This window comes from Panthera tigris, chromosome B2 (assembly GCF_018350195.1).
Source record: "Panthera tigris isolate Pti1 chromosome B2, P.tigris_Pti1_mat1.1, whole genome shotgun sequence".
NCBI lineage: Eukaryota > Metazoa > Chordata > Mammalia > Carnivora > Felidae > Panthera > Panthera tigris.
The window spans coordinates 114,136,771-115,290,203 of record NC_056664.1 but is presented as its reverse complement, the minus strand read 5'-3'; the positions used below and the strand labels follow the sequence as shown (position 1 = coordinate 115,290,203).

The 1,153,433-nt window shown below is 36.6% G+C and overlaps 4 protein-coding genes, 2 non-coding genes and 2 pseudogenes across 8 annotated transcripts; 4 read left to right on the top strand and 4 right to left on the bottom strand.

Annotated features, from left to right (window-relative positions):
- Positions 1 to 94,386: 94,386 nt before the first annotated feature.
- Positions 94,387 to 94,497, top strand: LOC122238907. Its single transcript, XR_006218055.1, has one exon. It is a non-coding gene; the product is annotated as a U6 spliceosomal RNA (small nuclear RNA).
- An 89,884-nt stretch (positions 94,498 to 184,381) lies between these two features.
- On the top strand, positions 184,382 to 743,173 carry PTPRK (protein tyrosine phosphatase receptor type K). Of its 3 annotated transcripts, XM_042987143.1 has the most exons (32): positions 184,382 to 184,718; positions 318,026 to 318,148; positions 391,530 to 391,801; positions 464,030 to 464,111; positions 466,456 to 466,571; positions 487,499 to 487,673; positions 516,339 to 516,632; positions 616,675 to 616,977; positions 622,897 to 623,006; positions 624,102 to 624,303; positions 627,855 to 627,960; positions 645,963 to 646,236; positions 649,210 to 649,246; positions 700,430 to 700,568; positions 708,454 to 708,614; positions 709,721 to 709,756; positions 711,711 to 711,722; positions 714,035 to 714,219; positions 715,907 to 715,994; positions 717,105 to 717,181; positions 719,991 to 720,027; positions 721,607 to 721,704; positions 722,117 to 722,233; positions 726,600 to 726,754; positions 728,862 to 728,997; positions 729,450 to 729,599; positions 730,493 to 730,666; positions 733,632 to 733,763; positions 733,913 to 734,038; positions 736,652 to 736,815; positions 737,584 to 737,719; positions 741,679 to 743,173. In XM_042987143.1, the coding sequence occupies exons 1-32, from the start codon at positions 184,622 to 184,624 to the stop codon at positions 741,730 to 741,732; spliced, it is 4,368 nt and encodes a 1,455-aa protein (XP_042843077.1). In that variant the 5' UTR covers positions 184,382 to 184,621; the 3' UTR covers positions 741,733 to 743,173. The 3 variants fall into 3 exon arrangements, with proteins under 3 accessions (XP_042843077.1, XP_042843076.1, XP_042843075.1); XM_042987142.1 differs by lacking the exons at positions 709,721 to 709,756; positions 711,711 to 711,722 and having other exon boundaries at positions 700,433 to 700,568; XM_042987141.1 differs by lacking the exons at positions 709,721 to 709,756; positions 711,711 to 711,722.
- Positions 743,174 to 802,421: 59,248 nt separating this feature from the next.
- On the top strand, positions 802,422 to 992,836 carry THEMIS (thymocyte selection associated). The gene is made up of 7 exons (XM_042987140.1): positions 802,422 to 802,688; positions 807,381 to 807,633; positions 849,898 to 850,056; positions 884,025 to 884,483; positions 902,686 to 903,734; positions 979,346 to 979,493; positions 991,166 to 992,836. The coding sequence occupies exons 2-7, from the start codon at positions 807,543 to 807,545 to the stop codon at positions 991,195 to 991,197; spliced, it is 1,938 nt and encodes a 645-aa protein (XP_042843074.1). The 5' UTR covers positions 802,422 to 802,688; positions 807,381 to 807,542; the 3' UTR covers positions 991,198 to 992,836.
- Positions 920,072 to 920,178, bottom strand: LOC122238874. Its single transcript, XR_006218026.1, has one exon. It is a non-coding gene; the product is annotated as a U6 spliceosomal RNA (small nuclear RNA).
- Positions 992,837 to 1,024,792: 31,956 nt separating the features above from the next.
- On the top strand, positions 1,024,793 to 1,037,062 carry LOC102950746 (protein LEG1 homolog). Its single transcript, XM_042985350.1, has 6 exons — positions 1,024,793 to 1,025,093; positions 1,029,334 to 1,029,420; positions 1,030,612 to 1,030,796; positions 1,031,710 to 1,031,810; positions 1,033,489 to 1,033,727; positions 1,036,962 to 1,037,062. Exons 1-6 carry the CDS (start codon positions 1,024,793 to 1,024,795, stop codon positions 1,037,060 to 1,037,062), a joined length of 1,014 nt encoding a protein of 337 aa, XP_042841284.1.
- Positions 1,037,063 to 1,065,710: 28,648 nt separating this feature from the next.
- On the bottom strand, positions 1,065,711 to 1,075,697 carry LOC102951059 (annotated as a pseudogene).
- Positions 1,075,698 to 1,076,286: 589 nt separating this feature from the next.
- On the bottom strand, positions 1,076,287 to 1,076,748 carry LOC102957653 (annotated as a pseudogene).
- Positions 1,076,749 to 1,079,002: 2,254 nt separating this feature from the next.
- On the bottom strand, positions 1,079,003 to 1,093,352 carry CB2H6orf58 (chromosome B2 C6orf58 homolog). Its single transcript, XM_007078771.1, has 6 exons — positions 1,093,055 to 1,093,352; positions 1,090,986 to 1,091,072; positions 1,089,287 to 1,089,471; positions 1,088,263 to 1,088,363; positions 1,081,893 to 1,082,131; positions 1,079,003 to 1,079,130 (listed from the first exon to the last, which is right to left on the bottom strand). The coding sequence occupies exons 1-6, from the start codon at positions 1,093,350 to 1,093,352 to the stop codon at positions 1,079,003 to 1,079,005; spliced, it is 1,038 nt and encodes a 345-aa protein (XP_007078833.1).
- Between the last annotated feature and the right edge of the window lie 60,081 nt (positions 1,093,353 to 1,153,433).

The window sequence follows — 1,153,433 nt, the reverse complement described above, 5'->3', positions numbered from 1 at the left end:
GGAGCCTACTTTTTAAAAAGGAAAAAAAGGGGGGGGGGAGTATGAGATTTGTAGGGTTATTTGTTTCAACAATAAGCATTAATTACATTAATACAAACAGATATCAATAATTTTAGGAATCATTATACTCTCTAGTGAGTCAAATGTATTTCATACCAGATTAGTTTTGTAAAGAGAACAAATCATGTTTGGATTTACCAGTTTTCTTTATATGAGCCAGATTAACACCCAATGTCAATCAAATTAAGAAAGAGAAAGGAATTATATATAATAGTATAAAGGGGAAAATCACAATTAGGGCAAATTCTCAGCATTCTTTCAGTATCTAATGATTTTGATTAGCATTCCTTCATTGCTATGTATATCCTCTGTCTCTACTCCTGGATTATATCATCCTTGTGAACAGAACTATTACCTAATCTCTGGTCACGGCCCAAACACAGAACATCTTACTTTGTATGAAGTGGCTGTGCTGTGATAATAATGCTGATGAAGAAGGTAATGATAGTATTGAGAGAGTTGGGGTAAAAAGTACATTGGTGTTATTTATCAAAATTAGTAAATATATAATCAATAGTACTTTCAAATAAGGAGCTTAGGGTTGGAATAGTTATTTCATTTTCATTCACTTTTCCCATTCCCAGTGCAGAATTTATAGTGCTAACTTCAGCTTTCATTCTTTCTTCCTTTTTTTTTCCTTTTTCTTTTCTTCTCTTCTTCTTCTTCTTCTTCTTCTTCTTCTTCTTCTTCTTCTTCTTCTTCTTCTTTTGGCTGCCTCACCTCTTATGTCAATACCATGTTTTATCATCTGATCACTTTTTCAAAAACTTTCATTTTGGGCTTTCCTCTAAATTTTTATTTGTGAAATGAATCAACAATGTATAAAACCACACTTGGCACCATCATCTTTCCATAAAAATAAAGTGTCTTCTCCAGAAATCCAAATGTCAGCACTTGCCTCCTCATTTTTTTCCACCTGACACATGAATAGTCTTTTAATGTCTCTATGCCCTGAAAGAAGTCAATAGAAGGATTCCCTACTCAAATAGGAATTAAAATAAGTAAGTGATACAGCTGAAATAAGGCTCTATGCACACTTTTTAAGCACTTAAAGATGAACTGCAATATGTAGAAGTGTTTTTATTTTTTATTTATTTTTTTAATGTTTATTTATTTTTGAGACAGAGAGAGAGCATGAGCAGGGAAGGGGCAGAGAGAGAGGGAGACACTGAATGTGAAGCAGGCTCCAGGCTCTGAGCTGTCAGCACAGAGCCCGACGTGGGGCTCGAACTCACAAACTGTGAGATCATGACCTGAGCCGAAGTCGGATGCTTAACCGACTGAGCCACCCAGGCGCCCCCCGTAGAAGTGTTTTTAGACGGGGAATACAAGGACAGAGTCTTTTTCAGCCTATGCATGTGTGGAGAAATAATAGGATATTTATTCTTGTTTGGGCAGAGAGCACATTCACGTCATATAGAAGATGCGATGGTGGGGGAATGTGGAGAAATTTTATACAAGCATAATAAGACATCTTCGAAAAATAGTTTCAGAAAACCTCAGAAGACTTTTCCTGGTAACTAAGACAAGGACAAAGGAGAAGAAAGAAAAGGGGGGGGGGGGAAGGTATTCAGAAGAGAAGGAAAAACATGGACAATGGATTTTTTTTTTATTTTTAGCGCAGAAAAGAGACCAAAAAAAAAAAAAATGAGATCTAGCACAAAATAATACAGATTTATCCTCTTCTACTTCCTCCCAATTTTCCCTGAAAAGAAAAAATGGTCATGAACAAAGAAAAAAGACAGGGTTATCCCAGGTGTGAAGCTGCTGGGAAGGAGCATGTGACGCTCAGGGACAATATCAACTAAGGAAGAAGATTGTTCCAAGTACAAAGGAGAAAATAACCCACATTACTTGGCAACAGACCACACCCCACAAAGAAAGATTGGAGAAAGAAATTCTTCCCAGTTCAATAGAAATACAGCCAGCTTATCCGGAATTTAAAAGGCCCCAACGTGCCTCCTGTGTGTGTGTGTGTGTGTGTGTGTGTGTGTGTGTGTCTGCACCTGTGTTCCCTTTCACGCTCCACCCCCAGTCTCCAGCCCAAGTGGCCACCTTACAGAGAACACCGGGCATAAAGTAAACTGTCACTAAATGCTCATGAATTTTAGGTGCTGGTTTATAGAGGGGTACAAAAAGCTCTCCTTAGGCCCGATGGTGTTTTCTATTTGGAAACTGCACTGCACTGACTGTCACATTTACATAATTAACTCTCATAACTCTGATGAAAACCTTTCTTTTTCTGAGAAAGTATCTTTAAACTGTCCAAGATTTTAACCTGGTAAAGAAGAGAAATGGAACAGTAGAGGAGAAAAGGGATAATCAGCAAAACGAATCAATTCAGCCAAATCTTCCTTAGTGATTAATGGGACGATAAGAGGTCGGTGCCGAATCACCCTTGTTTACACAGAATCTGAGCATTGCTTTTCAGGAGATGTGTTGCTGCTGATATAAATATATTAAAGAATCAAATTAGGTGTTCATAATACAATCATTTTTGACCTGCTGAGAATTATGTGTAGGCGTGAAATAAGAATCGCAGTTGGGAATTCTATCAAAAAAAAAAAAATCCCAAAACCCAAAACTATCAATTCTACGTGATATGTTCCTTAAAAACCTAGAATGTCAGAGTACTTGCTTATCTGACATAAAGGAAGATAACAGGGAGCTTTATGAACGTTTTTTTTTTCCTTCCTGAAATAGATTATAGTTTTGAGTGACTTGAGAATGACAGAAAGCCATAGGCTACCTCCTCTACTGATTTGTTATGCTTTTGATATCAGGTACTTGTAATGACTACCAGATGTCAGAAACATGCAATATCAAATCTGGTTATAGGTGCCGTGCAGTCAAGTTAAAGGAAGCACAAGATCTACAGTATTTAATCTTTAAAAATTCATCTTTAGAAGAACAATGTGAGGATAATATAAATCAGGAAAATATGAAGAAAAACATGAAGGAATTGATATCAACATAGAGTACTCTGTTTAAAAAAGGAAGAGGGAGCAAAACCTAAAGCTCCAAAGACCTGAGACATAGGTCCTCAGGGGCTCTTCCACCGACTGAGCCCCCAAAGAAGTCCTAACTCCCCACTCGAGACATGACATCACTGGCCAAAAAGCAGGGGGAACTCGGGCAAGAGAGTTGAAAGGGAAGAATTTCTCCCCGAGGAAACAGATCAGAACTTAAAAGAGGGATATTTTCACTGACTTCTGCCTCTACAAAACAAGTTGAATCAGGACTTTCACTTCCAGCCCCACTTTGTATCTCTTCCCCACTAAATTTTTCTGAAACCCTTACAATCTATTTCTATGTCTAGTATTCTACTGACTCTTTTTCCCAAAAATCACTACCTACTATAAAATGTTTCTGTGAAATATTTGCACCAACAACAAAAGAAGGCATCTATTGACCTTTACCATAATTAATTTTCTATAACAATCTTGTTCTGCAAAAAAATATTCTTGGCCTTAGCACTTTTAACTATTATTCTGTAAAAGAATATACAACTTAAGTCTGTGCAAGGTTTTTTTAATTTTTCAAGGCTGCTTCATTTGTGTTCATATGCTCCATGAGATAAGATAAATATAACTTCTGGTTTTGAAGAAGTTGAAGAAAATGTAGCTCCAAAGTGTCACACGGCTAAATCTTAGAACACTTCTCATGGTTCCCAGCTCATTAAACAATATAGAAGTTAAATGCTCTGCTGTTTATGCCCCAATCTCTACCCAGCAGTACATTTTAGCTAGATACTCAGCCTAGTTTGTAATTAAACATTAGTGAGGTGTTTTAATTAATCTCTTGTCATCTAAGAAAGATCTCCACACCTTTTTTGTTTACATCTTCACTCTCCATAAAGCATGGTCCCTGGCACATCAGAGATACCCAATATGTACTTATTGTGTGAATGGATGGATAATTTTCTTTTCATCAAATGGTATCTAATCTTTGTCCCTTCACCTAATTGTACTTCAAATATATCACCTGCAGTTCTTTGTTAAGCTTAGATAAGGCTGCATGTACATATCTTTTTCTTTTAAAATTTTTTAATGTTTATTTATTGAGAGAGGGAGAGAGTGAGTGAGCGAGAAGGGGAGGGGCAGAGAGAGAGGGAGCCACAGAATCCAAAGCAGGCTCCAGGCTCTGAGCTGTCAGCACAGAGCCCGATGCGGCGCTCGAACACAGGAACCGTCAGATCATGACCTGAGCCGAAGTCAGATGCTTAACTGACTGAGGCACCCAGGCACCCCTGTTTCTTTCTATAGTGTGTATATTCTTAGTATCTATAGCAGTCAAGAACCTAGTACAAGCTTCTGCCCTGTGGTAGTATCCAATGAATTGTTGAGAAAGTGAAATTTGTCTCTATGTAGTCTAGGAAGCTGCTAGAACAATTTTTAAAAAAAAATTTTTTGTTAACGTTTTTTATTCATTCTTGAGACACAGAGAGACAGAGCATGAACGGGGGAGGGTCAGAGAGAGAGGGAGACACAGAATCCGAAACAGGCTCCAGACTCCGAGCTGTCAGCCCAGAGCCCGACGCGGGGCTCGAACTCACGGACCGCGAGATCATGACCTGAGCCGAAGTCGGACGCTCAACCGACTGAGCCACCCAGGCGCCCCTAGAACAATTTTTAAAGTGCTATGATCATTTATTAGACAGGCCAAACACACAGTAAAGATTTGATGAAATTCAGGACATCAAATCCTACACTTAGGACATTTTTCGAGTGAGTGAATAATGTTCTCTTAGTCTGGAGCCATGATACATATTATAGGAGCCATAACTGCTGCCTGTCAATCTATGTGAGATCACAATCTTCCTTAAAAAGGGTCTTTCCTTAAGCCAGTATCACAAAGCAAGTAAATTAAAAAGTGAACATTCAGAATGTCCATTTGAACCCTGACATTTCTTGCCAATATGTTAATATTGCCTCAAATTGCTCTCAGTTGGATACTGAATGCCCTAAAACAGATGGAGATTTGAGTGTGTATGTGTGAGTTCTACTTCTTGTTTTTATGTGCCCATCAAGTGCTTATACTTGAATATGAAAAACGCCAATAAGTACAAAAGTTTGACCTAACATTCCATACAAGTATAAGTTGCACTTGGTGAAACTAGAAAACTGAACATTTCAAAAAGATTTCCTCCCCACCTCACACCTCAAAGGGAGAACTGACATTTTCAGTTCTTGCTTCTCAATCAGAAATAAAGTTCTCTCAATTTAAGAAGGGAAAACAGCAGTAATTCAGAGATATTTTAAAGGTCAGTAATATATGACATAGAAGTGAAGTCTGTGAAGAAAATCACTACTTTGAAAGGATAAAACTATCCACTCAACCTTCGAATACACTAATTACAATGATATCTTCCTAAAGAAAAAAATGCTAAGTCAGATACTTCTCAAAATAACAGCCTAGTTTCACTGAGATTCAATTTCACATAACCAGGAGGTTCTTAAATGTCATTCAAACCCCTACAGAAATGTATCAATAGTGATATAAAAAGAGACATTTCATTGATGATATGATTCAAATCTGAATTTCCTTATACCCAGGCTTTATTAAGGGTTAAATTTTGTCTCATGTATATATCTGTTTTAATGGACCTTTGAATTGTTGTAAATATGTCTGTTTTAAGAGACAATTGGGGGTCATCCACTTCCTTTAATTTCTCTATGGATTGCATTTATTTTTACACCTGAAAAATAGCTGTCTGCCCCTTCCTTCACTAGTTTTTGATCACTTGCTTTTGATCTGTTTTTACTCTTAGTAGTCATAAAAATAAGAAAAGTGCCTTAATAGTAAACTTTTATTGAAGACTTGGTTTAAGACCTGCCTGTAAATCATTACGATTTTGTTTTTTGATTTTTCACTTATCACCTCCAGCTTCACTCTAATTAAAAATTGTTTTACTATAGACATAAAAATTATAAATATGTCTAATATGAAAACTAACCACCCCCCTCCAATCTGCTTTAGCTCCTAAGGAAGTACTAAATGTATCCACCAGCCTAAACAAGAGGTTCAACCCACAAGAGTGGGTGTCTTAGTTCAGGTTGCTATGACAGAATACCATAAAGCGAGGTGGCTTATAAATGACAGAAATCTATTTCTTACAGTTCTGGACACTGGAAGTCCAAGAAGAGGGTGCCAACATGGTTGAGTTCTGGTAAGAGCCCCTCCTGGGTTGCAGACTTATTGCTGTATCCACACAAGGTACAAAGCAGAGAGGAAAGTGGGCTCTCTTTTGACTATTTTAAGGGCACTAATCTCACTTATAAGGGCTCCACCTTCATGACTTCTCTGAATTCTAATCACTTTACAAAGTCCCCACCTCTAATGCATCACTTTGGGGGTGGGATTTCAACATATGAAATTTAGGGGCATATAACATTCAATCATAACATGAAATAATTGCTATATCAGGGAGGTCATTGAAAGGGATCAGAATACACCACCCCAAATATGTTACTTGGCATAAGGATTATCTTGAGCTGAAGGCAATTGAGAAGTAGCAGATACAGAAAGAATATTCTGCTCTCTCCCTTTCTGCCTAAAAGCAGAGCATATATTTCCTTTTATAAAGGTGTCATAACCTCCTACTTGGAGATGTGTTCCCCTTTCCAGGAAGAGGAAAACAACTCTTATCTGCATATCAAACCATATCAACAACCCTTATCTACCATACATTTCCTAGGCATCCTTCCCACAGGTTACTGCCCCTAGTAGGCCCATATCCCTTTTCCTTAGTCTAGTCACTTCTCTGCAATTTATCACTTTTTGTTAAAATGGTATATATGGTCCAGATCTAACTGTCTCTTTGTGTTTTCACTACTTTTTTTGTGGGGCTGCATACACAGAAAATATTAATGTCCACAAAGAGACATATGCCTTTTCTCCTGTTAATCTGTTGTCATTTTAATTCACAGGCACCTCAAATCTGATCCTAAAAGGGTAGAGGAAAGTTTTTCCATCCGAGCCATGTTTTTGACTTGTAAGAAAGAAACAAGCACTAAAACAAAATGGACTTCAGTAAAGACATATATGTCATATGAGAACTCATAGCTATGGCAGGGCAATGGTTAGTTGATTAATTCAAGAGTCCATTATACCATGAAGAATTTGGATTCTTTATCTCTCCCATACTGCCATCACCAGAATGTAGACACTGTCCTTAGGCTTGTCCTTTTAGAGTAGCAAGATGTCTGCAGTAGCTTCAAACATTACATCCTCACACAACAATATCCAAAAAGAGAGAATGAAGAGAGAACACATTCTCTTCCTTATATCCTTAAATAAGTAGGGTTAAAACTATCCCAGAAGCTATCCAACTGATTTCCCTTCACATTTCACTTGCCAAAATTCTGCCACATGCCCGTGCCAGAATGAATCACTTGGCAGGGGTATGGAATTACCATAATTGGCTTGGACTAATCACACTTCACCCCTGGAGCTGGGGAGGAAGCCAAATTCTCCTGATGCTCAACCTCCCTGGACAGAGCATGAACAAAACCAGTGAATGTTTGCCTGTAGACCACCAACCAGCACTGTCTGTCATGGTTTCTAATATTACCTTTTTTGTTCTACTCATGCATTCTTTTCTCTCTTACTTTCGTTATATACTTAAAATACTTATTTATTTTTCACAACCCCAAGTTTGCAGCACCAGCTTCAAGAGTTCCCACTAGACCACTTTGTGGCAAGTCTTATAAATAGGCTAACATTCAGTTCACAAAAGAAGCACTTACAAGCACATTAAGAAATGCAATTGTCCATTAACCTTCCTAATCTTTGAAGATCAGCAACATAATTCACTCAAGATACCTGGGGTGGGAGCGGGGGAGGGTGCAGGAAGTAGCCACAAAATCACTCAGCAGATTCTATTACTTTAGTTCTTCAGACTCAAAGATTGGGATGTTTGTGGTACCTTATAAACTCCTCAAGAGCAAAACTCTCTTCTCCCACAGTGATACATTATAGGCAGTTAATAAATAACTATTGGACAAATTAATAAATTAGTGTTATTCTTTTTGTGATTCTCTTTTATACTTTGACTAGATGAAAATTGCCTTGTGGAAGCTCATTAAATGTCCTATATCTATTTATGGTGTGACTTTCCTTCACTCCAGAGAATCTAGATTGATCCTGAAAATATGACCACTGACTGTATATTAGACTATACCACCCTATTTCACAAGACTTTGCAGATTTCTGTCATTGCTTGAAATATTTTGTTTGGAGATTATAATGATAACATTAGTTCTTCTAACATCACAGGGTTCAAAGGACTCTACTTCAGAATGTTCTCTAACATGCGCTGGTGTGGAAGGTCTTTCATGAGGTGGCCTTTGCCACACTCTAGGGTCATGTCATGGCAGTTGACAATTCTGCCAGCGTTGTGCCATTTAGTTTGCAATTTCCTTAGCATTCTCTACTTTATATATCTTTGATTCATTTGCCTGTACAGTTTCCTCTACCTGAAATGCCCTTTCCTACCTGGCCTACCTTTGGGACTTACCTTGAGATTCTGAAATGTTTAATATAAATACTCTCGAGTTATTTTATTCTTTAATTCAAATGGAATATTAATGGCAAATAATATATGTCTTTCAAATTCCAATGAACAAATTTCTTGCCTACGGTTTTGGCACAAAATTTTAAAATTGCTCTGCCACCATAACCTTTCCATTCACGAAGAATTTCTTATTCCCTAGAATGTGAACACCTCAGGAGCAGTAACCTTGCTCTGTCCACTGATGTATTTCAAGTCCCTAGAACAGTGCCTGGCTCATAACACAGACACTCTATCATTTTCTTTATTTGGTAAATGAATGTATTTATAGCTCCTATATCCATGCACATCTACATGAAAAGACCTTGCAGTCTTTTTCTTATCATTTTCTCTCATCCTGTTTCTTCTTTTTCTTCTTCATATTAAATTTTTCGTGCACTTATATATGCTGTGTTAAAAAAAATCAACTTCATCTCTTTTCACTTCCCAATCTGTTTTATATACCACAATTTCTACTTGCAAAAATATTTTAAGTTCCCATTCTACCAGTATGTCTTAATTGGAAACCAAAGACTTCTATAATTTGGCCCAGTTTAATTCAGCTCTAATTCAACTTGGCTGCCTACTCATCATTTCTAAACAAATTTACTTTACACTTCCCTGCCTTATATCATCCATTCATACTCTTGACCTCCCACAGAATGCTCACCTTTTCCTCTGTATATGTCCTCACCCACGGGCCCATAGGCATCTTACACAATTTTTATGTCCCACATTTATCTTACTTCTTCCAGGAGACTATCCCTGATTATTCCAATAGCTCCCCAAACAATAAGAGCAATTATGGTTTTAAAGCAAAGGAAAAAATAAAAGAATGTATGAATCCTTTCTACAGAGAGCTGTGCGTATATACATCTGCTCAATATCCTAAGGAGTCAAAAATGCTTTTAGTCTTCTGTGCCACTCACAAACCAGCTTACATCTTCATGATATCAACCTATTTTCTCTGTAACTAAATTATAAATCCTTGGAGAGTATGAACCATGTTGTGAACATGTGTACATTTCCATATAAGTGCCATAATATCTTAATTAAAGCTCAAAATTTGTAGCTTATTGAAGTTCTTATAAACGATTTTCAATAAGATTAATGACAATTAAGCTTGTACATATTTTCTATTCATGCCATCTACTGCACAATTACTTATATATGTGTTCACAAATACACTTTAAAGAATCTCCAAATGATATTTAATTCCATTCTAATTTGGGAAGTTCCAAAAACTTAAATATATTTTTTGATAACACTTTGATTAGAAAGGAAGGAAAAAAAAATGAAGAAATCCTCTGGAGAATTCTTTGCCTTAAGTGGTCCCTTATTCTTTCTTCTCCACGATTAGCCATATGTGTATGTCTGTGTCTGTGCATGTGTGTGTGCACATGCTCAGTATGAAAACAAATGGACACATCTTTGAAGTCAAAATTGCAGTCAAATGCTTAAGTGCCAAAGTACAAAAATGTGATGAGGGCTAGAGAAGGGAATCAGAAAGAGAGAAAGGAGCTCTAAGAAGGAGAAAAGTAATTTCATGTCTTTAAGACTTTCACAGTAACATGTAAAGAAAATAGTATTTTTAAATCCCTAAATGGATTTAGTTTGTGTTATGAAATATTCCTCTCTAAAATAAACTAAAATCCTTTCTCTATTATAACTTGTTTCTACAATCTTGTCTTTGCTATTAAAAATACAAAGTATTGTAGCTTTTTAATATACAACATCCAATTTGTAGAGAACTCATAGAATCAAAGATAAAGCGAATTTCAAAGGAATAGGTAACCATATTAGGTTTCTTCTGCAAGAATATACTTGTTTCACTCAGACTCTCCAGAGGAAATAAACACATTTAGAATATACAAAGAACCATTCATCATTTTGTTAAAAGTATAAATAATCCACTAGGGGGAAATGTGGGGAGAGAAACCCAAAAGCAATATGTGACTCTGGAATACAAAATTAGTTTGGACAAATTATTTGAAAACCTACTGTAAAAAAAATAATCCTTTGCTCTCCATAGACTGAACAAAGTGGCACAGAGAGAAATGCACATTTTTGTCATCCAATAGAACTCTCCCCCTAGAATAACAGAATATATGAACTAACCTTTCAACAGGACAATTAATCATTTCTCAATCTGCATCATTCTCCAGCTTCTACAAAATACCTTCACATTTTTAAGCCTCTCTAAATGGATATATCATGGACTCAAAGATAAAACGAGACTTTCAAATGTCAAAAAGTCTCAGGTGCTACCCACAGAAACCATATAAATCACAAGAGTCAGCTATTTATTAATGGGCCACACACACATATCAGCCACCGAAACAGCTTTAAAATCCTTTCAGCTGTTGGGTTTGGCCTGTTTGTCTAGTCTGTGGAGCCATGTGGACTATATGGTATGGTATTTTTATCAGAAGCCCCAAAGTTTCTACACCTGAGGATCATCAAGTCTCTTGGAAACAGAAGTTTGATCCAAATTTAGCTAACTCAAGAGTAGATTGGGGGCTGCAACAGTTCTTGTGCCTTCAAATAAGAATTTGAAATCTTGATTCTTTCAGTATTTATACAACTGAGCTTACCATATATCCAGGCTAATTTGGCATGCCTGGACAAGAACTGGATTGGCCTCATAAAACTCGAGAAAATAAATTCTAGACCCTCTCCTTCCCTTACATACCACAAGCCATACTTCTAATCCAAACCCCAATTACCTAACATTTGCTTTTTTATATAATGGCAGTTCGTAGTGTTTCTGTGATGAGCTATTTATGCAGATAGCCTTTAATTTTTTTTAACACATCTAACAACCAGTTACTATTGGCCAGGCATAACTCTAATTCACTTTACAGGTATTATTTCAACTGATCCTTATTACAATTCTGTGAAGTGTGTGTCATTATTTTCCTCACGTTGAAGATAAGAATACTGGGACACAACAAAGTTTAATTAATAAGTTGCCCAGAGTTACATACTTTGTAAACAGGAAAGCTGAGGTTTGAATCCAGGCAGGCTGACTCCAAAGTGCATCACAACTAGTCAACTGATTTAAATGAACATTCTTGACAAGGGTCCACCCTGTTCAGCCAACTCCACTATGGTCCAGCTAATGTTCACTGATGAAGATGAGGGAGTTTGGTGTCTTATAATGAATGTCTTCTTTGGAGACCCATGTCACTACTTGTACCTTCCTTCTTTTGGCCATCCGTGCTCTTTTCTGCACCATGGGTTTGTTAAAAGGCCATATAAAACTGTAATTTGTTTGTAATTTCCTGACCTGACTCATTGTCTAATAGATCCTCCCTCTGCTAGCTGGAACATGACTTCCTGCCTGGTCCTACAGTGCCTGCAGGACTCCTTCTACCTAACGGAATTTCTGAACTTGGTCCTATATAGCCAATTTTGTCCTGAGTTAGTCACTGCCCATTCATGATACTGTCCCTCCAAAAATATGGTTCTTTCCTTCTTCAAATATTGCTCACGAGTAATCTTAACAGTACTTTTTAAAAAAATTTTCTTTAACGTTTATTTAGTTTTGAGACAGAGAAGAGTATGAGGAGGGAACAGAGAGAGAGAGAGAGCAAGAGAGAGGGAGACACAAAATCCTTAGCAGGCTCCAGGCTCTGAGCTGTCAGCACAGAGCCTGACACAAGACTCAAACTCATGAACCACGAAATCATGACCTACACCGGAAGTTGGACACTCAACAGACTGAGCCACCCAGGTGCCCCTAAACAGTGCTTTTAATCTAAGAAATCTTTGCATTTGTTTGCATGGCAATATATTTGTCATTACACTGATACATTTTATACTCAGTAAGCTCTCAATAAATATGTGTGGATGCAAAAGAAGGGAGGGGGAAGTAATAGGAATGAGAAGAGGCAGAGGGCAAGAGAGGAAAAAAGACATAGAGTCACCCATTTAAGGTCTTATTTAACAGGATAATCTTACAGGAAATTTCTACTGCTCTTACATTTTTAATGTAAATTTTAACCCCCCTAAAAGACAATTATGACCATTAACTCTTTAATTATATCTATGGCCAGCAGACAAAAATCCCAATATAAACTAGGGTAATACATGCACCACTACTACCACCCATAAAAACTTTTATCTAATAACTGAATCCTATTTTAAAGCCCAATCTTTTAAGTAGTGATTTATTTTTTATCATTTCTAGAAATGTTACTCCAGGGGGAAAATGAGACCCAAAAAGATAAATGTTAGCAATTAAATTAGAATCTTCTCTCTTATGCTAGATGGTGCATTTATAAAGCCACATAGAAAAATATGAATCATCTTTATGACAATTGTTACAAGAATCATTAGTACCAGTCTCGCATTAAGTAAGGAAATAAATTGCTTTGCTAAAAATTTAATCCAAGTATTCCTTTACATATTTGCTAAAGTGAACAACATTTTGCATGCTAGAAGGGCAGCTAAGGATCCTAAACTTCTTGCAGCAAACAATTAATATGCTTTACTATTACAAAACATCTATGTGTTGACAGTATAATTAGACTGGATGTAGTGTAGAGGCTTGTTTCATTGTTTTGATTGATCTGACCTGTCAAATCAAGTCAAAACCATCAAATAATACTTGACATAGACAAACAGTCTCGGGCATGTGAATCCTGTTTCATAATCCATTACAATAGGGATTTTGAACAGTGTAAATAAGAGTAGAATAAAAGATAAAGACATTGTATATAGCAATAATAATAATTATAACAGGAGTTCCTCCTTTCCAAGCCCCATGACTTCTTGTCTTTGCAACTTTCAATTATACAAGAATTAAATTATCTTTGACATGTTCCTTATTCACATACTTTATTTTTCTTTTCTCTACAGCCAGCTGCTTTTTGGATATTTATCTAATAATTTCCATTGTGTCTGCTTTTGAAGAACAGTCAAATAAAAGAGACACAACACAAGCCAATCGGTTGTGCTCTTAGATATTTTCAAAATATTGACAAAGGAAACACATACTTTAAAACTAGTTTTGGGGGGCTATAATGGAATTAATTCATCAACCTGATGGACCGCTCTTGCACCATGTATAATAGTAACTTCTATACACAAAAACATTTCTAAGTCTTGAAAAAAGTGTAAAGATGAACAAAAATTCATCATAGGATGATAAACTTTAAAAAAATTAAGTGTGCACAGTAATCTTTAATCTTCATATATTTTATGATAATCTAGTAATAAAATCAATGTTTGTATATAACACATATAAGAGAGAAATAGCAACTTTCTTCCAATTCTTCCTAGAAAAAAACATGATTTTATTTCCTGCTGGAAAATATTCTCACCTCACTACCATTTCTGTATAACTGGCTCTTCAACCAGTCTGTTCCTGTTTAGTACAACCTCCACACTATCACTTTACAATCTCTTTACTAACATCTATCAATTCATGTCAGTCCTTTGTTTTAAAATATTAGCTAGCCCTCCATGCCTACAGAATAATTCATCATGGCAATAATATCCTTCATGATTCGACCTTAGATGAATTCTAAGCCCTTTATTCTACTTCTGCACTGTCTTGTTCCCTTATCCAATTCCATGGGCTTCAACTTCCCAGCCTTCTCTTAATTCATTATACTCTTTCCTATCAGTTTTTCATTTGTTTGTTTTTTGTTTTTCTGCTGGAATGTTCTTCGTTGCCTGGTAAACTTTTATGCATCCTACAAGGCCCAATATAAATGTTAATTCCTCTGTGAAATCATTATCTACTATTCAAAGAAGAGTGCGTTGCTTCCTCTGTTTTCAAAACAGACATTTATTCCTAAGTATTATACCATGCAAGTTGCGTCATGAATGATTGTTTACATACGAGGTCCTGTGGTACACTGACAAGAGCCAGCCATGTAGAGTCAGCCTTGTTAGTTCACAGGATTTTCACACCAGATGATGTATGTTAAGTACCCAGCCCGTTATATGTGCTTTGTTAAATGTGTAAATGATTTTTAAAACTTTTGCTTCTATTTTTGAGGTGAAAATCTAAGGAGATACTTCAAATACAAAAAAAAATATTTTACTTTTAAGTAAAATGGAAAAAAGAATGCATAAAAGTGGTCATATGAGGCTTGGTTTATTTACACGATCAAAGTTAATCTCTTTAGGGGCTCCTGGTGGCTCAGTCGGTTAAGCGTCCGCCTTCAGCTCAGGTCACGATCTCGCGGTCCGTGAGTTCGAGCCCCGTCGGGCTCTGGGCTGATGGCTCAGAGCCTGGAGCCTGCTTCCGATTCTGTGTCTCCCTCTCTCTCTGCCCCTGCCCCGTTCATGCTCTGTCTCTCTCTGTCTCAAAAATAAATAAAACGTTAAAAAAAAATTAAAAAAAAAAAGTTAATCTCTTCAAAGTAGGGACTCTATGCCCCATATATTGACTATAATGCCACAGAAATTAAAAGTAAATCGTGTCATCCCTAATGACTTTAAAATAGTTTTTTTTTCAATGCTAATCATGAGTCTTTCATCGGCAATCCCAAGACTTTTTAAAACATACTTTTGTTCAGATCCTACATTTTTAATTTGCTCTCTCATCTTTCTCAAGGCCTATGATTTTGAATAAAAGGCAGGATAAGCCATAAAGCTAATGAAATATGTTCATAGTTGGAGAAATACTAGTTATTTTAAGGAGAAACCCCCACAGGTGGCACATTTAAATGAGTAATAAAAAGAGTATAAAAAGAGGGATGAAACAGAGGATAGGAAAACCAACCCCCACCTTCCCCTCCACTAGTGATGAATAAATCACTAAACCCAAAATAAGCCTAAGATAAGAAACTCTAAAATAAATCATGTCCCTGAAATAAGTGGATTGAGGGGTTACATGCAGACATTACTACTAATTTAAATATTCAATATCTTTGGTTTCACAGATCCAGATTGTAAGATAATCTTTATGCAAATTCTTTGAATGCTTCTTTCCTGAACAATTTGGGAAGTTTCTAGTATAGAGAAAGGGAGTTGGGAGTGCAAATCTAACTTGCATGTGCAGGACAAATACAATATTTTTCCTATAAATTATATTTGGATTGGGGCCACATTATTAAGGCAACATCACTCAAAGTAAATACCACAAAGCAGATTTTGTGTTTTGCAATGATTTTACACTGACTGAAAAGCTACAGATATTGGATCATAATCACTGAAACCCTTGGGAGAGCAGATGGATTCGTTATCTAAGCACACAAGCTAGACCAGCAGAACCTAAGAATCTTTCTGCTCATGGCTGTTAACAGGCCCTTGTTAAGTAGGTAAATTTTCTGTATTATTCACAATAAAATGTCCTAAGAGACAGCATTATAAACAGGGACAAAACAGAAGCACACTTATATGTGTACATTCTCTCTATATACAACATTTCAAATCCATGCCTTGCAAATCATTTTGAAAAAAAAAAACCCGGCATTATAATTCCAGATGGCTGCTTAATTTTACCATGAAATTTATTTCAAAATCTTCAGACATTTTACCACTGATAAACTATATTGGCAAAGATATATGTGATTGATTAAAATTGATGTTTATAGCAGGTGGCCAAATTACACAAATCTGCTTTGCTGTGAAGCTGTATTAAAAACATGACTAGTGAAACTAATCTGCCATTTTAAGGAACCAGTTCAAGCCAATCCAGTAGTGGTTGCTTTTTTAAAAATTTTGACCATGCCCTACCAATATGCTAATACCCATCTGGGACACAATCCATTAAAATAATCCAGAGATGCCAAATGCAATGATGACCAGACTCTTTCACTTGTCCCCCCCCCCCCCGCCAAGAAAGGCTCAAAACACTCTGAAAGAAGTTTCATTTTCCTTACCTATTTTCAGCACTGTATTATGTTGGAAACTTGTGAGCAAAATCTCATGCTGATCTCAGAAACTTCCAAGTCTTCTTATACTAGTATCTGTTACATTTTTGCCTAAGACAGGTGAATGTTTCCCCATATGTCATTTGCCACTCTAGTTTTCAGAACCCAACACTATTTAAAAAGATTGTATTATTGTAGACAATTATGGCCAGAAAATAATTGGCTCATGTTGCCCATCTCATATTTAGTAACAATGTTGATGGAGGTAAGACCGGAGACTGAGATATGTCACCTATATCTGGCTAATAATATGCTGACATCAGCTTTGTATGAGCACAACCGAGTGGATCACTGTTAGAACTCATTACTAGAAATAAAATCATAATAAAATCAGAGCAAACAAAATAAATCAGTTTATATTTAAATTTTTTTAATGTTTATTTTTGAGAGAGAGTAAGAGGGGAGGAGCAGAGAAAGAAGGAGACACATAACCTGAAGCAGAATCTGAGCTGTCAGCACAGAGCCCGATGTCGTGCTCAAACAGGTGAACCCCGAGAATACGACCTGAACTGAAGGTGAATGCTTAACCCACTGAGTCACCTAGGCACCCCTAAATCAGTTTATATTTTAAAAGTCATAGATTAAACTTCGAGGAAATACTTACAAAATTTATATTTCTATCAGAAACCCTAATGAATTAACATTTTTGAAAGTTTTCAAAATCTTGTCTCATGGAATTTTTAAAAACCTAATTAACAGGTGTATGAAGTGTGTATAACATTAACGTATGTTAACTATATATATGTTAGTATATATGTGTTAGTGTATATATGTGTATGTGTATATATATACATATGTACACACACATATACACATGTACATACACACACACATATATATATACACACATACATACATACATAATATGGCATTTTGGTTTTATCATTCTAGCCACCCTTGATATTGTCACAACTCTTGCTGGTATGATTTAAAGGTTTTTAATGTCACAGAGAAAAGGTGCTATTAGGCCTGAGAAAGATGGATTGGTTATAGCTCATAGGATACTGAACCACCACATTTATATCCGAGTACAAGATGTTTTGAAGTTTCTTTATCATTTATTTGACTAACTCCTTCCAATGTCTGTAGGCATAACTTCACATAAATTTAAATATGTACAATGTTGGGAAGGATTCTCTCTATAAAGCTGAAAAGTTGTTTCAGTTCCCATCCGTCTTACTTGTAACATGGCTTGGTCTATCAAAAGAACGCTAACATTTCTGGTCACAAAGAGGGAAACACTTTATAGTCATGATTTCTCCCTAGTATCTACAGGGTGAAGACTCAGATCTTCCATTGGGTATTGAAGGCTCTTCCTCATCCATTCATTCAATACTTAGAGTACAACTGGGTCTGCCACTATGCAAGACTATAATACGTCCAGTTTTGTGACTTTATTTTACACTTGGTTCATAAATACCCACCCTTCCCCCACACACACACATGCACAGGATTCAGATGGACTGACCTGTCCACTCCTCCTTTAATACACTCTATTCATTCCCATATTGCTGTCTTCCACATACTACTTCTGGCAGGAATAACACTGAGCCAAAGCAGAGACTCAGAATCCTCATTTTCAAGATGACTACAAGCTTCTAAGAGTAGAGACTGTCTTTGTTAAACTCTTAAAATCACCCTCTCAACAGTTCTCATTAATTCTCAATAACTACTCATGCAAGAATATGAATAATACACAGGGTTATAAGAAGTTAATGTAATATGTTGCATGTGTGTCTTTAAATGAGCTCTATGTAATAAACTATGGCATTACTACATGAAAATATTTTGAGGGTTTTATCCCTTCGAAATCTAATTAAAATAACTGCTCTGAAAAATTGCTAAATCCATAGATTATCACTGTCTATGTTACTGAGATTATTGTTTAATGAAAAGAATAAAATATTATTTAAGGAACATTTTTTTAACTCTGAATTTGCTTAATGCTACGAGTAACTGTGTAATCTAGTGTCTCTAGTTTTAAACCAAATCATGTTTCTATGCAACATTCAGTATTCTCATTGTCCAGTGGCCAAGAGATTAGTTTAGCTCAATATAGAATATCACACTTTGAAACCCAGAACAGCCAGCAGAATGTTGGGATGACCATTATTCTGCCAAACGAAGTCACCTTCTCACTTCACTTAACCCAGCCTCAGAGGGCACACACTGGCCAGCGGCTCCGGGACTATTTCTCCACCTGTTAGCTTGTGTTCAATTTTGGTGCCTCAGAAGGAAAGTAGAGTGAGCCAAGAGATTCGTTCTCTTTAAAGTAAAAACCAGGAAAGATTAAGTGGATTGTAGGAATGAAGCAAAATATTTAAACTTAAACTCTTTAAATGACACTTGAATTTCTTTTCCTTTTCCTTTTATTTGAAGAGTAAACCATGATAGTTATGGAACAGGGCAAGAAGGAGGAAGAAAGGACAGGACCGCCTTCTCCTCGGCCTTTTCTCCTAACAACTATTACAGGTACTTACTTAATGCAGACAGTCCCCATGGCAACCTTATTCAGTGGTGTATAGCTCTTTATGACAAAGCCTCTTACATCATCCAACTGCAAGATTTAAAACTTGATATAAAATATGCTCCAGAGGCAATGTGGAGTGGGTTTGAGGAAAATAGGTTCCATTGTAAAAAGGATCCATACGGTTTTAGGTTTAAGCCATCAATAGAATTCTTCTCACATTTCAGTAAGACTTTCTGCCTTTCCAAATTTCTGCCAAAAACTAACCTACAGTGTTAGAAGTCAGGATGGCACTTACCCTTACCCTTACCCTCAATAGAGAAGTGGGTAGACAGTAACTGAATAGAGGGTTTGAGGGTGCTACATTTCTTGATTTGGGTGTTACACTGGTATATTCACTTTGTTTGAATTCATCAACCTTTCCACTATTCATTTGTACAATCATATATATATATATATATATATATATATATATATATACACACACACACACACACATATATATGTAAATATATATATACATATATATATATGTTTTCTAAAAATAATAAGATAAAATCTTCTGATAAGTTAAAAACTCAACACTTTCCTTACTGTCACATGACTTAGAGCCTTCTTCTCATTTTATCTGCAATATAGAAATGGCCATTAGTCCCGAGAAGAAAAAAAAAATGTTTCAACAACTTGAAAATTAATAAGGAAAATAAGGTGGGGTGCCTGGGTGGCTCAGCTGGTTGAGTGTGGGACATTGCCTCAGGTCATGATCTCACGGTTTGTGAGTCTGAGCTCCACGTCGGGGTCTGTGCTGACAGCTGGGAGCCTGGAGCCTGCTTCAGATTCCATGTCTCCCTCTCTCTGACCTTCCCCCACTTGCACTGTCTCCCTCTCTCTTGAGAATAAATATTTAAAAAAATACAAAATAAGGACTTTCTCTATCCTCGTATTACAAATGAAGCGTATCATCTAATATAATAAATATTGTGTTGTGAATCTATTTTTCTTTAAACTACCAGAATAGAATTATAACATCCCAGCATCTAACACTCTTCTCCAAGGAAAGAACTCAGCTGCAGATATTATAGACCATTTCAGTGGGGACGATTTCATTCTCTCATCCACCTCCTTGAAAGTTAGCAAGAACAAGTGATTAGCATCCATGATCCCCTGCAACACTAGCCTTGCCGGATTGGAAGAAGGTTATAAGGCAACAATTTCAACAGTAGGATTCCAGCTGAGCAGCCTAGAGAATAGAAGTGTCATTCACATCTCCTTGCAGACTCCTGAGCACTACCAAAGTGTGTTGACAGTGTTCTCTTTAAAATTATCAGCTTTCACTGCTATTTTCTACAGAAAAAAATTCTAGTTGAAGATAAATCTACCTTGTCCACAACAAGGGAGGGAAATATTTATTATTAGGCTATCAACATAAGAGAAATGACCCATGGCAGCCATTTGTGGAGCTGTGCCTGGTGGGCTGACGACTCACACTGCCCTCACTCTCCTCTCTCCAAATGGTAAAGCAAGACAGAAGGAAAGCAGATTCTGTGTAGTATTCTCAGCATTTGAAATATAGAAGCACCCAAGCTGCTTTACGGGGGTAGAAATAAAACACATTTTGTTACCTAGGACTGTTGTAGTTGCGAGTAACATAAACATGCAAGTCATGGTGTCTTGTGAAGAATGAAGGGGGGTAATATGTAGGCTCAAGAGACTGAACATTCAGAAGACCCCAGATTCAGTGGCTCAAATCACATCAATAAAGACGATCTCTCTTCTTATATCAGGTCTGCTTTTCTCTGGTTTTATGCAGTCAAAACTGTCTTAGGGAGTAGCAAGGGGGCTGCTTGTAGTTCCAGCCTGTTTTCCACCTTCAATAACAACAGTGGAAAGAGCTCCTCCTTTGAATAATTGAATAGTTCTGAAAAGTGCGAATCACCCCCTTCCCTTTCCTGTCCCTACCGTGCACTGTAGGCACGGGAATTAAATAAATCCATTGCCTATGCTTGGATCACAGCCATATCTGGATCTAGGTTCGTGGTCATCCCTTTCAAAATATAAAGGCACGGGAATTGAATAAATCCATTGCCTATGCTTGGATCACAGCCATATCTGGATCTAGGTTCGTGGTCATCCCTTTCAAAATATAAAGGGGTGACCTAAAAAGTCCCCCTAAAAGGGGGAGCAGGATAGTTTTCAAAAGGGAGGGGTGTGGTAAAAACAATGCAAGAGAATAAAGGTGATGGGTTCTAGGTAAGCAAAAGCAGCAGATATCCAGTAGCAGACATATTCAGATAAGCATTTTAAAATACAATGTCAACTTCCTTGGACACTGGAAAAAACACAGGTATGCCAATTGACAAATTAGGTCATCACACCTATGTTTAAAGTCCTGTACCAGTCTGAATTGATGTTCCTGGTTCACCTGGTCCAGAATATTCTCTGACAAAGACACTAGTCTGCTTCTCCAAGAAGCTTCCTCTGAAGACAAAGTCCCATCCTACCTACTCAAGAACCTTCAACTCACCCCCAAATCTCTCATTCAACTTTTTATTCTACTACCCTTCTACTACCATTTTAAATATTCTTCCTCATTACTTTTTTCTAAACTCTGTCTAAAGCCAAAAAGAGTGTTGTGTAGAATACAAAAGAAAAGACATGATCCGGGTATATAAGTTTACACTCTAGATAAAACTAAGAAAGGAAATCTATATATCATTTCAAAGGGATAAACTCATTTCCCTCCTCCCAGGGGTCTATTCATTAAAGGGCTAGAATGACAGGATACTAGCATGGGCTATTGACAACGTGCTCTAGTACTACATTACAAAGAGCCTTGGAAAAAGCACAATCTTTGAAAGTGTATCTAAAAATAGCCTACCAATTAGATGCTTTCCATAGAGCCTATAAAAGGAAGACTGTGGTCTCCCTTTCACAAGAGATTTTTAAGAACCAAGAGTGATGTTTTTAGGTTAGAATGCTATTGAGCTTGGAGTCAGGAAAATAGACTGTCTAAGCCTTCCAGCCTATGATTCAGAAACAGTCAAACTACTCAATGATGGGATAATCTACAAACCAATTGTTGTATGAGACACTCAGGAACAGACTAAGTAAGAAACTTAAAGACAAATTACAGGGTAAAGTCCTGGACTGCTGGAAGATGGAGTCTTTTATGCAATTTTACCTGTTGTTCTTGCTGTTTTACTAGTGCTATATGGTAGACTCTCTTTGGGAAAAAAAATAACATTCAGTACCAACTATTGTGAAAATAAAATGCCCCATAAAATCTGTATGATGGTGTCCTTATTTCTTTAGAGATCGGAACAGTTTAAGCTTTTAGGCTTTTGTGTGGTTTTCTAACATTAACTTTTCCCCTTTAAGGCTTCGTTTCATGAAGATCTAGGCTTTTTTCTTTCTCTTAAAGGTTACGTTTTTTGTATTTGTCTTTCTGCCAAACTTCTGTTGATTTCCACATTTCCACTGTTACTTGTCAATGTTATAAGGTAATTTTTAGACTTAATCTTAACTGATTTTCTGTTTCTCAGACTGTTGTTAGACTTGGTTTCCCTTTTTTTAGAGAACAAAACCTAAATTAAGTTTTTTTTTCTCCTTACATTCAAAAAGACGTGGCAAAATTTCCAGCCCAGCAAACGTCATTAGAAGATTTAAACTATTTAATTCTTTTACTATTAGCTAATATTTTAATTTCCTACTTCATCGATTTGGGTCACTTTGTAAGTTTTGTTCAAATTACATTGTCACTAAATTTTACAGTGTAAAAAACTACTATATTTATGCATCATTGCTCCCATAAGAACTTATTACTTCCTCTGTGTTATCTCTTACCAGCAGTGTTGTGATTATTGCTCACTTGATTTCCCAACTGTTCTGTAAACACTTTGAGGGTAGACACTGTGTCCAACGTCTACACTGTGGAATACTAAACTTTTAACATAATTCCCAATATATAGTAGTACATGCTCAATGAATGCAGTATGCTTTAAAGGAATAAATTAGTGCATTGACAAATGGTTTTAGTGTTTGCCGTAAAGTAGAACCTCAATCATGTGTATAGCAAATGGACATAGAATGGTGTTTTCTATACATGGAATCCATATTCAGTTACTAGTGTATAATATATTGTGGATGACATAAAGGAATAGTAATGATGTACCCCATCAAGAATTGTAGAAGTAAGAGGAAAAGAATGCCACCTGAGAATAACTATAAGCTAACACATAACTGATTTAAGCAAAGTGATGAAAGTTAACCAAAGAGAGAATAACTCCAAAGTTGACCGTCTTTGGACTCCAAAGTTGACCAGTTCTGAGAGTCACTTTATTGAAGGTGTTACTACATATAGCAAAAAAAAAAAACAATGGGTCCATCAGATATGAGGATTGTTAGGACTCTAATCCTAGAAAAATAAAATGTCTCAGAGATAAATACTGGAAGTGCTCATCTAGGCATTGTTTAGGAAGGGATTTAGGGCCCAAAGATGTGACCTATACAGTTTTCGTAACAGGTATATCCATATTGTGCTGATGGGTATACCAGGTTCTGTTTGCCAGATGCCATTAAACATTACATTACATAACTAACTCTCCAGTCAGTCAAGTAGGTGCTTAAGTCTCTGGTTGTGTACTAGGATATGGTATCCAGAGAGCCCAACATGGGTACAGGAATTGAACTGCAGTGTTTGAAAACAAAATTAGTCACTTGAGAGGCAACATCCAAGGGAAAGGTCGATAAGAATGTCGAGACATTTGACTGAAACATCAATACAAAGTGATTCACCAGAAAGGGGGAGCTGGAAAGAGGCATAGGATGGAAAGAGTAGAACAAGATGAGAGAAAACAGGTTCAAAGAGGAATTCAGGAAGAGAGCTGAGAGCAGCGTATCTAAAAGAACATCTTTAGCTGGAGAATGTTGGGACTTTCCAACAGATGTCTGCAGTTTCACATGGCAGGGAAAGCTTCCATCTTTCCAGAGTCTTCAATAATGAATAATGAACACTCTGTAAAATGTGGCCTTAAGGAATCTAATTTTATACGCATTCCCTGTGTTTGGTCAAAGTGAGTTCGCTCCTTGAGACTAATCTCCTGATGTGTGATGGATCAAGAATTCTGCCTGAAAGGCTGCAGGACAGACCTGATGATGGTGATGAATGCACGAAGGGAACTGCTGCCCTCTGGGTCAATAGCCTGTTGAACAGCCGTCTCCAAGCTCAAGTCTCGGGGTCGTCTTCTTTTTACCATGAGAATGTAGTCTAATTTTCGAAGCTGGTAATGAAGGTTGTATTGTTAACATACCAAATATGTATTTCACATTGACTCTTCAGTCAAGCCTCTCAATATTCTTTTTTTCATCATCTCTACTTCTTTCTTCTCTCCTCCACCTTAAAATGATCAGGGGTCTGCCTAAAACAGAGACAGTATTGACTGAAGCAAGTGTAGACACATCTTGAGGGACTATTGGCTATGTGTCTTATTGCTCTGTTCTTATTTCTGCACTAGTTTCTTCTCCCATTGAAACTTCTGTTCAGTGCTAGCTGCACATGTCACCATGCTTCCACATAGAAGGCACTGGGAAAAAAATTGGATGTATTGTAATATGCCCACTGCCACTTTAAATCTTGAACACAAAGGGCTGACATGAGGAACGCAGTGAGAGATCTAGGGTTTCTGTCACAAGAAAGGCAAGGACTTGTTAGAAAAAGAATAAATTCAATTGCTATACCTATAGGCTTTCCTAATCTGGAACTGATGCCCTAGGAATGCCCCAATGTGAAATAAAATCTAGATCAGAAGTATTTTTTGCCAGTGTAGAGAATATTTCCTAAACTTTGGTTAGGTGATACAGCCTTGAAGTTCCAGCTGATAAATGAGTTAGGCTACAAGTGGGAATTTTCCTCCTTGGTTTTTCTCACCTTAGAAAACAGAAGCTAAAAATAAACTACAGTGCTGTGTTCAAAGAGTAACTATGGTTTGGTTCTAAATTAGGATGATTCAAAGATAACTTTGGTGAATAGAATTCAGCGTAGTGTTCTGATTTCTTAATATTGTTTCCCAAAGAAGTAGGTAAACAGCTAAGACAATACCACCATATACACACTTTCACTGAATTATGAGGAAATAAGCCACAAAGAATTATGCACCCCATCTGAATGCACACAAAACTCACCCAAATTCCTCCATGCTCTTCCTGGATGTAGCGGTATTGGGGAAGGAGAATTAGTCATCAGGAGCAGCCACACTGACAAGTCTTATTAGAGGAAGTTCCTTTTACAAGTTCTGAGCCCCTATCATATAACTGCATTAGTGTCAGTGGTAGTACATCCACATCTTCTCTTCCAAGACACTTTGAAAGCTAACCTTCTTCTTACTCAGTCAAGAAATACTGTGACCTAGAAGACTGAACCATGGTCCAGAAGGAGCCTTTATATACCAACACAATGTATCAAGAGGAAAGGGTTGTCTCAAGTAGGAGGGTATTCCTGAGAAAGGGTAAGAATGAATAAGTAGGCATTCAGTAGACACTTTTTTTTTCCTTTTTTAATAATTTGTGTAAGGAATGTTTAATTGGGTTGATGCCTGCAGTTAGGCCAGGGAACACTTGGTTAAGTGTTTACAAATTCGTTAGCAATCCAAGAAGTCCTTCTGTAGGAAAAAGTATCTGTCAGTTAAACTCCAGTAACCCACTCAGGTCCAACTCAACCAGTCCAAAGGAGAAAAACATCCAAGTGTGATTTCCTGCACTTGAAGTATTTGTAAGAACTTTTGATTGGGAGGGGGGGGGGGGGACAAAAACAAGATCAATGTAAACTATTCAGTAACTAAGCTTCTTGCTTTGGAATCTTAAACTCTTCAAACAAAATATGGTGAAAAAACAAAACAAAACAGTGTTTCAAATGATTAACAAAAGATAAATAGATATTCTTATTTGTACAAATGACATGCAAGAAGAGAAGGCATAAAAGCTAAGATAAAACAGATAGCTTATCTTTCCTCTAAAAAAAAAAAACAAAACATTTTTTATTCCCCTGCTTAATGGGAAAGAAGCTTCAGAGGAGACATCATATTTACATGTTCATGTAGATGAATATTTTTTCAATGTTCTTTATGCAATATAGGTCTCATGTAAACATTTTTCAGAAATGTGGTATAATTTTTCTGATTTTTATAACGTAAGCTCTATTTCTAAAAATACTACCTAAAAGTGGAATACAATCTTGGAATTCTAGAAAATTACTTGTTGCTGACTTGATAGAGAAAAAAAATCCTCAATTTCAATGCAATTATACATTCACAAACTCTTCAAACATGAGATTATAATATATAGGAATGTCACTCTAATCTTTCAATTTAGAAGATCGTTTCCACAACATAGAAGCTTAAAAATCCCACCTCTGCCATCAATCCCCTTAGCTTATTTCTTCTGTTCTATTAATGCCTACTAACAGACATATACATTTAATCAGAATTGTGGACATCAGTCAAAACCTTTAAAATAATTGGGGTGCCTGGGGGACTCAGTCAGTGAAGCACCACACTCTTAATCCTGGCTTAGGTCATGATCTGGTGCTTGGTGCGATTGTGCACCACAACAGGCTTACACGGAGCCTGCTTGGGATTCTCTCTCCCTCTCTCTGCCCCTCCCCCAGCACACACACACTGCACACTCTCTTTCTCAAAATAAACAAACATTAAAAAAAAGTCTTTAAGGGGCGCCTGGGTGGCGCAGTCCGTTAAGCATCCAACTTCAGCCAGGTCACGATCTCGCGGTCCGTGAGTTCGAGCCCCGCGTCAGGCTCTGGGCTGATGGCTCGGAGCCTGGAGCCTGTTTCCGATTCTGTGTCTCCCTCTCTCTCTGCCCCTTCCCCGTTCATGCTCTGTCTCTCTCTGTCCCAAAAATAAATAAAAAAACGTTGAAAAAAATTTTTTTTAAAAAGTCTTTAAAATCTGTCTCTTGGGGCGCCTGGGTGGCTCAGTCGGTTAAGCATCCGGCTTTGGCTCAGGTCACGATCTCACAGTTCGTGAGAATGAGCCCCGTGTTGGGCTCTGTGCTGACAGCTAGGAGCCTGGAGCCTGCTTTGGATTCTGTGTCTCCCTCTCTCTCTCTGCCTCTCCCCCACCCAAGCTCTGTCTCTCTGCCTCTCAAAAATAAAGAAACGTAATAAAAAAAAATTTTAATCTCTCAAAATAAACACTAAAAAAACCTTAAAAATTAAAAGAAATTAAGACACATGTGCTTTTCTGCTTGATCATTTCAATCCTTTGTATTTATGGTCAGTCTTTTCTGTCACATTTATTGTTTATTTCAATCTGCTTCAATATCAATATGAATCTCGGTTATTTCTATTACTTTTTTAAAAATATAAAAGTTTCACAGACACTTTTCTAGTGGAAAAGTCATTCAATAACTCTGAGTTAATATTTATTGCCATATTACAGATGATATAACTGAAACTAATTAAGCATTTTGCCCAACATATGGCTCCATCTCCTTGATTTCAAAGTATTGCTAATGTGTTTGGGATTCGCAAGCAAAACGATAAACATTTGAATGCTTTTAAAATGTAAAAGGCATTATTCATCTTTTTAAGTTAAAATAACTGTTAAGGGGCGCCTGGGTGGCTCAGTCGGTTAAGCATTCAACTTCAGGTCAGGTCATGATCTCACGGTTTGTGAGTTCAAGCCCCGCATCGGGCTCTGTGCTGACAGCTCAAAGCTTGGAGCCTGTTTCAGATTCTGTGTCTCCCTCTGTCTCTGCTCCTCCCCTACTCATGCTGTCTCTCTCTCTGTCTCTCTTTCCTTCAAAAATAAATAAAAATATTAAAAAATAAAATAAAATAACTGTTAAAATTTCCCTTGTCTCAAAAACTATGTTCCCCTTTAAGTATTATCTCCATTTGCTATGTATTTCTTCTTTACCACTCCCCCTCACTTTTCTCATCTTTTTGTACCTTTCTTTTCATCATGATTTATACTTTCCTTCACCTTCTGTAATGCTATATTTTCAAAAACTCATCTTTATCTATTCCGATCTGTCCTTTTTACATGAGCATCCTTTATCCCACATGCCAAATTTCTTCCCACTACAATTTATAGACATCATCACTTGGTTAGATTTGACCCTACTTGTCACAACTGCCTTTAAATGCATTCTTTAAAAGAGGCCACACACAATATTCATGGGGTAGTGCTCTGTCACCAAGATAAAACAGTTACAGTGCAGAACATCTTTAAGTCTGGTGTTTGCAGTTTATGTTCGTGCAGTGCTGTGTACACATAACCGAAAATCAATAGGAAGTTAATGGAAAGCAAATACCATAGGGAGAATCAGGCACCACACATAATATACTTACAGGGCAAGAGAGAAAACATTTCAAGCAAATGGATAAAAGCAAGTTTGGAAAGTTGAAGAAAAAAATGCATCCGTTGTTTTATACGAGGCTTACCTTTAGGGAATCTATAACTTGGCGTGAGGTTCAATATGCTTTCACTTTCTCATACTATACAAAATGTCTGGGGGCGCCTGGGTGGCTCGGTCGCTTAAGCGTCCGACTCCGGCTCAGGTCATGATCTCACGGTCCGTGGGTTCGAGCCCCGCGTCGGGCTCTGTGCTGACAGCTCAGAGCCTGGAGCCTGTTTCGGATTCTGTGTCTCCCTCTCTCTGTGACCCTCCCCCGTTCATGCTCTGTCTCTGTCTCAAAAATAAATAAACGTTAAAAAAAAAACCAAAATGTCTGTTTGGAACACCTTGAGGGAAACACCCAGACTAAGATGATTCACCAGGGTGTGCTTAGGAGATTTATGTACCTTCTTATTTTCAAAATTACAAGAAATGAACTCTCAAAACTTTGAGTATCTCTCAAATGATAGATGGAATGAGCAGCTAAAATAGAAAGCGTCACGTTCAAAGCTGCTCCAGCCACTGATACCTCTGTCCAGAGAGGTAGACTAATTCCAGCCTTCAGAATATTCTGCTGACCAAAGTACTTCTCTTTAGAACATTAAGATTTGGGTCTAATAGAAAAATTCAGTTTATAATTATAACACAAATTATTCTTGAGCATTTTCTGAGCACTTCGTATATACACGAAGCATTACATATGGCATTACACGTGTCGTATGGCATTACATATTTCAATCATTCATTCGGTGATTTATAAAAAGAAGATTGTGTAGCATGGTGGTTAAGCTCTGGAGTCAGAGCTTGATTCGTAACTTACTTTTGCCCTCTGCTATAAAAGTCTGGTGGTGTGAGAACTTAAAAACAATATGTGAAGTATTGAATCAATTATTCTCTGTATAATATAGAGACAATAACTTAATCTAATGTTGTTATTCCTACTAGACAGTGTATATCAAGCTTCCTGTTGTTGCTCTAACAAATTATCACTGGTTTCATCACTTAAAACCATACACATTTGTTATCTTACAGTTCTGGAGGTCAGAAGTTGGAAATGGGTTTCACTGGGCTAAAATCAAGGTGTCAGTAGGGCTGCATTCCATCTGGAGGCTCTATAAGACAGTCCATTTTCACAAGTCCTTTGCCAACTTTTAGAGGCCACCTGGAGTCCTTGGCTCATGGCCCCTCTCCATCTTCATAGCCAATGACAGACTAGCAAATTTTTCACATCAAAGCACTCTGACTCCGATCCTTCTGCCTTCTTCCTCCACGTTTAAGAACCTTTGTGATTACACAGCACCCACCTTGAAAATTTCAAATAATTTCCGTATTCTAAAGTTAGTTGATTAGTAGGCTTAATTCTAGATGCAACCTCTTTCTCTCTTGCCATGAAATTATGCCAACATAATTTATTCACAGATTTGAGGATTAGCAGGTGAATATCACTGGTGGGGGGGGGGCTATTATTCTGCTTACCATATACTGAGAAACAATATTATTTATTCTACTAACTATACCATTTTTTTAAAGTTAGAAATAATAAGAAAAGATTGACATTTATAAGATCCCTTTTCAAAATAACCCAATGATATTAGGTAATACAAAGTCAACTATCTGTATGTGTATTTTTCATTAAACCAAACATATTTGATCAATATATTTATAAACAAAAATTCCTGCAAACAATAACTGAATCCAATTTTAAATTACAGAAATGTAGAAATTTATGATAGTAGATAAATTTTCGCTAAAAAAATCAATTTTTTAATAATTTTAAGAAGCAAGGTGTTAAGTTATTTGTTTATAAGAATTTTTAATCACCCTTTAAGATTAAAACCCAGTGCTAGAAGCTAAAGGAGATACAAAAGGCATGAAAGACCTACACCTCTGGGAACTCTCTGATCTGTAAGAAAAGACATTTGTTTCTCAAACCAGTAAGTAATATGTACATCAGTTCATGTTTAAGTTCATGAAGTCTTTCAGAACTGCTTCCAGAATGAGATCAATGTGTGGTAGAGTTTTCAGAGATAAGGTACAATTTTTGAGCAGGGTTACCCAACAATTTTGACTCACTGTTTTCTCTTAAAACTGGTAAATATTATGGACTCCTTTTTCTTGCCCAATCCCCACCTCCAAAATACACTTGCAATTATGTATACAATTTCTAAGTTCTCACGACTCCTCGAAGCCTATACAAAAACTCCGAAGGTCCTTGGCTTTGGCAAAAGAAAGTTCTACTCTGCTGGAGAAGTAAGCAGGACTAGATATGATTCAACAGGACTAGATTGGTTGAAAACAAGAATGGATTTCTAAGGATAAGGAAAGAGCCAAAAATGGCCAAGCACCTCCTCTTGCAATATGGCACATAATTCATGCTTAAAATCTGGTTAGTTGTCCCACCTTCTTTCTTCTTCCAATGCATGATGTTTAGGAGAGAAGTCTGAGCTATGTCAGTTGTGCACAAGAAAAAAGTCTTACTTATAACAGTGTAAGGAAATAGAGATAACCAGCATTATGTCTATTTGATAGTCAAGGCCTTTCCATTTAAAATGGTAGATTTCTAAGGCAGGATAAGTCTTTGCATTCATAACTTGCTTCTGACAAAGCTAGATAATGTGTATTATTTCTGCATTTTAAGTCACAAGACTAACGCTTATTTCAAGAAGAAAATTAATGTCAAAGGCATAAAAAAATTCAGAGATTTATGCCCATACACTTTAAGATTTCTGCCACTTCTATGTTATAAGTAATTATAAAGTGATTTTTTTTGTAATCCACAGGCCCATTGGAACATGTCTGGCACTTTAGCATCTGGCTTAGAAAATATATACAAGAACACTTTATTTTAGTTCCTCAAAAAATCATTTCGTGTCATGCAGACCTAGTCAAGTTCCTTCTCTCAATGTTTCTCCTGAATAGCACTCATCTCAATAACAATGAATAAATATTGAGTCATTAATTATGTAAGATCTTCCTTTTTTCATCCCCACAGGAATATGAGCTCCACGAGGAAAGAGCAGTGTCTGCCTTTGTTTCTGCTATGCATTCAGTGCCTTATGCACTTATACTGCTCAATGAGAAAAATAAGTGATGAGCGTAACTCTCTGTCCTTGAGATTCATTCTAGATTGATTCTGCATGGATTACCTCATTTTACTAAAAGCTACTTCCAGTCTTCTCTAATTTTTTGCTTTTCTTGTATTTTACTTCTGTCCCCTCTCCAGCTCTACGTACTGGTACTTCTTTTTTTTTTTTTTTTTTAATGTTTATTTATTTATTTTTGAGACAGAGAGAGACAGAGCATGAACGAGGGAGGGTCAGAGAGAGGGAGACACAGAATCCGAAACAGTCTCCAGGCTCTGAGCCGTCAGCACAGAGCCCGACGCGGGGCTTGAACTCATGGACCGCGAGATCATGACCTGAGCCGAAGTCGGCCGCCCAACAAACTGAGCCACCCAGGTGCCCCCGTACTGGTACTTCTTAAACTTCCTACACAGAAGTTTTTTGTTTGTTTGTTTTTTGGTTTTGGGTGTTTTTTTTTTGTTTGTTTTGTTTTTTTTTTTGGAGAGGGGTTTGTATTTTTTTTTTAAACTTGGCTCAAATATAATCCTCTTTTTCTCAGAAATTATAGAATCTGTGGCACCTGGGTGGCTCAGTCAGTTAATTATCTGACTCTTGATTTGGGCTCAGGTCATGATCTCCTGGGCTCTGTGCTGACAGCACAGAGCCTGCTCAGGATTCTCTCTCTCCCTCTCTCTCTGCCCTTCTTCCACTCATACTCGCTCTCAGTCTGTATCTCAAAATAAATAAACTTTAAAAAAAGAAATTATAGAATCTGATAGATTCCTGCACAATCAGGTTCTGACTGGAACTTAGCTTCCTTCTTCTGCAAACTGCCCAGAAGATGGCATATCATTTACGCAACTTCTACTCTTAGGGTGGATGTGAGATAACACATCTGACAGCTTATACCAAAATTATTACTGAAAAAAAGTTGAATATTTTATTAGTTGGAACTCCTGTGTTATTAGCACTATAAACTAAATTTAGCTAGAGTAAGCAAGGGAGAGAAAAAGAGAGAGAATTTATTATAAAGATATAGCCACATTTCATTAATGCCTAAGGACAGAAATGTAGGTTGACTTTAGAAAAGTGGAAGACATCAAAAAAACAGAAAATTCCCTCTCTTCTCCCCTCTGTTTCTTACTAAGCACCAACTTCATCTATTCATTTTTCACTGAAGGCCTCAGAGATACAGTGAACGAAGAGGTCCATCCTACAGCATCCTAAGAATACATTATATCCCTTCAAGTGGTTTCTTTGTTTCCAACTTGAGTTTTTAGAGCCCAGATTTAAAATCCCAGGAAAATAATGCCAGTTTGGTCCTCTTGATTCAGATGGCCACGGTGTTACAGTAAACCATCATCAAAAAGAAAGAATCATATTGTGCCAACATGGTTGTCATGGACCCATTGGTGGAGGCAGTCAGATAGGAAGGAACAGGCTTCATTATAAGGAGGTAAATATGTGAGATGAGACAGCACTCTAAAATGTCTGCAAATATATGGGCTCTGCACACTGACTGGGTGGAGCCTGCTTGGAATTTTCCCTCTCACTCTCACTGCCCCTCCCCTGCTCACACTCCGTCTCTCTCAAAATAAATAAATATACTTAAAAAAACAGTATCTGCAAATATAAAATAAATATTCACCAATCTAGCAGAATATAGAATTTAATAATTATCAGGTCTCTGGCTTAGAGATTAATTCATTCATGTACATCAAAGTGAGAGAAAAAACACTAAATGTAAAGATTAGTAACTTTTACTATATAAGACTGTAAGTTTTATAAACAAGGAAATATAACTGAAACAAAAAGGGCAAGAGCAAACTAGGAAGTATTAACAAATAAATGATACTCTCCCCGCCCCGAGGAAAAAAAAAGACTATATTATGAAGGAACTCCTACAAATTAGATAGAAGGCCTGCACCTGGCTGGCTCAGTGGGTAGAGCACAGGAGTCTTGATCTTGGGATTGTGAGTTTGAGCCTAATGTTGGGTGTGAAACCTACTTAAAAATTTTTTCGAAAAATAGCAGGTCCTAGCAAAGACTTTTTTTTTTTTTAATCAAGAATATGTTCCAAGATTCTTAATTCACAGTAATTATCATCACAATTTTTACAATGGAATTGATCTCTGAAAGTAAAACTGATCAAAATCAACACATTATTCATGGGGGTGATCCATGTGACTATCAGTACTCGTCAGTAAAGTTTTGGAAACCCCAAGTCGGATGACTACTCAGCAAGACTGCGATGTGACTAAGACAAAGAGAGCTATACAATTATCAGTAAAGAAAAAGGATTCATCAAGCACAGTATGTCAGCATGCAGCAAAGGAAAAGGAGACTGAGGGCCAGGGTCACAGGGAGTCCCCAGCATTGTCCAGGGAAGAGGATTCCTAGTCAGCTGACATGAACTTTCTCACCTGCATAAGAATTGGTGCCCTAAGATTGACTGGGTAGCCACAATAGCATTTCATCTTCATAGCAGTTAACATCATTTCAGAACAAGCATACTCTAATCCTTGACAAACTGCTCAGGTCTCTTTGGAGAAGGCTACATTTTGCTGGTCAGAGTTTCAGGGTAGAGAAAGTTGCACCCAGAGAGATATTCAGTAATCTTTACAGGATCCCCCTTCCCTCAAGTCTTGTGCAGAGTCTTGGTGAGTCCTTACCCGTGAGGAAACGGTACAACCCAAAGGGATTTGAGGGGAAAAGTCTCTAAGTTCTCACAGGGCTAGGAATAGTTCTTCCCTCCCAAGCCACAGTGGAAAATAGGACATTGGATAGAATACGCATACTGGGTTTTCCATTCTAGTGTGACAAAATTAGCTGCTCTGATCCCACCTACCAAAAATTAAACTTTGTTGCCAAGTAACAAAGTTCAGAAACATTTATGGTAATACAAAAATGTCCAGCACTCAACAAAGTAAAATCCACAAAATCGTTTCTCCAAAAGTAAAAGGAACAGAAAAATACTCAAATGAGGAGAAAACTTGATCAAAACCAACCCCAAATTATGAAGATGACAGAATTTGTAAACAAGGACATTACAACAGTTATTACAACTGTGATAGGTCCCACATGTTCAAGAAATTACAGGAAATACTGAGCATTTTAAACAGAGACATGAGTAATATGAACAACTAAACCAAACTGGAGATGAAGACTATAGTGTACAAATAATCCTCAACCCTTACCTCAAATGATACATAAAAATTAACTTGAAATAAAACAACCCAAAGTGTGAAAGTTAAGACTATAAAACTTCTAGGATAAAACAAAAGAAAGTCTTTGTGAATTTGTAGCACTATTTTTAGGTAGTACACAAAAAACTAGAACATAAAAAAATTGACATTTGTACTTCATCAAGATTAAAAATGACTGCCCTTTGGGAGACCTTTACAAAAACTAAAAGGTAAGCCACAGACTAGGAGGAAACATTCAGAATACACATATCTAACAAAGAACTTGCTTCCAGAATATATAAAGACATCTTACAACTCAATAATAAGAAAAATAACAAAATTATAGATGGGCAAAATATTTGAATTGATACTTTACAAGTATATAAATATATATATATATATATGTATATAAATATATATATATACACACACACACACACATATATTTATATATTCAAATGCCAATATATTCAATGCATTTGAAAAATTACTGATCAACAGGAAATGAAACTTAAAACCAGCAGGAATGGAAAATTCTACACCATTTGGAAAATATTTGGGGAGTTTCTTAAAAGGTGAAATATGCACTTGACATTTGACTCATTCATTCCTTTGTAAGTATTTACCCCTGAGAATGAATAACAAACATTTCTAAAACCCACCATGGTGACAGGTAAACAAATTATGGCATATTCATGGATTATTACTCAGCAGTGAAACAGAACCAACTACTGATACATGTACCGCATGTATGCTTTCAGAAATACTACCTAGTGAAATTAAACCAGACACTAACAAGTTGACTGATAGGAAATTCTAGAATAGTCAAAACTAATTTATACTGATGGAAAGCAAATCAGTGTTTGGGGAAAAAGGGTAAGTGGATGTATTGATTGCAAAAAGGCACAATGTTAGTTTTTGGATGAAGGAAATATTCTATATTTGGGGTTTTGTGGAGGTTACAATATACACATTTGCTAAAATTCATCATAATACATACCAAATTATTGAAAAATGGATGCATTTGTGTATATAAATTAATACATTCAATTTTTTTTTCTTTTTCTTGAAAGAGATGACATCTGTACCATAGAAATGGATAACAGTTTTCCCACTGCTCAAGATTTCGAAAGAAAAAAAAAAGTGGATAGCAAGGTCAGAATAAGAAGTGGTAAACTTCTGGGAATGGGTAAGAGTGAAATTATTTGTATCCCAAGTAAGTGGACCAAAAAAGGCAACAACTGTGAAGAGTTTTCTCAACAATTCTTCTTCACTTCACTGACGGTGAAGATGATAACACTTTCTGTGGGTATTAGCCACCTTTTCCCCCTGTCATTCAAGCTTGATCAATGTACTCAGGAGCAAAGTAGTCAAGCATCAGGGATAGAAGGCTATGCATGGGTTTAAAAACATGGTCTTACCTTCAACAAGACTATTCTGGCTACCATTATTGCTAACTACCTAGCACGCCATGTGACTTCCTTGCATGCTGTGACTTCCTTTTGTGAGCTCATACCCAAGGGGATCAACCAGACAGGATGACCACCCCACTCCTTCATGGAAGAGGAAGCAACATGTTTCACAAGAATAAACACAGTAGATACAGACATGCCTTTGCTGTTTGTGCTGCTTTGTGAGCGCCACTACCCAAAGGTTAATGGAATTTCTCATTCTCTATCATGATATCTACAAAACTTTGCTTCTGACCAAAGAACACATTTACCAGCAAAGAATGGGGGAAATGTTTACACCCATGGAACTTATTGATCTTATCCCTTCAAGTTTCTTTGCCTGCTTCAACAGTGAAACACCCTATTAAACACCCAGTTAGGGTGCATGCTAATAACACCTTGACCAGCTAAGTGCTGTCCTATAAGAGTTTGCGTATGTTTTCAACCACCAACCAATATTATACTATTTTTCTCATAACTAGAAGACATGGATCAAAGAACCAAGAAATGGGCATGGGAGTGACTCTTCTCACTCTTATCTGTAGGGACCCAGTCACAAAACCCTTTCTTCCCATTTCCTATCATTGGCTCTAGCGGACCTAACACAGATTCCACTGAACTTTAAGTTTAAACTATCCTCTGTTACTTTGAACTCTTCACGCCACTAAGCCAATAGGCAAAGAAGAGTTTGCTGTACTAACTGGAGTGATTTATCCTGATTATCAAGGTTAAATAAAGTTGCTGTTATAAATGAAGGCAAAGAGGATTCAAGTAATCCTTTCGGTTGCATCTTACTACTCATGGGTCCAGTGGAAAAGGTTAAGAAAAGAACAGAGCAACCCAAATAAACAGGGCAACTAATAACTTCAGCCCTTTGAAAATGAAATTTTGCATCCAGCCATCAGGTAAAGAACCATGACCAGCTAAGATGCTTACTGAGGGCAAATGGAATGGGTAGTGAGAGAAGGAAATTATAAACACCAGCTATGGCTTCTTATTCACTTGCAGAAATAAGGCATGTAGAAACTAAGCCTAGTTCCTTTTCTGCTCTATGACACAATATATTTGCATATATTAATCAGTTTGTTTTCCAACCTTCTTCTTCTAACATAAGGTGCAACAGTAGAGATTAACCGTGAAGTTCACACTATAAATTGTAAGAGGTCAAAGGAGAATTCAAACCAAGTTTGAAAAAACAGACATGACTCAGGGATACAGTGATTCAGGGAATTTTGTTTACTCTTTTGAGGAAAGGGTGAGCTGTGCTGGGGTTGAGTGGCTATTATTTTTGAAGGTAAAATATGGGTAGAAGGGCATAAGTGGATGCAGAGGTGAACTAAGCCAGATTTGTGTTCAGTTTGGCATCACTCCTTCTCCCATTTGCTATGGACTGAACATTTATGTCTACCCAAAATTTATACCTTGAAATCCTAATCTGCAATATGATAGTATTTAAAGATAGGACCTTTGGTAAAGAATTGAGATTAGATTAGGTTATGAGAGTGGGGCTCTTATAAAAAAGTTCAGAGACATAGATCTGTCTCTTTTTCGTGTAAGGGTGGAGCATGGAGATGGCCATCTGTAAACCAGGAAAATCTCACTCACCAGGACTTTCCAGCCTCGAAAACTGTGAGAAATCAGTGTTTGTTGTTTGAATCACCAGTCTATGGTATTTTTTGTTATAGCAGCCCTAACTAAGACAACATTTTATCTTCCAGTCTGCTTCAAGGAAGAACCTAAATGTCCATTTCCCAGACCCCTTTTAACTGGATGGTTCTAGGTCAGTCTGCAAATGGCAAACAAGCATTAAAGTAGCAGAGAAGAAAGTAGCACTCCTTTCTGGTAGCAATTAAAGAAACATGAGCAGATAGACATGAGATTCTGTGGGTGACGACTTCCACACCATCCACTTTGGGTGCCTGAGGAAACAGAAACATTAGTAGCCATGTTTTGGAGAATCTTAAGATTCACAGTAACATCCAGATGAACTCTTGAGACTCCTCTCTACATCTACTGGCCCCTGCAACCAGCAGGTTGGCTTCCTTTACCTTCTCTCCTCAGCCCTAACAATGGTTATGCCTGGAATTCCTGGGTCAAACTTCTATCTGTTTGAAAACCTAGAGAATTCTGATCTTCTGACTGAAATCTACCAATACAGGAAAATACCACAGGTTTGAGAAGTACAAAAAAATGTCTGAGAAACAATCCTTTAGAAAATTAAAACACAAAGAAACAAACAACAAATACTATCCTCTGATGAGGACATAGATCAAGGTTTTTGCTATGTAAGGATCTACTAAAAGGGCTACTTATAGGGGAAAGAGAAGGGCTATTACTTTTTTTTAATGTTTATTTTTCCCCCTTTCTCTTTATTTATTTATTTTTTAATTTACATCCCAGTTAGTTAGCATGTAGTACAACAATGATTTCAGGAGTAGATTCCTTAAAGCTCCTTACCCATTTAGTTCATCCCCCCTCCCTCAATCCCTCCAGTAACCCTCTGTTTGTTCTCCATATTTAAGAGTCTCTTATGTTTTGTCCTCCTCCCTGTTTTATATTATTTTTATATATGTTTTATATTATTTATATTTATTATATAATTATTATTTTTATATTATAAAATTATTATTTTATAATTTATATATTTATATATTTTATAATATTTTATATATATAATATATATATTATATTTTTATATTATATATATACTATATAATTATATATAGTATATATATAATATATATAAATTTATATATATTTTATATTTTATAAATTTATAAATTTATAAATATTTTATATTATATATATATATCTCACATATATATATAATATATATTATATATATTATATATATTATATATATAAATATATATATTTTATATAATTTATATATATATAATTATTATTATATAATAATTATATAATTATATAATATATATAATATTATTATAATATATTATATTATTTATAATATATTATATATTATATATATGTTTTATATTATTTGCTTTCCTTACCTTATGTTCATCTGTTTTATATCTTGAAGTCCTCATATGAGTGAAGTCATGATATTTGTCTCTGACTAATTTTGCTTAGCATAATACCTTCTAGTTTCATCCACATTGTTGCAAATGGCAAGATTTCATTCTTTTTGACTGCTGAGTAATACTCCATTGTATGTATGTGTGTGTGTGTGTGTGTGTGTGTGTGTGTGTGTGTATATATATATATATATATATATATATATACACACCACATCTTCTTCATCCATTCATCTGCTGATGGACATTTGCGTTCTTTCCATACTTTGCCTATTGTCAATAGTGCTGCTATAAACATTGGGATGCATGTGTCCCTTCAAAACAGCATACCTGTATCCCTTGGATAAATACCTAGTAGTGCAGTTGCTGGGTCATAGGGTAGTTCTATTTTTAATTTTTTTTGAGGAAACTCCATACTGTTTCCCAGAGTGGCTGTACCAGTTTGCATTCCCACCAGCAGTGCAAAAGAGATCCTCTTTGTCCGCATCCTCGAGAAGATATTTGCAAACAACATATCAGATAAAGGGTTAGTATCCAAAATCTATAGAGAACTTATCAAACTCAACACCCAAAAAACAAATAATCCAGTGAAGAAATGGGCAAAAGACATGAATAGACACTCCTCCAAAGAAGACGTCCAGATGGCCAACTGACAGATGAAAAAGTGCTCCACATCACTCATCATCAGGGAAATAGAAGGGCTATTCTTTTTTTTTTTTTTTAATTTTTTTTTTCAACGTTTTTTTTTTTTTTTTAATTTATTTTTGGGACAGAGAGAGACAGAGCATGAACGGGGGAGGGGCAGAGAGAGAGGGAGACACAGAATCGGAAACAGGCTCCAGGCTCCGAGCCATCAGCCCAGAGCCCAACGCGGGGCTCGAACTCACGGACCGCGAGATCGTGACCTGGCTGAAGTCGGACGCTTAACCGACTGCGCCACCCAGGCGCCCCTAGAAGGGCTATTCTTATCTCAATTTACCATAAGAAATTATTCAAAAACACATTACCTGGTTATAGGAATTGGAGGAAAAGTAGTTCACTACATGAGCATGAACTCAATGCTTTAATCAAATGAGTAAACCATCATTTTGGTTCTTACTCTCAAAGCAGGACAATCTCCACAGGCAGATCTCTCACTCAGATTTTAGTTCATCTCAGCAAATCCATTACCAGTATGCTCATGTTATTACATAGAGCCTACCACACTTAATAACAATAGAACCGAAATATTTTGTAAATTATGCGTCATTTTAGATGATTGGAAATATGACATTGGGGCACCTGGGTGGCCCAGCCGGTTAAGTGTTCAATTCTTGGTTTTGCTCAGGTCATGATCTCATGGTTCGTGGGTTCAAGCCCTGTGTTGGGCTCTGTGCTGGCAGTGGGGAGCCTGCTTGGGGTTCTCTCTCTCCCTTTCTCACACCCGTCCCCTCCTTGTGCTCTCTTTCTCTCTCAAAATAAATAAATAAACTTAAAAAAAAAGAAAATATGACATTAAATATCAGTGGGCATTAAATGATGAACGAGTTAGTGCTAGAGGAAAACAAATTCCCGTTTCCTGCTCCAAGAAACATTTCATGCCCATGACTAAAATTTAGGGTTTTGTTTCCAAGTTAATCACAAAACTTATGCTGATTTAGAGATCTTTATGCATTCAACAGTTAAGGAAAACACCTATGTGAGCAACCTGAATAAAATCTCTCTTCTAAGTATGAAAAAGTTCAAAATGAAGCTATGTTTGTGATTTTATGTTCAGCTTTAAAAAGATTACTCTCAGTGAATAGAAAATACTTGTTGTTGTCAAAAGAAACGTTATGGTCCATTAATGCTCCTGGTGAGAGCATTTAAATATTTCATTGTTATAGAGAACCCATCATTCAAATCACTGAATATTTATTCCCCTTTCATGTGTTAAAAACAAGGTTAAATTACAGAAGTTATTCATTAAAGATCTATTTAGCCTATAAGAAGCAAATGAAGCTTTTCCAACTACAAATAATCCTGGCCTCTTGCTCCATTTTTAGCATGCTAGCAAATGACAGACTGCTATGTGACGAGCTCGACAGCTATAGTGAACCCAATGTGCTTTTGGCACCAAGTCAAACAGTGTTCTATCAGGCAACGCTACTGCCTACTCTCTAATGTGACACCTAATTCTATCCATAACATCACATTCAGGTTCCAGATAAGTTTCACTATTGACATGTTCCTCTTAGCATCAAGTGACAAGAGAATGTGTCCAGTAAAAAGTTTTGAACTTCAGACACACCGGAAGCATGACAACCTAATCTGTGTTCAACTGAGCATTATGGTCAACTGATAAAAATGTAACAAGTGACAACCAGTTGTAGAAGTTGATTCTAAGGCAAGTGCAAAGGGCGGACTACCTCAAATGGCTCTAGAACATATTACAATCCATCTGAAACAATGCATCAACAAGTAGGAGAGCCAGAGAGTGACAATAGCACAGCAGCTATTTTTGATCCTGATAGAGCAGAGGAGAAGAGGCAAGTATGAGAATGACTGAATAAGCTATAACCCACAAATGATCTCTAAAGTAGCAGCATTTTCTAAAGGAAAGACATTGGTACAGAAATTTTACCTGGACGTTTTCAGGCAATATTGTTTCATTTCATGAAAATGTAACGTGACTTATGAGAAAAAATGCTAATCTCCATTTGCTGACACCTACCAGATACCAGACCTTGTATCACGGCCTTTATTTCTTTAACATATTTAATTCCGGTGACAAAAACCTCAAGATAGTCATTATCTTCATGTTTTAGGAAAAGTTAGTGTCAGGAACTAAGCGACTTGCCCAAGATCACAGAGCTAGCAAGTGGAGGAGACAACATTTAATCCCAAATTTATGTCTCAAAGTCCAAGCTTCTTTCCTATTAACGAAATGTTTGAATTCTATATCAAATGCTTTTGTACATATACAAAGAAACATGTATATAGACCGATGAATACAAATATCTTTAGAGTATTGTCATATACAATTTCTTGGGCATCTTGAAAACTGTAATAGGCACTATAAGGGGCAAAAGCTATATTGACCATATTTCTGCTTATCCTACTCACTATTTTGAAAGAGTGAAAAATCATAGAATCATGAAAAAAATGGAAATACATTTAAGAGAAAAAGCGTTGTTAGTATAGGCTAAGAATACGTAAATGATTTTATTTAATTTTCTGAGATTGATTTTCCTAATACTGAAAACAATCTTCCTAGGGAAGGTTAAGCATTAAATATTTTTTATAAGCTATAGAAATAAATCATGAGGATTCTTTTTGAGGAGAAAGCATCAGCACTCAGTGAAATTTTGGATATCTCAGAGAAAATTCAAAAATGCTCTCATATTATTTGCCATAAAATAAGCAGCTTTGGGGATGCTGCAGAAGGTAGATTAGCAGGATGTACAAACTAGCCAAAATGATGCAGACACTAGAGGCTGATTTCCTAGAGAAAAAAGCTAAAAATACACTTATGCATCAAAGAAAGTTCTGGAGATTGGCATTTACTCTATTATGGTTTTCCTCTAGTTTGAAAATAAGAATGGAATCCTCTTCAACTTATTGAGACTGATGATTCAATCACAACACACCATCTGATTACCCTCAGAAGTTCTCTTCAGCTGTCCTCAGTTATGTTTTGGTATTATTTCCTTCTTTGCTTTGAGTCAACTTAGTAGGAGGTTTAGAATGTCTAGAATGTGTGTCCCTGGTAGCTCGAGAGAAAAGCCAGGTGAATAAAAGCATTTGTATCTTTAGGTGACAAAAGAGCAAAGAAAGATCTTTTTCTAATTAGCTGTGCAAACTTCAACTCAGTGCTTTGTTTGTGCCTCACTTCCCTCCACTATAAAATAAGGGCATAGGCTGGATGGCATTTTCAAATGTATCAGTTCTAACTTCTACAGTCTTGTATATGAAGCTGTTAACTGTGGCTAACTCCAAGGAGTGGACCCTGGAACTATCACCTTCCTTGTTCTATGCCTTTATTACAATTCTTGTTGCCTTATTTTTAAATAATGATATGTATTACTTTCATTAACATCAATATTGATTTTTTAATCCGTTATTTTGTGATAACTGACACAATCATTCTATTACCCTCAGGGCATACCATGGCAAATATCCACTAAGGGTCCTCTAGAAATAATCCTGAGCCCACACACTTGAATCCCTAGCCGAGCAGCCTCCTGTCCTCCTTTTACGCTCAGAGGGGATTGATTTCATTGGTGCTTTCAGTAAATAAATACCCCATTCTTTTCCATCTTTTCCTTTCTCTCCCAACTTATTTTACATATTCCAACAACCGACTTCACTGGGCCCCTCACACTATCTGACCAAACTCAGTGTGATTTGGCCCTCTGAAAAGAAAGCCTTTGCATTTCCCTTTTGATCGCTTTAAGAGTATGTCAACCTCTCAATATCACTCTCGTTCTAGCAAGAATAAGTCTGGTCACCACTGCCAGGGAGTTATCAAATTTCTCTGGCTTTTGTGATAAGCGTTTGGGATTTCAACTAACTGAGGGAGGCTCTCTGAGACTGTCGCTGCAGGTGGATTCCCTGAGTTATCTGCATCTGCCCCACATCTCCCTGCATCAGTGGAGTGAAGGCCCCGACAGCTAGATTATAATGTTGCCTTTGTGTCACAGGGAAAACTTGTCTATTTCTCTGTCAAATGTAAATTTACTAGGTCTGGCATCCACCAGGTAGTTTTGAGGAAAGAATGCTTTGGAGTGGATCAGGTTCGAGTTTCGAAGCCAGTTCTTTTTGTTTTCTTTTGTTCTTAAACAAGTAATTTAAACCATTTCCTTAAAAAAAAAAAAAAAAGGATCGCTTTCCAAGTCCAAAAAGATGAGTTCGGCAAATTTCCTTCCATTGGTTTCCATGTTGATAACTGACAGTATAGATTCTGTTTACCCAGCTATGAAATTTTGAAGAATAATTCAGGATTTGGGTACATGACCCACAGAGTATCAGGCTCCAGTTCCCTCCCAGTGTTGTAAGTAGAATAATTTCATCTCACTTAGCTGGTGAGATTTAACGTTTCAAATAAAAGAGCAACTAGGGCACTGGAAAAGGAGACCCGTTACCTCTTATTTTCCCTCCGTTCACTCTCCAGTTCTCTTCCAAGAGCTAATGTTACTGTTTTGCTCCCAGGTACCTACCACCTCTGCCTACCTGCTCTTCAAAATTGACTTCACTTTGCACAGTATCACAAGTGCAACATTTAGAATCACATTTCTCACCAACCAACTATAAGAGGTTGTTCTCCAAAGTAAGAGTTGTTTTATGTATTCAGTTCCTGAGGATGTAGGAACAAATTACCGTACACTTAGTGGCCTAAAACAACGGAATATCTTCTCTCACAGCGCTGAAGGCCACAAGTCTGAAATCAAGGTGTCAGCGGGCAGCATTCTCTCCAAAGCCCTCAGGGGAGTATCCACCCTTGCCTCTTCCACCGGCTGGTGGCTCTAAACATTTTCTTGGATCCTGATGGCACCACTCTAATCGTTACCTCCATGATCATATTATCTCCTCTTTTGTATGTCTTTTCAGTGTGTCTGTATAAAGTCTCCTTCTGCCTCTAGCTTATACAGTGATTAGGACTTTTGTGATGGTATTTAGGCCCCACTAGATAATCCAGGGAAATCTCTTCATCTCAAGATCCTTAATTTAGGATCCTCCACAAAGACCCCTAATTTAGGATCCTCCACAAAGACCCCTTTTGTCAAATAAAGTAACATTGACAAATTCCGGGGATTAGGAATTGAGATCTTTCAGTGACCATTATCCAATGTGCTACACTCAGCCATAGAAGGTCTGGGTCATAAGTAATCTTACTTCTTTGAATCTTTAGAAGAAGGAGTTTATGATTTCTCTCAATGAAGAGTTGATGTCAAACATCTCTGTGTCCATTTATAGAATATCAGCCTACATTGTCCCTTATCAATTCTGAGTATTTGTCCCAAGACAGGGCACTGTCCCTAAACTTTCCCTACTTTAGACTGATTTCTCTACCTCCTTCCTATGTCTTCTACACATCCTATCCTCTGAAAAGCAATACTTTTTCATTAATAAAAATATTTATTATAGTGAATGCTACCTTTATCTCCCCATGTCCCTTCCTTCATCATGTACTTCTTTAGTCCCCATAATGCTCCAAGATCTGTAACAGCCACTGACTTTTAATCTCAAAGTCTCTTATCCTTAATTTACTTAGGAATCCTAGAGACTTGTATGAAAACATTTTTGTAGGCTGTTTTGCCAGTCAAGTCTTCAAAATAGATCATAGGTGTGGAGAGGTATAACCAAGCCTCTGAGAGTAAAGGACTACCAGACTTCCCCTGTTGACATCCCAAAATTTCAAGCACCTTTTTGAGACACTCACTACATCCCCAGAGGTAATGTCAGTAAAATTCAAAGCTAGCCAGGACGTCAGTGAGTAACTAAAGGTAGAATGGAATAGTTTACCTGAAGGGTCTCTTCACCAAAGGAAGGTGCCACTATCAACAATCTACCATGGGGAATGGTTTCTTAAGGAAACTAAGTACTCACAGTCCAGAAGAAAATCTATCTAACATGGAGATCCAAAAATCAGCTCAAAGTAATTACCAGATGAGCAGGAGGTCCCATTGACAAGGTAGTTAGGCAGGGAGATAGGTGAAGGGAATCTTACTATAGAGAAGCCAGTATGTTGTCAGAAATTTTCCTGAGCTTATTTTTCTAATTATAAACTTAAGGTATATGTGTGGAAAATTTGGAAATTGCAGTGATGTGTTTCAGAAGACTTACTAAAGTCATTCATAGTTTCTATCACCCAGACAAAACCATAATTAATGTTTTACTGTGTCTTCCCCATTAAGTCCTTTTATAAAATGCATGTTTATTATAACATAGAAGATACTTTATTATTTTGCACCCAACTTTATTTTTGTTCATTGTTGCATGGAGACCATTTCCCAATTTTATTAGGTATTCTTTGCAAACGTGATTTCAATGAGTGCATAATTATCCCATCATGTAACTTTACCTGAGCATTCTTTATTGTTGGATATTTGTTTCAGATTCTATGCTATATAAATAATGTTGTAGCAAATGTCTTAGTGCATAATCCTTTATATGGATCATTGATTATTACTATAGCAGAAGTTCCTAGATATAAAAATACTAGGTCAAGAAAATTAACACTTTAAGACTCCTGACACATAGTAATAAAATATTTCGTATAGTTTCTGGCATATAGAAAGTACTGATTAATGCTAGTGAGTGTTTAATAATAACTTCTCGTTCAAAAATATTACAGCAATTTATATTCTTGTTGCCATTCCCCCTTTAACTACAATTTTGTTAGAAACACATTTCTGAATCTCCTTTGAAATTTGGAGATGAATTCCAAGTTCTGGCCACCCACCAATACCAACTACCTACTCCCAGATTTGGTATTGGTTTCAGGTGTAACACGTGGTATGTTTCAATCTCTCTAAACAAGTTTCAGAAATATTCAGGCAACCCCTGTGTAAAACTGATCCATTAGAGCCATGCTGTATAGAGTATACATTTTCTGAACTCTGGGTTTCAAGAAAAGAACTAAACACCTAGAACTCAACAGATGGCACAGATATCTACACCCAAATGGGAAGTGTTCTGTGTGGTTTGATATCCCCTAAGGAATAACTTTCTATGTTATCCAAGCCTTGTCCACTGAGAAACTACCAAAGTAAATTTTCTATTTCATAATGCACTTAGCATATTGTCACTATGAACATTTGCTCCTCTCTCCCCGATTTTGAAAGGTACTTTTGGTTTAATACATGGAGTTGTGTTATAGTTCCTTGCTTTTGAACATGGGAATGATTTATAAGGGTTTCTTACAAGTGTGTGCTGTGCAATCTGAAAGGGTTGACCTTTCATCAGTCTTAAAATTGGGAAGGAATTAGCTCATTAAAAGGCAATCTCATATCCCTTATTCAGCTGTCATGAAGTTCAACTTGAAATACAATGCATTTTAAGCCTAAGCATGTATTCTATCCAAGTATGGATTTGTTATTATACCATGCTATTATAATGGTAGTTAAATGTGTTTTGTGTAATTCTATGAAATGTCATCCTAATGTTTCTTATAGTAGCAAGGATTCAGCTATACTGTAAGAAAATAACATCCTCTTATGAATTTCTCTCATTTGATCACTAAATCTACATGTGGCCATTATCCAAGTCTCTCAGCTCCACTATTACAAGTGAATTCTACTGTATAACATCATGATATACACACATTACATCAGTTGGAACAATCATTTCAGTTTAAAGGTCAGGGGTGGAGTTTCTGCCCATAAGCACATAATTCTTCACAGCACAAACCACGTGTTCAGCATTAGATTCAAGAACTAAGAACTCTGTTTAGGCAGGAAACACATCTTATTCAACTTTATAAGTGCTTAGCATGGCGCACATAATAGAGGTTATTTTTCTAAAAGGAAGGGAAAGAGGGCAGGAAGTTAAAGAAAAAGGGAGGGAAGGTAGGAAGGGAGAGAGAGAAGAAGGAAGTCAGGGAGGGAAGAAGAAAAGGAAAAAGGAAGGACAGAGATTGAAGTAAAACACAAAACGCAACAATTTACTTGAGTCTCCCGCTCACCTGTTTCTGGCCACCTTTGGTGTTACAATTATTTATGCTGATTCATGAGCATTGTCATACATGATCTTGATTTACTCACTTGACTTAGATGTCTTTCATTGCTGATTTTGCCTTTGTAATACAACCTTATGCGTTTTTTAGGCTGTGATTTCTGGGCCCAATTACTACCCCTAGTCTGTGTTCAAATGGCTTTCTTTCTTTATTCCAGGATCTTCCCTGTGCACCATTTGTTTGGTTTGAAATTTTCTAACCCAGACCTTGGTAAAATTCCCTTGAGCTGAATATTAATGTCATAAAAATTCGGGCTGGTCCAGCTATTCTAAGAGAATCTATATCTAAATTTTCCTAGAACTCTAAGTTTTTAAATGCTCTGAAAGTAAGTATAAATATCTTCAAGACTTTGCAGCAGCAGCCAACAGACCTCAAAAAGTATCCTTATGAGCAGTTTGGGAAGGACGTTTAGATCTCCACAAAGAATAATTAACGTGAAGGTAATTGAATATGGACACCCAAACATAAGCTCAAGCCTCTCGGTGTTTCTCTCCTCCTCCCTCCGCCCTCCCTCTCTCTCTCACACACAAGCACACATCAACAAGTGTTTGAGTATTATTCCTTAGACTTAGGTACTCCATCTGTGATGATGGTAGAAAGAATATAAACTTATATTTCAAATATGAGCTCTAATATTTACAATTGTGTGACACTAGGGTGCCATTTTTTTTTATTTTTTATTTTTTTTAATTTACATCCAAATTAGTTAGTATCTAGTGCAACAATGATTTCAGGAGTAGATTCCTTAGTGCCCCTTACCCATTTAGCCCATCCTCCCTCCCACTACCCCTCCAGTAACCCTCAGTTTGTTCTCCATACTTATGAGTCTCTTCTGTTTTGTCCCCCTCCCTGTTTTTATATTATTTTTGCTTCCCTTCCCTTATGTTCATCTGTTTTGTATCTTAAAGTCCTCATATGAGTGAATTCATACAATTTTTGTCTTTCTCTAATTTCACTTAGCATAATACCCTCCAGTTCCATCCACATAGTTGCAAATGGCAAGATTTCATTCTATTTGTTGCTGAGTAATACTCCATTGTATATATATGTGTGTGTGTGTGTATGTATATATATATATATATATATATATATACATACACACACATACCACATCTTCTTTATCCATTCATCCATCGATGGACATTTGGGCTCTTCCCATACTTTGGCTATTGTTGATAGTGCTGCTATAAACATGGGGGTGCATGTGCCCCTTCGAAACAGCACACCTGTATCCTTTGGATTAATGCCTAGTAGTGCAACTGCTAGGTCATAGGGTAGTTCTATTTTTAGTTTTTTGAGGAACCTCCATATTGTTTTCCAGAGTGGCTGCACCAGCTTGCATTCCCATAGGGTGCCATTTTTAAATGAAAGATTTATTGTAAAGAAATTTACTTGGGTGCCTGGGCGGCCCAGTTGGTTAAGTGTTCAACTCTCAGTTTTGGCTCAGGTCATGATCTCATGGATTGTAAGTCTGAGCCCTGCACCTGACTCTGCATTGGCAGTGCAGAGCCTCTCTCTCTCTCTCTCTCTCTCTCTCTCTCTCTCTCTCTCTCTCTCACACACACACACACACACACACACACAAAATAAACACTAAAAAACAGAAATTTACTTTATAGGGTATAATTAATTTTATAATTTGCTTTAGAAGTTATAAAAGTAGAATTATTTCAAAAATATTTTGTTTATTCAAATAAATTAATGTTAAGGACATCATTTTTATCATCCATATTTAGGGGTTTAAATATTTAATTTACCTTCTTACTAATTTATTTTTACTCAGGTCTTTATTTCCTAAAGGCTATTATCACAGAATATCCCATTTCTTATACCTTTAAGAACTTATAAAAATCAGAGGATTTGAGGGTTAAAATACTGCTTTCTGAAATTTTATCTCCTTTGATTTTGAAATTCCATGGAAATAAATTCTCATGTCCTTCAAATTGCATCAATTGCTTATAAGTTGACTGCAATTTTTTTCTTATGAATATTACAAAGTATAGTCAATTAATAATCAAGAAGATAGAAACCCAAGCTTGATTATTTTGGACTGCATGTGATCTATGGAGATCATTACAGATGCAAAAGGGGCACTAAGATTTCAGAACCACCTGGCACAGCAAAGACTATCAGGAAAAATTAAGGGCAAAGACAGCAGCAAGAGTTACATGATAATAATCACATAAGTTTATTTTTTTAAGTAATCTCTACACCCAATGTGTGGCTCAAACTCACAGCCCCAAGATCAAGAGTCACATGCTCCACCTACTGAGACAGACAGTTGCCCCAGTTGGTCACATAAATTTAGGTAACACTTAAAGGCAGTCAAATTTACTTTCTTTTGTACTATTCTCCTACCTAACTTTCTCTTTAATCTAATAAAATACCTAAGAAGAACCTTACAAAGGTCATGCCAGGGTTATGAGTTACTGAGAGAGCCAAGAGGGATTTGGGACTCAAAACTCACAGAATTGAAGGTCCTAAAATGGGATCCAAAGCAAGAAGCAACATTACTTCCAGGATTTGAAAGTATACAAAGGCCAAAGATCAGAATGAACTGAATAGTTGATTAAAAGTTCAGGGATAATGGCACAAAACAGACACTCAGATTATTGGAACAGAATAGAGAACCCAGAAATGGACCCACAAACACATGGCCACCTAATCTTTGACAAAGCAGGAAAGAATATCCAATGGAATAAAGACAGTCTCTTCAGCAAGTGGTGCTGTGAAAACTGGACAGAATGAACCTGGACCACTTTCTTACACCATACACAAAAATAAACTCAAAATGGATGAAAAACCTAAATGTAAGACAGGAAGCCATCAAAAACCACGAAGAGAAAGCTTTGATCTTGGCCACAGCAACTTCTTACTCAACAAGTCTCCAGAGGCAAGGGAAACAAAAGCAAAAATGAACTACTGAGACCTCATCAAAATAAAAAGTTTCTGTACAATAAAGGAAACAATCAGCAAAACTAAAAAGCAAGCAAGGGAATGGGAGAAGATATTTGCAAATAACATATCAGATAAAGGGTTAGTATCCAAAATCTATAAAGAACTTATCCAACTCAACACCCAAAAAACAAATAATCCAGTGAAGAAATGAGCAAAAGATACGAATAGACACTTCTCCAAAGAAGACTTCCAGATGGCCACCTGACACACAAAAAAATGCTCCATATCACTCATCATCAGGGAAATACAGATCAAAACCACAGTGAGATATCACTTCACACCTGTCAGAACGGCTAACATTAACAACTCAGGCAACAACAGATGTTGGCGAGGATGCGGAGAAAGAGGATCTCTTTTGCACTGCTAGTGGGAATGCAAGCTGTTGCAGCCACTCTGAAAAACAGTATGGAAGTTACTCAAAAAATTAAAAATAGAACTACCTTACAACCCAGAAATTGCACTACTAGGTATTTATCCAAGTGATACAAGTATGCTGTTTCGAAGGGGTACATGCACCCCCATGTTTATAGCAGCACTATCAACAATAGCCAAAGTATGGAAAGAGCCCATGGATGAATGGATAAAGAAAGTGTGGTATGTATACACACACACACACACACACACACACACACACACACACACACACACTGGAGTATTACTTGGCAATCAAAAGGAATGAAGTCTTACCATTTACAACTACGTGGATGGAACTGGAGGGTATTATACTAAGTGAAATTAGTCAGAGAAAGACAAATATCATATGACTTCACTCATATGAGGACTTTAAGATACAAAACAGATGAACATAAGGGAAGGGAAGCAAAAATAATATAAAAACAGGGAGGGGGACAAAACAGAAGAGACTCATAAATATGGAGAACAAACTGAGGGTTACTGGAGGGGTAGTGGGAGGGGGGATGGGCTAAATGGGTAAGGGGCACTAAGGAATCTACTCCTGAAATCATTGTTGCACTAGATGCTAACTAATTTGGATGTAAGTTAAAAATAAATAAACAAATAATAAAATGAAAAATTCAGGGATAAGATGATCATGAAATTAAAACAAGTTGGATTCCATAAGTAAACTCCTAAACATTTCCTGCTCTGGCATGCCTGAGACAAACCCAGCAGTATGAGGCAAGTGAATCAAGACCAAAATATAATAAACAAGCTATTATGACAAGAGTAAAAAGCATGTGCTAACCAAAAATGACCTATTTCCCACATGGATTGGCATAATACTTCCATTTATATACCATTAGTATGCTGCAGATGATCTTTTGGGCTCAATTGCTTTTTCTCTCTGTCTTTCAAAAATTTTATGTGTGTCTGCTTTTATGTCTTTTATGTCTGTCTGCTTCTCCTCTATGTAATTTTGATTGAAAATAATATTCAAACATTGTCTGTCTGTCTGTCTGTCTGAAATTGAGCTAAGGATACAGAATACAAAGCTGAAAAAGAAATTCTATGCCTTGAAGGAAATTTGTCAAAAATAGTGTGGAAAATGAACAGATTAAACAAATAAATGTAACAAAGTGAAGAGTAAGGTAACTGGTAGAGTCAAGTCAGAGGAAGGAGAGATTACACTCAGTTGAAAAGATTCAGAAAAGGCTTCATGAAGAAGGGACATTTCAGAAAGAACCTTAAAATGATTAAGACTTTTGTCAAGTAAAACCAGGGCAAGGGTTATTTGCTAGCAAATATGCAATCACTGAATATTTTGAAAAAGAATAGTAGACATTGGGCATCAGAAAGATGTCATCCTCTGTAACCAGAGCTTGACAAACAAGAGCTAAGGAATTGCCTCAACATTTTTAGTGGCAATTTTATTCTTTCCAAGGGGAGATTTTTATACTCTAAGACTTTTTAATTTCAACAACCCTCACATATTCAAAGCTGATAATAAATTGGAGTGCCTGGTGTCTCAGTCAAGTTAAGTATCTGACTTCGGCTCAGGTCATGATCTCACAGTTCATGAGTTCAAGCCCCACATTGGGCTCTGTGCTGACAGCTCAGAGCCTGGAGCCTGCTTCAGATTCTGTGTCTCCCTCACTCTCTCTGCCCCTCCCTTGCTCACACTGTCTCTTCCTCTCTTTCAAAAAATAAGTATTTAAAAAATTACCAAAAAAACTGGTAACAAATGTTATGGAATGAAATTTGAACAATTGTCTGTTCCTTGTTGATAACCAATCTTTGGTTATCTTTTGGTTGATAATCATTCTAAGGAAGTGTGTGTTTTCTCTAACTTTGCATAGCTCTCATAAAATTTTTCAACTCAAATGTAGCAAGAAGGAAATTATGCTATAACTTTAAATATCAGGAACCAAAATTTTCCACCAGAGTATAATTGTTTATTTCCTTGAGTCACACCCTGAAAATCTTATGTTCATGTGTATATGATCCATGTGCTTATATAGACATAAATAGTGATTTTCCAGGCTATCTTAAGTCAAATACACAGTGCTAGATTATTGAAATATTTAGGTAAAACTTCTAATTGGTTTCTTCATGAAACATTTTTTAAAATCAATTAGAACTAAAAAGGAAATGATTACTTCCAAACATAGTTTCATGAGGAATTTCTGGAACGTTTTTGTGCATCTAACCATCACGTAAAGCCTAGGATGCCTCTCTGATCTAGGAGAGACAAGAGCTCTTCCATCCTTCACAAGTTGGATTAGAGGACATCAGAGCCCTGAAGATGTTCTAAAGGCCGAGAGTTTCAACCAGCTCTGCTAGATTCATTGAGAGAATAGAAATTGTTCTCATTAGCCTTGTCTCTGCCCATTGGGTGAACAAGAGATCACAGAAGTAGGAATACATCTAGTCATTTACCTAAAAGACCTTGGTTTAGGAAGTGCTACATTTTCTGAAACTTTCCTTTGTTAATGGTAGAGATGTTCTTCTATTTTTTGGGAAATATTTGCACTGGCCTGGAATGAAGTAAGTAATCAATTTAACTTCTCCAACATTTCTAACCATCTATAATACAGGTGCTGTATATCTAGGAAACACAAATCACACAGTCTTGGTTCAGGAAGTGAGTCGCCTCTTGGAAACATCCCAGCCATTCCGAGGCCCTAAACATTGCTCCTGCTGCCACTTTTTCACCTGTTCTCCTCATGAAATTTCATCTTTGGCATAGAGATCAGTGCTTTCTCTGCTCTCCTGTACTTCCCATAGCTATTTTGAGTTTTTGTAATTGTTTTACTTTGAAATCGAAATTCTGCTGTTGTTTACAACAATACTGTTAAGTAACACAGGTAAGTCTTTATATTTTCTTCCCCTTTCCTGTCTTTATTGGCAACAGATTCAAACTTGACGTACAGTTATTTCCACATAAGAGTTAAACTGAAAAACTTAAATCAGCTGGAGGAAAGACCAGCTCTGGGCACAAATTTTCCTTGATGCTTTTAATTTATTGTTTAACTTAGGAAAGTCCCTCTTTCTGAGAGATTCTGGGGGGTTTAAAAAATTGAATTCTCTTAATTTCATCCAAAGTTAGTGTTACATTTCACACTATATATATCATCTCACATCTGTTAGAATGGGTCAAAAAGACAAAAGATAACAAATGCTGGCAAGGATGTGGAGAAAAGTGAACCCTTCTACACCTTTGGTAGAAATGCAAATTGGTACAACCACTATAGAAAACAGTAGGAAGGTTCCTGAAAAAATTAAAAATAGAACTACCATATGATCCAGCAATCTCACCTCTGAGAAATGAAATCGCTATTTCAAAAAGATATCTGCACCTTGTATTCATTGCAGCATTATTTACAATAGCCAAGACATAGAAACAACCTAAGTGTCCATTAATAAATGGATAAAGAAAATGTGGTATATATACAATGGAATATTATTCAACCATAAGAAGGAAGGAAATCCTACCATTTGTCACAACATGAATGGACCATACCATTGTGCTAAGTAAAATGAGTCAGACAGAGAAAAATATTGTGTAATCTCACTTATATGTGGAATCTAAAAAACAAAAACAGAAATGAATTCATAGAAACAAAGAGTAGATTGGTGGCTATGAGGAAAGAGTGTGTGGGGAAAATGGGTGCAGGTGTCAAAGGGTACAAATTTCTGGTCATAACATGAGCCAGTTCTGCGGATCTAACATACAGCATGGTGCCTATAGTTAAGAATACTGTATAGTATATTTGGAAGTTGCTCCGAGAGTATATTCTAAAATTTCTCATCATAGGGGCACCTAGGTAGATCAGTCGGTGAAGCGTCAGACTCTTGATTTCCACTAAAGTCATGATCTAATGGTTCATGAGTTCGAGAGCACCCACAAGCCCCAACACTCCATGGAGCCCTTCACTGACAGTGAGGAGTCTGCTAGGTTTCTCTCTCCCTCTCTCTCTGCCCCTCCTCCACTCACACACATGCACACGCTCTCTCTCAAATGAATAAATGAATAAGTAAACAAACTTAAAAAGACAAGTTCTCACCACAAAAAAAGGGGGTAACCATGTGAGGTGATAGATTAACTTTATTGTGGTAATCATTTCACAATATATTTGTATGCCAAATCATCACATTGTATACCCTAAACCTACATGGTATTGTATTTGAATTATATCTCAAAAAAGCTGGGAAAAAAATTCACAAAATACCTACATTACAAATTTAGAACAATTGATGCTATTCTAGAAAATGACATTCAGAATTATTTAAATTAAGAAAAGAAACACAAGGGGTGTCTGGGTGGCTCAGTTGGTTAAGCGTCAACTTCAGCTCAGGTCATAATCTTACTGCTTGTGAGTTGTGCCCCCCGACGCACTCTGTGCCCACAGCACAGACCCTGAAGACTGCTTTGGATTCTGTGTCTCCTTTTCTCTCTGCCCTACCCCCGCTCATGCTCTTTATCTCTCTCTCAAAAATGAATAAACATTAAAAAAAAATTAAGGAAGGAAATACAAATAATATCACGAAAAGAAATAGAATCAGAGAGGACAATTTTGTCATTTTGATTCTATGGATTAACTACAATCAACAACTGACTGAATAAGGATATCAATGCAGCAAATAGAACTCTTTCCATTTTTTTTTAAACCAAATAACCAAAGAGTCTGATACCATTTAGAAAAATAAGTACAGGAAAATAATTTTATGTTATCAGAGTGTTTTTCATTTTGTTTGGTTCATTTTATCCTTTCAAGAGCAATCCTTTTCCTTAAATATCCTTAAAACGTCACCTGAATTTTCACAAATGAGGCAAACTGGCCAACAATGACTTTATTTTATTTTTTTAGTTTAGTTGACACACAATGTTACATTCATTTCAGATGTACAGCATAGCAGTTTAACAACTCTATACATTATGCTATACTCACAAGTGTGGTTACTATCACCATAAAATACTATTACAACATCATTGACCATATTTCTTATGATATGCCTTTTATTCCCCTGATTTACTCATTTCATAACTGGAAGCCTGTATCTCCCACTCTCCTTCACCCATTTTGCCCATCCCCCTCACTTCCCAGTGCCACCCTGGCCCACCCCTGGGAAACATCAGTTTGTTCTCTGTATTTATAAGTCTGATTCTGCTTTCCCAATGATGTTTTTTCATTTGTTTATTTTGAAAGAGAGAAAGAAACACAAGTGGAGGAGAGGCAGGGAAAGTAGGAGAGAGAGAGAGAGAGAGAGAGAGAGAGAGAGAGAGAGAGAGAGAGAATCCGAAGCAGACTCCATGCCACCAGTACAGAGCCCAAAGCAGAGTTCAAACTCATGAGATCATGACCTGAGCAAAAACCAAGAGTCAGATGCTTAGTCAACTGAGCCTCCCAGGCACTCCTCCAACAATGACTTTTTAATTCGCAAATTGAAAACACACTTGCAGGTCCTCATCTTACTTGACCTCTCAGTCATTTTTGACACTGTGATTATTCTACTTTGAATTCCTTCCTCCATCATGTTCCATGGTTCTGCATGTCTTGGTTTAATTCCTGCTTCAATGGTACTCTTTCTCAGTCTCTTTTAAGTTTCATCATCCTCTCTTGCCTGTAAATGTGTGTTTTCCCAAAGTTCCTTCACTTGTACTCTTCTGATTCCAGTAAACCCTTTGTCCTGGAGCATCTTAACCAAACCTGTAATTTCAACTTCCATTTGCTCAGCAGTGAGTCTCAAATCTACATTTGCCTCTCAGATATCTCTCCTGAGCTCCAACCCATATATCCATATGCCCATTAAACATCATCTGTCTTTAAATCAATAGATCCCCAGTTGAACTCACCATTTTTCCTACTTGTTTTCCATACCCACTCCTTCAAAACTGTTTGACAAGGGTCACCATCTAACTATTAGGGTAAGCCAGTAACTGAGCAATCAACTTTAACCATTTTATCTTTTCCATTTTGCACTCCCTCTCTCACCCAGTCCTATTGATCTAACCTTCTTAGGATCTCTTAAATCAACCCATTCCTCTCAGTTCCTACCACTGCTCCTTTGGCTCAGGCACTTAATCACTTCTTCCCTGCATTGCCCAATAGTCTCCAAGTAGATCTCCCCAGTTTGTTCTGAAATTTCTCTATCCACATTCCACACAGATCCTAAAGCTATTATTCTTAACGGAGTGATTGGAAGGAAATCAGATAATCCCATCCAAATGTTGGGGAAGAAGGGTGAAAATAGAGAGACTTCTCTAATTAAACAAACCATATTTATGATAATTTGGAGAATCTCATTGGAGATTATAATTTCTTTGTTTGAAGTACAATTTTTATTTTGAACTTCAAAATATTTTAAGGAAGGCCATGTGTTTATGTATATTGAAAGATGGCCTGCGTTTTGTTTTGTTTTGTTTTGTTTTTTTAAAGAGAGAAGAAAGAAACTACGCTGTATAAAATTCTTCAGTGGGTCCATGTTAACCTAGAATAGAGTCCTTTGTTTAGCATGTTGTATAAGGTTCTCAATGATCTGGCTCCTATTTATCTCCCTGCCCCCCACCTCTCATCAATGATTTCTAAACATAAACACTATATAAAGCTAGAAGTGATAAAGAGCTATTTGATGCTTTAATGTCTTTGCACATGCTATTTTCTCTATTTGCCACAGTAAAGGCAAGCGCCCACACTCACACACATAATTTCCTCCTAGCTGGTATCTTCTTTTCCTTCAAGAAACTCATCAAGTATAACTGCCTTTAGAAAATCTTCTTTGACAACAAAATAAATTATTTTCAGGGTAAAACAACATGCCTCTAACTCCGCTCTCATCTTTAAATATCATGTGAATTCCTCTATTGTATTACTCATCACACTGGAATGAAATGCTTGGTTTCCTTATCTATATTCCCTACTAGACAGTGAGCCTCTTCAGAACAAAGATTACATTTTTCATCTCTATATCCCCAATATCTAGCCTGGATTTGAATAAACGTTTTCTGAAACCATGTACACATTTTTAAATGTTTAAATAAATAATAAGTAGTAAACAAATTCCTTAATACAACTTTGTTTTGAGCATTTCATGCCTGATATTCTTTGGCTTATAAGATAACCTCTCCATAATCAGAGATAATCTGTAGAATGGGGTTAGTTATTTAAAGGTTATGTTTCAAAGGCACTGAAGTCTAAAGTACGATGAAAGTCATCAAAAACAAAGATTAGACCTAAAATTCATATTTAAAATAAGTTTTTTCATAAGGAAAAGCTAGTCAGCTAAATAAATTAGGCTTAGTTCATTTGGTGATTTTCTCTTTAATTGGCTTTAAAACTCAAATTTATAAGCCTATTAGCAAAAGAAGACAAATTGCTTCCAATAGACAGTAAATAAAGAAATTTGGTGAATGCAAACTAGCCCAAATAAATTATATTGCAAATTGTTTTTAAAAAAAAATAGCCCATTTAAGGAAGATAAACTTGCTATTAGCTCAGATGGTCTCTTAATGTCTTTATTACATGTATTAATTATTATACAACCAACCAGTTAGGTCAGCATGGATTTGCTCCTATTGAACATACAATTAAATTCCACAAAATTTGAGGAATCACAATAATAATGTATTCATGACCACCCTGAAAATATGTTTAAAACATTTGACTGCCAAAATTGTTTATCATCTCTTACACTAAAGAATTGCACAGGGAGTTTAAGAAATGAAAACAGCTTTTGTTTACTGCTCACCTGGCTTATTGAACAATTACTGTATGTAATCAGAATCCAGGGTGAGATAACAGCTTTGTTGCGACCATCACAATCAGAGGGAGAAGGGAGACTCACCTCCAGGTGCCACAATGCTCCCTGGCCATGGTCAACACCTGGGCATTCAAGCCACTGTTACCCAACAGGCTATAAATCATAGCACAGAACCTTTAGTCTATTATTCAAGGTCAACTCTGCTGACTCTCTGTGGTATCCTTAGACTTAACTTCCTTCATTGTCTAAACCTCTATTTATGTATGAGGCTCATCTATTCTTCCACTCATTCATTTATTCTTTCACAAAAATGTGTTGAGCACTCACATTGCACAGTCCCAGTGCATCATGCACAATACATGGAGAATTCTAGATGAGGAAAATAAGCAATGTTCCTGCCCTTGCAGATTTTATAGTGTATTTGGAAAATAGACATTACTCACTTAAATATATAGAATTCTAAACTAAGTGTCCTAAAAGAAAAACATATAGAATAACTAAGATATCCGATGGGGAAGTGAGGGAAAGATCTCCTTCCCCACTGTATTACATTCTTTTAATTCCTGTCAGTCTTATTTCCCTGCTCATAAATTTTCTAGTAGCTAACCATTGACCACAGTCTTATTCCTCGAACATCTTCATGGCTCCAGGTATAGAGGTTGGCTCTGACCATTCACCTGTCATTAACACCTGTTATAAAAATAATTGTCTTCCATAATATTTAAGTGATAGAGACATTCCTTAGACATACCTAAATGCTTTAAAATTTTTTAAGTATATATCTTTCAATTCTGCACATATTCTCAGCTTGTGCAATTTCTTGGAGTGATGATGCCATAAGCTTATTGTCCATATTGTAAATGTAGAGAAGAGATATTTTGGTTAGTGAAAAGCCCTAAAGGAAGGTTTGGGGCTTGTTCCAAATTCTGAAGCCTTGATGGAGTTGTACAAAAGTGGTAGGGAAAATGAACATTTAGTTAAGCCTCCTTTCTCAGAGAGTTTGTGACTGCAGTTAGACAAGAGAGAAAAAGAATAGTTTTGAAAGTCTCATGGTTATCTTGAAGGATAATAAAGTTATCTTGCAGGAGACATGTAATTACTGAGCACTCAAGTGGCCCAGCACTCACTCATACTACCACACTTCTATGCCAGGTGAATATTCAGTCACAGCTGAATAATATTTAAAGCATCCCAAACTGTAAAACCAGTGTCCATTGTCTAAAAACTCAAGCCTGACTCGTTTTGCATATGGAACAAATTCTGTATAAATATTAATTTGACAACTGTCAGCTACACACATTCAGAGTTAGTGTTACATAACCTGTCAACCCACAGACAGGTTGAAGGGGGGTAGATATACCCTGGGGATCCCATCTTATCGGTCTGCCGCTCTTTGTAAGGGAGCTGACAGAGTCAAGGGCGAAGTAAGGAGAACTGCAGATTTTGTGGATCATCTCAGATTAGAATTTTACCATTTAAGCACAGATTCACCCTTGGCTTTAAAATTCTCTTTTCACTAGCACCATGATTTTACTGCTGAGGCCAAAGATCAGTAACGAGTTCTAACTCAGGACACTAAGACTCTTCCTTGGAATAAGGATATGATCCTACTAGATAACAAGGCTTTTCCCAACATTCTGACCCTTTTAGACTTGAGAATTCCACCGCATGGGGGAGCAGGTAAAACAAAGAACAAACAGAGCAGCCCTTAACCAAAAATATCTTAGAGGTCAAATACCCCTCTCGAAGCCACAGGTTCAAGGAGCTCTTGCCAAGCCTGCCTCTGCCCCACCTGTCTGACCTACTTGCCTTCGTGCCAGTTCAAATGTTTCAAATCAAACCACCTGCTTTGTCCCTCCCTAGGACCTTGATCTAGGCTGACTGCAGCTTCTCAGCCTCAGGCAAGAGGCTAGGCCAGCTCTTTAGCTAAAACTTAGGAGCCGCTGGCCAGTCAACTCTCCCTCCCGGCTCTGACTCCTGCTGCTTCCCATCCACTCCAAGCCATCAAAGCCGTGGGCACATGAACTACTCCCAACTTTGAAAATCGTAAACAGGTACACAGACAATTCTTTCTACAGAGCCATACCCTGGGCATGAAGCTCTACTTTATACTCAGTTGGATCAGCTCAAAACTTTTCTTGCAAAGAGCTCCCAGTTTGTATTTTGTGACTGTTCTTCTTTCTTTCAAGGTTATTTTGTTTTGTTTTGTTTTTAGCTGCATCTTACCACACCACATCATTTTTGTTTCTTGTCAGCAGCTCCTGGTGAAGGTTTTCTACCTCAACCCCCCAGAATAGGTATTTAGATATCCTAAAATGGTTAATTACCCACATACATTCTGCCGACCAGAGAGGTGCCGCAACAGCACCGTTTCTTTGCCCCAGAGGTTTTGAGACTGTCACCACTCCTCAGTTAATATTAATTGTGGTTTGGAGATGACAATGATAAAAAATATGGTATATTTAGCAAAGATAGCTTACTAAACCATATACAAGATTAGAAAGTGCGCTACTCTGCAGCCTGAAGTGTAACTTCCCTGCATGAGTGGCTATTTGCAAAGCTGATTTACAGTGTGGCAAATAAAAAAAATGGGATGATATACAGCAGGAGAGATGCTGTAAGAATTGCCATGCAGGCACTGTTCTCAAGTACCACCTACCATAAATTCTCACAAGATAAAGTGTATACCAGAGGAAGCAGTGAACCATTTTCTTTATACTTCTTCCATTCTGCCAGAACTCGAAAATTAAAATAGGAAAAAGTGAAAAAGAGCCTCTGCTTTGAAATCAGAGTGGACAGCATCAGACAAAGAGCAGATCTGTGACTGGTTCCAACTCTGCATGAGCTTATGTGACCTTGGGCAAGACTGAATCTTCATCTTCTCTGCTGCTTTCTATTGTTTGTTTGTTTTAAGAGACAACAAATATCTTCTGTGTTAATGTAGAGATAATAGAAAATGGTCATTGTGTCACTGAAAAATGTCATATAAAAGGTGTGAGATAAAACTATAGAATTTGACATGTGATATTAAAAGAACACACATGAAATGATATCATAAAAGAAATACAGCGGTTGCATTGCGCTGGTTACTAGACATCCACTCTAGGTCCTGACATTATGAGCTCCCCAATTATGTGAGAATTCTAAAATTGTGGGTAAGTTAATTTGTCATCTTTATTTACTTGAAAGAAGGAAAAAAATCTTTAAATCATATTTTCCATTGGCAATATAGAGCGGAATTGAGAAGCCAACAATTTGAAAATAGGTCTGAAACCAATAGAAACACAAAAAACTAGAAATAGGTATCTGATAGCTGGTAAGTTGTCCCTCAGCTGTCCCTGATATATCCTTGAGATGATCTTGATAGAGGGAACCAAATGATATCTTCCAAATCCAAACCAGTAAATTTAGAGTACATAGAAGTTATTAATACTAAAAGGTGTTGATGAACCTTGATGACCACTTATATTCTAAATTTTTTATATAAAGATAAAATAATCCCAAATATTAGGTGGAATTTGGTTTGTTTTTTTAATTCCTAGGCAATAAGAAGTCATCATTCTTAGAGCAACATTCTCAAAAACAAATCTTTCAAAAGCTGTTCAGGATGTTATGCTATTAAAAAATAGTGGATAAGACAATATTGTAAAAAGCACAGTGAAACTAAAAAATCACTTTAGGCTTTCTTCAAGGTCAGTGAAGCTTGACGTGTAAAAAGTAAATTTAAGAGTAAATTATTTGGGATTGTCCTACACTGCAATCATTCAACAAACTACATGTCTGATATATACCAGGCAAAATGGTAAGTGTGGGAGACGCAATAGTTAAAAAGACAGACAAAATTTCTACCCTCCTGGAGCTTATACCAGCAGGGAATATACAAATTAAGCAGATAATTACAAGAGTTGAATAATTACAAGGGTTCAAAGTGCTGCAAACTGAGTGGTTGAAATACATATATGATCACTACATAGCAAATGGAGTTTTAATTGGATGAAGAGAGTTAATAATAGGGACTAAGAGTCACTTGAGATTCTTGATTCACGAGATGAGAATTATACCATTAGGAGTAAAGATCATTATCAGTGAGACTGGCCAGTCTCGTAACAGTTCAGGTAACATCTGAGAGTCTCTTTCAGCAAGATTTATCAAAACATAGTGAGAAAGGATCCATTGCCATTCATATCCCCTCCCCAGATTTATGTTGGTATGAAATCCTGAAATTTAGTGATCGCAAGACAGAGCAGAACAATTTCCCAGATAGTGAAATTTGTGTGTACAGTCAGTTGTCTTTAGCTTAGCACGATTTTCTGAAATTGATAAATTTGATGCAATTGTCCCCATTCAAGCAGAAGCGTAAGATTATTTTTTCCTTATGTGTCAGTTACACTCAAAAAAAAAGTTTTAAAGATTTTTTTTTCCTAATATTATGTTAAACATAATTTTTATGTTAACTAGCATATAGGGGATAAAATAAAAATTCAAATGAATATTTAAAATATATGAAAAAACTTCAAGGAAACTACCTTTCCAGACACCCCCCTAAGTGCACACTTACAATTTCCAATGGAAACATAATTTTACTCTTCTCTGACTTTAGAGATACTGTAATTGAAAGTTCTTTGAGAAGAACTTTGCGGTTTATAACCTACATTTGCAAATAGGTGGCTTTTTTACCTTGAACAAGTTACTTACTTTTTGAGTTTCAGTATCTTCATTTGTACGATGGAGTTAAAAATTCCTCCCCAGATATGTGGGATTCCAAATGTGAAATGCTAACCCTTGCCTAACAGGAACCAGGTACTCAGTAGAAGTTTCCTCCTCTTTTCCAATCTCTGTCCTGCTCACTTTGCTAAGACCAAACAAGAGAAAGGTGAAAGAGAGAGAGAAAGGAGAGAAGAGAATAGGAAATTTATTTCTCTTTCCAACAGAGCCAGAGTCAGAGAGACGCCTTCCAGGCACAGGAGGGATTAATGAAAACATATTTGCATTTTAGCTATCACGTGGCTATTCAGTGACAGATCTCTGCCCTTAATTTAGTGCCAAATACAAAGTAGGTGCTTCATATTGAATTAATTGAATGTAATGAAAGGAATAACTAAATTGAGTGCCTGAACTGCAGGAATAAATCAATGAATGGCATGACATCCATCTCAAAGTGTCTTTGCACCCCTACACAATTATTGGGGGGGGTGCTATTTTTCTCTTAGATCAGTGGTTTTCACTCTGGCTACCTAATAGAATCAACTGGGCAATTTTTCAAATTGCCCAGACCAATTGCATCAGAATCTTGGGGGAGGGGGAGCATCACTAGTTGTTGATGTTCCCCAGGTGATTCCAATGTAATGTAAAAGTTGACCACAGTAAAAGATTCTTCTCTTCTATACTAATCTGATTCTGACTTAATCATCCTAACTTGATGATAAACATCCCTACTCCCTTTTAACCCATCTTTAACCCTTTGAGTTAATAATTAGTTAATTACTCTGTTCTACCCTAGTTTACTGATAAGTAAGCATTGAATGATGCAGCCCTTCTTGGATCTTTGTCATTCTAGAAACGAAGCCAGAAGTAGAATGGTAAAAAATAACAGAAATATTAGACAGAGCTGAAATTGATTACAATTCTACAATTCTAGTTGAGCAGTAGAATGACCTGGGGAGTAAACTGTCCCTCTCTCTACCTATGTATTTCTCTATCATTTTATCTCAAAAACCCAGCCCCAATCCCCAGATGAATTGAATCAGAACCTCCGCATTTGGGACCTAGACATCAGAATGATTTTTCAAACCTAGGGAAGTTTTCTACAAAGTAGGAATTTGTTTATTTTCCTGTACCTAGGTGGCCACCTGCCATAGCCTTCCATACAATTGGCTCCAGCTATCGATGGAGAAGCAAAGCAGAATAATGAGACCCTCGTGTAAATATAATTCTGCTGGTTCCTTTGGACATGTGTAGGGTTTCTCCCTACGGAGAAACCCAAGCTCTGAAGCCACCGCTACTGTTCTGGAAGCAAGGTAAGGATTGCATCTTGCCTGTGCCCAACCTGCTCTGCAGGATACAAATATAGCCTAGACATACCATATCCTTCTTAAACCCAAATTTTCCATGTAATTTCACATTTTTGGAGCCTGATATTCTGATAGAGGAAGGCTGCCCATTTTGGGGGCTGTCACTGCATTTACAATTAAGCCTATTAATGGTTAAGTACCACTAATACTATCTCTTCTTTTAGAAAGCAGAATAGCAGAATATTAATCAATTAACCAATTAATAACTAATTAATACATAGATGCATAAACATGATCGTATCTTGGACATTTTGGTTTCTTATAGGCTGTTCTTGCCTTTTGTTTTTCCTTTTCTTTATTCTTGATACCACATTTCCCTCCCTCCCTTTTTTACAACATTTGTTCTACCTTTCCTCTCCAAGAAAATCATGTTAAAAATGTTTTTATATTTTTCCAACATATTTTTCAATATACACATGCATACATATAGAGAGATTATTTTCATGATTTGCTACAAGAAAGTCTTATTACATATGCTTTTCTGATTCTTTTCCTTTTCACCCAATAATACCTCATGGAAATTTCTGCAAAGTACCTTGATATAGTTCTAATTCATTTTTAATATCTGTGAAATAATTCATTATATGCAACTACAATAATTCAACCATTATAGTGGATATTCACTTTTTCCCCATTTTTATGGTATTATGAATAATGTTTAATCAGTCAGTCTTATATATTTATACTTACATATTGGTGCTTTTAATTCTATGGCCTAAATAGCCAGCAATTCCATGGTGGGTAAAAGAGACGATGAGATATTTTTTCTTATTTAATTATAATAGCTGTTACTAGATATCCTATTCCTCCCAAAAGTAAGAATTCACATATGCACCAGAAATTTCTGATACTCTTTTCCACCACAAGCAGTAGGAAGATATCAGTGTTTTGTTTTGTTTTGTTTTGTTTTGTTTTGTTTTGTTTTGTTTTAATTTTGGCCAATCTAACCCGGTTATAATTCCATCTCAGTCAATTTAATTTGCATCTCTGAGTCCTAGTGAGTTTGATCATCATTTGGTTCATCAACATTTTGGATTTGCTATCCTATGAATTGTCCCTTCATGTCTTTTGTCCATTTTTTTCATTCAGAAATACATACCTGCAGTGATTTCTTACGGATTTTTTAACATTTTATTTTATTTTTAAGTAAGCTCTACTCCCAACGTAGGGTTTAACTCACGACTCTGAGATAAAGAGTCCCATGCTCTACCAAATGAGCCAGCCAGGTGCCCCTTTTTTAGTCTTTCACCATTTAGGAAAGAAATAAACTTCAGCTGTGTTTTGGTAAGAAGTCTTTTTAATTGTAATGTGTTTTTTTCTTCCCTGTTTTTTATGAACGTTTTACTGGAAATCCCTGATAAATGTTTTAAACACTGTTTTTAACATCTATTTTATGAACTTATGTTTATTCTTTTTAAGTTTGTTTTATATTAAATCATGGATTAAATTCTGATGGCAGATTTGCTGATAACAAATCACCATCCATTGCTAAAACAAAACTTTTATCATAGTATATTAATAGATATTTTATAAAATTCTTTTTCTCATATTTAATTCTTTTACCTATCTGTTAAAATATAAGATTGACCTATAATATTTTTTTTACTTAAGGGATAGAAAGATGTTATATTTATGTTTCTATACATGCATATGTGTATACACATATAAACAATAACATTTTATTCAAAACAATGTTTGTCCTATCAGACCTATTCAAGATTGAAAAGGGTGTCCTAAGATTTTGTTATAAATTCTGCTGGATTTCATTTAGTTTCTAATAGATTTCAGTTTATTTACTTGCAATGATGGGTACATAAAAGTTATAATTAGTATATCTGCTTTAAAAATAGTAGCTTTATTATATAATGTCTTTATTCTGATTGGTGCCATTATCCTTAAATTTCAAGTTCTCTGATATTTATAATACCACTCCCACTTTTTTTTGTTTGAATTTACCTCATATCTCTCTGCCCATCTTTATTGTAATGTGTTTCCTGTAAAGTCAGTACATAACTGTGCTTTTTTTACTTCCAATTTGATGATCTCTTTCTTGTAAAAAGAGATTTCAATCTATTAACATTTAATGTAATGACAGATACGACATTCTATTCCCTGTGTTGCTTATTTATCATATACAGCCAGTTCTGCTATAATGATTATTTTAAAATATGAATTTGTTCCAACATGATTGATACATTAGGGAAAATTTTAGAAATAAATTTCATGTTTCTTATGAATCATTTCATGAATATCCTTAAAATAAAGGCAGAAAACTACTTACTGACCTAAACCAACTTGTAATTAATATAAAAAACATGGGTGCCTGGGTGGCTCAGTTGTTGAGCATCCGACTCTTGATTTTGGCTGGGGTCATGATTTCCCCGTTCATGAGTTTGAGCCGCACACGGGGCTCTGTGCTGATAGTGCATAGCCTGCTTGGGATTCTCTCTCTTGCTCTCTATCTGCTCTCCCTCACTTGTGCTCTCTCTCTTCCTTTCAAAATAAATAAAACTTTTCAAAAATTAAAAAATATATAAAACACACACATGCTTACACCTGACATTTACAGGCCACCTCAGTCCATTGCATGTGTTATCTTACATGGTTCTGTTTTCCTATTCTCTTGAATTTATGAACTTTTCTATATGGAAAATAAATATCTCAAACTAAATATATTTTAAAGATCTTTCAATATATTTTTTTTAGTTTTTTTTTTCACTTCATTTATTTTTGAGAGAGAGAGAGACAGAGTGCGAGCAGGGGAGGAACAGAAAGAGGGAGACACAGAATCTGAAGCAGGCTCCAGGCTCCGAGCTGTCAGCACAGAGCCTGATTCAGGGCTCGAACCCACGAACCATGAGATATGACGTGAGCCGAAGTCAGACACTTAACCGACTGAGCCACCCAGGCACCCCTATATATTTATTTATTTTTGAGAGAGAGAGTGCAAACAGGGAGGGGCAGAGAGAGGGGGGACAAAGGGTCTGAAGCGGGCTGTACGCTGACAGCAGTAAGTCTGAAGCAGGGCTCGAATTCACTAACCAAGAGATCATGACTTGAGCCAAAGTCGGATGCTCAACCTACTGAGCCACTCAGGTGCCCCATTTCAAACTAAATATCTTTTAATGTCTCAAACATGTGTAAGCATCCAGATTCAAAAACCAAAAGTGATGCATATAAAAGAGAGCTTTCAGGGTTGAGGAAAATCTTGGAATAGAATGTTTGGAAGGAAATAAGAGAACATATGACATCTCCCAAGCAAGAAGTACTTTACATTGTGGACAATCAGTGACGACACTGCAAAAATAAAGGTTTGTGCCTGGAATGACTCCAAGTGCTGTGAAAGTCAATAAGAACAAGACCTAGAAATAAAATAGAAGAAATTGAAAGATTGTTGAGCTCATGAACTAGAGACCAGATAGTGCCACAATGAGTTCTCACAATCAAAGAGAAAGCACTCTTATATACACAAAGACCTCAATCACCAAACCCTGCAGAATGGGCTCCTTTTTAGTGCCACTGACAACTGGCTGGGTGATTTCAAACATCGCTACAATTACCTTTTGGTGAAGCGGTGAGTGCCCATGAGAAGACCACAGAGGGCGTCCAGCAGTGATACCCAAGTCAGTCAAAGAGAAGGCCAGACATTGGACCAAATTTTCAATACTGATGCAACAAGTATCTATTGTAAACATGTGCCTTGAAGGACCTACATCTTAAAGGCGGAAAACAAATGATTCCAGATTTAATGCTACAAAACACTGCAAATTTTGATAACACTCCTACCCCTTCGCAGAATCTCAACCTACAACCATTCCAGCATGGACTTTCACAAGCAAACTGCAGCCTTTTTCAAGGTAATTTGACATATCTATTGTAGGATTTGTGTTATTTTAACAACTTAGCATGTATAAAGGTGTCTTCCCCATTTTTATTAGGTTCCAATCTTATTGTTGCTGATAAAAGTTTGGAGTATTGCCCTCCTCACCCCACTTTCCCATAAGTCTTGTGTTTTTTTAATTCCATGATTTTGCAGAAGACAGTCATTTTAGAAATGAGTATGTTGAGTTACACAATTGACGCATTTTTGAGGGGCGCCTGGGTGGCTCAGTTGGTTGAGTGACCACCGACTTGGGCTCAGGTCATGATCTCACGGTTTGTGAGTTCGAGCCCCGTGTCGGGCTCTGTGCTGACAGCTCAGAGCCTGGAGCCTGCTTCGGATTCTAGGTCTCCTTCTCTCTCTGCCCCTCCCCCATTCGTGCTCTGTCTCTCTCTGTCTCAGAAATAAACATAAAAAAAAATTAAAAAACAATTGACTGCATTTTTATATTGCCTTTCCTTCTTTCTCATTTTCTTATTTTTGCTGGTTAGATTATGGATTCATTTCTGCCTTTATTCATGTTAACTGGTATTTTTCTACTTTGTAATGGTTATATTAATGAGACTCTTAATCAGACCCATATCTATCTATTTCCTATCTTTCTATTATTATTATTATTAAAAGCATATGGCTAGGGGAGCCTGGCTGGCTCACATGAGCAGAGCATGTGACTCTTGATCTCAAGGTTGTCAGTTTTAAGCCCCACTTTGGGTATAGAGATTACTTAAAAATAAAATCTTAGAAAAAAACCAGATGGCTAGATTTAGTCTTTGTGTACTTGCCATATTTGTATCTCTTTATAACCTAAAATAAAGGATAAATATTTAATAATAAGACTGAAAAATTCAGATGGCAAGTCTTTTTTTTTAACCAAGATGCAGTAATTCTATCCTAGCTCCTGCTTTTCTATCCTTACTCATAAACACACACACACACACACACACACACACACACACACACACACACACTCTGACCCCAATGAGCTGGGCTTAGTTTTTCCTCTCTTCTGCATGCCCCAGATAAAGCTATTTAAATGCCTTTAACTCCTGTCCCACCCTTGCAAATTCTTGGGTTTGGCTCAAATAATGTAGTGCTTTGGGTGGTAGGCTAATATTCAGTCCCCATATTCCCTTTAATTTCAAGACACCATAATTAACACTTACATTAACAATAGGATACTGTTATCCATACAGAGGTAGCTATATGGCTACATATCTTCTTCTCCTCTGTTGTGGGGCCTCTCTTCTATTTTACCTATGGCTCGAATACATTATTTTCTCAATTATTTTCTTCTAGAGCAGCCTATATGCCACAGTTTGCATAATCATAAATATCTTTCTCATACCCTGCAATATGAATATCTTTTATGAGTACACTGGGATTCCTGGCTTGAAGCCTTTCTCCCTTCAAGATGTTATTCTATCTCTTCTGTATTTACCTCCTACAGATGAGGAGTCCATTAACAGTCAAACCCTCTTTCCTTTCTAAGAATTATTTTTATTTTTTTTGGACAGAGACTTATAAGGATATTTTGGTAAACATTTCACCATGAAACCTTTATGGGCATGTCTTTTCTCATCAATTCTACTTGGAAATCATTAAGTTCTCTTGAATCTCTTCATTTCAGAGAAGAATTTCTATTAGTTTAATCATTGCTGTCCTCTATTTGGTTTTTTGTTGTTGTTTTTATCGCCTTCTGGAACTCCATTTGTTTATATTTTATGGTTATCTTCCAAATGCTGTACAATTAACATAAATCTACTTTTATAAAGTATACATTGTGATATTTCTGTTCTTTGATGTTTCAGGTCACTATTTTCCACCTCAGTGTATTCATTAAGGTATACTTGAAACATAACAGATAAACTCAGTTTTCTTAATACAATTAAGCATTGTATTTCTTATTCATATAAAGTGTAAATGTTAACAGTAGGGGCAGTCTGCTTTGCTCAGTCAACCTGGTCTGATGGAGACTTCTCACCTTCAACATAGGGCTTCTTAAGTCACTTTAGGCACCTACCTCCAGCTAACACATAGGGAGAGTGGGGGATCACCATTAACTTTGCATGTCAGTTCTATAATTGATGCACATTACTTCCATTTACCTTCCAGAATTTGACTACATGGGCATTTGTAAGTGCAAAAGTGGCTGGGGAATAATATCTATTATAGGGACCAAGGTCAGGCTGCCCCAAGATGGGCCACTTTGGCATGAACATTATTTCTAGTTAAAGGCAATCAGAACCCAGCAGATTCATGAAAAGCTATTTACCTTCCCCTCAATCGCCTACTTATTGCCAGGAAGAAAGCTTTTAACAAATTCCTTTTTATCTAAGAAAGTTATCTATATAATAGGGCAGCCTTTGTTTTCTAAATATTTCCTCTCACCTTCCCACTCATGATCTTTCTCCCCTTTGTTTTTCTCAGATCCCTACCCCTCTCCTTAGCTCATAAAAGTGTCATGTTGCCTCATTGTCTTTAGAATCTCCATGTCTGAGGAGCACCTGGGTAGCTCAGTTGGTTAAGCATCGACTTCAGCTCAGGTCATGATCTCGTGGTCGGTGATTTCAAGCCCCGCGTTGGGCTCTGTGCTGACAGCTCCAGCAGGCCTGGAGCCTGCTTTGGATTCTGTGTCTCCCTCTCTCTCTGCCCCTCCCCCACTCACACTCTGTCTCTCTCTGTCTCTCAAAAATAAGCAAACGTTAAAAAAAATTAGAAAGAAAGAAAGAAGAATCTCCATGTCTGAGTCTCTTCAGAAATGGTGTTGGGAAAACTGGACAGTGACATGCAGAAGAATGAACCTGGACCACTTTCTTACACCATTCACAAAAATAAACTCAAAATGAATGAAAGACATAAATGTAAGACAGGAAGCTATCAAAATCCTAGAGGAGAAAACAGGCAACAACACCTTTGACCTCAGCCGCAGCAACTTCTTACTAGACATGGCTCTGGAGTCAAGGGAAACGAAAGCAAAAATGAACTATTGGGACCTCATCAAGATAAAAATCTTCTGCACAGTAAAGGAAACAGTCAACAAAACTAAAAGGCAACCTATGGAATGGGAAAAGATATTTTCAAACAACATATCAGATAAAGGGTTAGTCTCTGAAATCTATAAAGAACTTATCAAACTTAACACACAAAAACAAGTAATCTAGTGAAGAAATAGGTAAAGGACATAAGCAGACACTTTTCAAAAGAAGACATCCATATGGCTAACAGACGCATGAAAAGATGCTAAACATCACTCATCATTAGAGAAATACAAATCAAAACCACAATGAGATGCCATCTTACAACTGTCAGAATGGCTAAAATTAACAACTCAGGCAACAACAGATGTTGGCGAAGATGTGGAGAAAGAACACTCTTGCACTAATCGTGGGAATGCAAACTGGTGCAGCTACTCTAGAGAACAGTATGGAGGTTCCTTAAAAAATTAAAAATAGAGATGCCCTACAACCCAGCAACTGCACTACTAGTATTTATCCAAATGATACCAAAATGCTGATTTGAAGGGGCACACGCCTCCTAATGTTTATAGCAGTCCTATCAACAACAGCCAAACCGGAGCATCTGGGTGGCTCAGTCAGTTAAGCATCCATCTTTGGCTCAGGTCACGATCTTGCAGTTCATGAGTTGGAGCCCCGTACAGGGCTCTGTGCTGACAGCCCAGAGCCTGGAGTCTGCTTCAGATTCTGTGTCTCCCTCTCTCTCTCTCTGCCCCTCTCCCACTCACAATCTGCCCCTCTCTCTCCCTCAAAATATAGAAATATTTTTTTTAATATTTTTAATTAAAAAATAAAAAGAAACAATAGCCAAATTATAGAAAGAGCCCATATAGAAATGTCCATCAACTGATGAATGGATAAAGATGTGGTGCATACATGCGCACACACACACACACACACACACACACACAATGGAATATTACTCAGGGATCAAAAAGAATGAAATCTTAGCATATGCAACAACGTGAATGGAACTAGAGTATATTATGCTAAGCAAATAAGTCAGTCAAAGAAAGATAAATATCATATGATTTCACTCATATGAGGAATTTGAAAACAAAATAGATGAACATAGGGGGAGGGAAGGAAAAATAAGATAAAAACAGAATGGGAGGCAAACTTTATGAGACTCTTAAATACAGAGAACAAACTGAAGGATGCTGGAGGGGTATCGGGTGGGGTGACGGGCTAAATGGGTGATGGACATTAAGAAGGGCACATGTTCAGGGCGCCTGGGTGGCTCAGTAGGTTGAGCGTCCTACTTTGGATCAGGTCACGATCTCACAGTCCGTGTGTTCGAGCCCCGTATCAGGCTCTGTGCTGACAGCTTGGAGCCTGGAGCCTGCATCAGATTCTGTGTCTCCCTCTCTCTCTCTGCCCCTCCCCGACTCATGCTCTGTCTCAAAAATAAATAAACATTTAAAAAAAGGGGGGCACATGTTGAGATGGGCACTGGGTGTTATATGTAATGATAAATCACTAAATTCTATTTCTGAAACCATTATTACACTATATGTTAACTAACTTGGATTTAAATAAAAATTTAAAAAAGTAGAATTTCCATGTCTGGGGTACTGGAGTGGTCACTCAATTGGATAAGTCTCCATTCTTTGGCTCAGGTCATGGTTTCATGGTTCATGAGTTTGATCCCCACATCGGGCTCTCTGCTGTCAGCAGGGAGCCTGCCTTGGATCCTGTATCCCCCTCTCTCTCTGCCCGTCCCCTGCTCATGCTCTCTCTCTCTCACTCTCTCTTTCTCTCTCTCTCCTCTCTCTCTCTCAAAAATAAGTAAACATTCAAAAACATTTTTTCATGTCTATGTGGATTCCCATGTTTTCAAACTTGATTTTTCTCCTGTTAATTTGTATCATGTCAGTTTGATTCTTAGTCCAGCTAGAAGGAACTTGAAGGGCAGATAATTCTTCCTCTCTGACACTATTTTACATGCCCAGAATAAAGAGACACCAGATTTTGTGGAACCGATAGCAGTCTCCTTCAATTTTTCTGATAAATTCTTTGGTTAGGAAATCTTTTTTTGTGGGAAGGGAGTGGATTTGGTTTTTGTTTGTTTATTTGTTTGTTGCAGCTCCAAAAAAAGACTTGAGAAGTACTTCAATCTCCTTGATTATTCTATATTTCAGTTCAAATTACTGTCCACATCTTCCAGGAGCTCACTTTCATTTGACATGTTTTGCTTGTTCTCCTTGATCTCCCTCTCTGGCTCCCAGGACCTTTTAGATGTTTTTGGCTTATTTCATTTCTTCTGCTCAGTGGAACTCAGGGCTGATTGTAGTGTACCAAAATGATAAAAATGGCACAAATATCAGAGGTCTCTCTGGTGGCGTACCAGCCATTAAGTCCTTGCTAAAACACTTGTCACTTTCCTCCAGGCTTGAGTACCTGGAAGAAGTCTGAGGATAGCTCAATTCTGTTTTCATTATTAAAAAAAGGAAAGAAAAGAAAAAGAAAAGTTATTTCCTCCTTAGAAGCCAATGAAACCCAGGCCCACAAACATGTTAATCTTCAGGGTGCCTGGGTGCCTCAGTCAGTTTAGCTCAGCTCAGGTCATTATCTCACAGTTCATGGGTTCAAGCCCCACATCAGGCTCTTGTGCTGACAGCTCAGAGCCTGGAGCCTGCTTCAGATTCTGTGTCTACCTCTCTCTCTCTCTCTCTCCCTCTCCCCTGTTCATGCTCTGTCTCTCTCTCTTTCAAAAATAAATAAATGTTAAATAAATGTTTAATAAAATTTTAAAAATTTTTAATAAAAAATAAAATATTGATCTTCTACTGGGTTTCTACTAATCTCCAAGGGCAAAGCTCTCTACAGATTCCAGTGATTTCAGCAATTTAGCTCAAGGCTCCTTCAATAGTGTTGGGTAATTGCCCCACCAGAAGGGAAGAGATAAAAAACCTTTCTACCCATTCATTCCATGGGTTCCAGTAGCCATTTGAATCAAGAGGTACAGACAATTTAGATAGGGTAGGTGGTAGAAGCGAGGAACATCCACCTCAGGTCACTGTCTTCCTAGAACCTCCCTGTTTTGAATCTCTGAGTATTAACCTGCAGAGATATTTTTCCCAGGGGCAAAGATATAATGATAATCTTTTAAATGCTAGCTGCTTGTCCCTTGTTGTTTAATGAAGAAATATATGAACAAATTACAGAAAACTAAGATTCTCTGATATTTTTAAAGAAATGTAATTGCACCCACACCAAGTATGTATAATAACAGAAACTCAATTATTGATGTATCAAGTACTATTATATTTACTTTGGTAAATAGCTATGAATCGATGGCAACTGGCATTCATTTCATAAAAAAGACTATGCATTTTTACTTTTTAAACACTGCAAGTAAATTAAACAAAGGTTCTGAAATTTCATCTTTAACATCAACATCTTAAAACAAACTTCAGACTAAAATGTTTGACTTATCATTAAGTCTAAATAATTATCAATTTAAATGAATGAGCTTTTACTCTGAAGCCAAAACATAAAATGACATTTGATATAACAGTAAAATTCATGTATTCTTGTATTAAATTTTAGTAACTAGCACTTCCTAGCCTTACTTGTACTAATTACTTTCTAGAGTAATTGTGAATAACAAAGGAATTTCCTGTTCTCTATTATTTTAACCATCATTTACTATAATTAAAATGGCTTGAAAATATCTTATTTGCCCTGGAATGAAGGGAAAAGCTTAGAACTAAAAGAGCTATTATTTTGACTTGAACAACAATTACCCTTTTGCTCCCTTCACAACTCACTCTTACTTCCAATCCTGGGTTTGATAATTTGGACAAAAGAAGAAACAGGTAATAAAAAGAACTGGACAGAACTACCTCTTTTTACCAACAATTCAAAACTCCACTTTTAAAGGACAAATGACTACTGCATTTATTATACAGTAAACTTGTAATTTCTAACAGTGACCCCAAATTTTATTAATGGTCAGGCCACTTGCTTTTCCCAGGAAGCTTGCCATAATGGAATTACCTTTCAAATTGCATACTGTTATTATTCACTAGCACTAACACACTCCTACCGCGAGCATTAATTTCCAGCATCAAAAAACTACCATCACGAGCAACTAATGAAAATACAAATAACAAATTATACATTTTAAAACTACATTTGAGTTTGAAAATCCTAATAGAAGGAACTGTCTGTGGTAACTGGGTAAAAATATGACTCCTTACATCTGATATTTTGTTTGTTTGTTTGTTTGTTTGTTTATAAGCAAGCTCTACATCCGTAGGGCTTGGATTCCCAACCCCAAGATCAAGAGTTGCATGCCCTACCAACTGAGGCAGCCAGGCATCCCCTGATGTTTTCTAGTAAGAGAATTACTAGAAAAAAAAAAATCTAGTTTCTTATGAGAACTATTTTGAGTGTGTGAAACCTACCCCCAAAAAATAATTTGAGAAAAAGTCAGTAGAGCAAATCATGGTGCTCACATAAAAATCAATCGTGTATTTTTAAAACAGAGTCTGTTTTGTACCTGATATTGGGAAACATTAATAGAGACTATGTCTACAGGATAGACACAGTCAAGACGGAAAATAAACATATCCACATTGTATTATAATCTAACATAATGAGTTATAATGGAGGTACAAGATGCAGTAAGAGCTGTATTAGTTAAGATTGTATTAGTAGTGTAGGGGTGGAAAAGTTTCCCTTCTTGCCTTCTAGGTTCTTTGGCTGGTTTAATAATTAAATTGATATTAGACAGATTAACAAGAGAAAAAAACAAAAGGTTAGTAACATGTATATATGGGAGAGACCCAGAAAAACTGAATAACTCTCCCCAATGGCCAAAGCCATCACCTTAAGTACCATCTTCAGCTTAAGACAAAAAAAAAAGGTGTTGGGAGTGAATGGCCAGTTATAGGAGGTTACCAGGAAAAGCACAATAAGCAAGGGTAAGGTTGTTATGCAGATTTAAGTTGCCACCTTCTCCACTGACAGGAGTTTCTAGAGATTGAGGCCTACCCCACCCCCTTCCTCATACAGCCCAGTGACACACCCTTAGAAAGAGACATGTCCCTTATGTAACTCCTACTGAAGGATAACTTGGTTTTCAGACCTTCTCCAGTGTTTACAGACTCTTAAAGAGAAAAGAAAAAAAAAAAAAAAACACCTATCATAATCCTTATGCCAAAGGAATCCGCCCCACTATAGTCCTGCCTTTGAAATTTCCCCAGAGGCTAAATTGATAGATTGAACCACATGTCACTGAACCAGTCTCTCATTCCTAAGAATAGATCAGTTTAGTTTAACGGTTGTGTCTCTGATGTGGTTTGAAGTGTTGGGGTTCAGAGCCAACGGCCAAGTAGGAATTTTTGAAACGTCTTGGGCACCAAAAGACGGTTTTATTAAAGCACTGGGACAGGACTCCTGGGAAGAAGGAGCTGCACTGTGGTTGTGAAGAGTGGCCCATTATATTCTTTCAAGTTGGGAAGGATTTAGGGATAGAACAAACCTCCAAGGAATTTTGGAAACAAGGTTTCCAGGACCCTGAGGGGGCTAGCTATTGTTAGGAAAAGGTCACTTATTACTATTGAGTAAAAACTCAGTCATGAGGCCCTTTAGATGTATATCAGGGGGCCATATGCTTGGAGGATGATTGCTAACATATATTTGGGAGGTAGAGATAAAAGAAGTTTCCAAAGGAATTTTTATATGTTAAAGTAGACTTACAGGATCCTGGGGGGGGGGGGGGGGTGCATTGAGCTAAGATTTAAGATTGCCTTTTGCCCTTAGCAAAGTGTCAACATGAAGGCAGTGGGGCTCTCAGAGGAAGGTCACTCTGCATGTTTCAAGAACTTGTCAATGGGCTGTTGGCAATAAGGAAACTGAATTCTTATTTCTTCTGCCTCTGTTTCCTACATCATTTCATTTCAGGAGGCTGGTCTTGCAGGTGTTCCCTTGCAAGAGCACCCAAAGTTAGGCCTGTATTATATGAGAAATTGGGTAGTTAATACATTTCTACGGAAGTGAAAGAAAACCAAAAATTAATGATTGGAGCAGACTACAAACCCAGTCTGAGTCTTGAGGGAAGTCAAGAGATGAGAAGATTGCCAGATGTGACAGAGTAGGCAGTTAGCTAGATACAAGCAGGGAACAAATGTTGTCCAAACGATACAAGGGTGAAGGCCAAGTTCCAAACATCCTGGACAGCCCCCAGGGGATATACAGGCATTTTTCCCTGTAATCGCTGCCTTACTGTAACCTATAGCTTCATTATAATACATTTACATTGTGGTTTTAACTCACCAATCCCCCACTCCTCTCCCCCCACAGTAAATGGCTGCTGTGACGGTTCCAACAGGGACCCTGCTAGGGTATAGGCCCTGTAAAGGGCCTAAAACTCCCCCTCCCAACCAGTAGGAGGAGGCTCTTAGATGATTGGCTGAAACTTTAGTCAGGAATAGGCCCTGGCTATGACCCATACAAACCTAAAAAGAAAAGACAACATTGACCCTCCCCCTCCCCTCTTGTAGCCACCACCACTGTGCCTGCCGGCTCTCCCATCTGGAGAAGTTACTTTCACTTAAACTGCCATTAAACCCTTGCTTGACTAAGAGTTTGGCTCTGAATTCTTTCTTGGCCAAACTTAAGAACGAAGTCAGGAAGGGGACATGCCATTGACATATGTAGGAGTCAAAGCATCATTTGCAGTTTGAATGTTTCTGATGATGTCATTGGGCGGTAAGCTCTCAGTGGCCCACACCGCAACAAGCACTAAGACTGTCTAAATCGAGCTCTTGTGAAGATTTCTCTGAAGTTCATACCAAGTCATCTAGCTTCATTTTGTAGAGCTGCAGGAACAGGTTTAGTTCTCAATGATTCCTAATCAAAAGGTTGAGAAAAAATTGGAAACATCAGTTTGAAGAAGCATAGGTATTTGAGGAAACCAGAATTCAGGAGCCATTTTGGTTTATAGACAAATAACAAATGCGTGAAGATAATTAATCAGAACTAGAATCTAATATCTACAAAGATATGTTACTAAAATAGTTTCTCTCTAAAAACACTCTCATTTCCAACAAAGATAAGCAAATAAGACTAATTTGCTTGCCAGATACATTTAAATTTCAATAAACTTGGCCTGATTATAGAAGTGCAGCAAGAATAGCAATTGTCTCTATAGACCTTTTTTTTAATTTTTAAAATTAATTTTTTTTTTATTTTAGAAAGAGAGCAGGGGAAAGGGGCAGAGGGGGATTGAGAGAGAGAGAGAGAGACTGTGTCATAAGCAGGCTCCTCACTGAGAACATAGCCTGACACAGAGCTTGTGTCATGACCTGAGCCGAAACTAAGAGTTGAACACTCAACTGACTGAGCCACCCAGGCACCCCCTATATAGGCCCTTTTTAAATCTCCTTTGCTGGAACTTTTCATAAGGAGTCTCAGATTGAACTTTTAAAGCCCCTGGAGGCCAGGAAGTCAAGCCAAAGATTGGCTATTAGACTCACATGCAGTATATATAGACTGGGTGAGTTCCAATCTTTTCAGGGTCCCCAGAATACCCTCAAGTTTTCTACACCTGCCAGGAAGTGACTGTTTTCTCATCTGGTAAGTGAGCTAGAAACCTTGTAAGCAAGGTACTAGGCTGTTTTTCCAAGGGGATTTATTGGCTCCTTAAAGCTATCTGTCTCATTCCTTGAAGAATCTATGCATGTCTCTCTCAAATACAACATTCCATAAAGCCTTGGTAATATAAACGATGTTTCCAATTGTGTCCTCTTACAGGGAGAACAGATGCTTACTGCACTTATGCAAATAAAAAGATAACCATGAAAATACCAGGGTGCTCACTGAGAGTTTCCAAATTCTGGAGGGTTAAGGCAGGGAGAAAAAGATAACTGTTTTGATTACTCACCAAGGTGTATTTTACCAAACTTCTTCTGTAAGTTATGCTTAGCTTAAGAGAAAATTTTTCCTTAAATTGGGAAAAACAAAACATTTTTAAAAAATCAACAAAAAGTCACGAAAATTACAATCATCTTCATCAGTTCATTCAGGCCCATGCTAATTTTTGTCCTGCCTAGATCCAGTTTGCCCATTGGCTCTGGAAATTCTTACCCAGTTCAGTTTTATAATCTTAAGGTTGTCAGAAACCTGTATTCTAGAGTACTTTCCATGAGTTTCCTTGAAGATGAAGTACTTTGCAAACACTTTTGGAAAAGCATCCGAGTGAAATACTTACTCTCTGTAAAGGCTGAAGACTTAAAAATGGCCATGGTTAGAGATCTAATGAGAGTTCATTACCATGCAGTTGACAAGGAAATTTGGTTATTTCTGTGACAAACAACACTTCAAGATAACTAGAGTTACAAGTGATAACATTACACCAGGACATAGCAGATTTTTAGGAATTTCATACAATTTCTAGAACACTTATAAATATATATCTATACAATTATAATCTAAGAAAGTTTAGTATTTGGGGAAGCTTATCAAAAATATCAGAGTTCTGGACACTTGAATAAATAGGATCACAGGCCACTGTGAAACAATACCTACTTAACCAAAGTGACAAAGACTTCACAGGTCTTTGTAATATACAAGGTTACATTATTCTGAACAAAGCTTAGCTCTTTTAGTATCAAGAGAATTAGGTTTACTTACATAATTAAATCCCTGATGATAAAGATAACATGAAGTTTAGGGGATTATTTTGATAAAACACAAAATCTTTGCTTTTTAGGCAGATTACTTTAAAAGTTAAAACAAATAAACAAAAAAAACAACCTTTTACAATCTCTTACCAAAAGCAGACCAATAGTACAAGACATTGCTGTTGTTTAACAGAAAGAAAACCAAATTCTAATTTTGTACCAGTTCACTCTTGATATTAAGGTTCTTTTACTCACTTAAATTCATTCCAGTCTTAGCCACTCCTGAGCATGCATAAAATTTATTTCTAAGGATTTCTTTCCACAAACCTTCTACAACTTTCAGATTTTGTTCTGTTGTTCTTCTTTCCCATTTTGAAATAACCAGTTTTACTATTAGACAAATTTACTTTTTTCCCCTTCAACAAAAATGCATTTTTATTTCTCATACATTCTTTTACTAAAAACACATATCCTAATTTCCTTGTATATGAAGATGTTTCCCTTATTATGTCTGGTAAATTTAGTTACATATATATTTTTTAACTGTTTTTAATGTTTATTTATTTTTGAGAGAGAGAGACAGACAGAGTGCGACCAGGGGAGGGGAGGAGAGAGAGGGAGACACAGAATCAGAAGCAGGCTCCAGGCTCTGAGCTGTCAGCACAGAACCTGATGCAGTGTTCACACTCACTAACCATGAGATCATGACCTGAGCCAAAGTCAGATGCCCAACCAAGCCACCCAGATACCCCTAGTTACGTATATTAATTAACATTTTTAACTCTTAGAAATCTTAATCTCTAGTAAAAACTAAGAAGTAAGCAACTATAAGCTGTTATACCATTATTCTCTACATTAGCAAATTTATGAATACATTTTATAATTTCTAGAAGCATGTGCTACTTCGTAGTATAATCTTTCATCAAAGCACAAAGCATGTTTAACTTTAGTTTCTCTTTAATTAGGCCAAAAGTAGATAAACGTTTGTTTAGTAATTAGTGTTTCACTATTTTATTTTATTTGGAAATGATCTAGATATTCAATGAATTTCTATTATTTAACTTAACTGAGCAAAATTCTAAAGTTTCAAGTTATCAAAAAGATTTGGAAGTGTGAAAATTAATGAAGAGAAACCTCACTAAAATTGAGTCAGGAGGTTTGGCAGTGGGAGCTACCATGACTTACCACTCATCTTCAATTACAAATCCAGCTGGAAGAGAGGGACCTTGTACATGGATCCTACTTTTCTTTTTTTAAGTTATTTATTTATTTTGAGAGAGAGAGAGAGAGAGAGAGAGAGAGAGAGAGAGAGAGAGAATGAGCAGGGGGAGGGGCAGAGAGATTGAATCCTAAGAAGGCCCTGTGCTGTGAGTGCCCCACATGGGGCTCAACCTCACAAACCATGAGATCATGACCTGAGCCAAAAATCAAGTTGGACACTTAACCCACTGAGCCACGCAGGTGCCCCATACATGGATGCTATTTTAGATATTATTTTACTATCCCAGAAGGAGGAAGAAAGGCTTTCAGCATCCCAGCAAGAGCCCAGCCACTGAAAGATGGTCACAATTCAGCTAATGAAAAGCCACCATACCTTCAGTTCCCACTTTACTCCAATGAACATTTAGTTGATAACCCCCTTCCCAACTTCCTGCTTTCCTCTATGTAAAATCATCCATTTGTTTGTTTGTTTTTTTAGCAGACTTGCCTATGGTTTTACCACAGCTTACTTGTCTGGATTGCAATCCTCTGCTATTCCTGAATAAACCCATCTTTTGCTAGTGAAATAACTAGCAGTTTGGTTTTTAACATTAGCTATTAGTTAGTGGCCCATATGGGGATCCAGAAAAGACCCCCAACAGCTCTGAGGCTGGTGAGCAAACAGGTTACGGTACCCATAGGGCCAGCTGGGCTTACTGCTTTCTCGCCGATGACGGGGTTTGAGGTAAATTTTTTTCCAGATTTTGAGCTTCACGCTTTGTGTTTGAGCTCTCCAGGCTTTGCTTGGTATCTGTTTTAAGGCCTTGGTTTTGTTTTTATCTCTAAGATTACTCATTTGGCTTTCAGTACAACTCTTTTTTGGACTCATAATATTCCTGATGGAACTGTGGAACTGTGCTAGCTTTTGGTCTGAGTCCTTTTTAGGATTGGACTACTCCAGGTGGAAGTGAGCTGGCCTTCAGTCCAATTCCTGCTTGGAATGGGATTGGACTGCCCCTTACTGTGCTGGTCTTGGTCTGATTCCTTTTGGAATCAGGTTGTTTCTGAAAACCTCTAAAAAATGGGATCCCAGTCATCAATCATAATGCCTTGATTGTTCTCCCCCCCCCACCTCCACTCCCATACACCCTTACTCTGACTCTGACCAGTTTTATGTTTAAAAACTATGTTCTCTCTGCATGCACACTTATAACTAAGTGGACTTACTTAACCAAAAGTAATTTGAAACTTCAATGGCTATTATGACGAATTTTTGATCTCCCCACACTGCTTTTGCTCAAAATTAAGTTAGAAAGCCATGGTTCCTTAAAAGAATAGAAAAGGGGGGCGCCTGGGTGGCGCAGTCGATTAAGCATCCAACTTCTGCTCAGGTCATGATATCACAGTTCATGCGTTTGAGCCCCGCATCAGGCTCTGTGCTGACAGCTCAGAGCCTGGAGCCTGCTTCGGATTCTGTGTCTCCCTTGCTCTCTGCCCCTCCCCCGCTCATGCTCTGTCTCTCTCTCTCTGTCAAAAATAAATAAACATTAAAAAAAAAAAAACTTAAAAAAAAAAAAAGAATAGAAAAGGAAAAAAAAAAAAACACAAAAAACCTAACAGGATTCCTATTTTAAGTGGTACCTCAAGACTTCCAGATATTTTTAGGATTCTAAGTTTGCCTTTTTGCAAAATACTATTTCTAAATTGACTGAGGCAAACAATCGAAAGAGGAAATGGCTTCTGAGGCATCTTTTTCCCCCTTTTCCATCTTTTTTGTCTGTAGACACATGGTGGCCATCTTGTGCTCAGGCCCCACCTCCAATGCCATTTTGCTCTATTCTGTCTGCTGAACTTACTTTTTCCTCTGAATCTCTCCCCATTCACTCCTCTCCTGAGCCTATTGAAACTGCCTTTAAAAAAAAAAATAATGTTTATTTCTTTTTGAGAGAGAAAGAGACAGAGAGTGAGCAGGGGAGGGGCAGAGAGAGGGAGACACAGAAAATCCGAAGCAGGCTCCAGGCTCCGAGCTGTCCGCACAGAGCCCAACGTGGAGTTTGAACTCATAAACTGCAAGATCATGACCTGAGCCAAAGTTGGACCAACCAACTGAGCCACCCAGGCGCCCCAATAAATAAATAAACTTTAAAAAATGTTATGATCCTCCTTTATTTTTTTAATGTTTTAAAAACATTTGTTAATTTTTGATAGAGAGCATGAACAGTGGAGGGGCAAAGAGAGAGGGGGATGGAGGACCTGAAGTGGGCTCTGTGCTGACAGTAGCGAGCCTGAGGTGAGGCTTCGACCAAGAGATCATGACCTGAACAAAAGTTGGATGCTCAACCAACTGAACCACCCGGGTGACCCACTGATTCTCCTTTAAATGTTGGATCCACCCAGGTAGCATTTAACTCTATATTTATTAATGACCTTAACTGAGATCTTTCTCTTTTAGTTAAAAGGAACAGGATGGAATGGGAAATTTCCTGCTCCAAATTTAGTTAATAAGGCAAACTAGCTTGCTCACATCCTAAATGAGTTGCCTAAAAGAAAGACCACTAAAATTCTCAATTTTCAATTCTGGCAAATGAAGGTCCCTAAACAAAACAAAAAACCTTCTAGTTTTTGCTACTATTGCAAAGGGTCAGGGCACTAGAAAAATATTGTTACAAATTTAAGCACTCTGGTGTCTTCAGCCCTCTAGCCAACCTTTCCAATGTCCTCCCAATTCCAGGAAGAGGGTTCTGAGGAACTACATAGGTTCTTCCCAGTCTTTTCCCTTAATCAGCTTGAGAAACCATTCTCCAGACTGGGAATGAATCTATGTAGTGAAACCAGAGCTATGCTCCCAGTATACAACTCCACTGCTATAAAGTAGCTCCTGCCTCAGGGCACTAAAACAGTTCAGGGGGTCTCTAACAAACCTCAACAGGTTCCTGTCTCTGAACCTCTTCCTTTTGTTTCAGGTTTTTGAGAGATGCTCATCGTTTTCCCTCTTAATTCTTCCATTCCGATTAATTTATTGAGCTGAGATTCCATAGAAAACTATCATGCCAGAATTTCTCCCAAAAGGGAGAATAATTCTAGAATCCGAAGGGAGAAATAATTCTAGAAGCTGACAGTAGTAATCAAAATAACCAACCAGGAGGATGAAATGACTCTCAGCCTCTTTTCTATGCTCCGTCCCTGATGGCACTATAGCTGAGTCTGGGGACACTGAGCATTTGTTCCTATTGGATCAGCTACCACTCTCTTTATAGGCAAAATCTTCAACTGATATCAGTAGAATCCACAGTGCGACTCCCATCAAGATTCAAATAGATCCCTCAAAACCTCTCCCCGTAATTAATCAAGGCCCTATGGTAAAGAAGCCCTTCAGGGCATCAAGCCTATAACAGAAGATTACAAGGCTCAGGGCCTCATTATCCCCTTCATTAGTCCCTGTAATACTCTTATTTTACCTGTGAGAAAATCCAGTGTCTGGGGATGGAGGTTTGCCCACAACCTCTGAGCCATGAACAATACTGTTATCCTTTGGCATTCTCTTGTTCCTAACCCCCATGTGCTACTAACATCCATCCCCACTGAAAGCAAAATTTGTCACTGTAATTGATCTCTGCCATACATTTTTAGTATTCCAGTTGATAAAGACAGCCGGCATCATTTTGTTTTCACTTGGGAAGACAGTAATACACCTCCTGGACAGTAATGTCCCCGGGTTCCAGAAAGTCCTTATTTTTCACAAAACATAGAAGCTGATTTGGAGAATATAAAGCTTTCTGCAGCATCTACCTTGTTGTAATACATAGGTGATTTGCTTCTCTGTTCTTCTTCTCAAACCTATTCACAGGAGGCAACATCCACCTGTTAAAACTTTTAGCCTTAAAGGGAAGTAAAGTCTCAAAAACAAAAAATCCCAGTTTGTTCAAACTCAGATTAGATACTTAGAACATCTGATCCCAGAATAGGGGTACATTTGGACCTGGATGAAACCCCTCATAACTGCTTAACACTGACAGATTACCTTCTGACTCCCCATGATAATTTATAGAAAATTTTCTAACCAATGCAGATTTTTCATGGTTTAGTGACAATTCTTATTTAAAAGTTAAAAGTGGTAAACATCATGCTGAGTATGCTATTACAACTCCCTTTGAAGTCACTGAGGCCACACCTTTCCCCTTGACTACTTCAGCCCAGCAGGCTGGGTTATATGCCCTTAGCCAGGCTTGCACTACTGAGAGTGTGGATGCCTTTGGGATAGCTCATGATTTTGGAATGTTATGGAAATGAGATTTCCTTATCTCCAATGGGAATAAGATTAAAAATGGCTGTCATGTCCAAAATTTATTAGATGCCATGCATTTGCCAGTGGCTGTAGCTATTATTAAGTTTCATGGGTGTTCCAGACTCAATCCCTAGACCCAGAGTAATCCAACTCAGTGATATTTCCACTAAAAATGCTGCTTTCATGGAAATCAATAGCCAGGTCTTTGTCACGGTACAAGAGGATGTTCTCCTAAATGGCAATTTGGACAAATTGACCGCAGATGCCCAACAATTGGCCCCAGTAAGGAGAAATAATATTGGAAATCTAATAATTGTCAGTTCACTAAAAATAAAGAACAATCCAAATAATGATCTGGCCTTTCCAGAAATCCTTAAATTCCCAATACTTACAACCATACATGCATTAAACCATTGGTCTGCTGACAAAATTATAATACTCATGAATCAATGTTGGTTGGAAAAGTTAATAAGACCACAAAAAGTGCCTACTCTTGCTTGTTTCACCTGTCCAAAGTACAATCCTGGGAAACCTGTCCATACCACCTCTGGGTATTTTAAATTGCCCAATGGACCATTTGAGTTTTGGCATGTGGATTTCATGCAGCTCCCCCAATCTCATGGATATAAATATGTTTTAGTTATGGTTTGTATGTTTTCTCCCTGGACTAAGGATTTTCCTTTTAGACAGTCCAATACCTCTTCTGTGGCTAGAATTCCATTAGAAAGGATTATCCCTACCTGGGTAACCCTTCTCAAACAACATAGTGATCAGGGAACCTATTTACTGGTCAGGTCAACAAGTCTGTGCTACTTTTACAACACTTACATTGTACATACCATCCTCTATCCTCAGAGGTAGTCAAATGCACCAACGGTATTATTAAGACTCAATTTGCAAAAATTGCAGAAACTCTCCAAAAACCTTGGACTAAAGCATTGCTGTTTGTCCTCTAAATCTCAAATCTACCCCATTTGGGATGCAGACTCTCAGCCTTTGAGACAGTCACAGGACATCCAATATACATGGCCCCTGCCTCCTTTTATCCATAGTTGATAAAAGGATATATACTTCAATAGCATGAAGACCTAATTGATTCTATTAAAAATAACCACCCTTGAGGAGTGCCAGGCTGGCTCAGTTGGTTAAGCATCTGACTCTTGATTTTGGCTCAGGTCATGATCTCAGGGTCATGATCTCATGACCTCAGGGCTCTGTGCTGACAATGTGGAGCCTACTTGGGATTCTCCCTCTCCCTCTCTCTCTCTCTCTGCCCCTCCCCTCTCATGTATGTGCTCTCTCTCTTTCTCTCTCCCTCAAAATAAATAAATAAACTTAAAAATAAATAAACTTTTAAAAATAATAAATAACCATGCTTTAGTAATCTTTTTACAATGTACCCTTGGGAGATGATGACAAGCATCACACCTTGCAACCTAGAAATTTTGTCTCTTGAAAAAAAATCTCCAGAACGATTCTTCAATGTCACTGGAAAGGCCCTTACTAGGTACTATTAACCAAACTTTGTGCTACCAAACTCCAAAGGATAGATTCTGGATTCACGCGACACATGTAAAGAAAGCACCAAACCCTGAAGGAAACTGCACACCACTGGTGACCTGAAAGTGAAGATTTCCTGGAATTGAAGCAGACAATACCTGATGAGACAGTTTTCCCAAGATGGTCATACCAGTCCTTTTTCTCACTGTTGCTTCTGCTGTCTCTCTTGTTTGTATCTCCCAAGCCCTTGCAAAAGGGGGAAGCTCTTCTTTTCTTTTCTTTTCTTTTTTTTTTTTTTCCTTAAAATAAGTTCTGTGCCCAACATGGGGCTTGAACTCACAATCACAAGATGAAGATTTGCATGTTATACCAACTGAGCCAGCCAGGCACCTGAAGAAAGCTTTTTTGGTTTTTTTGTTTTTTTAATTATGGGCTTTTGGAAATGGCTTGCTCATGATATCAAAACAAGTTAATTATCAAACAAGTTAATTTTTCATTTGCTTTTTCTGAAAGGTTAGAAGGTTCTGAATTCACAAAAGTCTCCTTTCGTCTGAACTATTAACTGCCTTTGGATTCTTTTCTTTTTTTTTTTTTTTAGAGAGAGAGAGCACATGCATGCACGTACACACACACACACACACACACACACACAGCACAGGGGAGGAGCAGAGAGAGAGAGGGAGAGAGAGAGAGAGAGAGAGAGAGAGAATCTTAAGCAAGCTCCATGCTCAGTATGGAGCCCAGTCTCATGACAGTGATCATGACTTGAGCCAAAATCAAGAGTTTGATGCTTAACTTACTGAGCCACCCAGATGCCCCTGACTTTGGATTCTCATCCAAATTTATGGCCTCTGATTTTGCAACCTTACAGTTTGTATTATCAATAGCACATTTTTTTCCAAATTGTTCTTATGAAATAACAATACTGTTTTAAAACATCTTTGAAGTTTTGCTCTTTTACAATGCACATCAGCTATTGTTTCATGTTTATACCTACACTGTAGCTTCCCAAATGCACTCAGTTAATTCTTCCAGTGTGCTCTTGCACTGTTCACTATCATGCTTTCTTGGTTGCTTTAAGCAGAGACTTCAGGAGGCATACCTGACTCCAGGTTGACCATTTGGGGAGAACTTTCCTCCCCTATGACAGAATAAGTGCCCATAAATATCTCAGTTGGCTATTTTCAGACCTACAGTCCTGGTTTAGAACCATCTATAATTTTGAATTGTTATGTTACTTCTTCTGTTTGGCAAATTTATTTTAAGTCATATATTTTGTTGTTTGTTGATTTTTTTAAAAGATGTACCCAGTAGGGTGCTGTTAGCTCAATGTTTCCAGATGATCCCCAATACTTATGACCTTGAGAAAGAAACTTTAGATGAGAAGTACCTGAAGGTTCTCCCTACCTAACCTTCCTTGTTACTCACATGTGGGCTGAAGTATTTTCCAACTGCTAAGCACTTTCCCTCTGACATAGGACATGACAACCAGCAAAGGTTCTTCCTTGCACTGAGGCACAAAACCACTAATATAAAGAACCTGACTACTGGTCACCAATGCTTTCAAAAAAAGATCTCAATCAAAAGGAAAAAATGTGAAAATTAATTAGGTGTAACCTCACTAAAATTGAGTCTGGAAGTTCAGCAGAGGGAGCTGTCATGTTTCAACACTTATCCTCAATTGCGAATCCAACCATAAGGGACAGACCTTGCGCATGGATGCTGTTTTAGATATATTTTACTATCCCAGCAGGAGGAAGAAAGACTTTCCTCATCCCCCCCAGCAACAGTCTAGCCAATGAGAGAAGGTCACAACTCAGCCAATGAAAAGCTAGTATACCTCCAGATCCCAATTTCCTCCAATTTTATTGATAACAACCTTCCCAAGCTCCCACTTGCCTCTAAAAAATCATTCCTTCCTTTTTGGGGACAAACTTGCCTATGTTTTGCCACAGTTTGCTCCAGATTTCAATTCTCTGCTATTCTTGACTAAACCCATCTTTTCCTAGTAAAATAACGAGAAATTTAATTTTTTTTAATTTTTTTTTTAACGTTTATTTATTTTTGAGACAGAGAGAAACAGAGCATGAACAGGGGAGGAGCAGAGAGAGAGGGAGACACAGAATCCGAAACAGGCACCAGGCTCTGAGCTGTCAGCACAGAGCCCGACGCGGGGCTCGAACTCACAGACCATGAGATCATGACCTGAGCCGAAGTCGGACGCTTAACCAACGAGCCACCCAGGCGCCCCGAGAAATTTAATTTTTAAGGTTAACAAAAGTTACTTTTATGTACACATACCACACAATATAAATATTGCTAGCAAGTCTCCCTAAAGTCTTATCCCACAAGGTATCTAACTCACTTGCTCCCAAAAATTACATTGAGACTTCCCATGAAAACTTCATGAGACATTAGACAAAGTCTGCCATCATCCCAAGCTATGTTTCTTCCTGACAAATTTTGTAACAGAGATATAATATAAACTTATTTGACTAGTAAACCCAGGTAGAATAAAAGTTGTATGTCTGCATTATATTTAACTATGATAACTCTAAAGACATGTCTAATTTAATTAAACCAATCAACGTAAACTAACTCTAATACCAAATATATTTCCAGATCACATAAACCTGAAAAGCATTTGGATCAGTTTGTTATATTACTGTGAACTTTAGGAATACTTAATTGATAAGTACTTAATTCTAAGCCAATTAAATACAGCTCTTTACAAATCACTTTGACAACACAATCTGGAGGTAGAAAAATATAACACATCATATATATATATATACCCCCCACACACATATATATGTATGTGTATATATGTATATATCTAATATATACACACACTATATATACACTAGAGAGAGAGACATATAACCATTCAGACTGACATAGAGACCCTCCACAGTTATGGCCTTAAAATTTTAGCCATGAGTCAGGTCTATTTCAATTTTCCCCTTCCTTAAGTGGAAGACAATTCTGTTTCCAATCTGATATTTTACAATATCTACAAGCATTTTAATATGATGGAGGGAGGTTTGGAATTGGTAAAGATCAGTGAGGCACATTTCTGGTTTTTGTAGAGACCTGCAAGACAAAATAGTCGTTGCCCATTCCCCAAAAACCCGGATTACAGCCAGAATATCAAGGAACTGGCCCATCTTTCCAACTAAATTTATTTATTTTTGTATCAAGGAGATTTCTACCTGAAAGGCTATATAATTTAGACCTATTGATATTGGGAGACATGAATTCTTTGTGATGGGGATCCAGCATACTCCCACCAAGGACACTGCATTGCAAGGCCTGAAGCAGGCAGAGGCTGGTTACAGAGCCCCAGAAAGTAGGAGGGATTGGAAGGGACGGCTAAGCAAACTCAGTCACCAGTCTCAGGAGCTTCTGCTAAATTCACTTCCTGGTCTTAGTACTTACATGAATAACCTGTATCCTTGGAACTGGAAATAAGGTTGGAGTGCTCTCTGTAAATCTTTTAGGGGAAGAAAAGTTAAAATAGACAGATGGAACTAAGACAAGGAAACCAAAGGGAACCCATGAAAAAATAGGTGTGTGTGTGTGTGTGTGTGTTTTCTTTGCTCTTTTCCTGCTTCTATTCTTGCTAGGACTTGCATCTCAACCTTACACGTGCTTTAATATATGTCCTCTTTGTAAAGGTCAAGTTAATGATTTCTTTGGAGTCTTCCAGCACAATAGATAACATCTAAGGAGTGACCAGGCTAGGTCCAAATGTTTATTTTCCAAGACCACTGACTCACCAAGACCTCTAGCTCCAGGGCATAAGCAACTTGTGGAGGACACCTGAGCATTTGTCCTTATTTGACCGGTTCTTGGATGCCTGACAGGACACGTACATCAGACTGTTGTCCTCAGTAAAAACCTGGATCCCAAGCAAAGATGAGACTCATTCTTCTTCTCCTTTCTGAATCATCCAGATGCTCTATCTGTATCTGCTCTATCTCTGCAATAAACTCTGCTCTCACTTCCTACTGGCTTATGTTTAACTTCTCTCCTGGGCATAGCCAAGGACCCTTTTGGATGGTCCTGCGGGACCCCTCTGGGTCCTTGGACCTGACCTGCCTGCATCAGAGCCAAATTTTGAGAAGGGCAATTTACATTGGATATGAATGTTAATTTTTGTTCGAAAATTGTCTAATTTCTGTTCTTTCATCCTGTTAAGAGAGTCCCTAAGGTTAGCCATTATAATTATATCTTTTTTATTTGGCCTTTCCATAAGTACCAATAAGATATTTATTTAGGATGAGAGCACTCTAAAGAGGTTTTTTCAATATAGAAGTTTCTCCAAATGTTCCATCATCTGGCCATTGATGACGAGGATCTACTAATCTTAATAGGGACTCAAACCAATAAGCCTTTTTATGGGTTAATCATGGATGCAAGAAGCATCCTCAAGGAGAATTCAAGAGGTGCAGGCCTCACAACATCCAGACAGGTCACTTCCAGAGTCAGCCTTGAAAGCACAGGCACTAATTATAAGGGGTCGAGTTTTAAAGGACTTTTCCAAACAAAGGGAATCACGTTCCCCCTTTCCCCCACTTTTTTTACTTCCTAAGTTTGGATCCATAGCCTATTCAGCTGCCTGTCAGACAAATAGGCATCCTCCAACTGGTAAAGACCAAGGAGAACATTCTCATTAGTCAGAAAATAGAAAATAGAAAACAGTGACCATCTCTGGGAAGACAAAGAAAGGCTAGAAAACAAGAATACTTATCACCAAATCTTTACCAGTGTTGCTATACCCAAGGAATGAATTCTGCAAATATTTTCTCCAGCTTATCTTAAGTTAGAAAAGAAACATATATTCTCACTTCCCCTGAATCCTGCAAGCAGAGATCCTGGAGACTGATATGGTATTAATCTTACCTTCTGCCAGCTTTTTGTCAAAGGTCCCAAGATCTGCAGCAGCCCCAGAGCCAGCAGTGTCCAGTGAAAAATCCCAACCAGGTTGCCAAAACTTCAGGGGCAGAAGATTTTTTGTCTTCCTTTCTAGCTTTCTTGGCTAGTCTACTAATTACATTGATATTACATTAACAGAAGAAAACCAAACAAATGTTTGGTAATGTGTATACATGGGAGAGACCCAGAAAAACTGAGTAACTCTCTGAAATTGCCAAAGCCATCACCTTAAAACCATCTTCAGATAAAGACAAAACGAGATATTGGGGGTGGACAGTCAGTTATGAGAGATTATCTGGACATGCACTGGAAACAAGGGTAAGGTTATTCAGACCTAAGTCATTGCCTTCTCCACTGATAATAGTTTCTAAAGATTGAGTCATCCTTCTCTTCCTGGTACAGCAAGGGAGACACCCTTACAAATAAAGATTTTCCTTATACATGTACACGTCTCTTTAAAAAAGGTAACTTCTGTTTGGTTTTTAGAGCTCCTATGTTTGCAGTTTCTTAAAAATTAATCAGCCTAAAATAATCCTTATACCAAAAAGACATATTTTGGGGTGGCAAATGGTGCCTCTACAGTGGCTCTAATGGATAAATTCCCAAATCTCCGTGGTTTAACACAATAAAAGTTTATTTTTCATTCTCACAGTTGTCCTATGCAGGAGTTGCTGGTTGGACAGTTCACCAACCAACGACTTGGGGGCCTGGGCTCCCTTCTTATAATAGCTCCCAAGATCCACTTGAGGGGATCTTTAAAGCAACCACCTGAAAGTGAAAAACAGCATGGAGGATGACAACAGGAAAGCAATTACGGGCTAAGCTTAAACGTGTACACAATTTTCCCACCCACGTTCTATGGCTGTGTCAAACAAGTGAAGCTGAGAAAGATTTTGTCATGTGCCAGATAGAAAAAGAAATGTATTTGATATTCTGCAGCAAGGTCTGCACAAAAGTAGAGTAATAAAGGGCAATTTCACAGAGGCATTAATTCCTCCACTAACTTTTCAGAAATATGGTCCACTTTCCAGGTGGACAATACATTGTGAAGAGCATCCCAGGCAGAAGTAAAACAAGGATAAGTAATAATACAGGGTATTGGAGGAAGAGTAGGTTGTATGGTGTGACTGGAGTGTAAGAAACAAGGGTGCAGGGAAACTGGGAGAACACTTAGCTCATCTCTACAAAACTTACCAAATATTTATAATATGTTTCATATATACTTTTAGGAGCTGAAATGAGGAAAAACATAAAGAACAAGTCTCATCCTCAAAGAGTTTCCAGTTCAGTGGATTCCACAAAATAGAGAACTGTGATTAAAATACAAGATAGACTTGAAAGAAAGAAAGAAAGAAAGAAAGAAAGAAAGAAAGAAAGAAAGAAAGAAAGAAAGGAAGGAAGGAAGAGGGCTTCTTCCTAGATAGCTCAGTCAGTTAAGCATCTGACTTCAGCTTAGGTCATGATCTCGTGGTTCGTGGGTTCAAGCCTCACAGCAGGTTCTGTGCTGACAGCTCACAGCCTGGATCCTGCTTCGGAATCTGTGTGTCTCTCTCTCTGTCCCTCCTCTGCTCTGCTCTGTCTCTCTCCGTCTCTGAAAAATGAATAAATGTTAAATTTTTTTTTAAATAAATAAAATAAAATACAAGATAGACTCCAGACAAACTTAAGAGAAGAATCAATAGGACTTTGTGTGTGATTGGATAGGAGGTGGTAAGAAAGGTGAGAACAATAGATGGGGGGTAACAAAAGAAATACAAAATAATTTCCAGACTTTAATTTGGGAGACTATGTAATTAGGAGAGAGAATATAGGAACAGAAATATGTTTGGGATGGGTAGAATCAATTGATGAAATTAATTTTAAACTTTTGAGCTCCAGGAACTTATGGAGCATTCACGTCAAGACTAGCAAGTCTTTAAAATCACATACCTAAGTGCGATTAAAATAAGCACCACATATACTAAAATTGGGACAATACAAAGAAGAAGAATAGCATGGCCCCTGTGCAAGGATGACACACAGATTTGTTAAACACTCCATAGTTTTCAAAAAAATGTTGTTGTCCCTTGGTCTCAGCTGGCTAGAACTGGGCTCTATAAGTTGTCTCTTTCTTTGCTCTATTTGCTGCATCTCCTACTTGAACTACTTTTCAGTTGGCCAATAAATAGTTTTTTATTGTATAATAAAAAAAAAATAGCCTTCCGTAAAACCTCATGTAGGTATCACTCCATTAGATGAAAGATTTTTAAAAAGAAAGGACTTCCTCACTTCCTCTGTCCCTTGAAGATTTCTACCCATTCATAAGAATGAAACTACTTCCTTTATTATATGCCATTAGTAATCTTCTAATTGACAAAATTAGTAGATTCTTTTCATTCTGCCTACCAGAAGTCTTTGGGAATATGACACTGTTTGATCATCCCCGCTCTAATTAACACTACCTGACACTTTAAGTGTGATGACAGTGCTCTTTTCTGATGTTCTGACTAACTGACTAACTTATTAACATCTTACTGACTCGTTAGACATTCTTACTAACTGCTGAGCTTCTTGGATGACTCCCCTGCCTCTCCCTCTTTCCATATTTGGTCCCCTTTCCTTTCTTCTTCCATATGTCAACCTCCCCTACATCTCTGTCCTCAGCTACCAATCGCATCAAGGGTCTTACTCACAGGCCTCCAGAGAGGAGGGAGGTGGCCCAAATGAATGGGGAATATATGCATATGCACACCCTGAGTGAAGAGTTGGATTCATGATGAAAAAAGGCAGCTACTCCTCAGTTCCCTTTTATATTTGACTTATGAAAAAGCCAAGCACTATGCCCAGATCACTGTTTTATTAAGAAAAGCCACCCAATCTGCTTTTTTTCAAATATTATAGAACAGTAAATGGTAACCCATTTGTTTATTTATTTAGTTATGTATGTATGTATATATGCATTTATTTATTTAATATAGGATGATAACGTTAGGGACTCAGGGCAGGCTGCCCCAAGAAGGGTCAGTTTGGCATAAAGTTTATTTTGAGTTAAAAGTAATAAAAACCCAGCAGATGCAGGGAAAGCTCTCTGCCTCTGCCATAGCTGCCTACGTTTACATAGGAAAGGAGAGCCTGTACTAGGAGGAGAGCTATTTACAGAGACTCCCCGTTACCTAAGGAACTTATCTGCATAATAGGACAACCTTGTTTTTCCAAACATCTCCTTTCACCTTCCTGCTAATGAGCTTTCTCCCTTGTATCCTCAGTCCTTGCCCCCTCTCCTTAGCTCATATATGCTCCTGGTTGCCTCATTGTCTTCAGAATTTCATGCCTCTGTAGGTTCCCTGTATGTATGCCTATTAAATTTGATTTTCTCCTGTTAATCTGTCTCATTCAACTGGATTCTAAGTCCAGCTAGAAGGACCATAGGGCTGAGGAAGGTCTTTCTCCCTGACAATATTATGTGGTAGCCCATTTATTTGTTAAAATCTACTTAGGAGAAAAAAAAATGCATTCCTCAAGGTTGCTAATTTGTCATCTCTGACATAATTGTTACAAATGACTCCTGAATTAATATCAACTGTCCTGACCTCTGTCCTTAGGTACAGTATCAGGGCTCCAGCTGTGAACTGGGTATCTCCATCTTGTTATCACCCAGGTACCTCAAATTCAAGATACTCCACAATGAGATGTGTGGAAATTGGCAAGTGTAATTTCTATTATCTTCACAAAATATGCTTCAGGACAAGCTCTGAACGTTCTATATCCATCACCTTCATTTACATGTCAATGCTAAAGTTAAGCTAAAATTCAGAACTCTGAATGACTCATATGCAATTAGGCCACTTTAGTGTGTTGAACAATCTATATATAACAAGAATAACAACAATGGTAGATATAATACAAACAATAGTAGTCAGTATCCACTGTTTCTATTATTGTATTAGGCATTATGTTAAGTATTTTACATGCATTAACTTAAAGAATCTTCACAACAACTGTAAGAGAAAAGTACCATCATTATTTCCCTTTTATATGTGATGAAACATAGGCTCAAATAAGTTCCCCAAATAATCTTAGTACTAAATATATGGTTTCAGTATCTAAATCGAGGCATGACCGATCTAAAAGCCTTCTAAACACCACACTCTATTGCCCATTCCAACCTATACCAAATTGTGGTGGTTGAAAATGAAGTTCACAATTTTTTGAACACTTCTGATGAGAAATCTATCATAAAGAATAAATTCTTTTTCCAGAACGGTGCTGTGCAATTAGGACCTTTGGGTCAAGGCAGATTGGTTACCCTCTATCCGTGGGAACATTGGCAATTATGGTGGGTCCAGCATCATTCTCTTCTTTGAGTCTTAGAACTTCTTCTTTCCCCATGGGGACTGCCTGTTTCCCCTTCTGGAGGTTGGGTTGGCAATGTAAGAGCCATGCCTATCCTATCACACTGCAGGATTAGGAATGTGTATTAGTTTGCCAGGGCTGCCACAACAAAGTACCAAAGACTGGGTGGCTTAAACAATAGAAATTTATTTTCTCTTAGTTCTAAAGGCTGGTCGTCTGAGATCCATGTATCAGCAGGGTTGATTTTTTTGAGACCTCACTCCTAGGGTTGCAGATGGCCTTCTCCACGTGTCTTCACATGGTCTTCCCCTCTGTACATGTCTGTGTCTAAATTTCCTCTTCTTATAAAAATGTCAGTCATACTGGATTTGAGCCCAACCTAAATGACTTTATTTTAACTTAATTACCTCCCTAAAGAAACTATCTCAAGAAGTATAGTCACATTCTGAGGTACTAGGAGTTAGAACTTTGATCTATGAATTTTGGAAGAACACAACTTGGCCTATAACAGGATGTAACCAAAGCTAGCCAATCAGTACATCCCAGGCTCCTAAAGAGAGAGGTTGGTCCTATGGGTATATTTTTCAAGCAAGTTTAAGCATTGCCTTTTTAAGTATTGATAGGAATGTAGAAAAAGGAAGATCTTTTCCTATTCTCTGAGATTCCTAGTTCCAAGGATGATACAGGTTTGAAAGCTTATCCATAAGCTGCAAAGTTTCTCTTTGCAGCCATGTAGAGAAAACCTGTAAGGATCAACATAAGAAAAGCAAACATAGGAGATGGAAAGAAGAGAGAATTCTGATGATGTCATTTGTCCAAAAATATCCAGCCATGCCTAAACCTAGTGAACCCCCATAATTCTTACTTGAAGCCATACATTTTTGTTTCATTAAACCAGTCTGAATTAGAATTCTGTCACTTTCAGGGAGGCTGGGTGACTCAGTCAGTTAAGCATCTAACTCTTGATCTCAGCACAGGTCTTGATTTCAGAATTGTGAGTTCAAGCCCCGTGTTGAGCTCCATGCTGGGTGTGCAAACTAATTAAAAAAAAAAAAAAAAAAGTTTAGAATTCTGTCACTTTCAACTGAAAGAGGCCTGATAAACATACCTTGGAAAAAATAGTACCTTTGGCAGAGTAAGTTACATAGAACAACTAATGTTGTATTGGTGTAAATATAAATCTTAGTTTACCAAACACTATTAATAGTCATTGCCTCTATTGAAATAATTCTAAGATGTGTTGCTTACAGTATGTTGCAGATCAAGTGATGACTATCCTCCAGAATATTTCCCTATATGGAATTTCTTGGTGAAGGTGGGGTAATGGCAAATTCTTGATGTTAACGTGGGAACAACCAACTTTTTTACTGGGCTCCACCAACACACTCAGTTTAATGGATAGGACAAAAAGGTACGAACAATAAATTCACAGACAAAGACTTCTCCACCTCTCTTGTAATATAAATGTAAAACAAAGAAATTTGTCTTTTTTTTCAGCTGTAAAACTTGTGAAAATTTATAACAATCCTAGTGCCGATTATGAAGTATTTTCTAGCTCTCTTCCTAATAAGGAAATCCATGGTAGATTTGCATTTCCTGGGCAAACTGTGATTAACTTCACTCATTAGTTATGGCTAAACAGGTTGTAATCATAAATGATAACTTTCACTTCTAGGCCAAAACATTTAATCGCTAATGCAAAACTCTCCAGACCTCTCCTGGGTAAGATTCCAGAAAGGAGGACACAGAGCAAAGTGCCCATTTAGCCCACAAAATGTATATAGTTTGAGCAAGATAAACACTTAAGTTGTAAATCGCTGAGGTTTGGGCTTGCTTGTTATTGTGGATTACATAGCTTATTCTGACTGAGATGAAATGTAAAATGTGGTAACAGCCTATTTTGACAAAGTGTGTTAAAATTGCACATTTTACATACTGTTATTGGCAGGTAAAATTGAGCAAACTTTTTGGAATAAACTTTGGCAGGATGTCCTAGGAGATTAAGAAATTATTCATTTTGTCTCCTGTACTCTACCCTAATATAAAAAGGAAAAAGGGAAGACGTGCTAGTCCTGGTCACAATAGTTTTATTTTCCGGGAAGTTCAAAGCTAAATTTATTTTAATAAAGTTCCAGTGTATTGTAAGTTAAAAGTACCCACTCTCTCTGAGTTCAGGCCATGTGTTAGGGTTCTCCAGAGAAACAGAACAAGTAGGATACATACAGATATTTATTTAGAAATTTATTGCAGGAGATTTATTATAGGAATTGGCTCATGTGGTTTTAGAGGCTGAGAGGTACCACAATCTGCTGTCTGCAAGTGGGAGAACCAGGGAAGTTGGTGGTATAATTCAGTCCAAGTTCAAAGGCCTGACAGTCTTGAGGCCAATGGCATAACTCCAGGTCTGAGTTCAAAAGCCTGAGAACCAGGAACACTGATGTCAGAGCACAGGAGAAAATGGATGTCTCAGCTCAAGCAGAGAGGTGAATTCACTCTTTTTCCATTTTTTTTTTTTTTTGGTTTTATTTATTTATTTTGAATGATGCTCACCCACACTGATTAGGGTTATCTTCTTTATTCAAGTCTACTGATTCAAATGCTAATCTCCTCCAAAGACCCCCCCCCCCCCATGGACAAACCCAGAAATAATATTTTACCAGCTCACTGGCACCGCTTAGTGCAGTCAGGTTAACATCTAAACTTAACCACCTCAGGACATTTAATTATGAATTCAGGCTTTACCTCTCTTTGGCTGTTGTCATTTGCCCTTACTATGCTTTGGTTTCTTCATCTTAAAAATGAGATTTCCAATATCACCAAAATTAATTGGATAGAATAAACATTCAGCAAATGTTAGCTATTAATAGAATCATTATATAAGACCTTATATTCTGTTCCCCACCTTGTCCAAGTCTATATTCTCTGTCCTAATTTATATATTCATACTACTGATGCTTTATTTCTGTATGTTAGGATATTGTTGTAAAGTTATTTTAGTTCTATTCAGTCATTTATGGAGTAAAGTAGAATATTACTGAAGGTGTTGTCAAATAGCATCGTCTCTCCATGTTGAGGTTCAGGACCAAATAATATCAAAATATCACTATTACTGGGTCACCTGGGTGACTCAGTCGGTTAAGTGCCCGACTTCAGCTCAGGTCATGATCTCATGGTTCATGAGTGCAAGCCCTGCGTGGGGCTCTGTGCTGATAGCCTGGAGCCTGCTTTGTATTTTGTGTGTCTCTCTCTCTGTCCCTCCTCCCCTCGATCTCTCTCTCTCTCTCAAAGTAAACATTAAAAAAATTTAAAAATATCACCATTGTTGTTACTTGCAGAGGTGATTGGAGACTGTGGGCAGAGTGAACTTAAGACCTTATCCTGAAATGAACAAATGTAAGCCCTTCCTCCACTAATCCCTGGGAGGACCAGGAAGCTGCAGACTCACCACACTGGGGCAGGGTCCTCATCAAATGGCAAAGAGTTAACAACAATACACCCCTTCTCCTGGCATAACAATTCAAGTAAAAGAGAGGGGAAGAAGTTCCATTGATTATATTTAACTACTTTTCCCAAACTCACCAATCAGGTAAGTTTCTCCTTTTCCCAAGAGTAGGTAAACATGAGAGATGGATAGTCTTCAGTCTCTACTGAAGGAATAACCCTGGCATAGGAAAACATGTGGCCAGGAAAACAGACATCTGTCCTCTGCCATTTAACAGCTTTTATTCACTGATTTCACTATTCTTAAACAGATCAGCCAGAGATGGCAATCACCTTGTGAAAGGACCAAAATCTATGTGCATAATCTTACTCTTCTCTTCTTAAGGACTTTCCCTAACAGCAACCATAGCTCATTTAGATATTCTCCCTTACTTTATACCCAAGAAGGGTCTACAACAGGTCAGATGCCTTGAATAAATAAGCTCCAAACCACACCATACCCTACTCATTTCTCATGTTATCTCCTATTTCAAGTTCTTTTTGGCTAAATTGTTCAACATAGACCTTCAGAAGTTATGCAATAAAACCCAAAGATGTTCCAATAATCATAAATATTAGAAATATACAAATTTTAATATACTTCTCTTAGAAAGTATCCTGGAAGACACTAAAATAAAAAAAATTAAATTTCTTTATAAGTACAGTCCAAAGAGTTAAATTGTAAAATCCAATTATCTTCCCCTTGCAAGTTTCAAAGAAAGTAAAGTCCATATTTCTTTCTCTACTATTACTGCTGTGTCTTAGCAGAAGCATCTTATTCAGACACTAGGATGGGTTTTAAGTTTCTTCAGCAGCTGTGGCCTGAGATGCTTTTATTATTGAAATACATGTGGTCTCTCACTCACATGGATAAATCCCAGAGTTAACAGATTATTGCATGAGACAATCAAAACCTGTGCCCTTTAACAGTGTAACCTGTTTCTTAAATTGGTCTCTTTTCTTCTCTATTTTATGTAAAGCTCTTATCATTTGCAGGCTTTCAGGAACTAATTTCTTCTCCATTTTCATGATCTCTCAATTTCTGTCTCTTTCCAGGCCTTGCCATTTGATTTTCAAACATATTTTTTAGATCTCTGCAGTAATTACACAGTCACTAGGTTCTTTATGTTCAAAATCATCCACAGTTTACCTTCACAACCCTAGAATGGATAATCCCACCAAAACAATAACAAACCCTGCCCTGAATGTAATCTTCTGCCTGGCTTACCTTTAATATGATTCAATTTGTCTGTCTTCCCTTACAGTCCCAATTTTCAGTTTTTGAGTATATTCCCTCAGGACGCAGGACTCTTCATGCTGACTGTTCACCAGCAATAGCTTTGTCACCTCTAAACTCATTCAGCAATTCTTTGAAGAGTTTATGCCGTTCATCCCCTCTCAAATCTATTCAGACTTTCTGTAACCACTTAGAATAGCTGCCCCATCTTCAAGGGGAGGATTACAACTTGCACCTCCTATATGTATCACTGGAGTGACAGTAAATGGATCCCAAGAACATTTCCTGCCTGGGGCTGGGAATTGAGACAGAAGACATTAGTCATGCAGGCCAGTCCCAAATATACCTAAACTCCCAGTTGCCCCCACTGTTTCTTTCATCAGAGGTCTAATCCAAATCAAGATGAGATCCTCAATCACATTTCAAAGGAAGTGAGAAGTTTTAAAGTTTACCAATTTGAGCCTTGAGGCATTTAATTAGATTAACAGATGATATGCAACATGATAGGGAATATATCAGATAAAAATGGGATCGGCTGGGCTCCTAGGTGGCTCAGTCACTTAAGGTTAAGCTTTAAGGTTAAGCGTCCCACTCTTGATTTCGGCTAAGTTCATGATCTCATGGGTTTATCAGATGGAACCGCATGTTGGGTTCTGCGCTGACAGTACGAGCCTGTTTGGGATTCTCTCTCCCTTTCTCTCTGTCTCTTTCCCACTCAAGCTCGCACACTCTTTTTTTTTTTTTTTTTTTAATTATTTATTTTGAGAGAGACAGAGAGCATGAGTGGGCAAGGGTCAGGGAGAGAGGGAGAGAGAGAGAATCCCAAGCAGGCTCTGCAATGTCAGTACAGAGCCCAATGTGGGGCTAAAACTCATGAACTGTGAGATCATGAACTGAGCCAAAAACAAGAGTCGGAAGCTCAACCAAGCCACCAACGTGCCCCCACCTCTCTTTCTCAATGAATAAATAAACTTTAAAAAATGGGATTGGCAATTATGGGGGTTTTGTGTTGTATTTTTTATTTTATTCATTAGAAGTGCTCTTTATTTGTTTGCAAGACTCAGAGACTTGAGACTTCAAACATAATAGAAGAAACTGTGATTTACTCTAGTAGTTTTAATTAAAATTTTTTTCAGAGATAGGGCACTTGGGTGGTTCATTCGGTTAAGCAACCCACTCTTGATTTCATCTCGATCTTGCAAGGTCACGATCTTGCCGTCTCGGGACAGAGACTGGGATCAAGCCCCACACTGGGCTCTGTGCTGACAGTAGAGCCTGCTTGGAATTCTCTTTCTCTCCCTTTCCCTCTCTCAGAATAAGTTAATAAACTGAAAACAAATTTTTTTCAGAGGTAAATATAGTAAGTTGTCTCAATTTATTGAAATCAGGCGGTAGTTTCATTATATTAGTACCTATAAGTTTTCAAATGTTAGAAATATTTCGTGATAAGGTATTTTTTTTAATTTCAAATTTGAGCCCAGCCAAGCACCAAGATGTTAGGTTTTTAGCTGCCAATAGTACCCTTTTCCCTCTCCAATTCAGAAACAGTTGAGAATACAGAAAGAAATCAGATGATTATAACATCATCTTTATCATTTGTGCAACAGCTTAGAGAATGTTGCTTTAGATCTTGAGCCAAGTGCCTTGCTAAACCTGATCCCTGGAATCGAATCATTGATCCAGCAGGGTAGCAGCCTGCAGACATGCAGCCCCACCACATCGCAGAGGATATGCATAAGCACATGCTCTTTGCAGGCAGGCAGATCTGAAAATACTGGCACAAGTCGCTACAGTGAACCGGAAGGGGCAAGAGAGAGTTCCCCTAGGTACTTAAAATATTCCATTTCTTGGTCTAAAGTCATTTCATGAGTATATAAATATGCAAACATCTGTCAAGCCGTACCCTGAAGATTTCCGTATTTCTCCATTGGTAATAATCAGCCAGGGCTGCCATAACATAATACCAGAGATAGAGTGGCTAAAACAATTGGGGATTATTTTCTCGCAGTTCTAGAAGCTGGAAGTCCAAACTCCAGGTACCGACAATGTTCTCCTGAGGTCTGCCTCCTTGGCTTGCACAGTGCTGACATACTCCTACATCCTCACATGGCCTTTTCTCTGTGCATACACATCCCTGGTGTCTCTTGATCTTCTTACAAGGACAACAGTCCTATTGGAATAAGGCCGCACCTTTGTGACCTTGTTTAACCTTAATTACCTTTTTAAAGGCCCTATTTCCAAATAAAGTCACATTGGGGGTAAAGGCTTCAACATCTTAATTTGGGCGAAGGAGGTACACATTTCAGTCCATAGCACCATATATGGTATATTCAATAACAATATTTAAGTTTAAAAATAAATACAAGAAGGAAAGGCTTATAAAATTGGAATACTTCAATAAAAACAGAGATTGAATTCACTGTATGAGTTTAAGATATCCAATCCTTTCTGAGAAAAATATTGACAGGGAAAAGAGTACAAGAGACTGGAAGCCTATGGAAAAGAAAAGGTAATAGAGGGACCAAGGTCGGTTGGGATGGATCTGGAAGCAAAGATTAGGTGTTATTGCTTTACAGGTAGAAGTTAGTTTGGGAGAGACTGAGCTCCCTTGTCCTGGTACCGGTTGATGTACCCAGGTGAGGCCCTCAGTTGTCCACTTTGTGATGCAGAGGTGGGAACACAAAGGGGGTGTGGGACTGGCCCTAAGGAAGGCAGTTGTGGGAGAGCAGCAGGAAAGAAATGACAGAGAGGGTAGGAAAGGAGAGAGGGAGAAAGGGAGGGGGGAAAGAGAGGCGGTAGACAGGAAGAAGGGTTGAATCAATACAACTCCACAAGAGACAAATATAGTATGCTTAATGTTTAAGTAAATAAACTCTGGAGGCTGACTGCCTAGGTTTATCTGCCAGCTCAGTCCCTTAAGTGTTATGTGCCACGAGGAAATCACTAAGTTGCTTTATGCCTCACTTTCTCTTCTTTTCTTTTTTTTAGTGTATTTATTTATTTTTGAGCAGGGCAGGTGGGGGCGGGGGGACAAGGGACAGAGAGGGAGGGAGAGAATCCCAAGCAGGCTCCATGTTGACTGATAGTGGGGCTCCATCCCATGAACTGTGAGATCATGACCTGAGCCAAAATCAAGAGTCGGATGCCCAACTGACTGAGCCACCCAGGTGCCCCAGTTTTGTTATCTGTCGAAGGAAGTAAAAAATACTATCTACTTCATATGATAATTTGTAGAATCAAATGAGGTAATACATGTGCAGCTTGGCATATTTGGCATATGTTTAAGCACGTACTATATAAACGTCTACTGTTCCATCTGGGATCCAAGGTATGAACAAGAGATGAAAACCTTCCTGTCTCTGAAGATCAAGTGAACAGGCACGATGGGAAATAGTCTGTTCCTGTTTCCACCCCCATGCTTGCTTCTCCTGCTGGGCCTAGATTTGTATAATTACAGCGGAACATAGCAAGCCTGGACAGATTGCTCTGTTTAGCCGTGCTGAGGTGGCTGGGAAGTGCACTGTAGTTCTCATGTGATTTGATTTAAGCCTTATATCTCCCAGCGTAGACCTAATTTCCCATCTAGGAAATAATGATATCCTGCCTTCCCATGATAAGGCTAAGTGAGAAAGGCTGCAGTCCTCAAATGTGATTTTTCTACATGGGTTATCTTGCTTGCTTTTTTCACTGAAACAGCCGAAGAAATTCCAGCAAAGACCATTTTATTTCCCTCCAATGTGCTACAGATTGATAGATCACACTAACCCCTGAGGGGGATCCTTTCTGAAATGTGAGAGTACAGGTGTTTTGCTTATTTTCTAGGTGGGCATTTTTTCTTCCTTGCCAATGCATGTCTCCAGAGACCACAAGACTGTGCAGTAACCAGGAGCTGAAAAACCACAGGTTATGTTTACTGTGTGTTTATTAAAAGGTGTTAACAGCCAATTGTATAGCCTCACCCACTTAAACATAATCTCAGATGGTATTATTACCTTGAGTCTGAGGAATGTTTCTTTGGCATAGATTTTTAATAGCTCTTATGAAGAATATGGTCCTGTAGGAGATGCCAAATTTGTGGTTTCATCCAGTACAATTCAGATGGCAGACAGGATGTGGTTCAGCAGTTATGGGGGCTGCAGTGAGTCAGCTATGGAGACAAATGTTTCCATGGCGACCTTCCCCATTCATTCAGTGTGAGGCCTCCATATACCCATGAGGATTAATGACATGGCATTAACACTGATAATCATAATGAAGAGAGCTGTCTGAGAGTGGGGCAACCCAACCCTGACATTTGTGAGGAAATAGGATGGAGGGATTTAGCCAATGTGTAGAGGAAGAAAATATTGAACTACAGGGAAAGGAAATCCATTTCTTTTCTCTTTTATAGAATAGTTTTCCTGCCAGAATAGACCCTGCTGCTGACAGACTTCTATCATCTCCCCTCTGGGAATTCTGTCAGTATTACAACAAAATGGGAGGTGGAAATAAATAACCCAAAAAGTGATTCACTAAAGGTCACTAGAACCAAGAGGAGAGAATATGGAAGGGACACAGGCTTACACTCCACTCACTTTTTTACCATATTTTATTTGCTTAGTTTTTTTTTTAAATACTTTTAAATGTTTCTTAGGAAGTCTTTTTAGGAAGTCTTTTTACTGGGAGACTTCTCTTTTTTGATAGCTTCAGTGCACCATTTTTGTTCCTTTCAGGGAAAAAATATTCTTTTCATATTGTGCTAATATAGCAACATGTTATTTTGGTATACAGAGATATAGGACATTGTACTAACTGATAAAGTGAAACATTAGGAGCTTACAGTCTAACTCAGATGCCAGCCTGGGTAAAATTATACACATAGAGATTATACTTTCCCAGAGCAGGAGGCAGATATTCACAGGCTCTCAGAGGACTAGGCTTTGTGATTTAGTTAGATGTTTGCATGGTTATCTCCATTATTAAATTTCAAGATTCCACAGAGCAGAAACTTCATCTTATTCATCTCTGGCATTGCCAGCTCCACTCCCAAAACACACACAAATACACACAGGCACACACACGCACACACACACACACACGCACGCACACACACGTTAATCTAGCATCCTTTTTGACATACCACACACCACATGACCACATTTCTATGAAATAAATGCATTTGATCAGCGATGTAAAACCTCAGATGAGGCAATTAGGCACTTTGTATATGAAGTTCTAGAAATCCATAAAGTCAAATTATAATGGTTTTTAAAACTATGTAGCACTGTTTTGCTTCTTTAAATGTTTAGACAAGTGGATTTGACACAAATACAATAATGCCTAAGAGGCAGTAAATGAAAAACATGTGTGAAAAAAAATCAAGGGGTTCTCAAGGCAGCCGGAATTATTCAGATTGATTAAATGACGTCTGTAGAATGCTGATGACTGGACCTACTGTGGCGTTTATTAATCCATCAAATATTTATTGAGCACCTACTTTAACAGCTATTTTCTCTGTGCCAAGCATTATCCTAAGTGCTTTATGCATAATAACTTATTTAATCTTCCCTAAGAGGTAAACACTATTATTAAAATACCTATTTTTTAGGCAAGTAAACTGAATTTAAACAAGTAATTTAACTAACTTGTCTGAATTCACACAGACCGTAGAGGTGGACTCATAAATTGAAACCTGGCTCCAGATCACAGGCTCTTAACCACTGTTCAGGACTGCCGACCCCTGGGCTAGGACCTGGGAATACAAAAACAATCAAGAAGTGTGTACATTTTCTGTGCTTTCATAAAGCTTAGCATCTTTCAAGAAAGACATACTGAAGACAGCCAATTACAATCTCAAGTGGCAAGTACTTTTAAGAGTCAAGGAAGAACTCTAGGGACAGGGCACTGTAAGTCCTTTTAACCTAAGGAGTATGAAGCTCATCATAATGAGAAAAAGATAAAAATAGTAAAAGAGGTGAGTGCCATTTCACTAATGACCTTGTTTCCTAATAGTCTTTGGTGATGAGGTATGAATGGCTCAGCCAGAGTGCTGTCATGTTCAGAAGGGAACCTTTCCAAATGGTTCCGAAGATCAGGAGATGAACTTTACAAGTCATCTAGTAGATGTGCCAAAGAAAGAAAGCATCTGATGGACAGGGACTGTCATACCAAGTAGAACCTGTTGGCAGAGACTGTTGGAAGGGACAGTATTTCCATGAAACTGGAAGTGTAGAGACAGAAACTCTAGAGAACAGCACAGTCAACAAAGGATATTGATAAGTTTTTCTAGGGTTAGCGAGAATGCCATAGACATGAGAAACTGAGGAGCCCAGGCATCTGCTAAAGAAGATCCCTCTAAAAGTCAGTCTAAATGTCGGCAACTTATTACACATTTGTACTCATCATCATAATAGCGATACATACTGAGCATTTTGTAGGTGCCAAGCTCTTTGATAAGGGGAGGGGAAAAAAGTATTATTATTGTTTTCCTGATCAGAGTTATAGCAGAGCTAGTATATAAGCCTAGTTTATTCCAAAGCTGTATCTTGTGGTAACTATGGTTTGTCTCCAAATTCTTGCTGATGTTAGCAAATGAGGCAAAATTAACAGCAGTTCACAAGTAGGAACCAGCGACTCACTGGATCTGAATGGAGGACTTGACCCATGATCATTGTACAACCCCAGAAGTAATGTCACTTAATGCCACTGATGCCCCTGTATAAAGGGGGACACAATCTATGGGGACACATTGAAAAAAAATGCAAGATTTTTCTCACTTCAAAATTTTTATGAATTTCAAGTGTTGGTTGATTAGCTTCTTTCATACAACTGTTAATTACAACAGGATATCCAGGGGCAGGGCAAAGTACAGGTCAGGAGAACCACTAAAATTGGGGAGAAATACATTTTAAAACATCAAGGAAATGGGTTAACAAAGAAGAATCAAGAGGACAGATGTAAATACAGGAAGTCAGAGCAAGAGAGGAGAGGAGTTTTAGAGGACTCAGCAAATAGCTCTTGGATGATCAGCAGAAATGGAAAGGGAAAAAGCAAAATGTGTGACCAATGAGCAGTCTATCAGAAATTGTCAGGGGGCACCCAGGTGGTTCAGTCAGTTAAGCTTCTGATTTCAGCTCAGGTCATGAACTCACAGTTTGTGGGTTCAAACCCCGCATCGGGTTCTGTGCTGACAGCTCAGAGCCTGGAGTCTGCTTCGGATTCTGTGTCTCCCTCTCTCTCTGCCCCACCCCACTTGCACTCTGTTTCCCTCTCTTTCTCAAAAATAAATACATATTTTTTAAAATTTTAAGAAAAAGATTATTTCACCCAAATAATGTATTTACCCCTTTGACAATCTATACCTGAATGAGTTTCTTTTTTTAAAAAAATTTTAAGTTTATTTATTTATTTTGAGAGAGAGAGAGAGAGAGAGAGAGAGAGAGAGAGAGAATGGGAATAGGGGAGGGACAGAGAGAGAAGGAGAGAAAGAATCCCAAGCAGACTCTGCTGTCAGCACACTGCCCAATGGGAGGTTCAAATCCACAAACTGGATTTGAGCCAAAATCAAGAGTTGAAGGCTTAACCAACTGAACTACTCAGGTGCCCCAATACCTGAATGAGTTCCAAGAAAAATCCTCAAAACTAACCAGTTCACTAATATTGTGGACCAGAAAATAGCTTCCTTATTTTAACAACAGGAAGCATTTTTATGACCTGTAGTACCCTGGGTGGTACTTTTGGGAATTATGAAGCAAGAATTTCCTTCCCTGTTTGCAAACCTTTAGCTATAAGTCATTGCCCTTGGTCTTGGTGCTTCTGGCTGGCTTATTAAGGATTTGATGTATTGTCTTTTGTCCTTTTGGCTCCTGTCACTGTCTTTACTTCCTTGTCCTTTTTCTGGTATCTACTTGGTTCTGGAATCTCTTTTTGGTTGCTTTTTCTCTTTTGTGCAAAATGTTGTCTTGTCTTTTCAGCATTTCAAAAGCCCTCCCCAGTGACTTGAATTTGAAGAAAGCTGCAGGGTCGCAGCTCAGTGGTAAGCTTAGAATGACAGTGAAGTCCCTAAACAGGGACTACTCTTTCAGAACAGGGAAACCTAAAAATAAAAGCTGTCTGCAGCTGGGACTGTGTGCGAAGACAACTATCACTGAAATGCAGAGGAAATCGAAAATATAAATAAAAAATAACCTTGCTATAAAGGTCTAAGGTGTTAAATTGGTTCCAAGGTAGAAACCTGGAAAAGGCCAACTTCATAGTAAGTGGTTTATCGCCCACAGATAGTTTAATGTGGTACAAGTTTGATTCATCCAAGAAATGTCACCCCCAAGATCGTAAGGAAACAGCAGAGGCTCTAAGTCAGCCTAACTTCCCCTAAAACAACCGGAGAGTTCCACGCTCCCCTAAACACTTCTCTTTGCTTTATTTTCCTTCTACAGGAGCAGCCCTGGTTATTTGTTGGCAGTCTTTTCCACCAGCACAAGCTTCCTTTGAAGAGCAATTCTTTTGAATTGTCAGTCCCCATGCGGAGTGTTCCCCTCCCCCACTCTGTTCTTCCTTGCACTCCAATTTTCACATCATCCTTTCAACCCATCATCTTCAACCCCTCCCTCTTAATCCTGTCTATCATTCTTACATGGTTTCACTTCCTTTTCTCTTCACTTTGGACCACTCCCCTGCCTTATCACTTGTTTGTACCTTTTGGGCAAATCCCAAATCTAAATTTAGTACCTCCACCCAGGCTGTGATAACATGTGAGGAAAAATAACCATGCATAGGTGTGGCTAGTGCTACTAAAAATGTACGTTCATCTCTTCAGTTGGGCTATCCATATTTCTTAGCAATCTTATGTGTCTCTCTTTCAGCTCTCTCAACTATGAGCCACCAATGTTGTTTCAGATACTCACCAGGGTTTACAATCCTCTTTATTCTAGATGTCCTATTTTGTTCTTAATGTTGCAGGATTTATCTCCATACCCAGGGTTCGTTGTCTCCCCCCTTCAAAGAATGAAGAGGTGGACACAAAATGAGCAACAGGCAAAAGTTCATTAGATTATAAGCTCAGAAAGGAAGAATAGTATGAAAGCTCTCTTTAAAGAGAAGGGGACATTCGAAAGTGAATGCCTGTGACAATAGACGAGGGTCTTTGTTTTATAAGATTCTGGTTAGCATTCCCTTCCTTTCCACCTCATTCCTTCTCAGGTTCTACCCTAACTGGCTGGATAACTCTAGGTGCTGGGTTGTCCATTCCTGATTGGCTCGACTCCATTGTATGAGGAGTGTTCTATGGCCACACCGTTCCTTGTGGGCTATACATTTCATGGTCTACTACTGAATTTTAGTTCAATCTTTTGTCAACTTCCTGAGGGAAACCTGAGGGGGAGTAGGTGGTGTCTGTTACATTCTTAAGAGGAAACCTACAACCTAAGGAGTGTGCTGTGGTCAGACACTCCCAGCATTGTTCCAAAATATGTATTTTTCCCTACCCAGGGACCTCAGTTCCTATCCTTCCCTCTCTGCCTATTTTATCCTAGCTTTTCCCTATCATATTAGCATGCACTTATGCAAAGAAAAGTGGGACCCTCTGTAACATACAAGACTAAATAATCATTTCTACTACCTGGTACACCATGTTGTTTCTAGGAGCACCCCTAGTACTTTTTTTTTTTTTTTTGATCATCTACTCTTCTGGCTTTCCCTCAGATTATAGCACCAATGTTTATTTGTCTTAAATTAGCTGCAAAAAAAAAAAAAATTCTCAAAGCTAAGTTCTTCTCTAACTACTTTTCCTGTTTTCTCCTTCTTTTACGGTTAAGAAATACAGTCTTCACTTACCATCTTTGCTTATTCATTCACTTCTCATTCATTTTAAGTGTAATTGCTTGACATCATCATTAAAGTAATGCATGTACCTATTTTAAAAGACTTATACTATACACCTGAAACCAAAGTAACATTGTGTGTCAACTATACTTCAATTAAATAATAATTAAAATTTATTTAAAAGGTAAAAAATAAACATTAAAATAAAAAAAGACTGGGGCACCTGGGTGGCTCAGTAGGTTGAGCATCCGACCTTGGCTCAGCTCAAGATGTCATCGTTCTTAAGTTCAAGCCCTGCATTAAGCTCACTGCTGTTAGTGTGGAGCCTGCTTCGGGTCCTCTGACCCCCAATCTCTGTCTCTGCTCCCTCTCCTCCCCACCCCCACCATATGTGCATGCACACGAGCACACTCTCTCTCTGTCTAAAATAAATAAAACATTTAATAATAATAATAATAATAATTTTTTAAAGATTTAAAATTAAAAATTTAGAATAAAAATAAAAAATAAATAGGGGCACCTGGGTGGCTCAGTCAGTTAAGGGTCTGACTCTTGGTTTCTGCTCAGGTCATGATCTGACAGTTGGTAGGTTCGAGCCCCACATTGGACTCAGCACTGCTGGTGCACGGCCTGTTTGGGATTGTCTCTCTCTCCCTCTCTCTCTGCCTCTACCATGCTTTCTCTGTCTTTCAAAACAAATAAATAAACTTAAAAAAAATAAACAAATAAATAAGATTTACAATAATGAATAGTAATTTCCAGATATATCTCTGGCCATCTCCCAATTTGGCTACACTTGGCCAAATCTTCTTTAAATAAATCCTCAGGCTAACTGAACACTGTCATTTTAACATGTTTCTTCATCAAAGGGATATTTTTAAATTTCCTCATTTTGACAGTGTAGCTTCTCCAGTGTCTGATAGAGGGGATAAGCTTTCTGGATTCTTGTGTATCTGAAAATATTGCTGTTCTTTCCTCATACATGAGGACATGGGTATGGGTGACACTATGAGGGGTGGTCTGGGTATTGAATTCTGTGCTGAACAGTGATTTCCCTCCGATTTTGAAGGCACTACTCTAGTATTTCCAGCATTGTGTTACAACTGAGAAATTCAATGTTACTCATTACAATTATTGTTCATTTTTACTGTCAATTTTACAGAGTAAAAGACTTTTCACAATTCTCAAACAGGAAAGTCGCACAAATAGCACAAAGAATTTTTTTCTTGAACCATTTGAGAAAAAGTTTCACTTCGAAGCCTCAACGTCCTGATTACTTTAGTGGATATTTCTTACAAAGACATTTGATATGCTTCTACACAGAAAAAAATGCAGGCGTCAAAATCAGAAAAGTAACACAGATGCACTACTGTCACTTAACTCGTTCAGTTTAACTCTTTAGGCCACCTCTTTGGACCCTATTCAAGTTTCACCCGCTGTCCACTAATTCTTATAAAAGATCTGGTTCAGAATCACCTCTTGCAGGGTCTCTTTACCCTCCCTCAGTCCGGAACAATTCTTCAGTTTTTCCTTGCCTTTTACAACCTTGAGAATTTTGGAGAGGACAGGTCCGTTATTTTGTGGGATGTCCCTCAGTTTGGGTTTGTCCAATTATTTCTTCATAATTAGATTCAGGATACGTATTTTTTGCAGGACTGCCACAGAAGTGGTGTTATATTCTTCTCAGTGTATCGTAACTGCTTTCTAATGCCTGGTCCGTCTTTTTCCATTCTTCTACTCTTAAACCTTTAAAATTGAGTCATTATATTAAAATTGTATCTCATGTAGATAGCATGTAGTTGGGTCCTCCATTTTTTATCTAATCTGCCAGACTTTGCTCCTTAAATGGAGTACTTCAATCATTTAGATTAATGCAGTTATTGATAAGGTTGCATTTAGGTCTTTATTCTTGCTATTGGCTTCTATTTGTCTCTTTTGTTCTTTGTTCATTTTTTTGCTATTTTGGTTCTTATGAGTACTATGAGTATTCTTTAGTATTCCATTTCATCTCCACTGTTGGTGTATGAGATATATCCATTTTATATTTTTAGTAGTTTCTGTATGGTTTACAATATGCATCTTTAACTTTCAGAGTATGATTTTCAAGTTATTGATTTAAATGATTTATTCAACAACAAATAATATACTTCTTTATGTTGTAAAGACATTGCAACTGTCTTTTAATAAGACTTTAACAAATAACAAAATTGTTTTGTTATTCCTTAACTTTATTCCTTAACTTTAACAAATAACAAAATTGATAATCATATTAGATATAAATTAATTACTTCTTATCAAAAGACAGAGATTCTTAGCCTAAATTTAAAAATAGTCTCTCTTCAGCTGGTGCTATTGTTGTCATATACTTTACTTCCACATGTATGTTACAAATCACAAAACACAGGGCGCCTGAGTGGCTCAGTCGGTTAAGCGTCTGACTTTTGATTTCAGTTTAAGTCATGATCTCACAGTTCGTGAGTTTGAGCCCCACATTGGGCTCCATGCTGACGGTGTGGAATCTACTTGGGAATCTCTCTTTCTCCCTTTCTCTCTGACCCCACCCTGCTCTCACTTTCTCTTTCTCTCTCTCTCTAAATAAACTTTTTTTTTAAAAAATCACAGACTACATTGTCATTAGTTTTATTTAAATAGTTTATTTTCAAAAAGTGAAAAATAAAAATGAAACAAAAAATGAATTTTGCAGAAAATGAAAACTTCTGGAGACAGATGATGTTAATGGTTGCACAAAAATGTGAACGTGCTTAATACCAATAAACTGCGCACTTAAAAATAGTTAAAATGGTAAATTTTATATTATGTATATTTTACCACAGGAAGGAAAAAAAAGGATTTTTTATTTCCTGCATATTTACCATTTCTGGCACTCTTTATTCCTTTGCATACATACAGGTTTCCACTTGGTATCATTTTCTTCAACCCAAAGAATTTTGTTTACTATTTCTTGGAGTTAAAAGTCTGCTGGCAACAAATTCTTCTAGTTCTTGTTTGTCTAAAGAAGTTTTAATTTGCCTGCCTTTTTTGAAAATAGTTTGCTGGATGTAAAATTCTTTAAGCATTTTAAAAATATTATTTCATTACTTCTTGACTTGCACTGTTTTTGAAGGGAAGTCTTTGATCATTCTCATGTGCCTTTTTTTCCCTCTAGCTGGTAGGGATTAACTCAATTTTTAAGGAAAGGCAGTCCTGTGCTATCTGTTTGCCAGTGTTTGAAAACCATTGTTTCATATATTTGGTCCAGTTTTCCAGTTATTTACAAAAAAAGGATAAGTCCTATATCAGTTACTCCCTCATGTAAGAAAACAAAATTTGTCATCCTAACCCACAAATTTTTATGCATTGTACTAAAATTATCATTCATTTTAAAATATTTTCTTATAATCTTCCGATTTCACCTTTAATCCACCTATTATTTAAAATCTTTTAACTTCCAGGGCTACCTGGATGCCTCAGGTGGTTAATCATCTGACTCTTGATCTCAGCTCAGGTCTTGATTTCAGGGTCGTGAGTTCAAGCCCCACATTGGGCCTCGTGCTGGGCATGAAAAAGAAATCTGTTAATTTCTGAGTATTTCAGACATTTTTGGACATCTTGTTACTTATTTCCTATTTACATTCATTGTGGTCAGAGAATATACTCAGGAATATTGCAATCTTTTGAGGTTTATTCAGACTTATTTTAGGATCTAACACATCAACTATATTAGTAAATGTTTCACGTGCACTTAAGGATGTATATTCTGCACTTGCTAGGAGTCAGTTAGCTCAAGGTATTTGGTGTTATTCTGATCTTCTATATCCTTACTGATTTTTTTTTGTTTTGTTTTTGTCTAGTTGTTCTATCTTAATGAGTGAAATATCATGAGCAAATGTCTATTGCTCTTATTGGTTCTGTCAGGTGCTTTTTCAAGAATTTTAAAGGTCTGTTATTGGGCACATATGCATATATGGCTGTTATATTTCCTTAATGAATTAATAGTTTATCATTATAAAATGTTCCTCTTTATATCTGATAATACACTTCATCTCAGAGTGTATTTTGTCTGTCATTACTGTGCTACTCCGTATTTCCTATGCTTACTGACTCCATGGTATAATTTTTTTTTCATTGTTTTGCTTCAATTGATCTGAATTTTTTTAATGAAAAGTTTTTCTCTTATGGGGAAGATATAATTGGGCCTTACATTTTTATCCAGGGTAAGAATCTCTGTCTTTTAATAAACTTTACACTAACAAAATTGATAATCATATTAGATATAAATTAATTACTTCTTATTAAAAGACAGAGATTCTTAGCCTAAATTTAAAAATAAATAAATAAGATTATTAAAGTATAAGTTTTTATTTTATTTTATTTTTTCTATTTGTCTCATTGGGTTTTTTCTTGTGGTGGTGGTGGTTTTTCTTGTCTTCCTTCTTTCTTGTCTTCTTTTAGGTTAACTGCATTTTTTTTCCCTTTGAATTCCTTGGTTGGCTTTTTAAATATATATCTTTGCATTATTTTTAGTGGATGTTTATGGGATTACACCACGCATCATTAACTTACCATGATCTACTCAGACTTAATTTTATAATGCTTCAAACAAAATGTAAGAACTTTGCAAAGTAAGATTTCCATTTATCCACTCCTGTCCTTTTTGCTATTGTTGTCATGTCTATTATTTCTACAAACATATAGTTTCAATTATGTAGTTTATTTTCCTGTTCTTAGGTTTATAGTTTTTGTTTTTGTCATATGACTTTTTTTTTCAATTAAATTTTTTAATGCTTACTTATTTCTGAGAAAGAGAGAGACAGTACGAGCAGGGAAGAGGCAGAGAGAGAGCGAGGGAGACACAGAATCCGAAGCAGGCTCCAGGCTGTTAGGACAGAGCCTGACACGGGGCTGAAACTCATGGACTGTGAGATCATGACCTGAGCTGAAGTTGAACGCTTCCCTGGCTAAGCTACCCAGGCGCCCTGTCATATGACTTTTAAAGAAACGACTTGAATATAATTTTGTATTTTCTCACATATGGCTCAAGCACTGGTGAAAAAGACAGATGTAAGGACCTGTGCTTGGGACCTCACATTCCCAGAATTCTATAGTCTACCCTTGTCACTCCATGAAGGAAAGCAACATCTCTCCCTGTCTTCCATACTTCTGGTTTTATTCCACCTTAGTGAAGACTTTGTTAACAGGAAGCAAAAGCTAGATTCTGCAGTGTTTTACTTCCGTATCTTTCAGTATCTAGTGTGTTCTCTTCAAAAGAAAAAAATACATATATCATATTATTTTTCTTGCTTCACTTGGCTGATTCTTCCCCTGACTTATATTTTGCCATTTGAAATCTATACTCTCAGTCTCGGTAGCGTCCATGTAATTGGGCCCTGCCTCACTCTTCTGTCTTCTTTCTCATTCTGCGTTTACCTGCTGAGATACTTGTTTCCTGAAGTCACCCTGCCATCCCATGGCTTTTTCTTTTCCTCAGATTCGCCTCCTATAGGGGGAACCCTTTCATACAATTGACCATCTGGCCCAACACTCAGGTCAAGAATCATCTGCACCCAAGGGTTTCTGTTTCCGTCTCCCCCTCACAGGTGGTAAAAACCATACCTTCCTCTGGGTCCCAAGCATGACCTGTATATTCTGCTGGCTTTGTTCTCTTAATATTTAAATGCATTTGCTTGTCTACCTGGCTTTTATAAGCACTTTGAAATCATAGAACATATCCCTTTCCTCTTCTTCCACGTTGCTAGCACAGTGTCAGCACTGGATGCCGTTGGATGAACAAATTACTAACTGAACACATGAAGGAAGGGATTTAAAAATTTGTATATAATAAGTGGTAGTGGGCAATTTTAAGGTGGTAAATCTGTTCATAAGGAAGCACTATCTTAAACTGAAGAAGTTAAACTGCGATGGAAATGTAATGATTATATTAGGAAGAAACAGTTAAGAATTAACAAGAAGAGGGGCACCTGGGTGGCTCAGTTGGTTAAGCATCTGACTCTTGGTTTTGGCTCAGGTCATGAACTCACAGTTTGTGAGTTCAAGCCCAGAGTCTGAGACCCACGTCCTGCTCTGCACTAAGCCTACTTAGGATTCTTTCTCCCTTTCTCTCTGCCCCTCCCCTTCTCTCTCTGCCTCTCTCTATCTCTCAAAATAAAAAAAAATAAATGTAAAAAAAAAAAAAAAAGAATTAACAAAAAGATCGTACCAAGATTTCTAAATATAAATTGGATCCCTGTTACAAAATTATCCCTTTTTTTTCTGAGGAAATATAGATTGTCATGCAATCTCTAGCTGATTGGCCAGGATGCTCACTGACATCTGACCCAGCAGAAGAGGCCAGCGTGAGACAATGTCTTTGCTGGACAAATAAAATGCAAATGCAAACATGCTTGATCATTTCAGAGTAATGGATTTAAAATTCTAACAAAAAGTGTAAGTCCAAGGCAGAAAAAAAAAAAGTCTCTTAAAAATCAGTGTTTTAATGATGAACAATTTTGTTCAATTAAAGTTTAGACTAATTGCTATGGTGATTTTGGAAAAGAATGAAGTTAATGAGTTTCTGAATGTCAACTGCAATTTTTGAGTACTTTTAATTTGCAGTCTCTTTATTTAATGGAGAAAGCATTGAAGACTCACTGAATGTATTCAAACTGCATTTTAGATTTTACAGCTGTACTTTAGCATAGGAATTCTATTTTACTATAATATCCACTCGGTTTTAGAAGTAAAGTCTTGAAAGTCTCCTTTAGGAGTGTCAAATCATACACCCTGTCAGATTCCAAAAATAACTTTGCTCTACGTTATACAGGATAAGAATCTGGCCTGATATACTAATCCTCTGATCTAGAGGAAAATAGTTGACAGATTGCTTGACCTAGCAAATCATTCAGATAACTCTGCTAGGAGCAATGGCCCTGCCATTTTTTTTTTAATATAAATTTTTGATTCATATCAATTTTCACTGAAGGAAACTTTAAGAAAAATGCCTAAGGATTTTTGAATTCACTATATTTTAAATGTCTTATTTCAGGTAGATAGAAAGCAATCCCCTCTCTTTCCTGCTTTTGTAGAGGCAAATGGGGATAATAGTAAGAGTGACAATTTGTCTTTTCCTTCCTGCTTGGATATTAATTATGATAAATGTAAAAATACAGCACAGCTACCTACACATTTAAATCTACTGCAGCCTAGACACCTACCTGCAGATCAATAGTTAGGAATCGTCAGAAACTATGTGCATACATAAATAATTGGTGCTTTTCCTCACACTTTAGAATTTTGCTTTTCATTCCTCAGTATTGATGTCTGCAGAGAAAGGAGTGAAATGGCAGTACAAAGTCTAACGCACCAATCACATGAGCCCAATCACACACGGGAAAGAAGTAATGAGCTGATTTTTCTCATTTTTCTGCCTGCATTTTCCCCTTTTGATTATACCACCAAGGTAATATTTGAAATATCAGAAAAAATGCACCAAAATAAAAACATGAAAAGCAAAAAAAAAAAGGCATCAAATCAAAGGTGACTTTCTGTGTCTGCATTTCAGATTCATGCTGCCAATTATTTCAGGCCCAGGAAACTCAGAGACACAAGGTTTATCTGCTGCTACAAATCCATTATTTTCCCCTTAGTTATCAGGGTGGCAGACAACACAAACACAGAAATATGTATACGCCACGATTTTGTATTCAATTAATGGTTTACTAGTGCTACAATCACTAAATCGAGCTACTCTAGAAAAATACCCACCCCATGGTTCCTCTCTTTCCACCTTGCGGTTGAAAGGCCCTAATGAGAAATGCCACTAGTTCTGAGGCTTTTAGTGGAGTACATCAGACTGATTTAAGAGCTTTGACCTTTTCCTGACTAACTCAGGGGCACTGATCTTTGAAATAAACTTTACTCAAGATAAACACACATACACAAATGAGAGGTTCAATACAATTACTTGAGCGCTAGAGGGCATTAAATTTAACAAGTAATATATAGGTAATGGCCCATGTTATCTACAGATCTATTATGATAAATTATATCTAATTATCTGTGTTTCTATAATAGACATCCATGTACTCTTTCCTCCATCAGTATTTGAGGCAAATAAACAACTTTTAAGAGAGAAATTTCACTCCTCTCCAGTAGTGGTTGGTTCAGAGCAACCACTTTAAGTGGTGCCTCTGGAATTGTTTTAGATTCTTTCAACACACCAGCTCAGTATATAGTGTGCATTCAAAATATTTTCCTGTAAACATTTAATTAATTTTTTAATTTTTTAGTGTTTATTTATTTTTGAGAGAGAGAGACAGACAGAGACAGAGTGAGAGTGGGGCAGGGGTGGAGAGAGAGGGAGACACAGAATCGGAACTAGGCTCCAGGCTCTGAGCTGTCAGCGCAGAACCGGACGTGGGGCTCGAACTCACAAACTGTGAGATCATGACCTGAGCTGAAGTCAGATGCCTAACTGACAGAGCCACCCAGGCACCCCAACATTTAATTAATTTTAAAAAATCGTATCATGGTGCTTGAACAATAATTTTATAATATTTTAGAAACAGAAGGACTTTAAGATTTTGCAGACAAACGTCTTCTTTTGACATGAGAGAAACAAGGACCTGAGAAATAAAATGATCCACCAGCGGTCAAACCTTCAGTTCATGAACAGGTCAGGACCAGAAAACAATGACTTCGAGTACAGCATATTTTCATCAAGGCTACATCATGGTGAGATGTCAGAATGTTTTTGTTGTCTTTTGAAATTATTATCCACTCCCCGCCCCCCGCAGCTTTTATTTATTTATTTATTTATTTATTTATTTATTTATTTATTTTTAAAGTTTATTTATTTATTTTTAAGTAATCTCTGCTTCTAACATGGGGCTCAAACCCATAACCCTCCTGATCAAGAGACTCTTCTGACTAAATCAGCCAGGTTCCCCTCCATCAGCTTGTATTTATAAAAGCAGCCTTTCATGACTCAACAACTCTCTAAAGTGTAAGCTTTTATTTTCAAACTTCAGGGTTTTTGTTTTTGTATTTTTTTTTTTTTAATTAAAACAAGTACTTTCTGTTGAAGACTTAACGGTTTTTCACATTATGGAAGAATAACTTAGATCTTGGAAATCGGCTTTGAAACTTTAGTAATGCTTGTCCATGTATACGTCCCCTGAAAATCCATTGGGCATTCAAGATGTTTATTCATCAAAGATTTAAGGGTACTTCATTATACAACATCAAAAGTTTACATGCATGATTGACATTTGTGTCTAGGGTTTTGTTTTGTTTTGTTTTGTTTTGTTTCCTTTTTAAAGCCGAGTTGGTATTTGGTGACAAGTAGAAGACTACAAACTCAGCGAGGAAAAAAATCTTTCAAAAATAAAGAAGTTAATGACTTGATATTTCCCCAGAGGTTTTTATAGACTGTTTAAGGAATGAGTCACAAATTTGTATTTCTGGAATCTGACTCTGGCCCATTGACCTATTTTATGTAACTGTGTCCAATTTACTTTTTAAATGTGAACATCTTTAGGGCAGCTGGGTGGCTCAGTCAGTTGAGTGTCTGACTCTTGATTTCAGCTCAGGTCGTAATCCTCGGGTCATGGGATTGAACCTGCATGCGCTGAGCCTGGAGCCTTCTTAGAATTCTCTCTTTCTCTCTGCCCCTCCGCCCATCATGCATTTTGTGTGCGTGTGTGTGCGCGCGTGCCCACTCTATCTAAAATTCTTTAAAAATGTGACCATCTTTGTATATACCGTTAGTTTTATTTTAGAAAAGAGTATTTTGTTGCTTATGATGGACTCTATGTCTAATGATTTATTACTGGAAGTTATTTGAGACTACCGCAGGGGATTTTTTTCATTGTACAAAGTATAAAGTCTGATATTCTAAAATATATTTATAGATGAAAATGCCTCAAAACTTACTGTGCATTATTAGGGAGAATAAAGACTACAAATTTAAGAGATCAAACCATAGGAGATCAACAAAGCCATCAAAATTTCCCCAATTAACAAATTTATTAATTGACCATCCTACATAACATAATTTAATTGTTATTCCCCTGCTATAAATTAAGAAGTGAATTACATGCCAATGCACACCCAAGCCTGGTGTTCTGTATTGAAAGATATGCGTGAGTTACTGTTCTATACTGAGTAACCGTCAGTCTTGCCCTTATATGGAGGATACACAGCCATTGCTCCGTGGTGGAAGCTGTGGTCCATGGAATGCAGCTTTGTTTGTAGTCCTCTATTCTAACAGTTAGAGTGATGCATTTTATCATAATCACAACGCATTTAATTGAACAGAGCAATTTAAGAAACAGAGTCTAGTTCAAGGCAGATTGTAATCTGAGAGAGTCAATACTGATCTAGAAAATATAGAGGCCATGCAAACAACAAAATAAGAAGCAATGAATAATTACCAAGATAAAGCTTAGCAGTTTCACTTTATTTCTGTTCAAGGTAAATGCATTTTGGACAACCCACCTTTGATTGCTAAATGCTTTAAAGGGCCATCAGGTGCTATTATTTCCTCACTGAGCTTTCACTACTCCAGAAATCATGTTTTTCTAGAACTGCATTCCTGGATAGGGGGCAAGAGAGCATGGGGCATAAACTGAAAAATAAATAAATCCAAAGAGTCATTTTTGTACAACATTTAAGCTAATTGTTTTAACAGTACATAACATATACACAGCAAATTACCAAAGAACTTTCCTCTTCAATACACTAAGAGATGACTATAATTGACAAACATTATTTTTGCATTCCTTAAAGAATTGATTAAAATATAAGAATGAGAAAAAGAAATATATATTTAAAGAAATAATCGCAAAAATGATAGTAAGCCTTCCTAATTAAACCTTCCTAATGTTATGTTAAACTCCTAATTTTCTTTAAAAATCTTCTGGCTCTTATCAACAAATCTTTATTCCAAAAAGATATGAATAATTTGAGGATTGTCAGGTGTGTGTATGTTACGATGATAACTGGTTATCAAAAAGAGACAAAACTCAGGAGAAATCCAATGGTTTTACATTGTTTTCTAATATAGACTAATATATTTTAGTATCTAAAACCTGCACTTTTATTTTATTTTATTTTTTTTAAAAAAACTTGTTATTTTAGACTCAAAATATATCAATATAAAAAGTGGTAAATATTTTTCAGGCTGCTACTCTCTGGTGGTGGAAACCTTAAACTTCCATTTTTGTGCCTGCTAACAAGGAAACAAAATAATTATGATTACAAAACAAAAAGTTCATCCTGAAATAAGGATTGGAACAGTTTTAAGTTGGTAAGTTTTGTTCAAATTACAGTCAGTTCTGCTTTAATGCAACATATGTGTTTCTAAAAATCTCCACACTATGGAAAAGAATGCAATTGGGGCATGATACTCAAAAGATTTGTCAAGTAGAACATAAAAAAAAAAAAAAAAAAAAAAAAGGACAGAAGAGAACCTAGTAAAAATGGTGGCAAAGTCATACTTGTTAAATAGATAAGAAATACATATATACTGCAATAAATATGGCACTTAACCTAGAAAATGCCCTAAGGTTTGTTTTATGGAAGGGTTGCAGTTTCTGAGTTACAGTGAAGAGGTGGAAGGAAGGTTTCGTGATACAACAGGAAGTTGTAACACCAGATGTGGATTAGGGGAGGCTGCTGATGTATGTACATGTTTTTGTGTTCTCTGAGACTCAGCTGAGCTGTGTGCTGTTTCCTATGTCAATCTTAAAAATAAAATGGCCAGTTATTTCACTAGAAAGACAGATTTATTGGGGAATAGCAGTCATTACAATCCAGGACAAGCAAGCTACAGCAAAAACCATGGATGTCCACCAAGCAAAGGAGAGGAAAGCTCTTTCATAGAAGAAAGCAGGTAAATTGGGATGGCTGTGATCAACCAAAAGTTCCTTGGGGTAAACTGGGTATTGAAGCACAAGGGCTTCTCATTGGCTGAACTGTGACTGTTTATCATTGGCTGAGTTATTGCCAGGGGAGGAAGAAAGCATACCCACATCTCAAACAGCAATTAAATGAAAGTAAATGATCCTGTCAATATATACATTGAAACTAGAGGACAGTGACCGTTGACGTAATTGTTAGGCCAATGGTTCTAATTGTTAGGCCAATGGTTCTCAAACTTTAACTTGATCGGAATCAACTGCAGTATTTGTTAAAACTCAGATTTCCCCCAGGGGTGCCTGGGTGGCTCAGGTCATGATCCCACAGTTTGTGGCTTCCAGTCCCCCGTGAGATTCTGTGCTGACAGCTCAGAGCCTGGATCTTGCTTCCGATGCTGTATCTCCAGAGCTCTCTTTCTGCCCCTCCCCTCTTTGCGCTCTGTTTCTCTCTCTCTCAAAAATAAATAAACACTTGGGGCGCCTGGGTGGCTCAGTCGGTTAAGCGTCCGACTTTGGTTCAGGTCATGATCTCACGGTCTGTGAGTTTGAGCCCCGCGTGGGGCTGTGTGCTGACAGCTCGGAGCCTGGAGCCTGCTTCGGATTCTGTGTCTCCCTCTCTCTCTGACCCTCCCCCATTCATGCTCTGTCTCAAAAATAAATAAACATTAAAAAGAAATTTAAAAAAAAAATAAACACTTAAAAAAAAGTCAGATTTGCCCTAATCCCAGAGTTTTTATTTTAGTATTGGCATTTCTGATCATTCCCAGGAGATGCTTGCCACTGCTGGAGAGGGGATGTGTGCATACTTTGGGAATCATCTGGTTACACCATACCAACTACTGCAGAAAGCAGTTGACAACACTGTGTCTCAGTACTTATATAAAGGAGAAAATCTGTTTTCATCATGGTTACCGTTAAGAATGTGACTTTCTCATCAAAAAGATCCCAACAACCTCCCTCTAACTTTCTTTGCTCCAGTGTTAGTAGCAAAACAAAGAAAATAAAAACAAATTTAATGGTTAGGCTCATGCAGTATGTTGGGCATCTGGATCACCTCCTAACAAGTATCTGTCATTCTCCATTACCCAGAAACCATGCATTTGTGGTGCAACTGACTTCCTCCAAGGATGAGACCTGATTAGACTAAATCAGTTAAACTCATTCCCTCTGAGCATCCATGGTTTATTCAGAGGAAAATTTCAATGATTTGCAAAGCAATGGTTTCATTCTTTTCTATAAACCTGAATAGAGAAACAGGTCATTCCAGAAGCTGCTGGCAACCATTTATAATCATAAGACAAGCCAGAAGGAGGGCAAATCTAAAATAGCAGGAGACCAGAGCCAAGAAAATAATAGAAAAATAGAGCTGGATTCTTCATTGGACAGAACCTGAAAGCCCACACTACTACTAAACCTTTCAGTTACATGACTGGATTAACCACTTTTAATTTTTAAGTCAGTTTGAGTTGGGCTCCTTGTAACTTTAACCAAACCAAACAAACAAGAAGTCAAAAGAAGAAAACAAAAAACAAAAAAAAGAAAAAAACAAAAACCCCTCATACCTAAATATGTATAGACGAAGGCAAGAAAAGACAAGAGCTAATAAGTAAATGAAACAAGTGTATTGAAGGAATGTAGTCTCCATAGAAATCTACTGATACCTAAAGTGAACTTTGGCTGTTTTTACAAGCAGGGACCAAGATCTTGTTAGTAAGGTTCTGAAACAAAGTATCAATTTCAGGTAGTACAGACTGGATAAATCACCAAGAGGGTGAAAAGATACACAGCATCCAGAACGATTAAAGGTAAAGGTTATTTCCCTTGTCTCCTGGTTAGACTTCAGTTATCTATATAGAAAATAAATGTAGTCCCCATTCTACAGTGTAGCAAGTCATCCTTATCATTCTTTGATCAACATCATAAAATCTCATTCTAACCTATTCTCACATACAGATATCTGGACTGTGTAGAATTTTTACCTATTATAACAAAGTTTTGGGCAAAGAGTGAGAAGATCTAGTTAAGCAGTCTTACTCCCACCCCACGTAACAAAATTGCATCTTAACCAAACTTACTACTGTCTGGATATGCTCTATTTTTACCAATAGAAAACAAAACATAAAGACATGAAAAGTAAAAGAGAAATGCATTCAAGAAAAATATATATGGAGCGCCTGGGTGGCTCAGTGGGTTGAGCATCTGACTCTTGATTTCTGCTCAGGTCATGATCCCCAGGTGGTGGGCTCGAGCCCCAAATCGGACTCTGCACAGAGTGTGGAGCCTGCTTAAGATTCTCTCTCTCTCTCTCTCTCTCTCTCTCTCTCTCTCTCTCTCCCTCTCTCTCTCCCTTTGCCCCTCTCCCTCACTTGCATGCACACACTCTCTCTTAAATAAAATTTAAAAGAAAAGAAAAATATACTTAATTTGCCAGGTTGCCTGCTATAAGAGAAATTACTTCACTTTTATTTAGTCTAAGAGCAAATTAAGCCCAGTAAACCAAATGACAAGTAGAAGAGCATTATTTTAGGAGTAACAAAAATCTGAGTTTGAAATCCCACTTCTGTTATTTAACTTTACACAAGCTATTTAACTTTCTTGAGTCCCATCTGTAAGATGGGGATTGTGTGTAATTTATGGAGGATGTTTTTGTCTGTGTGACAAATAAGACAGCATATGAAAAACACCTCACAGTGCCTGATAGACATTAGGTGCCTAATATATGATGATTTATTATCTTACCCTAAATACCTCAACGGCTTCTTAGAACAGAATATAAGGTAGTTATATTTCATCAGATTGTTTAGGCTATTCATGGAGGAGGACAATCTGAGTCCTACTGACAATAGAAGTCTCCAGAGCACTACTATATTAGATGGTTATATTGTATTATATTATATTTTGAGGTTATTCCCAAACAGTATTGGACAAGGGGCCCTTCACTGGGATATCTACTGACAAAGGAAACCATAATAATATCCAGGGCAACCAGGGCAACATTCAGGTATATACGAGGCGGATAACAAATAGTTGCATAGAAACCAGATCACTATACAAAGTGTTTCCTATTAACAAAAAGGCAGAAGCTCTGTATGTTCCTCTGGACAAGCAGTTTTCACTTTTGGCAATGGGGCAAGAAACCTAAGGACTGAGTGTGTCCATGGAAAGTAAGTCATCAAACAATGAAGCGGCAGGAAAATTATGTAGCATTTTAGAACTTGTTTATGAACACAGTCTTCTGGAATATTTCCACAAAGTTGATGAAATTGTGATCCCATTTACTCCTGCTTGCCAGACGGTAATGATCTCAAACCACCGAGTTTAAGGAAAAGGAGAATACCTTAACAGCTTTTGCACAGATCAATTCTGTCTTTTATGTAATAAAAGCTACACTATTGGAAATCCTGTCCATTGAAAAGAATGTACATTTGGGATAAAAAGTACAGCACAGCAAATATATTAAATAATATGGTAATAACTTTGCAGGGTGATAGATGGCTGCTACATTTATAATGGTGAGCATTTAATAATACATATAATTGTCAAATCACTATGTTGTACACTTGAAACTAACACAATATTGTATGTTGACTATACTTCAATTAAAAATATATACATGTCTAGCTCTATATTTATAGGCATGTATTAATGGATAGGTGGCTAGAGTTTTGTTTTGTTTTTCTGATTGTTTTAACCTTATTTTGGCATCTGCAATGTACTTTTTAAAAAGCCGTGTCAGAATGAAAGGTTCACCTGAGAAAATTATAGAATATACACTGAAAAGCAGAATGCATTGCATAATATTTTTGTGATTTTCTGCCCACCCCTGTCACCTCACTATTCAAACTGCATACTTGGGTGTTACTCAGAATATGAAATGTTATTCCAAAATCGATTTAATGGAATATTAATTCCTAAAGAATTCAAATATTTCTGTCATATTTGTGATGAACTTTTCTTTTGTTGAAAAGAATATAAAGAGGTTAAAGAAAATATTTTTCTGGTGCTTAACGTACGGAGATTATTTTTTCAATAAACATGGTTGGATTCCTAGTTCTACCATGACCAGATAGATGACCTTGGACAAATAACACAATTCCACACCAGTAGGTACCAAAAGTAGCAAGGAATCAACAAGTACTACATAGATCCTTGTGAAGAACACATTAAATAATTAATATAAAATATCTTCTACAGAGGCAGTTTTATATTTAAGTATTCTAGATGCAATCAGCTCAGTTACTTACACCTATGTGACTTAAGTAATTTACTTTGGGGGCCCCTGGATGGCTTAGTCAGTTAAGTGTACGACTCTTGATTTCAGCTCAGGTCATGATCTCGGTACATGGGTTCTAGCCCCACATCAGGCTTGCTGCTGTCAGCCAAGAGCCCACCTCAGATCATCTGTTCCCCTCTCTCTCTGCCCCTTCCTCATTTCTGCTCTCTGTCTCTCTCAAAAATAGAAAAACATAAAAAAAAAAGAAGTAATTTACTTTGTTTAAGCCCAAGTTCTGCATTTGCACATTGCAAAAAAATAGAAATGATACCTAACTACTTATCTATAGGATTCTAATGAAATTATATTCTCTAAAAGAGCATTACCAAAGGTAAAATATTATAAAATCTTTAAATAATAGGTGTTCTGGTCCCAATTACACCAAGATAAATCCTTAAAACACAGAGATTCTTCAGTTACATATATTAGATTATAAACTCCATGAAGTTAGGGATTCTGACTCATTTGTTTCTTGATATATTTTGAACTCCTAGGAGAATGCTTGATATATAGTGGGTGTTCAATGAATATTATCATAAATATATGGAAAAACAAATTAGTCTATATGTTGATAGTGACAGGTTGAGGAAAAAAAAAGATAATGATTTGTGTGCCACTGAGAAATCAGCTGGCAATGAGAGTGAAGGATTTTCTGGAGGGTAAGGAAATCATTTGAGAGAAGGTGGTGTATTTTTATTCCATAATTTACATTGGAAAGGAAATAGCCATATGATATTTCCCTTGGGGCTAAACAATACATTGGTTTTCTCCCACACATGTGAGAAAGAAAACAAATCAATGAGAATAAACTAGAAGCAATCATTCTGCAATCTAGGGATCTTTTCAAGAAATAAAATGTGATGTACTTCCTCAAATTGATACCCATTTGTCCCTACAGCCTGTATCTCTATCTGCATGTACACCTAAAATTCTATTAAATAACTTTTATTCATGATAGTGACTCAGGATCCTCAAAGAAATGATAAATCATATTCAGTATTATCCTTACTAACACAGAGAACTATGTAACATGCTTCATAAATACTTTTTCTTCATAAAAAGTATCACTAGTTTTTAAAGTTGTGGTATCTGCTTTTCTCCAAACATTTTAAATTTTTATTAATGCTTATTTATTTTTGAGAGAGAGACAGAGCATGAGCAGGGGAAAGGACAGAGAGAGAGGGAGAGAGACAAAACCGAGGCAATCTCCAGGCTCTGGGCTGTCAGCACAGAGCCCAACACAGGGATTGAATCCAAAGACCATGAGATCATGATCTAAGCCAAAGTTGGACACTTAGCTGACTGAGCCACCCAGGCACCCTTCCTCCAAACATTTAACTAAGCCTCTATATGTGTCATGAAATGTAGAGAATGCAAAGAAATAAATATGTCCCAAACTATAATGGAGTTTAAATTCAATTCAATTCAATGAAAGAGAGATTAAACTTCTTTTATCTGCTCAATCTATTTTCCTAGACCACCAATAATTATATATCAGGTTTATTTCCTGTAAAACTAAAAACAATTAAATCATATTAATATGTATCTACGTTGATATTCTGGATTTTCCTTTGTGGGAAGTTTTCCTATTAACTATTAGTTTTTTATTTGTTTTTGTTTGTTTTTGTGTATTTTCTCTGTGCATGAGTGTATTATTCAGAATACTATAATGTTATCATGTATTATTTTCCAGCAGCTCCCAATGTATATTTCTATCCAAATATTCATCCACAGTTTATTACAATTCTTAATTTACTTGTCTGTCTCCCCAACAATTGTAGTCTGAGTTTACTAAGATATGGATTATGGCTTGACTTTGTTCCTCTAACATGTAACACAGTACCTGGAATATTATATATATTAATTGTGGAAAGAAGAAAAAAAAGAAGAAAGTAAGGGGATAAAAATCCACAGTTCACTGCAAATGATCACGTGATCTGAAACTGGAGAATTTTTTTTTGATTAATTCATTCATTTGTTTTTTTTCAATATATGAAATTTATTGTCAAATTGGTTTCCATACAACATCCAGTGCTCATCCCAACAGGTGCCCTCCTCAATACCCATCACCCACCCTCCTCTCCCTCCCACCCCCCATCAACCCTCAGTTTGTTCTCCGTTTTTAAGAGTCTCTTAGGCTTTGCCTCTCTCCCACTCTAACCTCTTTTTCTTTTTTTTTCCTTCCCCTCCCCCATGGGTTTCTGTTAAGTTTCTCAGGATCCACCTAAGAGTGAAAACATATGGTATCTGTCTTTCTCTGTATGGCTTATTTCACTTAACATCACACTCTCCAGTTCCATCCACGTTGCTATAAAAGGGCTATATTTCATTCTTTCTCATTGCCACGTAGTACTCCATTGTGTATATAAACCACAATTTCTTTATCCATTCATCAGTTGATGGACATTTAGGCTTTTTCCACAATTTGGCTATTGTTGAGAGTGCTGCTATAAACACTGGGATACAAGTGCCCCTATGCATCAGTACTCCTGTATCCCTTGGGTAAATTCCTAGCAGTGCTATTGCTGGGTCATAGGGTAGGTCTATTTTTAATTTTCTGAGGAACCTCCACACTGTTTTTCAGAGTGGCTGCACCAGTTTGCATTCCCACCAACAGTGCAAGAGGGTTCCCGTTTCTCCACATCCTCGCCAGCATCTATTGTCTCCTGATTTGTTCATTTTGGCCACTCTGACTGGCGTGAGGTGATATCTGTGTGTGGTTTTGATTTGTATTTCCCTGATGAGGAGCGACGTTGAGCATCTTTTCATGTGCCTGTTGGCCATCCGGATGTCTTCTTTAGAGAAGTGTGTATTCATGTTTTCTGCCCATTTCTTCACTGGATTATTTGTTTTTCAGGTGTGGAGTTTGGTGAGCTCTTTATAGATTTTGGATACTAGCCCTTTGTCCGATATGTCATTTGCAAATATCTTTTCCCATTCCGTTGGTTGCCTTTTAGTTTTGTTGGTTGTTTCCCTTGCTGTGCAGAAGCTTTTTATCTTCATAAGGGCCCAGTAGTTCATTTTTGCTTTTAATTCCCTTGCCTTTGGGGATGTGTCAAGTAAGAGATTGCTACGGCTGAGGTCAGAGAGGTCTTTTCCTGCTTTCTCCTCTACGGTTTTGATGGTTTCCTGTCTCACATTCAGGTCCTCTATCCATTTTGAGTTTATTTTTGTGAATGGTGTGAGAAAGTGGTCTAGTTTCAACCTTCTGCATGTTGCTGTCCAGTTCTCCCAGCACCATTTGTTAAAGAGACTGTCTTTTCTCCATTGGATGTTCTTTCCTGCTTTGTCAAAGATGAGTTGGCCATACGTTTGTGGGTCTAGTTCTGGGGTTTCTATTCTATTCCATTGGTCTATGTGTCTGTTTTTATGCCAATACCATGCTGTCTTGATGATGACAGCTTTGTAGTAGAGGCTAAAGTCTGGGATTGTGATGCCTCCTGCTTTGGTCTTCTTCTTCAAAATTACTTTGGCTATTCGGGGCCTTTTGTGGTTCCATATGAATTTTAGGATTGCTTGTTCTAGTTTCGAGAAGAATGCTGGTGCAATTTTGCTTGGGATTGCATTGAATGTATAGATAGCTTTGGGTAGTATTGACATTTTGACAATATTTATTCTTCCAATCCATGAGCATGGCATGTTTTTCCATTTCTTTATATTTTCTTCAATTTCCTTCATAAGCTTTCTATAGCTTTCAGCATACAGATCTTTTACATCTTCGGTTAGATTTATTCCTAGGTATTTTATGCTTCTTGGTGCAATTGTGAATGGGATCGGTTTCTTTATTTTTCTTTCTGTTGCTTCATTATTAGTGTATAAGAATGCAACTGATTTCTGTACATTGATTTTGTAACATTTATTTGTTTTTTTAATTTACATCCAAGTTAGCATATAGTGCAACAATGATTTCAGGGTAGATTCCTTAATGCCCCTTACCCATTTAGCCCATCCCCCCTTCCACAACCCATCCAGTAACCCTCTGTTTGTTCTCCATATTTAAGAGTCTCTTCTGCTTTGTCCCCCTCCCTGTTTTCATATTATTTTTGTTTCCCTTCCCTATGTTCATCTGTTTTGTATCTTAAATTCCTCATATGACTGAAGTCATATGATATTTGTCTTTCTCTGACTAATAATACCCTCTAGTTCCATCCATGTAGTTGCAAATGGCAAGATTTTATTCTTCTTGATAGCCAAGTAATACTCCATTATATATATATATATATATATATATATATATATGCACACACCACATCTTCTTTATCCATTCATCTGTCAATGGACATTTGGGTAAGAATTTTTAAAGAACTAAATATATTGATGCCAAATTATGCTGGAGATTTAAGAAAATAAAAAAGCAAAAGAAACAATACTATAGAGGTAAGTTTATACCAGGAATTAGATCATGTCTATCTACATACACGAGGAAACATCTTTTTGTTTACTTTTCTTTTCTTTTTTTTTTTTTTTTTTTTTTTTGCCACATAAAGGAAAATCAGACCCTACTGAGCTGGACAGTCTAGTCCTGCCATATTAGTCACCTTGGACCATGAAAGGTTCAGATTTCCATAGCCAGACTAAAGCAGAACATTGTGGCTGTTACCTGAAAGACACAAGTAGGAGGGGGAGGAAGCACTTAGTCATCCTCTATACCTTTTTGCTTCAACTACCTGAGTAATTGGCTTACCGCTCCAGTTTTCCTAGAATGTGGAAAATTGGCAGACCCTGCAAACGGAAATTTGCCCAGTCTTAACCTAGGGTACTGGTCTCTTCATTATGAATCACCCCCACACTCTAAATAAACAATAAACAACTAGAAACTCACCAAGAAGGTTTCTACCAAAATTACATGCCTGCTGCTTTCAGACTTGAAAAATAGAAACTCAAAAGTGAGTTAAAGAAAAATGAAAGCACAAATAAAACTCGAGCCTGGTATAGTCCTACAGACAGGTTTTACTGGTATAGCAGCGATCGCACTAGTACTCTGTGCAGGGTTCTGGGATCACACCCCAAGGGCACACCCTTGGGGATCTCAGATGACTTCCCACCACCATTCTGTCCACAGCCGGCATTTCTCATTGGTATCTGTTAGGACAGCTGGGAAGATATTATCTTACCAAAATAAACTTTTTTTTTTTTAATTGAAAGTTATGATTGCACCTTCAATACAACCCAGAATATGGTGTGTCAGCTTCGCTGTACATTATTTTCCCATTACTATTCCGGAAAGATCTCTATCTGTGACTGCCTGCAGAGAAGAGAAAAAAAAAAATCCAAAATGGAGCATTATAACTTATAGCCCAGAGGGTTGAAAAAGAAAAGAACAAACAGCAACAACAACCTGGGATCCCATATCATCCTTAACCTGAGGAAAGGAAAAGATTTACTTGATTGCAAAGTAGCTTAGTTCACAAATGCAAGAATATTTTTATAAGCCTACCACAAAAGAAAGTGCAGCATCTAAGCAAATTTAAAATGTATTTTAAATGTGTATGTATATTGTCAAATTATATTCCCAAAAAAATGTTTTACTTATATGAACTATCCAGTCTTAAAACTACATGGGATCCATCCTCCACATTGGCTTGTATGAAGGCCTGGGAGGCCATGGGTGCCCCTAAACTCTCTCCCTGCCCCAATCTTTGTCTTCCTAAAGACATAGTTTAAGTGGTGTCTACTCAGAGACACTTTCTCTCAACATTCTTCTATCTTTTTTTTTTAAGATTTTATTTTTAAGTAATCTCTACACCCAACGTGAGGCTCGAACTTGCAACCCAGAGACCAATAGTCGCCTGCTCCTCCGACTGAGCCAGCTGGGCACCTCTATTTCTCTGAACTTTCTACTTAGAATACCTTTCTTCCTTACTGAGTTTCCTTGTGTTCTTTTATCAGAATTTTTATAAATTTTAACTACTTTATCTACTTCCTTGCTTGTATCTATTTCCTTCAGTAGAATTTATGTCTCCAAAGGGCAAGTACCTTCTCTGTCTTATTGATCACTGCATTCTGAACACCCATCTCTGCACTTGACATATATTAAGTACTCAGATATTTTGTTGACTGAATAAATGAATTGGACAAACTAGTATTAAACAACCATGGTTTATTTCCTGGCCTTGCTATTTATGTACCACATAATCTTGACAGTTATTTACCTCCCTAAGTGTCTTTTGATTTCCTTCCTTTGTAAAGCGATAATAGTTCTAAACACATGGAAATGTTGTGAGCATTAAATGAAATAATGTGAGTAAAGAGCATCATGTCTAAAAAGAAGTTATCTGTTAGTACCTGGACCAAAAAGAGGAGGCAGAGAGATAGGGAGTGAATGAACTCAACCAGGCACTCTTTGGGAATTGAATAAACACTCGTGGCAAGTGGAGGCAATTTGAGTTGTTGGTTGGCAGCTTCTTGGAGGCAGAAGACCATCATCTACTTGGCCACAGTTTGCTTAGAAGGTGCACATGTGTCTCTAGAAGGAGGAGATCATTAAAATTCCTTCTCCCTGAAGACATTCTAAGGATAGATTCCCACAAACCATCTCTATTCAATGCCCAGATTCTTTGTTGTTGTTTTCTTGTAGTTTCCTTGAAGGAACCAGCTGTCAAACAGTCATGATAGAGATAGGATTTTCCGGACTTTATGCTCAACCCTATCTTACTATCACTCCCATCACTACATAGCCAGAGAAAGGAAAAGGTTGAGAGAAAAAAATGTGGAGCAGAACACTGGGTCCTTCTATTGTCTTTATGAAGGAAGCCAAAGAAATCTGTTAAAGGCTATTTTTAATTTTTTTAATGTTTATTTATTCTTGAGAGAGAGAGAGACAGAGACAGAGAGTGAGTGGGGGAGGGGCAGAGAGAGAGAGAGAGAGAGACATAGAATCTGAAGCAGGCTCCAGGCTCTGAGCTGTCAGCACAGAGATGGACATGGGGTTCGAACTCATGAACAATGAGATTATGACCTGAGCCAAAGCCTGATGCTTAACTGACAGAACCACCCAGGAGACCCTAAAGGCTCATTTTTGACTTGTAACATCAAAGATGGGATTTACAGCACTGGAAAATGTAGAGAATTGAAACAAAAACTTTTTAGTATAATATAATTCTATAATTGTGTGTGTGTGTGTGTGTGTGTGTGTATTACATATGCATATAACTGGATGTAAACTATCCCCATAAAATTAAAAATATTTTGGTTATGAATTTCATTATAAATCATTTATGTTAAAATAAAAATGTTGCAAAGAATACCATATTTTATTTTGAAAATGAATGCACATTATCATTTGGTAGTCAACATAAAATTAAGATATATTTTAAGTTTCCATCTAAAACTTTTTTTAAAGTAGCCCATTTTGGGTTTGAACTGTTCAGTTAATTTGTTTAGTCTTCTGCTTTGTTTTGTGAAGGCTTTAACAAATATATTAGGTAAGCTCTACCCAAGGCACAGATCTGCAAGCAGAGATTCTTTATAAATCTAAAATAAATGACATACCAAGGTCAATATTTTCACTGACAGTAGCTCTAGAGCTGCCTAAATATCCAAAGTATTTGGAGGTGTGTATTGGGGATGGGTGATATTTTTATGTTGGTTTTTTGTTTGTTTTTTGTTTTTTGTGTTTTGGTTTTCAGTTTTTGGGTTTTTTGGAAAAAACACTTCAATGAGCCTTGAACAAATCTTGAAGATGTTCAGAGTGAACTTCCTACTTCCAATACGGTGACTCTCAATCTTATGATAACCAACCCTCCTGCTTATTGTAATTATTTTGTTACACTCTCATTGTGATCCTCACATAAAATTCATACATAATGCAACCTACTAATATGCATAATTTCAAAAAAGTAAGGAAGGAGGGAAAAAAGAAAAGATAGAAGAAAAGAAGGAAGGAAGGAAGGAGAGGGTGGAAGGAAAGAAGAAAGGAAGGAAGGTAGGAAGGAAGGACGGATGGAATGTAGGAAGGAAGGCAGGCTGGAAGAAAGGAAGGAAGGATGGAATGTAGGAAGGAAGGCAAGCTGGAAGAAAGGAAGGAATTCCTAACTATACAATTTTAGAGTCATAATAGGAAAATAAAATAATTTCCATTCCAATATGTAAGGACTCAGGCACAAGTACACCAGAAGACATATTAAAATTGCCAGATGCTGGGGCGCCTGGGTGGCTCAGTCGGTTAAGGGGCCGACTTCGGCTCAGGTCATGATTTCGCAGTCCGTGAGTTCGAGCCCCGCGTCGGGCTCTGTGCTGACAGCTTAGAGCCTGGAGCCTGTTTCAGATTCTGTGTCTCCCTCTCTCTCTGACCCTCCCCTGTTCATGCTCTGTCTCTCTCTGTCTCAAAAATAAATAAACGTTAAAAAAAAAATTTAAAAAAAATTACCGGATGCTTGCACATACATGAAATGAATAAGATGATTTTTGACACATAGGGTAAGGTGAACTCATTTTGTATAAATATAGGAAAACGAAAATAAGAAAATATGTATGGACACTAGAACAAAAAGTGGTGTTACGAAAAAATGTAGTAGTCAGAATAATTCCCCCTTCGTCTCCCAAGATGTCCACATCCTAATCCTTGGAACATGTGAATATATATATTAAGCTACATGGCAAAGAAAAAATAAGATGGATTGGTGAACCTAAAAATGGGATTATCCTGGATCATCTGGGTATCGTGAGGGCCATTAAGAACATTAAAAGTGAAAGAGATGGTCAGAGAAAGAGATGTGAAGACAGAAGCAAGGCCAGAATGGTATGATGTGAAAAAGAGGCAGCTTACCTGTGCTCGCCTGTGCTAGCTGTGAAGATGGAGACAGACGAAAGGAAGGCTGGCATCCTAGAAAAGGAAAGGATTCACCCCTACAGCCTCCGGAAAGAAACACTGTCCTGTCAAAACCATGATTTTAGCCTCGTGCAAACCAAGTCAGGCTTCTAACGCGTAGGGCAGAAAGATAAGAAATTTGTATTGTTTGAAGCCACTAAGTTTGTGGTGGTTTATCACAACGGTATTATACAAAATAAACACGCCAATCTCACCTATATGATAAGAGAGAGCTATAACCTTATTGAAATAAGGATGAGGGCAGCTGGGTGGCTCAGTTGGCTGAGCTTCCAGCTCTTGGTTTTGGTTCAGGTCATGATTTCATGGTTCTTGAGTTTGAGCTTCATGAAGAGCCTGCTTGGAATTCTCTCTCTCTCTTTCTGCCTCTCCCCCACCAAATAAATAAATAAATAAATAAATAAATAAACCGATGACAAGTCAAGACAAATTATAAACTTTCATAGGGGAGGGAAAAAAGGAAAATATGCTACCCTCACAAATGGCCTGAGTTTTATAAATATGGATTCAAAATAAGGCCTTATTTTATGGCAAGGAATGAGACAGTGACAGGTTAGTCACAGAAAATCCATCTCATTTCCTGGTAGCCTGCTACCTGCCAAGACATGTTTTAGACACTTGTACTTAGAATTTGAAGTACATCCTTCTATTGGTTTTATGAAATAAATGATGGATTGAGATGAAATAAGCAGACAACTACAAAACAAAAGTTTATAAAGAAGTTGTAAAATTATCTCCCAGGGACAGTATAAAAATTTGGAAAACCTAAATGGACAATCTAAAATTTTATAAATAATTTCACCGTGCTTTTTCACAACAGATTTCTTACTGACTATTGACAGGTTACAGAATAAATGAAATATATGTAGGTTGAAAAGTGTTGGGAACTAAATTGTGTTCCCCCAAACTTTTTTGGTCTGCAGGTTTATAGCCTTCATCAATTTTTTAAAAAAAATTTTTTAATGTCTATTCATCTTTCGAGAGAGAGAGACTGTGAGCAGGGAAGAGGAAGAGAGAGAGAGACACACACACAGAATCTGAAGCAGGCTTCAGGCTCTGAGCTGTTAGCACAGAGCCTGATGCGGGGCTCGAACTCATGAACTGTGAGCATGACCTGAGCTTAAGTTGGACACTTAAATGACTCAGCCACTGAGGCATCCCATAGCCTTCACCAAATTTGGGAGGTTTTTGACCATTATAATTTCTTCCTTCAAATATTTCTTCCTTCCCCTTTTGGAAATTCCAATCGCATGTACAGTAGGCCACATGAAATTGTCCCAGAACTGATACGCTATTCATTTTCTTTTAAAGTCTTTTTCCCCCTATTTCATTTGAATAATTTTTATTGTTCTATCTATAAATTCACAAAATTTTTTTCTGCAGTGCTTAGTATCCACTTAATACTGTTTAGTATTTTTTTCATCCTTGATGTTGTATTTTTCACCTGCAGAAATTCTATTTGGTTCTCTGTTACATCTTCCAACTTTCTTACTATTATATTCCATCTTTCTTCTAGCTACTTTAACATGTAGAATGGAGTTATAAGTATTTTAATGTCCTTGTCTGCTGATTATAACATCTTTGCCAGTTCTCATTGATTGATTGATTGATTGATTACTTTTGATCAGGTAATTTGTCTCCTAACTATGGGTTGCATTTTTCCCACTCCTTTTATATCTCATAATTTCTTATTAAATATCACGCAAGATTAATTTTACCTCGTGAACTGTTGGATATTTTGCATTCTAAAAATATTTTAAGCTTTTTCTTAGAAACAATTTGATCTTTTGGTGTCCTGCTTTTAAGATTTGTTATGCAAGACTTGAGCCATGTGTGGTCTAAATATTCCCAATGCCAAGACTAGACCCTATACCCAAAGCTGTGTGAATTCTGTAGTTTTTAATTGTGGCTGGTAGTAATAAACACTATTCCCCATCCATTATGAATGTTTGGTCCTGTACTTTTATTTGGGGTGGTCCTCAATTACTGTTGAGGGAGGTAGTTTTTTCAAATCCATGCACTGATTGGTACCTTGATGAATATTAGAGGATGGTTCTCTGTAGTTGTCCAGAGTTTTATCTTTGTGTGGCTATCTCCTCTCTGGTACTCTAGTTTCCATGTGAAGTATTTTTGTTGTTTTGTTTTAAGTAAACTCTATCCCTAATGTGGGGCTCAAACTCACGACCCCGTGATCAAGAGTCCCCCAAGATCAAGAGTGGTATGCTCTACTGACTGAGCTCACCAGGTGCCCCTAGCTGCCATGTGAACTTAAACTGCATTCTTTTCCTTGAATTCTTAGCCCAATCTCCTCAAATCAAGGAGTCCATTGATCTCTTACCCTCCTTATGATCTGGAAATTCTCTCAAGGTAGGAGCAATCACAGGGCTCACATTTGTTTCCTATCTGCCAGAAATCATTGTCCTTTGTCGTTTAAGGCCAATGTCTTAAAAACCATTATTTTCTATATGTGTCATTTTTTAGTTGTTTCAGATAGAATTGTAAATTTGGTTCTTATTGTTTTCTCTTGGCCACAAATAAAGTTGATGTGCCTTAGAAATGTTATATATGTGGATTATTTTTAATATTTTAGTTTTAAATATTGGAATTTAAATTCATAAGTCTAATCTATTTATATTCATCATTATTACTGATATACCTGGGCACATTTCTCCAACCTTCATTTACTTTTGCTTACCATTTCTGTTTCTTTTTAATGCTTTCTGCTTTTAAAAAGAAAAAAACCAATCCTCCCCTTCAGACAAAAAATTAGCAAATCCTTAAGTTTAAAAAATTTTCTTCCACAATGGTGCCCATCATGTAATTTTTTTCTAGGCTTTTAATTCTGGAGTATTGTGGGTATATTTCTTCTTTTTAATTGTTCTTAAATAAATGGCTACAATAAAAACAAACTTCAGTAAGCTATTTAATCACCTTCAATTCAGGTATCTTTTGCAGCATTTCTTGGATTTTTCTCTCCTTCTACTTTATCTAAAACTATTGTCTATATGAGTCTTCGTATAAGGTTTTGTATAAGTCTTTTTTAAGGCTTTCCATGACTGAGAATATTTTTTTATTATGCTGACATAGCTGAAAACAGTTTGGCTTAAAAATTCTATATATCAAATTACCGTTAAACCTTGGTTTACGAGCATAATTTGTTCCAGAAACACACTTGTAATCCAAAGCGCTTGTATGTCAAAGCAAATTTCCTCATAAAAAATAATGGAAACTCAGGTGTTTCATTCCACAACTCAAAAATATTCACATAAAAATGATTACAATACTGTAATATAATACAAAATAATAAAGATAATACAAAATATAAAGAAAAAATATATTTTTCATATCACATAGGAGCATACTCAGGTTTATAATAAAACTTCAACAAATGACTGTTGAATTTATGTAAATAAGCAAGGCTTTATCTTATTCACATAATCAAGCTACTCAAATCCCCCAAAAAAGTATGGTGGATTATAGACAGCTTGAAAAAGAAAGACAACCAAGAGTGAGCAAAATCCTGGCCACTAATTGACTTTGAACATCTTACAAAGGCATTAGTATCTCTTAAAATTCCATAGATAATTCCATTGTGTGGCTAAGATTAAGTACCACACTCAAAAATTTGGAAAATGAGGGGTGGAGACACAACTGCCTGAAGTCAGATTGTCTCCACCTGTCTTGTTTTTGTCTTTGTTCTTGTTTTACTTCCTCAGAAAGAAAGAGGTGTTTTACTGTCCAAAATTCACTCTTAAGGGTATTGGGGCAAGGGGCACCTGACTGGCTCAGTTGGTAGAGCATGTATGTGACTCTTATCTTGGGTCATGAGTTCAAACCCCATGTTGGGCATAGAGTTTGCTTAAACACACGCAGACATACACACACACACACACACACACACACACACAAAAGGATACTGGGACAAGAGTTCTGGGCAGGGATTTGGAGCCAGCACTGCTTGTCCCAAGATAATGGGGGGCAGGGAGAGAGAACAGTACTCCAGCTCTTCCTTTTCTATTTCATCTATTTTATCTTTTTCTATTTTATCCAGCTGCTTTGTTGGGCTGCATCCTATCCAAGGCTAAAACCATCTGCACATGCACATGCACATGCACACACACACACTTCAACCAATTGCCAAGAAGGCAGCAGAGGCAATACCCCAGAGTTCTCTCACAGTGTTGTTCAGTTTCTTGTTCTGGTTCCTGGAGGTTGAAAATAGGAGAGGCTTCTAGCAGTTGAGCCAGTGTAGTATCTTGGTTGAAATTAGCATCAAAACAGTGTGTATTAAAACTATTCCCAAAAAAATGACACAAAATAAAAGTTTTGCATATAGGGGCACATGGATGGCTCAGTCAATTAAGCATCCAACTCTTGATTTCGGCTCAGGTCATGATCTCACAGTTCATGAGTTCAAGCCCCATGCATGGGGCTCTGCATGGACAGTGTGGAGCCTGCTTGGGATTCTCTTTCTCTCTCTCTGTCTCTGTCTCTCTCTCTCCTCTGTCCTTCCTTCACTTGTGTTTTCTATCTCAAAAAACAAAAAACAAAAAAAAAAAAAACAAGCTTTGCATATAATGGAAAACAGAGTTAAACTCTGGGTTCAGATGAAGTTTTGAATACCTTGTGGGTGTTTGAATGTCATGCAAGATTCTTTGTTATATAATTCCTTGTTTTTTTTTAGAACTGCCCTGCATATTGCAGGACATCAATCACTCCTGGCTCTTGCCTTTCCCTCTAAATCATAATATATTGTGCCAAAATGTGAAGGGTCTTGCAAGCCCTGATAAATTTGAACCTTATACTAAAAGTCAGTGGAAGATGCTAAAGGTTTTTAGTGAAGAAAAATACAAGGTTCAATTCAACAGTAGTGAACTAGACTGGGCAATGCTGTCAGTTGCTTAAAGAAGGCACCACCTTGGTGTCTCCATAGTATCAACAGAAATTAGTCAAGAGCGTGGCAAATAGCAGACAATAAATAAATGGGTAAACAGACATGAATGGAAAGAAAGAAAAGAGAGAAAGACAGAAAGAAAAGAACATAGAAGGCAGGAAGACCAGGAAGCAGGGCTAATACAACTATCTAATTAATTATTAAAGAAGACTCAAACTAAAGTAGTAATAGTGGAATAGTGAAAACTGGACAGATGAAAAATATTTAGAAGAAATAATCAATAGGTCCTATGAAATAGTATAATGTAGTAACCAGAACATGAATTCTGTAGCCCAGCTAATCCCTGACTTACGCAATAATTCCTTTTAAGCACAGAGAAGGCATAATAATATAGGAAGTTCAAAGATAAGGCTATTAAATTGTTCATTTCTGTAAGATATTCATAGTTTCTCAAACACATACATATTTTTCATACCACATAGGAACATATTCAGATATATAATAAAACTTCTATAAATCCCTGTTGAATTTATGTAAATAAGCAAGGCTTTATCTTATTTACATAATCAAGCTACTCAAATCCCCCAGAAAAGTATGGTGGATTATAAAGAGCTTGAAAAAGAAAGACAACCAAGAATGAGCAAAGGCCTAGTCACTAATTAATTGACTTTGAACATCTTACAAAGGTTATAAATAATAGGGCTTTCATGATATAAAGAAAAAAAATTAAACACACAAAATATTTCTTGCAGCACTATTCACAATAGCCACTATACAGAAACAACCTAAGTGTTTGTCTACAGATGAATGGGTAAAGATGTGATACACACACACACACACACACACACACTCACACTGGAATATTATTCAGCTATGAGAAAGGAGAAAATCCTGCCATTTGCAGCAATATGGATGGAACTTGAGGACATTATGCTAAGTCAGATAAGTCAGACAGAGAAATAGTACTGTATGACATCACTTATAGATAGAATCTAAGAAAGACAAAGTTATAGAAACAGAGAGTAGACCGGTGGTTACCATGGGCTGGGGAGTGGGGACACTGGGGACACATTGGTCAAAGGTGACAAAAGAAAACAACAAGCAAAAAAAACAAGAAAAGAATAACCAAAAACCACATTTATAAGATTAAAGTTATTGCAACTGAGGGTTGTGCTAGGGAAATGGTAACTAAACTCAGAAAGAGAAAAATCTTCTATTTTATTTATTTATTTTTGATGTTTATTTATTTTTGAGAGAGCATAAGCTGTGGAGGGGCAGAGAGAGAAGGACAGAGGATCTAAGTGGGCTCAGCACTGACAGCCAAGAGCCCAATGTAAGGCTTAAACTCACGAACCGCAAGATCGTGACCTGAACCAAAGTCAGATGCTCAACCAACTGACTGAGCCATCCAGATGCCCCGAGAAAAATCTTTTCGAGAAGTGAAACTATGATAAAACCCAAAAGGAAAACACAAGTATTCATGACAGGTTTTTCATGTCACATTTCCAGTTAGAAAATGTGTTTAATACATCTGGGCACAGAGCAAACAAATACAGGCTTTCAGTCGTATCAGAGAAAAACTGATATTGAGGATATTGAACAGGGAAACCTACTGTGTTATCAGATCTAACATACAGAAACAGCAACAGATGAGAATTAAATATGGAATGTTCAAGAACTTGTGGCAAAGTTTTCGACAATGGGGCAGTCATAGCACTTTCAGTCGGCAAGGCTATCAAAATGATAAAGCAGTTTGTCTTAAGTTCCTTCCACGTCATCCTCCTTCCCTTGGAGTCCTAATCTCTCAGGTTCTCTGCCTTCTTGGGGCCCTTTCACCTCCTCCCTCCCATCCCCACTCCAGGGCCACCATTGGATAATCATGGATGATCTCCACTAAAATGTTACTTGATGATAGATTAATGTGTTTTCCATTTAAACAGAAAACACTTGTACAAATCCTTCTATACAGCTAGACAAAGGCAGCTCGTACTGGGTGTTCAGCAAAAGGACTGGGAAGAGGTAGAGGTGGCAAGGAGGCTGGTCTCCAGGGGCCCTGAGAGACATACCTTGGGTGTTTTTGCTTCTTTTTTTGCTTTGCATGTATTCTGTAAAGAAGCATACACATGCCCTGCCATCCCCACGGAATATTTTATATCCTCATAGTCTAAAGGAAATTTAAGAGATTTGAATTAAACCTAGTATCCATCAACCCTCATCCCCATCATGATGGCATTATAAGTAGTGGAGAGAATTTTGACATCATGGATGGTTCTCTAGGTAATGGAAGACTAGAATGAAGGAAAAAAATGTTTAAAAGAGAGAGATGAGGGGCGCCTGAGTGGCTCAGTCGGTTGAGCGTCCGACTTCGGCTCAGGTCACGATCTCGCGGTCCGTGAGTTCGAGCCCCGGGTCGGGCTCTGGTCTGATGGCCCAGAGCCTGGAGCCTGCTTCCGATTCTGTGTCTCCCTCTCTCTCTGCCCCTCCCCCGTTCATGCTTTGTCTCTCTCTGTCTCAAAAATAAACGTTAAAAAAAAATTTAAAAAAAAAATAAATAAATAAATAAAAGAGATGAGATTAATGGAATAATAGATTAATATCGATGGTGAGAAGGTACATCTTTCAGTCTAACAGTACTTTAGAAATAATGATTTTGAAGGCTAAAGTAACATAGTGTAGAAAACAGAAAATACTTGGGGAAAGGTGGGAAATAACATAGATGGAGAAAAGCAAACAGAATGGAATAACCTTAAAATACGAGTATTTATGTTTTTTAATAACTTACTGACAGCAGATCTTGATAAATGATGAAATGTTTCTTCCACTCCATTGTCTTCTCCCATACTTTGTGCCTCTTATCTATTCATAGGAGCGGAGCAGATGACTTTGTTCTCATCATATGAGTAATTGAGTGTGACTATTATTTGAGCAGATAAAGCTTTCTGGAATAAAAAGTTATATTGTTTATTTGTAGATACTGCCACACGCAAGATGTATACACAAAACTCTGATAATATTTTACATCACATTTTGTAAAAATGATTAAAGTAATTTATAAATATGAATTAAACATCACAGAAGCTCCTATTAGCAATACGGCTTTATTATTAATATATAGACACCAACCATTGGTTATGACCTCTAAAGATCTCTTCTATAGTTCTCACAAATCTATTATAAACCTCTTCAATCACATGCATGACCAAAATATGTATTTACATAATTATTTGATAGTTGTTTTGAATCAAATTATCATTTCATAAAGATATCTGGGAAGTTATAAACCTATACAGTATTCTAAAATATTGCTCTCAAGTGCAATTTAGGATATATTTTTTTCTGCCTCTAATATTGTTTTAGTCTTCCTTGTTCTTCCAGAGCGCTGTTTCTGATTCTTCCTTTCCCCTGCCTCCTTTCCAGTGTTTATTTCCTCCCTTGATGTAATGTGCCGTCTTTTAATTATTTTGTATCAAGTCCATCTGTAAAAGTTCTGTTCCTTTTTTTTTTTTTTTTTCTATTCTTTCAATCTAATACATTATCCTCTCTGGATCATCTATGTTTTGCTCTTTCGGTATTAGAGGATTACTAGTATTTGCAAATAATATCAGAAGCTGATGTTTGATTGTATTAAGCCAGGACCAAAACACGGAAGAGCAAGGGCCAGGGAAAGAGGCAAATAGGGTAATAAGTTCACAAGATTTCTGCTCTAAAATTATTTGAAACTTTCTTTCATTATATTTGATAATTTCCTACCTTACTAATTGCTCAAAAAATGTTTTTAAAAGAGAACATCACCTGTGTTAAGTGGTTGATAAAGTAAGGATACATATATTACGTTTTCCCTTGTCAGAATTTCAGTATTCAAAGAGCATCAGGATGTGTTCTATTATTGCTGTATAGCTTATTGGCTTTACCAGTTAAGTGTAGGTAATTGTCCTCTTCTAATTGTGCACAAAAGCAGTTAATACGTCTTCATCTCTTACAAACTTTTCTCTCAGCACTGCCTACACTTCCAGTCAAATTGTGTGTTTTGTAGGGCTTTAAGGGTCTTACTATATAACAGAATCTCCTTGATTAGAAAGAATCTCACTTAGCCAGAGGATACCGTGTTCATTTCCTAGGGCTACCATAAGAAAGTACCACAAACTCTGTGGCTTAAAACAGCAGAAATATATTGTCTCACAATTCTGAAGACTAAAAGTCTGAAATCAAGGTGACAGCAATGCCATAATCTCTCTGGAGGCTGTAGGAAAGGATTCTTCCATGCCTCTTTCTAGATTTTGGTAGAAGCTAGCAATCCTTGGCATTCCTTCATTTATGGCAGAATCGCTCCAATATCTGATTGACTTCTCATGGCCTTCTTCCTGTGTGTGTCTGTTTTCTCTTCTTATAAGCATTAGGGTCCATTTTAATCCAGTATGATCTCATCTTAATTTGATTACATTCTGCGAAGATCCTATTTCCAAGTAAGGTTACATTTATAGCTGCCAGGGTTAAGACTTTGTTGACACAATTCAACCCAAAACAGATACCTTCTCATTCTTTTCTCATTTGAAACCACAGTGATGAAATACCTAATATGATGTTATATATACTGTAGATGTTTAATTCACATTAGTTGATTTTGATTTCTACACTTATTAGTTATTTCGGTGGTAATGGTAGTAATAAGAAAAGCATCAGCGAAAAAGGATTTTTTGCTTTCACCTATAAAAAAACAGGTTGAAATACAAGTTTTAATAATGATGTGTTACTCAATATTTTATGTGTTGTTCAAATCATATTCTTGCTTTTATTTTTTAATATATTTCTGGAAACGCAGAAACCCATATAAAGTAAATTGAACCAGACTAAAATATCTACGAATAAGTTGAGATACTGTCTTTATATGAAGTAAAATTAAGCCTATTTTAAAACAAAGTAATGCAACTCGGGCTTTGCTTGAATGGAGAGCAGATGTAAGATCTGAATATTCAATAACTGCTGAGCAGAAAGAGTAAACCTCTGGGTTTTGTGGGGGGGGGGGGTTCCCAGTTAATTATACTAATTAAAATTAGAACTTCCACCATTAAAATTACCTGCAGCTGTATGGTTCTTGCCGCTATTGTTATTGTACAGTGAAAACACTCCAACAGAGGACACCAAGAATTTCTCGTGATCTACACACCCACACAGTCTTGTCACTTTGGAAAGATTGTAGACAGCATAACTAATAAAGTTATTGTGCTCTTGTGAAAGAATAATAGCATGTTTGAAGAGAGTGTATTAACCCTGTTGTAAAGTGTTGATTGCACTCTATAGTAAAGGAAATGAAAGAACAAAGATAAAGTGTTTTTAATTCTTACCCTGTTTGCTCTTGCTTGTTTTATTTCATTTCAATTTACACCTATATTCCAGAACACTAAAAATGTATCACCCAGCCTCAAAAGCAGTTTTATTTTTTCTACATGCTTTTGTAACAATTTGATGCTTTTAAGAACAGATATGTAAGCTAACTTAGGAAGTGATGAATAAGAAATATCGTCCAATCTCAAATAACTGTGAGCTCAATTTGCTATGTTTACTATAGTAAAACAAGAAGAAAGGGAGAAGAAAGATGGAAAAGAGAGAAAGAAAAGAGAATCAGAGAGAGAGAGAGAGAGAAAACAGTTATTTTGATTTACTTTTTTGTTGTACCTTCTAAGATTTCTATTTACTGGGCCATAACAGTATCAAGTTGTAATACGGATTGTAAACTTTTGGAGAATATAGCAATAAACAGTCAATATTTTTGAAACCTCAAATATGACATTAGAAATTTTTAATGATCTGCCAATCCTCATTAATGACTCTTAATGCAAATAATATGTGCATAAATATGAGTATTCATCCAAATCCCCTAATATCCCCTATACACAAGGAGCAAGCTCTTTGGAAGGTGGATAGCATGAGAAGCAGAAGTAATGGAAATTATTTGGATATTGGGGTTTTTAAATTGAAAACAGTAAAGGAAATTTTTGAAATTTTAGTTTCAGAACTGTAGAGTTTATATTTACGCACTAATGCTACCTTTCTTAGATCATTTACATAAAAACAAGATATGCATGAAATAAGTAATATTTCCATATTGATTGCCTTTATACTCATTGTGGTATAACAAGTCTTTAGCGTATAACTCATGAGTATTGATGTATAAACATAAATTGGATTCCAGGTAAATGAAAAAAATATTCAAAGTTTACATTTGAAAGACTTTTTTAAACCAAAAATTATGGCAGGATGAAACTCCATGGTTTTGAGTAGCAACTGATGAACATTTCATACATTATTTATTAGACATAAGTCAATATTTAAAAATCAGATAAAATTATATTTTATTGTTAATGAACATCATTTGAAATCATCCTTGTGTGGTGATCTAGTAAGTATAAAAACCACTTACCTTTTCTGAACTACTACTCTTAAGAACAGAGTTCCTGTAATTGCATTCCTATTTCTCTCTCTCTCTCTCTCTCTCTCTCTCTCTTTTTTAGATATATCTGTAAAGACATTTGGCATCTCATCAGCAAAAACAGCAGCTGGAGAAAGGCCTTCCTACGTGCTCTGTCAAGGGAATTGCAAGTTTAGGTGGGGTTTTAATACACATCAAGGATTTACTGACATAACGTAGATTGCATGCTTTCATTCTATTATTTGTGCCTTTCTCTTTTAATGGAAATGAAAACAATTATAGAGCAGAAAAGATAAAGCTACTCTTTGAGAGTACTGTATTATAGTCTATGAAGAGGTATAAACTGACAAATACATGCATAAGGTAGGTATTTACACATCACATGACACTAGTTAAACATAATTTCTATGTTCAAGTTTTGTGGGAAACATCTGTGAAAGTCGACCCAAGCCAACAAATCAATAACATTCTATGTAAGCAAAGGAAGTTTTTATTATCTTTTTTTTTTAATTCCAATTAACATTTTCCTGGAACTGCTAGTGATTATCTGGCATTTTTACATTTCTTTTTTTTTTAATGTTTATTTATTTTTGAGAGAGAGAGAGAGAGAGAGACCCATGAGTGGGTGAGGGGCAGAGAGAGGGAGACACAGAATCCAAAGCAGGCTCCAGGCTCTGAGCTGTCAGCACAGAGCCCAACATGGGGCTCGAACCCACGAACTGTGAGATCATGACCTGAGCAAAGTTGGGCGCTTAACCAACTGATCCATTCAGATGCCCCTTGCCTTTTTACATTTCTAACATCATTAATAAATTGCTTATTTCATAAATTCCACACAATTTGGACTTTAAGAAAATTCAAATATTTTTAGACAAATATTCCCTGATTCTAATCCTGGAAGTTTCCTTCATAGTGTGCTGACCATTCTTCAATGTGGCAAATCCCATTCTGGTTGCTGTAGTCCTACATCAAACAGAAGCAATGATTCAACAAATTGAGAAACAAATCTCAATCTAAAAAGGAAAAGGGAGCTGTAAAAATATAGTTGATAGAGTTCTGGCAAATATATGGGATGTGAACATTATCAAAGAGTCAAATTCCTCTGTGTTTGATTCATGCTTAAAGAATCATAGAAATATAGAGATGGAAGTGGCCTCATCTGTCAAATCAACATTCATTTTATTTTAATATTTATTTATTTATTTATTTATTTTGAGAGAGAGCGAGAGATAGAGCACGCATGCGTTTACAGGCATGAGTGGGCCAGAGGGAAAGAGAGTGAGAGAGAATCTTGGGCATGGAGCCAGACATGGGGCTTGATCTCACAACTGTGAGATCATGACCAGAACTGAGATCAACAGTAAGACACTTAACCAACTGATCCACCCAGGTGCTCCTCAACACTAATTTTAAAGTAACCTTACATTAAAAATTTTTTTATTGTTTATTTATTTTTGAGAGACAGAGAGAGTGCGCAAACAGGGAAGAGGCAGAGAGAGAGGGAGACATAGAATCCAAAGCAGGCTTCAGGCTCTGAGCCCAGCCTGACACAGGGCTCAAACCCATGAACTGCAAGATCATGACCTGAACCGAAGTTGGACGCATAACCAACTGAGCCACCCAGGTGCCTCTAAAGTACTACATTTTGAAATTAAGTCAAAATTTGGGGTGCCTGGCTGGCTCAGTCAGTAGAACATGCAGCTCTTGATCTCAAGGTTGTAAATTCAAGCCCCACAGTGGGTATAGAGATTACTTAAAATAAAATCTTTAATTGGTGGGAAACCAAACTCATGCAGCCACTCCGGAAAACGGTATGGAGGCTTCTCAATAAGTTAAAAATAGAACTACTTTGTAGCCTAGCAATTGCACTACTAAATATTTAACCAAAGGATACAAAAATACTGATCTGAAGGGGCATGTGCACCCCAATGTTTACAGCAGCACTATCAACAATAGCTGCACTGATGAAAGGATAAAGTTGTGATATATATACACAATGGAATATTACTCAGCCATCAAGAAGAATGAAATCTTGCCATTTGCCACAACATGGATGGAACTAGAATTTATTCTGCTAAGTGAAATAAGTCAGAGAAAGACAAATACCATATAGTTTCACTTGTGTGGAATTTAAGAAACAAAACAGATAAAAATAGGGGAGGGGAGAAAAATAAAATAAGATAAAAACAGAGAGGGAGGCAAGCCATAAGAGACTCTTAACTATAGAGAACAAACTGAGGGTTCCTGGAAGGGAGTTGGGTGGGGGATGGGCTAAATGGATGATGGGTACTAAGAAGGTCACTTGCTGAGATGAGCACTGGATGTTATACGTAAGTGATGAATCACTAAATTCTACTCCTGAAATCAATATTACACTATATCTTAACAGACTTAAACTTAAATAAAAACAGGGGCACCTGGGTGGCTCAGTCAGTTAAGCAACCAGTTTTGGCTCAGGTCACAATCTCACGGTTCATGAGTTCTAGCCCCACGTTGGGATATGTGCTGATAGCATGGAGCCTATTTGAGATTCTCCCTCTCTATCTGCCTCTCCCCTGCTCTCACACTCTCTGCCTTTCTCAAAAATAAATAATAAATTAAAAACTTAGTAAATAAATAAATACATGGAAGAGGAAATAAAATTCTAAAGAATATACCTCCCCAAAATAAATAATAAATAACATCTTTAATTAATTTATTTATTAAAATTAAGTCTTATATCCTGTGTTATTTTAAGGAAACAGATTTTATTTTAACTCAATCATAGATTGAACTCTTGTGTTCATTTCCACACCGTAATAAAAGAATAAATCTGCAAAGACAAAGAGAATGAGAGAGAAGACAATGGCAGGTAAGAGATGTGAACAAGTTTTTAGAACATGAAAGCAGATGGAGAGTAATCAAAGTGGTGGAGCAAAATTAAGACGCAATCTAAGCCCCACAAAGGAGAATATCAAAATATTAGCAGATTCACCCCTTAGAATCTCAGAAAGGCTTGGCCAACGGAGGCTCCCAATACTGGCCCAGGCAGAGGTGTGCCCTGGAGCCCATAGGCCCTCAGATCAGTTTCCCCCATTTCCCAGAAGGCCCTGGGTTCATTGTCAATCTCCAAAGCCACCAGCAATGAGTTGCAAATCCAAACACATTTGAGGAAAACCTCCAACATTTAACACAGAGAACAAAACAAAGTCTGATAATTTACCCTCTCTTCAGCAGTATATAGGAATGCTTATTTTTCTCATGTCTTCTTCAGTCTTGGATATTTGTAATCTGTTAAAATAAAATAATCTCATGTTAAGTGTCTTACCACAATAAATTAATTAGTAGATAGATAGATGATAGATAGATAGATAATAGATGATGATAGATAGATAGATAGATAGATAGATAGATAAGTTGAGGCAGAATGTTTGTATAAATTGCCTAAAGTCTAGTAAGTAATAAAATAGGTATAGGTGGGATCTGAACCTAGCTTGTTAGATTCCAGAGTTTATACTTTTAGCAACTTATATATTCTTTAAAATGTGAATTCCAAAATTATTCTCCAATTTATGGTTTGTTCTCTGAACTCCAATATTGGTAAATATGTTGGTTTATTGCTGTTTATTTTTATTTTTTAAAAAAGATCTTATTTTTAAGTAATCTCTCCATCCAACATGGGGTTCAAACTTTCAACCTCAAGATCAAGAGTCATGTGCTCAACCAACTGAGCAAGTCAGGCACCATGGTTTAATGCTATTTTAGATGACTTATTTTTGAAATTCAAATGCGTCTATCTTTTTTTAATTGTTAACAATTAATTTTATTCTTTTTTGCCCAGCTTTTTGAAAAAACAAGCTTTCCACATCAAGACTATATCAAATACTCTCTCATAGTTCTTCCCAATAATGTTATAACTTGATGCATTTGAAATTTACTTTTATTGATAGGCCATTTTCTAATAATATCTATTAAATAATTTAGTCTTTCCACACTGGATTTAAAATGTTTCTCTCTTTCTTTTGTTTTCTGTATTCTATATAAATATTCATTTATATATTCATGTTAGGTCTCAGTAAAAACAATTTTTAAAACCTAAACTATCAGAAGAAAATTTAACAACATCGCTTGCCAAATGACAAATAATTCATTATCTTTAGTTTTAAAAAAGTTTGTATTTTCAAATAATTGTGGAGTCACAGGAAGTTGCAAAGGTAGTACAATGAGATTTCATGTCCCATTAATCTAATTTCTTCAGTGGTTACATCTTACCTAACTATAGTACAATAGAAAACCAGGAAACTGACATTGGTACATTGTTTGGGTATAGTTCTTTGTCACTTTATCATGCATAAAATTTCACATAACCATCAGAACTATTTCATCACCTCTAAGATCTCCCTCTGGCTACCCCTTTATTAATCACATTTATCCCATATTCCTTACCATCTCTAACCCTAAAAGAAGACTAATCTAGTTTCCATTTCTATAATTTTTTATTTGCAAATGTTATATAAATGGAATCATACAATATGCAACCTTTGAATTTGGCTCTTTAAACACAGCATAATGCTTTTGAGATCCATCCACATTGTCACATATGGCAATAATTCATGCCTTTTTATTGCTGAATCGTATTCCACGTAAAACCTTGGATTGTGAGTAACTTGTTCTGAGAGTGTTCCACAAGACGAGCAAACATTTCTTATAAATTAACTTGATAAATGAGCAATGTCTTGCAATACGACTAGTACATGATGCTGAATGTTACATGATCACAACTGAGCCAATGGTTCTCTCTCTCTCTCACTGCAGGATTGTGGGTGATCGTCTCCTATGCTCAGATGCTCAGTTTCAGGCTGCAGTGTTCGACAGAAATCCGTGATTTTTCAGACTATTGGAAGGTGCCCACAACTGGCACTCGTGTATTTTTTGTCACTTCAAAGCACCCGTGGACAGTCCTCACTTTTCCATACAAGAGTAAGCTTAGGAATGCTTTGCTCCATTCTAGGTCAGGCTGCCTGCAGATATAGACCCTCTCCTGTGCTGCCTTATTGCCAGTTACATTAATTACAGTATATAGCAGGAGTTTCTTAATACTGTGCTGTAGTCAATATCCACGCGAGCATATACAATGGCCCCCATGCAGAAAAATGTTGAAAAGAAAGGTGGTAAGAAGAAGGAGATGATTACGATAGAAGTTAAGAAGAAAATCTTTGAGAAGTACGAATGATGTACACGAGTGGCCAAATTGTAAGATTTTATAGAAGTCTATGTCTGCATCTCATCTGCAGAGGAGGAGGAGAAAAAGGCAGAGATATCCCTCACTTCAAATGAGTTTAGAGAGATGTGTAAAATATGGGAAACAGTGTAAAAGTTTTTAGAAAATCACCACCTGAATAAGGCTGTAGCAGTGTAAGCAATGTTATCTGTTTAATGACAATGGAACGTCATATTTCTGTGAAATCCTCCAAAAGGAGGCAAAAGCAAGTGTTACTAGAAGGTTCTTTGTTAAAGTTGCACAAAAAGAAAAAAGATTACACTGAGCCAATAGATAGCAGTGATTCTGTTAGTGTCAGTGAAAATCAACCTACACAATAATCCTCCTCTCTCTTGTCTCCCTCACACCAGCCACAAAGGTTTTCAAAGGTAAGTGCAGGTTAATTTGTTTATTCGAAGACAAATTCTGTTTTCCTTTATCTGGACATTTCTTTTATTTTTTCTTTTTTATCTTTTCTTTCTTTCTTTCTTTCTTTCTTTCTCTCTTCTTTCTTTTCTTTTCTTTTCTTTTCTTTTCTTTTCTTTTCTTTTTTTTTAATTAGGCTCTACACCCAACATGGGGCTTGAACTCACAACCCTGAGACAAAGAGTCTACTCTACCAACTGAGCCAGCCATGTGCTTCTGCACATTTCCTGATTTCCACTTTATTCTTGAAGCATATATCTGCTGGATGTAGACTTATGAGTTAATAGTCCTTTTCTTTAACTACTTGGAAAAGTACTGTGCCACATTCTTGTGGTCTTTATGGTTTCTGATGAGAAATCTGTGAAAAGTCATTTCTCTTTTTTCTTTCAAGAGGTTTTCTTTGTCTTTTTCTTCAGAAGTTTGACACTGATGTGGCTTTGTGTGGTTTTTCTTTGTGTTTGTCCAATTCACATTTCACTCACCCCCTTGAATCACTCTACATTTACATTAAGAATTGAATTCGCAGTTAGTAACGTTCTCAGAAAGAAAATTCTAGTCCTAAGTAGCTTCACTGGTGAATTCCACCAAACATTTATTGAATATCTACTACCAATTCTCCACATAATGTTTCAGAGAATTAAAGGGGAAAAAAATACTCCCTATGTCATTCTGTGACATTAGCACTATTATGCTAACACCAAAAACAGACAAATATTTATGAAGGACATAGATGAAATCTTAAAATAGTTGCAAATTTTTAATCAATCATACATAAATCAATCATATATTTCACCATATTAACAGACTAAGAAAAAAAAAACTGTGAACATCTCAATTAATTCAGAAAAAAAAATCCCCTTGGCAAAATCTAATGTTCATTCCTAGTAAAACTTAACTGACTAGGAATAGAAGGAAAATCTTCGACCTAATAAAGGTTATAATCTACAGTTAACCTGAAGCTACTTTAAATAAAATATTGAATGCTTTCTGATTAAGATATGGAATAGGTAACATTGTATTAAACGGAGAAAGAATTCTTCCACCTTCGTATCAGGAACAAAGCTGGGCTGACTGCCTCACCACTGCTATATAACACAGAACTAGAGGTTCTATGTAGGGCAAGACAAGAAAATAAAATAAAAGGAATTCTGAGTGGAAAGGAAAAAGTACAATTATATACACTCTCAATTTACACGGTGATATGAAGAAAATCTTTTAGAATTTGCAAAAAAGCTAGTAGAATCAATAAGTTAGTTAAGCAATTTGAAGTATATAAGATCAAGATATAAATTCGATTGTATATCTCTATGCTAGTAATGAATAGTCAGAAGTTTGAAGCTTAAAATAGCATTTACAATTGCATAAAATATATAAAATCATTAGGAATAAATCTGACCGAGGTTGTGCAAGACATGAACACTAAAAATTTCAAAACAATGCTAAGAGAAATAAAAGATCTAAACAAATGGAGAGACATATTATGTTCATGAATCAGAAGTTCAATATTGTTAAGATGTCAATTCTCCCCAGATTCAATGTGGTTTCAATGAAAAATTCCAGCTTTGTTTTGTAGAAAGTGAGAAGTTGATTCTAAAATTTATCTGGAAATTTAAGGAACTTGGAATAATCAAAACAACTTTTGAGAAAGAGGAATAAAGCTGGAAGAATTAAATCACATATTCTCCAGATAATCTACAGGTATGGTAATCAAGACAGTTTGCTAATGGTATAAAAATAGAAATATTTTTGGGTGGCTCATTTGGTTGTGTCCAGCTTTGGCTCAGGTCATGATCTCACAGTTCGTGAGTTCAAGCCCCGCATCAGGCTCTGTGCTGACAGCTCAGAGCTTGGAGCCTGCTTCGGATTCTGTGTCTCCCTCTTTCTCTACCCCTCCCCTGCTTGTTCTCTCTCTCTGTCTCTCTCTGTCTCTCTCATTCTCTCTCAAAATCAATAAATAAACATTAAAAAAAAAAAAAGAAATATAGACCAAAGGAAGAAAATACAGAGTATAAAGATAGATACACATATATATGGCCAATTGTGTTTTGACAAAGGTGCAAAGGGAATTCAGTGGAGAAAGTATACTCTCTTCATCAAATGATAGTCGAATAATTATATACCCATATTCTGTAAAAAGGGTACCTCAATCCAAACTGCACATCATATACACAAAACAAATCAAAATGCATCACAGACCTAAATGCAAAACATAAAATTTTAAAGATTTTAGAGGAATCATAGAAAATTTATGACATTGGGTTAGGCAAAGTCTTATTAGATAAAATACTGAAAGCATCAAACATAAAACAAAACCCCCAAAAATTGTAAATTAGAGTTAATCAAATTAAAAATTTCTGCTTTTCAAAAGATACTGATAAGATGATGAAAAGAGGAGACTAAGGAAGAGGAAGATGGTGGCGTAGGAGGACGCTGGGCTCACTGCGCGTCCTGCTGATCACTTAGATTAACCTACACCTGCCTAAATAATCCAGAAAACCGTCAGAAGACTAGCAGAACGGAGTCTCCGGAGCCAAGCGCAGACGAGAGGCCCAAGGAGGAGGGTAGGAAGGACGGAGAGGCGGTGCGCCCTCCACGGACTGGTGGGAGGGAGCGAGGGCGGAGGGGCGGCCCGCTGGCCAAGCAGAGCCCCCGAGTTTGGCTTGCAAAAGTGGAGGGGCTGGACGGAGTGTGTTCTGACAGCAAGAGGGACTTGACATCTGGAAGGTTATAAGCTAACAGCTCTGCTAGGAGAACCAGAGGGCTGGAGGACAACGGGAAGGAGAGTTGCTGAGCCCCGGATGACAGAGCTCAGTTTGGCAGGGAACAAAGGCGCTCACCAGCACCATCTCCCTTGCCCATCCCCCAGCCAAAATCCCAAAGGGAACTGGTTCCTGCCAGGGAACTTGCTTGCACCACACAAACACCCAAAGCTGTGCTTCCCTTTGGCGGGTCTGACTCACTCCTGGTGCTGCAGGGCCCCTCCCGAAGTGGATCTCTGAAGGAAAAGCGAGCTGAGCCTACCCCTCCCACCCCTGTGCACCTTGCCGATCCACCCCAGCTAATATGCCAGATCCCCAGCACCACAAGCCTGGCAGTGTGCAAGTAGCCCAGATGGGCCACGCCACCCCACAGTGAATCCCGCCCCTAGGAGAGGGGAAGAGAAGGCACACACCAGTCTGACTGTGGCCCCAGCGGTGGGCTGGGGGCAGACATCAGGTCTGACTGTGGCCCCGCCCACCAATGCAAGTTATTCAAGACAGCACAGGGAAGTGCCCTGCAGTTCTATCCAAAATGACAAAACGGAAGAATTCCCCTCAAAAGAATCTCCAGGAAATAACAACAGCTAACGAACTGATCAAAAAGGATTTAAACAATATAACAGAAAGTGAATTTAGAATAATAGTCATAAAATTAATCGCTGGGCTTGAAAACAGTATAGAGGACAGCAGAGTATCTATTGCTACAGAGATCAAGGGACTAAGGAACAGTCAGGAGGAGCTAAAAAATGCTATAAATGAACTGCAAAATAAAATGGAGATGACCACGGCTTGGATTGAAGAGACAGAGGAGAGAATAGGTGAACTAGAAGATAAAATTATGGAAAAAGAGGAAGCTGAGAAAAAGAGAGATAAAAAAATCCAGGAGTATGAGGGGAAAATTGGAGAACTAAGTGATGCACTAAAGAGAAATAATCTATGCATAATTGGTATTCCAGAGGAGGAAGAGAGAGGGAAAGGTGCTGAAGGTGTACTTGAAGAAATCATAGCTGAGAACTTCCCTGATCTGGGGAAGGAAAAAGGCATTGAAATCCAAGAGGCACAGAGAACTCACTTCAGAAGTAACTTGAATCGATCCTCTGCACGATGTATCATAGTGAAACTGGCAAAATACAAGGATAAAGAGAAAATTCTGAAAGCAGCTAGGGATAAACATGCTCTAACATATGGAGGGAGACCTATAAGACTCGTGACCAATCTCTCTACTGAAACTTGGCAGGCCAGAAGGGAATGGCAGGAGATCTTCAATGTGATGAAGAGAAAAAATATGCAGCTGAGAATCCTTTATCCAGCAAGTCTATCATTTAGAATAGAAGGAGAGATAAAGGTCTTCCCAAAAAACAAAAACTGAAGGAATTCGTCACCACTAAACCAGCCCTACAAGAGATCCTAAGGGGGATCCTGTGAGACAAAGTACCAGAGACATCACTACAAGCATGAAAGCTACAGACATCAAAATGACTCTAAACCCGTATCTTTCTATAATAACACTGAATGTAAATAGACTAAATGCACCAACCAAAAGACATATGGTATCAGAATGGATAAAAAAACAAGACTCATCTGTTTGCTGTCTACAAAAGACTCATTTTAGACCTGAGGACACCTTCAGATTGAGAGTGAGAGGATGGAGAAATATTTATCATGCTACTGGGAGTCAAAAGAAAGCTGGAGTAGCCATACTTATATCAGACAAACTAGACTTTATTTTTTTCAACGTTTTTTTTTTTTATTTATTTTTGGGACAGAGAGAGACAGAGCATGAACGGGGGAGGGGCAGAGAGAGAGGGAGACACAGAATCGGAAACATGCTCCAGGCTCCGAGCCATCAGCCCAGAGCCTGACGCGGGGCTCGAACTCACGGACCGCGAGATCGTGACCTGGCTGAAGTCGGACGCTTAACCGACTGCGCCACCCAGGCGCCCCCAAACTAGACTTTAAATTAAAGGCTGTAACAAGAGATGAAGAAGGGCATTATATAATAATTACAGGGTCTATCCATCAGGAAGAGCTAACAATTATAAATGTCTATGCACCAAATATGGAAGCCCCCAAATATATAAAACAATTACTCACAAACATAAGCAGCCTTATTGATAAGAATGTGGTAATTGCAGGGGAATTTAACACTCCACTTGCAGAAATGGATAGATCATCTAGACACACGGCCAATAAAGAAACAAGGGCCCTGAATGATACATTGGATCAGATGGACTTGATAGATATATTTAGAACTCTGCATCCCAAAGCAACAGAATATACTTTCTTCTCGAATGCACATGGAACACTCTCCAAGATAGATCACATACTGGGTCACAAAACAGCCCTTCATAAGTTTACAAGAATTGAGATCATACCATTCATACTTTCAGGCCACAACGCTATGAAGCTTGAAATCAATCACAGGAAAAAGTCTGGAAAACCTCCAAAAGCATGGAGGTTAAAGAACACCCTACTAACGAATGAGTGGGTCAGCCAGGCAATTAGAGAAGAAATTAAAAAATATATGGAAACAAACGAAAATGAAAATACAACAATCCAAATGCTTTGGGATGCAGAGAAGGCAGTCCTGAGAGGAAAATACATTGCAATCCAGGCCTATCTCAAGAAACAAGAAAAACCCCAAATACAAAATCTAACAGCACACCTAAAGGAAATAGAAGCAGAACAGCAAAGGCAGCCTAAACCCAGCAGAAGAAGAGAAATAATAAAGATCAGAGCAGAAATAAACAATATAGAATCTAAAAAAACTGTAGAGCAGATCAAGGAAACCAAGAGTTGGTTTTTTGAAAAAAATAAACAAAATTGATAAACCTCTAGCCAGGCTTCTCAAAAAGAAAAGGGAGATGACCCAAATAGATAAAATCATGAATGAAAATGGAATTATTACAACCAATCCCTCAGAGATACAAACAATTATCAGGGAATACTATGAAAAATTATATGCCAACAAATCGGACAACCTGGAAGAAATGGACAAATTCCTAAGCACCCACACACTTCCAAAACTCAATCAGGAGGAAATAGAAAGCTTCAACAGACCCATAACCAGCAAAGAAATTGAATCATTTATCAAAAATCTCCCAACAAATAAGAGTCCAGGACGAGATGGCTTCCAGGGGACTTCTACCAGACATTTAAAGCAGAGATAATACCTATCCTTCTCAAGCTATTCCAAGAAATAGAAAGGGAAGGAACACTTCCAGACTCATTCTATGAAGCCAGTATTACTTTGATTCCTAAACCAGACAGAGACCCATTAAAAAAAGAGAACTGCAGGTCAATATCCCTGATGAATATGGATACAAAAATTCTCAATAAGATACTAGCAAATCGAATTCAACAGCATATAAAAAGAATTATTCATCATGATCAAATGGGATTCATTCCTGGGATGCAGGGCTGGTTCAACATTCGCAAATCAATCAACGTGATACATCACATTAATACAAGAAAAGATAAGAACCATATGATCCTGTCAATCGATGCAGAAAAGGCATTTGACAAAATTCAGCAACATTTCTTAATAAAAACCCTTGAGAAAGTCGGGATAGAAGGAACAAACTTAAAGATCATAAAAGCCATTTATGAAAAGCCCACAGCTAACATCATCCTCAATGGGGAAAAACTGAGAGCTTTTTCCCTGAGATCAGGAACACAACTAGGATGTCCACTCTCACCGCTGTTGTTTAACATAGTGTTGGAAGTTCTAGCATCAGCAATCAGACAACAAAAGGAAATCAAAGGCATCAAAATTGGCAAAGATGAAGTTAAGCTTTCACTTTTGCAGATGGCATGATATTATACATGGAAAATCCGATAGACTCCACCAAAATTCTGCTAGAACTGATACATGAATTCAGCAAAGTTGCAGGATACAAAATCAATGTACAGAAATCAGTTGAGTTCTTATACATTAAGAATGAAGCAACAGAAAGAAAAATAAAGAAACCGATCCCATTCACAATTGCACCAAGAAGCATAAAATACCTAGGAATAAATCTAACTAAAGATGTAAAAGATCTGTATGCTGAAAACTATAGAAAGCTTATGAAGGAAATTGAAGAAGATATAAAGAAATGGAAAGACATGCCATGCTCATGGATTGGAAGAATAAATATTGTCAAAATGTCGATACTACCCAAAGCTATCTATACATTCAATGCAATCCCAAGCAAAATTGCACCAGCATTCTTCTCGAAACTAGAACAAGCAATCCTAAAATTCATATGGAACCACAAAAGGCCCCGAATAGCCAAAGTAATTTTGAAGAAGAAGACCAAAGCAGGAGGCATCACAATCCCAGACTTTAGCCTCTACTACAAAGCTGTCATCATCAAGACAGCATGGTATTGGCACAAAAACAGACACATAGACCAATGGAATAGAATAGAAACCCCAGAACTAGACCCACAAACGTATGGCCAACTCATCTTTGACAAAGCAGGAAAGAACATCCAATGGAGAAAAGACAGTCTCTTTAACAAATGGTGCTGGGAGAACTGGACAGCAACATGCAGAAGGTTCAAACTAGACCACTTTCTCACACCATTCACAAAAATAAACTCAAAATGGATAAAGGACCTGAATGTGAGACAGGAAACCATCAAAACCCTAGAGGAGAAAGCAGGAAAAGACCTCTCTGACCTCAGCCGTAGCAATCTCTTACTTGACACATCCCCAAAGGCAAGGGAATTAAAAGCAAAAATGAACTACTGGGCCCTTACGAAGATAAAAAGCTTCTGCACAGCAAGGGAAACAACCAACAAAACTCAAAGGCAACCAACGGAATGGGAAAAGATATTTGCAAATGACATATCGGACAAAGGGCTAGTATCCAAAATCTATAAAGAGCTCACCAAACTCCACACCCGAAAAACAAATAACCCAGTGAAGAAATGGGCAGAAAACATGAATAGACACTTCTCTAAAGAAGACATCCGGATGGCCAACAGGCACATGAAAAGATGCTCAACGTCGCTTCTTATCAGGGAAATACAAATCAAAACCACACTCAGATGTCACCTCACGCCAGTCAGAGTGGCCAAAATGAATAAATCAGGAGACTATAGATGCTGGCGAGGATGTGGAGAAACGGGAACCCTCTTGCACTGTTGGTGGGAATGCAAATCGGTGCAGCCATTCTGGAAAACAGTGTGGAGCTTCCTCAAAAAATTAAAAGTAGACCTACCCTACGACCCAGCAATAGCACTGCTAGGAATTTACCCAAGGGATACAGGAGTACTGATGCATAGGGGCACTTGTACCCCAATGTTTATAGCAGCACTCTCAACAATAGCCAAATTGTGGAAAGAGCCTAAATGTCCACCAACTGATGAATGGATAAAGAAATTGTGGTTTATATACACAATGGAATACTACATGGCAATGAGAAAGAATGAAATATGGCCCTTTGTAGCAACGTGGATGGAACTGGAGAGTGTTATGCTAAGTGAAATAAGCCATACAGAGAAAGACAGATACCATATGGTTTCACTCTTATGTGGATCCTGAGAAACATAACAGAAACCCATGGGGGAGGGGAAGGAAAAAAAAGAGGTTAGAGTGGGAGAGAGCCAAAGCATAAGAGACTCTTAAAAGCTGAGAACAAACTGAGGGTTGATGGGGGGTGGGAGGGAGAGGAGGGTGGTGATGGGTATTGAGGAGGCACCTTTTGGGATGAGTACTGGGTGTTGTATGGAAACCAATGTGACAATAAATTTAAAAAAAAAAGATGATGAAAAGATAAGCCAGAGACTTAGAGAAAATATGTACTTGTTCTGTATTTGGTAGACTTCTATCCAAAGTATATTTAAAAACACTAAAATCTCATTGATAAAACAACAAACAAATTGAAAATGGGTATAAGAAAAATTAAGCTGGAGCATCCTTTATGTATAACCAGAAAGTGAAGAGGTGCTCAGAACACTGATGAAGGCATGTCAAAATGATGCATAAAACAAGCTGAAAGAGCTCCCAATATCCAATTTGAGCAATATCACAATTTGAGCAATAACAACAAAAAAGAAATACGGCTTTATAACCCAAAGTGTAACATAAATTTTCATGAGTCAGTCCATGTTAATATAAACAAATGATTAAATAACTAAATGAAAGAAAAAAGGCAAGTTGTCTATGCAGAACTTCAAGTAATGTATATAAATACTTCACCCTCTAGAGAGAGTGTAACTTCCCACTTATTAAGTGTGGTCTGCACATAGTGACTTCTTTGCAAGGAGTACAGTATGGAAAGAAGGCAGGAGGAGAGTAAACCTACAGTGAAGAACTCTATCAAACACTACCTTTGTTAGGTGATCAAGGTTAACATCAATAGTGATAAATCAAGTTTATAGTATGTATTGTTGATATGATATGATGAAAATGGTACTTTACCTTTTGTCATCTTTTCTAAAAAAAACTACAATCCTAGTCTAACCATGAGAAAAATACCAGACAAATTCAATTAGAGGAGCATTCTATGAAATGCCTGGTCCATACTCTCAAAATCATCCATTGAGGGATGCCTGGCTGGCTCAGTCGGTAGAGGATGCAACTCTTGATCTTGGAGTTGTGAGTTCAAGCCCCAGATTGGGTGTAGAGGTTACTTTAAAAAATCTTTAAAAATGTTTTCCCATTGAAAACAAGGAAAATCTTAGTAATGATTATTAATTATGATATGATATCCTAGATGGGATCCTTGAATAAATATAGGACATTGGGTAAAAACTAAGGAAATCCAAAAAGAGTATGGATTTTAATTAATGACATTGAATCAATATTGGTTCATTACAAAAAAGGTACCATACTACTCTAAAATGTTAAAAGAAACTGGCACAGAGGATGTGTATACCATTTTCTTAATTTTCCTATATATCTAAAACTGTTCTGAAAAATGAAGTCTATGTTTAAAGGACGGATATAAATTTTGAAAAAAACACTTCACTAGATAAGATATACGGATGGAAAATAGTTCCATGAAAAGATTCTTGACATTACTAGTCAGTAGAAAAATGCAAATTAAAATCACACTTGGATTTTGTTGGAGACCACAACACACGTATTTGAAAGTCCCAGACCAAAAGTCTGACCGTACCAAATGAGGAAGATGAAAACTAACTAGAATTCCCCGACACTGCTGACGGAAATGTGAAATGGTACCAACTGCTTTGAAAAACACTGTGGCAGTTCCTTGAAAAGTTAAATATACACATGCCAGATGATCCATCTATTCCACTTCTGGATATTTACTAAAAAAATGAAAGCATATGTCTCTACAAAAACTTATACAAATATGTTCACAGCAGTTTTATTTGTAATATCCAAAACCGCAATGGAGCCAAACTGATTCATGAACAAGTAAATTGATAAAGAAATTGTGGCTATCCATGCTGTCAGTCTAGTCAACATTAAAAGGAATAAACTATTAATGCACAGAACAGCGTGGATGGATTTCAAAATAATTAGACCTAGTGAAATAAGTCAATCAAAAAAGGAGTACACATTGTATGATTCTGTTTTATATAAAATCATAGAAAATGCAAACTAATCTACAGTGACAGAAAGCGGATTAGTGGTTGTCTGATGAACAAGAGTGAAGAGAAGGCCAGGAGGAGTAAGAGGAAGGGGTGACAAAGAATCTCAAAGAAACTTCTGGGGGTGATGGATATGTTCATTATCTTGATTGTGTTGATGTTTTCACAAGTGTATACATAATGTCAAAATTTATTGGATTGTGTACTTTAAATATATGCAGTTTATTATATGATATTTTCATCCATCTGAGGTGATTTGGAAATTTTACTAAGTTAGAGAAGCTTACTTTCAAATTCCTATTTTTCTAGCCAGACCAAATGTCATTAATATACGAACTATGTTTGCTTAATTAATGTCATCCTATTACCACTTGATCAAGTGCTAATAGCACTTTTAGAATTGAAGACAAAAGTTCATTACAATAGTTTTAAATAGAGCAGTATTTATGTGTTTACCTTCCACATGAAAAAAAAAAGCATTACACTACAAGAAAAGAGCTCCACATGCATCAGTGTTCCTTAAAGATAATATTCATTTGAAGGAAGGAAGAGCGAATGAGAGGGAAGAAAGGAAGAAGTAAGTGAGGGAGGGGGGAGGAAAAGGAGAGAGACAGGGAGGGAGGGGAGAAGGGAAGAAAGGACCTATATAGATCCCCCCCCCCCAAAATTATCTTTTTGCATTAATAACTTGACTCCTGCAATCCCACATATAGAACATAAAATGTTTTCTTTTATCACCAAAGAAAGGAAATATAAATATTCTGGGTATGTATGAGATATGGTACTAAATGGGAGTTAAATGGACCAGTACAGTAAACAATTACATGATTCACAGAGCAGGGTGGCAAAACACTAAGAGCCATCTATCAAAAACTTTGCAAACAGCTGGATCATAAGAGAAACTCATAGGACTGATAGCAGAACACAGCGCTGGGCATCTGCTTTTGGCAATGAGTTGATAAAATGAAACTAGGTTTACCTAGTTGCATTTAAATAAGATCGCCTAGATTGAGTATTCTATTTCCCTCCCTGACAAGAAACCATTTATGTTTGTTTGTTTGTTTTAAACGAATGATCCTGTTTGAAATCTAGTGTTCTCTGCTGCTCTCTAATAAAAGCCACTCTAATTCCACTTTTAATAGTTCACAAAGGGGCCTTGGATTATTAACCTTTGATCAATTTCTAAACATAACTGACCTTTAATATAATCCAATTTTATTGAATTTTTAAAAATAGAAATAAGGAAGAAAAATTGAGAACCAATACAACAAAGCAATTCTGAAGGAAGGTCTACTGTCTTTTTCCTGAAAACCATGGGGCAAGATGTGTATCAAAGTTAAAAACTTTTAGAATTCTAGAACAGTGATGTGTTACATATACCATATATTACGTACTTCCACAGTGGGGTCTGGGGAAGCACTGAAATCAAAGATATAGCTATTTTTGGAGGGAAATGTGTTAATATCCATGAATGTGTCAAATAGAGATTATAAATAACCTCATGTTTAACTAGGTTTTGCCGCCATATGAGTTTCAAAACACCTTTTGGTATTCAGATCATTTTGGATTTCCAATTTGCAGATAAGACATTATGGATTCAATTTTATAATTTCAATATGTTGAAGAGAAGAAAATTGTTACATAAAACTGGAGAAGATGGGCTGAAGTATGAAAAAATATATGCACACATTTAATAGATTCCCATTAACTTTTAAAGTGCTGATAATATAGATAGATGGCTGTTAGATTTCAACTATTGTACTTCAGTTTTATTTTTCCAGAGTTTAACAGAATGGCCATGTAGTTTCTGAAAGTGTGGCTGTGGATCATGAAACCAATGTTATTTTTAGAGGAAAAAGCTCAAGAATTACAAATAGGGGTGTGGTAGGTAGAATTATCAAAATTGTAATATATCATATTTAAGATAGTATACTTAAAATATACTTTATAATACAGACTTCTTATATTTAAGATAGTAAATTATATTCCCCTTACATTGGCACCTCATTACAATAGTATCATCAGGTTCTATGTAGAACAACCTTTAGGTCATCATAGTGAGATGTTTTTTGTTTTTTTTTTAAATTTTTTTTAAACATTCTATTTATTTTTGAGACAGAGAGAGACAGAGCATGAACAGGGAAGGGTCAGCGAGAGGGAGACACAGAATCTGAAACAGGCTCCAGGCTCTGAGCTGTCAGCACAGAGCCCGACGCGGGGCTCGAACTCACAGACCGCGAGATCATGACCTGAGTCGAAATCGGCCGCTTAACCGACTGAGCCACCCAGGCGCCCCATGAAATATTTTAGGTCTAAATTTAGTATATTGAACACTGAAGTCCAACTGACTTCTGTTTTATCTGAAACTTTTGAATGAATGAATGAATAATGAATAAATAAATAAATAAATAAATGAAAGGAAGGAAGGAAAAATAGATTTCATTCTGGGAATAATATATTAGACATCCCATGTATTATGGTAGGACTTGTTAGCTCAACCTTCCTGCTTAAATATGCACTTACTTAATTTCAGCATAGCTTATATATGTAATATTATTTTTCAGAAACTTGAATTTTGCTCAGGTTCGATTGGACTTATGTAACAAATTGAAAAGAAATTCTGAGTACATAAAGTAGTCTGAGTATATATGAAGGTAAAATACCAGCAAGTATGAATTGTGTTATTCTGTGAATCATCTAATGAGTAAGTCTTTCTCTTCATTTGTTAACATTTCATCCCTCAAATTTAAAAATGTTTACCCATATAAACAAAATCATTATGATTAATTTCAAAATGTAGTAGACAAACAGCTTTCTGTTAAACATGACCACGTAAGTGTAGCTGAGGTTAAGTAAAGAAAGAGAAAAATAGATTAAAACACCACCACCACCACTCTGTGCCTGACTTATGTGAAGTTACTGCACATACATAATTATTATTTACTTTTCAGCACAATAACCTCAGATTTGTACTATTATATATTTTATAGATAAAGTGAAGAAATTTCCCCAGGTCACAGATATGTAGTTTCTCTGTCTCTAGATGGCTAGCCTTTTCTTTCTTTTGGACTACTCCCTTTTTCCTGATCCAGCAAAAGATTAAGTGAACAGAACCACATGGGTGTATATATATATATATATATACACACACACACACACACACATATATATGTGTGTGTATATATATATATATACACACACATATATATGTGTGTATATATATATATATATATTTTTTTTTTAATGCCATGAGCTGGATAGAATTCTCAGCCATTAAAGTATTCTGCTAAAACATCAAAGTATATAGATTCTCCCCCAAAAGTTTCTGGCAACAAGCCTATCTGATCACTCCAGAGTGACACCAAGTAGAGTATGAGAAGTTGAACCAGGAACTCAAATGCTTGATTTGTGCTATTATCCCCACACATTCAGCCAACTAATTATTTTTAGCTTCTTGTATTCCCTAATCCACAATCTAGGGCTCTTGATGCCCATCATCTTTGTGTCTCTCTATCAATCTGGAGCATTTTAAGACTGAATGATATTAGAAAGGCTTCAAAAACAGCATCTCTGAAATATTATTATGCCCTCCTGCAACTTACATTTCTGTCTCTTTGGCCAGAATGTTCAAGGAACTTCAAGTAGTGCCCAGATGTTTTGAGACATTTGATTAGCAGGAGTTATTCCTCTGAAAGTGTGAGAGATTTATTTTGAGATGTGTGCTGTTACCCTGACTGCTGCTATAAAGCTGTGGGTTGTTCTTTCCTTTTTACCATAGGAGTACTTTATAATTTCAGTAAGATTCTCTCTGCATGAAATAATGTACTTTAATGTAGATTTCCTGCAGCAATCCACAAATACTTCTCTGTGGGATTTTACGTTTCAACCAATTCAATGTACTCATATCACTTTTAAATTCATTTTTACTTACATTTTTATAATGTTCACCCTGACTAGTAATTTTAGCCTCACCATAGATATTTTTTGTCACATCCCCTATAAATCTTAAAGCCCTAGAACTCTGAGCCATAAGCAAAAGATTCTTTTTTTTTTCTTGGATCCTCATTCTAATATGGAATGACAAGTATTAGATCATAAAATATTAAATAAAAATGAAAATTTTCCTCAATGTTAACATGATTAGTTTGGATTAAAAAATAAAACAGAGTGGCTTTTGCTAACTTGCATTACAGTCTGGCTGAAGGTAGAGAAATGTTCTTATTTGGATATAGCCTACAGATATATATATATATATATATATATATATATATACATATATATATATATATATATATATATATATTCCTGACCCCTGGAGTGGGTTTTTTGGTTTAAGCTTTTTAATTCCAATTCCAATTTCAATAAACTTTATTGGCATGGCAAGGAATACAAGCATGGCTAGAATCCATAAATTATGTTTGTGACTCGAAGGCAGTAGTTTTCACAGAGGAAATGGAATTTTTTTTCTTGCATCTTCATTTTTCCATTAAGTAAAGGAAATGGAAGAGAATATTTCAGTCCTGGTAAGACAGAGCAGAAGAAGGAAAAATGGACTTCTCCATGGGGCTGCTTTAATGCAATGAGCCATGAATAGGAAGCAAACACTGTCTTTAAAGAAATAAAAGAAATACCAATTCAGTATTTTGTATCACAATAAAATGGGCATACAGGAGACTATCTTGGCTCTGCAGGGCCTGAAGTTTAATGCAACTTTGTGGACCCCTTTGAGGAAAGAAATTAAAATTAAAAATTAGATTCCAAAGTGAATATTTAAAATGATAAAAGAAATTATACCCAGTTATATATTAAAAAGCTGACAACTAAAATAAAGCACAAAAATCCAAGGAAAATATAACCTTATTATTAATTACTGCCTAACTTTAACTCTCCCCCCAAGCACCTCTTTATATGACAATTCCTGTATTTTCTTTATTTTTTCCTATATGTTCTATAAGTGTAATGAAAAGATAACCTAATCTGTCTTCTAGCCTGGTAGATCAAGTGAGTTTTAAATTAATGTTGATTTAGAAAACTTTATTTCCACCTCATAATTCATGGTTGATAATGTCATGCCAAGATGCCCCCTATGTTGGCATGCATTAAAAATAGGTGACTTTAAAACAGACATACATAGGGGTGCCTGCCTGGGTGGCTCAGTCAGTTGGGTGTCCGACTTCGGCTTGGGTCATGATCTTGCAGTCTGTGAGTTCGAGCTCCGTATCAGGCTCTGTGCTGACAGCTCAGAGCCGGGAGCCTGCTTCGGATTCTTTGTTTCCCTCTCTTTGGACCTTCCCCTCTCAAGCTCTGTGTCTCCCTCTCTCTCTCAAAAATAATAAACATTAAAAAAAAAGTTTTAAAAAGACATACAGAATGTTTTTAATACTTCTTTAAGCATGTGCCCTATGATCTGAGGAGTTCTATAAATTCCATTGTGCATAATTGTCACCAAAAAGAAAAAATGTATGCTGCATCTATAATTACACATGTTGCATTATTGTGTATATTCCTAACAGAAGAGGACTTCTGTTTTGAGTGGAGATCCTCCTCTTACCTTTAAGTGTTAAATATATGAAAAAAATTATCTCAGACTAGCATCTGGATCCATAAATTTCCAACTCTCTTTTCTCCTCCACCACTGATATACTTGTAGTATCCATTACTGTAGAGCCAGTTCATATACAATCTCTATCTTCTATTTCCATGTTATGACCCCATGTGAATCAGCACAAATATTCATGAAAGCCACTTCTATAGCAGGACAACCAGGAATAACTTAACTATACATGGAAGTAATTGCAAACCACAAAAATTTATTCCACTAAACCAGGATTTCTCAGTGTTGGCACTATTGACATTTTGAGCCCAATCAATTTTTGTTGGTGGGAGGGAGGTCATTCTGTGAATTCCAGGTGTTTGGCAGCCTCCCTGGCCTCTGTCCCACTCCCCACCCCGGCTGTGATACCCAAAAATGTTCCCAGACATTGCTGAATGTCCCTGACAGGGGACACTTCTGAACTTATCCAGTTAACTGAATACCAAAAAGTCTACCACTCCTCCAATATCACTCAGCAGGGCAAAACATGGCACAAGACAAGCTGAAAAGAAAAGAGATACATTTTTTTAATGTTTATTTATTTATTTTGAGACAGAGAATGTGAGCAGGGGAGAAACAGTGAGAATCCCAAGCAGGCTCTGCTCTGTCAGTGCAGAGCCAGACACGGGGCTTGATCCCACGAACCCTGAGATCATAACTTGAGCCAAAATCAAGAGTCGGACGTTTGACCCACTAAGCCACCCAGGCACCCCAAAAGAGACAATGTCTTAACCAATAGCAGATATGATATCTTTTTTCTGCAAATTTCACAAAAAGCTCATGATTACATGAACATATTGTTAGGGACTTCCCAGGGTTTTGGAAGGGGTCCATGCAAAGGGCTTTAGAGAGTAAGCTTTATTAATGTTATGATAAATCATTTTCTGTTTGTACTTGAGATTATAGAGGAAATAATGACTTTTGGTATTTGTATACTCTATTGGTCAAGGGTTCTCTGAACTTAGATGAACTGTTCCTAATGGGCAAAAGTTGTTTAAATTGTACTAAATAGGGAAAAACCTAGATGGCCCAAATAAGATTAAGAAACTTAGAGTTAAGGGGCACCTCGGTGGCACAGCCAGTCAAGCATCTGACTTTGGCTCAGGTCATGATGTTGTGGTTCATGAGTTTGAGCCCCACATCAGGCCCTCTGCTCTCAGCACAGAGCCTGCTTCAGAACCTCTGTACCCCCACCCCCCACCTCTCTCTCTCATTCTCTCTCTCTCTTTCTTTCCCTCAAAAATAAATAAAAATGTTAAAAAAAAAAGAAACTAAGAGTTAAGTTAAATATGTTTCTTTCCTATAGTGTGACGTTTTCCAAACATAGTTGACAATAAGACCTTTTTTCATGCAACACTCTTATTATCTCACTGGACGCTAGTATAATTTGAATGACAACCTGGTGAATGTTGGTATTGTGGTCAGAAGATGACATTTGCACCAGGAAGTTTTGAGTCTAAATCTTGGGTCAGTTCTTTACCAGCAATGTGGCCATAATGAAGTCAATGAACCTATTCAGGGTTCTCTAATCTTATCTGTAAAACTGGGATCAAAATAGCTGCCCTAGAGTATTATTATGAGGTTGAAAAGTAGCACATAGTACTTTGTATAGTCCCTGACACATGGTATGTGCACCATAAATCCCACCTGTTTGTGTTTGAGTGTATTCCCGGAAAGGACTTTAAAGGAGCATCATTAATCCGTAATCACAGGGAAGACATTTGTATTGAGTTGTAATTCTTTTAGCTTTTACTTAATGTATGTTGAGTGACTTTTTAGGGAGAACAAAATCTGCCTGGATTTGTCGAGCCCCATGAAATGCTCAATAGTTTTTTTGTGTCAAAATCTCTTGGCTCTGGAAGAAGCAAACCCACAGCTTTTTCTAGTAGAGAATAATTCACTACTATTAATTTGATATGGAAATAATAGTATTCTTAGGAAGGCTATATACTAAGTATTAACCATGGTTGTGCCCAAATGGGTAGGAGTTGTAATGTTTTATAAAGTTCTTCTTTTGAATTTTTCTGTGTTATTTTTGTAATGAGGAAACAGTTATTTTTAAAACTTAAAATAATAAAACCCTGAGTTCTTTGGTGCCAAAGTTCTGGTAACGCTCATGCTCCTGGTAGGAGGAGATTGTGTCTATTTAGATAGTGCTATACACAGCACAATAATTCCAAGACCTAAAAATAACGATAGCCTTTAGGACTAAAAAAGAGATCTTAAGGATCATCTTTTTCCCATACTTTCCTGTGAAATATGAAGAAATGGATTCCTGGGAGTTTAGGGTACTTGCAAGCAGTTAGTTGATGATAGAACCAGGTGCTTTTCAACATATTTCTGTGTAATAAACAATGCAGATCTTAGGTGACTAGGAGAAGGGTGATTACAAGGAGTGTTGATGATTCATGTACTGTCAGTTCCATTATTCATATTCGAATTCCTTCCAAATTATCCTACTAATGTAATCCCAGCTGCCTTGTTTCTTTGCCTCTTAAAACAAACTCTCAATGGTAAAAGTCTAAAATAGTCACAGACTGTCTTATAATCTTCCCCTATTCCCTTCTCCCTTCTGGCATTTTCTCCAAGATTCTGAATCTCTTCTCCCCTACCCACAGTGTCGTGTGCTATTCCTGGCTGCTTCAAGTCTCTATCCTGGCCTTCACCCAAAGCCTCCCCATTTCAAAGTATTCATAATTCCAATGTTTCCCCCTCCTTCCCTAGCTCTGGCCAACTCCAACTTAAACTTCAAGATTTACCTCAAATCTGTGGTCCTCTCTCTGAAGCTTTTACCCAAATCCCAAGGTGGTGTCAATGGTTCCTCTTCCTAATAACTATCACTTATTAAAATCAAGGTGGTTTCTTTCCCCAACCAGCATGTGACACTGACAGGCCTTACTCATTTTTGTAACCAGTTAACCTGTAAGAAGATGCTAAATAGATAGTATCTGAATGAATGAGTTCAGGTCTGAAAGTAGCTCAGCTCTACTAGATGTTTGAAATAATTCCAACGGATGTACAAATGACGCATAGACCTTCTGCTCCACCCTCACAAAAATATTTGAGTATTTGATAAGACACATGGAATGATGGAATTTTACACAAAGTGACTCTAAAGAGTACCCTGAGTGCCCTGAAATTCATAACATATAGGCAATCAAGGTCATCCTGGTATAAAGCCTACTCTGTACTCGAAGGGTACAGCAGCTAGAATAGTCTGGTACAAGGAACTAGTGAGAAAGCAAAAGCAAAACACTGGATAATCCTAGGAAGGCATTGAGAGGTTGGGGGAGACAGGGAGAGATGAGAAAACATGACTGAAAGCAACTGGCATTGGGGGTCCTAAAGCAGACACTGGCAACAGGGACCTCAGACTGTCGTCGCTCGTAGAGATTTGGCCACCAAACTACTCTTTCACTATATTAAGTTAAATACAGCTTCTTCGGTGGTTGACATCAGAATAAATTTCATCCTCCAGTTTCACATTTCAGTAGCAGAAACTGACAACTCAGATCCCAAATTGTCCCCATTAGAAGTGAGAGAGACAGATGGGAGGGGAGTACACAGAGTAAAGATATTTGTCACCCATCCTTGCTAGAAAAATGACAGAAATTAATTGCTTCTTCATCTGTTTTTTTCCAGCAGGTTGTTTGTACCTTAATTGTGCCTATCATATTTGCCTTTATTTCTATTTTGTTTTTCCCATGTCGTTCTCCCTACCCCCATGCTCAACATTAGATGGTAACTTAAGCTGTTAGATGTATGGACCTTGTGTCCCATCTCTGTTCCCCTAAATGCCCAGTACAGAGCATTAAAAATAGGAAGGAAGGGAGAGGGAAGGAGAGAGGGCAAGATGCAGTGAGGAATGGCCATATCAGGAAGGTATTGGTTAACAAGAAGTGGGCATGTGGATTAAAGGAGTGGAGGTAATTGGACGGGCTGTAGTGGGGGAAATGGAGGCTGAGGGTTCAAGGGGAAGAAAAAGGAGATGGTGATGATAGAACAATTGCAAAACCTAGTTTCAAATTCACTTGCATTTTCTGTGATTATTGCTGAGAGTTTTGCAGAGTCTGGTGTTTCAATTTTGATTGAAGTAGTTAGGGCCAACTTTTCAATTTATTCCACTGCTAAATAATTAATCTGCCCTTGGGCTCCTTAGTAAACTGATCAGCAGCTGTATTACTACTGGACAAAATAGCTCTGTGACGGGTCTTGTCACTTCCTAACTCAGGTGTCATTTTTCTTCTTGAGAAACCATACCTTTAGATCTGAATCACATAATTTTTTTTAATGCAGGAATAGGTTGCAATAATTTAAAGGCACTTCTAATGTCTTACCTAGTCTCCTCAAACATGTCCATTTGCTAAGATTTATAGATTCTGTACCAAGATTTATTTTTCTTGACAGTTTTGTTAAGAATTTGGAGGACCTGGTGGGCCATCTTAATCTCTTTCTCTCTCCAAAATTCAAGGATAACTGGCAGAATGTCACATAGAGGAGATAGAAACTTAAAAGCTAGTAGCATTCTTTGATTTAAAGATGCACAACCATAAATTACATTTTAACCATAGCCTTTCATAAGGCAGAAGCCATCCTTATTCCCATTTCACCCTGACAAGTGGTTAATTAGCACATGCTTTAAGGACGCACTACAAATCTTAGATAAGACACCCTACCTCTCTGTGACTTGGCATTTTTTATCTAAAAGGATTTAAGAAGCAGGAAGGTAGAACCTCTTGATCTATTCTGTGAATCCACAAAATTTAAGTAGTCATTCTCCTGGGATAGATTGATCGATTGATTGATCGATGATTTGCCTATTTAGTCGTAGACTTAGCTCTTAGTTTACAAAAATGAAACCAGTACATTAAAATATAAATGAGTAAAGAAGTCAAGGTGAAAGGAAAACAGGGAAGACTCGTAAAATAAGACAAGCAGAATTTAGTATACAGAGAGGTAGACCAGCAAACTGTACACAATTACTAAACGTAACTGCAAATTTAGTTCTGTGTTTCCTAGCAGCCAAAGTAAAAAAAGAAAACCGCTATAGCTACACAATTTTTCTTTTCTTTTCTTTTTTTACATTTTGTAATGTTTATTTATTTTTGAGTGAGGGAGAGACAGAGTGTGAGTGTGGGAGGGGCAGAGAGAGAGACACACACAGAATCTGAAGCAGACTCCAGGCTCTGAGCTGTCAGCCCAGAGCCCAACGCAGGGTCCGAACCCACCAGCTGTGAGATCATGACCTGAGCTGAAGTCGGACCCCCAACCTACTGAGCCACCCAGGTGGCCTACAATTTGTTACGAAATACAAGTACACGTGGTTTAGAAAAAACTTTTTTCTTGTCTATTAACCATACATTCTTTTCCTGTGTTCAGCCAAAATTCGGTTTCAAAAGCAAAATAAAATAAAAGTCTCTTTTTTCTGATATTTTTCAGATATTGCAATATTAATTATAACAATATGTTTTATTTATTTGTCTATTTAATCTTTCTCAGCTAGAGTGTAAACATGGGGCAGAGATTTTTTTTTGCATATTTTGTACCTTGCTGTATAGGCAGCACGTGGAATGGTACCCGGTACTGTGAAGTACACAGTGAGTATTTATTAAGTAAATAAAGAAAAAAATTAGGTTGTGTGGGGCAGGCCAGCAGAAGAGATGTCTCAGCCAAACCACTGAATGAAGGATTTATAACCAGTAATTGGATCCTAGGCTATCAACCTGATCACTATTTATTTACTAAAGTATCCTATGATTAAAAGACAACATTTCAAATAAGAGGGATGGACTTAGCTTCCCTTTCTTCAACCTATCTAGGAAGGATAAACCCCCAAACTCTCAGATCTGTGATGATGTAAGCAGCCCTAAACTGGGGGTTCATGGCTGGCTGGCTTGTTCAGTGGAGCATACAACTCTTGATATCAGGGTGGTGAGTTCAAACTCCAGTTTGGGTGTGGAGTCTACATAAAAAAATATAGTCTTAAAGTGTTTCAGGGTGCAATCTCATTTTATCCAAGATACCCTGGATTAGACTCACAGATTTCACTGCTGCAATAGAAATTGAATTCTACGTATCAAAAAATGAGTTGTGAATATAAACCTTCAGTATCTCTGCGTGCACATAAGTGATGCTGACAGCTATTTGTTATGCCTAAAATAAAATATTTCATCAGCAGAAAGAACATAAAAGTTTAAACTAAGTTGGCATTCTTGATCAATATTGCAGCTATAAACAAAAAAATAGAAATGTAATAAAGGAAAAAATGGTCTTCAATATCTTGTATCAGAATGATACTTTTAACTTCAAATGCCATAGAAGTTAAGATTTTCTTACTTTATTCTGTGTCTGTGTTTTTTTTTAAGCTATCTCTCCTGGGACTTGTTCTATCATTGTCTCAAAATTCTGTACCTTCTCCCTTCTCCTCCCAGACTATTTAACCACTTGACTATCCATGAAAAGACCATCCATCTTTTCATCCATCTATCCATCCACCCATCCATCTCTGAACTGTCATTAGTTGAACAACTATATAACATTATTTTATGGGCAGGGATACAATGACAAACAATACATAATCCTTAACTTTCAGGGAATTAGAATGACAACCTGTGCACCAATTTAAGTTTGATTCCTAAGGAGGCAATGATCCCCAGAAGTAATGACCAGCAGATTCACATGTAAAAGATTTAAGCAAATGCGTGGGGGGACACGAGCATGAGCCTTGTAGAAGATAGAGGAATATAGTTTCAGCCCTTCAATGGCATATGATCTATAGAAGACAACATAATAATCGTTATGACAGGAAATATACCAAATGTAAATGATGGTTAATCTTCTAAATAACTACTGACAAAGGCTATCTCCCAGTTTATGTGTTTCTCTGATTAAATAGTATGATTATATCAGAATAGAATGTGATTGCTAGCATTTATAGCAAAGGAATTGTAGCAGAATGCTAAGAAATGTATTCATTGCAAATATAGAAGAGAGAAATTTTCAAATACATTTAAAAATTTTATAAATTTTCTACCACAATTTGCTTTTGTGTGGTAATTCAATATATGCTTGTCATTCAAAATAAGTGTTTTGAAATAGCATACTTCTCATCACTGCAGACTCTGGAGGCAGAGGGGCTGAATTTGCTCTTTAGTTTCACCTCTTACTTAAGCAGATTGCTTAATCTATTCAAGTATCAGTTTTTTCATTTTCCACTTGAGCATGTTAGATGAGTATAATCGCTTTAAGGATCAAATGAAGATAACCCATGTGTATCAGCTTCCTATTGCTGCTGTAACAAATGATTGCAAACTTAGTGGCTTCAAACTACTCATATTTATCATCTTACAGTCTAGAGGTCATAAGTCTGAATGTTTTTCACTGGACTAAAATCAAGGTGGAGAATCTATTCACTCTACTTTTCAAGCTTCTAGAAACCACTTGCTCATGGCCCCCCTCCTCTATCTCCAAAGCTAGCAGTGTAGCATTTTCTCTGCGTTCTGATTTCTGCTTCCACCCTTACATCTCTCTTACTCTTTTGCCTTTCTCTTAAAAGGACCCTGTGGATGACATTGAGCCCACCTAGATATTCCAGGATAAATTTACCTGACAACATCCTTAACTTCATCATAGCCTCAGGTCTTTTTAGCCACACAAGAGAACATATTCACATATTCATAGGTTCCAGGGACATGGATATTTTTGTGGAGAATAGGACGTTGCCATTTTTCTTCCTACTACCCCATGTAAAGTGTTTTTTTAATTATCTAATATTATTTCTTATGTACACTCTCCTTGTCCAACAAGCTTCTCTAAAGTTTATACAAAATAGTTATTTATGACCATTTCACATGCAGAAACAGAAATAAAACTAGGTTTAGATGTGGGGGCATGTGGGTGCCTCAGTTAAGTGTCTGACTTCAGCCAGGGTCATGATCTCATAGTTCCTGGGTTTGAGCCCCATCAGGCTCTGTGCTGACAGCTCAGAGCCTGGAGCCTGCTTCAGATTCTGTGTCTCCCTCTCCCTCTCTCTGCCCCTCCGCTGCTCATGCTCTGTCTCTCTCTCTCCCTCTCTCTCTCTCTCAATAATACAAAAAAACATTAAAAAATTAAAAAAAAAAACCAGCAACAACTAGGTTTAGACCTATCTCAGCCTCTGATTCTTTCCCCAGATAATCGTTGCTTGTCATTTTTTGACTTTTTGCTGAGATCAATGGACCATTAGTTTATATCAGCTGTAGTTGTCAACAAGTAAAAGAGCTAATTGACTATTTCATTATGGCTCCAAAGAAACTGCATGTAATTTTAATACTCTACTGGGCTTGTAAGTCTATTTCTTAATGATCTCTTTTGTGGGCCTATGCAGTTTAGACAGTTAGGAAGCTTTAAAAACATATAAACTGATGTTATAAGAAATCTGTATTTTAGGTATCTTCCAACAAGACTTCTTAGGTGATTTGAAAGCATTCAACAATAAAATAAGAACTCATCTCAAGGACAGACAGGTACAACAGCCAATGAGAGACACATTTTGGTCAGTTTTCAAGAGCACCCTACTTCACAGAAAGCCAGTTTGAGTAAGTTCAAGGTCCAAAAAGTGGTTTATGCATCAGGAACTTTTTTGCCAGTCACAACCATCACTTTTTTTTTTTTCACAGTCTCTACCCTCAATGTGGGGCTAGAATTCACAACCCTAAGATCAAGAGTTGCATGCTCCACTGACTGAGTCCTCCAGGGGCCCCACAACCATCACTTTCTTCAAGGTGTAGCTCCAAACTAGTCATCTCCAAAAAGCTATTCCCTCCAACTGTACTTCATTCACCGTGAACTAAAACTTTGTTTTCTTTTCTTTCACATTTAGGAAATGTGTGTGTGTGTGTGTGTGTGTGTGTGCATGTGTATTATTACACACACAATTGTACATATATATTACACACACATGCTACATATGGTGTGTTGTCTCTTATTTTTTTGTCTGTTAAATTCAAATGTAAACTACTAATTCCCCTATATCCCCCATCGAGTAACTAGTACTGTATTGTACACTTAATAAATGCTTGCAAATGACAAAATGAATTCTTTGCTTTGCTTTAAAGAGGACGTCAGCCCTGAAATGAGCCCCTATGTTTGTGTGTAGGTTTTAATGGTTCATTTTCTTGTCAGACTTCCTCTGGTTATGAATGCTGTGGCAGCACCAACAGTGTAAAGGGAAGATTTTATTGGAGAACATTTGGAGGATTAGAAAAATCTCCAGAGTCTTGGAAGTACCACATTGTGTGTTCAGAATTCTATTTCATTCTGTCTCAAGATCAGAATAAGCAGAGAAGAAAGATGGCAAGATCCACAGGGTTCCATATGTGAAGCCAGCCCCCAACCCCCTTCAGAAATAAGTGGGAGGAAGGAAGGAGCATAATCATTAGAGAATTTCTCATTCAGCCGTGTTAATTCTCCTCAGGCTGCAGCTTTGCATATGAGCTCTTAACCCTGCAAAATGTATTATTGAATACATGATGAATTTAATTAGTTGTAAGAGTTATCCCCTTTCCTGGTTTTGCTAAAATAACAAATAAACAAAAAAAAAATACCTCAGGATAATTGGTCCATTCAGACCAGAAGAATTCAAATAGTATTCAATGGGATGCTATATTACTTGTACCTTTATACCTTTTTTCCCTCTAGTGAGCCAGGAAAAAAAACGCAACTTTTTCCTTCCTTTTCTTTTCTTTTTTTTTTTTGTTCAGCATGGAAATTACTTGCTAGTATAAAGGGTGGCTAAGGCACCCTATAGTGTTCCAGAAAAGCTAATTTATCAAACACACACTAGGGTACTATGAAGACCCTAATTTTTTCCCTCTGAGTTCAATCTTTTATTAACATCATTAGACTAGGCTTTTTGAAAATGAGGAGAGACTCTGAAGTCAGAATACACCAGTTCTGGAAGTTGACTGTCACTGTCCCCATCCCTCCACCTCAATCCAATTCACACTTTTATGATTGGCTTCCTTTTTGACCCATGCTTGTTAATTATATCCAGCTGTAGGCAAATTGCTCTTCCAAATTGGCAACACCGAGCTCTCAAGCTACTCAAAAAAAATTTTTTTTTCTTCCCTGGATAAAACCTTTGGAGCATGCATTTTCTTGACTAGTGTTTCTGAACTAATCCCCCGTTATGGATATTTTAAAGGGTTCAAGGGACTCACAAAATAACTCTGGTTTTGAATACAGTGCATTTGTTTCCATTTGATCCAAAATTACCTAAGAACATATAGAGAGAAGAATTTCCTTAGAGACTTAGGCACACAGCCATCACTATTCAATTTGTTCCTGGATGTTCTGATGTCAAGACCTAAGTAGTAACTGGCCAGGTCCCAGCACTACTCCAGGGAGCAATTGGGCTTTGCCCTACAGTGGAAGACCCAACACCCACTCAGAACAACAGTTTTCAAAGACATAATACTTTTTTTTCCTTTTCTGGAAGGCTCTGCTCTGCTCAAGGGCTTTATTGTCAGAAATTCCCTGCCCCTCCCTTCCTGGATATATACATACCCAGGCAAGAATATTATATTAAGAAAATGTTTTATTTTCTTTTTCTTTTTCTTTTTACTCTTTGCAAAGAGAAAATAGAGCCTCACTGCCACCTGCTAGCCCAAGAGTTTTGGTCTGGTGACTTGGCATTGAGGATTTTTCTCCTAACTCAGATGAATCTTTTTAGAGATGAGAGTTAAGTACATAGGCATTGGCGGGAGGGTGGGAATGAGATTTGCAGTCAGAATATCCAGGTCAAAGAGAGCTCTGCTATTGATCATTGCCAAACCTTGGCCAAGTATTTTAATCCCTCTAAACTTTGGTTTTCTCTGTCAGGTAATTATCCTACCTGCCCTGGCTACTTCATAGGTTGGATAGATTGAGGATAGATTGAGATCATGTGGGTGGATAGGCATTGCAAAATGAAAAGCATATGTAAGCAATTAGTTATTATTAACAAGCTGATAATGTTATCTAATTGCTTATAAACATAGGCTTTGGGTACTCTTGGTCTGTCACTGGGTAAATAAAAACTTTGCTTCTGCTGGGTACAGATTTGTGCATAATCCTTCATTGGAACAAGAGAAAGAAAACAATGTTTACTCAGCAACTATTATCATCCAGACTGTTTCATGTTTATGCCTACTGCATCTATATTAAAAATCTATATTAAAAACATATACAGTTGAGCCTTGAACAACACGGATTCGAACCACATGGGTCCACTTATATGCAGATATTTTTCAATAAATACAGTGCAGTTTACTGTAAATGTATTTCCTCTTATGATTTTCTCAACATTTTTTCTCTAGCTTTTCTGTAAGAATACAGTATATAATACATATAACATACAGAATATATGTTAACCAACCGTTTATGTTATCCAGGGGTTTCTGGCCAACAATATGCTATTGTTAGTTAAGTTTTGTGAGAGTCAAAGTAACATGAGGCTTTTTGATTGTGCTGGGGTCAGTGACCCTAACCCTCACATTGTTTGAGTCAAGTGTATTTCATTTAGTCATCTGAAAATCTGAATGATTAGCCTCATTTTCATATGAAGGAAATGGAGACATAGAGATATAGCAGTGCTTCCCCAACTCTGTCCCCTGAAATGCTAATTATGAGTAATACTTCTTTAAAAATTTTTTTTAATGTTTATTTATTTTTGAGAGAGAGAGAGAGCGTGAGAGCAAGCAGGGGAGGGGCAGAGATAGAGGGAGACAGAATCTGAAGCAGGCTCCAGGCTCTGAGCTGTCAGCACAGAGCCCCATGCAGGGCTTGAACTCATGAACCTCAAAATCATGACCTGAGCTGAAGTCAGATGCTTAACTGACTGAGCCACCCTGGAACCCCAGAAATACTTCTTTATTAAAGAGTTCTGTGGTCCAAAACTTTGAGAACCATTGCATTCTTGTCCCCCTGCCCCCACTCCAGATTCATAGTGCATAGTACCATATTGATAACCATGGAAAAAAGAGTTATATAGTAAAGAAGACTGTTATAGGAAAGGAACCTACTTACCTTTCTCAATTCAGTGTTCTCCTAGCTTATTTGATTTGCAGAACTTATTTTCCAGTCATACTCATGAAATTTTGGTAAAACTGGGATTCCACAGAAAATATTTTCTCCAACACAGATCTAAATTCATGAGTGGAGTTACTACGTGGTAAATCTGCAATCAGAATACAAATCTCTTTAAAAGATACGCTCTCATATATACCTCAAATGGTAGGAAAGGGCAATTATAATTTTTTTTCTATATCTACTAATTATATCAATATTATGGTGTATGGTTTTTTTTAAGTCTTTGTTATTTCTTAGTTTTCCCATGTTGCAACTTGCTCTTATTTTTATAAGTTTCAGTTTCTGGTGGCCATGAGATAATTGTATTTAGATAATGCTCATGAATCTGCCTATTGTTGGACATTTATATTTTTTCCACTTTTCCCCTTTGAAAATGACAAATATCTTTGTGTATATAACATTTTCCATATTTTGGGTTATTTCCTTAGAATAGCTAGTAGATTGAGGAATAAGAACATTTTAGTGATTTTTAATGTATGTTGACTATTATTTTGTAAGTTATACCAGATTTATACTTCTATGGATTGATACATTCATTCATTTTTCTAAATAAATGGAGATCTACTAAGTTCCAAATACTTGCTAAATACTATGTGGAAGACAAACATACTCTACTCAAAGGATTTCAATGCACTCTGGCCAGCATTAGTTATTATGGCCAGCATCCATGACAACTGACAAAAGGACTTATTTTCTTGTCTAAAAGTTTTGTTTTACGCCTTTGACTTTTAGTGAGAAGTCATTCTTGCTGGTTTGCTGATTCCTTTTGAGAATTTTCTTGCATTTCTTTGTTTCCCCTTACCCACTTTTCACTCACATTTGTGCTGATGACCAAATTACTTAATCTCTAATCCTGTTCCCTGATTTGTCAAATGGGAGTGATAATTGTACTGACGTCAAAGGATTGTTGTCTGACCTCAGCGAGATGTTGCATATCTTACTTAAGTCAGGGCCTAGCACATTGTAAGTGCTCTGTAAATATTACTGTTATTACTTCCAGCATTGTTAAAGTGAAATGAATCTTCTATCAGTTGACCCAAGGAATACCCAAGGTAAGAACAGTGTGGATAACCCTCACCCCTCACACCATATGTTAATTTTTTAAACAAGCATTTTGTGTGTTTATGTTTTTTAACGTGTATTTATTTTTGAGACAGAGAGACAGAGCATGAACGGGGGAGGGTCAGAGAGAGGGAGACACAGAATCTGAAACAGGCTCCAGGCTCTGAGCTGTCAACACAGAGCCTGACGCAGGGCTCAAACTCACGGACCGAGAGATCATGACCTGAGCCGAAGTCGGCTGCTTAACCCACTGAGCCACCCAGGCACCCCACATTTTGTGTGTTTAAACCAATCTACCAAGTCATGAACTTCCTTCATCTTTCTTTCTTTATAGAAGAATAGATGAATTAGTATATGGGTGGTGGGTTTTTGTTTGGTTTTCCTGAAGCATATTCCTGCTAAATTTTACAAAGTTCTCCTTAGTCCTTCAAAAAGAAAATGTATGTCTTTCAGTTTTTTGTTACCTAGGATTTAGGAATGTTCCTCAAAGAAATAGGAACAGTGATGTGAGAGCACTTATAGGTTAGTGAGTTGAAAAAAAAAAAAAAAAAAAGGTTCTTTGCACCCTAAGGAAGAATGAATTTTATTGTGCTGAATTGAATTGACAGGTGTTGGGATAGTCAGTGTGCTAATCAGCCAGTCAGAAAACTCCAAATTCTGTTTAATCAAGCTTCTATTCTAAGCAAAAATTTTAAAAAGTCTTTTTCTTCCTGATTTTATATGTGTATATATGTGTATGTATTTCCAGTTGTATCATAAACTTGGTCACTAATAGCACTAATAGCATATATTTCATTTGTAGAAAGGAGGAATATATGACTTGGTAAATAAATTATATGAATGTTAAGTTGAATTTCACAATGTCTTATTTACAAAGGCTAAAGATATCTGAGTACCTGACAGATGTCAATCAATAGATCCTATTGTTCCAAGAATTGTATCTACCACATTAAAATTCTTAATAAAAATGTGTATTCAATTGTGACTGCATCTATTTTACTTGATATTTCACAAAAAGGAATAAAGTGTGCACTATATAGTCTTTTCGCAGAAGCAAGTTAAGTGTGGCATATGGTGAAACCACTTCAAGCTGTTGAAGAACCAGCAAACTGTAAAATACTTTACTGTCATAATATAGCATCATTTTCCTCCGGATGAAATCATCCGTTGCTGTTTTCATTGTCGGTGTAAAGTCCTTTTGTTAAATACTTATGTCTTAAGTACCTATTAGATATTAAAAACAAAGCTGAAGCTCTTTTCTACTCCAGCAGACCTATGCGAAAGGAAGGGATAATGAGCGCTGATGCAGTTCTTAGGCTCTTCCTGAGGGAAGACGTGGAAAGAGGCCGGAAGGTTTCAGAACCACAAGCAAAGTCAGCGAAGCAGAGAGTAAATCCAAACATTCGGAAAATGACAAATAAACCAGAAAGGAGACACGCCAGCTGTTCACACTGGAAAGTTACCGAACGTTTATTGGCTTCAAGTTTTATTTTTACATAATAAGGGACAACAAGTTTCCTGGGGGTGGGGTCAGGTGTCTTATTCCTTATTACAAGAATAAGGAACAGGGAGTTTTCAATGCAGGTGGGTGTTTCCTTAGGGCGCTTCTCCACTCCCGCTTCTTCCTACCGGCAACCGCTCCGGTGGAACCTGCACCGCAGGGACAGAAGCCCAAGACGCCCCTGTCCGGGCGGCCGGGCTTTCTCTGCGCCCGTCCTCTGTGGTCCGGCCACACTGCTTACCAAACAGTCGCCTCGCAAACTCCGATTTCTGGAACTGGGCAGCCAACGGCGCAGATCCCCTTTCCCGCCCGCTCCCTCGAGCGGCGGCGGGCGGCGAACAAAGGCGGCGAGAGGCGCGGGGCGCGCGGCCGGGGCTGGCGCGCGACTCTCCGGCAGGAGGCGGCGGCGCCGCGCCCGAGCCTGCATTCCACCGAAGCTCCCGGAGCCCGCGGGGCGACGTCACCCCCGGCTCCGCCCCCGTCCCTCCCCGAGCAAAGTAACTCTTGACTAACAGGAGCAGCCTCCGCCGAGCATGGAGAGCTGCCGCCGCGGCCGGCAGGCGACGCGGGCGACGCTTGCGCCCCAGCGGTAGTTTGGGCACCGCGAAGAAGGCAAAAGTGCCGGCGGGCTGCCGTGGACTTCCCGCCCTCACCGCGCGAGGCCCGGCCGGCACCTCGGCCGTGGGTTTCGCTGCGATCCCCCCCGGCAGCTCTTTGCAAAGCTGCTTGAAACTTCTCCCAAAGTCGACATGGATACGGCGGCGGCGGCGCTGCCTGTTTTTGTGCCGCTCTTGCTCCTCTCCCCTTGGTCTCCCCTGGGGTCGGCCCAAGGCCAGTTCTCCGCAGGTGAGTGGCTCGGGCGGCTGGGGGAGGGGCTGGGGGCTGTCCGGAGTCCCGACGAACGCCTCCGGCCCGGGGCTCGCGGGGGCTGGAGCCGGCTCCTTGCCGGGGCCGGGGGCAAGGATTCGCGGGAAGCTTACGCGGCCGGGGAGTCGGGTGGGGGGGGGGAGCGGCACAGGGCAGAGGGAAAGATGTCCCCAGAGTTTGTGCTAGGTAGGACGCGGGGCACCGGGCTGGGCGCCACTTGGCGCAGGTAACTTTCATCTCCGCACCCCATTGTTCCTCTCGGAGGCTCGCTCCGGCCCGGGGCTGGCAGGGCTGTCCGGGAGCGCGGGGAGACCTTGATTTTAAACTGGTAGCCTCGGCGCCCAGCGCACGCTTACCGCGCTGGGGAAGAGAGAAGGAAAAAGTAGTTACGACTCTGGGGACGGCTACTCTGTTGCTCGTGGTGCGGGCTTGTTGCTGTCTGCCTCTGGAGCATTTAAAAAAAAAAAAAAAAAATGTCCCCGGGAAGCCATTGTCAGAAATGTGGAGACTGGAAGGGACTGACCTCGGCGCGCTTTGCCAGGTGCTTTTTGTCCTGGGAATAACCTCCCTTGACTATTGTCTAACTACTTCCCTGTCCCTCCCCCAGTCGCTTTCTCCTCCCCCGGTGTTGGCTGCTCCCGGTTTTGCCCTGTGGGTTAGGGCACTGCGTGGAGTAGGTTCCGTGTGTGTGTTGGCGGAGCCTGTTAAGATGTTTTGAAATATGATTCTAAGGATCCACACCGAGCCGTCCTGCGCAGCGAGGTCTGGGCGCCGAGCCGGGGAAGCTTGACCCCGGGCGGTGGCAGTCCGCTCCTCCGGCGGAGCACCGCGAAGCTGGCGCGGTGACCCCCGGAGCCCGCCTGAATGATGGGGGCTATCAACGACCGCCGCCAGCTGGGAGAGCCCAAAGGGAGGGATGTGGTGCGGTCTTGCAGGTTGGCTCTTGGGGTTCTTGGTAAAGCCACTTAGAGAAGTCCGCGAAACCCCGTCTCTCCCAGCCCTGTACTCTGTACCCTTCCAGTTTTATTATCTTTCCTTGGTTGCTTCTTTCGGTTTCTCCTCTGGGGGCTCTGAAGTTTCACCAGGTGCATACTCGGGAGCGGGCTCCCGGGCGCTTGTCTGCCTCTCGCCGGTCCTGACAACTTTTCTCGCCAGTCCGCCCAGCTCGGCTCGGCTGGTAAGCCCAAGTGCTGCCCTGGTTCGCGGTGCAGATGGAGATGCACTGGTGGCCGAGGGGTGATGGAGAAGACCGGGGAAGTGACAGCCGCGCTCTTGGCTGAGGCCGCAGGACGCGGAGAACGAGAACGAACTTACTTTGCACTTGTCGGTTGTTGTGGCTGTCCTGTTTCCCGGAAATAAACTCAGAGTGTTTTCATCCGGAGGGATGTTGATTTCCCTCCCATCCCCTCTCCCCTTCTGTGGAACTCTGTAAAAGGAGTTGGACAACAGCACTGAGGCAGATTATGAAATGCAGCGTGTAGAGGAAAAGCTATGTATATCGGTGATGTATGCAGTGCAACAGATCTATGCAATGAATGATCCGATGGCTTAATTTAATTCTTTCTGGAGTAAGCATTTCTACTGCATGCGTCTCTGACATACAATGCCGGTTGGTATCGGAACCGTGCTTGATGTAAGTCATTATATGCAGGCAAGTTAGAGTGGGTATTGATTTCTGCACAGTGTTTGTCACTGCACTGAGAGCCTACGCTTCAAAAGGCATGTAGTTTGTTAATTGAAAGTTTGAATCCTACCAGTTGCATGATTAAACTTACATGTATTCAAGAGTTGCAACCATTAATGTCTCAACAGCTGATGGACAAATTTTCAGCAATAAAGAAACTTTTATTTTTGCCTTTTCCAATGTTATTTACCCTTTAGTAAATATTAAATTTCCTCTTAACAGAATGTGTAGATGAGCTTTTCTGATCCCTGGAGTTTAGCTATCTCTAATGAACAATTGCATTTGTTGGCATCCAGTTCTAAGTAATTTAACTAAATATGCCTGACTTTGCTTTAGTGACAACGTAAAACATTTGACTTTATGTTTTACATGTAAAAAACAGAATGTGCAGTCCTGATAAATGCAATTCTTGCAGGACTGCGCCTTAAAAATTTTGTCATTCAGGATTTACATAGATGCCCAGAAATGAATGCTTTTTATTCCCCCTGCTTAAAGTCAGATTGTGAATATGCCTTTTTCTCCATGAATTAAAAGTTTGTCTTGTAAAGATTTTCATGTTTTGGCTTTCCTAAGCCATGTGGTATTCTGCTGCCCTCAGATTTTATGGTAGTCAGATTTGTTGCAAATACATAGATTCAGACATTGGAGCTGTATTCTTTCTTGCTGTTTTTTTCCCCTTATATTCTACTTTAAATAATGCACTTTTATTTCTTTTAAGGAATTTCAACAAAATGCTTTAAAAGTCTAAAACATATGTTAAGAATTTTTAAATAACCTTTTAAATAAATCTTTTAAATCACATCCATTAAGGCCAATTTACCACTTTTAGATATTATCCTGTGGCTCCTAATGTAGTAAGTGTCAAAAGCAAATTTTGAAAGAATAAGGATTATTGGATATGTCATATACTCATCCAGTGTGCTTTGTTTAAACCGCAAATTTAAGAATATTTTTTCATGACTGTGATTTTTTTCTTAGTTTTTGGAATTAAAGTGTAAAAATGCTGCATGGTGAACCTCTTTAAAACCAGAACAGCCTATGAATATCAACTTACGTTACTTTCACTTAAAATGATACGAGCGGCATAGCTGGGGAAACTGAGGCATAGAAGCACAAAGATGCACTGACGTTTATTCACTGGGTTGTGTCACTGTTATCTCTTGATATTATAATAGGAGAAAGTTTTCTGTACTAGGACTCAGATAACTGACAAAACAAGTCACAGATGAAGTCACCTGGAAGCTCAGCTTTCTCATCTATAAAATGGGGATAATAATACCTGTCCTAACCTTTCCACCTGGTTTTTATGAGGATGGTATGAAATAATTTATGTGAACGGACACCGTAAGTTGTAAAGCATTATGCAGTTCTCTGGGGGTGTAGTCATCATACATTAAGGTGGGTGAGTACCTTGACATGAGTCACCTTTGCTCGCTCCCACACTCGCCGTGTGAGGACAGCATGTGTGTGTCCTTGCCACACTGTGTGTGACAATTTAGGAGCATGTGTATGTGTTTCCCTCGCCGGTCATTCATTTTAATCTTTATTAAACATAAACATGCTAGTTTGGCCAGACTATAATTTTATCAGCACAGTGAGACAAATTATCCTTTTTTTTTTTTTTTTTTTTTTTTTTTTTTTTTTTTTGCTTACCTCTTGTAAATTGTTACTTGAGCTTCTTGTGGAAGGGTCATTAACATTTCTAGTATTCTACCAACAGAAGAACTATATTTTTAGTCCATTCATTTAGCTGTTTGTTCAACTCTTGGTTATTCAGCTTTTTCATCTCAGTAAGGAGAAAAAATATGCATGGTTTTAGATGCAGTCTTATCAGTGACCTAGAGAGGGACTATTGTGTCTCTAGTATGATGTGAGCCTGGAAATGCAGCTCAAGATCCTGACTTCACCTAGCATACAGTTCCTGACATGTCACACTGTAAGCGCACACTCACTTGATCCCATAGGACCTTGCAACTCATCTAAACAATGACACTTTCCTGTTGTCTGACTCCTTGATGTCTCTGTATGTAGAGTTAATGTCTTTTGTACTTACTACCTACTATGAAAATACATCAGAAACAGTTTGTCTTAAGGTTCGCTTGTTGATTTCCTTGTCCCTCAATTCATTGAAACTTTAAATTCTAATGCTAGTAATGATACGTAACTGGACAGTTCCAGGACTGGTTTTTCTCTTACTGTTGTCCATATATCTGACTCTGCTGATTTTCCTAGATTGCAAGATGTCGTTTTGTGTCTGGCCTACCCAGACAGGAAGAGGCAGGTCTGGCTGCTATTCGGGCTTTGGCGCGTGTGCTGCTGACAGCTCTTCTCTTTGTATTCATAAATGCGAATTTGAAAACTATGTCAACCCCTCTGCCACTCTTCCCCTCTCCCACCCTCCTTCCCACTCCTCTTTAGCAATAACAAAGCCCACATGCGCACACACAAAATCACAGCCTTTTTGTTCTCACTGAATATCTTGTGGTGCTGGACCTGTTCTTAAAAACTGGAAATGTGACTCAACCAGTACCCAGAGCAAACGCCAATTTTCCCACCAAATCTCACGTTTCTACCAATGATGGTTTACAACACATTTTTGTGGCCTTCAAAAAAAAACATTTGATTCACGTGATATGGTCCTATAGAGAGAAACTGTGTTGTTGCCTGCTAATACTTTTGAAGTGCAGTGATCTAGGTCTGCTCAAGGTGGTATTAAAGACAGTGTAAATCATGCTAAATATGGATGTACTTCTCAGAGGCATGGAAAATGCTGTCCTCATCTGCCCTGTGCTGTTCCCATTTCCTCTGCTTGCTCTTCATGGAGAGCAGGAAGAGGAATACTGCACGACTCAGAGCAGGAAACATCAAGAGAGTTTACAGATTGTTCTTAAAGACAAAACAAAGAACACTAGGATTGTGTGTGTGTGTGTGTGTGTGTGTGTGTGTGTGTGTGTGTGTTTGATCTTTAATTTTCTAAAGAGAGGGGGGGAAGCCTTATTTTTGATTTGTTTATTGGAATCAGCCTTTGCCTTTGTCCAAACACATTCATTTCTTATTCTGTGGATGTAAAAATTTCCCTCTGTGTATTCCTCTCAGACTTTACCCTTTGATCATATGTATTTGTTTTGTGTTCCTTTATCAAGTGTGTTTCTCTTTGCCTAAAAAGGTTATACTTGCTTTTGAACATGACTTGTGTTTTCACCAAAACTCCTGCTGTTTGTCATAGTTACTGAACAGTGGTATCTTGACAATGATATCTTACCAGTTCATGATGTGTTAAACTGGGATTTGACAACGAGGTAAGTCAGTCTGTCCATCAGGATAATTTTAATTTTAACTGAAGCCAGAAATAAACTTGTATGTACATCCATGAAATGATATTTTATTTTTTCATGAAATGGTATTTTAATGTCACAGTGTTTGTGCTTATATATCTCTGAATGGAAGAGAGACTTTAAGTTCCTTTTTGTAAATGGGGATAGAGCACACTTGAGGACCTTATTGCCTGTTATTTTGACATACGTGAGATAAGTTACATACAGCTATGCTGTGGAAAATGAAGAAAATATGTTTGAATGTTTGATATCAGAATTCTGGAGGTAGATAGTTTACAGACTTCAAACTCCATCTTACTAGAAATGTGTTCTTATGAACAGTGTTCTTAAAGAAACTTAGTTCCACATAAAAGTTTTTATTAGTTCCGTGAAGATTGTGTTGTGAGAAGTATGTTTATTTTCCTGAAGTATTCTTATGGAAATTCTTTTGTAGTTAATATTTTAGTAATAAAAACTTGAACAGGGGCACCTGGGTGGCTCAGTCGGTTAAGCTCAGGTCATGATCTCAAGCCTGGAGCCTGCTTTGGATTCTGTGTCTCCCTCTCTCTGCTCCTCCTCTGCTTGTGCTCTGTCTCTGTCTCTCTCTCTTTCAAAAATAAATAAACATTAAAAAAAAGCTTGAACATACATAATTCAACTTGGTTTTGTGAGGTTTTGCAGAGTGTCGAGGTTCTGGGAAAACACTGGGCCTGGGATGGAAGGACCGCATTGATCCAGTCGGGGAACATTGCCATATCACCACTTAACTCTGCTTGGGGTTTTTGGCTTTCTCCTCTGTGTGTTGATAATCCATTAAAAATTACAAGTGGCTTATTTTGTCACTTACAATTGTTTTAGGAGCAAATTAAGTAGTCCTGAGTGAAATAATCTGTGTTTCCACTTTATATGATTGTAGAGCTCTGTTGCTAAACACGATGAACAAGGCAGTGCTGGCTGAATTTTTCTGCAGGTAGTCATTCTAGGAATTACCTTTGTAAGAGGAACTCAGAATTAAGGCCAAATAAAAGAGTGTCTAGGTGAGTGACTGCATTAATTTGTTGGGAAGGCTGAAAGATAGAAGTACGTGTTTTGTGTATGTCACACACACACACACACACACACACACACACACATCTTAACAATGATAGAATTTCATCGTCCAAAGGTTCAGGTGAGAAGGAAGCTAAGGACATCTACAGATGGAATCCAACTCCTGTAGTTCTATTTTGGAAAGAGTATTGCAAATAGATAATTATTTTGCCTATTTCATAGATGAAAACACTGACATGGACACGTGAACTATGGAGTATATAATATATATACTTGTACTATACTTTTAATGAAGAAATAATAAATCTTCCTTCAGATTGGTATCTATTTATATAAACCCTTCCCAGTCAGCCTGTTCCTTAACCAGCTGCTTTTAGGCTGATTCTCCAAACCCCATCCAGAGTAGCAGCTGACCAGCTACAGAGATTCCCCTAATCTTTGTTGGGGGGTGGGGTGACCACGCAGCTGCTTAAGTGACATACTGGCCACAGCTCCTTGATATGATTCTCCTTGGATCATTCAGCAAATTCAAGAGTAGAGAGGAAGTCTTTCTGGTGGCTTCACAGCCTACCCAGGGGTTGATGACTGAATGCTTCATGGTCATTGGATTCATCAGCTCCAAGGTGCCCTAGAATTTTGCTGCTTGAATTGTGGTCCAGGGACCAGCGACATCAGCCTTGGAGTCACTTATTAGAGCCCTTCTCAGAACAACTGACTCAGAATCTGCATTTTAATGAAACCCCCAGGTGATTTGCTTGAACATTGAATTTTGAGAAATACTGCTTTAGGCCAAAGAAAGCTCATCTTGAAAAGATTTGTCACATGCACTTTCCTGTAGAATACTAAGAGTATTGTGAAGGGATTAATTACAATGTGAAACACATTTCCCTATTTCCCTGGAATTATATTTCTGATCAGTATTTACTTAATTTAACGCCGCAGACACATCAAAACAGCAGTAGTATTCACTTTTTAAAAAGAATACTCAAACAGTTTTGAAAGAAATATTTTCATAAGAGAATAAAACAAGGCTAAATATAAATAGTTTTGGCTATGAACATATTTAAAGATAAGGATATTATCGAGGGACCAAATGTGATATCTGCCAATAATTAAAAAAAAATTTTTTTTCATGTTTATTTATGTTTGAGAGACAGAGACAGAGTGTGAGCGGGTGAGGGGCAGAGAGAGATGGAGACACAGAATCCGAAGCAGGCTCCAGGTTGCAAGCTGTCAGCACAGAGCCCGACGCAGGGCTCGAACTCACGGACTGTGAGATCATGACCTGAGCGAAGTTGGACGCTTAAACAACTGAGCCACCCAGGCACCCCTATGCCAATAATTTTTATTTAGCACACTGATATGTTGATACAGGAAATGATATTCCCTCTGATATTACTAGCAGCAGTTTCTTGTTTTATATTTATCTTTTGCTTCTACGTGTAATTTAAAGATCTTTGTAATAAGGAGCTCATTTAAGGACAGTCAAATGTAATGAATGAGAATTAGATAGAATGCATTAAATATAACTGGTGTTCTTTTTACTGTCTTTTGTGCTCATATTTAAGAACAGATTCTTGTCAGTTTTCTCAAGAGAAAAATTATGATGTAATAGTGTATAGTATTCATGTCAAAACACAATTTTACTTGCATTTTATAGCTTGCTTTAGCATTCTTTTAGAAAATGAATTTTCCCAGAAGACCTAATTGCCTTCTTATTAATGAGCCTGTAAGTGTGTTTTGTTATCCGTTTGCTATTCTAAACGTGTCTACTTTGGCTGGCTGTTTTAACAGTGAAGTCTCTGATTAAATCACCACTGCTGTATTTGTTTTTGCCATTCACTAGTGATTTAGACAATACTGGCATAATGACATGGTTATGGCAGAGACTAATGAAAACCAAGAAATATAAATTAATATTAACCCATAATAGTTGGTTGTGTTATGATATTGGGAGCTGGAGTTTGGGGCAACACACAACAGAATTCTCTGCATGTTTGATACTGTAAGTGAAAGTCTCTTAACCTGTGTTGTTCGAAATACAAAGAATATGGTTGCTGAATTAATAAATAAACTACAAATCAATGATTTCCACATGTACTTATTCTAGACACTGGTGTTTAACGGAAGAGGCTTAATTCCAGATAGATCAGTGCTAGAGTGCAGCTTAGTGATGGAGAGAAACTCTGAAAGGTACTTCTAGACACCTTACAGAGCTTTAGAGTCTGCAGATTTTGACTTGTTATATTTTCTAAATTTACTACACATTCTAGAGCTTTCCTTTTGTGCTACTTCTACTTTGATTCTTGTCAGCAGTAATTAGGTTAATTTATTCTCGCACACATGGGAGAGGAGCTCTTGCAAAAACAATAAAAGCAGCCATGTACTGAGTGCCTACGACCTGCCAGGCCTTATGATCAATGTTTCCCATGAATTTAAATCCTCATGATAATCCTTTAAGATAGGAATCCTCTCCGCTTTGTGAACTGAGGACTAGAGAGGTTACGTCATAACTTGCCTCAGGTGTGTGAGGAACTTGTAGAACCCAAATTCATTATTGAATATTTACATGTCTGTAGCAGGTAAACATTTTTTTGGTTGCTTGTTGGCAGAAAAGGCGACCGAGACCGGATACAAGCAGAATTTATTTTCTCTCCTAACTGACGATTCAGCTGAAGCTTGATGTAGAGTTCACATAACTCCACTGGGGTATGATCCCTTTCTGCCTGCTCTGCTTAGCTCTGGGGCACTCCAGGAGCTTCATTCTTAAGCTCCATTTAGAGGCACGGTAGCTTTGGCGGCTCCCATACTGCAAGATTTTTGGTTCACGTGTGTTTGGAAAATGTGTGCTTTATGTGGTGGTTGCACCTGCAAAGGCCCTGAGGTTCACTCTGATCAGATTCAGCAATCACGTATCCAGCCCCCTGATTTAAGGCTCCAACTGAGGGGAGGCAAGTACACTGATTGGCTTAATCCACTAGGATTCTGGGTTCAGCTCTAGATCCCCACTCAGGTCACATGGACTGATGGGGGCACGGTGGATCAAACCATTATTTATCAGCAGATAGAAGGATGGGTTCTGGAAAGACAACCAAACTACAGTATGGTTACTCAAGATAGAATTTAGTACAGCATGAGAAGTAAAAGCAAAGAAAGTGTGGTAGACCTGTGTGTGTATTTATAATCCTTTGAGGGGAAAGAAAGTATATGGTGAGGAAAAGGCAGTTGCATTAGTTGGTTCCCAGCTATGGACCACTAATGGTAACATCAAGAAGGCATGGTGGCCTAGCCTTGTCAGAATCTAAGGGGAAGAGGGCGGGGGAGGAAGAGAGGACCGAGGCACTTTGCACATGGCAGTTTTGCATGCATTGCAGACCAGCAGTTCATAATTTTGGAAGTGTTTCTTTTGGGGACTGCTTAAAACATGGGTTTTATTATTTTCATTATCTTATTGTCTTTGCCTCATGATTGAGTAAGTCCAACGCTAAAAATTCACAGAATTTTAAGTGGTGAAAAGGACTTTACTGGTCCAAAGTCATACAGCTCTGAAGAACTTAGCTCAAATTCAAGATTTTTAATTTTTAGGTCACTTTTGTCACCAACATATACATTGTTTTGCTTAATGGTAATTTATACAGGTAGTTATTATTTAAACTTTTGTTTACTTATTCTGGTTTGTATTTTAAAGTTCTAAAGCAATGTTTCCAAAAGCAAGCCTGACCTAAGGATTGGCTTTCATTAAAATTATAATCCAGGGGCTACTGGGTGGCTCAGTGGGTTGGGTGTCTGACTTTTTTTTTATGTTTATTTATTTATTTTGAAAGAGAGAGAGAGAGAGTGAGTGAGCCTGAGTGGAAGAGGGGCAGAAAGAGAGGGAGAGAGAATCCCAGGCAGGTTCTGTGCTGTCAGCTCAGAGCCCTGTGGGGTGCTTGATCTCACAAACTGAGATCATGACCTGAGTCAAAATTAAGAGTTGGCTGCTTCACAGTGTAGTGTCTGACTCTTGATTTCAGCTGAGATCATGATCTCAGGGTTCTGGCATCGAGCCCCGCATCAGGCTCCACGCTGAGAGTGGAGCCTGCTTGGGATTCTCTCTTCCTCTTCTTCTGCCCCTCTCCCCCACTCATGCACTCCATCTCTCTCTCTCTCTCTCTCTCTCTCTCTCTCAAAAAAAAAATAATAAAAATTTAAAATTAAAAAATGTTGGAATCCAGATATGAGGTGATAGTAATTAATATGTCTGTGAATAGAAGAGACCATCTTAGGAAACTGCTTGATTTTCATTTATCCTCCATATGTACATGTATAGGTGTGTGCATGCATGCCTTTGTTTATTTTTAGAAGTCAAGGGATAAGCGAAGCTGTGATAAATGATGCTAATTGACCCAGAGAAATTGAGCCTAGAAACTCTTCACTTCGGAAACTAATTTTGAAAAACTCAAGAGATGAAGGTGAACTTGCTTATAATTTTGATCTTCTCAGCTCTTGTGCCTAACTTTATAATGCATTTCTGAACAACATGGGATATTCAAAAGAGTTGCTATAAGAAATAGCTTGGGGTACTGAATACTGAATGAAATGTAGGAAACTAGCTGTTTGCCCAGCCCCCCCCCCCCCCCCCCCACCCCTTATAATGAGAGATTTACCTGGCCTGTGTTAGATGCATACTTGTGCTGGTGGCCTAAAGCTGGGTGTGTCTGAGGACCAGGGGCTCAAATGTGGCTGTGCCAGTTTAGACCAGAGTCTCATCCCCAGGAACTTCCATGGCTGCTATGGCCCTTTTCTAGCCAGAGCAGCTGGCCTGGCAACATAGGGGTGAAGACAGTGGTTGTGGAAGAAGGTTTATTGACTGGAGCACGCTTCTTTTTGTCACTGGAGATTTCTTTCAACACATCTTTGTTATCTTAAAAAAGTTACTGAATTACTATTTTCTTCCCTATGTATTTCCTGCTTCCTCCATGACTCTTTTTTATCCCTTATTTATATCCTTATCAGGTGTGATTCCTGAATAAAGTTTGCAGTAATTTGCCTAACAACCTGGCCGGTTGAGTCAGAGTGCTATCTAGTATTGACCCATTTTTGCCACTTTAGCTAAACTGACATTTAAATACTTAGGTAATGTATGAGGTCATGAGGTTGGCAGTGATCTGCTTCAGAGAGAGAAAAAGGTTTCTTTCAAGATCTATATGAGTCCATTTTTTTAAGTTTATTTATTTTGAGATAGAGAGAGAGAGAGAGAGAGAGAGAGAGAGAGAGCGCAAGTGGAGGAGGGGCAGAGAGAGAGGCAGAGAGCAAAACCCAAGCAGGCTCCAGGCTCTGAGCTGCCAGTGCAGTGTGGGGCTTGAACTCACGAAACCCGGAGATCATGACCTGAGCTGAAAGCAAGAGAGCGATGCTTAACCTAACCGACTGAGCCACCCAGGCGCCCCTGTGAGTCCATTAAGCGCATGGAGCACCGGGCATGCTATGACTGTGTGCCAGTCTTAGTTTTGTTACTTTCCAGCTCTGAGATTTGGAGTTAATACCTTTCTGCTTAATCCTTAATTTCCTTCTCATTAAAATGGGAATATTACAATGAAGAGTGATTGTAATATCTTCTTTAGTTACTTAGTAAGACAGTTTTTAAAAGTACAATTAGGGATGCCTGGGTGGCTCAGTCAGTTAAGCGTCCGACTTCGGCTCAGGTCATGATCTCACGGCTTGTAGTTCGAGCCCCATTTCGGGCTCTGTGCCAACAGCTCAGAGCCTGGAGCCTGCTTCGGATTCTGTATCTCCCTCTCTCTTTGCTCCTCCCCCACTCACACAGTCTCTCAAAAAATCAATAAACATTAAAAAAAGAAGAAGAAAGGTAAAATTAATAATGTGTATGAAAGTATTTTTTATAATTGTAAACTACCATAAAATATAATTTATTTTTGTTGGGAATATGAAGTTTGATAATAAATTATTGTTGAAGGCAAAAATAATATGCTGAACAATGGAAATGAAACCAATAGATGCTTTGCACATTTGCAGTTATACATTGTATATCTGTTTGCATATCTAAGCTTTGGGGAAAGTGGTATGAGAAAGAAGCCAGTACATTTCTTGTGAACAGTGAGTAAATTTCGTATCGTGAATCATAAAATGTACCCTCTCGGATTCATTTTCACCTATATACTTATTTTCTCTCTGTATAAGTAAACTCTACTCTGTAATGCTCCCAAACAATATTTGTGTTTTCTCCAGATATGCCAGTAAAGATTGCATGATTATGAACCACTTTTACTGAAAAATTGTAAGCAAATGTTTTAAGGACTGCAATCCTATAGAGCAAGTTTATGGAAAGTATAGTTTTTCCTTTGAGTATTTTCATGAAGAAACAAAAAATGCTCTCGTTATCTGAACTGGTGGGCCTGGCTGGCCAGAGCGTGATTCTGATAAGGTTTATATGTCTTTATTTATTCTTCCACTCTACATATCGTTCAACATCTGCTAAGTGTCAATGCTGTGACAGGTCTTGGATAGCTGGCAAGCAAGCCAGGCATTGTCCTTGCCCTTTGGGAGCAGATGTGACTTTTATGATTATTAAAGGAGTGGTTAAAGATTACTTTTGCAGAGCTTCACATCTAGTGATTCATGGGTAAAGCCTGGAGCTATTTTGTAACTGACCGTACCCCTGCCTGTGGCTTGGCAAATCTGAGTTCAGACTGTCTCCAACAATTTGCCGGTCCACTTTAGAAGCTGCCTGGGAGAATCCATTGTGTCAGCAATCTTTCCATATCCTTGAGTCTACACACAAAAAACTAGAAGCCTACCAAAAAAGCATTATGCAAAAATTTGCTGCAATGATAATAGAATTCTATCAAGTGGAATTTCCCAGAAGTTGAGTAATCGGAAGTGTAAGCAGGTGTAAACAGGTTGGACAGAGAAGCGAGCACAGTTGTCTTTCTAGAGGCTCACCATCACTTATTCTCCCTCTGGGAACATGAGCAGGAAGATTGGGGGGCGGCCTCCCGGAGGCTGTGTGTAAATGCACATTCACAGTGTGAACATTCCGATGCAGAGGTCCTGGCTGTTTGGCTGCAGATTCATAGTTGCTGTGACCTACAGCTGTTTATCGACTGCCTCTGTTTTCTCTGATCAGCCTTCTGTCTGCTGCGGCTTCAGTGAAGCTCATTGTCGCAAGTGGTGGGCGACCCGTAGGAAGAGAGGCCAGAGGCTGGCCACGAGTCCTGGCAACCCAGAGTGGGCTAGATAATCCCTAGACTGCCCCCGCACCTGCCTCCCGGAAGCAGCAAATTCAATACCCGGTGCTTTAGTCTTTCATTTTGGAGGGGGCAACAGTATTGTCATTTAAATACACCTATTGCCCTACAGGAAATGGGGATTTTAAACCTCTGTATTAAAAGAGGCCTAAACGACCTGCAATGTATGAATGAAGGAGAGAAGCAAATTTGGAGATGTGTACATTGTTCTAAGAAAAGAAAAAAAATCCCTGAATTCCATAGACTGGAGCTTCAGAAATTGAAATGTAGAAAACTTATGTTATTTTTTACTTTTTAGGACTTTATTTTATTTTATTTTATTTTATTATTTTTTTTAATGTTTATTTATTTTTGAGAGAGAGACACACACAGTGTGAATGGGGGAGGGATAGAGAGAGGGAGACACAGAATCTGAAGCAGGCTCCATGCCCCGAGCTGTCAACATAGAGCCCGATGCGGGGGCCTCAACCCACGAGACATGAGGCCATGACCTGAGCCGAAGTTGGCCACTTAACTGACTGAGCCACCCAGGCGCCCCAAGACTTTATTTTTTGAAGTAATCTCTACACTTATCATGGGGCTCAAACTCACAACCTCTAGATCAAGAGTCCCATGCTCCACTGTCTGAACCAGCCAGGTGCCCCCACATTTGGAAAAATTAATTTAGTTGAGTCACTAACATTTTGTGCCCATTTTATATTTAAGCAAGGGACACTGAAATGCTGATCTCCAGTCATAAATAATGTATAGCATAATGCATATAGCATATAGCATAATGTTTAATAGCATATAGCATAATGTTTAAGATCACAGACTTTGGAACCTGACTGTACTTGAGTATGAATAATGGTTCCAATGTTTTCTTGCTACTGGACCTAACCATGTTCCTTCAGGTTTCCACACTGTGTCTGTGAAATAGGGTAATACAAGTACCTACCTATCCTGGATTTTTTTTTTCAATATTGAGTTAAAGTGCTTCAAAGAGTGTGTGACACATTAATAAAATTCATTCTCTTTAGCTTTTGTTATCATGTCCTTATGTTTGGGCTAAATGAATCCAAGTTTGCATAATATCCTATCCCAAGCTGATATCTTTAAAAATCTCTGACTCCATTATCTTCTCCTTTAAAATAAAACCAGCAAACGGTAGATGTCTGAAATAATTCCGTATGCTGATTAACAGAGGCCACAGCAAACATTATAAGGAACATCATTCAATGTTTATGAAAACAAGTGGGAAATTTATACTGATTCCTAAGGAATCAGACTCTTAGGATGAATGACTAAAAACAAATAACCCCCCAAAACTACATCTGTACAGTGAGAGTATCAGAAGCTGTACATTTTAGGTTGGTATACCTCAGACATCTTTAGAAAATGCATTTAACATTTCTTATCCAGGTTGGAGAAGGTGGGAAATTTGGGGCACTCATAAAACTGCTTCCAGCCTGGACAGATTCAATCACAGATAAAATACAAAAGCTCTAATTTGGGAAAAAGATTGAGATGGGCATTGACCAGAAAGTTGAGGAGTGAAATCTCTATCACTTCCAGAAGCGTCCATCCCAGTGACACTGTTGTCCAATCTAGAAGGAGTATTCAGGTTTAGGAATGAGATAATAAGAATTTGCAGAAGATAAAGAGATACCTCCTCAGTTCCTAAAGAATGTTGTTTCTCCGAAGTCTGTAGAAGGAGAAAAGGGTATGCCATTTGCATTTGACACATGCTGAGTAAATGAATTACTGGCATTTAGAACTTCTGTTTCCCTATGAATTCTAGATGACTGTTTTGTTTTCCTTTTGAAGGTTGCTGTGGATATTTAATCTTACTTAGCTCAGGTAGTTTCAAATCCATTTAATCCCCAAGACTTTTTCAAGCCACTGTCAACAGGGAAAAGCCATTTTAGAATCCTGGCATATGGCTCAGGGTCTGGCTAAACTTTTAACGATTGTTAGCTTGCTTACAGAATTGCTCTGTGGCCATTGTGGTCATTGTGGAGGAAAGCATCTCTCAACTTCAACAAGGATTTTATGTGCCACTCAAGCTTCAGATCTTTTGTACTCTCACTTTCTTACTATATATACTCCCTCTAGCTTTAATTGAAATAAGTCTCCCTTTTCCTTGAGTTCTACTAATGAAAATGTTTGCTCTCCAGATACAATTAAAAATTCCTGTCAACTTTCTTATCAGAGAAGCTCTTTGCACTGCAGGTTTGAATCTCGCAGATATAATACTTTTATAATATTCAATTTATCATAATAATGCAATTTTGTACCCTGACTGGATGTTCCTACTAACATAGGTTTTTGTGATTGTGGTGGCAGAAAGTGTTTTCATAAGCTCCTCTCCATTTAAAATGTAGGTTTCTTAAGATGTCATTTTGATGGAACATTTGCCCAAATTCATAGTCTTAATAAAAAGGAGCACAAAAACAACAAAACAAACTCTTATAGCATATATAAACTGAAATATGGAACTATTCCAAAAAGGGGATGCACACTGGACTGTTTGTTCTGTGCTCTAGAATCATGACCCAGTTATTATTTGGAAAGCAGACCGGTTCTTATATATGTCACAACAAATACCCAAAGGATATCAAGTTGGAACAAGATTGAGAATGATGGACCTATGTGTGGATTGAAAATACTATGTAACAGACAGTATACTTAAGTATAATATACATAGGAACAGGAGTGCCTGGCTGGCTCATTCAGTAGAGCATGTGACTGTTGATCTCAGGGTCCTGAGTTCAAGTCCCGTGTTGGATGTAGAGCCTACTTGAAAAAACAAAATGTATTTATTTATTTTGACCCAGAGAGAAAGTGCAAGCGGGGGAAGGTGAGAGAAGAGGAGAAAGCAAGAATCCCAAGCAGGCTCCTCACTGACAGCACCGATCTTGTTATGGAGCTTGAACCCACAAACCGTGAGATCATGACCTAATCCAAAGTCAGACGCTCAAGCGATTGAACCACCCAGGTGTCCTATATGAACTATACATTCTAACCAGTGTGGTTCAGACTGACTTCTAGTCTTTTTGGATGAGGAAATTGAGGAAATGAATAAACCAGGGAATTTTAGGGCAGAAATATCCAGAAGGACCGAGGTGCTCTGACTCCTTGCACTCAAGGCTTGGTTTCTTAGATTCTGTAAAGGAGATTTCTGGCTCATTCTTATCAGGAATGCAGATCCCAGGTGAGGACTGGGAATTCTTTCTAGGGCTGTTGTTCACTCCTTTAGCTTGGGTACAGGAATCTATAGGCTAGTGCTCTGTATTTCCCACAGTTCCCATGCTGTTCACCTAAGTATCCATTTAAGATCTATCTTTCCAGGTCTCTCAGTTTGCTTACAGTTTGGAATCAGGATACCAGTAGTTGGACGGCACTTTATCGACCTCCATCACTCATTCATAATTGTATCACAAACTTACCCAGTTGCCAGCACATTTTAGAAAAGCATAGGGGAGCCCTGGTTGGCTCAGTCAGAGAATGTGACTCTTGATCTCGGGGTTGTGAGTTTGAGCCCCACGAGATAAAGGTAGAGATAGCTCTAAAAACAAAGATTTGTAGAGACAACTAAAAAACAAAAAACAAAACAAAACAAAAACCTTAAAAAGGGAAGAAAAGCATGTAATCTTAAGAGTATCTCATGTTGCTTCAAATGTGGTCAGATAAAGGGTAGAGGAGAAAGGAAGGCAGGATCTCCTACCAGCAGTTACTTATTCAGATGCCATGCCTTGAAAACAGTTAGGAGGTTTCCTTTGAGGTGGAGACTTGTTGTTGACACCCCCATTAATTGTTGGAATTAGAGCTACATCAGGCATTGTCTTTTTTTTTAAGTTTATTTTTTATAAAGAGCCACATACTCTTTATACATATTTTTTATAAAAAGCCAACCAGATGCCCCTCAAGCATTGTCTTTTATGTGAACAATGAGAAAAAGGATATATCTATTCTGTCCATTATGGCAATAGACTTGAACTTTATATGACAGCTTGTTGAATATAACATCCTTATGAGCTTGTTAAGTAGTGATACCAGTCTAAATTATTAGCACATTCTCTTTGGCAATATCTTATTGGGACAGACAGCACTGATTTGTGCATTCATATGATTGACTATGATCTCTGTTAGAGGTGCTGGGGAGCTAGTGGCTTTTTCATTCAATACGATGTGTATGGCAGAGCTTGTCTCGTTTCAGATAAGTTCACACAATATTTAATGATTGTCCATTTTTGTGCCAGGCGGTGTGTTTAGCACAGAGAGTAAAGAGATGAAAAAGTCGACCAAGTCCCTGCACTCAAGGACTTCACAGACTAGTTGGAGGATCTAGAAATAACTAAGTTATAATGCAGAGTGGGAGGTACAGCGAGAGAGTACTATCTGGATGTGGGGAAAAGACAGTCACTCACTGCTGGGGTGATTAGTTAGGCTTTTCTGGATCAGAAGGCCATCAATGAATGGCAAATGCTCAAGCATGGCCACACAATGCTCATGGAAAACTGAGGAAATAATGGTGATGATGGTAAATGCTTTAAGTGAACTCCCAAAAACAACAACAACAACAACAACAACAAAACCCAAGTTCAGGTTTTAGCATTTGCCAAATCCCCTTGGTAAATGCTACCACTGTGAATGGTTTCAAATTACCAGTGTCACATCACTGAACAGAGTCGGGAATGATGAGTGGTGGCACACCATTATATAGCCATACAAACACAAGAGAAGTTTCTGCCATACAAATACAAGAGAAGTAAATAGCTTCGAGAACGTAGAGGTAACATAGCAATTGTATAATGTAGTAAAATATTTAGGAAGTAAGGAGTTTTGAGTTAGTACCTCTGTTTTAAATGTAATTTATTCAGCTCTAAGTTTCTATAATTTAGTTTTTAAAAATGGCTGTTGATTAACAACTGGCTCACAAAATTGTTGGAGATGTTAACAGTTGATGGTTAGCAGCTGGTATGGGTTGGCTCTGGCATACCACTCAATGCTATTTATAATCTTGGATATGGGTGTGATGGGTACAGTGAGTGAATCCTCTTAAATTATGAGGCTTTTCTATAACACTCTCCCAATAAAGCAGAATTTAGTGTGAGAAATACAAGTTCATATTGAAACCCATTATTGAGGATTTAGTTTCCAACAGTTTAGGTTCATAGATAGTCAGTGCTCAGCCTAGAAGGCTTTGGGAGCATCCACTATGGAGTTCACAGGAAAAGTTCTAAGAACTATGTCCCCCTGCTCAATTGAAGTTTTCTCACCGCACAGGGTGAACATCTTTGGTCGTAAATGTCGGTGTGAGTAGTCACTCTCCTTAGAGCCCTGCTCAAGTATACTTAAAGAGTAAGTTTTTAAATGCCTTTGAATTATGTACATTTTCATGCTAAGCACTATCTTTTCCAGAATATGACACAGTAGGTAGTGGGTTTCCAACCAATATAGCTTTAAAATTATTTTATAATCCTTATAATGGCATATCACTGTGGCCCACAAGAGCACCCAACATTTATTTAAAAATGTTTGAAGAGTAAACATGCTAGTGAAAGTGAATGGATTTACATCCTGGTGTGCTATACATTGCTGCTTTGATGGAGTATTTTGGATGTCTATGAAATTAAGATCTACAAAATATACATTTTTTTTATACACGGCATATAGTTCTTTATTTCAGTTCTTGATTTAATGATCTTTTATTATTTTCCACTGAATTATCAATTGTTTGCCAAAGTTACTTCTGATTATTTTACTTATCTAAAATTCTTTATTTTTAAATCTCTCTCAGTGTCACAAAAAAGTGGAATGTTGTTTTAACACATGCTCTTACAGTATTTATTTCCATAAGACAAGAATATTTCATGTTCTAAAAAATGTCATGTAAGTTAATACTGCAGTGCTAAATGAAAATTCTTGTGTCTTGTATGCTTTTGTTAGGCTCTGCCCACTGAAAAGATAGTGTCTAAAAGTAAGATATTCACACTTTCGAGTATATTGTAAGATATTTTGTGAAATTGGCAGATTGTGTATATGTTGTATATGCATGTTTTGTTTTGTTCCTTTTGGTAGGAAGGTGTGTGTGTGTGTGTGTGTGTGTGTGTGTGTGTGTGAATTTAGTAATATAATGACAGAGTGCTGAAAGGATCCAAGCGTTATTTTGGCAAAATGGATTTCTCTCTGTATGACTTTTCTCTGCATATCTTACATAAAAATTTTCATCTCATATTTGGAAAAAACTTTCCTCCCTCACATAAGAACAATTTCAAGAATTTGGGAACATTCCAAACCTTATGATTTAAAACTAGATTTCATAAAAATGTTTCCTTGTTTGTTCAAAACAAAATACAGATTTTAATCCTTCTTAGTTAGTGGTCTCTTCTTAGTGGTCTCTCTTCCTGGAAGAAACCAAGTGGGAGAAAACATAGAGACAAATATTACTTAGTATTAATAAAGGTGTAGTACTAAATTGGCTAGAAGTTTTGTTTTTCTGCACTTAAACGTGGTTATAGGAAAGAGGCATATGTTAATATAAACTCTTAGGGATTTACTTTATACATCAATTTCTACTATGTGTCGGGGATCAGTAGATGTTAAACTCAGTCTCTTACTTTTATGCCTATAATACTATAGCAATTAGTTGATATTCAAGAATGATGGCTGAATTAGCTAAGCACATTCAAAGATTTAATTGTTAGTATACTGTAGTAATTCATAAGGCTGGAAAGCTTACCAGTATTGGACACAGTGATTGAAACGAAAGAACCTCCCTTAATGCCCCATTGCTAAGGTAATTAAATGATTGTATTTTCCAGGACAAACCATTTTAGAGCATTTGTTTTTAACAGACAACTTCTGCATAGTGTTATTTTCTGTCACAACACTGTTGCTCATCAGGGTCTGATAAAGATCGGTAATTCATTTCTCACTGTCTTAGCCACTTTGTTGAAGCCTAATGATGTAACACAACAATGTGTGAGCATTAGAACTTTACCTGATACTGGTGTCAGACACTGAAGCCATTTGTGTTATTTCACTGGAGTGTTTACATGTTTTTTTTTAAACAAAAATTTTTTAATGTTTATTTATTTTTGAGAGAGAGCAGGAGACAGAGTGTGAGCAGGGGAGGGGCAGAGAGAGAGGGAGACACAGACTCTGAAGCAGGCTCCAGGCTCTGAGCTGTCAGCACAGAACCCAATGCAAGCAAGGCTTGAATTCCTGAGCCGTGAGATCATGACCTGAGACGAAGTCAGATGCTTAACCAACTGAGCCACCCAGGTGCCCCTACATGTCTTTTCTAGACTGTCATTTCAAGGACAAAAAAAAAGAATCCTTCTTTAATGTTTTAGGGTTCCTTAGCCTATTGTGACATTAACTTTCAAAAATATTATTTTACTGAGTCTAGCACTGGACCAGGTACTTTGTAAGCATCAATTCAGTATTTTCAAACTGCATGCAACCACCCATTTAGTGGGTATGGAATTCAGTTCAGTAGGTAGCAGCCAACTTAAAAAAAAAATGAAATAGAGAATATAACAACGATAATAAAAATAGGTACGCATACCACAGAGGAGGTATTATTTCATGAAATTTTGGTTTTAATTAAATAGATTTATATATTTTTGTCTATGTGTATTCAGTCACAGCATGAAATGAATTTCTCACTTGGGTTTGACCAAACCAGCAGAAAAGCACCCCAGTTTTTCATATAATGCTCACAGCCATCATGTGAGGTAGCGTAAGGTCTGTGGTGTGCACAAAGTCACACAGTTTGTAAACTCCAAGATTAATCTTTGACCATTATGTTGTGGCACATTGGTGTGCTTTACAGAATATAGGGTTTGCCTAATTTGGTGAATGAGTGATTTAATTTAGCTGAGTCTATTTCCTTATCCTCAGTTTGGAGGTAATGCCATTACTACTCTAACTATTTAGAGAGTTATAAGGATCAAATAAGGTAATTTATGTGAATGTGCTTTTCCACCTTGAAAGATCTACACAAATGAAAGTTATAATGACTTACTTTTGCCTCTTAAAATATGAATTGGCTACAAGATTTGACTAAATATGATTGTATTAAGTACCTTTTAAAGTATATTTCAGGGGGTGCCTGGCTGGCTCAGTTGGAAGATCATGCGACTCTTAATCTTGGGGTTGTGAGTTCGAACCCCATGTTGGATGTAATTATTAAAAAAAAGTATTTTTCAAACTCAAAGGTTTATAATTCAGTGTTTCAGGAGTACCAACTCCGGTTGGGTACTTTTATAGCTTTTGTGGTGAATGAAGGAGCTATAATTTTTATTTATATTTATTTTTCCTAGTTTGATGTTACACTTGACAAAACAACAGAAGGCAAATGTACTTTGGACAAGCCTATACAAACTCATTATTCACATTTGTCTTCAAGTAAACCTGCATCTTGATTTTATTTTTATTTATTTATCTATCTATCTATTTATTTATTTAAATGTTGATTTATGTTTGAGAGGGAGACACACACACACACACACACACACATGAGTGTGAGCAGGAGAGGGGTAGAGAGAGAGAGAGAAAGGGACACACAGAATTCGAAGCAGGCTTCAGGCTCTGAGCTGTCAGCACAGAGCCCGACGCTGGGCTCCAACTCACGAACTGTGAGCTCATGACCTGAGCTGAAGTCAGACACTTGACCACCTGAGCCACCCAGGCGCCCCACCTGCATCTTGATTTTAAAAGAAAACACTACGTTAAGTAAAATTTAATTAAAAAGAAATACCAATGGTGATACTCAATGGAACATCTAAAAAGTTCTGAATAAAAAGATACCCAAGACTTAAAAACAACAACTAAGGAACAAAAAAGCAAACTCAAAACCTTTGATGGTAAAATTTGTGAGCGGAGGTATTTCATCAAATAAAAGCTAGTAAAATAGCTTGCTGTCTGTCTTTTGTCTCTCTGTCATTCTTTCTTTCTCTCAGTTCTCTGTCTTTCTATGTGGCCATCTAGCCAAACTTCTTGTTAAGATAGATGTTTTTATTCCGTATTTATTCTCTGGCCTAATTCCAGGATATAATGATAAGAATATATGCATTTTGCATTTTGTATGTCAGAATGGCATAACCTCATAATTCGGCATACATCCTGAAACCTTTGAGTTATGAACATTACCATAATTAAACATTTAGAGGAATAGGCAGTTATCTGGACAGAGGAGCATTGATGCCTCTGCTCTCCAGCAGCCCTTTAATATAGTCCTAGTAAAAGCAGAGGAGGATATTGGGATGCAAATTAGGTAGAGGAAGGCTCTTTGCCAAGTGTTGTTTATTGAACAGAGTAAATGTCTCCCCCGTGGGGTGGGGGAGCTGGTTAGTTTAAGTGGGCAGGGAGAGCAACGATTCTTCCAAGGGCTGAGGTTTCTCAAGGAAGTGCCCCAAATGTAGATTCCCTGGACCCTGCTGGGAGGAGCAGGCAAGGCCTACCCCATCCAGGAGCCCAGGTGGAGAAAATGACCTGTTTCGAAATCGAGAACTGACCACAGATTATAAATTAGGCTCCTTGAAATGAAAGTGAAGCTGTGATTTATTTTTTTTTAACAATTTGACAGAAAGCGAGTTTTAAGGAAATAAGATGACTGTAGTTTCAGGGGATTTATTTAGGGTTCCTAAGAGAACTAATTGTTGGCCTTTTTCACACTTCAGCAATGAACAGGATGCTAATAGCAAAGCATCCCTGCCTATTCATGAGAAAAATTCTCTAGGGGAGTTATGTTAGTCAACATGTTAAAAACACTTACTATTAGAAAAAATACTTTAGAGTATAAAAACATATTCTTTTAAAGTGTTCTGCAGTTCAGATTTTAAAATAATTCACAGTATGACCTTACCCTACCTTCAGTTAATGAGATTTTACTGTTTATGTGTTAGCTACATCTAATAGGGAAAAAGAAATTCTAATAAGTGATAATCACATAAACTTTAGATCTAAACTAAGAGAACGGGGATCATCAAAATTTGGATGAATAAAAACTGGGAGAGAATCTGTAAGGGTGTTGGAGTAAGAAATAAAGGAGGGGAAATGGGAAGAATTCAATCAAAACCAAAATGAGAAAGCTGAGGTATTTAAATATGTAACTCATTTTGATGTTTATTTGATTAAGTGTAAAATTTTACATGTACTCGTTTCAAAGCAAGATAAAAATCTCAAGTATTTAGGGGAGCCTGGGTGGCATAGTCAGTTAAGTGTCTGACTTAGGCTCAGGTCACGATCTTCTCCGTCAGGCTCTGTGTTGATAGCACAGAATCTGCTTGGGATTCTCTCTCTCTCTCTCTCTCTCTCTCTCTTTCTGCCTCTCTCTCTCTCTGTCCCTTCGCCACTTGCGCTTTCTCTCTCTCAAAATAAATAGTAAACTTAAAGTAAAAAAACAACAAATCCTAAGTATTTAGAGCAGTTTTACTTCTGTCTAGTTAGTGCTAAAAGTATTATTATTTTTATTTTTGGTATATAGCCAGGGATAATTAAATAAAAAAATATTTAGAGTGGTGTGTATTTTAATGTTACTTATTTCCTTCATTACCTGGAATCTTGAAACTATTAATATTAAGATTAGTTTTCTGCTACTGACTGACTGGCATGTTTATTTTGTCCCTCTGAAAATTTACTTAACTGCTGGGAGTATAGAGCAAAGCCTTCTCCAATTTTGACAATTGATACAAGGCAATTTTATAAGTGATTAATCACATGCTATTTATATGTGGGAGAGTTATGGCATAGAGTTATATTGTTATCCTTTTTGGCTCTTACCCCTTTTAGCTTATAAATAACCTAATGTTTGTTACCCATGGTGTTTTACTGATTCCACAGCCACCTTGGCCTTCCTTAGTTTACTACGATGCCAAGCACTACAAACATACTTTGAGTAAAATTTTTCCAAGGGAAACTGTGGTCTTCTTCGTTTATAAAGAATTTTATGATAAAATAAGAACAATTCCACAAAGAGAGAGAGAGAGAGAAACCAAAAAACCAGACTCTTAATTGTAGAGAAGGAACTGATGGTTGCCAGAGGGGAGGTGGTTGGGGGATTAAAGAGTACACTTATCATGATGAAAAAAAGAACAATTCCACAAGTCACACCTGAAAATGTCACATTATATCATATAGAAGCAGTTAAGGTTGGTTTATACATTATTTGTCTATTTAGAAGATAATGAATTTTAAAGGATAGCAATAATTTTAAGGGCCGTATATATTATTATTAATGGTCAAGCTGAAGGAAGTTCTGTTATTTCCAGGTTTGCTGTCTTTCTGATCCTCTAATACCAGACCATGTAAGCATTAAATCTGGATCTGGTCTTACATCCTAAGATCCAAAAGTAAAGTTCTAGCACGTCATTCTGCTTTAATATTTTACATTAAAAAACAATTATTTACTAAATACTAACTATATGTACAACATTTAGCTAGAAACTGTAAGGATGTAAAATATATGATAAATTCTTTAATAAATAACAATCATAGGTAGAATTTCCTAATTAATATCCTCTGTTTTCAACTTTACTCCCAGATAAGGTTTTTTAGGACCAGAACCCTCTCTGTCTGTCCTACTTTTCTACCTCAAGGTTTAGGAAAATGTTTTTTTCCAACTGTCCCATTGCTGGACTGTAAGGTGAGGCTTCTTCATTAGGTCTGCTTCTTCTTCCAAGGTTTTGGACGACATTTTCTTTTCTTTTTTTTTTTTTTTGGAGGACATTTTCAATGAATCTTTAAAAATATGTTGAGCACATTTACTATGGCATGCTTTAGGGACTGAGGACATGATCCTTTTCAACATGAACCTTCTATTATGGTCCTTACAGTCTAGGGAAGACAGATGTTAAACAGATACTTATAAAGAAGTAATCCTAAATTTGTAAAGTACCCTAAAGGAGTTAGTAGAATGTCTTTCAGGAAGATTGTCTTTGCCTTGCAGTTACTGAGAATGAAAGAGTGAACTTTTTTTGTTCACCTACGTTTGTTTATTTATTTATTTATTTAGAGCATGAATGGGGGAGGGGCAGAGAGAGAGGGAAAGAGAGAGAGTCCCAAGCAGACCCCTCACTCAATGCAGAGCCCCATGTGGGGCTCCGCACCACAAACTGCGAGATCATGACCTGAGCGGAAACCCAAGAGTCCGACGCCCAACTGACTGCACCACCCAGGTGTCCCAGGAATTTTTGATGTGAAGGAAGATGAGCAGAAGAGTCTAGGCGAAAAGCACAGCTTGCGTGGGGACAGGAGAGAATGTGGTGTATTTTAGCAACTAACAGTAGCCCACCATTCTTGGAGAGGGCACTGTGAAGAGGAGCTTGACTATAAATGATTGTGGGGAGTTTTTTGTAGAGAAAGAGTGGAATAAAAGTCTGAAAAGGTCATGATCAAATTTTCATTTTATAAGGATCACTCTCAGCATCGTGCAAACAGTGGTTTGGAGGGAGTCATCTGGATTTTGCTGAGAGTAGTTAGACATCTTGTTTTTTTTTTTTTAATATTTATTTTTTGGGGGAGTGGGAGAGAGAGAGCAGGAGCAGGGGAGGGGCAGAGAGAGGGAGATGGGGGTCCAAAGTGGGCTCCGTGCTGATAACAGATGCGGGCTCGAACCCACAAACGGTGAGGTCATGACCTGAGCTGAATGAAGTTGGATGCTTAACCGACTGAGCCACCCAGGCGCCCCAAGGAGGACATCTTTCTAATCTAAGTGAGGGATGATAGCCTGTGGAAGGTAAGGTGGGAGAGAAGTGGACGGAGATGTAGGAGATGTAGTTTAAAAGTAGACGTGATGGGGCTTGCTGATGGAGTAGTGAGAGGTGCTGCTTGAGCACCCAGTTTGAACTGTAACGTTTACCAAGCTGGAGAATGTTCCAGTTGGGTCTTTTGGGCCTTTGCCGCCCTGAAAATTTAAAAACAAATCTGCATGTTACCTTTCCCCTGCATAATTCTGTTGTACGCATAATGACTGAATATTCTTATTTTTCAGTTATGGTTGAAGGTACCTGTGTAAGGATTTGTACGTGTGTATCTGTTGAAAATTTTGTTAATTCCCCATTTCAGTTCCAAACAACAGGGTCCTTACCCTCCGGCACCTTTCCATATTGGCTCTTTCTCTCCTTTATGCCTTAGCTTCCTTGAGTGATAAGCTTTATTATCTTTGAAGTTCTTTTCCTGTTAACTTTCTCTTCTTCAGAATATATAAAAATACATGTATATTATATGTGTTCATCCACACATCCCCTCATGCAGTTTTAGATTGCACTGAACTGGTATGTAATAAAATATGGAAGAAGAAGGGAAGTTAAAAAAAAATTTTTTTAGTGGGTTGCCTTAGAAAATGGACATACAGAAAGTTGAGAACTGAGAATCTTTTTTTTTTTTGTGGCGAGGGGCGGGGGGGGGGGAGGCGATTCAGGATAGCAAGGATTCTACCATTGTGCGGCTTACTAAAGTCAGAAAAATAGGAACTCTACTATTATTTTTCCCCACATACTTTTGGGGCATTATGACACTTTTAATGTGAATTGTAAAATGTAGGAGGTATACTCTAATTCCCTTTCACACACATAAATCAAGTCGCAGGCTCTTTGGGAAATGTTTACTAGAAATCGTCGTGGGCAGATTTTAAAATGCTTTTGGATTGCATGACGGCATGGTGCCACTTCGATTGAAGGCTTGTAATATTTTATTTTCTTTCCCAAAGAGTCAAGATAAATCCTGTAAACCTTTTTTCTCGTTTTGTTGTTTCTGTTGTACCATTGTGTTTGGCTCTAACCTTTTACCCTGGGGAAACAAAAGTGTTTTCTTACTCTGGGGCTCCCACTGAGTGCTCAGCTGTTGGGCACCAGTTTCAAAGTTGTTTCTTATTTACACACTGTAATTCTGGCTGATCAGAAAACTTCCTAAGTCCTATCTGAACTATCTGAAATATAATATACCAGTTTTAAGGGATATATTTTGACAGGAAATCTTTGTCAAAACTTACCATATTGTAGCTTATTTTTTTAATATAAAATCTAATTTAATTACACTATTACGTCCTTTTTAAAAAATGGTTACAATGAACTTCAACATAAAGCCTCAAGCAAATTCATCAAATAGCAGGTTCCAGTAACCACTCTCTATTCCTTCACCATTGATAGTATCAACAAATGTGTTAAGCCACTAATGTATGCTGTATGCTGGGCACCGTGTTAGGTACTGTATAGACTTTGACCTCCAGCAGCTTCAGTCTGTTGATAAATGTTACAACTCACTTAGGCATGAAGAGCTAAAAGACAGGTGGGGGCGGGCGGTGGGGGGGGTGACTGGCTGTACCTGGAAAAGTTGGGAAAAGCATCATAGATGAAGTTAAGTCTTACCTTTGGAGTTTCCAGATGAAGAGCATTGGAGTGGCTTAAATATTTACAGTGTAACGGTGTGATAAATTCGATCATAATGTTAGGTTTTGGCATTGTGGGAACACACTGAAGAGGTATATTATTCATTCATTTAGAGGTGGGTGGATGGAGTTTAACTAGGATGGAATTCACCTAGGAAGGGTTGGTTGCTCTAAGGATGTGCAGGAATTAGGGCAAAGGGAGAGCCAAAGGGGTTATTTATTTAAAAGAATTATTATTAAATTTTTTGTAATGTTTAGTTTTGAGAGAGCAAGTGAGAGAGAGAGAGAGCGCGCGAGAGAGAACGCGCGCGAGAGAGAGTGCATGGGAGCAGGGAGGGGGGTAGAGAGAGGGAGACAGAGGATCCAAAGTGAGCTCCACACTGACAGCGGAGAGCCTGATGTGGGGCTTGAACTCACTAACCACGAGATCATGACCTTAACTGAAGTCAGGCACTTAACCAATGAGCCACCCAGGTGGATCGACTATGAAACCCTTGAGTCCTGGGCCAGGGAGCATTGACTTTATCCTGGGGGCAACCTGAAGACATCAAAGGATTTGAGGTAGGGGAGTGATCTGATTTTCACAGTTAGAAGATTATGTTAAATTCATTAAAAAAAATGAGGAACATTGGTGAATCAATTTCCAGGGGAGGCTTCACCACCTAGCTCTCTTCCTGCTTTAATGCTTGGGCTATTAAGTTACCGTGCAGCCTTTGCCTTTAGCGTCCTGTGCTTGCTGTAATTTTTGCTACCCTTGTCCTTGCTGCTACCCACCATTCTCTTTTGCATCCATCATGTTCGTGGTACATAGTGGTCCAGGCAGGATCGTGCAGGGTGACTGAAAAAGTAACAAGGGAAAAAAAAAATCATGTATTAATGTAAGTCTAATGTTTATTTTGGTGGTAGATTTTGGTGTTCACAGGAGTACTTGAGTCTGTTTCAATTGACCTGACGTTCTCATCACACTTTTCCTGCTTGGGAAATTACCACAGGTAAAATAATTGGAAATTATTGGTATAACCCAAGCTACATTACACCTGCCAAGTGTGGATACACGGGAGCCAGGCTGCTTTTGTATGCTTCCTCATAAACATTCTTTCCCCATTCTTTATCAGCACATAATCTTGAGACACAAAAAGCCTTTGTGTCCCACTGGGAATGTGAGAAAATCAAACCTATATATTGGTTTTGTTCCTGGTTAGGAGCCACTAACATTTCTATATTAACCACCCAGGTTTTGAATGGAGATAAATGTTTTCAGCAAGATGTGTCCTACATTTATTTTCCTCAAGATATCACCATTCCAGTACAAGATATCTTAAAGACAGACTATAAATGTCTGTTTTTAATCCACCTGATGCTGTGATTTGTGGGTACTTGTTAGAAATGGAAATTTAGGGGCGCCTGGGTGGCTTGGTCGGTTAAGCATCCGACTTCGGCTCAGGTCATGATCTCACGGTCCGTGAGTTCGAGCCCCGCGTCGGGCTCTGTGCTGACAGCTCAGAGCCTGGGGCCTGTTTCAGATTCTGTGTCTCCCTCTCTCTCTGCCCCTCCCCTGTTCATGCTCTGTCTCTCTCTGTCTCAAAAATAAATAAACATTAAAAAAAAAAACAAGAAAGAAATGGAAATTTAATGGAGCTTAGTCTAATAGTTAAGCACTTATATAGCACTTCCCATGCGCCAGTCTCTTTACGCAAATGAACACATTTAATTTTCACAATCAACCAAGGTATGTGTTCTTGTTATGCACTTTCACAGACTGAATTGTGTGCCTCCCCACCAGATTCCTATGTTGAAGCCCTAATCCTCAATGTGACTGTATTTGGAGACAGAACCTTTAAAGAGGCAATTAAGTTTAAATGTGATCTTCCGGGTGGGGCCCTAATCCAACAGTACCAGCGTCCTTATAAGAAGAGGAAGACACTGCCAGGATGCATGCACACACACAAAAGGCCCTGGGAGGACATAGGGGAGGCGTCAGCCCTCTGCCATTTGAGGAGAGAAGCCTCAGGAGAACCTTGCCATCACCTTGATCTTGGACTTCAAGTGTTTGGAATTGCAAGAAAATAAGTTTGTTCTTTAAGCTACCTAGTCTGTGTGTAAGGCAGCCCTAATAGACTAATACATGCAAATTTTGCACACAGAGGGTTGGAGGCACGGAGAGTTTAAGCCCCTGGCTCAAGGTCACACAACAACAAAAAAATGACACAGTCAAGGTTCATACTTGGGAAGTGTGATTATGTAATCATTGTGGTTAACCACTAGGCTATACTGGATCTCATGAAGATAGAGCATCTCAATACCTGGGCCTAGGTAGTGTGACTGCATACCGCCTGTGCCATTTTCCCTTCCCTCCTGTCCTGCACCCACCCCTCTTCCTTCTGGTGCACAGCATTCAAGGACTGTTCACTTTGGGCTGTACGGTGTAGGAACGATACATCTGCAGAATCCCTTACACTTACCACGGCTGGTAATTTGCTGTGTGTGGCTCCAGCAATTTCATGGTTCAGGATGAACAGGGTCAGCAAACACTGTTAAGATTTTTCTTGTCATGCATTAACTTTTCAAATAATAGCAAAACTCACCTTTGTTCTTTTCCCAGCATTAGTCCCATTATTTCTGTTAAAGGCTGCTTTTGTAGTATTTCCCTGACTGGTGTCTTTTGGTGAGGAATTTCTGGGGAAGGAAAGGAACAGGGAAATGGAGAGAAAAAAAAAAGAAAAGGTTTTAGAATGAAAGTGACTGTTAATGCCCAAGACTTTGCTAACTGGTGAATTGAGCAACCCCCCATTTTTTTGTGAGTTGAGCACTTTTTAACTATCTAAAGATATGTTAATATCCTACATGTTTATAAATAATCTTTAAAATATGGTAGATACGATCTTACGCCTCCGCAAACCTAAAAAATCCACGCAGTTGTAAAAATGAAATACAGTGATCATTGAGGGTAAGTTGTAGGATATTTCCTGAAAATACATGTATATTGGTCTGGGAAATAATAGAAAGTTTTCCTCTGAGCTTATTAATCACTTCCCATGAATTTGTAATTATGTAGGTTGTATAAAAAAATAAAACTTACAGTGAATACTTGGACTCCATTCCTAATCCTCCATTTAGGATGTAATTAAATGAAGACTAGTTGTATGCATTGTCAACTGCCTTTTACATAATAGTGCACTTTGATGCAAATACTGACACATTAAAATAATAAAATTATATTTTATTGATAAATTTTTATATTTTATATCTTAATTTTATATGATTGAGAGCTACTAAGCATGGTTTAGTTTCTGAAGCTATTTTAATATTATCTCACTCATTGGTATGATAGAGGCTTGAGAATGTGCATTGTTTCCTAGTGAAGTTTGCTCCCAGCTCAGGGACTGACCCATCACCTGCTCTGTGGGCAAGACTCTTAGCAGGATGAGAAGAAACAGGAGTTTGCATCCGTCGCACTTTCCTCTAAACAAACTGCCTTTGGAATGATTTATGAAATTTTTTTTCCAATCATGGAACCACTTTGTTATGTCTGCGTTTCTGTATGTCCATTTCAGTAGGAAATGTATTCCATTTTCAGAGTGAGACATTTTTCTTTATAAGTTACATTTGTCTTTATAAGTTTATTTAATACCTGAAGGTATACTCTTCAATTTACAGCACTGAAATTCGTTGCTGTGGAAATATTTTCAAAACCCTAAGCCTCTATGATTTGTGGAGAGTGTATCCGAGAATCACATGAACTGTTCTTTTTTTTTTAAGCATGCTCTTTTCTCATGCCTACTTACAATAAAATAAGGAATGTAACTTATGAGAAAGAGATTTTTTTTCATATAGAGTAGTTTTTCTTTTCGATTAGAGATCAATGGCTTTATGTGTTAGTGTAAATTTTTTTTGTCAGTAACTAGTTCTAGTTTTAAAACATTCTATTTGCCAGTGAAAAGTGAAAGAAAGTAATTACTGCATTTTATTATAGCTGAATATTCACTTTTATTTTAAGAATTTTCATCAGATTTTAAATAATTAAATGACATTTATTTTATTTATTTATTTATTTTAATGTTTATTTTTAAGAGAGAGACAGAGACAGAGTGTGAGTGAGGGAGGAGCAGAGAGAGAGGGAGATACAGAACCCAAGGCAGGATCCAGGCTCTGAGCTGTCAGCACAGCACCTGATGTGGGGCTCAAACCCACAAACCGTGAGATCATGATGTGAGCTGAAGTCAGATGCTTAACCGACTGAGCCACCCAGGCATTTCGATAATTAAATGACATTTAAATTTATTGAAAAACATCAATACCACTACTCTAATACAGGTATAATGATTTCCTTCTTGAACCTCATCCTCTCAATACTAACTCCCAGAAATGCGAAATCTGGGTTACCTGTTGTTGAAACTAACTGTAATAGGGTTTTCTCTGTATTTAAGTAGGTTTTTGGTTGGAATTATCTAGCATGCTTTTTATTCTGACACCAGTTTGCATGTATGTCTCTTTCAACAGCACCAAGCAATTAACTTGATTCTGACACTTTCTACTTGGAGGTAACATGAGATCCCATAGGTGAAGGGCTTGTTCCTATAAGACTGCCTCCACTTCTCCTTCAGATGCCAGTCGCAAGTCTAGGTTGTCACCTTTGCTTCTGACCAACCACCTGTAGAGGGGAGGTTCCCTCAGCCTCCTCCTTGTATTTGATTAATTTGCTAGAGTGACTCTCAGAACTCAGAGAAATATTTGACTAACTAGATTACCAATGTATTATAAAAAGGATATAATTTACGAACAGCAAGATGGATAAGGTATGGAGCAAGGGGCAAGGAGCCCTCATGTTTGGGCTTGCCATTCTCCCCACATCTTCACATGCTCACTAACCTGGAAGCTTTCTGAACATAGTCCTTCTGGGTTTTTATGGAGGTTCCATTACAGAGGCATGGTTGATTGGATCATTGACATTGGGTGATTGGTTCAACCTCCAGCCCTTCTCCCCTTCCTGGAGTTGATGAGGTGTGGGACTGAAAGTTCCAACCCTCCAAACACAAGGTTGGTTCGCCAGGCAACCAGCCCCCATCTTTAGAAACTTTCTAAAGGTGAGCTCATTAATATCAACTCAGGTGCTGTTGAAAGGGGATTTGTATAAACATCAAGACACCTTTATTACTGTTATCACTTAGGAAATTCCAAGGGTTTTTTTTAGAAGTTCTGTGCCTGAAACAAGGATGAAGACCAAGATTATATTTCTTATAAATCACAATATCAAAATACTCAACATGTTTCAAAGATAATTATCTGCTTTTGTTTAGGTTACAAATATATTATCTTGGATCCTAGAGTAGTGGCTGTGGTTTGTGGATGCCCAGCATCTATTCCCCATTCTGATAATAGCATCCAGATTTTGCATTGGCAAGTCGACTGCACACACCTCACTGTATTTATCTTGGAGGAACTTTCAACCAAGTGTCCTGCCTTCCTTTATCAAGGTGTTGGGTAGATGAGCTAACTAGGAAAATAAAAGCCCTACCCTAGGATTTTTTTCCCTAAGAGATGTGTTTTATTTTATTTTATTATTATTTTTTTAAATTTAAGTTTCTTTTTATTTTATTTTGAGATTGACAGAGACAGAGCAAGTGGGGGAAGGGGAGAGAGAGAAGGAGAGAGAATCCCAAGCAGGCTCTCCTCTGCCAGCACAGAGTCCGATGCAGGTCTTGAACTCATGAACTGTGAGATCATGGCCTGAGTTGAAACCAAGAGTCTGACGCTTAACCGACTGAGCCACCCAGGTGCCCCTAAGTGTTTTATTTTTTTTTTTATCATTTTATTTTATTTTTATTTTTTTCACCCCCTAAGTGTACTCTTTAATTCCCATCACCTGTTTCCCCCATCGCCCTACCCACCTCCTTTCTGGTAACCATCAGTTTGTTCTCTATAGTGAAGAGTCGGTTTCTTGATTTCTCTCTCTCTCTCTCTCTCTTTCCTTTGCTCATTTGTTTTGTTTCTTAAATTCCACATGTGAGTGAGATCATATGGTGTTTCTCTTTCTTTGACTGACTTACTTTGCTTAGTATTATATTCTCTAGCTCTATCCCTGCTGTTGCAAATTGCAAGATCTCACTCTTTTTTATGGTTGATTAATATTCCAGTGTGTGTGTGTGTGTGTGTGTGTGTGTGTGTGTGTGTGTGCGTGCCATACATTCTTCATTCATCTGTCTGTAGACACTTGGGCTGCTTCCATAATTTGGCTATTGTAAATAATACTGTAATAAACATAGGGGTGCATATATCCCTTTGAATTAACTGTTTTTGTATTTTTTTGGGGGTAAATAACCCAGTAGTGTGGTTTCTGGATCATAGGGCAGTTCTATTTTTCATTTTTTGAGAAACCCGCATACTGTTTTTCATAGTGGCTGCCTCAATTAGCATTCTCGGCAACGGTGCAAGAGGGTTCCTTTTTCTCCATATCGTCCCCAACACTTGTTTCTTGTTACCCTAGGATTACTTCAACAGACCTAGGAAGTTATTTGCTAACAGGTAGAGAAAATTTTAAGATTTAAAATGAGAAAGCTTGTGGCATTCATCTTTTCTGCCATGTGGAGAAAGCAGTTAAAGTGTATTTGCAAGAAGACCTGGAGATTCCCTGCCATGTTAAAAATCCCTGGTTCCAACAAGACACCAGGCCTAAATTGAAGCTGCTTATTATACCAAACTGTGTCACCCGAACAAATCATGTCATCAGACCAAGACTTAATTACAGTTTCTGGCTGTACCAGAAATTGAATCTTAAACCAGTCAACCAGGAATCCTCTGATCAGCATTAGTTAGGTAATCTGCCTCATAGACGTTGGCATCCCCTCAAGAAAAGTAACCTTGCAATAACCAATCCACTTTTTTGCTTACTAGATAATTTCCTTGTTCTTGCTTCCTTCTGTCTATACAAGTCTTTGATTTTGTACAGGTCCTTGGAGCTCCTTTCTGTCTGCTAGATTGGATGCTGCCTGATTCATGAATTGTTGAATAAAGCTAATAAGAGCTTTTAAATTTGCTCAGTTGAATTTCATTTTTTAACTCAACTGTTTATGAGAACGAGCTTTTTCCTTGCATATTTATGGTTTAATTATTCAACATTTCTGATTCTGCAAGTCAAAGTGTTTCTCCTTTTGCCTAAGCTAGTTTGGGTTCAATTTCAGTCACTTACAACCAAACTGGTAATCATCTCATATTATTTTTTTGTGTGTATTCATATTTCTTCTCTCTTATGCATAAATTATTCCCAGTAGTTATAATCACAGAACAGATACAATATTGTTTTCTGCTTTTTGCCCAATTAATACATCTAATAAATGCATGCTTTTTTCCCTAAATATTTGTATTTGTTATACAGACCTGCATAATATATGAATTTGTACTGTGGTTTAGGTTTACCATTGAGCTTACGTTAAATATTTAGGTTTCCTTTCATACCTTTGAGATTTTTTTTTAAAAACAGTTTAAAATAACAAGGGTCCCTGGGTCTAAAAGCTTGATTATCAAGAAAAAGATGAGGGGTGGGGCGCCTGGGTGGCTCTGTCGGTTGAGCGTCCGACTTCAGCTCAGGTCATGATCTCACAGTCTGTGAGTTTGAGCCCCGCATCGGGCTCTGTGCTGACAGCTCAGAGCCCAGAGCCTGTTTCAGATTCTGTGTCTCCTCTCTCTCTGACCCTCCTCCGTTCATGCTCTGTCTCTCTCTGTCTCAAAAATAAATAAACGTTAAAAAATTAAAAAAAAAAAAGAAAAAAGAAAAAGATGAGGGGCACCTGGGTGGCTCAGTTGACTTAGTGACTGACTTTGGCTCAGTCGATTTCGTGCCTGACTTTTGATCTCATGGTTCATGGGTTCGAGCCCTGCATCCGGCTCTGTGCTGACAGCTGAGAGCCTGAAACCTGCTTCAGATTCTGTGTTTTCCTTTCTCTCTGCCCCTCCCCTGCTCACATTCCCTCTCTCTCTCAAAAATAAATAAACATTAACAAAATTAAAAAAAAAAGAAAAGAATATTTTAATATTTTTTAATGTAATTTCATATTTGTTTCCTAAATGGATATTCCACATTTATGTTGATAGTATCAATATGTTTCACCATTTACAACTGTACCAGCTTTGCTTATTATAATTTTAAAAATTAATACATTTTAATAACACTTTCTGTATTTAATTACTTAAATCCTTTAATTACCAAGTTTTTGTTTAGACCCTTCTTTTAATTTTTTTTTACTTTCACTCTATTTCAACCCATTGTCAATTTACTCCGTGTATTATTGGAATAAATTCCTAGCTATTATTGGGTCTCTCCCATTGCCACTTGTATTTCGTCTCCATCACATACTAAGTGTGCAACCTTGAAGAAGATATTAAATATTCAAGTAACTCATCTCAATGGAGCTGATAATAGTACCTACATTAGAGTGGTATAATGCACATAGAATGCTTAGCGTGGTATCTGGCACATAGGATGTGAGATAGTAAGAAATTTATACACTGGGTTATATTCTTCCCCTGAAACCAGTGCAAGTTGCCTACGTTAGGGGATGTGTCTTTGTTGGCTTACAACTAGTTTTAGCACTCCTGGGAATATCTTTTCTCTTTATAGGCAGAATTCTCACATCATCCCCTTCCCTTTTTAGGGTACACTTGGTTCACAGTTACTCTGAGGATAAAGATTCATGGACAAAGACAATATAGATACAAGACAAGTACTAAATTTCTAGAATACTTAAGAATTCTAATAGTCTGACAGAGTCCTCATTCACATTAGGTGTGCCCTGTCCCCAAACAAATACTGACTTTAGTGACAAAAATGACTGTGTGGCAGGCACAGTATTTTTGGGGTTGGGTCAGGCACTTGTTGATCTTGTCAAAGAATTCAAAATAATGGAACAGGCATGGATGTGGGAGCCTGATTAAACTTACTGCAAATGCCAACTCTGCCAGTTGCTCTCTAAGTTAGTCTACTTTAAGCCATTGTTTAACTTCTTTGTCCAAAATAGGGATAAGACCTGTCTTCTGGCTCTTATAAAGATGAAATGATAAAGAAATGGTACATATATTTTTAAAAAGTAGGTTCATGGCTCAAGAAAAACTGCTGGTTATTCTTCATCCCTAGAAGGTATTTTCCATTATTGCTTGTCTGATCATTGTTAATTTATTCTTTGATAACATGTTTTCAGGAGGAGTAACATTCTATTTTTTCTGGGACCCAGTCAACTTCCCCCCTCTGCTTCCGATGTCTTTCGGTAGAGATTACCTCCAGCTTGGTCCACGTGAAGAGCTCCTCTCACTTGCCCTACAGGCTCTCCCTCGGTTTACTAACATCCCTCACTGGTGAGGCTATTTGTACGAGCCCAAATAGTCCTTTCTTCTTTTGTTTTACTTCATTTTATTCACTGTAGCAACACATGTAAGTTAGTTCTGTGTCTCCTCTCCATGAATGGGATCTTGTTTTTGTAATGTTTGCCGTGGAGGAGGTATTATTTATGTGTGTGTATACGTGTGTATTTTCCTTTATCAATATATTTTTAAATAGAATTCTATATACTTAAGTTGTACGACATGATTCGATAGACATATACATAGTGAAATGATTCCTACAGCCAAGCTAATTAACCTATCGCCACCTCCTGTAATTACCATTTGTGTGTATGACGAGTGCACTTGAAGTCTATTTTAGCATATTTTCAGTGTTCAGTACAGTATTAAGTAGAGTCATCTGTATGTGTTTCCAGTGAGTGATTTATTAGATATAACATTTTAATTATATGGATCTTTATGAGATGATGTCATATTAGATGCCAGGCAAGTTTTCTCTTTTCCACTCTTATTTTTCCCCCAGTGAAGGGAATTGTTAGAAATTTGATGGCAGCAGAACTGAATGAAGACTAAATAGCATGAGCACTGGTTATTTCCTTAGAACCAGACGATAAATGTGTGATGTGTGCTATTGTAAACAATGGTTTTGTATTTAGAATGTCATTACTTAAGTTATTTAAAAAAAAATCATTATGGATTGATTGCAACAAAACCATAGGTTAACATTTTTATAGACTACTAGGTATTTCTGATAATTTTTGTAATCATGTAGTAGTTGAATTGTAATTATATATCTTTATTTGTGGGTAGCACTAAAACTTCACATAATTGGCATTGTTATATGTAGATCATTCTTCCTTTTTATTGTGCGTTCAGAGATACCACTCTAATGCTTTTGATCCTGTGAGCATCCTGTGGAGATTGTCTGCTTGTTAAAGTGGAAATTTAATTTTTATGAGGTTTGTATGTATTTTGAAGCAAATTAAAATTACAGCAGATAGGGTTGTGAATTTGATTTGTATTTTCTGAAAGGAAGGAAAGTATTGAGTTTAAAAATATGATTTGATTTGAACAAACTATACTAATTAAATTTATTTTTGAGGACAGTATTAGTAGAAAAAATATAAATGGCGATAATTTTCCATTTCCTCTTTTTACATTTGAGAAGTATAACTCAATATTTTCTTAATACTTTGTTTTTATTTATTTATTTTTAATTTTTTTTAACATTTATTTATTTTTGAGACAGAGAGAGAGACAGAGTGCAGAGGAGGGGCAGAGAAAGAGGGAGACACAGAATCTGAGACAGGCTCCAGGCCCTGAGCTGTCAGCATGGAGCCTGACGTGGGGCTCGAACTCACGAACTGCAAGATCACGACCTGAGCCAAAGTCAGACGCTTGACCCACTGAGCCACCCAGGCACCCCAATGCTTTGTTTCTTAAATAGGGCAATAACAAAAAGTCATTTACAAGTGCCTTATTACCTTGCAGAGGATTACTCAGAAATATTTTCTTTCCTCGGTTTACTGAACATGGGAGCATAGAGGTACTGATACTATCATTTGATAACTGGCTCAATAACAATGAAATTGGCAGCACAGACTCAGTCTTATTGAAATTTGTTATAGCTAGTATTCTAGCTTGTTAAAACTTGGAAACAGATGTTTATTGAAGGTTAATTATTCACTTGAAAATTAAAAAAAAATTTTAATGTTTATTCACAGAGAGACAAAGTGTGAGCTGGGGAGGTGCAGAAAGAGAGAGGGAGACACAGAACCCAAAGCAGGCTCCAGGCTCTGAGCTGTCAGCACAGAGCCTGATGCGGGACTCAAATTCACGAACTGGGAGATGATGACCTGAGCCAAAGTCGGACACTCAACCGATTGAGCCACCCAAGGGCCCCTCACTTGAAAATTAACCAATAAACAGGAATGAGACTAAACCTCTAGAAAGTATTACTTTTCCAAAAAAACCAAAATCTTAATTTTACATTAATTTTACTGTTAGGAGTTTAAAATGTTGCTAAGCATTTACTGTTAGGGCTTCTATAGAATGAACTAGAAAGAAAGGCGAGTGGAACTGAAACCCACTTTGGGGAAAATACAGGTTTGCTGAAAGATTATTGCTTGTTAAACCTCCTTTATATTGCCTTGGAAATAATTTAAGACCAAAAGTGATGGATAAGCCCTCTGATACCAAATGTTTGTTTTCTTTGATAAACATGGCAATTGTAACGTGTACATCTGGGATTCACCAGTTACTGTATTTGAAGGACACTTCGGTCAGTAGTTAAGATATGTTCTGAGGAATCAAGGGACACTGGGGATATATAACAGAGTCATGAAGAGGGGAAATAAATTGAAAAGGAAATGACTGACCCTGGAAATTACCGGGACATCCTGCCCAGGATGTCATTACCAAATCTGTGCTCCATTATTTTTATAAAAAGATAAAATTTATACATATTAGAGGACAATGGCAAACTGAGACATAATTGCCCTGTGATAATAAAGGACGTTTCATATCACATTAGCCTAGTACTTTTAATTAGAGTTTCAGTTTAATTACACTATAATTCTAAAGTAGTTGCAGGCGCTGTGTGATTATAGAGTACAGAGATTTTATTTAGGACTGACTCTTCAAGTCATGGTAGCCATGACTGTGTGCAAAATGACATTGAATGCACAGCCTAGTGTCTAGTCACTTTTAGGAAAAAGTGTGAGTTCCCTTAGTCCATTAGATTTTCATTACTATTTGTGTGTGTTTGTGTGTGTTTCCTTGTTCATCTTGATGAAAAAATGGTTACTCAGAAATAGAGTCAGCCTCAGGGTGCCTGGATGGCTCAGTCGGTTAAGTGTCGGACTTAGGCTCAGGTCATGATCTCATGGTTCGTGAGTTCAAGCCCCACATGGGGCTCTGTGCTGACAGCTCAGAGCCTGGATCCTGCTTCACATTCTGTGTTTCCTTCTCTATCTGACCCTCCTCCACTCACACTCTGCGTCTCTCAAAAATAAACATTGAAAAAATTAAAAAAAAAAAGAAAAGAAATAGTCTCAATATTCCTATACTTAAACTGTGCTAATTCATGGGGCTACTGGCTGTCTCAGTCAGAAGAGCATGTGACTTTTGATCTTGGGGTTGTGAGTTCAAGCCCCACATTGGGTGTAAAGATTACTTAAATAAAAACCTTAAAAAAACTGTGCTGGGAGGTTTGGGTGACTCAGTCAGTTAAGTGTCTGACTCTTGATCTGGACTCAGGTCATGATATTGGCTCAGGTCATGATCTTGTGGTTCGTGAGGTCAAGCCGCTGTGTTGTCAGCCTGGATCCTGCTTAGGATTCTCTCTCTCTCTCCCTCTCTCTTTTCCTTCCCTGCTCACTCATGCACACACGTGTACTCACTCTGTCTCAAAATAAATAAACCTAAAAAAAAAGAGGAGGTTAAAAAAAAAGCACAATGCTAATTCATAGTGTCAAAGGAAGAGAAGATGAGAACAAAACAAAGGTGAAAAATCAGAATTATATTACTTTTGAATTATACTATTTTTTTGAAAGACATGCTGCTTTTTTACCTTTAAACACTCTAAGTGGTGGAAAAAACAATATAAATGAGTCAATAGAATAAAAATATAATGGCAGAAAAAATATTGCTCTTGTAGGCCTTGATAATGTAATACACTGCTAAAGCATTTAAAAGTGAAAAGACTGTTTCGGATTCTGTGTCTCCCTCTCTCTATGACCCTTCCCCCGTTCATGCTCTGTCTCTCTCTGTCTCAAAAATAAATAAACGTTAAAAAAAAAAAAAGGGGGCGCCTGGGTGGCTCAGTCAGTTAAGCGGCAGGCTTCGGCTCAGGTCATGATCTCGCAGTCCGTGAGTTCAAGCCCCGCGTCGGGCTCTGTGCTGACGGCTCAGAGCCTGGAGCCTGTTTTGGATTCTGTGTCTCCCTCTCTCTCTGACCCTTCCCCCGGTCATGCTCTGTCTCTCTCTGTCTCAAAAATAAATAAACGTTAAAAAAAAAAAATTAAAAAAAAAAAAGTGAAAAGAGACATTGCTGGACTCAGTGTTGATGGCATTACTATACTATTGAGGGGCCTATATCTAAATACTTACTAATTAGACTTCAGATTAGTAAAGTTTTGTTTTGATTAAGAATCCTGTATCTAAGGAGTTAGCCATAAATTGGCTTAGCTCGGAATAAAGCATGGTGTGGATACATCAAGTGGTTTTATGGGTAGGATATACTACCTGGTTCCTCCTTGCTCTGACTTCATTTGTTGTTGTCTGGGATAATGAGAACTGTTCATTGGCTTAATGCCTTTGCTTGTAAGAGACAGATGCTATCTGATCTCTCCTGTCAGAAGAATTCCCAGAATAAGCCATTCAACCAAGAACAATTAGTGTCTTGTTGATTGCAAACACTAGGGATTCTCTGTATTCTCCCCTACCCGTTTTTTGTTGTTGTTGTTCATGGGTGTCCGTCAGTAGCAAAAACTTCACTAACTGAAGTGGCACATTGGTGGCTTTTGAAGAGAGACTGCTTTTCTGTGATTTGGCTGTTTTTTATTCCTTTGATGTAAGCACACAGTATCTAAAAATGCCCACATTGCCAGTTGATCGGTAGCATTTCTGTTGAGCCTGTCTCCCACGGTGTGTTTCTCTTTGTGGCTTCTGATGTATACACTTCATGTTAAACTGGTCTCTGATTCCGATCTTCATTCTCCACCTCCTTCTCCCCTTATTTCTCATCTAATGACCAAACATCATTCACAATCAGGATTTTCTTTATCTTTGTTCCCATTTTAGAGCAGCTTAAGCAATACATTGGGGCTGAAAACAAATACATATACTACTGTGCAGTTTGAATGATGAAGGAAGGGAGATAGAGCTGGGCCACAAGGAGTATATTGTCAGTTTTACTTAAAGGCTGAGGTACATGGCATTTCACTCGGTATTTCACGTCTTCCTAAGGCTGAGGTATACAGCTGGCCCTTGAACAACACATCAGTTGGGGTGCTGACCCTCAGTGCCATTGAAAATCCACGTATAACTTTTGACCCCCTGCAAAAAACTTCACTAATATACTGTTGACTAGAAGCCTTATCAGTAACATAAACAATTGATTAACATATATTTTATATATTATTATATACCCTATTTTACAATAAAGTAAGCCAAAAGCCTATGAAGACAATCATAAGGAAGAGAAGATACAGAACTGTACTGCAGAAAATCCATATGTAAGCTGACTTATATAGCTGAAACCTGTGCTGTTCAAGGGTCAGTTGTATTATCTAACATCATCCAGCACAGGTCTTATTGGGGCTCTTGAGTCCATCTTCTCGCTTGAAGAAAGGAAGAATGTGCTTTCTGCCGCTAAAGGTGAGCATTAAAAGCAAGCAAACGACATAAAAGAGACCTGGTAAAGTGCTAGTTTGTGCTGATGCCTAAAACCCATATAAGCAGGATTTATTTATTCATTTTTTTTACGCATTTTATTTTTTTGAGAACAATTTGATGAGAATAGAATTAAATTTTGAGAACAAAATACACAGCAGCCAGATGGTCCAGTTTAGAACCCCTCTTGAGTTGAGTGCTTGACTTCTGGAAAATAGGATGCTATATAGTACTGGAAGAGATAAAATACCCAGTTCCTGTAAGTATGTAAATCTTGTTGGAGACTCTTGAAATGTATATTTATAAAAATTCTTGGTAAAAGTTGAGGACTAGCTCTCACTAAGTTAATAATATTATAGTTCAAAACAAATGAACTGAAATGATGTAATGTGATCAGAGTATCTCTAAGGCAACTGAGGCATAATTATTGAATCAGGTCAAGGAAGAGGGAGAGATTTAGAATTGGAGGAGAAAAAGACATGAAATGTTTTCTTCATAAAGGGGACCTTGATACCACAATCCCTGCAATACAGTATTGTAAATGGTGCATGAGGAAATAGAAGAATCGTGACTTAATCTATCATGCAGAAAGTGTGTCTCCATTCTTTCATCTTTTCTCAGCCCACTGTCTCAAGATCTGGATTGGTTAGTCTCTTGAGGATTGTTGTGTGTTGTAAGTATCCAACACTATAAAGCAATAAAAATGCAAAGCATTTGGTATGTGCTTTTTGCAAATTTGTAAAATGCTAAAGGGTCTCATAGTCTAAATCTTGGCAAAACCATTGGTAAATGAGGTGTAAGGTAAGTGGCCAGTGAACAGGTGAGCTTACATAATTGGCTAGATATTTAGTTTTAATGCTAGGAAAGTAAAGAATATGTGTGAGATGATGGAAGTACATTTTCAAAATTACTTCAAAAGTAAGATGTAATTAGGGCTCTTAAATTTTTGCTCTCTGAAATTGGAATTAGAAATGTAAGCTTATTTGCCTCCCATATTTTTCTTAAAATTGTTGTCAGGACTTAACTATGTATCACAATTAGAAGACTGTGCTTACAGGGTGTTTTATGTACACTGAACCAGCAGTGGGGTTCAAAGTTATGTTGGTGTGGATATGATAAAGAGAGTGACCTAGGGAAGAGGGGTGTAATGATGAGAAATAAGAAGTGAATTTGAGGGCGCCTGGGTTCCTCAGTTGGTTAAGTGTCTGACTTCGGCTCAGGTCGTGATGTCATGTGTTGGGCTCTGCGCTGACAGTGTGGAGCCTGCTTGGGATTCTCTCTCTGTCTCTCTCTGTCTCTCTCTCTCTCTCCCTCTCCCCCCCGCCCCCGTCTCTCTGCCTCTCCCCCCTCAAAATAAGTGAATAGACATTTAAAAAAAAGAAGTGAATTTGGGGGCTCTTGGGTTGCTTTAGTTGGTTGGGCATCCAACTCTTACTTTCGGCTTAGGTCATGATCTCAGGGTTGTGGGATCAAGCCACAAGTCAGGCTCTGCAGTGAGTATAGAGCCTGCTTTAGATTCTCTCTCTCTCTCTCTCTCTCTCTCTCTCTCTCTCTGTCTCTCTGTCTCCTGTGCCTCTCCCTGGCTTACACACACTCTCTTTCTCCAAGGGAAAAAAAAAGGGGAATTTGGAAAAGTGGCAGAAGTATTTTTCAGGGCTTGAATGATACAGTATTACATTTTAGACCTTGTACAGTATGATTCATGAAGACCTTGGAGTGGGCATTTGTCATGGGAGGTTGATGTGACATTGGAAAGCACCCTGATTCTGTGGATAGAATACTGGACTAGATGCCATGAGCCCTGTGTTGTATAGCCTTGTCTCCTTCTCCAACTAGATATGGAAGCCTCTTCAAACCTTTGTTTTCATGAGGAAAATATAGAGGTTAGACTGATCTGTAAGGTACCTCCTGTATTTTCTGCAGGTTATTCTGACAATTCAGTATAGTAGAGGACACTGAGGTGGGTGGATGGGCCAGGGACTTACTTTAATTCATGTGTGAGGAATGAGGGTTGTGCTTCATTTAAGAATGAAGCGAAGAGGATAGATCCAGGAGGTATGGTAGAGGTGGAAATGGCTGACTTTGTAGACAGGTTGAATGTTGAGGATGAGGAAGAGGGAGGAGTCAAACATAATATGAAATTTCTGAGTCTAGGGGATTTGGGGAGACAGAGGCAACACGGAAAGTTACAAGAAACTTGCAAACACTTGCTTATAACTAGGGGGAGAAGATGAGCTCAGGTTTTCACATGTCAGGTTTTAGCTGACATCTGAGTGAGATGTCCTGCAGGCATCTGAAAGTACAAGAGTGGAAAGGGAATGAGGGAGGCTAGGCGATGGCTCCTGGGTGTCAGCCACAGACTGTAGAATTGAAAGTGAACCAGCTCATTGAGGGAGGGATGGGAAGAAGGAAAGAACACAGGCCTGAGGTTGGAGGGAGGATAGGGGGAAAAGGCTTCATGTAATTCATAGCCAGTGGTGTGGAAGGTAAGAACAGAGAGAATTTAGAGGGGGAGAGGGCCAAGGGGAGCTGAAAGCTTGAGAAAGCCACTGGATTGGGTTTTGATAGTAGTGGCCTCGGGTAGTTTCCTTGGACTATTTCCAGAATACTGAAGTGTATTTTAACCACAAGACAGAATGTAAGAGCTCTAATAAGTAGGAAAATAGATAGTATATGTCTATATTTTTTAATGTTTATTTTTGAGCGGGGGGAGGGAGGGAGAGAAGGGCAGAGAGAGAGGGAGACACAGAATCTGAAGTAGGCTCCAGGCTCAGAGCTGTCAGCACAGAGCCTAACACAGGGCTGGAACTCATGAACTGTGAGATCATGACCTGAACTGAAGTTGGACGCTCAACTGACTGAGGCACCCCCATAAATAGTATTTTTTTAAATGTGTATTTATTTTGAGAGAGAGAGAGAGCAAGCGAGCGTGCACACGCATGCACATGCATGCCCACATGGGGGAGGGGCGGAGAGAGAGGGAGACAGAATCTCAAGCAGGCTTCACGCTGTCAGCATGGAGCCCAGTGTGGAGCTCCATCGTAAGAACCATGAGATCATTCCTGAGCCTAAATCAAGAGGCAGACACTTAATCAACCAAGCCATCCAGGCACCCTGAAAATAAATAGTATTAAGCAAAATTAAGGCAATTAATTTAGTAGAATGCCAAGAGAAAACAAAAACTTTCTCCCCCTTTAGTTCTGTCTTCATTGGACAATTAACAGTTGCGTATCATTTCCTTTTTAAATCCGACCTAAACTGCCCTACTGTCTACCCAAACACAGCATATCCTTTACAGGAAAACAGAGAGAAAACCTGTGTATGACACCTACTCTTTCACAACTACTCAACTGGGGTCAAAAATTACCCCACCCTCCACTCTGTTTACTATAGAGAGGCCCTGGGCCAGCTTGGTTTGACCACCCGTATGTGTCAACACTGTGTGTGAGTTTGGATGCATTTTGTTGCAGTGGAGTTTGGACAGCGGGATTGAGTCAATACAGGACTTTATGACCTTGTGTAGTTTGTAACTAGGAACTTGAAGGAAGATGGATCTAGTGACAAACGTCTACCTGAGGATGGCCGAGATGACTGTTTTCCCCAATAATATTTAATTAACTATCGTCATCCTCTCAGAAGTAAAGTGTGGATTTTTTAATCCATCGGAGACATCTGATTAGTTGCAGTGACTTATCACCAGCGCCGTACAGTTTTACCGAGGCAGGGGAGGTAAGGCACTAGCGAGCGTCTGAACCGTTGAGCACGCCCCTAATGCTGTGCAGCACCGGGAGTCTTCTGGATCTTAGAGCGTGGGCAAGTCACCCAACAACCAACTTCAACGATCCCAGGTCCACTCTGGTATAGTCCCTGTTTGCTGAGGTTTTGCCCCAGGCTCTGACCCACCTCTGTTTACCCCTTGAGAATATCTAGCTTTTTCTGTAGCTTCTCAGGAAGGAGTGAGAACCCGGGTGCCTCGGGTGAGGGAGATGAGCCGTAAGGAAGCCGCAGCGAGGCTGGTGTGGAGCTCAGTGCTCCACTCACCTGTTCGTCCAGGCAAAGGAAGTGCCGGGGAACAGCTGCGGCATTCATATCCTAGGAATTTTATTTTGTAGCAGTATAAAGAAGCCTATAACTGAAAGCACTTCTTACTTTGTCAGCAGGTTAGCAAGACTTTTTAAAAATACTGCTTTTTGAAAAAAGTTTTTTTCTAGCTATAATAGTACTTTTCTTTGAGGTGGGCAGGTGAAAAACAAAGCAACTATGAAAATGTTTTAAGTAACAGAAATCCAAGGCACAGTTAGTTATCTTTCTTTTTTCTAAAAAACAAACCATCCAAACCGCACACATATTTAAGATCCTTTCTCTCCTGGAGTGACAAAAATATCATAAGAATGCAAAATGGTCTGTTATCTACACTCTTGTTTTGTAGCATTATTTTGTTTACCTTTAGCATAATAAAGGTCATGTTAGGGTTCATTGAATACCTGTATTCCACTTTCCAGAGTAGATAGATGACTAGAGGCCCATGTGAGCAACCCTAGCACAAGTATATTAAAGTACCCAGCAGAACTCCAGGTACTAGGCAGTTCAAGTGCAGGACAAATAAGCCACTGCAAGCGTCTCCCGCTGGTGGGTGGATGTGTCCCGTTATAGCTACCAACGCTCAGATCCAGTGATGGCTCCGGATTGGATCCAGTGAGGACGGATATGTGAAAGTGTTCTGTATACGCCGGTATTGCTATCAGAAAACAACAGTGTGGGGAGGAGAGATGTGGGAAGGAGTCCGTGAACCACAAGCAGAATGTGCGGGTCTTAAACTCTTTAATCTTTGTTTTACCCTTTTCCCATGGAACGTCGATATCAAAACATTGTCTCCAAATGTTGGCTGCATTCCTTAATTCCAAGTAGTGAGGAGTGCCACGCCCCCTCTTTCATTTGTTTTAAAAAGTGTTAGCACATATGCTCCAAGTAAGGTGATGGTCAAACATGCCTTTATAGGGAGTGCATAGTGATTTTTCCAGGCTCTTTGTTTACTGGTAGGGCAATGGCATTTGGAGAAAGATGGCAAGAAGAGATATTGTAATGCCTCGAAATTGAGCTGTGCCTGTTCTCACAGACCTGTGGAAAGATGGTGTTTTTAAGTAGGAACTTTATTATCATCAATTTGCTTTATTCTTAATGGAAAAAAAATTGTCAATGTCTAACTTGTGTATTTGAATACATTCTGTGTATGTCAAGCTTACATCACAAATATCTGCTGTTTTTTACACAAAAGGGTTTTTCATTTCTGAGTGTTTTAGAAAGGACTAGGTGAGTGCAGTCTTTTCTTTAGTGCTTTTAAATAATATTAGTTGATTTGTGGTGATTACTTCTCTTGAAGTTTAGCTTTTAGACTTTAATTTATAGCTTATAGAAAAGAGATTGCAACTTTTGGTAAATGTTGAATGTAACTATGAAAATAATGTTATTAACTTCTCTCTCTCTCTCTTTCTGCTACATCTGCTAGAGATTCCTAAGTGTAACTGTGTGTATTTTCTCTAATAGAATTGGTTAGCTTCTTTCCTGAAATAAAATGGGCTTGTTTATTTGTCATAAGTGTGTTACTTTTCCTAAAATTTAGGTTAGGGTAATTTCACACAAAAATGGGTAAACATGTTTATTCTTCATGGCTTTCTTGATTGCTCTGACTTCTTCATAAAATTTGGAAATCACATTTTAACTTTTCATTGCCTTTTTATTAAGTTTGGAAAACTAAACACATGGAAGCATCTTGATTTTACCTACTGGTGCTAACAATCTAGCAAAATTTGATTTTTTTTCAATCTCAAGACTGATTTTTTTAAAAAAGCAGTTTAGGAAGAACCTATGTTTATTGGCAACATTTATCATCATCTGGACCTTAAGTAATTATTGGCAGGTTTTTAGGACCTAAATAAGTAATAAACATAAACTTGAAAAATATACAGTAATTTGTGGAATCAAACCAAAATGAAATTATACTTTGCTTACTCATGAATGAAAGCTAAATTATTTAAAGACTACCAAATTATAGTAAAAAAGAGTGTTGAAATAAAACTAAATATACATCTTTTAGGCCTTATTAAAATAAACCTGCTTTATTAAAATAATTTGAAGATTTTCCAGTGAATTATTTATACATATTTTATCCAAAGAGTCATACCTAGCTGACAATACTGCTGACATTGTTTTGGGTGACTTGACCTCAGACAAAAATAATGTTTCCCAGTGCATAGGACATGCTGAACACATTCATGGCCAAGATGGTATATGAGATGTTTTTCTTTCCTCTTTTTTTTTTTCTTAAAGTTTATTTATTTTGAGAGAGAAAGCGAGCATGAGTGGGGAGGGGCAGAAAGAGGGAGAGTCAAAATCCCAAGCAGCCTCCACACTGTCAGCACAGAGCCAGATTAGGGGCTAGAACTCTCGAACTGTGAGATCGTGACCTCAGCCAAGATCAATAGTTGGACGCTTGGGGCACCTGGGTGGCTCAGTCAGTTAAGCATCTGATTCTGGATTTCAGCTCAGGTCATGATCTCACAGTTCACGAGTTTGAGCCCCACATCGGGCTCTGCGCTGAGGGCGGAGCCTGCTTGGGATTCTCTCTCTCCTTCTCTCTCTGCCCTTTTCCTGCTTGTGCTCATGCTATCTCAAAATAAATAAACTTAAAAAAAAAAAAAGTCAGATGCTTAACCGACTGAGCCACCAGTTGCCCCTGTGTGAGATGTTTTTGAGGGTCTGTTTATATGATCCCAGTAAAAATTAGATCACTTCTCGGTATGAAAGGAAAAGGTGTTGGTGAACAAGGATTGCCATGGGGAGGTGTAGTTCTTGGGCCACAGAAGTAGATCAGTACCAAGGTTGTCCTCTTTGGGGAATTACGGAATGAAATAATGACCAAAATATAATGGAAAACTTGTGTTTGTAGAATACCCTTTGTACATTTTTTAAGAAAAGGACTTGGTATGTCAAAACCAGTGCTAATTTTGAAAAATTAATACAATGTTGATGGAATGACCTTATGTAATTACAAAATACCGTACAAAAGTACTTGACACTGAACTATATACTAGGATGTGGCTGTAAACCTTCTCTTTTATTAGGAAGTGCCATCTGTTTCTTCTCTAAAAGAATTTTAAAATGTGTTTCTCATCAGTAAAATACAGTTGCTTCTCAATCAAAATGATATTCCAGCTCAGTCCTCTCCTTTATGTTTTAGATCTTTTTTTTTCTTTTTTTCTTTTTTTCTTTTTTTTTTTTTGAGAGAGAGAAAGAGAGTGAGCATGCGAGGGGCAGAGGGAGAGGGAAAGAGAATCTTAAGCAGGCTCCATGCTCAATGCAGAGCCATGGGTTTGATCGCGTGACCCTGAGATCATGACCTGAGCTGAAATGAAGAGTTGTCTGCTTAATCAACTAACCTTTTTAAGATAATCTCCCAGGCACCCCTAGATCTTTTTGAGACAGTATCCCACAAAGATGCCCAGGCATGCCGTTCAAACTCAACACATTTAAAAGCAATTGTATTATTTGCTCTCAAGCATGCTTCATTATAATCCTTCCCAGTTCCAGTTACCCAACTGATTCTTCCTCTTTTCTTCCTTACACCAAATCTCATACTGTCTCTTTAAAATCTCCCATGCCTTATCTATACCTCTTGCCTGTTCCCATACTGCTTTCGTAAAGATCCTTAAAACATCTTTCCTGGACTATTGCAGTGGTTTCTTTATCTTGTCTCCTGCCTTGGCTGCACAAATGACCTCTAATCAGTCCCTCTTTCACAGTGCTCTCAAAGTGATTTATCTGAAACAAAAATCTGATCATGTGAGCCCATCTGAAATGTTCACTGCCTCCCTATTGCCAACAGAATATAGCTTTACCTCTTAAACGGCTTCTCTGTATAAGGCACTCTTTAAATATATTATCCTGTATAATCCTCACAGCAAGTAAATGAGGTACTTACTAACTCTTATTATCTCCATTTTTCAAATGAGGAAAGAGACACAGAGAGATTAAGTGCCTGGCCCAGGCTCAAGCAGCTGATAAATGACAGGGCCGGGATTTGGCCAGACGGCCTGATGCTGGATCCCCTGTTCGCAAACACTGTGCTTTGGTGCTTCTAACTTCGCTTCCCATAAAGGAAGGGTTTGAAATTCAAAGTAAACAGAGAGGATGTACTCGTTTTATATCATCACATGCCCGTGTTTGTGGTCTGCCTTGATACTTTCTGTAAAGAAGACTGTTTTAAATTTTACGGTATAAAATTAGGTTGAAAGGCAACGGGCAGATCTTGGCCTGAGAGCTGATGTGTCATAAGTACTAATGGCTCTTAAGCTATTAAGTACATTGTGTGGCTTCAGTTGTAGTTGAGCCATTTTCACATGTTTTTGCAACACTCGGACATGATCTCCTTTCAGTAATGGACTTTCCCACCAATGTGTCCTTGACAGTTTGGGGCATACATTTTGCTCCAGAGAAAAATATAATGACACTGAGCCTTTGGTATGAAGATATTTCACTACTTGCTTCTGCCTGAGGCAATCATGAATTTTTAGTTGTTGCAGAGGTTGGGAAAACTTTAAAATTTTTATGGATGGAACTATCGAATGCTTTCTGTCCTAGAGTTCGGTTTCATTTGAGAAAAGGAATATACAAATTTAAATACACAGCCTCACTTTGCCAATTCTTTGCTGTTTTTTCAATCCATAGTCTATTCTATGCATTTTTTTTCCACTTTCTAAAGGTTATTCATTTTTCCTTCAGGTCAGTGTCAGTGTCAGTGTCAGATAAGTTAGAAAGATCTTTTTTTTTTTTTTTCCATTGAAAAATGTATTGTTTCTTGGTCATAGTTCAAACTTTTGTGGATGACTTAGAACAGGTAAATTTCTAAATGCATCTTCTGCATGAGAACCCTTCATCAATTTGATGATGGCCATCATGTCCTCCTATCCCACCTCTCCTTTGAATAAATATTCAAGTTCCACCCTAACATGACTTTCAGGTTTTTTATTATTATCCCACTCTGAGTTAGAAGACCCATGTGTATATGTAGGTATGGTTTTGTGTCACCTAGAAAATCAGTGGCGGTTATCTTAAATAGAACCTAAATATGGGTCCCTGTTAGGGGCTGAATTGTGTCCCCTTAAATTCACGTGTTGAAGTCCTAACTCCCAGGACATCAGAATGCGACTATATTTGGAGACAGGGCCTTTGAAGAGGTACTTAAAGAAAATGAGGTCATATGGTGGGCCCTAATCCCATATGACTGGTGTCCTTGTAGGAAGAGATTAGCATAGACAGGTATGCTGAAAAGGTAGCCCTCTGTAAGTGAAGGAGCAAGGCCTCAGAAGAAACCAAATGTGCTGATACCTTGATCTTGGACTTCTCCTTTCCAGAACTGTGAGAAAATAAATTTCAGTTATTTCAGCCACCTAGTATGTGGCATTTGGTTATGACAGCCTTAGTAAACAATGTAGTCTGTACAGTTTGTGCCTTAATTCCTCAAGCCCATGACAGTGATTACTGAACCATGATTTGCGGCCCTGGTAGATTCAGTAGAAAGGGATGATTTATGGGCACACTCAAAACTGATATTATCCAAAACAGTTTAGTTTTTTGTGTGTATTATTTTGTCTAGGATGCTTCTTTGATACTTTGTGCTACAGAAATGAATGTTCATTCTGAAGTAAAAAACAATGGAAGTTTAAATAAAAAATGCAGCCTTTGAGCAGAAGCGGTAGTTTTACAAAATAGGGTTCATATGCTGATGAGCAAGAAATTCTGATTATTTTAGTCTTGAGACCACTTGCCAGAATTCATATTCTGCAGCCTCAGAGACTGCAGAAGGAGCATGAAGTCCAAGAGTTTTAAAAGTTCTATAAAGTTCTCTGGGATCACTTCTCAGCCTTTTGGCTAAGATCAAGTGTAAAGTTCTCTGGGGCACCTGGGTGGCTCAGTCAGTTGAGTATCTGGCTCTTGGTTTCCTCTCAGGTCATGATCTCATGGTTTGTGGGTTTGAGCCCTGAGCTGGGCTGTGCGCTGACATTGCAAAGGTTACTCAGGATTCTCTTTTTCTGCCCCCGCCCCCCGCCCTTTCTCTCTCTCTCTCTCTCTCTCTCTTCCTCTCTCTCTTTCTTTCTTGTGCAAAATAAATAAATAAACTTAAAAAAATTTAAAGTTCTCTAGGAGATACTTGAAAAATAGGTAGTGATAGACGAGCCATTTAATATTCCTAAACATCTGATTTCTGATCACAAACTGATACCATCTTGGATTCTGTGACATTACAAAAAAATTAGGAAAATTATCAATTGCCATTAATAATAGTAAACATTGATTTGGGAAAGAATCCCGCATTGATGTTAAACTGGGGGCAGGAGAAGCTTGATGGAGAACAGAATATTTACATGCTCTTAAAGCATCTCCCTATAGATATGTTGATTTCAAAGACAAAAAAATGGTACCTTATATAATAGTGGAGAAACAGAACATCAAAATTACCATCATTAAAGGGGGGAGACAGATATCATGTGATCTGGGTATGATACCATGAGAAGAACATAAAATCACTTTCATAGTGTTCTGACAACAAATGCATTACCTGAATCTAATCATGAGGAAACATCAGATAAACCCCACTAGAGGATTCTAAAAAGTACCTGGCTTTCCTTCCTCAGAATGACAACAGGTGTTGGCCTACAGATGTGCTGAGCTCTGTGTTACATAAGCATATTGTGTCAATGGTAAAGTTTCTGAATTTGCTAACAGTATTGTGGTTTGTAAGAGAATATTCTTGTGGTTGGAAGACATGTACCATGGAAACATGGAAGAATTAAGGGCATGCTGTATGCAACCTACTATCAAATTGTTTAGGAAATATAAAAAAGTTGTATAGAATTATATCGAATAAATGTTAAGCATATGGAAAGAGAAAGAGAAAATCAGTGGACAACATGTTGGAATTGATTAATTTGGTTAGTAAAGCATATGCAGGAGTTCTTTGTATTATTCTTGCTACTTTTCTGTAAGTTTGGGATTATTTTGAAACAAAAAGATAAAAGCAAATTAAAAGAACTCCCTACGACTAAAAGTGGGGAGAGGAGCAAAAAACAAAACTAACAATCAACATACATGTGCACACACGCCCACTCACTGCATTTGGTGGTGTTGCACCATCTGTGACATACTGAACCATGTGAATAAACAGAAGCTACAAAAACAGGCTTCTGGGGGACTATTCAAATAAAAGGCAGGATTCATGAGGGAGATGAAGACAAAGAATGGAATTAGGAACCAAGGCTCAGCAGAACCTCATTTGGCTTTTGAACTCTCTTGAAGGATGAAGACTTGGGGAGAAAGTAAGATGTGGAGGTGTTGCTGATGCTTTTTTTTTTTAAGTTTTATCTTATTTATTTGAGAGAGACTGAGTGTGAGGGAGGGAGGGGCAGACAGAGGGAGAGGGAATCCCAGGCAGGTTTCACACTGCCAGCACAGAGCCCAACTCGGGGCTCGAACCCACGAAACTGTGAGCCAAAACCAAGAGTGGGTGCTTAACTGACTGAACCACCCAGGCACGCCTGATGCTTTTGCTCTGCTCTCCTTACCCACCTCCCAATTCCTCCCTCTCTCAATATTCCTCCCCCCTTTTACTCTCTCTCTCCCTCTCCCCCCATTTCTTTTGGTTTTGTTGTTGGCCTTGTTTTTACTTTTTTCTCTCTCTTCCTCTGCCCTTCTCTCTCATAAGTTGGTACATGGATTTGCTTTTGATATGTTCCTATTAAACATCCACTGAGTTAAATCATTGTAGACAAACCATAATCAGCACAACAATGTTCAAATCATTTGAAACTTAGCTTCAGTTAGGTTAACTTCACACATACTCATATATACCTGGTAGACTTCTAGCTCATGATAAAAAATAGGAAAGAATGTGGTTACCTGTCTATTAACTTGGTCCATTTCATGGCCAGGCCACTTTCTCCTTATTGATTGGTCTGCTTTTGGAGTGTGTGTGTGTGTGTGTGCACGTACACACACGTGTGTGTGCCTGTCTGTGTGTTTTTGTGGTTTGGGAGGATTTTTCTCCCCTATTAAATGCACTTCTCGTTTCTGTTTTTCACTTACTTGCATTTGTCTCCCTTTAAGACATCCCTTTCCCCCAGTAATATAGCCCTCATCACAGCTCCATGTGGGTAAGGTGCCTCCTTTGCACCTTACCCCAAACTTCCTGGCAGCTTTCTTTTATTGCATGTCAAACAGTATCATTTTATTTTGTAAAGGTATGCAGTGTGATGATTTCATATACATATACACTGTAAAATGATTACCATGATCAAACTAATTGTCACATCTATCATCTCACATAGTTAGCATTTTTTTGTGTGTGTGGTGTTAAGATCTACTCTCTTAGCACATTTCAAGTATACACTGCAATATTATTAACTATAGTTACCATGTCAGTAGAACTTCTTCATCTTATAATTGAAAGTTTGTCAATAACCAGCAAAGAAATTGAATCAGTAATCAAAAAACTCCCAACAAGCAAAAGTCCACGACTAGATGGCTTCACAGATGAATTCTACTGTACATTAAAAGAAGAGTTAATACCTATTCTTCTCAAACTACTTCAAAAAATAGAAAAGGAAGGAAAACTTCCAAATTTATTCTTTGAGGCTCACATTACCCTGATACCAAAACCAGATAAAGACATTAGTGGAAAAGGGAACTACAGGCCAATATCCCTGATGAACATATATGCAAAAATCCTCAACAAAATACTAGCAAACTGAATTCAACAATGCATTAAAAGAATAATCCACCACAATCAAGGGGGATTTATTCCCAGGTTGAAAGATTGTTCAATATTTGCCAGTCAGTCATTGTGATACATCACATCAGTAAGAGAAAGGATAAGAGTGAGAGTGATATGATCATATCAATAGATGCAGAAAAAGCATTTGACAAAGTGCAACATCCATTCATGATATAAACCCTCAACAAAGTAGGTTTAGAGGCAATATACCTCAACTTAATATAGGACATATATGAAAATCCCACAGCTAACATCATACTTAATGGTGAAAAATTGAGACCTTTCCCCCTGAGATCAGGAACAAGACAAAGATAACTACTCTCATCACTTTTATTCAGCATAGTACTGGAAGTACTAGCTACAGCATTCAGACAACAAAAAGAAGTAGAAGGCATGCAAATTGATGAGGAAGAAGCAAAACTTGTCACTATTTGCAGTTGACATGGTGTGCTATATATGGAAAACTTGAAACACTCCGTCAAAAAACTGTTAGAACTGATAAATGAGTTCAGTCAAGTCACAGGAAACAAAATCAGTGTACAGAAATCAGTGGCATTTCTGTACACCAGTAATTAAGCAGCAGAAAGAGAAATTAAGGCATCAGTCCCATTTACAATTGTACCAAAAGTAAAAGATACATAGGAATAAACCTAACCAAAGAGTTGAAAGACCTGTACTCTGAAAACTAGTAGACACTGATGAAGAAAACTGAAGGTAACACAAAGAAATGGAAAGACATACCATGCTCATGGATTGGAAGAGCAAATATTGTTAAAATGTCTATGCTACTCGAAATACTATACACATTTAATGTAATCCCTATCAAAATACCAATAGCATTTTGCACAGAGCTAGAACAAACAATTCTAAAATTTGAATAGAGCTGCAAAAGACCCCAAATAGCCAAAGCAATCTTGAAAAAGAAAACAGACATCACAGTTGTGGATTTCAAGTTCTTTTACAAAGCTGTGTAATCAAAACAGTGTCGTGGGCATGGGTGGAGGGGGATGGGGGATGGTGGGGGTGGGGCGGGGGGGGTTGCCTGGGTGGCTCTGTCCGTTAAGAGTCTGACTTCAGCTCAGGTCATGATTTCATCGTTCATGAGTTCGAGCCCTGCATCGAGTTCTGTGTTGACAGCTCAGAGCCTGGAGCCTGTTTCAGATTCTGTGTCTTCCTCTCTTTCTGCCCTTCCTCTGCTCATGCTCTGTCTCTCTCTCTCACACACAAAATAAAACAACAACAACAAAACAACAATATGGTCCTGGCACAAAAATAAACACATAGATTAATGGAACAGGATAGAAAACCCAGAAATAAACCCACCACCATATGGTCATTTAGTCTTTGACAAAGTAGGAAAGAATGTCCTATGAAAAAAAGGACAGTCTATTCAGCAAATGTTGTTGGGAAAACTGGAGAGCAACATGCAGAAGAATAAAACTGGACCACTTTATTATACCATTAAAAAAAATAAATTCAAAATGGATTAAAGACCTAAATGTGAGACCTGAAACCATAAGAATCCTATAAGCGAACATAGGCAGTAACCCCTTTGACATTAGCCATAGCAGCTTCTTACTAGACACATCTCTTGGGGCAAGGGAAACAAAAAAGGCAAAAATAAACTATTGAGATGAAATCAAAATAAAAAGCTTATGCACAGCAAAGGAAACAGTCCATAAAAATAAAACACAGCCTGCTGGATGAGAGAAGATGTTTGCAAATGACCTAGCTGTTAAAAGAGTTAGTATCCAATATATATAAAGAACTTATAAAAAAAAAAAAAAAACTTCTAAAACTCAACACCCAAAAAGCAAATACTCCAATTTAATGGGAAGAAGACATGAGCAGACATTTCTCCAAAGAAGACATATAGATGGCCAACAGACACATGAAAACATGTTCATCATTACTTATCATCAGGGAAATGCAAATCAAAACTACGGTGAGATAGTACCTCACACCTGTCAGAATGGCTCAAGTCAACAATACAGGAAACAACAGGTGTTGGCAAGGATGTGGAGAAAGGAGAACCCTCTTGCACTTTTGCTGGGAATGCACACTAGTGCAACCACTGTGGAAAACAGTGTGGGAGTTCCTCAGAAAGGTAAAAATAGAACTGCCCCATGATCCAGGAATCACACTATTGGGTCTTTACCCAAAAAATACAAAATCACTAATTCAAAGGAATACATGCACCTCCATGTTTATAGCACCATTATTTACAATAGCCAAATAGTGGAAACAGCCCAAGTGTCCATCATTAGATGAATGGATAAAGATGTGGTTATATATACAGTGGAATATTATTCAACCATAAAAAAAGAAATTTTGTCATTTGCAATGACATGGATGGAGCTAGAGAGTATAATGCTAAGTAAGCCAGTCAGCAAAAGACAAATACCATATGATTCCACTCATATGTGGAGTTTAAAAATCAAAACAAATAAAGGAAAAGAGAGAGGCAAACCAAGAAATGACATTTATTTATTTATTTATTTATTTATAAGCTTATTTATTTAAATATTAAAAATTTTTTTTAATGTTTTTATTTTATTTTTGAGATAGAGACGGAGCATGAGTGGGGAAGGGGCAGAGAGAGAGGGAGACACAGAATCTGAAGCAGGCTCCAGGCTCTGAGCTGTCAGCACAGAGCCCGACACGGGACTTGAACTCATGGACCGTGAGGTCATGACCTGAGCTGAAGTTGGACGCTTACCCGACTGAGCCACCCAAGCGCCCCATAAGTTTATTTATTTATTTTGAGAGAGAGAGAAGGAGTGGGAGAAAGAGAATATGAGCACAGGAAAGGCAGAGAGTGAGGGGGAGAGAGAATCCCAAGCAGGCCCTGTGCTGTCAGCATGGAGACCTGTGTGGGGCTTGAACTCACAAACCGTGAGATCATGATCTGAGCTGACACCAAGAGTTGGACACTTAACCGACTGAGCCACCCAGGCGCCCCCATACTCTTAATTATAGAGAACAAACGGATCATTACTAGACAGCGGGTGGGTGGGGGGATGGGTGAAATAGATGATAGGGATTAAGGAGGGCACTTGTGATGAGCACCGGGTGATGTGTGGAATTTTTGAATCACTACATTGTACACCTGAAACTAATGTAACACTGCATGCTAACTGAAATTGAAATAAAAACTTAAAAATGAAAAGTAAATGAAACTTAGAAAGTTTCTATGCTTTGATCTCCATTTCCCCATTTCCTCTACCCCCTCTGCCTCTGGAAACCATTGTCCTATTCTCTGGTTCGATGGGTTTGACTTCTTTCGTCATCATTGCTTTTCTTTGGCAAGAGGTTTGTTCCAACCTGTTCTGCTCATTTTCCATAATATCTAGAATCCTCTGCCCAATTTATTTGTTTTTAATTTTTTTTAAGTTTTATTTATTTATTTTGAGAGAGAGAGAAAGAGCATGCACAAGTAGGGGAGGAGCAGAGAAAGAGGGAGAGAGAGAATCCCACGCAGGGTCTGCAGTGTCATATTGTGAAGCCCCATACGGGCCTCAAACCCACGAACTCTGAGATCATGACCTGAGGCGAAGTCAGGCACCTAACCAACTGAGCCACCCAGGTGCCTCCCAATTTATTTTTTGTCTATTCATTTTCTGTTGTCAAATGTTTTAAAAATCAAACATTTTATTATGTTCAATAAAATTTTACGTACCAAGTATCTGATAGTTATCAGAAAACTGGATATCCTCCGACTACCTTTACTATTTGGCATATTTATGACACGGATGAGAAAATGTTGCATATATGTACCCTGTGAGTTTTTTCAACTACCTGTCTTAACAGCTACTCACACAAAATTCATTTAGTGCCAAGAAAACATTGCTGCATAAAATTTATTGCCCTTCAATATTGTCAGTATTGTCAATATTGTCCTTCAATATTGTCCTTCAATAGTATTTATTGAAGGCGCTATCATGTATTCGAGTGATATTTTGACTGTCCAACTTGAAGAACACTTGACTTAGCCCTTTAATGTAATGTGACTTAATTTTTCTTGTTTTGATTTCTTTTTAGTTTGGTGACATATGCTCTCTTTAAAAAAATTTTTTTAATGTTTATTTATGTTTGAGAGAGAGAGGGAGAGAGAGAGAGAGAGCTGGGAAGGGGCAGAAAAAGAGGGAGATACAGAATTCGAAGCAGGCTCCAGGCTCTGAGCTGTCAGCACAGAGCCTGTTGTGGGGCTTGAACTCACAGACTGCAAGATCATAGCCTGAGCCAAAGTTGAATGCTTAACCGACTTAGCCACCTAGGTGCTCCATACTCTCTCTTTTTTTAATAGAAAGAAATGCACTATGGTTAAATGCAGTGAAAATGAGTACTTTTTTTTAAACTGATAGGTTTTTTTAACTGATCTATATCAAGTGAGATAAGCAGGACTTGTACTAGTTTACAGGGAAGGCTTTTTAGTCATTTAAAAGGAAATATATTGTTTCATCTCTAGATAATGCTTTAAAAATCTGTATGTTAAGAATTATTGAAAAGCAAAATTCTGCACTGTGTTGTTGTTGTCGTCGTTGTTGTTTTTGTCCACCTTGCCTCTTCTGAGGTAACAACAAAAAAGCTGTATGCAATTCCTAACTGAAGCATTCCTTCACTTGAATTGGTCTTTTTGAACAATGAGAGAAGTGCCGTAGTAATGCAAAGAGATTGTTAGAGACCTAAAGTGAAAGGCAGTAGGTTATTATGAATAATTTTGTGAACTTACATCAGATTTATTTTAACATGACTACTTTTGCTAAAAAGCTCATTAGAGGTTAACAAAATGATTTCATAGAAAAAGCCAAAGCTCAGACAAGTCTCCATAATTAACATTTATGCAATGAGGACACAAAGAACTTTATAGCTCAAAGGAACCTTACAACATTCCAACAAACTCTCTTACATTAAAAAGAGGGAAACTGTGACCCAAGGAGAAATAACTAATTGTTTTTTTAATGTTTTTCTTTTCAATTTGTATTTATTTTTTTAAATGTTTATTTATTTCTGAGAGGGGTGGGAGGGGCAGAGAGAGAGATGGAGACACAGAATCTGAAGTAGGCTTCAGGCTCTGAGCTGTCAGTACAGAGCCCAATGCGGGGTTTGAACCCATGAATTGTGAGATCGTGACCCGAGTTAGTTGAAGTTGGACACTTAACCAACTGAGCCACCAGGCACCCCTTGATTAATTGTTTAAATGAAGTTTGAAGTAGACTGTGAATGTTTTTTTAACTACAAGCTATATAGAATAAAATATATACAAGGTATTAATTTATTATTATTATATTAGAAATAACAGGCTATACAAAATTTTGTTCATTGCAAAGTGTTTATTAGTGGCTGCTAGATGGGTCTCAGTGGGCTGAAATAAAATTTGGGCTCCTTCTGGAGGCTCTAGGGAAGGATTCATTTGTTTGTCTTTTGCAGTTCTAGAAGTCACCTACCTTGCTTGGCTCATGGTTCCTTTCTTGATATTTAAAGCCTACAAGGTGAGGCATTGCTGCTTCCTCCTAACATATCAGGACACTTATGATTACATTGGATTTACCCTAGCAATCCAGGGTAATCTCCACATCTCAAAGTCAGCTGATTAGCAGCCTCAACTTCATCTGCAACCTTAATTCCTCTTTGTTATGTAATTTACCATATTCATAGACTCCAAGGATTAGGATATGGACACTTTGGGGAGGCTTTGGTCTGTAACAAGTAGTAACATAAATACCTATATTAAAATGAAAGGACAGCTAGAAGCACCTAAGTGCTTATTTGTTTGGAGGCACAGATACGGATTTATTTGATTGTTTAATGTTCCTGTTTCTTCTCCCGTCCTCAACCCTTGTATTAGAACATTTCCTTAAGTTTACTGTAGGGTGTTCATATAGGAAATGGCCAGCATTTTATTTTTATTTTTTGTATTTGAAGTGACTTTCCAGATCTGGATATAAATTATTTGGAGGTGTTTTCACGTTATTAGAAGATGAGCAGGTCAGGCATGTTCTCCTTGTGCGCATTCTTACCTTACTCATGTGTAATGGCAACTTCCCTTGGCTTACACCTATAGCTAGGTATACAAGATAACCTTTTGTTTCTTGGCAGATGGCTTAAAATATACTTTTTAGCTAGATAAAATAAATGGAGGAAAGCAGTCATTTATAGTGGTCATTTCTGTTTTTTACAGGTATAGATACCGGTCTGGTTTTGTTAATCTTACCATGGGTATTGTGATCTTATTTTTCTGTAGATATGAAAAGTACATTTATCACTTCTATCAACAAACTACCTTGTTTCAAAGTTGTGAGATTTATCAAAGGGAACTTCTGTGGGAAAGGAATTTGCACAGTATTGGTTGAGTCAGATATAGATAGACTTTTTTGTTTTGTGAAGGTGTTTACTGCGTATATTGAATTCCCCCAGCCTGAGGCAGTGTTTCTGTTTGGTACAGCTATTTTAGAAAGTTTTTTTCTGATTGCAATAGAAACATTGCAAATTTTCAAAGGGCTGGAGGAATCTTTGGTTAAAGGAAAGTTCCAACTAATTGGTAGGTAAAAGATAAGTGAAAGAAAATAGAACAGAACTAGTAGCAATCTGTTTCTCGGGGTGGGAAGGGAGTGGGCATGTCTATAAATGAATGGCCAGTGAGGAGGTTTGGATGCTGTCCATGGAAGTCATGGAATTACTGATGAGTTTGTTGGGAAATCTGTAAATCTGTTAGAGAACAATTTTGTACTCCTGAAACTTTATATCAAAGATAATAGGTTCAACAGGATTATAAACTTGAGCACTGAAAAGAAAAAGGAATCAGTCTAAATAGAGACAAATTACACTCTTTGAAAATAAACTTTACATGGTAAGAAGTGTCAAGTTGTGATATTGACAGGCAGTTAAATTAAGGTCCTAATAAACTTCTCCTGGAGACTATAGTGAACTAAAAGCTTGAAATTCAAGATTTGTGTCATGCTGCCAGACTGAAATTTTGTCCAAAATGGCGTGTGTGTGTGTGTGTGTGTGTGTGTTGCATATATATTTAGTAAACATAGAAATATCAACCTGTTAATATTCCTAGAAACTGTGACTCCCAACTTAGTTTGTCTCAATGACTCAATCAGTAGCAAAAAAGTCTGGTCCTTTCCATTGTCAAGTAGGATTTCTCAAATTAAGAACAGCCTTTATTCATTTGACAAGAACTTGAGTGTCTTCTAATTGCCTGGCATTATGTTAGATGGTAGATGTAGGATATTGAATACAAGCAAATTCAGTCCCTGACCTGATGGTGTTTATAGTCTAATGGGGGAAGCTAGCATTTTAATTAGTTAATCATACAGCGTTAAGGTACATACTGCTATGAGAGTCTGGAAAAGCTTCCCCCAAAAGGTGAGTTGTGATCAGAGGGATAAATAGAAAACAATAAAGTGAAGAGAGATGAATTGGGGGGAGGGCAAAGCAGTCAAGTTTGAGGAAACATTTACAAAGACTATGTGGCTGGAAGAGGTTAGAGTTCACAGGGTACAGAATGGAAGAAAGCATTGAGTGATAAGGATAGACAATAGGAAACCATTAAAGGATTGTAACAAGTTGGGTGGTGGTGATAAAATTGGATTTCTGTTTCAAAAGATCATTTTGGCTACAATGTATAAGACGGAATAGAAGTAGGCAGGAGTGACTGTAGGGGGGTGAGTTGAGACTCTGCAATTATCTGAGAGAAGTTGGTTGCTTGGTTAGTATTGGAGTATATATAGAGAAGGTGATGGGTTTAGGGCAAGTTACAAGGTTAAGATCTCAAGATCTGGTGATGAATTGAGGATGACAAGGTAGGGTCAAAAATGTATCTGGGGTTTTTCTGGCTTTCATATCTGGTTGAGAGGAGATATTTTACTGAGAGAGGGAGGCGTAGAATGGGACCACATTTGAGGGGTAGGATGGGGCTACAGATCATAAGCACAGATATGGATGTGTTTGAAATCCCTTTGTGACATACAGGTGGAGAGATCAATTTAGGCAGTGAGATATATAGGTCTAGAGTATAAAGGAGATTTTTGGCTAGAGAACTTATGGCATATCTGCATTGGGTTGTAATTGAAGCTATTGATACTGATGAGAAATTCACACATTGAATGGCCAATAAGAGGACAATAAATCTGCAAACCTAGGAGAGTTTGGAAGAAACTAGTAGGTTTAGGTCAGTTTAACCAAAAGTGTGAAGAGGGAATCATCATCAGTGTTGAATTCTGATGAAGCATGAAGAATAGGGAGGCTCTGAGGGGCGCCTGGCTGGCTCAGTCTGTAGAGCACTCAGCGCTTGATCTCTGGGTTGTGAGTTCAAGCCCTACATTAGGCATGGGGCCTACTTAACAGTGAAGGCAAAAAAATGTCTGTTGTACGAGTGATGTGAAAGTCAGCAGTGACTTTCGGCAAAGTGATTTCAGTGGGATCAACCAATAAGTTTTCTTATGGTAGGTGTGATTCTTCTGGGAGTGGTCATTTGCTATTTTATGGAATCTTCGTCTAAATGCAGGATTTCTTTTTTCTCTTTTCTTTTCTCATTCATTCATTCTTTGTGATATTTGTCTTACTCTCTAAAAATTGAGATTTGCAAAATAGGATTTGCCATTGTGAACAATATATTATCTGCCCTGATATGAACATCTTTTCTTTGTTTCTCATATCTCAAATACAATAATAAAAGCTTCTTTTGTTATTTTTAGTATCTTTTAGGAATCTTAGTTTATTCTCAACTATAGTCTCCCTGACATTATTTGGGTGTAGATTTCATTTGTATTATTTTGTTCTTAAGTTTTATATAAATTCTCTGTGTATTAAATACCTTAGGGAAAGAATGAACTGTGAGCATTGCTTCTAAGTGTATCCTACAATTTCTGTTGATTCATTTTAGTTGCATGTTCAGTTGTTTTGTTAAAATGAGCCATATTCTCTTGCTTTTGTACTCATAAAATCATTATTAGTTTTTTCCCACCCTCAATTACAAATAGTTTATTTTTTAAATGGCTATATATCTGACTGTATTACTGTTCCTCTCCCTAGGTAATTAGGAAGAAACCTACTCTCCTTCTGGTCACTTTACACCTCAAGGATTTTCAAAAATTTATGGTTGTTTTATGCTTTTCCAAGGCCTGAAATGCATCTCTTGCCTGTTACCCTGGGGTCAGTAGGAGCCCCTTGTATATTACACATAGGAAGTACTTCAAAACTATTACTGTTTTATTATCTAGATTAAAAAAACCCAAAACTATTTATTGGTATATTCATCTTTGCCATTCCTGTTCATACTATGGTCTTCTTAAATTTTAGGATTCATTTGCTTTGTAGTTCATGGATTATCTCACACATGAATTAACAGATGACATATTGTATATGCAGTGTATTAGTTTTTCTCATCAGATTACTCCTATTTGTAATTGTAGCATTGTAGATACTATGAAGACAGATTCAACCAAGGAAACTGGCGGTGGGTGCTACAAAAAAAAAAAAAAAAGTAATTTTTTCCTTTAGTCTGAATAACAGTTTTCAGGCCTTGTTTCATGGGCAAGCAACTAGAGTAGTCACATAGGGTCTCAAATTCAGAAAAGGGCCCACACGTAGGGTTTAATGCCCCATGCTTGATGTCTTGAAATTCTTACTAATTTCTTCTTTGATTTGGTTTGTGTGAATGAATTCCCCTGGGACAACTGGGTAAGAGATTGAGGCTTGGAAACCCACCTCGCAGGGGTCCATCTCCCATCACCTCCCATCCCCCTTTGGGGTCGGTTCTTGGCCACACAGTCTCCTGTCCCTTCCCAGTTCAGTGAGTCCTCTCCCCCTGGAGGGAGCTTGAGTGCAGGTGTGGGGATGGTTGAATCTAGCATGTATCTTCTGCTCCCTGAGTTTATAGAACCAGGACCTGAGGCACTTGTCAGGGCCTGGAATCACCTTATGAATATTCCCACACCTGAGAGCTTGACATTAACTAGCAAATTAAAAAAAAAAAAAAAAAATAGAACAACAGGTTGAGACGCTCGTTTGTGTAAACAAGGGGCATGCATTTTTATTTTGCTTTGGTCAAATTATGTAGTTGGTTCAGGGGTGCCTGGGTGGCTCAGTCGGTTGAGCGCCTGACTTTGGCTCAGGTCATGGTCTTGCAGTTTGTGAGTTCAGGCCCCACATCGGGCTCTGTGCTAACAAACAGCTCAGAGCCTGAAGCCTCCTTCGGATTCTGTATCTCTCTCCCTTTCCCTCTCCCCCTCCCCTGCTCATGCTCTGCTTCTCTCTGTCTCTCAAAAATAAATAAATGTTAAAAAAAAAATTAAAAAAAAATTATGTAGTTGGCCCTGACACTTGTTAACAGTGAAGTAATGGCTTAGAAACTAACTTCACCTTTGCAACTTATTTTTTAATTTTTTTTTGTAGTTTCAAGATTTTATTTAAATTTCAGCTAGTTAACATACAGTGTCATATTAGTTTCAGGTGTAGAATTTAGTGATTTATCACTTACCTACAACACCCAATGTTTGTCACAAGTGCCCTCCTTAATACCCATCACCCATTTAACCCAACTTTTGCAGCTTATTGATTACATTATTAGAAATAAGGTAAAAAGTTTTCAAAATTTTTAGTTTTTTTCAAACATGGGATATAAATGGGTTTACCTGTAATTAGAACCAAATATTTCATAACAGTAATTGTTTTTCCACAGAGCATGCTGTTAGTCTTTAAATTTATTTTTCACTAAAAAAACATTTTTGAAATTGAGCTATTTATACCCTCCCAGCAGTAACAAGTAGAATTTGAATTTACAGTATGAATTTAGAGGTGTGCCTGGGTGGCTCAGTTGGTTGAGCATATGACTCTTGATTTCAGTTCAGGTCATGATCTCATGGTTTGTGAGATTGAGCCCCTGTGGCTCTAACAGCACAGAGCCTGCTTGGGATTCTCTCTCTCCTCTCTCTCTCTCTCTCTCTCTCTCTCTCTCTCTCTCTCCCTCTCTCTCTCCCTCTGCCCCCAAGTAAATAAATAAACTTAAAAAAATAAAATTATGATTTCATTTCATCACATCACTGCCTCTTCCTGGCCCCCAGGGCACATTTCAGCTGTTCTGTTACCCTCAATGGACTTAAGTTACCAATCTGCTTTTGTTGGAAAACATGTTTTATTTGATTGTTTTTCTGAAGGCCTTATTTGCTTTGCACAGGTCTTTTTAATACATAAAAGTAGCATAGCGCTGCCTGTGGCAAATTCTAAAATCTTTTTTTTTTAGTGTAAAAATTGAACCCAAGAGATGGAGGGAACAAATTAGATTTAACCTTTCCATCCATAGCTTTTGTGACCTCTCTTGTTCCCACTCATATGAACTGGCAATATTCTTGTTGTTGTTGTTGTCTTTTTTTTTTTTTTCCAAAACACCTCATGACCTTATTCTCTTCTAAATTAAAAAAAAATATTGGCATCACTGTTTGAATTATCTTCTTTGTCATAAGTTGGAAGAGTTGATCATGCTGGTGTTACAGGTACTCATTGCAGAATATGCTAGAGCCATCTGTTGTATTTTTTTTAAAACTAAAATAAAGCTTCTGAAGGGCTTTTTGTGAAATACATAATAATGAGGTGTTCACAGATTGCTAATTTATTACTTTTGATTTACAGTTCTTTCCGTAGAGCATCTTTCTAAAAATTCTTTGAGATTTCAGAGATCTGCTTTGTTGGTTTTACCCAAATTAACTTATAGCTTTCTCTAATGTCTACTAAGGCAGATCCCACAAAGGGACATTTTCTGCACTCCTTTCTTTCTTAAAAGTCCTAGACAGCTTGAGGAATTAACTTTGTTTTCCATGTCAGTATTTATATAGTTTATGAGCTAACATTTTCTTTCCATCTAGAGCTTAGACTGCCTCTCCAACTTAATAGTTGAATATGTGACTTTTAAAATGATTTCACAGTTGAAACAACTGTTATAAAGTGATATAAACCTTTTGTGTTTCTTGTAATTTGACCTTTTGCCTAAAATATTATACAATAATGAATACATGTTTGCATTCCAGGAATACTTTAATCTCTAAGTTTGTCATGGAATTCAAGGTTGAAATCATTTATTCAAAAGTAAAGTTAGACTTTTAAAGACCGAATTATTTTGCAGAAACTATAATAAAATTTGAATTAAAATGTTTCAATTTTCTTGCTTTCTAATCACAACCTTAATTTTATATTGCCCTTAACTAGAAGGTTATTTAACTTCAAAGTGTCAATTTGTTTTACATAAATAAGCCACTTAAGATAGCATACAGAAGATGTAGAAAGGCATACTAATAGGAAGTCTAGAGTGGTCCCATGGTGTGGAGATGAAATTCACAGACAAACTGAGGCTTCAGTAGTTTCAAGAAGGGAAGTTACATCACAGACGTACAGCATACGTAAATGTTTCAGAGCTCCTAAAATGCTTATTAATCCTGGGGATATAGTATGCTAGAGGCTACCAGGTGCTGAGAACACTGGCATCAAGCCAACTTTTCATTTTAACTGTTCTAATAGAGGCAGTTCAGATATAAACAAGCATAGAATATAGGGCAAACTTGGAAGGGCAGTGCTGGATTTTCCTAGTTGTGAATGAATTCCTTCACCTTGAAACCCTTTCTGTATCACTTTATCTGCATTTGTCATTTGGAGGGCATCATTTTCTTAGAGTTTGTTTGTTTGTTTTTTAAGTCTATTTATTTACTTTGAGAAACAGAAAGCCAGTGAGGAGAGGGAGAGAATCCCAAGCAGGCTCCACACTATCAGTGTGGAGCCCGATGTGGGGCTTGAACTCACAAGCTGTGAGATCATGACCTGAGCCAAAACCAAGAGTCAGACGCTTAACCGACTGAGCCACCAGCACCCTTACTTACAGAGTTTTAAAAAACTTTTTAACTCCCTTTCTTGATGATATTTTATTGAGGATAGGCATATATTGCACCTTTCTTTATATCTCCTCATTAACCCATTTGGTCAATTAATTTTGCCTATTTTTAGCCTTTGGTATTCTTCCATTTTCCACTTTGTTTTTACATCTGGGGCCTCATTCCTCATCCTTTCTAACCATTCTCTTTTTTCTCTGATGTCTCTTTCCTGTTACTCCACCTGGTAAATCTATGCTAATTGGGAACAACTAGCCACATGTGTGTTTTGAGCCCTTAAAATGTGGACACTCTAAATTGAGATCTGTGATAAATGTAAGTTTCATGGTGGATATGAGATGAAGAAAATAATGTAAAATATCTCAATTTTTTTTATTGATTGCATATTGACGTGATCACATTTTGGGGTATATTGGACTAAATAAAATTAATGCCATTTGCTTTTACTTTTCAAAATGTAGCTAACTAGAAAATTTAGAATTATATGCATAGATCTAATTATATTTCTATTGGAGAGGACTTGCTCTAGATTCTTTTATTATTATTATTATTATTATTTTTTTTTTTTTACTAAATCTCTTAGGATACCTTTCTTCATGTTCTATCCTCACATCCCTAGCCCCCTAAAATTTTCACAGAGGCCAGAAATTAGAAAATGGCAAATGTTTTGCAACTGTCTTTACAAATGAATGTTAGATGGAATAATCAGCAACCATGAAGCACTGATCATGTGAACACGTGGAGTTACTAATAGGTTTTTTAAGGAAGAATGAAATGTGTAAAATCAGTGGTGATTGTGACACGACTCTGAATACAGTAAAAACCACTGAATTGTGTGCTTTTAAAGGGTGTATTTTATGGTTATGAGAATTACATGTCAATAAAGCTGTTAATAAATGTTAGATTATTCTCTTCACATTAACGTGTCATGGGTTGGTTTTGTTTGGTGTTCTGTTACCCTTTTTCTGCTTATTAGGTCAAATCTGCCTTATCTTTATTAATCAAGTTAGCCTTCCTAGAAATTAAGTGTGTGTTCTTGTTAATGTTAGCCATGCTTTGATCTTAAAGAAATGAAAAACGTCAGTCAATGTGTGTTGAGACTTTTGTAAGCAGTTGCAGTCCCTTTTTAAAATTGGTGTATGTGCAGAACAGATATTTTAATGCAGTTTTCCCCCTACGGGGACTTGTTAGGCTAATGTATTTCAGTGTCATTTTAATGCATTTTTATAATTTTTATTTGTTCCTTCAAACCTCTATGATGTTCCAGCATCTGATTAATTGTGGCTCCTTATTAGGACTTCTGGATTTTGTATACATACATATTACACGTAAGAGAAAACATCTTTTTTTTTCAAATGGTACACGTATCTTTTATATTACAAGTGCATAAATATGTATTTTTTTCCTAATGCCTGGACAATACATGGATCTGGGTGCTGAAGAGAAACATTTTGATTAATTTTTTTAACATTTATTCATTTTTTAAGACACAGAGAGAGACAGAGTGTGAGAGAGAGGGGGAGACACAGATCTGAAGCAGGCTCCAGGCTCTGAGCTCTAAGCCCAGAGCCCGACGCGGGGCTCAAACCTTACAAAGCATGAGATCATAACCTGAGTCGAAGTCAGATGCTCAGCTGACTGAGCCACCCAGGAGCCCCATAGAGAAACATTTTGGTTAAATTGGTCTATTATAAAAAATGAAAAAAAGGTTAGTGTGAAAGAGTATTTTTTGAATAATTTTTCAAGCTGCATTTTTTTCCTTTCAGTATTTGAAAGATGGCTGCAAATTGCAATATCTTAAGAAAATATTAATCTTACATCCGTGCTTCTAAGTGTTCATTTATTTTAGATTTGGCCACCATTTTGAGGTGCTTACTTTTCTAACCTTGGAAATAAATATATAAGTAAACAGTTATAAAACTAATATAAATGTTGACAGGTGCTGTTTGCCCCTTTCACCCATTTGACCTTAAGTAAGTAAAATTTGGAGAAATTAAAGTTTGATAGTTATATTGTTCATTACAGAAGGCCAGCATCTTCAAGCCAGAAGCTTCAGTGAGGAAGCATTTTTTCTTGCATCTTTTCCATCAGCTTTACTTGTGGCTGTATTAAATTAGGAGTGCTTTGTTTCTTGTAAAGAATTTCATAATCTGTTTCTCCTGAGTATTTTTGTAATCTCTTGAATTGTGCCAGTGACTTAATGGGCAAGGAAACCCCAAATTTACAACTGCATTCATCCGTGATGATTACTCCTTTTGGAAGAAGGACATTCTTCATGATTGTCAACCTACAGTTGTGCCTTATAACAAATATATCATCAATTATATATTATGACCCCTGCCTCTTTGTATCTGTTCCCGTTAGAGACTATTTACTGTGGATTGAATGTTGATGTCCCCACAAAATTTGTATGTTAAAACCTAATCCTTAGTGCAGTAGTATTTGGTGGTAAGGTCTTTGGGAGGTAATGGGTCATGAGAGTAGAACTCTCATGAATGGGATTAGTGCCCTCATAAAGAGGTCCTAGAAATAAATGTGAGAAATAAGTTTCTGTTGTTTATAAGCCACCCAGCCTATGGTACTTTATAGCAACTCGAATGGACTCAGACTTTACGATTATCTTCAATGTAATGCTGTTAATTTGATAGATAAGCACCATTATTTCCTTATTTATTTGAAATGGCATCCCATGAAGGCTTACTACTTGTGGAATCTTAAAGAATAAGACTAACAGACTACTAACAGCTTCTTGTAAGTAGCTTCTGTCTTTTATGATGGAACCTCCCGGAGGACCTGTGTTTCTTTATTGGTCCGAATGACTCCATTTGTTGTTTCTTTGGGTGTCAGTTTATTTTTTTTAATTTAAAAAAAATTTTTTTTTTCAACGTTTTTTTTAAATTTTATTTTATTTTTTTTTTATTTTTGGGACAGAGAGAGACAGAGCATGAACGGGGGAGGGGCAGAGAGAGAGGGAGACACAGAATCGGAAACAGGCTCCAGGCTCCGAGCCATCAGCCCAGAGCCTGACACGGGGCTCGAACTCACGGACCGCAAGATCGTGACCTGGCTGAAGCCGGACGCTTAACCAACTGCGCCACCCAGGCGCCCCAAAGGTGTCAGTTTATTTTTTAATAGCACCTCTGGATACAAAAGTTTCAAAGTCCTTAGAAAAATCTTTTCAGAGTTGGTAGAAAAGCCCTGGGTTGTGGGAGTTTGCCCTGTATCATTCGCCTCCAGAGTGGATCTTGGTGATGTGGGACCCTGGTGGCTGTGGGTTTCCTGCCTTCTTCCTTTTCCTTTTGTCCCATTCTAGCAGTGGGCTTAAAAACTACAGGATACGATGAACTTTGCCAAGTTGTGGTACCATGTCCTGACCTTTGTAGAAACTAGGTGTGTTAATTAGTGTGACAATCTATAAGAAGTTGTTTTGATTTATTGGATATTATAGTTTAAGGAACACAGAGTTACTGTAATTCCCTCCTCGTTTTCCAGACGAGGATTCGACCAAAGATCCCTGCACACTTAGTATTAATACCCTTTCTTCCTTCATAATACACTTCTGATAATTTTAACTCGTAGTACCCATCTTTAAATGTTCCAGTTTTTAAGCTATGAGGATAGCTTTTTATGTGCATAGAATTTTAAGGTAAATGCATGTATTTCCAAAGTTTGTGAGCTTTAATAATCAAAAGAATGTATTTATTTTTAAATGGTCATGAGATAAGTTATAGATCATTCTGTGTGTGCCTTTTTATTGATGATAGAGATAGGTATAGAGCACAGGAGAAGGTGAGCATATTGGATTTCTTTCAAAAGTTTAACAAAATTACATTTTAAAGTGCTCTGGTTCTTACAAATTGTATGGTTTTGTATTGTGAACAATTTAATTTTTATTCAATGTTTATTTATTTTTGAGAGAGAGAGGGAGACATAGTGTGAGCAGGGGAGGAGTCCAGAGAGAGAATCTGAAGCAGGCTTCAGGCTCTGAGCTGTCAGCACAGAGCCTGACTCGGGGTTTGAACTCACAAACCACGAGATCATGACCTGAGCCGAAGTAGGACCCTTAACTGACTGAGCCACCCAGGCACCCCTGTATTGTAAACAGTTTAAATGAAGTAGCCATTTATTTCTACTCAACATTCAGATATCTAGTTTATGATCTTTTCTGAGATTATATTTTTAATTTCTTGGTGTAGAATTATCCATTTAATGTATAACAGGTATATGGCCATATACCCCTAATCTGTGAGGATATTTGCATCTTCTTATTAACTTCATTTTGTCTTTATAATACAGAAAACAAACTGATTGGCTCAATTTCGAGGCTCAGCAATGACTGTCAGAGGATTTACTCTTCATTTTCCTCCCTTTCCTCGCTTTGATCCCACTTGTTTCCCAAAACATTTATATCTTTTCCAAGTTTTCATTTTGGTGGAGGGAAGGGGATTGAGTTTTGTTGCTGTTGTTATTGTTAATCGTTACATCTACCACCATTAAACTAAGGGGAGATGGAGGGGAATTGTGCAAATGCTCCGGTCTCTGATGCTGACGATAGTGTTGCCCAGGTACAGAAAATTGTGAATACAAATCAGGACACTGATTTCCTTGCCTTGTCTCCTGCTTACACATTTGGCAGTAAAAGGTGTTTGAGGGCAGTGCATGTGGGAATGTTAAGGAGTTAACATTAATAATACTTTGGCTAAACAGATGGTATAATTAGCCCACAATGGGGAAGAACAACGTTTTTATGTTTGGATAAAAAGGGCTCACTGTGGGTGGCAGAGTGAGAGTTGGTTCCAAACGACAATACCTTGTAAAGATTAGGAGAGTGACAGTTTCATACCTCAGGATTTAGGCATTTATGGTGCATACATGCACATATACATGATTGCCCAGCCTGTTTTATTTAAGTATGCTGTTACTTGTTACTTTTAGGAAAAAGTCCTCTGCAAGGGAATGCACAAATGATTGTTCATTCAGCTTAGCCCAGGAGACGTGGCTAAGTACTGTGGAGGATTCAGAAAGGAACTTGGTCTTTGTATTCAAATAGCTAATTTTCTGGAACAAATTCATTGGATATTGGCAAACAGAGAACCAGACAAACATTTTTGTAGTAAAATTATATTGTAAATGGTTGGCTCTATGAGTTACTTGGTTACGTGTATTTTGGGGCACCACAAAAGTAATACGATGAGCAGGAAAACACAATCAGATAGATAAAAGAATATACAAGCGCTTCTGCTTGTATAATTAAAAAATGGCTTCCTTAGTGAAAATTCACAAGTTGAAATTGGTTGTATTTTGTACTGTTCAAATTGATCTTTCTCAAGTTTTTATAATAACATAAATTTAAAATAATACCTGACACTTTGGTTAATTATTAGAGAGATATTTGCAAAGATTTTCCCCCTTGTCAGCCCATCTGCTCCTATAGTACAGTCATAATGCACAAACATTGACATCTCAATTATTTCCATGGCAACAAATTGATGTCAGGATCTCACATTTGACTTCACTGCAGGACCAAATAGAATTTGGATTACAGGGTGGTTGGGAGTTCTTACTGAAGCACAGGTCTTTAAGAAATAGAAATATCTTTGGGAAGTAATTTTAAGCTTTTAAAAAGAACTGTTTACTTCTAAAGATGAAAATATAAAACTATACATAAAGTATACGAATGCTACTCTTCTATCTTTATGTGTGTATACGCACACACACACAGACATATATACTTTTTGTGACAGTTGGAAGTAAGCGTTTGAATCCGATTTAATGTTTACTCAGAAGAGTAAAGATTCAGGCAGTAATCAGTAGTACAGAATAACTTACTTTTAGTTAAGTTTATGTATATGAACTATCAATGTGTTGTACCTCAGCTTTCAATTATGTAATCTCTCTGTGTTTGCTTTGGAATATTATACTTACAATTGCTCAGCACTGTGTGTGGCTGGCATAGTGTCAAAGGTTTTGCCATACTTTGCCTTCCTTCTTGTTTTATTTTGTGCTCCAGTGAGAAGTATTTAGTATTCCATTGCCTATTCCAAATGTGATTCTACCCATTCTTTGTTGCTGACTCTCAGGGGAAACAATTAGATTTGATTGCCATGAACAAACTTCTTTATTAAATTTAAAGTTATTCTCATCCTTCTCTGTTTCATAGCCCTTTGTATGTAACCTGTCATAAGGCTGGTCTCATTATTTTTAAATTTGTTTGGGCTTCTGCCTCTCAGACTAGATCGTGAAGATGGGATGGTCTTCATACTCTCAGTGTCAGGCACATACTGGGTACCTTACATCTGTTGAAAAGTGATCTCATGGGTTGTTGGGGCATTATGGATTCTCAGAACATTGACGGTATCCGTTCTAATGCTAGATTTTGAGTTTCATGGGCTTAACGTTTTGGTTTTATCTGTTTTTCGGAGACTGATGCATCATAAAACAAACTGAAAAAAAGAATGACTTACACTCTGTAATTGGAGGTAATTCCTTTATTCTTTCTATTAACTTCTTTGGATGAGCAAGTCCATGTAAGGGATTATGTGATATATTAGATGCCTCCTGGGTGAACAAATTCTGAAACTCGGTGAATTAGGTGTTCAAAGGAATATTGGTTGCTGTATAAATTGTCTCAACATTTCTGTCTAGGTATCTGGTAGCCATCTCTAGGATGAAAAAGTTCTGCCACTCTGAACTGTGTTGGACAAACATGACTGTGATGGTTAATTTTATGTGTCAACCTGACTGAGCTAAGGGTATGTCCAGACAGCTGGTAAAACATTTCTGGGTGTGTCTGTGAGTCTGTTTCCAGCGGAGATTAGCATTTGAATTAGTAGCCTGAGTAGAGAAGTTTGTCCTCACCCATGATGGTGTGCATCATTCAGTCTTTTGACAGTTACTGGGTGGTGGGTTGTGGAATTCCTTGGTTCTTGTCTTCTTGAAGGCAAGAATTCAGTGAGAGACCTGATAGAGAGTTAAAGCAGCAAAGGGTTTTATGTAGCAAAGGGTAAGTACACTCCAGAGACAGAGGAGAGTCTGATCCGAGGATGGGAGGCAGCCTGCCGAGTTCCTCATTGTATTCTTTTATGGAGGTTTATTGGGTCTCCTCCCTTCCATCTTGTTTTTATCGCTTCACCCTTGGATCTGCCTTGGTTTTCTCCCCTCCAACCCTTTGTGCAAGTTTGTGTTAGTCATCTTACCGTGAGTGCCTAAGCACAACCCACGAAGGGCCCAAACCACAATGCAAATGGCATTATAATGAGATTATTACTATTTTGTTTATCCCCTAGGAATTTTAAGCTCTCCAGCTTCAAATTGTTCAGGAAGAAGGATGCAATTCTAGTTGCAGCTTCAGAAAGGCAACTCAAAGTGCATTTGTTCCCTACTTGCACACTCCCCAACCCCTCAGCCCCGCGCCCGCCCACACACAGTGTTTTGGATTGCTTTCTGATCTTGCAGCTTGGCCCAAAGCCCAACATGTGTTTCAAAATATAAACTTTGGGTTATATATTGTTGATCCACCGCGTCCAGTACGTAGGATCATAAATCAAATTTTCCCTCTCTGAAAATGATAATAGCCTCAGGGTCTCTAGCAGACACAGTTTTTCTTAAGTTTGCATGCTCCAAAGTTGGGGCAGTCTTTGTAGCCTATATCTTCTGTTTATCAGTCTGTGCTAAACCACAAAATGGGTTGGTCTAAGGGAGAAGGAGTGGTGCCTGGGCAGAGAAGGGGTAGTCCCTGGCAATTTTCCATCTGTTGTCTTTTCTCCCCTTCTGCTCGTGTGTATTTAACTGCTTATTCTAACATGGCTAGAACAGAAAGGCACAGGAAGGACGAATTTGCTATCTACTTGAACTGAGACACCCATCTTCTCCTCCTCTTGGACTTTCAACTCAGACCAGGACTTCCACCGTTGGCCTCCAGGTCTTGGGTCTTAAAATGTAGATTGGGACTTAAATCATTGGCTCCCCTGGTTCTCAGGCCTTTGAAATTCGGACTGAATTATATCACTGGGTTTCCAGGTTCTCCAGCCTGCAGAGAGCAGACTGTGGGACCTCTCAGCCTTGTAAGTGTATAAGCCAATTCCTATAGTAAGTTCCCTCATAAATATATACGTGCATAGATGTATCATATTATCCGATTGGTTACATAAAGATATATATGTATATTATATTGTATATCCCCATTGGTTCTGTGTCTTTGGAGAACCCTGACTCCTACAACCATCAATAATTATGTTTTTCTCTTCTCCTAAGAGGACTTGCATATCTTTGCCCTTCCTTTAATTATTATTATTATAGACAATAGAGTGTCAGTAAACTTGTAAAAACCTTTGCTAACCTCCCTGCGAATCCACCCTGGGACTATGTGATGATGACTGCCAGTGTATGTCAGAGGTTTATTCTGTGCCTGACATTGTGCTAAGTACTTTATGCGTATCATCACATTTAAATGGTTTTAATACCTTAGGAGATAGCTACTCTTGCTCTCCTTATGTAATAGAGAGGGCAGGAAAGGTAGAGAAATGTGCAGTAATTTGCATCAAATCACATCCTGGAATAAGTGGAGGAGCTGGGATCTGAATTTGATTCTGCTCATTCTGGAGTCAGGGCACTTAGAGTGATAGACATTTTTTTTTTTTTTTTAAGGTGGGATATGTTGCTTATGTTTTCAATTTTGGAAGGTGAACTTGTTTCCAAATTCTGAGAATGTCTCACTGTAGCACCTAAGTGGGAATGGTAGTTTCCTACCAGTAGCATTCCTGCTTTCAAGGTCACAGAAGCAGAGAATTGCCACAAAGCTAGAAGGAAATGAGTATATATAATGATAAGAACTTATAATGAGATTTCAAATGAGCAAATATACCCATTTTGGGTTCATTTAATTTTTTCCCATTCACCTTAATAGCATTGCAGTAAAAACTTGCTAATTTAGATCAATTGTGGGCAACACCTGTCTTGAATTAACAAAATCTAAATCGCAACAATAATTTTATAGAAATTAAGTTTTATTATTTTTCTGATATATATATATATATAATTAGCCTATCATTTAGGGGCTGAAAAAACTAAGCTTCTGAGTTACTTACTAGAATAGTTTATTTTACATTAGCACCCTGTCTTCAATCTTGTTTATGCTGTTAATTGGCTTTTGAAATACTTTAACATTTTCTACATAGGGATCAGTTCTTTGCAAAAGGCTTTCATATACAGCACCACATTTAAGCCTCAGAAAAACCCTTGATTTTCTGACTAATCAATTTGATGTGAAAGGAGAACAGTAAAATGATTTCTTCAAGATAACACAGTTGGTTAGCCAGAACCTGGTCTAGAACTTGTGTCTTTTGGAGCATTTTATTATCATTACCCAAATTACTGTTAGGCATTCCTTTCTGAATATCCTTAAAAGTTTTTAAGTAGCATCTGAACTTGTGTTTTCCCTACCCTCCTTCCCCCACCCCTTCCTTCCTTCCTTCCTTCCTTCCTTCCTTCCTTCCTTCCTTCCTTCCATTAATCCAGATTTATGTTTCTGAAATATTCAAACAATGTGTTTTTCATAAGTAGATTTTTGGCTTTTTAATTTATTTGGTGGTTATTTCATTAGGTTCTCATTATAGTTCAAATTTAGACTCACTGGATTGAATCATTTCACAATGTGGAGAAATTATTGATTGCATTCAGTTACTGTTTTGTCATTTGAGATATCTATCAATAATCAACCTGAAATAGTCCCTGTATTTGCTGTGTTTTAAGTTAGGAATAAAGTAGATTCCACTTCTGGTGTTCAATTTTACTTGTATCCAGAACTTGAAAGACTTTAAGTAACATAGCTGGCTTTGGCTATCTTAAGCAAACAGAAAAATTGATCATAAGGAAGTTGAGGTGCCTAGTTACCAAAGGATGAAAACATGGTGAGTTTTCTGCTTCTTTATGCCTCTTCTCTTCCTTTTCCTCTCTTCTTCTTTCTGTACCTCTTTCTCTCCTTTCTCCTTCCCCCCTTCTTTTTCTATTGTCCCTCTCCTTTCCCCAAGCCCCTCCTCCCATCCTCCCGCCTCCCTCTCCCTCAGGTACTACTGTTGCATCATATCTGAAAAAGTATAGAACTCATCTCATATTTAGTTGTGGGAAGATTGACTAGTGGCTGCGAATGGTAAAAGCCCAGTTGTTTCAACCTTACACCTAATGATTTTGTCATTCACTGATGACTATTGCCTTATTTTTTTAAGGGTTGCAAAATGGAGATTTCCTTGTATTGTTCCTTCTTCATATATCATCTAGAGTTGTTTTATACAGAAGAACTCTTATCTGCTCGGGCGGTTTGGTTACCTTGAAATATAGCTCATTATGGGAAAGTGGGACAATTCTTTGTGTGTATCAGTTTTCAGCATACTAAGTGAGGTCCTCAGTATGTATTATTATTATTTTTTTGTTCTGTTTTGTTTTTTTCTCGTAGAAATCTCTCCAGATGATTCTTACATGCAGCCAGCGTAGAGAAGCATCAGTCTAGAGCTTGGATATATCCCAAATCACAAAGTTTTATTACTTATAATAAAATCAAGTTTACAAGATAGCTACATGATATATTCTTTTGCCAAACGATCACGGTATATGGATTTAATTCAAAGCAACTTGTGTAGGAGTGTTTTGGAAGGTGCTTGCTTATTTTTGTTAAATTATAAACTAAAGTAAATGAACCATGGAAAAAACTCCGAAGGCAACCTGAGAATAATAATACAATAGCTAACATTTATTCAGGGCTCGTTCTGTGTTCAGCTTTGTGCTTAGCCCTTTACGGTCATTGGCTCATTTGAGCCAGTAACACCTAGGAAGTAGATAATCTAATTCTTCAGGCAACAGAGGAGGAACTGGAAGCTGAAATTTACCTACTTGTCTATGATTATGGGATTAGCAAAAGATGTGGCTGGGGCTGAACGGTGCAGACAGTTGGGAGACCCAGATCCTGTGCAGTGGATCCCAATACTCTTCTTCTCTCCCAGAATGGGGCATGGAATGTTTAATTCCAAACCTTTGTGTGGACTTTTTCTACTTTCATTCCGAGGCAAAGAAATGGAATGACTATTTTTAATCTTCAGATTCTGCCGTAGGAAAAGGGACAGATGTGTAGTTGCATGTAATGGTTGGAATTTTGATTAGACCATTATAACTAGCATTTTCCACATGGTTAAAATGCGGTTACTCACTTTTGTGATGTCATTCAGTCATAAAATCTGCAGGTTAGTTATTAGCTCTTTCTTTGTGTCTTAGGAAATAGGTTTCAGGAAGTTAAGTGCTCATTGTCACATGGTGAACTTTGAACCAGGGCCTCTCTGCAGTCTTTATTCTTACCCACATTATGCTGACTAGGTGGAGGATGAGTTAATAGGAGTTAAGAGTGGTTTGGAGAGTAGCACAATAATCTTCTCCAGAAGCCATTTAAGGTGCTTTCTGAGCCTATACAGGAGACCTACATAGTAATGAACAGCATGAATTTTAGAGAATATGGTCCAATTAACTTTTCCACAGTTAGGTCTTGGTCATATCTTTGTAGTTTGTTTTCACTTTTTAGTTGCTCTCTGGTGTTGAACAGCGGAGGAATAAGCTGTTGACTAATTATGATCAGCTTAGAATTTTGCTCTGAGTTTTCAGTAGGTGTTACATGTTATTTGGAAATGATTTCAGTAAGAGATCTTGCTGTATCTTATTCTTGTGTGGTTTGCCTCATCGTGGATGTAGAATTTTAACTTAAGAAAAGGAAGCTTGTATTTTCTCCAGTAATTAAAACTTGGGTTTTGTAGGTTCAGAATTTTACCTTATCCAAAGTTTTTAAAATCTAAAAGCTCGTACTCATACAGCGAATCCATACAACATTCTTTGGTAGTGAAGACATAATCAATAGCCAGCAACACATTAACTCAGGGAATAAAAAGTGATCTGAAAGTTATACCAAACACACTTGTGTATACTTTAAGTGGAAAGAAATGAGGTCACAGATGGATAGCTTTGTTTATTTAAAGGGTCCTCCCCTTTATAAAGGGACCTTTTATGTGAGATTTAGAAAGTCCAGAAAAATGGAAAGAAGGCCGAGAGAAACAAAAGACACAGGAAATATAATCAGGAGAGATTAATGGTGGCACTTGAACTTGTAACAAACATTCTGAACTAGAACAGTGGTGCAGGCTTTGAGAGTGGGTTCAAGCTGCCACATGGCCTGTCCCCAAATAGTCCAGAGATGACTAGGACATTTCCTTGTGAGAGTATAAGCAACTTGAAGGCAAGAATTAAGCATTTTCATCATGTATCATGAGGAATAATTTACATGATGCTTGGTATTTTATAGGTTCTCTTTAAGTGTACATAGGGAAAGCATATTTTAATTTTATTAGGGGTTTGGCCAAAATTCTATTGAGAATCATGCTAGAAAGCAGGTAATGAGTCCTTGCTTAAGTTTAGGCCATTGGCTCTCAAACTTTTTTTGGACCGAGGACCCATTTATGATCTGAAAAATTATTGAGAACCTAAAAGAACTTTATGTGGAGTATGTCTATTGATACTTACCATATAAGAAATTAAAACTGATAAGTTTAAAAAACAGTAACTAACAAATTCATTACATGTAATATAAAACCTATTTTTGTGAGAACCCTCTCCACCCATTGTATTTCCAAAACAAAATATTAAGTGATAAGACTGGCATTTCTCTACATATTTTATAATTCCCTTTAATTTCTAGTTTAATAGAAGACAGCCAAGTTTCTGCATCAGCTTCTGAAATCAATTTCCTGTGATATGTTTTTATGGTAAGGAATATGAAAGACGGGAGATGTATTTTAATAGACTTTCCTTTCCAAGTAAGTGTGGATATTCTTCTTTGGTCCTGCACTAAAAATCTACAGATTTTAATTTCCTAGAAGTTAGGAAAAGTTTTCAATGAGGAATTAAAAACTTTATCAAGGAACATTTTGTAGTGGTATTTTTGTACTTTGTGTAGATCTTTTACCCATGCGTGATATTATATAACACCATGCATTGGTTAATTGGAAAATACTGGTTCACTAAGTTATGCATATCTTCTAGATGTTGACACATTTCATTATATAATATAATCAAACAATCATGTTTGTTAATATTAGAAAAAGTTTAAGTACTGGAAAACTGCCAAGGTCAGGATGGTGGCTAAAATTTTCAAGATACTAATTTTCACTTAAAAGTTCAAGTGTTTAAAATTTCAGGAATAGAATTTATTGATTCATCACTTACATATAACACCCAGTCCTCATTCCAACAAGTGTCTTCCTTATTGTCCCTCACCCCGTTAGCCCTTCCCCCCACTCAACCCCCCTTCAGAAACCCTCAGTTTGTTCTCTGTATTTAAGAGTCTCTTATGGTTTGTCTCACTCTCTGTTTTTATATTATTTTTGCTTCCCTATGTTCATCTGTTTTGTATCTTAAATTCTATGTATGAATGAAATCATACAATATTTGTCTTTCTCTGACTTATTTTGCTTATAATACAGTCTAGTTCCATCCACATTGTTGCAAATGGCAACAACATTTCATTCTTTTTGATCGCTGAGTAATATTACACACACACACACACACACACACACACACACACACACACCACATCTTCTTTATTCAGTCCAAAAGCTAAAGTTTTATTATTGGCAACAGATACTGTCAGTTATTTTCCTTGAAATGACAGGATCACTTGTTCTTTTTCCCACAAATGTCAGTCATCCGATTTTGAGAAGTTTGTCTTTAGTCATTCATTCAAATAAAAATAGTAGTTCATGAAAAGAGTGGCTAGTTCACCTCATATCTCAGTCACATAAGTTTCTTGAGATGACTATCCCATTTTATTTTGATTTGCAGCAGAAAAGCCTTATGCATGCCTCCCTTCTTTATCACAGACTTGTAAAATGGCATGTACTCAAGGATTGTGATTTTTAAAATTAGCTAATTATACAGGTTTATCAAAAACGTTTTTTTTTATTTAAAAAAAATTTTTTTTAACGTTTTATTTATTTTTGAGACAGAGAGAGACAGAGCATGAATGGGGGAGGGGCAGAGAGAGAGGGAGACACAGAATCGGAAGCAGGCACCAGGCTCTGAGCCATCAGCCCAGAGCCCGACGTGGGGCTCGAACTCACGGACCGCGAGATTGTGACCTGAGCTGAAGTTGGGCGTTTAACCGACTGAGCCACCCAGGCGCCCCAAAAAACGTTTTTTTTTTTTTTCTTGAGAGTGTGCACACGCATGCACGCATGGGAGGGAGAGGGGAAGGAAGGGAGAGAGTCTTAACCAGTCTCCACGCCCAGCAGGGAGTCGGACATGGGGCTAGAGATCATGGCCCAGGCTCCAACCAAGAATTCGTCGCTCAATTGACTGAGTCACCCAGGAGCCCCACAGACATTTTTAAGTGAAACTGAATTTTATTTACTATGATTGCATGCCAATAAAGAGTAAAATGACTACTAGTAAAATTTTGTGTCCCTGCTTTGATTCATGCTAATGGCATCAACAGCTTGACCTACCATTACTTTTGAACCATTAGTGAAAAACATAATACTGTCTTAGTTTGTTATGAAAATAGTTTTAATCTCATGATTCCTAGAAGGGTCTTGTAGAACTCATACTTTGAGTATCATTGGTTTAGGGCAGTGGTTGTCATATACATGTAAAGCAATTGTTCTATGCAAAAAAAAAAAAAAAAATCTCTTGGTAAATACTTCTAACAGTATAATTTCTTCCATGTATTAGAATAAATGGTTTTGTTTAATTGGTTCATTAACAGCTTGAAAAAATTAAATTGCTTTTATAGAGAAGAGGATAATTTGTTTTTAATTTTCAAATAAATTAAGTACAATCATGCCTCACAGTGAATTTCTTAATAGTGATCTCGCTCATTATTATAACTTTGTATGTATCCTTAGAAGCAAGTATGGTTTGAGCAGGTGATATACTTCTCCACTGTCAAAGTAATAATAATTTCTTAGTTTATAGAGTTCTTGGTTTGATTTTTATGCTTCTGCAGTTCACTATCACACAGTAGGTATATGGGCAAAAATAAGTTAAATGTGAATGTGTTTGACCCTTAAGTTGTTGAATTCACATAGGGTCTCTTCTACATATAAGTATTAAATATTGATTCCTAATTTGGTTAACAGTTCATTTAAAAATTACACATTGGGAAAAATAACATTTTTTATCCTGGGAAACAGATTAAATTATAACTTTTTCTAGTATTTCCTGGGTTTCCCCTTTTCTTTCTAGTTTCCCCTGTGGGGGAAAAAAAGCAACACTAAACTATTAAATGGAACCATAAGAGAAATGTCCTTCTACTGATAATAATGCCTATAGTACATTTTCCCTTGAAGTTCTACAGGTGTGGTAAGAACTTAAAATGGCTGTGTAGCTTGATACCAAGTACTAAGAGTGATTCAAATAATAAATTCTAATGAAATAATAAAGTTTAGGTATTATTGTTTTAAATAGTGCAAAGTTAAGTAGAAAAAGGAATAAATTGTAAAAGGGGTTTTAAAGGAGTCCATTTCAACCATGTACAGTATAAGGTTTTGTGAAGACTGCATGTACATGTTTATTTATTTTTAAAAAATATTTTGAGAGAGTGAAAGGGACAGAGAGAGGGGGTGAGAGAGGCAGAGAGAGAGGGAGATACAAGATCCCAAGCAGGCTCTGTGGTGTCAGCACAGAGCCCGACACGGGGCTCAAACTCAAGAACCTTGAGATCATGACCTGAGCCAAAATCAAAAGTCGGATGCTCAACTGACTGAGCCACCCCAGGCACCCCTGCATGTTTATGTTTAAAAATTACCTTGCAAAACACATTTTGTAAAACTGAGATGGCCTAAGAAATATGCAAGAGATGAATGTGATCTTTGCCGCTTAGACAAGGCAAAATATTTTGTTAGGGGGCCACTTTTAAAGGTTGTGCTTGGGGTGCCTGGGTGGCTCAGTCGGTTGAGTGACCGACTTTGGCTCAGGTCATGATCTCATGGTTTGTGTGTTTGCGCCCCGCGTCAGGCTCTGTGCTGACAGCTCAGCCTGGAGCCTGCTTCTGATTCTGTGTCTCCCTCTCTCTCTGCCCCTCCCCCACTCATGCTCTGTCTCTGTCTGTCTCAGAAATAAATAAACATTAAGAAAAAAATTTAAAAAAATAAATAAAGGTTGTGCTGGTTAATATGTTCTGCACTAGGTTTTTGATTAAAGTTTAGTTTGTAAATGATATTTGTAATTTTTGGCCCCATCCCATTCCAGACATAAAAGGTAAACAAACAAACAAAAAAAGTTCTGATTCCCGATGACAAAGAGCTAGCATCATAAAGAACTGCATATGTAAATAATTACTTCTAATACTTGTTTAGTGCCTCATATATACCATGCCCTGTGCTGGGTACTAAAGATAAAGGAGGAATCAGATAAGATCTTTATAGTTTAACAGAGGGAGACAGTGGAGAATGTAAGTGAGGAAAAAGTGTTATGAGATCTATAATAGGAATATGCACAGGGGACTCCATAAGAATTTAATTTTATGGAGAAAGGAATATGTGAAACGAAAAGACCAGAAGAGTCTCTGTAGAACACGTGGCCAACTGGAATTAGATATACTCCGATAACTTAATAATTACAAGTAGCAGTCATTTATTGATTCTGTAGGACTCTAGAACTAAGGTTATAAAAAAGTTAATAGTTCTTCATTTAGCCCACATGTTATCATTTTATTTTTCTTTTTTTAAATATAATTTATTGTCAAATTGGCTTACATACAACACCCAGTGCTCATCCCAACAAGTGCCCTCCTCAATGCCCATCACCTATTTTCCCCTCTTCCCCCCACCATCCACCCTCAGTTTGTTCTCTGTATTTAAGAGTCTCTTGTGGTTTGCCTCCCTTCCTCTCTGTTTCTAACTACTTTTTCCCCCTTTCTTTCCCCCATAGACGTCTGTTAAGTTTCTCAAGATCCACATATGAGTGAAAACATTTGATATCTGTCCTTCTCTGACTTATTTCACTCAGCATAATACCTTCCACTTCCATCCACGTTGCTGCAAATGGAATGATTTCATTCTTTCTCATTGCCGGGTAGTATTCCATTGTATATATCAACCACATCTTCTTTATCCATTCATCAGCTGATGGATGTTTACAGGCCACACATTTTTATAAAGCATCTATAGCACCTATTATGTGGCAGGCCCTGGTGATGCTGTCATGAATGGATGGTCCTTATCACTGACTGGGCTACAGTCTAGTGGGAGAGTCACATAATTTCACTCTAATTTAGTACATGCCCCAAAAGTGAAACACACAAAGGAGCATCTAACATGGCCAGTGGCCGGTCCCTTCACCAAGACATTTATGTTTGTCACAGTGTGAAGAAGGATGCTTTCTGAGTCATGGAGTATTTTTTGATGTACTTGGTACCAATGTTTTTAAATAAAAAGAGGCCTTTGTTTTTGTGCTGTATGTATTTCTTATCATTAAGGAGCATGGTCTTGATTCTACATGCTTGAAAGTGGTCAAGGTTTTCCCATTACTGTCAAGCACCCGTAACAGGTTAAGTGTAGTTCACACCCTTGTCCCATCACTAATTAGCTGTTAGTCTCTTGAATCAGTTATGTAAGTCCTCTAAACTGTACTTTCTTAAAATAGTGGCTAATTCCTGGGGTGTTGGTGAGCATTTAATGAGATAATCTATGTAAGGTGCTTCCTATGGTGACTGCCACTTGGTAGATGCTTGTTATATGTTAGTTATTATTATTTTGTCTTAAACAAAGTGCTTTAATAAACCATATAGCAGTCCTCAAAATAATTCCAAAGTAGGATTCTTTCTTATTTCATAGGTTAGGTGGAAATCTTGGCATTCTTGCCTGGCCTTACACTGCCAACCAAGAGAAGCATGCCTGCTCAAACCAGTGTTGGTAATGATTTCATAGAGAGTAATGCTCTCCAACTCTTTCCTATTAAAGTGGGATAATAAATATTTTCTAATCCCTCACTGTGTACAAAGCAGTCTGCTAAGTATTCTAGAGATAAGAAATTTGAAACTGAAAATATTTTTGTCCTAAAGTAGCTTACAGTTGATCATGATGAATAAGATAAATATTTAAATAGCCATGCATAGAACATATAGTAAAACAAAAACAAAAACAAAAAAACAAAAACAACAACAACAACAAAAAAGGATCAAGTATTACTTAGCTTTGACTCCATTAAGCTTTAGATTTTCTGAAGGGTAAAAAACATAAGATTGCAGTTGTTAGAAAGGCCTTTGTTAAAAAGATGTTTTGAGCATTTCCCCCTACTGTTTTCCTTAGTTTTATTTGCAAGCTGGAGCAGGTATTAAAGATGAAGTGTTCTGGTGGGAGCGGTAGCCCGGAGCGCTTGAAGCATTGCTAATTTCAAACCTTGTAATTTAGTTAAATTGAAACATAACTGCATTTAGATGAATGGGCCGCCAGTTTTCCTTCCCAGAGCAAACATGCCAACCTTTCATTACTTCTTGTCTGTGCTACGGCTTCTGTGCTATTCAGATCAGCTTGTTTACACATAATTGACTTGTTACGCTGGTGCAGATTTTTTATTTTGAAAAAGGAACTTCAAAAAAAAAAAAATTAGGGAGGCTTTGCATGGCGTACTGCATCAATCATTTTACATTTTGAAGTGAGAATGAGGAAGTGATTCCAGGTAACTTGGTGTTCCCGTGGAAGGTGGTTTGCACTTGGCTCACGCTTTTACAAACCTGCGAGTAAGTGACACAGTAGGTCTGATTACAAATACAGTTTATCTTCATTTGGAATCCGTGACTTCTATTAAATTTAATTACTTCCCCCGTGGCTTCTATTAAATTTAATTAATTTCCCCTGCAGCTGGCATAGTGGAGGTGCTGCTGCTAAATGAAGGTGATTGCTAATTGAGGGAGTTTTCTGAAAGAGGTTTTACCCTTTCTGTTGTTTATCTGGAAATCGCTTATCCAGCCAGACATCTCAAAACATTACTGAGAAGTTGTAGGTTGCAAAGTCATACGTGAGTTCATCACCATTACTTCTAGAAATTTGCAGGTTTTTTTGTTTTTTTGTTTTTTCCTTTTAGGTCTGATCCTTCAGTTAGCTGGTCTTTTTGGTGGGAGGCCAGCCTAGGATTGTCAGCAAAGAAAACTGGCCCAGTCTTAACCTAGACAAGATGGAACGTGTTAAGCCTGTCTACACATGGAGGTTTCTGGCAACTGTACCAAGGTTAATTGGTGCTCAGTTTCAGAAACACAGAGAAGGAGAGGCAAAGAATTGGCATTGTGAATGAGCAATGTATTATTCATCCAACAATCATTATCTGGGGTTGGGGGGGGGCCCTCTCAAATTAGAATTAGCAATCTTATTGTTAATGTAGTTTTTCTTACTGGGGCCATACAACTGTAGTGATAATATAAATGTCAGTATACATTCCCAAGACAAAACTAAAACTTTCAAAGCACTTTAAAAAATCAAGATATAAAAACGTTGTATACCTATTGCCAGTGTTTTGTTTTTTCATCTTGGTCACACGTTAATGTAGGGGAAAGCAAAACTTTTCCTTTTTTCCCTTCTAGGTTCTTGGCTAGTTTAATGATTCAGTTGACACAACACAGATTAACAGGAGAAAAGCAATTTAATTAGTACAAACGAGAGTTCAGAGAAATAGGAGTCTCAAAGAAATGACCAAAGCAGTCAGCTTTTATATCTTTGCAAACAAAGAAATAATAAATTTGTGAAGAATTGTCAAGCAAAGTGATTTAGGCTTGGGGTACTAAATTAGTAAAGAAGTAACAAGGTTTGGGGGCGCCTGGGTGGCTTAAGTGTCCGACTCTTGGTTTTGGCTCGGGTCATGCTATCACGGTTCATGAGTTCGAGCCCCATATCGGACTGTGCACTGACCACTGCGGAGCCTGCTTGGGATTCTGTGTCTCCCTCTCTCTCTGCCTCTTCCCTGCTGTCTGTCTCTCTGTCTCTCAAAAATAAGTAAATGAATATTTTAAAAAAAGAAGAAGAAGAAGAAGTAACAAGGGTTGTTTATATAGCCTTCCTGGCCTTAAATTCCTGATCTCTGGCAATAAGGATGCCTTTTACTCTCCAGGTACAGGGAGGGTACTTTAACATGAGGAATTTATTTTCTGCTTTAAAGGGGGATAGAGGTGGGTCTGATGTTCTTGCAGTGGCTGTTTCTTTAGTAACATTAATTCAAAATAATCAGTATGCCACAGTGGCATATTTTGGTGTGACCTTTCCATCATTAGGAAGAAAAAAAGTGTATACCATAAGTAGATATACATTCAATGCATTTTTATTTTCAGCCTTTCCATTTATAATAGAAAAGAATTCTCATTTTTGAGCCTCAGTACGTACCAGGTATTATGTACACACTATGCACACACACATCATATTTATACATTTTCCTAGCAGTCCAGTGATGTATTCTTTACGCAGAAATAACTGAAGCTCAAGCTCTTGTCTTTTCTCTCAGTAATTATTTACCTATTTAAGTCATACGTGAAAATCCTGGTTTTGGGGAAAATTGTTTTTCTTTGAATGGACTATATATACTCTTTTGATAGCACATTCCTTAAAAAGCCACTTCCCGGGGCGCCTGGGTGGCGCAGTCGGTTAAGCGTCCGACTTCAGCCAGGTCACGATCTCATGGTCCGTGAGTTCGAGCCCCGCGTCAGGCTCTGGGCTGATGGCTCGGAGCCTGGAGCCTGTTTCCGATTCTGTGTCTCCCTCTCTAGACTCTGTCCCTCCCCCGTTCATGCTCTGTCTCTCTCTGTCCCAAAAAATCAATAAACGTTGAAAAAAAAAAAAAATTAAAAAAAAAAAAAAAAGCCACTTCCCTTGTTTTTCCCAATACCATTCTGTTTTTTCTCCTACCTTTCTGGCCACCTCTGCTTAGATCAAACCTGAAAGTCGTTATGTTTTCAACTTTTCATTTTTGGTTTCAAGTCCTTGGTGCTTTTTTGTGGTCCTCTTCTCTTTTTTATACTATACTCTCTCCTTGATTGTTTTATCTAATCTCATAGCTGCCAGTACCACCTATAAACCTTTTAATACTTCTAAATTTATAACTCAAGTCCTGATCTCTCTTCTGAGCTGTTAAAGAAAACCAGAGCTGGACAGCATTTAAAGCGGTAACAACAGATTTTATTCAGCAACTACTGTAGAAGGGAAAGCCAGACCTCAGTATAGAACTGGTCTCAATTCCTAATTAAGTGTGGACAAGTGGTTATTCGTAGCCAAGGAAGAGCTTGGGTGTTAGTGGATAGAAGATCCCTAAGAGGAAATCTCTGGAGGTAAGGGGGGATTCTGGTTGAACCTACTTGACAGGATTCTTGTTGAAGGCAGGTAGGGGGCTGAGATATCACCAAGGAGGGTAATGGGAGATGAGGGGTTTGATCAGATATTGAGGGTGATGAGATTTTGAGGGTGAGAATTCTGGCTAAACTGACTAAGCAGGGTTTTTGCTAAAATTGGGCTACGCAGGTCTGGTAAACTCGTGGCTGAGTGGAGACGAGGGCTTAGAGCAGCCTGTCTAAAGTTTGGGCAAGGAGGTAATCTTTCTCAAGACCCTGGGTCTTCCTTTCACTCCTTCCATATCTCCATTTGGTTATTTACTAGGCAAACTGAAATAGTCAAATTCTTGTACAAGTCTGTGTTTTCCTCCTCCAGCTCTCCCTGCTAGTCTTTCCTCCCTGGCTACCCTCACAAGCCTGGGAGTCCTTCTTATTCCAACCCTCTCCTTTTTAAGCTCCCTTTACTCCGTTATCAGATTTTTCTCCTTTCTTACGTTTACCCAACTTCACCATTTTAGTCTATGCCTCCTGGACTACTGGATTTGCTCTGTAATTCACTTAGAGTTCCCTCAAGTCCATTCTTCATTGAGCATATGTCTGAATTGTAATTATGATCATATTATTTTTCTCTTCCCCTACTTCTCTGCCTCCCTTCCCTCCTCCTTTATCCCTCTATTCTCTCTGGTCCCCCTGCCCCTCCTCCCATCCCCTTCTCCAGGTGGTTGTCACATGCAATGAGGAAGACTTACATGTTTTAGTATACTGTGGTGCTTAATGATGGTGGTAGGGCTAGAAGGCTTAATGACTGAACTTATTTAAAGACCATGTACAGATTACCTGTTTTTTTGTTGTTGTTGTTAAGAATGACCAGAATGTTTCTGCTGCCACCATTTTAAAGAAATTAATCTCTTCCCTTTTTTTCTTCTTTGTGAAATGTAGCTTCTCTTGCTATTACTATATTATTATAACTTAATTTGCCAGCTTCCTTTTAAACTTGCAACTTCTGAAGTTCTTGGCTTTATAATTCTGCTAAAAATATGCATATATGTGTTATTTACCATTGCTCTCAGAATTTGAATTGCTTTTACAATGCATCTTGATTTTTTTTCTTAATTAGTCATTAAGTTTCCTGGTCATTACTTAACTAATACTGTATTAATGTACTGGCTACACTGATTAGAGCCATGAAAAAGCAAGAGTCAATTAATGAATAAATTAGAGCTGTTTCCTTAACCCTTTATGTGCCTGTGACTGTCCTCAGTTGTTTTACTCAGGACATAGTGGAGACTGCCTCACCATTTTTGTACACTTTCAGTTTGAATATATTTTCCCCCATGTATAGAGACATACTCTTAATTCTTTAGAATCTTATCACCGTGTGGGAGAAATGACACAGGTAATTGGTAGGGTACAAGTATCTGGGTTTAGAAACAAACCCAATTTTATGGACACTGGTGGCTTCGTTTCCTGCAAAGGAGAGGCTTATGGGTAACTATGAGGTTGTGGGTGGGAGGCCAAGGGGCTTGTTTTGAAGCTGCATTCGATAGAAAGCAAATGGTTATTTACTTGGAATGTAGTTTACTTGAGGTGATTTTGGGGACCTGAGAAAAGCAGGGGTGGGCTGTGAGACCATATATCCTCAGTGCATTTTGGCCCCACCTAATGCTGGAAGAAAGGAAGAGAATACAGACAGAGGTAAAATAATGAAAGCGCGAACTCCGAAGAGGCTGTCGTACAAAAGGGAGTAGGCAACATGCAGAAAAATGAGATGACTATGGTGGTAGGGCTAGAAGGATTTTTTCTGGCAGAGTAAAAGATAATTCAGTAAGGATTGTCCACCTGCTTAGTTTATTTATGGCTCCAGAACTAACTTTTGCATATTTAAACTTTATAAAGCTGCATCTCTATTCAGAATTGTAAATAGTATTATGAATTATTTTAAGGACACATCCACCCAGTACTCATCTTTGCCGATTGTTTTTGATACTTATTCAGATATTGATTCAGTACTTGATATCAATCTTTGATGACTTGTTGGTCGGTCTGGGTTTGGAAATCTGATTACTCTGAAGGGTTATGCTTATTCTTTAGCAGTGAGACTTACTGCAGCTACTGAATGTTGGTGCTGGGCTGACGTTTCTTCTGAACTGTGTTTCTTAGGCTCTCTCTTCTGATGGGTTCTCTTTAGGGTGATGGTGCAGACTATTTGTGCTTTCCTAACCTTTCTTATTACTGTAATAGTGAATAACACCAACTGCCTAGCTTGCCTGTGTAACCTCCCTGGACATATCTGCTTAAATTACTAATTTTATGATTAACCTCTCGGGAGATCAGTTTTAGTGAATCTATGTTTTTTAATCCTTTTTTTGAAACTGTGTTATACCTTTACTGTTATGTCTTTATTTATGGAAGATAGACGTGTTTGATTCTCAGCTTACACTAATTAATACTTTACTCGGTTGCCGAGAGGAGAAACATAGGCCTTAATTGAAGGGAACGAGGGCTGGTCTTTGGGAGAGGAGCCTTGAGTGAGAGCTGCGGTCCTCACCGGCATGAGAACAAATGCTTTTTTTCTGAGTCGCGTAATTTTCTAATCTTTGGTTTTCTTATTCATAAAAGAGCACTTCACAACACTTACACCAGGCTGACCTAGGTCTCTGTTGCCAAAATCTGCCCAATAATATGTTCTACTGGCACTGCCTAAAGTTTTCATTTCACATTTTCATATTTTCCTGAAATAGTACCACTTAGGGACTCATTTCAGTGATTAATTCTCCTTAAAAAAACATCAAATACCTTTCAGGGTCTTAAGTGCCTACCCCAAATTCATAATGTAGGTAGTATGTGAACAAACTATTTAGTGAAAAGGAAACACAAACCTTTAAACAGATGAAGAGATGCTCAATTACTTATAATACAGAAATGCAAATTAAAATTGCAGAGAAATGCCATTTGCTCACCTATCTGATTGGCAAATATCCAGAAATTTGACAACACTCTCTGTTAGCAAATGTTTTGGAAGCAGGCATTTTCTTACATGCTGTTGCTTGGTGTGTAAAATAAAATCACACCATAGAGGGTAATTCAGCAGTGGCCATCAAATATAGACGGGTAATATCCAATAACACCTCTCCTGGGAGTTTATTCAAAATATCTATATACAATGTGTTCATTGCATTTTTTGTTTTCAATAGCAAAAGATTGAAAAGCCACAAAATGTCCACCAATAGGGAGCTACTTAAATCAATTTTAGTCCATTTATATAGTGGAATACTCTCCAGCAGTTGGAAAAAAAAAAAAAAAAGAATCCTTTATGTACTAGGATAAAAAGATCTTCAAGAGATTTCATTAAAGATAGAAAAAAAGGTGCCCAATAGTGTACACAGTGTGCTAGCTTTTCTAATAAATAGGAGAGAAAATAAAGTATATTCCTACTTGTCTGTATTCATGTATACATACATCTTAAGAAATTTAGGAAGGATCCACAAAATGTAGTTATCGGTAGAAGGGGGAATTTTTACTGTGTTCCTTTTATTTATTTATTTTTTAATTTGTGAAACATGCAAATACATTATCTATTGAAAATTAAATTTAAAAACTATACTTAGTGGGAGATAATGACATTGTTTCCTTCTTAATAGTCATCTGAAATCTGTTTCCCTGGGCTGGGGTTGGGGTTGGGGTGGGGTTGATTGGAAAGGAAGGAGGATCTGAACAATTGTAGGGCATTAAATCCTCAGGTGAGGCAGGATGCATCAACACCCAACAACATAGACATCTTGAAGCCCTTCAGAGATTTCAAAATTTGGTAGTAGGAGCTTGGCAAAAAATTTGGAGGTAAAAGGATGCCAAAGGCTAATTTAGACTACTATGAAATTTTGCCTACAGCCAACTAACTCCAAGCAAAGCAAATAGCTAGGATGGGGACATTCCTCCAGTTCCATTTTCCTGCTTCTTATTTGAATCAGAATTTAAATCAGATTCCGAAGCAGAATTTAAAGTAATGCTTTGTATGAACGTTCAGGGTTGAGGTATATTACAGGCCAAATATATTTAATTATCCACTCTGGGAACCTTACTAATGTTTAGAAGTCTGTATCTGATTGCAACTGAGTTTTCATTTTCAACAAACTAATTCTCAAACATTTGGAAGACTAATTAGGAACAGCATGTAATCATTTGCAGGGTTATAGACCCTGTCATTCATTGTGGACTTTACTCCTTGGTATTTGGCCTGTTTTCTCAGTACTTTCTCTTTACCCTAGAGGATAGATTTTAGAATTTTGAAATTAGAGCAGAAATCATGAATATAGTATGTTAAAGGAGGTTCTATTATCATAAACCTACTGTGATTATTTCACAGTTGAATTAGCCTTTGTACTAATGCTGATTGTTTCACATTGTATCAGTGTGAATAGTTTTCACTTTTCTTAATTAAGTCTTTTAATAAAAAATATATTGACCACTTGACACACACCAAAATTTAATGTCTCTGGGAATTCACTGGTGAATTACACAAAATTTCTGCCTTCGTTTAATTTGTGGTCTTATAGATAAAGGTATTACTTATTTTGTTTATTCATAGCCCCACCCCCCACACCCTTTGATGCTTTCAATGTAAAATATTTCAAAGAAGGAGAAAGATGTATAATTGTTCAAGTTTTGTTTCTCTCCTAAGCATTCAATTCCCATTTAGTAAGTAACTTTATTATAATTTATTAGAATCTTGATCTCTTAAGAAAGTTATTCATTTTTTAAAGTAATTCTTGATTGCTATGCAGTATTTTGTAAGCAAAACTCAGTGTGCCCCTAGTATTAGAAATATACCATGGTATAATGGAAACAACATAGGATTTGGAAATCTGATTGGAATACTAATTCCTTACAATAATTAAATGGCCATATTTAAGTTACTTTTTCTTTGAACTTCATTTTCAATGGAAAAGCCCAGAGTTGATGTAAAAGTTGGAGATACACCTCTAACGTGTCAGGCATACAGTAGGAGCTCTGTGAATGCTAGCCAGTATTGGGTGATGTGCTCTAGTTTCAGTCTCGGAGCATTAACTCCTTTTTAAGGCTTTTCTCAGGCTAACTTAGCCTGAGACTTAGGACACTTTTTAGCCTTCTCTCAGTATAACTTGGCACTTGGGGCAGGCATGGTTAACTCTTCTTATCTCTTTGTAAGTTGATAAAGCGTTGCAACCGAGGTGGGCAACAGCTCTTTGATTTGATCCCCAAATCAAAGGAGGTAAGATGAAGGCAGATGAAGAGCTAGAAGTAGTTAGTTGGACAGAAGTAGAGATAAATGCTGAATGGCTCTCTCTCTCCATTCCCCCTGCCTGTGGCAAGCAGCCAGCTGTTTCCTTAATTCAAACTTCTCTGTGTCCTGGTAGTGATAAAACACATCCTTCTTAGAGAAATCCCCACTGGCAATTGCCATTTCAAAGAAAGTTCGAGTAGAAGAATTATTATGGTTTAGAGTGTTAATGTGTAAGAGTAGGTAGAGTGAAGAGCCAGGAATTGGCATCCATTTAAAAGTGGCATGCCAAATCTTCATTTACTTTTTCACTCCCGAGCAGAGTGGAAGTGTTAGTGAGGGTCACCCACAGACAAGACTCTCTTTCGAAATCCCTGTAATGTGAAGTGGCAATAAAGCAATCAGGGGACCCTAACATCTACTCCACTGAACCCTGCGTTTCTAGGAATAGCGCCACCTTCTGGCCAATAGTGAGAGCTGTCTGTTTCAAGTTCAGCTCCTTTGCTCTCATGTCACCCGTGCTATATATATCCTTGTGGCCCTATTCCCTACCCAAGAAGGATCTGAACTGCCTATACTGTTACTTTTGGATGTGCCTTCATTATTTCTCCACCTGCTGCTCACTTAATTTTATCTCATTACATTTCTTTCTAGCAAGAATTCATTTCCATTTTTTCTCCTCACTTTTGGCTAGCTAAATTTTGGGAAAATGTTTCACAGAAGCAATAAAGCATGATGTTAAGGCTATGGAGTCTTACTAATGGGCATTAATTCACTTCCTACCCAGCGATCTTGGGCAAGTCAGCTTGTACTCTGTGCTTTTGCTTTCTATAAAATGGGGGAAATAATACCTACCTTTCAAAAGGGTTGTTTTGAGGCTAAACTAAAAGAATGTATGTGAAGCTCTCAGCATATCATTTTATGTGAAAAAGTTAACTCAGTGATGTTAGCTTTTATTATTTAGCTGCCACTGTGCCCTTTCATTTATGTTCCATAAATAATCTCAATTGATGAAATTAGTGTCAGTATATACTCAAAGCATGGGAAAGAAAAGGTGTTTTAGAGAAAGTAGCTTTACATCAATTTCTAAAGTGAACATAAAATGTCAAAAGTTGTCTTCAGAAACTTCATATATCTCTAAATATTCCTCCTCCACAAACTTTCAGGTTTGCTTTTCTTTAAACTCCGGCAGGTGAGATATATTTTAAAGGATTCCTTCAGTTGGGTTTTGGTGTTTTAATTGCTGATGCTGCTACTTTGTCATTTTCCAGTGTAAATGCAGAATTTTAAAACTGTCTTTTAAAACTGGATTTAAACTACCTGCCAAGTTTTAGAGGGCTATCTTGAGAAACAAATCATTGTTTTAAATACTATTTTGGAAAAATGTTGGTTGAGAGTCCAACAACCCAAGAAAATTCAACAACTCACAAATTATCTTTTTGTTTACCTTATTTGTTCATTTACCTGTGATTCTCCAAAACTTCTAGGAAGTGTAAATTTTGCCTTTTATATTGTCTTTTCTCCCCTCCCCCCACTTTGGCAAGCCAATTAGTTGGATTCTTTTCCTAAATTACAGTCTGAATGCCAAAATGTTTCTGGTGTGGTTTCTTCGAGAGCTCAGTTTTTACTAGAAGACTTTTGATGACTAGAAAATAGGTTGTTTTCACTATAATTTCTGAGCACTGGCTCTTCTGAAAATTTTTGTCCAGCTTCACATAGTGGCCAAGCTATTGTGATACTAGAGGGGTTTACTTCTTCACAAGCAATCGTGATTGCTGTCCTGACCTTTTTCCGTCAGGTCTTTGTGATGTGTCTCTTAAGAGTAGGCTCTAATGATTGTTTGGATCAGCATTTCTCTTCACATAACAGTTGAGGAACTACTTTAAAACCACCCACTAGCAAGATAGGAAACTATCATTTTCTTCTACTTTCATCAGCTGACCCAGGTTGTGCTGTGTAACTATTGGTCTTTGCCCAACTTCTCCTAGTTGTGGTAGTAAATGCAGATCTAAATCATTGGCTAGTTATGTTGAGATCAATTCCACATAAAAAAAAAAAAAAGTTAAAACTTAAAAAAAAAATTCCCACACTATTAGTGTTAGTTGTACAATATCCCTCCAGTCAAATCCTTTCAGCCTCAAAAGACCGACTAATTTGGGGCGCCTGGGTGGCTCAGTCGGTTAATCGTCCGACTTCGGCTCAGGTCATGATCTCGCGGTCCGTGAGTTCGAGCCCCGCGTCGGGCTCTGTGCTGACTGCTCAGAGCCTGGATCCCGTTTCAGATTCTGTGTCTCCCTCTCTCTCTGACCCTCCCCCGTTCATGCTCTGTCTCTCTCTGTCTCAAAAATAAATAAATGTTAAAAAAAAAAATTAAAAAAAATAAATAAATAAAAAAAAAAGACCGACTAATTTAGGAGAAGCTATTTGCGGCTCGTAATATTAACACTATCAAGATGACCATTGTAAACCAAGCTTTTAGAAATTTTAAGCTTTGAAATGGTTTAAGCAACTATAGAACCTGTTTGGGAGAATCCCCACCCTAGGCATTTTCTTGATTTTTATGATAAAGACAGAGAAGACTCACAAGGTTTTGCCCATGAGGAATATTTAAATTCCTTTCTTGAAGTGAAATCATACTATTTTTTTCAAGGTCATTTTGGAATGGCCAGCATAAGAGAGATTCCAGCACTTTGGATTTAGTGTTTTTGTTCTTGTTTTAAATTAGTTTACATTTGTTGAGTCTTGAAGTGCCAGTCATGTTCCCTATGCACGATCTCATTTAAACTTTTATATATTTATGGCAAGTTCTCTGCCTGACTCCTACAGCAGGTAATAAACTGAGATCTCAGGAGGTTAAGAATAAACTGAGATCTCAGGATGTTAAGAAGTTCGCTCAGGGTCACAGAGCTAGCAGGTAGTGGATCTCCTCTGCTATGGCTCACAACTATGTCCTGCCACCCTCTGTATTGTGCATCTCTCCAAAAAAGATGGAAGGGCACTAAGAAGTATTTAGTTATGCTTTAGTATGTGTTGTTTTGAAACTGAGTAAAAAGGCTTATTAAGGGAAGCCCTATATGCCTTCTTCTCTATCCACAGCTGGCTTCCTCAGGAGAAAAAGCCACAATCGTGCTCAGAGACTTGTGGTTTTTAGTATATCCACCAGCCTCCTTAGAGGGGTTGTGAGTTGTCCCAAAGACAAGATAATATTGCTGCTCTAATTTATAAGTCGGTTGTTTTATAGGCTAGTTTGTCATCTTCCTGTAGGAGTAATTTTACCCACGTAAAATTCCAAGTTCCCAGACTGTTGTTGTCTACATGGATAAAAAGGAGGTCTATCAGTCATGACTGGCTAATGATGCTTAGGGTCAAGTATCTCATCTAAGATTGCCTAGCAGATCTCTGACTTGGGACCTGGGTGGCTCTATAGAAAACCTCTTAGAAGAAAGATCTCCTTCTGTCTTCTTTGGTATGGGTTTTGCATTGTGTTCCTATGACTTTTATCTGCTGTGCTCAAGTGATTTCTTTATATTTACTTAAAAGAGGATAAAAGTTACTTAGAAATATCTAAAAAAAAAAAAGCTATTAAAATGCTGTGGAAATAAGACGTAAAAGAAGATATTTAAAATAATATTAAAACCAGGGTGAAATACAGTTACAAAGCCAGAAAACAATGAAATGGATACACTGGGATTTGGAAAGAAAACTTAAAATAACAAGATAAATAACAAGAGTTTATAGTAAAAATATGAAAGTTAAAATTGAATGGTTACATTGGGTCACGTGCATGTGTGTAATTGTGAGCACAACATTGGTTTAGACTAATCTCATGCTTTATGCTTTTGGTTAAATGACTCAGTTGAGCTCTTTGTGAAAATATCAATTAGAAGATCTTGAATTGATGGCCTACTTGACATAGTTTGATTTTGGGAGTAACATTGGGAAATAGACATATTTTTGTATGGTTCAGATGAGAGCTGATAATCTTAGCAATTTGTAATGGGGTGTGAATGGTTCTACAGTGTTATATAGTATGCATGTTAAATTGTTAGGGCCCATTGCTCAAGAACAATAAATGGACAGAGTTCTAGAGTAAGAACCTGCATTTGTTTAGCTGTATCTCGAAGAATTGCTCTCGGTCGTATTATTGAATTTGTGAGTGTACCAAAGATGCGCTTTGATTTTATATATTATAGTAGGTAATAGGTAAAGGTGTATTTATATCAGATTATCTTTTAATAAATGAAATCCTGTTTAAATCCAGAGTATTCATACAATAACAAGTTATCACAATGTATTAATTCGGAAGTGAGGAAGAATGTTTATTTTTCTGTGGGATTTTTGAATTTCTGTTTGAGGTTTTAAAACCAAAATCCTTTCAAAACGGTAGTTATATAGGTGGTGATCTGTGGTGGTTTATGACAATTCTAATAAATTGTATTAAATGAAACTGTAAGGAGCTATGTTGTCAATAGCCTTTCTCTCCTCTCCCTTCCCACCCCTCCCCTTCCCTCCCCTCCCTCCTCTCCCCTCCCCTCACCTTCCCTCCCGTTCCCTTCCCTTCCCTTCCCTTCCCTTCCCTTCCCTTCCCTTCCCTTCCCTTCCCTTCCCTTCCCTTCCCTTCCCTTCCCTTCCCTTCCCTTCCCTTTCCACCTTACCTGCTTTACCCACCTTCCTTCTGGCCCTCCTTCCTTCCTTGCAGTATCAGAGGTAAGGAAGTAAATATCTTTCTACAAGGGGTAGGAGTGGAGAATAGTCAATTTTTTTTCATGAAAATGTCAGGGTACCATGATAGCTACACCCCATCCTTAGGCCAAGTCTTACTCATTTGGGCATTTCTCCTGGCTTTAGAAGGAAATAGTTTACTGTTAGAGGTGTGTGATTTAAAAGAAGATCTCCTGTTAAGCTTTAGTTTGTTCTATGTTCTTAAATGAGGTTTTATAAGAGACTGTTGCTTCATTAAAAAAGAAAGAAAAACAAGCAATTAGATCCACTAGAGTGCTAGACTGTTTGATGGTTTAACATGAACATGTCTTGAGCTTCGTAATGAGGATGTCCTAAATGAAATGGCATTTCATTTCGGTTGATACACTCTTGGCATTATTTGTAGCATCTGATAAATTTTAAAGCGTATTTAAGAAACTGATTTCATTCTAACATCAGCTATGACCTAGTTGAGCTGGAGGGATTGGAATCTGGTGTCATCATTATTTAATAAATAAAACATTTTTCAGAATGCTTAGCTTACCAAGATAGTTTGTATGATTTTTCAAAATATATTTTAGAGATAATAGACACTTGTGTTTTAGGATTGCATGTTTATTTAGCATTTATAAAGAACTTTGGAGAGCATTACCAACAATATAAGGTATGTCCATTTGCACAGTAATTAAGAATATTTAAAAGGTTACTGTGCTGATTGATATTTTTATGTGGTATTGTGGGAAAGGCATTCTGGAAGGAGTTCATAGTATATACTTGCTCTTCCCGGAAAATACCATGTATATTTCCATCTCCAGACTTTTGTTTAGGCATATGTGGTACTAGGCTGGCACTAAGCACACACTAGTCTGCTTAATCAATATTTATTGATTTTATATCTCCTTTTCCCTGATGTGGCCTTTCTTGTCTTTTTGCCATGACAGTTTCTTACTTCTATTTCAAGGTCAAATCTAAAAGTCACTTCTTTGTGGTTTTCTTTCTTTTTTGTTTTCAGCAGAATTATTATTGTTATTTTTTTTTTGCATTTTCTTAGAATGCCACATTAGTTATTGTGTCCTTTCTATCTTTTTGGAGGTTCACAAGAGGATGACTTAGAAAGGGAACTCACATGTATTGATTACCTAATTTATGTTCGGCTCCTCACTAGTTTTTTTTTTAAGTCTATTTATTTATTTTGGTGGGGGTGGGGGCAGAGGAACAAAGAGAGGGAGCAAGAGAGAATCCCAAGCAGGTTCCACACTATCAGTGTAGAGCCTAACACGGGGCTCAGTCTTACAAACTGTGAGATCATGACCTGAGCCAAAACTGAGTTAGACATTTAACCGACTGAGCCACCCAGGCACCCCTTTACTAGTTTCCTTAGAATTCTGTGCCCATCTACTATTTTAAGTAATACTGGGAGAGAGGAGGTTCTATCACTATTTTACCTATTTTACCGTAACCGAGGAAACTGTGAAGCTAACAAGGGCAGAGCTAGGCTCTCTCCTCTAATGTCTTCTATCAAACTGCATTAAACTGTCTCCTGAGAGACTTTTTTTTTTTTTTTTTTGGGCAGATTTTTTTTCCTTTTCCTCTCTTAAATCATTGCTAAGCTATGATGGTAGAGTCTACAATTTTTCAAATCTAAGTTTCTTTGCTTAAATTGCACTTGTTACAAACATATACCCAATTTTGCACTCATTTATCAAGGTGATTCCATTATACCTACAGGTAACCTTTTGATCATCACAGTCACATGTAAAATCTTGCAAACATTGGGGTTTGAATTGTGCTTCTTTATGACTAAAAGGTCATGCTTACGAAGTGAATTAGAAAATGAAAACTACACCTACAATGTAAAACACATTTTACGTAGCAGTGAATATTATGCATACACTATAGTGGATGTTCTCAGTTGTATTTGATCGTTACTATTGTAAGTCTTTCAAGGCTGAAGTCATCCAATTAATAATGCACACCTCATTGAGCAGAGTACGTTTGCATTCTGAATCATTAAGGCAAACTTCTAGAAAGGACTTTGCAATTTTTATTTTTATTATTAACAGATATGCTCTTTCTTTAAAACACTTCTGTATCCATATATCACCACTAGAATGACTGGAATGCATTATAAGGGGATATATTTTATAGAAGAGTTGGACGGGATATGTTTCTGGTTGTCAAGATTAATTTTGCTATTACTTCAGTAGTGGTCTTTTTACCTTGGTTTTATCACAGTCTAGCCCTTTCTGTTAAAAAGGTAAATTTTAGTGCCTTATTACCAGTTATTGTTATTTTTTAATTAGTAAGACAGGATCATGGAATATGAATGTTTATTTTTATTAAGAATGCCTTGGAGATTTTGATAGTGGTAACTAGCTCGTTTGTTTGGAATAATGTAGTAGTCAGTTTGAAGTCCTAGGTTAATACCCAGTGGACCACCTCATGAGTCCTGAAAGGTTACTACTCCTACCTCAGGCACTTGGTCCTTGATGTTTGCTTGGCCTGGAATGAGTCCGTCACAGATCTTCACACTGCTATCCTTCATCTGGTCATTCCAGCTCCTTCTTTGGGAGACATCCCCTCTACTGCCTGGCATAACATTCACAGATCTACCTGCCATGTTCTACCTGAACATTTCATTGTCTTGTTGATCATGGTATGCTCAGAACAGTGCCTAGCATTTAATAAATATTTACAGAACAAACTGAAAGTTCGTACAGATAGTGGTAGGCTTACAGCCTTTTTAGTAGTCTACTTATGACAGGCATTTTTTAGATTGGTTGAATTGCTTTCCCCTAGGCTCGTGGTACAATGCATAGTGATAGGGCAGTCCTGCTCTAGAATTGCAAGCAGCTAATTCTTTGGTAGAATAGACTCACGGTTGTCCCTGACTAAGTGAATCCATTAAATCCTTCTGAAAAGGATTCATTAATCCACAGTGTCTACAGATTCTCTTATGGTTTATTTGTATATGGCAGGGGCAGTACTAGAAGTTTTGTATGTTGTTAGCTGATGGTGCTGGTTGGTCCCAGAAGTGGGGAGGCTGGTGGACGGAGAAGTTAAGAGAAAGGACTGATTCTGGTGTGGTAGTCATCCAGGAATTGACAAAGATTTCCACTTTTACTTTGAGGAGTACAGAGGTAATTAATACATTAATTACATCTCCCTAGTTAACCTATAAATAAACCTATAAATCTATAAACCTATAAAGTTTAGAAAATCATATTCATAGTTTACACTGTGTCTTCTTGCTAGCAGCCATACCTCAATGGTCTAGGAAGGAACTCGGACATCATTGCTTTCTGTTATCTTGACATGTCTTCAGACTGTCGGTAATGCCGAGAAGAAGTGTGCTGGTTGAGAGGGGTAGCTCTCCAACCGTGAATGTAATTGCATGGTGTTTCTTGTACGCCTTACTAGAAGGCAGACAGAAGAGGGTGGTGGCTAAGAGTTTGGGCTCTGGAGTCAGATATGTGGGTTAAAATCCCGGAGCTGTCATTGCTAGCTGTGTGGATTGGGTAAGTTCTATAAAATCTCCCATAAGTTTTCTTTTTTGTGGAAGTAATCATAGCACTTACTTTATAGAGTTGTTGTGAATGTTAAATAAGATCATGTATAGAAAGCACATAAGTGACTGTAAGTTTTAGCTGTCATTGCTGTTATTAATACAATCAGTGCTAACTCTTCACCCTTAACATGTGCCTGTCCAGCACTAATGCACATGAGAACGCATGATGTATACAGGAAAATCATAATCTTTCCAACTTACTGGTGTTTCATGTTTCTAAAGGAGAACTTGTGTGTCATCCTTTACCATGCTGGCTAGTTGGAGAGCCCCCTATGGAAGGTTGAAATTGATGAATACCAGGAAAAGTAAAGGCTCTCAAATCTTCAGAGTGTACCAGTTTATTTCAAAAAGGAACAAAAAATGTTTCCTTGACAGTTCTAACTTGGAATAGGAGCATTGTGTATTAATTTCAGGTAAATCAAGAAAAAAAATGACTTTATATGGTTGTCTAATGCAGGAACAGATGAGTTTCTTTTTCATTGTTTTCACTGCCTCCCCCAAAACATGGGTTATAAAGCCTTTTTAGTTACAAATGACAAGCTGAAGTGACAAAATGTTGAGCATAATCTTCTCTTTTGAAAATGTTAGATTTTGTTCCTCTATGATTTTAAAGATGTGGTAAGTACTGGAAATGCTGACTCTTTTTTATTCATTTTTCTCAAAGCAAAGAGCACTGGAAGGAGCATGGTGTTTGATCGGGGTCATAGGGAGTTACAAAAAGTTATAAGGATTAGGCTACATTTGAATTTATCACTTAAGAAATAATTAAAACCCACTGTTGGGTGCTGAGAAGAATAAAAAGATGAATAAGGCCCAGATGCTGCTTTCAAAGGGATTACAGGGATTGACTAAAATACTGGAAAAATAGCTTTAATAGAAAGTAGAAAGCTGTAGATACTGAAAGTAAAATAGAATAGTGTTCTTTGGGAGGTATTACTTCTTGCTGGAGACCTCAAGGCGAGCTTAAAAAATGAACCGGTGTTTGCCCTGGGTCTTGAATAGATAAACAGCCATACACATTGGGGTCATCAGGGGGAAATGCGTCTTTGTCAAAGGGACTAGAATTGCAAGGACTAGAGGTATAAATCAGAGAACTAATTACAGGGAATAGTAAGTCACAGTTTATTTCTCAAGAACGCTCATCTCAAGAAGTAATGTGCTCAAAGACGTTTCTATGGTGAAATTCGTTTGGGAAACTTTGGATACTATATATGCCTCCTACAGATGGCCCAGGATTAAAGATTCTGAGAAGTCTTCTATTAAAACAAATATTTAATGTTATTTATAGTAGCTTATTTAATCATGAAACTCGTTTTTAGTGAGTTGCATGAAAATATTAGGAAACAATTTCTTGCAGACCTTTACTGGGAAATGTTGGTCCGTAAAGGTAGGTTGGGGCAAGATGGTAAAAGGTCGGAACAAAAGAGTCAAGCTTTCTGATGTGGGTGAGCCATGATGTGGTGTACTCTTTAGGAGAGTTAATCTGGGGATCTGTGTATGAGATGGGTGGATTGGAGACTGGGAAAAGATTGATGGAGGGTCATTCAGTAATAAGTCTTGTTCAGCAGACAAGGTATGAGGCAATGTAGGTCTAACCTGGGAGGGTTGTGGCAGTAATAGGAGGAAAGGTTTGAAAGAGAAGGATCTTTTGGAAGAAGAGCCAGAAGTTCTTTGATGTTAGTGGGCTGTGGTGAATATGGGAGAGACAATCACTTGGTTTTTTTTTAAGCTCCCCCCCACCCCCCATTTTAACATCTTTGAAATCAGGAAGTATCTTAGCATTTTAGTCATGGTTTAGTTGCCAGCTCCTTTCTGATTGTTAGTAGAAGTTAGATTTGTTAAAATGCTGTTGTTGTCAAGGATGATTTCAAGGTAAAAGAGTAAGGTAGCCTGAGAGTAGCTTGGGACTTAGTTTCTAACAGTATGATGTTTGCGACTCCTTTTTGGAAGAGAAGGGACACTGGAAAAGTGTTCTCCTGTCACTGGGGCCAAAGGAAATGTGATGTGTTTCAGAGAAAAAGAGTGACCGAGTTATTAGAACCAGGATTCTCTCATGACTTTTGCCATGGGCTTTTTGGAGCTGTCAATAAAAGGGAGGGAATCCTTCTGAACTTTCACTTATTTATTTACTTAGTCCTATTTTATCCAGCTGTGAATAGGGTGACATTAGGTAAAATGCAGCTTTGATGAAAGGTACGGACCTTACCCTCAGTCTTCCAAATATTAACTTGACAAGGTTTAAGCAAGCCTCAACTTGCTGTCGAAAAGTGATTTTTCAGTGGCTTCCATTCTTTCTCCTCAGTAGACTTTTACATTTTAGCTGTAAAAATAAAACATTTTGTACCAAAACATTTTATTTGCCATAGTTCTTTTGAATAGTTTAGTCTGTTATTTTTTTCTTAAAGATTAAAATACATTGAAATACGTGTTCCCTTACCTATTCTATTCCTATAGTCTGTAAAACTCCAGAAATATTTATTAGAAAACACCAACTCCCTCCATCCAGAAACAGTGATCCAGCAAATTATTATGAAAGGGCATAAGGTTTATTATTCAGTTGCTCTTCTTTTTTCCTTTTTTAAAATTTTAGGTTGATAATGTTCCTGGGTCTTAAGAAGTGTCTGAGAGTAGTTTTTGTTCATTGTTAGTTACAGCTGTTATTACTAACCAATGGCCAGATCCTTCATTGAGAGAGACAGACAGACTGACAAAGGAGAGAGGGAGGGAGAGAGAGAGCATTTACAATTTAAAGTCAGATTTTTTTAAATTTTTTAAAATTTAAAAATTTTAAATAAAATTTGAAATTAAAAAATTTAAAATTTTTCAGATTAAAAATTTTAAATCAGAAAAGCTGGGGGCGCCTGGGTGGCTCAGTCGGTTAAGCTGCCGACTTCGGCTCAGGTCATGATCTCGCGGTCCGTGAGTTCGAGCCCCACGTCGGGCTCTGTGCTGACAGCTCAGAGCCCGGAGCCTGTTTCAGATTCTGTGTCTCCCTCTCTCTGACCCTCCCCCGTTCATGCTCTGTCTCTGTCTCAAAAATAAATAAATGTTTAAAAAAAAAAAAAAAAAAGAAAAGCTGGACTTCCCAAGGTTTTCCAGCCAGACATTTTAATTTGATCTTAGGTGCTCAGAAAAGACCACACCCAACTTGACTCATCAAGGGGTTTTTAATTGACACGGAAGAGCTGAACCTGTTTTAAGGTGACTGTGTGCTAGTGTTGAGTTTGAACCACGTAGGTTAGGGAACAAAGAAGAATAATTTTGAAAATTTTTATTTTAGCACAATATGTATAACCACCGATTGCCTACGTTATTATGTGAGTCACTTCGACCTCTTAACCTCTGTTTTTCAACATTTCTAAAGAGCAGCAATGCTCAGTTTATTTTTTAAAAAGACATCTGTGATACTTTTTATTTTGAGTTCTTTGGGAAAAAAGCATTCTCCCATGCTATAACGAATGGGACCAATGTGTTAGTTAAGATCTTTTGATTATAGACAAAGGCTAACTGTTTGGAGGGGAAAAGGAATATATGAGAAAGCTACATGGGAATCTAATGAAGTCCAGGGATGAACTGAATAATAAACAACAAACCATGGGGGAGTCAGGCATTCAGTCTGACCTCTGGGACAAGTAGAACTGGGACACAGAACCCCTCAGGGCGCATCTTCATTTTACGTCTCTATTCTCCTTTGTGTGTTGGCTTCATTTTTCTTTCTTTGAGGTACACCCTTTTTCTCACACAATAGTATGATCAAATTTTATATTGTGATTTTTGTCAGTGGAGTGAGACTTAACTTGGTTCCAAAATTCCAGGCAAAGAATCCTGGTGTATTGGGTTTGGTCCCACCCTTGTGCCAATTCACGGTGGTAGGAGAATGTGGTCTGTGGACCCGAGAGTGCAGCTCCCTGAATAACAAGGTTGATTAGGGGTGAGGATTCAGTAGAACCACCCAGAGATAGGTGTTGGGCAAAAAGTCCATGTGTGTGGCCACTGCAAAAATAATGACTTGCATGTGTTACTTCGTTTGAAATTTTCTGAATAAATTATCAGTAATTGTATCTGGATGGATTTGCATAGTGGCACATGTTTGTTTTTCAGAGCAAGTATAAGAAAATTTTGTGGCGCTTCGGATCTTTCACAGTTATGTTTGTTGCAAGGCAGTGGAGAAGAAGGGATTTTTATTTTAGAGCGATTCTAGGGTAATAAAATCAATGTGTACACATACACATGCTTGCACACGCACAAGAACGACAAAATTAAATCCATAGCTTAAATAACAGATTATCAACGTGTGCATGGGGAAAAATAATGCATCATGAAAAATCAAACGTAACGTTTTATCAACACACTTAGAAAATCTACAACATTAAAAAGGGGTTGTAGGCTGGCGCAACTCTGAGTAGAAGTACAAAGCAGCTCTGTTGGCTCCTGGTGGCTGGCCTGGGCTCGGAGGTGGGTAAGCCTTTGTATGTTGCTTAGCAATGTGTGTGTGTGTGTGTGTGTGTGTGTGTGTGTGTGTGTGAATGGATCCAGCCTCATGAATCATGAATTGTTCGTTTATAAGTGTAAGGTGTTCTTACAAGCCTGCCAGAATGGTAACCAAACCCAGACCCTTTTTATACCAGAAGGATTTTAAGAATAGAAGTCTAGCTTCTCAGATTTATTGTGGAGCTTGAAGAAATATTATGTGATGATAATTCTGTCATTATAATCAACCTCGAACTCTGCTTTTTGTACGCAGATCTTTGTGATCCCAGCTAAAAGGAACAACATTACTGACTAATTCTACTATTTAGCAATTCATTTGGGCTTTATTGTGTGCGGTGGGAAGCAGAGAGGTGCTTTCTTGTGTGGTTACTGAGTCCTTCCTTCATGAAATAGATTGTAACTCTGGAAGGGTGAGTACTCGTGTAGATAGCCTTGAAAGCTTTGTAAAAAATCCTGTTCTTACTATTCAACAAGTTTCGAATCTTTATCAGAATACTATTTCTGTTAGATTAAAAAAGAAAAAAGGAAAGGAAAACACCCAACCACACAATAAATGATTTTCTTTATTGTGTGGTTGGGTGTTTTCCTTTCCTTTCTTATTTCCCACTCTTATCTTATTTCCACATTTTTGGTTAAAAGACCGACCAATGTATTCTGCCACAATCACCAATGGGGGAAAAATACTTATGAGATGTTTCTGACAACTAGTCCCCCCTTCTGTTTTCATCCCCCTTTGCTCCATCTTTCCAAGCTCATAAGCTGAAAAATTATGGTTTCCAATTTTGTTCTATGTGGTGAGATTTTTTCCATCTTAAACTTTGTTGCTTTATCATTTTTAAGGCAAAATATTTTAATGGTTTTCTTTACCAGTTAATGTACTAAAAATACAGTAATCTTTTGTTTAAGAATGACAGTAAGGAAAAATAAACCTGCCTAATTTGATAAATATTGATTTTAAAGAATCTGAACATGAATGGCTGTATTGTATACCAACAACCAGAAACTGATGTAGGAAAAGTGATGAAATTTGAGAGACGCAGATGAGCCACCAAGGTAGGAAGTTAGGGTATCTCATTTGGGGCATAGAAATCTCTTCCAAATGCCAAAATTGGATTCTGTCATTTTGCCCAGAGTTGAAGATGATTATTCTAAGAGCAGCCATCTAATTTCTATCTTTATCTACCACTGTTTTTCTGATTCAAATAGAAGCTACACAACAAGCTACACAACACCCGGTTCCCCAGCACCCTGTGGCTTTCTGTCCTATCCTGTTCCCACAATTTGAATGCTCTCCTTCAGCTGTAGTTGGCAAAAATGTTTACGCTGTAATCTTAGTGCTGCCATTTCCATAAAATCTTCCTGACCATAAGTAACAAATGTACAATTGCATCCCTGCTTTCTTCTGAGTGCTTACATAATTTTGCTTGTACTTTCTGTTGTAATTACCACAGATTGCTCTGTGTGGTTGTGTTTTGTATTCTTGCCCAGACTCCTCCATGGAGTTCTATACTCTCTGAGGGTATCAACAAGGTCTCATTCATCAAAGCATGTTCCATGCATCTACTGTAGAGTCTTGGATTTAGTAGGTGGTAATTAAACATTTATTGATTTAAAACAACAGCTGATTCTCAGATCAAAGAAGGAAAACTACACCTTTTAGCTTTTTAGCTTTTTACTAGGAAGACTTTCAGGCATAATTGTGCAAATCAGTTGAGAGACTTGTGTTTATATTAAATGATTAATTTCACCGTGTATAGGACAAAAAGACTATTCCCAGAATTTCAACCTCATTGGGTCAGTTCACATATTCTCTCAACTTGTTACAGTTGTGTAAGTTGACTCTTCTCTCTCTGTAAATTTTATAGCCAATGACATGTTCCCTTTGCTCTTTTAGGGGAACAGGCAGCAATATTTTAAGCAATGTGCAAGGTACACGAACTAAGATTAGAAATGTAATGGCAAAAACTCACAACAAAATAAGTCTAACACGTGTTCAATGTTTGCATGATTATTCTTTTGCTATGTACCTAACTAAACCAACCTTGTGGGTTTCCACGAGGATAAAAGGTTGATCTTGGGAAGGATGGAAACAGTTTTTGGAATAGCTCTTGATGCTTTCTTTTCCAGAGGGAAGGCTTTGGAGGAACACATGTTTCTCTCACCATTTTTGCTTAACAGCTTTTTTGGGAGGAACACAGTGAGTGATCCTTTCCACCCCAGAATTGGTCTTGCTCTGGCTCCTCAGCACTGCCAGTGATGGGTGTCCAGGGCAGCAATCTTACTAGAAATTGAATTCTTCTGCAGGTTCTCTGGTTGGTTTCCCACTGAATTTTAGTTCTCTGTTTTTTCATTTTTCATTATTTGAAAGAGTCAGCTAAAGGTCACATCTGCTCCTTTCAGCCTCCATTTTCTTCCTTCATTGATCTATAATACACAAATTGAATAGAGTGGGTCTCATGTTTCAAATAACGACCCCCCAGGCCCCCCATTTTTTTTTTATCCCCAGGTGTTTTCTGAGCTTCATGTAGTAAGATCAAAGAAGAACCCTGGTGCTACCATTTATCCTTTATTTGGGATTATTGGGTCCTAGTTATTTATAGGCATTTGGAAATTTCTTCATAAAATTTTGATAAGAATTTCATTAGGAAAGAGGGTAAAGTCTTTATGTAATTGATTGCATGTATTGAAGGAATGGTGTCGATTGGTAACAGTGCCATACAGAGCTAGAGGGAACCATTAGAGTGAGCACGAGAAGACATTAAAAATACGGAAAAGGAAAGAGAATGGTGTAGGAAAGAAGGTGGTTTTATGAAAAAGTCAGAGACACACTGTGCAACATTCAAAATTTGGCAAGCTAGTATATGTCCTGGGTATGGGCTTGTTGCTTCTTTTTAGTGGTGTTCTTGTCCTGAGGAGGACACAGGCTGATTCCCAAGGACACCTTTCCAAGACAGAGTGGCAAAAACATACATTTACGGTGCATACTTTAGGACACGCAAAAAGGTCTTTAATAAGGACTGTGGTCTCTGGTTCAAACCACATTTTTTCCTAAAGGAAAAATTGTATTTGGGGTATTTGGAATTTTGAGGAGGGAGAGTTGAAGGAACTACGACCATGTTAAGGAAATACTACCAAATGGATTTTAAATGATTGTAACTTTATAATCAATAGAATTCATAAAATGTAGTATTGGTAAAATGCATTAACATTTTTGGTGAGAAGATATAGTAGCTTATGAAATGATACCATCTATCCTTTATATATATTTAAAAAAAAATCTTGGGGCGCCTGGGTGGCTCAGTCGGTTAAGTGGCCGACTTCGGCTCAGGTCATGATCTCGCGGTCCGTGAGTTCGAGCCCCGCGTCGGGCTCTGTGCTGACAGCTCAGAGTCTGGAGCCTGTTTCAGATTCTGTGTCTCCCTCTCTCTGACCCTCCCCCGTTCATGCTCTGTCTCCCTCTGTCTCAAAAATAAATAAACGTTAAAAAAATTAAAAAAAAAAAAAAAGAAATCTTAATTAAAAAACACACCCCCCCGCACGTGAACCACTTTTACTTTCCTTTTCATCTTGTGGGTATGGGTTGGAAGTAGAGCAGTCCATTACCCCAGACTGTGAAGAATGGGAATGCAGTTGCTTAGGGGGTCTCTGGGAATTAGCGATGAAAAGGGCCATATTCTTTCTGGTTTTTTTCTCATCCACTTCAGGTGAATGAGATTCACTGTAGAATGCTGTTTGTTCCTCAGGGAGGAAAAGTAAACTCTGAGTCATGGTGGTATTATTGGGAATGAGAAAATTAAGGAAGAGGGACTAAGTGACAAAAATATTGCTACAATTAAAGAAATTTTTCTTGTCATTAAGTAAATCAAGATGGAAGGGTCTGCATTATGGCCTGATTATTAAATATTTGCTAATGAAGCTGGAGTGATTTATAATAGTGATAGATTCAGAAAGAACCTCTAATGCCAACAAATTAGTTTTCTTGTATTAACGTGATCTGTGCCTGTTAGTGTTATTAAATGACTCCCATGCTTTCCATTGTAACATTATTGTTTTTTGAATTTTCATTATTAACCATTATATTTTTTCCGTGTATAAATAGTATATAAACTTTTCATTGGAGGTGCTGATATTTAATGGCCTATTGCTGTATATGGTTCAAGGAGAATTATGTTATCCATAAAGCAATTTTGAAATCAGAGTTAACTTTTCTATTGTTTTCCAATGTATGACCATAATGGCTTAATTGTCTTACCGTTTTAACTCTTACGCTCTTTTACCCCTTACACATATTACAAATCTTTAATCCTGGACCATTTCTTAAACTTACCTAGCTCATATTCTGCAAATGTAAACATTAACCCAAGGGAAAAAAAAGGGTTATTTTTTCTTTGCATGCAGAGTACTATTAAGAAAAGAGGAAAATATGAATTTTAGATAATATTTTCTGCTTCACAGGATATATAAATATATATGATTTGTCTTTACTTAGTAAATATCTACTGAATGATGTGAAATTCACATTTGCTTCAAAATGTTTTTCTCCTCCTAGTTTAGAAAGTGGAAAGAATAAATAACATCTTTATTTTAAGAAAAATAATTCATAATAAGGAATTGGAAAATATAAAGAAGCTTGTAGTTCCACTATTCTGAAAGAAATACTGATACATTTTTTACCTATTCTTTTTTTATGCATGTCTGTATGCATGCGTATGTATGTGTTTGTGTGTCAGTGCATTCTTGTCTAATTTTTTAAAAAATTTTTTCTTTTTTACATTTATTCATTTTTGAGAGACAGTGTGAGCCAGGGAGGGGCAGAGAGAGAGAGAGAGAGAGGGAGACACAGAATCTGAAGCAGGCTCCAGGCTCTGAGCTGTCAGCACAGAGCCCAACATGGGGCTGAAACTCTCACAGATGGTGAGATCATGACCTGAGTTGAAGTCGGACGCTTAACCGACTGAGCCACCCAGCACCCCTCTAATTTTAATTCTAAAAGATAGCCAAGACATATTGAATATATAAACTGATTTTTATTTTCTTTAAAAAAATGAGTCTCAGTAATTTATAGTTTTGTGTGATTTTCCCCTAACACTTGCAAAAAAGGAAATGTCTCTATACCACTGTACTAATTAATAGCAGACCTGGTTTTAAACCTCAGTTACCTTCACCAGTTCTCACTCAGATTATTGCATTCACTTCTTTAAATATTGTCTTTCTTCCTTGTGTGGGGCCCTCTACAGTGTGTTCATTATACTACTGCCAATGTCATCTTTTTAAAATAAATTTCACTTGTGTCCCTAACTTATAAATGAAGTCCACAATACTCGACAAGACATGCAATGCAGTTGTTACTGAGTATTGTATATCTCTCTGGCTCTTCTCTCAGCATCCCTCTCTTAAACCTAATACCGGCACCCCTCCCCCAAACAAAGTCAATCCAATCTTGGTCATCTCTGCTTTAGTACTAGCTGTTTTCTTTGGTCTTCATTCTTCCATCAGAACTTAGTTCATATGTCAATTTTCTGTGAAGTCTTTCTTGACCACCACCTACCTGAGTATAGTGTTTATTAATCGTTTATCCTGCTGCTGTACATGTGATGTATATTTTTCGTATTACAATTTACTTATATTTCTCTAACCCCCTTTACGTCAGGCACTTTTTTGTCTGTGTATTTCCAGTATCTAGTGCATTACCTACTGGTACTACCAGTACTTTAATAAATGCTTGTTGAATTGAATTCTTTACTGGTCACCAGATTCATTGAGCTCTGAGGTCACCTGTAAAGATATTATTAGCTCCAAATATTTAGACCTAACCATCAGAAATGTAGTACAATGAAGTTACAAAAAAAATCATATATGAGAATGAAGTTTTTCATCTTATATTTTCAATTATTTGCAATAGTTTTTATTAAAACCTTCCAATGTGCCATGAATCTTGCTATATTCACACAAGCCACTGTAATCGAGCAAATAAGCATCCAGAGTCTTTTATAGATGGGGACATAACATAACTGTAATTGTGACCATTACGGGATTAAGGTTTGTTTTTTCCATGGCATTCTCTTCTGCCAGACTTGTCTGTGGCCTCTTGGTTTCAGATACTCCTCTTTAGCTCAAGTCTGTCCTTTCAGAAGAGAAGAGAAGTTGACAAATGGAAATTATCCTCAAGAGTCATCTCTGCCAGAGTGGTTTGTGAGAGTGATTTGTGAAAATTTTTTTTTTCTTCTCAATATATGTCTCAAATGGCACCTTTTCCACTGCTGAAATACGAATACAGTTCTTTTGTACTTATTAAAATACTAAGCCATTGTTATTTAAGAGGAAAAGCTTTCTTTAATTGTGGCAATTTTCTTGCAGCCTTGCACATTAAGCACATTTTTTTTAATCTTTATTTATTTTTGAGAGAGAGAGACAAAGTGTGAATGGAGTAGGGGTAGAGAGAGAGGGAGACACAGAATCTGAAGCAGGCTCCAGGGTCTGTCTGAGCTGTCAGCACAGAGCCTGACGCAGGGCTTGAACTCATGAACCCTGGGATCATGATCTGAGCCAAAGTGGGACACTTAACCAACTGAGCCATCCAGGGACTCCATAAGCACAAGTCTTTATATGATGCCTCATCCAGATTTTTCTTTTCTCTTTTCTTTTCTTTTCTTTTCTTTTCTTTTCTTTTCTTTTCTTTTTTTCTTTTTTCTTTTCTTTTCTTTTCTTTTCTTTTCTTTTCTTTTCTTTTCTCTTCTCTTCTCTTCTCTTCTCTTCTCTTCTCTTCTCTCTTTTCTTGTCTTCTCTTCTCTCTTTTTCTTTTCTCTTTTTTTTAAGTTTACCTATTTACTTTTGAGAGAGGCAGAGAGAGAGGGAGTCAGAGAATCCCAAACAGGCTCCACACTGTCAGCGCAGAGCCTGATGTGGGGGTTCAAACTCATGAACCATGAGATCATGACCGAAGCTGAAATCTAAGAGTTGGACACTTAACCGACTGAGCTACCAAGGTGCTCCCGCCCCCAGATTTTTCTTAAGAATAAATACATTATTTCCTGGGGTGCCTGGGTGGCTCAGTCGGTTAAGTGTCTGACTTTGGCTCAGGTCACGATCTCATGGTTCGTGAGTTTGAGCCCCGCGTCGGGCTCTGTGCCGACAGCTCAGAGCCTGCAGCCTGCTTCAGATTCTGTGTCTGCCTCTCTGTCTCTGCCCTTCCCCTGCTCACAGTCTGTCTGTCTCTCCCCAGATTAAATAAACCTTTAAGAAAAAAAAAGATTAAATACAATATTTCTTAAAGGAAAGTCCTCCTCCCGCCCCCAGACACACACATGGAAGCCTTGGCATTCGAGAATCCTGGGATTGCTGGGATGGAGGTTTGGGAAGTGACATGCTGAGAATAGCTCTGCCATGTCGTGCTGACTCTTGAATCATGTGAGCAAGTGCGCAGAAAGGAAACATTTTATCAGAGAAACAGTGAGATTAGGTTAGTCCCACTTACCTCATCTAGACTGTGTGCTTTCGAAGAGCCCCTGCCATGTCCTCATTCCGCCGTATGACATCGGGAACCTGGCTGCTTTTGTTTTTCAGGGGGATTGAAAAGTGCACAAGCTCTGTTATCAGACAGATACAGGTTTCAGTTTTCCAATTAACAGCCGTGTGTCCTGAGCAAAATCGATGAATCCTTTGCCTCTTGGGTTTTCTGAACTGTAAAATGAGAACAGGTTCACTTACAGTATTTGTAAATATTAAATGAAATTAAATATTCACGTTAAATGAAAAAGGATAGGCATTAACATTTGTAAATATTAAGTTCAATAATATAAAATGAAATGAAGTGATTGTAAATAGTAGATGAAAGTACCCCCTACGTTGTCTGACATATAATATGGGATTTACAAAAAATACTTAGGTTTCCTTCTTTTTAAAAAAATATGATCTTTTCTTGAAGTGTTTGGTTTCTAATATTCTAAACTGCATTTTGAAAAGCTTAGAAATGGCTCTGTTGCATTAGATCAACTGGGCAGAGCCATAAAGGAACTAATTTCCCTCAGAAGATGAGGTTTTGAAAATAAGTAGTGGCAAAGCAATCCAATCTCTCGTGTGCTTGATTCATTTTTTTAAAAATTAGGTGAATAGGGCACCTCGGGTAGCTCAGTCTGTTGAGTATCCAACTTGAGCTCAGGTCATGGTCTCACTGCTGTGAGTTCAAGCCCCGCATCAGCGGGGACAGCTGATGACAGCTCGGAGCCTGGAGCCTGCTTCTGATTCTGTCTCTCCCTCTCTCTCTGCCCCTCCCCCGCTGGTTCACTGGCATGCTTGTGCTCTCTCTGTCCCAAAAGTAAATAAATAAAATAGAAAAAAACTGGGTTAATAACATACAGAATCTGCTGTCTTTAAAAAATCTTCCACTCTCAGGAAATTTCATTTGTACACACACACACACACACACACACACACACACACAAACAAAACAAAACAAAACAAAACAAAACAACAGCAACTAAATTGGCTGGTGGAGGCAAGGGTGGTGTGCAAATCAGGAACCAAAAACACTCCAGGAGGGAGGGCCCTGGGATAGAGGCTCTCTTTCTTCATATGCTGAGTCTGGGAAAGTCCATTAACTTTAGAGAGTCCCTAGTGTAAATGGAAGCTAAGATACTTGTTTTACCTGGAGAAAAGGAGCTGATTTGGGTAAAATCTTGATGTCCCTCGTCGTTCTGATACTTAATATAGTAAAGGTTGGAGAAAATGTGGCCTTTTCCTGTGAGCATTTGTTTTGCTTAATATTACAAATATATTTAGTATGAATAGGCTTGTGCTTTAGAGTTTGGGGAATATCACATGGAATGTTTCTCTATGCTGTCCCTCTTAAAGGCTAATCCAAGCTGTTTTGAGAAGCTGGCTCAGAATGGAAGGATAATCCTTTTACAGGGATTGTTATAGGTTAAGCATCACATATGTGCACCTATAGACCTCCTTCCTACTTAACTGAACCTAGACTATGGTCTAGATTAAACAAAAAGCTACATTTGCTTAAAGGATCCTTAAAGTCCTTTCCAGTTCTCAAGTCTAATGGTTGCATTGCACTCAGAAGAGTGTAGCCTTTGAAAAGATTAAATTTTTCAGAAGCGTCCTGCCACTGCAATCCCTTTGGCCAAGTGATTTCAAAGCCATCATGGTTGAATACCATTGATACCACAGCGGTCCTGCCTTAAGATAAAGGGTGTGAAAATATCCAAACAGATGCAAAGAGACCATCTGTCCTGAGACCCTAGAGGACATTCCTATACTGGGTGGAGAACTGTACTCAATGCCTTCAGGATCTTTTGCAACCCTTCACATTTTCAGATTTCTTCATTTTTAAATAAATGAGCATTTAGAACAAATGGAGCCCTGCATTTTCCTAAAACCAAGCAAACAAACAAACAAAAGAAACAATACTAAGGTAGACTTCCTTGAGGTACAAATGAATGTTCTTTTTATACTCAGTGAGCAGCACTCCATGCAGATAGACACTTGACAGATACCCTTGATATTGTGTTTCTCTTTCTTTATGGGATTGCTTTGAACTCTATCTGGAGTCAGGTTAGAATGTCCCTGCCTTGTCCTGCTTTAGGGATACGTAGGCGGGCTTAAATATAGTCACCATCTTCAAATAACTAGTTCTAGTAAATTAAATGCAGTCTACTACTGAAGAAATGTAGGGGTTGTACATGTTGAAATAAACTGCGTTAAAAATATTTATTACATGAAATAGATGCTAACAGAGAGAGGCATGGATCCTTGCTCTCCCAACAATTTCATGTAAATGGCATCTCTGAAAGGATGTCCAAATTCCTGGTGTGGGCATGTAGAGTAGACAGCTGAGTCACAGCTGCTAAAATGAGACTATGCCTCCTTCCCCTCTCCCAGAGAAGGAACGGGGACAAGGGAGTGAAAGACGGCTAATGCCAATCGGTTCCTTAAAATTCACTGGCTTGAGAAGTTTGTGAGATTCTTGAACCAAGAGGAAGCCATTACTTGACTACATGGGAGCGTTTGGAGCATGAAATCTGCTTTTCCTAAGGGAACTCTTGTGATTTTCCATCGTTTGCAAAAATGTGTTGTTTCAGTCCAGTGTTTGTAGGGCACCGTGGTATCTGGCCTACAGTTTGCGGCTGCTTGTTTAGTCTGTATTTTTATTTGGTAATACCTGGTGGCGTGCTTGTCGGCTTTCTCCTCAAGTTTGATGCTACTCGTCCCTTTGAAGTGCTTATTTCCATCCATTGGAAGGAAGTTCCAGAAATACCAACTTTGCTTGGATTTGGATCCTGGATCGGTGCCTTACTAGCAGTGTGACTTGAAGTAATCACTTAACCTCAGGTACACTAAGCTTACCTCAGTTTCTTCATCTGTAAAATGAACATAATACTAGTACCACCGTTTTGGGTTGCTGTGGTTGTGAGGGTTACATGAATTACTTCACATAAAGTTCTTGAAGCATGCCTGGAACCTCGTGGCCACTTGAGGATCATCAGCCGTTATGGTTGCTGTAGCTTCCGGCTGCTGTAGTTGCCCTGTGCTGACGTGACAGCAATTTCTCTTCCTCCTCTGACCCTGTTACCACTTTTATCACTACTCTCCTGCCTTGTGCCTCAAGAATATCCCTTTTCAAGTAGCTTTGAAGAGGAGTGGAAAGACTTACGAACCTAGCCAATGAGGAACACTCCAGCTAATAGGAAGAGCATTAATAAATTAGCATCTGTTACTGCTAGTATTGTTTAAGGAATTCCTAGGGATTTAAATAATTACATACGCAGAGGAGGACAAACTTAGCATTATTTAGAGATTACTTTATACTTAGAAGTTCCAGGAACATCAACTGTAACATTATTAGAGCATTAGCAGAATGGTTGGGTACTGTAAATTTTAAAAAAGTGAATGCCTTGGGGTGCCTGGGTGGCTCAGTCGGTTGAGCGTCCGACTTTGGCTCAGGTCATGATCTCGCGGTTGGTGAGTTCGAGCCCCGCATCGGGCTCTGTGCTGACAGCTCTGAGCCTGGAGCCTATTTCCGATTTTGTGTCTCCCTCTCCCTGCCCCTCCCCGACTCATGCTCACTCTCTCTCTGTCTCTCTCTCTCTCTCTCTCTCTCTCTCTCTCTCTCTCTCAAAAATAAACAAACATTAAAAAAAAAAGTGAATGGCTTTCCTAAATATTATCAATAAGCATTTAGAAAATACAACAGTTGGGAAGCGTAGTAAGAAAAGCACACCAAAATGTTAGCAGCAGTGGTTATCTTTGTTTGGTAAGAATATATGTGATTTTTTAATTAAAAAATACTAATGTTTATGTAGTATGATATGCTGTGAACTCTGTTAAATATTTTTTGCATGTTCATAATAACTGTTGGCATTGCACTTTGTTTGTATTCTGACTAAATATTTTCATTAATCCCCTTTGAGATTCATAAAGCCTTTCTGAGTTTTGTTTGTGAATTCTAATGCATCTAAAGATTGTAACAGAACTGCATACCAAATGACACATATTGTAAAATGCTGTTACTTAGATCTAGTTGAAGCTTCAGATGTAAAGAATAGATTTGATTGTAGGATTGAAATAAAACTGCTTTCACTTTAGGGGTGGAAAATTTAAAAATCTCCTTTCCTTGCTCTGAAAACACATATTTGTATGTTCTGGTGTATAGTGTATACAATAATGTTGACTGCTTTAGATCTAATGTTTCTCTATGGTAAAGTTGAGATTTGGAAAAGGTATGGTATGCTTGGCACCCCAGGATTTGGAGAGATTTACTTTGTATCTTAAATGTTTAAGAAGAAGAGTGTGTTCATTTGCTTTTCTTTGGAGGCTGTAGTTGTTACTGTGATAATAAATTTAAGGCTGGGAAGAAAGTTTTACCACTATGGGCTCAGCCAAGTTAGTGATTGGGCAGGAAGTCAACTCTCCTGCCTTCAATTACTTACCCCGCAGTTCCCTTCCCTTGCGACTTCTAGACTAGTGTTTTATAGTACTATAAAATTTTATTCTTCAACTCCTACAATTCTCGCTTCACCCTTGGAGGTGTAATTAATGCCACTGAGTCAGATTTGATAGCCTTTCACTCACTGAGCTTTTGTGGTCTTAAAGAAGTCACAGATAGCCCAGTTCAAGACTATTTTGTAGACATTGCTGCAGCTTGGTGCAAAGCCATGTGACCAGTCACTAACTTTTAATGCTTCTCGATGTTTTGGTAGAAATAATTTTTCTTGAAAACATGACCATGTTATTGCTAATATTTCCACAGCAAAAAGTCTGTTTTACAAGATACCTCAATACATGAAAAACAAATCCTAATATGAAACACAGCAATTCGTTTTCATGGATTATTAAGGGGAAGGGTGGAGGTGGACTGTGGCATCCCATAAACGGATGAATGATTCTCATTTTGGGGAGGGATATTTACTTGTTGACCTGATCACAGCAGGAAGAGGGTTCCTAACTTCACACATGTCCTTTTAGATGTGGTAGTCCTCAACAGGCTGTAAGTTAAAACCTGTTGAGCAAGAATCTGAATGCCTCCTGCTGATCTGAAAACCTGCTGTGTATATACAGGCAGTTCTAGAAATTCTTAACTTTACACAATTCATGGTATTATGAGTGGTCTGCCAATTATGCTCGAATTAGGACTTTGCCATTTAGATTGAGGAGGTCACAAACTCCACTATCCACTATTTCGTCCATCTGGGCCTCATTCCCCCTCCCCTCCCCCCTTCCAACCTCTGGACTGTTCAGTCTCTTGGTCTTCAGCACAACCCCCTCTCTCCTTCTGTTCTTTCCCCCAAGGGATGCTTTCATTGCTTCAGGTCTCTATCACCTAAGTTATCTAACCCAACAGCCCTTTCTCCTGTTGTTACCTGTTTTATAGAGTATCTCCTGAAAGAGTCTTAGTCAAATGCAACTACTAGGAATATCAGCTGGTTGCTTGCTTTATACCATGATTTTCATGCCCTAGTTCCTCCAGCCCTGTTTCCTTTGTGTGTTGTATTGATCTAAGTGAAAGTTAGGTTAACATCTCAATTGTAGACTAAAAGTAAAATTGAAATTGAGCGATAAGAGGACTTAGGAAGGTACTTGAAGTCGGAGGATCCTTTTCTATTTCCTCAAATAAGTTTATCATGTGATATCTCTAGTTGATGGCATTATATTCCACAAAGTGAAAATGCTGTTTCCAGGAATAGATTTTATTTTATCTGATTACTCTATTTATTTTATTAGATTTAATAGATTATTAGAAAATGTTTGAATTAAATACAGTTATGAGTAGTAGCTAGATACTCCCAATCATGGTTCAAGCATCTCACGTGGAAACATGTACATAAATGCATTCTCTGATACAGTCAGAAACCTGTCCTTCGCAGATGAAGTATCAGAAATGCTTTTGACATGTTTAGCTTTCTATTATACCTTAGTCTATTTTGCATTGTGGTTGTACTTTCAGATGAGGTCTGAAGTTGCTGAAGTGATAAGTGAAAAGGAGCTAAGTTATGTTATTAAATGTCAGGAAAATACTAGGAAGTTATACTCAAAGCCATTCTTCTAGATAATTTTATTTTTGGCCGACTTACAATGCTATTGCTATAATCACTCTTATCTTGAATGGTTTATCATAAAATGTTACTTCTCATAAGTGGTTTCCCTGTGTTTGTTTTCCCAATCTGCTTAAATAGCTAGCTCAAAGAGCTAGTAGCTAGGAACGGATACTTTTATATCCTTGAATGTCCTATGACACTTTCTTCTTACCGTTTGTGCTGTTGATTCAACATTTCCTTACCTCTGTAATGTCTTTTGGTTATTTTTATTGTCTAAACATTTGCCAAATAATTGCTAAATTCTATATTGCTTGTGAAAGTTGGCTTTTATCTTCACCAGTTGATAATGTTCAGCATTAGGTTCCTCATGTGAATTAATTACGACAATACCTTACTAGCGTTCATTAGTCCAAAGTTTGTGATTTTATCTGCGTGCGCGATTGCTGTAAGGGCCCTGTGGGCTTGGAGATAGTCTTGTTGTCTTTGGGTGTCGTTGAAAAGCCCATAGGTAATTTGTTTTTCATTTTGGGGGGTGTTGGTAGTCCTGGGTTGTATTTGTAGGACTCCAGACTGCGCATATGTGAACAGTTATGTAGGGTAAATTTAATTGCTGAATTAAAGGGCAAGTGATTAAAAACTTTGATAAATAAAACCAAATTGTCCCCTTAAAAGAAAGTACCTTTTGTCCTCCTTTGTTATCCCATGTACTGTCAATACTACATATTATCAATCCGTTGACATTTTGCAAATGATGTGGACAAAAAAAATGCACACTTTTGTTGTAATTCATCTTTACTTGGATAGTGAGCATGACAGGCTTATCTTAAGTTTATTGAAACATTAATTAAGGGCAATTTGTTTGTACTCATTATTTGCTAGGATGTCCATGATGTAATAATGCCTTTTATTTGATCTATTTTTAGAGATTTGAAAATTCCAAAATAAAAGCTATGACTTGAACTGAGAAGTGAGGCAGGAAAGCTGTCCTACTGAACAGCAGATTCTAGACTTTAAATGCTCATCACACTGCTACTGCTTTTAATCTATTATTCAAATCTTATTTGCCAGCTTCTCACCCCCTCATATTTGAAATTAGAAATTTCCAGGTTTTTATGTTTCATTCTGAAGAAATGTGTTTGCCTTTATCAGTAAGCTGTGCAGTTAGATAGATTTAAAGTCAGTCATTATGTTTTAGAGCAAGAACTAGAGGGACAATTAAAGTAAGAATGTTAAATAAATGGATATAATGCTTCCGCCAATCTAAATTTGATGAGACAAGGCTATTTCCCGTCTGTAGATGTCATACTTACTATTCACAGGCACCAGGAGCCCCTGATCTGTGTTGAGTTTGCAGCGAAAGAAAGTTAACTTCTTATGTCTGTTAAATTATTCTTCCAGGCCCAGACCTCTTTTTTTGCACTGAAGCACTTTTTAATATTTTTGAATTTCATCTGAAATTCTAATATAGGCAGAGTCAACATCTGTAAAATATTTTTATTACGTAAGAGTAGTTGGATTGTGGTAGTTTACATTTTAGGAGTTCTACTGGGGAGTAGAGTCAGTGGTAGCATGAATTTCTGACATACAACCGAATTTATTACCACAGAGCTACTTTATTTTTTCACAAAAGCCCACGAATGATGTGATATTATTGTATTCTCACCTTCCCTTTTTTAATCCTCCAAATTATTGGTCAAATTACCTGAAAAATTTCATGTAAGTGTAAAACAAAAATAAGGATCTCACCTAGATGTTTTCCCAACTAAAACTCTAGCTTAATCCTACCTTAGTGTGTACAGCTCTTAGCTTTAATGTCGTAGGATCTTGTGGAGAGATTTTTAAGATTAATTGGCACAGCATTCCTATGCAGTAGGTGGAAGTAGAGAGGGGAGAGCAAAACCAAGTTGTCTTTTTGTTGGCATAGAGATGAGCAAACAAAGATACAGGCAGGCCTAAATCTTGGTGAGGCCCTGTGTAAAACCTCACACAACATTCTCCCAATGAAGACTCTCGCCATTAGGTCGGAATGACCAGTGTCTTACGTATCACTTAAGTGTCTGTGAGTAGCAGTGTTTTTTGTTGCCTGAGAAATCGTTATTGTATGTGGTGGTTCCGCTAAATGGTGACCATGTGCACTCTCTTGAGAAAGGAAATTTGAGAAGAGGAAATTATTGTGATTCAGGCTGCAGCCGCTGATTCGGTCAGAAGTTGGTGCTGGTAAAGACTTTGGTAGCATTCTTATCACAATTCTGGTTGAAGCCCAGAGAATGCTTACTTTATGAGGGAAGGGGCAGAGAGTCCTGACAACATGGTTTCTGACATCACTCAGTATTCATGGAGTGATTTACTTGTGGTTTGTTGTTTGAGTGGCTTGTTTTCTGTGGTCCTGGTGAGAGGCCAAACTGACTGTAGAAATGATGCTTTGAATGAGAGAAATCGGTTAATACATTCCAGTATCAGTAGTTTATGGACTGATTGAAATGCTGATATCCAAATTCCTTTTTCTAAATACAGATAATGGTGGGAAGGACCATAATTTGTTGCTCTTAAGAATGTGTTTTAAAACTGAAAAACCTGAACACTGGCCTGTATGCCTTATACATACATTACACCAAATCTAAAAAGATTTTGATAGGAAAGGAGCTTCATATTAATGAGCAACATAATGTTTTTTACTTTATTTATTTATTTATTTATTTATTTTTTTTATTTTTTTCAACGTTTTTTATTTATTTTTGGGACAGAGAGAGACAGAGCATGAACGGGGGAGGGGCAGAGAGAGAGGGAGACACAGAATCGGAAACAGGCTCCAGGCTCCGAGCCATCAGCCCAGAGCCTGACGCGGGGCTCGAACTCACGGACCGCGAGATCGTGACCTGGCTGAAGTCGGATGCTTAACCGACTGCGCCGCCCAGGCGCCCCTGTTTTTTACTTTTGAGATGCATTTTAATTACTTACCTGAATTAGTTGGTTATCATTTCCTTGAAGTATATTTGAAAGTCTTATGAAACTGAATTGTTGACCTTCTTAAAAATGTGCTTGAGTATAGTTAAGATTCCTTTGCCAATCTGATGTAAATCTTTACATTCAAAGCCTCAGAGCCGATCTTTACCCTTCCTTGGGGAGGCTGGGTTACAGAATTCTGTTTTACATGGCTTCTGCATTTCACAGAACTCCCTTCATAAATGAAAAATGATCTATTCCCCATCATGCTTGAGCGGAGTCTGGAGCAATGGCTGAAGTAAACCAGGATGTGTCTGACATGGGTGAGGTGGAGCCCACCAGGAGTCCCTCTGTGAGAAACAAAACAAAGCAAAGAAATGTTTAAATGTGAGCTTGGGTGGTTTTCCAATTTTACCGAAATGTAAATATGGCTGCAGTTGGGAATTTTATTTTTCAGTACATTTACTCTCCATTACTTTGTTCAGTGGGTTTGTCTAGATTGTGTATCTAACACTAAGCAAAAAAGATGAGGCTTTACTGGGATAGATAAAAGGATAAAAAATAGGAAAAGAAACTTGGGTAAATACATTAATGATCTGGGGAAAAACACCGTGTTTTCTAAACTAAGATTAATGTGAAGGCTACTGTAAAAATTGCCAGAACAAATTGCTTTTAATTTCTTTGCATGTTTTCAAAGATAGAAATCCTACTTGTTTTTACATGCTTTGGGGGAGATCAGGTGAAAAGTAAAGGTTGTCAAGCAAGCAAGGATGATAGGAGTGTTACGAACATACAAATTCTAAGCCTTAAATCACGCTATTTGAATACGTTCTTTGCCAAAGTTGCTAGTTAATCAGCTAGGCTTTTGCAGGTCGGTGCAATAGCGACCCTTTCCTATCTGTGACCTCAAACCTGAGAGACTGATGTGTGATGTGGTTCAAAGTTTACTATAGTTTATTCTCTAACAACGGAGTACTACCACGCCATCATATGGGTGGGATAGATAATGTGCTCTCTGTTGAGTAATGTCATGAAGATTTGACCATTGGGAGGGAGCTGTATTAGATAATTCTGAAAATAGCTAATCTCACCTGATTTTGAGGAGCCATTTAGTGTAGGGGTTAAGAGTAAAGAACCCACAGTGCCCAGGTTCAGATCTTAGCTCTGATAGTTTCTTGCTCTGTGACTGGGCAATTTTATTTTTTTCTACTGTGCGGTGCCTTTCATTAATATATTCCATTTGTATTTAAATAAACCTCTTTTCATGTGTGAAATCATATATATGGCCGTTTGGCATGTAATCATCCATTAGCTCCATAATGAAGTTTGATAAAGTCACATCCATATTGTCAGGACTGCCTATGTCACAGAGGCTTATCTTTGAGACTTGGAAATTAGGTATAGAAAACTTGGATTGCTTGCAACTGTCTTCTGAGTCTCCTCCCACAGTGGACATGTACTCACATGTATTTGAGACAAAGGACTGTTAGCCTTTTTTTTCCAAAGCTACTTCCCTGATTCATGCAACTACTCTTCATTTTATTTCACTTCTAGAAAGAGCACTGGATTAGAGATCCATAGAAAAAGATAATAAATGTTTGAAAAAGTGTGTTTTTTTACACATACTCTGTATGTAAATATTTGCATGCATGTGTGCATGTATATACTGAGTCACAATGTAAAATATATTTCCCTTTGTGTCTTAAAAGTTTGGAAACAAGACTTAGAGGACCTTGAAAGTGTCTTTAGCCTTTTCATATTCTTTTTTTTTTTAAATAATTATTTATTTTTGAGAGAGAGAGAGAGAAAGAGAGCAGGGGAGGGGCAAAGAGAGAAAGGGAGACACAGAATCTGAAGCAGGCTCCAGAGTCTGAGCCATCAGCACAGAGCCATAAACCCAGAGCCTGATTCAGGGCTTGAACTCACAAACCGTGAGATCATGACCTGAACCAAAGTTGGATGCTTAACTGACTATGCCACCCAGGAGCCCCAGCTTTTCCATATTCTAACTTTCTGAAAGGAATCTCTGCCCCAGCAGGTAATCTAATTTGATTTCAGATGTAGTTAATGTTATTCAATCTCCATTCAGTTTAGTTTCCTGGCTGTGGACCTCATCTTGATATATGGGGAAAAAATTGAGCCATATGGAGGTGGTGCCGAAATCAAAGATCCTTGGGTGTAAGCTTTGAATCAGACTATATACTACCTATAATTTTCAAGAGTGCTTATGATGGAGTGATCTAAAACCAGGGATTGGTGACTGTGGCCCACAGCTCAAATCCAGTCTGCTATAGCCATTTTTGTAAATAAAATTTAATTTGAATACAGCCATATGCATTTGTTAGGTATTGTCCATGGCTGCTTTCTTGCTCTAATGACAGAGTTATATAGTTGGGACAGAAATGGTACAGCCTGCAAAACCTAAAATATTTATTCACTTGTTTTTACAGATAGAATTTACTGACCTCTGATCTAAAGGAAGGTACTTCCTAACTGTAAGCATATGTGATGATGGTAATATGGTAATACTGCTTTTATGGAAACGCTTTAGACTTTTTGGGTAAATTACATGGAAACTATAAGTTCCTTTCTCATTTAGGTTTAGCACTTAGATATGTGCATAAGTGTGCATCTGTATGGCATATATAGATAATAAAGTGTCAAGAATGGGACATGAGAAAATAAGGGCTCTGTGAAGAAAACTTGTTACATGCTAGGGGCTTTTTATGCATTGCCATTAATTTTCGTACAACTGTACTATGGCTCTTATTGTCCTGATTTTATTAGGGTAGAAACTGAAGCTCAAAGAACTAAAATAGCAAAGCTGTGCATGTGCTTAGCCTTTATTTCTTGCCATATCTAGAAACCATCTCTCCTACCACGTGAGTGGTGGTGTTTGCCAGTTCCTTGAAATTACTGAAGTTTTACCAGTTGAAGTTTAGAGATTTTAATATTGCCTCTGGAAAGATGGAGGGGAGTGAGTTTGGGTTATTATTGTATTCTGGTTAAGTCACTCTTATTAAAGGAAGATTAGTCAGATGGAGTATAGCATTGCTTTGAATCATAGACAATTTGAATAGAAGTCTTACAAGCTAAATAATGTTGGATTATATATATTAAACATATATTCTTGGCTGGAAATGGAACTTTAGGGATGAACAATCAGATAATTTATGGGTGTGTTTGAAATGAGCTCTTCTCTCATCATTAAGAGTCATTTGTATCTATCAATAAATGATGGGTTTGGATTTCCACAAATGTGTTTCATGTTCTTTTCTTTTATAAAGGAGCTAGGCTCAAATATTTTCACATACTAATTAGTTACCAGTAATTACCAGCAGGACAAAAGATTTTTTTTTATCTGAAGTGATGGTCTTTTAAGGAATTCTAATTCATAAATTTTCTAATTTTTCTTCAGTAGATCATTTTAAGTATTGAACCAGAGCAATGTATTATGACCCATGACTCATACTTATGTCCTCAGAGACATTCGTACTTTGCATCTATTTGGATTTTTTTTTCTTATTTGAATTTCAGTACTTAAATTGAGAAGAAACATTGCTTATTTTGTAGATGTAAGATATCTGAACATTGATCATGGCATTGTCAATCCTTAGTAATTCCCAGAAGTGTAAAGTTGAGAGAAAGGAAAAAAAGACCTATTAAGATATCCCAGTAGATTTCAGAGGAAATATGAACTTTATATAAAGGCATCAATTTTTGCCCTTTTTCTAATAATCTGTTTTTCTGGGAATAGGCTTATTGACTCAGATTATAAATGGCATTACATTTAAGATATTTAGTAATAAGTTCCTTTTTTATGCTTTTGAATTTTTTTGTGTAAAAATGTGTTGGCTTCTTTGTAATGAGTTCTGGGGATTATACCAGTTAACTTGTATTATGGTTTCTGATTAGCATAGGTAGAGATGATCTATTTAGAGTTTAATTCAGTATTGTATGTGTCCTCAGGTAACATGAATTAATCCTTATTTGTGTTCTTAACAGAAGAAAGATCATTCCAAAGTTGATGATCGCTTACATGAGCAAATTTGTGAACACAGCTTAATTCACAATTGGAAAAAATTAGTTTGTCCATTTTTGAAGATCATAAAACAACTGTACTAAGGATGTTGTATTTGGCAACATATTTTGTCCAGGACTTTCCTCTTTTAAAAATCTTATATATTCTGGGGGGCCTGGGTGGCTCAGTTGGTTAAGCATCCAACTCTTGTTTTCAGCTCAGGTCATGATCTCATCATGAGATCGAGCCCTGTATGGGGCTCAGCTTGGAGCCTGCTTAAGCTTCTCTCTCTCTCTCTCTCTCTCTCTCTCTCTCTCTCCCTCTCCCTCTCCCTCTCCCTCTCCCTCTCCCTCTCCCTCTCCCTCTCCCTCTCCCTCTCCCCCTCTCCCCCCTCCCTCTCTCCCCCTGCCCCTACCCCTGCTCATGCTCTCTCTGTAAACAAAACAAAACAACCTTGTATATTCCAAACTATTTAAGAAAATAAAAAGAACAATATTCTGTGCCTTTAACTAAATGAAGCTTGTTCTTTATATATATAGTAAAGAGCCATGAAAGAAAATCCTCTATGTTTCTTGCTGTTATACTCTGTGAGAAAATTATGACTGCATGGGTGCCCTGGAGGACAGAATGTGGGAGATCCTAGTGCAATATCTTTTAAAATAATGCCCTTAAATACAGAGAACAAACTGAGAGTTGCTGGAAGGGAGGTGGGTGGGGGGATGGGCTAAATGAGTAATGGGTATTAAGGAGGGCACTTTTTGGGATGAGCACTGGGTGTTATATGTAAGTGATAAATCACTACATTTTACTCCTGAAACCATTATTACACTATATGTTAACTAACTTGGATTTAAATAAAATTAAAAATAATAAAACAATGTCTTTCACAAAATGTTCAGAGCTGTCCAGGGCTCTACTGACTTTTTATTTTTCACCTATTTAACTTTGTTCTTTTTTTAAAAATATTTTTTAACATTTTTATTTATCTTTGAGAGACAGAGATAGAGAGCGAGCAGGGGAGGAGCAGAGAGAGACAGAGACCCAGAATCCGAAGCAGACTCCAGGCTCTGAGCTGTCAGCACAGAGCCTGATGTGGGGCTCGAAACCACAAACCATGAGATCATGACCTGAGCTGAAGTCTGACGCTCAACCGACTGAGCCACCCAGGCGCCCCTTAACTTTGTTTTAAATGAACCCAACAGTGGCTTTTATGGAAAAGTTTGACGTCAGAAAGGATTCGAGTTCAGCATTCCACAGAGAGGGTCTCTATTTCCATGCTCTCTCATAGAGTTTGCCACCATCTATTTAAATAAACACTCAAGAATCTAAATACTGGATGTTGAGGCAGTAGAGTTTTGGGGTTGGGATATTAATGTTTCTCAGTACCAGTTCTTTCAGTGAGCAGCTTCGGAATGGAAAGAAATTCAGGCAAATTCAAATGAGCTTGATTTTTCTCTTCAGGTGAACAGTTTGCAAAGCCCCATCAGTGGGTTGCTGTCGTGGAAGCAGACCATTGCGGTGATAGATCTGTCTGTCCCTTAGCTAACTGATGGCTATAGAGGAATTGGCAATCTGTGAAATGACACTAAAGAAGTAGTTTTACTCCAAGGGTCAAGAAACTTGTGGCTGCTGTTTCTCTGACATGATTTGCGGATACTCATTGTAGTTACTTGTGGCAAATACAACAACTGAAACATAAGCTGTTTCCTTACTCATTTCTCATTCCCTCTGCCTAACTAAAGTTCTTGAACATCACTTAAGGATTTCCTCCTTTTGTTCTGCCATCTAGTTTCAGAGAAACTTTAAATTCGTGAGTTATGTTTTTATGAATTAGAAACTTACCGAGATACTTGTCATTTAAGTAGGTATTAATGCTATGTATAAAAATCTCTTAAACTCAGGAACATGTGTATTTAAGACCATGTATTAGAAGACTTTGTGAGACTTTCTAGTGAGCCTTAAATGGTAAACAGGATTGTTATGTAATGGGATTATCTCAAGATATATTATGTCCTATCTGTTGGAAGGCTGAACCAAACATCTACCTCCCTTTTCCTCCATTCCTCTTTAAACTCTGCATGGCTACTAGAGTTATTATTTCTTTTCTTTTCTTTTTTTTTTAATTTTTTTTAATGTTTATTTATTTCTGAGACAGAGTGAGACAGAGCATAAGTGGGGGAGGGACAGAGAGAGAGAGGGAGACACAGAATCTGAAGCAGGCTCCAGGCTCTGAGCTGTCCGCACAGAGCCTGACACGGGGCTCGAACTCACAAACCATGAGATCATGACCTGAACCGAAGTCAGTCACTCAACCGACTGAGCCACCCAGGCGCCCCTAGAGTTATTATTTCTATTGTTATTGTTGTTGTTATTTATAGCATGGCTTGAATTTTGCCTTACTCCTGAATAAAATCATTTAATGGCTTCAATACAACTACAGAATAAAATCTAAAAATTTTATATCTAAAATCTTTCATATTTAGTTTTCTAATATTTGTTTCATTATTTTTAAAAAGTATTTATTTATTTATTTATTTTAAATAAAGTTAACATATAGTGTAATAATGGTTTCAGGAGTAGAATTTAGTGATTCCTTACTTACATATAACACCCAGTGCTTATCCCAACTTAGCCCATCCCCCCATCTAACACCCCTCCAGCAACCCTCTGTTTGCTCGGTATGTAAGTTTCTCTTACGGTTTGTTTCTTCCTTGTCCCCCTACATGTTCATAACAAAGAAATTGTTGAGAATAGTTGAGATCCCCCAACATCCCATGTTTCTTTAGAATTGCATGCCTTTGCTCTTTCTTTTTCTCTAGTTTTAGTCCCATCTCCATTTTGGCCCAGCATTGTCTTTACTCATCTTTATAGGCCTAGATCCATGAAGCCTTCCCTAACCAACCTTGGTATAGGTAGCCAATTCATTTGTTTTTGTGTTCTTTGTGACCTTGGTCATACTGTTACCATCCCTCATAAGACAACAAACACACTGTGTGTGTGTGTGTGTGTGTGTGTGTGTGTGTGTGTGTGTGTGTAGATATATACATATATCTACAATATATATATTTATTATATATATATCCCCCTTCCTTCACTCCATGTCTGCCTATGCCACTATACCATTCATCAGGTTAGGAACAGTTTTTATTTGTTTGCTTGCTTTTTTAAATTTCCTATCTAGTTCAATATATTACATTAGTACTTACCCTTGAAATACAAAATACAAAAAGATTTAAAAATCTTTCACAAACAATTTATTGATATGTCCTATGTGCGGTAAATAGATATATGGTACCTCTTAGATTAGAATTTACTGTAAGCTGTAAAATAAAAAATCATCTTTTAAGAATTTTCTTATCAATCAAGTCAAGTGGATCAGTAACTATTTCCAAAGCTCTTGAATGATATGGCAGTAATATGCAACAACAAATAGTAGGGGTTGACCCAGTTCTTTTGTACAGATAGTTGCAGTGGTTATTGCTAATCAGAATCCTGGAGTCTAAAATTAACAATGGCTATGAAGGGCAGCAATTAAGGTCATTTGTCTTCCAAATGAGGCAACGTAGGTTCCACTGGTAGTTTAAATTTACATACAGAGGGCATTCACACTATTATAAAGGGCAGTGGGGGCCCTGAAGGCATGTGTTCCAAAGCGGCAAGTCATTTTGAGTTTGTGATAGCAAATTATATTTTGAGAAAAACTTTCCCCTTGCTATGTGAAGATGCATTTCCTAGCAACCTTTCTTCATTGATTAATTTTAAATTAAGAAGTACATCATCTTCCATGAAAGCATGGATAAAGAGGCTATTTTGGGCATATTTAAAAGACATTATTAAGCTTTCAAGCTGCTGAAGTTTGGTTATTTTAAAGGATTGATGTAGTCATAAGAATGATTCATGATGCCCACAGACATGTTCTGCTTTTGAAAAAAGGTTATTAGGGCCATAATGTCATCTGAACATCTCTGATGTTGCCTTCTTTGCCGGTGATTCTGGCTTGTCTCTGTCATTGGCAAGTACTTGTATTCATATATACACTGACAAACTTTTGATGAAAAAAAGTGAATTCCTTGTTTGCAGAGAAGCATTTATAGTCCTGAAGTTTACTACTCTGTAGTTTGCTGTTTGGTCAGAGAATTCACTGATTTTCTTCACAAAGATCCCCATGGAAACTAAACAAATAACTTACTTGAAAGGAGATAGGTTATTGGTTTTTCTCATTAAACCCACTGCTGAATTTTCATTAGTTCTAATCCATTTTCTTTCAAGATTAGACATTCAGGCCAGTTCTTATTTTCATGAGTTGAATAAACTAAGTATGTTGAATTTTGTGTGCCTGTATATGTAGGTTGAGAAGCAGAAGTAAGTAATCATTCCACTTATACCAAAAAATTACCCCTGAGAATAAACCCAGGAAAATGACTGATGTAAAGGGGAAAGGGTACCTCCATTAAAAAAAAAACAAAAACAAAAGTTATTAAATAAAGTGGCAGAGGTGATAGTGATGATCGACTAATCTGATCAGGTTTATGTTTTAGTTTTTTCCCTTTTAAGTTCTATGAAAGTAATCTAGATAAAGTATGGAAGAATGTATCACTGACCCCAAACACTTTTAGACACCATAAAGTTTTGTATGTTTTATTTGCTATTTCAAATGTTCTTTCAAAGTGTTCTTTTAAAGCAAAGAATTTGGTAAGTCTTAAGTATTAACTTCACCTTTTTTGAACTTGCATTATGAAAGAAGATGATTTTCACTCATTCCCTTTCTCCCCTTCTCCTCACTGAAGTTGTTACAATCTATTTAGATTTTAGGTGGTTTGTATATTTCAGGGAAGCTTTACTTACAAGTGTCCTCTACTATTTTAAAAAAAATTTTTAAGTTTATTTATTTTTGACAGAGACAGAGTGTGAACATGAGCTGGGGAGGGGCAGAGAGAATCTGAAGCAGGCTCCAGGCTCCAAGCTGTCAGCACAGAGCCCGACATGGGGCTCGAACCCACCAACCGTGAGATCGTGACCTGAGCCGAAGTCAGATGCTTAACCGACTGAGCCACCCAGGCGCCCCCCTCTACTATTTTTTATTCTTCAAAATCTGCGCCTCAGCCTTCCTTCTGAGGCTCAAACTTATTTCTTATTCAAACAGCAACTACTGATAGAAATTCATTTTATATGAAAATTTAATGAGGATAGTCAAAAACAGGAGTACCATTTATTATTAAGAGTGCCATTTTACATATTTCAATATAATCTTTCCTTCTCCAGCACATTCTCAATTTTTAGCAAATCTGTAGAATGTAATGGTAATCTTTCTCTTCTTCTTTCAGGTGGCTGTACTTTTGATGATGGTCCAGGGGCCTGTGATTACCACCAGGATCTATATGATGACTTCGAATGGGTACATGTTAGTGCCCAAGAACCTCATTATCTGCCACCTGAGATGCCTCAAGGTGAGAATCATTCTGTGTTCCCAATGTTGGGCGAATGGCTTTGGAATATGCAGCATTTTCTTGCTTTGGGTGTAACACAGTTATTTGTTATAGTAAACTACTGTGGTCAGGCTACTTCACCACATCTCAGAGCCTTATTTTTGACTTTGACTTTTCCTCGATAACTTTCTATAATCTTGTGTTCAAGAATGCTCACTGTATCTTTGTTATTATCTCTGATTGGAAAAATAGAAGTATTTGTGTGTTGTTTTTTTTTTTCAATTTAATAAAGAAGCAAAATGGAAACAAAATCAAGGGGGGGGGGACCTATAAAAGCAGAACAAACAAAATACTTTAAAAATAATCTAAGATGAAGATCAGCTCACTTCATACTACTCAGTTGAATTATATAGGTTTAGTCCAATCAGACTGAAAGGAAGGATTTCTTTTCCATGTTGGGGAGAAAACTTATCTCATCGTCACTCTGCTCTTGAGCATGGCAGTGGCTCTGGGGAGAGGCAGCCAGGAGACAAAAATATGTCCCTTGATTTCTGGTTTCGTGAAATAATACATCTTCTTATTGGTTAAGCCAGTTTGAATTGTGTTTTCTCTTACTTGTGAAAAACACATTAGCATAGGGTATAATATGTACATATCATTTTATAGTACTATCATTTATTAGTACTACCAGACTAGAATATGTGCCTTCAATTCTACATATTAACTTGGGACTAATTCCAAGCTCTGTGTATATATGTTTAGCAGTAACTTATTAAATTGTAAAAATTGAAAATGTAAACAGGGATAAGAAAATACAATTGTGAAAAGCATGAACTATTTTACTTTCAATATTTAGAAATAAGTACAATTTATAAATATATATTTTATATAATCATGTGTATATAGTAGCATACAATCTAATGTTTAAAAATGTAATATATTAATATGCTGTGTAGTAAGATATAATCATATGTAATTGATAGGCCAATTATCTATTACTAATACCTTAAGTTTTAACACAGGTTTTCAGTACCCTTATTATGTTATTTTAAAAATACTTTATAAATAATTTTCTACAAGTTGAGAAAGACCTTCCTATAGTGAGTGAATTTTAGATATGACCGTTTTAGACATAGATATTGCAGATGAAAATGTCAATACAAGTGAACCAAAGAAGCATATTTTACCAATAGCATTTCTGCATTTACTAACCAATATGATTTAAAAAGCCAAAAAGTTAAATACATCAAGAATAAACAACAACACACAGCAAGTATACAAAGTAAACCGAACCAAACCTAAAAATTACATTCCCACATTATGGTTTGGAATATAGTAATTATATCCACTGAAAAGTTATTTTATTGGTCCACACTGTAATGCATGTATTGAGAGTAAGGTGAATTAAATCTGCTTTCTGTTTAAATTGTCACCTTGCATGGCTGAGTAGGCAAATAAATGGTTATCTCTGAAGCTGACCTGAGCCATAATTTTCTTGCCAGAAGAAGAAATTGGTAGTAGGTGGCTGAAACCCTTTGCTTCTTATGTCTGACCCCTATGTGGTCAGCAGGCTACTTTAGTTTTGTATGTAGGTTTATGTTTTTCTTTGAAAGATACATAGCCTTATTTTCTTCGTACATTTTAATTAAAGAAACTTCTGTAATATTTCACTTGAGCTTTCTCTGTGGTATATTTAGAATTTTTTCAATATAAAATTAAAAGGGGTGGGCTGAGATGCACACATTTTGACTGTTTATCATCAGAGAATAATCAGAAAGATGTTGATTTATGGAAATGTTACCATTGTTAATTATCATTGAAGATGGATAATGAATAGCTGAAGAGATACTGCTCAGATGACCTTGTTGGCTCACCTTTGATGAACAGCTTAATCGGTGGTTACAGTACAGGATGATATGCACCGAAAATGAAAGTGTTTGAAATTCAGCCACATCTTCCAATTAATAGGACATTAAGTAATTAATCATGCAGAAGAGGGAAAAGGTCATGACTACTTTGTTTTTGCCGAATGTGACTTGTATTTGGTCTTTAGGGAAAGTGAAATAAAGCACCCTTGTGTATATTCTTCTTTTATTGTTCTCTTTTTACAAGAGAATCTGTTTTTTTTTCCATTTTCCTTCTGATATTTCTTTAAAATACTCTTTGAACATTGTTCATAAGTTATAAAAAAAGGAGATATTTATATTTATCCTATTACGATTTGGTGAATGATCCATTTATTTTCAAATATATAGTCAAGCATGCTGACTTGTTTCATTTATAAAAAAAATAAACAAAGCTCCTCAAAAATTGGACAACCCTCAAGTAAGAAATCTAAGTGTCAGATACAAACTTGTTAGTGATCTACTGAACTCTCTAGACAGTACTTGCACACTTTTTATTGGCTTTTGTTTATTGACCTTTTTGGACCGGAAACACAGAAGGGAAGAAGAAAGATAGGGTGGGCACGTAGATTAGAATAAGAGAAGAATCAAGATGAATAGAAGACAAGAAAAGAGGAAGGAAGAAAATTATTTCCTGGAGACATACTGCTATCAGTAATTGCTTCGAATGTTCTTCAGCAGTTGCTAGCCTCCACACTCCCTTTGTCAGTTGACAGTGATGGTGGCTGGAAGCCCTGTTAAGTTCATTAACAATAGTATGCAAAAGAGTGAATTTAGGCCATTTGGTATTAGGATAATGGCCAAAAATCATATGAAAATATGAGCATCTTCCCAACCGAGTCACCAAGAATATGTGAATTAAAACCACAATGAGAAACTGCTACATACTCAGCATAAAGATGATAATCAAAATTTCAAGTGGTTGTAAGAGTATGGAGCAAGTGAAACTCTCATGTACTACTGGTTGGAGTATAAATCAGCACAAGTACTTTATACAACCTATTGATCCAGTAAATCCAATTTTGGGTATAAGCCCCGCAGAATTGAGTACACATGTTCTACAAATGGCATGTGCAGAAATGCACCAGTATTTATAATAGTCCCAAATTGAAACAGTGCAAAGATGTCTGTCAACACTACAATGGATAAATAAGCTTTTATGATGATGCATTCATAAAAGGGAACATTACACAACAATGTGCATGAATGAACTATGGCAATATATGATATAGGTGAATTTCACAAACATAATCTTGAGGGAAAGAAAGTAGGCGTGAAAGAATATGTACTGCATTTCATTTATATAAATTTCAAAAACAGGTAAAACTATTGATGATGTTGGAAGCCAGGGTTTTATTTACTTGCAGGAGGGGTCAGCAGGGGTGAGGGATTATTGGTGCCTGGACAGTGGCATGAAGGGGCTTCTGGGTGGGTGGTACTGTAGTTCTTGATCTGGGTGATGTTTTCACAGTTGTGCTCAAACTGAAAAACCATAAACTTGTACAGTTGTGAACTCTGTACTTTTCTCTGTCTTATTTATTAATGAGAGTTGGCAAAACAATAAAGCGAAATAATGAGAGTTGCAGCAAAGTGTTCACAGGGATGCTATGGGAAAACTGAACTAATAATTAAAAATGTTATAGATTAAGAGAAAAGATATGTCAGAGGAGATCTCAAATGGGCTCAAACTCTCTCCCCCCATTCTGGATCCCCGCCCCAACATTCAAAGATAGTATGGTCTTTGAGCATCTGTGAGCCGTCGAAGTTCTCTTCCCTCTGCATAGACAGTTCTCTGTCTACTTATCCACTCACCAAACTCTTATGCATTCTCACTGTCTACTCAGGTTCCGGCTGCACTGGGAAGATTTTTTCTGATTGGCTTGGAACTCTTCTATTTCTTCTATCCTCACATCCAAATATGTTTCCCACTGTACTTTTTACGTATTTCACTTGTAGCTATTACTATTCTAGTATCATCTTTGTATGTGTTATTCTGTCCACTATGCTGTAAGTCCTTCATAAACATAAACTGTTGTCATCTTTGATTTCCCAAGACGCCATTTCATTTTCCTTAGGCAAAAGCATTAACGGACATAATGTGGTTTTAAATACTTTGATCAAGTATTAAACAAAAAAAGATTTTTCTTTCCCCTGCTAAAGATTTAATTGAATAAAAAATACCCCATGTCTTGAACATTACATTCAGTTCACATTTTAATGTAATTAGAAGACTTTACATAATGATTAATATTTGGCTTTTGCCTTTATAATCTTACCTGTTTATTTAAGATATAATTTTAAATGTTATTAATACTACCAAGAAGGAATTCCCTTTAGGATTTGTCTCTCCCTCTCTCTTTTGTCTTTTGCACATCAAATTAATCCGAATCTTTACTCCTCAGAAGCCTGGAATGAGAATGAGAGATGTTGCACAGAACTAGAAATTATTCTTTGATCTCAAATTACATCTGTGTCTGTGACTTTGTTTGTCAGATATTCTTTTATGCTTATGACCTCATGAAACAAACTCATTTCACCATTTTACTGTATGTTCTGTCCTAGATCTAAGAATAGGTATCATGATTGACATCTCAGTACTTTTATTGTGTTTATAACTGCTTTTTAAAAATTTAACAGCTTTTTGTAAAGTGACTAATTAAATTTTAGTGTAGAGTCTTTAGAGAACCCATACGATAGTATTTCAAATTATGACTACATCATATCCCACCTCCAATTTGGTACTTTTCACTAACAATAATGTAAATCACTAAACTTCCTTCTATAAAATGTATGTGCACTATGTGTATGGCAGAAAATAAAAGCCCTCTGTCATTAAATTAATCTGAAGACTGATGTAGGAAACCAATTCTCTTTTGTTATAATACGTAGTGAGGTGTGTTATTCAGCAGTTTAAGAACCTACTGGATCTCAATTTTACCCCTTTGTCAAGACCCCCAAACTAAAATGTAGAGAACAAATACATTCCACAGAGAAGGATGAGGAATGAACAATGCTATTAATAAATATGTCTTTATATTAACTTATTACATTTAGAACTGTATATCCTTTTATTTTTTGAATCTCAGCATTTAAACTTGAATTATTAGCCACATTGTGAAAATGAAGCTTGCCTTCTCCAAATATTTATTTGGAGAGACAAAGTGTGTTTGTGTATTCAGTAGGGAATGTGCATGGGTCACATGATTTTGTGCCTGGCTTTCTTCTGATAGTGTGATGTAGTTAAAAATCAAATAAAACATTGGGTTCCACAATTTGATTCATATGATAGCATTTTATAGGTAATACAATTTCAGCTATGTTAAGATGATAGTCTCTTAGTTTTATAACAGAAGACTTATAGTCATAATTTACTAAACAGTATTATGTATGCAGTGTATCACATTTTAATACACCTGAGGAGAAATTTCAAGGGAGTTTTTTGCATTGACTTTACTATTTCTAACCTATAGTCTATCTCTCTGGGAACGTTAATCACTCATTAAAATGAGTGGATCACCTTGCCTAATATTTTGACCACTCTATTATAGACAGTTGATAACAAGACACATGTTTCTACAAGGTCATAACTGCCAAAATCTCACACATCTGAATGAACAGAAGTAGTTGACAGCAAATTTACCAGAGTCAGAACATGATGGAGATGGTGGAATAATGTTATGTGTATGTGTAGAGATATTAAGTTGTAGTATTATGACTGGTTTTGTTTGTGTTAGAGGAATAGAGCAAATCAGGCCAAAATATTGGTTTGTTTTCTTTTTGTCATCTACTCATCATTGTCTCTTAATGTGACTAAAGGTAGTGTGTATATGTGTGTGTGTGAAGCTGTGTGGTGGTCCTAAGGAGAACTGAGAGATGGGTGTTAGAGGGGAGATGAAGGGCAGAGAGACATGGAGGAGAGAGAGGGAAAGGGTAAGAGAATATAGCTTAGCATAAGTCCATTAACACAGACGGGGAAACTTCTAAGTATCGGATATAGGCATTAGATTCTAAGAAGGTGACAGAGCCTGAAAACCCTACAAGTTCAAAACTGTAAGGTCATGCATCATTCTATGATTTTCAGTTTTTTTAAATAATAGAACTCTTATTTTGAAAATAATATTTCGCAGTGCTCAGATATGTAGAATCAACCACAATGAGCTAATGGTCCCAGAATCTGTTTGCTTTGTACTCCTACATCCCTACCCGTATCCCTTTCTTCACCACTCCAGCTCTGTCAAGATGGCTTCTGTGAAAAACACTTAGAGATAGAACTCTCCAAGAGACACTTGGAAAACAACAGGTTGGTGCACATTCAACACTTTTTCAGATAAGCATCTCTGAGATGAAGGTATTTACTACCATTAGCTATGGCTTATTGGGGGCTTAAGGGTTTTTACTTTACCAGGGACATGATATATTTTCTTAATCCTCACATGAACCTTACAAAATTAGTGACATTTTAGAGATCAGTGGAGTGAATAAATCCCAGGGATGGTTTGTCTGTCTAATAACAAAATTACTCTTGTCACAGAACCACCCTCCTTCACAATTCTAGCTGATACATTTCCTTCAGTTGTCTGTGGACATGTAGATCCACTATATAATGAGGTGTCTATTTTTATTTTCTACTGCTTCATCTAAAATACTATTTCTTTCCAAAACTTAAAAGTTTTAAGTGACTGTCTCTTAATCTTTGTCTGGAATGGGATCTGAGACTTGTTTGGAATGGCTGCTGGGCTTCAGAGTTTCCTACAAGATACTCTCATCCCCTAGGGAGATACTTTGTCCTTTCTTTGGTTTACTTGGATGTTATTTTTAGTTATTTGATGAACAGTTGCCTCATGTCTGTCTAAAGCAGCCTTTAGAAACACATATATTATCTGCTGTCTCATTAGAGCAGGTATGGCAGAAGAACAATTCATAGACTGAAGGAACCAGACTAAAGTTTAGGGTTTGAAAATAATTTGAAGACTTGGTTTGCAATGGGGTATTTTAGGACTAGAATTATGGGCTTATTTCAGTGTGTTCTTCCAAACCATGTTATCATGTATCTGTTGGTGTTTTTGCCCTCAGCACAGAGAAGATCGTTCACCACATTTGAGTTGCTTATTAAAAACAGTGGGAGTTAGAGGTAGTGCAGGGTCAGAGAGGGAAAGGCAGTAATGGACTACATCAAGGGTGAAACACTTCTGGAGGGCTGGTTTTTAATGTAAGGACTATTACCCTTGTGGACATAAATGCAGCATGAAGAATGTCTAAATTACTGGGGACAGGAATGGCATGCTGGGATGGGAATATTTTCCTGATATTTCAGGTGCATAATGTGTCTAAGTTAGATATCTCCCAATATATCTCAGTGGAAGAAAAACAGGCTAGTATTAAAAAAAAAAAAGAAAAATTAATACTGGTACCAGTGCTAGAGAATGTTCAACCTCCTAAATGAATTAGGGATAAGAATACAGAGTAATTTCTAAGACTATACAGGTACCTTTAATGTGTATCTTAAAATCAATACATAGTCCAAAGAAATAAAATTACTTTTCCTTGGGAGGAGTGTGACCCAAAGTATAGTTATGACCTTATACTCTCTGTCACCAAAAATAAACTTGCCTCATGAGGGCTAAGGAATTCTCGTTGGCAATCTCAGTTTAAAAGCTTATTATCGTTCAAACACGAGAATAATGCCAGGGGAAAAATATACAAAAAAAAAAAAAAGATAAGTGATTAGAGATTATTTAAAAATTTGTGATGTTAATTATCTCATATAGTGGATATTATGAAAAATACAGACCTATGCTTATATACTTAATTGTCATTACATAAAAAGATGCTTTTAAAATCTTGGAAGGTTTTCAGCTTTCAAACCTAACTTCTGCTGAGAGTCCTGTATGTTGACAGACGTCTCAGCCCTCCCTCAAAGAGGAAATTATTGATTGGGAAATATCTCTCAACAAAAGTGAATGTTTTATATATTCAGAGTACATGACACTTATAAATGCCAGGATCATCATGAACTCCTCACCCAAGGACATAGATTAAAGAGATATGCTGACTTATTTCTTGCAGTTGATGAGGTTAAATCAAATAAACAATTCCACAAATTTCATCAGGTTAACTATATATTTCTGTACCTTCTCCCTTCCCCCTGTTCTTAAATATATAGTGAATTAAGTAGGAAAGTGGAATGTCACATCTGACTATTCACAAGTTATGTTTTGAGAGTATGATTTTTATCCAAGCCAGGTTAGATGCTTTTCTGACCGCTTTTATCTAATCTCAGGTATTTTTTGAAATATGGCATTTCACTTAATTTTTATAAAAGCCCTTTGAGTATGTATTAACCTCACTCTATAGAAGAGGGAACTGAGGTTCAGAGAGGTTAAGTAAATGCCAGAGGTTTCAGGTCTTAGGAAAGCCAAGGTTAGGAATCCAAGTATGTAGACATAGAGGAGAAGAAGATCCAGCTTCTGAAATCTATATAAACAAGTATAAGTAGAGATCCTTCTTTAGAGACTGCAGAAAAAAAGCTGCAGGGCTGACTTGGAAGTAGGGCCAAAGTTGTATCTTTTCTGCTTTCTCCAGCTCCAAGTAAGTAATGAAAAGCCCAAATTAAAACGTCTGTAAACAATAAGGAAAGCTACATTCACATAACAAATGGTCCAGGATTGGCTTTGTTGGATTTCTCTCTGCTCTTCCATTTTGATGGGTGATCTTCCTTTTTTTTTTTTTTTGAAATTTTTTTAAAAGTTGAGAGAGAGAGAATGCACACAAGCGGAGGAGGGGCAGAGAGAGAGAGAGAGAGAGGGAGAGAAAGAATCCAAAGCAGACTCTGCGCTGTCAGAGCAGAGCACAACACAGCTTTCAAACCCATGAACCTGAGATCATGACCTGAGCTGAAACTAAGGGCTGGACGCCCAACCGATTGAGCCACCCAGGCCCCCCAGTAGGTCATCTTTTTACCTCAGGCTAGCTCCTCTCAGGAGTGTCAGATCTGCAACTCTTCTAGATATTAACTTCAGAAATGAAGAAAAAGAGGTTGTCTCTTCATTATGTCTGGTTTTTTTTAAGCATAAAAAACTTTTTGGAGGTGCCCATTAACAGATTTATCATTTTGTCTCATTGGCCAAAATTATGGCACCTATCCATGCCTAAACTAATGAGTGAAGGGGGACAGTAAGGTGTGATTAGCTTCTACTTTCAGACCCATACTCCTCTCCCAGTTGGAACTGAGGTTGGAGTTAGTGCCAGCTTCCCCTGAGGTGCATGGCTGGCCAGATTATAGTGGAATACCGATGGGGTGGATATTGGGTAGGTAAGCCACAGTGCCTGTTGCAGAACTATTTAATGCAGACATGGCAAATGGATATGTAGGTAGTGGAATTTTGAAGCTATGGAATTTGGAAGAGTGGACAAATAAAGCATTTATTAGAGCAACATGATAGTAGTCTCTAATGCACTGTCAGCCTGGTGTGTCAGTTTTTCCTTGATTTCAAAGCGTTTATTGGATCTGAAACTTGAGAACTGGGAAATCTTCCTGCCGTCAGTAAATTTTTTTAAGCTTTCTCACCTGCAACTGTTACTACTGAGAATTTTTTTTTAACTCTCTCTTGTTTTGCCCTCCACTTTTATGACATGGAAGAAATAAAGTAACATACTTTATAAAAAACTCAAAACCTGAAAATGGGTCGAGTGTTATATAAATTGGATGAATGCATGCTAAAGACTGATTTAAAATATTAATGTAGGAACCAGCAGTATAGTAAAGCTGGTTCAAAAGACTATAGATAGGAACAAAGGAAGCATTTATAATTCACTGAAAGAAAGAATGCTGGGATAAGTTTCCTAGTTTTATACTAAAGAGATTAATGTCCAAAAGGGCAATAAATCTGAAACCTTTTAAGGTTATCTTTACTGTAAACAGAATTCATTTGCCTCTCTACATGAAATTTATTTGCATAATTATTATAAGTATCATTTGTGTTGCCATGAACTTTCTACCAATTAACATGTCTCACAGATTTATAAAATATCTTCATCAATAGTGAATAGTGACTCAGACAAAGGTACATGCTCTTAAAGAGAATGAAGGGCCTGTAGTTTTTTTTTTTTTTGTCCACTTCCAAGGTTTGTGCATTTTTATTGTCAACAGTTTCCTCTTATGATCATAAATACTCTTCAATGATAAATTCTTGTTAAAAACAATGACAAAAAAGATTTTTCTTTCCTTTCTTCTTCCTTTTTTTTTTGTCTGATTCATTCACATAGGTACAGCAAGAAGTGTTTATTAACAAATATAAGCCTTGTATAATAAAATCAAAATATCTAATATCTAGTGCCATAGAGTGTTAAATAGTAAGGACAGAAAATTACCTAATGTTTGGGGATGTTAGAATCTAGGATATTTTTAATAACTTATATTACTTGAAAGTATTTTTCGAAATCTCTTATTTACTCCCTTCTATTCAGAAACTGAGAAACCAAACTCACATTATTCATCTCCATCAGATATCACCTGAAGTACCTGTAAATCTGGATGAATTTCTGTCTCTTTATGTCTCTCAAATCTGCTGAGATTCCTAGCCTGCCACAAATTGACCTTCCTTTCAAGTGAGAAACTATAGACTTAGACCAAATAATAGACCTGATTACCAGAAGGTTTTGTTAGGTATTAGTTCCACATAATGTCACTTTGGAGGGTTATTATATATGTTTTAATAAAAGTTACTCTTAAATATAACACTCTATAAAATTTAAACGTTTTGGTTACTCAGTTGATTTGTCAAATTATATTCTGGGAAAAAAGAAGAGCATATTCTTCTTGTATTTACCATGTTAACTTCTTTGCCATGAAAAAAAAAAAAAAAAAAAAAAAAAACCTTAGAAAAAGAGTGTATTCCTGAATATGAAGGGTCAGTAGGAACAAAATACCATTTCAGGTTCCATGAAAATATGGCTTAGAGATTAAGACCATTAAAAATATACCAATTATCTTCCAAACAAATCATTCCAATTAGAGTTCCCTTATCAGGTCCTTAAGTTATGCTTGACTAATTTGTTGTTTCTTGAATTTCGGGACTGCAATCTGTTTCAGGAAGTCATTCATCCTAGAAACTCTGGCTCTGGGTCTTGGTACATACAGTCTGGCTAATGTGTGTTGTCAGCACTGAAGCTTATACCCCATGAGGCTAGTCCTTGAAGGCATTATAGTTAGAAGCATCTCCTGTAGTCCATTCATTCCATTGAGGACGTTAGTTGAGGGCCCAGTTTCTAGAGCCTATAGCTTATAGCAGTCTTCAGGCAAAGTATAGGAGGAAAGCAGAAACCACTTACTAGTAAGACTGAATGGCTGTGATTAACTTATTACATTGAACTTATTAAGATCGATTCATTATTTTAACAGGAAGAAAACAGAATTCCAGTCTGGCATTACTGTAATATTTGGCAGTAAAGCTTTAAAAAAAATGTTACAAAAAAGCCTGTCAAAACTTTGTCAACCCTAACAAAACTTTTAACACAGTTGGTTGCTTCTTGTTAGGACTCATTACTTGCAAGTATTATGCTCCAAGTTAAGTAAATTTCTTTCTGCAAACTTGTTATAATTTGTTATATCCACTGAAGATTTGCTTTTGACAAATTTGTTTCTCATTCTGAAACAATGATACTTTTTTTCTAAGACAAAAGAACTGTCTTTTGCCTGGCGCATAATAAAACATTTTTTTAATGCTTTATTTATTTTTGAGAGAGAGAGAGAGGGAGAGAGAGCTGAAGAGGGACAGAAGATCTGAAGCAGGCTCCAGGCTGACAGCAGCAAGCCTGGTGTGGGGCTCAAACCCACAAACTGCAAGACCATGACCTGAGCCAGTCAGATGCTCAACCAGCTGAGCCACCCAGGCGTCCGTTCCCTAGTGCGTAAGAGATCGTCAGTTAGTTAATAAGGTTCTCCCACTTAATATCAAAGTCTGTTTCTGAAAATCAGGTATTCTGGGTGAAAATGCTAACAAGGAATCAATTTCTTATTATTTTAAATGGGAAAAATTGTAACCTGTGAGATGCTAGCCAAAATTCCTGGCCAGTTAATTAAAATGTAGCTAACAGACAGCATACAAAGTACATTTTCAAAGTAGGTGCTAAAGTTCATGCTTGATACATTGTTTCATGGTCCAAACAATTAGTATGATCCAAATAATTAAACTCACTATAGAGTTACTTCAAATGGAATACATTGCTTTGTGTTTACTGTATCTGCACACATGACACTTAAAGTGCTCTGAGCTTTCCAATATTTATGCAGTTTTCATGTTTTACTAACTGTATTTGAATTCACAATTCTCTCTCTGCATAGTTTAATTAATTTACTATGTAAGGTTTTTGAGTCATAAGTAAAAATATTTTTTCAGACAAAAAAATGTTCATCAAAAATGTTTGTATTGAGAGATGCCTCTATTAAGTTGGGTATTAGCCCAGAATCATTATATTGATAACAAATGTTCACCCTGTTGTGGGATACACCTGTGTGTGTGGTTGTCAAGACAAAGTTACTCTTCAATGAGAAAGGAATACATCTTAGGAGCGCCTGGGTGGCTCAGTCGGTTAAGCGTCAGACCTCAGCTAAGGTCATGATCTCACAGTGGGGTTGGGCTCCGTGCTGACAGCCCAGAGCCGGAAGCCTGCTTCAGATTGTGTGTCTCCCTCTCTCTCTGCCCCTTCCCCATTTGCACTGTCCCTCTCTCTCTCTTCCTCAAAAATAAATAAATATTAAAAAAAGAAAGGAGTAAGTTTTAAAAAAGGAAAAAAAGTTCATTTGAAATGTTTGATCTATTTGTTGGTAATGGCCTATTAGGGTAGCAACATACTTCCTAAGTTCATAGTTACCGAAACGAATACATAATCCTTCTCTGAAATTGTTAAGAAATAAATTCAGTATTAATTGTAGATGGCATTTGGGTATTTAATTTGTTTCAAGGTTCTATTATTTACTCTGTACGGGGCTCAAAAATAACTAGGAATTACATAGAAAATAAAACTTTGTTTATTTGTTTTGAGCACATCCCTGGCTGTGATTTCTTCTTGACCTCTCTTTTGGGGAGAATTCCTCTGTCTTGTGATTTTGGCTGAGTTTCTATCTTTTGTGTGTTTTGAAAGCTTGTTATGTTTCCTGCACCTAAGAATACTGCTGTATTAAAAAGGGGTCCCTCTCTGCCCTTCCCCCACTCGTGCTCTGTCTCTCTCCAAAATAAATGAACATAAAAAAATAAAAAGTACAGTAAAAAATACAAAAATAAAAAAAATTGAAAGGGGTCATACACTGTCTAGGGCCTGGTGCTTCAGGAAGTCTTTCTGGTGTATGCTGTGTGCACACCTGCTGTTGAGTTTTTGCTGCTCTTTCCCACTGGTCAGTCCTCTGCAGAGCTCCTCCTTGTTTGCAGTGAGGAGTGTTTGGACCTTTCATTAAGTGTGCTTTGATGTATTTGTTAAAATAAGCCTCAGGGACTCCTTGGTGGCTCAGTCGATTAAGCATCGGACTTTTGATTTCGGCTCAGGTCATGAGTCATGATCATGGTTCGTGAGTTCAAGTCCTCTTTTGGGCTCTGCGCTGACAGAGAGGAGCCTGCTTGGGATTCTGTCTTCCTCTGTCTCTGCCCCTTCCCCCCCCCCCCCCCCCCCCGCCTCTGTCTCTCTTTCAAAATAAATAAATAAACATTAAAAAAATAATAAGCCTCGCACCTGCCACGCTGTCTCCCTGCAGGTGGAGATCCTCTGCCAGTCCTATCAATTTACTGGATGTTCCAGGTGATCTGAGCTCAATACAAGCTGTGTTTGAAGGATGGGCAAAGCCCACGGTCCCCCTAATTCTCTGCCATCTTAACTCTCCCTGCAAATAAAAATTTGTTTAAACTGTAAAAGACTTTTGAATGTAATCCTGCTACTGATTGTGACTTAACGGTTTTGTGGCTTAAAGAAATGATATCTAAAACAATGCTAAAGGATATGCTAGCACTAATAAAATGACATAGTTCTTGAAAATAGAGTTAAGAGACTGATACTTAAAATTAAGAATGACATGGAATAATACCCCAGTTCACTTTTGTGCAGTTTAGTGCTGTGTTTGGCACTTGGATCAGCAGTAAATAATTGAGTGAATGACTCAAAATCTTTTTTCCTCCCAAGAATGCTTGTTTTTACTTTGTTTTTATGTTTGAATTCCTCAAAACTGAAGCCCTGGAATGCTTCTCAATTTAGCTGAGCTTAATGGCATTGCTGTATTCACATAGCTAATGATATACGTAAAAATAAAAAGTAGTCTGTTTCTGTGTGTTAATTCAAAAGAAACCTAAAATACCCCTAAGAAGTCCTGTTAGAGCAAAAATACAGTTGAGAATATGAACAGCAGATACTTTTCCTTGCTTTTTGTGCAAGAGCCGTTGCCTATCATGAATATGTCACATGACAAGTTATGTTCCTGTTAAGAACACTGCCATCAACATAGAATGACTCGAAATCTTTTAAAAATCTGAAATTTCCTCAACTTATTTTCTTGAGAGCATGTATCAATTACCTTGAAGTTCAGATTATTTTTGAATGCATAAATAGAAGGAATGAGAATATTGATGGAAAAGAAAAAAGGGGATGTTTTATGACACGATTTGAATTGACTATTGTTAATGTATTCTGCTGTTTCTAAATTGGCCTTTTTAAGCATTTCCATGAAGAGGAATGGGGTGGCTCTAGTTTGTCTGATGGATGGTCTGAGTGAGTTGAACTCCAGCCCTGTTTTATTCCCTCCTCTTTCCGTATGTAGAAATGATTTCTGGTGCTTTTTCTTCTCACCTTTTTCACTACACATTTTTTAATGGTTAACACTGTAATACTATTTCATTGTTCCTGTTTATGTTTTCTCTGTGTGCTATGTGAAATCTTTGGGATTGTAGATTTTTGTGGCTGTATTGGAAGATAAGATTTCATGTTCATGTTTTATAGATTAACTTGGCTATTGAGAGTATAATTGTGCCAGTGAAATTTTGCTCTGTGTGATAGACATTGAGTTTGTTTGTTTGTTTGTTTGTTTGTTTTAACTGGATTTCACAGGTAGATTCATTACCAGTGAAATCAAGAAACAAGAGTCTTCTTAGCTTGGTAGAGGTGACTGTTGCTTCTGTTCTTTTACTCAAAACTAAAATCAATGAAGACAATAAGCCAGTGGGAAGAGCTGACTGTTGCTATTATAGGTCACATTCCTCAAACTAAGTCCAGACTTCTCTGGTCTCACTGTTTATGTAAACCCTTTGTACCGGACTCCATTTAAAAAAATAAGACAAGCTTTCATGTTAATTCTCTTATTTATGCAGGCTGAGCAATTTTTTACTGGACTAATTACAGTGGTCCAAAAGTTATTTGGAATTTCAAATGCTCTATATCTGTGTTTAGAAAGTAGACACATACATGCCCCAGGAAATCATTCAAGTGGAATGAATGAGGAAAAATGAGTTGTCAACAAAAACAATTTATAATTTTCATATAGATTTCCTTCATGCTGCGTTTAAGTATTTACTACCTTTTTTTTTTTAATGGACTCTTGGCTGCACATGGTTATACTATAATACTGTAATAATAATGGGATGCCATAATATAAGACATGTTCCTTTGTGTTCAGATTTCCTTGTATTTTGATACATGAAGTCACCAAATTCAGTGTGTTGTGTAAACTGTTCGAGTGGTAGCAGCAGAACTCAAAATGAGTTTCCATTGTATCTAAAACAGACCTTAGAGATTATCTCTAATTTAACCTCTCATTTTACAAATAAAATGGTATAAAAATAAATAAACTGACACAGGAACCAGAGTAACCTGAATTCAAATCCAGGTTCTACGGCTTGCTGTTTGGTTATGACATATAATCTTCTTGAGCTTGCATTTCATGTCAATAAATTAGAAATAATGTCTCTCTTTCAATTTTGTTGTACCAGGAAAGGAAATAATATTTGTTCAGTATCTGCTGTTATCTAGCATGTAGTTGATACTGAATAAATATGATTTCTTTCTCCTGGCCCAAGGTGACATGGCTGGTTAGTAATCTCATTAATCTGTAAGAAATTGATTTGAATTCCTTTCACTTACTTTTTTTAGCAGAAATAAATTGCATTCCCAATTATAATTTTTCAGGAGCTCATTAGGAATTATTTTATGTCCAATTCAGAAAATTACCTTTCCTACATAACTGTTCACTGAATGCAGGTGCTTTGTACTATGACACATAATGATGTCTGGGAATGATTTCCATAGAACACTATTGTAGGTAACTTAAACTTTCAAATATTATTCTTAACAAAGATAGGATATTTAAGACATGGAATCACTTGGGAAATGGTTTATTATTTCTCAACTCTTTAAGGCCTTTTACACATTATTATTCTTTTTCATTTGGCTTACTGAATTGCTGTGAGATCATTATTACTGCAACATTTTAAAAATGAAATACATCATTTTAATTTGTATTTTATTTAATGTTGAAAGTAGCTTCAGCCTATAATGTCATAAAAGCATAGAAGAAGACATGCGACAATATTTGAAACATGGAGAAATGGGAAAAATGGTAAAAGTACCTCATGCTCCAAAAACCGAGTGTCTGTTACTATACAAATATCTTCAAGCAAGCACCAGCAAATATCTAGATTTGAAAAATTGAATATGAATCTAAATCTGACACAGGAACCAGACAAGCTATGGCTCCTTGTAATTTTTAAATCTGGATTTTTCTATCATGCAGACTGATTTTAGTTTCACAGAACTTGTATGCGTACCCATATCTACATATTTGGGAAAATATTTAACCTTTTTTCACAGACTAGATATGCCTAGCTTGTCAATTGTGAGTTCTTGTTCTCATGAAAAAAATAGCTTATGTTGGTTCTTTTGCCTTCATTTGCTCTTTAAAGAGTGAGAAAGGGTAAGTTCAATTTTCTCTGCCCTTTATATATCTCATCTACATATTATGTTAGTGAATTTTTAGAGGTTTTCAAACGCTTGAAAAGTGTTATGTGTTTTTGCTTGTCTCTATCTGTGTCTAGGTATGTATCTGTGTATGTGGTTTTATCTGTGCATCAGTATATATGTGATTTTCTGGAAAATATTCTACACTGAATATTAGATAAATCACACAGAATAGTGCAGAATTCTTTAGAGTCCAGCATTGGAGAGTTCTCCAAGGCACAGTCCTTAGAGGAAGGTTGAGTTCTAGCGGGGAACAAAACTTGTACTTCGTTCACCTCTTAGTCTGGTGTCTTGTACTGACTCAAAGATCATGTCTTTCTACAGAGCTCTCTCCTTTTTCCCTTGAATTTCATCTCCACTGCTTCAAAGAGAGTCATATCCAGAGTTAAAAGGTTTTAAAATCTTTTATTTTCAAAGGATTTGTCTCTGAATATTTTCCCTCCCAAGAATATAATATGTGTAGGTTATTTCTATTACTAGATTAACTCATTTTTTGATATTCTTCTTGCCTCGCAGTGTTGGGATTGAAGTCCCATCTGCAGGGCTTTACATACAGTATGAACAGGAGTTAGGACATCCCTTTCCTACTTTTTCTTCCATGCACTTACCGTTGTCTGTTGGAAAGCTTAGATAAATTACTTTGAGCCTCATTGTGTTCTCCATTTCCTATAACTCACTGGAAAAGCCACAGTACAAACAAAATAACAAGCATTAAAGTATCATTAAGCAACAAAATGTTAAAGAGCAAATATTATTAAATGACAAAATGAGCCCCAGGAAGTTTTCTCTCCACTCCGTGAAGTGAATTCCCTGGAATTCCAAAGCTTTTCCTCCCTGATCTAGCCAACTAGTTAGTGTTAGAGAAGAACATATGACTTATGAAACATTTTCCAAGAGTCTGAGAATATCTGCAACCTGTAATGGGTTTGATATTTTGGGGAGATCTACCCAATGCCTTATGGAGAAAGGAAGGAAGAAAATATGGTTGAAGCATATTTTACCAAAAGATTATTTTAGGACTCAGGCTCTAGATTCTAACACTTATGACTTGGATATACATCCACATGATTTGGAGAATGGTTCTCTTTTTGAAGATAAAATCAAGAAGTTAATAGTTGCCTTTCCTTTCCCAGAGGGTACTTGTGAGGACCAAAGTAATCTATGGTAGTGAACATAGTGAACATACTTTGAAAACAGTGAACGTAGATTTTAATAAGCCAACAAATAAGGAGTGTATCGGGTTGGTTATGTAAATGGATTGGACCTTGTATCTTTAATTATTCCATGTCATGTTGCTAGTCAGTGCTTCAAAAAATGAGAGTGAATTACATGGTCACAGCATGCATTGTCTATCTTTAATTGATTGATAGTATTGTATTCCATGACAACAGGTAGCAATGGCAGAGTGTAGAGAGACAGTAACAAGCAACAGCCAGGTATACTGGAGTATGTGGAAATAAAGTGGCTGGAATAGGGAGTGGAATAGCTGAGTTCCAAAAAGAACAGAGGTGAGCTTTTAGTCAGAAACTAGACAGACTAATAGAAGAATGTCAGGGAGGGGTGCTTTGGTAGCTCAGTTGATTAAGCCTCTGACTCTGGATTTCAGCTCAAGTCATGATCTCATGATTCATGGGTTCAAGCCCCTATTGGGCTCTGTGCTGATAGTGAAGAGCCTGGTTGGGATATTCTCTCTCTCTCTCTCTCTCTCTCTCTCTCTCTCTCTCTCTCTCTCTCTCTCTCTCTCTCCACGTCTCTCCCCCCCCCCCCAATAAATAAATAAACTTAAAAAGAAAAAGAATATCAGAGAGATGAGGAAAGTGGCCAATAAGTAGGTACTGTGTTTTGACACTTTCTTGCCCTAATAGTGCCAACAATAGTACTTTACTGTGATAAATATTCAATAATTAAAATAGCCTCTTAAAGCTTAGTCTTTAAGGTCATTTTAGCCGTAACAAGTAACTCATCATTTCATTCTGTTGTTTTAATCTTATTTGAACTTAGTGTAACAGTTCTACTGGAATGGAGGTAAAGGTAGAAGATAATTATATATAGACAAAAATAGCATTTGAAAAGAGAAAATAGATGACACCAGAAAGTGACAAAATTCCACTCTAAAATTTCTCCCAAAGTGAAATATATATAATTTCTAGTTACATAGTGTAGTTCACATGAAATTCTTTGGGCTTCTTTGAAAAAGAGATTCTACATATACATTAATAGTAATTATTTTGGAGTCGAGGCTTTGTGTTCAGATCCTTGAAAGATATATTTTTTTCAAGATTTCTTCTCTATTTCTATTTGTAGAAATTTGTCATGCTCATTTTTCTCTAATTTTAAAGCTAGTACATGCATAGTGTACAAATATTCAAATAATTCAGAAAACCATTTAAAAATCACCCATAAGTCCAAAACCAAGAGAAAACTACTCTTCATATTTCAATGTTCTTTTTATCCACCCCCACCATGAGAGTCTGTATTTGTGTGTATATGGTGTTTGTGTGTACATCTCTGTATATGTGTATGTATGTTTATGTAATGAAATCATGACCATATAGCATATGAGTCTTTTCCTTTTTTGTTATGTAATATATTATTTCCTCATCTTTTGAGATAATTTTGATATGGATGACATATAAAGACTCTTTATCATATAAAGGTGGCACACATTATTTAAAATTTCCATAGTGCTAGGCATATATTGTATCTTCTTTCTTCTGTCATAATTAACACTGCAGTAAATATCCAAAACTTTTATGGTGTTCAATTGTTACCTTTGAGAAGGTTGTTTCAATAGGAGCTATGTAGTTTTGTTCAGAGTCAAATGATAACTTACATCTATTTATCTTACTTTACTATATTTACTCTCTACTACATAAATGCAATAATTTCTTAATATATATAAATGAAAGTAATTTATAATCCATATTTATTGAAATAAATTTCACTTTAACATGTGTAGTCAATTTGATATATTTCTGTAAAGATTTGTGCATTCTCAAAGGCACACCGCGTCCACAGATTACATCTGCGGCATGATTCCTGACTGTATTGGGGTTAAACGGAGCTAGAAATAAGACTTCTTTTTCACGTTAAGAAAGGAAGAGTTTTCATGTGTTTAAAATACAACCTAATTTATATGCTTATAACAGTTCTGAAGTTGATTAAAGTCTGTAGAGTGAATGAAAATTGCATGTAGTTCTCATTTTAGTTGACCTTCCATGTTAATTAGGACATTTTTTCATTTATTTTGGAGCTAAGTACGTTTTCTTTGTCTAGTAAACTTTGATTCTGCGTCTTTGGCTTCTTCTTCCTTTAATGAAGTTGGTCACTTTTCGATTTCTTTTAGCTTTCCTCAAGATTTTGAATAACAAATCAAAGTACTGTGATGGAGATAATTTAGTCAGTTTTAGTAACCTATACTTGCCAATTCATTTATTCACTTAAATATCTATTTAATAGTATATGTGCCAGCCATTCTTACAGGCACTTGGGAAATTCATGAGTAAAACAGATGAAGTTCCTTGCCATCGAGGAGCTTATATTTTGATGGGAAGAAAGATAATAAAAAGTTGGAAGTAAAATATACAAATATGGAGAAAACTAAAGACTTATAAGATTGTGACAGGGCAAGCCATGCCAAAGTCTAGGGCAAAAGCATTCCAGGCAGAGGGGTTAGCGAGTGGGAGATCTCTGAAGGAGGAGCATATCAGTGTGTGAAAGCAGTAACGTGGCCAGTTTGGCTGAAGGACAATGAGTGTGAGGGTTGAGTAGGAGATAAGGTTAGGGTAGTAACAGTGATCCTGTAGGCTCATTGGCAGGACTTTGCAAGGTTTTTTCTTTTTGTTTGTTTGTTTGTTTTATAATGTTTTTATTTATTTTTGAAGGAGAGAGAGACAGAGCATGAGCTGGGGAGGAGCAGAGAGAGAGGGAGACATAGAATTTGAAGCAGGCTCCAGGCCCTAAGCTGTCAGCACAGAGCCCGATGCGGGGCTTGAACTCACGAACTGTGAGATAATGACCTAAGCCGAAGTTGGACGCTTAACTGACTGAGCCACCCAGGCGCCCCAGGACTTTGCAAGGTTTTAAGTGGAGTGATGTGATTTAACTTCTGCCTTGGCAGGGTCAAAGTGACTATGGGACGTGAAGAATAGATATGGTGATGTAGCAAGAGTAGTAATGGGGAGACCAGTGGGAAGCTGATGTGATAATACAGGTGACTTGGGACTTGGTAATTCTGACTTGGAACCAGGCTGTAATCAAAAGAGATGTTTCAGCATTAAGGTTAATGGGATTAAGTGACAGATTGGATTCATGGTGTTGAGTCTGAATAAAAAAAGTTTCTGGCCTGAGCACTTAGAAGGATGGATTAGATATAAACTAGAATGGGCGTGAATGTAGGAGGAGTTGGGTTTTAGAGATGTTAAATTTGAAATACTTATTTGATATCCAAGTCTGATATTCAGGGAGAAGACTATTTGGGAGTCTTTGGTATATAGATGATATGTGAAACCATGAAACTAGATGAGATCACAATGGTAGATATGAATAGAGTGCAGAAGAGTCCCAAGGACGGAACTAAGCATTATTCCAATGTCTAGAGTCAAATATGAGGAGAAATATACAATGGAAACTAACCAGTAGTGGTCTGTTTCATAAGAGGAATATGTACCATATTGACAAATATAGCAACGGATATTGAGAATGATGGTGAACTTAGTGTAGAATAGAATTAAATATCTGTCTACTTTTCTGTCTTTATCAATAAAAGAAGGAAAATGATAGGAAATAAGATGTGAGATTAATATTTAGATATACACTGGAGAGGTCCTGGAAAATTGAAAGATGGGGACTATATATTTGTTTCTGAGGGTTTTTTTTTATATAGCAAGAGAAAAAAATGAAATACAATTAATTGCAACATATGATAAATGACAAACATGCAATAGAAAGACATTTGTTACTCAAAAGAATGATAAATGTTTCAAATACTGAGATTCAGGGATATCCATAGGCAGGCAAAAGATTTGTCTCACACATAAATTTGGATTTACCACTAACATAAGGATGAACGCATGGTGGAGAAGCCCATATTCTAGACTACTATACATGGACACATACATAAAGTTGCCTGTAATAATTTGTAATGTTTTATTACTAGCATGGAGAAGAATTAGGATACTAGGTCTAGAAGGGAAGATAATTTTAAGTAGCATTTAGGGAATATTTTAAGGCAGTTATGGAATGCTGGTTCTCAGAGCTGACTGCATTTTAGAATAATGGAGTTCTTTATAAAGGACCAGTGCCACACTCCCAGAAATTTTTGTTTAATTGGTTTGAATTAGGGTCAAGGCATAGATATTTATTTTAAGTCCCCCAGGTGATTCTAAGAGCAACACCAAAGGAATAAAAATCAAAGTAATGGAAGCAAAGGAATTGCTTATGTGTGTGTTTTGTGTAAACCATTTCTAGCACTTTGTAATATGATGAGTCATTCTGTTTTTGTTTATAGAGGTATTGCATATGCATTAGTGCCTGATTGATGTATATATACTGCACATCAAAATATGAATTAACATAACTGTGTAGGGATAAAGTCTAAGGCTTAAACCTTGAAATTATATTTAAGCATATGATCATTTGGTGAAAGATTTAAAAAATTAGATGTGCCTCCCTGGCTCAGTCGGTTAAACGTCTGACTTCGGCTCAGGTCATGATCTTGCTGTTTGTGGTTTTGAGCCCCGCATCGGGTTTTGTGCTGACAGCTCAGAGCCTGGAGCCTGCTTCAGATTCTGTCTGTCTCTCTGTTTCTCTGTCTCTCTTTCCCTGTCTCCTTCCCCACCTCTCCCCATGCTCTCTCTCTCTCTCTCTCAAAAATAAACATTAAAATTTTTTTAAATAAAAAAATAAAAATTGTACATGAATAAATCAAGTTGGTTGGTTGACTAGCAGCCTTAGTACAAAAATTTTGGTAAGTGTGTTACTTTATCAATGGTGATAAAGCCATGGTGTACCATGTACTTCTTATTGGACTCGGAAGTACTAACCAAAAATATATTACAGTGTTTTCAGTCTTGAGTCACCATTTCCTGTCTTGAAATTATTTCTCTCATTATTTTTCATCATATTAAGTGTATGGTGTATCCATATGATATTATATATACACCCAAATCTATATATACATATATACCAGTATTTTATGTTCATTTCCCATTCTACGTTTCTATTGAAAATGTAGCAAGATAGAGGGAAGAAATTCAGGACACTGATTTACCAGAAATGTCTTTGTGACATACCAGGAAGCTAGACATACTCTTCTGAGAGCAGGGTAGGGGCCTATTCTATGTCCCATGGAGTGTCGTTCATATCAGCCATTTATGCTCATCAGAGCGTCATGTGTGAGCACTGATATATACAACCTAATTAAAATTGTCTATCCTCATTATCATTATCTGTCGTCAGTAACTTAAAACCCAGTAGGAAAACCCAGCTCCTGATAGCCTTATCTGGTAACTTTTTAGCTCTTTGGAAATTCTCTTCAGGAGTTAAATGAACAATGTATACAGTGTGCCTACTGTACCCCTGTCAATTTTCATTTGTTTTTCCCAGATACATTGAATGTTGGAGTGGGCTGAAGCCTCACATTTGACTCGATTCTTTTGTTCTTGGATGATCTCGTGGGTGAACATAGTTCTAACCATCACATCCGAAGCTAACTGGATAGGACTGAGATAACAGGGACGAGCCTAGGACAACCGGGCCAATGTTCATTCCATGTAGCTGTGTTTCCCCCAGAGTTTTTAATCCCTAAGCATTTTTCCTTGCACTAAAATGCCAGTGAACTCACACGTTAGACGGGTTCATTAAAGAGCTGAGAATTTGGGATGAAAAATGAAATCTGGAATGGATGGTCTTTTGGGCGATTAAGTACACATTTACTTGTTATTTGGGGAAGCAAAGGTTGTTGCTTGGTTGGGTGAGTTAGTGATTAGGGTGCTCCCAGTATCCCAGTTTGACCTTTTGGAAGGAAGAAGGCTGTTTAGGCAGGAGAAGAAGGATAGTGATAGGTTGTAGTAGGTTTTGAAGTGTTCCAAGTTGTTTGATTAACTACCAGTTTAGATCTGTAAGAGTAATGACAGTGTTACAGCTGAAGTAAAAATCTGAATAGATTCCATTAAAATACCATTTTTTATGAGAATGTATAAAATTAGCATATGCTCACAAGCTATCCCATTTGGGTTAGACATGCTTTGTAATAAAAGTGTTATTTCACGTGATTGATCATGAAGTAGCCATTTACTTTTACTAACTCCACAATATAGTACAAATAGAGGCCAAAATGATTAAACAGATGTAACTAATAAAATGAATTGGCAGGATAATAATTGCGAGGGGGAGAATCAAAGACAAAGCATGTGTTTTCTGGGTTTCTTGCTGATGGGGGCAGTGGGAGTGCTAGTGCATGCAAGAGTGTGGTGCAGGGCAGGCACATCCCAGTATTTCTGTTTATTCATTTCAATTCACCGAGTTGTCTGATTATAATTGAGTTGTTCATATTGTGCTCTTGAAATGTTTTGAGGCAAATGAAATCTTCTAAGAATTCAATTATACTGAAACAATAGCCACAAGACATGGTAAAGTTATCGCCATGTTAGCAAAGGGCAAAATGGGAAAGCATGCTTTGTATTTAAGTGTCGGTGCTGTTTCTTGGAACTAAATGCTTAAAATCATTTCCCAGACAAACGGACTTTAATTTAATGGTGAATGTTTTTCTAACAAATCACGAAGGTAATCGTTTTACCTTTAAAGTATAAGTTAGACATTTTTTCATGAGGTCAGTTGATTCATTTTTTAAAGAAATGTAGTAATAAACGTCTAAGGTTACAAAATGATGATTTTTGGAGGAGGGGGTGGGATTTTTAGATAAAAATTTGGAATTTTAGATGATAATTTTTGAATTTAAAAGAGTTTTCATGGGTGGAAAATTTTCATCAACAAATAATGTTCATTGGAGTAGGTTTGAAAATAGGAAAGTGCAAACTTGTTATGAATTATCTTGATGTTCAAAAGACACTGCTTCATGAATAATATTACTATGAAAAACTACCTAAGACCCCTAAAGACCTGTAAAACAGAAATATTTTCTTTAGGAGGTAAAAAAAAATCTGGAGCAATAGCTTAGGGAACTCTGAATTCTATTCCCTATTTTACCGTTAATTCTGTAGCTATGAGCAACTAATTTAACCTTCCAAAACCTTTTCCTCATTTGGATAAAGAATGAATAATACTTTCCAGCTACATCAATAACAGGGATGCCCTGGTGGATGATGATGTTTATTTAGTGCATTAAGCTCCGTAGGTGGGAAGGCAAGGGCTACAATATGAGCACAAGCTGTTATCATTGAAATGCTTGTGCTTTTTTTTAAAAATGTTTATATGGAAAGAGGTTTATTTTGGGTCTGTTATGAGCAAGGGAACAAATGATACGTCCTTCCTGGTAGATTCTAAGCGCCTGAAATGCAGCTTCCATTTCTTACTCATTATTGTATCCTGTCTGTTCAAGACCTTACTTTGAATCTTCTACATGGGAATAATCAGCGAATAGTTATTTAGATCATAAATATGAAGGATGGGGTCTTATAAGGATGCTGTAAGACATGAAGTACATATATGTGTGCGTGCATGGGGGGGACAAACTGAATTAGGAGGGACTCTTATTTTGAACAAGAGCTCTAAGCTTTATTTGCCTTCACTATTATTTCCTTCACGAATGAACTGTTCACTTTCCCCTCAAATTTTTCTCCCTTCTGTTTTATTCTGAGGAAAGGGACACATGATTCCTGCTTTGTACTTCTCTTCCAGCATCAGAACACAGTGCTCAGAGCTAGAATAGATTTCTTCACAGGAGTAGCCATTGAATAATCTTCAAAAACTTGACATCCACATCTGTGTGGTATATGCCGAAATCTAAGAGAAGAGATATAAACTAAATACATTTTTAAGAATTTCTAAAGTTTTTTTTTCATTAAATGTTCGTAATCCACCCAACTTCTCAGTAAATGAATATACTTCGAGTTTGAAAGGAAGTAATTTCCATAGGTTTATTACAATTTATTGTACTAAATGTCGTTCTTTGGCTATGGAATACACGTAAGTTTCTTTTAAATATCCACCTCTGTGTCAAGCGTTTCAGGATGAAGAATCTTCAGTTTTCACTGGTAAAAGACAAAATTAGATTTATCAGACTGGACCCGATATATTTTGAAGGTCTCACAAAACGCCTGTCTATACTGTGGTTATCTACTGAGGTTTTATTTAAACTACTCAGTTGTTGAACCATATTTACATATGGAACCTTTTCATTTTCTACTTTGGAGAAGAGCCTACTTTTCTAAAATCATTACTGTTGCACTTCTGAAAACTTCATCTCTTCTCCAGGAATATGAAAGTAGGAAATGATTCAGTGAAACTTTGGTTAAAAGTGGTGAGACAGTGAGGAGACAAAATCAGTATATAGATATATTTTTAGGATAACTTTTTTTCCCCCTTTGGTGAAATGCCTACTCTATCATCAAGGCAGAAAGGTTGACTTGTGAAGAGATGGTGCAATTTAAATTGCATCCAAAGCCAAGGCTCTTTAAAAGAAAGTGAATTAAGTCAGCTGTGCAGTTTAGTTCTTTGGTGACTTTTGTTCTTTTGGAAAGAAGCGAAGAGTTTTATTCTCACATATTCTCTGAATGATGGAAGGATTTTTCTGGGACCTGAATTTTAAAAACCATTATTGTAGTCTACAATCTCTCTTGAAGTACTTTGGAACTGGGCAGTTCCTTTAGAAAACTAGCCCCACTTCCTTCCTTTACAGATTTGAAAACTCAGTCCCAGAGAATTAGCAGTAATTGCTTGGTGAAGATCACAGAATTACCTAGAGTTAGGTTATAATTGGGGTGGCTGGTCCCTCACTCTGGTCCGAGGAGCTTAAAGAGTTAAGCAAAATGACTTCTGATTCATACATTCCTCATTCCAGTTAGTAGCAATCTTGGGTTAGTAGCACTTACTTTGTGTTAAAAATAAATTGGAAGTAACTTGAAAAGGATGAGAAAGCTTTATTGGGGGAAAATTGGGATTACTCAAAGGAAGCTGTAGCTAGTCAGAGGAAGCAACCAGTAAAGACAGGATCTTGCTCATTGGCCTTGTCACAGATCTGCCTGCATTTTGTTTTGTTTGTTTCGTTTTTAACCAGAATACTTAATTGTTCAGGCACCTCTCCCTTTATTGGAATTGCTCTTACATTAATTGATTTTGTTGTTTGTTTAAATAGAGTAAGTGCAGATCATGGCCTTGTCCATTTTATTTTTTCATTCCAGATCTTTCCTCAATTTACTTTCTCTGCTCTCTGTCATCCTAAATTCAGTTATTTTTCTTCTTCAGTCCTTGCTTTTTGTTTTCCCTGCCTACCCCCTACACCCTTCCTTTTCCACATCTAAATTCAGTGAAATCAATTTCATCATTTCCTGACATCTCTAGATTTAAGCCCAGTGACTTATAAAATATGCTCAGCAATTCTGGAATGAGATGACATCTATGCATTTTGCATTAGTTTTGATTGTGGAGGTGGGGACAGCTATATGTGTGCACATTAGAGAGTCAAATCTCAAAAATTAGGTCCTGGATTTGCTTCATTTAATTGCTTTATAAAATTGAACTAACATTGTAACTCAGTAAAGTGAGAGTTTTTTTTTTTTTTTTTCCTGAAGGTTCTCTCAAACTCTCAAAGAGGGCATTACTTTGTATTTTTTATAATAGTTAATGGTTTCCATTTTATCACTGCTATTATGTGCTAAGACATCCATGTTTGGTTATAGGGACTTAGTGTTAATGAGACCCAAGTTAGGGGTTTGGTTTGTATATGAAACAACTTGGAAGCAGAGACATTCTCTATTGCTATATTTCGTACTATCATTTTTAAAATATGGGCCTTGCATCAGTGTCACTCAGAGATTCAGCAAAGGGCAGTGGTGATCAAACCTGACTTCCTAGATGCTATGGGGATTTTAAATAATTACCAGTTTTGGTACCACCTGAGACCACTTAAATTCAGATCCCTGGGGATAGGACCAGCATACAGGTATTTTTAAAAGTACTCCAAGACATGTCAGGATGGAGACTATTGGATACACCAAGGGAATCCCTAAATTCAAGCTTTAGACTCAAGAACTCCACTGTTTTGGGCCCAATGGGTATTCTGATGAGTGATTTTACGTATCTCTAAAATTTCAAAATCTGTGATATTGGTAAGTAAATGTTACCACATTGGATAAATTAGTGGTGGAGGAAAACTGGATAATTCAGTATTGCCTTTTGCCAGTGTTGGCAAACCAGCATGAAGAATAGCACATACAGTAAAATGCATTTCGTTTAGCCATATGTCAACAGATGTTTATTGTGGCCCTACTCGGTGCCAGGCACAGGGGTTAGAAAAGCGAACAAAATAGTAAAATATTCTTCCCTTACAGAGTTTAGGTCCTTGAGGAAGATGCCGTGTAAGGCCCAAGGTACTATCATACGGTAGGTCTAACCCAGCTCCCATCCCCTCAGTGTTGAGACAGTTGAACGTCAGATGATAGTGCGCTTGGAGGTGCAAGTCTCCTTCTATAAAGACACATGTTTTCTAACACCAGAGTCATCCTCTGCATCTAACAAACCTGGTAATGTGAGAGGTAGGAAGGACATGATGAGAGGAAGGGAAGAGCAGACCTATGTTTGTTGTCTCACGTGCATGCTCATTAAATCTAAAAGCAGGGAAACTGCTGCCATGATTGTAATTCACTTTCTTTTCTGTTTCTTTAACTCACATGGTTAATATGATATAACTTGAGGTGTCTCCACATCCTTGTTATGTATCATTATTGCTGTAAAGCTACAAGGCATTGTGGACATAAAGGCTATGGAGTCAGCAAGACCTGGGCTGTGCGTTCATTTCTCAACCTGTCTCCTATAATGGAGAAGTTACCTTCAATTTCTTTAAGCCATACAGTTGATAAAATGATACCCACTTTTTAAGGATATTATGCAGATTTGATGTATGTAAAACTCTTAGCCCTATTTGCTATATTTAGATGCTTTGTGAACAGAAACACTTGTGTTATTATGCAAAGGAGCAGCATTTTTTAAAGTTGATTTATTTATTTTGAGAGAGAGAGAGAGAAAGAGAGAGAGAGTGCGCATACACGTTTGTGCATGCACGAGCAGGGGAGAGGGAGAGAGAATCCAAACAGGCTCTGCACTATTAGCACGGAGCCCGACACGGGCTGGAACCCATGAACTGTGGGGGATTGTGACCTGAGCCGAAATCAAGAGTCAGATGCTTAACCAACTGAGCAACGCAGGAATCCCAGCAGTTTTTACCTGATACTTAAAATAGAGACATAGAGAAGTTATAAGAATTTTAATGTATCACAACAGAAGAGGTATGAGACATAATTTGTATAAATCCTTTAGTCCAGAGTTTAAGCATTTTGGCTAAATTTGTTGTGCAGTTTAAAACTGCTTTGGATAGCTACAGTGCTTTTGCCTAAGTGATTCAGGTTTTCTTTTTTTGCAGACTTTTCCAAAAGTATGTCCTAACATCAACAATTTGACAGTGAGAGAGCTGGTCTGGGTGATAAACTACTTCCAGAAGCATCTGGGGTCCATTTCATTTCTGTGCTTACCTTGGGCTTTTCTGTTTGACCCCTGTGCTGACAAGTTTTTCTAATAGTAAGGGCTAGTCCATCGGGTGTGCTCTATGGAAAGGCTTATCTGTCTTGTACTCAAATAACTCATTTCTTGTGGCTGACTTGAACACAGAAGAAATCTCCTGTCTCAGTTCTTACACAATGTTTGCAAAAGATTGGGAGAATAGGAAAACACTACTCTCTGTGACTTGAGGTTTGGGTGGCAGGTATAGTTAGAACCCTACTGATAGTTTCTTTGAGAGTAGTCAGGAATGGCTTAGCATTTGGATATCAAACCTGGTGTGGTTTTAAACCAGTCTTATCAAGGTTTCCTTGTTCTTGATTTAACTTAAACATTATGTAAGTCCGTTCATTATCTTGGAAAACACCCAACCCTTGAACTAGAACGGGGACCTGTTCTCTCTTTTAGTATTGACAAATTATATAACAAACCCATAAATACAGTTTCAGAGTGCCCAACTGCTATCAGTAGGTGAAGGTAGGGACACCATGGCTGGTGCTTATGTACCATTGAGACACTTGAGGCAAGTGAGTGTGAACGGCCACCGGCTGGATGAAATGCCAGTTCTACTTCAGATTAGTTGCAAAAGACTTTGGAAAGACTTCTGTAATCTAATTTTTGATCCTCTACAAATACTTTCATTTTTCAATAAATCTGTCCATAGTTAAATATGACCTCAATTTTCCTTTGACCTCTACCCATATTCAAATGAAAGAAAGTCTGAAATGACACATTAGGGCCCTTAAACTTTAAACCCAGAAATGACTTTAAGTATTTTTGACCGTTCATGGCTATGGAGATGTTGATAAGATTGTTAAGAGAAAGAAAATAGAGTGCGCGTATTATGACCCTGATTAGAGCTTGAATTTGGCCTATGATGCTTACAAGTTTTTATTCATTTCTGTATTTCATGTGGCATCTTGTGCTGGGTTCTGTAGGACACCTTTAAGGAATTAGTGATAGGCTTGAATCACAGTGTTTATTAGACATTCTTTTTTTCCATTTCCCAAATACATCCAATGCAGATCTATGTAGAGACAGGTTTATTATAAGCTCACCTCGAATTTGCCATGACCAATACCGAAATATAGTTCATTATAATCACACCATGACTAGTTACAGATGAAGTCGTTGATTCTACCACGGTAGTCCTAGTTTAATAAACTCAGACTTGGATATGTGAGCTGGCAGGAAAAGGAAATGTTTTCTTTTCTTTATCTTTCTTTTTTTTTTTAATGGATTCAGAATATTAAAGACTTTGTAGGACTGTGGGTCACCGTAATAGGAAAATCCAAATACAGTAGAAAGGGTATGACTGTTCATTACTCACTCAATTTAAGCTAATATGTGCACGTTTAACCTGTGTTTACATAGTGAAATGAATAAGTGAGATAACTATTATCCATATACTTTAAAATACCTAAGCATTGCTGCTTAGGAGAAGGTTATTTGTTTGTTTAATTTGTTTTGAAGCAATCAATGATCATTATTGACTATTGATAAAGTTTAATGCCTTCACTTTCCTTTTCGGATATTGCCAATAGCTTATCAAGATTTGGGAGATTTTCATGACAATAAACGGAACCTGTTTTTGTGCAGGTGACAAATCAGTGATGTGTTTCTAATGATACGTTTTTATAGTTATCCTGTCTTGACACAAAATATGTATTGAATTCAGTAAAAGTAATGCAAACTTCTGTAACAATTTGGCGGGTTTATGCATGGATCACTTGCCCCCCATAATAGCACAAGAAATAAAATGCAGTTGTTTGAATGCCATTTGCTTCTAAGAAATATATCAAAATTTGCTACTTAAAATTGAGAACATTTAAGAAAAATTAAGTCTGGAACAAATCTATCATGACTCAGAATCCCAATATGTTAGACTTTTATTATATAACATAGTATAAGTTTTCAAATTAGACTAGTATCATTATATAATAATTGAGACAATAAAATTTGAATATGGTTTCTTTACTGGATAAATCGCTAGCTGTCTAATTTGGAGGTTATAATAACACCATAAAGTTCAGGTTTTTGCTCTGCTAATTTTTACCTCTGGGGGCTTCGTTTTCCTCATCCATACAATGGGAAGGGGGCTGGTTAAATAATCTGCTCTTCCTACTCATGAAATGCTGTAACTTTGATGAGATAATTAACCATGAAAGTGAGCATGGGAATGTCATTTGGAAAGGTGTTGACTATCAAAAAGCAACATGCAAACAGACTGGGTTAGGAACTTAAATTTTGGGCCTGAAAGAAGCACACAGGGAATTCTCCAATGAGATTTACAAACGCCCTTTCTCCGTGATGGGCGTTTTGGGCACTGTTTGAGTTTTGTGAGTATTTTTACTTTGCCATAATTTGCTCGGCCATTAGTAACGAAAGTGACAGAAATGAGTGATCAGGAAATGATTTCAGATAATTGCGATGTAGGGTTTATACCTATTTTTGGTAATTTATGAGATAAAATATAGGGGCATGAGTGAGGCTTCCAGATGGGCAGATAGGAATGGAAGTAGATACGCTATTTTACCAAATAGTTTAGAATAGACCATTGTTGTGACCATCTCTTTAATTTCAGAAGGTCTTTTAGTTGAGCGAGACTAGATTACATTGTAGTTCCTAATTAACTGTGGTATTGAAGGATGATAAAAATTTATTTCTGACCTATGTTACATGTCCATGGCAGGTCGCTGGGGTCTTTGTATCCTGTAGTCTCTCACAGACCCATGTGGACTGAGACTCTGTGCCATTTGGAACACAAAACTTTATCTCAGTGTTAAGAGAAGACAGTGGCTAGAAAATTTTCATGGGCATTCTGCAGCGTTTTGCAGGAAGTGACATGTCACACCTTATTGGTCACAAAAAGTCACATTACACCTTTTACTACAAGCAGGATGGGAAATGTGGGCAGCAGATGGGATACTTGATGTTCCTAACGGCCTGTGGTACAAGGAAATGCTACAGAAGAATGTTTTCTACCTCTTTCTACCTTTTTAGCGTTTAGACTTGTAAAACACATTTGATTTTTATTACTGTATTTGCAGTAATTATTTTTCATCCGATCTTGACTTTGGTACCAGTTTTCTTCGGTTTATGATGACCTAATTCATAACAGCCAAATTTTGATTCATACTGTGTCATTAGCGCACAGACATCTCTTTGAGGAGAGAGTATATACCTATTTGAAACTTACATTTAAATTTATTGTCTCAACTTATATATTGTGGTCTCTTTGTAGACTATCACACATATGTTTATATTCATGCTTTGCACTTGTTCTCTTTGCAATTTTGGCATTAAATGTGGTCTTTACTTCCTTTGGGAATGCTATTTAATTGATACTAGCCCTTTTAAAGTTTTAATTCAACATTTAACATTCATTTCAGTAAAATTAGATATTTAGGGCTTCTCAATCTGTCATTTTAAATGTAGAAACCAGGATTTCTATTTTGTTTTAGCAAAAAGTTACACAGCCATTCTTACTCTTAATTTTTTGGCTAACAAGGAATCAAAAGATTGACCTTGATAAATCATCTTTAGAGTGTTTATAAATCCTCTCCAGAAAAGTTTCTGCTTAAAATGACCTGATTATATCTTGGACTCATCATAGACTTGAAGACAAATCAAGTACATGAAAGGTTCCCTTCTGTGTTCTAAGATATGAAAGATTTATTTCAACAGGTGTCTGGTTTACATTATACTCTATTAGGATGCCGATATATTGTATGAGTGTATGGGAATAAGCTGGAAACTATGAAATTTGCTATTTGTAAGGCATTTGTTTGACTGATAAAAATATCTTTATTTAGATGAATTAAACAACCTCCTTAACATATTACTTAAATATATAAAATGTTCCATATTAATTGAAAATTATACGTTTTATAAGATAAAGAATCATCCAGTATGCTTAATGATCCACAGAGTCCCATGTGTAGTATAAAAGAATAAAAGAACAAAGTAACAAAAAGTAGCTAGATACTGGTTTTAATTTTTATTATTTATTTATTTATTTATTTATTTAATTTTTTAAAATGTTTATTTATTTTTGCAACATCATGACCTGAGCTGAAGTTGGACACTCAACCAACTCAGCCACCCAGGAGCTCCTTAAGTTTTATTTTTGAGAGAAAGAGAGAGAGAGAGAGAAAGAAAGAAAGAAAAGAGAAGAGAAGAAGAGAAAGAAAGGAAAGAAAGAGAGAAAGAGAGAGAGAGAATCTTAAGCAGGCTCCGCACCCACTATGGAGCCCAATTTGGGGCTTGTTCTCACGACTGTGAGATCATGACATAAGCTGAAGTGAAGAGTTGGATGCTTAACTGACTGAGCCACCCAGCTGCCCTTAATTGTTTTAACGGAGAAACAAAAGTTTAGTTTAAACACAGGAAAACAGATAACCATTCATGGGCACAAAATGGGAGAGCAGATTTTTTTATGGATTTTTTTTCTTGAGATAGTCATTTTATGTGCGTGGCTTTGTCCAGGTACTACCTATATGTAGAGTTTATAAACTGAGCAGTTCAAATAAATTCTAGAATCCCTATAAACTGTGCTAATCATAAAAAATCCTAAATAACTGAAAAACTAGTCCTAATAGATCTGGATACTTGACACTTGGTGTTATTTATTTCCAGTAGTTAATGCTTCTCATTTTGTTTTGAACGCTTAAGTGTAAGAAAACGATAATAGGGACAGTGGGTATCCAAAGTCCCATGTCAATATTTTTTAAAAATCTAAAAGCTAGGAGTGCCTGGGTGCCTCAGTCAGTTAAGCATTCAACTCTTGATTCCAGCTCAGGTCATGATCTCACAGCAGTGAGGTAGAACCCTGCATTGGGCTCTGTGCTGGGCATAGAGCCTGCTTGGGATTCTCTCTCCCTCTCCCTCTGCCCCTCCCACTTGCACTTGCTCTCTCTAAAAAATAAAGAAATAAAAAAACACCTAAAAGCTATTGTATATTTACATTGTAAATTTATTTCATGTAATGCATCAAAATTCTCTGATTTTTATTGAAATTATATTATTTCAAAATTGTGACATAAGTTACATGTTACTCAGAAACTCTGGATTAGCAGTATTTATATATCTGACACTACAAAACCTTTTAGTGCAGTGCTCTTATGTTGAAAACAAGCTTGGGCTAATTTTGGTTGTAGGGGTGTGGAATAACATTGCCATCCAACCCATCTTGGTTTCCTAGCTATTAGTTTTATCAGTGTTTATCTAAAAGCATATTAAAAGCACATTACAGTTTTTTATCAATGGACAAATCAACGTGAAAGGAGTCGCTTGGGGTCCTCTGGATTACGAACATTTTGGAGAATTAGTCTAGGAGTTCTTCCAATGGTAATAGAAGACATAGAAGAAAGGGTTTGGAGGTGAATTGGCTTCACACTCACCATACATATTAGGTTAATACTCAGGATGTGTTTCTCAAGTGGTAATTAGTGATTCACCTTGACATTAAGTCATAGCAGCTGTCATCAGATCTCAGTGCTGTCTGACTACTTCTTTGACACTGCTTGATGAAATTTCAAGAAGATGATCTTGAATGGAGCAAAGTTTTGGAATCCAGCTAGTGCCGCTTACAGGCCTGTGACTTTGAGACAATCACTTCCTCATCTGAAATAGAAGATTAAGTGAAGATTAAATGGAATAATACATGACAAGGTTTAGTAGTCTGGTCTTATACATATTAGGAGAAAAATTATTGCTTGTTTTCCTGATAGTAAAATGATCAAGCTTTGGGAAATAAGAGGAGTTGAAGTTTCTTAAACTTTCTCATATTTGCATCACAGTGGAATTTTCTGAGCTGTACTCTTTGAGCTGTGTTGTTCTCCAAAGATCATGCATTGTCTCACATGGCTTTTCTATTGTAAAAACTTGGTTGGATCTAATTTTGAGCAGCAGTGAATGCAATAATACTTATATTTGGAGGGAAATAAAAAATCCTCTTTTATTTTAGATAAATGTGTATTAACGAAGAAAGCCTCCTATCTTGCATTACTCAGGAAGCAGTGAATAGAACTGTAACAGTGGACGATATCTGTGAAAAAGACCAACCTTCCTTTGATTCAAGACTTAAGGATAAAGTCAGCTGAGCAATCTATTGAGATACTGTGTAGTCTGTGACTAATTCCTCACTTACCAATTGAGCTAACTAGGCAAACACTCACAGATGTGTTGTAAACTTTTTGTTGAATTGCAAACACAAAAGAAAAATATTTTTTACTTTTGGGTTATTATTGAATCTTATAAAAATTTTATTGAAGTATTCCAGTATACAGAGAGTAATATTAGATGTACTCAAAGGTGGAAAATAAATTGAATAGAATGAAAATATTAGTAAACTTATAGACTGTGAGTACTATTGCAAATTTATAACAAGAATTTTTGCAAGCAATTGAAATGTATGATTCTTAAATATTTAATCATGTCTATAAAAATACAATATAATATAGTCATTCAGGAGGTATAAAATGCAAGCAGAAAATAAATGAAAAAATGTCATGTGGCTATCAAACTGGAAAATGGAAATCATTTCTAAAATTAACTGTTTCTTGATAGAACTCTTTGAAGTTCAGCAAGGTAGTGATTTTTCTAGTGTTATATAAGCCAATTTCCCCAAAACTTTCTTAAAATTGTATACCATTTGTTTTCTTAGGCTGCCAGTGATAGACGGGGAACAGAGTACTAAGAAATCATGTTCATGTTTCTCAAAGTGTGACCTCAGCACTTCCTGCATCAGGATTTCTTTGCATGCTTATTTTATTTTATTTTATTTTATTTTATTTTATTTTATTTTATTTTATTTTATTTTATTTTATTTTATTTTATTTTATTTTATTTTATTTTTTAATGTTTATTTTTGAGAGAGAGACAGAGACAGAGACACAGCACCAGCAGGGGAGGGGCAGAGAGGGAGGGAGACACAGAATCTGAAACAGGCTCCAGGCTCTGAGCTGTCAGCACAGAGTCCGACGCGGGGCTCGATCTCACAAACTGCGAGATCATGACCTGAGCTGAAGTCAGACTCTCAACCGACTGAGCCACCCAGGCGCCCCTGGATGCTTATTTTAAAAGGGAGACTCTTGGGTCCCCAAATTAGGATGTAGTATTTGGAAATTGTATTTCTTAACCATTAGGCTGTGTGGTTGCCTTCCAGTGGACTCCTATGCCACATTTGAGTCCCAGTATCCCGGAGGAGTCTCTATCTTAGTTAAAAACAAAGCTAAATAGGATACCGTCTGCATTGCACATCCTTTCTAAGTAGCTCACATGATGGAAACCATGGTTTACCTTTCCATAAGTGAAGACTTTCATTCATATGTATGTCAGTCTCCTCACTCTTCTTCTGCCTTCAAATCTGACCAGTCTATGATAATTTCAGAACTACTTCTTCCCAGTGGAAATATATTACTGCTTTCCAGCTGCTGCCGGTAGATATTTAAAAATTGAAATAAGCCCCTCATTTTGCATTATCTTTCTGCCTACCCATGTGCTGAGATAATGCACTGGATATTTTGTCATTCAGCTGAGCAAGAGTTCTATTTGCATGATTTATCAGGATAATTGTCTGCTTTGAAACAGCAGATGTAGAAAGACATCTCACTTTCAGGTATTCTGCTACCGATAACAGCAGTGTATCATTGAGCTATCCCATTGTCCAGTGAGAAGTTTTGGCAGATTAAACCTCCCAGTCTCTCAGAAATGCTCCAGAGCTGTGCTGGCGGTTCCCTCTTTCACCTTTTTCTTGTTCTTCTACTCTGTCTGAAATTAAAGGAGGTGTAGTCCCCTTTAATAAAATTTTGTTGTGGTTGGAGCAGTGTTTTCCTTCAGCTGCACGCTGCTGGATTGTTCTGAATAGGTAGCAGGTACTGAACTCCTCAAGCTCTGCCAAAGCCATGGTCTGTGGTGCATGGAGAGGAAAGGTCAGCTTGCGCACAAAGTTGTGAGGGAGCACCGGCGGCACCCTCCACTGATGGTGTCTGAATAGGACTATGGCCTGAGTATGCTCCCTCTTGCAGGGCTGAGGACCAGTAGAGTAAACAGTGATTATTATGGATGAAATAGAATTTGGTCTCCTCTCTATCACAATTGCTTAGAATTTCATTGGGCTGCACTTAACTCTTAACATTTGAATAAGTTATACCTGTTTTGATGTATCTGAGGATTAAAGGTTATAAAAATACATTGAATTTAACTTTCAAATAAATTTGCAAATCTAAAATAAAATTATAGTTGATATAGGCTCTTTGAATGGTCCTATTCTATATAGTTATTCATGTATTTCACAGAAAATTGATAAGAGTGTAGGCATGGCAAACAGAATAGAATAATGGCTATATAACATCACTATGAGTTATTGTTAAATCATATTAATACTTCAGTTATTCATAAATGTGATGCTGTATCTTACACTTCTAGAAAAGAATACACTGATGAAAGAAATGTTTGCAGTCCAGGTAAACAGACATAAACAATAGTTGCAATTTAATAAGACATAGTACCAGTATAATATGATCAATGATAAGATAATTATAGTAAAGTGTTTGGAATGGAAATATTGTATCATTTTTCTATCATTTTGAAAAATAAAGACAGTTGCTCTTGAATATTTATATTTAGTTATGATTATGAATACTAAGTATGAATATTTATAATTATTTGGGTGGTGTTGATCTTCTGGCTACAGAGAGCTAGCTATTTTATAAATATAAATAGACAGTCTGGGAACAGTGTGTACTGTGAAAATGGCCAGAAATACTTAATTCTTAACACTCACGATGAAACTAGGTATCTGGGAGCCGGGGCTCCCCACCAATCCAGTCCCTGAAAGTTAGATCTCTCCATACATCTTTCCTACTCATGCCTTTGTTGCCCTGTGAAGGGAAATGACTACTTCCTAGATCATGTTATATAACTTGCAAAAGGCAGCTAGTAATCAGAGGTCCATGATCTCTATCTTTGCCTCTTTTCTGCTGCTTAATATTGTGATATCAAATGAGACTATTAAAATGTGATCTCTGATCCATAGCCGATTAAATAGTTCCTAAGTTACAACTACAGAATGAGTGTTCCTAACGCTCAGATTGAAGAGGCTGATAGGAGCTACCTTGCATTGCTTTAGTCTGTAATTGAAAACAGAGCAAAAAGAAAAATGTGGAAGATGAAAAACTGTCCCCGTTTCTTGATTCACGAAAGATGGATTCTTGTGCTCTGTCTCGTTTCCCAAGATTTCTGGGAAAGTTTAAACCTTCCTAATTTCTAAGCCCCCACGTCACTGTGAAGTACTACCCTTATGTAAAGTCCTGAGTTACTGCTTCTTTGAAATTCAGCATTTCCTCCCTGTGGAACTAGAGAAGCTATGCACCATAGTAGAAAAACCTGGACCCAAGTGGAGTCAGGAGGCATTCAGTTCCAACTGATCGCGGTTGCCTGTGTGATGTAGAACGAACAACTGAAGGGTTTCCAGACCTCCACTGTGCATACTAGCTTGGGGAAAGCAATCAGAACTATGGATGTATGCATCATCTGCACCAATAGGTGGCCCAACCATGGGTGTGGAAGATTGTCCTCAAAACATTGCACTTTATGATGTGAAGAAAGAAGAAAAACTCCTATAAAAATTTTTAACTGATGGGTCAGCAGAGAAAGAAAGTCCATAAGAAAATTGTGGAGGCATTTAGAGATGTAGCAGGAAAAATAGCACTACTTGTGAGTGGAAGTGCATGGGGGTGAGAGTTTCAAGAAGGCAGAAGAATTGTAAATTGTTCTTGTTATATGGAAAGATGTAGCTAAGGTGAGAAATGAAAAATGCCTAACAGATTAATTAATTAAGGACTCATTCGTGACCTTCATGGGATTTGTTTCACCCACAGGAGAGGATAAAGGTTGCAATGAGGCAAGCTTGCTGTGCAAGTAAGGAACCCCATTAATTATGCCTTCAGTCATCTTGGGTGGAGGAAAGGAGAAAGGCAGTAAATTGAGAAGAACCTGGACTTAAATGGGGGGCTATTGTTGTTGCTGTTAAGATGGAGAAGATTATTTGCAGGGTCTAGTTTAGTCAAAAGGGATAAGACTAAATAACAGGAGAGAAAGGATGTAACTGAGCGGGGGTAGAACCCAGACAGGATAAAAACCTATACTTAGAGAGAAGGCAGAGCCTTGAACAGAATGAGTAACACCTGTGACTTAGACATTTCTCTGTTTGGCTAAGTTATGTATGTTGTGTGGACTGATTTTCCCTTTACTTACTTATCTCAAAGCTACGTACCTTTTTGTTGGCTCATTGACTTTCACAACTTCAGAGAAGGATGGTTTGAGAATGACTAGGGGAAAATTGACGTCAACAGCATTCTCAAATTATGAAATTCTAGTAGAAAAAATTGGCAACTGGTGAAAATATTTTTCAAAATTTGCCTGCATCTTTTTCTTTGCTCTGCAGTTGCTTTACAATATGATATATTTATACACTCATTAGTATCATTAGTAAAGAGAGACTGCTCTACGCACGCTGGCCTTTCTATGAAAATATCTCCATTGTACCTTGTTAAAAGCATTTAAAAACCTTTTTACTCTAGATAAGAAAGGGAGGAGAAAGTAAAGGACCAACTTAGTATTCAATCTTAAGTATTTCAATTCTGCTATTTTAAATTTCAAATAATTTAGGCATCATGGAAAGAAACATTTTCTATAATCTTTGGTAAAATGGTTGGCTAATAAGTACTTCGGCCTATACTCTACCACTTTTGAATATGGTGTAATTCACTGACCTCAATTGTTCTGCATGTAGGTGTAGGAAAACACTTTGATCTTTACAACATAATATTCAGACTGTCAACACTAATAAAGAGAGAATGTTTAAATGCTGTGCAACAATGAAGGCAATATACCTTTGAGAACCTCAGGGTTAGCTTTTGCCATAAGGAAAAAACAGTCTTTTATTCCTGTAAAAATAATCTTAATCCTCCAGTAAGTAAAGCGTTAAATTCATTAAGATGTCTACTATGTTTAGTTTCTTAATTTTGATGAAATATTTTCCAGTGAAATGGCTATATATATATATATATATATATATATATTTAAAACATGCTATAGTTTGGACCTAATTTAGTTGGACCTAAAAAAAAAAAGGGCAGTCTAGATGGGTGGACATGGCCCCAGGCTTGAATCAACATCCCATCATATATTTGCTGTGTGATCTTGAGCAAGTTAGTTTAAACTCTCTAGGCCTCATATTCCATATAAAATAGGAATAATGATAGTACTCTTCCACTGTCATAAGAATTGAATCATTTAATACTTATAAGCCTCTTAGCACATTGCCCTACTCTTTCTAATGATGTTAGCCATTCTTATTGCCATTTATATTGATTCCTATGTTAGGTAGTAAAAGAAAATTGAATAAAAGATATAACACATTCAGAATATATTATCTAAAGAAATGCAATTTATAAGAATGAGTATCCTAGGAATCTAATTTTGTTTGGGGACAATTTTTTTTCCATGAACAGAAAAAAAAAACCAACAAATGTTAAAATGTAAACAGTGATTATCTATGGGTGATATGATTATGAGTGTTTTTAATTTTCTTTTGGCTCTTTTGCATTTTTCATATTTTCTTCAAGGAATATGTATTACTTTTATAAAAGTACATAGCAAATGTTATGAAATCATACAGATCATTCTAAATATGAAATATTTGGAAATTAAATGCAAAGTTAACAAGAGTATAAAAGGAGTCTTTTTGTAGTTGGGATGCAATTCTCTTCTAAAAAATGGAAGCACTGTCTGGATTTCATCAATGAGCATAGTAATTAAGTGGACAGTTTTAGCCAATTTTATATCCTGGGATAAGATTCTTTCCTCATACTGCAGCACACTTTTCAGAAGGCTCATCCTAATGTCAGTGGGCGTCTGTTCAAGAAGTGAAAAACAGCATTTTAGCATGGAAATGGCTGGGTAAAGAGGAGTAAAATTAAAATAACACAAAACAAAACAAAGCCAAAACCCACCATACATGTATATAAATTATTTCTGGAGAGATTTTTATTTCTTAGTTTATTAACAGTAGATAGTCATGAGATGATTTTAGACCTCAAAATTTATATAGTGTTCTTTCACTAGAGTTCAGTCGTAACATGGTTATTAATACCAATGTGACTGTGTATGTATTATTTTCAGGCAAACGTGTTCATAATAGTTACGAGAGTTCACCTTGATTGGGTACACTCATCAAAATAAATCTAGATATTTACTTCTCGACAGTTTACATATTAATATAAATCTAGCTATTTACATAATAAGAAAATAAAGGTTAGGTTAAGGAATTTTTTGGTAAGGATCATATAGTAGTATATGGAACCAATGCAAACAGTCCTCACTTGTACTGCTACTGTTTACCCGTCCCCCAGCAAAATGTTTCAAATTTCAGTTACTGTAATCTATTAATTGTGAGTAATTGCATAAAGCACAAACCTTACTGCTGGGTCTTTAGCCCACAAATCACTACCTATGTAACAGATATGCATGATGATTAGTGACCAATCACGTCAGTTCTTTCAAAGTCTGTTGGTGAGTGGTGCTTGCTCATCTGTTGGCCAGTTCAAGCAGTCAGCAAACATGTAGTTGTGTTGTCTCTATATCTCCCTACATGACTGTTTGTAAAAATGGGTAATCTGTGGCCGACAAAGATGAAAAGTGAAGAAACAAAGTGATAATGCTGGAAATACAATCTGAATCAAACCTAAATGGAGTTGTAGGAGAAATTTTTGACTGTGGGAATGTTGGCCTTCCCACTATTTTTTTTTTTTTTTTTAACGTTTATTTACTTTTGAGACAGAGACAGAGGATGAACGGGGGAGGGTCAGAGAGAGGGAGACACAGAATCTGAAGCAGGCTCCAGGCTCTGAGCTGTCAGCACAGATCCCGACGCGGGGCTCGAACTCAGGAGCCGTGAGATCATGACCTGAGCTGAAGTCGGACGCTTAACCGACTGAGCCACCCAGGCGCCCCATGCCTTCTCACTATTTAAGAGACTCTAGATCTGTGGCCAGAGAAACTCAGTGAAGTGGATTTATTGGCGTCAATGAGGGAAGTGGTTGTGATAAAACGGAAAAGTTGTCCCAGAAAAGTGACACTGACCAAATATTCACCGTAAAGGCGTTCTCAGAGTTATTTCATGACAATGAAAATGCAAAGGATGGAAAGATGGAAGGTAACCCAGATTTAAAGAGCAATACGGCAATTTATGAAGGCATTAGAAAGATGCTAGTTCTGAGTCATAAGTTTTATGAAGGAAAGAAGGCAAGCACTGTTCAAACTGCTTTTGATAATTTCTTAATTCAATTTTTGAGATAATCGTAAATTCACAAGCAGTTTTGAAAACTAATCCAGAGAGCTTTCATGTGCCTTTCAGTTTTCCCCCATGATACTCTCTTAGGTTTTGCATGCTTACAGTACAGTTCTACAACCTGGAAATTGATATGGATACAACCTGACTCCATGGCAGATTTTTACCAGTTTACACATACCAGTGTGTATGTGTTTGTGCGTATATGTGTATATATGTATTAAGCTCTGTGCAGCTTTTATCACATGTATGGGCTCATGTAGCCAGCACCATGATCAAGATATTAAAGTCTGTAACCACAAGGATCCCTCAGGCTACCCTTTTATAGTCATGTTGACATCTCGCTGCTCTTTCCTTATTACCCACAGGGGACCACTCATTGCTTCTTCTTAGTAATTTTGTGATTTGTATATAGTTTGTTCTTTTTGATTTAATTTTTTTCACTATGCATTATATCTTTGGGAGACATGCAGGTTGCTGAGTGTATTGGTGGCTTCTTCCTTTCTTTGTATTGCTGAGTAGTATACACTCACACATTCCATAGAATGTGTATATACCAGTTTCTGCCTCTTTTCTTTCTTTCTTTTTTTTCCACCTCTTTTCTTTCTTTCTTTTAAAAAAATTTTTAAGTTTACTTTTTCTTTCTTTCTTTCTTTCTTTCTTTCTTTCTTTCTTTCTTTCTTTCTTTCTTTCTTGCCAGTATAGTTAATATTCAGTATTTTATTAGTTACAGGTGTACAATATAGCGATTCAACAATTGTTTTTTTTAATTTTAATTGCAGTGTCATATTAGACAAGTAGTCAGCAGACATTAGTTTCAAGTACACAATCAATATAGGGTTCAATAATTCCATATATGACTCAGTGCTCATCATGGTAAGTGTACTCTTAATCTCCTTCACCTATTTCACCCATCCCCTCTCTTACCTCCTCTCTGGTAACCATCTGTGTGTTCTCTACAGTTGAGTCTGTGTTTTGGTTTATTTCCCCCCTCCCCCCGACCCCGCGCCGCGCTTTGTTCATTTGTTTTGTTTCTTAAATTCCACATTTGTGTGAGATCATATGGTATTTGTCTTTCTCTGACTGACATATTTCACTTAGCATTATACCCTCTAGCTCCATGCATGTTGTTGCAAATGACAAGATTTAATTCTCTTTTTTTATGGCTAAATAATATTTATGCATAGATATGCATAAATAGTGTATATGCATAGATACCACTTCCTTATCCACTCATCTATTGATGGACCCTTGGTTTACTTCCATATTCAGTTATTGTAAATAATGCTGCAGTAAACACAGGGTGGCATATATGTTTTCAAATTAGCATTTCTGTCTTCTTTGGGTAAATACCTACTAGTGGAATTACTAGATAATATGGTAATTTTATTTTTAACTTTTTGAGGAACCGCCATACTGTTTTCCACAGTGGCTGCCACCGTTTGCATTCCCAGTAATAGTACTTAGTCTACATCCTCACCAACATGTACCTCTGTTTCTTTAACCATTTTCTCACTGAGGGACATTTTTCTTGTTTGCTTTCGGGCTGTTATGAATAAAACTGCTATGAACACCTGTCTACATGTTTTTGTGCCTGCCTTTCTTTCTTTCTTTCTTTCTTTCTTTCTTTCTTTCTTTCTTTCTTTCTTTCTTTCTATCTAAATGCCCAAGAGTGTAGTTGCTGTATAAAATGGTAAATGCATGTTTAATTTTATTAAAAATTGTCAATCTGTTTTACAAAGTGGCTGAACTATTTTATTTTCCCATCAGTGAGGTATGAGTGAGCATTTTTTGTCAGCATCCTCTCCAGCATTGGGTGTTGCACCATTCTTTATTTTAGCCATTCTGACAATTGTTTGGTGATCTCATTATGGTTTTAATTTGCTTTCCTCTAATGGTTAATAGTATTAAATATCTTTTCATGTACTTATTTGCCATTTGTGAATTGTCTTTAGTGAAGAATTTATGTCTTTTGCCCATTTTCTTACTGGATTGTTTGTGTTTTTAAGTGCTGAGTTTTGGGTGTCCTCAATAAGTTTCCTCAACATTTTTAATATTTTATATGTCAGTGTACTAAACAATCATAATTTTCACTTTTTTCATTTTCCTATAAATTCATGACTGAAAAAAGAGCTTTTTTAATTTTCAGAGTTTTGACAAAACTTTTTAAAGGACATTGAACAATCATAAATTTTCTCATTGATTATAAAGATTTATTTGCATCATTTCAGCTTGCGTGTTCATCTTTCCAGCCCCACACCACTGACCAACAAGAGCACTGGAGTCACTATAAAATGTGATATGTGCTTTGTTATGGGGCACATGGGAGGCTGGGGAGGCACGCAGCCTTTGAGAATGATATCTCAGTTGGAGTCCATACATGAATAGGAGCTAGCGAGGCAGAGACATGTGGGAGTATTACATATGCAGAGACTTGGAGCTATGAGAGGGCACTGGTACTTTAGTGAAAATAAAAGAAGTTCGGTATGGCTGGAACATAGAGTGTAAGAAAGGCAGTAGAGAAGCTACAAAGATAAGAGGAGGCAGGGTCATAAAGATATCAGAATCTATAGTGAAACACAGGGTCTTTATACTAAGGCCAAGAGAGAGACCCAATTAAATCTCAATTCACACAGATCCCTCTGGCTATAGTATGGAGAATGAATGATAGGAAAATGCAACTAAAACATTTACTACTTTATAGAAATGTTTTACATTCAAAGACGTTTTAGTGTTTGCCTTGGTGTTTATGAGTAGTATATAATTTTTATTTTATGTTTTATGTTTTTTTATGTTTTAACTTTATTTTATGTTTTAATTGATTATTTACTAACCTACAGGCTTCATATCAAAATGTAAAACTGCTGAGAGCTGAGTTACTGTGCTTAAAATGGATGGTCCAGATGCCAGAGCACCACCTTATTGCCCCTTCCTACTTCCAACCCAATCTTGACTCCCTTTTTTCTAAACCCTGAGTCTGCTGTTGGCTGGAGTGCATTGCAAGGAGACCTCTTTACCATTTTAACCATGACAGTGTAGCTTTTATTTTATGTAAGTTTCATTGTGTGATTTCATTTTTTAATAATTCTCAATGAAAAAAAATTTGAAAGTCTTTATTACCCTTAAGGTTTTTGTGGGGTTTTTTTTTTTGTTTGTTTGTTTTTGAATTCAGGTTGGTAAATTCTAATTTAGAGAGGGGAAATTTCAAACTCTGGGGCACATTTTTAGTAAGAACTAGGTGAGAAAATGAACTATCAGGAACTTTAATCAATTTGACTTGTGAAAATTATGTGAGAAGCTGATGATCTATCCTTAGAGATATCTTTTTTTTTTTTTAATTTTGAAGTTTAAGTTCCCATGTCCTTGACAGTTATCTATCAAATGTGTCTTCAGGTCTTTAAGGAATTACAGTGATGACTTCACTCTGTTCTACCTGTCTAAACATGTGTTTAAATTTGCACTTCATTTTGTACCACATAACGCACATGAGTCTCCTTGCCTGTATAAAATAGGACTACTGCTGTTTTTGGATTTGCAGATGTTTTGTTTTATATTCATATCAAGTCACTGCTAATTTGACACAATGATGCTATGTTTTATTTCCTTGAAGTGCTAGGAATCCACACTCCTGATCAAATTCCTCACTCTTCAGGTCCTTAGGCTTCAAGGAGAAGGATGTGGTACAAGTTACAACTTAGGGATTAAATGAGTCCTGTTTCAACCATAGACTTGATGCTGTCTTTTAGAGATTCCTGGCTCATTTCAGGATGTGTGTGCCTCACTGTTACGATTCAACACCTAGCAAAGCATCACATGTGTTTGTATGTAGAGGTGCTTAGAACTGAAGAAGTAAGCAGAGCAGAAATTATCTTTTCTGTAGCTTTTTTCTTTTCCTTTTTAAACTTCTCCTGGGTTAGAGGGTTAGGGGCAAGACAGTACCACATTAAACTGGAGATGAAAGGGTAGCTTTCTGGCTCCAAAGGAGTTAATGCAGTTTGCACTTTCAAAGGTCTGCTAGGCCAATAGGTAATAAAAGCTGGCCTAGTGATACTTTTTTTCATTTGAAGTTTCAATGTTAAAGAGTACTCCAATCTCGTACTTTTTTGCTACACAGAAGTGTAGGCTTAATGTATCTGTTACTTTGCGTTATTCTAGAGAAGCTAGAAATCTTGATTTTTATGTTAAAATTTCCATTTGAAAGTGTTGGCTTAAATACTTATAAAACACTGTGCAGGCCAAACAAAATATTTCTGTGGAAGGGTTGTACTCTTCCCCTATCAGTTTGAAAACCTTGACCTGGCATATTGGATTGTTATCAAGGTTAGCTTAATTGATGATACCTCTTTGGATGCTCATCCTTATACTGTATCTCTTTTCCTTTGAGGAGTTTTGATAGTTTTGATGACTCTACTTGTTCTTGAACTTTAACAAAGTTAGCTTCCTTTCCGTCCTCTACCTTTGCACCTCCAACACATATATCCGATGACTTACTTTTTACAACATACTGAATGAAGTTTAAGAAGATTTTAATATCTGACCCTGATTGGTACCTTTGCTACCTTCTACCTTGGCTACGAAATAATCCATAGGTACCCTACAAAAAATTGTGTCTTTTTTTCAAGATTTTTAAAAGTAATCTCCATACCCAACATGGTGCTTGAACCCACAATTCCAAGATCAATTGTTGCATGCTTCACCGACTGAGCCAACCAGGCACTGCTGAAAAATTAAGTGTCTTTGGTCATCTAATAACTCCTCCTTCTGGTCTGTTATTTCTGGCTCCTATCCTATTGCCTGAAGTTTTTATTTCTTCCTTTCTGCCATCTGCATTACACAGGTGCATAGGTAGGTCCATCTACATGGATTTGGTACATGGTTTTCTTTCGGTACTAGCCACAGGGAAAATGCTACTTCATGTTTTGAAACTGGTGGGTACATGACATATGTGTCCTGATTTTCTTGGGATAGTCCTGGTTTGTACCTGTTACCTGGCATAGTTATTTGTAGTGCTCTGTTTCACTCTTTCACTGTTTCTGTTTTTGGAAACCTAACCAAAACCCCAATGCTTGAGGAGATTTCAAAAGCAGAAAATTTTCTTATTACACAAGTGAAACAAAACAGAAGGAATATAATACCTGTGTCTATTCAACAGCACTTCTTTTCATCAGAGTTCCATATGTATTTTCCACATAAAGCCTGTGATGCACATGGATCTTTGTTGAGTAATGTGAATATACTGTGTTACCTCTCATTCTCGCTTAGCAGCATCAGCTTCTGAAGATATGCACATTTGTTGTTAACTAAGGCAGTGAAACAGCCAAAGCTCCTTACCTAAATTGTCCCAGTGGACAATTCACCGCACGTTTCATTTATTCATTTATTTACATTTGGTACAATAAAAAGAAGATAAGAAGGCAAGGATCATGAAAGTATAAAGCAGGAATGGATTTTTGTGTTTTCCTGTTGATAAAATCTCTCATTCATCTGCAATTGTACATTCAATTATAAACCACTGTCCAAGGTATTTAATTCTTGAAAAAAAAATCCGCTAGGGAATAGTTATGGGCAAATTGATTTCTGCATTTTGTTTCATGCTTACATTTGATTAAGTGCATGAGCCTAAGGGGTGTGAGGAACAGTCACATCACATGTTTTTAGATTTGCTATAGTACTTCCCATTGTCCTTGGTTGGCTGTGAAAATTTTTTCCTCTGAACTTCACACTTGAGTTCTTTGGTAGTCTCATGAGAATTTTTCTTATGCCTATTCGTACCTCTTTTCATGCTTTCTCATTTACCTTCATTTCTTTCTTTACCCATAATTGCCTTCTTGTGTAGTATAAGGCAGGTTGGGTGTGGTATAGAAATCTCTGTTTGCAAAAGCCCATAGCAATTACTAGCATTCTTAGATAGGTGGGTTTTCATTTACTTTCTTATTTAGTAAGGACACAGTCATTCGTATGCTGTGGTGCGCACATGTTTTTATTCATCAGTAGCCAAATTAGTGATTATTTTTCTTATCAGTGTTCAACAGGATGTTTGATTTGCTCCACCTTCAATTTAGAAGTTAAACAAATTGTTATAGAGCTTCCAAGTTTTCATACATGACTTATTAAAGGCATTGCTAAAAATACTTAATAACTAACTGAAAAGTACTTCTCTTCAATTTGACTGTTAGGATTATATTTCCCGTAAAACTTCCCATACAATGAAAGTAGGAAAAATTGGAATTGATTGTATACTTTGTTAAAATAAACTGAAATATTTCAATTTCCAAAGGGATATTGGATTATAATTTCCACTGAATTTTTTAATAATTTGTTGTGGCTTTAATATTCACTATAAATCAAATGCAATAACCATAGGTTTTCATTGCAGTCATGTTGTAAAGATTTGGGAGTTTTGTTATGTTTATGTAAATAAGAAATTATTTTAATATATCCAACAACCATTTTATTTGCAAGTGGAAGATACTTTTTCATAGACCTAGGTGTGGTAGCTATTGAATTAGAAACTTTCTCTAAGGCTTGCATTGACATTTGACTAAAATAACTTACTTTTGGCACAATTTTTGGCACTGTTTAATCACTTGTTTTAGTTTATGTTACATTTCTTTTTGATATACAATGAGTTAATTAGAATTTTTTTTGCAAATTATAAAAGCAAATACATGTTTGGAAATAATACAGCTTCGTTTCCTATTTCCAAACTAATAATGCTGTAGTCATTTTTGAATATTATCATTCTTCACAGCTTTGATCAGAGCATCTGTGTTTGTATTAGATCTACAATAGCTGACTTATATATTGAGAGCTATGTCTTAATATTTTTTGTCATAATCTCTGGACTATTGACATAATCTGATTTCTGTAGGTACTGTATTTCTGACAAAGCAAGATTTTAAGAGCTTAGCGTAAACTCTCTGAGCAAAAATGAAAACAGCTAATTCATGTTGCTAATTCATGGAATATGACATTTTCATGTTCAAGTTTTAACTACAATGTAGAGATTGAAGTGTTATAAGTATGTAAAATACAGCAGACTTTTAAATTTCTTTAAGAGCTTATTTCCAAATAATGGAATTCACTAGCTGAATTTGTAATGGTTACGTGTCATATATGTGTATTTTAACTGTATTTTACATGAATATAAGGACAGTAATTATGCTTAGAAACCTATGAATTAAGAGATTGCTTTCCCTTTGCATGCACCTGCTGCCCTCTTCCATTTTCCACACATACTCCTGTATATGCCGTCACAGATGAAGTGAAAAACGGAAAGGTCTCTGCTGCAGGGTTGACTTTTGTGCTTCTTAAAAACACATAAGCAAATAAATGAAAAGTAATCTCGACATCTTATGTTGACTTCTCTTCACTATGGATTTATCTCCAGCTTCTACAAGTTTAGAGGTACTTCAGAAGGCTAGATATCGACTCTGTAATGAATTTAGTTCATCTTTCAGTTGCCTGCATCAGCAACATTTTTTTATGGTATCATTTTAGCAAGGCAGAAGGTAAAAATGGTCATTTGATGATATTTTCATTGTTTTGAGAGGCGAAATCAGACTTCCAGGTCACGAGACAATGCTGCCGTGATTTCAATGATCTCTCTTCTCTTCCCATTGCTGCCAGTGTCCCACCAAGCTTACTGGCATGTAACTAAGATTTCTTTCACAGAGAACAAAGATTAAAGTACTGTTTGTGTTGTTGCTAGTTTGATAACACTGTAATAGTCACTTGTTAGGAGCCTCATCTACTGGTTTTAGTGTACTTGAGAGTTAAAGTATTATCAGTTAAGGTCAGACATTTGATGCATGCAAATTAGTAGTTTGTTATTTCGTTCCAGTTTTTTATAGGGATTCTATAGCATGGGGTTATCATTTATTAAAGATTTACTGTATGCCAAGCCTCATGCTGAATGTTTTGCTGATGCTCTCCGCTATATGCTTCACGCCGGACCTATGAAGGAAGCTGTATTAGTCCTATTTAATAGGTGAAGGACCTGTGTTTTAGCAAGGAGCAATGATGCAGTCAAATCGGACACTTCACATGCATTAAATTGGGTTGTTCTGACCCCGTCCATATTGTTGGGAATAACTATAAGCTTTATAAGTCTTTTATCTTTCTCTAAGATCTGTCCATTTCTTGTGAGAAATAGAATCTGTACTGGATTAATTTGTCAGGCAGCTGAAAAGGAAAATAATTCTGTTTCATATAATTTATGAAATTTTTGGATTGGGACTTTACAACAGACTATCTATTAATAAGATCATTGTACTCAGGAAATTAATTAATTGAAGGTTTATTATACTATGGGATGTATCAGAAGATTGGCTAGGAACTTCAGCTCTTTTATGACAGGATTATGACTATCAGGCAAAAATAAAAGACTGCTTCTCAATTTTCATCCTTGTCTTTTCTTTTGCTTCCTTGCATATTTAAAATATTTGTCATTTAGGCATGTCATTTAAGTTCAGTATTTTTCAGACTTTTAATCTCTAAAACATATGGCAAATGGAGTGATTTCTAAGGTCTCTAAAACCCACATATTTTGTGGGCTTGCAGCCACTCAGAGCATAACCGGGAAATGCAGCCGAATAACATCCTTCCATCTCTCTTTTCTTTTCTGCTTCTGATTGTTATTCATTGGAACGTTTTGCGACAGTTGATGTGTACTAAGGTGAAAACACATTCTTTTTTGCTTTTCACTAAGGAGAAAGTAGATAAGTTAGGCATTTATTACCTGAAATATATATTCTTTGAAAATATAAGTTTAAAAAATGGATACAGTGGGTATTAAAAGGAAAAAAAAAAAACCTAACACTTTCTTTGGTAATTAAAATCGAGTGCTGCTATCTTGAGATATATATTTGAGATACGCACACACATATATATTTCTACTAGAAGTAAGAGTTACACACTTAGATTCATTATCTCAGGGCATTTGGTATATAGGCAGGGTTGATACCATGAAGGTATCAAGATGCATCAGTGAGATGGGATACAAATTCAAGTAGTGTGGGCTTCCCTTGTATGGGGATTAGCACATCCATTATCTCTCCAGTCCGAATTGTATGCAGAAGAGGAAACTTAGATGCTTTTGGAGGAGAAATAAATTGGAAAACATTTCTGTTTCTCCTGAAGCTGAGCTTCACATCATAGCTTCATTATCTGTGTCTCAGATGTTGGATTTTCTCAAATGTCAGTGATTCAATTATCCAATACTTATTGATTCCTGACCCCTTCTTTAGTACAATGCTGGATGCTGTGGCTTGTAGTAGTGTAAGGTATTGTCATCCACAAAATGACTTGTCTTCTTGAGGATATGGGGAACACACAGAGAATAAATAAAGAAGAAAAAATAGGATGAGAGCAGCTACCATTCACCAGATGCGTTGTGCCAATCTCAGAGTTAGGTGTTTTATGTATATGTAATGGGGACCAAAATGCATCTTCTTGCCCATACCTGAAGGCTTAATTCCTCTTGGTGTCGCATCAAAGAGAAACATATATTCAGTATCAAAAAGTGTTTCTAATAGCAGGCATTCATGGAAGACTTCTGAAGATTTATGTGTGATATATATATATATATATATATATATATATATAATATGCATATATATAAACATATGTATATATATATATAAACATATGTATATATATATATAAATGTATTTGTATGAAATATATCATAGTAAGTGGAAAATAGCTTACTTTAAAAAATTTATTTATTTATTTTATTTTTTTAACATTTATTTGTTTTTTTGAGAGAGAGAGAGAGAGCGAGAGAGAGCGAGCATGGACTTCTCAGTGTTCCACATCACATAATGGTTGTTCCTATTTTCTGCAACTCTGTGAAAAATAATCATGTGACTTTATATTTAGAGACCTACCACTCCCCACCCCCATTCTTCTACATTCAGGATATCTTTCCTATCCCATTCTGCCCTTTATTAAATAAACAAATTTATAGTTTCTTTAGATTAATTTAAAAATTTCCCCTTTTATTCTCTCTGGACATGAGGAGTATGACAAATCTGAGGAGTATAAACAGAAACCCTTCTTGGAAACAAAAGGTGATTGGAGAGATTGGAAGAAAGACTGTGAAGAATCTTAATTTCATTGTCTGGCTATATGTGTATTACATTGTGGGTTATCACCTTATGTATTGTGGCAAACATAGGTCTCCAGGTGTTAGCAAATTCAAGATGTAGGGTCCTTATGTAACTGGAGTTGGTTTTTGAAAGATGAGTGTGTTCTTTGATGAAGTGGTAATGGAAGGGTTTCTCAGAGAGGGAGCACCATAGGTGAATGAAGAGAGGGTGGCATAAGAAAGACATTCCCCTTGGGATTGTTTATCAAGATACAGTTGTTGGCTTGTTTGCAACAGAGGATCCATGAGGGGGAGTTGGGCTTCCTTTTGGGTGAGAAGAGTGAGGACATATTTTTGACATAGGAAACCAAAGCACAGAAATTTGTCATTGTTTTTCTATGCGATATTTGAAACATTTAAAGGGATAAATGCAGTCCATGTATGCCTCTCAAAATTTCTATAAGGTAGATGTTGTTACCTTTCTTTTGCAAATAAGGAGCCCAATTCTATAAAAGGGGAAGTGAGTTGTGAAAATCACTTAAAGTGATAGAGCTAAGATTTGAATGAACCAAGTTTGATCTGACTCTAGAGGTCATTCTCTTAACTATATGCTTAGAAAAATAGACAAAATTGCAGATTTTTCTTAGCTTAAGATCTGTCCTGTTTATTTCAGCTGGACTTGGGAGAAATAAGAACTTTGCCCTTGTATATTTTATCAAGCAGCTAAAAATGCAAACAACTGTGTTTCACATAATTTATAAAATGTTTTTGGACAAAGCATTTAACAGCTGAATTTCTATTTAAAAGTTTTTATTCTAAAGGGACTTGTTAATAGAAGTTTTACGGTACTATAGTTAACCTATATGAATAACCTTTTTTAAAATGTAAATCCAGTCATCTTCTAGTTTCTTATTTTTATTCTTTAAATGTTAGAAAACCTCATATTGCTTTTATTAAAGAAAACAAACTATCTACTGATATAAAAATATGTATAGAAATTTATATCATCTATCTTACTGCACTGTCCTGAATATCCAGAACAGTGTTCAATGGAAAGATAAGGGACATCTTGCTTCCATTTCTGATTTTAAAAGGAATATTTGTAGGGCACCTGGGTGGCTCATTTGGTTAAGCTTCTGACTGGCTCAGGTCATGATCTGCGCTTCGTGAATTCAAACCCCGTGTCAAGCTCTCTGCTGACAGCTCAGAGCCTGGAGCCTGCTTCAGATTCTGTGTTTCCCTCTCTGTCTGCCCCTCCCCTACTCACTCTCTCTTTCTCTCTTTCTCTCCCTCTCCAAAAAAAAAAAATAAATAAAATAAACATTAAAAAAAATTTAAATTAAATTTTTTTTAATGTTTGTTTGTTTGTAAGGGAGAAACACAGAGCATGAGCAGGGGAGGGTCAGAGAGGGAGAGAGAGGGAGACACAGAATCTGAAGTAGGCTTCAGGCTCTGAGTTGTCAGCACAGCGCCTGACGCAGGGCTTGAACTCAAAAACTGTGAGATCATGACCTGAGTTGAAGTCAGCCACCTAACTGACTGAGCCACCCAGGCGCCCCAACATTAAAAAACATCTGAAAGGAATATTTGTGAATTTTCACCAGCGAAAAGATGATCGAGGTAGATTTTGGTAAATTAAAAAAATTCAAAATGAGAAGATTTCGAATCAAAAGGTTTCTTTTTTGAAAATTTGCTAGAATCAACTTGTTAAAATAAAAAGGTGATTTTAAAAGTTTCCTTTGAATTTATAACACAGTTTTTTCTTACGGTTGTACTATTTTAAATGTATTCACTCTATGGATTTCCTACTTTCTTTTAAAAGTGGGGATCAAATTAGAATTTTTAATACATTTTAATGTACCTTATTCTTTTTTTAAAAGTTTATTTATTTATTTTGAGAAAGAGAGGGAAAGCGAGCGAGCATGAGCATAAGTAGGTGAGGGACAGAGAGAAGGAGAGACAGAATCCTAATCAGGCTGTACGCCATCAGCAGGGAACCTGATCCAGGGCTCCAGCTCACAGACTGTGAGATCATGCCCTGCGCTGAGATCAAGAGCAGGATGCTTAACCGATTGTGCCACCCAGGCCCCCCAATATACCCTATTCTACAGCCAGCACAAACTATTCACAAAGGATGAGCTGGTGTGGGAACAGAGGTGTCACTACATAATGGGCCTTTTTTTTCCTGACATAACTATGTTTAGTTTTAAATATTGAGATAAATCGCCAGTAGATGGTCTTAACTTTTTCTTAGATATAGCGTAGCGGTCAATCACCGTTGCCTAACCTGTCCATTCACAATTTTATGTGGAATTGGCTTTTGGGCTTTTGGCAAGGGGAGGTAGACACTTAGGGAGAACTTGGTCTTAGTAACCAGTGGGGGCTGCCTCCATTTACTAATCAAGTATTACTTAATTTATGTACTTTCTTTTCCCTTTTATTGTTACACAAATAATTTGAGGTGACTTACCTCAAAGATAGTTATCCAGATTGCCAAGATAAATAAGGGAAAAGACTTCTGGTAAGTAAGAATTCAAATATGATTATAAAATCCAATTCGTGGCAAATAAGTCTAAATTTTTCAGCCACTGAGGCCTACGTTGTTCTGGTTGAACCTCAAATTAGATGCTAAGCTTCCTGGCACCAGCTTGAAAAAGAAACACATAAATTAGTTACTTACTGCATACTTTACTACCTTATGTGGAAGCAAAGCCTTTCCTAGTAAGTATTAAATTCTAAAGCTGGGGTCAAAGAGGATGGCACAGAATATAAAGCAGTGGTTATTTTAAGAGGATTAATCCTTCTGAGTATCCTTTTTTAAAAATATGTTTTTCTTTGGAAAAATTAAAGACAGTTATGGATTTTCTTCCAGGAAAACACATTTAGGGTTGTGTCTACATGATTTTGTTCCAGTGTGCCTTTAGGTACTTGTCTACAGTTACCTGTATTGTAAATGATAGGTTTTCTTTGAGGCTGAGTTCAGTATTATTAAGTCTGTAGGCATATTCTCAGAATTCTGTGAACATCTGTAGGCATATTCTCAGAGTTCTGTGAACATTTTAAAAATTGGATGTTTTTATTTTCACGAGTCCAAAAGTTATATACACATTTAAGATGATCTGGATGATTGGGGATAATTCAGAGACATTGTTTACATTTGTGTTGATGTTATATTTTTGCTAAATGAAAGTATGAATTGCATCATATTTAGGGTACTAACGAAAGTTTAATGGTAGTTCATACAGATGAAAGCAATGGGAGAATTTAGGTACTCTGTGGCAGATAATATATGTCATAAGCATAGGAAACTTATAGTAAGCAAACTGACATTTATATTAGCTGATCGCTTTTTTTTTTTTACTGTATATAGTGCAGCTCCTGAACTTATGTGTATGAGCTTGAAAAACCTTGTTAACAATAAATAATCAGTAAAAATTTTTAATAAGTGGCTTTAAAGTTTTCCTATTGTAATTTGCAATGCGTTATTACATTTTTTGGCCCATCAAAAGTATGGATCAGTGGCTGAAAATCACCATCAAAGAAAAGTAACAAAGATTATAGTAACAATAACTCACATGATGTTTCATTGTGATCAAAATGAAAAGAATCCAACCCAAAAGCAAAATATAAAGTATAAAACAAGTAAGTATATATTTTTCACTATTAAATGTTATATGTGCAACAATGATTCCACAAAACAATTTATTAGGCTAAATAAATGTTAATTAAATTTTATTGATTTTTTTTTTACATTTGTATTAATAAACTCTTATCATAATAAGTTAATACTCAGAGATTATCTGTGTGTACTTTAAACTAACACTGAGGTCTGTGAGAAAGTATTCCTTTTTCAGGATTGGTATTTTACTCATGTTTGAGAAACACTGAATCAGGAGTTTTACTCTTAAACAGTTTCATGCCCATAGGGATTTAACAGAGCATGCTTTCTTGCACATTTAGAGTTTTTAAGGTAAAAGTAATAATGCTTACCCAGTTGCTTGGTCTGTTAGAATGAGCACTCCTTAAGGAAACCGGCATAGTGAGACTGGTGTTTGAAAGAAATGTTCATCAACAATGAAAGTCTGGAAACCCTATCTGGTCGCCATGTTTATGTTACAAGACATATGGGTTTACTCTGACACTTCAGACCCATGGACTCTCAGCTATTTTTACTGATTTGAAAGAGAACCAAGAAATAGTTTATACTTAGACAAAGTGACTTATTTTAGGAGGAAATTCTAACCACTGGAGAAATCTTATCCTTCTTGTAGGTCATCTGAACAAATCTATTAAGTTTGTTGAATTAGATTTCTCAGCCTCCTGCATCTTTCTTCTGCTGAGCTCCTCTGCCTGCCTCTCTCCTACAACCACCCTCCTTGTCTGGTTTTGCTTAGGAGGGCGGTTATAGTAGTCATTGGGACCTTTGCATTTCATCCCAGATAAATGGTTAGACTAGAAAAGTGGGTGAAACCACTCTTTCCATCACTATCCTAAGGAAATTGATCATGAGGACATTTCTACCTGTAAAAGAGGAATCAGATGCCATGTGGTATGACGGGTGTCCCACGTAGGACCTTTCAAAGCCTAAGGAAGTCCTTAGCCCCCAGTCCTTCCTGGAAGCTCAGGGCTGATAACCAGGGTGAATTTCTTCATGTGGCAGATGTCACTGCAGCTATCTTGTCACCGTGGACTTATCATTAGATTCTCATTTATTTATTTTCATTTTTCTGTTGTAGAAGGATATTTATGTGCTTTTCTGTGTTCCAGAAAGCATTTTTAGGCCAAAACTACTGTGAAGAGGATAATCACAATGATGTTTCAGTTTTGCCCCTCCAGATGCACATGTCTGTTTTAGCATCTTGTCAATTTTTAAAAATTTTCCGGAACACATTGTCTTTTAAATTGAATGCTGATCGGAATAAATATACACATACTCAACAGAGAATTTTGGTTTTGTATTTGGAAAAAAATAAATCAGGAACTGGCTGTTCAGATTCAAAGATAGGTTTAGTGAGGGTCAAGAGGTGAATATACTCCAGATACCCAAACTAGTTATGTGCACTTGTGGGTGCAAGATTAAGTGGCTTTCATCCAGCTGCGGGCAGAGTCTGTGTGGGTTCTTGGAAATCACCCAAAGTGTTAATTGCTATTGAAATAATATTTTAGTATAAGATGGTAAGAACATTCTTAGTTATCAGAGCTAGCCATATAAGAGGTTTAGAATCAATTTCTCCCTTGCTTCCTGTAGTATTTCTATCCCTATTAGTGATAAAAAGATTTGCAACCAGATTATTGTATTTTGTGTTCCATAGTAATGTGCGGTGTGACATTAATTTGATTAATTACATTTACTGTTATATTATGTTTATGAAGTATTTAAGATTTTGTTGAACTGTTTATAAAAACCAAAAAAACCTCATGCAGATGATTCATAAGTGTTTATAGCCACAATCTTTCCTCTGAGATATAGAATCATATATCCAACTGCCTACTTGACATCTTCTCTGGTATGTCTCAACAAAATTAATGCCCCTTCTTTCTCGGATGATAGTTATTCTTTTTTGGCAGCCTTTCCTATATTTTGTGAATTTCTTGCCTTATTTCTCATGGCCTCAGAAGCAAGTCAGGTACCTTTCCAACCATCCTTATAGTTATAATATTAACAGGTGACCAAATCTGCACCATTCAGAAAACCCAAAGGAACTTTGACTGGAATCTATTAACTACAGAAAGGAGGCACCCTGAAGATTTCCTTCTGCAGAAAGTGGAAGCATAAATATCTAGAGGCAGCAAAATATGGAACCCAGCCTGGATGCTGGGAGCAATGTTGTCTGTGTCCAGCAATGGGTGTCCACTAGAGTATATCTTCGTCATTCATTATTTGGGCTTCCTGATATCTTTTAATAACATTCTTTTTTTCCCTGAAAATGGTACAGTAGATTCAATTGTTTACAATAAAGAACTTGAGCTGATCTTTCCCCCCAAATTGATCTTTATCCACTGTGCCAAGGAATACCACCACTATCTATTTGGGTGTATGAGCAAGAAGAATAGTTGTATGTTCTGGGCACCTGTCTCTTCTTTACTTCTGTATCTCATGCAACACCAATTCTGGCTGATTTTTTAAATCTTATATAGGTTTCAGATGGTTGCTTCGCATCATCTCCTTCATCTACTACCATACTTTTAGATACATACATATACATACTGGAATGCTGCAGGTGTTTCGTAACTGATCTCCCTTATCCATTCTGCACATACCCCATCACCCATCTATTCTGTGTGGATGTAGCCAGAGTGATTTTCCAAAATCTGACTTAACACAGCAACCTCCACCTCCCTCACTTGAAATCTTTTTTATATCTCTCTGTAACATGTAATGCAAAGACAAACTCCTCTTTGCTCATAAGACCTTCTTGGGTTTTTTTTTGTTTTTTTTTTTTTTTTTTTTTTTGCTTTCTGCATTTCTGTTCTCATCTCCCTCATTGTCTCCACACTAGCCAGACTTTCAGTCCTTCTTATTTAATTATAATCTGCCACACTCCAGGTCCTTTGCCTACAGGTTTCCACTGCCTGTTTCTTCTCATCAGCCTAGTACCTGTCATTCTTCAGATCACAGCTCAAAGCTCATTTTCCTAGAAAGATCTTCAGGCCTTTTGGATGAGGTCATATCTTTATATTATATGATCACATTGCCAACCTCTCTTTTATAAAGGTTACCACAGTTTTATCTTGACATATATTTGTTGATGCTCTGCTTGTTTGTGTAATGTCTTATCCATGTGGAAGAAACCCCATGAAGGAAAAGTACTAAAATGGTATTTACTAGAGATTTTTAAATTCTTGCTTACTGTGTTTTCCATGCAATTTGAAAATATTTGAATTATATTATTTCTTGGTAAACTAAACTTCTTATTCATCTTATAGTCGGTATAATATAGGAGCAGAAGTTTTTTTTAATTTTTTTTTAATGTTTATTTATTTTTGAGACAGAGAGAGATAGAGCATGAATGGGGGAGGGTCAGAGAGAGAGGGAGACACAGAATCTGAAGCAGGCTCCAGGCTCTGAGCTGTCAGCACAGAGCCCGATGCGGGGCTTGAACTCACGGACCGTGAGATCATGACCTGAGCCGAAGTCGGCCCCTTAACAGACTGAGCCACCCAGGCGCCCCGAAGCAGAAGGTTTTAGTATTAGATATGGATTGAGTTTTGAGCAAGTTACTTAACTTTCCTAAACCTGGCATTCTTCTGTACTATAATAATTTACATGTTCAGTATCTTTCTCACTGTAAGGTTGGGTAATATTCAATATTTTTTACAGTTTTAAACAGTTCTATTAATTAGCATATTCCAGTTAGACTCCAGCATCCTTTCCATTAACGGAATACCTGCCATGTGCAGACCACTATGTAGAAAGGCGTGAGGAGAGGCAATAGACCTTAAGAAGTTTACTATTGAGTTTGGAAAATTCTACACATTATAACACTATAAGGTAGGATATGTGAAATTTGTGAATGGCCTACAAAGTTGTATGGCCAATTATAGGAATTCATGGAGACGGTAGAAATTGAACTCCCTGGAGAAGAAAAAGAGACTACAGGCCTTCAAGCAAAAAAGAAGGGGTAAAACAAGTAAAGAATGCATATTATAGCATTATGAATTGTGAGTTCATGCTTATAAGCATTTCAAGATTTCTGTGGATTACATGTAAGGATTTTGAGTCCCAGATGGGATATATTGCCTTATCTGTGTCTGGGTATGAAATTGTGTCTGGGCATGAAATTGATTCTTCAACCAATAGAACTCTGCTGCATCTAGTGGATTGTACATCACCATGATTAGAGTAAGCACTGACAATTCATGGTCCTCGCAGAGTTTACTCACTACTTGCAGGTCTGTTTTTAAAAAATCACTTTCTTTTTTGAAATCATGTAAAGAGTTCTTAGGGAAATACATGGTATTACTATGGTTAGAAGAAAAAACATGTTGGAAACATATTCTTACTTCTGGTTATTCTCAAAGTAGAGAAATTTGATCTTATCCTGAGTACTTAAGGTGTTTCCAGTTATTTAAACTTGCTCAAAGTGCATTTCAATAGTAATTGAATGATCTGAAAATCAAAATTTTGGAATTATTAAAATTCTCTCTTTTCCATAAAAGAAAGACACTCCCTCTTTGGGGGGATGCTGGGAAACACCTGTGCTTGATTGTTGGTCAGAGTTCCCACTGTTGTTGTGGCTGAAATTATTTTCTATTTTAGCTTCTACAGTACACCCTAGAGAGAAGCTTTAAAAAGTTAGTGTGGGAACTGTAACTCTACATAGTTTCTCAATGTTTGTGTTCATGCACTGAGCCTTAAGTTAGCATTTATGGAAACATTCAAGTACAATCCTAAGTTGCTCTGAGGGCAAAAAGAGCACTTTTGGAATGGAGGTCACTTGCATGATGCAGCTTTTCTGCTTGTGTGTAAAAGGAATGTTTTGTTGGAAGAATATCCTTGGGTGATTATATTTGCCAAGAGGAAGTTGAATTAATTGTGTGGCAACAGTCAGAGAAGAATTTGTATGCTGTTTCCCCTCACCATTAGCTAATATGGTATTTCACAACCAGTCAGGTGTGTTTGCTTGTTTGTTTGTTTGTTTGTTTTTGATAACAGCTGGATCAGAGACAGAATAGGTTATCCTAAAGTACAGTGATAGGATCCAGTATTATACTTTGCTCTAGTGTTGGGAACCCCTAATTCCACTAAAGCTACCTTAAATTAATGCAGGCTCAGGAGAGCCAATAATTAATTAATGGGTCTCGTGTTATTTTATTTTAGTTTTTATTAAATTCTTGAATTATAGATGATAAACCATCTTGTGACCAAAACCACCAATCTCTACATTTGAGGTGATGAAACCATTCTCTTTTACCTTTTTAGTTCCTAGGCCTCAGTTGATTTTCATCATATTTGGATAGTTTACAAAGCTACTTGGGGAGATAGAAAATAAATATAAACCTTACCACCCTGCTCTTCCCTCTTTTTTTCTTATCTTTCCATATCTTATATTTTAAAGTGTAAACACTTTGTCTTTCTGTTCTTCCCTCTTTTTTCTTATCTTTCCATATCTTAGATTTTAAAGTGTAAACAGTTTGTCTTTTTCTCCTCTCACTTGGACTCTCTTCTTCATTTCTGTGTACTCAGTTTCTTACTTTTTCTCAGATTTTATCCTCTCATTCTCTTTTGGTTTTCTTTTCCTTTGTCTTGGGTTCTAAGACAGGCACTATTTTCAAAAACAAGTGGACAGATTTTTGGTTCAGATAATACTTTGTAAACAACAAAAAAGTAAAAACATGTTTTTACTTTGCTATTTCCCATTTCTATAATCCCCACAACAATCTTCTCAAACAGTATTTTTGTTATATCTAAAATACTCATCTCTTCTGGGCCTCAGATTCTCATCAGTAAAATGATAGAGGAGAGGTGGATGGTTGGGGTGGGGAATGTCAGAGCCAGGCTGTGGAATCAGGTCTCTGACTTCAGAGCCTGAATTCTTAACCATTTCGCAGCTAGGAATATGCTTTTTTATGGATGACAGTGGAATATATGTTATTCTTTACTTTTGGGCTTTTTACAAAGCATCTTTAATTATAGTTAGGAACTTTAGTGGTCCTTGTAGTTTGATAAAGGAAGCAACTCCTTGGTTTGCCAGTTAAGCTGCTCTTATAGCTTGATTCTCCTTGAACCTGAAAACTCAGTTGAGAAACTTTGCTCAACCTTAGTTCTTCTGTAATTGACCATTACTTGCCAATTGTTTATTCAATAGTAGTTGTTATCTCTTATTAATGTTGAGGGAAAATAAAGCCGATTCTTCCAATATATTAAAATAAAGTTTTGGTACCTTCACACATACTGAGATTATGGAGTAGAGTATATTGACCTTGGAAATATCTATTTATATGGAAATATAGAGCACTGTACACTCATTCTGTACTGACCTTGAGTTCTAGCCTTCTATTACTAACAGGGTTATAGTATAGCCAGACAAAAACTTGGAATTGATAGTATGATATTTAATCTTTAGACAGTTTCCAGAGACAGCAGGCTATACAACCTTCTCTTACCTTTCACTGTTCTTTCCAATTTGGGTTCCCTTGAAAAGGCAAGTGATGGTTACAAAATTGGATACAGGACAAAGACTTCCTTACTTTTTGGGGTAATGTAACTCTGATTATTCTTTCTGAAGTTGCTTTTCATTTTAGCAACTGCTTCTTAAAACATCTCATTACCACATAACATAAAAGCTATGTAGGGTGAGAGCCATGGGAGGAGTGCCAGGATTTCAGAAATTGGACAAATCTTAGAACAGGAGATCTTAAACTTAGCTCTATGGTCCTTTTCAGTTGTCAGTTAAAGGGGTATGTGTGTTTCTGGGGACAATGTTCTAGATTTACATGAGATTTCAGGAAAAAAAAAAAAGGAAAGTTAGAAAGGAAGGTTAGAGAGGCATAGAAGGAAAGAGCTGGAAGGGAAGAGTTGACCCACTGGGACAAAAGGGATTAGTAGGTGGTAAATTTACAGAAGGGTTGAGAGAGGTTAAGTGCCTCTGAATTAGAAGATTTTGAGTATACTACTCCTTAACATTCTTACCTCATTTTTTACCTTTGAAAATGTTCTTTACCTACATTTTCCAGTTTGGTTTTGTCTACTGTCTGATGGAGAAAGGAATGAATATCTCCAAAGGAACAAATATTAAGGACCTGCTTAATCAGCGTTCTTTGGCATGTCTTGGAGACAATCTCATTTAGTCCTGAGAGTGGAGCTCCGGGATTGAAGGATTTCAAGATAAGGAAACTAAGACAGAGAAAAGTTAAAGCTAGGCAGTTCAATAGATGGGCTGGAGGTAGGGAAAACTGGAGTCTTGAAAGACCCTGGAGAGAAAAGCACAGCGGATTGTAAAATCAGCCTTTTCTAAAGCTGAGGCAGATGATATAAATTAACACTTCTAATAATCATACTGCACAGGTTTTCTGTGTCATACAGAGGAAAATGAAAATTTTGGTGGTCAAAGTAGGGGCCAGGTAGATTCACGCTTCTACCTTATAAGATGTAGGGGGTGGAGGTTCAACTATAGCACAGTGTTTAGTCCAGTCTGTAACTCCTGACCATGTAGCTGATAAACTCCCTGAGGAGGCTAGTCTCCCAAGAAGGATAACTGTTGTGCTAATTTTATGTGAAACCTTTTTAGTGTTTTGTGGTGTCTGAAAGTTTTAGAAGCTGTTCTAGATTCGAATCTCAGTTGGATACCTAGAACAAATACAAAGCCGTTACTCTCAGGGATTAGAAGAAATTTTATTCCTGCACAATGTGAATGAAGCAGTTTTATATTTTGCCAAGACAATGGAAGGCACATTTTAGGGAAAGAAAAGTTGTTGGAAAAAGAATTCTGCTAAGATGCAAGTTCAGTCCTGTGTATTGGAATCTGAGGGACAAGTTTACTTTTCCCACACTGACATTTTATAATGGGTGTCTCAGTCTGTCTTTTAGAAACAAACTATATGATATAGGGAGTGAGCTCCATTAGAAGAGAGGCATAATCTTAAGGCAGAATGTAGAAGTTTGTGGAATTAATAATAGACCATGCAAAAAAGTGAGGGCACCTATCTCAACCTTACCAAAATGGTGGAATCTTTTCAGGAATTAAGATTGAGAACACTGTTGGTTTTTTTTTTAATGTTTATTTATTTATTTTGAGAGAGAGAGAGAAAGCAGGGGAAGGGCAGTGGGCGGGGGGGGGGGGTGGGGTGGGCAGAGAATCCTAAGCATGCTTCATGCCATCGGCGCTGAGCCCCACATGGGGCTCCATCTCATGAACCATGAAATCATGACCCAAGGTGAAATCCAGAGCCAGCTGCTTAAGCGACTGAGCAACCCAGTTGTCCCTGAGAATATTGTTTAAAGTCATTTCAGTTTCCACGATTTTTTTTCCTTTTGTTTAATATTTGAAATAAAACCAATACAGTTACCATTTTTGAGATTCTTTATTTATTGTTTGCTTTCAGTTGAATTCACCAAAAGTTTACAGGTGCAAAAAATCCCTCTTTTAGGTCCTAGGTGGAAAAAAAAGTTTCTGATCTTTAGAAGTTTACACTAGGGCTGAGGAGATGCACAGGTAGATATTGTGTATTTGATAGATAGGAGAGCATTATTGAAGGGCTATGGATATGCAGAACAGGAAACACTAATAAATAGTGGTCGGATTTTGTCATAAAAATCTTTCAGCTTCACACTGAATGCTCCAGATACTGTTCTAGATTCTTAGATGAACAAGATACATGAAAACTGATTTTTTTGTGCCGTTTTTCACTCAAGTAAACAAATAAACAGTAAGTTGCAAGTGCTGTGAAGGAAATAACAAAGAATACACATTAGAAAGAATCTTAGAAGGAACTACTTTGGTTAACAGACAAAGGAGTGCTTCACCAATAAATGTTGTTAGAAATAAGACCTGAACAATGAAAATAATCCAGTGGAGTAGAGAGTATTCCAACGCGAGACAGTCATAAGATTGTATTTTTGATGGGCAGAAGGAAGCCCACTGTATCTGGAGCATGTTGAGTTAGGGAAGAAGGGGGTAGGAGATAATGTGAGAGAGGAAGGCAGAGGCCAGATTATATTGAAGCTGATAGGCTTGCGTACAGAGTTTGGATTTGCTTCTCATTGCAATGTAGAGATGAAAAAGATCAATTGTATGTTTTGAAAAAAATTAAGCAGGTTGTCTGTAGAAATCTATTGTAGGGCTGCTAGTGTGGAAATCTATTAGGAGTGGTTCTAGTCATCCTCCTGAGAGATGATAGGAGTTTGATAAACTACTGAAGATGAAGGGAAATGGATGGATTGAGGAAATAGATTGGAAGTAGAGAGGGTAGAAATTGCTAATGGGTTACAAGAGGCAAGTAAAGGAAGGGGAAAAAATCAAACTGATTCCTAGGTTCTTAGTTTTAGTCACTTGGTATATTATGTTGCCACCTAATCAGATGAAGAAACACGGGGTGGGAAGAAGCTTGAAAAAAGGTAACGAGAAGCTGAAACATCGAAAAATAGGGCAATGGCACTGTCGTTAGCACAATGGGAATAGCAACAGAAATGCGTAAGAGACATTAATTTTACCACAAAGAAAACCATCATCCTGGATGGGCTGGAACCCCCAAAACACAGTTTCAGTTGTCACTCTTCTCTCTTCCCAGATATCCTGATTACTGCTTCTTAAACTGGCTGGGCATAGAACTATATTACCGTATAGTGTCTCTGGTTTTTCCACACCAACAGTTTCTGGCCTGTTGTTTGTTTCTACTAGGAAAATCTCACTCAGTGCCAAGAAAGAACTTTTGCACATTGTGTTGGTGCTTTGGTAGCTATTCAGAATGGTCTTCAGAACACACAACAATTCTTATTAGGGTAGAATATTAAGCCTTTGGACTTCAACTGGAACTATGTCCTTGGTTATCCTTGGTCTGGATCACTTAGCCTGCATAATCATGTGAACCAATTCCATGTAATCTGTGTGTGTGTGTGTGTGTGTGTGTGTGCGCGCGCGCGCGTGTGCGCGTGTCCTGTTGGTTGTGTTTCTCTGATGACACCTGACTAATACACCCTATATATTGGTGTACAAAAATTCAGCATTTTTGATTTTCATTCTCCAGCCATCTATCATTCCAGGAAAAACTTTCATTTCATTTAATACATCTTTATACCCTGAAGAGACTGGATGAGTGAAGTAGACTCAATATAAATAAAAGCACTGATAATATTCTCTTTAGAGCATAAAGATAAAAAGAATTGTGTATATTAATATATATTGTCTCTCTGCATGGGTCCAGGGTCCCTAAGACCCTTTTATGGATCAACATGCTCAAAACTATTGGCATAATAGCACTAAGATATTGTTTTCCCTTTTTTTGTCTCTCGTTTTCTCATGAGTGTATGGTAGAATTTCCCAGAAGCTACATGATAGCTGATATTACAACAGATTGAATGGAGAATTAAAAACAAGAATGAAGCTGTCTTCTATTAAGTCAGACAGGAAGGAGATTTGCAAAAATGTAAAACAGCGCTCCCTACATACTATTTTTTGTTTTGAAAAATACAGTAATTTTCATAAAAACATGTTATTTAGGTTAACATATAATGGATTTGTTATTGTTAATCCTAAAAGAATTAGTAATCTTTTTTGAGACTTCGTAATTTGAATTTCTCATATGGTCAATATTGACAGGTAGAGCTCACAGAAACAAAAGCTTTTTGATGTCCTGAATAATTTTTAAGAGTGTAAAAGGGGTCCCGATACTAAAACATTTGAGGACCTTTGTTTTATTTGAGAGTTTTTCATATACACAAGAGTGGTTCTCATAAAAATGTTAAGTGCGTCCTTCCAAAACATTATACTCTTTCATCAAATGATTCTGTCTGGAAACAGCATAAACCAGTTTCAATTGTTTGTTTCATTTTTGCTGCTGTTTTGACATCTTCTGATAATTTCTCTCACATAAAGGTAAAACTGGTACTGTCTCAGCAGTTATATGTTGTTATATTTTGAGAGCTAGTCTGTGTCTCCCTCCCCTTTATTCATTCATCCAAATAACCTACTAGCAAGTATTTATTGAACTTCTACTACATATAAGGCCCTTGTTCAATGCTGTGCCCATTTGCAATTTGTTGCTTTTGCAGCTCTGAATCCACCCTTTAATATCTGCGCTGTGATAGTGGAGCTTGACCACTTAAGCATTTCTCCTTAATAGCTAGTGCAGTGTTGCTCTATGTAGTTTGTCACACAGTGTTTGGTAGTTTGTTGGTAGCCGGTCCCGAAGGGATTTTAGCAGGAAGGTGTTTTAACTCTTGTTTGAATTGTGCTTCTATTTTCATTTTTTTCATGCTAATACTGAACAGCTGGCAGTTTCCCTGTGATGTGCACAGGGCACGCAGTCTCTGTGTGCTTGTGGCCCCAGCCCTGGCCTGGTGACCTTGCTGTGGCCCTCTCAACATGCACACAACACAACCCCGACCTCATGCCACCCTGATGCATGGGAGTGTGTCCTGCTTGGGTACTAGCTCTGGCCTGAGTGACCCGGCAAACTTCTTCGCCATCCATTATGCTGCAAAACTAGGTCTTCTTTAAGGGGATCTGATTCTGAGTAAACTCCCTCCCTTTTCCACATTTTTTTCCTTCCTTGGGTATTGTGGTTACTCTTTAGGCTTCTCTTTACACCTTTAGGGTTTCTGCATCTCATAGTTTATACTTGTTATCGTATACTTTTGCTGTTTACATTTTCTGTGTGGCTTCTCTCTTCTGATGGGACTCTGAATAAATTAGCTTTCTATCCCTCATCTGAGGGAGATAAACAATACCCATATAAATTATTTAAAATTTGTACAAACGCAGTCCATAATTAAGGGCCACAACTAGAAAGGCAGACCGTGTATCAGAAAGCTTCAAGACAGGAAGAGCTAAACATGCACTGGGGGCTGAGGAAGGTCAATGGGTCAGAATTGGCAAGGGGTTGGGAGGAGGGGACGCTTTCTTACAGAGGCATGAGCCTTCTTCTTCTGGAGAAGAAAACTGGCATGGTATGGGGAGAAAATAGTGAGAGCTCTGTCAGATTGGAGAAGGTACCTGGTGAGAAGTTGTAGGAGGTGAATTGGCAAAGGTGCTTGGGGGCAAGTTCATGGAAGGTTGTCAGTACCAACCAGAGAAGTGGACATTTCTCTCTCAGTTTAAAACTCTTTAAAAAAAATTTTTTTAACATTTTATTTATTTTTGAGAGACAGAGACAGAGCGTGAGCAGGAGAGGGGCAGAGAGAGAGAGAGAGGGAGATAGAGAATCTGAAGCAGGATCCAGGCTCTGAGCTGTCAGCACAGAGCCCGATGCAGGGCTCAAATTCATGAACTGTGAGGTCATGACCCGAGCCGAAGTCAGATGCTCAACCAACTGAGCCACCCAGGCACCCCTCTCTCAATTTAATTAATAGGGCACATTCACTGGATTTTGAATAAGAATTGACTTAATAAAATATTATGTTAGTCTACTAAAGGATATAATGGAGTTCTGGATGAAGTATGGAAACCTATTTATCATTTATTATATTTTTTTCAGTTAATGCTATTCCTGGACGTGTATCTCAAAGATAAAATTTTCATTAATATATAAAATTCATAGCGCATTATTTATTCATCTAGATATTAGACTATGGCATTTAGGAAAATGGGACTTTTTTTTTGGTTATTCTTTTAAGTAAAGACTGCATTTAGTGTAAGTACTCACTGCCCTCCTTTAATGAATTGAGGTAAGAAGTTTCTGATATTTGTATTGTGTTTTCTTGAAAGCCAAGGTGCTGTTAATCTGTAGGATGCAAATAGGATTTATTTTTGAAAGGCAAATAGCTATGTTTGTTTCCTAAATATTTCTCATTGTTTATTTGATGTTACTTAGGTAAGATAGTATTCACATAGTCTCTCTTTCTTTTTGTAAAGTACAAGTCTAATGCATGTTCATTATAGAACATTCAGTGAACGTACATAAAAACAAGAAAACAGAAGACATTTATAGCTCCCCTTGATAATATAGTTAACTACTTGCTATATTTTCTTTTGTTCCAGTCATATGTGCATGTTTATGTGTACATAAATGAACACATACACAATTGTATTTATTTTACATATATATATTTTAAATTATTTTAATATTTTATAATTGCCTATTTTACTTAGCATATTGTGAACATCTTCCATCCAGTGGTTTTAGTAATTTGTTTTTAATTACTGCATAATTATTCATCAAACTGATTTACCATAATTTTACAAATTGCCTGTTATTGGATGTTTAAAATACTTTTGTTTTCTCTATTGTATTTATTTTAAGTTTTGAAAAGATTTTTTCAAGTAATGTCCACACCCAACGGGCATCAAGAGTCGTGTGCTCTATTGACTGAGCCAGTGAGGTCCCCTGTTTTTCTCTTTTTTAAATAATATAATGATGAGATGGATATCTTTTTTTAAAAACTATATTTTTGTACAGAAACAAATTGTTTATCTAATTTACATTCTTCTATTTGTCATCACCAGCAGAGGGGATCTATCGCTTTTAAGGTTTTTGATTCTCATTGTCGAAATGCTCTCCAAAAAAGTTACACATAAAAAGAATATTATTATAAGCTTAGTTTTTCTTTTATGTCTTAAATGATATATTTGAGAATTCCGTTGCTCAAGAGAATGTAAGGAATATTTGTAAGGCCATGTTAAAGAAATTACATCAATTAAAATTTAGTACATAATATATGTATGACACAGATGTTTCATTATTAAGTCTGGAGATAGTTAAATCACAACTAAATAGAACTGAATGCTTATTAGAAACCTGAGGGATTAGTTAGCTGGTGACAGAACTATAGTAAATAAGCTTAAATTAGGACATAAAGAATGAGGAAAATGCATGTTATAGAATATTCTGAAGCTAAGTGTTGCAGCCAGTTATTCTGGGAGACTGTAGAAGTAATTTTTAGGAGTTGATAAGAATAGCATTGTGTTCTATATGTTTGGGATGATGGAAGTAACTCTTATGTCAAATAGGCAGTTACCTCCATGGTACCTGCTGGGTAAATTGCCACTGTATGAAATCACTTGGCAGAAGTATTTGATTGGCTTTTTGGTGTTATTGCTTGCTTCTTCCTTTCTGGAACTGTGCAATAAACGCATATTATTTCATAACACTCGGAAAATGTAGCAGTAGTCAGGTAGCATTGTAAGAAGCCTATTTAGCAAGAACATTCTATGGAAATGAAATATCGGCACTGAAAAAAAAAATTAACTTGTCTTGAAATGCTTGAATAGTTTGAACAAACTTTTATTTTGTGACTTTTGTCTTTTCTAATGATCAATTGGTAATTCCTATAAATTAATATACTGTGCTCATCCCATTTCCTTAATAAGAACATTATCATAGCTTAAAAGTGCAGCTGGGTAAAAATTGCTAAATGGTCTTAATGGTAAATATCACACTATGTAATTAAGATGTATGACAAAGCATATTTTATGCCAAAGCTTATTTTATAATGGAAGGAAATAATGATTTGAAAGCCTGTAAGTCATTTAGAGAGTGCTACTTTGAAATTGACAATCAGGGGTGCCTGGGTGGCTCAGTTGGTTAAGCGTCCAACTTGGGCCCAGGTCATGATCTCACAGTTGGTGAGTTAGAGCCCCGCATCAGGCTCTGTGCTGACAGCTCGGAGCCTGGAGCCTGCTTCGGATTCTGTGTCTCCCTCTCTCTCTATCTGCACCTCCTCAGCTCATGCTCGTACTCTGTCAAAAATAAATAAACTTAAAAAAATTTTTTTTAAATAAAAAAAGAAATTGACAATCAGGAGGCATAATTGATGAAGACTTGTAAAATAATTTAAATCTACTACTGCCATCATATGTCACTGGGGAAAAAAAAAACAAAACTGATCTAGCATTGGAGAAGTAGGTCACATGTTTGTGAAGAAGCTGAAGCCCCAAAACATTAAATAACTTATCTAAGATCTCATGCCTGGTTTTAGTTAAAAGTGATTAGTAGTCTGCTCTGCTTATGGTGAGTCTGAAAGACATCTTGGCAGATCAGGCATGGACCTCAGAATGTGAGTATAACCAAGAATAGAAACATCCTGCTTATATAAATTGGGTTGGGATCCAGGATATCCTGTTCAAAAAAAAAAAAAAAAAAAAAAAGACATAATTTCTCCAAAAATATACATGACCAATTTATTCTGTTAATGTGCATGCAATCTGTGAGAATCAGGAAGAAAAATTAAAAGGATTTCCAGGTTATGAAAGAAAATGAAAACTGACAAAAATGTAGTGAAAGTAATGTCAGTTACTGTCACTAGCGTAAGCTTATTCCATACTTTGCCTGATAACTGATAGTGTCATCATGTGAAATCTTTACAAGAGTTCTGAACTCTAGAATGGCAATTGGTCAGATTTGAAATTTTGGTTTCTTAGATAGTAAAAAGTCCTCTTACCTACCATGATTTGAACTTGCTTTTGGAGTTAATTGAACTAGTTAGACTGGTAGTCAATGAGTATTTGGTGTGTTATGTAAAAATTACTGTATTTTAGGACAGGAAACAGGGTTGATTGGTCAGGAAGAAAGGTCCAAGTGTCTTCCTTTTAATACTGGATTCTGTAACACTACACCTAATATGTTCTGGTTAAAATGAAATCCTAGGGGAAAAATTATAATAACATTTGTGTTCTACCTGAAGTGTGACAAATAGGTATATTTCCATTTTGGTGATAGGTATAATTGTTAAAATCCACAGTGACATGAAAAAAAAAACTGGTGTTTTTTCTGCAGAGGTCCTTGGACTACTAGTAGTAGCAGCTGATGTATAAGACCCATTTTTATACTTAGTGCTAAGACTGTTTTTGAGGGGGGAACTGTGATGTTGGGGCTCCTTATGCCCTGTACCTCCCTGCTACAGACAACCAATAAACATTTATTAAATTAAAGGGAATGGACTTAGACTAGTATTTTCAAGCCAGGTTTCTTTCTGCTCTAGGGAGCATATGCAGGGACTATGGCAGAATTGGGGCCAAGAGCAATGGTGATTAGCTGAACGCTTGGTGGGCAAGGCTCCAAGTAGGCAAATCCACTATGTGTCGGATTCTCAGATCTAAACATTTGACATTTTCAACTTCTGTCCTCAGATTTACACTGCAAAGTATCCTTATTCCCTGAACTTAAGTTCAATGCGGTTAGTACGTTGCAAAAACCCCACTTTTATAAATGATGATCTGGGAATCTGCAATCAGAAGTGATTTTGTCTGCACTCTAAGTTAACCCATCTCTTTGCAATGGTGTTATGATAGGGAGAAGGAAGCCTGTACCCCCTATGTAAACCAGGCCAGTAAGGTATTCCTCTTGTTCGTTTGCTTGTTTAGTAATAAAAGATCTTTTTTAGTAAGACTGGAGACTTTTACGGTGGGATCTGGATTTGAATCAGGCTCTACCTAGTCTATTTGACTTTGATAAGCTACTAAATGTACCTCAGTTTAGTAATTTATGAACAGGCTGTTTCAAAGAGTAATGAACTAATGCATATTATGTACTTTGAACAATATCTGTTACTAAAAATTGAATTCACCTACTTACTTGTTTGATATCTTTCTATGGATCCATTCTGGAAGCCAGTCTTTCTGAATTAAATTTAATGCTCAAAATAGATTGGTATTATTTTTAGTATTTCTTCTGTTATTAGATATTCCCTTTTGCTTACATGTCTATTTAGCTTTATTATATGTAATGTCATTTCAGGTTCCTATATGATAGTGGACTCTTCAGATCATGACCCTGGAGAAAAAGCCCGACTTCAGCTGCCTACAATGAAGGAGAACGACACTCACTGTATTGATTTCAGTTACCTGTTATATAGCCAGAAGGGGTTGAATCCTGGCACTTTGAACATATTAGTTAGGGTGAATAAAGGACCTCTTGCCAATCCAATTTGGAATGTGACTGGATTCACGGGTAGAGATTGGCTTCGGGCTGAACTAGCAGTGAGCACCTTTTGGCCCAATGAATATCAGGTAATCATCTGACCTTTCCTGGTTTATGCTTTAATGTCATTGGCTCTCACTGTGTATGTAATACTTAGAGAAAAGCACTAGCTCATTGGAATAAGAGATGATCTCTTTCGCCCTCCTCTAGCCCTATTCTTGAGGAAATGTTGAAATACATTGGCACAAAACCTTCAAAGTAGAGAGAGCATTTCCACATACAGAAAAAAACGTAGTTTTAGTGTCAAAACGTGTTGGTTGTTTGGCAGTGAACTACTTATTAACGCATACTTCCATGTGTCTGTTCAGGAAGAAAAAGTCTTTTTGATTTGAGTGCACTTTTCAAACTGGATTGGTTTGCTGACTTCCTGACAACAACATTTAAGAAAATACATAAAATAGTGTTTCATGAATTATGTCATCTAAGGGGGAGGCGTTTTGAATAATTGTTTACATTTTTGTCAGTTACATGGAGTTTAAAAATAAGCAAACACAAAAAAGAAAAGTCCACATGTCTTTTTTTTTTCTGCCAGAAATACTTAATTTAATTATGATTAAACCAGGTAACAAATGATATCAATATCTACTTCATGTGTTGTGAGGCTGATTTTATATGGTTTAACAAAAAAAAAAGATCATTTACCAGTTTGGAGAGTTGTTCGGTAATCTTCTCCATTAGGTTCAGTAGATTTCCCCTACTTTTTGAAACATTGCCTTATGCCACCTTGTTTTTACTAAAGTAGAGTTTTAGTAAACCATTATGATAACCAAAAGAAATCCAAAGAGGATTTCTGCCTTTAAAAAAAAAAAAAAAAAAGAACAGGAGTGGCTTATTTTTATTTTTTTATTATTTTTACTTTTTAAAGTTTATTTTATTTTTGAGAGAGAGAAGGAGAAAGTGTGAGTGGGGGAGGGGCAGAGAGCAAGAGGGAGAGAGAGAATCCCAAGCAAGCTCCACAGGGTCATCATGGAGGCTGATGCGGGGCTCCTTCTCATCAATGGTGAGATCATAACCTGAAATCAAGAGTCAGACACTTAACCAACTAAACCACCCAGACGCCCTATTTTTATTAAACATTTTTTGTTTATTTTTATTTATTTTTTTGAGAGGTAGAGTGCGGGCACACACATGAGCAAGGAAGGGGCAGAGGGAAAAAGAGAGAATTGTAATCAGGCTCTACGCTTAGTGTGGAGCCCCATATAGAGCTCAGTCTCTCAATCTCAGGACTAGGAGATCATGACCTGAGCTGAAATCAGTAGTTAGACACTTAACTGACTGAGCAACCCAGGTGCCCTAGATTTCTGTTTTTATGAAAAAAGATGAAAAATTAAAATAGCACTCAGACTTCATTTTTGCAGCTAGCCATTATGGAAGCAGCACACCACCCAGCTGCGTGAGGGGCCCCACCAAGCTCCTTCCTAGCATCTTAGCATCAAGCCACCATATCTTTGAACTGTGTCTCTGAGCATCTGTTATTTATCTGAATTTATTTAGTGCATCTGTTAGCAAGATGTGTCCGAAGGTATCTGAAAAGGCTAAGAGATTATTTTTGGGTCTGGGAACACTCAAAATTTTTTCCATATAAATTAGTGGTAATGGCTTCTTCACTTTATCCTGTTTAGGTTTATGAAAAATTTCATGAGAACCCTATATTTTCAATAGCTGGGGAACCTGCCCCTGGATACAGAAAACCAACTCTTGAAAGTTTACTTTTATGTTAGGTCTTTAGATTTAAACTTCTAAACTTATAAGTTTAGATTTAAACTTATCTACATATAGATATACATATATACATATAGATAGATAGTATATTTTATTTTGATCCATGAGTCATTTATAAGCTAAGAACAGTTTCATTTCTGCTTTTTAAAAATGAACATTTTTGGGGCGCCTGGGTGGCGCAGTCGGTTAAGTGTCCGACTTCAGCCAGGTCACGATCTCGCGGTCCGTGAGTTCGAGCCCCACGTCGGGCTCTGGGCTGATGGCTCGGAGCCTGGAGCCTGTTTCCGATTCTGTGTCTCCCTCTCTCTCTGCCCCTCCCCCGTTCATGCTCTGTCTCTCTCTGTCCCAAAAATAAATAAAAAATGTTGAAAAAAAATTTTAAAATGAACATTTTTAAATTCAGGTTAAACATTCAGGTTAAACTTGTCTTTATTCTTGGGGGAGGGAACACAATACCTTGTTTTAATTGCTTTGTCGTGTGTTGATTTTTCTATTTTATTAAAAAGCCTCTTACTTCCTAGGTATGGTTCCACAGGTAAGGTTCTTTGTTCAAATTTATGTGTCAATTGGAATTTCAATGGATTTTCATCAGGTATTAGTTGATTCCATTATTCCTGAACTGAAGGATGTTGTTCTTTGGTCTAGGAGAGCTCTCTGCTTTTCCAGGGCCCATAGCTCTAGGAGGGCTGCATGTGGGAGGTGCATGGCTGAAAGTGTATGAAATTGATGCTAACTCACTAGCAGCAAGATCAGTGGGCTCATCTCTGATAACAGTGGGTCGTCATTGGCTGGGTCACCTTCACAACGCATTGTCATTACACTGACTTCACTAGAAACTGTCATTGGAGCTTAACACTGAAAAGAAAAAGCTGATTTAGCCAAATAGAACTGTCAACGGATTCAGCCTTCTTAAAATAAATTTAAGCCCAAATAACAAATTAGTGAAATTGTCAAAAATTTGGTTTCTGGAGTCAGCCAGCCTGTATTCAACAGTGTTTGCTATTTGCTATCTATATAGATTGTTCTCTAAGGAATCAAATTGTTAGTTATATCTTTAAAGGAAAACATAAAAGTGGATTTTGATAAATCCAACAAATAATATATCTAGGTATCATGCTAATGTTCCTTCACAACTGAGAAATAGTATACATATAATTACCTTTTCTTATTTTTTGCAAGATCTGCCTTTGAGTCATTGATACTGGTAACATTTTCTTATGGCACCATTTCTGCAAGGTTAATTTTAATGTGGAGTTACACAATCGAGAACTGGATGCTTCTTTTGTTCAGTCTTCTTTGCATGACAAAGCTCCTTAGGTTATTTTAAGCAAGCTATGCAAAAAGTGCCTGTGGAAGTTCCAGCCTGGCCAGTGAGATCTTTCTGGAGAGCTCTTGTCAGAGAAAAAGATTACTACATAACTTGGAACTTATAGGTAAACGCTTCTTTCTTGCAGATTGAAATTTGAGCAATAGATCACTACTTAAGTGATTATGTTTCTTCCACATCTGTTTTCCTTAACCTGCAAAACTTCACAATCAATGACAGCAAAAAACAGAGTAGAATAATTTTTATTCATGTGCTTAGTGCTCAATAAATTACTTGATTGATGATTTCATTGATTCTGTCATTTAGATACCTAGTTGTACCTGTACACTAGGTTATTAGAAACAACCAGCACAACGTAAACTCTTTATGTAGCATTTTTGCTATTAGGAAATAGCATGAAAAACTTTTGATTATTGCTTAACGTAGAATCTTTTTGGATTTTTAAAAATTAAAATGTAGCCATTGCATTGTGCTATGTTGCAAGCCTACCTACTTTTTAATTCTTAAAGAAACACTGCATATATATATTTTTTTCCCTAGACTCTAGATTGAGTAGAGTTATGATATGCATAGAAACTGTTCTTCCTCATTCCACAGTTTATTAAACTTCAATTTTACACTTTCCAGAACTTCTTAAAGAGGAAGTTTTTAACCTTCTGATTTTTAAAATTCCCTTTTCTTTTGTATTTCTAGTGGAGAATCCTATCTCTTATTGGCCTAATCCATCGCTATCTGATTATCCCTCCAATATACTCCTTATCATCAACTTCATCAATGACAATCAAAAAGAAAATTGCTCCAGAATGCTACTACCTTAATTAGTATAGGATAATATTTATATAAAAATCATACTCCTGGAAGTGAGGTAAAACAAACAAACAAAAAAACCTCTTTACAAGCTGGCCCTTCTCTTTTCCTTTTTTCTGTTGAAGTAAAAATCTGAAACAGACGTAGTATGTCTTCAGTGTGGTTTCCCCTTCCTAGAAATTCCATATTGCCAGACGCCTACATAGAAGATGCCTGAACAGGAGATTGATTATGCTGTGGGCTATTTAATAATGAGAAGATACCAGGTTTTAACCCTAAGAAACACGAACTCTTATTTGAGAAAGGAAAAATAAATTATACATATGAAATTATGAAATAAAGGTGAAATTATGAATTTTGGTTACCTCAAAGATCAGTATAGGCTCATAGACTTTGGAGCCAGTTCTTCCTGGGTGAATCTTGACTCTGTGCCTTAGCAGTTGTACAGCCTTAAATCTATTCCTTAATTTCTTTGGCTATGTTTCTTCTCTGAAACATGAGGATGACAACAATACCTATCTATTTATTGGGTTGCTGTATTAGGTGAGTGAATATATACAATATATATTATATATATAGGAAAGTGTCTGACACAGAGTATGTGTTTGCCAAAAGATAGATAAACATGATGGGTAAATGAAACATTTGTGAGCTCTACATTGGATTTCATATGTGCCCAGCATTTTCTTCTGTTTTGAAAGCATGCTCTTTTTCTTTTTCTTTTCCTTTTTCTTTTTCCTTTTCTTCTTTTTCTTTTTCTTTTTCTTTTCTCAAGACTTAATTTTTTTAAGAGAGGAAAGTACAGATATTTCTCCTATACCCCTTGTCCCCACACATGCCATAGCTTCCCCCATTCTCACCATCCCCCACCAGAATGGTACACTTACTTCAGTGGCTAAACCCATACTGACACGAAGTAATCACTCAAAGTCCATTGTTAATTTTATTTTAGGGTTCACTCCTGGTGCCATACATTCTAGGGGTTTAGACAAGTGTATAATGACATGTATCTGTCACTGTAGCATCATGCAGAGGATTTTCACTGCCCTAAGAATTCTCTGTGCTCTGCCGATTCATTCCTCCTCCTTAGTGTTATTCTTTTCATGTTTTGTTTTTATTAAAATGTCTACTTATTTGACAGCTTATTAACATGAGGTCACACCATGCTAACCCCTGGGGACATACAGGCAAAGTCCCTTTTCTCCGGAAGCTTACATTCTAGCTGGGGACTAGAGGAAATAAAAATGTAAATCAGATGTGGGGTCTGTCCTTAAGGGGCCTAGTCCAGATGGGAAATGTGAAATACACAGAGATAAAACTTGAGACAATATAGTATTTGCTAAATGACTTAAGAGAGATAAATGTAAAATATAGTGGGGAAAATGAAAACAACAGATAGGTTTGTTTCCAAAGTAATTTGAGACATAAATGGGACTTTAATCCAGACTTGTCTCTTGATTCCTGTATTTTTAGATTAGTATGCTTTTCACTGTACCACATTGTTTTTCTTAAACTGCAGTTATTTGGAGCCAACACTTTATATAGTGAAAGCGAACGGGCAAACATAATTTTGCTTATGATATAAGCATTGCAGTGATATACTCATATATAAGGAACTTTTTCTTACCTGTGTCTTCAGAGCAATAAATGTCTTTTCGGCTCAGTAAACTAATTATACAAAGTTTCATATTATATATTTTTTTAATTTGCTGTGGTTACAAGTTGCTAATTCTACCTATGTTTATAGGCCTCAACTGAGTGCTGTAAGATTTCAAATTGATCACTAAATAGAAGTGAAAAGAAGGAAAAAACACCCAAAACATTATGAGGCATTATCTCAGTGTTAAATTTCAACTGAAGATCAGCACACCTCTAAAAGTGTTATTTTTTCCAGTCTGGAAATCTGACCTGTCTTGTATGCATAAAATTCAGTTCTGCTCTGGGATTACATCCATTAGTTTCTTACTGAACAGTGAGGTTGTTACCAAATGAAGCAGACAGACATAACTTCCAACACTATTAGTGGAAACCTAATCTGCTGTTTTCCATTAACTGGGTGCACATCATTAATCACAAAAATGATGCGTGATGAAAACTACAGGGTTTGGTCAGAAATTGGAAAGTGATAATATAGCAGAATGTGTCTTTTTTTCTTCTTTTTCCTCCCTAATTCTCTGAGAAACAAACACTGAACTTTTGTATTGTAACCCATTTTCTTCTTAACATTTTCTGTTGGCTTGAAAAAAATGTAAGAACTGGACAGGCATGGGATTTTCTGTTTTTTTGCCTCCTTTTTAAAGCTTTATGTTAACATGTATTGTGCTGATATTTTGGCAATAGAATGATTGTTACACTCCAGAGATACTGCTGACTTTGGATCTAAGAAGATTAGGATTTAAACCAAGTGACTGTTTACTTAAATAAAAAGTCTCTAAAAGATTGATCTTTGGGGATGGGGCTGAAGTAGGAGCATGCTCATGAACCATCCATTCAAAGAGTGAGGAAAAGAGCTCTTGGAATGTTTCCAGTTTATACTAGTACTCATTCAACCATGTACAGTCCCACTGAAGAAAGAAGGGTGGCAAGATTTTTCTTTCCTAGATGTATTAGTTTGCTTGGCTGTCATCACAAAGTACTACAGACTGGGCGGCTTAAGCAACAGAAATTTATTTCTCTTATTCTGGGAAGTCTAAATATCAAGGTGCTGGCTTCTTTGGCTCTTGGTGAGAGCTCCCCTCCCGGCTTGTAGATGGCCACCTTCTCACTATGTCCTCACATGTTGGAAAGAGATAGATAGCTTTTCTTTCCCTTCCTGTAAAGGCACCAGTCCTATCAGATTAGGGTCCCTTATGACCTTATTTAACCTTAATTACCTCCCAAAAGCCCTATCTGTACAAATACAGTGACATTAAGGATTTGGGCTTCAACATGAAAGGGGGTTGGGGGAATGACACAATTAAGTCCATAGCATTAGATATGTATTACATCTAGAACCTCTTTATTTACAAGCATTATAAATGACCTGGCTTATCATCTTGTATAACAATATTGCTGATATTATCTAGTCAGTATTCACTCTCCTCTCTTTTTTTGCACATTGACAGGACTCTCTCCCACCTTACTTACTCTTCTATCTTCCTTTGCGGGAAGGAGTGGCCATATGACCCAGCTCTGACCAATGAGTTATGAGGCCAGTCTGCTGGGGATTTCTGGGAAAGAGGTCTGTTCCTGATTAAAAAAAAAGAAAAAGAGACATGTTATTGCATGAGAGTAGGCTGCATGGCCCTGCGTGTATCCTGCAACTGCGAGGAAGGAGATAAACTGAGGGTAACAGAACGAAGTATGGAAGGAGTCTGGATCCTACCTCAGGCAAAAATTAATGACAACAATAATACTAAAAATATAAACTATTTTTAAGCAACTTTTAGATGAATATTCTATGCAGCCAGAGTATCCTAATGTATCTTTCTTGAGCTTTATGTCAGTCCCACCTACAAAAATACCCTTTGTAGATAGCACATGTGAGACACATGGTAGAATGAAAAGTAACTGTGTCTATCTGTGAATGAAACAATTACTGTTTCTCAGTCCAGTTGTACAGAGAAGGCAAACCTATATACTTGACAATGTAAATAGGGCTGTAAGGCAATGAATCAATGACTGGAGGGAGTAGAAAGAAAGACAAGATCATTGTTGGGTGTGTACCATGTTTAAGACAGTAGGCTAGATAATTGTCATCTTTAAGTTTGACTTAATATTTGATCCAGTGCTAAACAAATGGTTCCTTACTTCATGCATGGACTAAGTTGCTGGTTACTTAGTGGTCAAAATTATTCCTCCTTTTCCTCTTTAGTAATTTAATCTTGCTATTAAAAGTTTGGACCTTAGCCATATCAGTGACTTCTGAATTTAGTCACAACTAGATAGGCTTATTCTAGTTATGGCAACAGTAATTGCCTGACACAGGCACTTTGGCTCATTTTTACACTGTCTGAATACCTTCTGTTTGATAGGCTATTAACAAAGAGGCCTTTTGCTGCTGATGTTTAATCTTAATGATTTCCTATTTGTTTCATTTAAAGTACTCCAAATGGGTTTGGAAAAAAAACCTCCCACGTTATTATAGTCATTGTTTTCATAAAACTTATAAGCCTGTGAGGATGATTTCTCCCTGTGTCCTGGTGGTGATTTGCTTTTATTATAAAATGTCTGCTTTACTTTTCCTTTAGATCCTGTATTGATTCATTGATGAAACTTACAGTTTGTAAATAAATGTAAACAAATGAAGAGAGTCCTGAATGTTTACACAATAATTACCACAAATACATGACAGAAGTCTCTTGTTGTTCTACTAAATCATACGTGTTTTTTTTGTTTTTGTTTGTTTGTTTGTTTGAGTAGCACGAGCTGTCAAGTGCCCCTTCACTAATTCTTTTGAGAACGATTTCCATGAAATTAATTCACTTCTCTTTTAATAGAGGATTGAAAACATAATGAGCAGTAAGGAGAGTTGGGCAGTGTTTGTTCAATTTATGACTTTTTGTTTTTTTAGGAGTTTGTTTTATCCAAGGGGACTGGGGAGGACAGATGCTTTGAAGAGCAGAAGGGATGCCAGCTCTTTGCTGGCTCGTTCACCTGCGTTCAGCCCAGATTGTTGAGTCTGAATTAACGTGTTTCTGCTTCCTTGTTTTCCGTACCTCTTTATTAATTATTTAGCCTACATTTAATGGGCTCATCTTCATGTACCAAGATTAAAGAAAATCCTGCCCCTGTAGTGGGGCAGGATTCCTACCTAAACACAGAAAATGCAAGTTTTTCCTTCTAATCCGTTTAATGATGTTTCTGACAGTGCTGTACCATTTATTAACACACATCATGTATAAGAAAAGTATACACAACAATTTAAATTCCATTCTTTCTTCATTTATTTGGTCTGCTGACTTTGATAGTTAATTGGATTTTTTTTTTTTTTTTTGGGCTTTCAAGTTCCTGTACAACTTGAATTTTTGTGTGACCTCTTTGTCCATTTCCATTTCCATTTCAAAGACAGTTTTTTTTTTTTTTGAACTTCGTGGAGTATGTGAACAAAATAATGGCTCTTCACAGGAAAAACAAAACGGAGTGACATTATTTTTTTTAATGTTTATTTATTTTTGAGAGACAGAGAGACAGAATGTGAACAGAGGAGGGGCAGAGAGAGAGGGAGACACAGAAACCAAAGCAGGCTCCAGGCTCTGATCTGTCAGCACAGAGCCCAACGTGGGGCTCAAACTCACAAACTGTGAAATCATGACTTAAGCTGAAGTCTGACACTTAACCGACTGAGCCACTGAGGAGCCCGATGCCATTGTTTTTATTTAAAATTTAACTTTTATGCTGTGGAGATTTGTTTCAATTTTTTGAACATAATGGAACAATAAAAAGATATAATTATCTATTTTATCTTATTTTATTTTGAGAGAGAGAGCACAAACAGTGGAGGGGCAGAGAGAGAGAGAGAGAGAGAGAGAGAGAGAGAGAGAGAGAATATCCCAAGCAGGCTCCATGCTCTCAACGCAAAGCTGGGTACAGGGCTCAATCCTACCAATGCAAGATCATGACCTGAGCTGAAATCAAGAGTCAGATGCTTAACTGACTGTGCCACCCAGGTGCTCCTGATTATCTATTTTAGTATAAGTTTTTCAATCGAGAAGTGTGGTAGGAAGGAAAGATAGGGGAAATGTCAGGCATCGTTATAGTTTGTATCTATCTTACTATTCTTTTAGATAATTTTTTTTCAAAGTTAATACTTAGTTTATTTAAAAGAAAATTTATAAACTTTTTTTTTACAACTCTTGCATATATAAGCCAGTGTTTTTTTTTTTCTAAACTTATCATTTTGATTAAACCAGTTCCAGGCTCTTTCTAGCCTCATTCAACAACAAAACTACCATTCCTCAAATTATAAAACCCAGACTACATTATTAATTCAGTTTGCTGCCCCTGTTGTAGTCTCCACTAAGTGAGATTTTGCTGTTGTTTTCTCATAAATTTGCTTTGTCTTGCAGACCAGTTTCCTAACTCATCATTTAGATAATATTATATAAAATCTATTCCAGTGTTACTAATACAGGTTGAAATGTAAAGGGAAACAAACTTTGGGTACTGTAAATTAAAATATCCACTTACGTAATCTGGTAGAAAATTTATGATTAATTTTAGTTGTTTTCATTTTCAAAAGGTGTTTTTAAAACTGTCATTATCAAACTAGCTGCTACATGTTATCTCTGCATTTAGTTATATAAATAACCATTGCATACTATACTGGGATTCCCTGATGAGATTTAGATTCTTATAATACTTTGAATGATCTTTTAAAAAAATCATTCCGCTCAGCAGTAAATTCTTCTGGAAGCAGTAAATCAATTCTCATTTTGTGTTTAAAAATAAGGTCTAAAGTAATAAATTTATACTAGGTAATAATTCAATAAAATAATAAAGAATGGAAAATTTCTAGCACCTAGAGATGAAAGTTTAGTTCAACTTACACCATCTTTATATCCTGATGTTTTGCAACAATAGCACAAATATAATATTTGGAAATAGATACAGTGATTCTTTGGGTTAATATTTATTAAGAAACACTTTTGGTTTGGTTGTGAATTTTGGTGACATAAAGCTTACAAAGGGATGAAGTCCATTTAGCTCCAGAAATTCCAGGGTGAATTTCTTTGTTGTTGTTGTTGCTTATTTTTTGATTGCTCTTCATCTTCTTTTTCTTTCCTGCTTTCCCCCCTTTCTTGTGGTGGAGGGGGGATTGTCAGAACAATAAACACATAATCAAATAATTTTGTTTATTGAATATATCGATTACATTAGGTACTGTGACTTGCTGCATGAGAATTAAGTCTTATTTTTTTATGTTCCTATAATATAGAGTGCAGGCCATTTGATATATTGGATAAGGGTTTAAATTAGATGTCATTTGGCCTTTGTTCAGTTCCACATCCCATAGTCAGCACCTCCATGCTTCTTGAATGACTGTTTTGTGTGACTATTTCCCTGCAATAGGGGAAAATAACTAGTCTACTCCTTATACATGTGTTTGATGAGGTTCAAAGGGTGTAATGAAAGCTGCAAAGTGGTCTATTGAAAGCTCATATTTACAAGTGAAAGATACCAACTAAAGCTGGCAAAATAAAAAAGACACAGTATTGAAAAGATTTGGGATTCTCTCACAGCATAAGGGAAGTGGACTATCGAAGGCTGAAGAAGATTAGAACTCAGAGTAACCCTGGGGACAACAACTTTGACTTTCTCTGTGAAGGTCAGCTGTGAACAACTCACTTATCTATCAGTTTGACAAGTATTTACTAAGTAACCTAATCTGTGCCAGGCACTATTCTGGCTGCTGAGCACATACAGTGCTGAACTCTCAAATTTCCTGTTCTCCAAGAATTCCAGTCTTGGGATGAGAGGAGGGTGGGGAGAATACATAAATAAATAAATGAGAAATAGACTAGAATGCAAGAAGCACTATGCAGATAATTAGAATAATATGAGAGTTACCATCTTGGAAACCACCTTGGATCAGGTGGTTCAGGAAGAACTAGTTGTTTGAGAAGGTGACCTTTACCTGGAGATCGGAATGGCAAAAAGGACCTAGGTGCACAAAGATCAGGAAAAAAAAAAATGTGTTAGAGACAGAGAAAACAGCTAAACAAAGCCTCTAAATCTAGAAGGAGATTGGCATGGTGGAGGGACAGAGACCAGCATAGGGGTCAAAGGTGTTCTTTTTATTAATTTTTAATTATTTTTAAACATTTTTTTAAAGTTTATGTATTTATTTTGAGAGAGAGAGAGACAGACAGACAGTGTGAGTGAGCGAGGGGCAGAAAGAGAGGGAGACAATGAGAATCCCAAGCAGGCTCACAGAGCCCCACGTGGGGCTTGAACTCATGAAACTCTGAGATCATGACCTGAGCTGAAATCAAGAATTGGACATGCAGTCGACTGAGCCACCCTGGCGCCCCCAAAGGGGTCTTTTTTTTTTTTTCAATGTTTTTTATTTATTTTTGGGACAGAGAGAGAGACAGACCATGAACGGGGGAGGGGCAGAGAGAGAGGGAGACACAGAATCGGAAACAGGCTCCAGGCTCCGAGCCATCAGCCCAGAGCCTGACGCGGGGCTCGAACTCACGGACTGCGAGATCGTGACCTGGCTGAAGTCGGACGCTTAACCGACTGCGCCATCCAGGCGCCCCCAAAGGGGTCTTTTTTAAAGATGAGATGGAGAGTTTCTTCTAGTTATGTGAAGGTTTGTAATCCAAGGGAAAGGGTCTGAACACTTTTTGAAGATTGTCATCAAGGGATCCTACTTACTCATTTTGAGTGTCATGTTATCCATGTTCCAAATGTACATTCCTCTTTCGTGTTTTCAGCGTTTACTCTCCAGTCACAGCTCTGGTTGTTTTCCCTCTTGATCATGGTAACATTTTCCTGACTCTTTTATAAATCAGTTACTTTTCTTGGGATACTAATTTGCGGGTACTGCATTCCTCAGACTTTGAAAGTCAAAATCATTAGCCTTCATTTGAGGTCCTTCATAATTTAGCTTCAGTCAACTGCTTCATTCTCTCTACCATTATATATATATGTTTGGCACCATCTGCTTCAGTGAACTGCAAACTGCTTTAGCTGTGCTTTGGACGATTTGGGTGCACGCACATGTGCATGCAGGTGTGTGTGTGTGTGTGTGTGTGTGTGTGAATTTGCACACAATTTATCTACCTTCTGAAAAGCCTTTGTTTCTTCCTTTCCCTTGCTACCTTGAAGCCTTTGCTAGATACTTCAGTTCTCCTCAGATCTGTGTTACTTCCCTTGCTAATTAGACATTTAGCCTGTAATATTTCAGATAGTTTTGTGTCCTGTGCCTCCAAGTCGACTACAGATCCTCTCTAAAAGGAAACTGGGTATACCATAAGGACAGTATAATATTTACATGGTGCTTTGTACTTCATAAAGCAGTTTGACAAATTAAAAAAAAATCAGCCTCACAATAACATGAGGTCCCTAGGAAAAGTATAACGATTTTTATTTTAGTGATAAGACTGAGGGATAATGTAAGTGGCTTGTTTAAGGTCACGTTGCTAGCTAGAATTGACTTAGGTCGCTTAAAGATAAATTCTAGTGTCTCTCTAGTGTGCCAGGCTATTTGTTTATTGATACTGACTTTCCAATCTTGGTGTCAAAAGAAAATTAGATTTGGTGATGAAATACTAAGTGATGGGATAAGAGTAGGTTTGTAATTTTTTCACTTTCATGCAGTTTTTCAGCATTTTCTTAATATTATTTGCTAATATGTTTTTTGTAAGTTTTTTTTTAAGTTTATTTATTTTGAGAGAGAGAGAGAGCAAGCATTGGAGGGGCAGAGAGAGAGGGATACAGGGAATCCCAAGCAGGCTCCACACTGTCAGTGCAGAGACCAGAGTTCAAACTTAGGAACCGCCAGATCATGACCTGAGCCAAAACCAAGAGTTGGATGCTTAACTGACTGTGAGCCCTCGTTCTCTGATATTGCTTTTACAAAATAAATGTTTCTATGGTTTGTCTGTCTAAGAATTGATTGGATGAAGTAAGCTTCATGCTTAAGGGGCAACTCAGAACTTTGGTGGACTGGATTTCAATTCATTTTCACAACCAACTAAGTATTTATTGAGTTGTTACTACATGCTTCGCACAAGTCTAAATTTGGGGAGAAAACAAATAAGTAGGAAAACAATTTCATACTTTTGTTTAGGGAATATAAAGTTCACCAAGGAGATTGTCCATGGGTGTATAAGTTTTTGTGGTAGGTGATGATTAAATGAGAATTTGTTACACAATTATTTCTAAATTTATATATGTTTGGAAATACTGTAATATAATAATAGGAAAAATCAAGTCTTCTGAAGGAGATGAAACATCCATATCAGCTGTCTTGTCTTGTTATTTAGTTAAATGTCCAATGGAGTGACAAAAACGATACCATTAATGGAACTCTAAGAAAGAAGCAACACATGTGGCCTGTGGTCAGATAGAAACGGGGCTGGATCTGGGGAAACAAAGGCAGGAGTAAAAGGGGGTTTAGGTTTCCCAGTTATAAGGCATAGGTAGGGCCCTCAGCTTTTTAGAAATGAGAATGATCCTACTGTGTGAGAGGACAGCCACACTGGTCTGGCTGAAGTCAGGGTTTTGAAATTGGGAAGGTTGATAGATTACGTTGACTAGGCTGGATCCTAATATTGAGGGGTTTTCAAATCCAGGTCAAGGGATTTGTTTGTTTATTTTGATTCCTAACTGCATGTGGCCTACTCTGAAGAGTCTAATTAAGAGAACAGTGTGAGGGCCGTCATGATTTTTTAAAGTCATTCTTTTAAGACTGACCTGAGCAGGTGAAAGGTGGGCCTTGATTTTGCATTTGCCGACCCTCCTCATACTCCACTATCCAAGCCCCATCTGTCCAAACTAGAGACACTTGAAGTTGTGACGTTCGACAAGTTGGATGATGACCTGTGGGGGGCAAGGCATACTTTCGTTACTTAGTTCCCTTTCTGGTAGGGAGAGATTTATTTGTTATGAAAGGTATTCAGGTTTTGGCAGACAGACTCGCATGAGAAAAAAAAAAAGTCTATTCAAGGATTCTGCCTTTGTCAACAGAATTGCTAAATTTTATTCATTTAAGCTTATTCTTTCTGCTGGGATCGCTGGGGAGCTTTCCCTTATTATAAAGGATGAAGGATGTCCAGATGATGCTCTTCTCCTCCATCTGCCTGTTAAGTCCTTAATCTCCTACACCTGGGTGGCTTCTAATCCTTTATTTGCTCTATGTACCAGTGGTTCCAAGTTCTGTGTCACGTGCGCCAAGTAAGTTTCCTCTGCCATAAAAGGGCACACTGTGCCCCAACATCTGGAAAATAAAGTGACTTGTTCACAAATGGACTTGCCAGTTTTAATGCATCCCAGTTAGTGAATGGCATTCACTCACTATACAGCCAGCAGTGCCCTATTGGTTGGCAGCGGGAAGCTCCTTGTTCATGTTGAGAGTTCCTTTTGCTGGGTTCCTAGCCTCTCAGAATTGTCAGCGTGCTGCCTTTGTGATGCTGCAAAGGGTCCTTTCTTCTTTTCTCATTGCCATTTACTTCTCAGTTTGGAGCCAGTTGAGTTTAGTCATGGGCCTGTCTTGTAAGGTGCAAAGGCTTGAAATGAGTTGGGTTTTGATCTTTCTTAGGGTTCTTTTTGGGAAAGAGTCAAGCAAAGAATGCAGGAGGCAAAGTTATCCATGGTTTCTTAGTTATCACTGTCCTAGCTACAATTCAGTGAGATGCCTTGTGAAGAGGTTATGCCCTGCATTGAATTTCAGCCTTGAACCTCACGTAGTTCAGAGAGTGTTCAGTCATGTAAATCTTTCTAGCAAATCATCTCTATACTCAGTGGGATCATGTGTATCTATCAGCTACCTTAAGGAATAATTGGGAATCAGAAAGAAAGGCACAATCCACTTCCTGTGTTCTCCAAGTCAAAGCTTGGAGAGGTTATCAATAACTACTAACTTAGTAAAGCATGGTGTCTGTTAGGCCAAGACAGGTCATAGCTCACTAAGCTTAAAAAAAGAAAGAAAGGAAAGAAAAAGGCTGTTCATTTTTTTTCTTTTAGTACCTTTGTATCTCTGATTAGCCCTCATATAAATGGATGACTTTGGTTTGTAGAAGCAGAGACTGGAACTTTTTATTTTATTATTTTTTTTAATCCTATAACCACTACTAGAAAGACAGAGGATAAAGGAGATTACATAAACTTAAGTGTGTAATCAGATTGCCTGGAGGGAGTGAACTGGTATTACTCTGAGAATGGGAAACTGTCTCTTAAAATGGTGTTTATTAACTTTGAGAAGAAGAAGAAATAAAAAAAAATGTGAATATTTTAATTTGGAGGGAATCATTTGGAAAATATGCATTAGAAAGACATTAGTGCTTTTTATCGAAATCAGACCACATAAAAATGCTTTAGTTCCTAAGTATTATTACTACAGTTCTCTTCTTCAGCAATACAAAGTAGTTAGGCCTATAAAAAATTAACCACAGCTTCTGATGTAACAGATTTTGGAGGTAGTAATTCTACTGAGAGGAAATCCAAGCTGTTTTATGGAGCAGCCCCCATATCCTGATATGGCCGTTGCTTTGCATAGGGTCCAAACCTTGCTTATACTTCAGGACTGGGACACCTGGTCTCAGTCCCATGCTGTCTGGTTGGTTCCCAAAATCTTCTGACTCCTCCTAGAATCTGGATTCCTCTATCCGTCTCTGCCTCTGCCTTGCCCAAGGAGGCCCCATTTACACCTACCATCCCTTCCCCAAGGGGAACAATGCTCCTTCTTAGGAGAGTTTTGTCCTTGGACTAGGGGCTAGGAGAATTGGGGAGTGGGAGGGGCGATGCCTCTGGCATACCCTTAAAGACCTTTTAAAAAAGTCTAGTGAGTGCTCAGTTGGATTAGACTTCATGGGGAGTTAAAATGGAATGAAAGAAATGAACTCCTGTAACTAATAAGCAGTTCTGCAGCAGAGTTAGGATATATACCCTAGTGACTATTTTCTGACTGTTGAGTGAGCCATTTAACAGGCAATGGCAACCTTATGATTTTTAATGTCTAAGACTATACTATTATCTGTATACAAGTGGCGTATATTCTCTACAGTTATCTCCTTTCTCCTGCGCCTTTGATTTCCATCTTCCAGCCCAACTCAACATATACAATGTGCTCATCATTCTTGCCTACCTCTCTTCCTGCAAATGTAAAGTTTTATCCAGCAGAAAAAAATTGTTCTGTGTTTCCATGCACATCTGTTCTTCATAGCCAAACTTCATGAGAGGGCAGTTTTTACTTACTGCCTCTAGTTTCTCTCACAGTTGTTCTCTTCTGCCCAATAGCCTGATACCCCACAGATTGATTGTTATCCCTTTCATGCATCTGAGAATTACTGTCTCAGGGTAATGAGACTCCTCTAACTTTTTCCAAGTCCTTATTCTCTTTGACTTCTGTGTAACATTGACATTACCAGACCCTCTCTTTCTTTCTTAGATCTACAAACCTGTATCGTACTTTTATTAAAACAAACAAGCAAACAAAAAAAAACCCACTTCTCTGACCATTTTTTTTCTTTTTTTCTGGTCTTTCTCATTCGGAGTATTAGTATTATAAATATTTATTTTTGTATGAAATAAAGGAAATTTTTAATAAATAATGAATACAAAATAAAACTATAAAGATAGATTGGGGCCGCCTGGGTGGCTCAGTTGATTAAGCGTCCAACTCTTGGTTTTTGGCTCAGGTCATGGTCTCATGATTCATGAGATGGAGCCTCCATGTTGGGCTCTGTGCTGACAGTGTGCAGGCTGCTTGGGAATCTCTCTCCCTCTCTCTCCGCCCTTCCCCTGCTTTCTCTCTCTCTCTCTCTCTCTCTCTCTCTCTCTCTCTCTCTCTCAAAATAAATAAACTTTAATAAATATATAAAGATGTATAAAATTGTATATAAAATATACATAATAGGAAATGTTTCTATCAATGTATCACTATTCACAACATGTAAAGAACAATGAAAATAAACATACATGTACCAGTGCAACAACTAAACTAATATCACCAGGATTCCCTGAGAGTCCCTTTTTATTAAAACCTTCCTCCTATCGCAAGGAAAACATTATTCTGATTTTTGTAGTCATCACTTTCTTACTTTTCCCATACCTTACTTAAATATTTTGTCAACTTTTACATGTTTTTGAAATACACAAATGCTAGTTATCACGTTTTGTGCATTTTTTGGCCCCTTGGTCCATCCCCACCCACACCCACTGACTAATTCTTTTTCACTGCTGTATGATAGGTTGGAACACGCTGAAACTAATGATGCAGTCTTCTGCCTATGGATGTTTGTGTTGTTCCTGGGTTTTCTAACCGTTATATTGAAAAACGATATTGTACAGGGGCACCTGGGTGGCTCAGTCGGTATAGCATCTCACTTTGGCTCAGGTCATGAACTCGTGGTTTGTGGATTCGAGCCCCACATCAGGCTCTGTGCTGACATCTTAGAGCCTGGAGCCTGCTTCGGGTTCTGTGTCTCCCTCTCTCTCTGCCCCTCCCCTGCTCATACTCTGTCACTCTGTCTCAAAAATAAACAAACATTAAAAATAAATAAATAAATAAATGGGTTTCCCTGGTGGCTCAGTCGGTTGAGCGGCCGACTTCGGCTCAGGTCGTGATCTCGCGGTCTGTGAGTTCGAGCCCCACGTCGGGCTCTGTACTGACAGCTCAGAGCCTGGAGCCTGTTTCGGATTCTGTGTCTCCCTCTCTCTGACCCTCCCCCGTTCATGCTCTGTCTCTCTCTGTCTCAAAAATGAATAAACGTTAATTTTTTTTTTTTTTTTTTAAAGAAACCCTTCCTACTCTGAGGTTATTTTGTTCTATAATTCTTCTCTAAAAGTATATGGGGCACGTGGCTGGCTCAGTCGGGAGAGCACTCGACTCTTGATCTTGGGGTTGTAAGTTAGAGCCCCATGTTGGGTGTAGAGATTACTTAAAAATAAAATCTTTAAAACAAAGTATAATGATCTACCTTTCAAATTTAAGTAAATAGTTTCGGAAATGATTTTATGTATGATGTGAAATAGGGCTTTTTATAATAATCTTTTTTAGCACTAGGCTCATGCACGTGGTTTTCCCTCCCTCCCACTCTGACCCCTTCTCTCTCTGTTATGTATGTGTGTGTGTATTTAAAATGCATTTGCATTTTGTGTTTCTATATGTATTTTTTTCTTCGGAGCTCTGAGCCCTCTAGTTTCTAACTGCCTGCTAGAAATCTTCATGTTGATGTATATCACCTTAACCTCACCTCTAAAATAGAATTCCCACCCTTTTCCAGTGCTCACCCCCATATCTAACTAGTTGCTGAGTCTTTTAAATACTTCATTTGAACTGAGTTTTTGACTGTTTCTGTTACTGCTAAAACCCCTTTCATACCGTGTGACCTAGTCCTCAGACCTCTATTTTTCGCACACTGACACCATATGACTATTCATCTTTCTAGAGTATAACTTTGATTCTCTCATAGTAAAATACATTTATTAATTCCTCATTATTCTCATGCTAAACTGTCTCCTCTCTGATGCTGACCAGTTCTTATGTCTGTCCTCAACTCTGTGTTCCTTTATCTTTTACTGGAAAATCTCTCTTCTAAATTGGTTTCTCTTTAAATTGACTTGTGCTTTTTGTTTCTATTTATTCATTCCATTGTACCTATTGTACTACTTTCTGGCAAATCTAAGTCAAACCCTTTCTATTGCTCTTTTAGCATTCATGATTAACTGAGTTATAACTTCCCTGACTATTTTTGTTGAACTAAGGTATCAGTTCTCATATTTTTTTGTATACCACGTAGCACCTATCACAATACCTAACACATAAGAGATAATATTGGTGGGTTCATTAATAGAGGAATACTAATATTATGTAATGCAATTGTATTTGGATTGTCCTGGGTGAATTTTTCAAATTTTCTTTAATTTAGGGAGTTGGATTTTAAACATTTCTATATGAAAAGTTATATTTAGGATAATTGATGGATTCTGTATTTTTCTGAGATCCAAGTTTTCAGTCTCCATGGAGAGTCTTTTCTTCCTAAATTGCATGTATTTTTTTATGCTAACTGTATGTAAGTAGTTAATTTCAGTTTTTCTTTTCTTGATTTTTTTTTTTTTGTTTCTTTGTTGACTTTCTCGCTGTCTCTATAGAAATAATACTTCCAGATTCTTGCAGACTCATTTTCTTCCCTTTCCATTTTCTATAAACAGGCCAGGTAATAGTGAAACTGCCTATACTAACTATTCAAGTCAGAAAGTAGACAGGAAACTTTAAATTCTTCAAGCTACCAATAATATGGAAGGTGAATCTAGTGTTCTTTGGTTATTCATGTAAGGTAGGAAAAAAAGAAAAGGGAAAATCTGACTCAAGCCTTTCCATCAGTCAACTTTATTTCAGCTATTAATTGGTCTATACTAAAATGATGGTGATAAATCACTGAAATGCTGGCTTTGAAAAGGGACTTCTTTAAAAATCTACTAAAAGACATATCAACTTCTCTTTTATTTCTCAAACTTACTGTTTAAGTTTTCTCTATAGCAATCACGAAGAGAATACTCAGAAGGCAAGTAGAATAAAGACCTATTTTTATATTCGGAAACAATTTTATTTGCAAAAAGAAATACAGAAATAGCAAAACAGACATAGAGGTGTGTCATCTAATCTGTTCCTTAAACTGCTGTGGTGAATTCTGTGTAAGATAGTCCAAGTGTTTTTATTTTTTTAAGTTTATTTTGGGGGGAGGGAGAATGAGAACATGCATGCAAACAGTTGGAGGGGCAGAGAGAGGACAAAGAGAGAATCCTAAGTAGGCTCTTTGTTGTCAGCACAGAGCCCAACACGGGGCTTGGTCACAGGGCCTGATCTCATGACCAACCATGGGATCATGACCTGAGCGAAAATCAAGAGTCGGGTGCTTAACCACCTGAGCCACCCAGGTGCCCCAGTCCAAGTGTTTAAAAAAAAAAAAGTGTCCATTTTAGAAAGAAGTTTGCTTTAACACTTTATTTTTAATGGAATAAAATTGAGCAACGTATCTTCATGCCACAGCTTTAACTTCAGTCTTCTAGCTTAAGAAAATCACTTATAGAAGAGATTAGGTTAACCTCTTGTGGTAGCAAAGAGTCACTTCTACTTAGAGAATACATGATTTATAACAACGTAATACAAGTGAACATTGAATGGTATCCAGTCCATACTTAAATCACTTTATTATAAAAATAACCCCAGGCACCTGGGTGGCTCAGTCAGTGACTGTCCACCTTCGGCTCAGGTCATCGCCTTGCAGTTTGTGGGTTCGAGCCCCATGTCGGGCTTGCTGCCCTCAGCACATAGCCTGCCTCTGTCAGATCTTCTGTCCCCTTCTCTCTCTGCCCCTTTCCCGCTTGCGCTTTCTCTCTTAAAACTAAATTTAAAAAAATAAAAATAAATTAAAAAAAGAAACCCAGGAAGTGGCATATATGTGTCTCATATATGAGAAATATAACAGGACAAATACATTATTGGGTGTGATCTCTAAGCACTTATTCTCTGTCCCACTTTTTAGGCATTGGGACACCTTTGCACATACCCCTTCCATCCAACAGGGGGGTGTCTCCTATAGGCTGACAGAGACCACTACTCCTTAAAAGAATGGCAGTGTTAGGGACCAATAGTAAAAAGTTCCAGTATATCTAGAGGTAAGTACAACGGACCAAGAAAAGGGGGCTAACTTTGGAAGATCTAGTTGGGAATGAAGAGCTGATAGGCAGTCCTGGAATTAGTCTGCTGACTTAGGAGATTCTTTTTGTAGTTCAGGTCAGGTAGTGTGGATTTGATTTCAGAAATCATTTGGAGATGGAATTGATAGGAATTGAGGGTTGATTTGGCATGTGGGATTAGAGGAAGAAGGCAGAGGTGATGTCTTATTTTCTAATTGTGCAAGTGTAGTGGAATGTGGTACTATTTATTGAGATATGGGTTATTTTAGAGGAGGCAGGCCGTGTGTGTGTGTGTGTGTGTGTGTGTGTGTGTGTGTGTGTGTAGGCGATTATGGATGATGCTGATTTAGGAGAGTGTGGATCATCCATGTGGACTTGACTCATAATATCCTAAAGGTCAGGAGAAAGATCTTAACTCCAAAAACAGATTTGGTAAGTCGTCAACATGAAGATGCTGATACAAGTCAGAGGAAGCTGGTATTTCCCAGGGGAAATAAAGGGAGTAAAAATAGGGTCTCATGAACACCTGCACTTATGGTAGTCTGTAAAAGATTCTAGCAAGTCACATCTGGAAAGGAGACAGAAAGGACACACAGAGAATTAAGAGAAAATCATGAAACTGAGCATCAGAAAATTTAAGGGGAGGAGATATCTTAAGGCAGAAAGTGATAATAACCTCAGATCCTGAAGAAATTTCAAAGAAGATCAAGTAAAAGGGGTTTATTGACTTTAGCATGGAAAACTTTAGTTTTGACTTCTTCCAAGTACATACTTTGAGTAAGTAGAATAGAGCAAAAGGAGGGTAGATAGTTCGGGGGCAGAGGATATTCAGGTAATTTTTCCCTTTGGCTTCTTTAAAAATGAGGCGTTTTTTTGGTGTGTTTTTGTTTGTTTTTTAATTTAGTAGTACGAACTTAGAATGAATATTCCATCTGCATTGCCTGCTCTTAATAGATATTTTTGAATGTGCTAGAAAATAATCTACCTGTGTCAGGCAAGACAATAAATGTAGACCATTTTATTTTAGCTTAGGTAGATCTAGAACATAAATCATTGAGATAATATGCTTATCTTAACAGAAGAATGTAATAATGTAGCTTTCTAGCAGCAAAAACAAGACAGTCTAGTTATCAAAGCAATGATAACTCTATAACTCTAAAGTGGACTTGAAGACTATGTATATTAATACAAAATTTTACAAACTGTATAATAGATGCATGTTTATAGCATTGTGGTTTTTTTTCTAAAAAGAATAAAAAAGATTTTGCTTTTACAATTTACACTGGGAGTAAAAACATTGTTATTTTGGGAAAGATAGAATTATATTTTAAAAGATGCAATTTTTTTAACAATGGCACAGTTATATTTTTATGCCTATATTTTATTTTTAGTTTTATTTTTTTTAATGTTTATTTTTGAGAGAGACAGACAGAGCTCAAGCAGGGGGCAGACAGACAGAGAGGGAGACACGGACTCTGATGCAGGCTCTGGGCTCCGAACTGTCAGCACAGAGCCCGACGTAGGGCTCAAACTCAGGGATTGTGAGATCACGACCTGAGCCAAAGTCAGACACTTCACCGACTGAGCCACCCACGTGCCACATTTATGCCTGTATTTTAAAAAGTAGTGATATTTGCCTTCTTTGAAGACAAACGTTGATTCATTTGTTCAATAAGTATTTTTCAAGCACCTCTTTCATGCCACGCACTGTTCTGGATACTTACAGTGTACCAGTGAATAAAAGGAGCCAATTAATCAGTACTCTGAGGAAACTTTTGGGGGGTCATGGGAGACAATAAACAGCTCCCATTATAAATAAGACTAGAAAATAGTAACACTTTATGGAAAAGAAAATAGAGCAAGATGGTGGGGGTATGTTGAAAGTTTAGGGGTGGTAATTTTACACTGAGTAGTCTGGGTGGGTTTTGCTGAATATACTCTTGGGCAAAGATGTAAAGGTATAAGCCACCGGGGGTATCTGCCAGAAGAGCATTTCACATAAGGGAAGAGCCAAAGCAAAGGCCATATGGTCGAAGTATACCTAGTGTGTCCAAGAATAGCCACTGTGGAGGCCACTGTAGCTGGAGGGCAATGAGCAGGCGGATAATTGAAGGAGATGTGGTTGAGGGGGTAGCTGGGTCAAGCTATCTGAAAACTCGTAGTGCCTGAGAACTTGACTTTTGCTGAGAGGACATGGAGATTAATTGTAAGCTTCTGAGTAGAGGAGACACTTGATTTTGATAAATTTAATTGTTTTCCATGTTCTTTATCACACACTGTACAAGGATGTAATTTGAAACTTGACATTATTTCCACATTACTTATTAATGTTTATAACAGTATGCTATAAATAATTGTTTCAGTGGTGTCTACTGCCCATGTATGGAATGTGACTTCATAGGGTCCTGAAGTTTAAGGCATATTGGCTTTGCATATGTCTTGTTTTCAGAATTCTAAAAGTTCATTTTGGAGAATTAAGATTTATTTTAAACAATCACCTTAATTTGTAATGTGTAAACAAACTTGCCTAAGATTACTGAATTAGATTTGCTAGAGGTAGGAATAGGGTTCCTGAGTATAAATGAGAATGAGAAGCAGGAATGGAAAACTACCTATTGTGATCAGATTTGTACTCAGTGCCTTACTCAGTGTTCTAACCCGGCCCATTTTCCCCACTTACATTACAGTGCTACATCTTTTACACAGCTACCTGCCCTGATCTGCGTATATCACTGCTTTTCCTTCTGGGTCTTTGCTGTTAATTACTATATCATAATCAATCCTTTCTTCCCTCCTCAGGACCAATTTTTAAACATTCTTGTCTTTTTTTTTAACGTATTATTTTATTTCATTTTTTGAGAGACAGAGAGAGACAGCGTGAGCGGGGAGGGGCAGAGAGAGAGGGAGACATGGAATCCAAAGCAGGCTCCAGGCTCTGAACTGTCAGCATGGAACCTGATACAGGGTTCAAACCCACAAACCTCAAGATCATGACCTGAGCTGATGTCGGACTCTTAACTGACTGAGTCACCCAGGTACCCCTACAGTGGTCCTTCTTGAACTTAATGTCTGTCTTACCTTATCTTTCCCTATCTTTTATGACAATTAACCAATTTTGGAGGAAGGAGGTGGAAAGGGTTGTCTTTGAATGAACCTTGAATCAGTCTCATCTAAGTTGCAGACCTAGACAAGCATACAGAATGTTAGAAAATTATGCAGAATGTGTATTGTACTCTCAAAATATATCTGAATGTATTTTCATATGAAAATACCCATTTCCCCTTTTCTACTCTGTTCTTCCTACCTAAAATCTTCTATATGCTCTTGTATGTTAATGACTAGTCTAAACAGAATAGTTAATCACATTAATCATATTCTGCATTTCATTTTTCTGAATAATCTCATTCTTCTTGGACTAGTCAAGGTTTCTTTTATCTTTTAAAGCAGTAAATGCAATATGGTGCTATAAAGTTTTTATTAAATTATTTTAAATTTGAAGAATAGTTAGTTGAAAATATTCATATGGTGACACACACATAGTTTATTATATAACCTATTCCTCAAATGCAGATTAATCACATGGTTAGCTTGTGGAAAAAAATCCAATATTAATAACTTAAGGATTTCCATACAGTATAATGAAATCACATATGTGATTTTATACCTGTTTATGTAGGATATTTTATATATATTCCTGTTTCTTACTGTAATTCTGCACAAATATATTTTTTTATGACTCTGGCTTTGTTCCCAAAGGCCTGTGATTTCTTTTTTGAGTTGGTCAGCCCTCTGTCATTTATTCATATTTGCAAAGTTATAATAATTTTTATGTCATCAATAATTTAATAAAGCTTAATTGAATTTAGGATAAAACAGAGGAAGAATATATGTTATATAAATATTATGTAAATTCTACACTTAGTGTGTCTTAAGCTATCATACTGGATAAGCAAAAATTGGGCTCCTAGCCAATGTATTACTTAGCTAAATCTTACAATTTTATTGGTTGTTAAAAGGTATATTTAAGGTTATTTTTAAATATACTCTCTGTCTACCAAAATGAGAGAGGTGAAAAGCAATAGACTTTATTTCATGCTCTAAAACTTTAGTGAACTGACTTAATAAAAAAAAAACCCGGTATGCAAAATGCAGGCTCGTATTGGCAAAATTCAGTAATAATGGGCAGAAACAAGAAACTAGAGTTTTTGAAACCCCAAAGAAGATCCACTTGGTAATTTAAGTGACAGAAGACAAATTAGACATCAAACAGCATTTTAACTTCAGGGTACACTGCATAAAGAAAGAAAAGAGAAAGATTTCTTTACATATCGTACCAATAGATGTAGGGAGAAAACTGTCTTGAGGGAAGGGTCACTTAAACAGTATTAGTCACTCTAGAAAGATTGATTATTAGTACCAGGGTCAGGAATAACAAAATGCTCTGCTCACGAAGCATACACAGCAAACATTTATTGGTTGTCCTTTTAAAAGAATATTTGTTTACATATAATTAAATTTAGTAAAATTGCAAAAATAAATTTAAGGAATGTGCTTCCTATACCAGTGTGTCAAGTAGAAATATTTTTAATTGTCCTTATGGAAAATATGTAATATGATGGAGACTGAGAAACCTTTATTGGTATCTTTATTTGCATTATCTGCTTTGACTTTCACAACAATGGATGAAGTGAAATATTATGTCAAATCTCTGAAGAAGGAAACTGAAGACTTGGTGAGATTTACTTAACCAGGGTCACAAAGCTAGTAAAAGTTAGTTATGCATTGAGCCCCAAACTGTTTCCTTACAGGGGGTATTCTTTGACCCCCCAAGACATTTTTGTTTCTTTAACAAAGGTTTTTGGAATTATTTCTGCCTCATAGGCATTCTTTTAGATGGGATAGAAATATGGATTACCCACTGATGTTGTTCTAGGGTAGCTGCTTGTTTTGTGGTGGGATGCAAAGGAGTCAACAAATAATGACATTAAAATTCAAGTGCTATAATGGATGTATGTCAGTATACTAGGGAACACAGAGGGGGATTACCTATTGCCTGAGATTGGCACAAGAATTCATAGGGCAAATGCACTATATCCTAAAAGGACATTGCATTCTTTTTGGGGACAAAGGGGGAGCTCATGACAGACAGAGAATATAACACATATAAATCTAGAGTTGTGAAAGAGATTGTTGGGAATTGAATTTCATTGTGTTGGAGCCTGGAAAAAATAAATGTAGAAGACTTCCTGACATGAAGTCAGTGTTTCACAGAGAAAAGATAATTTAAGTTCTCATTTATACACATAGCAAATGTAAGATGTTTTGTTTTGTTTTCCAAATTTTACTTTTGATAAAACTGCAGTTAGAATATCAACAGGAATGCCATTTACTAAGTTTTAAAAAAGTCTTTTTAAAAAAGCGTATCTGGATTTTTTTTCAAGTATTGTATTACAAGATTTATGTTTAAAATATATGTCATAATTCCCATGAGAAATGTATGGATTGCAATCATGAAAGCAACAATATAATTATACAAAATATATATGTATATATATATGTAAAACTAATATTTGCGTTAGTGTATTTTAGTGTAAATATCAGTGTATTTATAATGTAGTATATATTAGTGCATTTCTTTGTGTATCCTTAACTACTTTTTGCCAGCTAATAAAATATATAGTGATTTTTCTTATAGACCAATTTATTTAATCCAAAAAAATTTAAAGTGCTTTGTTGGTAGCCAGTGATATCTTCTGCAAAGAATGCCATATAGAGCTTTTCCTTTCTAACAGTAATATATTTTCTCTTTCATGCTATAGTACGTTGGCATGAACTTCTAAAACCATAGGTTTTTCTCAAGTAGTAAAGGGAGGTGAAAGTTGTGATAAGAGAACTTCACCTTTTATCTACAACTAGAATAGTAAAAACAAATGCCAACTAGGCCAAGCTGGTAGCATAAATGTGTGAACTGGGCCAACTGTAAGAGAATTGTAAATGGCAGAACCAGAGAACTAGGGAGTATATTCTTCTAAAACACTGTGTCCGTCAATCACAAAACCTCTGCAAGCCTGGTAGAGTACTGCTGATAGGTGATCCCAACTGGGAAAGGGTCTAGTACTCCTGAAGAGATTGTTAATGGTAACCAGAGTAGCATTAGAAATATCAGTATGCTGTAAGAGCTGTTAAGTGCTGGATATCAATGGGTATTGACAGGAAAGCAACGGGATCCAATGGAAAGAATTTGAGTTCAAATTATATAGCTCAGTGCCTTCCTAATGTTGTGGCTTTGAACACATTGCTTACTGTGTTAGTTTTCTATTGCTTCCATAACAAATCAACCACAAATTGAGTGGCTTAAAACTACCAAGTTCATGATCTTACTGTTCTAGTAGCTTAGAAGTCTGACATGGTCTTACTGTGATAAAATCAGATTCTGTTCAGGGTTGTGTTCCTTTGCAGAGCCTATAGGAAGGAATTTTTTATTACCTTTTCAGCCTCAAGAGGCTACTCACATCCATTCTTAGCTCATGGTTCTTTCCATCATCAAAACCAGCAATAGCAGGTAAAACTCTTCCCACATTGCATCCCTGGGATCTCTTCTGTAGTTCCATGTGTCAGATTCTCCTCTCCTTTTTCCATTTTTAAGGGCTCTTTATCATTATATTGGATCCAGCTGAGTGATACAGGTTAATCTCTCCATCTTTTTTTTTTTTTTCAACGTTTTTTTTTTTTTTTTTTTTTTTTTTAAATTTATTTTTGGGACAGAGAGAGACAGAGCATGAACGGGGGAGGGGCAGAGAGAGAGGGAGACACAGAATCAGAAACAGGCTCCAGGCTCCGAGCCATCAGCCCAGAGCCTGACGCGGGGCTCGAACTCACGGACCGCGAGATCGTGACCTGGCTGAAGTCGGACGCTTAACCGACTGCGCCACCCAGGCGCCCCTAATCTCTCCATCTTAAAGCCAGTTGATTAGCAATTTTAATCCCCTCTTACAATTTAATTCCATATACAACCTTAATTTTCCTTTGCCATGTAACAACATCACCACAATTCCTGGAGATTAGTAGACAGGTCTTTTCTGGAGACCATTATTCTGCCTACTACATTTTTATTTTCAGTATCCTCATTTGTAAAATAAGCCTGTTGTGAAGCTTAACAACAAAAAAGGTAAAGCATTTTAAATGCCTTGTCTAGTTCCTGGTATATGGTAGGAATTCAATAAATGGTATCTGTTGTTATTTCTTGTTACTGAATTTTGCTCTATTTCCAAGATCAATCTTCAGAGGTTTTTTTCTGGTGATTAGGAGTTTCAGATGTTTTGCTTTTATACCAATAAGCATACAGAGGGGCTTAACCACGTTACAAATTTTGAGAGCTTAAATTGCTTATATGTAGAATCCTTTATCGCATCCTTTAATTTTCTGTCCTGCATTCTGAGCTCCTGTCCCACTAAGCTCCATACCAGTGTTCTCATACCTGAGCAAGAATTAGAATGCCTGGAGGGGTTGGTAAACTTGGACTGCTGGGCCCCATCCCAAGAGTTTCTGACTCATTAAGACTAGAGAAGAACCCGCAAATTCAACTGGGTCCCATGGGATCGGTCTGTAACCACACTTCGGAAACCACTGCCCTAGAAATAACCATGAAGAAAATGGGGTTAAGTTGGCTTTGTTCCCATGTGTCCTTAAGTAAAGCTCTATGATTGTTATTTTTGTTATTATTACTTTTGGATTGCAAACTCCCCAAATACTGAAAAGATCTGGTGGTGGTCCAAAGTGTTCATTGTTAATGGAAACGCAGAACAGTTTTCTTTATCCCAGAATGCACATCTGCCATCTAAAACATTGTTATTTGAAATAAAGCACATTTTAACTATAAAGTAGATGTCAAAAATCTGTTCCTTTCTAGCCAAGGAAGAATATCTGATGAGGATTCATATGGATATTTTGGTTATTCCCCATCTTTTTGTTATAGTCAGTTTAGCAGGCTGTTTTTCACTTGTGAATCATAAAATGGAATGGTTATCTATCTGATTGTGTTACGGCTTCACAAATCAAGTGTCTTTTAATAATTCTGTCTTGAAGTTACTAAACATAGTGCTAGTATTTTGTAACATGATGTTTATGCGTGAAAAATAAAATGTTCAATTAATAATGTTGCTTGACACATCCTTGAAATTGCCCTTGAGATATAGTACTATAAAATACCTAACAATTTATGCCAGTTTAAAACTCAGATTTACTTTGATGTAGAACCCTACAATAAGTTTCCAAGAGTTATTTTATCTCTATAAAATATATTAAGGTGGCATAGGTCAAAATTTCTGTATTTGTCTATGTGGTAAGAGACTGATATTTTAAAGGGAGGAAAAAGAACTCAGAGAAGTCTTATTAAAACCTTCAAGTATGTTGTTAAAAATGTATAGCCTTACAAAGTCAATTGCTCTTTAAAAACTAGGTAATTTTTTAAAGAAGTTTAAGGTCATTGCATTGATTGGACAATAGAGAATCCAATGCATTGTTGAAGCACTTAGAACTTTTGGGTGATTTATTAAGTCAGACATTCTATTTCAATTCCTTTGGACTTACAGTGAGCTTGGATTTTATAAATTTGATTTGTGCCTCACTTCCTAGAAGGGTATCACTTAAAACAGACAATGAATTAATGAGCTGTATTTGGTATGATGTTCATGTTGATTGAAATATCCTAGTAAGCCAATATAATTGTATATTTCTGTACCATGAAATAGACATAGCTCCTAGAAGTCAGATAGGAACAAGAATCTCTAGAATTTAGGGTCTACACCAGTGGTTTGTAAATGTCAGAGTGCCTAAAAATCACTTGGTTTGCTTCTTAACAATGCAAGTCCAAAAGGGACCCTAACACTCAGAGGTGATGACTCATGAGATCTTCAGTAGAACCCACAAGTGTTCACTTATATCATTTATTTTAGATGGCTTTGATACAAATGACTCAGGGACCCTACTGTGAGAAGCACTGATCTTGGTTACAGTGATGTTGGGGCATAGATTTGACAGGAGAAAGAATGGATCACTGAAGATGGTATTCAGAAGGAAAATGCACAAAGGTCAACATAATAATGATAAGAAAGCACAAAGATCAGGGCCGTGACCTAAAAGGTGCATGTAAGTGAATGTGAGGGGGTGTGTGTAGGGGAATGGGGAAGGCAAGGAAATGATTCTTGAGTGACATCCATATTTGCTCCAGTTTATAGCCCAGAAGTAGTATCCACACCGGGCATAGGGAGGGGAACTGAAACAGAATCCAGCAACTTTTTTTTTAGGTAGTTAGTTAATTTATTTAGAATGAGTGTGTGGGGGGCAGGGGTGGGGAGCAAGAAAGGGAAAGAGAGAATCCCAAGCAGACTTGGTGCTATAAACATAGAGCCTGAGGCTGACATGGGGCTCAATCGCACAAACTGTGAGATGATGACCTGAGTCGAAATAAAAAGTCAGACGCTTAACCAACTGAGCCACTCAGGCACACCAGTCCAGTACTTTGAGTAGAGGATTTGAGATCAGAGCTGGGGAGGCTAAGGTGAGGAGAATTTGTGGGGCAGAAAATGTAGAGAAACATGTATAGAAAGAGTTCAAGACATTTGCATAGGGGGTCCTTGTAAACTGGCAGATACACAAATGGAACTCTAAGAGGCAGGATGAAGAACCGCTGGAAAGCTGTAGAACAAATAATTCTCAGAATTCACCCAGAGTTTGGACTAACTTACATTCTCAACAGCCAGGGTGGAGAGTCTTCATTATATACAGAGCATTGGGTAGAGTCCTCAGAATGATACTGCCTTATTGAAGTGAGTAAATAGGCCTTATTTTAAAGACTGCTCTGGATCCACCATAACAAGGCTTAAAACCAGTCCACCAGAGGATCATAAGGATTTACACATGAGTGATGAAAAATGGTCAATACTTTTTAAAGGGATTCAACAAAATCCAGCACCAAACAATGTAAAATCCACAATATTTAGTATCCAATTAAAAAATTACCTTGCATGCAAAGAAGCAGGAAAATATGAACCATAAGTAGTACATATCCAGGAAAGAAAGAGGTGATGAAATTTGCAAACAAAGATGTTAAACAGGTATTGTATGCATATGTGCTATATGCTCAAGAGATAGAGGAAAATATGAGCATGATAAGGGGAGAAATGGAATATATAAAAATGGACCAAATGGCACCTCTAGGGGGATATTCTTATTGTTATGAAGTCATAGCAATAGAAACTATCAAAAAGGAAACAAGAAGAGAAAAAGTGCAAAAGAAAAAGATAGAATCTCAGTGGGAGATGGGTCAGTATCAAGTCATCTAACCTGTAAATGCAGTCCCACAAGACAGAGAAAAAAAGAACAGAATATTTGGAAAAATAATGTTCAAATATTTTCCAAATTTGATGGATACTATAAACCCACAGATCCAAGAATACAGTGAATTCCAAACAGATTAAAGGTAAATGAAACCATACCAAGGTACATCATGCTAAAGTGGCTGAATACCAGAGATAAAAAGAAAGTTTAAAAGCAGTGGGAAGAAAAAGGCATAATCGCAGCCCTCTGCTGTGGGAGGAGGGGGGGGGTGTGGATAATAGAGGCTGGACCCTGGTTTTTCCCCTGGGGTGTGCTGAGGCAGCAGCATTCCAAGGTAGGTGGTTCAAACCCACACAGAGAAGAGTGTAACAATGGCAGTGATCCTTTCAGAGGGCACCTGGAACAGGGATTATTGGAAGGAGGAGAGAGAGGGAAGGGAATCATTGAGGTTGAATAGTACTGGTACCTGTGGATTATCAGCCCTGTAACAGTGGCAATGTTCTTATTTTTGATCTACAATGTTTTGATGTGAGAACTGGCTGAGATTCCCAGATAGTGACCAGTGTGGCCTCAGGACTGTGGATGTGAGCTGCTATATTTGCACAGAGAAGACAAAAATCCATTCTTAGCTGTTTTTGTAAGATTCTGGTTGGGATGAACTATCCTCCTCTTAGTATTATGTATATATAATAGAGTATTGATATGTAAACTTAGAAAGAATAAGGGATAATCTTTGTTTTTTATTCAACTTTATATTTTCAATGCATAGCACAATGCCTGGCCCATAATATAGGATTTAATACCAGAAATAAGCTGAGATTTAAAAAAATGCCCAACCAATCCCACATATTTTTGAGCGAAACACAATAACAATGGCCTGAAGTTCTGTTAAGTAATTGTATAGTAGGGCATATGGAAATATTGTTTGCACTCTACTTTCCTTAGTTTAAAAGGGGAGATGATGCTTTTGACCTACTTTGTATGTATTATGAACAATAATTTTAAAACGCCATGTACTTTATAAAATGTTCTGTAAATGTGCCTTTTCTATAAATATCACGCAGTTTTAAAAAACTAGGCCATTGGGTTTTTGTCCTTCCAAACTCCAGTGAAATTGAGAATGACCTTTAGAACTTTTGGTGAAAAGTAGAAACATTCATTATTGCATTTGATGCCATTCATTGAGTCAACATTTTAATCAGGGACCACATGAGGCCCAGAGTTGTAGAAGGCAGACTTTGTAGAACAAACACACGTAGGTGAGTATCTACAGTCAAATCAGTGCATGAAAAGTATCATGTGCTGATTGCAGGATATGTGCTCTGACTAGAAGGGAAGGGAGGCTGGATATAGAAGTACACCTCTGATCACCATAATGTGGAAAGACAGTAAAAGATGAGGAGGTGTTTGAACTGTTAGGATTTACTCCTAGGAAGAGGAAATCAGATTTAAAAAGATGCTTTGGGAGTTGAGCGATGGGCTTGTTCAGTGAATTATAGAAACCCAAACAAAATATAATTAGGATTCGTTTTGGAACAGAGAACGAGAACATAGCAGGTTGAATGAGGCCAGATTGTAAAGAGATGTGGATGTCAGGCTAACAAGTTTGAGCTGTATCCAGTTGAAAAAAACCCAAAAAATAGAGGACCACTCTGCAGATTTACTGGTAATGAATATCTTCAGAGCTTTGCTTTAGGGAAATTTAATTTTTACCATATCTAGGCCACAGGGAGTCATGTGGCTTTGTTAGCGGGCTGCTGTAGTTGTCTAGGTATAGTGTGCTAATGGCCTAAAAACTGAAATACAGGAAAGGCAAGTGAAGGGTGGATACCAGAGCTGTTGTTACGAACTGCTTCTACTATACAACAAAGTGTGTGAATCCTGGGATGACTTTTTGGAGTTTCTGCTTTGTTGCTTTCTTTAAGGACAGTTTAATTCTTCCTGTAGCTATTTAGTCTACTTACCTAGTAAGTACTATTGATTTTAATTTTAGTGTAAATTTGCCAATTGCTTCTACTTATATTGCTTTTCAGTCTATTTTTCTGTATCTGAAGATGGCCATTTAGGAAGGATTAAATTATGGAATAGAACATTGAAAATTATTTAACCGACCAGGCAATGTTTGTGAATTTATAATCGGAAAGCAATGCTTTGTACATAAAGTTCCGTGCTCTTAAAAATCCCTCCCAAAGCAAATATTACTGATATGAGAAAGAACTATGTTATATGTGGCTTACATAACGATGAAACTCTTCTCGTAGATCAAAAATGTACTAATTGTATTTTTAGCTCTCCCACATAACTTTTACTCCTAGGTTAATACAGATTTCTGACTCCTGTTTGTTGACTAGATGGGGCCTTACTACAGAGTTCTCCTTTCTTTGGTCCCCTGTCACCCTTGTCATTTTCTAAATTGATTGGGGCCCCCCTGCAGGAAATGATCTGTGAAGGATGTTTGCACATTCAGGGCTCTGGTAGCCAGGGCAGATAGGGAGTGAGTCTAGGGGTGAATGCAGGTCAAAGACAAGCTGGGTTCTGGTTGTGCTTGCCTTCCAGGAGGAGGGAAAGCCAGGCCTGTTTTAACCCCTTGTGGTGGGCTGGTTTGTTGCAATATCCTTGTGGGAAGTACCCGCTTTTGTTGTGTTGCTAGGACTAGTACACCATATTTCTGGTATGTAGTGTCCCCTCTAATCTCGTTCAACAGTTAATCTGATTCATTTTTATCCCAACTGCCATTTTTTTTTTTTTTACTCTCATAGCTGTATTATTGCCTCTTTTTTTTTTCTTTCTGGTATAATAAATGCATGGTGTTTGTAAGGTATTTTGCGGGGGGGAACCTCATAGTGCTTTCTGGAGGTATCTACTAATTAATCTTTACAGAATTCCTATGAGGTAGATAGGGCTGGATAGATAGAGTATTCAGCACACAATGCGCTAGACCATGTGGTCTCTATTATGATAGAGGATTATTATTATGTTAAAATGTTTATACACTGAGAACATAAATTTGTAGAGATTGATGTAAACCGAATCCCTTGGCAAGAATGTGAACATGCCTGTAGCATAAAATTGCAACTGTAAAGCATGCTTTACCAACTTCTGGTGTTGAAAGAATTATTCCAGGTCTGCATACTAAACCTCTCTTGGGCAGATTGTTTCCTTTATTTTGACTCGGGAGGGGCTGTGAGGAGGAGGTTCAGTAAGCTACTAACTGGGATTTCGGCAAATGACAAACTCGGATTCTTGAAAGCATTATTTAAAAATTACAGCAAGCTGCCTCTGGCATGTGTGTGGCTTATATATATGTATACAATAGCTTCATTAACTGATATAATTAGCATTTTAAAAAAATTTTTTAACATTCTTTTTTTTTTAATATTTTTATATTGCTATACTGATACTATTTATTGAAACAGAGGCAGTTGATTTTTACAAAGTTTGATTTGGCTCATCTAGGTTACCCTTTCTTCACAACAAAACAAAACACCCTAAAGATTTTTCCCCTTAAGGGAGGAGCTCCACTCTATTTGTAAATTGAAAGCAAGATATGGTCCTAAGGTGCCTTAGTGTTTTCTCCACTCTGTCATATGGATTCACTGGGAAAATAACAAATAAGCCAGAGAGTGGAAAAGGAAGGCTAGAGAGGAACGTCTTTCCTATTGTTTCTCTTCTCTCTTTGCTCAATTTTATGCGTGTCGCCTTTCTCTCCCCTTTCCCTTCCATTTCTTGCAGATAGTGAACAAGAAGGAAAGTACTGTTCTTAGATTCCCATTCTCTCTAAACAGAAAAAGAGAGCAAATCATGGTAGGGATTCTTTTGTATACCAGGGAAGCTTGGGAGTTACAAGAAAATTAAGTTTGTGTATAAGTATCTGACTGCTGCTTGGCACCTATGTATCTTCTACTAGGATTGCAATAGAGAGGGATGTGTGGTAAGATGGTAAGTGCAGAGACAAGGAGTTTTAATTTGTAGGCACATGGGCTGTAGGTTGATGGGAAGCAGGTGTTCTCTTATCACTCAGATAAAGTGCTCCTTCCTGGAAGGAACTTACAGAAAATTGGATTCCAATATTCTGGAACCCTTGATTCTGGAGTACTCAAGTTCCAGGCATAGGGGAGATCCTAGAGGTTGTTAAAGGTGATAAAGGTGAGGTGATAAAAGTGAAATGAAGGGAAAACAAATTATTACCAACTTAGCCTCACAGGACCTTCTTGTTGGGATTCTAAACTCCCTTTCAACATGCATGTGGAATATGTCGACCTGGGGGTAGAAAAGTTATATTCTTTATTAAATGTGCTTAAGATGCTGATTATTTTTGAATAGAAAAAAAACTAAAGATTGGTCTTTTTTTTAAGGCTCAGTCCTCCTCTCCCACCTTTTTCTTGTTCAGAGAGGTCCCATCTGGGCATGCCCTGTTCTCTCTTCACTCCTCTCAGTGGGCGTGGCTTTGGAGACCTATCCCTAACCAGCTCAGCAAAGTTACACAGAGTGGATCACATTGGTGGGGTCAGCTCTATGTCAAACTGTCTTTCCGTATTGATGTAGAGAAATAATTGCTGCTTTGTGATGTAATGTGGCTGAATGTTTGCAAATATAGGTTTATTTTACCACCCTCTAATCCTCTGAAAGGATCGAATAGGAAATCACTATTACCAATCTAACCTCTTTTTTTTTTTTTCCTTCCCCTCCCCCATGGGTTTCTGTTAAGTTTCTCAGGATCCACATAAGAGTGAAACCATATGGTATCTGTCTTTCTCTGTATGGCTTATTTCACTTAGCATAACACTCTCCAGTTCCATCCATGTTGCTACAAAGGGCCATATTTCATTCTTTCTCATTGCCACGTAGTACTCCATTGTGTGAATCACTATTACCTAGATATTTTCTGGAAAGTTTTAAGTAGCAAAGTTATTTTTTTTGAAAAGAATTATTCAAGTAATTTGGCACAAAAATATTAAAATTAGTTTTTAAGACTATTTTAAGTTCTAAACATCTACCATAACTGCAATTAATAGATGAGCATTTTCTGAATTTTTCTAAGTATGCTTTGCATATAATTGTAACCATAGTATAAGTATACAATCACGCCCTGTTTAAAAATTTAAATGTTTGAGAATTTTGACATTTTTGTGTGTGTGGTCATAATTTTCAGACTAGAAAACATACTTAAGAAAATTTTATAGTTGACTTAGTTATTGATTCCATGTTTTTTTCTTTTAAACTTCACATTTGTGTTTCTTTTTTTATTTTATCATTTACTATATTATTTCCTTAGACCCTCATTCCCCAAGGATGCATATGAACTCGGAAAGAATGTCTTATAAACTATGATGTTAAATTTCTTTTTTTTTAATTTTTTTTTTAATTTTTTTTAATGTTTATTTATTTTTGATAGAGAGACAGAGCGTGAACGGGGGAGGGTCAGAGAGAGAGGGAGACACAGAATATGAAACAGGCTCCAGGCTCTGAGCTGTCAGCACAGAGCCGGACGCGGGGCTCGAACCCACGGACCGTGAGATCATGACCTGAGCTGAAGTCGGCCGGTTAACTGACTGAGCCACCCAGGCGCCCCTAAATTTCTTTATAAAAGTGCAACCACAAGGTATTTGCTAAACTTCTATTTTATTAGATTGTATTATTTTCTTCTTTGATGAAATTTCCTGATGGGATATTCAGAGAGAGAAGGAGAGTGATAATTTTATGGCTACTAAGGTCATATAAAAGCAATGTTGTAATGTTTTCACTGACTTTGAGGAGCTACACTGTCCTGGATGCCAGGTGCCCAGTGATGAGTCCGCAGAGCTCCAGCCCCTAATCCTGCAAGCCCAGCAGACACTGAGGAGAGGAGATGACATTGATTCTTTAGAAATCTTTGACATTTGACTTGTCTTTTAAAAAGTTATTGCTGCTAATAGAGGAAAATATCAAATGTTTTCCCCTCCATCTCTCTGTCTTTGTCTCTGTCCCTGTGTTTCTCTCTCTCTCTCTCTCACTCTTTCTCTCTGGGTCTTTTCTAACCCAGTAATTAATACAGCCTTTCTGCCTGATCATGGGCTTTTCAGGATGCTGGTAACTATTATTTACAAATATGCTGGCAGCTAGATGCTTGGATATGGCTTGGGATGGAATATGACAAGAGGTTAATAAAAAAGGATTTAGCTTTTATCCATGAATTCTTTCCTCCACCCACGAACTACAATTTGGTCAGGAAATGTGTAGCAGAGATCATACATAACTATTCTTGTCAAAATTACAATAAAGAATATTTTAATAGTTGCTTTGGGGATGCATTTTTGCATTCTTCTTTATGCCTAACTATCTGAAATGTTTCAAAAGAAACTTGGTAAGAGTACTTTCCTCCAATGGTTTCAATTAAAGAAAAGGGAAACAACAGCAAAAAAACACCCAAAAAACAAAAAAACCCAAATAACTCTTTGGTTTACTACTGGAGTATATATCTACTTGGCTTCCAACTGCATTGATCCCTATCGAAATGGCTGTTGCTGTAACAGATTTAACTGATAAGCAATTCTGTTGTCTGCTAAGGAAAGCCATTCACTGGGGAATGAGTCCATTTACTTTGTGTTTTTAATTAAAGGTGTCTAATGTTGGAGTGCCTGTTGCTTTCCTATTTTCTCAAACATCACAAATCAATTCCTTTGTATTTTTCTTAATCTAGGGTCTGATTTATATTAATTTTTTGTTGTCATTAATTACAATCAGGTTGTTACGCATTCAAAAACAGATTTAAGCACTAAGCAATTTTTCCAGGCATCTTTTAAAAATCTGCCCTCAGTAGAAATTTGGGAGAATTGTTCCTCCAGGGATTGCTATGATTTCCAGCTCTGAATTCTATTATATTCAACTTATAATGGTTCCACTTCTAGCCTAAATAAGTGCTTAGGCCATATCTCAGGGTGATTAATGACTGAGTGGGAAAGGTAAACACAGCACTTTGTAGACTGGAGACCAGAACAAACCAGGCTGATTCTATTCCCATCCCTGGCCTCTTGGCACAGGTGCCCTTCCTGGGTTATTCTTATTACTGATTAAAATTCTCCACTCTTTTTTAGTTATGAATGTGTTAGGGTTTAATAAGAGCACTGACCTGAGAAATAAGGAGGTTTGTGTTGAAACCAAGGATTGCACATTGTCCCCAATATCTTTTATCTTGTTAGATGTATCTCATTATGACAGCCTATTAAATCTTTTATCCTAATATTCTCAGTTAGTTCTTTAGACATGTATCTAGTCTTGTATGTGTTTGATAAGTATTAGCTAGTTATGTTCTCTTTCAAAAGTTTGATAATAATAACAAATAGACTAAGGCTAAAGACTGAGCTGTGTGGCCTTATGTATGATGGCTTCTTCTTGGATGATAACAATGTATTAGTCAACTCTTTTTCTAGTATAGAAGTTAGACTAGTCAGGAAGTAACACTACTGTGTTATTATTCATCTCTCATTTCTGCATCTTGCCCATAAGGGGAGAGCCAGAGATTTTGCCAAATGCTTTATTGAAATATGGACAAATTAAGAACTGCATCATTTCTTTTATCTATTATTCTGGTATTTTAAGCTTTTCTTTGGAAATACTCAAAAAATTATTTAAAATATTAATAGAGTTTCACTGAGAACTTCGAAATACCAGTCTGTAGAATTTTTTTTAACTCAATTCTTATTCAGTTTTTAAAATAGTGGGACTGTATTTGTCCCCATGTTCACACATCATGCTCATTTTTATGATTCTCAGTATTAGGAAATAACACATTGGACCAATCATTCTTCCATTCATTCAAATAACTTTAAGCACTAAAGAGAGGATTAAGTACCTCTGCAAGTTTTCTCTGTAACTTAGGATATAAGTTGTTTGGACTAGGAGGCTGGAATTAATTCATGATGGCTATTAACTTAAGCCTAAATGATTGGCTGAAGCAGTTTTATAAATCATACAAGAATGTTATTCTAACCGCACAGAAAATGTCAGTCCTTTCCCCAACCTTTACTTCATTGGTCAGGAGTCTGTTATGAGCTAGTCTGCCCACGCTCAACATAGATTCCCCACCCCAGTTATTGATCTCATTTCAGAATGTGTCTCTATATTACTATTTCTAGAATCATGGTCAGCAGGAATATTGTTTTGAGAGAGCAGGTCACATATTTCATTTGGGTAAAATATGATTGTATTCTGTGACCTCTCTTCTCTTTAAATTGAATCTCAGTGTTTTGACAGAGCTCTCACACTCCTGTTCTCTAATAGAGGACAAGAGATAAAACCTTTCTTTTTTTTATAGACAGTTTCATACTTTTGTTATCTCAGTCTCTGAATACGGCTCCTCAGTTTCTGACAACGGCTCCTACTACTAATGTGTTATTTTCTTTTCTCAATGTGCTGTGTCTGACTTTTATTGAAAAACCCAATTGCATTGGTCTATACTTCACAGATAGCATTTCTTAAGCTTAGCTCAGAGCTACACTTTCGGTGTGTGTTTTATGGAATTACTTCTTTTTTAATAATTAATTGAATCAGACAGCTGTTTTCACATTAGTGGAACTTTGTTTTTGGATTCACACTATTGCACTAGGCCGTAGAGAGTAGACTTTCCAGGCAACGGGTCATGCACTGTTTTTCATTTGGAGACGATTTAGAAAAACTTTTCTGAAGAAATCTGTTCCTGTGCTATTGCATTCAGCAAAGCAGGGATACCCTTTTGGACACGATAAAGTATTTTTAAGACTGGATTCCTTAATTCTCATAAGAGTATATGAACTCTATATACATAATTAAAATTTAGAGTTTATTGAAATGAGTGTCTGCGTTTATATGGCATTGTTGAATAGTTTTATGCCACAGAACTTTCTGGACTTGAACTCATTGGAGCCTGTAGTTTTGAGAACCAATTTTTGAGGAAGATTGCTGGAAAGATATGCAATCCTTTCTTCCTCTAGTTTTCCCATATTATCTAAAAGGCATCCCCAAATCAAGCCATATCTGTGGAGACTGGCACAAGGAACCTATCAATTTGCCTCCCAGTGGAATTGTTCTATGGAATCAAATTACTCTGGGAGCTGCATGCTGCATTTATTGCTAGAAAGCTTAGAGACAACGTAAGACTCTCTAATATGAAGTATATAAATGTTTATACTAAACATATTTGAGCTCTATTCTTGGCTTTCACTGATGTCTTCATTTTCTTTTTCTCCTTCTCTCCCTCTGATTTTACACTTATAGCATTTTCTTGTGGCTAATTTATTCTTTGATTTGCCTTCAGTCTTTTTCTACAAAGGAGGTGGGATCTAAATAAATGAATGCAAAACATCTGTAAGCAGAAAAGAATAATTAGGAAAGAAATAAATTTGTTTTCTTTTCTGAATTTCTTTTGAACTTCTGTACTTAAACACAATATTTTTGCTGTCTTAAATGAGATGTCCTGGTAAATGCTATTAATAGACATAAATACAGAAATTCATGTTTAAATTCCTTAATGGATATCATAAAACTTTACATATATTGCTTTGAGCAAATCTTATGCTCTTGTTTATTCAGTAATTTAGTACATTGGCATTTCTAATTAAGACGTGCTATCTTATATTAACAAATGATTTTCACACTTAACCATTTAATATTTAATTAAACACTTAGGGTTATCTTATGCGCATATTTAAAATTTTTGAAAAGGTTTACATATACCATCATGTTGATTAAATTCTACAGAATAGATCCTGTATATCTGTATCTACCTATCTCTACATATATGTGTTTATATACACACAGGTACACACTCAATATTCACATTTTAGAGCCTTAGTTGCATTTCAATTTGCCAAAAAAAGAAACAATAATATATCATGTAACAAAGGAAAATAAGATCCTTAATCTTGAAATAATCTTAGAAGTTACCTATAATTCATCAACTATAACAAGGTATCTTTTAGCCTCATGAAATATTAATACTGAAAGGGGCCTTAGAAAGCAATTTGGCCAGCCTCATTTTACAGATGAAAATAGTCAGGGTCCTGAATTTGCCACTTATGTGATTTTATACAATTAGTTAATAGTGAGATTTGAATCCTATCTCTGGATGACAAGTCCAGTTCTCTTTGTGTTATACCATATCTCCTATAGTCATAGTCCATTCTAAGTCCAGAACATTCAAATAAATGTTAAATCCCCATGTAAAGTCTACTCATTGAGACCATGCCTACCCTCTGCAAAACTTCAAATAGAATCAAATAGTTTAATCCTAATTCCCAATGATTACCATCTGGGACTTCAACTCCTGGTTCACTTCTCCTTTCATTCCCTCATCACTGTAACCATTCTTAATATTAAATTGCACTGCCCTCACTTGTCAATATATTAGCTCTTTTCTCTTTACAGACAAATTCACCCAGAGGGCACCATAGGTCCTTGAACTCTTTCTTTACTCTTTTCTGGGTAACATTATGTAATTTGTTTATTGGTTATATATAAATAAACAACAAAATCATTTTGTAAACACATAAGTAAATAGAGCATTAACCACCTCACAGGTCTGAACACTCAGCTTCACACTGACAAACCTAAACAGACACATAGAAATAATACTTGCAGCATTGCATCCACACAGGAGCACAGGCTTTGCGATCCTTTGAGTTCCATTTACTGTGAGTTTGGTCAAGTTAGGCAACATGAAGCTTAGTGTCTCATCTTCAAAACAGGGATAATACCTACATGGTAAGTGTGTTGTGGTGAATAAAATGAAACAGTATTGTGTGTTGTGCATTGCTATTGATGCACAAGGTAACAGGCACGGCAGGTGGTATATTGCAATCTGAATTGATAGTATTGCAAGATGCTTTCATATCTGAGTCTGTGGAATAATTTTAGTTATCAGACTTCACCGGCAACAAAAAGGCCACGTTCATTCGTATTGCTTTTGTTAGTTAGCTTACACCAGAAATTTGCCTTTTCACAGACATTCACTCATTTGGGCTAAATCGGGCTATTTTACTTTATACTCTTCCATGAGCTGACCTACAAATTTAATAGTGAGACACCCTATTTGTAACTTTTAGGTATTTCTGAATCATTTGTCTGGACCCAGGATAAAAATGCTTTCAGGTCTATTTCTGTGGTGACCAGTGGAACAACCTGGGCACTTTTTATCTGGGTGTGAATGTCAGTAATTGCCTCTGCAGATTGATCTGCCCATGGGACTGTGATACAATGTTAAGTTTATTTAGGGGAATTGTAAATTACAGGAAACAGTTTATTATAACATGGATAGTAAATTTTAAAATGCTCTCAAAAGTATTTTCAAATCATGTTTTTTAGTAATTACTAAGTTATCGTTATAGGCCCAAGGTAATAATTTACTTAGCCCAACACATGATGAGAGTTGTAGTTTTCTGATTTTTACAGAATACAAATTTCTTTAAGAGCTGGAAAATCTAATTTAGTTGATCAGAGACAGAATATAGGCAGGAAGAAAGAACCCTATGTCCTATGTCCTAGGAATGCTATTCTTTCAAGAAATTAAAAACCATAGCCACATAAATAATAATATTTTGATGTTGTAATTTATTGGAAATAGGTCATTATTTAGACTTGTTATTCTTTTTTAAAAAAATGTTTATTTTTGAGAGAGGGGGAGAGAGAGAGAGAGAGAGAGAGAGAGAGAGAGGGCACTCACATGGGGTAAGGGCAGAAAGAATGGGATAGAGAGAGATAATCTCAAACAGGCTCTGCACTGTCAGTGCAGAGCCCAATGTAGAGCTTGATCCCACAAACTGTGAGATCATGATCTGAGCCAAAATCAAGGCTTAACTGACTGAGCCAGTGAGGCATCCCAATTTACATTTGTTATTCTCTTGGCTAACTTTTAAAATTGTCTTTATATTGTAATGGTAGGATTTAAACATTTTGAAGAGGAAAATGTGCGCCTTGCACAATGGGATCTTGATCTTTTAGTGATGCTGGTCGATTGGTTTCTGTTGTTTTCACTCTTACTATAAATGAATGTAATAAACTGTATTCACTAATAACAGTTAATAAGGAGCCTTGGTTTAACTGTAGTTTTGTTTTATTTGCTGAACAATTTATTTTTATCATGAGAGGAGAGCTTGTAAAGTTCATACTATCATAGACCTTTTGAGAAATTACAGTAATAAATTTCTACTTCTGCATTGACCAGTATTCATGTGTCCTTTACTAGAAAGCTTTTTAATTGGAAATTTCATGATTATATTAAAGTCCCATGACCCTAGAGATGGACATCTATCCAAAATAGAAGGATTGTTGACCTATTACCCTTAGACGTGCCTTGGTCTAGAGTTCAATCTGTTTTTGTTTGTTTATTTTTAATGTTTATTTACTTTTGATAGAGACCATGTATGAGTGGCGAGGGGCAGAGACAGAGAGGGGGAGACACAGAATCTGAAGCAGGCTCCAGGCTCTGAGCTATCAGCACAGAGCCTGATGTGTGGCTTGAGCTTGTGAACCATAAGATCATGACCTGAGCTGAAGTCGGACGCTCAACCGACTAAGCCATCCAGGTGCCCCATTTGTCTGTCGTTTTTAATGTATGTTTTAATGGCAAATTCATTTGTGAATAAATCCATCATAATCAACACATGCCATATATTATAGTCGATATCAGGGTTCTTGTTTCAGGAAATGGAATTATTAATATAATGAGTGCTATTACTATGATAATCCTTATTTTCCTGATAAACTCCACATTAAACCTTTCAGTTTGGTATTAATTTTAAGTGCATTTGTTCCAGCTCTTCCAAATAAAGTGAATAAACCAGTCAAATTGGCTAAGGACACACAGCATTGGCCAGAGATTATGTATTGGTGTCTTAGAAGAGAACCGGAGATATTATAATCACAGTTTGCAAAATTTGAGTAATGATTTCTTCAAAGTTGAGGACACCAGTGTGCTAGTGTTTTATGAACGCTTTAAACTTTGATCAAGGAGGGGAGCTTCTGAGCTTAGGCCAGGGTGCCAATAGAGATTTGCACCTGATCAGACCTTTCTTTTTTTGAGTAGATAATAGCTGCTTCTGCCAGAAAACCGGATCAAAGCATAGCAGGAGAGATTACTACATTGGTTTTATCAGCCATTTTCCAGCTACAGCTCTTGTAAAGCTGATAACAGGGTGGGGGTGAATAAAATCATCTGCTTTCAACCTCCCTGTGGTGCTTTCATCTTGATTTGTTTAAGAGCCAGGGAGGACCATGTCTACAGTGTGGACACCTGGTCAGTCCCCTCTCTATCCCTGTCAGAGTTTAAAGCACTTAACTAGTAATCACTGCTCTGACTCTGGGGCAGTAGGGTACCATGTTTCCTTTGCTTTTAACTTGGCAACTGCTGTGGCTCCTTCGGCACCTGGTCTTCCGCCAGCCATCTCAGTCCCCTGGATTGACTACAGAAGACTTTTTTTTTTAAGGTTTAGGTTTCTCCTACTATTATCAAGGCAAAGGGTTGCAGCTTCTATTCCCTCCCTCCATAGACCACAGTTCTCAGGCAGCCTTTTGTCTGTCCCTTTTTATTCCTTCAAGCTTCTCTTGATGTTAAAGACCTGAATAAAGCAAGTCTTGCTTGCCAAAAGTTGACAATGGAAGGTAGAATCACAGCTATTTCAGATTAAAAAAAAAAAAGGAAAAGACCTTGGCTACCAAGTGGTCTCCTCTTTGTTTTATATAGCATAAATGCAGGGGGGAAAATATATATATATATATATATATATATATATATATATATACACACACACACATATATATATGTGTATATGTGTGTATGTATATATATACACATATATATATGTGTATATGTGTGTATGTATATATATATGTGTGTGTGTGTGTATATATATATATATACATATATATATATATATATATATGGTGTTTCTAAGATTCCCAGCATCTGCACTGCTGCACTGTAGGTGGAAAATGCTCAAGTTAATATGGTGGCATTGCCATTGGCTCTCCTCTTATAGTCAGTGTTAATTACTTGTGGTCGTTGTATGTGACTTTGTAAAGTTGGGAGGTGAGGTGTATGTCTGTACTGAAACCTTTTGGAATCCTTAAGGTACGTGTCTCTTTTTCTTATCTGAAAAAAATACAGTGTTTCCATTTAGAAATTTTCTAAGGTTTCTTCAGTACTGGAATTCCAGGAGATGACCTGGGACATGATTTTACTGTTTAAAATGATTACATTTGTGTATGAATGAAATTCACATTAGTCTTTTGTTTTAATAATACATGATTGACATCATCATAACTTATTGATGTCAAAAAAAAAAATCTACTCAGATTGTGGCATCTCTATGGGGAAGCATAATCCCCTTTACGGTTATCTATAAGACGTTTCCAGGAAATCATCATGGCCCCAAAGTAAGGACCGTCTGCTATGGGTTAAGGATAATCGACTAGCAAGTACCATCAGCAGAAGGGAAAGTTAATTTAATTGGTTTAAAGACTTTTCTTGCAGCCACAGAGAATGCTAAATTGATTTTTTCTTATTACATAGAAAAAGTGCAGCACATTCATTATACAGGATGAGTTGCTTTGGAGAATGTATTACCTTATACATGCTACACCAATGATTTTAAGAAACTTGGAAACAACTATCCTAAATTTAACATCTGTCTGTTCTTATCCTTAGAGTTTAGGCAGGTAGTCAAAGGAATGCTATAAATAAAGGAAGATTTTGCATAAGTATAGCCTGCTATTTTATGTTTTTAGCTATCAGTAATTTAGACATTAATTGTTAATATTTACCTGTGTTTATGTTAATCGTTTATATTTACCTGAATTTATATTCAACCGTGGCCCAGTTTCTGTATTTTTTGTCAATGACAGTGGTGCTCAGAATGTCTCTGCCTGGAAAGTTTGTAGTTGGAACTGACTCAACGTTCATCAGAGGCCAGAGCTTCTCCTCATTTTTCCATACCAAAGCCAGTTAATGAATTAAATTGTCTTTGCAATGTGGTTCATATTTGTTTAAAGTTCACTATTCCCACCATTTAGATTTCTATGTGCCATTCTCTGGATAAACCAGCCTCCCTGGCATCATCATCCAAAGTTAGGGTCTCCTGCAAATACTGTGGGGAATCAAAATGTTTGCCTGCTTTTCAGGCCTCTAATCATACTTTTTTTTTTTCTTTTTTGCTTTTGTGTGAGTTAAAATGTAACCTTCTTTTGAGCCTCCCAGGTTTCACCTGACATTTAGTGTTTCTTCTGCATTTCAGCAGACTTATGTAGCTACATCAATCATAGCTCCAATAATGTCATTTTGTAACTACCCTCATTTTACCTGGTCTCAGGCTTTTTGACTGTTGGGCTTGTCTTTATCGTAGCTTTTGTAACCCAATGCCCAGATGTACTGGCTGACACATTGTAGATAGATGCTTTTTAAAGTAAATTTTCTGCTGATTATAGGGTCTCTGGGTTTTCCTTTAACCTCCCTTCTCCACCTTGTCCTGCACAGTGATGGGTGCAAAGTTAGATGCTGAAATTAAGATTTGCCCCTTGAGTCCTTATTGTGAGTCCTTATTGAGTCCTTATTTTAAGTATTTATTCATTCTTGATTTATGCTCTGTAATGATTTTTGTTTCCCAGATATTTACCTGTTCAGAACACTGTTATTTTTTTACTTAAAATATCACTTAATGCTTTTTATTATGTAATTGTGAAAATTTAGCTTTTCTTCATGTATTTGCAATGAAAGATTCACAGCATTTACTTGTAGTTAGTTGTTGGCTTACAAATAGGCAATTTAATTCTTACTCTAATATTGGAGGAATTAATAAATTCAGTGAATGAGGCAGTTACATTTTTGCAGGACAATTTGATTCCAGTTTCCTTTTCTTCTAAGATTGATAAACTCTGGAACTTTAGAGCTGAGTTTTAGAGGGCATTTCATTAAACTGTCTATTTTATTGAAGAAAATAAATTCCTGCCCTCTGGGACTTTTCTTGAACTAATTAGCCCTTACCATGTGAGATATGAGCCACTTATTGGTATGTTTTCTCCTGTCTGATTCTAACTTGACAAGGATATTACTGATTGATGTGATCTCTCTTTCTGTGTCTGACATCAGAGTGATAGCTTTCTGCTTCTGATTTCACCTGATTTGTTTCTTTTGATGAACGTAATGGGACAGGAAATGACTGAAGAAGATCACACAATAGATTGACAGTCACAAGTCATATTGATTAAGAGTTCATACTTACCTTTCTTTGGTGGAAAGCAAGTGATAAGACATAATTATCCCCTTCAGGAATGTTCAAAATCTACTTCTTTCCTACCAAGATAAGGAAAGAAACTTGAAAAGTATCTCTCAAGGCAATATATTAAATCTTTTGCTTTTGTTAATAGACTCATTGCTGAACACTTTAATTATCTTATTTTGTTTTAAGAGAATACGTAGCCAGCAAAGAATAAAATAGTAAGGATGAGTTCAATGTATTGAAAATATGTTACTTTAGATGACATTTGTTATCTAAAGAGGGTTTAGTACTATGCATAACGTGCTGATTTAAAAATAAATGATCAGGTTATTGTACAGTAATTTCACTAGAGCCATTGTGTTTTAGAGATTGTAAAGCAAATGAATTGTTAAAAATAATTTTACTGTTCACTGGGGCACAGTGATTATTGCAGAATAATGATTTCCTGTTGGTAATACAGTCAGCAAATATAAGTAAACTACTTTACTTTTTTGACTGCCATTGATGCTTTGTCTTTCTGAATGTGGACCCTGTTCCCCAAAAAAGGCTAAAATCATAGGTATCTCTAGTAGTATTCTGTCTTCTTTTAGATAAGTTTTAATTAATGGTTCTCTCACTTTCTTTGCACTTAATGTTTCCCCTCATGTAGAAAATATGACTTTTTGTGTTCAATAATGGATGACCCTTGAAATTTAGTGACAAATGTAGGTTAATTTAAGTCATCATCATCGATTTAACATGCACCTCTGGTAATACATTTTTCACTTTTAAAAATTTGTATCATGAAGCAAAATGTGTTTCTCTGGGAAACAGCAATGATTATAAGATAATCACACATCCCTAGGGCATACGCATGGGAAAGGTACAGACAAATGTATCTATTCCTTTGACATAATGATTATTTCATAATAAGTGAGTACTTCCATCCCAGTCTTCTTTGCCAACTCTGTCCTATTTTTCCCCTACTCTACTAGGCTGAAAGAGGAATAATAGAATTTTTCTCGTGTGCTAAAATATGATGCTGGTAGTTTTGTGATGGTTCCATATATGTTTCAGCTGAACTGTGCATTTCCTTATAATCATGAGGAAATCAGAATGGTCCATTAGCCCAAGCAGTTGATAGAATAGAGACAATAGATGTTCCTGAAGCTTTTTTGTTCATGCCTTTCCAATAAGACTCACCAAATCTTTTTCCAGAAATCTCCAATGTGAACTTATATTCTCTTGCTACTGACAGTTTTGAAATACACTCTTGTGTGTCTGGATTCATACTATTCTTGGAATATCCAAACTAGAAATGTATATTGTTCAGTGTTTCAAGGACTGTAGATAGCGACAATCCCAAGACTACAGACAAGGGAGTTTACGTGTTGTTGTTAACTGTAGAGTTTTGTGGGTTTGCTGAATTACTTAATATAAACTTTCCTGGGAGGCTGGTTTGTGCATTATTGGTAGTAGTTAAATATTGGAGGAAGAGTTACACAGCTTTAAGAAACATGGGCTGTAGGATCAAATCCAGTTATAATAAAATCCCAGCTGCATCCCTTGCTGTCTCCTTCCTTGTACAACTTATTTATTGTGTCTAGGCTGCAAATTTGTTCAAAAGTGCCTACGGCACTGTCTGGCAGATAAGTGTTCAGGATAGAAGTTGTTTGTTTTTTTGTATCTCGCATTTGCCATCCTGTCCATAAGTTTGGTTGGAGTATTGGGGTTGGGTGGGTGGGGGGGTTCGAGGTGGTGGTTGACAGCTTTGTGTAACAAACAGCAATCAGGACATCTAGTCATTGTTGTATTCCTGAGGATTACTTGAGTGACTCCAGAGGTTCCTGAACTAGATCAGTATGACTCTTTTTTGTCAACAGCCTGAAGGCCTTTGCTGAAAGTTGTAGTGTGAAGGAAGCCTTACTGAAGCCGTGGCCTTTCTTAGCTGGACTTTGATAGGAATTGCATGTATTGAGTGTCAACTCCACATTAGAGCGGATCACATGTTATCACAGGACACCCTCAGATCAACCCTGTATTTTACAGAATGAGGAAGGGGTGTGGGAGGCGTATGTAATTTTTGCAGAGTCACACAGTAAATGATGACCCGGGATCCCAGCCCAAGTGGGTCAAGACTGAATCATAACTGTAGTAGAAAAGCCAGGCTCCGTTTACAAGGTCAATTTTAAAGATTTTCTTTTGGTTAGACTATTTTGATCACTTGAGAAAATAATATCTTGTTCATGTTTGCTGAATTAGCTAACTGTGGCTATTTTTGGTTTGTATGTTACATATCTATGTGCCCACATGTTTTTGTTCTGATTTTGTTATAGATGTGAAGAACAAATATAAATAAGAAAGAGATTCCTCCCTCACACCTCCCCCATAGAATACATGACTTTTAAATAACAGAGCATTTAATGGGTTTTGGTGAAATAATAAATGAGAGAGAAATATAGGAGAGAACATAAAATAATTCATATTTTATGGACTCATCTAGTAATTTTTATTCTTGGTAAATTGGTTGAAGAAATGCATTACATTTTTACCTGTTCAAAGATGCATTTATGGCATGTGGTTAAATTAGAGACTTTCTTCTTATTTCCATTTACTTTGTACTGACTCATCATTGATAATGATTTGTTATTTTCTGGGTATGCATTCATATGAGGATATTTTGTTTCTGCTTGTTCCTGAAAACATAAATATTGAAATTAACATTTAATTAGCTATACTTTTATAAAATTAATAACATAATAGTGAATATCATAACAAATAATAACATGTTTCATAATAATACTTATTGTCAACTTCCAGAGCAGAGTGAGATAATTTTCACATGAATTGATTTGCAGCTTTTTTTCCCCCCAGAAATTACTCTCTTCTATATTCTTTCATATTCTACTTCAATTATATGTTTTCACTTACTTCTGCATGTAAATCTTGCTGGTTTGGCAAACTTGGAAATGCTTGGAAGCATTGTTTTCAGGAAGCATGTAAGAGGTTGAATTGAGAGCTGGTTTAGCACAAGTTTGTTTTATTTCTGGCACCCTGTAAGCCTTGCCTGGATTCTTCCCTTTGGCATCGTTGTGCACTTAGTTGTGTAATCTAACCTGGCCTCCTGGACATGTTGCCTTTCCTGTTGATGAAATAGTATCATGATTCTGGAAGAGACCTTACGGATATTATGGTCCAGTGATTTAATTTCATAGAAAGACTCATGGCCTAGAGAGCATGTTTGACCCAGTATCCCATAAGTATAAATGGCATAACCGGGATTAGAACCTGGGCCTGACTTCTAAAGCCAGTGTTCCTTAGCTAATACCTAACTTTGTAGGTCTTGGAGTGTATTCAGTTTTTCAGCTATTAAGTGAGCATGTCATTTAATTTCTCTCACCTTCATTTTTAGTATCCACAACACCTGAGTGGCTATCAATAACTGTCTTATCTACTTCACAACTCTTTTGTGGAGATCAAATAAAAGAATATACGTTAAGATTCTAGACTGCCACTATCCTGATAATCATGACTTGCATTTGTAGAGCACTTCACAACTCTTCTCATTTGATGCCATTCTGCAGTGCAGAAATGATGGCCACGTCGAAATTGGGCACCTGGGTGGCTCTGTTGGTTAAGCGTCCAACTTCATCTCAGGTCATGATCTCACAGTCCGTGAGTTTGAGCCCCACGTAGGGCTCTGTGCTGACAGCTCAGAGCCTGTAGCCTGCTTCAGATTCTGTGTCTCCCTCTCTCTCTGCCCCTTCCCTGGTCATGCTCTGTCTCTCTCTCTCTCAAAAATAAATAAATAAATAAACAAACAAACATTGAAAAAAATTTTAAAAAAAGAAATAGGACTACTTATATCACCATTTGCATAATACCAATATTTAAAATAGCAGGCTGTTTTTCTTTAAAGGAAAAGTTGTTTATTTTAATTTTGTTCTTTGTGGTGGATACCTAGCCCAGTATTCTAGATAGTAACACCTTAAGCTTGTATGCAACCAGTTTGTTGAATGTTTTCAACTCAGGGAAGATTTAGCCTGTTTTCTTTCCACTGGCCATTTTATTCAGTTATACTTTGTCAATTCACTCTTACCTGATTCTTAATGACATGCTGGACAAATTTCATAGCTTTTGCTCATTTTCAGTTATGAAAATCCAGTTCAGTCCAGTTCAGTCCATGCTCCGCTCTTAATTTGTCTTCCATCCACCCAACATCACCTACATTTGCAACTTGTCTTTCGAAAGAGAGGAGTCAGTATGTAGTCAACAGTTCCTTTGTCCCTTCCTTGCAAGGACTAGGTTTAGAATCAGACATATAGGAGGCAGAGGTCTTCTTCCTTAACTGGACCTACGTCAGATACAAGGAGGAACCCCTGCTTTTACTCTGACTTTTCGTTTTTTTATACCTTTATAGCTTTGCTGATGAGTGTGGTCTTTCCTCATAGCTGCTGTGAAAGTGGTTGACTTGGCATGATTTCTACTCCACACCAGCCCCCTCTAGTCTCAAAGTACTCCTTGGAAAGAGACTGCTATGTCCCTCCTGGACTTCTGGTAGTCACCCACTAGTCCGAGCTCTCCAACAGGGGTGGCCCCTCACTTAGCTGTTGTCTGGAAAGGGCTTAGAGCCCCAGTTCCACCTTTACAAGGTACCTTCCCATATAGAGAGAGGCGAACCTCCTCTGTGTCCTCAGGGAAACTTCCATTCACCTTCTAGGCACACTAGTGTCCAGTAAATGGCTTATACTGGCTTAGAAGAACCAATTGTTAAATTTTCAGGAATTTTGTGATCTTGTTAACATAGGCACTGCTTATTATATTATGTAGAGAATAATCAGATACATTATACTAAAACCAAGGTACTCAAAACTTAATACTTCCTAACCATTTTACTTCATTTTATTATCTGTGCGCTTGATGTTGTTTGCATCTGTTGTCTTATGAAGCATTTGTCTGGAAGCCATTTACTAGCCTTCCTTTCTCATAGGTACTCTTAATCTTGAGTGATTCTTCTAGAATCTTCTTCTGTTTGGCCCTGGGAAGGTTCCCATGGGGTAGGAACCTGCTTTTCCTCTCTCCCAGAGGTAGGGATGCCCATGATTGTCAATAATGTACTTCTTTCCCTTGTCCTCAGCATTCTGCTCTGATCAGCTAGGTGTTGGAGGCGGTGGGCAGTGGTAGGCAGGGTCTGCCACTGTTCAGCAAACACTAAAGGAAGACAGGTTCCAGTTGTTCATCAATTCGCAAGAATTTAAAGTACCTACAACATTTTTTGCCCTTGTTTTTGGACTGCAGCTGCAAATTCTTAGGAAAAAAAAAAGAGTGCCAGTTAACCTTCTATTATTAAAAAAACAAAAAAGAGCCATATTTTTTGGTTATTTCACAAAATAGACTTTTCATGTCAGTGTTTTGTGTTGACATGTAAACTAAAGTATAAAAGGTAGATATTCCTATTACGTAAGGCTGTAGTCTTGAGTGGATTTTCTACGAGCAACTGAGAGTCTAAGTAATTATGGGTAAAGTGTCTGTTATTTTCCCTCTCTCCTTTGCCCTGCATCCCTGCATAGCCCCACGATTGGGGTTAGTTTAGGGTTTAGTTTTATAAATATAACTTAAATAAATAAACACCAATTTATTTTTCTGAGGAAGTTAGTATTCTCTATGCATGTGGAGAGCTTAACATCAAAAGGATTCAAAAGAATTCACTCCTGCAATTTAAAAAACAAAAGGCCAATCATTTGGATTATAAAATACAATATTGATGATCAATATTGACATTTTAATTTAAGCCAATCTTGGCATTAAGATTCTTAATCTGATTCCTTGGGAGAAAAATCCCTGTGCATGGGGTCGCTGGGTGGCTTAGTCGGTTCAGCACCTGACTCTTGATTTCCACACAGGTCTTGATCTCAAAACTGTGAGATCAAACCCCATGTCTGGCTCGACAGTGAGTATGGAGCCTGCTTAAGATTGTCTGTCTTCCTCTGCCCTTTTCCCACTTGCTCTCTCTCTCTCTTCCTCAAAAAGATCCCATTCAAGAAAGTATTGTTTCTAATGTTTTCACTGCATATACTTACTTGGCTTTAATAATTTAATGTTGAGTTCGTCTCACATTGTTTGAAACTAGGGAGAAAATATGTCGGAAACAAAATAAAGTTGGTGTATCAACAATTTTGCACTGTAGTATAATTTCCACCATTCTTCTTAGCTTTTTATCCATAAAGTTGGTATGAAATCCAAACTTGGAAGTAATATTTGACTGTGATGGGAAACCACACAGCATTGCACGATCCAGATAAAGCACCCCTGATCAGTTGTCATTTGTACACATTGGAGAGACTTTTCTCAGGCTGAGTAAATACGGGTATTAGATTCATTTAGTCATGACACTCTTGCTTGTTGGGGCCATGAAATAATTAGTCCACCATGTTAAGGGACCAATCCAAACTTTCCTTAGTAGTAGAGCCTACGTTTGTGATACCTAGGGGATTCATATGACTCTTACATGAAAATTTACTGCAACATTCCAGTTGCTTCTTTTCACTTTTGATTTCACTATCATTAATAGATCTTATCAATGTTTTGCTCCAAATTGTTGAAGTTCATATTTCAGAGCTCCATTGTCGAATGAGGTAGCCTCTATCCAGATGTGATACTCTAAATTAATTAAAATTAAGTAAAATTAGAAATTTGTTTCCTTATTCACACTAATCACATTTCGAGTGCTCAGGTCTCACATGCTGCTGGGGGTGATATACGATATATGATATATCACTTATATGGTGATATAGGATGGAACACAAGAACACTTGGATTGTGGCACACAGTTCTGTTGGACAGGTTTTTTTTTAAGTTTATTTATTGAGAGAGAGAGAGAGAGAGAGAGCACCCGTGTGTGAGTCAGGGAGGGCAGAGAGAGAGAGAGAGAGAGAGAGAGAGAGAGAGAATGAATCCCAAGCAGGTTCTGCCCTGTTACTGCAGGTACCCAAAGTGAGGCTTGATCCCACAAGCCATTAGATCAGTGATATCATGGCCTGAGCTGAAATCAAGAGTCAGACACTCAACCTGCTGAGCCACCAAGGTGTCCCAGACAGTTTTGATCTAGACTCTGAAGCTCTCCATATAGTACCTGCCCTTGAATAATTGTAGACATGTGGCTAGATTCTATTGTTTTGTAAGCATTTTGCTAATTCAAAGTTGGAGACATGATGTATTTTATAAAGAAAGTATAATAAAAATAAACCTGTTACAAATATATAGTGTTTCATCTATACTATGGACTAAAACATCTTAAGGGCTAGCATGGAAAATTAACCGTCATTTTTTATTTGTAACATTTTTTTTTCCTCTCTAGAAACATTATTCTCAAATTTCAAATCCATACAACCTATTGAAAAATCCATATGGATATTGATTTCTGCTTTTACATCTTTAATCATAAGAGCCAAAGAAATCAAACAATGAATCATGTAATGTGTTGAAACAAAAATGGAAGGGCTTTTTTGAGATTTTTATTTTAATCATTAGGTTTGATATATAGAAAAAGTAATGACAAGATAGGCTTTATATTTGTGCAGGTAAAATAGAAAATCATGTTCAGAGCTGGACAGAGTGACAGATCAAATGATATAAAATAGAAATTACTGCTGACCAGACTCAGGTTAAAGAACTGTTTGGTGATGCCAGCCTATAACTTAGTGAAGCTAAGAGAATGCAAATCAGTTTTGTAATTTAGGTTAATTTTGTTTCAGATTTTAGAGAGGAACTATACCATTAAATGTAAAACTTTAAAAATACTATTTCTTAGGTGCCTTTAGAGTAGCTCATTATGACCTCATATTCTTATAATATCTTTTCATATATTTGAAACTTCAGTGACAGCATATTTTAATACTGGAGCTGAACTGAGAAAGAAGTTTGTTTTAAAATAATCTTTGACTCACTTTCTTCCAAAATTAATTTGTTGTAATAGTGGTTATCACATCTTTAGTTACATAGGGGATTGGTGAAGTGCTCTTACCAATGGACATTATGCAAGTATCTTTAAGAAAAAGGTTTCACCTCAAATTAGAAAAGCAGTATACTACAGCCCTCTGACCAGCTGGCCTCCCTTTTGCTCTTAACTTCCTTCCTTCTTACCTAAAGACCTGTGTGTGGAAGGCATGCTGCATGCCACTTGCTGCGCTAGATATTAGGGGTGACAAAGAGAAGGTCGTTTTCTCCATTTCCTAGGTCATCTCATAGTTAATACCATCATCTTTTCCTTAAACACCTTCAGTGGTCTCCTTAATATTGTCTTTGCCTCTGGCTCTTGCTCTGCCACAAACCACTTCTCTCCACAGTCATCACAATAAGCTGCTTTAGATCAAAATTCAGATTATGTCACTCCTCTGCCGTAAGCCTGTTCCATTACACTTAGAGTAAAACCCAGTCTTTTTTTTAACGGAATTTAAAACATGTTTTTGAGAAAGGCATTCCATCAAAAGTGTAGTTCAGAGAATAATAACATAAGATATAGTCCTAAAAAGATTTTCTGCATTACACAAATAATACATTGATTAAATACTTACAAAAATTAAAATGCATAGGTTAAAAAGTACAAAGTGAAATTCCTTGATATTATTCCACCCGCTTCCATCCAAACCCTCCCTCAAGGTAACTACCTTTATTTGGGTCTGTATTCTGTAAGACCCTTTTCTATGAAATTACAGTCATAGTGTACATTTGCTGTGTGTGTGTGTGTGTGTGTGTGTGTGTGTGTGTGTGTGTATCATAGATGTATAGAAGTATAAAGATAGATGTATAGAAATGTAAAGAATAGTTGTTATTGGCACAACTTAGCCTATAGTCTGGACACTTGAGCTATGAATAGCCTTGTCCATTTACTCCCAAGATGCCTGACAGATGACTATTTTTTTTCCCTCTATAATGTGAAAATGTTAGCAAAGCGCTACTAATGTCCAGGGTTCCTTCCTCTCTCACCTCAAACATCTCCTCCCAACAGTTCTCCCAGCGTATTACCTTTAGGTCTCCAGTAGGCTATTCTTACAGCATACTGGTCTTTCAAAACACATAAGAGATATTAAGGATTCTACCCCAAATCTTCCCATGGCTTCTCAACACATTTAGAATAAAATCCAAATCCCTACCATGTATTCAGCTCCTGTTGAAGTTGTCTTCATGAAGTTCGCACGAAGTTGACTACTGCTCTCTGCCTCCTTCACTTCGCCCTATGCTTCTGGAATGTTCCAAGATTGTTCCTATTTCAGTGTCTTTTTGCTTGTTACTTCCTTTGCTTGGAATGGTATCCCTTCCTTCTTTACATTTAGGTCTCTGCTCATATTTTATCTTCTGAGAGAGTTCCCTGATCAGCAGTGTCCCTACTGCTTTGTTCTTTAGTTCCTTGCCTCCATAAAACTTTGTTACTATATTATGTTGGCTTATTGTCTTTCTTCTCTATTCGAATGTGGTTCATCTCTTGTACATATTAAGTATTCAGTGAATAGTTATATAATGAACAAATGCATTTGCTATGCTAAAAGGGTCAGTAGGCAATCAGAATTGAAGCTGATCTTTTTATTCCATGTTTGTTTCATTTATTTCCTTTTTCCCATTGCCTTGAATTTCTCTAGTATTAAGATGGGCATTTCAGGGAGACCCAAAGAAAAATATAAACTCAAGACTTAGTTAAGCTATAAAAGAATTAAGCCATGAATGATTAGCTCTTGGTATCCCTGAGTATGTAAAATATTTTGATCTTTTAACATAATCCAATGGAAGTTTTAATTATTACCTTGCTTGATTTAACATTATCTAATGGTCTTATAGATATTTTAAGGGATTTCTCATGGCCTCCATTTTTCTACAGAAGAAAATAGGTATAAAGAGTATAGACAGAGCTAAACTAGTGTTATTTAAAAAATAATTATAGTTTAAGTAAAAAAATGGTTTTATTTCTCACTGTGTCTTTCTTTAAAATCATATTTAAATAATTTTCAGTGATCCTAATTTTCAGTGGTTTCTGAACAAACTACATTCTGGGTGATTTTCTTAATGCCAAGATTTGTGATGAGTTTATCACCAGTAAAGTTGAGGTCTATTTATATATCAGACCTCTCCAATTTTTGAGAGTTGGAGCTTTGAATCAGGTTAGTTCAGTAAATCGTTGTTGGTTTCAGTGACATGTAGTCTACAGAAAATGAAAGATGAATTTCCCCTACTCTTCTTAAATCCTGAACACAGGATTTAACATCAGGTAAAAGGAATACCAAGTTTTATTTTACTGCACCAACTTCACTTACTATTATATAAGTCTTTACAATGGTTATGACATTATTTTCAGTCTCACATTAAAGTAACATCTCTAAGATTGTTTATATTAAACACTGTTCTTTTGTTAGTAAAATTTTGGGTTTAAGAGATGAAACTGCATACACACACACACACACACGCACACACATGTTTTCCTGGAGATACAATAATACATAATTGGTGTTCTTTATTCATAATATGTATATGAATGTAGGGATAAAATTTTGCATCATTGTATATAGTCAGTGTGCAAGAAATATTTCATGACTGGATGGACAATACCCAAGCGTGTTTAGGTGTAATGTTAGATGTTTAGATCTTTCTATGAGATTGCAGTCCCTCAGTCTACTTGTTGCTTCCACAGTGTCCTTCTTTTAGGCATAAATCCATCACATCCTCTCGTTTGTAAAACCCTTCAAAGTACATTATAGTACTTTTGGGATAAAGGGCAGACTCTTCTTGCAGTGTCTGCAAGATAATGTCTCAGCCTCCTACCACCCAGGCCTTATCTCCACAGTTTCGTTCCTCCTAACTATCCCTAAAAGTTTAATAAATTGCTATGCCAGTAGGTCAAGAAATTTCCTCCTGTCATGCCTTTTGCAAATGCACCTCATTGGCTCTCTGATAGCTTTTTGTCTGTTTGCTCTGTTTTCAAACTCTACTCTGGAATCATTTCCTTTTTGAATCATTGTTTGCTTTCCCAGGTAAAAAATGATTTATAGACCCTTTGCCGTGTTGTATGTTAGTGCTCTACATAAGTTGTAGGTCTTTCCCTCCTAGAAGTTATGACTCCGTCTTTTTTCAGTCTTTGTATCACTACTGGCAAAGGTATTTAGTGTGTGCTCATTAAGTGCTTGGGGAAAGAGGATGAGTCCCTTGACCACAGAATCATTCAGAGGTCATTTCTCCAAAGTCTTTTGCTCTTCGCCCTGAAGAAGCAAGTCTGCCTCTGAACCCTCTCCTATCTCTCTAACTCAGCTTTATCACCTATAATTGCACTATAGTTATTTCCTAACACACTACTCTCTTCTGCCACACTGTGACTTTGTTGAGGGCAGGGATTAAAAATTCGGTATTTCTCTTTTTCTAGTGTCTATCAAATATTAGGCACTGCATATATGTGTGTGTGTGTGTGTGTGTGTGTGTGTGTGTGTGTGTGTGTGTATGAATGAGTGGCCAACTGTTCAAATTTTTTAAAATTAGTATTTTATACAGCTTGGATTTTTTTTAATGTTTACTTATTTTTGAGAGAGACAGAGAGAGAGAGAGACAGAACATGAACAGGGAGGAGTAGAGAGAGAGGGAGGCACAGAATCAGAAGCAGGCTCCAGGCTCCTAGCTGTCAGCACAGAGCCCGATGCAGGGCTTGAACTCACAAGTGGTGAGATTGTGACCTGAGTTGAAGTCGGACACTTAACCGACTGAGCTCTCTAGGCACCCCAGGCTTGGATATGTTTTAATTTTAGCTGAGTATCTGAAAAAGCAAACCTGCGAATCCAGCCATGAAGTGATTTGCCATGCAAACGAAAAGATACTGAAGCAACACTGGTTCTTAGAACCAACTCTTCATTACTAACTAAAGGACTAAGACAAAGACTTCTGGTTCAGTTTATTTCTAAACTAAGGGAGATCAGCTTAGATGAGTGGTTCTCAGACATTGGCCTGCGTCAGAATCACCTGGAGGGGCTATGGATCGCTCCCCCCATCTACAGAAACTCTGTGGCTGGGTCCCAAGTATTTTCTTTCCCAGCTACTCCCTTGGTGGTTCTGCTGTTGCCAGGACCACCTGTTGAGAATCATGGCCTGGTCTCTTGAATTTGTTGATTCTTTAATGCCAGCTTGTAGAAGCAGTGCAAATTTTAAATTGGTTAAATATCTCCTGAAGGCTCTGGAAAGGTCTTTGATTTTCATAAGCTACTTGTGGATTCATTACAGTGACTCTTTGAGGTCACCTAAGTCACTTGAAGTTGGTTTCTATTCTTTTCGGTCTTTATTTAAAGAAGGCACTTAGTCATGGCAGTATCTGTCACTTTCCCTCACCTATAACTCAATCCTGCCAATTGAATTAAGGCTCTCCCTCCTTTTCTATCTCCTGTTCTCAAGGGTGATAGACTTTATCTCCTCATCTGTCTTTTTTTTTTTTTTTTTAAACTGGGCTTTATGCCCAGTACAGAGCTTGAACTCATGACCCTGAGATCAAGATCTGAGCTGAGATCAAGAGTTGGATGCTTAACCCACTGAGCCACCCAGGGGCCCCTCCCCATCTATCTTTAAAGCCTATTTTTATTCCATTCCTTTTGTCTTCTATGGATAACAAAAATAGTTTGTGAATCAGTCGTTTTTTAATATAGTTTCAGGCTTTTGTAATTGTACAAAAAGTTCCCAGGATATCTTTTCATCGGTATTATAATTTCTAAGGTTCTCTGCCCCAGATAAATCATTCTTATTGATTGCCAGACACCCAGAGGATAAGGTTATGGGTATTCTTCTAAAATGATGTTGACTTTATGATATGGAAAGGGATGTCATTTTCCCTCTTTTTTGACTGAAATTTTAGGCTTCAGTACTAGCTAGCTTCAGATCTCTGAGTATCCTACAAAACCATTTTTTGTCTTAAAAGTTTTAGCAAGAAAGATTCTTAAAGGAAGACCATCTCCTTTGCTGATTTATAACATATGATTGTTTTATTAATATATTGCCAAATATTTAAGTTGATATTCTGCAAAAAATTAAATGAAATGTATACTTTTAGTTAATTGATCTTAAATAAGATTTTTTAAAGTCAAGGTAAATATGTGTGTGCAGTTTTATGTGTATGGGACCCCCCCACCTTGTTTTTTGGCAATGCTAGGATGGCTGGCCCTATTGAATCCTCTCTAAAGTTTCCCATTATTATCTTCTGCAGAAACTGTGAAATATATTGTTCATTACTTCCCCTAGTAAATATTTTTGAGTGCCTGCTAGGCTTTTTACTAGCTAAAAACACTGACATCTTAAATTATACACTAATACCTCATTATATTTGCTATTTAGTCCTTATAGTCAAAGATGTCACTGTACTTGCCCATTTACTTATAAAATAGGGAACAGATCATGGAGGTTTTTTTGTTTTTGTTTTTGTTTTTGTTTTTTGAAATCCCTAAATTCAAATAGGAGTACACAAACTGGTTATTCTAATGAACTTTGTGTCACCGTCTCTCCCCATGCTAATCCTAACCTATTTTTTCAGGAGGGAAAATTTACAGTACTTTTGGAATTACTTAATTCTCAAACCAGGACCATGAAAGCAAAGGGTTTCTCTTTTCGTCCATCGTCTGAAGAAAATAATTACTTATTAATATGTTTGCATTTGTGGTGTGAGAGCTCAAATTTAGCCTCCAGTTGAACTTTGGGTTATACTACCAGCGGAGTAGCATTTAATCACTTGGTTCACTTAAAGATTGCTTTCTCTCTCATATAGTATGCACGACCAACAGATTTCATATGTAATAGATATTTAGCGTTATGGTACATATAGGTTGCACTATGAGTTTTAATTTTTTTTAATTGAGCCCCATAATTATAAATTAAACCTCTTGAGAGTCCCCAGCTTGGTGAGGAACAGACTTACTGTTTAGTTTGAAGGCATTTTTTTTTTCGGATATAGCTGTGTAAGTGAAGTGATCTACTTCTGCTGTGTGTAAGATTGGACTGTGCTAAAATTTAAAAGGTTCTGCCTGTGGATTGTAGGAAGACAAATGGCTCATCTCTAGAAGTGAGGAAAAATAGTACTGTAATTCAGTGTCATGTTGATAGAAATAGCAACCTTAACCAGTCATCTTTTATTTTTGGCTCAGACAACTAACTATAAAATATAACCCAGATGGTGGAGCTATGATAGTAAAGATACAGAAATGACATTTTGCTGATGAATTTTCTGCTACCCTTTGCTTCTCTACTTTCAGTTTTATACCAGATCTTTTATGGTGTAAGTTGCTTGCTTATGTATCTGAGGACAGACCCATAGGATGAAAAACGTGTTTTGTGGCATTTTTAGATCTTGGATTATTTCACTTAACTTTTGTTCATTTCCCTCTTTTAGTTGCCTTTTTGATTTTCTCTCTTTTGCTAAACTCATACTCTAACATAAATTAGGCTGTGCCATGAAATCGTGGGCCCTATTTCAATTTATTTTTGAACACATTACAAGCATTTGGAATGTAGACTCTGTCTGCCTGTCTGCCCTGGAATTGGCAATGCCTCTAGAGAGAGCAGGGTGGTGGGCACATTATACTGCAATCCGTAGTCTCAACCTTCTTACCGTACTGGGCCTTGAATTGAAATGAAGAAGGAGTCATGTAAGGGTAGTTTAGTGAGATGGGTATAGGATTGTTCAAAATGTTTTGTGGTAGAGATTAGGAATGGAGAAGGTAGTCTGTGCACTGAGTTTGTTGTAGTACCGAAGAGTTGAGAGGTGTTTCTCATGGTCTCTGGCATCATGCCACCTGGGACTGCCCTCTTGCCCCTTTACTTCTCCCTGGTGTGGATGTTAAGGCTCTACCTATGATAGTCAGTCCCTGGAGGAGGAAAGGGAGGAAAGGATTAATAGCTATGGAGAATCTTCTGGATTCTTTTAATCCTCACAATGACTCCGCGAGGTCTGCACAGGGATTTGAGTTGAGGGCTTTCATTTAGAATGGAGGCTCTGCCTAGCATGTCTGTGCTCTTGTCTCTGTGTATACATCTTCATTATCATGAAGGACTTATACCAGAACCTTTTTGAGAAAACAGTATATACTGCTTTCCCCTAAAGGCGTCTGAGTGATCTAGAAAACACACAGAGAGCACAAAAACTCCTCCTGTTTTTATGTTGTGAATATTATTTATTTTTGTTTCATGCTTTGAGTTTGTTTTCAGAGATGAAAACTCTGTCTGGGTCTCTCTTAGCCACATTATGAACATTATGTGTTGTTGATACATATTAACCTGCATCAATATATATTCAAATTAAAAAGACCATTGACAATTTGCAAGTGTAAGATTTTAGGAATGAAAATTAATTTAGATAACTAATAGACTTATTACCAACTTAAATTTTCTAGCATAAGTTCTAAAAATGATTATTGTTAGTTCCTTTATTTAGATCTTCTAGATACGTTGGTGGTTACGTTAGGGAGAGCCAACTCCCTGGGCTAATTTGAAGCACAGGAATGTACCAGCCTGTCATATTCATTTCATTGTGGAGCCCTCTGAAAATCACCTTCTATGGGCTTTTCTTTTTACATGGTCTACTTTGGCATGAAATCTCTTAGGTTTTATTTTCTCCTTTTGATTTTGCTTCTGCATTTCTGCTGGTTTCTGGACACTGGTGTGTGCTTTGACTGATGTCTGTTGTTGATCAGGCAAATACAGCATCCCTCTGAAAAGGGCTGCAGTTGAATGCAACTGCTTTTCATGCGAGTGTGGTCTTGTTATACCTAATGTGGTCATCCACGTAAGATAATGTAGCGGGCCCTCTCATCACTTAGACCTTGGTAATGCTAAACCTCAGGGATATTTTTGTAACACTGACATTTTATTCAAGAATACTTGGCTACAGTATACACAGAATTTACATCATAAAATCAACTCAAGTCTGTATTATATTATTATAATCATGTGTGGATAGATAGATAGGAGTCTGTGTGTGTGCGAAAGAAAGAGAATATCTAAACCCATGCGGCAGCTTCTGTTGAGCGGCAGACCCTGAAACTATACAAGAAGCCTGTATATATTCAGGTAAGTGAGTATAGGTTTTAGAATCTCTGGAACGCTTATTACTCTGTGCAGACTGTGAAGTCTTGATGGGAAGAGTCCTCCTAGGAAGTTGGCCGTATTTAATCTCGGGACATTTTAAGGACAAAGAACTGGTTTTGAATTCTTATGCACTTAGAAATCATGGAGGTGCTAAGGGTAGCTAGAATCAGAAATATGAAAGAGATTCAGATGAAGAATCAATTAGGGCTTGATTATATGTCTTAGTTGTCTCCCACATCTAGTTAACATGTAATTAGAATCCCCTGATTACTCTTGGAAGCAGCTTTAAAGCCAGAGTATGTAGAAATATTTCCCTTGCTTCCATGTTTTATCTGTGTGCTTTTTGCGATTGCACATATTTATCTCCTTCAAAGGAACTAAATAAGCAAGGAAGAAACCAATAGAGAAGGACTGTGAAGAATTCATTAGCTTTCGAGAGCTCCACGACCTTTTACTGAAGGCAGTTTTGTATATTGGACTCTTAGAGATAAACTATTACGTGAATCAATAGGCAAACCAGCCTGCCCGTCACAGGTCTGACGTGGAGAACCTCTTTTTTTTCAACACTCTGAGTGAACCTTTAGTTTAGAAAGCAGAATTCCAGACTGACAGTACCTGTACGAGGAGCTGCAGTGGGGGAGAGCAAATGATAAAGATTTCAGACATTCTGAAACCTACACTCTGTTACTTGAATACACACAGTCTTTTTGCATAGTTATAGGGTCTGCCATTCAACGGAAGCTGCTGTATGGGCTTAGATATGCTTTCTTTCACACACACACACACACACATACACACACACACACACACACGGTCCTATCTGTTATCTCTCCACACACCATTATAATATGCATTGGACTTGGGTATCACCTGCCATTTATGTGTATATTAATCTTTAAGTATGAACAGAAATAGAGTATCTCTACATTTGAAAAGAAACTAGATTCAAGATTTTGAAGTTGCCACATAGATATTTGACTTACTCAGTGTAAGATTTTCTGGGACCTATAACCAGAAATTTATTCCTTACAGCATTATTTAACTATTCAAAGGAAGTAATTATGTTTTCATGATTTACAAATTAGCTTAGGAAAATTGTCTGGAACTTTCTCAAGGGAGAGTCATTTTATTATGCCAACAAAATTTTATGAGTTAGGTAAAAGTGAACTAAGTGCCTTATTCCATACTTCCCCATGAGACAAACTATTGACTAAAATCCACTTATATTAACTTAGTTGTTTTGTAGCACATTGGAACTCTTTCCAGCCTCAGTTCTCAGTAGGATTCTTGTGGTAGGTTCACTGATGCGGTGGAGAAAAGAAAAATCACTGTCTTCAATGACTTTATATTTTAGTAGGGGAGATGAATCTCAAAAACTTATTTGTATAGTAAATTATGTAATTATAATTTTGCTCCATTCGTAGCTCTGGCCTGAGGACACTTCTTCCCAGTCTCCTACAGAGCAGATATTAATCTGCATGTAATTTAGGATTAGTTCAAAGCATGTAAATTAGGATTAGGTTAGGAAACACTTCTACACCTTTGAGTTTCTTTTCCTGCAAACATGCCATCATGCTCATTATTTTCTTCCATTAGACCTTGAGTCATGCTCTGTTCATCATAAACTTTAGCATTGACATCTTTAAGAGTTGCTTTCTCTCTACTGCCTTAGCCCACCTTCATCCTGATGACTTTGCTTTCTTTATGGAAAGTCCATTGACAGATTCTTCGCTTCTTCATCTCCACATTCGCCTACCTTATCTTAACCTGCTGCTCTGGTTAAATGGATCGTGTAATATCTCACAAGCATTCTAACTTTGCATGTAAGCATCTCACTTTCTGACCATAACATAAGCTCATCCCTGTTTCCTTCATTCATTTTACAGAGCTTATCCATCAACCTCATGGTGAGCTCCAGATCATCAAGCCATCTTTCGTTTGCCAATTCATCAACTTGCTTATCATATCAAAATTTGATCTCATCATAATCTTTTTGATCACATTTGCCATTTTCATAAACTCTTTGCTTGCTTGTTTTTCAATCTATTTTTTATAAGCTTAGAACAAACATTCTGTTTAAAAATCATACCCCATATTAGCTCGGGATCACTAGAAATTTGTGGTCACCAACTGCAAATGAGCCCGCAGGATTCCTGGAATTCCTACTATGTTTTTCTGTTCCATTCCCTTTCTAGCCCTCCTTTCCCTTCCACTCCACTTGATACTCTCCAGTCTGTAACTAGTCTTCTTTTTACCAGCCCATCCCGTATAGCTGAGAAAATTGAGGCCATGTAATAGAAAATCCCTTAATTACCAATCCTACAATTTTATTCATATTTTAATTCATCTCCCCTCTCCTCATATTGTAAAAAACTCGAGTCCCTTCCTACGATCTATGATTTGGATCCTGTCCTATCCTATCTCACACTGACAGTTATCATTTCTTTCTCACATACACTCAAAAATTTCATCCCAAATTGAATCACCCTTACCGATTTCTAAGCATTTGTTTCCCATCTTAAAAAGCAATAATAATTAAAAAAATAAAACACTTCTCTTGATCCCATATCTTCTTCCATTTTTAATTTTTTTTAATTTTTTAAGTTTTTTATTTTTCTAAAATAAGCTCTAGGCCAAATGTAGATCTCACAATCCTGAGATCAAGAGTCACATGCTCTACCAACTGAGCCAGCCAGGCATCCCTCTTCTTCCATTTTTTAGTTAAATTTCTCCCCACCAATTCAGGCACACTTCTTATGGAAATTTTTTATATTCATCTCTACTCCTCTATTGTCTTCATCATTGTCCAATATGGTTTCCATTTCTGTTGTTTCATACAGATGGCTTTTCCTTTGGTCATTTCTAATCTCAGTGGCACATATAAAGAGTATTTTTTCTCAGCTTTATTAAGATACAATTGACATATAATACTGTGTAAGTTTCAGGCAGACAATGTGTTGATTTGATATACTTATATTTTGTAAAAGGATTACCACCAGAGCCTTAGCTAACACCTCCATCACATCACATAATACCATTTTATTTTTGTGGTGAGAACATTTAAGATTTATTCTCCTAGCAACATTCAAGTCTGTGATACAACATTGCTAACTATAATCACCATGCTGTAAATTAGATCTCCAGAATGTATTCATCTAATGACTGGAAGTTTGTACTCTTAGTATGATACCATTTATATATGGGATCTAAAAAAGCCAAACTCATAGAAGCAGAGACTAGAATCATGGTTACCAGGGTCTGAAGGGTTTTGGAAATGACGAGATTTCAGTCAAAGAGTGCTAACTTCCAGTTACAAAATGTATGAGGGGGTATTTTTTTTAATTTACTTATTTATTTTGAGAGAGACAGATACAGCACGAGTGGGGAAGGAACAGAGAGAAAGAGGGAGAGAAAGAGTCCCAAGCGGCCTCCCAGCTGTCAGTGCAGATCCTGATGCAGGGCTCGATCTCACAAACCATGAGGTCCTGACATCTCTTCCACTTAAGACATTTTTTTACTGGCTTTTGTGACATTTTGTGTCCGTCTCACTTTTATTTTTCTACACAATTTTGTTTTTCTTTCTACAGTCTCCTCCTCCTTTTGCAGGCTCATCATTCTCAATCCTGTCATGGTAGAAAGTATCAATTAGGGGCTCCTGGGTGGCTCAGTCAGTTGAGCGTCTAGCTCTAGATTGTGGCTCAGGTCATGATCCAAGGGTCATGGGATTGAGGCCCACATTGGGCTCCATGCTGAGCATGGAGCCTGCTTGGGATTCTCTCTCTCTCTCTCTCTCTCTCTCTCTCTCTCTCTCTCTCTCTCTCCCTCCCTCCCTCCCTCCCTCCCTCCCTCCCCCCCCCCTTTGCCCTTCCTCCACTTGTGCACCTGCTCTCTAGAAAGAGAGAAAGAATGAAAAGGAAGGAAGGAAGGAAGGAAGGAAGGCAGGCAGGCAGGCATCTTAAAAATTCAAAAAGAATTATCAGTTAGGAGTTTTCTGGTAACTTTTGACAGACAGTTTTACTAAAGGAAGGGGACAGAAGCTTGGCTGACTGAGCTGATAATAATTAACCTTTATTGGTGCACCTGGGTGACTCAGTTGGTTAAGCTTCTGACTTCGGCTCAGGTCGTGATCTCGTGGCTTGGCTCATGAGTTCGAGCCCCCGTGTCAGGCTCTGTACTGACAACTCAGAGCCTGGAGCCTGCTTTGGATTCTGTCTCTCTCTCTTCTGCCCCTCCCCCCTCCCTTGCTCGCACCCTCTGTCTCTGTCTCTCTCTCAAAAATAAACATTTAAAAAAACAATACTTACTGAACACTTACTATATACAAGAGACTATCCTAAGCTAGCATACGCATCATCATGCTCCTATTTGTGTCCCCCACCCACCAACTGAGACACACACACACACACACACACACACACACACACACTTCACCATAATCATACAAGGTTGGTATTTTTTTTATCCTCAATTTAAAGAAAAGTTAAGTAACTGGACCAAAGTCATAACAGTTAACAAGTGGCGGAGCCAGGAAAGGACCTGAGTCAATCTGCCTCCAGCCTCTATTCTTCCATCAAGTTCACTACACTGTGTCTCAAGATAAAGAACCAAATGAAAAGAGAGCATGTCCTTTAAACGGGCTTCAAATTTCCTTTAAGATGCTAAGATGTTAGAGTTTTAAAGGTTAACATCATTTTAAATAGTACGTTGATTAGATATTACATTGACTAGGTAGCAGTTCCATCAGCATTACACTCTGCCTATTTTCATACTATACTCACTCCTATGGTCCCAAAGCCATTGGCAATGGGATACAGGAGGCTGGGTGGTTGTTTTGTCTCCCATCCACCCATTCCTAGTGTAGACCTTGTCCTTTGTTACGTCTTTCCTACTTTGTCCTCATAATTACTGACTTCACTGGAATAAAGTGAAGCTGAGAAGTAGAACAGGGGTCTTTGCAGGAAGAGAAATACTTCATAATGAAAAGATGGCTAATCTATGAACACAGAAATGTGTGTGTGTGCGTGCACACCTGTGTGTGTGCGCAAGTGTTTTACATTTCATAGAAGTGTATCTGATATGAAAACAATTGTCATGTCACTTTCCAAGCATTGGAACAAAGGCTTAGCAAGAAATAAAAGGGAGAATCAGAGACATTAACTGACGTATAACTTGGAGCAGCTGTGGTAGAGGCCCCTTTCCTGGGGGGTGAGAAAACTTGTACTTGACTCCCAACTTTCCTGTTTACAAATTCTTGAGCAAATCACATAACCTTTTAGAGCCAAATCCCAAATCCTTAACATGGATATAATGCAGCTTTCATTATAAGGTTTTATAAGGATTAAATAGTCACAGGTGTAAAAGTGCTATATAAACCAAACAGTAAGCTCATCAATGTTGTTAATATGTGAGATTTATGTAAGTGTATCACAGGAAAATAAGTTTTATTTGCTTTAATGGTAGTCCAAGAAAAGAGAAGATACAGAAAGAAAAAGTGAGAAAGCCATTTTTGAAGAACTACATTTTTATAAATAGACCACATATCTGTAATTAATTGTTGTTGGTTATTTCACTTTTGTTGTAGCCAACATTAAATTATTTTAATTTCCTGTTTATCTTTGTTTTACTTTCTCCAATTGTTTTACTTCCTTTGCTTCATGTAGGTGATAAGCTTGTGCATGTTTACTACACTCCCCGAGAAAAAGTTTCTAATTCGTTGAAATTGAGCTTTTATTCTGGACAATAGATTCGGGCCTTGATTTAAAAGGGAACAAAAGAATCAGTTCTTTATTATAGCAAAAAAAAAAAAAGTTTCTCTTTTTAGTGACCTCATTTTCCCTGCTAAGTGTGTCTTTGCCTCATTAACAAGAGCTGGAGGAAATTTCTAAGATCAGATTCCTTTACTACTAAGGATCTAATCAGCTTTATCACTTCAACAGAGCCCTCACCTTGTAAGGCTCCTGTGTCCAGTCAGGGGAAACAAATCTCAGTAGCTTAATTATGGAAAGCTTGCTTGAGCAAATGCTCAGGCCAGATCTAATGTTTGGTGTCAGGTAGACAACCAGGGCTTCCCAGAAGAAGGGAGCGATGGAAGCCATACCAGATGTCACCTTTCACCCATCTAAGAGGCTAGCCTGGGAACAGAATGAACAGGCTGTTTTTGCATGCTGTTTTCACTCCACTCCATTACCTGAAATACTGAAGGTAATGATTCCAATCAATTTTTTTGCTACTCTAGCAACATTCTTGGATTATTAGCTAAATAAGTGAAGTAAGGTTGAATTAAAATGGGGAGGGGGGAAAGGCAAACCCTAAAGAACAAGGACTTTATCCTTTGGCAGACTGAATTAATACAGAGAATGTACCTCATATAACAGAAAGTTGAACTCAGAACGCCTGTGATAGAATTGTCATCACATGTAACCCAAGCAATTTATTTAACTGGGTCTTCCTAGCCTCATCTTGGCAATACTTTTTAATTCAGTTTTTCTTGACCTCTCTCTTACCTTTCATTTTTTTTTTGCCACTTCCTACATCTTTTTTTATCTAGACTTCCCAGAATGCTGCACAACAGGCTTCACTGTTTTCATCTTCGCCCAGCAGAGGCCCTAAGTTCGTGCTGAGCTAGAACCGTACCCTGATCCCTGAATTGGCAAATAATGCCCATGGGAAAGGAGATATGGCTGCAAATCATGGAATCACATTGGAGAGACTCTCTCCTAAAATTTGTGTTCATCTAGATGCCATTGTTTGTACAGATATCTGATATTTTAAAATTATGGTTATTATAGCTTCTCTGGCCCTTTCTAATTTTGTTTTTCTTTTTGATGGGAGTGTTCACCTGCCTGAAACCTCCTGATACTTCTCTTCTTTCCTTGATCATTATGTCTGAATCACACTTTGTTGGCTTTCCTGCTGCTGCTGTATTGTTGCCTTCTATTTCAGTGGTTTTCTCCTCTTCATCTTCCTGTGCCATCTTATTCACCCATCATGTTCACTTTCAAATCTGTAACTTACTTCCATGATCACATCTAAATCTAAAGGTTAATGGGCATTGAGGAGGGCACCTGTTGGGATGAGCACTGGGCGTCGTATGGAAACCAATTTGACAATAAATTGTATTTAATATAAAAAATAAAAAATAAAGGTTTATTGTGAACCTATTTCTTACATTTGAGATATGTTTGTCCTGTTATCCCATAAGCCTGTACCCTATGTGCACCCTAGGCAAATCAGATTTGAAATGTACTTAGTCATTTCTCCCTCAACTTTGTACATTTTCTGCATCACTAGTCCTGGCTAGGGATTCCAATAGCATCATTCACCTAGTGGTGCAATCCTGGAGCCTGAATTGACCTATATTTCACCACAACTAACAAGTCAATAAGTTTTATTTTGTCTGTTTCCTTAGTTTTATTTTTATCTCTCCTTTTTCTTTGCATCTGTCTATTTACATGACTAGTAGCATACAACCTGAGCATTTCCAGCCTCAGTTTATTTTAGTCCATCCTTTACCTTATAGGCATATATATGTTTCTAATAGATCAACTTGTTTACATATATTCCTACTTTAAACATCAGCTTCCATTACATTTCCTAAAATGTTTTGCAGAATACTCCAAAAATAATCTATGTATCTCCATGAATAAGGGAGGCCATAGTCAAATGTAATATTGAAATGTGGCATGCGAAATATGGTTTCTCTTGAAAAGTCACACTATATGAAGTTTCTCTATTGGTTGTAACAACACAACTCTATAACACAAGCTTATATTTGAACATGGAAATGTTTTTGTTTAATATTTATTAATATGGGATTAGTGACAGGATGTACTCCTGATTTTAGTCCCATGGTATTCAAGGTGTTCCATGCCTAGCTCTCTAATCTCACCTCTTCCCTTTTGAACCTTTGTAACTAGTCAGATGACATTCATTTCGTTTCCCAAACACACAGCTCTATTCTATTCCATTGTATATTGTTTCTTTTGCCTGGAATACTTCTACTCTATCGAATGGCCTCTGGTTTTGAAAATTTAGCACTTAAAAGCTTAGATCATTTGATTGGTTAGCATACTGCTTGGTACATTTTAGGTGCTCAACGTATTTTAAATAAATAACAAAAACAGAGAAAATTAATAAGAGAAACTGTAGCTATTTATTCATTCTATCTAGATATAGCCCATTCAGGAGTTCTAATGGATAATAGCACTTGCTTAAAAAAAAATTTTTTTTTTGCTGCTTGACCTCAGTAATTTTTTTTGTTTACTCGGACAAGATTTGGAAAGACTTATATTATAAGATATCTTTAATTCTTATAGGATAAAACTCAAAATTAATTTTTGTAAGTGTGCTATAGCTATTCTTCTTTTACTGTGAAAATTCCTTAAAAATGATTGTTGCCAATGGTTTCTGTTTCTTTCTGACAGGTAATATTTGAAGCTGAAGTCTCAGGAGGGAGGAGTGGTTATATTGCCATTGATGACATCCAAGTACTGAGTTATCCTTGTGGTAGGTTGTGATTAAGAATTGTATTTTTCTATGTCCTTTCAAGACTTGTCTTATATTGGAAGTGACCGTTGACTGTTCATCATTTGGCCATACCTGTCTCTTTTGTTTTTACTCCTAACCTTCTGTTCACTTTTAAAAGAACACTGAAGCATTTCTAGAATTTTCAAATCAAATATTTTTCAGAATTATAATTAATTCTACACAGATTAAAGGATTCTTTTAGCTATTGAGTTACTGAGAACAAAATGCAGATGTAAATGAAACTCTAGATAAGACATGCTCCATCTTTTGGTTTTATTTATTTATTTATTTATTATTTATTTATTTATGAGAGAGAGAGAGAGAGAGAGAGAGAGAGAGAGAGAGAGAGAGAGAGATTCCCAAACAGGCTTGATGCTTAGCACGCAGCCCATCGCAGGGCGCAATCCCATGACCCTGGGATCTTGACCTCAGCCAAAATCAAGAGAGACGCTCAACCCACTGAGCCACTCAGGCACCCCATCTTTTGATTTTATTAAACAATCTAGGAAAGTAAAGAAGAATGACAAATCAGAGCTCAACGGAAAGGAAACTAAAAGAAACCTTACTAACTTATGTGATCTGCTCAGTTGAAAGTTGGAGTGAAGGAAAGAGAATGAATTAGTTCACCTATTCCAAACTTCAGACTAAAGTTTTGGTAATAAATATCTGGTTAATCCATATGAAACAACAAAATAATAGACAGCAAACAAAAAAGTGACTCGGTTTAGTAATACATTGTTTTGTTATGTCTCTAGATGCACATTGGTTGATCTAGATGCACATTGGTTGATCTCAGATGCACATTGGTGGTATAACTAAATTTATGTGTACATCACATTCAGTGGAGCCAGGTATAAAACCACTGGCATAAATTCAGAGCTTACCTATATCTCCCAACAACGGCATTTTAAAGGACCCATGACTTCTAGATGATCTGTTCAGTGATCCTCTTGGTGGAAATTTTCTCGCCATTGTAGGCACCATGCACAGGGTGGGGGTGGAGGGACACCGTGCCAGGGGCCAAGGCTGTGTGCCTGGTGAGTGCTTGGTAAATGCCAGTGTGCATCTGCTTCACTACCGGGGGTGGCACATCACAGATTGTGTGACCCTCCTTGGTTCTGATTCAGTAGGTCTGGGGGGTGGTGCTGAAAATTTTCATCTCTAATAATTTCCCAGGTGATGCTGCTGCTGCTGGCCTGGAGTTCACAATTTGAGAACCACAGTTCCAGGTCACATTTAGCTCAAGTATTTCGGTTTTTTGATGCCTATACAAAAATGAGGTGCTTAAGACAGAGGTAGCAAGCAGGCAAGGGTCTAATGATTTATTCCATGTAGTATGTTCTAAGAAAAAGAGGACAAAACCATCTCACTTACAGTTCAAGTTGGTTTGCTAAATTCTTTCAGCCCATTAGTACATGAGAATGATGTTTTCATCCACTGTTCATTTATAATTATTGAAAGAGAAATGTGAAAGAAAGGCTCTCAGGAGTAACAAGTAGAAATATAAATTGACAACAACAGTTTTATTGTGCTTTGGGCCTCTAGGAACTTGCTTTTAGTCACCGTGTGTTAGCTTTTCCTGTGTATATTTACTTTCAGTGGAAAACATGAATAAGCTTCATTTCTAAAAGGTAATCATAGAGAACACTAATTTGACAGTCATATAACTCATGTAGGTTTTGACTAAAGTTACCACTGTTTGTTGGTCTGCTATGTCTTTGGGTAACTTTCTTATAACTCTGAATGGATAGGAAGTGGATTTAGCAACAGTTATGCTGTTCTATTTGAGAGAAACAAAAATATTTCCTTGGTCTTTGAAGTACTAGAGAATCATAGCTTTTGAAATGAAAAAAAAATAAAATAAAAAGAGAGAGATCTAACTGCTTAATTGTAAATTAATAGTTCAATGGCCACGTCTTCATCAGTATGTTAGATATCACTGTATGTTTTCATTATACTTTTCCATTATGCTCTGGCTTATGCCTATTTGATCTCTTTTGCTTTCTTTGACTTGTAACTGTTTTATTATCACCCATATGTAACACGCTGTGACCGACCTTCAGCAGTAATTGTTGAGTGCTCTCGCTGTATACAACAGTGCTCCTGCAATTATGGGCAATAAGTAATAGGGCTATTGAGGGGAAAAAAAAGAGAATTGTGGGAAGGATTGTGTATGTAAGCACAAAGAAAACTTAATTTTCTTCCATACGATATTAGTTTTGGCCAAAGGTTAAAAGTGTTAACCACATTATTCTCTTGGGAAAAAGTAACATGGCACGTTTTCTTCATGTGAAAACAGTAAAATTTTTTTCTGCCTTCACAGATAAATCTCCTCATTTCCTCCGTCTGGGGGACGTGGAGGTCAATGCAGGGCAGAACGCTACATTTCAGTGTATTGCTACAGGGAGAGATGCTGTGCATAACAAGTTATGGCTGCAGGTAAGGCCAAGTTGGCAGTTGAGCTACAGGGTACACTTGATTTTTAAAAAATCACAAATATACTGCCTGTGGTATCATTCGTGTGTGTGTGTGTGTGACAGAGAGAGAGAGAGAAAGAGAAAGAGAGAGAGAGAGAATGGGAGAGAGAAAGAAACAAGTTCTCTTGTTCATCTTTTGATGTGGGAAACAAAGGCAGAAAAAGAAATTAAATATCCTTACAACTTACGTCCCATTTATGAATCCTTGAGACAGGCAGAGTGGCATTCTTCTGAGAGCCCCAGCTACCTCCATGTTGATACTTTGCTAAAGGCAAAAGGCAATCTCAGCCCAACCCCCCAGGATCCTGTAAGTCTACTTTAACATACAAAAATTCCTTTGGAAGCTTCCTTCATCTCTACCGCCCAAGATATATATTGGCAATCATACTCCAAGCTTATGGCCCACTGATATACATCTGAAGGGTCTCATGGCTGAGGGTTTACTAGACAGTAGTAAATGAACCATTCCTAAGGATAGCTAACAATAGCTAGCCCCCTCAAGGTCCTGGAAACCTTGTTTCCAAGATACCTTAGAGACTCTCTATCCCTAACCCCCTCCCAACCTGAAGGCATATAATCAGTCACCTGTCACAACCCCAGTGCAGCTCTTTCTGCCCAGGGTTCCTATCCCCATGCTTTAATAAAATTACCTTTATGCACTGAAGACGTCTCCTCCAAATCCAAACGCTTCAGACCACATCAGGTTTGATTTAATTGATTGCAGACTCATTTCAGGTATTTCCATTATTGGAATATGAATAAACATGTAACAGTATATCCTTAATAAGTATTTGGGTTTGTTTCTAGTGGAAAGTAATGTTTCTCTAATGTTATGTATAACTTGTAAAAACAATTTTTTCTAAATCCATTCAAAGTAGGAAAAAAATGAAAATTTCCTCATTTAATATTTTGAGAAATTAACATACAAGAGCATAGTACTTAAGTAGAAACGGTCATATTCTGATAAATTTCTTTAAAATATTTTGACTAAACTTTGGGAAACTTCTGGAAATGTGAATTGGAAAAGAGCCAGTTAAATTTTTCCAGAACTTTTGTGTGTAAGGGTTAATCAGAGAACTGAGGTCAAGACGTTTGCTTTGCATACATTAAATCCTCAGTAAATATTTAATGAATTACAATTTGGCATATTGTTGGAGAAATGTAAATGGTACATGCAAAGAGCTTTGAAAAAATCAGAAAACAATAGAGTAAGGAATGGGACTTGCTTTCAGAGAGTATCTACCAATCCTAGAGCAGTGATGGGGTGAGGGGAGGCGGTGGGGGGGAGGTGGGTAAGGGCTAAGAGCAGCTCTAAAGTCCGGAGCCTGGTCCTGTAGGAAAGATGACTGTTGAGCTAAATATTTGAAGCTAGAAATATAAGTAATAATATCCTCTGAGCCCTTGTATTATTATTTCTTGTTCTGTTTGCATCAGAATGAAGGAAGGGGCTTAAGTAGTCAGAATTTTAAATTCCTGAGAATGACTTGAACATAGATATCAGCACTTATTTTACCACACTTACCATATTCTCAGAGAGGTAAAATTAGTATTGAGAATAATCATGAAGTTGCCGGAGGTTGGGGTCATGATTATAATAAATGAATATTGAAATCATATCTGGTATAAGGCCTAAAACTGTGCTAGATGTTATAAATTTGTTATTTCATCCAATTCTCATACCCACTTGGATGTTAAACAGATGTACTCATATAAATCTAATGATTACTACTTTTATAATTCACGTGACTTGCTGGTATCAGCCTATCATCCTGAATATGTGGAAAGGAAATGATGCCCCTACTTTTTTTTTTTCTGTGATTATGCTGATTTCCCCTATAGATTCTGAATTATGAGATCATTCTTTCTGGAGAGGGTATTGTATAATGTGCAGTCTGTTTTGTCAGCTGAACATCAAGTCAGAATCCCTCTTTCTCTCAGCCTAAACAATTAATTTAAAAAATGTTTTTAGACATTTTTTCTAATCAATTTGTTATTTATTTATTTTTTTTTTTCATTTCGGTGGGAACATTAGTTGGCATTTAGCTGTGATCCATGTTGTCTTGTCTTGGAGAACCAAACTCTGCAGCCTGCCCCTGGTTTTATGCCCCAGGATTTATTGTGACATTGAAATAAAAGGGTTTTGTGTGCTCAGACACCAGCTGCCTTGTGGCAACAAAGACATTCTGGCTCTGCTGGTCTGAGTGGGTTGCAATCAAAATACTGCTCGTTTATTGTTTGGTTCCTACTTTCTGGATTGGCCCATTTCATTACAGTTTTTAAAAATATTCCCTCTGCCATTTTATAAAGAAAGATGTGAGGTAAAAATATTCTGTGAGACCTCTATTCTACTTTCCGTTTTCTCCACTTCTCTTTACATGTCCTAAGGTGAATGTTTGCATTTCTCTTCTGTTTTGATATTGACATTACCCAATTCCTCAGTGATGTACCTATTTACCTTATTCTTTTAAAAAGCTTTTCTACTTTTTCAGTAACACCACTTAAATTACCTTAAGGTATTGTTGTAAATCATTCTTCACGTTTAAGAAACATTGAAACTATCAACTCCTTAGTCGGGGGATGTTTTCAAACAAACTAGACTAGTTATTGTATATAAATATATGGTGAGTCAACCAGAATGTGGCCAGTAACTTTAAAAAATTTCGTTTGCTTCAAGTAGTAGAAATATAATAAGCAGAAAGAATCTTGATTCCATAAGGAATCTGCAAGCCAACCCATACAAATAAATGTCAAGTCATGTTTGCTTGATGCAGAACAACTTCGAGAAATCAGGAGGCCCAACTCTTAATTTGAACCTTAATTCGAACCCTTTAGCCCTTCCAACCCAGTTAATTGTATGGGCGTAGAGAATTCATTGAATTATTCTGGACTTCAAGTTCCTTAATTATAAAAGGAGATGTGGATAGAAACTAAGATCCCTTCCAGCTATAAAATGCTAAACTAGGTCTTTACATTTTTTTTTTGATGGCCTAAGACATAGCCTTCATTACCTTTTTTGTTTGATGGAAGAATGTGAAATTGTTTATTAGTTGTGTATGGGTAAAAATGGTCCCTTAAAATTAAGTATCATTATGAGAACAACTGCTTAACCTATCTGCTGACAGTACTGAGACCCAATTGAAAGTAACTCCAGATGAAAAGTCATTGCATCCTGTCACAAAAGTAATGGAATAATTGAGTAGCTGTTACGCTTGCGATGTAGGTGTAATTAAAAAATGGCAATTGACCCTTTATGTTTTCCAAATCACTTACATTATACAGTATTAAGCTTCACTTGTTAAATGTTTAAGTATGGGGTAAAAAACAAAAACAAAAACAAAAAAAAACCCAAACAAAGAAAAGCAGCCAACTTTCTATCTTAAAGGAAAAACAAAACACTGCTTTAACCATAATAACCTGATAGATAGTGTTTGACATTTAAAATAATTTATGTGTGGAAATACATTAAAAAAATAAATCTCTCACTTGTTTATTGTCTTTAGCTTACAATTGATATGTCAATCATTTTTATTGTTTAAAATGACACACAAATTAGGTAAATTAAAAAACAGAGCACGAAAAGCAAGCATCTGAGTTACCTGAGCTAATGTAGGATAATTCATAAGGTATATCATAGTGGTTCTGGATGTATCTTTAGGGAGTGTTCTTTTCTGTAAGATCTCAGATTGTATAATTACAGGGTCTTAGAATTAGGTCATTTACTCTAGACATTTAGAAAACAATGACAAAATCCCCAAATTAACCTCCTTGTACAAGCTCAGTGAACTACCGATGCATAGAACAATATGGATGACTGTTTTTAGAAGTCTATTTAGTGTCAACAGGCTACTGGTATGGTGAAATTATGAGCTTTTCTGGGCCATAGCTTAAAATAGTGTGTTATGAAGTTCATTTATGTTGGAAAAGGGACTTAGAGTACTAAGACTTTAGTCGCTTGTAGAGAATTTCCAAATTCCTTTTTGATCGTAAAACTCAATGAAGTAGCATGCATTCGAGATACAAGCACAACATTTGTTGTCAGGTTACGATTTGCAATTTTTCCCCACTTGAACAGATGTTTTTCAGTGCTTCCAACAAGTTTTAGAACTATGCTATTTTTTGTTTTCAAGGAACCCCTAGTGGTAGAGAATTTGTGGATCGTAACTTAAGGCTTATGGGAAAACATACGTTATAGGAAATAAGATCACTAATGAAATTTTAATGGACAATTTTATACTGAAATAAAATAGTAAAAACAACTGGTTATGTTTTTGAGAAGTGTCAGATACTTTCCTTATAGGAAAGAGAAAAATTAACCTACATTTTTGTAGGTTAAAAGTTTTAGTCCTTTTATTGCAGTGCCCTTTTATTGCAGTGCTTCCTGATATGAATAGTAAAGTGATGGTGGCAAAAAGTGACTATGACACAACAGTTCCACTCCTGAGTATTTACACAAGAGATATAAAGGCATGTGTTCACAAACTGACCTGTAAAAGAATGTTTATAACAGCTTTATTCATAATAACCAAGAACAGTAAAGAACCCCAATGCCCATTAACAGGAGAATGGGTAAACACTGCGTGGTTCATTCAGGCAATGGAATGCCACTGAGCATTAACAAAGAATGAGGTACTGATACATGTACCAATATGGATAAATCTCAGCAATATTATGTTTTCAGAAAGGGGACAGACAGAAGAGAGTGCAAACTGTGTGATTACATTTATATTAAGTGCCAGAAGAAACACAACTAATTTATGGTGATAGAAATCAGAAGAGTATTTGACTGTGGGGGATAAGAATAGACTGGATGTGGCTGGGGGGTAATGTTAATTTCATATATGTTTATTGGTGTGTTGGGTCTTTGGGTACATATACATTTGTTAGATGTTAAGAACCATCCAATTCTCTGAATATACAGTTTACCTCAATAAACCATTCATGAGGAAAAGTATGCGATACATCTTATCAAATAACCTCAGTCCTGGCAGTACTAATCAAGCCATAGGTGGCAATAGCCTGCGAACCTTAACCTGGATTTTTGTCCATCTTGTCCATTTGAAGTTATTTGATTAGGTTCGGGGGTAATTTTTAATCATTAATCTATGCCGAAATATAGAATAAAGCATGTTCTGAGTGTTCTGTCTTCAGAACATGTTATAAATTCTGAGGATGTAAAGGAATTGGAAACAGGGTTGGACTGTAACTTATGACTTAGTATTCTTCTCTGAAGGTCCAGTATAAGTGGACACCTACATGGCAAATCAAATAGAGCCCACTGCTGGAACATCTGTCTGACCATATGCTTTGGCCTCAGGTTCAATGTAGAAACTAAAATGCTAATGACTCCATCCATCATTACAGAGCTTGGCGGGCATGCTTCATTGGATTGGACAGAGAAATTCAACAGTGGAGTTACTGAAAGTAGAGAATTGTGTGGGTAGATTTGGTGACACCATTTGTTTTGGTGAATTGAAATGAGAGGCTGTTTGATGTATGACTGATAATCCTATGCAGATTGCCATCAAAGCTGTGGCAATTGGGCCAATCTGTCAGTAATTGCCGCAGGTGCTGGCACTGTGCCTCCTCAGTGGGCCTGCCAAAGCAGGCAAGTCAGCCATCACTTTGCACTTGGTGAGGTTCATCAGCACTAATGTAGTAGGATACAGCTAGTTTCTCAGCCAAAGGAAATGTCATTCCTTATGGAGCAATAGATAATTCAAGCAATGGATTGAGAGTAATAATTGGAGAGTAAAATTAGTAAAATGAGATGCAAATTGTTCTAAAAAAAAACCAGCCAGAGAGAGGCTGACCTCTTGTAGTACCAATTGTTGTCAGCTGAGGATCAAGGAAAGTGGTTGGTCTAAAACTTCTGGACACAGTGTTTTGTCTAGCCAGGGAAATGTCATGGTCTTATTCCTATACTGCATGTGAATATCATCATGCAAGCAATGGAAATCAGAAGGATGATTTTTTTTTTAAATTTTTTTTTTCAACGTTTTTTATTTATTTTTGGGACAGAGAGAGACAGAGCATGAACGGGGGAGGGGCAGTGAGAGAGGGAGACACAGAATCGGAAACAGGCTCCAGGCTCCCAGCCATCAGCCCAGAGCCTGACGCGGGGCTCGAACTCACGGACCGCGAGATCGTGACCTGGCTGAAGTCGGACGTTTAACCGACTGCGCCACCCAGGCGCCCCTCAGAAGGATGATTTTTTTAAAAATGACTTAATTTGAAAGTATGAAAATTTTTGCTCGTGAAACATATCACTACACAATTTCAAAGCCACACAGTCATTGTTCACAAGGCTCCCTCTGATGCCTCCATGTTGTGGTATTTTTCCATGCCTATGCCTGGATATTTGTAGCATATTTGACCTCCACAAGAGATTGTACTATCCCTGATACTATTTCTTTTTGAGAAAAAAAGTCTGATAATTTTGCATTTATTATAATGAAGGAAAATTCTTGGAAGGAACTGGTCCATGCCTAGAAAGATGGAGTTCATGGTGGGCAATTCATTGAAAAATAATTTGAGAGGAATATTTCAAAGCCTAATTGACTAAACATGTAATTTGTGACTAGCTTACATTGAGTACCGTGGGAAAAAAAAGAAAAATAAATAAAAGGGATGAGGTATAGTGAAAATTGCCCTACTCTCTGGGCTTGATGGAAGTCCTGACATTGTCTGGTCATTGGCCCTAAGAGGGCTGGCACATATCTAAAATATTAGAATAACAAAAGGCAGTATATAATTAGTAGGACAGTGAATAAAGTTGAAGAAACGATATCAGAATGGCTGAAGGGACATGGTATAAATATATCTTGAGAGTCATGGGAGACTGGAGAAACAAACTTCTTAAAGTCTTAGATTATTGGGACTATTCAAGAGGGATTTAATTGGTTCTGTATAGGTACTAAAGTACAATGCTAACTAACAGTTTGAAGTTATATGGTGAGAGATATAAGCTGATTATAAGGGAGAACTTTGTAATTGTAGGGCTGTTGAAACCTAGAATGAGCTATTCCAGGAGGTAGTAAAACTACAATTAGTGGAAGTATCCAAGCATAATCTGGATAAGCACTTGCTAGAGCTGTAGAGGATGTTTAAGCATGAAGCTGGATACTTTTTAAGATCCTTTCAGCCCAGAGAAATGTCTTTGAAACCGAGGAAGAAAAGACTGTATAGAATCAATGCATGATACTATTTCAGAGTTGAGCGAGAACTACGTAGACTGAAATGTTTGGTGAAATCATTAAGAGAGATTTGATGGAGTCTTTGAAGGGCATATAAGACTTGAATAGCAAAGTCTGAGTGGGCATGGTTATCACTGCAGATTAGGGTGTGTGTGTGGGATGGGCTAGCAACATCAGGAGAAGGATCTTATTGAAGTGGAAAGTTCGCAATGAGAAGCGGAAGTAAATATAGTTTTTGTCAGGGTTGGGACTAGGCCATGATGAAAACATAAGCCAGAAAGAAGTCACTGTTAGCAGTGCAGATATGAAGTCTTGAGAGCCCAGATTGGATGCCAGTGCAGTTGGAATACATGTTAGTAGAGGAGAGGGACAGATGAAAGAAGACAGTAGTTTTGGATCATGCCAGGTGACAGAATTAGGGAGGATGTGAGTGAAATGATCGAGACAGCTTTCTAAATTTCCTCAAAAGTTTATTTTTTAAAGCCAGTGAGTTTGTTTCCACATTTTCTGTTTTGGAACTGATTTGTCTCTTAGACCCATTTGTTTATTGTTTTTCTTTCTACCTTCATAACTGCATATAAGTTATCCTAGATAGGAGTGAAAGGTGAGGAGAAATTCCCATTCCTTTTGGCTCTCTTTAGCTTTAATAAAAGTTTGTGAAGACAGTTTGAAGCTTGCCACCAAATTAAACCTCTGGGTGGTCCTGGGATCCACGGAAGGCTGTTGGTGTTTTCAGCCTTGGCTTCTTCTGTACCTTATGGCAAACAGAGCAGGAGTAGTGTCTGAGAGGAGTGTTAACCATGTCTGTTGTGCTTCCCTCTATTTTTTATAAACTGATAAACACTAGCTTCCTATTTAATTCTAATTGTCTCCTTTTATTCTTAATTTAAGCAGTAGTGCCTTTTTTTTTTCTCCTGTATATATGCTCATTTACAATTATTTCTATTCTACTTAAGAGACTACGGATCAAGGGGCGCCTGGGTGGCTCAGTCGGTTAAGCGTCCGACTTCGGCTCAGGTCATGATCTCACAGTCTGTGAGTTCGAGCCCCGCATCGGGCTCTGTGCTGACAGCTCAGAGCCTGGAGCCTGCTTCGGATTCTGTGTCTCCCTCTCTCTCTGCCCCTCCCCTGTTCATGCTCTGTCTCTCTCTGTCTCAAAAATAAATAAATATTTAAAAAATAAATTAAAAAAAAAAAGAGAGAGTACGGACCATTTGGTAGCTAAGCTATCACTCCGGTCAGTCTGCTTTTCTTCAGCACATTGGTTTGAGTTCAGGGCATCATATTCTTACTTCATGGCTTTATACAAAGAATGATGGCTATTGGTCTTGAAGTGAAATCAATGACCATGTATCATGGAGTATAATGTTTATCTTTTATCTTTGGCATTTTGTGTGTGTATGTATGTAAATGATGAGCTCAGAACATTTAATCATATGTAATTTGGAGGATTATTAAATATCCATGAGGTCATTTTGGTTGGCTTTGTGGCTTCCTACCATAAAGAGTTCAATCCCTTGAAGATATAGTGCACTCTTTCCCTTCCTCAATAATTTATAAACTCTTGAGTTTGTTGTCTACAGATTACATAATTGATTAAAAATGAATAATGTGTGGAATGTACTCTATCTTTCTTATCTATCCCTGGAGCATGACTGTAAAAGCCTGACAGTCATAGAAGCTCAAGGATTTCTTCTTATCGATACCTATAAATAACAATTTACTGCTTTTTCTGCGCAAGAATAATATACTCTTCTGTTGTTCTTAGAGCTGCCCTTTCAGAGTATTTTCTAAGTGTGTCACATCAAGCACTTTACAACTTTCCATTGACTTCTTGTGATCAGTATTACAACACGAAAGCTCTGGTAGCAGGCTGGGTTTCTTCTTTATGAAAAGTATCTGATATAAAGACTTAATATTTATAAAGTGATTTTATTGTAACACAAAACATAGAAACTGTACAAAAATAAAAACTATGACTGAATGAATTTTTATAAGGCACAAACCACAAAGGATAAGAAAGGGACTTTGCTAGCCATTCTAGGGGTTCTTTACAAAGGCTCAATCCCAGACACAGCTGAGCCAGCCGTCACTTCTACAAGTAACGGTTTTCATTGCTTTTAGCCCTCATAGGTTTCTTCATAGTGTTTTTTTTCACTTCTGTATACATTCTTAGATTAGTATTCTGTATTAGTATTCTGTATACATTCTGTATACATTCTTAGACTCTAGATTAGTCTCGTCTAATTTTTAAAGTAAGTTTTTTAAAGTCTCTTTTAATCTGTGGTTTTGTCCTCTGTCCCTTTTCTTCACATTTTGTCTATTGAGGCACCCAGGCCATTTGACTTGTAGTTTCTCAGTCTGCATTTTACTGATTGCACAGAAATGTCCTCCTTAGTTCAACATGTTCTTCTGAATTTTTTTGCAAATCCAGATCCAGAGTCAAGTTTGATTCTTTGGCAACAGTAGAAGTTGTGCTTCATATGATTATAGGAGGTACAAAATCTCTCTCTCTCTCTCTCTCTCTCTTTATCTTCATAGCCATCTGTACTTAATGCCTATATTCATTCCTAGAGGCTATAAATTCTGATCTTCTAATAATATTATTTATTTTGTATTAGTTTAATGATGAGATCCTTCTCCTCTACCTTTTGCTTCCCAGTGACATAGTTCATTAAGGAAAAGGAGGATAAATGCTCAAATCTTTGCTTTAGTTATTGGTTTTCAATATAATGAATTGATTCCTTATCATTCTCTGGTGACAGATTCTTCTGTTTATTATTGTTCTTATTGTTGTTGTTATTATGAACTCATGGTTTTACCTATTTGATTTCAGTTCATTGTAATTATTACTATTATTATTAGTATTAAGACCCAAAGTATCCCATCTTTGGCCAGTGAGAACCTCTTCAAGTTGGCTCCAGAGTCCTTCTGATATGACTCAGCAATTTTTAGGAGCTTCCTGCTGTCTGATATTATGAGATGGTCCATTGTGATCTTGTACATTTTCTTCTCTAGACTTAGTGCCCTGGTTTGGTTTAGTGAGAAATTGAATTTCAGGACCATGATGTGGATGTGCAAGGATACTCATTTTGTTAGACCTTTTCAGTGAACAGAACTAAGGGAAGATATGTATTTAAAGATAACATACCTATGAGTCTTTTGGATATTTCAAATTTAAGCCTAAAGATTTCCACTTAATGTTGTGTCTATTACAATTTGTCAGTTACAGCTTCTTTTTTCCATGCGAATATTCTCTGTTCTCAATGACACAGGGGAAAAGAGAATTAAAATATTTCACAGTTACTCATTTTATAAAATCTGATGGCATTTTGTATACTTGTATTATATCTCTATTGTTAGCATACAAGTGCATGCTATACTGTCTCTCATATAGCCCTTATTAACTTAGTTCTACAGGTAACTATGTTTTTAATCACCATCAGTCTATATGTCATGTCTTCCCGGTAACTTTGGTTGTTTGAAAGTCATTTTCTAGTAGGTTCCTCAAGAATAGGTCATGGAATTAATATTCCTTCAGTCCTTGGATATTGATCATATTTTATATGTGCCCTTGATTCCTGTTTTGTTTTGTTTTTTGTTTGTTTGTTTGTTTTATGCCCCTGATTTTTAAGTCAGTTTTGCAGGATATGAAATTCTTTGTTCACATTTTCTTTCCTTGAGTAACTTTAATATGTTACTTCATTTTGTTCAGGCATAAAGCCTTGCTATCAAAGTCTGATAATTTATGTTTCCTTATAAATCATCTATCTGCTTTTTCTAGGTATTCAAAGGATTCTTTTTCCTATTTTTTTAAAGATTCTAATTTGATCAGAATACATATCACTGTGAGTCATTCTGAGTTACTATTCTCAAGTAGATGGTGTGTTTTTCCATTGTATATTTTAAAAACTTTTTTCTTTTAATTTTCAGAAGGTGCTTTTAAATATTATTTTCGTAGTTTTTTTCCCCTTGCTTCTGTGTGGACTTGTGTTATCTGTATGTTTGATCTTTGCATATCATCAATAGTCACTTTCTCTGAAATATTTTTTATTCTCTTTATTTTAAATGAAAATCTCCTTTTTTCCCACATTCTGTTTTGCTTAAAACATCATCTGTGTTGATTTTATTTACTCTAGTTAATCTTATTTCTAAAATGACTTTTTTCTTTCATTTCTAATTTTTCTTGAGTTCTGTCATCTCATTTATGAGTTTTATTAATTTAAATTTATGTTACTCTTTCATATTATAAATAATTTTCTTAATGTTTTAGCATCTTGAAATATTAGGTTGCAGTTGTGATCTGTTTGGGGGCATATTTTTCTGCCTTACTTTCTGAGATTCTGGGGGTAATATTCTTCTCCTTACTCTGTTTTAAATTTATAATAACTTTATGTTGGATTTGACCTTGATGCTTTTATGTTGTTCACTTTTATGTGAAATATGTTTTCCTGAAATTTTAAAATGAGATGTGGAGTTCAGGAAAACTTTCCTGATTTCAAGAATCCCTCTTAGGTTCCTGTGAGTTATGTTTAAAAATATGGCCACTTGCTTTCTGAGATTTCTTGATTTTGCTCTCCTCTCCACTTTGTCTGGATCTTTTCTTTTCTTCCTCTCTCTTGTTGTTTTGTGTTTTTATGTGGCAGATTCAGAAAGAGTGAAAAATTATCCTGCTTCTACCAACATGCCAGAGTCACTCAGATGTAATAGTTTAATCATATGGATCTCTTTGCTTTACTCCACTTCCCTCTTCCTGTGATTGAGATAGTTTTATAACTGTAAACTTGCATGCTTTATATTCTGCGTTCTGTCCAGTGCAATTTGAAGCAACCAGCCAATCCCATTATTTATATTTAGTAGTTTGTCTAAAATGTTCTAAGGTCACAAATACATGGTCATCCAGAACTTTACCTTCTATTTGGTTAGGAATTAGGTATTTGATTAGGAATATCTAATGGTAATATTTTACATCTCTTTACTACATCATGCCATGGACTAACAGTGACTTCCTTACTACTGGCAGTAGAGTTATTTTCTTTCTTTTTTAAATGTTATTTATTTATTTTTTAATTTACATCCAAGTTAGTTAGCATATGGTGCTATAATGATTACAGGAGTAGATTCCAGTGATTCATCCCCTAGGTATAACACCGAGTGCTCATCCCAACAAGTGTCTTCCCTAATCCCCCTTATCCATTTAGCCCATCCCCCCACCCACAACCCCTCCAGCAACCTTCAGTTTGTTCTCTGTATTTAAGAGTCTCTTATGTTTTGTCCCCCTTCTTGTTTTTATATTATTTTTGCTTCCCTTCCCTTCTGTTTATCTGTTTTGTGTCTTAAATTCCTCATATGAGTGAAGTCGTATGATATTTGTCTTTTTCTGACTAGTTAATTTCACCCAGCATAATACCCTCTAGTTCCATCCATGTGGTTATAAATGGCAAGATTTCATTCTTCTTGATTGCCGAGTAATACTCTATTGTGTGTGTGTGTGTGTGTGTGTGTGTGTGTGTGTGTGCACGCGCGTGCACGCACACATTCTCTTTATCTAGAGCCCAAAAGATTCCACCAAACACCTGGAACTGATCCATGAATTCAGCAAAGTTGCAGGATATAAAATAAATGTACAGAAATCGGTTGCATTCCTATACACCAATAATGAAACAACAGAAAGAGAAATCAAGGAATTGATCCCATTTACAATTGCACCAAAAATCATAAAATACCGAAGAATAAACCTAACCAAAGTGGTGAAAAATCTGTACACTGAAAACTATAGAAAGCTTATGAAAGAAAGTGAAGAAGACACACATACGCACACAAAAAGGAAAAACAGCCCATGTTCCTGGATAGGAAGAACAAATATTGTCAAAATGTCAGTACTCCCTGTGGACACCTGGGTGGCTCAGTCAGTTAAGCATCCGACTTCAGCTCAGGTCATGATCTCACAGTTTGTAAGTTTAAGCCCTGCATCAGGCTCCATGCTGACAGCTCAGAGCCTGGAACCTGCTTCAGATTCTATGTCTCCCTCTGTCTCTGTTCCTCCCCTGCTTGCACTCTGTCTCTCTCTGTCTCTCTGTCTCTCTGTCTCTCAAAAAGAAATAAACATTTAACAAAGTGTCAATACTACCCAAAGCAATCTACGTATTCAATGCAATCCCTATCAAAATAATACCAGCATTCTTCACAGAACTAGAATAAACAATCCTAAAATTTGTATGGAACCAGAAGAGACCCTGAATAGCCAAAGCAATCCTGAAAAAGAAAACCAAAGCTGGAGGCATCATGATCGTGAACTTCAAGATGTATTACAAAGCTGTAATCATCAAGACAGTATGGTACAGACAAAAAAACAGACATTCAGATCAATGGAACAGAATAGTGAACCCAGAAATGGACCCACAAACGTATGGCCAACTAATCTTTGGCAGTAGAGTTATTAATGCCTCTAAACCTAACCAGATTTAGGAAAGTAATTCTAGAAAACCAGAACCAAGCCAGATGAGAAAACTCATCCTTAAAAATCTGTTCCTCCAGAAGCATTTCTGGTAACAAATCATCTGTATCAGTCAGCGTCCAAGCATGAAAAGCACACATATATGTGTATACACACACATACACTTTTAAAAAAATTCTAAAAAGACTTATTGCAGGGAATCGGTTTGTGTGACTGTGGGGCTGACTAGGCAAGTCAGAAGTCTGCAGGTCAAACCCTTAGGAAGGGCAGGCTGGACTGTGCTACAGGTGCAAACTGACGTTGGTATTTACAGGTGGAATTTCTTCTACTTCAGGGAAATCTCAGCTCTGCTTTTAAAACATTTCAACTAATTTAATTTAATAATCACCCAGATTATTTGGATAAATCTCCCTTACTCAATGTCTATTGTTTATAGACTTCAATTCCATCTACAAAATACCTTCACAGGGACACCTCAGTTAGTGTTTGACTGAATAACTTGGGACTATAACCTAGACAAGCTGACATATCGAAAGACCATCACAGTTACTAAATGTGTTACTCGCTTAGGTATTGTTTTGATTATTATGTTCATAATATTGCTGTTGTCAGGATTTGCAGTTAGAACTTTTGCACAATTATTTCATTAATATTCTCGACATCTGTGTTGAATAGCAGGTATAAATAGATACCCCCATTTTTAGTTAAAAAGGTAGAGATGTGAGAAAGAAATTGTGGAGCTAATAAATGGTTGTTTCAGATTTAGAACCTGGGTGTCATCCTCCACCAGGCATGGTTCAGTCCACTTACTGATTCTCCCTTCTTGTGGTTCCTCATATTGGTCACCTTCTCTCATTGCTGCAAAAATACCTATGCTTTGTAGGTTAAAATTTCCATTTTCTTGTTTAATAATGGAATTTACATTTTATTAAACTTGGCTAATGATTGATTCTTGGCTAATGATGTGTTAGCCCCAGCACATTTTACCCTGCATTTTATCAGAATTATATTTACTTCCTCTCTCTTTTTTTCTGTGTCCAGTGTCATTCACCTTGTTCAGCCCTTTCATTGCCCAATAATAAATACTTTGCTAAACTTAGTATTGTCATTTTAGTGTAATTTTCCTAGAAGAACACTATGTTCTTATTAAATGCTTAAGCTATTGAAACTATAATAATTTCTAGTGGCTATAAGGCAGTGCTTTTCTTAAGACAATAACATGATTCTAATTTTAGAAACATCTAGACTTTTAAACCCTTAATTTTGTATAAAAATTTTTTGTGTTTCTAAAATTCTTGGTTAAATTGTTCAATCATCATCATCATCATCATCATCATCATCATCATCATCATGGCTTATGAGAGAGAAAAAACATTCATATGGTAAACAAGCCTGGTGAGGAACCCTCAGTTCCTTGGAATTAATTTGGCTGGATTGTTGTATGATTCGCTTTAACCTTACTTAATTACATTGTGCAGATTTACTTTGGGATTAGTTTGGGACAAAAGGCATGTACTGACAAATCATATGCAGTCTGCTTAATATATTCAACAGGAACCTCAATACCAAATGTAGGGAAATAGTCTCTTCCTGGTTTCTTCTATTCTAGAAGATGGACGGCATGTATATGATCATGTGCCCAAGAAAGGCAGTGAAAAATAAGTGAAACCATAAATGTAGTCTCATATTTTCTTCTAATCAATAGAATGAAATAATCCCTGTAAGTAGTTTAAGAGACACATTATTTAATTTAAAATTAAGTTGGATTAATTTTATTCCTAAAGCTTTGAAAAGAAAAGCTGAGACAAACTATATCATATTTTAACTGTACCGTACTAACTTTTAGCAGTTCAAGCTGAAAGTAATATGAAACCAAGTGCATTATGTCCCTTAACAGGAAGTCCAGAAAGAAGGGGGCTCTAGGAGTTGTTCTTTCCATTTCAGGAACTTGATCAAGAACTTGATTCTGTCTTTCTCCTTGATGTGCCATTCTCCATGTGTCAGCTTTAACCCTCATGTTGGGTTCTCTCACATGGGCAAGTCCACTCTTCTAGTTTTAAGCATAACATGGAGAATAAGAAAAGAGGACCCACTGTGTCTTCTCTAGAAGTATGAGAACCTTCCTGGAAGTGACTTGGCCTGTTTCTGGCATATCTCATTGGCCAGTATGAGTACACAGCCATTTTTAGACCTTTCCCTATTCATAGGAATAGGGCGCCCATGATTGTTTTCTACCAGTGTGTCTTAAGCTGTAGTATCTTGATGCATAACCCAGAGATCTTATGAAAATGCAGATTGATTCAGTAGGTCTGGAGTTATCTTTAGACTTCACACTTGTAACAATTTGACAGGTGATTCTGATGTTACTAGTCTATAGATCACATTTTGAATAGCAAGAAATTTGATTAATAGCTGGCTGTTATAAGGGGTGATGGTAAGGCTCGGTTGGTTAAGAAGCCAACACTTAACTTCCACTTAGGTCATGATCTCATAGTTTGTGAGATCGAGCCCCGTGTCAGGCTCTGCACTGACAGTGTGGAGCCTGTTTGGGATTTTCTCTCCCCCCTCTCTCTTTCCCTCTCCCACCCCCTTTCTCAAAATAAATAGGTAAACATTAAAAAGTAACCTGGCTATTGTAGATGTTGAGAATTAACCAATATTATCACTATACTACTTCATGCCAGGAACTGAATTTGTCAAACACTGCATGCGGCCTGCATGATGAAGCTTACTTAGTTAAATAGAGGAGTAATGGTACTCGGGGACTGTAATGCCTAAGGTTATTTGGTAAGTGACAGGTCTCAGCAACCTGTACTGGAGACACTGCGAATAAGGCATGACAAGGACAAGAGGAGTGGGGGAGAGAAAAAGGCAAAGTGCTAACTTATAATTCTTGGCTCATATAATTTTGTGGTTCATTTCTCAGTAGAGTTGGGGATATTTGCAATGGCAAAATCACATAAAAAACTCAAAGCAGGATAAAGAATCTGGAACTGAAGAATATAAAAGCAGAAAACTATGTGCAAACACTGCCGCATAAGAAAGAGAATTAACATTACTTCTTATTTCTTCCTTCATAGTGCTGCCCACCCTGCTAAATTGATAGCTTGTACTTGGGCAAAGACCTATTAGTCTGGATTATAAGAGAAAAGTTATCGTTACTTTTGACTTCTGAAATGTACATGTCATCACTTGCCACTTTTAACTGTAACGCATTACTGGAAGCTGAGTAAATAACGCAATGTTTAGTATAGTAGGTTATATTTCTCATGGTACAAAGGATTGATCAAGGCTTTACAACAAATAATCAATTCATTCGACTGGACCTATAATGTAAATGAAAAAAAAAAAAAAGCAGCTTTGGTGTAGTTTAGAGGAAATACTTCTGGATTTTGTGTCATCAAACCTGGTTTTGAGTTTTAAGCCTGCTACTAACAGGCTACGTATCACATTTCTAATCTTTCTGAATCCTAATTTTATGATCTTTAAATGGAAATAACCATCACGTAGGTGGTTTTGAGATAGCAATGACAGAACCAAGGCAATAACATACATAGCATCAGGTACATGGAGGCATTTATTAAATGATTATTGAAGACAAGCCTGAATATTATGATAGTATAATGGTATAATGAATAGTTATAGTTATTTTAAGAGTAAATAGCATGTATGTCTACTGTAGTCATTAATTAAAAAAATAATATGTATCCTATATAAGCATATATATTTTGTAGTTAGTTTAGTATATTAATAAACACAAATAGAAACATAATGTAATAAGCTTTTCGTACTCTTGGATCTCCTAAAGCAGGGCCATCAACATCTCTAAGTTGAGGGTTGTTTTTTTTTTTTTTTAATATTTATTTTTGACAGAGATAGAGTGTGAGTGGGGGAGGGGCAAAGAGGGAGGGAGACACAGAATCCAGAGCAGACTCCGGCTCTGAGCTGTCAGCACAGAGCCTGATGCAGGGCTCGAACCCATGAACTGTGAGATCACGACCTGAGCCGGAGTCAGATGCTTAACTGACTGAGCCACCCAGGTGCCCCATGTAAGTTGAGGTATTGTTCAGAAATAGTTTGGCATAACTGATCTCTAGATATCCTTGAGGTTCTGTATTTATGTAACTTCCCTTTATCATTACTTTAAGTCAATGTTTAGTATATTTTGGTTATGATAATATATAAAAGCCTCAGGAGGGTTTACATGATTTTTGTCTTTAAAAATATCAGTAAATTTAATTCATTTTAACCAAGAACTCAATCACCTATTAAATAAGATAATATATATGATGGCATAGAAGAAAAAAATATATACATAGTAAGAGTTAAAGCCCTACCTTTAACATGATTTCAGTATACAAAGAAGTAAAAGGGTATATATAGAGAGGGGGGGCATATATTAGAAGAGATTCAATTTGAGGCTTTGATGACTGGTTGTAAAGTAAAGGGTCAAATGAGGTCACATTGAAAATGCAGACAATTTAAGGAATGGGAGAACACATGGTCAGTTGTGCTTGTGGAGGAAACTGTTACAGCACAGGAATGTTTTCAGGTAGTAAAAGCGGCTGTTGGGCATCACTGAGACCCAGGTGAGTTTGGGGATCGCTGAGAATGTTCACAGGACTATGGTTGAGAGGACAATTTTGCCTGGTAGGTAACTGTGATGGGAATGATACGTGGGCATGCTGGGAATGCCAGAAGTTGAGAGGTTGGTGAGTGGGATCGTGGAGGAGTGGTCTGTAAGGGAGGAACTGGATAATGATGGCCTTCCCTGAAGGAGAGTAAAGCCATAGGAGAAAAGATGCCCCCCTTTAAGAAAAGTTTGGAGGAAGGTGGTATCCTGAGATGAATGACAATTAAGATGGAAAGATGAAATAATGATTATTGAGAGGGAAACATTACATGGACTTAGAACATCTTCACAAGAGAAGATGGGCTTTTGAAAGCCATGACATTAAAAGACATGGGTGTGTGTGTGCCCGCACAAGATAATTCAGAGGGCAGAGTGGCCACAGGAATTGGCTGGCCTTGCACAAGAACTGAGAAGTATAAATGGCAGAGAAGAAGGTGGTGGAAGGTTGAGGGCAGTACTGGAGGGTAAGTTAGAGGAAGAAGACTGAGAGTGTATGCAGGTAGAATGAGTGTTAAGCACCTTCCAGTTGGAAAGATCATATCAAGTGATGTGATAGTTGAAAAAGGCAGCCTGAGATTTGCATATGTAATGGATATTTTTTTACATGGTTTGTAGGGAAAGAGAATTTAGACTTGATTTTACGGATTTATATCTTAGGGCTTCTGAATATAAGCTGCATTTTCTCTTCCTTATTATCCAGGGGGATGGTCAGAGATCTTGGTGCAAAAATCATGGAGTAGGTGGGTCTCTCTCTCTCACCAAAAAAAAAAAAACAAAAAAAAAAACTGAAGTATTATAATGATCCCTTTACTATTTACTCCTTTAAAAAAATACAAAGTATTTTAATTATGAAAATTATAGAAAACAGTAAGATGGCCACTAATGTATCCACCACTGAATTTAAAAGAAATTGACATTTTGCATTTTCATTTCATATAATTAATTTTTGTTAAGGATTTTTTTTTTTTTTTGAGATTTAAACATGTATACATGTACCTTGAATCAGTGGAATCAGGGAGCTGGTTGTGATTGCCAATTGCTAATTTTTCAGTAATTTTAGGAGCCAAGTGACATTATATTGGTAATTTGAAAGTGACCATAGTGGGAGTGTTTACACTACAGAAATTGAGACACAGTACAAATCAACACTTTATATTTTTGGTTAAGAACTAGCTATTCAGCATTTTACCAGGATACTGCTGGTCTGAGTTTGCAGAGTTAAACTTCTATATTGTATTTTATTGGATGGATATGAAAATTTGGATCTTTCCCATGTTGAAGTATTCCCATATTGAAACAATTCTGAGTTCAACATTCTTATCATATGCAAAAAGATTCAGATGTAGAAATGCAGATGGGGAATTGCTGGGTGCCAAGGTATATACATCCTCAAATTTACTGGATAGTAACATATTATCCTATAAAATGACTGTAGCATTTATATTTCCACTAGTAATTTTAAGGGCTTTATTTCCTGTATCTAGTAGTATGAAATGATGTTTTATTAGTATGAAAGGATACCAGGGATACTTAGCATTTGACCAACAACACATGAAGTTAAGGATCATGACCCTTTCTCTTAGTTACGGCTTTTCTTTGTCCTTTGTGTTATCTTTGACATATAGATATTTTAAAATTTGGGTTGAGGATCTCTTTTCATGGTTATTAGACATATACATTTTCTCTTTTTATAGCCTGTCCATGTCTTGATGGGGTTGTTTGTCTTTTTTCTTATTGAATTTTGGAAGATCTTTACATAACCTGGCTATTTATCTTTTGATGGATTATTTCCATGACAAATATCTTATCACAGTTTGTGGTGTGCTTTTTTCCCCCACTTTATTTATGATGTCTTTCAACATATAGAAGTTATAAATTTTATTATAGTTGAATTTTTCAACCATTTCCTTTATAGTTTACACTTACTGGTCTTGTGTGAGACACCCTGATATCGTAAATATGCTTTTCAGTATTTCATTTTGAAAGTTGACAGATATGCTATTAGCGTTTAGGTTCTTTTGATTACTTCTCTTAAACGGTATAAATGGGCTGTCATTAATGCCAAAGAGATAAAGTTTGCAAAGAGTACAGATTTTGGTTTGACTCTAAATTATTCTTCAGTATTTTTATTGTCATTCTGTGGTCGATTATACGCTACACTTTTAGCATACTAAGATGCATTGGTCGTGGTCTTGATTTTCTCATGGAGACAAACCTATTATAGCACATGCAATGGAGTGTAAGGGCTAAAAGAAGCTCCCATTGAGCTCCTCCAGAAAAGGAGAGCAGTGAATTATATGCCGTGGGGCTATTAACTGTTCTGTTCATTCATACACTCTGAGCTAATAACAATTTTATGGAAAAGAGTTGTAATCTATAATGTCAGTGCTATACTCTTAAAGGATGCCAATATTTATTTCCATGTTTGTTTTTGTTTTGTTTTGTTTTGGATTGGATTACAATGGTAAAAATTTGTTGGGGCTACATAGACCTTTTCCTCCTAATTTAGGAACAAGAATAACTTATCACATATACTGGTTGCTAAGATGTTTTAGATTTATGGAAATGTTAAGAAACTGTTTTTAAAGCTTGGTTTCTGCTTGCAGAGACGAAATGGAGAAGATATACCAGTAGCCCAGACCAAGAACATCAATCACAGAAGATTTGCTGCTTCCTTTAGATTGCAGGAAGTGACCAAAACTGACCAGGATTTGTATCGCTGTGTAACTCAGTCAGAACGAGGCTCTGGTGTGTCCAATTTTGCTCAACTTATCGTAAGAGGTAAAGTTGCTTTTATTTCATGAAACAGCTTGTCTTTGTTAGAACAAAGGCAACCTTGTAGGTATTTTGATTGATTTTTAAACCTGGCGCTCCTTGTCTCAAGTCACCAAAAAGTTATAACATATAAAAATTCTGCTAATGTCTTAAGGGAAAATAAGACTGTTGTATATTTGTTGCACACGGTTTTAAGCAGTGTTTTCTGTAGAAAGGGATCTGTTTTTAAAAGCTCTCATAGGGCTAGCCATATAAAACACTTTATTCCCTATTGTCACCATCTAGTTTGCATTTTAATTTTAGACTTGCTTTCCCTGCTTAAAATAGTTGCACAGATACTACTTTTGCTCTTCCACAGAGCATTGTGGCCATGAGGTCTAGGTTGAGTTCCTATCTCCATGTGGACCTGTAAATTTTAACAGTATCAAAACCCAGTGGTAGATGTTCACCAATTCTGCCCCCCTAGAGAATCTTAGGAAGTTAGACTTCCTAAGAGGTCCTCCTTAATATCCTTGAATACTAAAGTTACTAGAGGAATTGTAAGGAATATGATGTGTCAGTACGTACCTGTGGTGAATACTGGAGAAACGATACAGTGCAAAATGTGTATTAAGTTTGTTCAAAATTTATTGGGTCTCTGATATATTCCATACATTGTTCCAGGTTGTGCAGATAAAATTGTAAATAAAATACAAAATCCCTGACCCTGTGGAGTTCAACACTGAGGTATGTTAGGTATACTCTATAGGAAAATACTGGAGATATAGTATCAAGTTATGGTATGTGTTATGAAGAAAAACAAACACTCAAAATGATGGAGATGAATATTTTAGCGAGGGTGATCTGGAAGACCTCTTTAATAGGTGGCAGTTGAGCTGAACCCTTAAAAATGGGTAATCTATTTTCCTATGTGAAAATGCTGATGAAATGCAGCTCTGTTGAATAGACTCCAGCATCAATCAATAATGACACAAATGTAAATAGTTATAAACCACCTAAGTCTCCTTAAGAAGTTTAGGAGATCCTAACAAGAAAGTCTAACCTTGACTGAGATTTGTCCAAGGCATCAAGCAAGGTCTTTGTGAGCGAGTCTTCTTTGATGGGATCTAAAGGTTGAGAAAAGTTGTCCAGGTGAGGGATGTGGACGTGGGGGCAGGGACAAGAGAAAGCAGTGCCAACAGAAGTGCCAGGCAGAGAACAAGGCACATGTCAAGGCCCAGAGGCTGGAGCAGAACATGAGATATATCCATATTCAAGTTAATCTATGTTCAATCCTTGACATCGAATGTCTTTACCTACTTTATTTCAAGATTTACTTGATTTTAATACTTTAACCTTTAATACTTGAGAGAGAAGAAAATTGAAACTCAGACTATTTGATAACTGCCCAGAGCCACAAAAATCTAATAATTGACTAAACCAAAATTTAACCCTGCATTTCTTGACTCCTGATGCTGGGCTCATTCTTTTCCACTACAGCTTTATCTTATAATGTTACTAGCCCTTCATAATGCTTTTGTCTTGAGACATCTTACAGCTCATTAAAAAAGTTTACCTTTGTAGATTCGATACGTCTTATTTTATTTTATTTTTTTTTTAATTTTTTTTTTAACATTTATTTATTTTTGACACAGAGAGAGAGAGTGAACGGGGGAGGGTCAGAGAGAGGGGGAGACACAGAATCGGAAGCAGGCTCCAGGCTCTGAGCTGTCAGCACAGAGCCCGACGCGGGGCTCGAACCCACAGACCGTGAGATCATGACCTGAGCCGAAGTCAGCTGCTTAACCGACTGAGCCACCCAGGCGCCCCGATACGACTTATTTTAAATAAAACTTCTCTCGTGTCTCCAGAGTCAGCTGATAGGCTGTGCTTCAGTTCATGAAGTCACAGCCCCAGCTAACTGAATAATAAGGAAATACGATAATGTTTCAGTGTTCAGTGCTCAGGCAGTGTTCAGGCGGACAGTTTTTATGCTCGTAGATGCTTGTGTGCTCCTCTCCGTTGAGCCTGCTGCAACATCTTTGTCACCTGAGCCTACTCTGGCAAGCCTGAAGGTGTCCTAGGGTAGCCTCCAGAGTGGTTAGCATGCTATGACTACAGGAAGGTGGGCGTGCCCTGGAGTCATGCTCACTGTGACTGCATGGTAGCCTGTGTGCATTGGATACAGCCACTGAAGGAGCTGGTGGCTTTTAATAGTGCAGTTAGTGTCCTTCTGAATACCTTCGAGTTATTTGTGTATGTGTGGTGTTGTGTGTATTTTTATATAAGCATATATCATTTTGTGAAGAAGTGGTCTTATGGTGTATGCAACAGTTTATAGAAGGCAGAGTTGAAGCTTTTATCCAGGTGCTCCCTTTTGGAGCTAGATTTCCTTTTTTTCATAGAGCTGTTTTATGTCTGTGTATTTTAGAAGAGATTTGTTTTGGCATTACTGGATCTCTCTTGTTTATCTGAATCAAAGAGTAGATTTTATCATTTTATCAAAGCTGGGTTTTCTTTACCTGGCGACAAATGTATTATGGCTGTCCTAGGAGCGTTACTTGTGGAATAAGTATTTCGATATGATTCATAAAAGGAGGATCCTTGGACTTCATAGAAAACTTTGGCTGTTTTTTTTTCTCTTTTAAAGAAAGTTCTGCCATTTAATCTATAATTTTGTTTTAGACTTTACATGGGACCTGTTGGATTAAAATACTTTGAATTTTGCTATCCCGAGTCTGCTAACATTTTAGAAACATTTTGATAGTTTTAGCAGTTTTATTTTCTTTTCAACGTATTTTCAGTTGTCACGTATCTAATACTTACAAGTGATACTTTGCTTGCTGTTTTATTTGAAAACTAATGTATAGCAATAAGTTTTCTTGTTTGTGCAGATAACCACCGAATAAATATTGTTAACCAAAACACCCACCCTTTGGGGTCAGCTGTCCTGGTGTTAAAACAGTGCTGAGAATTAACTATGGTGACAGGTCCTGTCTCTCAATGGCAGTTTTAAAACTGACATCCTGTTACTTCGATACAAAAGATGGTAATTTTAAAGGAAATTTTGGGGGCAGTGATATGAATCGTCTTTAATAAGACCTGGCATAGTATTGCCTGTTGTCAAAAATGACCCAAGGGTAAGAGTTTATTAGTGCATTTTCTCCTAAACTGAAAGTGACAGGGCATGCTTAAGGCTCTTTTGCTAGGTACAAATGAAAATTTCACTGCAAAATTCTGGCGTTGAAGAGTATTGATCTCTGTTTTCCCACAGCCAGAAGAAGAAAGAAAAGAAAAGTAAAGAAAAAAAGTATGCTGGAGCAGAATTTACTTTGTCATGACTTTAGCATTGCTTCCAGATCATTTTGAGTAATGATAATGTCTTTAGCTTGTGGAAGCCAGTCTTTATTGACAAAAAGTTTTTACAGAAATGAGATAAAGAGCAGATGTTTTTGCTCAATGTTTCTACAAAATTGAAGTGTAAAAAATGTGAACTACAGGTTGAAATGGTGTTTACAAGCTTCAAACTAAAAACACTGACTTTGTAGCCTAAGTTATGTTACAGATTTTCATCCTTTACCTCATTTACCATCTTCTTTCTTCCCCACCTCTCTAAATCAGGGGTCCATTTACATTTCTAAGCAACTGACCCACAAGAAACTTCTGTAAAATTCTCTGTCTGCTACAACTGATGCTCGATTTCTATTCCTATTTGTTACCCTTTTCTTGTGTTTTTATCTGTGAAACTCATTACCTTTTAAGTTATTTAATGTGAAAAATACAAGGTTTTTGTTTGTCTCTGTTGTTGGTTTGAGTTTTAAAGTTTAGTGCCAACTATCAGCCATCATCAAAATGCTCTGGACTTAATTCACTTAATAATTTTATCTATTCCTACTGAATACTGGTGACCTCTAGCTGTAGCGTAAGTAGGGTGGGTGTCGGAACCCAATCTTACTCAGTGAGGTGGACCTGTCAAACAGATTTTGGTGTTTAAAATGATAGGGATCTGGATTGTTGTTGATGCTTCCCTTTGTAAGACAATACAAGCTAGCTTAAAAATAATGATAGTTACTGACTTTTGTACCTGGAGGGTATGGATGTAGGTTTTAGGATTGGTTCATTTAGTCATGAAAGATCAAAGTTCTTTCCAGTCCTTCCCTCTGCAATCCATAGTTTTGTGTTCTATCCTAAACTAGGGTCTCTCCTCGGGGCCGCAGGATACCAGTACAGCTACACACTTCTTTGATCTCCTCCACTTGGGGATAGAGAGGTTACTACCTCCCATAAGTGTCCCAAGTTGTATGGTTGCGTGTGGAGAGAAAACTGGAATGTCCAGTAGAGAACATTTGTACACGGGCTTCCAGAGTACAAGCAGTTCAGAGAGAGAGTTATTAACTCTATGCAGGTAAGATAGGAACTGAGGAAATATGTACAAAGGATGTGCAACTTAATTTTCAAGGACATACAGTTTGGAATTTTGTCATGTGGAAGAAAGCTGTTCTCATAATATGTGGGACAAGTATGGAGTGGGATCATAGCTTATTTGGTGAATGCCAAGCTGTTAATGGAATCACTTGCTTGGTGCCAGTTACTCATCACACAGGTGAAGAAGGAAAGAAGTCCAATCTAATTGCATGTCCATTTGGACTTTCCTTTTTCTCTTTTCTTTAATAAGTTTATTTTTGGGGCGCCTGGGTGGCTCAGTCGGTTACGCGCCGACTTCGGCTCATGTCACGATCTCGCGGTCCGTGAGTTCGAGCCCCGCGTCGGGCTCTGTGCTGACAGCTCAGAGCCTGGAGCCTGCTTCCGATTCTGTGTCTCCCTCTCTCTGACCCTCCCCCGTTCATGCTCTGTCCCTCTCTGTCTCAAAAATAAATAAACGTTAAAAAAAAAAAAAACTTTATTTTTGTAAGTATTTTTTAAAATGTTTATTTTTGAGAGAGAGAGTGTGCGCACATGCGCGTACAAGCAATGGAGGGGCAGAGAGAGGGGGACACAGAATGCAAAGCAGGCTCCAGGCTTTGAGCTGGCAGCTCAGAGCAGGACATGGGGGCTGGAATCCGGGAAACGTGAGATCGTGACCTGAGCCGAAGTACAATGCTCTACTGACTAAGCCACCCAGGTGCCCTTCCATTTGGACTTTTCTTTCAAGTTCTGTTCTTACTGAAATCATTTGTAGTTTTTGTTCCATCAGAGCCCATCTAGTTTATCTTTGTTTGCTACAGCATCTACCACACTATTTTTGTGAAGATGATCGGTACTTCTCTAACAAGTAATAAATGCAATTATTTAGTCAAAGTCACAGGGGTGGGACTGACCCTAAACTAGAAGACAAAGGGGATGGATGAGGAGACATGTGCCGCCTCCCCTACACTTGGTGTGGAGATCTCTGGTATCCACCAAAGGATGATAGCACCTGTTTTTTTGTAGTGTCTAAATCTGTCTCTCTTCTTCTATGAACTAGTAAGGATGACTTTAAGTTTAGCATGAATTTCTTTCACTTAAACCTAAGTTTCACTTGACCAGTATGTTGTATTCTAGTCTTTTTTGTATAGAATATTAAAAATCAGGTCTGAATATTTCATTTTAATATTTGAAGCAAGGACATTTGGGAAGTGGAAAACATGACATACTCATACTTTTGTTCGTTGGTAGTTAAAGGAATTTCTGGCTTGAGTCCTTCATCATGCTGCTTAATACCCCACACTATTGATTTTTAACTAGTTTTGATAGCACAACTGTCAGACTTAATGCATTCATAAAAAGATCCTTTTTCTTTATGGTGACTTGAAGATCTCTTTTCTTCGCTTCTGTTGTGAAAACTAGTCACCTTGACAGGAAATTTGGAGTTATCCTGGAGAATTCAGTTTAAACGTCTATATTTTATGAAATCTGAACTATAATGAAAGTCTAAGAGCACATGAATTAACAACATACTGCCCCTATACAGTTAGGAAAGCACATACAGTCAGTCAGGGGGTACCAAAATGTCTCAAATTCGGAGTAGGCTCCAAATGTTGCGTGCTTAAAAATGTTACTTTGCTACCCTTGAGTATGATAAAAGAAACATTTGGAGTCTCCTCTCATTCATTGTAACTACTTGTAATTCAGGTGATTCAGTATACAAGACGTCTGGTACATTTTTAAATTCTAAATGAGCAAAAGGATACTAGATGTCCTCATTTTAGACAGTATGTTAGTACAGAAACTCTGTTCCATCCATTTTTGTACACCATTATTTCAAATACCTTTTCCTGTTAATTTCCTCCTCCCCCGGGTTTTCTTAGGCTACTTGATGAAAATGGCAGAGTGCAGCACTGCTTTTCCCCATGCGGTTATTTTCATGTTATTTGTTTTGTTTGTTTTAAAAATAAAAATGCAATCAGAGTTCTTTCCCAGAGGATTTTTGAGTGTATTTTCATAGGTGATTCATGTACAGAGCTCTACATAATGTTTAGCAGCTGAGGTGCTGGTCACTGACTTTTCTAGTGAATCTCTGGGGAGTTTGCTTTTGTTGGAGCTACTTCTTAAGAATTTGAGAAGGATCAAAGAGGAAGTAGAGTAATTTGCATGCCGAATAATTCTCTCTGTGAACTCTAGGGAATTTGATTTCAGAGCACTGTTCCTAGGCCTGTACTTTCCTTGAGAATTTGTGATAAATGTAATTTGGGTCCATTTCTTCCAGAGGACTTCTATTAACTTCAGGAACTAACAGTGTCTTTGTAATTTATATTCCCCTCCCTGCTGACTATTTTTCTTTCCCTTACCCCAAACTAAGAAGGAAGCAATGAAGTCAGTTTGCAACTTCATTGGAAAATCAGCCAGCAGCCTTTATTGAGCATTTAAAATGGTTAAGTAATAAGCACCAAGAAATTGGGAAGAAACAGCAGACATGGTCCAGCTCTCTAAAAGCAATTTATAATTTAATTAATTTTATAGGAAAACGTAGAAGTATTGAATATGTTGGCACAGATTTTTGACTTTGATTTTGGTCACATCTCTAATTCTATAGGAAAAAGTAAGATCCTCTAACAAAAAGGAAATACCATATCTAAGGAGCTATTCCATTCAAACCCTCTGTTAAGCACTATTTTGGTAAATAATGTTGTACTGTGAGAGTCTTATAGAATGTTAACTAAACAGAAGTTCTATAGGTGACAGATTGAAATCGATTAATGAGGCAGAGAGCTAATTCATAGTATTTTTAGCAGTACAGTGAGTAAAGATGGCAATGTAAGGGTTGTGGAGGTATGTGGGACATTACTTCAGGAGTTATAATTCTCGAGTCCTTTCTCCTCTCCGACCACTTCATCTTCTAGAGAGTCCGTAGTAGTTGGCTTCCATTGCCAGCGTACGACTGACATGTGAGTTTTGGTTGGCTTTTACAGTTAACATAAACTGTTTACTGCTGAGATGTTTGCATCCTTTTAAAAGCTAGCAAAAACACATTCTGCTTATGAGTAAAATGTCATCAGGGACTGAGTTACTAATAATGCAAACTAAGAAATACACAGAAAACAGAAAACATTCACAAAATGTTAGGTAGTAGTCAAATATTTAGTAAATCGGTCAAAACCAACTTGTTTAACAAAGTTTATCATATACTGAAGAAAGCACTTTTCTTTCATCTGGGTGAATATAAATCATGTTATTTCCTTTTCTAAGGAACATTTAGTCTAGAAAGAATTAAAAACAATCATCAAGCCAACACAAATAAGAACAGGTAAACATTTATATTTTGCTAGCCCTCAGCATGGATTGTGTTTACTTCATAGTTATCAGTTTTTATAAAATAGAAAAAGTTGTACCATTTAGGCGTTAAAAGTGAGGGCTGGGGAATAAGAATTGAACAGAGACTAAATGATTGTGGCAGAATGCAGGCAGCTTTTCTTGACTTGTAAATCCACAACAGCTTCTCTTTATACAGCTTTGTCTTAGTTTCGATGTTTGCTTTTGGAAAAATCGTGGCTTACAGATGTGTTCTCATCTCTTACCGGGTAAACGACAAGGCTACTTCTAAATTTAGGATATACTTTGGAAGTTAACTTTGTTTTGCTCTCATTTTCTGCTTTCTGAGCCTTAAACTAAGAAAATATTTTGTTGTCTTTCTGTAGTACCGCACAATTTGGAATCAGATTTAGTGGTTATGGCACAGAATCTGTCATTGTGTTAAAACAAACAACAACTGAATAGTTACCTGTTCCCTTGTTAGGAAGAAACTTTACCCACATGGTTATTTACATCTTCCTAATTTCCATTGGCATTTTCTTTCATCTTCCAATACATATGGAGGAAACCATTGCTACTCTCATGTTACCTGTTACCCCTCCAACAGCTTCCCTTTCACATTAAGGGGGGGAAAGAAATCACAGCTCTTTCCTGGGACAAAAGGCCTTAAATGAAATCACCCCTGGGCATCAATCAAAATTCATTTCCTATCACTTACCTCCTTCCTCAATCCACCACAGACATATTGACTCCTCCAAACTTACTCCTACCTCAGGGCCTTTGCTTTTGTTGTTCCCTCCACCTGCACTTCTTTTCTCAAATACATGCCTTCTTTCATATTCTTATTTTATATTATTTCATATCCTCATTTCTTATTCATTCTGATTTCTTTTCAGTTTTTTTTTTTTTTGGAATACCTGAAGGCCAAATGATAGTTATTTTCTAGAACAAGAGAATGATTAATTTCTTCTCCAAAATTATGTAACTGTACAGTTTCAAAAGGTCTTTTATTAGCATGTGCAGAACAAATATTTGCACAAGACAATAGCCTCAAATAGGTTTGCAGCGTTGAGATACACTAAACAGAAATGTGTATATTAATTGGCTATTTCCTTTATTTGTCTGAATTTTATTACATATCCTCTGGGTGCTCAGTACTTTGTTTACCTTCACTGCCATCACTTCCACTGAGTCACCTGCTTTTATAAAAGGCCTCCTCAGTGCTCTCCCCACATCAGCACCTGCCTCTTCCAAGTCAGTATTCCCATGGCAGTCAGACTGCTCAGACTACACAAAGTCAGTCAGACTGTGCTCCCCAGGTTCTGATGGGTTTTTGTTCATGAAGAAGGAAAAAATGGGTGTAAGTGAGAGATTTATTTTAAAAGGCAGTTTTCACATATATTATTGCATCTCATCATAGTGTCCAAGCCCACCTTCACCTGGTTCTGCCCTCTTCAGTCCTTCATGAGACTCTCCTTGCTCACCAACATTGGCTTGGTTTCATTTGCTTTAATACAGCATGCTGTCTTCCACCTTAGGGCCTCAGCTTTTTCTGCCTGTAGCATTTCTTTATGAGTCTTCAAAATATAAATGTGTTCCTAACATCTGCCTCCATCACTGGACTGACAAAGTCAAGGACTATCCTCTTTGCTCATTCATTACTGTGTCTCTATAGACAGCACCTTGGCCAATACCCAGCAGATATAATCAAATAATTGTTGCCGAAGAAACACAAAGAACGTGGGTTGTGGAACGCCTTATGAAAGGCATGGACTTAATCTGTAGAGCAGAGGAGGACAGCCTCAGTACTGCTGTTGGTGGGCAGGGAATGTACTGGGGAGATGAAGTTTCATCATACCACTGATGGAGGGCAGGCTCTTGATAGCTGAAGGTAAGGAAAAGGAATCCCAAGCAGAAGGTGTGGGGAAATACATGGTCTTGTGAAAAGTATTAAATATTGACTATGGCATAGTATTTTCCAGGGGAAAAGTCTGAGATGAACCAAAAGTGCACTTTGAGCCCTAATTGTGGAGGAATTTGAATCCAGACTAAGAAATAGAAATATGTTTTGTAATCTGATTTGATTTGGGGACTTTGGGGAGTTTTGAAGTAGGTTACACGTGTTCATAATTGTTTCAGAAAACCAGGATGGGGGGTGATTTGGAGAATGGTGACTTTGCATGGAGTTAGTTTAGGGGGGCTCTAACATTCATAAAAGCTTGAGATGGTGAGGTGTCCTCAAGGGAGTATTTGTTGGAAAGAACAAGTCAAGGCTAAGGGATGATGACAGGGGAAGGAGCAGTGAGCTTGGCATACGAGGTGAAGTATATGGTACTATATACAGAAATCAGAAGTCTTGTAGAAAAGCTTATTGAATAGCATGGATCATAATTTCAGTTGTAAGCTTTTGCTTGTGTTACTAAGAGAGACAGTTTTAAAATCTATAGGCATGCGGGGAAAAGTTTTGACTAATTCTAGGATGTTGAATAAGGATTCATCACAAGACAAATTAAACAATAAGTACTCAGTGCATAGAAACACTTTTGTATTTCGTAACTTCCCATTTCATAGACTTTAGCCAATATTATCGTAATGTTTCATGTTGTTAAACTTAGGATAAAAGCAGATGTATTCAATTAAATGGAAAATTTAGAAAGAACCCTGTTTATAGATATCTTTTTTTCTTTCTTCCTGACATTATCCACATATAAAAACACATGGAAAACATATCATGTGTGAATATTCTTTTCCCTGCTAGTTCAGTGTGGGTTTCTGATTGGATTTGAGGCTAAGTGAAATGCTTTTTTCCTGTTGCATGTAAAAACTATACTTCATAGAAATAAGGCAAGCTCTCTAAAGACTTCACTTTCTCTGCTCTTCAGTATTTGATTGCCCCTGATTATAATGCTCCTAGACACACCTTTTTCTTACATCAGTTTTTTACAACGTTGGAAGGAGGGGGATTTTCTAAGACTTTTGTCCAGCAGCATTTCTCAATCCTGAAAGAATGCCATTCACTGCAGCAGGTGGCTTAAAAATATTTACTTAAGGGTAGATAAGTGTTCTCATCTGCGGTAATTTTCCTATCTTAAAACCCCCACCAGGTTTGGCATTTCTCTGTATTGTGCAGGATTGTTTGAAAGTAGTTACCACGACCAGACTGGTGGATGCATGGTAATGATGAAAAGCAGGGTGTTTGAGATTCAACGTAGATGGCAGAAATGCAAGATGTCAGAGAAGCCATATATTAAAGAGAATTTGAATTGGAAACCGAATCCCAATCTGCCACTGGGAACATTTTGATCATTTTGATTTATTAAACATTTATAATAGCATTCAGATGGAGCGGAATTAAAACCCTTTAGTTTGGGATAGTTTATTGTATGCCAACCACTATGTAACGGGTATCATTTTTGAAGGTTCTCTTAGCAGTTGGTGAAGAAGGGGGGAAAGGGGGGTAAGTGAGAGATTTATTTTAAAAGGCAGTTTTCGCGAGTATTATTGTATCTAACTTTGAATCCTTCTCTTTTGTTTGTATTGTGTTTAGGATAAACACATGTTTTGCAGTTTTGACATACTAAGTACCTTAAAGTTCTTGTTTTTACTTCAGACATATTTGAAACTGATTAATAAATTTTAGGCTGAAATATTGCCTTGGTATACATGTTGTAACTATCTTTTCTTTTCAGTGGGTATACCCTTTGTATGCAGAGGCATCTATGTCTGTTATTATCTGAGTTTGTATTTCTGAGTTTTATGGATAAATATTAACAAATATTAATCAAACTAAAATTGTAATGCAAGGCTGAAGCCTAACTTACAGAACAAAACATTTCCCCCCAACTACTAGAATTCTGTAACTCGGGTCTTTTAAAAATGGTCTTTCGGCATCAGCAAGCATGAGTAGTGTTTTCTGAACAGTGGCTCCATAATGAAGAGAAATCAATTACTATTAGAGAAGCACTGTAGGTTAAAGGTGTTACAAGTTCACACTTGGTTTTGCAGGCGGCAGAGGGTACTTAGTTGTGAATCAGGAATGATACAAAAGATGGATGAGACAGAGTTCAAGGAGCAGTAATGTGAAGGTCCGGGACTCTCGTTTCCTGCTGTCTCTGCAGTAATGATGGATGGTTTGGTGGCGAGTAATAATACCAGATGATGAAAGATGTGCACCTAGCGTCTTGAGGTACTGCATACTGGCTACCTGTTGGAGTTCTGGGGCATAATGATTCCTGATTTGCAACCAAACGGGTTTGCCACATTTAGCAACCGAGATTTTTGGCAGCTGCGAAGGAAGCAAGTGGCGTATCAAACACTCCTGCACATTGTAAATTTAATTACCTCATATTTATGCATAGTAGTTGTTGGCGGGATCTTGTAAGCTATGCTAATATGGTAGGTAATTTGTTACCTCCAGAAATCACTTTCCATGTGTCTTCTGATCATGATCATGAAACATGATAAATGATCCAGCCCATGAGGTATAAATGAAAATGAAATGGGTAATTGGATTCAATGTCTAAATTGTGGCTGGAATAGTCACAACAATTATAGTTGAATTTATCTCATAAAAATGTGTCTGGTAATATTTTAGTGCCCTTTCACCATCCTGAGCCTAAGGTGTTAAATGAAATTACTCTTAAGATGATTGTAAAATGTTTACAACAATTATTTTTTTTTTAAATATCCAACACTGTAAAATTTCTCTTTACTTGCTTCAGTTTTTAAAGTTATCTTGTTTATCCACAATGGGTTGAGGCAATTGATACTGATAATCTTCTTTTGATACTGAAAACATAAAATTTCGTTGCTACCCATGATTGAATATAATGGAAGTTGTTTTTATGAATATCTTTTATTATTAGCAGCACATGTCTTCCTGCTGGGTGATGGAAGTGTATCCTATTGCTGTATGTGTATGTTTTCTTTGATTCTTATAAGGAAATGTATCTGAAATACCAAAATAAAATAGTTTGTTTTAAATATCATCAGTTTTACCCTTTCCCTCTTGCTTCTCTTCAATTCACTTTGAATAACAAAAATTATTTTATTATAAACATAAGAGTATTCTTAATTTATTCATTGATTTGATTAACATTTTTCTGCAGTTATGATAGGTTAATCCTTATATTTGTTGCTAATAACAATGAGTAAGACACATAATCATTGGGATCTTATAATTTTCATATATAGCTATGGGAATATCTACTCTTGAGGTTATAACATTCTATAATGTCTTCTTCGTACGTGATGCTAATTCCTTCCTCTCCTCCACTTTCTTTCCATGAGAGAGCTAAGAAAACTTCTGTTTTCTTAGAAGAAAAACTTCTTCCTTCGATTTCCAACTAAAAAGGAACTCTTCCACATCAGTTAATAGCAAGATGGAAACTGAAAAGTTATCTGAAGGGGTGGGGGTGGGGTGGTTCAGTTGGTAAAGCAGCTGACTCTTGATCTCAGCTCAGATCTCCATCTTAGCATTGTTGAGTTCTAGCCCCGCATTACACTCCACACTAAGTTATCTAGAAATACGGCTTTTCTTTTAAATGAAATATGTCAATAAGCAAGTCATGTCCCTAGAGACCTGGTTTTCCACTCAAATTTTATGCTTAAAATTTTTGCACTTTCCATGTACATTAGTGATGAAGGTAGTTGAGCACCAACTCATAAGCTAATTTTGGTAACTGACTGATGTAACATGACATAATGAACACGATTAAGACATTCCTTTCTAGTAAATATAAATTAAATAAAACAATATAAATGTTCAGTATAAGTTGTAGTAAAAAAGCACCCATTATAATACATTTGCAGCATGCTAGGTGCTATTATAGAAGGTTAACATACATTATTTCTCTAGTTTCATGGCAACTCTTAATATCCCCATTTTACCCCCAGGAAGCCTGAGGCTGGGAGGTAGAGTTGCTCAGACCATGTGACTCTAAGGGGCTGGCCTCACATCTTAACCCAAGCCTGACTCTAGAGCTCACAACTCTTTTCTTTCACCACACCAAGGTAACATTATGCAGTACATAAACTAACTGCATCTACATAGTGGTATTTAGAAAAATACTACTTGAAGCAAGATTTAGATAAACATCAATAAGAAACAGATTTGTGAGGTTTCACAATGTTTCAGTCATTCCAACTACTTTGTAACTGTGATCATTCAATTGTCATTTTAGAAACAATGCATTTACTTGCTTTGGCTGTTGTTTTTAACTCCATCTTGTCCTGGAAAGTAATGGTATAGCTATAACCTACCATTTTATTTTTATTTATTTATTTAACCTACAATTTTATAGCCATGGTTTTCAATAGAGGAGCAGAAGATGCATATAACCCTCTTTAAATCAAATGCAGGGTCTTTACAAATCTGTGATTCCCTCACATTCCTTTCCCAGATTCTGTTGTACTAACAGAAACATACACGTGCAAGCAAACCTATGTGCTCTCTCAACCTAGATTCCAGCAAGCCCGGTGAGGTTTTGTTAGAATCTAGGCAGAAGCCAGTACATGTGTGGTTTTGAAAAGTAAAGAAACTATTGTGATATTCCTCCCACATTTTTCTTCTCCTCTTTCCTGAGCATTTTTAGATTTTATACCAAGAATTATGAATTGCTTCTGTAGCTCTACAAAAGCTTTGGGAATATGTTACATGCCTTTAATAATATCATATGGTTGTTTTGATTTCAAAGCATCTCTGTAGAAGAAAAATACCAATCAGAATTCAATAGCCTACCCTCTCTCTGGTGTCACAGTGTTTGGTAATCAAAAAAGGTCCATCAGCACTTATTGTTAATTTCACATGAATGTTAACAACTTCAGACCATCTCCTGGACCATGCTTGCCAAGCTGGGCTTTTCTGTGGTCCAGCCATGGAAATGAAAATCTCAGACTCCCTAGCTTCTTTTTATTTTTTTCTCTTTCTTTACAGATTACCTCCATTATCTTATTATTTTCAGCTTTGTTGTAATAAGGTTAGAAAAGTCTTTTTTTTTCCTTTTTTTTTTTAATTTTAGAGAGAGAGTGCGTGGTGTGTGAGCAGGGGAGAGGGACAGATGGAGGTGGGGGGTGGGGGGGGGAGAGAGAGAAAGAGAGAGAGAGAGAGAGAGAGAGAGAGAGAGAGAGAGAGAGAGAGAGAGAGAGAGAAACCCAAGCAGGCTCCATGCTCAGCATAGGAACTTGATTTAGGGCTCAGTCTTAGGACCGGGAGATCATGACTGCAGCTGAAATCAAGAGTCAGACGCACAACTGACTGAGCCACCCAGGCGCCCCTAGAAAACTTAATGTATGCTATGGAGGAAGTTTTCTCCTCCACTTACTCTATTTTTATATTCAAGGTAGGGATGGGCTTGGACTCTTTATGTTGAAAATCAAATCATGGGTCAAGTTCCCTTCTTTTTCAAACAACTCACTTGCAGAGTAGCTCCATTTCTGTGTTTGCTACACGAGTTAAAATCTAGACAGATGTTTATTAGATGAACTCACAGAGTTTTTCTGTGAATTAACAGTGGCAGTGCAATCAAAATTTAAATAATGTCAGAACATTAATGATGACCTAAAACTGGCATGATTCCAAAATAATGTTAAATACAAGGAAATTATAATAGAGAGATGCTATGGGAAATGTATGAACTGTGCAAAAATAGCATTCATATATAAATGAATTCAAATAAATATTTCTCAAGAACTTATTGTTACAAAGCAGAAAGTAAGTTTACTTGATGCCCTTATATGACGGGATGACCTCAAAATATACAAAGGTGACTAGGACTCAACTATTCTATCCAAGATGAATTTGACCCATCTTAAAGGCAGGAAGATTTTAATGCCTAAACTTCTGCAGATAGATATTCTCATTTCTTTTAAAGGAAGATATTCTAAAATTTTAGAAGTCAAAGAGCTGATGCAAGAAAGTGTAGAAAGAAAAACATATAAAGTAGTCTTTTTCAGTGATTTAGGAATTTTCAAGAGAAATTTTTACTAAATTATATTTTTGCCATAAATGCAGACTTAAAAAATTTAAATCTCACTTAGGATGAGATTCACACTGTATTAATGGTCCTTGACTTCTGTGTGGAAGTGTGTTTCTGGATAGGAGATTTGGCCCAATGAGATACACAGTTACCTTTCTCCTTATCCATATTTTAATTTCTTATTTAAGTACAGTGTAGACATACAGAAAATTGTACATTAAAAAACGTAGTTTGATAGGGGCGCCTGGATGGCTTGGTCGGTTAAGCGTCCGACTTCGGCTCAGGTCATGATCTCACGGTCTGTGAGTTCGAGCCCCGCGTCGGGCTCTGTGTTGACAGCTCAGAGCCTGGAGCCTGTTTCAGATTCTGTGTCTCCCTCTCTCTCTGCTCCTCCCCTGTTCATGCTCTGTCTCTCTCTGTCTCAAAAATAAATAAACGTTAAAAAAAAAATTAAAAAAAAAACATAGTTTGATAAATGCATAGCTTGATGAATTTTCACACACTAAATATACCCACAATCCACATAAAAAGGTAGAATATTACCATCACCCAAGAAGCCCACCTCAGTCCCTTCCAATCTCCACCCAAGGTGACCACTGTCCCTGACTTCTAACAGTAATGGTTAATTTAGGCCAGAGGAATTCTGTACTTTACTGGTTTCCATCTCCAACATGAAGTTTATGAAACCCATTCTCATTTGACGTCAGTGTTGTAAAATATTATATCTCGTTACAGTGCCACAATTTATTCATTTTATTGATATTAGGCATGTAATTTGTTTTCTCTTTGAGCTCTTTATAATAGTGGTATGTGAATATTCTAGTACTAGGCTTTGGTGGAACAGATGTACTCATTTGGCGGGGTGGGGGGGGAGCCTATACTAGGAAGTAGAATTTCCACATAATAAGATATGCTAATGTTCAGCTTTCGTAGGTAGTAGTAAACAGGTTTGTTGTGTCAATATATTGTGCAACTTGAAGCATGAAAGTTCTAATTGTCCCATATCCTCCCCAGCACTAGGTATTATCCTACCTTCCATTTTTAATTATCTTATGTTCATTCTCTCATTTGTTTATAAATGCATTTATTCAACCATCATTAATTGATTGCTTAATATGCCAAGCAGTAAAGACACAAACTCAAAGACAAATAAAATTCTTACCTTCTAGGTGCTCAGCAATGAAAGAGAGAGAGAAAAAATATATATAGATAAATCTCTTTCAGGAAAAGTTGCTGGCCCCATGGCTTAGAGAATGCAGGCTTGACCAGTTTCCTTTTCCTCACCAAGTAATTGTCATTTGAGTTTATAAAGAGAATATAAATTTACAGTCAGTAAAGTATTTAAGATGATGTTTATTTATGTATTAAAATAAACTAACTTTTGAAGTAATATTAAAACTATCCAGTCCCAAGTTAGTGCTTTTACATTTAAAACACATCATTATGCCTTACAAAGTGTATGGCTTTGGAACAAGAAATGGTGCCCTTCAGGTACAATAGGGAGATCTCTCAGTTAACAACTTTTACAAGTGTGTCATTTTATAAAAATTTATGCCAAAGAAACATGATACATTTTTCTCCTCTTTATAACACTTAAAATAATAGATTTCCTTACCTAATTCTTATTTCTCTTTAGTCCACTGATGAAAGTACTGTTTACAAGATTCTTCAGTGCCCGTGAAAATATTTGCGTATTTCATGCATTATTTTCTCCCCTAGCAAATTTTCAGTTGATCTGGCTAATGTTGCAGAAGGATGGCAGGTTTTAAGTTCACAGAAAGAATCTATGAACAGGAACAGTCTAGGTCAGTAGCCATTCCATGTCCTTATTTTTAAAAGGCATGATATTTAGCCAAAGTAGAAGAGGGAGGTTTCTTGTCATTTAGTAGCAGTAGCTGGGAAAGAAGGGCCCAACCCTTTAGCTGTATAATTGCATTACTTATGGTCTTGACACACTTTATTTTACTCTTCTGGAAACTTTCTCTTTCTGTGTGCTGATGGTTCACAACTTGGGCTGCCTTCCAATAGTTTATGTTTTATATACTATAATTTGATATTCTGGATGTCTAGATACCCCCCCCCCACTATAGTGTGGGATATAGGGGTGGTCGAAGGGAATGAAAATAAAATGTCTCTTTCTGATTGAGCTGTCACACCAGTGTAAAATGTCCTTTGGCTGGTAACCATTTACATGGTTAAATATCTTTAAAATGTCAGTATCTTGTTATTTTATCAGATAGGTCTATAATTATTCTTGTCTATCTATTTCCATTTGATTATAAAACTGGGTGTGGTGATTTTATTTTTGATGGTACTTTAACTGTTGGAGACAGGCATTTTGTTCCCTGAAGAAAGGCTAATAGAACCATATGATTAAAATAGGTATTTAGAAGTCCTTGTAATTATAGTGACCAGATTGATGGCTCTATTTTTATGGCATTGCCTTTTTTTCATCATTATGCCTGTACATTCTCAAGTTACCCATAGGAACCTGCTTTTCTTAGTTCAGAGACTTAAGTACAGATGTACAGAAATCTGTCCTTTAATCCCCTGTTCAGATTGCTTGACTCTGACCTCGTTACCATCAGGGAAAGTTGATCTGGAGACACTGACTGCATCTGCGAACTCATTTCATGTTAAAAGTTCTCTATCTCCTGACTTAATCAATGACATCTCACTCAATAGACACATAATTGTTTTTGTTTTGTTTTGTTTTGTCTCAAAATTGAGGAAATGTTCTAGAGTTGCTAACTTATGTCATTTTTCTTTTGGAATAAATCTATATTGGAAATCTTTACATTACAAAGTTGAGTTGTATCTGTTTAAGCTAATGACACAGTTTCTTTGCTATGAAGATCCTTAAAAGTCTCTGAAGATTTATGCCTTTTGAACTGAAAAGAATCCCAAAATTATGACTGTTCTGCAGGTAGTAGTACATATACACAGCCTATTCTCTAGAGGAATTATTTATATGAGTGAAATCTTATTCAGTTGTTTTTATTGTGTCACCACATATTATTTTTTCATTAAAAAAAAACAAGTAAATATATCACTTGTGTATTAGGGGAATATGTCTAGGTAAATGATAGCCATTCTGTACACTCCAGAGTCATGTAGAAATGTCAGGTAAATAATAGTTCTTCTGATTAATTGGGGGTAAATAAAGTCTTGGATTTTACATGCCTGGGAACCAGGGTCATTGAGTGGAGGGAGTGAATAGTACCTCCTAATTTCATTACTGGACTGTCATTGCACTAAAAGGCCATCTGTTGCTGGCTACATATACATAAAAGCTCCATGCATCATTTTGAATTGACTTGGAATAATTACAAAGTACATATTCATAGTGAACATGTGCTTATTATGTGTTATAATGAATCAATGCAACAGAATATTTAGACCCAGGGATCAAGTTGGCAAACTCAGATTGTGTTTGGTTACAATTAAATGTTGGAAGATTTTTCTAGTTGCATAGTGTTAAAATACCTTAAAATCTGGAATTTAGACTCAGGAGATTTTTCAATGTTTTTTATATCCCAGCTGTGGAAGAGTCAGGATATTTTTAAATAATACTTTTTTTCTTGATTATGTCGCACAGATTACAAATACACGTACATATACATGTATACGTGTATATATGTGTGTGTGTTGATAAAGAGAAGTATCATAATCTCATTATAGTAATTATGAAGTGGGTTTTTTTTCTTTTAATTGCTAACTCTTGGTTTACTGGAGTCAGCCATTGTATCTTAATACATATTAATATAAAATGAATATAAATGGCATTACTCCAAATCCTTTGGCCTATCACCTAGAATGGGATAATCATCTGTATAACATAGGCATATTTACCATGTTATTGTCATTTACAAATGTAGTTTCTCCTCCTTTCTCCTAAAAATATGTATGTATGTATGTATGTATGTATGTATGTGTGTATGTATGTGTGTATGTATGTATGTGCATTATTCTGCCTTGTAAAGGTGACTGATGGGATGGTAATATGATTACCTATTTACGACCCTAGACTGGAGGGAACCAAAGAGAGTTGAGGGCTTTTCCAGTTTTACTACTTACCTGATTGTTATTCTTAGAGTCAACTGGATGTTCTTCTGTCTAAATGCATGAACAGTTTTAGCTCTGACAAAGCTGAAATGAGGGATTAAATGGCCATAAGAGAAATCTTCTATATTAGCTTCTGACTCAATCAAAGGGATCCATAATTTTTATCATAACATATGTGGTTTCCTGCCATATGGATTGTGGTACTGAAGGAAGCTTGTGTAAATTTGTTCAATTATGGCAATAATTCATCATTCTGAACCAATTGATTGCATAGATATTAATGAGGCAGAATCTAGTTTTGGGACAAAATTAGATAAAAATTCATAGGTATCTCGCAGTTAGATTATGTGGGCTAAAAAGCAAATAAACCACACTTTTCAAAATCCCTTCACCTTTTCATATCCCCTAAATATGAGCTTTACCTTATTTTTACTTTCTGCTGGCAGATCTAAAATAGTGTGCTGCTTCTGTGCCTTTTTATTTCAAGCAGGTAATAAAGTTATTGCAGCAATGTTTTCAAATCAAGATGAATAAAATGCCATGGTAATGCATAGGAGATAAAATTCAGTATGCAAAATTTGTAGCTTCGTTGCTGAAATGATTCTTCGTATTTCAGCACTTTAGGTAGCAGGAAAGAGCCATGTCAGTGAGATTAAATACTGTAATTCTACAGATCTTGCAGCTAAAAAAAATGAATACGTATCACACAGGGATTGAAAGACAAAATTGCTGTTTAATATGATGAGTGGCGTATTTAGTATTAGAATTTTTCCTACCCTAGATTAAATTTTGTTCAAGAAACTCAGGTTGTCGGTGTATTCTGATATTAGTGCAATTGTATATTTTGATAACATTTCTAAATATATCAGGACTTGATCTTAGGGTCATGAGTTTAAGCCCTGTGTAGGGCTCCATGCTGAGCAATGGAGCCTACTTAAAAAAAAAAAAAAAAAAAAAAAAAAAAAAAAAGACTGAGAATTATATGTTTGTGTCTGTGTCTTTTTACTTTTTTTTTTTTACAAGCTGGATAAATCATTTCATGCCATTTGGTTACTAAGCAATTGCTTAGAAAATGTTCTTTTGTTCCAGTCAACTAACTCCTTTAATTAAATAGTAACATTTTGTAGGTGCTGTGTATCAATGTCAGAGCAATCCACTACCTATGTGGTTTAAAGCTCAAGGTGGTAAATCTTACATTTTGAGGACTTAATTTCATCTCCTGAAAACAAATTACACAACTTAATAAACAAATAACAAAGTTTTACTGTTGCCATCTCCAAATGATGGCTCTCATGCTGAAGTTGTCGTCTACATTTTGTTGTATGGAATAGATAGGAATTTTTCTTACAGTGGCATAGGCAACTTTGTTTTTCAAGGTGTTATTGAACCAGCCACTCATTCTATAATTACTGAACTTAGACATTGATAGATACTGAGAATGTAATGATGGGGAAGTTTTATGAGCACATTACACATTTTACTGGAAAACAGAGATAAAAGAAAAAGTAAAACCACTCGTGGTCTCAGAGTTCCCCAGTCACTGCTAGTAGCTTTTTGATGTACGTCCTTCTGGTGGTGATGGCTGGTGGTTTTCATTTTTTTCTCCCCTAGGAGCACACTTTTTACTTTTTAAAATGAAAGCTCTAATAGACTTAAAGTGCCCCCTGACATTTGTTATATAATCTTAACACCTTGAGTTCTTGATGTTTGTCTGAAATTCTGTTGAACTGATCGACCATAAATTGTGTCTCTGTTTTCCTCTTGTTGAATATTTTGATTGTTTCCTTTTTTGCTCTTCTAAACAAAGATTTAAATTATCCCCTTACACTAAATTACCAGAAGTGAAATTACTTTACTCTTTAAACACGTTTTTATTTCTTGATATTATATTGGTAGATTATTTTCCAAAAACATGATCAGTTCACTTGCCTATAAGCAAGCCGTATACTCAAATGCCGTTTAACTATGCGTCATTAACCGTGGTCAAGCCTGTGTGAATCCATGATCACCTATTCAGCGTTTGCAACCTCTTCTTCAAAATTCTGCTCCACTGCTCTTTTGAGAAATGGAAATGTAAGCGGTGTAATTTTAGTTAAGTGTAAGCCATGGAGTGCTGAAGTGAAGTGATTTTTAACATTGTTGTAGTGTTTCTCCAGAAGAGGCTATTGGTGTTTTGGACTGGAGAGTTCTTCATTTTGTGAGGCTACCCTGTGCATTTCTTGGTTTTAAGTCACTTTCAGCCCACTCAAAGCCATTAGCACTCTTAAGTCATTTGAACAACTACCCATAGGGAAGAGGCACTGGGAGGAGAGGAAGAAACTCTTGTTTAGCTCTACAGAATTATTAGTGACAAAAAATACATAGTATAAACAAACATATATCACTAAAGCAGAGCTTTGCTATTCAGTTGAAAAGTTTCTCACTTTATTTAAAGTATTTCTACATACTTAACAGAAATCGTGTGTATTTATTTCATGGTTCTCAGAAGTTTTTCGTAAGTGTGGGCAGTGGCCATGGTACACGCTTTCGGTAGTCTACCATAACTACATGCTAACACTCGTCTAATTTTCATGGAGATGAGAAGGGATGGCACTAGCTCCTTTTGACTGACGCTTGGTCTAGGTGCTGGCATAGGAGCCTCAGGCTTAACAATATCCCAACTTTGTGATGTTTTAGTATTAACTTTATTTGACCAGGTCACGTTTCGGAGCCACCTGAATGATAGGATTTGAAAAAAGTGTCTCTCAATTTGATTGTTGAATTTTTTAAAAAAAGGATTTCAATATATTAAATTTTAAAGTTATTTTGCTTAAAAATCCATTAATGCACAAATTGTAAACATAATTGAAATAGCAATTTATCTGAGGGATAATTTATAGAATTTGCTAATTACGTCATTGATAGGAGCAAAAAATTTGAGATAGTAGCCGGAAGAGTGAATGGAGAGGTATTTGGCTGCCTAAGGAATTTATTACGACTGAAAATCTGAAGTGTCAAAGAAGTCACAGAGTGAAAATTATAGAAGAACTATCGCTCTTTTCATAAATATATCTGCATGACAGTTCATAAAATGTGAATGCAGGAGAAACCTTGTTACATAAACCTGAAAATTTTCAAATGTGTACTTCATGTCAACATCTAAGGAAAAATTAACCAAATTATGTTATCTGTGTGATATTGAATGTCCAAAGAAAATGCTTTTAATTATCTATACCTTGCTTTTCATTTCTTATGGGAAGAAAGGCATCTTATTCATCAGTGCTACTCTTTCAGATTTCTTGAAGCCCTCAAGTACCATTAAATTATATTGTTATCTTTCGGGGGGGCATAATTTAAACTCATTTGAAATTATTATAGGGTAGCTGATAAATAAATGCTTGAATTATTTGTTGCATTGATATCATTCTTCCTGCTCTCACACTTCCTGTTCACAGTCTCTACTGTCTGTCCCCCTTTACTTCAGCATTTGATAGGTGATGAGGAAGAAAAATTAAACAACATGAAGCATGAACTAGTGAATTTTCTTTTTTAACTGGAACTGGATCAGAATTTTGAAGAGGGGAATGATAAAGAAATAGAATAACATTGATTTTGAAGTGATCCATTCACTTAAGAAAATAAATGATAGTAAATAAAATATCTCCCAGGCTAACAGTTGAATATTGATTTTTACAGGAATTTAGATGTGGTAAGGGAACATCGACTCCTATAGCCACTTGAAGTAATAATGTTCATCTTTATTTTTTATTTCCTTAAAAATATAAATAGCAAAAAAAGGCACTATAGATAAATTATTTGTTATTTATATTTTCCACTGCTCTGAACCTAACTATAAAACTTTCCTAGAAGTATTTTCTGCTCACAGGCTTCTTAACAAATGGAGAAAAGGTAGAGCTAAGATATTTCCCAGGAAGAAGGATGAGATTGTAGTACACATCTGTGGTAGGGTGAAAAATGCTCCTAAAGATAGCAGGTCCTAATCCTTGGAACCCATGACTATTTCCTTATCTGGAAAATGGCCTTTGAGGATATGACTAAGTTAGGGGTCTTGATGTAGGGAGATCTTGGATTATCATTGTGGATCCTAAATGCAGTCACAAGTGTCCTTAATTTAAGTAGGAGGTAGAGGAAGATTTGACAACAGGGAGAAGAGGAGAAGGCACTGTAACAGGTGAGAGATTGGAATGATGTGGCCACAAGCCAAGGAATGAATACCAACAGCCAGCAGATGTTGGAAAAGGAAAGGAACCGATTCTTTCCTAGTCACTTGGAGGAAGTATGGCCTGGTGCCACCTTGACTTCAACCCAGGTATACTGATTTTGAGAATCTGGACTCCAGAACCATGAGAGAATACATTTCTGTTGTTTTAAGCCATGAAGGTAGTGGTAATTTGTTAGAGCAGCCATAGAGGACAAGTGTAGTGCCATTGCCTGCTTTTAAGTGACAGGACTAATCTTGAGATACTTTTTAGTCAAGGCTTCTTTGGCAATAAATAAAACAGTTTGGAAGATGTTAGGATTGAGAGATAATTTGATTTGCTTATTTGGATGGATGACTATCGAAGTGTCATTTGCCTTGATGTTTACTTCGCTGACTTTTTTTCTGGCTTTGTGGCTTCTATTTCTCATTCTGCATTTTATTATTTAACCGAATGTTAGTAAGTGACACATGTGTTTGTAAAATAGCATTGTAATAGGAATAATTGGATGAGGATATTGTTTCATAATGATTTATCTTGATTTTGAGACAGTTTTTGAAATTATCTGAAATAAATAAAGCAATTTGAATGTACAATTACGATTGTATAATAGGTTTAGATCTAGAATAATGAATGTAAGTCATTAATTGGAAGTTAATTGTTACATTGGCAAAGTTTATCCTGTATTTTGGGGATTGCATGCTTCAGTTGATACCTAGTGTACAATTGGGATTTATTCGCACCACACCTCTGGGTCTGATAGTGTATTAAGTTATGAAGAATATTAATATTTCTGCAGAACAATTACTTGTTCATTTGCTAGCTGATTAAAATTCATGCATAATTTATTGAAATGAATAGAGATTTTATAAATAAGCCTTCCTGTTCTCAAGGGCCTAACAACAAAATACATATGCTAATATGAGGCTACTTTTTACTTCCAACATAAAAAATTTAATATGTAGTGGTATATTAGCCTCATTAATGCTAGATTTCAGTTCTAGTCGTGCTGTTAATCAATGTATATGCTTCTAAGCCTCTCTGAGCATTGTCACAGTTCCCAAACTGAGCAACTGCTTTGATGACTGGACTGAACCTTTTGTTTGCTTGACCATAGCAAGTGAAATGTAAAACTGATCGGAGTGATTTATTACCCTTCTTCAGGCTAAGCACCTGATTATATCAAACTCATTTCTTCATGTACACAAAACACTAGTTATGAATATTAATTTTTGGTTTTAAATTTATATGCTCTCTGGCAAAACGAAGAAAAATAGCAGCAAATATGGGGCTTGTTGACAGGTTTAGAAACGTAAAGTCTTTAAAAACCCTTATAATAATAATCCCTAGTTTACCAATGAAGATATTGTAATGTCAAGAAGTTAAATAACATATTCACACTGACCCAGCTATTCATGTGTACATTTTCCGAAACTAGAATGTCCAGATGTCAAATTTCATTTTCTTTATTATTATTATTTTAATTTTTTAAGTAACTTCTTTTTTTAAGTTTATTTATTTATTTGAGACAGAGAGAGAGTGAGAGTAAGTGGGGGGAGTGGGGACAGAGAGAGAGAAAATCCCAAGCAGGCTCTGCACTGTCAGTGTGGAGCCTGTTGCGGGACTTGAACTCACAAACCGTGAGATCATGACATGAGCTGAAGTCAAGAGTCAGATGTGCAACTGACTGAGCCACCCAGGTGCCCTGAAATTTCATTTCCTTTTACATGTCATTTGCTTAAAGATAGAAATGATAGAAGAAATATCATGCTTTATTTTTTCACTTGTTTCTAATAACATGTTTTAGCTTTTTCTCTCTTCTTCTCTCCCTTCTGCTCTCCTCCTTTGTTTGCTTCTTATTTTCCACAGCAGTGATGTGCAGGGTTTTGCAGGGTGAGATTTATCATTCAGTATACACTTATTAGTTCAGGTTTCAGAATACTTATAAATTGAGAGATTAACCAAGGTTTGTTATTCATAATTCATTTGACAAATCGCTCCATCATGTTAATATGAGACCTCTTCAGGTTGTTTTTCAGCTGTGATGTGAGTGAAGCATTGAGGGTTTGGGTTAGACCCCCAGTAAGCTGTGAATTTAGCTGCATTTACTACTTAACTTAAATTAGTCAGTATACGAGCCATCTGGAGTGAAAATAAACCTTGCACATGTGAGGCAACTCAGTTTATTCGCAAAAATACAGACTGCTTCTTAAAATGTGTGCAACATTTAGATAGTCTGAGAAGATATTTGCATTTCTTCTATTATGCTCATTTCTCTATTCAGTTTCATTTCAGCTTAAGGTTTAGAAAATATGTCAACTTTATCTTTCTCTCTGTCTACTAAGACTTTTGTAAACTCAAAATGTAAAAGTCATTTAGTTGGTAAAAGTTTATGATATGAAATGTCTAGCTCTTTCTTTAGCAGATAAATGAAAATCCTGAACTATTTTGGTTTTATTTAAACTTTTTATTTTATGAGTGACTTCTCAAGGGAAGTCAGTTGTGAAAATTGGAAGAGTTCGCCCTCTACCCAATTTTGACTCTATATTGTGGGAGCAATTTTTAAACCATGAAGAACAGATGGTGTTAAGAACTACTTTCTCCTAGAAATAGAAATAATTCTACATGTGAAGTTTATGTGCCACATACATTATCTTATTTAATTTAGTTTTATTTTCACTTGAAACATGAGCATAGTGAAACACGGCTCATGCGTTTCTACTAGTTTGAAAGCTATTGCCATAAAGAGCCATGGTACTGATGGGACTAACTTCATATGCTTCAAGTGATATGGGATAGAAAAAAAGGAAGTTGGTGTTACTCTGTAGACATCTCCACCCCATGTTATTATTATTATTATTATTTTTTGCTTTTAAATTTTATCTGAGTATAGCTGACACACAATAGGACCTTAGTTTCAGGTGCACGATGTAGTGATTCAAGAAGCCTATACTATGTCTTCTGCTATGCTCACCGCAAGTGTAGCTGCCCTCTCTTACCACACAACATTATTACACTATGTATCTGTTTGTTTTCTACATCACTCTCATTTTAAAATAATGAATTCATTGACTTATTGTTATTGTGCCTCCCTTGCCATATTATCTGAAAAAGCAGTGTATAGAACAGCCTAATAATTACTAGTCATTCAGTAAACATTTGTCATATGAATTTTGGAAGAAAATTACTGACAATGACTTTAGTTTGCATAGAGATCTAGGCCAGCTAGTCCTATTCCTTATGTTAGCGGTGTTTGTGACTCAGGGGTTCATAAAGTGAAAACTATACTTTTATACTGTTAGGGCTTAAAAGCAGATCTTGGGCTACAGCTGAAAACCCTTGCTTCATTTAAACCTACATCAGAAGGTAAAAACTGAGGTTTGGTTTTGTTTTGTTTTGCATTATGTATTATTCCGAGTATGTGTTGCCATTATAATAGAAAATCTACTTTGAAATTGTCTTTTTAAGTCCCTACTATCTACATCTTCTCCAGTCCACCCTTTCTGAGGGAGAAGACGAACCATTGTGTGGTGGCAGTTAAGCGTTTTCCTTCAGGGCACCTGGCTGGCTTCAGGTTGTGAGTCTTGGCCCCACATTGGGTTTAGAGATTACTTAAAAATAAAATTAAAAAAAAAGTTTTCCTTCATATAATTTACTTTAACTCTTAAAACACACACACATGCACTTTTAAAACAATATTTGGGCAGTTGTTACCACTTGGCTAAGATTAACACTTTCCTTTAAAGTCTTTTGGCTTCCCTGAGAAGTGGTATTCAAGAGATTCAAAGAAGTCCCACCTGATCACAATGTACTAATTAGAACATCTTCATGACATAGGAGTCCCTGTGGAGAGACCACATGGACAAAGTTAGAGCTGTGGAGTCCTTCATAAAGTCCAGTATCAAATATCAGCTACATGATTGTTAAAGGAACGGGGGGGAGCCCAAATTCATCTTTGATCATTTCTATAAGTTCAAACATTTCAGTAATGTTTCCCAAAGTTTCTTTGAAGCAAATATCTTAGCTGTCCAAAAAATTAAATTGTAGTGTACCTTTGACATTTGAGTTTAATGCATGATGCATTGCTTTATCACATGCTACTCCCAAAGGCTAGCGATATGTAGTGACTTGTGATTTGGCCTCGGTGTAAATTTCAATTTCTTACCTTCTGTGGTGGGTGTGTAGAAACAAGTCAGCACTTGGCATCAGCTTCTACTTTCAGCTTTGCTGTTCCTTCCTCTTTATCTCATCTGCAGGAACTCGGCTTTGGTTGAAAAGCAAAGCAAAACCAAAAACACTACTTTGCCATATTTCATGAATGAAATAAGGAGTTAGAGCAGTTTTCATTAATTTGGAGATTTGTAGAGGTCTTAGGACCTCAAGAATGTCAAAGATCAACTGTGCTCAGTAGCTAATCAGAGCTATCCATCTTTAAATATTTTCCTTTTATTTCCCTTGGTTACTGTGCCTGTACAAGTTTATCTCCTGGGGAGACATGTTTTTAATAAAAAAAAATTTGTGGTAAAAAGGGTCATATCCCATCTGTGAAAGTATTTGCTCTTTAAAAGTACAGTTTCCAAATCACTCATGTTCTGGTTTTCCGTAAGTATTTGTTATGTACTCCTAAGTAAATTATTCATTGAGCTTTGAAAGACATTAACATACCCATGTAGTGCATTCTTTTGGATTTTTAGCTAATTAGATTGCACATTCATCTCTCCTAGAACCACCAAGACCCATTGCTCCACCCCAGCTGCTCGGTGTTGGGCCTACATACTTGCTGATTCAGCTGAATGCCAACTCCATCATTGGGGATGGTCCCATTATCCTGAAAGAAGTGGAGTACCGAATGACGTCAGGATCCTGGACAGAGACGCATGCTGTCAATGCTCCAACTTACAAATTATGGCATTTGGATCCAGATACTGAATATGAGATCCGTGTTCTGCTTACAAGACCTGGTGAAGGTGGAACGGGGCTCCCAGGACCTCCTCTAATCACGAGAACCAAATGTGCAGGTAAGACTAAATAGCAGGCCAGCCTGCCCAGTGAAGGAATCTAGCATTAGACATATACTATATGTACAATATTAAACATTCTAATTATTTGCTGCATGATGTAGTCACACTGTTCTAAAAGTTCAATGAATTTGGTAAAGTGTAGCTTCATATCATAATTGGACTGATTTAGAGCCACGTGTTTCTCTACTATTATTCAGTATTATTGTGAATTCATAATCTTTTTTATGTGGCAATTTTGCTCAGCTTGCTTGTATTCAGTCCGACATTTCTGATAGATACAGGTGTAGGCACTGTTACTACTGAGAGACAGATTTTGCAATTCAAATAAATGCTGAATACCTCTTGGCTATGTAGAAATTGTCTCCCTTGATAATTTTGCTATGGTCATTGCAGAGGACATTTCTGATAATATAGATTAAAAAGTTACTTTGAACCAGGTCTCGGTGAGATCAATTCTTCTATTCAGCGTGACACACAGTTGTAGAATATACAGAGGCTTGTAATTGCCCTCCCCATGTCTGAAACAAAGTGGTGGAAATAATAGCATATGGACAAAACACAAAAATGAAAAGTGAAGTAAAAAGTAATATATAAATATACATTCTAATTGTACCATGTTGTTATGATGGGAGAAATTGTTAGCTGTTTATTAAAAGCCACTGAAAAGTTTGTCTAAGTTATTAGAGTGCGTTTTTAGTGTACTGTTTATTATTGCAAGTACTTTAATTTTTAGTTCAGTTGAAAGAGACATTTTTTATCCATCAAACATCATGTTGAAACACCTGCAGAGTTAGCACATGGATCTATGCATCTTGAACATTTAATGATTTAGGTTTTGAAAATTGAAAACTAATACTGTAGAGATCTATGAAAATGTAAATGCCTATAAATGTCTTTTGTTTTCTTGAACATCTGTTTGGCATTATAGTATTTTTAATTTTAGAATATTTTGGGGCAACTCACCAAGAGAAGTGACCTAAAAATCAAAAGCCAAACCCATGAAATCACCTGATACACTGCCATCTTTAAATATTTTAAAATCCAGCTCAATTTTTATATATTAATGTTTACATATACATTTTTATATATTAATATTGAAAGATGCTCACTAACAGGGTGTTTAACTGCTCAATTCTTAGTCTGAGATTTAGACAACAGAGTTTACTCATTTGCGGTTTGGTATTGTACATCGATTCTGTGGTTGAAAAACCACTTGACCTAGAAGACATCGGTTAAGTCTCTATGGCTCAGCCTGAATCACACAATTTGCTTTTTAGATTTTCTGTACAGCTCAGTCTTTTCATTGTAGGCATGTGGCAAATTATTCTCATTATAGTAGGTGGCCTTTCTGAGGCAGAGGCAAGCGGACACTACAACCTCAAGTAGTTAGAGAAATAATTTGAAGAGGAGACATTGCGGACACTAAGGAAGTAGCTCACTCTGTCTTCCAAAATGAAATAGCCCATGCTAACATAAAAAGATGGACAATGGAGTTCATTTTACTAAGGATATTGCTTCCATATGTTTTCTAGTAAAATTACCTTTCTTTCTACATTTAATCTTTATAAGGTACATACAAATTAAAATAATGAATGGCAATTTACTGTTCTAGTGGTCTTATTTTTGACTTTTTGCTCCCCCAAGTTTTTATTTCAATTTCAGCTAATTAGCATACAGCGTAATATTAGTTTCAAGTGTGGAAGTTGGTGATTCATCACGACAAGTGCTCTCCTTAATCCCCATCACCCTTTTAGCCCATCCCTGCATTTACCTCCCCTCTAGTAACCATCAGTTTGTTGTCTAGAGTTAAGTCTGTTTCTTGGTTTGCCTCTCTTCCCCACCACCCCCCCCAACCATGTTCACTTGTTTTGTTTCCTAAATTCCACATATGAATGAAATCCTATGGTATTTGTCTTTCTCTGATTGACCTATTTCGCTTAGCATAATACTCTGTAGCTCCATCCACGTTGTTATAGATGGCAAGATTTCATTCTTTTTTATGGCTGAGTAATATTCCATTATATATACATAATGGATAGATATCTATCTATATCTATATCTAATCTATATATCAATATCTCTCTATCTCTATCTATATATCTCGTATCTTTTTTATCCATTCGTAGGTCGATAGACATTTGGGATCTTTCCATAATTTGGCTACTGTTCATAACTTCTTTCTGACTTATGTGCTCAACCTTCTTTCTTTTAAATATCTCATCTGTTTTAATTTTTAAAAGTTTTCATCAAAGTAGACCATTAAAATTTAGCAGTACCATACAATATATTGCTAATATAACATGATTTTTGTTTAACTAGGAATTATTTGAAATCAGTCATTGATGTGTGAGCCAATGGAGACTGCAAGTATATGAGATTGTGTTTTAAAGCTAATTATGCTATATTAAGTAGATGAAAACAGCATGTTAATGTGTTTGATTTATCCTTATTGAATGCTTATGTTGAGAGTGAATATTGACTACTATAAGTAAAAATATGACTATAAAGTGCTTTGAGGTATTTTATTTGGAGAATACCTTATCTGTGTGGGAGGGGATAGAGTAAAAATAACTTACACTCATAGCTGCTTTCCAATTTATAAATGCCTTGACATTTTGGAATTATATTGCTCTTTTTTCCAAATTCTTTATTTGAAAAACATTTAATTTGTGGGCTCTCTGGCATAAAATGGTGTCAGACTCACTGACACTTGCAGTTTTTCTTCCAACTGTAGAAAGTTTATTTGTTTTTAAAACTATCTTTCACATGTTTTGAGTCCTTGTCACATGTATTTATTCATTTATTAATGTCCTCAGAAGATGTGTTTGGTGCAGATTTTTATGGTTAAAAAAAAGCACTTAGTTTTCAAGTACATTTGGATTTGAGAGAAACTGTGGTGACTGTTTTATCAGGAATGTCTACTAATCTTGCTCTTTTATTAGAAAAGGAGGCAAATATGTACTGTGTTAATTTTTAAACAATGCCTGAAAAGCAGAAGTTGGATATAATTGATAAATGTTGTGTATCTAAATATGGGGTCAGTATTGATTGAATGTATGATGTCTGTCTACATCTCTTCTTCAAGATCCAAAGTCCTTTCTCCAAGTTTAACATCTCTGAGCCTTAACCAGCACCTCCACTGGCCTCAGCCTGGTATCCTGTAACACAAAATAGAACACAGCTTATGCTAACTGTGATATTAGCTGGTATTTAGTAATGATTTCAGAAGCCTACACTTTTCCATAATCTGGGGATATAATTCCTTGGAAACTGCAAAAATAACCTTTGGAAACGTTCCCATTTCATTCTGTTAATTTGTGTAAGCTCTGAATACTGATTCTACTTCCCATTTTAGTAAAGACTGGGAGAGTGCCACACTGTAGTTGTAGCGTTAATATCGTATGGTTGAATCAATGCTAATTACTATGATATAGCTATTTTAATACACCTTGCATATTGGCAACCAGGAAGCCTTAAAAATAAGTATAAAAACTTCTCCACTCTGTATTTGTGTCTGATATAAATTTCATATGAAATTCTTACAAATAACAAAGGAATGATGATTATTTTCTGCCTCTTAGAAATTCTTAGTTTGTTTTGGTGTATCATAGAGGAACAATTTTTGACCACTAAGTACCCAAAGAGTAAATTGGTTACTATTTACTATGTTAAATATACCATTTTAATATATTTAAGCCATTGAAATTTTATTTCTGGCAGTAGTCAATTTTATTTTCTTGGCAGAAATCTGTCAATAAATAATTTTACAAGTTAATTGGGTGGTTTTATTTGTGTGTATTAATGAGTAAATTTTATATTTTAAAATGCAAATTTAGATTTTCATAGTTAAATATTGGTTATTATTGCTTTATAATCAGCATACAGAGTGACTGTATCATGATACTTTATTTTCAGACTTGTGAGTTAGATACATTATTTTCCCAAGTTTTTAGCTGGTGAATCTAAGACTCAGGAAAAAGAAAACAAAACAATGACTGGTCCAGTGTCAGACAGCTGGGCACCTCAGACTCAAAACACATTTTCTGGTGCTTGAAAAGCCTGAATTCCTTTCCCTTTCTCTTAGTATGGGTGATTTCTTTCCCCTTTCAGAGGATGATGGCATGAAAGTCTAACAGGCAAAATCTGAAAGGGATGTAGATTTTTAAAAATAGTATATGCATGGCTAACTTACTCCCTGAGAAGCATGGCTTAATGTTTGCAACTTCACTTTTATTGAAAGCACACTTGATGAGTGTGCTTAACACTGAAATTTATGCTGCGTTTTAAATGTTTTAAGCAGTTAAAGAAGTGTAAAACAATGTTTTAATTTTTCCTTTTCTGAATATGTCCTGCCTAGTTGCCAAAGCTGTTTTTTGTTTTCTTCCTAAAGTGCATTTAAATCATTTGGTAAGTGCAGTTACCTGCTTCAGGGTCTCTCATGTTAGGAGAGGTGATAATTACAGCCTCTGGTGACTATAGCCACCCACGCCTGTCTCATGCTTCTCTGTGCACCTGAGGGGTATGGTTATTTCACTGTTAGCTTACATCCTGACCCATGTTGTTGTTCACATAATGCTTCTTCAGGCATTTTATGAATTTTTAAAAAAAAGGTATAAATGTGAACTTGCTTTAAATGGGAAGTAATTCAAAACTCCATTGAACAATCAAAGAAAGTATGCTTGTTTTTTCTGTGTGTCAATTTCCTCTGGGTATACCATCTGGTAGAGAAGCTAAGAAAATACAGTTTCTTTTTCTCTTATTAAATGGAAATAAAATACACCATCATCAGAAATTGTCTTCATCGCATGCCTTGGCAAGTGCATGTTAAAATTGCTCTTTTAAATTGCCTTCTGCTTCTGGGTAACCCATTGTAGCACTGTTTTATGATTAACTGACATTTTAGCAGTATCTCCCTTATAGGGAAGGTCAAGAGTTCAGAGTGTCCAGAGTGTAATAAATTTACGCAGTTGGGAAAACTACTCTTTATTCTTACATTCTAGTTCAATGCTCTTGACAATTTTTAGTGAAACGTGTAGATCTATGAAGCTTTGACAAAGAGAGTGTGTTATTTTAAATATAACATTTACTAAAAATGCATTTTTTCTCTCATATATCCAAAATGGGAGACAAAACAATACAAAATGAAATAATGCTCAGGCATATACCAGAAACCACAAGGTGAGGAATTAAATTTTGGCCTTTTGGCTATACCTTCATCAGCAAAATGGAACCATATATTGATTTTTACTGTGGTCTAAGATAGTTATCAATCACAAAGACTAGTTATCATTGAAACTCAGCCTTGAGGTTAAAACAAAATAAACAACTCTGTAAGAATTGGTGTGGTTTGACAGTGTAAGGATACTATTTGATTCAATTTGAAGGCTTGTTTTAAATTTTTTAAAAGTGCATTAATTTCTAAAATATATTTATGCAGCTTTGTTTTTGAGCAAGAATTTTAAAAGGCAATGGTATTAATATTGAGGTAAAAACACTAAAGATAAAAAGCCAAAGGAAAGGATTAGAGAGCAATTTTTCAATTTTCTGAAAAATCCAGGAGTAATTTTTTTTAAAAAATTGAAGTATAATTGATATATTATAACATTGTATTAATTTCAGTAGTACAATATAAAGACATTTCTATATATTGTAAAATGGTAACCACAGGAAGTCTAGTTACCACACATCAATGTACAGTTACAATTTTTTTTCTTATGATGAGAACTTTCAAGATCTACTCTCTTAAGCAACTTTCAAATATGTAGTACAATATTATGTACTATAGTCACGAAGGTAAACATTACATCCTCATGATTTATTTACATCATACCTATATAAGTTTGTACCTCTTGGTCTCCTTCACCCATACCCACCCTACTATCTACCTCCCCTCTGGCAACCATCAGTCTGTTCTCTATATTTAAGAGTTTTGCTTTGTTTTGTTTTGTTCATTTGACTTACTTTTTAGATTCCACATATAAGTGAAATCATATGGTATTTGTTTTTGCCTGTTTGACATATTTCACTTAGCATAATGCCCTCAAGTTCTGTCCTTGTTGTGAATGGCAAAATTTCATTCTTTTTATGGCTGAGTGGTATCTGTATGTGTGTGTGTGTGTGTGTGTGTGTGTGTGTGTGTGTGTGTGTGTACACCACGATTTCTTTATCCATTCATCCATCAGTGGACACGGGTTGTTTCCATATCCTGGCTACTGTAAATAATGTTGTGTGAACATAAGGGTTCCTGCATAGTTTTGAACTAGTGGTTTTTCTTTTCTTTGGATAAATACCCAGAAGTGGAATTGCTGGATCGTATGATAGTTCGATGTTTAACATTTTGATGAACTTTCATACGGTTTCCTGCAGTGACTGCATCAATTTACATTCCCTTCAAGGGCATACAAGTGCTCCCTTTTCTCCACATCTTCACCAACACTTGTTATTTCTTGCCTAAAATACTTTTTTTTTAGATTTCTTTCTTTTCAGTGCATAACAACTTGATTTCCTTTTCAGATTTTGTAGAGGATATTTCAGTTGGAAAGACATGTATTTATTCAGACAAACGTTTATTGGCTTCTTTCTTTGTTAACAGCACTGGGTTAAGTACTAGGTCTTTACAAGCAGTGTCTTGCACTTAAGTCCCTAGTAGTCTCGAGGAACAGACCTACAAACAAAGAGTAAAATGCAAAGTGATAGGAATTCAGAAACTTTTTTTTTTTCCAAAGGAGTGCTTAAGAGAAGCTGTTGCCAGGAAAAGAAGGCTTTAAAACTGGATCTTAATAATTGGCTTTGCATTTTTAAGGCAGAAAAAAATGTAAAAAAAATAGAATTAAAGACAGAGGAAACCTATGTTTAACCAAGTTGTAAACATTGTTGATGTTTCTTGGGTTCTGAAAATAAGATAGAGCATTGGCTAACTCTGGACTGTGCTAGAACCCAGGCTGCCGGTGGCATGTGGCCAGGTCTGAGATGATCCAGACTGCTATCCTGTTGTTTTTAAGAAGAAGACTGGCATTCTTAGATTTGGTTTCAGAAGGATTATTCCATTTCTGTGGAAAATAAGTTAGAGCTAAGGAAAGACTGGAGGCAGAGAGACCACGAAAACATGCTTATAATAATAAAAAAAAATAACCTTGGCTATAATTTTCTGTACATCATGTCTCTCTCATCTTAGATCAGAAAGAGGAAATCTATAAATTTGTGGATAATATTGTCATTCTTGATAATCAAGGAAGTTCCTTTTATTAAAGGGATTTTAATGACATTTTATAGGTGATGTAACTTCATTATTAGATTCACTTTTCTTTTTCAAATAAGTGGGTTGTGCAATGTTATTAAAATGCGTGCAAATTCCATGGCATAACACATTATTTTAGAGGACAAAATTATAAAAGATTACAAAAAAGTTCAAGAGCTACAGTGTATTTGATGGAGTATTGATTTATTTCATAAATCTCATTAGGGTCAAATTTGTATACATTGCCACACTTAAGACTGCAGAAGATACAACATTAATAAGACAGGATTCCTACTCCTACGGAACTGAAAATCTAGTATTAGACCCATAGTAATGACAAGAATGTAGTAAGTGATATAATAGAAATATAAAGTACTTTGGAAATCCAGGGTCGAGAGGGATAACTTCTGACCAAAAAATATTTTTTTTTCCAAGCAATATGTTTGAAAACAATATCAACTTACCTTTTCTAAACTGAGCCAGATTAATACTTGTGATGAATGAACCTGTAACCGTACTTATCCCTAATTCTGTAACTGTGGAATGACATAAAACAAGATGCAGCCAATAGCCATCATATGGCTGATTGGTCTTCTCTTTCCCCTCTACCAACACATAGGGAAACTATATGCACAGATGGAAGTATTAAATGGGAAATAGAAGTCACACCCTGATTAAATCATCAAAGTAATTTGTTTGGTTCTTTTGAATTATCTGGGACCCATGGATTATAGAAATGTGATTATAAATTTCTATGAAGCATATATACTACAAATTTCCAAGAGAGAAGGAGGGAGAGAAAGAGAGATTTATAATGTAATCAACTTCTGTTAACTCTTCCAATGGTCTATAATGCTAGGAACTCCCAACATAAGGGTCATAGAACTTGAACAACTATGAAATCATCTTTTTTACTACCTCTCTTATTTTTTACCTCAGGCACTGGATGTACAGTTAACCATACGTACATGTCCTTATAGGGCACGTCATTCGTAGCTGTATAATTAACCAAATAGAGTTGCATTGCTTTCAGTTTAAAATTGCCTTCTTTTGACTTGCTTTGTTGCTAGAAAGCATTTGGTAACCAGTGAAAATGACACTTTTTATTTATCCATAGTACTTTACCACATGCTGAGTCTGTTAACTGTATCATTAAGTACTCTTTTTATTGGCTTCATTTGTTTTTATTGAATTTTGCATAGTACAATAAAGCTGACAGGTGGAAATGATTTAAATAACAGCGTCAATCCCATTAAGTGTCCTGGATTTCCTCTCCAGCCCCAGGTCTTTTATTTGATATCAGGAAGTAGAAATAAAAATAAAATGATATATTAATAATGTCTTAAATGATAATAACACAAGAGGGTCTGGAGAGGAATATGACCTAGGTAGAATTAAAAAAAAAACTATGGATCCAGATAAACACTAAGGGATCTGTTAATTATGAAGATGAGTACCAGAACTCAGCCTGTGGAGCCTCAGATCTCTCTTGGATGGTTCGACTGGTGCATTGACTTGTCCTTGATATTCTTCATTTTTACACAGAGAATCTCCCTCCACCTTCATTTATCACTTCCTGTTTACTTCCTTATTTGAATAATCATTTATTTTCTTTGCTTTGGAATAAGGAAGAAAACTCTTAAATCAGGCTCTGGCCCAAAAAAAAAAAAATGCAGTCACATTTCCTAGGGCAGGGTTGGGGAGTAGTATGGGCTTCGTGATTATTTTGGAACTCACTTATCCAGACTCACCCTAGTTATAATTAGTGTTTTTGGAGAGTGTTGGTCACTCTGTACAATTTCTTGTATAAAAAAGTGACTTTATAAAGATGTACCTCGTTATTTTCATCATTTAACTTGACTCTTAACTAAATCTGAAGATGGGGTCATCATCTTAGGATCTCATTTCCTGGTCTTCACGGTCTTCCTACCAGATGTGGCCTTATTATAGCAAATAATTGCTGTAGTGATGCTCCTCCATGCTCTTTCCTCTCCAGCAGCCTGTATATAAACAGCAGAGGGGAAAAAGCATATTCAAAGGAAAGAGATAATGAGTGAATTCTAATCTCAAGTGTTGTAAGTTACATTATACTTTGGGAACCCAGTAAAAAACGAACTTCAAAGGGTCAAAATTCATGCCTTTCATGTCACCCTAAGCAAGATCTGTGCAAATTCAGCTGTCACTCCATATGATATGGCCTAGAAATCATTGAGTGATGTCCCTTTTAATTGTCTTAGCCAAATCATATGGGTAAAGTTTGAGTTTAAATGACTCATCTGTCATTCCTTGGCTTTGTTACTATTTCCCACCACTACATAGTCCTTCACAATAAAGAATAATAATCATTCATAAAAACGTTTATTTTTACCTGTTACTTTACTTCTAAGTAGGTACTGTATTCTGTCATGTTATATCCAACCCTCAAAATTTGCATACATCATATATTAATGTATATTTTATTATCAAAACAATATATATAGTAGTTTCCCCTTTTAACAGTAATTAATTTTTTACCAATTATTAGGTATTTCTTTAAGTCAAGAGCATCTGAAATACTTGCTCAAGACTCAGGGTAACATCTATTGGAAATCATAATATACAGATTTTCTAGAAGTTTTTCTTCTCTATGATAGAGCTTACAGGTGAATAAAGGAATAGGTATCTGGTATTGAAATATAAATGGCAGTAGTCTTTGAAAAGTTTTAATTAGGTACTTTATTAAATTTAACTCCTTTTTCCCATTCAGTAAATTATAAGAATATAGGAAATTTAAGAAAATGTTTAAGTTTCAATTTCCCCAATACTAAACAATATTACCTTAAGCTGTCATTCATCTTGCCACCTTTATATATTGGTATTTTATATTTTATTTTTTATTATTATTTTAAGTAGGATCCATGCCCACCATGGAGCCCAACGTGGGTCTTGAACTCACGACCCTGTGGTCAATACCCTGAGATTAAGACCTGAGCTTAACCGACTGAACCACCCAGGCGCCCCTATATGATGGCATTTTAAAGCACAATGCTTTGGGGAAAAGGCTAATGTAACTGAAAAAAGAAGCTGGTATATTGATGCATTTTTGTGAATTTGGACAAGTATATCGGAGCTTGCTCTGTAATTTAAGAACTGCAAAATGAAGAAGACAGTAGCTATTCTCTCGCCAGGTATGCCATCATGAAGCACAATAGTGCTGTAGAGTATGAAGCTTTGTCCTTTTTAAACCAAGGCAATCTATCTAAATCAGATTATTAACATAGACTCTCTGATGGGTTGGGCCAGTGGTTTTGTTTTTCTTGATGATTTAGTGAATGAGCTTTGAACCCCTACCAGGCACTATGGGAGAGCTAGACATAAGGTAGTGAAGAGAAGACAACCTTTCCCATTTGTCTTGTTTTTAGAAGCAAAATTACCAGGTAATTTGCTGAACATGTAGATCTCCTTCTAACAAATGACAGGATGTGGAAACCGACTCTTTCTATTCAGGTTCACTTCAGTGGGGTCCTTTGTTTTCCCCCTATGTTTCCACCTCACATTAAATCCATCAATACAGAGTTCTCCTTGTTGCTGGAAAAAACTGTGAGCAAAGGATTTCTCAGAATCCTCCTTCCAGCTGGATCAGATAATCCTTTAACTTCTGTCCTCTCTTCACTACTGGCTTACTCTCCACCGAGGGAAAAACTCATTTTTAATAAAGGCTAAGTTCTGTCAGTGAACCGGTTACTTTTGGAAAAGGTCGGCTCATTGAATCAAATTAGCATTTGATTTTCCAGCTTACCTGAACTAATTTAGGTTTTCTTTTAAAATTTTGCGATCAATTTTAGCAATTTGGACACTACGTTAAAAATTACATTTCTGAGGAATACTGAAAAGCAGAATCATTGTTCCAGATTCCCCATTTTCTTCTCTGCTGAATTCTGCAGCGTGCGTGTGTGTGTGTGTGTGTGTGTGTGTGTGTGTGTGTGTGTGATGAATGTGTCTGCTTTCTTCAAAACAACCAGCTCCACCCTACTTAGAGGGAAAAAATGTGTCAGGGGTGCACTAACTATCCCTAAGCTTATGTTTTTGGAGGTCCCTTGCTGGAAGTCCCAGATTTTGTAAAGACTTCATTAGAATTCATACGCCCAAATTGTTTTTATAAATTATACATAACAAAGCATTACACGAAATTTTGCAAATAGAATTTTTTTCAAAAAACACTTATAATACTACAATGTTTATACAACTATTGTCATTTTTGTTAGTGCCGTATTATTTTTCTCTATGCCTGAGTTTTTTCTTTAAGTTGTAAGTCGAAGATATATAGTTTTACATTCTGCTTATTTTACTTGTCATCAGTTAACTCATTGCTTGTCATTCTGTAGGACATTCTATCTTTAATGATTGCTTAATATCCTATTGGATCTACGTACTAGAATATATTTAACCACTCTTATTCCTGAAAATTTTGACTTCAACAATTGGCTATTGTAAATGCTGCAATAAGAATTTTTATACATAGCTTTCTTCTACATGGCTGAAAAAGTTTTGACCCATACTTTCCAATTACTCTGCAAGTATTGTATCAATGCACTTCACTGGCAGCTGCAGAGGCGCACAGGCAGCCATGAAATTTTAGAGTGAGAAAGAATTTTATAGGAGGTGTCTGGGTGGTTAAGTCGGTTAAGAGGCTCATTGTTGATTTCGGCTCAGGTCATGATCTCACAGTTAATGGGATTGAGCCTTGCATCAGGCTCCATGCTGATCATGGAGGCTGCTTGAGATTCTCTCCCTCTCTCTCAGCCTCTCTCTCTCTCTCTCTTTCTCTCTCTCTCTCTCTCTCTCTCTCTCTCTCTCTTTCAAAAAAAAATAATAAAGAAGAAAGTATTAAGAAAGTACTTTAGACTTAATCAAGTCCAATGTCCCGTTTAATACCATTCTGTATGCTTGCATACAGTAGTGAAGTGATTTCATCAAGTTCAAAAAGCTGTTTGATGAGAAAACCAAGACTATCATTCACATTGCACTTGTTTGCTTTTATATGATTATCTCCTATATCCCAGGCACTGCCTTAAGTGTTGGATAGTCTAAGACAAAGACTTCACTATGTAACCTTTCAAAGTCTAAGGAATCATGGTCATAATATTTCAGATTGAGAACTTACTAGGCATCAGGCACTAGTACAAACTCATGGCTACAAATCCAGACTGCCTGAGTGAATTTCTGTGTGATGCTGCCTGGAGAGGTTAGAAGATGAGAATGTAGGTACATAATTAGACCGATAAGTAGTATAATAGATGTGCTTTTAGGCTCTCTGGGAGCACAAGAGATCCTTGAAGTATAAGTAGAATTTCATCAGGCAGCAGATTATGAGAATTAGCAGTTATGAGTTAAAGTTTGTGAGTCAGGAAAATGTAGATTGAAAGCTGGCTCTAATAATTACTACTGGGCAAGTAACTTAAATCTCTCTAATGTTTCATACTGTCATCCGTAAAATCATGACCAATAATTGAACTTGCCCAATTTGATATTTGTGAGATAATCAGTGATGTGCTAAGGCAGAGGATTGATTGTTACATTTTTAGGAATTTTACCAGACAGTTGTTAAAATGATTATTGAAAATTAAATTACATAAACTTCAAATTATACCAATTATATTTTGAGTGAAAATAGTGTATACTCAAAGCTTCCTAATTATTTTTACATATTGCACCATTATCTATGTTTTTCTAGCTATTTATGTCTATTTTATCTGTATGTTGGAGATAAATACGATGATGCACTAATGTTTATTTCCTCCAATTTGGTCTTGGGAAGCTTAAAACTGTAGTCAGAGTATTACAGCATATTTGCAAATGCAACAAATCAGGTGTTTTGGTTTTGTTTTTTTTCCCCTCATCACCTTCTCTAATTTTGGAGAGCCAAAAACATGCCAAAAATGTTAAATAGTTTTGCACACCACTAGAAATAATGCATGGAAAATGCTTATCTAGCACACAAGAAGATCACAATAAATATTAACCATTACTACGTTACAAGCCATTTCACTGAAAATAGCTCTTCTGTGATATTTTAAAAATTATAATTTGCATAAAATCTGCAGGAATTATGTGGTGAGTACCCATATATCTACCACTATAATTTACCTTTTGCTATATTTACTATACCACATATCAATCCACCTATTTTTTTATTTGTCCATCAATCCATTTTAATTTTTTAAACTAATACATTAAAATATTTTGTTGTAGGGAGTGATTTTTAAAAGAACACTTAATTTTAATTTTTTTTTTTTTATTAACCTGTTTAGGATGATTCGGGTTTTTTTTAGAAATATTTCTCTAGTGGTGGTTTAGGAAAAGGACTGAAAGGAGATTTCAGGGAGATTAAAAGGCTGTTACATCAGTGTAAGGAAAAATTGATCAGTGCCTAAACTGAAGCAGTGGAGATAAGATTTCCAATGAGGAGGCACAGTTGAAAGAGATTTGAGATGTTGCAATCAGTCACATTTTGTGATACACTGGAAGTGAATTCTGGCTTGGAAAATAAAGTATAGTAACAGGTCTTAACTTGAAAATGTTAAACCTTCGGGAGAGTTTTAGAAGAAAAGTCACTATGTTTAGTTTTCACAATGAGATATTGGGTAGGCAGTTACATTCATGGGTCTAGAGATGAGTAGAGAAGGTAGAGAGCACGATACATAGATTTGGGTGTCCTTCCCCTTTCATTGATGGTGTTGGGAGTCATGGGTATGCTTTTCTTGAATTAGAAACTCAAGTATATTTTATTCAATCACATTTAACAAATTATACTTTTTGGGGGGTGCAGAACATATTATATACATTAGTATCTTATTGCATGAACTGTCCAGATTACTCAAACTGTTAATGCTTTTACAAAGAACCAGTTTTAAAGTATACAGCGTTTTATATTTGCAAATAATTAAGCTTGTGCAGTGTATGCTTTTTAAAGACCGATTAGTTTGTCTAATTGTGACATCCATAGGTGCATTTTAAGTATTCCCCATAACAGGCAGCTCAGTTTATTATTAATTATTATGCCAAGGCAGAATCAAAATGTGGTTTAGTGTTGGTTTTCACTGGCTGATTGTGGGCAAACTTGCAAATAAACAAATGTCTGTCTTCTTTCTGACTTCTTGTGGTGCCTCAACTCAAAGATTATGGTACTCTTCTGCAGAATGTATGCTCTTCAGGTGCCCCTATACCATGACAGGAGAGGGTCATGTGTCCCAGGGATTAATAGCAGTGCTAGCCTGCACATTCTTTGTGATGCTAGTATGGGACAGTGTTGTAGAGATCTTTTACTGGCATTTTCAGTGATAACAACTTATTGTTTTCAGCGTTGTATCAAATTCTACACTTGATTTTAAAAATGAGCTAAAGTAATTAATCTGTTTGCTTAAACCTTTTAAATCAGCAGCCTCTGTAGGACAAACTTAAATATCAAGACTTTCCAGGGATTTTCACCAGAGTGGGGGAATCAAGCACTTGTTTCAGCGAAGAACAGAAAATAAGTATCTCTACTCTGTCAGATTTTAGTGGAATGTTCTTATAAACTAAAAAGTAGGTCAGCAAGATGGAGTCTGTATTATAAAACGGCAGTACAAATATCATCTTAAGGAAATGAGTCCACAATTGCCTATTATTTAAATAAAAACAGAGAATCTTTAGTGATTCATTCCTTAAATGATTCGTTAGTCTTTGAGTATAATGCTAGTTGTATGGTCTAGTGAAGTTGGATTTCTACTTTTTTAGCTCACCACTTTTTTTTTTTTTAGTTCACTTTGAGAGAGACAGAGACAGAGTGAGGGAGGGAGGGGCAGAGAGCAAGGGAGAGAGAGAGAATTTCAAGCGAGCTCTGCACTGCCAGCACAGAGCCCTATGCGGGGCTCGAACTCACGAAAATTGTGAGATCATGACCTGAGCCAAAACCGAGCCGGATGCTTAACTGACTGAGCCGCCCAGGTGCCCCAGCTCACCACTTTTTCTTTCAGTTATAATATTTTTATAATTATAATTTTGTAAATAATCAGCAAGCCCTTTTTAAAGACATGTTTAGTCTAATCAGTTATTTAGTTGTGTGCAAGTTTAGCAAAAAGATTTTCAAACTACATTCTAAATTGGTTGATCAATTCCTTTATTATATTTTAACAAGATGAATTAGTATCGCCTCTAATATGAAATTGGCTATGAGAGAAAGTGTCAGATTTGGAAGTCTGCTAAGCTCCTGGAAATATGTTTTGACAGAAATATGTATGCATATATTTGTGATAGTAAAGTTAAAACTGGATAATATTACTCTTAAATTAAAAATCAAAAATTGATCCGATGAAGAAATTTTTAGAGTTAGAAATATTCTTTCATATCTATTGTTACAGGCCTTTAATTTACCAGTCATCAAAATTCTGAAAAATAGAGAAAAAAAATGTGTGCCTCTTTTAGCAGAACATTGGAATGGTGCTACTCCTATATTACAGATAGTACATGATATTTTAATCTTCATGGGGCTAATAAAGCATTTGTTATATTGTGTTTTTTAGCAAGAAATAGTGCATAGGTCTTCAGTTAAAAAAATGTATTTCAGCTTGGACAGGTGGTATTTAAGGAGTTTAGAGTGAGAAATGGCTTGGCAGTATAACAAGGCACATTACAAGTGCCTACCTTCAAAGGAAAGAAAAAGAGATAGACATTTTCCATTACTACCTACTGTTAAGGTGCTTGAATTATCCCCTAAACAACCTCATGCTTGTGGCAATAATCATGCACTGTCGGTTTTTTTTTTTTTTTTTTTTTTTTTTATTTGTACTAATACGAAAGTGCAATTCAGTCTTCCTGACAAATACTGCATCACTTTTGGCTTGGCAAATTTTTGTCACTCAAACCAGTTGATGTGTAAGTAGGATGTGACATGCTGGCTAAAATGACTTTGGATTAACTGTACTGAGGAAAGTAAAATTTTACTTATGGTGTTATTTTTCTATTCCCCTTTCCTTCTCTCCCGAACCCACTCTGCCCTCACTCTTGACCAGAATTTAGATTCATCCTACTTCCTTGTTCTTTTATAAGCTATGTCATTATGCCAAGGAAATGTCTTATAGTGAGACTGAAGGAAAGTTTTCTTACAAGTGTGTATGTCGTTTGCTTCTTTATTTTCTCAATTATGTGTGTACCTGTGTCCATCACACCGATGTACAGTCTAAAGGATTTGCAAAATTTTTGCTTTCTTTATGAGGGCTCTTTTCCCAAAAAGGCCTAGGATACAGTTTCTATAACCCTAGCCTCTTTAAACTCATTCAGAATCTGTCAGTTGGGGTGAAATACGAACATTATGCCTTTTTGCTTTTATAATTTTATAGTTATAAGCTTTATTCTTCTGAAATGTCCTTTACAGTCATGGGTAATGCAGATGTATTTTTAATTTTTTCTTCTTTAATTGTTACATCTATATATTCTCATGGAGTGAAGGTTTATTACATTGAAATAAACTTCTCATGAAAGGCTTATTAAATTATTTCTTTAAAAGATGACACATGAATTCTCAGAGCTAACTCCCAATGAGGTACTCCTGAGAAAGAGGTCATTTCTCTGGTAACCTAATATGTCGTGTAAGGTCTGTTTGTGTTTTAATTTTTTTAATTTATTTTTTTATTTATTTTGAGAGAGGGGGGCGGGGAGGCAGAGAAATAGAGGGACACACAGAATCCCAAGTGCCATCAGCACAGAGCCCGACACAGAGCTTGAAATGACAAACCGTGAGATCATGACCCGAGTCGAAATCTAGAGTTGGATGCTTACCCAACTGAGCCACCCAAGTCCCCCTGTTTATGTTTTAAATAAGGTCATCGAATTTGGAAACATTGTCTTTAGAAAATACCCACTAAAATTAATAATTTTCCCACCTTCCCAAATAGTTTGGCCAGGAATTACCTGAGTCTTCAGTCTCTTTATCATTCTTTCCCAGTGGAGTAGGCTATACTGAGTAAAAGCGTAGAAGTAGTTATAGATATTGATATAGATATGGATGGATATAAATTAAATGTGAACAGAGATATGAAGATGTGGATATTTTCCCACTGACTTGTTTGTGGCTGGCAGGGCAGTTCTGCCCTCCCCCCGATGCTCTGTGCTCCTGCAGGTGGCACTTGGGAGGTTGGTCAACTTGATAGCAGTCATGGCATGGAGATTCTAATTATGTTTAAAACTTTGTGTTATTCAAAATGTAAATTATCATATCTAAACTAATGCTTCAAGAAATCCATATGCCATTTAAAAAATTTGTTCACAGTTGAAATAACTTTGAGTAATAAAGCAATTATTAAAATAGAAGAAATCTCTTAATATCACTTGAAAATATTCATTCAATAGAATGAATATTCATTCAATAGGATTCATTCAATAGGATTTCAGCATTTTGTCACTACTAATTTAGTTACAAATGTAAATAATTTTCTCCTATGTTCTGGATAGTGCATGGCATTTGTTATAAAAATGTTCAGGCCATCTCAGTTGGTAATTCATCTTACACACACACACACACACACACACACACACACACACACTTTTAAAACTAACGTGGTACATAGTAGTGAAAATTGGAAAGAAACTAAATGCTCAACAGTAAGGGAATGATTTTATGAATTATGCCATCTCTATTAAATATTGCATACCCATTGAAATTATGTATATAAAGTCTTAACTTGAATATAATATAATGGTAGGTGAGAAAATCAAGCTATGTTGAAATATGAAAATAAGGTAATAATTTTACAGGCAATTTTGTTACTTCTCAACATTATTTAAAGTCATTTATAAAAATAAATGTTAAAAAGAAAATTTACAGTTGAAAAAAAAATTTAAAAAAAAAAAAAAAAAGAAAATTTACCATAAACAAAGAAGAGATTGGTGTTTAGTAATGGACATGAATTGAACTAATTCAGAGTTCATGTAAACTTTCTGACCTTGCTTTCCATATCTTTAAAATTGGGATGATTATATTAACATAAAGGGTCCATTTAAGGACTAAATGTGCTAGTGATGTTGCAAGTAAATATTGAAAACTTAGTTCTGGTTGCTCACACACACATTTTTCTATGAATAGATATAATTGAGGGTTTTGTAAAGTCGTGCACTTTGAACTCCACAATTAATTTAGGTTGGGGCTGTTTTATATCAAGTAATAGCCTTTTTACTTTTTCATCAAAATGCATGAGAAAATGAAATAACTGCTCCATTGGGGAAGGTGTCACAAGGTTTCCAGCTAAGATTGTGCCTGTGTGAGGACATATTTTCTGGCACTCACAGATCACTCAGCAGCATTTTCCTTCCAGTAACTTCATTTGGAGGGGATTTCAACTTCTGAGTGTCATTTTCTGTTTACAGGCTTAAAAAATCTCACTTTGCTCTGCTTCTTTAGAATGTTTTAAATTAGATTCTTAAAAATTTCACAACTGAAAATATTTGGCCTTGGACTATAGAACTCAGTTAAGTTTTCATTTAAAGATAGGTTGTTTGTGACAATAACTGCACTGAGAATTTTTATTTAGGACTTCATTCAGTAAAATGCTAGGTCAGGTGCAGTGAATAAAATCAGCCCTTGAATTATATTTGGGGAAGGCATAGAAGTAGAAATACTATAAAAATTAGTAAATGCATCAGTCGTGTAATAGCAATATTGTTAATAACTATAGCGTGTGATTATAGCAAGAATCAAGTTCATGAAATGTCCATTCTACTTTTAAATTTTGCCCTACTAGAATATCACCTAGTTGAGAATCTTACTATAGTTGGTGGACTGCTTGATAATGCAATCTCCGAAAATTATCCAGGAATAATTCCTTTATGGGACATTTTTCTATAACTCACCTAGTTTATGACTTGTTTGCCTTTGGTTAGTAACCAGGTATTGTAAAAATGTAACTAAACCCTACCGGAGAGGTGAGAGGAAAACAAAGTGAATGTCAAAATATCTCAGATGACAAAGGCTAGAATAACAAATAGGAACATAATTTTATATATGGTTTTGTTCAATATAAACTTGTATGGTTAAGATTTACTCCATTTGTTAGGGTGCTTGCCAGCAAACAATATGTTAATGTAATCTTTACTATTAAAATAGATTTTTTTTCCCCTGGCTGTGTACATATTGCTGGGCCATTTTGGTTTTCTCACCAATCAAGTCGTAATATTATTTTTTGTTGTGGTAAGTTTTTCATATATATTTACATATAAGGCATGAGCACAGGCTTTGTCTCAGTTAAAAACACTGGGCTGATTCCAAAGAAGTTTTTTGTCATCATCATCGATTAATTTGGGCAAATTGAATATTTTATTCTGAAGTGGTAATCCCTTATTCCTAGTTGTTTCCTGATGATACTGATAACTCAGGTGAACCTAGGAAACAGAAAACATAATGCCAATGTTAATTTTACAGGATATAAAATATTATTCAAATAATCTTTATGGGGTGTCTGACTGGCAAAGTTGGTAGAGCACGTGAATCTTGATTGGGATCATGAGTTCGAGCCCCACGTTGGGGGTAGAGTTTACCTAATAAAAAAAACTCCAAATTGTCTTTATTTTATGATTTATATATTTACGAAAGAATATATGTATTTGCTAAATGCTTCTTAATTTCAAGAATAAGTACTAGAATATGCAAAACTGAATAGAATACTAAAGTGAAAAATAATAGGGAAAAAGGACACCGGGGGTGGGGAAACATAGAGAAATTCAGAGGGTAATAGGTAAACATTTATGTCATAGGATCTGGTATTAATAAAGAAGACCATAGATTGTGTTCTGAGTTTATTAGTAGTAAAAGCAAGATCTGTATCAATTTGTAACTATGATATCATTTATAATAATAAAAGAACTAGTGTTTATCAGTCACATAGTATTCTAAGAATTGTGCTCAGTATTTGCAATGTGATTAACTATTGCAATGAACCTGCAAAGTGGTGATGTTGTTCTACTTTATATATACAGAAAGGAAATCTCAGAGAAGTCAAGAGTTCTGTCTGAAGTCACACAACTATTAACTGGTTGAGCAGGGATGTGAATCCACTTTTGTCTCCAAAATCTATAATGTTATCCACAGAAGCCAGTTTTCATAAGATAAATCAGTTGCTTCAGGAAAATATACTTTGTTTTTTAATTGTGAAGAAAAGAGAAAAAATTTTTCCGTGGGGCTCAGGCTTGATTCAGGGATACAGTGGCATCTGACTAGAGGAATGTCTGTAATGCATATCCTTTAAGCAATCCTTGTGAATATCTCTTTGCTCTTTGTTGTTACCAAATTATTTTGTCCTGAGCCTATGAGCAAATTGATTTTCTAAAAACTATGTCTCCTGTGAACAGTTAATATTAAAGCCAAACGGAAGACTCGTTGGTCAGAATTTTAGTAACTTTGTCCTTATCTTATTGAGATCTGGAAGAAATACGCTTATAACCAAGAACTAAATCTAGAAATTCATTTATCTTGCAGAATTTTGATAAATATTCAATGATGTTTTAAATAGCTTAAATTTTTTGCATAATCTATTTTACTTTTCTATCATCTTTTATCTAAACATTGAACTACAGTTATTCTATGATATAAACTTTTACAAAGAAAATAGATTTGGTTTTAGTTTATTAATTTTTAATCAATACTTGAACATTCATGGTACCATATGAATTTATAATAAATTTTATTATGGATTTTATTAAGGCAAAGATATTTTTAAGCATTTGTCTTAGTGAAAACAATGAAAAAAATTTAAATTATTTTATTATTAGTTATGAAAAGCTTGGTTATTTTATTTTCTAGCTATGTATACATTTTGGATCTGCTTTGTATTACTTAATGTATGTAACATTTTTAAAAATAAAGTTTAAATGTCCTTATTGTTTTCAGTTCCCAAAGTTAATTTGATTTTTTCTTGCATTTCTATTATAGTTTTAAATTTTGAAACAAGTGCTCAAAGAAAAAGAAACAAAAACAAATCACCTAAAAGTTCTATCATGCAGAAAAAATAATCATTAGCTTTTGGTGAACTTCATTTTATATATCTCTTTCTATGTGCATGTGTGTGTGTGTATGTGTGTAAAGAGGTAAAAGAGAGGGGAAGGGTAAATAGTCTGATAAAATAATTTGCAAAATGTATTCCATGTGTACTATTTCTTAACAGTAAATATTTAGTGTTTTTTATATAACAAAATAGGAAACCAAGGTAAAACTAAAATGAAGGCTATCAGCTAGGTAAAATTTTCCCATCATAAGTGTTTCTTCCGTTCCTTCTTTCGTTTCCTTCCTTTAAGTTTTTTTAATGCAATGTGCCAAAAAGTCTTGGGTGACTTTATGGCAATTCTAAACATAACCTTGCATGCATAGAATTTACAGGATATATATATATATATATATATATATATATATATATATATATATCCATGCAAACATATGTGGAGTTGCATCTGTGAGATCTGTATGAAGGAATGTTGTATTTGTTATAATGTGGGAAAACTAGTAATGAGGTCAACGTATTTTAAAGATTACATGAGTTAAGGAATGGCGTATGAAAAACATTAAGAACTTAGCATGATTATTTTTTGAAATTTAGTTCTTATTTTGGAAAGTAACTCAACTTTTTGCTATAAACATGAACATCTTAGCTCACTACTACTTAATTATTAGTAATGTATTAGAAATATTGTTATTTTATATTATGATATTATATAACCTTTGTCTTCCATTTTGTAGCCATAATTCTCAAAGCTGTGTCATCTTAGTTCCAGATTTAAGTGTTTATAACTAGTCCTTTTACCATGAATTACCGACCCATATGTGTCTTTATTTCATATGTCTCTTTTGACTGGGTTTTTTCCAGTAAGTAGGTTGCTTTGGAGAATGCAGTGGTTTGATGGTATTTTAGAAAAATGTGTTAAATATATAAATGAATATAACAAATAACATTTTCTCTTGATTTTAGGTTTTGATATTTATCCATGTATAAATATATTAATCTGTTTATTAGTTTCATGACTGAAAAGTTATCCCACTCTGTGACTTGTAATTGTATCATTCCTCTCTAGATGGTCATTTAAATCATTTCCAGTTTTATTTCAACTTATAAGCAATGCTGCTATGAACGTTGTTTGTTCTGTATGTGTCTTCTTGTAAACATGTGCATGTTTATCTCTGGTATATAACTAAAATTGAAATGGCAGTGTCATATGGTATATCCATACTCACTTTTACCAGAAATTATCAAATTGCATTGCAAAGTCTCATATTTGTTAATACCCTTCCCATCAAAATTGTTGAAGTCCCAGTTTCTGTACTTCTTTACTAATATTCAGTAATGTTAGATGTTAACTTTTGGCAGCCTGAATGTAAAACTGAATTTTGTTTTCCTATTCCTATTTATTTTGGTTATTTATCTAACTACCCAAACTTAAGCATCTCATCTGGTCACTGGCCACTTGGATTTTCGTCTTAGTAAATTGTGGCAACTTAGATTTTCTCTCCTTTTTGTTTGATGCTCCCTTCTTTGAACTTTAATCCTTTACAGTTACAACATTTTTATTATCTGAGATATATTTGAAAATATGCAAACACTTGACTGTTTTCCTGTTTTTCTTCAGCTAATTTCATTTTTATGTATATTATCTGCCTTTTTACACATTCCTCTAACCTTCCTCCCACCTTCGGTGATTTTTATGTTTTTTTTTTTTTTTTTATTTTCCACAATCCCCAATTGTGTTTTCATTTTATGCTTTTTTGAAGCAGTATTTATTATATACACATCAGCAAACCAGTTCATCTCAACTAATGATTAAAATGCAGAAATTAATTTAAGTGGAGATATTAATGGTGTCGAAGCAGACTCATATATATATATATATGTATATATATACACATATATATACATATATATACACACATATATATACATATATATACACATATATATACATATATATACACATATATATACGTATATATAAACACATATATATATATATATATATTTTTTTTTTTTAATCACAAGTTAGAGGGGTTGGAGAGTTGTAGTTTTACCAGAATACGCCATAATACACCGGACAGCCAATTTCATAGTGATGTTACACACAAAACCCAATTAAAATATAAAGCAATGAGTAATCCAGTATAACCAATGGGTGAAGATTTCCTTTTATGGAGGAAGCAGCTAAGAGACAAACATGGGGTCACAACTTGTGATAACTAAGAATAAGATCATTCTTCATTCAAAAATGGTAACCATGTCTCCATGATGAGAGTTACACCTCTGAATTTGAACTATTGGCTCAGAGTATTGCCTGTATCTCTGATTCATTATTAATGTTCCCTTTCAGATAGCTTTATTTATATATGGATGTTTATATATGTGTATAAGAGTTTCCATATAGTAACTTCAGCACTGTCCATTACCGGGAGGAAGATAACTACCGTTGTTTATGGGGTGTCCTCCAGAAGATAATGGGCAGTGAGGTATTGGTGTATGTGTTGGGAGTGAGCTATGTAAGAAACGATGATGGAGGAGACTCGAAAATATTCCTCTGAAATGGGTTCTTTACATGGGTATTCGTTGAATTGAACTTGGGTATTCTTTGAATTTGAATTGAACTCAGGCCATTGGAAAATTTGTACATAAAAAAAAATTACATCTTATTTTCATGAATTCCAACTTTAATTTAGTGTTTCCTTTAATTATGAATAAAGACCACAACCTACAACAGTATTAATAACATTGATGACTTGGTTTCCAACAGACATCACAGGTATTTTCATATCATATTATAGATGTTGTAGATAGCATGGGATATCATTTACTCTTATCACTACTTTGAAATTACAGTAGTTATTAGATCTGCCTCTATTTAATGCATTCTAAATTAACACATTTTTTATTGTAGCACATATTTAAGATAATTTGGTAGTTATTGTTCAATGTAACTGGTTTCCAGTGCAATTTGCTGTATGTTATGCATTTGTAAACCTTATTCTAATAAGAGGACTGGACTTAGTAAACTATCAAAGGGAGTCATAGCATAATAAATATAAGAACCTTTTCTATAATTGCTAAGCTAACTCAGCTTTCTTTTAACCTTCTTTTTCAAATATGACATTTCTCCATTTTGTCTTCCATCAAGCATAAAGTTTTAAGGGAAGTTGAGACATATTTTTCTACTGAGCTGTTTAATCACATTGTCTTATTTTTGTGGAATAAATCCAACCCCTTATAATGAGGGAAAGAAAAATTGGTAACTTATTTACATCTGTTCCAGACCAAAAACATTCAAAACATCATGTGGAGAAACAGCAGAATGTGACTGCACTTACAAAAATTTCTCATTAGAAAAACAGGATTTCATTTGAATAGATGAAACATCACAAGTTATAGGGAAACATCACAAGTTATACTGCTTACTAGTTTTAGGTTTTATTGTGATGGTTTGAAATAACTTTGAGAAGAAAAGTGATACAGTGATAAAGTAATGACACATAAAATTGTGCTAATTATATAGAAAAGGAAACAGAAGCACCTGTCAGAGTTGATGTCCACATTATATTTTTCTCTGAGGTCTTGATCATCATTTTTGAGAAGGATACTGTGCAGATCTTTTCAATATTTGCAGGTTCCTTACAGTTTCACTGCTTGATTTTCAATATTAATTGACCTCACCCAGGTGGAGTTAAGTAGAAGGAATCTACTCTTTCTTTTGTTAATTGGACATAGAAAGAGATATGTGACTCATTCCTGAATTGAAATTCAGCCTTCACCCGGATTTGGCAATTAATTATTTCTAAATATAATTGGATCGATTGCTTTTACTCAGACTTTTTTTTCTATATGTGAAAAGTATAACGCAGTTTTAGTGAGTGTATCAACTGTGTCCACATTCTGGCTTTCCCACCACGTATAGACGTGGCAAAGCCTAGAAATAGCTGCCCCAATGTCTTTTCTCTCTACATACAAACTTACAAATTCATCCACAGACACAGAGGAGAAAACAAGATAAAGTACAGCAAAAGTAGAAAAAAAGGAGGGTAAGATTCGGTTCATCAGTAGTTGTACTATATATCATACGTTTCGGTTTTGTTTTGTTTTGTTTTGTTTTGTTTTGTTTTGTTTTTTTTATGTAGGCTCCACACCCAGCATTGAGCCCAGTGTGGGGCTTGAACTCACAACTCTGAGATCAAAACCTGAGCTGAGATCAAGAGTTGGACACTTAACAGACTAAGCTACTCAGGCACCCCTATATCATACATTTTTATTCACACATGTAAGATTTATGTCTTGAATAATATCAAAAACTGGTTAGTCCACTGGCCAGACATCAAAATCCTGCAGTCCTACATAATAGATAAATATCAAAACTAATATATCCATTAGGTTGTATAATAGTATATTGGCACTTACTGTTATTTAAATGTCATCCCCATTTCCTTTTTGTAGTGCTGATGTTAACCTTGTGAGCTCTAAATTGTCTGGAAGTTAATGGTCTGTTATATGAGTATAATAGTTCTTAGTAAAAGAATATTAGTTTATATTATGCAGTTTGAAATGTAACTTGATCTCTGTCTCATAATCATAGTGGCATAGTCTTTGTTGAAATTAAGGATATTTGTTTTTTTTCTTTTTTCTGCTGATGCTGTACTTAGTATAAGTGAAGGATTTCCCTTTTTTTTTTAAATTTTGATACACACATTTATTTGTCCACCATTACACCCTGGTTTAAAGGGGAAAATGAGAGAATGAAAATGAGCATATGCTCTAAAGGGTAGACTGTTATTTGTGAAAATCAAAATTTGAAAATTATGATATTAAAGTTGGTAAATTCAGAAGCATTATGTTCTGTCAGGACCCATATATGCCCTTGTCAGGCTTTGCTAAAGTTTTATTTTTATTTTTTTTAATTTTATAAGAGTTAAATTTGAATTGAAGCTAATGCAGCTGACAAGAGGGAAATAGAAGCAATTGGCTTGCACTAAACAAGTTTGAATGGTTGTTAATGTGAATGACTTTCCGGCAGTGAATGTCAGAGAACAGTAGATTACTTTCCTTACCTCAGGCATTTTAAGCCATCTCCTGTGGTAGACTGACATAATTTTTCTCCCTCTCTCTTGAAACTGGGAAGCAAAGTAATTGGAGTCTGGTAATTTTGGCCTATGGCTGATGAAGATAAATCATAACGAGCTATGGAATAAACACTGACAATTCACATAGGGCTACTAGAACATGAACTTTCAGTAATGCATTAATCAAATATTGTTTCTCACTGATTTATATTCCAGATAGCCCTGAAACTGTTAATTATGAATGCAGTCATCATTTGTTATTTTTGACAAAATTTCACATGCTAAACAAATTGTTTCAAAATATAAGTTATTGTGTCCTTTAGAATGTGGGCCAGAGAGTCGTATCCTTTCCATTAGATCCATTATATATGGTTTTAAGCAAGCATATTTAACACAGATTATTTGAGGGTTTGAAAATAATAGGGATGGAAGAGAATCTAAGACCATCTGGTCTAGCCCCTCTCCTTAAGGCTCATGAATGTATAAATCATCTTGCACAAATGGAGGTTTGGTCACCTAAAATTTTATAGAAATAGAGACTCTAAAGCTTCCTTCAATAATTTGAGTTTGATCACTCTGATTGCTAAGGGACTCTTTTATAGTCAAACTATTTTATTCATATCTATCTTCTAATGTCATTTTGTAGGCTTTTGAAGACTAGATTTGCCTCTTTCACTTCGTCCATATAAATTTTTAAAGCTATGTACTTAATATTTATTTAATACTATTGATTATTGTCAATATGTTAGATACTGTACTATTTGTTTATATTATTGCATTTAGTTCAAAAATCTAATAATCACTATAGGTTTTGGGAAATGAGGTTAGGAAAGATAATATGGACATGTCTGGTGAATAGTTGAACTGTAACTTAAATCCCAAATTTTCTGACTTGACTCTTCCACTGACAGATCCCCTCAGTGTTGGTGTTCAAATTCCTTTTGTCTTTGAGTTAAATTTCCATGGCTTCGCCATTCCTCCCTTTCATCCTATTACTGATTTCTTTCCTCAGTTAATGGGTGTGTATTCAGGGCTTCTCAACCTTTTTCATTAACACCCATTTCCCCCAGAGCAATTTCATAATTTATTTTTAACATCCTTGCATAAAATATGCTGGATATCTATTTTTGTACTATATATATATAAAAAAGAATAATATTTTTGTCTCTTCCAAGTACCAGTTGTCTCCCTTGGGAATGAATGTGGTAAATCTCTATTACTCTACTTGTTTGATTGTTTAAGTGTACATTTCTTTTACTTAATATGAATGATATATTTATTTGTTAGAGTATGAGGTCTATTTAAAAATTAGTGAGCTTTTCATTGTCCTGAAATGCAAGGAATAATTTGAAGAATTGTATAATGTAAGGGCATAAGTGAAGTTTAATACTTCTATAACAAATCATTTGTGCTATTGAAAAAAAAAAAAGAAACTGGGATATAAGTGATTATGATCTGGCCTGTTTTGTACGTTCTGTAGACGTTATGCCAAATTTTGTGTTTACTTACAGACATTTCATTCTTAGTAGAGATCCACATTCCTCTCTGTTTTGACATCACAATGTATTGACATAGAAATGATTGATACCTTACATTTTTCTTGCTATCTTCACAGCAGGTTAAGAAGGATCTTGGCAGGAAAAAAATAGACTTTATTGGCACCAGTGGACTTTTAAAGATACTGACCTTTTTTATTTCATTTTAATTTTCCTTTAAAATACAAAAGTTACAAGTGGTTACTTTAGAAAGTTGTATAAACTTTGCTTTTTATTCTGTGATTTCTTTGAAAAACCATATTGGATTATGATGCTTTATAAAGAATTCAAATAATATGTTTGTATAATTGTTATTTTATATCTTAATATTAGCTTGCACCACTGGCTGAGAAACTGTACTAACTAAGCATGTCTAGCTTTATCATGTTGTACAAAAATACAGCAGTTAGGAATAAACCTCATTGGTAGGTTCTTATACTGGGAAAGAAACCAGAAGATGACAGAAGTTACTTGGAGCTTCTATATGTAGTCTATGGAAAGTTTCTGGTCTAGGACTTTGATCTACTTCAATGCATCAAAAACACGAAAAATTAAATCTTGAAACATTTTCATATCTTTTTGGAGGTACATTCAATATTCAATTATTCACATAGATAACACTGACAACTTGGGTTTCAGAATCTCTCCCTTCTATAATGGTCTCTGCTTCTCCTTTCACAAAGTTTTTTTGTTCTCTACTGAATTGTACCATCCTTCAAATCTAAGAGAGGGATTTCAGTAGTGTCTTTTGTCACCCAAAACTAATTTTGACCTCATTGACAACTCCATATATGTTCAGAAATTTAAAAAGCAGTGTACTTGGCCCTAAAAATGGTTCTGAGGAGTTCAAAGGAACGTCAGAAATTATCACCTGAGAGGTGAGACTTCTTTTGCCAACTATTACATTTTCTAGGTGCAGAGAGAAGAGAAACATACTGTATATCTAAGTGAATGAAATGGAAGAAATAAACAGGTTTCCATTTCAAATGGCAAGGAAGAAAAAAACTATAATAAATGACCAATTGATAAAGGTCTGGGAAGTGGCCACCATGCAAATATGTTTTGAGTTACTTAAAGAGTCAAGTATTTGAGAGCACTAGTGCCTAATGTGGATTTAGATGAGAAAGAAGAATGAGAAATGGGAAATGGAAACTGGGAAGTTTATGTAGGCTTCTGCAATTTAACTCCTGGTGATTTATTTTAAAATGTCTGTGTGTTGTGGGTGAAACATTCAGACTTTCCTCAGTGGCCTTGTTCCTCCGCTGTTAAATGTGTGCCTTGTTCACTTTCCAGGGTGAACACAGCTAGGTCACTAAGAACAAGACAGAGGGGCCATTCACTTGAAAAGTTCACATTTTATCATGGTTGCTTTAAAAATGTTTTTTCTGGAGTATGTATATTTCACGTCTCTGGATGAAAGATGAAATTACATCTTCAAATGATTTCGGCATGTTTTTGACCATTCACAAACTACATAATAATCCAGAACAAATAATCAGGTTGCTGATACTAGAAGAATGTCATTCTCGGTGGTGCATGTGTTTTGTGTGTTATTCAGATTTGATGTACTACATAATGTTTTCCTTACATGTATATACCGATAAAATATATATATTTAAGTCACAATAGAGAAAATAATATGATACATATGTTTTTAGAAACGAGACAGTTTTGACCAGTCTTGAAGTACCTTTTCCATTTAAAAGAGAAAGTGATACTTGTTGAAAGCATGCAATCGTAATCATGGTGATGAAGGAGAATGTACAAAATCAAGAGCCTAGGCTCAGACATGAATGTACAATAATTCTCCAGTGGGGTCAATAGCAACATACTGTGATCAGACACATTAATACCCTTGCCGAAAAACCAAGGGGGATAATGAAAAACTATAAACAACCTCATTATTGTTCAGAATTTGGGTAAATAATGATAGGCCTGTATTAATTCATTTAAATTCTTATAGTAATGGCATTAGGTATTATTGTCCCCATTTTAAATGCAAAGAAACTGAAACAAAGAGGAGACTTTGAGTTCTGCAGTTACTAAAAGAAGGGGCCAGGATTTAAACTGAGGCAGCCTGGCTCCATAACCCATATTCTTAGCCATGAGGTTCTGCTGCTTCTCTGACACATGTATATGCATGCATACAGAGACACACATAAGCTAGCAATTAATTAAGTTGGTAGTGAGTCCTAAAAATTTTATATACTTATGGGATTATCTTAAGTTTATATTCTTATAATAACTATTTTATGTTACATTTAAGTTTTTGCTGCTAATGGACATTAAGTAAGTTTTTTATTCATATTAATAAATACTATTGAACTTTGTATATGCCTTATATTTAGTTTGATTTTCTAGAAATTCCACATTTCTTTTTAAATTTCAAGTACAATTTGTAAAGTACTTGTTCATATTCAGAATTACAACTTTGTGACAGATTACAGAAAAATAGTTAAGATGACCAAACACAATATACTCATAGTAAATCATGAGAAAAAAACCAGAATCAGCACTTTATAATTTAAGACTTTGCAATAATTGCTGCACAGGCATAGAAATTACAGTTCTTAAATCTGATTTTTGCAACCAGGGATATATAGACTGAGAACTGACAACTGAATTATGTCTGACATCCAATACAGCACTGAGTTCTGCTTTATAAGGTAATAATCATATAGTTGTAGTAATATATTACTGGCATTGCACTTTTAATTTATCCAAACTTTTGTGACCCTTTGGAGAAGTGACTGATACCACATCTGAAGCAGGAAATATACAGGTTGAGTCTGAAACATCTTGTAACACCAGAACCTAAGGAAACTGTTAAAGGTTGCTAGGGTTGTGTCACAATGACCAAAGAGCCAGGTTGAAGTTGCTTCCACTGGCCAAAATTGGGATATTTTGAGGAAAAAAAAGAAAAGGGAGGAAGGAAAGAATAATAGAAGAAAGGAAGGAAAGAACGGTAATGGATTGAATCATGAAATGTGTCAAAATTTGTAAATTCATAATAATACTTAAAAGTTGATATTAATAATCTTTGTGTGATACTAGGAACCAACACATTACTCTGAAAACTTGTAAATATAGGAAACACATCAAACATTTAATCTGCCTTTCCTATATTAACTATAACTTAGGGTAACTAGCTGAAAAGAGATAGCTCCCTTCATAGAATTATTCCAACTAATGAATAAAGAAGAAATGATGGAATTATAATATTTCCACTTTGCAAAACTCAGTGATAAGAATAGATGTAGTTGATGGTCATTAATGACTATCAACATCACACAAAGAGAGGCCACTGAACATTCTTTGCCTCTGATAGATGTACACAGCACCTATGAAAAATTCTTGCCAAAAAATGCAAGCCTGAATCTAATCAAGCTGCCATAGCTAACCACCAGTTTATAGGAAATTCTGGGCACTGTGTAATAATGCTAAGTGTAAATAGTACTAAGCATATGCAAGCACAAGAATCCAGAACATAGGAAACTTTTTAGGGTAAATGCTCTAGTTTCTTTAATTACTGAAGTTTAATATGAAAGAGAGAAGACTTATATATTAAAAGGGACTTAAGGTATGTGTCAACCAAATGGAATGTTGGACACGATTTCGATCCACATTTGAACACATCAACTAATAATTATTGAAGCTAGGTACATGAAAGTTTGTTACATTTTTCTCTCTACTTTTCCATATGCTTAACATTTCCATGATAAATATAAAAATGAAATATAACCTTGTGCATCTAATTGTAATTTCCTCTTTTACCACTACCCAAGTGACAAATTTTGAGAATTTATAATAGCTGGAAATTGGGTTATCATTTTCATTATTTTTGAAATTATCTCTAGTTGCATGTTTATTTCCTCTTTGATGAAATAATTCCTTAGGTGAATCATTTACTTTTTCAAGTCTCCAGTTGGTTTTAATTATTTGTATTACATTGTGGTAAAAAAATGACGTACTGCAACTTACACCCTTTCAGAATTTATTAAACTTTTCTTCATTAACCAAGTATATGAATGGGTTTTTTTTGCACAGATATCTGGACTTCTCTTTTAAATAGTGTATTTTATCATTAGTCAGTCTTCTTCGTCATTATATTATTAAGGTCATCTATGTCATTTTGGGTTACAGCGATCTTTTAGAAATGCCAATGATAGTTATCAGTAAATATGAATTTTTATTGGTTTCTCCTCTTTTGACTAATATTTTTTGCCATTGGTAGTCTGACACTATAATCTTTAATACATAAATATTCATGATTTAACAATCATTTACTATGAATTGAATGGTCTCTTTTGCCAATATATAATATCTCAGTTATTAACTAATTATTAATATATTGATTATTAACAAATGCCTGAAGACGTGACATGCAGATGAGATCATTAAATTATACACAGTTATGACCTATATGTTAAATTTTAACAAATAACCCTGACTCACCTTTCTCTCTCCTTATGGAATTTTTCATCATACTCATAGCCTGCTCTGGTCATAAATCAATTCTTAGCTAAAGAATACATGCCTCTGAATCCCTAATCTTCCATCATCATTATTGATAGTATTTATGGAGTTTCACTTTTTCTTGGGACCATGGAGAATGAAGCTTATTTTGATAAATGGAGGCCCTAACTATACCTTTATACGGGTTGTCATAAACCCTTTTTAGCTATTTTAATATTTCAGAGGAAAAGGCCATTTTTTCCATGGAATATTGAGTGAATAAATTTCCATCAAATGAAATGATTAAGAAGGCCTTGCTGAATTTTATATTTTTCATTTAGCAGGCACTGTATGTAAAACTTCATTGTCTGACAGAACATCAATGTAATGCTTTTATCTTAAATTCTAAGCCTACTGATTATTAAGGGAGAGGGAAGTGTATTTACTTATATCCATCGTAACCTGAAAGGTGGATTTCAATTTCTAGATCTGTGTTGAAACAATATAATGCTTAATTGTAGTTAGAATGGTCCAGTTACCTGGTAGTACCTTTTTATATCCAAGTAATTTAAATCAAATTCTGGAAAGCACATGTTCTTTCTTCTGAAAGCAAATACATAATATGCTCTAACTAATAGGAAAACCAACAAGCTAGAGAAAGATAAACATGATTAAACAGATTTACTTATTTTTCTTATACTGTGTATTAATAGCTTTCTCAATTGTGTCCCAGTGGCTAATGCACATTATTCTATATACCTTACTGAGAAAATTGTCTCATTTAATCATACAGCCTTCATCCTCTTGCCATTGCTCATCTTGGCCATTTTAACTTATCCCATTTCTCTCATGTCTCTGATCTTTTCTTCACTGTGACTTCACATGTAATACGTATCAGCTATTTATATTTTTTCTTATTAATCAGCTCATGTTTATCAACTTAGATTGAAGTGTTGGAAGGCACATGACAGATTCTAGTTTAACTGGATTATTTAATTTTACAAAAGAGCAATTTGTGTTGGTGTTGTGGGGTCAGTTCTCATACTTGTTCAGGCAGGTCACAAGTGCTTCCTTGGACTGAAGTGACGCAGGTAGAGAATTCTATCACCTTTCTCTCTTCCTACGTAGCTCCCGCTTTGTGAGTCGCAACATAGAAATGCTACTGTCTTATCATTCCTCCAACTCTCAGCTAACTTTTTCATTTTCAGTCACCATTTTGCCACCTAGGTCATGCTTTTTCCTTCCCCTTTTTACTCTACCACTTTCTGACATGACTTAACTGATTCAGCCAGATAGACAACTTATTTCTTAGAGTATTTTCTTTTTAATGCATCCATCCGTGCACTCCTAGATGCTTTGATATCTAGCATTAAACTTATCAATTCAAGCTCTTTTCTCTCCACTCCTCAGATTCTAGTTTTTTCTAGTCTCATTATAAATCCCAATTCGGTAGTTTCTCTCAGCTTGCCCGCCTCCCTACACCCCCAGTCAGATTCTGTTGCTTGACTATTTATCACTATACTCACTCAGGCTAACCTACAGCTCTCTTTTGCCAGGCCTCATCCATGAATAAGCTGCAGGATCCCCCTTTCTGACACCACGTGACTGGAAGTCCTTTCACTGTATGGACTGGCTTTGGTACAAGCCTAGGTTACTGTCAGCACTTTCATTCATCTGTATTTGATTTCTTTTAAACACTTAACCTTTCTCTTAGCTCTTAGTTGAGAATCTCACCTTTGATTTTGATGGTAAGAATCAAAGCCATCTGCTCTCAACTCTGATCATCCTTTCTCCCTTTTCTTCAGTAAGACATTTTTCAGAACTTACTTCCTCCTCCCTTCCTCTGGACCCTGTGGCAAGTACATCCTATGTACTATCTAGGTGTAATAACTCCTTCGTGAATCCGCTTAATCTTGTCTCCTTGTATCTTTCCAGAGACCTTTTCTTTCAAATAACTCATCTTAGCTATTTGTCTCCATCCGTTGCACCAGTTCTTCCAGACAACCAAATATTCATATTCCAAATATTCATATTCTAAATATCTTTCTCAAAGAAAAAAAAACCTTTTATTTTGACCCCAAGTTTTCCTCACTGTGCTCTGTCCTTTTTTTTCTCATTAATAAAAGTCTCAAAATAATTTCCTTTTTATACTCTACTTTTTTGTCTCTATAGCTTTGACTCACTCATTCAGTATCAATTTTTCTTTTCTTTGACCTCTCCATTAAAATTTCTCCTTCAGAAGTTTGTAATAACCTTCTAATGGGCCAACTTAAGTCATTTCTCTTAGATACCAGTCTCCCCACAGCAGAAGTTTTTGTGTAAAATACAATAAGCATAGATTTATAGAGTATGCATGTCACTTGCTTGTATTTATGCTACATCTATATCTACATGTACATGGATTTTTGACGATTTGATCTAAGATCTCTCCTATGATGAATTTATTATCTTTCCTACTGCTTGATGGGAATCACCTCATTAAGTGTTTGCTGATCTCTGTTTGGATTCGTTTATCCTTTGTATTTGTGTCTTCATATATCTAATAGTACAAAATAATCTGCTAAAGAGATGCTTAAAGCTACAGATTAGAATGAAAGACTATCTTTATGAATACCTTGATTTGTTGTCTCTACTCTTCTCTCCTTGGCTTAATTATTTTTATGGCCATATAAATTTATTAAATGATATAGTATAGCAAGCATTTGGTATTGTTCAGAATACCTGACAAATTGACAGAAATAAAGCCGAAATCCATAAAATTGGGGAAAATATCTCCCTCTCTCTTTTGGGTTTTCAGAATTCTGTCTATCCTCTAACTCTCCATCCATTTTTCATCAGATCTGGAAATTCAAGCCATTTTAACAAACACTTATGAATTTCTAAATGACAGGCTTCACGCTTCTGGTATCTCAGTCTAAATTACTTTTTTTACCTTACAGTCTTTTTAGGATTTTGTTTTTCTCCAACCAAAGCACTGGTACATGATATTTACATGATATTTCATATTTGAGTTATGGACTAATTACAATAATAACTGAAAACATAATTCTCTTCCTCAGATATTGTGCTAATCACCTGATACACCTAACATCTAATCCTCCACACAAACCTGAAAGGTTGATGTTCCTGTCCTCCTGGAGTGATTCAGAGTAAACACAGAAAGTTTAACCAAACTCTTCTAGATCACATAGGTCCAGTCAGGGTGTGACCTTGAATTTGTCTTTTTTATAGCCTAGCATTTCTTTCCTCCCATATTCATATATTTATAAACGTGTGACTCTTCAAAAATGCAAGCTCAAGGAAGGAAGGGATAGATAAACAGATGTTTATGTAATGCGGTAACAGGGCACATTTTCAAAATATTGATAGCAGGCAACAGTTTGGAGGTTGCAGGGAAGCAGGGAAGGCTGAACATAAGGAGTGGCATTTGGGATGCCTCTGGAAAGATGAGCAAGGCAGGCAAGACAGGGAAGGGGTCACATGTTCCCGTGAGAGAGAATGGTGAGCGCAAAGTACAGACTCTTTAGAGTCCAGTGACCCTAGAATATAGGATGTATACCAATTTAGTTTTTTGGGTTGTTAGCTTCACAAACAGCGGAAAAGTTATGTAGCTCCTCTCTCCTATATCTAGTGGGTTTTTTTGGGATCACTCAGTTTATTGGGACTATTGCCTTGTTTTTGTTTGTGGAAGTCAAAGGGAGCAAAATCAGAAATGATGTTGTGTGATATTAAAAGCTTAAAAAAGCAGTACTAAGCCCTGTGTAGTAATGATAGATTTTTACCTCATCTTCACCCTAACCCCTGGGGGGGGGAGGGGTTTACTTGTTGGCTTGCTGCTATATTGATTGTAGCAAAAACCACAGCCAAATCCACTGACCTTCTTGGCATCCCCTTTAACCCAAATTGGTACTGATGAATATCTTAAGACTACATCCTGCGTCTAGCCCTGGAGCCAGCATTCTGTTTCTTTCACTGAGGGGAATGATAAGAATCATTTAGGCTTAGTGAGGAAGATCTCAGATTTTTTATGAAATCCTGACATGGGATAGTTCTCAGCATACTGTTCCACATAGTGAACACCTACAAGTAGCTGAAAGCGATCTCAGTTTTTAAAGGCATTCAGCAGTTCCTGTTTCTCCTCTTACCTATCATTTATTTGCACACAAATCCAAAGCTGACTTACTCTGGAAAGAAATGAGGAGGGAAGGAAAGCGATGAGTGTAATAAAATGTCTCAAAATAAAAAATTTTACTAACAACATTATATAAAGCTCCCATTTATTGAGACTTTGCCCCATTTAATGAGACTTTACCAAGTGCTGGGTTCTTTACCAAGTACGTTGCATGCCTTATCTGTTTTAATTCTCATCACTTCCCTGTGATGTATGAATTAAAAGAAATGAAGATATGATCTTAGTGAGATTAGGTAAGTCTCACACAGTGAATTCTAGATTGAAATTGAACTCTGTACTCATCAGATTCTAAACTGTCCACTGAGTGTGGGCAATACTATATTGCTACTGCAACTTTATACCCTGTTCAGAACTTGAAATATTATTCCTGTCAGACAAACCTAAAACAGCATTATAGCACATTTCATATTTAATATACTTATTTTAGTGTTATTACTATTATTATCATCAGTGTTGTTATTTCATTAGCTATGTGATACCATAAAGATTTTAAATGATATTCAGTGACAGCCTACACCGTGACATCAGGCAGGCTGATTCAGTTCATGGTTCCCTTTGATTAAAATGCATCAGTCATTTATGTAAGATATGGTAGATGAATTCCCCTTGAAATCATGTGAACAGGTAATTAAATTCAGTCATTTTCCCAAACTTTGGCTTTGTTCTTTTTCTGGAAAGATGTTATATAATCTTAGACTAAACCAGGTCTCATTTCCCCAAAGTTAATTAACATGCAAATAAATTTCATACACACTAGTGATTGTTCTTACTAAGTAAATCAGTATAGCTAGAAACATTTTTAAGCAGAACTTTAAAAAAATTTGTTCATAATATTAAAATGTTTTGGAAAATTTGCAAAGATAAAAAAAAATGGAAGGCTAATACATTCTTGTTGCACAATTTGCCAATTCTTGCTTTCTGCTCTGTTTGGTACAATGAAGAAATGCTGATAAAATATCAGTAACCTATTAAGAATATCACGTCTCCTCAAACGCATAATCAGTGCTAATGGTCAGCATTGCCCATTTGAGTTGGAAGGGATTATAGAAGAACATTTGTATATGCTCCCCACCAAAGGGAGTTACCCAACACAGGAGTCACTGGTACCTACCAGGTCATTGCTAGAGTAGAAGTTCTTTAAGAGAAGAACGTCTTTGTTATTATTACTTACTATAATTGCACAGAGTCTTGCCTACCCTTTAACATAATATAGACAACTGAAATTTTTGAATGAATATGTTTAAATTCCAGTAACCTGGGTTCTCTACCTCACAAAACAACCCTTTTTATTTCTGGCAGCATCTACCTACTTAAGGAAAATATATTCTCATTCATTCTTCTAACACTAAATAACAAGACTCTAACTTGTCAATGATAGCCTTGCAGGTATAGATCATTCAAACAAGTTCATTGTTTTTGTTTTTTTTTTTTTAATTTTTACTTTTGAGAGAGACAGAATGTGAGTGGGGGAGGGGCAGAGAGAGAGGGAGACACAGAATCTGAAACAGGCTCCAGGCTCCAAACTGGCAGCAAAGAGCCCAATGTGGGGCTCGAACTCATTAACTGGTGAGATCATGACCTGAGCCAAAGTTGGCCACATAACTGACTGAGCCACTCAGGAACCACTCATTGGTATTCTTCTTAAAATATGATACCGAGAGCTGGACTCTTCATGTTCAACAAATGCTGCATGTAGTAGTTTTTTCTCCTCCCTTTTTCCTGTCGCTAAAATCACATTGTAATTGTTGGCAGCCATTTTTTGGCTCAGTTTACCAGTCAGCTCAAATTTCTGCATGTCTTTTGTTATTTCCCTTCATCATGTTGTTATACTATAAATTGTCCTTCTAACCTTCTGTGCAACAAAGACAATTCCATACATTCTAAGAGCAGTGAATTGGAAGGAAATTAACAGGAAGAAAAGTCTTTGCTTTAGGGGATGGTGGGAGAAGCGATGACTATAAACTTTAAATGCTAGTGATTTTTGGTCTGTCAACTAATTTCCTATGCAGAATACTTTATCACTCTTCAGGTTTTATTGTTTATTTGTTCGTTTTTACTGTATGTTGTTTTCATATGAACTATTGCTCAGCCAGGGCATCCACACATCTATTTGTATGAGAGAATTTTAAAAACACAACTGAAGTACTCTGTTCAGCTCTCAGTGAATAGCCAATGAAGATTTCTCTGAATGTGTATTAAAAACTATGACATTTACTTACTGCATCCATTTTCTTTTCAAAGTTTGGTGTTTATTCCTAATGATATTATGTTTTTGTCAATTGTATAGTCTAAGGACACTGCAGAATTGGTAGATACTTGGATATTGCTTCTCCCCTGGAAGAGAGGCACTTATGAACTTGTTTGAATCGTGAACATCTGAAGGACCATCATGGAAAAGGAATTAGGTTTTGCTTTTTAGTGTCAGAAGGGTGGTTTTCTCTGTAACCATAATATACCCCTGGTTTCTTGTAATGTTAAATACAAGAACTACAGGAAAAAATGTAGCTATTTAGCCTAAAGCAGATTATTACTTTACTAGAATTTTAGAATGTTTAATGTTTACTAGAATGTTAATGTTTACTAGAATGTTAATAATACATCTAAGTATTATTTTTATTCCTAAGTGGTACCTGTATGTGTTTGTATGAACTGTGTATGAATTTCATGTTCTATACCACATGCATTTTTAGATGATAAGTAACAATATATTTACTATTTAAGCAAATAGTTAAAAATGGAAGTAATAAACTTTTTATACAACGCAATACCTCAGAAGATAACAGGAGAGTAAAGTGAAGTAGAAGGATGAGCTAATTAGATTGGAAGAGGAAAAATGTTCCCATTTTAGTTCTCTAGTGCCTGTTCTCTCAAGCTATTCATTTGTATTAAAACATGTTCCTAATTGAAACAATTATGTGATGCTTATAGATTATTGCAAATGAGATAAAGTTATCGAGTATTCCACACTGCTCCACAGAATGATATTAAAGTATTAATTTTAATACTTTGTCATGGCCTCTTATATCATACTTGCAGATTAGAATGTAGGAAGTACAGTTTTACCGAATCGGTGTGTATATCAAAGCAATATAGTAAAATACAACAACAAAAACAGATTATGTAGAGCAGTACATTGGGTTTTTAAATTTTTTAATCTGGTTAATTGAGGTATAATTTATATAAAGCAAAATTTGTCTTTTTCAGTATATAGTCATATGACTTATCCCAAACCACTATCATAATCAACATATAGAACATTTCCATCACCCCAACAGGCCTCTTTGTGGTCAAACTTAAACATCAGTAGTTTACTGCCTCTCATCTTGCAACAAAAAAGGAGTGATCCTCTAAGGCCAGGTCCAGTGGAAGACCCCTGATTTGTCTGACCTAGATCAGGGACCCCCCTTCCCCTAGCAACCACATGTGGAAGGCCAGGGTACCATATCTGACCCAGCTGTGGCTAAGGCTGGTTTTGTGAGGGGACTGAGCACCCATCAAATCAAAGGTTTGGAGTTCTGGGAGCATAAAATAATAAATGACAATTATTACGCTAATTTGGTAAAAATTAACTTTTACCAAGATAGTTACAATTATTTTTTTAAATAAGAAGGGCTTTTTAATATGTTAACTGTAAAATATCTATATTGTAAAGTAATAGGGTACACATTATATCTAATGTAAACAAAAATTTATTTACAGGGCAAATATAATCTGAAAGAATTTATGTTTAATGTTTATTAAAAAATAAGGGTACTCTTTTTTTATTATTTTTAACTCCTCCAAATAGACTAGTTTTTTATTCTTGCTTATTTACCTCGGGAATAAGAAATATGATTTTTTCTTTTGCTTTCTTAATATCTGAATTTCATGTAAATCATTTGCTGTTTCAGGTCATGAGTACACATTCAAATCAGCTTTGAACCAAAGTCAGACTCAGGATCCTTCATAAATAAAGGAGCTGTAATCTTCTGGATTCACTTCTACTTTCTTATAAGACAATGTGTTTTTATTGTTCATGCCTTCATTTCATTAGATACTTCTTTTGTATAAAAGCTTGTTGCTGTTGATTTCTCCCCAAGCATCCTAAAACAGTTGTAGACACTTGCTGTCATGTAGGTTTTGTGAAGTGAAATTTATTTTAAACACCACATCTAACACATCTAACAGCCAAAATTTGGCCCCTGCCACCATGGTGCTGCCTTTCCTGAGTGATAGAGCTGATGCCTGCTAATTTTTTTCATCTAATTTCAGAGCACATTGTAAAGAAGCATTAAAAGTATATCACTGTCAGAGAGGCTGTACATGGGTTTTTCCTACCCACAGAGACCTTTTGCCATGATCCAGACACCTGTGATAATATCATACAGGTTATCAGGTTTGGTTATATATTTGGTGAAATTCATGCATTCATTCAATACCGTTGAAGACGTACTATGTGCCAGGTAGAATTTAAATGCTGGAATTCCGCACAAAGACAGTCATTGACGTCATGGAGTTAAACTTACATTGGGAGAACAAACAATGAAAATAATCATGTAAGAATGGCAAGTAAATTATAAAAGCTAGGAGGAAAAGTAATGGATTGAGATGGGAAATGATGGCTAGCTTGTATTTTGTAGGTAACATATGATGGTCAGGGAAGTCTTCTCTGAGGGGGTGATATTAGAGGTAAGGTGAATAAGATAATGAGCAAGACTTATGACTCTCTGGGGGAAGTATATCCCAGCAAGGAAACAATCAGAACTGGGTCTGAAATGGCCAGTTGTTATTCAAAGTGCAAATACTGGCCTGGTGCCTGTGGCAAGCTATTTATTACTAATGCACAACAAGAGAAGACAGAACTTGAGAGTAAGCTTTAATAGTAATTTGATATAGTAATTTTGTGTGTTAAATCTAATATTTGATACATGGTGCATGTCTTTACTTTTTATTTCATTATTAACAATTTGTTTTTATTGTATTTTACAAAAAGGCAGGTTCACACTAGATTCAGGTACAGGGGCTGGTCCTGGTTCTTCACACAGAATTTGAGAAGCATTGTGATAGAGGAAGAGAAGGGGCCAGGGATGTGAGTTAGGAGAGAGGGGACTTTGGATCACTTAGCTGCTGGATGAGGAGGAGGTTCTCTTCTGAGTGAAAAAGAGCTAATCTAAGAGGGAGAGTAAGTACAGGAAAAATGTGAAATGATCCTGCAGGAGAGAGAATAGATCAAGAAAAGGTGTCATTGCCTGGTTGTGCTGATGACCCACCTCAAGTTTGTGGTCAAAAATTGAATGTGAAACCAGTTATCATGGTTATGCTTTTTTTCCCCCCCTCCTTCAGTCACTTTCAGCTAATTCATTGCAAGTGCAGAATAGGCAGAGAATAGGATTTATGTGGGAGTTGAGACTTCTCCAGCAAAGTATTAAGAGGAACAAAAGAGTCGAGAGCTTATGAAAGGATGTGATTATAATAATGCGCTTGGAATCTAAGCTGGGTAAGGAGGGAAGAGAGGTCATGAGAGGATGATGGCCAGTGTAAAGATGGTTGGATCAGTGGACTAGAAGTTCCAGGGAGGTCAAAGAAATCCTGGAATGGGAGCATTGGAGACCATGACCTGAACAGTGAGGAGAGTAAGTCAATGAGAAAGATGCCCAAATTGGTGTTTTGAAAATGTTGCAATAATTGGTAATGATCGAGGTGGGAGAGAGGTCACCATAATTGTGGCTATCTGCTAAAACACAAACGGAGAGCCTCATTTTCAGACGTATGTAGAACAGCACAGTATTATATTATTGTGGTTTTCTTTCTTTTTTTAAAATTTATTTAAATTCAAGTTAGTTAACATATAGTATAGTATTGGTTTCAGGGGTAGAATTCAGTGATTCGTCACTTACATACAACACTTAATGGTCATCATCACAACTGCCCTCCTTAATCATTCATCTAGCCCATTGACCACCCACCTCCCTCCATCAACCCTCAGTTTTTCTCTGTTGTTACGAGTCTCTTGTGGTTTGTTTCTCTTTTTTTCCCCCACCCCTTCAACTGTTCAACTGTTTTGTTTCTGTCATGTTTTAGGTGAGGTCAGTCACCACTAAAAATATTTATGTGTACTAATGACATTTAATGTTTCAAATTAAGCAATCATAAGGTTTTCATCAAATGCTTTTATTAAGTGAATATATAGTTCTCCCTTCCATTTCTGTGAGAGGTGAACTGTGTTCTGTGTTTTGTGATAGGTCAGCGTACTGGAAAAAAAGAAAGAGAGCAAGGCGCTGTGTTATATTTCTGTCTGTTCTCATGTAGCTCAATGCCAATCTCTTGCTGTTTCCTTTAACTCCCTTATGTCTGGGAGATGGAGAAGGGGGCACTTACAGTGGAGGGATCTGCATTATGGGGAAAAAAGGGGACATTGTAATAAATTTCAGCACCAGTCAGCTTTAGAAAAAAAATACTGAATTTTCCGATTTCTTCAATGTGGATAAGTTTTGCAAAGCATTTGGGAAGTAAGTCAGTATTTTAGCTCAGAAGCCATAAGTAACTTGAATGGTTATGCTACAGTAATATAAAATTATACTAAGAAGCAATGTACCACATTGTCTGTCTTTTGCTGTGGCTTAAAATATAGCCTATCCTATATATGATAGTGCCAAAAACTTCCTGTGTGTGCAAATGCATTTATATGTATGATATCAGAATACTTAGTTGGTGAGGTGTTGTATGAATAAAAGAGCATTCATACCTTCTTAAGTTTAGGCTTTATTTTTGTTGAAAACTAAGATTTGCTGGTACTTTATTTCTATTTACACATTCTAATTTTCTTGAGTCCACTTCTCTATGAAAAAAAAAGTGCAAAACTTTCCTCTATATTATCATCTCTGTAAGAAGTGTATTTGCATTTGGAAGACACATATCTGTGAAAGCAATATACATACTTTGTGGTATTTATATTTGTAACTTCTAATGGAATGTTATATTCATAATTTCCAAGGTACTTCCAGTGTTTGACTTGCCAGAGTAAGACTTGTGATGGATTTGTTCACCTTAGATGACATTTATTCCCTTTACTTCATTACACATAATCCACCTGTGCAAGATCTTAAGGCCTGTGGTCGACTTTATACTCTACTGGACAGCTTATCAGCTTCTCTGCAGGCTTCTCAATTTGAATTTTAAAGTAAAATTGAATGAATTTGTGTTGCTTGTTGAGCCCATGTTCTGAGCTCCCTCTGCTCTCTGGTTTTGGGGTGATAACTAAAGAATAGAAAGCAAGTTCATGGATTGTCAGTTACAATGACTATATTATATCTATTGGTCTTTATATGCATACACACATATACATTTATACATGTGTATACTTCTAAGTACACACAATATATAACTATATGTACATATATGTTAATGTATTTTGCAGTATTTAAGGAATAAGGGAGAAGAGATGATTATTGATTATTAGAAAGAATTTGATGCTTGGAAGAAAAAATGTCTCATAATTTAGATGGGGAAATATTACACCATACGTGTTTAAAAAATGAACAGCCTTATAAAATTGAAGGTAAAATTAGAAAATCATTTAAATGTTGTTTTTTTTTTCTTCTGGCATCTGTGTGAAAGTGAGAATTAAACAGATTGTTAAAGCTCATCCCGGTACATTAAAAAAAAAGGGCAGTGCATCAGAGAGCCAAGGCCACAATAAGACGCAACAATTTTATTATATTTATTTATAATCAAAACAAGTAAATGTAAAATGCTTTTGCAGCCAAAATGGAATTAATCTATCTCCTGCCACTTGAAACTTTGCTTTAGCACATAGGAAAGCTTTTCAAAAGGTATTCAAAGGCTCTACCTCAAATTTGCCCTCAGACCTATATCTCTGATACTGCTTTAGCTGTTTGAGTATTCGTGGATTTTAGTTGAGACTTATTTTGTTTTGTTTATACTTTTATTTTTCTTTTTAAGGTAATACTTAATGAGTAAAAAGTATTCTAAAATCATCCTCTTAACATTTCTTTCAGAACAGCTTATTATTCAATAAGCTTTTTGTGACTTTTATTGATAATAGTCAGATACGAATAAGGATTTATCATGTTTCTAATATATATGTCTTTTGCAATGTATGTAGAACAATATTATTTTATCTTTGGAGATATATTAATCAATAATTTGTACTAAAATTTTAATTTTCTTTCTCAAGATCGCTCCCTTGAGCTATAAAAAATTTGAATTACTAAAACAAACAGGATAAAATGTTAGTTACACATTTTCAAAGTTTGACTTATGGTACAACTTTAAATGTGGTTTAATCAAGTACCGCCCCAAATGAAATAATCTCGATCTTTCATTGTACTTTAATTTTATGAAGCATCAAGCCTTCATGAGCTTAAATTTTTTCTCACCCATCAAAAAACTAAAATGCATTTAATAGGTGATCAAAATGCATTAAGTGTAAAAGTGCAAGTCAATAGGCTTTCCTGGAAGAAAAGAGACAGACACAGAGGAAGGCTTAAAGCCTTAGAAACAGTTCTCCTCTCTGACACCTGCTTCTGAGGGAGTCATCTGCTGCCTAGAAAAAGCAAAATGCCATGCTCCTCTTCTGATCACTAATCTTCGTATTTAAGGGATATAGATCACTCCTGCCAATATTACATTATTTCATTAAAGTGAAAACTGGGTTTTTGTATGAATTTAAAAGTATTTTTAAATTGCAAAAGCAAGGAAGAAAGTAAACCCGCAAGGCCAACTGCATTTACCAAACCTACTTCGTCTGGATCTGGTCTATTCCCCTGAAAATATTTGCCTGTAAAATGGACATCTTTAGATATTCAAGCCATAATAGTTCTGGGAGTGTGTTCAGTAGCCCAAGTAATCACTTTAATACTTCTTAAAAAAATCATTTGCCCTCAAATTGTGGAAAAATAACATGCGTATGACTCAGTAGTCAACGTCACCAGTTTTGTTGAACTTATCATAGAAACACAGACACCATAGCAGTAATTCAGGCTGAAGATGAAACTGAGAGAGATGTTTTAGGCAAGCTGTTGACATTTATTGTGAGATATTTGACTACTGTGAAGTGTACCTTGAGTTATTTATTTCAAAGATAATGGTTGAAATTATTTGTGATGGAAAAAAGCAGTGCTTATGTGTTTCTTACTTTACCAATTCCAAAGGCCCCCCTTTTCAAATTCTATCTCACTCCTGTAGGATTATAATGTAGTCTCCTCATTTTCTTTATCTGACTCTAAATGATACCTTATGTTTAGGGTTATTCCTCAAAGCAGTGTGAATAATACAGTTAGCCGTCATAAACATTACTCATTTTCTATTAGATTGCAAGGCATACAGTGGATTCTACATAATGCCAGTGTTAACGAACCAGGAAGCAACGTAGGCATCTGTATGGGAGCCAACCACACAGTAATACGTGGGGAGGACATGTCTTCCTCCAGTGCAGAGAAGGGAATGATGAGATGATGGTGTCTGAGGAACCCATGCCTATTCATAGCATGTGTTGGCAGCCTGCTTTCTGTTCTCTTGATTTTAATTACTCAGTGGAATTTATTTGGGTTAAAAAATTGTTGTTGGAGAAACAAGAGCAAGAGCACTGTGCCCTAAAGTATGAACTGCAAAACCATCTACTGTTATGCGACATCAGTTGAATTTGGAGAACTAGAGCAGTTTCCTCTCATTAACTCTTTGGGACCCCCCATAGTTTGCCAGTACTCCCTCCTAGATGTTGATTCCAGAGTCCAGACTTCTCCTCAGGAATGGTCAGTGAAGGGCGACCTGGATTTCAGTATGTTTGTAGGTCAGGATTAGTATTAGAAAGAAAGAGGGAGAGAACAGAAGAAGGGAGAGGGTTTTATTGACAGAATTAACGTTACGATCAAAAAGTCCTTCCTTAAAGTTGCATAGTTCTTTGTTAGCATAAAAAGCCTGTTTTCATAAGTATGGTGACTGGAATAGGGGGCCTTTGAGAACAAAAAGAACATAGGAGCTCTTTAAGCAAATAGTTGAAATTCCACATGTTAGATGCTAAGATGCTAGGGACAGGTCTTTTCTGTGACATTTTATTCTTAAAATGTCGGAGACGACGCCTTAAAGCTATTTGGGCTCTCATCTCTTCACACATGGACCACTGCAGATGCTTCCAAGACCATCTTTTTCCCAGGCTTTTCTCAAGAACAGAAGTTATTGTATACACCAGCAGATTTACCTTTTCTTTATACTGTTTTTAACATATAGGCATACCTCGCCGATAATTTGTGTTTGGTTCTAGACCACCACAATAAAGTGAATATCATAATAAAGCAAGTAAAATGAATTTTTTGGCTACCCAGTGCATATAAAAGTTATGTTTTATACTATTTTGTAGTCTATTAAGTATTCAGTAACATTATGTCTAAAAAATGCATATGCCTTAATTAAAAAATAAAAAATACTTTATTACTAAAAAATGCTAACTAACTCCTGAACTTGCAGTGAGTCATAATCTTTTTGCTGGTGGAGGGTCTTGCTTCTCTGGCCACTCAACGACAGAGTGGTGGTTGCTAAAAGTTAGGGTGGCTGTGGCAATTTCTTAAAATAAGACAACAATCAAGTTTGCAACAACACTTGACTCTTCTTTTCATGAATGATTTCTCTTTATCATGCAAGGCTGTTTGATGGAGGATTTTACCTATAGTAGAACTTCTTCCAAAACTGGATTCAATCCCCTCGAACCCTGCTGCTGTTTTATCAATTAAGTTTGAGTGATATACGAAATAATTTGTTGTTATTTCAACTGTCTGTACAGCATCTCTCCAGAAGCAGAGTAAATCTCAAAAATTATTTTCTTTGCTCATCCACAAGAAGCAGCTTCTCATCTGTCCAAGTTTTCTCATGAGATTTCAGCAATTCAGTCACATCCTCAGGCTCCACTTCTAATTCTGTTTCTCCTGCTGTTTTCACCACATCCACAGTGACTTCCTCCACTGACATCCTGAACCACTCACAGTCATCCATGAGAGATGGAATCAACTTCTTCCCAACTCCTATGAATGTTGATGTTTTGACCTCTTACCATGAATCACAAATGTACTTAATAGCACTTAGAATGATGAATGCTTTCCAGAAGGTTTTCAATGTCCTTTTCTAGATCCATCAGAGGAATCATTATCTTATGGCAGCTATCGCCCTACAAAATGTGTTTCTTAAATATAAGACTTGAAAGTTGAAATGACTCCTTGATCCATGGGCTAGAGGATGAATGTCGTGTTAGGAGGCATGAAAACAATGTTCTTCTTACCCATCTCCATCAGAGCTCTTGGGTAACCAGGTACATTTTCAATGAGCAGTAATATTTTTAAAGGAATATTTTTTTCTGAGCAATAGGTCTCAACAATGGGCTTGAAATATGTAGTAAATAAACCACGTTATAAACATCAGATGTGCTGTCATCCAGGCTTTGTTGTTCCATTTATGGAGCACAGAGTGGATTTAGTATAACTCTTAAGGTCCCAAGGAGTTTTGGAATGGTAAGTGGACGTTGTCTCCAAGTGTAAGTCACCAAGCTACATTAGCCTCTAACAAGAGAGTCAGCTTCTCCTTTGAACCTTTGAAGCCAGGAATTAACTTTTCTCCAGCTATGAAAGTCTTAGATGGCATCTTCGTCCAATATAAGTCTATTTCTTCTACATTGAAAATCTGTTGTTTAGTGTAGCCATCCTCATTAATGATCTCAGCTGGATATTCTGGAGAACTTGCTGAAGCTTCTACATCAGCACTTGCTGCTTCTCCTTGTGCTTCTATGTCACAGAGACAGCTTCTTTCCTTAAACCTCATGAACCAACCTCCGTTAGCTTCCAACTTTTGTTCTGCAGGTTTCTCCTGTCTTTCAGCCTTCATAGAACTGAAGAGAGTTACAGCCTTGCTTTGGATCAGGATCTGGCTTAAGGGAATGTTGTGGCTTAAGGGAATGCCGTGAATCTTCTGTCCAGACCCCTCAAATTTTCTCCATATCTGCAGATAGGCTGTTTCACAAGAGGCCCAGCTTTCAGCCTATCTCAGCTTTTGATGTGCCTTCTTCACGAAGCTTAATCATTTCTAGCTTTTGATTTAAAGTGAAAGATACATGGGGCACCTGGGTGACTCAGTCAGTTAAGCGTCCGACTTCAGCTCAGGTCATGATCTCACAGTCCATGAGTTCGAGCCCCGCATTGGGCTCTGTGCTGACAGCTCAGAGCCTGGAGCCTGTTTCGGATTCTGTGTCTCCCTCTCTCTGACCCTCCCCCATTCATGCTCTGTCTCTGTCTCAAAAATAAATAAACGTTTAAAAAATTTTAAAAAAATAAAGTGAAAGACAAGTGACTCTTCCTTACTCTTGAACACTTAGAGGCCATGTAGGGCTACTGGCCTATTTCAATATTGCTGTGTTTCAGGGAATAGGGAGGCCCAAGGAGAAGAAGAGAGATGGGGAACAGCTGGCCAGTGGGTGGAGCAGTCAACACACACACAACATTTCTTAAGTTCTCTGTCTTACATGGGTACAGTTCATAACCCTCCAAGACAATTATAGTAGTAACGTTCAAGATCACTGGTCACAGATCACCATTACAAGTGAAAAATGTTGAAATTCAGTTAGAATGACCAGAATGTGACACAGAGACACGAAGTGAATAAGTGTTATTGGAAAAATGGCACCAATAAAATCGTTCAGCATAGAGTTGCCACAACCCTTCAATTTGTGTGTGTGTGTGTGTTTGTGTGTGTGTGTGTGTGTGTGTTCTCTGTGAACCGCAATAAAGTCAAGCACAATAAAATGAGGGATGCCTGTAGTTGATTCCCATGCTCAAAACCTACAAAGGCTTATCCTTTTGTGCAGGAAATCCAAATTGTTCATCTAGTGTTTAAGAGTCTCAATAATGTGACTGTTCACATTTTACCTCCCATTGGTCTCTGACCGGAGCCTAAACTCACACTACACCCATTCTCCTCATTCCTCACTATGCCCTGCCCACAAGGCTTGCTCTCTCTGTTTCCTCAGGCTGCACCAGCTCCTATTATTCTCCCTCTCTCTGAACCGTCACTGATAGATACCCCTGCATATGTTGCTCGGTTGCCTATACCCTTCTCGCCTTTGGTTGCAGTCTCTTAGGGAAACAGAAGCCTTGTCATTCCTTCTGTATTTACCACATCATGGTGCTATGGGAAGTGCTGTCTGGCAGAGAAAACACTCAGGTGATTATGGAATGTGTCCATTAAGTTTCCCCAGTGCACAACCCTTTATCTCCCATTATGCTGACATTTGGGAAACTAAACAGGGTCTGAAAGGCTTAGGATTGCTGATGCTCCAAAGACAGTGTATGTAGTTCCCTGAAGTCCTAAATAATGAGTGGAACAATCATTGTTTCTGTATAAAAATGAAACTGATTAACAAATGTCATAAAGAAAAATGAGGATGATTTAACTTAATTGAAGGAGGAGAAGTGAGAATAATCCAACCAGTGTTTTACAAAAAATCAAGGTGGTGGAAGGAGAATTTATGAAATTTTCAGTAAGTTCATTGTATAGTAATTTCTAGACTGTAGCAGAAATGTCAAACCATTTTGAATAAGAAAGGAAATTGTAGAAATGTCATACAAATAAGTGAGATTTCATGAAGTTTCCCCATCTTTGTTGATCACTGTTTAGAAGTCTGTACCCAGATTGCATACCTATTCTTCCCCATTGAAAGGCGGGTAAGAATCAAGAAAAGAAAGTGATGCGTGTAACTTAATTATATGGTTTGTAGAACTACTTCATGTTCATCTGGGATTAGCCCAAAAACATTCTCTACCAGGCAAGATAAAATTATTCTGTCTAGTCTCCGATATTTACAGTGACAGGACATATTCAACATGTATTTTATGTGTCTTAATATGTAAACAAGAGAACATGTAGGTGATTTCCATTTTTATTTTGAATTGAGTATATATTAGCTCTTTTAAAGAAAAGTAACTTGGCACAGATCCAGATACATATCTTCCCTTGATAATAATAAGCTCTTATTTCTACAGTTATATATTTTGAAAATGAAATACCTGTTTCTAAACAACTATGTGGCAGGTGTTTATATTTTAGATGGACAAGAAGAAACCTGAAGTGGGAGATACCAATTTTGTGGGATAATCCTCATTTATTTTTCTTGATTAATACTGGGTATTTTTTTGAAATGATTCATAAGAGATATATAATCTTTGCATTCATTGCTTGGAAAATTTCATATGATCTACTAAATTTTGCATTACTGTATTATTTATCTTATGGGAACATTTAGTATAATTACTTTGACTGTTCTTCATTAGATTATGAACCTCTCTTTGCTGCATAAAGAATATCTTGGATGCTGCTTGGATTCAGTAAATAAGTATTTGTTACTGTTAGGAGATACTGAGATTTCTATTTTAAATGGTGCTTGGCTAGCAGCCTTAAACATCGTATCTCTAAACTTCCCACCAAATTGACCATGAATACCCAGAAAAAGATGATAATTCACATATGGAAAACATAGACTGATGTTCCACTTACTGCCAGAATTTGGAAGGAATTCTGGATTCCCCCCCCATATTTAGTTATATAAAATTTCAATACAGCAATTGAAGTAATTTTGTATTGAACAACTTTACCCACCACTTAGATTTTATTTTTCATTTTACTCTACCTTTTTGGTCATATATATATATATATATATACTCATATATATATATATACTCATATATATATATATATATATATACTCATATATATATATAGATAGATTTCTATTGTTGGAACTGTATTTTCTTAAGTTTATTTATTTATTTTGAGAGAGAGAGAGAGAGAGAGAGAGAGAGAGAGAGAACCCCAAGTAGTCTTCATGCTGTCAGCACAGAACCTGACATGGGTCTCAATCTCACAACTGTGTGATCATGACCTGAGCCTAAATCAAGAGTCAGATGCTTAACGGACTTGAACCACCTAAGTGCCCCAGTTGGAACTGGATTTTAAAATGGAGTTAGTGGATATGATTTTACTTATATGTGTGATTTTAAAAAACAAAACGAGCAAACAAACAACAAGAAAAGAGAAACCGACTCATAAATGTAGAGAACAAACTATGGTTGCTGGAGGGGAGATGGGTGGGGGAGACATGTGAAATAAGTGAAGGGGATTAAGAGGTACAAACTTACAAATAAGTCCCAGGGATGAAAAGTACAGCGTGGAGAATATAATCAATAATGCTGTAACAATTTTATGGGGTGACAGATGGTAACTATACTTATCATGGTGAACATCGAATAATGTATAGAATTGTCAAATCACTGTGTTGTACACCTAAAACTAATATAACATTATGCATCAACTATACTTAAATTGAAACAATAAATAAATAAATAAATAAATAAATAAATAAATAAAATGCAACCAATGAGTTACATGTGATGTGCTTCTGGAAATAGAGCTCAGTGAGCCCACCCTGAAGCCAGACATAAAAGGTATATTAAACCTGGCTTAAAGTACAGTTTCTTTAAAGTGACAAATGACATTAAAAAAAACTTTTAAAAAAAATTGGGCGCCTGGGTGGCTCAGTTGGTTAAGCATCTGACTTCGGCTCAGGTCATGATCTCATGGTCCTCGAGTTCGAGCCCTGCGTCGGGCTCTGTGCTGACAGCTCAGAGCCTGGAGCCTGTTTCAGATTCTGTGTCTCCCTCTCTCTCTGACCCTCCCCTGTTCATGCTGTCTCTCCCTGTCTCAAAAATAAAATAAACATTTAAAAAAAAAACTTTAAAAAAAATTTTAAAAAAGTGACAAATGAGGCAGCTACTCATAAATTGTAGAAGTTTTGCTTTTCCAAGTCAAACCACATCTTCAAATACCTAACTACGTTTTAAAATCCACTTAAGAAACTAACAGAGAGTAAATGAGGAGTAGGATGGATGGAATATGTGGTTACATTTTGCACCCTCCAGAGTGTAGGGGGGAACACTACAAGTGGGAGACTAGAAGCAGAGGAGATAGGAAAAAGCCACCTGACAGTTTATGCAGGAGCTCCTGTTTTTAAGATATTCCAGCTGTTCTGAACATTAGCTCACTGGACAGTGGGAGAAGAATAAGACCTCAGGGCCGAGGAGCTTTACCAGACTAGTCTGCTAGATTCTGGAGCTTGGATAGAAAGCATGCATATCTCCTTGCCATCCAGTTGTCCATCTGAGAAAGAGATTCAGACATCATGGATGAGTATGTGGGTGGGGCAAACAGCAAAGAATGCACTGTGTTTGTTAGCTATCACCCAAGATCAGTCTAGCTCTGGGCTTGACCAAAAATACATACACAGAAAGATGTAGCATAGGGCTTTTTTTTTTTTTTGCAAACATACTGCAGAATTACTCTACAACAGTAAATACCTGAAGAAAATGCAACAGCATTTCTTATTTTGAGGAAGAATAGTGGGCCAAGAATTTTCTAGCAGATCAAATTCATATGCCTATGAGAAGGCAACAAAAAGGCATTTTTATGAAGCAGGATTGTAATAAATATACCTTCATTCCACTTTCATGAAAAAAGGAAGAGCCTGAAGATGACATAGTCTTCAGTGAGTCGGATGCCTTCCCTTACACAACTGAACGGCAGGTCTCAGGACCTTGGTTGAGATGCGTATTTGATAGGTAGACTGTGTGGCCCAGCAAGAACTTTAAATCCTGTCTGACATGCCTTTCTCAGATGTACTTTTCCTCATTTTCTGATACCATAGTTATTCATTTCTCAGGGCTGCCCTAACAAAATACCATAGACTGGGTGGCTTTAATAGCAAAAACTTACTTTGTCACAGTTCTTGAAAAGTAGAGGTTCAAAGATCAAGCTGTTGGCAGGTTTGGTGTCTCCTGAGGGCTCTCACTTTGGCTTACAGATGGCAGTCGTCTTGCTGTGTCCTCACATGGCCTTTCCTCTGTGCACTTGTATCCCTGGTATCTGTGTGGCCAGACATCCTAGTCATTTATAAGGACAACCAGAGGGCCCACTCTAAGGGTCTCCTTTCAACTTAATGACCTTTTAAAAGGTCCTATCTCCAAATGTAGTCACATTCTAAAGTACTGGCTGTTAGGACTTCAACATATGGAATTTGTGGCAGGGGATGACGGGGCTACAGTTAAGCCCATAGCACCATATTTATTCATATACCTATTGATCTCCTCTAAAACCCTCCCAGATACTTTTTTTTTTTTTTTGGAGGACTTAATAACAGTCAGCCTCTTTACATGATTTTCACACTCGGGGGCAAACCCAAAGCACCTCTCATACACTTGGTTTCACTGTTCCCAAAAACTAGTATTTGAGATTAGCAGCACTGGCAGACTCGGGAATTATGGGAATATTCTAGATGCAAAGTTAGCTAAAGGCTTTGCTCGTGAAGAAAAGTGAATGAGGTAGTCCCTAGTGCAACATCACCAAAAGGGTCCACTTTGGAAGTGTATTAGGGTGCCCCACTGGGCAAGTTGACATCACATCATTCAGGCTTACATCCTAGGCTGCATCTTAACAGGATTGAAAGCAGTTCTGGGAAATCCCAGCATTCACAGGACTGTGTTAATAAGCAAATAGTTAATAAGCTTTTTTTTGTTGTTACAAAAAGTTGCTAAGACAGAGCAACTGCACATCTGGGGGAGCCTCAGCCAAAGTGAAATGTGGACACTGGCACAATGGCTCACCAAACCAAGAGGGTAGAATGCCAGATTTCTGGCTCGCACTCTCCATTAAACAACCCTCCAAACTGTCAAGAAGCAGAGTTCAACAGCAATTCCAAGTACTGTGAAGGCGGAAAGAGGACATCTCATACTTTGTTTCTGAACACATATCAATCATGATTAAACCTTACCTCGTCTTTAAGACTAAATAAAGAAGAAAACAAAATGTGGTGATATGTTAGGATTCTACAGAGAAACAAAACAATTTGTGTGTGTGTGTGTGTGTGTGTGTGTGTGTGTGTGTGTGTGCATGTGTACACATAGAGGGGTTACATGTGAGAGAGAGACGGATTTTAAGGAACTGACTCATGATTATGGAGGCTGGTATATCTAAAATTCACAGGGCAGGCTAATAGGCAAGCAATTCTGGCATGAGTTGATGTTGCAGGGTTGAGTCCAGAGGCAGTCTGGAGGCAGAGTTCTTTCCTCTTTGGAGGAGCTATGAAGACCTTCAGCTTATTGGAGGAGGCCCACCTACATTATGAAGGGTAATCTACTTTACTGAGTTTACTGATTAAATCTTAATCTCATCTAAAAAATTCCTTCACAGCAACATCTACATTGGCGTTTGCCAGACGATAGGGCACCATGCTGTAGTAAAGTTGACACCTAAAATTAATCAACTCAGGTGACTATATGTAAGGTTTCTGAAATTTAATTAAGAATACAACACTCATGGGGTGTCTGGGTGGCTCAGTCCATGATCTCATGGTTTGTGGGATTGAGCCCTACACTGGGCTCTGTGGTGATAGCACAGAGCCTTATTGGGATTCTCTCTCTCCCTCTCTGCCCTTCCCCTGCTCATGCTCAATCTCTCTTTCAAAAAAAAAAAAAAAAAAAAAACACTTTAGAAAATATCATATTTGTATTCTTAGCAGAATTTAAAAAAAAAAAGGCTCTGAGACTGGGAACAGTTAGAACTCAGGAATAATTTTTAAGGTTATGCATGCCTAAGAGAAGCTGTATACATCCATATGTTTCTTTTGGCATTATATGAATGCATATAGGTGTGGAAATAAAAACATGCATCACCACACATACAGTTTTCTCTGTTAATCCCTGGTGAATATTTTGTTAATAGATATTGCAATATATTATTTATGGAACCATTTCATGTAAAAATATTAGATCTCATAGTTTGCCAAAATTGTTTTGCCAATTTAGTTGCAAAAGACAGTGTTTGAATCTTAAAATATTTGGAATTTTATGTAATTCTAATGATTTATAGGTAGAAAAAGCTAGAATGTTTGACATTGGGACCATTCTGAGAAATCAAGGGCATGGAGTTGGTATAAATATTTGGGATCCAAAAAATCAAATATATTTTTTTTACCTTGAAAGTGTTCCTTTAGTCATTATTCCATACAGAGAGCTATGAAAGTATTATTGTTTTATACGTTTTATACTTGCTTGTAGCTTTGCTATTTAACAGCATACAAATTAAGATATCCAGTTTTGAAATTTTATGCTGTGAAATGCATTTCCTCAAAATGAAAACTCTCTTATCTTTTTTATCATCCAAAGAAGTTTAAAAATGTCATCTAAGATATAATTTTGTTCATCAATTATGGATACATAAACTTAAGTCAAATGTAATCACTTTGTAAGATTGTTTCAAAGTAAAAAAAAAAATGTGTCTGCATGTTTTAAAATTTTGTCCATGAAAATGAGAACTACCAAGGCTCCTACTATTCTCAAGTTTAGCTTATCATCTTTGTGTGTCACATACAAAAATATTTTGTTTCTGATGTTTACCTTAGGTATCAGAACAATACGGATTTTAAAGTAGAGGTGACCTTAGAGATTTGTTATCAGTATCATTTCTTGTAAATCACATCACTTTTTTTCATATTTTCCATAGTAAGTGTATTATACAGAGCAAAGGAAATCACACTAATTTGTAAATTATATGCCTAAACTCCAAATGTTAATTGTTCAATATTTGATTTGATATAGCTGTTTTTATTTTTTTTATTTTTTTAACGTTTATTTATTTTTTGAGAGACAGAGACAGAGCATGAGCTGGGAAGGGGACAGAGAGAGAGGGGGAGTCACAGATTCTAAAGCAGGCTTCAGGCTCCGAGTTGTCAGCACAGAGCCGGATGCAGGGCTCGAACCCATGAACCATTAGATCATGACCTGAGCCGAAGTCGGCTGCCTAACCAACTGAGCCATCCAGGTGCCCTGATATAGCTGTTTTTAATCTCTTCCTGTGTAAATACCCTTATATAGAATCTTCAACATGTTCCTCCCTTCCTTCAGGTTGAATTTTTTGACTAATGACGCTTTGCTAGAAATGTATCAGTTTCGTTTCATTTTTTTGTTTGTTTTGTTTTTGTTTTTTGTTTTTTGTTTTCCAGTTTCGCTTCATTTTATAACCGGTGTGAAAATGTGAGGAAATGTGAGTCTTACCATCTTCTGAGTGTCTCTCTATGGAGGGTTGCTCTCTTACTGGAATGGAACATGTTGACACCCAGGTGGTTAAATCTGGCTGATGGGAAAGTCATGACCGTTCCCTGGTTTATATGGCATCAAGCTTCACAAAATGACATGAAGAATGGCTATTAATGTTTGGTATTGGATCAATTAGGCTAGCAGTAGTGTAGGTAGAACTCAGGTTGTGTGTGATGGGAAGATTTTTGTGCAAGATAGAATGAATATGATATTCATAAACTAAATAAGACTCAAGTGTGCCATACTTTTAACTAATAACTCTTATCTTTTGTCCATGTAATGGTGGTGCCATCTGTGTGATTCAGGAAAGATCTATGATAAAGCTTGATGTTAGTAAGGTCCTCCAGAGTGGGCCTTAGTTGGCAAAAGAGACTCAGAGGAAGCAACTACAACTGATGACATTAGCTCTTTAAAAATACACACCTGTAACTATTTCTATACTTGACCTTTTATATAATGTTTAGTATGCATTTCATTTTGCTACTTTGATTACAGACATAGAGTCTTTCACAGTACAATGCTTTATAATTATTTGCCTGGAAAAGGTGTTTGCCTGTGAAGACATAATTTGTGTACATGAGTGCAATGTTTTAAATATTTTATATACAAATTATTAACCAGTGTAATAGTTTTCTTGGCAGAAATCAGAGCTAAAATAAAAACACTAATGACTCAGTTTGCACCTTTTTTTTTAAGTTTATTTATTTTGAGAGAGAGAGAGAGAGAGTGCACAAGTATACAAATAGGGGAGGAGCAGAGAAGGATTGGGAGAGAGAGAATCCCAACCAGGCTCCAGGCTCAGTGCAGAGCCCGACACCAGGCTCCAGCCCATCACCATGAAATCATGACCTGAGCCAAAATCAAGCTGAAAAAACGAATCCTTGAAGAGTTAGTCGTGTTTTCTTATAAACTAGGAGATGGTGGTTTGAGGATATCCCTTTTAAAACTCAATCTTATTATGGGGAAATAAAAGCACTATTATACAACTCCACTTGACATGAAGGAGGGCATATTATTCTGTAGGTGTCCTAATTTCACTTCTGTCTGGTGGAGCACTAGAAGATTTTTCAGCCAAAACTGCAGTGAGAGTTGGATATCTATTGTATACTGAGATGGTGAGATGCCTGAGAACAGAAAAGAGCTAATTTTACTGTTGAACAGTAGTTAATAGACTACCAGTGTCCAAATGCACACCTGTCATCCCCCCACAGCACATGCAGACTAGAGTTTTCTTAGTGGTGGTCTCTCATCCAACATGGCTCCCCATAGATTTATATTATATTAGGTCATGTGTCCTTTGCTCAGATCCCACATGATCACCCATGTTTTGCTACCACACAAGTAGTTTTTCAAGCAACACACAGCTGAGATTTGGAAGATTGCCAAAGTCACAATTGGTGCTTTATCTTCCAGTGACTTTGAAAGAAAGCCTTGGCATGAATTGAATGCTCAAAGCTCTGTCCCTACACAATTTGTAGCATATTATTTCAGTTATGCTTTTTACTGCTTCTTAGGGAATTGATTTTTTCTTTTCAATGTCCCACCTTTCACTCAATTCTCTCATCTTAAAATGGAAGAAAGAAAAAAAATTAGGGCACAAGGTGTTTGGGAAGAGGAGCAGAGAGCAGGCATTTACAATCCCATGAGGATGTGAAATGGATGGAAATTATAAGGCAGAAGACAACAATTGCTCCTTCATGCAACAGCAAATTATATAATTCTGGAGTGGAGGAGCTGACCTCGGAACCTTGTTGCTTTCAAACCGAGTTCCTTAAAATATAATTCAATTATTCATTTGTTTGGATGTGTTTTACATCAAGTATCTCCTTACTTGTTAATGTGTCTATCTCCGGAGTTTTAGGTATCTTTAATTAGAAGTGAAATGATTTCATTTTTATATACTTTCCAACCTAATGTCATCCTTTTGATTTTGAAGAAATAGCTCATAGTTCGTTCAAATCTTTCCCAACCATTTAGTATAATTGCCAAATGAAATTTCAAAATGCAGCATGGTGCATTAAACTGACAATACACACATTCAATGCTCAGTAAGTCTTATGGTAAATAACTTTAATTTGTTTAACCCAGCATTTCCTAAATAAAACCCTTTTACCCCATAATACCTATTTTTATCTCACTATCTCAGATCAATGTTTAGGTAAGAGAATTGCATGGATTTAAAAGACACAGAAGGAAAATTTTAAAGGACTTGAGGGAGGAATATGGAGGTAAGGGGAGCCATGCTCTTAAGTTTCCAACTTATAACTCAGTAGTTGATGCTACCACTCACTGAGAATGGAGACTCGGTGTATATTATGATATTCGTATATGTGCTAGAAACAAGTGGGACTAAACTTACCTGGAAGAAAAGCACATCAATCAGTACACTGTAAGATTTATTATTGAGGGCACATCTTTAAAAGAAATGTGATGTTTGCAGAAATAGATTCGGTATTCTAGCTAGGTGAGGAAATTGAATTTAAAAATATGAGATAGAAACAGTTTAAGCAGAATAATTAGAACAAATTTTATTCCATATTAAGGTGCCTTAATGTTTTGACTTAAGCAGTTATTAATTTCTGCATTATTGTCTTCTAAAAATGTTTAGACCATGATGATTTGGACTATGTTACAACCATGTTATATATCATGTTATAACTCTTATCATATTCTTAAAATTTCTTGCCCAGTAATAGGAGCAGAGTTGTACATTCAGAACTGGAAAGATGATTGTCTGAATGTGACATTATCTGATGACACCCAGAAAACCCTTAAACATGAAAGATACAGGGAAATGCTCCATTGCTTTCCTTGGATGGCATGTTTTTTTCCTTGAGTCTAAGCAAGATTAATGTTCTCAACTGACATGATGACACATCTAGTCATGAAATGACAATAAAGTGTGTACAAATGGGAGTAGGGACTTGCCTAATAAAATGCACTACGTTAATTTTTTTCTAAATACTTTTAGTTTGAGATTGTTCTCAAGGTAATGATGTTCAACTTGTAAATGGGTTAAATATGCCATTACGCTTTTACATTTATGTGCATGCACTATTTTTGTTAGCAGTGATAGATCACCTCACTTTTGCCTTGACTCCTGTATCTCAGAAAAGTGATGGCATTTCTTATTCCCTTCAGTTCAATTTAGCAAACATTTATTGAGTAATTTCTCTGTGTAGGTACTGTGAAACTGCCTCTTGCATGAATGTAACAAAAAAGAAAGCGAAGAATCAGAGAGCACTAAGTTAACTTAGTCAAATACTTAATTTCTGGTGATCAAAGTTAATCGGTGATGAAAAGAAAAAAATAACTTGCAATGTTACATGAAAGCAATAAATTCTAGTGCAATAAGGCAAAAAATGTTATTTATTTTTCCTATAAGCCCAGTTTATTACCGAAAACATGTGCCACACACGATCAATATTGGTGAATATTTTATCTTGAAGACAATGCAGAGATGGCTTACTCTGACAGGTATGGAAAAATCATTAGCAGAGACATTGTGCTTAAAGGTGGAATAATCAGAATTAAAAGAAATAAATAGGTTTAGGCAAAGTCAAGATCCAAATTAAACAGAAAGGATAAATCAAGTTAAGACAAATTGTTTAACTTTCAAAGCAAGAAAGAAGACCCATACTAAGCCAAGATGGTTGGCTTTACAGATCATGAGTCAGATAAGCAGTAAGTGCAACTAATAGAAATATTTCCTGATGAAATCGATAGGCCCCCTTTAGCCTCACTTCTCAAAAATGGGCACTGGTAACAGCTTTAATAGAAAGAATTCCTGCTGCATTACGTTAACCTATTGGCTTTTGTCATTTCTGTTGCTTATTTAGCTCTCATTTACCATTTATTCCACAAACACGGTGCTTTCTATTAGCTTGTGAATATACAAAACTAACTTCACTATCAAATATCTCCAGCATCAGGAAAAAAAAGAGTGACTACCTCTGAGAGTGTTGTACATATAGCCTGACCTTTCCTTTTTTTTTTTTTTTTTTTTTTTTTTTAATCTCCAACAGGACAATTCCTTTGGAATTTTTTGCTATATCTTAAAAATTGATGTGAACTTTGCATTCTTTCTTTCTTCTGGCATTTTCACATAACATCTCCCCTAAATCTTTGGAATCCAAGGAAGGCTGGCCATTATTCACTCGAGGTTTGTCCTGTCTCCTGTGGGCACACACATATCCTCGTTTGAGAAACACAGTAACATGCAGATGTTGCTCTTAAGAAGTTCACCATGAAGATTTGAAATGATGTTTGCTTTGAGTACTATGGGAGCCCTGAAAAAGGAAGTGGTGGATGGCCCTGTGTTCATTGAGAAGGAGATGTTTCAGCTAAACTTGAAAGATAAGAATGCTTTTGGTAGCCTGAGAAAAGGAGAAGATGAAGACCTTCCAGTCTGAAGGAAGGCACCCATAGATGCATAAGCAGTGTGGCTGGAGGTGGGGTGAGAGTAGCTCAAGATGAAAATGGAAAGATGAATAATCATCACCTTTTTGACTAGCTAAGGAAACCAGGGATTTGGGTCCTTATATAGTATGTGAGTGACTCAGCATTGAGAGCCATCCTTTTACTTGTTTGTTATTTTATTTTATTTTTTTCAATTCTGATTTTTTTAATATAATTTATTGTCAAGTTGACTAACATACAGTGTATACAGTATGCTCTTGGTTTTGGGGGTAGATTCCCATGATTTATTGCTCACATACAATACCCAGTGCTCATCCCAACAAGTGCCCTCCTCAGTACCCATCATCCATTTTCCACCCTTCCCTCCCCCATCAACCCTCGGTTCATTCTCTGTATTTAAGAGTCTCTTGTGCTTTGCCTCCCTCCCTGTCTCTTTGTAACTATTTTTTCCCCTTCCCTTCCCCATGGTCTTCTGTTAATTTTCTCAAGTTCCACATGTGAGTGAAAACATATGGTATCTGTCTTTCTATGACTGACTTATTTCACTTAGCATAATACCCTCCATTTCCTTCCATATTCTGCAAATGGCAGGATTTCATCCTTTCTCATTGCCAAATAGTATTCCATTGTCTATATAAACTATATCTTCTTTATCCATTCATCAGTTGATGGATATTTAGACTCTTTCCATAATTTGGCTATTGTTGAAAGCACTGCCATAAACATTGGGGTACATGTGCCCCTATCAATCAGCACTCCTGCATCCTTTGGGGTAAATTCCCAGTAGTGCTATGGCTGGGTTGTAAGGTAGTTCTATTTTTAATTTTTGAGGAACCTCCACACTGTTTTCCAGAGCAGCTGCACCAGTTTGCATTCTCACCAATAGTGCAAGAGGGTTCCCATTTCTCCACATCTTTGCCAGCATCTAGTGTTTCCTGAATTTTTAATTTTAGCCACTCTGACTGGTGTGAGGTGGTATCTCAGTGTGGTTTTGATTTGTATTTCCCTGATGATGAGTGATGTTGAGCATCTTTTCATGTTTGTTGGCCATCTGGATGTCTGTTTTGGAAAGGTATCTATTCATGTCTTCTGCCCATTTCTTTACTGGATTATTTGTTTTTTGGGTGTTCAGTTTGGTAAATTATGTATAGATTTTGGATACTAACCCTTTATCCTATATGTCATTTGCAAATATCTTCTCCCATTCAGTCAGTTGACTTTTAGTTTTGTTGATTGTTTCCTTTGCAGTGCAGGAGCTTTTTATCTTGATGAGGTCCCAATAGTTCATTTTTGCTTTTATTTCCCTTGCCTTTGGAGACGTGTCGAGCAAGATATTGCTATGGCTGAGGTCAAAGAGGTTGTTGCCTGTTTTCTCCTCTAGAGTTTTGATGGTTTCCTGTCTCACATTTAGGTCTTTCATCCATTTTGAGTTTATTTTTGCTGTATGGTGTAAGAAAGTGGTCCAGTTTCATTCTTCTGCATGTTGCTGTCCAGTTCTCCCAGAACCATTTGCTAAAGAGACTGCTTCTTTCTCCCATTGGATACTCTTTCCTGCTTTGCCAAAGATTAGTTGGCCATACATTTGTGGGTCCAATTCTGGGTTCTTTATTCTCTTCCATTGGTCTGTGTGTCTGTTTTTGTGCTAATACCATGCTGTCTTGATGAAGAGAGCTTTGTAGTAGAGGCTAAAGTCTGGGATTTGGGGGCCTCCCACTTTGGTTTTCTTTTTCAATGTAACTTTGGCTATTCGGGGTCTTCTGTGGTTCCATTCAAATTTTAGCCATCTTTTTAAATGAAATCAATGTGAAAGCCCAACAAATACTTCTATGAATATATATTTATTTTAAAAATTTGTAAACTTTCCTTATAAGCCAAGAGCATTTTGATTAAAAAAATTACTTTATTGGATTTGGATGACAGCTGCTCTCTTGTTAGTATCAATATCCAGTTGATTTTTGCATTTTGTTTTAGTTTCATGGTGTCAGGAAAATCTGGATTCATGTAGATAATTCATGTAATTAGAAAAAATGTATTTTCATACTTTATTTGCAATCCCAGGATAATCTTTTGTAATGCTGATCTGGAAGCTTAAAAGAAGAATCATTGGAAATTTTTTCAGTGCTGAATCACTAAGACAGTTTATCTGTTGCTCTCAGTGCTTACTAGCAAAGAGTTCAATGGGTGAGGTAAACCAAAAAGTAAAGTGTTGTAAGGTACCATTTAAAAATCATCTCAATTATTTCAATGTTCTGCTCAGACAGATATTTAGTATGAGTTAGCAAAGTCATTTTTACCTTACTTTGCATCTTGAGTCTAAACTTCAACTTTTGGTTTCATCAAACACACATTCCCTACAAGTAACATTTTGATCCTGAATCAAGAAAGTGAACTTGTTCAGCTAAATAAAATCCTGAGTCAAAAGCAAGCCAAAACATTGCATCTGTGTTCTAGTTGAGACATTAATGCCACTTCAGCAGCAAAAATAAAAAAGGAATTGTTCCTTTCATTTCCAATGGTCACTACCAACTTGCCTCATGACCAACAGTGAGCTTTGGTTTGTAGCAAGACATCATAAAGTCAGTGCTATAATGTAAAGATTATACATGAATATGAAATACAATTTATAGGCCATTATCTCACAGTGTTCAGAAAGATGCTGCACTTACCAAACAACAGTGTTTGGCAGTGCAATAAATCACAGCTGCCTGAACACGGTGAGGCCCTCACTTTTGCCACTGTGATTTCTCCTACCACTGCCATAGCATTCTTCTAAAAGGCTTCTCTATGTGGCCTTGGGTAATATAGTAGACCTCTCTCTCTCTGATCCCTAATGGGATAATATGATAATCTTAGTACTCTTCATAATCCTAGTACTATTTTAAAGTAATAGTTATGAGGATTAAAAGAACCAACATCTGTTAAATAATTAGCCTAGTTCTAGGCAGATAGTGTGTATGAAGGGTTGAATTGTATCCTCTCAAGAGAGGGGTTCAAATCCTAACCCGCAGCACCAGAGACTGTGATTTTATTTAGAAATAAGGTCTCTGCAGATGTAATTAAGATATAAATTAAGATGTGGTTGTACTGAATTAGGGTGAATCCTCAGTCTATTCACTAATATCCTTAGAGCAAAAGGACAGGCACACAGGAAAGAAGGCCATGTGAAAACAGTAGAGAATGGAGTTATGCTGACCCAGCCAGGGAAAGAACACGAAAGATTGCCCACAACCTTCAGAACATTTAGGAGGAGCCAGCCCTCCCAGCGTCTTACTTTCGGACTTATAACCGTATCTGTGGGGAAAGTGTACATTTCTTTTCACTTAAGCCATCATTTTGTGACAGTTTGTTACAGCATCCCTAGAAATGAATTCTGTAAGTAATCAACAAATTATAGCTGTTATTATCAGCATTGTTATTGAAACTAAGTCCATATTTAGTGTCAGACATAAATTTTGTTTTTTAATAACATTATATGGTAGAATATATGCTAAAACAAACTTAGATCTTTGTTATGTTTCGTAGTCATGTTGTAATTATAGTCCTCCATGAAATAATTTTGCAGATATTCATTGCATTCTACACACTAAGGTCTCAGACACTTGTTATTGTCATAAATAGTGAATGTAGATGATAAGAAGTAATCATAAATTTTTCATATTATAGATGAACCTTTGGCTCTGAGTAAAAATTTTGAGTATATTGCTTTTATACTGTTGTCAATATTGTCTACCCAGGTTGAAAAATCACATTGTCCAAATATGATTTATTACTTATTATTGATCTTTATGACCTTGACTCTTCCATCATCGAATCTATTTAGAAATTTTCTAGTAGTATTTATTTCAACTCAAATGAAATGTTTTAATACTAAAATTTAAATAAGCAATACTCACAACGACCCAAGAGATTCATTCTACCAGTATTTACTGCATCTTTGATATGTCTCAGGAAGTTGTTCCAGGTGTTTAGGACGCATCAGTGAACAAAACAAAGATTCCTGCCCTTTTCGGACAATAATATAGTAAGTAAGCCAATTATATGATACGCTAGAAGGAAAGGAAAAAAATTCACCATGGCAAGAACATGAGTCAGAGATATGTCCTTCAGCTTGGGAATTTGGGAATTGGGAATGGGAATTTACAGATCAGCATTGAGATAAGGCAAAAATGATCAATGTGGTAATAGATTAGAGTTGGAGGTATTAAGTATGAACTATTCTTAGTTTAATATAGGCAGAGATGGTTACATAATAGAAATATGTAGATAGAATGTGTATATACATGGGTTAATATACACACACACATATTTACTTGCTCTGTCAGTTGAAAGGATATAGGAACAATGCCACCCCAGTAGTTATAAGCTTTCCTGTTATCACCCAATACCAATTTTCAGTAAAAGGAAACAGGGCTCCTTGAAAAAATGACAGATTCTAGGACTGAGGCAGGAAAAATATAAGATGACACTGGAGCATCTTACAGTGTCAGAAAGTAAGGAAATGCCTTAAGAAAAAAAGGAAGAAAGAAGAAGAAAACCCATAATGGAGAGGTGGGGGAGAGTATGTCAAAGGGACAAGAGGGGACTGAGAAAGCTCCCAAGAGCTAAAGCAGGAACAATTTGAGTAAAACAAAGTAGCTTTGGATTATAACCTGAGTATTAAAAAAAAAATCATGAGTCCATAATGCTATAAATCATTGGATAAATAAATGAGAAAGAATAGGGGAGCCTGGGCAGCTCAGTCGGTTAAGCATCTGGCTTCATCTCAGGTCATGATCTTGCAGTTTGTGACTTCAAGCCCTGCATCAGGCTCTGTGCTGACCACTCAGAGTCTGGAGCCTGCTTCAGATTCTGTGTCTCCCCCTCTCTCTGTCCCTCCCCCCTCCTCAAATAAATAAACATTAAAAAAAATAAAAAACAAATGAGGAAGAATAGGTAAGTCTCCTGTGCAGAATAATTCCAAATGATTTATGTAGATAATTTTACCTTCACAGAGATGGAATATAATTTCTCTTGTCCTAGAGGTTGAGCTTTACATAGTGACTTCCTTCCAGAGATGATAGTTTGCAAAGTGGAGGGAAAAGGAGTTGCACTGCCATAGAGAAACCCAACGAACACTACTTCAGCCAAGTGATCAGTGTCAGCATCAGCAGTGACAAGCCACACGGATACTCTGTACCCTTGATGTGATGTGATGAGAATGTCACTCTCTACCTGTGTGATCTCCTGTCCCAAACCCATAGACCCAATATAATCCTGAGAAAAGCATCAGACAAACACCAGGAGAAGGACCTCCTTCCAAATAACTGACCAGCACTTTTCAAAACTGTCCAGGTCATCAAAAACAAGGAAAGGCTGAGGAACTATTATAGACCTGAGGAGCTGATGGAGACATGCTGACTAATGTAGCGTGGTACTCTGGATGCGAACCTGGACTAGAAAAATGACATTGGATAAAAGCTCAATGAATCTAATTAAATCTGAAAAAAGTAAGGAGTTTACTTGTTTATAATGTTTCAATTCATTAATTGGCAAAGGAACCATATCAGTGTAAGATATTAATAATAGCATAGTTTGGTAATGGGGTAGATGGGAACTCTACTATATTTGCACTATATATATATATATATATATATATATATATATATATATATTTGTGTATATATATGTATAGTATAGTATGTATAGTATATACATATACTATAGTATAGTATATGTATAGTATACTATACATATATATGTATAGTATAGTATATATGGTTGGCATATATATATATATACATATGTGTATATATATATATATACACACATATATACTATACATGTATGTATACTATATATACATATATACATATGTATATATATATATGCCAACCATATATACTATACTATATACATATACTATATATATGTAAGCCATATAGTATATATATATGCACTATAGTATAGAAATAGATATAGAGATATAGAGATAGAGATAGATATAGATAGTCTAAATACATCATTTATTAAGAAAAAAGAGCAGTGATCTTGCTTGGACAGTGTTATTGGAGTGGTCAGTCAGGGCTGATGTTAGAAAGTCCAGTGCAAACAAATTGCCTCTTGCCAGGTGTATTAACGTCCTAGGGCTGTCTTAAATTACCACAAACTGGTGGCTTAAAACAGCAGAATTCTCTGTTCTGCTGTTCTCTCTCACAATTCTGGAGGTCAGAAGTCTGAAATCACGTGTCAGCAGGTCCATGGTCCTCTCTGAAGGGTCTGGGGGAGAACCCTTCCTTGCCTCTTCCAGTTTCTGGCGACTTCTGAGTCTCCTTGGAGTTCGTTGGCTTACAGATGCGTGCGTAGCTGCCATCTCTGTGTCTCCACATGGTCTTGCCTCCTGTGTTTCTCTGTTCTTCTCTTATTCCGTCTCTTAAGGACATTCATCGTTGGATTTAGGGTCCACCCGTATCCAAGGTGATCTCGTGTAGAAATTCTTTAATGGCCTCTTCACAGAGCTTAAGTGTAAATAAGGCCCCATTCTGATGTTCCAGATAATGACATCTGCGTGGGGGCCGCCATTCAGTCTATTTATGCCATGCTACCTGCATAAGGTATTGAAACACTTGTATGGCTAAAGAAGCCTGTAGAAAAATTAATTAATCTGCAGTGTAAGTGAACATACTAGTGGTCGCCCAAGTGTTAGAGGTGTCTTGATGATTATAATAATAATAAATAATCATTGTTGAGCTCTTCCTGTATGCTGGGTACTGATGTGAGTGTTCTGTTCTTATCATCTCCCTTAAGCTTCATATTTCAATTTTTCTTGATTTACAGATGATGACATTGAGGCACTGAGAAGTGAAGGAACTTGTGTAAGGTCACACAGCTGGTTGTTTTCAGACTTCTGTCAATAGTATGTGTTGTAGTTAAAATACTGCAAATATATTAAACATTTTTAGAAGTTCTGACTCCCTCTGTGCAACCTGAGGCTTCCACTTTAAGGCTTAAATCCGTGGGGGGCATTGAGTATTTTTTCAGCTGCTTGATGTGAAGAAAAGTTTTAGGTCCCTTTTGTTAGGGGTTCCTTGTGAGGGAGATCAGTCGTGCTTTTTAATTTATAGCATGTCAGTAGGATTCCATCTCAGTTTTCCCACTATAATCCCATCAACTGTTACCTTCTCTGATCAATGTCTGTTACCCTCTGAAAATGACTTACTTTCTTATTTGGGTTTCCCTCTTTCTAGTACAATTTTCTTTCCCTTTCCCCTGTACATGCACATACATGCCTTTTTCTCCATTTAATTTGTGTCTTCCCCCAAAGAGTTAAAAATCCCATCTGAATGGTATAGAGACTTATGAACTCTGCTACAAACAAATGTAGTATTTCTGAAGGCTACTAAATGCTTGTAGATGCCAAGTAAATGTATATGATGAAATAAGTGATTCAAACAGAACAATTAACAGATGGCAGGAACAATTATATATTCAGATTTCTGGCCAACAGCATTTGGTAGATATAATTACCTTACAGGTGTTAACTGCCCTTCTATCATGGAATGAGACATCTCTGAATACTAGAGAGGAACAGTTAAATGACTGATGGCCACAAATTAGTAAAAATTCTATTGGCTCATTTTTTTAGACACGAATCAGAAAGCTAAATTCAGTTCTTGGAGTCTAGTGCTAAGTTCAGAAAAAGTGAAACTTGAACAGGAGAGCAGGTGTGGTGTTATCTTAACGTTGATTGCTGGGGTAGGAGAAAAAAAGCCCTGAACATTAAAAGACATTTCAAATTCACTCGACATTTGGAAGGTACAAAGTCCAAAAGGCAATTGGTTAGGGAGACGGAAGCAGCTGTTACAAAGCATTCCTTTGAGTTTTTTAAAAACTTACCTGTTTCATATGCAAAAGAGTATTATAATACTGTTTTCAAAAAAAAAAAAAAAAAACCCTGTGTATAGATTAGTTTGTATATGTTTCTTTATAACCTGAAGAGTATTATACTAGAATGCAAATACAACTTTTAATGCTGTTATTTTTAATGTTTTAATCATTTTAAACAGAAATATTTGAAAACAGATAAATGCATTCACCAATTAGGTCATTCGAGAATTATCACTTTATTTTTGTATTGGTAGGTTGGTACTTCCATTTAACAATTCTATCATTTACAGCTGTCAGCCAAAGTATCAAATGAGTCTCAGTCCCCACCACAACTGATATTGTATGATTAAAACTGAGAAATGGCTTCACTTCCCTTCTACCTCTGCTCATCTCTTAATCTCTAAATGTGAGCTTTGCTCAGCACCATCATTTCATGCATATTTCTTTTACTTTCATTTAGTTTTTTTTAGGTGGTGCTTGCTTCATTATTGTTTTTATTGTTTTACAAAGTAATAATTTTATAATAATTTTGTAGTCTTTGAACGTAAGCATGACTCTTCTAAGGTATTTTACTTATTGTTGGACAATAGTTATTACTCCATAAATACTTTTGATCGATTGCTAAAAACCTATTGTAAATAACTAGTTTTTGGGTTTTTTTGTTTTTTTGTTTTTTTTTACTATACTTCTTATCTTCCAATCCTATAGAAGAAAAAAATGAATGGAATTTTTCCCCTATAAATTAGAGGGAAAATATTACTCCAATTAGTTTAGTATGGTAAAATATACTTTTGGTAGCAAACTTTTAAAGTTGTTAATTTGTCCAGCTAATATACAGAGAGAGGGGTGCCTGGGTGGCTCAGTCAGTGAAGCATTGAACTTCGGCTCAGCTCATGATCTCACGGTTGGTGAGTTCAAGCCCCACATCGGGTGAGCTTAAGCCCCGCTTTGGGTGAGCCCCGCTTCTCTCTCTCTCCCTCTCTTTTTCCCTCTCTGCATCTCATGGGATTTGCTCTCTCACTCCCTCTCTCTCTGCCCCTTGCTCACTTGTGCCCTCTTTCTCTAAAATACATATTCATAGATATATGTATGTATACAGAGACAGATTATTATGGAAGGAAGTATATATTGTGCTGTATCTTTTTTCCCTTGTAATGAAAATCTTGATATTTAGTAATGTAAATGTTATTTTATTAAAATATGTCATAATTTTCCTTTATCATTATATTCCCTCTGATAATAGTTGAAATCAAGTATGCTGATTTTTGTTAATTTAAACTGAAAAGCAAGTTTGTCTTCCATTGTCTAAATATTTGTTAACAAGCTTAATGCTTTAAATTTTCCTTTTTTCTTGTGCAGTTAAGGATATCATACTTTTCTGCCTTGATCAAGGTGAATAAGCAACATACATTTCAACAAGCGTTACATACATAAAATATAATCGTTAACACACACCTTCACTCTTACCTAGTTTCTAAGTTGTGATTTGGTAATGTATTAGCATTAAAAAATCGTCACTCTACCCACATGCCAATGTGTATCCAGTGTCTTTTTCATAGATTTCTAATAGTGAAATTACTGTATTCAAAATAAATAATCTAAAATTGACATAAAGTTCTATGTTCAGTGACACCCTTGTTTTAGGGTGAAACAGCTCAGAAGCTTCCGAGGTGGGACTCACTGAAAACAAGAAGAAAGTTGCATTTCCAGATAGAAGACTTTTAAGAATAATATCTTCAAATATCTCAATATTAAGAGCAAAATACCAAATTCATTATGGGAATATAATTTCAATTAAAAAAAATTAACGTTTATTTATTTTTGAGAGAGGCAGAGTGCAGCACAGAGCCCTACGTGGGGCTCCAACTCATGAACCATGAGAACATGGCCTGAATCGAAGTCAGACGCTTACCTGACTAAGCCACCCAGGCGCCCCTATAATTTCAATTTTTAACCACATCTATGAGAAGAGATTTGCATAACAAAGAAAGTAGAATTGGTTTGTGATAAAAACAAATAGCATCTTCCTTGAAAATGGGATTAGTCTAAAATTGTATAATGAGAACAAAATATTAGAAAACTGATAAGTCTCCAGTAAATTAGTTAAGTGCTATTTATTTCAGTTAACATGTTTTTCAGATTTCATTGTATTAGAATATAGACTTCTTCCTGCAATGATGAGACCATGGAAAGAAAGATTTAACCTATTTCTAGTATAGAGGGAACAATAAGAACAATCTCTTGCTATTGTTGTTGGAATTCAAGGAACTGACATGTTAAGCACCCAAGTGCCCAGCTCAGAGCTGTTGCTTAATACATGCTGTCATTAATTACTTTTTAAAATACGTCCATTACACTACTTGGCAATGAGAAAAAAATGTCATTTGCAATAACATGGATGGGACTGGAGGGTATTATGCTAAGTGAAATAAGTCAGACAGAGAAAGACTGATATTACATATTTTCACTTGTATGTGGAACTTGAGAAACTTAACAGAAGACCAATGGGGAAGGGAAGGGGAAAAAATAGTTTCAAACAGAGAGGGAGGCAAGCCATGAGAGTCTTAAATACAGAGAGCAAACTGAGGGTTGATGGGGTGAGGGGATGGCAAATGGGTGATGGGCACTGAGGAGGGTGCTTGTTGGGATGAGCACTGGGTGTTTTATGTAAGCGATAAAGCATGGGAACGTATTCCCGAAGCCAAGACCACACTGTATACACTGTATGTTAGCTAACTTGACAATAAATTATATTTGAAAAATAAAAAAATTAAAAAATATGTCCATTAGTTCAATTGAAAATGGGGAATATCTAACACAAATATATTAGAAGCTTTTCTCATAATCATTATAGTTACTTATTTTCCATTCCACTCAAGCCCATTATAGTGTTGTGAAATTAATAGGAAAAAAAATCATAATTGAGAAACCTATGTAAAACTGAAATATTTCTCTTTTGGGATGAAGTCAATTTGGTCCTTGAGTAAATTTATTTTTCTAGCTATTATTTTCTTATAGGCAGCTTTAGCCTATTTCTGGAAATAACTGCCAAAGTCAGCAACATTATTAGAAATAAATCTTTTGAGAAAATATTTTCAAGCCACTATTATATTAGTTCTGAATTTTTTCAATATGCCTAAAAAGTTTATGAAATGTTTTTAGCAAGAAGTTAAATATTCAAAAACTTTTATATTCTAAGAGACTTTATATTCTTCATTTGGAGAATATAGTTGCTACTTAAGTAACAGTCATCTAAAACGGAATGTCATTTCAATCTTTCAAAATTAATTTAAAGGAATAACAATCAAAAATATGTTTTTAAAAAGATTCATGGCATGTCGATTTTTTGTTTAGTTCTATTTTCACGCTAAAATTTTTAAAAGACATTTTGATGACTGGAGAGAATCAAGCCCATAAAAGTATGTTTTACTCATAGTAGATTTCATTTAATTAATGGATTATGCATTAGTCTAGCAGATGGGTGAAATTTAAATTTACTCATGTCACTTTAATTTGTTCGCCTGGCTTTTTCTTTTCTTTTTTTTTTTTTTTCAACGTTTTTTTATCTATTTTTGGGACAGAGAGAGACAGAGCATGAACGGGGGAGGGGCAGAGAGAGAGGGAGACACAGAATCGGAAACAGGCTCCAGGCTCCGAGCCGTCAGCCCAGAGCCTGATGCGGGGCTCGAACTCACGGACCGCGAGATCGTGACCTGGCTGAAGTCGGACGCTTAACCGACTGCACCACCCTCTTCTGGCTTTTTCAAAGCAGCTGATTTGTTCTATTAGAGTATTTAAATAATGTCTCTGACTGTTCTGTTCAAGACTAAATACACCTTTACCTGAGAGAAATCCAAGAAATGAAGAGGTTTGGCAAAACTCATGTATGGGGAAGGGAAGTGCTAGTGTGGCTTCAGAAGTTCTGATAAAGTTCTTTACAAAACAAAGTTAAGCAAAGTTGATGATTAAAGATGAACAAGAAAATTTCCTTCTGTTTTAAAACTACAATGGATGGAAAGCAAGCCCAGAAATAAATGGCTGATTTCTCAAGTGGAAAGAGGTTAATAGGGGGTGCCCTGAGGATCAATTTTAGTACTGATGGTATTAAATCTATTAATGATTTAGAAGTCAAGATGGAGTATTGCTAATGTCATCATTTTATTTTTCCTAATAAAAACAAGTAAAGATTAAGAACGCAGCTGAAAGAAAATGTGCATTTTTAAAAAATTCATTGGTCTTATAGAAAAAAGAGAGTCAATTCCAAACTCTTGGCTATTCTATATTTGCATGTTAATGGCTCAAAAGAAATCAACTGGGGAAAAGATTTCAAGCTTTATTATTAACATAAGAGAAGAAATGATGTGTAATTCAGCTTTCTTCTTGCTTTTCTGAATTCTATGTCCTATATTCATCAAAAGAAGTATCCATATTAGAGGAAAATAATATATACATATATACCAAAATTGTATTTAGAGCAGAAATACTTATTTCTTTTAGTCACAGTATTGGGACAGGACAGCTGACACCAGTTCATGGTATTTGCTCAACACACACATGCCACCATGCAAGTCCATGGTTACCTAGATTTTTTGCCATCGGGTGCATATAGAGTCAGTCATAGATCCCTTTACTGGAAAGTCTGATGGGTAGAAGAATGAGTGCAGTTATTTTGAATCATAGGTCACTATGATTATTATTTATTATCATCATTGTTGTTTGCCTGTGAATGTTGTTGTAATCAAAAAAACCTTTGGATAATGCCCGGATTCCTTCTATCTTCTGCGCTGAGGCAGCCCTTGTGGAATTTGTGCATTTTCTGGCTCTTGCATCATACTTACTGTGTCACAAATAAATAGTTTAATTAAGAAAATACAAGAAACTTTAGAACAGTATGAACACTTAGGTCCTGAAAACTAGACTACATTTAAAAAAAAATTGTGTAGGTCCTAATGGATAAAAATAAATTAGCCTGAATTTTTAGAATACAGCACACTGCAGAATGTAAATATAGCAGATTATAAAACGTCAGCTCTGGGAAACACCTACTTCTGTAGTGAATATAGTCAAGCTTATTAATGTGAGATTCTTCCTTCTAAATTTTGAAAATCTGCACAATCTGAAATGTTACACTCTTTTCAACAGTATTACCTAATCAATTTGTTTTGCTTGATTGCTATTGAATATATATTGATAATTACCTTAAGTTACAGTCACACAAAGCTTAGTATACAAAATTGGTTTCCAAACCACATTTCACAAAATTGTGTATTTCTGGGAGAACTTTAGGGGATTATGCATGCTGTCATCATGATTCTGAAATTCAGATAAAATTGTTCAGCAAAACAGTTTTGCTATTCCCATTAATTTAAACTTAAAAATTTAGTGTTATAAATTTGAAATTTGTAATTTGAAATTTGAAACTAGATTTTAGCAGGGCGCCGGGGTGGCTCAGTCAGTTGGGCATCCGACTTCGGCTCCGGTCATGATCTCATGGTTCGTGAATTTGAGCCCCGCATTGGGCTCTGTGCTGACAGCCTGAAGCCTGGAGCCTATTTCAGATTCTGTGTCTCCCTCTATCTCTGCCCACCCCCACCCCCGACTTGTGCTCTGTGTGTGTGTGTCTCTCTCTCCAAAATAAGTAAACATAAAAAAACCTTGAAATTAGATTTTAGGAACAACTTTGTTTTTTCTCATGGTTATTTAACACAAGATTCTGTTTCTACCAGCATGTTACATATAAGTGAACAAAGGCTTGGAAAGGCTTATAACTTTTCTATGATCACACAGCTAATCCTGGATCCAGATTTGAACTACACAGCCCAGTTCCAGAGACCCTGCCCTTATCTACTATATGATATACTTGCCTGCTGGTTTAGGTATAGGATTTCCTTTGCAGTCTTAGAAAGAACAATGTATTGTTTTTAATTCAGGCTTTGGATTTAACGCTCTATGATTGTGCCACACCTTACCTGTTCCTCTTTGATCTGTTTGAAAGATTATTGTGAAGGGGCACCCTAGTGGCTCAGTCAGTAAATCATCTGACTCTTGATTTTAGCTCAGCTCATGATTTCATGGTTTGTGAGTTCCAGCCCCTCATCGGGCTTTTCAATGACAGTGTGGAATCTGCTTGGGCCTCTCTCTTATCTCTTCCTGTTGCTATCCCTCCCTGACTTGCACTGTCTCTCTTTTTCTCTCTCAAAATACATAAATTTAAAAAAAAAAAAACTTAAAAAAAGTTTTTTTCAGATTATTGTGGATATGATTCTTGATTTTCCCTCAGATACATAATTACCATTAATGTGTATTTGTAGCATGACCTTTTCATGACCAAAGAAGCTCAAAATTATTAATAAAATACACTTTTAGACATATTTTTCAAATCCCTCTCATATATATTATTCCATGTCATAATCATGTCAAACTTGAGAGCCATTGGAAGATAGGTATTTATATTCCTATTTTATTGATAGAAAAATGCTTCTGTAAAACTGTAGTATGAAATTTTCTTCTTCACTCTTTTAATTGATCCTAAATGACTTCTATTAATACTTGGTATTGCCAAAACTCATTTTTATAATCCATGTTCTTTGATAAAATCATTTCCCTTGTGTCTGTTAACACTGCCATATTTTTTGGCATCCTGCACATTTTAATCCAAATGTATCTTTGAATTGTGCCATGAAGCAACACATGGGAAAACAGAGGCAGGGTGGAGAATCCTAATTTTATGGTGAGCACAGATGTGTTGCCTAGGACTTTACAAAGGAACTGGGACCTTAGTTGTGATTGTCCTACATGTATGACCTGGAGGATCCTGGGGAACAAGTGTGACTAAAAGACACAAAGAGTAGGTGATTGTGTCCAGCCAGGGACACTGAGCAGTTCAGGTTGGCTGGAGACCAGCATGACTGTGGGGTGTGGTGAGAGGTGCAGCCAACAGCCAGAACGTGCCCATACTGAAGAGTGCCTGGTGTGCATTCAGGACCGTTTGACATTATCCTGAACGTGACAAGGGAACAGGAATGGCATGATAATATACATTTTGGGACTATCACCCTGGAGAACAGAATTTTCAGTTAATTTTTCAACGACAGATTGAAGACACGTGTATAAACAGACTGGTGAATGCAGAAAATCCTATGTACTGTGATCTTTACACATAATGGCACAGCTTGATGTGGGCACTGGCTTTTTCACAAACCTCATTGCCCGAACTCGACACTCCCACCCTACCTGCATTTATTTCCATGGCCCCTCTGTGCTGCCCTGTGCTCTGCCTCTCAGCCTTCAGACGAAGTGCCTGCCTGGAGGCATTCCCCCAACACCTGACTAATAAACTCCTTTGCATCCTGCAAAATGTACTGCCTTGACCCCTCTTCAAGGGAGTCTTTCTTGATGCCTTATTACCAATCAAAGCTCTCTTGTATGTTGTATTAATTCCTTTTAGTTTTCCTTTATAGTATTCATCACAACTTTCATTAAACTATATATTATGCCATTAGGATGTTTACATTATGCTATTAAGGCTAGTAGGCATAAGTGTGTGTGTTTCTATATGTGTAGGAGTATCTTATTGTGTGTACACAAAATAACAGTTAACAACAGTACTTTGTAATTCTTACTAAATTTTACTCCTGTCTGGGTGTACTTATGCGTATTGTTTTTTAATTGAAAAAACACCACAGATGCATTTTGTGTCCATCTTTGTAGGATTGTTACATCAAGAGTTTTTTCCCCCCGTGTTACTAGAAACGAGAGAAGGCACATCGAATTGGAAGTAAGGAGTGTAGTTAGCAGGCCCTTTCATTGTTCTAAATGAAACCTAGGAGTAATGAGGAAGGGATAAGTGTTGGAGTAACAAATAGTAGGATTTGGGGATTGGTTTGATATGTGTATGGAAGACGAGAAAAACTAGTAGGATTTGGAGCTTGATTTGGAATGTGTGTGGAAGAGGAGAAAATTAGTATATCCAGGGTAACTCTTGGGTTTGAGAAAATGAGCGGATGCCTATAGAGAGAGGAGCCTCTTTGGGAAAAGATACTATCGGGGGGAAAGATGATGAGTTCAGTTACTGACATGATTTTGAGTTGCCTGTCAGAAATCAAACTGCAGCTACTCAGTGACTTAGGCTATTCGTATTCATCACTAAATTGAAAGCAAAAGAATATGGCCTCTGAACTCTATGTGTTAAACTATATTTAGGTACCATGTTTAAAACCGGCTTAGTGAATTATTAAGGGAGATTATGACTCTTCTTCCCCTAGAGGCTTTTTTTTTCAAGTACACAGATGCATTTGTCTGTTGTTTTGAAAATGATCTTGCCAAGGCAAGGGACTTGCCAGCCCAGATAACCTGTCGAGAACTCTCCCAGAGCTGGGAACCTGTGATACAGTTATTTTTATGTTGACTTTGTTACATGCTTCTGTTGTACCACAGTTTTGAAAAACAAATGGTTTCCCTACACTAAATCATAAATTCATTGCAATTTGCTCAAACGTGTTTTCTCCGCCATACAATTAAATGCCAAGATCTCATATTTACTTTAAAAAGTACTAATTTTTCAATGACTTGGTTTTCCTTTCTGTGTGTTTTCATCCAAAAAAGTTATAATATATACTTTAGAAAACTGTATCGTGTATACAGTCCTGAATGCAGTTATTTTTAGATTTTTTACCCCCATTTTCTTCATTAAATTTCTCTTCAGTGTAATCCAAAGTAAGGGCAAAGAGCAAGGACTTGGTGTCATTAAAACAAAATACAAATTAAGCATGCCATATTAAAAAGTTTGAATAGGAAGCTAGAGTCAGTTTCCAAAAGCAATTTTTTTGTTAAGGGAATCTGTAGCTGCCCTCATAACCAGCTGTCTGGCTTGTCAAGATTTATTTCACCAGATTCCAACATGGATAGTGAGAGTAGTGATCTACCTTACAGGTAGAATTGAGCATTCATTTTATCACAAGTCATTTGTAGATACACCCACCATATGTTAGACATTGTGCTGGATTCTGGGACTAAAAAACAACAACAATAAGACAATTAGAGGTGCTCACATTCCAGTAGTAGAGGTAGGCATATGCAGTAGTAATGTAAAAGTATAAATTCTATGATAACAGTATCAAAAAGCATTATAACAGCATTTAATTGAGCAAGGAAGATATATAGGATCAAAGAAGGATTCTTGGAGAATATCTGAGCTAATATAAAAATAAAAAGGCTAAGTGATAGTGTTGAGCTGAGTGATAATAAGGAGGCTGGAGAAATTAGGCAGATGAAATGGTTGAATGTGGGAGGGGCCATCAGATAAAGGAGTGTATAGACGTGAGGAGAAACAGCAAAAACAGATTTGTGGAGGTCAGAAATACTCCTGTGGAGATGGAGAACTGCAGGTAGATTGGCAATCCAGAAACATGAAGAGGGAGACCATGGTGTGAAGACAGTGAAGAAGTAAGAGAAGCTTGGATCAATGAGTGCATCATGTACTTTGCTAAAGAATTTGAACTTCACCCAGTACATCAGTGTCACTCATAACTTTGGTATCTACAGAGGACATAGGGCGTTTAATGCAACTTGGAAAACACAAAGTAAAACTGTATCTTAAACTGAAACTGATATTTGTTTCATATCAGAAAAAAGTCATTAACTGCAAGTTTCATTATTATTTGTATATAGATTTAAAGATAAATATTCTGAGAAATGTCTTAAGTTCTAGATATATTTTGTGTTTTCTCTTTTCCTTATTTTCTCTAATTTAGTAAGTACTAACTTAGAGGTCAACGAGAATGGTCTCCAGCAAATGTTTGGTGACTGTCAGTTTTGAATGTTTGGCTCTAATGTGGAACCAGAAATGATGAATAGATATTTTATTGTAACGTACTTTTAGCGAACTGTCAGATTCTCAGTTGGCAAGCATATCCTACTCAGAAGCTTGAGAGTTAAATGTTTTAATTTAGGACATAATAATAAAATCGATTTTAATGGATTTTTTTGTTGTTGTATTCGGCACTACAAATTATGGGTTTTTTAAAAAATATTTATTTATTTATTTTGAGAGAGAGAGCATGAGCAAGAGAAGGGCAGAGAGAGAGGGAGAGAGAGAATCCCAAGCAGGCTTCTTGCTGCCAGTGCAGAGTCTGGCACAGGGCTTGAACTCATGAACTGTGAGATCATGACCTGAGCTGAAATCAAGGGTTGGATGCTTAACAAATTGAGCCACCGAGTCACCCCTAGAAATTATGTTTTTATATTTCATTACTGCATTGGGTATATTTTTATTTATTTATTTTTAAGTTTATTTATATTCAGAGAGCAAGCAATTGGGAGAGGGACAGAGAGAGAAAGAGAATCCCAAGAATCCCAGAATCTGTGCTGACAGCACAGAGCCCAACATGGGGCTATATCCCACGAACCATGAGATCATGACCTGAGCCAAAATCAGGAGTCAGATGCTAACCAACTGAGCCATCCAGGTGCCCCTGGATGTGTTTTTAAATATACTTACCAATAGAACACCAATCTCTTCCTCTACAAATGTAGAAAACCACTATGTGTTGAATTAGGTTAAATTTGCTTGTGATTGTGTTATTTGTACTGCTGTTCAGTCATGTCAAAAAACCTTTCTGATCGTAAAAATGAAATATGATGATATTATAGCTCTGATATAATAGTTTTAGACCATTCAATAAATTGAATATATTGCTGAAATCGGATTATTTGGGCATGCCACTCAAAATCATTGACATGGTTTTTAATAGCGTGATCAGTGTCAGGAAGAAATGTGTTTCTTTCATTCTTCAATTTGAAACCTATGTGAATTTCTTTCACCTCCATAATCAGCATACCTGAGTATGGCAAAGGCAGTCTTGTATTCACTGCCTGTTCCCCACCCCCCCCCCCCACTCAATACATGGAAGATTCAAGGCAATTATATTCACCATTTTATTTCCTTCAACATCGAGTCAGGATCAGGTTGTATTATGCTTAACTCGTGGCTGTTCTCAATGAACCAAATATCTGTACTGACATTCGAGTTTTATTTAACTCTCTTTTCAAAGGGCCAGCTTTCCCCTCTGCATACATAGCTGTGTTCTATCAGCGTTGAATCCACTCCTTGTTGCTGCATCTGTATGTAGTGTTGGTTTTCAGGGATGACCGGGGTCAAAAATTTATAGAGCTTTGTGCCCTCGAGTTTATTTATTCCATTCATTCATCAAGAGTATATCCTCTGTAATCAGTGGTTTGTTCAACTGTTAAATGGTATGTCTTCCACTACTTACAAGGGACAGCCACTGTTCTTCTACATCGGACAGCTCCTCCCATGCTGACATTATGCAATCTCTAACAATGGTCATTGACAAGACATTTGGCTTATAGCTTTCCTCATTTTTTGAGTGCATAATATTAACGATTAACTTTCCTAGTGGCTTTATACACCTTTAAGAATAGCATAAATTTGAAATCTGGTTTTGGTCTTTCCTCATCTTTGAGTCATTTGTTATCACTATTACTGTTGAAAACATTATTTGCTCTCTTTCTGTAAAAGTCTGTTTGCTTTACTACAGAGGTTGCTGAACTTGTTTTGAAAATGACGAGAAGGTATCAGTCGATGTAAGCCACTATGACAGCAATTTATTATAGACAATACAGTCAGAGCTAGGGATGAGTGGATCACCAGCATAAGAAAATCAAGTACTCAAGTTGTGCTTCACTTTTTGTGCTTGTGTCCTTTTTTTTTTTTTTTTTAATCCTTGTCCTGGCACAAAGAGATTCACATTATATTTTGACACTTGACTCTTGTTCATTCTTTATGTTAAGGAGTTGGATATGTTTATGTTCACCACTGGATTTAGACTTCGATGAACCAATTCTGAGACACTGATACATTTTTAATTGTTGCTGTATAGCAACAAAAATGTACCAATTAAAAAAGCAAATTTAACATGTGTGAATAATAGCACACACAGCTTGAAAATAAGTTAGATGAGAGAACTGGACCAGCACCATCTGAATGGCAGGTGTGTGCCATTAATAATGTAACAATTATTAAGAATGTAAATGGGTTACATTGAAAATCATAATTAATCTTACATTTCAAACTTCTGAAACATGAAAAGGGGCAAAGTTGGGAAGGATAGCGTTCATTTAGAAGGTTGATGTGGCTGTTCATTTGCATTTAGCTACTCTGATGTTATTTAAAGAGCTATAATAACAATAGTATAAATTAAATGTAACTACGGGAACATAGTAGGCATTTTACGTTAAACGTGTTCTAATAAATTTTAATCTCTTTCAGTGGAAATCTTTATGTATGTCATTACTTATGTTCTCCAGATTTCTTAACCTAAGTTTTGTACACTATTAGAAACAGTATTTTTTTTGAGGGGTCACCAAAATTAGATTTGAATTCTGGCTCACCATCAATAAGTTACTCAGTACCCTCCTATTGTCAGTTTCATGTTTTATAAAATTATGGGGGAAAACTACTGGTCTTTTAGATTTTCCCTGAGCATTAAATGAAATAATACACTTAACGCTTTTTACATAGCACATACTATGGATTTAATACTTAAATGACTCTACACTTTTTTCCACACTGTGTAATCGTATCAAAAGGCTAAAATTTTGTTATGTATCTTTTATTAGTCTATTGGGTTTTTATCAACACTATTTCATTGTCTGGGCTCATTTTTATTCACTAACATGATTAGATTCGCTTGTTATTTTAGCATAGAGAGGAAGCAATAACAGTATAATTTTTAAACAGTGCCATATTGACACTAAAACAATAGTGACTCTTAAGAATGTGCTTAGGAACAACTAATTTTGACTGAAGTCTGTTTTTGCTTATAATAAAGGCTTTGGTTTGGTTTTGGCATGACCTGGTAACATCATGAAGCAGTTGAGATCACTTTCAGATCCATGTGAAGTGAAAAGAAAATTTCCATGATGAGATGGTTGACAAATGAAAAGAAATGCAATTGTGTCCAAGAAAAAGCGGGGCCTCTTGCTGCAGGGTCCTTGGCGTGTTCCCATGAAGGGGGCTGCTATCTGACTCAGCAGGCAGTGTCATCTCAAGTCTGTCTCCCAATGTGAATCTCCACCCAGTGATGCAGAGCGGCAGTGAGGAATCAGGCTTTCCATTGCAGAAGCCTGAAAATCCCTCTTTTCCAAAATGTCATCGTGTTATTTTTTTTTTTTTTTTAATTTTATTTTTGGGACAGAGAGAGACAGAGCATGAACGGGGGAGGGTCAGAGAGAGAGGGAGACACAGAATCGGAAACAGGCTCCAGGCTCTGAGCCATCAGCCCAGAGCCTGACGCGGGGCTCGAACTCACGGACCGCGAGATCGTGACCTGGCTGAAGTCGGACGCTTAACCGACTGCGCCACCCAGGCGCCCCACATCGTGTTATTTTTTAACAGAGATATTTTCATTATAGTTTTAAAAGAACTGTGATGAATTAGTACATGTGTAACTTAAAATAGGCAAGTTGAAATACTGTTAACACTTTTTTTTTGTTTCAGTTCTTGATATAAAGAACTGAAAGTAACTGATGATTTGTTTGTTTGTTTGTTTACTTGAACATAACTAGTATGTAAAGGCATTGAATAAGTACCATTTATTTCCCCATCATTTTTTGCCTTGTACTCCTTTGGGTTACAGGTCCTAATACATGCTTCTGCTCACTCAAGGGGCATCTGTAAGACAAGATGATTGTCTTTAAAGGAAACAGATTTAATGTGTTCATTTCGTGAAAACTAAAGAAGTTATTCTTCATTCAATAGGTTAATTTTAAGTAAGAATCTACTATGTGACCTTGTGCTTAAATCAATGATGAATGCAAAGAGAAATGGCATAATTTTTGTCTTTGCAAAATGCACAGTTCCCTTGGAAGAGAGAAGACATTCTAAAAGCCTAAGAAACATCATGTTAGACAATATTAACTTTACCAGGAGAGTAAGATAAAAAAACGCAAACATGATGATGAACTTGAATAAGTGTTTTAGTTAATATTTTCAATATACAGTGTTTAAGATGTCAGGAAAGTATGAATGATATTTTTGAAAAAGCATTCCCTAAATGATTATAATAATCAAACTGTGAATGCTGTAAGAAAAATGTTGCAAAATGTCTTTAAAATATATATTTCTGGTGTACTTCATTCCTTGATGAAATGGACAAATGAGTTATACATGACTTTAGAAAATGCATACAAAAATGCATTCTCAAAGCATGTAAAAGAAAAAAGGAAATGAGATGGACAGCCATACCTCAATTGCTGACTACTATACTTTAATGACTTTTTAAGGCCTTCCATTTATTATGTAATTGTTTTGAAAGAAAACAAGCAAGCAAAAATCCTAAGACCAAATGAGTTATAACTAAATTTAATTGTTGAAGTATAGTTATTTGAATTTTTGACTAGTTTACTGATGAGAATTTAGTAGGAGATGACTGGCTATACTGTCCTATATTCAAGAAAAATCATTACAATTTCAAAAGAATCAAAATTTCATTACTTGGATATTTCTTTAAACTGAACCCAGTTTTGAAGAATTCATAGTACAGTACCCTTTATTAGGTGTTCAGATGGTTTGTACTCACCAGATACTCTTTACATTTGTAAAAGACACACTAAAATGTTCCAAGAAAGCATGAGAGTATTTTAGAATATTATAAATAGCTACAGTTTGATCATGACATTTGGTTGCTGGAAATGTCCTTGAGCAACCATTCGTGTGGAAGATAAATAAACAACACAACATTTTAAACAGCTTTCCCCTTAGCTTTACATTCAAAACAAGAATTCTTGAAATTTTCAGTACTAGTGTTTAATGATATATCGAAAACTTCACTTGCAGAGAAAGGGTTTGCATTCACATATGAATAGGAGTGGGTAGGCCCAAGGGATTCAGTTTAGCAGAAAAGCTTTATGTTTAGAAGCATTATCTATTCTTTTTAAAGTTTTCTATTTGTTAGATTTCTGTTAGATTTGGGGACTGTTTTTATTTCTAGTTAGATGTTTTCCCTAGTATCTTATGCACATACATCTTCAAGGACCTGAAAACAGGCAAAATAATCCAGAAACCATGCTTTTTTTTTTTTTTCTTTCAAAAACGATTTAACTTTACATTTTGAAAATTATAAGTGAATGCTTTTATTTTCTATCTGGGGTAGAAAATGGATTATATAGCCACAGATAACAGGTAATCCAGTTTTGGAGGCGGGGGGGGGGGGGGGTGCAGGGAACACAACAGAACAGAGAAACAATCTCTTCCCAAACATCTTCAGGATTTTATTCCTCTAAGTAGTAATGTTAGTAGACCCCTAATATAGAATTACAATAAAATTAATAGCCACATTTTTTCATACAGTGTGCCAAGTATTTTTCTAAGCACTTCACCTGTAACATTTTATTTCATCCTTACTACAGTTCTTTGAAGTAAGTAACTGTTCTTTCCCCTTTTCATGGATTTAGGAATGATGCATGTGGATGTTTAAGTAATTTGCACTTAAGTAACTGGAAGTCTCATTCCACAGCTTATTCCCTTTAACCTGTGTCATACACATACATTATCGTATGAATAGAGGTCTTTACTCTCCCATTATGGCTACATTCAATCATTTAGGTAATATACCATGTGTAGAAGCACAGAGACGGGGGCAGTATTCTTGTGAAACTTGTTCTAAGCCAGTGAAACAGACTAGTATAAATGAAAGCTGTGCCCAAAGGTTCTTGACCCCAGGAATCCCAGAGAATGATTGACAGACAGGAAACCCTGTAAACAGTCCTGATGCAGGCTGTAATTAAAGAACAATTCTTTAAGTCTCCATTCGAATGAAAAAAGATGTTTAATAAGCTTTTAATGACACCATGTGTTGTACAGTATAACCTAAAACAAAATAAATTGTTTACAAATTAAAACTCGAGAACATCTAAATTTTAAGTTGTAATATCAAATAATCTAAGCTACCAAAAGTTTATTCTTCCTATGCTTTGAAACTAACATCCATTGACTTCAAGGATTTTTTTTTTCTCTGCCTTGATGAGGATTATTTTGATATTTAATGTTCAAAGTCCTTAGATTTCATAACAACTCCTTTAGGGTAAAATTGCTTAAAGTTAATATATTCATATTCATCGCATTCTTACTCTATGCTTAGCACTGAATAAGAAATAAGTGAGGTAGTAAATATGTTCCTTGCCCTGGAGAAACTTGCTCTCTAGTTGGGAAAATAAGAAAAATACTTGAAAGATCAAAAAACACTAAAAGGCAGTTTAAAATGAATGTCATTATACTAGCCTGATATTTGTGATGGATAAAATTTTTAATGTACTTTTCAAATTTCCAACATTAAATGTATACTCCTCCTGTCAGATTTTCTACCTTCATTTTTCAAAGATTCTGCAGTAACCTTTTCGCCCTGTTGTCACTTGATTTGTCCCAGTAATTTGACATTTTTGTTATTCAAACTGAAATTGTTACTTTGCTTCTTAAGCATTAAATATGTTAATGCTATTTCTAGAGGATACATATGGTCAGTAGTTTAAATTTCATTTTATAAATAAATTCAGACATAGAATTTTAATTGTGGCTTTTCTGTTATTAAAGTGACCTTCAATCAGCAAAAATTTGTAGCTCATTTTATTATGTTTCAGGAACTTACTGACTGTGGAAGATGCAAAGATCCATTAATTCATATATTCATCCGTCCATTCATTCATCAACTCCAAATATGTCCTGAATAGTGTTTTTGTACCTAGCATTTTAGTATGAGAAGACAAGAAATCATAAAGTTAATAACTAAATTATAGGTGATGTTAGATGGCAATAAGTGCTAGGGAGGAAAATGAAGCATAAGTGGATCTTGGATTTAAAAAAAGAGGGTTTAAGGAAAGATTCACTAAGCAAGTGGCATTTAAGTAAAGCTGTGTAGCAGTAGAAAGGGTGAGAGAAGTGAATATTTGGGAGAACATTTTAGACCGAGAGAAGAGGAAGTACAAAGCCCCTGCCAGAGACTTCTTTGAGCCGAGCCTAAAGAGTAGATTAGACTGAGGACAGTGGGACCTGAGGTTGGGGTGGGGCTGTTAGCAGTGAGTCCTGTTCCCGGCCTCCGTGCTTGAGTTCGGCCAAGAAAGAATACCCAGCCAAACTCTTAAGCAAACAAGTGTTTAATAGTGGTCAAAGCGAGTGTGTACTCTCAAAGTGGGAGAGCAGAGAACTGTGCCAGGGGTCAGGTTGTCCTGGTTTTTTGTACTTTTATGAGTTATGAGTCAGAGCCAGGGTGGTCTCTGACTGAGGTTGCCTCCAATCATCTAAGGGATTCCTCCTACCTTTGGGTAGGGGAAGTTTGGGGCCCAGTATGGTCCTTGTTGGAACTGTCATGGCTGCCATCCCCCACAAGGTGGGGGTCAAAGCCACAATGTGAATGATTTATATTGAAGCTATAGGTTATTTTAGGGCAGCAGTGTATGTGTGCTCCCCGGGGTTTTCCCTGGCTGTTTGCATCCTGGAGGTGGTTGGTAATTTCTGCGTTTTTCAACAGTTGTTCAGTCCCATTCCCTGCTCTTATGTAGCTAGATGCCTCCTTTTATGGGGGAGGCAGGGGCATGGGGTGGGGAGTGGAATGTGCAAGACCCAGAGGTCCATTGTGATGACTGACATTCACTCTTGCTCTAACTTAGGTGGGCAGTCACTGGAAGGGTCTTCAGAGTCCCTCTGACAACTGTGTGGAAGAGGGGCAAATGAGAGCACAGGGGTTCATTTGAGTTTAGTTAGGAGACAGTTTGACTGATTACAGCCCGAGGTGATAGTGGCTAAGATTAAAAAAATAGTGGTAGAGGTAGCGACAAGTGGTCAGATTTTGAACATATGTTGCAGAGAGAACGGAAAGAATTGATGATGAAATGGATATGAGGTGTGAAATGAAAAACGGCCTTTGGATGACTCCAGGGCTTTGGTCTGGATACGTGGAGTACAGAGTTATTTTCTGGAGATGGGAAGACTGTCGCATGAAAGGCTGTGGAATAGCACTAGCCCAGTTTTACAGATTTTGTTTGAGATACCCATTAGGCATCCAAGTTGCAATATCTGGTAGGCAATTGGATTTGTGAATATGGAGTTCAGGGAGAGATCCAGCTGTATTATAGAGAAACTGTAATAGAAAATTAAAAGATAAAAGAAAATTTTGAAGGTGGAAAATATTAGCTCCTCCCTCCATATTTGTTGAGTGTAAAATGTTTCTTTTTTTTTTTTTTTTGGACAATCTCAGACCTTAAGATAATGAACATAAAATATTAGTGGTGCTTTAAAAGGTTTTAAAGGGGAAATATTCATAAAAGTGATTTAATTATGAGTTTTATAGTCATTATTCACTAACTTTAAAATGACCATATTTATTTTCCTAGTAATTAAAAAAAAACTGTCCTTCTTCCTTGATCTTAGGAGATCATGAATCTTCAGTTTTAATACAGGCTCAGATTTTCCAGATAGAAGTTAAGGAGTTCATTCCTCTTATCTTTGTCAATTTCCTAATTCACAAATGAGCTGAAGCAATTAATTCTTGAAGTCTCCTGTATTAATTATAGTCTTAGGCAGGTTTCCTTGCAGTTTAGTAATTCTTTTTGTCACATTTTCACTGTGTTTACTATCTCAGCTTGATGCTTGTTGACATGCTGATTCATGTTTTAGTGCACTAGATAGGTTTTATTCATCTAGAGGAATGAGTATAAAGAGGTCACACCTTATAATCACACTGGCATTTCTAGTGTGTGTAGGCCATATATCTCCTTTTAATTTAATCTCTGAAAAATGTACAGGGATTTCTGCAGCTAAGCTGTACAAATCGATAAAATTTATAATCAAGGCTGTCTAATCTCTAAACCTAATATAAAACTTCACAACTATTGATTACAAGTGAAGGATCTGCAAGCTGTTAATCATGCATGAAAGCATAGAATAAATGGTGGCTTCAGAAAAAGAAATGGACAAATAATCATCAACCCTGCAGTCCTTATCTGTCTTTTTATTCCCCTGCAGCAAGCATGTTACCAGACACTTGAATTTTACAAAATCAAATGATGTGTTAAAATGCATCAATACCCATTATCACTTTTGAAATTTGTATACTGTAGCTTTTCATTGTGTAATTTAGAAGTTTCTCCTCTTTCTTCAGAAATGGGATCAAAAGCAAATTAGTCTATTGCATAAGTTTGCAGAAGGAATGAAAGACCAAAGTTGATGTATTAAAGTCAGAATCTTTATAAGGAGCAAAATGGGCCATACATGCTTAGAATATCATTATAATGTAAATGTTGTTTATGGAGGTGGGGATAGCTTCACTTAAAATGGGCCGTCTTAACATTTCATTAACTATTTTACTTTATAATGATTTTTCTAGTTTGAAATCACTGACTGACTCAAGGACAGATGTAAGATGCTTACAAGGGAGTTATATCATTGAGGAAAACATGTACTATTTCTGCATCGAAGCATTGTTAGAAGTGTTTGGATAAAAATATATGTGTAAATGCACTCTTTTTCTGTCAGACCTATCCATTCAAAAGAAAAAAAATAAACAATTACAGATTCACTTTTATATATGCCTACAAAGTCATATTGATTTGACAAATGAAGCAATTTTAATAAATATTATGTCTCAGTGATGGAGTAAGGTAAACTACTGCTCAGTTATTATAGTTTAGAATAAAGTATTGACATGACTTACTCAGAATTATTAGTCCAACATTTAATATATTAGCATCTGTTGGAGCATAGTGAGCAAATGAACCTATCCTCAAAGAGCACACAGGAAACGAAGACAAAAACAAATTCATTTAAAGCCATTTTTAAATCATACATCATCTATCATAGTATCTGGCATATGGTAAGCACTTAATAAGCACTTACTAGTATTACAAAAAAATACTAAATAAGCGTGTAGCATCTCAACACAACCCGTTATGGAGAAATGAAATTTGTAAAATACTGTTCAATGGAGAAATCACTGACATAGTCTTCAAACAAACATTCAGATAATTTGCCAGGTAGAAAGATTAGGAATAGAGATTATGTCAAAATGCTGCGCAACAGCTAACTACAACTTCTCATAAGTGGCATAAAGCAAGTATGTACTACTCATACCTCTGGAATGGCTTGGCTAGGAGCCTCTGATGATCTTGGCTATCTCACAGATCTGTTGGTGGACTGGCTATTGGCTGATCTAGACTAACATCTGGAGTACAACTAGGGCAACTCAGTTCTGTTCCACCTGTATCTCTTATTCTAGAAGTGATGGTAGACATGTAAGAACAAGCAGGAACTCACAGGACTTTTTGGGATCTAGGCTGAGAGTCAGCACGCCATCACGTTTGCTGCATTCTGTTGACCAAAGCAAGCAGGAATGGAGAAATAGACCCCACTTCTTCAGTGTGAGCAAAATCCCATGGCAAATAGTGTGAACGCAGGAAGTTAAGAATTGGGGCCATTATTGTAACTGCTACACAGAACTGAGTTCTTAGCTTCTATTCTCGTTAGCTTTTGAAGTTAAACATGTATTGAAATGATTTGCTTTACTGTTCAGAAAATAAAATTTCCAAGCATATATACTATGGGCCAAACAGTGTGCTCGGCATATAAGAAATTTACCTCATTTTTTTGGACAACCTAAGAACTATGTCACTTACATTCTTTTTATGGGTAAAAAAGTCATTGAAGGGGTGCCTGGGTGGCTCAGTCGGTTAAGAATGTTAAGCGTCCAACTCTTGATTTTGGCTCAGGTCATGATTTCATTGTTCGTGAGATTGAGCCCCACCTCGGGCTCTGCAATAACAGCATGGAGCCTGGTTGGGATTCTCTTCTCTCTGCCCGTCCCCTGCTCACTCTCTCTCTCTCAAAATAAATAAATAAACTTTAAAAAAAAAAACTTTAAAAAAAAGGCATTGACCATCTCCTTGGAGTTTTGTCATCGCTATATACAGCTCCCCTAAAGCCATCTTATTTTTTATACTATATATTGTGTTTCCATATTGCATTTTTTTAGGGTTATATATAGAAATCACCCTACTTTTTTCTGTCTGATTAATGCTGTTGCTAAATATTTTTATGAAAAGATAAATCTCATTTTTATTTTTTTATGTAAAAAATTTTTTAATGTTTATTTATGTTTGAGAGAGAGAGACAGAGGGAGAGAGAGGGAGGGGCAGAGAGAGAGGGAGGCAGAACCTGAATCAGGCTCCAGGCTCTGAGCTGTCAGCACAGAGCCCACAGGGCTCAAACTCACGAACCTTGAAATCATGACCTGAGCTGAAGTCAGATGCTTAACCAAATGAACCACCCAGGCACCCCAAAGTTTGTTTTTAAAGTAGGAGTGAATTACTGCCTTCTTGTTTCTTCCATAAGTTAAAAAATACCTTTTCTTTTTCTATTTTGTGCTTTATTCAAATATAGGCAGGTATCTATAAAGACTTTTATTTCTTAAGTTTTATTTAAATTATAAAACATAGTGGAATATGCAGTATCACAGATAAATGGAAGTGGATTCATTGATGGTAATCACATGTTTCTTCCAAGACAGTCTAATGTTATTACATAAATATTTAAGAGGAAAAAACCATTAAAGAGGCCCCAGATTTTCAACTGCTCATTTTTGGGGGGAATGAGGATTCATGATGAGACTTTCAGTAAGATTCATCTATTGGCAAAGAATTATCTTTGTCTTTTTTCCTTGTCAGCCTGGTATTCTTATTCTCCAAAAAAATCATATGATTTCCTTAGCATTATCTTAGAGAGGATGCAAATGTTACGGTTATTAGAATTATCTGATAAACTTCAGTCAGATTCTTGAAAGCAGTGAAAATGACATTTTGTGGTTTAATTTGATGATGTGCTCTGTATTGTTCTGATGGTGCTGGGTAAATATTACTGTGACTCTGCGGGAGGGCTAGGGAGCCATACACCCTGTCATTCTATATCCCCTGAGTCCAGGCTTGTCATTTTAACAACACAGCCAGAAAGCCAGAAGAGCTGACAGTTGGTTTGTGATTATTCCTGGACCTGAGGCTCCCTCATGTTATAGTACTAATCAAGTCATCTGGCCAACTTATCATTAACTCAATTTGACCCTTGGGAGCAGAGATGAAATCTTTTTGGCAAGACTAATGATGCTATGAGATTGAAAAGATGTGCAATGTAAAACCTTGATTATCCTCAATCCTTACCATAAGGAAAAGAATAAAAACCCAAAGCACTGATAGAGAAAAGTAGAGACAATGTCTTCCAAAGACCTTAAGTTTTTCCTCCTCCAGGGTATGCCAATGTTTTCTTCCTTGTTATTTTTTTTTAATTCACCTTTCTCAGAAATTTCATCTCAATAATTTTTTTACTTTAACAAATATTTTCCCTGGCAGTCAGGAAATTCACTTTCCTTGTATTTGTTTTGATAAATGGAATGAAAATTGTGCTTTGCAGTCAGCTTCTAGGATTTCTGATGAAAAGGCAGCCAGGAGCACGGAAGCTTGCTGTCATGCTTCAGTGTTCTCAGTTTGTGTACATCTTTGACAAGATTTTTTTTTTTTCTTGACATGAGCTTTGGGACATCTTCTATTTTTCTCTGACTGACAGCTGGATAATAAGTTTTATCATTAAAAACTGATTCTCGGGTAATATGATCTTTGCTCTTGATTCTCTTGTAGCTGCTAAAGCTTTTGTTTTCACAACTCTTTCAGAATAACTAGAGATTATCACTACAAAAGGACATGGATATTGACCTGTCATGTCACGTGCTGTTTAGCCAGTACCAAAAAAAAATTGAATTCCCTTTTATCTATTATCTAGAACCACTTATTAAATCATCTCGCTGTTGAGAGGTGACTCAAAGTCAGCATGTTCTGTCTGTTCATGTCGCCTTTATTTCTCTTAACCTTCAGAGAATTATTAAGTAATTCTTCATTTTATCCTATCAAGTTAGGTTAAATATTTGACACAAAAATTATTACAGGCATAAATCCCAAGTTTGATCTGTTTAGAATTTAAGTAAGGGCAATGATATATTACTTCCTTAAACTGTATAATCCTGATTATAGATTTGACAGGTAAATTTTCTGCCATTTCTTTTTATTCTTGATTTTATGTGGCCATTTTCACTGTGACAGTTAGGAAATAGATAAGAAATATAAGGAAAAAATGGGATGAGAAAAGTTAGTAAAGCTGGCTGATCAACATTTGGAAGGGAAGACAAAGAAAGCCAGATAATACTGACATTTCTCATCACATTTTTTTTTTAATTTACAGGTTAGTATTTTCCTAGGATTTATTGGAAATGAATGAATGGAAAAGGGCTTTATGCCAATTTGGTTGCACATCTGTTCACAGGGCACTTAATAAAAGGAGTTGACTCATTAGCTAAAGCGTAGATAGCAAAAGACTAGATTTTACTTGTAGTTAATTTTCTTTACCTGCTTCTTAGTGTAAACCTCCCAACGCTGTCCTCCAAGTATATCACAAATGGCCTTAAACCTTTTTAATTCCTCTGCTGGTGTCTTCAGTTTTTATCTCATATATTTTACCCAGTCTGAACCCCCTGATTGAAGTCTTACGGAAAGAGTTGGATTAGGGTATATGTTGAACACAGATGTCAAAAAGTAGAATGTTTTGGAGAGTTTGATTTCATTTTGTTTTTCACCATGTTAACTTTGAGCTATGCTTTACTCACCATTTTCCAACCCAAAGTTACCTCCATTCTCTATTGAAGTCAAACTTCTTCTTGCCCCCTTGTTCTCCCCTAACACATTGTTATCTTTGGATTTCTCTACCTCCACTGCCTGCACACTTGATACAACCTCCAAATTAAGTTTTCTAAAGTATTTCATTGATTACATTAATTTTGTGTTCGCTCAGTGAGTCTCCATAGCATTTTAGATCAAGTTAGATCTCTTACCAAAGTATCCTCAGTCTTTTCCCAATCAACTTTTCCTGCATAATCTCCCACTAGATAACCTGTTCAGCAACCAAATGGGATTTACATTGTTTTCCTCTGGTTTGTACTGTTTACCCAAACTATGACTGTAGTTCTTCTTGCCTTATCTGTTAAGATCTATAGTATTTTATGCTATTCATATACCATCTTTACACTTACATCACAGCACCTTACTTCTTTATTTTTTTTCTTAGGTACCTTCCTTACTAAATACATGTTAAGCTCCTTCAGGCCTATTACTGTTCTTTCACTTCCGCATCCTCCACAGTGTCTGGTATCGTACAGTTTATGTTAAATAGGCAATCTTTTTTTGTTTCGTAATAGGTGGATGACTTACACAAAATATTTTCATATGATCTGTTACTGCATGAAGATTGCTCCCTTGCTGTACTTTTTCCCATTTCTGCCAAAATTTTGCCCCACGCCTTTCTTCAATTCCTTGTGCCTTTCCCAGATTTCCTTTTCCTAGAAAAGCAAAAATGAGAGAGAAAGAGAACTGTTTTATAAAGTCACCTGTATGGAATACTTAATAAAGATTTAAAAATGGAAAGTAAAAAACTGGGAAGAAAGAACATTTAATACATATCAAAACACTTGACAGTACGTTAATGAATGTGATCGCCATTGTTTTATCATCGTTATGGTTATTTATGTTGCTTATTACAGATACCATTTACTGTGATGTCTCCAGGTGCCATTCACCATGCTAGGTCATTTCTTCAAATTATTTAGTCCTCAAAACAGCACTTATACCCAGCTTGTATCTAACATAGTGAGTTTTCAGAAATATCCTTCTACTTCAGGTTATTCTATGACAGTTTATTTATTTCAATTTAGAAAATTAAAAATTTTATCTGTGCGTTCATGTGTCAGAAATACAATGAAGGTATTTGTAAGGCACAAGAATAATGGATCAGAGTAAGGAATTTAGGTAATTGTTGTTGAATTCTTTGATAGAATTTTCTCTAAATTAATATCATAGTAGAACAGTCTCAAGTCTCTGCTATTTATACTCTAATATAAAAATCTATGTGCATGTAGCTGCCTACCCACAGCAGACCTCATGGAATTCAGAGGGTTTGCATAGCAGAGAGCCTGTCGTATGTGTGTATGTATGTGTACATATATGTACCTTATGTGTCTATAAATACACATGCATGAACACGTGTGTGTGTGTGTGTGTGTGTGTGTGTGTGTGTAGCTAAGAAGGTCCCACCTCAGTAAAAACTAGAAAAAAAGGGGGGGGAGCACATGCCAATTAAGAGAAAATGTAATTAGACAGTGACTTGCTCTGGGTTGTTGCAGATGCCATAGAGCTCAAAATGAGTTTTTTACTGTGTAAAAACTGTTTACTGTTTACTTTGTTGCTGTGTGTTTCTGAATATTACATTAGATGAAAGTAAAATTATATTTTAAATCTGTTTTAGTAATGACAGTAAATTTTGTGGCATTTATTTAAGCCATTGTGAGAAATAAGCATAGATTTTAAAATACCATATTGACCTTGTAGAATGGATCTTTGTCTTTTAGAAAGCTATTTCTTTTCACAACTCTTTCTTTTTTACACCAGTTAATAAAGCATTGGTTACTGAAATTATGATCGTGGTTTACACACAGATGTATAGTATTTATACACAGATGTATAGTATTTATAAAGCTACTCTTCCCTAATTTTAAATGAGAATTTTTAAAAGATGAGTATCAAAGTAAGCAGCATTTAAAAATACACTAAAACAAGATTCTCACTCTCAAAGTGAACCCTATTAATTTTTTACATACTGCATTTATAGATATAATTTTTTCCAACTCATACAAATATAAGTATTGAGGGTTTAGATCTAATGTTTTCTTTCACAGTGTTTAAGCTATCTAGCATTTATCTATCTATATATCTATTGGTTATGCGTTTAAGAAAGTAGAAGGTAGTGAGTTGCTTCTGCTTCTGACGTTGAGTGCCTCAGTATTGGATACATTGGCATCCCATCTTGTTCTGCCAAGCCTAGAGAAACACCACGTTTGTACAAACTTTGCCTTAGCTCTAGGGCTGTTCAGAACCTCTTCAAGCAGTTCCAATAGCTGTTCAGCTAGAGCAGAATTAAATAGCACATACATTCCCTGTTTGCAGTCCTCCTTGGATGGGTTTTATAAAGGAAGCAAGAAGGCAAAAAGAAATTGAATACAATAAGATTAGTTGGAAGAACATTTCTATATATTTCTATAATTATCTGAACTTATAATAGGAAAATTAATTCTTTAATTATTTTATGATTAGCTTAGGAGAAAACGTAGAAATATAGAGTCAGTAATATAACAAGAAGATTTCAGATTTGCTTCTTTTTTTTTTTAATTTATTGAGGTGGGGGGAGAGAAGATACATGTGCATGTGCAGGTGGGACAGAAGGAGAGGGATGGAGAGAATTTTAAGCAGACTCCCAGTGCGGAGCCCACGTGAGGCTCGATCTCAGGACCGTGAGATCAAAATCGACTTGGATGCTTAACTGACTGAGCCACCCAGGCATCCCTAAGATTTGTTTCTTAAGACTGTTAGTCCATACAGTGTTAAATAATTTCTTCTTTCCTTAGTACTTTTCATTTCCGCTTTTTTCACATTCATATGTCTACATTTTAATTTATTATTTTGTTCCTAGTGTTTTTTTTACCATGATAAGTGTACACATAAGCCCCATCCCCTATTTTCCCATCCCACCCACCCACCTTCTGTCTGGTAACCACCAGTTCATTCTCCGTAGTTAAGAGTCTGTTTCTTGGTTTGTCTCTCTCTCTCTCTCTCTCTCTCTCTCTCTCTCTCTCTCTCTTTCTCCTCCTTTCCTTATTTGTTTGGTTTCTTAAATTCCACATGTGAGTGAGATGATGTGGTATTTTTCCTTCTCTGACTGACTTACCTCGCTTAGCATAATACTCTAGTTCTATCCTTGTTGTTGCAAGTGGCAAGATTTCATTATTTTTATGACTGAATAATGTTACTCTGCATATATATATATATATAGATAGATATATAGATATATATATATAGATATATATATCTCACCTCTTCTTTGTCCATTCATGTATCCAGGATAGTTGGCTCCTTCCATAATTTGGCTATTGTAAATAATGCTGCCATAAACTTAGGGGTGTATGTATCCCTTTGAATTAATGCTTCTGTATTTGGGGATAAATTCCTAGTAGTGCGGTTATTGGTTCATAGAGTGGTTCTGTTTTAATTTTTTGAGGAACCTCCATACTGTTTTCCACAGTGGCTGTCCCTGTTTACATTCCCAGAAGCAGTGCAAGAGGGTTCCTTCTTCTCGACATCCTCCCAACATGTGTTGTTTCTTGTGTATTTGATTTTAGTCATTCTGACAGGTGTGACAGGTTTTCTTTTTCTTTGAACAGACCTCTACATTTGCTGTTCAGAAATGTGGTCTCTCTATGATGACTACACCATAAAGTCATCTATAAACTTTAAATCATTACTAGGAATATCCACTGGTTTTTGTTTGTTTGTTGTTTGTTTGTTGTCTTAAACTCTCTACTAATTTCCTGAGTTACTTAGGTAAAATTTTTCCTTACTCCTTCCAATGAAGTTATGTCATACATCTCTAGGACTGTTACATTTTTTTAATTTGACTTTTACAAATAAATGTGTAACCTTTTTACCCATTCTTCTACTCTCACACCCCCACTTCTGGCAACCATCAATCTATCCTCTGAATCTATGAGCTTCATTCATTTTTTGCTTTTCTATTTTTAAATTTTTATATATTCCACATATAAGAGAAAACATATGGTATTTGTCTTTGTCTGCCTGACTGATTTCACTTAGCATAATACCCTCAAGGTCCATTCATGCTGTCACAGATGTCAAGATTTCATTATTTTTATGGCTGAGTAATATCCCACTCTACGTATGTATATATACATGCACACTTTGGTGACTTCCATATCTTGGCTTTGTAAATAATGCTGCAATAAACATGGGGGGTGTATGTGTCTTTCCAATGTTTTGTTTTCTTTGTATAAATACCCAAAAGTGGAATTGCTAGATCATGTGGTAGTTCTATTTTTGATTTTTTTAAGGAAACTCCATTCTGTTTCCCATAGTGGCTACACTAGTTTACATTCCCACCAACAGTGCCCAAGGTTTCCCTTTTCTCCACATCATTGCCAACACTTGTCATTTTTTCTTTTCGATAGTAGTCATGTTAATTGGTATGAGGTGATATCTCATTATGTTTTTCATTTGCATTGCCCTGATGATTAATGATGTTGAGCATCTTTTCATGTACCTGTTGGCCATGTGTATTTCATCTTTGGACAAATGTCTATTCAGATATGCTGCCCACTTTTTAATCAAAAAAATTTTGTTTTGCCATTGAGTTATATGAGTTCTTTATATATTTTGGATATTAGCCCCTTATTAAATATGTGATTTGCAAGTATTTTCTCCCACTCAGTAGGGTGACTTCATCTTGTTGATTTCCTTTGTTGAGTAGAAGCTTTTTGTTGAGTAGTATGCAGCCCCACTTATGTGTTTTTCCTTTTGTTGCTTTTACTTTTTGTGTTTGATTTAAAAACTCATCACCAAGACCTATGTCAAGGGGTTTACTGCCTATATTTTCTTCTAGGAGTTCTATGGTTTCAGGTCTTATATTGAAGACTTTTATCTATTTTGAGTTAATTTTTGTATATGATACAAAATAATGGTCCAGTTTCATTCTTTTTGTGTGGCTGTACAGCCTTCCCAACACCTTATATTAAGGAGACTGTTCTCTCCCCATTGTATATTCCTGGCTACTTTGCTGTAAATAATAGTTCGTATATGCATGGGTTGTTATTTCTGGGCTTTGTATTCTGTTCCATTGATCTGTGTGTCTGTTTTTGTGTCAGAAAGAAGTTGTTTTAATTACTATAGCTTTGTAATGTAATTTGAAATCAGGGAGCATGATGCCTCTTGCTTTGTACTTCATTCTTAAGATTGCTTTGGCTTTCCAGTGTCTTTAACGTTTATATACAAATTTTAAGATTGTTCATTCTATTTCTTTGAAAAATACCATTGGAATTTTGATAGTTATTGCCTTGAATCTACAGATTGCTTTGTATAGTATGGACATTTTAACAATATCAATTCTTCCAGTTCATGAGCACAGAAAATCTTCCCATTTATTTGTGTCTTCTTCAATTTATTTTACACTTTTTTTTACGCTTTTAAAATTGTCTTAGAATGCAGAGCAAGTGCAAGTTGAACAGTGGGATAAAATGAAAAGAATGAAAGAGAGTGATGACTTGGAAATAGAGAAATTTATAAAGAGGGAAATTTCTGATTCAAAATAAGAGGTGTTTCAAGGATATAAGTAGTAGATTTAAAGGAAACCTGAAACAGAACAGTAAATATCTATTGATGTTTGTTCTCATTACTTTATGGGAGATTTTCATTCATATACTCCCAAATATTTTGGATAGAAATCCTACTTTGTTATTCTGGATATTCTGTCACGAAGTATGGCCCAACCTGAACATGACCCCTAAACTGCGTCAGGTTGCTACCTAGCAGACAGGAAGAAAGTTTATCTGGAATTTTAGGATGATACTGCCTACAACTGCCTGGTCATCTTTGTGGGCAGTGGTGCCAAAGAATGTGTTTTCAGTCTTACTGGACTGAACTGTATGTGTCATCACCTCACTCCCGTGCCTGGTGGGGAAATTGTAAGCATGAGCTAAACATATAAAGAGACTTTTTTTAATGATTAGAAAGCCACAATCTTTTTTCCTAGCCTACTTACAGGGCTTAATGTAAAACACGTAAAACAAAAGTGATAAAATAAGAAGACTGAATACTGTGATTCATCAGAAGACTGGCACACAGCATTTAAAACCTAACCATTGGATTCTACCAAGGATTAATTTGCATATATATGTATGTATTTTTGTACTTTTGAAGTTTTAAATGGCCACGAGAGTGTGTTTCAGATGGCACATATAATACATTGAACTGGAATCCCAGTTTGGGCTTGCCATCTGTATACCATGCTGATTATTTTTACAGAACTGAGATTTTAATCTCGAAAATGAAAATTTATAAAAACACCCAAATTGGACTTTTTTGTATTATTTATTTTCCTTCTTTTTCTTCTACTGACTTCCATTTAGCAAGAGCATCGACTATTCTTAGTGAGTTAAGGAAGATACAAACAGGGCTTTGACCTTGGCCTTGACTTTAATCTCTTTGTCAAATCTATGTATTAAAGCTTTGCTCTGTATTGGTTTGTTTACTATGTAGACTTTGCCATGGCCATGACTTTCATAGAGTAATTATTTTGATTAAGTTAGACGATTAAAGTTAGTCTTGCATGAGGAAAGAATACACTTGGGAAGCAGTGATGGATAGACTCCAGTCTTTAGAGTGTTTAGTTCTGCCAGCATTTTCCAGTTGAATGGAAATTCACCTCCCAGTTTGGTTTGGGTGACAGTGACTGGATTGTCAGACCTGAGTGCTTCCTAGAAAAAGATAGAAAGAGATCAAGAAGGATAGATGACAATGTGAATATCCACATGTGTTCTCGCCATTTTTCTCAGATATTTTTCTGCTTTGATGAACAACATCATTACTGAGATAATAAATGTTAATTAATATCTGCGTCACTTTTTGGTAAATGGTAGTTTAGTATTACAATTAGACTAATTAGTATACACCATAGCTTGGTGACATGACAAATCATAGAGCAGAACATGTTGACTCTTATCCATTATGATATATTAGCTAATTCACTTGCTCAGTAATGACACAAAAAAGAGAGACAGGGAATTGGGCAGTAACAACAGCAGTAACCATAAAGGCATTGTGGCCACATTTTCAGAGTTTTGTTTTTCCGCCATGTTCCTGAGTACTATGGATTGCCAACATTTTACATTTCTTTTCCTATTGGTAAATCACAGCCCCTGACTGAAACTTTCAGGAATAAGACCAGGAGTAAAAAAAGAAAGTGACAATAAAAGATGACTTCTAAATTTTCCTAGGTTTACACATATGTCATGCTCAGTGTTTCATTTTGCCAAGATTATTCATTGGAACGTTGACAGCTGTCTGCATCTTTGATTTATTTTTCAGAACCTATGCGAACCCCAAAGACTTTAAAGATTGCTGAGATACAGGCAAGACGCATTGCTGTGGACTGGGAATCCTTGGGTTATAACATTACTCGGTGCCACACTTTTAATGTCACTATCTGCTACCATTACTTCCGTGGTCACAATGAGAGCAAGGCAGACTGTTTGGACATGGACCCCAAAGCCCCTCAGCATGTTGTGAACCATCTGCCACCTTATACAAATGTCAGCCTCAAGATGATCCTAACCAATCCAGAAGGCAGGAAAGAGAGTGAAGAGACGATTATTCAAACTGATGAAGATGGTATGTTCATACTTTGTTATTTTAAAAAGAGGGAATTATATAACACGATTATGTAATTGCTTACAGTTTTCCCTAGAGTAACCAAAATGGAATTGGATTCTGAAATCTGCTACATGCTCTTAACGAGGTTAACTTTGAAAAGTTTGTCTTTAACAAAAAAGCTTAATATTCTTCAGAGTAGCATCAAATACTAGATGAAATATCCCTGTAATGTTTTGTTTTTATACTTTAGAGAAATAACAACTACACCAAAGTTTAAATAAAGTTTTTCCTATCAACTGTACAAAAATAATTTTCACTGTCTGTGGCACTGTATCATTTACCTATTGATTGATGAAATGCACTTGGTTAAAACTTAGTGTGGTTTTTTTTTTTTGCATTTACAAACCAATAATAGCATCTTTCATTTTCCTTATCATTTAAAATTAGCACTATAGGGGCGCCTGGATGGCTCAGTTGGTTGAGCGTCTGACTTCAGCTCAGGTCACAATCTCATGGTTTGTGAGTTCAAACCCCACATCAGGCTGTGTGCTGACAGCTCAGAGCCTGGAGCCTACTTCAGATTCTGTGTCTCCCTCTCTCTCTGTCCTCCCCCATTTGTGCTCTGTCTCTGTCTCTCAAAAATAAATAAATGTCAAAAAAAATTTTTAATTGGCACTATTTACCTATTCCACTCATTTTTAGATGGATTTATGTAAGTTTAAATAGAAAAGAAGGTTGAAGTTTGTATCTTTAAGTCTAAATATTGATATTGACAAGTCATCATCTTTTATCCATTTTATTACCACCTAAGAAATTTAACTACATTATGTCCAATTTCTATGTGTGTTACTTCACAATGATTAAATAATAGGGACAGACATTTATATTAATATTATAATATGTGCACATTTACTGTAGCATATAGTTTGTCATTAATGTTAATGAATATATTTCTTGATTCAACAAAAATGTGCCCTTCCCAAAAGTATGTACAAATGATGATATTCTGATAATAATAATAATGTATTATTTCAATGTAAAATGTTTCATTTTCAAAATTTACCATGATGAATGGAAGCATATAAGGGAAAAAGTGGGCTATTTAGTGAATGGAGGCAAAGATCAGCTGGGAGTGAGGAATCGTGAGCTTTCAGTCCTGGCACTAATAACTGTTCCCTTACCCAATCTGTTTACTCCACTAGATTTCCACTTCTCATCTCTGTGTGAAAAGTTTAAATAAGATAATCCCTTAGGTTCCATCTCCTTCTAAACTTCTCCTTGAACAGCCTATCAATAGGGCCATATTTTTGTTTAGGTTTCAGAAAACAGGATGGAGTTCATACCCAAGTGTTTCCAATTTCCCTCAAGTTCTGATATTTCAGCTCAGATGTATGTTTTGATGCCTACCAACTATGAGACTGCCATAAGATAGGTCAATATACCACAGTTTCTAGAAGTTTCTCCTTATCACTTCAAGCTCTCTCACTCTGAAAAGTGGAAATGACCCAAGTTCATTCTATTATTTTTGTTGTAATAAAGGGAAGTGAGAGCTTTTCAACTTCATTTAGCTCAGATTTTGAAGCAAATGGTATTGTTCTAAAATTATGCATGGAGTTATTATCATATTCCTAAAATTTTCAAGGACTAAACCAAAGACTTCTTTATGATAAATGTACTTTTTTGTTTTTAAGGTAACCAAACATGATTACTTCAACTATCCTGCTTGAACTTGTACCTAATCAAAGCCTTAACAATATTTCAGACAACAAACCTTGCTTTAATAAGCACATAAGTGCTCATAAACTCCTACATACACACACACACACACACACAAAACACACCCAACACATGATTGTGTAAGAAAGAATAATTAGCATAATTGTTTCATAGATGGATGAGAGAAATGGGAAGTCTAAGCTCAGATTCAAAAACTCTGAAAAATCTCTCATGTCATAAAGTTGGGTAAATATTAGAATGTCTATTTACCCTAAATACCTTGTAACCCATGTTTTTAGTAATAAGAATGTGCTCACATATTGTATTGCCTACACTTAAAATTTTTTAAACTTGATTTATTAATTGATGATTTTAGACTCAGCTGCATTTGTACTTCAGCCAATCACTCTCTAATAGTAATTCATTCTGATGCTATATTTTGGTATGGCCTTTATTTTGCCTGCCTTTCCCATAAACCAAAGAATGCAGACAGGCTCATGTAACTTTTTTATATTTCATTAAATTTTTAAATGCATTTTTGGGTGCACATACAACTAGATTAATAATCAGAAAGAGAATTGCCAAGGAATCTTAAATTTTGCCCTAACTTCATCAGATTCATGACTGTGCTATTTATTTTATCTATCTAAGCAGTTTTACAAATGTAAAATGAAAATAAGTCTAATTTCAATATTATTGCTTATCCTAGTTTTATTTCAACCTATGTTTTGGAGAATTTTTTATTGGATATAATGATATTGAATTGCATATTATTATGTCACAGGATGGTCATGAAGTCATTCTTTCTTCTGTGAGAATTTTTTTTCTTCTCTTTTGTTTTATATATAAAACTGAATGATTGAAGTACAAACTTTGTATAAAGTATTTTCGAGGAACTCAGCCTTCAGATCTGCTCATGTGAGCTCCAGTTTCTACATGGAGTATTTGATATGACTCAATGTTCCTGAGAGGGGGACAGAGTATCTAAATCATAGTCTATTGTTGCAAAGATCGATGGGTTAAGATGATCTAATTAAGTCAGTCTTACTAAATTATTGCTGCCCTATATACATAGAAAAAGAATAAATTATCAACCATCTAATAAAAGAATATAATTTCATGAAAAGAATTCTAGGGGCATCCATAAATCATGAGAGCAAAGCTAAAATGATTTCCCACCAGAACCCTACAGTAGAATTTATATTTAATTTATTGCATACATTTTTTTAATGCATGGGTAGAATTTTTTGTATGAGATTTTGTTTTCATTTTTTATCCTAGCATTTATAAAAATCAATATTATGAAGTTAGCTCAGCAGAAAAGCTTGGTTTGGGGACAGTTTTTGCTAATACGTAGCTATTTTTAAATGTACATTTATTATATTTTAAAAGTCTGTAGTGCTTATTTAATATAACTTGCCCCACCCACATTTCATTTTTCCTCTCTCTTCCATTTTGAGAGTATCTTGTAAAGGATTTTATTATATGCAAAAAAAAAAAAAAAGCTGAAACGGCTCTCAAATAAATCAGAAACAGGGGAATGAAAGTCAGCATTCTGTCTCCATTAAAAGTCATTGATGTGGAAACGTGAAGTGAAATTCCCTGGAATATGAAGATGACCATGATGCTGGTCTTAGTAACTTCATGTTGTATTTACACAAATCAAAGTACATATAGACATTATATACAGACATTGGTTTCCTTCAAAGGTGGGGAGTTATTAAGTATAATTTGTCTGTGCCCCCTCCCTGACCCACCTGTTCATGTGTTTGTTTTGTAGTTCAGCTAGGTGTAGGTCTTTCTCTTATGCACTATACTAGTCCCAGTGCAAGGTCAGTAGCATGGTACTATCTGGCCATAATTTTTCCACAAACTTTTCCCTCTTACAAATATGACCTGTGGGTAATTTCAGTGAATCCTGTTGACAAAAGAGAACCTATGTAAGTAGAGCAAAGAAATACACTCATTCTAGGAAGGCTCCTCCTCAATTCTACCTCTCTTCTAATGCAGAATTATGCAAACATTCTAAACTATCTCTATTGGTAAACAATTTGAAATACACCTACGCCATTTTCTAAAACTTTGGCCAAACGGTGTTTAATGAACGCAGGTAGTAATTATAATACCATCAAATGAACATTTTGTCACTAATTGGGGGTCTTGCCTCCTCCTACTGCTGACAGCCACCATCTATGAGCATTGTGGAAAGGTGAAGAAATGGTTTTTCTTAATTACAATCGTATGCTTTTTTCATTCTACTCAAAGGACATAAAAGCTAACACTCTTGGAAAACAAACTAATGCCTGTGGCAGCCTCCTCTGCCTTGATAGACTGTATAGTCTGTGCCAACACTGTGGACCTGGGACATGTGGAGGTGGATGCCTTTGGTTAACTTCTCCCTGAGGCTTCAGCTGACAGAAGCATATACATTTCTTCTGAAGTCTAGTGCTGACATCTTTTCTGTTGATGGGTTTCTTTCTTTTATGTTTTTTTTTCTTTCTGAATTTGTTATTAATGCACCAAATTATATTGGCTGTCCCAGAGGTCATAACATCATTCATCGCCTCCTTGTAGTCTGAAATAAATCTTCCTATTTTGACGTATCGTTCAGAATTTCTTGATGCTGCTAGCTACAATGCAGTGAATTCCTTTGATCCAGTGATTTTTAATTTATTTCAGTCCTCACAAAATTGCTGTATACTCAGCAACTACATTTCTAGATAATGCCATGTGTGAAGTTCACTGAAACGTTAGATTAAGGAAAAATATTAATTAAAAACCATACTTGCCCAATATTGGGTCAATATTTCAAAAGAAAACCCATTTTTTAAGCAAAGTAGGGTGGATACGATACATATTCAAACATTATCAGAGCAAGAAACTGATTATTTGTGTGAATAAATAGTAACTATGGATTTAGATAAAATACATAAAAGCAAATAGCAAAAGTATCTGATGTTTTACATTTTGTCAATAGAAGCTGATGTGTTGTTCATTGCTGCCACTGGGTATTGTCAGTTATATGACATTTGCAAATAAGGTCTGGTCTGAAGGTTTCTCAGCTCTTGACATACCTGGGGACACTTCAAAACTGGTTATGCTGATTGTTGAGTCCTAAACAAGTCTGATGTTATAAAATGGTTTGATGCTTAGGTTTACAAAAGGGAATTTCATTTAAAACACTGAAGCCATGATATTTGAACCTATTCATCTTTACATTTCTTAAAAATTGTAATAATCAATGCTGTCTTTTTAAGTTATAGAAATTTAATAAGTATGGCAATAAAAGTCATATTGACTATTAACAGAGATTTCAATTCAATTTTATTATGATTTGGCTTTTAAGTCCAAGGAGTGATGGGGCGCCTAGGTGGCTCAGTCCGTTAAATGTCCAACTTTGGCTCAGGTTATGATCTCGCTGCTTGTGAGTTCAAGCCCCACATCAGGCTCTGTGCTAAACGCTCGGAGCCTGGAGCCTGCTTCAGATTCTGTCTCTGCCTCTCTGCCTCTTTCCTTCTCTCTCTCTGTCTGTCTCTTTCTCTCAAATATAAAATAAAACATAAAAAAAAAAAAAAATTAAGTCCAAGGAGTGTTGATTATTATTATAATTCATTATTTAATGAAATGTGTTTATGGAGACACTTTAGGGGCTTATCCCTGAATATCTTTCAGGGAAATATAGCTCTGTTCTTGAAACAAATTACAAATGAGATCTTCATGTTATTGGAGGTATACAACAGAGAAAACTATACTACACAATTTATTCAACCCTCCAAGGTGATAGAATATTCTTTTGAATAAAAATAACTTTGCAATTGTACATTTTCCACATTAGAAGTTTGTAGATTACTTTAACGTTTATTTATTTTTGGGACAGAGAGAGAGCATGAACGGGGGAGAGGCAGAGAGAGAGGGAGACACAGAATCGGAAGCAGGCTCCAGGCTCTGAGCCATCAGCCCAGAGCCCGACGCGGGGCTCGAACTCACGGACCGCGAGATCGTGACCTGAGCCGAAGTCGGACGCTCAACCGACTGAGCCACCCAGGCACCCCTGTAGATTACTTTAAATTCCCATTTGTTTAAATCAGAAAACTAGTCACATAGCTTATATTTTTAAGGACACATTTTATTTATTTTTCATTTGGCTTATATAGCTTACAGTATTTACTTTTTCTGTTTCTGATATAAGGATCTTTATAACCAAAAATGTATATTTTGTAGTGCCTGGCCCTGTACCAGTCAATTCTCTTCAAGGAACATCTTTTGAAAATAAAATCTTCTTGAACTGGAAAGAACCTTTGGATCCAAATGGAATCATCACTCAATATGAGGTATTAGAAGTTAACTGAAATGTGGGTTGAAGGGAGAGTAAAAGGAAAAACTTAGAGAAATAATAGAAAATAAGTAAGAGAGGATTAGGAGACTAAAATCATTTTTAGTTCTCCCCTCTTTTAGTTTAAAAATTCCTTGATCCCAAAATTGAGTTTCAAAACAAATATTTTATAGCACCTAGAATTTTCTAATTCTTAAAGTAAATGTGTGTTTTGTTGTTGTTGTTGTTTTAGGGACGCAAGATAGGCCTTTTCAAACAGACTTACTGATGGTTGTAAAGAATGAATTTTTATAAAATTAAGAAACTCACATTTTATACTGTAATTTAGGGGAGGCCAATGAATGCCAATTGTTACAGAATAAAGGATCATTACCAAAAAAGGAAAATACATTATAAACCTGACTATTCCAGAGCTTCATCGCAATTTTGAACATAAATCATCATCTTATTTTTAAATATGAGAAACTAAAAAGAAGAAAAGATCATTTTAATTGCACAAATATGTTCCTGCATAGTCAGTGTTGATTCGAGCATAAAATATATAAATTTCTAGTGGCTGCAGAGAGCATCACGGGAACCGGAATCACTAGTGCAGTCTTATAATTTGTGACTCTATTAGCATACTTGAATATTTACATGAAATTTGTTGTGTAACTCAGACAAAGTATAAGATGATGTTAGTTCTAACAAACATTTGTTGAACGGTTTCTGTGTTTCATATACGTTAAAATATATGATATATCGGTATATATATCCTATATATATATAGGATTGTGTCTATGTGTGTTTTCATAGTTAAGTAAATTAATTTATCTTTTGATGCAAGAAAATAGATGTATATTGGTCCAGTCAGATGTTATAACTCTAGGTATATCTATAGATGGATGGATGGATGGATGGACAGATGGACTGACATTAGATATGTAATGATAGTGAAATAACCATATCCAAATAAGAAGGAAGAGAAGTTTAAGAAAAATGGGATTCACTCCATAGAGATGCCCTTGAATACTATCTTATTTAAAAGGGGTTTATTTAGATTATATTATGACTTATATTGGGAATGTAATAGGAAATATATTTCTTAAAACAGGTCAGCTACAGCAGCATAAGATCATTTGATCCTGCAGTTCCAGTGGCTGGACCTCCCCAGACTGTATCAAATTTATGGAACAGCACCCACCATGTCTTCATGCATCTGCATCCTGGAACCACCTACCAGTTTTTCATAAGAGCCAGCACAGTCAAAGGCTTCGGGCCAGCCACAGCCATCAATGTGACCACCAATATCTCAGGTATGCAGAGGAATAAAGTGCGAACAGGATTGGTTTATAATAGCACATCCCAGAGAATCATATGTATGCTGAGGGTAGTCGTCTCACTTATTAAATCTTTAATATAGCTAGTTATTCATGGTTGAAGGTTCTTTAGAGAATTATGTGAATATGGGTTATAATTGGTTATATGTCCAAACCTAAAAACATCTCAAATAATCACTTTTCATTGAAAGTGGTCTTTTTTAAAACGTTGTTTTATCTGAACTAGAAACATTTAAAAGTTCATTATAAATGCTAAAAGATTTATACTTTTAAGGAGTTCGTAATTATCATGATATCAGATATCATAATAAGTGGATTTTATCCAAAGAATGATAGGAGATCTTTGATCTATTGCAGTGCCACATTCCTTGTCACTCTCTTCCATTTCCCTTGACATCCTGGTATTTTTAAGCAAACATGAGCTGTTCTTTCTCTTACAAATCTCACCTGAACTCATCTAAATTTCAGAATGGTGATGTGTGGGAGATTTGAAGTTGATAAGCATATACAGTTAATTTTCACATTATTTTATGCTCATAATTTCAGTTTGTAATGACTAGATTATTTACAGATGTAAATATAGATTTCCCCCCCAGTCAAGTCACCAGTTTAATCTGACTAAATTTGGCCACCAGTCAGCATTATAATATGCCCGAATTCTACATTAGCTTATGTAATGTGTTATCTTGGTTATTTAAGATTACTAAAATAAATACATTTTATATATGTAGCTGAAGAGTTAAATCTGAAAAACGAAAGTGATACAGGATCAACTACTTAATATATTAAAATACTGATGTTGAGTTCCTACCTTTTTGTTCCTTTATGTTCATTTTCATTATAGTTCTACATAGCATATGTTGATAATACCTTATATTATAATACATCACTAAAAATTTCTACTGTTGTTCCGAATCTGTATCATTTGCATCAGAAGGAAGCTACATATTCTCTATTTTTTTGAAGTCTAGTTTCTATTTGGAAATGTTTTGAATATAAAACCTTAAAAATTTATATCGTGAAACATATTAGCTATTCCAATATGAGCTATTTGATTTATCTTATTCTAACAAAAAAAGAATTTGAGAATAACATCCATTATGTTAGAAAATAACAATGTATTAAATTTGCCAATTCACTCCCTGGTGGAACAATTCTAAATCATCAATTTAAAATATTGGTTGAATCACTAGAAAAGATGACCTGGTGATATCACTGTACAGTGAAACATGTTTCTTACCCTCTGGAATTAGCCACAGTGCTGCATTTGAGTCAAGATCTTTCACTAGAGATAGCTACAAAATTACATGAACTTGTAAAACAATGGACACTATCGAGAATCATAATTTATTATGGTTTAGACACGTGGTTTTTATTGAATAGAAAATTTATAGTTAAAGTCCAGAACACCCATGTAGCATTTTCTTTGAATTATTTAGCTGCCCAGTTTTACTTGAATCAACCTATGTACATGGGCACTTGAATTGAACTTTAAAAACTAGACTGCAATCATTGTGTCTTTGGAACGTGCAGTAATCAAACTAAAGCTAATAAAATGTATGGTTAGTGTAGTGCCCGGCATCATTTGAAATATTAAGGTAACTTCTTGTTATTTATCCCTTGAGTGCAGAAATTATATTCCTCACCACTTTAAAAACACTTTAAATAAAAGTGAAATCAAGTTTTGGAGGCATGGTGTGTGTGTGTGTGTGTGTGTGTGTTTTACTACACACATATATTATCAACATATGTCTACATATTGTACATATTTAATATCCATTGATTCTACTTCCTGAATAACTCTCAGGTAATTTGTCTCTTTCTGATTCTTCCTTTCCATCTGGACCGTATTTTAAACAGCTCATTGAAATATCTTTCCAAGCACTATCCTTGCCTTCAGACTTACCTTGCTTCATTGTATTTTTCGATTGATCTTTGTACAGCATGTATTTCCTTCCTAAATTTTTTTCAAAATCTAATATATTGTATTCAGTAGGATAAAGCCCAAACATCCATACATAATTAGCATTTGTATCCCTTAATTTTATGGCTTCTCCCATCCTCCACTCCTACTCATAGTCCAAAGTTCCAGGCCCACCAGACTGCTTGTAGCTGTCAGAATGCACCGTGTCCTATCATGTGATGATATGTTCAGATATTCTGTTTCCTGTCTCAGGCATTGTATTGACTACTTTCTTGTCCTGATGAGTTTGTACTGTTCTTGTGACATTCAGCTCAAGCATCCTCTGAATCCTGAAGTTGTCTTTGTTTTGTTTTTCTGACTCCCCATGCTAGTTTAGACTAGTGGTTTAGTTTAGATTAGTGGTTCTGCCAAGTGTGGTCCACTGACCAACAGCATCAACATCACCTGAAAACTTTCTAGAAATGCACGGTATCAGGCTCCTCCCTGGACCTACTGAATTAGAAACTCTAAGGGAAAAGGCATCAATCTGTTTTAAGAAGTTCTCCATGGGCTTCTGATCTGACTAGTTTGAGAACTACTGTTTTAACAAATGAACTGACTCTTCTTTTAGTCACCCAAAATTTTGTTATAGTTTTTTGTTGTTGTTGTTGTTGTTTATGAGATTCTCATTCTTGGTAAATATGAATCTCTACTTTCAACTCTATACATATCAGAGACCATGCTTTATTTGTCTTTGTACTTATAGCACTAAAAAAATTGACACAATGTATATATTCAGTAAATGCTCAGTGAATGAATGAAATACTTTGAAATTTGTATTGGATGCCATCTGTTATCAGTTTCTCTGATAGTGTACACATTTCACTGGTTATGTCCTCCCTAAAACATCTTTCTGTGTAGAAATAACCAAAAGCCATTTGAGGTTACTTTTTCACCCACTTCAAGATTAGGGAGCCCTCTCCCCCACCCAAAATATTATAAAATATTTTGAAAATGTAGAAGTTTCTTCTTCTCAAAAATTTGGCAACTAATGCACTAGTTAATGCTAAATACAAACTAAGGTTCCTATTCCCATTCATCACACTGCCTTGATATGTTTCTGTTGTGGCCCCAGTGGTGAAAGCAGTCCAGATACTAACACTGGGCCATTCCACAACCTTTAGATCGTACACAGCACCACCTCACCAGGTAGCCTCTGGCTCACTTCTTGCCATTTCTGTCTCTACATCTCCGTGTGCAAGCCCCTTACCCAGAGTCCCCAGAGTCGACGCTGTTCACATCACTTCCATGCCATCAATGCTGGTTTCAAGGTCCCAGGAAACTAAAAGCTAAAGCCCCTTCACAAAAGGTTTGGAGTGTGTGTCCAAGTCACCAGATGATCATTTAAATTTCAATAACAAACCGTGGGCTTCATATCTTCTGCTGCCTAGACTCCCAGGGTTAACATCCAGTTATGTATGGTATTCTACAAAATAAAGTACATTTCAGAAAATTAAATAGGAAATTTATTTTCCCCCATTCAGGATCATTTATTCATCCTGAACTATGATATAATTCTTTTAATTGACTGAAACTTTTTTCCCCCTCATCAATCACTTACCAGCTCCAACTTTACCTGACTACGAAGGAGTCGATGCCTCTCTCAATGAAACGGCCACCACAATAACTGTATTGTTGAGACCAGCACAGGCCAAAGGGGCACCAATCAGGTAAGTGGGAAAAGAATAATAAGAATAGGGAAAAACAGCAATAGGAAAGCTGTTTTCTCATAGCTGCTTAGCGGTCGATATAGTGGTTCATTTCTAAGAGATGTTCATTTGATAATAACTGTCAGAGGTTTTATTTTTGTTTTGTTTTTGTTTGTTTTTCATTTGGACAAAGCCTGCAGATAGACTTTTAAGAATAAAATTCTAAGGGTGTTTTTGAGATATTCATGCACTGAATCATTCTCTGTACTGTTTGATATAAGAGCACTGCTCTTTGATTTTTATTTTCCTCTAGTCCCATTTCATTCCACTTCCTCTGTCGGTATCTATAGAATATGGGCTTTGAAGGTATTTGTCAGAAATAGAATGAGAAAATAACTCCTATCCAATGCATTATTAAATGTGTTACGAATAATTTCATATGAGTGATTGAAAAATAGGAAGCTTTGAGGAAATAAAAGGAGATTAGTTTTAATGAATGCAGCTTATCAGGAATTGTTGCTTATCAGGAATTCCATAGTAAATATTAAAATTCGATTTGCCATTTCCTTGATCTATCCACCATTAAAATCTCCCATATTACTCTCATCTTGCAGAAAGCTATGAGCCATGTTTTTTTCAGGGATTCGGATTATTCCAATGATTTTAATTCTTCACATTTGTAATTAGATAAGTGACCAAAAGTTAAGCAAGTTCCCATGGGAAACTTGTAGATTTTGTGGATACTTTTATTTTTATGCTTCTATTGAGAAATAAGTCAAGGCACAGAAATCAGTGCAGATATGTCATAATTGGTTCATCTCAAGTCGCTTACATGTTCATTAAGAAAATAAAGTTAATCTTTGCTCCATGTATAAAATAAACACATTTCACCTTCTGAGCACATATGAACCATTCAGACAAATCTGTATCAATGGAAAGGAAGACTTTTTAATTTAAAAAAGTAATAAAAGAAATTGAGTCCATAGGAAAACTCCGTTTTTTTGTCTTGCTAAAAATCATGAGAAAACCATGCCTGAGAATAGGAGAGATGACTGAATACACTTGTCATGTAAACACTTGAGAAACACGGGCTACTTGAAAATGTAAAGTACATATATAGTGCTATTCATGAATCAATGATCTGTGAATGAGTTTGATTGCTGATCCAGAGGAGAAAGAGAAAATGCCTGCATTCAACATCTTTTTCTATTGACAAGTAATCAGGGTCATTCACATGTCCCTACCTGTGATAAAATTTACTTTCTAGGTGTTCAGTTCTGTTACTGTTGTTTAAATGAGCTACCGGGTACTTGCATTTATCTTTGAAGAGTTAGATATTTGAGTGAATTCAGCCTTACTTAATGTAAGTTGCGCACACCGTGTGTAATTATTATTGCCTCACCAGGCTACATAATGTAACTTTCATTAGCTCTCTCTTCATTTAATCAATTTATTACACAAACATTAACTGACCATGTATTATGTGCCTGGCACTGTGCCAAACATTATTTGTAAATCAAAGACACAATGGTCCCAACAGAACACACAGCCTGTGCCCAGTTTCATCATAAACAATCAAAGGAGTCTGCAGCCTTGTAAATCCTTTGGTCATAATTGGTGTTAAGGAATTTTGTTGAATTTGTAAGTATGTTATAAAAAACATGCTTGGAAAGCAAAAACATTTCTTTTACTTTATTTACATTATTAAAAAATTTCTAATTTCCAAAAATTCATGTAGTCTGAACTAGGATTTATGCAAAATCATCTTTGATAATCCTGTATCCTCTTTCTCTGACACAGAAATGTACCTCTTTGTGTTTGTTGGGAAGCCATTTCTCCTTTTCTGGAATTGAGCCCAGTGGCTGAAAACTACAACTTTTACAGTATAGGAGATTAATACTCAAAAAAAAAAATTTACAATAAGAATACTATAAGAAGAAATAATTAAATGATATATAAACAAATAACAACTATATTAAAAAAATGTTACTGGCAGGAAAAAAAAATCTGTTTCCCCACTAATATTCTGACCCCACTGTGTCCATGTTTTTTTTTTTTTTTTTAATGACTTGTCCAGCTATCTGGGAACACCGATAGGTGGGGATCAGGTGGCAGGACCAGAGTGGCTAGTCTGCAATTTGGCCTCAGAAGAACCCTGGTTCCTTTGCTTTTTGAATCTTCCCAGGAGATGATTCTGTCTTCTTTCCTCTGACCACATTCTTACCTTTGATATTGCTACCAGTAACTGGAACCTTATCTCAAGGTATATCTTGCCCAGTGCTTTAATGTCTTTGAAAATGAGGATCCAAATTGATGTAATCAATTTTCATAGCACTGTATTTATGTCTAGGACGTCAAGTCTTTGATTGGATTCTTTAAAGTATTTGACTCTTCTGCCAGATTCTTTATTTATGTCAGGCTATTAGAATTCCTTATATGCTAATGCTTGTTGCCATTACACTCTGTATATGGCCCATCTTCTCCCCTCCTAATAAAAGCCAGACCTATTTACCACCTAGCTAAACCTCCCAAGAGCATCCGTCCATTAGTTTTTTTCTCATAAATCAGCCCCTAAACACTAGGTTCTATCTTTCCCTACTTTACCATATTACTAGCCTGTGCCAGACTGCATTTTCCCATCCAGTTGCCCCAACTCCAGTGGAAATATCTGAGTTGTTCTGCTCTGGTCTTCGTAATGTCAAACAGACTCCAATTCCTAAAGCCTCTATCATAGTACCTTGTTATATAGAGTTTGTACATGTAGTTTAGTTTAGTGTTATCAAGAAAGCTAACATTACAAATGGTTTTTATAAATTTATTGATTCCAATAACATTCAATATGCACCAGCGGCTGATGGATAATTGGAATAGAAATCCACCTAAGGCAATTTATTGTGTGTCCTCCACGGGGGATGACAGACTCATAAAGCAATGAATGATGACAACACAATATGACAAGTGAAATGACAGCAGTTAGAAAAGGTGGTACTGGAGCAGAGTTTTGAAGAATGGGCTCAGCCAAGGGTCACTTTTGACAAGAGGGGAGAGGTTGCTGAGAAGAGAAGGGCCAATGGTCTTCTTGAAAAATTACAAAGCAAATGATTGGATATGTGATATGATGTGGTGCATTCCAGAACTGCAAGTAGCTCAGATCCTTGAGAGGGAAGGGTGTGTGGGAAAAGAGAGGTTGGAGAAATAAGCAGGGGCCAGAGGGAGAAGCTGTTTAGTGCCAGTCCAAAAATGAAGGTGGCCACAGAAGGACTGTAAGCACAAATTGTGATGAGCAATGTTATGTTCTTGGAAAGATCACTCTGATAGAAACATAGGGAATGGACTGGGAATAGACCAGACTGAAAGCAAAAGGGTCCCAGTGGGAAGTGCTATCGGACCACATTAATTAAGAGAGAAGTGATGGAAATGTATGTGATACTTACACACAGTTTTACACACATAGGAGATATAAAGCTTTGATGAGCAGAGAAAGGAATGGAGACTAGGTGAGAGATGAGAGTAGTTTTTATTTTACAAGTGGTAGCAGAGCAAAAAGTCATCCAAGAATTCAAGGTATTTTTTGAGGTAATATTAAGTAATAACAAATGTTTTCATTTGTTGTATTTGATTGCTACCCCAAATGAAAAAGAAGGCATGCTCTCTCTTTGGAATGAGTTCTTTTGTGTATTAGAAATTATAGGGGTGCCTGGGTGACTCAGTTGGTTCAGTACCCAACTCTTGACTTTGGCTCAGGTCATGATCTCAGGGACATGAGATCGAGCCTTGTATCAGGCTCCACGCTGGGCATGGAGATGGCTTACGATTCTCTCTCTCTCTCTCTGTCACATACACACACAAAGAAAAATTACAATATTTGTTATATACTTTTTGTATTTCTTTCTAAAGTTGAGATATACAGAACAAATAATGTCCACCCCAGTGAAAAATCCTGTTCTAAATAATGCAGCACTCAGTATCACCAACCACTTTGTTCTTCTGTTATCCTTAAGACTGTGTCTGTACACTAATGTCAGCATGTGCAGTGCAATTCTGATGGTTTTTTGACAAAATTATTTCTGAATATATAATTATTCTAAAGTCTGAAAGTTGCCATCTGACTTACCTACACCTTTGAATCTCCTTATCGACTTTTTAAGATCTATCCCTAAAACTGGCATCACTTGACAATCATTAGTATGATTGGCAGAATAAATATTACCCACATTTGGAACCAACTCCCTAGAATGCATAATTTGTTTTCTCTTTTTTTTCTAAAACATTTTCTATTCTTGATGAATGGATTCAAATTGTAGCCTGAATGATATAATTATAAATTATAATGCATAGAATGTCCCACTTATTAAAAGATTGACCCAATGTAGCTGTGTTTTCAAATAATGAACATTGCAGCAACATATTACAAAAACACAGGGAAGAGTTCTTCAGTGATGAACTCAGCTTATTGTAAGATGTAATAAATGAATGTGTAATTAAATGCAGCATTTTCCAAATATAAGCTATTTTAAGCTGGTAGGAATCTACCTATTCTAGGGTAACTAAATATTTATTTTGTAGGTAAAACCTAATTTTTCATTTTAATTTATTGTTTCTTGAGAAAGAGAGTATATGTGTGCATGCATGTGCACACAACAGGGGAAGAGCAGAGGGATAGAGAATCTTAAGCAGGTTCCACACCCAGCGTTGAGCCCGACTCAAGGCTCAATCTCATGACGCTGAGATCTCTACCTGAGCCAAAATCAAGAGTCTGATGTTTAACTGACTGAGCCACCCAGTCTCCCCAAACCTAATTTTTCATTTTAAAAACATTAACTACAATGTATTCTTAATTAGGTAATTAGAAGATAGTCATGAAATATAGTCAAAATCACCATTTTGTTGCATCCACTCTGCAAAACAGTATGGAGGTCCTCAGAAAGGTAAAAATGGAATTACCCTATGATTCAGCAATTGCAATAGTAGTATTTACCCAAAAAATACAGAAATACTAACTCAAAAGAATACATGCAGCCAACGTTTATAGCAGCATTGTCTGTAGTAGCCAAACTATGGAAATTGCCCGTGTCCATTGACTGATAAATGGATACAGAAAATGTGGTATTAAAAAAAGATGTGGTAGGGAGGAGCCAAGATGGCGGAACAGCATGGAAGTTTTTTTGTGTCTCACGTCCATGGAATACAGCCAGATCAACACTAAACCATCCTGCACACCTGGAAAACTGATCTGAGAATTAACACAACAATCTTCACAACATGAACCACAGAATTCTGCAGGTACATGGTGCAGAGAGGTGAACTGGGAGAGAGAGAAGCCATGGAGGTGAGGGCGCCATTTTTGCATGGGGAGAGAGGATGGAGACAGGGTGGAGGGTTGGAGGGAGAATACGGGAAAAGAACACCCTCCCCCCCCATCCCCCCACATAGCAGCTGGAGAGAAAGTGGAAAAGTGGAAACAGCCACAGGGACTAAATTAAAAAGGGAGAAAGGAGAAAGGACAGGGTTTAAATTCCATTTAGACTCTATAAACAGCGGGAGTGCAGACTCTGAAACTCCGCAGCTCAATACCTGGCAGTGCTCTGGTGAGAAGGGCAAATCTCCAGGAGCAGAGTGAAGTCTGCGCGTCTTTGGGCCACATGGGAGAGGCGGTTCCCCTGCTGGGAGGACACCTGGTAGAGGCTGTGTGGCTCCCCCAAAGGCAAAGGCCCCAGTGGACCCGGGAGAACAAGCACATTCACTGGTGCTAAAACAAGGTCGCTGGGGGTGAAGCCTGTGCCAGATGTGTGTTGTGATTTTCCATAACCTCTGAAAGGCTGCTGCTACATGATCTCATGAACTTTTTCTGCGATGGGCTGACACTCAGACGCAGTCTCTGGGCATCGGCAGCAGCACTGTCCCGTAAACATTCCTGGGTCCAGCTGGCACCCAGCCATTGCTTGGTGAGACCCTCCCACAGAGGGGCAAAATGGGTCAAAGCCTCAGTTCCTCAGAAATAAGGGGTCGGGTAAAACAGCCACATCTGACATAAAACTCAGGAGGGAGTTACAGCCTGGGGCTTGGTTATGGACTGTGTAAAAGTGGGGAGTAGACAGAAGCCAAAGACAAATGACAGGTCTGATTGGGGAGAACAAAGTTCCTATACTAGAGACTGGGTAGCTGGGTGACGCTATTATCACCACTCCTGTGCATGTGCATAGGCACCTACAAGCGCCACAACAATCTACCCCAGTATGCTAAGCAGCACCATCCAGTGGAGAACGGAGCCATTACTCTAAGCCCCGCTCAACTGGGCCAATCTCACTCTTCAGGAACATGAATCTCTCCACCTGCTTAGTTTATGGACTATAAAGCACTTCATAGTTTGAATTCAGGGAGAAAGCAAAGTAATTTCAGTCATATTTCAGTCTGTTCACCAGTCGATCTATTCAATTTTCTTTTTTTTTTTCTTTTTCCTTTTTCCGTTTCTTCTCTTTTATTAAAAACATTTCTCTAATTTTTTCTACTTTTTTTTACTTTTGTGTAAATTTTTTTAAATTCTATTTTACTTCCATAATTTCATTTTATTCTACTTAAGTGTATCTATTTTTTCAAATTTTCAAATGATTTCCTTTTTTTTTTCTTTCCCCTTTTTCTCTATCGAGCCCCTTTCAACACACAGACCAAAACACACCTAGGATCTAGCATCATTTACTTGATTTTTTTTTGTATGTGTGTTTTGTTTTTAATTTTTTCATTTTAATTTTTTTATTTTAATTTTTTACCTCATTAATTCCTTTTCTCCCTTCAAAATGACAAAATGAATGAATTCACTCCAAAAGAAAGAACAGGAGGAAACGACAGCCAGGGATTTAACCAACACAGTTACAAGTAAGATATCTGAACCAGAATTTAGAATCACGATAATAAGAATACTAGCTGGAGTTGAAATAGATTAGAATCCCTTTCTGTGGAGATAAAAGAAGTAAAAGCTAGTCAGGATGAAATAAAAGATCCTATAACTGAGCTGCAATCTCAAATGGATGTCAGGGCAGCAAGGATGAATGAGGCAGAACAGAGAATCAGTGATATAGAGGACAAACTTAGGGAGAATAATGAAGCAGAAGAAAAGTGGGAGACTAAGGCAAAAGAGCACAATTTAAGACATAGAGAAGCCGGTGACTCATTAAAAAGGAACAACATCAGAATCATAGAGGTCCCAGAAGAGGAAGAGAGAGAAATAGGGGTAGAAGGGTTATGTGAGGAAATCATAGTGGAAAACTTTCCTAACCTGGGGAAAGACACAGACATCAAAATCCAGGACGCACAGAGGACTCCCATTAGATTCAACAAAAACTGACCATCAACAAGGCATAGCATAGTCAAATTCACAAAATACTCAGGCAAAGAAAGAATCATGAAAGCAGCAAGGGGGAAAAAGTCCTTAACCTACAAGGGAAGACAGATCAGGTTTGCAGCAGACCTACCCACAGAAACCTGGCAGACCAGAAAAGAGTGGCAGGATATATTCAATGTGCTGAATCAAAAAAATATGCAGCCAAGAATTCTTTATCCAGCAAGGCTGCCATTCAAAATAGAAGGAGAGATAAAAAGTTTCCCAGACAAACAAAAATTAGAGTTTGTGACCACTAAACCAGAACTGCAAGAAATTTTAAGGGGGAGTCTCTGAGGGGAGAAAAGATGAAAATTAATTAATTAATTAATTAATTAATACCAAAAGCAGCAAACACTAGAAAGGACCAGAGAGCAACACCAGAAAATCCAACTCTACAAGCAACATAATGGCAATAAATTCATATGTTTCAGTACTCACTCTAAACGTCAATGGACTAAATGCTCCTATCAAAAAACATAGTGTAACAGAATGAATAAGAAAACAAGATCTATCTATATGCTATTTATAAGAGACCCACTTTAGATCTAAAGGCACCTTCAGATTGAACGTAAGGGGATGAAGAACCATCTATCATGGTAATGGTCAACAAAAGAAAGCCAGAGTAGCCATGCTTATATCAGACAATCTAGAGTTTAAACTAAAGACTGTATCAAGGGATGCAGAAGGGCATTATATCATAATCAAGGTGTCTATAGACCAAGAAGACCTAACAATTGTAAACAGTTATGCACCAAATGTGGAAGAACCCAAATATAAAAATCAATTAATCACAAACATAAAGAAACTCATCAATAGTAATACCATAATAGTAGGAGACTTCAACACCCCACTGACAGCAATGGACAGATCATCTAATCAAAAAATCAACAAGGAAACAATGGCTTGGAATGACACACTGGACAAGATGGACTTAACAGATATGTTCACAACATTTCATCCTAAAGCAGCAGAATATACATTCTTCTCCAGTGCACATGGAACGTTCTCCAGAATAGACCACATACTGGGACACAAATCATCCTCAACAAGTACAAAAAGATCAAGATCATACCGTGCATCTTTTCAGACCATAATGCTATGAAACTCGAAATCAACCACAAAAAAAATTTAGAAAGGTAACAAATTCTTGGAGACTACAGAACATCCTACTAAAGAATGAATGGGCTAACCAAGAAGTTAAAGAAGAAATTAAAAAGAACACGGAAGCCAATGAAACTGATAACACCACAACCTAAAACCTCTGGGACGCAGCAAAGGCGGTCATAAGAGGAAAGTATATAGCAATCCAGGCCTTCCTAAAGAAGGAAGAAAGATCTCAGATACACAACCTAACTTTACACCTTAAGGAGCTGGAAAAAGGACAGCAAATAAAGCCCAAGACCAGTGGAAGACAGGAAATAATAAATATTAGAGCCAAAATTAATGCTATCGAAACCAAAAAAACAGTAGAACAGACCAATGAAATGAGAAGCTGGTTCTTTGAAAGAGTTAACAAAATTGATAAACCACTGGCCAGTTTGTTTAAAAAGAAAAAGGAAAGGACCCAAATAAATAAAATCAATAATGAAAGAGGAGAGATCACAACCAACACAACAGAAATAAAAACAATAATAAGAATATTTAAAAACAATAATAAGAATATTATGAGCAATTATACAGCAATAAAATGGGCAATCTGGAAGAAATGGACAAATTCCTAGAAACATATGCACTACCAAAACTGAAACAGGAAGAAATAGAAAATGTAAACAGAACGGTAACCATAAAGAAATTGAATTAGTAATCAAAAATCTCCAAAAAACAAGAGTCCAGGGCCAGATGGCTTTCCAGGGGAATTCTGTCAAACATTTAAGGAAGAGTTAACACCTATTCTCTTGAAGGTTTTCCAAAAACTAGAAATGGAAGGAAAACTTCCAAACTCTTTCTGTGAAGCCAGAATTACCTTGATTCCAAAATCAGACAGAGACCCCATTAAAAAGGAGAACTATAGACCAATTTCCCTGATGAACATGAATGCAAAAATCCTCAACAAGATATTAGCCTACCGGATCCAGCAATACATTAAAAAAATTATTCACCACGCCAATTGGGATTTATACCTGGGATGCAGGACTGGTTCAATATCTGCAAAACAATCAATGTGATTCATCACATCAATAAAAGTAAGGACAAGAACCATATGATCCTCTCAATAGATGCAGAGAAAGCATTTGACAATATACAGCATCCTTTCTTGATAAAAACCCTCAAGAAAGTAGGGATAGAAAGATCATACCTCAAGATCATAAAAGCCATATATTAAAGACCCAACACTAATATCATCCTCAATGGGGAAAAACTGAGAGCTTTCCCCCTAAGGTCAGGAACAAGACAGGGATGTCCACTCTCACCACTGTTATTCAATGTAGTATTGGAAGTCTTAGCCTTTGGGATCAGACAACACAAAGAAATAAAAGGCATTCAAACCGGCCAGGAGGAGGTCAACTTTCACTCTTCTCAGATGACATGATACTCTATATGGAAAACCCAAAAGATTCCACCAAAAAACTGCTAGAACTGATTCATCAATTCAGCAAAGTTGCAAGATATAAAATCAATGCTCACAAATTGGTTGCATTCCTATACACCAACAATGAAACAACAGAAAGAGAAATCATGGAATTATTCCCATTTACAATTGCATCAAAACTCATAAAATACCTAGGAATAAATCAACCAAAGAGGTAAAAAATCTATACACTGACAACTATAGAAAGCTTATGAAAGAAATTGAAGACATAAAAAAATGGAAAAATATTCCATGCACCTGGGTAGGAAGAATAAATATTGTTTAAATGTCGATACTGTCCAAAGCAGTCTACATGTTCAATGCAATCCCTATTAAAATAACAGCAGCATTCTTCACAGAGCTAGACCAAACAATCCTAACATTTGTATGGAACCAGTAAAGGCCCCGAATAGCCATAGCAATCTGGAAAAAGAAAACCAAAGCAGGAGGCATCACAGTCCCGGACTTCAAGCTGTACTACAAAGCTGTAATCATCAAGACAGTATGGTACTGGCACAAGAACAGACACTCAGATAAATAGAACAGAATAGAGAACCCAGAAATGGACCCACAAATGTTGGCCAACTAATCTTAGGCAAAGCAGGAAAGAATATCCAATGGAATAAGGATAGTCTCTTTAGCACGTGGTTCTGAGAAAACTGGACAAAATAAACCTGGACCACTTTCTTACACCACACACAAAAATGAACTCAAAATGGATGAAAGACCTAAATGTACGGCAGGAAGCCATCAAAATTCTCAAGGAGAAAGCAGGCAAAAACCTCTTTGATCTTGGCCACAACGATCACCACTTACCCACTTCTTACCACTTCTCCAGAGGCAAGGGAAACAAAAACAAAAACGAACTATTGGGACCTCATCAAAATAAAAATCTTCTGCACAGCAAACGAAACAATCAGCAAAACTAAAAGGCCACCAACAGAATGGGAGAAGATATTTGCAAACAACATATCGGATAAAGGGTTACTATCCAAAATCTATAAAGAACTTATCAAACCCAACACCCAAAAACCAAACGATCTAGTGAAGAAATGGGCAAAAGATATGAATAGACACTTCGCCAAGGAAGATATCCAGATGGCCAACTACCACATGAAAAAATTTCCACATCACTCATTATCAGTGAAATACAAATCAAAACCACAATGAGATATCACCTCACACCTGTCAGAATGGCTAACACTAACAACTCAGGTGACAACAGATATTAGTGAGGCTGCGGAGAAAAAGGATCTCTTTTGCATTGCTGGTGGGAATGCAAACTGGTTCAGCCACTCTGGTAAACAGTATGGAGGTTCCTCAAAATATTAAAAATAGAACTACCCTGCGACCCAGCAATTGCACTACTAGGTATTTATCCAAGGGATACAGATATGACGTTTCGAAGGGGCACATGCACCCCAATGTTTATAGCAGCACTATCAGCAATAGCCTGAGTATGGAAAGATCCCAAATGTCCATCGATGGATGAATGGATAAAGATGATGTGGTGTATATATACAATGGAGTATTACTCGGCAATCAAAACAAATGAAATCTTGCCATTTGCAACTATGTGGATGGAACTAGAGGATATTATGCTAGGCGAAATTAGTCAGAGAAAGACACATATCATATGACTTCACTCATATGAGGACCTTAAGACACAGAACAGATGAACATAAGGGAAGGGAAGCAAAAATAATATAAAAACAGGGAGGGGGACAGAACATAAGAGACTCTTAAGTATGGAGAACAAACAGAGGGTTACTGGAGGTGTTGTGGTAGAGGGGATGGGCTAAATGGGTAAGGGGCATTAAGGAATCTACTCCTGAAATCATTGTTGCACTATATGCTAACTGATTTGGATGTAAATTTAAAAATAAATAAATAAATAAATAAATAAATAAATAAATAAGATGTGGTATAGATATTTATATATACACATACAAACACAATGGAATATTACTCTGCCATAAAAAGGATGAAATCTTGTCATTTGCAACAACATGGATGGAGTTAGAGTATTATGCTAAGCAAAGTAAGCCAGTCAGAGAAAGACAAATACCATATGATTTCCAAAACAAATGAGCAAAGGAAAGAGAGAGAGAAACTAAGAAACAGAATTTAACTATGGAAAACCAACTAATGGTTACCAGAGGGGAGTGGCTAAGGGGGTGGGTGAAATAAGTGTGGGGATTAAAGAGTGTATTTGTGATGAGCACCGGGTATTATATGGAATTGTTGAATCACTATATTGTACACATGAAATTAGTATGACATTGTATGTTAACTGGAATTTAAATAATAGCTGAAAAAAATCCACTATATTTTCCACAGTTATATTAGGAAAAGACATTGTCTGATGTTCCGTGATAGCTTAACAGAAATACAGATTAACATTAACATTTATATGTGTACTAAATCTGTATGGGTTGGATTGCAAACATTGTGTATTACAGTTACTCCCCAGGTCAATTGTTCACTTATATACAACTTGAAACATTAGGACTACTATCCTAATTTGCAGAATATTCTATTTCATCTCAACAATTTAAAGAGATTATATAGTTGCACCTGATATTTCTAACTGCTGCCATGACATAGACATTACTTGAACTCCGGTAAAAATGCTTTGAAATTTAAGCAAAGATGTAATTCCTCTTTTTGCCCTATTTTGCCATCTCTTTACCCTTTATACAAGCTATAGGACCCAAGTAAAATCAAATAGATGTCATTTTAATTTATTCCACAGAATCCTAGGAGGTAGATTTTTTTCTATCTGAAAATGAAAGGAGGTATGCCCTTTCTGTGAAATCTTCTCTCCAGCCTTTAAGTACTGCTGCCCCAGCTAATAACTTGATTGTGATCTTACAAGACACCCAGAGCCAGAACTCTTTGGTTAAGCCACTCCCAAATTTCTGGCTCACAGAAACTGCATAATATGAAATGCTTATTGTTTTGAGCCACAATTCTAGGGGAATTTATTTTGCAGGAGGAGGTAACTGATCAAAGCAGCCACATAACTGAATCTTCCCCTTCAGGCTTCTCCCTAAAGGGCACTTTGTCACAGAAGTCTCTCTAGACAACCACATATAAAATAGAACTCTTCAATCCTATGATTCCTCATTTCCCTTATCCTGCTTTATTTTTCTTTAGAGCTCTTACCTCATCTTGACATATCGTGTGTTTGTTTTTTAATTTGTTAATTTGCATTTTGCACTAGAATGTAAGCTTCATGACAGCAGGGACTTTTACTACTGTGCTCATTGTAACCTCAGCACTTAAAATAGTGCATGACATATAATAGGCACTCAGTACATATTTGATGAGTGAATGGATGGACACAATAGTTAAAAATACAATTCCCATTATGTGTAGCTAAATACCAGATAATATTTTTAATGTAGTGGGTTAGTGATAAACACTAACCTTGTAAATAAATATAATTAATAAATATTATGAGACAGTGGTCTGGGGCCTTTTTTCAAACCCAGAATTCTTGAGAGATACCCCTGATGGTTTTTCTCAACGAATTTGTGTCATTGTGATCTGTGGGTGGATTGAGGACTAAACTGCAAAAGCATCCCACTTGACCCTAATGTCTAACCCCCCACTTCAACCCTCAGTTACCACCAGAGTTCCCTCCATTGCCTTTAGAAGACAGAGTAACGCTAAGAAGTGAACTAGTCAGAGAAGGCTTTATAGCAGAAGTAGAAAAGTTAGAAAAGGAAAAAGGCGGAAGCTCTTTGACAGTATGTATGGTATGTTTGGTAACAGTGGTCATTCAAGTTTGAAATGGAGAATGAGTATCAGGAAGTAGTGAGAGCAAGAGTGGAGATATAAGGTAATCGATGTGGTAAGATATTAACCCCAGTAGAATAGATTTTGACAATGGGAGAGCTTCACATAGTTTCGACAAAGTGGAATGTTAGAGAAGAGTAGTCAATGCCTAAAGTAGTGTTTTAGGAAAGTATCAGAAGTTTGAAAAATGGTTCTCTTTTGCATTCTTCATGAACAGTTCATGGTATGTAGAAAATACTCAAAAAATAATAGACTGAGTGGATGGAGTGATGGGTGGGTGGATGGGTGGATGGGTGGATGGGTGGGTGTATGGATGGGTGCCTGGAATACATGAAGAAAAAAATGGAAGGAAGTAAACTAAGCCAGTAATGTGAATATAATGTTGTAAATACTCCCCTATTGATGGAAACAGTGGGAATGAAAAGAAATGTTACAAGGGAGGTAGAACATAGTTAAAAATAGAACTTATTAAAGTTAATGCCAAGATTTAGAGCTTTGTTGATTCAGAAACTGATAGTTCCTCTTACAGAAATAGGGAAGTCACGAGGGACCTGACTTGTATGTTTAAGGAGGTAAGAGATGAAGCACAGGAAATATCATGGTTACCAAAACGGTATTTAAACCTTTACTCTGTGGATCATCAAAATATTTCCATTAGGACGATATGAGCAATGGTGGCCATGAGATCTTTGGAAGTTTGTTCATAGGAGAAATAGCACCACACTGGAGCGAGGAAATTTCTCCTGAAGCTTTAAGGAGACATTTCAGATACAAAATGAGAAGTGTGTACAATTGTATAATTTGCTATTTGCTATCACCAAGAAGTTATACGATCTAAAACTAAAACCAGATTCTCAGCAGTTTTTCTTACTAATGGGTTAAAAACAAAAACATGGCAGGCTGTTATATGTAATTTGGGGTTCGGCTTCAACAATTTTAAGTGTTAAACCAGGAAGACCATCTACCATATATATCGTATAATCACTTTTTGAGCTAATGGCAAAATCCTCTTGTCTATTTTTTGTCTTGTAACTGAAGGAAAATTGTATGATGAAAAGTCATCATTTGGCCTCCTTCAAAACTAAAATTGATTACATACCAATTCTAATCAAATTAAATTATAGTGAAGTGAAATCATTTTTAGTTGTTTAACATAAGGAAATCATATTTTCAGCATCAAGTGAAGATTCATAATGCCACTATATTGATTTTATCTTAATTATAGACATATTTTAAAACTTCAATTTTTTTTAAAACTTCAATTAAAAGGAATGGGGGAAATATGAAATATGGGCAGAGTGAATAAAACTATTTAGGTGGCTTTGGAATATTTTAAATTGCTAGAGTACTAAGCTCAAATAATATTTAGTTCCAGCTAGAGTTAAGTACCATTAGGTAATTAGGCATCCACAAGGATGGAAAAGCCTGGGCCCATTTCATGTAATCAGCTAAATCACTTCTAATTTGATTTCTCGTTCTTTATTTTCCTTCCTTTAATTAATTCGTATTGATAAATAAGAAATAGCAGGGGAGAAAAAAAAACCCAGATTGTTAAAAGGTAGAAGTGCCTGCTTCTTGCCTGCTCACACAAATTGATCAATGAAGGGAAGATGATTTCTTTTAAAAATGAGCTTTGTAATATTTAGTTTGGGATTTCATCTCAAGTTCAATGAGATCTTTCCCCAAGACCAGAATGCACCTTTTCTTCTTTTAATCCTCTCCAGCATCGTTAGTTTGCTTTGCTCCTAATAGATGTGGAGAGACAAGCCCTCTTGCACGAAATTCCTTAATTTGGAATGTACAACCTATGTCGGTCTAACAGAATTAGTTAAGACTGTTTAATAGATTTTCTGGATTTTTGTAGAGAAAAGGGATAATAAACAAGGAGTTCATTTTTAAGGATTAGGTTAAATAATTAATGAAGATGGGTAATTATCATTATTGCCCACTAGGGCAAGAATATGAGATTAGACTTGTTTGGGGAGTGTGCGTGTGTAAATTTATCTACCTAAAAGTATGTATCCACAGGATACATAAATGTATACACAACGTATAATGCATACAAATATGGATTCTAAATTGAAAATAAATGGAAAAAAATGATTAGGCTTTCTTAACATAGGTCAGCTATGATTCATTTTTCTCTCCAAGGGCTATGCTTATGTACTTCCTATATTTTAAAACTGACGAGTGACTGCTCCATGGACCCCTCAGAGAGCATGTATCCTGTTAATAGCATTCCTAGGAGCTTAGAGACCCAAACTGGCAGAAGTATAGAGAATGATGGACTACATGTAATTTCAAATAACATAGATTTCTGTCTTAGTTGCCTGCCCAAATCTAGATTTCTGACATTACTATACTTTCTGTCCTATTTTTAAAGGAAAAGAGATAAATACCAAACCACCAAGTTCCTAGCAATATTTTAATGGAAAATGGGAATTTAAATATTAGGAAGAAAAGAAAACTTTTATAAAGCTTTCTTTTATTCTATGAAGGTTTTCTGTTTGTAGGTATAACAGAGCTTATATTAAGTTAGAATTTTATACTACATCTAAACTGATATAAAATTTAATTTTTCATTATGATAGATGCAAATTCATTTTTTCTCTCTCTGTCTCTCTCTTGGTATGTCTGCCTGTCTCTCTACTCTCTCTGTGTCTTTCCCTCCTCTTTCTTTTTTTTTTCTTTTTTGAGAAAGGAGAGAGTGCAAGCAAGGAAGGGGCAGAGAGGGAGAATCCCAAGCAGGCTCCATGCTGTCAGCTCTAAGCCTGACACGGGGCTTGAGCTCACAAACCATGAAATCATATGAGCTGAAATCAAGAGTCTGACGCCTAACCAACTTAGCCCCCCAGGCACCTCTTTCTTTTTATGGAAGTTCATTAAAGAAAATCTTCTATTCTTGCTGGAGAGTCATTCAGTGACTGTCATCCCTATATAGAAGGAGCATATTTGTCCTAGAGATTCAAGATTCAAACAGCTCTACAGACAGCTTATTTATATTCAATTTATATAACCTACCATAATGCATTTTTCATAATTTTGGGGAATTTTAAATTCATTCAAAACATATCAAATATATTAATAATGTCAACTTTCTCAGGTGTATGTTACCTTAAAAAAAAAAGTTTTCCTGAAGAATATCCTACAAAGAAAAAATATTGGGGCACCTGAGTGGCTCAGTTGCTTAAGCATCCGACTTCGGCTCAGGTCGTGATCTCGTGGTTCAAGAGTTCGAGCTCTGCTTTGGGCTCTGTACTGACAGCACACAACCTGCTTTGGATCCTCTGTCCCCCTCTCTCTATCCTGCTCTCTCTCTCTCTCTCTCTCTCTCTCTCTCAAAAAAAATAAATAAACATTAACATTTCTTTTAAAATTAAAAAAACAAATTTTAAACTTTAAAAGGAAAAAATATTAATATTTCACTTGTAATTGATAAAAAAAAATTAGTGATTAAGCAGACCTTTATTTTAAAGTTGCATTATTTTTTCTTTCCTCTGTAAGATAACAACTATTGTAGGAAAGTTTTAAGACTTTGAAGGAAGGTATTAGAAGGTTTAGTTCAAGCTTTAATAGGGCAAATGCCATCTGTTTCTACAATTTGTAAGATTTTATTATTAACAGCTCCGGAAGAAGGAAGCTGTCTATTTCGGTGAGGAGGACAGATTTCTGTCCATCTGTGCCCGTTTTGCAGCATGTCACTTGTGCTTTAGATCTGCGTAGCTCTGAGCCCATGTTGATGCCATGGCAAGGTCAGGATGTGGAGAAGCCTGTCAGCACACTCTGTCTCTAATGTGATGACAGCCCCACAAACTGCTGCTTTGGGCCCCACCCTGAGGCCCCGTTCTGTTGGGCCCTGGAGCAGGGCCTTCTACTCTATCATTTCAAATAAAATGTTAACTTTAAACATTTAAAAATATCAGACAAAGAACTTAATCTATTATGTGTCTCTTGCTAATGTCAGGTTTCTTATTAAGGTGACTCATTTCTCAACATTAAAAAAAAAATGCATAGCATTCTACGGTGATTCTTCTTACTTTTTTCCAGTTCCTTAGTAACCATGTTGGGTTTGGGGGAAGGGAGAATCCACATGAAATTCTATATTATGGCAAAATAGCTGGGTGGGAGGGAAAGAAAGAATGCTGTGGGTTAAGACTGACTTTCAAACTTTTAAATGTTGCATGTTAATATTAAATACCTCATTTCCCCCCAGAAATCTTAGTATCCAGAATCTCTAAATGTGTGCTTTTTTTTTCTTCTTTTTCCAAAAAGTGCCTATCAGATTGTTGTGGAGGAGTTGCACCCACACCGAACCAAGAGAGAAGCTGGAGCCATGGAATGCTACCAGGTTCCCGTTACATACCAAAATGCCCTGAGTGGGGGTTCTCCATACTACTTCGCTGCGGAACTACCCCCAGGGAATCTTCCTGAACCTGCCCCATTCACAGTGGGCGACAACAGGACCTATCAGGGCTTTTGGAACCCTCCTTTGGCTCCACGCAAAGGATACAACATCTACTTCCAGGCAATGAGCAGTGTGGAGAAGGTGAGCCTCCCCCCAAATTTGCTTTTTCACTGCCCTGAGGAAGAGCTGCAGTTGAATTTTATAAATACTCAGTAGCATGTGTCAGGAAGAAAATAAAAAAAAAGTGGGGGGAAACAGTGTGTAGGGGGGGTGTTGTTTCTGTTCCCAACAGGGCGCACAGTTCTGGGCCTACTGTAGGGTTGAGGCTCCATGCCAGTTCCATCGCTCTGGATTCCTGTTTCCTAGTAACTGCTTCTCCGTGAGCCTTCTTCAGGAAAGCCCACAAGAACAATTGTGAGGAAAATGATTTGAGAAGTTGGGTGTGCTGCCGCTGGGACTGAAGGCCCAGTAAATACCGGGCATTGTTGTCTTCTTTGCTCAGTAGTGGCGCACTTCAGAAGATTAAATTTACTGCAGGATAAATAGAATGCGTGCTCCACAGCAGGCTAATAAACCCTTATAAACTTTTCAGAGGGTACAAGCCAAATAGTAAATAACAAGTAACAATCCTCTGATTACAAAGTAATAGGGTGCCTGTGGCATATCTGACACAACCTAAACAGGAGGCTGCCTGGAGATGGAGGGATGCTGTGCCATTAGCGAAGTCTGTTCTCCGTTTCCCCTGTTGCCCCTCCTTTTCCCATTTTGGACACAGTTGTTTTTGAACACTGCCGCTGATCCCAAATGAATATTGAAGAGGAAAACACAACAGGAAGATAGAAACTACCAGTGGTTCCATATGTGGGGAAATAACCTGGCCTTTCGTGCCTCATGCTGTTCTCTTTGAAAGATTTTCTTTCCTAAAACTTATTTTTTTTTTTTTTTAGAAAGGGATAGGGGAAAAAAATGCCAAGAATAGAAAACTCCTACAATTTAAAATCCAATAGAAAACTGACATATTTTGTGTACTTGTAGCTGTATAGGAAATTTCTGGCTTTGGGTAATTGAGTCCCTGAGGTGGGTACCTGGAAGATGATGTGACATCCGTGATATCCAATTGCAACAGACATATTATACTTTGGAATAGTTAAATTGAAAGACAAAATGTATTTGCTTTTCTGCGGGGGCCACGAGAACCTGGGGTACTGACTGGCTGCTTTTGAATGAGAGCTCTTTCAGCTTACCTACATTCTTTTGCCAGTATATGGTAAAGAAGAATGCCACAGCATCTTCTAGGATGTTCTCCAAAGCCACAGGCTGCCCCTGGTTGAAAATGTTATTCTCATCTTCTATCTAGTTTATTTCTACATAAGTGGGATTCTTTCGAGACAGGCTGACTGCCCGCCTCCCGCATGCACATGATTGCACATCACTGGTACAATTGGACTACCCCAAAACGAGAAGACTATGGAAGCTAGTATTCCATTCTGGGTATAAAGTAGCATAGTGGTAGAAAACACGGTTCTGCATTTGGGTATTCATCTTTAAAGATGTGAGAGATTCTAAATTAACTTTCATTACTTGGACTGTGGTATAAGAGGAGTGTTAATGAATGTCTGTTACTTATAAAGGATTTTCCCTGGCACTCTTTAAAAGCCTTGATATGAATGTTCTCTCCGCATTCTTAATATATCTACATGCGGTTTAATCAAATTACAGAAGAGCAACAATATATCTCATGGTTACCTTGGCAAATAGTTCCAAAATCGATGGGGTTCCTACCAGCAGAGGCTGGAAATCCTGAAAGAATTAACAGCGATTGCTTTTAGGAAATCAGAATCCCTTTGGGCCTTTGTGGGAATGCAAAACAATCTCTCTTGGAACGTACTGTAAAGGCCTCACGTCACAATTAAGTAATAGAAGTGCAAAGTTGTATGTTTTACTACTAATTCCTCCTCAGTGCTTTGTTCTGTGTAATTGAAAAGTAGTAAATGCTTAAGACAAAGTGGAAAACTCTTGGTTTATCAATATATAGAACTACTCAAGATGGAGTTATAAATACATCCTCAAACAAATAGCCTTTGTTTTGTTCACTGGCTTTACCATCTTTTCCAACCTCTTGTATATTCAAAGATTTGAACTGAATCAACGAAGTCCTAAAGGTGTGTGGTGTGGGCCTAGAGACGTATTCCACTGCTTAGTGCCACCACACAACATCAAAAAGAAAAGAAAAAGAATCTGAAATCATTTTTGTCCCTTCCCATGTCAACTTCTCCTTCCTCAACTCCATCTGTCTAGCAAGAATAGGAAAATAGTCCCAATGAGAAATAGCTAACTCCTGGGGCGCCTGGGTGGCTCAGTCGGTTAAGAGTCCGACTTCAACTCAGGTCACGATCTCGCGGTCCGTGAGTTCGAGCCCCGCGTCGGGCTCTGGGCTCACGGCTCAGAGCCTGGAGCCTGCTTCCGATTCTGTGTCTCCCTCTCTCTCTGCCCCTCCCCCATTCATGCTCTGTCTCTCTCTGTCTCAAAAACAAATAAATGTTAAAAAAAAAAAAAAGAAAGAAAGAAAGAAATAGCTAACTCCTAACACCTAAATTCAAAAGGGAAGAAAAAAAAGAACAGGTAAATCCTCCCTTCGTTGGGATACAACCTTTGGATGATCTTTCTAAGTGCTGTCATTTAACTCATTAGTCATGCTAGGATCCAAGTGAGAGGATGTGATGTTCAGCTTTGGTCTGAGTCTACAGCTGTGTGGCAAGAATGAAGTTTGTGTTTGGGTCTGATTTGTATTAGCTCTGCAAACACATTTTTCTTTCTAATCATTCAGAAAGTACAGTAAGTACAAATAGAATGCTTTAGCTACTTGTCCCAGACAAGATAGCCTGTTTCATTACAGAGGAAAACAGACCCCTGAAAATTTAGAAAATGATGAAAAATTTGTAAATGTTCTTACTTCAGGGTTTAAAAAAATATATCCGAAAATCCATTTTAAAAATAAAAGTTTCCTTAATATTGCGATTCTGTTCTTCACAAACCTAATTTATAGCTCCAGATTATGTAATAGGAAATATTGTCTGTACACTGACTATGGTCTTTCATGTTTTGCTCCATCAGGAAACTAAAACCCAGTGTGTACGAATCGCTACAAAAGGTAAGAGGTTTGCCTTTTTTTTTCCTTGAGATTCCATTCGCCCCGCTTTCTAAAATGAAAGAGCTCTGTTCCCTGCTTCAGGGCTAATTAAATGTGGCACTTCTATTACAGAGTATTTGTAGTAGGGCCGGGTTAAACTGCCAGCCAAGTTCTCTGACTCACTTGGGTGTCTTTAACACCTGATAGGGTTCTACTTCCCAACCTCTAGCACTTGACTGGAGGAGTCGTGTTAGGAGGATAGGAAGGATTTAGAAAACCTTAGAAGGGCTTATTTCTGCCAGTTAGCGTCTGAAAGGTCTTATGCTACTGATCAACCAGTGTATTAGGAAAAGCTCAGCGATATCAGCTCAAAATAGCAAATTGCTTGTTTAAAAGCCTCTGTCACTTTCTGTGGTAGACCAGACATAAGAAGGAACTGAGCTAGTCATACAGATGTAGAGACCGGTCCTTATCTTCATTAGTCATGTAATTTGATTGAAGATATTTTACCTTTTTTTTTTTAACTTAAAAAAATTGTTTTAATCCAACTGATGCAAAGAAATGAGATCTGTGATGGCTAATGGCCAGGGTAATTCCTGCTAATGCTAATGTTGCATATTATAGCTTAGTTGCCTAGTTCCTTTAGGAGAAAACATTTTCATCTTTGAGTATTTGGCGTTCAGGTGTGAAAAAGTCTCCTGCATTCACTATGTTTATAATCCTTCGTTTAAGAGTTAATTGATTGTGCCAACGAGAGAGAGAGAGAGAGAGAGAGAGAGCGAGAGCACTATTTAGTGTCTTCTAGCAAAAGAAACAGGAAAAAGCTGTCCCCCATGCAGATGTGGGACTCCGCAGAGGGTTGATGCTCCGGATGGTTTCTGCCAAGATGAGTATTAAACTGACATTCATGAGCAATAGTTGATTCATTTGGGGTTGAAATGAATGGCCATATTCTGTTTGTGTGGCATCTTTTCCTTTCATCATTTTTCTCCATTTAATCATCAATCTGCTCAATTAAGCATTCGTGTTTTACTCATGATTTGTAAAAGCAATAAAGAAAGCCTTTTCCCCTGACTCATGAGAAGTAATAAAAAAGCTTCAGAGAAGAGAAAAAAATATATACCTTTTTCCAGTTCAAATACTAACATTCCTCATAATATTTTTAAAAATTAGGAAATCCTTAATGAAGGAGAAGAGAAAATACATACAGCTACATATAATAGAGAGGCATTTATTTTATTTTAAAAGCTTAGCTTATAGATCAAGAATTAGAGTTGAAACTTTTAAAAGATAATGGCAGGAGGCATTTGGACCTATATCGCCTATGCTTTTCCAGATTTAAAATAAAGCCAGAAATAAAAAATGGTCTGGCATCAGCCTCCAAGAAGGTCTTTCAATGTGGTCATTCTATGCTTCTATAACTGAGAAAAGGAAGCTATAAATGATTCTAAAATTTTAAATTTTCTTATTTGGTTACTGGATTATTTGCACTTATTTAAGTGGTATTTAAATGCCATTTTGTCCCTCTCTCAATACATATCAAATTATAATAACAAATACCGTACGATATTTAGACTGTAAGAGAGGTGAGATTATGGAAATTGTACTTAATCATGTGGCATAGAATATTTGCCAGATACTAAGAGATAGTAAGAAAGAGTCCATTTCTGGTAGTTTCTGCTTTGTCTATAATCTATCCCTGCCATACTTCTGAACCTCAAGGTGACAGTGTGGCTTAATGAGTAAGTGAAAAAAGACTCTGGCCTTGGACCATCTGGGTTCAAATCCTGACTTCTGCCCCTTACTATTCCTTAGTGTTGGGCATATTACTTACCCCTCATCACCAAAATGAGAATATTACAGTACCTTCCTCTAACTATTACTGTGAGGATTAAAATAGCTTATATATATGAAATGCTTGACTAGTGCCTTGAATAATGGTGACTATTACATAAGAGTCAACTGCTATTTAAAAAATTTTTTATGTTTGCTTGGATTCTGTCTCCTTCTCTCTCTGTCCCTCCTGCACTCACTCTCTTTCTCTCAAAAATAAATAAAACTTAAAAAAGTTTTAAAAAAGGGTGGGGGCACCTGGGTGGCTCAGTAGATTAAGAGTCCGACTCTTAGTTTCAGCTCAGGTCATGATCTCACGGTGTGTGAGTTTGAGCCCCTCATCGGGCACTATGCTGACAGTGCAGAGCCTGCTTGGGATTCTCTCTCTCTCTCTCTCTCTCTCTCTCTCTCTGCCCCTCCCCCACTCACTCTCTCTGTCTCTCTCTCAAAAATAAATAAAACTCTAAAATTTTTTTTTTAATTTTATATTTATTTATTTTTGAAAGAGAGACAGAACATGAAGGGGAGAGGGGCAGAGAGAAAGGGAGACACAGAATTAGAAGCAGGCTTCAGGCTCTGAGCTGTCAGCACAGAGCCCAGTGCGGGGCTTGAACTCAGGAGCTGAACCACGACATCATGACATGAGCTGAAGTCGGACACTTAACCAACAGAGCCACCAGTCGCCCCAGTAAATTGCTATTTTATCACCATCATAATTATTATGATATTTTGTACCTTACTTCATTCAGAAAGACATAAATTGTCCACCCTTGTCTGTGGGGGGTACATTCCAAGACCCCCAGTGGATGCTTGAATCCATGGATAGTACCAAACCCTATATATACACTGTGATTTTTCCTATTAATGCGTATTTATGATAAAGTTTAATTATAAATTAGGCACAGTAAGATTACCAGCAACAACATAAAGTAGAATAATTAAACAACAAAATAGAGCAATTATAATATGCTATAATATGTTATGTGAATGTGACCCCTCTCTCTCTTTCTCAAAATATTATACTGTACTCACCCTTCTTAATCTTGGGATGATGTGGAATGATAAAGCCTACACGAGGAGATGAAGTGAGGTGAATGATATTAGGCTACTACTGACCTTCTGACTTATTGTCAGAAGGTGAGTCGTGTTTCTTGACCACGGTTGACCACAGGAAATCAAAACCGTGGATAAGGGGGAACTATTGTAATTTGTGTTACATAGTTATGAAAGAAGTATGTGTAAAAACAAAACAGAATTTTCATTATAGAGATGACTTGGCAAAAAGTAGTTTTTTTTTTTAATTTAATGTTTCTCTCCAGATCTAATATAATTCCCTCTCTGAACATTTATTTTTCCTCTAATGAAAAACCACACTTTTTAGGTTTGAAATCAACCTATTGTCTGACTGCATTATATGCACTAACACCTTACAAGTATGTTTAGCTTTGGAACAAATTTTTTGATATGAAAATAAACAAGTTTCTGTCAGAACATGTTGAAGACAGACTTACTAGTCAAAATGGTAACACCATACTGACTGAAAAGAGGAATGAAGGAACCTTCTCGGCAAGGAATTGTGTGATATTTCATAGTTAATGCACAGATAAAAACCAATTAAACTATATACTTAAAACATGTGTAGGGGCACCTGGCTGGTTCAGTCGGTAGAGCATACAACCCTTGATCTCAGGGTTGTGAGTTCAAGCCCCAGATTGGGGGTGGAGCCTACTTTAAACAATAAAGTGTGTACTGTGCTTAGGGCACCAAAAATTCTTGTGGGAATATGAGAGAATTTAAAAGCCACGAATAATTAGCATACGTACTAAGATACAATAGCATGAAGATTTTGAAAATTTTTTGACATGTGAGAATTGTTGTAAAAAATTTCCAGTGTAACAGATTGTCTCCTGCCTTCTTGGAACTCATACCTCATGGCAGCCCACACAGAAAGAGGATACAGACATTGGCCTGATTATTTATAAAAAACGTACAAAGTAAATAATCAAGGTTATAATGTCTAAACTGAATAGTGATGTGAATACATGTTATGAGACAAGAGAAGAGGTGTTCCGGAAGATCAGCGTGCTGCCCTCTGACTCGTGTGTAGATAGGAAGTCACCGAGAAGTTAGGCAGCTGGCGTGGAGTGGAGGAGCAGATTTAAATTACACTGGAAAACATGGAAGTTATTCCATCTATAAAATAGCAGATCCCAAACTAGAATTGTTATAAACATATGAAAAGGACTTGAACCAGCCGTAGCTGTGTAAAGCAAAAGGAGGGGCACCTGGGTGGCTCAGTCCGTTAAGGGTCAGACATTGGCTCAGGTCATGAGTTCGTGAGTTTGAGCCCCGCTGTCTCTACTGGCAGCGCAGGGCCCTCTTTGTATCCTCTGTCCCCCCTTCTCTTTCTGCCCCTCCTCCGCTCATTCTGTCCCCTCTCCCCCTCTCATAAATGAATAAGCATTAAAAGAAAAAGAAAAGCAAAGGAGAGTCAGTTTCAGGAAGGGTTTTTGTGGCACATCAAGGAAAAGGGGGCAACCCTGGAATGTCCCTTGCATGTGAGGCGGGAGCGCTGTGCAGCCTGCATGAGCAGTGCTTAGACACAAGTCTCTCTAACCTCCATTGAAAGGAAAATGTTTTAGGTTGTTTACGCTTGGTTTGCTCTCTGTCTTCTTACATATAACTTACCACAGTGCTCTCAACCCATAGACACGCACATATACACATGTGCACACAATTATTTGTAAATTAGTAGCTAAGACCTTGTGCTTTGTTGCCATAAATAATTTTTATAACTTTTTTAAGGAAATTACCTTAATGAGATTTAAACACGCCAATTTATATAAATATATAAACTGTAACAAAATTTACTCAAAGAACTTTCAAGAAGTACTTCTCTGGAAATAGGCTTTATCCATATTAAACTAACAGGCAATGCATTTCAACTGAATTTTTATTTTCTCTTGTTCAATAATATCTGGTATATTATGTCATTTGTAATTTTCTCAATATATAAATAATCATTTGTGGAATCATGTATTTATTCATTTACATAAAATTATTCTTAATGTAAAGCATTTGTTGATAAGAAACCCAAATATTGAATATTTCCCTAGAATAAGACTAATAAATTGAACTGTTTATATAAGGACCTTACATTTTCAAACTGTTTTGGTTGTGTCCAATTTCTCCCTCATCCGAATTTCTGGATTTTTGAAAGAAAACTGGTTATTTAAAATTTAATTTGGGGGTGCCTCAGTGGCTCAGTTGGTTAAGCATCTGAATCTTGATTTCGGGTAGGTTGTGATCTCACAGTTCATTAGTTCTAGCCCCCAGTCAGGCTTTGCACTGAGTATGGAGCCTGCTTGGGATCCTCTATCTCCCTCCTCTCTCTCTGCCCCTCCACCACTCACTCTCTCTAAATAAACAAATAAATAAACAAACTTTAAAATTCAATATCAATGGAAGTTTCTGTGTTGTTCAAATCTATTTATTTTCCCCAAAAAGTGACATTTCCAATGATAAATGCTATCAAATTTGGTAGAACAGAAAAATGTGTTATATATGTAAATTTATTTGAACATAGCATATAAGGTAAAAAGGAGGGTTTCCTTAAAGTTAATAAAATAAGGCTATATTTTATATTATGAGAAACACTCAAATTCCCAAGTCATGAATGGATTTTATTCCAAATCTGCGTTTGTAAAGTTTGCTTTGGCAGACTGTTGTTTGTCTGCCCATTAGCCATTCTTTGACTTCTTCCAATTTCATTTGGAAATCAATATTCTAATCATTCATTTAGCAAATATTTATTTAATGCCTATAATTTGCCACACAGTGTCTGGGCCCTCGGGATAGAGCAGTGAAATAAATAGAACAAAGACCTTACTTCCGTGGAAATTAAGTCCAGTAGAGGAAACAGACCAGACACGAATAAATATGTGATATTTCAGATGGTGATACCTTCTTTGGAGAGAGATGAAGCATTGGCGGGGGGGTGGGGGGGGGTGGGAGCAGAGAATGCTGGGGCACGTGTCTAAGCCTTACTATTTCACATACGGTTATCAGAGGAAAGCTCCCTGCTAAGGTAAAGGACACGAGGGAGAACATGCAAGAGAGGGAAACGTGCAAAGACCGTGAGGAGAATATGTCCTTAGCCACTCAAGAAAGGGGAGCTCAGACAGAGGGAATGAATCAGATTGGTCTAAATCAGCAGTCCTTCAGCTTCAGCTTTAGCCAGAATCATCTGGAGGACGTATTGAGGAGATTGCTGAGCCTGAACTCCAGAGTTTCTACATCAGCGGGCCTGGCTAGGGGCCTCAGAATGTGCATTTCTTTTTTTTTTTTTTTTAATTTTTTTTCAACGTTTTTTTATTTATTTTTGGTACAGAGAGAGACAGAGCATGAACGGGGGAGGGGCAGAGAGAGAGGGAGACACAGAATCGGAAACAGGCTCCAGGCTCCGAGCCATCAGCCCAGAGCCTGACGCGGGGCTCGAACTCACGGACCGCGAGATCGTGACCTGGCTGAAGTCGGACGCTTAACCGACTGCGCCACCCAGGCGCCCCAGAATGTGCATTTCTAACAAGCTTACTGCTGATGCTGTTGCTCCAGGGACCACACTTTGAGAACCACTGATCTAAACAAATCCCGTGTACCTGGGCAGTGATTGCTGTAGGGCTGTGTATGTAACCCGGTTTGGGCCAGGGAGATCTAAGGATAGGTCTTCTGTCAGGTCTTCTGTCCAACTAAGAAATTGGTTCCTTCCTGATTTATAAAAAGAGATGGCGAGAACGATCTTCAACCCATCTTTCTTATCTTGGGGCATTGTTTTGTGAAGTTGTGATATTTAGAAAATTGAGAGCCAAATTGGTTAAAAAGAAGGGAAAGTCAAGGAAAAAAAAAAAAAAGCCAACTCTAACTCCAGACAACTCTGAGCTTTCGAATTACCCATTGCTAGAACTCCTTAACTCCAGATAATTATGTTTGAAAAAAATAAGTCCTTATGAAAACCACTACTAGTGAGTATCTGTTCCCTGCAGCAGATAGTGTCTGGGCTGATGTTAGTTTTTTTTTTTTTAATGTTTATTTTTGAGAGAGAGAAAGAGAGCACAATTTGGGTAGGGAGCAGAGAGAGAGAGGGAGACACAGAATCTGAAGCAGGCTCCAGACTCCAAGCTGTCAGCACAGAGCTCTGAGCTGACAGGACAGAGCTGTCAGACACGGAGCTGGAACTCACAAACCTGTGAGATCATGAACTGAGCTGATATTTGACTTTTATTTTTCCGTTGGGAATAATGTCTTTAAAAATAGTGGTTTGGATCCAATGTGTTATGTAAAGGACCAATTATTTCATTAGAATGATTGCAACCAAGCACTTAAAATCCATAGGACCTAATCATCACCAATGGGGTTTTAAAAAATAGACAATTCCTTTTAGGTGTCAGTCTAGAATACGAGGAGCACATCCTTACTGGCTGTCCAAGAGAGCTAGAAAGGAGGAACCCAGACAGTTTCCCAGAAGCTACAGAGAAGAGGGAATTCCAAAAGCTAAGGCATGCATATTTGCATTCATCCACTTACTTAATATCAGTTTGTTCATTCTTTTGATAAAACTAAAGTTGACTAAAGATGCCTGTAAGGTGGGTTTAATTCTTCATTTTATTTATCCATGTCCAGGGAATGGTTTAAATCAGAGGATTATTAACTCAGAATATTACCTATGTTAAACGATGATGATACACATCCTTCTCTGACCTCTCAGAAATATCTTGACTTCATTGCTAGCAGGCATTTTAAACATGCATTCCATTATTAAGAAAATTTCAGGGATGCCTGGGTGGCTTAGTTGGTTAAGCGTCTGCCTCTGGCTCAGTTTATGATCTCTCGGTTTGTGAGTTCAAGCCCCGCATCGGGTCCTCTACTGTCAGAGCAGAGACCCCCTTCAGATCCTCTGTCTTCCTCTCTCTCTGCCCCTCCCTGGCTTGTGCTCTCTCTTTCTCTCAAAAATAAATTTTAAAAAGAAAGTATGATATCTTGCTTTAAAAAAAAAAAAAAAAGAAAAGAAAAGAAAAAAATTCAGTTGTCACAAAACAGTAGGTGTGCCTGGAAGATTTTATTCAAAGTATATGAAAGAACATACGAACACTGGTAACATTTTTATTTACTTTGTTCTTCCTTCTTTTGGTGTCTATTCTCTAATTACTGGATAAACAGTAGGCTTTTTTAAAGCATTTTCGTAACCTTAATTTTGCCTCATGCTGCTTTTGTCAAATCTTCCTTTGTGCCCTTTTCTCTGAGTGTACAGATGGATAAAAGTGCCTTTTGAAGTGATCAGACATTCAAAATAACAAACATGAGAAGAAAAAGAACACTTAGTCTGCCTAGAAGTTGCACTAAAACCATAGAAGCTCTAGTTGGTTGAGCCACATGTATAGAAGCTATTTGACTGATTTTATTCCTACCTATTTACCACAGATGAATTTGAACTTGAGTACAGCACACTCTCCACTCTTAAAGCGCATTCCTGTGCTTAACCTCTTATAGAGCTCACAACTGAGGTGGATTGAAAGCAGGGGTGAGGTCTAAAGAAAAAAATATATTTAATTGGGCTTCAGGGTCTAAAATTCCTAACTTTAATTTCTTAAGTTGTGCTGATATGCTTTATGTTTTACCAGCTACATACTAGAGGAAATGGTAAAGCATCAGGAAGAGATTTCAGATTCTTTTATGCCACTTTTTTAAGCTGATAGAAACTGAGGTCAACTCTGGTAGTTTAATCTGGCCATTAAGAAACTCTGGGCAGGGATGTAGCTTTTCTTGGTCCCTAAGATTAAGCTTCCAAAAAGCTGCCAATGCTTCTGAAAAATCGTAATCTTTGAGAACAACTTTGTTGTTTTTTGTCTGAATGGCTAAGTGCCCTTGCTGGCTCTCAAACTCCTTTCTCCTGCACGGGAACAACTGCACATCATTCTTCCCACCTATGAGATCTGTGTATTAGTTTTCAAAAATTAATCTGATTTGGGGTTTCATTTCTTTTTTTAACACAGAAGGGAGGACATTACAGAAAAATATATTAGCAATAGAGTAATAGACTACAGCCTAAGGGAAATGAAAGCATATCTTAAGTGAAAACAAGCTGGGAACAAGTACAGTTTTAATAAAGCTTAAATCAGTGGTTCGTGGCTTGGAACTAACCTCCTTTAGGCACCAGTATTTCCTGGTGCTTTGTTGAAGGATTTATCATTGTAAATTCTTTTTTTTTTTTAATATAGAGATAGTTACTAAAAAACTAATAGCTAATAGATTTTTCAACCTGTTTGGGAAACAAAGATATTCTTTTGTTTTTGAAAAACTACAGTTGAATAAAGATGTAATATTTCTATAATGGATTACAAATCTAATGAAATTGTCCCAAATTGTTTATTATTCAGAAATTTCTTAGAATGAAGAATCATCTGCATGGGCTGTCAGATTTACAAGGGTAGAGGTGATAGTCTGTTTATATTTGTTATATCTGTATCTGATATTTAATATAAATGCAGTCAATCCCTTTGGAATGGATGAACAAATGAATAAATGAATGAATGTTTTCCAGAATTGATCTACCTTTTAATGCCCTAAAGCTATATGAGTTTTCTTTTTGCTACTACATTTTTTTTTGCATAATTTAGAAATAACTGTAAGTGTTTGGGGCACTTGGGTGGCTCAGTCCATTAAGCATCTGACTCTTAACTTCGGCTCAGGTCATGATTTCACAGTTCATGAGATCAAGTCTCATTTCTGGCTCTGTACTGACAGTGCGAAGCCTGCTTGGGATTCTCCCTCTCCTTCTCTGTGCTCCTCTCCTGGTTATGCTCTCTCTCTTTCTCAGAGTAAATAAATAAACTTAAAAAAATTTTTTAACAAAGTAATATAAACTAGACTATACTCTTAAAATGAACAAAATATAGAAAGGAAAGTTTTGACTGAGTTACTATTTTCATTATTTCTTATATAAATGTTTACGTTTTTTCATAAGGAGAACAGGTGTAAAAGTAAATTTTTACCCTCCCCCTTACTGGGTAGAAAGTATTTTCATTACTGTAAATAGAGGAAGCACGTGATATAGAAGTCCCTGGCTTTGAAGGCTTATTCATGACACATATAAAGGCCTAAGAAAAGTTAAAGACTAGAAAAAATACAATATAAATTGTATATATGATATAAGTATGTGTATTATACAAGTGAGGAGTTTCCAAAAACAGCAAAGGTAACTGATAGGAAATTTCTGGCAAGTGGTAAATTCTAATCTCTGTCTTAAGAAGCCAATTGAACTTTATTTATTATATTCATTATTTTCTTGTTTTTTAGCAGTTATGTATGACAAAGATATTCCTAGTTTATTTTGCAATCATTTTAGGGATTTCAACAGCATTTACTCTACTTTTGCAATAAACTACTTATAAAACTGAAAAAACAACCCTCTATACATGAATCTACTATATACAGAATATTATGTATTATCTCCTCTTATGGTTTGCCATTAAGTTTCTTTATTTTTGAAGAGGTATAAAAATAAAACTTCTTCTCTGCCTCTGTTTATAAGTATACCTTGAAATTGCAAAATGAGTTACTAAAATGATAGTGTCATTTGCAAATGCATATACTGATAATGTGCAACCAAAAGAACATTAAAATAAATAGGTTCCTAAAATATTGCAGCTACCACTTAAAAGCCTGATTCCAAATTTAATACTGAATGGTTCTTACAGTTCTACTGATTGGTTTTATAAGTAACGGAAATGGTATTGGTAAGTAAATTTGAACTTATAAACTTATATTAATAAGTATATTCCTTTCTGTATTTGTTTTACAAAATGATTCTATACTCAAAAGTATGGAATCCATGATCTGATTCATGCCCTCATTTTATGGATGAGAAAACTGATTTCATGTATGATTTGATCTTCCAGGGTGGAATGGATTGTTGAGAGTGTAGGAACAGAAACCAATTCCATGTACTTTTTTTTCAATATACCACATTTATTCCTGGACTCTGCCTGCCTAGAATCACCAGTTTAAATACTAATATATGTTTAAACCCCATCTTCATGTCGTCCAAGGCAATAAGATTACCAGAGGCCATTATAGTAATCATTTCTCTAATGTGATTAAGAATAATTCAGTGATTTTTATTTGGTAGTGTATACCAATAGCATCAAACTAAGGATGCTATTTATCAGGGGGAATTTTGTAATTTAGAGTTTCACTCACATAATACCAACAGCAAAGTCTAAATTATTGCCTTTAATTCTAGGAATATTGCTTCAGTCACTAAGGAAAATGAAATAACCTTATTACCCACATGACATTTCAGAGACATTTATGAGAAAGGGTCAGAAACAACATCTGACAGAGCAAGGATGGCAGAATATCTGCTGATAGGATTATCTCTCCCCAGGATCCCTTTTTTCAAGCCATCAATCAAAACTGAGCCTGTTATCATTGTCAGAGAATCATATTGTATTAAGCAGATAAGTGATTTGTAATCATAGTAATTCTTGGAGTTCTGTTGCTGAATAATGGCCTCCCTGAAGATGACCATGTTCTAATCTCCAGAGCCTGTAAATATGTTATGGCAAAAGAAATTTTGCAGATGTATTTCATTAAGGATCTTGAGATGGGGAAATTAGTCTGGATTATCCAGCTAGACTCAGTGTTATCACAAGAGGTCTTATAAACGGGAGGTGGGAGGGTCAAACTTAAGAGAAGATATGTGAGGACAGAAGCAAGGGTTGGGGTGATGTGTGGTGTGGAAAGAGAAGGGGGCCATGAGCCAAGGAATGCAAGTGGCCTCAGGAAGATGGAAAAGAAACAATTTTCTCCCTTGAGCCTCCAGGTGGAACACAGTCCTGCCAAGCACTTTAATTTTAGTCCTACAAGCCTCATGGAGGACTTCTGACCTCTAGAAATGTAAAACAATGATTTTGCTTTGCTTTAACCCACAAATTTGCGATAATCTGCTTCAGCATAACTTTTGCAGATTTCAGCACCTGTAAATGGGGTTATGCAGTAACAAAGCTAAAAATTTGGAAGTGACTTTGGAATTGGGCAGTGGGCAGAGGCCTGGAGGAATTTTAACGATCATGAAACAAAAAAGCCTAGATTGCCTTTAACAGATGGTTGGTAGAAATATGAACGTTAAAGTCTCTGCCAGCAAGGTCTCAGAAGAAATTAAGGAATATGTGATTAGAAAATGAAGGAAAGGGGATCCTCATTATGGTAGAAATGTAGCTGAATTATGTGGAAAGCAAAATTTATGAACAATGAAACATACGCAGGTGAGGAGTTTTCCAAGCAGTGTTGAAGGTACAGGCTTTCTATAAACACGTGTGTTGTTTGGAAAGACAGACATAATTCCACACACAAGTGCATATATATATATATATATATATATATATATATCATCATATATATGATATATATAATATGTTGATGTTATTAGTATCTTTATATAGTGGCAGTACAGAGTCCCTCTTTTAATCTTCAGATTTTGAATAAGGCAAATGCTAGATTATAGAAAACTTAAAAGTGTTTTTATTCTTAGCAATTAAAAACAGGTCTTTAAGAGTGAATCCCCACATGGAAAGGATTATGTTAGCTTTATTGCAATGTTATGGTAACAAGAGCTCTGCCTCTCTTTTTTTCTATATTTTTATCCTATTGTAGGGAAAAAAGATTAAAATCCACTTTGCCCTTATAATAACACTCTGCAAATGTGTTTTAGAGCATTGGTTTATGATTTTTGCTCCATAGTAGACAAAGTATCCTTTATCCCCTACAGTTTAGTGTCTGATATTATGCATTCTATTCAGCTTTTAATGAAATGTGGATTACTTCAAAGATTATCTCTCTGATTTAATAAATGGCATTAGAGTAGAAAGTTAATTGGATCTTTCTTGAATAAGCAGTGACCACTACATGATTGATAGGAGGGAAAGATAGTAAATGACATATTTTTTTAATTTATGTGTTAAACTTTTAGATTAGTATTTGTGTGTGTGATCAGTTTTCTCAAGTAAATTATGAAGTCCCTATTATCCTTATAAAGACCATGGAAAAATTCTAATTTCTTTTAAAAATAAAAATTTCTCAGGTTTTGTGAAAATGAGATATAAAAAAGTCGCATACTTGAGGACATATATAGTTTTGATTTTTTTTTTTTTCATTTTAAAGACAGTGAATGGTTATCACCCAAACATCTAAATAGTTATAGATTTATCCCCTCCTGTTTGGACAAAGATCTTGAGTGAGCTTCAAAATTTGGAATCTTGTTTACTTCTTACATTGTTTTCCTCTTTATTCAAGAGCTTCTGCTGAATTTAGTGGCAGAGGTTGTCATTTCTACTTTATTCTTTAAGGAACTGGAGAAACTGATTCATTTATAAATATGATGGTGGTGGTGATAGTGATAGTCCCCACCTGTTACCTATCCCTGGTAGTAGTTCATGGTTTGACTATCGCTGACCTTTTTTTTTTTTTTAATCTTTCTTTATTTTGAGAGAGAGACAGAGTGTGAGCAGGGGAGGAGCTGGTGGGAGGGAGACACAGAATCTGAAACAGGCTCCGGGCTCTGACCTATCCGCACAGAGCCTGATGTGGGGCTTGAACTCACAGACCGCAAGATCATGACCTGAGCCGAAGTCGGATGCTAACCGACTGAGCCACCCAGGCACCCCACGACTATCGCTGACCCTTAAATAAATGCAGACAGTCCTTTTAAAACAATGCTACTCTTCTGATAGCTGTTTGTGTGTGCATGTGTGCCTTCCACGCCACAAATTCAGAAAGACGATGTTCTAATTACTGGCTGCTCTTATTTACTACACCTGGCTTTGCATCTGTGCCTCTAAAAATCTCAGTCTTTGCTTTTGAGGAAACCACCAATACTTATATACCTCCTGCTTGCTTGGTCTACCTGCTGCTATTATTTCCCAGATGAAAATCCAACTGGGCTCTGCTTTTGAGGGAGGGTTTCACTGGACTGGTAAAACTTGCCTTTGCTCACTTTGATAACCATCATCCCGAGTCTGACTCCTTTATAAAAAGCTGCTTTACAGGAGGCATCACAATCCCAGACTTTAGCCTCTACTACAAAGCTGTAATCATCAAGACAGCATGGTATTGGCACAAAAACAGACACATAGACCAATGGGATAGAATAGAAACCCCAGAACTAGACCCACAAATGTATGGCCAACTCATCTTTGACAAAGCAGGAAAGAACATCCAATGGAAAAAAGACAGTCTCTTTAACAAATGGTGCTGGGAGAACTGGACAGCAACATGCAGAAGACTGAAACTAGACCACTTTCTCACACCATTCACAAAAATAAACTCAAAATGGATAAAGGACCTGAATGTGAGACAGGAAACCATCAAAACCCTAGAGGAGAAAGCAGGAAAAGACCTCTCTGACCTCAGCCGCAGCAATTTCTTACTTGACACATCCCCAAAGGCAAGGGAATTAAAAGCAAAAATGAACTATTGGGACCCCATGAAGATAAAAAGCTTCTGCACAGCAAAGGAAACAACCAACAAAACTAAAAGGCAACCAACGGAATGGGAAAAGATATTTGCAAATGACATATCGGACAAAGGCTAGTATCCAAAATCTATAAAGAGCTCACCAAAGTCCACATCCGAAAAACAAATAATCCAGTGAAGAAATGGTCAGAAAACATGAATAGACACTTCTCTAAAGAAGACATCCAGGTACATGAAAAGATGCTCAACGTCGCTCCTCATCAGGGAAATACAAATCAAAACCACAGTGAGATACCATCTCACACCAGTCAGAGTGGCTAAAATGAACAAATCAGGAGACTATAGATGCTGGCAAGGATGTGGAGAAATGGGAACCCTCTTGCACTGTTGGTAGGAATGCAAACTGGTGCAGCCACTCTGGAAAACAGTGTGGATGTTCCTCAAAAAATTAAAAATAGATCTATCTTATGACCCAGCAATAGTACTGCTAGGAATTTACCCAAGGGATACAGGAGTGCTGATGCATAGGGGCACTTGTACCCCAATGTTTATAGCAGCACTTTCAACAACAGCCAAATTGTGGAAAAAGCCTAAATGTCCATCAACTGATGAATGGATAAATTGTGGTTTATATACACAATGGAGTACTACGTGGCAATGAGAAAGAATGAAATATGGCCCTTTGTAGCAATGTGGATGGAACTGGAGAGTGTTATGCTAAGTGAAATAAACCATACAGAGAAAGACAGATACCATATGTTTTCACTCTTAGATGGATCCTGAGAAACTTAACAGAAACCCATGGGGGAGGGGAAGGGAAAAAAAAAAGGAGGTTAGAGTGGGAGAGAACCAAAGCATAAGAGACTCTTAAAAACTGAGAACAAACTGAGGGTTGATGGGGGGTGGGAGGGAGGGGAGGTGGGTGATGGGTATTGAGGAGGGCACCTTTTGGGATGAGCACTGGGTGTAGTATGGAAACCAATTTGACAATAAACTTCATATACTGAAAAGAATACAAATTAAAAAAATAAAAAAATAAAAAGCTGCTTTGTATTGCCAGTTATTATCTTTCTGACAAATGTAGCCACTAGGGGAGACAGTTTAAAGTAAACAGATATTCCATCATTGGTGGTCTAACAGTGTGCTAAGGACCAGAATAAGAGAATTTTTGTACAGAGATAAGGAAGAAAGAAAATTAAAGGTCCTAGAGAACATGTAATTAAGACATCGCCTCATATAATTCAGCCTCTGTAGGCTTTCCTGCCACATCACTTTTTCAGAAGTGATAATGGTAACAACTACTTTGTTGGTGTGTCATTTTTTTTTAATTTATATTTCATATCAGCATGATGAACCAGTAGTCCCTTAAATACATCTTTGTCCATTGCTTAACTCCCTATACCTAACAGTTTCACCAGCTGCTAAATATTGGAAATGCGGTCATTCATTCAGAACTATTTGTTGTGTGTTCACCCTCTGTCAGGCTCTAAGCCAGATACTGAACTCCAAGGAAGACAGTTGTGGGCTGGAGAGCAGGACACCTGAATACATTTACTATGCAGAGTAGTTTGGGGCAAATATAGTCAGTGGCCACATCTGTGCTCAATCATCAACCATCCTCCTCATTGAGATTCCTCAACTCTGTCAAGATCTGTTCTTGGAAAGAGGATGCTTCTCTTTTTATTTTAGTAGGATATTTATGTTCTACATTACAGATCTTCTATAATTTAGAATGTTTTAATAACCTCCATTAAGCAGATATATTCTTGTCTAAAAATTATATAGGCTTTTTGGTTCCGATATTATAAAACAAATCACTAATCTAATGTGTTGTAAAAATTTTATATGTTTACCTAATGTGGGCTCTTTTTCAGACTTATGATCATAGAGGTAAATATATTTCTATATCAATAGATAAAAAATATATACAGATTTATAAAATTGCTATCATCCTAAAATAGTAGATAAAGGCTTCCATTTTTTGAACTTAAAATGTCTTGAACATATTTTCAAGTTAGAAAACATAGATATTCCCTTGTGTAAATGTGGGTTTAATCCTTCCTCTTTTGGTAGACGTATAAGATTGTTCATGTTTCTTTCTGTTGCATACAGTAATGGAAGAAATATCCTTGGCCAAGATCTCTACATTCTTTTTTATAAGATAAATTTCAACAAGCTATGTTTCTAAGTCATATGCTATATATAACTTTTAAGATAATTACAGCCAAATTATAGTCAAAAAGAATTATGTAAATTTACATTTCAAGCAATACAGTAGAATGCATGCTTCTACATACCCTTATCACTACTAATTGACAGCAGTCTTTTAAGATTTGGCTTATCTAACGGGTAAATATGGTTAACATTTTATTATGTTTTATTCTTAAATGATTGCAAAATGATATCATTATGTGTGTATGTGTGTATGTATGTATGTATGTATTTTTAAACTGTCCCATAAAGAATGAAGAGACAATCCCTTGAATGTAGTAACATTTTGTTACTACATTCATAGGTAACATTTTGTTCCAAGTTGATGAATGAAAAAGATTTAGCAAACATTCCAAGCTCTTATTTAAGTCTGATGCTTAGGGAAAGCCTGGAAGTACTTTAGTTTGGTTTGGAATATCTTTAAGTGCATACTGGTTCTGTCACATTTCCTGAGCTGTTACAGATTCTAAATCATTTTGGTTTGTGATAAGCTTTTAGTAATCACCGACAGTCTCTGATTTCAGAATTCTTTAGACTTTCCCACATTGTGTAGGGCAGCATTCCTCGAGGTTATGAAAACTGTACTTTTTATTCTTAAAAAACAAAACAAAATGTATCAAAAAACAACCAAAATGGAAGAAAGCATGAGTAGCCAGAGGAATAAGTTGGGATTCATTAAGAAAGCCAGAGGCAAATGTGGAGATTATTTTTAAATACACTGCTCAGAGAACTTTTTTTTTTTTAAGTGGCTAATTGAAAAATTCCCACAACACTTTGCAGCATGACAGTAAGATGAATGCCACAACACTCATAAAAAATACATAAAAGTACATTAGTATTGTAAATTTCTCCTGGAAAAAAAAAATAGTTACATCTCTCCTAAGAGATATAGCCATGTTGGAAAAAAAAAAGTTAGAAAAATATTCACATTGCCACTTAAGTTCAGTTTGACTTCTGTTTACCAGATGTTTTGATAGAAGTCTTTTTTCAGTGTTCAATATATTACTGTCTGTGAAACATTGATGTGAGCCATCTAAGCTATATATCCTGTTTGTTGATAAAGAACATATGGTTTTGGAAATCAGTGTTAAAACCACATGGAAATTTTTTGTGAAGCAAAAATTTTAGTTTTACTCTCAACTGTAAAAATCTTAAGAAAGAGCTCACCACAATACATACAGCCTTCTAAAGTAATATATTGCAGAGAAAATAGAATCCTGTACATTGCTGAACTGTGGATCACTTCTGTTTTACTTTTAGAGGAATTCAGTTTTAGAATTGACCAAGAACCCAGTGATGTGTTCATCTCCTTTGCACCATCTGTTGTCATCATCGCTAGATATTTGTTGACAAAAAGGATGCTAAAATGATTTGTGTAGTTACTTTAAACATATCTGCCTGGTCTTCATTTATTTTTCTTTATTGAAATAAAGACTCCACTGACATAAATATGGAGTAAAACCCTGATTATGTTAGACTGCCTAAAATTTAAGTGTCATATGAATAAGAAAACCTCAATCGGATTTTCTAACTATTGTTTTAAGATACACATTCTTAAACCTTGAGAGGCAAATGTTTCAGGAGGCTCTGAGAATACTGGAGTCTCAATTGGGTAACCCTCTCGGAGGACTGACTTGCCTCACATTTGCACCGTGCTTTTATTTGGATGCATTCACAAGAACAGTTGCTCAGAAAATGACCTAAATTAACTTTTCTGCAGGAAGTGGAGGGACCTCAGGGTAGGAGATTCCAGTTTCAAGTTTCCCCTGAGATGCAAATTAATTCAGTCTTTATCTGGAATGACTTAAAGGATTTAGTATATGTCTCTAGTTCCTCTCAAAGAGGATCTATCAGTGAGAGACACGTAGGTCTAGTGATCAAATATACAGGACTGCTGCTTACCAAGTGAAGGTGGAGAAATCTGATTCATCCAGAATAAAAGGGTGGGAGAAAGCAGTGGCAGGGGAAACAAGACTCCCAAGCAAAAATAAAAGAATGAGTTATGAAGGAGACTGAAAGAAATTGAGTCATTTACTTTTGTTTTCAAAAAAAAAAAAAAATCAGGGATGATTGGTAGTCCTTCTCAGGGATCCTCTATAGATTTGAGGATATATCTGGGTTTTGCCATTTTGTTAATTCTTTATTTCCCATATTCTTTTCACCATTTTATTACATACTTGCCATGTGGTGCTCGTGACATATAAACAGTCTCGAGAATGCTAAGATGAGGAAGGTATGTCTACTGACCTTTACACACTCCCCTCCTCCCTACTTTTCTACGTTCTTTCTTTGTCTTGCCATTTTCCATTGACAAAACTTATCTGTTTTGTTTATGGATAATAACTATCACTTCTCTTAAATTTTTTTTTTTTTTTGGAATCATTTCTTACCTAGAAAGTTAGTCCTCCCTATATAATTATGTTGCAAACAGCCATCTTACCGTTTGGTTTTCCGAAAGGTTAAGTGTTTGTCTCGAAAGATCTCCCAGATGTCACTACTCCCAGCAATAGGATGAGACCACCACAGAATTTTGATCTTATACAACTCAGTAGTTTTGTTGGATCCTTTCTCCTTTTGCCCCGGTTGTCTGTGCCTCTTTTAGTTCATATTTTGAGGCATGTTTGTGGAACAGAGGTTCCCCAATCCTACCAGTCCCCACATATAACTATTTTGTAAGACCTTCACTCACATGAAACAAAATCCATTCAGTGCACAAATATACACAATTTAAAGTAATTAATAAATCTTCTTACCTTAATATAAAAAAGAGATAACAGAAATGACTTCAAGTACTGTGTACCTCATTACCTAAAAGATTGGATACGACTACATAAGAAGATACAAGGAATGTTCTGCTATCTCAGACTCTCAAGAATGCAACAAACTATTTTTTAGGTTTATTTATTTTTGAGAGAAAGAAAGAGCGCAAGCAGAGGAGGGGCAGAGAGAGAGAGAGACACAGAATCTGAAGCAGGCTCCAGGCTCTGAGCTGTCAGCACAGAGCCCGACGCAGGGCTCGAACCACAAGCTGTGAGATCATGACCTCAGCCGAAGTCAAGTGCTCAACCGACTGAGCCACCCAGGCGCCCCTCAGAATGCAACAACTATTAATGCAGACTGCCTTGCCTCCCTCTCCCCACCTTAAATACAATAGAGTCTCAGTTCTAATCATTGGAAGACCAAAATCTCCCTACATATTTTCTAGATGCCTCCAGAGATCACTATCTGCCCTACCAAGAACCACTGTCCTAGAACTTAACCTTGCACACCAGTGCTTATTTTTGGCATTTGTCTCTGTTTGGTTCCTCCAAGAAAAATCTTGCTGAGCAGCTTTCATGAGCACAGAATCTCAGAATATTTTAAGTCCCTAAAATAGAACCCAGACATGCCACACTTGGGCATGATATGTTTTAATAAGTATATCTTCGAGTGGCAAATTATAAAGTGAAAATCTGGGTCTCCTTGTACTCTGTCATTACCATATTGCCATCATGTGTCCAGATTGTTATTGGCAGAAATCACTCACTGAAGGATTTGGTAATGTTTCATAAAAAGAATATAACTAGTTTTTATTATTATTTATTTATTTTGAGAGAGAGAGAGAGAGAGAGAGCATGAGTGAGAGAGGGGGAGAGAGAGACAGAGACAGAGACAGAGAATCCCAAGCAGGCTCCACACTGTCAGTGCAGAGCCCAATGCCTTGGGGAGGGGAGGGGGGAAAAACTCGAACTCACACACACCTGAGCCGAATTTGGATGCTTAACTGACCGAGCCTCCCAGTCACCCCAAGAATTTAATTGTCTTTAATAGGTGATGTCCTTTGAGTGGGAGAGAAGCTTTTTATGCAGCAGAAAACAAGAAGTCCCTGAGTTTTCTCTAAACAACACAAAGAACATTAAATCATTTCAAAATCTTTGTGTCTTTCCCACTTGCACCTTTCTCTCTGCTGATGGGTCTTTCTCATGTAGCTCACACAGCTTTGAAACATGATATTCCTTCAGATAATGGCATTCTTTACCAAAAAAAAGTTTATTTATTTTGAAAGCGAGAGAGAGCAGAGCAGGGTAGGGGCAGAAAGAGAGGGAGAGAGAGAATCCCAAGCAGTCTTCACCTCCAGAGAGCCCAACACGGGCTCGATCTCACAACCATGAGATCATGACCAGAGCTAAAATCAAGCCACCCAGGTGCCCCAGACGTGGCCTCTGTGACCAAGTTTTCAGTGTATACCATTTTGTTGTAAACATTTGCCTCCATTAATCCACAAGTATTTATTAAAGACTTATAAATACTTCAGCTCAAGTCTCTGTCAGCAAATCTTGCTTATCTTCTAATTTCCCAGGCCTTTCTGTTCAAATTAAAAACAAAACAAAAATAGCATCTGACACAACTGTTTCATTCTCCAAAGAGGAATTATAAAATCTAAAACTTTAACAGTTTTAAATGTTAAAACTGTTAACATTTAAAAATGGTAAAACATTGTTGACGGCCTATTTTAAAATCTGTGGAGACTACAGGTTTCACAAAACTCAAAACTCCTGTTTTTCACTTGTTTTAAGTTTTATTTAAGTAATCTGTACACCCCACATAGGGCTCGAACTCACGACCCTGAGATCAATAGTCACATGCTCTTCTGACTAAGCCAGCCAGGCACGCCCCCCCCCCCTTGTTTATATCAATCTCTATACCAACTCACTTACTTTACAATACTCTGGATATTTAATATTTTTGTTCTGACTGCATGAACAAATGGATGTGTCAATGCATACAACTTGTTTGTTAAACATGCAAATAAAAGCACTTAAACATACAAATATATTTCTTTGATGAAGATCTTAATGATTCTTACCCTCTATCAAAGGGAAGCTTGTACTAAGCACTTTGGCTGAAATACTGCTGATCACAAATTAGTTATCAATTTGAATATAGGTTATAGCTTTTCTATCATGTTGTTAGATTATTTCTGAAAATAGAAAGAGGTAGACAGAGCTGCCTTACCCACCTTTCTCTATAATAAGGTCCATGTAGACTTCAGTTGCTTTAACTGTGCATATAGTTCTTTCTGGCGATTTTTAAAGATGTACTGCCCTTTACATAAAAATCATAATATGGATAACATAATGTTAACAATGGTTGAGTTACCCTGTCCATACAGTTATTGACCAGATTATAGCTGGTCCTGGAGGACTGGCCATTCAAGGAGCTGGTCCTAAGGGTAAAGGAGCATTTATTTTTATATAAAGATGTGTGATACCTGAGGCATTCAGATTCTTATAGTCAGACCCAATATTGTATGCAAAACTTTTCCTGACTTGTGAAATTGACCTTTACCCACCTGTTTTACCTTATAATACATAATCTTTCATTAAATGTGAAATCGCCGTTTATCTTCTACATCTGTGTGTCAGTAAAATAAAAAGTTATCTTAGCAGACATACGCTGTTCTAAAATCCTCAAATCTGGCAAGGTGAAAATTGTGAAGATAGCTATGATCTCATGAAGTTTGAACACAATACTAAACTCCTTGGAAAGAGATTTGTCAGCTGGATTTTCATGCTCTAAATCTGACTTCAACAACTGCTACCTTCTACCGCAATTTATCCATTATACTTGAGCATCTCCAGACGTTCCCCAGCAAAATCCACTTGGAAATTAAGAGCATAGCTCCGGTGTCTGTGCCAGGCCCCAAGTGCTACCCTCTGGTACCAAAATCAGTAGTGCTTGTCCAAGCTGCTCCTCGGGGAGCATGAACAACTGGAAACAATTTAGCAAAACTAAAAATGTGCTCATTCTTTTTCCCAGTTCTCCACACATACCGCCTCCTTCACTTCCCAAGAGCCCATATTGTCTTCACCCACATCCCCATCAGTGATTCAGACATAGAAACTCCACTGCCTTTTCCCTGGGAAGATCACATAGCTCAGAACTAATTCAGGTATACCTAGGGGTTATCAAAGCTAATCTTTTAAAAAAAAATACTTATCCTCCAGGGAAATAAGATCTGGTGCCAGGTCCAGGCAAGACTCTCTTCAGTGTGCTTTTGCTCTTCGCACAATGAACCTCACAGCTGCTCGTGTCCTCTCGGTAACCAAACCACCATCACAGATACTACCAACTCCTTTCTTCGTGGATTAATTTTTTTTTAAGTATAGGGGCACCTGGGTGGCTCAGTCAGTTAAGCGTCTGACTTCGGCTCACGCCATGATCTCGAAGTTCATGGGTTCAAGCCCTGCATCGGGCTCTGTGCTAACAGCTCGGAGTCTGGAGCCTGCTTCCGATTCTATGTCTCCCTCTCTTTCTGCCCCTCCCCTGCTCACACTCTGTCTCTCTGTCTCTCTCCCTTCCTCTGCCCCTCCCCTGCTCATGCTCCGTCTCTCTCTCAAAAATAAATAAACATTAAATTTTTTTTTTAATGTGTAGATGAACAGAACATTTCTGCCCCTGGAAACCTGAATTATTGCATCTATTTGTCCCTTTAAAGAGGTGAATGTTGTCACCCTGGGAGTTTAATTGTTCATGTTTGATGTTTCCTTGATTTTTTTTTTTAAATCTGGTTACAATCAGTTTATAGGCAAGTCAGACACTATGCCCCGTATGTTTGGTCAAGAATTTCTTGGATTATAATCCTGGAATTATGACTTGATGAAGCTATCAGAGCTGTGGCCTTTACAAACCTTCAGCAAAACAGCAAATTTCCTGTTAACCGATCTGAATTAGATGATTGGGGAAGCTTGTGGGACGCAGCATGACCCTTCACACAGAGCCAGAAGCCAGAAGGAGGAAAACCACAAAGAGGCTGACAAGCACAGCACAGAATCCAGAAGCAGAGGGTAGGGTGGGGCAGAAGCCAACCAGCCTTGCCCTGAAAGGAAGATTAAGTCCGGAAGCAGAGCTTAAAAGTAGTCTAGAGACAAGAGGCAGCAGCCAGAAGCCTCCATAGTCTGCTTTATGCAGAAGCTAGAAATTAGGGACAGGTCACAGGTCAAGATCAGGCAAGATATTGAGAGATCACAGCAGGTGCAATGAACCAGAAATACTTGAACTGTTCAAATAGTGCCTGCCTTCCACAAGGCATCCTTGTTCTTGTGACTGCTGTTAGACTCTGGTCTAGGAGAGCCCGAGACCAGTACGGTTGGTAACTTGTCGCACCTGTGGGTCCTGACATTGGGTGAGGGTACAGAAAAAGGCCAGGCACAAGAGTGAGGATGCCGATTCAGACAGGTTACGAGAACTGGCCAAAAGTAGAGGGAAGAACCATTTGTCTTTGCCATCTTAAATTCCTACATTTCTTAAGCTATCTTAGTTCAAAATCTACAAGTTGAAAGTTACAAATATAGATGAAGGAAGAGAAAAGAAGGCCAAACTCCATTTGATTACAGAAATATTTGGGGAATAGGTTATTGGGGGGACAGGAGAACAGGTAATTTAAAAAATGGATTTGAAGTGTTGGTTACTCAGCTTTTTCTCGTGAGCTTCTCCCCACCCATCCCACCTGCAAGTAAAAGGCAGTTGCCATAATCTGCTCTTACATAGAACATTCAGGACATACAGAGACTGAAATCACTTCAGTTTCTCTTGAGAACGTTTCCGGGGAGTTCAACCTCACACCTCCCCCTCTCCTGAATTGGCGGCATTTACTCTGTAGTATTTATAAAGCATTAATATCACACATGTATTATTTTGTACACTTATTTTCTTTACAGACGAGATGCAAAGTGAAAGAGGGCAGGAACCATGTTGTGATCTGTGATGTGAAAATAAAATCTACAAGGCTTAGAATCAGAAGACCCAGGTTCTTCAAACTAGTAGTGTGACCATAGCCAGATCACCAGTCAGCATCTAGGTTTCCTAAATGTAAATCCAGTTAGACAGCAGGTTTTTAAGGATGTGTCACAAGAAGAAGTAAGAAGGTGAGGTTCCTTATCACTGCTTTAGCTCCTGTGTCTGCCCTCTCGTTTTTCCTATGTTGGGCTTCTGCAGAGGATTTTAAAATATTTTTTTCCTAAATTTCTCCTGCTATTAAAAGCTTCACTGATGTGGTACTGTCTCTTCCAAACTGGAAGTTTCATTTTATTTCATCATTTTATCCACTGTATCTTTTAGTGCATTTCTTTGGATTGAGTGTCTGGGTAAATATTTTTTGGAGGGAGGAAACGAATGCTGTGACTCACCCAAGCAACACTCCGATGATCGCAACTGTTTGTATGTGAAAAGTTTAGTGCAACCTGTAGCAAATGACACTTGTGACTCGTGAGAAGAATTCTTTTCGTGTCAGCCTGAAATTCTTCTTGAATTTGATTTCTGACATAGGGAAATAAAAAGCAAACCGACATGCACATGCTTTGTGCAGAGAAGGAGCTGCTTTTGAGAGAATAATCCAGCTGCTATCTGATCAGTCCCACAGGACTATTCTGTAGAAATGAAGAAACCATCCTTTTTCAGTTTGAGTCACACTTATGAAGGCTTTGGTAAGACTAAAAGAAGCCAAGGAAGCAGTTGTCAAGATGCGCAGCTAGAAACAGGAACGAAGAAACATCCATGTCCCACATGACAGCTAATGGAAGAGTGGGGTTTCAAGTACCTTATCCACATAATGTCTGGATATAGCGGTACATGTGAACAACTCTGGTTGAGCTAGAAACAGTGCTGGTTATGTTCGAAATCTTAGGATGTGTGGCTTTCAAAATGGCTCTTTTATGGCTGCTTCATACTCTTTTTAAAGAGCTAATGATGCTGTCATTCAGAGGTGGTGCTGCCTTATGCCTTTAGTTACTTTTAGTGCTTTGGCCGGATTTCTTTTACCAGGCTTCTAGACCCATTCCTCAGTTTCTGTGGGTGTTAGCTGCTAATGGCTCACAGCTCCTCCCTCTTCTTCAGAATCATGAAGAAATGGCTAAAAAGTCATTTGCTTTGCCCAGGGCTTCATGTGGCCATCTCTCAACCCTGTCTGCTTACAGCCAACTGACATGGGGGTACAAAGCCTTCATCTCAAGATGAGGTCAAGTCCAGAGCAGTTCATGCTTTACAGCTCCCCCAAGGGATCAGGCGGAGGTTAGGCTCCAGCCAAGACCACATTCTTACTTCAGTCCTGTCCCTCCTACCCTGCCTCCCTCTCTCCTTTCTCCTGAGCAGACTCCCTCAAATCATGTGCGTCTGAATCCTTGTCTCAGGCTCTGCTTCTGGGATCCTAATGTAAGGCGGTGATGGATTTAAGAGCATAGATACTGTCATCTCTGTCCTCTTTTCTCTCTCAACCTCCCATCTCCAGCACATCTGAGACATGATGCTCTCAAGTATTTTGAAGAGCCGGAAAGGTAAAACATTTGACTTTCAGTTGGCCAACTGCACACAAGTACTCCAGCACAATTCCAACCTAACTTTGAATCTGAATTCTTAGCTCACTGAAGTATTAGGACAGTGGTAGAACTGGAGAACAGGGTTATGACAATGTCAGTGTGGAGTCTATTTAATATCCTAACCTGAAATCAGAAACCATCAAAACATCATATAAAAACAAAAAAAGAAACTGTTTTCTTTACTGAACAAAATATCATATACATTGTTCAAATCACTGAACTCTCTATGAGTTATTATGAAGGATTTTTTTTTTTTGGAAGAGAGAGAGAGAGCAGGGGAGTGGCAGAGAGAGGGGGAGAGAGAATCCTAAGCAGGCTCCGTGTTCGCAGGGAGCATGACACGGGGCTCAGTCTCTCCACCCTGGTATCATGACCTCAGCCAAAATCAAGAGTTGGACATTTAACTGACTGTATCACCCAGGCACCCCACAGAGGATCTTTCTAATTGTTCATTTGATTAGAGCACCTTCTCAAGACAACCTGTAGTTTTAGGTAGACTTTCTGGGCCAGACTCAAAATATTTTAGTTTGAAGAATTTCTAACTGCTTACTCCACATTTCTGCTTTGAAATTAATAAAAGTAATCATGCTTTTGGATTAAAAAAAAAAAACATGTCAAATAAAAATGTCCTCACTTTTGAAGTGTACAAGAATAATTAACAAAATTTTGTTGCACACCTGATCTCTAGCACATTGAGAAAATAAAAATGAGTAAGATGTAGCTCATGCTTTAAAGGAGTTAGGAGTAGTAAGAACACTGACAGATGAGCTAATAACTGTGATACAATGTACCCAGACATAAAACAGAATTCCATACAAAATGACACTTGAGTTCAGCTGGTTGAAAGGATCAGAGACATAGGGAACAACATAAGCAAAGGTATGTAGACATGAAAGTTAATGGGATGCTCAGGCAAGAAGATGTAAAGAAATTGGTGAGAAATTAGGCTTCCAGGTATGTTGATGCAGGGTTCTAGAAAGACAGGTAAGACTCAGGACTGAACTTTATCTTGAGGTCAGGGACCAACTATCAACAGTGCTTTACCATTTCATTTTCTCTCTTCTGCTTTAAAAACTGTGAAAACAATATCATAACATTAAAAAGTGTTTTAAAACAACATCCTAAAAACAACTATTGTGTTTTTCCTTTTTCCTATCAAATTCTTACACAACTATTTTCCATGATTGTGATCGCAATTTTTAACTATCTGTAGTTACTATTGTATCATGGGTTTTTTTCCACATTATTATGTGTTTTCATTTTAAGTGACTAAACACTGATATAAATATTGTATTTAATTTAAATTCTCATTTTTATTTCCTTGAAAGTTTTGTAGGCTATTAAATGGGACGGTAGTAGGATCATATTTGTGTTTTAGAAGAACCATACATGAGAGGTGCCTGGATGGCTCAGTCAATTGAGCTTCCGATTCTTGGTTTTGGCTTAAGTCATGATCACAGGGTTGTGGGATCGAGCCCCGAGTTGGGCTCCCTGCTGAACGTGGAGTTTGCTTTAGACTCTCTCTCTCTCTCTCTCTCTCTCTCTCTGCTCCTCCCCCACCATCTCTCAAATATTATATATACTTTAAAAGAAAGAAAGAAAGAAAGAAAGAAAGAAAGAAAGAAAGAAAGAAAGAAAGAGAAAGAAAGACAAACCACACAAACCACACATGAAATCTGCAGGTGGATCAAGATGAGTGGGACTGGGAACTTTAGTATGGGAGGAAGCCCTGCAGAATAACCTAGGAAAGAAATAATACCAACCTCTCACTGTCCTCACCATCAGCTAGAAGACAGGGTACAAATACCTGCCTCACAAGCCTCGGAGGTGCTTGCAAAAGTTAATTGAAAACTTAATACATTAATAGAACTTGGCATTTATGAAGCTCTTAAATACTCATTCATTCAAAAGAGGAAGTTGTGGGGGGGAAATTTTAAAGGTCACTTTGACTTTTAGGCACACTGTTTCCTGAAAGACTCTTTGAACTCTTTCAAAGTAGGTGCTGTCTTACTCATCTTCATGTGCTGACTACACCACCTGACTTACATTATTTTCCAACATACATATTTCTTCAATGAATAAACTAATGAACAGCCAGAAGGTAATTATCTGTTTGCTCACTGAGCAAACAGTTCTGTCTAGTGGGAAACATGCTAGTAGAGCCTACTTTTAGAGGAAAATTCATTACTCATTCATATTCATTATTTCAAGAAATGATGAAAAAGTCAGAATACTTCAGTCATCACATGGTGATAGGTATTTTCTTCTCCTGCTGATGAAAGTGTATGTTAGCGATTTACATTAATGAGGCCGGACAAGTGATTGTTTTGAATTATGAAATTAAGTGGTGAGGTTCATCAAGAATCCACAAGTTCTTAGGGTGCCTGGGTGGCTCAGTCGGTTTAGCATCCAACTTTGGTTCAGGTCATGATCTCACAGTTTGTGAGGTTGAGCCCCGTGTCAGGCTCTGTGCTGACAGCTTAGAGCCTGGAGCCTGCTTCAGATCCTGTGTGTGTCTCCCCCTCTCTCAAAAAATGAATAAACATTAAAAAAAAAAAAACACAAGTTCTCTGGGCACTGCGAAATATTTGCTACATCTAGAAGAGGAATAATTTTTTTCTTTGTGGTATTGAGCTCAATTTTAATTATTTGCTTGCTATCTTTCTCCCCTTCTAGACTGCAGGCTCCATAGAGCAGGCCTTGGATCAGACTTGAATCTGCCTTAAGCAGCTGTCTTACCAGATGCTCAAAAATATTTACTAAATGAATTACCAGATATAAACTGAATGAATGAAATGGAACACTGGTTAGGGTGTTGGGGTCAGCCACAGTTTCAGTGTGAGGATGTGTTCTACTTGTTGCAAACAAAAAATCCAAAAAACTCCTCATCTGCTGAATCCTCTTTCTGTTAAAAAAAAAAAAAAAAAAAGATTTGCATGAGACACACTATGCAAAAAGAATGCCAGTAATATTTTTCACAATTATGCAGTCCTGACAAAGCATACGATGTGTTGCATCCCAGTAATTTTTTGCTCCCTAATGCTGATACTAATGACTATGTATTAAGTTGCTTTTTGTGCCAAGCACTTCCAGGCACTTTAGACATATATTCAGTAATCTGCAAAACAAACCTAGAGAGCAAGAATTATTTATCCCGGAGCACTTGGGCGGCTCAGTCAGTTAAGCATCTGACTCTTGGTTTTGGCTCAGGTCATGATCTCCCGGTTGTGGGTTTGAGCCCCACATTGGGCTCTGCCCTGGTGGTGTGGAGCCTGCTTGAGATTCTGTCTCTTTCTCTCTCTCTCTCTCTCTCTCTCTCTCTGCCCCTTCCCTGCTCTCTCTCTCTCTCAAAATAAGTAAATAAACATTTTTTTTTAAAGGAATGATTTATCCCATTTAAAGGTGAGAAAACTAGACCTGGAAAAAGCAGAGTAACTTTCCACAGAGTACACAGTAATTTTTCCTGACTCAAGTTTTTTCTGCTGCCTCTCTGATCTGTAACACGTTGCCATACCTGATTCTTTGATTATTGTAACAGCAGGAAAGATAACCTGTGTACTTATTCTAAGATATTTGAGAGAAATCCTATAAAAATCCAAGCTAGACATAATGTTTCTTTATAGTACAAAAAAAGCACATAGGTAGATGAAATTTTGATGGACCATAAACTTTTAGAGAACTTTGATAATTTATTGCTGCTTTTTTAAGTTGGGTCCCCAAATACTCCATGTCAATTTCTAGTTGGAATCTCTAAGTGGATTATAGACTTTAGATGTGTGATGCTTAGTGACTTTTCAGTGTACGAGATATATATTTTTATTTAACAAAGAATTTACATCTTTTGTGCAGTTTGAAAATATCCAAATAAACATGTTTTTTGCCCTCTAGTTTTCAGACTTAAAAATAACAATTTAAAATAACCTTTTGGGTAAATACTTCCCCTGTTTACCCAAACTTAGAAAAGGACTAAACCAAAAGTTTTGCTTTCCTTGGCCTCTTCCATAGTAACCTACTATCATGGGTTTTTTTTTCTCCACCCACAATTTCTTAGTATGGTTTGCTAGCTTTTACTCTTCTTTGAGTTTCTCAGGGCTTGAACATGGGCCCTCTAGTTGTCTTATTCATATACTCTCTATAATATTTCACCGTAGCTGCCATCCTATTCTGCACTAGGATGGCTTGCAAACTTGTTTTTCTAACCTCAGGTGTCTCGGGGTACCTGGGTAGCTCAGTCAGTTAAGCGTCCAACTTTGGCTAAGGTCATGATCTCGCAGTTCGAGCCCCGCGTCGGGCTCTGGGCTGACAGCTCGGAGCCTGGAGCCTGCTTCAGATTCTGTGTCTCCTTCTCTCTGCCCCTCCCCCACTTGTGCTCTCTCTCTATCAAAAATAAATAAATGTTTAAAATTTTTTTTTCAGATATCTCTTCTGAGTTACAGCCCTATTTCTGTAATATCTCTCTCTCACAGGCACATCAGACTCAAGAACTTTAAAACTAATCTGATGTTTCCCCGCCTTAAACCTATTCCTATTCCAGTGTCCTTTATTTCACTTCATATCACTGCCATCCACTGAATAGTTCAACGACTTGGGGAATGATGGTTGATTTTTCTCTTTTCTTAACCTCTCCTATCCAACTAGCCATCAAGCACTTTGAGTCCCCTGCCCACATTTCTTAAATCTGTCTGCTTTTCTCCCCCATTTCTGCTGCTGCTAGTCTAGTCTGAGCCACCTCCGTCTCTTCCCTGGACCGCAGCGGACCGTCACTGTATCCAGTCCTCCTGCATCTATCATTGCCTTCTTCCTGTTCATTTTCCAGAATGATAGCCAGGGAAAGCATTTAAAAACGCAAATCTGGGGCGCCTGGGTAGTGCAGTTGGTTACGCTTCTAACTCTTGATCTCGGCTTGGGTCATGAACTCACAATTTGTGAGTTTGAGCCCTGCATTGGGCTCTGGCACTCATGTCACAGAGCCTGCTTGGGATTCTGTCTCTCCTTCTCTCTGCCCCTCCCCAGCTTGTTTCCTCTCTCTCTCTCAATCTGTCTCTCTCTCTTTCTCTCTCTCTCAAAATAAATAAATAAACTTAAAAATACAAGTATGATTTTATCACTTGCCTAAAATATTGTTATTTTTTAAGTGTTCTACTGCATTCTAAATTCTCTTAAAATAAGGGTGAAAGTCTTTAGTCTGGCCTGCAAAGTCCTGCATTATCTGGTCGTTGCCTGGATTTCAAGTGCAGCCACACTAAGCTGTCTTTAATTGCTTGTTGCAAGAAGACCTTTCAACCTGTCTGAAATGTTTACTCACCCTTTGACCTTCATTTGTAACCGACTGCTCAGGACTTGCATCGGACCCTCTTCTCTTGGGCTCTTCCTACAAGATTTCATTATGGCTGCAATCACATTCTGTACTTAGAATGGCTTGCAAACCTGTTTCTCTTATCTCAGAGCTCTCTTCAGAGTTACAGCTCTATGACTGAAATTCTATATACTCAACATCTTAGTGTCATGGACACACATCCTTTAGGCCACAATAGAATTATCTTTTCTTATTCCCACACTCGATTAGAGTCTTCTCTTATGTGTTCTCATAATACCCTTTCTTTTATGTCAGAGGATTTATCACAATTCATTGTAATTTTTTGTTGTCTGTCTCCCTCTCTAAGCTAAAAAGCTGGGTTCCCCGTCTTATTGGGTGATACATCCCCAGCATCTACCCAGTGCTTGGCATGTAGAAACACTCAACCATTTGTTTAACAAGCAAAGATTCTATACTTCATGGCTTGGATAAAATCTATTTATCTGTGATCTCCTTTATTTCGAAACATTAAAATAAAAATAAGGCATGCTTTTTGAATTCCCTGTTATTATTTGAATATACACTTTAAAATAGTTTTGTTTTTCCAAAGAAATGCTGTCATTTGAGAGACGAAAGCATATGCCGTAATGTACTACTTTAACAGCGATTTCTCCTCTTTGAAAGGGTAATTTTCATTCTGGGTAGCTGTTTAAAATACCAATTTCAAGTTTAAAGCTTGCCCCTCTTCAGAAATTCAAACCCATAAGAAATAAATATGTATTATGTGTCTCATAACTCTCTTTTTTTTTTTTTTTACCAGGAATTAGAAGAGATAATCTCTCTCCTTCATAATTTCACTAGGGAAGCAAAGTCATATAGTCAGACATATTTTGCCCAAAGTAAAGAACAAGCTTAATTAATTGAACAGTTACAGTCTCGGCGGTATGGATATCTCTGTGGCAAGAGGTGGATGGTTAAGGGTGGGGATCAGGGCAGAGGACATCAATTCTGAGTGAGACAGTTCTTACCCTTAAGGAGCTTATGGTATAGTGGAGACAATATACACACATTTAAGCGTAAAACAAGGAATAATAAAGACTGGTTTTTTTTTTTAAGACCATGGGATTCTGATCTGTGATGGGATAACATATTACCAGGGCAAGTGGTTGAAAGCTTTATGGAAAAAAATAGATTTGAGGTAGACTTTGAAGGAACAAAAGAGACTGGACTTACAGAAGAGGGGCAGGGCAGGACAGCAGACCCATTGAAGTCTGGATATATATGCCACGTATGCATATGAGCATATAAGGAAGCACATAAAGCTGCTGGGGTACTGGACTCCTGTAATTATAGTGAGGGCTTGGTGAAAATGAGGTTGGACATGAATGATTGTCATACTTTTCCAGAGGTCGCCCATCAGTTGTTGAGCAACAGCTATTATGACTGGATTGTGTTGTCTTTCCTGATTTAAAGGAAAGGTCATTTTTATGCATGTATACAATATACATAGAAGAGTAAAGTTTTGAAGCACGTCACAGGGCCTTCTATAAGGACCATGCATGTGAGTATATGAAGAATGAGGAGAAATCATCAGCAATAAAAACTAACTGTGGGAATGAAGAGAAGTAGACCTGCCTACAAGATCTGTCAAATGTGGCAAAGGGTAACCTGTCTTTCCTTGTTCCCTGCCTCTCACTACCATCACTTTATTCTCTTTCCTATGGGATTCTCTTGATTACATAACGTGGGTAGATTGAAAAATACTGATTAAAACACGTTGAAAGCATACAGATTTTAAAAGTAAGGGCCACCCAAATATATCAGGCCACCCAAATGTATCACCCAAATATATCTCCAGAACCTGTAAGTACTACCTCGTAGGGAAAGTGCATTTGCAGGTGTGATCACGTTAAGGATCTTTACATGGGGAGATTGTCCTAGATTAACTGGATGGGCCATAAATCCAGTCATGTATATAAACAAGAGAGAGGCAGAGGAAGGAACCTATCCTCTGGAGAGAATGGAGCCCTGCCAATACCTTGATTTTGGGCCCTTGATTCTGCTTTTGGGTTTCCAGTTCCCAGAACTCTAAAAGAATACACGCATGTTGTTGTAAGCCACCAATTTGGTGTAAATTTGTTAGGTGGAATTTGGAAACGAATATGTAGATAGAAAATTCTTTTATGACGTTTTCTCTGAGGTGTAGCTGTTTAGTTCGCATTGTATCTTATTTAAGCAAGGACAGAACCAGGGTTTTCTAATCTACAAATCATTGATTTTCATCTTCTTTTAAATGAGTTTACTTATTCTTCCTCTATAAGGTAGAAAAGTTAGCAAAAGATTTATAAGAATGCCTTGTCTCCTTTGAGGTTCAGCTGAAATTACTTTGATATAACAAAAGTTGGAGAAAACAATCTGTCTGAATCAGAAACTTTGGAATGTGAATTCATAGAAACTAATGAAGAAAAACAAAACTTGGCCTCATAGGGAAAGAATGTCTTATGCAAATCTCTGTTGTCAGCCAAGTTCATACATGCAGAATGCAAAACTCTATTTCACCGTTTGCTGGGGATTTGGAAAGAGCTGGAGATAATCCAATTTAAAAGGACTGGCAAATTCCTGTAACTTTATAGAATCTATTCCACATATGTCAGAGATACACTTATTGTACTGCAAAATAAACTAGCACTGCATGTGACCTTGAAAAGGTAAATATTGCAGTTTACATATTATTCTCTCATATTCATTATATCAGTATATGTTCATGAACTGCAAAAATAATAGTGATAATGCTGCAGAGTCTACTGGTAAATTCTGGGAATTATCAGATTAGCTAGAATGTAGTTCTGGTTTTATACACTAAGAAAATATTAAATTAATTTCCATACTTGATACTAAATTTGCATTTATTACAAACATCATAGAGAACCATTAATATTTGCTTTTTCCATTAAAAATGTTCTGGTAAACAAGAGGATTCATAAGATCATGATTTGCTAATGCCATAGCAACATAATCTTATATCGAGAACATTCATCTGTTACAAGACAAGTAGTTGTGGTCATGTGCTTAGAATAGACTTTCAGTTGCTAAAGTACATGGTGATGTGATAGGATAAGATTTTTCCAGATGTTTACACAGCACTTATAAGGAATTGTCTTAGTATGTTCATACGGGCTGAAATGTCTTGTGCTTAAATGATTACTTCTAGGACTTGGAATATTTAAGTAGCTTTGAACTTCAGGAGTAGGTTAAATGCCTATTTTGAAAAGAAAAGTATGGGTGGACAGAGACTGAGATCTGTGAATTACCTGATTGCCCTAGAGATGTTCTCTATTTGCAAAAACAAGAGATCAAATAGTTCTATTTTAAAGTAGACTAGGTAAAAAGTGATTGTTTCTTTGTTTTTATCATAATCATGAAGAGAATACTTTCCAGCAGAGTTATAATGGGAAACCATAGCAAAATATAGAACATATAAACATGCTGGTGGCCAATTCAGTGGTGAAGTTAATATGAAGGATATGATATTAGTCAGGGTTCTCCAGAGAAACAAAACCAAAGAGGCATTTCTCATAATTTATTAGGGCAAATTGGTGCAAATGGTTATGGAGGCTGAGAAGTTCCACATCTATTGTCTGTAAGCTGGAAACTCAGGAAAGCCAGTGGTAGTTCTAGTGTGAGTCCAAAGGTCTGTGAACCAGGAGAAGTGATGCTCAGTCTAAGGACAGCAGAAGACCTTTATCTCTCAGCTCAGCAGGCACAGAGAGCCAGTTGCCCCTCCGTGTTTTTGTTCTAATCAGGCCCTCAGTGCATGGGAGGAAGCCCACCTACATGGGGAAGACCATCTTCTTTAGTCTACCAATTCAGATGTTAATCTCCTAAGGAAACAACTTCACAGAGACACCCAAAATAATGTTTAAGCAGATTTTGAGGCACCTGTGGCCCAGTCATAGCTGACACAACATTAACCACCACAGGTAGGAAGAGAAAGTTGACAACATGAGGCCTACCGCTGAAGGAGAACAGAGAAAGTTTACTGGGGCTAAGACCAGGAATCTAGCTTCTAGAGAGGTTTGATGGATAGAATTTGACTTTAGGAAAGTGTGAGTTCAAGGTCAGAAGTCAGTACTTGCAGGGAAGGACTATAGAACTGAGGCTGTCCAGGAATCTCTAAAGAGAGGTACTGGTTTCCACTTCCATGTTTAGGTCCCACAAATTCTCAAGAGTGTTGACCACTGATCTCAAATAAAAGCTCTCCACCTTCTTCCTAGATCTAAATTGAGGCCCTGATATAGCTGGACACCCTGTTGTTCCTGTCCAAGAGTAGTTACCTTCACTTAGCTATGCAGAGCAGCCAAAAATGTTTGTTCTTCCTGTGATGGGCTGCCTATAATTCCCTGTATATTCTCTGGTTAATTCCAGTGGTTTTCAGAGATTAGTTAAAATGTAGTTTTAGTTTTGCACACTTTATAAAACTCGATACTAAACTTATATATGTATTGTATTGCCAGCATATAGTAGGGAACCATTTATCTTATCTTTTTCCTTATGGATTGTTTCTGAGAAATAAGAGGATTCATAAGATTCATAAGATTTGCTGATCCACATTGAGAGACAAATGGCTGAAAATGAAGTATATCAGGCCCATCCTCTCATGTCCACCCCACTTTGTTCCACCAGACCAAATGGTTCAAACAACAACATAGTTATCCAAGGTTCTGTCCTGAAGGAAGACTGTAGAAGTATATGAAGAAGGTATAAATGTTAGGGAATTTTAACTGACTTAAGTATATCATAGTTCCTTTACCACTAGTAAGAAGTATCCTTCTATTCTTAGACCTGAAGAAAAGAGGTTTTCTTTAAGGATATTCCTTCCTCCTTCCTTCCCCATTCCTTCTTTCTTAAAGCTACCTGAGAGTTTTCAGACTCTCACTCCTTCCAGAAACCATCAAACGACCCCTCAAAAGAATGTGTTATACTTTGCATGTTACAAACTGGAGTCCTCAGTCATTGTCCAGATGTTCCATTTCTTCAGGTCTGTGGGGTCAGATAGAGGGGTTAAGGAGGAAAATTGAGGTATGTTAGAATATCGTGACTAGAGGAACCTAATTCCAGTGCAGTTTCCTTTCTAGGGAGAGTTGTGTTGTGGTTGGCTCCCTTTACTAAATGCCCCTGTGATATAAGGATACTTTACAAAGATAAAGACATTTTTCTTGTAATCCCATAGAATTGAAACCCAGTATAGAAAAATCTCTGATCAGCCTGGGTTTGGCATCACCATTTAATAAAACCTACTCATTCCACTGCCCATTAGTAGTTAAACATGTCCACAATTGAGCAAACTAACAGTGGGCTCTGTTCGCACCACCTGAGACCCGTCTGTTCACAGGAGAACTCACACCCTTTGTCAATGACCCATTCATTTTGCTACCAGAGAGGACCAGGGCCAGCCTTCATGTGTCAGTTTGGATTGAAATTCTTTGACTCTGGGTCCACTTGTGATGAAAGAGTCGTGGGTGGAATTTTGAGAGTTCATTCCCCCCACCCCCATAAATGTTGCCTGAAACCATAGATGCAACATGGATGTGAAGATGAAAAAGTGGAGAGCCTATGTGAAGTACCCTCCTCGCTACTGCCCTGTTTTCTGCAGACACGAGTAGATTGTTTGGAGACATCTTGCCGATCTAATATGATACCGAAAGGAGATGGAGCAAACACTGTGAACATAACCTAGAGGAAATGAAAGGAAAAAAGTTAAGAGAAGGAAGTGAAAGAATTGGAAGAAAGACTAATCTTTATCCTTGCAAAATTGAAAGAATTATTGTGTTGCAGAAACTAATAAGAAAGTAGATTCTAGAGGGGAGGTGGGTGAGGGGATGGGTGGAATAAGTGATGGGGATTAAGGAGGGCACTTAATGGAAGTGCTGAATCACTATATTGTACACCTGAAACTAATATTACACTGTATGTTAAGTAACAGGAATTTAAATAAACAAACACTTTTAAAACAAGGTACAATAGAGCCTATAATTTCACCTGATTCTTCGTTTGTAACTTCAGCTGGTTTTGTCAAGGTAGTTGGAAATCAGTGTTAAGCTGAGAATTCTGGAGTCATTGGTGATATGCACATGTGACATTATTATTAGTAAATTATTATATAATAACAATTTGTTGAATAGCTTTACAGATCTTTTTCATAAATTATACTTGATTTTCCAGATCTCAGGCTTTGCGTTGCCTCTCCTTTTTCCTTGTTTCTGCCGATCCCACTACTCTGTTCACTACAGAAAGGAGAAGTTCCGTATTTTTAAAGCAGAAAAATGTATAGAGGATGGGATTTTATAAGTGATTAATCTCTGTGTCAGAGCGTGTTAGTTGATGCAGTGATATCAAGTAAAGATTAGGCAAGATTCAGCTCTACCAAGTATGTGTCAACTTTGTAAAAGAGCACATTTGTCTTTGAAAAGGCTTGACTTTTCTATATTTCACAAATTTAAAAACCTATTGGGTGAGGGGGAGGGTTTAGAAAAGAAATATGCTCATAAAATTTAAGGGCTCAGTGAAGTCCAAGAGAAAGAGCAAGTTCACACAGAAGTTAATGGTTAAGGGTTGATCAACATCATACAAGAAAGGTAGGTTTTCCAGGGGATACTGAGGACTGGTAGGCAAGCTGTGTGATCTGGTGATACTGGGGGGCAGTGTCTCAGATCCTCAGAGATCTCTTCAGAATATATACAAGTCCTTCTCTCTCTCCATCAGCGGAAGTCCTTGACAATAGCAGGACTCATTTGGAGTGAGGCGCTTAGAAACCAGCTTTAAGGCATTCAGCGCAGTAAGTGGAAGAAGTAAGTGAACAACGCATTCAGTGAGTTCAGAGGTAATTGAAAAAGTAAATACACCAAAGGTCAAAGAAAAATGAAGCCACTTATTTTAAGACTGCTGAAAATTAGATTTTAAGGGAAGAGAAGTAAAGGGGCCAAAATTTGGAATGGCAAAAAGTCAATTTAAAAATTGGTTGCAGTAAAATATGAAGCGGAGATAGAGGAGGGAAGTATATTGTGAAGAGTACGGGGGAGCTGAAAGCCCCACCGATAGGCAACGAGAATGAATTTATACCACCTACTTAGCTTATGGAATGGTGGGCAAAAAGTTAAGTAGCCTATTTCCATTTACACTGTAAAACTATTTCCCAAACAGCAGCATGCAGATTGTTAATCTGCAAATCGCTAACAAAAGTGAGGAATTTGGAGGTGACCTATGTCCTGAATCCTCACTCTTTACTGGAGAGTGCAGGTGCTAGAGTATGCTCACCAAGAAGACAGATGAGGAAAATACAGGAAGAAAATCTTTAAGAGCTTTCTTTACGATGATCTCATTTAACACTTAGAATAGGTAGAGAAGAATGCTATGCCCATTTTATAGATAAAGAAACTGAGATTCAGAGATGTAGTGGAGCTTCCCCAAGTCCATATAATCAGTGAATGGTGACCTCAAAAACCCTTGCTCCTCATAAAACTCCAGCCTACCTTTTTCAGGCCGTGATTAAAGCGCAGATCAGAAATAGGACCGATAAGTGCATAGGAATATAAGAAGAGAAAAGTGAGACTGAAGGAGTAGGGAAGGCTTCACTGAACAGATTGAAATTTCTTATCAAAAGGGTCCTATTTGGATGATGGGAGGGCACTGGCTGTTAAAAAAGAAAGGTTCATTATCTAAAAGTAGATGAAATGTAGTAAATTAAAGTATCCTGGATGTCAGTGTTTGCTAGATATTTTGAACAGTGCAAATTGTGAAATGTAGCCTATGCTTGGATCGTTTGAGACAATCAAGAGCCATTTGAAAATGTGGCTCCTGTCTCTTCACTCAAGGCCAAAAGATATTTTAGGATTAAAAACCCAATCTCAAACTCTAAAGCATTTATTAATAATTTAGACTTGAAATTATCCTGGAAAAGCTGGAACTCAAATAAAATCACTTTTTAATCTGGCTCCTCTGTACAATATTAAGGCAGTCTTTAATTTAGTAAATAAACACCTGTGAAAATGGCAGTGCAACCTCTATTAATATGATTTAAACCATGTTGTGTGTTCTCCTGAGATATGCCAGATTAATGCATTATCCAAGCCTTGGTGGAAAATGACCTGCTGAAAATGAAAGTAGAATTCATAACTAAAAGCAGCCCAAATGCAGCTAATCTTAACCCCTCATTTTACAAATAAGGCAAGTAGAAATAGGTTAAAAGGTAAGTCATATTTATTATTTTAGATCACACCACATCCTTCTAACTTGAGCGCTATTAAAGGTTTTATTCGGTTCCTTTTTTTTCTCTAATATTTCAAATGATATTACATTCAAATGTGTACTTTTTTTCCCCCTGTTTGTGCTTTGAATGGCATGTTTGGATGACTGGCCTAGATTTGGCATTCTGAGTTCTGTGCCAACAAAAATGTCAAGTGCATTTATTTGCCTTTTAATTAAATGCACTGGATTTTAATATTCCAGATTTTTTTTTCCCTGAAGAAGAGACTCTCCTGATCCTGTAGTTTATAGGAGAGAAAAAAAATCACTGACATTATCGTGAATGTCATATTTTTTCACCTAACATTTCCAGATACCCACATATCATTTTATAAACGTTTTACTTTAAGGTGCAAATTTTATTGTTCTGTAGACTACTTTGCTACAAACACTACATGTGGATGTGTAATCCAACATCATTTATTTTTACTTACTCCTTTGACTTTTCAGTAATTCTCACTTCAACCTGCTTTACTCTTAATAGGATTGCTGCCTGTATGTCCCACATGTAGTAGTCACTATATGGAAGATGTAGTTGCTTATCATTTACAGTGTCCCTTTCCTGTACCTTTGGTTTGAATGTGGGCCAGGGTTATGGCATTATATTATTTGTCTGATTTTCTTACTTCCCCAAGTTAATTTTTACTACTCTATTGTTATCCTCTGATCTTCTTTATTAAAGCTTTATTAAAAAAAACATTTTTTTAAGTCGACTAGACATCTTCATAATCTCTGACCTCACTTTACTACCTAGTACATAAGCACTGAACCGTCTGCTATTGCTATGCTACACTTGCCCTCATCTCAGTAAAAGAACCACACCTTCCACCTCCCTGTTTTCTTCAGAGAGGTCTTCCCTCACCTTCAAACCTAAAGAGGTCACTGTGTGCTCTGTGTCATTCCCTACTTTAAGTTTTGGCAAAGAACTTCTCAGTGTCAGGTGCTTGTATACTTGTGTATCATCTGCTTCAGAACACAGGGATGTAAACTGCATGAGAGCAGAGATAGTCTCTGTCTTATTCAGTGATGATTCTTCAGAGCCTATAAAGGGGCTGGGAACATGCCAGGGACAATAAATTATTTATTTATTAGTGAAAGAAAGGAAACCCAGGCCTTCTTCACGGAATTAAGATGGGTCGTGCAATAGCCACATTATGAAAAGAGCCCAAAAGTCCATCAATTGACAAATGGATAAAGATGTGGTATAGATAGATATAGATATAGATATAGATATAGATATATAGATATAGATATAGATATAGATATAGATATAGATATAGATATAGATAGATGTGATATAGATGTGATAGATATAGATATAGATATAGATATAGATATAGATATAGATATAGATATAGATATAAAATAAGAAAAATAAGATAAAAAGAGAAGGAGACAAACCATAAGAGATTCTTAAATACAGAGAACAAACTGAGGATTGCTGGAGGGATATTGGATGGGGAGATGGGCTAAGTGGGGGGTGGGCATTAGGGGGCACTTGGGATGAGCACTAGGTGTTGTAGGTAAGTGATGGATCACTAAATTTTACTCCTGAAATCATTATTACACTACATATATATTACACTATATGTTAACTAACTTGGATTAAAATTAAAGAGAAAAAGAGATGGGTCATGTAAAAAAAAAACTTAAAAAAAAAAACTCTTATAACTTCCTCTATGAACAGTCCCAGATTCCATCTATCCATCTGTGTTTGAGTTTTTATAGGAAGGATTTGATCTATCAATTTCTTTGTGTTTCTATCTCCCCAACTTTACTTGTTTCTTTTTGTTAGGTAGTGATTGAGGTTGATACCTCTCTGGCATCTTTCTGTCTCTCTGAGAAGACAGTACTAAAAAATATTCCTAAATAGGTGGCTAATCACTTTTCTCCCAAGCGAAATTGCCAGGTGGGAGTCAGGAAGCATGGGCTATATTGTTATGTGTCAATAACTAATACCATGACCGTGAAAAAGGCATTTACTTACTCTCAGGTTTTTTTAATCTAAAAATCAGAGTTGGACTGTGGTGCTGAATGATTCTAAGAAATGTTTGAGGATGTCAACAAACTAGATACAATTTCATCCCCTTGTGCAAGAGTCCTGCTTTTGCCTCTTTGTAGTACTTGCCACATTCTGCTAATAAGTACAATGTATAAGTGCTTGGCTGTGCTTCTAGATGATACACACTCTGAAGGAAGAGCATTTGTTCATCTTTGTGGTTTTTAGTCTCATACAGTCTTTGTGCCCCTGAGGTATTCAACAAATACATAATAAATACTGAATTGTCTCATCAGTATTTCTGTATTTTTAGAAATTAGACTTCTCTCCATTTGCTGTTTATTTGAACTCATATTAGTTATGGTACAGAAATTTAGATTTGGAAAAAGAATTTTATCTGAATTTGATTATATCCATCCTAACCCTTACTGAAGCTTTATTAAGTACCAAGTATTATCCTAAGTATTTTATCCATTTTAATGTGCTTAAGAGAAGGGATGTATCTCTTATTTCTATTTTTCCCATAAGAAAATAGAGGAACTCAGTGGTTAAATAATGTACTTAAGGTGCCCTAACTAGTAAGTGGCAGAACTGGAACTTAAACCATCATCAGTGGCTTTGTTATAACAAAAATATTTAATGCCACCTGATTAGAGTATTCCTTATCAATATGTTTTCCAGATATGTTAAAGTTCCTTAGCAATTACTGCTATGTAGAACAGTTCTTTTAAAGCATGATTATAGATTTCATAAATTAATTCTTTTAACCTTAGCATGAATGTATTTATTTCCAAAATGTTAAAACTTGAAGCATGCTTTTATGCCACATTATATATGCTTTTATGTAGGCAGTACACTTTGACAAATGATGAACATTTTTGTTATTCATTCATTAAACTGTTGGCCACTGTAAGTCATTGGACATAAGAGATGAAAGATAGTATACCTCTGCCCTCAACTACCTTCTAATCTAGTATATATTGCAGATTTATTGAAAAAAATATTTGCAACACAATTTTAAATGTAGGTTATGGGCAAATAATTAACTGTTCTTTTAGAGATGAGAGGGTAGTTAAGGATTAAGGTCTTGAATAAGCGCTAAAATAAAAATAAAATCCCATGATCTGCCTTCCATTTTCGGATGCCTGGCAGATTAGGTGCTCTGAGGATCTCAGCAGAACAATCATACCTAGGTAGGGCACCTCTTTAGATACATTGCCAGGCTCCTAGCACCTAGGAGAGGTCTCTAAGGACTCAATAGTCTGCCTCCGCCCCCGACCCCCCTCCAAAAAAAAAAGTGGGTGAATAGAATTAAGAACAGTGAGCAATAGGTAGAAGGAGAGGTTGGTAGTCCCAGAAAGGGATGCTGAAGCTATATTGTCCTTGAAACACAGGTCCTCAGGCTGGTAACAAGGGGGTTACCCTGCCTGGAACTCTCACATAGAGGCGGTATTCTTCAGGAGTGCAGAGGAGGTCTGAGTCCTGTGGTACCTCATGGTTACTGGCAGAAGGTGATGCAAGTTCTTTTGTAGATGAAAGCATGATGAATTGAGGCCCGCAGGATTCCCATAGACTAACATAAAGCAATTAACTCACAATCAAAGGTCACCAAGCATTCCTGAGAGTAACTCACTGTGAGAGTTAGCAGAAACAACAGATCTGCCTCCCCAAAGGACTACTGCGATTGGGATTGTCACATTCAGAATACCAAAGAGCTGTGTACAAAATAGTCAAAGAAACAAAGTGCAAATCATAAGGATTAGCAAAATACTCTTAGGAGTCACTAAACAAAGACCCATTTGCAAAGAATCAAATGAAACCTTTAGAAAGAAAAAGCATAATTTTTCAAATTTTAGAAACTCTTTGGATGGACTGCATAGCAGCTTTGACAGAAGTGAAAAGATCATTTATCAGCTGAATTTTAATCCATAGAAGTTACAGCAAAATATAAAGGCAAGCCAAGATGCTAAGGAAGAGAACCAAGCATGGGAACATGCCCATCATATATTGTAACATATTACAGAGCTGTGGTAATTCAAACTTTGTCATATCAGCACAGAATAAGTATATTACCTCTAAGAAAATAATGGAAAATCCGGAAACAGAATTCATGCATGTGTGCAATTTGTATATGGCACAAAAGTGGTTTTGTAGATCATTGGATCAATTCAAAAGTTGCCCACAGATGACTGGAAATTTATTTGAGGGGGTGGGGGTTAGCGGGGAGACTTGAAATACTTTTCTAGTGTATATCACACTCAGAAAGCAGTTTCAGGTGGATCCAGGATTAAATATGAAATGCATAGTTTTAAAACCTTTAGAGAGAGAGATTGTTGATATAAATTCAAATAAATGATTGATATATTTGGCTATACTGAAATTAAGAACTACTATTCATCAGGATATCATAAATAAAGTGAAAGGAAAGCCACCCAATAGAAGATATTTCTAATAAATAACTGACAAAGGATTAGTATCGATACATGAAATAATTTATAATAATACATAAACCAATAAAAAAAAGATGAAAATAAAATACAAAAAAAAAGGGGGCCAAAATTATGCACTAAGCATTTCAGAGCAGAGAAGAAATAGGTATAAATATTTCAAATAAGTATCTCAAAAGATAATTTCAATAATCAAATGCATATTAGATATCATTCTCTACCACTAAATTGGCAAAAATCACAAAGTCTGGTAATGCAGAGTGTTAAAATGTAATTCAAATGGAGTTTATGTGCACTGCTGGTAGATATATAAATTCGTAATAATTTACTGTTATCTTATGAAGCTATTTGCAATCATGTAATAGTTGCAGTCCGCTGGATGAACCCACGGGGCCACAGTTTGCCAAACCCTGAAAGAGATGGCGGAGTATTTGGAGAAGGGCTGGTGTTTTTGTATGATTAGGGTATGTGATAGCCTAAAGGAATTGTCAGTAGATGAGATGGAAAGGGTTGATTAGAGTCTAGTTTTTAAAGGCTCTGTATGTCATACCAAGAACTTCTGCCTTTCCTCTTCAATGGAAAGCAGTGAAAAAAGTCATTTAATCACATCTGCATTTTAGAAAACTCATTCTTGCGTCAGTATAAAGGATGAATCTGAGGCCTTGTAAGGGAAGTAGAAAAGCTAGGTGAAAAAGCTAGATGAAAATGGAAATGGAGAATTAAAGGCAGATTTCAGACGTAATGTAGCAGAGACACCTAACTGTGTTTAAGAAGTCAGGGAACACACAATTTACCCAAATGAATAAATTTAACTGAATGAAAAGCTTAATGAAAAATGCACATGTAAAATATTTGACCTTCATTAAGTTGTTGTGAGGCAAAAAATATTGTACATGTTTTTTAACCTTTAAGCACATTCCTAAAATGTGATGCTTCTTTTATTGCTTTTTTTTAAAAAAAAGTGTTTCTATAATTTCTTCAGGATTTTATGTAAAACTTAAACAGTGGTTTTAAAATTAAAAAAAATAAGAGAATCTAAGACTGCAAGAAGAGGCCTTAAGCAGTGTGAAATTAATTTCAAGTATCTGTACCTTTATTTCATAGTTGTTTAAAGGCTCTATGGACTTCTGAACTATTATTTTCCATATCAGAAATTTTCAGGTAACGCCCGTATCTTTATTAAACAAGAATAAACTATATTTTAGTTAACCACTTAAACAAAATATGTGCTATATAGCTGTTTTCATTTTTCACTAAGACCCTGTTTTTTATTGTCAACCATCTGAGAGTGGACAAGTTGCATAAGATCCTATGACATGGTAAAAAAACAGGACTTCAAAGAATCGTTGAGTTAAATAATGCATGCTTCAAGATGCCCGTAAGGCTTAGATGTCCAATGTGGCAGACTGTTTAATTAATAACATGGACTTTACAAAACTCACCATTATATATTTATACAATAGACTGCTAAGATTTTTAAAAAACTGTTTTCTAGCAATGTCAGTTTCCCTATTCATAATTTTTAACTTTTATGTGATGGACCCAAAGGGCTAACATCTGGGCCATCTCCACCTAGGAGGGTAGCATCTACCACTACTTTCAGTACCAGTTTTCACATTTTATAGAAACTTTTCCCATCATATGTCACTTAATATTCCTAAAAGCTATATAATATAGCCACTGTTATTTTTATTTTATAGATGAAATATTAACTCAGAGATGCTAACTTGCTATTTTGATGTCACACAACAAATAAGAGAAGGAGCTGAGAATTAAAATAGGGCCTTACTGATACTAAGTTTCTGTACTTTCCATGACTCTGGAATTTCCCTACACTCTGGTTTGGTGGTAAATGGTGGCAGATGGTAGAAGCAGTTAACTTCGTGAAAGAATGGCTAGCATAGGGGCTAGAAGTTTCTAGAGACAGTTCAGAAATGTGTGCCAACCTCCAAACAAGATCTGCATCTGATCAAATCTATCCTTATGTTTTCTCAGAAGACAAGTGATTTTCTGTGTGCCAGTACATCTACCGAAGGCAGCCTTAGTGTTGTTCTTGTATTTACTCAACCAGTCCTTTCCAGGTCCAGCTGGAAATGCAGTGCTATGCAAAACAAACATGGTCCCTGTTTTTATGGGCTCTATCTTAACAGGAATGGGAAGCCATTGGCAGTTTCCCATCAGTGGAGTGACATGATACAGTTGATACAGTTGAAGTCACGGACATACTATGTTGCCACACTGTGAGTTGATGTGGAATAGGAAGAGATAAAAAGAGGTGACTACTGTGTAAACCGGGTTATATATGATGTTGACCTGACTTCAGGTAGTAGCAGTAGAGATGGGAAAAGTAGACGCAAGAGATATTTAGGAAGTAGAAGTACTTTGTAACTAATTGCATGAGAAAGAAATCAGTCATCTTTTTGCCGAGGATAATTCCAGTGTTTCCCTTTGGTCCTGTCACAATTATTTTACTTTCAGAAGTATCCCAATTTGGTTTATACACTATGTATTAATCCTGGAAATGAGAGGGAGAAGAGGAATTTGGCCTCGGTGTTTGTCTTGAAGCCCTGCGTGGATAGTTGAGCTAGTTACTGAAAGGGGGTTCACTGGAGGAGGAAGTGGTGTGAGCATGAGATGGAGTTCCGAATGGAGAGGATGTGTCTAAGGTGTCTTCACTGAAGGGAAGGCATTGAAGGGAAGGAATCAGATGGCTGCGTGGGTCAGGAGTTCAGCTCAGAGCCCTGACCCATGGTTAGAGATACATTATGGAGCAATCAGCATGATGGCAGCTGAAGTGATAGAAGTGGATAAAAGTGGATGAAATCACCATGCCAGAAGTGTCAAGAGGGCCAGTTCTCTGAGAAACTCAAAGCAGCACCTATTTTTAAGGGAAACAAGGAGGGGCTCACAAAGGAGATCTAGAAATGGGAAGGCAGGGTAATACGAAAACTCCGAGATGAACAAGTATTTGGAAGCCCTAAGAGAGGAGGGTCACAAAAAGGAAAGCAAGCAATGTCAGATGCTATCAAGAGATTGCATACAATGAGAAAATTGTACATTGGACTCAGCAATTAGTAAGTCATTAGCAACATTGGTGATGGTGGATTGGTGGCATTGAGAGACATAAGCGTGATGATAGCATTTAAATTCATGCTTGGGAAGTGAGTGTAAACAATATTCAGAAACATAGCTGAGAAGGAAAGAGAGCACTAGTGAAATACCTGGAGAATTGGCGGTAATTTATGGGATGATGGTATCTCTAATGCTGCTACAAGATCACCTGCTATATTGTACTCAGAGGCTTCTACCTCTAGTATCCATCTTGAAAATAAATGGAAGAGTGTTTTTACATGATCACAGCTTTTAAATTTAAGTAAATTTGTGTATTTTGGCGGTGTTTGTATATTTTTTAATCTGTATCTTTTACCTAAACTTTTTCGGTAAATTATTTTTAAGTAGTGGGAGGAAGGACACCGTTTATAAAGTGACCTTAACTATGTTGCAAAATCCAAAAAATTCAACTCATAAATTTGCTCAATAAAAATGAAATACTGCCTTCATTTTTTTCTCACCAAAGAATTATGCTGCCTTTGGCTTCAGAACAATGGGAACTCTTCGAATATTTTTTGACAGATAAAAAAAGGAAAAGATTTATGGCAAAAGAAAGCATTTCTGAAAAAGGTGTTCCACATTGCCTTTGTGTATGTGCATAAATTATAAACAGGGCTCAGGGGTGTAGTCACTCTAATAGCTTTTTGCTCTCTTTGAAGAAAATAGAAAATGCTCACTTTGGGGTTACTGCTGTGTTTCCATTAATGAATCTTCTAAGCTTGAATGATTTTAAATAGGATATTTATGTTCCTTGGTTCTAAGGCCAAGAACTTAGAAAACTATGTGTGATTAACGTATCTAAAGTAATAAATTTATGCAGACATTTAATAAAAAATATTGTTAGTAGTAATAATAATAATAAATGTCACAGCTAAAGACTTTAGGGAGGATTCACAGTCAAGGGAAAATAGCCACCAAATCATATGTTCCTGGAGAATTTGATTAGCCTTCTATACTCAGGTTTAATAATGATGTTGAAGCATTGATGAACAAGTCTGCACAAGAGTTGTAATCATGACAGACAAGCACCCTTGCTTCATCTAAATGAATGAACTTGGTGGGGTTTTTTATAACTGCTTGGGAAAAATTAATTGGAGTCCAGTATTTAACAAAGACATGTCTGTAGACTATGACTTTAAAGTAGTAACACTGTTTTACATAATAAGTTATAAAAGTTTCACTACTTTGCACCCTGAATACACTTGCAAAGTTAGCAGCATCTTTGGTCAGAAATGTACTTTTAGATTTGGCTTTTTGTTTCTGGAAATATGTTTAGGTTAATTCATCAGCAAATCTACATTATTTAATAAGACTCTTAAAAAACTCTTCAGTCTCTGAATTTGAAATTATTTACCACTCACTTTTATGTCATTTTTATTATTTAATTACTAAACCCAGCTAGTGTTAAGGCTGACTGTTCATACTGCATGATCATAGTTTATATTTGCACCTGTGTGTGTATCTTCTGAAGGTTGTCTGGCGGGCTTAGCAGTTCTGAAGATTTTTATGAAATATATACTACTTACGGCATGATATCTATAGAAAAGTATCCCATAATAATATGTGTTTTGTCAAATTAAAATAGTGTATTAAATATATATTTAACTCATGGAACAGGAACCGATCTTTCAAGGGTTTCAAAAACATTTAATTCTGTGAGATCGGTCAGATCACAAAGCAATCATTATCGTTACCCTCTGAAAGCCAAGTGTAACCTAGAACCTATTAAGAGTAAGCATTGATTACTGAATAATGATGGTTTGTTGCATGCACTAAAGTCTTTTCTAGGGATTTCTACATCAAACATTCTGTCTGTTTGAAGCAGGAACTTTTCAATGCCATTGAGAATTACAAACAGGATATATTCTCTTTAGCTTTATATCCAACTTTGAAATATATGCCACCTGATTTCATATACACTGCTATGTACGTACCTCTAAAATTGTTCTCAGGAAAGAAGAGGTATCCAGTATATTTAATATGTACTTTGATGACTTGAACTATAATGTGTAGTTTGAAATGTGGTAAGCATTGAACTGCTTCTATACATAATTAATGAGATTGGAAATTTCCTGAAGCCTGGATACATGAAAGTGTCAAGTCAAAAAGGAAAACTCCCTTGCTTTCCAGAAGAAACAACCTGAAGGCTTGCCTTTCCTATTTGAGAATAAGAGTTATCAAATACTGGTCTATAGGGAAGTTTTATCCTACCCAATTGAAATAAGATAAATTAAGACAGTTATAGGGAATTGTTTTACAAAGTTAACTTTCTCTAACACTTTTCTTCAAACTATGTTTTCTACTGGTTTTACTTTAACTTACCATTTTATGAAATGACATTGATATCAGATATGTTAGTTCTCTTTAATTTCCTACTTGGAAGAATTAACAATTAGCAGCCTTTTATCTGTCTCTTTTGGGGAGGAACTTTGGGGGTGGCTGGTTGAGAATCTGGAGCAGATATTTAGATGCAGAACCCGGAGCAAAAGCGCAGGGAGGGGTGCAGAAGCCAGCACAGAAACGCTAAAGAAGGAAGAATTGAAATATAGACATATACCTAATGTTTAAAAAGGAATTTGTAAATTATCCATTGGAAAGATATGAGGTTAGGGGTGCCTGGGTGGCTCAGTTGGTTGAGCGTCCGGCTTCGGCTCAGGTCATGATCTAGCGGTTTATGAGTTTGGTCTGTGAGTTCGAGCCTCGTGTGGGGATCTTTGCTGACGGCTCGGAGCCTGGAACCTGCTTCGGATTCTCTCTCCCTCTCTCACTGCCCCTCCCCTGCTCACACTCTGTCTTTCTCTCTCTCTCAAAACTAAATAAATATTTAAAAAATATATATGAGGTTAGATTTAGGGGTTCATTTGTTCATTCAGCCACAGTCTCCTCATACTGTGGTGGATGCTTTAAGGCAATTTCCCAAATGTGCCTAATCCTACAAGTCAGCCATACTCCTGACACACAGATTCTTAGCAGGAGGGGCCCTGGATCTGGAAACATTGAGAAATGATGTTTTAGAAGATAAATGTGTTAGATTTTGTCACTGTGCTTATCCCATCTATAATCTATCCTTGTCTCTCTAAGCCTCAGATTTACTATCTGCAAAATGTAAGTTTTCGAGGTTAATAAGGTGAAAATATCTTCAGAGGGTTCATGGAGCTTGTAAGTTGACTAAGGTGTATATACCTTTTTCAGTGCTTATTTTTATTTTTGAGAGAGATAGAAAGAGAGCCCATGTGAGCAGGGGAGGGGCAGAGAGAGGGAGACAGAGAGAATCCCAAGCAGGCTCCGCACTGTCAGTGCAGAGCCCAACATGGGGCTTGATATCATGAACTGTGAGACCATGACCTGAGCCAAAATCAAGAGTCAGACTCTCAACCGACTGAGCCACCCAGGAGCCCCAGGTGTATACTTTTTACTGTGTGTATATGGGCTTTGAGAAAGAGGGAAAGTTAGAGGATACAAAGAATTTTTAAATAAGAATAATAAAACAACTTTATCTTTTCAAAGTTCTGTTTCCCAAGTTTATTATCTGGGTTTTATTTTTAAAGAGAATATGAAATATTCCTTGATGTATTTGTTTTCTTTTCTTGCAAACCACGTATTCCTTTCAAATCTTATATATTAAATCATAAACTGACACTTCTTCAACCCGTTAGACAAAGCATTATTTAACCCAACCCCTTGTGTCCCAGACAAGTGCAATTGACAGGTGCCAAACACAGCACCATGCTCTTGAGTTCAGAAGTGTTTGCTGAGTGAGCCAGCAAACAAATGAATCCCTAAATCTGACCCCATCTCTTTGCATGTACTATTGGCTAAAAATCTTGGCGTCTGACTTTTAAGGACATTTGGAGAAAAAATAGTACCATTCCCTTTGATAATTATTGCTAGGTTTTGTTTTATTTTCATGTGTTAACAAAACCCCTATTCAGGAGGCTTTCTCCTTATCTCGATCCTAAATCCCTTATGCCGTAGTTTAGCACGCTTCTGTATTTATATATCCAGGTTATTTTTATTCAAAGAAAATAAACAAGTTGTCTTTTTGTAGTAATTTTTGGCCAGCACTAATTTTCATCTCTGGGATAATTAGCTGCTTTCAGTAACTTATTTTTTAAATTCATTTAGCAGCAGCAACAGAAGAACCAGAAGTGATTCCAGACCCAGCCAAGCAGACAGACAGAGTGGTGAAAATAGCAGGAATTAGTGCTGGAATTCTGGTGTTCATCCTCCTCCTCCTAGTTGTCATACTCATTGTAAAAAAAAGGTAAGAACTGATTTTGTTCTGTCCCATTAACCTACCGTTTATGTCACTAGCTTTCAAATACTTTTTTATTTCCTTAAGCTCTTTTAAAATAGAGCAAACAAGAAGATGAATTGAATTTTGACCATGTTGCCAGCATCTGAGTCTATTTCTCCTGCTTGTTAAAGTAAATTCTTATTGGTTCTTTGCAGTTTAATTTTGCACTTAAACGTATCCTTCTTGTCAAGTTAACTTTGAAATTAACGTATGACTTTAAATTTCTCAAATGCAGAGACATTTGAGATAGTCATTTACCTTATATTTTGAAATCTTATTTGCTAAGAATGGGAAAAGTATTTATTATGATACTTGAGTTATGGTCTGAATTATTTTGTACTCTTACTCTGTTTTTCTAAGTGTTGGCTACAAGTAATATATGAGAAGAATCTAAACATTATTTTGTGAAATTGTATATTAAATATTCACTGACTAAATATTTCAGCACTTTAGTATGAAGAGTTTTTTTTTTTTAATTGAGCATTAGTCTTTTATACAATATCAACCAATATCGCCATCTTCTGGAATTATATGAAGATATTAAGACCTACTGGAATTTAAACTGAGCTCTGTTCGGGAGATTAAAGTATACTCCTGCTGAAAAACATTTCAAAGTATACAGTCTTTACAATTTGACCTTCTTTCCATTCTATAAAATGTCATTGTCTGTAAGGCATTGTCTTAGAAACTGATACAACTCTCATGTCTTTCCAATCATATGTTTCAGATAATACTTCAATTTGGGAGGACTTGTAAACAAGTCTTTACATGCAGAGTACAGTCCTAAAGTAGTTTTGTGTATAGAAGTGTTTGCAATTTATGAATTATATTGAGTATTAAATGATACTGCTTACATTACATTAAATCATAGACTATTCGGATTGCTTTGTACTCAAAATAAATCATTAACAATATAGATAAGACTCATACTACATGTTTAATCGTTCCATCAGAGTTTATTTTAATGTATTGCCTCTTTACAATTATCCCCTGGAGATATATATGTTGGAGAAGACACAGCTGCATTAGAAACATTAGGTATGCATTATAGTGTTTTGTGTTAAATTAGCTCCATACGTGCTTTCCCTAACAGTGCTTTCTCTTTTTGCTGTTGTCTACCTCTGTGGTTGGAGAATACATCATATTTGAGACAGGAATACTTAAGTATTTCAGTAATACAAATTTGCCAATCAAGACCAATAAAATGACTGATTGTAACCTTCAGATCTTATGTCTCTATTTAGTTTAAATTTATATTTGGAGAGTTAACTAAACTCTGCTTCAGGATTGCAACTATTCCAGTCCCTTCGGATCAGAAATGAGAGCATGAAATTGGCCTCTGATTATGTCCTCACTCAGTTAGAATTGGGTTAAACTTATTGGTTTTATTTGTTATTATTCAACACTTATTTGTTATTGTAGCCTTCCTTATCCATGGCCCTCTGTTTCATAAATTACAACAACAATAAAAAAAATTGAAACATACATTTCTTAAAGTATACCAAAATAACCTCTAAGCACGATTATACTTGTGTGGGTAAAATGCTCTGACAACTGTCTAAAATTGCATAATGTAACAAATTCTTTTTCTGGTTCATATTTTAAATGGATGGCCTCTCTATTAAAATGCTTAATGTTTGAGTTTTCATAATTATGCATTAATTGATTGTCTTTTGATAGAAAGTATGCCAGGCCTTTTGTTTCTCTTCCTCACCACTACCTTCATGACTAGGAAAAGTGCAACTTTATAGATAGACCAAGTTACGTATTTAGATCTATTTCCTTCTGATAAATATCATAACTAAATTACTTGAATCCCTTATCTAAGCAACTTTGTAATGACTTTCACTCATATGTAGTATGTCTCACATGTATCATGTATGATTTAATCACAAATATGTTTCTTACACATACACATAGATTTTATAACAGTATTGCATAGCATCAAAGCTTAATCAATTCTAGTATATAATGTTTCCCTTTTAATACACAAATTTATAACAAAATAATGGAAAAGCAACTATTTTTAGTCTTTTATGATCTTTATTTTTATGGGAAATTAAGTTTCTCAAGACTTTATCCCTCACTGGGAATAATCTACATAGGTATATTTCTCATGTTGAAAAAAAAAAAAGTTCTATGTATTTTTGGGTTTTGTGTAAAGATATGGTTTGGAATTTAATTTAGTAAAATTCTACAGCTGAGGGTATATATAAAGTAAGTTTTTAGGCTAAGAAAAGGGATAGTGCATCTTTCAAAACGCAATGTCATTTTTTTTTAAACGCTGTTGAATTATTTCCAAATGTATGCCATTTTTTCCATTGGTTTTGTATTATATTTTAAATGTGCAGCATGAACACATTATTAATTCCCAACATAAACTTGAAATTATGTTTCAATACAGTAAATGTTTGTGTATGATATCGTGATCACATACATCTACTGTGGAAATATCTTTGTGTATATATAGTGTATGGGGCATATGTATATTCACATAATATATGTATGTACCTCTGTACCATTAAGATATAATCACTTGTGTAGAAATCTAGATGTCACTCTGCATATATTCTATATGAACCTAATAGATATTTACATTTTGTATCTCAAGAAAACTAGTCAAATTAGTGTACAAGTTCTATACACAGCTATTCCATCTATCATGGCTTTTCGATGGTAATGGATAATAGTATGCTTAACTGCATGTTGAAATACACAATCCATTTAATTTAAACTTTTTCTGGCAGCAAGAGAAATATCAGCATGCTATTTTTTTCCAAATTATGTATTTTAAATTTTATTTTCTATTGCTTATCTGTCTAATTGCATGGCAAAAAAATATCTAACAAATGCATGAGCAAATGGAAATGCAAACCAAAAAAAACATGACTTTTATTTTATTTTATTTTATTTTATTTTTTAACGCACATTTTTCTGCTTTATTGAATGTGACAGAGTCACGCTTTTCATTCACCATTGCTTCTCTTTTTCCACTGTCTGTGATTTGCTTGCCAGGAGGAGCTACTATTCTTACTCCTACTACCTGTAAGTAGAAAATGGGTGATATACAACTTTACCTGTGTTAAAGATGCAGTATCCCTTTTCAAAAAAAACAAGAACAAAACAATTTTAACTGTTTGTGATTTGGGTGATATTTTCTGGACTCTAAAACTATAAAGTTTATCCATTAACTTATTTTGTTAATCTTTTTAAAAAGGGATATTGTATTTCTGTATGTTCAGCTACTTTTATTTATAATTTTCCGCTAGTAGTTTTAGACTAAAGCCCAAAACATCATTTATTTACTTAAGTCAAACCTGTATCTTATAAACATGATACCTCATACTGCAAATCAGGTCAGGTCCGACTGTGATAACATCTCTCTCCACATTTCCAGGAATCCAGGATGGGCTATAACTTTCAGAAGACCTTTGATCTGGTATCTAGGCAAGCAGTATGCTCTTATAAAAACAAATGGATAAAGTGATAATGTTGCAATAACAAAGAAACAAAACATCTTCTTAGAAAAGAAAAATCGAGTTCATTTATTATAACTTAAACAGGACAATGATTTTGTAAAACCAAGACCAAAAAGAACCCTGTCATCCTACACAAAATATACCAAAGTGTCCATGTATTTCCTTTTTATCTTCCAAACACTTAGCTCAGCAACTGTACTTAAGTATGGAATGTTAGTTTGAGTGAAGACAGAGAATATTTCACTCTATTTCTCTAGTCACCTTCAGTTTATTACCTTAGATGCCAGGGTATTCATCCAATCCGAAGGAATGATGTCAAAAGTATTCTTGGACATTGCCTGATCGACAGTTGATTCACCAACTTTTAAGGCTTAAGAATTGTGATTAAGTATGTTTGGGGGCATTTATCTGACAGTATTTATTTTACTAGACAAATTTAAGTAAGTTTTACGATAAAATTTTTTAAGCGTCTCGATGTTTTTTAAGTGACTCTATAACAGAGGTCTGCCAATATTTTAAATATTACAAACGCTTGGCTTCTTATAATCTGCTGAAACAAGCAGGGGTAAACTAAAAGTGCTCTTAGCTTATTGTGATGAATCATAATATCCTTGTTAAATCATGTTTGATGAAGCCAAAGGTAATTAACTGTACCATTTCATACAATTATGGAGCACTTTTCCTCTTTTATAGCCCACCCATATATCCACCTGCAGAAGTTTATGCTGTTGGCTGCTTGGATAATGAAAGTCATTTGCACATCTGTCAAACTCAAGTAGTTGTAAAATGAATTGCTTAACTGTCCTGAAGTGCACTATATTTATATTTATACTTATATTTATATTTATATATAAAATGTTGGTTGTTCAGAGGGAGACAAATCATGAAACATAAGAATCAGTAAGTATTTATGAGAATGTCAGTAAGCTTACCATTAACCATTGATGTATCCGTAATGTTAGAATGGAATTGCCTTTTTAGTGGATGGATAACATTTCTGTATGCTAGGCTATATAGTAGGTTATGGTCCTATTATTACTATAATACTTAGGACAATTAGCCGTATCAATCATAATTTGAAAAATGTCACAGATATATGATTTTAAAAACTGCTTAAACATACCTAATCTAAATCTAAACATATCTAATATAAACATACCCAACCTGAATCAGAGAATTTTTAAATAAAAGTAAATAAATAAATTGGAATACAATTTAAAAGAAAACCAGTTGTGATCTTTAGCTAACATTCATTGGCATCATCATAGTGACTGTCACTCATGATCAAAACCCTTAACTCTAATGTTATTTTTGTTTTGTAATAACCTGAATTAAAGCCTACCTCACAGGGTTGTTGTGAGGGTTAAGGTATAAAGACCAAGTTGAGAATGCATGGCTGGCAGATATTAACAAAGGTCAAATGCCCCCATAATTTGTCATCTAACAAAGGCTTGTGAATCTGAAAAGTCTTTCATTGCCATGAAAACTTTTGTTGTGCATTTGACAAATTAATTTTTCTTATTTTTCCTTAATCACAAAATATATATAATTATATGTGTTTTAAATGAAAGCCTCAAAGTTTCAACCTGTCTTTTCTAATTGGTTTGAAGTACCCATCCTCAAATTTTTAACATTATTTTTAATCCACATTTCCAGTTATGTTATTTTTATAAAGTTCAATCTCAAAATTTTTGAGGAATGAATTCATTCTTCTTGCCCAAGAAACAAAGATTGGAAGTTATTTCTTAAATTGTTTTGTTTTTACTGTTTGAAACACTTTTAAGTGGCAAAACGTTTGTGCTATATTCACATTCTTCTTCTCAAATTTGTAACAACTAATGTTTAACTCCTAGAGCCAAGTAGACACTTCTTCATATTATGGTGCACTTTGTAATGTGGAATTTAAAAAAAAAATGTCAGCAACTGGATATAGTGTGACAGCGTAGGCTTTGAAACCAGATTATTCTTCACTGCTTATTAGATATATAACCATGGGAAGGTTATTTAACTTGTCTGAATCTCAATAAACTCATCTATACAATTAGAATCAGTGGGTTGATCTGAGAATTAATTGAGTTAACAAATGAAAAGTGCCAAGCATATAACGGTCCTATTTCATCCATTCAATAAGCATTTATTGAGTGCCTGCTATGTGCCAGAGACTGCTGTACATGTTAGCGGTAATGGTCCTTCCCTCCGTGGAATACACAGCGGGGAAACAATTAAAAGGGCATTTGTACTGATACATGATGAGCATTGTTATAGTCAGAAAACATGGTGTTATAAAAATAACCTAACAGGGAAACCTAACCTGAGACAGGTTGTATTGAGATCAGAGAAGCTTCCCTGATGCAGTGAGACAGAATAGCTTCTTTCTATTCTATTCTATTCTATTCTATTCTATTCTATTCTATTCTATTCTTTCTATTCTATTCTATTCTATTCTATTCTATTCTATTCTATTCTATTCTTCTAGAGGTAAAAGAATATTGTAGGTCAAAGAACAAATACTTTATATGGTGGTCTACAGGTAAGTTTGGAAAGTAAAATCTATAGACCAAAATAGGACCTGCTGATGTTTAATTTTCCCTATCCATGGTTTCAAAAAATTGAACCACTTGAGAAAATCAGGAAATTTAACATAAATATTCAGATTCATGACTTGTCTTTGAAAATAATTTTAAAATCAGAAAATTGGGATCAAATGCCAATAATCACTTAGGCAAGTTGCCCCCTAAATGGCTTTCCAGTTCTCCACAGTCCCCACCCTTCCAGACAGCCCTGGCAGCAGCACTCATTTGTACTACCTGTCTAATATCTGTAAGATTTTGCAGGGTTTCTACCCTATAGCCTAGAAAAAGGACAATAGCTCTTTCAATGAATACATCAGATATCACTAATAAATGATGGTGGTGGTGGTGGTAGTTCTTGTTATGCTTTTGTCATTGTTGTCTTATTACTAGTACTGTCATTCCCATTATTATTACTTCTTTTAAAGAAGTTAACGTCACTTGCATCCTAACGCCTAGTTTATGACCATCTTATTCGGGTGTTGGATCTGTTGTATCCATATATTGGGTGTGTTGGGACATATTCTCCGAGGCCAAGTACTATAATCTGGAGGAGCTCTCAAATTGCTACATTAATTTTGTAAAGGAGAAGCCCTTGAACATAAACACAACCATTAAATGAGCCTTTAAAAAGTATTTATAGTATATTTCCTCTAGTACAGATACTAATGAGCATCAGAAGAATATGTCCTAGTTAATAACCTAGCTGAGAAAAGGCATTCTTCAAACAACGAAGGAATATTTCCAAGGTACATAAACTGCTGCCATAAATACAATCTGGCTACTACAAGCTTTTAGAGTGCCTTTATTTATATTATATATAAATTGCCTTGTTAATGTGATATAAATGTTTTATATACCTTTAATAGCTTTTTATTGCATGTTTTATGTGTAACATTCACAAAGAACCAGAATGTATTTCACATCCTTGATATATAAGATAAAGATGTCAGTATTTGAGGAGCTCAAAAGTCTAACTCCACTGATTTCTAAATCCCCTAAGTCATTTGCCCTACTGCATTTATAAGGCACATCTTCAGTTAATACTCTGCCATGTGCTTCTAAAACACATCTTTAGGATTTGACCATGGCTATGACTCAAGATTATGATCATCTGTATACTATGTCAACATTGTATTTGCCAAACTTTTCTCAGGGCACTTTTCTTATACAGTGTATAATTTTCCCACATGTATGTGTATTTGCATTAAATGTAGCAGTGGTTAATTCTACAGTTCTCCCGATTAAGTTTGGATTGATGTTATAAATATGCTACTAAATATGTAAATGCTACACATGTTGCATTTTTACCAAGTAATAAAACAGAGAATGAAGAATGGGATTTCTTTGTCTATTTTAATTGGGGGACTAGAGTAAAATAAACTTAAAAAAATCGTCATGTTATTCCCCAGAAGAACTTCTAAAAGGTGATCAAAAGAATTAATTACCCAAGAGGAAAACCAAAACTTGGCTTTATCTTAAATTTTCCTTGAACAGTTCTACTAAGGAAGTATTTATTTGTGGCTTCAATAAAGCATAGTTATAATTAATGACTATTTTAAGATACAAGAAATGAAAGGTTTCAGTTGACCGCTTGAATGTTGAAGTATCCAGATGACAATATTACAGCTACCGGCAGATGTTGTTTGACTATTAAACCTAATTCCTGAAGTTAGGGAATTTAGAGATTCCAAACTACATCTTTGTCTACTTATCCCTGGATCCTCCTGAACTACTTGCCACTGGTGTCAACTGGCCTCCAAGCCTCACACTGGGGTTTCCCTTTTGTATTTGCCTTGGCAGCAAGCTTGCTAAAAAACGCAAAGATGTTATGGGCAACACCCGACAGGAGATGACTCACATGGTGAACGCCATGGACCGAAGTTACGCTGATCAGAGCACCCTGCATGCAGAAGACCCGCTTTCCATCACGTTCATGGACCAGCATAATTTCAGTCCAAGATGTAAGTTCTTCATTACAGTTTTCTTAAGTTTATTTATTTATTTCGAGAGAGACAGAGAGAGCAAGCGGGGGAGGGGCAGCGAGAGAGGGAGAAAGAGATCCCAAGCAGGCTCCGCACTGTCCCCCAACTCACGAACCACGAGATCAAGGCCTGAGCTGAAACCAAGAGTCAGAGGCTTAACCAACTGACCCACCCAGGTGCCCGTCTTCCTTACAATTTTAGTAAATGATTTTGAAGCTCCTTAAATCACTTCGAATTCAACACATCACCTTTTGAATAGTGAGAAAAAGTACAACAGAAATGGAGGAAGCAGCCAGAAGGAGAGAAAGCGATAAAGAATATTCTGGGAAATGTTCAGCTTGGTGAAAATTTTCAGTAATCACTGGCCCTAAAAACATCCCCTCATGTTCCTTGATCTATATTGCCACCAAATTCGTTGCTATAATGCTGTATGAGGCCCTTTGGAATTAATTTTAATCGTCATAGGGCCTTCTTGATCAATTTCATTTTTTATTTCACTATAAGATAAATGATAAAGAAGAACATAAGTTAACTTTGCTGAAAATATAGATGTACTGTCTCTCTGACCACTTGATTTAGTAATTAATCTAAAAGGATTTGGAAGCATTTTTGTTCCCCAAACTTTTCTACCTATTGTCTCTGTTCATACTTTATTAGGAAGCTTGAATTCAGCCGTGTAACGGTACAAACCCACTTATGAACCTGGAGAAAGGATTAAATCTATTTCTTACAGTTAACTGAAAAAAAATATTTGGAATGAATCTGAGATCATTATTTCTCTAAGTACCTTGCACTTGATAGATTTAAATGGGTCCCCCTCCCCATTTTATTATCTTTATAATGTCAAGTTGAATCTTCCTGGCTTTTAAAATCGAACAGAATACTGAACTTTAATTACAGCGGCACCTTTCCTGGTGTTTTGAGGTAACCCAAGTTGAAAAAGAGAATTTTACCTTTGCAGGTTACAATAATCAAAGAAAGATGAATAGTTATATTTCTTAAGAAAGCATAAATCCATTTTAAAGGAAAATGTAAAATACAACTTTAGGGCAATATATTCCTTCATGAGCTTTGTTTTCCTACAGTGCCCAATGATCCACTTGTGCCGACTGCTGTGTTAGGTGAGGCCCTAATTCTTTATCATTCTTTCTTGCATGGATCACACATCCTTGCATGAGTTATAGCTTTGTCTACACAGTAATTATCCACAGGGTAGGAAGCAGCTTGATTTTGAAAATTAAGTCCTGATCTTATCAAAGAAAGCAACTGTGGTCAACCCAGTCAGATTTAGTGGATTTCAAATAAGTAAGATGCTTTTTAGAAACTATGTATTTTTGAATTCTTGGTTCTGTTAGATTTGGAGCAAAAGTCCAGTGGTTCTCAATATATGACCGATGTATATATATGCAGGTTAGTAGAAAGGTCCCAAATCCACACATCTCAGGAGCCAGTGCTACCTGAGTAATTAGTTTATATATAAAAATCTACTTGACGCAGAGATTTTTCTCAATCCCCCTAAGTTTATAGCAACTAAAGAACACATTTCCAAGTGAACATTAAAAATGTGTGCATTCGCTTTAGTTTTGCCTTTATTAAGAATTTATAAATGCAGGTAAAGTTGCTATAATATTCATGTGGAGTTTTGCATTCTATATATGCAGCTTACATGATGTGTTATCCTTCAAGAAATTGAGAATAAGCCAAGGTTTACCACTATACAACATCTAAGACAAGTGATGTTGCTAGTGATGAATAAGGCCTTTGCAAATGTAAAATTAATGTTTAATCAACTATATATTTAAGAATGGAATGAGTTTCATTTCAATTTGTACTCTGTTCCTTGACTAATTATGCACCCATGATTCATGACCAGCTTGCTTATATGTTAACAATTTCTATATCAGTTTTATCCTAGTGTTTCTAATATTAAAGATTTAACCAAAGAAATATGGAAATTGCCAGATAAATGTATCTTAAAAGCTTCCAATTCTCTCATTAAATATAAAAATTTAAGTTTCTTGCAAGCATAAAACTTTATCTTACGTTTTATGCATGTTTTTATTATCCATGTATTCCACATTTAATTACATTTGTAAAATATTTTGGAACAATACAATTAATTCAGTTAAGTGAAATACACTTCCTTTTTACTAAAATAATTATTATTAAACTTATAATTTTATACTATAAAAAATATATATTCTAAAAAAATCTGAAAGTCAATGTTCTCTTTCTCTGACTGTACTCCCCTTTTGATGTCCACACCAATAATGGCAGGGAAGTGAACTGGGGAATTCATCCCAAGGGGCAGTCCTATCAAGTAAGGAGGGGCCAGGAACCATGATCATTGGGATGGCACCAAATGCCTCTAAAAATGTCATCTTCTGTTTAGCAAAATGCTGTAGAATGCTGTCACCATCAAATTAATAAGTAAAATTCAGTTAAAATATTAAAAACCCACTGAGGAAAAATTAGTTACCTAAATGTTAAAATTCCATTACAGTAATATTTTAAGAAAATGTTGAATCTGGTCCAAATCATGCTTCTCTTGGGAACTCACAATATGAACCTATGAAAATACCTTATGTCTGTGCTTTCCCATCTGAAAACTTATTCACAGTTTTGTAAGGAGACAATGAAATAATATATGTGAGTTTTACAAACTATAAAGTTTAGAAGATTATTATAGTAATTTGCCCTGTGAGAAGAGATATGTATGTTTAAGGAAGGCTAGAGTTAACATTATAGTCATAAAATCTATTCATATGAACAGTTGTTACGCATTTATTTCAGTTTGAAAGTCAAGCTGGTTTTTTTAAATATTCTTTAAAAGCTAAATCTCATTAATCATATCAGATTTAGAAATGATTTGTTGCATTTTCATCATTCTTGGAATCATGGTATTTACAGTTATTTTACATCCACTTGATTTTGTATTTGTAAAGCAATTTTTGAAATCACTTCAAATATTGCTTGATATTAATACCTACTTACTGATTTTAAAGGCACTTAGAATCTTTTCATATTGATTCATATTTTTGCTTTTTTGTGTTTTACTGCTTCATTGGGTTAAAGTCCCTATAACCGGTAAGTATATCGCAAAGAATTCTAGAAAGCTTTCGATCAAGGAGATATTTGAAGTTATTTTTCTTAAATGTGTAATAAGGATAATGATTAGAACATGTACTCTCATACCAGTGTCATTATTAGGTGGTGTAATGAGGTGGAAAATGTATTGAGATTAATAATTCATATGTGATTATTTTAATGGATACTGCTCATTGTATTAATGTGTGAAAGCTTAATGCAAAACAAAAGGCACTGTCTATTTCATATTGGACAAATCATGGAAGATTTGGAATATGGGTGACTTCTTCATTTCTCACTGAGCCTGTTATAATTGTAAATATTCCGCTGCCCCAGCAGTAATGATACGAGCTCTGGTACTGCTCCGCACAGCCCAGGCTACCGTATCCCAGCTTGGGTGATTGCATTTTCCCTTTCCAACATTGTCTGTCCTAAGCTGTCATCCTAAGCTGTATATTCTGTGATAGTGCCCAAATCAGTGGCTTCTGAATTTAATTTTTATGTTAATGTCTATGTTAATCTATTGATTCTAATATTTTAGCAAAGATAGATCAACCGAGTGTAGCCTCATAGGAAGAAGAGGAAACTCATGAATCATGTTTGTTAGCAAATGTTTGTGTGAAGAGGGTGGGCAAAGCCTGGGTTAAAAGAGATTAATTCAGTTGGGTGGTTAGGTCACAAAAGAATCCACCAGGGGTTTTTGGGATTCAATGTAATATTTTTAGAAGTAAATGCAAAAAAAAAAAAAAAAAAAAAAAAAAAAAAGGCATTCAGCCTAACAAGGGAAAGTGAAATAAATGCAATCAAACTAAATTGTAGAAGCACACAGATCTGATTGTGGGGTTCTTTTTTTTCCCTTCTCCAGGAAGAAAAAATGTTTATCATGGGGACAACAATTCATTTTTTGCCATATCCTATTTGTAGAGTTGGTGATAGAACAGGCAAATGTACCAGCCCTTGAAATATGTTTCACTGTTAATTAAATATCGTTCTCTACAGTATGCATTATCATTAAAAACAAAAGTTCCCCTAAGAGTGTACTTTCTCTTCTGTTAATGAATATGGCAGTATAATGCTTTCCAAAGTAACACCCTTAAAACATTTGTTTTTTTTTTTTTTGAAAGTGGTAAGTTTAAATGTGATAAATATAAGCATGCTTTTACTCATTGTAATGATTAGTGCTGTGGTCATTAAAATAATATTTATACTTCATAGGTATAATGTTCTTGTTCATTTCTTCCTTATGACAAAGAGAGTTAAAAGTTTCATGTTAAGCTAATGACACAATTGGGATGGGGCCTACACTTAAACGTGGGTGGTAAGGGATTCTGTTTATTTTAATTGATTCATTCACTGAAATATTTATTGAATGACTGCTTTGCAGCAGTCAGCAGAAATAAAAAGAAAAATATGACTCTGTCTCTATACTTTAAGCATTCAGAATTTAGTAAAAAAAAAAAAAAGATCAGTAAACAAATGATTGAAATATAGAGTAAGTGAAATGACATGTACATGAGGAGGCCATGGAAACATAAAGAAGGAGCTTTGTAGCTCAGCCTGGATGGGCCAGGGAAGAATTCCACAGGAACTACCTACACATTTTGCCCCAAACATACACCCTCGTTTCTTTCACATGGTGGGCAGAAAAGTCAAAATATATTTACAATCAAAACAGTAACCATAACAATAAACCAAAAGAGTAGAGACTAAGACTAAATGCACATATAAGCTGGCTAGCAGGCATAGTGGGCCCCAGGGATGATTCTCTAGAATGCTCATGTTTCCCAGTCTGGAGTGTACCATTCTAAGTAGCCCCAGGTGGCATAGTAGGCCCACAAGACTAAGGACAGCAGTCCTATGGGGATAGGTTGCTTAGATTGGGTCCATGAGTGAGGTTGGGATATTGTTGGGAAGGAGTTTGTTCAGTTTACTCAACAATGAAAACACCTCTCCAATTGACAACTTGATCTTCTGGTCCTACCCTATGCTGCTATGACTGCAGATACACGAAAAAGGAAGAACTCAGCCAGATCTCCCACTTAGACTTTCTAAAAGTGGATCAGATGTCTCTACATCTCACAGCATCTGTTATCGTGGTGATATAAGCATAATATGCTCTGACCTCATACCTTGAGCTGATATAAAAGACTTTGTTTGTATAGGGAAGCTGCCCCAGATCTATGCTATATTTCTTTTTCTTCTTCCTGATATCAGAAAAATCTTAAGTTCTTACAATTTTCTTTGCATAGATAACGTATTAAACAAGATAACTTTGTCTTTTTTTTAATCTTTTGGAATCTGAAAAATGCCAGATGAGAACCACAGTGCTACAGCTGAGTCCAGTCGTCTTCTAGATGTACCTCGCTACCTCTGTGAGGGGACAGAATCCCCTTACCAGACGGGTCAGCTGCACCCAGCCATCAGGGTTGCCGACTTATTGCAGCACATTAATCTCATGAAGACATCAGACAGCTATGGGTTCAAAGAGGAATACGAGGTGAAAGTTTCAATACTATGCTACATCTTATTTCTAATCATAATAGTGGAATTTAACACTTTTCATTCCCTTTAACATAACAAGGAGTGGAACACTCTTTAGACTCTCTAATCTTGAGTCCATGAGCATATACTCAAATGTGTATATGGGGAGTGGGCGGAGATGGAATTGAAAGAAAGGGCAATTTCTGGGGATATATCTGAGTCTGAATTCACTTGAAAAATTCTTAAATGTTCGATTCCAGAATTTTATTCTTGCTATTTAAAAACTACTTTTTAGACCCTATATTTCCCCACTGAAAGATCTGTAACAGGATACTTTGAATTCCACTGTATCATTACAGATTCTGCCATTTGATTGACGTAAGCAGTAGGTCCTTCTCTGCCTCTTTACGTATTGACCCTCTGTTGAGAAATGGGGTTAATCTTTGTCCTACTTGTCACTCTTAGTTTTCTTGGTGCATTGTTGGTTCAGAGTGGCTGCGTAGAAAGACAGAGCACTGCAGATCCAGGCAATATTAGGAAGCCAAAAGAAGGATGTGGGAAATTCTTCTTCCAACTTTATTTCCCCTTCCTGCTCAATCCAGAAGACCGGGATTTTTACTGCACAGGAAATGATTTAACCTTAACATCTCAATAAACATAGCAAAAAGGAAAAAGTTCTTTTGCCACTCTTCACTTACTAAGAAGTATCAGTCTGGGGCATAGAAGGAAGTTCCTCCATCACCATATACATACCACCATATACACATATTTAAAGTGAAAGTATCCAAGCAGTATTTGACCTTGAAAGACCATCCAAAATACACTCAACTTCATGAAGAATCTTCAAAGCTCCGTATTTTATTGACTGATTGCTTGTATACCTGAGTTGTGAATAAAATTAGCTTTGAATTTTGAAAGTTGGTTTTAGACATATACCAGAAACACTTGGCTGTGGCAACAAAATAGTGTAAGGAATTATAATATTCTGCCAGAGCTGGGGTGGTTTTTTTTTCTTCATTTTATGTGTATTCCTGTGTACCTCACTTCAAAAACCGTTGACTCTTTGAAGACCCCATTTCCTGTGTTGAGCAAAGTTTAAGCTTTACTGCAAAAAGAAATCTATACCCATATTTTAAATTGCTGCATATGGTAATTAAACCAATCAGCAAATTCATCTGTTCCAAGATTCTTGGATATGGTGACTCTTTTTAATTTTCATATGGTCCCTTGTTGTACAGACTCAGTCCTTTTCATGATCTTCAAAGAAACTGAAATGTGATGTATTGCACATGATTTAATGAATAATTATAGGGGAAAACAGGTTTTCTTTTTCCTGCTATAAATGCTAAAAGAAAAACATTTGAAAGATACTCATTAAAAGTAGTTTTAAAGTTTTGATGCTTTCTCTGCTTCCATGTCTCAGAGTCCTAGCGATCTTAAATTTGAAATAGTTTCAAGATCCTTTATTTCCTCAAGTTGTTTTTTGTCCTCCTTTTGAACTCAGTCCCATCCAAGATGAACAAGTAAGAGGCCAACAAACAAGTTTGAGGTCTGAAAAGAGAACTTATTTACTGCTCTAGGACTTCCTTCCTCCCTGAGGAAAGTGGCTTTTACTATTTTGGTCATCAGAACAGAAAAACCTGATTCAAGAAAAGGAGTTAAATTCAGTCTTCTTGTTACTTTCTTCTTCTTTTTTTTTCCAGAGCTTCTTTGAAGGACAGTCAGCATCTTGGGATGTAGCTAAAAAAGATCAAAATAGAGCAAAAAATCGATATGGAAACATTATAGCATGTAAGTTCTCATACAATTCTTGGTAAATGTAAATATTGTGTGTGGAAGATAAGTAATAGGTTGCAGTTCCTCCTTATGTGGTTTTAAACTTTAAGAGAATCCCAGAGGGTGGCACATCTGTTTACAATCTATTTAATATTAAAACAGCATTGCCTATTGGCAGTGGCTCTAAAATTGTCATCATCTTCATTAATTAAATTGACAGACTTTTCACCCAGTGGAGATAACATGCCACTTGATTTTATGTTTGCACACTTATGCGTCGGGGTGTTATTGACAGCTGATAATATCAAAACAATGAAAAAGAAAGGTCTTTTCAGTGATAAATTGTTATAACAACCTCTACCAAAACTATTCAAGGTGGGAGTGTTATTCTTTCCACATAACCTTTATTTTTTCTTGGAGCCAGTGTCTGAACTCCTGTTGCTATGTTATCATTAGGGACTAATTCCTCATTAAGTCTTCAAGAGGTATACATGGGATCAATAAATTAGTTATCATATGAAACCACAGAACAGTAAGGAAAGTAACATACTTTAGTTTGTAACCAGCTAATGATTTACTTAGATCATTCAATTCTCAATTTAAATTATTTTAAAATATCTTCTGAATACATCAGAATTCAATCTTGACCCTCAAGAACTAAGAAGTTGAGAGCAGGGATTCAAAATTCACTCTAGTTCTGTGGCTCACCTGCTCTAAAGTGCAGTAGGAAAGGATCCCACCCCTCTAAAACCATGTCTAGAAAGCAAAATTAGAAGTTAAAGCTAGTTCAGTTCTTACAGACAAATCCAAGACTCAAAGGATGATTCATCAGAAAGACATTAGCACGTTCCCTAAAAACTTCCTAAGTGTGAAGATGCTAGTCAGTGAAGCTTTATTAACAGAATACCAAAATAACTAATGAGTTCATTAAAGTTCTTGCATTTCTTTAAGGAAATTTGAATCATAGCATATTATGGATAAGCTATTACCAACCACTGAATTATTTTAAGTCTCTACCAACATCATTGTCTCAGCACAGAGGGGGAATTGAATATTTTGTTTTGTATTTATTATTTTATTATTTAAAATAATTTTCTTTATGGTGTTATCATTTAAAAATTTTAGATGACCACTCCAGAGTAATTCTGCAACCTGTTGAAGATGATCCTTCTTCAGATTACATTAATGCCAACTACATAGATGTAAGTATTTTTATAGTTTAGTGTGCCCAATTTGTTGGCTTATATATGTGAATCTTTTTGCTTGTTATTACCTATAAAGTGATTGCTAGCTTTTTAAAATAAAGAACAAACTGTACACTTTTCCTTGTTCTACGTCCTAGTACTTACTGACGTTGTTGTGCTTTCTTTCACACCTGACTTTGGTTTGGGCTGTAGATTTGGCTGTACAGGGATGTAAGTACCACTATATGTAAATAACAGCACCCTATTATAAATATTTAATATAACTATTCTTAATTACAGTTATTACTAATGCTTAATACTAGTTATCTCTGCATGCTTCACCTAATTAGCCTCATACAGTATATCTATGTCATTTTTTTTGTAACTCCTTTACATGTGTGAAGATCTATTTTACCTCCTTCCCTTTTCTATGTTTAGAAAAACAGGACCATTTTTAGCTTTTGACAAGTTATTATGTACTCGAGTTTTATTTGTTGATGATTTCTGTTTCTGGCTTTTATTCTTACCCCTCCCCAAACATGTGAGAAGCTGGATAGTATGATGTGTATTAGTGATTCTGAAATTTTACTTCTTACATTCGACTTCTGATGTTAAAAATGGGTAGGAAGACTATTTTGTGGTGTGTGGTATTGGCTTATAAAGTATTAAAATTGCTTAGGCAAAATAATTACTAAATTGCATTTGTAAAATACACATATCACACATATATATCGAATCATGCAAATCAAAAAGTTTGTTTTGAGCATACGTTCCACTGTTACATTTGGGTTACAAGCATCTACATGCAAATTGTCTATTTAATAGAAAGTAATTACCAAATAAAAGATAAAATATTGTCAAAGAAGCCATGATGCTACATTACATAGAAGAAGGACAGGCCCTTTATTCTTATTTCATGGGTCAGAATCATGCTGGAAATCTTGCGAATGTTATTTCATTTCTCTGTGCCTCAATTTCCTCGTCTTTACTATGGGGATAATAATAATAATACTAATCTCATCAATTTGTTATAAGAAATAAAGTAATGCATTGAACACTCAGCACAATGCCTAGCAAATATTAAGCACTCCTGAAACTTCAGCCATTTTTTCAATAATTCATACCTAGGTGTGCTGAGATTAACCAGTTCAAAACATGCATTAATTATAAGGCAAAAGTTGGAAGTATCAAATATTGCAGCATACATGTAGTATACATTTAGAGTTATATAAAAGATATGAAAATTAGGCCCCAACGTTTTCTAATTTCCATAAACAGGAAATGACATTTGTCACATTTATTAAGTTCATGTTTTACAGTTATTTTGCGAATTGTCATTATTTATATATTTGAACTAATTAGTTTTATTACATATAGTCTCTGAGTATACTGGTTAACATTCTGAACATCAATTTACTCTCAGTTAATATTTTAAATTTATCAGACATCTCAAAAGAGAAAGTGAAGCTAATGGTCCACTCTTTAGAATAAAAAATTCAACCGTTTTCTAACAAATTTGTACTTGGTCCTATCTATTCTGTTTAACCTTGGTTTTCTGCCAAGACATATACACTGGAGCCTTGTTGTAATACTACTTTATGGTACATATGGTAAAACCGTGTGTTCTAAATGAGACTGTGTTGTTATCCAGTCTTTTTGCTAAGACCCCAGTGTATTTTGGCTGATTACTACACAATTCCATTATGTTCCCTTTCCCGTTAGTTTATTATACTTAAAAGAGTCTTCTTTGGTAAATTTTTCATGAAAAACGGGAGATGAATGCTTTATAAAGCTTGGGAAAAAATTTTCCGTGAAAACTCATACTATTTGGTGTAAGAGGAAATAGAAAACTTCCAAATTTGCAGCAGTATGATTCTCCACCTATTAAGTTTTAGATTGGGGATCTCAGTTTACGTGCATTTATATGTGCATCGAGTTGCCCACACCAATATGTGGACAAATTGTACCACAGGCTTTCGCTAAAGTCCTTTGATAAATACAAAACAAATTCGAAGCTTAACTCTATTGTACCATTAACAGTTTTGCTATTCATGATGTACTGGAATTCATATCGAGAGCAACTAACAACTTATTTCTTATCAGGAATAATTTCTTTGTTGGAATCGTATTAAATGTTTAAGCACCTAAATCTCTCGGCACACTAAAAATAAAAAAAAAGTGCTAAACTTTTTGTTCAGGATACGATGCATTTTATTTAAAACTCTTTTTTCCCTATATATGTGTGTACCTGTAATTATGTGTGTGTATATTATCAACACACACAAAATAGTTTTGGCAGATTCCTGAACATATTATAGTACAGGAATATTCTCAAAAGTATCTCAGCAGGACTTTGACTTAATGCACACATGCATTGTCCAGCTCTAACATTGGAATGTTCTGTTATTTTTTTATGGTTCTAATATGTCGTTGTCCATTTGTAATGCAGTGTGTTGTACTTTTGGATGATAAGATGAGAATTAATATTTTTGAACACGATTTGCCAGGAATGAATGACTAAAGATTAACATGAAGGCATAAACATTTTAGTAAAACCAAACAATATCTATGAGGTTATTCCTTAGCAAACAAAACTCAATTATGCAATATATATTCTAATCTGAGCCCTTAAAACATTTAATTTTTGTTTTATGTTTACCTTTCAGATAACCTAGGTTTGAGAAGTGAACTATGAGTTCACTACTCATTTCTGGACTTTTTACTATAACTTAATCTTAACAGGTGGTTGTCTTCATCTTTTTATGCCTTCATTCATTTATTTCTGATACTGATGTAAAATGATAACCAATTTCTTCTCCTATTTTAGGGCTACCAGAGACCAAGCCACTACATTGCAACTCAAGGTAAAACATTGCCTTTTTAAATGATAAAAAGCATCCAAACTTACCTATTCATCCATAGGCTGTTTTTTATCTGACTGAACTGGAAAAAAAGATCAGGTCTTCTAAGTGAGACTGCTCTTTATTCATTTATATAATATGTATTGGTTTATCTGTGTAAAACATATATAAATTAAAGCTTGATTTGTTTTTTAATTAAAAGTAAACAAGAAGCTGCTTATTGGTGACTTGGGTTTTGGTATTTTGATGTCCCAGAGCACTAGTCAATAGTGCTGGACAGAGGAATTACTCCTTTTGATGAAAGCAAGAGAGGTCTCACCTTGGATAAGTTGCCTGCGTGTGTGTGTGTGTGTGTGTGTGTGTGTGTGTGGCATAGTCTGTGGCTGGAATGGAGTAGTACCCAAGACTGATACTGTTATAATGAGATGTTAGACTCTCTTCCAGCAAAGTTTTACAAGCTAAGACAGAGAGAAAACTAAGGGCTAAAGGGAACTTCGTCACGTTCATTCTATGTAGAAAATACAAAAAGGCAGAGAAATCTTGTTACAGTGGCACACTGGGGAATAAGAGCATCCTAAAACACCTTTAGTTATCTCTCCATATTGACCACTGTCCATCATAAACCTGCACAGTTATTTATTTCTTACAAGAGGGAAGTAAAACAAAAGCTATGTTTGCTCTTTTGACAGAGGTCATTTTCTAAGTTTTTCCACATATCTTTGCATTAATTGAGTTGAATTGTAAGCTCTTGAAAGTTAGAAAGATCATCCATGGTGGACAGTATTCTAGTTTTGTGGGGATTTTTTGATTTGTTTTAATTTTTTTTAATTATGTATGTTTATTTTTGAGAGAGAGAGAGAGAGACAGAGACAGAGCGTGAGTGGGGGAGGGGCAGAGAGAGGGGAGACATAGAACCAAAGCAGGCTCCAGACTGCGCTGTCAGCACAGGGCCCAACGTGGGGCTCAAACCCACATACAGCGAGAACATGCCCTGAGCCAAAATCGGGCACCCAACCGATTGAGCCACCCAGGATACCCCGTTTTGTTTTAATGGCACTGAGTAGAGTATAACCCAGTAGGTGCTTTTGCAGTCTGGAGGTGATAATATAAGGTTGGGATGTTTGCTTATAAGTATGGATGTTTCTTCATTAATCCCTAAACATGCACTGCTTCATAAATGATGTGGATATATTTCATTGGTAATATATGCTGTTTGGTAGATGGTCATGTAAGACTTCCTATTTTTTACGTATGTTTGAAGATGCATCAAACTAACTTAGTGACAGATATAAATAACCTAAAAACTAGTGATAACTTCTTCTGAATGGAAAGTATAAAAGGCAAATTGAAAAAAAAAAAAAAAGGGTGGTATATGCCTGTTTTTGCTATAGTGTGAATTTAGATACAGAATGAATTTAAGTAATTTCGACAACTTTTTGTGTTAGACCTTTAATATGTTTTTATTGTTTGTTTAGTTTATTCTGATTTTTACTTTATGTATATATATATACTTCTTACCACTTACTTTTTCTAACTACAAAATTTATCTGATAACATAATATTCAAATCAATTTCTTCAAAGGCCCAGTTCATGAAACAGTATATGATTTCTGGAGAATGATATGGCAAGAACAGTCTGCCTGCATTGTGATGGTTACAAATTTAGTTGAGGTTGGCCGGGTAAGAGAAAAAAAGATTTTTTTTTCTTGTTTCACAAAACATGAGTGTAAGTTGAGTAGCCAAACATAAAACACTTAGAATAGAATCTCATTTAATTGTTTTAAAATGTTGTAGGCATAGCATTTCAAATGAGTGCTCCTAAGTGGATCTTTGATGGCTGAGAAATTATTTGATTTCTTATTGAGTAATAAAAGAAACTTTGATTTTATACTAGATTCCAATTGCATCATTGGGCTATAGATTGTAATGAGACTACAGCAAGTTTTTCTATTTATTGTGTAATAGATTCTTTTATCTCATCTATAGTTTTTTTAACCGTATTTTTACTGTAACCTAAAGAGTGACCACTGAAATTAAATCATCTTGGTTAACGTGTACTCAGGTCCACCTATATACCCTTTTTGTCATTTAGGTTAAATGCTATAAGTATTGGCCTGATGATACTGAAGTTTATGGTGACTTCAAAGTCACTTGTGTGGAAATGGAACCACTTGCTGAATATGTAGTTAGGACATTCACTCTGGAAAGGGTAAGTACCCTAAAATTCTCTTATAAAATATGTATATTGAAACTGTTTTTTCTCTTAAAGCTCCTGTCAAGATTTGTTTTTTGATTATGCTATAAAATCCACTCCTTCATTCATTCCACAAATAGTTATTTGAGAGCATGCCATGTGCCAGGCATGGTTGTAAACCTTGGGATACATATTAAATACATAAATGATTTCTATTTTGAAAGATGATCTAGAATTATGTGAAAAATGATGAAACTAGAAAATCAAAGAACAATCGATAGAACGAGAAAAATTAAATATAAACCAAAGACCAACAAAAAAAGAATAAATTAGATCAAAAAGCTAGTTCCTTAAAAAGATCAGTGAAAGAACTAAACCACTGTCGATTCTAAATGAGGGACAATCCAAACTATGCAATATTAGAAAACACAAAAAGCTTATAATTCCAATTATACTTCCTGTTGGGAAAGCAATACAAAATATTACGTGTAAACTTGGAGATAGATTTTAGTCTAAACCCCTTAATTCTAATAAATAATAATTCTCAAAATTTGACCCAAGAAGACTTAGAAACCTGAATAGATGATAAAAGAAACTAGAGTCTTAAAATCTACCATTAAGTTGCACTATGGTTTTATAGTTGAGGTTTCTGCTGGGCACGGGCTGCGCCACAGTCCTCCTCACCTTGTGGCCATGACAGCCGATCTCATCGGCCCCCACACGCACAGCAGACCCTTCATGTATGGTACCATGAGCTTCTTGGATAAGATGGCCAACGGGCTGGTGGTCATGGCCATCCAGAGCCTGCATCCCTGCTCCTTGGAACTCTGCTGCTGGGCCTGCATAGGCTTCTACCACTGGATGATGGTGGCTGTGACCAGTGTCGTGGGCATGGCTGCCCCCCCCCCCGTCTGTGCAGTCTCCTCGTCTGGCCCATCCACCTGCAGAGCTGGGACCCTGGAGCCCAATCCTGACACCTTCCCCCCATGGTCGCTGTCCTGTGCACATGAACTCTACATGCCATGCCCAGCCCTCCATGCCACCCCCAACTCCCTTCCCTGTCCCCCCATCCTCACCTGGCTGTAAGAGCAGCAGGTGAGGGCAGCGCGGTCAGCAGCCCAGATGCTGAGCTTGGCCCTCTGGGATCCAGGGGTGCACGCAGCTCACCCCTCACCCCAGGCTCGGTCGGCATTTCCTAGGTGTTGCCGGGTCCCTGGACGAATCGTATCATCACTGGGCCTGATGGGAGCCTCAGGCTTGGGGGGTTGGGGGACCCGAATCCCACACCCAGTGCCCAAGGCCATCACTGACCATGAATAAAAAGCCACCTACGTGTGAGGAAAGAAAAAAAAATTAAAATCTTAAAAGAACAGTGAATGCCTTTGTCAATAAAACTATTTAGACCATAGAAAACCATCAAAACCAACTAAATATATTCTACATTTTTTAAGTTTATTTATTTTGAGAGAGCCAGTAGGCTGGGAGGAGAGAGAGAGAGAGAGAGAGAGAGAGAGAGAGAGAGAGAGAGAGAGAGAATCTCAAGCAGGCTCCTTGCTGACAGTGCAGAGCCTGATGCGGATCAGGAACTCGGGAACTCTGAGATCATGACCTGAGCCGACACCAAGAGTCGGATGCTTAACCAACTGAGCCACCAAAGTGCCCCTATTCTGAAAGCTAGCAAAGCTGTGATAACAGGACCAGATAAAGATGACACTCTTTCACACTCTTCTCTCCTCCCCTTTTTTAACTCTCTCTCTCTCTCTCTCTCTCTCTCTCTCTCTCTGCACGCACACTTTGAAGACCAGTTTCATTCAGAAACATGCTTGAAAAAACTTCAACTAAAGTACTGAAAATTTGAAATGAGCTGTGAATTAAGAAAACATCACAACATGATCTATAATGATGGTTTTCTAGGAATGCAAGGATATCATTCCTGTGGTAGGAATCTAACTGGATATTTCATTACATCTTCCTTAAAGGAGCAAAACCATATGATTTTTTCATAGATATTGTAATGTACTTTTACTTAAAAGACATTTATAGAAGTAACCTATATTAGGGAAATAAGGGGGCAACTTAAACAGGATAAAGGTGATTCCACAGTAACTATTAGCACGCGTGTTAAGGAGTGCACACCCTAAAGGCATCACTGTTTAATCAGGAGTGTGATGTGGATTATTATACTCACTAGTATTCCAAATTTGGGGATGTTCTAGTAAATGAAATAAGACAACAAAAGGAATAAATTGCTTAACTATTAGAAAAGATAAAGTTATTTTTACATGAAATTATTTTATACCAAGAAAATTAGAGATAATATTTTAAAATTGAACTAATAATAATTTAGTTGGCTAATTCAAGATAAATATTCATAAATATTAGCTTTTTTGTATATTAGCAGTAAACAGTAGTAGACATTAAAAAATCTCTTTCACAATAATAAAAATTTCTAAAGTATCTAGAAATATATTCAACAAAGATACAGGTCCTAGGTGACTAAATCCTCAAAAGTGTATTAAAGGACATCAAATATGATCTGAATAAATAAATGGAGAGGTACCGTGGCCCAGAATCAGAATATTTTATGTTAATACCACTTTATGTAGTTAATGTAATACTAATTAGAACATCATTGGATTTTTTTTTAATTTGTTTTCTTGTAATTTAGAATTGGAAAAGAGTAGTTTTTTTTTTTCTCAATGTTTATTTATTTTTGAAAGAGAGAGAGACAGAGCACGAGCCAGGGAGGGATAGAGAGAGAGACAGAGACATAGAATCTGAAGCAGGCTCCAGGCTCCGAGCTATCAGCACAGAGCCTGACGCGGGGCTCAAACTCACAAGCTGTGAGATCATGACCTGAGTCGAAGTCGCGTGCTTAACCAACTGAGCCACCCAGGCGCCCCAGTTTGCTTTTTTTAACCATGTATTTGAAAATTACCTAGGAAAATTTAAATAAAAAGAGCTCTAAGACAACGTGCATTGCCAGATATTAAAAAGAACTTTTTACGAAAGTTTACTAACAAGAACAAGGCCCTTAGAGCAAGCCACTCCAGTCAAAGGATTACTATGGAGGAGAGGTAATTGTCTGAAATCAGGTCTCAGAACAATTTTTTAATTTCTTTTTTATGTGAGCTCTGTACCCAACATGGGGCTTGAACTCATGACCCCCAGATCAAGAGTCACATGCTCAACCACCTGAGCCACTCCAGATCTTAGAACAGTTTAGTGATCTTCCTCACTAGAGTTGACTTGAAAAGTAGTAAAGAACAGTAAAGAAAACAGTAAAGAAAAATGATGTTTTATTTGCATGATTCCATGAGGATGTTTATCATTGTCACTATTATAATTATCTGTTAAACCCTGCTGTGTGTAGGGTATTGTGTAAGAACTGGAACTAGAAAGAATAATAAGACCTGATCTCTGGCTTCCATGGGTTTTGATGCTATTGGTCTATCTATATAGGACAGAATCTCAACTTTCTCAGTGTGGTTCATTTATTTCATGGGATGTTTCTCCATTTTCTGATTGAACAAGTGAGATGGAGATATCACAGCTCACAGTACAGTTGCAATTACCTAGATTATATTGCGGTTTTTTGGCTACAAATGTGGATTCTTAAAACTAAATTCTGCAGCATTCTTTCTATGCTCTCTAAGCTGTGCTACAGCAATCTGCGGGCTTCTTTTAACCAAAAGGTGAAAGCTTTGAAGTGTGCATTTAAATATTCTCTTAAATTAACCCAATAGAAGAGTTGGCATAACAATGAGGCTTCCCTTTCATCTTGTATTTTTGTTACTATAAGTAATACTCTGTGCTGAAGTATTTCACAGAATTAGGAAACATCGTTTGCCCAAAAAGCAGTGTAGCTGTCTGTATAGTTTTATGAAACAATCTAGAGTAGCACTGTCCTGGAAAATCCCTCATGCTGTGCTTCAAAACCATTTTCAACATGGATAAGCAAGGCATTAAAATCTTTTTGAGGCAAGAAGCTAGAAAGTTGCTTTTATTCACCGCTTGAAAACTCGGTGCTTGGGTCAATAGGGCAGCATTTTAGCTTTCCCATTTTTCCCTCTTCTAATAATTTTATGTGTTGTCATCCCAAGTAAGGAACAGACTGTCAAGGTAAATAAAATTTACACAGAGTTATAGAACTGAGCAAGACGTCTAATTTCCTTTCTTTGGCAGTTATCTGACAATCAAGGCAAAGCTCCTGGGCCAGGTCAGGCCAGCACTTTTTTTTTTTTCTTCCAGAAAAAGCATGATCTTTGGTATAGTCTTCTTTTTTTTTTTTTTTTCATTGTCAACCAGGTCTAGTGCCTGTGATTGTGTTTGATGACTTTATTTGGGTTCTTTGGAAAACCTTCTTTCCATGTGTGCACAGAGGGGGTACAATGAGATCCGTGAAGTTAAGCAGTTCCACTTCACCGGCTGGCCTGACCACGGAGTGCCGTACCATGCCACAGGGCTCCTCTCCTTCATCCGGCGAGTGAAGTTCTCCAACCCTCCCAGCGCGGGCCCCATCGTCGTGCATTGCAGGTGAGTGCTGGACCAAATGGCCCTGACTGCACAGCCAGCCTTTTCAAGGCAGCAAGATGAAGGCTTAAAGCACAAAGCAAAGGCCTACTTGCAGGGTTCCAGCTTGCATGTGTTACAGGTAAGGGAAAACAGCAATAAAATAAAAGTTAGCTGGGAAGAGGACATAAAACAGAAACTTAAAAAAAAATAAATACATTCATCCTAACGTGTGTAGTGTTGCTCACAAATGGGAGAGTGGAAACTCTCTTTTAGTGGCAACATCTGTGTTTTGGGGTTGTTTTTTTTATACCGCTTTTGCAAATCCCATATTGTATGGAATGGTAGGTTAAAATTGAGATTTCTTGCCAATCTAGTAAATTCCCAATAGAATCTCAGCTTTTAAAACTAAATTTGAGACATACAGTTACTAAATGGCCTAAATTGCAAGAATTTGTGCTATAAAACAGCTATTTAAGAATTAAAAAAAAAAAGCCATCCATCAGAGGACCTTGAAAACTACATCAGCGAGAGCCAACAAATATGTGCCAGAAAAATGTGCACATTATATCCAGGCTTCCTTCTGATTAGAAACGTCTCTTAAAACAAGCATTCAGAGACACTAAAAGCAAATTACATGGCCTCATTTTGAGATGTGAACAGAAAACTATGTACTGAATCTGAAAAGCTTTTCCTAAATGCTGCACACCACTCTCAAATGCTATCCCCTCCAAGCTACATAATAGGTTGTACTTAAGCATTTTTTTTCTGAAAATCCAACCTATTCAGAATTTAAATGACCACATATAAAAGGGGAAACAACACAGAGAATGAAATAAAAGTAAGGCATCCCATAAGGATCAGATACTACACACCCTGAAAACAAAATCTTCAGTCCTCCTCAAGAAATCTGATGTACTCTTCAATTACTTTCCTGTCTCAAACCCTGGGAACAGTGATTGAGAAGATGGTAGGCAAAAAAAAAAAAAAAAAAAAAAGGAAAGGAAAGAAAGAAACAGAGATACCCACAGTATCTTCTACTTAAATTTCTTAAAGAACAGTGAGTTTGAGAAGTGACCAAATCTGGACAACAAAGAAATAATGTTAATAGCCCATCTATGCATTTAGAAAATGAGATAAGTAGGTTTTCAATTCAGGAGTGTCTTGACTTATCATAGAGGTTTACTTTCCTATGAATTGCTTGCTTCAGAAGTGCTCCAAGGTTCTCAGATACTCTCTTGGAAACAGAAGTATCATTTTCCACTTAGACTCAGGTATCAGTAAATTTATGAAAAAGAGGAAGCTGACTACCAAGTGGAATTTCCCACCGCCCTAAAATCCTAACTATATCTTGTTTGCTCTGTTGATTTTTATATATAAAATTGAAGAAACATTCCAAAGGGGTGAAATAACCAAAGTATTTTAGGGTTCAATTACTGAATTAAATACAGTAAGATAGTGGCTATCTTTGTAACCTGTTAAGAATTGTATTCTAAACCTAACTATTCATTTTCATTTTTCCTTCAGTTCACCATTCAAATATTCCTTCTACTATCGGTCTCCTCATTGACAACCACCATTTTCCCCTCCACCCTTACCATTAGCCCTTCCTTTGAATTGTGACTCCTCAGAATGTTTTGGAATTAATTTTCTTTGTTTTGGTATTTAAGAGTCCGTGAGATTAAAACAGTGAGCCAGCGTTCTTGCATTTTGTCAGAGGACCCACAAGTACATGAGTATTTGAATTTGAGGTTAAATTTTGAAGCATGAATCCACCCCTTGGTCAATTCTGAGCTTGAAATCCTGTGCGCTAGATTTGCATAAAATGGAGACCTGTGTAACAGAGCTATGGAACTTGAACAACATGTATATATTATTTTTAAACACAATTTGATTTACAAAGTTGAGAGCTTTTAATTTTGAACTCCTGTTCCAATCTTCACGTTACACCAAAGCAAATACTCTTCATGAAGTTATTTGTACGTTAAATGTTTATACGACACAGACAAATTACGTCTTGCAGTTTGTTAAAGCAGTTTGATTCCACCCATGTGAAAGTTGTAAGGATTTCTAACCAAGGTTGCATGACTATGCTTCTTGCAGTTCTTCAGATTTGTTTCATTTTTTGCAGTGCTGGTGCTGGACGAACTGGCTGTTACATTGTGATCGACATCATGCTGGACATGGCTGAAAGAGAGGGTGTTGTGGACATCTACAACTGTGTCAAAGCCTTAAGATCTCGTCGTATCAATATGGTCCAGACAGAGGTGTGTTACTTGTTGATTTATCGCTAATGCCCCCCCCCTTTTTTTTTTTTGCTTTCCAACATTTATCAAAAATAATACATGTTTGGGGCACCTGCGTGGCTCGGTCGGTTGAGCGTCCAACTTCGGCTTGGGTCATGATCTTGCGGTTCGTAAGTTCGAGCCCCGAGTCTGGCTCTGTGCTGACAGCTCGGAGCCTGGAGACTGCTGTGGGTTCTGTGTCTCCCTCTCTCTCTCTCTGCCCCTTCCCTGCTCACGGTCTGTGTGTCTCTCTCTCTCTCTCAAAAGTGAATAAACTTAAAGAATAATAATAACAATAAATGTTTTTCATCAAGTCATATGGGAAAATATTGATATCTTTATTAATGTTTCCGTATAGAGAAAATTCTTTGTATTTTCTACCTTTGATGACAGAAAATTTTTATTAAAATAGTATGATTTCTTTTCTTTCTTAGGAACAGTACATTTTTATTCATGATGCCATTTTAGAAGCCTGTTTATGTGGTGAAACTGCCATACCTGTCTGTGAATTTAAAGCTGCATATTTTGATATGATTAGAATAGACTCTCAGACTAACTCTTCACATCTCAAAGATGAATTCCAGGTATTTACTTATTTCTAGAGCTTCTTTTATGAGCAACTTATTGCAGTGTGTTCTGGGCATTATTATAATTCTTCTAAGGAAGGTCTTTCAAGTCAAATTTATAACCTTTGACCCTACTTTAAGTATAATAAAATACCTGTCTCTTTCATTATACATATTATAGAGTCACTTTCGTATTAATGAGCTCATATCTGCTGTATCTGGAAGTTCAGACTCAGGGAAGGGTTTGGGGAAAGGTATCATAAAAGTCAAATTTGGCGGTGATTTGTGTGTATTTACAACCTTTTTTAATGCAGTCTTATGGATTTTAACCTTCTGTGTCACTCACAATGTGAGATCAAGCACATTAATAATGATAGCTGAAGTTTGTACTAAACATTGTCTCTAAATAACCCCAAATGTTTTCACTGCCCTTAAAACATCCCTGAAGGTATATGAACATGCAGTTGGGAGTGGCTCTGGAAAACTAATACTTTGATCCCTTGTGCAGTGCTCTTTCTAGCATGTCACACAGCCTATCTTCAAGTATGGCATGCCAAAATGTTACTACAAATGATACTTTCCAACTTTGACGGTGGATGGATCATCATTATGGGCTACCCCAATTCTATTTTCTTTGGTCAGGCAATGCATTTTGCAGGTAGCCGTGGTGTTATGTTAGGCTTCCCTTTTCCTTTTGAGAAGCACAGTGAACAATCCATATATTGTTTCTTTGTCACTGCTCGGGCTTCATTAGGTCTAACTACAAAGTCTATCAGTCTGTCATCGTGGCAAATGCCGCTGCCTTGTACAAATCCTTCACTTTGTACTTGGCCTCCCAAATACCTGATAGGTCTGCATTATGCTACTGGATGGGCCGCTTGCTTTTAACCTAGGTTCCCTTTTCTTTTTAGACCTTGAATTCAGTCACCCCTCGACTGCAAGCTGAAGACTGCAGTATAGCGTGTCTGCCCAGGAACCATGACAAGAACCGTTTTATGGACATGCTGCCACCTGACAGATGTCTGCCTTTTTTAATTACAATTGATGGAGAGAGTAGTAACTACATCAATGCTGCTCTTATGGACGTAAGAGACTGCTGTCTTTGTTAGGATAAAGTGTCACGAAAAGCTACATAATGTGATGAACACTAGCTGGTTTTCTTTTCAGGAAAATTAAAATGGCTTAGAAAGGAAAATTGGAAACTTTCATTGACATACAAATTTTTTTGGAGAATGATTTTGAATAGCCCCTACAGGGATTCTTAGGAACTGTAAGTTTTAGGCTTCGTTGTAAATTTGGAACTTGATTGTCAATTATTATATTCTTTCTGGGAAATACCTGCAGGTGATATTTTTCATCTTAATTATTTTCAGAAAAGAAAATCCTGCTTATGTATTTTGAATGTTAAGTTAGGAATGAATTTTTAAAACCACAGAAAGCCATTTCCTACTGAAGTTGTGTTAATTTGGGAAATCTTTAGATCTGGCATTTAACGTTCCAATAATTAATAACATTCCATTAATTAATAGAGACCATTTATAAGTAACTAGGGGAAGGCACCAAAGATACCATGTTAATACATCCATCATCATGAAAGAACTCTCTTGCCCTATTCCAACCTTCATAAAGTGTAAATGGTAGAGCACATCCTTAGCTGGTTAGCATCCCATAGACAGAACAACATGGAAAGAGAGTTTTAAGTTAGTCTTTGGCTACCTTGCTCGGTTACCTTGGTAAGAAGTAAGAAGGCTGTCCAAGTTCAGAATCCTTTTAAACAGCTCATCATCTTCATTTATACACATTTCTAGCTTTTGCCTCTTAACCTATGGAACCATAGTGAGGGGACATTACAAGTCAGGATTCATTCCTGTATGACTAATAATAAAGCCTTCTGAGTTACTTCTCCTATTGTGTTTTCCAAAATTAGTTCCTGATAGTAGAGACTTAGAAAGCCTGCCTTCTACCTCTGAGCCTAGTCTTTCAGTCGGTTACTTTGCTCTTTTTATGCTGAAGAGCACAGTGGTCTAAAGACAAGCTCAAGTGAAAAGTTCCCATTCTTGCCATGACCAGAGTTTTGCCTAGTCATTAATCATATCCACTGAAATCACACTGGATCCCCATTGTACCTTTTATTCCCATTTAGTTGTCTGGAAAGGCTAATATACTAAACACAGAGAAAACACACAAGACCCTTTTGTTTCTGAATCTAGATTTGGAATTTTAAAAGGCTGTGTAAAAAAGGAAGGAGAAAATACTATTAGGAAAGAGATTGATGAGGCACATGTTTGAGACATTTTTTGTCTTTTGGCATCTATCTCTGTCAAATTTTTCTTAATCTCCAGGTTGTTTTCTAGTCAATATGAAGACTGAATCTGCTCTCTACCTGTTTCAACTCTCTGCTTAATTTCTCTGTGACTCAACATAGATACATTTTATTTATTTATTTATTTATTTATTTATTTATTTATTTTATTTTTCATAGATACATTTTATAACTGAGACCATCTGCTAGATTTTCTAGTGTGGTTGGGGCTTTAGAAAAGTTAGGTTTGGTTTGTCTTAAAAGAACAAGGCTCATTGGTCAGCACTTCCCACTCCCCCTACCCTCTAGCAATGTCCTCAGTGTTCCATACCCTTGTGTATGGCTGTGAAGAATTAGTAGGTAAGGCCAAGGATTCCATGATTTCCATGCCTTGGGTGTGCTCCTGAACTTAGAGAGGAAAGAAATAGGAAATCATCTGTCTTTCATATCATCTTATTCACCTCCTCTCCCCTGTGACTCAGAAAGTGAGTAAATAGCTTACCTTCCCATGGAGTAGACATGTAGTTGTAAGGAAAGTTTACTTATTTCTTCTGATTCTTTTTCATGAGCCTTCATACCTTTCTTAGGAGATACTCAGCCCAACTACAGGTGACACTTTGTGAGGCTTGAGATCATATAGAAGCAGCCAGGTGAATTGCCAGTGCTCATATTTATCCTACAATCTTCCTTGGAGTGGAATGCCATGGTTAGCAGCATTTCCCAAATGGTCATAGGATCAGTGATCAAGAATCAGTTTCTACGCTGATGTTAAAAAACTGGAAAGACTTAAAGAGTCCTATGATACAAATGAGTTAGGGGATCTCATTAGTTCTTATTAGCATTAAGGACATCTATCTCAGGCAGCAATCTATTTATTTTTTTACAACCTATTTAGGTTAATACGTAGAAATATAGATCATCAGTCTTCAGGATGACAGATTGCCCAGGTCAGATGAGCATACCCTCTCCTTCTGGATAGAGATAATGTGTTGTGTCCCAATTAAGGCGCACTTAATAAAGAAGGAGCCATTCCCTTATAGGTGGGGCCAGGAAGTGCATTTTATTTTTTGGCACTTGAAAAATCTTAAGTGATTGAAACTATCATTCTAACCATTAATATACATTAGAAATTCCCAAGAAAATGGATGTGCATATAAGATGTGTAGAATGTGTTGATAATATTCATATAATGTTAAAGTACATGAGTTTGAGGTGTATGTAGTTTTGCTTATCTGAAGTGGAAGAGAACCCAGCATTTATACATATTGATAGATGATTAACAGATGGACAAATAGATAGGTACATACACACACACACACACACATACACACACACACACACACAAACACACCAGGGAATTTTGTGTCTTCTGCCTCTCAGACCAATTACCTTTGAAAAACTGAAAAAGCCCACAGGTACCTCATGGAGGTCTTTAACCTTGAGAAGTTTTTTTTAGTTTCTCCTTTTGTATTTGTCCTATATTTGCTAATCTCAACAAAATAAAACTTAAGTTCTTGTCTTGAATTGCTACAGAGACACTGAAGCCTTACCATCAGATTGACCGATTACTAGCTCCAGTACATTCCATTGGTCCAAATCTGTTCTATGACTTATGCTGCCATCTGACTCCATCTGCATGTGAAGCTATCACATCTTATTTGGTCCTATTGAAATGTATTGAATGTGCTTGTATACCTGATCATTTGTCTTAAGTTCTTATGTTTTCCATCTACCCTATTTCTTTACAGAGCTACAGGCAACCAGCTGCTTTCATCGTCACACAATACCCTCTGCCGAACACTGTGAAAGACTTCTGGAGATTAGTGTATGATTATGGCTGTACCTCCATTGTGATGTTAAATGAAGTCGACTTGTCCCAGGTCAATGGCTATGAGTTGCTTTTGTGTACTCCGACACAACTTAATAAATTAGTAATAAAATGTTAAAACCTGTTTCATACTACCCCAATTAGAAAAAAAATAATGCCCGTTTTCTTTTTGTTTCTTTTCCCAAAACATTCATCCTCTAGGGCTGCCCTCAGTACTGGCCAGAAGAAGGGATGTTACGATATGGCCCTATCCAAGTGGAATGTATGTCTTGTTCGATGGATTGTGATGTGATAAACCGGATTTTTAGGATATGCAATCTAACAAGAGTAAGTCATTAATATTTTAACTGAGTTGATTAAGAGCAACTGATCATAACTATGTTGGGGTATAATTCCAATCAGACAACAGGGAGAGTAGAATTAATAGACATTACGTAATCAGTCCCAGTGCTACTAATCCTCTTACACCTTCGTATTAGAAGAAAAATGCATTCCAAAAACAGGAAAGCAGAAATGCTGAGAGTGAGGTGTCCTGGTCAGTTACTAATGTGTTACATCTGGAAAACTAAATTCGGATGCACTGGCTCAAATGCACTTGATTGTCTGAGCCTGGTCTCTGCCCCTGTAGACTTTTCTGAAGGTTGACTACATGTCTTATTAGTATTGATATCCAGCCTGAAAGAGGCATATAATTGAAAAATAAGAATATAATAATAATAATAGTGACTAAAGAGCTTTACCTTGGAAGGAAGGGATATGTTGGATCAGCCGTCATGGAAAGCCTCCGTGTCACTGTTCCAAGTCCTGCATATAAGGGAGAACCCCACACACGAGGAAACAGGTAATCATAGCCATCATTGATTCTCCTCCCACTTACAATTTCACCTTTCTCAATGTCCCAGTGTCTGGCTCTGCCCAGATCTGTAGAAGCAGCACTGGTACCACTGTGCCTTTTCCCAGCAACAAAGCAGCAGCTGTGTTCCTCAGAAATCTTCCTTTCCTTGAGTCTTCATATGTTTTACACTCAAGGACAAATTAAGTTCGGGGTCTCTCCTTCAAAAAAGCAAAAAAAAAAAAAAAAACCATTACATTAGTAATTAGTAAGTATTTAGATTGGGTAACCAAACAGTAAGCAAAATTTGAAAAGAAAACATTATTCTCTTTTTAAAGAGAAAGATTACTCTGTTTTTAGAGCAGCAGCTCTATGTGTGTGTATTATTTTAAGTGTATGATTCAGATTGTCATATTTCAGTGTTTTCATATCAAAATGGCTATATATGTGTTTCTGGTTAATACGTCTATATGTTTAGCCCTAAGAGAATAAAATCATATCCAATTCTGTCGCTCATTTCAGTGGAGAAAAAAAGGATAACTTCAATCATGTCATAATATTCATGCATATCTTAGATGTTAATTTAAATGGAATCTCATTATGTCTGCACATCTGTTCCATTATGGTTCTAGTAATATTTTAGCTGAGAAACCATCGCTGCTAAACTAAGAAAGTAAGACTTGTCTTTTAATTGAGCTATTTATATGAAAAATATTCTAAAGACAGGATCTGAAATCTGTGTTACATTTTTTTGCCGGTGTATTTGTTTATTTATCTTCCTCCGTATTTGGTGTTCCAGTCCTTATTAGGGCACAATTTTTTCCTGTTCCCGATCTTATTTAATAGCACACACTTCATCAGATATTTAGTAGGTACCAATGAGAAGTTGGGTGTTGTACTAGTAGTGACACTAGTTGTGACACATGAGCCCTGGCCAAATGGAAATTCAGATCTGATGCCTTATGATATGGCTTACTCATGTATTGCAAATTCTTCCTTACATTTCTATACGAGGGCTTAATGTACTGATTCACTCATTCAATAGTACTATTCCTGGAAAGTATTTTTGCTAGGTTCTAGTGATACAGAGTTTAAGGGAGAAAGAATGAAAGAGATTTCCCCGTCCTTAAAGAATTTATATTTTATCAGGGAAAACAAGCACTGAAAAATTCAATTCTTTATTTACAAATATGAGAAATTTTAGAGAAAAAGTACAAAATCCAGAGTTTTTGGGTGATCTGACAGAGCTGGGTGAGTAGAGAGGACTTCGTTGGAGTAGTGATCTTTGAGACAAAATTTGAAGAATCAGTAGGAGTATTGGGGGCGGAAGAACCAACTATCCTGGTGTTCACAAGACAGAGAGGTTTCCGAGGACACAAGAAGTTCTGTTCAAAGACCAGAAGAGTTCCAGGCAAACCCAAAACAAACTGATCACTGTATTTGGGATTGAGAGGGACAAACAAGGAGATCTTTGAGGCCAAATGGAGAGTTTTACAAAGTTCTCAAGGCAAGAAATGCCTTGATACATGGATTAAAAGAAGGCCAACGTGTCTAGGACTTGAATAGTGTGTTAGAATAAAGGGAAGGTTAGGGAAGGAAATGGAGCCATATTGTGTAGGGATTTTTAAGCCATGGTGCAACATGGATTTTATGATAAGATCATTTGGAAGCCATTAAAGCAGGGGAATGACAAGATCATATTTGCATTTCAAAATAATCATGATGCTGCAGTCAGAATGGTTTGGAAGGAGATCAAAGTTTATTTAAGGAGATCAACTAAGAAGTAATTATCATAATTGATGCTTGGGCATATGCAATGATGTCAGTGGTGACAAAGAGAAAAAGAATTTGAAAGTTATTTAAGAAGTGTGATTGATTATTGGATATGGGATATGAGGGAAAAGCTTATATAAAGGTAATTCTCATGGTTCTTGCTTCTGTAACTTAGAATGTTTCTGTATTGGTATGTACATATTTTAGACTTAGCAGCTAGACTCAATCCAATGCAAATGCCATTTATATCATGGTACCATTTTGTCTGCAACTTCCGTTTTTAGTAAAAATTCTAGTTCCAAGTTATTCACAGAAAAATACTTTTCCTTCCACAGCCACAAGAAGGCTATCTGATGGTACAGCAGTTTCAGTATCTAGGGTGGGCCTCTCACCGAGAAGTGCCTGGCTCCAAACGGTCATTTTTGAAACTGATACTGCAGGTGGAAAAATGGCAGGAGGAATGTGAGGAAGGGGAAGGCCGGACCATCATCCACTGCCTGTGAGTATGGTGCCTCCACTTGGCCACCTGGGGGCCGTGGTGCTCATTTCCTTACTAGCTTTCATATTTTCTATGTTAAAGAGTCCTCAACTCATGGGGCGCCTGGGTGGCTCAGCCGGTTAAGTGTCGGACTTTGGCTCAGGTCACGATCTCACGGTCTGTGAGTTTGAGCCCCACATCGGCCTCTGTGCTGTCAGTTCAGAGCCTGGAGCCTGCTTCGGATTCTGTGTCTCCCTCTCTCTGCCACTTCCCCATTCACGCTCTGTCTCTTTCTGTCTCTCAAAAAATGAATAAATGTTAGAAAAAAATAAACGTTAGAGTACTCAACTCATCTCTATGGATCTCCATAGATATTGTTTTAAAATAATCTTCCTGTCTTATGATTCCATAATTAGCTACCAGTTTTCATTTTCGTATTTTTTAAACACTGATTATCATATAGCTATTATATTATTTAAACTCTTTTGAACACTACTTGGAACCACTTTTCTGATGTCCACACTTTACAAATGTACCAAAATTTCAAGGTATTGAAGTTGCAGTGGTCGATGCCTGTAGCATCTTCCGACACATGAGCCACAGAGCAAATGTCATGCTCGCGCATCCTTGCTCTCCGTCCTCTAGGCATACACGCATATAAATGAAGCAAAATTAATACAAAATGGAAAAAAATTAAGGTCATGTTTTTATTAACAAAACGTGTAAGATTGTGTGACCTGTGGTGACTAAAAGCTGCTATCCACATGCCCTTGCTTTCTTTGCTTCCAGAAATGGTGGTGGGCGAAGCGGTATGTTCTGTGCCATAGGCATTGTTGTCGAAATGGTGAAGCGGCAAAATGTTGTCGACGTGTTCCACGCAGTCAAGACACTGAGGAACAGCAAGCCAAACATGGTGGAAGCCCCGGTGAGTCAGAATCTTAGACATAGAAGGGAGCAGAGATTAGACATCATATACCTACTCATCGGGTTGACTTCACACTCCCAAGGGAAATCAGATGTATAAATGAGTCTTTGTGGGGACTTTTCCTATCTAACTGATGAATTGCTGAGCATCTCTCTCTACCCACATAAATGTAATCACATATCACAGAAACTTGATGAAAACTATTTTCACTTAATTTGGGAAAGGTGTAGATTTTTTTTCTCTCTGTGTTAGGCAATAAATATTTGCTGTAATAAACTTTAGTAAATGGTTCTATAATAAGAATAAATTCTACTCTCTAGACTTCATTCTTGCTTATTTTTATTTCTTTTTTTTTAAGTTTGTTTATTTTGAGAGAGACAGAGACAGCATAAGTAAGGGAGGGGCAGAGAGGGAGGGAGAGAGAGAATCCCAAGCAGACTCCTTACTGCCAGTTCAGAGCCCCATGCAGAGCTCAAACTCACAAGCCGGGAGGTCATGACCTGAGCCAAAATCAAGACTTGGACGCTTAACTGACTGAGCCACCCAGGCGCCCTGCTTATTTTTATTTCTTACAGCATCTTGAGTTAACTGGCAAAACATTAATCCAAGGGATATACACATGGATTAAATCAGTACTTTGGACACCTAATGCCCTTAAACAACATATGAAATTTATTTGAGTCATTAGCTTTAATTCTCCATTTCTGGTCAAATTATAAATTTTAAACTATCATCACTGACAGTTTTCAGCTTCTACCAGTTATAGTGTGCAGTTCAGATGATGCCACCTGAATTTGCCAGGGCTCATAAAATCAGAACACGGTTCACAAAGTAAGAGCTGATAGGAATGTGTATGTGGGAGTTCATCTGTGTGAAGGTGTATGAAGAGTAAGAAAGAAAAATTAAACTCCTCGAGCACATTTAACTTCTAAAGAGCGATGTCTGTGGGTTACACACATGTGCAAAGTGGGATAAGGTCAGGAGCAGCTGTGTAGTTTATGCTCAAACAAAGGTAAACCAGAAAAACCAAGGCAAATTGTTGCTTGCCCTACATTTATCAAGATGATCAGATAACTAAAATGAGCAATTCAATAAGCCTTTAAAGTATTCTCACCACTTCCTGCTCATGGATTGTTCACACAAAAAGTGCATTGCTTCCTGAGACAAAATCTGAAGTTACATTTATACCGTTTCACTTTTAAAAGTGAGAACAGACTTTTTTCCCCTTCTACAAGTCCCCTCAAACCGCCCCAATTCTAGCTCATCCCTTGGGCTCTGCCTGTTGTCTGGACAAGATGATGTCGGTTTTGACTGGAGTATTGGCAATGGAGATGGAGAAAAGGGGATAGACTTGAAGGATTTTTGAAGTAGAACTTGTCAGGTCTTCTTAAAATATAATGGTTATGTCTTTAAACTCTTCGCTGTCTGAAGATTTCTTAATGTAAACTCTGCCTCTGTCTCTCAGATCAAGTCTTTTTAAATTCATCAGTGGGGTCGCTTCACTGTCAGAATTCAAACATTACCTCCAAATTTAACTCTAATTTCCTGCCATAAGTTGGGGGGGGGGAGGGAATCTGTGGTTAAACTCAACTATTCTAGAACCTTCCAAGAAGTTCCTATTTACCTTTATATTCATGTCCCATTAATCCTGACTGAACGCCTACCTTCTGATTTGTGTTTAATCAGCGTTAATGATGAGTTCAGTGTGCTGTTGAATTGAACTGACAAGTTTGGTAAGAAAATTTGGAGCATAAACAAAAGCTCATGACAGTTTAAAGAGATATAACTGTTTTCAAGCATTGTGTGACTCTTCAGATGCACTTGCCACAGCGGTAGCCTAATTTAAATCACACCTACTTGATAATTAAGGGTAGGATTGATAAAGATCTCTTTCAGAAAGATTTTACTACCCTACTTTATTGTGGAGACACCGGGAAGTTCTTTAGAAATACGATGCATTTTAGGTTGTTCTGCATTACAGCCTGGATTTTACCCACTTGGAATGAGTTGAAAAATTTTTAATGAGGTACATATTAGAAGTCATAACTTGTGGGGCGCCTGGGTGGCTTGGTCGGTTAAGCGTCCGACTTGGGGACTTCGGCTCAGGTCATGATCTCACGGCCCGTGAGTTCGACCCCCGCGTCGGACTGGCCCGTGAGTTCGAGCCCCGCGTCGGGCTCTGTGCTGACCGCTCAGAGCCTCCAGCCTGTTTCAGATTCTGTGTCTCCCTCTGTCTCTGCCCCTCCCCTGTTCATGCTCTGTCTCTCTCTGTCTCAAAAATAAATAAACGTTGGAAAAAAAAATTAAAAAAAAAAAAAAGAAGTCATAACTTGTAATACGGTCTGATGTTTTCTAAGTTCTTGATAATGGAGCAGTGCTTAGGTGGATGTAAAGGAAATACAGTTTTTTTTAATATGAAATTTATTATTTTGTTGTCAAATTGGTTTCCATACAACACCCAGTGCTCTTTCCAACAGGTGCCCTCCTCAATGCCCATCACCCACCCTCCCATCCCTCCCACTCCCCATCAACCCTCAGTTTATTCTCAGTTTTTAAGAGTCTCTTATGATTTGGCTCCCTCCCTTTTTTTTTCCTTCCCCTCCCCCATGGTCTTCTGTTAAGTTTCACAGGATCCACATAAGAGTGAAAACATATGGTATCTGTCAGGAAAGACAGTTTTAACTCAAATTTGGTCAACCAAATTGTCTTCAATATTTAAAGAGAGGAAACAGAAATTTTCAAATATAAGTAAACTCGAAAAGGTGTAAGAGCCACTAACCATTTTTGAAAAATTTACTTTAATATTCTGATGAATGAAAAGCTGTGTGAGGGGCTCCTGGGTGGCTCAGTAGGTTAAGTGTACAACTCTTGGTTTCGGCTCAGGTCATGACCTCATGGTTCATGGGTCCCAGCCCCACATCAGTTTCTGTGCTGGCAGCATGGAGCTTGTTTGGGTTTCTCTCTGTCCCTCCCCTGATTGTACTCTCTCTCTCTCTCAAAATAAATAAACATTTAAAAAAATAATAATAATGAAATAAAATGACTTATTTTTCTCCTGCTAAGGACAGATATCTGAAGTTTGAAGAAGAATATTTGCACTTGTTCACTGTATCATTTATTTGTAATAGAGAAAAAGTAAAAGCAATCTAATAGTCAAATCTGTATACTGTACATTTATGTAGTGTGAAAAGAAATGTTAAATAACATAAGAAAAAGACATAACAGTGTTAAAGGCAGATAAAATATAAACTTATACTCTCGAATATATGTATGCAATGATATTTATTCTAAAAGAATTATGATTTCAACCATGCATAAAAAAGGACTAAAGCAAAACTAAGGCAGTATTTTACCAAGAATTGTTTCTGGTAATAGAGTTATGAAACTCTTTCTGATTCCTTGGGTTTTTCTATACTGGGAATTTTTTCTGTAATGATCAGGTTTTACTATTATAATTAGATAAAAAATATTGGAGGGGTGCCTGGGTGGCTCAGTTGGTTAGGCGGCCGACTTCGGCTCAGGTCATGATCTCACGGTCCATGGGTTCGAGCCCCGAGTCGGGCTCTGTGCTGACAGCTCAGAGCCTGGAGCCTGTTTCAGATTCTGTGTCTCCCTCTCTCTGACCCTCCCCCGTTCATGCTCTGTCTCTCTCTGTCGCAAAAATAAATACATGTTAAAAAAAAAATTTTTTTTTTTAAATACTGGAGATTTTTTTAATTTGATAAAAAATATAAGGCAAACACAATATATCTTTCCTTAAGTTCCTTTCCTTAAACGCTGATCTTTAGACTCAAATGTAACATATATATGCCCAGAGATTAAACTTCTGTATCAAAAAAATCATTGGTAATTCTCGAATAATCTAGCGTGGTGGCTTGGTGTTCGTTTGGCGGCTGTGGTTCACCGTTAGTCTCCTTTTTCTCACCTTTTCTCAACTCTTTTGTTTTAACCTGTTTCAGGAGCAGTACCGTTTCTGCTATGATGTAGCCCTGGAGTACCTGGAATCTTCTTAGTCGGGTGAGACTTCGGAGCACAGCCACGCAGAAACCTGTTCATCTGTTGAGCCAGCAACTGTTGTACCTGTTACACCTGTGCAGAAAGATTTTAATGTGGGGGGTGGGAGGCTTTTACATTCAAGAAGTAAAAGTATTTTTCTTATGAAGTTGTGTATCTTAATAAAAAGGACTCAACTAGTTTCTATTACCGTATGAAAGCATCGACATTTCGTGCCGCATAAATTATATTTAATAAGAACCAGATTCAAATGAGAACTTCTCAGTGTTTGTACAGTGAATACGCAGCTTTTTCTCCCCTGGTTTTGGTAGAGCAGCCACCATGTGTTGCATGAATTAATACTTTCTATGTGGCATTTTTTTCTCCCTTTTTAAGATAAAAGATGTTAAATCTTTAAGGAAGAAGTAAGAAAAGCTGTGCAAATTCATAGTAAAGTTCATTTTTTATATGTTTCAAGTGTAGCAGATCTCTATATAAATATATAAATATATATAACTGGCTTATTTTCTTTTAATGTGCAATGATGGCTAGATCATTTAAAGTTCTTTTTAGAAAAAACATAAGCCAAAGACTCAAGTGTAAATATGTCTATACGGAGAAAGCACATTATATTTATTGGTTACTTACATTCCTTTTTTGATGGCTAAAATACTACCACCACACAATCATTTTTTTTTTCTGAAGAAAACTTTTTCTTTCACTAAAATCAATTGTAAACGATTTTTGTAGATTATTTTTTGTATGTTTTAGTGTAAGTAGAGGATAAACTTTTTATTCATAAACCAGGAAGCAATGTTCTTTATAGTGATTCTCTTGTGTACATGCTTGTGAATTAAATTTATGTAAAACACCTTGGCAATTGGGTCTCTTAATATAGGACCAAATTAAAACATTTTGCTGAAAATGTATAATTTTCCACAATTTCATTAGGTAAATAATCGTTTGGTGATCATACATGAGAATTGCACACATTCAAAGGCCTTGCTGATCACTTGTGCAGTGTTGAACACAGCCTTTTAGCATCGTTTAAATTTTAAAGGAATTGATTTTTCTCAGCCTGTGACCAAGCACTGGTCAAGAAAACAAAATGGCAAAATTTATGCTTTCAGAGTCAAGTTTTAGCAAACTGTAAACCATCAACACTATAAAGCGTTTCTTTTGATGTTTACATGCACAAGCTTTGGATTCGGACCATAGAGAGTGTGAACAAATCAATGCCAGATTCCTGTTTGTGCATGGCCATGGGATTTGCAAGTGAACCTTTCCAAATGTGGTCTTGTTCATATGCTCCATGTAGCTGTAACTTCACACCATCAGCTTGCAGTTTGTTACTGACTAAAGCGTTCCAGTATCCTCCTTCTAGATTGCCAGTACATGACATGGTGCTTATCAAGATTTAACTAAAGTAAGAGTGAAATAAAGGTTTTATAATTACAACAATTGTTTGCACATCATTTTCTCTTAATCTTCATGTCTTCACTCCCCCCAAAATTGTCTCTTCTCACTGATACTAGTAGACCACTAAAATTCTATTAAAAGTAAAACGAATGTCCAAGCACTAATATCTTTCTTTTTTAATTGAATGTCAGCCAGTCCAGATGAGTGGAAGGGATAAAGGCCAGAAGATTGGCATACTTTTTTTAAAATTTCTATATATGTATGTCACTATCTTTTTATGTGATAGACATTTTCATACTTCTTCCTTATAGCAAACTTGACAAATAAGTATCCCTGTTTTATGGATGTTGTAATTGAAGATAATGAGAAAGTAAACGATTTGTCAACAGATTCAAACCTGAGTCTGATTTACCAGTTCATTCTCTTCCACTAAACACACTGCTTCCCCAGTGACATGACAAAGAAAATTTGGCACTTCGTTCTTATTGTTCCTCATTAATTGATTTTCTCATAAAGTCTCATTATGGGTATCTTCAAACTTCTATTTGCTGTGTACATTATTAGAACATTTGTGACTTTCATTAGGAAGAATTTAGATAAAGAGACTTTATCTTTTCCTAGAAAGACTAATTTACATTTAAACATGGATGCATTCAACAAAAAATCCACAAGCTCATCCAAGATTTCTTTGCCTGGTAATGTTCAGGATGTTAATCCTATAGAGGATTCTGCTTTGCTGCATGACCCTGCTTTAATTTCTGCTCACGTGATTGTGTCCACACTCCACCAAAATTACCATAAATACCACTGTTCGCAAAGCTCAGAGGTCCATTTGGCCTCCAAAATTTAAGCAAAGAACAAAAGGAGTCCTCTTTCTCTCTAGCAGAAATAGTGTCACGCTTGCTTTGGGCACCACGGAAGCCAGTTCATTCGCAATGGGGGGATGTAAATATGTTTTTCTCAAAACTCATTCGAAAAGTCCTACTTAATACCCCATGGCACTCCCTGTGCTTGGATGGCCGCGTTCAGTCACCTGTGTCTCTCTGGGCAGGAAATGTCCTGGCAGGGCTTTTAAAAGGGGTCATGCTTTTCACAGTGAAAGGCCTCTGACCTTTCTATCAGTTATTCCTTGAATGGCTGTCATGAAGTCGAAGTTTATAGATCCCCTTCTTAGATATTATCACTAGGGAAATGCCGGAAGCGTGTGGACCAGAGGCACACAAACAGCTGGGAATTTATGAGTTTTAACAAAGTACTCTTAGAAGTCAGTGGTAGGTTTCTGGTCTGAGCTGCCTAGCCTTTTTCTAATATTTAGTCTTTGGAGAAAGTTTTCACATGAGTGTGCTGCTGCATTGCAACCAAAGGATCTGACATTGAGACACAAGAAAGAAGATCTTTTTACCTGGACAAGAAGGGAGAAGAGACACGCTTACCTCTACACTGATGTGCTTATGTGTTCATTCACTATTCACCTTCTCGAGAATCTTTTAGGTTCCAGGTACTCATGTAACAAGCGTAGAAGTCAGGCATCAACAGCTGCTACCTCTCAAATCTGCTCTGTTGTTAGGAAATGGTTCCTAGCATCTAAAGAATGTACTAAACAGTAAATATTAGAACTCAGGAGGGAAATGACTGTAGCACACCTAGAAATATGAGATCATCTGTTAGCTTTGGGAGAACGCTTTTGAGATTTGCCTCACTTTATGGGAGAGTGACAATTCTACATTGTTAATTTCTGGGCACTTCAGCAAGCCATCCTTTTTCGTAACAAAATAGCAAAGAATCAATATTCTGCCCCATGCCCCAGTGCAATATGTAGGATATTGGTAAAATATTTCCATAGGCAGAGACTCCGCAGCCTTCCTAGATTCATTTCAGTGTTTTAGTAAACACCTTTACTCAGTGTAAGGGCAATCTGCTATTTTACTCAACACTTTCCTAAGTTAAGATAGAAGACAGTTGGCTATGCCTCCTGTAATAATTTCTACTTACATATTATTTCATAAAGTTTCCCCTCAGTGTAGGGGGCTTGGAATGGGAGCAATATTATCTGAATTTGTTCATAACTCTAGTCTATTCAAGTGGTCTGCAGAGTATTCGAATATTATCTCTCAGAAACTAAAAGGGAAAGCTCTGTCTTGGGACCTACTTTAAGTAAGCTAGAAGTGGCTTCCGGAATATAAATTGTCCAAAAATCAATGGTGGTAGATATATAACCCTTCTGAACTTCAGCCTCCTCCAAAGTGAATTGAAATGCTAACGTGGAAGAAAAGAAACACTAGACAGATACTGTTGTTATCAAATCCTGTAAGAAACCAGTAAAAGGGGTTTCTAAACCATTAAAGCCAGTGTGAAGTCCCTACTGAATATCAGAAAGCCCCCTTTTTTTTTAATAAGGCCTGCTCAGGGACAGGATGGGAGAGAGACTTTCTGACAGATACCATCTCTCACGATGCATTTGTCAATTGTAGAAAATCTACAATACCTGAAGTCTAACACAGAGTATTGGGCACTAATTCTGTTGGGTAGTTGGGTTCATTTCAATATACTCTTATAAGTCTTATCAGTCTTGATTCAGTCAGAGTGCTGAATGCTACTCAATGTAGCGTTGAGGCGAAACTAAATAAATGAATAAAACCTCTCAGTACTAGGATGCTAAGTAGATATAGAATATGAAGAACAAGAATATTTAAATTGCATAACCAAATCTTTTCCTAAATTGATGCTAAAATATGCGGGCAAGCAAAGGCCATGCATTCCCACTATTTGCTTGGTCTGAGACAAAATCGAACTGGAAAAGCAGAAAAAAATAAGCTCACTATGGTATCCTGTTAATTGTTGAGAAAGAAGAGAGGTCAACTCAAATGCCTGCGGGGCCTATGGACACTGTGTGGAAAGCAGGACAGGTGTTTGAGAATGGCCATTCAAGCTGTATTACTATCATAGATACCCTTAGTTTGTGCATTTTCTAATAGGAATACTTCTCATCTCTACAAAAGTATGTCTCCCATTTTTATTAAAACACAACATCCCACCTGATCCACCTTGCATTTTCCCAATTTTGATTGAACAATAGATACTAGATACTCTGCTATCTTCAGTTCTACTATTTAAAAAGACAATAGCAAGATTAATGATTAGTGAGAACAGCTGTTTGGCACAAGGACCAGAGGGAACAGTGTGGACTCCCACTTGGACTTGAAAGCACATGTGATGCCCAAAGAGATGGCACTCACCTCCCTGATGTGTTTGCTGCATGGGAATACAGACCCTACAGTGTCTCATTTCTTGAAAGAGTGTGGAAATTTTTACATAGACTCTTAAAAATTGTTGAATGTTGGCAACCAGTTAAAGTCAAAAACAAACAAAATAAACCTCTGGCCCAACCCTGTGCAAAACAAAATCTGTCAGAAGGATGCATCTGATATCTATAAGAGCCACCGGCTTTCAGTTTGTGACTTCCATTGTAGAATAACTGTTGTTTGACCTTCTAAAAATGTTCTTAAAGACACATGAGCTTTCGCTATCTTAAAACACCTATCATGACTATTTTTTCATATTCTTCTTTTCCAATTTGCCTTATCTTCTCATATATTTTTCAGTTTTAAAAATATGTATAGATGGGACACCTGGCTGGCTCAATTGGTTAAGCATCCTGACTCTTGAGCTCAGTTCAGGTCTTGATCTCAGGGTCGTGAGTGAGCTCCACGCTGGCTATATATATATACATATATATATTTTTTAACATATATATTTTTATTCATATATATACATATATATAAATCTTGCCTCCTAAGACAAAAGAAAAAAAAAAAACAAGGTTTATGTCTCCTTCTGCTCCCTCTTATCTGGACTAAATTCGAAAAGTGTATTTTAGAAGGTAATTCACACATTTCACTTAATAAGTAACACCCAAAATGATGAGTAGAAAAAAAATTCTGGAAATAATAGTATTGATAACTCAAAGGGGAAGTGCTTGTTCTACGATCCATGGGATGGCCTGAACCATTTTATTCACAAGTGCAGAAAAGCATCTGCAGAAGCACCACACTTCCAGATTGTGATGGTACATGCTGAATTCCATGACAGGTGCCAAACAGTATGGGCTCGTGCCAGCCCACTGTGGGAACCTAAACTCTGGTTCCATAAATCTAATTAGCTGAAGCACAGTCAGCAGACTGAAATTGATTTCTTTTCACCTTCATGTTAGTTCTTAGCATGATAAAGTGAAGAAGTATTCCTTAGTTACTTACTTTCCAATGTCAACTTCTGTATTCTCTGAACTCACATGTGGTCATTGAGGGAAAAAAAATAACTTCACATGGGAAATCAGGATTGATCTTCCTCATGAAATGAAAGACATTAGAGGGATAATTAAGATTATCAAATCCAATGCCCTCATTGTTAAGTTTAAGAAATTAAAACAAGAGAGTCATGTGTCTATCAGTAAAGGTTTGGATAGTAAATATTTAAGCTTTTCCAGGCCATTGGACTCTTATCTTTTTTGTTAGACCTACCTTTAAAGAATGTTTAAAGCAAGTTCTTCAAAGAAGCAAAAATGATGGAATTGTCAAGCATCAGAAAGGAAGAAAGAATCATGGAAAGAACAAACTTATGGATGCAATAGAATGTCCTTTTCCTTATATATTTGCTTTATAAATCATATTTCATGATTGAAACAAAAATTACACCATATGATATTTAAGAAAACAATACTTCCAAGTGGGGAAGCAAAAGGGAACTAAATAGAAATAAGGTTTCCATGCTTTACTCAAAATGATGAAGTTATGATACCACTAGTTATAATAAGTCACATATGTATAATACTTAGAAGAACCACTGAGAATATTGTATCAAGATATATGCACAGGGTGCCTAGATGGCTCAATCAGTTAAGCAACCAACTTCAGCTCAGGTCATGATCTGACAGCTTGTGAGTTTGAGCCTCACATCAGGCTCTGTGCTGACAGCTCAGAGCCTGGAGCCTGCTTCAGATTCTGTATCCCTCTCTCGCTCTGCCCTTCACCCACTCATGCTCATTCTCTCTCTTTCTCCCTCTCTCTCTCTCTCTCTCTCTGTCTCAAGAATAAATAAATAAATAAATAAATAAGATATATGCTCAAAACACCATAAGTGAATCGAGATGGAATCCTAAAACATGTTAACATAACAGAAAATTAAGGAAAAAGAAATTGGAATGAGAACCAGATAAAATAAACAAAACAAGTAATTGAATAACATAAGTGCTAATATATAAATGAATAATTACCTTAAATGGTCTAAGTATGCCAATAAAAAAATAAATTGTCATATTGGATTAAGAAAATGGCAGGGGAAGATGGAGGCATAGGAGGGCGCTGGGCTCACCTCGTCCTGCTGATCCCTTAGATTCCACCCACATCTGCCTAAATAACCCAGAAAACCACCAAAAGACTAGCAGAATGGACTCTCCAGAGCCAAGCATAGACAAGAGGCCCACAGAAGAGGGGAGGAAGGACGGAAAGGCAGTGCACGCTACACGGACTGGCGGGAGGAAGCTGGGGTGCTGGAGGGGCAGCTTGCCAGGCAAGGCAGAGCCCCTTGAAAAGGCAGAGGGGCCAGACTCCGTGAGTTCTAACAGCCAGTGGGACTTAACATCTGGAATGTTAAATGTCAACAGCTCTGCTCAGAGAGCAGGAGGGTGAGAGGACACTGGGAGACAGAGTTGAGCCCCAGAAGACAGAGCTCAGCTCAGCAGGGGAACAAAGGCACGGGCAAGCGCCATGTCCCTCTTGAAATTAACCACAGGAAAAAGTCTGGAAAACCTCCAAAAGCATGGAGGTTAAAGAACACCCTACTAAAGAATGAATGGGTAGCTCGGAAAGCAGTGTGGAGGTTCCTCAGAAAATTGAAAATAGACCTACCCTATGACCCAGCAATAGCACTGCTAGGAATTTACCCAAGGGATACAGGAGTACTGATGCATAGGGGCACCTGTACCCCAATGTTTATAGCGGCACTCTCAACAATAGCCAAATTATGGAAAGAGCCAAAATGTGCATCAACTGATGAATGGATAAATTGTGGTTTATATACACAATGGAATACTACGTGGCAATGAGAAGGAATGAAATATGGCCTTTTGTAGCAACATGGATGGAACTGGAGAGTGTGATGCTAAGTGAAATAAGCCATACAGAGAAAGACAGATACCATATGGTTTCACTCTTATGTGGATCCTGAGAAACTTAACAGAAACCCATGGGGGAGGGGAAGGGAAAAAAAAAAAAAGAGGTTAGAGTGGGAGAGAGGCAAAGCCTAAGAGACTCTTAAAAACGGAGAACAAACTGAGGGTTGATGGGGGGTGGGAGGGAGAGGAGGGTGGGGGATGGGTATTGAGGAGGACACCTTTTGGGATGAGCACTAGGTGTTGTATGGAAACCAATTTGACAATAAATTTCATATATTGGAAAAAAAAAGAATGAAGGGGTCAACCAGGGAATTAGAGAAGAAATTTTAAAATATATGGAAACAAATGAAGATGAAAATACAACAATCCAAACGCTTTGGGATGCAGCGAAGGCAGTCATGAGAGGAAAATACATTGCAATCCAGGCCTATCTCAAGAAACAAGAAAAAATCCCAAATACCAAATCTAGCAGCACACCTAAAGGTAATAGAAGCAGAGCAGCAAAGATACCCCAAGCCCAGCAGAAGAAGAGAAATAATAAAGATCAGAGCAGAAATAAACAATATAGAATCTAAAAAACCTGTAGAGCAGATCAATGAAACCAAGAGTTGTTTTTTTGAAAAAATAAACAAAATTGATAAACCTGTAGCCAGGCTTCTCAAAAAGAAAAGGGAGATGACTCAAATAGATAAAATCATGAATGAAAATGGAATCATTACAACCAATTCCTCAGAAATACAAGCAATGATCAGAGAATACTATGAAAAAATTATGTGCCAACAAACTGGACAACCTGGAAGAAATGGACAAATTCCTAAGCACCCACACACTTCCAAAACTCAAACAGGAAGAAATAGAAAACTTGAACAGATCCATAACCTGCAAAGAAATTGAATCAGTTAACAAAAACCTCCCAATAAATAAAAGTCCAGGACCAGATGGCTTCCCTGGGGAATTCTACCAGGCATTTAAAGCAGAGATAATACCTATCCTTCTCAAGCTGTTCCAAAAAATAGAAAGGGAAGGAAAACTTCCAAACTCATTCTATGAAGCCAGCATTACTTTGATTCCCAAACCGGAAAGAGACCCAGCAAAAAAGAGAACTACAGGCCAATATCCCTGATGAATATGGACGCAAAAATTCTCAATAAGATACTAGCAAATCGAATTCAACAGCTTATGAAAGAATTATTCACCATGGTCAAGTGGGATTCATTCCTGGGCTGCAGGGCTGGTTCAACATTTGCAAATCAATCAATGTGTTACATCACATTAATAAAAGAAAAGATAAGAACGATATGATCCTGTCAATCGATGCAGAAAAAGCACTTGACAAAATTCAGGATTCTTTCTTAATAAAAACCCTAAAAACAGTCGGGATAGAAGAAACATACTTAAACATCATAAAAGCCATTTATGAAAAGCCCACAGCTAATTGAGGATGCTCAATGGTGAAAAACAGAGAGCTTTCCCCCTGAGATCAGGAACACGAAAGGGAGTCCACTCTCACCACCGTCGTTTAACATAATGTTGGAAGTTCTAGCATCGGCAACAAAACAAAAGGAAATGAACGGCATCAAAATTGGCAAAGATGAAGTCAAGCTTTCACTGTTTGCAGATGACATGATATTATACATGGAAAACCCGATAGACTCCACCAAAAGTCTCCTAGAACAGAAACATGAATTCAGCAAAGTCGCAGGATACAAAATTAATGTACAGAGATCAGTTGCATTCTTATACACTAATAATGAAGCAACAGAAAGACAAATAAAGAAACTGATCCCATTCACAATTGCACCAAGAATGATAAAATACCTAAGAATAAATCTAACCAAAGATCTAAAAGATCTGTATGCTGAAAACTATAGAAAGCTTATGAAGGAAATTGAAGGAAATACAAAGAAATGGAAAAACATTCCATGCTCATGGATTGGAAGAATAAATATTGTTAAAATGTCAATACTACCCAAAGCTATCCTCACATTCAATGCAATCCCAATCAAAATTGCACCAGCATTCTTCTCGAAGCTAGAACAAGCAATCTTAAAATTTGTATGGAACCACAAAAGACCCCGAATAGCCAAAGTAATATTGAAGAAGAAGACCAAAGCAGGAGGCATCACAATCCCAGACTTTAGCCTCTACTACAAAGCTGTCATCATCAAGACAGCATGGTATTGGCACAAAAACAGACACATAGACCAATGGAATAGAATAGAGACTCCAGAATTAGACCCACAAACGTATGGCCAACTCATCTTTGACAAAGCAGGAAAGAATATCCAATGGAAAAAAGACAGTCTCGTTAACAAATGGTGCTGGGAGAACTGGACAGCAACATGTAGAAGGATGAAACTAGAACACTTTCTTACACCATTCACAAAAATAAACTCAAGATGGATAAAGGACCTGAATGTGAGACAGGAAACCATCAAAACCCTAGAGGAGAAAGCAGGAAAAGACCTCTCTGACCTCAGCCACAGCAATTTCTTACTTGACACATCTCCAAAGGCAAGGGAATTAAAAGCAAAAATGAACTATTGGGACCCCATGAAGATAAAAAGCTTCTGCACAGCAAAGGAAACAACCAACAAAACTAAAAGGCAACCAACGGAATGGGAAAAGATATTTGCAAATGACATATCGGACAAAGGCTAGTATCCAAAATCTATAAAGAGCTCACCAAACTCCACATCCGAAAAACAAATAATCCAGTGAAGAAATGGGCAGAAAACATGAATAGACACTTCTCTAAAGAAGATATCCGGATGGCCAACAGGCACATGAAAAGATGCTCAACGTCGCTCCTCATCAGGGAAATACAAATCGAAACCACACTCAGATATCACCTCACGCCATTCAGAGTGGCCAAAATGAACAAATCAGGAGACTATAGATGCTGGCAAGGATGTGGAGAAATGGGAACCCTCTTGCACTGTTGGTGGGAATGCAAACTGGTGCAGCCACTCTGGAAAACAGTGTGGAGGTTCCTCAAAAAATTAAAAATAGATCTATCTTATGACCCAGCAATAGTACTGCTAGGAATTTACCCAAGGGATACAGGAGTGCTGATGCATAGGGGCACTTGTACCCCAATGTTTATAGCAGCACTTTCAACAACAGCCAAATTGTGGAAAAAGCCTAAATGTCCATCAACTGATGAATGGATAAAGAAATTGTGGTTTATATACACAATGGAGTACTATGTGGCAATGAGAAAGAATGAAATATGGTCTTTGTAGCAATGTGGATGGAACCGGAGAGCGTTATGCTAAGTGAAATAAGTCATACAGAGAAAGACAGATACCATATGTTTTCACTCTTATGTGGATCCTGAGAAACTTACAGAAGACCATGGGGGAGGGGAAGGAAAAAAAAGTTAGAGGGGGAGGGAGCCAAACCATCAGAGGCTCTTAAAAACTGAGAATAAACTGAGGGTTGATGGGAGGTGGGAGGGAGGGGGGGTTGGGTGACGGGCATTGAGGAGGACACCTGTTGGGAGGAGCACTGGGTGTTGTATGGAAACCAATTTGACAATAAATTTCATATTAAAAAAAAGAAAATGGCAGCTATAAACTATATACAAGAAACTCACTACATATTCAATGAAATACGTAGGCTGAAAGTAACAATTAAAAAAGACATGCCATGGAAGTGTTCAGTTTAGAAAATACTGAGTAGTTACTATTAACATCTGATAGATCTCTGAGCAAATAAAATTACTACATAAAAGGATATTACATAATCATAAAAAAGTCAACCTTCAAGGAAGACGTAATGATGCTCAATGTGCACACACCAAATCACAGAACCTCAAAATGCATGAAGCAAAGAGAAATAGAGGGGCACCTGGGTGGCTCAGTTTGTTAATCATCTGACTCCTGATTTCAGCTCAGGTCATGATCTCAGGATTCGTGAGATGGAGCCCCATGTTGAGCTCCACACTGACAGCACAGAGACTACTTGGGATCCTCTCTCTCCTTCTCTCTTAGCCCTTCCCTGTTCTCTCTCTCTCAAAATAAATAAACATGTAAATAAATAAATAAATAAATGGCAATGGGAATAGCTCGAAACATATGTAAATTAAGCCACACACTGCTAAATATTTCACAGGACAAGAAGTTTTCAAAGGAAATTTTAAGGAACAGATCTGAAAAAAAATGAAAATACAACATACCAAAATCTGTGAGATGCAGCTAAGGCAGTGCTTAAGGGGAAATTTATAAAATTAAATGCTCATATTATTTAAATGAGATGAGGTCTCAAATCAATTATCTAAGTTCCTACCTTAAGAAAACAGAAAAGGAAGAACAAAATGGCAAAGCAAGCAGCAAAAAGGAAATAATAAAGATAAGAGTAGAAATCAAAGGCAATGAAAATTACAAAATAGATAATAGAAAAGAAACACAAATCTTGTAAAAAAAATAATAATAACACTTGTTGAGATGAGCACTGGGTATTGTATGTAAGCAATGAATCATGGGAATCTACGCCACAACCAAGAGCACACTGTATACACTGTATGTTAGCCAATTGACAATAGATTATATTAAAAATATAAAAATTAAAAAAATTAAAAATTAAATCAATCAATCAATAAAATTGATAAATCTCAAGCAAGACAGACAAAAATAAAAAGAATGTATAAATCACCAATATCAGTGTTGTAACAGAGGACACTACTACAGATACTGTAACCATTGAAAAGATAAAGAAATACCATAAAAAATGTATATTCATAGATTGTACAATTTAGAAAAAATGGACCAGTTCCTGAAGAAAAACAAACAGATAAAACTCAACCAAGATGAGATGGATACTCTGAAAAATCCTATAACCATTAAGAACATGAGTTAATAACTAAAAGCTCCCCCCAACAATGTCTAGGCCCAGGCGGTTTCCTTTGAAAATTTTATCAAACATTTAAAGAAATGATACCAATTTTTCACAATCTCTTTCAGACAATAGAAGAGGAGGGAGTACTTTTAAACTTATTTTATGAGGCAAATTTAAACCTGCTACCAAAACAACAAAGATAGTACAAAAATAATAATAAACAAAAGTACAGCTGAATATATCTCATGAATTTTATATAAAACTCTTCAATGAAATATTAGCAAATTGAATCTGATAAAGTAAAAAGGAATTATGCACATAGCCAAGTGGGATTATTGCCACGTATGCAAATTGGTTTAACATCCAGAAATCAATCAGTGTTATACACTGTGTATCAACAGGCTAGAGTTAAAAAAAAAAAAAAAAAGCATATAATCATATTAATTGACTGAGAAGCAGCATTCTATAAAAGCATTAATTCATGCAAAAAACTCCACAGAGGAACTTCTTCCACTTGATAACATCTAAAAAAATACTTACAGCTAACTTTATACTAAATGGTCAAAGACTGGATGCTTTCTTTCCCCCTAATACTGGGGACAAGGCAAGTACTCTCTCGCTACTTTATTCAACATAGTACTAAAATTTCTAGCATTGCAATGAGGCAAGAAAAAGAAACAAAAGTCATACAGATTTGAAAGTTAAAACTACTTGCAAATGACGTGATTGCTTTGTAGACAATCCCAAAGAATCCACAAAAAAGGCCCTAGAACTAAAAATGAGTTAAGTAAGCTCACGGGATACAAAATCTATATGAAAATTTCAATTGCATTTCTATATATTAACAATAAATCTAATGAAACTGAGAAACACAATACTTTTTACAATTGCTTTATTAAGAATGAAATGCTCACACATGTTTATTGAAATATGTATTAGAATTTACATGCTCAAAATTATACAACTCTGATCAAAGAAATCAAGTATACCTAAATAAATGGAGAGAGATATTTATTTGTGGATTGGAAGATTCAAAGAATAAAAGCATCATTTTCCCCCAAATTGATCTACAGTTTTAATGTAATTCTTATAAAAGTCCCAACAAGAATTTTTATGGATAGAGACAAGCTTATTCTAAAATTCATATGGAAAGGCAGTCTTGACAAAGTAGGAGAAATTATTCTACCCAACATTAAGGTTTATGATATTAACATATTCAGAAAACTGTAGTATTGGTTTTAAACAAAAAAAGATTAGAAAAAAATGTTCAAGATTTAGGACTAAGCAGAGCTCTTAGACTTGTCCTCAAAGCATAAATCCTAAAGCTAAAAATGTACAGGGACGCCTGCGTGGCTCAGTTAAGCATCTGATTTCAGCTCAGATCATGATCTCACAGTCTGTGGGTCTGAGTCCCGCTTCGGGCTCTGTACTGACAGCTCAGAGCCTGGAGCCTGCTTTTGATTCTGTGTCTCCCTCTCTCTCTGTCCCTCCCCTGCTCACGCTCACATTCTGTCTCTCTCTCTCTCTCTCTCTCTCTCTCTCTCTCTCTCTCCCTCTCTGTTTCTCTGTCTCTCTCAAAAATATATAAACACTAAAAATTTTTTAATTTATGATATTTGGGCCTCATCACAATTAAAATCTACATATCTGGTTAAAGAGCCAGCATCTAGAATATATAAAGAACTCTCAGAACTCAGCAGAAAAAAAAAAAAAAAGATATAATTAGAAAATATATAAAAAACATGAACAAATATCTCGCTGAAGAAGATATACAGATGACAAAAAAGCACATGAAAAGATGTTTAACATTGTTAGCCATTAGGAAAATGCAAATTAAAACCACATTGAGATATCACTACACATCAGAATAGCCGAGGTAAAAAAAAACAGTGATAACACCGACACCAAACACTGGCAAAGATACAGAGAAACTGGATACCAGCATACTTTGCTGGTAGAAATGTAAAATGCTACAGCCACTCTGGAAAAGAGTACGGCGGGTTCTTACAAAATTAAACATTCAATCACATACAACGCAGCAATTCCACTCCGAGGCATTCGCCTCAGAAAAACGAAAGCTTATGGTCACACAAAAACCTGTATATAAATATTTACCCCAGCTTTACTTGTAAAGCCCCAAACCAGAAACAGCCCAGGGATCCTACAACACGTGAACGGTTAAACAACCTGTAGTATATCCGTAAGATGGAATACCACTCAGCAATAAAAAGGAACAAACTACTGATACAGGCAACAACTTGAAAGAATCTCCAGGGAATTATACTAAGTGAAAAAAAAGCCAATTCCAAAAGAGTATATGCTGTATGACTTTATTTATGTAAAGTTTTGAAATGACAGAATCTTAAAAATGGAGAACAGCCGGGATTAGGCATGTGGGTGGGGTAGGTAAGTGGGAGGTGGGTGTGATTATTAAGGGCAACACAAGGGATCCTTGTGGTGACGGCACCATGCTGTATCTTATCTGTGCGGATGAGGCATGACCCCCCACATGACAAAATTGCATAGAATTAAATACACACACACAGAGACACAAATGAGTAAAAGTAAAACTGGGTAATTCTGAATAAGATTGGTGGATTGTCTCAAAGTCTATATCCTAGTTGTGATATTGTATTTTAGTTTTGAAAAGACGGTTCAAGCTTCCCTGAATGATGGAACTCAGAAGAGAGAGATTTTTCTATTGATCAAAAGATATGCCACAGCACATAGATCACCTACCATGTGATCCAGCGATATCCAACATGTAACTATAAAATTTTTCAACGACTCCCCAGTGGCAAATTATCCAAATCATCTCCTCATTTGTTGAATCTAGGAGAAAATGTTAGGTGTCCATTAACTCCTGAGTCCATAATCTCTTTTTCAAATGGAGAAAGTACCCCTTTCCAGCATTCCTCTTCTCACTGTTGGAGTATTAATAGCAGCCTAAAGGAAGGAAATAGGAGATAGGATTTTGATCCAAATCTTGATTTTTCAAAGCCATGCCCAAGAGACTGAAACCAGATAGAGAAGACAGAAAGATAAGCAAAATATAGAGAGCAAATAAGTAAGACGAATGGATAGTAATATGTGCTATGCAGAAATTTATAATGGACGATGTTAAGACGGACCTGGGTAGCTGCAGAGGATAAAGGAGAGGATTCTTTCAACCCAAGTCCCCCAAATGGGAAGAAGCTGCATATTTGCAAAGATAAAGTGGCCAGTGAGGCTGAGGCACACTGAGGAGAGGGATACAATGTGCAGCCATCCAGAGTGGTCTGCAGCATGTGGGTTTAGTAAGCCAGGCCAAGAGTTTGGATATATTATTCAGCCAAATCCTCCGTTCTTTGAACCTTCACACTACACAGGCTGGAGCTTAATGCATTGCATTGCACATGGCAGATTTCAATAAATGTTTATTAGATATAATTTAAGCCAGAGCTAGAATCCAGTTTTCTTCTTTCTTCTCCTATGTTTCCCCCACAACATCATACAGTGTCTCTGCCTCTAAAAAAGCAGACAAATAGATGAAACCCACAGGCATCTGCTCCTGGGCACTTTCCAGGATTATCCTTTGAGTACACTGGGTAGCTCATTCTCCTAAGTACTTTGGCACTTCATTTATAGTATTCATGAATTCAATGAGCTCTTTAGTTAAAGTAATATGACTCAGGATCATCAGAAACAAAAAATAAATAAATAAATCTGGGTCTAAGGAGACTATGGCAATTCATCCAGTTCAATACCACTGATTGAATATAAACAAAATCTTTCTCTATTCCAGTTCAAGCAGATAAACGATAGCAGCATATAAACATATTTTATAAACACAGAGCCTACTATGAAAACTAGAAATGAAAATCTCATCAATCAGAAACAGAGAGGCTTTTCTAAAAAACATAGAGAAAGCCATAGCTGAGCTGGGCTTCCGGATCACACTGTGTCTGCATATCTGGGGCCTGAGCCTTTCCAAGACAGAAGAAAAGCAGACTCCCCCTGACTGAAAGATGGAGATACCCACCTCCTCCTAATGGGGCCTGATAGCCCAGAATCACATCACTTACTTTGGGGAAGAGTCCTGAGATTAAATTATAATATTAGATTCTCAGGACTACCCTAACAAAGCACCACAAACTGGGTGGCTTAAAACAGCAGAAATTTATCGTCTCCATTCTGTAGGCTAGAAGTCCAAGATCAAGGTGTCTGCAGGGCCATACTTTCTCTCACACCTGCAGGGGAGAATCCTCCCTTGCTTCTTGTAGCTTCTGGTGATTTGTTAGCAATGCTTGGCATTCCTTGTCTTGCAGCTACATCATTCCTGATCTCTGTCTACACCTTCACATGGTGTCCCCATGTCTCTTCTTTTTGTAACACCAGTCATATTGGATTACAGGCTCACTCTATTCCACAATGATCTCATTTTAACTGAATTAATTGCAACTACAATGATCCTATTTCCAAATAAGTTCACATTCTGAGTTACTGGGAGCTAGGACTTCAACATATCTTTTTAGAGGACACAATTCAGTCTCTAACACACAGCAAGATAACTAATATACCTCACCAAATTATTCGAGTGTGAAGATAGAAAGAGGATATTTTCAAGCATATTAAACCCATAGCAGTGATATATACAGAACTGCATCCCCAGTGGTTATGGCTAGAACATTTTTTCTACACATTTATGATTCCATAAAATATGGTTTTATTGGATTTCAAATGTTATATAAATATTGTAGTGTAAGTATCCTGCTGGTGCTGTTTTTCACTTATGATTTTGAGATGTATTTATGTCAGAAAGCTAGTTCATTTTTTTAATTGCTGTATGATACTTGATTGTAGAGATATAAGCTATTTTATCAGAACTTTCTCTTTGAATGAACACACCTTATTCTCTATTTGCCTTTCATGAGTGTGTGTTCTTTACTGGCCTTTTAAGAGCCTTTCTTTGGCTGTCTGTGTGTCATGGGAAGCTGATCACTTGGGATTGCATCACCAGGAATTCCTTGCTTTCTAACTCAGAGTTGGATTTCGCAAGGCACCAATAACAGATTGGCTGGCAGAAGAACAGGGAGGTGGCCCTTTCCCCTTGCTGATCCACATTTTATGTAGTGGCTACAATTCTCTACCAATCTCCTGGACAGTAGCGCTTCACCCCATAGTTTTAGCTTTCCTGGTTCCACTAACCCTGCTTCATTATCTTACCCCTTCAGGTCTATGGATGATAATGACTTTCAGCCCTTGCTACTTTCCTCATGCTTTAATAACCTTGGTTTGGTCTCCTAAACTTGCTGGCACCACTGTAAATAATCTTTTTTTTTTAATCTGTCAATTCACTGGTCAAGTATGCCGTCCATTTCTTGCCAAAATCTTGACTGATACAGTAATTGGTTCCAGAAGTGGCCCTAAGACACAGTCCATCAAATTGGACTATGGAGTTGGGTCATGCATACATTTGATGAGTGCATAGATAGATTCTTTGCCATGAGGAAATGGGACACTGGTAATCTAAGGCAAACAAAAGCTGGTATCTTCGCTAAAACAAATGTGCCTCTGGTATGTGATATGAACCTATTGCCCTAGTAAATGCTTTCCCTTTAGTTCCATCAGTAAATACCACCTGCAACATCTCACTTTTGCCCAGTGATTCAGCAGTATACTTTGCTGTCTTTTACTCTTATTCTTTTATTTTTATTCTTATTCTTATTCTTATTCTTATTCTTATTCTTATTCTTATTCTTATTATCATCATTTTGAGAAAGAGATAGCAAGAAGGGGAGGGGTAAAGAGAGAGAGAGACAGGATCCCAAGCAGGCTCCATGCCATCAGCACAGAGTCTGATGCGAGGCTTGAACCTATGAACACAAGATTATGACCCGAGCAGAAGTCAAGAGTCAGAAGCTTAACTGACTGAGCCACCCAGGCACCCCTTTGCTGTCTTTTATCAAAGCTCTATCTGATCTCTGTCATGCTGTAGTCTACAGCAGTGATCCTCAAGGTGTCATCTGTGAACTGGCTTCTGGTCCATGTTTCTGGCTTATCTCTAATGAATTAGAGTTTGCACCAGAATGTGAACTATGCACCCTGTTTAAGTCAGGTGACAATTTTTTTCTTGGCAAGACTTTCTGGTAAGGGATTTACATTCGAGTGCATGTTCTCTACCTCATTGTTGCATGCAGGTACTTTGAATTGTTGTTATTCTGGTCTAGAGGGAACTTGATCATCTTGATATGCAACAGAATATCATGTTGGGGCATATTAATTTGGCCATGTCATCAGGAAGAAGCTAACAACCAGATGCCTTAGAAAGAATAAGCATAATTGAGGAAGAGAGAAAACCATGTGAAAGTTCACAGACCTGTGATATTATGAAGTTTCTAGTAGGACAATGGTGTGATAAATGTCAGGATATCCCCTCCTCCATGAGAGATAAGCTACCTCACTTTGCACAGCCCATAGCAGAAAGATACCTAACACTTAGTATACGTAAGAGATTATATTTGGGTATACTGCTCTAGTCCAACTACCAGGTAACCTGTAAGGCTTCTTTTCTAAGAAATATGTGCACCAAAAAGGGGTCTATAACAGGTCCAGGCTTCTGCACAAAATGACATACCACTTAGGCCCATGACCCAGCAGACTGAGTGGTACTTAGAGACTTTGCAACAGAAAGGGATGACTCATGTAACCAGCAGTGGTAAACATCACAATGCAGTTCCTTGAGATGTTGGAGGAAGGCTATTTCCTCTTCTGCCAACTACTATTTTCCATTGGTAGAGCTGCTTTGGATTTGTTGTGTGGCCCTAGTAGAAAAATGACATCCAACTATGTATGGAACACCAAGTGACTATGATGATGGAGTATAAGAATGGCTAGCATCAACAGCTGAGTGTTCTCTGACCCAAGAAATTATAAATTTGTCTGTGTGCGCCAGCATTCCATTATGAAATGTGATTGGTATGTATCAGACTGAGACTGGGCAGGTTAAGAAGCCACGAATACATTTCAGAAGTGGTGGCTTAGATTCTCCTGACATCTGCTTCTACTACTCTTCACTTCTTCTCGCAAACTCAGGCCTATGGCCTCATTGAGATTCTAAAGTCATCATGGTTTTATTAGTTAGTGGATAGGTTGTTTGTTGGCATATCAGCATATCCTCCTTTCTTGTTTTACAAGGTCTAGAATAAGAGTTGGCAAACAAGTGCCTGTGGACCAAATTCAGGCTGTCGCAAGTTTTGTACTGCTTCCAAATTGAGAATGGTCTTTATATTTGTAAATGGTTGGGAAGAAATCTAAAGAAAACTAAGAGTTCATAACATGCAAACATTATCTGAGATTCAAATTTCAGCATCTCTGTGTACTTTCCATGCTACAATGACAAAGCTAAAATGTTTGACCATCTGGTCCTTTATAGAAAGAAAAAATGTCAACCCTGATCTATAAGCCTGGGAACTAGATTGCCCCAAATTCCTAGTAGCTTAGATTCCACTAATGAGAGGTGCTCACAGGAGATTTAGAAGAAAGAAAAGAATTAGAAAGTAGCTTTTATAAGGGGTATAAGAAACTTCAAGGCTTTGACAGACAGCTGATAGTAGGTTTTGCCAGCAGTTTCTAGGCATCCTCTTGTGAATTAGCCCCAAAACCAACTGGAGATCATAAGTAACTACTTCACATTATAACTTCCTTAATTCTGATGGCACTTTTTCCCCAGACTTCACACTTCCCACCCTTCTAAAGACTTGTATAAGCCTTGCATTTCTGTATTTCATCCTTTCCTCCTGGAATACCTCAAGTATTTCTGATCTTCTACCTAGACCTTGACTAAGATCATCAGAAAAGCACTGAATCAAAAAAAAAGACGTTAGAGTGGGAGAGAGCCAAAGCATAAGAGACTCTTAAACACTGAGAACTGAGGGTTGATGGGGGGTGGGAGGGAGGGGAGGGTGGGTGATGGGTATTGAGGAGGGCACCTTTTGGGATGAGCACTGGGTGTTGTATGGAAACCAATTTGACAATAAATTTCATATATTGAAAAAAAAAAAAAAGAAAAGCACTGAATCAGTAAGGAAAACAAGGTTAACTAGTGCCTAGCTAGAGCCATGACTGGAATGATGTATTCTGTGAGAGCATACAATAAAGAAATCCTTATCTATTCTGGGGAATCAGGTAAAGCTTCCTTGAGGAAGTGAAAACTGATCTTAGATCTGAAAGAATAAGAATTAACTAGGCAAACGACCAGTGCTTTCAGACCAGAGGAAGTGTTATAGGAATGAGTCATGGAAGTGTCATAGGAATGAGCCCTTTAGGAAGAAGAGCATGGTGGTATGAAGGGAAAAATACTGGTAGAGCTAAAACTTAGAGAGCAAAGTGCAATATAAAGCAGGGGTTAGGGGGAAAGCCAGGCTGTACAGAACCTTCTGAGCTGGGTTAAGGATTAGAGTTTTCTCCCATGAGCAATGGAAAACACTTTCACGACCTCTGTTGGTCATGAAAACTTTATGGAGGAAATGACTTGAGAGATGGGCTTGGATAATGAGTGGGAGAATTGTGAGAGTATGGCACCCCAAAGGCGTCCCTTTTTAGACAAGACATATCAGTGAATCATATATCAGCCAGTTTAGCTGGAGAAGAGCATAGTAGAGATTAATTTAAGGAAAAGTGTGGAAGACCCAACACAGCAGGAGTTTGGTGTTTATTTTGTTGTCAATGAAAAGTTATCCAGGTAACCATAACAGCACTCTTCTGAGGATGTTTTTTGTAGTAAAGTTAAACTGAAATATCAAATTTGAATTTAGGTTGAGAAATGCTGTTGGCTTTTGTTAATGATAATGTTTTGTGGTTCTTGAAATGACACAAAGAGGCTTAAAGGTACAGGAAATTGTTGGCTTTGATAATGATTTTGCATTGTTTCATATTAAAAGGAGCTGTTACAGGGGTTTTCTTTATGCCAAGGCTATAGCAATAGAAAAAAAATAGATAATGGTATTTTTGAATATTAGATGAATCAATGTCATATCTCCATGGCTCAGTGTTCAGTTACCCAGCTCTAGCAATCTTGTCTTATGGGAAAGGTAAGGAAAAGGAGGCTAAAGGAAATCTGATATATAGGCCTTCAAGAAACATGAAAGAGGCATTGAAGTATATGTGTGAAAGTACCATTCGTTATCTAAGAGAGAAGATCATCAACAAAATAATTTAGCATATGTTTACAACAGCTAGGTAAGAAAAAAGAAGCAGCATTTGAACAGAGTTAGTAAACGCTATAGGCCAATTTCACTAAAAAGAGACCCTGAAGTGGAGATAAGCAGGCAGGCAGTTTATTGGGGTAGTGAGAACAACATAGTTGAGGGGTGAGGAAAGCAGGATTGGGCAGAGGGAAGAGTTCAACCGTGGTGCAGTTGCAACAGAGCTGAGATGGCCCTTCAGAGTTGCAGAGTTGCTCCAATTGAGGCAAAGAGGCCTGGCCTTTGCAGGCTTGCATTGACAAGCCATTGGCTGAAGACTACCCAGAGGGAAGAAGGGATGTAACCTCGGGTAAGGAAGCTTGCACAAATGAAGGGTAATTCCTAAAGAAGGGCTCAGATAAGAGCCAGCAATAGTCAATAGTCAATAGTCAAAATTTCTGACAGCTGGGGAATAGATACAGAGGATCTAAAAAGGTATTTGGGTGGTATACCACAGAATTCATTGCAGCTTACCCCCAATGTGTCTTTTGAATCCAGTACTTCATACAGAGAGCTCACCTCATCTGAAATCAGCTCTTCTAACATTCTGGTTGGTTTCTCATACCAGGAAAACGAGCAAGAGGAAAGTTAATGGTACAAAGTGTAGACACCACTGCTGCAGCTATTTTCAGGGATATACATCTTCCTTCTCTACTACTCGTTCTTGATTTGCCTACTCTTGACTAGCTCCTCTGATGGCCTTGAGAGCTTATGTGGTTGAGTGATGCCCCAAACTTTATAGAGTGCTAAAAATTTACTTTTTCAAGGCCACCACCAAGTGCTGTTACACCAGAGCTCTTTTCTCAACAGGGGCAAAAAGGGCCAAGCTAAGTTTACTTTGCACCCACATACTGAACCAACCAACTTATGAACATAGCTTGGCTTTTCACCCCTTTTACTGGTCATTTCTCACTTAACCATAGCTAAATGTTCCATGAGAGCAGAGTCCTGGCAAAATAGCAGCGGATGGCTTGGCGGTCTGCACTATCTCTTGCGTTCTTCTGTACTTCTCTTCTGTTTCTTGTTCCAAGTGATACAACTTTTATTCTCCAATGGGTTGATTATGGCTAGGCCCGCCTGATCTTATGACTGGTGAGTCTAGGAGAATCTAAATCAAGGTGGGTAGCTCTGTCTCTTTGCCACTTCACATCTATGGTCACATTTTCTTTTCCATTCCTATTAGGGCCCAGTAGCACACCAAGAGCTGTTTTTAGAATGATTAGTTCTCTGCTGCAGATAGAATGGCATTGTTCTGGAACCCATAGCTCAATTCTCCTATTAGAAGTTACCCCAAAGTCACATGGCATCTTTATCACCACAGATAACTTTAATACAATAAGTCTGCCAGGTATTGGGCCTAAGTGGCAGGGATATTTGCACTGAAACTTGGACCTTCTTGTGAACCCTTCTTGCTCTGGATCCCCTCAGAGCCAGCAAGCTTCTTTGGTTCTCAGTAAATAAGTTGATGTAGTTTCCCAAGAATGGGGTATGCTGTTTCTAGAATTTGAAAAGGTCTATTAGGCACTGCACTCCCTTTAAAAAAAAGTGTTGATGGGGCGCCTGGGTGGCTCAGTCGGTTAAGCGTCCGACTTCGGCTCAGGTCACGATCTCGCGGTATGTGAGTTCGAGCCCCGCATCGGGCTCTGGGCTGACTGCTCAGAGCCTGGAGCCTGTTTCAGATTCTGTGTCTCCCTCTCTCTCTGACCCTCCCCCGTTCATGCTCTGTCTCTCTCTGTCTCAAAAATAAATAAATGTTAAAAAAAAAAATTAAAAAAAAAAAAAGTGTTGATTTATTTATTTTGAGAGAAAGAGAGAGAGAGAGAGAGAGAGAATCCCAAGCAGGCTTTGCACTGTTAACACAGAGCCCACCATGGAGCTCACTCTCATAAACTGTGAGATCATGACCTGAGCCAAAATCAGAAGTTGGATGCTTAACCAACTGAGCCACCTAAGCACTCCTGCACTTCATCTTATATGGGAGGTGAAAGGTGAAATCTTTCTTCTTTAGTTTTGGATATTTCAGCCTGCCCTGGGCCATTAGATTTCTGAAAAATTTACTGATGTGGCATGTCATTGAATCTTTGTGGAGTTTATCTTCCAACCTCAGGAGGGTTTATTTCTTACCAAGTCCTACAATGTAATTGCCACTTATACTCATCAGGTCTGACTAGCATCTTAACATTGAATAGTGAACCAATTTGATCTTTTGCAAAATATTCAAATGTCCAGGTCCTTTTATACTATATTATGATAGAGAGTGGAAGAAATGTTGCAGCTCTCAGACGAGACCATAAATATACACTGCTATTCATCCCATGTAGATGCGAACAGTTCTATTTCCAGATAGGGATGGAAAGAACTAATTTTCTAGATCAATGGCTATACACCACCTTCCTTAGGCCATGTTAATTTTCTGTAGTAAAGATAATATACCTGAATGACAACTATAATTGGAGCTACTACTTAATTGAGTTGGTAGGAACCACTGTTACTTAAAGGATCCATCTAGTTTCTCTAGGTGCCAGGTTGGTGAATGAAGTAAGAATATGATAAGGATGACCTTAATATCCACTATTTCCCAATGTTTCATTTTTAAGCAGTTTTATTGAGATATAATTTATATACTATACAATTTACTCATTTAAACTGCACAACTCTGTTGAACAACTTCCAGTACTATAATCATCAAGACAGTATGGTACTGACACAAAAACAGACATATAGATCAATGGAATAGAATAGAGAGCTCAGAATTGGACCCACAAATGTATGGTCAACTAATCTTTGACAAAATAGGAAAGAGTATCCAATGGAAAAAAGTATATTCAGCGGATGGAAAAATTGGGAAAATTCAGCGAATTGGGAAAATTCACTGGTAACATGCAGAAGAATGAAACTGGACCATTTTCTTATACCATACGCAAAAATAAATTCAAAATGGATGAAAGACCTAAATGTGAGAAAGGAAATTATCAAAATCCTACCGGAGAAAACATACAGCAACCTCTGACCTTAGCCACAGCAACTTCTTATTTGACATGTCTCCAGAGGCTAGGTAAATAAAGGCAAAGATGAACCATTGGGACTTCATCAAGGGGGGAAAAAAACTTCTGCACAGCAAAGGAAACACTCAACAAAGCTAAAAAGCAACCAATGGAATGGGAGAAAATATTTGCAAATGATATTCAAGGTTAGTATCCAAAATCTATAAAAAAAACCTTACCAAATTCAACACCCAAAAACCAAATAATCCAGTGAAGAAATGGGCAGTAGACATGAACAGACACTTTTTCAAAGAAAATATCCAAATGGCTAACAGACACATGAAAAGATGCTCAATATTATTCATCACCAGGGAAATACAAATCAAAACTTACTATCAACAATAGCCAAATTATGGATAGAGCCCAAGTGTCCATTGACATACATATATTTGAATATTAGTAATGAGAAAGAATGAAATCTTGCCATTTGCAACAACATAGATGGAACTAGAGGGCATCATGCTAAGCAAAATAAGTCAGTCAGAGAAAGAGAATCATATGATTTCACTCATATGTGGCATTTGAGAAACACAACAGATGAACATAAAGGAAGGGAAGGAAAAATAAGATAAAAACAGAGAAAAAGGCAAACCATAAGAGACTCTGAAATACAGAGAAAAACTGAGGGTTGCTGGAGGGGAGGTTGGTGGGGGCATGAGTTAAATGCGTGATGGGCATTAATGAAGGCAATTTGGGGGATGAGCACTGGGTGTCATATGTAAGAGATTAATCACTTTGGTTCTACTCCTGAAACCAAGACTACACCATATGTTAACTAACTTGAATTTAAATAAAAAACAATAAACAGCACAACTCAATTTTTTTTAGTTAGGCAATGTTGATTTGGACTTACCATCTCATGAGGAAGTTTCAAACGATTTTTGTTTGTTTTCACTGCTACAAAGCTCTTACTTTACAGATCAAGGAATCAAGGTAGAGATTCTGCCAACTCACAAGGTATCCATTTGAGTCAGACATTTGGAGTTAGAGTGGTGACCAGAGTGTTTCCACGGAATCAGTGGACTCACTGTGAGCTGGATTTGGGCAAAGACTCTTATAATCTGATCCCCATTAAAATCTTAATGTTTGAATATTTTTTTCTAATATAGAGTTACAAATCTCATAATTCCTTTTGGAGATGGACTGAGGGACTTATGTATACACCTGTCATGGTGCTATAGGTTCCTTTCTCATAATTAATGAGCCTCTCCTACAGTCAGTGTGTTCCCAGCTCTAAGAAGCAGCTCAGGTCTGGAAACGGTAGTAAATCATGACTTGTTATTGGAATGGCCTTCTGAGAGTGTACCACTGATTTATTTTGGTTGCAAAGATTGAACGCCTTTGTAGACTGTCTACTTATCGTGTTCTGGAAATACATGTTCTATTAACTACCTCCATATCTCTCCATGTGTCAGGCCTCTTTCCACCTCCAGCACATCCTACCATTAGCTCTGGTCTATAGAGAACAGTCTCCAATAAACTCTTAAAATGTCATCACCCTCCTCCCAAGCACATTCTTTATCACTTTAGTAAATGGAATGTTCTCTGGGACCTCCAACAGAATATGGTTCTCTGCTGGTTTTCTTGGATTTATATAGACTATCAACTTTAACATGCCTATTTTTGAGCACTTTAATTTTTTGCTTTATTACTTGTTGTGATAGTTTTGCTATTTCCACTTCACTTAGTATGGAACACCATTTTCCAAGCATCTTAGAGCTAGTCTAGCAGTGGAATAGCACTATCTCTGAAGGTTCTTGCCAGTATATTAAGTCCTTTATGGGAGATCCCACATTGATAAACATGTTCTCATACAACTTTGTATTCTATCCCCTTTGTTATAGCACTCTCAAGATCCAGTCTCATATGTACTCTCCCAATCCCCGCCCATACATGTTGCCTAGGTCCATCAATGTCTTTGGTGTCTACTGACTTTCTTTTATTAGAAGGTCTAGCACTTTTCTAGGCTAGTTATGTTGTGACCCAATCCTAGTTGCTTTTTACGAGTCAGGAGAGAACATGGGGCTGTATCTTAAGCACGGAATCTGTTGTCTTTCAGGTCAGCAACCTATGCTTTGTCTTCAAATAAGGAGAGAATGGTAATTGTTAAAAAGGAGGAATGAGATATTTCGGTAGCCTCTGGAGATCCAGGATCCTTTAGTACATTTTCTCAGACGTACCCATTCCGAGTCTGAGTCCCACTCCTTCTTAATTAGTGCCCTGACCTTGGCGTATCAGACCTGTTGGAGTTAAAGATTCAACCTGCTTTGGACAGATCCCTTTATAATTATATCTGGATCTGACCCTCAGATTTTTCTGTTCTCTAACTAAAGGAAAGGAGAGTCTCTGTATGGTGTCAAGGAGACTCACTAACTCATGTTGGTGATTAATCACCCTCAACTTTTCATGATTTTTCCCAATATGTCCATTATCCCAGGAGTAACCATCTGATTCCATCATTCTTATCATTATTATTTTCCCATATCTCTCAAAGTCCTAAGATATTGCACCTGCTAGCACATTCCATTTCACCAGTATCTCATCCTAATACACCACTGGTAAAAATGTTAATAATTATACTACAAGTACATGCTGGAGACTGTAAGTACTCTACCTACCTCTAGTGATGGGGTCTTTATTGCCACATGGCCAGCAGTGGATCCACTCTGAAATTACATTTTTTAGTTTGCTTCCTAGGCATACTCTCAGTACCAACTCTTTTAGGCTACATTGCCCAGGAAGCAGACTCTGGGATTTGCATGCAGGTTTATTGGGGAGTGCCTTTACTGAGGAACAACACAAGTGAAGGATGAGGGAGGCAAAATAGGGCAGAGGATAAAATTGAACTGTGAGGAGTTGCAAAAGAGACCACACCTGATTCTTCAGAGGCTTCTGAAACTGAGATAGTCCTTCAGAATTATCTCAATTGAGTCAAGGGTATCAAAAGCTTTGTACCACAACTTAGACTACTTATTAAATTCAAGCAGCCCTCAAGTTAGTGTCTTAATATTGACTGAGCTTACTTCTTTCAGCCAAGGGTAATTGTTAGAGATGAATTCAATTGGGAGCCATTGCCAGCAAACTCTTAGCAGCTGAGGAAGTGAATACATTACTTCTGAGCACTTCACATTTGTTTCAACTAGAGGGTTACTAAAATAATAATAAAAAGTATGAAACCAATATATATTTGGGCTTTTAAAGAATGGAAAAAAGAAAATATATAATCTTGTAATTTTTGTATTACAGCAAGTAAGTGTAAAGATAAAAGAATAGAAACACTAAGCCTTTGGGGCCAGTCCACCTTTAATGATTAATATTTCCCCTCCAGCTAAATTTGACTTTAAAGAAATCCCTGCCCACCATACTGGGTTTGAAGATCCAAAGGAGACAAGCAGTGAGAATTTTATAATAATGCTATAATCAACTTTGGGCAGAGGAAATTTTTTAAAACTGACACCTCTGGCATTGGGAGTTCTGGGTTCTTAAAGAAACACAAGGGAGTGACTCTCTTATAATTTTATAAGAACTTGTAAAGAATTTTGACTAGTTCTGTTTTGCCACTCGAGGCATCCCTTTGACATAAATATTAAAGGAAGTGTATATTGAAATCCAAATTGCTTGGGTTCAGGTCCTGTCTGCCACCTACTAGCTGGGCGACAAATAAGTTTTTAAATCTCTCTATGCCTCCGTTTCCTCATATGTGAAATACATGGGAATGATAGTAAATTCACCTCATGGGATGAATGTGAAATTAAATGAGTTAAATAAAGTATTTTGTACAGGGATTGACATCAATCAATGACCATGGTTATCCACTATATATATTAAAATATGAAATATTATAAACATAAAAATATATTTCATATATATATATATATATAATCCCTAGAAGAAACTATAGAGAGTAATTTCTTTGACATCCACCATAGAGACATTTTTCTAGATATGTCTCTTCAGTCAAGGGAAACAAAAGCAAAATTAAACTATTGGGATTACCAAAATAAAAAGCTTTTGCACAATGAAAGAAACCATCAACAACAGAAAAAGGCAACCTGCTGAATGGGAGAAGATATTTACAAATGATATATCTGATAAAAGAGCTAATATCTAAAATATATATAAGACTGATACAATGCAACACTGAAAAAACAAATTATCTAATTAAAAATGGGTGGAGGACTTAAATAGACATTTTTCCAAAGAAGACATACAGATGACCAACTGACACATGAAAAGATGCTCAATATCACCAATCATCAGGGAAATGAATATTAAAACAGCAATGAGATACCATGTTACACTTGTAAGAATGGCTAAAATCAAAAACAAAAGAAATAACAAGTGTTGGTAAGGATATGGAAACAAAGGAATCTTCATGCACTGCTGTTGGGAGTGTGAATTGATGCAGCCATTTTGGAAAACACTATCGAGGTTCTTCAAAAATTAAAAATAGAATTATTATATGACCAAGTAATTCCAATACTGGGTATAGACCCAAAGAAAACAAAAACACTAATTAGAAAAAAATACATGCACCCCTATGTTTATTGCAGCATTATTTATAATAGCCACAATATGTAAGCAACCGAGTGTCCATCAATGGATGAATGGGAAAAAAAAGATGTGATATATATAGATATGTATATATAAAAATAAGGAAATCTTGCCATTTGCAACAAACATGGGTGGACCTAGAGATACAATGCTAAATAAAATAATTCAGTCAGAGAAAGACAAATACCATATGATTTCACTCATATGTGGAATTTAAGACACAAAACAAAGGAACAAATTAAAAACAGATAAATTACAAAAACAGACTCTTAAATACAGAGAACAAACTCATAATTGCTAGAGGGGAGGTGGGTGGCAAGATGGGTGAAATAGGTAAAGGGATTAAGAGTACACTTACCTTGATGAACACTGAGAAATACAAAGAACTGTTGAATAATTATATTGTACACCTGAAACTAATATAACACTGTATGTTAATCATCCTCAAATAAAAAATGATTTTGGTTATTATTTGGTGATCTAAGTAGGTCCTTTGCTATCTGTTCACACATAATCTTGATAATCTTATGGTCTCTTAGCAGATTGGATATGCCATTGTGTCTTCTCTACTGTGTTGGTCTTTACTGCATATTTTGGATTCCACATATGGCTATTGGAGCAGATGCAAAGTTTTTGACAGACTAAGTATGGAATTTGCATCAAAAATAACCTGTTTATGACAGGATTGATGCTACAAGCCTAGACCCTTAGTCCCAAAATAGGAAGTTGATGCTAGCCCAGATTTTGCCATATTTTAGTGTTTTGGGAGATTATGGGAATTATTTTATATTACTTTTTAATTATTTATTTTCTGATATATTAAAGAATATATATAGCATGAGCACTATCATTATAACTTAGTTATAGAATCATCTAATTTTGGTAGAGTACAACAGGAAAGTTTAATTTTTCTTCACCACTTCTTTCAACATGTCTGACTTAATCTTGCCTTCTTTGCTTCTTGATGATATCTAGGGCAGACAGATCCCATAGCTTTCTAAGAACTTTCAGTTAAAAGAAGTTTATGTGTTATAAAGTCCATAACAGACCACAACTGACTTAAATCTTAATCCAGTTAAAAGCAATTCCCTTTTCTATCCCAACTCAATGCTGACCTGGGGCTTGCAGTCTTACATTAGTGGAGGGTCTGTTCACTTACTCTTCCTCTCTCTTGCCTGACATAAAAGAAATCTGAAGCAAAACAGTGAAGGAGAAAATAAATTAGGTCTAGGGTGTAAACTTTTTATTCACTTTTTTTTTTTACTTCTTTGGTCCTATAATTTTATTTTCTTTTGGCTACCACTGATAAACTGACAATAGTTGCTCTGGACAGACATCCAAAGTCAGCATATGATGCATTTCATTCCTTGGATAACTCGTGGGAACTTCTGCATGGTTTCATAATATCTACAGTGCCTTCTCTGAACTGAAATCTGGTCATGCTTAATTCAGGTCCTTTATCTAGTGGGTTTAGTCCACAGTCTCTCACTGCTGAGCTTCTGCTGCCCCAGGAGTCCCCATTCATAAATGGGAACCTTCAACATGGAATAGTCCCTGCTCTATCATGGCAAATAGCTGAGAGTGATGGCTATGTGTGGCTCTGTCTTTGGGCCCTGCCATCAAAAACTGCTTCAGATATCAGTTTGACTTCACTATTATACAGGTGAGAGTTACAGACATGATGCTATGTCCAAGCATGCTTCCAAGTTCTAGAGGACACAACTTAAGCTATCGTAAATTCTCTTACTGCACTTCACCTTGGTGCAGTGAGTTACAGACGGTCTATGAGTTTCTGAAGCCAATAAGTATGAAAGTGACAGATCATCTCCAGATTGTTCTCTTGGATAGCATCACTCTTGACAGAGTGGAGACAAGGGAGGAAGGAAAGCAGATGGAAAAAGCTATATCCCCTTCTAGCAATCTAGTAATGACTACCTAAAAAGACAACTATATTACTTCTAAGAAACCCCTTTCAATTCCTAGTTTCCCTTTTATATACATTGGTCGGGGGTGATGGTCTGATGATGTTAGATTGTTTAATATACCTTCTTAACAATCTTACACGGATACGTATATCGGTTCTTCTTCAGAATGAGTAAGTTCCTATCATTTATGGATTATAATATCAGTAATTTAACTAATAGTCTAAGAGATTAAAAAAGTCCAATTTATCTATGGGGGATGTTGGATAATTTACTTCATCTCTTTGCTTTTAGTTTTCTCATTTGCAAAAAGGAGAAGATAATAACACTGACACACAGTGTTGTTTTGAAGCTTAATGAGGTAATCCTATATCCACAGCTGCTTAGCACAGTTCTTAGTACATAGTAAGAATTCAACCAATGTTAGCTACCATCAAAAAATCTGGTGTATTTATTTAACTATTGATAAGTATTGATGGAGTATCTATTGATTCCTTATTCAACACATATTTACCAAACACTTAACTGTTTTAGGTACTTTGGGAGGGGTGATGAATAAAACAGAGAGCACTCAGGAAGCTTACATTCTATCGGGGGGAGGCCAAATCATAAGCAATTGAGTGAGATACAGTGTATTGGACAAAGATTAATACTATGAAGAAAAGTAAAGCAGGGAGAATATTTCAGGAATGTGGAGAAGTGCTGCTAATTTAAGTGATGGGAAGGCTCACTGAGAGTGTGAGATTTGAGCAGAGAGCTGAGGTAGAGAATATTATTCTGCATGTTACCAGAAAATGTGTTAATTAAATACAGCATTACAATCTCTAAAAGTCTAATACTATTTATAACTCAAACAGGTAACTGGGCCTTATATTCAACTAAGCCTTATTATATTCAGGTGGGTTAATTCAGTAGTTCAGGAGACAATTTATAATACAGATAAAAACTGTGCATTGGTCCGCCCTGGAGATCTTCCTTTTTCTTGCCTCTTAGCATGTCTTGTGATTTTTTGTTGCTATTGAAGGCTAGACATGAGGTAATAGAACCTGAGGTAAACAGGCTTTAATCTGAGGTTTTATATTCAACTGTCTAGGAGTTGGGCTGTGTTTAATGGTAGCTAGAGCTATAGGTGCCATTGGCTTCAGATTTTTCTGGTGCCCTCACTCCTTGTTGTTTTGGGTTTCCCTAAGAACTCCTCAGATGAGTCTGCACGTTGCAGCTCTTAACTGGGATCTACTGTTATTGTAACAGTCCTGTCGGTGTGATGGTAAAGTGTGGGGGAGGGAACGTGATCTATAATCATATAATTAAATCTCAGCCATTTACTGCACCTGTGTTCCTGGATTTTTGACTTTCACAGGTGTTTCTTAACTTTCTCCTCACCCTCCTACCCCTCCCACCCCCTCAGGCTAGAAGGATCTGGAGCTGAGTAAAGGCTCCTCACTTTACCTGGGTTAGGGCTCTGGTAAAGTCTTTCCCCCTGGAGAGTAGGCCTTTCTTATGGAGAATGTGCTAGTTGTATTTCATACTTCAAGATGATCACTTTTCCTCCCTTTGCTAGAGCCAGGCTCTAGCTTGGCTCTTCTGTGTGAGCACCTAGAAAGCTCCCAGAAGCAAAACCCATAAAAATGCAAGAGCGAGATCTTATGTTTTTAAAATAATTAGTTATTAAAGTATAGCCCACATACTGGTATGTACAAGTCATAAATGTAAAGCTCAATAAATTTTCAGCAACAGAAAATACCCATGTGTTTCTAAAAGCACCCTAGTCAACTATTAGAACGTGGGCAGCATCCCAGAACCCTGCTAATGACCACTTCCAGGCATTACCCTTTCCGAGGTCAGTTACACCAATTTCTAATAGCATACATTAGTGTTGCCTGTTTTCAAGCTTTATGTAAATAAAATCAAATAGAAGGAATTCTTTTGTGTCTGCCTTTATTTTAATCAATGTCTATTAGGTTTAAACTGCGTTGTTTCATGCAGAAGCAGTTCGTTCACCTTCACTACTGCATAGTATTTCATTGTACGAATACAACATCATTTATTTGTCCGTTCTAATGTGATGGATATTTGGATTGTTTCCTGTTTTTGTCTATTAGAAAACAAATATTGGCCACTTGACAGTCTTAACTCCAAGTTTTGTCTCTTCAGCACCTCGATTTTTTGAATGTTCTGTAGGTTCTCTGCCTCTTTACAATTGTCCCCAATTAAAACTTGCATCCAGATTCTAGGTCTCTCACTATGCTCCAAAAATTGGCCTATGCCTGAGGAAGTATCTGTTTTCCATCTTCTGTGTGTGTGTGCGTGTGCGTTGTGTGGCTTAAAATAACAATCATCATTCTATTATCTCTCAGTTTATGTGAGTAAAAAATTTGAAAAGATCCCAGCTAAGTGTGTTCTATGAAGTTGCAATCAGACAGTGATGTGAAGCTAGAACAGCTGGGCACTGGCCTGTCACGTAATCTTAGGGTCTCCTGTTTCTTCATATAGTCTACGACTATATGGACTTCCATATGGACTCTGTATGTGGTCTAGTTTGGGCTTTCTTACAGCTTGGTGGCCTAAGGATACTTGGGATGCTTACGTAGTGGCTAAAGACCTTGGATCCTCAAGTTTTGTGTACTTCAGCAATTTCCCCAAAGCCTTCAAAATTATATATATACATACATATGCATCATAGACAGATGTAGAAATAGAAGTCTTATTTGATGAGCTCTTATTCATTTGTTTCTAGGAAACTTACAAGAGTATCTCTGTAAGAAAAAGGACTTTTACCATTTTGTTTGTTTGCTTTGTTTCTTTAGAGAGAAAATTCTAGCTAACATAATCTCCAAAGATTATACCTCTTCTGCAGAAGAATCAATATAGAATAAGATATTCTCATATTTGTAGTTTTCCAATTATAAATAAAGTATCATGAATTCATGTTCATAGCTTTTGGTATAACCCATTTTCAGAAATGTTGAGGACAGCACTTATAATTCACAGAATACATCAAATACCTTGCGTTGATCTCCAATTTAGTAGAAAGGCAGATGGATATATGCGTTGACATCATTTTGCCATCCACAAACATGCCACTAAATGTATTTCTAAAAGTGTTGAAAAGAGCAGTGCATGCTGTCATTTTATGAATTGTAAGTACTGTATTTGCGTTGAGTACTGAAGCGGGAAAAGAAAAAAAAAAATCCCTGTAAATGTGCTTTAACCAGGAGCCTGTGGTTGGTTTGTTTGTTGGGTTTTTGTTTTGTTTTGTTTTAAGCAAAAAAAAACTTTGAAGTGGTTAGTTGTTTTAGAGTCACAACCCTCAAAGAAACCGTGAGTTAGCAAAACAAAAATAAGATGAACCATCAGGAGAAAAAAATGTTAAAAAACGGATATAGAATTATTATTTTTTCTTTTGGTTTTCCATTTTTCTGAATAAATTCTTAGGAATTTAAACAAATAAAGTCTACTCCAAAGGTAAAGAAATGTTCTCAAATTTCTTTAAAAAAAATCAAATGTCACATACTGCTGTCATCAAACTCCCAACCCCAGCCATAACCAGGAATTGCTAACAATGAAAAATATGCTATGCTGCATGAATGAAAAAGTAAAAATAATCTGGGTTTAGCTTCCAGAATTTAAGAAAAAAAATGTACCAGGTCCTGAAAAATGAGATGTTAGGGTTGTATCCTTTTTTTCTCTTGATTAAAATGCAAAACATAGGAGGCTTTCATATCAATGATCTATAGAATATGTATTGTTTTCTTTTTTACCCCAGCAATGTATTATCTTTATACCCTTTGACCTCCTACTGCCCAGGACAGAATGGGTCTTCAAAAGGAAAACTCCCTCCTATTCCCTCAGTAGGTGTCAGAGAAATTCAAGGCCTGAGTAAATGGTTTTGGGCTCTCCAAACTACAGCTTTGTTATAATAAAGCACTATCACTGCATAGTAAAGCATCTACAGAAAAATAGTATTATTAACATTAGGCATCTATTATATTGCTATTTAACCTTAGCTTGTAAGGCAGACATGACAGAGATATTATTATTATCTATTGTATGTATTTTTAGGTAGGCTTCACACCCAGTATGGAACCAAAAGTGGGACTGGAACACACGACTCTCAGATCAAGACCTGAACTGAGATCAAGAGTCAGACACTTGACTGACTGAGCCAGCCACGTACTCTAACTTAGGTATTATTTTTAACCCCACTTTACAGATGAGAAAATAGACACAGAGATGTTACAGAAATTATACAAGATTATATAAGACACAGAATTGTCAGGGGCGCCTGGGTGGCTCAGTTGGTTAAGCATCCCACTTCGGCTCAGGTCATGATCTTGTGGTTTGTGAGTTCAAGCCCTGAGCCCCAAGCCGGGCTCTGTGCTGACAGCTCAGAGCCTGGGGCCTGTTTCTGATTTTGTGTCTCGCTCTCTCTCTGACCCTCCCCTGTTCATGCTCTGTCTCTTAATAATAAATAAACGTTATAAAAAAAATTAAAAAAAAAGAATCGTCCACAGTAAGTAAGTATATTTGACCCTTGAACAACATAAGTTTGAACTGGGTGGGTCCATTTACAAGTGAATTTTTTTTCAATAAATACAGGATAGTGATATAAATGCATTTTTTGTTCATGATTTTCTTAATAATATTTTTTTCTCTAGCTTACTTTATTGTTAAGAATATGATATATAATACACGTAACATACAAAATATGTGTTAATTGCTTATTGTATCGGCTATGCTTCCAGTTAACAGCAGGCTCTTAACAGTTATGTTTTCGGGGTGTCAGAAGTTATACGTGGATTTTCAACTGCCCTGGGAATTGGCAAGGGTAAGCTGTACCATCACTGATGGTCAAGTTCACAGCGATGTGGTTAGATTACTCCATTTCTCTTGCCACTCTTATGGCTGCTACTTCAGATTCCTGGCCTGGGCAGAGGTGATAACCCCATGCTTCCAGAGACACTGTGTCAAGAGAGCTCCATGCAAACCCAGCCAGGGCTTTGGGGGTTATGTTATTTTAGATGCATGTATTTCCCCAGAGTGCTAGTCTGTTCTGAGTCAGATCTCCCATTTTTTTCTAGAACATGGATCAAAAACTTTATTTTTTTTCCCCTTTTCCTCCATTCCGAACACACTGCTTCTGTCTCTTGGGGTAATTTTATTTCAGGGGCTCCACTGTCCTTTCCTGTGACTGAACCTTAATCAGAACTTCTCTTCTTGCTCAAAGAATTTCCTTAGTTTATGATTTTCTCACTGAATGGAATCTTAAAGATGATGTAGTGTGCAAATGAGGTGTAATATCATGATGATGATGATGATGTTGATGAAGCTTTACTGCTATAATACAGTTTTGAATCAACCTTTGGTCCAAAGGATTTAACATTTTAGATATCCTGGTGTTAGTTCTGTTTAGAGATTCAACATAAATAAGCAAGTAGTCAAAGCATTTACTTAAGGCTTGGATAAGTGCATTTGGAGTTTCTTCTGGTCATGGAAGGAAAAAGAGTGCTGGTTTCTGAGTTGCCAAACAGCTACACAAAGTTCTTGCTGTTTCATATTTGCTGTGCACACCATTTGCTAAACATGTTCTCACAGCACCAATCTTCCCTCTCAAGGACCCTGAAGCACCCTTGACTGCTGTTTTCATTCCACAAGCACTTTTGAGTGTCCCGATATGTTATATATAATGTTGGGAGACACAAACATGAGTGAGACAAAGTTCATTTCCGTGAGGAGCACTTTCGATCTGTTTCCCTACTAATCTGTGAGTCTAAGAGTAGGAGATATCTAATACAAGACCATGCTCCTTCCCTCAACCAAATTGCATCTAGCAAAAATAAAATATAAGTGGCAAAAGGCAAGATCTCTGATTTTCAATGGTTAGCAAGAAATCAAAAATGCTTTTTTAACAGGTAAAAAGATATAAAAACATTGGGTTGCCAGATAAGACACACAGTTAAATTTGAATTTCAGATAAAAACGAATATATTGTTTTTAGTTTTACTTGACAAATCTGGCAACCTAAGTAAAGTAAGTATCCATATTAATTCTTACTTATGGTAAATATTACTGTTTTTTTTAAAGAAGGAATGACATAGCAGCAAAGGAATGAGACTTGAAATCAAACAGGTGTGGATTGAAGTCTGACTTTTTAAGTTCTTTGCTAGATGATAGTGGAAAAGTAATTTGTCTCTGAACCTCAGTGTTCCTGAAGACGTGATAAAAATTATGATCAAAGGCTATGAGATGGGTCATCAGTAATACAGAAAAATGACTAGCATGTAGTAGGGACTGTATTTTTTTATTTGCCAGTGACCATAATAATAATGATCACAATAACAACTGACATGTATTCCACATTATGTGCTAAGGATTCTACATGTATTATCGTATTGCATCGTCACTACAACCTCTTGAGGTAGATAAATAATTATGTTTTGTTTTGAAGATGAGACAGCTGAAGCACAGAAAGTCACACAGCCAGTGTATGTTCAAAATGGGATTTGAACCCCCTCTTAAACATTATGCCATATTGTCTCCCTCGTGTGCTATTTAGAAATAATAATTTTAGACTAGTGTGACATACAGCAATACAACTCTCTGGTGGCTGTTGAAATCAAAGATACTCGTCTGCCACCAAGGGCCAGCAGAACTAATGTGGGACAGTTATGGGCCTTTTTAGTTAACCATCTTGGGATGGAGGTGTTTGCCACTGCTAATGCTGGTAATAACAGTAATAGCGATCATTTTTAGCAGCTAATGTGTATTGATTGTTTACGGTGAGCCAGATCATAGTTTAAGCGTTTTACATGATTGACCTATTTAATCTTTACAAGATTGACAGATAAGGAAACTGAGACTCAGATAATTTAAATAATTCACACCGTGAAATTGACTTCCCTCTTTTACTTCGTGAGCCTGTTATGCAACCTCATTCTAGCCATAATTAGCCATAATAACAAGCGTACCTCTTCTTATAATGTGAGATAAAAATCTTTTCTATTGTTTCCTTGAGGGCAGGGTTCTTATTTACCTTTTCTTTGTATCCTCCCCACATGTCATGTGGTGTATGGTTGTTCTAGTCATCTACTGCTATGTAGTAAATCAATTTCAAAACTTAGTTCCTTCAAATAGCAATATATTATTTTTATATTTTCTGGGTGTTGACAGGCTCTGTAATAGGTTGGTTTTTGAGTGTCACTCATGGTTGTAGTCAGATGGCCTTGGCTGGAGCCAAGAAGCTTCCTCACTCACATGTCTGTCACCAGGGCTAATTGGTCATCTCTCTCCATGAGGCCCCTACATGGGGCTAACCTGGACTTCATCATACCATGGTAGACTCAGGGGCATCGAACTTGTCACAAGGTGACATTCCCCAGGACAAGCATTTCCAGAAATAGGAAGTAGAAGTTCCCAGTCTTCTAAGGCCTGGTTCAAAAAAATGGAGCAATTAATTCAGCTTGATCAATCATTCTAATAGGTGAGAGTAGTTGTGAAACCCATCTGGATTCAAAAGAAGGAGCTATAGATCACAGCTCTCAGTTTGAAAATGTCAACAAAAGTCTGTGGCCATCTTGACTCTACCATACTGGCATTTCTCAGTAAGTGTTAGCTGGATGGATGGATGTATAGATAAGTGAAAAAGATCTAGGCCAAAGAAAGCAGATGAATGACAAGAAATCATAGGTAAATATTAAAAATGAAAATATTTATAAAGAATATTACTATTTAAAGTTTAAAAGTTCCTGGGATTATGCATTATAGTCTAGACATTAAGATATAAAAAACATAACTAAAATATATATAATATATGTATTATATATATATATATATATATATATTTATTAACCATTAGATATAAGACAGACTTTTCTTTTTCATACTAATACATTGGAATAGTCTGGAAATTTTGAATGGATATAATGGCTCTTAGCATTGCCTTTTGATCAGATGAGCTCATTCTTCCCTCCTGTTTTCACTCAAGTTCTTCTCTACTCAGCAGAGTTTACCTTTGAAAGGTCAGAGACCTGGAATACCTTATCAATTTTACCCTATGCCATTCTTAATTTTTTGCCTAAGAAATCACAAATAATATAATGTTTTTACAGATTTGTTTGTTTGTTTCCCTGAATGCTGAAAGTGACTCTAGTCTTCAGCTTTTATCTTATATTGAGGACTTCTACATAGTAGGTATAAGAATTCAATTATTTTGTCCTCATGGACTTCACAACCAGGACTTCCTTTATCCCTAATATCTTCATTGGTGCTCCTGTCTCAAACCCTCATCTTTCCCCATCCCAGAGAAATTGCTTCTTAAACTCACACAAATTATTTCAACTCTCTCACTGCTTTCTAGAGAGGAGTGGAGGGATATATGGGACATGAACAGGGACATAATGAGAGAGTAAAAATCACCAGGACTTTAAATGTTAAAATCAACAAAATATGCAAAATGCCTTGAGGCAATGTAATATCACTGTCTCACAGAAGGCAGAAAATTACTAGGAGAAATTTAAATGATGTGCTGGAGAATGTCAACTGCATTCAGAATGGAGCTTTGGATTTTTATAGGAATTGAATACACATTTCAATCATTAAAATGAAACACTCTGAAACTGTTTCAGATTGAACTTTACCTGGGCCATGGAAGAAACTACAATTAAATATATCATGCTAAGTTTTGAATTTATGAAATGAGACATGGCATTTTCTGAGAAAAAAAAGCAAAATGGAAAGTTTGTGTCTAGAACCCTTTCTATTCCTACGGCATCAAAGTTAGGGATCAAAATTGCACCCCCATATCCACTTCCTTAAAACCCTGTGGCAAAAGATGTGAATATGACCTTCAGGGGCTTCTAGAAAGTGGGTTATAACCAGAAGCAAACACATATCCTCTGTACAGTGATCTGTTTTTAAGTGTTTCTTCTTAATATCCCAGGATCCCTTGCTTCATTGTACCTTCACTGCTGGGGTTATGAGCTTCCTCGGTCATCACATTCTGCTTTTCTATTTCTGATCTCAGTATGTTTCTATTTTGCTGTTTTTGCTTCCCCTCAGATACAGGTATCTGGGTTTCCAAACTAAATCCACTTCCTCATTGTCCCTTTAACTGATGATGTGGTTGAGACATCCTTGACCTTGGACAGTAGCTAACTGGATGACCCAGTTAACAAAAGGGACCCAGACCCTTCCTGGGGTGTCTCCTAAGACAGTCACTCATCAACTGGGCCACTCTGTGGCTCCTGCTCAGAGATACACAAAACCTCAAAGACATACAGGGGGCTCACCAGGTGTATCAGCTCTAAAGGTCTCTTTTAATTTTCAGTTTTCTCAAACACAATTCTTTCAAAATGTTGTATAGGCTTCCTGTGTATTCATTTCTAATTTACTTCATTAGACAAAAGCCACACCCACAGATTTCTTCAGGATACACCCTTTTCCCCTTGGGTTTACCTGTGAGGCTGCTGAGGGACAATGCTGTTAGAAATCCCTTTGTCTAACTGAAAGCCATGACCTTAAGGTCCTTTGAGGCCCTTTTGTCTGTCTGAAAGGTGCCATGAGGCACTACCTTAGGTCTTTTTGATAGGCCTGTGGTCACGTTTTGGATTGGATCTTTGACCTCAGAGCCTTTCTTGTGTTGAGAAGTTTTTGTTAGCTGAAAAGCTATTTTGGGGATCTTTTCCAATCCAACTCAAAACTTGCAGAATTTGTTTTTCTCTCATTTTTTAGTTAGGAACCTTGAAGAAACCAGGCAGCTCTCTCAACATTCTGCCTGGAAATGACCTTAGCTAGATCATAAAGTTCATTAGGTACATCTGTTTTCCATGTTGCTTCAGATGACAGCTTTGCCCAACTTTCTGTTGCTGGATGGAAGGATCTCTTTTCCTTACCCTTGTATCAATATGTTCTTTACTTTCTTCATGATTCCACAGACAGCCTACTTGAGATCTCTTAAGATTCTGCTGAACTTTTCTCCAGGCTCTTTAAGCTTTTCTTAACAGTCTCTTCAAGGATTTTCTGACATCTGCCTGGTCTTAAACCCAATGTCATATATTTTTGGTTTTTATTATTGCACTTGCTTTTGGCACCAAATTCTCTTCTAGTTCTCTGTTTGCTGTAGAACAATTTATGGATCAAAATTGACGACAGTAATTTTATTACCTCTTGCGGTTTGCTGAGTCTAGAATTGGGGAAAGGGTTGACTGTGTAGTTTTGGCACAGAGTCTCATGCAGTTGCAATCAGAGAGTGACTGAAGCTGCAGCAGCTGAGGGCTGTATTTCTCTGTCTTCACGTAGAATTTGGGCTTCTCCAATGGTCTCTCTATATTGATTAGTTTGGGCTTCCTTACAGGCTGGTGGCAGGTAGTTGGACTGCCTATGTGTAGCTGAGGGACCCAATGTGAGTGTTTGAGCAAGCAAGCAGGAAGATGAATTGCCTTTAATCATCTATCCTCACAATGTAGATAGCATGGTAGTTCCCACATCCAATTGGTTTCAGTAGAGTCATAAGCCCACATAGATTCAAGGGGGAAATTATATTCCTTCTCTTGAAGCAGAAGGGAAAAGGTATAAAAACATGGTTGTATTTTGTATACCTATGATTAGCACAAAACGCGTTTGCCTTTAGCATGCAGAGGTAGAGAGGGAAGATCTATTGGAAACAGGCCAGTGTCCTCTGGAATGTAAGCCCCTCTGCTACCTAGGAATAAAGTTAGATATCATTACTTTTTTGTGTATGGTAAAATATACATGATGTACAATTTACCACTTTTAGCCATTGTTAAGTGAACAAATCACAATATTGTATACTAGGTTAGTTCGCAGTGTTGTGTAACCATCACCACTGTTCAACAGAGATCATTGCCTTTGGGACAAGACCAAGTTCAGGAAGATCTGAACCAAATCCAATGACAAGAAAGAAACTAAGGCTCCTAAAAAAAAAACAGTATTAAGATAGAAAGGAGATTTGGAGTTGGTGACCTAGGCTAAGCACAAGGGTGTGGAGGGCTTAATGGGTTGCTTATGCATTGATGAGAAACCCTGCTATTGGCAGCTACCAGGGCAGGGGCTGGGTTTTAGAGAAGATAGAGAATTGTAGTCAGAAAAAGTCAATATGATCATATTTTACTCTAATTTTGTATAACTTGTCCTACTGGTTACTTGAGTTAAAGATGAGCCTACTAATCTTCAAAAACTAGGGAAAGTTGACTTTGAATTTAACTTTCAGTGTAATATATTCTTAGCAATTGTGTTCACTGGAGTGGGGGTTATTTCATTTCTGACTCCCAGAACTCAGACATTAGAAGAGATAAGGAAAGTGACAAACCCGTTTTCATTCTAGTATTATTATAGCTCTTTGCTGTCAGGAAAGCCAGGCTGTTTTGCTTCCCTTCTGTAGGAAATTGTCAGTTGATAGGCAAAACTTCAAGAATAATTAAAGAAATAGAATATGTACACTCTCTTGGGAAAATCAATCTTTTGCAAATGTATTTAAATGAATTCAGTATCCTTTCCTTTTAATAGTGCTTATCTGGGTGAAAACATTTATTTTAGATTTTATTATGGCACCCAGAAAACTATGATGCCTCCTTAAAAATAAATTATAGTGTAAAAGTCACAGAGGAAGCTGATTGAAAAGAAAAAAATCTCAGGAACATTCCCTGTGTATCTCCCGCTGTCTTATGTGCACTTAAAGTATGCCAAATAAATCTCAAAACACTTCCTGTTACCTGAGACTATCTTGAAGTGTCTCAGTAAATGTTTAATGCATTCCTATCTCTTATTCAGCATGCCAGGAGAATAGAGATTTGGTTTTGGCAGAAGTTGGGTTTGACAAATGCCACAGGTTAATTCAGCAGGTGTTTGTTGCATCTGTATAAATGGGGGAGGTGCCCCCCAAAATACTGGCCATTCTCTTTGGAAAACCAGACTTTGATTCTTGTGTTAGGTCACAAATGAATGTCAGTTCATCTGTTCCCCTCACCTCCTCATCCACAAAAACACTAAAAGATTGTTTTTATCAGTATAAATATCTTGCTCTAAGAATGCTCAAGGCCATGGTGTTCATGTTTAGAACTGGAGAGGGATGGCATAGCTGTTTGAAGAACTGACATGAAAAGAGTGATATCAATAGCTCGAATATCATCAAAACGTTTACCACATGCTAGTGTACTACCGGTTGTCATGCATGTGCAATATTTCACTTTACTTTTGCAGCAATACTCTGTGGGTGATACAATGACTATCTTGTTTTAAAGACAAGAAAACAAGACTTGAAGAGTTTTTTTTTTTTTTTAAGATTTTATTTTTAAGTAGTCTCTATATCCAACGTGGAGCTTGAACTCACAACCCCAAGATCAAGGGTTGCATGCTCCTGTGACTCAGCCAGCCAGGTGCCCCAAGACTTGGAGAGTTTAAATGACTTGCTTAAGGTCTGCCTAGTGAGGTTCAGAGCTGGGACCATGTGACTTCTTGGTCAATGACTCCACCTACTACACTATGTTGGAAAAACAGCAGACAGGTGGGAGGAGGGAAATACATGGACCTTCATGCAACTATTCATCAAACTCAGTTATTACCTATTCATTTGGTGTAATTTACCAATTAGTAAAACATGGAAAGAGTTAGAGTTGCATGGCTGGTTTTAGTTGCTCTCAAGGCAGAGAGTAAAGTGAATTTGAAATTGCTCAAAACCAGAGTCGAAAAGACTCAACTTTCAGTTCCACCTTTATAACAAACTAGCTGAGTGAATGCGGGAGCGTTACTTAGACTCTTTTATGACATGCAGAGAAAATAAAAATGAAAGATGAAGAGAGAACGCTTTAAGTTCCAGATGGCTTTTTGATTTGTGGTTCTAGTTTTCACCTGATTCTTAGCTGCAAGCTTGCCTTTAAACAATTCTGAAATCTTGCAATAATTTTACTCTTCAGATTAATCTAACTGGAATTGGTGGCTGTTACTTTCAGCTAACACAGCAGGAAATACGAAGTCTAGTCCAATCTAGGTTTAACCACATCAAGATTTAAGAGCTCCAGCCCCTTTGTAGCCACACCAGGTTCACAAATGGAGCATTCTGAAGACTCAAAGTTTTTATTTACATTTACAAAGTTTATATTTAAGTCGGTCTCCTTTGCTGTTGGTGGGGGTGAGGGTGCTTCATGGCTCCCTTCTTTCCTGCAGGACAGGAGACCTATGCTACCTTCATGCCCTTATGCAGATAATGATCCTTAACATCAGTCTCCCATCAACTGTACAGTTTTTTGTATTTTTTTAAACAATTCCTCTTCTATAAGATTTCTGAGGGTTACAGTTATCACTGGTTATGCTTATACTCTCAAGATTTTATTCTTTGAAGTACCCAATTAAGGAGATTTAATCTAGAAAAGGAATTTTCTCCAAAAAAAAAAAAAATTACTGTTACCAGCAGAATCACATTGATAATTTTCCTTTTTCTTTAGTATTAAAATGTCAATCTCAGGGAATGTGTTATACATGGGTTTGTTTGTTTATTCATTTATTTTTGATGGTGGGAGTCTGTCCTTTATAGTTAGTCTTAAGCACCAGTTTGGAATTAATGATGAGGCATTCTCTATACTGAGATTAGGACCTATCCAAGAATCTGGCTTCTAAAGTTAGTCAGCCATATCACAATTCCAGACTTTAGCCTCTACTACAAAGCTGTCATCATCAAGACAGCATGGTATTGGCACAAAAACAGACACATAGACCAATGGAATAGAATAGAAACCCCAGAACTAGACCCACAAACGTATGGCCAACTCATCTTTGACAAAGCAGGAAAGAATATCCAATGGAAAAAAGACAGTCTCGTTAACAAATGGTGCTGAGAGAACTGGACAGCAACATGCAGAAGAATGAAACTAGACCACTTTCTTACACCATTCACAAAAATTTACTCAAAATGGATAAAGGACCTGAATGTGAGACAGGAAACCATCAAAACACTAGAGGAGAAAGCAGGAAAAGACCTCTCTGACCTCAGCCACAGCAATTTCTTACTTGACAAATCCCCAAAGGCAAGGGAATTAAAAGCAAAAATGAACTATTAGGACCTCGTGAAGATAAAAAGCTTCTGCACAGCAAAGGAAACAACCAACAAAACTAAAAGGCAACCAACGGAATGGGAAAAGATATTTGCAAATGACATATCAGACAAAGGGCTAGTATCCAAAATCTATAAAGAGCTCACCAAACTCCACATCTGAAAAACAAATAACCCAGTGAAGAAATGGGCAGAAAACATGAATAGACACTTCTCTAAAGAAGACATCCGGATGGCCAACAGGCACATGAAAAGATGCTCAACGTCGCTCCTCATCAGGGAAATACAAATCAAAACCACACTCAGATATCACCTCATGCCAGTCAGAGTGGCCAAAATGAACAAATCAGGAGACTATAGATGCTGGAGACGATGTGGAGAAACGGGAACCCTCTTGCACTGTTGGTGGGAATGCAAACTGGTGCAGCCACTCTGGAAAACAGTGTGGAGGTTCCTCAAAAAATTAAAAATAGATCTATCTTATGACCCAGCAATAGTACTGCTAGGAATTTACCCAAGGGATACAGGAGTGCTGATGCATAGGGGCACCTGTACCCCAATGTTTATAGCAGCACTCTCAACAATAGCCAAATTGTGGAAAAAGCCTAAATGTCCATCAACTGATGAATGGATAAAGAAATTGTGGTTATACACAATGGAGTACTACGTGGCAATGAGAAAGAATGAAATATGGCCCTTTGTAGCAACATGGATGGAACTGGAAAGTGTTATGCTAAGTGAAATAAGCCATACAGAGAAAGACAGATACCATATGTTTTCACTCTTATGTGGATCCTGAGAAACTTAACAGAAACCCATGGGAGAGGGGAAGGAAAAAAAGAAAAAAAAGAGGTTAGAGTGGGAGAGAGAGCCAAAGCATAAGAGACTCTTAAAAACTGAGAACAAACTGAGGGTTGATGGGGGGTGGGAGGGAGAGGAGGGTAGGTGATTGGCATTGAAGAGGGCATCTTTTGGGATGAGCACTGGGTGTTGTATGGAAACTAATTTGACAATAAATTTCATATAATAAAAAAAAATTAAAAAAAATAAAATTTCTCTTATAAGAAAAAAAAAGTCAGCTATGTATGATTTTTATTTTAATGTTTTAAAGTTGATTTATTTATTATTTTTTTGAGAGAGAGAGAGAGAGAAAGAGACAGAGAGTACACAAGCAGAGGAGGGGCAGAGAGACAGAAAGACAGAATCTCAAGCAGGCTCCATGCCATCAGACTAGAGCCTAATGTGGGGCTTGAATTCATGAACTATGAGATCATGACCTGAGCAAAGGTCAAGAGTCAGATGCTTAACTGAATGAACCACCCATGCACCCCCAGGCATGCATGATTCTTCTTTTTTTTTTTTAATGTTTTTATTTATTTTTGAGACAGAGAGAGATGGAGCATGAGCAGGGGAGGGGCAGAGACAGGGGGAGACACAGAATCTGAAGCAGGCTCCAGGCTCTGAGCTGTCAGCACAAAGCCCGATGCAGGGCTCGAACTCACAGAGTGTGAGATCATGACCTGAGCTGAAGTCAGACGCTTAACCGACTGAGCCACCCAGGTGCCCCAAGCCATGCATGATTCTTCAAAATCAATACCAAGTCTTGCAAGAGGACCTTAAGTAGTAGTGGTTAGGTTTCTCCAGATATCATTGAGATAAACTGATTAGTGTTAATTTATATAGAAAGAAAATTTTTTAGAAATATATTATGACATCTCATGAAATCCAAAGAAATGTTGAACCATTAGGCCTTCTAAATGTAGAAAGCAGGAAAGACAAATCCTAGATGCAGGGATTTCTGGCTAGCTCTTTAAAAATTCTCACTTGAGTGACAATTCCCAATTTCCAGCATGTCTTTTAGTTCAAATTCTAAATTTCTAACGAAGAGAATCTCATTGACCTCGTTTGTCTTGGTGTTGGTCCCCCTTTAATCAACTGTGGTCCACAAAGTGATCATAACAATATGACTTGAGAGGGTGTCCCTGGTGAACATTCCAAGAGGAAGGGCATTAAGATAAGCAGGGGCTGGGCAGATAGATCAAAAATATGTTAAATAATGATCATCCTGATGAACTGACTCAGGGAAGCACTTAAAACTGATGATCTGAGGATTAATGCGAAAGACTAGATACAGTGCTCATACATTCCAGATTCTGCTGCTCTAGTTCCTGTGCTCTTTTAGTATTTTATCAATTCTGTACACAGTATCCTTCTAATAAATTCCCCGTTTATTTTTATTTTATTTTATTTTATTTTAAAGTTTATTTATTCTGAGAGAGAGAAGGAGAGAGATTGGAGGTGGGCAGATAGAGAATTATAAGAAGGCTGTGCACAGATAGTACAGAGCCCCATGTGGGGCTCAAACTCACAAAACTGAGATCATAACCTGAGCTGAAACCAAGAGTCAGATGCTTAACAGACTGAACCACCCAAGCATACCCCCTTTTTACTTTAATAAGCATTTTTATGTGTTGCTTGCAACCAAGGGACTCTAAATGATATAGAGATTGGTAGCAGAAGCAGCTGTAATGTATTATAGTCCCAAAATGAAACTGGAAGATTGACTCCATTCTGCTCTCTTGACTTTGACTTCCAGACCATTTCTGAGATAGCCTTGGGAAGGGTTTGGGAACTCTCCCACTTTTATAACCCTTCTATAGTTTGTGAGATTTGGGATTATTTTAGAATTTGAATAATCTAATACTTTGTCATTTGTCAGGCTTTGTTTTCTCTAGAAATACAACTCAAACTTTTTCCCATTGTTTGTTTGTGTCTATTTCCATTTCGTGCACCTATGGACTAGATTTCAAAACAAGTGATACTGCAGATTCAAACCCTTTGATTCTAATGCCGACCTAGAAGTCTCTGTTCCTTATCAGTGGCTTTGAGACTGGGTGTTTGGACCTGTCCATCAATATACTGGCCTCCATTTTGTCCGGTGCCTTGGGGCAATTTGAAACAATTGCCTGGCAGTATGATCTTTAAGATCCTTGACTACAAGCAATAGAAATTGACTCTGGTTTAGGCAAAAAGAAAAACATTTTTAAGCAAATTGAAGAGTTCACTGATCCTATCAAAAGGTGAAACTATCAGATTTACAATCTAACAATGCAGCAGGAAGTAATTAACTATTTTGTGTAAGCATTGTTAACTACTGAAATGAATGAATGCCATCCATTTTATTTTTCTTACTCCCTTTGTCTTATAGTTCTCATAATTTAAGTTTCCCACAGAGAGGATGTGGTTCTAGCTTTGGTCATCATTCTAACTCTTTGCTTAGGTTTATTTTTTTCAATAAAGGAATTTAATTGCAATGTAAAACAATATAAATATTCTTTTTAACACTTTCTATAAGTTTCAAGATATAAAATAATTTTTAAATTAAAGAAATATAGGGCTGATTTTCTGAATCTTTCCATATTTCTACTTGACATAAAGTAGGAAATTCTACACTCCATTTTATTTTTTTTAATTTTTTTTTAACTTTTTATTTTATTTTTGAGACAGAGAGAGACAGAGCATGAACGGGGGAGGGGCAGAGAGAGAGGGAGACACAGAATCGGAAGCAGGCTCCAGGCTCTGAGCCATCAGCCCAGAGCCCGACGCGGGGCTCGAACTCACGGACCGCGAGATCATGACCTGAGCCGAAGTCGGACGCTTAACCGACCAAGCCACCCAGGCGCCCCTACACTCTATTTTAAATGCTGGAAAAAAGTTTGTCCATTCTTCTTCCCTACTTGCTTTTCCCATAAGAGAAGCTTCTTTTGTGACAACATTGGGATAAAGGTTCCTGTGTGGTTTTACCTTTTTCTCTCTCTCTACCCATCTGTTTCTCTCTCCTGCTCCCAGGAAGATCACTTATTCTCTGCTCCACCTTTAATTGGTAAGTATAGCCAAATTAAGGCCCAAGACCTGTTTTTTAGAGATAGTCCTGAAAGTCTGACTTGTGAAAGAGGCTGTGAGTTTTCCTAAATTTAGAATCTGAAACTCCAACTCTCTCCACTGCCAATTCCAAACTCTAGACTCAGGAGAAGGTGATTGGAGGATCCAATTCTAGTTAATAGTCACAGATATGTTCTCTAGCCCAGCTATACCAAAAGAAACAACAACAAATAAATACAAGAGTCATCATTTTGCTTCTTATGTCTGTTTTCAATTTTGTTTGTTCCTAAAGGGGAGGTATGATAAGCCCCATTCAACACTCCAACAAAAGCTTTAAAAGGTTTTGCTGTGGCTCTTCTAAAAGTAGATTTTCCACAAATAGGACAAAAAATAGATCCATCAGAAAGGTGCAGTTATAATCAGACTTCAATATATGTAAAGTTAAGATAACATGAAGTTGAAAATAAAATGCTGAGGAATAAATATAACCAAGGAAATGAAAGAGTTGTACACTGAAACTATAACACATTGATCAAAGAAATCAAAGAAGACACACACAAATGGAAAGAGACCTTGTGTTCATGGATTGGAAGAATTAATACTGTTAGAATGTCCATTCTACCCAAAGCAATAGCAATCTACAATCTACAAATTCAGTGCAATCCCTATCAAAATTCCAGTAGCATTTGTCCACAGAAATAGAAAAAACAATTTTAAATTTGTATGGAACTACCTAACACTCCAAATAGCAAAAGTAATCCTGAGCAGGAAGAACAGAGCTGGAGGAATTATAATTCCTGATTTCAAATTCTATTACAAAGCTATAGTAAGCAAAATATTATGGTATTGGTATAAAAAGACATACATACCAATGGAACAGAATAAAGACCTCAGAAATTAGCCCAGACATATCCAGTCAACTAATTTTTGACAATAGGCCAAGAATATACAATAGAGAAAGAATAGTCTCTTCAATAAATGGTATGGGGAAAACTGGATATCCACATGAAAAGAGTAAATTAGGCCCTTATCTTACACAGAAATCAACTCACAATGAACTAAAGACAAACATAAGATCTGAAACTATAACACTCCTAGAAGAAAACATAGGGGAAAAGCTACTTGATAATGGTCTTGGGAATGATTTTTAGATCTGACACCAAAAATACAGGCAATGAAAGCAAAAATAAGCAAATGGGACTACATCAAACTAAAAGAGTTTCTTCTCAGCAAAGGAATCATAAAAAAATGAAAAGAGAACCTACAGAATGGGAGAAAATATTTGCAAATCATCCACTGGATAAGAAGTTAATACCCAAAATACATAAGGAACTCAGACAACTCCACAGCAAAAAACAAATAGGCCAATCTAAAAATGGGTAAATGAGGAGTGCCTGGGTGGCTTAGTCGGTTAAGCGTCCAACTTCATCTCAGGTCATGATCTCGTGGTTCATGAGTTTGAGCCCTGCGTGGAGCTGTGTGCTGAGAGCTCAGAGACTGGAGCCTGCTTCAGATTCTGTGTGTGTGTCTCTCTCTCTCTGCACCCTCCCCCCAACTCACACTGTCTCTGTCTCTCTCTCTCAAAAATAAATATTAAAAAAAATGGATAAATGAACCAATAGTCATTTTCTCAAAGAAAACACATAAATGCACAACAGGTATATGAAAAGATACTCAACATCACTAATTACCAGAAAATGCAAATTGAGACCACAATGAAATATCACCTCAAACATGTTAGAATGGCTATTACCAAAAAGTCAAATGATAACAATTGCTGGCGAAAATGTGGAGAAAAGGAAACCTTTGTACACTGTTGGTAGAAATGTAAATTGGCAAAAGAATAATGGAAAACAGTATAGATTTTCCTCAAAAAAATTGAAAAAAAAAATAGAACTACCATATGATCCAGCAATCCCAATTCTGGGTTTATATTCAAAGGAAATAAAAATAACATCTCAAAGAAATATCTGCACTCTCATGTTCACTGCAGCATTATTCACAGCAGTCAGGATATGGCAACAACCTAAGTCTCCAATATATATGTATATATCTATATATATTACATATATGTAATATATGTAATCATATTACATTTGATTCAGCCTTAAAAGGAAGAAAATCCTTCTATTTAGGACAACAGGGATGAACCTGGAGTATATTATGCTAAGTAAAATAAGCCAGACCCAGAAAGATAAATATCACATAATCTCATGTATATGTAGAATCTTAAAAAAAAAAGATGAAGTCATTAATACAGAAAGTAGAATGATGGTTACTAGGGGGAAAGGGTATACATTGATCAAAAGGTGCAAACTTTCAGTTATTAGATGAATAAATTCTGGAGACCTAATGTATAACATGCTGACTATAGTTAATAATAATGTATTGCATACTTAAAATTTGCTAAGAATTAGATCTCAAATGTTCCCACCACACACACAAATAGGTACTTACTTGAGGTGATGGATATGTTTGTGATTCTATTAATGATTGCATTCATCATTTCACAATGTATACATTTATCAAAATATCAAATTGCTTATCTTAAAGTTTTATTTTTCAATCATGCCTCAATAAAGCTGGAAAATATAATATATTGCTGATTCTCAAAAATGACTCAATTCCAAAAATTAGCAATTCTTTAGGTTCGCTGGTAGTATATAAAAGAAAGTCAAACTGTGTTTCAAGTCAATTGCTCTTCTGGTAACCAAACTATGTGCATTTATAAAATATTGTACTTGGAATTTTATTTATAATACTACTTTATTTCAAACAAAATAGGACTTTGTAGAGGTCATACAGATATGTCTTGATTCTACTATAGAAAAGATTCTTCTTCTTCCTTAAACTCTATCATTATATAGAATAATATATAGCATAAGAGATTCATGCAGTAGAGATTTACAAAGTGACAAGAAGAAGGAATATACATTTTTCTTAGTATCTTCACAGATATGCCCTTATAGGACTAGTAGTGTAAGACTTAGCATCTAATGATTCTCTGTACTGTTCAGTAAGGAATTTGAGAGCAATATTTCCTCTAGATTAAGTGCTACAAAATACACAGTCCTTGATTGTCATTACCAATTCAATACCAGTAGCCTAGAAATATAGTACATGTGACTGAATTCTAAGGTATGAACTATAAAATATTACTCAGGAGAAAAATATTTAGCCTTTTTATGTGGTCAATATTTACTTCAAACACAGAGTAAGTAATGCTTTGGGGATTAAAGGCCTGGATTTATACTCCTACTTCAACTGAGAAGTCTCTCAGTGAGACAAATGTCCAAGCATTGGCCCGTGTCCAGGTCTGGTCATGACTTTACTGTTATCTTGAAAAGAAAAGGAGGGTAGAGGCAGAAATTAACCTGGGTCAGTTTCAGATTATTCAATTAGATACAATAAATATGTAAAGGCCATTCATTTGTTCTTTTAGAAAATATTCTTAGCACAGTGCTTGGAGCTATGAAGTGCATGCAGCTCAATTAGACACAGATCTTTCCCTTTAGAATTTTAAATCCAGAAACAGAAAAGAATACAAAAGGCCACATAATAAGAGATGGTTGGCTACTGAGACTTCTATGAAAGAAGAGATATTAGAAAATAGTTTAAAGATCAAAAAAAGGCTTCATAGAGGTAAAAGAATTAAAGCTAGAACTTAAATGATGAATGTGGGAGACATTATTTTTCCCCACCCAGTATCTATTTGCCTTTCTCTGAGGAAATCACTTCCTACTTCACTGTCCATCCAGCTGTTTTACATTCAGTGTCAGAGTGGGGCTGTCTAAGCTGGCCAGGAAGAGCCCTACAGTCATCTGATCACTAAGGTTGTTCAGGGATGGATGGGTAACCCAGTCAGATTGCTGAGAAACACGTACAATAGCAATCTTTTCCCATTGGAAAAGGGACACGTTCCTTAAAAATGAGGTTCTCTGCTTAGACGACAGGATTCACGGCAGAAGCACTGGAATGTGTAACTTCAGGCGAGGCGCTGGAGGCCTTCACTTCCATACTAAATGGATTGGACTTGGCAAAAAAAAATTATTTTTGTGTGAAAGGTTCTGCTATAGAATACCAAAAGGCAGATGACATTTGCCATATTTTCAAGGAGATTATGGCTTTCCAGGGTGCTTGGGTGGCTCAGTCAGTTGAGTGCTGGACTCCTGATTTTGGCTCAGGTCATGATCCCAGGGTTGTGGGATTGAGTCCCGTGTTGGGCTCCATGCTAAGTATGGAGTCTGCTTAAGATTTTCTCTCTCTCTCCCTCTGCTCTTCTCCCCTGCTCACTCTCTTTCTAAAATTTAAAAAAAAAAAGATTATAGCTTTTGTTTTTACATTTGCCTGATGCTTTTAAATGTTTTTCAGTTATAATGTGTCTATTAAAAATTGAGTTAGACCACAGAAGTTAGTCAGAGTCTAGATGTCTAAGTTTTCTTAAAGAAGGGTTCATGTTTCCAGTGAGAACTCAGACTAGTCCTAGACATAAGAGATTCCTGAGTCTGAGATGATATGGAAGCTTGGAAATAATAAAGTGAATTCCATAGCTCTTCAATCCTTTTAGGCTAAGTATATGCTTTAAGATCTGAGTAAGGTTTAGACTGGCTTTCAAAGGAAGGTAAGACAGAGTGGATAAGCTCTGTCCATGGCTATTAAGCTCATGACGTTTTTTGAGAAAATATCAGATTGTCTACTGCTGGCAAACTACCATTAGTCAGTCAGCTCTGTGACTGAAGAGATCATACCTGTTTGGGGTTAGTAGAATATCTCCAATACTCAGCTCAGTGTCTGGCATATGGCACAAGTTCAATATCTATCAAATAAATGAATGAGTATATTGCTTTGGTTATTGCAACTTTATAACTTTAAATAGATAACTAAGCCCATATGCATATGTACTTTTTAATAAGTTTAATAAGTTAAAATGACAATAATAATATTAATAATATTAAACATCTGACCAGCTTAAGGATTAGACCATTACCACTACCTTTAAGGTCCTTGAACACATCTCTTTCCTTCTTCCCTACAATATTTGTAGTAACCTGATTGTGTTTCTTATTCCTTTGCTTATAATATTACATATTAATTGAAATAAACATTTGCATTAAGTGTAATTATATTATTTGTATTATTTTGTGACCTCTTTTATTCTTGTGTTTGAAATGCACTCGTGTTGGTGTACGCATTTGTATGTACAGTAATTCGTTTTTTACTCTGCATAATATTCCAGTGTAGGAATAGGCCCTGCTGTACTTACTCATTCTACTATTGCTTTTGATTATTTTAGTTTTTTTTTTTAGTTTTCATACACATTCATATGTTAACATGCACTAAATTCTTCCATACAGCAAAACATAATTATTAACTCGGACTTTAATACTCTATATTCTTGCATCTCTCTTCTGTATCTTAGAAAAAAATAATTAGGCATCTCACTGCTAGGTGATAAAGAGCTTATAAAAGTGATAACTGCCTGGGAATTCCAGAATGGAATTCAGATTGTGACAAAAGAATCTAACTTATTATTGTGTATAATATGTGTATTATGTATACAGTGGTTACATAAATGTATCATGTATTTATGTATAAATGCATAACATAACCATATTGAAGGAATTGGAGAAAAAGATAGCATTTTACTTGATGAATTCTTAGCTATTTCATGTGTACAAAAGAAAGAGAAGGAAAGGAGAAAGAAAGAAAGAGGGAGGGAGGAAGAAGAAAGAAAAGAAAGAAAGAAAAAGAAAGAAAGAAAGAAAGAAGAAAGAAAGAAGAAAAGAAAAAGGAAGGAAGGAAGGAAGGATGGAAAGAAGGAAAGAAGAAGGAAATTGGATGCACTAGAAAGTAATGAAATCTAAAGTCATTCTTTTAAAGTGAATCTGTAAATCTCTCACATTGTTATCTTTTCAATCCCTTTCTTTTAGATTTTTACTTGGGGTAGGGGGAGGTATAGTTTCTCAACAAACTGGCTTTAGGTAATAGGAATTTTGACTGAGGTGCAACACCCACCATTCTCTCTTCATCAATATATATATAAATACATTTATATAAATGTATATATATTTTTTGGCATTGGTCATTATTTTATGTGTGTATGTTGTTTATTTTTATTGCTATCTCAGTCACTTTTCTCATAATCAATCTGCTATTGATAGTACAGAATTTTAGTCACCTAGACTTTGACTCAGTCTGGTGGTAACAGGTGAAAAAAAGTTTACAATGAACAATATATATATATATATATATATACACACACACACACACAATGAACAATATATATGTATATATATGTATACATATATATGTATACATATATATATGTATACATATATATGTATACATATATATACATACATATATATGTGTATATATATATATATATATATACACACACACATATATATACATATATATATATATGACTGGTTAAGCAAAAGGTTTAATGCTCATGAAACTTATTTGGGTTAAAGAAATACATACCCTAAGTTAAATCTGTCAAACTAAAAAAAATACATTTAACGTATATTTTAATATTTCATTTTTCTAATAGATTTCATTTTTCTAATATAATTTATATTTAATATATTTTAAAAATTTTTAAGTCTGAAAAGAAAGCCCTGATTTTTTCAAGAGGTTGGAACTTAATGTTTAATTTGTAATGAAAAATTGTTTAAAATCTTTAAAAATTTATTTTTTCTAATGCTTAGGACTCAGTTGTTTCTCAGACTCTAAAATGTTATCGCACTGATAGGTAAATGACATCCTTGATTATCTTTCAGATATAACAAATGTGTGAAAAAAAGAAAAGAACTGGTAAAGTGGGAATATCTTTTCTACAGGCATATTGCAGTTAAGTTGTTAAATAATGCCATATAAACATCAGAAGAAAATGGTAGGGTTATATCACAGGAATTTCACCATTTGGAGAGAGAACATGGAATATCTTTCACGAGGGAAGGTGTTCTATTTTCAGTCACTATGGTTCAAAGAGAGGGCTTGAGTTCCACAGCAAGGGAAATGTCAGCTCAGGATTCACATGATGCCAACATCCACATCTATCCTCTTTGCAACATTCATGTTTCAACCTGTGCTCCTGCAGAATGCCATGGAAAAATATCCATCCATTTGAGTAAGGGTGGGCAGGTTAAGCTACCTAACCACCATTTACATTTAAAAATAAGCCCCAGGACACTGTTCCTAGGGAAACCCATTCTTAACTTAAGTCCTTGGGTTGATATCCCTCCTGTCCCATAAAGTAGCCTGCTCATTTCTATGGAGAACTTTATACATTAGATTATGATTCTTAAGCTGTGTGCATGGTCTGCTAAAATGTAACCTTATTTAAGGGCTATTTATATCCTCAGTGCCTTGTATTATGAAAGTAAGAAGCAGGTTCGATAAATGTTTACTGAAAAAAACAATTAAAAATTAGGGTACCAAAAAAGGATACCTACAATGATAAACTTACTTGGGAAGAAATGCTAACCTTTCTCTGAGTTTCATTCAAAAGAAGAATTAGAATGCTAGGAGGCAGGTACTTTGAAAATGAGGCCCTGATACAGGCACACACTCATAGTTTGTGAGATACTCATACAAAGAGTGACTAGAGAAGGGAGAGGCTGTGGTTTAGCAATCTTTTTAAAGATATGCCCATGTGCATTTTGACAAGATATATAGTTTTATAGCAGGCTTTAATTTTCTTTCTGGATCATTAAAATAATTCACCCTTATTATAAATTAAGAAGTTACCTAATTGTATCTACAGTTGAAGATGAAGATCAAAGTGCTGCAAAGTGATCAAAGTGCTGCAAATAGGGAGCCAGATAGCCCTGGGGACACCTACAGTATGTATACTGTGAATTTGCCCATCAAACACCAATTTCTCCTTTTGTTGGTAACAGCACACTGACTTTCCTTGGAGACTTCTCTCCCAACTCTATTTTTGTGACTTAGCTGTGACAAGAACCTAATAACATTCCATGAATTTGACTTGGGCAACCAGCATATTCCGTGTCCTCAGTCACAATGACTGGTTGAGAGATGGACATGTGACCCAAGTTGAATCAATCAGAGGTTATCCTGGGACATTTGCTGGTATGACTAGGAGGAAAGAGTCTCTTTCCATAGCACATGGATCTATGGAGATAGAAGTTTTGAGTTGCCAGGTGTCACCACGAAAGCATGATCTCCCTGAAATGCAACTCATGCATGAGAGTGTTGAACCCGATGCTCTGATGTTGTATGATTGCTCAGAATCAGTTTATCCTGTAGCTAGAATTGCTTCTTAACTCATCAATGACTTGAAACCATCAATTCCACATTTTAGTTAAGCCAATATTAGGGAGTAAGTCCTCTTTTCAAGGAAAGGCTTTTTATTATTATTGTTATTATTTTAGAAATAAGGAGGAGAAAGTTTTGGAAAATTAAGAGATTTAGATACCAGTCAAAATGATCCATCTCTAAGTTTAGTCTTCCCTCAAGACATACTCTGTCATATTCAAATATTAAAATATTGGTTTTAAATCCCTGCTTTGCAGTTTATGAGTTTTTTGTTTGTTTGTTTTTGTGTTCAGCTAGTTCTGCTCAATGTTTAGGAAAGTAGCTACTGAGAGTTTAACAAAGGAATAGACATCTTGAGCAAAGCTTGTTTTTAGCTTTTCTTTGTTTTTTGTTTTTTCTTTTTGTTTTTGTTTTCTAACATTACTACTCTTAGGGCAGATACGATTGGCAGTGATGGCACTAGCTAGAACTCTATTGTTTCCTTTTAGGTGGGTTAATGCACAGGGGTGTCTCTGTTCTTTGGTAAAACCATTGAGGGGCAAGCTCAGGGTTTGAACAGAGATCTTTCTCTACAAGAACTTTCCAAACACGTTTGAGTTATTGGCATAATGTGAAGTGCATCTTTCTGAGAGAGAGGCCCTCAGACACTGGTGACGCTTACGTGAGAACAAAAGCTTTTGGTCACAAGGATTTCTTCCTACTTTTCCTAAAAGAAAGGACCAAACAGCACGCACAGGATGTGGCCACGAGTCGTGTGGAGCACACTACTTGAGTTGAGTTCTTGTCACTTGCAACCTATTCATTGCAACAGAGAGACTCCAGATAATAACCACTAAAGAATAAGCTGCCAAAGTTTTGTTTTTTGAGGTATAGTTGACAAAAAAAACGTTATGCTCATTTCAGAGAAGTCTTTTAATGAAGGGAGGAATTTGGTCAGATTAATACTTTAGAAAGGTCAAGTAGATTTCACAGTGAGGGAGGAAGGAGGTTTTCAAGATTTGATAGTCTAAGAACTTTCACCCTCATGTAGGCAAGAGATGGCGGTGGCCTTCTTTATGTAGGTGCAATAGACTTGAGGAAACATAGAAGACTTGAGAAACATCCCAGCAATAGACCTGGATTTCCTCATTGACTGTGTGATAGAGGGTATGACACAGAGGAAGATGTCATTAACAAGACCCAGGATTCTGGCTTAAAAATTGGATGGAAGTTATTGCTATTTCCTGGGACAGAGAATATAGCAGGAGAGGCAGACAGTGGAGTTGTTTCTTCAAGCAAAAGAAACATTCAATTTTGGGCATGTTGAATATAAGATTTGAAAAATATCCAGAAGATTTTATATAGGTCTAGTTATGGACCAGAGACAGATTTAGAAGGTATCACTATTCTGGTCAAGGTCAGAGGTCATCATATTGGACAGCCTTTTAATTGGTTTGTTTTTGATCAGCATTTCCTTTTCTGAGAATAAGTTGAAAACTTTTAGTAAAAAGATCAGGTTATTTCACATAATATTAATTTGCCTCTCACTCTTAAAAATGAGAATTAGTGGCAAACATGTAAAGTTTATTTCCCAAGAAAAATGTCATTTTTTATTTTTATTTTTTTGAAAATTTTAAAACCCAACACCATCGGGCCTGTATTTTTTCCTGACAACAATTGACAAGTTATGCAACAGCTGCTCTCCATGGGGCCCTTTGTCCAAAACACCTTGTTTCTTAGACTTGACCTTGTGGTGCTTCTTATTACCTTCTACATTGCATTTAAGGTAGAAATTACATTTGAATATCCAAAATAAATGTGAACAAGAACACAACATTTAAAAATCAGAGAAAAAGGGGGAACCTGGGTGGCTTAGTTGGTCTCATGGTGTCTGAGTGGTTTGAGTCCCACGTTGGGTTCTGTGCTGACAGAGAAGAGACTGGAGCCTGATTCAGATTCTGTCTCCCTCTCTCTGCCCTTCTCCCACTCACACTCTGTCTCTTTCTCTCTCCAAAATAAATAAACATTAAAAAAAATAAAATCTTAAAAAAGTAGAGAAAAAGGAAGCTGAAAATTTGACCTAGAAGAGGTAAGTAGAAAATAGAATGAAAAGTTAAGGAAGGCAAGTAAAGAGAGTATTTCAAGGAAAAGAGTATGGCTATGAGTATAAAGTAAGATAAGGAATAAAAATGCTGAGAAGATATAATAAAAAGGGATACAGTAATAGGTGGCTTAGATAAAAGCAGTAAAATGAAGGTGCTAGAAATTACAGAACTAAAAAAGTGATCTTTATTCAAGAGGAAAAAAAACAGTATTTCACTGACTTTTAATTTTTGATATTGCCACTCAAGCATATTAAAAATATAAAATTTGGTACTTATTCTAGATTTTGTTGTCTATGCTGCTTCTCCTTTATTCTCAATTTTTAGCATTATATAGTTAGCATTTTTCTCATATCAACAATTTTCTTTAAAAACATGCTTTTTAGTGGCATTGTAGTATATAATCATATGGATAACTTATGTAAATAACCTCCATTCTTTTACTTGAGGTTTTTTCCTTTTTTTTTCTTTTATGCCATTAAAAGTAATAAAGGCTTCAATGACTGGTATAAATAGATCTTTCTGTTGATCTGATTATGTTTAAATGTAACATTTAACATTAATGGTACATTTAATGTACCATTACTAGACCAAATTGATCTCAAGATAGATCACATAAGTTTGCAGTACATATAAGTGACTATATACTGCACCCTCAGCAATATGGGTTTTATGAATTAAATATATGGCTGTTCTCTGAGCTGTTGATTGCAGTTGACCTTTTTTTTTAAGATTATATTTATAAGTAATCTGTATACCTAATGTGGGGCTCAAATTCAGAACCCCAAGATTAAGGGTCACATGCTCTATGAACTGAGCCAGCCAGGCACCCCAAGTGCTATTGGCCTTTGAACAACACAGATTTGAACTACACTGGTCCACTTGTAAAAAAAATTTTTTTTTTTTTTTTTTTTTTTGGTGTAAAATCTTCATTGTTTCCACTTGGTCCCTAGCTTGGGAGAGAGCTCCAGGGTGGTTAAAAAGCTGCCCAATGGCTGCAGGGAGAGACTCAGGCAGAAGCCCTGACCTCAGGGGGATGCAAGGCTCTGGGCCCCGCAGGCTCCTAGTTGTGCTTGAGGGTGAGCTTTCGGAGAGATACTCTCCAGCCCAGCCTGCAGAGGGGAGCTGGGTGGCCGCCATCTCCCTGATGCTGTTCACCTCTCATCCCGGAAGTGGCTCCTCCGAAGTCCCAGAGGTGGGGTCTGCACCGGCAGATGCAAAGCGCCTGGGTCGCATCTGCCTGAGTCGGGTTCTTGGCCAAAGCGCCTGGGTCGGGTTCTTGTCCAGGACCGTGGCGGCTTCGGAGCGTCCTGGGTTTTACCCACTCATCTTGGGGAGGCTTCTGCACGCGCGGGAAGAGGGCGTGGCTTCCGAGCTGGGTTTTTGTCTTCAAGAGACGCTGGAAGGCCTCACGCTTCTCAGCAAACTCCCGAGGAAGTGGCCGGTGCCTTCCAGAGCCACATCATCACGTTGGAAATGGAGACCCAGAGAGAGGTAGGTGTAGGAGGCCGGCAGATGCTCGTTGGGGGCAGGGGGCCGGGGGCGAGGGGTGGGGGGCTCCACCTTGGTGGAATAATTCTGATGAGCCTGGAGCTCATGGTTGACCCGCAGTAAGGAGTTAAGTGCAAAAATCGGCCTTGGCTCGTCCTCGAGGCAGGGGATAGCTGAGAAGATGGCTCTCAAGGCTGTGACTGGGGAAAGAGATTGGAGAATGGTCTGAGGCTGGAAAAAGGGGCGTCCCCGGGTTTCTTCCCGCAACGCTGGTGAAACAAGAGACAGATCGCCGGGAGCCCGCACCGCATGGCTATACCCTGAACAACTTTGGAGAAGGTTCAGCTGTCGTCTCTTAACATGTTGCTTCTCTCTCTGTCCCCTCTCTCCTTTCATTTAGGACGCAATGTAAACAGAAGACCTTTTCGCTATGGCTAAAATGTTTCTTCTGTTCTTAATGTTGGATTCTTTTTATGTCTCTGTAAATAGAGTAATATTTTCTTCTTCCTGTTTCCAGCTAACAGCCTTCTCTTAATATATGTCCAGTCTTCTGTTTTGTTTTTTTTAATGTTTATTTATTTTTGAGAGAAAGAGCATGAGTGGGGGAGGGACAGAGAGACAGGGAGACACAGAATCCGAAGCAGGCTCCAGGCTCTGAGCTGTCAGTACAGAGCCCGACGTGGGGCTCGAACTCACTGACCGTGAGATCCTGACCTGAGCCAAAGTCAGACGCTCAACCGACTGAGCCACCCAGGCGCCCCTGTCCAATCTTCTGTTAAATCCAATTACTGAATTCTTAATTCAGTTATTGTTAGTTTTCAACTCTAGAATTTCATTTGATACTTTTCATAGATGGCCGTTTTCTACTGAAATTCTCCCTCTTGCTTTCTGTTTTGAACATATTAATCAAAATTATTTTATTATTTTTTTAAGTTTATTTATTTTTGAGAGAGAGAGACAGAGAGAGAGAGAGAGAGAGAGAGAGAGAGAGAGAGAAACAGATCGTGAGCAGGGGAGGGGCAGAGAGAGAAGGAGACACAGAATCCAAAGCAGCCTCCAGGCTCCGAGCTGTCTTCACAGAACCCAACACGGGGCTTGAACCCACAGACCCTGAGATCAGGACCTGAGTCGAAGTTGGATGCTTAACCAACTGAGCCACCCAGGTGCCCCGAATCAAAATTATTTTAAATTACATTCCTGATAACTCCATATTGGACCTTTTTATATTATCGAATCCTAGACATTGTGTTTAAAAAATTATAGAAGTTATGGTTGCTTTCCCCAATGACAAGGTTGACTTTTGCTTTTGTTTGGCAGTTAAAATGGGGGCAGATCACCTTAATCCAATCAGGGATTGAACTAATTTTGATCTGGCCTTCAATATTGGTAAGGCCTGTCTATTTATAGTCAACCTTTCTTTTAGGGAGTAGCGTTCAGGGGCCCCAGCTGAAAACACAGGGTATTTACCGGAGCTCTTTCCCGTAAATGAAGGCCCAGTCTTCCCACCCATGAAACTGCTAAAAGTGCTGCTTGGTTTTGTCAGCTTCTAACCGATCACTTTCTAATTGGTGTCTCATACATCAACCCTGTACTATTTTTGAATGGGCAAAACCCTGAAGGGGGAAAATGGACAATTCATTTCTCTGTTTCCCTGGATGCCTTGCTGGCCCGAAATTCCAATTTTTATCTCACTAGTTATGTGAAACTGCTAAAACTTCAACTTGGCTTCTCTCCTCCTTAACCACCACCTATGTTCCGCTTCTCAGCCCCTCTCTTTGTGCCAGTTACTAATCCACAAATGCCTCGAGGAAAAAAGAAGTGTGGAGAGTTGGGTTCCCCTCATTGTGTTTCTCTGCTTTTCTGGACTTGGCCTTTCAGGTCCCGACTGCCCTGATGGCTCTTCTGTTCCTTAAAACAGAGTTTCAAAAAACCATTCACTTTTCTAGTTGCCCTTTGTAAGAGAGTTGGCCAGATATAAGCTCATAGCCAGAAACAGAAGTCCTTGAATATTTTTATTTTACATATCAATTAATAAGTTCTCTTTATACATCTAGGACATCAGTTCTTAATTTGAGTATGTGCTTCCCCACTCCCATTTTGTTAAAGCTTCTTTTTGATTTATAGACATAATTCCTATCTCTGTTGTCAAATCTATTAATCTTTTCCTTTAAGACGTTCATTATTGCTTAGAAACAAATTCTTTCCTGGGGCGCCTGGGTGGCTCAGTCAGTTAAACCTCCCTGATACCAGCTCAGGTCATGAACTCACAGTTCGTGGGATCAAGCCCCATGTAGGTAGGGGCTCCCCACTGTCAGCACAGAGCCTGCTTGGGATTCTCTCTCTCCCCCTCTCTCTGTCCCTCCCCCCCCATACTTTCTCTCGCTTTCGAAATAAATAATAAACCTTTAAAAAAAAAGGAAAAGGAAAAGAAAAAATATTTCCTTACTTTCTCCAGACATTTCTCTACTTTTCCTTTGTTTTATTTTTATTTAAATTTAATTTTTAAATTTATCTAGATTTAATTTTGTTGCATAGAATTTTAGGAAACTAACTTCTATTTCATAACTTACTTAACAACTATTTGTTGAATAAAACATTCTTCTCTACCGCTTTGGGATTTCACCTTTTTCATGTAGTAAATTATTGCTTGTACTCTGGTTTGCTTCTGAGCCCTCATTAATCTGATTATTATTACACTTGTAATCTGCTGTTTTAGTTGCTGAACTTGAGTCATCCATTTTACTAACTGGTGATTCAAATGCCGTCTCAATGCCTTTTTTTTGTCAATTCTGTCTTGGCTGTTCATGTCAGGATTTCCTTGCCCTGCAGTGTCAGAGGTGATTAGGATCTAGACTAAAGTAGTAACAGTGGGGATACAGAGCAACAACAGAAGACGTGATATTGAGTATTGCCACATTTTAGAAGGCTTGAGGGATTTGGAGGCCGGAGATGGCCTTTCCCCTGATGCAGCCTTCTGATTTAGGAAACTGAGATTGGAAATGTAGGAGAATCAGATTGTGACACACACCAAGGGTCATCTGTTCAAAGAGCAGAAGCAGGGTATTATACATAACTGTAAGATATTGGTGATGTTTCAAAAAGGCTTCATTGGCTACTAGGATAGAAAGTTGATTTGGGAAAACTAAAAAACAAAAATAAAAACAGCAAGTGAAGTCTAGCTTGGATTAGGTATGAAATGAAATTTGTTGTAGCACCAGTTCTAAAAGATGTGTGATTTTTAAGGAGCAGTCCACAGCAGCCTGTTTTATATATTCTGCCAAGTAAGATATGCTGTTAGGCTATAAACAATGTTTGCACTGGATTAAGGAGCCTAAATTTGGGAGGAGGAGTACAGAAGCAGACTGATCAAATTTGGGAGATGTGGGGGCAAAAGAGTTGCAAGTGAGGAAGTAGAAGCTACTAGTGAAAAACTTTTAACATGACCCCATAAATTCTAGTTTTGTAAAGAAAGAAATGAAACCAGGCAGATTATTGCAAATGTCAAATATGATTCTAAGAGCTGAAAGAGTTTTGCAAGCTCTGTCTCAAACTAAGGCTATGCTTTTATTGCTTGGTTATTTATGTGAAGGATATGGTGGAGCTGGGGTGAGCCCCGACCCCCTCCGTCTGCCTATGCCGTCTGAAGCCTGAGGCCATAAGTTTCTCAACAGAGAGCCTGGAGTCCAATTAGTAAGGAGAATGTGCAGCTTCTTAGTATCTTTCACCTGTATGTATACCAACTAGTCTTCCTTTACTCATCCTTAAAGAAACTTAGAAAATATCAGCTTGAGTTGTATACACTAGGTCTGAAACACTGTTTCTGCTAAATACAAAGAATAGAGAGAGGGAGAATTTTTTAAGAGATCTGTTTCAACCAGGCTCCTCTGGCTTCCTTTGACTTCAGGCATTTTCCCCAGTTAAAGTTTGGACCACAGAATCAAAACTGCAGAATTTTAGCCTGGGAAGAAATTGTTTAATTTATTTGACTCCTTCTACTTTTTTTTTTTTTTTTCATTTAATAATTGAGCCAAATGAGGCACAGAGAAGTTAAGGCTGAAGTCACCTCTACATCAAAAGCAGAGCCAAACCCAGGAAACTGTTTCCTTGCAACAGATTTAGATACTTTCACTATACTGTGGTGATTAAAAAATTCATGTTAATTTACTGGATTAATTTACTGTTTCACTTTGCATATTGTGCCCCTCCCCCACCGTCCTTTAAGATTCAGCACAATTTTTAATGTGGAAGAATAAAAACTGGTTTCGATCCTCTCTTTTCAGAGTATCAGATTTCTCAAAAGAGCTGACACAAAGCACTTTTGTAACCAAATTTAATATGAAAGCACTGAGAGTATGCAAATAAGGCACAAAGCCAAATTTTAGAAATGAAATAAGAGATAAAGAATTAACATGGTGCCATTTTTAAGATTAGACTCTCGTCCTGTATTCCTGTTCCTTTCTGGTTTTGAAAAGCCACAAGCAACTCTTACTCCAGTCTTGCTGCTGTTGGCTGGCAACAGACAGAGCGAGCTGCTAATCAGCTCTCATTTTTTTTAGCATTGTCTGTTTAGACATGCTCACCAACCCCCCCCCCCCCATCCTGTTCTACTTCAGCATCAGAAGGAAATGAAGCCACAATGAGAACAAAAAGAGCTGTCACACCTTTGTCCCCTGCCTCCTCCTTCCCTCTTCACAGTCTTACCCACATAGAGCTACTCCACCCCTGTTGGACTGTAGCGTGACATCCCTGCCTGCCTGAGGGAGGAATGAGAAGGGGAAACTACACTGCAGACAAGTGACACCCAGAAGCCAGGAGCTTCTGTAAGTACCAGATCTGCACAAGACCCAAGTCAGCGCAATGGCAATGACGCTGGAGGAATTCGTTCACTCCCTTGACCTCAGGACCCTTCCCAGGGTTCTAGAAGTCCAGTCGGGCATCTATTTTGAAGGTAAGCACTCTCCTATCTCTTGGCTGGCTAGAAAGTTCTCATAAGATATGTACTCTTGGAAACCGGAGGGGGAAATTTTAATAGAAAATATGTGAGTTCCTTTGAAAGGAAGGTGATCACAAAAGAGAGAAAGTAACTGACAAAACAGTCACAATCTAAGAGTGCTAGAGAAGAGAAACTAATAGGACTCCGGGGTAGATAGGGAAAAGGAATGGAGTGAAAAGCTTGAGCTTTCTGGAGGCCTTCAGACAGTCCAACATGAGTGGTAAATTATTTCTGCCTCTTTGAAATGGGTTATACTCCAAGAGTGAAAAGTCGCTATCCATGTTTATATTTCTAGGATATAAAAAAAGTATTTTTTAAAAACAAAAACAGTTATTAAAAGCACAGTGTTTAGAAAGAAAAACTAACCAAACTCTGAACCACTTTGCAATGTTGCTTATGCCAACATTTCTCTCACTTTTTCTGGAGTGGCCTAGCTCCTAATTCTTTAGATAATGACATTCTTATTTGAAGGCATAGAAATTAATATCTACTAATTGCAAGATAATTTTTAAGAATCTGTATTGAAAAATCGGGGTTTCATTAAGATTATTTAATAAGTTAGTGTGCTTTGATGTCACTTATGATGTTAGTTCAGTAGAAAAATGTTAAAGCCTATTAACAGGTACCCTAGAATCTTTAAGGAATTACTTTGAATACATGCAAGACAAAGAGTTATTTTCTAGGAAAATATATATTTTTGGTCACAAGAGTGGTAGGGTTGAGGCAGTAATAGAATTAGATCCAGACAAACTACTGGAAAATTAAGGTAAATAACTTCTGGCAGTCCAATCTTTCTCATTCAAGACAAAATAATGTGTTAGATATATATTATTATATTATGCAATAAAAATTGACAAATATCAGACCTAGTTCATACACACACACACACACACACACACACACACACACACACCTCTGCTATATCAGCTTAGCACTGGATTTTGTTTAATTCATTTGTTAATTGATTATACGGAATCAGACCATATTTTTCCATGTATACAATATTAAGAAATGTATCTTTGTTCCTACGCCAGCCCCAAATCATTTTTTTTTGGTTTCATCGTTTGTGTTTTTGAACCTTTGCATACGAAATTACAGAGATATTTTTCTTTATTATTGTATACCAACCTTACAGTTTTATATTTCTCATTTAGTTTTTTTTTTTTAACGTTTATTTATTTTTGAGACAGAGAGAGACAGAGCATGAACGGGGGAGGGGCAGAGAGAGAGGGAGACACAGAATCGGAAGCAGGCTCCAGGCTCTGAGCCATCAGCCCAGAGCCCGACGCGGGGCTCGAACTCACGGACCGCGAGATCGTGACCTGAGCTGAAGTCGGATGCTTAACCGACTGCGCCACCCAGGCGCCCCTCTCATTTAGTTTTTAAACCATTTGGAGGATTAGATATGGTATAGAGGGATCCAGTTTTAGATTTTTCCATATAATAAATCTGATTTCCCAGTACCATTTAAGAAGCTAGTCATCCTTTCCCAATTGATTTATGTGGCTACTTTTACATCATATTAGGTACTCACATCTGGATCAGTCTGTCTCTGAAATATTTCTTCTATTCCATCAGTCTGTTTTTTTCTTGATTGTGCCCAAATCACCCAATGTGTGTAACAATGGTTCCAGGCTAAGTGTTAAAATATATTTCATGTATAGACCAGTCCCTTGTTTATACTCCTCTTTTCTAAGTTGACTTAGCTGTTCATAGACCTTTTAATTATGTTTTTAGAGAAATTAGTTACTTAAGAAATCCTACTAGAATTTGCATTAGATTGTATTGAGTTTATAGATTAACTTGAGAAAAATTGACATCTTTATGTCATCTTACAAAAGAATATAGCATGTCTCTCCATGTGTTCCGACCATCTTCATTCTTTACTACGTCACTACTATGTTACACTTCAATTAAGAGAAAAGAGTGAACAACTTGATGAATTTTTACAAGTAAACACATTTATACAACCACCACTGTAGTCAGGAAATAGAAAATTGCAAATATTCTGAAAGCTCTAGTTTGTGCCCTTTCTCAATCATTATCCACCATCTTCTCCAAAGGTAACCATTATCCTGACTTTTGTCCATTTATGAACTTACACAAATGAAAAATTATAGTATGTATTCTTTCTGGTTGGCATATATGTTCAACATTATCTTTGTAAAATTAACCCATGATGTTCTATATAGTGTGTATAATAGTCTGTTGGATAAATATACCACAATTTGTTTATCCATTCTATTGCTAACGGACATTTGGATTATTTCCACTTTGGAGCTGTTACCAGTAATGTCATTAACATTCTTGTCCAAGTGTGTTCACTTGTATGTGCATTCAGTTGGGTATATGAATAAGTGGAGTTGCCATGTCATATGCTATGTATATGTTCAGCCTTGATAGATAATGAAAAACAATTTTACCAAGTAAGTAGTTATACCAATTTATATTCCCACCAGCAGTCTATGAAAGTCCCAATTAATCCATGTCTTTGGTAACACTTGATGTTATCAGTCTTCGTAATTGCAGTTATTCTGTTAAGAGTATAAGGGTAGCTCATGGTTAGTTTGCATATCCCTGGTGACCAATGGCCTTTTAGAAATGCTATTTTTCTAAAGATTTTATTTTTAAGTAATTTCTAAACCTAACATGGGGCTCAAACTCACATCTCTGAGATCAAGAGTCACATGCTCCACTGACTGAGCCAGCCAGGCACCTAGGAAATTCTATTTTGTGAAAGACATTGTTCATGTCGGTGGCTCATTTCTTTATTGGAGTTTATAAATTTAAATACATATATATGTGTATATATATGTATTTACATGTATGTATATATATGTGTGTGTGTGTGTGTGTGTGTGTGTGTGTGTGTGGTGTGTGTGTGTGTGTGTGTGTGTGGAGAGAGAGAGAGAGAGAGAGAGAGAAAGAGAGGGTCCTGACCCTTTATCAGTTTTTGTCAGTTACCTGTGTTGCAAATGTCTTCTCTCAGTCCATAAATTGACATTTCATTTTCTAAATGTCACCTTTTGATGAATGGATGTTTTTAATTTTAGTGTTAATGTAGTCAGTTTATAATTATTTTCCTTTTTGTGTGTTGTCAAAATTTTCTTTATCCTAAGTTCATGAAGACATTCTCTCAGCATCTATTCCATTTGTTTACTCCATCCTTTAGATCTGTAATCTACTAAAATTGATTTTTTTGTGTGTATGATTTGAGATTGAGATTAGTGTTTATTTTTTTCTTCTATGGAGCCAATTGGTGTAGTGACTTTTATTGAAAAACTGCCTTTTTCCTACTGCCGTACTGGGCTACATTAGTCATTGACAGTGTCCATACATGTGTGGGTCTCCTTCCACAGCATCTATTCTGTTCCATTCAACTAATTGCTATTCTTACATTAATTTCACCCTATCTTAGTTAATGCAGGTTTGCAACAATACATAATTTAGGTTATGTTATATATGATGATATGCTCTAAGACCTGTAGTTCTCAAACTTGGTTGCACATGAAACACCTGGGAAATACCGAAAATATCGATGCCTAGGTCTCTCCTCAGAAGATAAGGATTTAATTATGTGATAAGTGCGGTGTCACCATCAGGTTTTGAAAAATCTCCCTGATGATTATAACATGCTGCCAAAATTGAGAATTATAATGTAGAATAAGTTCTTCCAATTTATTATTCTCTTTCAGGTTGGGCAATGTGAATTTTCATATATATTTCATGTACATTTAACTTACCAACTTCCACAAAAGTGTTCTTGGCATTTTGCTTAGCAATGCCTTGGTTTAGAGAGAATTGGCACCATTTAAAATTTTTTTTAATGTTTATTTATTTTTGACAGAGAGAGAGAGACAGAGCATGAAGGGGGAGGGGCAGAGAAAGAGAGGGAGACACAGAATCCAAAGCAGGCTTCAGGTTCTGAGCTGTCAGCATAGAGCCCAACATGGGGTTCGAACTCATGGACCATGAGATCATGACCTGAACCGAAGTGGGACACTCAACTGACTGAGCCACGCAGGTGCCCCAAATTGGCACCATTTTAAATTAAGTCTTCTGATCCACACACCTGGTATAGCTATCTAGTTATATAGATCTCTTTTCATTTTATAGCTTTTTTGTGTGTGGAGTTCTTGCACTTCCTTTTATTCTTAATTTGATTTTTTTTTTCATTCCGTTATAAATAGTACCTTTTGAAACTTTCATTTTCTCTTTGTTGTGTTTGTTGAATTCTAAAAACATATCTTTAGATTATTTTGGATTTGTTATATACACAGTCCTGTATTTTATGAACATTGACAGATCTCACCTTTTCTTTCCAATTTTTTTTTTCAGTTAAAGAACTGATTAGTGTTTCTAATGTAATACTAAATAGGAGTAATGATAACCCCCCCCATCTCTATTTACAACCACAGAGAGAAAATTTCAATAATTCATCTTGAAGTATGTTTGTTTTAAGTTAAAGAAGTATCCAATTTTCTAATAATAATTTTTAATCATGAATGTACATTTAACTCATCACATATTCTTTCTGTGATTTTTGTGATGATTATGTTTTTTATATTGATTCATTTTTAAAATGTTAAATAAGCATTTTCCATGAGGAATAAAACCAATTTGGTCATATAACACTAAATTTGGTTTACTAATTTTTTTTTCTTTTAGGATTTTTATATCTCTTTTAGAGAATGAAATTTGCTTATAATTTTTATTTCTTATAATGTCATAGCCATGTTTTTGTACTGAGTTATGTTGAACTTAATAGAACTTCTTTGGGTAGAGTCTTTTTCAATTCTTTTAAAGATGTGCAAATATGGTGTTACTTCTCATTTAAATATTTAGTAGTATTCTTAATGAAACCATTCTGAGCTGGAATTTCTAATATAGAGATCTTTTTAATTATGACTTCCAAGTTCTAAATAGTAGGTCTTCCTATCTATGAGCAATGTTTCTCTCTCATTAAAACAAAAACAGAAAAGCAAAATTCATCTTCTAGATCATGTATTAGAGTTCAAGATAATGTTTCCTAGAATGCACACACTTACTTACATATGTGTATATACATTGCTATATTGACTAATAATCATATATCTTTTGTTTTTGCATTGATTATCACTGAAAGAAATGCAAGTAAATATCAACAGTACTAATGAACACTCATTAATTCTAATAGTTTATCTTTTTTATTTCATTGGCTTTCCTAAAGCCAATAGATACTGATATTATTAGAAAGTATCAAGAGTTGCATCACTTTCCTACATTATTTTGCAACCTTTTTTTTTTTTTTTCTTACCTTCATAGTAGGCCAGGGCCTCCAGTAGTATATAAACAGTAATGAAAATCCTTATCTAATTCCTAATCATAAAGGAAATGCATCAAAAATTCCTTCTTTTTAAGTGTAATGTTCTAAAATTGGTATTCAACCTGGGGCGCCTGGGTGGCTCAGTTGGTTAAGCATCCAACTCTTGATTTCGGCTCAGGTCATGATCTCATGATTTGTGAGTTCAAGCCCTGCATTGGGCTCTGTGCTGACAGCATAGAGCCTGTTCAGAATTCTCTCTCTCTCCTTATCTTTTTGCCGCTCCCCTGCTTGTGCTTTATTTCTCAAAAATAAATAAGTAAACTTAAAAAATTAATAATAAAATTGGTATTTAACCTTCACTAAATTAAGGAAGTTTTCATCAATTTCCTGCTTGCTAGGTGTTTTCATAATAAATGTATATTGAACCCAATGAATATTTTTCTCTTCATTGATAATAATGTACTTTGGCTTCTTTAGTCTGTTAATACACATTACCTTTAAAGATTTTCTTGAGTTGAAGAATCCTTTCATATTATATCTACATTTTCAAAATATAATGTAGAAATTTAATATTATATTTAAGATTTTTGCATTTAATCATAATTGAAATGAACTAATAAACTCATCTGTTTTAGATTCAAGATAAAACTAGCTTCCTGAAATTAACTACAGAGAATTAAGCATCTTCTGGGTAATTTAAAAAAAAAAGGAGAAACTTTTAATTTCTTCCCTAAAATTTGCTAGAATTCTCCTGTATGAACTACTGACCAACGACAGAATTTTTTGGAGGGGAAATCAGAATTTGGTTTCATTAATATTCTCTATTCCTTTGCTTCTTTTATTGATTTCTGGCTTGATTTTCATTATTTTCTTTCATTTCTCTGTTTGTTCCCTTGCTTATTCTCTAGTTTCCTAGGTTGAATCAGTAGTCATTTTAAAAAAATTTCTTGATCCTCTTGATTATAGTTTAAAACTATAATTTTTCCTCTAAGTACTTCTTTAACGACTCCTCATGAATTTTACCATGTAGCGTTTTCTCTGTTATGCACTTCAAAGTGCAGTTTATTCCTTTTCAATCCAATGACTATTTATTTTATTTATTTACCATAATATGGGATTTCTTTTAGGATCTTTGCTTTTAATTAATAATTTTATTGTATGTTGTTAGAAAACAATAGTCTGTATTATATTGTTTCCTCGGAATTGATTGAGGCTTCTATTTCTTCATGGTATGAAATATATCCTGCTCTGGAATATTTCACATGTGCTCAAAGAAAACATATGTTTTGTTGTTTGGTATAACATCTCTCTATATATCCCAAGTAGCCTGAATTTTTAAATTGTTTCGTTCAGATTTTGCTCTCACTGCTTATTTTTCATCTACTTTTCTGAGGGGATTTTATAAAAGAAATCTTTCAGCAGTTGTTCATTTATCTAGTTCACTCCTCGTTTCTCTTTTGTTGCTTCATGTTTTTGAGGTTGAGTTGCTGCCTGTGCTTATGTTGGTGAGGGTTATATCTTCTTACTCTATTTTTATCATCCTTTTTCCTATATGATTTTTTTATTAAGTTCTATTTTGTTAAATAATAATATTACTTCTCCAGTTTTCTTTTGGAATATCTTTTTTTCTAAGCATCTACTTTCAATATCTTGGTGTCTCTTGTTTTTAGTGCAGGGAAACATATGCTTTATCTTTTTTTTTTTTTTGCTTCTTCTAACAGCACAGAGAGTAGAACCAGGTTTTGCCCATCCTGTGGTCATGATTCCACAACAAGAGATTTTGGAGGCTTGAGGGAACTTGAGAAAGGCTGACATGAAGTTTTGTGGCACTGGATTGAATGCTACTTTAATAACATGTTGCTCAAAAACTTATTAAGTTGCCCTGTTGATATGAAGCATAAAACTGTGGGTTAAAAACCCAACTGCCTCCTGACTGTTAAAAATGATAGATAATTTCAGTCAACTTCTAACATTTGACATTTGCTTTGTCCCTCACTCATGAAAAATAGGCTTCATCATGACCCTGAAGGTTGATATGAAGATAAATTGAACTATTGTGTATGAAATATTTAGCAAAATGACTGGCCCATAGAAATCTCACAGGAAATCTTAACTATTATCGTGATTACCATAATGTTGGTATATAATGAGGGAAACTGATCAACCCTTCCTAAAAAGTAAAATGTAACTAATTTGAATTCCACTACTATTACATATGCCAACATAAATTAAATAAGGAGAAAAAAACATTAAAAGTTAAAACATTAACAATAAAAATGAAGAAACCATAGAAGAATATATTAAAACTAAGTATTTAAAAGATGAATCCCAAAGCCAAGAGTACACTGTATATACCATATGTTAGCTAACTTGACAATAAATTATATATATATATAAAATAAATAACGAAAATTTGAACTTGTGAAATAGAAAACTTATTTTTTTAAAAAAATTTAAAATGTTTATTTATTTTTAAGAGAGAGAATTTATTTATATAAATGTTTATTTATTTTTAATAGATAGTGTGAGCAAGAGACTGGCAGAGAGTGGGGGAGACACAGAATCTGAAGGAGGCTCCAGGCTCTGAGCTGTCAGCACAGAGCCTTATGTGGGGCTTGAACTCACAAACCATGAGATCATGACCTGAGCTGAAGTTGGACACTTAACCTACGGAGCCACCCAGACACCCTAGAAAACTTCCTTATTAAAAAATACCTAAATGTGTATAAAAATAATTAAAAACAATAAATAGAAATGAATAAAAAAAATTTTAAATGGGAAAAATATGTAAAAGGCAATTCACGTGCCAGATCATATAAAAATTTTTCAAATTTATTAACCATAAAACACAAATAAGCAATAAATCATTTTTAATCACCTCTTATATCACAGATATTAAAAAGATTCACAAAACCCAATATAGGCATGAATGCACAGAAATGAAAGGAGACATGATCAGTGGGTATGTAAACCATTACAGAATTTCTAGGAATCAACTGAGCAAAATGCATCAACATGTAATGCACATAAATGTCTGACCTCTAGAAGTTAAATTAAAATGTAATTATAAAAACCAAAAATAATGATTATACTGCAATGGTCATGGCAACATGTTTTACAGGGAAACAGGTGAGTCTCAGCATTGAGTAGCGTATATAAATTATAATAATATTTGATCAGAGTGACCTTACTCCAGGAACTCAACTGGCTGGATGTGAATACTTTGCTAGAGGCAAAAGGCAACCTTAGCTTGACATTAACCCAACCTCCAGGATCCTGTAAGTCTTCTTTAATACATGAAAATCATTTTGGAAACTTCCTTTATTTCTACCCTTTCCCAAGATATGTATTAGCAGTCACCCTCAAAGAATACAGCCCACTGATATATATCTGAACGGTCTCATGACTAAGATTTTACTAGACAGCAGTAAAGGACCCCACACAGTCCTGGAAAGTTTGCTTCCAAATTCCTTAGAGACTTAGCTATCCATAACCAACTTCCCAACTTAAAAGTGTATAATCAATCATTCCTTAGAACCCCGGTGCAACTCTTTCTGCCCACAGGTCCTGTCCCCATCTTTGAATAAAACCACATTTTTTGCACTGAAAACGAAAACAAAAACTAGATCAGGTATTGTTCAGCAGGCTAGAATTACAGTGGCGGGGAAGGGGTGGGGGAGGATGAAATGCAAAGCTCTTATCCTACTGGAGCCTATATTCCAGTGAATGGGACAAATGACAAACAGATGATAGATTTAAAATATGTTCAAGTGCCATGAAAAACTAAGTAGATAGAGAGTAAACTGAGACAGACAGAAGGGATGATCTTTTGAGAGGGTGATTAAGGCAGGTATCTCTGAACAGGTGAAATTTGAGCAGGGGCCAGAATAAACTGAGAAAATGATCCTATACATATCTGGAAGAATACTCCTACAGAGGACAGAACAAGTGCAAGCCACATAACAGCTTGCTTCATCTAATTGATAAACACAGAGGAAGCCAGTGAGGCCGAAGCAGAGCAACTGAGGGGTATGCAGTAGAAGAGGAGGGTGAGGATGTGGGGAGACACAGTTATTGTAGACCTTCAGGGCCATCGTAATACATAATCTGGTGCACAGTAGGGAAGCAGGTGGGAGCCTGTAACAGAAGGTGATCAGGGAAGGCTGCTCTAAAGAACCAATTTAGGAGCAGAGGCCTGAATGTCGAGAAGAAATTAGCCAAGAGATGAGTGTTCCAAACAGGGTGAACAGCTAGTGCAAACATCTGTAGAGCAAAGAGAGCTTGGTGTATCTGAAGAAGAGGAAAATATTCCTATGACTTCGAACATATAGAAGAAAGCAGAAAGGAAAGTCTTAAGAGAAGATAGATGTTTGTACATTTGACAGAGTAGTTGTGGAGACCGGGGGGAGGAAAGCTTTGATGAGAATGCAAAAGTTGTTTTGGTCATGTGAAATACAAATATCTGTTATTTGTGCAAGTGGAAATTTCAAGTAGACAATTGAAAAGCCAGTTCTGGCCACAGAGTGAGCTCATGGCTGGAATGCCCCATCAGTGACCTAATTGATCAGGACTTTATTTGAATGCAAGCTTCATCAGTTAAAAAAAAAATGAGCATGTTATCCTTATTGTATATATTTCTTTATTGATATTTATGGTCATTCTAAAACATACACAATAGTAAGAATTTTAAGAGGATAAAGTAAAGATAAAATTAACAGTATGCACTGTATGTAACATATACTTAGAGCAGATTTTCATTAATGTTGGTGGCTGTCAATCTATATGTGGAAGAATATTCATAAACTTGATATTGGCAGTTTCCTTAGGTAGCAGTTGTATGCAGCTGATGACAAGTTTGTACTAGGAATAGATGTGTCATGCTGTCATTTTCTTCTTGTTAGTCCCTGCAATCTTCAATTCTCAAGTGTCTTTGTGAGCATCTTGCAAAGTTATTGTCTATTTTGTGAGAGTTAGTATATTTAAAATTAGATTATAACAATTCTTAAGGCAACTTAACTTGACTCATAAAATCCATTATATGGAAGTATTGCAGGTAAATGAATGATTAGGACAATTTTTTTTATTTTAATTCCAGTGTAGTTAACAAACAATGCTATACTAGTTTCAGGTGTACGATATAGTGATTCAACAGTTTCATATGTATTACTCAGTGCTCGTCAAGATAAGTGTACTCTTAATCTCCTTCACCTGTTTCATCCATCACCCCACCTACCTCCCCTCTGGTAACCATTAGTTTGTTGTCTATAGTTAAGAGTCTGTTTTTTGGTTTCTGCCTCTTTTTTTTCTGCTTTGTTCATTTGTTTTACTTCTTAAATTCCACATGAGTGAAATCATATGGTATTTGTCTTTCTCTGACTGATTCATTTCACTTAGCATTCTACTCTTTAGATCCATCCATGTTGTTGCAAATAGCAAGATTTTCATTCTTTTCTGTGGCTGAATAGTATTCCTGTGTGTGTGTGTGTGTGTGTGTGTGCATGTGTAAGATATTCCACATCTCTTTATACATTTATCTATTATGGACACTTGGGCTGCTTCCATAATTTGGCTATTGTAAATAATCCTGCTGTAAACATAGGAGTGCATGTATCCCTTCAAATTAATGTTTTTGTATCTTTTGGGTAAATACCCAGTAGTGCAATTACTGGATCATAGGGTAGTTCTATTTTTAATTTTTTGAGGAACCTCCATACTATTTTCCACAATGGCCACACCAGTTCGCCTTCTCACTAACAGTACACAAGGGTTCCTTTCTCTTGATTAGGACATTCTTTTAACTCTCATTTTTCGGAATGCCCAGTCTGACTCATTATATTTTGGACTATATCTGATGTAGAAATATATATCTGATGTGGACTACCATCTGATGTAGAAATAAACTAGGATTATTAATTTAATTTTTTCGTGTTTATTTATTTTGAGAGAGAAAAAAAAAACACATGTGAGCGGGGGAAGGGCAGAGAGCAAATCCCAAGCCCTCTCCACACTTCAGTGCAAAACCCAACGCAGGGCTCAATCCCACAAATCATGAGATCATGACCTGAACTGAAAGCAAGAGTTGAACCCTTAACTGACTGAGCCACAAAGGCTCCCCTAGGATTTTTTAATATTAAATATTAGCAAACTTAAAATTAAATATTACAAACATTTATATTAACTACTAGAATAACTTAATGTTCTTATTTGTTTTATGTAGAAATGAACATTAACTGAAGCTCATATTTTCTTCTCTTACCTCACATCTTGTAATACTCTATGGGATATGTGGCCTGCTTATGAGATCCATATTAGGAGATAGCATGATTGCCATCACAAATCCTAGATTATAGCACTGGGCAAGCTAGTTCATGAATAATTATAATTGTAGGTAACTTGACCTGTGTCATCATCCCATGTTCAATTCTTTGAAAGAATAGTTTATGACCAAGAAGCAAACTTAAAGAATAAAAAAAATTAATGTTCATTTATCCCAGTTTTCCCTTTTGAGTACATCATAAGGTTACAGTTCTTTTCTAGCCATAGAACTTGCATTGGCCAATGTAATGACAACAGAAGTAATGTGTATCATTTGGAGGCAGATGCTTTACAAACCAGTTCATAATTTGACGTATTTCATCCTGGTAGGCCATGTCAAAATGGAATCTTTGACAGTTTGCGTCCCTAAATGACTACAATTATTGGATAACTTGCCCTCACCCACTTGTAGTGGACATGTAGTGGAATAAGAAATTACCTTTATGGGGTGCCTGGGTGGCTTACTCGGTTAAGCATCCGATTTCGGCTCAAGTCATGATTTCACAGTTGGTGAGTTCAAGCTGTGTCAAGCTTTGCGCTGACACCTCGGGGCCTGCTTTAGATTCTCTGTTTCTGCCCCTTCCCCACTCTTGCTCTCTCTCTCTCAAAATAAATAAACATTTTAAAAAAAGAAACATTATCTTTATTGTTTAAATCTCCAAGACTTTGAGATTGTGAGCATAACTGTAACTTTCCTGATTGATCCAGGTTATATTTATCATGGCTGGAACTGTATTTATTATCAATTTCAAAAATTAGGCATCAGAAAAACACAGGAGAGAGTCCTATAATGCCAGGAAAGTTATTTGGTAATAATACTACTGCATGTTAACGGGAGCGTGAGTTCACTGCTCTGGGGTCAGGAAGCATCTGTTGCTTCTTTAACTACTCTTCATATTGCTAACATTACCATTCATCACTGTTTACTTCACATATGTAACCATTTTGACTTAAAAATTTGGGAAAAAAGTAAGTTTGGTTACATTATGATCGTGTTCAGTGACCCGAATATTGAAAAAATTATTTTTCTGCTTTATAGAAATAGTGTATGCACATGGCTGGCAAGTTGGAGAATGCAGAGGCACAGAATTATCAATAACTTCCTCAAATGGAAAAATACAGTTAATATTTTGGTGTATGCTCTTCTGATTTTTATGAAATTATGATTTAACTTTTTAAAAAATTTTATTTTAAGTAGGTTCCACACCCAACATGGGGCTTGAACTCACCGACCCTGCGATCAAGAGTCAGTCACATGCCCTACTAAACTAAGCCAGCCAGGAGCCCCTGAGTTAACTTTCAAAAAGAGAAAAATTGGGGCACCTGGGTGGCTCAGTCAGTTAAGCGTCTCAGCTCAGGTCATGGTCTCACAGTTTGTTGATTCAAGCCCTGTGTTGGGCCCTGTGCTGACAGCTCAGAGCCTGGAACTGGCCTTCAGATTCTGTGTCTCCCTCTCTCTGCCCCTCCCTCACTCACACTCTGTCTCTCAAAGGTAAATAAACACTAAATTTTTTTTTTAAAGAGAAAAACTGATGCCAAAATTCCTTTCCCCATGCTTTGTTTTTTCTTCCCCCACAAATTCCATCTACCCCCGTGGTTCAAGGCACCATAATTTATTGCCAGCATTATCAAAATAGACACCTAATTGGTCTCCCTGCTTCTACTCTTTCATACCTAAAATTTATTCTCAAAAGAGCCTCCAGAGTCATGCTTTGAAATTGTACCTCTGATTATGCACTTCTCTATTAAAAAGTCTCCAGTAGCTTTCCATTTTTTCTTAAAATAAAAACCTTATAATGAGTAATAAGGCCCCGTATTTTTTTCTTCTTGCTCCCATCATTTATCTGAGTTCATCATTTACCAGTCTCCTCCTTCCAGCCACAAGCCTCCTCACTCTTCCTCAAACTTGGGGATATGTTCCTGTCTTTGCTAATGCTTTTCCTTCAGGCTGGCAAGCTCTTCTACCGGACGTCACCTTGGCTAACTCCTTTCTCTGTGAGGCTTACCCTGACCACCTTATTTGATACTGAAAAATTTCCATCTTCTTTCCCTATATTCCTTATCTTTATTATGTTCTTCATTTTTCTGTAGCAAAAGACCTATCTCTTTCATATGTAGTAAGTTATTTATTTGGTGTTTATTTTTCTGCCTTTTCGTACAAGATTTTTCTTACACTTTAATTGAGGTATAATTTTCTAAACTGTAAAATTCATACATTGTAAGTGTACAATTAAATGATTTTTAGTAAATTTATAGAGTTGTGCAACCACCACCAGTTGTAGACCATTTCCATCTTCTCAAAGAAGTCCCTTGAACACTTTGCCAATAACCGTAACTTGCATTTCCAGCCCTGGGCAACCACTGATCTGCTTTGTGTATGAATTTGCCTTTCCTTGATGTTTCATATAAAATAAATGATACAAATATATAGTCTTTTGCATCTAGCTCTTGTTACTTAGCATGTTTTTAAGGTTCATCCATGTTGCAACATGAACAAGTATTTTGCTCCCTTTTGCTGCTAAATATATTTTATTGTATGGATATACTACCTTTGTTTATCCAACACCAGTTAAAGGACACTTGTTAAAGGACACCAGTTTATCCAACACCAGTTAAAGGACACTTGCCCTTTTGGAGACATTATGAATAATGAATCATTTTACATTTCTATTTATAATATATGAGGATTCCAGTTTCTTCAAGTTCTTACCAAAACGTGGTATTGTCTATCTTTATATTATGTTCAATAATATCTCATTGTATTTTTAATTTGCATTTGCATATTGCAATTTGCATAATTTGCACCATGACAAATGGTGTTGAACATTTCCTTCCTGTGCTTATAGCAATTTGTCCTTTTTTAAAAAGAAATATGTCTTCAAATTGTTTGCCCATGTTTGTTTGTCTTCTTATTGAGTTATAAAAATTATTTCTATATTGTAGATATACAGTTGAAAATATTATCTTCACTTCTGTGGCTTTTCTTTTCATTTTCTTAATGTTATCTTTTGAAGCAAAAATATTTTAAATTTTGATGAAGTCTAATTTATCATTTTTTTTCTTTAGGGCTAATGCATTTATTTTCATGTTACTAACCCAAGATCACAAAAGTTTTTTCCTATGTTTGTATTGAGGAGTTCCCAGATTGCCCCCAGTTTTGATGATTTCTTAGAAATACAAGACTCCGAGTTAAAATATATAGAGAGAAGGGATACAGATTAAAGTCAGTGAAGGGAAAAAGGCAGGGTCCATGCGAAAACAGGCACCAGCTGCCATTTGTCCTCTCCCAATGGAAATATATGCAGAGTACTTAATTCTCTTAGCACTAATGTGTCACAACACAACGTATTTCCAATTTAGGGAAGTTTATCTGTGCCTTTGTGTCCAGGGTTTTTATTGGAGCCGTCACATTGGTATGGAGTATGTGTGACTGACTCTAGCTATGAGTCTCCAGCACCTCCAGAGGTCAAGTGATACAGTGTGATCCAGGACCCATGTGAATAAAAACAGGCATTCATCATAAATCACACTGTTATCATACACTATATGGTGTAGTCCAAGAACCCAGATATACAGAAATACTATTTCCTGGCAGGATATTCCAAAGACTTAGACTTTATCTTTTAAAAGCCTGTCAAAGAGGTAGTCCTTTCTTTGGAATTTACAGGGTTTGAGCATTCCAAGTCCATGGAGTTAATCCTTTACTGCATAGTTTTCTCTTAGAAGAGTTTTAACTCTTATCTTTACATCTGAGATCCAATTGAGTTAGCCAGAATTTTCTAAAGCCTTAAATTCGAGTAATGGAAGAAATAACCAATTTTTCTACACAGTTACAAAGCATACTGGGAACAACTCAGGTAGAAAAGACTCTAGTTGAGAGAGGTGAGGGAGTTAATCAAACAGATATCTGGGTAAATGGCTTTCCAAGCTGAGGGAACATCTTCAGCAAAGTGTTATGACAAGAATGTATTATCATATTTCAGAAAAAGTGAGAAATCAGTGAGACTGGAAGGAGGGGGAGAGTGACCAGAAATTATATCAGAGAGGAAATGGTGGAGAACCTTAAAAGGGTCTTCTGGACATTGTAAGAATTTTACTCTTGGAAGAATTGGGTACTTGGAGATACCGGTCTAAATTAACAAAAACAACTAAAACAATGCTAGAATTCTCTTCACAACGAATTTAGATACCATCACCCATTTCTTTTCACTGTTTAGCAAGAAAGGCAATGCTGATGTAACCACACATTTGCAGAGGTCAGAGCATAGTTTTGCTTAAATGAATCCATAAATATAATGTTAAAAAGTGTTTCGTATAAAAAATTTTAAATACCATGAAGATGTTTCTCCCCTTTTGGGAGGTAAAACTTTTAAGTACCATGCTTTGAGTATATTAAATATTATATTTCTTTCTCCCTCCAAAATGTGTTAAAATCATGGAAATTATTCCTTAAATTACATATCTATCTCCCTTCATTTCTTCCTTCTGTTCTTTCTTCCTTTCTTCCTTCTACAAATGAATAAAGTATTGTCCTTGCCCTTAACAACTCCAAAGGTCAGTAAAAGGAGGTAGATTTTTTAAAATAAATATTTATGAAACAATGCAGAAGGTGCTCTACTAGACACGAACTGTTTTGAGAATGCTGGGGAGAGCATAACTCACCACCCAAGAAGCCAGAGAAAGTTTGACAAGGGGCTATAGTATTTTTTCCTGGGGCCTGAAGACTATATGGAAGATGAACAGATAAATAAGAAATTCTCAGGATGAGAGACAAGTGCTTAGAATGTCATATAAGTTTGAACGTTCAAAAGATGGCCCAAAGACAGCTCAGGGAATAGTAGATGATCAGGTAATTCGTGGATATATTTTAAGTGGCTTCTGAACTGTAATAAGGATATTGAATTTATTCTGTAGTCAATAGGAAATTTATAAAAAGATGTTATTTTTATAGTGTGTTTTTCTAATTATAAAAGTATAACATACTCATTGTAAGTAATGTGAAAATTACAGGAGAAGCTGAAGAATTTATGAGATGTTAAGGCAAAAAAAATTATAACATGCAGTTGGTCTAGATGTGAGACAAACACCAGAAGCTAAAAGCAGCTATAGACATAGGAGAGAGACAGAATCCATGGTCTTTTTAGATAGAATCTTCTGGTCTTGACAGTTTATGAAAGGCAGCGAGCAAGAGTGGGGAGGTGATGACAGACCTGAGGTTCCTGGACTAAGTAAACATGGTAGATGATTAAAAAATAGATCACTTTAAAGAGTTATTACAAGAGCAGCAGTGGTTTTGCAGATGGAGGCATGATTCAGTTAGAGTCCAATGAGTCTGAAGCCCTTATAGAAGATTCAGATGCAAATGAACATTGGACCACCAAAGATGTACACCTGATGTAAAAGAAGTAGTAAACTTTACAGGTTTAACATTACAGATTTGTAAGTGGATAAAAGGTTTGTTATTTTAGGAATTTTCCTGTAGTCCATATGTCAGGTCCAAAGAAATATATGGGTCTCAATGAATACCAGTATGGGAGTATGGAAAGTGGAGGAGGCTGTCAAGCCAAAAAAACAAAATAAAACAAAAAACACCAACAACCAAAAAACAAGAAAAAAACCCCAAATCCTCTTGTTCATTGGAGGAGAAGCAGGAAAAAGTAAGGTACCTTGTTTTTGAAAAAATGACATGGAACACTAGGTTAAGAGAGTGTCAGGGATAAATATTTACTTTCAGCACATAGTTTATGGTAGATTAGGTTATTAATTATAATTATAGCCCTATATATTAAAGGCTTATTATGGACTAAACACTGTGCTATGTCCTTTGTATATAGATTTGGATGTGTAAGCATTTATAATTCATATATAAATATATTTTATATATGTGTATATTTATACATAAATATATCTAGTACAACATATATAAATAAGTGAAACTTTATATATGCTCATCTGTATACAAATGTAGTATTCATATGTATAAATGTATACATATAATCCTATTTAAATTATTTAATTCATTATTTTTCTAAAAATATTTAATCTTTGGAGGTATCTTGGGTGATATTATTTCTTTTTTCAAGGTCACCTATTTCCATATCATTTACCCCTGGTCAACAGATAAAACTTAAAAGTTTTTCCTTGTTCTGCCCATATGAAGAGTTTATGAAATTCTGTAGTGAATTCTATCATTATATACCATAGGTTTTTAAGAAATTTTATAACAACTTACTGCAATTTGGCTACAAATAGCATTGCTAAAATAAAGGTTGTTTTGTCTCTTAATAACTTATTATGATTAATGACTACAATTACAATTTGATTAGTATGACATTAAATAATTAACTCTGAAAGTGGTTGAAAAAGTACACTGAATAATGATACTTAGTGAATTGTGCATTATATGAACATGACTTTTATGGATTTGATACATTTATGAGGGTTCATATAGCAAAAAATTACACCTATTTTAATGCCAACAGTAATTATTTTATGGCTAATTGAGCTTAATTTTTTTTCAGGCTTACTCAGCTAGGGACATGGTAGTAAAATCAGGGCAAATTATAAAATTATAGCATTGCCTTTAACTCACATTTATTTGTATTTCATAGGCTTTAAATATTCAGACAAGAACACTTTTTTTCCTCTTTTTAATATGTATTCACAACATTGACACTGGTTCATGTGGACTTAAGAGGAATGAAATTATGTAAAAATCTAATGAAATATGACTTGCACATTTTTAAAAAAGAATTTTAGCTAAATGAAAATAGAATACCAGTATTTTTCTACATGAAGTTATACTTATAAATATTTATTAAAGACAAGCATTAAATTTATAAAGTAGATTGTTTCTGTTTGTAATATGTTCTGTTGAGCCTCACAGGTATGAAACTGCTGTTGAGATTCAGGACGGCTTAAGTTCACAAATGTTGAAAATTGAAAACATTTTATATCTCAGCTTTTTAAAAAAAATTAATTTATTTTTATACAAATTTATGTATTTGAGAGAGAGAGAGAGAGAGAGAGAACAAATGGGGTAAGGGCACAGAGAGAAGGAGAGAGAAAATCCCAAGCAGGCTCTACACTGTCATCGCCAGAGCCCAACATGGGGCTCCATCTCATGCATCATGAGATCATGACCTAAGCTGAAGTCAAGGGTTGGACTCCCAACCTGCTGAGCCACCCAGGCGCCTCTACATCTGAGCTCTAAAATTAAGTAAAACTTACTATATCTCCCAATTTAAAATTGATAATGATTCATTAAATATAAATTTGCTCCGTGTCAGTGGCATATGGCTGGACACCAAAAGGACTATCAGAATAGAGTTTGGCTGCACCAGTTTGCATTCCCACCAACAGTGCAAGAGGGTTCCCATTTCTCCACATCCTCGCCAGCATCTATAGTCTCCTGATTTGTTCATTTTGGCTACTCTGACTGGCGTGAGGTGATATCTGAGTGTGGTTTTGATTTGTATTTCCCTGATGAGGAGCGACGTTGAGCATCTTTTCATGTGCCTGTTGGCCATCTGGATGTCTTCTTTAGAGAAGTGTCTATTCATGTTTTCTACCCATTTCTTCACTGGATTATTTGTTTTTTGGATGTGGAGTTTGGTGAGTTCTTTAAAGATTTTGGATACTAGCCCTTTGTCTGGTATGTCATTTGCAAATATCTTTTCCCATTCCGTTGGTTGCCTTTTAGTTTTGTTGATTGTTTCCTTTGCTGTGCAGAAGCTTTTTATCTTCATGAGGTCCCAATAGTTCATTTTTGCTTTTAATTCCTTTGCCTCTGGGGATGTCAAGTAAGAAATTGCTGTGGCTGAGGTCAGAGAGGTCTTTTCCTGCCTTCTCCTCTAGAGTTTTGATGGTTTCCTGTCTCACATTCAGGTCCTTTATCCATTTTGAGTTAATTTTTGTGAATGGTATAAGAAAGTGGTCTAGTTTCATCCTTCTGCATGTTGCTGTCCAGTGCTCCCAGCACCATTTGTTAATGAGACTGTCTTTTTTCCATTGGATATTCTTTCCTGCTTTGTCAACTTAACAGAAGACCATGGGGGAGGGGAAGGGGAAAAAAAAAAAAAAAAAGGTTAGAGAGGGAGGGAGCCAAAACATAAGAGACTCTTAAAAACTGAGAACAAACTGATGGTTGATGGGGGGTGGGAGGGAGGGGAGGGAGGGTGCTGGGCATTGAAGAGGGCATCTTTTGGGATGAGCACTGGGTGTTGTATGGAAACCAATTTGACAATAAGTTTCATATTAAAAAAAAAAAGAATAGAATTTGTAAGACTTCAATATTCAGGTTCATTTAAAAATATATATTGTAATTATATCTGATATATGCATAAATTACATTTGTAGCTACCTTCTTTTAAGGCATAATATTATTGGAAATGATGTTATGTTAAATATTTTTTCTACAAAAACTTTGGAACCATTTTTGTTATCTCAGACTTGACACTTCAGTTACTGTATAATTATGCTCCTAGGATGCCCTCAGGCCATACAGTACAGATCAATAAGAAGTTACCCTTTCAGTGTAATTAAACATTACATTAAAAAAAAATAAGAATCAAAATTCAAGTTTAAAAATGTACAATAATTTTTAAAGTTCAATGCATTTTTATTTGTGTTCTGAAATGGAATACTTTTTTCCCTAAAATTTAGCTCCAACAGGCCTTATTTTAGGAAAAAGTCCTAAAATAGGTACATTAAAAACAAACAAAAGAAGCTCGGAAAAGAGTATTTTCAGTTGTATTACATACAAAAGCTGCAGAGGAAAATAACTGCTAGAAAATTTTTTGTGTTGTTTACTTAAGTGGAGATGTTCCAAAATGTAGACAGTTTTGTACAATGGAGTACATTATTCACATCTGTAGTGGTGTTCAACTTAAAAATTTCTAACCTATTTATTGTTAAGTACCAACCTTGACTATGCGATGCAAAGTTAAAAAATGGAATGCTGGCATATATTTTGCATGTAACCATGTAAATACAGATTATTCATGTGCTTCCTTCATTTTGTAAGTATAAAGAAGTGACTGAGAAAGTGATTAAGTAAAAATTGTATTGTCTGCTAGCTTTTCAAATGCTGTGAAATGGGCATTTTGGTTTGGGATATTAATTACCTAAACTCCTTTTAATAGGTACAAATTATTATTGGTCAATTATGTCACATTGAACAAGATTTACAAAAGGAAAAGAAAATTGAAACTTTTGCCTTGAGTGTAGTGATTTATGTTTTTGTTTATTATCATATTGATAAATTTTGTTAGGCACTGCTAAATGACTAATGAGTTAAGTATTGAAAATGGAAGAGAAAGTAACTTCAAATAATGTGTAAAAAAAATCTGAAAAATTATTTTTAGAAATGTCTTTGATACAATATCCAAATTCTTGCATTTGAAAACTTTACATTTTAATTGGGACATCTACTTTGTTTTACTCCTAATAAATATTTGGAATTACCACACCTTTTTAAAACCAAGATTTTAGCAAAAACAATGAGATGAAATTTCCTTAGATGAGAAACATATCTTTTTCACATAGAATAAAGCTTTTTAAATGGTAAGGGACTGTCATTATTTAGCAAGATTTTGTTATTTTAAAGAAAAATTATTTATTGGAAAATGGAGCAAGTTTTCTACTAATCTATGTAATGAAGTTGGCTATCCAATATTCTGATTTTTATAAACAGTAATTAGGTCTAAGGAGCTTGACTCTAGGTTAGTAGTGTTGGTTTTAGTGATTCAGCATTTGTGTCAGTTAGGAAAAGAACACCTGACATATAAACAATGTATGAATTCTAACCACAAGCCCAAGAACATTTTGTTTTTTGACTTCCCTATTTGACATCAGGAAAAGCTTAAAACATATTTAAACTATTTCTTCCAGAACTCATGAAATCAAATCATTTGAATTTTGAATTAACTGTTCATTGTCAGAGACCACTCTGCTTCTGAACATTAATAACATAGTTACTAATTTAAATATATTCCTATTTAAATACAGTGTATGTATTACAGAAGTTTAAAAAAAAGTAACTATTGAGCATGTTAAAAGAATTTATAGAATGTTGACAATAATGGAAATTTGAACTTGTCTTAGGTCAGAAACAGACTAGTCCTTACCCTTGCCATCCTCCCTGCCTCCCTTCCATTCCCCTTTGTACGTTAGGCAAATGAAACTGGATACATTTACAGATGCTCTTTAACAGTAACGTACTTTAATTACCCATTAAGTACTGTAGTAAAGCACGATTGGGGCGGGGCATGTAAAACCCAACGCCATTAAGTTTTTCATTCAAAGAAAGGACAATTAAGGGAATAATAATGGAGATGACACCAGAAACAACAACAACAACAACAACAAAAATTCCAGATCAAGTATACAGGCATTGCATTATTTTTTTAAAAATCAGGAGAACAACGTGGCCGTGACCCTAGTGATTGGATTAGACCCGGCGGGAGTTGGGACTGGAGTGGGCTCCGGGTTCGCGCGTGGATTCTAGATTCCAGCAGCACAGGAAGGGTTCGTGCAGGCGGCCCCGTTGGGAAAATGTGAAACGGGGCACCAACCTCTGGGGAGGGCGGGTTGTAAATCCTGGAAGACCAGCTCAGCGAGACAGGTCAGGTCGGAAACGGAGCGGCCCCTCCAGCTCCTGAAATACAGGCCGGAGGCTGTGGGGACGTGACGCCTCCGCCCTCACCCCTGTCGCAGCTCTCCCGCCGCGGGGCTTCTCCCGGTGCAGCAGAGCAGCCACGGCAGAAACAGTTTATCCACCCTCCCTCCCTAACAGCCCTAAGAATCCATTTTATCTTACCCCCGAATAATGTGTCCATTTTTTAAAAAGTAATTTTCTACACTTCTAGTAAACCTACTGTTTTTAGAATGAGACAGCATCCTAGAGCAACAAAACTAACCTTAATTTATAGAGGCAGAGACCTGTTCAAAGTTACATTTTTGTGCAATTACTCCATGTCTTGACATGCTCTATAGTAACGTGCTCATCAGGTTGTGCTCATCATCATATGCGGTCACTTCTGAATTGATACAGTTTCTGTCAACTGTTAGACCATCTGAATTTTCAGATAATATATCTAAGAGAATTTTTTTTTCTGGTATCTAAATAACATTATCTTGAAGTAGACTTTTTTTTTTAAGCTGACATTTAATAAACTACTTGTTATTGTAACACATCCTTTAAGCTTAAATGAGTGATAGAAGTAACCACTAAAGATAGAAGTAAGAATGGAAATTTTAATTTCTCCTATTAAGAACATTTTCTTCTTAACTTGGAATACTAAGCCATTCATTTGCAAATTCTCATTAAAAATTTGACAGTGAAATTAACTACTGATAGTTGCCATTCATCTAACAAGTGACCTGTAGCATTGTATTTTTTACTGTTGGGTTTCATGCTGGTTGCTTTTCTAATTTATATTCCTTTGGGGAAAAAAAAGAGAATTATTAAGAAAACATCATGTGTTTCTTTAAAAAACCACAGGCTCACTGCTCAGTTAAAAGCAGCTCCTATTATTGAAGTAACCCGTTGATGAACATTAATTTCATCCTATATAATGAGAATTAAAAAAAAAAAATCCTGTCAGACTTGCTGGAGAATATGACTTTTGTTGCAAACTGACCAGAATTGATTTGGTCATGCACCATTATTAGGTTATTTTTGATAGATGTGGATTGCCTTCAATCCTTGGAAACACAACAATAAAAGAAAACCCTAGATCAAATGTTGCCAAATGTGAAACACTTATTTGCAATCAGGCATAAAAACAGTTATATGACCAGAGAGCTTGATGTAATCCCAGCTGTTTGTCTTTTTTATAAGCTCTGATAGCACTTTGCAGAAAAGGTTCATTAGAGACTTCAATATTCCAGAAGTGGAATACAGCTACCTTTCTAGTTAATGTCAAAACTGCTTTGAATCAGCCACTAAACCAGGGCTGTGTAACACAGGACTTATATTGAACTTATTAGATTCTAATACCCCTTTGCAAGAACAGACATGCCTATGTTACCTCTGGAATTAATGAACACATTTTGAACATCATTTCACCAACGAATCAGTCTTACTAATAATATTCATTATGCTAATTAAGAAAGTTCTGTGTTAATAGGAAATAAATGTAGTAAGACCTGTGGCAGTTGTTTAAAGAATATGGACTTCTGATTAATCTTTTGTATATTAACTAGTCATCTTGGGTTTTGTGTTTCTGATTATTGTACTTAAAATGTTAACGTTTTCCTCATCTCTTCCTCAGGGGGTCTGCAGGTTAAAACTAATGAGCACACACATATGTATCTCACTGTCTATGCTGAAGTTTGAAATAAATTACATGCACATGATAGTAATACTAAACATTTATCTTCACACATGCCCCAGATGCTCTCTTCTAGCTCTCAGTGGAGATCTATCCTTAGAGTTTCTTTTGTTTTGTTTTTGTTCTTATAGTTTTATGTAAGTCCTAAATGTGTATGATTTCCCAGGCTGACATATGTAGTCCTGATTTCCCTATAACTAGTTAGTGATTTGTAACAGTATTTCTCAAACCTAAGTAAACTTTGGAATCTACTAGAGAATTTTAAATTAATTACATATTCCTGGGTTCCACCCTGGAGAATCTGATTTAGAATTTCTGGAATACAGCCCATGAATCTGGATCTTAAAATTCTTCCCAATTAATTTTTGTGCAGCCCATTGGCAAACTGTTGTTTAAGAGGAACTAGATAGGACCATCTTTACCAGAAGATGATCATTGGACAATAGAATCAGTGTATCCAGAACTGAGCTCCTTATTCCTTTCCCGTTTTTGTCTTTTCGTCAGTATCCATCATTCTCTCAGTGCCCCAGCTTCGTGGTCTGGAAGTCGTTTTGGTCTCATTTTTCTTCTTTTCTTTTACCAGTTCATGGAGGCCCATTTCAGGTTTGCAGCTGCCATTCTACTTTAGGCTCTCATCCAGCAGCCCCTGTCTTGTGACCCCGCAAACAGCTCTTGTGAGAACTTTCTCAGAGCAGGAGTACTATATTGCCTGCAGTTCAAGTCTTTCAAATCTACTGTTAAGTTTTCTCCAGCCATGGAGTTTTTATTTTGTAATCAGATCATCTTGGAAAGATACTTGATGTCAGATAATCTTCTAACACATGTTAATTTAAATCTGAAAAGTGATATTTTTACTTTCTGGAATGCCCTTTCCATCATCATTAATAACCAGCCATCCACATCAACTCCTTTTGGCCATAAGCATGTATTAACTACTACATATATAAGAGATTGTACTTTGTTGCTGACATCATTAACAAGAGGACAATCCAGGTGCTGCACGGGTGCCCAAATTACCAAAGCTCTGAAGCACTTCATCAGTAACAAAATCTAGGCTCTCATTTAAGTCTCCCCGCCCCCCATTTTTTTAGTAGAAAAGGAAAGTTCTGTTTAGTATAGTAGTCACTAGCTATATGTGGCTATTTAAATTCAAAATAATTATAGTAAGTACATTTAAAAATGGAGTTCCTCAGTTACATTAGTTTCATTTGAGCTTTGTGTGGCTATTAGCTGCAGTGTTGGACAGCTCAAATTATATGTCCATCGTAGAAAGTTCTGTTGGAGAGTTCTGCTCTGGAGTTTCTGAGGGAGCCCCAAAGGGGAAAGAGGCCCACATCTTCTCCAATATTAATATAACCCACGGCCTCTGCCTCTGCTATCACGACTCTCCTGAGGACTGGCTTCAGTTTTGTGGTTTAAAATTTTCTTCGGGCTGCTTCTACTACTTCGTCTTGTCTGAATGTGTTTCTGTGTTTGAGGCTTTCTCAGTCTGTCACTGATGTGGAAAGTTGCACTGCAGCACATGCATAGTGCACGCATACACACACACACACACACACACACACAAACACACTTAAATTGAACTATTTTGAGAAGATTGCAGACACACACACTGAGTTAAGTTAAACTCTGTATTTTGAGGTTATTGAGGATTCAGACGCAACTATAAGCAGTAATACAGAGATCCCATGTGTCCTTCACAGTTTCCCTCAATTGTGACATCTTTACCAAATGATTGTACGTGATCACAGCAAGGATATTGATACTGATCTATTCAATATACGGAACATTTCTATCATCTCATCACTCATGTTTCCCCCCTTTTTTAAATGTTTATTTTATTTTTTAGAGAGAGTGTGTGCACAAGCCGGGGAGGGGCAGAGAGAGAGGGACGCAGAGGATCTGAAGTGGGCTCTGCGCTGACAGCAGAAAGCCCCCTGTGGGGCTCAAACTCACAAACCGTGAGATCATGACCAGACCCCAAGACAGACGCTTAACCAACTGAGCCACTCGAGCACCCCTCATGTTGCCCTTTTATAAAAGCTACTCCTACTTCCTTCCCACTTTCCCAGTCACGTCCTTAACTCCTTTCAACCATTAATCTGTTATACATTTTTATAAATTTTTTTTTTGGTCCACAGATTATTTGGAGGAATGGCATTTAGTTTTCAAGTGTTTGGAGAATTTCCTGTTATCTTTCTGTTACTGATTTTTAATTTAATTCATTGTGGTCAGGGAATACTATGATTCAATTCTTTAAGTACGTTGGGATTTGTTTTATGGCACAAGATATCTTGGTATGTGTTCTGGTGGGCACTTGAAAACAGTGTGTATTTGCTGTTGTTAAGTATAGTGTTCCATAAATGTAGATTATTAGATCCTGTGGTTTGATCACATGGTTGTTCTTCTATATCCTTAGCAATAATCTGTCTAGTATGTCTATCAGTTGTTGAGGAATGGATTTGAAGTCTCCAACTATAATTGTGATTTGTCTATGTCTCCTTTCAGTATATTAGTTTTTGCTTTACATTTGTAACTGTTGTCATATACACATTTAGGATTGCTCTATCTTCCTGTTAGATCCCTTGTATCATTATGTAATGTCTCTCTCTATACCTAGTAATTTTCTTTGCTCTGAGGTTTACCATACCTTTTGTTAAGATAGCTACTTCTGTTTTCCTTTAATAAACGTTTTGCATGATCTATCTTTTTCATTCATTTTCTTCAACCTGCCTGTATTGTTATATTTGAAGTGAATCTCTTGTAGATAGTATATAATCAGATCATGTTTCTAAATCTACTCTGTCAGTGTCTTTTTATTGATATATTTAGACCATTTACATTTTATGTAACTCTGGAATATCAAGGTTCAAGTCTACCATTATATCTTTAGTTTTCTGTTTGGTTTCTGATTTGTGTTTCTCCAGCAGTGAATGGTGTGCCCTGCTTCATTATTGCCCGGTGGGGTTATAAATTCAGGCTTCCTCTTTATCCTCTGTTGACACTTGCAGGGGAAAGGATCCTCCTTATTGCTTGCCAGAGTGGGAGAACTGGCTCCTCATTGAGCCTTCACCGACACCACTCTTGATGGGAGGCATGGTAGTGCCTCATTACTACTACTCACATGGCCTTATGGTGGGGAGGTGCCTCATTACATTGGACAGTGGTGAAAGTTGTGATTTTTCACTAGACATCTGACATCAGATGGGGAGGGGATAGGGCACCTCAGTATTCCTGGGTGAGGGTGAAAGTCCAGACTCTTTCTACCTGGTTTCCCTGACAGGGGGTGGGAGCTTATTACCAGCTCACAAAGGTGTTAAGTCCCATCTCAACTCTGCCTTTTTTGATACCACCCCAGTAATGGGTGGATGAGTGTCTAATTACACTCATCAACGGTGGGATTCTAAAGTCTCCACTCATCCTTTCCTGCTATAGAACCAAATTCCTTTATGTGGTAAAGTGGTAACGTTAAAAGGTTTTCTTACTAGGCTGTTCCTTTCCTTACTCTTTAGCTAGAGAGAACAGGATTTGTTGGCGGTTTTGTTTTTTTGTACCCATTGGCATTTCTAGGCTGCCAGCTTCTTCACCTTCAAGACTAGGATATATGAAGTTAGGAACATTTATGTCTAATTCATCTTCCCAGAAGCAGAAGTCCCAGCTGAAAGTTTTTAATAAGTCTTCACTGTAGCCTTGAGATTAGTATGCCTGATACTTAATAAATGTTTATTGAATGGTTTAATAAGTAAATATAGTATGGATGTACTATTCATAGAGCCCAGCAGCCCAGTCCCTTTCTCCTAGTATCATGCAATTTTCTTTCATAGTAATTATCATTTTGTAATTATATATTTTTATTATTATTTGATTAACATCTTTTATTTCAATTTATTTAAATCTTCATGAAGTTGAGCCCATATGCCATTTGCTCACCATTATATCAGTAGCACTTAACATAGTTCTTTTGTTTGGCACATTGCATGCATTCAGTTAATTTGTTGAATAGATTAAAATATGAAAAAAAAGAATAATTTGATAAGCACACAAAGCGTCATTCAGGGTGCCTTTCGGAATGGCTATAGGGCTGTAACCTTGCCTGGTATAACAGTTACTTCTCAGCCAACTTCCATATGAAAGAAAGCACTTATTTTTTTCACTAGGAGTGTTCCTAGACCATTCCTCCCAACTCTTAATTATGTCAGACATGTATACATAATAGGAATACTTATTTGGCACATGGGGTACATAGATAAGGCAACCTACAGCCAGAGGCTACCAGCCAAAACCACCAGTCATTCCAGAACCACCTCAGGTGGTTACTTCAAGGAATGGGGAGTTCAGTATGTCGGCACCCTTGTAACCTATTTGTGGCATACCAGGTTTCATTGGTACAGGTTGGGAATAAAGTTCATTGCCATTCTCAAGTTTCTGTTTTCTCTTCCATAAACTTCTCTTTCTTAGGGTGATTGACAAAGAAAATTTCTTCTTCTTCTTCTTCTTCTTCTTCTTCTTCTTCTTCTTCTTCTTCTTCTTCTTCTTCTTTATTCAGGGAAAACCCCACCCTCATCCATAAGAGCCCACTTATCTATCATCTTGACCAAGAAAATCACACTAGCTTACAATACTATAACATTATACTAATTTATTTGGTCTTACCATCATATGCAGTAATAATGATGACATCAATGATGGCTAATGTTTATTAAGTGCTAAATAGATACCAGGTGCTGGTCCATATGCTTTTAAAAATTATGTTCTTTGGGACGCCTGGGTGGCTTAGTCAGTTAAGCATTCAACTTCAGCTCAGGTCATGATCTCGCGGTCTGTGAGTTCAAGCGCCCCATCGGGCTCTGGGCTGACAGCTCAGAGCCTGGAGCCTGCTTCAGACTCTGTGTCTCCCTCTCTCTCTGCCCCTCCCCTGCTCATGCTCTGTCTCTCTCTGTGTCAAAAATAAAAAAAGAAAAAATTAAAAAAAACATTAAAAATTATCTTCTTTGATCCTCAAAGTAACTATTTAAAGTAATATTAATATTCTCATTTTAAAGTTAAGGAAACTGAGGTACTATCTCCATTTTACAGATGACGATATTGCTTGAGTCATACATCTATTAAATTCAGATCCTGGATTTGAACCTGACCCTAGAGTGGCACTCTTATCTGTGATTTTTACCTAGTTAAATGCCTAAGAAGGAATGGATAGAGGAATTTTATGCATGCATTGGTGCCTGTGTGTGTGGGGGTTTGATAATTGTATCTCTTCGGCAGAGATAAAGATCAGCCCTGAAATTCCATCCTGCAGTCTTACCTCAACAACAGACCTCCTGGCTTTGGTATTTCAAAGAAAACTATATGTCCCCCACCCCTGCAATGTAAGATTTACAGACACAGTGCAGCTTAATTTAAATCATGAAATATACATACCTTTCCCTCACCTTTTGGATGAGAGTCTGTTAATTGTCCTCCTAACTATATCTATTCTCTCTTTCTTTTGTAGTAATGGTTTCAGCTGTTACCACAGCTACCCAGCTAAAGATGATACAACACAGCTCGCCTGAAGCTTATCTGGGCAGCTTGATTAAGTTTTGGCCAGTGCATTGTGAACGTATTTGATGTGTGAAATTTCTGTTGTATGCCACTAAAACAAAAGAAATGTTTCCTCCTCTTCTCCATCTCTCTTTCTCATCTTTGTCACTAACTGAAATTTGGACATGATCATAGGAGCAGGAGCAGACATCTTAGAACATAACACAAAGTCTCATGTTGAGGAAATGAGAGGTTACAAAAAAGCTGGAACCAATACAGATATCATATAAACCCTGACAAGTTACCAGTAAATTGTTACTTAAGAAAGAAATAGATATTTGTTTGTTTGTTAAACAACTGTTGTTTTACGATTTGTTTCATCAGCTGAATTGAGCTTCTTGGGTTGGGTTCACAACCATTCATTATTTTGTTTCTCAGTGTAGAGAAAGAGTTTTGGCTCAAAGATATCAATTAATATTACAGAGAAATCATTTGGCTAAACACAGCTGCCTTCAAGTCAGTGGTTGACTCAGAGATTTTCCCAGAACAACAACGGTTTATATAACTAAAGGAGCTCTTCGTGTTTTTTCTGCCCAAAAGAAAGGAACAGTCTTCTGAAAAAAGTAGTCAAATTTTCTTTTCTACAGTACAGTAACCCTCCTCCCCTTTTTTCTTGGCTACGATCAGTTCTATTAAATATCAAAAAACTTTATTAGGCTTAGCCAATGCTAAGTGTCTACTAGTTTACTTGTTTTCTTTCTTTACCATTTGTGTGTACCTTCAATTTCCAGTTACCTAGAATGTAAACTTCCCAAAGAAAAATAATCTTTTGTTTTTGTTTGGCTGGATTGGTTGACTTTTTGTATTTTTAGTTTCTGGTATTGTGTTCTGAATTGTGTAGGATCTCGGTAGATGATATTTAGTGATTATAAGATTGAGTACTGGAAATTCTTTAAATATTATACCTGTCAGCTCAATTAGATATGAAACTTTCACTGTTTTCAAAACTTCATAGAATTATAAGGATGGTGAGCTCTTTAAACTGGGTGATTTAACATGTAGAATGAACTTTAGAATTTTATTATGTTTTATAATTTCTCAATCTCTTTCAAACATAAAATTTAAAAAAACATTTACCATTCTTAAAAATGATATTGAAATTTTATCTGTTGCAGACTTGTTTTAATGGGAAAAGTTTATAAGAAATATTATTTGATCTGCAAAAATAAATTATATCATTAAGTAACATAACTATATAATGATTTTAATCAGTGTTTATTTAAAAATATTTACAAATAAGCAAAGGGGAAGAATAGAGAGAGAAACAAATCAAGACACAGACTCTTAATTATATAGAACAAACTGATGGTTAGCAGAGTGGAGGAGGGTGGGGGGGATGGGTCAAATAGGTTGATGGAAATTAAGGAGTGCACTTGTCAAGATGAGCACCGGGTGATGTATGGAAGTATTGAACTACTACATTGTACTTGTGAAACTAATATAATGCTGTAGGTTAACTAACTGGAATTAAAATAAAAATTAAAAAAATTATTCACTGAATAAAACTATAAACTCTAGACATTTTGCATAGGTGCCTTATAATAAATATTACACATGATAGAAGAACTTGAGTACATTTAATATATTTTGAGGACAATACAAATCTTTAATCTTCTCTTTACGTACCAATTATTTTTTTAAAAATTCTTCAGTAAATCAGAAAACAGGGAAGGGAAAACAGGCAAACAAAGAAACAGACAAAAACAGAAAAGGAAATCTGCAGTATAAATCCTATACAACACTTTACAAATGTAAGGGTAGTGAGTTTCAACATTTTACATTTCCACCCAAATGTAGACATTGAATATTCTGTTTATCACATTGTCAATGCACTTTTGGGAATCAAGGGTCCCACTCTGTTACAAACAAGTAGACATATTGAAAAGAGAATGCAAACCCTGTGCAACTAAGGTAAGACTGATAGAGTAAAATTTTTCACAAAGATAAAAACATCACTCCCATATAAGCATAAAATGAACACATGAAAGATTTTATTAAACTCACTAAATCAGAGAACCAGTGAGATATTAAACCCATGTCAAGCACACACATACATGCATGCAAAAATACAGTCAGAAATGCTGAAATAAATTTTCCAGTATTCAAACCTGATTATCATCCTTGAATATGCAATGTTTAGGGTTATCTTTTGTACAAGGCATAGGTCAATTGTATGTATAATGGAAAAATCTATTTTTATTTCAATGGTAAATAATCATTTGCATTGCTAAGTATCATTTATATCTATCAATTTTCTGTAAGTCAATGTAATCATATTCAAAGCTGCATATCTCTATAGAATCAGACAGTTTCTAAAGAGTCTGCTAGATGATATTCGGCTCTCCACTAAAAAGACAGCTGTTACTTGTTTTTGCTCTTTACAAGTCTTGGACAACTTCTGACAAGCTTCAACAAAATCTTGACACATGGTGTATACTAAAGGGTTAACTCAGCAGACTTTGGATGTTCAAACTCTGCACAATCTAAAGAAAGGATAGGCCTTTGACTGACTCCTTTTGAATATCTTGCCTGATACGAGTGTATACTTTGGAACTTGGGCCACTCTAGATAGCTTATGTTCATGATGTGACTTATGGTAAATGTCAGTTCTTCTATGTCTGGGGTTCTGGGCCATGCTGTATTAGTTTGACCTCTGAGGGGGTTGCTAAACATTGAGTAATTAAGGTCAGTCATATGGGCACTCCACACCTATGTAACTCACCTCTAATGTAATCCCTGGACACCAAGGCTCAAGTGAACTTCCCTGGTTGACAATAATTTATATATGTTGTCATCCACCATTGCTGGTAGAATTACATTCTGTTCATATGACTTCAGTGGGAAAGGACAACTGGAACCTTGTCTCCTGCTGGTCTGTATCATTTCTTCATAATAAGCTATGAGTGTAAGTATAACAGCTCTTCTGAATTCTGTGAGTCCTTCTGGTAAATCATCAAACCTGAGGGTGGACATTCAGGCAGCTATTGAAGGAAGCCTTTAAAAGACAGAAGTGAGGAGCTGAGAAACTAAGCTTGTTTTTTCATGTTAATTTAGTGTTTATTAGAATGGTCGTTTGTCCCAGACCATAGTCACAGATTCCTGGAGTTGATCATAGAGGACAATGGGAGGGCTACTTATGGCAGCCTCTGTGCCTCTCCCCTACTAATCTTCGAGATGACTCTCCATTGAGCTCACCTCTCTCCTTCCCAGCTGGCCTCCCAAAAGATACTCTGGGATTCCTCTATTCTCTTTACAAACTAACTTTGGAGTATAAATTCTATGACCTTCCTCTTTAGGACCTGGCTTTTACTTCTCTCAGTAAGAAACAGCTTTTATAAATCAAAAGCTTTGATTTACAAAACTAATTTTTTCCTGGCATGGCACAAAGAACAAATTTTGGGAGTAAAAAATACCATATTGGTTTTTTTCATCTTTGCAAATACAAAAAATACTAATTGTTTTGCAAGTGGACAGGCAATTCCTTTATGTCATGCACTGAGTGCCCCCCACCCATCTACAATCTACTATATGATAATATTCCATTATTAGATTCTTACATTCATATAAAAAGATTTTGGCAGTTGTGAAAAAAAACAGTTTCCCCTTCTAATAAAGTCTATTTTTTCAGGATTATTATCTCCCCAAGTATTGACAAATTCTTTGAATCTCAGAACTAAATAATGACTAAAGCTCTCTCCTTGACTGGGAAAATAAACTTCATGTCTTGGCTTTAATGGTGGGAGAAATGCAGAAGAAGAATCCAGTTACTGATGACGTGTTATTTCCTTAAACTTACTACTTAGCCTTAGGACATTTTTACTTTATCTTCTATAAAAATTACTTTGACTCACTGGATGGCAGAGCCAAATATTGCTAGTGTGAAATGGCTGCCTTATTCCTCATTCAAAGATTTTTAGTTTCATGGCAAGAAACCTTTGAGGGGCGCCCAGGTGGCTTAGTTGATTAAATGTCCACCTAGATTTCGGCTCAGGTCATGATCTCTCAGTTCATGAGTTCTAGCCCCGTGCTGGACTCTGCGCTGAGTTCAGAGCCTGCTTGGGATTCTCTTTCTCTCTGCCCCTCCCCCACTCATGCTCGCCCATGCCCTCTCTCTCTCTCAATAAATAAACTTAAAAAGAAGAAGAAGTAGAAGTAGTAGTAGTAGTAGAAGGAGAAGAAGAAGAAAAAGAAGAAGAAAAAAAAGAAGAAGAAGAAGAAAAAGAAGAAGAAGAAAGCCCTCCTCAGTAGGCACTATTAACCCTCCCTGAAACACTCAAGGGCACACTTTTTGAGAAGCATGATACCATGTTATACAACTCAGAGAATGCCATTCACATTCATGTAAGTTGCACTATAAATAGTTTTATAATGGGGCAACCTATGCTGTAAGGAGTGGCCCTGAACATATTTCAGTTGTTTGACAGATTGATTTGTTAGAAAGGGTAACTGTGACAGCTATCTTCAAACATTTTAAGGCTGCCATCAAGAAGAATTAAATGGTTGTTTTCTGTATGATTCCAATGGCTAAAAATAGTTCTACTGTGTATATCCTATAGGAACACATATTGCACTTAATAAAATGTGGAGGTTCTTAACAGTGAGAATTGCTCAAAAGTGGAGTAATTTACTTTGAAATAATTGGAATCAATCACTGAAAGTGTTCAAATATAGTTTGGACAACTGCTTGGTAGATATGCTGTATAGAGACTCAGTCATTGTAGTAATGTAGGTAGGATTAGATGGTATTTAAGCTCCTGTTTGACACTGAAACCTAATGATTCAAGAGATCATTAGAATTAACAGCACTGTGCTTAGAGATGTAAATGAAATTGAAACTCATCCTATGGCTGCCATCCAGCTATATGAAGTTGTGATTGTTATCAAGTTAAGTGTTTTATGCCTCAATTCTGAGAGATGGCCTGGAAAAAAATGGTAGATTCTGGGAGTCTATATTCTTCTGACAGATTTCTTATAACTAAGCCTTTGGGAGTAAATTAGCTCAATATGAGGATTAAAAATGTTTAAAAATATAATAAATAAATAAATAAATAAATAAATAAATAAATATCAGCCAGTGGGGCTTAAAACAGGATAAGTCATAGTGCAGGACTGGGCTGGAAATATTTCATACCTGGCATGCCACCTTCAGTTGATGGATGGTCACCTGGAACTTCATGTTGAAGTTGATTATTAGGCCTGGTTGGGATTCAGCTGGACATGTGCCATTGGGATTAGTGCTGGGAGAGGAAAATGGTAGAATATAGTCTAGATATTTGTCATCCCTCTCATGCAGAATACTTGGCACTCTAGTTAGAACTCATGGAATTCATCTCCTAGGGGACTTCACCTGCTCATGGCTTTGGATCTTAGCTGTGTAGGTCCAAAAACTCAAAGAATCCAGGGTCAATTAGGTTCAAGCATTGCCTTGTACAATCAGAGGAGTATAATGTACAAATTAGAATGCCAATGTAATAATTTTCAATTAGAACTATTACTGTCAAGTTGATTAAAATTCCTGTGTTTTCTAGCCAGGGCACTCAGGCTGCTGGTGACATTGAGATAGATGAGTTAATAATACCAGCTAAGACTTAGTGTATTCGTTTAAAACTTTCCTTTTCCCAGTGTGTTCAGATTTCACTCTAACTTTCTAACTTCCTGAGACTATATCCTGGTTCCCTTCGTTGACTTTGGTCATACATGTGTACTTAATGGTTTAGAATCAACTGGCTGTGGTGAAGGACCAATTTCTCTTGTTTTCCCAGTCCATTATGGGCTGGTACTTATTACAATAAAATGCAATATAAATGAATTATTATAAAATAAAATTAAAAAACAAAGACATACAAAATACAGGCATATCTTTTATATTTAATTCGGTGAGCACAAAATAGCTTCAAAATTCTTACAAAAGTTTCTAAAACTTTATTCTCAATTTCTCAACCATATTTCATAAGCAGAATACTTAATGAAGTGTTCAATGCTAATGAACTTAAGGAAAATTTATAATACAGTAGAGCTTAATTTTTATGCATTGAATGAACACATTACAGTGCATTGGAGTCCATGTATAATCTATTCAATCAGCATATTTATATTCATTAAATGAGATGAAGAGAACAGGTTTATTATTTTAAATGGCTTAGAAGTCTATAGTACCTTTATTTAGTATTTAGGGTATAAAACATAAGCAATTATATTAAAGTATGTAAAATGTACTTGAAACCAAGGTCTTCCTACAATAATAAACCAATTTCCAGTGCAACATTGTTCATATGAAAAATTATAATACTATTTATGATATTATTTTGAGGGTTAAAACTTGGGTAAAATGTGGGGAATATTTGATCAGTAGTAGTGTCAGAAGATATAGAACCACTGACTTGTTTCATCATCATAGGAAAATGTTTCATAGATGTGTAGGAGAGATGGATATTCATTTCATACATACACATCCCAAATCCTTTTGCTCTGATAATTGTTAACACAAAGAACCACAATGATGACTTAATACCAATTTGCAAACTCATTATAGATTTATTGAACCCATTTAATTGATTCTGCCATGAAACAAACACCAAGTTTTTAGCTAACATAGAAAACTATGAATTTTTGTTCTTTAGCCACTAAAACTTAGTTATTTAAATGTTACACACATCACATAGAGTGGTTAAAAAGTGGGCATTTTCTGGTTTCTGGCCTCACTACTATTTTAATCTGCTATATTGGTTCTCAAACTTCAACCTTTCCAACCTATTCTGGCCTTCATTGCTTTTCTGTGTTAATACTTTTTCTTTCTCTTTTTCTTTCAGGCAAATTTTTAAGTTCTAGTTAGTTAACATATAGTGCAATGTTGGTTTCGGGAGTAGCATTTAGTAATTCATCACTTACTTATAACACCCAGTGCTTATCATAACAACTGCCCTCCATAATACCCATCACCCATTTAGCCCATATCCCACCCACCTCCCTCCATCAACCTTCAGTTTATTCTATATCATTAAAAGCCTCTTATGTTTTTTTCTCTCTCTCTTTTTTTTGTTCCCATATGTTCATCTGTTTTGTTTCCTAAATTACACATATGAGTGAAATCATATGGTATTTGTCATTCTCCAGCTGACTTATTTCACTTAGCATAATACACTTTAGCTCCATACACACTGTTGCAAATGGCAAGATTTCATTCTTTTTGATGGCTGGGTAATATTCCATTTTTATGTATACCACATCTTCTTTATCCATTCATCAATCAATGGACACTTGGGCTCCTTCTGTAGTTTGGCTCCCTGTTTATACTTCTAGAGGCTCACCAACATTCACTACAGTTTCCGGCATATTCCTGTCATTAACCTTGAACTTCCTGGATAACACTTACATGCCCATCTCACAAGAAGAACCCCATGTTTATAGAGATGAGACGTTATACCTTAATTTTTCTTAGTGTGGCCATCATTTTTCTTACTACCTGATGCCCTCTTTATGTCGATATTTTGGCAGTAGGGTAAGAGAGTCTGTATGACCTTTCGAGATCATTTCCTATCAGTGTTCAAATTTGTATACATTTCTGTGGTATATCCAGTTTCAGCTGGTGGTATCCAACCCCAGTAAAGCTGAAAGCTTGTTGTTTCATGCCTACTTATTTCCACACTGCGTTCCAATATGATGTTCATCTATCTATTTTTAGGCATATTCTTCATATAGTGGGAATAACTTTGTCTCTGCTTTACAGGGAATGGAGATGGTCTTTTTACGGACGACTGGCCATGTAAATGTCTGTTACAGCCATAGGCCACTTCAAGCTTTATGCCTGTGGTACACTATCTAGAGTTTCATTTAGAAAATTGTATTTATTACTACAATGAATGCCTTAACCACCAAGTACGACATTGCTAATAAAATTTTTTCATACTTACATGTTTCCTTTGTGGGAAAGCTTCTTCTTGGTAATTTGCACTATTCTTAAGCAAAGAAAAAATATTCACACCTGTTTATGAGGAGTAAAAACACATCTTCACTGGCAATCCCAATCTGACAAGGCTCTATATACACTGTCATACAATACCAATCAAACTTTGCAGATGTAATTTTTTAATTCTACACCTGTCTCAGATTGTTTCATGAGCACCACCCTCAGGTTCAGCAATATAAAGATGGTAAACTTAATGGTAAAATAGGAAACTTAATGAGTAAGAGATTCATATTGTAGAATTACCCATCTATGCCTTGTCTGGTTAATCTCACATATGCTTGTACATTTGATATTAAATATGTCAAATGATATGCTGGTTACTCATTCTTTCTACTATATTCACAATAATTTATTGTCACTTGACAGTAAAGCTAAGTTATATATAATTCAATATTCACCAAGGATCTACTAAGTGTCAAAAACTGCGTTACTAGTTGTGTTTAATGTGAGGGTAGGTATAAATATAGTTAAGAGTTATCACTTCTCTAGGAACTCATGATAAATTCTAAAACATACATAATATCAGTGGGTAGAAGATAATATCCCAATAGCAGGCTGTGATAATAATCGCATAAGGGCTGTGATAATAATCACATAGGGGCTATAATGGAGATACATGCAAACAGCTTTAGAGCACAGAGGAGAGAATAATTCTCACCTAGGTGTAAGAATCAAGAAAGACTTTGAAGAAGATGATGAATAGGAGCTGAATCTTTAGGTTTTGTTGAATTTTGAAAGGCTGATGAGGTAAAGGGGTGAGTGAGTGACCTGGTAGGGCAGGGGAAGGAATTAGGGAATGGAGAGAATGGCTACCTCTTGAGTAAAGGGGAAATAGCCTCTAAATAATGTAAGTTTCCTTCTCCTGATTGCCACATGCTTTTAACTTTGTATACGAAATGGAAGAAAATCTATTGAACCAATTGTTTTGGCTGTTCCAATGTGATCATAGCATTGCTTATATGGATTGTCAAGTAAGGGATGAGCTCATAAAAGGATATTAATGTGTCGTTTTTATTGAGCAAAGTAGCATTACAGAGAAGGTGATTTCAAAGGCACATGGCTCTTTCATTACAGCCTTCAGGGGCAATGTTTGATCACTGAAAACAGGCTGCTTTGTTCCAGCTTCCTCTGATGTTTGGCATTATCCTGAATACATATGCTCTGACTTGGAAAGAATCAGTCTATAAAGATTTAATAGATTCGAGATTTGCATATTCAAAATATATGTCATGGTTAAAATGAAATGAAAACTATTTTAATATCTACATCTGTATTATACATAAACACATAGTTCAGGCATATCTCAGCAAATTTTTAAAAGGCAATTACGTATGTTATATGTGCTCATTCTGAGATTATGAAAGTTGGCTATTTTAAAAATTAACCATTTTACATTTTCACTGAGGAAAAATATATTTTAGGAGACATTATGTTGATGATAATAGAGTACGGGAACCCTTCAAGTTTCAGGGATTTGTGATTTGCCATACGTTCTTGCTACCTTTCATGGACATAACTTTTTAGTGTTTTGTGTCAGCAACCACTTTCTTTATTAAAAATGAATTAACGGCATTCTTGATTAGAGAAAATTGAAAGTCACAAATATTTAAAGGTAAATATAAAAGATTAGTATTTGCATGAGGCTCTTTTCCTTGTATGACTGAAAGAAGTGACTTTTTTTTTTTTTTTTCAAAAGGAGAGCTTCTTGGAAAGAGACCTGAAGAGTCAAAACCTTTTTGTGTGGTGACTAATACTCTTAGAATTTTCTCCTCGTAGAATTCTCTGGCTTCTAGTCCTGTGAATTGATATATAATCTCGCGTAAATTCATCTTTTAATTTTGAATTCCAGTGGAACCTTTGAGAAGGCAGTCTGATATACATTACATCTACAATTAGACACTCATCGCATCAATATTAAGCCTAACGGACTTCAGCTCATGTTCTATTTCATATGACAAAGAAAAATCTTACCATGTCACTTCCTGACTAAAAATCTTTCTTTTTCCCTGTCCCCATTTACAATGTCCTCCAGCTCAGTGTCACTGAATGCTTTTGTATGGCATGTCCTTCCCTTTCTGGTTAATTTGGAACAGTCTCAGAACAGAACTTTTTTTAGTTATACATTTGTGGCCTAGATCACAGCGTCCCAAACATTAATGTATTTATGTGTCATCTGGAGATCTTGTTAAAGATGCAGATTCTGATTCAGCATTTCTGGGGTCAGGCCAAGAATCTAACAAGCTCCCAGGTGATACAGTAGACCGCACTTTGGATAGCAAGCCCCTAGATACATATGACCTCTCATCAAATTGATATCAGATCCTGGACCCAGATAACTGAAAATTAAGATTCTCTGACTTTGAGGTTGCATTAGACTTTGACTTCTTTGTTTATTGGTAATGTCATAAAGATGCTGCATGATCTGGACTTCCTTTTCTTTTCTAGTCTTCTTTCTTACCCTTCCTTACTTTAGATTTGAGACATTAACAAACTACTTACAATTTCCAGAATGTATCAAACTCTTTCACATCTCAGTGCCTTTTCAAATACTGTCTCTCCAACATCTTCTGTTGTTTCCTTTAAAGCTCAGCTTAGCTGTTGTCTCCTCCAGGAATCCTTCCCTAATCGCTTTACCTTGTAATTGCTTAATTAAATGCTTCCAATATTCTCCCACAATGTGCTGTATTTTATATGTTATAACTTTCTGATAATATGTTGTAGTGTGTGCTTACTTGTCTGTTTGCTTCAAGGCAGTGCTTTTTGGGAGGAAGAGGTTATGCATTTTATCTCTGGTACCTACCACTAATCACAATGCCTGACACATAGTAGGTTTTCATTAAAGTTTACTGAGTGAATGAGGAAGAGTGGTGGATGTGTTGTAGTTATGCAATAATATAATGCAACATTTTCTTTCATGAGGTTTGAATGGAGCGTAATACAAACTAAAGTCATAAAAAGGTAAGTACAGAATGAGATAATACTGAAGATATAAAATGTTAGTATATGATTAAGTGCCAAATGAGGATCATAAAAAATAGCTGTTCTGAGTTCATTGGAGGAAAATGTCACTATATATTTGGTATTATTTTTTTTTAAATATTCCAATTGTTCCGCAAAAGATTTGAGACAGCTAACAAACTATGTTTGGGAGTGAACGAACGTTGTGAACACATACATAGTAAGGGAATAGTATGAGAAAAAAGGGGAGTTATGAAAGTACATACTCAGGACTTGAGGAGCAGATATACTAGCATATTTGCAAAAATGGTCCTCATTAAATACTGAACAGTAAGGATGGCGTGCTGGACTTGCATTTCCACTTTCTACCTTGGAGGCTGACTTCTGTGGCGGCATCAGCAGCTTCCTTGTCCTCTGGCTTCTGGCTGACTTTGGCCAAAGAAGGGTACCCTGGCAGAGGATCAGACGGAGGGAGAAGAGTGAGGTCAGGATATTTACTTTCTTGCGTTGCCCAGAACTGTCTGTGCCTCTGTGTAAATTGCCCCTTTGTTAAAATCTCCTTAAATTATTCTAATTCGCGTGTGCCCCCCTGCTCCCTGTTGACATTCTGTTACAGTGGCAGAGTTGTTTAATGCTAGATTGGAAGCCACTCTTCATAACTTTTAGGATAACCAATGATGCTACAAAAATGTTTTTGGTGCCTGCTATATATCAGTAAGATTCTATGAGGAGGGGATTCAATAAAGAAGAATTCAGAAAGCAAACCAACCAACCTGAAATCTTGTACTCATATTGTTCACATTTTAGTATGGTAAAGAGGATATAAATCATATTGGAGGTAGGGAAAATTTGATATGTTTAAATCCCCACAGTTCTGTAATTTTTTTTACATCAGCCTTTCATTTACTGTTCAGGTGTAAAGTAATAATACCTCAGAGATGTAGTTTTCGAGTTGTTTCCCTTTTTACTTGGGGTAGATTATCCAGACATTTTTGCCTCTTCTCTTTCCTGTTGTTCATGTTCTGGTTATTTCACTGCTCACTTTCCTTCCATCAGGAGATAAAAGGAAAATAAATGGATGGAAAGCTTAACTTTAGTATCTATGATAAAAGGTTTATTAGGAAAGAGACTGAAATTCTGAACTACAGTGAATCTTTTCAGTTTATCTGGGCTGGTCTGCCCCCTATTGCCATTAAGATATCAAGAGATGTTTCCAGCTTGTCAAAAATCAAGAGATTAGATGGACAAAAAATCTTATATTCACAAGGATGAAGAGAAACAGGTTTAATAAGTAGATAGGATGCTCTTAATATAAGGCCCTGTTGTGCAGACCTTCTATCTTTGGATCTTGGATTGTAATACAACCTTGTTTGTAATACATACTTAGATCATTGTTGACTCACAGGAGCTTAATTCTGTGACCCAGCAAAAATAGATCATAAATCCCAGCGAGGGAAGACATGTTTGTAGTTTGACCTTGGAATGATGAGCTAAAGGTGCTGAGGAAACCATAAATCTAATTTACAATAATAACAAAAATAAGGTTGTTTATACTTTGCCCAGTGCATGAAGTGAAAATCTAATATTTTTCTTGGTACATGCTGTACATTTTGCCAAGCTTGATTAAATTCCTATTTAGTAAGTAGGTAGCTAGGAGAGGAACTGAATAAAAACACTTTAGATGAGGCTTTAGACTCTTGCTTTGTTCTTCCTTATTTCTTTTTTTTTTTAAAGCTGTTTCAACTCTTCCTTTTTTTTAGGTTCCATTTATGAAATGTTTGGAAATGAATGCTGTTTATCAACAGGAGAAGTAATTAAAATTATTGGTCTCAAAATTAAGAAGATCATAGCTGAAATTTGTGAGCACATCGAGGGTTGTGAACATCCACAACCATTTGAGCTGCCTATGAATTTTCCAGGTACAGTAAATTGCAATGATTTCATATTTGTAAAACTATTGTTAATAGATATATACATCTATACAGTTGAAAACAATACAAAGTGGTAGCTTTTTTTTTCACTCTAGGGAAGTGGGTGAAAAAATTAGAATTTTTTTTTTCCATACAGTGTTATATGAGTTTCAGATGTACAATATAGTGACTCAGCAGTTCCATACATTACTCAGGGCTCATCTTGATAAGTGTGCTCTTAATCCCCTTCTGTTTAATCCAGTCTCCCACCCACCTCCCCTATGGTAATCATTGGTTTTTCTCTGTAGTAAGAGTCTTTTTTTTTTTTTTTTAATTTGTGTCTTTTTTCTTTGTTTCATTTGTTTTGTTTTTGAAATTCCACGTATGAGTGAAGTCATGGTATTTGTCTTTGACTTATTTCACTTAGCATTATACTCTCTAGATCCATCCATGTTGTTGCAAATGGTAAGATTCCATCCTTTATTAGGGCTGAAAATATTCAGCCGTAATATTATTCCATTATTCCAATATTCATAATAATGAATAATATTCTGTTATATATGTAACTTACTCTAGATATATTTTATATTCCCATAATATCTTGGTCACCAATAACATGTACCTTATTGGATAGTCACTGATGATTTTCTTAAAATTTTTTTTTTCATTATTTTAGAGAAAGAGAGAGGAAGGGGCGAGGGAGAGAGAGAGAGAATCTTAAGCAGGCTCCATGCTTAGCATGGAGCTCGACTTGGGGCTCAGTCCTACATCCCTGGTATCATGATCTGAGCTGAAATCAAGAGTTGGATGCACAACCAGCTAAGCCACCCAGGTGCCCCTGTTGATGATTTTCTTATTTGCCTTATTCTCTAGACCAGGGGTTGGCAAAAGTTTTTTTTTTTTTTATAAGAAAACAGATAGTAAATATTTTAGACTTTGCCACCAGATGGTCTCCCTCACAACTATTGCACTCTGATCCTGTAACATGAAAGAAGCTATAGGTGGTACATAAACCAATGGACATGCTGTGGTTCAATAAGAAATAAATTTAAAAAACAGATGTCCAGCAGAGTTTGGCCTGTGAACTGTAGTTTGCTGAACTCTCCTCTAGACTAAAACTTCTGGACAGATAAAATATCACATATATGACTTTGTATATCTAGTACCAAGCACATTTCCAGTAGTTGTTTATTGAATGCATGAATGAATGAATAAATGATGAGCTGAGGAGAGAAATCTAGTAAACATTTACAATATGATGTGATTCATGGTGTGATTGAAATATGCCTGGATTCCATGAGAGTCTTGATAAGGAACATCTAGCTCCTGTTGGCCATGTTTCAACATGGATTTTGAAGTCATTATATCTGAATTCTAGTTCTGCCACTTGTTAGCTGTATAACCTTGCCAAGTTATTTACCCTCTTCTCATGAAAAATGGGAATAATAATTCTATCTCCTAGTGTTTGAGGGAAGATTAAATTTTGAAATATATTTGAAGTGCTTAGAATGATACTTGTCATATAGCAAGGGCTATAAAAATGTGTCAGCTTTTATTACCATTATTATTACTATCATCAGTGGAGTGAAGTTTTTCAGAGCATTTGAAAGAATATTATACTTGGGCTCTGATTTGAAAACTGAAAATAATCAGTCATATGAGGAGAAGATTCTTCCACGTTCTCCAGTATCTTCTTCCTTTCAACTCAAATCTTACCCATCGTTCAGTTCTATTTACTCCTTCCTACCCCCATCCTTTATAACAATGGTCCTCTAACTTGGCTGCACATTGCAATCACCTAGGGAGATTTAAAATATTCTGATGCTTAGGCCACTTCCCTGAGATATTCTGATAGTCTGTAGTGAAGTCTGGTTACCAGAGTTGCCTAAAGCTACCAGGGCGATAATACTGAGCAGTTAAGGTTGCCAACCATTGCTTTATAAGAAGTTTTTCCTAAGTATTCTAATTGGATGTAATAATTTCCTTTTTGAATCACTTTACTCTTTTATGCCTTAATCATTGCATTTATCACATTTTGAATGTAATTGAAATTATTTGTGTGCTTGTCTTATGAGAACCAACTGCTTCGTAGATTACAACATTGCTGACAACAGAATCTGAATCTCTTTATTGGTATAATCCCCACAGTGTTTAGGAGAAGATGTATATAATAAATATTTAGTAAGTTATAATGACTTTCTAGTAGAAAGATTGTTTCTTATTAGAGTAGTGAAAACACCTAATTTTTGGGAATATATATATATTTTATATATTATTATTTATTATATTTAAATGTAATATTTATGATAAGTAATTAGTTTACATGATTATAGAGATTGGCAAATCCAATATCTACAGAGCTGATTTCCCACAAAATCACTTACCTTTTGATTAAGAGTTTAATTTGGGGAGTTGCTATTTAGAATATCTTTTTGAGTTTTCAATTTATATGATAAGCTTGCATCAACTGAGCAACAATTAAAAATATTTACCTACAGGGGCGCAGGGGTAGCTCAGTCAGTTAAGCATCAGACTTCAGCTCAGGTCATGATCTCATGGTTCATGGGTTCAAGCCCCACGTTGTGCCCATGTACTAACAGCTCGGAGCCTGCAACCTGCTTCAAATTCTGTGTCTCCCTCTCTTTTGCCCCTCCCCCACTCACTCTCTGTCTGTCTCTCTCAAAAATAAATGTTAAAAATTTTTTTTAAGTTTCTAAAAAATATTTATTTAAAAAACTAGCTTTAATGTAACAATCAGGGCTAAAATGGAAAGGTAAAGTGATTGGTGATGATATACTTTCTTTTAAAAGAGGACTCCTAGCTGATGATGAAAGGGATCACAGATATAGGAGTATTTTTGGTACATCAGCTCTAGGGAGAAAGAGAAATTAAGGCCACTAATATTTTTTAAATTAATTTCAATAGAAACATCTCTTTGTTTGTACTCTATTTAAAACTCAATTTAAACTCTCAGAAATTAAACTCAGAAAGTATTTTAATATATATTTTAAACATCCTTTCTTATTTGGCAATTTCCTAAGTTTCCTTTTGTTATTGATTTCTAATTGCATTCTATTGTGGTCAGAAGACATACTTTCTGTGGTTTCAATCCTCTTAAATTTTTTGAGGCTTGTTTTATGGCTTAACACATGGCCTACCCTGGAGAAGGTTGCATGTGCACTTGAGAAGAAGGAGTATTTTGCTGTTCAGTGGAGTGCTCTACAGATGACTGTTGGTTTGTAGTGCTGTTCAAGTCTTCTATTTCCTTAAGAATCTTCTGCCTAGATGTTTCTATTATTGAAAGTTCCAACTACTCTTGAAGTTTTCAACTATTACTGTCAACTTTTGCTTCATGTATTCTTGAGCTATGATGTTAGGTGTATATGTGCTTATAATTGTTATTCTTCTTGATGAAGTGACACTTTCATTATTATATAGTATTCTTCTTTGCCTCTAGTAAAATTTTTGTTCCAAAGTTTGTTTTTATCTGATTTTAATGTGGTTACTACAGTTCTCTTTTGGTTACTATTTACATGATCTATATTATATTCTTTAACTTTCAGACCATTTGTGTCTCTGAATTTAAAGTATGTTTCTTATGGGCAGCAAACAGTTAGATGATGTTTTTAATCTGTTCTGCCAATCTCTGCCTTTTAATTGGAATGTTAAATCCATTTATACTTAATGTAATTACTGATAAAGTAGGACTTACGTCTACCATTTTGCTATTTGTTTTCCATATGTCTGATGCTTTTTGTGTTTTTTGTTAAATAGATGTTTTCTAATGTACCTTTTTTTAAAGATTTTAGTTTTTTAAGTCACCTCTACACTTAATATGGGGCTTGAACCCACAACCCTGAGATCAAGAGTCACACACTCTAGCAACTAAGCCAAACAGGCACCCCTCTAGTGCACCATTTTATATCCCCCACCCTTTTTTTTTAAATTAAAACTCTATTTTATACAGGATTTTTAGGTTCATAGCAAAACTGAGCAGAAGGTACAGAGATTTTTCATATGATAGCTGCCTCCAAATAGGCATGGCTTCCCCAATATCAAAATACCATGAAATATTTTTGTGGTTTATAGCTCATTTCTTTTTAATGCTGAATATTTCATTGTCTAGATGTGCCACAATTTATTTAGCTATTTACCTACTGAAGAACAACTTGGTTGTTTTTAGTTTTGGCAATTATAAATAAGGCTGCTATAACATTCATGCGGAGGTGATTGCATGGATAAGTTTTCAGCTTGTTTGGTTAAGTACCTAGAAACATAATTGCTGGACCATATGGTAAGAATATATTTAGTTTAAAAAAAAAACCTGCCAACTGTCTTCTGAAATGGCTATACCATCTTGCATTTCCACCAGCAGTGAATGGGAGTTTCTGGTGTTGCACATCCTCATCAGTATTTTGTGTGGTCAATGTTTTGAATTTTGGCTATTCTGGTGTGTGTGTGTGTGTGTGTGTGTGTGTGTGTGTGTGTGTGTATATATATATATATATATATATATATATATATACCTTTGATATCTCATCATTGTTTTAATTCTCAATTCCTTAATGACATATGATGTGGAGCATCTTTTCACATGCTTATTTGCCATCTGTATATATTCTTGTGTGAAATGTCTGTTCAGAGTTTTGCCCACTTTTTAAATCAGGTTTTTTGTTTCCTTACTGTTGAGTTTTAAGAGTTTTTGGATACAAGTCCTTTTTCAGATATTTTCTTCCATTTTGTGGCTTGTCTTCTCATTCTTTTGGCAGCATCAATTACAGAGAAGAACTGTTTTTAAAAAAAAAAAAAACAGGAGCCTGGCTTGCTAGTTATTTCTTTGCTACATTGTCTTTGGTGTCATAACTAAAAAGTCATCATCAAATTCAAGGTCACCTAGATTTTCTCAAAGTTTTGTTTTTTCAAAAAATTTTTCAAAGTTCATTTATTTTGAGAGAGAGAGAGAGAGAGAGAGATACAGAGAGAGAGAGAGCAGGGGAAGGGCAGAGAGACAGTGAGAGGGAGAGAATCCCAAGCAGGTTCCACACTGTCAGTACAGAGCCTGATGCTAGGCTCATACCCATGAACCATGAGATCATGACCTGAGCTGATATCAAGAGTCAAATGCTTAACCAATTGATCCACCCAGGTGCCCTGATTTCCTCAAAGTTTTATAGATTTGCATTTTACGTTTAGGTTTATGATCCATGTTGAATTTTTTTTGTGTGTGAACAGTGTAAGATCTGTGTCCAGATTTTTTTTTCATTTGGATGTCCAGTTGTTCCAGCACCATTTAATGAAACACATTTCTTTACTGCATTGTACTGCTTTTACTCCTTTGTCAAGCATTGTTTGAGTGTATTTATTTTATTTTACTTATTTAATTTAATTTTATATTTATTGTTTAATGTTTATTTATTTTTGAGAGAGAGAGAGAGAGAATGAGCAGGGGAGGGGCAGGGAGAAATAGGGAGACAGAGAATATCAAGCAGGCTCTGTGTTGACAGCACAGACACAGGGCTCAAACTCACAAACTGTGAGATCATGACCTGAACTGGAGTCAATAGACAGATGCTTAACCAACTGAGCCACCCTGAGGCCCCTAACTGTTTTTATTTTAAAATCCACTTGTTCATTACTAGTATATAAGAAAGTGATTGGTTTTTGCATATTAACTTGTTATCCTACAATCTTGCTACACTCAGTTATTAATTTGGTCTATTCTTTCAGATTTTATATATAGACAATCATATTATCTGTGAACATAATTTTTTTTGTTCTTCCCAATCAATTGACCTTTTATTTCCTTCCCTTGTCTTATTGCATTAGCTAGGACTTCTGGTACAATGTTGAAAAGGAGTGGAGAGAAGGGACATCCTAGCCTTGTTCCTGATCTTAGTGGGAAAGCTAGTTTCTTAAGTATTATGTTATCAGTAGGTTTGGGCTTTTTTTAGATTTTCTTTATTGAGTTGAGGGAGTTTGCTCCATTTCTAATTAGAGTTTTTGTTGTTGTTGTTGTTTTTTCTTTTTACATTGAATGGATGTTGGCTTTTGTCACTTTCTTTTGGCATCTATTGATATGATCATATGATATTCTTCTTAGCCTAATAATGTAATGGATTACATTAATTGTCTCTCAGCTGTTGAACCATCTTTGCATAAAAGGATAAATCCCACTTGATTGTGGTGTATAATTCTTTTTATAAATTGTTGGGTTTGATTTTCTAATATTTTGTTGAAGATTTTGCATCTATATTTATGAGCAATATTGATATGTAGTTTTTTTCTTATATCTTCTCCCGGTTTTGATACTAGAGTAGTGCTCGTTTCTAAGAATGAAGTAGGGGGTATTCCCTTTACTTCTGTCTTCTAAAGATGTTGTAAAGAATTGTTATGACTTCTTTCTTTAAATGTTTGGTAGAATTCACCATTGAACCTGTTTAGTCCTGGTGCTTTCTGTTTGGGGAGGTTATTAATTATTGATTCACTTTCACTAATAGACATAGGCCATTTAAATTGTCTGTTTCTTCTTGTGTGAGTTTTGGTAGATTGTGTCTTTCAAGGAATTGGTCCATTTCATGTAGGTTATCAAATTTGGGGCATGGAGTTGTTGATCATAATATTATTTTATTATCCTTTTAATGTCCATGATGTCTTCTCTTTTATTTCTGACTTTAGTAATTTGTATCTTTTCTTTCTTTCTTTTTTTAACCTGGCTAGAGACTTATCTATTTTATTGACATTTCCAAAGAAAAAGCTTGTATTTTTGTTGATTTTTTTCCTATTGATTTCTTCTTTTCCATCTTAATTGATTTTTCCTATAACTTTTGTTATTTCTTTTCTCCTGCTTAATTGAGTTTAATTTGTTTTTCTTTCTTCCAGTTTTCTAAGGTGGAAGCTTAGAGACTGATTTTTAGATCTTTCCTCTTTTCTAGTATATTCATTTAATTCAGTCTCCTTCTAAGCAGTACTTTCACTTCATGTCACAGTTGATAAGTTGTTATTTTCATTTTTATTTAGTTAAAAATATTTTAAAATTTCTCTTGAGAATTGTTTTCTTTGACCCCAAGTGTTATTTAAAAAAAATTTTTTTTTTTTTAACGTTTATTTATTTTTGAGACAGAGAGAGACAGAGCATGAACAGGGGAGGGGCAGAGAGCGAGGGAGACACAGAATCTGAAACGGCTCCAGGCTCTGAGCTGTCAGCACAGAGCCCGACGTGGGGCTCGAACTCACGGACCGTGAGATCATGACCTGAGCCGAAGTTGGATGCTTAACCGACTGAGCCACCCAGGCGCCCCCCGCCAAGTGTTATTTATTACAGGGGTGGGCGTAGTTATCTTTCTGTTATTGATTCTATTTTAATCCACTATGGTTTCAGAGCATCTATTGTATGATTCTATTTTTAGAAATTTGTCAAGATGTTTTATTGCCCAGAATGTGGTCTATGTTTGTGAATGTTTCATGTGAGATGGAAAGGAATGTGTAATTTGCTGTTGGATAAGTGTCTATAGATGTCAGTTATATCCACTGATTGATGATGGTGCTGTTGAGTTCAACTATGTCCTTACTTTTTTCTACCTGTTGGATTTATCCATTTCTAATATAAGGGTGTTAAAGTTGCCAACTATGAATTAGATTAATCTATTTTTGCATGTAGTTCTCCTAGTTTTTGCTTCACATATTTTGACACTTTTTTGCACAGGCATATACACATTAAGGATTGTTATGGCTTCTTGGAGTAGTGACTTTTTATCATTATATAATGCCCCTCTTTATTCCTGATAACTTTTCTTGCTCTGAAGTCTGCTCTGTCTAAAATTAATATAGGTACTCCAGCTTTCTTTGGATTAGTGTTACCATGGTATATCTTTGTCTCTTTACTTTAATCTATATGTGTCTTTATATTTAAAATGGATTTCTTTTTTTTTAAATTTTTTTTTAATGTTTATTCATTTTTTGAGAGAGAGAGAGACAGAGCACGAGTTGGGGAAGAGCAGAGAGAGGGAGACACAGAATCTGAAGCAGGCTCCAGGCTCTGAGTTGTCAGCACAGAGTGCAATGCGGGGCTTGAACTCATGAACCATGAGATCATGACCTGGCCGAAATCAGACGCTCAACCGACTGAGCCACCCAGGTGCCCCTAAAATGGATTTCATATAGAAAATATATAGTTGGGTCTTGTCATTTGATTGACTCTGATAATCTCTGTCTCTTAGTTGATGTATTTAGACCATTGACATTAAAAATGATTATTGTTATCCAGGTGACCCTTGAACAATGTAGAGGTTAGGAGCAAAATTCCCCCACACAACTGAAAATCTGCATATAACTTTTGGCTCCCCCAGAACTTAACTACTAATAGCCTACAGTTGGCTGGAACCCTTACCAAGAACATAGTTTATTAACACATATTTTGTAGGTTATATGTATTATATACTGTATTATTACAATAAAGTAAGCTAGACAAAATAAATTGCTATTAAGAAAATCACAAGGAAAATAATGTATATTTTAGTACTGTACTTAAAAAAAATCTGTGTATAAATGGACCTGCACATTTCAAACCCATGTTGTTCAAGGGTCAACTATAGTTGCATTAATGTCTGCAGTATTTTTTACTGTTTTCTTTTTATTGCCTTTGTTCTTTTTTCCTATTTTTGTCTTCCATACATTCTCTTTTTGTGGTTTAATTGAGCATTTTGTATAATTCCATTTTCTCTCCTTTCTTAGCATATCCATTATACTTATTATACTTAAAACTTTTATTAGTGTTTGCTGTATGATTTGCAATATAAATTTACAACTAATCCAAGTCTACTTTCAAATAACACCATATTCCTTCACATGTATTATAAATACTTTGTCATAACAAAATATTCCTAATTCATTCCTCTTGTCCCTTGTATCATTGCTGTGATTCATTTCACTTATACATAAGCATACATAAGCATATACTTATACCTAAGCATACATAATTAAATACATTGCTGATATTATTATTATAAGCTTTTTATCTGTTAGATCAATTAATAATGAGAAAATAAAAGTTTTTATTTTACCCTCACTTATTCCTTCTCTGATATTCTTCTTTTCTTTATGTAGATCCAAGTTTCTGACCTGTATAATTTTTCTTTTCTCTGAAGAACTTCTTTTTACATTTCTTGCAAAGCAGGTCTACTGGCAACAAATTCCCAGTTGTCATTTGTCTGAGAAAGTCCTTAATTCTCCTTCACATTTGAAGGATAATTTGTCAGGGTACAGAATTCTAGGTTGATTTTTTCTTTCTTAGCACTTTAAATATTTCACTCTACTCTTGTGCTTGCATGATGTCTGAGTATTTGGATGTAATTCTTTGTTCATCTGTATGTAAGGAGTTTTATTCCTGTGGTTTCTTTCATGATGTTTTCTTTATCTTTGATTTTCTGCAATTTAAATATAATATTCCTATGTAGTTGGGGTTGTTTGTTTCCTTGTTTTCATTTATCCAGTTTCGTTTTTCCCCAGCTTCCTGGATCTGTGGTTTGTTGTGTGACATTAATTTGGTGAAATTCTCAGGCATTGCTTCAAATATTTCTTCTGTTCTTATTTCTCTTTCTTTTCCTTCTGGTATTCCCGTTATATAGATGGTACACCTTTTGTTGTTCCACAGTACTTAGCTATTCTGTTATGTGTTTTTGTTTTTGCTTTGCTTTTATGTTTTGGAAGTTTGTATTAATATATTCTCAAGCTGAGAGATTCTTTCTTCAGCTATGTCCAGTCTACTAATGAGCCCATCAAAGACATTCTTTATTTCTGTTATAGTGATTTTGAACTTTAGCACTTAATTTTGGTTCTTTCTTAGGCTTCTCTATATCTACTTACATTGCCCACCTTTTCTACATTATCTATTTAGGCCCTAGCATATTAATCATAATTGTTTTAATTCCTGGTCTGATTATCCCAACATCCCTGCCATATCTGAGTCTGATTCTGCAGCTTGCTGTGTCTCTTCAATTGTCTTTTTTGCCTTTTAGTATGCTTTATAATTTTTTCTTGATAGCCAGACATGATGTACTGCATAGAAAGAAACCATAGTTAATAGGACTTTAGTAATGTAACAGTAAGGTGTGGTAGGAGGGGAAGCATTCTATGGTCCTATGATTAGGTCTCAGTATTTTTATAGACCTGTGCCTCTGAACTATGAGCTGCACAAGTGCTTCTCAATCTTGTTCCCCACTCTTTATGTGGGAAAGGGTGGCTACAGTAGAGTTGGGTATTGCCCTTCTCACATGTGGAAGCCTAGAACAGGCTAGATCTGGGTATTTCCATTTCCTCAAATAGAAAGACTGGAGTGGGTTTTAGTTGCATATTTTCTCTAAATGGAAGGCTAGAGGGGGTGTTAGTTGTATATTTTCTTTCCCCCCAGGTCAGTTAGTCCTAATAAAACACCAATCGTGTCTCTTAAGGGCAAGCCTTATTAAGAAGAACAGAATATTCTATTTTGAATTTTTTTTTCCTCTCCCCCTGCCAGAAGCATTAGGAGATTTTTCTCTGATATTTGCTGTGAAAGCCTGGTCAAATTCCTAGAGGTAGAACTTACAAAATTATGAGAGCTTCCCCATGATTGGGACTCTGGAGCTTTTTCTCTCAGACTTGTCCATTCAGAGCTTCTAGCAATTATACTTCATATTTTTCTAGTCTGGTATTGGTTCATATCGAGGTTTCTTCTCTGGTAAGTTGTGCTTCTCTGTGCTTGCCTATCTGTCTCTTCAATTCTGGAGGCATTGGTTTATCCTCTGACCTCACTTCTCTAATGAATCCAAGAATAGTTGCTGATTTTTCAGTTTGTTTGGTTTTTTACTTTTTGCTGGGCAGAGTGGCAGCTTGAAAACTTTTTATATCCAAGGCCAGAAACCAGAAGCCCAATGTTTTTTTCCTATATATATATTTTTGTTGTTGTTGTTTTGGTTTTTTTTTTTTTTTTAGTTATTTTTTTTAGTGGTTGCTTAGGGATTACATTTAATGTCTTAATTTATAACAATCTAGTTTGGATTAACTAATTTAATTTTAATAATATGTAAAATTGGACTCCTTTGTAGTTCTATTCCCTACCCTATCTTTCTAATTGCTATTATCATGAAAATTATGTGTTTATACATTATGTGCCCACCAACATAGAATTATGATTATTCTTTATGCAATTGCCTTTTAAATTAGATAGGAAAAATATTTGAAAATAAATACACTTAAACTTTATTTTATTTTTACACTGATAGCTACTTTTACTAGTACTTTTTATTTCTTGACCCAGAATAAAGTTACTGTCTTATATCCTCCAGCCTGAAGGATTCCCTTTAAGATTTCTTGTGTGGCAGTTTTGATAGTAATAAATTCTCTCAGTTTTTGTTTTCTGGAGATGTCCTAATTTCCTATTTATTTATTTCTTTATTTAAGTGTAGTTAGCACACAATGTGACATCACTTCCTGGTACACAGTGTAGTGTGACTCCACAATTTCATACATTATGCTATGCTCACCGCAAGTGTAGGTACCATTTGTTGTCATACAACACTATTACAATATCACTGATTATGTTCCTTATGCTGTGCCTTTTATTCCTGTGACATATTTATTCCATATCTGGAAACCTGTATCTCCCACTCCGCTTCACCCATTTTACCCATCTCCTCACACGCGTCCGCGCTGGCAACCATCAGTTTGTTCTCTGTATTTATGGGCCTGATTCTGCTTTTTGTTTGTTTGTTTTTTAGATTCCACGTATGAGTTACCTCATATAGTATCTGTCTTTCTCAATCTGATTTATTTCACTTGGCATAATATCCTCTAGGCCCGTACATGTTGTGCAAATGGCACAATTTCATTCTCTTTATGGCTGCATAATATTCATACACATACACACACACACACACACACACACACAGACATCTGCTTTGTCCATTCATCTGTTGATGAACTCTTAGGTTGCTTCCATATCTTGGCTATTGTCAATAATACTGCAATAAACATAGGCTGCACATATCTTTTCAAATTAGTGTTTTTAATTTTCTTTGGGTAAATACTAGTGGAATTGTTGGCTCATATGGTATTTCTATTTGCAATTTTTTGAGTAACTTTCATTTTTAAAGGATAAATTTTCTGTATACAGAATTGGTTCACAATTCTTTTTTTTTTCAATACTTTAAATATGTCATCCCAATGATTTCTGGCCTTCATGGTTTCAGAGTAGAAATTAACTTTTAATCTTATTGAAAAAATCCATATACTTGATGAGTCTTTTCTGTTCTGCTGTTTCCAAAATTCTCTATTTGTCTTTGGTTTTCAATAGCTTGATCAGAATGACATGAAGCTTCAAGTTTATCCTATTTGGAATGTGTTGAGTTTTTGAATGTGTAGATTAATGTTTTTCATCAAATTTTTGAGGTTTTGGTCATTATTTCTTTAAATAGTCTTTTGATGTCTTTCTCTTCTTCTTCTGGAACACACATTATTCACATATTTATATGCTTGATGCTGTCCCTATGTCTCTGAGACTCTGTTAATTTCTTTTTGTACTTTTTTATTTTTGTTTCTCAGAATGAATAATCTCAACTGACCATCTTAAAATTTTATTTATATTCCCTATTTGGTAAGACTTCATTTTAATACTTCCTTTTTAGTTCTTTAGACATAGTTTTCTTTATTTTTTGAAGACATTTAAAATAGCTTATTTAGAGTCTTTCTCTAGGAAACCTAATGTCTGGGCTTCCTCAAGAATAGTTTTTATTGATTGCTTTTTTCCCCTAGTGGATGGGTCACACTTTCTTGTTCCTTTGCCTGTTTCATAGTTTGTTTTGAAAGTTGGATATTTTAAACAATATAATTTGGCAACTCTAGAAATTGAATTTTCTCCCCTCCTTAGGGTGTTTTGTTATTGCTGGTTGTTGAATGATTTTTTTGAACTATATATGTGAAGTCTGTGTTCTTTGTCATGTGGAGCCACTGAGTCTCTGCTCAGTTAGCTTGGTGGGCAACTAATGCCTGGACAGAGATTTCCTTAAACAACTGGAAACAGGAGTTCTCCCAGTCCTTTTTGAGGGGCTCAGTGTTCATTTGGGGGCATGCCTTCTACACTCAATCAGGCAGGTAAAAACTCTTGTTTGTTTGCTCATGTAGAGCCTCAAAGTCAGCTGGGTTTGAGAGCTGAGGACTTTCTCAGGTCTTTCTTAAACATACATACAGTCCTACACATGTATGTGGTTTTCTAGATTACGAGGACTATATTAGAACTTTTCAACACTTTTTTGACATCTTATTTCTCAGCTTTTCCCTTTAAACTTTTTTGGTTAGCCTATTTTTTCCCCAACTGTTACACATCACCGCAGGCAGTCACAAAAATTAAATAATTATCTCTTATTGTTTTTGACACATGATCCCTAGGAAAAGTCTTTTCCCACTGAGTGAGCTCAAAATGAGATCAAATAAAGACAATGTTGCAAGTAGAATCTTCCAGGTAGTCACCAGACATGTCAAAAAATAACAATTCCCTGAGAATGAACTCTGAAAGATTTCCAGCTCCTTTCTGCCCGCTCTTGTGACTGCTGCACTGGGGGTTTTGCTATGATTGCAAGCTGTTAGTTTCACTATGAATTTGAAAGGGATGGGGAGGGTGGAATACTGCAAGTTAAATTGTCACAAAGTTTGCTGTTTTTAACCAAGATTCAGCCATTTTTTTCTTCAATACATGCTCCCCAGATTGCTGTAATCCTTTGGCTAATTTACAAAGTTCTTGAAAAAATTAATTCTGACCATTTGTTTTTTTACCCAGTTACTCCATTGCTTTTATAAAGGAGGAGATAATTTTCAGAGGTCCTTATTCTATCATACTTGCTGCCATCATCTACCCTACTATGATAAAGTATGTTAACACAGATCCTTAATTTCTCATTGTAATTTAAAAGTTTTGATGAGGATGATCATACCCTTGGCAAGGGTGCCCATGAAGAGTATTTCTTTGTTAATAAAGATGCTCTACTCGGGGTGCCTGGGTGGCTCAGTCGGTTAATCGTCCGACTTCAGCTTAGGTCTTGATTTCACAGTTTGTGAGTTTGAGCCCGCGTCAGGCTCTGTGTGGGCAGCTGAGTCTGTAGCCTGCTTTGGATTCTGTGTCTCCCTCTCTCTCTGCCCCTCCCCCACTCACACTCTGTTTCTCTTTCTCTTTCTCTCTTTCTCTCTCTTTCTCTCTCTCTCTCTCTCTCTCTCTCTCTCTCTCCCTCTCTCTCAAAAACAAATAAACATTTAAAAAATTAAAAAAAATAAAGATGCTCTACTGAAAAAAGTTACCCACCCTTTGACCAGTAAATATGGCTTTGTAGATGCTCCAGTAAGTGGAAGGAAGCTCAAGCAACTGTCCAGAAAGGAAAGCTTTGTAGGGATTTGGTGAGATGCTTCCAGGGGACAAACTGGAGTTGATTTTTGCTAAGTGTGAATGGGGAGCTAAACTTGCGATATATATTGCTGGTTGCATTCTATGTTCGTGTTACATTTCCATATGTCTATTTTGTCACTTCAAAAACTGTTCAGTATATTAAAAAAATAAAGAGCAATTATTTAAGTCCTTTATAGAAATAAACATACTGCTTTAGAAGTATAATTTTTCTTTTTTTAATGTTTGTTTATTCATTTTGAGAGAGAGAGAAAGAGAGCAAGTGGGGGAGGGACAGAGAGAGAAGGGGAGAGAGAATCCTAAGCTGACAACACAGCACCCAGTGTGGGGGTTGAACCCACAAATGTGAGATTATGACCTCAGCTGAAATCAAGAGTTGGACACTCAACGCACTGAGCCACCCAGGTGCCCTAATTTGTTCTTTTAGAAGACAGCCATCTTGACTGAGACACTTTTTCTGAGCTAGAAAACATGCCATTCTTGCCAAGCACAACAAAAATATATATCCTGATATTTGGTAGTGGATTACATTATCCCCATAGATTGATAAATCATATAATGTTTGGGTTATAGTGAAGTTTCAAATTTCAGATTACTTCCTGGAAAGATCTTTCTTTCTAATGTTATAAAGCATGAATACTAAATGCCTTCTCTTTAGACATAAGAAATTTCCTGGGAGGAAGTGTTACAAAGAAGAAATACATTTTTTTGGTAATCAGAGTCCTGCCACTCCCAACAGCAGGTTTACACAAGTGTCTCTAAACCATGTCCAAGAACGGTTGTGGTAGCATCTGTAAAACCACTGTTAAAGTTATATAGCCAGGTTGAAGTTTTCTGTTTGAATTTATAGGTCATACTCCCTGAATTTTATCACTGTGTGGAATGATTTTGCTGGAAGGTGGAAGCATGTAAGAAAATGTGATAGTAAGGCTTAGAGATAGAACATTCTCTACTACCCTACACACACTTAAATTAGAATCCTGATGATGTGCTGAGCACTGTTCTAAATACTTTTATGTATGTATATATTATCCATGTGTATCCATATGTATTATCCATATGTATATGTATCCATATGTATGTGTGTGTATATGTATATCTGTATAACTAATTGAATTCACATTTACATATAAGAAAATAAGGAACTTGCCCAAGGCCAAATAGTTGTTAAGCGGTTCCATTGATTCTATGTTAGCACTCTCTGATATAACATAAAATATAATATAAGACTCTACATTCATGTTCCTTCAAGTTCATTTATAGGGCTGTTCCAGGAGGCTTCAGTTCTTTGATACATGCCCACTCTAGAAAGCTCCTTTTGAGTGAATGATCTGAGAATTAGAGAAATGGCAAGACAGAAATCATAGTCTTTCACTTCTGCTGTTTTCTTTTGATCACACAAATGCTGGTGCATGCTAGGGGGAGACTGCACAAGGGTGGAGGAGGCAGGAATCCCTGGGGCCTCTCTTGAAGGCTACCTGGCTCAGACATTTAAATAAATAAAAAAAGCAAAGCAAAACAAAAGGAGAGAGAGAGAGTGGTGAAATTAATTTTAATAAAATATCTTATTGACAATGTGTATCTAAATATTATGCTTTTAACATCTAATCAATATAAAAACTATTGAGATATTTCACATTCTTCTCATGCCAAGTCTTCAAATGCAGATATGTTTTCTAACTCCTGGTACCTCTCGATTCAGGCTACGCTAGTTTCAAGTAGCCATATTTCAAATGCTCCGAACAGTGCCTCTAACAGTAGTAGTGTATTGGAGAAGCACCAATACGGATATAAACAGTATAATTCCAGAGTCTGTGCTTTGAAGCACTTCTTGCTTAATCATAGAAAAAAAGTGAAATGATTTTTTTGTCAGCCAACATCAGGGTTATGATGAAGATCCAAAGATGCCTTGGATATGTGGCATCCTTCCTAATTTTTCTGTCATATGAAGTAAGCATTGTGATATTAAAATGAACTAAATCGATCCCTGTCCTAAAATAACATGAAATAGGAATTTTTAGATGACTTAGAAAGTTCACTAACTATAAAATTTCCTTCATATGTTTAATGGATTTAAATCATATCTTAAAGATGAGCTTCAGGCAGTGCTTCTTACTTAAAAAGAATTTCTACAGGCAAATGGATAAACGGATTTTATCTGTCAGGTGGGCAGTCCATTCCGAAGCGCCATGCAGCTGCCAAGTTCAATTGCCACACTTTCGTAAATGCAGTCAGTAATGAAGCAGTGAGTCCAAATGAAAGCAGCAGTTTATTTCTCATGGCACAACAGACAGCATTATCTTCATGCTTTAGTGTCCCGTCAGCCCCATGTGTGTGTGTGTATGTGTGTGTGGGGGGTGATAATAGAGTAGGGTCGGGTGGGTGCTAAATGCACAGCAGAGGAACAGTAAGTTTAGGAAATCCCAGACATGGAAGCTGCTTCTGGCAAACTGGCCAATCTTTGCCCTCTAGGAATACATTGTTTTTATTATCCTGGAATGTAAGAAACTCTTTAGGGAGGAGGAAGACGACTTTGCTATCCTAGAATGTCTCTCGGGAGGGAGATATTCTCTCACTTTTCTGCTGGTCAGGAAATAAAACCTCCAGCTTCTGAAGCATGTAGACATGCCATGGAGAATTATCTTCCAAAATCTCTCTCTTCTGAACAGTAAGATTCTTTTCAAAATCATTTTAATTATAAATGTGAAAAGTACAGAAAAGTACTAAGAACAATCAGTGGCAAAAGTTGGATTAATAATAGAATTTTTTCTTCAAAAAATTCAGATTAAATGACTAAAATTTATGAAACTGTTTCTTTTATGCCTTATCAAAAATAGTATGTTCACTTTTTCAAAATGAATTTTCCCTTTGTTTCATTTGGAACACTATGTGCTTAATTGTAGACAACATATAATATTACATTCAATGGCCATTCGTTATATGTTTTATGTACCATTGAAATGACTAGATCTTTCATGTTTAGCCATTTTATGATTGTAGGTATCTGTTTGACTAAAATATCAGTTTCTAAAAGGACCTAATAGGAAAATTGTTATGCAAAAAATATTTAAAATATATTTACTAGATTTATAGTTGAATAACCTTTTTACCTTTTTTTTTTTTTTTTTGAAGGATTTCTGTTAAAAGAAGCAAGATATAGTGCAGAAATTGCTCCTATTTTCCCATCTGGATGTTATGATCACATAGGATTCAGAAAAGCCCTAAATAGGGCTTCTTGCCTTTTGGATAGTTTGCTATTCAAGGGATCATGGGATATTCTTCCAAATTTTCTGGGTCAGCCTCTCTTAAGGCTCCTCTTCTCACTGTGCTCACTTAGGCAAAATAAATTGAGTTATGTCTACTATACAAAATATTTTCCTAAACAAAAAAGGAGTATTCTGCATATACTGTACAAGAAAATCTGAAGCAATCTAAATGCACAAGAAATGCAGGTTTTTACAGTAATTTTCAGTTCCTTTCGGGGGGGGGGGCTCTTTTTCTTCTATTCTTTAGTATGCAATCAAATTACTTCTCTAAATCCTTGATCTTTGGATAACTAAAATGTATATTATCTGGAAGATAAGAGACTTTGCAATTCTAGGTTAAAATGTTCTTTTCACTCACCTATATACATTTTATCATCAGCCCAGAAGTCTGTCAGAAAGATTATTTTAAAATAGGCTTTTTTACAACTGGCATTTTTCCATAAGTTTTCATAGTATTGCTATCTTATGTACATCTTCTAAAAATCTGTCTCATCACATTTTGCTCTTACCATCCTCTTTTCTACATGCATAATTACTCTAAAGCTTTTTCTGGTGTTATTTCAATGTTTTCACCATAGAGAGACTCTCATGAGAAGAATCAGATTGTCCTTAAAACATTGTCTACTCAGGTCTTCAGTTCCTTGACTCTCTTAACTGAACATTGATAAAGCACACTACTATATTTTTTCATAATTACATGCTGGTGATTTAGAGGTTCTGCCATTGGAACAAAAGCTTTTTAAAAATAGACTTTATTGGGGCGCCTGGGTGGCTCAGTCGGTTAAGCTGCCGACTTCGGCTCAGGTCATGATCTCGCGGTCCGTGAGTTCCAGCACCGCGTCGGGCTCTGTGCTGACAGCTCAGAGCCTGGAGCCTGTTTCAGATTCTGTGTCTCCCTCTCTCTGACCCTCCCCTGTTCATGCTCTGTCTCTCCCTGTCTCAAAAATAAATAAAACGTTAAAAAAAATTTTTTTTAAATAAAAATAAAAAATAAAAATAGACTTTATTGTGAAGAACAGCTTTAGGTTCACAGAAAATTAAACAGAAGGTACACAGATTTCCCATATGCCTACTACCCCCACATATATATAGCCTCCTCCATTATCAATGTCCTCTGACAGAGTAGAACTCTTGTTATAATTGAGGAAACTACCTGGATGCATCATAAACACCCAAAGTTCAAAGTTTACATTACGGTTGACTCTTGGAGTAGTACATGGGTTTACACAAATACAGTGACATGTCTCCATCACTATAGTATTTACAGACTATTTTCACTGTCTTAGCAACCCTCTGTGCTCCTCCTGTTCATACTTCTTCCCTTACAACTCCTGGCAACCACTGATCTTTTTACAGTTTCCAGTTTTGTCTTTTTCCAAAATGTCATACAATTGGGATCATGGCATACGTAGCCTTTTACAGGTTGGCTTCTTAAACTTAGTAATAGCGTTCCAAGTGTCCCCCATGTCTTTTCATGGCTTGGTAGCTCATTTCTTTGTAGTGCTCACTAATATTGCATTGTATGGATGTACTACAGTTTATTTATCCATTCACCTACTGAAGGACATCTTGGTTATTTCTAGGTTTTGGCAATTGAGTAAAGCTGCTATAAACATCCATGTGCAAGTTTTAGTATGGACATAAGGAACACAACTTTTTAAAGTAATAAAATGTATTGATTTTTTTCAGTTTTACAAATACCACATATATCTTGTAGAACATTAGAAAATGGAAGAAAATGCAGTGAAGTAAATTAAAGTTCCCTATAATCTCATCACCAAAGCTATCTTGCGTGAATCAGTTTGATACATTTCCTTCCATTGTTTTCCAGTATATTGTACATGCACATACATATAGACATATGTTTTCATATAATGGGAAACAGGCCTGTTTCTTTAAAAAAAATTTTTTAATCTTTATTTTTAAGAGAGACAGAGTGTGAGCAGGGTAGAGGGCAGAGGGAGAGGGAGACACAGAGTCTGGAGCAGGCTCCAGGCTCTGAGCTGTCAGCACAGAGCCTGACGCAGGACTCAAATTCAGAAACTCCAAGATCATGACCTGAGTGGAAGTCGGATGCTTAACCAACTGAGCCACCTAGGCACCCCTGAACAAGCTTGTTTCTGAGGCTTTGCCCATGTGATTAAATACTCTTTAGAACATGATTTTTATTTTCTATATAATAGGAAATACATTCTATGTAATAGTTTTTCATATGCATATACTGTAATTAAATCCATCTATCCTATTACAAGCAGCTTTTTAACTCGAGTTTTGTCTGCACTTCTGTTTATTATAACAATTTCATGTATATGAAATTATGACTTCAGAAATAAAAATGTTTTATAGGTTTTTTTTTAAGTTTATGCATTTATTTTGAGAGAGAGAGAGAGAGCATGTGTGTGCATGCAGGAGCAGGGTTGGCGCAGAGAGAGAAGGAGAGAGAGAATTCCAATCAGGCTCAGCACTGCCAGCATAGAGCCCAACTCCGGGCTTGAACCCACGAACCGAGATCATTACCTGAGCCAAAATCAAGAGTAAGACACATAGAAGACTGAGTCACCTATGCATCCCATTTTTAAAGATTTTGATGTGTATTGCAAAATCATATTTGATAAATAATCTGCCAGTGTACTTTCTACCAGGAACTAATGAAAGGACCAATTTAACTGCTTTTTTGAATCTACGACTTAACTGTTTATCCTTTCCCCCTCCGATTTTTAAAAAATAATGACTTTATTGAGTTATAATTTATGTAGCATAAAATTCAGCTGTTTAAAGTATACAATTCAGTACTTTTAGTGACCCTGTCTCAGGTTTTGTTTTGTTTCGTTTTTCTTTTTTAGCAACATGAGTTTTAAAAACCTTTAAAATCCTAGAAAATGGAGGGCCTGACACAGGGTGGTAGAAGGTTACACTGCCAGAAGTGCAAGTGGGCAGGGACCCTGGGTGGCTCAGTAAGTTAAGTGTCTGACTCTTGGTTTATGGTTCAGGTCATGTTCTCATGGTTTCGTGAATTCGAGACCCGCATAAGACTCTTTGCTGACAGTGCGGAGCCTCCTTCTCTCTCTCTCTACCCCTCCCCTGCTCATGCTGTCTCTGTCTTTCTCAAAATAAATAAACTTTAATTAAGTAAAAAAAAAAAAAGATGTGCAAGTGAGTTTACCAGGATAACAAGATAAAAAATGTATAGAAAGCAAATACATATAAAATATGTACATAAATATAATTTATATATAGAAGAATATATAAACACAGTCATAACTTCTCAATTATAATCCTTTAGAATATGTAAGGATAATCTATTTAAAACAGCAAGGTAAAAGCATAGAACAACTAGACTTAATATCTTTACAACCTAGTGTAAGAAATATTATAAGGCTTGAACTTATTATTTATTTATGTACTTACAATATTGTAAAAGCTTACTTACTCATTAAAAACAAAAAAGAAAAAAATAAAAACAAAAAACATTTTAAGTGCTTGAATCAGAAAACTGAATATTGTGCATATATGTATATATATGTATCAATTACACATGAATTAATTTGTGAGATTAACACAATGGTAAACATAATTCCCATATTATAACCATAATTATTATATCATAATAAGAAAGTAATTCTAAGGTTCATGTGGGAGAATAAGCATGTGAAAATATTTAAGAAAATATTAAAAAGAAACCAATAAGGGAATATTTGTCCTGCTAATACTAAAGCCTATTACAAAGTTATAGTAAATTTTGCTGAATGTTATTTATAGAAAATAAAAAACTGAATTAATGCATTCATAACAGTGATACTAATTATAGAAGCATCAAAGCAATGCTTTGAATTTGACTCTAGTGACTCTGAATTTAATATTCATTTATAGCTCTAAAATAGACCTTCATATAGAGTATTACTTTCTATTTGATGAAGTTGGTACTACCTGCCTGGGGTTAAGGAAAGTTATTTAGCAAATTATTGTAGTATGGTTATCAATCTAGGAAACAACAAATGAAATTGGATCATCACCTTAATACCACATAGCAAAGGAAATTTGAAGTAGATGAAAAATTACATTTTAAGTAAAACTATTTTATTTGATACAAGTTTCAGATTATAAATATAATGAAAAACCATAAAGAAACAATGTATTTTATTACATAAAATGGAATTTCTGCATGTCAGAAAAGTAAAGGGTAAAAAAAAAAAAAACCAGTTAATAACAAACTGCCACAATTGCAAAAAAACTTGATATCACTAAAATGTAAACAAAAAACCAATTAGTCTAGTAGACACTACTGGGAACCACCCATACAAATTAGTTTGGACACAATGTAAATTAAAACAATAACGACAACATTTCCACATATTTACTAACTAAGTTTTATAATTAGGATTATAAAATTGAGAAAGATATTATCAAATGGTTACTCTCAAACCCAACTGAAGGGTGTATAGAATGTTATAACCTCCCTCAACATAAATTTGATACTCTGTTTAAAGAGCCATCTGCCACTCAATTGGCAAATGTTTCTTTTGTACATGTATAGAAATAGTGATTGATGGCAGAGATACACTTATGTCTTGGTCCCAGTCTCCTGGAACTAGTTGTCTGCCTGGAAAACAGCCCTTGACTCAGTGATTGCACTTATTAGAGTAAACTCTAAGGGAATAATCATCTTAGAATTATTTGTAATAGCAAAATAATGGAATCAATTTAAATGCCCAATAGTGCAGAAAAAGACAAGTATACATTCCTTATAACATACTATTACAGCCATTAGAAATCCTACTTGTGAAAAATATTTTAAAACGTGAGGTTTAATCATGGTTCAATGTTTAACGAAGCAAGTGGAATCCAAATGAATGTATATGATATAGTTTCAATGTTGTTAAAGCATTTCTATCTCTATTGATATGTATGTCAAGATTTAAAAAAATACCAAAATTTTAAGACTGGATGATCTCCTTGATGTGTTTTAGTTCATCAGTTTACTAATTTCCTTATTTATAAAGTTAGGAAATATGAATACTCTTTATGTCATAAAATTCTTCCAAGAAGAAAAAAATGAAATGATCATTAAGTGCATACTACAAACATTGGTCTATAGAAACTACTCAATGATTTTAATTATTTTTGTTATTAATCTTGTTATCTTAGAAAATTTAGAGGGGCTCCTCCTCTGTGTCATGAGACCCAGTGTGGGGTTCTTATTTCAGTTCTGTTTTCCTTACTATGAAAGTAACTCCCTGGCTTTGGGGGCAGTTAATCTATTATTCTTAGTTTTTGATGGTATTGTAAGTTTTCATCTTTTTCTATCATATTCTGTGTCTCTTTGCAAAAGAAAGAGAAGCCAGGGACTTTCATGTCCAGCCTGCTAGACAGTTGATATTTAAATTCCTCTTGATCACATAAAAACCGTATAAAACTCTAATTCATTTATCTTCAGTGTCTAAAATGATCAACAAGAGCAAGTCCAGTCTCTCTGGTCTTTCCAGCAAGCTACAGTCTGGGCCAATCTCTGAATAGCCTGAGGCAGCTCCACAGGCATTTCCTGCACCAGATCTCCCAATACTCTAAAGAAACTCATCTGGGAACTTCTCAGAACTCTTGCTGACTAGATATCAGGTCTGATCTTCTGTATGGGATCCGAGAAGCTGCTTTCCAGAGCCAATCCAGTGGGCCTCGTGGTGGACTAGCCAGTTGAAGATCCATTGCCCATTTTCAAATTCATATTATTCAGGTTTTTTGTTGCTTAGTAATATGGAATCAAGAGGATGTGCCTACGAAGAAAATGTTCCTTTTTAGATGCTGGCGAATTTAGGGAAAAAAAGTTCAGTTTTCTTTATTGTGCAAATCAAAATCTATTTAAATCATAAGCTCTGAAATCCATTTAAAACTTATGGTTGCATCAGGAAATTATGTCTCTTCCTAATTTGAATTTAATGTAAACTGATTTTTAATTGTTTTGTATAACCATGAGTAACAGATATTTTTGAACACTGCATGGTAAAAATCAGCAAATATGTCAGACAAAGCACAACATTAAAGGAAATACTACAGCATATGTTGACAGTTATAGAAGGATTGCTGCTGTTTTCACCCTTCACACCAGAATAATTTTTTCAATATTTACCTCCCATGTGTAGAGAGGGAAACATATGGGGCTTTACATAATCGTAAGCATAAACAGGTGGCTACTTAGGTACATTTAATTTGCAGGCAACAGCAATACTGAAAAACGCAATCAGCGCCACATGGCTCCCCAACTCCTTCCACTAACAGTCCATTAGCAAAATTAAGATCATTAAAATAGAGGGAGGGTATACTCCTCAGTCAGTTGGCTTCAACCACCTTTCAGGGCCATGAATAAAACACATTTTCAAAAATGCATTGGCATTTTGCTGTTCCTTTTGTTCAAGGGAACTTCAGCAACTGTGTATAATGTATACCTCGTGAATAACTACAAGCAGCACAATATTTGCATTTAAAATTTGCTTACATCTCCCTGTAATCTGCTCATTATGGGCTTAAAATTATGGTAGTTAAATTCTAAGCAATTTATCAAAGCATGGGGTCAGACAGACTCCTCGAAGCAGCCTGGAAATATTTCCCCAAAGGCAGTCCACCTCAAGAGGTCACCTAAGGCTCATTTCCATATTCTAACACCCTGGCCAAATCTGTAGACATGATTGTGGCTGGGATTTTTTGCTCAGTCTCTTTCAGATGCTACATTGTAGATTCCATATATTTTGTCCCATCTAATGTGATACAGACTGGAATATTTATCTTGTCCTCTTTGACCACGTAAAGACTAATCTCTCTGACCTTATAATCATTTCACAAAGGTTTAGAATTCCAGAGTTAAAGAAAATGAGTAGGAAGCATAACTATTATTTATTATTATTATTATTATTATTATTATTGTCATCATCATCATTATTTTGCCTTTTGGGGGCTTGCTATGTGTGAAGGAATCTCTAAGCATGTGATAGATGATATAATTTTCTCTGTTATATAGAAAAGGAAATTAACTGTAGTCCTGAGAGTGTAAGTTCTCAGGTTTACACAGGGATGAGAGGCCTGAAGCCAGAATTCAACCCAGGCTGTTGAAATTAACAATTAATATTTTTTAAACCACTCCACTTTACTATTGGGATAGTTGTGTATTGCTGACCCTGAAAATTCTGTTGCCTAAAATCATCACCCAAGGCCAGGAATAATAAATGTGTAGTATTTTTGAAGAACCTCCTAAAAAGGCCTAGTGAGAGATTTTGGGGTGCCTGAGGTCTAGGGGGGTTCTTTCTAGTCCTGATGCCTCTGTGTGTATTCCCATAACACAAGGGGCATGCTCTGAAGAACTAAAGGGTCCAGGGAGCTGTGCTCTTGCCAAGGTTTGTGAGAAGTTCTCATATTCTGTCTCCTCTTTGTTGCTCTTCCTCACTGCTTGGGAGAGAGAAAACTTTAGCATGAACAAGTATGTATGACACATTGTTAAGCTAAGATGATAACAGAGTTTTGGCATAGATGTCGAGTTACATCATTTGATTTCAAGACCTAACATTAATGTAAATTATCTGTTAAACACCCAAAATGTATTAAATATTACATAGTCACTCTTTCAAGGAGTTTAAGTGTTCCTGGGAAAGTAAGTTTTCTGCTTGTTTGCTTTTGGGTTTTTTTTTTTTTAATGCAAAATTTGAATCAAAGAGATAAACATCTAGATAAATTTTTAGATAAAAATCTAAAGATTTTCGGGGGTGTTTTGAACATTTTTTTAAATGTTAATTATTTTTCGGAGAGAGAGAGACAGAGCACAAGCAAGGGGGGGGGGAGGGGGAGGTGCAAAGAGAAAAGGAGACAGGAATCCTAAGCAGGCTCTAGGCTCTGAGCTGTCAGCATAGAGCTCTATGTGGGGCTTAAACTTATGAACTGTGAGATCATCTCCTGAGCTCAACGGACTGAATCACCCAGGTTCTCCATAAATCAGAAGATTTTATGATTTATTCTTTTTATCTCCAGGTAAAAGAACTGTTAAAAACTGCTAGTAGCAGTTACAGATAATTTTGATGCCATTGTAAATGTAAAGATATTCAAACACAGGAATTCTACAGTCTCAGTTAATCTCATTTAACATTTAACAAACATGGTCACTGTCTTTGATATTGCTCCCCCTCTCTCAAATACTCAGTAAATTACTATGCAAAATTTTGTTACCTTAAACTTTGACTTTCCTTCACATTTCTTGTTTCTGCCCTTCTAGCAAGATTCTTCTGTCTTCTTCTATAAAGACTTTTGGGGTCACTCATTAGTTGCTGATGTTTACTAATCCTATAATTGGCTCTGAGTAATCTGGACAATTTTCTTACAGTTTGGACATTGTTATTATTATTATTAATTTCAATCCTTTGCTCAAGGATTTTGAGTTTTTGCTTTGATAATGTATTTTATGCACCCATTTCATTCTGAAGCTGAATAGAGGTACCTGAGCTAGAATTTCTTGTGGAAATACTGGATTTGGGATAGTCTTGAAAAAGATAGTTTTTGTAGGATATGCTGACCTAAAAATTATCTTGGAAATATAACAAAATGATAGAAAAGCCACAGGAAGCATGTAAAAAGGGAAATCTACTCAGGAAAGTATAAAATAACAAGGATGCTTAGGAATTTGACCGCAGAACAGAGTGCAGTTAAAATTCTTTTTTTTTTTTTTTTTTTTTTGTTAAAATTCTTAAAGAGGCGGAAGCACATACCCACAAAAATAAATGAGACACACTTTGCATTATGGGCACAGAGATAAGACCCATAATCAAAATATACAGCAGTCTGCTTCCTCTCCAGATCTTCTTCACATAGCTCAGTTTATTAGAAAGTTTTGAACATACATCTTAAATACCTATTTATTCAAAATTGTGTGTGTGTATTTGACATATCCTCACCTGTATTTCAAAGGCAAATTTCTTTGTAATGATAGTGGATATGAGTCCACATTTTAGTAACTTTGAGATGTTAAAGGAGTTTCAGCTACTTTTCATATTTCATTAGACTAGTCTATCATTGTTTTAGCTCATAACATGGCTGCAGAAAAAGCTTAAGTGGGAGTAGAAATGTCAAATCCATCATTTCTTCGTTGTTCACCTGTGTTTGTATTAGTTTGTTTTCAATACATAGTTTCTTTGCAGGAAGTGTTTGAAGGCATTTACCCGTTTTGTGAGGATTACTTTCTTTAGAAACTACAATAATATATTCTGAACACCCACTTGTATATGGCTGGGTGACCTGCAGCACCCTGGGAGTACATGAACTTGTGTGGGCAGCACTGTCAATCCCTTTGCTTTGCATAATCCCTGGGCCTCCCCCAGAGGCCTCACCTACACCTACAAGCACCTGGCCATCTGAAACATGGACAGATGAGACTAGTGCCAATCAACATCTTAAATATCAGTGAAGTTCACTTTCTTATGTTGCTTGATTTTAAAAGTGCTAAGATTTTCTGTACCCAGAAGGAGGGTGGACATCCACCTTTGAAACCTTCCCTGTTAGCTAATGAAAGGCTGGACAAACAATTTATCATTTACAGTAATAATGAAAGATTGAAATGTGTAACTCTGTGATTAAGCCCTTGACCTTTGGAGACACAAAAACCTACTGTGTATCATGTGAGCTATGTGATGATAGAGGACTTATGGTATCTTTTTCAAACTTTCATGTCCTTTTTTATCTGTGAAGTGTTGGTGTTTTATTTGTAGCTACCTCATATTGCAATCGTGCAAATTAAATATACGTGTACATTTCTAGCACATTCTAAGCTGCATATTTCAATAATCTTATTTGGGGGCGGTTGTTTGTTTTTTCATTATTTTGTTTACTTTTTTTTCTTCATGATAAATGTACTCTTTAATCCCCAGCACATATTTCCCCCATCCGCCACTCACCTCCCCTCTGGTAACCATCAATTTGTTCTCCATAGATAAGAGTCTGTTTTGTGGTTTTTCTCTTTCTCTTTCTTTTTCTTTTGTCTGTTTGTTTTCTTTCTTAAATTCCACATATGAATGAAATCATAATGATATTTGTCTTTCTCTGACTGGCTTATTTGATTTAGCCTTATACTCTCTAGCTCTATTCTTGTTGCAAATGGCAAGATTTCACTCTTTTTCGTGGCTGAATAATACACACACACACACACACACACACACACACACATATACACCACACCTTCTTTATCCATTCATTTATTTTTGGACACTTGGGCTGCTTCCATAATTTGGCTATTGTAAATAGTGCTGCTATAAACATAGGGGTGCATGTATCCCTTTGAATTAGTATTTTTATATTTTGGGGGTAAGTATCCAGTAGTGCAATTCCTGGATCATATGGTAGTTCTATTTTTAACTTTTTGAGGAACCTCCATACTGTCTTCCACAGTGGCTGCACCAGTTTGCATTTCCACCAACAATACAAGAGAGTTCCCCTTTCTCCATTTCCTCCCAGCACTTCTGTTTCTTGTGTTTTTGATATTAGCCATTCTGACAGGAGGGAAGTGATATCTCATTGTAGTTTTGACTTGTATTTCCCTGATGATGAGCAATGTTGAGCATCTTTACATGTGTGTTAGGCATTTGTATGTCTTCTTTGGAGAAATGTCTGTTCATGTTTTCTGCCCAGTTTTAATTGATTATTTGGTTTGGGGGTGTTCAGTTGTATAAGTTCTTTATATATTTTAGATTCTAACCCTTTATTTATTTTTTTTTAACTATTCATTCTTTTTTTTTTTTTTAACATTTATTTATTTTTGAGACAGAGAGAGACAAAGCATGAACAGGGGAGGGAGAGAGGGAGACACAGAATCTGAAACAGGCTCCAGGCTCTGAGCTGTCAGCACAGAGCCCGACGCGGGGCTCGAACTCACAGTACCATGAGATCATGACCTGAGCTGAAGTCGGCTGCTTTACCGACTAAGCCACCCAGGTGCCCCTAGATTCTAACCCTTTATAAGAAATGTCATTTGCAAACATCTTCTCCTATTCCATAGGTTGCCTTTTAGTTTTGTCAATTGTTTCCTTCTCTACGCAGAAACTTTTTATTTTGATGTAGTCCCAGTAGTTTATTTTTACTTTTACTTCTCTTGCCTCAGGGGACATATCTAGAAAAATCTTAGTATGGTCAATGTCAGAGACATTACTGCCTATGTTCTCATGAAGGGTTTTTATTGTTTCAGGTCTCACTTTTAGGTCTTTAATCCATTTAGAGGTTATCATTGTGTATGGTGAAAGAAAGTGGTCTCATTTCATTCTTTTTGCATGTAGCTGTCCAGTTCTCCCAACACCATTTGTTGAAGAGACTGTCTTTTTCCCATTGAACATTTATTCCTCCCTTGTTGAAGATTAATTGATCATATAATTGTGGGTTTATTTCTGGGTTTTCTATTCTGTTCCATTGATCTATGTGTCTATTTTTATGCCACACTGTTTTAACTACTACTTCTTTATAAGATAAAATGAAGTCTGAAATTGTGATACCTCCAGTTTTGCTTTTCTTTTTAAAGATTGCTTTGGCTATTTGAGGTCTTTTGTGGTTCCATAGAAATTTCAGGATTGTTTGTTTTGGTTCTGAGAAAAATGATGTTGGGTATTTTAATAGAGATTGCATTAAATCTGTAGATTGCTTTGGGTAGTATACACATTTTAACAACATATTTGTTCTTCCAAATTATGAGCATGGAATGTCTTTCTATTTCTTTGTGATGTCTTGAAATTTTTTTCATTGCTCTTTTATAGTTTTCACAGTATAGGTCTTTCACATCTCTGGTTAAGTTTCTTTCCCCTCAAATACAGTATTGTGATCATTTCCATGGTAAATATGTAAAATATGAATAATAGAATGTATGTGTCTGTATCTAGTCTTTTGAGGTCTTTTGAGGACTTTCTTTTATATATAGCAACATATAGTGCCCTTTATCCTTTCAGCAAAGCACATGTAATCACTACTATCCTGTGCATTCCCCTGTTTGCCTGTTAAATGACTGGTTAGTGGGGAACCAAAGATTCCAGTGAGTCAATGTCCATAACTTTGTGCATAACATAGCTATATTACCACATACAACAACAATCTGGTGCTAATATTTTGCCCTTGGCATTCTTAGATGGTGGCTGATTCTTCCCCCCCCCCCCCCTTTGTCATAGCTTAGCTCTATAGAGCGAAATTTCAGTCAGGGGTATTGCCTGTGGCTTTTATCCTGTAGTCCACTGTGGAAAATGCATATATATTTCATGCTGGACACTTCCCACTAACCTCTCAACAGATCATCCTGCTTGACCTTAACAAAATAAATAGTGTGTTTGAGTGAGTGGGGAAAAAAATTTTTACAATGATTACCAAATGTTAATTTTTAATCTCTTAGATAATACAGGGAAGAGGGAACCATAGGATGTGGAATTGGGGATGTGGCAATTAACGACTAGAATATATCCAAGCTTTTACAGAACAGACTATCTGATTATTTACACTATGTTGGGCCATTACTTTCAGAGAATTAGTAGGCAAAGTTCACTGTAAGATTCCTTATCTCAGGGATGGAGGGAATACATTTGGTTCGAACTTGGAAAGCAAGCTAGAGATTAGTCTATGAAAAAGATTGTTGAAATCTTTATAATGATTTTGTGTATATTAAAAAATATTGTTATATATAGTTGGAAATTTTAATTTTTAAAATTACACCCATTTATTGATGATAAAAAAAAAAGTAGAAAAACATCTGATAAGCATAAATTGTACACAGTGAACCAGGAAGTTATTCTTGCTCTTCTTACGCTGAAGGGTCTAGAAAGGGAAGACTGGCTCACAAGACCCATATAAATAGTTTGCCAACTTGAATAAACATGTTTTTCTGAGCAATGTCTTTGTACGTTATATGCAAGACAGGGAGGCAGCCTTGTGTGGTGGCAAAAGCATAAGACTTGGATGTCAAAGGTCTGATTTGAGATTCTAGAGCCATGACTATGAAAATCATGACTATTTTTATATCCTTCAATAATAACGTTTGTTTTATTGTCCTTAAAGTATTTTTGTCAGGATAAATGATTCATAAAAAAAAAAATCATTCAAGGGGCACCTGGGTGGCTCAGTCAATTGAGCATCTGACTTTGGCTCAGGTCATGATCTCACAGTTCGTGAGTTCAAGGCCCGTGTCCGGCTCTGTGCTGGCACCTAGGAGCCTGGAGCCTGCTTCGGATTCTGTGTCCCCATTTCTCTGCCACTTCCCCGCTCATGCTCTGTCTCTCTCTCTCAAAGATGAATAAACGTTAAAAAAAATTTTTTTTAAATCATTCAAACTTGTAAATTTCTAAACAAATTTCAGTTATTACTGTTACTATTAATAATACTTGTGGATCATTAAGAACTGGTTAAAATTATAAACTCTCCAAAAACTTAAGACTCAGAGAAAAGATCTTAAGGACTAAATTCACTTGGGGTGCCTGGGTGGCTGAGTCGGTTGAGCGACTTCAGCTCAGGTCATGATCTCGCAGTCTGTGAGTTCCAGCCTAGTGTTGGGCTCTGTGCTGACAGCTCAGAGCCTGGAGCCTGCTTCAGATTCTGTGTCTCTCTCTCTGCCCTTCCCCTGCTCATGCTCTGTCTCTCTCTCTCTTAAAAATAAATAAAAACATTAAAAAAAAAAAGACTAAATTCACTTAAAGCTGACTTTCAATAGATCAATTAATTGTACTTCCTTATAATTTTTGTTTCTCAAGTGCATGCTCTTTATGGATAATTTTTCTTAATTTAAAAATAATAATATACATTTTAATAGATGACAATCAAATTTGGAAATTGAAATATATTGTCTTTCTGCTTCCTAGCTTACTTTATGAAGGTTACACACTGGCTTATTTTATAATTACCCTAATGATCACTCAGCTTCTGAAATGTGTGTTGTTGTTTTTTTGTTGTGGTGGGGGTTTTTAGTTTTTGTTTTTGTTTTCTAGGAAGCAAATTATATTTTGTCCAGTGTAAAACTTTTGTACTCTTTGTGAATAAGATGTAAGAAAATTGATGAAATTTAAAGCTTATGGTGCTTCAGTTTACTGTGAAATATATATATATATATATATATATATATATATATATATTTGACATGGTTTATATGGTATTAAGTGCTATTTATAAGGAAGGACTCTTTGGATTGGCTACAATAGTAGATGAAGAAATAAATTAATCGCAGTTATTTTCCTGTATCTACCACTTAGTATGCTAAACTGTGTACTTAATCATCATGTAAAGGAAACACACAGAGATTCATAGATGGATTTTTCTTGCAGTAGAGACATTCAACAAGACAGCTCTGAAGTATGCGATTAACTTGAAATAATGGTGGCCCTTAGGGTTCCAGGCTTTTTCTACTTCATAACATTTTAGGTCTGTTATTACCTTAGGTGAACTCAATTCCCCAAGAAAGAAGATGCTGAATTAATTCTTCTGTGACTTATGTCATCAATATATCTAGGATAGAAATAAAACTATGTGTCTCTACCATTTATGAGATTCTCGTAGCTGTTTTTTTAACATTTCACAAAAATAGCTGAATTTTCTATACCGTGATAATGATTGTGGACTCAGAAATCTTCATGTATAGACAAGTGAGATTAAACGTATGTGTGCACGTGCACACACATGCATACATGAAAATTCATTTATTGTGCAGAATTCAAGAATATTCTTTTATTGGATTTTCTGTGATACAAGATATAATAAAATAAGAAGTTCCTTCAAAGTAAATGTTTCTTTGCCTTACTGTCTCCAAGCACAGCATACAGTGAATGAACCCTAGTCAATTTCTGAAGCTTTGCAGGACAGATTGCACATGCTACCTTACTTACTGCCAGGATGTATCACACACACTTGTTTGGAAGTTTATTTCTAAAAATAACCCAAATCCTGTTTTTGTTTTAGCAAAGATCAGCTACAAAAATAACTGATCATAAATCTTTGTGTAGTAACCCAGAATAGACATGAGACATTATAGTCTGGTTAATAATGATTTGATATATAGATGAATTTAATTAGAACATATTTATTGAGTAAACTCTTAAACTATTTTTCCAAGCTATATTGAATTCTAGTAAGATTGTCTAATTGTCTAATGAGTATCTACTAAGATAATCTCACTATCTTCTTAGTTTGTGCTAGTGTATCATATTATCGTTAGTTTCGTGTTAAGAAAGCAGTTACCTAATTTTTGCTTTGCTCATATTTTCTCTGGAATTTTTTATAATCTTTTCAGTAAATACATTTCCATAAGTGCTACAAAGCAGATGTGCCCATAAAATAAAAGTAATTCAAAGAGGAGAATTAAACATGCAAGCTTAAAAAGCTATACCTTAAACAGTAAAAATTTCATCATATTGGTGACTGTCCTAATAGTATTAGAGGAAGAAATTTTTAATAGTGAAACAATGGCAAAATTACAGAAGCAATGAGAAGAATAATATATAACCAAGAGTATCAATCCAGAACAACTACCTAACCAGGCATTTTCCAAGGAGAGTTATATGGTGCACCAATATATCATGATATAATATGTTATAATTTATTATGGATATTTCCCCAAGAGTTTTATAATAAAAGAAATTTGCAAAATCCTGCATGTTACAGTCTCTTCTTGTGAGTTACAATGCATCTAAAGTTTCTGAGAAGTCTTTAATTGGAAATATGTAGGTACTTTTTGTTGTGGTAAAATACACAACATAAAATTTACCATTTAAGAGTGTACAATTCAGTGTCATTAAGTACATTCACGATGGTATATAACCATCACCACTGTGTAGTTCCAGGTATATAGCTTTGTAATTGTTAATTTGACCATGAAACAGTTTTCTCCTGAATATCTTTTAATTTTGGTATGTCCAGGAAATGTATTTATGGAAACACCAACCTAATCCAATCCTCCCAATTTAAAACTTAAAAATAGAAAGTGTGATCTTGAGAGATTAAATGCCTTCCTCAAGATCACACACGTAGTTGGTATACAGCCAGTCAATATCTCATTCCTATTTCTCATTTCTAAGAACAGAAGCTTTTTTGTTTCAAGATATTTTCCCTTGTTTTTACTTATGTTGCCTGGATCTGACAATCCAGTAATCTACAGACGATACGTTACAATTTTACCTAGAGTATTCAGGATTAAAACAGATACATCACTTTTTAATAAAGGACACTGCACTTGTTTTGTAACTCTCTCACTGTGATTTTCTTATGAGAACTTGCATTGTAGGAACTCTCTTTAATTTGCATAATTCTTCTGTTCTTAGGTCTTTTTAAGATTGTGGCTGATAAAACTCCATACCTTACTATGGAAGAAATTACAAGGACCATTCATATTGGATCAAGTAGACTAGGGCATCCTTCCTTCTATCATCAGAAGGATGTAAAACTAGAAAATCTCATTATAAAGCATGGTGAGCAAATCATGCTCAACTCAGTTGAAGAGATCAATGGAGAAATAATGGTGAACTGTGGAGTGGTAAGGAATCATCAGAATCACTCATTTACCTTGCCTTTGTCACAAGAAGGAGAATTCTATGAGTGTGAAGATGAACATATTTATACCCTAAAGGAGATTGTCGAATGGAAGATACCCAAGAACCGAACACGAACTGTGAAACTTACAGGTTTTTCAAATAAATGGGATTTAACAAATCCATTTCCTAAAGGCTTTTACGGTGCTCTGATTCTCAAGCCTGTTTATGAAATTCAAGCTGTGATGAAATGTAAGTATTCACTAAGAATGATGCTCTATGGGGGCACCTGGGTGGCTCTGTCGTTTAGTGACAGTCTTGGTTTCGGTTTAGGTCATGATCTCACAGTTCGTGAGATCAAGCCCCTTCATGGAGCCCCACATCCGGCTTCACACTGACATCGCAGAGCCTGCTTGGGATTCTCTCTCTCCCTCTCTCTACCCCTCTCTCCCCCTCTCAAAATAAATGAAATTTAAAAAACAGAATGATGCTCTATAAGTATGAGCATTGTGGGGTTTGGGAAAGAGGCTCTTTAAAGTTTAAGAATGGGACACTGTCCTGACTTGTCTTTTGAACCTGCTGACAGATTCTCATCTATAAATAAGTAAACCACTTAGTTGGTACAAGGATCAAATTGAATAATATATATAAATATATATTGTAAATTGTGTGGTGCTTTCCAAATGTAAATTGCTGTAATTGTCAGATGCAGACAGATTAACCTACTAATTCATTTCTATCTCTGTCAGTTTAACATGGTCAGAAAAGAGCTACTTTTTAGGATAGAGTTTAATTTGTTTGAAAGAGGCTTTCTTGTACGGAAGTGGCCTACAAAGTGGCAAAGATACAAAGTTCCTTTAATGTGTTCCTTACTAGTATTTTTGTGATGCCTTTTCTTTTTTTCTTTTTTTCTTTTTTTTTCTCAACTACCCATCACTGGTCATAAATCCTATTAGCTGAAAGTCCCTCTGACTTAAGGGAGATGATGTGACAAAATAATTCACACATAAGTATGTTTTAATATGTAATTTAGATAGGATTATTTGCATTTAAAAATAGGAAAAGCTCGAGAGAGCATTGTTACCCTAAAGGAATTAAAACCTTGAGTTTTCAAGGTATTGCACGTGGAGTTTTCAAGATTATAGCACATGGAGCAAAGAGTTCTGTATTTGCAATCAAAGTCCTGGATTCTAACGTTGGGTCATTAACTTCGGTAGGTGGTAACTTTGGGTGAACCATTTAAACTGTGTCTTTGCAAAGGGGGTAATGATACCTCTTTTGCCTACCTCTTAGAGTTGTTTTGAGAATGATATAAGATTGTATTAAGGTACTATATACAATACACTTGAGAAAAAAAGTATGTAAAGATGTTTGGTCAAAGGTTGTCCCATGAACATCTCAAATTCTATTTATCTCTGTTCCTATACATATTGTTGGTCACTTATATAAATATGAAAAAAACTTATGTGTTTTAGAACCACATGTTAAATTTTGTGGCATGTTAAGTATTTAACTAGAAATTGATTAATTCATCTGAATTAAAGGTACAGGTAAGGAATTTCACTCAAGTAGTGATTATATTTTAATACTACAAAAAATTGAGACAACAGCATGATCATTTTTTAATATGACAAAAAATGGAAGTCGCAGCAAATTTTAGACCTCACATTAGTGTTTTGTTAGCTATCCCCAAATGTATAATTGAAATTGATAATTGAGTTTTCCTCATTTTTCATAAATAATGAATATAGCATTTTCTCATTTTTAAATTTGTTAGTTTTTAAAAACCACCGACATCTCCTATCACACAGCTGCAAATGTAGACCAACCCACGACGTAAGCATGTGAACAAGGTGGTTACTGAGTTCAGTGAATTTAGGTCGGGGGTCAGCAAAGGCTTCTGTGAGGAAATGGCATTTAAACTAACACCTGAATGATGAATAGGAGCTGATGAGGCAAAGAAAGAGGGAACAGCATTGGAGGAAGTGGTAACAGTCTCCAGGAAGGCAAATAAGCAAGATATTGGAGCTCCAGTGCAGCTGATATGAGAAAAGAGAGGGCAGATTGAGACAAATATCAAAACATACAATGGGGTCTTGGAATCAGTCATGGAGAGTCTTGAAATACATGTTAAGGAGTTAACGTCTTTCCACAGGGCAAATTAAAAGGGTTTCAGTGAAAAGGACAGGGGCAGAGTCATGTAGTAAGGCTATTGGATGTGCAGTAGGGTATTGGGGGCTTAGTACAATAGTGATATCAGTGGGACACTTGCTCCTACTGGGTATTTAAGAAGTACAACCACCAAGATTTGGAGGTCTTTTGGAAGGAGGAAAGAAATCAGCCTGATTCCCAGGTGTCTGACTGGATCTACTGGTTGGCTGGTGATGCAATTTACTAAATATAACATTGACAGATGAGCAGGGCATTATTAACAGAATTGTTTAGATGGACTTATATATGGTTTCATGCTAACCCAGGTCCCAGAAGAAAGCCTTTGGTTAAAATAAAGACTTTTCCAAAGTTTTTTGGTCCAATTTCCATTATTTAATGGTATTGAAGTTGAATTTTGATTTAAATTATTTTGGATCTTTAACTTCTTAGGGGTTATTTTAAACATTAGTTCTTTTTGTAAAGCAGTTTCAGGACAGATGCTGTATGGGACTGCTTTGCATACTGACTGCAGAATATTTCCTAGAAATAGAGGATGGTTGTCCAACACAAAAAGTCCAGTTTTAAAAATTGTTGTAGACATTTTTTCTTCTAAATATAAAATGTAGACTATTTTTTAAAATCAGTTGTGGTCTTGTTTTACGTTATTCTTTCTTATATTGAAGATTCAAACTTGCCTTGAATACAACAGTATATTGCTTGCTAAGTTACTTTCCAATGGCCTTGACTGTCAGGCACATTTGAATACCCTCCCGTCTCAAGTCCTTCCTTTCTAAAGTGACAAGAAAAAGAATAGGTCTGTGTCAGGGATAGAAAATTTTAGAGAAACCTTAGGGATAAAAGCAAGATGAAAAAGATCGAGAACTATAGGAAGTTTTGAAATATTGATTTGCTAAAAGAGAACATAGTGAATAGAGAAAAGAAAGAATACAACATATTTTATTCCCGGTGCTAGGTTTTTAATATGTTATTGATGTGAAGATTCAGGCATCATAAACAAGTAGCAGGGCGTGTTTAAATGAAATATTAGTTCCTGGAAACTCTTGGTCATAATCCCCATTGCAGGCCTGAAGCCCCTCTGATTCTCGCTATACATTTCATGATTTGTAAAAATTTCTGCCTCTTTGAAAAATAGATACAAATAACCACCCAAGACCTTTAACTACTAGTCTTATATAAGTAATAGTAAGATCTGTTTGGCCTTTCATAGGAAGATAAAACTCATATTAGTGTGGCAAATGCATAATATTTACAAATGAAAAATTGAGCCAGCTCTTTTGAGTTGCTTCTAAAACTCAGAAGTCTTGCTAGTTAAAACTTGTTAATTGTGTTGTGTTTTGATTTATAGATTGATAATTATTTTTCCCCTAATGAAAATTCTGAGTTGAAAAGCTGCCTTTCATTTTAAGAAAGAAACCTCAATGCCTTCCAAAATGTGAGGGTACAGGTTTTGCTGAGATATATGATATATTAACTCATTTATAAGGAGAGGGCTGACATCACATGAGCAGAAAGATGGTATCAGAAAAGCAGTGTCTGAATATTGTATAATAGGTGATAAATCAATAGCAAAAAAAAATACATTGATCTTTTAGTATTCTGAAACTTCCTTTTTCTTTCATTTTATTTTTAAAAAATAATCTCAATTTTTATCAAAGTCAAAAAAGTCAAATAGTGGTAAAAGGACTTATTAGTGTGATTAGCACACTTTATGCCCTTGACCATTCCCAAATTTTCCCCACATTTTGCTACTTGCAGGTGACTACTTTAAATATTTTGTCCTTGCTTTCTTGTATTTGCATTTAAATTTCCAAATAACTAAAGATACTGCCTATTTATCAGGTCAATGACTTTATACAGGATGGAAGGACACTAATCCCATTCATGAGGGCTCCACCCTCATGACCTCATCAAATTCTAGTAACCTCCCAAAGGCTCCGTCTCTTAATACCAGCACCTATTGGTATTGCGGTATTGGAGTAGGGTTTCAACATGTAAATCCTGGAGGAGGAAGACAGTCCAAAATAGTGCTGTCCTGGGACTTCATTTAAAACCATCTGGGTAGGTCTGTTCTTTCATTACCATGGCAGTTTTTAGTCTGGAAATTCAGATATTTCATTTCTGAGATAATTTCTTTGACAGTTTCCTTTCAACTACTTATTTTCTCTTTCCTCTTTCTGTAACATCTAATCTTATGTTGAAGATCCCATACTGATCTAGGACTATTTTCTTCTCTATTTTTCTTGTCTTCAGTTTACCTTTAGGGAAAATCCCTTAACTGCATTTCCAACTGTTTTAATGAATTTTTAATTTCAGCTATCATATTTTTAATTTCCAAGAGTTATTTCTCACATCATTTTTAAATGTTACTGTGTTCTTGTTTTAAGAATGCAGTACCTTATCCGAGAATATTTTACAATTCCTGAAAGTTTTCTGTGTTCCTTACATTTTATCTGCCTCTTTCAGGCTTTTTTAAAAGAAAGTTTTGATCTGTCATTCTCATTGACTGTTTTCCTTGAATGCCTGGTGATTATTCGCCATTTGTTCACATTTACATGTGAGGCACTTTTATTTTTATTTTACAAGTGAAGCACTATTTATATACAAGTTTTTTGTTTATGAATTTTAGGTTTCATTTTTTCATCTTTTTCATCGGAGCATACCCCAAATTCAGCCTCTTGTGAGCCTTTCCTCTAGGACTTGTACAGTTTCACCTGAGAAGAATCTTTCTGATACCTTCCAGGGATCCTGAAACTATTGTAGCTGATGGGAAACTTGCTGAGGGTTTCACTGTTCCCTACAGGTTTAGACTTACCTTCTTTGCTTTTAACCTGTGTTTCTTCCCTGCTCACCAATGCCTGGCTTTCAGATTCTGGGCCTCTGTATCTACTGTTTCCGGCACAGAGTGGTGGAAGGGGTGGCCGCCTATCTTCCCCAACATAGAGTTGGAGAATGGGTTAACCACTCTTCAGACATCCAGATAACCCCCTTTGCCCTCTAGCTTCTCACTCACTGGTCAGAGGGGACTTACACTTCCAATTCATGAGCCTTTTTGAGATCCCATGGGGTGATAAAGAACAACTTTTCATTGGACTGTGGCTCCTTAAGCATGTGACCTTTCCTTGTTCTATTCTACCAAAATTTTGACTATTCTTCCATCTGAGTTCTGTTTTCATTCACTGTAAGGATTGTAGATGCCTTTTAGATTCATGGGATCTTATTCTTTTTTTCCCTTTGTCTTTCTTCTTTTTACCTTCGTGGTAAATTTGAGAGAGAAAAAGGGTTGGGAAGCAATATACTTTACTTATAAACCTCACTACTTATTTAAACTAGTCATAGCCCAGAGCTTTTCCTGGAGCTAGTTTAATCCTGAAAGAACTGGTTGCTAATATTGCTAAAAAGTAAGTAAAATTTATAAACAATATTTCTAATAAAATGTAATCTTCAGTAATTTATAAACATATCAGAGTCAAGATCTTATGTATTTTTATCTTCTCAATGATGAGATAAAGTAAATATTCAACATTGAACAAATTGAATACATGAATTAATGAAGAAGCTTAAACATTTGTTTCTGTGTGTGTGTGTGTGTGTGTGTGTGTGTGTGTGCGCATGTGCATGTGTTTATTGCATAGTACAGAGTTCCTATTTAGGTAACAAGAGATTTTTCTCGCTCACCATATCCAGATTTGATTTATTATGATAACATACTTATGAATTTAACACCTAAGGAGAATGAATATTCACTTCAGGGCACCAAAGTTGATATCATTTATATTTGTATAACAATTCAATTTTTATTAGTGATGCTTTTCCTAAGGTGCCTATGAAAATATTGTGACTTAACATGATATTTAGAACCAGTGAATGCCCTAGTCAGCTTCCATTTCATTTTCTTCCTTTAGGCAAGTAATCTTACTGCTAATAGAAATATCAAACAGCAAGAAGAAGAAAGTACAGCTTTCACTGTGTATATTTATTCTTTTACTACCAACTATAAATATTTTACTAGTCAGGGTTCTCCAGAGAAACAGAAGGTATTTATAATGTCATATATAATTATATTGTTTAATATATACAAGACTACATATTAATCAATTAATTAATTAATTTTAAGGACTTGGCTCATGTAATTATGGGAGTTATAAGCTCTGCATTCATAAGACAGATTGGCAGGCTGGAAAATCAGGCAGAAGTTGATGCTGTAGTTTGAGGCAGTGTTTTTTCTTCTCTGAGAAACTCCAGTTTTTGCTCTCAAAGCTTTCAGCTAATCAGGTGAGTCTCCCCTACCTTATTGAGGATAACATCCTTTATCCTAAGTCAACTGATCAAGATGTTACCCACATCTGCAAAATACCTTCACAGAAAGGTGTAGAGTAGTGTTTGATTAAGTAACTGTGTACTGTAGCCCAGTCACGTTGATACATAGAAATAACCATCACAAACATCAATGGAGAACACACAGGTTGACATGCATCATCCAATATAAGAAAATGGCTATTCACTTCTCCTAACTTTTATACATTAAATAAAAATGTAAAAAGAAAAGTATCATAAATAAACCCATATTAAATGTAAGTATATTCATTTTATTATTTTATTTTATTAATGTTTATTTTTGAGAGAGAGAGAGAGAGAGCACAAGTTGGGAAGTGGCACAGAGAGAGGGAGACACAGAATCCAAAGCAGGCTTCAGGCTCTGAGCTGTCAGCACAGAGTGCTACACAGGGCTCCAACTCACGAACCACAAGATCATGACCTGAGCTGAAGTCGGATGCTTAACCGACTGAGCCCTATTTATTTTTATTTTAGAGAGAGAGAGAGAGTGTGTGTATGAGCAAGGGAGATGGGCAGAGGGAGAAAAAGAATCTTAAGCAGGCTTCACACTCAGCACATAGCCTGACATGGGCCTTGATCCCACGACCCTGGGATCATGACCTGAATAGAAATCAAGAGTTGGATGCTCGATCCACTGAGCCACCCAGGTGCCCCTAAGTATATTCATTTAAAATGACCCTTGATTTCTCAGTGAAGGTCATGATCAGCAACCCAAAAGGCACTTTCTCTATTCATAAATACAAACAGCAGTAGAAATGGGGAAGAACTATCTAACCAAATGGAAATTCACAGTATAGTTGCTCTTAAATTGAAATGAAGCTAAGTAAATGGAAAAAAAATATAATTCACAGAATATTCATAAAGGAAACTGAAACCAAATGGATGAACTATGAAGAAAATTTTAATTTAAAAGTCTAGAATAAGGATAGCAGTTTGCTGCTTCTCTTGTCCTTGAAATGCAGCTAGGTCAGCACCAAACCATTTTGCACACCTAGAAAATTGATCTGAGGACTAACACAAAAATCTACATAACTTGAGCCACAGAACTCAGCAGGTATGTGGCACAGAGAGGTGAAGTATGGGAAAGAGAAGCCATGGAGGTTAGGGAGCTGTGGTTTGCAGAGAGAAGATGGAGACAGAGGGGAGAGTACAGGAAAAACACTCCCCTCAAAAGCAGCTGGAGAGAAAGAGAAAGAAGGGAAACACCCATAAGAAACTGAACAAGAAAGGGAGAAAGGAGAGGGTTTAAATACCATAAAGACTATAAACAGGGGAGTGCAGAGTCGGAAACTCCACAGCTCAATACCTGGCAGTGCTCTGGTGTAAAGGGCAAATTCCCAGGAGAAGACAGTGGGGTCCAAGGGGTCTGAGGGCCACATGGGAGAGGTGATTCCCCTGCCGGGAGGGCATTCAGTAGAGGCCATGCAGCCTCCCCACAAAGGTCCCAGCAGACCCAAGATTACAGCCACATTTGTTGGTATTGGAACAAGGTTGCTAGGGTGTTGTGAAGCCTGGCCAGATTCATGTTGTGAATTACTATAGTCCCTGAACCACTGCTACTACACGATCATGTGAAATTTTCTAGGCTTGGCTGGCACCTGGCTGCAGTCTAAGGGTCTCTGCAGTGGCATGGTCATGTAAATGTTCCTGGGGGCAGACCAACACCTGGCCATTGCTCCCCAAGATCCTCCCCCAGAGGGTCGGAGTGGGGTCAAGCCAGAGGGCTCTAAGAAATTAAGTTTGGAAACATAGCTCCATCTGAGATAAAATTCAAAAGAGAGGTGTCACTTGGCAGGCTGACGGCTTTGTCACTGACAATGTAGAAGCAAGGAGTGGATGGAAGCCAGAGACAAAGGAGGGGTGTTTGATTGCCAGTTGGCGAGAGCAGAGTTCTGATGCGAGAGACTGGGAAGCTGGGTGACACCATTTTCACCTCTCCCACGCATGTGCATACATGCATAGGAGCACCACACCTATCCACCACAGTGAGGTAAGCAGCACCACCCAGTGGAGAATGGAGCTATTACACCAACCTCTACCAGCTGCACCAACCAAGCCCTAGAGGAATACCACAAGTCTTTCTGCCTGCTTAGTTTAGGGACTATGAAGTGCTTCATAGGGGAAGAACTTCTTAGTGCCTCTAGGGGAAACTGGATGTAATTTCATTCTGATTTCATTCTGTTTGCTGATTCATGTATTCATTTTTTTCTTTATTGAGTACAGAAAGAGAAAATTTTATTTTTATTTTGTTTTGATAAAAAAGATTTTTCTTAAAATTTTTTCTACTATATTTTTATTTTTTTGTAATTTTTAGTCCATTTTACTTCATTTCATTTTATTCTACTTTATTGTATACATCTTTTTAAAATTTTAAACGTTTTCCTAACTTTTTTCCTTTTTTTCCTTTTCTTTCCTTTTTTTCTCTATTTGATCAAGCTTTCAACAACCAGACCAAAACGCACCTGAAAATCTAGCTTCCTTTACTTGATATTTTTGGTGTTTTAAATTTTCTAAATTTTTTTATTTTATTCTTTTTCTTCCTCCAAAATGACACAATGAAGGAATTCACCCCAGAAGAAAGAACAAGAAGAAATGATGGCCAGGGACTTAATCAACACAGATATAAGCAAGATGTTTGAACCAGAATTTAGAATCATGATAATAAGAATACTAGCTGGAGTTGAAAAAAGCATAGAATCTCTTTCTGTGTAGATAAAAGAAGTAAAATCTAGTTAGGATGAAATTAAAAATGCTATAACTGAGATGCAATCTCAAATGAATGCCACAGCGGCAAGGGTGGATGAAGTACAGCAGCAAATCAGCTATATAGAAGATAAACTTATGGAAAATAATGAAGATAAAAACAGGTATATTAAGGCAAAAGAGCACGATATAATTAGAGAACTCAGTGACTCATTAAAAATGAATAACATCTGAATCGTAGGGATCCTAGAAGACGAAGAGAGAAAAGGGGGTAGGTTTACATGAGCAAATCATAGCAGAAAACTTTCCTAACCTTGGAAAAGACACAGACATCAAAATCCAGGAAGCACAGAGAACCCCCATTAGATTCAACAAAAAATGACCATCAGCAAGGCATATAATAGCCAAATTCTCCATCAACAAGGCATATAATAGTCAAAAGAAAGAATTATGAAAACATCAAGGGGAAAAGATTCCTTAAACTATAAGGGAAGATAAATTAGGTTCATAGCAGATCTATCCACAGAATCCTAGCAGGCCAGAAAGGAATGGCAGGATATATTTAATGTGCTGAATTGGGAAAATATGCAGTCATATTTATCCAGCAAGGCTGTCATTCAAAATAGAAGGAGAGATAACGAGTTTCCCAGACAAACAAAAACTAAAGGAGTTTGTAACCACTTAACCATCCCTGCAAGAAATTTTAAAGGGGACTCTCTGAGGGGAGAAAAGATGAAACAAAACAAAAAAGACCAAAAGCAACAAAGACTAGAAAGGACCAGAGAATACCACCAGAAACTCCCAACTCTACAGGTAACACAATAGCAATAAATTCATGCCTTTCGGTACTCATTCTAAATGTCAGTGGACTAAACTCTCACATCAAAAGACATGGTATTAACAGAATGTATAAGAAAACAAGATCCATCTATATGCTGTTTACAAGAGACCCATTTTAGACCTACAGGCACCTAAAGATGAAGGTAAGGGGATGGCAAACCATCTTTCATGCTAATGGTTGCCAAAAGAAAGCCAGAGTAGACATACTTATATCAGACAATCTAGATTTTGAAATAAAGACTGTAACAAGAGATGAAGAAGGACATTATATTATAATTAAGGGGTCTTCCCACCAAGAAGATGTAACAATTGTAAACATTATGCACCCAATCCACATTGGGTTACTCCACAGTAACTCAAATACATAAATCAATTAATCACAGACAGAAAGAAACTCATTGATAAAAATACCATAATAGTAGGGAACTTCAACACCCCACTTACAACAATGGACAGATCATCTATGCAGAAAATCAACAAGGAAAGAATGGCTTTTAATGATACACTGGACCAGATGGACTTAACAGATATATTCAGAACATTTCATCTTAAAGCAATGGAATACACATTCGTCTCGAATGCACATGGAACATTCTCCAGAATAATCACATACTAGGACACAAATTAGCCCTAAACAAGTACAAAAAGATCAAGATCCTCCCATACATATTTTCAGGCCACAATGCTATGAAACTCAAAATCAACCACGAGAAAAAATTTGGAAAGACAAAAAATACCTTGAGACCAAAAACATCCTACTGAAGAATGAATTGGTTAACCAAGAAGTTAAAGAGGAAATTAAAAGGTACATGGAAGCCAATGAAAATGATAATACCACAGCCCAAAACCTCTGGGATGCAGCAAAGACAGTCATAAGAGGGAAGGATATAGCAATCCAGGCTTTCCTAAAGAAAGAAGAAAGGTCTCAGATACATAACCTAACCTTACATCTTAAAAAGCTGGAAAAGAACAATAAATAAAACCCCAAAACAGCAGAAGATGGGAAATAATAAAGATTAGAGCAGAAATCAATACTGTCGAAAACAAAAACAAAAACAAAAAAACAGTAGAACAGATCAATGAAACCAGGAGCTGGTTATTTGAAAGAATTAACAAAATTGATACCCCCCCTAGCCAGTTTGATCAAAAAGAAAAAGTAAGGGGTGCCTGAGTGGCTCAGTCAGTTAAGCTTCTGACTTCAGGTTGTCATCAGGTTGTGATCTTGCTGTTTATGAGTTTGAGCCCCATGCCAGGCTCTGTGCGGACAGCTCACAGCCTGGAGCCTGCTTTGGATTCTGTCTCTCTCTCTTTCTGCCCCTCTCTCGCTCACACTCTGTCTCCCTCTGTCTCTCAAAAATGAATACATATTTTAAAAATTTTTTAAAGAAAGAAAAAGTTAAGGACCCCCAAAAATAAAATCAAGAATGAAAGAGGGAAGTTCACAACCAACACTACAGAAATACAAACAATAATAAGAGAATACTATGCACAATTGTGTGCCAATAAATTGGGCAATCTGGAAGAAATGGACAATTTCCTAGAAACATATAAACTATCAAATCTGAAACAGGAAGAAATAGAAAATTTTAACAGACCCATAACCAGTAAAGAAATTGTATTAGCAATCAAAAATCTCCCAAAAAATAAGTCCAGGGCTGGATGGCTTTCCAGGGGAATTCTACAAAACATTTAAAGAAGAGTTAACACCTATTATTTTGAAGCTGTCCCAAAAAATAGAAATTGAAGGAAAACTTCCAAACTCATTCTATGAGGCCACCATTACCTTGATTCCAAAACCAGACAAAGTCCCCACTAAAATGGAGAACTACTGACCAATTTCCCTGATGAACATGGATGCAAAAATTCTCAACAAGATACTAGTCAACCAGAACCAACAATACATTAAAAGAATTATTTACCATGATGAAGTGGGATTTATACCTGGGATTCAGGGCGGTTCAAATCCATAAATCAATCATTGTGATACATCACATTAATAAAGGACAAGAACCACATGATCCTCTCACTAGATGCAGAGAAAGCATTTGATGAGATATGGCATCGTTTCTTGATAAAAACCCTCAATAAAGTAGGGATAGAAGGATCATACCTCAAGATCATAAAAGCCGTATACAAGAGACCCACTGCTAATATCATCTTCAATGGGGAAAAACAGAGCTTTCCCCTTAAAGTCAGGAACATGACTGGCATGTCCACTTTTGCCACTGTTATTCACCATATTATTGGAAGGCCTAGCATTAGCAATAAGACATCACAAAGGAGTAAACAGGTATCCAAATCAGCAAGAAGTCAAATTTTCACTCCTCACAGATGACATGATACTCTATATGAAAACCAAAAAGATTCCCCCCAAAACCTGCTAGAACTGATCCATGAATTTAGCAAAGTTGTGGGATATGAAGTCAATTCACAGAAATCAGTTACATTTCTATACACCAATAATGAAGCAGCAGAAAGAGAAATCAAGGAATCAATCCCATTTACAATTGCACCAAAACCTGTAAGATACCTAGGAATAAACCTAACCAAAGACGTGAAAAATCTATACACCGAAAACTATAGAAAACTTATGAAAGAAATTGAAGACACACACAAAAAATGGAAAAATATTCCATGCTCATGGATTGGAAGAACAAATATTATTAAAATGTCGATACTACCCAAAGCAATCTACATGTTTAGTGCAATCCCTATCAAAATATCACCAGCATTCTTCACAGAGCTCGGACAAACAATCCTAAAATTTTTGTATGGAACCAAAAATGACCCCAAATAGCCAGAGCAATCCTGAAACAGAAAACCAAAGCTGGAGGCATCATAATCCTGGACTTCAAGATGTATTGCAAAGCTATAATCATCAAGACAGTATGGTACTGGCACAAAAGCAGACACATAGATCAATGTCCAGAAATGGACCCACAAATGTGTGGCCAATTAATCTGTGACAAAGCAAGAAAGAATATCCAATGGAAAAAAGACAGTTGCTTTGGCAAATGGTGTTGGGAAAACTGGTCAGCAATGTGTTGAAGACTGAACCTGGACCACTTTCTTACACCATAAACAAAAATAAACTCAAACATAATACAAAAGCCATCAAAATTCTAGAGGAGAAAGCAGGAAAAAACCTCATTGACCTTGGCAGCATCAACTTCTTACTCAATATGTCTCTGGAGTCAGGGGAAACCAAAGCAAAAATGAACTATTGGAACTTCATCAAGGTATAAAGCTTCTGCACAGTGAAGGAAACAATCAGCAAAACTAAAAGTAACTGACAGAATTAGAGAAGATATTTGCAAATGACATATCAGATAAAGGGTTAGTATTCAAAATTTTTAAAGAACTTATCAAACTCAACACCCAAAACAAAGAATCCAATGAAGAAATGGGCAAAAGGCATGAATAGACACTTTTCCAAAGAAGACATCTAGATGGCTAATAGACCCGTGAAAAAATGCTCAACATCACTCATCATCAGGTGAATACAAATCAAAACCATAGTGAGATACCACTTCACATGAGTCAGAATGGCTAAAATTAACAAGTCAAGCAGCAACAACAGATGTTGGCGATGATGCAGAGAAAGGGGTACTCTTTTGCTGGTGGGAATGTAAACTGGTTCAACCACTGTGGAAAACAGTATGGAGTTCCTCAAATGATTAAAAATAGAACTACCTTATGACCCAGCAATTGCACTACTCTGTATTTATCCAAAGGATACAGGTATGCTGTTTCAAAGGGACACATGCACCCCAATGTTTATAGCAGTGCTATCAACAATAGCCAAAGTATGAAAAGAATCCAAATGTCCATCAACAGATGGATGGATAAAGAAGATGTGGTGTATATATACAATGGAATACTACCTGGCAATCAAAAAGAATGAAATCTTGCCATTTGCAACAATATGGATGGAACTAGAGGGTATTATCTAAGTGAAATTAGTCAGTCAGAGAAAGACAAATATATGACTACTCATATGTGGAATTTAAGATACAAAACAGATGAACATAGGGGAGGGGCAGCAAAAATAATATAAAAACAGGGAGGGGGACACAACATAAGAGACTCTTAAATATAGAGAACAAACTAAGGGTTTTTGGAGGGTTTGTGGGTGGGGAGATAGCTAAATGGGCAAGGGGCATTAAAAAAGACACTTGTTGGGATGAGCACTGGGTATTATACATAGGGGATAAGTCACCGGATTCTACTCCTGAAATCATTATTGCAGTATATGCTAATTAACTTGGATGTCAAATAAATAAATAAATAAATAAATAAATAAGTAAATAAACAAATAAAACTCTGATAGAGTAAAAACTTCTTAAAAATGTCTAGAATAAGGCAGATCTTTGAAATTATTTGTGCATCTAATAAGCACCATATAGCAAAGAGTATAATGTGATACAAAATATAAACAAAACAACTCACTGGCCATCAACTGTGAAAACACTTTTGAGAAAAAAAATAATTATAATTTTGGAAAGTAAATGGCAAAGAAATCAAACTTAGAAAAATCAAAATTTCCAATAAGTATATGAATTATTATTATTTTTGGATAATAATATAGGAGGAACTAGCAATTGAAACTGCAGGGCTAGAATTGACAGAACTTACTTTTTAAAAATTTTGTAGAATGGAAGTCACAAAAAAATAAAAAATTAAAAATTAAAGAATTTGTAGGAACAGTCACTTCTTAGGGTTTATTGTCTGGGCCTGAGAATTACACTGACATTAGACAGATTAAGTAGAGAAATGTATACAGATTTATATGTTTTATGTGACTGGGGAGCCCTCATAAAGGAATGAAGACCCCCAAAATGGCAAAACTTGAATACTTTTATATTGGTTTGAACAAAGAGAGGCAACTGTGGAAGAGTAGCTACTCTAAGAATGTGGAGAGGCTAAAGGAAGATAAGAATTATTTTAACAAGGTCTGTTTGGACAGATTTCTCTTGGCTTTAACTCCCTATAGAAGGATGATTCTTTTCTCCTAGTATAGGGAAGGCATCTTTCACATGGGGGTTTTATCACCTGTTTTCAGGAAGAAAAGGAGAGGTTAGAATACCCTTCATATATCTGCTGTTTTTCAAGTCCCTTTACCTCAAAATAATCTTTGCCAAAGTGGTATACTTTGAGATGGCATATTCTGCCACCCTTGAATTTTAAGGATAATTTTGCTGGAGACAATACTAGGTTCATGGGCTTTTTCTTTGAATACTTTAAGTGTGTCACTTACTCTCTTCTTGCTTGAATGGTTTCTGAAGAGAAATATGATCTAATTTTTATACTTCTTCCTTTAGAGGTAAGATTTTTTTTTCCTTCTGGCTCCTTCAGGTTTTCTCTTTTTCTTTGATTTTCTGCAGTTTGAATATAATATGCTTAGGTGTAGATTTTTTGGTATTTATCATCTTGCTGTTCTCTAAGCCTCCTCAATTTTGGAAAATTGTCAGACATTATTACTTCAGATACTGTTCCTGTTCCTATCTCTGTTTTCCTTTTGGAATATCCGTGGTGCCCATGTTACACCTTTTGTAGTTGTCTCATGGTGCTTAGATATTATGTTCCATTTTTCTCACTCTTTTTCTTTTGCTTTTCAATTAGAGAAGTTTCTACTAATATATCTTGAATATCTTCAAGCTCACTGATTCTTTCCTTAGCCATATCCAGTCTTCTGATGAACCCATCAAAGTCATTCTTCATATCTGTTTTTTTTTTAATTTTTAACATTTATTTATTATTGAGAGACAGAGAAACACAGAGTGTGAGCAGGGGAGGGGTAGAGAGAGGGGGAGACAAAGAATCTGAAGCAGGCTCCAGGTGCCTAGCTGTCAGCACAGAGCCCAACGCGGGACTCGAACTCACAAACTGTGAGATCATGACCGGAGCCAAAGTTGGTTGCCCAACCAACTAAGCCACCCCGGCACCCCTTCATATCTGTTTTTATGTTTTCAACACCTAGCAAATCCTTTTAATTCTTTCCAAAAGTTTCCAACTCTCTGCTTACCTTACCCATCTTTTTTGCCATTTTCTTTCACTGAAGCTCTTAGCATATTAATCATATTTTAAGTTCCTAGTCTGAAAATTCCAAAATCTCTGCATATCTGGTTTGGCTGTGTCTCTTCACACTGTACTGTTTGTTTGTCTTTTAATATACCTTGTAATTTTTTGTTGAAAGCTAGACGTGATGTGTCAGATAAAAGAAACTGAGGCAAATAGGCCTTTAATGTGAGGTTTTATGATATCTTTCTCTGCCTGACTTATTTCACTTAGCATAATACCCTCCAGTTCCATTGTGTTTTAAATGAAAGTACAATACCTTCTATGATGTATAGCAGGAATATTAGTCCTAGAAATTTATTTTCCCCAATGAAATGTTATGTGGAACCCTACTTATTTACTGGATCACATCCTTTAATGCTCAATCAAAAACATTATTCTGGCAATAGTTTTTCATTTATTCAATTCATTTGTTGAGTACCTACAATGTACCAGGCACCGTTTAACACATTGTGATAAATTGGTCAACAAAATAATCAAAGACCCTTGTGTCCACAGTACATATAGTGCCCCAATATAGATTGGGATCTAAGTTACATTAAGGTCCCTATGTTCTGATGGATCAATTTAGAGCCCCCAGAAAGTCCTTAATGACATCTGTTCTACCAATGCTTAACTATTCCAACTTGAGAAATGGCATGAGCCTAAGATGCTGATCTAGTGATAACTCTACAATTTTTAAACCTCATTAATTTCTATCCAATTACTGAGATTTTAGTGTTTTTAAAATTACCTTGGGGTCCAGGGAAGCCTGTGGCAACAATCTTAAAAGTTTGGGTATGCTAAATGTTATACAATGAATTGATGAAGTTAAGAAGTGTTCTTTTAGCTGCCTTTTTATTTTTTTAAATAAAAAATCTTTACAGATTTTACAGACCTTTATCCTATTGATAACCATTGATTTTTTTCTTTTTTCTGTTCTCTATTCAAAAAAATAATACTTTTTTATGTTGTGTCTTCAGCAACTCTGTACCACAGCATGTGCAAGTAATATGACATAAATTATAAAGTTATAGTTTCCAGAAGTTGCATAAAGTTAATAATATAAGAAGTAGTAACATAGGTAATGCTTTATAAAAGGAAATTCTGTCGTTGAAATCTGCCAAATTAATTTTTTTCCAAAAGCATGCAAGGAAGAAAGTGTATTGACAGAGGGTATATTGGGAAACATGAAAACGTTGCAAAACATTAAATGGTAGGAAACTGTCAAGAAAATATAAGCCAAAGGGGCACCTGGGTGGCTCAGTCGGTTGAGGGTCCGACTTTGGCTCAGGTCATGATATCACGGTTCATGGATTCAAGCCCCGCGTCAGGCTCTGTGCTAGCAGCTCAGAGCCTGGAGCCTGCTTCAGATTCTGTGTCTCCCTCTCTCTCTGCCCCTCCCCCACTCACACTCTGTCTCTGCCTCTCAAAAATGAATAAACGTTAAAAAAATTTAAGAAAATATGAGCCATTATAAAATCCTGTTAATAGTAACTATGTTTCTAATTCAAGGCTATTTATAACAATCTATGTGGGAGAGTGCATGGACAACAGGTAAATAATTTTAGGACAATATTTTAAGTGTCTCTGTAGTCTCAAACAAAGACTTATAGGATAGTGAATGCTTAGAGAAAGAATTAGATTTCTTAGTCTGCAGTTCCACATTAGGCAAGGAATACTGTGGTAAGCAGCCACCAGCATACCTAAGGCTCCTGAATGGCTCCTCTGACTGTGACCTGTCCTATGATACTCCTCTATCCAGGTGTTAATGGAACATCAGCAGAGAAAGAATAACTTTCACATTGGAAAAGGATTCCATCTTGTTGTCCACTTCCCTATATTAATCTTAAGTACCTTATATCCCATGATCTTGCAGTATTGTCCTGCAAGAGGATTGAATTTTATGTAAAGAATGTATGTCTTGGGCCTTCTACAGGAAGGGTGTTATTCAGAGTACCAAGTATACATTTACAGATATGTGCATATATTTATGTATTTATGTTATGTATGATAAAACCAGGGAAATAATTAACACTAGAATCAGGAGAATGATTTACCCTTAGGTTGTAGTGAGGAGGATGAGATTTTGGTGAGCTTCCCAGAGCTCTAAAGGACAGCTTAATTCCTGTGTTTTAAGCTGAGCAGTGGGCTTATGGCTGTGAATTTTACATATTATCTACTTCATTTTAAAATTTGAAAAAAGGAAGTCACACATACGTATGTTATATCATGAGTATCTGATTTTTTTAATGGAATTTATCTGTGGCACCAAGAAAGATTCTAATAGTATCTCGGAGCAACATTTTGATGGACAAAATGTCATAGTCTTTTTTTTTTTTTTCAGTCCGAAAGGACATAGTCCGCATCCTCCCCAGTTTAGATGTTGAAGTCAAAGACATTACTGACAGTTATGATGCCAACTGGTTTCTTCAGCTATTATCTACACAAGAGCTCTTTGAAATGACCAGTAAAGAGTTCCCCATAGTGGCTGAAGTCATAGAGGCACCTCAAGGAAACCATCTGCCCAGAAGCATTTTACAGCCTGGGAAAACCATTGTGATCCACAAAAAGTATCAGGCATCGAGGATCTTAGCTTCAGAAATTCGAAGCAATTTTCCTAAAAGGCACTTCTTGATCCCCACTAGCTATAAAGGCAAATTCAAGCGGCGACCTCGGGAGTTCCCAACTGCCTATGACCTTGAGATAGCAAAGAGCGAAAAGGAGCCTCTCCATGTGGTGGCCACCAAAGCCTTTCATCCCCCTCATGATGAGCTGTCATCTGTATCTGTCGGGGACCAGTTTCTAGTGCATCACTCACAGACGACTGAAGTCCTTTGTGAGGGAATCAAAAAAGTGGTGAATGTTCTGGCCTGTGAAAAAATCCTCAAAAAATCCTATGAGGCAGCACTGCTCCCTTTATACATGGAAGGAGGTTTTGTAGAGCTGATTCATGACAAGAAACAGTACCAGATTTCTGAGCTCTGTTCGCAGTTCCACTTGCCTTTCAATGTGAAGGTATCTGTGAGAGATCTTTCCATTGACGAAGACATTTTGGCTGCTACACCAGGACTGCGGTTGGAGGAAGCCATCACAGACTCTTACCTACTCATAAGTGACTTTGCCAACCCCAAGGAGTGCTGGGAAATTCCTGTCAGCCGCTTAAATATGACTGTTCAGTTAGTTAATAGTTTTCCTAAGGACACAAAATCATTTCTAGTCAGGACTCTGGTTGAGGAGATCACTGAAGAACAATATTACATGATGCGAAGATATGAAAGCTCTTTCTCCCACCCCCCACCTCGCCCTCCCAAACATCCCGCAGTGGAGGAAACAAGGTTAACCCTGCTCACCTTGGCAGAAGACAGGGCCGTAGGTCTGCCTAAGTCTCCCAAGGTAAGGCTATGATTTTGTGATTTTTTTCCTCTTTAGCATTTTTCTTGACGCACTTTATTTCAAGTCTTAGTTCTGAGTTTGTTTTTTGCTTACTTTTCTTTCTTTCATGCCGTATTTGAAATGAGCCTTTCTGATGCACAGTAGATGAATGAACATCAACAGAGCATAAGCTGTTGCAGCATTTTGTATTTTGATGCTTAACCAGTAGATGTGACAAGAAGTTTATATTGAATTAGAAATAGCAGGGATGACATTTGGATATGATGACCCAAATTGCCGTCTCAATGGGTTTTGGTAATTAGGAATGTTTTATAAGGTGCCTCAGAAGCAAATCTCTTTTATTTTGAAAGTGCTGTTCATTTTTTCTAGGTAGAGTTGTTTTAATACTTCATCCAGGAAATGAGCATACCATAAACTCCCTTCTTCGGGGGGGTTACCAGTAGCATGGGTCTATAACACATGTCTTCATTTTGTTTTATGTGCAGAAAGATGTAAAAATATCTTGGCAGAACTGTGTGTGAGCATATGAGCATCTGCCCACATTCTGCCTATCTGAGGATTGTAATCTTTAACAGTTCTATTGAAAAACAAAATCAATAAAATTGCAGACAGTGTGAGATCATTACAGAATCAACAACTCCATAACCATTGTAAAGATTTGGGGAGGGGTGGGGTTTCAGCTTCATTTCTACTTGAAGTCTTTGCCTCTTGGAAACTGCCTGCTGAGTGCCTGGAAAGCACTTGCCCTTACCCCATGGAGCGCAGGTCGTTCATCTGGCCGGCAGTGGTTCTGTGGCGTGTGGAAGAAGCGGTTCTGGCCTAGCAGATGTTGTGCTAGCAGCTTGGGGAAACAAAGCAATTAGTAAAACAAAGAGAGACGCTGTGTTTACTCTCTACACTCAGGAATGATAGCAGCCTCAGGCTTCAAGTATGTGGGTATGAAAATACTTTTAATTCTCCATTTCAAAGATTGCATTCTGAGTGCATGCTGGATAAATCCAGTAAGAATCTTCAAACTCATCTTCAGAAAAAGATAAAAGCAGCAGAAATTTCCTTTCCAGAAAAACAATCTTGAAAGAGTCATTTTAAATTAAATCATTGTTCCCAAATAATGTTGATTAACAGGCTGCTATTAATGTGGAGAGTATATGGCTTTTCCTGTTTCATATATTTTTATTGCTGAATGGAATGATGTGAGAGATGCGATGCTGGTCTCATTTTTAGCAGGAGGCATAATAACCCCCTTGCCCCCCGATGCCCTCCCAAGATGTTCATGTCTAAGCCTCCAGAACCTGTGGATATGTTGCATTAGGTAGCAAAAGAGACTTTGCACATGTGCTAAAAATTAAGGACTTTGAGATGAGATTATTCTGGATGAACCACATAGGTCCAACTTAATCATGAGTTTCACCGCTTGATAAGAATATCATCTCTTTGTTTTGTTCCAATTTAGAAAGTCTAGGATTTTGGAGCACATGCCCATATCCTGGCTGAATCAGTTCATTGGCTGCCCCAACTACAGCCAAGATTGTTGGGGAAGGGAATGAGGACTGCTTGTCGCAAGTAGTAGAGATACCGGAACAGTATGTGAAGATCTGAAGATGTCCATTACAATCAGAAAGGAAGGAGTCAACAATCCCAAACTATTGGGAAGAATTCATAGAAAAAAAAAGGTTAAAAGTTTTTAGAATGCCATTTCACAGAATGTCAGATGAAAATGATGTACATGTCTTATTAGGAGAGAACCTCAAAAAACAAGTTACACATAGGTTACTGACTTGGAAAAACCTCCAGACCGCCTCCTGAGTCTCTCCTTTACTCTCACACAACTGCCACACTCACAATACTGACACCAGATATGTGAGTGTTTCTCATACCAAGCAATTTATTGACACCAACTGGACATCCTACAACTTAACTCGATTCTGACACTATCTACCCAGAGATAGAATCAGATCCCACATGTTAAGGGCTCAGTCCCACAAGACTGCCCCCCACTTAAGATGCTAATTGCAGGTAGTAGGTCCTCAGGTTACCTATAACTTCTGTCCGAGAAGGCTTCAAATTGGAGGTTCCCACGAGCCCCTCCTCGGGCTCAATGAATTCTCTAGTGTGGCTCAGACAACTCAGAAATACTTAGGTTTACTAGTTTGTTAAAGGATATGATAAAGGATACAGATAAACAGTCAGATGAAGAGATAAGCAGGGCAAGGTCTGGTAGGGTCTGGAAACACAGGAGCTTCTGTCCTGTATAGTTGGGATGTGCCACCCCCTTGTTAACCTGGAAGCTCTCCAAACCCCATACTTTTGGGATTTTTATGGAGGCTTCTTCACACAGGGACAATCAATTATTAACCTTATTTCCAGTCCCTCTCCCCTCTCTGGAAAATTCCAGAGTGGACAGTGGGAAAGGGGCTGAAAACTCCAAGCTTCTAATTATGTGGTGGTTTTTCTGGTGACCAGCCCCCATCCAGAAATCCATTCAGGGTCACCTCATCAGAAAAAAAAAAATATGTATATTCCTATCACCCAGGAAATTCCAGGGGATTTAGGAACTCAGTGTCAGGAACCTAAGATAGAGACCTATTTATATTTTCTGGTATCTCACAGTTACTAAAATAAAACTAACAGAGTCTTTGACTAAATCCTATGCCATTTACATGTAGAATTCCATATCAAGTTAATAATTTCTGACTGCTTTTTCACTGGTCAGACCTCACATGGATTCTTTTGTCTATTTCTGAGTTCCACCTCTGAAGAATATTAATTAAAGTTTATTAAATGTTGAGTTGTTTGTTAAGATGTTAAAAAACCCAGGAGCCATTTTCATCTGACAAATGGTTGAGGGAAATGAGTGATAGTCTAAACTTGAATGACTTGGAGCTAGTTGATACTATTGTATACATTTAAGGAGCTACTGTGTGGCCAAGTTATCTTCTCTCTCTCTTTTTTAATGTTTATTTGTTTATTTTAAAAGAGAGAGCGCTCATGAGCTAGCATATGTGTGCAAGTAGGGGAGGCACAGAGAGAGAGGGAGAAAGAGAATCCCAAGCAAGCTCCATGCTCAGCATGGAGCTAGGTTGGGGGGCTCCATCTCACATTCAGGAGATCATGACCTGAGCCAAAATCAGGAGTTGGATGCTCAACCCACTGAGCCACCCAGGCACCCCACATTCTCTTTTTCTATCACAACGTTGGTTGCGAGTTAAAGGGAAGACAACTTTGGTGTGATATTTTGGAACAGATTTCTTGTCCCAGAAAAGGTGAAAGCAGAAGCTAGGAAAAATCCCAGGCCAGTGATGCTATCAGGACACTTCTCCTCGGTTGACAGTTTATCAGTCAGTTGAGAAGGGTCTATAATTCTTTGTTTGTAATTAGTTTCATCAATGCTAGTGTGGTAGATAAAAAACTATATTTTCTCTGAAATCACGTTAAAATCAAAGGATGCTATAATTTACCTGTGCTCAGACCTACTGACCTCATTTTCAACAATTTTTTTCACCAGGAAGATAAAAATCTGCTTAGTGGATCATTTTTGGAATATAAACAGAAGCTCTGTCAGTTTCTGCATAATCTACTTGAAAAGTCTTGCAACCAACTATTTCTTATCATCACAGTGTCATCCTTTCATATACTTCTTTTATGTTTCTTCTGATATCTGCATTAAAGCTCTTCTATCGATGTATGCTTTTAGAAGTGATTGGTTAGAACACTTTTTATATTCCACAGACAGGAAGCAGCCATTGGAAATAAGCCTCTAAGATTTTGAATTGCATATGGAATATTGCTTGAAACTCAGAGAATAATTTGCAAGGGCTATTCAGTGTTTAAATATTCAAACTCACTTAACTCATTAAAATACCTTATTATATATGTAGAGTAGAGTATCAAATTCCTCATTATGTAACTTTATTTGTGCCTTCCCAGTGGGTCATTAATTTTACTAGATCATTTCTTGCACTATTAAACAACAGGACAGACACATGTGCTATCTAAGAGTACAGGTATCCACTGTTAGTTATGAACCTACATGTTCAAAGAAGTTTAGAAATGAAGAGAATATGAGGGCAGGTTACAGAAACTAGAATAAATAGAAAGAACTATTTTCCAGGGTAGGATTACAACTGTTCTGTAGCTTCAGCAATGCCTAAAATAAGAATCAATTGTAGTAGCACTTTGAGAACTGTGATATGGATATGAGCAGGGCAGGTGAGGGGTGTGTGTGTGTGGGGGGTAGATCTCAATAGAGATGACAGCACATCTCAAAGCCTATGAAGTTTTACACTGAAGGAATTTATTGTTGTTTTGAAAATGTGATAGCTGTTAGGGAAAATAATGTATGGGGTCTAAACAAAGGGATAAGAATATACCAAGTGACCCCTCAAAATTCCTTTTAGCCTGATGACAATGTAGACATAGTATCTTTAAGAGCTTTGCATTCAGATTCTTAATGAGATGAGAACAATATTATAAAATGACTAAATAAATGTCTGGGCTTAAAACTGTTTTCGAAATAGGAATCTTCTGGGGCGGACTCTCCTTTCCTGAGGGTTAGTTCCTATGTCAGAAATAGTTTCAGATAGTTTGAAAGAACATGTACTCACTGGGGTTTCTGCCTGTCCTGGATATATATGGCTATGACTGCTGAGTGCCACATAGGAGAAATGTAACTTCTGTATTCTGATGAAAGGGCCTATAACCACATAGAAAAACAAACCTTTGGTTGAAAGATGAGATATTCTACTCCTTCCAAGGCTGCACCTGGGACCAGAAATCTTGCATTTCACTAACTCTGTTTGGCCATTTGATGCCCAAGTGTCCACTTTGCTGCCGGAATTCCTAGATTTCTGTCAGACAAGAACACCCATAGGAGACATTAAGGCAAAGAGCAAGGGAGGCAGTAATGGCAAGGTAGTGTGAATTGAGCAGAAAACAAACCCTGTACCAGAATTAGAGTGAGAGCTGAAAAAGGCAGAGGGAAGCAATCGTTTCTGGGAGGTGTAGAGAGAACACTTCACCAGCTGCTGCTGGGTGTTAAGACTCACTTCTGATCTGATGTGACAGTTAGTGGCTGAAAAAGCATTAAAGAAACCATGCTCCTAGGGTAAATCTAGATCGTTAGACAATAGTATTATATCTCCTTCTTTTATTTTTGTTAATGCAATGTGGTGTAGACATTAAGAATGTTTGGATTTGTAACCACCTCTGCACTTTGAAAGATCACTATCTCTCTACTTGTGGTGTATTCTCTTGGTCTAACAGAGAAGCTGTAAGTCTGTTTCCCTATGAATAACGAAAAGTAATGCTTTAGCAGTCTTCAGACACCAAAGGCAAAGATGGTGGAAAACATGCACATAATTGAAACACTGAGATTTTAAATCTGAGAAATAAGAAAGATACAGGGAGCTTATGATCTTCTTTTAAAAAGTTGACAAATTTGGGGCACCTGGGTGGCTCAGTCGGTTAAGCGTCCAACTTCGGCTCAGGTCATGATCTCACCGTCTGTGGGTTCAAGCTCTGCATTGGGCTCTGTGCCGACAGCTCAGAGCCTGGAACCTGCTTCCGATTCTGTGTCTCCCTCTCTCTGTGCCCCTGCCCTTCTCGTGCCCTGTCTTCTTTCTCTCTCATAAATAAATAAACATTTTTTTTAAATAAAAAAAAAATTATAAGTTGACAAATTTGGCATATTTTTAGCAGATATTTGAGCTGTCCTCAAGGTTGAGACACATAAAGATTAATACACCATGGTTTTTGAGTTGCCCAAGGTCTGGAGCCTGTAAACAGCCAACTGTAGTAGGAGCAAATGAAAAAGGTGGGAGGGGAGGGAAAAGGATGAATAAAGAAGTGCTGAGTTGAAAATTAGCCAAACTCAAGTTCCAGCTGAATCCTTGCAGGTAGAACCCTGTGCCCAATGGGAAGTGTGGAATAGTTATAAGTTGTTTTTGTGCTTTTGGAAGTGGGAGAGTAAACAGAACTGTTAAAATTTTCCTCTGGCATAACATGTACTGTATAAATACTTCTAGCTGGAGAGCCAAAGAATGGTTTAAATGACCACTAAATGAAAACAACTCCTAAATGGCAGGCATTAGGAGACATGGCCTGATTTTAAGGAAATTTCAACCAAAATGAATGTTATCTGACTAATAATAAAATACTCATTATCTCCAGAGAGTTTATGTCCAAAGAACACTGTTTCCTTCTGGGAGACTAAAGTATACTCCTACTCAGAAATACTTGAATTGACCTAAATTTTGGCCCTCTTTGAGTTTTCAACTAACAATGTTCTCATCAGGAAAGTGAGGAAATGCTGATGAAAAACATTAGTTAATACTGTTCCTTCCCTCCCTCTGCCATCTGTGGGGTAAAGAACTAAAATATACCACCAAATATGTGATTGTCACATTTTCGGTATTAGTGAGTATTACTTTTTAGCTTCAAAAAAAAGTCATTTAAAAAATGTGTTCAGGGGAGCTTGGGTGGCTCAGTTAGCTGAGTGTCTGACTTCGGCTCAGGTCGTGACCTCACAGCTCCTGAGTTGGAGCCCTGTGTTGGGCTCTGTGCTGACAGCTCAGAGCCTGGAGCCTGCTTTGGGTTCTGTGTCTCCTCCTCTCTCTGCCCCTCCAACACTCATTCTCTGTCTCTCAATAATAAATAAACATTAAAAAAGAAAAAGAAAAAAAATGTATTTATTTTCCCAGTGGATTGGCAAAATGAGTGAATGAAATTTGTAGTAAATCATTTCACGTTAGATTTCTGGCTTTTATGAAGATTAGGAGAGTTTTCATCTTTTTAAGATGTTCATAACCTAGAAATCCCTGTTTAGAAATGGCCAGCTATAATGGAAGAATCAGTAATTTGGAATGTTCAGTGCACAGTATGTATAGAGTAAGGGCATTTGAATTGCCAATTTCCTGTAATCCTATGGGGATTCATTGATTCATTGAGGTAGGTGTGGGCTCACTAGATATTTAAATTCTGTTCTTTGAGCTCAGTACCTTTAGTTCTGTTTTTTAATTTTTCAAAAAAATATAAAGAGTAGTTGGGAAAATCTAGAGGAGGTAAGTTGGCTGGCTTTGCAGTTTAAAAAACTGATTTATCTGAGTTTTCCATTACTATATCAGTTCTGAATTTATTTTAGAATAAAAACCATACCCCGAAATAAATTGATAAGACATAAGCTATATATTTGAGCAAATAAGTTTTGCTACAACTCACAGTTTCTTGCAAGTGAACCATTACTTTTAATCTTTGGTGCTGTTTCCAGGCCTGTATAAATGAAAACATTTATATTTTGCTTCCCAAACCAAATTTCCTGTGTAAATGTTAGGATAGAAAATGAGTATAAGAGTGCTATGAAAGCATGCATGGGGATAGGCTTCCAAAAATCAGTATTTTTTTTTAATTTGAAAAATAGAAAACTTAAGAAAAAGATTTATCTCAATAATAGATGAGTAGTAAGTAAAAATGAACATAGAGTTTAAGAGAATAGAGGGTCCATAAAAACTCTAGAAATTAAAAGAGAAAGAAATGACTCATATTAATACATTATTTAAGGACAAACTCTCAGCCAGCCTATTATAGCACTAAGTTTTTTTTATCACACTTCATCAGACTCTAACAACAATATGATCATGATGTCTTAGAAAACCTCCACCCAGTACTTAAATATCAATATACACTTCTATTAGAACAAGCGTCTTTTAGCTATTTTGTAAGATATGCCACTGTCTAAGGTATTTGCCATGAACCAATTACATAGGTAATTTAAAATCTGGTGAAGAGAGGAAAAAATAGAGGAAGTCCTATAAGATCAGGTCACTGACTACAAAATTAGTCAAATGGAACAAATATAAATGTATCATGGACCACAAAAATTGTATAATAAGTCTATTGTTATTTGTGTAGACACAGAATTGGAAAGGGCTGATTGTAAAATTGTGGAGTTACACAATATATAAAAAACAAGAAATACCTGTTCTCCTAGGTTAAGAGATACAAATGTGATTTTAACTTGTGATGTTAAGCTTATTTACATAATTAAACTTTATGTAACATTTGTCCTTAATGGAAAATTGTTTTTGCTTTCACATGGTTTCCAAACCTTAACTAATGTTTAAAAAGAACATGCTTACTAGTTGTGAAATAGTATAAAACCCAGAGTCATATCAATTGTGTTATACAAGGATGGAAATTGCCCTACCCAAGGTATTTTTCTCTTCATTGTCTCTTGTTCTAGCTTTTCCCCTGAGCTGGAATCCTTTCTATATGTTTCTACTCACACCAGACTCTTCTCTAGCCAAATTCTCTCCCACAGGGTTGTCAGGCATCCTGTGTTCAATAAAATATCATAAGTTCTATGATCAAAGCTGTTCAGTGTTCCGTAATTAAAATATAGTTGCCCATCACTGAGCTCTTCCTCTGTTTCTAGCATTATGCTAGGTGCTTACATGTATTATCTTATTTCATCCTTCACACAGCTTCATGAAATGGGTGCTGTTATTATCCTGTTTTGCAGATGAGGTAATTGAGGCTGAGAGGTAGGTCGTGTGTCCTGGTTATCAGTGATTCTCAGATTGGCAAATTTTGTGGTCAATCCTTAGTCCTCATATTATTTTTTTTCAATTCCAGTATAGTTAACATATAGTGTTATATTAGTTTTAGGTATACAATATAGTGATTCAACAATTCCATACATCACCCAGTGCTCATCAAGACAAGTGCATTCCTTAATCTGCTTCTTCTATTTCACTCATCCCCCCACCTACTTCCCCTCTTAATGCAATCCCTATCAGAATACCAATTGCATTTTTCACAAAACTAGAACAAAGAGTCTTAAAATGTATGTGGAACTACAAATGACAACAAATAGCCAAAGCAATCTTGAAAAAGAAATGCAAAGTTGTCAGTATCACAATTTCAGACTTCAAGCTATATTACAAAGCCGTAGTAATCAAAACAGTATGATCCTGGTGCAAAAGTAGACACATAGACCAACAGATAGAATAGAAAACCCAGAAACAAACCAACAGTCATATGGTCAATGAATCTTCAACACGGGAGGAATGAATATACAATGGGAAAAAGTCTCTTCAACAAATGGTGTTGGGGAAAGCAGTCAGCTACATGCAGAAAAATGAAACTAGACCACTTTCTTACACCATACATAAAAACAATATGGATTAAAGACTTACAAGTGAAACCTAAAACCATAAAAATCCTAGAAGGGAGCCAGGCAGTAATGTTTCTGACATTGGCCATAGCAACATTTTTCTAGATGTGTGTCCCAAAGCAAGGGAAATAGAAGCAAAAATAAACTATTAGGACTACATCAAAATAAAAGATTTCTGCACAGTGAAGGAAACAATCAACAAAACTAAGCCTCCTGAATGGGAGAAGATTTTATAAATGACATATCCGATAAAGGGTTAGTATCCAAAGTCCTCGTATTATTTGAATACTAGTTGAACACTCCCTCTTTTCTGAAATCCTTTATTTTCTGGAACATCGTGGTTTTCTTATCTCGTTGTGGTTGAATTTCCTCCTGAATTTTTGACTGGCTTTCCCTCTGGTCTCCCATAACTGTAAGTTTTTGAGTGCTTTAGAGTTTAATCCTCAGTGTCTTCTCTATCCATACTCACTCTCCATATCTACACTCATCTGTACTCACAGATTCCTTATTTTATACCTATGAAATGGCTTTCAGGAGAATTAGTCATGTGTATGGATTTATTAAGAAAAACAACTGGAAATGATCTCATATTTTTCATTTAAAATCTATTTTTATGTGCTTAGATATAGTCTGCTAAAAAAAGTTCAATCTTTAGGGGTGCCTGGGTGGCTCAGTTGGTTGAGCATCCGACTTTGGCTCAGGTCATGATCTCGCGGTCCATAGGTTCGAGCCCCACGTCGGGCTCTGTGCTGACAACTCAGAGCCTGGAGCCTGCTTCAGATTCTGTGTCTCCCTCTCTCTCTACCCCTTCCCCACTCAAGCTCTGTCTCTCTGTCTCTCAAAAATGAATAAACGTTAAAAAAAAAAAAAAAAAAAAAGAAAGTTCAATCTTTAAGAGATAGTAGCCTGTGACATTGTGTCTGATCTATTGTGGTTGTCAGAGGTCAGGGAAGTGATCAAGGTGAGGACAGACACTTCCTTCTGATGTTATTCTTGTAAATGTAGGTTTGTTGGGCTTGGGATTTTTTTTAAGTTTATTTATTTATTTTGAGAGAGAGAGAGAGAGAGAGAGAGCGCATGCACAAGCAGGGGAGGGGCAGAGAGAGAATCCCAAGAAGGCCCTGCAGTTTTGGTGCAAAGCCCCACACAGGGCTCCACGTGCTGTGAGATCATGACCTAAGCTGAAATCGAGTCAGAAGCTTAACTGACTGAGCCACCCACGTGCGCTGTCATGCTTAGGATTTTTCTTTTTAATGTTCCAGTGATGGCAAAAAGCTGGAGAGTACCTTAAACTATGTGAGAGATGTTAGAATTTTGGGGAAGGCCTAAGGCCATTCCTGGCATCAGCAGAAAGCTTTTTTAGTAACAATTCAGTTTTAGCTGAAATAAACTTAAAAAGCTGGACCTCAGACTAGGACTAGAACTAGTAACTTTGGAATTTCTACGTCAAGTAGGTGATAACATAAGATCCAGAAAGACTGTCAAGCCTTTTTTTCAAGGGAGAGATGAAACTAATAAAGAAAAGAGGACTAATAAGGATCAATATGTTAAAGAGCTCAAAATAATGGACATATTCTTAATAAGCCAAGAAAAATACAACGTATATTACTGCTACATAGAGGAAAACTACAATTATATAATTGCAAGAAAAGATTGACAAGAAAGATTTAAAAATCTATTACTTTATTGTATATTGTATGTAAAATGCTTTTAAATTATTTATATCTATAATTATTTTAAAATGTTAAAATAATGATTATTATTATAATTGTTTACACTTATTTTAGCTCCGTAGATGTAAAATCTTAATTGCGTGCCATTTGCTGTGATAAGCACTGGAGACACATTAAGAAAATGAAGTACAGTATCTAAGCTCAAGAGACTTTCTGTCTAATGGATTAGCTACAGGAAAACAATTTCAGTATGAGAACTCAAGGGAAGAGTGCTGTTAGTTGGAGACTACAGGGGTTTGGGGGACAATTTATTATAATCTATCAAAAATTAGGATTGAGATCAGAAAAGGATATTTAGATGTCCAGATTGAAGTATATCAGTTTAAACAAGTAGAATTAGTCAGATGTACAGTGATGTTTAGCGTGATCCAGCCAGAGGAGCATCTGGTGTAGACATAACTGTATCAGGATCCTGGATAGGTTTATAATGTCTGTAGCACAGAGTAATATTATGAGGATGGAAGAGCGAAGAGGACCAGATCAGGAAAAGTGTGTCATTACCAAGTTTCTTAGCTCAGGCTTGCAAGTAGTTCAGTTCACTTCTTTAATCATTCTGTTCCAGATGAAGAATGTGACTTCTTCAATATCACCTTCTTAGGTTCCCTGCCACACTGTGCTCTCTCAGTGCTCAGGGCTCAGTCTTTATGTTACTTGATCTCTCCTTTACCTGGTTCAGCCATCAGACAGTTGCATGACTATGGACCCCTCTCTCCCTGGCTAATTTCATAAAGATTACCTCTATGTTCTTGGGGACTCCACCCATAATCCCTTATCTTTCAAACTTTTAGTCATTTCTTCCTTTCTTTGGATTTTGCTAAGAGGTACTGTTCCTTGTTTTGTTTTGTTTTCTGTACTTCCACTCCTTTGACCATAGACCCTGGTGCCCCATTAAGCCCACAGTTAAAACATTAGCACGTGAAACAAGCTAGTTCCCATATTCACCTCACCCTCCTAAAAAAAATACCACATTTTATTCTTCTAGTACAGAAAAGAATGAAGACAAACAAAATCAGTTGTATTCCATATTAAAAAAAAAAGACTGGTCCTTCCTTAAACTAGTCTATGTTTAAAGGAATTTGTACTTTCTACAGAGGAAAAATTGAGGGCATTTTAGAGTTTCCAGTAGGAAACTAACAATAAAATTCCTATTTTTAAATACAAAATATCTAGATGTTAAATACAAAACACCTAGAAAAGGCAAGTTTATAGAGATAGACAACAGATAAGTGTTTGCCTAGAGTGGTGGTTATCTAGAGTGGTGGGTAGGAGCAGAGGTGAACTGCAAACAAGCTAGAGGGAAATTTTTGGATGATAAAAAAGTTCTACACCTGGATGGTGGCCCAACCCTTTAAATTTATTAAATTCATTGAATTGCACACTTACAATGGTGAAAACATCAATTATACCTCCATAAATATCCATTTTGGAAAATCAGCCTAATTTTAGAGCAGATTATCAATTCAAACAGAAGCAGGAAAACAGTTAGAAAACGGAAGTACTAATATCAGAGAGAGCTGACCGCCTGTGTGACTGGAAGACTAATATTAAAGAGGACTTTATGAGGTGGTATTTGTAAGACAGGTGGTTGATGAAGTGTAGGGAATAAGAAAGTCACAGTATGAGGAAAATACCCGGGTTCCTGGCATAAGCATCAACATAGATGGTGGTTAAACTTACTAAATCAGGAGCTCAAGACCTAGATAGAATGGTGGTTTTGCAAGGGCAAGGGCAAGGGAGGAGTTTGGTTTAAAGTATGCTCAGTTTGAAATGTTAGTGAGATGTCTGAGCTGAGATGGCCAGTATGAAGTTAACGATGATCTACAGTTTAGGAAAGAATTCCAAGCTGAATTTGGTGATCCAAGTGTCGACAAATGCAAATGGTAAATAAAGTTCTGTGACAAGATGAGATGAAGTTGGAGAGTGTGTAGCTCATGAGGAAAAAAAAAATGAAAAAAAGGTGTACTTCTATGAGGAAGTCCAAAATATAAGGAACAAAAAAAGTACATATAAAGCCTAAAAATAACCAACTGGAGAGCTTTATTAACTAAGTGATTACAGTGAATCAGTCACAATTCTAAGCTTTTTACGTGTATAGACTCATTTAATCCTCATGAAAATCCAATGAAGTTAGTTTCAAAATTATTATCTCAATTCTACAGGTGATTAAGGCTCATCAACTTTGGGTAACTTTCCAAGACCAAAAGTCTGGATTATTGGCCTTCAATAGAAGTAATGAGCAATATTTTAAGAGACTTAGTCAGTCTTGGAGAGTATTTGTGATTTTAGAATCAAAATTCAAGTTATGACTAAGTGATGCTTATTTTTTTCCTAGAAAAATTGTGGAAATCATTAAGATACAGAATTTAAATGGACTTTAAAATTCCATGGAACTATACATTGTCAAAAGAAAATGTTCTCAAACACAGAATCTTCTAGTTAGGGACCCATATTAAGGGAGGCTCCTTCTGAAACATGGCCAGTTGTCACCCTGTGAGTAAGAGAAGGTACACAACCGTGAACTCAAAATAATGCACCAAGAGATCTCTATGTGTAGCTCTATCCACTGCACTGATTACTGTATTATGTCTATTTGGGGGTGAGAAAGTGTAATCTTTCCTTATCCCTCAAAGTGGAAAGAAACTGGGTAACAGTGAACAACAAAAGGACAGCTATACTGTCTTAAAAAAATTAATCACATTAATCCTCCTTCTGATTTCTTATTTTTGCGAAGGCCACCAGCATCTACTGATTCCCCCTCTTCCCATTTATTAGTCGTGAAATCGTCTGGATTCTACTTCTTTAACATTTTTGAATATATACCTCTCTACTTCAGGTCTTCATCATTTCTGGATTATGGAAACCATCTTCTAACTAGTCTTTTTATGTCTGGTCACATTATATTCAAATTTATTATCCACACTCTGATATATTTATCATTATAAAAGAAAAATCTTACCGTGTGACTCTCTTGCTAAAAATTCCTTGTGGCTTTCCTTTTAATTTTTTACCATCTGTCCCTTATTTGTTTCTTCAGCCTACTTCTCTCTCTATCATGCCTCACATTTTTACCTCAGCCACACTGAATTTTCAGTTTGCAAAGGACTTTATTCTCTCCTGAGTTCCCAGTCTTCCCAAATGGAATTGTGTTATTTTTATTTGTTTTTAACAACCATTTATGGGGGACTTAATAAATTCTAAAGAACAAAATAATTCTAATTAAATCCCTTCAGTGTTCATATGAATGTTATTATCATTCCCAATTTATAGACAAGGAAACTGAGGCTCAGAGAATAATTGCCCATAGTAAGAGAGCTATCAATAAGTGTTAGAGCTAGAATTCTAAGCTATCCTCTTTATCCTTCATCTAAATTGCTCTCTGTTGTTACCTGTTGTAAGGAAATTTCCTTGGTGCTCTTCCTCCTGTCCTCTAGTTCACAAGTCTGTGTTTGGTGTTCCTAATTTGGGTTTCCATAATAGGCCTAATGAACTGTTATCAGAGTCTTTACCATAGAGTGTTATAATGGCTCTCTTAGTTACCTCTATTACTAATTAGATACTGTGCTTCTTTAAATATATATTTGTGCTTGCTTCCCTGGTATTTTATTAAAGTTCCTGGTTCAGAGCAATCACTCAATAAATATTTGTGGAAAGGAGGAATGAAGAAAAGAAGGAAGGAAGGAAGAAACTTTATTTTACTCTCAAGGCAGTCAGGGAGATTAAGCTACTACAGGGAGAAGCCTTAAATTAGAGAAGCTCTCTGAGCTTTCATTGTTATACACAACTGGCTTGGATCTAAGTGGCTAACACAATGTGGATTTTTATAAACTACTGTTCACTAAAGACTAAAAGAGATTTCCTTAAAATTTTATGCAGAGTTAGAACAACTACTAGTTCACATAAATTTGAAGGGATATAAGAGAACAAGAATGAAGTTGGTTCCTTCTTATATCCATCAAGTCTAACTTTCTTAGTAAATTACTTGAGAGTACATGTGTGTACACCCATGTGTGCCTCTCTCTGTATATGAGTATGGAAGTGTGGGTATGTGCAATGCTGTTTTTTCCAGCATCCTTTTAGATGTCAAGTTTTCTAATGTCCAAATAAAATCAAATAAGCCCTCAATTTCATATAATTTTTGACATTCCGGTGCCCTCCTCCTTTAGTTTCAAAAATTTATGTGGGAGATTTATATATATTCAACTTTGGTTTTTTTGTTCTCTTGCTCTTCACTCTCTTTCTTCCGAATTTTATTTTTTTATTTTATATTTTTGACATACAAAAAGTGATACATAATTAACGTATATAACCTGATGAGTTTAGTAATAAGTGTACACCCAAAACCATCAACAGAGTCTACGCCATAAACCTGTCCATCAGCTCCAAAAGTTTCCTGCCATCCTCTTTATTATTGCTCTTCACTCTCACTTCATGTTTATCTTTCATCTCAGTTCTGGTGTTCCAACTGCATGAGATTGCTCTGGTCTTTAATGCCCCGAACTATGAATTCAATTTATTTTCTTTGATTTTTCAAGGAACCACTAACAGGGCACTTGTGGGTAAAAATGAACTTGCTGAAGATCTGGTAATAACAACTAGGAACAGAAAGTGAAAGTTCTAAACCCTACTGATTAATCCTTGACCCTGAATCCTCTTCAGGCTTTTATCTCACACAATTAGTGCCATTCCTTTCAGGATCATCTCATATTGGTTGTTTGCTTTTTAACAGTAACAACATTATTAATATTAACAATTATTATTATTTCCAAGTAATCTGCCAAAGTATCCCAGGAATGGGATATAATATTATAATAATAATTATTAATAGTAATAATAGTAATAATAATGCTCTCAGAAATGTTCATCTCATAATTTAGTTATGAAATCTTAAACTTGGAGAGCTTGACTTGCCTTAAGATGAGACCCACTTATAACTCTTCTAAATCTGTATTTATTTTCTTATTTAACTCCTTAATCCATGAGGAATTTACTTTGTATGTTGTATGAAAAAACTTTTTTTAAAACAAATGGTTGAAACATTTTCCCAGTTCCATACATTTACTAAATTATTCTTTACCCATCTGTTCGGAAAGAAGTTTCTCAATATTTTATTCTATTTCTTTGATTTATCTGGCCTTTTTTTAAATCAGTAGCTCACAAGTAGTATTGTCTAATTTCGTTTTAATATTGGTATAATTTTTTTCTTCTTATCACTGATCAGGTAGGTTCTCAGCTCCTCATTCTTTCAAATGAACCTTTAAGTTATTTCATTAATTTCTGTAAAAACATCTAGTGGGGCTTTAGATTGAAATTTTATTAAACTTAAATATTAATTTAAAAGAATATGAATTTTTACTTTACCATCTTGGCCAATTGTTTGATATTCCATTTAGTTAAATCTTGTAATTTAAGTCCTGAATATCTTTATAACATTTTTTTAAAATATGGAACGCTTCACAAATCTGCGTGTCCTCCTTGCACAGTGGCCGTGCTAATCTTCTCTGTATCATTCCAATTTTAGTATGTGTGCAGCCAAAGCGAGCACTATCATTATAACAAATTTTGACATACTTCTGACATTTCTTCAGGTTGCCATTTCTTCATATTAGACCCCTTCCTTCAGAGTTAGGAACACTCCGTTCTGTGGTACTCTCTCCAGTGTAGAATTTTTGTATTTTCATTTGAGTAAAACCAGAGATTATGGCTTTTAACATGGTGACCCTCTGCTTTTAGTCAAGTCTGTCATTCAGCAGATACTTCTTGATTATTATATTTTAGGTACTGTTTTAGATGCTGCATATACATCAATAACAAAACATCTTGGTAAATGCCTTGATACTCTATTTAATGTTACATTCTAGTAGGAGTAAATAATATAGTAGTTCTTGATAAGTGCTATGTAAAAAAGAATAGACCAAGGTAAGTAAGATTTAGAGTGCAAAGTGAGTAGAATAATTTTAAATAAGCTGGCCATGGTGTGCCTTATGGAAAAGACAACACATGTCCAAAGACTTGAATAGTTAAGATGAGCTTTGCAGACAGAGAGTGGGGTAAATGCTCCAGGCAGAAGAAAGAGATAGTATAAACCCTGTGGCGGGGATGTGCCTAATGTACTCAAGAATCACCTGGAAGGCCAGGATGGCTGCAATATGGTGAGCTAAGGAGACAAAAGGGGATGGAATCAGAGAGGGAATGCAGGACGCAAATTGTATAGGTCTTTGCAGGTCATTGTAGTAATTTTGGCTTAAATTTTTATGAAACAAGACGTGATTGGAGGATTGGGTCGGGGAATGACAATCACGTGTTAAAGGGCTCATTCTGACTTCTGTGCTGCTGTTAGTAGGGGAACAAGGATGGAAACAGGGAAATCAATTAGGGGGACATTACTATACATGATGCTTCCTTGGGTCAGCAGGACAGCAATGGGAATAACAAAAAATGGTTAGCTTTAGATATATTTTGAGTGAAAGTAAAAGGTATTTCTTTCTAGGTTGCATTTTTCCCCCTCTTACTTTTTTTTTAAGTTTTTTAAAAGTGTTTATTTATTTTTGAGAGAGGGAGAGACAGAGACACAGAATCTGAAGCAGGCTCCAGGCTCCAAGCCCTCAGCACAGAGCCCGATGTGGGGCTGAAACTCACAAGCTGTGAGGTCATGACCTGAGCCGAAGTCGATCCTTAACCGACTGAGCCACTGAGACACCCCATTTCCCCTCCTACTTTTAATAAAGAATCTTCATTTTATAAGTCTCTGCTGGTGACCTTTTAAATTTAGCTTATTCCTACTTGGGCTCTCTTATTAACAGAGTTTTCTCTTGGACTTTATACAGGTGCAATTCTCTTTTGAAAATATTGAGCTGTGGTGGAAAAAAAAAAATACTGTATGGAAATCAAGAGAATGTGATTCCTGTCCTGGCTCTGTTACTAGCTTGCCATGTGATCTGAGATAATCCAGGCATTCCTGACTACACAGTGAGGTTAGAACAAATGATCACTACTATTCCTTTGAGCTTAAATATTCTACCCATCTATGATTCTGTATCTGTACATTGGTCAGGAAAGAGTTAAAAGTAACTGAAAAATCTTCATTTGAGTTCCTCGAAATATCAGCAGATTGTTTTGCCATAGCTGAAGAATTTTTAAGAGAAGAACTAGGAAGTTTCCAAAAATAAGCTTATAGTATTTTGAGGGGATGGTAGTCTTTCTGCTGACATTGCTGGCAAGTTTCTCTCTTTGAGAACGGAGGGGCCCTCGTCTGTAATGCTTGACTTAATGGGGCCTGCTTTGTCTTTGTAATCCTGCATTTTGTGGGAACTTGGTTCCTACTTTGTCTTCTTACCATCTATAAGAGGATTTTCCTAAGAAATGTCTTTTTAGAATTACCCTTCCTTATTTCAGTCCCACACTTTCAAAACCTGATTTATTGTGGTGGTGTCACTGTTTTATATATGCACAAGGCAGTATTTCCATTCACCTTTCTATCTGTTTCAGCCTAACATTTCCCTGTAGTTGATGCTGTTCTTAAGATTCCTTTGCAGGGCTACCAGGGTCCATCCCATGTTGCCTCCCCTGGGTCATATTCTTCATGTGTACCTTGTGTCTGTTCTCTCTTAGATCACATAATACGTCTGATTCTGTGCCTAGGTGCAGCCTGCTCCTCTCCGAAGCTAGCTCAATCTGCTTTGAAACATAGAACAATATTGTTTTCCTCATCTCAAGGGCATTGTATTTATGACTCTATTTGACATTGAGAGACCAGAATTAAGATACTAAGAGACTATGAAATGAAAGGCAGAAATAGCTTGTTCTTGCAAATGGAAAGAAATTCACCCCCACTTTGCTAAAAGCACAAGATCTTTCTAATCAAACATTTGACATCATGACCAGGCTGGGGAAAAAGTGTACCTGTTCAGTTATAATTGGTTCTGCTCACAGAAGTGGATTTCTCATTGTCTGTGCAGCTACAGGAAATATGGTTAATAAAAGCACATGTCAGCCTGACTGAAGCTGTTCTATAAAACCCTGCCAGACCACTCTGCAAAGCTGTTACTTCCCATTATGAAAACTAAATCTCAAATCATAGTCAAAAGGTAATCAGTCTTCAAGAAAGTAGTCTATAGAAGCAAGCAGTAATTCAGATTTGATTGGCAATGTAAGTTTTTCAGGGAATAGTTCAAAATGGGAAGCATTTTGAGAGACCCAGAAACACAATCCAAAATGATGATTCTCAGAATTTTCTAACATTGGGTTATTGATAAATATATACATTTTTTTTAAGTTATGCTTTCCTGAGAACCATGATAATCGTACACCATGGTTTTGTGTACTTCATCTCATTTAACTCTTGTAACACAACCTTGGGATATAGGTATCGTTGTCCCCATCGTATAGCTGAAGCAAATTGCCCAGAGTTCCTAGATGTACGGCAACTGCCATGTGGACCTTTCTGCTGCCAGCCAAGCAAGCTCCGGCCCTCCTTATAGTCCCATGATGCGTTCTGGAAAGGTGGTGTATGAATATCTCCAGCAACTTTTCTGCTCTACTGCTCCTTGCTTGATATCCATGTTTATTGTTTCCATCTTTGACAAAACAGAGCAATAACACCTTCACCATAGGGTGGTTGTAAAGACAAAATACAAAGAAATGACACACATCTTAAAAAAAAAAAAAAAGCCCTATCAAAAGGGAATTAATATGACCTCGCCTAAAAAGCTCAATTTTGTATATAAATTCCATGATTTAAAATAAAATCTTCTCCTCTAAGTGAAAGTCATTGTGATTAGGTACATCAGTAACATATAGAAGCAAGCACATTTTTCTTTTCATACAAAAATGATGTTGCTGACACATTGCTTGAGAGACAGGTGTTGTATGCCCTTTTCCTAGTTGGATCTGCATGAATTCTGTAGTTCTGTGTGCTAACCAGGCAAACAAAGCCTGTGTTATGCCAATATACCTATATCATATATAGATATCACTACCAAATTTTTTTTCTGAAATTTATAAAATTAGCGTTACCCTACTTCTGTTCTATCTTTCTCTGAAATAGGGCAAAACTAAATCTCTAGATATTCCTCATTTCACTCAGGAGAATTTTCCAGTTTGGACCAAGTAATCAGGTGGTCTTGACTATAATTTCCTTGGAATTCCTTAGCATTTCATTTTTTTTCTTTTGCTACTTTGCTCATATTAATATTGATGTACATAGCTTATCTCCTCTGTTAGACCTGGGATAGTCTGTACTCCAAATACTATGTCTTGAATGAGTGTATGACTGCTCTCAAAAGATGCTTAATAAGTCTCTGTCTGGGGTTGAACAAGAGAACACATTTTCATGACACTTAAAAAATCTCCCAGGAGAAACCATTTGGATTATATACAGAATGTATCTAGCTTTAATGGAAAGCTAAGTAACCCTAGGACTTATTTCTAGTCTATATGCCAATCATACTCAATTTATCAAACCATCCACCAAGTAGTTGGAATATGTAGATATAGCAATACAAAACAAAAGAAACAAAAAGCAACTGTTACTCAAGATGGGCAGACCATGAAGGTTATTATAGGCCATTCAAAAGGATTCTGATTTTTTTTCTGAGATAGGGAGTTATCAAAAGGGGAGAGCAGAGATGTGGCATGGTATGATTTATGCTTTAAAAGAATCACTATGGCTGTGAGGGGGTCCAACTATTTAACATAGGCCATGCTTAGGATGTGAAGCTTTGTTTCTAAAGGGTACTCTAGATATTAGGGCCATTTTGTTTCATTTCGAAATGTATTTGAACATATCTTTGCTGTATCAAAGTAAATAAAGTCAGTTTTATTTTTCTAATGTTTTGCCATATTCTGGGCAAGTAGGCAGAAGGTAATGAGGATTTAAGTAAAGTAACCTGGTCTGACCAGAATTTATAAGATATATAAATTTATTACCTATTCAGTGATGAAAAGGGACAATATCTGAAGCATGGTTATTTTTGTTGTGTCTTCTCAAGAAAAGATTTAGGAAGAAAAACATTTTTAAAAATCACTTACTTTCAAATAAGAACTACAATCTGAAAATATATTATAGTTCCATGTTACTGCCAGTAAATGATTACTCTAGAAGTTCAGGTAGTTTAGACTAAGACAATAATTATGAATGTCATTGATTTCTTTAATCAAAATGTCAATAATCATCATTTTACTTTTTTCCCATTTACATTAGTCTACCCAACTTTTCATTATTCAATAATAGAAAGCTGTGGAATAAATCAGTAGAGGTCACTAGACTATTTAGCTTCACTCTCTATATCTTGATTGTTGGAAGGCAATTCTCTGAATGTTTTCATATTCCCTCATGGTCTAAACTTTCTGAGGAATGACCACTGTCAAATTTGGTTAGAGAAAGATTGAATAGCAAACATATCCTGGAAGATAGAGATAGTATATTACTTCAGAGAGATTCAGAGACTTCTCTCTCCTGTAGTATTTGCTTATATCCCAGAATAAAAGCCTTTCCCTCTCCAGACGGTAGGATGGGAGAATGTGCCAGCCAAGCTCTGGGTGTCGTGGTTTTGTGAGTCTGTGGTACAACCCCTCTGTTTGTGCAAAATCCTAATTTCCCCCCAAATAATTAGACAATTATATCAATACCATTTTTCAGGATGCTTTTAGTAGTGAGGCCATTTATAGCCTCATCAGTGCTAAGATGATCTGTGATAACAAAAACTTTGTGTTTCCTGTCAGGATATCTATCTATCTCTCTATCTATCTATCTATCTATCTATCTATCTATCTATCTATCTATCATTTTTCATCTATCTTCTATCATCTATCTATCTGACACTGTGGCAGGCTAACTTCTTGTGTTATAAGTATTGTCTCAGACCCTTAAATTTCAGACTCAACACTGATATCTTCTCTTTATGAGACTCACGCCACATTGATATTTGTACTGATGAAGAATGAGACTCATTTTATGTTAGTTGTCAAGATATTCTGTGTGTCATTTTTTCTTTATGATACATTCAAAACAGATAACAGAAGTAGTGTGTGTGTAAATATGGAGTTCTTCACACACACATATTTTCAGGACTGTTGAGATGGATGCATAAAAGCATTTCCTTGGCTGTGGTGATAGGTTTGAATTTCACTGAAACATGCTGTGAAGGATGATGTCATGCAAAGAACATGGTGACATGAGTGCAGCAGAGAGTCATGTTGGCTTATGCCATGGATTGGTGACTTGTGAGGCTTTTTATCTGCATGAGTAGATAAGCAAGGTTTTTGTCTTCTGGCTAAAGGAAGAAGGTGTGGTATGTGGGGTGTGCATGTGTGTGTGTGTGTGCAAGGGTGCTGGAGGGACTTGGAGATAAATAAAGCAAGAAAGTTGCGGGGGAGGGGGTTAGAATATGGAGACTTAACCTGATATCTTATGTTTTGATTGCCACAACTAGCGTCACAGCTTTGGGATGATGCAATGTTAAATAATTGCTGCTGATTGTTTTCAATAAATGGCTAATGATAGGACTGCTTCCAGAGTGGGTGGAGTCAGCTCCAAAAGGAGCTTTTCCAGGGAGCTGCCAGATTAGTGTAACAGCGACAATAGTCTGTGTGTGAATGAAGCTTTTTAAAAAATTGTTTTATTGTGATAGGAACATTTAACAAGAGATCTACTGTCTTAACAAATGAAGTGTATAATACTGTATTATTGCAAATAGGTGCAATGTTATATAGCAAATCTCTAGAACTTATTCATCTTCCTTAACTGAAACTTTATGTCTATTGATTAATAATTCCATTTTCCCCTCCTTCCAGCCTCTGGCAACCACCATTCCACTCTTTGAGTCTATAAATTTGACTACTTTAGATACTGCCTATAAGGAGAATCATGCGGTATTTGTCTTTTGGTGACTGGTTTATTTCATTTAGTATCATGTACTCAAGATTCATCTATGTTTTTGCATATTGCAGAATTTCCTTCTCTTTTAAGGCTGAGTAGTATGTGTGCATATACCACATTTTCTTTACTCATCCCTCTGCTAATGGATATTTAGCTTGTTTTCACATCTTGACTATTGTGAATAGTGTTGCAGTGGATATGAGAATGCATATATCTCTTTGAGATCCTGATTTCAATTCTTTGGGATAACTATCTAGACTTTGGATTGCTAGATCATATACTGGTTGTGTTTTTAATTGTCTGAGGAATTTCTATCCTGTTTCCTAAGGAGCTCCAAACCCAGTGTGCCCCTCTGGGTGGTTGCAAGTCTGCTGGGTTTAGAGACTACTACAGAGCTGGGGGGAGGGGAATAGGATGAAAGCAAGGCAGGATGCCACAAAATTCACCGTTCTCATCAAGACTGAGTCATTTTTTGAATAAAAGCTTCTCGGATTGTTGAAAATATTTAGTTAATTCTGGAGTTCTAAAAAAGTTGATTCTAATGATTTTTGCCAGTGTTTATTGGTTTTATGGATGAGTGGCATTTTGGAGGTCCTTAGTCCACCATTCCTAACTGTTGATCTTGGGCAAATTATTTAACCTCCTTTTTTCTCAGTTTTTACATTTGTAATACAGGGATAATAACATGCCTCAGAAAGTTGTTGCAAGTTTATTTAGGAAAATCACTGAGAATAGTACCTGGCACATAACAAACACCCAATAAACACCTGCCATTAAGATCAAGTATATTTATTTAAAATATATTAGTTCTGGAGCACCTGGGTGGCTCAGTTGGTTAAGCATCCAACTCTTGATTTTTGCTCAGGTCACGATCTCATAGTTCTTGAGATCAAGCCCTATGTCAGGCTCTGCACTGACAACACAGAGCCTGCTTGGGATCCTCTCTCCCACTCTCTCTGCCCCTCCCCCACTTATTCTGTCTCTGTCTCTCTCAAAATAAATTAATAAGTTAAAAAAATTTTTTAAATAAAATAATAACAAACCTACCCTTTATTATTTTTTTTAATTTTGGTTTTATATTCATAGCATTTAAGTCGCACTTTTTTTTTATTGGTTTATTTGGGTAGGTAGATTTATAGGTTCTATTCTACAAAGCTTCAGACTACAGCAGTTGAATATTCCCCGGAGCATTTTGAAACAGTAACTGATGGCCGGCCGTTGCAGACATTATGGTTATAAGCAGGCTGAAAACCATACTCAAACAGGGTAATTTTGCCTTTTGTTACCTCAGAAATACAAGCCTGATTATGTATGTTCTTTTGCCAAGATGGTATATAAAAACAGCACTTTTTGAGAGGGTTGCCTAGGGATCAAATATAAAATTTACAATATTTTATGAAATACCTAGAACTCTCAAAGTCATTGATGTTTTTATAAAGTGTTTTACATTTTGATGATAAACAAAGATGCTTCCTTAAGACACTCTCTACTGAGGGAGAATGGATATTAGAAGGACTCGTTCAGTGCCTTAAATGTCAGCGAACTCCAGCCGGTCTGAGAAAGCACATGGCAATTCCATGAATAAGTTTAATGTATAATCAAAATGGTCAGTTCAGAATATTTAACAATAGTAATTAATTATGAAAATTTTTTAGTTATTTGCCCTCTATTCTATAGATATATTAAGCATAATATTCATATAATGACCCACTTCATTATAAATACTCTTTGAGGCTATATTTATTAGTATCCTAAAGGCTCTGAGTTTTGAGTAAGCAAGAAAAAAATGCCTCTATTGGCTCAAGAGTTGTTCTTCATCTCTAACTGAACTATTTTAATTACTACATTTAAAAAAATGTTTATTTATTTTTGAGAGAGAAAGAGCACATGCACACTAGGGGGGAGGGGAAGCAAGAGGGGGTACAGAGGATCTGAAGTGGGCTTAGCACTGACACCAAAGAGCCCGACAAGGGGCTCAAACTCAAGAACCGTGAGATCATGACCTGAGCCAAAGTTGGACTTTTAACCAACTGAGCCACCAGGCGTCCCTGATGATTACATTTTTTAAAAATCATTTCATGTAGTAGAGATTACACCAAATCAGATCTAAAGGAAGGAAGTATACTTCATATAGAACTTTCTGACTTTAAGATGTATCATTCTGAAAAAATAACGTGTAATATATATGTATTGACCTATACATTTAATCCAATTCCAATAAAAATTCAGCTGACTTCATAAAAATAGAAATTCACAGCAAAGACTTTTCAAAAATAGGATACAACAAGAATGAACCATTTTTAAAAAATTAAATTGAATGTCATTGGATTTAAAAACTTATTCACTTTTTAAGATATTCTATTAAAAATGAAAAGAAATGCCCCAGTCTGAGAGAAAATATTATATACAAAGCACTTGTATTTGCTATACATTAAAAAAAACCTCTTAAAATTTAACAATGAGAAGACAACATAACTAAAAACAGAAGAAAAAATATTTGACCATTTTACAAAGAAGTCATTGAAAATGGTGGATAACTGAAAAAAATCCTCTGCAGGTAAGATAATCATTATCAAAAATTAAATCACAATGAGGTACCAAACAGCTAACGTTAAAAAGGCTAACAAGATCAACTTTTGGTTCACTTGGGAAGAGTTGGAACTCTACAAGAACTGGTACATGCTGATGTAGATTAAATGATACAACTTGAAAAAAACCACCAAACTGTATGACAGATTTTTAAAAGAAATTCCATATCAATCTTTTGTGAAACTTCGCCATTCCACTTGAAGGAACTTACCAAGGAAAAATGAAAGTGTGTCCAGAGCATGGCACCAGCAGCCAAGAAGAACCACCCAGAGAATGTATTTGGGCCCTGATCAACATACTCCCTTCTGAGCAAAGTGAGATGGCAACTGTGCTTTGCTAGATCTCAGACTTTTTCAGGCCAGTGACTCTATGTTGCTCCCATTTTTCCTCCTCTTTATGAATGGAAGCAACTATTGCAGTTCTCCTGATCTGGTCTCCCCATTGTACGTTGGGTATGTGGGGCCCAATAGCTTTCTTTATTCCCATTTCTTTATTCCATTGTCTTCTGATCAAGAAGAGGCCCCCACAACTAACCTCAACAGCACCTGAACCTGATTTACATCATGTATTCCTGGACTTAAAGTGTGCTCCTGATGTTGAAATGGGATGAAACTTTGAGGGTTTAGGGAGTTTGGTAAATGTATTTCAGAAATGGGAAGGATGTGTATCATATCTGGCCAGAGGACTAACTGTGGTCGTTATTCTCCAAAAACGGTCCCTATCGTAATTTTATTAGATTAACATTTGTCAAGTTAAACACTAGGGTGTCATATGGTGAGCTTCATTTCAACAAAAGATCACAAAAGAATTGAAATAGAGAAGTTTATTACTCACAAGTCCTGGAAAAAATACATGGCAAGCCTGGAGAGACCACATGGGGAGGTCAAGACAAGGTACAGCAAAAAGAGCTGGCAGGACCAAGGGCACATGCCTTAATTAGGTCCCAGGGTGCAGTGCTCTGGGGAGTTTCCAGGCTTAGATTAAATGGGTCAATTTAAACAAAAAAGAGTGAGATTTTGGTAAGCTTTGCAGGAGTCTTATCTAAGGAGCTTATAAGGAAAAGGCTCTGGGAGACAGAGGAGACTGTTTATCACAGGACCACTGGCGAAGTCATAACAGGAACTTAATGTTTATTTATGACTCTGTGGACTTGTATCTAGGGTGTCAGCTTGTATGATGGGCTGATCTCAGTTTAAGGCCCCTGCAGGATGCTTGGTCAAACAAAATGGATGCCAAGGCATCAATGCCATAGAGTTGCTTAACTAAACTCTCAACAGCCCCCAATGAACCACGCCTCCTAGTGTTCGTACCTCTCTCTAGTGCTTTACCACACTGGATCTGAATTAGCCCCGTGATTTGCTTTAACCATTTTACTGTGGTACAAGTATCAATGAGCCAGTTTCTCACCTTAGCCTTTAGAAGGCCTAGTAGGTTTTGCTTTGCCTTTTAGGATAACTCTGAACTGTGCTGTAAAAGAACTGGCTATCTTGTTGTAGAGACCATTGGGATATTCAGTTGTCACAGCATCCCAGCAGAGCCCAGCTTTCTCCACCAAAGTGCTGGGCACATAGCGAGCCATCTTGGACATTGCAGACCCAGATAACATCACACTGAGTTGGGCCTAGTTGATTTACAGAATGAATGGTGGAGATAATAAAATGCTGTTGCAAATCACTACCTTTTGAAATCATTTGTTATGCAGCAGTTGATAGCTAAGACATTTATACAAGTCACTATGTATCTGCACATAAGATTTTATAGAATAAAATCAATATATTGGCTAATTTTACTTGAACTTGATCTAATCTTAAACCTTTTATTCTGGTGTATAATTACATAGCCACTAATATTAAAGGCTTCTACAGTTGTTGCTGTATTGATTATCATTCTTTAGGTTGTTTGGTTTCAAAAAAGAATTGCTTCTTTCAAAGTTAAGTGACAGTTTAAGCCATTTATAGATCTTGGCAAGAAAGAAGATACCAGATGTCATGTATGTGATGGAACTATCCATAATCTTCTTGTTGTCATTAAAAAGTCTTTTCAATCCTTTAGTGTTAGTTTAAATTTATAGTTGCTTCTCAGTCATAGGAAAGCAGATAATTTTTTAATAATAGATAAAGAATTTTTAAGGGATCTCTGAGTATTTGTAACTGTTTTCTTTTTGATGGTGGAAAATGGGATAAAGAGGCTCAAACACATTCTCAAAATGTAAATCCTTCTTTTGGAAATTTCTAGCGTAACCACGTGGGATACAAGTCATCCTGAAATATATCCAGAGTATGTGAGATGATCAGAAACATTGATCCTTTACAGAAACATTTTAAGTCTTAAGGCTTCCACATTAGCTTAATTACATAAGACCATTATAACAAGCTACGCTCTTTATCTTGCCCCCCGAGGAAGTGCATTTTAGGCCAAAGTTCTATTATCAGCAGAATCTTGGAATTACCTGTAGCTTCTTATTATTTTTCTGTCCTCAAAACAATGCAACAAGTAATGTTGAGGCTTTAGGAGTATAGTTTGAATCAGCATATCCTTATACACAGACAGACTTTGAATTCTGGAACCTACCCAGTGTTACCAACTTGATTTAGTATAACCTCATTTGTCTGTTAAGTAGATCACGACTGGCAGAGCCAAGAGGAATCTAATAAACACATCTTACTTCTCATAGAATAAGAATTCCTCAAAGACTGAGTTTTCCTCTCCTTTTAGTCAACCACCTAAGCAAAAAGATTAGACTTCTATGTCATTCACCAGAGCTAGTTTACATTTTTAGACTTCTCTGGGAATATAAACATCAAAATCACATTAGATTTCAAAGATATTGTTGTTGTTTCAAGGGGGGGAAGCCAGAGGAATTAGAATCTATTGTCAAGAATACGTATTAAAAGAGAATTAGGGAATGGAAGATATTTGAATGATTCTGGATACACAGAAATGAACCATCACATTCAAGTTTTTTTTTCCCAGAAAAATGATCCCAAGAACTTAATCTTTAACCAATCAAATTGTAAATCAAATACATCATTAGCTCAAATATAAGGACTCTTCTTTAAAAATCCTCCATGAAAAATGAACATTCTCTTTGAAAAATGGGCAAATTACAGGAATAGAAAATTTATAGAAGTACAAATGACCAGTAAATATATAAAACACCTGTTAATCCCATTAAATAGATATATTCAAATTTAAAAATAAGCTGTTTTAATTCATCACAGGCAAAATAAAAAAAATATAAAAAGTTAATCAGATTGTACAAGGAAACAGCTTCTCTTATACTCTGTATGAATACTTTTTTGACCTGGCAATTCCACTTAACATCATCTGACTGAGAAAGTCTTCCCATATGTGCATTCATAAGAATAATCATTATTACATTGTTTCAAATAATGAACATATGGAATCAATATAGATGACTATTAATAGAAGAATGATTATATAATCTAAAAAATCTATAGTGTACATTTTAAAATGAGACAGATGCAGTGAAAGGTAAGCATCTAAGATGTATTATTAAGTAAAGAAAGAAAATTGTAGAACAAAATACACAGTATTTTTCCATTTATTAAAAAAATCACAAAACTACTCATTTCCATATGATCTTTCATGTATTCTGATACATATATGTGATGTGAAACACATATCATTCTGAATACAGTGATTTTGGGGATGGGTGTGGAAGAAATCGTGAAATCAGGGCTATGCATATATTCATTTTGTAATTATGCAGAAATAAAAAGAATAGGAAAAAATCCCAGGCGCAACTTAAAAGAATCCCATCTTTGGTTTTAAACTATGCCTAGGTGAATCATAATCAAACTATACTTAGGTGAACCATAAATAATTTAAGCACTTTCACAGTTCCAAATTTCAATGTGAGGTCAGTAATTGCTATGGAATGTAAAGGTGGTTTGTAAAGTCCTTTATCTAATGGAGCGGAAATAAAATCTCAAACCGGGGAAATAAGCATGACTGGCAGTAGAGAGCAAAGCCTCAGTGTAGGGGCTTAGTGACATTGAACATGGTGCTTCATCTCTCTGTTGCTCTTTCTTCGCTTGTACAATGAGGAGGTGATATACACCTTATAAGTTCCTGGGGGAGACCAAAGAAGATATTAGAGGACAACATTTCATACACTGTCAAGCACATAAGTCCTGAGATACTGGTACGTGTTTTCACTTATTGATAATAAATACAACTAACTTAGAAATTTAAATCACTGATTAGAACCAAGTAAAGAAAGCTAAGGATCACTAACTCTGAAGATTTGCCCAATTTAATGGAATCCTTAAAAATGTTCGTTTTATTTCCGTTAATTTATTTCCTTCCTAAACCTTTCATTTGGAAGGTAGCTTTAAGAAATCAAATAATTCTTCCAAACATAATTGCTGTTTTCATCTCTCTGCAGAGCTGTACACTGACTAAAATTCAGAGAGCCACCTAGTAAAGTCAGTAAAGTGAATTGGAAATGAATATTGTCTTCTGATGATGTGTTTGGAACACTGTAATATTTGCATTTTAGACTGAGCTCAACTTTGTATTGTTTAAGGTAAAAAGATTCTTTAGGGTTAGCCATGTGATAAACTAGCAAGATTGATTATGTGAGGTTGGAACTAAGACCAGGACTGCCATAATGACTAGATCCTGCTAGTAGAATCAAAGCCAATATAGGGAATACAAAGTGATACTTTTATATTCAGCATTGAGCTGTATCCAGGTAACTTTGTAGAAATGATGAGCAACTTGGGAACTTTTGTTTAGAAACACTGTAATATTTTTGAAACTGTTCAATTTCTGATCTGAATAGACTGAATACATGAATATTCAGCTGATAATTGTGTTGTGGTTTTAATATTCTAAATTTTAAAAATATAATTAATACTGTTCGAAGATCTCTTTTATACTTTGCCTTTATTCTTTTACAAAAGAAAGTTCCCTTGTCTTTTTTTTTTTTTTTTTTTGGAAGAAAAGGCATACATATTTTAAAAGGAAGTGGTAATTAGCATCCCTATTCTATTGTTTTCATTGGAAAGTATGGTTTCTTTTTAGGTAAGCCAACTCTCCCTTCAAACTACAAAATTGATGATGAAGCAAAAATATTCACACTTTGAAGTTGGAAGGAACAGCTTGCCGGGTTGACAGAGGCAAGTGGAGGGAAATGTGCCTGGAGTTGTTAACGAATCCAGAAACACAGCATGACATTTAAGTTAGTTAGAAGGAATGGAAAATGAATCCCTGGAATACAAATAATGTTATTTAAGATTTATTTTGCTCTGCAAGTGTACTTCTTTAATTAAATGAAAGAAGCATCATACTCCACCAATTTATAATCTGTATGAATGGAAAAATCATTAAATACCTAGGCTCAGAACTAAATAGAGTGAATTGTGTATTTGTGTGCACGTGTGTTCTACAGCTCAGAAAAAGAGATGTTAAGAAGAAAGGGGGAGATTTATTTATGAATATTTGGGGGTTCTATTACAAGCTATTAATAAAGAACTCATCAACTGTTTTACTGGAACTGACAAATGTATTTTACATTTTTACTTACGTGAGGAAGGGAATTCTCTTATTTCTAGAAGTAGAATAGAAAAAAGGCTAAATATGTGTCTAATAGCCAACTATTTTCACCAAAAGTATCATTAGACATTTTTTACAACAAAGATTTCCAAATATTGATTTATGGTTCATGCTGCATTCAGTAATTCTGTTGGTTATTGCATCAAACAAAAAAGCTACATAGAATGTATGAAATTCACTTTGGGGATTCCTAGTGGGCATCTCAAAGACATAAGCAGTCATTAGAAGGGCTAAATCAGAAATGTAATGAGCTCATTGGATGATGATTAAGAGTTTATTACAATTCTCTTATTAAGTTGCCATGGACACAGAAAATGAAATAGTGATTTCAGATAGGTCCCACAAATTGAAAGTCATTTGAGCAAGTGCTCTGACTTTTGGGTGCTAAATTTTGATCTGTTTACTTCTACATTAACCACTAAATAAAACCTTGCTCCAGATTTCACATAAAGAAGGATTTGCTAAAGTATAATTATAGATGTGTCCAAGGAATGCTCTAATGGTCAGCTAGCATTCAAATATACCCAATACAATTCAATTTTGATTAAATTGCTTGAGTAATCCTTTAAATTTGGTGCTAGAAAATTCCTTTCATTATTTCATAACCAATCTTTAGACACAATACCAAGTAATAATTTGTAATTTACCACAACTGAAATTGAATCTCATGTTTTGAAGCTAGTGTGCTCAAGTTAGCTTCCCCATCCATTTTTTCTACGTGGCAATCTTTGTCAACTTGGGTTTCTGTTGTTCTCTCTTCATCATCTTCTCAATAGTTACACTCGTGACATGATGAAAACTTTGTTGCTTTGTGAAATACTCCCCAGAAAATAGCCCGATGATAATGTTGGTGAGCAGGATAGAGACCTAAGAAAGTAACGATTCTTATCCCTCAAATAGCTTTATACATGATTTTGGCCTTGTGTTTGTAGAACTGTTGAGAGTCTGAAGATATATATATATATATATATTTCATTCTGCATTACTGCATTGTTAAGGAACAAATGTGCTATAATAGTAGTCTTAACTTTGAGCATTCTTGAAAGTCTCAGGGGGGTATCCCTTGAGAATGCAAGGGTCTCCTATAACAGAATTAGGTTTATGAGACACTTGTAGTTTACATGAAGCTTTAAAACTCACAGTTAATGAGATTTCCCTGGTGGTGGCCCATACAAATGGAGATGTCAGAACAAAATGAAGAATAAACTCCTACTGTAGTGGGGGGAGGGGTCTGATTTTGTGATAATGTGGAAGAGAGAGAGCAAAACAAACAATAACTTTTATACTAATCTCTTCAGGAAAAGCAGAATTGGAGCAACTCGTGGAGAAAATATAGATTCCCAAAAATTAAATGAGAGAATGCAAAGAGTAAGACAAATATGCAATCTGTCACAGTGTGATTACTAATGATTGCCACTGCCTTCAGTTAAGGCCAGCATGCCACACCCCTCCATGGGGTGTGTTCTAGATCTTTACCAAATATATTACTCTAGGAAATAGGGCCTTAAAAGTCAAGGTTCTGATAAGGTGTCAATAAACTAGTGCCCCATTCAGTCCCTCTCTCAGGCTATGATATCTCTCTATATACTTAATAATCAGTTTATTTTATATTTTAATCTTGTTGATCACGGATTCTTCTACATACATACACTTCAGAACCAACTTTCTTTTTCATGTTTTAACATTTCTATCTGAAAATTGAAGGAAAGCTACTGAAGTATAAAAACCCCACCTTTGCAGACTTTAGATAAACAAAAAAGAAAGACAAGCTAATTTTTGGCAAATGACTATGGAAAAGGTACAGCAAGTGCCTTCAGTCCGATTTAGTCTTTACCTCATAGGACTTTTATGAGTATTAAATGGGATAAAGTATGTACTATGTCAGGTACCTAGTCAGCACTCAGTAAATGTTATCAATAATTAAGGTGTCTACCAGCCAGTCTTTGGATACAGATTATGTTGCACACTTTCTTGTGTCTTTCTAAACTGGTGATAGATTCCTTTGTTGCTCTCAATTATCTCCTTCTTAATTAAATCTAAGTTAAGCCAGCTTTTAGGTATGTGTATGATTGATTCTATCATGTCTCCTCTCAGAATTATCTATCCAATAATGCTATAATGTAAACCACAAATGTTAGCCATATATGCAATTTTAAATTTCCTAGTGGCCATATCAAGGTTCATAGACTTCAGTCTGATATTTTAAAAATATTAATAATTTCATTGATTTATATATAATCAATATAAAATTACTAATGAGATCATTTACATTTTTTAAGTTAAAAACATATCTAGTGTGTATTTTACACTTACACACATCTCAGTTCAGATTGGCTGCATTTCAAGCATTCAATAGCCACATGCCGCTAGTAGTTACATATTGGATAATGCAGATCTATGTAAAGAGAGAATGACTTAAGCTAAAAGAAGTCATCTCTAATTATGTAATCCTCATCCTAACCCTTACTCTAATCCTTTAGTATGCATTTAATTCCCCTATATAAATTTACACTTACATAATAAACTCCTGTTTTAGTTTAGGAAATTCCTAAATTCTGAAAATATAAGCAATATCTGTATGTAAAATATAGTCATTTTCAAAGGGAATGTCTAATATGACTTCAGTGCTTTAGTATATTTCTTTTGGGACTTCTTGGCATCTCTAGCATTGAATTCTTTTGTTTATAGGTATTTCTTAAGTCCTTAACACATGTATGAAACTGCACCAAGCTTTACCTAAGTATCACTTTAAAGTACACAATTTAGATTAAAAATTCTTGCAAACTTTTATTATAATTCTGATTATGTTATTTTACCACTAAAGAATCAGTTTCTTTTTCCACGAAATGGTCTAATTCTTTCATTAATTTTTGCATAAATAGTCTAGTCCATTCATTCTTCCATATACTTTAAACTGGTTCTTGTATCAAGTCACATAATTGTTGTTTTTTTAAATTGTTTTCATAATTATATTTTAGATAATTATTTATATATTTGCCTTCTTATAAAAGATAGTTTACTTTGTTGAGCTTTAACATTACACATTAAGTGACTTTTTACATTGCTGCTACAGGAAACTTGACATTCCTATCTTTTTTGTTCCATTAAGTCAATATCTACTGAATGCCTACTGGGCATTAAGGCTGTTTATTTATTGTAGTGGCATATATTTATAATATATATTTATTTTGAGGCAAATTTTTTTTATTATCACATAGTGCTTTCATAAATTGTTTTACCAATGAAAGCTATGTTTCTCTAGGAAATTGATTTATTTTTATCTTATGATTAATGTAAATGTAAGAATTTATTATGTTTCCCCCTTTTGGTGTACTAGTAAGTTTAGAATCCATTTTACAACCCAACTCTATCAATTGTAAAGGACCTTTGATTTGATATTTATGTACTCCCTCTTTTTGACTATTTCTTATTTTTGTTGTATTCTTAATTCTTTTTTTGTATTCTCTTGGTGTTATATATACATGTATATGATTCAAATCTCTTTTGTAATGAAGCTGTGTAAGTATATATGTATATATACAAATACATGAATGTATACACATATAGATATTTGTGGTATATATCTGTATCTATATGTATGTATACATGTATCTCTAGAAAATAAATTATATTATTGTCAAAGTATTTGCTGCCCTTCTCTATCAGATTCTTCTCTACCAGGCTATTTCTAAAGGAAGATAATATTCTCAACACCACTCATATCAGACCTGTCTACCCTACTTGACTTGGCCGATGAAATGAGATATATGTGACATATGCCACTTCCAAGCAAAATCTTTGAGAGCCTGTACTTGGTTCTACCATCGTTCTCTTCTCTCTGCCAAGAAATTGATTAATTCGTTGATAGTAGCCACTCCTTTAGCTTGGTCCCAGAGCCTAGTTATAATTGAATCCTGAAAAACAGAAGTAAGAAACAAATCTATATTGTTGTAGCCTACTAAGAATTAGTATTGTTCATACCACAACTAATTTGAGCTAATACAGTTTATACTAATATATATACATATATGCATATATGTGTGTCTGTATTTAAAGAGGAGTCAATTTACTTATCACATAGATTTATAGATTTACATATCTATATACAAACATGCACATATAAAGTACCTAAACATATTAGTGCTTTTAGAGATTGTCACAGTTTACTACATTTAGTACATTTTAAAACATTTAGTACATTGTTTTAGTACATTTTATTCAAGAATAAACTCATATATATATGTATATACACACATATGTATATTGTCATTAAAGGCTTAGATACATCAGTAACTCCAACAATAATTGTAGAAACCAGAAACATATTACACCATATATCATGACTAATATGGCCAGTAGCCATGTGGGGCTATTTAAATTTAAATTAGCTAAAATTAAAAATATAGTTCCTTAGTTCAAACCTTTTAAGTACTCAATAGCCATATGTAGCCAGTAGTGAATAACACAGATATAGAACATTTTTATCTTCCCAAGAAGTTCTGTTAGGAAGCTCTATTATTGAATAGAAGAATGTTTTTTGACTTGCAGTACAAATTATTTTGAATTCCTACTTTTCCTTTCTAATATATGGTGGTCACCATTTTTTTTTATTATGAAACAATTTCATTATTATTATTGCCACAAAAATCACAAGTTGGCAGAAACATTCTAATAAGGAAACATCTGAATTGAAAAGTCACTATGTACTGTCCACTTAATAGTAAAAAAAAAACAAGATTAATCATAGCATTTCTGTTAGGATATAAAGAACTGGACCATAGAGCAGGCACATTTTTGAGTTCAAAGTGACATTACTGCTCCCTCATAAAAGCTAAACAATGAGCAACTGTAATGAAACTCACTTTTGGAATTAATTCAACTAGCATATTAAAATACTAGAAAATACACTATCTCTCTAGGCTTTATTTCTTCAGCTAAATAAAGTAGCTTTCATATTAGTAAATAATTAATAATTGGTGCAAAATATTAGAGGTTGCAGTTGAATGACAGTTAGAGGAATCAGTGGAAAAAGCCAGAAGCTTCATTTAAAAATGCCAGAATGCTTTCTGAAGTGTCTTGTGTGTTGAGCATTCTCACCTCTTTATTTTATTATCATCTTGTCAAAAGTTGCCATTAGAAACAATGGGCACACAGCCATCTTGAATTAAAGTGAATTTGGTCACGGAAGTATTCTGTTAGAGAATGTCATATAAGAGTTTTCATCTTTTTTCTTGCAAAAAGTGAAATTGATTAGTAATAACCTTTGTATAGTAAAATTTGTCCATGATTTTATAGTTGCATTTGTGGCATTGATCTACAAGTTAATGAGATGTTTATGTACTACCTTTTTAACCTGACAGCCACTCTGTACAATTGTTCTTGCAAAATCACACAAATGTATATCTACTTGCATATTGATAATCTTATATTTAGGTATCTTGAAAGTTAAATTGAACAGGGTTGCAACAAAATTCCTAATTTTTTAAAAGACAATGATGATAGAGCCTTCCTTTTTTTAAAAAAGGGGGATTCTTTAAGGACCTGTCTTTGTTACCTGCAATGAATTCTTTTTTGTACTTGGATGAGTTAGAGTTGGATATTGATTGCTAATTCGTGACATTGAAAATGAGAATATTGCTTATTTTTTGCAATTATTTTGATTGTGGAGAGTGTTTTCACAACCCAAACTTAAAGTTCTAGCACACTGATACCAAAGGTAAAAGCAAACAAACAAACAAAACCTTTAAAGAGTGGTATCTTGTTATGCTAGATGGTTCCTCCCAGCATTCTGTAGGATGAAGGCAAAATGTATAATTTGAATGAAAACATGAAATATTAAACAATGTATTGGAAAATCACAATTCTTATTCATTGACATCTCAATTGGTTTCCTAGTATAAATCTAAAACTTGCTTAGACCAAGAAGCCAAACTAACCAGTTCCTTATAATAACATTATTTGAAAAGTATTTTGGTCTTTTTTTTATTTAGGGAATCATTGCCTATCATGTGCTATAACATCAAATTGCGTTGTCTGAATATAATTAGTGAGGATAATGTTAATGACAAATATAGTTTTGAAGCATCATGTCTTCTGGGAAAAATTTTTCCAAGCTTAATTTTTTTTAAAGACTCTACTTTTAAGTTATCTCTACACTCAACATGGGGCTTGAATTTATAACCCCAAGATCAAGAGTCATACTCTTCATCAACTGAGACATCCAGGTGCCCCAGTGCTGGCAGTTTTAGAGGAAAGATGCCTTCCATCTCAGCAACCAGGATTTTTTTAAGGAGGTCTTTTGAAAAGAATAGATGTGATGGAGTTTTAAGATAATCCTCTACCTGATTTCTTGGGAAGATTCTCAAATTAGTTGCAATAATTTCTGGAAACATGACCCTACATACATATTTTATTTAAAAAATATAAATATTCCCTAAATTATCAACAGATAACCTGTAAACAATTCACCAATTTGAACAGTTGTCCCCATTCACCATCCTCTCCTCATCTGTTCTTATTGTATCCACTGCGTCCCAAACTCAAATCCCTAAATACATTGCTGTCTTCCTTCTTCTTAATATAAAACCACCACCCCCCTGCTTTTTAAAACTTTTGTCCTGAGTTCCAGGGTAATTTCATGATTAATTTAAGGCAATTTCCCTAACAGCCATTATTGGTGTGGAGATGGGCACATGATCCAAGTTTGCCCAGTGAGACTGGAAGGAGAATATTATATTCCTTAGTTAAGGGAAGGGTTTCCCTGACTTCCAGTGGACGTGGAATAAAGTTGCTGCTGGTAGTTATCTTGTGACCGTCGGAGGAATAGGCTGGTGGACAAAATTGACACACTAAAAACAAGAGTGGAGAGACATTGTTAATTTGGATCCATGACATTATCCCTGGGCCACAGGATCCTGAGTTTCGACTTCATAAACACTTCACCATGAGAATTATGTATTAAATATCAATTTAAAATTTTTATTTGTACTAAAGTTCAGTTACATTAAGGGAACTGTTGTGAGAAAGTCCTAAAGCCTAAGCATATGTTTAGAATGCATTTAAGGAAAAATTCGCCAGATCACTTTGCTCGAGTGTGGGAATATAATCCCTTCACAGGTTGGGGACTGCTTATATAAAACATTTAATTTGTATAGCATTTAAGTACTTTAAACAAAAGCATTTAAGTAATGACAAATAAGTACTAAGCAACTTCGTTATAATATTTTAATGTTCCATAAATTTTAACCTCTAAAATTATATGAGTAGTTATCCAGTCTTAGAGCAAACAAATTTTTCCTGCCTCAAATCAGATAAAAAGACCTTGTTTGGCCATGTCTTGTGCCACTGTCTCGAAGTCCAAATTCAAACATGTGTTGGGAGAACAACTCTTATATTAATGATACATTGACATCCTGGTTTAGAATTTGTGATCAGGCATGAATGAAATTTTGCCTATTAATAATTAGTTGTTTTTTGTTTTCCCTTTCAGGTTAACCATACAAAATACTATATGCAATATATATAAAAACAGATAAACAGAATCAGCTCTTCAAATGTATATATGAAGGGATACTTTCCTCGTACGCCAAGGCTATGACAAAAAATTATGCCTGATTCAAAAGGATGATATATAAACTATAATATGTCCTTGTTTTTCTCCCACTTAAGAGAAAATTATTTTTTTGACTGTAGGTGATCAGAACATGCTAATTAGTTGGGAAAAGACATTGGTAATTTTTCCTCTTCCTTGCAAGGACAACTTTCTTCTCCCAACTGAGATCCAATAAAGTTTGTTGCCTGAGACCTAGACAGAAGTATGGTAATATCCCTTAATAACAATGATTATAATGAGGATACTGACACTTTATGTGGAACATTTCTGATAAGTGTTTTCAAGTGCTCTAAGAAATGGTGCTCCCTTTTTATTAAGAAATGGACAGAGATTAGGAATGGCTTTTTATTAGTGCCCCAGAAAATATAAAGTTAAGTGCTTTTTTATTAATACCTTGATCTACTCAAAATTCGAAATCTATGTCTATATTCTGCAAAACTCATGACATGGTGTTATTGTGGTCAGTGGAGTTGGCCACAATTCTGCATGATGTATTATGTTCTAATAAACTTCCAGTTCAGCGACATGTCCAGAGGATAAGGCCTATTTTATGGCTTACACTTCATCTTCAATCTAGTAAGGTCTAGGAACATTTAACCCTATGGCCTAATAATGCTTTGTCAGGGTCTTACAAAACAAGATTACTTAATTGGAGTCTTAACCTCTTTTCACAAATTGTCTAAAAGTCTCTGGTCCTATCACAGCATCAATTTTAGACCCACCTGAAAGTTTCCTGCTACATTAGAGATGTCACTTCCCATGAAGGCATATGGAACATGCAGCAAAAATCCCAAGGGAGAATTGAAAATGTGATAGAGCCTTTTTGTGAATGCGAATCATTCTTTTCTATTTCAAATTTTCTTTCAAAATAAGCTGCTAATGTGTCATGCTTCATATCTAGTTCCATGAAGACTTTTCTTCCCTATCAACTTGACATAGAGAGCATCAATCCTGCGGTTTAAATAAATACCGAATTCAGTTGCCTTGCTTACACTCAGTTTACAATCACTACATTTTTTTATGCTTTTGTCATATTTGAACAAGGCAGACTAGAGAAGTTACCCACAGTGTGAGGGGCATAGACTGAGTAACTGTATGCTATTCTTCCTTTATCTGGAAAAGCACATCGTTTTTCCAGATAAAGGATGAATAGCTTTCACACTATGGCGAGCTCTAGATTCAATAAGGCATAATATTCTCAAAACTGGATCAGGTTTTACATACGAGGAAATTTTTGCCAGAGGCAATATTCTGGCATGTGAAATTGTTATGGAAGCCATACTCACAGAATAATGGAATAATAAATTCAATGAGACCTTAGAGTTCATCATATCCCTCTTCATATACAGATATGCTATTAGCTTCTGATACATTGTCTAAGCCTAGAATTAATAAGAAATTAGGACTGGAACTGAGAGTGGACATTTAATCTCCTGGCTTTCAGCCCAGGGCTGCTTTTCACTAAGAAATAATTTGAGGTATGAATCTCATTTTAATTCAGTAAAGTATCTAAATATCATATAATTATATTGCAGTTGGTTAACATGGAAACTAACTTTCTGGGAAATTGTGACTTATATAGTAGTAGTAACAGAACTGATTAATAATTTATTTCCTTCTTTATATTGAGGTATTACTGACAAAACCATATTAGTTTCAGGTGTACAATATAATGATTTGATATATGTGTATATTGTAACATGATCATCACAATAAATCTAGTTAATATCCATCACTATAGATGGTTACATTTTTTTTATTGTGATGAGAATTTTTAAGATTTACTCTCTTAGCAATGTTCAAATATGCAAGACAGTATTATTATAGTTATGCATTTTATAACTGGAAGTTTGCACCTTTAACTCCCTTCACCCATTTCACCCACCCCTATCCCCCACTCTGGCAACTGCTAATTTGTTCTCATATCTATGAGCTTAGTGTTGATTTTCTTTTTATTTTTTAGATTCCACATATATGAGATCATGTGGTATTTTGTCTTTCTGTGTCTGACTTATTTCATGTAGCATAGTGTTCTCACGTTCTGTCCATGTTGTCAGACATGGCAAGATTTCATTCAACTTTTTTATGGTCAAGTAACATTCCATTGTATACATATATATCACATCTTTTCCATTTATCTATTGAGAGAGACTTAGCTGTTTCCCTATCTTGGGTATTGTAAATAATGCTGCATTAAACATGGGTGCATATATCTTTTCAAGTTAATGCTTTTTTTTTCTTTGGACAAGTACCCAGAAGTGGAGTTACTAGATTATATGGTATTTCTGTTTTTAATTTTTTGAGGAAAGTCCATACTATTTTTCATAATGGCTGCACCAATTTACATTCCTATCAATACTACACAAGTGTTCCATTTTCTCTAAATACTCACTAACACTTGTTTTTTCTTGTCTTTTTTATAATAGCCATTCTAAAGGTGTGAGATGATATCTCATTGTGGTTTTGGTTTGCATTTTCCTGATGATTAGTGATGTTGAGCATCTTTTCCTGGACCTGTTGGCCATCTGTATGTCTTCTTTGAAAAAAAGTCTATTCAGATATAATGCCCATTTGCTAATTGGATTATTTGTCTTTGTTTTTGTTTTGCTATTCAGTTGTATGAGTTCTTCTTATATTTGGAATATTAACCCCTAACTTCCCATTCACTTGATAGTCCTTTGCTGTACAGAAGCTTTTAAGTTTAATGTAATTCTATCTATTTACTTTTTGCTTTTGCTTTTAGTGTCAGATCAAAAACAACAACAACAATAACAACACCAAGATTGATGTCAAGGAGCTTACTACCTATGTTTTCTTCTAAGAGTTTTTTATACTTGTTTTTTAATTCGCATTTTGGTGCACTATCCATAACATTTCCTTTGGCCCTCAGATCTTGCTTATGTATGTTGGTAAAGCAGACTCTTCCAAGTGAATAAATCCAAATGGATATAGTCCACTCAACAGAGGAGAGACTATAATCTGACTAGCAGCAGATCCTATCAGCCATTAGCTCCAGCTCAGCAGCATGGCTAGTTGTAGAAAACACTAGCAGAAAAATTGAGGCTTTTCTTGTATGTATTGCCTTCATAGCATATGGCATTTTTTGAGGCTGTTTTCAGTTTAAACAATTGTTATAGTTACCTTGGAAATTTATATTGTTTCTTCTTTTTCTTAAAGCTAGCTTGTTTTCTATGCAAACGTAATAAAGAAAAATACATAATAAAGAAAAAATAAGGTGGAGATTTCTCATGTCCCTCAATTATCTTTTGTCCAGAGTATGAACAATATTGTGTGAATTCTGACCAATATCCTGTTTTGATGCTGATCTACTTTTCACAGTATGATTTGAAAAGTAACTTCATCATATGAGTAGTCTTTTGTGAAAAAAAAATGCTATTGTAGAAAAAATATTTTGCAAAAGACATAAACGTGAACATACAATTGCCTATAATACACTACCTAGCTAATTACCTTAATAATTTTGATAAATCTTTCAGTTTCCTTTTCCTCTGCTAAATCTGATTTGTAATCAGCCCTTTTTTTTTTAAGTTTATTTATTTACTTTTGAGAGAGACAGAGACAGCGTGAGCAGGGGAGGGGCAGGGAGAGAGGGAGAGAGAAAGAATCCAAAGCAGGCTCCACACTGTCAGCACAGAGCCTGATGTGGGGCTCGAACTCACGAAACTGTGAGATCATTACCTGAGCCGAAACCAAGAGTCAGACGCTTAACCGACTGAGCTACCCAGGAGCCCCTGTAATCAGCCCTTTTCAACTTAATATAGAACCAACATTTTCCAAGCATAGTATCATATATTAGGGATATACAATAATTTACATTATCAGTCTTGTATTGTTGGTCATTTATTATTTCCCATTTTTTAGTCTTGAAAACAATATTTTATGTTTTTTTAAAAAATTTTATTTATTTATTTTGAGAGAAAGAGAGTACGAGCATGGGAAGGGCAAAAAGAGAGAAGGAGAGAGAGAATTCCAAGCAGGCTCCATTTTGTCAATGCAGAGCCCAATGCCAAGCTCAATCTCACGAACCATGAAATCATGAGCTGATCCAAAACCAAGAGTCAGACTTAACCAACTGAACCTGAAAACAGTATTTTAATAAGCAGTTGTTAAATCCTTTAGCACATCTTTGATTTATTACTTAATATAAATGACTAGACATAGCATTTCTAGATCATATTCCCAAATTTGTGTCCGAGTAATCTCTATCAGTTGAATTAAATTTTAAAAGTACTATTAATGAACTATTTATTGTACATCTATTTTGTGCAAGGCCCTGTGATAGGTACCATGAGAATATAATGAAGAGCAAGACCTGTGCAGCATATTGCTGGTTATTTTCTAATTGTTCTTCTGTACTTCCTCCTCAGTAATATACAGTCCCTGATTTTTAGGGCATGGCTGCCAGTTTAAATACTTCCCAGCTTTTCCTAGGAGCGAGGTCGATTATGTGACAAAGTTATGAGCATTCAGATATAAGCATGAAATAGTATCCGTAAATGCCAAGGAATGTCTCTAAAATGGGAGGTGGAAGGCTGGTTGCTGGAGTGACTATGGCAACTCAGAGCTATCATGGCTTTGAGGAAGAAGCAATGTTTTGAGGATGTTTGATGAAGGAGAAGGGGAAAGAGAAAGAAAGTGAAAGACACCTGCAGGCCTGGTAATGTTCAATTCATACCAACCCTGGATGGACTACCTCTACTGTCCTTTCCTGTGAAAAAGAAATACAATCTCTCCATTGAGCCACTAATATTTTGGGTTTTGTCTCTGACGTAGCCCAACCTAATAATGTTAGAATGTTAGAATATTACCTGGTGGAAATAGAAGACAGTAAAAGAATAACTTGGAAAGAAATGGAGAAATAGCTGGATAGAAACTGAATTTGAAACAAATAGTTTCAATGTTCTAAGTGTGCATATTAACTTCAGCCATTTTATACTTTCAAATCTTATTCTAGTAGTTTGAACAATCTTTGACCATTCTACCCATATTTATAAACATAGGATGATTGATCTAGACAATAAGTTAAAAACTTTTAACTTTAAGTAACATACTTGAATATGTTGAATTAGAATTGGGATCCAAATCCACAGGGTAAAATACTAATCTGTTATGTTCATGCCAATAGTTAGTACCTATAATTTGATACCGTAATGCAAATACATTCTGCAACCTACCTGCACTGCTGTTTGCTTTTTTCCATATAAATGATAGCACAAAGATATTTGTAAGTGTTATAGATCATCTTGTTAAATGGCTTTGAATATCTACCTTATGGATTCACTACAGTTTCCTTAGTTATTCTGCATTACTTGAGATTTTAATTGTCATTTGAATGATTGTTTATAATTTTTCTGTGTAAAACATTTTATATCTAAGATTAGTTACTTAGGCATATATACCACAAGTAGAATTATCAGTCAAGGGTATAGTAATATTTAAAGGCCTTGATACATATTTCCAAGTTGCTTTTCATAAGGGTTAGGGAATAATTTGTTTATTTTTATCATTTTTAAAAATCTGTATACAAGTTATTTAATATATAGTGTAATGATGATTTCAGGAATAGAATTTAGTGATTCATCACTTACATATAACACCCAGTGCTCATCCCAACAAGTGTCCTCCTTAATGCCCCTTGCCCATTTAGCCCATTCCCCCACCCCAAAACCCCTCCAGCAACCCTCAGTTTGTTCTTTGTATTTAAGAGTCTCTTATGGTTTGTCTCCCTCCCAGTTTTTATATTATTTTTGCTTCCCTTCCTTTATGTTTATCTGTTTTGTATCTTAAATCCTACATGTGACTGAAATCATATTTGTCTTTCTCTGACTTACTTCACTTAGCATAACACACTCTAGTTCCATCCACGTTTTGCAAATGGCAAGATTTCATTCTTTTTGGTTGCCGAATAATGCTCCATTGTATATATGTACCACATCTTCTTTATCTATTCATCAGTTGATGGCCATTTGGGCTCTCTCCATACTTTGGCTATAGTGCTGCTGTAAACATTAGGGTGCATGTGTCCCTTCAAATCAGCATTTTTGTACACTTTGGATAAATACTTAGTAGTTCAATTGCTGGGTCATAGGGTAGTTCTAATTTTAATCATTTGAGGAACTTCCATACTGTTTTCCAGAGTAGCTGCACAAGTTTGCATTCCCACCAACAGTGCAACATCCTCACCACATCCTCGCCAACATCTATTGTTGCATGAGTGGTTAATTTTAGCCAATCTGATTGATGTAAGGTGGTTTCTTATTGTGGTTTTGATTTATATTTCCCTGATGATGAGTAATGTTGAGCTTTATTTCATGTGTCTGTTAGCATTCTGGATGTCTTCTTTGGAAAAATGTCTGTTCACATCCTTTGCCCATTTCTTCACTGGATTATTTGTGTTTTCGGTGTTGAGTCTGATAAGTTCTTTATAGATTTTGATACTAACTCTGTATCTGATATGTCATTTGCAAATATCTTCTCCCATTCCATCAATGGCATTTTAGTTTTGCTGCTTGTTTCCTTGGCTGTGCAGAAGCTTTTATGTTTGTTTGTGTTTTTTTTTTGAAATGTTATATTTTTAATGATTTTTTAATATAATTTATTGTCAAATTGGCTAACATACAGTGTGTAAAATGTGCCTATGGTTTTTAGGGTAGATTTCCGTGGTTCATCGCTTACATACAACACCCAGTGCTCATCCCAACAAGTGCCCTCCTCAATGCCCATCACCTACTTTCCCCTCTCCCCAACCATCAACCCTCAGTTTGTTCTATGTATTTAAGAGTTTCTTATGATTTTCCTCCCTCTCTGTTTGTAACTATTTTTCCCCTTGCCTTCTCCCATGTCTTCTGTTAAGTTTCTCAAAATCCACATATGAGTGAAAACATGTGATATCTGTCTTTCTCTGACTGACTTACTTCACTCAGCATAATACCTTCCAGTTCCATCCACATTGCTACAAATGGCATGATTTCATTCTTTCTCATGCCAAGTAGTATTCCATTGTATATATAAACCCCATCTTCTTTATCCATTTATCAGTTGATGGACATTTAGGCTCTTTCCATAATTTGGCTATTGTTGAAAGTGCTGCTGTAAACATTGGGATACATGTGCCCCTATGAATTAGCACTCCTGTATCCTTTGGATAAATTCCTAGTAGTGCTATTGCTGGGTCGTAGGGTAGTTCTATTTTTAACTTTTTGAGGAACCTCCACACTGTTTTCCAGAACGGCTGCACCAGTTTGCATTCCCACCTACAGTGCAAGAAGGTTCAATGGGGGGGGGAATTTTTTTTCTATAATTTATTTATTTTTTATAATTTACATCCAATTTAGTTAGCACATGGTGCAACAATGATTTCAGGAGTAGATTCCTTAAACCCCTTACCCATTTAGCCCATCCCTCCTCCCACAACCCTTCCAGTAACCCTCTGTTTGTTCTCCATATTTAAGAGTCTCTTATGTTTTGTCCCCCTCCCTGTTTTTATATTATTTTTGCTTCCCTTCCCTTGTGTTAATCTGTTCTGTGTCTTATATATATGTCCTTATATATATGTCCTCATATGAGTGAAGTCATATGATATTTGTCATTCTCTGACTAATTTTGCTTAGCATAATACTCTCTAGTTCCATCCACATAGTTGCAAATGGCAAGATTTCATTCTTTTTGATTTCCGAGTAATACTCCATTGTGTATATATACATGACATCTTTATCCACTCACCCATCGATGGACATTTGGGCTCTTTTCATACTTTGGCTGTTGTTGATAGTGCTGCTATAAACATTGGGGTGCATGTGTCCCTTCGAAATAGCATACCTGTATCCCTTGGATAAATACCTAGTAGTGCAATTGCTGGGTTATAGGGTAGTTCTATTTTTAATTTTTTTGAGGAACCTCCATACTGTTTCTCAGAGTGGCTGCACCAGCTTGCATTCCCACCAGCAATGCAAAAGAGATCTTCTTTCTCCACATCCTCGCCAACATCTGTTGCTGCCTGAGTTGTTAATATTAGCCATTCTGACAGGTGTGAGGTGGTATCTCATTGTGGTTTTGATTTGTATTTCCCAGATTATGAATAATGTTGAGCATTTTTTCATGTGTCGGTTGGCCATCTGGATGTCTTCTTTGAAGAAACGTATGGCCAACTAATCTTTGACAAAGCAGGAAAGAATATCCAATGGAATAAAGATAGTCTCTTCATCAAGTGGTGCTGGGAAAACTGAACAACGACATGCAGAAAAATGAACCTGGACCACTTCTTACACCATACACAAAAATAAACTCAAAACAGATGAAAGACCCAAACTTAAGACAGGAAGCCATCAAAATCCTCAAGGAGAAAACAGGCAAAAACCTCTGACCTTGGCCGCAGCAACTTCTTACTCAACACATCTCCAGAGGCAAGGGAAATCAAAGCAAAAATGAACTGTTGGTACCTCATCAAAATAAAAAGCTTCTGCGCAGAGAAGGAAACAATTAGCAAAACTAAGAGGGAACCAACGGAATGGGAGAAGATACTTGCAAACGACATATCAGATAAAAGGTTAGTATCCAAAATCTATAGAGAACTTACCAAACTCAACACTAAAAAAACAAATAATCCAGTGAAGAAATGGGCTGTACAGAAGCTTTTTATCTTGATGAGGTCCCAATAGTTCATTTTTGCTATGGTTTCCCTTGCCTCTAGAGACATGTCAAGTAAGAAGTTGCTGTGGCCGAGGTCAAAGAGTTTGTTGCCTGTTTTTTCCTCTAAGATTTTGATGGCTTTATGTCTTAAGTTTAGGTCTTTCATCCATTTTGAGTTTATTTTTGTGTATGGTGTAAGAAAGTGGTCCAGGCTCATTCTTCTGCATGTCACTGTCCAGTTTTCCCAATACCATTTACTGAAGAGACTGTCTTTTTTTTTTCCATTGGATAATCTTTCCTGCTTTGTCAGAGATTAGTTGGCCATACATTTGTGGGTCCATTTCTGGATTCTCTATTCTGTTCCATTGATCTATATGTCTGTTTTTGTGCCAGTACCATACTGTCTTGATGATTACAGTTTTGTAATACAGCTTAGAGTCTGGAATTGTCATGACTCCAGCTTTGATTTTCTTCTTCATGATTGCTTTGCTATTTGGGTTTTTTTCTGGTTCCATACAAATGTTAGGATTGTTTGCTCTAGCTCTGTGAAGAATGCTGGTGTTATTTTGATAGGGATTGCAGGGTTAGGGAATACTTTATGCTCTCCCAAGTTAGAATGTATGAAAGTGCTGTTTTGGTCACTTTGGCTGATTTTATTTGTGAAGTTAAGAGAGGATTCCGTTTAAATATCTCTAAGTATCAGGGGTCATCTTGACATAAGTACTGCTATGTTTTATTTCATTATATTAGTCTTTCCTTCTCATTATTTTTCAATTATACTTTTGATACAATATGAAGGTTCAGGGATAATGTGAGGATAATAAGATGATTTGGAGAATTAAAGAAGGGAGAATGAGCAAGAAAAGAGACTACTAAAGACAAGTTTTGTTTCCACTGAAAATTTCTGAAAGATCAAACCACTGTTTAGCTTCCTGAGGTAAGTCCAGATGATTCTGGCAAACCCAATACAGACATTTGCAGCTTCTGTAACTTATTGGAGGATAATTGCCTGGAGCAGGCAATGAAAAATCTAGTGTTCTAGGGGCAACTCTGGTCATTGTACCTGATATCAGATATTGGATGGTTAGTCAATTTCAATGATGTAATAAAAGTTTTATTTCAAAGTCTCAGTTATTCGTCTTTACTATATAGTTTTATTTTTTTCTTGGCCAAAAGCAATTTTCAAAGGATAACATATTAAATTGTTCAAAGTAAAACTAGCGAGCTGTTGTTCTTTTACCTAAGGGAACACCTGTAGGCATAATACAGAAATGACTAAAATAATATTGAAAAAAATAGACTTGCTTCTCACTATTTATACATTCTTTTCAGTAGAACTTATTCTAGATACAAGATTTGCTTTTGTGATATATTATGGACCTGAGAAATTTGGGCTAAGATTTACAAAAGGAATTGGTTTAATTATCCTCTTCATCATCAATATGTCAAGTAGCCTGGGGCACAATAAGATAGATGTCTGTAGTTTTGTTTGAATTCAGCATCTGCCCACAAAGCTAATACCATAGCAACTAAGAAACACTAGTACACCTTTCTTTAAGAGACTCTATCTTAAGAAACCTTTTATACTCCATATCCATAACATTTAAGGATTAAATACCTAATCCTCTGAACAATACAATTCTGCTCTACTCTTTTTCCATATATATCATTCTTTAAGTCCTCTTAAACACCAAACATATTTCTAACATGAACTTCTTTCATTCCATTCACATCCACAAATTTCGAAATGCCACGCCGACTTTTTCATTTAATTTGGCTTTGGGTAGGAGAAAAATTGAGGGTGATGCCATTTTCTCAGTCTTAGGCTTCATATCTGGAGTGTTTGGTGTCCCAAAGATTAGCAGCCAAGTGATAAACTTGAAATTACGAGGCTCTAATGTAAAACTATCTTCAGAACTGGGTATCATTATTTTAACCTGGAAAAGACAGTCATCTAGTGGTGCTTCTTGCCTTTAGTCTTCTCTGGACCTTTATTAGTATGCTGACCTTCCTCAAGAAAATGGCCCACTTTCTATTTCTCTTTTCTCTTATAAATCACCTTTCATATCTTGTATATTATTTCTAAAATAACTTGTTCTTTTATATGGTAGCCTCTTTCATAAATTAGTTTTGTAAAACTCAGGAAGAAATATTCTTCACCGTGATACACTATACATAATATAAATTTACCATTTTAATCTATTATAGCTGTAAAATTCAATAGCAGCGAGTGGATTCATATTGTTGTACAACTATCACCATCATCCATCTATGGATCTTTTTTTATCTTCCCAAACTGAAACTCTGCACCCATTAAACAATAGCTCCCCACTCCCTCAGCCTCCCAGGCCTGGCAACCACCATTATGCTTTGTGTCTGTACGAATTTGACCACTCCAGGTGCTTCATATAAGTGATATTATTGTCTTTTTGTGTCTGGTTTATTTCACTTGGCATAATGTCTTCAAGGTTCATCCATGTTGTAACATGTATCATAATTTTATTCCTTTCTAAGGCTGAACAGTATTCCACTGAATGCATATTCCACACTTGGTTTACCCACTCATCTGTCAATGGATGCTTGTGTTGCCTCCACTTTTGCCTATTGTGAATAATGCTGCTATGAACATGATGCACAAATACCTGTTTTAGTCCCTGTTTTTGGTTCTTTTGGATATAATATCCAGAAGTTGCATTGCTGGCTCATATGCTAATTCTATGTTTAATTTCTTTAGGAACCACCATACTTTTTCCCACAGTGATCTGTATCCCTCACCGCCCCCACCCCTACCCCACTGTACGTAATGTGTCTGTCTTGGCTGCCCAGCAAGTACCTTCTTTAAATTGTTTTTCCTTAGTGTTTTCTGCAGCAGTCATTTCTTTTGTCATTTTTCACTGGTGTTTTTATTATTTGCTTGGGTATCAAGTGTCACCTGACTGAAAGATATCTGAGTTCCAGCGATTTCTTCTGACTCCCATCTAGCCTGAGCAGCCTCATGTAACTTCGAGCCATTATCTTGGCCAGCCAGTAGCTGTTATTCCCATTTTGCAGATTAAGAAATAGATTAGATGAGCAGGTATGTAATGAGAATTCGTTGGTATAGTAAGGATTAACTGAAGAGCTGAGTAAACATAAATGATTTCTATAAGTCACTGAGGGAATTGGAGAAGCCAGTTAGAATAGTTTCTAAATTCCTAGCTGAACATTTTCTGCCATGTCTCTAGATTTTTTTTTTATGATTCAGGCCTTAAAAAACTTTCTAACATTGTTGTTTATCTTTAGTTGGCTTATCCTCCTCATTCACTTCATTTTGCATCTTCATTTTATTATGGAACAAATTCCATATCATATCTGGGAGATTCTTCCTCTGTGGATTGTAAGTCTATAAATTGCAAATGAAATTTGATAAGCAACATCAAATAGTGCTATTCAAAGAACTATTTTGAAGATCAGAAAAAAGACAAAAAAGTAAAAATGATAATTTTATATTTAAATGAGTTGTAGGTCCTTATTTGACCCTTAAAAGTACTGAAAACACACCAGAAAATTTAATGTCAAAGCTTGAAGAAAATGGTAAACTTGCCTATATGTTTATAATTCATGTTTCGTAGATGGTTATCTTTTGCTGCTCTGGGTCTATTAACTACATGTTTGTTGATACATAGTGAAGTTGAATAGTAAATGTGCAGATTTAAAACTGAATTTTCTACAGAGCTATAGTGTTTGTAGGGTTTTATTGGTTTCTCATAGATGGTAGCTATAAAATTTAAGTACTTTTCAGGTGTGGGAAAACAAACATGTGCAAATGCCCTTGTATATATATGATGAGGGGATGAGACAGGTGGAAATATTTTCAAAGATGATTACAAGAGCAAAAATTTTTAAAGGCTTTTGATTTTTGAATACTTGCTGGCAATATAAAACACACACACACACACACACACACACACACACACACACACACACTATAATGCCCACTGAGTTCCTATTCCTTTTCTCTTAAAAAAATATTGTAGTAAATGGTTTATACGTTGTGTACTGGAGTCCTAATAACTCATAAATGCTCTCTGGAGGAATAATGCTATGTCCACCACAGACTGTTTCAATACATAAAGCATCTCTTTCACCACAGCCATTTGTAACCACATACTAGCTTCATTTTCAGATAACAAAAGAAAAATAATGGTCAAGTTGTTTATGCTCTCATGTCTGTTTGCAGCAACTCAGCAAAATGGGGGTGGCCTTATGGTCACCATTTTTTAATGACATTGGGAGGTTTTAGACCAATTAAGAGACACTTTTAAAAGAATCAATTGGATTGGCTATGCAATTGAGTTTGGTTAAAATCACCTAATTAATCACTTTTATTCTATTTTTTTAATCACTGGGCTATGACTACAGTTTGAACTTTATATCCAGTAAAGATTTTAGTAACGTTCAAATCCACTAGAGGCTTCCAAACTAGTAGTATTTGTCTGACAAGATACTCTCATTAATTAGGGTTGACAAAGTGGTAACTTCAATCCTGGAGTCAATCACAAATACAGTCCTTAGGTTTTTTCCTTCTATTATCTGTCTTGAGCCTTGCTTTATGGGCACAGAAGGTGTTTGAATTTCCAGCATATAATTTTACAGGTATTTTAAATGATTTTTTGTGTCCTTTGTGGTAAAATATTTCCACCCTGCCCAGGAAAAAAAAAATTAGTTTCCTATTGCCAATGTTCTAATTATTTTCTGACTTCTTTCCCTGGCGGAATCAGGGGTGAATCTCTGCTTCAAAATCCAGGGATCTCTTCTCCATATAGTGGAATCTTAGAGTGTAAGAATATTGGCAAAGTGGCGGGCAGATTACAGATTCATATAAAACCTTATTTTAGTTTACATGCTTAGGACAGTTTGTTAGTTTACAGCACTGAGTAGTCTGACCATCGCCCCGCCCCTCCCCCCATTTCACATGCCACATCTTCCTTCACACTGGCTGGTTCTTCCTTTATCCTGAGCTTTTGGAGGTAGGTGGAAGTAATTTTTTATTTCTTTTTACCCCACAGTTTGCTCACTCTTGCTCTCTCAACTCCTTTGTTTCAGGGAAATGAAAATTAAGTTTTCATCTTGAGCTTCTTATCTACTTTTTGGATCTAGCCTCCAAATATTTTTTCTGGGCTACATGTATTTGAGGTCTCCATCCCTAAACATTCACAACACTGGCCTGTCGAATGTGGGGAGCCAGAGGGCCTTGTTATGCTTTTATCACCAGAGTCTTCTTTTATTTATGTTTTTTGTTGTTGTTGTCGTTGTTGTTTGTTTGCCCTCCCACCCCCAAGAGAAAGCAAACAGGGGAGGGGCAGAGAGAGAGGGAGAGAGAGAGAATCCCCAGAGAGTCTGACAGAGGGCTCGATCCCACAACCCGGGTTTCATGACCTGAGCTGAAATTAAGAATGGGATGCTCAACTGACTGAGCCACCCAAACGCGCCCAGAGTCTTTTGTACTTTTGTCTCCTGCATCCCTTTTTTTTCTAGGAAATGTCAGTTTATTTAAAGCTCACTTAAGGGCGCCCTAAGTCGGTTAAGTGTCTGACTCGGGCTCAGGTAATGATCTTGTGGTTGGTGAGTTCGACCCGCATCGGGCTCTGTGCCGACAGCTCAGAGCCTGGAGCCTGCTTCGGATTCTGTCTCCCTCTCTATCTGCCCCTCCTTCGCTCACTCTCTCTCTCTCTCTCTCTGCCTCTCAAAAATAAATAAACATTAAAAAAATTTTATAAAGCTCACTTAGCATTAGCAATCCACCTGGATGTACTATATGTAAAGGTTCCATTTCACCATATAGAAACATCTAACTTTAGGTCTCTCCAAGAATACACTGTGTTGGTGATAGATACCCTGAACCCAGTTTTGACTTTATATTCTCATAAGCTCAATTGTTTGTGCTAAGGTTATAGTGGGCTACATGTGGTCCCTAAAAATAAGTCTAGGGGCACCTGTGTGGCTCAGTTGGTTAAGCATGTGACTTCGGCTCAGGTCATGATCTCGCGGTCTGTGGGTTCGAGCCCCGCGTCGGGCTCTGTGCTGACAGCTCAGAGCCTGGAGCCTGCTTCAGATTCTGAGTCTCCCTCTTTCTCTGCCTCTCCCCCGCTTGCACTCTCTCTCAAAAATAAATAAACATTAGAAAAAAGAATTTTTAACTAAAAACAAAATAAAAAAGAAGTCTGCATCTTGATCACTTGAAAATTTGAGTGTCACTTTATATGGCAGAAGAATGAATATTTCCTTATCTGGCAATGATGTGATTAAGGTAAGGAGCTTGAGAGGAGAATTTTATCCTGGATTAACTGCTGGACCCTAAATGCCACTATGCATATCTTATAAGAGAGGGGTGAGGGACTGTAGACACACAAAAGCACAGAGGACAAAGCAACGTGAGGATGGAGATAGAGATTGAAATGGTGCAGCCAAGAGCCAAGAAATGCCAACGAATGTCAACAACCAGAAGCTGGAAGAGGTAAAAAAGGTTTCTCCCCCAGACCCTCTGAAGAGCACACGGCCCTGCCGATACCTTGATTTTAAGCTTGTGACCTCCAGAACTTTTACTTATTTTTGAATTTTTTTAAAGTTTATTTTTGTGAGAGAGAGCACGAGCACAAGTGGGGGAGGGGAGAAAGAGAGAGAGAGAGAATCCCAAAGAGACTCCGCACTCTCAGCACAGAGCTGATCAGGGGTTTGAACTCAGGAACTGTGAGGTCATGACCTGAGTCAAAGTCAAGAGTTGGCCGCTTAACTGACTGAGCCACCCAGGCACCCCTGACCTCTAGAACTTTTAGAGAATAGATGTCTGCTGCTCTAAGCCACCCAGCTTTTAGTAGTTGCTACAGCAGCCCTAGGGTACTAGTATAATACACAGGTGTTCCAGGGCTTTCCAGGGAAAAATGAATAGGCATATATTTCGCAGGTGTTTGGAATTTTACAGAAATAGTGTAGTCAGAAAACTAACCTTGGGTTACTTAATTGATTAACAAAGTCATGACACACGTATTGAGAATCCACTGGAAATTTCAAAGATAAGCAGAAAAATGGCCAGGAGCATACTATCTGGCAAGATGGACTTGACAATAAGAAACTCACAGTCTACTCAGGAAATTACAAAGCAAAGCAGAGAAGGGGAGCCATGAAAGGGAGCTGTGGACTAATCTTAAAGGTCACAGAAAGTGGTCTGGAATTAATCCTTTGGGCTACAGAATAAGAGTTATAGAGGAATTTTAAATAGAGAAGTTAAATGGAAAACTCTAATTTTATATGAAGCACCTATGGCTTTTCACTTTTGAAATAGGATAGAATTCCCTCTCTGTTTTAACTAGCATGAATAATACTAAAACCTCTCCTTGTTGCCTTGTTTGCCTAAATAATTTTGTCCCCAATTCCCCATCCAGAGAAAATTTCCCTTTTCTATGCATGATTGTATCCACATATGCTACATTATTTGGCAACTGGATTACAGACCTATTCTCTCTGAATCATTGTGAATTTAGTTCTGGGTAATGAGTATTTTTTTTATGAAAAGTTACACTGAGTTCTAATACTTGCATTGTATTACATGTATGAAAAATAGTGTAGATTCTCTAGACTTGCATCATACTGCATTGTGTGGAGTAGGGGGTACGAGGAGAGAATGAGAATCTAAGGCAGGGTAGATCTTACCCATAGTTTTGGTCACTAACTTGTGCCTTTCTCTGTTAAGTATGAGTAGTTTAAGTAAGGGGAAATAATTTTTCCTCTACCTTTCGGAGTTCTTGCCTGAGACCCATATAATAAAAAGCAAATTAATGAGAGAAAAACAAATGGAAGTTTACTAACATGTAGACCTCATATATACAAGAGAGATACCCAGGGAAACTGAGTAACACAAAGAGGTAGCTTTAAATTTAGACTTTAATAGGGAAAGGGGTTATGGAATGCAGGCTTCTTAGGGTAGAATGATTTTTTACAAATAATTTTTAGAGAAAATGAAGGGACCTTTAGAAAAATAGATGGGAGGTATGGCAGTTTGTGACCAAGTTTGTCTGGGTGTGATGTCAACTTCAAGTCTCTTCTCCTATAATACAAGGCAATCTTCTGGTTGATGGAGATTTATAATAACCAAGTACCTTTGGAGGATCTGTCTCTAGGTAGATACAAGGAGCTCAGAGACAGTCTTTCCTTGTGTTTGCCTTTTGTTAGTGCCTACAGCTAAGAGTAATCAGTATTCCAAAGTGGCATCTTTGGGGTGGCACGTCCTGAACTCCTACAGTCATATTTGGGGATGGCATTTTCTGCTACCCTCCAGTAGGAAAAAGTCAAGATGATAAGGACAGAGTCCCACCCCAGATGTGCCTCCTTGAGTCCCCGTCACGCTCTCCTTGCCTGGGAAGTCTCTTTCCCTAAAGCCACACCTTTTGCTCTGTGCAGGCATCCTGTGAGAATGTTCCTAGCCTTCTCCCAATCTAAGGTATAGATAGCGTCTAGGATTGTGTGATTTCCTGTATTGAAAAAGTAGTCCACTAATATCGATCTCTGTCAGAGATAGGAATTTGTTAGAAATACAAATTAAAAATACATAATGTGAAAATGCATTGTTTCTTTCTAACAGTATGGGGAGTAGATGAATTTTCAATTGCTTATGATTCCTGAATGTAAATGTCACTGATCATTGAGGTAAGCCTTTTATTCTGGAATTAGTTTATGATATATTTGTGCACATGTAGTTAGAGAGTAAAATTCTTAAACCTAACACATTAGTCAAAATGTCTCAAGGACTTATGTATAAAAAAAGGTAAAATTGAATGTATTTACATAGCTCCTTGCCAAGAAAATGAAAATGTTTTAAGTAAATACTCTAGGAGCTGAGATTAGATGAGAATACTTGAGATACGGGTAGCATTTGAATACTTCTTACTTGGCTCTGCTTTAAGAAATACAATACTCTGAAACATTCACTAGTGCATTTACCAGCCTCTTGGGGTGCTGAACATCAAGAAAAAGTGCCAGCTGAGATCCTGAGAAGCTCAACTTAAGCCTCGAGTTTATGTAAATAGCCTTTGTCCCGAAGATATATGTATGACTTAAAAAAATAAAAACCTCTGCCCATGGAAATCTCTTTTCAAATAAGAGACATTTAATCCTGGAGCCACGGAGTCCTGGCAGATTTCCCATATTCAAACGGAGTACACAGATATAATCTGACTGCTTTGTCAGCAATGAATAGCTGGACTCTAGAGGGAGCCGCGAAGATCCGGAGAAGCCTGCCATCTGGTGGGCAAATGAAATTACTGCTAAAATACAGTCGCAAGCTCCCTGTTGCTTTGTCAAGCATTTGTTTACAACCTAACCTTGAAAGCAAAATGAAATGATACTTTAAATCAAACACCACCTGAGTCATGTTTTAATTAATAACCACGTGATTATTCTTGTTATATTGTTTTTTTTGTTCTGTTGTTGTACCTTTTCTCTGACTTGTGAAAAAAAAAAAGGAGTTGACATATTTTTCTTTTATTCCATCTGATTTTCCCTACTCATCACTTTTTAGTCCTCAGAAACCGGGATAAACCTTGTGATTACAATAAGGGCAATGTAATACACAACTCTGACTACTTTGGGAGATCAAAAATATAGATGAATCAATAAAATGGCAAGTAATAAAAATAATCTGAACATAGATCTGAAAACAATGAGCTTTTAAGTTAGACTCTAGTCTGGTTTGCATTTGAGGATATTATTTAATCTTTTTGTACTTGAGTTTTATTTATCAGATTTGACCTCCATACTTTCAGTGTCAGCTGAGCTTTAATTTGGCAGATAGTAATGACAGATTGCACAAGTACTTGTGTGGAGATTTTGATGTATTTAAGGTGCTAATATGATCCTGAGGCTAGATTTTGGTGTTATAAAGATATCTACTAATGCTCAACTCTTCAATGCCTCTTACCATCAATTTATTCTCTACTGAATTTCTTTCTCTTATACATAACATGGGAGTAAGTTGAAGCATTTTCTGTAGAATTTCAAATGGTATGTATAAATCAGTTTTGTGTGTGAGTGAACCACACTTATTATTCAGTATTTTCTAAGTATGAATTTAAAATCTCTCTACTCAATATACAAGTTATATATAATACAATTAATTTCTTCACAATACAATACTTTAGGCATACATTACTAACACATCAAGAGATGTGTCTCAATTTTTGGTTCTTTATAAAGTGAGAGTTTCAGGTATAGATGGAAAAGACACCTGGAACCAAACATTCTTCTTTTCTCTCTTTATTCCCTATAATTAACCAAAAGCAAATGCCATGCTGAATGGTGAGTTTGGCCTCCAGTTTGGAGGGTCTGGTCTGTGTCACTGTTCACCAGCAAATCCCTCTAGGCCTTTCAACCTTGCTGTTAGCTTGCAGTCTTACCCCCTCATCCCTTCCCCAACTCCCTGCGATATTTTCCAGACTGCAGCTTTTCATGTAGATTCTGGACAAGTGGAGTCAAATCTGCAATTCTTCTCTGAAAGCATAGGGGATCCAGCTACGTCATCCTGGCCAAGTAAGTCCTAACCACCAATTCCAGTTTTAGGCAGACGAGATGATTTAAGCAACTATAGCCTATTTTCTGAAATGCAGTATATTTTTCATGTGTCCTCACATGGTGCACAAGTCTATTATTGCCTTGATCTCAAGTCAGGCAAAACTATTTTTCTTACCTTTTTAGTCTGGAAATTTTCAAGTACATGCAAAGGTAGAGAGAATAGCATAATGAACGTCCAGATAGCCATTACCCAGCTTCATCAACTATCAATGCAAGGCTAATTTTGTTCTACCTATATCCCTCACTGTTCAGCCATACTGGATATTTTGGGGAGAAAACAAAAGCAGATAGCATTTAATTTCATTCCTTCAGCAAATACTTCGTCAGATACCTCTAAAAAGTAGAGATTCTTAAAGCAAACAATATAGTTCTCATCCCTGAAAACATTAGCAGTAATTCCTTAGGGATATCAAATATCATGTTAGGATTCAGATTTGCATGGTTTCCCCATAAATGCATTCGTACAGTTTGAATCAGGATCTAAATAAGGTATACACAATGCAGTCGAAGTATTTGTTTTAAAATCTCTTTTAATCTATAGGTTTCTTCCTGTTTTGTTTTCAATTTGTTGGAGAAACCGGCTTACTTCTACAGAACTTCCCAAAACATGAATTCTGCTGCTTGCGTTCCCAGTGAGAAGCAGTGGAAATGGTTTTTCTTTTGCCAGTTGTATGAACAACCTGTGTAGAAACTGGACTGTGATGTTTTAGTGCCCTTTGTTGTTTTCCAAATACCTTTTATTCCTACATTTCTCATACTTCCCATATGATTTTTGTATTTCAGTCTCTTCCCTGGTCTATCACATGCCATGTATTCTAGATAACATGTATTCTGTATGTCATATATTCTAGAATTGTTTTGCCTGTGAGTTGGTTCCTATCAAGATGTTCTTCTGTCTTGTACTGTGATAGTTAAATCTTGATACTTAATAGATTCAGATTTGAATTTCTGGGAAGACTACTCCACAATGTGTGCTGTGTGTTTTCTATCAGGAGATCTATGGCATCTGGTAGTTTTTTGTTTTTGTTTTTGTTTGTTTGTTTGTTTTGTGTGTGTGTGTGTGTTTTTTTAATATATAAAGTTAGCAGCTGTTGATGATCATAGTTAACTCAAAATATAGAGCAGTTCTGGCCACTGGATCTTGTTTTTGTTTCCAGAGAATATCTCTGAGAATGGGACCCTGACTAGGCACCCTTCATTTGGGAGTATCGTACTATGCTGTAGATTCAATGAGCCTGGTCAAGTTGTTTGAAAATGGTTATTTCCTACTTGAAGCAAAATAGAATCTCACAAAATGGACAAGTATCTTTTACTAAAAAAACAAACAAACAAACCCATCAATTAAGATTATACAACTAAAGACACCATTAAGAGAGTGAAAAGGTAAGCTACAGAGTGGGGAAGCTTCTGTGCAAAACAGGTAAGGATACTAAAAAGGACTTGTATTCAGATATATAAAGAACTTCTACTAATTAATGACAAAAATACAGACAGCACAATAGAGAAAATGGGCAATACTTGAATAGTTTCATTACAAAATAGGTATTTCACAGTGACCACTAAAACACTGAAAAAGTATTTAAGCTTGTCATCTGGAAAATATGAATGGAAACCACAATGACATAATACTGTAGAATCATAGACTGATAAAATAAAAAGGCTGATGGTACCAAAGTACAGCAAGATTATGGAGAAACTAGAACTTTGTTTACTCCTGGTGAGAAAATATTCTGGAAAACCATTTTGCGGGATCTCCTAAAGCTGGGCATACATACCCCCACTGACCCAGCAATTAGATGCCTACAGAAGCATATGCATATGTGAAGAAGTGTGTACATATGTGCACAAAGATACATGTATACAAATATTCATAGTAGTATTTTTTCTAATAGCTAAAATTGGAAACAACTCTACACATTCTTCAGTAGTAGAGCAGACAAACAAATTTTGGTATTCATACAATGGAATACTCTGAAGTTAGGGATAAAAAGAAAGAAGCCAGACACAAAAGAGAATGTACTTTATGACTTAGAGTATATGAAACTTCCACACAAGAGAGAAAAGCAATCTATGATATTAGAAGTCAGCATACTGGTTATCTTTGGGGAAGAGGGATTGGAAATGTCACTGGTTGAGGCATGACGGAGCTGCTGGGGGCCTATTAATATTCTATTTCTAGATCTGGGTAGGAGTTACATAATGCATTCAATTTGTGTCAAGTCATTGAGCTGTCCTTATTATTTGTGCCTATTTCTAAAAGCATTACATCGTTCAGAAGATAAATTTATTGAAATATTGTATCTATAATATGAGCAAAAGACCAGAGTGATAAAAAAGAAAAGTAGAACTGACAGTGTTCACACTTCTCAGATTTCTCCATAGGCTGTATTAGGAGAAAAAAATTAAAGAAGATAAACTAATCGTACCCATCAAGATAGCCCCAAATTTGAAATTTTCAAGAAGACTGAAATGAAGATTCACAAATAGTATAAGCGATGGTGAATTTCATCATAGTTTATACTGTGTTATGTGATATTAGAAACTGGGAAAATGAAGCTCTCATGATTAACAATATATTTTAAAACTGAGCAAAAAGAATGTGAAGACAATTACTTTTTCAGTGCTGCTTATAATTATGTTATAATCAGTCCCGTACTTCATTACATTTAAAATTCACTAAAATTAAGGTTAAACCCATATGAGGCTTTTCTTTTACCAGAGATAAAAAAACACTACATTTTATTAAGTATATCAGTTTTTTTCTTAAAAATGACTAGAATAATACAAAGAAGCAGTATGATGAAAAACGAAACACATTTCTTTTTCTGAAAATACTCTTGGAAGGTGGTTAGAAAAAAAATGCTGAAGAATTCAATAGACTAATACATGTAACAGACATAAAATAGTACCTGGCATTTGGAAAGTAAAAAATAAATGTTAGCTGTTAATAATTATCTGTATGAACAAATGACTCAGTAAGGGAGGTTTTCTGCAAAGTTGCGTAAGACTTCAGTTGTTTTCCAACATATGAGTTTATTGTATTTCCTAAATTATGCTTCAATAATGAAATCCATGAGGGGGTGCCTTGGTGGCTCAGTTGGTTAGTGTCTGACATCAGCTGAGGTCATGATATCTTAGTCCGTGAGTTTGAGCTCTGCATCAAGCTCTGTGCTGACAGCTTGGAGCCTGCTTGAGATTCTGTGTCTCCCTCTCTCTTTGCCTCTCTCCCGTCCACACTCTGTCTGTCTGTCTCTCTCTCTCAAAAATAAATAAAAATTAAAAAGAATTTTTAAAAAATGAAATCCATGAGATTTTTTTTATACATTGGAAAAAAGATGATTCCATTCCTTAATGACCTCTTTAGCAAAAGCATTACCTTACAGATGAACTGAGTAAGTACAACTACTAATAGAAAAACTGCATTGTCTAGACTTTTAAAAGTGATTCTAAAGGAAGATTAATGATATGACTCCACATATGAAATGTATTCCCAGTGCCGTTGTAAGCAAGTTATTACAGCAAAGAAATAGTAGCCAGAAATTTACAAAGTTCTGAATGATGTTTTAAATATCGGGTCAATTTATAGAAACGAAAGTTTAAAATATAGTAGGACCCTCATGACACTTTGTGTAGTCAAATGCTCTACCACTGAGCTATACCCCCTCTCATGACACTTTGTAAGATGAGGAATAAGGGTGGTACTCTTTTGAACCATTTAAAGATTTGCTCTTTAACGATAGAAAACAAACTGAGGGTTGATGGAGGGAGGTGAGTAGGAGAAGGGCTATATGGGTGATGGCTATTAAGGAAGGCACTGTGATGAGCACTTGGTGTTCCATGGAAGTGATAAATCACTGAATTCTACTCCTGAAACCACTAGTGCACTGTAGGCTACCTAAATAAAATTTAAATAAAAAAGACATGCTTCTGGGAAAAAAAAAAAAAAAAAAGATTTGCTGATTGCCTTATAACAAATCATTTTTCCCAAAATTATAGATGTACTAATATTAAGGTTTATTTTACGTGCTCGCTTCGGCAGCACATATACTAAGACTTATTTTACTAAAAGGTGAGTGTTCAAATTTATCTACCTAATTCATAATTGCCTGTCAGTAGTGTGCCACCTGGAGGAACGCACACGTACATACTTGAGCTGGCCCTTCCATTAAAAGGAGCAAACATATCTGTACCAAAAGAATACTCCTATATAGGGTTTTTTTGAAAATGGATTGCTTTAAAATATTTCTCTTTTTTAAATTTTTTTAATGTTTATTTATTTTTGAGAGAATGAGAGAGCATGAGCAGGGGAGGGCAGAGAGAGAGGGAGGCACAGAATCCGAAGCAGCCTCCAGGTTCTGTCTGAGCTGTCAGCACAGAGCCCGACGTGGGGCTCGAACTCACGAACTGTGAGATTGTGACCTGAGCTGAAGTTGGACGCTTAACTGACTGAGCCACCCAGGTGCCCCTAAAGTATTTCTGATGTTATGTGCTTCCATTGCTGAAAACAAGGCAACTTCTCATCTTGCAAACTTCAAAAACTTGGAAACAAAATTTCTAACCATTTTATAAAATCTTCCACAGAATTTCAGTATGTTTTTAATCCAATAATTAAAATATTATCACTTTGACATCAGCAAAGATAATAATTTACTAGCCAATATCAATATCTTTGCAAAATTACTAACAATGTGCCTTTTCCATTTGGATCTATGTGTCTTTGTGAAGTATCATTTTTAGCATGACAGCCATTAAAAGTCAGTATATCGGTCAACCGAATTATAAAATGAACAACTGAATTGCTGTATCACAAAGTGTTAAATTAAGATTTAAAAAGTAATGAAAACTGGGGCACCTGCGTGGCTCAGTCAGTTGGTCGGCTGACTTCAGCTCAGGCCATGATCTAATGGTCTTTGGGTTCGAGCCCCGCGTCTGGCTCTGTGCTGACAGCTCAGACTGGAGCCTGCTTCGGATTCTGTGTCTCCCTCTCTCTCTTCTCCTCCCCACTTTGTGTTCTATCAAAAAAAGTAAATAAACATTTAAAAAAAATTTTTTAAATAATAAAGTAAAAAAGTAATGAAAAATATTCAACTATTTTTCTCAATATTATTAATAAAATAATTTTGCTTAAAATATTTTTATTTCAACTTTAATCAACTTCAGTTTATTATTTAAAATTTCTACTTTGAGTTTGTTTTATAATGCACATGATATATTATTTTTTTATTAAAAATTTTTAATGTTTATTTTTGAGAGAGAGAGAGAGACAGAGTGTGAGCAGGGGAGGGGCAGAGAGAGAGGGAGACACAGAATTGGAAGCAGGCTCCAGGCTCTCAGCTGTCAGCACAGAGCCCGACATGGGTCTCGAACTCACGAACCTTATGAACCACAAGATCATGACCTGAGCTAAAGTCAGACACTTAACCGACTGGGCCACCCAGGCACCCTATACATGGTATATTATTAGTAGAGTAAATGTACACAATTACATATATGTTGGTAGAGTACATATATATGTAATTTTATGTATATGTACATGTATGACATTTATATTTTGTGCTTCAAAGTTTTATTAAGAACATGCAATCAGAATGGTTCAGCAATCACTGATTTGCAGGTTGGTAGGAAAGAGAAAAGATGGCAAAGCTGATGAGTGAATGGAGAACCAAGAGATAAAAGGAAAATGACAGAACGGAGTTGCTGGAAATTGAGGGGAAAATGCTTTTTTCAGATGATGAGATGGTTATCAGAGTTATGTACAAAGAAAGCTCAGGAACCGTGAGGTCTGAGAGAAGGCCATGGAATTTATGACTGATGGCTGAAAGGCTATTGGTGAAAATATTTTTAATCAAGTGGTAACAGAAACCAGATTCCACTCAGTAAATAGATAATAAGTGAGTACGGGGGGACGGTGGGGGGAAGAGCAGTAAAAATCGATTACTCTTACTAAAGTTTGGCAGAAAATGAATGGGGCAATGGAGAGGCAGAGTCAAAGAATATAAGTGGGCAGAATAATTGATTAACTCAAAGAGGAAGGTGGGGAAGTGTCACAGAAAAAGGAGAAGGTACTGACTTTAGAAAGAGGAAAGACTCTACGTAAGAAAGATCAAATGAATTTCTAAGACAAGACAAGGAAAGCTGTGGGAATTGATTTCAGATAGCCACAATCTCAATGAATTACATGATCAAATAACTTCCTAAGATTGAGGAATGCCAGGCTGTGACTGTGAGCTTGTTAAAAGAGGAAAAGATTTGAAATATCATCTATGTACCTCTCACTAGGAACTGAAACAGAGATCCTCAGATAACTGGGTAACCTGGAGGACCTAGATATCACCAGGAAACATAAATTTATTAGAGACAAATAGGAAAATTATAAGCCTTTAAAAAATTACCAGAAATAAGTGGCCTTTGGAAGATCGGTGACAAGAGTAGAATGGAAAGTGAGGATCTTATAACCACAATAAGAAAAATGATAAGGAGTTTCCAGGGACCCCTTGGATGGGGAAACAGGTGAGGCAAAGAGGCTGAGAGGCAGAAATGATTTGAAGATTGAGAGAGATGAACATTGTTAAGAGATTATGGGCACAGAGAGGGTGCTAAAATCCAAGATCTTGACGATGGAGAAATTCTGAGGGACAATGAGGTCCAGGTTCCGATTGTACTTACAAGAGGATAAAAACGAGTAGGAAAAAAGTTCCACGGAGATGTGAACGTTAAGGTCCTCTGATGTCATGTTGGCAGAGGAATGGCAGAGAGGAGGCCATGAGCTGAAGAATGCATTATAAAGAAAGTGGAGGAGGATCGTGGAGACAACTGAAGGATCAGGCCAGGTTTCTGTAGAAATTTAGAGAAGGTATTGAATGGTAGTGCCAGACAGTGCTTTATAAAGGGCATGGGGAATAGGGTGTGTGAGTAGGAAGAAGTCAAAAGGGCAGCCTTCATGGGAAAGTGTTTCAAGGAAATGTGTCCAGGCTTGAGTTGAGGTGAGAAGGTGGGAACCATCCTTCGATGACTGCATGGTATGTTAGCCACTAGATCACAATGGCCTGAAATTTTTACATTTTAGCAACTCTTCAGTGGGAAGCATGCCATTTTACATTTCATGTCATGTGAATGCTTAAAGAAATAGATGAATCGTACTCACCAAAATCATTTCTAGCTTAAATAATAATACAGCAGTGTTTTACATCAGGCTGTATATGGAAGACTTTCAAAGACTTATATGAAAAGCTGTGTTTTAATACCCAGGACGTTCAAATGATTTCAAATGTAGTTTTTAATAAATGAATTTAGAATACTTTTCCTGGATACAGAACTATTATATGGTGCATTGCAGCTCCCATCTGCCATCTGCAGCCAGTGTTACTCTGCTGGACACTTTTCAAATGCTATTCATACATCTACTGATTAAAAACTAAATCCTGAAACTGAAAACTAATCTAAACAAAAAATATGTCACATACTTTATTCTACTGTAATTTCTGCGTCTGTAATTTAAACTAAAATTAATTTTCCTGTCCTTTGGCCACAGATTACCCCCACTGAGTCTGAGGGTTATGATTTTCCAATTAAAATGGGAGCTTGAAAGTTATAACAATAGCCCTGTGAATGAATAATTTTAAAATTTGCAGGAAGGCAAATAGAAAGAAAGGAGAAAATTTATTTATATACAGAGTTATTCCAGCGTCCATGGATCAACATTAAAGATAAGAGGACCTTGGTCTTTTGTAGGAAATGCACTTGTCACAGCAGCTCTAAAATAGCAAACCCTTTTGCATGCTTGTTCATTGTCTGAAGTGACATGGGTAACATTTTTGAGGGCAGCTAGACTTCTCATTTATCTCCTTAAGATTAGCAAACGTACAGATTAGCTGTCTCTTCTGGACTCATTTTAAAGTGAAGATATATTGGTTAAGCCTTGCTTCAAGTGTCCATTTCATTTTTGGCTAAAATTATAGAAGATTAGAAGAGCAAGAAGCAGATTGAATTGAGCTTGACAAAAGGGTGTGAAGAGGTTCTTCACCCTGAGTACTCTGAAGGAAAAATTCTTAAACGTGTTTAAATCAAACAGAGTCTGTGATTATATTGAGTTCTTCCTCAATATTCATGAGCTAGGACTTGGTTTTCCTCAAGAGGGTGGTCAAATCAGAATGGCAGGACTTCTAGATGTCAAGTTGTCTAGTTCCCTGTTTTCAGCAGGGAAAATAGAGGAAGATGCAACTGAAATCTATTAACACTGATAATATCTTCTTTAATACATAATATGCTCTGGAAAGATGTCTTTGAAAGTTAAGGTTTAAAGCAGTCTTTAGGTAAATGAAGGATTTCTCTCCCAGAGAGCATGGTACATCTTTGATATATGATGCGTGATAAGATCTCTAATAGTTCCAGCAGAGATTTGTTTTCTTGGACCTGGTTCCAGGAAGTTCAGCAGGTAGAAGTTCTTGAAGGGCTGTGATGGAAAGATGTCTTTTTTTTTTTAATCAGAGCAACTTGGGAAGCAGACACAGCCATATTTCTTTTGCATGGGCCAATTGCCTCTTCTCTGACCCAAGGGCAAGGGCAAGGCAGATAGAAAACCCCAACTCTTTTAAATGTCCTGAACTTCTGGTGATACTTGCAGCAGGTAAAAGAGAGACAGATCTATCCCACTTGTTAACCACATTTGGGCCAAGAGTATCTAAGTGTCAAGCCACATGCATGCACTTGATATTGCTGCTGAGGTGCCCAGTTAGCTGCCAGCTCAGAGCCCAGCCATCATGGTCTCACTTGAAGAATGGTCTCATTTGCATGGTTGAGGGGGAAAACACTTGTTGAGGATAAAGGATGCCAGCAAAGGGTCTCACATGGGAGGGACACAGCCTGGAACTCTGGGATAAGTGGGAGAGGTGGTAGTGGGCTTCTGCTGGGCTGATGAAATGAGGCCTACCAACCATAGTTCTGGGCAACCCCCCTATAAACGACCTCCGGCTGCAAGGGACAGGAAGGTTCTCAAAGATGGTTTGTTGGGATTGGGTGGAACAAGCTCAAAAGGACGCTCTTGCAGGTCGTATAAAGAACATATTCTGCTCAGGCGGTTGAGTGTCCTACCCTTGGTTTCAGCTCAAGTCATGATCTCATGGTTCGTGGAACTGAGCCCTATGTTGGGATCTACACTGACAGCCTACTTGGGATTCTCTCTCTCTCTCTCTGACCCTCCTTCTCTCGCTTGCACACACACGCAGTCTCTTGTTCTGTCTCTCAAAAAAAAAATATTTACAAAAGAACATATTCTATGTAAAAAGGCAGGTTATTAGTACAGATGGATAATTCTATGAAATCTCAGATATTGTCTGAAAGAGAGGACTGTTTATATGATCAACTTTAAATTATTTTTCAGTTTATATTCTTGCTTGTTTAAATATTTTCGTCAGAAAAAACAAACATTTGCCTCCATTTAATTGGGTCTTTATAATGCACAATGAGAAATTTATTAGTTTTTTTAAACTGCTTAATAATCTTCTGAATTATTTATGGTGATTCAACCATATAACAAACAAAAGAGAAAACACACACATGCACACACTCTCTCTTTCTCTCTCTCTCTCTCTCTCCCATTAGAAGACAGATGGCATAGAGGATTATATGTTCTGGAACGATAATTTGAATATGCAAAACTATGTTTCGTATGATTGGATTTGGAACCTCATTTCTTTATTTTAATGTATAGTTTCTGCATTACTGTTACTATTTTCTTGTTTTAAGTGTAATTTAATTATGGGAAGAAAGTTAGTTAATGGGAAATTTCTTCCCAAATACCACTTGAAATGTCACATGTCCCTTGTACTCACTTTTCTGAAGTGAAAAAGTAGACAGCGGAAAGGATCAGTTGTTTATACAAGCAGAGAAAGAGGACGCTTTTTTTAGCCTGTTAGGAGAGTGGTTGGTTTTTTGTAAAAAGTAAAGCACGTTATCTGGGATACTTCGTGTTGTTTAACATGTAAATGATGTTCAGTCCCTGGGCCAAGACAGGCCCTCTGTGACTCTCTAAAGAAAAGAGAGTCTCGCCCTTGGGGAAAAGGGACGTGGATGAATGCAATCATGAACAGAGAATCTCAATAAATTGTTTGGAAGAGGATGATTTTTTTTCCCTCAAAACATGGCCTTGGTGAGATGAAAGATGGATTTGAAGAAAGAAAATATTTTTTGGGTAATATTAATTTGTTCCTTTCTTTGTTCATGAGAAAAACATTCAGTGTGTTGTTATTGGATCATTGCTTTCAGCAGGACCACTAAAAGCAATATACAAGCTACACACCAAGAATAACATGAAAAATAATTGAACAGTTGTTTTATATTAGCAGACAGGATTATAATGACTTATTTCTAATGACAAGTTAAGTGGAAATTATACAAAATAAACAGTTTATTTTTGAACTACAACTGTAAAGTGGTCACAAAGGCCTGATGATGCCCGTTCAAATTTATCTGTGTTCTTCTCTATTCTTTGCACACATTATTTTTCTCATTTTCCTCTGGACCTGATATTCAGGTTGAAGGCTTGATTGACATCACTGAAGCAGTGCCTGACAGAGTTTTATTTCTTCCATTATTGTCAGGTCACAATCTCATGCCTAGGGAATATGGGCCCACAGTGTGTACACACTAAGTTCTCTATTTCCCTAATGTAACCATTCCTTGATTTATAGTTTTCATAGATAGTAACCAATCCAAATTGAGTCACAGAAATATATGGGACACTATATAACCATAATGTTTTCAATGATTGCAACAGTGAATTTATTTAAAAGCACAAAATTTGCAATATGTATTTTTTATGGGTGAAACAAGTTAAAAATATGTGTTCCTTTCAAATATATAATAAGTATTACTGTTCAGAGTGACTGGATATCACTTCTAGCATATGAACATGTGACTATATAGTAGCCATTGATAGGCTAGCTAAAGAAAAAGTCATAAAAATTAAGTCTATATTTATTCATGCATTTCTCCACTAATTTAGCATGTAGTTATGTCATACCTACTATATTTAAAATACTGAGATAAGGACTGAGAACAATGGATAAGACAGACATAGTCCTTATTCTTAGTGGGTTTGTATTTTAACCAGAGAGATAAACATTAAACACTAAATCAGGTAGTATTTAATTATACTGTGAAAACTGCATCACAGTAGAACTACAAGGTACTCAAAGCCTAGAAGACAAAGGTGCTGACTAAAGGCTACATGGTGAAGGGAGACTTGCAGGAACTTGAGACTTAATAAATTAAAGAGGAAGAGTTTGTGGGGCACCTGGGTGGCTCAGGCAGTTAAGCGTCTGGCTTCAGCTCAGGTCATGATCTCAAAGTTCATGAGTTTGAGCTTTGCGTCGGGCTCTGTGCTGACAGCTTAGAGCCTGGAGCTTGCTTTAGATTCTGTGTCTCCCTCTTTCTCTGCTCCTCCCCCACTCACACTCTGTCTCTGTCTCAAAAATAAAAATGCATTAAATTTTTTTTTAAAGAGGAAGAGTTTGTGAGGAATGTTCTAGGCAAACAGAAGATCCAAGCCTTAAGACAGGAAGGAATAGTGGTGGAGTTGTAAAGCTAAAGCACATTTAGAATTGGAATCCAGAGTACTTATCATAGCACACAAGCCCTTGGTCATCTCATTTTATAAATCTTCCCTCACCCCTGAAGTCATAAACACATAGACAGTAAATTAAGCCACACGATTGTTGGAATTATCTAGGATGGTACAAAGACAGCTCAGTCAGTAACAAAACTCTGAGAAAGTCTTAACAGTCAATGTGTAGGTAAAGAAGGTTGAAACAGCAAAGGGGACTAAGAGTGAATGGTCAAAGTGGTATTAGAGACTTTGAGGCAAAGAAAGGGAGTGACTAGACATGTCAAGTGCTGCTGAAGGCTAAAGCAGGATCAAGTCGGACAGATGGAAGTTTTCAAACTGGGATGGATGATGTGTAGAAAAAAAGGGGAAATGAGCCTTGGATGCTGGTGTATATAGAGAAAGTAGAATGATCAATGGAGCCCAGGTTCCAGTGAGGTCCAAGAATTGTCCTGGTGGAAAAAACAGTGTTGGAGATGGGAGCTTGGCTTGAGTACAGACAATAAAAGATAGGAGATTAGGTGAGGGAGGAAGACACTTAGTGATTTTGGAGGGGGAAAAGGTTATTATGACAGGTTTCAGGTGTGGCTCTGGGAGTGAAAGTCTAAGGGAGAGAAATGGAAAGTTCATTCATAATAAGGAGATCCAGTCAGGGTGTTGAATAGAATGTCTTTGTAAATATGAACATCATCCAGGATCATGGGGATGGAAGGAAAAACAATAATCCTGTCTTTTTTTATGAAGAATGGATTGTGACTAGAGATTGGTAGATGGATGATACCAACAAGAAGGGAGATGGTGCCTACCTAGCTGGCAGGAATATCAAAGCAGTGGGGATTTTTAGCAAGGAGGTAAGGGTGCAGTGGACAGTACTATGGCAAGAATATCAACTTGAGGCTATCTAGGGGCACCTGGGTGGCTCAGTCGGTTAAGCGTCTGGCTTCAGCTCAGGTCATGATCTCACACTCCGTGAGTTTGAGTCCTGCGTCAGGCTCTGTGCTGACAGCTCAGAGCCTGGAGCCTGCTTCAGATTCTGTGTCTCCATCTCTCTCTCTCACCCTCCCCCATTCATGCTCTGTCTCTCTCTGTCTCAAAAATAAATAAACATTAAAAAAAAAAGAATATCAACTTGAGGCTGTCTAGAGTGTGGAGGAATAAGCAGCATCTTCATTTGTAGGAGAAGTGCGATCCTCAATGGAGAATGGAATTTTAGTCAAGGTAGGGAGGTAGTGACAATGTTCTAAAAGAAAGTTGAATATGTAGTGAAAACTGCAAACTATGGAGCAAAGTTCTGAAGGCATCTGAGAGAATCTGAGAGATAAGAAGGAAGAGAAAGAGGAAGGGATTGATGCTTAATGGAAAGCATTTGGTCAGCGAAAAATGGAGCATTGTGGAGATTTTTTGAAGTAGAAAATTAGTACCTGTGGATGGTTTGAAAAGCCAGGAACTGGAGGGAGAGACTGACTTTAAGTAAACAAGGTTGAGAGAACACAGCAGGATCAGCAGTTTAAGACATATCTAACTCCTTTTACATTAGGACTGGGGAATAGGAACCAGGCTGTAACAAGTAAAAAAAAGGAGAGGTTGAAAAACTTGACATGGCTCCACTAGAGGAGGCCAGTATGGGGACTGCCTTTATTTAGCAAAGTGGGTTCTTAATTATTGAAATGCTAATGTATTTATAAAATGCTCAATCTGCCAGAGATTTGCACCAAGATGCACCAGACCTGTGCAATACTTTTTGAGAAGCCTGGCTAGAGGTTTGTCAATTTTGTTTATTTTTTCAAAAAACCAACTCTTGGTTTCGTTGATCTGCTCTACAGTTTTTTTAGATTCTATATTGTTTATTTCTGCTCTGATCTTTATTATTTCTCTTCTTCTGCTGGGTTTAGGCTGCCTTTGCTCTTCTGCTTCTATTTCCTTTAGGTGTGCTGTTAGATTTTGTATTTGGGATTTTTCTTGTTTCTTGAGGTAGGCCTGGATTGCAATGTATTTTCCTCTCAGGACTGCCTTCGCTGTGTCCCAAAGCATTTGGATTGTTGTATTTTCATTTTCGTTTGTTTCCATATATTTTTAAATTTCTTCTCTAATTGCCTGGTTGACCCACTCATTTGTTAGTAGGGTGTTCTTTAAGCTTCATGCTTTTGGAGGTTTTCCAGACTTTTTCCGGTGGTTGATTTCAAGCTTCATAGCATTGTGGTCTGAAAGTATGCATGGTATAATTTCAATTCTTGTAAACTTATGAAGGGCTGTTTTGTGACCCAGTATATGATCTATCTTGGAGAATGTTCCATGTGCACTCGAGAAGAAAGTATATTCTGTTGCTTTGGGATGCAGAGTTCTAAATATATCTGTCAAGTCCATCTGATCCAATGTATCCTTCAGGGCCCTTGTTTCTTTATTGACCGTGTGTCTAGATGATCTATCCATTTCTGTAAGTGGGGTGTTAAAGTCCCCTGCAATGACCACATTCTTATCAATAAGGTTGCTTATGTTTATGAGTAATTGTTTTATATATTTGGGGGCTCCGGTATTCGGCGCATAGACATTTCTAATTGTTAGCTCTTCCTGATGGATAGACCCTGTAATTATTATATAATGCCCTTCTTCATCTCTTGTTACAGCCTTTAATTTAAAGTCTAGTTTGTCTGATATAAGTATGGCTACTCCAGCTTTCTTTTGGCTTCCAGTAGCATGATAAATAGTTCTCCATCCCCTCACTCTCAATCTAAAGGTGTCCTCAGATCTAAAATGAGTCTCTTGTAGACAGCAAATAGATGGGTCTTGTTTTTTTATCCATTCTGATACCCTATGTCTTTTGGTTGGCGCATTTAATCCATTTACATTCAGTGTTATTATAGAAAGATACGGGTTTAGAGTCATTGTGATGTCTGTATGTTTTATGCTTGTAGTGATGTCTCTGGTACTTTGTCTCACAGGATCCCCCTTAGGATCTCTTGTAGGGCTGGTTTAGTGGTGACAAATTCCTTCAGTTTTTGTTTGTTTGGGAAGACCTTTATCTCTCCTTCTATTCTAAATGACAGACTTGCTGGATAAAGGATTCTCGGCTGCATATTTTTTCTGTTTAGCACACTGAAGATATCGTGCCAATCCTTTCTGGCCTGCCAAGTTTCAAAAGAGAGATCAGTCACGAGTCTTATAGGTCTCCCTTTATATGTGAGGGCACGTTTATCCCTTGCTGCTTTCAGAATTTTCTCTTTATCCTTGTATTTTGCCAGTTTCACTATGATATGTCGTGCAGAAGATCGATTCAAGTTACGTCTGAAGGGAGTTCTCTGTGCCTCTTGGATTTCAATGCCTTTTTCCTTCCCCAGTTCAGGGAAGTTCTCAGCTATAATTTCTTCAAGTACCCCTTCAGCACCTTTCCCTATCTCTTCCTCCTCTGGAATACCAATTATGCGTATATTATTTCTTTTTGGTGTATCACTTAGTTCTCTAATTTTCCCCTCATACTCCTGGATTTTTTTATCTCTCTTTCTCTCAGCTTCCTCTTTTTCCATAACTTTATCTTCTAGTTCACCTATTCTCTCCTCTGCCTCTTCAATCCAAGCCGTCGTCGTTTCCATTTTGTTTTGCATTTCGTTTAAAGCGCTTTTCAGCTCCTCGTGACTGTTCCTTAGTCCCTTGATCTCTGTAGCAAGAGATTCTCTGCTGTCCTCTATACTGTTTTCAAGCCCAGCGATTAATTTTATGACTATTATTCTAAATTCACTTTCTGTTATATTATTTAAATCCTTTTTGATCAGTTCATTAGCTGTTGTTATTTCCTGGAGATTCTTCTGAGGGGAATTCTTCCGTTTGGTCCCTGGAGTGGTGAGGACCTGCAGGGCACTTCCCCTGTGCTGTGGTGTATAACTGGAGTTGGTGGGCGGGGCCGCAGTCTGACCTGATGTCTACCCCCAGCCCACCAAGACCTGTGCAATACTTGACCCATTATGATCAAATGGTCAGCCTTGATCTGCTCAGCCTTTCATGTTACAAGTTTCAGGTTTAAGAAATTTATTTAAGTTTTATGTTTCTTCTTTAAAATCTGGTTATAATTCACATAATTTTCATGAATTTTTACATTTCTCCCTCAACATTTTAATAATATTGATTGAATTTGAAATGAAAAAACAAGAAGCCACATTTCTTCTTTATCCTAGTTTATTACTCAATACTGAAAAACTATGATTTAATAGTCATTGAATGAATATATTTTCCAAAGGCATCTAATATCAAAAATACTTAAATACTAGTTTAATCTGCTTCTTTTCAAAGCTATGGGCCAATACAAACTATGTGACAAGCCTGACAATAAATTTAAAAATTCATACTGACTTAAATTTTTCTGGGCTGTGGATGAGTCAAATATAAACGGTTTAATTTGGGCAATACCGACATTCAAATGCTGATCTTTTGAGTTGTCCCCCATAGGATCACCTGGATCCCATCTTTTGTTAGTAGAGAAGGAATTTGAGAATTATCTACAAATGACTTACCACACTTTATTTTAATTCTCCATTTAAACAATTTAAGAAATTATGTTGGAACAATTTAAAGTCTGAAACTATGTCATATTTACATTTGTATTCTCATACTGTACCCAGTATCTGGGATTCTATAGATAAATTGGATATATCATTTATCTATGGCCACACAATGCTGCATACTCACCAGCAAAACCTAATGCATATAGCCAAACCACATTTATTTATTCCACGAAACTGTGTAGTTCAGCTTACCTGATCAAGGCTGGTTCACCCAAATGTCTGGGTTTCTACTGGCTGTTGGTTGTCTCAGCTCTGATGATTGGGGTAACCTGACTTTACTCTCTGTGCCACTCAACCCCCAGTGGGCTAGTCTAAGCATGTCTTCATGGAGTAGTGAAAGGACAAGAATGAGCAAAGCCAATTGTGGAACTCTCTTTCAAGTCTCTGTGTCACATGTGTCAATATCCTGTTGATCCAGAAGTCACATGGACAAGTCAAAAGTCAAAGTAGAAGGACATGGCAAAATTACATGAAGGACATGAATACAGAGAGAGGTGGAGAAATGGGGCCATCAATGTAACCAATCCACCACATTGAATGGATAAATGAACAAATGGATTGCACAGTGGTGTGAAAAGCACTGGACTAAGGGTTGGGAGATGTATCCCTGAGGCTCGGCACCATTCATTCTGTTTATTTGGGTTAATTATTTAATCATGATGGACCCTAATTTCCTGATTGGCCTTTTCCAAGCTTTAAAAGCCTTTAATTTGAGCTTTTGATAAAGCTTTTAATAAACTTAATGCTGTACACAGTCTGCGAGAGGAACTTAAGGAAAATTGTTCATTATCCTATCCCTTAGTGAACCAAAGTGGCTAATATGGATGGCCAATGTTGACTGGCTAATTTTGACTCTATGAATCTTTGAATATTATGTAACCATGTTTAAACTGAAAACTAAATTGAAATTCTAGTCTGAATTTGAATATGGTTCAAAGTGCTGAAAGTTCAGTTTCCTGTTTAGGTCTCTAGTTTTTGCTCCTATCTGATGATTCTTTTGAAGCATACAATATGTCAGTATTACATCAAACACTGACATCTCTTATATGTGAGAGGTGTTTTAGGGCCCATTGATGTTGTGCCTTAATAATTCATTGTTAGGAGGAATTATTATTCTTAAATTGAGTAGAGAAGCTTTGTCAAGTTTGCATAATGCTGATAAAATATGATTTAATTTAAAGTAGATGCTATGATTTGTTTTACATAAAGGCCACAGGTAATGCAGAAATGAAACCTGCTCTTCATTATACAATATGTGATTATGTAACACATAATGAAATGCTGTAGAATTTAACTCTAAGAATAAAAACTGAGTGAAAATGTGTTAAATGAGAAATATCTTATAAACTTCACAAGAAGAAAATGATGTACACAAACAGGATTTGAAGATGATTTTCTGAGTCTCAGATGACTTCTTATTCTAGTCACTCAGACTGCCTAAAAAATTCCACACCTAGATTACCAAAATATATTGATGAAAATGTAATTTGTAACTCACTTTGACATTTCGAATGTTCTGATTCAGATATACAGACATAACTTGCCATATGATAAATGTTTATCCTTGTCATATCTCTGGGAAGCATTTATTTTGGACTGATAATTTACTTGTGAAATCAATCATTCTGGCCTGTGTCATTTCAGAGTCTCCATGTAGACAAGAAACTGCACTCAAATCAAGCTGGCCTGGATTCAAAAGTACCAGTTGGTTGTCAAAATGATTCGGCCGATCTGGAGAAAGAGAAAAGCAAGAGTGGGGCAACTGTCGTAGCAGCCACCAATGTAACCACAGGTTAGTTAAGCCACGTGACAATGGTTTTAATTGCCCACGTGACAAATGCATAATTTAGAGATTGTTACTACCACTTTGCTTGGAATATATGGCTCTCTCAAAGTGACTGCCTGAATTGCAAATCTCATTGAGATGTAGTTTTAAGTGCAGCGTAATATTAGACACTCACAATAAGTCTGTTCTTTTTTATTTTTTATTTCTATTTTATTCTCTTCATTTATGGTTTTCATGGCCAAGGATGTGTTTTAAGATTGCTTGTATTATCATGACAATAATATTTTTAAATTTTTGCTAGAATTAACAAGAAGGATTAATGGCTTGAGAAGAGGTTATAGCAACTGAGATGTCTTTAATTTAAAGATGTGTCAAAGAAGTAACCTAATGTATATGTGAATTATGATGGTTTTGTTTCTAGGGGTGATGATCTGATATTTTTCATCTCTACTAAAAGCAAAACAAGAACAAATGGACTTGTGGAGAAGTTGATAGCGTTGCTACTAACTTCCATATTGTAGAAATCTGGGATGAGTTAGCAAGGGAAATGAGAATTTTCTTTCTTGGCAATATTTTAGACACACCAAAGCAGCTCAATTTCTATTACACTTTATCTTTGAAACTTCACATTTCGTTTGTAGGAAAATGGAAACAGTAATTATTCTTAAGCATATGGTTTGTTCCTTTCCCCTCCGTATTTGGTTTTGTAGCTAGCGCTCCTTTTTTTCTCCAAGGGCATGTAAAAGTCAAAATACTAGATATAACGTCTCTGAAGTGTTTCTGCTCAAACTCTGTCTGTACAATCTGGGTTCTTTCATGTAGTTAGCTTACTGACTTTTGACACTCCTATAAAAATATCCCATAGAGCTTTTCTTATTGCCTTTTCATTGACTCTTGCCGACTGATAAAAATGAAATTCTGTGAAGGGCTTTGAAAACCATGCATATTGCAATTCCTGCAAATTTCAAATACTAATCAAGCATGACTATAAAAGAAACAACCACTGCAATGAATATTGCTGCAGTGTATTGAGTCTCAAGCCATTACTAATTCATTGCAAACTTTTTCCCCTTAAGATTATGGATCCTACAAAATACCAGATAACAAAATTCCCAAGATCAAAGTTTATGTTTCAATCATTGGAAAACTTATCTGATCTACCCCTGTGTGTGCCTCTTCCTGGGATAGCACTGGACAGCCCCAGCTTTGCACCCTGCATGAATCGTGCAGAATATGTCACAGACCCGGGCAGCACCTGCTTTGAAGATGTCGCCTCTAAGTGATGGCTTAAGAAAAAAAGAACACCTGGAATTAAAGTAGTGTTTTTAAGCAAGTGAGACTCCTAACTTTATTTAAGAATGGTAAACTGACCTCTCCTTACTTAGGTTAATTTCAACATACATTTATTTAGAAATTGTTTAGTCCGCTTATCTGGGAAATATCTTCATTTGCTTTCCCATCTGTAATTACAATCAATTACAGAATAAGCTGTCTTCACTATGAATTAAAGTGTATGACAATTCCATATGTAAAAATACAAAAGTTAGATAACACAGAAATATAATTCTTCAAATTCCATTTTATCTTCTGTAATATATGTCTCTCTATTTGGAAAAAAAAAGACTCACTGGATCTCTACTTAATATTTACCATACACCAGAGATAGCTCATCTCTGAGTATCCAGGAGCCACCACGGAGATCAGGACAAGCAGATTGATACCCTTTCCGAACTTTCCCCTCTTTTTAGTGCTTCGACAGAAGTCAGTAATTTCCTAAATTCTCTTTGGTAAGAATGGCAGTTTTAGAGTCTTTTGCAGCACATCACAGACAAAAGCAAAAACAAAAGCAAAAATCTTACGAAGACAGGGGTGCTGCTTCTCCCAGTTTGCTCCTTTTGGACACCCAAATCTTGTTCTTCCACTTAGATGAAGTAGAACCAATTCAAATATGTATCTAATCATTACACTAAAAGGAATTCTTTATTTTAGAATTGAACGTAAATAATGAGAAGATTTGCTGTGAATGGCTGCATGCACATCGTGTGATGAAAGTTTGCATTGCTGCAGCCAGGGGAGCAATAAATTCTACCTCAGGAGCCGTGCTGCCTGGCCTGGCTCTTCTTCCCTAAGCAGCCAATGTAAATGCTTCCCCCAGTCTCCTGCATGACCTTCTTCTGTGGGTCCTTGACTCACTCTGGTTGCTTGGCAGGTTGGCAATGCCCACGTCTTATTTTAGGAACTTTGTTATTAAGCCTGTGCATAGTTTTGTCCATAAATTACTAAAAGAACAGTCCTCTAAAAGTGGGATGATTAAGTGCTTAACCTTTGGAGTCTGAACTCAGACTGTTGGGTTTAAATCTTGGCTCCCACTTGCTAGCTGTGTACCATGAGCAATTTGTTAATGTCTCTAGCTCTTTATTTGTAAAACTGCATTAATAATAGGGCTACACCATAGGCTATTTTGGAGACTATATTAGATAAAATAGGTTAAAGTTGGTATAGGACATAATAAACTCCAATTGAATCATAGCTATTATAACTAACTTTTTCATCCTTATGAGTTGATCGCTAAGAAAAACTTTGGTTCCAGACAGTGTCTTCTGCAAAGCGCTGGCTGTGACCACCTGTTGTGGCTCTTGTGGTTTCTGAGTTTCTGCTCGCGCTTTTTTTCCTTCGAAGAATGTATCCTCCTGGGAAATTCATGGCTCCTATGAATCCCATGTGCCTGGGAGTCAATTGGAAACCTTCTTTGGAGATGAGACGCTGACTCCTCTGAGTCCAAGATATAGTGCAACTTTGCAGGGACAGGAAAGCCCTGACCCTCCCTAATGGACATCTTCCCCATCTTAGGTCAGCTGCAATAGCTCAGGAAGAGCACAGGACTTCACTGTTTATTCAGTTAAAGTGCTATTTTTGGTAGACGAAGTGTGTTAAGTACAAATGTTTGTTTTAAGCTATTTGTTTCATGTCTAGTTCCCTGGGTGGGCTTGCATGTGGAACGTTTATTGGGAGTGCTCTCGGGAACGACACATATGGCAGAGAAACAAAAGCAGGTCTAGGCAGAGGGGGAAGTTGAGTCATAATACAGTCACAACAGAGACCTTAGCTGTTCCCACCGGAAGGCCTGGAGCTGGTATGGCTCTTCAGAGTTGTCCTGTTTTGGGGTGAGGGGCCAGGTCTTTATCAGTCATTGGATATCGAGGCTTCCAAGAAGGGGGCAGGACTGTGGGTAAGGTGGCTTCCTTCAGCCAAGGGCAAAGTCATTTGGTATCAGAAGATGATCATTTAGTTGTGAAAAGGATCTGGCTATAATGTAGGTCAACTCATTAATTGCAGAGATTGCTTGTGGTGATCTGACTGGCTGAACAAAGATTTCCTCCTTCTGTGTCTCTCTAAAAACTGCACTCTTTGCCAGAAAGGATAATCTTTTAAATATGCCTATTTGTTTTTGCCCTGCATAAATGTGCTCTACTGAGCAAATTCTATATTCTCCTGAACAAAGCTATCAATTGGAATGTCCTTTCTTTTGAAGCTTCAGTTATGTTCTTCTAATTATTCCTCCATCTTTACATTAAATTCATGCCACAACTCATCTTACATAATAAATTCAACTTGTCAAGGAGTGAGAAGACCCCCTAGATCAGAAAACAAAAAGCAGGTATCCTAAGATCTAGTTCCAGTTCTGCCATACCCAGATGTCTTGCCCTTCATAGGCCATTTCATTTTTCTGAGTTATAGTTTCCTTACCAAAAGAGGAGGTACACCAAGAAATCTCTGTGCCCTGTCAATTCTGAAAGTATGAGATTCTGTGGCCTATTCTGATATCATAGAGCATGCAGCTTTGGTTATCTGTAAGCAAAAGTCACATAGAAGTGATTCACCACATGTAGGAACCTACATATTGTGGTCAATTAAACAGGGGAAAGAAAACAAGTTCCGTGGAAAAAACTCATCACTGAAGTCAAGGTAGAAGCTACAGATGAAGAATGGATCTATCGGAAAATAAATAAATTTTTATATTGAGCTTTAATTTAACCTTAACATTTGATCTCAACTTTAGATTTTACTTGTATTATGAGAAATGAAACATGAGGCAGTTATCTATCGGGACTACTTTGAGAGTTAGATAAAGTTGGTGTTCTGTATTAAAGACCCGGACTGAAGAATGAAAACATGCTATCAAAAGATAGTACTTTAGATATTATAAAACATATTTCCATTTCTCAATTTTAATAAAGGAACACTTCAGTAATTCAGCGTTATTGTAAGTAGTGTGTAATTCTAAGCACAATAATTACCCTTACTTCGAAGACTGGAAAATCTGTTATATAAAATATTGGACAATTTTATTTATTTATTTATTTATTTATTTATTTATTTATTCCATGAAAGACACCTACTTGCTTATCTTTTCTTTAAATTTTATTTAAATCTAAGTTAATTAACACATAGTGTAATAATGGTTTCAGAAGTAGAACCCAGTGATTCATTATTTACATATAACACCCAGTGCTCATCCCAATAAGTGTCCTCCTTAATGCCCATCACCCATTTAGCCCATTCCCCTCCCTCCTCCTCACCAGCAACCCTGTTTATTCTTTGTATTTAAGAGTCTCTTATGGTTTGCCTCCCTCTCTGTTTTTATCTTATTTTTCCTTCCCTTCCCCTCTGTTCATCTGTTTTGTTCCTGTAATTTCAAACTGGTAATCAAAAAATCTGGTATATCATTCATCCTTCTATTTAACATCAGTGCAGATTTTTCATAATATAAACAAAACAAGGACACCGGTATGATTCCTCTGACATTTCCAGGGAATACTATCTGAGTTTGGAAGTACTGACAGCCTAAAGTGAAATGTTGTAAGATTGCTCTTCATTTTATAGCAACCCATTTCCCTCTTCTCAGAAGGTTTAAATGTTTAAGAATATGCTGGAAGGAGAACCCACAGTCATTTCATTCTTTCAACAGTTTTGAAATATCATTTCCTATTAGGCAGTTGTGTGAGTACTGACAGCCTTGCCCCTCATCTTCCCCAGAGATTAATTTATTTCCTGCAGTGTTTTCTCTTCGCGGAAAATCTGACTCGTCAGCCTTCACCAATGGGAAATCTCATCAGCAGAATGTTAATTGTAAAAGCAAAATCATATACCATATTGAAAGGGAAAAGCAGTTCTCTAGGCAAAGCAACCTTTTTCTTTTCTTTTCTTCTCACTCCATTCTCTCCTCAATCTGCGGCTGGACAGGAACATTAACCACTGGGGAAACATTGTGCAAGATGGTGAGTTATAGAGGGAAATATTCAGGCTTTGCAACCAGACAGACCCAAGGCTGAACTCTTATTTGAATGAATGTCACATTTTCTTGTGATTTTGTTTCTTTATCTGTAAAACGAGAATAAAAATACCTGCCTCACATGAAATTGTGTAATGAGACTGGCACAGAGGATACACTAAAATATTATTATTATTATAGGGTCAATCAACAGTCTTTGTTTAGCACTATATTGATTGCTGTGGCATCATATTTAACCATGTGAGTATACCAAGGAATCTGTTAGAGATTTGAAGAAATATATGTCTTCTAGCTGTTAGTTGTCAGGAGTGTTAGACCAAGATATATTATTGAGATAGCCTGTTTGAAGTCTTGTCTTCCACTCCATTTTCTTTTTCTTCTCATTTCCACTCATCTAGATTTCACAATGCTTGCTAAACACTTAGAAACTTGTTGTTTTTTTCACCAGTAAATTCTTTAGGTACCCAAAGGCTCTTTGCTAATAGTTTTAGATCTATCTATTAGGACTGTACATTGCATTTGAGTTATATTTTCCAAAATTATTTTCTCTGAAATAAAAATTATCAATTTATATTTGATTCAGTCTCAGAAATAAAACTTTGGCGAATTAAATCTTGAGATTAAGAAGATAATAATATACTAGAAAAGTAGAGATGAAGTTGAGAAATACTAGATGAAAAATCAAAATCAGGTTTTAAGCCGAGAATAATGATTTTTGTACTATGATTATGATTAACAGATCCATTTAAGTAAATGAAGTTTTTTTCTTGTTTCCCCCATGTTTTTTGTGATTTGAGTGTGACACTAGAAAGAAAGAGCAATCAAAGCATTAGATGATCAAGTGAAAAAAGGAGATGTCATGGGGTAAACGCCTAACAACTGTGACCTAACAACTAAGCTGCGTGCATGGTGTCCAACTTACAATAGGTGATATTCTTTCATGTGGCAAAATGATAGTTTTCTCCAGACTGAGGACAGTATCTTCACTTGTATAGACCAGGAGCCTGAATCTGTGTGGTAACCTCTGCCTTTGACCTTTATGGAGTCATGCACAAATCATCAATTGATCCTTTTTAATGGTAAAGGCATTTTTTTAACTATAGAATTTACTTCTAAATAATATACTTTTGAGTCTTTCCCTAATTCTCTGAAAATCCTCATAAATAACTTTCAATCTTATCATTTCAAATTTCCTTTCTCCTTTTTTTTTCTAAACATGTTTCTTGTTGGCACATGAGAATCTTTCTTTTATCCATTATTTCATACCAATTCTAGTTCTTGTTTTATTAAAGAAACGTTTTTTATTCTCACCAATGAACAAAGTAAAGGAAAAAGGAACAGTTGACAGTAACTTTCAAAACTTATTGCAGTGATTCTCTTAAGTTCTTGCACATAAAAAAGTCACTTTATGAGCATCTTAAAAATACATATTCTTGGGGGAAAATACATATTCTTGGAATCTGCTGTCTAGAGCAAGATGGGCAAACTGGCAGTGAGTCGGTCAGCCTGTCCCATTGTCTGTTTTTGTATGCCCATGAGCTAAGAATATTTGTTATTTCATTTTTAAATGTTAGAAAAAGACAATGAAAAAATATTTTTTGTGACATGGAAATTACATGAAATTCAAATTTCAATGTCTATATAACATTGTATTGCAACAACAGCCACACTCATTCATTTAATATTGCCCATGGCTGCTTTCATACTGTATCCGCAGAGTTGAGTGATTTTGACAGAAACCATATGCAAAGCCTAAAATATTTACTCTCTGATCCTTTAGAATGAAAGTTTTCTAACCTCTGCTCTAAACAGTCTAATTCAGTAGTTCTCAGGTAGAAACTAGGAATCTATTTTGACGTATATTTTATGTGACTGTGAGGCAGGAGGTTCTTTGGACCACACTTTGAAAAACAATGCAGTGGAAGAATTATGGACAACTTTTCTCTTCTCACTCATCACACTCATTTTATCAGCAAATCCTACTGGTTTTATCCTCAAGCAATATCTAGAATATGACTATTTATTTTTACCATGTTCACTGTTGTCAACCTAATCCAAGTCATCATCATTTCTTTTTTGGATTCTTGTATTGGCTTCCTAGTCAGTCTGCTTCTTTCTTTCTTTCTTTCTTTCTTTCTTTCTTTCTTTCTTTCTTTCTTTCTTTCTTTCTTTCTTTCCTTCTTTCTTCTTCCCAGAGCACATGTGTGGGGCAGGGGCAAAGAGACGGAGAGAGAGAGAATCCCAAGCAGGCTTCTCACTCTCAGCGTAGAGCCCAATGTGGGGCTCAAACCCATGAACGGCAAAATCTTGACCCGAGCTAAAGTCAAGAGTCAGACATTTTAACTAACTGAGCCACCCAGGTGCCCCAGTCTGCTTCTGCCCTTGCCTCATGCTGTCCATTCTCAACACAGCAGCCAAGAGTGCATGTGTGAAAACCTTAGATCATGTAACTCCTTTCCTCAAAACCCTCCAATGGCCTTTCTACTTCTCCCCCTTTGTCACTATCTAGCTACTGTGGCCTCCCAACTGTTTCTCTGAAACTCTAGTGTGCTGCATCCTCAACACCTACACAGACTGTTTTCTCCAAATGGCATAATCTTCCCCCAGAGAGTGACGGACTTAGGTTTGTCTTCAGTCAGTCTTCCCTTAACCATTGGCTTCTTAGTGATCCCTTCTGTAAACACTTTATTTAAAATTATAACCTTCCTGTATGGGGCTGCCTATCTCCCTGGTGCCATCCAACATATTATATACACCTTACTTTTTTATTTTGACCAGGGGTCACCTTCCCCCACATGAGGGCACCATAGAGGCAGGGATTTTTATCGGTTTGCTCTATCCTTAGATTCTAAAAGAGTGCTGACTCTCTTGATAAATATTTCTTGAACAAAGAAATGAGCCCCAGATTCCCATTTTGGGCTTGATGGATAATGTGTGACAACTATGAAACATTTCTTGTGTGCAAAAATAGTTGCCATGAGTATAAATATAAGACTCACCCCTAGAAAATGATGAAATATGATGATAGGAAGAATACAGCAGCTATTTCAATCTCAGCCAATAACTTAATTACAAAAGGTCCTAAGGAAAGTAGAGGTTAGATACAGATATGAAAATGGGTAAATGGATGAAAATCCAGTTGAAAACCTTGAGAAGAGATTCCAGGAAGCCACATTTCACAGTTGAGCTGCCTCCTCTAAGAAGTAGTTGTGCTTTCTGCAGGTTCTACTGTTCATCATCAGCTTGAGCAATTTGAGGAGACTGGATCCCAAAGTTTCCCAAAGGGAAAATGAGCAGGGTGTGACTAGCAGTGGTTCAAATTCACTCCTTAGGAAGGATCAGCATCAGAAGATAATGTAAAGCAATTTTAGATAGACTTGAATTTGAACTTGATTCCTCTAAACTAAAAGGAAATGGATGTTTTTCTTTCACCTTAATCTTCTCATTCAAAAAATTCATCTGATTTTACCTATATAAAGCTTTATTGTGTGGATTGAATAATAGGTTATTCTTACAAAGATGTAGATTTTAACTACTAAAGAATACTTTTTAGAGAGAAAAACAAAACAAGACTGCATTGTTTACCTGTTCTTCTATGGATGAAGTGTTTGGCTTGATCTCCAAGGGGTGTACATGATTCTACATCCCTCAGTTAATTTAGTCATTTAAGTAAATGTGAATTCAAAAGCCATCAGTGAATATTCAATTCAGTGTAAGAAACATCACCTCCATATAAAGTTTGTGACATTTCCAAAAGGAATGGTTGATGAATGCCAAAAGAGTTGAAGCTTTTAAATCAGTTTGAATTTTAAAACCTAAACAATTGTCAGAAAAGTCAGTTCCTGTACATTTTGAGATTCTTAAAAGTTAATACAATAAAGAACTCCTTTTCTATTCCATGTGAAATCTGCTCTGTCAACTTGAACTGGCCACAAGAACCCAAGTGTTGTTTGAGGCGTTCTTGTGCTGGATGGAAGATTGGGCTCGATCAAGGAAAGGCAACTTGTAAGGTCCCCTCCAAACTAAGATTATTTAAATCCTATTATTTTATACTGAGATAACCTGATTATTCTAATTCCCTCACCTCCCATTTTTCTGCTTAACTATGTACTATCTTAAATCAGTTTATTGACAAGGGAGAATGAGACTAATAACTGTCAAGATGACAGATTGAACTTTCAGACTACAGGCTTATAAATAGTTTTATGTGAATATGAGATGGTAATAACAGGTAATATTTCTGTAGCACTTTACATTGTACAAAGCACTTGCAGATCCATTATTTCGTTTGATATTTCCTCACCTCTATGATTCAGTTATTACTATCACAACTCATTCCTTGATAGAGAAATGGAATTCAGAGATTCCTCCAGACACACAGTCCATAAGTCTTAGACTCAGGAATCAGACCTCGTTCTTCAGATTCCCTTTCTTTATATCACAATATATTGATTTCATTTGCCCTTGCCCCCTTCTTCCCACAAGGAAAGCAGTACTGTGAGGGAGAAATAATGTTGCTATCCCTTTTTACAGATAAAGATAGTAGGTGATAGAAGTGGGAATTAAATCTGGGCATACTGCCTAAAAAGCTGTGTTCCTTCATCTATAATGTATATTTGACAGTGTGTAGTTTTATTGCTGTTTGAGATGTGAGGAAGACCTAAAAATCTAAAGGTAGAAGTTGGGACTGGCGGGTGATGAGAAAGAATGAAATCATAAGCGCATGGAATCCAGGCTTTCTCTCATTAGGCCACTGAGTACCCCCATCCCACCCCCTACCCTCAGCTCCCCGCCCCAGTTAGCACTGAGAGATGTTGACGCAGGAACATAAATTGAGGCTTCCAGAGAAATTAGCATGATGTGTGGAGAAATTCCACTTCTTTCTGCTTTGACATCTCCTTTCTTCTTTCCCAGTTAGTCTGTGAGCTCCTCAGATGTCACAAAACTATACTTTGTCTTTATATTTCACACATGTAATAAAAATAGCTAACAGTTGGTGAGACAGTAAACCTCTTTAGTGTTAAATGTAAAACTCTTTGCATCTATTACCTAATTTAATCTTTGTCATAACCCTGTAAAATAGGAATTATTATCCCTTACCCCCTCTTCTTTTTAAACATGAGGAAATGAAGCACATGAAGGCTAGGTAACTTCCTTAAGGTTATACAGCTAGTATGTAGAAGGAAGGAAGGAAGGAAGGAAGGAAGGAAGGAAGGAAAGAAGAAAAGGAAGGGAGGGAGGGAAGAGGAAGGAGAAGGAGGAGGGAGAGGGAGGAGAAGGAGAAAAGAGGGGAGAGAAAAGAGAAGGGGAGGGAGAGAGGAAGAGATGGAAAGAAGGGAAAAAACAAAAGGAAAAAGACAGGGAGGGAGAAGAAAAGAAGGAAATGGAGGGGGAAAGAGAGGAAGAAAGGGAAGGAGGAGAAGGAAGGGAAGGAAGGGAAGAAGTCATAGGCTAATGAGAGCTCAGAGTCAAGAACCTTGAAGTGTTCCTCTTCAGGGCCACATGGCTAGCACTCAACAGATCACTAGTACAATGGAGGTATGGGAGAGCAAAGGAGATGACAGGTTTTCTGTACCTCTTGACCATTATAGTGGATGCTAGTAGAATTTTTTTAAACCTCCCAGCCCCCATGCTCCCCAAAGCCGTAATGGAAAGGAATGAAGTGTCTTGCCTGAACATAGACAGAATCCCTACTGTGGTATAGCTTGCTTTACTTGAGGGCTTGATACAGTGTTATTTTACGTTAATGGAAAATCTGTATGTGCTCCTCAGAAACAGTAGATCATTCTGCTTACGCTTGGGACCTGGTACTTTTTCTTCAGTTTAACATTTATAGGTACTCTTTTCCCCTTGTGCAGTCTTTGGAACTCCACTAGGTTTGGGCTCCATTCTGTAGGCCTCATGTCACAGCCGAGGTGATGGGTCTGCAATCAGACACTTTCAGAGCACAATCAAGCTTCAGTCTCTTACTAGCTGTGTGATTGCTGGGCAAGTCTCTTCACTGTGGATTCAGTGGTTTGTTGTTGTTGTTGTTTTTACCTTACATAGCCTGTATAATAGAGTTTTTCTAAACTAAAATGCAAAGAAAAGCACTTTGTAAACTGAAAAACACTACAAATTTAAGGTATTGTCTCCTACCTCATAGAAATATGTATCTTGTTCCTGAAGAGCTTATAGTTCTTCCTTGTCTTATTTTGTTTTTTGGTTGGCTTTTTGTTTGTTTGTTTGTTTGTTTGCCTCCTCTTGTTTTGCTTCTAATTATTTTCCCCAAAACATATATGCATGTGAGTATACTATAAACAGTATTTGAAAGCACGTAGTTTCTTTCCTGGCTATTTCCAATACACATTTCTGATGAACCCTTCTTATTTTTCTTTACTTATAGAAATCTCCAAAAGTAAAAAACATCAAAAGTAATGAGACGCAACTGAAGCCACCTGGGCAGTGAACATAAATGTTGCAATGGAAAAGTAAGCTTAGCCTTCAAGCCGAAAACAACTATTCCCCAACAGACTTCAGAAGAAACTTGACTGGCCATGGCAAAGGAAAAACACAACCTTAAAAGTTTTAACAGATAATACTCAAAGAGAAACCTATGATATGGAATTCACATAATCTATTCTGTTGTGCCAAAATCTGTATATATGGTTTTATTGTTATTTAGGACATATTTATTTAATGTGCACACACTTTCTGTGATTCCTATTTCCCCTGCCAACCATGAATCAATTGAAAATGAATTTTATATTTCAGTTTCTAGGTGAACCAGTTGAAAATAGGTTGAAAGCCCACCAAATATTTTCAGTGTTTCAGAATTTGGTTTCTTTCTAGAATTTTTCTAGAATTATCATCATTCCTGCTAAAAATAACTTAAAAAATAATTATATCTGAGGGTGATTTAAAATACCCAAGTTTCTTATCTGATTCCCTGGGAGCTGTGAAAATGAATTTGACTGCCCATTTTCAGTTTGTTTATAAATAAGTATGTTTGAGGCTTAGCCCCCAAAGCTATCATGAGTCACAGGAATTTTCTATAACTTTCTCCCCTGCCTCCTAACAACCAGAGTTCATGACTACGATATCACCAAAGATCAGATAATATGCTTTATTATTTTATGTACTGTATACTAGATAACCCTTTAGATGAATGCTTTTTAGGATTATAGTGAAGCCATTTCATTTATGTATCATTATGTACTGAGTATACGGGGACATATTATTTTGCCTCTAATAAAATGAAGAGACAGAGAAGTTATCTTGTTAGTTACACAGGAATTTAATGGCAAGCTTTGGACTTTGTTCATAGGTCATACTCTATACAAAAACTGTTAGTTAATCTCCTATATCATAATTATTTTCTATTGGGTATAGCAATTATTCATTGCTTTAGTACCAAGGAGTCTCTGAAGACAACAAATCATGAAACATCTCTTCAACAGAAAAAAAAAAAAACCTACAGTAAGAGATCTTTCGCACAATGCTTTATTGATAAACTGGTATAGCTTACTTCTTCTTACCTTTTTTTTTTCTTTTTAAGTGGAACTGAATCCTGATTTCCAATACCCTAAAGACTGTTTTAGTGACTTCATGTGATGCTACAGTTGGTTATTTAGAACTTCTGAAATTTTCTGAGAAGGTTTCACTTTTATTTATGTTGCTGGTTTATGCCCATAAGAACAAGAACTTTGCAAAAAGCTTATGTCCTCACGTTTGATTATTAAATTCCACAGAAAGTCCCTTCTCACTTCATCGATGTTGGCAAACTCATAAAACTCACAGACCAATTTTCTATTTTTCAAATAGTAATGAATAATTAGTGGTTTTTATCTGCTATATGAGAACAATTAAATTAGTACTTTTAGTCAGTACAATTCTTTGATTAGAAAATCAAGACAATGCATGTCTTAGTTTGGTTATAAACTATCAAGGTCTTTCTAGTGGAAATCATATATAAACATCTCTAACAATACAAATCCTTATAGGTACTATGCTTCCAGCTCTGTTGCTATTAAAAATTGTTAATCAACTTCATGTTCATCTATGGAAGATTTTGGAAGGTTGGAAATAAATTTTCTAATTTTAATTTGTATTTGTGTGTGTGTGTGTGTCCTTTGTCATGTTTAACTGTGGAATAACTAAATTATATAACAACTAAATTATATAACTAAATTATATAACAACTAAATTAAAATTTTTAGAACTGAAACCAGTTATTCACTAGTAAGAAGAAGGCCGCCTATGTTAGAGAAGCCAGGAGAATAGAGATACTGTCCTCCTGCCCCTGTCTGCCACAACCAGGAGCCTGTAACAATGGTCCCAGTGACCACATTTCACAGTATGGTCAGGCTGTATGGATAGCTGCCAAGATTTCCAATTATGAATGTTACCGTCTTCCTAATTAAATCAGGTAAACAGTTTTGGGAAGGAGATGGAAAGGCGTGAGAAATGGAAGAAGGAAAATGTTCTTTTTTGAGATGTGTTCGGCTCTTAAAACCAGGACTTTAATATAAAAAGTGTTTGTTTTAAGATCAAAGTCAACATTAATGAGACTTCTGGATGTTTATCCAAAGGCTTAAGATACAAGTTACTTCTAAAAGAAAGAGGATATATAAAATTCGTAGGAATATATCTCAATAAGCTGGAACACTAAAAACTGAATCTAATAGAATGAAAGTATTCTTCTGATGTTGCCACAGAAACATTTCCACAATTTTATCATTTCTACTGCTTCTACTTGCACTAACCCTGTCACCATTCTCCTATTCTTGCTAACGTTCAATCTATTCTTAATGAAGTAGCTAGCATGAAGCTTTTTAAAACATTTATTATTTCATGCCACATTGCTTCCCACCTCATTCAGAGTAAAGGCCAAAATTCCTACAATGATTTACAAAATCCTACATGATTTACTGCTGTCACCTCTCTGGCCTCTTCTCACTCACTGAGCTCAAGCCATGCTGGCCTCCCCACTGCCCATCAAACATGGCCGGACGGTCTTGATTCAAGGCCTTTGCATTTGCTTTCGCTCCACAGGAAGTAGTTTGCCCAGATATTCCTCAGGTTCTGTACAAATGCCTGCCCTGAACACACTGTCTCAAACTATCACCTCAACCCCACCTGGTTCTTCCTATCTCCTTCCACATTTTATTTTATTTTCTCCCTAAGGATTGATTCTGTCTAATACACTATATATCCTCAAATCTTTGAGGATGGCACGGATTTCTGCCAATACAGTTATGATATGATTTATTTTATGTTCAGTATGTTGGTCATAAGAAAGTGAAGAAGGGATTCAAGAGATTCAACTCAGCTTTTTTAATTTTTAATTTTTTTAAATATAAAATTCATTGTCAAATTGGTTTCCATACAACACCCAATGCTCATCCCAACAGGTGCCCTCCTCAATACCCATCACCTCCCACCCCCCATCAGCCATCAGTTTATTCTCAGTTTTTAAGAGTCTCTTATGGTTTGGCTTTCTCCCTCTCTAGCTCTTTTTTTTTTTCCTTCCCCTCCCCCATGGTTAAGTTTCTCAGGATCCACATAAGAGTGAAAACATATGGTATCTGTCTTTCTCTGTATGATTTATTTCACTTACGATAACACTCTCCAGTTCCATCCTCATTGCTACAAAAGGCCATATTTCATTCCTTCTCATTGCCAAGTAGTATTCCATTGTATATATAAACCACAATTTATCCATTCATCAGTTGATGGACATTTAGGCTTTTTCCATAATTTGGCTATTGTTGAAAGTGCTGCTATAAACATTGGGGTACAAGTGCCCCTAATTTTTAATTTTTATTTTTGAGAGAGAGAGAGAAAGAGAGTGTGAGTGGGGGAGGGGCAGAGAAAGAGGGGGACACAGAATTCGAAGCGGGCTCCAGGCTCCGAGCTGTCAGCACACAGCTTGACATGGGACTTGAACTCACAGGCAGTGAGATCATGACCTGAGCTGAAGTCAGACGCTTAACCGACTAAGCCACCCAGGAGCCCCTCAACTCAGCTTTTTCTGCTATAATAGGTCTGTGGACTTTCTCCACAGACCAAGGGATCACTGCTAGGGTTCTAAGAGCCAGTCTGTATGTCTGTTTTGATTATAATTTGAGAACTGAGGGAATGACCACTGTGTCTGTGGAACCAGTAAACTTACTGTGGGATAGACTTGGCCTGGAAGACTCTATTTATTATTTGACCTACTTTATGAAAGGATAAAATCAAGCACTGTGTGCATGACTGTTAACTATTGTTTATTACATATTCTGTCATTAAGGTACTGAAGCCTCACTAAAGAATGGGATCTCACTACATACCCCTTTAGGTGACTAGAAAGATACTTAAGCTGAGACTTAAGTCTCTGTGGCTTCCCTATCCCTCTGTGACTGACACTCTTAACATCTTCTTGTCCCTTCTTAGAGCAGTGCAATGTTTGGGCACATGAGATGCTGCACCTGGGTGTCTGAAGCCCCCAAGGTTGTCTTGCTCTGCATAGTGCTCCTGTTCTCTCCCCTTTATTAAAGCTAAATAAACTTGATGCAAGGTGAGCCTGTTTTGTCTTGTACATTTGATTGACAACCTGAAAGTGAAACTCATTTTAGTGGTCTTCTCTTTGCAAGAGTACAAAGGAAACATAAAAATACTAGAAACAAAAAATACAATATATTTTTTTAAAGTTGGGCACAACAGAAGAGAAAGTCGATGAGTCGGTAAACTTTAAGTTATCACTCATGAGGCATCAAATAAAAACAAGAGAAAATATAAAAGAGATGTTAAAAGATGTTGAGATGTGTTTAAGAAGACACACATTGAAATTGAGAGAACGGTGCCAGGCTGAAGTGAGGCAATGTTCAGAGATGATATGTGAAAACTCTGGAATTGATAAATGATACTGAGTCTCAGATTTCAAAAGTATAGCATATCTCAAGAAAGATAAAAAAGTAATTTCCCAACACATCATATTATAGTATAATTTGAGAAGATGGATACGAAGATCAGGCTATGGTAATAATTTGGAAAACAGTAGACTTCTAACGTCAAAACAGAAGCTGGAAGCCAGGATGCAAGGGGAAAAACTCTCAAGAACTGTAAACCAAATTAAATAATTAAAAAAATAAGAATAAAGACTCTTACACATAACCAAAAACAGACAGGATTTGCAGTAACCTGAATTCTCAGTACCAGACTATATGAAGGATGTAGTCTAAGAAAGAAAATATATCCAGGAATAAAATCTGAGAATCAGGAAGGAATGGTATATTAAAAGAAAATTTACAGAATGGGAGAGATATATCACATATATACATCCAACATAAGAAGTATATTCAGAATATATAAATAACTCCTAAAAATCATTAAGTAAAATGCAGACAACCCAGTTTTCAGAGAAGATAAAGGACTTAAGCAGGCATTTCACATACTAGGATATCCAAATGGATAATGAGAATATGTAAATGTGCTCAAAATCACAGCAGTCTTTAGGAAAATGCAAATTAAAGCCACAATGACATATACCATTACAAATCCACCAGATGGCTAAATTTTTTTTTAAAAAATGAAAAGAACAAGTTTTGAAGAAAGTGTGGAGCAATGAGAACTCACACATATTGCTTGTGGGAGTTTGATATATTTACTTTGGCAACTGCTGTACCTACTAAAGCTAAGCATATACCTACCCATGACCCAGAATTTCCACTCTTAGGTGTAAATCACCACCAAAGCTCAATACATTAGCCTACCAATAAGTCATGTACAAAGATGTTTGTACCAGCCTTATTCATACTAGCTCCAGATTGGAAACACTCGATGCCCATGACCTGTAGAATAGACAAATTGTGGAAAATGAGGCAGCAACAACATGAGTGCAATGATACATGCAACAACCTGAATATATTTCAAAACCATAACGTGAATGATAGAAGTCAGAAGCAAAAATAGTATATGCTGCATGATTCCGTTTATATTAATTTTAAGAATAGGCAATACTGCCTTATATTAATAGAAGGAAGTCTACTGTTTGCATTTGGGTTTGACTGGGAGGATGTACAATAGAGCTTTCTAGGGTACTAGAAATGTTACATATCTTAATCTGTTATCTGGTTACATGGAGATGCATGTAGATATAAAGTCAGCGAACTTTATACTTAACAGTTGCGCACTTCACTGCATAGGTATGATAAAACAAGAGAATTATAAGAACAAGTTTCAGAATAATTTTAATCCCAGGGTAAAAGTTGAAGAGGGATTGGGACGGGAACCTAAGGGCCTTCACGTATATTGGTAACGTTCTACTTCTTATGCTTGTTGGTGGATCTGTGGATGCTTTCTACTCTTTACATGTACTTATATGGTATGTATATTATATCATGTTATATATAGGTTTTTGTGTATGTGAAATATTTTCTAATCAATATAAGAAAAATGATACAAAGAAAACACTGCTATTTGATTTGGCCAACAGAGGAAGTAAAGATTTGGCAAACCTTCGTCAAAGTATACATTATAACCCTCCGCGAGCGCACTATCGTATGTAATGTTAGTAAGCGCATACTTTTGCTTTGCTTTTGCTCAACTACTCTGTTAGGAGGCATATAGTTTTATCTTGCTGGAATGCGTTTTTCCCTTGGGATAGTCTCAAAAATATTTTCGTATATTTATCCCACATACTAATAAAAGATAAGAAACACATTTTCTTCAGCATGTTTCTTCAAATGCCTCCAAATCTTTTTGTTAAAAATAAATGCCTTCCACATTGTCAAATTCTTATCTTATGCAGTATTCAAAAGTAAAAGCTGAACTCTTTAGTCAGTGTTATCAAAGCATTTACTGCACATGATATTTATATGGTTTTAGACATAACCCGGATATTTAATTGATTTAATTTCATTTCCTTTTGTGCATTCTGAGGAAACCTCAGGTTTGGGTTGAATACTTACAATGCATGTTAAGGTACGTGAAGAATTCTTATTTCTGAGTTAGAGGTTAGTAGTGAAATAGTAGCAAAAAAATTTCAAGTGGTCATATCCTCGATTAGACTAATAGTGTGCTATTGGAAGAGAATGGCCAAATGATTTCTCATCTCATTACATGGGAATAATTGCCTGATAATAATTTCATTTGGATTACTGGTTTATAAATTTAAAGTATGAAAAAGTAAAAGGTATCCATATGTTTTTTTTCTGATTTAGATTCTAAAAGTGTAAAATATTAATTCACTTTATCAGAGTCTGTCACAAATATATTTCCCTTATAAGAGGGAGAATTAGACCATATATTTTGTTTTATATTACTTTTGGTAATTTTTGTCCTTGTGGTTTGTGTTTGAGTAACTGAATTATTTCATTTTCGTATGTGTACAGAAAGATATACTCAAAATACTACTACATTTTATTCTTACAACAAAGTCATGGGGAAGGGAAATTTGATAAGTAGGTCCAGTCTAGACCCAGCACTAATACCCCCCCAGCCATGGAAACTAGAGATGAAGGTGATTTCACATAAATCTATATATCTGGGACTGTTAAAGTGGAGAATAAATAAAACTGCTAACCAGATGCTCTCAAATTCCCTGTAGATACTAATACTGGGAGTTGAGGCATAAGAAATTGGCATTTGTGGGGAATCTGGGGAATTCTGTAAATCATGTTTTTCCTAGATTTGAAAATGGTAATTTATTTTTATACTTTAAAATAATAATGAATGCCCCTAATAGTAAATAGTGAATCATTTTGTGTGAGAGAGAGTTTTAGTCTCAGAGGTTTTCGGTTAAAAAATAAAGCTGTGGCAATAAATGCATGATTTATTATTCTTAAGAGATAATATATTGTGATAAAATGTAAAAATGATGTCTACCTGAAATAGATATTTGATTATTAGAAAAAAGTTAAAGACTGGAACATTAACAAAATAAATGTTAAATAAAAATCATTAAAAATTAAATGATAATACAATTATTTATTATTTAACACTTATTTTCTTAAAATCAAATCTTACAACACATAAGGCAGTAATTGTCCTCATCCATAATCTTGATCATTGTTCTGAGACAAACAATTCCACACATAGAAAATGTTGCATTGATGTCGGTTGAATTACTAAGATTAGTTGCTAGAGCATGTGTTGTTTCCTATGGACTCATTCTCATTTTAACAATGAATATCTTTTGTCTGCTTGATGTTGGTTTTTCCATTGAAATTGGTATTGCTTAGGCTGTATTAGATTTTAGATCAGTTTCTCATTCCACCAGGGTATTCAACAACAACATTCCTATCTTCTTTCTGCATTTCTTCTGTTAAAGTAGTTACAAAGGGCTACAGCCTAGAGCAAAGATTTAATCACTGGAAATGCCAGGCAACATTACTAGGATACTGTAACAATTCCAACCTATGAGTATGGTTAACAGTACTCCACAGAATCATGTGCCAAAATTGACAACTAAAAGCTTTTTTGCTTCTGAAATTTGATATTTGGGGAACACTATTCATCAGTTTATATAAAGTAAACTATGTATGTAAACTTGTTAATTTTAATTTTATTTGCAAGAATACCTTACCATTAACAGTAATCAGGGCCGCAAACACAAAATTACAACAAGGCAACAGCAACAAGAAAGCATGAATGATTAGATTTGACCTCTTCCCTCCTACATGCTCCTGTTCTGATTCATAGTTTGACTCAATTATGTCAAAACATAAGTTTAACTATAAGTTATGAAGGAAGGAGAAGTCCTATGTTTTCCCTTGATTTCTGCAAATATAAAACTTACTTATATTCATTTAAAAATATTGTTTCAAATTTCTTGCTCAATAAATTCATTTTAGGATACCGTTTATCTTATTTCTACAAAGTACACTTAAACCAACCATAAATGAGAATTTATTTATTTATTTATTTTTAAATTTTTAAAAATGTTTATTTATTTTTGAGACAGAGAGAAAGGTGAGGAGTGTGAACAGGAAAGGAGCAGACAGGGAGAGGGAGACAGAATCCGAAGCAGGCTCCAGGCTCCCAGCTGTTAGCACAGAGCCTGACGTGGGGCTCAAACTCATGAACCATCAGATCATGACCTGAGCCAAAGTCAGATGCTTAACCGACTGAGCCACCCAAGCACCCCCATAAATGGGAATTTTAGTAAAACTTTTTCAATTTGAGTTTTATGCCCATAATTGTAATGAATATTTTAAATCATCCTAATTTGCTTTTTCTAAATTTTTGAAAAAATTTACTTATTGAGAAAAAGGAAGCCCAATTTTTAAGTGTTTTTGTGACCCATTAGCATCCTATTCTAACAGCTGGCAGTTATGTTAATTACCTTTAATGATAAAATTACACTGATCTATTTAGCCAATTAAGATAAAACAGTCTTTTAGATTTCATTAACTACTTTTAATGATGAAATTATACTGATCTATTAACCACATAGGTAAAGAGTCTAAATATCTTTTAGATTTCATTACCTATTTTTATAAATTATCTGGACAATAAGAATGGCATGGAACTTAATACATATTGTGTCAGTAATGAATCAATTCCTGTCTTATAATGCCAAAGATCAGAACAAATTTTTGAAAAAAATATTAAACCAAATTTATTTTAAGTAATTTATATCCACCATTGAACCAGCAAAACACAATACAATTTTGAAGTATATACAAAGTTAATGACAGTGTAAAGAAGGACAAAGAAAAATAGAATATATTTTTATATTTACTTACATTTGCAACAGCTTCGTTGAGATATAACTGACATACAATAAACTGCACATACTCACAATGGAAAATTTGATTAATTTTTACATATATTTAAACCCTAAAACCACCACCTCAATCAACATAATGAATATATCCATAATGCCAAAAAAAATTTCCTCTTGCACCTTTTTATTAGCTCTTTCTCTTTTTCTCTGTCCCTTCTTTCTATCCCCATGCAACAAAATTTCTGTCTTCTTTCTATCACTATAAATTAGCTTGCATTTTCCAGGCTTTTTATAAGCAGAGTAATGGAGTATATACTACTTTCTTTTACTTTTTCTTTAGTGTAATTATTTTGAGAGTCATACATGCTATATTGCATATATAAATTGCTTATTCTTTCTTTAGCTGGGTAATGTTCCTCTGTGTGGATATACAAGTTGTTTATTCATTCACCTGTTGATGGACATTTAGATTGTTTCCAGCTTTGGGCTACTACAAATAAAGCTAGGAACAGTTGTGTACAAGTTCTTCTACAGATACCTGCTTCTATTTCTCATGGGTAAATATCTAGGAATGAAAGGTCTGGGTATACAGTAGGTATATGCTTAACTTTTTAAGGAACTCCCAAAATGTTTTCCAAGATTATCCTACGTTCATTTCAATCAGCTGTGTATGATGAGATTTCCAATTGTTCCACACCTCCGTGTGTTAAATCCTGCGTGTGTGTGCGTGCGTGTGTGTGTGTGTGTGTGTTGCATGGTTCCACTCTGCACAATTTTCAGTTACCATGGTTTAATTAAACCACACCAAAGAATAACAGTCCCCTAACAACACATCAAATTTTAGTATCGCGGTAAATGAGCTAAGGACACAAAGTGCGAACAAGGGTGCTAGCTCCCCATTCCACGAATCTCTGTGCAAGGAACACGTGTACATATTGATCAGTGATTAATCACATCACTTCTTTGGAGGTATGCGGGCGACTGCTCCTTCACTGCCTGTTATTGCTTGTGTTCACACAGGACAGCAAAGCATGTAGTTGGGTTGCTTCCTTGTCTCCCAGTGATAAACTCACCCGACACTTCACGAAATTAGAGAACTCAAAATGGGTATATCAAAGAGGCTAACAGAAATGAAAATGAAGCAACGAAATGGAAGATGGCAGGACCGGCGGTGAAATTTGAGTGACACATGAATGCAATTGGGAAGAATTGCTGGCTGCCACGAGAGTGTTGACGTGGCTGCCATTGGAGACCCTAGCTCCGCAGCCGCGGTAACCTGGTAAAAGCCAACCTCACCGCAAAAAGGTGAACGAAGAGCCCTCAGAGGAGGCACTGACTGCAGATTCTCACATTAAAGGAACTCTCTGAGATATTTCACAACACTGAAAGGATGCAATGTTGGAAGCCTTTCGAGGTATGCTCGCTCTGTATTGTAGGATTCACCATGCGAAGGAGGCAAGGTCTGGCCTCACTATTGTTGATGCGCCTTTTACAAAGAAATATGACACCTGAATTCTCAATGTTCCCAATGCTTTCACTTACAGTATGCTAAACCGATATTCGTTTTACTCTTCTTTGTCATTTCCTTATACATTTATAACAGGCAGTAAAGTTTTTTCCATGTTTAGGCAGAGTGTAAAGCTCATGGAACAATTTTAAAGGTTCTCATTGACTGTGTCCAATGTCAGCTTGCACAGTCATTTTTCTGGTTCCTTGGCACCATGTAAAGCAAGGACTGAGGGCCTAAATTATGGCGGTGTATGGTTTAACTTTGGCAATAAATACATTACAGTTTTAAAAATAACTATGGGACAGTGGTACAACTATATTAAATAGTAAGTGTTACCAAAGTAGGAAATGAATGATTCGTAACTTTGGGAATGATACCAGGGAGAGGGAACATGTCAGGTTAAACCAGTTAATGTGCAAGAGTCAACAGCTTCTTCTCATTGCACCAAACTCTCCTGCATCCTCGTGAGGATGCCTATTTCCCATTACTCTGAGGCCATGAAGAGTCATTACCCAAGATGTATTATTACTTTCTAAATAAATTTCGAGTCCATTTACTTCTCTGCATCCCTTTCTTGCCTTTACATGCACTCTGCTTTCACCCCGCCTCAACCAGGCTAGTGAATGGCAGAATTCAAACATCTCCTGTGTAATTTCTACAGGACTCATTGAGGCAGATACCATTGTTCCCACATCTTCTCACCACACCATATATCGTCCATATGGGACAAGTGTGTCTTCAGTGTTGTGAATACTTGTGAATATTTTCATTGGGTTCCTGATATTCAGGGCTTGTTTTTACCTGCAGTGACCCATTGTAGATACATGATACATGTTTTTTAAGTAGATGAATCTCTGATGTGTAAATCCAATTTACTATGTTGCCTTTAACTTAGATCTTGTCTTAAGCTTTCTCTAGTCACCTGAATAGAAGTCAAACTTGACCAGTGGGGCATCTTCAAGACCACATGTGACCCTGGAGCCACTTTTCCAAAGCTTGTGAAACAATGAGAGAACTAAAAAATTGTTGATATTAAATTTAGAGCCTTTTTCCTAGAGTACAAGCTTGGTGTACGTATATGGAAATTTGATAAGCACTGACAGCATGCATTTTGGGGTTTTTTTGAAAGCTAGTATAGCTTTATTGGAAATAGATAAAATAGATTTAAGGCCAATAAGGAAGGGCCAAAGAATAAATGGCTACACATTATAATAAAAATATTAGACTAAAATAAAAAAATATTAGAATATTTAACACATTGACTAAAAAATTAACAATTGTAAGTTTTTTAGATCTTAGATTTAAAATAGATAAAGCAAAAATTTGACAGAAATGATAACAGGGAACTCTACAATTCTAATGGGAAATTTTTAATAACCAATCTGTAGTAGAACAAGCTGATTTTTTAAAAAAGTTTTAATTAACTACCCTGTGATTCAGCAATTGTACTCGTAGGTGTTTATCCACAGAATAGAAAAATTCTCATTCAAAGTGTTCCACACACCTTGATGTTTATAGCAGCATGATCTACAATAGCATTGACTTTGGAGTTAGATTGAGCTGAACTCAGAGCCACCTTTGTCACTTACTAGTTGTGTGATCACAGGAGTGGGAGTCCATTTCTTTACCTATAAAATGGGGTGGGGGACACAGCTATTGACAGCTGCTCCTGGAATTGCCATGAAGATGAAGAGAGATAGTAGATGCCCATGAGGCACTACCCAGTGTCTCGCACTTGAAATGTACATGGTTAATGTTTGTCTCTTTCCTTCCTTTCCCCTCTGCTTTTAGATTGGAATCCTGCTTATGTTTTCAGTATCAATACTATATGTTATATTAGCAATATTTGAAATAAATAATCTTTTAGAGCATTTGAATTATGTTAATAGGAATTGTCCATTTCCTGCCAATTTTTAATCGGTATTCAATTTTTGATTTTTTTATGTGTAGATTGGCCATGAAAAATATAAAAACTCCAGGCAAACTCTCTTTCATGGCCAAGTAATTATTAGCTATTATTATGTAATTGCATGTGTATGAGCCCTCACTGCCAGATTACATGTATTCAAGGATTGAAACCTGCTGTTCTCATTGAATAATTTCAAACAGTTGAGTAAAATAAACAAGGGTTCAAAATCCATGCCAGTTTTATCAATTAAAATAATGGAGAGTTATCTGTTACAGAAATCTTAAAATATTAGTTTAACTTTTAGGGCTAAAGTTGGCAAAATTAAGTCCAGGGTCCTGTGTTGAGCAAAGTCATCACCCTTCTTATAACAGGTAAATATTATATATATATTAATGCTTAGATTGCAGTTTATGTTGTTTCCTATATTTATTTTATTTTAAAATATAAAATTTTGTCTGTAAATATAAAATTTTAAAAATCAAATAACATTAATTTTTTTCAGACAAAATGTACTATTTTATTGAACCTGGAAAGCTTTCAATACAAAAATGGGAAATCTGGCAAGGGGCAGAGGCAGACATGTTCACACTTGAGAACGTATGTACCAGAGAAATCATGTAATCAACAGCTGGACAGAAGGATGAGATGAAGGACAATTTATAGAGCTTATAAAGAGCGATTTTACCCTTTTATTTTATTTTTGCTTGGTTCAAAATGCCTGACAAAACTTTTGTCATGTGACTGAATTCTAAGCAATAGAAATAGAGGAGTTGATTATAAGAATGACCACTAGATGTTGCTAGTCATCTAGTTTATAAATCTAAGTAGCCACATTTTCCAAAAACTTGCCTCTCCCTTTTCTGCACCCATGTTTTCCTTCCTTCCTTCCTTCCTTCCTTCCTTCCTTCTTTCTTTCTTTTTTTATTGAAGTATAATTGGCATACAATGTTATATTAGTTTCGTGTACAACATTGTGGTTGGACAATTCTATACCTTAGACTTCTTCACAAATGTTTTCCAAATACAGTATCCAATCCAACGCTAACTTTCAATAACATTAGAGCTTATAAAAAGCTAAAACTTGTAACATCTCAAAATTTAAAAGAAATATTTTGAACTCTCCACTCAATATCTTTTAATTATATCTAAAAGATAAGATATAGTTTATAGCATCCAAATCTGGAATATCATAATGATATCTAAAAAGTTATTTTTAACATATTTTTTAATATATAACCTGCCTCCCTCCATACCCATATTAATTTGGATACTTTTGTCATAAGGACTACAGATGTTTCAATTATGTTTTAACTTGGTTCAACAGGACACATTTATTCTGTAACTATGCTAAATGAGTAATTTTCAAACTTTTGATTATAATGTACTTCTGTTTCTTCCTTTGCTATATAACCCAGGAGCTGGGGAAAGCCTGCTACAGAACACTAAGATTTGGGAAAAAGATTTTTGGCTATGTCTGAAATCTACAGAGCTTGATAGGCAAAATTCTGGTAAAACAATTGTGATTATTGCTTCCATTAGTTAGGCAGAGTTTTGTGTTTAACTTTTTTCTGTTCAACAGCAATGGAGGAAGCAAAAGTAATGAGCCCTGGGAAAGGAACAGAGAGAAGCTTCATACCATCTCCAGGTCAATCAAAGGGGATGTTACAAGGTACCTGCTGCCTGAGCCCACAGGGAGACAGCAGGATGATTGTAGGAGAGCCATAAAGGCACCCAGCAACTGTTGTTGAAAAAACATTGGATGGTATTTCTAAGAAAGTCACACTTCCTTTTTTTTTAAATTAGTTATCGATGACTTATGTCTGTGATTAAACTTCTAATTTGTTACCTATTCATGACATACAATGTAAAATGTATCAAAGAATCTAGAGAACCTGTAGAATTAGGTGGTTTGTGGAAAAAACTTAAATTAGACAACACTGTCCTTTAAGTTAGCAAAGCCACTCAGAAGGTGCCCTCATCTCCAGTAATAAGATCTACTGTGATAGGTCCCTTAGAAAAAGATTTTTTTCATCAAGATTATAGGAATGAGTGTTGCAGTCCACAAAGACAGCTCAGCTTTTTGCTTATTCTGTTTCATAATATTCATATATAAACAAAGGTAGACGTTAATATAAACTGATTGACTTTTCAGAGTCTCACCCTCCCTTATTTTCGAGTAAGATGAGGAGATCTTATCTGCCATCACATCAAGTATATGAGTTTACTCACTAGAATAAATATTTTGGGAGATGTTGGTGACTTAATCTTCATTCTTTGGAAATACAAGATGAGATTATTAAAACTTTAAATTTCTAAAAATTTTCTCATCAAATGTTTAATTTTTACTTATTTTTTCTCATGTACTAATGTTCAGTATAATTGGATACCGGATAAAACCACATAAAAATGTTTACGTTAAACATATAACACTGGAAACAGTTAAAGGCAAAGAGGTTGAGGCAAAATTCTGGTCAGATCTGGCGATCTTTCAAGCAGAGCCCCTTTGCTAAAATTAGGGAGCATGTAGAATGCGAACCACGATTGAGAAAGAACTTGAATTCCTTCTTAAGTGTGACAGTCTTCTAGTGGCAATCCACCCAAAAGCTGGCTTTTCCAATTCAAAAGACAGGATTTCTTCAAGGGAAATCTTAAGTAAAAAGTAAATATTAAGGCTAGCGAATAGTGTTCACACAACTGTGTAAATCCTTCCACCGGTCCACTTGACCGTCTAAGCATGCAGCAAGAACTTTCCCTGGAAATTGTTTTGTGTGCCATTTCTTCTGCCATTAATTTCCACCAGGTGAAATCCGATTCACCCTTTAAGACTGGGGTGTATGTCATCTTTCAGGAAGTTTCCTTGTGCCCCCAGAGCTGAGTTAATTACTTCCTTTTCCCTCACACTCGACACTCCATAGAGTATATATTACTTGTTGATTTCCCCCATGGGGGGGGGAATGTATTTTTCCTTTACTCTTTGAAATTCTCAATTGCAACCACTGTAACAAAAGACAGGAAAACAAAGGGAAAGCATGTGAATTTATTTAATATAAGCTTTATGTGACATGAGAATCTTCAGAAGGAAATGAAGATCCGGAGAAATGGTTAAACCTGAGTGTTTTTGTACTAGGTTTGATGAAGAATGGAAAGATATGTTAGGACAAAAGATATGAGGTAAATATACTAAACTGAGGGAAATTTCTTTTTTTTATGTTTATTTATTTTTGAGAGGGGGGGTGGGCAGAGAGAGAGGGGGACAGAGGATCCAAGCAGGCTCCACACTGACAGCACAGAACTTGATGCGGGGCTCAAACTCACGAACCGTGAGATCAAGACCTGAGCCGAAGTTAGATGTTTAACCAACTGAGCCACCCAGGTACCCAAACTAAGGGAAATTTCTTAACAGGACTGTTTGTTCAGATTTCTCTATGTGTTCCTTGTCTTCAGAGATAAGGATGTTGCTTTCCTCTGGTAGAGAGGGTACCTCTCACTTTAAGGTTGTGTGACCTGCTTAGAGGGAAAATCAGAAAGTACTTCCTGCCACAGCCATTCCCAAATTCCTTCAGCCTTGTATAAAGTAACATGTTAAATATCTGAACATGCTAAACTGCCATATTCTGGGGTAGTGCGTCTGGAAACTCCCCATTCCATGTAGTGAATAAGTATTTAGATCTCATTGCTGTCTACATCTCCAAGTCTCTAACCAGCCAGCCTGTGTATCTTACACAGTAGCTGCTTAATTCCTGCTTCTTAATGTGAATAAACAAGAACTTAACCCAGATGACAGTGCTTGCTCTCCCTTTGGAACTTGATGCTAATAGCACACATTCTCTGCCTCCCCCTAGGAGGCAGGTGGTAGGCATTTAGTGCTCCCCTCTTTCCTTGTAACAGACTATTTTTAGAGTAGTTTTAAGTTCACAGCAAATTGGTTGTGAAAGTACAGAGGGTTCCCATATACTTCCTAACCCATACATGCACAGGCTCCCCCATTATCAATACCCTGTACCAGAGTGGTACATTTATTACAATGGGTAAGCCTACACTGATAGATCATTATCACTCAAAATCTAATTGTGTCCAAAAGTGTTACAATTGATGAACCTACATTCACACATAATTATCACCCAGAATTCATAGTTACATTAGGGTTAACTCTTCGTGTTGTACATTCTTATGAAAAATGTATAATGACATATATCCACCATTAAAGTATTGTATAGAGTAGTTTATTGCCCTAAAAAGTCTCTATGCTCTACCTATTCTTCCTTCCTTCCCCCCAGCCCCTGGTATTTTACATTTAGTTAATTTTTGAGTTAATTTTTGTAAAGGTGTAAGTTTAATGTATAGATTCATTTATGTGTATGTGAATATCCAGTTATTTCAGCACTATTTGTTTAAAAAGACAATCTTTTGGGGCACCTGGATGACTCATTTGGCTGAGCCTCCAACTCTTGATTTTGGCTCAGATTGCGATTTCACAGTTGGTGAGACCGAGCCCCACATTGGTCTCCGTACTGACAGTGTGAAGCCTGCTTGGGATTCTCTCTTGGTATTAATGAAAGAATACCACACTGTCTTGATTACTATCATCTTATAGTAAGTCTTGATGTTAGGTAGTGTCAGTCCTCCAACTTTGTTCTTTTTCAATATTGTATTGGTCAGTGCTTTTTTCAGTATACCACAGCTGCTGTTCAAACACAGCAGAGTAGACAAGTGAGCCTATAAGTACATTTAGTAAGGACAGCAAAATCGTCACAAAAGCATTTCAAGACATGAAGTAAATTACAGGGTTGCTAGCAACCCATAAAAGAGGAAGCCATGAGGGTGACAGATCAGGACACAGAGGACGTAAAAGCAAAAGTAACATTCAGCAGGAGTCTTCCTAAAACCACAACTGGGTGATGAAGGAGTTGGCCAGTGATTTGAAGAAATTGGACAGAAAATCACAAAACAAATAGATACAAAAATGACTTAAATATCTCATTCTAACTTAGAACTGTCCATGTATCAATGTTTACTCCCCAGCCACAGCCTGCCCTTGACTTGGTTAGTTAGAATTCAGCTTTGTCCTTGTCTCCACCACACAATACCTTATGATTTCCTGGATAGGTTTCTGCAAATTAGGTAACATTTTAAGGATCCTTAAAACGTAGTCTGAGTGCAAAATTCTTCTAGAATCCAACTCCGTAAACTTTTATAGTTTATTTTTAATATGACACAATTGTCTTTGCAATTCCCTTTTATTGAGACTTTCCAGAATAGGGCAAAAAAGCACATTGCATCACCTATGTATATAGTATTTGATTAAATTAATGTACTCCTGTAACAAGTAAAATTGTATTAAAAATAGGTTCAAGGAAGTTACCTAACTGCAAAGATGGAAACATTTTTGTTGTTTCTTGTTTTGGCATTATATCCATCCCTGGCAACTTCCACAATTAGATGTAAATATATTTGTTTGCTAAATTTAATCAGCTAGGGCAAACTGATGATTGATGCTTATGATTACATTCTGTTCCCTAACTTTTGCTCTTGGCTTGAGGACAACTAAACTTGGATTTCAGCCCCCATAAGCCCTGTGCAGTAAATTTCAGCCTCAGAAGGCATCCAGGTCAGAGATCCCCTATCCTCATAAAGCTGTAGATCTATATAATATCTTTTCCTCAAATAAGTTCATCCTGAACTTTGCACCGGTACCTATATTTGTCATTTCTTTATTCCTTTTGCTAAATATTTCTATTTTAACTTTTATTATCTTTATTTTCATTGAATTTATGAATAGTATGATATTATTTTTTAATTAACTTTTTTATCATTTTGTGTTTTAGTAATATAAATAATAAACTAGTAATATCTACCATGGTTTTAATTTTGTTTTCTATGAGTTTGTCTTGTCATTTAAACATATCATGTAGGGGCACCTGAGTGGCTCAGTCAGTTGAGCGTCCGACTTCGGCTCAGGTCATGATCTCACAGCTTGTGAGTTCAAGCCCCGCATCAGGGTCTGTGCTGACAGCTCAGAGCCTGGAGCCTGCTTCAGATTCTGTGTCTCCCTCTCTCTGCCGCTAACCCACTCGCATTCTGTCTCTGTCTCTCTCCAAAATAAATAAACATTAAAAAAATTTAAAAAATTAAAAATAAACATATTATGTAATCACTTGGCTCATTTATTTCTATTTATTCTTCATTTACTATTTACTATCCCAGCACCTAGGACTTTGCCTGCCCACATAGTAGACAGCAAACATAATTATGTTGGTATTATGTGCTGTGGGTATTTTTAGCTTCTACAATAATCTAATTCCATTTTTGGCTTATAAGAAAAAAATATTTATAGAAATTTTGAGTCCAAATTATGTGCATACATAGCTTGAATAAATTTTTTTAATGAGTCAATTTTTTTACAAAATGGAAAGAAAAAGAAACTTTGCCTGAAGCATAAATTCCTGAATCCTGGTGGGCTTACTGAGAGTCTCTTCTCAGGATTCGTTACACACTGAATGTGACACGGCTGACTTGATCTGTGTTCTCAGCTCTAGAGAGAGACAAGTGGGTCTAAAGGGATCTCATATTTAATTAACTAATTAATTAACTGATCTGTGGCCATGTTCCTTTAGTATTGTAATCTTTTTTCAGGGAAGAACATCTATCTTATAGTTTTTATATCTGCCTCACCTTTGCATGTTGCAGGAGTTCCATATATATTTTTATTTAAATCTATCTTTTCAAGGGTAGGGAACAGCGGTAGACTAAATGCAGTGAGCGTGACAGACTAAGTTCACAAATGATGAGAAGTGTACCTGTAAGAATAACATTTTGCAGTCTCCTTGAATTTTAACCATTTGAAATATTATTATGCTAGAAACAAAATGGTATTTTCTAATGTGTCACTCTTAAAAGTGGGCCTGAAAATCTGTATATAGTAATAACAATAATAATAAAACCAACATATTCTATGAGGACTTATTGCCAATCAACATTTAAAAAATATTGACCATGTCTTGTCCACCTCAAACTTGGGATGGTCTCGGTCCCATTATTCCTTAGCAGTTTTCACAAACCAGAAGCACTGTTGCAGATGTTACTATCCTACCTCAAATGACAGAAACCAGAGCAGCCAAGAGCCTGAAATCCTTCACCATTCAGTCTGAGGATCCGTTGTAACAGAAAATCAAAAGATAGAGGGATATGATAGATGACAAATAGATAGATGATGATGATGATGATAGTAGATAGACAGATAGATGGATAGATAAGGTAATATGAATCAAGTAGTCAGTGAGAGAAACAACACGTACGTATCAACATTCCTGAAACATACAAGCCTGGATTTATGTTTTCATGCAAGCAGTAACACCTCCTTTCTTTGTTTCTCGGGATTCAATCTGGGTTTTGGCCTAGGGTGACATATAATTTCTCCTCCAAATCTGGATACATTGTAAGTGAAAAATTGCCAGGCAAACTCCCTATCAGGCAAGCTTGGATATACGGATACACTATTTCTAATGCATATCTGTCTCACTCTGGATAGTTGATGACATGCTCCAGATCAGGTCATTTATTGAGACCTAATTTTGATAGCATACGTACTTCCAGGGTTATATGTTAACTAGCATATTTGTATGGTGTTTATATTTGTATGTTAAGGAGTGAATTTTTTTTTTTTTAGGTAACCTCGTTTGGCTCTTGTGCATTGCTTCGTTTGTCACATCATAATGATAGTTTTTATTTAAGAGTGTTCTGATCATATTATAGTTCTGTGGTAAAAAAAAAAAAAATATCCAGATATGCAGGCATTTCTTTTCCGTTACATTTTCAAGAGTTATAGGCAGAGATTGGTGATAAATGGACTTTTAAAAAATGTCCTTGTAATTTTTTGCTTTTGGAAGGAAAGTATATGACTGTTTTTCACACATTATTTTCTGCCTATTTTAATTTTTGAACTCTATATAATATTTTTTTGCTTTTTGCCTCCTCAACTATTATATAGGTATTTTATGTTTCTCTACAAAAGGTATTATATAGGTATTTTATGTTTCTCTACAAAAATTTAAGAATGAAAGTGTATTTTTATACAAATATAAATTATGACTTAAAGTAATATATGAATCCAATATTATTGATCATTAAAAATATTGCCAGCAACTTCCAGGGACAAACTATGCAGTCCATTAGTTCCTAGTGTGTTATCAAATTCCTAAAAGATGCCTATGAATGCTAACCAAAGGGGCAGAATCTAGTTAATATTTATACCACAGTAAAATCTCTCTCACTGAAAATTTCACACATATAATTTTACAGTGTTATAAGTGACGCATGAATGCCATTTGTGGTTGTCATATATATGTAAAACCTTTTATGTGTAAAACACAGGAAAGAGTTTCAGTGGTAGTAGGTAAGTATCTGGAAGAATAAGCTGGAATACTTTCAAAGTGGATCAGTATTCATAATGGCTAGAACCAGATTTGGGGGACATGTTTATGTGTTTTTCTGCTAGAATGATATTATGAAAACTGAGGGGAAAATATAGCATTTAATCTAATAACATCCCTCCACAAACCTGGTTATATAAAAGTGTACTAAAATTATTTTCCATAATCAAACTTAGACCAAGTCTAGTTTCTGTGATAAGCCTTGGCCAACAAATATTCAGTTTTAAGTACCACAAAATTGTTTAAACACTTTTCAACTCTGCAAAAACCAATTTCACAATCATATCTATACAAAGAGGGTTAGCCTTGGTGGATTTGAAATTTCAATTAACCTAAACACCTTCTTCTCCATCCTTCAAGATGGCTATATGTTTAATTTATGAAGAAAGGAATGGATGAGTACATGTCAATTCTTTCTTGAAAAGAGTTAATAATGATATATCACCCTATAGTAATGCTATTACTCAATAGTAATTTACATTGTCATTATGGGAATCTCAATTCTTAGACAAATGTGAAATGCATACACCAAATATCTTATTATTTTTAAATACGAACAATTGTCCTCTTAAATTCAAAAGTAGTTAAATGCATTTTGGTTTTTTATTGCTGCTGGGAAGAATGAATGGCAGTTAATTTTTGCTACAGTTTTGTTGTATATACATATAGTTGACCCTTGAACAACATAGGGGTTTTGGGTGCCAGCCCCTTGCATGGTCAAAAATCCATGTACAACTTGACTCTTTAAAAACTTAATTACTTAGAGTCTACTGTTGACCAGAACCTTTGTTGATAACATAATCAGTCAGTTAACACATTTTGTATATAATATGTAATATATACTGAATTCCTACAATAAAGTACACTGGAGAAAATAAATGTTATTAAGAAAGCCATTAGGAAGAGAAAACACATTTACATTTACTATTCTGTATTTACAGATACTGTAAGTTTACATCACCTGTTTATAAAACAAATCACCTGCCTGTCAGTACCTATATCAATATTGTCTTATATAACACAAAACACTGTAGATGTTATATGCATTTACTAACTCATATAAAAATTGAAAAGACAATGTGGGAGAAAGAAATTCAAATTCATTTACAGGTAAATGACTCATGCATTGATAATGAAGAAGCAATATGATTGCTTTATGTTAACCTACCAGTGTAATTGATACAATTTCTTCATGGTAGTCTAACCTGTACATTAATGAATGAATGAATGTACATAATGAATGAATCATTATGACATACACTATTATAGTCATATACATAATACAGTATTGGAAACATTACTACACTTTTTAAAAACCACTTACCTGTGATGATAAGCTAATACATAGTTTCTCCAGTTAGAGAGGCATACTGCACAGTAATGTAATTCTTTGAAAATAAAGTTATAAAAGAGTAAGAAAATTAATATGTTATTAATTTTATATTAAATATTATTCACCCTACTTTTTTCGAGATTTTTTTCTTTATTGTTTTTAATTTAAATTTTAGTTTGTTAACATACTGCACAGCATTGGTTTCAGGACTAGAATTCAGTGATTCATCACTTATATACAACAGCCATGCTCATCACAACTGCCCTTAATACACATCGCTCATCTAGCCCATCTCCCCTCCCCTCACACTTCCCTCCATCAACCCTCAGTTTGTTCTCTATGAATTCCACATACTAGTGAAATCATATGGTATTTGTCTTTATCTGACTGACTTATTTCATTTAGCATAATACATTCTAGCTCCATCCACATAGTTGCAAATGACAAGATTTTGTTCTTTTGATTGGCTGAGTAATATTCCATTGTGTATGTATACACATCCTCTTTATTCATTCATCAGTCATCAGTCAATGGACATTTGGGCTCTCTCCACGTTTTACTATTGTTGATAATGCTGCTATAAACATTGGGGGTGCATATACACTTTCTATTCTGTATTTTTTTTATCCTTTGAGTAAATACCTAATAGTGCAATTGCTTATTATAAGGTATTTCTATTTTCAGTTTCTTGAGGAACCTCCAGACTGGCTGCACCAGTTTGCATACCCACCAACAGAGCAAGAGTGTTCCCCTTTCTCTGCATCATCTCCAACACCTGTTGTTTCTGATGTTTATAATTTTAGCTATTCTGACAGGTATGAAGCATCTCATTGTGGTTTTGATTTGTATTTTCCTGATGATGAGTGCTGTTGAGCATCTTTTCATGTGTCTGTTAGCCATGTGGATGTCTTCTTTGGAAAAGTGTCTATTCATGTCTTCTGCCCATTTCTTAACTGTAGTGTTTATATTTGGGGTGTTGAGTTTGGTAAGTTCTTTATAGATTTTGGATACTAGCCCTTTATCCAATATGTCATTTGCAAATATCTTTCCCCATTCCTAGGCTGCCTTTTAGTTTTGTTGACTGTTTCCTTCACTGTGCAGAAGGTTTTCTCTTGATGAATTCCCAATAGTTTATGTTTGCTTTTGTTTCCCTTGCCTTCAGCGACGTGTCTCGTAAGAAGTTGCTGTGGCTGAAGTCAAAGAGGTTGCTGCCTGTGTTCTCCTCTAGGATTTTGATGGTTTTCTGTCACACATTTAGGTCTTTCATCCATTTTGAATTTGTTTTTGTGTATGGTGTAATAAAGTGGTCCAGTTTCATTCTTCTGCATGTTGCCATTCAGTTTTCCCAACACCATTTATTGAAGAGACTGTCTTTTTTCCATTAAATATTCTTTCCTGCTTTGTTAAAGATTAGTTAACCATATAGTTATGGGTCCATTGCTAGGTTTTCTATTCTGTTCCATTAATCTGTGTATCTCTTTTAGTGCCAGTCCTATATTGGCTTGATGACTAAAGCTTTGTAATATGGTCTGAAATCCGGAATCATGATGCCTCCAGTCTTGTTTTTCTTTTTCAGGATTACTTTGTCTATTCAGGGTCTTTTGTGGTTCCATACAAAGTTTAGAATTGTTTGTTCTAGCTCTGAAAAAAAATGCTGGTGGTATTTTGATAGGGATTGCATTCAATGTGTAGATTGCTTTGGGTAGTATAGACATGTTAACAATGTTTGTTCTTCCAATCCATGATAATTTAATGCTTTTCCATTTCTTTGTGTCCTCTTCAATTTCTTTCATAAGTGTTATATAGTTGTATAGATCTTTAACCTCTTTAGTTAGATTTATTCTTAAGTATCTTATTATTTTGGGTACAATTTCAAATGGGATTGATTCCTTGATTTCTTTTTCTGCTGCTTCCTTCTTGATGTAAGAAATGCAACAGATTTCTGCATGTTGATTTTATATCCTACAACTTTGCAGAATTCATGTTTTAGTTCTACCAATTTTAGGTAGAGTCTTTCGGGTTTTCTATATAGAGTATCAAGTCATCTGCAAATAGCGGAAGTTTGACTTCTTCCTTGCCAATCTGGATGTTTTTTATTTCTTTTTGCTGTATGATTGCTGAGGTTAAGACTTCTAGTACTATGTTAAATAGTAATGGTGAGAGTGGACATCCTTGTCTTGTTCCTGACAAATGAAAGGCTGTAAGTTTTTCTCCATTGTGGATGATATTATCTCCGGGTCTTCCATAAATGGCCTTTATGATGTTAAGGTCTGTTCTATCTATTCCTACTTTGTCAAATGCTTTTTCTGCATCTGTTGAGAGGATCATAGGGTTCTTATCCTTTCTTTTATTAATGTGATGTATTACATTGATCGGTTTGCAAATACTGAACCAGACTTGCAGCCCAGGAATAAATCCCACTTGATCATGTGAAAAATTCTTTTAATATACTGTTGGATTCAATTTGCTAATATCTTGTTGAGAATTTTTGCATCCATATTCATCAGGGATATTGGCCTGTAATTCTCCTTTTATGTGGGGTCTTTGGTTTTGGAATCAAGGTAATGTTGACTTCATAGAATGAGTTTGGAAGCTTTCCTTCTATTTCTACTTTTTGAAATAGTTTGAGAAGAATAGGTATTAATTCTGCTTTAAATGTCTGGTAAAATTCCCCTGGGAAGTCATCCGGCCCAGGACTCTTCTTTGTCAGGAGATTTTTGATTACTGATTCAATTTCTTTGCTGCTCATTGGTCTGTTCAATTTTTTTATTATTTCTTCCTGTTTCCATTTTGGTAGTTTGTGAGTTTTTAGGAATTTGTCTATTTCTTCCAAATTGCCCAGTTTGTTGACAAATAATTTATCATAGTATTCTTTTATAACTCCTTGTATTTCTATGGTGTTGGTTGTGATCTCTCCTCTTTCATTCATGATTTGATTTATTTGAGTCCTTTCTATTTTATTTTTGATAAGTCTGGCCAAGAGCTTATCAATTTTGTTAATTCTTTCAAAGAACCAGCTCTTAGTTTCATTTGTCTGTTCTACTGTTTTGTTGTTGTTGTTGTTTCTATATCATTTATTTCTGCTCTGATCTTTATTATTTCCCCTTTTTCTTCTGGATTTAGGTTTTATTTTCTGTTCCTTTTCTAGCTCCTTTAGGTGTAAGAATAGGTTGTGTATTTGGGACCTTTTTTGCTTCTTGAGATAGGCCTGAAACGCAATATACTTCCCTCTTGGGACTGCCTTTGCTGCATTCCAAAGGGTTTGGACTGTCGTGTTTTCATTTTCATTTGTTTCCATGTATTTTTTCTTTCTTCTTTAATTTCCTTGTTAACTCGTTTATTCTTTTTTCTTTTTAATTTTTAAAAAATGTTTATTTATCTTTGAGAGAGAGAGAGACAGGGGAGGGGCAGAAACGGAGGGAGACTCAGAATCTGAAGCAGACTCCAGGCTCTGACCTGTCAGTGCAGAGCCCTATGTGGGTCTCAAACTCACAAACTACCCGATCATGACCTGAAGTCAGACACTTAACTGACTGAGACACCCAGGCTCCCCAACCCATTCACTCTTTAGGAAGATGCTCCTTAATCTCCATGTATTTGAGGGTTTTCCAAAATTCTTCTTGTGGTTGACTTCAAGTTTCATAGTGTTGTAAATTTAAAATATGCATGATATGATCTCAATCTTTTTATACTTGTTGAGGGCTGATTTGTGACCCAGTATGTGATTGATTCTGGAGAATGTTCCATGTGCACTTAAAAAGAATGTGTATTGTGCTGCTTTAGGGTGATATGTTCTGAATATATCTGTTAGGTCCATCTGGTCCAGTGTGTCATTCAAAGCCATTGTTTCCTTGTTGATTTTCTGCTTAGATGATCTTTGCTGTAAGTGGGGTGTTAAATCCTCTACTATTATTATATTATTATCAATGAGTTTCTTTATGTTTTTTATTAATTAATTTATATATTTGGGTTCTTCTAAGTTGGGGGCATAAATGTTTACTATTATTAGATCTTAAATATTTATTTATTTTTATTTTTTAATGTTTATTTATTATTTTGAAAGACAAAAAGCACACAAATGGGGGAAGGGCAGAAAGAGAGAGGGAGACAGAGGATCCGAAGCAGGCTCTGCACTGACAGCACTGAGCCCGATGTAGAGCTTGAACTCACAAACCATGAGATCATGACCTGAGTCAAAGTCAGACACTCAACCAACTGAGCCACTCAGGTGCCCCTACAATTGTTAGATCTTCTTGATGGATAGGCTACTCAATTTAATATACTGCCCTTCTTCATCTCTTGTTACAGTCTTTGTTTTAAAATCTAGTTTGTTCAACATAAGTATGGCTACTCTGGCTTTCTTTTGACCTCCATTAGCATGACAGATGGTTTTCCATCACCTCATTTTCAATTTGCAGGTGTTTTTAGGTCTAAAATGAGTCTCTTGTAGGCAGCATATAGATGGATCTTGATTTTTTATTCATTCTGATACCCTATGTCTTATGATTGGAGCATTTAGTCCATTTACATCACAGTGATTACTGAAAGATACGAATTTAGTGCCACTGTGTTACCTGTAGAGTTGGTGCTTCTGGTGATGTTCTCTGTTCCTTTCTAGTCTTTGTTGCTTTTGGTCTTTTGTTTCTCCACTCACAGAGTCCCCCTTAAAATTTCTTGCATGTCTGGTTTTGTGGTCGTGAACTCCTTTAGCCTTTGCTCCTCTGGGAAACTCTTTATTTCTCCTTGTATTCTGAATGACAGCTTTGTTGGATAAAGAATTCTTGGCTGCATATTTTTCCCATTTAGCATGTTGACTATATCCTGCCACTTCTTTCTGTACTGCCACGCTTCTGTGGACAGATCTTTTGCAAACCTAACCTGTTTTCCCTTGCAGGTTAGGGACTTTTTTTCCCTTGTTGCTTTCAGGATTCTTTCCTTGTCTATTTTGTGAATTTGACTATGATATGCCTTGGCTGTGTTTGGCTTTTGTTGAATTTAATGAGAGTTCTCTATCCTTCTTGGATTTTAATGTCTGTGTCCTTCCCCAGATTAAGGAAGTTTTCAGCTATAATTTACTCAAATAAACCTTCTTCCCCTTTTTCTCTCTCTTCATCTTCTGGGACTCCTATGATACAAATCTTATTACATTTTAATAAGTCATTGAGTTCCCTAAATCTGTCTTTATGATCCATGACCTTTCTTTCCTTCTTCTTTTCAGCTTCATTATTTTTCATAATTTTATCTTCTATATTACTAATTTGCTTCTCTGCCTCATTCATCCTCATTTTATGGCCTCCATTTGGGTTTGCATCTCAGTTATAGCATTTTTAATTTTGGCCTGCCTAAATTTTAGTTCTTTAATCTCTGTAGAAAGAGATTCTCTGGTATCTTCTATGCTTTTTTCAAGCCCAGCTAGTATCCTTATAATCCTTGTTTTAAATTCTAGTTGAGATATCTTACTTAAGTGTATTGATTAAGTCCCTGACCATGAGTTCTATTTCCTGTTCATTTTTTGGGGTGAATTTCTTCATCTCGTCATTTTGTCCAGAAAAAAAAAGAAGAGAGAAAAACAAAACAAAACAAAAAAGAATAAAACAATAACAAGCAAAAAAACAAAACTAGATCCTGGGTGTATTTTGGTCTCCTTGTTAAAAAAAAACCTAGATGAAAAAAATAAAGTAAAAATAAATAAAATAAATTAAAATAAACAAAAAATAAGATATATATAAACATATATAAAAATAGAAAATAATGATAAATATTTTTAAAAAGAATTGAAAAAATGAAAAAACAATAATAAAAAATAAAGAATAAAAGTAAACAGGAAACTAGATCCTATTTCCCCTACAGTTGAACCTTTGTAGCACTCTTTGGTAGACTGGTTTATGCCGGTCATTTGGAATAGGGGCCTGCGGCGCTGATTCTCAGGCTAATGTTTTAGTGGAAATCCACCTCGAGGGCACAGGGGTCTGGACTTGGTGTAAGAGGCTCCAGTGTCCACTAGGTGGCACTGTTTTGCTCCCTGAAGGCTTTCAGTGCGGACAGGTGGGATTGATATGGTGGCGGTGACCCACTCACAGAATGGATAAACCAGAAGCTATGTAACTGACTACCAATCTTGTGTGAAAATGGGCTTGGAAGGGATAGAGAAAGGAATGAAATTTCGAGTGTAGCTTCTTACATTGTTTTGGCATTTAAAGTGTTAACAATTTAAATTATAAATAAAATAAAATGAATATAGATTAAAAATCAAAATTGAATCTTAACATAAACAAATGAACCTAGGGGTGCCTCTGTGGCTCAGTTGGTTAAACGTCCTATCTTACTCTCTGCCCAGGTCATGACCTCACAGGTTGTGAGTTCCAGCCCTTAGACTCTGCACTGACAGAGTGGAGCCTGCTTCTGTCTCCCTCTCTGCCCCTTTCCCATGCTCTCTCTCTTTTCCATAAATAAATAAATATTTTTTTTAAAAATGAACCTAGAAGCATATCAAAATGCTAACACCCACACATGCACACACAAACACACTTGCACACACCTCTAATGGAAGACTGGATCATTACAAGCAGGTTAATTACAGTTTATATTATCTTTATTCAGCTTTTACAACAGAGATATAACCAAAGTGAAGGGATCCTAGTTTTGTGCCTGGTGTCTGTGATGGAGTAAACCACTTCCTGTCCTGAAAGATTATGGTGATGTCTGTCCTTAAATAATTCTTTGGCTACTTCTGTTTCAGTGTTAGCATAAATCTCTATCACTAAGTCATACCTTTATACAAAACACTAACTTCAGGTAAATGAAAATATTTCAGCAGAATGAATTATATTGGATTTGACAAAAGTATGTGATTAAAAAATATTTATTAGATGCTTATTGATAGTTAACCAAGAAAAATATTGGCAGTTAAACAAACTTTCAGCTGACTTAATTGCCAGGTTATATTAAAATTCTGCATAAATAATAAGCAGTTAACAATTGGTAACCAAATTTTTCTAGGCTTATGTCTTTACCCAATACAAGGACCACAAACACATCAAGTTTCATTTTAAGAACTGTGAAACTGACATATACTCAGGAAAACGAATAACTGTGAAGGGCACTAAAAATGTTGAGACATGGCCATTCTGTGCAGAACAGTTAATTTAGAACTGAAAATTAAAAATTATTGAGTTCTTTCTTCTTTTACTGGCTTACTTACAATATATCCAGAATACATCCTCATTTACCAACAACAAGTGCAATCAAATACATCAAATGAAGTCCTGTTGTATACACAGCAATATGATGTGTCACGAAAGATTTATGGAAAAACAGAAATTTGAGCTGGTATCACACCTAGCTCCAATATATGGCTAAAACTCAACTGAGAACATACAAATATATTCTCCCTCCCACTGTGTATATATCACCTTGTTCTTACAACAATCTATTTTTAACTGTTTCTGGAGCACGTCTTACCAAAGTTGAACAAGTTACATGGAAAAGAGAAGCTATGTTTGTAAAATAAAGCTATACATGTAAATAAAAATAAAGTGATGAGTGTCTCCAAGGATTATTTCATGTATATATGTGTTTAATTGTGTGTTCCATTATTTCATGTATGTACAGTTTCTGACTGGAATCAAGATGTCTCTGAATCAGAAAACAGACCCTTCATTGCTCGTTGAACTCATGTATAAATTCCAACTCATATACCATCTCCTCTTTAAAAATCTTCTCTTATTTGATGACTCCAGTTCTATCTGAAACCTACAGATATCACTCCCTTTTCTGAACTTCTATAACTCTTTATTCATAATTTTCTCAAAACTTTCCCCTGAAAATAAATAATATCTGATTCCTTTAAAATGTTCATTCTCCATAATATATTGCACTTAGTTGATATTCAGTAAATATATAGTTAAAAAAATAAATGAAAAAATAAATGCCCCTCTTCCAGAAGAAATAAAATGTTTAAATTTTCCAGTTCATTTGGATTCATGAAGTCAAAGCTGTTTAAAACTCCATCCTGAGCTCTTAAGATCAGTAATACCAATATTGCCTAAAAGACTAAGATAATACTATTAAATATATCATAATTCTGACCTAATAAATTATGTGTAACCCTTCTTACTCCACTGTTAGGATTCTCGGATATTAAGATGTTTCCTCCTCCTTTGCAGTCTCCCAGCATTGCATATGCACTTAGTTCTCTTCCATGTAATAAAATATAAATTATAAGAACTCATCAATGGGACATCACTTAGCTGTATAAAAGAAGGGAATCTACCGTTTGTGACAACATAGAAAAACCTGGAGGACATCATACAAAGTGAAATAGACCAGACACAGGTAAGGCAAATATTGCATGATCTCACTTACATGTGAAATCTAAAAAAGTTGAACTCACATAAGCTCAGTAGGATGGTGGTTGCGAGGGACTAAAGACTGGGGGCTGTGGGGAGATACTGGTCAAAGTGCACAAACTCAGTTATAAGATGAATAAGTTCTGGGGATCTAATGTACAACATAGCAAGTATGGTGAATAGTACTGTATTTCATATTTGAAACTGCTAAGAGAGTAGAACTTAAGTATTCTCACAACACACACACACACACACACACACACACATGCACACACAAAGTGGTAACTATGTGAGGTAATGGAAGGGCTATTAGCTTGACTGTAGTAATCATTTTATTATGTATATACATCTCAAAGCATCACATTATGTATCTTAAATATATACAAATTTTGTCAATTATACATCAATAAAAATTGAAAAATGAAATTGAAGGTAAAGTTCATCTGTCACAAATCAAATTACTTTCTTTTTTCAGATTACCTTTTTACCAAAATCCTTTGTTGAACATCTGTTGGGGAAAGACATCAAAAAGATGCCAGTTGACCCATGAGCTGGATCCTGGTCTTCAGAGGCTCCTCCCCGCCCCCCCCCCACCTCTGTCCTTGGAATGTGGGTTCTGCTTGTCTTTCCTATCCCTATCCCTACCTATCTGAAACCTAAAGGGATAGGGATGCGGTGTTGAAAACACCTACATGGTATATGTGACTAAATACAGTTAAGGCCTTTTTAGAAACTTTTAAGATTTGGCAGACAGACGCAGGATACATTCATCTTGCTGCTGTCCAAAACAAGCCTCCTATGTACGCTTCCTTTATTTAGGAAGGCTGCCATCTACCAACCTGGAGTGGTCTGCCTCTTTCTTCGGTCTTTCCCTGCCCTCCTCATATGTTTCAGGTGACATCTAGGAAGCTCCTGAGAGGGTTGTGAACCAACAACATCTCAAAGACAGGCATCTTTGTACTTTGTTCACCACGACAGGCCAGGGCTGATACAGCACCTACAATAAAAGTTACTGCTCAATAAACGCCTTTCAACTTAGGTGTGTGGCTTAGGAATGGTTTTCTAATAAAAAAAAGGTTCTTATAAACTGATCTGTTATCAGTTCAATTCAGGATATCAAGGGATCCAACTGCTCTTCCGGGACACTGTGTTGCTTCCTACCTGAGAGTTAGGGAAGCAGAAAGTGGCAGGTTGGTTAGACTGGAGGTGATGGCTGGAGCTGTTGGAGAAGATTTTTTTCCTCGTTGGTGCTTCATTTGTGTCTTTCTCAGTGTCTAGAAAGTGCTCTGGCTCAGATGCTCTTTATTTCTACTCCCTCACATGGTACAGTGGTTTCTACTCCAGAGTCATGGCTTTACCACCTCTACTCAGCATCCCTTTTTCATATGGGACTGAGAAAGTTGGTGATTTGGGTCCCTGTATCCAAGAGAGCTTTGAAGAGTTCAATCTCTCCCTGCCTTTGGAGTTCTTCAGCATATGTAGGGCCCTCCAGTCTATTAGGGATGGGGAGACTTTGGCCTCACCTCTAATCCTTGGAGCAGCTGAGTTCAGGGCAAAGAGGAAGCCTGCGATTGGTGGCATGCAAAGAATGTGTCTCCAAACCAGTCAGAAGACATATTACCCTCAAGGTGGAGCAGAATAACACACGTATAGTTTTCAGCTCACTTAAAGCGCTCCATCAGCTTTTTGAGCTACTTAACCTGTTTCCTTATCTGGAAAGAAAGTGTAACCAAAACAAAAACAACAGCAATAACAACAGACTTAGCACACAGGTCTGTGCAACCAGAAGTGCAGCAGAGTTTCTACATTTTGGGTCGCCTTTGGCCAGTGAACGGTAAGAGCAAATGCTTAATTCCATCCCTCAAGGCCAGGGGCTTTTTCATAGGAGTGTTCCTCCTTAGTCCCAAGAAAACATTAAGCACCCACACCCTTAGTGGAAGCAAACTGATAGTCTCTCCTTGTATTTACTTTCCTCCTTTCTTTTTTTTTTTTCTCCCTCTTTTTCTTTTACTCTGTAACCACAAAGCAACTGCCTGCACACAAGTTTTTGGCTCAGATCCTGGTAACATGGAATTTGGGTTGATATGTCTGACATACAAGTCTGGACTTGCACTTGAACTAAAATTTCAAAGAAATTTGGTAAAGTCCCAAATATCACTAAAATGTCTTACAAATTGTATCTAAAATTGTTTATTTAACTGTTTATTTATGTGGCTGAAATCCCACTAACTAGAGATAAAATTGGATAAACAGCCGTTCTTTAAAACTGAAATAACTCTAGAGGCGCTTAGGTGGCTCAATCAGTTGAGCAGCTGACTTGATTTCGTCTCAGGTTATGATCCCAGAGTCATGGGATAGAGCTCTGCATTGGGCTCCACAGTGAGCACGGAGCCTGCTTAAGATTCTTTTTCTCTTTTGCCCCTCTCCCCCACCCACACACTCTCTCTAAAAAATAAAAAATTAAAAAAAAAATCAAGTAACTCTGGGGAAGACATACAATTTATTATTATAATTAATATGAGAGACAGAAGATAGAGACAAAAATAAATTTAGGATGAAACCCAGTCTTACTAAAAATTCTAGAGACTGATACATACTCAACAATTTTTGAGATGATTAACAAGGGAGGTAGCCTACTATCTTTGGTAAGGCATTTGTTTACCTCCACCTTCTCATTACCAAGAAAGGCAGTGGAAGGTGTTGATTAGATGAGGTGCAGAAAAACAACGTAGCTTCCTCCTCCATTTCCCAACAAAGGTCCTGTCATAATCTCAATCTCTGGGCTAAACACCATGGCTTTCGGTCTTTCCTGGCCCTATCTAATCATTGGTTGTATTTTTGCTTCTTTAGCAAGAGCATCCGATATCGCAGATGTATATCCCCCTCTGTGGAAAGAGAGTCCTGGTCAGTTCAGTGACTATAAGATAGAAAATGGAAAGTATATCATTAACTTCTGGCATTATCCTGAGAGATTGGGGACGTATAAAATCCTACTGAACAAGACAGCCAAATATTTTGCAAAATTTTCACCAGAAAATGAACAAAATATTTTATGGGGATTGCCTGTACATCATGGATGGCAATATCAGACAGGTAAGAATGTCTCTTTTTCATTACAATGACTACATTACAATGACCTTTGATTTAAGTGTGAATTAATTAGGAAGTAGTACCTTGTACATTTAGCACCATCTTTGTGAAAATTGATTTTTTTCTCTTTCCTTTCTATTCCTTTTCCAGCCATTTGCGTTCTTGCCCAATCTCTATCAACTATGTATGGAATGTCCCCTACATGCATGGTTTTTGCTAGCCAGAAATGTCCAAAAGAATTGTGTACAATGATGAAATGTTTCTATTTGCACTGTTCTCTATGAAAGCAGCAGCTCTTATATTCTTATATGAAGCTACTAAGCACTTGAAATGGCTAATGCTTCTGAAGAACTGAATTCTTGATTTTGTTTAATTTTAATTAATTTAACTTGAAGAGCTACAAGTGGCTAGTGATTACCACACTCACCAAAGCACAGCATATTAGGCTTAGTTCAGTCAATATCAATAAATATTAATTGATGGGCTACTGGGACCAAGCCTAGTTCTAAGCACTGAAGAGTACATCCAACAACAAAACAGCTAAGGTGATATGCATTAACTACACATGGGTGTACAAGATTAATTTGCATTATCTCTAGTTCTAAATATGATTAGACTATAGTCATAGAGATTGGAGTGACAAAAGAGAAAAAACAAAACCTCTGTAGGAAAACCTGAAAATAGCATCTCTACTGAGGAATAAACATAGATATTTGTTTTGGAACAAAAATATCATAAGCCCCAAGCCATCTTGTTCAATGGGAAGAGACCTTCACTATCAACTTCCAGAAAACACTATTGGAAGAAAGGAATCAGTGAGAAGATGGGTGGCATTATAGAAAAGACAGAGAAAGAGACTGCAACGTCTGATCTGTGATGACATTCCAAGTTCGCTGGGAGAATCTCCTGACATCCAGTATAATTCCCATTCTTGGGCTGCTCTTGGCATGGAAAAGAAGAATATATGAACTCCTGAGACATGGTTCTGGAGAAGCAAAAGCATAAGATCCTCCGTAAACAATAATCAACTCCCCCAAGGGGTGCACACACTTACTCCTACAAAAATTTTCAGCTCTGGGCCCAGTAATGAACAAACAGTAAAGTAAAATATTGGATAAGGTATTTTCAAAATATCATTTTCATTCATGAATACAATACATGGGATTCTACTGTTTTTTAAGGGCTGATTTATGTATTTAATTGAGTTGAATTCTATGATACGACTAGAGAAAACCAAAACAGAATTATAAATTATGAAACAGCCCATAAAAATATTTCACCCACAGTATGCTAAGTCTCAAAGACATGATAAGGACTGTAAGTACAAGAGTAGCTCAGGACAGACAGTGACAACCATGGGCTGAGAATATCATGGGAAGAAATGAGGACCAAAGAGCTTGATGGAGGCATTTCGAGAATATAACTGCTGGTATACTAATTACAAAGATGACATTGATAGCAGGTTTTACTGGAAGAAGACAACCACATAGGCAGAAGAACTGGGATGTGAAAGAGTAGTGGGTGGTTTATTTGAGAAGATGAACCAAGGTTAGTGAAAGAGATGTCTTTAAGTCAGACTGGGGAATTTTAATTGGGCTCTTAAGCAATATGGATTAGTTTAGTAACAAGAGCCTAATGCTTTCACAATACTTGAATACGTTAAATGTTTGCTTCTAGATTGCTTAGCACGTGTTTTTTTTTAAATATAGTTTTATTAATATGTAATAAACATAGAACAAACAGCATATGTAAAATGTATTTTTTGGTAAGTTTGGTATAGGTATATAGCTTTGAGCCCATCACCACAGATAATGACCATATGTATCATTCCAAAAATGTTCTTTTCCCTTTTGTATTCTCATCTTCAGGAACTTCTCTTTACCCAGGCTCTCCCAGCCTTCCCCATTCCTCCAACTACTCATCCCCCCACTCCCAAACTTCACCAGTAACCACTGATGTGCTTTCCATCATTACAGATTAGATAGCATTATCTAGAATTTTCATATAGACAGTTGGGTGCTCTTTTTTTGGTCTGGTTTATTTCAATTGTCATGATTATTTTGAAATTCATCTGTCTAGTTTCATATGTCAGCATTCATTCATTTTTATTGGTTAGCTGAAATTTTAATCAGAATAATGTTTGAATTGGGGAGAGAACACTGGAAGTCTGAGGGAGGATAAAGAAGTGACGAAGCGTCACTTAAATGAAAAAAAGGAAGACTGGCACATATACGAGAAATTGACAGTAGATATCATTGCCTTCCCTTGAAGGAGTTACAACATGGTTAAGAAGGAGAGTTAGAAATGATCCAACCATAGAACAAGAAAGAGTTGAATCGTAAGATGTTAGATAAAAGTGCATGTCGTGAGCTGGAATCATCTGGGAATAGAGTAAGATTTGAAGTGAATCTTGAGAAAAGGGTACAATGTTGATGGGCTTTTAAAATAGTAATCCAGGGACAAAGAACTAGAAAGAACAAAAGGGCAAGAATTAGTGGAATTAGTTTTGTATACATGAGAAAAATAGAGAAAGAGGAAAATGTTGAGAGTATAGGAGATACATAATGTATGCTACAGAAATAAATCTAGTTGGAAAATACAGTTTGCTATATTTTCCAAAATTTTGAATTTGAATAGTAATAAATACAACATAAATTTTGTTCTGGAAGAAGTGGGTATGATGGAAAACAATGTTTGGTCAAGGTTATGGAGGATGAGGTATTTCTTGCCATGGAAAGGCAAGAAAAAAATTTCTTCAGAAGATAAAACATCTGGAAGCAGGCACAGCTTGGCTGTAAAGAAAGAGAAAGTACTGAAGATGTCCAGAAGAGTCCTGAAACTCCTCTGACAAAGAACAGAAGATTCATGAGGCAATCTTCCTTGACAATCAAGATTAGGGGTTCAGTCTCAGGTATGCTCTCAGGTATCTCAGTTGGAAGTGACTTGGAATCACCAATAAAGCAGTTTTGTGGAGATTTGGCAAAAATGGAACTGGAGCACAGTTTCGTATATAGAGTAGACGACACAGAAGTCAGCAACATAAGGAAATCCTCAGATTAGCTTCATGGGCAACCATCCTCTGAGACTGAGTGGTCTTAAAAGGACAGAGAGTCTTGGAAGCAGATTTAAAATAACTCCCAACTGACACAAAACCTAAGAACCAGGAGAGGTATGTTTCACATACTTGAATATTATTCTAGTTCAAAAGAAGATTAACAATTTTGGGAAATTTCCATGAATGAGCAGAACCACTCAAACCTTTCCTTTTGCCCATTGAAAGTTCATCTGGTCAAGAAGAACTAGAGAAAAGAGAAAGTTAGCAGGAGTAAAGAGAATAAGCCAGTGTGAAAATGGTTGAAACAGGGACAGAGACGGGCATTGAGTCAGAGACAGCTTCAGGGATATGCAAGTATATGCAGAAGGTAAAAAATATCAAGTGTGAAAAAAACCAGAAAGGCATGTTTTGAAAGTCGGAGGTAAGAGAGGATGACAAAAAGATAAAAATAGAATAATTGCTAATATTTATGGAAACACATATTCTCTGAGCTGGGCACTTTTTTAAAGTTTATTTATTTTGAGGGAGAGCACAGCAAGTCAGAGGCAGAGGGAGAAAGAGAGAGAGGGAATCCCAAGCAGGCTCTGCACTGTCAGTACAGAGTCTGACCCGGGGCTTGAACTCATGACTGTGAGATCACAATCTGAGCCGAAATCTAGAGTCAGACGTTCAACAGACTGATCCACCCAAATGCCCCTGAACTGAGCACTTTTTAAGTCCTTCATTTAAAAACCCCAGACTTCTAGGAGGTAATTATTGTTATTCTAATATATACACGAGAAAATTGAGGCTTGCAGAAGTTACTTACCCAGGTCAAATAGTCAGTAAGCAATGAAAAAAGATTTGGTTTTCAGCAAATGAGTCCAGATCTTGCTTACTATACAGGAATATTCACTCCCTAATATCAAAGATGCAGAGTAGTTAGTAAAGGGAAAAAACACAGACTACAGAAGTTAAAAAAACATAAGGCCTGTGAGAGAAAGTAGATCATTGTAGGGATGTTAAGGAAAAGGAAAAAATATGCATGGGAGATAGGAAGCAGAAAGTCATGAAGTGAAGGAAAGACAATGTGATAGGAAAGCTGACACAATTCTTTATTCCTGTAAACATGGTGTGTCTAGTTAGCGTTTGTCTCTACAGCTAGGAGGGGGTCTTGGTAAAACCAACTCTGGATTTTGTCTCTTTTAGGCAGATTAGCCGATCCCACGGAAAGTACGGACTGTGGCCATAAGTCTGGGGATCATCTGTGCATCTCTGTGGACAGTTGGTGGGCTGGTGAGTTCAGTGTGACCGTCAAACCTCAAATAGATGACCTTTCCATAAAAAATCAGTTCAACTTAAGATCCCAGTCAGAGAAGCAAAACCAAACCCAGAATCATTGTTTTTATAAAATGAAACAAAACAAAGTCTGTTTGGCTCAAATGTGGATGTCTTGAAATGGGTTTTGAGATAGATATATTTTTAATTTACTGATTAATTTATTTAATTATAAAAATATCAGGGAGACCAGAAACCTCAAAGTTTGATTGAAACATATAAGGCGGGAGCAAAATTTGTGTTATATTATAAAATAAAAACTTGTTAACAAGGGAAATATCTAGATAAATATTATTGTATTTTAAAGCTATGTCAGATTTTCAGCTTTAGAATAAAAACTTAGAAAAGTATAGAATTCTGTTACTAATTTTTAAATTTTTCACTTACTGTACCTTGGAATTAATTAGTATTTTAAATTCCAGTGCAATTATTATCCATGATTTAAAATAACAAATGTACGGGGCGCCTGGGTGGCTCAGTCAGTTAAGCTTCCGACTTCAGCTCAGGTCATGATCTCGCGGTCTGTGAGTTCGAGCCCCACGTCGAGCTCTGTGCTGACAACTCAGAAACCGGAGCCTGCTTCAGATTCTGTGTCTCCCTCTCTCTCTGCTCCTCCCCCACTCTGTGTGTGTGTGTGTGTAAAATAAAATAATAAAATAAAATATTAAATGTACAACATAAATCTATTTTGCTTTATGAGAGCAGGGTTTTTAAGAGAAGCATATTCAAGTTGTATATAACACTAAGGAAAATGTCTCTTTTTTTGATGTTTACTTATTTATTTTGAGAGAGAGAGAGAGAGAGAGAGAGAGAGAGAGAGAATGAGCAGGGGAGGGGCAGAGAAAGAGAGAGAGATAATCCAAAGCAGGTTCCCTGCTATCAGCACAGAGTCCTATGTGGGGCCTGAACTCATGAACTGTTAGATCATGACCTGAGCCAAAATCAAGAGTTGGATGCTTAACTCACTGAGTCACCCAGGTGTCCCAACATTAAGGGAAATTTCTGATAATATTCCCAAAGTTCCCAAAATTACTGCTTAAGCTTTACCACATTTCTAGATATGTGGGTGTACTTTTATGAGAGACTTCTTTACTTCAAAAACAACTTCTTTTATATATTAACAATATTAATAAATGTTTGTTTATACAGATCTTAATTATTATCTCTCTGCAATGCCCTTCCTTGCTGCGGTTGATTCTGGTATAATGGGGATACCATCAGACAAAGTCACCTTTCTGCCACCGCCCAAGGATCAGATGAATTTTTGTTACAATGTTTCTAGCTGTCATTCATCCTTTCCAGAAGCAATGAAAAAGTGGAATGAATTTTACCAGGTTTTGTGTGTGTGTTTGTGGGCGTGTGTTTGTGCTTTAATTAATACTTTTCAAGGCTAGCCAGATAATTTTTGAATAGCACTTCATGTAGATTTTTTATGCATTGCACAATGCAGTCCTAAGGAATAAAGTTCCTAATGTGAAAATATTATGGTGACAGCAATATTAGTATGAGTGGATTGCTGCATGACATCATACCTCAATAGCATCCTCACTGCCAATAAGGTATCAAGACTGCCCTATCTACTCTTCTCATACTAAAGTTATATACACACAGGTGAACCCAGAGAAATTATGGCTTAACAGTGCATGAAGTATCCTAGCTCATCACAATTTCAGGACAACTGAGCAATAACTGATATACAAATGCAATTGTGGGATAGGTTGTGGTGAATTTGATCAGCTTATTTCAACTCTCTTGATAAGCAAATCACATATGACTTGATTAAAATGAGCATTTGACACTCAGAAGCAAATATTGATGTCCAAAGCAAAGTGTCATGGGTGAAAGAGTAAATGACTAAAGATTGGGTTTCCCTTTAGAGAACTTCTTCATTATATTGCATAAGATTAGCTTTGACACTTTGTGGACAGTTTGTTGCATGGCAAGAAAAAAACAAATGTACAAAATACTAAAGATCTGGTTCTGAACAGTGTAAAATCCTGAACATTTCTGAAACACATGGTTTATTCTTTTCATATGATTTCAGTATCACTGGTAATTAACTGATATTGAGCTCTTCAGGAAGTGTTAAGCATTACATCTTTCTTTCATACCTTAACTCTTAGAAAAAAATGTTCTCCCCTTATTTAGAATGTTGAAAAATTATATTTGTAAATAGAACGGATTTTCAAGAAGAGAGATTGTTATAATTGCCCACATATCAATAACTTGTTTTTTTTTCCTGGATAGCACGTAAAGTCACATTCTAGTAGCTTTGATGACCTGTTGGAGTACTTATGGGCTGCACATGTCTCATCTTTGGAGATTGCTCGTAAAAACTTTCACAATAGGTAAGAGTGGATCTAGAGTTATTTTGTTTCAATATGGTAATAATCTTTCCATCTTACACTGTCTTTTTCACTGAAGTCTTTGAAGAGCACTCTTTTCATCTTGAGGTAAGTTATTAGGAGATGCAGAGTTCAGAAACGGGTAGATTTGTAGGCACTTAAGTGAGTTGAGTCATCAGTATAGGAGGGTTATGCAGGTGAGACAGCTGTCATTTGTCATTAGAGAAATGTTTATGCCGGGAGTCCATTCCTTGTTGACTGACTTTTAGAAATGAAGAGATGTCACTTATTGGATACTTGCAAAACCTGTTCACCGAAGGGAGTGTTTGTTGATGGATTGAAGTCAGTCTAAAAATGGTTTGGTGTCTACTTGTTAGTATGTCTACAGATCATTTGTCTTTTTCAGGACCAACAAGCATTTCTGGGAGCTCACAACTATTAATAGAACTGAGAGCATACCCAGGCAAGAACTGAGAGAACCCTAATATCTTGCCTCTGGCTACCTTGAGGCCCTGACCAAATAGGAAGTAAAGGCTTAGCATTGAAGATATACCCCAACACATGCACAGGGCTCCTCAGCAAAGAGTGGAAGATTTATTGGTTCAAGGAACTTAAGGGAACATTTAATTAATCATTAGCTGACCATGATGCTTATGAGCAGGGACCTCAGTGATGACTCACTACAAAGAACACAGAATGAACAACAGAATCTGTCCATGCAAAACAGTAAACAACAATGACAAGAAAACCAAATAACAAAAAACCCTGGTGAGGGTGGGAATCTGATTTTTAGAGTGTCTACTTTATAGTGTGTGAACTGTCCAGTGTTTAAAAAAAAAAAGAGACAGATGTGCAAACAATCAGGAAAAGTATTGCATGCATGCCCCCCTCCCCTTACACAGAGATAATCAGTCAATAGGAATTGTTCCTCTGGGGTCTCAGAGGACAAAATGTACAAATTGCCAGTTATACACAGCTCATGGGGATGTAATAATATACAGCATAGTCATTATAGTTAATATGTTGCTTATTTGAAAGTTGCTAAGGAGTGGAACTTAATAGTTTTCACCACAAGAAAAAAATTGGTAACTTTGCATGGTAACAAATGTTAACTAGACTTCCTGTGGTGATCATTTCACAATAGACACATATATCAAGTCATTACATTGTATACCTGAAAAACAGAAAGAAAAGTTGGCTTTCTAGGATCATCAGAAAAAAAAAAAAAAAATACCAAGCTCCTTAAAAAGCAAAAAAAAAAAAAAAAAAAAATCTGTTACTTCATTTTTAGTGGTTACCTGAAATGAACATTGTGTTAAGAGATGTCTAAATTCAGCAGAAATTTTGCTAATTTTCTTTTATTTTTATCTTTATATTTTAAAATAATGAAACTTGGTCACATATCAGAATTTATGTAAGTAATGTAAATGCTTCACGAAAAGGGAAACATGTGATTAAAAACACATATGTTCTGAGATGGTAATATTCAAATTAAAAATTTTAATAACATCTTTTCAAGTGTTCAAGTGTAGGAGCTAACATCAACATCAAGTTTCTTTACTCCATATTCTAAAAAGTTCAAAAATGTCATTTTGAACACGTTATCTGTTTTGAAAATTGAGTTGGCAAAATTCTGGGTAGACTAACTGTAAATGTATACTTTCCCCCACTTCTCTGTTAGATTAAAATACTATCCTAAACAAGAAGCTGATTTTGAAAGAAGCTGGGCTTTATTTGTGGATTATTTAGCTCCACCACTCTTTCCTACAACCTTAATTAGAACATATGAATTCCAGAAGGAGCTGCCAAAACGCATGCTTATGAATGAGGATAGAGCCCCCTTCATCCATGACTTTAGTGGCTTTCAGAACACAGTCCTGTTTGCTCTAAGTGTTCTCCACAAAGTACATAAGTACACAGGTAAGAGACACAGAGACCTTTTTATTTGTAAGTTCTATACATTGTGTTGATTTCATAGGTAATGAAAGACGATCGAATCATAAATTACTACAACAGACTGTCTAAAGAAGGAAATGTTGACTTTTTAAGATATGTTTCAAAGTTTTAACAATAATCCTTGTGGGTTTGTGAGTGGCTTCATTTAGTGAGTACATATTACTTAACTTACTTATTTAGTAGGGCCCTTAGTTATTTAACACCTCTTCTCCTCTGGGGCCTTTCAACAAAGCAGATCAATATCACCACATGTTACTTTGGCAAGGAGATAATGGAAATCCCTATTTCTTTCTTGGACAAATTTTGCTATTTAATTTTATTTTGTTTTTAAACAAAAAAGATAATAAACATAATAATGACGCTTGCTATAACTAAAAAAACCCTGAAATAAATTGTGTTATATGGACTTTCCCCATCCAATACTATGATTATAGACATCAAGGAAAAAATTTGACCCCCCTCCCAAATTCTGGTTTTGAAAGAGGTATATTTCTCCAAAATTTCAAAATCTTAGGTTTACTAAGTAGAAAACACAGATGAAATTACATAAATTTGTAAATGTGAAAATTACTATGTCATTCACTTTCCCAAATACTATTTATCCTTGTTCTCCTGAGGGGAAAAAAAATGTGTGTGTGTATGTGCATGTGTTTAATTCATATTCCCTAAAGAAGAATTCAGAAATAAGATATGATTCAAAATAAAAATGAATGCATTGTATTTTAAAAGTAAAACTTGTTTATGTATTACCAAGGGTAACATTGCTGTTTTAATAAATAAACCTTCAGATTGTAATGGCAAAACTCAAAGGATTCTATTTCTGTCTCACATGATGATTTGAGATACTCAATTGGTAAGAGGCTTTCTTCCATGGTAATTAAGAGATCTAGGATCTTTCCAACTTCGTCTCCATCAACATTCACTGCTTCATCACTGTATCCTCCCTATAAAGTAATTCAAAGGAATTAAGGGCTTAAGGGGCTCCTCTTTGAAAAGCCTACTAGAAGTGACAAACTTAACTATATCTCACATACCTTTGGTAAGAATAGTCATACAGCTCAACTAGATGAGGGGTAGGAGGGACTTGGGAAAATTAACTCTTGTCTGAACCCCACTGTTAGGAGAATCATAAAAATGTATTGATTACCACACTGTCAGATATGGAAAGTACAATCTAGTCTTAGATGATATGAACAAACTCTATTGGCCTAGTATACAGAGGGACTGAATAGATAGAATTGATTACATTTAAAGATTGTATACAACAGATGTTTAGATTTTTGTAAGTTCCAGTTGTATTAAAATTAGCTTGGATTTGTTAAGGAATTTTGAATTTACTCTATAGGCTACAATAAAAAGAAAAAAAAAGACAAATTGGAATGTAGTTAAGCTAGCTATCATGTTTCCTGTATACTAATTGTATGCATCCACTCATACTCAGAATTCAAAAATTGTGCTTAAAGCCTTGGCAGATATTTTTAACTAATCTGAGTTATAGAAAAAAAATAGGATACCATTACTAAATACTTTTCTCCATTTCTTAATAATATTTCATTTTTATGACTATAATTTCTTTTATACTTATTTTAAAAATATATTCAATATATGCCTCTTATTAAAAATTAAAACACTACAGAAAGTTATTAAATACACATAAAACTTACCTTCTATCCATCCTCTTTCCTTAATTCCTTACCTTAATTCCTTGTCTGATATATATTTTTTAACTTTTGGTCCTATTCCTACAAAAAATATTTGTATGAACTAGTGACTATAAATAAATAAATAAATAAATAAATAAATAAATAAAAATAATAGATGGAACTGGAGAGTGTTATGCTAAGTGAAATAAGTCATACAGAGAAAGACAGATACCATACATTTTCACTCTTATGTGGATCCTGAGAAATTTAACAGAAGATCATGGGGGGAGGGGAAGGAAAAAAAAAAAAAGATTAGAGAGGGAGGGAGCCAAAACATAAGAGACTCTTAAAAACTGAGGACAAACTGAGGATTGATGAGGGGTGGGGGAGGGTGGGTGATGGGTATTAGGGAGGGCACCTGTTGGGATGAGCACTGGGTGTTGTATGGAAACCAATTTGACAATAAATTTCATATATTGAAAAAATAAATAAATTCCAGTTAGTTAACATACAGTGTTGTATTAGTGTCATGTGTAAAATGTAGTGATTCAATACCTCCATGCAACACCTGGTGCTCATTATGACAGGTGCACTCCTTAGTCCTCATCACCTATTTCACCCATTCCCCCACCCACCTCCCCTTTGGTAACCATCAGTTGTTCTCTATAGTTAAGAGTCTGTTTCTTCATAAGAGACTCCTAAAAACTGAGAATGAACTGAGGGTTGATGGGGGGTGGGTGATGGGCATTGAGGAGGGCACCTGTTGGGATGAGCACTGGGTGCTGTATGGAAACCAGTTTGACAATAAATTTCATATTTAAAAAATAAATAAATAAAAATAAAATATACATAAATAAATAAATAAATAAAATAAGTCAATAATTTGACTAAAAACTGTGCTGTTTGCTTAAAAGAGGTTATACATATGGCACAGTTCTGTCCTATTAATTTCTCACTAGCCATATACACTTGAGAAATTAGCAAGTCAGCAAATATTGACACATTATTCTGTAAGTAATATATAACTTTTCATTGAATGGATTTATATGCTTTTTAGTTTTAGGTAATGTAAAAGCAGCATTGAGTGTGTACTATTATTAGCTTAACTTGTTGGGATGGTGACAGATTAAATTACTAGAAATGAATTCATGGATCAGGTATTGCCAAGTGGCAATTAAAAAGTATAGTATAGATTACATTCTTGTCAAAACAAAAACAGAAACAACACAAATTGTTTTTTTAGAGTTATGTTTCTGCATAGGCACTGAAAATGAGTATTAGCAAACTTACTAATTTTCAAGAGTCTGATTTTTTATGGATTTTCATTTCTTTAATCATTGCTGTATCCATTGTTCTCTTTAGTTACTTATGTATCTTAGATGTTTGAATATGAGGGCATAACATAATTTTAAAAAGCAAAATATTGTTTTATTAAAAAATGCATATGAAAACATGCTACTTTCATACTAATTGAATTTTGTTTTAGATAATTTCAACATTTGGGATTAAAATTAAATTTTACCTAAAACTCCTAAATATCTTTACTATTTTCTAGGTACATTATCTTTTGTTTTATGGAAAACTTTAATGAAGTCAACAGTTGCAAGGAAACTGTTTCTAGAGATTTTGGAATTCATCCTTCATTCTTTCAATTAAATGCTTCTGGAAATGTGTATAAAATAAAAATCCACGATGATAATTTCTCGAGGAACAGTATTCTCAAGATTAGTCCTTGCATGTTTGCATAATTTTGTCATTGTGTATATCTTAAAGTTTGAGTTAATATATTGCCATTAATTTCCTTAATTTAAATTAGTATCAATAATGAAAATGTTTACTTTTTAATGTAGATTCAGTTGAATAACTGACAAATGCTGATAAATTAATAAAGTTCATAAAACCTGATTAGAATTTTGGATTTTATTCAATCCAAATTAATTTTATGTATTTGGAGGAATATATTTTTATGATCAATAGTCAAGAGGCAGAAGATTTACAATAAAATTTGGATGATGACTATGGATTTTTAAAACATTTAAAAATGAACTATTAGTTTAGGATGTATCATTTGATCCATCGTGTCTTTGGAGTTCTCTGAAAGTTAGAAAAATTATGTTCTGAACATTTCTTTCTTTCTTTCTTTCTTTTTTTTTTTTTTTTTAGCTCATACTTATTATGGAGTACATCAGGGTCACAGGGGGCAAAATTTCTTTCCTTTAAGAAGAGACAATGTGCACTGACAGGAAGGCAGTCCTCCCTCCTGCTTGCCCCCTTGGTGACTTTCCTTCCACAGCTTGTATGAAGTTTGCTGACAGGTTTTACAGAGGCTCGCAACCACAGTATTCCAAACTATTTGGGGAAAAAAATGAATAAATTGAGTCAAAAGGTAGATAGTATGGTAAAATAACACAGGCACTGATATCAGAAAGATCTGAGTTTACATGTAAGCTCTGCCATTTTCTAACCAATGTCAGCTGGTCAATCGTAAACAATTTATCAAATTCCCCTGTACCTCAATATACTTACTGAAAAAATGAAAATGATGGGGAAAAATGGAAATAATTGAAGAGTACACAGATTTGGGTTATAAAAATTGGCTGGTTTAATAAACAAAAGGCAATGAGTATCCAGTATAATACCTATAACCCAGTAACTATAGTATAGAATACAGATTTGATAAACAAGTTACCAATAAGATAACTTGCATCAAAACTCCAGGAAGCCCAAACCATGAAACATACTCATACTGAATTACAGCAACTCTACCATTCCTACAAATCATATTCATTTGCTAATAACTTTTAAGCATTTTTTGTGGTATTGTTTTGAGAGAGAGACAGAGCATGTGAGCAGGGGAGGGGCAGAAAGAGAGGGAGAGAGAGAATCTCAAGCAGGCTCCCCACTCCCAGCTCAGAGTCCAACTCGGGACTCAAACCCACAAACCATGAGATCATGACCTGAGCTGACGTCAAGAGCTGGACGCTCAACGGACTGAGCCACCCGGGGACCCCTTAACCATTTTTATTTAGTTGCCTTTTGCTACTGTAACAAACTACGACAGACTTGGAGGCTTTAAAATAACAAATATGTTATATTACAGTTCTGGAGATGACATGTCAAAAATGGATTTCACTATAGAAAAATCAACGTGTTGATAGAGACTAGTTTCTTCTGGAGGCTCCAGGAGAGAATTAGTTCTCTTGTCTTTTGCAGCTTCTAGAAGCTGCCCTCATTCTTCCGCTCATGGACTCTTCCTTCATCTTCAAAGCCGGTAGTGCAGTATCTTCAAAAATCTCTTTGATTCTGAACTTTCTGCCTCCCTTTTTTAAGTTATAAGGACCATGATGATTTTAATCAGCTCTCCCAAATTATCCAGGATAACCCCCCATCTCAAGACACTAATTTAATAACATCTGCAAAATCCCTTCTGCCATCTAAATTAACATATTCATGTGTCCAGGGATTCACATGTGGACATCTTTTGGGGGCCATTATGTCTGATAACACATTATTCATGATATTATCACTGTACTGTATGCATTCAAGAACATATATATAACAAAATGACCCATTAATAGTTACAGAGCAATAAACAATAAATTTCTGAGTATATCATTACAAAGTAATATACATGTTTTCTACTGACGGCTATAATACAGCAGGGATTAATCTATTCTATGTCAGAAATGGTGGCTGCCAGTATCTTAATTAGTAATAATATTATGAATTAAAAATTAGAGTAATTTAATTTCATGGAGTGAAATTTCCAAAACAAATTACATGAAAAAGGAAAAAGATTTACTTGAAGAGTACATGAATACTGCATGGAAACAGTGAGATGCAAGAACAAATGGTTTTCATTGGCTATTAGAACAAGAGCCAAAAAGTCATCAGAAACCCAATAAAGTAGTCTTTACATATCTAGCTTTATGAACACTCATGTCCTTTTCTCTCCATGCATTATATTTCTTCTTCTCTTGCTATACACAGACTGCTTCCCTTTCTCCCTCTGTACCTGACTTATCATTTCTGCCTAAAGCTCTAGAGTCTACATCAGTTTACAAGTTATGGCTGTGAGCCCATCTTCTTGTCAACTTACAGATTCCCTGGAGATAGATTTTGTTTGGTGGAATGTACTCTCTGTATTGGTTTCCCTGTTAGTTATGCACAGTGGCTCCAATGAGCTGTGAACAAAGACTAATGCAGTCACAGAGTAAAAATAACCAGCAATAATGGTCCATTTTATGCAGAGAGTGAGTGGGCGGTTTTTGCAAAGGAACATACACACTCAACAATTATGTACAAACTCTTCACAGATGCTTACTTACACCTGAGATTCAGATCAAATCATGAAAAACTTATAGGAGATATATAGATATATACAGGATATATTTAGAAGATATACCTATACTGGGGCACCTGGGTGGCTCAGTTGGTTATGCATCCCACTTTGGCTCAGGTCATGATCTCACAGTTCATAGGTTCAAGCCCCACGTCAGGCTCTGTGCTGACAGCTCAGAGCCTGCAACCCGCTTCAGATTCTGTGTCTCCTTCTCTCTCTGCCCTTCCCCCGCTTGCACTCTCTCTCTCTCTCTCTCTCTCTCTCTCTCTCTCAAAAATAAATAAGCATCTTAAAAAAAGAAAATTTAGGAGATATATCTATATGTATATATCTTCTTTAAAAATGTATGAAAGATGAACAAAAATGCATATTTTTTATGTTCTCTTATTTGCACTATTGCTGTAAGAAAATCAAACTTTTAAGTAGAAAATTTAGAGACTAGAGTTTTTGCCATGTTAATTTTGTCATTATTTTTATCTCATGTTTATACCTTATGTAATTGGGTCTTGATTTTTCTTTTTTTCTCTTTTTATAATTTTTAAATTTTATTTTTAAGTAAGCTCCACACCCAAAGTGGGGCTTGAACTCATGGTCCTGAAATCATGAGTCACATGTTCAACTGGCTGAGCCAGCCAGGAGCTCCCCTGGGTCTTGATTTTTCTATCCAAACAACTACTGTCTTTAACTTTTAAGATTAGGCCATTGATTACTGTACATCAGTTAGTTAATTTTAAGTGTTTAGATTATCCACAGCTAAGAAGTATGTCCCTTTGTTATCATATCTGTCTCTTTTTGCTTTTTCTTTTGGCAGTGAGCATTTTTTATGATTTCATTTTATCTCTAGTATTTGCTTGTTATTATTCATGCCACTTTAGAAATACAATTTTTAAAAATAAAAATTGGTTGTGTTTGGGATGATGGCACACAACTGTAATTAGTCTGTCATCAGAAATTGTGTTACTTCAGTGTAGTGCTAGAATATTCTCATTTTGTCCTTTTCTTTGAGCTGTCATAAATTTTACTTATACATATGGGATGAACAGACTGCCATAATTTTTCTTCAAATGTCAATTGTCTTTTAGAGAAACTACTAATCAGTACATACATTTTATATTTTTTATCATATAAAGCAGCTTTTTTTTTTTTAAGTTTCTCTCTCGTATTAAATTCCTTCAGTCTGAAGAACTTCTTTCAACCTCTTCAGATGATGGATTCCATTTTGGTGGTAGTGGCGAAAATGGAAATGGAGCAGTAGTCATGTTAACTTTCATTTATTTCACTGAACATGTCTTTATTTCTCAGTCCATTTTTTTGGTGCATAGATTTCACGTTAAGAGTCTAGTGACTTGTGTAGTTTCTGAAGGGATGTCTGTTGGAATCCTTACATTTATTCTTCTGTATGTGATTTGCCTCTTTTTCCCTGGCATCCTTTAATATATTCTATCTTTGGGTTCCTTCGGTGCAAGTAAGATGCGTCCAGGCGTGTTCTGGGGATGTATTAATTCTGCTCAGTGTTCTCCAAGATTTTTTTTAGCTCTAGGGGAACATCTTGATATCTTTCATTATTTTTGAAAAAATTTCCACCAATATCTCTTCAAATATCACCATACCATTTTCTCTCCTTCCTCCTTCTGAGATTCCAAGTATACCGATGTTAGATAGTTTAATCACAAAACTCCTTTATTCTCTGCTCTGGTTTTCTTCTCTTTTTCTCTTCAGTTTCATTTTGATTGATCTCTGTTGACTCACCTTTGAGTTTACTAATTTTTCCTTGGCTATATGGATTCTGCTGATGAGCACTTTAAGGGAATTTTCACCCTTAGTACCATGTAATTTTTAAAAATTTCTAATATTTCCCTTTGTATAGTTGCATTCTCTCTGCTGAAATTACCTATTTGTTCAAGCAACTGTCTATCTTTTCCCTAAAACATTTAATATCTTAATTATAGCTAATTTAAATTCCCTGCTAGTTAGTTTCAACATCTGAGTCACATATGACTGGTTCTGCTGCTTCCTGTGCCTCTTACTTTTTTTAAAAATGTTTTTTAATGTTTACTTATTTTTGAGAGAGAGAGACAGAGACAGAGAGTGAGTGGGGAAGGGGCAGAGAGAGAGGGAGACAGAATCTGAAGCAGGTTGCAGGCTCCAAGCTGTCAGCACAGAACCCAAGGTGGGTCTTGAACTCAGGAACCACAAGCTCATGACCTGAGCGCAAGTCGGACGTTTAACCGACTGAACCACCCAGGCGCCCCAGTGTGCTTCTTACTTTTTTGTGCGACTTAATATTTTTGGTTGAAAGCCTAACCCATGTGTAGGACCATAGAAACTAGAGTGAAGAGTGTTTATGCTCAGAAGCAAAGAGGGAGAATGTGATCAAATCTAGTCAAGGTTTGAGCTGGTTTGTTTTGTTGTTGCTGTCATGACTCTCAGTGTATCACTTTTGCAGTTAGGGTGTAAACAGGACTGCTGGAGAAGTCTTCTCCATGATTCTCTTCTACCCTCAGCTTTAGAATTTTTTCTGTATCAACCTGTGCCACAATGAGGGTCTCTCTATGCTTTTCCTCTTCCTCCAGGGTTAGAAGTTTGTTATTATTTGATGTATTTTAGCCTCAAATAGGTAGATAGGGTCATTCTCCATTGTCCTGGTTCATGCTGGGTCTCAATCAGGCCCTGCATCACTGGGTCTCCAAGCTAACTCTTTATCAGCGACTGTATGTCCTGCTGAAGGTAAGGATTTCAGTGATCGAAATTCAAGTTGATTCTCTGCATCTCCAGTGGGGTTAGGATTTTTTTTTCTGTACCCTTATCCCAGCTGCAATAAGGCAATTGGTCTTGCAGGTTTTCTACTAGTAGATTTAAGGATTTAAGGATTTTGTACCATTGAGTAGAGAAGGGGGGAAAGCTCTGAGTGGAGCATCGTTTCTTCTAGGCACACACCAAGAAGGAGTCTTTTTCAGTTCCTGCTCTGTCCTCAAACTCTAGGAAATACCCAGGAAGACCCATGGAGAAGAACATTCTATTGAGTAAGAAGTGCCTTTAAATCTGAGACTCCCATGGATCCTATTCTTTTATGCTAGCCCCTACTCAGCAGTATTCTTTCCCAAGATCCCTGTTGGCTTTGTAGGACCTGCACTACAGTTTGACTTGTACCTCTGTCCAGTTCTACTTCCTTCTCTTGCCCCTTCCAAATTGTTGATCTCTACAAATATGTTGTACCCCAAACTCCATCTCAGTATATAACTCCAGAAGACACAACTCAAAATATTTTTAGAATTTAACAATGTTAAATTATATTTTTAAAGTGGAAAATTTCCATTTTTCAGGATGGTTGAATAAAAACATCTTAGCCTACTCTATTCCTTAGCAAAACAGGATTCATCTAAGAATGTTTTTTAATGGAAAATTTTCTGATTTTTCTGACACTAGGATCTACTTAAAATCACATCACTTACTATAAGAAAAGAATCTGACAAAAGGAGTGAAATAAACAAGGGAGAGAAAAAGTATCAAGGAAGAAGACAAAATGATAAGTCTTTCTTGTATCAGTGAAACCATTATTAATTGGCAGTTACAGAGAAATTCCTGGACCCTCCCTGATACCACAATCTGTCAGGGAGGGAAGGACTAAGGAAGTAAACACAGCCATGCAATCTTACCAAATGTTACAGAATTTAAGAGACAATGTTTCAATAGATCAGGAATTTAATAGATTGAAATAAATGCTTACTGAATGGTACACTGTTGTTCTAATTATGATGTGTTTGGGAGGGAAAGGAATAAATAATATATTATCTTTACCTGGAATGGTTTATGATTTAATGAAGAAAAAAGGTTAGATACAAGATAGTTTGTCTTTTTAATATATTTTATGCATCAAAAAGTTTATTTCATTTATTACACACAAAAATTAGTTCATTCAAAAAATATTTATTTTCACTTGCTATATGAGAGGCATTGTCCTTGGTAGGAGTTATATAGTAACAGAAGAAATAGAAATCTGTGACCCCATCGAGATTGTATTCTCAGTAGTGAATTGAATAATAAGCAAGCCTCACAGTCTTAGTAAATATTAGTGCAAAGAAAAAAACAATAACTTAGAGAAAAGTAATAAGGAGTGCTAAAATACATTAAGCATATTAAATTTAAGAAGGTTCATCAGTGAGGTCTTGCTAAGGACGAGGTATTTCAACAAAGATATGAAGGAGAAAGCAAATGAGCCTTGAGGATATCTAGGGTAAGACTATCCCAGGCACAGAGGAAAAGCAAGCACAAAAATTGGAAGCTGGGAGCAGTCTTGTACACTTTTGGAAGAGCAGAAAAAGACCATTAAACAAGATGAAAAAAAGTAGGAGGTAGAATTAGAGCAATAATGCATTTGGGAGGCCATGGGTTAGGACTTGGGTATAAGGGCCATTTATGTTGCTTCTTGTAGTTCATTGTAAAGAGTATTTTTTTAACTTACAATCGAATGGAGAACAAAAAGAATAATTTTGAGCAGGTGAGTGACCAAACTAGCTTCTCTAGTTGAAACTAAACTATAGAAGTAATGGGAAAATAATAAGGATGCTATTGTGATCATCCAGAAGAAATATGCTATTATCTTGAACCATAACAGCAAGGGTAATAAGTGATCATATTCTGGATATACTTTGAATATAGTGCCAACATGATTTTTTAATATATTGAGTGTGAAGTATAAAGGGAAGAAAGATGTTATAAATGATTCCAAGCTCTTCTTTCCCTTCCCTTCCCCTTTTTTTTCCCTAAACAATTCAGTGCAAAATCAATTAGGGAAACAAAGCAAGATGGGAACTGGGTGTAGGAACAGGAGAGTCATTGACTCAGCATGAAGATCAAGAACCTAAAAAAAGTGAAGAAGGTATACCCACAAAGAGGAGGCTCGGTGTAGGAAAAGAGTCTAAACCCGGCTAGAGAGGCATTTCCAGAGAGGAGAGGCCCTGTCACAGTTCAAGTAGTATGAGGAGGGAATTCATTAATAAAGGCTATGTAGAATGGGATATTGGAGCCCGTATAGGGTGAAGAGGGCATCCATACAGAGGACAAAGGTGTGGCATAGATGACAGATTGACTTATGAAAGAAAAATTAATTAAGTAAACACATATTTAAGGCTAATGGAAACAAAGTTTTTACACTATTAGAGAGGAAATTACAAATGTGAAAAGTAGAACTAAAATAACCCCTATGCTGTTGGGTTAGAATTGAAGGTATTGGGATGAACTCATGGTTTCAATATACATAGATTAGATGAGATAGATGAGGTGTCTTGTGAGTAGAGACATTCCCAAAATGATGAACATATCTACCATTCAGATCTTGACTTCAAAATATCATTTTTCAATAAATGGAACAGGATGTCTTAGAGAAATTGCTGATTATAGTAGCCAGGCAGGTAAAGGAAAAGATAAGCTTGGAATAATTTATTATGCCAGAAAACAATGAAGTATTCAAAAATAAATGGAAATATTCCCAAAAGGGGCTTCCACTGGCCAATACTAAGACAATGGAATGTTAAAATAAATAATACAGTATTAAAACCCATTGATACAATAACAAAGCAAGAATATATAGAGCTATAAATAAACATTGAGTACATTTAAACAGGATATTTACATGCATTCAAAGGACCTTCCAAATATATATGTATAAAAAATATATGTGTAAAGAATGTATATATATGTATACATATAGTTATATATGCACATATAATACATAAGTGCAATATATAGTATATACAATATATACATATATAACATATAAACATAAATAAATGAAAGAAATGTAACAAATATAAGTAACAAACATGAAACATAAGCAACAACAAATAACAAAATAAAATATTAATATGCATATACATACATAATAAATACAAAGAAAAAAAGAGTGTGATTTCATCAGAGAAACCTGGCAGACACAGCTTTAAACAAATGAACAAAATCCATCATCAATAATGAGACAAATTAAAATTGTGTTCTATCTTACCTGATGCATGGAAAGAACACAGTATCAAATTAGGTGATATTTCTACCAGAGAGGCATAACTTAAATCTAATTATGAATAAACATCAGACAACCCAAGTCATGGAACATTCTACCAAATAGCTGGCCTAGTGAAATAATTATGGCAATGAACAAATAGCAGTGAATTTAAATGGGAGAAAAAGTGAATCAGAGGAACTGACTGTCATGGGCACAGGAAAGTGACACTTCATAGACATTCCTCTAGAAAAGTAGAAAGTGTTGGGCTACTCTCAGTGAGGGAGAAATTGGCAGATTAGAGCTTGCTTAGGAAAGATGATGCTGCTGTGTATGGAGGAGGGGGGGTGGAGGCTCTGATTTATTGACATTTTTTTACAATTGAGTTTGGAAACATAGTCCTTTATTGCAGTGATTTAGAGAAGGATGAACGTACACAGTTTTGTATAGTTACACAAAATTCACAAACTCCTTGCAGCTGTGACTGCATTCTTTGAAATGCTGAATATAACCAATGGGTTTAAGTAAATTTTGCAGTTAAAAAAAAAGGTAAAACCATATGAGTATGGCCCTTAGGCCTAATCCCATGTACTAATCCCAGTTCATGTTTCCTATGAACTGATCTGTTCTCAGTTCAATTCAGCACATCAAGGGATCCAATACCCTTCCAAGAGACTGTGTTACCTCATACTTGGGAGTCTGGGAAGCAGGAAGTGGCAAGGGGGTGACTATTCCCTTCAACTCTCTGTCCTTTACAGAATCTCTTCCTTATATCCAAGAATTATTTCATGTATATATGTATACATAAGTATTCATTACATTATATATAATATATATTATATATTTATTATATATATAATACATAATATAAATAAATAATTGTGTATTCCATTATTCCATTTATGTATTTATATATAAATATATATTCTATATTATATAAGATATAATAAATATGTATATATATTTAATGTATATATAATGTAAATAATTGTGTATTTCATTATTCCATGTATTCCTGTTTTTGACAGGAAATGAGATGCCTCTGGATCAGATTGCCGATTACTTCTACAACAGCTTGGTGCCAGCTCCTCATGCCCCAGCTGCCATGGGGTGATGTAATGGGGTCCAGGTGTTCCCTTTGGCATACAGTGAGGTTGCACCACAGCAAAGCAATGGTGAAATAATAAGACTTGGAACTGATACAGAGGAGCTGGCATATCAGCCCATTCTCTATGCTCACATATGCAACAGAGAGAAAGAGAAACCCCACCTTTGCACTGAAGGGAAGGTCAGAGGGTGAGGTGAAAGAAAGTAAAATTTTTGTACAATATATTCAAATTATGTGCTTATTAAAGATTAATTTTTTACAGTAATCCTTTGTTCAACATCTCAAAGATAAGCGTCTTTTCTACTTTGCTCACCATGGCAGGCCACTGCTGATGCAGCATCAAAAATGAGGTTACTGCTCAATAAATAGCTGCCAAATAAAGTCTGAGGCCTAGGAACAGTTTTCAGAGTTCCCTGTCAGCTCGCTGTGTTTATAATAAACGCACAACACATGCATGTAGAGAAGGGTTGGGCCTGCATGAGCCCACAGCCTGCATATTGCTAAGTATGGCCTATGATTCAGGTCACAGTGCAGGTGTTCTGAATCAATGATTCCCGAGCCTTACTCCTGAATCCCTGTGGCCTCTATTCTGAATGCAACCACCACTGCTCGGACCAGTTCACATACACCCTGACTGGCTTTGTGCATGTGCAACCTGCAGGCTAATTTTAGTTACACTTTGTATCTTGTACCTAGTGCCCTGGGTTTCTGTGCCTCCGTGGCAACCTGGAACATCTGGAAGAACCTGTTTGGTACTCAGACTTGTGTAACCAGAATGGCAGGAGTTATTACCTGTTGGACCACCCTTGTGTTAAAAAATTATACCTGGGATTTAGTTGATGGAGGTATGACTGAGAAAAAACATGGAGAGGCCAATGTAATTGAAAGAAGAATTTATTGTCTATATTCCCAGAAAGAAAAGAACATGCTAAGCCATACTGGGACTCATAGGAAACACCAGGATGGTGAGGAGGCAAATGACAGGAGTAGGGGAAGGCATGGTTTGATCTTTATTGGGATTTCCTTAGCAAAGACAAGACAGGGCAGAGTAAACAGTCCAGGATTGGCTTTTCACAATAGTAATGACCTCTGGTTGCCTAGTATGTGGCTCTGGAATGATTTATGACAGAGATAATATTGGCTTGGTGTGTGAGTGATGAGAATGTGGGTGAGGGCACAGTCTTGGGTCCATCAGTCTATACATTAAAGTCAGGTTTCAGGCAAGTTGTCCACCACACCCAGGAATTAGCCTGCCTGAGAGGGGCAATCTCTCTCCACGTGTGTAAAGCCCCAAAGAATGTCAAAACATCATAATATACAGAAAAGAAAAAGGATAGTTAATACAACTTGAACAACGGATGATGAGAGCAGATGGATAAAGGCCTCTCACTTCTATATCTCAAAGCCAAAAGTTCTAAGATGCTTTTCAGCATGTCCTTCATATGTCCCATGACATTAAGCACCCATACCATGTTGGGATGAGCACTGGAAACCATCTTAACAATAAATTTCATATTAAAAAAAAAGAATAATTATAGAAGTGAAAACAGTGAAGAATAAAGGCCAAAACAAAGATACTGGATAAACGTGCAATAAGACTTAAAAAAGACAAAGTTTCTTGAGGAAAGATCCGGGAAGGAAATGAGATTTGAAGTGAACTGTGAAAAGTGGGTATGATTTGGATACATTAATGAAACAAGAAAATAAAGTATTGGAAACAAGATTCTAAACAGTCCCCAAAAGATACATAATAAAAACCAGGAGAGGAAAGTTTCAGTACCTTAGGTAAAAACATGTGACTTATTTGAATTGCTATGAGAGACAAACAAATGAAGAAAAAGAGAGAGATCAATGAGACCAAGACTTAACAACATTCTGCAATATTCCAGATTATTAGTTTAAGGAAAAATCATTTGGGGAGATTTGCATGCATTAACAGATCTAATCAAATTTTTAAAATTATTATTGACAAGGTGAGGATAAGCAGATCAACAGGAGGAAAAAAAAACACGTTGTGGGAAGCAGTGATGTAGAACTTGGTAGAGGAAAGACCTAGTGAATGTAGAGGAAGGGACTGAGAAAGAAAAGGGGTTGTGGAAAAAAAAAAAAATACTGAGCAAAGGGGAGATGCACTGGAGTAGTGAGTAAGGACTGGAAAGCGAGAGAAGCTGCTGGAGGAAGTGAGGAGTCACGGCACTGCTTAGGTGGGAGCTGGAAATAAGAAGAGTTAGCAAGTGTAGTGAGAATAAGCCAGGTATGGAAATGTACAGGAAACAATGGTTGAAGGGGGTTGAAGGGGGCATAGAATCAGAAAATGACAAAAGGTATATGCAGGGAATAAAGTAGGAGGAACAGCAGACACAAAAATGGAATGTGGTAAGGGTGAACAGTTTAGGACATAGAAAGAAGAATGTGGAAAAACAAACGGGAAAATGCTGAAAAGATAGCTAATATTTATGGAGCACATGCTTATTACACTGAGCACCTCTATGGCCATCTTTTATTAACACTTCCGAAAACTCAATGAGGAGGTTAAAACTAGTATCCCCAGTTTTACAGAATTAAACAAAAAAACTGAGGCTTACAGAGGTTATTTATCCAGGGTCTCACAGAGTGGAAGTGATGGAAAGGGATTTTATTTCAGGCAAGTTGAGTGTAGATCTTCTTTATTATGCATGAATATTGACTCCTTAACTTTAAAAGCAAAGAATAAAGAGCTAGTAAGTAGAAGAGACAGGCATTACAGAGGTTTTTTTTTTTAATAAAAAAAAAAAAGAGAGAGAGAGAGAGACAGCTAGGAGAGAGAGTAAATCACTTTAGTGGTTTTAAAGAAAGAAAGTAAATTCATATGGGAGACTGGCAGGGAGAGGAGTTATAAACTGAAAGACATTAGTGAGAAAGATCAGCACAATTAATTTAAGGAATAAATAGTCTGTACATTCATGCAAACATAATGGAATTTTAATAACATGTAAATTAGAAATGCATCTTAAAAAAACCCAATTCTATACTTTACATCGTCTCTTGTTTAGGCAGATTAGCTGATCCCCCCCAAAAGACAGACTGGTCACAAATCTGGGATCATCTTTGCATATCTGTGGACAGCTGGTTGACCAGTCAGTTCATTGTAACAGTGAACATCAAACTGATGACCTTCTTATAAGATATCTATTCAACCTAGAATAGAATCCCAATGAGAGAAAAATGAAATCTATTGCATTTATTTAAAGAGACCTATTTCCCCCAAACTTCTGAATATTTTGAATTTTTGGTAGCTATTTTATTTATCATATTACCTAATTTTGAAGATATTGTTGGCAGTAACTTGTAATGCCAAAAAAAAAAAAAAAGTTTTGAAACCATAGGACATTAGAAAAATCTGTTTAACAATGTTAACAAATTAAACCTGTTTTTAAAATCTAAATTTTAATTTACCAAAATATATATAATATTAGAATATTTTAAAGAAACTTCAGGTTTCACGACTTCACATCAACACTGCTCATAAAAGAAAGCATAACATTCTCTAGATGCGCTATTAATGTTTTTTGTTCTTACTTATTGATTTTATAAACTGTTAATGCTTTTTCTTTTCAAAGTTCAAAGTCTACAAGTTCTGTAGACTTGTGTTACCCTTTCTAAAACCACTTTTTCACCTGTGTAGCTTGGTTCCCCATCCAGTATTTTTCAAACAAAATTTGGTGCTCACTTCTGCAAATGAAATGAAATACATACAATGAATATCCAGTGAATGTAAACAAATAAAGCCTCTGTTGTTTGCAAAAATGGGATTATGTTCTTTATATTGCTCTTTATTGACGTATATCATTCTCTTAAAAGAACACATAGTTTCTCATCAAATGGGTTTCCATTATTTCAAGTTTTATGCTCTTGCAGACAATGCAAAAGTGACTTTGCATGTGTATTTTATTAGCTTCATTTATGGGACTACTAATAAAGTTAATTAGTGGAAAAAAATCAATGGTTTGGGTTTTGAAAAATAGAAATCAAAATAATTTGTTGTAGTTTTTTTTTCCTGCCAAAAATGAAGTGTTTATTAAGATTATTGTTTCCCCATAGGCACTAACAATGAGTATCAGTAAACTTAAATTTTTGTCAGTCTGTTGTGTGAGAAAGTGTATTTCAATGTTTTACGGATTTTCATTTCTGCAATTGTCGTTGTGTATAGAGAGCAGCATTCATATTACCTGCTTAAGTTTCTTATAAGTTTGAATAAAGAAGCACAAAACTTAATTTTAAACATCAATATTAACTTTTTATTTTAAAAAGTACATGAACTTATATTAATTTTGAACTAATAACATTAGTACAATTGAACTTTGTTTTCAAACTTTCAACATCTGAAGAGGAAAATTAAATTTTGACCTATACCTTTTTAATGTCTTTACTATATTTCTAGGAGCATTGTCCTTGGCTATACAGAAGCTTTAATGAGGTTCCAAGTTGCAAGAAACCTTTTGGAAAGATTTTGGAATTTATTTATCACCCCTTTAATTAAATGCTTCTGATTATGTATAACAAAATAAAAAGCCAAAAGGGTAGCTTTAAGCAACTGTACTTTTATAAATTAGTCTCTAGTTTATTAAAATTTTGTTATTATATCTGAATACTTTAATTTGAAAAATGTTCAATGTCACTAATCATCAGGGAAATGGGAATTAAAACCATAATGAGATATCGTCTCACTCCTGTCAGAATGGATATTATCAAAAAAAAAAAAAAAAAAAAAAAAAAAAACAACAACAACAAGTACTGGCGAGGATGTGGAGAAATTGGAATACTCACTGAGTGAGAATGCAAACTGAGGTGGTCACTATGGAAAACAGTATGGACATTCTTCAAAATAACAAAAATAGAACTGCCATGTTACCCAGAAATCCCACTTCTAACTATGTGTACAAAAGAATTGAAATCAAGATCTCAAGAGATATTAGCACTTCCATGTTCATTACAGCACTATTCACAGTAGCCAAGATATGAAAATAAGCTAAATGTCCATTGAGAGATGAATGGATAAATAAAATGTCACATTCGTATACAACGGATACTATTTCACCTTTAAAAGAAAGGAATTCTGTGATATGCGACAACATGGATGAGCTTTGTGGACATTATGTGAAGTGAAATAAACTAGTTACAGAAAGACAAATACTGCATGATTTCAATTGTATAAGTTATCTAAAATGGTTAAATTCACAGAATCTAAAAGTGGAATGATGGTTTTCAGTGGCTGAGGGGAAGGCAGACTGCGGAGTTACTAATTCCAGTTGAGTTCTAGAAGTAGAACTAATGAATGATACTGATTAAGTTTATTTATTTATTTTGAGAGAGAGAGAAAGTGCAAGCTAGGGAGGGGCAGAGAGAGAGGGAGAGAGAGAGAATCCCAAGCAGGCTCTGTGTTGTTCCACGAGCCCAATCCCACAACAATCAGATCATGACCTGTGCCGAAGTCAGATACTTAATTCACTGAGCCACCCAGGCATCCCACTAATAGAGTAAATCTTAAAAATTTTTATAAGAAAAGAAGATGTTTTGTAACTATGTATGATGATGGGTGTTAACTAGACTTACTGCGATCAGTTCACAATATACACCAACATTGAACTGTTACATTGTATACCTGAAACTAGTATAATGTTATTGGACATTATACCTCCGTTTAAAAGAAAGAAAGAATAATTCCAAGTCATGTGAAGGAAAAAGTTCTTTCTATTGCTTTCCGGACCATAGATTTTTTTCAATTCCTTTCTGGCTTTCTAGCCAAATAGGTAAACCCCAGACCCTATCATTCCCACAAGGACCAGTGGAAGAGGATCATCCAGTTGCCATTATCTGGAACTGTTAGGAAACATGGCCTATTCTGTGTATCATTTCCTCAAGGAATTTTATCATTTGAGTTTGATGTAATAAAATCCCCTTACTCTCCATGTATGGGTTGCTATTTCAAGTTTTAAGAAGAGAAAACTAAAAGACATATATGAGCTCATATTTAATATCCTAGCAATTTGGAAATTTGCGAGTTAACAGGTACCCTCTGCCAGCAGCCAATGGACCATGAAAATAAGTCATAAATGAATAGAGAAGGGACCTTGAGATGTGTGAGAATTTTAAACTTTAAAACAGAAAGTGGCATGAAATAAAATAAAATCCAGAACACTCATTCTATGTCTTAAGAAACTGAGGTCTAGTTCAAAGACATATTTGATTCACCCCAAATCACATATTGAGTCAGGAATATAACCAGGCCTAGAACCCAGATAGTACAGTTCTTTTATCTGGCACTTTTGTTTGCAAGAGACATACCCTACATTTATTTATTTATTTTTTTTTTTTTTAAATTTTTTTTTTTTCAACGTTTATTGATTTTTGGGACAGAGAGAGACAGAGCATGAACGGGGGAGGGACAGAGAGAGAGGGAGACACAGAATCGGAAACAGGCTCCAGACTCTGAGCCATCAGCCCAGAGCCTGACGCGGGGCTCAAACTCACGGACCGTGAGATCGTGACCTGGCTGAAGTCGGACGCTTAACCGACTGCGCCACCCAGGCGCCCCCATACCCTACATTTAAAAGGCTGAAGCTATGGATGAATCAGGAGAGCAAGCTACAGATGGTTCTGGCCGTGTGGACCAAGAAACAGTTCTAGAGAACAGATGGGCCTTTCCACCAGCAGTGTGGCCAGACCAGAGAGGCCACCTGCCAGCAGAGGGCACACAGCTGCCTACATGGAAAAAAAGTCTCCATCAGCCTGAGGAATAAGCAAAATCATAAATACTAACAAACACAGTCTTTGTCAGTAAAACTACTTGTTTGGGGACCTTTTAGAATTTTAAGATTTTAAGTTGTTTCAATTTGAAGTTGTATAAGAAGGAGATGACCCTTGCAGCCTCTCTCTTTTTTTTATTTATTTTTATTTTTATTTTTTTTTCAATATATGAAATTTATTGTCAAATTGGTTTCCATACAACACTCAGTGCTCATCCCAAAATGTGCCCTCTTCAGTACCCATCACCCACCCTCTCCTCCCTCCCACCCCCCATCAACCCTCAGTTTGTTCTCAGTTTTTAAGACTCTCTTATGCTTTGGCTCTCTCCCACTCTAACCTCTTTTTTTTTTCCTTCCCCTCCCCCATGCGTTTCTGTTAAGTTTCTCAGGATCCACATAAGAGTGAAAACATATGGTATCTGTCTTTCTCTGTATGGCTTATTTCACTTAGCATCACACTCTCCAGTTCCATCCACATTGCTACAAAGGGCCATATTTCGTTCTTTCTCATTGCCATGTAGTACTCCATTGTGTATATAAACCACAATTTCTTTATCCATTCATCTGTTGATGGACATTTAGGCTCTTTCCACAATTTGGCTATTGTTGAGACTGCTGCTATAAACACTGGGGTACAAGTGCCCCTATGCATCAGTACTCCTGTATCCCTTGGATAAATTCCTAGCAGTGCTATTGCTGGGTCATAGGGTAGGTCTATTTTTAATTTTCTGAGGAACCTCCACACTGTTTTCCAGAGTGGCTGCACCAGTTTGCATTCCCACCAACAGTGCAAGAGGGTTCCCGTTTCTCCACATCCTCGCCAGTATCTATTGTCTCCTGATTTGTTCATTTTGGCCACTCTGACTGGCGTGAGGTGATATCTGAGTGTGGTTTTGATTTGTATTTCCCTGATGAGGAGCGACATTGAGCATCTTTTCATATGCCTGTTGACCATCCGGATGTCTTCTTTAGAGAAGTGTCTATTCATGCTTTCTGCCCATTTCTTCACTAGGTTCTTTGTTTTTCGGGTGTGGAGTTTGGTGAGCTCTTTATAGATTTTGGATACTAGCCCTTTGTCCGATATGTCATTTGCAAATACCTTTTCCCATTCCGTTGGTTGCCTTTTAGTTTTGTTGGTTGTTTCCTTTGCTGTGCAGAAGCTTTTTATCTTCATAAGGTCCCAGTAGTTCATTTTTGCTTTTAATTCCCTTGCCTTTGGGGATGTGTTGAGTAAGAGATTGCTACGGCTGAGATCAGAGAGGCCTTTTCCTGCTTTCTCCTCTAGGGTTTTGATGGTTTCCTGTCTCACATTCAGGTCCTTTATCCATTTTGAGTTTATTTTTGTGAATGGTGTGAGAAAGTGGTCTAGTTTCAACCTTCTGCATGTTGCTGTCCAGTTCTCCCAGCACCATTTGTTAAAGAGACTGTCATTTTTCCATTAGATGTTCTTTCCTGCTTTGTCAAAGATGAGTTGGCCATACGTTTGTGGGTCTAGTTCTGGGGTTTCTATTCTATTCCATTGGTCTATGTGTCTGTTTTTGTGCCAATACCATGCTGTCTTGATGATGACAGCTTTGTAGTAGAGGCTAAAGTCTGGGATTGTGATGCCTCCTGCTTTGGTCTTCTTCTTCAAAATTACTTTGGCTATTCGGGGCCTTTTGTGGTTCCATATGAATTTTAGAATTGCTTGTTCTAGCTTCGAGAAGAATGCTGGTGCAATTTTGATTGGGATTGCATTGAATGTGTAGATAGCTTTGGGTAGTATTGACATTTTGACAATATTTATTCTTCCAATCCATGAGCAGGGAATGTCTTTCCATTTCTTTATATCTTCTTCAATTACCTTCATAAGCTTTCTATAGTTTTCAGCATACAGATCTTTTACATCTTTGATAAGATTTATTCCTAGGTATTTTATGCTTCTTGGTGCAATTGTGAATGGGATCAGTTTCTTGATTTGTCTTTCTGTTGCTTCATTGTTAGTGTATAAGAATGCAACGGATTTCTGTACATTGATTTTGTATCCTGCAACTTTGCTGAATTCATGTATCAGTTCTAGGAGACTTTTGGTGGAGTCTATCGGATTTTCCATGTATAATATCATGTCATCTGCAAAAAGCGAAAGCTTGACTTCATCTTTGCCAATTTGGATGCCTTTGATTTCCTTTTGTTGTCTGATTGCTGATGCTAGAACTTCCAACACTATGTTAAACAACAGCGGTGAGAGTGGGCATCCCTGTCGTGTTCCTGATCTCAGGGAGAAAGCTCTCAGTTTTTCCCCATTGAGGATGATGTTAGCTGTGGGCTTTTCATAAATGGCTTTTATGATCTTTAAGTATGTTCCTTCTATCCCGACTTTCTCAAGGGTTTTTATTAAGAAAGGGTGCTGGATTTTGTCAAAGGCCTTTTCTGCATCGATTGACAGGATCATATGGTTCTTATCTTTTCTTTTATTAACGTGATGTATCACGTTGATTGATTTGCGAATGTTGAACCAGCCCTGCATCCCAGGAATGAATCCCACTTGATCATGGTGAAGAATTCTTTTTACATGCTGTTGAATTCGATTTGCTAGTATCTTATTGAGAATTTTTGCATCCATATTCATCAGGGATATTGGCCTGTAGTTCTCTTTTTTTACTGGGTCTCTGTCTGGTTTAGGAATCAAAGTAATACTGGCTTCATAGAATGAGTCTGGAAGTTTTCCTTCCCTTTCTATTTCTTGGAATAGCTTGAGAAGGATAGGTATTATCTCTGCTTTAAACGTCTGGTAGAACTCCCCTGGGAAGCCATCTGGTCCTGGACTCTTATTTGTTGGGAGAGTTTTGATAACCGATTCAATTTCTTCGCTGGTTATGGGTCTGTTCAAGCTTTCTATTTCCTCCTGATTGAGTTTTGGAAGAGTGTGGGTGTTTAGGAATTTGTCCATTTCTTCCAGGTTGTCCAATTTGTTGGCATATAATTTTTCATAGTATTCCCTGATAATTGTTTGTATCTCTGAGGGATTGGTTGTAATCATTCCATTTTCATTCATGATTTTATCTATTTGGGTCATCTCCCTTTTCTTTTTGAGAAGCCTGGCTAGAGGTTTGTCAATTTTGTTTATTTTTTCAAAAAACCAACTCTTGGTTTCGTTGATCTGCCCTACAGTTTTTTTAGATTCTATATTGTTTATTTCTGCTCTGATCTTTATTATTTCTCTTCTTCTGCTGGGTTTAGGCTGCCTTTGCTCTTCTGCTTCTATTTCCTTTAGGTGTGCTGTTAGATTTTGTATTTGGGATTTTTCTTGTTTCTTGAGATAGGCCTGGATTGCAATGTATTTTCCTCTCAGGACTGCCTTCGCTGCGTCCCAAAGCGTTTGGATTGTTGTATTTTCATTTTCGTTTGTTTCCATATATTTTTTAATTTCTTCTCTAATTGCCTGGTTGACCCACTCATTCTTTAGTAGGGTGTTCTTTAACCTCCATGCTTTTGGAGGTTTTCCAGACTTTTTCCTGTGGTTGATTTCAAGCTTCATAGCATTGTGGTCTGAAAGTATGCATGGTATGATTTCAATTCTTGTATACTTATGAAGGTCTGTTTTGTGACCCAGTATATGATCTATCTTGGAGAATGTTCCATGTGCACTCGAGAAGAAAGTATATTCTGTTGCTTTGGGATGCAGAGTTCTAAATATATCTGTCAAGTCCATCTGATCCAATGTGTCATTCAGGGCCCTTGTTTCTTTATTGACCATGTGTCTAGATGATCTATCCATTTCTGTAAGTGGAGTGTTAAAGTCCCCTGCAATTACCACATTCTTATCAATAAGGTTGCTTATGTTTATGAGTAATTGTTTTATATATTTGGGGGCTCCGGTATTCGGCGCATAGACATTTCTAATTGTTAGCTCTTCCTGATGGATAGACCCTGTAATTATTATATAATGCCCTTCTTCATCTCTTGTTACAGCCTTTAATTTAAAGTCTAGTTTGTCTGATATAAGTATGGCTACTCCAGCTTTCTTTTGGCTTCCAGTAGCATGATAAATAGTTCTCCATCCCCTCACTCTCAATCTAAAGGTGTCCTCAGGTCTAAAATGAGTCTCTTGTAGACAGCAAATAGATGGGTCTTGTTTTTTTTATCCATTCTGATACCCTATGTCTTTTGGTTGGCGCATTTAATCCATTTACATTCAGTGTTATTATAGAAAGATACAGGTTTAGGGGCGCCTGGGTGGCTCAGTCGGTTAAGTGTCCGACTTCAGCTCAGGTCATGATCTCGCACTCCGTGAGTTCAAGCCCCGCATCGGGCTCTGTGCTGACAGCTCAGAGCCTGGAGCCTGTTTCGGATTCTGTGTCTCCCTCTCTCTCTGACCCTCCCCTGTTCATGCTCTGACTCTCTCTGTCTCAAAAATAAATAAATGTTAAAAAAAAATTAAAAAAAAAAAGAAAGATATGGGTTTAGAGTCATTGTGATGTCTGTATGTTTTATGCTTGCAGTGATGTCTCTGGTACTTTGTCTCACAGGATCCCCCTTAGGATCTCTTGTAGGGCTGGTTTAGTGGTGACAAATTCCTTCAGTTTTTGTTAGTTTGGGAAGACCTTTATCTCTCCTTCTATTCTAAATGACAGACTTGCTGGATAAAGGATTCTCAGCTGCATATTTTTTCTGTTCAATACATTGAAGATCTCGTGCCAATCCTTTCTGGCCCTCTTCCGTGGGCCTCTCGTCTGCGCTTGGCTCTGGAGACTCCGTTCTGCTAGTTTCTGGTGGTTTTCTGGGTTAGTTAGGCAGGTGTAGGTGGAATCTAAGTGATCAGCAGGATGCGCAGTGAGCCCAGTGTTCTCCTAAGCCGCCATCTTCCCAAAACTCTCTCTCTCTTTTTTTTTAAATAACACACCTTAGTTATATATCAACCTCAGTATGATTGAAAATATGGGAGTCAGTGTAAATGTCCAGGTTATTCAGGGCAGAGTCCTATCAAACAAAGTATTCAGTCCCTGAAAAATGACATACGCCCCTCATACTGTCACGTTACTAACAAAAAGTCATAATAATGTGAGATTATAGAGCAGAGTAAAAAGAGTCTATGGCTAGACTTAAAGGTAGTTTGATAGATCAGTCAGATTTTACTTAGGAAATCAGGGACCTGGACCATAGAAATCAGAGAACTAGTTGAGTGAAATAAAGAAAACTCAGGAGAGTATGTTGCACACTCAAAATAAATGTAATGTTGCATGTCAAATATACTTCAATAACAAAAGAAAAAGAGAAAGAAAAACCAAGAGAGATTCTGAACATAAAATTTGTAAAAAAAAAAAAAAAAAAAAAAAAAAAGGCATGACTGGAGCCATTTTAAAATAGAGTTGGAGAGGCCACTGTAGAGAAACTGCCTTACTCATCTTCATTTGAACTGGGCCAAAACCTTTGGACTGGGCAAAAAGGCAATTGTTTTAGGCCCTTGCGTGAGATTGACAGGACATTGGGCATCCTTAATCATAAATCTTTTGGTTGTGGAATTTCTGAAGATAGGGTACTTAAATAATGCAGACCTGATAAAGTTTCATTTGTTAGCACCAACAGAATGGTCAATCTGTATGTAACCCAAAGCAGCTCAGCCTGTTAGTGTTGCAGGATTCTTTAGCTCAATATTTGGGATCCATTGTCTGGCTGCTTGGAAGAATGAAGAGGTGGACACAGAATAAAATGAGCAGCCGGCAAAATTTATTAGACAATAAGATTAGAAAGTAAGAATAGTATGAAAGCTCTCTTTGCAGAGAGGGGACATTCGAAAGTGAATGCCCACGGACTATAAGCAAGGGACTTTGTTTTATAAAGTTTTGGTCGCAGCCTCCCCGCCCCCCGCCCCCCCCCCACTTCCTTCTCCCTTGTTCCTTCTCAGGTTCTACCCTTATTGGCTAGGTAACTCTAAATGCCTAGTCTTTCCTTGTTGAGTGGCTCATTTCCATTGTATCAGGGTGGTCTATGGCCATACCGTTCCCTGTGTGTCATATGTTTTATGGTCTACTACTTATTTTTAGTCAGGTCTTTTGTCAAATTCCTGAGGGAAACCTGAGGGGGAGGAGATGGTGTCTGTTACATTCTTAAGAGGAAGCTTGAGGGAGTTTGTTGTGGTCAGATGCTCCCAGCATTGTTTCAAAATACGTGTTTTTCCCCACCTAGAGACCTCAGGTCCTAACCTTTTCCTCTCTGCCTATTTTATCCTGTTTTTCCCTACCATGCTCTTTTATCCAAAGCATGTAGTTGCCCCTTTCCTCCTTTTCATAAAAACTCCTTGTTTTCACCCCACAGGCAGGACACTCTTCTGGTTACTGTGGGAATCTGTGCTCCCCAAATTGCAGATCTTTAATCCCAAATAAACACTCTCTTGCCTCTCATTGTGGCTCTTCATTTTCTGGTTGACAGCTTCATAGATAAGAGGAGCCATCTCTCTTCTCTGTCAGCCTCTGTTGATTCCTAGGGAATGTAACAGAACACCATCCTGCCAAAAATGTGATTCAAACAATGATGACATTTCACTGTGAAAGACAATCAGACCTAGTGAGGCAAAATGTTGATCAGAGCATTGAGTCTTAAGAAAAATCAGGCATTGACACTCACAAACCTCAAGTGGTCCTGTTGTTTTTCACAAAGAATAATAAGAGGGGTTCTTTTTTTTTCTAATTAGTATACAGTGTTGATCCAAAACCCAACACTGTTTCCTAAGAAGGTTCTTTGCCAACATAAGGGGGAAAAATAATTTATAGAATAAATGGAATGAAAAGCACTCCTTCAACATCAGTGCTTAGTTTTCACTTCTTTTGGAAAGAGACAACCTATTCATATACATATTTTCACTCTGGAACCAAAGCTTCTAACTAAGGTTAATTAAGCTAAGCAGGGTAACAATTACAAAGGAGTTATCATTATTGATATGTGGCAGGAAGCAAGTTTCAATGCATCGTTTCCATCTGTCTCTATTACTTAAGAGAAGATTCATTTATGCTTTTACACTAGAGAGTTGAATATGTATATTTTTAATTTTTTTTATTTTGAGTTTATTTATTTTGAGAGAGACAGAAACAACGTGAGAGGGGGAAGGGCAGAGAGAGAGGGAGGCAGAGAATCGCAAACAGGCTTAGCACTGGCAGCACAGAGCCAGATGCGGGGCTCGGACCCATGCAACCACGAGATCATGACCCGAGCCAAAACCAGGAGTCGGACACAACCGATTGAGCTACCCAGGCGCCCTGAATATATCTTATGTTTAAAAGAAACTTTGGTCCAAGAGGTTGGTTGAACAGACTTTTCCACTAAATTCTCATTGAAATGCTAAAGGAAAAAAAAATTAGGGAAATCAGAGAAAGATGACTTCTAGCGATGTCTAGAACACATGGTATTGATGATTTTAACATGGTGAATGGCAAACCACCCAGCAGTTCACCAACCCACCTGGAGAGTCAATGGCCGGTTTTCAGAATGAAACACAATGAAGCTCCAAGGTGTAGAGAATGCAGACAAGGCTAGCCTGAAGCTAGGCAGGTGATGTAGGGTGTAGTAGGATTCTCACAGAGTCATGGCACTGAGGCTTTTCTTTCCAGGAAGCAACTTTATTCCTGCCAGCAAGGCTCAGTTGGGTTCATACCTGAGAACTGAGCCCCGAACGCCACGTGGGGTAGTTTTTTTTATACATTTTTTACTTCTTTGTCCCCCATATATGGTAACACACACAAACATGCAATCTGGTTAAGTGGTCTCATGTTACAAGGTCATGAGGGATGTTGTCACATATGGCATAGCTAGGTTACCTTGAGGGGTTTTTGGTTGTTGTTGTTGTTATTCTTTTCTTTAGGGCAGGACCCTACCCCAAGGGAAGAAGGGAAAAGGAGTTCTCAAGCTCACCCTACCCACATTGTAATGAAGTGCATAGATGCTGATATACAGTTCATGGGCTATCATTTCTATCTTGCATTTGGCCCAGAAAGTATATGAGTAAATTAAACCAATAGCAAATATTTACTTAAAGGAAGAAACAAAAGCAAAAAAACCCCTAACTGTATACATTTAAACTGTGAAGAATACAATATAAACAAGATAAGATTACATCACTGCCTGCTGTTATTCAGCATTGTTTAGGAAGTTTTAGCCAAAGGAAGGAAGGAAGGAAGGAAGGAAGGAAGGAAGGAAGGAAAGAAGGAAGGAATTCAATAGGGTATAGATATGGAAAAGAATGAAATTTATGATTCTTTACAAATGATAAGATCAGTTACCTGGGAAGTCTAAGATAATAAAAGAACCATTAGCACAGATGAGGGAGTTTAAAATAGCCCCTCTTTCCTAGAATTAAAATAGAAAATTCAAGGCTTTCCTATATTTGAGGGGAAAAACCCCACAAACCCAAGGGAAAAAAAAAACCCAGAAAACTAAACAAAAACGTAGCAGTGGTGAAAGAACAGATAAGTGGAAAAGAAAAAGATCAGGAATTGACCCAAAAATGTGAAACAATTCGACATAGGATAAAAGTGGTGTTTCAAATCAGTTTGATCTTTCAATAATATGTTGGACTAAATGACGAAAAATCACAGTAGATCACTATGTCAGCAACATTAATCATGTATCAATTCAAAAAAACAAATTTTTGATGATTCAGAGAATTTGAAAAATATATAATCCTAGAAATATTAGAATAAATACTGGTGAACAATTCTAAGTATAGAGACCCTTTGAAATTAATGTCACCAAAGATGTGGTGGACTTTTTTTATTAAAAAAAAAGTGAAACTGGGGCACCTGGGTGGCTCAGTTGGATGAACATTGGACTCTTGATTTCAGCTCAGGTCATGAACCCAGCATTGTCGGATCGACCCTGTGTCAGTCTGGGCTCCGTACTGAGCATGGAGCCTACTTAAGATTCTGTCTCTCCACCTGCCTCTCCTCTGCTGGAACATCCTCTCTCTCTCTCTCTCTCTCTCTCTCTCAAAAAAAAAAAAAATAGTGAAACACGGCAGTAAAGTTGGAAAGTGATGTGGAAACCAATTGGTATCCAGGATTTATTGACTGTTCTTAGTATGTCGAGGCTCTTTTTATTGCAAGTGAATTAAGAGTTCGGTGTTCTGCAGGTGATTCAAAGAAAGGGAGCAGTTCTAGAAAATGGTGCTGCTATAATCTTCCCAAAACACTTGGTCCAGGGACCATGTACGGAAGCCTAATAGAATATATTATTTAGGTACACAATGATTTTTTGGTAGTTATGAAGATCATGCCAGATCTAGTTTGTCAGCTGTCAGAAGAAACTACCACACAAAAGGTATCTCCAGGAACTTGTGTTGCTCATAAATTTCTAAAAGTATGTTTCTATTTATTTATCTCTTGGATATTAATATGATTATGCATTCCCCAGAGGTCTGGCTTCATAAAGACAAAGGTGCTCCAGAGCTGGTTTAGCAGAGGATCAGAGAAACTTATTAGTTGTCTCTCGTGGCATAGCAGTAAGGCTGAAGAAAACCTGTTAGAAACATAGTTATCCAACTTTCTTCTTCATGGCATGCATAGGAAGAGCCCAAGAGGAGACGGATGGTACATTACTGATAGAGTGTCATATAAAAGTGTATGTATAATGTCTACGCACTAACTGCGGAAGAGAGGGGAGATAGACTCCCATATTGAACAATCTGTTTCTTTATCACACACTAGGAGTCTAGAGGAATGTGTAAAACAATCCTCAGATTCAGGTTTGAAGCATACTTTCAACATCAATATATTTCACAAAGGATAGAGTATCTGAAGTGCTTTTCTACTCTGTACAAACCATGCCCGGTCCCAAAGGGTTTGTGACTTTGGGTCTTAAGGCTACTCAACATGGACGCTATCACTGTAATTATTACAGAATCAGAGAACCTCCTCTCTGGATCCACTGGCCATAATTCCATATGTCCTTGATTCTTCTGCTTCCTCTGCATGCCTCTTCCCCTCAGCCTGCCCTGGTACAGACTGTCACGTGTTCCATTTTATCCATTTCCAAGGACCTAAAGTTATGAGTGGAGCAGTGGGGGAGCAAGTAGGGACCAAAAAGGACCTCTTTCTAGTAAAATTCCTGAGGGTTGTTATGCTAAAATTATCTCTGCCTCTATCTCTGATTTAAATTGTATTTCCTAAGGCTAATTTTTTATCCCAGATTAGTCCTACACTTGTTCCCAGAAAAAAGTTAGGTGTAAGAAAAATGGACCACAGCCTGTTGCAAAAGCCCTAATTGTAGGCTCTGGGAATGAGAACCACAATTTAGCTGATAGACTGGTCTCTTTATTGTACACAAGGAAGAATCTTTCACATCTTGGTAGAAGACAGAGTTAGAAAGGATTCCAGGAACTTAATGTGGAAGAAAAGACCCAGGTGAGAGTAGGGTGGGATAGAAATGTTTGTGCCTGCAGGAATTACGGCAGATGTTTACAAAAGTATAGTTTCCAAGTTTTCCTGAAGGTGGAAGTCCTGTGGGCTTCCAATAGGAAACATAGTATTGAGGAAAATGTGGGAAATGGATGTGGAAAACAAGGCAGTTATGTGGTGTTTCCCATTCAAAGAGCCACAGGGGATCTTTCATTAGTATCAGGACCCTCACCTAAAGGCACCCACCAGGAAAGTCTACTCATTTGGGATGGTCTTACACAGAGGTGACACCAACACCACACTGCCTGTAAGATGTGCATTAAGATAACATTAAGATGTAATAGAACACATCTTCTCCCTGCCCCAACTCCCTGCTTCAAATAATCCTACAGACACTCTGGGGAAAGAAGCCTATGTGGTTTCTATCATAAACCCAACTCAGCTAAAGCCCCAGGTCTCATCAGTGTCATCAATAGGCCCAATCAATCTTTCCTTTCAAATATTGGTCTTCACGGGGAGGAGTCAGAGGCAGTTGTGTTTCTAAATCTTAAGCTCAGGTAAGAGACATGGCCAGGCACAGCTGACCCAGGCAAGGACAATTCTTTTGTAACAGAGTGTGGAGGAAAACCCCAACAGTATGGTAGACATGACCAGACACTCCTGAGCCCTTGAATACACCTGCTTAGCTCCTACACAGCCACAGCTGAACTGACTTGTCTCTAGTGTTCCTAAATAATTTCAGAACTGTTCCTGGTCACTGCCAAGAGCAGGCTAAATCATGTCTTGCCATGAAGTATTCATAAATAATGGTGCTCACTTCATTTTAGTGTGTAAGGATATGGACCATTCCCAGAGGATGATCATGAATTTTACATCTTGCTTGGATACAGAAAAGCTCTCCAGTGTATTTTCCCCAATCAGAAGAATATGACCAAATGCCACTCTTTTGGGCTTTTGAAGATGTTGAGCCCTGACTGAGTGTGTATGTATGAATATTGATTTCTGATAAATCTCAGATGATTTCTTGGTCACCTCCAGATTTCTGTTCAAGGAGGTAACAGGGTAGAAATGAAGATATTACAGGAGCTGCTACTTTTTATATCTCAAGGAAATATTTTTAAAATTTTTATTAAGATGGTACATTTTTAGGGGCACCTGGTGGCTCGGTCAGTTGATGTCCAACTCTTGATTTTGGCTCAAGTCATGATCCTGGGGTCAAGGGATGGAGTCCCACATCAGATTCAGCATTGAGCGTGGAGCCTGCTTAAGATTCTTTCTTTCTCTCTCTCTGTCTCTCTTTTTCTGTTTCTCTCTCCCTCTACCCTTCTTCTCCACTCACGCTCTCTCTCTTTCTAAAAAAAAAAAGATGGTACATTTTTAAGCAACCACAAGGATACCGGGTGATTCTGCGATATTACAGATTTATTTAATAAAAGACATTATCATCCACACATTATATCAAGTCAAAAACATATTGGTCATACATGTATATATTTTCTATTTTAAGGCCCCCTCCTTTTTCTTACTTAGGAAATATTTTATTGTACAAAAACTTACATTTGTTGTGTATAGGGGCATGGCAAAACAACCTTTTGTTAATCCGTTTTCTTTGAGAGTTTCTGTGAAAAGTAAAGATTTATTTCCTAACACGTCCTTAGAGAATATAACTTTCTATATAGTTGTGTAACTATATGTTGTGTTGTGTTGATATTAAGTGTCTTGGGACATTAGGTATACAATTGAAAACAGATCAGAAAAGCTAGGGTGAAGACCACTTCTAAAGAGAAATCTCCACAAACTTGGCATTTTCCACCACAGGATAGATGCTGTAGGGTCATCACACTGTAAACGTGGTTTGATTATGTGAAGCCATTCACTAAGATACTGAAGAATTAATGCATCTAGGATATTGTCTTCTTCTGAAACAAATTTCAACAGAACCGCATCTGGGATTTCTTTAAAACAACCTTCAGTATAGAGTTTTTTGTGATACTTCCTCCAGGAATATAGATACAAAACTCAAAATCATCTATTTCAGGAATGCATGGGCTTTTTTCCATTTCTTCCCAGTTAAGGCTCTCTATTTTATTTTGAACAGTTTTTTTGCACCAAAGATGTAAGCAGGTATCAGAAGGGAGTCTTGCCAATGTGAAATGTAGATCATTACAGTGATATGAATGACTGCTTGAAAGAACAATAACTTTGGCACAGTTACTACTTTTCACCCAGGAAAGCAGCTTTTTCACAGAATGGCTTTAATTTGTACTTAATAAAAATGGATCTTAACTGAAGAGCCACTAGCCTTTTTGAAGGCAATGAATATACTTCAGCATCTGTACTGAGTTCTATTGAATTTACTTCTGCAGTTGCATATGGACAGTTTCCAACCATCTGCCCAAGAGAAGTGGTGTAGAAGTAACCAATCTTACACATGCAGCATAGAAATAATCCAATCTATTACAAGCTGGCCAACATTCCCAACAGGCACTGCTGGCATTAGGATGGTGAAACCTCCCGGGGTCAGAGACCGACTCTCTACAGCAAAACATGGTCGCACTGAAGTGAGTGGAAGGGCTGATGGGGAGAAAGAGGGCAGCTCTGTCCTAAGGCCCCAGAACTTTAAAGCCTCTTTGCAAGAAAACTCAACTTTCCTTGGACAAAAATGAGATTGATATTCAAAATGTCTCAACTTTTAAATGTTGCCACTCAATCAGTTGCATTCATTAGCTCTTAGTTTACCTGTGCAGGTATTTAATACAGAAATTGATAATTAGACTACTTTGAACAAGCTAGTAGCACCTCTTTTTCACCTGTGGCAGGATAAAATTATATGCCCACATATCATAAAGTATCATTATCTCAAGGAGAAAGAACATTATGTACAAGGCATTGGCTTTCTCATGTTTTCTTTTTCTCCCTACTAACAATATCAAGATTTGAAAGACCTCATCAAATAACTGGAAATGTATGAATATTAGATAGATTCCAGGCTTCTGGAGCATGGTATGATGAATTCTCTAGATGTAAAAGCTCTGGGAAAATGTCTATGGCTCCAGGGACAAATTTATTGATCACATACATTATGAAATATTATTTCTGCAATATAAATGTAAGTTGCTACTAAAAATCATCCTACGGTGTTGAGCTAGATATAATGTTTAAAAATACTCAAATCATGGGAATGCAAACTGGTGCAGCCACTCTGGAAAACAGTATGGAGGTTCCTCAAAAAACTAAAAATAGAACTACCCTATGACCCAGCAATTGCACTACTAGGCATTTATCCAAGGGATACAGGTGTGCTGTTTTGAAGGGACACATGCATCCCCATGTTTATAGCAGCACTATCAACAATAGCCAAAGTATGGAAAGAGCCCAAATGCCCATTGATGGATGAATGGATAAAGAAGATGTGGTATATATATATATATATATATATATACACAATGGAGTATTACTCAGCAATCAAAAAGAATGAAATCTTGCCGTTTGCAACTATGTGGATGGAAGTGGAGGGTATTATGCTAAGTGAAATTAGTCAGTCAGAGAAAGACAAAAATCATATGACTTCCCTCATATGAGGACTTTAAGAGACAAAACAGATGAACATAAGGGAAGGGAAACAAAAATAATATAAAAACAGGGAGGGGGACAAAACAGAAGAGACTCACAAATATGGGGAACAAACTGAGCGTTACTGGAGGGGTTGTGGGAGGGCAGGTGGGCTAAATGGGTAAGGGGCACTAAGGAATCTACTCCTGAAATCATTGTTGCACTATATGCTAACTAATTTGGATGTAAATTTAAAAAAATAAAAAATAAAATAAATAAACAAAAAAATAAAAATACTCAAATCAAACATTTTTTTATATGAAGCTGTCTGATATCACATTAAAATTGTGCTGCACTGTGTAGAAATGATAAATGCTATTATCCTGCTGTTAGAAATTACACAATTACAAAAGAGAACAGTAGGGCCGCACAGTAGCAAAATGTTTGGTGGGACCAGAGTGAACAGGTGGATTCAGAACCAGGTTGACTGGCCAGCTCTGTGCCCTCTAGCTCCCTCTCTCTTAATCTAGCTGCATGCAAACTGCAGAGCAGTTCTAGTGTGCTGTGGGATATGTGGGCACATCCTCGGGAAGGGCACCAACCACTTATCTTCTTTTTACTTTATCCTTAGTAGCAACTATTTATTTCCCAGAAAGAAGGCTCACAGACCAACAAAACTGTTGCAGACCTTGAAATCTGGCTCATTTTATACTGCATCTGAGAATAGAATGCCTATTTTCTGCAAGAGAATGTGTACCAGTATTTGTTAAATTTTAAAGTTATTATCAACATCAGCACTGAAAACCTGGTTTTTTGAATATTAATTGGAATGACCCTTTAAATGTGGGCTATTTTCTTACCGGTCCCATAAAATATGTAAATTTGTAATTATAAATATATTGCCAATTTATGAGGCCTGTTTAAAGACTGCATGAAGCAAAATAAAACATCCTTAGTTATTACATAGGATGAAATATGTACAATAACATTCTCTTGATTATTACTAGATGGCACAATATAACCTTAATATAATATATTCTCTCTCTTTTTTTCTGTTCACTGTTTTAGGTTCTGTACAAATGGCATCTTAATGATTTCAAGTCAAATCAATATTTATTTAATCACTTCCATAAACACTGGTCAAATGGTGTCCTATTAGCTGAGTGACCTTAGACAAGTCACTTACCCTCCCTGTCCTCAGTTTTCTCATCTGTGAAATGCAAATAATTAGTGTACCTACCTAGCTCAGAAGAGTTGTTGCGATGTTTAGGTGAGCAAATAGATGTCAGCATTTAGAAAAGTGCTTGACACTTTGTACGTTAGTTATTATTCTTTTCCAGACACTCTACCAGATACTTATATATAAAATGTGAGTATATGTGTATATTTTCTACATTTTAACTTTCCCAAGATCAGAACCGAAACTTGAACTACTATCTGCATGACATTAACCTCCAGGTCCACAGCTTCTCAGTGTGCTGTGCTTGGGCTCTTTATGCATTCAATCTCCATTCACATTTATTAAGTGCCTACCATGTACCAAAATGGTGATAGGTTCAGGGACATCTTCAGTTCCTATGGAGAGAGGCCGGTTCTGTCTGTGAGGAAAATGGGTGGAAGAGGATAACTCTTAGGCAGGACACTATGAGTAGCTGCACATTCCTCCAAGAATAGTTGTTTGTTTGTTTGTTTTTACTATGGACACTGCCTTTAATCAAAGAAATGCATGGATCCCTAGTATGGAATCTCAAAAAGCCAAACATATAGGACATCAATTTTAGAGAAAGAGTAAGGCCTTCTCATTTTCCTTGAAATGTCTCCACACACAGGCTGTAGTCACATAGTTCATTTGCCAGCACTTTATCGTCAACATTCTCCTCCTTGATAGAGCTGCCTCCCTTTCCAATTAGGCCACATGGTTTGAATGGGAGTGGTTATGTTATTTCAGATCCGATCCCCAAGCCCCCCCCCCCCACTTCCTGTGATATTAACTCATTCAGGATTAGGCTCCAGCCTCAGGCTGGGTCAGTCATAGCATGGTGGCCTCTTTGCCTTGGCTGAATACACCAAGGGTAGGCCCATGACCTAAAAAGAGTAACTCAGTGTCCTTCCGTGGGCTTTTTTTCAAATTAGAATTAGGAAAAGCCAGCCAGCACCTCCTGGGAGAAGGGGCAGCAACAGAAAGCAGAGCAAGAAGCCAGAGTCTCTAACTGGAAACAAAAAATGAAACTGAAAAACAGAGAAGAAGAAACAAGAGGCTAGGACAGGGAGTCCTGGCAGTGTTTCTGTCCCAAGAATTGATTAACAACATTTCTTTAATCACATTTGACAACAAGGTGTCCCTCCACGAAGCTCGCTTTTTGCCCCGGCTTGTTTGATTTGGAATTTTGTCACTTTAACCAAAGGAATCCTTACTAATCCAGATGATCACTCGTTCTGTCCTAAGCGTAGCCAAGAAGTTTAAGTTGTTACCCCATAATCTGTTCGGGTTTAATCCTCACAGTATGTGGGTGTAATAGCAAAAGACAACCCAGAAGATAAAACAAGGACTTAATATGGTCAAAGCTTATGGTTCGTTAGGACGAGTTTGATCGTTGAAGGGATACACGACCCCCAGAAATGCCAAGCACTTTACAAATGGGTGTGTCATTTCATTCCTAAGCCTGCAAGGCTAAGCACTCCAAACATTCTGCCACCTGTAATTTCATTAGTTTTAGACATTAGGTGAGTGGTATGACTTCACTTTATTAATTTATAAAGGTCCTGATTCAGTCCCTGAACACTAATTAAACATAACATTGCCCAGATATGTACACTCAGAAATTCAAGACTAAAGGGATTTCAGGACCCTTGGTTCTAGTACGAAATCCTAGAGCAATAACCCAGTTCAGAAGATCTCTTCCTGTGGTTCTCCCTCTCTCCCTCCTTCTTTTGTCTCAATGGACATAATATAGGATCTTGAGATTTCACTATACCAATGTGTTGCCTATCAAAGCAGAATCCTAAAATGGGGACATGACTGGGGCATAGGGCCAGACAGAAACTGGGGACTCATTTATTAGTTTTATGCCACCTTTAGACACAGAAGAAACATACCCTAAGCTAATTTGGAACAGTATGGAATCATTCCTTTACTAATCAGTATACAGATCAAATTACAGCTAGTTGATATGTGTAGGAACAATATAGAACATAAAAAATAAAAACATGGTTTGGAAAGGACAGTTTTTTATTACTGAAAAATTTTCTATTCATTCACCTATTGTGGGGGCTATTGCAGGTCTGCAGGTTTCCCCTGGTGTCCCCAATCCAAGAATATCGCAACCCTGCTTACCCTGGAGACATGACCCTCCCCACACCCCCCCCCAAACAGCAGTGTCACTTAATGCAAAAAAGCTTGACTTCCTAACTTCTCCCTCTGTGGGAATGGCCACAATGCCTTCTACTTCTCAAAAGATCACAGTATTAAGAGTGTCTATGAAATGCTACGTTCCTCCACCCATGTTAATGCAGCCAATTCACTTTTTGTCACATTTGGTTTTACTACTTTTTCTTTATTTTCATAACTATTTTCCTAAACTACGTCCCAGTGATCAGATTGGATAGCAGCAGTTCCTGGCTTATTCTGATTTTGTCTTCCTGAAATTTATTATGCTCTTTGACTGTCAGGTAATTTCTACCCTTTCCTTCAAGTATCCATAGTATACGCCTGTGGCTTTCATATTAAAACAAAACTCTGTTTTGGCACTTGAAACCTCCACCAATTCCTTCTTATTTTTTAAACCATTATTTTTTTTTCATTTATTCATCCAAATCAGACTATATTTGAGTGCTTACTAAAACTGCTCTCCTGGGTCCCAGGGATGCAGCAGTATAGAAAATAAAGCTCTACTATCATGGAGCTCCCACACCAGCATAGGAAGGCAGACAAGAAACAAAGAAACTAATACAACATTTGATGGGTGGAGATGAGTGATAGGAAGAAAAAAATTAAGCAGGATTTTAAAAAAATAGAGATTGTTGAGTGGGCATAAATTTATACAAAGAAGTCTGAGACTATTCTAACATCGGAAAAAGACCAGCAGGAAGTGTAGAGGTGAAGCAGGCAGTGATTTGGGGGAAGAACGTTCTTTACAGAAGGGAAACAATGCTCCAAAAATCATAAGTCATGGGTGTGCTTGTAGCGTCTGAGGAAGAGCAAGGAGGCAGGTATGAAAAGGGAGAGTGGAAGGAGAGCTGAGCAGAGGGAGTGAGGAATCCAGATCCTGCCGGCTGGGCTGTGTGAGCCACATGTGGGTTTTGCTCTGGGAGAGGCAGCAAGCAATTTCAAGCTTGAGCAGAGGAGAAACATGATCTGACTTATAATGGAAAAGATCCCTCTAGTCATGATGTGGACATTACTTACATCAGAAAGAGAGCAAAGGTAATAAGCGTTTCTATTTGCCGCAGTCAGAGGGTGGATTTAGTGTGTGGATGAGGCCCTAGGAAACCTGCACATGCAAGCTTCCGTATAGCCCTGGAAGCCACCGGAAGTCACCGCCTCCCGACCAGAGTAGAGACACTACTCTCCTAGAAGAGAGCAACAGGGACAAACTTGACCCTTAAGCAATCATTATCAAGTGAGGATCAAAGGAGGGGAAACTTAATGTGTAATTGCTATGAAATTGTAGTAAGTGAAAACACACACACAAAAATGACAAACCGGGTACATATTCTGCCAGTTCCGTTTAATGAGTTTTAAAAATTTTAGCTGACTGTCGGTTAAAATAGTCTGGATTTTGGTCATAAATCAGCAAGACATATTGCTCTAAATTTCATGAAATTGGTTTACATGGATAAAAACAAAAGAGGCGTATAAATTTAATGTCTGTTTATTGATTCACAGTGATTTATGATTCCTTAATATAATTTTCTTTACAGCCAAAATATTTTAAGTATTGATAAATTTAAAAATCAAGAATTATTAATTGAGCACAATCATCATAGCATTAATTTAAATTATTTTATTTATTTTTAATGTTGATTTATTTTTGAGACAGAGGGAGACAGAGCGCAAGTGGGGGAGTGGCAGAGAGAGAGGGAGACAGAATCTGAAACAGGCTCCAGGCTCTGAGCTGTCAGCACAAAGCCTGACGCGGGGCTGGAACTCACAGACCGTGAGATCATGACCTGAGCCAAAGTCAGAAGTCAGACGCTTAACCGACTGAGCTACCCAAGTGCCCTGCATTAATTTACATTTAAAGTTAGAATTCATAGATAAAATCCTAACAAAGGAGCACAAATCAAAAATATCAGAAATAAGAAAACTGTATGGTTATGATCACATTAAAATTTTGAAATTACTGTTTCTCAACAAATTAGAATTGTTCGTTTTTAGTTCATTAATTAAATATTAGGAATATACCGAAATTTTCAATTAAAGATTTCAAGAATTATTTCAAAAAGCTCTAGAACTTCCTTTCTTGCATCCTGTGTCTTCATTAAAAATTTCCATCCAGTCAATGACAACAAACCTGGAAAATATATAAAATTATTACATGGAAATTTAAGTTTATGCCCAATTATTGAAATGTTTATTTTAAGGAAAATTCTATGTATTTTTGCATATAAAAATTATATGCTCATTATATGATAAGCACACACATGAAGTTTTCAAATTTATAATTTATTGACCAACTCTTCATATAAAAATCAATAAGAAATGTAAATAATCAGAAAACTAGGAAAAGTACACAAACATGTTAAGAGTTGAACTTTGCAACAGTGAAGTAGCATTTTCTACATAACAAGCTAACATAAGTTATAGAAATTGCTATAAGACAATGGGTTAGAGAAAACAAGAAATGTTATTCAGTTTTGTGACAAAAATGTAAACTCCTAAAAATTATTTTAAGTGCCACTGAACAATATATGACTCATTGATTTTAGTTCATTTTCTCTCTACAAATTTATTGGTAAAATCATAAATTATACCAAGAAAAATATACGTATCATGCCATGGTTGCCTTATTGTCAATAGCTTATAACAGAAAATAAAGCCTAGAATTATAGTTAATTAATTAAATGAAACATTACATATCCTTTAAACAGAATGTTTGGATCAATATGTCCTGATATCAAAAGAGCTTCAAGAAAATTTTTAAGTAAAAAAATATAGTGCAGGGGCACCTGGGTGGCTCATTCAGTTAAGCTTCCGACCCTTGATTTTGGCTCAGGTCATAATCTCAGGGCTCTTGAGTTCCAGCCCCTCATGGGGCTCTGTACAGACAGCGAGGAGCCTGCTTGGGATTCTCTCTCTCTCTCTCTCTCTCTCTCTCTCTCTCTCTCTCTCCCTCCCCCTCTTTTGCTGCCTTTCCCACTCTCTCTCTCTCTCTCTCTTAAAAAACTTAAAAAAAAAAGGGTAGGGCAGAGCAGTTTGATTTCATTTGTGCAAACAACACAAGTTTTATTTATTCATATTGTTTTATATATAAATGAATTCCAGAAATTTGCACCACCTCTGAAAATTGGGCAAAGGGCCAAGAGATATAAATGAAGTGGTGAAAAAGATGACTTTTATTTTTATTTAATGTGTTGATACACTTAGACTTTTTAAGTTTAAATATATTGTACACACTTTAAAATAAATTAGTAAAAGTCACAGCAATTAAAATGCTTTTTAAATAGAGAAAAAATAAGTTAGCATTTTAAAAACAATTTTTGAAGAGAAGAAATATTTCAAGTTATATCTGTTAGCATATGAGAGGTAGTAGTTTGAAAGTGTCCCGAGTACTTGGTCCCAGGTCTACCTCTATTTTCTTCCTACACTCTTTGGGGATGGGAGGGAGGATAATGCTTAATTTCCGTGAAGAGCTATTCTCAGAAACATCTTTTTCTCGTTTCCACGGAGATGGAGCATGTTACTTGATTGGTGGGTGAGAGCATTTGGTTCATGTTTCTCAGCTGGCTAGAGCTAACCTATTATAAAGTCTCAAGACCCAGGGATAGCTTTTTTCTTTTTTTTTCTATTTAAACTAGTGAGGAAATTGGGCTACTTTGAAATCTTCAGAGTTGATTAATATTGAGTCAGTCAACACACCCAACAAGAAAGCAAAGGGCTGATGCTAGATTTCAGACTTATCTAGAGTATAGATTTCAGTATATAGGAGGATGATGTATTAAGGAGAAAGCACAGGCTTTAAAATAATGTGCCAGAATGCAAATTTACTGTCTCCTTTACCAGCTAGTGAATTATTTAAACTTACAAAACCTCTGTTTCTTTACTGGCAAAATATTGGCAATAACGTTTTTTGGCACCACAGAAAAATGTTATTAAAATATAGATTCCAGTTACTTAAAAATGCATGGGAAAGACAAAGATACAAAGGAATTATCATACAACTGGTTTCTAAACTCAATACTTTTGAAATACCAAACAATGATGATTACCCCCAAAAGTCAGCCTATTGAAACAGATTTTTAAGTTGGTCTATAAACTCTCTTCGGTGTTTGTTTACAAATGTTACTAGGTTTTTCCGTTTCATCTCAGATCAGAATTTGTTTTTTTTTTTACATATTTACTTCTCTAAGTAAATAAATATTTACTTGTCAAAATATGTAGTTATTTCTTAGAGTTAATGTCAACGACTATGAGAAGCTTCCCTAAGTGAAGAATTCAATATGATTGCAGCTACAATATGATTGCAGCTTTTGGAAAGATTACCACTTTGGCTTACCTACACCAAGACCCATATGGGGAACGGCAAATAATAGGAAAAATACAGGGGTTGAAAGCAAGAAAGACTAAGAAAAGATGTTTTCTTTTACTGGGGACCTGCTATAAAAGACTCCAATTATTTACTTTGGTGCTGTTTCTGAAGAAATGGTTTCTGCCAGACCACAGTCTGCTACGTAGTTGTTCATTTTATTTCCTTTTCTAAAAAAATGGCAGACTTTAACAATTCAATTGATCAACCAAATAAGCAGAGGCCTTTAAATTACCATATACTTTAACTGAATGAAATAAATTGTTTTCCTACCTGGTTATCAACCTTGTGTCTGGAAAAGCAGCAAAATCCACTTTGCTCCAAAATTAGAAGGTGGTTTCGGAGGCTGTTCATAAGATGCCTGGTGTCTTCTAATGCCAGTCACGGAAGTGATCTTCATGAACTCGGTAACTTAATAAATGTAAAAATGACCTCCTCTATCAATACAATGTTGAGCCAGCAAAACCAACAAAGGTAGGGATTGCATAAAACAAGGGAATACATTTCCTCTTAGATAATAAAAGGGGAATATGTATGGTAATGAAATCAATCTATAATAAACTTGTAAAAGGATGATTCTGGTTTACATGTAAGCTTACCTAAATTGCCCATGTGTAAATGATTGGAAATTTTCTTCTTCTAACATAATCCCATTCATTATAAACTAAGTTGGTCTTAGTTTCTTATAAATCTCACATTTCCTTGAATTTATCTAGTACACCCTCACTTTATAGCCATTTAATTTATAAGCTGGGCCTGCCCAGCCTGACTATAAAGCTTCTCTTCAGAAAGATCCCAGATGGATTCAACAGAGGCCTCTTCCAGTAAAAATCTGCACTTTATAACAGTACACGAAAGAACACCAACCAGCCCTACAATATAAAAATCTTCGATTTCACATTATCACAGAAACAGTGCAATTTACTAACCATTCCTTCCTTACAGAAAACTCAGTAGCTCTAAAAATTTTTGTTCTGTTTCAAAACATTTCAATACTCATTAATTCCAAAGATCCAAACACCGTGTAACTTTGGCATTCTTGGAATCAGCAACTCAGGAGAGAGGCTGTGTTTAGGATGAAGTGAGTTGGATCATACACTGACAGAGACTTGCCAGATAATATAGAATTATTGAAAAAACTGTGCGAAACTTCTGTGAAGGTTTAAATTGCACTCCACAGTCCAGGTGTTTCCAACGAATCAGGGCACACCTTGCTTTTACCTTTGTCGGGAGTTTCAAAAGGCACTCTTTTTACTGCATCCAAAAAACCCATACATCCTGAGAGTATGTATATTTGTTAAGGTGCAAACAACAGAAACAATGAAGAAGGGAATACTGAGGACGACAGTGTGAAGCAAGCCAGCTCCCGATGCATAAGTCGGCCACATGCCCTGGCTGTTCATTATACAGGTACTTGCATCCACCTCACTGTGGGCAACTCCAACATTCATGTTTGTCCCCCTGCTCCACTCTGGGCCGCTGGCTGGGAGCAGGACCAGGTCCATAGCAACAGGGTCTCTTCAAGGACGAATGCCAGTGCTCAACCCCAGTCTTGGCAATAATATTTTTGTGAAAGTATTGTAGTGATATTTATATATGGTAATGAAAAAAAGCACCTGACACAATTTCAGGCACATGGTGGGTATTTAATACATAGGAGTTCCTTTCTACATGTTAACCTCTTAACTTTATATCACACCCATTGTGTACTTTTAGTTTAATGCAATAGATTATCAGATTTGAAGTTTAGTAAGTTTTTAAAATTGAGATATAATTGGCATATAACATTGTATTAGTTGTGGGTGTACAACATAATTAATTTTTCATTCATTTGCATATGGCATAAGATAATTGTCCAATTTCATTCTTTTGCAGGTGGCTGTCCAGTTTTCTCAGCCACTTGTTTAAGAGAATGTCCTTTCACTATTACATATTCTTGGCTCCTTTGTTGTAAATTAACTGATCATATATGTATGGGTTTATTTCTGGGCTCTCTATTCTGCTCCATTGATCTATATGTCGGTCTTTATACCAGTACTCTTCTGTTTTGCTAACTACAGCTTTATAATATAGCTTGAATTCTGTACGGGATATGCCTTCACCTTTATTCTTCTTTTACAAGATTGCTTTGGCTATGCAGATAAGTTTTCTTCCCTTTCTCTCTATCTTCTATTTTCTCAGACCTTGTAACACAAAGATTGGTCAACTTGATGTTGTGCCATAAATATCTTTAAGCTATCTTCATCACTTTTCATTCTTCTTTCTTTTTGCTCTTCTCATTGGATAAAATCCACTGCCTTGTACTCAAGTTCCTGATTCTGTCTTCCAGTTCATCCAGACTGCAGTTGAATCTCTCTATTAATTTTTTAGCTCTGTTATTATATTTTCCAGGTCAATGATGTCAGTTTGGTACTTTCTTATATTTTATATTTCCTTGTTGAAATTTTTATTTTGTTCATGAATTCTTTTCCTGACACCAGAGAGCATCTTTATGACCATTACTTTGAACTCTTTACCAGGAAAATCACTTATCTCCATTTTATTAAAGTCTCGTTATGAAGTTTTATGTTGTTATTTTGTTTGGAACATACTCCTCTGTTTCTTCATTTTCCTTGCCTTTCTGTGATGGTTTCTGTGGATTGGATAAAATAGTCGCCTCTTCCAGTTTTGAAAAAGTGGCCTCTGTGTAAAAGATAAATCTTATTCAACTCTGCCCTCACTCTTGGTTGTCTCTCAATCCTTTGTGATTGTCCAAGCAGCTTTCTTTGTTCTTAATGGCCCCTAGTAGTTGAAGGTGTGCCAAGACCTGTCAGTGTCCCAAAGAGGCAGAACTCAGTCAGCACCTAGATGCCAGATGATTTTAAACTAGATCCTCAGGTAGCAGCTTTTGTTTGTTACAGTCCTACAGAACCCATGAATTTAAGCCCTATTGGCCATCAGAGCCACACATCAAGGGGTATCCTCTGGAGGACAACTGAAGAAAACATGACACCATAGGTGTGCACAATTTCTTTCCAGGAGATATCGCCACCTTGAAATGAGACAGAGAGAGAGTGCCAACAGTGCACCTACCATGCCCTCGGTTTCTAGAGAGTATTGTAGTATTAAATTAGAAGACTGCCCCTCAGTTCATAGCTATTAAAATGAATAAATGGGCCTCTTTCATGAAAAGATTGGATATGTTTCAGTTTGCTTCATCTGCTCTGCACCCTTGGGAATTTGCCACAGTGAGTCTGCACAAGCCCTTTAAGAACTGTCTCTTACTTGGCTATAGCCTCCTGGGTCTTGTGGATACAAGCCCTGTTGGCTTTCAAAGCTAGATGCTTTGGGCACCCATCTCTCTCACATGGAAGTCTTAGACATTGATGTGCTAGATGTGGGATTCCAAAGCCAGCACTCCTTAAGGAGAAGCTGGGAGTTGTGAGATCCCTCCCGATTGTGTGTCACCTCACCAAGGCTGGGGTTCATGGCAAAATTGTGTCTCAGCCTCTCTTGCTTCATTGTGGATTTTTCTCTCATTTTTTCAAAGGGTAAGAGTCACTTAGCTAGCTTCTGGATTTCTGTCAGGTGAATTGTCCTGTATGTAGTTGTAGATTGGGTGTATCCATGACAGGAGGTAAGTTCAGGAGCCTCCTATGTCATCATCTGCACTGAAGCTTCAGAGATGCCCAAGCTCATTTCTTCCCCTTCTTTGTACATCATACTTCAGCCACCAATTGTCCTCATTTGAAGAAAGGAGGAGGTAGTGACCATTGCAGCAGAAGAGTGGGGAGTAACGACCTTCTTGGTCAGGTTGGAGGCAGCCAAAGGGGTGGCTGGCCTCAGCCTTGAATCTTAAAATTTAATAAGTTTTTAAAACATTTTAAATTATATTAACATGAATCATCAGCGTTTGACAGTTTTGAATCTTCATTCAGTCTTCATTCCTTATTTTAAACATCGCCCATGGGGGAAAAGTAATAAAATCTAGGCAAGCTTTTTTTTCTTACTAATTTATACCTAATAATATTTTCAACTTTAATATGAGCTTTACTCTTAGAATATGTATAGTCAAGGATTAAAACTTATGCCACTATAGACGAAGAGATGGTTCAGAGTTTTACATAATTAAAAATGAAAAACTCCATGCCAATTCTTACCATGAACAAAAGTGTTAAAAATAGCTAAATTGAAGTCTGAAAAGGTTAATTCTATTTTGTAGATTAAATTTAATGAGGCGACCTGGGTGGTTTAGTCAGTTAAGCATCTGGCTCTTAATTTCAGCTCAGGTCACGATCTCATCGTTCAGTTTGTGAGATCAAGTCCCATGTCTGACTCTGCTGCGACAGTGCAGAGCCTGCTTGGGGTTCTCTGTCTCCCTCTCTGTCTCTGTCACTCCCCAGCTCATGTGCATGCGCAGACATGCCTATGCGCGCACTCCGTCTTTCTCAAAATAAATAAATAAACTTAAAAAATATTAATGAATTTAGCTAAGGTTTCCTGTAGCAAACACTTCTGGAGACTAAAAAGTAGCTAAATGACACTTTGAAACTTTATTGCAAATGTATACATATATTTCTATTGAAGATGAATTTAAAATGCTTATTGTTGAATTTGTTTTTCACTAATGCTTTGTTTTCAGTACATCTGCTTTCCCCATCCTCTGCTTATTTGAAAACTCCAAGACCTTTGATACTGTGATTGAATTCTGAGGGTCACTGGGAGCATGGAGAGCAAGAAGGACAACTAGATGATAGTGAATGCCTTGTTATACAACATCTATGCAATTATACTATGAAGGCTCACCAATTTTTCACCAATTTTTCACCAGTAGTTTTTAACATTTCTTTCTTGTGAAAGCAATTCAAAACTGCCTGATCTATCCAAAGCCAAATTTCAGTAAAACCGAATCTTGGAATAAAATCTTGTAGTGTGTTACTTTCAAGCTTTAAATTAAATAACTACCAACTCCCCCACTCAGTTCTTTGCCTTGTACATCTTAAGAGGAGAGATCCAGTTTATACAACCCAGGTCTACAATGCAATTTTACCATCTGATACTTTGGCAGAGATGGGCAAGTGACTACCAAAATTCATGCTCCTCCTTTCATGGTGCTTAGTTCTTGGACAACAGTTTAATTCCCTATCCCACTTGCTTCTCCAAACACTATAGCATGTTGCTACTGGTGGGGTGTAAATAACATAGAAGGCGGGGATTGGAACAACCACAGATGGAAGGAGCCTTAGTCCTCTACTGATTGTGTAAAGGGAAACTACCATTGCTGAGAATATTGCAGGAAACATTACTGCAGCAAGAAGAAACTGCAATTGCATGAAGGCCTTCCTTAAATGTTTGGGTTTATTTTTTACTCTAACTAATGCAAGTAAGTTTTCAAAAACATACATTTCATGTATTTATGTTTACTCTGCTTTTATATCTTTCAGATTCATTGAAGGGATTTAAAGCTAGTAATATTTTAATTATGTTTTAAGCTTGGTTCACTGCATAAGAGCATATCTGGAAAATTGAGATGATGTGGTTATTCAAATGTGTAATTATGGATTCTTTCTATTTTTTGCTTTGATAGGAGACCCTATAGCTGAGGAGCTGCAGCAGAATACCTCATCCGTGACTGGTAAGGCCCGATGAAGAGAGCTCACATAAGTCAATTTGCTAGTTTTTCCCATTAAATCATCGAAGATTTTCTTTTGAGATTTGTTTATTTTTCTAAATTTAAGAGCAACAGAGGCACCTGGGTGGCTCAGTGGGTTGGGAGTCCGACTTCAGCTCAGGTCATGATCTCATGGTTGGTGGGTTGCAGCCCTGCATTGGGCTCTGTGCTGACAGCTCAGAGCCTGGAGCCTGCTTCGCATTCTGTGTCTCCCTCTCTCCTTGTCCCTCCCCCGTTTGTTCTCGTTCTCTCTCTCTCTCTCTCAAAAGTAAATAAATAAACTTTTAAAAATATTTCAAAAGAGAGAAAGAAAGAAAGAAAGAAAGAAAGAAAGAAAGAAAGAAAGAAAGAAAGAAAGAAAGAAAAGACCAGGGGCGCCTAGGTGACTAAATTGGTTAAGCATCCGACTTGGCTCAGTCGGTTAAGTGTCCGACTTAGGACATGACTCAAGTCATGATCTCATGGCTTGTGAATTCGAGCCCCGTGACAGGCTCTGTGCTGACAGCTCAGAGCCTAGAGTGTGCTTCATATTCTGTGTCTCCCTCTCTTTGTGCCCCCTCCCCGCTCGTGCTCTGTCTCTCTGTCTCTCTGTCTCAAAAATAAATGAACATTAAAAAAATTAAAAATAAAAATAAAAAAGACCAACATATAAGGGTTTTAAAAAGGGAATACTATCACAACAGCAGCAAAGGAATGTATCTCGGTTTGTAGATGAAAAGTGGATTTGAAGTAGCCTGGTGGCCTTATGAGTCAATAAAGATGTGTAAGAAAAGACAGTCCTTGATTGGAAGGACCAAAAAGTGTGGAATGGACACCCATAGGTAATCGTGACTTTCTTTAAGAGTATGTGTTATAACGACCTTTATATCTGATAAAATCATTGTATCTTCCTTTATTCAATGAAAATAGTAGTTTTCTTCAAGCTTTTGTTTTTAAGGGCCTTACCTGAAGAGTTATCCAATCTGGGAAGAAAACTTAGAACAAGCAGGACAGCGTTTTGAAAGTCAGTAAAGTCGCTGATGAAAGGGGCTCTATCCCCGTTAACAAGCATCCGTGGTGGCAGGCCTTTCTGGAATTCATGTGTAATAATCAAAGTTGTAGGAAAGAGGGATGCAGCCAAGTATTCCACAGCCACACACCAATTTCTGCCAAAGTCTGCTTCTGGTTTAGAATAATACTCCAGCCTAAGAGACAAGTGGGAACATGTACAATTATAATTAGTCCACTCAGAATTTCAGCTTCATTGTTTTTTTTTTTACTGGTTTTAAGTTTTTATCTAAATTCTGATTAGTTAACATATAGTGTAATATTGGTTTCAGGAGTAGAATTTAGTGATTCATCACTCACATATAACACCCAGTGCTCATCACAAGTGCCGCCCTTAATACCCATCATCCATTTAGCCCAGCTCCCACCCACCTCTTCTCCAGCAACCCTCAGTTTGTTCTCCATACTTAGGAGTCTCTTATGGTTTGCTTCCCTCTCTTTTTTTCCCCTTCCCCTATGTTCACCTGTTTTGTTTCTTAAACTCCACACATGAGAGAAATCATATGGTATTTGTCTTTCTTTGACTGACTTATTTTGTTTAGCATAATATGTTGTAGCTCCATCCGTGTCTTTGTAAGTGGCAAGATTTCATTCTTTTTTATGACTAATATTCCGTTGTGTGTGTGTGTGTGTGTGTGTGTGCATGCCACATCTTCTTTATCCATTAATCAGTCAGTGCTCTTTCCATAATTTGACTAAAGATCATCTTCTGCCAATAAACTGATAATGTAGTTCTTAGTTTTAGAATGTGATGGCTTGGGGCACCTGGGTGGCTCAGTTAGTTAAGCATCCAACTTCAGTTCAGGTCATGATCTCACGGCTTGTGAGTTCGAGCCCCACATCAGACTCTGTACTGACAGCTCAAAGCCTGGAGTCTGCTTCAGAGTCTGTCTCTGTCTCTCTCTGCCCCTCCCCTGCTCGTTTTCTCTCTCTCTCTCTCTCTCTCTCTCTCTCTCTCTCTCTCTCATATAAATAAACATAAAAAATTTAGAATGTGATGTTTTGAGCTGCTACCTTTGAAGATATGAATATAGGTAATTAAAATTTTGAACTTGCAAAGGACCATTTCATCAATTGTTTATATTTTATTTTGAATTTTTATCTCTTTTGACCACACTTTACACTTATAATTGAATACCATATAATGATCAGATAGATGTTAGATCATGACTAAGTAATACTCTTTAGAAATGTGCAGATAAAAATAAAAAGTTTGCTAGACTGAGGTTCTTTTGCAACACTATTGATTTCCTGAAATGAGGAGGCCCCTGAAACATTGAGCATCCTAGAAAAGGTGACGTCTGATTTTCTAAATACATGGATTTTTCTCCTACTGGAGAAAGTATGCTAGGAAGGCAAAAGCTCTCACCTAATTGGGGAACACATTATTACAGTAGAAAAGTTAAGAGAGTAGTAAATAGTTTTAACTCAAGTCTCCCATCCTCAATAGCTGTCTAAGTATAGTGAACAACTTGAACTTTGTTCTTTTAACAGAATCATTCCCCCTGTCTATTCCTTGCTTTGTTGTCTACACCTGTCTACACCTACATTCTCTTTCAAATCACATTAGATTTCACCTCCTTCACAAAGTTTCCTCCTCCTGTGTAGTCCCAAAGCACCATTTCATTCATTTATTTGAAAGCTATTTTCCCATTAAACTATTTTCTAATTTCTCTGTTTCCACAGCACATATGTAAGGACCATCAAATAGATAATGCTTGCATTATGTTTGTCAATGTTCAGTAAACCATAACATAACCCAGAGGAGAAAACTTCCTGTATGTGGCTCCCATGCTCATGGGCTCCTCTCTGTCTCCAACACCCAAAAGTAGAAGAGTGGGTTCAGTGCATCCTTGGTGAAAGAAGATCTTGGTTTGGATTTGCAGGTGACTACTTTTACTCACATGATACCTGACTGTGAAATAAGGATAAAAACAAGTGTAAATTCATAAGGATTTTGAGCAGTGGCCACAAGGCCCTAGGAACAGTGGATTAAATAAACTGCACAGGAGTCAGAAACACTAGGAAGGAGGTGAGGGTACCAATTCAAGACACAGAGGCATATAAGCAGAAGTGAAATTAAGTGGAAGCCTTTCAAATGATATAATTGAATGTGTTATTGGACAGTTTATCTAAGAAGTCAGTTAAGATGTAGTGAAGTAAAAAAATTAAAGTACACCTTAAAAGGCCCATTTTCATTTAAAATACAGATATGCACGCACCAGCCAATCTTAGGATTCAAGACCACAGAGTTTTGAGTATATGTAGACAATACAGAGGTCAGTATTGTTTCATGTATATAAAAACCCTAATATATTCTTTTGCCTGAAAAAGTAACACATGAGATTTGAAGGAAGTGCCCCAGTGTATAATAGATTGTGAACATGGCCCCAATTTTTCAAAACTCTTCATCTCTGTTTTTTGGTATATTTTTCCAGTGCTCCTTCTCTGCTACATTGGGAGGAGGTGGGAAGGAAAGAAGCATCACTCTCTGACTCCAGCTCAGTCAAAGGATTTGATTTGGCCAATAAGATATTAATCAACTTGACAGTATAAGTTTTGCAATATGTTTTCGCAATTTGGTTTCTCTCTTTTGCCATTCTGCCATCACTATGGGAAACACTCAAGTTTGCCTGCTGGAGAACGAGAGACACGTGGAGCAGAGCAGAGCTTCTCCATTCATCCCTGTGATGCTGATCAAAATCTAATAATATGATTTGAGCCCAGAAAAAATCAGCAGACCTGCCAGCTGAATATCAAACATGTGAAGAATAAACACTGCTATATGACATTGAGGTTTAATAGTTATCAACTGTGCTACATTCTTGTAGAAAAAAACTAAATGAAATACAGGACAACACACCTAGTAAACTGTAGACTTTCAACAGCAAAAGTGAAGCTAAAATTTAATGGAGATATGTTTTCAAAAATCTTAAGTATTACCAGCCTAGATCTCTGTAATTGCCCTAAGCCTCAGTCAAAACTCATGATAGAATAAGAGTATTTTAAGAATGCAAATCATTTCTCATACAACAACAGTTCTGAATTGATTGGTGTATAAGTCCTAACAAACAAAGTAATCCAGGAAATAGATGTGGGAAACTGGAAATGGGTGATTCAACACACACACACACACACACACACACACACACACACAAGAGATAAAAGGAATCCAGTACAGTTATTAGAGACCTAAGAATCATATCTGACCACCTAGGCAGAGTAGAGCAAGTCAACAGTTCTGAAGGAAACCTCTTCAAGAAGAAGAAATTGATATAATCCTGGATGCTTTTGAACATTTTGAGAAGAAATTTCCTTGGTTTGGCAATTTGAAGTAATTAGTGTTGGGTACAATAGAAAAAGGATCAACTCTAAAGGGAATAAGATAACAAGAAAAAATAAATACTATCAGTTAAGTACATGTGATGTGAATAGTAATTAATAGTCAAAATAATGTAACCATCGAACACAGACCTAACCCAAATCACTAAACAATTGTACAGAGAAAGTGAGAAGTAGGAAGAATTTTTGTGGAGTGAGGGTAAGGGGAATGAGGTGGTAATTTTCTATGGTCATGAATAAAAGGATAATACCTAAATCTTCAAATCAGGAAATGTTTTAGAACTTTTCATTTTTAGAAATATAGTACCAAATGCCAAAGTAACCAGTGGTTATGGTGGTATTCTCCCTAGATACAGCTGTTTCATTTCTGTATGTATTTTTGGGGGCAAGATGACAAAACTTCATAAAACCAATTGACTCCTTAAATCATTGACATATAAGAAGTGGATAATATACAAACTAAAAATAATCCAAAACAAAAAATAAGAGAGAACAGCTGAATTCAATATATAAAATAAAGAAGGAAGGAAGGAAGGAAGGAAGGAAGGAAGGAAGGAAGGAAAGAAGGAAGGAAAGAAGGAAGGAAGGAAAGAAGGAAGGAAGGAAGGGAGGGAGGGAGGGAGGGAGGGAGGAAGGGAGGGAGAGAGAATGTCTGACAAATTCCAGAAGTAGCCTTAGCAGCAGCTGCAGGAAAACTCTAAGGATTATCCACTGCTCTAACTCCTAGGATAGGGAGGTGCTGATCATACACACCTTCCTGCTAACCTACCTAAGAGGAATGGAGAAAAGGCATGAATGATATTTTGTTCACTTAGGTGTTCCCCTGTACGACTCATGTCTCCCAAGGATTTAAAGATTCTTCATAAAAGAAGTAAATATTATAGTTTATTTCTGCTTCATTATACATTGAAAAGGTGGAAGCATATTTTTTCTTGTTTAATAGCTTTTAATATCTTTTCAGAAGGGAAGAAGCACTTTGGTAGTTACTGGTCTCGTAAAACTAGGCCACATACATTGCAGGCAGTATAGTTTACACATAAGAGGATGAGCTATGGAGTCACAAGAAATTTAAATACTAGCTCTGCCATTCACTAGCTGTAAGATTTTAAGCAAGTTACTAAACAGCTCAACCATATACTCATGATCCAGAAAAAGGAGCTATTTTGAAGTGAGATATTACGTTAAGATACTTAGTGAAATTTCTTTTACTTATTGTACTTGAGAAACAGTAACTACTAAAAAAATTGATTTAAGAGAGTCATTTGTTGACATCTAAATAGAAGGTCAAGTAAGAAGGAGAGAATTTTAGAGAATAAAAAGAGTTAATGAAAACAATTTTCTTAGTATAATTAATGAGGAAAGTGCTTCTAACACTATCCAAAAAAATTCAGGTAATATGCTTGTGATCAAAATACTCATATAAATATTTAAAGTTATTCAAATTATTCACCAAAAAATTCATATGATCTATGATCTTGAAGCAGCTTTTAAATAAAATTGGCCTGTTAAAAATATGATATTCTTTCAAATGTAGCTCCATTACGTAAACAGCAATAAATACAATAAGTTAAAATGTCTGAGACCACAAGAGACAGGAAATATACCTATAAGAAAAAAATTCCTATGATCTTGAATTTTAACTAAAGTCCTTTTATGTTTCAATAGGCACAAAGTTGCATTCTATAGTGATTTATCCTTGTATATGAACTGAAACATCTATAAATTTAAAAAGTAATCTAGAAAGATGACTTTTGCTATCAGTCACATCTTGAGGTTGGCAATCCCCGCCTGAAATCCTTGTCTGATCATCTCATTCCTATTTCCTGTCATCAGAATAGAAAAGCAGTTGAGTTACAACTTTTGTGGTGGCTGCAGCCTGAAATCCTATCACTGATAATGCCAAGGGAGAAAATCCCATTGCCCAATTTAATACCCAGTTTTTGAAGCCATACCAATAGGTAAAGGACGAAATCTGCTACTTAGGTGATTCATTTACCTTTACTGCCTGATGGAATCAGTGGGAGAGACAACCATGAAATAAGAGGTCCTCACACATTCCTTCCTGGATTAACCAGTCTACTTACACAATACCAAGGACCCTGATTTTTTTTGTTCCTGTTTTTTACCATATCCAGATTTCTCCCCGCTATCTCACTCAAAGTGGTTGATTTCACTCCCAGATAGTGTCCACTTTGGGGTGTTTCTGTGAAAGTGTTTTTGAAACTTCCATTTTGAAATCAGTTGACAGAGTAAAACATATTTCCCTTCATAATGTGAATAGGCCTCATCCAATCAGCTGAAGGCATGAATAGAACAAAACATTGACCTTCCCTAGAGTAAAAGAGAATTCTTCTGTCTGATGGCCTTTAAAGGGGAACATAGGCTCCTTCTGGTTCTATAGCCGCTGTCAATCTTTGAACTTGAACTGGGAATCATTCACAAGTAAACAGAAATCATTCTTACACTTTCACATCTAGGTGTATAATAACTTCTAGATGTATATGTGCAGTGGCTTAATAATCTTTTAAGCTATCTTGTGCGCTAACCCTGATGGTAGTTGATCTTGTTCCCTAATTATGTACCTACCATATTATGTGTCTGTGGTCAAAATAATGAAGATAATTTCTTTTCTTTTTTTATGTAGAGAAATTGGTTGTATGTTTTATTTTGTTTAATTGGCTAGTTGTTTCATTAGTTATTGGTTGATTAGTGCCAGATTTTTTTTTCTCAAAATTTTGCCCTTTTCTTCATAAAACATTTTTTAGTCTAATCACTCTAAAATATTTAGGCCTCATCATTAAAGTACCCAGTGGCTAAAATTGTTTAATAAGAAGATTGACAACCACTTTAGAAGAGTAAAAAGGCATAAATAAGGCAAAAAATCATTTGCCATATTCAATAGAAATGATTTGGGATCCATTCTTACCTATCTTCAAATATTTTGCCAGCATTTTCCAGGGTTGAGGCATGTGCAGCCCACAAGTACTTCAATAGGTCTTCGAAGCTACTAGAAGGATACTGTAAATGCTGTAGCAGAGGAGAAACTTTTTCGTATTTAAGAAAATATAACAATTCTTCTCCCTACAATTTCATCTTACTCCCATATATAATTTAGAAATATTCTACATGAGGAATTTTGTTTCTAAGAATTTTGGAAGATTTCAGTGACTAATACTCCATAGAGTATAATAAATATCTATTACAAATAGTAATATTGAATGCATCTATAAGAAATGAACTACAACAATTTTCCTGAGAGTCAGTATTTTATACTGGTCAAGAGGATTTTGTTTTTGGGTTGTTATTTGTTTTTCTGCTATCACAGTAGAAATTACCACAAAATTTTAAGATTAAGAAAAAGGGGAAATTTTTATTAGAATATTTAATTCAATCATTTCTAAAAAGGTGAACTAATAATCTATAGAACTAGTAAATTTATCTTTTCATTGTGGATCTAAGCCTACATCTATGTTTAATCGGTTTGTATTTTGCTCATTGAATATTTGGTTTTGATTGCCACATAATTACTTAGTTCTACCAATATATGATCATTTGTTAATTCCGTTGAAATAAGTTAATTGACGGCTCTGAAAACCAACTCCGTAATTGTATTTCTCCCAAGGGTTAACCCTTGATTGACATGAAGTTTCAGTTAACCAGAATCATCTTTTCATTCAGTAGGATATCTTTTGTGCTCTCACATTTATGTATAATTTATTTGAAACGTGTGGATAGACTTTGTGTTAATACTGTATTGGTTCGGAGGGTATTAATGACCTGTAGTGCCCTGTTGCAATATTATAATATAACTTGCATAATAATTTACATTTTTATACCTAAGAAAATATTATATAATGCACACAAATAAACCTAGACAAAAAGCATTATACAAAAAAGGACATTCTCTTACCACCTCCTAAGAAAAGAAATTATAAAATTTAAAACAGCACCTGGTAAAAGGCATTCCACTTGCTCATTATTTCAGGAAAGGATGACTGACAACTAGAAACATTAAGACAGAAATTTGTCTGATCCTTGGGTGGTGGCAAAAGCATGACTTCGTCTGATGATATCCCCATTATGCCAGAATCAACCGCAGCAAGGAAGGGTAATGCACATAGAAAGTAATTCATATCTATAGGAGCAAAATACTTATTATTACCACAAGCACTAACAAAAGGTGATAGACAATATTTTTAAGTAATCTGCAAACGAACAAGCAAAACTTCACAGATCCAGAAAGCTAAAAGTTAATCACTAGCAAAAAGAAAAAAAAATTGAAAATCCCCTTAAGGATCACCTACATAATTAAACATGTTTTTGTTAATAACCCTACAATCATAAATAAACAGAGACTCATGCAGTTGCCTTTAATATTTTAAATAAAATTAATCTTAATATTTAATATTAATTTAATACTATTCAATATTCTCTTTTTTCAAAACATTAAGTAAAAAAAGGAAGAAAGTTATCTACTTGTGCACAGAATGATACACCTCTAACTGAGGTTTTATCATAAAATGTAATTTTTTTCTAAAACATTTTAATGTGAGTATAGTGTCGACATTTTGTGCTTTGTATTTAGCCAAGTTTAATGTGCAACCATGGTATCACAAAGTCTTTGTTTTTAGGTCTTAAAGCAAACATCTTGGATAAGTGTTGACAATGAATCTTTGGATAATTAAATTGACAAATGAATGGAGGTTTTTTTTTTATTTCTTTCTAAATATAACCTACTCCGGCAGATTCAGACATTATAATTTGGATGGCTATAAAGCTTACACTGATTCTCACTGGTGATGCAGAACATTTTTTATCATAGACACTCATTAATGAATGTAGTTCTCTGCCCCAGTGGAGCAGCTGATACTCCAAACTACTAAATCAATCTAAGAATAAAGAAGCCTGAAATCTAGTGCTGGGGCCACGACTACTTGTGTGTCTTTGCAAAGAACAAGTCGGTGCTGTATTAGAAAAATATTGTAAAGGTGTATGTGATGTGTGTCACTCTAAGAAAGTGAAACTTAATATATTCTTGTTTCTAGTTATTGGGAAATACATCTAAGGAATTGTGTATAAATTAATTGTATTACTAAAGCATAAAATAGAATGAAAGAATTAGAAAATACCTTCTAATTATTTTACTATTAAATATCTGGTTGGAATTATATTCATAATAAATAAATAATTATCTGGTTGAAGCCTTAGATTTCTCATTTGATAAATTGATTTGTGGTAGATCACTCTGACATGTTTATGGTTTAAAAGTTAAACACATTTGGTTTGAGCAAAATGAGAAAAAGCCTTATTTCCTTCTTCCCTCATTTCTCATCCTTCCTCATTCTGGAGACTCCCTCTCACTCATGGGATCTCCCACCTCACTTGCCAGTGCTGGACTTTCAGGAGCTGTGGTCCTTTGCAGATCCTTGTTTTAGTCCTTCTATTAAAGGTGAACATGTCTTAAGGAATCATTATTGACATTATGGCTGTTAAATTCTAGAATGTGGCCTAAGGGCCACAAGGTACATGATGAAATAGATTCCTTCTTACAAAAGAATAGTATTGTTTGGTCTCTGTCCCTAAGATTTTAGGTTGAATACTTTCCTTGGGGGAAGGTTATTACCTGTTTTGCCATTTAAATGAACCTACCAGCCCACCAACTGTCCACAGAGATACACAGAAGATCTCCAGATTCATAGCCACAGTCTTTCCTTCGTCTAGGATCAGCTAATCTTCCTAGAAAAGAGAGGGTGCAGGGATTATTTATTATATGCTAGTGTTAATTCTTGAATATCAATAAATATTTTGCTTTTATTTTGTCTCTTTCTTTTTCATTGATCTTCAACGACTCTCTCCTGCTCACTCCCACATTCCTTTCCTTTTCCTGTCCCTTTCTTAAACACACACACACACACACACACACACACACACACACCCCCTACACTCAATCACATGTTCCTACACCATGCTGTTTCCAGGTCTGTCCTTTGGCTTAATATTAGAATAGAATGGACTAACTAAACATTGGAATTTTTTTAACTGGGCATTTATTTTCAATATGCAACCAAGCCTGAGAAACACTTCATTAGCTCATTCTTTTATTTCCTAGTAGATTTCATTTCTATTTCTGCAGTAAAATTTCATCCAGATTTCAAGTCTGTTTAAATTCATTTTTTCCTGATTACTCCAGCTGACTCCACTATGCCCCTTGTTTTGCACTTTTAACTTTTATCCAAAAGCTGTTGTTCATTATGGAAAGAGCCTAAGTGTCCATCAACTGACAAATGGATAAAGAAAATGTGGTTTATATATATAATGGAATACTATTTGGCAATGAGAAAGAATGAAATCTGGCCATTTGTAGCAACGTGGATGGAACCGAAGGGTATTATGCTAAGTGAAATAAGTCAGGCAGAGAAAGACAGATACCATACGTTTTCACTCATATGTGGATCCTGAGAAACCTAACAGAAGACCATGGGGGAGGGGAAGGAGGGAAAAAAAAGTTACAGAGAGGGAAAGAGGCAAACCATAAGAGACTCTTAAATATTGAGAACAAAAGCTGTTGTTCATTGTTTTCCATTTAATTTCTACTATCTTTTCCTGTTTCAATTGTGTTGTGAATTGTCTGAAAGTACTTATTCACACCTCCTCACCGTTGTAGCAAATACTGGATACTTACAAGCTCATCAATGGATGAGTTTAGTCAGGCTTGGTCCTGAGGTGCGAATGCACTGAAAGAATAAAAAGGGCATTAAACTACCAGCCCGTTTAGACTTTTCTCCCCTGAGGCTGGCCTGCCTCCCATAGTAGACGTTATGTTAGTGATGTCTCCTGGGCCAGGGTTGCTTTGACCCCAAGGAAAGCTAGATGAACAGGAGTAGCTTTGGGTCTCAGGACATTTCCTGACAAAAATGGATGATTTACCAACCTCAGTGACTCCTGAATATGACCACTGCTAAGACCTAAGGTAAACTGTTATCTCCCTGTATTTTTTCCCATCGGAATAAAACAAATTTCTTTACTGGTGCTGTTAACTGTATGGAGCAGGCAGGAGACACCACTCTCTTTTATGAGCTTCTTCTTTCAGCCACAACAAAAATGTCTTTTTAATTTGTGAACCCTTGGCCCACAACATATCTCCTAATTAAACACGAGAATGTATCTTCAGGAGGAATCAATAATTTGCAGAGAAATATCCTCATGAATGAGACATCACACCCTGTCTATATGTCCTTTCTTCATGTAGAGGTAATCACAATTGGAACTTTAAAAAATGCAAGTTAATTTGACCTCGCCTTCTGTTTTTTTTTTTTATTTTTTTTTATCCCACCCCCCCCCCTTTTTTTTTTATCTCGCCTTCTGTTTTTAATGTATAGCCTTTTGGCTGCTTTGTTCATCTACGTGCTTAGGATGGTATCTGGAACCTCGTGGAATTTCAATAAATACTTGTAGAATATTCAATAGATTTGATATGAAGTCTTTTTTTTTTTAATCTGCAACTATACCTTATTCTTCACTGTGGTTTCTAGTCAAAACAGAAAACACATAAAAGAAGGATTTATGGAGAAGAAGAAGTAGAGAAATATGATTATGAGGGGGACAGAGGAAAGAGAAAAGAATCAATTTTCAAAAACATGGTATGGTATATACGGAGTCCTATTTCCCACATGGTTATATTGGTAGATCATTAGGATGAAAACAAGAGTCATTCTTACCTGTTCTAAATTGCCAGCCATTCTGGAGAGGTAATCCCCATAAAATATTTTGTTCATTGTCTGGTACAAAGTTTTCAAAATAACTGGCTGTCTTGTTCACTAGGATTTTATACATCCCCATTCTCTCAGAGTATACCCAGGGATCGATAATGTACTTTCCATTCTCTACCCTGTAGTCACTGAACTGACCAGGACTCTTCAACCACAGGGGGGGATACAGATCTGAGAAGTCAGATCCTGCTAAAGAAACACAAAAGAAATAAACTAGTACCCCGGCCCAAGGAGGAAGGAAAGCCATTGCTCCAAAGCTGCAGATTGAGATTGTGGCAAGACTTTTATAGGGAAATGGAGGAATGATTTTTTTTTTTTTAGTGCAGGACAGTCTTCCTGGAATAAAAGCTATGTTATTCTCTCTCATTTATGGCAAGGTATGCTGTGTGACTAAGTTCTGTCCAATTGATAGGAAGCCAAAATGTGATGTTGCAACTTTCAGGAAACCTACTTAAATGACAGTTTGTCCTTTCTTATTTGTTCTTTCTTCCTTCTGCTGGCTGGGATAACTTGATGCTGACAAACCCTCTTAGATTATGAAGTAGCAAGAAGGGTGGCAGAACAATAACATAGAAGAACCTAGGTCTCTGACATTCACAGAGCTCTAGACTACCTACTTTCCGACTACTTTTGCTAAAGTAAAAATGAAATTTTATCTTCTACAAGACAATTCTTTTTTGGCAGGATTTGTTGCTACCTGGAGAACCTAATCTGAACTGACACTCTAATTATGTCTTTTGGTATCTCTCTTCCTCATTTTCCTTCCTTAACAGTACTGTAGAAATAGTGTTACATACTCCTAAATCCACTAATTATCACTGTTTCGAGTTGTTTGCAGTTTGTGTAAGAGAAAATTTGGATAAGATTATTGAGAAGAAATTTTGTATTTGAATTTGAAGCACAAACACTAAAGCAATTCAGTGTATGTTTGTGTTTGAGGCACATGCATACATGCAATAATACAAATTCCAAAAGATCAATATGAGATGAGTGCTAACATCCTAATTTATAATACAGACACCGAGGCTGATCAGGTTCAAGGCACTGACCCAAAGTCACGGGATGCAGATGGAAAAAACCGATCCCAGGTGTGCCTGAGGTTAAAGCCAAGGATTTTGTAGGCTATGCTATACCATGCCACAAAATAATAATGCAAATAGTATTATAGGAAAAAAAAAGTATTTATTTAGGAAAGAGATTGTGTTTAAACAACTCAGCATTTTATTCATGTCAAGGCATTTGTCAGGATTCTTTGCCTATAATGCTGATCGAAGGTAGAGGGGTGCCCAGATGGCTTGATCGGTTAAGTGTCTGACTTTGGCTCCGGTCATGATCTTGTGGTTCACGAGTTCGAGCCCTGCGTTCAGCTCTGTACTGACCGCTCAGAGCCTGGAGCCTGCTTCAGACTCTGTGTCTCCCTCTTTCTACGCCTTCCCCACTCATATTCTGTCTCTCTCTATCAAAAATAAATAAAAATAGTTTTTAAAAATTTAAAGAAAAGAAAGTGTTAAATGACAAATGGTTGTGAAAACTGCCAGAAAATTAAAGCCAGAAGACATGTATCCTCATTTCAACCTTGCACTAGCAGCGTGAACTCGGAGACTCTTAATCTAATTTTTTTTCTGCAAAACAAGAATAATAAAACCATTCTCTGTTTCTGCACAGTCATTGGGAAACTTAGATGAGAAGACACAGACAAAAGGAATGAGTATAAAACCATGAAAAACAAAATCACAAAGCCATTTTTATTAGAATGAAACACCAATTCATTCTTAGAATTATTCACTATGTTAATAGAATCAAAACTCAGAATTAAGTACTCCAGTAGAAACAGGAATATTTTCCTTAATAGCTTTGACATTCTCCCTCCTTTGATAATGCAAGTCCATAATCTCACAAACCAAACTGTGAGATCATGACCTGAGCTGAATTCAAAAGTCGGACGCTTAACTGACTGAGCACCCAGGAACCCTAACTTTTAATTTTTTTTTTAATTTTTAAGTAAAAAATTTTAGGAATTTTTATTTAAGTGTATATACTTCCTTCTAAGCGTTGATTTATTTGCAATCTTGATGTGTTATGCTTATTTTCATTGAATAAAAATCCTTTCTAATTTACATTATGCTTGCTTCTTTAGCTCATGAGATATTCAAAAGCGTGTTTTAAATTTTTTAATATTTGGGACGATATTCCAGGTATCTTTTTTCATTGATTTTTAATTTAGTTCTGTAGCCCCTGAATGAGTTATTGTAAATAAAATATATTACATACTTTAAGTCCTTCTATATATCAAGACTTGATTTTTTTTTTTTGATGACCATATGGTCTATCTCAGAGAATACTTCAATGGCACTTGAAAAGAACGTATGTTCCTTCAGTGCCGAGTGCACTGAAAAGGACCTCAGCAGCAGCATAACCACGTGTACCTTAATGCTAAGAACTTCTGTTTGTTCCTCCACCCAGCTCACTAAATGTCCCAAGTGTAAAAACAATGCCATGATTATTCATTGAAAGACCTGGGAGATATGGCCTAGGAATTCTGTATTTCTCTGTTAAGATACCAAATCTGTCTTCTTGTTATAGAAATGTTGAGTCCCTTTTTCCTTCTGGTCTGGGAACAGTTCTTTAAAAACACATGAATCAAGGCAAGCTCCTGAGAAGGTTTGAGTTCTGCTGAGCAGTTTTCTCTGCTAGACACATGCAGATGTCCTTTTCATGCTTAGTAGCCAATGCTTTAGAGGAACAGCTGCAGAGGCTGTAAGGCTTTTATTATAATACTACATGCACTTTTACAAACCTCTCCATGTTCATTGTCCATCGCTTATCTTTATACTGAGACTGAAGTGTATAATGAGTAGTAATTTGAGGTACAATTGAAGTTGAAGGCCTCTTTGTGCTGAAGAGAGATAAATAATGTCTTAATTTTTAAGGCATGAAAATACTGATATATACTGGACAGTTCAGCTTGGCTAATTTATCCATGTGTTCACAGTAACCAGAACTTTCTCAATTCAACACAAAGGACTGTCTATGGCTTGCTACTTGCTGAGAAGCATTGACCTCTCTTATACCAACTTGGTCATGTCTTCCCCCTCCCTCTGCACCTGCTCCATGCATGATATGCAGGGAAGTAGAGACTTCAGGTCATGTGTGGAGCTAGGGAAAGAAATGAGCCTCCTAGTCCCAGCATGCCCTAAACTTCAGGTCATGGGTTGGATCTGTGCCTCCTTCCTACCCAGCCATGGCAAGACTGGGACCCTGGCAGGAGAGGCCCATCCTCACCAAGCCTTTGTGCTACTTTGGTCATGCATTTTATTTCTACATGTGTTATAAACCATGCCTACCAGCTAATTATTATTTTTGCTTTAAACAGTCACTTATACTTTTAAGGTTTTTTTAATGAGGAAAAATGTCTTCCATATTTTCTGCATGAATGCCATATCCAGCGCCCTTTCTTCTTGGGTATTATTAAGCATCAGCCTTCTGGAGCTGTTATTGTCTAGCCTTTTGATATCTCTTCATCTTATGCTTGCCTCGGTTGTATCAGAGCATAGTCTCCAGAGGACTCTATGCAGATTTCTGGAGTCCTCTCTGATTCTCTCTGGTGCAAGTGCCAGCTGCCTGGCCTCCCTAAACTGTTCTCCACCTCCTGCACTCAACTGGATCTCCATGCTCTGCCTGGGTTCCTCTTATCTACCCTGTGGTCAGGAAAGTGCCTCCTTGCAGGAAGCCTAGGCACCTTGAGAGCTCACCCTGTATATTCTGCTTTTCTCAGGGATAGCAATCCTGTGTTTCCCGGTACTGTGTCCCAAACCATGTTTGCTGTTTATTTTGTTTAGTTTTTCAGTTGTTTACAAAGAGAAGAGAAATCCAGTACCAATTTTTCTAACACGGATAGATGATAGTGTTTAAACTTTAGTTGATGCATTTTATCAGTGTTAAAAGTAGTGCCTTTATATTCTCAGTTACTAAGCATGAATTTTTCTTTTAATCATGAATAGATGTTGAATTTTATCATATCTTATTTGTGCCTTTCTTTGGATAACTACATTTCATTTAATCTATTATTATGATAAATTGCAGGTGTGAAAATTTCTAATATTAATTAATCCTTGCATTTTTAGTTACACCTGAGTTGTGTTTTGTCTCTTTTTTCTTTGTTTTTTTATTTTTGAAATTTAATTTATTTTTTTTAATTTACATTTAAGTTAGTTATCATATAGTGCAACAATGATTTTGGGAATAGATTCCTTAATACACCTTACCCATTTAACCCACCCCCACCTCTCACAACCCCTTTAGTAACCCTCTGTGTGTTCTCCATATTTAAGAGTCTCTTATGTTTTGTTCCCCTCCTTGTTTTTATATTATTATTGTTTCCCTTCCTTTATGTTCACCTGTTCTGTTCCTTAAGGTCCTCATATGAGTGAAGTCATATGATATTTGTCTTTTGCTGACTAATTCCACTTAGCATAATACCCTCTACTTCCATCCACGTAGTTGCAAATGGCAAGATTTCATTCTTTTTGATTGCCAAGTAATACGCCATTGTGTGTGTGTGTGTGTGTGTGTGTGTGTGTGTGTGTGTGTGTATACCACATCTTCTTTATCCATTCATCCAGCAATGGACATTTGGGCTCTTTCCATACTTTGAGTAAACATTGGGGTGCATGTATCCCTTTGAAACAGCATACCTATATCCATTGAATAAATACCAGCAGTGCAATTGCTGGGTTGTAGGGTAGTTCTATTTTTAATTTTCTGAAGAACCTACATACTGTTTCCCAGAGTGGCTGCACCAGCTTGCATTCCCACCAGCAGTGCAAAAGACCTCCTCTTTCTCTGCATCCTCGCCAACATCTGTTGTTGCCTGAGTTGTTAATATTAGCCATTCTGACAGGTGTGAGGTGGTATCTCATTGTGGTCTTGATTTGTATTTCCCTGATGATGAGTGATGTTGAGCATTTTTTCATGTGTCGGTTGGCCATCTGGATGTCTTCTTTGGAGAAGTGTCTATTCATGTCTTTTGCCCGTTTCTTCACTGGATCGTTTGTTTTTTGGGTGTTGAGTTTGAGAAGTTCTTTATAGATTTTGGATACTAACTTTTTATCTGATATGTCGTTTGCAAATATCTTCTCCCATTCCATCAGTTGCCTTTTAGTTTTGCTGATTGTTTCCTTTGCTATGCAGAAGATTTTTATTTTGATGATGTGCCAGTAGTTCATTTTTGATTTTGTTTCCCTTGCCTCCGGAGACGTGTTGAGTAAGAAGTTGTTGTGGCCAAGATCAAAGAGGTTTTTGCCTGCTTTCTCCTCGAGGATTTTGAAGGCTTCCTATCTTATATTTAGGTCTTTCATCCATTTTGAGTTTATTTTTGTGTATGGTGTAAGAATTATTCACCACTACCAAGTGGGATTGATACGTGGGATGCAGGGCTGATTCAATATCTGCAAAACAATCAATGTGATTCATCACATCAATAAAAGAAAGGACAAGAACCATATGATCCTCTCAATAGATGCAGAGAAGGCATTTGACAAAACACAGCATCTTTTCTTGATTAAAACCCTCAAGAAAGTAGGGATAGAAGGAGCATACCTCGAGATCATAAAAGCCATATATGAACGACCCACCGCTAATATCATCGTCAATGGGGAAAAATTGAGAGCTTTCCCCCTAAGGTCAGGAAAAGACAGGGATGTCCACTCTCATCACTGTTATTCAACATAGTATTGGAAGTCTTAGCCTCAGCATTCAGACAACACACACACACACACACACACACACACACACACACACGGCATCCAAATTGGCCAGGAGGAAATCAAACTTTCACTCTTTGCAGATGACATGATACTTTTGAGAAAACCCAAAAGATTCCACAAAAAAACAGCTAGAACTGATCCATGAGTGCAGCAAAGTGGCAGGATGTAAAATCAATGCACAGAAATCAGTTGCATTTCTATACACCAATAATGAAGTGAGAGAAAGACAAATCAAGGAATTGATCCCATTTACAGTTGCACCAAAAACCATAAAATACCTAGGAGTAAATCTAACCAAAGAGGTGAAAAATCTATACACCAAAAACTATAGAAATCTTATGAAAGAAACTGAAGAAGAACCCCCCAAAAATGGGAAAATATTCCATGCTCCTGGATAGGAAGAACAAATATTGTTAAAATGTCAATACTACCCAAAGCAATCTACATATTCAATGCAATACCTATCAAAATAACACCAGCATTCTTCACAGAGCTAAAACAAACAATCCTAAAATTTGTGTGGAACCAGAAAAGATCTTGAATAGCCAAAGCAATCTGGAAAAAGAAAACCAAAGCAGGAAGCATCACAATCCCAGACTTCAAGACGTACCACAAAGCTGAATTCATCAAGACGGTATGGTACTGGCACAAGAACACTCAGATCAATGGAACAGAATAGAGAACCCAGAAATGGACCCACAAACGTATGGCCAACTAGTCTTTGACAAAGCAGGAAAGAATATCCAATGGAATAAAGACAGTCTCTTCAACAAGTGGTACTGGGAAAACTGGACAGCGACAGGCAGAAAAACAGTGTTTTATCTCTTTTTAACTCCTATCTGACTCAATGTGATAATGTTTTCTTTAGGATATTTGCATCTATATTCATATGTAAAATGGGTTTTTTATTTTGCTTTCTCATGATGGCTCTTTTTGTTTTTGTTATTAGGGTTCTGCTCTCTAAAACAGCATTGCCCAGATAGAGCTTTCTGTAATGATGGAAAAGTTCTGTTATCTGTGATGTCCAGTATGATAGCCAGTAATCACAGGTAGTTATTGAGCTAACAATTTAAAAATGTGACTGGTGAGGCATCTGGGTGTCTCAGTCAGCTGAGCATCTGATTCATGATCCCAGGGTGGTGGAATTGGGCCCCACTGAGCAGGAAGACTGCTTGGGGTTCTCTCTCTGTCCCTCTACCCCTCTTCCCTGCTTGCTTACTCTCTCTTTCCCAAATTAAAAAAAAAAAGTGATAACTCTTTTAAAAATAATAAATAAAAAGTTAAAAATGTGACTGGTATAACTAGGGAAAGGAATTTGAATTTTGTTTGATTCTAAATAGTCACATATGGTTAATGGTTACTGTATCGGAAAACACAGCTCTAACTGATAGTATTCTCACTTATTCCGTTACCCATGGTAGAGCACAAATAAAGTCAGAATTACATGCTTCTTAAAATTTTTGTAAAACCTGCCTTTACAATCTGTTTCTTATGTTTATCTACTTTTTAAATTTGAAAATACACTGCATCTTAAGTAAGTTCTGGTAAGTGTTTTTCTATGAATTTATCTATTTTATCAAGTTGTCCAGTTTAATTGAATATAAATGTAATGACTGTCTTCTATCTTAACAATAATTTATGCTATAGAGATTATTCTATCTGATATTATAGATATAGGAGCACTCCTGTTTATCTATTTCTCTCATCTTAATTTTTTATTTAATTTTTGTCACCTTTTACCAGGATTTTAGACTTCTCTCTACTTTAAAAATATAGCCTCCCTCAATCATATATAAACTTATTTTCCAACCCCTCCAGCCCCCATCATGTTGATACTCTCTACCATTTTCATTTTGGATATATATATTTTTAAGTAATGTTTATATATAAGTATATGGTATATAAAATATGTGCATATGTATATTTATATATTTATGATATACATTATACACATAATACTTTCATCATTTATCTTTGACATTTTTCTAAGACAAAATTTTTTAAGAAACTTTACCAAGGTGTTTGATTAATTTTATTCATCTGACCACATGAACTTCATAGATCTCTTGCAACATCTCTTGGGTTTATCTTTCTCTTGTTTAAAATACTTGATCCAAAACTCACTCAATGCTGGTCTTTGTGCAAAATTTTGAGCGCCTTAGATTTCAGGAAAAAATATTTAGTTATGTCCGGCAAATTAATTGACCGTTTGATTAGCTATAAAACCCTAGGACCTAAGGGTTTTCTTTCAGTATTATGGAAACACTACTCCATTGTCCCTTTGCATGCAGTTACTGGTGAAATAGCTAAGATGTTTGATTATTACCTGTAACTTGATATTTCTCTGCAAGTTCTTAGAGTGTATCATGATTTTTTATATTCTTAAATTTTTATTACATATCTAAGTGTGAGTTTCACTTTTCACCCCCTCCTCTTTTCCACTTTACATTGTTTTTTCATAATTTTTAAAATTCTGGGGAATGTACATTTTTATCAAAATATCTTAAAATATTTCCTCTGTCCCATTTCTCTGTGGATATTAGGTCTCTCCATATTTCTTAGCTTTCATTTTGACATTTTCTTTCTTTGTTTTTTTTTTTCATCACTGAGTTTCGTCATCTGGTTTCCAATTTCATAAAATTGTTCCTCAAGAGTATCCATTCTGGGGGCGCTTGGGTGGCTCAGTTGGTTGAACGTTGGACTTCAGCTTGCCGCAGAGTCTCCTCCCTGAGGAATGTGGTGACAAAAGACCTCAATATAAGGGAAGACAACCTGGCTACATGTGTATGTGACATCCCTCACAACCCTGTAACATGAGACCACCCAATCAGGCTATATGTCTACACGTTGCCCATATATGGGAGAGGAAGAAGTAGAAAATGCATAAAAGGCTACACCATGTGGTGCCTGGAGCTCAGTTTTTTGGATACAAACCCTCTGAGCCCATGTCAGCACAAATTAAGTTGCTTCCTGGAAAGAAAAGCCTCAGTGTCATGACTCTCTGTGTGAGAATCCTGCTACAGGCTCAGGGAAAATGGGTGATGGGCATTGAGGAGGGCACTTGTTGGGATGAGCACTGGGTGTTGTATGGAAAACAATTTGACAATAAATTATATTAAATTTTTTTTTAATTTTGCTTGTAAAAAGAAAAAAAAATTAAATATCTCTGCCCATTGTATTTTATCTTGTAGGCTCAAAGTCCCCTGGAAGTTTAACTCTTTTTGTTGCATTGTGTCAACTGCATTTGTCCCAGTGAGATCAGTATGTGAGAAGTAGATCAGCTTTAAGTAAAAAACTCCAACCCCAACAGAAAACCCCAGTCAATCACATCTTACCCAATGAAACAAGTCTTCAGGTGAGGATTTTATTCTTTGTTCCATAAAGGGAGGCAGACTATGGAAGAGGTTCTCTTTAGATTACAGTAGACCAATCCTGGTAGCTTGAAGAAATGTAAAGATGTGATTTCCAGAAGTCAATCTGTTTCCTCCTGTTTTCCTTAGCTACTCCTAAGCAGGAGTCTTGTATACTGCCCTGATTTCTTCCTTAGTAAGCAGCAGGAAGTGAAGTAGGTTCTTTTTCTCTCTGCTTCGCTGCCTCCCGCTCCAAGTGAAAGCCACCACCACCATCAGTCTCCCCAGGGATTTCTATGTTCTTCCATTTTTTTCTTGATTTTTTTTTTTTTATATCTATGGATTAATCTTAAAGGAGGGAGACAGGAATTATCCCAATTCAGCATTTTGGTGGGTAGAGGAAACAAAACTGAAATCTAGTTAGAACTTTCTCCAATTTCCCTACATGCCACTCTGTATCATCACTCAGGTTCAGTTGTGTCCCTTAAATAAATTCCTATAATTGGAATTTCTGGATCCAAGGACATGAACATTTTTAAGGCTTTTGATATATACACTCAAATTGCTATGAAAAAATCTGCAGTAATGTGTCATATAGCTGCTAATGATAGTGTCTATTTTCTCCCTCTAGATCCAGCATTGGTCTGATAGTCTCTACATGTCTCCTCCTGATCTGATAAATCAAAAAAGTTTTAATCATTTGTTATTCTTGTGATGATAAATGTTTTTGTAAATTTATTAGCAATTTGTATTTCTTTATTATTACCTTTTCTCATCCCATCTTTTGCCCACTTTTTCTATGGGCATATTTAGCAATATGTATGAGTTGGTCCACTGGGAATATTCTCTGCTTGACCTTCAAGTTGACAGTAGGTTTTTTTCTCTTGCTTAAATTTATTGTAACTTTACCTTACATTATTATGTTCCATCACTTGGCAATCATCTTACAGTCCAGCAATAGAACTCCATTGTGTTTATTTTGCCTTGGCTTGTCATTGTGATACAGAAAAATGCCTCCATGGTCTGTGGTACGGTTCCTGTTTTCATAACCTGCACTGCCTGAAATATCCTGTTGATATGAGGCACTATTCTATGTAGAGCAATATATTCTGCTCTTTTACTGATGCCACAAGCATGAGGCAGTGGATAGCTCATTTTCAGACCAGTATTGTTTAAGCAATGAACTTTTTGGGTCTTTTGCTGGTCACATAGGGATGCTCTGCGTTAGTCTAGGTCCTCATCCTTCGTGTATGCTCAGAGCTCCATGCTCCATCACCTCTGATTATCAGTGTCTTCACATGCTGTACTGTGTTTCTCACTTATTTACTATGTCCTTGGCACTTCTACTATAAGCTGACAGTACAGCTTTGATATTGAAGCTATCATTTTAAAATATACTTTTCTATGTTTGTTCCTTTATGTGTTGACTTTTTTTCTTAATTCACCCCACTTGTTCTTCAACTTCAAGGGCTTTAGTTTCACACAGATAATCTGCAAAAAAAAGAGAGCCATCTTTGTTTCTGTTCAACAGGTCATCTGCAATCTGTGGTATATTTTCTCATTTTTAATGGCTGAATATCATATGTGGCCAGTAAAGGTCTGGAAAGGTACATAAGATTATTTTGGAAGTTTCTTTATCAATAAAATAGTGTATCATTTGTTCCAAATTATCCAAGATCTCCAGAGTATCAAATCACTCCATCTGCATCTTGTACTTAGATCAGCTAATCCTGCCTGAATTGCCTCTTTAGTGCATAAAGCCTCAGAATGCAGTTATTTTATAATTATTACAGCCATGAAATATTTTTGGAGATTGCTATACTCACCTATAAGAATTAGAAAATAAATTATTTTATAGAGAAATAAACTGTTACCAACTACTTGAGTTTAAACTTTTCTTTCTTGGAAGAAGTAGGATTCATCACCTTCCTGCTCGCCTAGGGATAGTTACAGGTTCTGCTAGCAAACCTTCCTCTCAGTATCAGTGATTGCCAAGTAACAGCCTGACCTTTATGAGTTATGCAGTTTCATGCTATGGATGACTTATTTCTGTGCCTTTCCAGTAGGAAGGAAGAGTGCCACCTCAGACCTGTCTTGCTAGCCTCTCTCCATACCATGTCAGAATGCTCCCTTAGAAGATTTCCTCCAGAACTGCAGTGAGTTTTCCTAGTGTGCTAGGAAAACATCTCTCTGATGTTCTTTGGTTGTTCAGATATATCCAAATGTTTTTACAAATCTCAAAAACATAAAAGTTAGGGGAAAAAAACAATTACAGCATATGACTTCCTGTTGCTACTCTTCTCTTTTATTTTAATTTCTTTTTTTAACTTGTTTTATGTTTTATTTTTTAAAATTTATATCCAAATTAGCTTATAGTGCAACAATGATTTCAAGAGTAGATTCCTTAATGCCCTTACCCATTTAGCCCATCCCCCGTCCCACAACCCCTCCAGTAACCTTCAGTTTGTTGTCTATATTTATGAGTCTCTTCTGTTTTGTCCCCCTCCCTATTTTTATATTATTTTTGTTTCCCTTCCCTTATGCTCATCTGTTTTGTCTCTTAAAGTCCTCATATGAGGGAAGTCATATGATTTTTGTCTTTCTCTGACTGACTGATGTCACTTAGCCTAATATCTTCCAGTTCCATCCACGTAGTTGCAAATGGCAAGATTTCATTCTTTTGGATTGCTGAGTAATACTCCATTGTGTGTGTGTGTGTGTGTATATATATATATATATATATATATATGTAATACCCCATTGTATATATATAATATATATATATATATATACACACACACACACACACACACATACCACATCTTCTTTACCCATTCATCCATCGATGGACATTTGGGCTCTTTCCATACTTTGGCTATTGTTGATAGTGCTGCTATAAACATGGGGGTGCATGTGTCCCTTCGAAACAGCACACCTGTATCCCTTGGATAAATGCCTAGTAGTGCAATTGCTGGATTGTAGGGTAGTTCTATTTTTAGTTTTTGGAGGAATCTCCATACTGTTTTCCAGAGTGGCTGCACCAGCAATGCAAAAGAGATCATCTTTCTCCACATCCTCGCCAACATCTGTTGTTGCCTGAGTTGTTCATGTTAGCCATTCTGACCGGTGTCAGGTGGTATTTCATTGTGGTTTTGATTTGTATTTCCCTGACTATGAGTGATGTTGAGCATTTTTTCATGTGTCGGTTGGCCATCTGGATGTCTTCTTTGGAGAAGTGTCTATTCATGTCTTTTGCCCGTTTCTTCACTGGATTGTTGGTTTTTTGGGTGTTGAGTTTGAGAAATTCTTTATAGATTTTGAATATTAACCCTTTATCTGATATGTCGTTTGCAAATATCTTCTCCCATTCTTTCGGTTGCCTTTTAGGTTTGCTGATTGTTTCCTTCACTGTGCAGAAGATTTTTATTTTGATGATGTGCCAGTAGTTCATTTTTGATTTTGTTTCCCTTGCCTCTGGAGACGTGTTGAGTAAGAAGTTGTTGTGGCCAAGATCAAAGAGGTTTTTGCCTGCTTTCTCCTCGAGGATTTTGAAGGCTTCCTATCTTATATTTAGGTCCTTCATCCATTTTGAGTTTATTTTTGTGTATGGTGTAAGAAAGTGGCCCAGTTTCATTCTTCTGCATGTCGCTGTACAGTTTTCCTAGCACCACTTGCTGAAGAGACTGTCTTTATTCCATTGGATATTCTTTCCTGCCTGGTCAAAGATTAGTTGGCCATACATTTGTGGGTCCATTTCTGGGTTCTCTATTCTATTCCATTGATCTGAGTGTCTGTTCTTGTGCCAGTACCATACTGTCTTGATGATTACAGCTTTGTGGTACGTCTTGAAGTCTGGGATTGTGAAGCCTCCTGCTTTGGTTTCCTTTTTCAAGATCTCTTTGGCTATTCAGGGTCTTTCCTGGTTCCACACAAATTTTAGGATTGTTTGTTTTAGCTCTGTGAAGAATGCTGGTGTTATTTTGTTAGGTATTGCATTGGATATGTAGATTGCTTTGTGTAGCATCGATATTTTAACAATATTTGTTGTTCCTATTCAGGAGCATAGAATCTTTTTCCATTTTTTTGTGTCTTCTTCAATTTCTTTCATAAACTTTCTATAGTTTTCAGTGTATAGATTTTTCACCTCTTTGGTTAGATTTATTCCTAGGTATTTTATGATTTTTGATGCAACTGTAAATGGGATCGATTCCTTGATTTCTCTTTCTCTCGCTTCATTGTTGGTGTATAGGAATGCAACCGATTTCTGTGTGTTGATTTTATATCCTGCAACTTTGCTGAATTCATGAATCAGTTCTAGAAGTTTTTTGGTGGAATCTTTCAGGTTTCCATATAGAGTATCATACCATCTGTGAAGAGTGAAAGTTTGACCTCCTCCTGGCCAATTTGGATGTATTTTATTTCTTGGTGTTGTCTGATTGCTGAGGCTGAGACTTCCAATACTATGTTGAATAACAGTGGCAAGAGTGGACATCCCTGTCTTTTCCTGACCTTAGGGGGAAAGCTCTCAATTTTTCCCCATTGAGGATGATATTAGCGTTGGGTCGTTCATATATGGCTTTTATGATCTCGAGGTATGCTTCTTCTGTCCCTACTTTCTTGAGGGTTTTTATCAAGAAAGGATGCTGTACTTTGTCAAATGCTTTCACTGCATCTGTTGAGAGGATCATATGGTTCTTGTCCTTTCTTTTATTGATGTAATGAATCATGTTAATTGTTTTGCAGATATTGAACCAACCCCACATCCCAGGTATAAATTCCACTGGGTCGTGGTGAATAATTTTTTTAATGTATTGTTGGATCCGGTTGGCTAATATATTGTTGAAGATTTTTGCATCCATGTTCATAAGGGAAATTGGTCTATACTTCTTTTTAGTGGGGTCTCTGTGTGGTTTTGGAATCAAGGTAATGCTGGCTAGAAAGAGTTTGGAAGTTTTCCTTCCATTTCTATTTTTTGGAACAGCTTCAAGAGAATAGGTGTTAACTCTTCCTTACGTGTTTGGTAGAATTCCCCTGGAAAGTCATTTGGCCCTGGACTCTTGTTTTTTGGCAGATTTTTGATTACTAATTCGATTTCCTTACTGGTTATGGGTCTGTTCAAATTTTCTATTTTTTCCTGTTTCAGTTTTGGTAGTGTATATGTTTCTAGGAAGTTGTCCATTTCTTCCAGATTGCCCATTTTATTGGCATATAATTGCTCATAATATTCTGTTATTATTGTTTTTATTTCTGTTCTGTTGGTTATGATCTCTCCTCTTTCATTCTTGATTTTACTTGTTTGGGTCCTTTCCTTTTTCTTCTTGATCAAACTGGCTAGTGGTTTATCAATTTTGTTAATTCTTTCAGAGAACCAGCTTCTGGTTTCATTAAACTGTTCTACCATTTTTTGTTTGTTTGTTTGTTTCAATAGCATTAATTTCTGCTCTAATCTTTATTATTTCCTGTCTTCTGCTGGTTTTGGGTTTTATTTGCTGTTCTTTTTCCAGCTCCTTAAGGCGTAAGGTTAGGTTGTGTATCTGAGATCTTTTTTCCTTCTTTAGGAAGGCATGGATTGCTATATACTTTCCTCTTATGACCGCCTTTGCTGCATCCCAGAGGTTTGGGGTTGTGGTGTTATCATTTTCATTGACTTCCATATACTTTTTAATTTCCTCTTTAACTTCTTGGTTAACCCATTCATTCTTTAGTAGGATGTTCTTCAGTCTCCAAGTATGTGTTACCTTTCCAAATTTTTTCTTGTGGTTGATTTCGAGTTTCATAGCGTTGTGGTCTGAAAATATGCACGGTATGATCTTGATCTTTTGGTACTTACTTAGGGATGATTTGTGTCCCAGTATATGGTCTCTTCTGGAGAACGTTCTATGTGCACTGGAGAAGAATGTATATTCTGCTGCTTTAGGATGAAATGTTCTGAATATATCTGTTCAGTCCATCTGGTCCAGTGTGTCATTCAAAGCCATTGTTTCCTTGTTGATTTTTTGATTAGATGATCTGTACATTGCTGTGAGTGGGGTGTTGAAGTCTCCTACTATTATGGTATTACTATTGATGAGTTTCTTTATGTTTGTGATTAGTTGATTTATATATTTGGGTTCTCCCACATTTGGCACATAAATGTTTACAATTGTTAGGTCTTCTTCATGGATAGACCCCTTGATTATGATATAATGCCCTTCTGAATCTCTTGATACAGTCTTTATTTTAAAGTCTAGATTGTCTGATATAAGTATGGCTACTCTGGCTTTCTTTTGTTGACCATTAGCATGATAGATGGTTCTCCATCCCCTTATTTTCAATCTGAAGGTGTCTTTATGTCTAAAGTGGGTCTCTTGTAAACAACGTATAGATGGATCTTGTTTTCTTATTCATGCTGCCACCCTATGTCTTTTGATTGGAGTATTAAGTCCGTTGATGTTTAGAGTGAGTACTGAAAGATATGAATTTATTGCCATTATGATGCTTGCAGAATTGGAGTTTCTGGTGGTGTTCTCTGGTCCTTTCTAATCTTTGTTGCTTTTGATATATATAGAAAAGAAGAATATATATATCTATATATATATCTATATATATGATATATAGATATATATATAGAAAAGATGAATATATATGTCTATCTATCTATCTATCTATCTATATATATCTTTTCTTCCCTCAGAGAGTCCCCTTAAAATTTCTTGCAGGGCTGGTTTAGTGGTCACAAACTCCTTTAATTTTTGTTTGTCTGGGAAAGTTTTTATCTCTCCTTCTATTTTGAATGACAGCCTTGCTGGATAAAGACTTCTTGGCTGCATATTTTTCTGATTCAGCACATTGAATATATCCTGCCACTCCTTTCTGGCCTGCCAAGTTTCTGTGGATAGGTCTGCTGCAAACCTCATCTGTCTTCCCTTGTACAAGGTTAGGGACTTTTTTTTCCCTTGCTGCTTTTATGATTCTCTCCTTGCCTGAGTATTTTGTGAATTTGACTATTGTATGCCTTGTTGATGGTCGGTTTTTGTTGAATCTAATGGGAGTCCTCTGTGCTTCCTGGATTTTGATGTCTGTGTCTTTCCCCAGGTTAGGAAAGTTTTCCGCTATGATTTGTTCACATAACCCTTGTACCCCTATTTCTCTCTCTTCCTCTTCTGGGACCCCTATGATTCTGATGTTGTTCCTTTTTAATGAGTCACTGATTTCTCTAATTCTCAAATCGTGCTCTTTTGCCTTAATCTCCCTCTCTTTTTCTGCTTCATTATTCTCTGTAAATTTCTCCTCTATATCGCTGATTCTCTGTTCTGCCTCATCCATCCTTGCCTCTGCTGCATCCATCCATGATTGCATTTTTCATTTCATTCTGGCTATTTTTTACTTGTTTTATCTCTGCAGAAAGGGCTTCTAATCTATTTTCAACTCCAGCTAGTATTCTTATTATCATGATTCTAAATTCTGGTTCAGACATCTTGCTTATATCTGTGTTGGTCAAATCCCTGGCTGTCTTCGTGCTCTTTCTTTTGGGGTGAATTCCTTTGTTTTGTCATTTTGAAGGGAGAAAAGGAATTAATGAGGTAGAAAAATTAAAATAAAAATATTAAAATTAAAAAATTAAAAACACACACACACAAAATAATCTAATAAATGATGCTAGATCCTAGGTGTGTTTTGGTCTGGTGTTGAAACTGGTTTGACAGATTAAAGAAAAAAAGGAGGGGGGGAAGGAAATCGTTTGAGAATTTGAAAAAATGAATACACTGAAGTAGACTAAAATGAGATGATGGGAATAAAATAGAATTTGAAAAAATTTACACAAAAGTAAAGAATGTAGTAGAAAAAATTAAAGTATTTTTAATAAAAATTAAAAATAAAAATGAATTTTTTCTCTTTCTGTATTTAATGAAAAGAAAAGAAACAAAAAAGCTAAAAAGAGAAAAAAAAGAAATCATTTGAAAATTTGAAAAAGTGAATACACTGTAGTAGACTAAAATAAAATGATGGAAGTAAAATAGAATTTGAGAAAATTTACATAAAAGCAAAAAATATAGTAAAAAAATTTAAAGAAAAATGTTTTTAATAGAAATTGAAAGTAAAAATGAAGTTTTTTCTCTTTCTGCATTCAAGAAAAAGAAAAATGAAAAAGAGAAAAAAGAAAAAGGAAAAAAAGGAAATCGTTTGAAAATTTGAAAAGGTGAATACACTGAAGTAGACTAAAATTAAATGATGGAAGTAAGATAGAATTTGAAAAAAATTGCACAAAAGTAAAAAATATAGTAAAAAAAATAAAGAAAAATATTTTTAATAAAAATTGAAAATAAAAATGAATTTTTTTCTTTCTGTATTCAAGAAAAAGAAAAGTAGTGTAAAAGAGAAAAGAAAAAGAAAATTGAATAGATGGAGCTGCTAAGAGATTGAAATAGGACTGAAATTACTTCATTTTCCCTTAGAAGTCAGACTATGTAGTGCTTTATAGTCCATAAACTAAGAAGGCAGTGAGACTTGTGTTCTTGAAGAGCGAGGTTGGCCTAGTTGGGCGGGGCTCGGTGCAACGGCTCCTTTCTCCACTAGGTGGCGCTGCTAGCCTACTGGGGTGGATTGCTGTGGTGCTCATAGGTGTGCATGCGCATGCGCGGGAGTGGTGAACATGGCTTCACCCAGCTACCCAGTCTCTAGTATTGGAAGTCTGTTCTCCCTGATCAGCAATCACACACCCATCCTCTGTCTTCAGCTTTCGTCCACTCCCTGCTTTTTCACTGTCTGTGACCAAGCCCCAGGCAGTACCTCTCTCCCAAGTTTTGTCTCAGATGCAGCTGTTTTCCCCAGCCCCTTACTTCTGAAGGACTGCGGCTTTGACCCATTCTGCCCCTTTGTGGAAGCGTCTCACTGAGCAATGGCCAAATTCAGCTGCACCCAGGAACGCTTGCTGGACCCTGTTGCTGCTGGTTCCCCGAGACTGAGGCCAGGTGCCAACCAGCCCCAGAGAAAGGTTGCAAGATAGTGTAGCAGCAGCTTTTCAGGGATTAAGGAAAATCACAACACACATCTGGCACCAGGCTTCACCCTCAATGACCTTGCCCCAGCACCAGTGAATGTGGTCACCTTCCGGGGTCTGCTGGGACCAGGTGGCTTGAACACTCTTTACCAAATGTCCTTCCAGCAATGGAACTGCTTTTCCCCATGTGGCTCAGACCCCACTCTGTTCCTAGGGATTCACCCTTTCCACCAGAGCACCACCAGGTATGGAGCTGCAGAGTTGCACCCTTTGCACTCCCCTTGTTTACAGTCTTAATGGAATTTAAACCCTCTCCTTTTTCCTTTCTCCCTTTTTAGTTGAGTCCCTGTGGCTGTTTCCAATTTTCCACTTTCTTTCCAGCTACTTTTGGGGAGGAGTGCTTTTCCCGTATTCTCTCCCCCCACCCCAGTCTCTGTCCTCTCTCCACCTGCAAAAGCAGCTCCCTGCCCGCCGCTGGCTTCTCTCTCCCCAGGTTCACCTCTCTGCAGCTTGTACCTGCTGAATTCTGTGGTTCACGTTGTGCAGATTGTTGTGTTAATCCTCCAATCAGTTTTCTATGTGTGTAGAATGGTTTAGTGTTGGTCTGGCTGTATTTCATGGACACAAGACACACCAAAACTTCCATGCTGTTCCGCCATCTTGGCTCCTCCCTCGCTACTCTTCTCTTTCTTAAACATATGCTGGGGTAAGAAGGAAAGCACTTCAGGGTTTTTACTCTTTCTATATCATGTACTGTTATATTTTAGCTAATATGGCAAAAGAAGGTCTTTTACGCTACTTACTCACTCAATGAACTGAGGTAACCAATGGAAAAATGCAAGAGTTCTGCTTATGTTTAGGTAGAAGCCATGTGAGAATATCACTTTCACACTACAAAATAAAAGTCATATAATCTACAAAATCATAACTTCATTTGAGCCCATTGGAGAAATGCAATCAAAGACAACTAGGTGAATTGAATTCTAGAGGACATCCAATTCTCTGGACACACAAATTTGCCCTTGGCAGAGCACAGGGTAAGGGGTGGCAGCTATAATGTGGGTAAAAGGAAAACAACTGAAATGTTAACAAATTCTTAAAAATTTTCTGTGGGCTAAAATGTGGCAGTTTAGAATCTCTGGGTCCCTGACATGAGAAGAATACAGATTCACTCATCAACTCTTTTCCTTGAAATTCATCATATGGCACATGAAAATGATTTTGTGGGGTGCCTGGGTGGCTCAGCCGGTTGAGCGTCCGACTTCAGCTCAGGTCACGATCTCACGGTTCGTGAGTTCGAGCCCCGAGTCAGGCTCTGGGCTGATGGCTCAGAGCCTGGAGCCTGCTTCCGATTCTGTGTCTCCCTCTCTCTCTGCCCCTCCCCCATTCATGCTGTGTCTCTCTCTGTCTCAAAAATAAATAAACATTAAAAAAAATTAAAAAAAAAAAAAAGAAAATGATTTTGTACTGGGCAGGAGACCCACCGGAGTTCCCTCCATCATTCAGAACTGCAGGTGGTGATTGTCTGCTGCTGATAGGCAGGTACAGTATCAGGCCATTCCCTTATATGAAGCAAAAATCCTCTGATGCTGCAGAAGGGTAGAAAACCCTCTTATTCCCAAGTCCCAGGAAAAGGTTGCCTGCTGCTGAGGGACAAAAAGAAGCCAAAGACATCTGCCACTGCAAGAGGGGCAGAAACCTCCTGGTATACAAGATGTGCCCTGATACAAAGGAAAGTTCTGCTGCTGCTGGGGAGAGGCAGGAATCCCACTCCTATGGGAGACACTACCCCTCCCCCCACCCCTGCCACCAGAATTGGTGCAGCAACTATGGAAAATAGTATGGAGACTCTTTAAAAAATTAAACATAGAACTATCACAGGATCCAGCAAGCCCACTTTTGGGTATATATTTGGAGGAAATATAATCATTATCTGAAAGAGATATTTGCACCCTCATGTTCATCACAACATTGTGCACAATAGCTAAGATATGGAAACAACTTAAGTGTTCATCAACAAATGAATGGATAAAGAAAATGTGGTATAGGGAGAAGGACATCACCAAGATGGTGACATAGCTTGTTCTTGATTTGCTCCCCCTCATAAGAACAACTAACATCTATTCAAGAATAATACGCTATCACTGAAAGAATCGTAGAACCCAGAGGTAAGGCTGAGGTACCCCCCTGCACCTCAGAGACCAAGCCAGACTACCAGTGAAGGTAAGAGAAGTTGCTGAATTTGGACTGCATTGCCCCTCCCCCACGCCAGCATAGCACAACATGAAGAGGTCTTGCCTGAGCCTCCTGTTCCTCCAGTGGGAAAAGAGAACGTAGAGGTGACAGCCAGCCTCCCCCAGTATTGTGGGCCACATTGTGGAAGCCTCTGCTCTGATCTTATGCTACAGGGACTGCAGGGAAATCTGGGGGCCTTGCCCCTGGGAATCCAACTGTGACAGAGAAGGGGGGAGGATTTGCAATAACCAATATATGGATCTTGACAGATCAAGTTCATACCTGCAGTGCCCAAGGAGTAATCCCAATCAGAAGCTTTGCTCATGTCCAAAACCAATTCAGGGGTGTACTTTGACCAGGGATCTAGGTAGCGTGCAGATCTGCTGATTCAGATCCTCTAACAGGGAATTTTGTGGCTCTAGGACCCTGTTTGCCCACACCCAGGAAAGGTACTGAGTCACGGGTCCACCCACAGGGAGAGTTCCTTCCAGCCCCATCTAACCAGAAGGGCTGGTGTTAACTTCTGAAAGCTGTGCAACCCAGAAGTAATGAGTCTAAGAGGCAGATGGACGGAGCAGGTCTCCCCTAGAGCAAAGCCAGTACCAGACATGAAGACTTCCTTTCCTATTATACAGGGGCAAGGAGATTAATCCACAGCCAAGGCTGAGAGAGAATAGCCACCGAGGCGAGGGGGCTAAAGACATAATCCCCACCTGCTGTGGTGAATGTCTCCCAGCCCCATCTGACCAAAAAGGCTAACAATAACACCTGAAAGCTACATGGCCCAGTTGGCCCAGTGGCACTCAAGCAGAAAGAAATGCAGACAGAGCCAATAGTTTGCAAAGCTGAACCAGTGGCCCCGTTCAACCAGGAAACTTGGAGTGTGGGTTGGCTTGAGTTAAGAAAAGAGAGAACCCCTGGGTGGCTCAGGTGGTTAAGCCTCTCTGACTTCGGCTCAGGTTACTATCTCATGGTTTGTGGGTTCCAGGTGGTTATTGGGCTCTGTGCTGACAGCTCGACACTGGAGCCTGGATTCTGTGTCTCCCTTTCTCTGCTCTTCCCCCACTCGTTCTCGCACTCTCTCTCTCTCTCACACACTCTCTCTCTCTCAAAAATAAATAAACATTTTTTTTAAAAAGATTGAAAAGAAAAGAAAAGAAAATTTTAGAGCTGCTTCTCCCACTGTGCTTGGGTAGGGAATATAATTCATAGTCCCACTCATTACCAAATATAGCTTTCAGCCTGTCTAACCAGGAAACCTAACCAGGGCACATGAGAGGCTGTGACCTCCATTCAACACCCCTATGTACAGTGGCACTTGAACAGAGAGCACAGCCCTTCTGCAGAGCAAAACCAGTGGCTCCAGGGATTCAGTGCACTCAGACCTGATTTGGGTCCCCAAAAACGAGCTATACAGGCCTTGGCCCCTGGCCTGCTAATCTGCCAAAGCAAGGAAGCTAATTCATAGCCCCAGCTACCAATGAAGATGGACTCAGTCCCAGCCATCTAGTAAGCCTGACCAGAGAATCCAATCACGAAGCCCATGGCACAGCCTCACCGGGTAGGGAATAAGTTAGCAGTCCTAACCCCTCAACACCTCTGTATACCCCTCCTCAGAGCTCACAGTTGCGTCCTCTCAAAAAAGACCATAATAGCAAGACCTACCTGGCCAAAGACATTACCAGTGACATTTACCCAGAATCCTAAACTGAGCTGACTGGTGAAGAACTGTCTCTACCAAAGCAAACCTATAAAGCCTGGAAGAAAAGCCCCATTACTCAAATGGGGCTAACATGAGAAATCAAGGATCACAAAAATTCAAATAAATATGACACCATCAAAGGAAACTAATAAAGCTCTGATAACTGATTCTAAAGAAATGGAGAACGATGAACTGTCAGATAAAGAATTCAGAATAATTCTCTTAAGCAAGCTTAGAGACTACAAGAAACTACAAGCAACTACAAGAAAACAGACAACTAAACGCAATTAGAGGGGGAAAAAATCATGAACAAAGTGGGAGTTTCATGGGAATGCAAGCTGGTGCAGCCACTCTGGAAAACAGTATGGAGGTGCCTCAAAAAACTAAAAATAGAACTACCCTATGACCCAGCAATTGCACTACTAGGCATTTATCCAAGGGATACAGGTGTGCTGTTTCGAAGGGAGACATGCACCCCCATATTTATAGCAGCACTATCAACAATAGCCAGAGTATGGAAAGAGTCCAAATGTCCATCAATGGATGAATGGGTAAAGAAGATGTGGTACATATATACCATGGAGTATTACCCAGCAATCCAAAAGAATGAAATCTTGCCATTTGCAACTATGTGGATGGAACTGGAGGGTACTATGCTAAGTGAAATTAGTCAGAGAAAGACAAAAATCATATGACTTCACTCATATGAGGACTTTAAGAGGCAAAACAGATGAACCTAAGGGAAGGGAAGTAAATATAATATAAAAACAGGGAGGGGGACAAAACAGAAGAGACTCATAAATATGGAGAACAAACTGAGGGTTACTGGAGGGGTTATGGGTGGGGGGATGGGCTAAATGGGGAAGGGGCATTGAGGAATCTACTCCTGAAATCATTGTTGCTCCATATGCTAACTAATTTGGATGTAAATTTTTAAAAAATTAAAAATAAAATTTAAAAAAATGTGCTCCGGCAAAGGGGGAAAAAATGGGAGGTTCAACAAGAAAATAGCAGTCACTAAAAAAAAAAAAAGGTTAAGGAAAAAAACGGAAATCCTATAGTCAAAAAATATAATAACTGAACTGAAGAATTTAATATAGAGTTTCAAAAATAGACCCAACCAAGCAGAAGAAAGGATCAGGGATCCTTTCTTGAGCGAGGGATAGGACGTTAGAAGTTAACAGTCACAGGAGCAAAAAGAAAAGTGAAGCAAGGTGAAGAAAGCAAATGGGAATTATGAAACACAATGAAAAGAAATAATATTCTTATTATGGGACTTTCGTCAGAAGAGAAGTGAAAGAAATAGAAAGTATATTTAAAGAAGAATGGCTTAAAACTTCTTGACCCCCACAGAAGCAGAGAACAGAATGGCAAGGCAGGGCCTGAGAGGTAGAGGTAGTGGCCGAAAAGTACAAACTCCCAGCTGTAAGACAAATAATTTCTGGGGATCTGATGTACAGCATGGTGACTACAGCTAGCAATACTATATTATGTACTTGAAAGCTGCTAAGAGAATACATTTAAATGTTCTCACAACACATATGTACAAAATAGAGATAATGTGAAGCAATGAATGTGGTCATTGTGGGCATTATTTTGCAATGTATGTGTGTATTAAATCATCGTGTCGTACACCTTAAACTTACACAATATAATAGATCAATTATATCTCAGTAAAGTTTGGGGGAGAAAGACTTTTCAACATTAAAAGGCAGAGTTCAACTGCCATGGGAGGAAGAGCCAGGAGTGGTAAGAAAGCCCTCTACTCCACCTCCCAAAGCTCACACTTTTTTCTTAATGAATTAGCAAACTACATTTTAAATAATTTAAGTCACTTGGAAAGATGATCTAGGTGAGTAAAACTAAAATTTGGAACGTCTGACCAGAAGACATACTTCCTTAATTTTACTTGACCCAATAATTTTTCATTGGTATTATGTGAACATACAGTCATCTCACACAATGTGCTCACTATGAGCTACAAATTTAACAGGTGAAACAAAAACTGTGTTTACCGTAGCACGTTCCCATACTGTAAGAGAACCAATGTAAAAGTCTTGAAAGCTGTTTTTTTTAATTAACATTTAATGCATATGCTACAGATATTTTTTAAAAGGCAAGTGCATTTTAGAAGTTACTTTTGTGAATAATTTTAAGTATCATTCTATGATATTAAGGATTAATCAAAACATCAGCTCCAGGAAAGGTGAACCATCAGATGGTGAATACGAGACCATGATTAATGTATTCATTCGTTCCAGAACAAATAAATTCCAGGAAGAGAATGGTGAACATGAAAATTATGTGCTATCCTTTCTACAGGCACATTCACACGGTGACACTCAAATTTTCTGAAACGAAAATATAACACCTTAAAAGGGCTCTTCTCCCTACTTCACCCATTCTTCCCCAGACACCACAGGAATCATATTTTACCTTTCTTTTCAATAAAGGACAGCAGGAGTAAATTGAGAATTAGGATCACTAAATCTCCTAAGACAAAAAAAAAAAAAAAAAAAAAAAAAAAAAAGCACAATGACTGTAGAAAGCATGACTATTACGGAAATTTATTCTAAAGACTACTAAATTGTTGGTGAGATTTTTCTAAAAGTTAAAATGTTCTCAAATATGTATAATTTTGATACATGGCAATCAAAAGTTAGATACTATTTTCTTCTGTGACAGAGAGTATCTTCATAGGAAGTCATTGCATGCCACGTTAGTGGTTCTGGCGCAGAGGTCTCTTTCAGACATGCCCCTCTAATCATACTGCAGGATCAAGGCTTTGACTACAATTGTGTGCAGGAGGAATGAGCGGCAGTGTGCAGGTGCTGCCACCATGTGGCCAGAGGGAGCAGGCACTGGATCCCAGCCAAAACGCAGAAACGATAAATTAACAGGGGGGCTTAATTGCAAGTTTTGAGGAAGTCCCCCTGTTCCCTGCCCCTCAAAGAGCTAATGGCAAAATACCTACTAACATTTTAGATTTACTATACCTTAAAGACTATGCAAGCAAACCATAATGATTTTTTATATGCAAGGTTTATTAATAGCTTTTCTTAACATAGTTTTCTGATCATGCTATTTGGGGAAAAAAATGTAAAGAATAATACTGTTTAGAAAGCAGGGGGTTAAATGTTCAATAATCTAGCCCTGATTAACTTATCTCCTTACTCCTTCATTCATTCATTTAGGCCAGTGTTCTTAATGATAATACAAATAAATAACAACTTAGTGACAAAATTTTGGTAGCTACCCTTCAGATTCTTTCAGATGCATCCTTAAATTTCTTTTACTAAAATGAAATTATGTTATACAGTTCTTCAATTTGCTTTTGTACCATGTACTTTAATCCTGTGTGTTTATCCTGAGAAATTGATAAATGTTTTTTAAATGCCAGTACATTGTTTATGTTGTTCTTTCTATGGATGACAGAATTTCAACCTGAAAATAAAGAGCCATATAAGAGACAAGTGAGCATTTATTTGAGATTGAAGAATTGCAATTCAGGGAGCAGAGATTTGGGTAGAAACTTAGTGTTTCCACTGGTAGGGTGGAAACAAGGGGCTGTGGATAATGAAGAAAAGTTAAGGGGAGCAACTTCATGAGTTGAAGGAAAGAAAAGTTTTTCTATGGGTGGGAACAAGTTAAGCTACTTTGGGTTATCCATTAAACTGACTACTGATTTTATTTTTAGAAAGTCTGCAACTCTCAGTCTTGCTGACTTCTCAAGCAATTGCTGTCTTCCCCAGTCCAAAGGTTTTGACCCAGTTCAAACAGAGCCGGGTAACACAGTTTCTCTGCAAAGGCCATTCCTGCTCTAATCATATCGATTTTTCCACCATCAGCTAAATTTATAAGTACATATAAACCAGCCTCATAGCATGGACATTTTAAATGTAATCGTTATGTTAAAAAGAAAACTGCAGGCCCAAAATGGCATCACTTAGGTTAAGGTCCCAAGTCTGTAAACAACCAAGGCTTAATCCCTAAACTCACTGCAGTTTTAACCCCCCAGGTATGTAACCTTTAACCAATCAACATGGGAATTCCTGGAACAGCACTAGGAAATTTGCTGACCCAATCCTCCCATTTCCATTAGGAGGGCAACCTTTTCCTAAAACAAAGGACCTTTGCTAATAATTTTCTTTTTTTTTCCACTCTATCTATACCTTTAAGAACCTTTCCTTTTCTGTAGCCCACTACTTGCTTGACGGGATGCTGCCCAATTCAGGAATCAACAATGTCAACCAGATCTTTAAAATTTTACTTGGTTAGGGGCACCTGGGTGACTCAATAGTTTGAGCGATTGATTTTGGCTCAGGTCGTGATCTCACTCCTGAGTTAGAATCCAGCCTACGTCTGGCTGGCTGCTGTCATGGCAGAGCTGTCTTCGGAACCACTGTCTCTCTCTCTGTCTCTCTCTCTGCCCCACCCCTGTTCACTCCCTGTTGCTCTCTCAAAAAATAAAAATAAAAATTTTCCTTGGTTAAGTGTTTATTATGTAACAGTTACAAAGTTTTATATCATTTACCATTTTATTCCTAGTATTTCATGTAATGTCTGGCAAACAATAGTTGCCAATAAATATTTGCTAAATTAAGAAAATGTATATCTGCAATAGGAAACTGTTTCCTTTAGCTCAATATATATATATATATATATATATATATATATATATATATAACTTTAAACTCTGAGAGATGTTATCGCATGGAACTTAAGGAAGGATGTATACTACTGCTCTTTTTGTATAAATTTGCACACCCAGCAATTCTCAGCGATGCTATTATAAATTGTTATAATCTTTGCCATTCTAACTGATGAAATAAAATTTTAATTGTTATATTTTTAAATTTTTTTTAGTAAGGTCAACAACTTTGAAAATGATTTTTCCCCATTTCCTCTCACTTGGATTAATTGCCCATTTGATTTCTTTACCTGTTTTCCTATTGGGTTATTTCTTTTCCTTAATGATTTATACAATCCACTTGTATACTATGGAATGGATATTAGATTTTTCTCTGTAAGTTTAAGAAAATATTTCAGTTTCGATTATGCTGACTTAAATAAATACAAAGATTATTAAGTTTTTCTGATACAATTATGTCTTCATTGAATCTAATATGAGTTGAGCATATAGTTTCTCCTTGAATTGAGATGGTCAGAAAATAACAGAAGAAATATTGCTATTCCTAAAATATCTAAAAAACAAATTATAAGAATCAGTCCCTTTTATAAAGAAACTGGCTATTATAATTTAATTTCCCTTAAACACATATATTTATATGTTCCTAATCCTAATATTTGGTTGAAGTAAGGTTAGCCTATCTGTTCAGGTGTCTCTAATAATACAACTTTATGTCTTGCTTAAACTGTAGTATTATGTTAACATTATTTTACAACTATGAGAAAATCAATAAGATAGTATCAACCCAATATGATTTTTAAATATTTACTAAATTTGGGGATATCACTTGAACTGCTTTTACATATGTACCCCATTTACTAAAATTTTTAAGTTTTCTTTAAAGTTCTAGAGTTCTGTTAGCAAATCTTTTTTCCTAGTGAAATATAAACTCTTATACAGTAACATTTTAAACATGGCCACTAACTTGACTCAAAGTCCTTTTACTTGGAAAATAAATTTTAGAAGAAAAGATTTTTCTTAAGAGATCAACATATTTTTTAAATTGAGAGTAATAGTTTTTCTTTTCAAAAAAAATTTTTTACGTTTATTTATTTTTTGAGAGACATAGAGAGACACAGCACAAGTTGGGGAGGGGCAGAGAGAACAGGAGACACAGAATCTGAAGCAGGCTCCAGGCTCCGAGCTGTCAGCACAAAGCCCAATGTGGGGCTTGAACTCACAAACCACAAGATCATGACCTGAGCCAAAGTCGGACACTTAACTGACTGAGCCACCCAGGTGCCCCAAGAGAGAGTATTTTTTCTAGAAATCCTTCAATTGCTCTTTTTCAAGATGAGTTCAGCAATATGTTAACCATTATAAGGCAATCAGCACAAAAATTAAAATACAGTGAATATACCTGTTAGAATTGGGATTCCCTTCCAGGGATTGTTGACTCTTTTGAATTCAGAGACACCCTCCCCTCCCCACCCCATTTATGAAGGTAATAGAAATGACGCAGATCAACAGACTTTTAGTCAATGTTTTGGCCAATTCTGGTCTGTATGTCTTGGGAGATGGGGAGACAATACAGAGGGCAAATAGACTAGTCACAAATCGAGTGAGTTGCCCACTAATGATGTGTTTCAAATCCTGGTGACACAGTGTTCTCCCCATAAAAATTTAATGTACAAACAGACCACAAGTCAAGGATGGGAGCTCCATCAACAAACGTAAGTTTGGGGCGCCTGAGTGGTTCAGTTGGTTAGCATCTGACTTCAGTTCAGGTCATGATCTCGCGGTTCATGGATTAGAGCCCTGCATCGGGCTCTGTGTTGACAGTTCAGAGCCTGGAGCCTGCTTTGGATTCTGTGTCTCCCTCTCTCTATGCCCCTCTTTTGCTTGCACTCTGTCTCTCTCTCTCAAAAATAAATAAACAGTGAAAGTAAATTTTAGGGGCGCCCGGGTGGCTCCGTTGGTTAAGCATCCGACTTCAGCTCAGGTCATGATCTCACAGTTCATGAGTTTGAGCCCCGCGTCAGGCTCTGTGCTCACAGCTCAGAGCCTGGAGCCTGTCTCCCTCTCTCCCTACCCCATCCCCACTCATGCTCTGTCTCTCTCTCTCTCTGTCTTAAAAATAAATAAAACATTAAAAAAAATTTTTAAAAGAAAGTTTATTGTGGTTAGTATAATTAAAGGATTGAAACTTGGACCCAGAAAAAGGTAGGTATCAGTATATAAATCTATACTTAATTGGTTAGAACACATCCTATTGTTCATTGGTCATGAGGGGGTCCCCCATTGAATCTAGTGAGGATCTACTATGTCATTGGCTCAGTATGCTCAAATTTGTAGATGCTGATCATCTTTGGCTAATGTAACAATAAACGTACATTTGTTTTTCAGCTTTAGACTACTAGAACCCATTGTGGTTAGACACAGTATCTCGTTTTTTTTTTTTAAATATTTAGAATAGTTTCATATTTACATAAAAGTAGAGGATGTATGTAGAGCTCTTGTTAACCTGTAATGCTAGTATAATGCATGTGTCACAATTAATGAGCCAACATTGATATGTCAGTATTAACTAAATATTAGGATTTTCTCAGTGTTCACCTTGTGCTCTTTTTTTTTTTTTTTTTTTTTTTTTTTTTTTTTTTTTGTTACGGGATATCCTTTAGAATTACATTTACTTGGCATGTCTCTGTTAGATGCTCTTGACTGTAAGAGTTTCTTAGGTTTTGGGATGCCTGGTGGCTCAGTCAGTTAAGCATCTGCCTTCAATTCAGGTCATGATCTCACAGCTTCTGCGTTCGAGCCCCAGGTCAGGCTCTGTGCTGACAACTCAGAGCCTGGAACCTGCTTCAGATTCTGTATCTCCCTCTCTCTCTGTCCCTTCCCCATTGGCTCTCTCTCTCGCTCGCTCTCTCTCTCTCTCAAATATGAATAAACATTAAAAAATTATTTTAAAAAATAGTTTCTTAGGTTTTCACTAATTTTGAAGACTGCAAATGTTTTGAGGAATACTGGTCAGATATTTTGCAAAACGTCTTTCAATTGAGGTTTGTATTACATTTTTCTCATGGTTAGGATGAGATTTTGGGGTTGGGAGAAGACCACACAGATAAAGTATCACTCTCATGACATCATATCAAGTGTGCATACTGTCAACATGACATCACTGTTGACGTTAACTTTGATCAGCTGGCTGAGGTAATATTTGTGAGGTTTCTCCATTGTGAACTTATTCCTTTTCTCCCTTCCCCCCCCCTTCCATATTGTTCCCTTGGGAAGGAGTCACCATGCACACTCCACACTTACGGCGTGCTGGGGGGAGAGTTATTTATTCAATCATCTATTTATGTCAGGATAAACTCATGAATATTTGTTTTACATTTTGGATTTAATCCAATACTGTGCTATTTTTCTTTTTTTGCTCAAATTGTTCCAGCCTTAATTATACGGAGCTCTTTCCATTGGTTCCTAGGCCTCTTTGATATATCTACATTATTGTGTTTCATGTTTCATGTAAGTTTTTTTTCCTTGTTTTGTTTCATTGGGGGTGGTGGTGGTGATTGGAGCACTTCTTGCTTTCTGGTACCATGTAATGCTCCAGGTTTACCAGGTGTGTTTCTTTCCCCAGTCTTAGAATCAGCCATTCCTCCAACAAGCCTCGGTTCCTTGTACTGATGAATAAAGTTAGAAACCAAGATATAGGCACTCACTGGATCTGCTCTTTACTACCAAATGTCCTTTCTCCTAGGCCCTTGCCGTTGACAGATCAGGAAAAACATGTATGTATGTGTATATATATATATATATATATATATATATATATATACATATATATATATATATATACTAACCCATGTTTCTCTAAATATTTCTATAAGTAGCCACCTGTATCTATATTAAACTAAACATAAATTCATACTGATGTCTCCAACTCTGATCTATTACAACATACACTATCCTAGCCTTCTCCCTTTGCTTGTCTGCAATCTCTTATCACAAAAGAGAGAAACCTCTTACTGTCCACCATGCATTTAATTAGTTATTCAATTCCAGCACAGGTACAGTGATTTTGGAATTCCTAACCCATACCCCTATGGAAAGCAATATTGCCAACTAGACTATAGTGTTGATATACTAGGGGAGACTAAAGGTCTCCGCTCATTTCCACAGTTACTTAGGTTAGCATCCTTTGTCCTCAAACCTTTTTGTGAGAGTATTCATAATTTTGTAACATCACAGTTTGCATTCCATCCAGGGGGCTCCCAAACTTCGAAGCAATTTTTTAAAAATTTAATATATTAAAGTTTATTCTTTGTGCTGTAAATTTCAATGCATAGTGTAATATATCCACCATGACATTATCATACATGATAGTTTAACCTAAAACATCCTCTTCCTTCATCTACCAATCCTCCCCCCCCTTCATTGATCTGTTTACCATTTCTATAGTTTTGTCTTTCTGAGAATGTCACCTAAATGGGATCATACAATATATAATTATCAGTTATTATTAATTATTAATTTAAATTAGTAATTTAGTATTTATTAATAATAGCACAGATTGTCAATATTTACAAAAAGATTACTGAGATTTTCATTGTGAGTCTGCTTTGAATAAATAGTTCAAGTTGGGAAGAACTGACATTTGAACAATAATGAATCTTCCAATGAATTACCGTGGACTATCCATCCATATATTTTAATCATTTTGATTATTTTCATCATTTTATGTAGTTTTCCACCCACACATCCATACACGTTTTGTTAGATTTTTATACCCAAACATTTCAGGTTTTTGGTGCTATTATAAATGGTATTTTTTTCCATTTCTAATTCCAATTGTTTATTGTATAGGAAAGCAATTGACTTTTTTTTTTTTTAGAGCAAGAATGCAAGTGAGAGAGGAGGGCAGAGGGGGAGAGAGAGAGAGAGAGAAAGAGAGAGAGAGAGAGAGAGAGAGAGAGAGAGAGAGAGAGAGAGAGAATCTCAAACAGGATCCACGCTCAGCACGGAGCCCAACATGGGGCTTGATCCAACGACCCTGGGATCATGACCCAAGCCAAAATCAAGAGTTGGGCGTTCAACTGACTAAGCCACCTAGGCACCCCAGCAATTGACTTTTATATATTGACTTTGTATTGTACAACCTTAGTGTACTTGCTGAATTCTACATAGAGAATCATGTCATCTGCAGATTTTCCTTTACTGTCTGTATATATTTTATTTATTTACCTTGTTTCATTGCAGTGGCTAGGACTTCCAATAAAATGTTGAATGGTAGTGAAAGGACATCCTTACCTTCTACCATACCTTAAGAAGAAAATACCTAGTTTCTCACTATTATATATATTGTTAGCTGTACATTTTTTTGTAGATATCCTTTATTAAGTTGAGGTATTCCCCCTGTGTTCCTAGTTTGCTGAGAGGTTTTTTTTTTTTTTTTATCATGAATGGGTATTGAATTTTATCAAATGCTTTTTCTGTATCTATTGATATGACATAAGATTTTTCTTGTTTAGCATATTGATGTGATGACTGCATTAATTGATTTTAGAATATTGAACCAGGTTTGTATTTCTGGAATGAACACCACTGGTAGTGATATATTAGTGTAGTGATATATTAGTAGTGATATATTAGTCTCTTTACTATATTAGTAGTGATATATTAGTCTCTTTACATATTCCTGGATTGTTACTATTTTGTTAAGGATTTTTGTATCTATGTTATTATTATATTATTCTGTAGGGTCCCCCCCCCCTTTTAATATCTCTATCTGGTTTTGGTATTGGGAAGTGTTCCCTCTGGTACTGTTTTTGAGAAGAGATTGTGGAGAATTGTTCAATAGAATTTGCCTGTAAAATCATCTGGATCTGAGTGTTTCTTTTTTGCAAGATTTTAAATTATGACGTTAATTTCTTTAATAGATACAGAGCTATTAAGGTTATTCTTTTCTCCTTGAGTAAGTTTTGGTTGCTTGTGTCTTTCAATAAATTGGTCTGTTTAATTTAGTTAATAATTTTGGGGGAAGAATTATTCATACCATTCCCTCTTTGTTCTTTGAATGTCCATGGGAGTTGTGGCGATGATCCCTCTTTCATTTGTGCCGTGGGAATTCATGTCTCCTCTCTCTCATTTTTTTATTTCTTTCTTCCTTCTTTTCTTTCCTTTTCTTTCTCCTTCCTTCCTTCCTTCCACTTTGTTTTGTCCTTGATTAACTTTGCTAGAGGTTTATCCATCTTTTTAATCTTGCCAAAAAGTTTCTGTTTATTTTCTGTATTTTCTTATTTTCAACTTTTTAAAGTTTTGCTTTCATTTTTATTATTTTCATACATAGAGAATTTAAAACACATATTTCAGACAAACTGTGTTCTGAGACCACAATGGAATTAAACTAGAAATAATAACAGAAAACTGATTAGAAAACCCCAAACATTGAGAGATTAAAGAACACACATGGTATTCTAAATAACATGGAGTTCAAACAAAAAGTCTCAAAAGAAATTAAAATATATTTTAAGTAAAGTTGAAATAAAAATACAGCTAATGAAAATTAATAAGATATAGTAAAAATGGTCCTTAGAAGAAAATTTATAGCATTAAATGTATATATTATAAAAAATTATATTAGAAAATATCCAAAATTAATAACCTACAATTCTACTTTAGGAAACTAGAGAGAGATGATGAAATTTAAGACACTAGAAGTAAAGAAATAATTAAACCTATAAACTTAAAGAGCTGAAAAAGCTCAAAAATAAGCAAAAAAAAAAAAAATAGCTAGTTCTCTGAAAACATACGTAAAATCCATAAACCTCTAGCAAGACTGGCCAAGACAAAATCAAAGGGTAAATTCCAAACAATATCAACAACTTTTTAAAAGATCTTTATGTAATAACTTTTTTAAAAAAAATTTTTTTTTAACGTTTATTTATTTTTGAGACAGAGAGAGACAGAGCATGAATGGGGGAGGGGCAGAGAGGGAGACACAGAATCAGAAGCAGGCTCCAGGCTCCGAGCCATCAGCCCAGAGCCCAACGCGGGGCTCGAACTCACGGACCGTGAGATCGTGACCTGGGCCGAAGTCGGACGTCCAACCGACTGAGCCACCCAGGCGCCCCTGTAATAACTTTTAAAAATGTTGTAATTCTGTTCTGAGTTTTTAACTGAGATGAATTATATATGGAATTTAAGTGATTCCAAAAATGTTGGCCTGAATAATCACTTTTGGTTTCTAAATAAATGGGTTTTATTTAAAGTGGCCTAACAGCATCAGTTGATATCAAACAACAAGACTTGCTGAGAAGTGGCCCCTCCACTTCTGCATCCCCACCTTCACAAGATGTCTGAGTTCAGCTATTGTAACAATGTGGGTTCAGCTTTCGGCTTTGTCCAGCAAAGCTGAGGATGGCAGAAAAGATTACTCAACACTCCCTGCAAGTCAAGAATGGTGAGAGAGAGGCTAAGGAAGTCTCCCTGAGCTGCTCTCGAGCTCCTGTATTTATTAAGCATACATTCAGGGAAACATTACACAAAACGTCAGTGGGCTACGTGCTAGTAAGAATGTATTGAAAACATACGGAGGAACAATTTAAGAAAAGATAAAATATTCCATGCGATAACATGGTCCGAGGAATTTATGAGCATAAGCAGGACCTAACCCCAGATATATATTAACTAGATAAGCGAAGCACTGCCCGCTGTTTTCAGCAAGGCCAGAAAGCAGTGTTCTGTTTTGCAATGTGTTCCCTATAATCTCCTAACCCAGGACATAACTATTTGATTTCCCACATCCCCCTTTTTTTTGTTTGAAGAATCTCCTTGTTCATGGAGTTTAGGAGGGCAATCACTCATTGTTCACGACATCTTGAGGGGGCCACTATGGTGTCGATCCTTCAGAGCGCTATGAGAAATACAAAAAAGATTAACAAGCAGAGAACTCCAGTAATCCAAATACCTAAATTGAGACCATGGAACCAGTTGGTTGTATTCAGCCATTTCGCATCGTCAGATAACTCCTGTTCAACTCGTATCTGTGTTCCCTGTTGAATATCTAAGAGTTGTTGATGCAGCTGCGAAGACAGAGCATCAATCTCAGATTGTAAATTGGTGGGAAAAAAGTTCCTTGTAGGAGTTTTTTTTACTAAATCCCAGGAGTGTTGAGACATGTTATATTGTAAGGGAGTGACACAGATTTTGTCCTGTTGCCAGTCACATTGTATATTTTGACAATCAGCAAGTGCCTGTTGGTGGTCCCCCATCCGTTCAAGTGCTGTTCCTGCAGCTTGCAGTCTCTGCATGATACCGTTACCAATCTGTGCTTCAGTAATCATCGCTTTGGTGATATTAGTCATTATGTGACTGACTACGTTAGCAGCATGGATAAGCTCTGTCAGGGAGACCGCTGTAACAGAGGCTGTGGCTAAGATGACAACCGCTGAGATAAGGAAGACAATGAGCCATCCAACAAATCTTGTAGGTCTCCACTTAGAAATGGCTTGGGTTAATTCAGCAACACCGTTGGATCCTTCCCAGGGCCATGTGAGATTTACTAGCAGCTATCGCTTCTCAGCCTTTTGGCTAAGATCAAGTGTAGATTTACCGGCGGCCAAATTTGAGGCTGTCTTTTTAAGATAAACATATATAAGATAGAAAGTTTCATAATATTATAATGGCTGATACAGGCCGTGTACCAAGCTAGAGGAGGTACTTCAAAAACATAATATGGGTTGTCACATGTTATATTAACTGGCTTAGTGGAAATTATGAAAACATAGAGATGAGATGTACAGATCATGACACTGTCTGAGACATTCTGTGTGAGATTCATGTAAAAGGTACCACTATTATTAGCATAATACCCATGAGAGAGATTGCGTAACAAAAAGGGAAAACTAAGACACCATAAGTTGTAACACCATGGGCTACGTGAATCTTTGTTTTCAATTCTTAATATTGATCCCGAAAGTCCAAAGGATGGAGGCGTTGCTAGGTTCTGAAAACCGAATAGGTTTGCCTGTTGAGGTTAAGTGTCCTTTAGGACCTGAGTTAATGAGACTAAGATTTTGAATCAATTCCTCTTTATTGGCAAGGGAGGTCTGGCAGGGATGCCAGATGACTGAAGATCTACTAGGGGACCCTTTCTTCTTTATTTGGCAATGATCATAGGGGGCAGATAGGAATCATTGGTGTAGGTGGATGTAGCAAAGGAGGCTACTGAAACTAATGTCAGATTCGCTTTATGGTCTTTTGTTTTAGGCATGTAGTGAAGATATGTCTGTGCTGTGACTTTTAAACATCCAGAAGTGTTCATAGTGGTTACACAAATAGGAGGGAAAGGTGACACAAAAGGAACAGAAGTATTCAGATTTAGCCAATCTCTCCATTCAGTAAGAGGACCTTTTGGCTGAAGCCAGATGCCTCCAGTCCAAGGAGAATCACTACTGCTTAATGGTGGGTCTACATCCCATCATGTACCTGGCCGAAAGAAAAGGGGGACCTATGACATGAGCCCAAGAGAGTGATGAAGAAGCAATAGCAGTCTGTATTTTTTTAAAAAAAGAATTAAACAAATCATTATTTTAGCCGAGTTTTGAGAATCCACAGCTAAATATGCTAAAAACCTCTTTTCTGGGGTTGATGGCACTCTGACATGGCGCATAACTTCAGTGGCATGTTGATCAAGCTTCTTAAATTGTCTCCACGTGACATTATTTGCCTTGGTCATTCATGGGCGTGGTCTCCCCTATTGTCCTTGTAATGACAAATTGGCCATCTGAGGAAGAGGAGTGAAGGGCTGATCCATCCAACTCATGGTATGGTTGAATCAGATGGACAGGTGCCCAGTGTGGTCCTGATGGGAGAAGAACAGGCGCACATCCTTTTCCCCATGTTATCGGTTCATAAGGTCCTTTCCATGAATGTCCTTGTATGTCTTTAAGTAGCACCTTGGCTCTGATATTTGAGCTCCGATATGGTGCAAAATGCCATTTGGCAGCTATGAGGCCATGGGAATCACAATTTTTAAAAATTTAGGTGTGTCTTTTTTTAAAAAAAATTTTTTAATGTTTATTTATTTTTGAGAGAGAGAGACACAGAGTGTGAGTGGGGGAGGGGCAGAGAGAGGGAGACACAGGATCCGAAGTAGTCCCCAGGCTCTGAGGTGCCAGCACAGAGCTTGACCCAGGGCTTGAACTCACAGACCACAAATCATGACCTGAGCTAAAGTCAGCGTTTAACCAACTGAACCACCCAGGCACCCTAAAACTTTATATAGTGAATTCCTAGGGGAGGCATTATGTAAATTTCCCCTTTTTTGTTTGTGAAACATTTGTTTTAAAGTAGCAAGTGTAGATTTTATAATAGCTTGTCTAGTAAGGTTATTTGCTATACCCATAATGTGTCATATATTCCAGTTTTAGAGGAATTCCTTTACCATGGAGGAAAGATATCTAGGCCCATCGTCAGTTTTAATTTGTTGAGGTTTACGGCTAGTGAAAATGCAGGTAAAAAATGATGAATGATATAGTTTGTATTGTCTCCAGTGTGAAGAGAAGCCATTATAAATCCTGAAGAGGTGTCTACGGACATGTGGATATATTTGTGATACCCAAATAGTTCAGAGTGTGTAATATCAGTTTACCAAAGCTAATTTGCATTTAATCCCTGGGGTTTGTTCCCCATTGTTTTTGTCCTCCTGATTTCTATGGACAATCAGGGCAGGCAGCAACAATTTGTTTAGCTTGAGTAACTGTAAGAGGGAATTGTTTAATAAGAGACTTCAAGTTTTGAGGAAAAAAGTTGTGAGATAATTAAGCAGTTTTAAAAGCCATATTGTTGGGGTGCCTGGGTGGCTCGGTCGGTTAAGTGTCCAACTTCAGCTCAGGTCATGATCTTACAGTTCATGGGTTCAAGCCCGACGTTGGGCTCTGTGCTGACAGCTCAGAACCTGGAGCCTGCTTCAGATTCTGCCTTCCTCTCTCTCTGCCCCTCCCCCACGTATGCTCTCTCTCTCTCTCTCTCTCTCTCTCTCTCTCAAAAATAAATAAACATTAAAAAAAAAAACCATATTGTAGCCAAAAAATTGGTCTGCGATCTCATTTCCTTCTATTAAAGGTTCAGGTAAGCCTGAATGTGATCTTACTCGAGTGATAAAAAGAGGGTGTGCTCATTTATTTAGTAAGGCTTGTAAAGTTAAAAATAACAACAGTAAGGAGGAATCCTTTAATTCCCTAACAGAAGCCTGTTCTGTATTGTGTATCACATAAACTACATTTGAGAATTTGCTACAATATTAATAGGTTGGTCAGGAAATTGTTGTAAAGCCATAATAGTGGCCTTTAATTCTGCTCTTTGAGTAGATGTTTGTCCTTTAGAGATTACTTTATGCCATCATCGGTCAAACCAAACAATAGCAGATTTAGTAGTTTTCCCAGAGCCATCCATGAAAACAGTGATTGTGAAATTGGCTGTGGAGATACTTTTTTGAGTAAAGTTATGTTTAAAAGAGGTAATTGTTGTAATAATTTATCTGATCTCAGAGAGTATACAAGTTGGCCAACAAAGTCTGCCATAGCACTTTGGAGTTCTAAAGATTGAGTAAGAATCTGTTGAAAGCATTCATAAGACACCCCAGGGTATATGAAATCAGGATCATATCCTGTTGTTGGCAGGAATATCTGCCCTTAAACAGTAACTCTGTCATTTGTTGTATATAGGAAGTGAGGGTTTTCTTAAATGAGTGGGAAAGAAAAAGCCATTCTAAACATTGAATTTCCTTTATAAGTTGGCCTAGAAGTCTGGTGGGCATATGAAGGGTAGGAAATATAAATTTAGATAAACGGGGTAACCTAACTATCAGTGACACAGTTGCCTGTTTTTAAATGCCTGTTCAATAATAATTAATTCTTTTTCTGCTTTGGGAGTTAAACTACAAGGAGAGTCTAAAGCAGTGTCCCCTTTTAAAATATTAAATAAATTAGAAAGTTGTCCTGTAGTAATTCCCAAAGTGGGACAAATCCAATAAATAGCTCCTAAATTTTTTTGAAAATCATTTAAGGTATGTAAATTAGTAGTATCTAAGGAGAGGCATTGAGGCCGTATTGTCCGAGCAAAGACTATATGTCCTAGATATTGCCAAGGCTCCCACATTTGAAACTTTTCAGGAGCTGTTTGAAGCCCCTGTTCTTCTCTGGAAAGTTGTAAGTGTTTATATATTGTGAGAAGTAAGGTCCGTGTAGGAGCAGCAAGGAGAATATCACCCATATAATGATAAATTAGACAGATAGAGTGGGCAGTAAGGCGTGTTAAATGAAATATTGACATATAGTCGGGCTACTAATCATTCCTTGAGGTAATACTCTCCACTGATATCTAGACAAAGGCTCTTGATTGTTAGTCACAGGTAGAGAGAAGGCAAAACATTCTTTGTCTTGTTTTGTTAAAACAAGGCCATGTTGGGGCGCCTGGGTGGCGCAGTCGGTTAAGCGTCCGACTTCAGCCAGGTCACGATCTCACGGTCCGTGAGTTCGAGCCCCGCATCAGGCTCTGGGCTGATGGCTCGGAGCCTGGAGCCTGTTTCCGATTCTGTGTCTCCCTCTCTCTCTGCCCCTCCCCCATTCATGCTCTGTCTCTCTCTGTCCCAAAAATAAATTAAAAAAAAAAGTTGAAAAAAAAAATTTAAAAATAAATAAATAAATAAATAAATAAAAAAAAACAAGGCCATGTTGAAGGAATAATAGCAGGGTTGGGCAAGCCTGGCTGTAATGCCCCCATAGGTTGGATAATGGTGTTAATAGTTCTGAGGTCATGGAACAATCTCTAAAAAATCTTCCAAAAAACAATACCTGATTTTTTAGGAATTGTAAAAACGGGTGTGTTCCAAGGATTAGTGGAAGGTACAATTATGACCCGCCTCCAATTGCTGTAAAACTAAATTCTTAGCCTGTTTTAATCCCTCCCCTTTTAGGGGCCACTGTTGAATCCAAATAGGCATGGAAGATTTCCATACCAGTGGAAGGGGAGGAATTTTAACAGTGGCCCCTATTAAAAAGACTGAATGACTACTTTCCATTGTTTGTTTAAGTCCTTTCCCTATAAAGACATAGGAACAGGTAGAATAAAGGGTTGAACACAACCTGTTTATCCTTATGGCCGGACATGTGAGGGGCTTTTTGCTTTGTAATGGAATGTGGGTGACTCCCACTCCAGTAGCAATCAGGAGGGTAGGTCTTTTTTTCCCATTATTTAGGCCATTCATGAGAAGCTATGACGGAGGTATCAGCTCCAGTAGCAATTAATCCTGTAAATTGCTTTCCGTTCACAGTAATAGTTTAAAAAGCTTTGTCAGATTGAATGATCTGAATCCAATAGAATTCCTTGGATCCTATGCTGCCAAATCCTTTATTTCTTCTTTGTTGTGCTAAAGCTCCTGGAATTTTAAAAGAGATTAAAAGTAGTTGTGTTGATTGTGTTCCAGGGGGAATAGTATGTAACCCATTAACCTTTATCATAACATGAATTTCCCTGTATAGTCTAAGTCAATGACTCCAGGTAGTACAAGAATTCCTTTTTTTGTCGGGCTAGATCTTCCTAGAATAATCCCCACTGTGTCAGGGGATAAGGGGCCATATAACCCAGTGGTTATTGTATAGACATGATCTTGTTCCTTTAATAGTAATTCTGAGGTTGGGGCACCTGAATGGCTCAGTTGGTCGAGTGTCTGACTTCAGCTCAGGTCATGATCTCACAGCTCCTGAGTTCGAGCCCTACATCAAGCTCTGTGCTGGCACCTCGGAGCGTGGAGCTGCTTCAGATTCTGTGTCTCCCTCTCTCTGCCCCTAACCCACTCGCATTCTGTCTCTGTCTCTCTCCAAAATAAATAAACATTAAAAAAAATTTTTTTAAGTAATTCTGAGGTAGTGCATAAATCCAATCCTGCACTTCCTGTGGAGGCTGCTCAGAAGTCTATAACCCATCGTTGACAAATTCTCCACAAGAATTTGTGCTTTATGTGTTTCAGATCCCACACTTTGGCACGCCCTAACGAATTCAGCGATATCTCTGGCTTGAGTACGAATGCCAGGGAGAGCGGCCTGACAGTCCACATCACCGTTTCGTAGGCCAGTTGCTGCAGGAAAACTTGAGCAGCTTCTTCATTATCTATTTGCCTGAAAATACTCTGTTGTAACTTATTCACAAAATGAACATAAGGCTCAGTGGCTCCCTGACGTAGAGTGACAAAGGAACCTGTTTTTGTCTTTGTGTCAGGGACTCTGGACCAGGCAGCAATTGCAATAGTAGAACATTGTTGGAATAACTTGTGATCGTCCTGGAATTGGGCTTGAGCCCTGGTTTAACAGCCGATGCCCTGCTGCGTTTCTACTCCTATCGGAGTACCCAAATCTCGATTTCTTTTTTTTTTTTATTAATTTTTTTTAACGTTTATTTATTTTTGAGACAGAGAGAGACAGAGCATGAACAGGGGAGGGGCAGAGAGAGAGGGAGACACAGAATCTGAAACAGGCTCCAGGCTCTGAGCTGTCAGCACAGAGCCCGACGCGGGGCTTGAACTCACGGACCGTGAGATCATGACCTGAGCTGAAGTCGGACGCTTAACCGACCAAGCCACCCAGGCGCCCCCCCAAATCTCGATTTCTAATTGTCTGTGTGATGCAACCCTCTTGATATTCTAAAGTCCACACAGCATGCTGAGCAGGAGAAAGTATGGTTTTTGTTAATGCCTTTCAATCCCAAGGGGTCATTTCATATCCATTTCCTATTGCTTCAATTATCCCCTTAGTTAAGGAGCTTTGGACACTGTTCTCAGCAATGCACCGTTTCAATTCCTTAAAAGACAATAAAAGGGAGGGACTCATGCCTAAGTTGATGTCCAGCAGTGGTAATGACCAGGGAATGCATGAAACTCTTCAACAGCATATTCTTCTTGTAAACATTGCTGCATAACTGATGGTTTATGTGCCTCCAATATAGGTATTGGCTCTAAGTGATGGGGAGGAATTGGGACAGGAGGCAGAGACAAGGAAGTCATCCTCTATGGTAGGAGGTGCCATAGGAAAGGGGGGTGTCAGGCTTTCTTTCTTAATTTGTTATTTCTCTGGAGATACGTGTAATGAACATAAATGCCATACAGACTAAACCTCAGGTCACTAAAATGGAAGCAGGAACTCTCTCTCTCTTTTCATGCTTTCTTTTAAAATATCTTCCCACTTGTTCCCACAGATCTAAATCAACAGTACCATGGTCAGGGAACCAGGGAACCAATTGTTTGTAGCAATTCACTTAATTGATCTTTTGTAACAGTACAATGAGCCGCCTTTAAAGGCTGCTGTAAAGTTTTTAAATATAATAGCTGTTCCTTTGTCATTGTTCCTTTGGCCCATGGTAAAGAACAGGAAAGAAATACTCTCACTGGATACTAGACACTTTGGCAATTATCCCAAATAGGTAATGCTGTCCCTTAGGGGGATGAGGTCTGTCTGAAGTCTGGACAATTTCACTTTCTTCTCTTGAACGTGTCTATTCTGCCGCCTGAAAGTCTTCCTCTCAAAGCTATCACTGTCACATCGGGGTCACCAGTTGTGGGTTCGGCTCTCAGCTTTGGCCAGCAAAGCTGAGGAGGGCGGAAAGGATTACTCAAGACTCCACGCAAGTCCAGAGAGGTGAGAGGGAGGCTAAGGAAGTCTTCCAGAGCTGCTCTCGAGCTTCCATTATTTATTAAGCATACATGCAGGGAAACATTGTGCAAAACGTCAGTGGGCTACGTGCCAGTAAGAACGAATTGGAAATATGCAGAAAAAAAAAAGTTAAGACAGGATAAAATATTCCATGTGATAACATGGTCTAAGGAATTTATGAGCATAGGCAGGATCTAACCCCTAGACATACATTAACTAGATAAGCAAAGTGTGGCCCACTGTTTTCTGTAAGGCCAGAAAGCAGTGTTCTGCTCTGCAATGTGTTCCCTACAATCTTATCCAGAACAGAGCTATTTGATTTCCCACAAACAAGGTGCGTTTTTGTTTCAGAAGTCCCAGCAAGCCTCGGCTTCCCACCCCCTTATTTTATGCTCCTGCCCTTCCTTTCATACACCTCAACTTCTGAACTTCCCCACGGCTCTGTAACCAGCCTACGTGTCCAGTGACCCACAGGGGCAGCCTAGACAAATGAGAGAAAGGGGAAAAAATCAGAAACTGTTCCACTGTTCAAGTACAATGAGTTCCAGACAATCAGAAATTTCAGTTTCATTTTGCACACACATTCAGATTTATAAATAAATAAACTTTGCTCTGTTTGTGTTTTAACTTCAATCAAATGACATTTTTTTCATCGATGATACTATCTGAATATTGAGGAATTAGATAACTTCAAACCTTACTCATAGATTATTAAACTGAAACACAGCAGATATTTTAGTCTTCTAAGATATAAATTGGTCTTCATACAAGTTTCTAAAAAATGGTGTTTCCAATTATTTTTCTAATTTCCTGGCTTTCCTGACTTTCTAGTAACTCCAGGCCAGTCATTCCCATACTGGATCAATAAAAGGAGGTTCATCCTTTGGTCAAAACATGCCAGCCACCATCTGGAATTTGGTGTTAGGAAACAGACCCTAGATTGTGTATCATTTTCCCTAAGGAAGTTTATCATTTCAGGTTGATAAAAAAATCCTCCTCTTGAAGGAAGTAGGGGTCACTTTTTTAACCTTTGATCATCAGGTAGATAAATTAAATGGTCTAGAAGTGTGAACCTGAGCACAAGGCAGTGGAACTCCCCCAATCAGAGCAGAAGAAAGAAAAAAAAAAAAAGAATGAAAAAGTAAAGATAGCTTGAGGGTCTTGTGACACATCAAGTGAACTACTACTTGCATTATAAGCTCCTAGAAGGAGAAGAAAGAGAAATGGACAAAAAAAAAAAAATTATTTGAAGAAATAATTGCTGAAAACTTCCCTAACCTAGAGAAGAAAAGAAACATCCAGACCCAGGAATTCCAGAGAGTTACAAATAAGAGGAAACTGAAGAGACCTACACTAAGACACATTATAACTACAATATCAAAATTTAAAGACAATGAGGGAATCCTCAGAGCAGCAAGAGAAAAACAACTTTTTGTATTGAAGCATAGTTGACACACAATGTTACATTAGTTTCAGGTGCACAACATAGTGATTTGACAAGTCTATACATTATGTTAGAGAAAAACAGCTTTTGGGGTATATGAGAATCCCCATATGACTAAAAGATTTTTCAGCGCAAACTCTGCAGGCCAGAAGGAAGTGGGATGATATATTCAAAATACTGAAAGGAAAAACTCCCAACCAAGAATACATTTAGAATTGGAGGAGAGAGAAAGAGTTTTCCGGACAAGAAAAGCTGGAGTTTATCACCACTAAACCAGCCTTACAAGAAATATTAAAGGGATTTTTTTTTTTCATTTATTTTTGGGACAGAGAGAGACAGAGCATGAACGGGGGAGGGGCAGAGAGAGAGGGAGACACAGAATCGGAAACAGGCTCCAGGCTCCGAGCCATCAGCCCAGAGCCTGACGCGGGGCTCGAACTCACGGACCGCGAGATCGTGACCTGGCTGAAGTCGGACGCTTAACCGACTGCGCCACCCAGGCGCCCCTAAAGGGATCTTTTTTAAGTTGAAAAGAAAAGGTGCCAATTAACAACAAGAAAACATGTGAAAGAATAAATCTCACTAGAAAGATGAATATAGAGTAAACATCATAGATTAATCACTTTTAAAGCTAATATGAAGGCTGAAGGACAAAAGTAGTAAAAATAACTGTGATAACAACAATTACAAAGGACACACAAGAAAATAAAAGATGCAAAATGGGGCTTCAAAAACATAAAGTGTGGAGGGAGAGTAAAAAAATTGAGTGTTAGAATAGGATCAAACTTAAGATGTAATCAACTTAAAATAGACTATTAGAGATGTAAGTTGTTATAGGTAAGCCTCATGCTAACCACAAAACAAAAACCTAAACCACAAAACAAGAACTATTAGGTAGAAAGTTTAGACATGAGCAGGAAAGGACCTGAGGGGATGAGATGGGGCTGGTTTCCGCGGCAAACCACACTTCTGGTCAGAAGCTCACCTCAGAACTTGCCAAGGCTTTCGTCACCAACATCCTGATAGCCAGGATGTATGTATGTCCCCGAAGGAAGGACATGCTCACAGAAAAGAACATCCAGGTGTCCTAGGGTGAGCTCTTGAATTAACTTTGCCATTTACATTGTGGTTTGCCCCTCTCCCCTGTGGCCTTTTCAGGAGGATCATGGGAAAATGGCTGGCTAGCACTTGCACCCTGGAAAAAGGAGGCCCTGTCAATCATAAAAGGGAGGAAACCTGAGAAACCTCCCCCCCATCAAGAGTCTTTCAGGACTGGAAAACAAAACACAGTGCAGTGCCGTGTATGGGGCTTCCAGCTTTCCCTTCCTGAGAGTGTACTTCTGTTTCTGTCAATAAAGCTTCTTGCTGCTTCACTGTCACTGCCTCTCAACTGAATTCTTTCCTTCGAGAAGACAAGAACGGAGGACTCTACTCAAACCTGTAACAGAACCATGCATTAAATGCAGATATTACAGTTCTTTCATCTGGCACATTTGTTTGCAAGAAGAATGCCCTACTTTAAAAAGCTGTAGTAATGGATCAATCAGGAGACCGACGTAGAGATGGTTCTGGCCTTATGGAAGAAGAAACAGTTGATGGGCCTTTCCACCAGCACAGTGGCCACACCAGAGAGGCAATCTGCCAGCAGGGGGCACACTGCTCCCTTCCTGAAAAGAATTTCCAGGGATGCCTGGGTGACTCAGTGGGTTAAGCCCTGGACTTTGGCTCAGGTCATGATCTCGTGGTTTGTGAGTTGGAGCCCCTCATTGGGCTCTGCCATGGCAAAGCAGAGCCTGCTTGGGATTCTTGCTCTCTTCTCTCTTTCTGCCCCTCCTTTGCTTTCATTCTCTCTCTCTCAGAATAAGCAAATAAACTTACAAAAATAATTATAAAAAAAATTCATTTTGTATTTTAAACTAAGTTTTAAAGCATATAAACAACTGAGAAAAGAGCTACTTGATATGTGGTATCCTTCTGCTGCAAGAAACTAAATTTTTTTATCGAGACTTTTGGAAATATTTTATGTCTCTGTCATGCCCAAGGGCAAATTTTCTACACATCAAAACAAAAATCCAAGCATAAGCTTCGTGAATAAGTTTATCGCTCTCATTTTTCAGCTTCCCACGATTCCCATGGAATGTAACAGCACCATCCTGCCAAAAATGTAATTCAAACAATGACGACATTTCACCGTGAAAGACACAGTGAGACTTAATGCTGCAAAACATAGATCAGAGAACAAATCTGTTGAAAAATCAGGCATTGATATGCACAAACCTACAGTGGCTCCCCTGGAAAAATACTTGTTATTCAGCGAGCATAATAAGAGAGGATTTTGTTCCCCCAATTACGATGCAATGTTGATTTAAAATTCAATGTTGTTTCTTAGGAAGGTTCTTTGCCAACATTAAAAAAAGGAAAATAATTCATAGACTAATTTGAATAAAAAGCACTCTTTCAACACATGTGTTCACTTAGTGTTCACTTTTTGGGCAAAGAAACAATCAATTTATATTCATATTTTCACTTTGGAATCACAGCTCTTAATTTAATGTTAATTAAGTTAAGCAGAATAACATTATAAAGCAAGCTACCACCACTGATGTGTGGCAGGAGCTGAGGTTTAATGTATTATTTCCATCTGTCCTTATTACTTAAGAGAAGTTTCACTTATGCTTTGATACTCAAGAACTGAACATGATAGATTTTATTTTTTAAAAGAACCACTCACCATTTCAAGTTGGCTGAGGTGATTTGTTTACTTAATTTCCATTCACATTCCAAAGAAATAATTTTATTAACAATTTAAGAGAAATCAGAGAAAGGTGGCTTCAAGCAATTTCGGCAAGACTGATGAATTTGGTAAATGGCAAACCACCCAGCAGTTCACTAGCCCACCTGGAGAGTCAATGGGCAGTTTTCAGAGAGATCTGAAAAGACAGGTAAGCTCCAAGGTGCAAGGAGTGCCGGCAAGCCTAACCTAAAGCAGGGCTTGTGATGAGTGAGGAAAGGAAAGGGAGTTCTCAACCTCACCCTACATACATCTTATGGAAGTACGTGGAAATGGGTTTGTTCACAGGCTGTTACTTCTTTCTTGCACTTGGCCCAGATGGTACACTGGGAAGTGACCCCCAACAGCAAATATTATGCTTTATTGAAAAACAAAGCCAAAACAAATCTAGCTAATCACACTAGAATCATGAAGATTATAAGTAAGATGAGGCTGCACCATTGTCTACTGTTGTTCAGCTTTGTTTAGAAAATTTTAATCAAGAAAGAAGGGAAGGAGAGAAGGAACGAACAGATGAATGAAGGAAAGAAGGAAGGAAGAGAAAGAAAAAGAGGGAGGGAATGAGGGAGGGAGAAAGGAAGAAAGAAATATGAAAGAAAGATAGGGAAGAAGGGGAAAAGGGGAGGAAAGAGGGAGGGATGAAAAAAGAAAGAACATCAATAGGGCATATATATATATATGAAAAAAGAAGAGTCAAATTTATTATTTACAAACAGTAAAATAATGTACCTATAAAATCAAATAAAGAACTGTCAGGGTAGGTGAGAAATTAGAATGGCAATGTATTCCTGGGATAAAAATGAACAATTCAAGGCTTTCCTATATCTGAGAAAAATAAAAGAAATAAAATATAAAACAAAAGAATACAGAAAAGTAAATAAGACACTTGGTAATGGCTAAAGCAGATAAATGGGACAGAAAAGAAAGACCAGAAATTGGCCCAAATATTGGAAGCAATTTGGTACATGATGAAAAAGAACTTCCAAACCACTTTGGCTTTTGAATAATGTATTGGTCTAAGTAACTAAAAGTCAAGGTAGACCAGTACCTCAGAAAAATAAATTCTACATCAAAGCAAAAAAGAAAAAAGTTTTTTTAAAATTTTTTTAGGTGTATATATTTATTTTGAGAGCAAGAAAGAGAGTGCATGTGCACACAAGTGAGAGAGGGGCAGAGAGAGAGGAAGAGAATCTGAAGCAGGCTCCTTGTTATCAGTGGGCTCTAACTCACCAACTTTGCCAAAATCAAGAGTGAGACGCTTAACCTACTGAGCCACCCAAGTGTCCCAGAAAAAAAGTCTTTTAGGGGCGCCTGGGTGGCGCAGTCGGTTAAGCGTCCGACTTCAGCCAGGTCACGATCTCGCGGTCTGTGAGTTCGAGCCCCGCGTCAGGCTCTGGGCTGATGGCTCGGAGCCTGGAGCCTGTTTCAGATTCTGTGTCTCCCTCTCTCTCTGCCCGTCCCCCGTTCATGCTCTGTCTGTCTCTCTCTGTCCCAAAAATAAAATAAAAAACGTTGAAAAAAAAAAAAATTTAAAAAAAAAAAAAAAAAGTCTTTTAAAGAGTTAATGAAAACGTAATTACAGGGGCGCCTGGGTGGCTCAGTCGGTTAAACGTCGAACTTCGGCTCAGGTCATGATCTCACAGTTTGTGGGATCGGTCCCATGTCAGGCTCTGTGCTGACAGCTCAGAACCTGGAGCCTGTTTTGGATTCTGTGTCTCCCTCTCTCTCTGCCCCTCCTCTTCTCTCTCTCTCTCTCTCAAAAATAAATAAACATTTTAAAAATAAATAAAATAAAATTACTAACTAAAAAGCCAAATGGTTTCAATAATGTTCCAGACATACTAGTAAAATATATCACCCACAAATTTATCCTAAAGAAGTATGTTAATGATTAGAGGTATACATTTCATGTTTTGAGACTCCATTTGAAAACAAACAAACTTCTGCTTCCATACAAATGTGATTAACACTTAAAGTGTATCTAATTTTAAATCTTACTACTCAATCAATTGCTTCATTAGCACTTAGTTTCCCAATGACACTAAAAACTGCTCCCATGCTGGTGGTTGATACAGGAATTAAAAATTAAACTAATTAAGAAGCTGGAGTAGCAGCTCTTTTTTTTTTTTTTTTTTTTTTTTTTTTTTTTTTTTTTTTTTTTTTACCTGGGGGAATGGTATGATAATGTTTCCACATAGGATGAAATCTTGTCACCTCAAGGTAGGAAAACATCATGTTCAAGTTACATACTTTCTCATGATTTTTCCCCTTGTGGAGCATATCAAGATTTGAATGACCTCATCAAATAACTAGAAAGTCATGAATATTAGCTTGATTTCAGTCTTATAGAACTTATAGAGCTTGGTGAATCTCTAAAGATATGTAAAATCTCTTGTTACACTCCAGGAACAAATTCAGTGATCACATGCACTATGAAATATCATTTCCACAATAGAAGTGTAAGTTTATACTAAAAAATAATCAAATGATAAACTAAATGTAATCTTAAAAATATTCAGTCAAATGGTCAATATGTTTACATCAGGCTATCAGGTTTCCCTTACCTTAAAATTGTGCTGTAATATGTAGAAATTTAAAATGCCAGGGCGTGCTTGGGTGGTTCAGTTGGTTAAGTGCCTGACTGATGATTTTGGCTCAGGTCATGATCTCATGGTTTATGGGATGGAGCCCTGCGTCGGGCTCTGCACTGACAGCGTGGAGTCTGTTTGGGATTCTCTGTCTCCTTCTCTCTGCCCCTCCCCCCACACACTTGCATTCTCTCTCCCTCTCCCCTCTCTCTCTCATTCTCTCTCAAAATAAATAAATAAACATTTAAAAAAGAGAAAGATTTTTTTTAATCCAGAACTATATTATTGAGAATCACACAATTATAAAAGAGAACAAGTATGGCTGCATTGTATCAAAATTATTGGTAGGACCAGAGTGGACAGGTAGATTCACAAGCAGGTTGACTGTCCAGCTCTGTGCCCTGTGGCTCCCTCTCTCCTATCCTAGCAGCAAACTGCAGAGGAGTTCCAGTGCTGCCTGAGGGATAAGTGAACACGTCCTCAGGAAGGCCCCCAAGGAAGGCTTGTCTTTTTACTTCATTCTTGGTAGCAACTATTTACTTCCCAGAAAGAGGGTTCACATACCACACTGTCACAAACCTTGAAATTTGACTCATTCTATATTGCATCTGAGAGCAAATGCCCATTTTCTGCAAGAAAATGTCTCCCAATTTTTTTTAAATTTCAAAATAATTGTCAGCATCAGCGCTAGAAAGCTAGTTTCTTGAATATTAATTGGAAAAAAATCCTTTAAATGTATGCTGCTCTCTTACTGGGCCCACAAAATATGCAAATATTTGATTATAAATATATTGCCTATAGAGTGCCTTTTTAAAGATTACCTTAAGCAAAATAAAATTTCCTCAGTTCGTAGTGTGAAATATGAACAATGATGAAATTCTCTAGATTACCACTAGATGGTACTAAAAAACCTAGTAAATGTAGTCTGCTCCCCCTTGGTTTTGCTACTGTTTTCAGCCTCTTTCAATATGGCTTTTTTTTCCAATGATTGCAATTATAATTCATATTTATTTAATAACTTTTACAAACACTGATCAAATAATATTGTGCTAGCTGAGCTACCTTGGACAAGTCCCTTATCCTTGTGCTTCATCTATGTTTCCTCATCTATGAAATAGCCAGAGGACTCTGGGTTCTCTTGCAGAACCCCACATCATGGCCTCTTGGCCCTGGATGAGTACAGCAAGGGGAAGCCTAGAGTAATCAGAGAATAAAAGAGCAACTTAGAATCCTTTCCCGGGATTTTTTTCAAACTAGAATTAGGAAAAGCCAGCTAGTGCTTCCCTGGTACAAGGAGCACCAAGCAGTGGGATACAGGCGCTGGGGAAATGGGACAGGAAGCTGGTCTCAAATAGGAAAAAATGAAAAGCAGAGAAACAGAGCCAAGGGCCAAGACTGAGTCCTGGTAGTGTTTGTGTCCCCAGTTCCAGCTGTTCCTGGAGTTGGTGTCAGCCCTGCCCTCCCAGAGGTTGATTAGTCACACTGCTTTAACCACAAATGTGGTAACATTTGACCACAAAGTGTTCCTCCAATAAATGCACCTTTTTGCCCCAGATAGTTTGAATTGAGTTATCGTCACTTTGACCAAAAGAATTCTTACTAATCAAAGTGGTGGCTTACTTTATCCACGCAAAAGTGTAGCCAAGTGGTTTAAGTCCTTACCCGCATATCTGTTCAAGTCTCACTCCCATGGTATGTAATAATACCAAAAGAGAAAAATGCAAATAAAGCAAAAGGTGAAATAAGGAGAGTAAGTTAAAACACTTATGATCCTTTAGGAGTAAGTAGAATCTTAAAGGGATATGCCCCCCCCAGAAGTGCCAAGCACTTTGTGAATGGATGTTACCTCTTACAGCCATCACTTTGGTCTTACAAGACTAGATGGCTCAGTCCTTCCAGACATTATGCTACTGGGCATTTCAATAGTTTTGAAGGTTCAGTGAGTGGTATGCCTTTTTTGCATTAATTTGTAATGGTCTTGATTCCTCCCTCATAAACTAATAAAGTAGACATATATTTCCTACATTCTCAGAAATTTAAGACTAAAGAAAATAGCAAAAGTTATTAGGGTTTCAGTGCAAAGCAGTAAACAAATTGGGATCTTCCTCTCTCTCTATTTCTGTATCTCAGGGGGAAAAACGTGAGACCTTGAGAATCCATTATGCCAACGTGCTGTCTATAAAAGCAGAGTCCTAAAATGGGCACACTGGCAGGGTGGTAAGACCAGGGAGAACCTAAGGACTCATCTCTTAGTTTTATGACTCTTTCAGACCCAGCAGGAGCATACCCTAAATTAACCCGGAGCAGTACAGACTCACCCCTCTGGGAATTGGTATACGGGTCAAAGTACAGCTGTCTGATATGTGGAGGAGCGATATAAAACACAAAATAAAACATGGTTTGAAAAAGTCCTTTATGACGGTAAAATTTTGTTTTCATTCACTCTTCTCTAACTCATTGCAATAGAGAGTACTATGGGTTCAAAATGATTTTTAAAAAACTATCCATAAGCCATAACCCTTCCTCCATAACAGCAACGCCATCGCCTCCAACTTCTCCTTGTGGACAGTGGTACAACAGCTCTCTAAGGTCACAGCATTAGGCGTGTCTATGAAATGCTACTTCCAATCACCCCCTATAGTTAATTTAGCCAACTCACTTGTTGTTCCATTTGAATTCATTACTTTTTCTCCATTTCCATAACCATTCTCCTGAATCAGATCCCAGGGACCTCAGATTGGATGACAGCAACCCCTCCCTTATTCTCTGTCTTCCTGATTTGTTCTCTCTCTGACTGTAGGTAACCTCTACTTCCTTCCTCAAATATCCACAGTGTATCCCTGTTGCCAAAACTCTGTTCTGGCATTTGAAACCTCCATCAGTTCTTTCTTTCTTATTCATGCATCTATTTTTTTTATTAATTCATTCATTTATTCCATAAGTAAAAACATTTTTGAATGCCTTACTATCATCCTCTGCCCTGGGTGGAAGTGGAAAAAGCCAAAACCCTATCATCTTGGAGCTCTCATTCTAGAGCAGGGAGGCAGACAGGGAACAGATCAATTAATACAGAATCTGTTACATGGAAGTAGTGTTGTGAAGAAAAAAACTAAAGCACAACAGAAAGGATCGAGATTGTTGAATAGGCATATATTTATTTGTATAAAGAAGTCAGAATATTGGGACAGTCAGAAAAGATGACATTTGAAAAAGACCAGAGGAGATACGGAGATGAAGCAAGCGACTATTTTGGGGAAGAGCTTTCTTCTTGGAGTGGAAATAATGCTTCAAAACTCGTGAGTCTTGGGTGTGTTTTAGTGTCCGAGGAAGAGCAAGGAGGCCAGTGTAGAGGGAGAATGGGAGGAGAGCAGGACAGAGAGAGCAAGGGATCCAGATCATGAAGGGCTGCCCAGGCCACATGTATGCCCTATATGCGTATTTTGCTCGGGGAGAGATAGCAAGCCATTTTAAGGGCTGAGCAGAGGAGTGACATGGTCTGAATTATAACTGAAAAGGTTACTCTGGTCACCGAGTGGACATTACTCATATAAGCAAGAGAACAAAGGTAGAAGGTAGAAGCAGGGAGATACTTTCGGGTAAGTGATGATTTTCCCTTGGACTGCAGTGGTAAGAAATGGGTCCATTTAGAATTTGTGTTGTATTTAGAGTTGACAGGACTACCTGATTGCTTGAGGTGGCATATGAGGAGACAGAGAACGGTCAAAGATTTGAACTAAATTACTGGAAAGATGGCGTTTCTCCTAACTGATATTGGAGAACTGCTGAAGATACCAATTTCCCCTTAACAGGAAGATTCTACATCTTTCAGTTTGGCTCTTTTCCTGCCTTTGTCTGTATCTCCTACTTTCTTTGTTTGGATCCATCTGCCAAGCACAACACATTCATTCAATTGAGAATATTTATGAAGAATTCATAATTTGCAAAGCCCTGAGCTAGAAACTAGAAGAATAAAAATAGGTAAGATTCCTCATACATTTCTAACAATCCATCTGAGAGAAATAATATATACATTTGGGATAATAAAACAATATAATTCCAACATGCAAATGTTTATGAATAAATTACCTTTGTGAGCAAGGAATATTGAATAGGTACAGAGGTACAGCAGGGATGTAACTATGAGCAAAACATGGCCCTGGTTCTCAAGAGCCATTTGCTGAGAGTTCAGTGAGTGTCGTTACCCTTCCACAGCTGACATATAAGAGATTTGCAATAGGCGCTAAGTGGCAAAATGAAAAGAAGGACACATCAGGATTAAAGTGGAAAGAGATCGTGTTAGCCAGGGGAATTCAAGAAACAGGTCAAGCCTGCGGTTCTTTCAAGGCCAGCTTGAGCTTTACTAATCCATGATATTGTGCCTAACCCAAGTGCCTTTCCAGTGAGCTTCCTCAGCACCTGCATAAAATCAGCACTACCCTGATCTGCACTTACATTGATGCTTTCTTTTTTTTTTTAATGTTTATTTATTATTGAGAAACAGAGAGAAACAGAGCACGAACGGGGGGGGGGGCAGAAAGAAGGGGAGACACAGAATCTGAAACAGGCTCCAGGCTCTCAGCTGTCAGCACAGAGCCCAACAGGGGGCTCGAACTCACAAACCGCGAGATCATGATCTGAGCCGAAGTCGGACGCTTAACCGACTGAGCCACCCAGGCGCTGCACATTGATGCTTTCTGAGAAGTGTACATTAGTTATATTCTGGAGTGTAAATTTAAAAGCAGGAGCTTCATCTTATTTAATTTTCTCTGAACTTTAGAAACACTACATAAATATTGTGAGAAATTTATAAAATATGCTGAATATTATCAAATATCTTACAATACATTAAAATGATTCTAGAAAAGGAGTATGGGAGGGTAAGGGGTCTTCCAAAAAGTACAGAAAACTTCATCCTTTGGAGTGTGTGTGTGTGTATAATATATATATAACATACATATGGTATGCGTATATAAATAAACTGTGTATATGTGTGTATACGTGTGTGTCATATATCTATGTATCTATCATCTATCTATCTATCTATCTAATTATCTATTTATCTATTATCTATCTATCTATCTGTCAACTATCTATCTTAGCCCAAAATCGGAATCCACCAAATGTTCAAGAGACTTAGTCAAATACTTGTTCTAGAATTTTAGTTCTTAGACTTTAAATTAAGCAATTGTACTCTTTGCACATGTTTTGTACAATTTCTATGAGTTATGAGATGTGTGAGGATCTGGGGTTTTTTGGGGGGGAAGTCAACACATTTCTCATTTTACTAAGCATACTTATATACACAACATATTCTTTATTTTTTTTAAGTTTATTTATTTATTTATTTTGAAGGGTGGTGGTAAGCAAGTGGGGAAGAGGCAGAGAGAGAGAAGGAGAGAGAATCCCAAGCAGGTCCCACATTGCCAGCACAGAGCTGGATGTGGGTCTCAAACTCATGAGCCCTGAGATCATGACTTGAGCTGAAGTTGGTTGCTTAACCGACTAAGCCACCCAGGGCCCCCAACATATTTTTTAAATGTGCTTCACAATACGTAATTTTATCACCTGGTTTAAAACTAAATATTTTGTGAATATTGTCTCTTCTACAACAGTTAAATTATCTTAAGCATAGTATGGAGAGAACATAATTTATTAAGCACTCTTGTTGGGGAAATTTAGAGCAAATTTTTTCCAATGAGACTTCATTCTCTTTACAGTCCCTTGAAAAAGAAACAGTATCCTTGACTTATGTAACTTTTTGTAAGTGATACAAACATGTCCTTCAACTTAGTTTTGAACTTCCTTCTCTGTGCCTGTCCAATCATCAATCAAGTAATCCATTTTATTTTTTCTGAGCTTTCTCTCCCATCTGCTTCCTCCTTTCTATCTGCACTTTCCCTCATACACACTCACACTTCCAATATTCCATCCTGTCCCTCACCTAGAATATCTGCCTCCTCCCTTTCAGTTGCTCCCCTTACAGATGCTTCCTTTCCTTTCCTTTTGAAGACACTGTCTTAATTGATTTTGATCAACTCTGCTCAAAACTGTATCATCAGTTCCACTTTAGCAATAGACTATAATAATCTGAACATAAAATTCAATTTTTTTACAGGAAAATATTAGGTAGCCCTTGGTAGTGTTCAGATGTAAAGATTTCTTTTATCCAGCACTGCATGTTGTGCTAAATTTTTTTCTCTGAAATATTTCTTTTTTTAGTGTTTATTTATTTGAAAGGGGGTGGGGCAGAGAGAGAAGGACATAGAGAATCCCAAGCAGGCTCCACGATGCCAGCATGGAGCCCAACATGGACTCCAGTTTACCAACTGTGAGATCATGACATGAGCCAAAATCAAGAGTAGGATACTTAACAGACTGAACCACCCAGACGCCCCTGAAATACTTCTAATTTAAACCACTATCACTCTGTGATAAAGATTTAAAAATAGCAATGTATGAAAACACTGTCAAGTTTGAGGCATTCTGCAAAGGCAGCATATTTTTATAAATCACTAAAACCTGCTGTTCGGCTAGTTGTCTTCTCCTGAAAAGATGCTCTTGGTTAAAATGGAGCATTTCATCTAAAATGAATGTTACCAGTTTACTGTTTTGCTGATTCTGCACTTCACACATCAGAGGTATAGGTTAATGTGGGATGTGTGTGTGTGTGTGTATGTGTGTGTATTTCAAATGAAGTATTCATTAGGTTGTTCAGACCATCAATGACATTCATAGAGTGAAGTTTTTGCCTTTTAAAGAAGCTGAGATTGACAAATCATAAAGAAATCATTGCACAATGTTGATGTTTTCACTTTGAGTAAGGCATACCTTAGTTGCTTAATCAAGATTTGAGATTACCATAATAATATAAATTGACATATAATTTTTTCTTACACTTTTTCATGCAAAAGAAAAAGAAAAAGCCAAAAAAAGGACAGGAAAGAAAAAAATTAAACTGAGGAAAATTGTTTTACACTCACATGGACTAGCTCAAGATACATAAGATTTAGTCACTTTAATGGGTAGATTCAGGGAACATAATAGTTCCCTTTGCCCTTCTTTTTTAAATTATTCATTTGTGTAACAATTATATATTCTTCATTTCAAAAGGAAATCCAAAAGGCTTTCAGTCTTCATTTCTAAAAGAAACTTAAACTAGTAAATGCAAAAACAAATAGAATTTATAAGATTATTCACCTGCAGTGCAGAGACAAAAATCAAAAAAATGTAGTTTTCATACATAATAATACATAATTAGAAAGTATAGTTGAAAATTTGCTATTTCAACAGTTGAAATACCTGAAAAATAAAAGTAAATAAAAGTGCAAGACTATAACAAAAAAAAAAAATAGAAAAGAAAAGAAAAGAAACATTGTTAAGGATCAATTTTACTTATTTTTTATTTTTTTAATATTTATTTATTTTTGGGAGAGAGGGAAACAGAGCATGAGCAAGGGAGAGACAGAGAGGGAGACACAGAATTTGAAGCAGGCTCCAGGCTCTGAGCTGTGAGCACAGAGCCCGATTCAGGGATCAAACTCATGAATTGTGTGTTCATGACCTGAGCCAAAGTCAGATGCTTAACTGACTGAGCCACCCAGGCACCCCTAGGATCAATTTTAAAAAGTCAAAATCAGTGGGTAGATTATGTTCTTATATAAAAATACTCTAATATTAGGGAGACTTTAATTATCTCAAATAAATGTATAAAGTCAGATAATCAAGAAAGTTTCCAAAAAACTTGATAAGCTAATTCTAAAAGTTGCCATGAAGGAGAAAATGGAAATAGACAAGAAAATATGTAAATAAATAAGAGGGGATATGCCCTACCATATATCAATGGTCTTGAATTCATAGTAATTAAAACAGCATAGAGATAATAGTAATACCTGCCTTTATAAAGAAAGTTGAGGGGGAGGAGCCAAGATGGCTGAACAGCTTGGAAGCTTTTTGTGCATCTCATGTCCGTGGAATACAGCCAGACCAACACTAAACCATCCTACATACCTAGAAAACTTATTGGAAGATTAACACAACAATCTGCACAACCTGAACCACAGAATTCAGCAGGTACGCGACACAAAGAGCTGAACTTGGGGAGCAAGAAGCCGTGAAAGGTAGGGAACCCCTTTTGTGGGCGAAGAGAGGACAGAGACTGGGGAGAGGGGAGCATACGGGAAAAACACCCCTCCCCAAAAGCAGCTGGAGAGAAAGTGGAAAATTGGAAACAGCCACAGGGACTCAACTAAAAAGGGAGAAAGGAGAAAGGAGAGGGTTTAAATTTCATTAAGACTGTAAACAAGGGGAGCTCAAAGGCTGCAACTCCACAGCTCGATACCTGGCAGCGCTCTGGTGGGAATGGTGAATCCCCAGGAACAGAGTTGGGTCCAGGAGGTTCTCGGGCCACACAGGGAAAAGCGGTTCCACTGCTGGCAGGACATTTGGTAGAGACTGTTGAAGCCACCTGGTCCCAGCAGACCCCTGAAGGCAGCCACATTCACCGGTGCTGGGGCAAGGTCATTGAGGGTGAAGCCTGGTGCCGGATGTGTGTTGCGATTTTCCATAATCCCTGTAACTGTGATGCTACACTGTCTTGCGATCTTTTTGGGGGGCAGGCTGACGCCTGGCCGCAGTCTCGGGGCACCGGCAACAGCAGGGTCCAGCGGGCGTACCTGGGTGCAGCCGATATTCAGCCATTGCTTATTCATCCATTGCTCAGTGAGACCCTCTCGCAGAGGGGCGGACCAGATCAAAGCCGCAGTCTTTCGGAAGTAAGGGGCCGGGGAAAAAGTTGCATCTGAGACAAAATTTGGGAGAGCAGTACTGCCTGGGGCCTGGTCACAGAGAGTGGAAAAGCAGGGAGTGGACGAGAGCTGAAGACGGAGGACATGTGCACGATTGCTGATCTGGGAGAGCAGACTGGGTAGGTGGGTGGCACCATTTTCACCATCCCACACATGTGCAGATACACCTACGAGCCTCACAACAATACACCCCAGTAGGCTAGCAGCACCATCTAGTGGAGAGCAGAGCTGTTACACCAAGCCCTGCCCAACTGGGCCAACTCCGCTCTTCAAGAACACAAACGTCGCCATTCGCTTAATTTATGGACTATAAAGAGCTACATGGACTGACCTCTAGGGGAAAACGAAGCAATTTCATTCCTACTTCAATCTGTTAGCAGGTTCATCTATTCAATTTTTTCTTTCTTTTTCTCTTTTTCTTTTTTCTCTTTTACAATTCTTTTCTTTTTCTTGAATAGAGAAAGAGAAAGAACTCAATTTTATGTTCAGTTTTTATTAACAATATCTGTCTTTAATTTTTATTACTATATTTTTTACTTTTGTGTAAATTTTTTCAAATTCTACTTTACTTACATCATTTTATTTTAGTCTACTTCAGTGTACTCACCTTTTCAAATTTTCAAACAATTTCCTTTTTTCTTTCTTTTTCTTTTTTTCTCTTTTTCATTTCTTTTCTTTTTCTTGAATGCAGAAAGAGAAAAACTTCATTTTTACCTTCAATTTCCTTTAAAAAGATTTTTATTTAATTTTTACTACTATATTTTTTGCTTTTATGTAGTTTTTCAAATTCTATCTTACTCCCATCATTTTATTTCAGTCTAATACAGTGTATTCACTTCTAAAATTTTCAAACTATTTTTTTCTTTTCTTTTCTTCTTTTTTTACTTTTTTCTTTTTCATTTCTTTTCTTTTTTCTTAAATACAGTAAATGAAAAAATTCATATTTCTTTCTAATTTTTATTAAAAATATTTTTCCTTAATTTCTCTCCACTATATTCTCTACTTTTGTGTATATTTTTTCAAATTCTATTTTGCCCACATCATCTCATTTTAGTCTACTTTAGTGTATTCATTTTTTCAAATTCTCAAACGATTTCCTTTCAACCCTCTTTTTTTTTCTTTTTCGTTTCTCTAATCTGCCAAACCAATTTCAACACCCAGAACAAACACACCTAGGATCTAGCATCATTTATTAGATTTTTGTGTGTATGTGTTTTTAATTATTAATTTTTAATTTTAATATTTTTTAAATTGTAATTTTCTTTAATTTCAATTTTTCTACCTCATTAATTCCTTTTCTCCCTTCAAAATGAAAAAATGAAGGAATTCATCCCAAAAGAAAGAGCACAAGGAAACGACAGCCAGGGATTTAACCAACACAGATACAAGCAAGATGTATGAACCAGAATTTAGAATCACGATAATAAGAATACTAGCTGGAGTCGAAAATAAATTAGAATCCCTTTCTGCAGAGATAAAAAAAAAAAGTAAAAAATAGCCAGGATGAAATAAAAAATGCTATAATTGAGCTGCAATCACAGATGGATGCAGCTGTGGCAAGGATGGACAAGGCAGAACAGAGAATCAGGGATACAGAGGACAAACTTATAGAGAATAATGAAGCAGAAAAAAAAGAGTGAGATTAAGGCAAAAGAGCACAATTTAAGAATTAGAGATCAGTGACTCATTAAAAAGGAACAACATCAGAATCATAGGGGTCCCAGAAGAGGAAGAGAGACAAATAGGGGAAGAAGGATTATGTGAGCAAATCATACTTGAAAACTTTCCTAACCTGAGGAAAGACACAGACATCAAAATCCAGGAAGCACAGAGGACTCCCATTAGATTCAACAAAAACCAACCATCAACAAGGCATGGCATAGTCAAATTCACAAAATACTAAGGCAAGGAGAGAATCATAAAAGCAGCAAGAGAAAAAAAGTCCCCAACCTACAAGGGAAGACAGATCAGGTTTGCAGCAGACCTATCCACAGAAACTTGGCAGGCCAGAAAAGAATGGCAGGATATATTCACTGTGCTGAATCATAAAAATATGCAGCCAAGAAGTCTTTATCCAGCAAGGCTGTCATTCAAAATAGAAGGAGAGATAAAAACTTTCCCAGACAAACAAAAATTAAAGGAGTTTCTGACCACTAAACCAGCCCTGCAAGAAATTATAAGGGGGACTCTCTTAGCGGAGAAAAGATGAAAAAAAAAAAAAATATATATATATATAGTATAAAAGCAGCAAAGATTAAAAAGGACCAGAGAACACCACCAGAAACTCCAACTCTACAAGCATCATAATGGCAATAAATTCATATCTTAC

Excerpts from the sequence above, each read along its gene's own strand:
- PTPRK (XM_042987143.1), top strand. The coding sequence starts at position 184,622 with ATGGATACGGCGGCGGCGGCGCTGCCTGTTTTTGTGCCGCTCTTGCTC. Across the intron at positions 714,220-715,906 it reads GGTTCAAAGAGGAATACGAG|AGCTTCTTTGAAGGACAGTC; the intron begins GTGAAAGTTTCA and ends TTTTTTTTCCAG. Across the intron at positions 717,182-719,990 it reads TTAATGCCAACTACATAGAT|GGCTACCAGAGACCAAGCCA; the intron begins GTAAGTATTTTT and ends CTCCTATTTTAG.
- THEMIS (XM_042987140.1), top strand. The coding sequence starts at position 807,543 with ATGGCAATGACGCTGGAGGAATTCGTTCACTCCCTTGACCTCAGGACC. Across the intron at positions 850,057-884,024 it reads GCTGCCTATGAATTTTCCAG|GTCTTTTTAAGATTGTGGCT; the intron begins GTACAGTAAATT and ends TTCTGTTCTTAG. Across the intron at positions 903,735-979,345 it reads GTCTGCCTAAGTCTCCCAAG|AGTCTCCATGTAGACAAGAA; the intron begins GTAAGGCTATGA and ends GTGTCATTTCAG.
- LOC102950746 (XM_042985350.1), top strand. The coding sequence starts at position 1,024,793 with ATGGCTTTCGGTCTTTCCTGGCCCTATCTAATCATTGGTTGTATTTTT. Across the intron at positions 1,025,094-1,029,333 it reads TGGATGGCAATATCAGACAG|GCAGATTAGCCGATCCCACG; the intron begins GTAAGAATGTCT and ends TGTCTCTTTTAG. Across the intron at positions 1,033,728-1,036,961 it reads CAAAGTACATAAGTACACAG|GTACATTATCTTTTGTTTTA; the intron begins GTAAGAGACACA and ends ACTATTTTCTAG.
- CB2H6orf58 (XM_007078771.1), bottom strand. The coding sequence starts at position 1,093,352 with ATGGCTTTCCTTCCTCCTTGGGCCGGGGTACTAGTTTATTTCTTTTGT. Across the intron at positions 1,088,364-1,089,286 it reads AGTGGAATGCCTTTTACCAG|CATTTACAGTATCCTTCTAG; the intron begins GTGCTGTTTTAA and ends CCTCTGCTACAG. Across the intron at positions 1,082,132-1,088,262 it reads GGCAAAATATTTGAAGATAG|GCTGGAGTATTATTCTAAAC; the intron begins GTAAGAATGGAT and ends CTTGTCTCTTAG.